At 44.9% G+C, this 1,009,755-nt stretch overlaps 3 protein-coding genes across 4 annotated transcripts; 2 read left to right on the top strand and 1 right to left on the bottom strand.

Moving 5' to 3' along the window:
* Positions 1 to 75,597: 75,597 nt before the first annotated feature.
* NELL1 (neural EGFL like 1) lies at positions 75,598 to 671,933 on the top strand. 2 transcript variants are annotated; one of them, XM_040409753.1, is made up of 20 exons: positions 75,598 to 75,729; positions 123,998 to 124,126; positions 195,088 to 195,238; positions 231,520 to 231,690; positions 271,883 to 271,979; positions 280,158 to 280,230; positions 281,642 to 281,724; positions 283,578 to 283,712; positions 284,236 to 284,338; positions 292,779 to 292,852; positions 295,250 to 295,349; positions 315,269 to 315,397; positions 409,550 to 409,675; positions 485,475 to 485,597; positions 563,562 to 563,657; positions 629,182 to 629,322; positions 650,550 to 650,743; positions 663,238 to 663,414; positions 664,706 to 664,930; positions 671,320 to 671,933. In XM_040409753.1, the coding sequence occupies exons 1-20, from the start codon at positions 75,681 to 75,683 to the stop codon at positions 671,368 to 671,370; spliced, it is 2,427 nt and encodes an 808-aa protein (XP_040265687.1). In that variant the 5' UTR covers positions 75,598 to 75,680; the 3' UTR covers positions 671,371 to 671,933. The 2 variants fall into 2 exon arrangements, with proteins under 2 accessions (XP_040265687.1, XP_040265688.1); XM_040409754.1 differs by lacking the exon at positions 629,182 to 629,322.
* A 284,772-nt stretch (positions 671,934 to 956,705) lies between these two features.
* LOC120980476 (aurora kinase A-B-like) lies at positions 956,706 to 958,403 on the top strand. Its single transcript, XM_040409613.1, has one exon. It carries the CDS (start codon positions 956,838 to 956,840, stop codon positions 958,089 to 958,091), a length of 1,254 nt encoding a protein of 417 aa, XP_040265547.1. The 5' UTR covers positions 956,706 to 956,837; the 3' UTR covers positions 958,092 to 958,403.
* Positions 958,404 to 972,847: 14,444 nt separating this feature from the next.
* On the bottom strand, positions 972,848 to 997,637 carry NUCB2 (nucleobindin 2). Its single transcript, XM_040410514.1, has 13 exons — positions 997,487 to 997,637; positions 991,082 to 991,225; positions 990,893 to 991,000; positions 990,655 to 990,781; positions 990,357 to 990,460; positions 984,218 to 984,403; positions 982,571 to 982,661; positions 981,980 to 982,038; positions 981,803 to 981,895; positions 978,351 to 978,440; positions 975,998 to 976,168; positions 975,781 to 975,862; positions 972,848 to 973,121 (listed from the first exon to the last, which is right to left on the bottom strand). Exons 1-13 carry the CDS (start codon positions 997,493 to 997,495, stop codon positions 973,012 to 973,014), a joined length of 1,374 nt encoding a protein of 457 aa, XP_040266448.1. The 5' UTR covers positions 997,496 to 997,637; the 3' UTR covers positions 972,848 to 973,011.
* Between the last annotated feature and the right edge of the window lie 12,118 nt (positions 997,638 to 1,009,755).

The following is a 1,009,755-nucleotide window of genomic DNA, read 5'->3' as shown; positions in this document are numbered from 1 at the left end:
TGATTTGGCTTCAGTGGTCCGTGTCCGATTTTGCTTCAGTTGTGTTTCCTTGTGTCTTCCTTTTTTTTTGTCTGACAGGGGAAAAAAGGAAGGTTAATGAAAAGTGTAATTTTATTGCACCAAGGTCTTGTAGAAAAAAACGGACACGGACACGGATGACATACAAGTTGTGCATCCGTTTTTTTTGACGGACCCATTGACTTGAATGGGTCCGTCCTCCGTTTTCCACTGACAAGTATAGGATAGGTTATATTTTTTTGACGGACTGGAATCACGGATCACGGACGCGGAGAAAAAACGGAGGACTATCAGTTTTTTTTCACAGCTCCATAGAAATTAATAGGACCTCCGCTAAACTGTGAAAAATGACAGAGCGGATGCACACAACGGTCGTGTGTATGAGGCCTAATACTGGGGTTAATCTAGTCCACAATATTAGGGTTACATTACAATATTGGAGCTACCTTATAATACTGAGGCTACAATATATTACTGGGGTTACATTATAATACTGAGGTTACATTATATTACTGAGGTTACAATATATTACTGGGGTTACATTATAATACTGAGGTTACATTATATTACTGAGGTTACATTATAATACTGAGGTTACATTACAATATTGGAGCTACCTTATAATACTGAGGCTACAATATATTACTGGGGTTACATTATATTACTGGGGTTACTCTACAATATCAGGGCTACATTACAATATTGAAGCTACCTTTTAATACTGAGGTTACATTATAATACTGGGGTTACATTATAATACTGGGGTTACATTATAATACTGAGGTTACATTATAATACTGGGGTTACATTATATTACTGGAGTTATATTATAATACTGGGTTTACATTATAATACTGAGGTTACATTATAATACTGGAGTTATATTATAATACTGGGGTTACATTATAATACTGAGATTACATTATATTACTGGAGTTACATTATAATACTGGGGTTACATTATAATACTGAGGTTACATTATAATACTGGGTTTACATTATAATACTGGGGTTACATTATAATACTGAGGTTACATTATAATACTGGGGTTACATTATAATACTGAGGTTACATTATAATACTGGGGTTACATTATATTACTGGAGTTATATTATAATACTGGGTTTACATTATAATACTGAGGTTACATTATAATACTGGAGTTATATTATAATACTGGGGTTACATTATAATACTGAGATTACATTATATTACTGGAGTTACATTATAATACTGGGGTTACATTATAATACTGAGGTTACATTATAATACTGGGTTTACATTATAATACTGGGGTTACATTATAATACTGAGGTTACATTATAATACTGGGGTTACATTATATTACTGGGGTTACATTATAATACTGGGTTTACATTATAATACTGGGGTTACATTATATTACTGGGGTTACATTATAATACTGGGTTTACATTATAATACTGGGGTTACATTATAATACTGGAGTTACATTATAATACTGAGGTTACATTATAATACTGGGGTTACATTATATTACTGGGTTTACATTATAATACTGGGGTTACATTATAATACTGGAGTTACATTATAATACTGAGGTTACATTATAATACTGGGGTTACATTATAATACTGGGGTTACATTATATTACTGGGGTTACATTATAATACTGAGGCTACATTATAATACTGGGGTTACATTATATTACTGGAGTTATATTATAATACTGGGTTTACATTATAATACTGAGGTTACATTATATTACTGGAGTTACATTATAATACTGGGGTTACATTATAATACTGAGGTTACATGCTATTACTGGAGTTACATTATAATACTGGGGTTACATTATAATACTGAGGTTACATTATATTACTGGAGTTACATTATAATACTGGGGTTACATTATAATACTGGGTTTACATTATAATACTGGGGTTACATTATAATACTGGAGTTACATTATAATACTGGAGTTACATTATAATACTGGGGTTACATTATATTACTGGGGTTACTCTACAATATCAGGGCTACATTACAATATTGGAGCTACCTTTTAATACTGAGGTTACATTATAATACTGGGGTTACATTATATTACTGGGGTTACATTATAATACTGGGGTTACATTATATTACTGGGGTTACATTATATTACTGGGGTTACTCTACAATATCAGGGCTACATTACAATATTGGAGCTACCTTTTAATACTGAGGTTACATTATAATACTGGGGTTACATTATAATACTGGGGTTACATTATAATACTGAGGTTACATTATAATACTGGGGTTACATTATATTACTGGAGTTATATTATAATACTGGGTTTACATTATAATACTGAGGTTACATTATAATACTGGAGTTATATTATAATACTGAGATTACATTATATTACTGGAGTTACATTATAATACTGGGGTTACATTATAATACTGGGTTTACATTATAATACTGGGGTTACATTATAATACTGGAGTTACATTATAATACTGAGGTTACATTATAATACTGGGGTTACATTATATTACTGGGGTTACATTATAATACTGGGTTTACATTATAATACTGGGGTTACATTATATTACTGGGGTTACATTATAATACTGGGTTTACATTATAATACTGGGGTTACATTATAATACTGGAGTTACATTATAATACTGAGGTTACATTATAATACTGGGGTTACATTATATTACTGGGTTTACATTATAATACTGGGGTTACATTATAATACTGGAGTTACATTATAATACTGAGGTTACATTATAATACTGGGGTTACATTATAATACTGGGGTTACATTATAATACTGAGGTTACATTATAATACTGGGGTTACATTATAATACTGGGGTTACATTATATTACTGGGGTTACATTATAATACTGAGGTTACATTATAATACTGGGGTTACATTATAATACTGGGGTTACATTATAATACTGAGGTTACATTATAATACTGGGGTTACATTATAATACTGGGGTTACATTATATTACTGGGGTTACATTATAATACTGAGGTTACATTATAATACTGGGGTTACATTATATTACTGGAGTTATATTATAATACTGGGTTTACATTATAATACTGAGGTTACATTATATTACTGGAGTTACATTATAATACTGGGGTTACATTACAATATTGGAGCTACCTTTTAATACTGAGGTTACATTATAATACTGGGGTTACATTATATTACTGGGGTTACATTATAATACTGGGGTTACATTATATTACTGGGGTTACATTATATTACTGGGGTTACTCTACAATATCAGGGCTACATTACAATATTGGAGCTACCTTTTAATACTGAGGTTACATTATAATACTGGGGTTACATTATAATACTGGGGTTACATTATAATACTGAGGTTACATTATAATACTGGGGTTACATTATATTACTGGAGTTATATTATAATACTTGGGTTACATTATAATACTGAGGTTACATTATATTACTGGGGTTACATTATAATACTGAGATTACATTATATTACTGGAGTTATATTATAATACTGAGGTTACATTATATTACTGGAGTTATATTATAATACTGGGGTTACATTATATTACTGGAGTTATATTATAATACTGGGGTTACATTATAATACTGGGGTTACATTATATTACTGGAGTTATATTATAATACTGGGGTTACATTATAATACTGGGGTTACATTATAATACTGGAGATATATTATAATACTGGGGTTACATTATAATACTGGAGATATATTATAATACTGGGGTTACATTATATTACTGGAGTTATATTATAATACTGGGGTTACATTATATTACTGGAGTTATATTATAATACTGGGGTTACATTATAATACTGGAGTTAAACTATAATACTGGAGTTATATTATAATACTGGGGTTACATTATATTACTGGAGTTACATTATAATACTGGAGTTATATTATATTACTGGGGTTACATTATATTACTGGGGTTACATTATAATACTGGAGTTACATTATATTACTGAGGTTACATTATAATACAGGGGTTACATTATAATACTGGGGTTACATTATATTACTGGAGTTATATTATAATACTGGAGTTATATTATAATACTGGGGTTACATTATAATACTGGGGTTACATTATATTACTGAGGTTACATTATAATACTGGGGTTACATTATAATACTGAGGTTACATTATAATACTGGGTTTACATTATAATACTGGGGTTACATTATAATACTGGAGTTACATTATAATACTGGGGTTACATTATATTACTGGGGTTACATTATAATACTGGAGTTACATTATAATACTGGGGTTACATTATATTACTGGGGTTACATTATATTACTGGGGTTACTCTACAATATCAGGGCTACATTACAATATTGGAGCTACCTTTTAATACTGAGGTTACATTATAATACTGGGGTTACATTATAATACTGGGGTTACATTATAATACTGAGGTTACATTATAATACTGGGGTTACATTATATTACTGGAGTTATATTATAATACTGGGTTTACATTATAATACTGAGGTTACATTATAATACTGGAGTTATATTATAATACTGGGGTTACATTATAATACTGAGATTACATTATATTACTGGAGTTACATTATAATACTGGGGTTACATTATAATACTGGGTTTACATTATAATACTGGGGTTACATTATAATACTGGAGTTACATTATAATACTGAGGTTACATTATAATACTGGGGTTACATTATATTACTGGGGTTACATTATAATACTGGGTTTACATTATAATACTGGGGTTACATTATATTACTGGGGTTACATTATAATACTGGGTTTACTCTACAATATCAGGGCTACATTACAATATTGGAGCTACCTTTTAATACTGAGGTTACATTATAATACTGGGGTTACATTATATTACTGGGGTTACATTATAATACTGGGGTTACATTATATTACTGGGGTTACATTATATTACTGGGGTTACTCTACAATATCAGGGCTACATTACAATATTGGAGCTACCTTTTAATACTGAGGTTACATTATAATACTGGGGTTACATTATAATACTGGGGTTACATTATAATACTGAGGTTACATTATAATACTGGGGTTACATTATATTACTGGAGTTATATTATAATACTGGGGTTACATTATAATACTGGGGTTACATTATAATACTGGAGTTATATTATAATACTGGGGTTACATTATAATACTGAGATTACATTATAATACTGGAGTTACATTATAATACTGGGGTTACATTATAATACTGGGTTTACATTATAATACTGGGGTTACATTATAATACTGGAGTTACATTATAATACTGAGGTTACATTATAATACTGGGGTTACATTATATTACTGGGGTTACATTATAATACTGGGTTTACATTATAATACTGGGGTTACATTATATTACTGGGGTTACATTATAATACTGGGTTTACATTATAATACTGGGGTTACATTATAATACTGGAGTTACATTATAATACTGAGGTTACATTATAATACTGGGGTTACATTATAATACTGGGGTTACATTATATTACTGGGGTTACATTATAATACTGAGGTTACATTATAATACTGGGGTTACATTATATTACTGGAGTTATATTATAATACTGGGGTTACATTATAATACTGGAGATATATTATAATACTGGGGTTACATTATAATACTGGAGATATATTATAATACTGGGGTTACATTATAATACTGGAGTTAAACTATAATACTGGAGTTATATTATATTACTGGAGTTACATTATAATACTGGAGTTATATTATATTACTGGGGTTACATTATATTACTGGGGTTACATTATAATACAGGGGTTACATTATAATACTGGGGTTACATTATATTACTGGAGTTATATTATAATACTGGAGTTACATTATAATACTGAGGTTACATTATATTACTGGGGTTACATTATAATACTGGGGTTACATTATAATACTGAGGTTACATTATAATACTGGGGTTACATTATATTACTGGGGTTACATTATAATACTGAGGTTACATTATAATACTGGGGTTACATTATATTACTGGAGTTATATTATAATACTGGGTTTACATTATAATACTGAGGTTACATTATATTACTGGAGTTACATTATAATACTGGGGTTACATTATAATACTGGGGTTACATTATAATACTGGGGTTACATTATAATACTGAGGTTACATTATAATACTGGGGTTACATTATAATACTGGGGTTACATTATATTACTGGGGTTACATTATAATACTGAGGTTACATTATAATACTGGGGTTACATTATATTACTGGAGTTATATTATAATACTGGGTTTACATTATAATACTGAGGTTACATTATATTACTGGAGTTACATTATAATACTGGGGTTACATTATAATACTGGGGTTACATTATAATACTGAGGTTACATTATAATACTGGGGTTACATTATAATACTGGGGTTACATTATATTACTGGGGTTACATTATAATACTGAGGTTACATTATAATACTGGGGTTACATTATATTACTGGAGTTATATTATAATACTGGGTTTACATTATAATACTGAGGTTACATTATATTACTGGAGTTACATTATAATACTGGGGTTACATTACAATATTGGAGCTACCTTTTAATACTGAGGTTACATTATAATACTGGGGTTACATTATATTACTGGGGTTACATTATAATACTGGGGTTACATTATATTACTGGGGTTACATTATATTACTGGGGTTACTCTACAATATCAGGGCTACATTACAATATTGGAGCTACCTTTTAATACTGAGGTTACATTATAATACTGGGGTTACATTATAATACTGGGGTTACATTATAATACTGAGGTTACATTATAATACTGGGGTTACATTATATTACTGGAGTTATATTATAATACTTGGGTTACATTATAATACTGAGGTTACATTATATTACTGGGGTTACATTATAATACTGAGATTACATTATATTACTGGAGTTATATTATAATACTGAGGTTACATTATATTACTGGAGTTATATTATAATACTGGGGTTACATTATATTACTGGAGTTATATTATAATACTGGGGTTACATTATAATACTGGGGTTACATTATATTACTGGAGTTATATTATAATACTGGGGTTACATTATAATACTGGGGTTACATTATAATACTGGAGATATATTATAATACTGGGGTTACATTATAATACTGGAGATATATTATAATACTGGGGTTACATTATATTACTGGAGTTATATTATAATACTGGGGTTACATTATATTACTGGAGTTATATTATAATACTGGGGTTACATTATAATACTGGAGTTAAACTATAATACTGGAGTTATATTATAATACTGGGGTTACATTATATTACTGGAGTTACATTATAATACTGGAGTTATATTATATTACTGGGGTTACATTATATTACTGGGGTTACATTATAATACTGGAGTTACATTATATTACTGAGGTTACATTATAATACAGGGGTTACATTATAATACTGGGGTTACATTATATTACTGGAGTTATATTATAATACTGGAGTTATATTATAATACTGGGGTTACATTATAATACTGGAGTTACATTATAATACTGGGGTTACATTATATTACTGGGGTTACATTATATTACTGGGGTTACTCTACAATATCAGGGCTACATTACAATATTGGAGCTACCTTTTAATACTGAGGTTACATTATAATACTGGGGTTACATTATATTACTGGGGTTACATTATAATACTGGGGTTACATTATATTACTGGGGTTACATTATATTACTGGGGTTACTCTACAATATCAGGGCTACATTACAATATTGGAGCTACCTTTTAATACTGAGGTTACATTATAATACTGGGGTTACATTATAATACTGGGGTTACATTATAATACTGAGGTTACATTATAATACTGGGGTTACATTATATTACTGGAGTTATATTATAATACTGGGTTTACATTATAATACTGAGGTTACATTATAATACTGGAGTTATATTATAATACTGGGGTTACATTATAATACTGAGATTACATTATATTACTGGAGTTACATTATAATACTGGGGTTACATTATAATACTGGGTTTACATTATAATACTGGGGTTACATTATAATACTGGAGTTACATTATAATACTGAGGTTACATTATAATACTGGGGTTACATTATATTACTGGGGTTACATTATAATACTGGGTTTACATTATAATACTGGGGTTACATTATATTACTGGGGTTACATTATAATACTGGGTTTACATTATAATACTGGGGTTACATTACAATATTGGAGCTACCTTTTAATACTGAGGTTACATTATAATACTGGGGTTACATTATATTACTGGGGTTACATTATAATACTGGGGTTACATTATATTACTGGGGTTACATTATATTACTGGGGTTACATTATATTACTGGGGTTACTCTACAATATCAGGGCTACATTACAATATTGGAGCTACCTTTTAATACTGAGGTTACATTATAATACTGGGGTTACATTATAATACTGGGGTTACATTATAATACTGAGGTTACATTATAATACTGGGGTTACATTATATTACTGGAGTTATATTATAATACTTGGGTTACATTATAATACTGAGGTTACATTATAATACTGGGGTTACATTATATTACTGGAGTTATATTATAATACTGGGGTTACATTATAATACTGAGATTACATTATATTACTGGAGTTATATTATAATACTGAGGTTACATTATATTACTGGAGTTATATTATAATACTGGGGTTACATTATATTACTGGAGTTATATTATAATACTGGGGTTACATTATAATACTGGGGTTACATTATATTACTGGAGTTATATTATAATACTGGGGTTACATTATAATACTGGAGATATATTATAATACTGGGGTTACATTATAATACTGGAGATATATTATAATACTGGGGTTACTCTACAATATCAGGGCTACATTACAATATTGGAGCTACCTTTTAATACTGAGGTTACATTATAATACTGGGGTTACATTATAATACTGGGGTTACATTATAATACTGGGGTTACATTATAATACTGAGGTTACATTATAATACTGGGGTTACATTATATTACTGGAGTTATATTATAATACTGAGGTTACATTATAATACTGGGGTTACATTATAATACTGGGGTTACATTATAATACTGAGGTTACATTATAATACTGGGGTTACATTATATTACTGGAGTTATATTATAATACTGGGTTTACATTATAATACTGAGGTTACATTATAATACTGGAGTTATATTATAATACTGGGGTTACATTATAATACTGAGATTACATTATATTACTGGAGTTACATTATAATACTGGGGTTACATTATAATACTGAGGTTACATTATAATACTGGGTTTACATTATAATACTGGGGTTACATTATAATACTGAGGTTACATTATAATACTGGGGTTACATTATAATACTGAGGTTACATTATAATACTGGGGTTACATTATATTACTGGAGTTATATTATAATACTGGGTTTACATTATAATACTGAGGTTACATTATAATACTGGAGTTATATTATAATACTGGGGTTACATTATAATACTGAGATTACATTATATTACTGGAGTTACATTATAATACTGGGGTTACATTATAATACTGAGGTTACATTATAATACTGGGTTTACATTATAATACTGGGGTTACATTATAATACTGAGGTTACATTATAATACTGGGGTTACATTATATTACTGGGGTTACATTATAATACTGGGTTTACATTATAATACTGGGGTTACATTATATTACTGGGGTTACATTATAATACTGGGTTTACATTATAATACTGGGGTTACATTATAATACTGGAGTTACATTATAATACTGAGGTTACATTATAATACTGGGGTTACATTATATTACTGGGTTTACATTATAATACTGGGGTTACATTATAATACTGGAGTTACATTATAATACTGAGGTTACATTATAATACTGGGGTTACATTATAATACTGGGGTTACATTATATTACTGGGGTTACATTATAATACTGAGGCTACATTATAATACTGGGGTTACATTATATTACTGGAGTTATATTATAATACTGGGTTTACATTATAATACTGAGGTTACATTATATTACTGGAGTTACATTATAATACTGGGGTTACATTATAATACTGAGGTTACATGCTATTACTGGAGTTACATTATAATACTGGGGTTACATTATAATACTGAGGTTACATTATATTACTGGAGTTACATTATAATACTGGGGTTACATTATAATACTGGGTTTACATTATAATACTGGGGTTACATTATAATACTGGAGTTACATTATAATACTGGAGTTACATTATAATACTGGGGTTACATTATATTACTGGGGTTACTCTACAATATCAGGGCTACATTACAATATTGGAGCTACCTTTTAATACTGAGGTTACATTATAATACTGGGGTTACATTATATTACTGGGGTTACATTATAATACTGGGGTTACATTATATTACTGGGGTTACATTATATTACTGGGGTTACTCTACAATATCAGGGCTACATTACAATATTGGAGCTACCTTTTAATACTGAGGTTACATTATAATACTGGGGTTACATTATAATACTGGGGTTACATTATAATACTGAGGTTACATTATAATACTGGGGTTACATTATATTACTGGAGTTATATTATAATACTGGGTTTACATTATAATACTGAGGTTACATTATAATACTGGAGTTATATTATAATACTGAGATTACATTATATTACTGGAGTTACATTATAATACTGGGGTTACATTATAATACTGGGTTTACATTATAATACTGGGGTTACATTATAATACTGGAGTTACATTATAATACTGAGGTTACATTATAATACTGGGGTTACATTATATTACTGGGGTTACATTATAATACTGGGTTTACATTATAATACTGGGGTTACATTATATTACTGGGGTTACATTATAATACTGGGGTTACATTATAATACTGGGGTTACATTATAATACTGGAGTTACATTATAATACTGAGGTTACATTATAATACTGGGGTTACATTATATTACTGGGTTTACATTATAATACTGGGGTTACATTATAATACTGGAGTTACATTATAATACTGAGGTTACATTATAATACTGGGGTTACATTATAATACTGGGGTTACATTATAATACTGAGGTTACATTATAATACTGGGGTTACATTATAATACTGGGGTTACATTATATTACTGGGGTTACATTATAATACTGAGGTTACATTATAATACTGGGGTTACATTATAATACTGGGGTTACATTATAATACTGAGGTTACATTATAATACTGGGGTTACATTATAATACTGGGGTTACATTATATTACTGGGGTTACATTATAATACTGAGGTTACATTATAATACTGGGGTTACATTATATTACTGGAGTTATATTATAATACTGGGTTTACATTATAATACTGAGGTTACATTATATTACTGGAGTTACATTATAATACTGGGGTTACATTACAATATTGGAGCTACCTTTTAATACTGAGGTTACATTATAATACTGGGGTTACATTATATTACTGGGGTTACATTATAATACTGGGGTTACATTATATTACTGGGGTTACATTATATTACTGGGGTTACTCTACAATATCAGGGCTACATTACAATATTGGAGCTACCTTTTAATACTGAGGTTACATTATAATACTGGGGTTACATTATAATACTGGGGTTACATTATAATACTGAGGTTACATTATAATACTGGGGTTACATTATATTACTGGAGTTATATTATAATACTTGGGTTACATTATAATACTGAGGTTACATTATATTACTGGGGTTACATTATAATACTGAGGTTACATTATATTACTGGGGTTACATTATAATACTGAGGTTACATTATATTACTGGAGTTATATTATAATACTGGGGTTACATTATATTACTGGAGTTATATTATAATACTGGGGTTACATTATAATACTGGGGTTACATTATATTACTGGAGTTATATTATAATACTGGGGTTACATTATAATACTGGGGTTACATTATAATACTGGAGATATATTATAATACTGGGGTTACATTATAATACTGGAGATATATTATAATACTGGGGTTACATTATATTACTGGAGTTATATTATAATACTGGGGTTACATTATATTACTGGAGTTATATTATAATACTGGGGTTACATTATAATACTGGAGTTAAACTATAATACTGGAGTTATATTATAATACTGGGGTTACATTATATTACTGGAGTTACATTATAATACTGGAGTTATATTATATTACTGGGGTTACATTATATTACTGGGGTTACATTATAATACTGGAGTTACATTATATTACTGAGGTTACATTATAATACAGGGGTTACATTATAATACTGGGGTTACATTATATTACTGGAGTTATATTATAATACTGGAGTTATATTATAATACTGGGGTTACATTATAATACTGGGGTTACATTATATTACTGAGGTTACATTATAATACTGGGGTTACATTATAATACTGAGGTTACATTATAATACTGGGTTTACATTATAATACTGGGGTTACATTATAATACTGGAGTTACATTATAATACTGGGGTTACATTATATTACTGGGGTTACATTATAATACTGGAGTTACATTATAATACTGGGGTTACATTATATTACTGGGGTTACATTATATTACTGGGGTTACTCTACAATATCAGGGCTACATTACAATATTGGAGCTACCTTTTAATACTGAGGTTACATTATAATACTGGGGTTACATTATAATACTGGGGTTACATTATAATACTGAGGTTACATTATAATACTGGGGTTACATTATATTACTGGAGTTATATTATAATACTGGGTTTACATTATAATACTGAGGTTACATTATAATACTGGAGTTATATTATAATACTGGGGTTACATTATAATACTGAGATTACATTATATTACTGGAGTTACATTATAATACTGGGGTTACATTATAATACTGGGTTTACATTATAATACTGGGGTTACATTATAATACTGGAGTTACATTATAATACTGAGGTTACATTATAATACTGGGGTTACATTATATTACTGGGGTTACATTATAATACTGGGTTTACATTATAATACTGGGGTTACATTATATTACTGGGGTTACATTATAATACTGGGTTTACTCTACAATATCAGGGCTACATTACAATATTGGAGCTACCTTTTAATACTGAGGTTACATTATAATACTGGGGTTACATTATATTACTGGGGTTACATTATAATACTGGGGTTACATTATATTACTGGGGTTACATTATATTACTGGGGTTACTCTACAATATCAGGGCTACATTACAATATTGGAGCTACCTTTTAATACTGAGGTTACATTATAATACTGGGGTTACATTATAATACTGGGGTTACATTATAATACTGAGGTTACATTATAATACTGGGGTTACATTATATTACTGGAGTTATATTATAATACTGGGTTTACATTATAATACTGAGGTTACATTATAATACTGGAGTTATATTATAATACTGGGGTTACATTATAATACTGAGATTACATTATATTACTGGAGTTACATTATAATACTGGGGTTACATTATAATACTGGGTTTACATTATAATACTGGGGTTACATTATAATACTGGAGTTACATTATAATACTGAGGTTACATTATAATACTGGGGTTACATTATATTACTGGGGTTACATTATAATACTGGGTTTACATTATAATACTGGGGTTACATTATATTACTGGGGTTACATTATAATACTGGGTTTACATTATAATACTGGGGTTACATTATAATACTGGAGTTACATTATAATACTGAGGTTACATTATAATACTGGGGTTACATTATAATACTGGGGTTACATTATATTACTGGGGTTACATTATAATACTGAGGTTACATTATAATACTGGGGTTACATTATATTACTGGAGTTATATTATAATACTGGGGTTACATTATAATACTGGAGATATATTATAATACTGGGGTTACATTATAATACTGGAGATATATTATAATACTGGGGTTACATTATAATACTGGAGTTAAACTATAATACTGGAGTTATATTATATTACTGGAGTTACATTATAATACTGGAGTTATATTATATTACTGGGGTTACATTATATTACTGGGGTTACATTATAATACAGGGGTTACATTATAATACTGGGGTTACATTATATTACTGGAGTTATATTATAATACTGGAGTTACATTATAATACTGAGGTTACATTATATTACTGGGGTTACATTATAATACTGGGGTTACATTATAATACTGAGGTTACATTATAATACTGGGGTTACATTATATTACTGGGGTTACATTATAATACTGAGGTTACATTATAATACTGGGGTTACATTATATTACTGGAGTTATATTATAATACTGGGTTTACATTATAATACTGAGGTTACATTATATTACTGGAGTTACATTATAATACTGGGGTTACATTATAATACTGGGGTTACATTATAATACTGGGGTTACATTATAATACTGAGGTTACATTATAATACTGGGGTTACATTATAATACTGGGGTTACATTATATTACTGGGGTTACATTATAATACTGGGGTTACATTATAATACTGGGGTTACATTATATTACTGGAGTTATATTATAATACTGGGTTTACATTATAATACTGAGGTTACATTATATTACTGGAGTTACATTATAATACTGGGGTTACATTATAATACTGGGGTTACATTATAATACTGAGGTTACATTATAATACTGGGGTTACATTATAATACTGGGGTTACATTATATTACTGGGGTTACATTATAATACTGAGGTTACATTATAATACTGGGGTTACATTATATTACTGGAGTTATATTATAATACTGGGTTTACATTATAATACTGAGGTTACATTATATTACTGGAGTTACATTATAATACTGGGGTTACATTACAATATTGGAGCTACCTTTTAATACTGAGGTTACATTATAATACTGGGGTTACATTATATTACTGGGGTTACATTATAATACTGGGGTTACATTATATTACTGGGGTTACATTATATTACTGGGGTTACTCTACAATATCAGGGCTACATTACAATATTGGAGCTACCTTTTAATACTGAGGTTACATTATAATACTGGGGTTACATTATAATACTGGGGTTACATTATAATACTGAGGTTACATTATAATACTGGGGTTACATTATATTACTGGAGTTATATTATAATACTGGGGTTACATTATAATACTGAGGTTACATTATATTACTGGGGTTACATTATAATACTGAGATTACATTATATTACTGGAGTTATATTATAATACTGAGGTTACATTATATTACTGGAGTTATATTATAATACTGGGGTTACATTATATTACTGGAGTTATATTATAATACTGGGGTTACATTATAATACTGGGGTTACATTATATTACTGGAGTTATATTATAATACTGGGGTTACATTATAATACTGGGGTTACATTATAATACTGGAGTTATATTATAATACTGGGGTTACATTATAATACTGGAGATATATTATAATACTGGGGTTACATTATATTACTGGAGTTATATTATAATACTGGGGTTACATTATATTACTGGAGTTATATTATAATACTGGGGTTACATTATAATACTGGAGTTAAATTATAATACTGGAGTTATATTATAATACTGGGGTTACATTATATTACTGGAGTTACATTATAATACTGGAGTTATATTATATTACTGGGGTTACATTATATTACTGGGGTTACATTATAATACTGGAGTTACATTATATTACTGAGGTTACATTATAATACAGGGGTTACATTATAATACTGGGGTTACATTATATTACTGGAGTTATATTATAATACTGGAGTTATATTATAATACTGGGGTTACATTATAATACTGGAGTTACATTATAATACTGGGGTTACATTATAATACTGGGGTTACATTATATTACTGGGGTTACTCTACAATATCAGGGCTACATTACAATATTGGAGCTACCTTTTAATACTGAGGTTACATTATAATACTGGGGTTACATTATATTACTGGGGTTACATTATAATACTGGGGTTACATTATATTACTGGGGTTACATTATATTACTGGGGTTACTCTACAATATCAGGGCTACATTACAATATTGGAGCTACCTTTTAATACTGAGGTTACATTATAATACTGGGGTTACATTATAATACTGGGGTTACATTATAATACTGAGGTTACATTATAATACTGGGGTTACATTATATTACTGGAGTTATATTATAATACTGGGTTTACATTATAATACTGAGGTTACATTATAATACTGGAGTTATATTATAATACTGGGGTTACATTATAATACTGAGATTACATTATATTACTGGAGTTACATTATAATACTGGGGTTACATTATAATACTGGGTTTACATTATAATACTGGGGTTACATTATAATACTGGAGTTACATTATAATACTGAGGTTACATTATAATACTGGGGTTACATTATATTACTGGGGTTACATTATAATACTGGGTTTACATTATAATACTGGGGTTACATTATATTACTGGGGTTACATTATAATACTGGGTTTACATTATAATACTGGGGTTACATTACAATATTGGAGCTACCTTTTAATACTGAGGTTACATTATAATACTGGGGTTACATTATATTACTGGGGTTACATTATAATACTGGGGTTACATTATATTACTGGGGTTACATTATATTACTGGGGTTACATTATATTACTGGGGTTACTCTACAATATCAGGGCTACATTACAATATTGGAGCTACCTTTTAATACTGAGGTTACATTATAATACTGGGGTTACATTATAATACTGGGGTTACATTATAATACTGAGGTTACATTATAATACTGGGGTTACATTATATTACTGGAGTTATATTATAATACTTGGGTTACATTATAATACTGAGGTTACATTATAATACTGGGGTTACATTATATTACTGGAGTTATATTATAATACTGGGGTTACATTATAATACTGAGATTACATTATATTACTGGAGTTATATTATAATACTGAGGTTACATTATATTACTGGAGTTATATTATAATACTGGGGTTACATTATATTACTGGAGTTATATTATAATACTGGGGTTACATTATAATACTGGGGTTACATTATATTACTGGAGTTATATTATAATACTGGGGTTACATTATAATACTGGAGATATATTATAATACTGGGGTTACATTATAATACTGGAGATATATTATAATACTGGGGTTACTCTACAATATCAGGGCTACATTACAATATTGGAGCTACCTTTTAATACTGAGGTTACATTATAATACTGGGGTTACATTATAATACTGGGGTTACATTATAATACTGGGGTTACATTATAATACTGAGGTTACATTATAATACTGGGGTTACATTATATTACTGGAGTTATATTATAATACTGGGGTTACATTATAATACTGAGATTACATTATATTACTGGAGTTATATTATAATACTGAGGTTACATTATATTACTGGAGTTATATTATAATACTGGGGTTACATTATATTACTGGAGTTATATTATAATACTGGGGTTACATTATAATACTGGGGTTACATTATATTACTGGAGTTATATTATAATACTGGGGTTACATTATAATACTGGAGATATATTATAATACTGGGGTTACATTATAATACTGGAGATATATTATAATACTGGGGTTACATTATAATACTGGAGTTAAACTATAATACTGGAGTTATATTATATTACTGGAGTTACATTATAATACTGGAGTTATATTATATTACTGGGGTTACATTATATTACTGGGGTTACATTATAATACAGGGGTTACATTATAATACTGGGGTTACATTATATTACTGGAGTTATATTATAATACTGGAGTTATATTATAATACTGGGGTTACATTATAATACTGGGGTTACATTACGATACTGGAGCACCGTGGCTAGCACATCAGGGGGACATCAGCCTACATTGGAGGAGGCGCTGTCCATTTCAGCACCGGTCTCTCCCCCCAGACCTGCTACTGTCACTGAGGGTTTGAAGCAAAGTGGAGAAGATCTGGTTGGTAATTGGATTCCAGCTGACTTCATTTGCACATGATTTGTGATCAGGGTACAATGATGCAGATGATGGATTGGAGGCTCTGCACTGAATTCCTTTGTTCTAAAACCAAAGCAGCACAAAAACATCTCACATATGGGGGGTGTTATCATATCTATGAGGAATCAATGCATTGGACACCTGGCACTGAGTGATGATAGCTTCATACAATGGTATCTCCACCACAATGGAGGATGCACTGAATAAATAAGATAATGCAACCACCACAATATGGTTAGAAGAGTCAGGAGTCCCCCAGGAGCTCTCGAAATCTGGCTGATTTATACATTTTTGTTACCCTCTTCAACTCCATGTAATGCGGGTCATACATTTAAGATATGGCCAACAGCAATATTTCCTGTTCATATCTATACCCAGGTAAGCCGACCATCTAATGTGTATGGCGACCTCCGGACTCTTCCCTGCTGGCAGATGTTGGGGAATATAAGGATAAGGCTACTTTCACATTGGCTTTCCGTTTCTGGGATCCGTTCAGGGCTCTCACAAGCGTCCAAAACGGATCAGTTTTGCCCTAATGCATTCTGAATGGAAAAGGAACCGCTCAGAATGCCTCAGTTTGCCTCTGTTCCGTCTCCATTCTACTCTGGAGGCCGCCTGCAGCGTTTTGGTGTCCGTCTGACGAAACTGAGACAAATGGATCCGTTCTGACACACAATGTAAGTCAATGGGGACGGATCCGTTTTCTAGGACACAAAAGAAAACGGATCCGTCCTTCATTGACTTTCAATGGTGTTCAAGACGGATCCGTTTTGGCTATGTTAAAGATAATACAAACGTATCCGTTCTGAACAGATGCAGACGGTTGTATTATCTGAACGGAGCCGTCTGTGCAGATCCATGACGGATCCGCACCAAACGCGAGTGTGAAAGTAGCCTAAGCTGTTGGCTAAATGTTTGTTCATTCCCCCATACTGTCCATGTGCACAATTGTGTTGGCTGAGCATGCACGTGTTCTGAAAGGGAAGAGTGAAGTAAATCACAGGGAGGAAACCGGGACAGGTGCTCTGTATTACCCAGAACACACCTAGCATCCTCACTTTTACACGTGACCGCTTACCAGCCTGAGGAATGCTGCCATGTCGTCTGAAACTCTGCACATATATACAGTATGTGATGGCGAAGAACAAAATTATTTTTAAGTGCAAAAAGTTGAACAGGTTTTCCGAGACCGGGATCCCTTTTTGATACGGTCAGGCAGGGTGGAGATATTGAAAAAAAAAAAAGACTCACCTGTTAGTGGCGTTCTGTTTCCAGCACCATTCTCCTCTCCGGACTGGAAGTGTGATGTGTCTTCACCACTGAGGTCACTGACTGGCCGGCACTGGTGACGTGTATGTAGATGGCACATAACATGCTGGGACCAGAAGCTGAGAAGAAGGAAACTGAGAGCTGAAACCTGAGTCAAGCTTGAGAACAAAAGGATTGGACTTGTTGAAATCTAACAGCCTGATCGTTCTTTCCCTCTGAATGCATTTATTGGGGGGTCGAGACATTCCCATACATAAAAGGGTAATGGAATATAACAGAATTTTAGGACAGAATGCAAAACAGAATGCCAGTTTTTTCCGTCATGTATAACAGAACCAAACTGAACCGTTATTTGTCCCCATAGACATGTATCAGGACAGAGCAAAATGGAATGTCTCTTAAAGGCATCTGTTTTGCATTCCATCCTAAAATTCCATTATAACTCTGCCATAAAGGAAACTATAACGGTATTCCATAACGCAAATACGAACCCGTCCTTAGATGGTCTTGATGAAATTGGCGACCTTGGTTGACATCAATCTCTTCACACTCACTAACATAAGTGTACGTTAGCGGTGTGTGAGGGGCGTATGGAGTGGGCTCACAAACTAATCCCCGTTCATACATGGCGGGTGCAGTATAGATGACACCTGGCACCACTAAGAGCCCCTAAGGTGAAATTACAGGGTTCCGATTGGATGTTATGCTAGCCTACGGCCTTGTAAAGGGTGCCAGGCCTACCATTAAGCTGTGCCTGTGGCAGGGCTTAATAGGCAGACAATACAAATCCCATAAACTGGAATGGTATTCTACTGCAGTTTATGGTACGAGCGACCAGAGGGTCGTATAATCTAAAATGGACTAAAGTGGACTAAAAATAATAGTAAAACATTTTTTTTTAATTTTAAATCTAAAAAAAAAAAACTAAATATTCCAAATATTCCAAATCACCGCCTCTTTTCCAATTTTGCATATAAAATAATCAATAAAAAAAATAAATGTAATTGGTTACTCCGCATATGAAAAAGTGGGAACTGTTAAAAAATTATTATCCTGCATAATAAAATCCCTAACAATAAAAAAAATAAAAGAAAATGCTCTTTTTCACCCATCAGGCCAAGATAGCGGATATAAAACGTGTGATTCTTGGGGAGACCGGCAAGGAAAAGCAACCCCACTATCACAAGAACATTGGCCTTCGGATTCAAGACGCCCAGAGAGGCCATTGATGGCACATACAAGAAATGTCCCTTCACTCTTAACGTCTCCACCTGTGGTCGCCAAGATGAAGATGCGGTGCACAATTGTCATCCGCCGGGACTATTTCCCCTATGTCAAACTGAGGCCCACAGCAGCCAATCAGAGCTCAGTTGTCATAGCAGCCAATCACAGCTCAGCTGTCACAGCAGCAAATCAGAGCTCAGCTGTCTTACCCGCCAATCACAGCTCAGCTGTCACAGCAGCCAATCACAGCTCAGCTGTCATAGCAGCCAGTCACAGCTCAGCTGTCAAAGCAGCCAGTCACAGCTCAGCTGTCAAAGCAGCCAATCACAGCACAGCTGTCAAAGCACCCAATCACAGCTCAGCTGTCATAGCAGCCAATCACAGCTCAGGTGTCATAGCAGCCAATCACAGCACAGTTGTTATAGCAGCCAATCACAGCTCAGCTGTCATATGAGCCAGTCACAGCTCAGCTGTCAAAGCAGCCAATCATAGCTCAGCTGTCATAGCAGCCAATCACAGCTCAGCTGTCACAGCAGCTAATCACAGCTCAGCTGTCAAAGCAGGCAATCACAGCACAGCTGTCATAGCACCCAATCACAGCTCAGGTGTCATAGCAGCCAATCACAGCACAGTTGTTATAGCAGCCAATCATAGCTCAGCTGTCATAGCAGCCAATCTCAGCTGAGCTGTCACAGCAGCCATAGCTCAGCTGTCATAGCAGCCAATAAGAGCTCAGCCTTTGCAGCAGCCAATGAGAGCTCAGCTTTCATTTTACCACAGCACGTCTTTCTCTTTCCCTGCCGGTCAGTGGTGCTCTGTGTGGAGGGCAGTCGCGTCGTCTTGTGAGTGCATCCAACATGGCGTATTCCATTCCACAAAGAACTGTGACAGACTGGCGCGGACGGACATGGGGACCCGGATAATACGTCATGAACGGTGAAGTGTGGCAAAATTCCTCAGTCATGCCATGAGCTGAAAATCAGTGTGTGGTGTGTGGCCATGGGATTGTGGGTCCAGTATTCTGTGATGATAGTGTGAACACGGCCGTGGACGTCCTCCAGTAATGCTACGCACCCCGACCGGTCACCGGTGTGAGGATTACATCAGACATTAAGACAGAGTGACTTACTGTACGTCGTCCCCGCGCCATTCACAGAAGAACGTATGATGAGCAAAGGGGTGTGGCCTCCACAATCACCTGACGTAATGGGGAAGGGGGGGGGGGGGGAGTGCGACTGATATCTGTGGGGCCACCTGAAGGGTTTATGAAGCTCATCCCCTGAAATCGCCAATGCCCGGAATATAGAAGTCGTGGAGCCGCTAAGGGTCCTAAACAGGAGAGGAAGGGCACAACGGGCGCAGCCGCGGGTGGAAACCACCTTAGTGTCTCCGGTAACGGGTAAGTACATCGCTCTTCCATCACCATCCTGTACAAACCACACGAGGGATACAGGGGTCTGGTTTATGTGTCGCCCCCTGTAGTATAATGAAGAGCCCTAGGGGTTGTGGGGAGGGAGCTGTAGACACAATGCTGGCATATTAAAGGGGTATTCTAATCTCAACATTCATGACATATCACTAGGATATGCTATAAATGTCAGATAGATGCGGGTCCCTCCTCTGGGACCCTCTCCTTTCTCCAGAACGGGGCCCCACAAGTGCACAGCTGTCCTTCATTCACTGCTACGAGAGCTCCGACAGCTCCATAGCAGTGAATGGAGAAGGCCTTGCGCATGCACAGCTGCCCTCTTCTGGAGATAGACGCAGGTCCCAGAGGTGGAGCTTACACATATCTGACATTTATAGCATATCTGAGTGATATACTCCAAATGTTGCGGTGGGAATAGCACTTTAAGTAATGGGAGAGCAGCAGCGCACGCGCAGAGTGCGCTCCATTCACCGCTATGAGAATTTAGGCAGTTGCCAAGCAGTGAACGGAGAGGTGGTTGTGTTTGTGCAGCTGCTATCCCTTTACTTCAGGGGCCCCATTCTGAAGATACAGGGGCAGACTGGTCATAGACCCTACAGGGAAATTTCCTGGTGGGCCGATGCCCAGGGGGCTATCTAAGCCCTCGTCATGGATGCCAGCCAGATACTTAAAGATCTGATGCTGTCAGCAGGAATATCAAGCACTTATGTACCTGGCCAGCGGCAAAAGGTGCCCTCCTGAATTCAACTGTATAGCCGTCCTCAGGACGATGATACAATTCCATACTTGGTTCTGCTGGGGCAGTATATTGTGCTGCACTGTGGTGTTTGGTTCTGCTGGGGCAGTATATTGTGCTGCACTGTGGTATCTGGTTCTGCTGGGGCGGTATATTGTGCTGTACTGTGATATTTGGTTCTGCTGGGGCGGTATACTGTGCTGCACTGTGGTATCTGGATCTGCTGGGGCAGTATATTGTGCTGCATGAGCTCTACCTACTTGTGTTGCCCCACCTTTGGACCCACCTACAACATGGGGCCACTTTAATTTTTTTCCAGGGCCACTTTAAGTTCCCAGTCTGCCTCTGTGAAGATAGCAGTGGGTCCTGGAAGTGGGGCCTGCACCGATTTGTAATTTATGGTCCCAGCGATAGCCACAAATGTTCAGAGCCAAATACCACAGTGCAGCACAATATACTGCCCCAGCTGAACCAAATACCACAGTGCAGCACAATATACTGCCCCAGCAGAACCAAATACCACAGTGCAGCACAATATACCGCCCCAGCAGAACCAGATACCACAGTGCAGCACAATATACTGCCCCAGCAGAACCAGATACCACAGTGCAGCACAATATACTGCCCCAGCAGAACCAAATACCACAGTGCAGTACAATATACTGCCCCAGCAGAACCAAATACCACAGTACAGCACAATATACTGCCCCAGCAGAACCAGATACCACAGTGCAGTACAATATACTGCCCCAGCAGAACCAAATACCACAGTGCAGCACAATATACTGCCCCAGCAGAACCAGATACCACAGTGCAGTACAATATACTGCCCCAGCAGAACCAAATACCACAGTACAGCACAATATACTGCCCCAGCAGAACCAGATACCACAGTGCAGCACAATATACTGCCCCAGCAGAACCAAATACCACAGTGCAGTACAATATACTGCTCCAGGAGAACCAAATACCACAGTGCAGCACAATATACCGCCCCAGCAGAACCAAATACCACAGTGCAGCACAATATACTGCCCCAGCAGAACCAAATACCACAGTGCAGCACAATATACTGCCCCAGCAGAACCAAATACCACAGTGCAGCACAATATACTGCTCCAGGAGAACCAAATACCACAGTGCAGCACAATATACCGCCCCAGCAGAACCAAATACCACAGTGCAGCACAAAATACTGCCCCCGCAGAACCAAGTATAAAACTGTATCATCGTCCTGAGGACGGCAATACAGTTGAATTCAGGAGGGCTGGCATCCATGACGAGGGCTTAGGTAGCCCCTTGGGCATTGGCCCACCGGGAAATTTCCCTGTAGGGTCTATGGCCAGTCTGCCCCTGTATCTTCAGAGTGGGGCCCCTGAAGTGAAGGGATAGCAGCTGCACAAACACAACCACCTCTTCATGGTGAGATGGGAGCACCCCTTTAATTATGAGCACATGAACATTCACACGGAAGAAAAAAGGAGAGGAAGTAAAGACCAAGGAAAAGTGGATAGGGTGCAAGGTTGGAAAGAAGAAAAATGCAATCGTAGGGGTGGGTGCATAAGAAGGGTGCCCAGGGGGAAGGAAAGTGGGGTGCAGGGATGGAACTAGCTATGGACCAGGTAGGGGCCATTGGATGTGTAGTGTCCCACTAGGTAGGCGTGGGCACTACACAAGGGTCAATTGGTTTGCGTGTTACTTCTACTCACAAGGGACAGTGATCTTATATTTGATTATGCCTTCAATGTATTTTTCTATGTGTTTTTACATGCAATGCTTCCCCTGTATTATGCATAGCAGGCCTATTAGGGTGTAGTTAGGCATCCTACACATTAGAGGGAGCTAGAGAGCCCTAGATATATATAGGTAGGCCCAGACAGGGAGGGGTTAGTTCATAGTCAGGAGTCTGTGGAGACAGAAGTGAGAAGGCACCAGCCCGAGATATGCTGAGGGCCTCCTCCTGACATGCAGCTAGACAGCCCTGGTTTCTAGTTGCCTTAGGAGGCTAGGAGTACAGCCTGCCTGGAGACCAGTTGTTTTAGCCAGCAAAACACAGATGAGATACCCCAGTAGTAGGACAGGACCTCCTGGGAGAAACCTGCAGCCACCCTTTACAGCCAGCATTGAAAACAGCTAAGAAACAAAGGTACTGTAACCTTAAAGCAACTGCCAATACTGGAGGAAGGAATTTATACCAAGGATTTAAGCCAGCAATTAGGCATCCGAGCCTTAGGATCCACCCAGCTAGAATAGCTGAAGGGGATAGAGCAGCGTTGCACTGCAAAGTATTAGTTGTATACCCTCCAAGTATCTTGCAAGATTGAAACCTGCTGTGATATAAACCTGCTGTGAATTTGGAACTGTAAAGGACTGCATTAACATCTTCTGTAACTGCATGTACAAAGTTGGACTGTTTTCACCAAGTAAAGCAACGTTTGGTTTATCCACTGCGTACTCATTTACTACTCCTACAAATCGGTGTGCCACCGTTACAGGCACAGGCGTCACGAATCTTAAAAGGGACCTTGCTTCAGGCACTCTAAACACCTGCAACATCCAGGGCACCTCACACAACATCAGGCGAGGTCTCTACAAACAGAGTGTGCCCCAGAGGAACTTGTGTCTACCTCTCCTTCACTGCCGCATGCCTGCCCAGGGTTCTCCTCCAAATAGTGAGTAACCCTCGATTGCCCATAACCGTGACCTCACTTCGCAATACCCTGCAGGTCTGGCGTGCTGCAGATGGTCAATGATGAGTGCACCTTTTATGTATTATGTGGGCAGCACATTGATTTCCATGAAAAGGGTGCAATTCTCCATTTCTCCACTGGGGGCGATGCAGAATAAGTGAGCAATTAGTTCAAATTACAGCTGATCGCTGGGTTCTAAGCAGTCAGACACCCCATGCTCAGTTTATCACTGAGGAACCCAAATGGATTGTCTAAAGTGTCAAAATTCACCCTGGACCAAGACAGACGTTTTTCTGGACTAGCACACCGCCGATATCCAGCAGACACTGATCCCCACGTCACGTTTTGTGACGAGACGGCTTCAGCTTTGATGTTCTGTTGGTATAAGCTGATAATATACACGGCGCTCCCCAAATGCATGCAGACCATTGTCCACTTCCTGATAATTCGGTATGTTTTGTCGCCTAGCAACCACAACTCCAGAAGCATTTATAAATTAGTCTCAATTCTAGGGCAGGATACAGATTGTTTTAGGGAGATGGCAAAACTAAAAGCATCTCAGATCCTCAGGGACACAGACAGCGGTCAGAAGCTCAGAATTTTATTTATTTTTATGAAGGGTAGAACTGGAATTAATACCCACTCGATGTCACACGAAAAACACGCAGCGTCGTAATAACAGCCTGCACTGGCCGGATTCTGTCACTTCAATGGAGGCCATGCTGTCAAAACGATTGTGAGATTATCTGAGCTGCAGAAAGTGTATACCGTCTCATCTGGGCGGAGGTTAAATGCTACTGATGTATATGTGAATACTTCCCCCACTGAGAGTGCAAAACCTCCGTGCAGTAAAAAGTGTTACTAAGACGGCCAAAAATACTGCCTGACCGTTTACAGAGCCAGACCCATCAGCCACAAGGTCCAGGACTCAGGGCTCCAGACTAAAAAAAATATCAAAGAGCCATTGGCTCCTAACCTGAAAAATTTAGGAGCCAAATAAAATTTTTAGTCGCCAAACTTAAAATACGTATAATATAGCTGGGATGCTTAGGAGCATGGGGTTTTCTAAGCTACAGCCCACGCAGCTAAAGGGGTTGTGCACTCATTTCCATGACCTGTCGGACTAGCCGCTTTGGTAATCCCTAGGTGCTGGGTCCTGGCTCATTCGCTTCCCGACCTCCGCTGCTTGTCTTGGGTTTCTCCATGAAAACGTTTGGCTGCAGTGGCATCAAGACAATCGCTGGCCACAGTGTGAGGGGCGGATCTTCACCCAGCAGACGTCTGCAGCGTGTGTCTGCTGGAAGAAAGCCAGAGCAGAGCAGAGGGTCCAGGCGCAAATGGCGACAAGACAACAAAGTCTTGTTGCCATTCTGCAATTCTATTCAATTGCATTTTGGTCGCCATCTGCAGCACTGGCGTCCGCAAAATCCTATTTTTTGCGGATCTATTGCAACAATGTCTATCCTTGTCCGCAAAACGGACAATTTCTATCTTTTTTGCAGGGCTACGTAACGGACATACGGACACAAAAACAAAATACGTTCGTCTGAATGTTGCCTAAAGGTGTATTCACACGCAGCAGATTTGTTCTAGAAATCTCTGTGACCGAAACGCACTTCCAATCATCTGAATGGGGTTGTTCCTGCAGCAGGTGCATAGTTTACTGCCTTCAGTTGAATGGGACAGTCACAGAAATGTCTCCAATAAATCCGCCACGTGTGAACACACCCTGACACCAGAATTACTGTAAAGGATTTACTAAGAGCTAAGGGGGTTCATCAAACTGGTGTAAAGTAGAACTGGCTGAGTTGCCCATAGCAACCAATCAGATTCCTCCTCTCATTTTCCAAAGGAGCTGTCAAAAATGAAAGGTGGAATCTGATTGGTTGCTATGGGCAACTCAGCCAGTTCTACTTTATACCAGTTTGATAAATGAAAAAAATAAATAAAAAATAAATAAAACCTTCATAAGGCTGTATCCTTGCTGAGGGGCACCAAAAACTGCAGGTGTCCAGCCTAAACAGTCCCCCCCAATTATTCTACCAGACAAGAACATTTTGGGGCGTCATATCCTCTGTGTAGCAGTTGCCCATAGCAACTAGTCAGCCTGCAGCTCAGAGAACATGAACGGGTCCGATTGGTTGCCAAGGGCAACTGCTAACCGTCCTCTCCTACCTGCCGCAGTGAGCGCCTCACACGCCGCCACCTGGAGCTGTCGCTCTCCTCCTGTCCCGATGTGAGCGCGGCAGCCTGGACGTCAGCGGTCACCAGGAAGACGGCGCTGAGGAGGGAGAGAAGAGCGGACACCGCAGACCTGGCACACACCGGGGCCATCCTCCGTTATCACCTCCTGGCCATTCACTTTACTGGCAGGCAGCATAACCATCCCGACCACAGCGCCCCCTGCAGGCAGGAGCTTACAGGTATCCCTCAGTATTTCCCGCCGCTGGCGCTGTGATGCCGGGAGTACCAGCGATTACGGGCGGCACAGGAAGAATATCAGTCCGAAGCGAATAGTCTGGTGGAGGGGAGGCCGCGGCTGGTCTGGGCCCGGTTTCTCCCGCTTGCACTGGTTTTCATGTTTCGGGGTTCCATGCTGTGAGGCCCCCTGTTCAAAGAGGCAGAGCAGTGCAGGGTCTAGGCGCAAATGGCGTCAAGACTACAAAGTCTTGTCGCCATTTTGCAATTATAAGTCGCATTGGCGACCATTTTGGTCGCCATCTGGAGCCGACTCCGCAGACACTTACACATTGAGGAACATTTATTTGTAGCAATCATTAGTGATAGACGAACATCGGCCGGGACGTTTCGCGAACGCGCGTTCACGATCAAATGTTCGCGAACCGCGCATTCTCGACGGGCCCCATTCACTTTAATGGCAGGCGAACCTGAAAAACCTTCAGGTCATATTTGCAGCCACCAAATACAAACTATGAGTGCACAAATAGTCCCACAACATGGACAGTGACATACTAGAGGGGAATCATTGGCAAACATTCCCCCCAAAAATATGCATTTTAACCGGGGGCCATTTTTATGCGTCTTAAAGGGAAACTCTCAAAAATGTGCCCTGCTGGAGCCTAGAAACGTCATTTTTTTTTCTGCCATGGAACTGTATGGTGAACGGACGCCACTGTACGGCATCAGTCTAAAGCATCTGTTAACGCATATATTTTTGGTATGCATTAAATGGATGGCAAAAATAGGATGTGAACTCAGCCCTAGTGTCAGAATAAGCACCAGTACACAGCGGAGCAGCGTGGCGGAGAGGGGAGGCCGCCATGTACTAACAGAGCGCTACCTGGTCCTGGTGGTCAGGGATGAGGACTGTGTTTCCCAAGGATCATTTTGTACTGGGAAATACAGGGCACAGTATAATACACTAGAATCTATATAAAATAAAGATATTAGCCCTACCCCCGAATAATAATACAATTATTAGTCATTTATTATATAGAAATACGTCTATGTTAGGCGTATTTCTGACACAGATTGTGGCGCAAAGGTCCTTAGCACCGCAATCTGCATATTTTTCCCACTCATGCCAGGTCTAAAAAAGGATGGCGTGGGCAGGGAAAGGGATACAGTTATGGCCATCCAGTTATTGGATACCACCGCCATACATTGACCGGATAACACCGCCATACCGTGACCGGATAAAAGAGTATAAGACGGCACAGTACAGGGAATGACTAGGGGCACTGCACAGGGTGTGGTAAGAGGGCACAATGCAGGATATAAGGGGGCACAGTACGGAATGAGGGGCACAGTACGGGGTGGGGGGCACAGTCACGTGACCCTGTGACATTAGAAGGTCCTTAAGGTGAATGTGGTTCATACGCCACCATAATGAGAGGCAGAGGAGTGAAACAGGGGTGTGATTATGTGGCTAGAGATAAAAAAAAATGTAACTGTCGGCCAGAACAGGACCCAAAAATTAGCCAATGGGCATTCACCTGACAGCAAAGAACTTTGGATTCTGTGGCTGGAGGTACATTAGGCGGTCACAGGATAAATATGTAACTCTAGGCCAGTACAGGCCCCAAAAATTAGGCATTCACCTGACATAAAAGGCCTTTTATGCCGCTGTATATACATAAGGCAAGGACCATTCTTTGTTCTGGTTGGTGGTGGATATGTGTGGGCTGGCATGAGGAAATTCAATTGCACGTGGTCATCACAGGTGTTGAATTCCTCCGAGATCCATGCCTCATTAATTTAAAAAAATGTGAGGTACTCCACACTGTCGTAAGCTAGGCGAGTGCGCTTATCGGTCACGATCCCCCCAGCTGCGCTGAACGTCCTTTTGGACAGGACACTTGACGAGGGGCAAGCCAAGAGTTCCATGGCAAATTGTGCCAGCTCTGGCCACAGGTCAAGCCTGCACACCCAGTAGTCAAGTGATTCCTCGCTTCTCAGAGCACCCACATCGGTCATTAACCCGATGTAGTCAGACACCTGTTGGTCTAGGCGTTCCCTGATGATCCAGAGGGCAGCTGTCGATGGGTTGGCTGCAAGAATGATCTCATATCCGAAGTGACCAACGTATCTTCAAACCGCCCTCCAAGGCCTGGAAATGCTGCATTCTGACAGCCTTCTGTGATGCTGTCAACATGTCTGCCGTTTTGTGTTTGTACTGGTGAGTACATTGCCACCTAGTACAGGTCCTTGACCTTTATGCTTTTTATACGGGGGTCCCTCTTCAAATACTGGAGCATAAAAGGCCTCCATTCGCACTAAATTGGAAGCGCCCTGGCTCCTGCTCATCGCCCAGGAGAATGTCCTCCTTGGTCTCCTCCCCACAGCCACGGACAACACCAGGGATCCCCGAAAAGTTTAAAGCCTGCTCTTCTTGCTCCATGAACCTTGGCCGTGTAAGATCTTCTAAAATGGCCAGAGATTTTCCTGGCCTGCCGCAAGACGTCCTGGACCCTGGGGTCCTGCACGACTAAGTTCAGGACGTGTGCCATGCACGGCACGTGTGTCAGTTTGCCCTGTTTCAGCGCGCTCAGCAGACTGGCACCGTCGTCGCACACCACTTTACCAACTGTCAAATTGAGCAGGGTTAGCCACTGATCGGCCTATGACCGCAATGCGGAAAGGAGTGCATGACCGGTGTGGCTCTTGGCTTGGCAATGTCTCACCTGGCACGTCGAATAGGTTCTGGGGAGCTTGGGGGTGCAGTGGAAAAGGCGGTAGCAGCGGAAAAGGAAGAGTCAGCCGAGGAGGAGAGGGAGGATGGAGTAGGAGGAGGAGAAGAATAGGCAGGTCTGCATGCAATCCGTGGTGGTAACAACAAATCCACACGGGTGCCACAAGTTACATGCTTGACGGCCGTCAGAAGGTTCACCCAGTGGGCAGTAAAAGATATGTACCCTCCCTGCCCATGTTTGCTAGACCACATGTCTGTGGTCAGATGTATATATAGATGTATATATACAGTAGTTCAGGGTATGCCCTTCTTGGACAAATATTTCCTTCCGGGGACCTTCCATTGTGGTGTGCCAATAGCCACAAATTTTCTAAAGGCCTCAGAGTCCACCAGTTTATATGGCAGTAGTTGGCGGGCTAGCAGTTCCGACAAGCCAGCGGTCAGCCGTTGGGCAAGAGGATTATCCGGCGTCATAATTTTTTGAAGCTCAAACATTTGGGCAAAGGAAGCCTGCCTTGTGCCAGATGAATGCGACGACGGCGCGGTGGAAGGTGGAGTGGAGGACAAATGAGAGGAGAAGGAGAAGAGGCAGGACGTGGAGCGCCGGGACTGTGGCTTTGTGGATTCTGACGGCGTTGCTCCCACTGGACTCGGTGATAGGAGGCCAGGTGCCTTCTTGAGGCGGTTGTCCCTAGATGAGTGTTGGGCTTACCGCGACTTATGCGTTGACAGCACAGGCTGCACATGGCAACACTATTATCAGCAGCTGAAATGTTTAAAAAAGTCCACACTGCGGAGCCATGTGCCGGCGTCCTGGGAGCGCCAGATGTGACCATGCATGGTGGATGGCTCGCTCCAGATACATTTATAGTCTGCTTTTTGCCTCCTGTGCACTGCAAGTTCTGCCTGCTTCTCCTCCTTCTCCTCCCTATCTGCTGCTCCGTCTCTCCCTCTGAACTTCCCTCCTTTTCCTCTTTTGTGGGCACCCACTTGACATTCATCGACACGTCATCATCGTCACCTTCACCACCACTGACATTAGAGATCTCGGAGTAGGCAGCAACAGCGGGGACCACCCTCCTTGGGCTGATCTGGGTACTGTCGTCAGACCGCTGGGGGGCGGCCGTTGCTACCTCCTCTTCCTCATCCGATGCCAAGAATGGCTGCACATCAGTAAGGTCTGGGAATGGATGGGAAAATAATTCCTCTGACTCGAGTGGAGGGGCTATGGTGGTGGTGGTGTCTTTGGGGGTGCACACAAAAGAAAATAGCACCCCTCAATCAGTATTTGGCGGAAACAGGTATATGGAACCCCTCAATCAATATTTTGTGGAAGCAGGTAAATCACAGCCCTCAATCAGTATTTTGTGGAAAAAGGTATATGGCACCCCTCAATCAGTATTTTGTGGAAGAAGGTATATGGCACCCCTCAATCAGTATTTGGTGGAAACAGGTATATAGCACCCCTCAATCACTATTTGGCGGAAACAGGTATATAGCACCCCTCAATCAGTATTTTGTGGGAAAAGGTATATGGCTCCACTCAATCAGTATTTGGCGGGAACCGGTATATAGCACCCCTCAATCAGTATTTGTCGGAAACAGGTATATAGCACCCCTCAATCAGTATTTTGCAGAAACAGGTATATAGCACCCCTCAATCAGTATTTGGCGGAAACTGGTATATAGTACCCCTCAATCAGTATTTGGCGGAAACCGGTATATAGCAACCCTCAATCAGGATTTTGTGGAAGAAGGTATATAGCACCCCTCAATCAGTATTTTGCGGAAAAAGGTATATGGCACCCCTCAATCAGTATTTGGCAGAAACAGGTATATAGCACCCCTCAATCAGTATTTTGCGGAAAAAGGTATATAGCACCCCTCAATCAGTATTTGGCGGAAACAGGTATATAGCACCCCTCAATCAGTATTTGGCATAGGAGCAATATTATAGTAGTGATATTCTTGTACATAGGAGGCAGTATTATAGTAGTTATATTCTTGTACATAGGAGGCAGTATTATAGTAGTTATATTCTTGTACATAGGAGGCAGTATTATAGCAGTTATATTCTTGTACATAGGAGGCAGTATTATAGTAGTTATTTTCTTGTACATAGGAGGCAGTATTATAGTAGTTATATTCTTGTACATAGGAGGCAGTATTATAGCAGTTATATTCTTGTACATAGGAGCAGTATTATAGTAGTTATATTCTTGTACATAGGAGACAGTATTATAGTAGTTATATTCTTGTACATAGGAGGCCGTATTATAACAGTTATATTCTTGTACATAGGAGGCAGTATTATAGAAGTTATATTTCTGTACATAGGTGCAGTATTATAGTAGTTATATTCTTGTACATATGAGGCAGTATTATAACAGTTATATTCTTGTACATAGGAGCAGTATTATAGTAGTTATATTCTTGTACATAGGAGCAGTATTATAGTAGTTATATTCTTGTACATAGGAGCAGTATTATAGTAGATATATTCTTGTACATAGGAGCAGTATTATAGTAGTTATATTCTTGTACATAGGAGCAGTATTATAGTAGTTATTCTCTTGTGCATAGGAGCAGTATTATAGTAGTTATATTCTTGTACATAAGAGCAGTATTATAGTAGGTATATTCTTGTACATAGGAGCAGTATTATAGTAGTTATATTCTTGTACATAGGAGGCAGTATTATAGTAGTTATATTCTTGTAGATAGGAGTCAGTATTATAGCAGTTATATTCTTGTACATAGGAGCAGTATTATAGTAGTTATATTCTTGTACATAGGAGCAGTATTATAGTAGTTATATTCTTGTACATAGGAGCAGTATTATTGTAGTTATATTCTTGTACATAGGAGCAGTATTATAATAGTTATATTCTAGTACATAGGAGCAGTATTATAGTAGTTATATTCTTGTACATAGGAGCAGTATTATAGTAGATATATTCTTGTACATAGGAGCAGTATTATAGTAGTTATATTCTTGTACATAGGAGCAGTATTATTGTAGTTATATTCTTGTACATAGGAGCAGTGTGATAGTAGTTGTGTAAAGGCCGATTCATTGGCCTGTATTTGTGGGAGGGGCTTGGCCACCTACTTCAACGGCCGGCACCCTCCCACATGCGTACGACGTGCAGAGTTCTGCGTGCGCTCGTACCTGGCAGTCCTTGGTCGGAAGTTTAGGTGAGTGGACGTCCGTGCGGTGGTTCAGCCCTTGGGTAAGTAAGGGCCGCCATGCGCCGGGCCACTGTGTGCCTAACTGTAGATAGCGGGGGGCGGGGCCTCGGCACTACGGGGGGCCCCTTCTGCCCGTTGCAAACGGCGGTACTTCTTAGCCGCCGGCGGGGGTGGGGGTCCGAGCCTACTGGGACGCACCTCTCTCCTCCGCCGGTCCGGTCACGGCTTCACTCTCCGGCAGGGGGGCGGGGCTCGTGGTCACGAGAGGACCTCCCCCCGCCCGCCTCCCCGGCCACTTCCGCCTCCCTGGCCGCTTCCGGCCTTCCACCCCGCACACACTGCCAGTGCTACCCCGCTCCCCCACGTGGTGGGCATACGCAGTCTGCGGTGGGCCGGCCCCCTAGCTAGGGGAGGCACCCCTGCGACGAGCGCCCTGCCGGGGAGCGGGGCGGCACCACGTGGCTCCGCCCATCCCGACACGGAGTTGGGGATGAGCCACACAAGCCCCCCCTTTACCCCAAGTCTGCCAGGGGGCACCACCGTTCTCCCCACGTGGTGGAGGGGCCCAGCCGGCGGTGGGTCGGCCCCTCATGGAGTAGGGGGGCACCCCTGCACTGGGCACCCCATCAGGGAGCGGTGGGCCCCCCCCCACGTGGCACGCCCTCACATAAGAAGGGGGGAGGCTGTGTCTGATAAGGCCTCCCCCCATGCCAGGGGGCAGCACCGTTTCCCCACGTGGTGAGGGGCCCAGCCGGCGGTGGGTCGGCCCCTCATGGAGTAGGGGGGCACCCCTGCACTGGGCACCCCATCAGGGAGCGGTGGGCCCCCCACGTGGCACGGCCTCACATAAGAAGGGGGGAGGCTGTGTCTGATAAGGCCTCCCCCCATGCCAGGGGGCAGCACCGTTTCCCCACGTGGTGAGGGGCCCAGCCGGCGGTGGGTCGGCCCCTCATGGAGTAGGGGGGCACCCCTGCACTGGGCACCCCATCAGGGAGCGGTGGGCCCCCCACGTGGCACGGCCTCACATAAGAAGGGGGGAGGCTGTGTCTGATAAGGCCTCCCCCCATGCCAGGGGGCAGCACCGTTTCCCCACGTGGTGGAGATGCCCAGCCGGCGGTGGGTTGACCCCTCAGAGGTAGGGGGGCTCCCCCGCACTGAGCTCTCCATCAGGGACCGGTGAGGCCCCCCACGCGGCATTTCTAGTTTTTGGCTAGGTGGGGCCCTCGACGCCGGGGGCCCCCCCTGTGTCAACTTCATGCCAGAGGGCCGCGCTGCTCCCCACGCGGCAGTAGTGCTCAGCCGGCGGGCGGCCCTGGCCCGGGACGACAGAGGGCCCCCGCACTGTGCACCCTGTCAGGGACACGCGCTGGCTCTCCACGTGGCACCTGAGACATGTTGGCGTGGGGTGTCGGCCGTTGCTCAGATGACCGCCCCCACTTGGTTCACGGTGCCAGGGAGCCCCGCGCTCCCCACGTGGTTACCGTGAAGCACGGTGGGGCTCGCAGCGGCCCCGCTCCTCGCCCACACCAAAGTCTGGCACAGGCCGCTGTGCCGCTTAGACAGGTAGGGGTTTTCACCGCCTACGTCGGGTAGTGGTCGATGTCAAATCAGTACACCTACTCTCGTTAGCCAACCATACCTTCTACTCACAAACCACGTTCTACAATTGAGCCTCACGCATTGACTGGTTCTTTTGTTGTCCTGTTGTTTTCCAGGTTCAAAGCAGTTATTAGTCAGAGAGAAGTTGGTTTGGATCTCAGTTGATTTTCCTTGTCAACCAAGGTAGTGGGGGTACACCTCGGGGACGGGTAGGTGCTGCCTTTGTCAGGCTTGTGTCTCATGCATTACTTTACGTACAGGTTGTTCTGTGTTCATTGATACTTCCGCGGAAGTCAGAGTATAGTGCTTCTCAGTTGGTAAGTGCGGCAGGTCTCCTTGCATGGACTACCGGGTGGCGGTTCCTGGCCACTCCTTCACGGCTCTTCTGGTGTCATCGTACATTCCTCACGGGGATAGTTCACCCTTTCGTTACATGGTTTAGACTGCTGCACGGTTACCGGAGGTCATTTAGGCTAGACGGTCATTTTTACGTTACTGTTTTCACAGCCACGATGTCACACGCGTCAGACATCGTCGAGGCGTCAGTGGACGAGGTCGTAGCAGAGACATCCGAAGGGGGCAGTATACCGTCCCTACGTGCTTGGACCATCCCCAGGCTTATGGCAGCGCTGACAAAGCAGGGCGTCCCTTTCCCGGCATCTGCCAGAAAAGCGGAACTGTATCGCCTATGGAAGGACTCCCTGGTACCCAGTACCAATGATCCCCCTGCGGACACGATGCAAACTTCGCTGACTCAGATACACGTCATGCTAAACAGTCTGACGTCTGCCGTCACGTCCATGCAGGCGAGGTTGGAGTTTATCGAGGCTCGCAGCGCAGTCCTACCAGTTTCCTCCCTCGAGGTGGCGGTCGCCTCCACCTCTGCCGCTGCGGACATTCGCTCTGTCCAGTCCGTCCCCAACGTGACTCCCTCCCACTTTGTCCCGATCAACATCAGGAAGGACATCCTGGAGGGTAGGGATGTCAATCTTGCGTCTCTATTGATAGCCTCCAGGGACCTATCTGACAACAAGGTCATAGCTTGCGGGGAAGTGTCAGTGGTACTGAGAAGCCGCGACCACCGGCTCAACCGCAAATTATCCATACCGGAATTCGTCATGGCGTTCAGCCTTTTCAGGGATGTGATTTGCACTGCCAGGCCGGACAGGAGGGAGGAACTAGACCTGTATCTCTTTAGGGTCACAGAGTTGGGTCACAGGTATGGAGGGAGCGCATTCTACGACTACCACTGTTCGTTTTCAGCTAAGGCGGCAGCGGCTCTCTCCCAGTTCCAACACGTTACTGACTGGTCCAACCTGGACACTGAGCTTTTCTGCAGGCATTTTGCAGGTCTGAAGGCTCCCTCCTGTTCCGCCTGCCAGTCTATCTTTCACTCTGTTGAGTGGTGTGATAAGTCCGCCGTCAGCACGGCATCCTACCCCTCCAGCTCTACAGCTGGTCCACTCGACGTCTTCAGACCCCCTAACTCAGTAGACAAGCTGGGCCGACCCATCGTTCAGCTAGGGAGGGCACAGATATGTAACAATTTCAATTACGCGTCTTGTAATTTCGGTCAATGCCGTCTGTTACATATCTGTACCAACTGTTTTAGGGCCCACCCCCGAGTAGCGTGCTCATTAAAGTCGGTGAAGAATTACATGAGTGTGGTCAATATTAGCCGTCTACAAGAGTACTTGCAAGGTCATCACAATCCAGGGTTTGTACAGTTCCTGGTGTCAGGATTTCACGAGGGTTTCCATACGGGCTTGATCACGACTCCAAAGTCCACACACGAATGCAGGAACCTTCAGTCAGCCGAAAAAAATCCCGCTTCGGTAGACACACTAATAGAGGCCGAGTTAAGCAAAGGGTTCTTGATCGGTCCCTTTAGTGTGCCCCCCTTTCAACGATGGAGAGTCAGTCCCGTGGGGGTAGTTACAGGCAAGTTCAGTAAAAAGGAAAGACTCATTATTGACTTGTCGGCCCCACATGGCTCCCAGGTCCCCAGCCTTAACTCCCTCATTCCTTCGGAGGAAGTGGGCATGAGATATGCTTCGATCGATCAGGCTATCGCCATCATCATGAAAACGGGCCCAGGATCCATGTTGTCCAAAGCCGACATATCGGATGCCTTTAAGTTGCTTCCCATCATGCCAGCCCTCTGGCAGTGGCACGGCATCAAGTGGAGAGGCCTGTATTATTTCTACACCAAGCTCACCTTCGGTTCCAAGAGCAGCCCCTGGCTCTTCGATCAGTTGGCTCAGGCCCTCCACTGGGTTTTGGTACACAAGGTCCTCTGCGAATTTGTCATCCACTATCTGGACGACTTCCTGCTGATTGAGAGGCCAGGGGCAGTTCCCCTAGGGCTGGGTAAATTGCTGAGGTGTTTTTCCCAGTTAGGTGTCCCGGTTTCCCCCAAGAAAGTAGAAGGCCCGGCCACAGTCATCATCTTTTTGGGCATTGAGTTAGACTCCCAGCACATGTTAGCTAGGTTGCCTGCGGATAAGTTAACAAGGATTAGAGAAGTCATCCACAGGTTTACAGTCACAACCGTGCTCACTAAGGCTGACCTTCAGTCTCTACTGGGTATGTTGAACTTCGCCATGCGCGTCATCCCGCAGGGCAGAGCGTTCATATCCCGCCTACTGTCGCTCTTAAGTTCCGCCCCGGAACAGGACAGCCCAGTGTGCCTGGACAGTCAAGCCCTAGCGGATCTCCACATGTGGGACCATTTCCTGAGCCAGTGGAACGGGGTGTCATTATTCGTACCCGAGCTGTCTTGTCGGTCGCCTACAGTGTTTTCGGATGCAGCTGCGGGCTCAGGGTTTGCCGCCATTTTTGGCACCCACTGGGTTGCAGACGTATGGCCTGCCGAGGTGGAACAAATTCCGGGGTTCCTCCAAACCTCGGCGCTGTTCGAGCTGTACCCCATCGTGGTAGCCGCCCACATTTGGGGCAGTCTCTGGGCACGTCAGTCTGTTCTATTTGTAACTGACAACGCAGCCGTGGTAGACATTCTTAACAGTGGGCTGTCTAAGTCTAGCCAAGTCATGTGTTTTCTCAGACGGTTAGTGCAGCTCTCCCTATGTCACCACTTTCATGTTTTCAGTGCGCATGTGCCAGGTGCGCAAAACGGGGCTGCTGACGCCTTGTCGAGGGCTAACTTCTCCCGTTTCTTTCAGATCATGCCAGAGGCAGATGCGACAGGCACCACCGTCCCTCCTCTCGAGTCCTTAAGGCTAATGTAACCGATCACCTTGAGACGGCTCACGCTCTGATACGCAATTCCCTCTCACCTAACACAACCAGGGCATACAAAACCGGGTGGAAGACGTTCTGCAGGTTTCGAGGGGAATGTCCTCAAGGGGACTCCAGTTTTCCAGAGTACATCCTGGCGTTCATTGGTTACTGCCACTCCGTGCGCAGGCTCTCCCACGGTACAGTGAGGTCGTACCTGGCGGGAGTGCAACACTTCCTCTCTCTTAGCCATCCCGAGCTAGCGTCAGTGTTTACCATACATGCTGTCAAAGCCGCTCTCAAGGGTTTGAGCAAGTGCGGGCCTCAAAGCCAAGTACGCAGGCAAGCGGTCACCGGCCCTCTTTTCCGCAAAATGTCCGACGCCTTGGACGGTAATCCTTTCGGGGTTTTGGCCAGCTTGGTACTTAAATCCGCCATTTATCTAGCCTTCTACGGCTTCCTAAGACCTGGGGAGTTCACCTGTGCGCCAGGCAGTAGCAAGTTCCTCACGGTCAGCCAGCTGATCCAGAACTCCGACGGATTCATATTACTGCTCAAAACGTCCAAGACCTCCCAGATGGGCCCCCCTGTTCCGGTATCCTTCTTTCCCACAGCACACCAATGGTGTCCGGTGACGGTACTTCGTCAGTTACGGTTTGCCTTGTCCGAGGCCGGACCGAATAGTCCATTGTTACCCTTCGGGGGGGTTCCACTCACCACCCATCAGTTCATATCCCATGTAAGGTCACTCGTGGCCAGCACGGGCGGTGACCCTGCCACAATTTCGGGTCATTCGTTTCGCATAGGTGCCGCATCCGCGGCCTCCAAAAACCGAGTGCCTGCGCATGTCATACAGAAACTGGGGCGTTGGCACTCGTCTTGTTTCAATCGTTACATACCTCACCCCGAAACAGAAATGTCGGCAGCTTTTCAAACTTTGGCTTTGTAACGACTTTGCAATAAATTACTTCTGCCTATCAGTATGTCTTTTGCCCTCTTTCAGGCGTCCCTCCACGACGCGGTTACGGCACAACTCTGACCGCTTAGGGATAGGGTATCCTAGGTAGGTTAGGTACGTACTTGGTTGCCACGACCACAAGTGTAAAGGCCGATTCATTGGCCTGTATTTGTGGGAGGGGCTTGGCCACCTACTTCAACGGCCGGCACCCTCCCACATGCGTACGACGTGCAGAGTTCTCCCTCCCACCCACCCCTTTCTCCTGTTACTCTCAAAGGGGATGCCCTCTTTCAGGCGTCCCTCCACGACGCGGTTACGGCACAACTCTGACCGCTTTGGGATAGGGTATCCTAGGTAGGTTAGGTACGTACTTGGTTGCCACGACCACAAATATTCTTGTACATAGGAGCAGTATTATAGTAGTTATATTCTTGTACATAGGAGCAGTATTATTGTAGTTACAGTGGGGGAAATAATTATTTGACCCCTCACTGATTTTGTAAGTTTGTCCAATGACAAAGAAATGAAAAGTCTCAGAACAGTATCATTTCAATGGTAGGTTTATTGTAACAGTGGCAGATAGCACATCAAAAGGAAAATCGAAAAAATAACTTTAAATAAAAGATAGCAACTGATTTGCATTTCATTGAGTGAAATAAGTATTTGAACCCCTACCAACCATTAAGAGTTCTGGCTCCCACAGAGTGGTTAGACACTTCTACTCAATTAGTCACCCTCATTAAGGACACCTGTCTTAACTAGTCACCTGTATAAAAGACACCTGTCCACAGAATCAATCAATCAAGCAGACTCCAAACTCTCCAACATGGGAAAGACCAAAGAGCTGTCCAAGGATGTCAGAGACAAAATTGTAGACCTGCACAAGGCTGGAATGGGCTACAAAACCATTAGCAAGAAGCTGGGAGAGAAGGTGACAACTGTTGGTGCGATTGTTCGAAAATGGAAGGAGCACAAAATGACCATCAATCGACCTCGCTCTGGGGCTCCACGCAAGATCTCACCTCGTGGGGTGTCAATGGTTCTGAGAAAGGTGAAAAAGCATCCTAGAACTACACGGGAGGAGTTAGTTAATGACCTCAAATTAGCAGGGACCACAGTCACCAAGAAAACCATTGGAAACACATTACACCGCAATGGATTAAAATCCTGCAGGGCTCGCAAGGTCCCCCTGCTCAGGAAGGCACATGTGCAGGCCCGTCTGAAGTTTGCCAATGAACACCTGAATGATTCAGAGAGTGACTGGGAGAAGGTGCTGTGGTCTGATGAGACCAAAATAGAGCTCTTTGGCATTAACTCAACTCGCTGTGTTTGGAGGAAGAAAAATGCTGCCTATGACCCCCAAAACACCGTCCCCACCGTCAAGCATGGGGGTGGAAACATTTTGCTTTGGGGGTGTTTTTCTGCTAAGGGCACAGGACAACTTATTCGCATAAACGGGAAAATGGACGGAGCCATGTATCGTGAAATCCTGAGCGACAACCTCCTTCCCTCTGCCAGGAAACTGAAAATGGGTCGTGGATGGGTGTTCCAGCACGACAATGACCCAAAACATACAGCAAAGGCAACAAAGGAGTGGCTCAAGAAGAAGCACATTAAGGTCATGGAGTGGCCTAGTCAGTCTCCGGACCTTAATCCAATCGAAAACCTATGGAGGGAGCTCAAGCTCAGAGTTGCACAGAGACAGCCTCGAAACCTTAGGGATTTAGAGATGATCTGCAAAGAGGAGTGGACCAACATTCCTCCTAAAATGTGCGCAAACTTGGTCATCAATTACAAGAAACGTTTGACCTCTGTGCTTGCAAACAAGGGCTTTTCCACCAAGTATTAAGTCTTTTTTTGTTAGAGGGTTCAAATACTTATTTCACTCAATGAAATGCAAATCAGTTGCTATCTTTTATTTAAAGTTATTTTTTCGATTTTCCTTTTGATGTGCTATCTGCCACTGTTACAATAAACCTACCATTGAAATGATACTGTTCTGAGACTTTTCATTTCTTTGTCATTGGACAAACTTACAAAATCAGTGAGGGGTCAAATAATTATTTCCCCCACTGTATATTCTTGTACATAGGAGGCAGTATTATAGTAGTTATATTCTTGTAGATAGGAGTCAGTATTATAGCAGTTATATTCTTGTACATAGGAGCAGTGTGATAGTAGTTATATTCTTGTACATAGGAGCAGTATTATAGTAGTTATATTCTTGTACATAGGAGCAGTATTATTGTAGTTATATTCTTGTACATAGGAGCAGTATTATAATAGTTATATTCTAGTACATAGGAGCAGTGTTAAAGTAGTTATTTTCTTATACAAAGTATGAGTATTATAGTAGTTATATTCTTGTACATAGTATCAGTATTATAGTAGTTATATTCTTGTACATAGGGGCAGTATTATAGTAGTTATATTCTTGTACATAGGAGGCAGTATTATAGTAGTTATATTCTTGTACATAGGAGGCAGTATTATAGTAGTTATATTCTTGTACATAGGAGCAGTATTATAGAAGTTATATTCTTCTACATAGGAGCAGTATTATAGTAGTTATATTCTTCTACATAGGAGCAGTATTATAGTAGTTATATTCTTGTACATAGTATCAGTATTATAGTAGTTATTTTCTTGTACATAGGAGGCAGTATTATAGTAGTTATATTCTTGTACATAGGAGGCAGTATTATAGTGTAGTTCACTGTGTCATGGGTTGTCGTACATACTCTCTTTAGTAGCTGTGGCATACTGGCTATTGTGGATTCCAGGGATGTTAGTTGCTTTGAGGTACGTCTAGTTGCAGCTTCCTGTGTTTGTGAACTGTGGCTTGTATTTGTCTCCCTGTGTCCATCACTCAGGGCCGGTGCAAGGATTTTTGCCGCCCCCCCCCCCCCTTTATCAGATGATCTGCCCATATCATGATCTGTGGTTGACGCACTGTTATGGGGGGATCTGTGGATGACGCACTGTTATGGGGGGATCTGTGAATGACGCACTGTTACGGGGGGATCTGTGGACGACGCACTGTTATGGGGGGATCTGTGGATGACGCACTGTTATGGGGGGATCTGTGGATGATGCACTGTTATGGGGGATCTGTGGATGACGCACTGTTATGGGGGGATCTGTGGATGACGCACTGTTATGGGGGGATCTGTGGATGACGCACTGTTACGGGGGATCTGTGGATGACGCACTGTTATGGGGGGGATCTGTGGATGACGCACTGTTATGGGGGGGATCTGTGGATGACGCACTGTTATGGGGGGGATCTGTGGATGATGCACTGTTATGGGGGGGATCTGTGGATGACACTTATGTCATCCACAGATCCCCATAAGTGTCATCTACAGATCCCCCATCAGATGTATCAGTGTGGAGGGAGAAGGCGGAGACACTCATGGTGGGGCCCGGTGCAGTGACTCTACTCTAATACACCAGGCCCCGCAGCTGTTAAGTACATTCAATCTGAATGGGTCCGCAATTACTGTACTGTACTTACTGTAGTACCTTATGTATAGCATTAAGACGGCGCAGACGGGCAGCTCCCTCGGTCATGCACCGCCTGCCGCAGCTCCCTCCTCAGCTTTTTGTGTGTGAACGTGGGCCTGTGTTAGGGATACTGTCTGTGTATCACTGTTCATAGTCACGTTTCATGGCTGTGTACGCTGGCTGCCTTACTCTCGTACTGGCTATGGTGGATTCTGTGGATGCCGGTTGTTTATTTGGATGTGCTGGCTGCGGTTTATGCGACCTATGTGTGAACTGTCCCTTGTGATGTTCTGTGCTTGTTTCTTGTGTTTGGTTCACATGGGTTCACGTTCCAGGTTCTGGTCTGGGTGCGGTTTACTAGGTGGTCAGATAACGTTGTTAACCTGCCATATAATCCTGTTAGCTGTGGGCCTAGAGGTCTTGGTCTTCAGCCTTGTTGGGTGCAGGTTCTGCTCCAAATCTGGGATTTTTCCATCTGCCCTGTCTGTGTGGTCACCTAGTGAAACATCAAGGTGACCTTGTCATTGTCTCCTGCTTGATGTCTCCTTGCATTCATGTTTCTGTCTGTAAATACATTGTCTATGTTTTGCCTTCGGGGTTCTCCGGAGGGAGGACATCTTTGTCTATGTGTGCAGCTCTGACTAGGACCACTATTTAGCTGTGTTCGCATAGGGCCTAGTCATCTGCCTGTTCTGTGTCTTGTAGTGCAGTTCTGTCAGTTCACCCATAGACTAACTCCCCATTGGGGACAGGCATCTGTTAGTATATGTGTCAGCTATGACTAGGACCGCTATGCAGCAATGTTTACATAGGGCTGTGATAGAAACCTAGAATGTGTCGGCAGATAAGAACCATTTGGCCCATCTAGTCTGCCCAATATACTGAATACTATGGATAGCCCCCGGACCTATCTTATATGAAGGATGGCCTTATGCCTATCCCATGCATGCTTAACCTCCTTCACTGTATTTGCAGCTACCACTTCTGCAGGAAGGCTATTCCATGCATCCACTACTCTCTCAGTACAGTAATACTTCCTTATATTACTTTTAAACCTTTTCCCCTCTAATTTAAAACTATGTCCTCTTGTAGCAGTTTTTCTTCTTTTAAATATTCTCTCCTCTTTTACCTTGTTGATTCCCTTTATGTATTTAGCAGTTTCTCTCATCTCCCCTCTGTCTCGTCTTTCTTCCAAGCTATACATGTTAAGGTCCTTTAATCTTTCCTGGTAAGTTTTATCCTGCAATCCATGTACCAGTTTATTAGCTCTTCTCCGAACTCTCTCCAAAGTATCGATATCCTTCTGGAGATATGGTCTCCAGTACTGAGCACAATACTCTACATGAGGTCTCACTAGTGCTCTGTAGAGCGGCATGAGCGCCTCCCTCTGTCTACTGGTAATGCCTCTCCCTATACACCCCAGCATTCTGCTAGCATCTCCTGCTGCTCTATGACATTGTCTGCCTACCTTTAAGTCTTCTGAAATAATGACCCCTAAATCCCTTTCCTCAGATACTGAGGTTAGGACTGTATCACTGATTGTATATTCTGCTCTTGGGTTTTTACGCCCCAGGTGCATTATCTTGCACTTATCAACATTAAATTTTATTTGACAGATTTTTGACCATTCCTCTAGTTTTCCTAAATCCTTTTCCATTTGGTGTATTCCTCCAGGAACATCAACCCTGTTACAAATCTTTCTGTCATCAGCAAAAAGACACACCTTACCATCGAGGCCTTCTGCAATTTCGCTGATAAAGATATTAAACAATATTGGTCCCAGAACAGATCCCTGAGGTACCCCACTGGTAACAAGACCTTGGTCTGAATATACTCCATTGACTACAACCCTTTGTTGTCTGTCTCTCAGCCACTGCCTAATCCATTCAACAATATGGGAGTCCACGCACAAAGACTGCAATTTATTGATAAGCCTTCTGTGTGGGACAGTATCAAAAGCCTTACTAAAGTCTAGATAAGCGATGTCTACTGAACCGCCATCTATTATTTTAGTCACCCAATCAAAAAAATCAATAAGATTAGTTTGACATGATCTCCCTGAAGTAAACCCATGCTGTTTTTCATTTTTCAATTTATGGGATTTTAGATGTTCCACAATCCTCTCCTTAAGTATGGTTTCCATTAATTTCCCCACTATTGATGTCAGGCTTACTGGCCTATAGTTGCCCGATTCCTCCCTACTACCTTTCTTGTGAATGGGCAAAACATTTGCTAATTTCCAATCTTCTGGGACGACCCCTGTTGCCAGTGATTGGTTAAATAAATCTGTTAATGGTTTTGCTAGTTCACCGCTGAGCTCTTTTAATAGCTTTGGGTGTATCCCATCAGGCCCCTGTGACTTATTTGTATTAATTTTAGACAGCCGACTTAGAACCTCTTCCTCTGTAAAGACACATGCATCTAAAGATTCATTAGTCTTCCTTCCTAACTGAGGTCCTTTTCCTTCATTTTTCTTTGTAAAAACTGAGCAGAAGTATTCATTGAGGCAGTCAGCTAGTTCTTTATCTTCTTCCATATACCTTCCTTCTTTTGTTTTTAATTTTGTAATTCCTTGTTTTAGTTTCCTTTTTTCATTTATGTATCTGAAGAATGTCTTATCGCCTTTTTTCCCTGACTGAGCTAATTTCTCTTCTGCCTGTGCTTTAGAAGCTCTTATAACTTGTTTGGCCTCTCTCTGCCTAATCTTATAAATTTGCCTGTCATTCTAGTTATTTTTTTTTTATAATTCCTAAATGCTATCTTTTAGTTTTTAATGATTTTGGCCACTTCTGCTGAGTACCACAGTGGTCTCTTCCTTTTTTTGCTTTTACTGACAAGCCTAATGCAATTTTCTGTTGCCTTCAATAGTGCCACTTTTAAGTAGTCCCATTTCTCCTGGACTCCAATGAAACTGTTCCAATCTGATAGGGACTCGTGATGGCTAATCTCCGGCACTCCAGCTGTGGTAAAACTACAACTCCCAAAATGCACACTTGCCTGGCTGTTCTCAGTACTCCATAGAAATGAATGGAGCATGCTGGGAGTCGTAGTTTCACTACAGCTGGAGTGCCAGAGGTTAGCCATCATTGGCATAGGGTCTAGTCATCTGCCTGTTCAGTGTTTGTTATGTTTGGGTTCCTGTTTGTGCGCCTGGGTTCCAGTGTAGTCTCGTGTTTTTCTGGACCGCTGGTGCTTGCACCAACTTCAGTCTCTGCAGATAAGTGTCCAAGTGCAACTGGGACCATCCTGGAGGTGCGACCTGTGATTCCTCAGCTAAGTTCATCCCCACCATCCGGGACTCTGTGAAGAATGGGGCTCACTTGGTCTCTGCCCTCACTTGGTTTGGCCCAAAGTCAATTCGATGCACTTCTTTCTGGTCCAGTGGTATTAGCTGCCACTATACCCTTACCTTCTGGTCCAGCTTTCTGTCATGTCCGTATCTCATGTTAATAAAGTATTTGTTTTGGTCCTTGCCTTGTCTGATTACTTGCCTTGTTGTATGCCTGAGAGATGTTCTAGAGGTCCATATGACCCCCGGTAGACATGTCAGTTATAGCAGTTATATTATTGTACATCATGAAGAGCAGTTATAGTAGTTATTAGTCTTACGGTCTAAAATTGTGTTAATATCTTTAAATTTACCAGGGTTTCACATCGATTACTTTCCAACATTTGCGGCCCAGTCAGGTGTAAGCATACTCTTACAAATTGTATACCGGTAATTGTGATTTCAGTCACCACATGTATAAAATTTACATTTAACAAAGCCTTCTGGTTACACTTACCCATCACTTTAATATTTTGCACTTGTCAAACATTTTTCTGTTTTGCAGATATATAGAATGAATGATTATTTCAGGTTACAGTGGGCGATGATGGCATTATCCATAAGCGGAGTCTGACAGGAGTTCGCTTTGTTTCATGGTGACATTGCTGCATTCCTGAGGTTTGGATTGACAGTAATGTGTAGTGACAGGATCATGATGACTTATTTATAAGAGGAGCATAGAAAAATGACAATGTAAACTATATCACACTTACAGAATATAGCTGGTTCTGTAGAGGCTGCTATGATTGTTGTGGATTGCATGGTGAATCTAAAACTATACATAGAAATTCAGTATCATCACCGTCTTGGTACAGACCTGCAAATGTTTGCGGCAAATCCACCATGTTTACAGTAGCTAGCACGTGGAGAAGGTCTGAAGAAATCTCATTCACACACTGTGGACAAATCCACAGCCTAATGAACCTGCGGGATTTAAAATCTGCAGACCAAGCCCACCATTCTCCAGCTTCCCTGCGCGGGCACGGGAACCGCTTCTCTCATCTTCCTGCTGTGGCTGTCTCTGTCTGGCGGCTGTAGAATGCTGACTCTCCTCTACCTTCTAGCAGCAGGCCTGGACACCAGAGTCCTGTGTCTTCTGCATCTCATTCCTTCTTTCTTGTCCCACAGAATGTGTGCATGATCCATGCCTCTTAAAAAGCCAGCACGCGTGCACCTTAAACTTCACAAGTTTATGGCTGGACTCCTGTAGGTACTTAAAGCACCTTTGCCTGGGGAGAGGTGCATGAGCAATAGGTTGATCTAGCTGGCTGACCTCGGACTGTTTCCGACCTATGTGAGTGGCCTAAATCTTCATTGCCCTGCACTGGTGTCTCCTTATCCACCTTTCAACCCCTCAGCTCTGCTGTAAAGCTTTGTCCTCTACAGGTTATCACCACCCAATAGGAAAGGGGATGAAAGTAAAAAGGCTTGGACCCCCTCTAACTGAGGGCCCCATGGCTGTTGCATAGTCTGCCTCTGTGATACCGTATGAACCTCTCGCTTAAATGTTGCAGTTTTGTATAAAGCAACAGTCGCACAAATCAGTGTTGCAAAATATTGCAACTGACTTGCAACAACTGCAAGAATTACAGATTTGTTATTTTTCCCCCATAGGTAACACTAAGGTCATGACCAAATATTCATGTGAAGCCCTCCCCTTAAGCTAACCGTCTGTGGTAACATGTTCAGAAAAAAAAACTATAAGGTTGCAAATTTCCCAAAATGGATGGTATGTTAGTGATTGTAACAATGGCATCCTGCTATGTACCTCAGTTGAACTGCACACTAGGTTCCTACTCTCCGCTGCAGGCTCCAGACCCGCTTTCCTGCACTGTCGCAGGCGGCGACAGCTTCAATTGCACCTTGTAGGAGCCGCACGCTTCTTGTTTCTTTAAGGGTTCGTGCACACCCCTGATTCCGCCTTCTCTCCAATCCCGGCCAGGCACCACCTTTATAAGGGTGCTTCCCCCTTCCTGTGATGCCTGAGCAATATTGTAGTTTTCTACAGCGAAGGTTCCAGCTCGTATTTCCTGTGTTGTTATCCTGCTTCTGACCTTAGCCTGTATCCTGACCTCGTCTCTGCCTGATCCTCCTGTACCTCCCTGCTCTAAAGTGTATGATTCGGATTGTCGACCACGCCTCTGTCTGCTGTTCAGCTTGTTACACCTGCTGCACCTGAGCTATTCAGCTCTGCTGTTCTAACAGCTCTGCTTAATCACTAACTCAGCTCTGCTTCATCTAACTCTGCTGCTGCGCTTCTTCGATCCAGCGACAGCTCGCTCCACCTGCCTGTATCCCCAGTGCTTGCACTGGGGTGTTCTGGCCTGCTCGGCCAGCTGCCACTTAACCGGGACCACTCTTGCGGTAGCGACCTGGTGTCTCGTCTGCAGCTAAGACCAGCTTCCGCATCTTGGAGTGGGATAAAGGGTGAAGATCAGGGGAACACTTAGATTCCGCTCCCAAGTTTGGCCCAAAGCCCAAAGTGGCACAGCAGGTCCACACCCGTTGGAGCGTTACAGTGATCATTGACTTTTTCATTATCGGTAAGCAATGATGTCCCAGAGTCAAAGTGTAGTGCCCTGGAGAAGGGATACTTTAAAGTCTGGACATTTCCCCCTATTTCCCCTATGCCCTTAATGTGCACTGTTTATTACTATTTAACTGAATTTTATATGTATGTTATGATATATATCCTGTTCATTTGCACTGCATTCGCAAGCCTCTGTGGAAAAGGCTAATGAATACTGAGAGACTTTTGGGACTTTGAATAAGAAGCTGGTAATTTTTCATAGCTGCCATATGGTTTGAAGTTTTGGAGGGGAAAAAACAGGGTTGTTTACCACCAAAACCAGACTGCCCTTTTGAATGTCTGGTTTTAGCTTGTTTTTGTTTGGAAAAACGACTGTGTCATTGAAGCTCTAATATAAGTCTATGCCAAACGGGAGTGGCAACTTTGTCATTGTTTGTGGTGAGTTTCTCCACTCCACCCCTCCAAAGAGAAAGTTCCAGTCTAGCTAGAAATGGTATATAAGGAGAGCAGTCAGAGCTCCTAGTGTTCTTCAGTTAGGGACCAGTGCTTGGAGGGGGAGACTCTACCAGTCTGCATGAGTGACCAGAAGAAGATGCTGAGACGGGGATACTCTGCCACAGACCCTGGATCACCTGCCTTTGATCAGGGTACCAGCCTTCTGAAGAAAGAGAGAGAGGGATAGCTAGCTCAGGCCTTTCCTCAGCATCAAACCCTTTTTCTGCCAGGGAGGAGACTAGAGAAGCCAGCCCTATGCCTTGTCTCAGGGAGGAGACTGGAGAAGCCAGCCCTATGCCTTGTCTCAGGGAGGAGACTGGAGAAGCCAGCCCTATGCCTTGTCTCAGGGAGGAGACTGGAGAAGCCATCCCTATGCCTTGTCTCATGGAGGAGACTGGAGAAGCCAGCCCTATGCCTTGTCTCAGGGAGGAGACTGGAGAAGCCAGCCCTATGCCTTGTCTCAGGGAGGAGCCTGGAGAAGCCAGCCCTATGCCTTGTCTCAGGGAGGAGACTGGAGAAGCCAGCCCTATTCCTCGCCTGTATTATTTTGCACCTGAATTCTTCCAGTAAAGAAGCACTCAGGTTTACTGCAGAACCTGACTCTCTGGACCAGGCATCCTTAAACTGCGGCCCTCCAGCTGTTGCAAAACTACAACTCCCAGCATGCCTGAGCAGCCTACAGGTATCAGCCTACAGCAGGGCATTGTGGGAGTTGTAGTTTTACAACAGCTGGAGGGCCGCAGTTTGAGGATGCCTGCTCTGGACTTATTTCCCATTGGGGTGCACCATGACTTACCATCCTTTCCGGAGAGCAGCAACACGTGGGCACACCTCGACGGTGTCTGGCAACCAGAGTAGCGTTGGGGCCACCACAAACCCGGCCACTGCAAAGATAAATATAACAGCGGCTGTGGCCACAGCTTCCCATTCACAGCCGCAGCTCTGGGCTCTGTTCATGTATGTGCTGTGGTTCTGAGGATCCGCTCCGCAGTTTCATCTCAGTCCTGGCCACATGCTTGCTGCTGTTTTTTTGCAGCACTTCCTTAACCACCTCCGGACCGCTGTACGCACAGACGCGTCCTGGAGGTGGTTGATTCATTCCGCCTGGACGCATATACGCGTCCTCTCGCGAGACGCGAGATTTCCTGTGAACGCGCGCACACAGGCGCGCGCGCTCACAGGAACGGAAGGTAAGAGAGTTGATCTCCAGCCTGCCAGCGGCGATCGTTCGCTGGCAGGCTGGAGATGTGTTTTTTTTTAACCCCTAACAGGTATATTAGACGCTGTTTTGATAACAGCGTCTAATATACCTGCTACCTGGTCCTCTGGTGGTCCCCTTTGTTTGGATCGACCACCAGAGGACACAGGTAGCTCAGTAAAGTAGCACCAAGCACCACTACACTACACTACACCCCCCCCCCCCGTCACTTATTAACCCCTTATTAGCCCCTGATCACCCCATATAGACTCCCTGATCACCCCCCTGTCATTGATTTCCCCCCTGTCATTGATCACCCCCCTGTCATTGATCACCCCCCTGTAAAGCTCCATTCAGACGTCCGCATGATTTTTACGGATCCACTGATAGATGGATCGGATCCGCAAAACGCATCCGGACGTCTGAATGAAGCCTTACAGGGGCGTGATCAATGACTGTGGTGATCACCCCATATAGACTCCCTGATCACCCCCCTGTCATTGATTACCCCCCTGTCATTGATCAACCCCCTGTAAAGCTCCATTCAGACGTCCGCATGATTTTTACGGATCCACTGATAGATGGATCGGATCCGCAAAACGCATCCGGACGTCTGAATGAAGCCTTACAGGGGCGTGATCAATGACTGTGGTGATCACCCCATATAGACTCCCTGATCACCCCCCTGTAAAGCTCCATTCAGATGTCCGCATGATTTTTACGGATGCACTGATAGATGGATCGGATCCGCAAAACGCATCCGGACGTCTGAATGAAGCATTACAGAGGCGTGATCAATGACTGTGGTGATCACCCCATATAGACTCCCTGATCACCCCCCTGTCATTGATTACCCCCCCCTGTCATTGATTACCCCCCTGTAAAGCTCCATTCAGACGTCCGCATGATTTTTACGGATCCACTGATAGATGGATCGGATCCGCAAAACGCATACGGACGTCTGAATGAAGCCTTACAGGGGCGTGATCAATGACTGTGGTCATCACCCCATATAGACTCCCTGATCACCCCCCTGTCATTGATTACACCCCTGTCATTGATCACCCCCCTGTAAAGCTCCATTCAGATGTCTGCATGATTTTTACGGATGCACTGATAGATGGATCGGATCCGCAAAACGCATCCGGACGTCTGAATGAAGCCTTACAGGGGCGTGATCAATGACTGTGGTGATCACCCCATATAGACTCCCTGATCACCCCCCTGTCATTGATTACCCCCCCTGTCATTGATTACCCCCCTGTAAAGCTCCATTCAGACGTCCGCATGATTTTTACGGATCCACTGATAGATGGATCGGATCCGCAAACTGCATCCGGACGTCTGAATGAAGCCTTACAGGGGCATGATCAATGACTGTGGTGATCACCCCATATAGACTCCCTGATCACCCCCCTGTCATTGATTACCCCCCCTGTCATTGATTACCCCCCTGTAAAGCTCCATTCAGACGTCCGCATGATTTTTACGGATCCACTGATAGATGGATCGGATCCGCAAAACGCATACGGACGTCTGAATGAAGCCTTACAGGGGCGTGATCAATGACTGTGGTCATCACCCCATATAGACTCCCTGATCACCCCCCTGTCATTGATTACCCCCCTGTAAAGCTCCATTCAGACGTCCGCATGATTTTTACGGATGCACTGATAGATGGATCGGATCCGCAAAACGCATCCGGACGTCTGAATGAAGCCTTACACGGGCGTGATCAATGACTGTGGTGATCACCCCATATAGACTCTCTGATCACCCCCCTGTCATTGATCACCCCCCCTGTCATTGATCACCCCCCCTGTCATTGATCACCCCCCCTGTCATTGATCACCCCTCTGTAAGGCTCCAGACATTTTTTTGGCCCAAGTTAGCGGAATTATTATTTTTTTTTTCTTACAAAGTCTCATATTCCACTAACTTGTGTCAAAAAATAAAATCTCACATGAACTCACCATACCCCTCACGGAATCCAAATGCGTAAAATTTTTTAGACATTTATATTCCAGACGACTTCTCACGCTTTAGGGCCCCTAGAATGCCAGGGCAGTATAAATACCCCACATGTGACCCCATTTCGGAAAGAAGACACCCCCAGGTATTCCGTGAGGGGCATATTGAGTCCATGAAAGATTGAAATTTTTGTCCCAAGTTAGCGGAACGGGAGACTTTGTGAGAAAAAAATAAAAAATATCAATTTCCGCTAACTTGTGCCAAAAAAAAAAAATTTCTATGAACTCGCCATGCCCCTCATTGAATACCTTGGGGTGTCTTCTTTCCAAAATGGGGTCACATGTGGGGTATTTATACTGCCCTGGCATTCTAGGGGCCCCAAAGCATGAGAAGAAGTCTAGTATCCAAATGTCTAAAAATGCCCTCCTAAAAGGAATTTGGGCACCTTTGCGCATCTAGGCTGCAAAAAAGTGTCACACATCTGGTATCGCCGTACTCAGGAGAAGTTGGGGAATGTGTTTTGGGGTGTCATTTTACATATACCCATGCTGGGTGAGAGAAATATCTTGGTCAAATGCCAACTTTGTATAAAAAAATGGGAAAAGTTGTCTTTTGTCAAGATATTTCTCTCACCCAGCAAGGGTATATGTAAAATGACACCCCAAAACACATTCCCCAACTTCTCCTGAATACGGCGATACCACATGTGTGACACTTTTTTGCAGCCTAGGTGGGCAAAGGGGCCCATATTCCAAAGAGCACCTTTAGGATTTCACAGGTCATTTACCTACTTACCACACATTAGGGCCCCTGGAAAATGCCAGGGCAGTATAACTACCCCACAAGTGACCCCATTTTGGAAAGAAGACACCCCAAGGTATTCCGTGAGGGGCATGGCGAGTTCCTAGAATTTTTTATTTTTTGTCACAAGTTAGTGGAAAATGCTGATTTTTTTTTTTTTTTTCATACAAAGTCTCATATTCCACTAACTTGTGACAAAAAATAAAAACTTCCATGAACTCACTATGCCCATCAGCGAATACCTTGGGGTCTCTTCTTTCCAAAATGGGGTCACTTGTGGGGTAGCTATACTGCCCTGGCATTCTAGGGGCCCAAATGTGTGGTAAGGAGTTTGAAATCAAATTCTGTAAAAAATGACCTGTGAAATCCAAAAGGTGCTCTTTGGAATATGGGCCCCTTTGCCCACCTAGGCTGCAAAAAAGTGTCACACATCTGGTATCTCCGTACTCAGGAGAAGTTGGGGAATGTGTTTTGGGGTGTCATTTTACATATACCCATGCTGGGTGAGAGAAATATCTTGGCAAAAGACAACTTTTCCCATTTTTTTAAACAAAGTTGGCATTTGACCAAGATATTTATCTCACCCAGCATGGGTATATGTAAAAAGACACCCCAAAACACATTCCTCAACTTCTCCTGAATACAGAGATACCAGATGTGTGACACTTTTTTGCAGCCTAGGTGGGCAAAGGGGCCCATATTCCAAAGAGCACCTTTTGGATTTCACAGGTCATTTTTTACAGAATTTGATTTCAAACTCCTTACCACACATTTGGGCCCCTAGAATGCCAGAGCAGTATAACTACCCCACAAGTGACCCCATTTTGGAAAGAAGAGACCCCAAGGTATTCGCTGATGGGCATAGTGAGTTCATGGAAGTTTTTATTTTTTGTCACAAGTTAGTGGAATATGAGACTTTGTATGAAAAAAAATAAAATTAAAAAAATCATAATTTTCCACTAACTTGTGACAAAAAATAAAAAATTCTAGGAACTTGCCATGCCCCTCACGGAATACCTTGGGGTGTCTTCTTTCCAAAATGGGGTCACTTGTGGGGTAGTTATACTGCCCTGGCATTCTAGGGGCCCAAATGTGTGGTAAGGAGTTTGAAATCAAATTCTGTAAAAAATGACCTGTGAAATCCGAAAGGTGCTCTTTGGAATATGGGCCCCTTTGCCCACCTAGGCTGCAAAAAAGTGTCACACATCTGGTATCTCCGTACTCAGGAGAAGTTGGGGAATGTGTTTTGGGGTGTCATTTTACATATACCCATGCTGGGTGAGAGAAATATCTTGGCAAAAGACAACTTTTCCCATTTTTTTATACAAAGTTGGCATTTGACCAAGATATTTCTCTCACCCAGCATGGGTATATATAAAATGACACCCCAAAACACATTCCCCAACTTCTCCTGAGTACGGAGATACCAGATGTGTGACACTTTTTTGCAGCCTAGGTGGGCAAAGGGGCCCATATTCCAAAGAGCACCTTTTGGATTTCACTCGTCATTTTTTACAGAATTTGATTTCAAACTCCTTACCACACATTTGGGCCCCTAGAATGCCAGGGCAGTATAACCACCCCACAAGTGACCCCATTTTGGAAAGAAGAGACCCCAAGGTATTTCGTGATGGGCATAGTGAGTTCATAGAAGTTTTTATTTTTTGTCACAAGTTAGTGGAATATGAGACTTTGTAAGAAAAAAAAAAAAAAAAAAATCATCATTTTCCGCTAACTTGTGACAAAAAATAAAAAGTTCTATGAACTCACTATGCCCATCAGCGAATACCTTAGGGTGTGTACTTTCCGAAATGGGGTCATTTGTGGGGTGTTTGTACTGTCTGGGCATTGTAGAACCTCAGGAAACATGACAGGTGCTCAGAAAGTCAGAGCTGCTTCAAAAAGCGGAAATTCACATTTTTGTACCATTGTTTGTAAACGCTATAACTTTTACCCAAACCATTTTTTTTTTACCCAAACATTTTTTTTTTATCAAAGACATGTAGAACAATAAATTTAGAGCAAAATTTATATATGGATGTCGTTTTTTTTGCAAAATTTTACAACTGAAAGTGAAAAATGTCATTTTTTTGCAAAAAAATCGTTAAATTTCGATTAATAACAAAAAAAGTAAAAATGTCAGCAGCAATGAAATACCACCAAATGAAAGCTCTATTAGTGAGAAGAAAAGGAGGTAAAATTCATTTGGGTGGTAAGTTGCATGACCGAGCAATAAATGGTGAAAGTAGTGTAGGTCAGAAGTGTAAAAAGTGGCCTGGTCTTTCAGGGTGTTTAAGCACTGGGGGCTGAGGTGGTTAAGGGCCGGGGCGCGTCACTTCCTGGGTTTTATGGGTTAGGTCATGTGACCTCGCTGACCAATCCTAGCCCTCATGCGCATATATAAGTGGCTCAGCCCCCTTCCCAGATGCCTCAGTGTCAAGGTCCTTGTATTTTGCTAAAGATCCTGATACTCATGTGTGTTCCTGACTTGTACTTCGTTCCTGGATTCTGCTTACCATCTGATCCCTGCCTGCTTGCCTTGACTCTCCTGTTGCCAACCCGGATTGCCTGACCTGTACCTGTGCCGCCTGCCCTGACCTTTTGCCTGTCTGACTACGCCTCTGCCTCATCCTTCAGTCCTGCACTGTTGCTCCTGGTAACGACTCTGCCTACCTGACTACGTTTGTACTTCTGGTACTATTGTTAGGTACCTCCTGGTCCGCCTGGACCAGCTGCCTTATGTGCCTACCCTCCTCAAGAGGTAGCGACCTGGTGTTTCCCTTGGGAAAGTCTATCCCCACTATTAGGGGTACTGTGAAGAATCGAGTGGTTCACTTAGACAACGCCCTTAGGAGAGGTAGGACACGTGGCACAGTGGGTTCACACCTGCTGGTTTGTGACAATAAAGCTGCCATTTCCTTCAACTCAATGCACCCCAGTGTTGCTAGTAAGCCCCAGTCTTATTCTGATGTCACACTGTGCCTTTCATAAGTATACTTACCTCTACTCCCCATTGACTTGTATTATATGTAGATTTACATCTATATTATATTAAATGCTAATTATATTTACAAATTCATACCGCGCTCTCATCATCTCCTCTCCATTGACTGCCCCTCTATTTCCGTCTGTCCAGTGAAAGGTGACAAGATGATGTTAACGTTTGCCAGTCTGCGGAGTTGCTAATTCTCGAATATCCACAGTCATGAAATTAGAGCTACATACGGCAGAAATTAATGTGTTGTCTTGGAGATGTCTCCTCTCCATGCTTAATTATTTGTGTCCATGACCTCATCCAGGGCTGAGATACCAAAAATGGCTTGTATGTTACAAATTAGAGGAAATTATGTGTGGAGGAAAATCATGGAGGAACACAGGGACAGCAAAGTGCCCATGTGAGCTAGCATATCAAACCTGGCACCTCGCCACTCTCAGAAGGATGAGCGGACAGCAGCTAGGGGGGAGGGGGACACAGACAATGAGTGTGGGGACAGAGGACACTGACCTACCCTGGGTGAGTACAGGGGGCCAGGTGGGTTGGCACATGGGGAAGCGGACTGGCTGACATCTCACAGGGGCATCTCACCAGCTGGGTGTCCATGAACACTGCACTATCCCCTACTGGACAGCACTACCAGGTCCTATTGGGCTCATCTCCACACTGGAAGTCCCATCCTCCTGACGCTCATCATGCGACATCACCATGCTGGGAGGGTCAGCTAATCCTTCTTCCCAAATGTCCTCCTGCTGACATTCTACTCCTCTCCTGATTTGGTGCTGTGGCGCTGCTCACTGGTTTTTCTCCAATTTTCTTGGGAGGGCAGTTTGGGTGGCTATGGGCCCCCTAGGGGACTCGGGCCTGGGACAGCTGCGATAAATGACCCTATTATAATCTTCCACTTCTTTAAAGCCAAATTGATCCAGAGGAGGGAAAAAAATTATAAAAAATCCCCTGTGAGGTAGAAGCCAATTTTCCTAATTACAGAGAAAAAAAAATTCTATGGGACTCTGCTGCATAACGGAAATGGGACAGATCCGTTTTGCAGCTCATAGACTGCTATCATGACAGAATGAATATGACGTTATGCATTCCGTCATAGAATTGCGTTATGGTCCGTGGTAACGGAATCCATAACGCAATTCACCTTTTACCACCAAACAAAGTGTGAACGAATTTCATATGCGGAAATTCGCTCATCTCTACTATAGAATGCTATGCAACCTCCATCGGTGCTGGAAGTTCAGATAGGTGATGGTAGGCATGGAAAGTTTTTTTTTTTTTTTATTCCCCAAAGAAAGAGTTAAAGGGGTTCTCTGGGCTTTTAATATTGATCAGGATAGGTCATCAATATCAGATCGGCGGGGGGTCTGATACCCGCCTCCTCCCGTATCTCTTCATAGACATAGCAGCAGCGAGCATGATAGGTCATCAATATTAAAAGCCCAGAGAACTGCTTTAATAAAAGTTGATCAATAAATGATATATACCCCAGGATGGTACTATTGAAAAGTAGAATCCCATGTGAATGAAGGTTTATCTGCCCAAAACAGAATTAAATCAAAAGTATTTAATCAGTTCATATTTCTACACTGGAGGATCTAATCGAAATGAGCTCAGAAGGTCTTCACTTCAGCCATTTAATCCTGAGCCCTGAGTTAGAGGCTGGTTTGGATCTAAAAGAAAGAGGAGCCTCATTACACAGGACGGCCAAGTGACGCTGACATTTTGAACTATGTAAATAGTTTTCATCAGTAATGAAAGTTCACGTTTTTAAGTTCAGCTGTAAGGCCCCTTTCACACGGGCGTGTCCGGATTAGGTCCGGATGCGTCCCGATGCATTGCAGCAAACCCGCGCGAGTAGGAACACAATTGCAGTAAGTTTTGACTGCGATTGCGTTCCGATGTTCAGTTTTTATCGCGCGGGTGCAATGTGTTAAGTTCAGGTTTGGGTTAGTTGTAGTGTAGATTTGTATTATTGAATACAGAATGCATAGTACAATAGTGCTGTAGGGGTTAAAAAATAATATAATAATAATTTAACTCACCTTAATCCCCTTGTTCGCGCAGCCGGCATCTCTTCTGTCTTTATCTGTGAGCAATAGGACCTTTGATGACGTCACTGCGTTCATCACATGGTCCATCACATGATCCATCACCATGGTGATGGATCATGTGATGAGCGTAGTGACGTCATCAAAGGTCCTATTGCTCACAGATGAAGACAGAAGAGATGCCGGCAGCGCGAACAAGTGGATTAAGGTGAGTTAAATTATTTTTATTTATTTTTTTAACCCCTCCAGACCTATTTTACTGAAGCCCCATTCACTTCTAGGGGGCCAGGGCTGCGTGAAAAACGCAGAATATAGAACATGCTGCGTTTTTCACGCAATGCAGAACTGATGCGTGAAAAAAAAAACGCTCTTGTACACAGACCCATTGAAATCAATGGTTCAGGGTTCAGTGCGGGTGCTACGCGTTCACGTCGCGCATTGCACCCGCGCAGAAAACTCGCTCGTGTGAAAGGGGCCTAAGGGTTTTACCCTACCTCTAACTTTGTCATTGGTGTCAGTGTGGACCGTGACAGCCCCTTCTAGTAATCTATCAACCTGATCCGCAATATTTCGAACTCAAGCGCCAGAAAGACAACACACCATTCGACAATCCCGTTCTTTGTAAATAATCACCCTATCTGTACCTGTAATGACTGAGTCATGTGGATACATATACTGCTACATTTATGGAAATGAAGCAGAGGTTTTTCTGCAATGACCAATATCGCAACAAATAATACAAGTATATATACTTTACCAACATGTGCTACGCCAGTCTTGATAGGCGCCGTGCTGCTGGAGGAGGGTTTTAATTTATAACGAGGTGCAGGCCTCGTCATAAATCAAATATATCCTGCGGCAGTCCGTGCGCCAGACTGAAACCTACTCCCTCGTAACAGCCATAGATTTCAGTCATCATTTACGCCAGTTTCTGGAAGTCATGATGATAAATATGCCAGGGCTGAGGGCTCCACCCACACCCTTTTACGAAACAGGCGAGGGTGGCTTAAAAACACCAGTTGTGAATAATTTCAGTCGCAATAGCATTTAACAAGTTGCAAAACCTGGCTTTGGGACTCTTTAACCCCTTAGTGACCACTAATACGTGTTTTTGCTGACGTAAACAAAGGGGGTTTTAGCTAAACAGCTGGCTTTAGTCAGTCATTACATTTACCCAAAACGGTGCATTAAAAACCTTAATTTGTCCTGCAAAAAATAAGACCTCATACAAGTACATTGATGAGAAAACCAAAAAGTTATAGCTCTTGGAATGCGATTTTATTAGCAAAACCAAGGTGCAGGGGGAGATAGATCTCCCACTAAGGCCTAGTTCACACGAACGTATGGCTTTTATAGTTTTTTGCGGTCCGTTTTTCAAGGATCCGTTGTTCCGTTTTTGAGTTCCGTTGTGTTTCCGTTTCTGTTCTGTTTTTCCGTTCCGTTTTTCCGTATGGCATATACAGTAATTACATAGAAAAAATTGGGCTGGGCATAACATTTTCAATAGATGGTTCCACAAAAACGGAACGGATACGGAAGACATACGGATGCATTTCTGTATGTGTTCAGTTTTTTTTGCGGACCCATTGACTTGAATGGAGCCACGGAACGTGATTTGCGGGCAATAATAGGACATGTTCTATCTTTCAACGGAACGGAAATACAGAAACGGAATGCATACGGAGTACATTCCGTTTTTAAAGCGGAACCATGGAAATGAATGGTTCCATATACGGACCGTATACGGAATACAAAAAAACGGCCCGTACACTCGCAAAAAAAAAAACGATCGTGTGAATAGGACCGTACTGAACGCAAAAAACGGCCCGCAAAACGTGGGGCAGCCGCAGCGGATCGCAGACCCATTTACTTGAATGGGTCTGCGATCCGGCGTTGCGCAAAAAGATAGGACATGTTCTATCTTTTTGCTGAACGGAAGTACAGGACGAAACCCCACGGAAGCACTCCGTAGTGCTTCCGTAGGGTTCCGTTCCGTGGTTCCATTCCGCACCATTCCGCATCTCCGGATTTGCGGACCCATTCAAGTGAACGGGTCCGCATCCATGATGCGGAATGCCTATGGGACGGCGCCTGTGTATTGCGGCCCGCATTTTGCGGGCCGCAATACGGCAACGGGCCGCACACGCCAGTGTGAAAGAGGCCTAAGGGATCGTTCACACGACCGTGGAATGGAACGGAAAAGGAGGCCCATTATAGAAATGCCTATTCTTGTCCGCAAAACCGACAAGAATAGAACATGCCTCATAATTTTTGTGGGGCCACGGAACGGAGCAACGGATGCGGACAGCACACAGAGTGCTGTCCGCATCTTTTGCGGACCCATTGAAATGAATGGTTCCGTATAAGGAACGACAAATACTGCCCGCATATGGAACGCAAAAAACGTTTGTGTGAATGAGCCCTAACAGTTTATTGACATATCAGGTCATGTTGTGTTTTTTTTGCAGAAATTTTGCAAGTTCAGAAAAGTTGTGGCAAGATCCATGACATGATACGTGAATATATCCTTAGTGTACATGCACACGGCAGTGTCGTTTATGTGGATTTTTAGTGCAGCTTTCACTCTTTGCAATTGAAAGGGTGAAAGCTGCGCTGAAAATCCGCACAAACATGCGACATATTTCCAAATCCACACAGCAGACCAAAGTGGGTGGAAAATGTCCGCACTGTGCAGATGAGATTTTGAAAACCTCATCTACTTAGCTGGCACTGTATTAGGTCTCATGCACACAACAGTATTTTTTCACAGTCCGCAAAACGGGGCTCCGTTGTTCCGTGATCCGTGTCTGTTTTTTCTTCCGTGGGTCTTCCTTGATTTTTGGAGGATCCACGGACATGAAAAGTGAAAAAAAATTCTAAGTCAAGTTTGCCTTTAAAATAATTGAAAAAAAACGGACACGGATCACGGACGCGGATGACAATCTTGTGTGCATCCGTGGTTTTTCACTGACCCATTGACTTGAATGGGTCCGCGAACCGCTGTCCATGAAAAAAATAGGACAGGTCATATTTTTTTCACGGACAGGAAACACGGATCACGGACGCGGATGAAAAACGGTGCATTTTCCGATTTTTCCACGGACCCATTGAAAGTCAATGGGTCCACAGAAAAACACGGAAAACGGAACAACGGTCGTGTGCATGAGGCCTTATGCTGTGGATTTTATGCATGTACATGTGGTATTGGGGAGAATTCAAATGTAGCAGATTTTTTTATTTGCAGAAATTTAATTTACTGTCCCATTCCACTACTGAATAACACCCTGAAGGACACACATGTGAGAAGAATTTTTCAGACAGGTTTTTAGCTTCTGGGTTTGAACAGTCACTGACAGCAAGTAGTGATATTGAAAAAAGGTGATTAAACAAAATACAAAGTAGATTAGACATCTGCAAACTGTTTCATTATACAAAGATTCATCTTTATCTCTAAGTCTGGACAACCCCTTTAACTTTAGTTGATTTAATTTCTCAGTGGGAGATGCAGGCAATTACATGCAATGAACAAAAGAGGGCACTCTTGCAATGTAAGGAAGAATATATTGAGAGGATGAGCGTTAAAGCCTGGGTGTCTGTATAATAATAAAAGGGTGATATACCGTTTTTTGTACTTCATTATTTCTGCCTCTGTACTGTAGGTTGGGTATGGATAATCGGCAGTCAATGGCCTGGGAGGTCACAGAAAATATCTGACAATCCTGCATCTGGTGCTTCTGAAACATCCAGGACTGTATAGATAGAGGATATTTATTGTAGGGATCTGTGTACTTGCGTTGGAGTCAGCAATGGCAGACTCAGACTTAAAGGTCCACATAATGGTTGTTCTCTTCATAAACACGGTAGACAATCAGCAGAACACACGGCGTCCAAGTTAACCATCAGTTGGGGTGAAACCACAGCACATAAATAATAACAAACATCAAAGCAACCTGCCCATCTGGGCGCTAACTATACAGAGAACTTCTCTCTCACTTAAAGGGGTTCTCCAGGCTTTTAATATTGATGACCTATCCTCAGGATATGAGAAAATACAAAATCGGAAAGCAGCACCATTGTCCCTTTCAGACCTCCATCTAGAATTCCTCGGCCCGTCAGCAACCACAGATCCATAACGATCGCTCTATTTAAAACAGCACCAAGCAAAGTAGACAGCAGCATGTCCTTCATGGATTCTTTATTCAAAATGGGTCCATAAAAATGTACAAAAAGTAGAAAAAGTTAAAAAAATAGTGCAAAAAGACTGTTGTGGTTGAAACGTTGCCCTATTTTTGGCACTTTTTGAACATTTTGTACATTCCTATGGACCCACTTTGAATAAAGAATCCCTGGAGGATATGCTGCCATCTACTTTGTTTGGTGCTATCCTCAGGATATGTCATCAATCCGATCGATGGGGGTCCCACACCCGGCACCCCCGACAATCAGTTGTATGAAGGGAAGAGGCACGCAGTGCACATGTGCCGTCTCTCTTCTCTCCTGCTCGCTGCTGCTGTTTATGGCAAGCAGGAAGAGAGAAGGGAGACGGCATGCGCTCCTTCCCTTCATGCAGCTGATTGGCAGGGGTTCCGGGTGTCCGACCCCTGCTCATCTGGTATTGATGACCTATCCTGAGGATGGCACTAAAAACTAGTGATGAGCGGCATAGGCAATATTCGTTTTTGCAATATCTTGGGAATTTTTCGCAACAAATAATATTAACATAATATTCGCAACAAATTTGCAATTGCGCAAATTGGCACTAATGATGTGCATATTTTTTGCGCAATACATTCAACTTCACATTTTATCAGGTCTGAGTAGATATTACTGATTGGTCCATCACAGCACTATGTCTGTAGCATGTATGTGTGGACAGCAGAGAAACAGTAATTCCTATCACACTACCTAACACCCTGCACAATATCACTATCTAACATACACTGACTATCTCCCACTAACTATCAGAAGTATTTAAACACCCTGCGATTTTGCAAGTTCTCCCACTTAGAAATCATGGAGGGGTCTGAAATCAAAAGATTAAAAGATTTATTTGTCCTGCACTGCTGAACAGAAGTATTTGAACACCTGAGAAAATCAGTGTTAAAGGGGTTGTCCGGGTTCAGAGCTGAACCCGGACATACCCTTTTTTTCATCCAGACAGCCCCCCTGAGGCTAGCATCGGAGCATCTCATGCTCTGATGCGCTCCTGTGCCCTGCGCTAAATCGCGCAGGGCACAGCCTTTTTTGTCTTCAATAACACACTGCCGGGCGGTAACTTCCGCCCAGCAGTGTGTTCGGTGACGTCACCGGCTCTGAGGGGCAGGCTTTAGCTCTGCCCTAGCCGCTTTACTGGCTAGGGCAGAGCTAAATCCTGCCCATCAGTGCCGGTGACGTCACCGGGGTTCCTGTCAGCCCCATGGAGAGCCCCGGTTCGTCACCGGAACTCCTAAAAATGCATTTGCCCTGTGCAATTTAGCGCAGGGCAAAGGAGAGCATCGGAGCATGAACTTCTCCGATGCTCATGTCAGGGGGGCTGCCGGGGTGAAAATGGAGGGATGTCCGGGTTCAGCTCTGAAGCCGGACAACCCCTTTAATATTTGGTCCAGAAGCCTTTGTTTGCAATTCCAGAGGTCAAGCGTTTCCTTTAGTTCTTGACCAGGTTTGCACACACAGGGATTTCGGCCCGCTCCTCCACACAGATCTCCTCTAGATCTGTCAGATTTCGGGGCTGTCGCTGAGCAACACAGAGTTTCAGCTCCCTCCAAAGATGTTCTATTGGATTTAGGTCTGGAGACGGGCTAGGCCACTCCAGAACCTTGATATGCTTCTTACGGAGCCGCTCCTTGGCTATGTTGGAAGACCCAGCCACGACCCATCTTCAATGCTCTGACTGAGGGAAGGAGGTTGTTGCTCAAAATCTCACAATAAATGGCCCCATTCATCCTCTCCTTAATACAGTGCAGTCGTCCTGTCCCCTTCGCAGAAAAGCACCCCCAAAGCATGATGTTACCCCCCCCCCCCCATGCTTCACAGTAGGGATGGTGTTCTTGGGATGCAACTCAGCCTTCTTTTTCCTCCAAACATGACGAGTGAAGCTTAGACCAAAAAGTTCTACTTTGGTCTCCTCTGACCACATGACTTTCTCCCATGCCTCCTCTGGATCATCCAGATGGTCATTGGCAAACTTCAGACGGGCCTGGACATGTGATGTCTTGAGCAGGGGAACCTTCCGTACAATGCATGATCTGAAACCATGATGACCTAGTGTTCTACCGACAATGACCTTTGAAGCTGGGGTCCCATCTCTCCATGTCATTGACCAGCTCCTCCATTGTCGTTCATCAGCGATACCCCACGAGGTGAGATCTTGCATGGAGCCCCAGTCTGAGGGAGACTGACAGTCGTCTTTAGCCTCTTCCATTTTCTAACAACTGCTCCAACAGTTGATCTATTCTCACCAAGCTGCTCGGCAATTGCCCCGTAGCCCTTTCCAGCCTTATGGAGGTCCACAATTTTGTCTCTGGTGTCTTTTGACAGCTCTTTGGTCTTGCCCATGGTAGTAGTTGGCGTCTGACTGACTGTGGGGTGGACAGGGGTCTGTAAAGAGCTCAGACAGGTGCTACTAAGTTAGATGAATGAGTGGAGTAGAGGTGGACTTTTTAAAGGCGCAGTATCAGGTCTTTGAGAGCCAGAATTCTTGCTATTTCTAAGGTGTTCAAATAGTTATGGTCAGCAGTGCAAGACAAATACATTCTTTAAAAATCATACAATGCGATTTCCTGAATATTTTTTTTTTAATTCTGTCTCTCAGAGCGGGAATGCACCTACAATATGAATTCAGACCCCTCCATGATTTCTAAGTGGGAGAACTTGCTAAATTTCAGGGTGTTCGAATACTTCTGTTCCTCACTGTATATATGAGCAAACTAACTAACTAATGTAATTGGATAAGGAATAGGATCCAGATGAAAGCACAGAGCTCAGCAATGTCACTGCTCTCTCTCTCAGAACTGCAAAAAACTGCAGAAAGTGGCTGCTGGGGAGGTTCTTATATAGTAAGGGGGAGGGAACTTTCCTATTGGTTGCTAGGGATGTTGCTAAGCTCAGACAAAGACATTGCAGCCTTCTCATTGGCCCACAAGCAAGAAGGGAGGTTACTGATGAATAAAAAATCTATAATATTTGCGATCACGAATATATAGCACTATATTCTACATCTTTGCGAATTCTCAAAGTGCCGATAAAAATTAGCGATTAGAGTATTCGCGATCAACACTACTAAAAACCTGTGTGTGAAGTCAAAATCAGGAGCGGAAGCTACAAAGCAGGGCCGTAGCTATAGAAGGAAGCGGCAGCTTTGGGGCCCAAACTCAGAAGGAGCCCACCTAGGAGGAGGACTAAATGACTTTATGGTCAGATTTTATTATACATTTACATTATATACCGAGAGACTGTAGGAAACGGACGGAACGGCTGCTGGGCCTCGCCTGAGAGTGAGATCTTGCCTAGCCTCAGGGGTTGCACAGAAGTCGGGAGTTGCAAAGAAGTTGCTTGTCAGGGGGAAGCAGTTCACAAATTTGCTGTGGAGCCCGGTCATTTCTAGTTACTCTACTGCTACAAAGAAAAAAGTATCATGGGGATATTTGTTCTGTGTTTTGGACCCACATCTGGTGTTGGCTGATGATTTATACTAATACTGACTCTAAGGCCGAGTTCACACGGCCGAGAGCGGTCCGAGGTATGCCGGGCTGGATTGGTTGCTATGACGCCGTGCGCTTCATGTCGCCGCTGCACTACAGTAATACACTATACGTGTGCATTCGGCCTAATACTGACTGTGTGAAAGTGACCTAAGACTGCAAAATAGGTAAAGGGCAAGTCTACCCGTATTGTGATCATGGTAATGCTATGGAACTGCGGGGAGAGGAGCTAATGAAATGCCAATGGCATTTGGCTCTGCTGGGGTGGTATAATGTGCCACAATATGGTATTGCTGGCCCTGCCTACTTGTGTTGGCCCTGCTTACTATCAATTTGGAACCGACTACAAACCCCTGGTAGAGCCCAAGAAGTACATCCACCAAGACCATGTGGGGTTTACTTCCCAAACTGAAGCCTAACCCTGGACCATGATGAGGTTACTCGGCTGGACTCCACACGAGAGCTGAGGCATGGATACATGAGCAATTGGTAAACCTTGACCTCACACATCTATGTAATAAAGCTTATATTACTCTGGCAGATCACACAGGCGATTGTCAGTAGGGAAACATTCCTTCCCGGCAATCTTCTGCTCGTCATCGGAGGAGAATGCTGCTATTACATGCAACGATCTCCTCCACAGTAGGGGGAGGAGCAATCACTTATGCCATTGTTCGTCCCCATACTGAATCATTGTTTGCCGGCAGTAGACTGCGATTAGACACCACGATCTGCTGCCAGCAAACTATGATTTTTAAACCGGTTGAAAGACTCCAAATTTCAGTTGGTAATTGGCGGCAGTATTAGGCCTCTTTCACACGAACGTGTGCGCTCCGTGGCCGTATTGCGGACTGCATTTGCGGATCCGCAATACACGGACGCCGTTCCGTGGGCATTCCGCATCACGGATGCGGACCTATTCACTTGAATGGGTCCGCAAATCCAGAGATGCGGAACAGAAGCACAGAACGGAACCCTACGGAAGCACTACGGAGTGCTTCCGTGGACTTTCGTCCCATACTTCCGTTCCGTAAAAAGATAGACCATGTCCTATCTTTTTGCGGAACAGGCGGATCGTGGACGCATTTAAGTGAATGGGTCTGTGATCCGCTGTGGCTGCCCCACGGTGGGTGTTCGTGCATTGCGGCCTGCAATTTGCGGGTTGCAGCACGGCCAGGGGGCGCACACGTTCGTGTGCAAGAGGCCTTAGACTGACGGATCATCACTAACGAGCATTAGCACCGACGCTTGTTAGCGATGATCTGTGTCACTTCAACAAATGGCATATATATCATGTAGAGAAAGTGCATACAAGGCACTTACTAATGTATTGTTTTTAGCCACATTGTTTCCTTTGCTGGCTGGATTCATTCTTCCATCACATTTACTGTTGAGCAAATCGAACTTTGGATCATAGATCAAGCACTTTGTTTTAATGCTGTACCTGTCTCCGTACAGCATTAAAATGTTTTGCCTCTGTGGAAGGAAAATTAGTTTCACTCAAAGTCGCACGAGACTTTTGCGAATTAATTCGGTATTCAGTTCTACATCTTTAAAAACATTCAAATTAGCAATCCGAAGTCGGGTTTAGTCCCGAGGTTTAATGTTTTTAAAGATGTAGAACTGAATACCAAATTAATTCACGCAACTTCAGGTAAAACTAATTTTGCCTCTACGGATCTATGATCCAAAGCCCGATTCGCTCAACACTAATCACATTATGCGGGGTTTTGAGAAAGAGAGAGATAGGCGGCACTGCGAGACGTCACATATGTAATGGTTACCCGGTCCCCAGCACCTGTCACTTTAACACTGTCGGTGGTGCACAACCTCAATAGTAGCCAGCTAGAACACCTTCAGCTCTGCTGGACACAGAGGCCAAAGCCCGAAAGTCTCTGAAGCCAGGAGGTATAGATTCCCTGGTATTAATCTAGAGATAGACTGCAGAGAGAAGTTGCAGCATAAAGAAAGAAGCAAAGTTATACAGTAAGCTTGTCAGCACAGCAGAGCCAGTGAGCAACAGATGTAGCAGGGTTGAGTTTGTTTGCGTGCCAGAGTTGATGCTAAAGCCTGCAGGGACCAAGACAAAACCTGAAACTGTTGGAGAAACGTTAATTCAAGTAAAGCTGTTATTGAACTTCATCACAAGGTCTGGACTCAATTTATTTCTTCAAATCCCTCGATTATTCCCCCTATTTGCTCTGCTCAGGACGACAACGCCTGGGTTCCAGCGTATCCAGGTAGGAGCACCGTGACATGTGCACCAACATTAAGGGACATTTAGGCCCCCCTGCACCACTCTGGAATTCCTACACCTGGGTACCATCTACTACGTCACTAAAAGAAGCCCTGTGCCCTTGTTGCTTCGCTGCAACTGACATCCTGAAAAACATTTGCTTTAAGGGATCCATGGCCGTTGCCGTGCGTCGCACACACTATAGGGAAAAAGCCACGCTTGTTTCCATAACCATAGAAACGAGCAATGGATAATGTGATGGAAAAATGAATCCAGCCAGCAATGGAGGCAATATGCCTTGTATTAAATGTCTCTACATAATAAATGCTATTTGCTGAAGTGACACAACCCCTTTAAGCTGCATTTAGCGTAGCCCACAATGGATGAAAACGTAAAGGGGTATTCTGGTTATATAAAGTTATCCCCTATCCACAGGATCAGCAACCTCCGGCACTCCAGCTGTTCTGAAACTACAAATCCCAGAATCCTCCTTTCACTTCTATGGGTGTTACAAGAACAGCCGAGTAATTGTGCTTGTTGGGAGTTGTCGTTTCACAGCATCTGGAGTGCCAAAGGTTGCTGATCCCTGGGATAGAGGATAACTACTACTTTTGGGACCCCCACCAATAACAAGAACGGGGGCTCCATACCCTGTGGAGCCCCCCGAAATGAACTGAAGGGCCAGTCGGACATGCACTCAGCCGCTCCATTAATTTCTATGGGTGTTCTGGAGATATAGAAAATGAATGGAACGGGTGGACGCATCCCAATCAGCCCCTCAGTTCATATCTGGGGGCTAAACGGGGTACAGGCCCCTGTTCTTATAATCGTGGGGGTCCCAGCAGTAGGACCCCTATGATCTAATACTTAACCCCTATTCTGTGGATCAGGGATAATTTTATATAACCGGAATACCTCTTAGAGGGCCACATCTGGAGCATACATACGGCAGGCCATGATGATAAATGTCACATAAAGCTACAAGTTTGTACAATATCATAAGTTACTCAGAATAAAAATGTATTCGATTATGCCAGGACATGGTGAGAGTAGTAGTTTTGCAAACACTGCAGATTTTTAATTGAGCCCAGGAGCAGATGATGGGGCTGCTTCTCTTCTATGTTTGTGATGGGGTGCTGGTGTACGTTTTGCACTGAGGCCCAGGAGAAGATGATGGGGCCCCTTCTCCTCTATGTTTGTGATGGGGTGCTGGTGAACGTTTTGCACTGAGGCCCAGGAGAAGATAATGGGGCCCCTTCTCCTCTATGTTTGTGATGGGGTGCTAGTGTACGTTTTGCACTGAGGCCCAGGAGAAGATGATGGGGCTCCTTCTCCTCTATGTTTGTGATGGGGTGCTGGTGTACGTTTTGCGATGAGGCCCAGGAGAAGATGATGGGGCTCCTTCTCCTCTATGTTTGTGATGGGGTGCTGGTGTACGTTTTGCGATGAGGCCCAGGAGAAGATGATGGGGCTCCTTCTCCTCTATGTTTGTGATGGGGTGCTGGTGTACATTTTGCACTGAGGCCCAGGAGAAGATGATGGGGCTCCTTCTCCTCTATGTTTGTGATGGGGTGCTGGTGTACGTTTTGCACTGAGGCCCAGGAGAAGATGATGGGGCTCCTTCTCCTCTATGTTTGTGATGGGGTGCTGGTGAACGTTTTGCACTGAGGCCCAGGAGAAGATGATGGGGCTCCTTCTCCTCTATATTTGTGATGGGGTGCTGGTGAACGTTTTGCACTGAGGCCCAGGATCAGATGATGGGGTGCTGGTGTACGTTTTGCACTGGGGCCCAGGAGAAGATGATGGGGCCCCTTCTCATCTATGTTTGTCATGGGGCCCTGCTACAGATTTTGCACTGAGGCCCAGCAGCAGATAAAGGGGCTCTCTCCACAATAGCTGGCAGGGATCAGCATAAAGACTCTCACTCCCCCATCTGGAGAACCCATGGAGGACAAACATCATGATTTGAATTGCTTATTAACAGCCTCCAGACCCCAGAGAAGATTATTTTATACATCAGCCATTACTTTATAACCAGACCCTTTTTATTTTCTGGAGAGCCGACACTTTTCTGCGCCCTTTATCTGCGCCCCCTGACAGCCATGAGATATATTCATTTGTCAGTCTCTCCCGTGAGGGGCTTTGTACGAGAGTGATAAGCGCCATCATATAAAAACTCATTCACTTGCGGCCGATCACATCTTTATGATTGCAAACTTACCTTTTATAGGGAAAAGCCTTTATCTGACGGGGAGATTTATGCCACCGGGCACAGTGGAGCTGCTTCATATGTGAATATTACTATGATACAGTCAGGGAAAATCCAAGGAGCTGAATAAGTGCAAATGGGATTTAGTGCGAACACCATGGGTTCTGTTTAGCAGATTCCATGTAACTACTTGCATCTGACACTCAGCTTTCCAAGAAGCAGGAGACGTAGAGCTATACGACCAGGCAAACCTGCCTTATAGGCTGGTATATAGTTCACCATTGGATTCTGAAATGTTCTGCAACTTTCTAATAATAAACTTTATATTTCAGTTCTTCAACATTGATAAGATGTCTGCTTGCTTCCAGTGAATGGAAACATTGTGGGTCATTTACTAAGACATGTCCCTTCTTGACATGGCCGCGGCTTGATGTCACCGCTCCCTGATCCTGAGAGCTGCCTCCCATTGAGATGTATTTCAGGGAGACCGAAAGGACACGGTAGACAGTGGGTTTCGGTGGAATTTTTGGATGTCTGTACCACTGTAAAAATCCATAGTGTCAAAGCCAGCCTTAGTAAATGACCCTCACCATTTATATCTAGATGAAGAAAAAGCGTTTTGACCCAACACTGATGGATTTTTAATTTGCACATGAAAATCCACAGAAATACATACAATTTGCATAATTCTGACAGATTTATGGTCTTACATGGGATTTACCAGCAGATACATTGTGGTTGCCTTGCCTCCCACTATCATAGTCTTCCACATTTTGCAGGCTTTGCTATGTCTCTATCCATACAGTCGGATCTATGTAGAGCACACAAGACGTATATTTTAGAGCGATAAAGCCTAATGAAGGCCCTAATGACTTGCCTCAGGGTGCTGACCACCGTTCAGGTTTTTTGATGCAGTTTTTGAAAAAATTAGAGACATTTTTTTGGGCCAGATTTATCATGACTCTGACAGCTCACGCCACTTTCACATATGGCTAAAGTCAGTTTTAGCCAAGTCAGATTTATGATCGGCCCTTTAAGACTGTAATAAATGGGGTTTGACGGTAGCAGTTTATCCGTCAGTAAGCAGCTTTACAAAAGTCGCACGTCTTTACTAAAAAGTTGCACGTTTTTATGAAAAAATTGCATGTTCTATTAAAAAGTCTCATAAGATAAGCATGGTCCTCACTGGAGTGAAATTGCGACTTTTTTGCGACTTTTTAAATAATCCCAATAGTAAATCTGTCTAGAGATTTATTTACATAAGAAAACACGCCCACTTTCAGAAAACTGGCGAGCATAGTGCAGAGCAGAAAAAAGTCGCAAATTTGTGCGCAGTTTTAGCGTTTGGGACTTTTTCACTCCATTATTCTGACCTGAGCTAATAATAAATCTGGCCCATAGTATCTGTCCTTAATACATTCTCTCCCGCTATGATCCACACCTGATTTTAACAGCAAAAACTGCATCAAAAAGCCTGAACGTGTGTCAGCAGCACCTTCAGATCTGTTTTCATTAACCTCAATTGAGGCTAATTGCCGCTAGGTTGTTCTAGGTTACTGCTCATTTGAGCTCTTCTTCCTTTATTGAATATGGGAACATTTCTCTCATATGGTTTGTGCTGCTTTGTTCTTCAGGAGGCAGAAGATTAAGTGAAGGGGCAGCGCAGGTTGGACGCCTATGTAGGACTAGTATTGCTGACTATGCAGGACGTAGCCGTTGCAGTAGTGATGATTAGAGATGAGCGAATTTCATATTTTGAAATTCGTTCACACTTCGTTTCTTGGTAAAAGGTGAATTGCGTTATGGATTCCGTTACCACGGACCATAACGCAATTCTATGACGGAATGCATAACGGAGGCATTTCGTTATTCATTCCATCATAATAGAAGTCTATGGGCTGCAAAACAGATCCGTCCCGTTTCTTACAGCGGTGTCCATGAGCTCCTATCCTCTTAAGCTACATTCGCATACAAAAAAAATGGCCATTATAAACAGCAAAATGGCATTTTTTTTTTACTGATGCCTTTTAGAGATATGGCCTTTAAAAAAGGTCCCCTTCAGTTAGGGCTAATGCGCATGACCGTGCCCATATTGCGTCCCGCAAACAGCGGGTCCAAAATATTCGGACAATATTCGTGTGCACCCTGCATGACGGATACAGTCCAATTCACTTGAATGGATCAGCAATCTGGAAGGTCTGGTGCTTCTGTGGAGTTTCTCTCCGTGCCTTTACACCACAAAAACTTAGAACATGTTCTATTTGTTTGTGGTGTGGATGGATCACGGACACATTCACTTCAATGGGGCTTTGCAGATGAACGGTGATTTTCACGCATCACTTGTGCGTTGCGTGAAAATAGCAGCATGTTCTATATACAGCGTTTTTCACGCAACGCAGGCCCCATAGAAATGAATAGGGCTGCGTGAAAATCACATAGCATCCGCAAGCAAGTGTAGATGCAATGCGATTTTCACGCATGGTTGCTAGGAGATGATGTTTGTAAATTGATAAAAGTCAATTTACTGTATTATTTTCCCTTTTAACATGGTTATAAAGGAAAATAATAGCATTCTTAAGGCTACTTTCACACTAGCAGCACGGACCTCCGGCAGGCTGTTCCTTTGGGTGAAAAGCCTGTCGGATCCATCCTGCCGCTAGTGACCGCGTGCCTCCGGTCCGGACTACAGCAGAGGCACGGCAGCGCACGGCGAGAGGCTGCCGAATTAAAACTACGACATGTCCGACATTTATTCCGACAGCCTCTCGCCGTGCGCTGCCGTGCCTCGCCGGAACTCCGCCCCCGCCCCCATTATAGTCAATGGGGACGGAGCGGCAGTCCGGAGGCACGCGGTCACTAGCGGCAGGACGGATCAGACAGGAACAGCCTGCCAGAGGTCCGTGTCGCTAGTGTGAAAGTAGCCTAATACAGGCTTGAGGGGTTAAAAAATAAAAAATAAATATCACGCAGGCGGCATCGTCTTCTTTCTTCTTCTTTGAGGAGCTGCAAAAGGACCTTTGATGACGTAATCTCGCTCAACGATCTTCTACCTTCTTTCAGCAGGACCTGCGCTGACGTCACCAAGCTCACCGCGTGGTGAGCGCGACTACGTCATCAAAGGTCCTTTTGCAGGTCCTCAAAGAAGATGATGCCGGCTGCGTGATCAAGTGGATGAGGCGAGTAATTCTTTTTTTTTTTTTAACCCCTCAAGCAACATTTTACTAAGCATTCTGTTTTAAGAATGCTATTATTTTCCTTTATAACCATGTTATAAGGGAAAATAATTACATCTACACAACACCGAACCTAAACCCGAACTTCAGTGAAGAAGTTCGGGTCTGGGTACCACATTCAAAACGCATTGCACCCGCGCGATAAAAACTGAACAACGCAATCGCAGTCAACTAAAATTGCAAGCGCACTCGCGCTGGTTTCCGCACAATGCATCCGGAGCAAATCTGGGACCCCCGTCTGAAAGAGGCCTTATAATTAATTGCTTCCATGGGGTATTCGGAACTTCTTGGCTTGAAAAGGTATGATTTTGTACAATGTTATTGTGTTAGCCAGTGTATCATACATTGTCATTGCCTTAGCCAGTGTATGATACAATGCTGTTACATTAAGCAGTATGATACAATGTTGCTGCATTAGTGTATGACACAATGTTGTTGCATTAGCCAGTGTATGATACAATGTCGCTGCGTTGGTGTATCATACAATGTTGTGTTGTTAGCCCTTGTATAATACAATGTTGTTGTATTAACCAGTGTATAATTATTATTTTATTATTATTTATTATTAAAGCGCCATTCATTCCATAGCGCTGTACATATGATAAGCGGTGCACATACATAATACAGACAATTGCACTAAGCATAAACAAGACGAGTTACAAACTGGTACAGAAGGAGATCGGGCCCTGCCCGCGAGGGCTTACAATCTACATGGTATGGGAGAAGGACCCAGTAGGTGCGGGTGAAGCTGGTCATGGCGGTATAGAGGCAGCAGGGTCACTGGTTGTCGGCTTGTCTGAAGAGATGGGTTTTTAGGTTTCTTTTGAAGGATTCCTCTGTAGGTAAGAGTCTGATACAGTGGTGTTATGTTTGCCTTTGTATGATACAATTTGTGGTTATCCATTATATGATACTGTGTTGTTTCTAATGCATCTAATCATTGTTTTAGTGTTTGATACATTGTCGTTGAACTTGCTTCTGGTATCAGATACAATATTGCCTTTTAACTCCCTTTATGTTACTATATTTTCCTTAGTTTTGACCTTTAGAGAAACTTGTAGCAAAATGTTACAAAACTAAATTCAAGCACTTACACAACACTTGCTTTTGCACCATTGCGGTCTTAAAAACCTGCACACGATTCCTCCATAGATCCAGTAAAGCCCCCGAGTAATGTGCATGTAGTAGATGAGTGATAATTACTGGTCTCAATTCCTACATCTAAAAGCTGGAGTTTCTGGTGTAAGGATGAACCAAAACTCCCATCAGGGTGAAGCAAACACTTCCACCATCCTGCACTTCTGCCCTTCACCCTGGCATATGCATTTAGAGTGACATTTCTGCTTGTGGTGATTAATATTAGCAGGGGGCTGCTCTTATTTCTGGGTAGGTGTTTGCAGAATGGAATAGGCTTGATGCTGGCAGTGGAGCTTCCCCCTCACTGACGAGTGGTGTGCGCCTAGATCTCCTTCTCCTGGAGATTGCAACCGCTCAGTCTCACACCAGCCTTCCAGGGAGCTGCACAACTTTCCGTCTCCACCAAACTGGATGAGGATTATTTACTGCTTCCAGCCTAGGAACAATTCTGTGCATAACACAAATGGATGGGATTTTTGCATTGCTGACTTGTGTGCTCACAGCTAAAGCAGGTAAGATTGACAGAGGGCTGACATTGCCTGTTCTAGCTGCTGGGTGTTGATGGAAGCCAGTGTGCTGTGCAGGTGGCATGTAGTGTACTATTGTCTTCATTATGTTATAGCTGGCTGCTTGGCTTGCAGGTTGTGTAGAGTAGCCCACATTACAGCTTGACGAATGCCGATTGCTTGCATAGTGCTTTGTGTAAGATGCTTGCTTGGCACAGCTAGGTGTAGATGGGAGATGTATTGTGATGTGCAGGTGAAATGTATTCTGCCCTCCTCTCTATTCTGCTATAGTTGCTGTTCAAGCAGCAGCTGCGTTCTTTGCTTGCAGGGAGGGTAGGTGGGTGTTTTCTAAGCTTCATGGTACATCACTGGGTAAGAAGCTTGCCTGGCACAGCTGGGTGTTTGTTGCATGGTGATTTTGCATTAGTCTGATGTGTAGGTTTTGTGTGGGTCTTAAGACAAAACTGAATGCACCTTTTGAGGTGTGAGATATGACAATAGTCATTGGTTTCAGGAACAAAGTGAAGCATTTATGCTTGAAGGCATCTTGTTGATACATATGGAAAGGCTGGATACCAGTCTTACATTCTGCTTCTCCTGGCCACTAGACAAGAGCAAGTATATCACCATCTCACCAGGTGTAAGGTTCCTGGTCATTTCTAGTGGTTGCAGCTGCAGGAACAGTCAAATGTCTCTGTCCTCTCAGACACCCCACACATAAGGCTTAATTCTACATATGCACCTGACATAGGTCCTCTAGGTACCAGTCTATAGCCCTGGCACCACTGTTCCTTGCACATGAAGCTCCTACTACTTGTGGAAACCCCCTAAAACTTTATACCTCCAATTGCCTCCCTTTGCTCTGTCCAGGATGTGCTGCTCAGCTTTGCAATGACAAGTGTCCCCTGCTCCTTCCAGGACATCAGCATTATTGGAAGTCAGTGCAATCAGCCACTGCAGGAGCAGCTCCAGAGATGTCCATTATCTTTACTGGGATCTCATTTAAATGTCAGCTGCCTGTGTTGCTCATTAATAATGGGCATGAGCCAGCAGATGCCATGTGATGAGACCATTGTGTCTGACAGGATCAATGTGTCATTTAGATGATTGTGTTATCTAGATAATGGCACAGCCTAGGAGCTGGCAGAGCCCCCCACATGACACCTGTGTAATACCTGGCTGCCCCCAGTCACTTGCATTCCCAGTGTAGCCTGTGCTGTTCTGTGACAGTCACTTTCTGTTGCTGCTAAATGCTTCAGACATGAAGATTTCCAGAATGACAGCCCTGTCACCAGGTAATGGTGAAGGTCTGCATAAGGGGGCACTGACAGCCTTCATCTGCTGTGGAATATTTCACTGAAAGATGTGTTTCCACTAATACACACTTTAATACGAAATTTCCCAGGCTCAGCAGTAATATAGGTTATCTGTTGGTGTCCTCATTGCACCATAGCTGCAGTGCTAGCTCAACACTTGGAAGGCAGGAGAATTTGTGTATATCTATGTAATAGAAGAATTGAATAATCTACTAGTAACAATATATATAATAGCTACATAAGTCTTCTCCCAGGCTTCTATGAACCTATACAAAGTATCCAAATTCTTTGCCCAGATCCCAGTCTCCTTGCCTTAAGGTTCAGGATTGTGTTCTTTGAAGTGTTTTACACAGGTGAATTTGCCAGAAGACCGCTCACCACCCTTCAAAGGATTCATATCGCCAGCGTTTTCTTGATTAGCAATAGAAAAAGTCCACAGGAGAATCATTTCCCATTAATATTTTATGTATTTTCAGTCTGGGGGAAGCTGCAGTACAGGGGTAGACTGCTTAATAAGTCTGGGGAAGTGGAGGCTTGGAAAGGGATAGCCAGAGTCCTCTCTCTTTCTAGGGGTTACTATATGGGGTAGGGTCTAAACCTCAGCTGTAGGGAGGGTTCATTATAATAATGGAGGAGGGGAGTAGTAGTGATGGGGGGGGGGGGGGGGGGGGAGGTATTACTAATTAAATGTATGTGAAACAAGGATAGGGTGATAATTTCACTGTACAAATGATTCAGACAAAGCCTATTGTTGTATTAGAAGGATATGCCTATGAGATAGATGGCAGAAGTGGATGGGGTCACACTGTGGTGCTGTCTGTCTTCTCTTTTGGTTCCAATAGGCAACGTGCCCCAATGTCAATGTTGGACCTCAGAGTCCTAGTAAGTACAGAATAGTACTGATGAGATCACCCTTTGTTAGGTTGGAATCACACTTATTCTTTTTGTGTTCCTCCATAATTTTTTTTATTTTTTTTTATATAAAGTGGGAGATAATTGCATTGTACTGCACCTCTACCATCAGGGCTGGGCCATACTAGCACGCATTATTAAATGCAGGAGTAATTGGGTGCCTCCTGACTTTTAACTACCCGCTGTTTAGACAGGTATAACTGTAGAGACACATGCAGACCTCTTACACAGTGTGTGCCATGTTATATGGCTGGCACACGCGGTTATACATGTTTGACAATTCAAGGGGGGGGGGGAGCAGATTTTTGTTTGATAGAGCACAGTATGGGTGATGTGTAGTCCTGAATCTGCCAAAATTGTTGCTGCTCACTTCATATGAAATTTAGTGCCAGTAATATAGCAAAATGAATAGTTCTCACCCTTGGATGTATGTATGTGTGTGTGTGTGTGTGTATATATATATATTATAATTTGTGCCTTTTTTATATACTGTGTGTGTGTGTGTGTGTGTATGTGTGTGTGTGTATATATATATATATATATATAAAATATAATATAATTTGTGCCTTTTATATACTGTACCTGTGTGTGCAGATATATGGATTGATTGTCTGTACAATTATACATATGACTATCTGTATGTGCTGTAGGCATGCATGTATATATCTGGACGTGTATACTGAATATTTGTATGTGGATGTATATGCTTGGATACATCTGTGTGTGCATGTATTTATATGTGTGTATATATAAGCTTACGTGTGTGTGTGTGTGTGTGTGTGTGTATGTGTGTGTGTATATATATATATATATCTATATATATATATCATACACACACGGGAATGTGTGCAGCATGTACAGGCCTATTTGTGTGTAGGTATACGCATATATTGCAGTATGTACATACAGTATATGTGCATATAGCTAGCATACAACTGCATCTGGGTCCAATCCTAATTACACCAAAGGAAAACCAAAATAAATCTCTCTGCAATAATGTTTCAAATTGCAATTACTCCAAGCTCATCTCCCAGAGAAATCATTTCTTAATGTGATTTCATTTCACAAGTGAGATTGGCGCTAGGTGTCCAAGTCTCATGAATTTTAATGCTCCAAATAGTATTGTTTTCCATTTGTAGGCGCTAACCCTGTAATCAGGAGAGCTAAATAAGGAGGTACTTACGTAAAATTGGATCATCTACTCCGTGCTTCACTTGTGATTTGGAGTTATTCAGATTTGCGGCGTGTAGCAACTGACTCGATGTGCCGGAGATGACAGCAGATTAACTCCTCATGTGCCGGAGTCATGTGGGTGCCTTGCTAGAAAGGCATGCTACCTTCATTCTTGGTAGTACTATCTAGCTCAAGATCAAGCTCCTGGGCTCCACAGCAAAACCCGTACCAGGGCGCCCAACTTACAATGTGCCATATGTAATACTGATGTCTTTTTATGCTTAGAGCCTGGGTGCAACTTCTACATCTGTCTTTAGCACAAACACTAGACGTTATATACATAGTCACCACTTAGGTGTCTTATGCTTTGCCTCCTGTGGGTCTCTGATGCCATGAAGTGGGAAAACACCCTGTATCCAGAGGAGGACTGGGAATTTAATTGGGCCCTTACCAAAAAGTCTAAGGCCTCTTTAAGACGGGCGTTGCAGGAAAAGGTGCGGGTACGTTGCGGGAACATCCGCGATTTGTCCGCGCGAGTGCAAAACATTGTAATGTGCAAAAATCGCGCATGTTTGGTACCCAAACTTCTTCACAGAAGTTCGGGCTTGGGATCGGTGTTCTGTAGCTTGTATTATTTTCCCTTATAACATGGTTATAAGGGAAAATAGTAGCATTCTGAATACAGAATGCATAGTAAAATAGCAGTGGAGGGGTTAAAAATAAATAAATAATTTAATTCACCTTAATCCACTTGATTGCGCAGCCGGCATCTCTTCTGTCTGCACTGTGGAATTAATGCTGAGAGCATCAGATCATTATGGGGATCTGTGGATGGCACTGTTATGGAGGGGGATCTGTGGATGGCACATACCGTATATAGCATCTTATGCTATATGTGTCATCCACAGACCCCCCCCCCCCCATAACAGTGCCATCCACAGTATAGATCCCCCCCCATAACAGTGTCATCCACGGATCCCCCTCCTATAACAGTGCCGTCATCCATAGATCCCCCTCCCTGCCGCTCACAGTAGTATACATTTATAAACTGTAATCCGTATCCTGCAGACAGTAACTTTAAATCAGCGCTCACCTCTTTACTACCTTACATTCAGCTCCCTCCAGTAACAGGCACTGCGGGCGGCAACGCTCACTCACTGACGTCACGCGCTTGCGCCGCCTAGTGGGAGGAGCAGGCGCGTGACGTGAGTGAGTGAGCGCCGCCCGCACTGCCTGTTACCGGAGCTGAGTCAGTGTAAGATAGTAAAGATATGATCGCTGATTTAAAGTTAACACACTGACACAAAAAAAATAAAGGCTCGGGACCGGCCGGGCCCCCCCCTGGGTCCGGGCCCCTTACTGGGGTATCGGCTTTACACCCCTGATGGCGGCCCTGGGCGTAGCTGTAGGGGAAGCGGCTGCTTTGGGGCCCTGACCCAGAAGGGGCCCATCCAGGAGGAGGACGACTAAAAGTTTTTGTCAGGGCCCCCTCAACAGTATTACACAATGAAATGATATCCAGTGACAGTATAGACGGTGTAGAAAACGGATGGAACAGCTGCCGGGCCTGGTCTGAGAGAGAGATCTTTACTAGCCACAGGAATGGGGGCGGCATGAAAGGAAGGGGTTACGAAAAAATTACTGGGGGAGGGGGGCCCATTCAAAAATTTTCTGTGGGGCCCAGTCATTTCTAGCTACGCCACTGGTCAGATAGCTAGCAAAGGACACGGCTGCTATTTCATGCAGTGATGTCTTCTGCAGTCATAAACACAGTTTTACTCCAGGTTTCCATAACAACCCAGCCTTTTTTCTTTACTGCTTAAAGGGGAGGGCACAGTGAAAGTTACTGTTATTAAATGGGCGGATACTATAAAGGTCAATGTTAAAGGGGCTGGTACTGTAGAGGTCACTGTTATGGGGGAAACTGTCGATATCTTCTTATGACACACGGAAGTATAAAATGAAATAGATGAAATATACCCGTGCAAAGCCGGGTCCTTCTGCTAGTATATACACATACTTCTGATTATATATGAATCCATAATATGTGGGAAAATACTACTGATGTTTTAGCCATAATATATTTACATATATTATAATATAATATATATTCTAAATATATAATAATATATGTAAATATATTATGAAATTTTGCCTCTACTTCTGAAAAGTTTCTGACTGGATTTGAACTCTCAACCTTCTACGTTACAGCCAAGAATCTTAACCACTACACTATCGAGCTGCATGGCCAGTTACTTAAAAAAATTAAATATGAGACTTCTGCTGTATAGGAATACTTACTAGTAGAAACTTTTCAGAAATAGTGTTCAACTTGAGCACACGAGCACTTTGGTGCTCTACCAACACTATTTGTAAGGCCTCTGTTTTGTTCCCTTGGTTCTGTGAATGGCAGGTTTAACGTAGGCAGATCTGATGTCAAAATCCTTCCAAAAACCCACTAAAACAAGTCAGTTCTTTCCATCTGGTATATTTTTCATAATTTTATTCATTTTTATAAATGTCAGTCACATACAAATCCATCCAGTGTTATGAAACTGTGTAGAGATCACATTTGCCTATGTATCTCCTATGTACAAGAATATAACTACTATAATACTGCTCCTATGTACAAGAATATAACTACTATAATACTGCCTCCTATGTACAAGAATATAACTACTATAATACTGCCTCCTATGTACAGGAATATAACTACTATAATACTGCCTCCTATGTACAGGAATATAACTACTATAATACTGCCTCCTATGTACAAGAATATAACTACTATAATACTGCTCCTATGTACAAGAATATAACTACTATAATACTGCCTCCTATGTACAAGAGTGTAACTACTATAATACTGCCTCCTATGTACAAGAGTGTAACTACTATAATACTGCTCCTATGTACAAGAATATAACTACTATAATACTGCCTCCTATGTACAAGACTATAACTACTATAATACTGCTCCTATGTACAAGAGTGTAACTACTATAAGATATTCTCAAAGTAAATTGTACGGACTTAATTCAGTTTAAAAACTCTATGAAAGGTTTTTATAAAGTAAAGGGTTCCATACCGAGACTAGATGAGGGGAAACCCTTCCACCATTAAGATTTTATAAGTCGGACCATAACGTTTCTTCTCTGCTTTACAGCATTTGCAATTTCTTTGTGACCAGTCAGTGATAAAACATGATGATAAAGGATCAGAATGCCCAGCAGCACAGAGTACTTAAGGGGGTTATCCTGGAAAAGATAATGATAACTTATCCTCTTGATAGGTATTCATTATCACATCGGTGGGGGTCCAAGCCCCGGCACCCCTGCCGATCAGCTTTTTCAGGTACCCGCTGTGCTCATTGGAGCTCAGATGAGCGATGGCTTCCGGCAGCTTTCCAAGGACAGCGCCGTACATCGTATAGTGGCAGTGCTTGGTATTGCAGCTCAGCCATTTTGACTTGAATGGGACTGAGCTGCATGTAGGCCACATGACTGATGTACAGTAATGTCACTGGCCTTGGAAGAGGCTGCGGCGCTCAAGGCCTCTTCTAACAGCTGATCGGCGGGTGTTACAGCCCCTCAGATCCAATACTGATGACATAAATATGGATGACCCCTTTAAGGATATATTTATATGCTGATCTTGTTGGAGGAAGTGACTTGTCCACTCATGTGCTGTCCGTGAGGACAGAGTTGCATGGACCGGAGCAGTGTCGTGATGTGAGGAGAAGTTGGAGAGCAAGCGGACAGGAGTGGCAGTGGCGGCAATGATAGTAGTAGTAGTATTCATGGTGGCCATTCTCACACTGGGGCATCCTGGGCCATGCAGTGATGGGAAGGGCACACCTTTTTCTTCCCTTCAGGGCACTTTTTGGCTTCTGCTTCCTGCCTGGTGTTAGGTGGGGTGCCCTTGGTGTAGGTGAGTTTTGCGGTGCAAGGCAGGAATCCTGAAAGTTGGCACGGTCAGTGTTGCAACAGGGCAGGAGTTGGTGCATGCAAGGATCAGGCCAGTTTTAGGGGTGACAGATGGACTGACAACTACAGTAGTTCACAGACACACAAGGTGTCAGAAGTAGGTACTGTTCTTATAATGCAGTAGTATAGAAACCTTTCCTGAGGCTGCAAGTGTGAGCGCTCCGAGTCATTGAATATCTCGGGATTTTCTCTGTAATTCAGCCAAGAGGCGCCACTGATCTCTCTCTATATTCTATTGTGCATTCACACGATCGTATGTATTTTGCGATCTGCAAACTGCGGGTCAACAAAAAATGCAGATGGTGGCCGTGTGACGTCCATGTTGCATCTGTGTTTGAAGCCTTAAGATGCTATCAGAGGATTTGGGGTCCCTGCAGCAACTTTGAGAAGGTAGGTCCTGGGGAGAAGAGGACACTGGTAGCTTTCCTCTATACCTAGAAGTGTCTATAATAATGAACTGGATTCACCTGTACCCCTGTGGGCCAGTCCTGGGTGCACGGATTGCCGGAGGAGGTGCCTAATTTATGACAAGTCATGAACCATCTCATAAATTGGGCTCATCTTCTGGTAGCGTAGGGATGTCATAGACCAGGGATGCCCAACCTGCGCCCCTCCAGCTGTTGTAAAACTACATCTCCCATCATGCCCTGCTGTAGGCTGGAGGGCCGCAGGTTGAGCATCACTGATAGACTGATTTAAAACACTGGTCTATGTGAAAGTCCCCCCCCCCCCCCCCCCTCCAGTATCTTCCAGTACCAAGCTGGTTGGCTGCACCCCCTGCTAGACTCCACCTGCAGCTTTGCTTTTCCTTACTTCCTCTAACTCAAGACTTTAAAGGGGTTATCCTAGAAAAGATAATGATAACTTATCCTCATAATAGGTCATCATTATCATATCAGCGGGGGTCCAATTCCCAGTACCCCTCCGATTAGCTTTTTCCGGAGCCGCTGCACTCACCGGAGCTCAGATGTGCGATGCAGGATCCCAGCAGCTCTCAGAGGACAGCGCTGTACATCGTATAGTGGCAGTGCTTGGTATAAAGTTCAAGTCAATGGGGCTGAGCTACAACTGGGCCATGTGACCAATGTACAGTGATGTCACTGGCCTAGAAAGGCCTCTTCTAACAGCTGAACAGTGGGGGTCCCGGATGTCATACCCCTGTAGAACTGATACTGATGACCTACCCTGAGGGTAAATCATAAATATATTTTCCTGGATGATCTCTTTAACTGAGACAGCAACCCCTTTTAGAGGATGTGGGCAGAGCAGCCACCACCTAATTATTATTACTATTGGCCAATAATTAACCCCATATTCACACTTCTAGATACCTACACCATTCAACATCTTAACTCCTTATGCAGTGGGCTGTGGGTTCACTGCAGGAGCTCAAAGACTTTGTTACATAGTGGAAGGTACAGGGTCCTCCAGCAGCACAGAATATTTCAGGAGAGGGGTGTGCAGATTTTGTGGGGTTAGTGACCTGTCCACCCATAATGAGGACAGGAGCAGTATGGCCTCACACAGGGTCTTCTCCCCCACTGTACCAGTCTGTTATTAGTTTCATGTACAGTACGTGTAACCTCTCGATGTACAGTTCCATGGAATTAATTGTGCTTTCAAATGAAGAAGGCAATAGAGTGGGGGTCACAGACTGTTCATTACATAGTGAAAATATGGATAGTTGGAGCAGCACAGAGTATTTCAGCAGATTAATTTGCCAATTAATTGACCTGCCCATTGGTTTGATGATGTCAATGAGGACATAGCTACATGAGCTAAATAGCAGAAAGAGCAATAACAATGTTCTGCATCCACGTCTGATCCTCCATTCATTTCTAGGGGTCCACAGAGAAAAAACGGACAGCACAAGAATGTCCTCCATATGTCTGCGCTGCAAATTACAGAACATGTCCTTTTGTCTGTTTTGCATAGGTATTTCTATTAATGGGATTGTGAAAAATGCGGATTGCACATGGAAGGTGTCCATATTGTGGGGATCCATAGTTTGTGGCTGCGATACAGACACATTGATGTGCTTGTGGACTAACGGAGTATTTCAGGACATGAGTACTTTTTGAATATTACATAGTGGGTGGAACAAGGTCACCAGCAGCAGCATGGAGTATTTCAGGAGGGCAATGTGTTTGGGGGGGGGGGGGGGGTTCTTGTTCACTAATGTGGGGAAAAGGGGTTGCATGTGACGGGGCAGTGTCCTCTAATTAGATGGGGAAGGCAGACATGTGGCTGGTCAGAGACTGAGAAGAGCAGGGCTCCAGCTGCACAGAGTATTTCAGGAGCAGAATGCGCTCATCCTGTGAGGGACTGTGCAATGTCCACTCAGTGAGGACAGGACTGCATGACCGGAGCAGTGTCCTGAAATTAAAGGGGTTGTCCGGGTTCAGCATACCCATATCCATAATCTCACCCAGGCATCTCCCCCTGACTTGAGCATCGGAGCAGTTTATGCTCCAATGCTCTCCCTTGCCCTGCACAGGATCGCGCAGGACAAGGGCTCTTTTATTTACTATAACACACTGCTGGGCGGAGGCTTTCGCTCGGTAGTGTGTTTGGTGATGTCACTGGCTCTGATGGGCGGGCGTTTTACAGGCTAGGGCAGCGCTAAAGGCCACCCATCAGTGCCGGTGATGTCACCGGGCTCACTGCTGGGCGGAAGCCTCCACCTGGCAGCCCTATGGAGAGCCCGGACCTCCTAAAAATGCCTTTGCCCTGTGCGATTCAGCGCAGGGCAAAGGCGAGTAGCGGAGCATGAAATGCTCCGATGGTCTTGTCAGGGGGCTGCCTGGGTGAAATTCTGGGCATGTCTGGGTTCAGCTCTGAATCGGGACAACCCCTTTTAAGCCGGAATTCAGAGACTATACAGAGCAGGATCCCAGTAGCACAGAGTATTTTAGGATAGGAGTGTGTTAGTCTTGTTTGAAGAATTGTTAATCATTTTACAAACATAACCATATGACAATCCCTGTATTATTTTTCCTCGCCGTACCTGCAGAACACGTGAAGCACGTACATTAGCATGTTTTGCTGTACACTCCTCTGCATAATAGGATGCGCTGCCTGCTATAAGGTCAATGGAATACAGTTCTTCACTCTTTATATGGCAGATTAATTTGTTGCCATTGACAATCGGTTGTCATTGTCTTCATTGTTGTCTTTTTTCATTAACATATGAACCAAATGCAGGAATCTCATCATTTTCACTCGCTTCTAGTGAGAAGCATTTGAGTTCTATGGAATGCAGTTTACCCTTTGATACACACAGGCAGAGCTATCATGAGCTAGAAGTCAGTCTAAACTGTTGGTTTGACATTCTATTCATGAACCAAGGAGACCAGGATGAATAGTACTCCGAGTGTTTTAGAGGTCAGTTGCAAGTTCTACTTCTGTAACCTCTAGCATAAAGCCATTATCTATGTGGATTTAACACCATTCCGTAGAGAGCAGTCAATCTGTGGTTTGGAAAAGATTTTAGCTGTTCATATTCAGATAATGCGATAGTAATCTGGCTTGCAGGACACCCCCCCCCCCCCCCCCCCCCGAATAACTGGACCTGTTTCACATCTTTGACTTCCATGGCTTTGTCCTTCTCAATTGTTGACCTTGTGGTGACTCGGTAAAAGATTTTGTTTGAGGGACCACAATGGGGTCTTGAGCGCAGCCTTGAACAATAATGGGATCCAGATCCACCCCATTCAATCTCGGTGGTAAAAAAAGGATGTGAAAGAGGTTGTGAATGATTAGAAAATATGGCTGGTCTTTTCTAGAAATGGACAACACCTATCCAACCTATCCATCCATGAACCTCACTCTTACACTCATGAACACAACTGTATTTTAAATCCTGTTTTGTTTTTTCAGATATCACAAGGACCCATTCAATAATATGGTTCCGCCACAAAAAAAAAAAAAGTACAGCACATGAACAGTCATCTTTATGACTGTTTCAAATTATAGATCAGAGATAGCCAACCTGAGGCTCTCCAGCTGTTGCAAAACTATAACTCCCAGCAGGCTGATAGCTGCCTACAGCAGGGCATGGTGGGAGTTGTAGTTTTTACAACAGCTGGAGAGCGGCAGGTTGGCCATCCCGGTTATGCATGATTAAAATGTCTTATTTTAGTCTGTATGTTGGATGAGAATAGTCATTTCAAGTGATGAGTGAGAAAAATGCAGAAAGCACATGGAAGGCATCTGTATTTTGCGGATCCATGGTTTGCGGACTGAAATAAGGACATGGTCGTGTGAATGAGGCCTTAGTTAATTCTTGGAGCGGAGTTTCAACACATCCCCATCCCCTATGTTCTTATCTGCATTATGAAATCCAGTAGTGGAAAAGTCTGCTGGAGTTCATCGTATCTGACATAGCTGGATAATGGTGCCAACCTCCGGGTCCCCGGCATGATGTCGGCTTTTGTGCGGATAAAGACTTCTGCATGCAGGACTTTGTCTGTCTGAAAGATGGCATTTATGCCGGATCCCCATCTGATCGCATTGTAGTCAATGGGGATCCGACGATTCGCAGCATTAGGGCTCATTCACACTACTTTATGGTCATTGTGCCCATGCTGCAGACCACAAATAGCGGTCCGCAATGCATGGGCACTGGCTATGCGAATCTCATATTGCGGTGCAGACCCTTTGACTAGAATGGGTCTGCGATCCGCAAAAGATAGGACATGTCCTTTCTTTTGCAGTGCAGAGGCACGGATCCGAAAGCCCATGGAAGCGCTTCTGATCTGTGCCTCCACTCCCCAAAAGATAGGACATGTCCTATCTTTTGCTGTATCTTGCAGATTGCGTACCCATTCAAGTCAATGGGTCTGCATCTGCAGCAAGGAGTGCCTGTGTATTGCGGACCCGCTGTTTGTACGGCGACCATACGGTTGTGTGAATGGGGCCTTAATGGGTGAACTCCAATAGGCAGATGTGAACGTAGCCTGATCCGACATTGTGGTCAGTGAGAGCACCTGTCTAGTCCTCCATTTCCTGAATGTATCATGGTGCAATTTATTGTATTTTTTATTTTTTTTTAACAGAAAAAAAATCTTACTAGCATTTTTACTAGAATAAAACCACTCATGGGGAGGGCACTTTAGGGAACTGGCCTGGGTTAATTTCCTGTTTTTACACTTTGTGCAGTCAACTGATTATCACTGCAATCTGCTAAGGACTGTTAAGTCCCTGCATGAATGTGACAGGTGAGGTAACGCTCGCTTGAAAGGAGATTGTCTGTCTGTCTGTCTGTCTGTCTGTCTGTCTGTTTATTTTTATTTTTTTAAATGGAAACCTTCTTTATAAACATGTTGTTGATGGTGCAAGGAGTTGAAGTGGAACATTTACTATGTTGGATACTGGAAGGAGCACCAGCAGCACAGAGTATTTTAGGAGAGGGGTGTGCAGATTTTTGTAGCAGTGCAGTTGACCGGTTCACTCATATGATGGAGAGGATAGGGCTGCATGCAATTGAGGGATCATGTGTAGAGTCAAATGAATACAAGTGGAAAGGGCAGGGTGTCACAGCAGCACAGAGTATTTCAGAAGAGGATTATGTTGATCTTGTGAGAGGTAATTCATCATCTTATGAGAGAAGGTAGATGAAGACAGGGCTGCATGTGAGAGGGGTGTAATTTCTTGATGTGCGGAGGTAAATGAAAACCAGTAGAATGGGAAAAATTCCATTGCAGTGCAGAGTATTTCAGAAGAGCAGCACGCTAATCTAGCTGGTGCTCTGTCTAGATGTTTAGACTAGTCGCTGCAGCAGAAATCCTAATGCTCTGTTTAGATGCATGACTTCTACCTCTCGGGGGTTTGTCCTCCGGCACGCCTCCGCAGGGCAATGCTTCTATCCATAGAAGACCTAATACAACCGGATCCGTTCATGACGGATGCATGCGGTTGTATTATTGTAACGGAAGCGTTTTTGCAAATCCATGACGGAGCCGCAAAAAAGGCTAGTGTGAAAGTAGCCTTACACTTCAATTTGGGAATCAAACCTCCAGCACCCTGGAACATGCCGCCGCGTCGCTCTGTATGGTCCCCGCTCTCTATAGGATACAGAAAGAGATGAGGAAAATCTATTTAAAAGTAGAATCTCTTTTGCCTTTCATGACTTTTATCATCTGTGCTAAAAAGGAAACTCTGGCGGACAGTCGTTACATGCGACAGAATCTCCTGCAAGCACAAAGGCCCCTTGATGTCTCCCCTTCCCTCCATTCCGATTTTTCATGTCGTAATCTGCGGTCTCCTAGTTACAAGGAGACAAAATAACTTCCATCTCCAGACCCCATCAAACAGCTTCCTTCCCACCCTCCCGCCTGCGCCACGCTTACTTTGCTTGCTGGATAAAAAAAAAAAAACTAAAAAAAAAACTGAAAAAATGAAACCTGCAGAAAACAAGGAACAGAGATGCAGTATTTAGGTCACTGAGGCATTTTCTTAGGAATACCCAAGAGGGCCCTGTAAAGCGGGGGCGGCGTGACCACAGGTGGTGGAGAGCGTCTGCCATATTAAAGAGAAGCCTCCGCTCATTACTTATTAATTAAATACTCTCTTATTAAAAGTCTGCATGACTCCCCGAACCTCCGCAGAGAGGAACGCGCTGTGGATACATATAGAAACATCGTAGTCTTCTAGAAGAGAGAGGACAAGGAAACATTGCAGCGTTGTGGCATATTCTCTCCATTTTATTGCACAGCAAATGGAATCTATTCTTAAAGGGGGGTTTCCATCAGACAATGGGGGCATATCCTAGCGATATGCCTCCATTGTCTGTGATGGGAATAACTCTAACTGTTATCAGTCATGTTATGTTGGAAAAGGCTGGCCATAGACCAGGTGAACGCAGTCTATTCTTATCTGACTGTAGGACAGGCAAACAGTCTCTGTCTTTTGGTACTGGGATACTGCCAGGACTTACAGTAGGACTAAACTAGACTGTCCCAAAAAACAGGTCTAAATCACATAACAAGGGAGTGCTGAGGGCCAACAGAAGGAGATGATCCAGCAGTGGAATGTGGATGGCCGATATATGGCAGAGGAATGACCATGAACAGAACTGAAGCAATACTGAACTCTTAGCTGCATTCAATCCAGCAAATCAGCCAGGACAATACTACAGCACAGCAATAAACAGATCCCAAACCCAGTGTCACGGATCAGCGGGTGTGAACCGACTGGCTATACTCTGGAGGGGCATGTTTAAGCAACTACCTGGGTCTCACGAGAGCCTCAGATGGTGAGGATAGACTTGAGCCGTTAGGGTACTCCAGAGCAATCCCCGAGTCAGAGGCAGCTGGTCCAGGGGGACCAGGAGATACCTGGGTAGGTACCAGAAGTACACATGTAGTCAGGCAGGCGGGGTCGTTACCAGGAGCAACAGTGCAGTACCGAAGGATGAGGCAGAGGCGTAGTCAGGGCAGGCGGCACAGGTACAGGTCAGGCAATACGGGTCGGCAACGGGAGAGACAAGGCAAGCAGGCAGGGATCAGACATAAGCAGAGTCCAGGAACGAAGTATAAATCGGGAGCGCACAAGAGTATTAGAAACCAGCAAACTCAAGGACCTTGACACTGAGGCACCCGGGAAGAGGGCTAAGCCACTTAAATACCTGCAGGAGAGCCAGGGTTGGTCAGCGAGGTCACCTGACCGAACCCACACAGCCCAGGGAGTGATGCGCTCCGCCCTTACAGCAGTGTAAGGCCTAGTTCACACAAACTTTTTTTTTTTTTTACTCATTCTGGGACTTCAACTTCTGGGGTCTGATCCCCTCTGCAATGCATTACAATACAACCTGTATTGTAATGCATTGGCTGTAAGCTTTTATGCTGACAGCCTGCCTGTGAGACCCAGCCTAACGGCTTGATCTCACAGGCTTCCGTAGAAGGCAAGCTCCAATGCCTATGGAAGGCATCGGGCTTGCCTTCTCTGCCATCGGGTCCCCACCACTGCAGCACGGGGACCCAATGGGAAGCAGAGGGCACCTGTACCCTCCCCGAACGCTCTGTATGTCGCGGTCAGCTTTGACCGCGGCATACAAGGGGTTAACACGCTGGCATCTGTGTTTTCACTAATGCCGACATATGCAGCAGTGACTGCCAGGTCCGTGCCTCTGATCGGGCGCAGCTCCTGTACTCGCCCGATCAGCCTGTCGTACATGTACTGTGCTGGTCCTTAAGTCACGTCCACCAGCGCTGTACATGTACGGCGCAGGCCCTTAAGGGGTTAAATGCACACCTGAAACGCACTGCTTCTTTGTGAAATAAATCAGCCAAGATATCAGGAAGAGAACTGTGGACTTGCACAAGTCTGGCTCAACCTTGGGTGCAATTTCAAGATACCTGAAGGCGCCTCGTTCATCTGTACAAACAATTATACGCAAGTACAAACAAGATGGGAATCTCCAGCCATCATACCGCTCAGGAAGGAGACGGGTTCTGTGTCCCCGAGATGAACGTGCTTTGGTCCGACACGTGCATATCAACCCAAGAACAAAAGCAAAAGACCTTGTGAAGATGATGGCGGAAGCCGGTTAGATTGTGTCAATATCCACAGCGAAACGAGGACTGTATCATCATGGGCTGAAAGGCCACTCTGCCCGGAAGGAGCCATTACTCCAAAAAGCCAGATTAATGTTTGCAAATGCACACAGGAACAAAGACCTACTGTACATTTTGGAGACATGTCCTGTGGTCTGACGAAACTAAAATGTAACTTTTCAGCCATAATGACCATCGTTACGTTTGGAGAAAGATGGGAGAAGCTTGAAAGGCGAAGAACACCATCCCAACTGTGAGACACGGGGGCGGCAGCGTCATGTTGTGGGGTGGTTTTGCTGCAGGAGGGACTGGTGCACTTCACAAAATAGATGGCATCATGAGGAAAGAAGATTATGTGGAAAAACTGAAGCAACATCTCAAGACATCAGCCAGGAAGGTAACGCTTGGGTGGAAATGGGTCTTCCAAATGGACAATGACCCGAAGCATACCGCCAGACTGGTTACAGAGTGGCTTAAGGATAACAAAGTCAATGTTTTGGGGCGGCCATCACAAAGCCCTGATCTCAATCCTAATGAAAATTTATGGGCAAAGCTGAAAAGGCCGCGACCAACAAACATGGCTCCGTTACACCAGTTTTGTCAGGAGGAACGGGCCCAAATTCCGACCAACTATTGTGAGAAGCTTGTGGAAGGACATCCAAAACGTTTGACCCAAGTCATACAGTCTAAGGGCAATGGTACCAAATATTAATGAAATGTATGTAAACTTTTTTGGCTTTTTAAGGCATTTTTATTACTTTCTGCAAACATTCTGATTTCATGTCAGATATTGAGAAAAACATGCATATGTGTCTTTTTATATAGTGTATGTACACTTCTGGTTTTAACTGTATCTGAGAGCCTCCAGATACTTCTACATCTAGGTGGCTTTGATGTCCACTGCTGTACTGTAATAAGATGGGACTGATATCAGCCACTCCCTATAACACTGCTGTACTGTAATACGATGGGACTGATATCAGCCACTCCCTATAACACTGCTGTACTGTAATAAGATGGGACTGATATCAGCCACTCCCTATAACACTGCTGTACTGTAATAAGATGGGACTGATATCAGCCACCCCCTATAACACTGCTGTACTGTAATAAGATGGGACTGATATCAGCCACTCCCTATAACACTGCTGTACTGTAATAAGATGGGACTGATATCAGCCACTCCCTATAACACTGCTGTACTGTAATAAGATGGGACTGATATCAGCCGCTCCCTATACCACTGCTGTACTGTAATAAGATGGGACTGATATCAGCCACTCCCTATAACACTGCTGTACTGTAATAAGATGGGACTGATATCAGCCGCTCCCTATACCACTGCTGTACTGTAATAAGATGGGACTGATATCAGCCACTCCCTATAACACTGCTGTACTGTAATAAGATGGGACAGATATCAGCCACTCCCTATAACACTGCTGTACTGTAATAAGATGGGACTGATATCAGCCACTCCCTATAACACTGCTGTACTGTAATAAGATGGGACTGATATCAGCCACTCCCTATAACACTGCTGTACTGTAATAAGATGGGACTGATATCAGCTACCCCCTATAACACTGCTGTACTGTAATAAGATGGGACTGATATCAGCCACCCCCTATAACACTGCTGTACTGTAATAAGATGGGACTGATATCAGCCACCCCCTATAACACTGCTGTACTGTAATAAGATGGGACTGATATCAGCCACCCCCTATAACACTGCTGTACTGTAATAAGATGAGAATCATATCTACTCCTTTTCTAACGCTCCAACACTATTATATAATCTCTGGTTTATAACGTTCCTTTAATTTGTTTACATAATCATTGACAACTATCTGAGTGTTGTTTTTTTTTTAAATGGTCCCTGGAAACCTTCTGTCACATCTGTCACCGATGCGGTGCACTTGTGTCGTCGCTCGATAGATATCCACCCCCCGCTTGTAATAAGTCAGTGCGCGGTGCCTTCTGTGTTGTGACCAGATTTTGCCTTTCATCCTTGATGATGAAACCTGACCTGGGAGTTGCAGCATGTGGAAATGTGATGTAAATAGCGGCTCTTGTGTCTTTAAAAAACACACTGATCTCATCTGTTTGTGACAAGGATCGTACAAGAAAATGTTGATTCACAAGTCCTCAGATAATAATTACGAAACATTATTCCAGATATTTTTTTTTTATTGGCTGTTTTATACCTTTCCAAGCACTTTATTTGCTCTAATGCACCTTAAATAACTAAAGGAGCAACTTCGCAAATTACTGTAAAACCGTTTTATGTTTACAGCTCCTATATATCTCCAAACACCGCTCTCTTCTTGATAACCCTACAAGCAATATAGAGGAGCCAGATAGTGGGGTAACACAGGACTGCAGGGTTTGTAGTTTGGACCCCGGGAGACGATGTGCGCTGGAGCTGTATACATCTAGCAGAACAAGCTTTATTTGCAAAGCTGCCTCATTTGTGTTATAGATGAATTGAAAAAAAAGCATTAAAAGCTTTGGTTGCAAAAGTATGCCTACCCTAAAAGACATTGCTATTAGATACCTTATGCAGATATGGTGTCAAGGAAGTGGTTCAGATGTAACCTCTGTCCTGTTCACTGACCTTTTATAGAAGGGGTTTCATGAGTGTGTATACTTTTGCAACCATTTGTTTTTGCTTCAGTGCATTCAGACTAACACTCCATTTTTCCCTGCACAGAAAGCCCCAGGCAGACAGGATTTTATCCTGTGACCTACCAATAGAGGGCGCTCACTGCATACAGTTTATACGAGCTGTATGTAGTGAGCTCCCTCTAGTGGTGGCTGCAGGTAGCATCTATTGTATTATGCGTCCCTTCATCCAGAGGATTTGAAGCATTAAAATGGAGCTCCAGCTGCTGTAAATATGTATTGAGAGAGGCCCAAAATTATCGTGTTTTGGTTCTACAGGAACACATTAGAAAAGCAGTCACTTTGGCCACCAGAGACTATTCTCGGTGCTGTGCACTTGGCCACCAAGCTCTTACGCTGTGCGTGGCAGAATTGTGTAGTGATAAATTACCTTGACTGGCAGAACCTCCTGTCTTGGCACCACTCTGTCATCTGCCAGGCAGATCGTATCTGTCATTTCCCAATGGAATGATGACATTTGCTTTTGACTATTGTGTTTCTTTAGCCTGGCATGCAGCTATCTAGGCTGATGGTTAATATTTGCCTGGCAGATGGCGTCCGTGGACCCCTGTGGTTGCTTGACAACATGTGCCAAACAACAAAAGCTGATTTTGCCTCCACCCTTTAATGTGTACTAGGTCACTTCAATAATTTGCTCCGAGGCACGGACTGGGTAGGCGCGGGAATTGTATACCGAGATCTGGTCCCTTTCCAGATTGCAACACTGGGAGGATAAGAAGCTCTTCTTCCAAGCAAAAAGTAATCGGGCAACCGTCAGTGACCATGTGAGCGAATGTACATCCCATCGACTACATGTTCTTGACCTGTAGTGACAGATGGGGATGAGTGAATTTCATATTTTGAAGTTCGTGTTGTGGTATTTACTGAATTGAGTTATGGATTCCGTTACCACGGACCATAACGCAATTCCACGACTGAATGCATAATGGGATGCCTTTAGAGGCATTCCGTTATTCATTCCATCATAACAGAAGTCTATGGGCTGCATAACAGATCCGTCCGGTTTACGGTATGCGGAAGTCCTCTCCTGCATAACGGAAACGGGACGGATCCGTTATGCAGGCCATAGACTTCTAAAGGCATTCCGTTATGCATTCTGTCATAGAATTGCGTTATGGTCCGTGGTCACGGAATCCATAACGCGATTCGGTAAATACCACAACACAAACCTGCACACGAACTTCAAAGAAGCTCCAAATCGAGACACATTAGTAAATCTGGGCCTGTGATGTGAGCACTGGCGTGCTGGATAATCTGATTGCGTGCTGCGTTTGTACCATGGCGTATACTGCACATTGTTCCCCGCCTGTTTTTGCATGTTTATACCATCTCTCTGCCATTCAGGATGGGAAACTTACACTGGGCAGAGATGGAATATATTTTTTTTCCTCTGGAAACTGTTTTGTGTATCGCCAAAACCGTCTCCTCTGCTGACCTACTGAGTGACCCGCCATTTCTGCCAGAGGCAATTTATTCCAACAAGAGCTGTTGTTCCCGCGAATATGTACATATTTATTTCACATCGCACCTTACGGTGAGAAGTTAGAAAGTGCTCCAGCTCCAGACAGGTTTAATGCGCAGCTTTGAATAGAACATAATGTGAGATCCTATTTGCGATTTTCTTTTGCCCTTTAGCGATTGAGTACAGCTGGCGGAAATGTGCAAAGATGCTTTCCAGCGAAGCGAGGAAGTTGGCCTTCATCTCAAGACATGTTCCTTGTTTTACATGAGGGTAAACATGGCTGCACAAGCCGCGCTCTTACCAAATGCTGCTGAAATCCAAGGAGTCATTTGTAGACTATAATGAAGTTCCATCGCTGCTGTGCCTGAAGGATAACCAACAGGGCACCCATCGCTCCAGAGAACCTCATTTCCTGGGACTCATCCTGTTTCCATCTCTCATGTAGCGAAGCAACTCAATTTAATTCAAAATTGTCACTTTACCTGTTGCGTTGACTGGTTGCATCATGAATTATTTGTCTTTGGCACTTCCTTTACGTCATTTCCTATTAATGTGCAAAAATTTCAGCAAACGTTAGGCTCGTGCACAGTAAGGCATTGTACTCCATGACATGGCGTCAATAAGGTTCTGTAGAGTAATGCCTTAGGGCTCATGCACACGACCGTATGCGGGCCATATGTCCCGGAGGGGCATGCATTGTGCGCACAGGAGCGCACAACATCATAGGTTACTATGATGCTGTGCGCATCAGGCAGCCCGTGGCGCTATTGTCCCGCAGGCGGACCGATGCACACAGCATCATAGTAACCTATGATGCTGTGCGCACAATATATGCCGCTTCGGGACATATGGCCTGCTCACGGACCGTATGTCTCGGAGGGTATACAGTCATGTGCATGAGCCCTAAATCACACATCAGTGTTCAGTCAGTGATTTCCATCAGTGATTGTGAGCCAAAATGAGACATAAGGTGGAAGGGAAAGATCCGCACCTGGTTTTGGCTCAAGATCACTGATGGAAATCCCTGACCGAACATTTACTCTGTGAATAAGATATTATTATAGAGAACGTAAATCCACACAGCAATGATAAAAATGAGCCTCCTTTAGAGTGCTGCTTGACACCATTACACCAAGAAGTCCTGGTGCCCCCATCTCAGTTTCATGACTCTGGTCACCGACATAACTTTATGCTCCTGTATAGTGTTGAGCGAAACGAGCTTCAGATGCTTCATCCGTAGTCGCTTTTGCAGCGCACTGGACCGCAGGGGCAACAAGTGAAGCTACGGTCGGCCAATGGGGGCAGTAGTAGTCTGTACTCACGGTTAGCAGAGCCTCCCTGGGTCGGCGTTCAGCGAAGGGGAAGACAGCACTAAATCCTCCGGGGCTCTCTCTATTGGAGTGAACACCAGCCAGATGGTGGTTGAGGTGCCCTTGATGGTAATGGGTATTTAAGGTGCTTTGGTGGCTGGGCCCCTGTGTTTGTGACGCCAGCACCGTAAGGTGCAAATGTTGAGGGTAGTAGAAAGGATGAGGAGTCAGTTGTAATAAACAGTTGAACATTTACTTAAATCAAATGTCTCAAGACTATTGGTACAGTTCATCAGTACAGTGCCCTTGTATGGCACAAAGGAGGATTCAGAAATTGGTGTAGCTGTAATCCTTACAACAGGTCTGGCAATTGTCAGTTGAGGAGTTTTCCTACTACTGTTACTTTACATGCAAGACAAATGTTTTCTTCTTAGATAGTTCTACTTTAAATCCAATCTCTAGCACTCAGGTACTGAATATAATGGTTTCCTTACTTTATGTTGAGCAATCCAATAAGGGCATTCTCCCTCGTGGCAGGCAAACTCTCTGCTACATTATTTTATGCAGGATGCTCTCCTGAAATATTCAGGTTCACTATGTCCCAGAAGGCATTTAGTGAAAAGGGATAATTTTGTGCACTAATCATCCAGTTGTGTCCAGGTACCTTTGAGTTCCTCCCGGTGACTGGTGCTTGTGAAGTCCCTTGGCTAGACTCAGCTCTAATCTTCACTAGACTTTCTCTATATTCGTACATAGACTCCCTTGTCTGTGCCGGGCTGCTGTGACTACTTGGTCTGTCCTCTCCAGGCTTGATCAGGGCCCAGAGGAAAGAAAGGCAGCTATACCTTGGACTGAGCCTGCTCTGCTCCTCCATACACTTTCTTCTCCTCTCTACTTCCTACTTGAACCTGAACTAACTTTATTAGCAAACCCCAAGCTATATATAAGTGGCGCCAGCACCACCTAGGGGCGAATAGATGTAATGACAATGCCAGCCTGAATTTAGGGATTACAATATATTAAATACATGTACATAAATTTAAGGGGATCACTTATACACACAAGTGGGACACTGCACTTTGTTCAAAACTTCGGAATCATACTGTACAGAGATTTGTCTCCGTACAGTATTAGAATGTATGGGCTCCGATGAGCCGAAGTTATTTGCGAAGTCGCGCGTGACTTAGTTGAATAAGTTCGCTAGTTGACTTTTAAAGTGGGAAAACCACTTTAAAACCTGAAACCGAACGCGCGAATAACTTCAGCTCATCAGAGCCCATACATTCTAATACTGTCACGACCGCTATCCCAGCAGCAGTCGTGTCGCACCAGATGGAGGGGAAGGGGGACCCCTATCTACGGATGGGAAATAGAATGGCCACCCCTGACTAACCCTAAGCTGGCACCTGTCTGCCCTGATACCCTAGATGGGGTGTGAACCCGTGCGGCGAGCAGGATGCCTAAACCCTCAGTCACCCTAACAAGACTAGACTGGGGAAAGGCCGATGGGAGCACTAGTCACCATCACTCACGTCTAGGAGAACAACAGGGGAAGACAGCAACAAACAAACAATCTATAGCAGAGATAGACTTATCCAGTCACGAGCAGAGAAGGCGATCCCAAACACGACAGTCCACGCCGGACAAGAGCTCCACAGCAACACCGTCAAACGATCTCCTTCAAAGGTCAGAGTAGCACTGGAAGGAAGGACTATATCTGGCAATGACTGCAAGTGAAACTGAAACTAATATAGTAGCTGGGAGTGGCAGACAGGACTCACCTGAGAAGGATGCCTACAAACTCAAACTCCCAGTCAGGACAAAAAGGTTCACAAGGCAAAACCCGGATGACATACCCTGAACCACGGAGCAAACTCACAAGCTATCGCGAGTAGCAAGTCGCTGCGACCTTCTCCTCCCAGACCTGTCTGGATCAGTCACAGTCGTGACAAATACTGTATGGAGACGAATCTCTGTACAGTATTATGCCGAAGTTTTGAATGAGGCTCCTGGACCCCAATGCAAAATATGTAACAAGGTCCATTGCCATTTACAGTGCTGGTATCCATATTATTTGGCAAAGGTGTATTGGAGGGGGGGGGGGGGGGTGCTGTGGCCCTAAAGCAATAATGTGACTATCTTCTGCCTTCTCTTTTATAGCTATACCCTTGACATGGACACTTTCCACCTGTGGAGACCACATCCTTATGCAGGTTCTCGCTGTCAATCAAGATGAGTGTGAGAACAGCTGGGGATGGGCCCCTACTCTCTAGTGGCCCCATAGCAGCTGCATATGCCATTTGTCTTTGGACACTCCTGCCCTTTGGTGGCGATGGATGCAGTATGAGGGCTCACTCGCATGACTGTATTTGTGTCCGCATCCGTTCTGCAGTCTTTCAGTGAGGCCGCCAAAGAGGAGGACAGCACACAGCGTGCTGTCCGCTTCCGTACTTCCGTTCCGTAGCCCCGTAAAAAAGAGAGAGCACGCCATATTCTTGTCCGAAGCTGCAGACAAGAATAGGCATTTCTATCATAGAGCTGGCCAGGTACCCGTGCTTTGCAGATCTGCAATTTGCGGACCACAAAACGCGTACGATTGTCCGAATGAGCCCTAAGCTGGATCCAGTTGTCTGATGCTCTTGTACATTAAGGATTTAACCCTTTCATCTGTTCCCCTGAAGAGCAGAGCTGAGATGCCAGGGAAGCGATTTGCACACGTTCATGTATTTTTCGTCAATCTGGGGTAATCTCTGTTTTTCCAACATGTTACCATTACAAGCTCTCTCTGAATGGATAATTATTGTTTAGGAGTTGAAGAATGCTGTTAAGCACTTTATGCGGAATACAGTCGGGTAATTATTCTCTTTTGTGCTGAAATCTACACCTGGAAATCAGATTTGTTTCATATAATTCTTTAGGGAGAGTTCGCAGACTCATTGCAAGTACTTAGCCAATTATTGAACAGGAGGTTTGCATCAAATGGGTGGAAATTGTTTCCTGAAACAAAGTAAAGTCATTTCAATGAATTTCTAGTAGTTTTTTTCATCTTTTTTTCCGACCACCAGATGGTGCTGTCTTGTCCTGTTTTGTTGATTCTTCAATTCTTTGTTATGAATTTAAAGTGGCATTTATTATGTAGAGAAAGCTAATACCAGGCACTTACTAACGTATTGTGATTCTCCATATTGCTTCCTTCGCTGGCTGGATTAATTTTTCCATCACATTATACACTGCTCGTTTCCCTGGTTATGACCACCCTGCAATCAATCAGTGGTGGTCGTGTTTGCAAACTATCGGAAAAAGCACTAGCCTATGCATACTGCTATGGTCCCAGCCACCAGAGAGGCCGTCTCTTTTTCCTATAGTGTACAAGCACGACCACCGCTGATGGATTGCAGGGTGGTCGTAACCATGGAAACAAGCAGTGTACAATGTGATGGAAAAATGAATAATGCCAGCAAACAAAGCAATATGGAGAGTCGCAATATATTTGTAAGTGCCTGGTATTTACTTTCTCTCCATGATAAATGCCATTTGCTGAAGTGAGAGAAGCCGTTTAATGTATAAGGTTTCTTACAGAAGCCAAGCAATCGCAAGAAGTGTTTTGTGTGAGCGTTGGGTCATGGATACTTGAAAAGTGTTTCCCAAAAGGGGAGGTGTGGGGTTGGAAGACCTAAAACTATGAAAATATAAATAGTCCTTAAAGTCTTTCATGGTTTCTGAGAAGTCTTGGTCTGTCCACATGTCATGAATGCAGTGGGATCCTTATCAATATACTTGTATTAGTCAGTTTTATTACCCACCCCAACTGGCATTTTTAAAATTCTCTTAAAGGGGTTGTCAGCTCTGGACAATCACTTTCTATTAACATGCCCCACAAATAGGTTGATGGGTTGCCCTGCTGGAAGTCCAGAAATGATGCGTGGAAACCTGGCAACAAGTACAGTTTTCCTGCAGTGCCCCCGCAGGGGAAGTAAAGCATTGCACAGCTCAAATTCATATCAATAGCCAGTCAGTGTCATGCACTAACATGATAGGTCCTCCAAAGAAATCCTCAATAGATGCATTCTGGTCTGACTACTAAATGGTCAGTGGGTGGAAGGGGGCGAATATTGTCCAGTTTATTGCCATTTGTATTGTTTTTTGTTTTTTTTACTTCGTTTTGTATGGCGTTGTATGACTACAGGATAGAACTGCACTATATAATCCGTAATGACTCCACAACTGCCTCTGAATAGTGTTGATCGCGAATATTCTAATTGCAATTTTTTTTATCGCGAATATTGGCACTTCGAGAATTTCGCGAATATCTAGAATATAGTGCTTCATCTTCGTAATCGCAAATATTTTAGATTTTTTTTTTTTCATCAGTACCCATGATCCCTCACTGCTTCTTGCTTGTGGTCCAAGGAGAAGGCTGCAATAGCTTTGACTTTAGGAGTAGTGTTGATTTTCTCATTGCAAATTTTTTATTATCGCTAATTTTCTGATTGCCGATTTTCGCAATCAAGAAAATAATGACTGGAGATCACGAATTTCCGAATATATGATGAATATTCATCCAAATATTCGCGAAATATTGCGAATTCGAATATTGTCCCTGCCGCCCATCACTGCCTCTGAACACAGTGAAGCTCTGCTTATTGTCTGATTCTTGCCCTAGAAATCTAGTTTTGTGACAAATGATGCATCTTTCCACTAGATTGTGCACCCTCTTCTAGATGGGGCCCTGCGGGGTGCGTCTGTGCCTCATCAATAATGGAGATGTTGGAATCTAGGTTGGGTGGCTTTGGAAATTATGTACACGGAGATACAAGCGAGCTGTAGATACAAGAACCAATGAGAGGATTGTCTTCCTGCCGAGATGTCTTGTGTACGTTGAATATGTAATATAAATTCTTCAGGTCACATGCTGTTCTGGAGGGGGAGGGGGTGCTGCCGAATTCTGCTTGAATAATTCCCTGCAGTAAATCAGAGCAACAGACCAAGAACCTGCAGCGATTCTACCTGGTTATTAAAGACATCGCTTTCTTACCAGCTACAGTTAGCGTTGTCCTCATTGTAGCCTATGGCTTTGTTCAAGCATCCTTGTTCAAGAATAGAATGCTAGAAGTACAGTGAAAACTGACAGTTTCACAGGCAGGGCAGTAAGAGGCCAGCCATGGACATGATGCCGCATTGCTTGCTTGCCTCCCTAAATTACATGGCCTATTCCACAGGTAAGCCCCACTCTGACATACAGCTCTGCTCCTATTGTGTCATCATGGATAGAACTCTGCTACAGTAAAGACTGACATCAGCAAATGGATGAGAAACACCAGTTTATTAGCTCTGATTTTTAGTTTGCTGCATAAGAGAAAGAGGCATACCTTGTGGCTGCAGTGTTGTATTCGCACAGTCTGGGTACTGCAGGGGGGCATCTGATACTGCTGCCGGCCATTCCCAAAAAGCTGTCCCCAGTGATCTAGAATTAGAGGGATTCTCCATGTTCCACAACGCCAGTTACTCCCTTCTGTGACCCGCAGAAGGGAATTCTGTGTTCTGGCGTTAGAGATGGACAACCCTTGATGAAGTAGTAATGATGACCATATTGGTTGTCAACCAGCTTTTCTAAGAAAAACATATATTATATTGCAACTAGGTAGGGTGGGTAACCATCAATATGGTCACCATAAAGAACTGATACCCCGCCCCCGAGGAGTCGTGTGACTTTTGTAGCCTCCTTTGTAGATCAGTAAAGGTCCTGATCAGCGGTGGGGATGGTGTCGTCGCCTCATCCTCGCTATGCACTTTAATCAGCCCTGATGCTATACTGGAGATATAATAATCCCTACCTGAATGCAAAGAATGAAGCTTGGAGACCTGACCTCTTCTCACCACTTCACATATAAGTCTTCGCGGCTCTCAGGGTGATGTCCGCCACTTGTCACTTTTCCTGACAGCTGATTCCTGATCTGCACGTTCTGGAATTTAATGAACTGTCACACTGTATCCAGTGTTACACTGTGGTCTCTACACTGTAGCAACTATTAGTTCAACTTCCCCTTCACAGGAGTCAGCTGACATAGGGGGTTTAGAAGGGTGCTTTAATGTTTGGGAGGAACTGAAAACAATGTCAGAGTAGGACAAGTACGCAAATATGTAGCGAGGCGGTCGGCACTGCCCAGAGTGAATCATATACCTATGTGGACTACACCTGCGTACATTTGTTTGTGATCGTCCGTCCGTCAGGGCTGGTGCAAGGATTTTTGCCACCCTAGACAAAAGCTAATTTTGCCGCCCCCTTGACTCCGCCCTATGACCATGCCCTTTGACCCGCCCCTTTTTTGTAGGCCACCTATTTAATGATTAGATATTATACAGCAGTCCTGTTACAATCCCCACTCCCCAATCAGCCTTTTGACCAAATAATACAAATAGTAAAATAGAACGTTTAATTAAAACCTTTTAGTTGTAAACATTTTCTCAAATGCAAAATATAAAATAGCCCCATCAGTCCTCAGATCAGCCCACAGACCCCCCCCATCAGACCTCAGATCAGCCCAAAGACCCCCCACTCAGCCCCCTTCAGACCTCAGATCAGCCCATAGACCCCCACTCAGCCCCCTTCAGACCTCAGATCAGCCAAAGACCCCCACTCAGCCCCCATTCAAACCTCAGATAAGCCCAAAGACCCCCCCCCCCCCGCTCAGTCCCCAATGCCCCCCATCAAAACTTAAATCATTGCAACAGGCAGAACTAACTACATAGTACAATACTTACCTAGAACGCTGCGGCTCCTCTTCCTCGCGCTCCCCTCTTCCTGCCGGCGCTGCACTGTCACCTGACAGCGTGCAGCGTCACGTCATAGTGCGCACACTACGTCCTGGCGCTGTACGCACTCAAGAGGATAGTGCAGCGCCGGGGCCGCCGCCAGGGAGCTGGGACAGTGTAAGTTTAAAGGGGTGGGGCTGGCTGCGCAGGCGTGCGTGTTGGGTCCGGACTGGGATCACCCCATCAGACATGTCACCTGGTGCGGCCCGCACCTGCCGGACCCCCCTCGCAACGCCACTGCTAATGGCAGTCTGCTACTGTGACTTCTATTGCGTCCAGACTCCAGGGCGCCGGCGCATCCAGCAAGAGTGCGCTCTATGCGGTGGCCTACTCTGCTTATGGGTGGCGCCAGCCCTGCTGGCGGTGCTCAGCTCAACATGTAGATAGAAGAAAACAGCGGCACTCACCAATATTCTTTCTGCAGCATTTATTGTTCCATTTAAAACACAGTGGATGCGGGTACAGCGCAGCAAAAGGCAACAGCCATTTCGCGCTTCCTCAGGCCTCAACGTGACGACGCTGGCGTATACACGTAAAATACCCTTACGCCAGCCACGTCACCATCACTGCACAGGACAACTCAAAATAAAACAGAGTACAAAGATAAAACTATACAAATACGGCTAAATCGTTCTTATTTAACCCCAAAGGACCCATTGCATTTGTCTTGGTAATCCAGGACGCTTCTCTTTGTAGTAGTATACGGTTTCTGTCCCCACCGCGATCTGACTGGGACTTGCACTATCTCTATTCCTGCACATGTCAATACATCGTTTCTCCCTTCATGTATATGTCCTATCAATCTATTCTTATGTTTTTTCCTATATAAAATCTACCACATGGGCAAAAAATAACATATACCACAAATTGTGTCTTACAGAATATGAAATGTCTCACCACATGTTTAACCCCCTCCCATTTTAAGGTACTTACGTCTGCACATAAATCTACACATGGAGCAATGCCTACAACTAAAATCACCTTGTGGGGTATACTTACCTAGCCAATTCAAGTCCTCTTCTTGGAAGCGACTTCTCACTACAAAATCCTTAATAGTTCTACTCCTCCTAAAACTGATAATGGGATTGAATTGGGTTTTCTCCTTTAAGCATTCATCCTGGGCCAATACATGCCAGTTGTTTAAAATGGCCTTTTTAATAAGAGGAGCCATTGGGGTGCAATTAAAAGTAAAAACCAGTCTCTCACTCTTGTTTTTACCTTTTAATTTGTTTATGTTTAATGAGGTCCCCTCGTTCTCGTGCAAGGGTCTTCCTATAAACAGAGTCTATCACATTAATGGGGGAACCTCTCTGCAAACAAAGTCTTTTTAACTCCTTAGATTGTTCAATAAACTCATTTCTATCAGTTACCATCCTTCTAAGGCTCATCTGTCCATAGGGGACTGCCAATTTAACATGGGGCGAATGGAAGCTACCATAGTGCAAGAGCGAGTTTGTGGAAGTGGCTTTCCTCTAGACAGTAGTACAGGGCTGGCCAACCTGCGGCTCTCCAGCTGTTGCAAAACTACAACTTCCAGCATGCCCAGACAGCCTACAACTATCAGCCTACAGCATGGCATGGTGGGAATTGTAGTTTTACAACAGCTGGAAAGCCGCAGGTTGGCCAGCCCTGCAGTAGTACATAGATTACTATCTCTTACCCTAACCTTAACATCTAAAAACTCCAACTCCTCAATGTCTCTCTTACTGGTAAATTGCATATTCATGTGATTGGTCATATTCCGATATTCCACAAATTCTTCAAATTGCGCCATGGTACCTGTCCGCACTATAAAGACATCGTCAATGAATCTCAAAAATACCTTTTAATATATGCCACAACAGGATTCCTCGCCGTAAATGCCTATTGATCTTCGAAAGCTGCAAGAAACAAATTAGAAAAAGTAGAGGAGACTGGAGTCCCCATGGCTGTCCCAGTTTTTTGTTTATATCGCTTCTTGCCAAACATAAACGCATTATGGGTTAAAATAAACTGCAATGCTTCAGTCACAAAATCCACATACCCATGAGTTTTGCTTGTCTCTCAAGAATACTGCTCATATATACTGGACCCCCAGTTGTTGTGGTAGCCTAGTATATAGGCTTTCTACATCAACAGATGCCAACAAATGTCAGAGTAGGACAAGGTTCCCCCTCTACAGCTAATGAAAAAGTCGAACTCTCATCATGCTCAAACAACTTGTGACTGCCAGAACATGAGATTACACCATGTTCCAAATTATTATGCAAATTATATTTTTCTCAGATTTTTTTCCCCTAAATGCTCGATGCAGATGAGTCAGTATAATTTTCAAGTCCTCAACCGTTAGAGAATAAATAAAATTTTATTGAACAAACCTCCCAATGAGAACAAATTGGAAAAACTCTAAATGCTCTTCCAAATACACAACAGAGTTTCCAAACATTTTATAGGTTGTAAAGAACAGAAAATGGTCATTTTGTTGAATTTGTAGCGTTAGGAGGTCACATTTCAATCAAACACATCTTAGCAGGCCAAGTTACATGTTCACATAGAACCCCTTCTTTGATATCGCCTTCATAATTCTTGCATCATCAAACTTGAGTTTTCAGAGAGTTTCTGCTTGAATTTCTTTGCCGGATGTCAGAACAGCCTCCCAGAGCTGCCGTTTTGATGTGAACTGCCTCCCACCCTCATAGATCTTTTGCTTGAGGATACTCCAAAGGTTCACAATAGGGTTGAGGTCAGGGGAGGATGGTGGCCACACAATGAGTTTCTCTGCTTTTATGTCCAAAGCAGCCAATGAATCGGAGGTCCTCTCTGCAGCATGAGATGGTGCATGGTCATTCATGAAGATGAACTGGCTACGGAAGGCACGATTCTTCTTTTTCTACCATGGAAGAAAGTGGTCAGTCTATATAGTTTGCCGAGATCATTTTCACACCTTCAGGCACCCTGAAGGGGCCACCAGCTTTCTGCCCATTATTCTGGCCCCAAACATGACTCTGCCACCTCCTTGCTTACGTCGCAGCCTTGTTGGGACATGGTGGCCATTCACCAACCATCCACCAGGACCATTCAGGGTTGCACGGCCCTCATCAGTAAACAAGACTGCTGTTTTACCGTTCTGCTTGTGAGCTCTGGTTAGCGGTGGCCAAATAGTAGGTTTATGCACAACTGCAGTCTCTGGAGGATCCTACAACTTGAGGTTCGCAGGACTCCAGAGGCACCAGCAGCTTCAGATACCCGTGTGCTGCTTTTATAATGGCATTCTACCAGCTTCTCTCAATTCGATAAATTTGTCTGGCAGAAACCTTCCTCATTCTGCCTTTATCTGTGCTCTAAATCAGCCACAGATCTCTTCACAGTACGATGATCACGTTTACATTTTCGAGAAATATCCAATGTTTTCATACCTTGTCCAAGGCATTGCACTATTTGACGATTTTTGGCAGCAGATCCTTTTTCTTTCCCATATTGCTTGACGCCTCTTGCCTGCTTAATAATGTGGAACGTCCTTCTTAGGCCTCATTCACATTTTAGTTTTTCACTGACGTGCTGTCCACGTTTTCCTGCGGACAGCACACGTACCCATTGATTTAAATGTGTCTGTTCACATCTCAGTATTTTTTTTACTGACCATGGTTCAGTAAAAAAACACAGGGACATGCACTTTTTTGATCAGTGAAGTCTATGGGTCTGTGAAAATCACTGACACAACACGGATGGCATCTGTGTTGTGTCCGTGTTGCGTCCATTTTTTCACTAAAGACTAATAGGAGATTCTTTGGAAATTTAATTTTCAACTGAGCAGCTTCTGTCAATTACGGATGATACACGGAGGCTAAGAGCGGACACACGGACCAACCACGGATCCTTCACGGATGAAACCTGTATGCTTTTTTTCAAGGAAGTGACACTGACATGGAAATCTTAAGTAGTTTCCTTTAATTGGGCTCACCTGGCAAAACTCTTTCAGTGATCCATAGAGCCCTCAGACCCAATTACATCTTTGACACACACATCCAATTTTCATAATAATTTGGAATTTGACCAGGTGCTGTCTGGCTATGATGAGAGTTGTAGTTTTTCAATGGCTGGTAAGCTACAGGTTAGAGAACTCTGATGCCTAGCTGCAGATCATACCCTGACCATGGGTGTCCCACCTGCTATTCCCTCGGCCTTACTGGTTCATACAATTATTAGTGCCCTCAGAATTTCAGATTCCTCTGAGAAGTTTGTCATTTTATTTGTTTCTTACATTTCCAGATATATTTTTATTTGGGGATTTTTGTGCCTTGTCATATACAGATTGAGAATTTCTTATTGAAGAGGGGATCGTACGTCTTAATCGGGGCCGGCGCCACCTGTAAGGCGTCCTAGGCAGCCGCCTGGCACGTCTATGATTGTGCACCGCCCGGGCGCAGCCTGAAGGGAGGGACTGACAGGAGGGAAGCGCCTCTAGTAAAGCGTGGCCGAGCTCTGTTCAGTCCGCGATACAGGAGCTTTTGTTTCCTGTACCCGGCCGGACTGACAGGAAGTGCTCACTTAGTGTGCACTTCCTTTCAGTCCTTCAGTCCGGGTACAGGAAACAAAAGCTCATGTACCGCGGACCGAACAGAGCTCGGCCGCACTACACTAGAGGGGGGGAGGAGAGAGTGACAAGGGAGGGGGGGGAGGAGAGAGTGACAAGGGAGGGGGGGGAGGAGAGAGTGACAAGGGAGGGGGGGGAGGAGAGAGTGACAAGGGAGGGGGGGGAGGAGAGAGTGACAAGGGAGGGGGGGGAGGAGAGAGTGACAAGGGAGGGGGGGGAGGAGAGAGTGACAAGGGAGGGGGGGGAGGAGAGAGTGACAAGGGAGGGGGGGGAGGAGAGAGTGACAAGGGAGGGGGGGGAGGAGAGAGTGACAAGGGAGGGGGGGGAGGAGAGAGTGACAAGGGAGGGGGGGGAGAAGAGAGTGACAAGGGAGGGGGGGGAGGAGAGAGGGACAAGGGAGGGGGGGGAGGAGAGAGTGACAAGGGAGGGGGGGGAGGAGAGAGTGACAAGGGAGGGGGGGGAGGAGAGAGTGACAAGGGAGGGGGGGGAGGAGAGAGTGACAAGGGAGGGGGGGGAGGAGAGAGTGACAAGGGAGGGGGGGGAGGAGAGAGTGACAAGGGAGGGGGGGGAGGAGAGAGTGACAAGGGAGGGGGGGGAGGAGAGAGTGACAAGGGAGGGGGGGGAGGAGAGAGTGACAAGGGAGGGGGGGGAGGAGAGAGTGACAAGGGAGGGGGGGGAGGAGAGAGTGACAAGGGAGGGGGGGGAGGAGAGAGTGACAAGGGAGGGGGGGGAGGAGAGAGTGACAAGGGAGGGGGGGGAGGGGAGAGTGACAAGGGAGGGGGGGGAGGGGGGGGGAGGAGAGAGTGACAAGGGAGGGGGGGGAGGGGGGGGGAGGAGAGAGTGACAAGGGAGGGGGGGGAGGAGAGAGTGACAAGGGAGGGGGGGGGAGAAGAGAATGACAAGGGAGGGGGGGGGGGGAAGAGAGTGACAAGGGAGGGGGGGGGAGAAGAGAGTGACAAGGGAGGGGGGGGGGAGAAGAGAGTGACAAGGGAGGGGGGGGGGAGGGGGGTAGAAGAGAGTGACAAGGGAGTCCCCAGAGCCAGACCAAGAGCCAGACTGCAGCCAGAGACCAGATCATCTTATTGTCCTGGTGGTCAATAGACAATGCAATGTGTTTATTATTTCATTGTTTAGTTATTAATACTACATTGGAAACTAATTTACCTCACATTAAAATGACACTATAGTCCCAGAACCAGTACAGTTTAATGTAGTGGTACCGTTGTCGATCGCCTGTTCGTGCAGAGAACAGACACTGTGCAGTACTGGTGGTAAAGGACACTATAGTGCCAGGAAAACAAACCGGTCCCCTTGCATGCATACTTATTCACTGCTTGATTTAAAATGCCTCCCAGCTGCAGTCTTGCAGATGGAGGCCTATTTGCTCGTCAGGCGATCTGTGGAAATGTAAACCATTAGACCCTCACCATTCTAGCATAATTCTAAATAATTCTGTCTGAAATACCCCATTAACTTGACTTTGATGGTCTGCTCTTAAGATCAATGAGTGGGTGGGGGTCCCAAGGGTCAGACCCTACAATCAGGAGCCTTGGTAGAGCATCCATACATGTGGCTGTGTCTGGTCCTGCTTCTCAAACCCATTCAATTTGTTCTGATGAATAGTGGGAGACAGAGACCGGACCTCACAATCGCCCATAGATCAATACCTGCAAATCTCCTTTTACCTTGAACTCCTTTTCTTCCCTCCATGGCTGATTCATAGTCCCACCTCCTGTCAATCAAAATCACATCTTCTTCCCTTCCTCAGGAGTGAATGCTATCTGTTTATTGTGGGCTGACTGAAGCTTGGGAAACTCCCACAGAGGTAGAGAGGCAGGTGCTTGACTGATACTAGAGCTCATGCTGGAACTTCCTGCTGGGAGAGGGGATGAGAGAGCTGCATAATTCACAGAACTGTTCACATAGCCGCTGAAGAAAACGGCTGTGTTTGCTGCTCCTGTCTGTTCTCTATAGATACACAGCAGATTGTTGGAATGCGGGAAACGAGCTACTTGTTCTTTGTAGCAGCCACCTGCCTATATCATTAAAGCTTTGCACGCGGCCTTTACTTACTACAGCTATACTTTTTTTAATTTTTTTGGATATGACTGGATGTCTATTTACAGGCTGCAGCATTACTAATCGCCTTCTGCTAAGGGAAATAAATAGTCTGAAATGTTTTTCTCATAATGACCTGATTTCCTTTGTTTGCAAACAACAGTCTAGTTAGCAAAACTGCATAATTACTGGAATGATCACTTTGAGCTATTGCCTCAGACCAGCTTTAGTGACATGGATGACACATGGATGACTTACTATTATGACTCAGAAAAACGGGTTGACTGCATGAAACTAGTCAAATGTAGTGAAAATGATGTTCTTCTATTCTGTCTTCTCCAGACTCTGCCCTCTATTAAAAGAAATGAAACCCTTAGGCCCCTTTCACTCGATCAGAGTATTTTCACTGATCGCAGACGCAACGCATTCGGACCTAATCTGGACACGCTCGTCTGCAAGAGCCCTAATTCCTCATGCACACAACTGTGGTGTGTTTTGCAGTCTGCAAAACACGGATGGCATCTGTGCGCGTTCCGCAATTTGCAGAACGGCACGGACAGCCTTCAATAAAAAAGACTATTCTTGTCCGCAAAGCGCGGACAAGAATAGCACATGTTATATTTTTGTAGCGGGCCACGGAACGGAGTGCTGTCCGCATCTTTTGCAGCCCCATTGATGTCAATGGGTCCGCATCCAAGCCACCAAAACGGCGGCTCGGATGCGGACCAAAACAACGGCCGTGTGCATGAGGCCTAAAAGTTTGCATTGCTGTCTCCCTGGGGGCCTGGGGGCTGTCATGTGGATTTCCATGCAGAAGTGCTTTTCACCTGTTAACAAATCTGGGGCTGTTATGAAGAAGGGAGGTGAGTGTGTAAGGGTCCATTCACACGACCACAACTGTTTTGCGGTCCGCAAATCGCGGATCTGCAAAAGACAGACACCAGTCATGTGCATTCCGCATTTTGCGGCCCGCACATGGCTGGCACTATGATAGAAATGCCTATTCTTGTCCGTGGCTGCGGGGCAGTAGAATGGAAGCGCAGATGCGGACAGCACACGGCGTGCTTTCCACGTCTTTGGAGCCCCACTGAAATGAATGGATGCGGACCCTGAACTATGGACGTCTGAATGGACCCTAACAGAGATATATAGAGCGAATGGTTGACCAAAATTGGTTCTCCACATCCACGCAGCAGTTTATGCAGATTTTGCTGCGGGTGTTACTTGCAGATTTTGACACGGATTTGCCCCACATCTGCAAAGGGGGAAATTTGCACTGAAAATCCACCCAAACAATTCGCATGCTGTGTGGTGTGGATTTTGAAATCTCGTAAAAAATTTCTGTACCGTGTACATGAGATTTTGGAAATCGCTCTTTTTTACTTAGCCGGTGCTGTGTTACGTTGCTAACTCTGCATGTAATACGCACCGCGTGCATGTGACCCAAGTCTCCGCTATGATAGAAAGCGTCCGTTACAGTAGATCAAGTGAAATTCTGCAGCATGAGAGGGATATTATTGAGTTCATTGAAGGGTCACAGATTTATTTTCAGGAAACGGGGGGGAAAAAAACGTAAAAAAATGATTTCATATTCGCCAAACCCGAGACCCATTTTTTAGATGGCAACGTTCGGGGGTTCTTGCCTCTACTCAGTACAGAACACAGAGATGCTTTTATTATTTGGGTTGAAGCTTCGGACAATTATTTACCTATGGCGCTGACCTATTCCGCAGCGTTGTACAGACATCATCATCACTCGCTGTCCTCAGTGGAGCTACAATCTAAGTTCCCTATCAGTAGGTCTTTGGAGTGTGAGAGGAAACTGGAGTACCCGGAGGAAACGCAGGGATAACCTAAAAAAATCTGTGTCCCGTTTCCTGGAAGGCGCTGGAGCAGAGGATGAGGGTGGTAGTGGCTCTGGCTGCAACAATCATTGTTGGTGGCTATCCTCTTGCCATTGGTCCCTAGGACTGGGGCAGTGACAGGAGGACACATCCTTTCTTCTCTGGTTCTGGGGCTCCTGTCTGGTGGTAGATGGAGTCCCAACTGTACGCACTGCACTTCTCTCCCAAATAGCGGTGTATGGCTTTAGGCAAGGATGGGAGTTAAACTATTTGGAGATAGCCCCACTCTGGTGTGCTGCACATGTACAGTAGATCTTCTCCTTCGTCAGATTCGAACCAAGGACCACAACGCCGCTAGGCACCATTGCTAACCACTGAGCCACTGTGCCGCCTGGAGTTTTACTGGCGGCCTTTCTGCTCAGTAATACCGGGATTTACTCCTGTCTGCATTCTCCGCTCACTGATTGAAAGCTTCATTGTCTCCGAATCAGTATGAATTTCACGCTTTACACCCAGAGGTAAATCTCAGATTGTGGTGAGACTTGGGCGGCCATGGAGCCGATGCATTAAAAGCGACACCTTGAATGTCTGCAAATGGCGACTTTCATATCTATTGTTCTTGCTGTTAAGAAAAATAAAACAACAAAATCCCAAAATAGACCTTTTCAAAGGAGGTAGAGGCGCGACTGAACTGGGAAGAAAGCGCTAACGGGGGAGAAGGAGCTGCTGACAGCCGCGTGCCTGTGACTAGAGATCAAATACTGCAGCTAGGAGACGGCAGGGCATGATAAGGAATACGTAATGGAGATTAAACGGACACAGACGTAATGGGCTAAGCGTGTCGCTGGGATTTATCACAACCATGTTTGTGGAGTGTAGCAGAGATGAGTCTGTCACGTGTAACAAGGCTGTGGATGGGCATGGAAAGGCTGCTTATGGAGTTTCATCAAGGCCGAATGTGTTGGGATGTAGCAGTGCTGGGATTGCGGAGTGTAGTAAGTTTGTAGCAAAGATGAGTTGGGTGCACTATCGCAGGATAGAGTTGGTCAGTCATAGCACCGAGGATTTTGGCAGGTGTAGCAGAGGGGAGTTTACAATCTAGCACCTACTGCTGTCTTAGTTTTACACAAGACTGCAATTAAAGTTGGGGCTCGTTCACACAAACGTATTTTGCGTTCCGTATACGGGCCGTTTTCTGCGTTCCGCATACGGTCCGTATACGGAACCATTTATTTCAATGGGTCCGCAAAGATGCGGACAGCACTCTGTGTGCTGTCCGCATCCGACGCTCCGTTCTGTGGCCCCGCAAAAATTATGTGTCCTGTCCTATTCTTGTCCGTTTTGCAGACAAGAATAGGCATTTCTATAATGGGCCTCCTGTTCCGTTGCGGAAGGCACACAGGCGGCATCCGTTTTTTTTTGCAGATCAGCAATTTGCGGACCGCAAAAAACAACACTGTCGTGTGAACGAGCCCTTAACGACATATTCCTATCAAGTGAAGTAAAGATAATGGCCTACAGATGTAGCAGAGCTGAGTTCATTTCATATTAATCTGGCCCGTAGAGGTAGTTTATTTAGATTCTCCATTCAGATTTCTTATGGAGTTTTCGCTGAGTTTCTCCAAGTGTTGCATTCGGATTTTTACGCAGATTTGCCCCAGATATCACCGTTCCCATTGGAAACGGTAAAGTCTGCACTGAAAATCCACACAAAAAATTGACATGTGGATATCTCCCATAGCCCTCCAACTCATAATGTCTCATAGTATATACAGTTACATGCCTACCATCTAAATCCGTCATCTTGGTGGCGCAGTGTGTGGTCACGCCTGCCCATCTAAAAGATGCCCTTAAAGGATGCATTTGATTAGAAAAAAACTCGCCATCTTCTTCTTTCCAGAAACAGCGCCACTCTTGACCATTGATTGGGTCTCGTATTTCACCTCGGTCTCTGTCAATTAGATGAAGTTGAGTTGCAGTGTAAAATATGGCCTATAGACAAGAGTGGCAGCATTTGTGGAAGAAAATCTTATTTCTAATCCTATACAACCCCTTTAAATCATGTGCTTAAAGGGATCCTGTCCAGTGCCAGATGCTTCACATGGTTGCTTAAAGGGGTTGTCTGACTAAAGCAAATAGCATTTATGTTGTAGAGAAAGTTAATACAAGGCGCTTACTAATGTATTGTGATTGTCCATATTGCCTCCTTTGCTGCCTGGATTCGTTTTTCCATCCCTTCATACACTGCTTGTTTCCACGGTTACGATCAGCAGTGGCCGTGCTTGCACACTATAGGAAAATTGCCGACCTTTCTGGTGGCTGGGACCGTGGCAGCCCCCATAGGCTGGTGCTTTTCTTTTCCTTTAGTGTGCGTGCACGACCACCGCTGCTGGATTACAGGGTGGTCGTAACCATGGAAACGAGCAGTGTCTAATGTGAGGGGAAAATGAATCCAGCCAGCAACGGAGGCAATCGCAATACATTAGGAAGTGCCTTGCATTCACGTCCTCTACAACATAAATGCTATTTGCTGAAGTGAGAGAACCCCTTTAAGTTCCCCATTGTAGAAGTCCTTTCTGGCTCCAGAGCACTAAATTCATTGCAGTTTCCTCCGTAAACGTCTCCGCCGTGGCTCCCGTGTCTTGTGTGTCCTTACTCAGCAGCACTTTAGAGGTAATGACTGCAGGTGCAGGTAATTAGTCAGCCGCCTCCCTGTAATTAAGCCGGGAATAAAGCGGAGACATCTGCCTACTGCGCACTCCTTCCTGCATCGCCTTTCATTTGTCTGTCACAGGCCTGAACGTCTTCCCAGGTGAAGTGAGAATTTTGTTAACCAATTTAGTTTGGTTTCTGAGAAGTTCGGGCAACTGTGGATTTTAAGGGATTCTACAGAAATGCAGCTTCCGGCCGTTTGCTCAAGTGTAAACCATCAGGTCCTACCCTCCAATGGGAGCCGTCACGGGGAGATGATACTTTGTGTCTGCTGCCATGATTCAGATACATATAGAATGCCAGGAATCTGCTCTTAACTTTAAATATGGACACCTATCGAAAGCCAAGAGCTATAGGACTTTCACACGAACGATACAGCTTGTGTCAGAATCTGTTCAGGAACAAAAACTGATGGTTTTGCGCGAAAGTCAATTCTGTCTATGATTTGCGTTCAGTTTTGTCTGCACAGGTGCAATCCGTTTTTTGGCACGTTTTTCATGTGCGTGAAACAAAAACGGTAAACGCATCCGGATGCAATCCATTTTTCACGCACGCCCCGTTTACTTCCATGGAGCCAGGGCTGTGTAAAAAACGGATGTGTGAAAAAAATAAAGCTCATGTGCACAGGCCCAGTGCAAAGAATGGGTCAGGATTCAGTCTGGATGCTGTGTCTTTGCTTCACGCATTGCACCCGGATGGAAAACTCACTGGTGTGAAAGAGGCCTTAGTCCTATGACCTACCTGAGAAACTCTGCTCCGCTGCACAGTGTGACGCCCGTAGATGTGGAAGGAGGATTCTGGGAGTTGTTTCAGAACAGCTTAGGTGCCGGAGGTTGCAGATTCCTGATGTCGTCCATACAGCTCTCTTTAAAGGGAACCTGTCACATTGAACATGATGTCTGAGTTGAAGACTGCATGTTTTAGAGTAGGAGGAGCTGAGCAGATTGATATATAGTGGTATGGAAAACTTTCAATAAAAAAGTATTTTTATGACTGTGTATACAGAGATAGCTGTCAGTCACTGATAGGACCGCCTCCTCATAGAGGGAAGGCTGTCAGTCACTGATAGGACTGCCTCCTCATAGAGGGAAGGCTGTCAGTCACTGATAGGACAGTCTCCTCATAGAGGGAAGGCTGTCAGTCACTGATAGGACCTCCTCCTCATAGAGGGAAGGCTGTCAGTCACTGATAGGACCTCCTCCTCATAGAGGGAAGGCTGTCAGTCACTGATAGGACCGCCTCCTAATAGAGCGAAGGCTGTCAGTCACTGATAGGACCGCCTCCTCATAGAGGGAAGGCTGTCAGTCACTGATAGGACCTCCTCCTCATAGAGGGAAGGCTGTCAGTCACTGATAGGACCGCCTCCTCATAGAGGGAAGGCTGTCAGTCACTGATAGGACAGTCTCCTCATAGAGGGAAGGCTGTCAGTCACTGATAGGACCGCCTCCTAATAGAGCGAAGGATGTCAGTCACTGATAGGACCTCCTCCTCATAGAGGGAAGGCTGTCAGTCACTGATCGGACCTCCTCCTCATAGAGGGAAGGCTGTCAGTCACTGATCAGACCTCCTCCTCATTAGAGGGAAGGCTGTCAGTCACAGATAGGACCTCCTCCTCATAGAGGGAAGGCTGTCAGTCACTGATAGGACCGCCTCCTCATAGAGGGAAGGCTGTCAGTCACTGATAGGACCGCCTCCTCATAGAGGGAAGGCTGTCAGTCACTGATAGGACCGCCTCCTCATAGAGGGAAGGCTGTCAGTCACTGATCGGACCTCCTCCTCATAGAGGGAAGGCTGTCAGTCACTGATCGGACCTCCTCCTCATAGAGGGAAGGCTGTCAGTTACTGATAGGACCTCCTCCTCATAGAGGGAAGGCTGTCAGTCCCTGATCGGACCTCCGCCTCATAGAGGGAAGGCTGTCAGTCCCTGATCGGACCTCCGCCTCATAGAGGGAAGGCTGTCAGTCACTGATAGGACAGCCTCCTCATAGAGGGAAGGCTGTCAGTCACAGATAGGACCTCCTCCTCATAGAGGGAAGGCTGTCAGTCACTGATAGGACCTCCTCCTTATAGAGGGAAGGCTGTCAGTCACTGATCGGACCTCCGCCTCATAGAGGGAAGGCTGTCAGTCACTGATAGGACAGCCTCCTCATAGAGGGAAGGCTGTCAGTCACTGATAGGACAGCCTCCTCATAGAGGGAAGGCTGTCAGTCACTGATAGGACTGCCTCCTCATAGAGGGAAGGCTGTCAGTCACTGATAGGACCGCCTCCTCATAGAGGGAAGGCTGTCAGTCACTGATAGGACCGCCTCCTCATAGAGGGAAGGCTGTCAGTCACTGATAGGACCGCCTCCTCATAGAGGGAAGGCTGTCAGTCACTGATCGGACCTCCTCCTCATAGAGGGAAGGCTGTCAGTCACTGATCGGACCTCCTCCTCATAGAGGGAAGGCTGTCAGTTACTGATAGGACCTCCTCCTCATAGAGGGAAGGCTGTCAGTCCCTGATCGGACCTCCGCCTCATAGAGGGAAGGCTGTCAGTCCCTGATCGGACCTCCGCCTCATAGAGGGAAGGCTGTTGCAGCGTACTCAAGTTGTGTGCAGTAGGTGTTTCTGGGTGATGTAGTGCAATATACACTAACCTGGTACAGCTGACTCTCTGCAAGGGCAGGTATAGGTAGAAATAGTTCGTGACGCCAGTGCCAAGTAAACGGTGGCACGCCGTTTGCGGATGCAGGAATAATTTGAGGAAACGTGGTGTTAAAACAGAACTTCAACTTTTAGTAGTTTGCAGGCAGAGACAATATTGGAAACGCAGTTCCTCAGCATACAGTCGATTTTGCAATTCGGTCGATGCAGGCAATTCAGTACAGCAGGGTAATTACAGAGTGTTGAACACAGGACTTGCAGCAAAGGAGCTTGCACTCTAATTCTGTCTGATCCTGGAATACAGCATATCTTCACCAAGGCCCATTAACCTAGTTCTGGCTTTATCTCCTTGGCTATAGCTTTAATAAGTACCTCCTCTGTCTTTCTGAGTACCTCTTGCTTTCCTGATCTTTGCCTCTGTCTCTCTCAGCTTCTGGAAACTTCCTCAGGCTCTAGAAACTTCTGAGCTGTGGTCTAGACTGACTTCTGCACTCCACACTAGATCAGGTTACACTGACTTTCCCTTCCTTGTCTGGCCCTTATATAAACTAGGGCTCCCTAGCTCCCTCTAATGCCTAAGAGCTGGAATGACACCCCTAGCCGGCCTGTAAGTGCAAGTTTCAGTGACAGGGAAATACACACATTACATTACATTTTATAAAACTGACATAAAGCAACTTCCCATAATTAGGAGGGACGACAGCACACCAAGTGACCTTTGGTAGTAACGGGTATTACAACTCCCGTATACTACATACCCCACTGCTTTAAGCTGAGTACGACCTCGTACTCCATCATGGGTCTCCCAACTGGAATCTCTACCTGAAATAGAAAATAGAGACATGCAGGCATACATACATGTAATTCATCTGCATTTACATTTACATCAGGTCCAATTGGCAAAAGTGAAGGGTAGTGACAAGGGGCGTCGTTCTCTTCTCTCAGGATAGTGAATGGAACGGGGGCGCTGACCTGGCACAGCGTAACATTAGAACCAGGATAGTCCATGACAATGAATAAGTCCATGATAAAACAGTAGAAAACGGTATAAAAGTTCTTGGAGGCTCAAATAACAAACATGAGTCCGTACCCAGGTTATTTCTTATTAAATCACAGAGGCTCTCATGCGGTGGAGTCCATCTCTGGGCACAATACTTTTAAAAGAGTAAGAATCTCAGAGGCTCAGGTACTTTTGAGTCTGTCTCCGGGCACGGTTCCTTGGTAACTGGTTGCACAATAAAATGGACAGCAAAGACAAGTGCTGTAACACCCCTGATCAACCTGAAAAGGGGGTGAAGGGTAAAAGGTGCAACAAAGGAACAGGCACAACTTGGTGTGGGGTAACAAAAGCAGGCAGGAGGTCCTGGAAACAAACGTGGCCTTGCTGACTTTGTGATTTCAGTGGTCAACACCTACCACTGAGCCGTGGACAAACTGGCAGCTGCAACAAAGGACCAGCAACATAGGACTCCTGTCCTGGAAGGGTTAACATCACCTTCTGAAGAAATAAATCAAAGGCCTAGCAGGCTGATTACAGTGGCATATTGTAGCTGCTTGGCTCTGCTGGCAAGTATCGTCTGTAGTAGTCCTCTACAGGAGGATGTGCCCACATAACAGTATCAGGGGGCAGCTGCAGGGTAAAGGGGCCCCTAATAGGTATTGGCCCCATAGGCCTAGGGGTGAACCCTCTGGTGGGCCGTGCCGGCCCTGGCATAATCACTGCAGGGTGTGACATACTTGGTACCGCCGCAGCAAGCGGTCCGGTGCTCTGGGTGCAGCAATTCACGGCAATCGCGGGTCCGGTCTGGGGCACTGACGGAGCGGTGACAACAGAAGGCGGTCGGCGGGTGGTGACAGGCACCCTTACCTCATCCTTCCTCGGCGGCGTCTGGATCCTGGCGGTGTAGGTCTTACGCAACTCCCGCAACTTCTCCTCCAGCCGGACGATCTGCTCACCGATACTCTCGGTGTCGGAGTCGCTGTTCTCTGCTGGCTCCGCCGGCGCAGGTACAGTCACCGCTGATGCAGACTCGGCCTCTTCAGGTTCTGGACTTGCCTCTGGTCTCCGTCCCATCCGGATGTTCTGGAAGGTAGCACTCAATCCTCTTTGCTGCTCCAGCTCAGATAGTGTCTTCTCCCGACGTGGCAGCTCGGGGGAAGGGTAGGGGCTCACCCATTTCTCCAACACGGTTGGCTGCCAGAAGACGTTCGGCCCGATGAAGGAGCTCCGCTCCTGAAAGGCGTGATGGGCCGGCTCTGGAGAGCGTTCCGGTTCTCGCTCGCAGCCAGAGTAGTCTTCTCCTTCTTCTGCCTCCCAATCCTCAGGTCCTCGCTTCGGACGGGTCACAGCAGTCGCATAGGGGCCTCGTAGGCTCTCGGCAGGGGTGTACTCCACTTCCTCTCCCTCGCGGAGGCTGTGCTGGTACGAAGGGAGGTAGTCTCTCTTGACAGACCTTCGATTGACATAGAGGTCTCTGCCAGTAAGATAGTCCTGAATAAACCCGTAGCCACGGGATTTGTCAAACGACAGCACCACTCCCTTTCTCCTCTCCAGGCGGGGTTGGGTGTGCGTATGTCTTTCATGTATGGTCTTAGTTAGCTCCTCATACACGATCTTTGTCTGGGTATTTCGCTTGATAGCGGCCTCCCGAATCTCCGCCATCAGGGAAGACCATTGGAACGTTGGCTGAAAAAAGTCCCTCCATGAGCCATAGTAGGGCTCGGGTTCTTTCTCCCTGGTGCGGCAGGCAGGTTGCTCCGGTCCCGGAGCGTAGGCCGGTGGAGCCTCCTCTGGCTCTACACCGGTGTCGGTCATTTTTCCAATCATAGGTGCGGACGCTGCAGCAACACTCTGCTCACAATCCAACATGCTCGATCCTACTGAGGAGAGCGATAGGGTCGCGTCAATTAGAGTAGCCAGCTCCTCCCATTGCACTGGGGAGCCGCCCCCCAGGTATTCCAGTATATGGAGGGCGGTGTCCATGCTGGCAGACATGCAAATGTCCAGATAAGCCGTGGCGCCTGCCCTTGACCTTCTTCCCGCTTTTTCCTCAGAAAGGCGCCAATTTTTCCCGCCTTTTCGGGATGAAGGTGACGCAGCAGTAAATTCAGCAAGCCCAGCGGCCATCTTTAGGTACAAACGCTGTCTATTCACTGACGGCAAGCAGGAATGTTTAAAGTCCACAAAACCACACTCCAATGCAGCGATTTTATTCCTCTGTGCAGCGCAATACTGTACAGCGCTTTTTAGAAGTTTTTGACACACTTTGGGTATGATTTTTAATCCACAAAGTCCACTTGAATAAAACAGGAAAATGTCACTTTGGTCACAGGGCAACGGTATAAGGCACAAAGTTCACGCTTCTTGCACTAGAAAGCGTGCGTATCCTGTTCGTGGAACGCCAAAAGAGAAGTGCAGCGTACTCAAGTTGTGTGCAGTAGGTGTTTCTGGGTGATGTAGTGCAATATACACTAACCTGGTACAGCTGACTCTCTGCAAGGGCAGGTATAGGTAGAAATAGTTCGTGACGCCAGTGCCAAGTAAACGGTGGCACGCCGTTTGCGGATGCAGGAATAATTTGAGGAAACGTGGTGTTAAAACAGAACTTCAACTTTTAGTAGTTTGCAGGCAGAGACAATATTGGAAACGCAGTTCCTCAGCATACAGTCGATTTTGCAATTCGGTCGATGCAGGCAATTCAGTACAGCAGGGTAATTACAGAGTGTTGAACACAGGACTTGCAGCAAAGGAGCTTGCACTCTAATTCTGTCTGATCCTGGAATACAGCATATCTTCACCAAGGCCCATTAACCTAGTTCTGGCTTTATCTCCTTGGCTATAGCTTTAATAAGTACCTCCTCTGTCTTTCTGAGTACCTCTTGCTTTCCTGATCTTTGCCTCTGTCTCTCTCAGCTTCTGGAAACTTCCTCAGGCTCTAGAAACTTCTGAGCTGTGGTCTAGACTGACTTCTGCACTCCACACTAGATCAGGTTACACTGACTTTCCCTTCCTTGTCTGGCCCTTATATAAACTAGGGCTCCCTAGCTCCCTCTAATGCCTAAGAGCTGGAATGACACCCCTAGCCGGCCTGTAAGTGCAAGTTTCAGTGACAGGGAAATACACACATTACATTACATTTTATAAAACTGACATAAAGCAACTTCCCATAATTAGGAGGGACGACAGCACACCAAGTGACCTTTGGTAGTAACGGGTATTACAACTCCCGTATACTACACTGTCAGTCCCTGATCGGACCTCCGCCTCATAGAGGGAAGGCTGTCAGTCACTGATAGGACAGCCTCCTCATAGAGGGAAGGCTGTCAGTCACAGATAGGACCTCCTCCTCATAGAGGGAAGGCTGTCAGTCACTGATAGGACCGCCTCCTCATAGAGGGAAGGCTGTCAGTCACTGATAGGACCGCCTCCTCATAGAGGGAAGGCTGTCAGTCACTGATAGGACCGGCTCCTCATAGAGGGAAGGCTGTCAGTCACTGATAGGACCACCTCCTCCTAGAGGGAAGGCTGTCAGTCACTGATAGTGCAGTACGCAGCCCTGCAGGGTGAGCAAATGTGAGGTCACGGTTATTTGGCAAAACGAGGGTTGCTCTTGGTACTCAGTTTTTATATACCCTGGGCAAACGTACAGCAGTGATGGAGAGGCTGGCACATGGATTCTCTGGGGCTCTCTGTGTATAGGGACCAGGCCAGGTGGTAGGTGAGGTGCCCTAGGTGTTGTAGGTTTAGTGTGCCTGTGGCAAGATCCCTTAAAGTTTGTGACGCCAGTGCCGGTAACGGTGGCACACCGATTTCTTGCAGTAATAAGTGAGGAACACACGTTGCAGTGAACCAAAACTTCCTTTTACTGAACAGGTTAACTATTTACAGTCTTTGGTCAGTTCCACATGTGTAAGATGGTGACAGGCAGGCTTTACATCAAATGGCAGGCAATGTTCTTTGCAAGATACTCAGAGGGTTAAACACTTACAGATCAGGCTGCACTTTTCCTCAGAATCCTGTCTGTCTTTCTCCAAGGCCCGTATGCCCTATTGCTGGCTTTATCCTTGGTTAGGGAAAACTTCCTCTCGTATATGTCTCCTTGCTTTAAATATATCCTTCTGCCCTTCAGCTCTCTGTTTGGCTGGAAACGAACTTGGCTCTGCACTGTACTTTTGTAGGAACTTGGTTTCTCAGGAGGCAGACTCTTCTCCTGGTGGCAAACTAGAAGCCTGGGCTAAGGTGCAAAACTTGGCTTCTGAACAATCTCTCTCCCTTCTCTCTGGTCTGGACCTGGCTATTTATACTAAGGGGTTCCCTAGCTCCCTCTACTGTCTAGGAGGAGGAACTACACCCCTAACAGGCCTGGTACACAGGAGATAACATAAATAACATGACAATTCACATTAAAATGCAATATAAAATACAATGACCATGTTCCACAGGAGGTGGAGAACAACGTGACCCAATTGACCCTTGTGTAGTGCCCACTCTTACGTAGTGGGACACTACATACACCGTTGCTTTGAAGTTGCCTTCCTTTTTGTGTCCGGTCACAATAACGGGAAAAAGATGGATCCAGCACTGGAAACAATGTAAGGCAATGAAAAGGGATGAGCGAAGTTGATTCACATAAGTTTGTTTCAATACTGTACGGAGCGAGTGCTCCGATGAGCTGAAGTTATTACTTCGCAAAGTCTCACAAGACTTCGCATAATAACTTCAGAAATTGATTTATACTGTAAAAAAACATTGCCCGAACTCTGGTTCGGTTCCAAGTGGTACCTTGGAACTGAACCCGAGTTTCTGAAGTTATTATGCGAAGTCTTGCGAGACTTTGCAAAGTAATAACTTCAGCTCATCGGAGCCAATACATTCTAATACTGTATGTAGCTCTTGCTCCGTATAGTATTGAAACAAAGTTTTATGCGAATTTTCTCATCCCTAGCATTGATGACAGATCCGTTTTTAAGTACCCTAAAAACTGGATCTGTCATTCATTGACTTTCAATGTATTTAGTGACGGATCTTTTTTTTTTTTTTTTTCCAGTTTTGATTTCACACAACCACACGCTAATGTGCAATCTTAAAACAGATCCATTCCGGTATTGAGATCTTCTGTCAGATCTCAATACCAGAATTAACAACACAAGTGTAAAAGCAGCCAATGCCCCACCCCTGAATAAGCAGGAACTATCTGAAGAGTTGACTCAATCTTTTTTTCTGTTGCAGTGTTTGGATTTGGGACGGAGAACGATTTACAAATTGACATAATTTCAGAGCTGGAACTTGAGAATAACACAAGAGGGATTACACAGGTTTATGGAGCTCACAATGGCAGCAAAGCCTTCTTATTTCATGGTAAGTGTTTCTGCTTCTGAGACAGCATCCTCTGTACTAGCTGAAATTCAGCTCAACAAATCAGTAAAAATTCTAAACTGCATATTTCATAAACCAGATATTTGGGTTAGGGTTTTATTATGAATGTAAAATCAAACATTTTCTTTACCTTCAGAAGAGATTTCTTATGTGCTCATAAGTCTCTGTTGAGCAGTGTAGTTTATGCAAGTTGTAGAATATAACTTCTAGAATACTAGCCCATGTACTAGAATAGAATAACTATAATACTGCCCCTATGTACAAGTATATAACTACTATAATACTGCCTCCTATGTACAAGAATATAACTACTATAATACTGCTCCTATGTACAAGAATATAACTACTATAATACTGCTATGTACAAGAATATAACTACTATAATACTGCTCCTATGTACAAGAATATAACTACTATAATACTGCTCCCATGTACAAGAATATAACTACTATAATACTGCCTCCTATGTACAAGAATATAACTACTATAATACTGCTCCTATGTACAAGACTATAACTAATATAATACTGCTCCTATGTACAAGAATATAACTACTATAATACTGCTCCTATGTACAAGGATATAACTACTATAATACTGCCCCCTTTACATGGGTATCTTCCTCTGTGTGACACATACTGGTCTTGTTTGCTATACATCTGTATGTGTGACTGGCTCTTCTGGTTATAGGACTGTGTGGAGCTTCTGGGGACATGTTGTCTTTACTGTTCAACAAATATTTCACATTTTCTTATCTGAAGCGTTTCTTTGTTTCTCTGAGTTTTCCTTTAAGATTCTAATAGTAGTCTCTGTATCCATTGCTGGGTTTTTGGCTTTCTAATAGCTGGAGCCTACAGCCTGTTAGTTATATGGAAGGGGGTTCTTCTGCAAATTTAAATAGACATATTTATTATTATAATTTTTTTAAGAAATAGACATTTAGGTGAAGCTATTAACTTTTCATTTTTAGTAAAAAGGCAAATTTATAAACTTAACTGTGGGCAGTCTATTGAGGTGTCCAGTCTTCAGTTTTTATCTGAATTCTCTTCAAATTAATTTTAAAATAAATGTTTGTATCGGTCAGAGCTCCAATCTTCTGTTGCACAGCTCCAAATACTCTACCTGGATATAAAGAGACATGCTAAAATTCTGTCCACCACTAGAGGGAGCTCACTTCATACAGGTTTATACAGCACCTTTTAAATCTCTCTTCAGCATACTCCCCCTAGTGGTGCCTACAGGCAGACAAAATGTTATCTATATGAAATAAATCAGCACAGAATCTTTAAGGAGAATAAGGGTCCAACAGGGGGGCACCACCAATGAGGCCAGGGGAGGCGATCGCCCCAGGCATCACCAGGTAGGGGCAAAATTTGCATTGGGAAGGGGGGGGGGGGGGGGGGGCATTTCAGTTTTCGCCTCAGGCAGTAGAAAGGCTAGACGCACCCCTGGTGTACAAGTGGGTGGGAGCCAGGTCAATTAGCTATTTGCCTCCATTAGTTCTTTTGGTGTTCCATCAGTCTGTCCTACCTACAGTACAGACCAAAAGTTTGGGCACACCTTCTCATTCAAAGAGTTTTCTTTATTTTCATGACTATGAAAATTGTAGATTTACACTGAAGGCATCAAAACTATGAATTAACACATGTGGAATTATATACATAACAAACAAGTGTGAAACAACTGAAAATATGTCATATTCTAGGTTCTTCAAAGTAGCCACCTTTTGCTTTGATTACTGCTTTGCACACTCTTGGCATTCTCTTGATGAGCTTCAAGAGGTAGTCCCCTGAAATGGTCTTCACTTCACAGGTGTGCCCTGTCAGGTTTAATAAGTGGGATTTCTTGCCTTATAAATGGGGTTGGGACCATCAGTGGCGTTGAGGAGAAGTCAGGTGGATACACAGCTGACAGTCCTACTGAATAGACTGTTAGAATTTGTATTATGGCAAGAAAAAAGCAGCTAAGTAAAGAAAAACGAGTGGCCATCATTACTTTAAGAAATGAAGGTCAGTCAGTCAGCCGAAAAATTGGGAAAACTTTGAAAGTAAGGGCTATTTGACCATGAAGGAGAGTGATGGGGTGCTGCGCCAGATGACCTGGCCTCCACAGTCACCGGACCTGAACCCAATCGACATGGTTTGGGGTGAGCTGGACCGCAGAGTGAAGGCAAAAGGGCCAACAAGTGCTAAGCATCTCTGGGAACTACTTCAAGACTGTTGGAAGACCATTTCAGGGGACTACCTCTTGAAGCTCATCAAGAGAATGCCAAGAGTGTGCAAAGCAGTAATCAAAGCAAAAGGTGGCTACTTTGAAGAACCTAGAATATGACATATTTTCAGTTGTTTCACACTTGTTTGTTATGTATATAATTCCACATGTGTTAATTCATAGTTTTGATGCCTTCATAGTCATGAAAATAAAGAAAACTCTTTGAATGAGAAGGTGTGTCCAAACTTTTGGTCTGTACTGTAATTATTCAATGAATTTTGGCGGTAGACATAATATACAGCTGGCCAAAAGCTGATACAGAGCATTTAATCATTTTCTATACTAATCTTGATTTCATCATGTCTTATGCTCCAGTCATATCCAAATCAGCCTGTTGCCCTTCAAGGGAGATAAGATAACAGTAACTCATTAAAGGGGTGATCCCATGACTAATGTAAAAAAATCAAAATCAGACATCATATAGTACATGACAATATCTTTCTAACAAAGCCAGACCAGCCCTGTACATCACATGGATCCAGAGATCTCCTCATTCATTTCTCTGCTAGATTTATATCAAACTGACAGCTCAGGGGGCGTGTCCATTCTGCTGGAGCTCAGGGGGCGTGTCCATTCTGCTGGAGCTCAGGGGGCGTGTCCATTCTGCTGGAGCTCAGGGGGCGTGTCCATTCTGCTGGAGCTCAGGGGGCGTGTCCATTCTGCTGGAGCTCAGGGGGCGTGTCCATTCTGCTGGAGCTCAGGGGGCGTGTCCATTCTGCTGGAGCTCAGGGGGCGTGTCCATTCTGCTGGAGCTCAGGGGGCGTGTCCATTCTGCTGGAGCTCAGGGGGCGTGTCCATTCTGCTGGAGCTCAGGGGGCGTGTCCATTCTGCTGGAGCTCAGGGGGCGTGTCCATTCTGCTGGAGCTCAGGGGGCGTGTCCATTCTGCTGGAGCTCAGGGGGCGTGTCCATTCTGCTGGAGCTCAGGGGGCGTGTCCATTCTGCAGGAGCTCAGGGGGCGTGTCCTTTCTGCAGGAGCTCAGGGGGAGCGTCCATTCGGCTGCAGCTCAAGGGGAGCGTCCATTCGGCTGCAGCTCAAGGGGAGCGTCCATTCGGCTGCAGCTCAAGGGGAGCGTCCATTCGGCTGCAGCTCAAGGGGAGCGTCCATTCGGCTGCAGCTCAAGGGGAGCGTCCATTCGGCTGCAGCTCAAGGGGAGCGTCCATTCGGCTGCAGCTCAAGGGGAGCGTCCATTCGGCTGCAGCTCAAGGGGAGCGTCCATTCGGCTGCAGCTCAAGGGGAGCGTCCATTCGGCTGCAGCTCAAGGGGAGCGTCCATTCGGCTGCAGCTCAAGGGGAGCGTCCTTTCGGCTGCAGCTCTCTCCCTATCGCAACTCAGGAGGCAGTTGAAGAATGAAACTGAGCATGTGTATCCATCTGTGAGCCGGACAAAGAAATAAGAAAAAGAACAAACAGCAGGTGGCGCTATACAGATGCATTATATTGAATAGCTCAGTGACTATGCTAACTTTTTAATCACATGCAATTACAAAAGAAATCAGATCCAGGAACTGGTTTGAAAACTGTAGAATATTTTTCATGTGACAACCCCTTTAAAAGCTAATTTATAGGCCCCATATGTGATAACAAAGTGCAGCTAAATTCTGGTGCTGTTGCCATTTCTAACGAGCAAAATTTTGAATGCGGCTCTGGATGTGACTGGAGTAGAAAACCTCAAAGAATTATGTAAGTAAAGCTAACCATTATTTAACCGATTAATTCTAAAAATGTCTACATGCAGATGCTGGCCGTGAACAGTACTTTCCCATGAGTCCTTGCTGTATTTTCTTAAGATCGTCAGTAAGTGGAAGGTCATATTTTCACGAGGCCTTGTGACGGTGCCGCAGCGCTGCTCGCCGTGATTAATGGTACACAAACTCTGACAAAACCAAAGGGAAGATCCTCGAGGCGACGGTTAAGAAATAACTAGTGAGGGCCCTCAGGAAGGTGTCACTCATAATGAATGTGCAGTAATTGGTAATAATTTCACAGGCATTACATTAATCACCCGTCCAGTGCCAAAGAACAGCTATCAATTATTTCTGTACGCACGCGGAAAATGTATCGGCAAGGCAAGCGTGTGATATACGGACTGTGCCGCTTCAGACTGGTGATTATATAAAGGTCAGACATGTATAATCCACCACCAATTTATAATACACCACACCGTAATCCAAAAAACCTCTGTATAATCTAAAGGTTAGCTAAACAGGGGGCCGTGACTCTGTAAACCGTGGGAGGGCTACGGATGTGAAAGGAACACAACTACACTGACCAAAAACATAAACACAACACTTTCGGTTTTGCTCCCATTTTGCATGAGCTGAACTCAAAGATCTGAAACATTTTCTACAGACACAAAAGACCCATTACTCTCAAATATTGTTCACAAATCTGTCTGAATCTGTGTTAGTGAGCGCTTCTCCTTTGCCGAGATAATCCATCCCACCTCACAGGTGTTGCATATCAAGGTGCTGATTAGACCGCATGAGTATTGCACAGGTGTGCCTTAGACTGCCCACAATAAAGGGCCACTCTGAAATGTGCACAGTTTTGCCTTACTGGGGGAGGGGTCAGAAAGCCAGTCAGTATCTGGTGTGGTCGCCATTTGTCTCGCGCACTACAACACATCTCCGTGGCATAGAGTTGATCAGGTTGTTGATTGTGGCCTGTGGAATGTTGGTCCACTCCTCTTCTGTGCGAAGTTGCAGAATATTGGGAGGAACTGAAACACGCTGTCGTATACGCCGATCCAGAGCGTCCCAAACATGCTCAATGGGTGACATGTCCGGTGAGTATGCTGCCATGCAAGAACTGGGATGTTTTCAGCCTCCAGGAATTGTGTACAGATCCCTGCACTATGGGGCCGTGCATTATCATGCTGCAACATGAGGTGATGGTGGTGGATGAACGGCACTACAATGGGTCTCAGGATCTCCTCACGGGATCTCTGTGCATTCAGAATGCCATCAATAAAATGCACCTCTGTTTGTTGTCCATACGCCTGCCCATACCATAACCCCACCTTGGGCCACTCGATCCACAACGTTGACGTCAGAAAACCGCTCACCCACACGACCCCACACATGCTGTCTGCCATCTGCCCTGAACAGTGAAAACCGGGACTCCTCCATGAACAGAACGCCTCTCCACCGTGCCAGACGCCATCGAATGTGAGCATTTGCCCACTCAAGTCGGTTACGACGACGAACTGCAGTCAGGTCCAGACCCCGATGAGGACGACGAGCAGATGAGCTTCCCTGAGACGGTTTCTGACAGTTTGTGCAGAAATTCTTTGGTTATGCAAACAGATTGTTGCTGCAGCTGTCCGGGTGGCCGGTCTCAGACGATCATGGAGGTGAAGATGCTGGATGTGGAGGTCCTGGGCTGGTGTGGTTACACGTGGTCTGCGGTTGTGAGGTCGGTTAGATGTACTGCCAAATTCTCTGAAACGCCTTTGGAGACTGCTTATGGTAGAGAAATGAACATTGATTGCACGGGCAACAGCTCTGGTAGACATTCCTGCAGTCAGCATGCCAAGTGCACACTCCCTCAAACGTTGAGACATCTGTGGCATTGTGCTGTGTTATCAAACTGCACATTTCAGAGTGTCCTTTTTATTGTGGGTAGTCTAAGGCACACCTGTGCAATACTCATGCTAATCAGCACCTTGATATGCCACACCTGTGAGGTGGGATGGAGCTCCTGAATCAAATACTGTAGAAATGTACGGAGAAAATGTATGTGCACAGTGACTGCACCAGCAGAATAGGGAGTGCAGCTCTGGAGTATAATACAGGATGTAACTCAGGATCAGTACAGGCTAAGTAATGTATGTACACAGTGACTGCACCAGCAGAATAGGGAGTGCAGCTCTGGAGTATAATACAGGATGTAACTCAGGATCAGTACAGGATAAGTAATGTATGTACACAGTGACTGCACCAGCAGAATAGTGAGTGCAGCTCTGGAGTATAATACAGGATGTAACTCAGGATCAGTGCAGGATAAGTAATGTATGTACACAGTGACTGCACCAGCAGAATAGTGAGTGCAGCTCTGCAGTATAATACAGGATGTAACTCAGGATCAGTACAGGATAAGTAATGTATGTACACAGTGACTGCACCAGAAGAATAGTGAGTGCAGCTCTGGAGTATAATACAGGATGTAACTCAGGATCAGTACAGGATAAGTAATGTAAGTACACAGTGACTGCACCAGCAGAATAGTGAGTATGTTATGTACAGACACTGAACGAGTAGGGGGTGGAGAAGTGTTGTTATGAGCGCTTAGAGCCTGAGAAGTAATAGCCAACCAGCAAAATTGTTAATGCAGCTCTAGATGTGACTACAGGTGTTAGGTAGCCTCTCGTGGTTGCTTTTTTATTTTTTTTTTAATTTTTTTATTTTACTATAATCAACTTCACCCTTTGACAGGTTGCTCTTGCATGCTGCACTGTATTCCCCTGCACAGATGGTAATTGTAGTCCTGCAGGGCTGACAGCGTACTTTTCCATCCCTTTTTCTCTGGTTCTGGCTCTGGCTAAGAAGTTCTTGCTGAGTTTTTTTTTTTTTGTTATAAAATCCCATTTTCTATTCCATGGCTTCACATCTATGTGAGAGGTTACCTGCAGAGCTGCAATCTTGAATCCCCCCACTTCCCTTCTGTTCTGTAGACGAGAAAACAGGCAAACAACTCTGAGATCCATGCAAATGTGAGACGCTGCTGTGCCGCCACACGTACAGGAGACCGTTCAGGACAAAATTTCATTTTTTATTTTTATTTTTCCAGCTGAGCCTCCTGGTGAATTGCCTTTAACTTGTATTATCTGTAGGGAAGTCGCTGCAGAAAGTCAGGGAAATGCTGCACGGTGATCTGACAATTCAGAAAGAAAATGGAAATTTTGCTGCAAATTCATTCCAAAGTAAAAGAAAAAACATGATGATTATAGGGGTTTTCTAAGATTACAAAAACAAATTCTCCATCACCCCTTGCCTAGTGGAAGCAGCAGCACAGAGCATTTCAGGAGAGGAGTGTGCTGCTATTTTGGGGGCTGTGACCTGTGCTTTTATGTCATCATGTTAGTGATGAGAGGACTGCGTGTGACATAATAGAAGGATAAGAATGAAGACAAGTAGGAGGTCCCAAATGAACATTAAGGAGCCCCAACAGCACAGAGTGTTTCAGGAGAGGAATATGCTAATCTTGTGGCAAGTCCTAGGCTGAGAGTTAAATGGAGCAAGAATCTCTCAGCAGAGGCGGACTGGCCATAGACCCTACAGTCAAATTTCCCAGTGGGCTGATTCCCAGCCCAAGCCCTGATGCTCTCAGCGGTAATTAACACTGGGAGCATCTGGTACTCATGTACCTGGCCAGCAGCTGCAAATGTCCTCCTGAATTCAATGGTATGGCTGTCCTCAGGATGGTGATATAGTTGAATATATTGCAGCAGGACGTGGTTGCTGATGGCTCCATATCTTCTGGAGGAGGACAGAATGTGCAGCTATTAATGGCCGCCACAGAGGGACAGGTTCTGGGGCAATAGCTAGTGCTGTGCTGTGGTATCTGGATCTGCTGGGGCAGTATATTGTGATGTGGTATTTAGTTCTGCTGGGGCAGTATATTGTGCTGCACTGTGATATTTGGTTCTGCTGGGGCACTACATTGTGCTGCACTGTGGTATTTGGTTCTGCTGGGGCAGTATATTGTGCTGCACTGTGGTATCTGGTTCTGCGGGGGCGGTATATTGTGCTGCACTGTGGTATTTGGTTCTGCTGGGGAAGTATATTGTGCTGCACTGTGGTATTTGGTTCTGCTGGGGCGGTATATTGTGCTGCACTGTGTTCTGCTGGGGCAGTATATTGTGCTGCACTGTGATATTTGGTTCTGCTGGGGCACTACATTGTGCTGCACTGTGGTATTTGGTTCTGCTGGGGCAGTATATTGTGCTGCACTGTGGTATCTGGTTCTGCTGGGGCAGTATATTGTGCTGCACTGTGGTATTTGGTTCTGCTGGGGAAGTATATTGTGCTGCACTGTGGTATTTGGTTCTGCTGGGGCGGTATATTGTGCTGCACTGTGTTCTGCTGGGGCGGTATATTGTGCTGCACTGTGTTCTGCTGGGGCGGTATATTGTGCTGCACTGTGTTCTGCTGGGGCGGTATATTGTGCTGCACTGTGTTCTGCTGCGGCACCACATTGTGCTGCACGGTGCTCTGCTGGGGCACCACATTGTGCTGCACTGTGTTCTGCTGGGGCAGTATATTGTGCTGCACTGTGTTCTGCTGGGGCACTATATTGTACTGCACTGTGTTCTGCTGGGGCACTACATTGTGCTGCACTGTGTTCTGCTGGGGCACTACATTGTGCTGCACTGTGTTCTGCTGGGGCACTACATTGTGCTGCACTGTGTTCTGCTGGGGCACTATATTGTACTGCACTGTGTTCTGCTGGGGCACTATATTGTACTGCACTGTGTTCTGCTGGGGCACTATATTGTGCTGCACTGTGTTCTGCTGGGGCACTATATTGTACTGCACTGTGTTCTGCTGGGGCACTATATTGTACTGCACTGTGTTCTGCTGGGGCACTATATTGTACTGCACTGTGTTCTGCTGGGGCAGTATATTGTACTGCACTGTGTTCTGCTGGGGCACTACATTGTGCTGCACTGTGTTCTGCTGGGGCACTACATTGTGCTGCACTGTGTTCTGCTGGGGCACTATATTGTACTGCACTGTGTTCTGCTGGGGCACTACATTGTGCTGCACTGTGTTCTGCTGGGGCACTACATTGTGCTGCACTGTGTTCTGCTGGGGCACTACATTGTGCTGCACTGTGTTCTGCTGGGGCACTACATTGTGCTGCACTGTGTTCTGCTGGGGCACTATATTGTACTGCACTGTGTTCTGCTGGGGCAGTATATTGTGCTGCACTGTGTTCTGCTGGGGCAGTATATTGTACTGCACTGTGTTCTGCTGGGGCACTACATTGTGCTGCACTGTGTTCTGCTGGGGCAGTACATTGTGCTGCACTGTGTTCTGCTGGGGCACTATATTGTGCTGCACTGTGTTCTGCTGGGGCACTACATTGTGCTGCACTGTGTTCTGCTGGGGCACTACATTGTGCTGCACTGTGTTCTGCTGGGGCACTATATTGTACTGCACTGTGTTCTGCTGGGGCAGTATATTGTACTGCACTGTGTTCTGCTGGGGCACTACATTGTGCTGCACTGTGTTCTGCTGGGGCAGTACATTGTGCTGCACTGTGTTCTGCTGGGGCAGTACATTGTGCTGCACTGTGTTCTGCTGGGGCACTATATTGTGCTGCACTGTGTTCTGCTGGGGCGGTACATTGTGCTGTTGACCCCCCCACTGTGGTGGCACTACCTACTTTTATTTCCGGAAGGGGGGTATTTTGATCCACATTATTGTCTGGCACTTCCGTGTGATAAGGTCGTACTGAGAGCTCAGTGAGTGCGGCTGTGACACTGCAGAACATCGCATTTTATTAGTGACATTTTCAGTGAATGGAGGCCCACTGCCTCGCTGCCTGCACTTTGCAGCTCATTTACAAGGTAATTTCATCAAAGGGTAATTATCAATTAAATGATGAGTATTTGCTGAATATTTGTGGCTGAAATGGAGACGTTCAGATCCAGCTCTCCGTCTTTAGGCCTCACTGGACACCAGACAGGTGCATGCTGCATTTATTGCGGCCCGGCAGTAGAAATGCCTATTCGTGGCCGTTATATAAATGAATGGGCCTGCCTCCAAACTGCGAAGAATGTGGATCAGATTTTGGTCGTGAGCATTGAGGCCTAAGGCTAATTTCACACAAGCCTGTTTTCCATCCGGATGCGCCTTATTTTGCGAATGGACAGCCTCTTGACTGAACCCTGACCCGTTCGTTCCAACAGATGTGCACATGAGCATGGTTTTTCACTGACCATCTGTCCATTCATGAAAAATCCCTGCATTTTCTATCTTCGTACAGGACTGGTCCATTCAAGTCCATGGATCTCCGGATGCAGTCTGTTTTTCCATTGATGGGTTCTAGGAGATACTATGGGGAGACTTATTATCTCATTTACGCCAGAAAATGGGTGTTCATGTCACATCTGGCACTTTTCTGAAATGGGACGCGGTGAGCCGCCCCGACAAATTTACCTTAATTTAGGTCAGTTTTCTGGCGCAGATGAAGCTAGAAATCTCGGGCAGCTCTGAGCCGTCGTAGATTTCTGGTTAGGTGCACAGACTGCAGGAGGGTGCACCTAGTTTATGACCAGGTGTGCGTCTCGTCATAAATCAGGTGCAACCTCCAGCAGCGCAGGGGATATCGAGACAGGCGCAGAAAGCTCCCCTTTTCTTCATGCACATGAAAAACTGATGTAAAATAGATGCAATCCTGATGGAAAACACTGAACGCAGACAAAACTGATACAACTTGTGAGCAAAACCATCTTTTTTCTTTTTTGAACAAATCCTGACACGTTCCGTATTGCTCATGTGAAGGAGTTCTAAGTGTTTTATGCAGTTTTTGTAATATTATTTATTTTAGAAAAATGACATTTAGTAGCATACAGACATTGCATCGAAATATGTAGAAAGTATCATATAAAGAAGAAGAATTGCATACAAAAATATAAGAGTATGGCATATAAAAAAAGTGCACCAAAACGGCACAATATGCAGTTTTTGAAGCCAAAATCGGGAGTGGATCATAAAAGGAGAGAAAGTATAAAGACAGATATTACAGATGAGATTTATTTTTGGCCCATAAAAACTGAAATGAATAGAAAAGTTTAAATGGCCGCTGGTCACATGTCATTATTCCCGGAGAACCCCTTGAAGGCTGGGTTCACACAGTGCTGCTGAGATGTGGTTTTTGCTGCCATCTTCCACAACTGTGTGAACCCAGCCTAAGGCCTCATGCACACGACACGTCAGTGATTTGGCTTCAGTGGTCCGTGTCCGATTTTGCTTCAGTTGTGTTTTCTTGTGTCTTCCTTTTTTTTGTCTGACAGGGGGGGAAAAAGGAAGGTTAATGAAAAGTGTAATTTTATTGCACCAAGGTCTTGTAGAAAAAAACGGACGCGGACACGGATGACATACCAGTTGTGCATCCGTTTTTTTTGACGGACCCATTGACTTGAATGGGTCCGTCCTCCATTTTCCACTGACAAGAATAAAAAACTGAGGACTATCCGTTTTTTTACAGCTCCATAGAAATGAATGGGACCTCCGCTAAACTGTGAAAAATGACGGAACGGACGCGGATGCACACAACGGTCATGTGCATGAGGCCTAAAGCAGGAAATTTGTATTAAAGGGGTTCTCCAAGAGTATAAAATGTCTCCTCATGTTCCGGGCACCCCACATGGAATACTTACCCCGGTCCCCGCTCCGCCGCTCATGCTTCTCCCTGCACACAGATGAAAACATCCGGTGTCAGGGAGGAGCAGCCAATGGCAGGCAGGGATGGGGACGAGCCTCCCTAGCGTCTCCCGCGATGCTAGGGAGGCTCGTCCCCGCCTGCCATTGGCTGTTCCCCCCCCCCCCACGACACCAGATGTGCAGGGAGAAGCATCAGCGGCGGTGCGGGGACCAGGAGCGGCGCCGGGACTGCGGTAAGTATATTACCTGTGAGGGGCCCGGCACGTGAGGGGACTCCATACTCTTGGAGAACCCCTTTAAGGCTACTTTCACACCTTCGTTTAGGTGCGGATCCGTCTGGTATCTGCACAGACGGATCCGCACCTATATGCAAACGCTTAGATCCTTTCAGAACGGATCCGTTTGCATTACCATGAACAAAAAAAATAAAAATAAAAATTATTATTATTATTTTTTTTTTTTCATGATCATGCAAACGGATCCTTTTTGACTTTACATTGAAAGTCAATGGGGGACGGATCCGTTTGAAAATTGAGCCATATTGTGTCAACTTCAAACGGATCCGTCCCCATTGACTTACATTGTAAGTCTGGACGGATCCGTTTGCCTCCGCACGGCCAGGCGGACACCCGAACGCTGCAAGCTGCGTTCAGGGGTCCGCCTGCTGAGCGGAGGACAAACGCCGCCAGACTGATGCATTCTGAGCGGATCCGCTTCCACTCAGAATGCATTAGGGCTGGACGGATCCGTTCGGGGCCGCTTGTGAGAGCCTTCAAACGGAACTCACAAGCGGAGCCCCGAACGCTAGTGTGAAAGTAGCCTAACAGCTGCCATTTTGCATGTGCATTCTTACCAACATTTAAAAAGTCAATGAGGAGCTTTAAACCCCTTCTATGAGTTCACCCCAAAGCTTCAAGTAGTACTCCCAAATGCCCAATTTTGGGCAGGGTTTCCACAAGCCCTCCTCTTTTGCGGGAATATCCCGGCAAGTATGGCTGTGGGCCGTCATGTGGTTATCTACTGTTCAGCTAATTTCCAGTGAATAAAAGGCAAAGTGAAAAGGAGAGAGAAAAGGCGCAGACTCTGCATACGTGTGTGTGCGGCGAGCGACCAGAGACGAGCATTGGCCTGGAGAATGGCTCACTCTGGTAAGAAAGGAAACATCAGCTCTGCAGCACAAACAGCCGCTCAAACCAATGAAAGATTGCAAACGCAGGAAAATTGCTGCCTGTACCTGCCAGTCGATGTCTTTGTTGGTAATGTAGTAATCCCAGGAGGGTAGTAGGGGAGTAATTGTGGCAGTGACACTAATGGGGGTGGTAGTTCTCATGGTGGCAGTCCTCTCCCTGGGTCATCCAGTGATGGGAAAAGTGTGCCCTTTTTTTTTTCTCCTCTGATCACACCCTGGGCCTTTTTGGGGCTTCTACCTGGTGGCCATTGATGTTGGATGGCTGGCAGGAGGGCAGGCATAGGGCTGGCGAATGGATGGTGGAGTCAATGATGAACTTGTTTAGTTACAATAAAATTCTCCTTTTACTGACTAGATGATGGGAGTTGCAGTACACATAACAATAAGCACTGTTCTGAGGTATATAGCAGAGTAGGCTTTTCCCAATAGCTGTGTATAGGCAGTAAAAGTGATGGTAGTTCGTCCTCAACGAGTCTCTCTCTATCAATACACTTTGCAATCTTCTCAAATAATCACAGGTGGGCAATTCCTTTTTTATTAACACTTTATGCAATGCCCAGTTTTCGGAGTGCAGATCTTAGATGGGATAGCCAATCTGTCTCCAAAGTGTGTTGGGGGCGAGAGGCAAATAACCCTATCCACATGCAGTAAAGTGTTTTGCCATAAGCGAGCATTACCTTATGGTCTTTACCTTCTGTATAGATTTCAGTCATTCTTTTTTTCAAAGGTAGTCTCTCAGTTCAGTTGCATCTCTGGCGACTTTCAGTTTCATGGATAAAGGTTTCCTGCACTAGGCTTAAGCTTCATAGAGATACATAATTCCTCTAGGCCTGCTTAGGTAAGACTCCCTCTAACCACCGTATTCACTTAGTTGCATTGCAGTACCAAACACAACCTGCAGACAGGTGTGGAGCTGTTTCTGCAAGACAGCAGCCATGTTTTTCTAATCATAGAAACTTCCACAGAAATATACAGGCTGATAATAAGGAGAAATATTAGCTGGGATCACACAAGTTAATCACAAATTGATTTCCAGACTGAAATGTTTGACTTGGTGTTGTGGCCCGCCATTGTGAGGTGTTAGTCAGCTTCGCTTAGTCAGTTTACTTGCATAGTCCCATGTATCACCAGGAAAATTACAGGGCATAAGCTTAATTCCCAGTCCATTCCCTTGGGCGCCTTTCACAGGAGACTTCTCAGCCGGCAGCTGCAATTCACTCATTTTTGCCTGTGCAGGTCTCAGGCTATCAACACCTATTGGTCTCACAATTCACATGTCAATAGCAAGCTCTCGATAGATGCAGTAATTGTTTGCTGAGCCCCTTGAAGCCATGACTTAATAAACATGCTGCGACTCTGAATGCTACAAATGTACGGCTTCTCCTGTCCTGGGGCGAGACTGACTGGAGTTTAATTTGTGTTTATAGAGGTCTATTAAGCCTTTAAAGGGAAATTCTTATTCCACTAAGGGGAAAATACAATAAAAGAGAAGACGACTCATTATTAAGGAGCATTTACCCCGGAAATCAATAAATCCCTTAAAAATATAAGTCCTTGAGCTGTCCTCAGTTGGTTGTTGAGCTGTTGCTTAATTAGATTTGTTATTGGGATAGTTGGGTGGCAAATACTGTAATACTGCCACCTTTGTAGAAGAATATAACTACTATAATACTGCTCCTATGGACAAGAATAGAACTACTATAATACTGCCTCCTATGTACGAGAATATAATTACTATAATACTGCCTCCTATATACAAGAATATAACTATTATAATACTGCTCCTATGTACAAGAATATAACTACTATAATACTGCTCCTATGTACAAGAATATAACTACTATAATACTGCTCCTATGTACAAGAATATAACTACTATAATACTGCCTCCTATGTACAAGAATATAATTACTATAATACTGCTCCTATGTACAAGTATATAACTACTATAATACTGCTCTTACGTACAAGAATATAACTACTATAATACTGCCACCTTTGTAGAAGAATATAACTACTATAATACTGCTCCTATGGACAAGAATATAACTGCTATAATACTGCTCCTATGGACAAGAATATAACTACTATAATACTGTCTCCTATGTACAAGAATATAACTACTATAATACTGCTCTTATGTACAGGAATATAACTACTATAATACTGCTCCTATGTACAAGAATATAACTACTATAATACTGCTCCTATGTACAAGAATATAACTACTATAATACTGCTCCTATGTACAGGAATATAACTACTATAATACTGCTCCTATGTACAAGAATATAACTACTATAATACTGCTCCTATGTACAAGAATATAACTACTATAATACTGCTCCTATGTACAAGAATATAACTACTATAATACTGCTCCTATGTACAAGAATATAACTACTATAATACTGCCCCCTATGGACAGGAATATAACTACTATAATACTGCCTTGTTTGTAACAAGCCTTCTTAATTTTGTATATTGCAGTATTCATATATAATGTGTATGCCCTGTTCCCATTGAAAAAGGATATTTTGGGGTCACCATGATCAATATATTTAAATTTATTGGTGGGGAATTCCTCATTGACGCCCACTGACTGTAATATGTCACCATTTACTGGTTGCCATATTGAGAAGGTTTTATTGTTTTACTTTAGCTATAATAATGATATGATAGTAATCTATAAGGAATATTTTAGTAGGACCTTAGACTGTGAGCTCCATTGGAGACAGCGAGCAATGATAATGTCCGTAGAGCGCTGCGGAATATGTTAGTGCTATAGAAGTAACAGAAATAGTTGCACTTTTAGGGTTTATAGTATTATCGTCCACATGCGTTGATACATAGTAGACACTGCAGACATTTTGCATTAGACCTCGTTTGGTAACATGAGGATTTTGAGGACTATAATTAATGTGACCTAATCAGCCAAGTGGTTCTTAGTTAAGGTCCTATATATTCCAGTGTATCCCAGTACGGGTCTATTCACACGTCCGTAACTATTTTGTGGTCCTCAAATTGCGGATCCACAAAACTCAGACGCCGGCCATGTGCGTTCCGTATTGTGCGGACCGAACATGGCCGGCACTATGATAGAAATGCCTTTTCTTGTCCGTGGCTGCAGACAAGGATAGGACATGTTCTGTTTTTTTGCTGGGCTGCGAAACGGAAGTGCGGATGCGGACCGCTTTGAAAATGAATGGGTCCGCACCCGTTTCGCAAAATTGCAGAACGGATGCGGACCCATTTTGCAGACGTGTGAATGGACCCTAAAATGACATGGGGGCCATAGACATAAGGTCTTTGTCCACCACTTATTATGATTGCCAATCTGCCAATAATCCGAACGGAAATGTTGCAGAAGATTACTTTCCAAACGGCAGCTTTGCTAGGTCTATTGCCAGCCATACACAAACCATAGATGTTGGGTGAATTTTCCCTTAATCTCCCCGTAAAAACTCCCGCTAGGCCTACCAGCAGAACAAAGAATTGGGATCTGACATTCCCAATCCTTATTTCCATAAGGAGGACCTCATACACCAGTGGTGGGGTGCTGCTCAAGTTCTACTGTCCCCAGGACTTGATACTTCCTAGCAGAGGCGGTGTCACAGATGACATGCAAGGGGCCATAGGACTAGAGCTTCAGATGGCACTCTTATGGTGAAAATGTGGGCGCTAATATATTTGCTGCAACATACAATGCATACCACAACCGCGTGTCCCTCTTTTGACATTAAGATGAGGCTCAGACATTACCGCTGTTTGGCTGGTAAGGCTCAAAGTCTGAGAAGTTCTGCCACATACAGCACACATTCTATAGATAAATGTCTACTGAACCTGCTCATTTATCCAGGACCAGCTGATCATCCGGTGTACACGGGGTGTGTCCCCACTTTCCCCATGTTGTAATTCAATCTGCCAGACCCCAACGCTTACCTTTTTGCTTCTCAAGGAAAATAAGTCGCTGCCTGCCTTTTCTCCCCATTCAAAACGCATTAAACTTGGCCGAGCGGACTATGCAGGTATACGGAGTAGTCAGAAGGAATGGGTGTCGGGCAAACCAGTGTTCATCTGTCGGCTGTCTACATTGTATTGTCAGCAGGGGCAGATTGGGAACTTAGTGGCCCTGGAAAAAACCTAAAAGTAGCCCCATGTTGTAGGCGGGACTAAATTAATAGGTTAACACAGGTAGTCAGGGCAAACAGAAGTAAACCGGGCCTACAATACCATAGTGCAGCACAAAGTACCGCCGCAGTAGAATCAAATACCACCGTGCAGCACCAAATACTGCCGCCCCCTCTCCACAGTATTAAACTGTATCATCCAGTTGAGTTCAGGAGGGCAACTGCGGCCATTGAGCATCAGATCATCATGTACTTGGTCTGCGGCTATCCGGAGAGCTTGGGTGGCCCTTGGGCATCGGCCCACCGGGAAATTTCCCTGTAGGGTCTATGGCGAATCTGCCCCCAATTGCCAGCTTTGGATTGTTGGTGGGATCTAGCTGGGCTACCTATGGCTAGCCTTGCAGAAATGTATTGGGTGGAGTTCTCTCTTAATGATCTGTACATTTCAGGAATCTAAGGGTATGACCACGCGGCACGGTTGCAATGGGACTGTGCTGCGGTCAAGTACCACTGCTGCCTCTAATAAAATGAATGAAGCCGCACTGTTCGGTGGATCCCTATTGTTAATGGCCGTGCGTCACCTTCAGTATCATGTGGCGATTACCAATAAAGACCGTGCCGTGTGGTCATACCCTTAGGGTCGGAGCTGTGACAAACTGACGCTCTCTTTTACGAGAGTCTGGATGCTCACAGAGGAAATTGCATCAGTGGCATCTGTGCATTTAGGATCTCATATGGTATGAGCCAAAGGGTTTGTACGAGAGTCAAAAAAACGTCTCTGCCTTCTACTGCAAATCGCAGCCCTGTGGTCCTGAGTCTAAAAAATGCAGCTTAACCCCATTCATATGAAGAACCCTGAGATGCAATGCCAAATGCCACCCATAGTGGCGCTGTTTCTCAAAGAAAACAAATGTTTGTCTAATTTTGTTTATCCTCTGTAAGGAAGTGATAAGGAACTGTAGACCCTGGTGGAGTTGTCCTTGAAATATCACCGCTACTCCTGGAGGCTGTGTTATTGAGACATGTAGCACACCATATACTGTAGGTACATTGTGTTGCAGTTTTTTCTTTTTTTTTTCTTTTGCAATGATCGATACCGAGTGACAAACAGTAATTACTGCGGTTACTCAGTGTGGATGTGGGAATTCGCCCTGGAGCTTCACTAACACAACGTTTCTTCTTGTTGAGCAAAGCTACAATTTTTTTTCTTTTTCCCATATTTTTTTTTTCTTCCTTTTTTTTTTTTTTTTGCCATTTTATTTTTCATCGACATGGCTGCAGCGCGTGTCTGTCTGAATGAAGCGCTCGTAGCCCGGGGTGTAAATTTCTTCGACCTCCTGCTACTTAGACCTGTTCCTCCTCAGTGACTCTGCCCCTTTCTCTGATTCCCTTTAAGGCTGCATGGAGCAGATGGCGCATGATGGGGTGGAGAGCGGTAATCTGATTAGTAAAGTGTTAAAAGAATTAGCTTTTTTTTTAAATCTTAGGAATCTGATGTCTTCTAATTGCTTCGCCGCTTACGGTAGAGATGGGGGGAGGGGAGCAGCAGGGAATGCTGGGATATTCTCAATATACCCTTACAGTTGCAGGATAATTGTAGATGAGTATAGTGTAGAGTAATCACAGTTCCTTAATTAAATGGCAGTAATTTAACGGCTCCACCTGTATATACAGCATAATAATCATCTTTATATAGAGCCATGATATTCCGCAGCAATTTACAGTTCAGAGGGAACATACACATCACAGAATTACAAGCTAACATACAATTGAAACACTAGGGGGTGAGGGTCCTGCTCGCAGAAGCTTACAATCTGAGGAATTGTGACACAGAAGGTAAAATTGATTGTTTTCTATAGTGGTCTATCCATCTTTATACTTGCAGAATGACTCATAGAGGCGACCTTGACATGGTGAGTGGCTTATTAGTAATAAGCCACTCACCACGTCAAGGTCGCCTCTATGAGTGGTCCCTAACACTAGTTCCTACCTGTTTATGGGCCATGACAGCCACACAAAGTCCAGGGAATGCAGGTGCAGCATGCACGCCTAGCACACTCTGCTTTTAACCCCGTCCGGTGCCTTTACAGCTTTTATCGGATCCAGGGATGCAAGTACCAACATGCATGCTGAGCCCACTATATACTTCCTGCCTCATTCAACATCCAGCATGGAGGCAGGGCGGAGTGCTGGTTGCAGAGTGCTATTGCATTTGTGTCTTTTTCTTTGTATATGTATTTCGCCATAGCGATGTGCACCTGCATATAGGGTTGTGCTGATTGAATCCCCCACATTTTTTTTTTGTAGTATATATTGGAGGCGTGGCGATCTCCTTGGAGTCATGCACACCTGACCAGTTAGTCTGCCCTGGAGGCTGGTTTTGAAGTCAGTATAAAACTGAGTCTACTTCTACAGGGCCTACCACTAGCCATTTGGCTCCAGGAGAAGTATATAGTGGGCTCAGCATGCATGTTAGTACTTGCATCCCTGGATCCGATGAAAGCTGTAAAGGCACCGGACGGGGTTAAAAGCAGAGTGTGCTAGGTGTGCATGCTGCACCTGCATTCCCTGGACTTTGTGTGGCTGTCATGGCCCATGAACAGGTAGGAACAAGAGTTAGGGACCACTCATAGAGGCGACCTTGACGTGGTGAGTGGCTTATTACGCTTTGGCCAAAATGTACACCAATGCCTCATTCAACATCCAGCATGGAGGCAGGGCGGAGTGCTGGTTGCAGAGTGCTATTGCATTTGTGTCTTTTTTTTCTTTGTATAAACTGGTACATGGATTGCAAGATAAAACTTACCAGGAAAGATTAAAGGACCTTAACATGTATAGCTTGGAAGAAAGACGAGACAGAGGGGATATGAGAGAAACTGCTAAATACATAAAGGGAATCAACAAGGTAAGAGGAGAGAATAGTTAAAAGAAGAAAAACTGCTACAAGAGGACATAGTTTTAAATTGGAGGGGAAAAGGTTTAAAAGTAATATCAGGAAGTATTACTTTACTGAGAGAGTAGTGGATGCATGGAATAGCCTTCCTGCAGAAGTGGTAGCTGCAAATACAGTGAAGGAGTTTAAGCATGCATGGGATAGGCTTAAGGCCATCCTTCATATAAGATAGGGCCAGGGCTATTCATAGTATTCAGTATATTGGGCAGACTAGATGGGCCAAATGGTTCTTATCTGCCGACACATTCTAGGTTTCTATATGTGTAATTTTTTTGGTAAATAAATTCCATTAATCCATTCACAATGTCATGCTCTTCCAGAGGTTTTTATAAGATTATTGGGAAGTTTCTCTGCCTACAAGATATTATCACAGATGCTTGGTTTACTTTTGCTGTTCTCAAAACTGAATTTGACTCAGCAGAGATCACATGCCTCTTCTTCACCGCAACCTTAATCCTAACTTCTACAAACCTATGAATGCAGAATCAACCTAATCAAACTTATATGAAAATTTGTTATTCTAAAAATCTTCATCTACTTGCATATTTATAAGTTATACCAGCAAGAATTAGTCTTTATGTACAAAACTATGATTTAAATCAAGCCTTACTGACTAGTAATTTAAATCGTGATTTAAATCATTTTGATTTAAATCAAATCCACCCTGGTTGGAGCAGAAGACCTACCAAACTTCCAGAGCTCACACAAGACAGAACTATAACCCGCAAAGGCAATAGGGAGAGGGAGGAATAAATAGCCTCACCAATTGCCTAAAGAGCAACACCTGGGAGGAGGTGGGATTCTGCTCAAACCCACAACAAAACTGTCAGATCGAGTCGCGTGCAGCAACTCTGACAGATCTCCTAAGAACACACACAGGGCAGGGCGTGACACCTTCACAGTGGCCTTCCTCCTTAACAATGACCTCCACAGTACCCTGCCCCCTTAACAGTGACCTGCACAATAGCCCGCTCCCTTACAATGTGACCTCCATAGCACTCCACCCCTTAACAGTGACCTCCACAAAGCCCCACCCCCTTAACATTGACCTCCACAGTGACCTGCCCTCTTAAGTAACCTCCACAGTGGCCTTCCCCCTTAACATTGACCTCCACAGTGGCCTACCCCCTTAACAGTGACCTCCACAGTACCTTGCTACCTTAGCAGTGACCTGCACAACGGCCCGCTCCCTTAAAATGTGACCTCCATAGCACTCCACCCCTTAATAGTACCCTCCACAAAGCCCCACCCCCTTAGCAGTGACTTTCACAGCCCCCTGCCCCACTTAAAATGTGACCTCCACAGCACCATGCCTCTTAAGTGACCTATAACAGTGAAGATGGCTGAGTTGTTATGGAAACCTAGTGTCAAACTGTGTATGTCAAGATTGAAGGCCCTGTGAGCTTCTGTTGGCTGATATGGGTCATGTGACCGTGTGTATGGCAGTTAGTATATGAGTGGAGCTGTAAGCTTCGTTTGGCGAATACGTTTTTTTGGAATATCTCAAGAACTGTACGTCCTAGAGAGCTGAGACCTTGCGTAATGGACAGACAGATTCATTTGTGTATGTACTGTATGTATGTATATATATTTCATTAAGTGTGGGGATTACTGTTGGATGATGGTGTTTGGTTCTGAAGAATGGTGGTGGTGGGGGGTTAAATGGGGAGGAGTCAATTTAAGGAATGTGATAAGCCTGCTTAAAAAGATGTGTTTTTCATGCATGTTACAAGCTAAGTAAGTTGGGAATTACCCCGATTGTCCATGCAGTGCATTCCAGAGAGCGGGTGCAGCCCGAGAAAAGACTTCAAGATTGGGGTGAGAGGTTTGAATTATGGAGGATGTTAATCTTGGATCATTGGCAGAACGGAGAGTGCGAGTATTGTGGTAGGCAGAAATGAGGGAGGAGATGTACAGAGGTGCAGCACCGTGGACAGCTTTGTAGGTGAGGAGTATGAACGGTCTTCCCCTTTTTTTCCCCTCTGGATCAGCACTCCTCCCCATTCGGCTTAGGTGGCTTTTAATTAGCAGAAGTCTGCAAAGGGTCAATAAATTCCTACTACCTCTCGGTTGGAGTTCCTGAGAGGCTGTGAACAGGTGAGCTCTTAGCACCTGTTCACATTATGCGGTGCTGGACAGTGGCCATCGCTGCTTTTGTGCTGTGCTGGTGGAGTGATGGGGCCCAGGGCCTAGGTGGCTTTGCTGCACAGTGAGGGCTCTGTGTGGCTGCTGGGTCCCATTGCCCGCTGGAGCGGCGTGGAGGCGCGATGGTCGCCGCACGGTATCGCGAAAAAGTTAGAGTAGGTCCCCACTTGAAGAGGCGACCTTGTCGTGGTAAGTGGGCCTATGCTCTTTGATCAAACTGTATACTAATGCCTCCTAATAGTGCACAGCAACACATTGATAATAGTGCTTCACGCCATATCATGCTGTATTTTTATACAGTCGTTATATCAAAAAATTCTGTGGTAGATGGACAACCAGTCAAGTGACTGGCATAGACTGGAGACATCAATGTAGATGTTGGACAGACTGAACAGGGTAGAGTTTATTAGGAGGAAGATGATTAGTAGTAATGAGTTACAGTAGTCAAGAGGTTTGGCCATTTCCATCGTGAGAAAAGGGCAGATTCTGGAGATGTTCTTGAGGTGCAAACGACAAGAGCATGTTAGTGACTGAATATGGGGAACAAAAGAAATATTAACAAAAAGGTGAAACATAACCTTGAGACAACGGGCGTGCTGCCAAGCCATTGCGGTAGTGCCACACACTGAGAGGGAGATATCCGGTTTAGAATGGTTAGTAAATGAGGGAAAGACAAGAAGTTTAGCTTTCGAGAGATTCAGTTTCAGATAGAAAGGAGATGATGTTAGAGATGGCGGACGGTCACTGAAAAAAAAAAGGTGATGATCTGTCTGATAAGGAGCTGTGTAGAGAGAAATGAGGAAAGGACCTAGGACTGAACCCTGAGGAACCCTAACAGCAAGGAGGAGAGGAGAAGTAGAGGCAGTGAATGATACACCGAAGGAGCGGCCAGAAGGATAGGAAGAGAACCAAGAGCGGTGTCATCGAGGCCAATACAGGTGCATCTCAATAAATTACCTCATATTTTCTATAGATTCATTAGAGGATCTATTTCAAGTGTTTATTCCTTTTAATGTTGATGCTTTGGGTTTCATTAGCTGTAACAATATAGTCAGGATCTCAGAAAATTAGAGTATTATAGAAGAACAATAAAAAATATTTTTTTATTAATACAGAAATGTTGGCCTACTGAAGTCTGTCCAGTATTCGCTCTCAGTACGTGGTCGGGACTCCTTTTGCATGAGATACTGCATCAGTGAGTCTGGGAGGCGATCAGCCCGTGGCACTGCTGAGGTGTATGGAAGTCCAGGTTGCTTTCATAGTGACTTCAGCTCTTCTGTGTTGTTGGGTCTGGTGTCTCTCATAGATTCTCTGTGGGGTTTAGGTCAGGCGAGTTTTCTGGCCGATCACGCACCGTGATACTGTGGTTATTACACCAGGTATTGGTACTTTTGGCAGTGTGGGCTGGTGCCAAGTTCTGCTGGAAAATGAAATCTGCATCTCCATAAAGCTTGTCAAGAGGGAAGCCTGAAGTGCTCTAACATTGCCCGGCAGACGGCTGCGCTGACCGTGGGCTTGATATAACACAGTGGACCAACACCAGCAGATGACAATGCTCCCCAAACCATCACTGACCGTGGAAACTTCATACAGAACCGCAAGGAACTTGGATTGTGTCCTCTCCACTCTTCCTCCAGACTCAGGGACCTTGAGTTCCACTGTTCGTCAGTGGAGGACACTGCTGCTGTTAAATGCAGGGCCGGCAATGGTGGCGGGCGGGCAAACAGGGCAATTGCCCAGCGCCCCCATCCCTAAATTGAGGCCTGGTGGCCGCACCTGAGAAGAGCACAGACAGCACAGCAAGGAGCGCTGGTCCCTGATCTCCCGCCCACTGTAGCCTGCAGGGTCCTTATGCTGTAGTGGGTGCTGCATCCATAGCACCGGCTCCACAGCCGTCAGGCCGACCTTGGCCCGCCCCCTTCCTCTCTCACCCGAGGCCCTACACTGTGAATGTAGTAGCCTCCTCTGCTTCTGAGGTGTAGTAGTGAGTTCAGAATGTCACCCTCTAATGACCTGACATATTTGTTGCCGGACCCTCTCTCCTCTCTCTGAGCTGCAATAAATTACAAGGGCTGCTTGTTAGCTGATATGCTCTGATAGGTGAAGCTGGACAGTCCAGACCCCGGACTAACAGGAGGCGAGACAGCCTGCAGAGAATATACAGGACCTGTCCTCTGCACCCCTCTATATACAGAGCACCGGTAACAGTGACTATTTTCAGGTGTTTTCTGATTATTTAACAGGGTTAAGCCGCATGCAGACATCCGTGGAACACAGTCCGTGAGATACCGGATTGGCATCCTGCTTAGTGCAGGAGCGCACAGCATCATTGCTGTGCACTTCGTGCCGCTGCCGCAGTACAGTAATAAACTTGTATGATCTATACGAGCGTACTACTGTACTGCGGCGGCACGAAGCGCACGGCATCATAGCAACAAATGACGCCGTGTTCCACGGACGTCTGCATGAGGCTTTAAGCAGGTCTCCTGGGCAAACTTGCTAAGGGAAGCACACTTAGGGCTCATGCACACAAATGTGTCCCGGACGTTCCGTGCATTGGGGACCGCAGTTTTCAGTCCCCACTGCATGGGCACCATCAAGTTGAATGGGTCCGTGATCCGTCTGCACCGCAAAAAAAATAGAACATGTTCTATTTTTTTGCGGTGCGGAGGCACAGAGAGAAACCCCATGGAAGTACTGCACAATGTAGGGGCTCCTCCTGCATTGTGGACCCATTCATATGGGTCCGCATCCGTGATATGGTGAGCACACAGTCGGTGCCCATACGTCCGCAAATGGGTCCGCATCCATGATATGGTGAGCACACAGTCGGTGGGTCCGCATCCGTTCCGCAATTTCATTCCATTCATTCTCTATGGGGACAGAAAAGATGCGGACAATACATAGTGTGCTGTCCGCATCTGCATTTCTGGGCCGCGGCTCCGAAAAAAATAGAACATGTCCTATTCTTGTCCGCAATTGCGGACAAGAATAGGCAGTTCTATGGGGGGCGCCGGCCGGGTGTATTGCGCATCCGTGAATGGATTATTACGGATGTGTGAATGGACCCTTAGGCTGAGTTCACACTTCAGTTATTTACATCAGTTAGGGCTCTTTCACACTTGCGTTCTTGTCTTCCGGCATAGAGTTCCGTCGTCGGGGCTCTATGCCGGAAGAATCCTGATCAGTTTTATCCTAATGCATTCTGAATGGAGAGAAATCCGTTCAGGATGCATCAGGATGTCTTCAGTTCCGGAACGGAACGTTTTTTGGCCGGAGAAAATACCGCAGCATGCTGCGCTTTTTGCTCCGGCCAAAAATCCGGAACACTTGCCGCAAGGCCGGATCCGGAATTAATGCCCATTGAAAGGCATTGATCCGGATCCGGCCTTAAGCTAAACGTCGTTTCGGCGCATTGCCGGAGCCGACATTTAGCTTTTTCAGAGTGGTTACCATGGCTGCCGGGACGCTAAAGTCCTGGCAGCCATGGTAAAGTGTAGTGGGGAGCAGGGGAGCAGTATACTTACCGTCTGTGCGGCTCCCGGGGCGCTTCAGAGTGACGTCAGGGCGCCCCAAGCGCATGGATCATGTGATCACATGGATCACGTCATCCATGCGCATGGGGCGCTCTGACGTCACTCTGGAGCGCCCCGGGAGCCGCACGGACGGTAAGTATACTGCTCCCCCGCTCCCCGCTCCTACTATGGCAACCAGGACTTTAATAGCGTCCTGGGTGCCATAGTAACACTGAACGCATTTGGAAGACGGTTCCGAGGGCCACATTTTGTCTAAAACCGGCCCTGGTTACATGCCATGGTCTCTTCCCCAGTTTGGGGAGGAGTGATCGCTAATGCCATTGCTCGTCCCCAGTGCTAGGTTTTAAGCATAACTTTGTAATGGAAGAAGTCTGCAGATATTCATAATCTTCTCTTTGAATATCACAGCTACAGAAAATGTGTTCGAGGTGTGTGCCAGGGTTGCCAGAGTCTGTGTCTGTAAGGTTGGAGTGTAATTGGAGCTGCTTCACCCGCGGGTGAAGGTACACTAGTAATGACTGGCAGTCAGATCCAGACATGAGAGGGAAGAGCTTGGGGTGTCCAGAAGATGGTAGGAGCTAATGGCGCTTAGGTTTCTGTATGTGTGGAAAATAGGAATGTCATAAGAAGAATGACAGATCTTTATAGTAAAGGAAAAAAGATTGTGGTCAGAAATTGGGAAGGATGAGCTGATATAGCCTGACTTGGCAACGGTCGGAAAAGACTAGCTCAAGCATATTGCTGTCTTTGTATGTGGCATATAAAGTAATTTGGGAGAGGCCGGGATAGGAGGTTACAGAAAGAAAGTGAGAGGCCGACGAAGAGAGTGGGTTATCAATAGGGATGTTGAAATCGTCCATAATAAGAGTTTGTAATTCAAACTATAGAAAATGTATGTAAACATAGACTTCTCTTTACCCCACAAATATTGATACACGAGTCCTGAGGTGCCATTTGGCATCACAGCACAGATTAATTGGTGATCGCCCTCAGCTCTACCGTGCGCACTTCACTAAACCGCTTCCCATATCTCAGCTTCCTGTACATGTGAGGTTAAGAGAAGTTGCAGTGAGCCCTTGAGGAGCCGATGCAGAGGATGGGAGTGGTAGTGGCCCTAAAGAGATGTTGTGTCAGTTTATTTCCATAGGCCGTCGCTCCCTGGGTTCAGTGCACTAAAAATGTAGACTTAAGAAACAGGCCAGAGGTAAACGTGTAAGCAGCAATAAATACAAAGTGCAGATTCTCTGTCGCCAGCAAAAATGCCTTGGTGTCTGGTTGGATGGCAATAGGTTGGCACTAGCAAGCACTTGTGGATTTATAGTAGGTGTCCACTGTAGTACAGGCTTAATGTTTGACTTAGTGGTGGTGTCTGAGCTGTTGTCCCTCATCTTGCAGCAGTTTCTGTAATGCATTTTTCAGCTGTTCACTCTGTCTTGTCTCTGAAGTGTTTTGTTTAGGCAGGATTAAGTTGTTCTCACAGGAGAAGAATATCTGGTTCCTGAGTTTCCCTCACATGGGAATACACCATGGTTCCTAGAATTGGAAGCTCTGACATGTGCTTCCTTACTCCCTCACAATCCACATAGGAGACCAGCCCACATCTACTAAGAGGGGAGGAACAGAATGATTAGCCCTCTTCCTGCCAATCTTTACCTCCCTTGCTGGAATAAATGGTATAGCATCACATTGCACTAATATCATTGCATGTAAAACAAACAATTCCAGATACTCCTAGGTCTAGGGTACCTCAAAGTCATACTGCAAATAAGTTGCAGTTGGATCGGAGAGGAGGTGAAATGTTTGGTCTTCTTTTTAGCCCATTGAGCACACCATGTAAACATTCACAGTCCAGGTGGAAAAAGTATGTAAACCCCTACACTAATGACATCTCCTAGAGTGTCAGCTAAAGACTTACAAAAGTCTCTGGCATATGCTAACATCCCTGTTAGCGAATCTACCATACGTAAAACACTAAACAAGAATGGATTTCATGGGAGGATACCACAGAGGAAGCCACTGCTGTCCAAAAAACCATTGCTGCACGTTTACAGTTTGCACAAGAGCACCTGGATGTTCCACAGCAGTACTGGCAAAATATTCTGTGGACAGATGAAACCAAAGTTGAGTTGTTTGGAAGAAACACACAACACGATGTGTGGAGAAAGAGGCACATCACACCAACATCAAAACCTCATCCCAACTGTGAAGTATGGTGGTGGGGGCATCATGGTTTGGGGCTGCTTTGCTGCGTCAGGGCCTGGACGGATTGCTATCATCGAAGGAAAAATGAATTCCCAAGTTTATCAAGACATTTTGCAGGAGAACTTAAGGCCATCTGTCCACCAGCTGAAGCTCAACAGAAGATGGGTGTTGCAACAGGACAACGACCCAAAGCATAGAAGTAAATCAACAACAGAATGGCTTAAACAGAAGAAAATACGCCTTCTGGAGTGGCCCAGTCAGAGTCCTGACCTCAACCCGATTGAGATGATGTGGCATGACCTCAAGAAAGCGATTCACTCCAGACATCCCAAGAATATTGCTGAACTGAAACAGTTCTGTAAAGAGGAATGGTCAAGAATTACTCCTGACCGTTGTGCACGTCTGATCTGCAACTACAGGAAAAGTTTGGGTGAAGTTATTGCTGCCAAAGGAGGTTCAACCAGTTATTAAATCCAAGGGTTCACATACTTTTTTCACCTGCACTGTGAATGTTTACATGGTGTGTTCAATAAAAACATGGTAACATTTAACTCTTTGTGTGTTATTAGTTTAAGCAGACTGTGATTGTCTATTGTTGTGACTTAGATGAAGATCAGAGCACATTTTATGACCTTTTTTATGACCTTTTCATTTGTGCAGAAATCCATATCATTCCAAAGGGTTCACATACTTTTTCTTGCAACTGTACATAAGCTAAGCAAGTTTCAGTAAAAAAAAAGTTATATTTCTTCATTTCCCTAGTTCTGTTCTGGCCCTTTTATTTACATGTAGTTGCAGAGCTGTGGGGGCAAATAACAACAATCTCTAAGATTTCCTTAATTAATATTTGTGGGTGTCAACAAAGAGTCCCCCCCCCCCCCCCCCCCCCCTTCCCTGCTCTACAAAGGGATTGAATAAAATTGCTGCCTGCAGTCTGTCTGCTGGGAAACTCACATTGTATGTGTGGGACTACGAGTCCCAGCTGTACAGTACAATAACATTGCTGATACACACAGGATCTCCCCCTACCTGTTCTTGTTGCAGACACTTCCTCATAGTCCTCAGAACAGTACAGAGGAGAGAACTCCTCAGTCTGTCAGCAATGTGTCTGCAGGGTGGGGAGGGAGGATCCTATGCATGGCATTTGTCTCCTCACTGCCTGGAGAAGAGGAAACCCTGTGGCTGCTAAGTACCTGAGGCAGGGCCACCAACCCTGAGTCTGTGCTGCTGATGGTAGAAGGGGTTAAACTCTGCTGAAGAATTCAGTGGGAGGGAGACTCGGGGTAGACGGCGTGGCCAGCAGATCGGCGGGGTAGACGGCGTGGCCAGCAGATCGGCAGTGCAGGGGGCGTGGCCAGCAGATCGGCAGTGCAGGGGGCGTGGCCAGCAGATCGGCAGTGCAGGGGGTGTGGCCAGCAGATCGGCAGTGCAGGGGCGTGCTTATCACTCCAACGAGCATAGCCCACAGTGATGTTTCATGCACACAGACAGCTCTGCTCCCTCAGACTTGTGCACGGAACGTCATCAGAGCTGGGAGAGAAGCTGATATCACAGGTCATGTGATGCTCAGTAAACTAGGAGAACGGGGCACTGAAGATGAAGGAAGTGAATTGAAAACCCCCTTACATTTGTTTAGTTAGAAACATACAACGAACACAAAAATAACTTAAACGACCCCTTTAAGGGTGCCTTCACGCGTATTGTAATGTTCTACTGTGGACATTGGAAAAATCCTCTGCATGCATATCTTTCACAGGAATTTTAATGTGGATTTGCCACATTGCAAAAAGTGAAAATCTCAGCAATTCCGTGACGAATCCACACAAAAATGCCGACATGAAACATCAGGATTTGGGGCAGGTTTATCAGTAGAGGAAAACTGAGGAATGGAAGAAGGCAGGTTAACTATTACCCTTGATCCTGTGACAGGGCTGCTTTATGGCAATACTGGGACATCCCTGTTTGTATCCGTTTTATTTAGGGTTCGGGTCTCTGGAATCCAAGGTCCAATCTGCTTGCATTGGAGGAGGATTTGGCTGCTTTCAACCCATTGTTTTTAGAGAGGAACAGACTGTGGCCTGTATCTGATCAGCTGTTTCTGTGACCACAACCATATGTGTCGACACATTTTATTGCTCAGTTTACCATCCCCTTAAATCCCATTAAACTCATGTGCCCACCACAGGCATGGCATTTCCAGAATACCGCCAGAACCGTGGCCAGTTCTAGCTTTGAAATCCTTAATAAAGACAACTGCAGATACAATGTAATTACCCGTTACAGCAATTTGAAAGAAAATGTGCAACATTTTGGGATTTTTGTGCCACTTTACTGGTTTTACAGTGAATGATGACCACAACCTGACCCAAGTTTGCAAGTAAGAGACTCACCCAAAAAACATCTATATGCCCCAGGAAAACATTTTTATCGGCAAATGTTAAAAGGATTCCCTGGGATAGTGCTCCGGACCCGGCTCCTTCCCTCATTTTTACTGATGTGAATGACTTGATTTTGTACATATGGCTTTTTTTTATTTTATTTAGCCTACCTTTGCTCCTCTTTCTTTGGTAATTTTGGCTGATGCGAGAAAATAGCTTATGTCTGATAAGGGGTGGGTGATACTAATCACCCAAGCAAAAAGGTTTGTGTGAAAAAATTCCTTGTTAACAGCTTAAAGAGGAGCTCTCCCCGCTCCTGACAGGCCTGTTTTAATAGCTTTATGCATCCCCAATGTAATAACAATTCTGGAGCATTTATTTTTGTCTCTGTTGTGCCAGTCCTTTTTTATTTCTACTAGAAGTTATGAATCCATTTCTAGCAGACTGCAGGAAGGGTACAGAGGGGTGTTACCAGTTTGGGTGTGTCCCTGCACAGACTGAAAATGGCAGCACTGATTGGATAGAGCGAGTCTGTGCAGGGACACACCCCAAACTGGTTACCACTCCTCTGTACCCTTACTGCAGACTGCTAGCAATTCACTCATAACTTCTAGTAGAAATAATAAATGAATGGCACAACATAGAGACATAAGAATAGACGCTCCAGAATTGTTATTACATGGGGAATGCATGAAGCTATTAAAACAGGCGTGTCCGGAGCGGAGAGAGGTCCTCTTTAAGAACAGGAATAAATGTGTGACCTCAAATTCCATTGACCTCAGATAGTAACTTAATTTTTGCATCCAGCATTTTTGTATTGTTCTAATGCATCTACAATTAAGCATATTTACAAAAAAACTAATAAAAATCGCCTACTGTTTTGTGTGTAGTGCTCCTATTCTGATCTGGGTTCCCATAGTTACAGTCTACAAACCAACCCTATTTTATCTGATCTAGAGATGAGCTAATCTTTTGAGATTTGGTTGGTTTTAGGTTAGGCAAATTTTTCAGAAAAATTTGGTTCGGATGCAAATCGCTTCTATCTGAACAAAAGTGAGACCCTCGTGTGTAAAACATCCTCACATCTGCAACTAGCTCTTTCGGGACTGGAGGTGTATTAGACGTTCATTTGATAACCATTTTACTTCAGGCCAGTGGAGTACAGGCCCCAAAAATTATTCGTTCAATGTACAGAAAAAAACAAGTGATTATGTAGCTGGAGGTATATTCAATATCATTGGATATCAATTTTACTTCGAGCCAGTACAAATAAATGTCTAAAAGAATGTTTAAAAGAACTAAAAATATAAAATTTGATTAAAAACATGGCTAATGAAATCCCCCCTCTGGAATTCCTCCGAGGTCCCAAACATTAGGCATTCACCTGACAGAAATGGCCTTTTATGCCTCTGTATATACATAAGACAAGGACCATTCTTTGTTCTGGGTGGTGGCGGATATGTGTGGGCTGGCATGAGTAAATTCAATTAAACGTGGTCATCACAGGTGTAGAATTCCTCAGAGATACATGCCTCATTCATTTTTAGGCGAGTGCGCTTATCGGTCACGATCCTCCCTGCTGCGCTGAACATCCTTTCGGACAAGACACTCGACAAGGTGCAAGCCAAGAGTTCCATGGCAAATTGTGCCAGATCTGGCCACAGGTCAAGCCTGCACACCCAGTAGTCCAGGGGTTTCTTGCTTCTCAGAGCGTCCACATCGGCCGTTAACCCGATGTAGTCGGAAACATGTCGGTCTAGGCGTTCCCTGAGGCTGGATCCAAAGAGCGGCTATCGATGGGTTGGTTGCAAGAATGATCTCCTATCCGAAGTGACCAACACCTCTTCAAACCGCCCTCTTCTTGCATGCGCTGTAGAATTGGTACTCGCAACTGTTTGTGGGTGGAAATTCCTCTGCTAGCACCCGCAACAGCAGACTGCAGCATCTGTCGCAGCAAGGCCTGGAGATGCTGCATTCTGACAGCCCTCTGTGATGCTGGTAACATGTCCGCCATTTTGTGTTTGTCCCGGGGGGTCTAAGTACGTTGCCACCCAGTACTGATTCTAGCCCTTTATGCTTTTTTATCCGGGGGTCCCTCTTCAAACACTGGAGCATGAAGGCCCCCATTTGCACTAAATTAGAAGTGGTGGAGCGCCCTGGCTCCTGCTCATCGCCCAGGAGAATGTCGTCCTCGGTCTCCTCCCCCCAGCCACGGACAACACCAGGAATCCCAGAAAAGTTTAAAGCCTGCTCTTCTTGCTCCTCCTCCTCCTCCCCCCAGGCACCATCCTCCTCTGACTCCTCTTCAGAGTCCTGCTGACTTGTCTCAGATGGAGTAGCCTCCCCTGGGAATTCATCCAGCATTGCGACTTTCTCATCTTCCTGCTTCTCGACGGCTTGATCAATGACACAACGCAATGTACGCTCAAGAAAGAAGGCGTAAGGTACGATGTCACTGATTGCGCCCTGGCTGCGACTGAACTTTTTGGTGATCTCATCAAATAACCGCAGAAGTCTGCATGCGTTGCGCATGAGCAGCCACTGGCGCGGTGAAAAGAAACTAAGCTCCCCAGAACCTGTCTTGCTGCAGAGTTCATACAGGTAGTCGTTAACGGTACGTTTCTGCTGAAGCAGCCTATCAAGCATATACAAGGTGGAGTTCCAGCGCGTCGGGCATTTGCAAATCAGACGTTTGACGGGCAAATGGTGTCGCCGCTGAACGTCAGTTAGGCGAGCCATGGCTGTGTAAGATCTTCTAAAATGGCCAGAGATTTTCCTGGCTTGCCGCAAGACATCCTGGACCGTGGGGTATTTGGCAATGAATCGCTGCACGACTAAGTTCAGGACGTGTGTGCCATGCACGACATGTGTGTCATTTTGCCCCATTTCAGCGCGCTCAGCAGATTGGCACCGTTGTCGCACACCACTTTACCAACTGTCAAATTGAGCGGTGTTAGCCACTGATCGGCCTGTGACAGCAGAGCTGAAAGCAGTGCAGGACCGGTGTGGCTCTTGGCTTCCAGGCACAACAGCCGCAGCACAGCATGGCAACGTCTCACCTGGCACGTCAAATAGGTTCTGGGGAGCTTGGGGCGTGCAGCGAAAGAGGCGGTAGCAGTGGAAAAGGAGGAGACTGAGAATGGAGTAGGAGGAGGAGAAGAAGAGGCAGGCCTGCATGCAATTCGTGGCGGTAACACCAAATCCACACGGGTGCCACGGGTTGCATGCTTGACAGCCGTCAGAAGGTTCACCCAATGGGCAGTAAAAGTTATGTACCTTCTCTGCCGTGTTTGCTAGACCACGTGTCTGTGGTCAGATGTATCTTGGCACCGACACTGTGTGCCAGATATACATTCACTTGCCGCTGAACATGGCCATCTAGCTCTGGGATGCCCTTCTGGGAGAAATATTTCCTTCTGGGGACCTTCCATTGCGGTGTGCCAATGGCCACAAATTTTCTAAAGGCCTCCGAGTCCACCAGTTTATATAGCAGTAGTTGGCGGGCTAGCAGTTCCGACAAGCCGGCGGTCACCCGTTGGACAAGAGGGTTATCTGGCGTCATCATCTTTTTACGTTCGAACATTTGGGCCACAGAAGCCTGCCTTTTGCCAGATGAACGCGACAACAGCACCGTGAGACGTGGAGGGGAGGAGAAGAAGAGGCAGGACGGGGAGCATCGGGAGTGTGGGTTCTGACAGCGTTGCTCCCACTGGGCTCGGTAATGGGAGGCCAGGTGCCTTCTTAAGGCGGTCGTCCCTAGGTGAGTGTTGGGCTTACCGCGACTTATGCGTTGACAGCACAGGCTGCAGATGGCAACACTATTGTTAGCAGCTGCGGAGCCATGTGCCAGCGTCCTGGGAGCGCCAGATGTGACCGTGCATGGTGGATGGCTCACTCCAGATACATTTGCAGTCTGCTTTTTGCCTCCTGTGCCCTGCGAGCTCTGCCTGCTTCTCCTCCTTCTCCTCCCTATCTGCTGCTCCGTCTCTTCCTCTGAACTCCCCTCCTCTTCCTCTCTTGTGGGCACCCACGTGACGTCCATCGACACGTCATTATCGTCACCTTCACCACCACTGACATTAGAGATCTCTGAGTAGGCAGCAACAGTGGGGACCACCCTCCTTGGGCGGATCTGGGTACTGTCGTCAGACTGCTGGGTGGCGGCTGTTGCTACCTCTTCTTCCTCATCCGATGCCAAGAATGGCTGCGCATCGGTAAGGTCTGGGAATGGATGGGAAAATAATTCCTCTGACTCGAGTGGAGGGGCTATGGTGGTGGTGGTGGTGTCTTTGGGGGTGCACACAGCAGAGAGTGAGGAAGGTGCAGATACAGAGGATGAGGAGGGTGCAGAAGCGGAAGGCTGAGTGAGCCACTCGACCAACTCTGGTGCGTCCTTTGACATAAACGCACGCACTTTCTCCAACTTCCCACTTAGGCTCTGGCCTGGTGCTCCTGCCTGACCCCCTACCACCCCTGCGGAACGGCCTGCCTCTTCCTCTGCCTGTCATTTTCAAAATGACCCTGAGACAAAGTCCCTATAGAAGAGCAGTATTTGTGGAGGCAGGTATATAGAACCCCTTAATGAGTATTTGCTGGAAGCAGGTATATCAAACCCCTAAATCTGTTGGGCAACAACAGGTATTTCACACCAGTTGCAATTCGTTTTTCCAATAGCGTTTGTCCCACTGTATAGCTGCGGTATCTCAGCAGAACCGCACACAGCTGCTGCACAATACAAATGCACTATAATATACTTTCTATGTTAGAAAGTATATTATAAGTATATCGCACCCCTCAGTAAGTCACACCTATCGATAGCACACCTATACCGGTCCTTAAAAGGACTTTTGTGGCCCTATTAGCTAGCGTTTGGTGTCTCTAACAGCCTGTCCCTGCTCCACACAGCAACCTCCCCCTACACTGGCAAAAGACTGAATGTAAAATGGCGGCCAGGTCAGGTTTATTTATAAGGTAGGGGGTACGTCCATGTGCTGAAACGTCTCAATTGGCTGTCCTGTACCACCTGACGGATGTGTCATGGGTCAAAGTTCTGCACAATGCAAAAGAATATGGCACTGGCGGACATCGCCATATGTTCGCATATTCGGCGAACCGCGAACGAGCAAAGTTCACTGCGAAACAACTGCTGGGTTAACCACAAGGCCATCTCTAGTGAGAACCCATTCATTTCTATGGGGCCGCAAAAGATGCTGACAGCACACCGTGTGCTGTCCACATCCGTAGTTTCGTTCCGCAGCTCCGCAAAAAAGTATTTTTATCATAGGGCCAGCCATGTGCGGTCTGTAAAATGCGGAATGGCACACGTCTAGTTTCCGTGTTTTGCGGATCAGCAATTTGCGAACTGCAAAACACTTACGGACGTCTAAATGGACCCTTAGCATGTCTAACTTCAGTTGGCATCAGAAAGGATTACCTTTCTTATCCTTTTTGTCAGAAAAGCTAATTTGAATATTTTTCCCAAAGCTATGCAAATCAGCTTTCCTTTTTCGCCCAATACCGTTATTGTCCCGTGAGATAAGCTGCCGCCATAAGTGTCTGGCAATGGCTTTCTCCACGTTCCCAGAGTCCAACGTGTATAGGGAAGCCGAGAGCGATACTTACAATCGTCCAGCCGTCAGTCATTGAATGTTTGGGCAGCTTAGCACATGACTGGATGAGACTACATAAGGGACCCTGGGGATACATAGTGCTGCATACACAAAACTGTACAAGAACAATTTGCAACGGATTCAATAATTTTTTTTATCTTTCAGATGCATTGGAGCAATAAAAGCACAGTTCTTGCAAAACTATACACACCCATTCATGCCATTCTGTATGGTTGCATGAGTGCTAGGGTGTCCGTACAAATTCTTGTAAATGGCCAAATAGATTATAGCACTTTTTGGTTTTATAATAGGGTTTGGGTTTACGCATTTCGGCAGCCGCATGCAAGTAGCTAAAGTGAAAAAAAATTACTTTTGATAAAATAATTCTCTTATTGCCCATAGGAAGTGTGCACTAAGTGTGACTTTGGGACCCATAACGCTCCCTATCCCTGCTGTAGTCCATAAATTCCACACAGAACGCCCATTGGGGAAACAACATAATGGAATTAAATATTTGTGGCCATATGTTTGCTGTATAATTACACCTAAGAAGAATGCATTATGGAGGAGCGAGCCTCCGACTCCCGCTAGATGAAGACATCCATCCCACGTTGGGTTCATATTGCGGTTTATTAGGATGAATGCAGCTTTTTCTCTCGACTCTCGAGTGGTAACGGATGCTGCGCGCTGTGATAATACGGTAAAAGGACCCATAGAATAGAAGCAGCGAGCAGCCTTTATGCAAAATCCTGAAATCCCTTCTGCCTGAAACCACCCACAGTGAATAAAAATTAGCACTTTCTTATGAGAACCCAACCTGCTAATTACATCTATCTGCCAAAATTTTAAATTGGCATTCAGATCGGAATAGGCTGTGGGAAGATGGATCTGTGACTAATGCAATGATTGCTCTGAGGGTCTAGAGCAGGCATGGCCAACCTGTGGCTCTCCAGCTGTTGTAAAACTACAACTCCCACCATACCCTGCTGTAGGCTGATATCTGTAGACTGCCCAGGCATGATGGGAGTTGTAGTTTTAAAACAGCTGGAGAGCCTCAAGTTGGCCATCCCTGGTCTAGTGGTTTGATGGTCTTACTCAAATATACAAAGGGTTCACCTGTAGGTGGAACACCCCAATTCATTGATCTCAGTTTGCCTATTCATGCAGTGATACAATCATTGCAGTTTTGACATTCAGGTGTCTGGAAAGCTGGGGGACTACCCCTGTTGGATCCGTAATGGTGGCCCCACTAAGGTTTTTTAAAAAATTTTTGGCTTCATAAGTTGGCAGATTTGCCATTCAGGACTCTAGGAAAGCTTTGTGTCTATGCGAGGTGTAATGGCTTCCATGTGTCAGTGTGGACTTGAAATCGAGGGGTTTTCTATAACTAGCATGGTTGATGGTCTAGCTTAGGGCATTGAAGAGGAAAGAAGCATGTCCAATTGCTCCTACTTCAAGGGTCTTGGGGACCAGCAAGAGCTCAAATTCTCCAGAGATACTAAGAGAACACAAAGATACAGCTTTCCCAAAAGCTACATTATTGACGTTTAGCTGTGTGACTGGCAAGCCGCGGCGTTACAGACCCTGCTGCAGGTGAGGGACTATGGTTCAGACACCATTGACCTATATTGCATCCAGGTCAGACCAGCTCAAAGCCTGCATTACACAATGGACACATAGCTACACATGCCAGCTTTTAGCTATTAGCCAGAAGTTTGATGGCGAGTATGCAGCAGGATAGCATTTTTAGAAGTGCCATACATTGCCACTTTTTCTGCAACCATACCTCATCATCTGGGAACAGAAATTGCACTTTATACCAATTGCTGCTGGATGTACTGTAACTACAAGTTATCTTTTGCATCAAAGACTGAGTAAATCCTGGCCTCGGTGAGGTAAGAGCCGGTAGTTTTAAGTGTCAGTAGCAGCTAGTGCTGACTGACACTGTTTGTTGTTAGTATTGCTGTAAAGCCGATCCGGGTCAGCTCTTACTGGGAGTAGCCAAAGTGCTGGGTGGGTGGCTGCTGCCCACGCTCCAGGCCGGGTCTTTTTGGCCAATATTAAACCCAGCCAGCAGTCTCAGCTGGGTGTGGTTTTTACTCCATCTGACAGAGAAGCTGGGGAGTCTCTGTGTTTTGGGACCTGTGAATTTGTGCCGCGCTAAAGGGCTGAGAGCCGCATGTTGGGAAACGGGCCCCTAAAGCCTGCTGTGGACTGCGGGTGGAAAACTGCTAACCAGGTGAAGATTTGGTTCTATGGACATTGCATGGTGTGAACAAACACCAAGACTGTGAACGGTCATTTTGTCTTTACTTATGTGTGAATAAACACCGAATTGTATAAGTTAAAGACTCTGATTGCCTCTACACTGCGTCCGCAAGCCTGTCTACCAGAGCAAAACCCCACACTATAGACAAAGTCCAACCCTTTTGAGGTTCAGTCCTGGAAAAATAAACGGGATTGTTGGCAGGTATGCTGAATTGCGTAATGTCTAGTTGTTCAAGTAGTCTCCAACCCGTGGATCTCCAGCTATTGCAAAATTACAACACCTAGCAGTCCCTGACCGCCGTATGAGAGTTGTAGTATTGGCATTTTGGGGTGGGGGGGGGGGGGGGGATTTAAACTGAAAATTGCCAGAATTTCTGTTTGATACTGTTTTCTATTTTGCTATTGTCTGGTTAGCTCGGTAAATGATGAACGCCGAAAGGTATTCGAGAAGGAAAAAAAATTCCAGAAAGTTTTATTAAGTGATTCATCTACTCCGCGGTCACACTTGAGATTTCCCTATGGGCGCTTTGTTGCTATTAAAAATAACTGATGACCTAGAAGCGGCACAGATATCTCTGTCTCTGGGTTTCTTCATCTCGTCTTATGAGAACTATTCAAAAAGTTCCCGATAAATGACTAGAGAACAAAGCTCTTCGGCTGTAGAGCGCGGAAGACGTCTTCGAAATGTCGTTTGTTTCTGCTTTTAAGCATTTTAAGATGGAGGATATCGTGCAATGTTCTTTCTCTGTTTTTTTTTTTTTTTTTAAATAATTTTTCCCCTGTTCCTTACCACGGTGAGACTGTTTCACGGGAAATTCATTCTGATGAAAGGCTGGACCGATCTTGAAATATGAATGCGGAACTGGTGCCCGGGGACTGTGAAGTGATGTTAGTCACTGTGGAGATCTTCACTCTCCCTTGAAATATTAAGGATTAGGTGGGGGTTGGGGCAGATGCTTTTTATAAAAAAAATAATTTGCAGGTGCTTTATACATTTGCAGGATTTTCTTGCTTTCTTGTTGGTTCCTATTCTTATTTGTATTGACAGACGATTGCACGGGTTCTCTATTGTTATGAAGGTGGTGAGAGCTGGTTTACAGCAAGTTGTGCAGGAAATTCTTAGTATTCTGCAGCTTTTGGGAGTGTAATTCAACTTTTGTCTCCTTTTAGACAAGAAATAAATGAATGCCAGACGTATGATTGTTTAAAAAATCCCTTAAAGGACTGCTTAAAAGAAAATTCTAGTTTTTATTAATTTACTTATAAAGTCTGGGACCAGTGCCAGTGCCTGATACAGTGCAGAAAGTCTGCAACAAAAACGCACATAAATCCGAAGTATTTTGTGCGATTTATTATTTTTTTTTTTAATACTATATATATATATATAATGTCCAGAAAAAAGAGCGGCACTCCGATAGGTAAAAGCAAGTGAACCCTTTATTCACCCAGGTGGTGCAACGTTTCGGCTCTAAACATAAGCCTTCCTCAAGCTTGAGACGTGCACCTGTGCACCATGAGCCTTCCTCCCCTTGAGACGTGCACCCATACCGCTCCCTTGGAGCCAGTGCCACCATTTTCCTATATATATATATATATATATATATATATATATATATATATATATATATATATATATATATATATATTTTTTTTTTTTTTATTAGTATTTTTGTGCGTTTTTTTCTGTTTAACAACCCAAGTCTATGGGGACAACCCCTCCACAGAAGGTGCGGAATCACACAATTTACTTGCTGCAGATTTTAAAATTCATACAACAGGTCAATTTTCACACATAAGAAAAAGCAAAGTGCATGAGATTTGTCAAATCTCGTTCACTTTGCTGGTACAGTATTATGCTGCATTTCTGAAAAAGGCTGAGCGAGCGGACTTGCAGCGACTGGGCGGCAGGGGCAATATGTGAGTGTTGGTGTGCCGATGGGGGTAGTAGTTCTGTTGTAGAGTTCCCTGGGCCCGTGTGCAGTGAATAGAAGGACAGCACCAGTTCCTTCGGGGCACACTCTCTGTTTGTCCAGGGACTCCTGCCAGATGGTGGTTGAGGTGCCCTTGGTGGAATGGTTTAAGGTGCCGTGGAGGCAGGGTCCCTGGTATTCGTGACGCCAGCACCGTTGGGTGCAAAGAAAGGTGGTAGAAAGGATGAGGAGTCAATGGTTGTAAACATCGGAACTTTTTACTTAATCAATTGTCTTGAGGTTGACAATAGGTACATTGAGATTTTCCTTTGCCTGGTATGATAGAGTTCCTCTCTAACCGTCCTCACTATGTCCACACTCTAGCCGCCAGATACTGGATATAATAATGACTCTCACTTGTGTTTGGCAACCCACAGGCATGCATCCTCTGCTCCATTGTTTGCACTGGTTGCTTTCAGAAACTCTGGTCCACAATATCCATAGAGTTATGTGGTAATGGACAACCTTGCGCCTAGTCGTCCGGCTGTGCCCAGGTGCTTTTAGGCTTCTCCTGGTCACTAGTGCTGTGGAGTCCATAAGCTAATGCTGCTTCTATCTCCACTAGACTTTCTCTATATCCACAGTTGACTCTGGTCTGTGCTAGGTAGCTGTAAGGATGTTCTCCACACTCCCTCAGCCTGGCCAGGGCCAAGGGGCTAAGATAGCAGCTACATATTGGACTTTGCATCTCCTGCTCCTCACACATCACTACCTCTCTCCTTACTCCTCAGCTAACTTCCTTCCTTCTCCATAGAAGTGACACACCCTAAGGTGTGTGTGTATGTATGTATATACAATTAGTGCCAGCACAACCTAGGGGTGAATGGATGAAATGCAACTACCAGCCTGTTGTAGGTGGGACACTGAGCTATTTTCAGAAGTCCCATCGATATGAATGCAGAGTGCATCCACCTCTCTATTCACCTCCATGGGACTAATGGGAAATGGCTATTTTCATGGCCCTCATAGAAATGAATGGAGGGTGGCACAGGTGTCCTATGTTCACTTTAGGGGTCCCGTTCTGGACAGTGGGCTCCCATACATCTTTCACGATATTTAAATGTAGCAAGTGCCAATATCAGTGGGTTAACTCGATACCAACTTTAAGCTGAGGTAACTTTGCACGTTATTAAACTAAGCCAGCGCGATCCGCTTGTGTGCTAATGCGCCTAGATTTCCAGTACTTTAATGCCCGCTGTGCACAGTGTAGCGTATGCTCTGGGTCCATGTGCCCAAAAGGTAATAGGAATAAACATGACTTCCGTTAGATGATATGCAACATGTCTTGTGACCCATGCCATTAGAGGGATTACTATCAGATCGATGGGGGTCCTACAGCTGGGACCCACCGATCACGAGAACTGGGCCCCATACCCCCTGCTGCTCCCCTGAAATGACCGGAGCAGCCGGTCGCACATGTGCGCGTCCGCTCCATTCATTCCTATGGGTGTTCCAGAGATAGTGGAGCGCTGTACTCGGCTACCTCTGGTAATCCCATAGAAATTAATTGAGTGGCCACGAGCATGTGTGGCTAGCTGCTCCATTCATTTCAGGGGAGTAGCAGGGGGTATGGGGGCCCCTGTTCTTGTGATCGGTGGAGGCCCCAGCAGAAGGACCAGTGGACTACACTGTTGTATATACTATATCTATTATACCTGGTACCTCACATATCAGTACACTGCTGTATATACTATGTGTATATACAGTAGATACTATAGATACAATCAGAATAGCTTTTAAGTTAGAACAAAGCGAATTTAAGATTTTATCCCCCTTAAGACAATTTTTGCATTTTTAAATCGGCATGTAAGACGACTATAATCGGATGTCAAGGACTTAAAATGATGATTTTATACTGCGTTGTTTAATTGAGGCTGAGGAGGTAATCTTCAGGCACTTTGTGCCTCGAGCCTCCCTTAATGACTGTTTTACATGTAATTTCTGTAAAGAGGATCTCTTATTGATGTGACGTTGCTAAAAACAAGGAAGGAAGATTCTGTCTAGTGGGGGATGTGTGACATTGGCATCCTGCGCACGTTCCGTGTTACGGATCAACCTGCTGCAGAAGATCCCATCAGCCTTGTTTTATTCTTGAGGGGAGAGGTTTGGGGATGAAAATTCATAATTATGCCACAAAGAGCTGAAACCCTTATCGGCATGACGCTTCCTGCATAATTCCTGCTGCGATCGTCTTCTCTCTGGCTGTCGAGTAGATAACTTGTTTTGTAAAAAAAAAAATGGCTAGGAGGTTTGGGTCTATTTTTGGAGTCCCTTTTAAAGGAAAGGTAAAATGTTCTGATCAGAAGAAAATATTTTTCTTTAAAGTTTTCCTGTTGTGTAATCTTTCACGTTGCAGCCTGCGTTGATCTACTGTGACTTCCCGCCTGGCTCGCCAACATTCAGTATTTTTTTTTTTTTTGTGTGATTTCACCAGCTGTTTGATGGTTTTCAATATTATTAGCGGCCTAGATCAAAATAGCTTAAAAAAACAGATTACAGGGGTGTGAAACAAAAAATAAAACGTTGCCAATGCCAGTAATTTTGTGTTGAGGGTTTTAGGATAATGGTACAGATGAGGTGGAGCCCAGTGTTTTGGATGCAGCAGGGTTGAGTCTAAGGATGTGGCAGAGCAGATCCTGGAATGGAGCGAGGCACTAGTGCACGGGGGCGCAGCAAGGCCCAAGCATGTGTAATACCATGGTGAATTGCATCTCTGTGTCCTATCTGTGGTTTCACATGGAGTTTATAGCTTTATCTTAAAGGAACACGAATCCTAAAAATGAATGATAAAAGTAAACAGGAGATAATCTTGCCATCACTGCAGGTCAGGCTGCAGGAGACGCCGAAGTTATTCTACTCATCTGTTCTAATTTTGGGGTAGGGTCAGTGGTTTTCTTAAGGTGTTTGGAACCTGGGGCAGGTCCTTTCTCTGGCCCCCACCCCTTACTTTAAAACATTGGGCCCCCTCACAGTAATTATGCCCACATTGTACCCCTCACAGAAGTTACGTCCTCTGTTCCCCTATAGCAGTTATATGCCTCTTTGCAGTAGTAATGCCCACCCTATACATACACACCACACTGTATAGATGACACCCTATTTACACACATCATATAACACTTCCCCATTGACCCAGTTTAGTCCTCCTCCTGTGCAGCACTTGGCTGAAGAACTTTGATCATGTGACTGTGATCAAGGAAGGTCCTGCAGCCTCTGCTTGCTGTAAATGCTGAGCTGCTCCAGATATCTGGGGGAGGGGAGCAGAGGCCTGTGCTGGATACCAGCAGAGAGGAAATGTAACACCCCAGAGTGGTGGTACCACTTCTGCACCTTGCTACTGTCTTTATTGGTCTGACCTTGTCATTTTATGCATTTATTCCATGTCCTCCACACTGTGCATTTCTAATGTTATGATACTGTTCATGTAATGTGTCTGGTTTACTGGAGGGAGGTGGGCGAGTTCTACTTCCTGCAGGACGGGTGGGGCAGAAGTTCTAGTCAGTCTTGCTTACCCCCAGCTAGGGGAAGGGTGTGCAGGAGCATGTCTCTGCTGGACGTGCCCACGCCAACTAGAGCACCTTAAGCTCTGCTGGCCATGGAGGCCAAAGCTTAAAGCCTTATGCTCACCTTTTGGTGTTGTGCATACGCAGACACAACACTCGTGAGGGCAAGGGGTCGGTGCTGCCGGTATCTCTGTCCTCGTAAATGCAGTTGTCGATTCTCCTGAGGAGTGATGTAGAATGCAGTGGGGGGATGTGTACTAGGATAGTGTGCAAATACACCACCTCAATGGATGTATATAAAATCTTTTTTTATTTTTGAATGGTACAGAGCGACAACGCGTTTCGGAGTGAATATACTCCTTTTTCAAGTCTAAAAATACACATAATATTGGTGAAAGGTGACGTATAGCGATGGAGGGTAAAATAGAAAATATAATATATAAGGAAAATACGATAAGTAATAGTAAGGGATAACAATTATTCAATACCTAAAAAGATGGTTAAAGACGTAAAAATTAACATGATTAGATATAGTACGTGAGCGGACATACAGTAAACAATACTAGGGACGCATAGGTTAGAAGGTGCAGCCCGTTTCGTAAAAACATGATACGTAAATTGAATAGCGAAATAGAAATAATAATAATAATACACAATTAAAAACCCACAGAAAAATGGTAGGAGTAAAAAGGAACGACATGATTTAGCTGGCGAAATGATAATAATAATAATGATAATGATAATAATAGTAGTAATAGTGATACATGATTATAATTTCACAGGAACATGGTGGGAAACGAAGGGTAATTTCAGTATTTCAGATGTTTGATTAGAGGAACGAAATGACGCCTGGGACGCATGACTTAGAGGGCCCTAGGAGGAGGCCGCCCGTTGCAGAAACAGCACAGAAAGGGAGGAGTCCTAAAGCTGTTCATCTTGTCCCTGAGCGCCTGGAACATGTGCTGTGGCTCCCCCTTCACGGCTGGCACCCATAGCTTGTTTTTGTGGGACAAGTTGCACTTTCTAATTCCACCATTTAATACATACGATTTAGGCCTCTTTCACACTTGCGTTGTTGGGATCCGGCATGCACTTCCGTTGCCGGAGGTGCCTGCCGGATCCGGAAAAACGCAAGTGTACTGAAAGCATTTGAAGACGGAACCGTCTTCCAAATGCTTTCAGTGTTACTATGGCACCCAGGACGCTATTAAAGTCCTGGTTGCCATAGTAGGAGCGGGGAGCGGGGGAGCGGTATACTTACAGTCCGTGCGGCTCCCGGGGCGCTCCAGAATGACGTCAGAGCGCCCCATGCGCATGGATGACGTGATCACATGGATCACGTGATCCATGCGCTTGGGGCGCCCTGACGTCACTCTGGAGCGCCCGGGGAGCCGCACGGACGGTAAGTACACTGCTCCCCCGCTCCCCACTACACTTACCATGGCTGTCAGGACTTTAGCGTCCCGGCAGCCATGGTAACCACTCTGAAAAAGCTAAATGTCGGCTCCGGCAATGCGCCGAAACGACGTTTAGCTTAAGGCCGGATCCGGATCAATGCCTTCCAATGGGCATTAATTCCGGATCCGGCCTTGCGGCAAGTGTTCCGGATTTTTGGCCGGAGCAAAAAGCGCAGCATGCTGCGGTATTTTCTCCGGCCAACAAACGTTCCGTACCGGAACTGAAGACATCCTGATGCATCCTGAACGGATTACTCTCCATTCAGAATGCATTAGGATAATCCTGATCAGGATTCTTCCGGCATAGAGCCCCGACGACGGAACTCTATGCCGGAAGACAAGAACGCAGGTGTGAAAGAGCCCTTAGTAGGGAGCTGGAAAAAAAATCAAAATGGGGTGAAATTGCAAAAAAAACACAATTCCACCACAGTTTTATGGGTTTTGTTTTCATGGCGTTCCCCATGCGGTAAAACTGATCTTTTACTTTCATTTTCCAGGTCAATGCGATTAGGGCAATACCACATACAGTTGCAAGAAAAAGTATGTGAACCCTTTGGAATTATATGGATTTCTGCACAAATTGGTCATAAAATGTGATCTTCATCTAAGTCACAACAATAGACAATCACAGTCTGCTTAAACTAATAACACACAAAGAGTTAAATGTTACCATGTTTTTATTGAACACACCATGTAAACATTCACAAGGCAGGTGGAAAAAGTATGTGAACCCTTGCATTTAATAACTGGTTGAACCTCCTTTTGGCAGCAATAATTTCAACCAAACTTTTCCTGTAGTTGCAGATCAGACGTGCACAACGGTCAGGAGTAATTCTTGACCATTCCTCTTTACAGAACTGTTTTAGTTCAGCAATATTCTTGGGATGTCTGGTGTGAATCGCTTTCTTGAGGTCATGCCATAGCATCTCCATCGGGTTGAGGTCAGGACTCTGACTGGGCCACTCCAGAAGGCGTATTTTCTTCTGTTTAAGCCATTCTGTTGTTGATTTACTTCTATGCTTTGGGTCGTTGTCCTGTTGCAACATCCATCTTCTGTTGAGCTTCAGCTGGTGGACAGATGGCCTTAAGTTCTCCTGCAAAATGTCTTGAGAAACTTTGGAATCCATTTTTCCTTCGATGATAGCAATCTGTCCAGGCCCTGACGCAGCAAAGCAGCCCCAAACCATGATGCCCCCACCACCATACTTCACAGTTGGGATGAGGTTTTGATGTTGGTGTGCTGTGCCTCTTTTTCTCCACACATAGTGTTGTGTGTTTCTTCCAAACAACTCAACTTTGGTTTCATCTGTCCACAGAATATTTTGCCAGTACTGCTGTGGAACATCCAGGTGCTCTTGTGCAAACTGTAAACGTGCAGCAATGTTTTTTTTGGACAGCAGTGGCTTCCTCTGTGGTATCCTCCCATGAAATCCATTCTTGTTTAGTGTTTTACGTATCGTAGATTCGCTATCAGGGATGTTAGCATATGCCAGAGACTTTTGCAAGTCTTTAGCTGACACTCTAGGATTCTTCTTCACCTCATTGAGCAGTCTGCTCTGTGCTCTTGCAGTCATCTTTACAGGACGGCCACTCCTAGGGAGAGTAGCAGCAGTGCTGAACTTTCTCCATTTATAGACAATTTGTCTTACCGTGGACTGATGAACAGCAAGGCTTTTGGAGATACTTTTATAACCCTTTCCAGCTTTATGCAAGTCAACAATTCTTAGTCGTAGGTCTTCTGAGAGCTCTTTTGTGCGAGGCATCATTCACATCAGGCAATGCTTCTTGTGAAAAGCAAACCCAGAACTGGTGTGTGTTTTTTATAGGGCAGGGCAGCTGTAACCAACACCTCCGATCTCATCTCATTGATTGGACTCCAGTTGGCTGACACCTCACTCCAATTAGCTCTTGGAGATGTCATTAGTCTAGGGGTTCACATACTTTTTCCACCTGCACTGTGAATGTTTACATGGTGTGTTCAATAAAAACATGGTAACATTTAATTCTTTGTGTGTTATTAGTTTAAGCCGACTGTGATTGTCTATTGTTGTGAAGATCAGATCACATTTTATGATCAATTTGTGCAGAAATCCATATCATTCCAAAGGGTTCACATACTTTTTCTTGCAACTTTAAGTATAGTTTTTCTTGTATTTTAATACTGAAAAATAAACTTTGAAAACTATTTTTTTTCCCCACTTTTTTCTGTTTCGTTTACATTGTTTTTATTAACATTTTGGGGAACTTGCATTTTAATAATTTTTTATTTCTGAAAACTTTTTTTTTTTTTACACTATTTTATAGTTCCCATAGGGGACTATAACAATCAATAATTAGATTGCTTCTCTCATACACTCCAATGCATTAGCATTGTATGAGAGTTTTTAATGCATTCCTATGGAGCCCTGCCATAGGAACGAATGTGCGGCAGCTTCAGTTCGTTCTGGAGGACTGAAGCTGCCGCACAATGCATCTGGCTCCCCCGATCTGTGCCGGGGGAGCTGGAGCACACCTGGAAGCATGCACTTCCAGGTTTTAATTATTCGGATGCCTTGGTCACATTTGACCATGGCATCTGATGAGTTAAAAGTCCGCGATCGACATTACCGCCAGTCAAGTACTTTAGGTGCGGGTGTCTGCTGTATGAAACAGCAGGCATGCGGGAGTGGGCGCCATGTTTAAAGTCACAGGCAGCGTTGTACCAGTACACTGCGCTGGTCAGGAAGGGGTTAAGGGTATGTCCGCACTGGACAGAAAATACAGTGGAAAAGTCTGCTGTGGATATGCTGCAGGTTTCAAATCTGCACACCAGGTCAGTGTAGGCCTCATGCACACGACTGTCTGTCTGTTTTGCAGACAAGAATATGCATTTCTACTATCGGGCCTGATCCGTATGTTGTGGATCTGCGTTTAATGGTCGTACGGCTTTGTGGATTTTTTATCTGCACTTCCAGTGAACTAAAGTTTTTTTTTTTTTTTTTTTTTTATTCTGTGTTGGACGGAATAATCCAGGTGTCTGTATGTGGAGCAAGAGGCGACGGATCTCAGGTCATACGTGGGATCTGTAGACGCGGCGAGTCCTATTTTTGGGCCGTCTCAGTATGTGGTAATTGTCTTGGCTTTTGTCACAAAACTGAAGTAGGCTGCGCAAGCAGCGAGTCCCAAACTAATTAGCTAACAAGGCATATAATTTGATTTACTCACATGATTTCCGAGCAGATGATGTACCTTTTTAGAGAAACTGTCAAGGCGTCTAGAAGCGCCACCATAAGCGTTTATCTTATTTGGAGCCACTTAGAATTTAGGAATGATGACGACAGTAGGAGAAGAAATTGTTGATCTTGCTGGGGGGGGGGGGGGGGGGTAGATTTGGAATCTGGAAGCCCCTGTAGCTCTTCCCTGCTAATATAGCGAACCTTTATGTGCCCCTTTAATACAATATGATTCCCCCCCCCCCCCCAACAAAATACAGTACCCTTTTGTGGTTGAATACTCTCCTAACCCATGGTCTGTCCGGTGGCTAGGTGCAGTGATATCACTTCATTGCACTTGCCAGTGCCACACTGCTGGTCGCAGGGTGAATGGTGAAGCAGGATGCTGACTGGTCCCTGTATCTGCGTCCTGTGGATGAAATGGGTGCCACTGTCAGAGGGCAGCATAGGAGCTCCCCTGACCTCTGGCCTGTCTGATCTCTGGTCACTGAGCACAAGACCGCACATGACTGGTACTGTGCCAGAATAAAGTAGCGGGGAACTGCTGAGATGGGAAGAGTACGGGTTTTGTTGTAGGCAGTGACCTATGCACTCCAGGCATGGTTTTATGGGATTGCAAACCTAGCAGAGGCTCCAGGCCACTGATTCCAGGGAAATGGACTCCCAAAAGCAACCGAAAAGTGCAGCATGTAAATTGTCTCTGCTCTGGACCACCAGGGATATTATTTAGAACAGGGCATTGTAGAAAATGACAGCATGGGTGATGAGGGGACAGAGTGGAAGCTGACAGCTACATTACAAAAGGAGCAGAGTCTTCTTAGCAGCACAGAGTATTTTAGAAGGGGGGGCAGTGATCTGTTCATGCTGGTGATGAAGAGCTGAGCTGTGATTTAGGGCTCATGCACATGGCCGTTGGCAAAACACTGATCCCATGCCGAGTGCATGCCACTAATATACAGGGTGGGCCATTTATATGGATACACCTTAATAAAATGGGAATGGTTGGTGATATTAACTTCCTGTTTGTGGCACATTAGTAGAAGTCGGCCATTTTGAATCCAACTTTTGTTTTTTCAATAGGAAGAGGGTCATGTGACCCATCAAACTTATTGGGAATTTCACACAAAAAACAATGGTGTGCTTGGTTTTAACGTAACTTTATTCTTTCATGAGTTATTTACAAGTTTCTTTGTTTACAGCCATTGACATGTCGCCGAGGTTAACACGTGAGGAGCGGATAGAAATTGTGTTGATGTCTGGTGAACGCAGTAACCGGGTCATTGCAGCAGATTTCAATGCAAGACACCCTACGAGACCACCCATCTCCCATGCTACAGTTAGCAAACTGCTTGCTAAGTTTCGTGAAACTGGTTCAGTGTTGGATTTGCCAAAATGTGGAGGCATGAAATCTGTCTGTAATGAAGAAACATCAGTGGCTGTCCTAGCTTCATTCAGCAAGAGCCCACAGGGTAGCACTCTCCGCATGTCACTGGAGAGTTGCATTAGTCTAACATCCCTTCGGCGGATATTAGCTACTCACAAATGGCCCCCTTACAAACTCCAGCTACTGCAGCATCTCAACGAGGATGACCCAGATCGGCGCACTGAATTTGCAGAATGGGCAAAACAAAAATTGGAACAGGACCCTCAGTTTACGCAGAAGATTTTGTTCAGTGATGAGGCAAACTTTTATGTGAATGGTGAAGTTAACAAACAAAACCACCGCTATTGGTCTGACACTAACCCACATTGGATAGATCCCTCCAAGACTGATGGTATGGTGTGGTATATGGGGTACCATATGTGGGTGTGATATATGTGGGGCCATTCTTCATCAATGGAAACCTGGATATGCGAAATTGCTACATGATGATGTGTTTCCCTCTTTATGCACTGAAGCTGGCACGTTCCCTGAGTTTTTCCAGCAAGATGGTGCACCTTGAAACTTGTAAATAACTCATGAAAGAATAAAGCTACGTTAAAACCAAGCACACCATTGTTTTTCTTCTGAAATTCCCAATAAGTTTGATGTGTCACATGACCCTCTTCCTATTGAAAAAACTAAAGTTGGATTCAAAATGGCCAACTTCAAAATGGCCGCCATGGTCACCACCCATCTTGAAAAGTTTCCCCCCTCACATAAACTAATGTGCCACAAACAGGAAGTTAATATCACCAACCATTCCCATTTTATTAAGGTGTATCCATATAAATGGCCCACCCTGTATATATATTTTTAATATTAGTAGTAATATTATTAATTTTTACTTAAAAATGTCCTATCCTTTTTTTGCAAGGCCATGGAACAGGTGTGAGGTCCTCATCTTTTATGGCCCCTTTGAGATGAATGGGTCCATATCCGATCCACGACACTACAGCAATGTGCATGAGGCCTTAAATGCATTGTCCACTGTTATCAGCTGTGGATGGGCTGGAATGGAGATGAAGTACACATTCTGTGCCTTGCTGCTGCACGTGTCCAGAGCTCAGAGCCTTTAAGAACGTGTGATATCGTGGCTCGTCGTACATATAATGCTGGTGTGCTTCCACTTTAAATCGGCCCTTTTAGTCCCTTAGCAGCATGCGTTTCGTAGCCCTGCCGCCGCTTCTGATGAACACGTTTTCTGTTGTATTTGTGGATGTGAGTCATGTTGCCGGTGTCAAGGTAGTTTTAAGCATGATTTTTGTAAGGTGCTTAATAATGGTGTAAATACGGTGTAGTAGAGACGTGTGTGGGGCCTGCAGGCAGAGCGAATATAACGTAATACATATTATTGCGGTTGCTAAGCGATTGATCTATTCCATGAACTTTCATCTGTACAGATATTATATGGTAAGCATCATTATAACACAGGAAGCGGTAGGATTTTTACTTTAGCTGTATTACAAATGATACATTATATTCATATTAATACTCCTGATGGAGCATCATACACGGAGGAGGCGTGATGGAGCATCATACACGGAGGAGGCGTGATGGAGCATCATACATGGAAGAGGCGTGATGGAGCATCATACACGGAGGAGGCGTGATGGAGCATCATACATGGAGGTGTGATGGAGCATCATACACGGAGGAGGCGTGATGGAGCATCATACACGGAGGAGGCGTGATGGAGCATCATACATGGAAGAGGCGTGATGGAGCATCCTACACGGAGGAGGCGTGATGGAGCACCCTACACAGAGGAGGCGTGATGGAGCATCATACATGGAAGAGGCGTGATGGAGCATCCTACACGGAGGAGGCGTGATGGAGCACCCTACACGGAGGAGGCGTGATGGAGCATCATACACGGAAGAGGCGTGATGGAGCACCCTACACGGAGGAGGCGTGATGGAGCACCCTACACGGAGGAGGCGTGATGGAGCACCCTACACGGAGGAGGCGTGATGGAGCACCCTACACGGAGGAGGCGTGATGGAGCACCCTACACGGAGGAGGCGTGATGGAGCACCCTACACGGAGGAGGCGTGATGGAGCACCCTACACGGAGGAGGCGTGATGGAGCACCCTACACGGAGGAGGCGTGATGGAGCATCATACATGGAAGAGGCGTGATGGAGCATCATACATGGAAGAGGCGTGATGGAGCATCATACACGGAGGAGGCGTGATGGAGCACCCTACACGGAGGAGGCGTGATGGAGCACCCTACACGGAGGAGGCGTGATGGAGCACCCTACACGGAGGAGGCGTGATGGAGCACCCTACACGGTGGAGGCGTGATGGAGCATCATACACGGAAGAGGCGTGATGGAGCATCATACACGGAGGAGGCGTGATGGAGCATCATACACGGAGGAGGCGTGATGGAGCACCCTACACGGAGGAGGCGTGATGGAGCACCCTACACGGAGGAGGCGTGATGGAGCACCCTACACGGAGGAGGCGTGATGGAGCACCCTACACGGAGGAGGCGTGATGGAGCACCCTACACGGAGGAGGCGTGATGGAGCACCCTACACGGAGGAGGCGTGATGGAGCACCCTACACGGAGGAGGCGTGATGGAGCACCCTACACGGAGGAGGCGTGATGGAGCACCCTACACGGAGGAGGCGTGATGGAGCACCCTACACGGAGGAGGCGTGATGGAGCACCCTACACGGAGGAGGCGGGATGGAGCACCCTACACGGAGGAGGCGGGATGGAGCACCCTACACGGAGGAGGCGGGATGGAGCACCCTACACGGAGGAGGCGGGATGGAGCACCCTACACGGAGGAGGCGGGATGGAGCACCCTACACGGAGGAGGCGGGATGGAGCACCCTACACGGAGGAGGCGTGATGGAGCACCCTACACGGAGGAGGCGTGATGGAGCACCCTACACGGAGGAGGCGTGGGCTCCAATATGACATGCATCCTATGGACAGGTGGTGTCTCTGGATGAAAGCAGCCATGTTTTCCTAATCTTGTGCAGCTAATTTAGGGATAATGTTTCCTTCCAGCCCTTCACTGATCCGCACTCATCCTGTGTAACGATTTCTTGTCTTTTGTGACTCAATTAATTATTTTTTTCATCATTATTTTTAAATATCTTATTAATACAAGCCATGAATGTTACAGACGGGCAGGCGCATTGTCACCTTCTGTTCCATCTGTGTGGCTGATAATGGTTTGTTCAGCTGTGGCACAGACAGGATTGCGTCTTACCTGATCCGTCACTGATCCGGCCGAGCTCACCTGTGAAACATTAGTCGTGCTCCCCGGATTATGTCCCCGTCCTCTAATTTAATGAAAACCCATTAAAGCGAAACCATAATTAAAATGAGACATCGGCTTTGTAGGCGGTTTGCATATTAATCCGCCGCACGTTTGCCAGACTTGGAAATAGTTTGTAGTTTTTTACATTGGCAGTGAGGCGGGGAACACAACCTCATTACTTTCTATTATTCATGACTACTAAGGATCCACACAATTCCTGAGTCATATCTGACTGATTAAAGGACTTTACAGAAATATCATAGTGAAAATCTCCTCTTAGATCTCTGCTTGCTTTTCATGTTTACATTCAGAGGCTGAAAGCCAGTTCTGACCTAGTCCGGCTCACATAGGTGCTGTGGAAGCATTGTACGTTCAGGAAAGGTTTTAAGCATATGAATGGAAATTCATAGTTTCTATTCACAGTCAGAAAGCAGATATTAAAAATGGTGAGTATAATAGATTCACAAAGTTTATTAGATGGTTGCATAATGGGAATATTAACCTGAAACTGCATGACCCCTTTAAAGGACATGGATACTTTTGCAATAACATTGTTGCTCGTGTGTGTGTGTGTGTGTGTGTGTGTGTAGAATATATATATATATATATATATATATATATATATATATATATATAAATATAATACACATATATACACACAGTCGTGGCCAAAAGTTTTGAGAATTACATAAATATTGGAAATTGGAAAGTTGCTGCTTAAGTTTTTTTAATAGCAATTTGCATATACTCCGGAATGTTATGAAGAGTGATCAGATGAATTGCATAGTCCTTCTTTGCCATGAAAATTAACTTAATCCCAAAAAAAACCTTTCCACTGCATTTCATTGCTGTCATTAAAGGACCTGCTGAGATCATTTCAGTAATAGTCTTGTAACTCAGGTGAGAATGTTGACGAGCACAAGGCTGGAGATCATTATGTCAGGCTGATTGGGTTAAAATGGCAGACTTGACATGTTAAAAGGAGGGTGATGCTTGAAATCATTGTTCTTCCATTGTTAACCATGGTGACCTGCAAAGAAACGCGTGCAGCCATCATTGCGTTGCATAAAAATGGCTTCACAGGCAAGGATATTGTGGCTACTAAGATTGCACCTCAATCAACAATTTATAGGATCATCAAGAACTTCAAGGAAAGAGGTTCAATTCTTGTTAAGAAGGCTTCAGGGCGTCCAAGAAAGTCCAGCAAGCGCCAGGATCGTTTCCTAAAGAGGATTCCGCTGCGGGATCGGAGTGCCATCAGTGCAGAGCTTGCTCAGGAATGGCAGCAGGCAGGTGTGAGCGCATCTGCACGCACAGTGAGGCGAAGACTTTTGGAAGAAGGCCTGGTGTCAAGAAGGCCAACAAAGAAGCCACCTCTCTCCAAAAAAAACATCAGGGACAGATTGATCTTCTGCAGAAAGTCTGGTGAATGGACTGCTGAGGACTGGGGCAAAGTCATATACTCCGATGAAGCCTCTTTCCGATTGTTTGGGGCATCTGGAAAAGGCTTGTCCGGAGAAGAAAAGGTGAGCGCTACCATCAGTCCTGTGTCATGCCAACAGTAAAGCATCCTGAGACCATTCATGTGTGGGGTTGCTTCTCATCCAAGGGAGTGGGCTCACTCACAATTTTGCCCAAAAACACAGCCATGAATAAAGAATGGCACCAAAACTCCCTCCAACAGCAACTTCTTCCAACAACCCAACAACAGTTTGGTGAAGAACAATGCATTTTCCAGCACGATGGAGCACTGTGCCATAAGGCAAAAGTGATAACTAAGTGGCTCGGGGACCAAAACGTTGACATTTTGGGTCCATGGCCTGGAAAGTCCCCAGATCTTAATCCCATTAAGAACTTGTGGTCAATCCTCAAGAGGCGGGTGGACAAACAAAAACCCACTAATTCTGACAAACTCCAAGAAGTGATTATGAAAGAATGGGTTGCTACCAGTCAGGAATTGGCCCAGAAGTTGATTGAGAGCATGCCCAGTCGGATTGCAGAGGTCCTGAAAAAGAAGGGCCAACACTGCAAATACTGACTCTTTGCATCAATGTCATGTAATTGTCGATAAAAGCCTTTGAAACGTATGAAGTGCGTGTAATTATATATATTATAAAAAGTCTACACACCCCTGTTAAAATGTCAGGTTAATGTGCTGTAAAAAAGAGACAAAGATAAATCATTTCAGAACTTTTTCCACCTTTAATGTGACCTATAAACTGTACAACTTAATTGAAAAACAAACTGAAATATTTTAGGTGGAGGGAAGAAAACTAAAATGATGTGGTTGCATAAGTGTGCACACCCTCTTATAACTGGGGATGTCACAGTGTTCAGAATTAAGCAATCACATTCACAATCCTGTTACATAGGAGTCATACACCGGCCATCATGTAAAGGGCCTCTGATTAACCCCAAATAAAGTTCAGCTGCTCTAGTTGGTCTTTCCTGAAATGTTCTTAGTCGCATCCCATAGCAGAAGCCATGGTCCACAGAGCTTCCAAAGCATCAGAGGGATCTCATTGTTAAAAGGTGTCAGTCAGGAGTAGGGGACAAAAGAAATTTCCAAGGCATTAGAAATACCATGGAACACAGTGGAGACCGTCATCATCAAGTGGAGAACACATGGCACAACAGTGACATCACCAAGAACTGGACGTCCCTACAAAACTGATGAAAAGACGAGAAGAAAACTGGTCTGGGAGGCGACCAAGAGGCCGACAGCAACATTAAAGGAGCTGCAGGAATATCTGGCCAGTCCTGGCAGTGTGGTACATAAGACAGCAATCTCCCGTGTTCTTACCAAGAAAAACATCCAAGCCAGGCTACATTTTGCAAAAACACATCTGGAGTCTCCCAAAAGCATGTGGGAAAAGGTCTTATGGTCTGATGAAACCAAGGTTGAACTTTTTGGCCATAATTCCAAAAGATATGTTTGGCGCAAAAACAACACTGCACATCACCAGAAGAACCCCACCCCCACAGTGAAGCATGGCGGGGGCAGCATCATGCCAAGGGGCTGTTCTTCTTCAGCTGGAACTGGGGCCTTAGTTAAGCTGGAGGGGATTCTAAACAGTTCCAAATACCAGTCAATATTGGCACAAAACCTTCAGGCTTCTGCTAGAAAGCTGAACATGAAGAGGAACTTCATCTTTCAGCAGGACAACGAGCCAAAGCATCCATCCAAATCCACCAAGGAATGGCTTCACCAGAAGAAGATTACAGTTTTGGAATGGCCCAGCCAGAGCCCAGACCTGAATCCGATTGACAATCTGTGGGTGATCTGAAGAGGGCTGTGCCCAGGAGATGCCCTCGCAGTCTGACAGATCTGGAGTGTTTTTGCAAAGAAGAGTAGGCTAAACCTGCCAAGTCAAAATGTGTCATGCTGATAGACTCCTACCCAAAAAGACTGAGTGCTGTAATAACATCAAAGGGGGCTTCAACAAAGTATTAGTTTAAGGGTGTGCACACTTTTGCAACCATATTATTATTTTATTTTTATATTTTTTTCTTACCTCCACCTAAAAGATTTCAGTTTGTTTTTCAATTTAGTTGTGCAGTTTATAGGTCACATTAAAGGTGGAAAAAGTTATGAAATGATTTATCTTTGTCTCATTTTTTTACATCACAGAAACCTGACAATTATAACAGGGTGTGTAGACTTTTTATATCCACTGTATACACACACACAGATGCAGCCGAGATAAACTTGATGGTCAATGTGTTAAGTAAAGAATGGCGAGGAAACGATAACAAACTATTCAATGGATTTCAAAGGCTTTTGTCAGGAGATAACCAAGATACGTGTGCCATGTGTTATCGGAGTCCATTTTAGCTGGGCTACACGTATCTATATCTACATCTACCATTTTGTATATATAGCCCCTATGCAGATATGTGTCCATGGACTCCTACAGTCATGTTACTCCCGCTGGCTCCTCTGAATCTAAACCTTTTGACACAATATCCGTCATATGAAATTCATTGCCAGAATGCAACAGCGGAATGAATTTCACACTACTCTTACATCGGAGTAGCAGCGTTGACTGTGTCCTCTAGGTCCAGTAGGTGTCTGTGATTTTGCTGTGGAAAGTAATTGGTCTGTCACATAGCACATCATAAACCACTGAAAATAAAGATTATTGTAACTTAACACTGACACGGGGAATAGCCTGAGTCAAGGATTGCAGAGCCGGATGTGCGCAGAGCGATGGGTTCTGGGATTTCAATTGCATAAACTTTCATTAAGGAAACTTTTTACTTGATTCTTATGACAGGAATTGCTCCCCTCGCACCAGCACTGCGGCACTTAAAGGAGAACTCCTAGGAGACCTGCTGTATATCAACTTCCTTTAGAGTGTTCGCAAATGCGAGAAAGTTCTTGTGAGAAGATTCTGACTGATGAGATATATCATGAGCAGCTGTGACAAACATGGCTCTGCTGCCTGAGTGAAGCTTAGAGACACCAGCTACATCTGAATCTGAGTTGTGTGTGACTTGTGGACCCATCCTTATTTGTGTAAGTGACAGGCTTAGGGTTGCTAATAAAGGGCTTGGTGTTAGGGGGATCATGCTTAGGATTGATGTTAGTAATAGGAGTTTGGGGTGTTAGGGTTAGTTTTAGGAAGTAGGGGTGTTACGGGCTTACAGTTGGTGTTAAGGTTATACTGAGGGGTTAGTGTTAAGTTCAGGGTTTGGGAGTTGGAGTGTTAGGGGCTTAAATGTATACCAGGAGATTGGGGATAGTGCTGGGTTTAGGAGTTGTGTTGGGGGCTTGGGTTACTGTTGGGATTGGGGTAATGTTTGGGTTAGGAGGTTGAGGTTAGTACTAGGTTTAGGAGTGGTGTTGGGGGTGTCGGTTACTGATGGGATTGGGGTAATGTTTGGGTTAGGAGGTTGAGGTTAGTACTAGGTTTAGGAGTGGTGTTGGGGGTGTCGGTTACTGATGGGATTGGGGTAATGTTTGGGTTAGGAGGTTGATGTTAGTACTGGGTTTAGGAGTGGTGTTGGGGGTGTCAGTTACTGATGGGATTGGGGTAATGTTTGGGTTAGGAGGTTGAGGTTAATGCTGGGTTTAGGAGTGGTGTTGGGGGTGTCAGTTACTGATGGGATTGGGGTAATGTTTGGGTTAGGAGGTTGAGGTTAATGCTGGGTTTAGGAGTGGTATTGGGGGTTTGGGTTACTGTTGGGATTGGGGTAATGATTTGGGTTAGGAGGTTGAGGTTAGTAGTGGGTTTGCGTTTAGGGTTACAGTTGGAGTTTGGGATACAGTAGGGATTACCACTGGGTTAGGAAGTTGGCTTAGGACAGTGATGCTCAACCTGCGGCCCTCCAGCTTTTGTAAAACTACAACTCCCACCATTCCCTGCTGTAGGCGGTCTGGGCATGCTGGGAGGGCTGCAGGTTGGGCATCCCTGGTTTAGGAGATTTAGAAGGTTGAGTTTAGCGTTCTTCTAGGAGATTAGTGTTAGTTTTAGGATTAGTATTAGGGGGTTAGGGTTATAGTTGAAGATTTTAGGGCTGCTATCACTTTGGTTTTTGATAGATGAACACGATGCTTTGCTGCAGTTATGACTTGTCTTATCCCATAAGAATCTTCTAGCTGTCTCATGGTGGAGGACCTCATCATGGCTCCTTGCTGATAAGAATTTCTTTTAGCTGTTGAAGTATCTGCTTAATAAAACCCTTAATTGTGCAGTAAATTTCACTTCTCCTCTTGGTGGATGAGTCATTATCGTAAACTGCTTAATGGAAACACAACAACCGTATGCGAATATAACGGTGACAAAGTAGCACAAAAAAAAAGTTGATAATTTGTAACTGCTGGAAGTTGGATACACTTCTTGTTCCAATTACTCCGGTCCCCTGGTACTAAGTGGGTCACACGGCTCTGCTCCGAGTTCAGGTCGGGATTGCTAATTGGCTCCCGGACTCCTTCGCTCGGCTGATGATGTCATCATTGAAGATGATAATGAGTAATCTTGCTAATTTTAACATGGGGATACAACAAGGTAACATCGCATCTGTCATAAAGATCCATCAGAGATTCAAATTCATTCTGCTTCCTTCCACAGGAGAGGTGATGATTAGTTGTAGATTACAGTGATAGAGAATAACAGGATGCTACAAAGCGTTTGGCGAAACCTCTCCCTCCCCCCTCCCTGTGATTATTATCATTCTGTACCGTTCAAGTGATAGAGTATGTAGTGTAATGTCTGCAGGGAAGGATGTGCGGGTGCTGTAATGGCAGCTCCATGTACCATGAGAAAAGCTACAGGGCCCCATCCATAGACTATAGAAGCAACTTCTGCTCCATCTATGGGACCCCGTCCATACATGTACCGTGGAGGGAGTCAGAGTTTCCTCCATGATATATGTATGGTTGGGGCCCAGTAGCTGCATGGGCTGCCTCCAGGATACCTATGCTGATGGAGACCTATGCCATAGACATATCCTATGATGCTGTTGGAACCCACCCTCTATATATAGAGGCAACTTCTGCTGCATGTGCGGGGCCACATCAGAAGGTGGGCCATGGAGGTAGTCTATGAGGGGCGGAATGGCCATAGACCCTACAGGGGAATTTCCCGGTGGGCTGATTCCCAGGGGAGGCGCCTGAGACCCCTTACTGCCGTTGGCTAGGTACATTAATTAATGCTAGTAGCATTAGGTACTGCCAGCAGCCGTGGGTGCCCTCCTAAATACAACGGTATCACTGTCCTCAGTGATTGGGAAGTATTTTATGCTGCACTGTGGTATTTGCTTTTGCTGAGGCGGTATTTTATATTGCACTACGTCTACTTCTGTTGTCCCTGCCTTCTGTCAATATGGACTCGCCTTCAACATGGGGCCACTTCTATGTGTTTTTCCAGGGCCACTTTAAGTTCCTATTCCACCCCGATGAGGCTACTGGGCTCCACCCATACATAGACCATAGAGGAAACTTGGACTACCTAAAGTGTGAAGATGTAGTTTCTAATTATTTGTATCTGATAGAACCAGCATGACCTTCGAATGCACTGAAGACTTGTACAAGGAAGTGAGGCCTTGTCTGCATGTTTTGGGATTCTGATTGATTGCGGATCTGGGAATTGGTCTCTCCAGGGTCCGGAATGATCACTGATGAACAGGATGTACACAGTGACCCTTACACTGCGCATGTCCTGGCAACATTTCACCGTATAAGGCCTCATGCACACGACCGTTGTTTTGGTCCGCATCCGAGCCGCAGTTTTTGCGGCTCAGATGCGGACCCATTCACTTCAATGGGGCCGCAAAAGATGCGGACAGCACTCCGTGTGCTGTCCGCATCCGTTGCTCTGCTCCGTGGCTCTGCAAAAAAAATATAACATGTCCTATTCTTGTCCCTTTTGCGGACAAGAATAGGCATTTCTACAATGCCCCGCCCGTTCCGTTCTGCAAATTGCGGAAGGCACACGGGCAGCTTCCGTTTTTTGCAGATCTGCAATTTGCGGACCGCAAAAAAAACGTAACGGTCGTGTGCGCGTAGCCTAATCTGTATAAAAGCTGTAACCCTTCAGAGAAGATCACCTGCAACGGGACGCCTTGTGTCTCTGGTTGCTTTTGCTGTTGTTGTGTTACGATCAGATGACGCTTACTCTTTCGGTTATGTAGTCAGAACGCCAGTTGACGGGTCGATGTAATGGTGGATTATGTTCTTCTCTTTGTATATAGAGAAGTGCAAAAGGACATAATGTCGCTGCTGCTATATGGTCCCATCAGCATATGTTCTATAGATACTGGCCATGCTGATGCAATTGGTTCCCCTTCCTATTATTATGAAGGCCGCCCCTGTTGTATTTATGGGCCCCATTCTCTTCCCCCATGAAAGAGCGCAAGTTTAGGATTTGTGTATCCACAGTGTAATGCTGAGTGGTTGATGCACGGATTTAGCAGGTTAATGTAGCGCTTCCCTGTATCACACGTGATCGGATTAGGCGCTATTGCCCGCCATACCGTCTCACATATAATAAGCTCGGATGCACAATCAGTAGCATGTTGTCCACTGTAGATGATGATGGGGGTCGTAGCGCTTCTACAGCACTAGTTCCCTGTAACGCTTTGATGCTTTTATGCAGAATTTACACTAAACTTTTGAAGCATAAAAACCTCTTCCTAAAATCGATAGTTTTTCTGCCGGGGCGGTCAGTAAGTCCTGCAGTGATTTTGTTGTTGTCATTGATTTTTACAGTAAATTGTCTGCATCAAGCGCTTGTTATATACTTGGTCTTTTCTCATCTGAAAACTTTCTTCTTGCGTGGAGCACATGGGACCCCTCTACATATACAAAGTGCAGCCATTAGTGTGAGCCCACTCTTGCACCCCTGGGTTTTCACAGATTTTCTTCTCCTCCTACATCTTCATTGTAATGATACATTATAACAGCCCTATATTGTAACTATAGACCATTATATATGCAATTATAGACATTGGGAGGGGGGCTACCACCTGCTGTTGCAATCTTCCTTGCCCCTTGGTTAAAACCTGAGGGTGACCTTAATTATTTAGCAGCTCCCGGGTTATATTGGCTGCTATGAAAGCAGTGACAACCGGTATGATTACCATTGCAGCTCAGACTAGGGTTGTCACACAGACAAGGATTCATATCCCTATTCTATGAGGCCTCCTGCCCATGGTCGTATCATGGTCTGCACAAAGTGATAAGGTATCCATGGCAGTCTATGGCACGTACTATATATCAGGGATGGCCAACCTGAGGCTCTCCAGCTGTTGCAAAACTACAACTCCCATCATGCCCAGACTGCCAGCAGCTACCAGCTTACAGCAGGGCATTGTGGGAGTTGTAGTTTTACAACAGCTGGAGAGCCGCAGGTTGGCCATGCCTGCTATATATCCATAAAGCACCAGGGAGAACACTTCTGTAATATGGATCCATATGGAGGTACATGGCGTGATCATGACGTCACTGGCCAGAGGTGCTGGGATTCCTTATGTCCCGGTACAGGCTCTGCACACTCTGCTCTGCTATGTGCATCTAGCCTCAGTTAGCTTGAGTATCTGGTATGTGTTGCAGCACATAGTGCATATTGCCGTTATCTGCACTGGATAACAATGTGCCCGTTATTGCAGACGCAGTCGCGTCATGTATTTCCTGCGTGCATCATGTTTTATCGCAAAGTGTCATGGGACTTAAAAATTCATCCATAATCCCAGATTAATGCTTCATTCAAGAGATTCTAGAGACTGTGCACAAACCCCCTTCACAGTTACTGTGATTAGATAAGAGGATACAAGACGTTTCCTGCATACAACCTCTTATTTCCAGGCTTGATATTTTATATTTGTTTGATTTGTCATCTCCCAGAGGATTGTCAGATCCATGGAGGCAGAAGAAGGTTTTCCACAGAGTTGTCAGACTTGGAGGAAGCAAAACCTTCTCAACAGTGCTAGTCTCCCGAAAATAAACCTTGAAAGATAAAGTGCTATTCCTCAGGGACACATGGATTATGAATGGGATATGCCGTAAATGTCTGATAGGTGCAGGTCCGGCTCCTTTCTCATGAATGGTCCCTGCTGTGAATGAAGAGCATACCACCACGTGGCGTCCTGCCCATTCACGGAGCATGCTCCCATAGCGCCACACACTGAGCCTCCACCCCTTCATTTACGGTTATGAAGCTTGGCTATTTTCAACAGTCCAATAGCAATAAATGGAGAAAGCCATTCTCTTTCTTCATTTATATCAGGGCACCATTCTTGAGATAGGAGCGCGTCCCAGCGGTGAGACCCTGTTGGACATTTATGGCATATCCTACCAATATTTTAAGGAAAATCCAAATTCTGGAAAAATATAAATCTCATGTGTAGACACAGAATTACATGTTAAAATTCTGCCTGCCTCAGCCACCACTAGGGGGAACTCTCTGCATACTGTTTTCTCATTGAGTTCAATGCAGTGAGCTCCTGAGCTCCCTCTAGTGGGGACTGTAGGGGAGGTGTTCCCTTTGTGTTCCACCCAACTCAACTGGTTGAGGCAGGAACAGGAGACGACCAGCAGATAAACAGAAGGAGCTTTATTGGTGGGTAATTTTCAAAAACAGACAATGTGTTTCGGGATTCTAGGACCCCTTTATCAAGTCCTTTTCAATAAGTGGATATGGTTGGCGCTAGTATAGCACTCAGCGATATTTGTACTGTTCCTTATTACGAGGTGACTGGTGGTAATGGCTTCTGTGCACACTGCACAGCATGGTGGGAGGCAGTACAGCTCGGAAAAGACTCGATAAAGGGGTCCTGGTTCCCTGAAAATTACCCATCAATAAAGCTCCTTCGATTCATCTGCTGGTCGTCTCCTGCGCCTGTCTCCACCAGACGGGTGGAACCAATCACCGCTCTGTTCTTGTGATATTCCTCCGGCGTTTTGGCGACTTTGCCCTGGAGGATTCCATCCAAACGCGTTGGCACTGGCTGCAGCGACCTCCTCATCTCCACCTACGAACCTTATATCTCCAACGCACTCACCACCCTAATACAGGTGAGCGCACATACATCCCTTCAGGGATTGCGATGCCTCATGCACACGAACATATGTATTTTGTGGTCTGCAAAAAATACGGATGACGTATTTTGGGGAACGGAAAAGCTGGCCTCAGAGATAGAACAGTACTATCCTTGTCTACAATGCGGACAATAATATAACATGTTCTATTTCTTTGCGAAACGGAATGCACACGGAGTAACTTCTATTTTCTTTGCGGACCCATTGAAATTAATTGTTCCACATTCGGGCCGCAAAAAAACCCCAGAACAGACATGGAAAGAAAATACGTTCATGTGCGTGAGCCCTTACCCTATGAGCGCCTTCTCTATCGCCATTATACGCTCTCGTGGGGACTGCACGAAGACAGAAATGCATGATTTATCCGCTACAGAGCTCAAAATCCCCTGCATGGAGCATGGCGTCCCTATACAGACATATGGCGGTTGACAACCTGTTTATATTTATTTTTTGCTTTTTGCAAACAGTTGCCAAAATCTAAAATAACAAAATGGCTAATACTTAACCGTTTCCCTGCTGTTCCCATGCTTATGCTTCCCTGGTCCTCCACAGGCGCGTCAGCACATGTGACCACTGAAGCCAGTCACTGGATGCAGCAGTGACCTCATTGGTGCTGACATACCACCAATACATTGCTGGGGGCAAGGTGAACGTAGACTGGCAGAGTACCAGGGAAGCCTAGGCATAGGAACAGCAGGGGATTAATGGTGTATTAATGTTCCTATATATTACTATACATATATATAAAAATGGAATGAGGCTGGACGACCCTTTGTGTTGTATAAATCTGTATTCAGTGAGCGCCTCCTGGTGGAGAGTCCTGGCAGTAAGAATGTTACCATTTAAAGGGTTGTTCTATTTGGGAAGCCTCTTCTCTAAGTCAGGACCCCCTGGTGATCAGCTGATGGACATAGTATCTGAAACATCCAACAAACGCCACTTATTAGCCTGAAGCGGCTGCAAATGGGCGGCCATTCGTTACATGCCTCTTTTTAGCATGAACACCATTGGATCGCTGATCAGATGGGGGCACATTGATCTGTGTACCGATAAGGGGTGAACAGGAGGCCAGATCTGACCATACAGCCTGTGGGGAATGAGGCGCAGGTGAAGCGTCTGCGGTGCCTCATTTCAATATTCAGTGAGCACCGCTGTAGAAATAGATGGCACCTAATTGAGATTGAATAATGTATGGCAGTTTGCTTATGACATTTAATGTGCATTTCATGTGCGCCAACAGCCTAATTACACCAGTGACATTTAATTTACATTTAGAATTTTTTTTCTCCTTCGTCCTTTTTGATTTCGGGTTTACACAAAATGAAATATTTAGAAATAGACGAAAAAGCTGAATAATCTTTGTTTAGCTTCTGGTTCTGCTGTATCGAGCGCTGGAAGAGCAAGAGTCGGGTATTGGTCGTGTTATGCTGACTTGCAGAATATTAATATGGATCTGAACGGCGTGAAGGTGTGCTGGTTCACGTAGGATGGCGAGATAATGCAGAGGGTCATAGACTGTACGTGAGTGCAAGAAATAAGGGGGGGTGCGCACCATAAAACGCAAGGAAAGCCAAAGTAATTTTGGGGTCATTTATCAAACAGGTGTAAAGTAGAACTAGATTAGTTGTCCATAGCAACCAAACATATTCCACCTTTCATTTTTGACAGCTCCTTTGGAAAATGAAAGGAGGAATCTGATTGGTTGCTATGGGCAACTAAGCCAGTTCTACTTTACACCAATTTGATGAATGACCTCTTTTGTCTTCAAAATGGGATCATGGTTTTTAATGCATAGAATTATCTTTATTCTATTTTTGGACTATTAAGAGAAAAAAGACTGGAATTTTTATAATTTATTTTACATTTTCTTTTTCTATTTTTATTATATATATATATATATATATATATATATATATATATATATATATATATATATAGAAACAATAGGTAAGTAGGATGGCGTGGCACTCTAATCCTGGTTATGTGGGTGCTGGGGTTGTGGGTTCCTAGCCATCAATAGTATCAACATAGAAACTTCAGCACTAGTGTTGGGCGAGCATGCTCGGCCGAACACCAGCTCAGCTCGAGCATCGCTATGCTCGGCCAAATAGAGTCAGTGTATTTAAATCTAATTTAGCCTCTATTTCTGGAAAGTTTCTGGCAGGATTCAAACTTGCAACCTTCTACATTACAGCCAAGCATGTTAACCACTACACTATAGAGCTGCATGGCCAGTTACAAAAATATATATATATGAGACTTCTAATGTATAGGAATACTTACTAGAAGTAAGTATTCCTATAAGGCAAAACTCTCATATTTTTTTTTTTTTTAAGTAACTGGCCATGCAGCTCTATAGTGTAGTGGTTGAGATTCTTGACTGTAATGTAGAAGGTTGTGAGTTCGAATCCTGCCAGAAACGTTAAAGAAATAGAGGCTAAATTAGATTTAAATAGACTGGGGTGTCCCCAAGCACTAACTCCATATATGGACATAGCTATATATGGAGTCAGAGCAGGGACTCCTAAGCTAAACTAGACTCCCGACACCCTCCCCTGTTCAGAGCAGGGGGTGCCTGGTTTAATGCTCTGGTTCTCCCATTGACTTCCATTGTGCTCGGGTGCTCTGTAGAGCACCCAAGCATCCTGAAGTGTTCTACTAGAGCACACGAGCACTTTGGTGCTCGACCAACACTATTCAGTACTCCAGTGAATATGGTGATATTGAGGTGTATTTTTTATTTTTCTTATGCAAGGCAACTCAAAGTGAAAGAGTGACGTTTCGGTCAATTCTGACCTTTTTCAAACACAAGTTGCCAGTAGAGGATTAGGAGAAATCATGGAAGATGTGTTGAGCTGGTAGACATGTGTATCCACAAAATTCATGGTGTGGATTTCTCCTAATCTTCTACTGGCAACTTGTGTTTGAAAAAGGTCAGAATTGACCGAAACGTCACACTTTGACTTTGAGTTGCCTTGCATAAGAAAAATAAAAAATACGCCTTGATACCACCATATTCACTGGAGTGCTGAAGTTTCTATGTTGAGAAATATGGAAACGGGCAGAAAATATTTTATTTTGATTACTAGAAAATGTTATATTTATTTTATGGTTTTTATTTTATTTATTTATTTTTTTACTTTTTGTAAATGTACCCTTCTGAATCTATTATTATTATTATTATTATTATTATTATTATTATTATTATTATTATTATTATTATTATTTTTCTTGTAAGAACTACGGAAATGGTCTAAAAATTGTTTATGTAGTCTTTTATTTTGTTTTATTTAAATTAACTCACATTTTTATATTGAATGATTTTGCTTACGTTTTTATATTATGCATTTAGCCTTCGGTTTTTCATTTTTTATGTTTTTTTTTTTTTTACACTTCGTTTTACTTTTCTTATGTCAGTTGTTAGGCTGTAAAACCAAAATTCAGGCAACAGTGTCATGGTCTCCAACATGCTTCTCCTGTGCTGGTATGTTATGGGACAGACTCTTTATCTTTAATAAGAACAACTGGGAATGTTTCAAAAGTCGCCATTGTTGCCAGATCAACAGTGTCTTATTTGGAGTTCACTTTTGAGTGACTGTTCTCCCTTGGACACCATTTCAATTTTTTTCTGTCTAAAAACTGTAGGTCCAATAAAACTGCTGATTAAATTCATTACATGTCTTCAAAGAGTTAGCACTTTGTTTTAGTGACTTGTACATGAAAATGCCATAGGTAAAGAGTGAAATAAGAAAAGTCTTGCTGCCTGTAACCACCACTAGGGGGAGCTTGCTAAATTTATATTTAATTCTCTAATAAAACTGTATGCATCAAGCGCCCCCCTAATGGTGGCAGCAGGTATCCAGAAATGCGGCTCTCCAGCTGCAGTAAAACTACAACTCCCACCATGCCCTGCTGTAGGCTAATAGCTGTAGGCAGTGTGGGCATGCTGGGAGTTGTAATTTTGCAACAGCTGGAGACCCTCAGGTTGGCCATCCCTGCTCTATAGCAAGAAAACGGTACTGTGACCAGCTATAAAGTCATCTTAAGAGATGAATTGGCACAAAATGTTGAAGCTAAAACACTGAGTTAAACAGGCCCAACACACCATTTGTAGGTACCATACCATTAGTTCCTACACCTGTTCTACAACCCTTGAATCACTGTAGTTGGTCCAGTCTCAGCTTGGCTCAGTCTCCATCACCTATGGGTACCAAGAACCTCTTCCACCCTCCACAAGTGTTATAGTTTTGCCAACAAACAGAGCAATGCCAGCCTGGAGACCAAGTTCATACCCTAGTGAAAGGCTATAGACACTGATAGTTTTTAAATTTTATTATTTTTATTATTCATTTGATTGTGAAATAAAGCAAGGTCCTAAATGGTCTTTATTAGTGTCCTACTGTTTTGTTTCTGCAGAGTGTGTAAGTCCTTCCTTTAACTGCTGGTGTTGCTGATACAAGTCTTCCAGGCCAGTGCCCCTGTTTCTTACAGCTCTTTCTGCTCTCCACCTGCCTTCTCTCTGTATTAGAAATAGGGAGTTGGAGGAGGTTGTAAATGGCAGATCAGAGAGTGGAGAGGGGGAACCATCCAATGAGAGCTGATCACACAGACTGTGTAGATGGGGAGGAAAACCCACACAGTGCCAGAGGAAGACAGAAGCATCCTGGACACACAGATCCAGTATATGTAACTGGGAGGGACAGGTTCACATGAAAAGTCTAAAACTAGGAGCAGGCTAAAGCTGAATATCAGGGATCTGATAATGAATGAAGGTAACTACTATCATGTTAAATCATTTTAAGGTGTCCACAGCCTTTAAGAACAAGCTCTGGGTCAGGTTGAGAGATCTAGAACAAGGTTGAGTGAAAGTCGATGACATGAAACTTTAGTACAAAGGAAGTTGATCAAATCTCAACTTTTCCGACAAGCGTTTGATTCTCAGTAAATTGTGCCTGCCTAAAACATTTTGAAAGGTTTTTGTGATCATCACCATGAGAGACTGCATGAATAAACTCATTCTGAAAGCTGAATACTGGAAGAATATTCTCTCCTTGCAGTAATAGATATGCTGAATCTGAGTATTGCTCCAGCGCTTCAAGGCTGAATATTAGCCGTCCTGGACTATGTAATTTAAGATTGCAGAAAGAAAAGATGCTTGAGACATTCAGAGCGACTGATAGACTCTGGTAGACGCTTCTTTTCTGGCTCTTCTGTTTTGCGGCTGTGTCTGTGAATATCTCTGGGTTTCCTCCAATGGATGAGGGAAGTGGATTTGGACCGCTTGTGGTCATCTCTCAGACTCTAAAGCAGCTCCACCAATGTAAGAATGTGTCATCTTTCAAATCTCGGATCTTGACTTATGTCTTATACACATTTATACTTCAGTCTCCTCCAGAGCTGCATGCAGGGCAAAATTATGCCACATGTTCTTTGGAGCTTTGGCTTATCCATTCATGACTTTACTGGCAAAAATGGGGTTAACTATCAATGTGCACAATTCTGGCATCAGGTCCTTGGTTCTCCAATAGTCCTGGTTGATACTACTGCAGCATTTCATCCTTACATAAGACTGCTGCCTTAATTTTTGGCTCCGTTGCTTATCAGACACTTGATAAATTGAGTAAAGTGAACATCTGAAATTATTTGTGATTCCAACAATGGAGGAAGAGGTTGCAGGAGGATTATGAAGTGGATTTTAATTGTTTAATTGCTGATTGATGAGCGGAGGGGGCTGCCATTTACCTGTTGGTATATGGATAGAGCTGCTGGTTGGCAGGATGGAGTGGGCACACTTAGTGATGAGCGGCAGTAGTCATATTCGAATTCGCAATATTTCGTTATATTCTACGATTTTTTTACTCGAAAGATCAACAAGGTAATGATCGCGTAATATGCAAATTTTCGTAATGCGAATTTTTATCGCAAATTTTTAAATTGCCAAGCAAAAACATGATTCCTTCTTGCTTGTGGTCATAGCACTATATCGAATATATTCGTTTTTTCGAATATTCGTAATATTCTAAAACAAGAATATATAGCAATACAGCCAATATTAGAAAAAAACAAATGTAGAGCAATTTAGCTAATATAGTGCTATAATCATTTTTTTTATAGTTGTCATTTTTTTCCAATCTGAACTTCATATGAGAAAAAAATTACAACTATTAGACAAAGAAGATTATAGCACTAAATTAGCTAAATTGCTCTATATTCGTTTTTTTTTTTAATATTCGCTATATTGCTATATATTCTCGTTTTAGTATATTACGAATATTCGAAAAAACGAATATATTCCATAGAGTGCTATATATTAGTTTTTTAGAATATTCATTATTTTTCCCATTTAAAGTCCTGATTCCTCCCATGAGTCATTGGCCCACAAGCAAGAAGCAGGGAGGAATCATGTTTTTACTTGGCCATTAAAAAATTTGCGATAAAAATTCGCATTACGGAAGAAAAAATCTTGAATTTTCGAAATTACGAATATATATCACTATATTCTAAATATTTGCGATAAAAATTTGAAATTTGAATATTCGTGATCAACACTAGGCACATTATGCACAGAATTGATCTTGTTTTTCTATTTTTTTATTTAATTTTTTTCAATTTGCAAGGCTTGAACAGGATATTAGAAATTTTTGGAAGACCGATACATATCCAACTACAGATAAAAATGGGCTTATGAACCTACATGCCCAATGCATGTATGTAATTTTCTCCTTTGTGCCCATCACAATACTTTTTGGCCACAGTGCCCCTTAGTTAAAAGGAACTTTCTTTTCTGATTTGCTTTTGCAGATGTTGGTGTAGACAACACGCTGGAAGATTGCACTTTGTGCAGGACATTGATACGACATAAGACGCCTCCAGTCTTACAGCAATTTTGAGCTTGCACTCTGTCAGTTCTTTATGGGATTATGCAGAATTTCACATATCGAATGCTACCGTCAGATAGAGGATTAACCCTTGCTGGACTGGAGTAAAAAAATAAATAATGCAATCCAGCTGACACGACATGGTGTAGCTTGTGCCAGTAATGACTTTACATATTTTAGAAGAAGGACAATAAGATTGCAAATCCAATGAATATCCCGCCCTATACCTCACATGGAACCCGAGTTCTCCCCATTCATTGTTCCACTAGATTAATTTCAGGTTAGTAGCTCCGGGGGTGGGCGCTGAGGTCCTTTCCCGGGGGGTCCTTTCTGCGGTAGCTCGTTTCCTGTGACGCCTTCTAACAGTAGATATGGTTGGTGACATTTGAAAATTGAAACTGAGCGTGTGTGACCACCCCAGAGAGGGGTACAAGAAATAAAGAAAACAACTAACAGCAGGTGGTGCTATATAAATACGTTAAATTGAATAACTCAGTGGCTATACTAAATGTTTAATTACATGCAATTACAAAAGTAATCACATCCATTTTTTTTTTTTGTGGTACAGCCACTTTAATCTTTATTTTGTCTCTTGTTTCCAGATGTGGAGCGGGAGATCCACGCGGCGGCGCACACCGGAGAAAAGGTGATTCAGCTCTTCAGGAATAAGAGCGAGTTTACTTTCCTGGCCTCCATACAGCAGAGGTCGTCGTCGTCTGGGGTCATCCTCTCCATACGAGAAATGGAGCACAGGTAACCAGCAGAACAAACTTATTTTTTCCTTTACAAAGGTACCGTGTTCTTATACCTGATTGTGGCCCCTCAACCTCTGAGGCCGAAAGCAGCTGCAGTGGCTAAGCTCAATACAATGTATTGCTGAGAAGGTCAGGGGGTCACCACTACTCTAACTCTTTGAGCACCTTCTATTAAAGACCTTTGATATAAAGAATTGTTGTGGTCGTATAGATCCAGCCATTAGGACTTTGGAGTCGGACCCCTGGAAGAAATATGGCCAAAAATGTATAGAATTAAACCTACAGAAGTAGCCTTTGTCACCTCCTAGGGCTCCCCCCCACCCACTTGTTATTGATGACCCAACTCTAAACCAACTTTATTAATGCCTATGTCTTCTGGTGAATTGATTTCCTTGAACTCTTCTGAATTGTAGCTCATTCCACAGTTATTGGTGATGTAGCAGAGCTGAGCTGGCTTCTTTGCTCTTTGAGGCAGCATTAAAGCTCTCAGAACTAAGACCTACAATTGTTAGCTGCTGAAAAGGGCAGAAGATGTTTTGGTGAAGGCACTGGAGCGCTAAAGGGAGATTCTCATGTCTAGATTGGTAACTGGTTTATATTAATAGACTCCGCTGCGTCTTTATGGGGGAGGGGAGAGGGAGACAGGACAATATGTATTCAGCTTTACTTTCACTCAAGATTTTACAGAGCAGGCATCCTCAAACTGCGGCCCTCCAGCTGTTGTAAAACTACAACTCCCACAATTCCCTGCTGTAGGCTGATACCCGTAGGCTGTTCGGGCATGCTGAGAGTTGTAGTTTTGCAACAGCTGGAGGGCCGCAGTTAGAGGATGCCTGTTACAGAGCCTTGATTTAAAGGAGAAGTCACTTTGTCGGATGCCAGTTAGGTTAGATGTTGGCTCTGGACTGTCAGCCTAGCTCCCTGTGTACAATATCTCCAAGGCTGGCCATAGTCTGTAGACGGGGACAACCGATGGCTGTATCAATCCCAGCAGCACCGTTTATGCATGCCCGTGTAAATGCTGGATGGGGAAGGAATCATAGAATCAGACCTGCACAATGCTTAAAGGGGTTGTCCGAGTTATCAAAAAAAATAATATAGCACTGAAAATCTGATGGGCAGCAATATATAACTAAGCTAAGCAAGTTTTAGGCAAAAAAAAATATATATATATTTCCTCATTTTGCTGGTTCTTTTCTGGCCCTTTGTTTACATGCAATAAAAACACTCTCTGCCCCTCCCCCTGCACTGCTAAGGGAGTGAATACAAGGCTGCCCTGAGTGACATCTCTGCCTGCTGGGAGAATCAGCAGCATGTTGTATGTGTAGGACTACAAGTCCCAGCTGTATAATGACACTGCTAAGGGAGTGAATACAAGGCTGCCCTGAGTGACATCTCTGCCTGCTGGGAGAATCAGCAGCATGTTGTATGTGTAGGACTACAAGTCCCAGCTGTATAATGACACTGCTAAGGTAGTGGATACAAGAGCTGCCCTGAGTGCTGAGAGAATCAACAGCAACTTGTAAGTGTAGAACTACAAGTCCCACTTGTATAATGACACTGCTAATACACACAGGATCTTCCTCCTACCATCTTGTGCAATGCTCTCTCTAGTCTGTCAGATCCTGTGCCCAGAATTGTCACTGCTGCAGCTAGCCAGTCTGTGCAGCTGAAGGGGTTAAGAATCCTAGCAGAGAGAGCAGAAGACAGTGAAGGGGGGCGTGGCCAGCACAGTGACTTCTCGTTTACAGGCTTTATCAGTGCAGGGAGAGAAGCTGACATCACAGGTCATGTGACCCTCAGTGAAATCTGAGAAACCTGCCACTGGAGCTAAAGGGAGTTAATTGGAAAACTGTTACATTTGCTTAGTTAGGAACATAGAACAAAAAAATAACTCGGACAACCCCTTTAATGGTTGCCTACAGTTCTTGTAAGGAGAGGAATGGAGATAAATGGGGGGTCACAGATGAGTTACATAGTGGAGCTCTAAGGTCCCCCAGCTGAGTTTTTCAGGAGACCAGTACGCATTGACCTGTTCACTTATGTAACTCTGTCAGTGAGAACACAGCTGCATGTGAGTATTTAATTGTATTTCAATGTGTTCAAACATTGTATCAAAGTGTTATATTTGATTATTATATCCACCCTGCAACATTGTATGAAAGTACTAAATGTTTTCCTGTAACACTGTATCAAAGTATTACATCCACCCTGCAACTTTGTATCAAAGCATTGCATCTATCCTGCAAAATTACTATTAAATTATTATATCTAGCCTGCAGCATTGTACAGATCCAGCACCAAAATCATGTCATAGCGCGCCATCCCAGCAGTGTAACTCAGCAGCACCTTTAAGGCTGCTTTCACACTCGCGTTTTGTGCGGATTCGTCTTGGATCTGCAAAAACTGATCCGTTACAACAATACAACCACATGCATCTATTATGAACTGATCGCTTTGTATTATCTGTAACATTGCCAAGACGGATCCGTCATGAACTCCATTGAAAGTCAATGGGAGACTGATCCGTTTTTCTATTGTGCCAGAGAAAACAGATCCGTCCCCGTTGACTTACATTGTGGGTCATGATGGATCCATTTGGCCCAGTTTTGTCAAGCGGACAGCAAAACGGAATGGAGACGGAACGGAGCCAAACTGATGCATTCTGAGCGGATCCTTTTCCATTCAGAATGCATTAAGGGCAAAACTGATCAGTTTTGGACCGCTGAGCCCTGAACGGATCTCAGAAACGGAAAGCCAAAACGCCAATGTGAAAGTAGCCTAATGCAGTGTGGACCATTCATAGTGAATGGGGCCGGAGAGGACTTCCGCCAGCATGGTGGACTTGCTGTAGCATGGATCCGGCAGGGTGTTCTGGCGGTTGAAAAGGCTACCACAAGTGTGAAAGTCGCCTACGTTTTAGAAGCTTAGCACATAATTAAACTTGGTGAGATAAGCTAGTGGGATAACGCATCAGGTTTGACTTTAATGCTGGCTACATCTGTTTCTGGTCAGGAGGTTACATTTACATGAGTGCACAGTGACGACATGGCTGAATGTGACAGGGTGGTCTCATGATGTGAAGAGGGGAACGGAGACAAGAGCGAGTTCACAGATTTAGCATTAGCAGGCAACCAGCAATACAGAGTATTTCAGGAAATGAGGGCATTGATCTTGTGAGTGGTCACACAGTGGACGTTTCCAAAGCAGCACAGATTATTTCAGGAGAGGAGTGCACAGATCCTTGTGGTGGGCAGTAACCTGTCCACTCCTGTGTCTAGTTTAGTGAGTGCGTGGACTGGTGGGATTCCACTTCAAGATGACAGCTCGCTGGTAAAAATGGATGACCTGAAGGATGTGGATCAAAATATTTTTATTGGCAATATTCACAATGGCGACGTGTTTCGGGGTACATGGGACCCCTTTATCAAGTCTGCTGTGCAAGATGCTCCAGATGAGAGGAACGCCGCTTGGTGCTGGTGCAGAGCGGGCATGAGCCACGTGTAGTGTCTGGCATCGGCTGACAACTCTCCTCAATCACTTATTGGAGTTGAGGTGGGCACGACTAACCTACCCCCCAGAGGGATACATCTCAAATGATTCACCCTATGAGTGCCATGTGTCTTGAGTTTAGAGAGGACAGGGGCAGAGTCCTGATGGTAGGAGGGGAATGAGGACTGGAAGTTGCCTATCATGATAATCCTGCCATCTGTATGCAGAATAATTGATAACCGGGCCCTAAGGTTCAGGTCAGATCCATTCCTCCATTTCAGTCTATTGTATCACAATACATTGATCCAGAGGAAGGTTCTCTGATGCCTGTCACCTACTCCCCATCTTTCTGGGGTAAAAGGCAATATAAAATCTTGTATGTTTCCTGATATTTGCTTATAATGCCCATTTTTGTTTCATCGATGCTCTGGTTTTGGCTGGTGACTCCTATTATATGTTAAATGAAGGGGATTACAGATTTGTTCTTTTCCAAAGCATTTTTTTTAGGTTCTGAATCAGGTGTATTGAGATTAAATAAAGCGGATAAGTCTGTGTAATACTGCGCTCATCATCCTACGACCGCGATGTTCCTATAATCGACTCCAGTAGTAAATGCAAGTCCATAATAATGGCAGGCAGCAACATTGGAAGGAAAGGGTTTACATAACGAAGTGGACTTGGCATTCAGGGGCCTGGGAAAGCTAGGATAAACCCCTGTCAGAATTAATTAAAGCGTGTATTGTTTTTTTTTTAACTTTGAGCATTTATAGCATATCTACTATATATGCCATCAACAACTGCTAGGTGGCTGGTTGGGGTTTGCGACATCCTATGCAAACCTCTAGAGGCCTAAATTCCCATCACAATAAACAGAGAGGTGGCTATGCTTCCCTCTGGCCTGCTCCTTTGAAGTCTAGGGGAGATATCGGGCATTGATTTGCATATTCTTTGGATATTCCATACATTCTCAAGATGGGCAGTATCCCTTTAAGTTGTTTGATTTGTTTTGGGGGTAGGCTGGTTGACAACCCAATATGGCTTCCAATGCGAATTCCTCAATGGTGCCAAAGGTATTTCCGTCACCATTTTCTAAGATGGCAACTCCCATTTGACCGTAAAGTCCGCTTCTGTACTTTTCTAATTTTATCTAATTTTATCTGAAGAATTCCTTCAAGTACCCGTAGGTGACGCAGACCTGTCGGGGGTCGCTGACTGTGGTCACTGTATGTTATTCTCAGAAATGCTGGTGAAATTCTTTTTGCAAATTAAAATTAAAAAGAGCAGATGGAATTGTAATTGGAAATGGATTTCTGCTTTATTTCAGTGATTGTGAACTATTGGCGCTTTTATGAGGAAAATCAGAAAACTGGTGCTGATTTCATGCAGAGCGGCCCGGAGGCTCATTAGCATCGCTGCTCTTCTGTTGTGACTGGGTTCGCTTGTCGCACAGGGATTTGTTCTGCTGTGATGGTCACCTGTGCAGGCCTGTCCATATGGCTTCTCATGAGACAGAATGGCTGCAACAAGCCGCAATGAATGGGTTTCCACTCAAGTGAACTCGAAAGGGATGCGCGGTTTTTATTGTGCATTCTCTCTCCCACAACATTGCATCAGCCCTGCAACGTCATATCTAAGCGTTTGGGCAGATTTTCTAAATCTATAGGTGTTGTTGTGAATTTACTAGATCTGCGCCACATTTCTCACCGAGGTTCAAGCTCCACCTCTTTCTGCTAAGATCCGCATCCTTTTGGATAAAGTTGTAGTCATCCTAATTGTGCCAATTTGCGCCCCCTGGGCAGATTCTAGGTGCAGACACATTAGTAATCGCATCTATTTTGTAACATGGTAGCATTACATCAGTGCCACGTCATTGTATCCGAACGCTGCACCACTGGTACATCGCTGTATCAAAGCGTCCCATCTGTGCTGCAACATTGTATCAAATCATCACTGAGAGCCTGGAAACATGAGCAGAGGTCAAGGATTTGCCAGATTCAACCGCATCGGCAGCTAGGTGAAGACCTAACACACACTCTGCAGAAGCAAAATAATTGGAATTTTTTATTGTAGACTATCTAAAAAGTTGCTTAATTTTGCATTTAGGAAGCAAAAGAAAGGGTGTGTGAAGATGCCATTAGTGTGGACCATAATCACTTGATAAACTGTAAGAGGTTAAATGGCTGTAAAGAGCAGGGGTGTAGCTGTAAGGGGCACAGAGGCAGCAGTTGCACTTGAGCCCTTTACCACAGGCTCCTCTACCACATATACACTGCTCAAAAAAATAAAGGGAACACTTAAACAACACAATGTAACTCCAAGTCAATCACACTTCTGTGAAATCAAACTGTCCACTTAGGAAGCAACACTGAGTGACAATCAATTTCACCTGCTGTTGTGCAAATGGGATAGACAACAGGTGGAAATTATAGGCAATTAGCAAGACACCCCCAATAAAGGAGTGGTTCTGCAGGTGGTGACCACAGACCACTTCTCAGTTCCTATGCTTCCTGGCTGATGTTTTGGTCACTTTTGAATGCTGGCGGTGCTTTCACTCTAGTGGTAGCATGAGATGGAGTCTACAACCCACACAAGTGGCTCAGGTAGTGCAGCTTATCCAGGATGGCACATCAATGCGAGCTGTGGCAAGAAGGTTTGCTGTGTCTGTCAGCGTAGTGTCCAGAGCACGGAGGCGCTACCAGGAGACAGGCCAGTACATCAGGATACGTGGAGGAGGCCGTAGGAGGGCAACAGCCCAGCAGCAGGACCGCTACCTCCGCCTTTGTGCAAGGAGGAACAGGAGGAGCACTGCCAGAGCCATTTTTTTGAGCAGTGTATTATGAGCGGCACATGGTACTGTAGGTGTGGGTCCTGTTCCAGATTGTGCATTAGGCCCCATGTGAGCTTCCAGTCCCAGCTGTTATACAGCGCACCCTGCCCCCTTTATTTTGGAGTCTGTAACCCAAGTGCCCTTATATCCTAACTATGGCCATTTTGAAATATCCTAGATGTTACGTTTTGCAGAGATCTTTCCTTGTGTCTCCATCCTAGTCCTGCTTTGTGATCCTAGTCCTATTTATGGGTCATGTGACCATCTCCGTCTGTCGCCCGTTGCCCATCACTGTAATGCAGAACAGCAGATTTATGGCTATTTTCAGATGCAGCATAATTAGTGCCCGACAAGTATGTTTATGTATTGTTGGTCGCTGCCCCCCACTGGGTTGTTTGTGCAGCCAGTGAATGGTCGACACTTATCACGCAGCTTCCTGGTTTGATCTTGGGGCGATAATGCGGCTGAATCTTTGTAATGTTCCAGTGGTTTCATCTCTTTCAAATAAAGTGTCTGGATAGTGCCCAGCATTGGAGCGTTGCTTTCTTCTTGCTAGTTATAATTTGTGCTTTATTTAAATCCTGGGTTGTTTCAAATCAAAATAAAACTTTTTTTGGTGGAAGATAAAAACCTCCCATTTGACCACAGTCTGTAGATAATCCTACGCAGTGCAGCCGTCGGAAAACACATCAGTCCTGCAGTCTGCAGCCTCAACCCTCCGTCACGCACCAAAGTCCCAATTGTAAAACTCCTTAAAGGGGTTATCTGATATCTAAAATATCCCCCAATGCCCGGGCCCCTTGTATGGATTATGCTTACCTGCTGCCTGGCAACAGCGTCGCTCCGGATCGCTGCACAGCGCCGCTGCTGCATCTTCCCGTCGCTTGGATCAAAACATGTAGGGAGGAGCCAATAGCAGGCCGCGACGGTGACGAGCCCCCTTGTGGATGGATTCAAACACTAAGGCAAGGGCTACATGGCAACATTTGTCATAATGATAGTCGATGGTGTCACTCTGCGACATGACAGTTGCAAACAATCCATCGAAGTTGGACTTTTGAGCGACTGTCTACATAGTAGCGACATGGTCCGGGTGGCAATACTTGATAGTGCCTAATAAACACCACCATTCAGTGCAAAACAGCAACACCATATCTGTGCCATACAGAGCTCTAAACACCATCATAGCAGTGACGCATTATAATGCTTTGTAGTGTGATACAGCATCTAATACCCAGGGGTGCACCTAGCCTTTCTGTCTTGTCGCCTTTGTAGTCTTGTCGCCATTTGCGCCTAGACCCTCCACTGCTCTGCCTCTCACAGACGAGGTACTGACATGGGACGCGCTGCTGTCAGCGCCGCCATGTTCTTCTCAACAGCACAGAGGAGAAGGAGGCAGTCCCTCCCCCCTGTGCCGCTGCCACCAATGGGCTGATAGCAGGGAGGAGGAGGGGAGGGGCTGTGGTCACTGCACCACCAATGAATATAGTTTAGGGTTAATACAAACGCAGGCTGCGCTGCAGGTGCTGGTGTTCTGATTCCTGTGCAGCCGCGTCACTTCCGGAATAGCGTTCTGGCAAGGTATAGAAATCTGACAGAACATCGGCCATATCCCATACCCGGCACATGGCCGGTGTTCTGCCAGATTTCTATACCTTGCCAGAACGCTGAGGGGTAAATAGCGACGGATCGCAGCGCGCAGTCATAGAGGCTGGGTGTCGGGTATGGGATATGGCCGGCACCCGCAGCGCAGCCTGCGTTTGTATTAAGCATAAACTATATTCATTGGTGGCACAGTGCACCGAAACCCCCCCAACCCCAGTATTAAAAAGTAGAATCATTGGTGGCGCAGTGCGCCCCCACTCCCCCCCCCCCCCCCCCTCCCAAAGTATTATAATCATTGGTGGCAGTGGCAGCTTCTGATTGGAGCCCCAGCTGTGTAATCCTGGGGCTCCGATCGGTTACCATGGCAGCCAGGACGCTACTGAAGCCCTGGCTGCCATAGTCGGCTCCCGGCTGCTGTGTGTACTATGCACAGGGCAGCAGGGACAGTGTGAGGTCCTATTCACCCTAATAGAGCTCTATTAGGGTGAATAGGACAAGGGATGAAAAAAAATCCCAGGTTCTAGCCCCAAAGGGCGGAAATAGTTATTAAATAAAAAGTAAAAAAAACAAAAGCTAAAATATTAAGTTTAAATCACCCCCTTGCCAAATTTTCCATATAAAATATATAAACAATAAAAAAATCACATATCACCACGCCCGAAAAACGATTAAAATATTAAAAAATATCTCCTATGCGGTAAACGCCGTAACAAAAAAAAATAAAAAAAAAGCAATTTGCCATTTTTTTTGTCACCTTGTCCCGACAAAAATTAGGTTAGGACTGTTCTATCATGGTCCAGACGTTCCATAAAATCTGCAATGCACGCGGCTTTATTTTTTATTTTTTTCATGTGGTATCGAGTATCGTAATACTTTTTTATGGTTTCGAAATAGAGTCAAAATTTTGGTATCGTGACAACCCTAAGTAAGACATGTTGTGTTTTTTTTTTATATATTTTTTTATTTTATTTTTTATTATACCGTAATTATATGTATTTAAAATTTGGCGACTAAAAATTTAAATTTGGCTCCTAAATTTTTCAGGTTAGGAGCCAATGGAGCCCTGAAAGTAATAAAAGGCAAAATATGCATACTGTATATTACCTGAATTGTTCCACAGCCTAGTAAGACAGCGGCTGACAAGGTGTAAGTGCATGTGGATGTGTTCACTGCGTAGACACTTGCAGTGTGTTTTCTGGGATTCTTATTACCATTTCATACAATTTATAGATGTGTCCCCTCATCCGGTGAACGGCGGGATATTGTCAGCCTGTGTTCTAGCTGCCGTCAGATGGAGAAATCTATAGGTGGAAATGTGGACAAAGAACTGAACTATGAGGGATCACCGAGCATTGGGGTGAGGAAGAGTTTACAAGGATGCACTATAGGAGCGGAGAAAGGGGCACCTGCCGCCTGGGGCCTCCGCTATCTTTCCTAAAACGCACTATTAACCATATTAAGCCTACAACCCTTCAGCTCTGTTCATCCTTAGGTTACTTTCACATCTGCATTGTGCTGTCTGGTTTTAAGATCTGGCGCAGGCTCTCAAAACCACAGCTCAATGCTTCAGTTTTGTCCCCATTCATTGTCAGTGGGGACAAAACTGAACAAACCGGAGTGGAGTGCACCAGAATGCATTCTGTTCCAGTTTGTTGCGTTCCCATACTGTCACGGTGGGGAGTGGGGGGGGGGAACTCCACACCGTACAATGTAGGTTGGCGGGATATGCCACTAGGTCTAGAAACAGGAATAAAGGGAGCAGGTCACCTTCTAACACATCTCTAAATCCTAGCCCTGACCTCCTAACTGTATGAGCAAACCCTAATGGTGGGAGGGCTCATACCAGGAACCTCGGGCCCTAATAATCCTAGAGATCCCTGGTAATATTGCCAGGGCTAGGAGATGACCCGTTCATCCACGATGAACCAGTGTCTCTAGCAGGCCTAGCAACAAGAAAGGAGCAAACACACACTGGAACAACAGCACTTACCTGCCACAACTACTGGATGAAACTGCTACTGACTAGTGGTTCCCCCTCCAGGAAACCTTGGATCCCACTTCCGCAGGCAGGTGGTCAATGCAGTTCCCCCTCCGAGGAACCCAGGAGCCCCCTCACTGGAGGCACAACACACAGGGAAACGCCTTGCATACATGCTGGACGAACAACACCAAAAAACCAGACATGAAACTACAAGACGTACACAACACCCTGAACATAAACCCACCCCAAACATCAACACAGTTAGGCCTATTGCACACGACCGTATGGCTTTTTCAGTGTTTTGCGATCCGTTTTTCACGGATCCGTTGTTCCGTTTTTTGTTTCCGTTGTGTTTCCGTTTCTGTTCCGTTTTTCCGTTCCGTTTTTCCGTATGGCATATAGAGTATACAGTAATTACATAGATAAAATTGGGCTGGGCATAACATTTTCAATAGATGGTTCAGCAAAAAACGGAACGGAAACGGAAGACATACGGATGCATTTCCATATGTGTTCCGGTTTTTTGCGGACCCATTGACTTGAATGGAGCCACGGACTGTGATTTGCGGGCAATAATAGGACATGTTCTATGTTAAAACGGAACGGAAAAACGGAAATACGGAAACTGAATGCATACGGAGTACATTCCGTTTTTTTTGCGGACCCATTGAAATGAATGGTTCCGTATACGGAACGCAAAAAACGTCCAGTAAACGGGAAAAAAACCCGTCCGTGTGCAATAGGCCTTAAGGTAGGGAACATGGAGGATACATAAAGCATGACGATCTATGTCCAACAAGGTGTCCCTCAAACTGGACAGATGGTAAGGTCCATGATGGCAGCATAACTCCAGCTCCACAAGAAGCTGAAGTCCCACTAACCTCATACCCCAAGCCCAAGTACTATAAGAGCCCACACCCAGCTCCACCTTGAATGGGAAGGGACAACAACTTTAAAGGGGAAGTGTGAAAACATGCTAAAAACTACACGTCGCCACCGGCAACAAGCATGCATGGCTAAAGTGTTACGGTCCACTACCACCAGACCATGACACAGCCGTGACACATGCTGGACAGAAAATTGCTGCAAGCAGCATTTTTGTGTGCAGCATCGGAAACTGAAGAAGCTGTATCCGGAACCAAAAACCATGTAAGTCAATGGTGCCGAATCCAGTTCTTTCGGACATGAAAATAACTATGGTTACAATAGTTTTCGTGCCGGATCCGGTTTCTTAATTTTTTTTATTTAATACAACCGAATCTGTTCTGAACGGTTGCAGCCAGTTGTATTAATATAACTGATCCATGCCGGTCAGCAAAAATGCAAAAGTGGCCTTAGCTAGAATTGCAGTAAAGACTGACACAATATAGACACAGTGTAGGCATAATTGGAGGGGGGGGGGGGGGGGGGTTGGTCTAGTTATACACTACAGCTATCTATACACCTTTCAGGATATGTAGAAAGCAGGATGATGTAGGTCGCTGCTCTCTTCCATGTTTCATTAGCTATGTCTAGTATTTCAACTCTGCTCCATGGAATAAAGACGGATGATCTGCAATACCAAACGCAACCTGTGGACCAAAGTGGCGCTGTTTCTAGATGGAAGCTGCCATATTTCCTAATTAGCATTAGGGTAAATTCACACGTCCGCAAAATGGGTCCGCGTCCGTTCCGCAATTTTGCGGAACGGGTGCAGACACATTCATTTTCAATGGGGCCGGAATGTGAAGTCCGCATCTGCATTTGCGGATCCGCACTTCCGCATCCGTGCTTCCGTTTCCGCAAAAAAGTAGAACATGTCCTATTCCTGTCCGCAATTGCGAACAAGATAAGGCATTTTCTATTATAGTGCCAGCGATGTGCGGTCCACAAATTGCGGAATGCACATTGCCGGTGTCCATATTTTGCGGATCCGCAAAACACTTACGGACGTGTGAATGGACCCTAAAAGGGGTTTTCCAGGAGTGCAGTATTGATGACCAACCCTCAGGGTAGGTCATCAATATCAGATTGGTGAGGGTCTCAATCCTGGCACCCCCGCTGATCAGCTGTTTGAAGAGCACCATGGCCTCTTCCCAGGCAGAGAGGTCCCCTTCATTAGTCACATGACCTTTTGTACAGCTCAGTCCCATTCAAGTGAATGGGCCTGAGCTGTAATACCGAGCACTGCCACTATCCAAGGGACAGTGCTGTGCTTGGCAAGTTGCAAGGAGGCTGCGGCGCTCTTGTAGAGCAGCCTTTTCAAACAGCATATCTGGGGGCGGGGGGGGGGGGGGGGATTCGGGGAGAGTTGTCAGGTGTGGGACCCCCACCAATCAGGCATTGATGATCTATCCTGTGTTATTGTGCAATTGCAAAATATCTTGAAGGTCTGTACACAAAAAAAAAAAAAAAAAAATCTGAAATCCTGATAATACAGATATTATGGACCGATAATTTGATTCCTTTTTTGGTGTGTGGAGTTGCTGTTGGGATACCCATCCCCTAGTGGTCAAGTGTAGTACTGCAGAAATTGGATTACAGCTCATTTGGGGTGTTTGTAACTGAGCCGCGCGACTCTACATTTTACCTGCTGATAGTCAGAGCCACAACTTCAACCTGCAAAGCGAGAAAGGGTCTGAGGTGCAGCGCCTGGCCGGTCTAGGTGGGCAGGGAGCAATTATTGGATTGGCTTCTAATCGACTGTATGCTTCTCAGATGATCTATCGGAGGCTGTCAAGAGCTGAGTGACAGATGGCACACCGCAGGGAGCGCTCATAACCTCCCAAGTCACAGTGCAGATCGCGCCATGCGCCTGTTGCACACAGCGAGGCCTGTGACAGATGTAGTGATTACAGTTATATTGCATGTGGCAGATTTGTATTCAAGCTTTATGGAAACATAATAATTATTATAATAAATATCCAAAAACCAGGTATGTGCAGGAGAGAACGAAAACTCCTCCCTTCAGTCCATGTGCAGCGGCCTCATCATGTACGAACAGCTGAATGTGTGCAGTCAGAACAAGCAGAGCTGCAGTGTAAAGTATGGGGGTGGTAAAGAGAATGGGGTTGATATCCGACTACCTCAGAATCCATTAGACAATGTAGGTGATCACAGCTTTATTTCCGGAAATGGCTAAAAATGTGTGGGCTTTTTTTTTTGTTTTTTTTGTTGTTTTTTTTTAACGATTACATTGATCAGCAGAATAGTGACTACAGCTCTGAGGTATAATACAGAATGTAACTCAGGATCAGTACAGGATAAGTAATGTATGTATACAGTGACTGCACCAGCAGAATAGTGAGTGCAGCTCTGGAGTATAATACAGGATTTAACTCAGGATCAGTACAGGATAAGTAATGTATGTACACAGTGACTGCACCAGCAGAATAGTGAATACAGCTCTGGGGTATAATACAGGATGTAACTCGGGGTCAGTACAGAATAAGTAATGTATGTATACAGTGACTGCACCAGCAGAATAGTGAGTGCAGCTCTGAGGTATAATACAGAATGTAACTCAGGATCAGTACAGGATAAGTAATGTATGTATACAGTGACTGCACCAGCAGAATAGTGAGTGCAGCTCTGGAGTATAATACAGGATTTAACTCAGGATCAGTACAGGATAAGTAATGTATGTACACAGTGACTGCACCAGCAGAATAGTGAATACAGCTCTGGGGTATAATACAGGATGTAACTCAGGATCAGTACAGGATAAGTAATGTATGTACACAGTGACTGCACCAGCAGAATAGTGAGTGCAGCTCTGGAGTATAATACAGGATGTAACTCTGGATCAGTACAGGATAAGTAATGTATGTACACAGTGACTACACCAGCAGAATAGTGAGTGCAGCTCTGGAGTATAATACAGGATGTAACTCAGGATCAGTACAGGATAATTAATGTATGTACACAGTGACTGCACCAGCAGAATAGTGAGTACAGCTCTGGAGTATAATACAGGATGTAACTCAGGATCAGTACAGGATAAGTAATGTATGTACACAGTGACTGCACCAGCAGAATAGTGAGTGCAGCTCTGGAGTATAATACAGGATGTAACTCAGGATCAGTACAGGATAAGTAATGTATGTACACAGTGACTCCACCAGCAGAATAGTGAGTGCAGCTCTGGAGTATAATACAGGATGCAACTCAGGATCAGTACAGGATGAGTAATGTATGTACACAGTGACTCCACCAGCAGAATAGTGAGTGCAGCTCTGGAGTATAATACAGGATGCAACTCAGGATCAGTACAGGATAAGTAAAGCTTTCTAAATATATTCTTATATTTTATATAAATTCAGATTTAAGGGTAAAACATTGAGAATCACAATATTCCTAGATGTAAAGTTACATTTGCACGATATTCCTGTGGTGAAAGAAAAATCACATTGGTTATGGAAAAGTCCAACAATTTTTCAGATGCAGGAAATCACACATTCACATCTGATTCCAGGTAACTCCAGGGGGATGCATTAGGCACAATATTGCATTAATGTAATAATCGATCACATCTATTCACCATGGAGCTCTGGCCACAGAAAGACGCCGTCCGTTCAGACCCCAAATCCCTCATTTGCATTTATCACCCCTTGCACGCCATGGGCGAGGCCATCCAGCCATCAGTATGGCTGCCATCTACAGGACAGGACTCTTGTATTCCTTCCTTCATACTAGCAGATTGAGGGATACGTGTGCAGAATGGCAGCCTCTTCCCTGGGGCGGCTCTGCACCTTGCTCTCCTCTCCGCATGCTGAAAACCACTTTACAACATCTAATTGCTACTTGGATAATTTACTGTGTGTCTGATGAGCTTTGATGGGGATTTTGGAACAAAACCCTTCTACATGCCTGTATTAACATTTGCTAACGCCTTGCAAATTACCCGTACATATGTTCTGTTTTATATTCACGCCTTGTAAATGACTCCTATTTCACAGCGGAGAGGAACTTCCCTGCAAAAAAGTCTCAATTTGGTGAAAGGAAAGTAAGAAAAAGAAAAACATGTAAGCGGGGGATGGGGGCAAATGTCTGGTATTGGCAAATGAAGATCAATGCGCGTCTTAATGGTTACAATAGAGAAATGGGTCCCATTCATCAAGGTGAGAAAGTCTTGTAAGGTGCATCTGGAGTCCAGCGCCGGGTCTTGGTTGGACATTCATCACCCTGTTTATTAAATGATTGCAGCCAGCTGCTGCCATATTAACACCGGCCTAATGATTTAACTCCTGGTTTGCTGCACAATAGCTGGAGATATTGAACATCTTTGCAGACTGCCTCTAAAGCAACTTTCTATATGTAGGTGCAGAGAGGTTGAGTTTGTCATTGTATTGCTTTAACTTGGCCCTGCTACATCTCTATTCAACCATCCAGTGTGTTACCTGAAAGATCTAGAATGTACTGCAGAATTGCATGCTGGGAGAGCCCACAGCCACCATTCTGCTCACTGGGGAGGGATGAAGGATCACCAAATCTTGCACAGGCTGTTTGGATTTAAAAGGGTTGTCCAAGATTAGAAAATTGTGTCTATTTTTCCCTCTCTAGTACATGAGCTGTGTTAATAGTATCAATTATATCAGTGGGTCCGAGTTGCAGTACCAGACATAGCGCATGGACAGGAGTGGCACTGTTTCCAGAAAAGAAAAGCCCTTTTTCACCTAATTTTGAACAACTCTTTTTTTGGGGGATTTTAGTTAATAAATGGGGACACCTTCCTATATGCAGATGCACATCATCATCTAGTACAATGACCTCACTTCTTCCCTGACACAGGCGATGGCGTCCATCACCCCCCCCCTCCCCTTTCACCGGCACAGGCAATGAGGTCCCCCCTGGCACAGGCGACTGTGTCCCTTTTCCCCGCCAGCCCAGGCGACGGCGTCCCTTGTCCCCGCCAGCCCAGGCGACGGCGTCCCTTGTCCCCGCCAGCCCAGGCGACGGCGTCCCTTGTCCCCGCCAGCCCAGGCGACGGCGTCCCTTGTCCCCGCCAGCCCAGGCGATGGCGTCCCTTGTCCCCGCCAGCCCAGGCGATGGCGTCCCTTGTCCCCGCCAGCCCAGGCGATGGCGTCCCTTGTCCCCGCCAGCCCAGGCGATGGCGTCCCTTGTCCCCGCCAGCCCAGGCGATGGCGTCCCTTGTCCCCGCCAGCCCAGGCGATGGCGTCCCTTGTCCCCGCCAGCCCAGGCGATGGCGTCCCTTGTCCCCGCCAGCCCAGGCGATGGCGTCCCTTGTCCCCGCCAGCCCAGGCGATGGCGTCCCTTGTCCCCGCCAGCCCAGGCGATGGCGTCCCTTGTCCCCGCCAGCCCAGGCGATGGCGTCCCTTGTCCCCGCCAGCCCAGGCGATGGCGTCCCTTGTCCCCGCCAGCCCAGGCGATGGCGTCCCTTGTCCCCGCCAGCCCAGGCGATGGCGTCCCTTGTCCCCGCCAGCCCAGGCGATGGCGTCCCTTGTCCCCGCCAGCCCAGGCGATGGCGTCCCTTGTCCCCGCCAGCCCAGGCGATGGCGTCCCTTGTCCCCGCCAGCCCAGGCGATGGCGTCCCTTGTCCCCGCCAGCCCAGGCGATGGCGTCCCTTATGACTTCAGAATTAACTTTCTATATTGATGTGCAGCCTTTCCCTCCGTCACTGGGTGGAGAGAAAGGGTTTGTTATGCGTCCTTTACGTTACCAGAGAACATTCTGGTGCAGGCCGGCTCTGAATTCTTCTGAGCTTATTGCATCGAGCTGACTGTAATATTTAACTTTAATGTGCCAGGAGACAAGTTGTAATAACAAGGGAGCAGCTGTTTGCTGCGGGAGCGGCAGACGTGCCTCCGATCAGTTGCGCAGTTCCACAAAGCGAGGCTGACATGTTCACACCTGTGTGTTTTATAAATGGGCACAACCTGGCTGCGCGATTTACATAAAGAAGTGCGATGCGTATGAACAACCCTGTTACATATAAATCATACAGGAACAAGCCATCATTTATCTCTGGGTATAATAACAGTAATAACGTAGACGCGTTCACCTCTCTATATACTGTATATACTTCTCTCATACAGTATCTGTCATCTCCCTCCCATTCTCTTTCCATATCTCTGTGTATCGGGGTGTGTGTGTATGTATATATGTATGTATGTGTGTATGTGTGTATATATATATATATATATATATATATATATATATATATATATATATATATATACATATATATATATATATACACAGATTTATCTGAGTAAATGATTATTTTATATCTTTATCTGACTAATGGCACACATGGCGCTTGGCATTGTCTGTACCGTGTAGCTTCAATGTGTGATAACCTATCACACTCAATGCCAGGCTGCTGCACTAAAAGTCAGCATGATATTGGGGAGATTTTTAAAGTCCATTTTGCCAGTGTGTGTGTCACCATAATGTGCATTAAATTTATCAGATGTTTCATACATTTAGTCCATCTTTAATGACCTGTTCATACCTCGCGCACATGTGCTGTCCATGTTTTCCACAGACTGTACACGGATCCATTGTCTTTGTGTCTATTCACACATCAGTGGTTTTCCACCGGCCGTGGGTCAGTGGAAAAACAATGGAGACATGCACCACTTTGGTCTATGGTGCAGACCAAACATGGCCATTGAAGTCTATGGGAGAACATGGAAGGCATCTGTGTTTTGTCAGTGTTTTTTTTTATTTTTTTTTATCCCATTGACCATTGGTACGAGATGCTCTTGAACTCCCCGGTCAGCCGGGACTTGCAGGCAAACTACGCCCACTGTCTCATCCACTTTTTGAAATTGTCCTGAGTGGCATTAAAATGCTAAATATTTACACAACTAAGTACAAAAAGCAGGGTGGATTTGATTTAAATCATAGTTTTCTACATAAAGACTAATTCTTGCTGGTATAACTTATAATATAATATGCAAGTAGATGAAGATTTTTAGAATAACAACTTTTCATATTAGTTTGATTAGGTTGATTTCGGTATTCATAGGTTTGTAGAAGTTAGGATTAAGGTATTTTCTCAACTTTGTTTATGTTTATAACATTTTTGCTGTGAAGAGGCATGTGATCTCTGCTGAGTCAAATTCAGTTCTGAGAACTGCAAAAGTAAACCAAGCATCTGTGATACTATCTTGTAGGCAGAGAAACTGCCCAATAATCTTACAAAAACCTCTGGAAGAGCGTGACATTGTGAATGGATTAATGGAATTTATTTACCAAAAAAATTACACATATACAGCCTTATTCTACATAGTAATTAAAAAACGAATCTTTATTTCATGATGGAATAACCTTTAGATGGTAATATATTTTCCTTTAAAAAGCATTTAATATAAAAAAAATCTGATTTTAAATTTAAAAAAATCCGATTTAAATAAAAAAAAATCTGATTATTTTTTAGATTTTTGTAAAAAAAATCATTGATTTTTATCCACCCTGAGAAAAAGTCACAAATCCCAATATGTACAGATCCTCCAGTCTCTGCTGTGGAACTCTGCAGCTCCTCCCAGGTTACCTCAGGTCTCTGTGCTGCCTCTCTGATTAATGCCCTCCTTGCTCGGTCCGTAAGTTTTGGTGGGCGGCCGTCTCTTGGCAGGTTTGCTGTTGTGCCATGTTCTTTCCATCTGGTTATGATAGATTTGATGGTGCTCCTGGGGATCATCAAAGATTTGGATGTTTTTTTTTTATAAACTAACCCTGACTTTTCTTCTCAACAACATTGTCCCTTACTTGTTTGGAGAGTTCCTTGGTCTTCATGGCAGTGTTTGGTTAGTGATGCTTCTTACTTTGGTGTTGCAGCCTCTGGGGCCTTTCAACACAGGTATGTATATGTAATGACAGATCATGTGACACTTAGAATGCACAAAGGTGACATCATTTCACTAATTATGTGACTTCTGAAGGTAATTGGTTGCAACAGAGCTTTTTATGGTCTTCCTAACAAAGGGGGTGAATACATACGCGCAGGACAATTTGCTGTTTTTCTATTTCTAAACAATAGTTTTATTTATATATTTTTCTTATTTCACTTCACCAACTTAGACTATTGTGTTCTGATCCATCACATAAAATTCCGATTAACAAAACATTGAACTGTAATGTAACAAAACACGAAAAAAGTAAAGGGGGATGAATACTTTTGCAAGGCACTGTAGTTTGTTTCAGTGATATGGTCAGTGTGAATGTAGCCTAATCCTGTAGAATTACCTGAATATACAGTCCAGTTTTGGGCATCTGTTCACATAAGGCTACATTCGCAAGACATTAAAAACAGTCCCTTTAATTTTTACGGGGGCCGTCAGTCGGTGCGAACGGACAGAATAGAACATGTCCTATTTTTTGACAGCCATTATTCATGGGCCATCAAATAAAATGGCTGTGTGAATGACCCCATAGTCTGCCATTGTTCTTAATACTGTCACTGTTGTGTGAATGTAGCCTAACAGAGCTAAAGAAGTTGAAATAATCTGTTCCTTGGAAAGATGGGTGAGAGCCAATATGGCAATCATTAAAAAAGTTTGTCACCCATCTGACTCTTGAATGCCTAACCTACTTAAGCAGCCCTAGATCCCCGCCTGGTATTGCTGTGGCGGTGTGACTGGCTGAGTGCTGTATCGGCTGTCGGTTTATTGATAGGCCGCTGTGATCTTCCATGTTGAGCGTGCTGGTTGGAGACCGGTCATGTTGGACGGCTGGTGGTTTTGTTTTTCCAAGCGGGTGAAGGGCGCTTGTTTATCAGGAGCTGCCTGCTGCTGGGACCTGGGCATATTAATCCGTGCCAAGATTTTCCGCTTGATAACTTCTTTGTTTTTGATCTGTAGATCTGAACCTCGACGGATGGAAATTTCAGTCTACGCATCTAACGTCACTGCTTCCTATAGGTGCTCCTTTCCTTACTTCTTTATTCTATTAGGATCTGCATCCTTAAAGGAAATGCTCATGTAGTGGATACATTGTATCACTGCTTCTTAAAGTGACCTACTCGCCAAATTTATCCCATGTACAGCAAAGAGCATAGTGTCGCTGTACTGATGGAGCAAATGTTAAGATAAAAACCTATATGCTGGCGTGAAGGAGATCACAGACACCGACATATATACATACAGCGGCATAGCTACAGGGGGTGCAGAGGTAGCAGTCGCTGCCGGGTCCAGGAGCCCGAGGGGCCCAAAGACCCATGTGCTGCATAAGAAGACACTGGTATTATACAAAGTGCATACTGGTCAAGTTACTCCTCTGGCTGGAAGGAAGGGGGTTAGGTAAAAAATATGGCTGGGGAAAGGGGGGGGGGGGGGGCTAGGCTTCTGTTTCAATTTTTGCCTGAGGCAGCACGAACTTTATGTGCCTCCCTGTCCTTGGCCACAAAGCACTGAGGGAAGGGGGGGCCCAAGCTGAACCCTTGCACCAGGGCCCATGAGCCTTTAGCTACGCCCCTGACTACATACATACATACATACATACATACATACATACCTACACTGATTTTCTGTTGACAATGTCGACTTTCCTTGGATGGGATATATTGGGCAGCAAGTGAAGTCAATTCTTGAAATGAATGCATTGGAAGCAGAAAAAATGAGCAAGCGCAATGATCTGAGTGACAAGGGCCAACTGGTGATGACTGGGTCAGAGCATCTCTAAGCTGGGGAGTCTTGTGGGGTGTTCCTAATAGGCAGTGGTTAGTACCTACGAAACGTAGTGCAAGGCAGGAGAACGGATGAACTGCCGACAGGGTTATGGACGCCCAAGTGTGTAGGAAGTGAAGGTCAGCCTGATCGGTCCACTCACACAGGAGAGCTACTGCAGAGCAGATTGCTGACGTTCCTGCTGGCGCTCCTGGACACACGGGACATCACAGCTTACAGTGTGTGGGGTCAGGTACTTCTCAATATTAGGGCTCATGCACACAAACGTATTTTTGGTGGGTCAGATGTGGACCCATTCACTTCAATGCGTTTGCAAAAGATGTGGACAGCAAACCTGCGTGCTGTCCGCATCCATATGTCCGTTCCGTGGCCCCTCAAAAAAATAGAACACATCCTATTCTTGTCCATTTTACGGACACGGAAAGGACCGTTCTATTAGGGGGCGCCGTTCCGTAAAATGTGGAACACACAAGGGTGGTATGCATGTTTTGCGGATCCGCAATTTGTGAACCGCAAAAACGGCAGCGGCCGTGCGCGTGAGCCCTTAAGCAGGTGGTTTTAATGTTGTGGCTGACGGGTGTACATACAGATGTGGAGGACATTTGCATGCGGTTTATAGGTACTAATGGAGGCACCCACACGTATGGATGCATATCCAGCGCTGTACCTGCACACATACACCCTTTGTTTTAGCATTATTTGGTCAACAGAACTGAAAGTCTTAAAGATCAGTAAATCTATAAAAGAACGGAAGAAAGAAATCGACATGGGAGTCGGCATTTGTTGGTCAGAGCGGAGTTTCTTGCATGTAGCAGAGCTGGGTTTATCGGATGTTGCAGAGCTCAGTCACTGGGAATGGGTCACGATGAAGCGAGATCTTATGGCTCTCCATGTGGCTGCAGATAAACGCACTATTCCCTTGAATTATCTTGGTACCCAATGCAATCCTAAACAGGTAAATAACAGGTTCAGCTCTGCTACATCTGGACACATTCTTCGTACATCAGTTATAATTGTCTTTTTCATGTCATGTCTAATACTTGTCGCTCTTTCTCGATATAGATGGCGTTTTCTAGCATGGAGGGTCCTGCATTGAGGATAATGAGGTCTGTGTTGCGTGCGCGGAGTGATTTGGCAGTCACTGATCGTCCTTGTTGAAAAACATGAGGAGATGTCAGGAGTGATTGCAGGAATGTGAAAGATGAGGCTTGATAAATACAGGAGGACAGCGGCCGGCTGATTGTGCGGGATCAGACACAGGCGCGGTAACAACATCACTTTCAGGTTGGAGCCGCGTCTCCGGTGTCTTTATGGCACATGCTAGAACTCATTTACTTTGATTGTTTGCACCGACTCATCCTCGTCTCGGGTGTCTGCTCAGCGGGCACAGAGGATGAGCCATTGTGTGGCAGAATGACAGTAGGGGCCACTGTTACTTTATTCATTAGACAGTGGGAGTAGTAGTACTACTCCAACATCTTTCAGCCTGTCCTGACTCAAATGAAACATTGCACCTGCAAGATATCCTTAAATTACCGAACCCCAAACCTGTGTATTCCCCTGAGCCCCAAAACAGCGGCTCTGTAATAGGAACTGTAACAAACCTTTTCCTCAGACAAGGGGTTAAAATCCGTTTAGGCGATAAGCCCCTTTCTGAGAGACAGGCACAGCTACTTGCAGAACACCAAACTCCCGAACTGGATACAAAATAGCACTCCAAACTGGAACCTCACGAATAGCTGCTAGCAGACGAACAGGGATCAGCTTACACTTCTGGCAATCGGTCTTCTAACAGCATACAGTGAATCCCCCCAATAACGAGACAAGGCTCCGTGTTGAGGGTCAAGCAGTGGTCTGACTGTACTTCAAGTACAGCCTCTTTTATTCATAAACCACAAACATAGTACTGCCCACAGGGGTTTGAAATATAACCAATCAGTAATTTACAACACATACAATGTAACTACAGCAACCAATCGTTCACGCCCCCAGAGGACCAGAATGAAGACTGTGACATAGGACAGATACAACATATCCCCACAATGCATCATGGTTCCCTCCTCTCTGTCCCGGAGACAACCTGAGGAGCAATCCAATTATCTCTCAAGACAAAGAGAAGTCACCAATACACATGTGCAGACAACAGAACAGACATCACCCTTTAAACACACAATGGGACAATGGCACAATAGAAACACACCCAGCATTTTCCTCCCAAGCTGACAAGTTACACTTATTATAAATTGTTACAACTTTTTGTTTACATTGGCCATACATATAACTTACATCAATTTAAACAGTATAACTTGGGGACAAACCTATCCAAAATTCACTTGAATAGGTTCAGGGGTTTAAAAGTTAGTATATGGCCCATAATCCTGGGGCAAGAGGCCAGCAGCCAGGCCTCTCCAAAACCCAGTGGCGAGGTTGGTTTCGCCACACATCTCCCCCCCCCCAGGGAAGACTAACCAGATACCTGACCTCACGCCGGTCGGTACCTAAGTTAGTCTGGCAGCCCACCCACAACCAAATACTGGACTTGTTGACTTTAGTAGCCTGTTTTTGTCCAGTGAGTCCACCAAGGTTATGTTGGAAGCTGGTACTCCCGGTCTCTGTGTTGCTCCCTGGCTTGGAGTGGAGGTTGCTTTGTGGGCAGGTATCAGCGGTACTCTGCCCTGGTGCCAGCGCTACCACGGAAGAAGCCTGGTTGGAGCCTGGTTGTTGGAGGGGGAGACCGACTGTCTCTACCCCCTGTGCTGTAAAAGCAGAGACCACGGTCCCATCTGCACGGTTCTGGGTTTTACTGTCTCCCCCTGGTGCGTTAAGCTGCCGCTGGGGAGAGGGGGTAACGAGCTCCTCTCCCATACATACTTCCAGCCGCTGGGGAGGGCGACCGACCGTCTCCGCTCCCAATACAGTGTCCTGTTGCTGGGGAAAGGAGACTGGGCTCTCTATTCCCTGCTGGACACTCTGCCGCTGGGGGACAGGACCGACTGTCTCTGCCCCCTGTAACTCCGCCTGCCGCTGGGGAATGGAGACTGGGCTCCCAATTCCCAAAAAATCATGCTGCTGCTGGCGGGCAGGAACAACTACCTCTGCCCCCTGTAACTCAGCCTGCCGCTGAGGAGGGAGGACGCTGCTCTCCTCTCCCTGCATTTCACACTGCCTTCCCGGCATATCACTCTGCTGCTGGGGGGCAGGAACAACTACCTCTGCCCCCTGTAACTCAGCCTGCCGCTGGGGAGGGAGGACGCTGCTCTCCTCTCCCTGCACTTCACACTGCCGCTGGGGAATGGAGACTGGGTTTGTCACCTTACTGTCCTGCTGAGCCTTCTCACTGGCGTGGAACAGCTGCTGGTAGCCCTGTTCCAGCTCCATCTCCCGGGTCACCAGGTGGACCAGGTCCTGCTCAATCTCATGAGTGTCGTCCCAGTCATACCTGCTCTCCCTCCATTCCAAGAGATCATGGAACCGGGCTTGTGTAGGGCTCCCAAACTCCAGCTCTGAAAAAGTCTCCCATAACAAGCTAGGACCATCAAACTCCTCTCCCTCCGGCTTGTCATGCTCAGCTGTCCTGGGTAGGTACTGTGCCCCATACCACCAGAGCGCCTGGTAGGCATCTTCCAGCCACAGCTCCCGCCATGCTAGGAGTTTCAATTCCTTTACCCATTCCTCCCGGGGCTGCTCTCCCAGGAAGGGCATCCGCAGGGCTACTCGCTTCTGCAACCGCTGGTCTTCAGTGGGGAGTCTCTCGTCCTGCATATACTCCACAATACCCAGTACCTGGTACCAGATGCCTTTGCGGTCTGCATCTCGGTCATCCATGACACCCTCATCGTACTCCACTGCTGTTTCCATTCTGGTGCTGTCAGGGTCGCTGTACTGGGACATGCGTTGCCCTCAAATTGTAATTCCAGGGAATGATGTTTCTTTGTAGCTGTCCTTCTGGGCTGTGGGAACAATCCCACTGCTGCCACCAATGTAACGGACCGTTTCGGCAGACCAGGGGTTAAAATCCGTTTAGGCGATAAGCCCCTTTCTGAGAGACAGGCACAGCTACTTGCAGAACATCAAACTCCCGAACTGGATACAAAATAGCACTCCAAACTAGAACCTCACGAATAGCTGCTAGCAGACGAACAGGGATCCGCTTACACTTCTGGCAATCGGTCTTCTAACAGCATACAGTGAATCCCCCCAATAACGAGACAAGGCTCCGTGTTGAGGGTCAAGCAGTGGTCTGACTGTACTTCACGTACAGCCTCTTTTATTCATAAACCACAAACATAGTACTGCCCACAGGGGTTTGAAATATAACCAATCAGTAATTTACAACACATACAATGTAACTACAGCAACCAATCGTTCACGCCCCCAGAGGACCAGAATGAAGACTGTGACATAGGACAGATACAACATATCCCCACAATGCATCATGGTTCCCTCCTCTCTGTCCCGGAGACAACCTGAGGAACAATCCAATTATCTCTCAAGACAAAGAGAAGTCACCAATACACATGTGCAGACAACAGAACAGACATCACCCTTTAAACACACAATGGGACAATGGCACAATAGAAACACACCCAGCATTTTCCTCCCAAGCTGACAAGTTACACTTATTATAAATTGTTACAACTTTGTGAGTTTACATTGGCCATACATATAACTTACATCAATTTAAACAGTATAGCTTGGGGACAAACCTATCCAAAATTCACTTGAATAGGTTCAGGGGTTTAAAAGTTAGTATATGGCCCATAATCCTGGGGCAAGAGGCCAGCAGCCAGGCCTCTCCAAAACCCAGTGGCGAGGTTGGTTTCGCCACAGGAACTATTATCCAGCCTCCCAATCTAAGATCATTCTGCCCAAAATGATACATTCCGTTGCTTTGTTACAAATGCTGTCGCAGCCCCGCCTCTTTTTACAAACTTTATTGACTTATTATATGGTGTTTCTTACAGGATAGTTGCATCTTTGAGCTGCTTGGCCAAAAAAAAAAAAAAATATTTTAGCTGTAGTGGCCGTTAGTGTTGATCGCGAATATCGGCACTTCAAGAATGTAGAATATTATTATTATTTTATTATTATTTATTATTAAAGCGCCAATCATTCTATAGCGCTGTACATATGAGGAGCGGCGCACATACATAATACAGACAATTGTACTAAGTATGAAGAATACGAGTTACAGACTGGTACAGAAGGAGAGAGGGCCCTGCCCGCGAGGCTTACAATCTACATGGTAAAGGAGAAGGACACAGTAGGTGCAGGTGAAGCTGGTCATGGCGGTATAGAGGCAGCAGGGTCACTGGTTGTAGGCTTGTCTGAAGAGGTGGGTTTCAGGTTTCTTTTGAAGGATTCCACTGTAGGTGAGAGTCTGATATGTTGGGGCAGCGAGTTCCAGAGTATGGGGGATGTGCGGGAGAAATCCTGGAAAGGATTGTGGGAAGAGGTGATAAGAGGAGAGGAGAGAAGGAGGTCTTGTGAGGATCGGAGAGTGTGCGTGTGGGGGTGTATCGGGAAAGTAGCTCAGAGATGTCGGGAGGGGACAGGTTGTGGACGGACTTGTATGTATTTGTTAGCACTTTGAAAGAATTCGCTGGGCAATGGGGAGCCAGTGAAGGGATTGGCAGAGGAGTAACAGGGTGGGAGGGGGATTAGTCGGGCAGCAGAGTTGAGGATAGATTGGAGGGGTGCGAGAGTGCTAGATGGGAGGCCACAGAGGAGGATGTTGCAGTAGTCTAGGCGGGAGATGATGAGGGCATGTTCAAGCATTTTCACAGATTCAAAGTTAAGGAAGGCTTGGATGCGGGAGATGTTTTTGAGTTGGAGGCGGCAGGTGGTGGAAAGGGCTTGGATGTGCGGTCAGTGCTATATATTCGTTATCGCGAATATTAATTTTTTTTTTTTCATCAGTAACCTCCCTTCTTTCTTGTGGGCCAATGAGAAGGCTGCAATATCTTTGTCTGAGCTTAGCAACATCCCTAGCGACCAATAGGAATGTTGCCGACCCCTTATTATAGAAGAACCTCCCCAGCAGCCATTTTCTGCTGTTTTGTCAGTGACATTGCTGAGCTCTGTGCTTTCATCGGATCCTATTCCTTATCCAATTACATTAGATGGTTAGTTAGCTCATATATATATATATATATATATATATATATATAATACAGATAGTAGGAGATAGTCAGTGTAGGTTAGATAGTGATATAGTGTATCTGATATGTTACATTCAGTTCCTGCACTGGATGTGCAGCCACCCTCCTGAGGAGCTGGTGGTAGAGGATAGGAGTGGTAGTGGCCCTGATGAAGTGTTGTATCACGGTGTATTCACACACAAAGATTTGTAACAGGGTTGATGTTCCTGGAGGGATACACCAAATGGAAAAGGATTTAGGAAAACTAGAGGAATAGTCAAAAATCTGGCAACTAAAATGTAATGTTGATAAGTGCAAGATAATGCACCTGGGGCGTAAAAACCCAAGAGCAGAATACACAATCAGTGATACAGTCCTAACCTCAGTATCTGAGGAAAGGGATTTAGGGCTCATTATTTCAGAAGACTTAAAGGTAGGCAGACCATGTCATAGAGCAGCAGGAGATGCTAGCAGAATGCTGGGGTGTATAGGGAGAGGCATTACCAGTAGACAGAGGGGGGCGCTCATGCCGCTCTACAGAGCACTAGTGAGACCTCATCTGGAGTATTGTGCTCAGTACTGGAGACCGTATCTTCAGAAGGATATCGATACTTTGGAGAGAGTTCAGAGAAGAGCTACTAAACTAGTACATGGATTGCAGGATAAAACTTACCAGAAAAGATTAAAGGACCTTAACATGTATAGCTTGGAAGAAAGACGAGGCAGAGGGGAGATGATAGAAACTGCTAAATACATAAAGGGAATCAACAAGGTAAAAGAGGAGAGAAGATTTAAAAGAAGAAAAACTGCTACATTAGGACATAGTGTTAATTTAGAGGGGCAAAGGTTTAACAGTAATATGAGGAAGTATTACTTTACTGAGAGAGTAGTGGATGCATGGAATAGCCTTCCTGCAGAAGTGGTAGCTGCAAATACAGTGAAGGAGGTTAAGCATGCATGGGATAGGCATAAGGCCATCCTTCATATAAGATAGGGCCTGGGGCTATCCATAGTATTCAGTATATTGGGCAGACTAGATGGGCCAAATGGTTCTTATCTGCCGACACATTCTATGTTTCTATATTCCCTGGGGAATCGGTGCAGTGGAATTCTAGTATGGAAGAATTACGATGTGCAATGTGGAACATGAAATACATGCACTTCAAGTCTGCTGCTATTGTAATTATTCTCTGGCGTCAGCAAGGATATTGAGGTTGGTTAGTTGTAATTCAGCACTAAGGTGATACTGGCCTAGTGGATATTTAGTGAAGGGTGGCTTCACTGTATTCCTTCACTTCACAGCACTGTCTGTAGATGCAGCTGTGGCAGGTGACTGCTGTCTGGACTCTCGGCGCTTCACTTGAGGACAAAAATGAAGCGTTTTCTTTTTGAAGAATCTGTATCAAGAGCAGGAGCACTGGAATTTGCTTCCTCTTCCTCTCAGGAACTCCTTCCCCTGGCAGAAAGCAGGACCAGCCCCCTCCTTCCAAGAGGGCAGGAACAGGGTAGTTAACCCTGTTCATGCCACCCTTTTTTGCTGGTAGTAACTGCCAGAAACAAACAGTAAATACACAACATGACAATAAACAAGGTGGAGTACTACATAGGTATATGATTTTGAGACCAATATGAATGAAGTTGCTAATCTGTATTTTATTAGCTATTTGTATGGAACAAAACAAGTTGCTTATTGGTTTCCTATAAATTTTATTAATATGGGAAGAGGGATAACAGATACCCATGAAAAACATCTGCCTTCTACCTTTACCCAAGCTCTGATGGACAACTTATTGAGGGACTGGAAAGTTTACAATTTCTGTACTTTCTGTATATCTTTACAGCAGACAGAGCTCTATTTTTCTGATACAGAGCACCAAATTCCCTGCGTAGATGCAGACTTAGATTATAAAGTTCTGCCCACGTCCTGCCGCCACTAGGGGGAGCCGAGGAGCTTTCTATATACTGTATATACCCTGAACTCAATAATAACACAGTATACCGTGAACTCCCCCTAGTGGTGACTGCAGGGAGACAGAATTTTGTCTTGTAATTCAATTTCTATTAGGGGATTTGGAGCTCTGTGTCAGAAAAAAGCGGTGGCTGTGACAACTTAAGGTGGACGTGGTTGTCAGACTAAGTAGCTGCTGTTTAGGACCTTTGTGTGGCTGAGGGTAATGAATGGAGGAGTGGGGATGGATTTAGCTTGTATTCAGTCTGTGTCTGTAAATAAGGGGTTGTAATTGTGTCTGAGCTTTTAGATCGGTGGCAGGATTTTATGCCAGCTGTATATTCATGCCATCCATTGGCTCTGGATGCCTCTCTGAGTTATACTCGGCTTTATACCACGGCAACGTGGCACAGCTGCGCAGCGGAAATGTGCTTCAGTGGTAAAGCTGTAAATGTCACAGGTCGAGCAGCAGCATCTGAGCAGCGCGTTCAGCCGAGAGCTTGATGGATGCTGCAGATATTTGTGCCTACAAGCCTGGGGGAAATCGCTTCTGAATTATTGGCCACTGCCAACTAACAAAGGCGCTCTATAGATCTCCGCGTCCTGGCTGAATTGTTTAAAATAAAAGGTGAAACGCAGCAAATATTTTAATTCAGGCCTGGATTCGGCAGCACTGCCCGCAGCTATGTACACAAGAGTATTAAATGTAAAGAGGAGAACAGAACCGGCTGCCCAGGGGCCACATACGTCACACTGCACCATCTAAGTTACAGGTGCCTAGTAGGCCCATAAATTTAAAGGGTGGCTATACTTTTACCATCAGTTTTTGCTTCAGTGATTAAAGGGGTTGCGCCAAGTTTTGAACATAGGATAGGGGGTAACTAACTGATCGGTGGGGGTCTGACTGCTGGGACCTCCACTAATCCTGAGAATGAGTCAGAGGTGGATCTGATGGAGTGGCAGGTCAAGGATGCACCCTGTCGCACCATTCATTCTTTCTGTGACAGTACAGCGCTTGGCTTGTCCTAGTGCTCCATCAAATCGGGGGAATGGGATTGGTGGGGGTCTCTACTGTTGGACCACCACTGATCAGTTAGGTATCCCCTATCCTGTGGATTGGGAATAACTTCTAAACTTAGTACAACCCCTTTATGTGCACCTAAAATACGTAAAAAAGTAGCCTTGCAATTTTGTTTTTTTTAGAAATTCCTTACCTACTGTTCTGTGTATACAACCCTTATCCCAAGCTATGTGACTCCATGGTTACTGGCATATCCTGCATAGTCTGAACCTGCAGTCATGTGTCTCTCTCTTCCTCTTCTGTTGTCTGTAGCTTCCCCAAGATTTAAAGATTGACCAATGCCAGGATAGGCGGGGGTCCTACTCCTTAAAAGGGTTGTCCCATGAAAAATATATTACAGTTTTCAAACCAGCTCCTGGATCCAAATTCTTTTGTAATTGCATGTGATAAAAAATTTTGCATAGCCACTGAGTTATTCAATATAATGTATCTGTATAGCGCCACCTGCTGTTTATTTAACTTTTTTCTTTGTCCGGCTCACTGAGATGGCCACACATGCTCAGTTTAATCTTCTGAGCTGTGATAGGGAGAAAGCTGCAGCAACATGGACACGCCCCCCTGAGCTGCAGCAGAAAAGACACGCCCCCTGATCTGCCAGCTTTATATAAATCTAGCAGAGCAATGGATGGGGAGATCTCTAGATCCATGTGAGGCAGAAAGAGATTGTCATGTACTATATGATGCCTGATTTTCATTTTTTACGTTCATCATGGGATAATCCCTGTAAGTGTCTAGGCCATATAACATCACATTCTTTGGTGACATGGCCTAGGCGCAGCTCCGTTCCATTCAAGTGAATGGGTTTCCATACCAATATATAGGCAGGTCGGTCATCTCATGATCTAGGGGCTCAAAGGCACAACAGAGACCCAAATGGGCCACAGTAAAAACTACTCACTAGGTAGCGCCACTCCTTTGTCGCGAATTAGAAATGTAAAAAGAATAAAATTATAAAGGGTGACACTAATGTCACTAAAGACGGGGAAATAGACTATATGTAATAAATTATTAAATAAATTAGGAGTGGTGAAAAATATATTAGATAAAAGGTATTGGAAAAAATATATATATACTGTAAAAATCAACCAGGTGGGGGACAAGGGAAACGGCAAAATTAAGAAAAATTGTTTCTTGGTTAAAAATGATGATTAAAAGAAAGGTGTAGAACTCTCTTCATTCAGACAGAACCTCTCCGGCCGGGTCCACTTTAAGATGTTGGAACTGATGGCAGCCAGATATCCAGCGTCTGATCAAAATTCTTGTTATTAGGTAGACAGCACGGCACTCAACGCGTTTCGGGGGTCTAAAGGCACCCCCTTCTTCAGGAGTAATACAATATAATGTACACAGCAATGAAATATAAAGCAGTATAATATAAAACCATCAGATGGTACCTTTTACATCCAAATAAGGGTGGCATGTGGAGAAAAAGTGCAGGAAAATTAATCCGGAAGTGATGTCACTTCCGGGTGCTTGCGTTCCACGTTGGAACACATTCATCCTATTATGTAATAGTATGGGGATGAATCTACAGGAAAGTGTAAACCACTAGGTGGCCACGGAGGCTATAGGAGATTGGGCGCCAGAACGAACCGGAGAGCGATGTAGATACATCACTAACGTTCCGGCGCGTTCCACTGTGGAACGCACATCGGCCGGAGTGCCGAGGGGAACTGGGGAGGAGCGAGGAGGAGGAGTGTCTAGGGGAGGAGGGCTGGGTCAGCACATTGCTACTTATGGGGGTAATAAAGAACTAAAATAGGCAATTAACTATTAAGGCACCAATACAGCACCAGTGGGTTAATGAATTTGTGGGGATGATGCAGTGTGTGGATTAAATGAATAAAATGAACTTTTGAATGAAATAAATTAACTTTTTGTTAGATAGGATAGTAAAAGGATGAAACATACATGGGAAAAAAGGGGGGTCAATCTAGATTTTGATGTGTCTATTGGTGAAAGATTATATCTAGAGATTCCATTAGCATCAGATTGCTAAAAAAATATTCATGTAAAAAATTGGTGCGCATTATAAAGACTAATAGGTAAAAGTAGAATCCAATTCATAAATATCAATACGTATCAAAAAATATATATATAAAAAAATATCATTGGATAAAAGACAGTTATAAGAGGGTAAAACAATCAATTTACGTGAATAATAATAATTATTAATAATTAAAAGGATGAATAGATGGCTACATGGATAAAAGAATAAAATGCATTAATAGGTGTGATTAATAACCCTAATATATAAATCGAATCCTCTAACTCCACATGACTGATATTCGCTATGGAGGGGTACAGTTAGCAGCTAGTGCATTAAAGGGACTCGTTTAAACACCTTGACACCATTCGGTCTAAGTGAAAAATCCAATACATTTCTTTACGGCATAGCATTTGATAGGATTGTGGTACTCATTCGATTGGAGTAACTTGTAAGAGAGTCAAGTCGCCATCATGAGATAATGCAAAGTGACGTGGGACGCTGTGGGTTGTGATCATTCATCCTTTCTCTTAAGGTTTGGGTAGTGCGTCCTACATATAGCAACTTGCAGGGGCATTGTAAAAGAGATGACCTTTGTGGGCCCACAGGTCATTCTATGTTGGATGTTTATGGATTCTTTACTGTTATGAATAGACATTTCTTTCCTATTATGTGTAATGATGGAACACCATTTGTATCTGTTAGTTTCACACTTAAAAACCCCCATGTTTTCTTTTTGATGATGTTTGGTTGTAAGTCTTCTGTCGGTATTGAATTTCAGACATGAGGGGGCTAATACATTTTTTTGTGTTTTGGCTTTACGGAAAATGACTCTAGGAGCACGAGGGATGGTTTTACCCAGAATTGGATCCTTTAAGGCTCAGTTCACACCTGTGCGTTCTGAAAGGAGCGCTCTGTATGCGCGATTGTACGGGCGTTTACAAGCGCGCATACAGAGACAAGCGTACACACAGTGTCGCGCGTTCCCGAAAGTCTATTGTACGGGAACGCGCGACAAGCGCCCAAAAAAACGCTCTTGTACTTGTTTGAGCGTCGGGCGTTTTACAGCGCGATCGTATGCGCTGTAAAACGCCCAGGTGAGAACCATTCCCATAGGGAAGCATTGGTTTCTCCTTGTTGAGCGTTTTACAGCGCGTAGGAACGCGCTGTAAAACGCTCAGGTGTGAACTGAGCCTTATAGAACAGTCCAGTGTTTAGCTAGGATGGTTCTAATCTTGGTGCGTTGTGGATTAAACCTGGTAATCATGTTCAGTTGATGAGTTTCTTTCTGTGGATTATCCTCAACGTCTACCATCTTGGTGTCTTTACGGGATAGTAAACTTTCTTTTTGGGAGATTCTTTTCATGGATTGTTCTAAAAGTTTTTTCGGGCAACCCTGGTCTTTAAATCTGTTTTGTTTAAATGTGGATTTGGCCTCTCATCTCTTTATTGTCAGAACAGTTTCTTCTTATTCTCTTCATTTAACTATAGGGTATGCTTCGCTCCCATTTTTTATGGTGGCAGCTATTATAATCCAAATAACTGTTGGCATAGACACTTTTAAAATGTGTTTTAGTGGAATTTCTTTTGCTGTGAGATGTAAATTTAGGAATACTATTTCGGTTGGGTTATGTTCAAGACTGAAAGATAGATTCCAGTTATTAGAGTTAAGTGATTTGATATACTCAGAGTTCACGTGTCCCTCCCTGTGGCAGGCGCAGCACTATGAAGTACCTTTTGCGCTGTGGCATTAGAAGAATTTTGATATCTCTGACTTTTAGTCTAACCAGACTGTCTAATACTCTGTAATTCCTCTAGCGCCGTTCTATGGAAACATAGAAGTAGGTTTAAAGAGCACACCAAATGCTTCAAATAACTTCTTTATTAACTTCAACTTTTCTTCATATATAACACTGCCGCCTCCGCAGCAGATAGTCCATGTACATAACACGTGTTGAAAAGATATCACAAAATGGTGTTATGCATAAGATGGTGGTTCAACTGATCAATCTTGTCATTCAACATAAAATGGTGGATATATTTCTCTCTCTCTCTAGTATCTGTACACTCACTTTAAGCTATTTAAGCACTTTATGATCTCTGAGAGGTATATCTGAGGTCTAAATAACTTGCAGTATGCAGTTAGCAGTGACTATTTGCAGATTGGTTGAGTATGATCTGGTATGGCTGTATGCAATTTGGATTGCAATATGGAATCTGAATGCTTGCAATGGTATGCTTGCAATTTGAAACTTGCAATTGAATTTGTATGCAATTGTATGGCTCAGCTTGCTTGCAATTTGGTGGAACTGTAACTAAACACCTATATAACTGGTTCAGTATACAGTTCTAATCACAATACTAACAACATGAACATTATATAACTGTTTTAAATACCTATATTGGCCTCTTGTTCCCATAAAGCTCAGCTCTCAGTGGAGTGAATGTTTCTTCAGCTCCAGTCTCTGGTGAGTAATGATTCTAGCAGCAGGAGCTGGGGGAATTCCCAGGCAGGCTGTGTGTGAGGCTGGCTGTGATAGGTGAAAACTCTTGCTGTGTGAGAAGCTGGCTGTGATGGGTCTAGACTTCTGCCCAGCAACAACAGATTAACGCTATGCTTTCTGTTGTTTCTGCTGTGTCACTGAGTCCCCCATACACTACAAAATTAATCCCAAAGGTACATTATCCCTTTCTGCTTCTGTGAACACAAAATATAACAGTTATGACATCCAAAACATGATGTCACAGTAAATAACTCTGGTTTTGTCTTTAACACATAAACATAGGAACTGTATTAAGGTTAATGGCAGGTTTAGCTGTATACACGGCTATACTAGCAACTTAGGACAGGTCTTAGCTCCCTGCCCTACAAGAATAATATCGTCGATGTAGCGACGATAGAACTTTACTCTGGGATACACAAAATGTTTCTTCGAAGACCCCCATAAACAGATTGGCATGCGATAGGGCAAACTTTGTCCCCATCGCCGTACCTTTGACTTGGATGTAGAAGGTTTCGTTGAACGTAAAATAATTGTGGTGGAGTATGAATTCAATGGCTCTAAGTATAAACGCCTTCTGGGATTTTGGTAATAGTGGGTCGTTGCTTAGTGTGTTTGCTATGGCCTTCAGTCCTAGGTTGTGCACGATGTTACTATATAAGGAGGTAATGTCAAGCGTTACCCACGTATAGTCTTCTTCCCATACGAAGGATTCGAGTAATTGGATGAGATGAGCGGTATCTCTAAGGAAGTAGAAAACTGTCTACATATGCTGACAAGTTGGAAGTAAGACCGTCTACCCCGGAGATGATGGGTCTACCGGGGGGGATTAACCAGAGATTTGTGTATTTTTGGTAGACAATAAAAACGAGATAGGAATGGGTGTTGGATTTTTAGAAAGGCTCTATCTTTCTTGGTTAAAATGCTTTGTATGTATCCTGAATCTACAAATTCATAGAGGGATTTAAAAAAAAAACCTGCTCTCAAGGGGATAGAATGACTGTTTTCCTTTTACTTGAGAGGCAATGGGAACAGGTTTGGAGGGGCTCCATACCAAGGCATTATACAATGTATGGCTGCAGCGCTCACAGGAGGGCCGGGGCCTCCTCAAACAGCTAATCAGTGAAGGTGCCAGGACTTGGACCCCTGTCGATCTCATATTGTTGACCTATCATGAGGCTTGGTCATCAATATGTAAATCCTGGAGAATCCCTTTAAGAAGTGGTGCAGGGAGGATAATGTAACCCATGATGCCAGGGTCAAACTGCACAGTATTTGTTTGTAGTATGTAACCATGGAGACACAGACTGATATATTTTGCCTGACTGGATACATTTTAGCAAACCGTAAGATTTGTGCTCTTCATGTATTTAGCTGACGGCAGATTGTCTAGACCAGGGGTGCACAACCTTTCCTGGTTGGGGGCCACATTGCCAGACTGAACCAATGGCTAAAACTGTAATTTAAAGGGGTATTAACTGAAATACTGTATTTATGGCATATTGAACACACAGTATATACCATTAATGTCTAGTTACACTTCCAGGTCTCCCTTCTAATGGAAGAAATACATGAAAAATACATGTGAGCAGCCACAAGACATAGACATGCATGTCTGTTACCAGATGATTGGGGGCCGCACAGAATAGTATCAAGGGCCACAGGTTGTGCACCCCTGGTCTAGACTGAGCTGTTGGGTCTGTATGGGCAGCCTAAAGATGGAAATGTTTCTATTCACTGATAGCAAGCATATTTCTCAACACTGTTCAAGGACTGATGAAAAAGTATATAAGAAAGCTGTGCAAAACTCCTAGGTTTCCCTTATGGTGGAGAACTTTACACCAAGTAATGAGCACAGGATAAGTTGGGGTTGGGGGGGGGGGGGGGGACATTATATATCCAGAAGATAAAGTTTATGGCTTTATAACTTCGCTCACAGGAAATCCTGCAGGAACCAAATGCTTCCTTGTGAGAGTCGGCGTTGTATTGGTCATAGTAGATGGGCGCACTCCAAAGCCCTGCTCCTGTGTGCCGGCACTTTACTTGTACCTGGCGAGACGTTCTCTCATCTCCATCTGTTTTCTTCTAGCTTCTTCGAACTGGAAAGCAGCGGTTTACGGGATGAAATCAGATACCACTACAGATATAACGGAAAATCAAGAACAGAATCATTTCCTTATCGACTGGCAGATGGGCAGTGGCACAAAATCGCTCTGACTGTCAGTGGCTCCCATGTCCTCATCCACGTGGACTGCAACAAGTGAGTAGAGATTCTACCATTTGATGGGGAATGGATGTATAAAGGGAAGCTCCGCATTATATGGAAACCGCATGACTATAAATATCCATTGTATCAAAGATGACATGGTGAGTAATACATGGTATATAATACAGGATGTAACTCAGGATCAGTACAGGATAAGTAATATATGTACACAATGACTGCACCAGCAGAATAGTGAGTGCAGCTCTGGAGTATAATACAGGATGTAACTCAGGATCAGTACAGGATAAGTAATGTATGTACACAGTGACTGCACCAGCAGAATAGTGAGTGCAGCTCTGGAGTATAATACAGGATGTAACTCAGGATCAGTACAGGATAAGTAATGTATGTACACAGTGACTGCACCAGCAGAATAGTGAGTGCAGCTCTGGTGTGTAACACAGGATGTAACTCAGGATCAGTACAGGATAAGTAATGTATGTACACCATGACTGCACCAGCAGAATAGTGAGTGCTGCTCTGGAGTATAATACAGGATGTAACTCAGGATCAGTACAGGATAAGTAATGTATGTACACAATGACTGCACCAGCAGAATAGTGAGTGCAGCTCTGGAGTATAATACAGGATGTAACTCAGGATCAGTACAGGATAAGTAATGTATGTACACAGTGACTGCACCAGCAGAATAGTGAGTGCAGCTCTGGAGTATAATACAGGATGTAACTCAGGATCAGTACAGGATAAGTAATGTATGTACACAGTGACTGCACCAGCAGAATAGTGAGTGCAGCTCTGGTGTGTAACACAGGATGTGACTCAGGATCAGTACAGGATATGTAATGTATGTACACAGTGACTGCACCAGCAGAATAGTGAGTGCAGCTCTGGTGTGTAACACAGGATATAACTCAGGATCAGTACAGGATAAGTAATGTATGTACACAGTGACTGCACCAGCAGAATAGGGAGTGCAGCTCTGGAGTATAATACAGGATGTAACTCTGGATCAGTACAGGATAAGTAATGTATGTACACAGTGACTGCACCAGCAGAATAGTGAGTGCAGCTCTGGAGTATAATACAGGATGTAACTCAGGATCAGTACAGGATAAGTAATGTATGTACACAGCGACTGCACCAGCAGAATAGTGAGTGCTGCTCTGGAGTATAATGCAGGATGTAACTCAGGATCAGTACAGGGTAAGTAATGTATGTACACAGTGACTGCACCAGCAGAATAGTGAGTGCAGCTCTGGAGTATAATACAGGATAAATAATGTAATGTATGTACACAGTGACTGCACCAGCAGAATAGTGAGTGCAGCTCTTGAGTATAATACAGGATGTAACTCAGAATCGGTACAGGATAAGTAATGTAATGTCTGTATACAGTGACTCGATGTTTTATAGAGCCTTTTTCTACAAATATCCTGTAATATGGGCTTCAGAGCTGGACTTTCTGCCGAGTTACTTGTAGCTTCAATCAGTGTGTGATGTAATACTCCATGTACAGTATGTCCTTGGTTGCCTAGTAGGAGTTGTAGTCCAGGTTGGAGTCTTTGGTTCAGCTGATTCTTCCTGAGAACATTGTAGTGTTTCTTTGAAGTCTCTCTTTGTCTGTTAGTGTGTGAAGTACAGAAGTAATGCTGTGTACTTCTATCAAACCAGCAAATCTCCAGTTGGATATAAAGCCGTGTCTTTTATTTGTATGACCGTTTGAATTTATTCCAATCTCTTGCGTACTCCCCAAGTGCTTAAGTAGTTTGCTCTGTTTTCTCTAAGCATTAAATGTCGACCTTTTTACATCTGAAGAAATAGAAATCTGCATTATTTTCATGCGTTCCCTGCAAAAAATCCCCAGGCTCATTTAGTAAATGTGATAAGCGCAGGATCTCAACAACAATAATCTGTGCTTCAAGTATAAATAATAGACCGCGGCCACCGATTCTCCAAAGTGTCATGTCAAGTGAATTGGAGGCAACAGATGTAGCTCCGCGCACATTGAGAATCACCGCCATCATTAAAGCTGCAGTTTTATTTCCTGCTTGTCTTAATTATATGGATTTAACTATTAGGGACTCAAGCCTCACTGGTTCGTACTGCCACGATCCAGGCCTGAGGCTTCTGTATCCCATTTCTGAGAGATGCCCAAAAATGTCTGGTACATGAGGGTCCCACCTCCAGAACCTACACCTATCTTGAGAATAGTGGTCCCTCGACCCTGTAGCCAGTCTCATCGGATCTACGCGAAGAATGGAGAGATGGTTCCCCTCTCTCTTCACTTTTATGGGAGTGGTATGGGTGTAAGGGGGCAGCTGTCTTATTATCAGGTAGTAATATCTCTCTAATAGTTTTTTAGCCCTAAATCTGGCTCTATATTAGATATCACTTGGCTAATCCCTCACATTGTGACCAGCCTACTACAGATGCAGCAAAAGTTTAATGGCTTTAGGCAAGTTTCAAGGTTATATTTGCTACATTTTTATCTAATTTAGAGGGATCAGAAATGTTGACTTTTCACCGCGCCTAATCTTTTGCTCCTCCAGATGACTCTTCTTCCTGTTCTCCAATTTTAAAAAAATCTGCCAAGCCGACCATTATCCAATATGTAGGGTCATCTTCATATGTAGTATGAATATAGCCCAGTCCTAATGGTTAGGTTTTGTGACATCCTCTGCCCCAGTCGTCCCCGACCTTTTTTGCACCAGGGACCAGTTTCACACAAAATAATTTCACAGCGGACCGGTGGTGGAGGTGGTTTGCAGGAGGTGGGGTAAATCACGCAGATAACAAACCACAGTCCTAATAATCCCGTTTAGGCCCCCGCTCTACTGGTGATGTCTCCACTGGCTGGAGTCATCTCTTTCCTTTTTTCTCAGGACGTCTGCTGACCTTTCTTGACCACAACTTGTTTCTGCATAATTGAACAAACCTATTTATTATTAATGCCTACTTAATAATCATCCCCATTTAGATATAATGCCCCCCTCCCCAATAGTGCCCCATGTACATATAATGCCCCTCAGTAGTGGCCTCTTCTCATACTATATAATGCCCCCCAATTGTGGCTTCTTTAAATATGGCCCCATCCCCCAGTACTACCTCTTTACATATAGTGTCTCCCAGTAAATAATGCACTAGCCCATCCTCCTTAGTGCCTCAGTGCCCCCAGTAGTGTTCACAAAAAAAAAATGCAGGCCTCCGACAGCTTGCTGCCCCAGCTCCCTGCGTTATGGTACAGACAGTTACGAACCTCATTGTTACCTCCTGCGCAGGGTCTCTGTTGGCGTGATGACGTTGTCACACCGACTGTGATCCAGCACAGGAGGTTGCGATGATGTCATCACGCCCATCCTGCACCTTAGCACCAATAGTTCCTGTCCCCACTGTTCAACTCCCTGCGGACCCAGTACTGATCGGCAGCCCGGTGGTTGGGGTCCACTGCTCTACACAACATTAATGGATGAGATGAGCACTATATATATATATATATATAAAACATCTTATAATATTGTGGAAATGTTTACACATGACATTTTTTTTTGAGCTGGGACCTGTGGTAGAGCTGGCATGGCTGGATGATGCCAATTACATATGTCCTGGACCATCCACGCTATAAGTTTGGCATTGGATGAATTTTGCCTCCCATTCATAGGATGCTTGGGTATATGGGATGAAATTTCTGATTTCTGCAACAGAAAACCAGTTCCATACACGTGAATGGGGTGGTTTTCTGCCACAGGTGCATGGATTTCTGCAACAAATCTGGTCCATGTGAAGTCGCTCTAAATCTCTCCATAATTGAATATGATCCCTCTGGTGTTAAAGGGTAAATTTTAGAAATGAAGGAGGAAGAGGATGGGGTGCAGCAGCAGAAATTCATTCAAGGTTTCAGCATGAAGTGAGAGAGGATGAGGGAGCTACATGATTAGCAGAGAGCAAAGCTCTTACATTGCACCCAGAAAAGCCCCGTCCACTCAGCAATCCTGGCGAGGCAAAATGTGCATTCACAGACACCAGCTGAGAGAAGGTAAGACCCCAAATCTGCAGGTTACACACACCTGATTCATAGCTACAGCTGCCCAAAGAGGAATTAAGTGGTGAACATGTGCGTTCATTCTGCAGAGTGAATCTCTTGACCTAGGCAGCCCCCGTTGCAACCTGTGAGGGCACGCTGAGGGGTTAGTGGTTTCCTATTCATAGCTCCCTCTATTAGCCAAGCACGGCTCTCTACGGCATCACTGGTGCCCGTTCATTTCAGTGAATAACGTGTAATACCTAATGTTACCAGCACTGGCGCCAGTGAGCACTTAAATTGTGGCATAACCATAGCTGATTGCTAAGGGTCCCAACATTACAAAACCCCTCCCCATTTCCTAGAAGGGATCTCCCTAGATTAAATAAAGTGGTCCAGATCCAAAAATATCTTTAACCCTTACACTGCTGTAAGCATGTACTGTACCGTCTTCTAATCGTCTTAATCTTAGTTGAGTTGTCAGTTGCATCATGTATTTATATGTCTGTAGATATAAGTACATATACGTACACCAGTTGTATCAATTGTAAGGGATCGTCTCTTTTCAGGGGGTCACACTCACAGATATCTCGCCAGACAATGGATTTTCATGTCCAAACTGTGCACTTATTTTGGCACTCTTCTCATACAGGATAGTCCAGTTATACATCACTGGGTGGGATTAGGTTCCCGCACCACCAACACTTAGAATACAAATAAACTCCTGCCCGTCTAGGCACTACCTAAACAAAAAACTTCCTTACCTCACTAGTAGAGCACAGTTCACACATGGACATCACATGTGGCTTTCCTCAGCCAACATCAATCCAGCAGCCTCCAGGCTGTAACTATACGAGTACCTTTTGGGGAACTAGGGCCCAGAAGTCCGCCTGACTCTGGCCGTGCAACCCTCTCACTGCAGGCGTCACGTGGTCTCCCAAACTCCAGGCTATTCAAAGCCTTGTGGCCCCTCTGTCCTCCTGACTGAGACCACACTCAGATCCTCTGCTTCCCAAAACGCTCTCACTCTCCCTCCCAGACTGACACACTGGGAGGTGCTTTATGTCGGCCTGATTACAGCAGGCCTCACCTGCGATCACCTCAGGTGAAAGGAAAGCATGCCCTGCAATAAGGGGGTGAATTGGGAGGTCCCACTGCCAAACCTACCATCCCAATCCAATAAAATCCAGCCCTGAATAAAGAAAATACTTCAGCAACTAGGTTTGCTGAAGCCAGCGCCATCTTCCTGGACTTTACTTATCTCACCTAGGTGAGATATACACCCCTTCCAGGGCTTCACCGTACACATCACTGTTCACATTGCCACACTATATACTAGTCGGTAGCTGTATACACAGGTTATATGTATATATCAGTTGGTAGCTGTATACATTGGTTATATGTGTAGATCAGTCAGTAGCTGTATACATTGGTTATATGTGTAGATCAGTCAGTAGCTGTATACACCTGTTATATTCAGTGGCCCTTTGTGACCTGTCGTTTAGCACGCACCTATATTTATTCCATGTATTATCTTCTGGTTCAGTGAAATCCTCTAATGCGGTAATTATCACTTTATGTTCAGTTGCACGAGCGGCCGGGTCGATGACGACTACAGATTGTATAATACTTTCTGTATGACAAACGTGGTCTTAAGAGGCAGGGAATGCGCAACCCTATATGCAGTTGTGCATCTATACCTGGGGGAGCAAATCCTGCACATGTGGTCCGTTGCTAATGGCGATCCCCAGCAAAAAATGCTTGCAATGGGGGATGCCCGTAGCGGACCACAAGGACATCCTTCACCAGATGGCAAAATGTGTGGATGTAATTGACTATATGAACAAAACATTTAGAAGAATAGGTGCACTACTGTGGTGGATGCAATCAACCAAATCTGGCTAAACCCTCACACTAATGTTAAAATGAGACTTCAGCCAATATATCCTTATATTAAGGACATACCGGAACCCGCGCACCTCGTCAAGGTATCTCAAGTGGCACAGGACCTAACGCTAACCTACCGTATGGGGAGCGTAAGGTCTGACTCACAGCAAACGGCTCCCAGTTGCTTCCAGTGTGAAACCACACATACAATGGGAGGAGGGAGGAAGCTGTGAGTCTCACCCATGGCTGACTAATATGACGAAGGCCTGGAGTCTTATATATAGTATATACAGCAGTGTACTGATATATGAGGTACGACGTATAATAGATGCAGTATGTACAGATATATAGTATATACCGCAGTGTACTGATATATGAGGTACGACGTATAATAGATGCAGTGTGTACAGATATATAGTATATACCGCAGTGTACTGATATGTGAGGTACGAGGTATAATAGATGCAGTGTGTACAGATATATAGTATATACCGCAGTGTACTGATATGTGAGGTACGAGGTATAATAGATGCAGTGTGTACAGATATATACTATGTACAGCAGTGTACTGATATGTGAGATACAGGGTATAATATATGCAGTGTGTACAGATATATAGTATATACAGCAGTGTACTGATATGTGAGATACAGGGTATAATAGATGCAGTGTGTACAGATATATAGTATATACAGCAGTGTACTGATATGTGAGGTACGAGGTATAATAGATGCAGTGTACAGATATATAGTATATACAGCAGTGTACTGATATGTGAGGTACGAGGTATAATAGATGCAGTGTGTACAGATATATAGTATATAGAGCAGTGTACTGATATGTGAGGTACGAGGTATAATAGATGCAGTGTGTACAGATATATAGTATATACAGCAGTGTACTGATATGTGAGGTACGAGGTATAATAGATGCAGTGTGTACAGATATATAGTATGTACAGCAGTGTACTGATATGTGAGATACAGGGTATAATATATGCAGTGTGTACAGATATATAGTATATACAGCAGTGTACTGATATGTGAGATACAGGGTATAATAGATGCAGTGTGTACAGATATATAGTATATACCGCAGTGTACTGATATGTGAGGTACGAGGTATAATAGATGCAGTGTGTACAGATATATAGTATATACAGCAGTGTACAGATATGTGAGGTACGAGGTATAATAGATGCAGTGTGTACAGATATATAGTATATACAGCAGTGTACTGATATGTGAGGTACGAGGTATAATAGATGCAGTGTGTACAGATATATAGTATATACAGCAGTGTACTGATATGTGAGGTACGAGGTATAATAGATGCAGTGTACAGATATATAGTATATACAGCAGTGTACTGATATGAGATACGAGGTATAATAGATGCAGTGTGTACAGATATATAGTATGTACAGCAGTGTACTGATATGTGAGGTACGAGGTATAACAGATGCAGTGTGTACAGATATATAGTATATACAGCAGTGTACTGATATGTGAGGTACGAGGTATAATAGATGCAGTGTGTACAGATATATAGTATGTACAGCAGTGTACTGATATGTAAGGTATGAGGTATAATAGATACAGTGTGTACAGATATATAGTATATACAGCAGTGTACTGATATGTGAGGTACGAGGTATAATAGATGCAGAGTGTACAGATATATAGTATATACAGCAGTGTACTGATATGTGAGGTACGAGGTATAATAGATTCAGTGGGTACAGATATATAGTATATACAGCAGTGTACTGATATGTGAGGTATGAGGTATAATATATACAGTGTGTACAGATATATAGTATATACAGCAGTGTACTGATATGTGAGGTATGAGGTATAATAGATGCAGTGTGTACAGATATATAGTATGTACAGCAGTGTACTGATATGTGAGGTACGACGTATAATAGATGCAGTGTGTACAGATATATAGTATATACAGCAGTGTACTGATATGTGAGGTACGAGGTATAATAGATGCAGTGTGTACAGATATATAGTATATACAGCAGTGTACTGATATGTGAGGTATGAGGTATAATAGATGCAGTGTGTACAGATATATAGTATATACAGCAGTGTACTGATATGTGAGGTACGAGGTATAATAGATGCAGTGTCTACAGATATATAGTATATACAGCAGTGTACTGATATGTGAGGTATGAGGTATAATAGATGCAGTGTGTACAGATATATAGTATGTACAGCAGTGTACTGATATGTGAGGTACGACGTATAATAGATGCAGTGTGTACAGATATATAGTATATACAGCAGTGTACTGATATGTGAGGTACGAGGTATAATAGATGCAGTGTGTACAGATATATACTATGTACAGCAGTGTACTGATATGTGAGATACAGGGTATAATATATGCAGTGTGTACAGATATATAGTATATACAGCAGTGTACTGATATGTGAGATACAGGGTATAATAGATGCAGTGTGTACAGATATATAGTATATACAGCAGTGTACTGATATGTGAGGTACGAGGTATAATAGATGCAGAGTGTACAGATATATATTATATACAGCAGTGTACTGATATGTGAGGTACGAGGTATAATAGATGCAGTGTGTACAGATATATAGTATATACAGCAGTGTACTGACATGTGAGGTATGAGGTATAATATATGCAGTATGTACAGATATATAGTGTATACCGCAGTGTACTGATATGTGAGGTACGAGGTATAATAGATGCAGGGGGGCCCAATTTAGATTCTTGCTATGGGGCCCAGTGATTTCTATGTACGCCCCTGCCTTTCAATATGGCACCACCAGGATGATCAGTCCTGCTCCTATCACCCAGCTGGTTCGGGCAGAGGAAGCCGTGGCACCCATGCATTTGGATTATCACACAGCTGCCATCAATGTAATACGAAGACAGCTTGAGTCTTCTTGTATAGGTCAGCCCTCCAGTCCGGCTCAGAGTCCCGAGCAGGTCACCCCTTTTGCTTTATAGGGCATACGGACAAGGGTTGCCATCATAAGACAGCCTGTTTAGAGGTTATTCTTATTTGATTAGCTACGTTGTAGGGGCAGAAAATTGTTTATTAAATATCCTATCCGGACTTCTGAATTCATAAGTACATTAAAATAGACAAAGCGGAGAGCAGCAAAGCAAGCATCGCTCTCTAAAGGACTGGACAAGTTCATGAAGTTGTGCACTGGCCCACTGATTTCAATGGGCACTGTAATGCTTCATTTCTCCTGTGGTGGCGCTGCAGGCAAAGGAAACACTTGCTTTGTCACAGGTGACAGCAGAACATTCGGGGCAGCAGGATCGACTGTGATCTGTGTATAGTCGGATATCTGTCTGACAGAGACGAGGTTTAGAGCATTGTACGAAAAGTTCTGCAACTTTCTAATATTCGAGGGTCCACACTTCCTAATGCCTCATTCACACATCAGTGTTTTGGTCAGTGATTTCCATCCGTGATTGTGAGCCAAAACCAGTAGGGCTCAATGGCGGATTATCATAGGGGTGTTCGGGTTGGCAGCCCCGGGCCTGGCATCGCTGGGGGGGCCCAACGCCGACCCGAACGCCCACATACTGCGGCGGGGCACAGGAGCACATAGTTCCCCACCACCTAACACCACTTTGATGTACGCGCGCCTGCCTTACCATCACGGACACGGGTAAGTATTAGCCTTTATTGTTTTTATTTTTTTTGTGTGTGCCAACTTTGGGGGGCAGAGGAGGTCATATTACTGCAGGGACAGTGGGGGAAAATGATTACATGGGGGCAAATTACTTAATGGGAGGCAGTGTGGTGAAATTACTTTGTGGTGGCAATGTGGGGGCAAATTACTTCATGGGGGGGCCGTGTCGAGGCAAACTACTACATGGGGGCAGTGTGGGGGAAATTACTATGTGGGGGCAGTGTGGGGGAAATTACTATGTGGGGACGTTGCTATTGGGGAGGCACTGTAGGGGCATTTCTATTACAGGACATATTAGGGGACATTATTTTTGGGGACACTATTCAGGCATTATTACCTGGAGCTCAACATAGGGTGTTGTTATTACTGGGGGCACTCTAGGGGGCGTTATAATTGCTGTAGACACTATAGTCTGGTGTAAAGTAGAACTGGCTTAGTTGCCCAAGGCAGCCAATCAGATTCCACCTTTCATTTTGGACAGCTCCTTTGGGAAATGAAAGGTGGAATCTGATTGGTTGCTATGAGCAACTAAGCCAGTTCTACTTTACACCAGTTTGATAAATGACTCCAATTATGTCTTCTGGGGTCACTATTTTTTTTTTAGCAGTATAGTACCTGGGACATTGGGGGGCACAGTATTGGGAGTTGTGTATTTAGGCGTGTGCTTTCTAGAAAAGCAAAAAAGAGCGCACCATAGGTTAGTACGTTCCAGATTTGTGGAACTGGTTAGAAGAGCAAAAAACGGAGGCTCACCTGGTAGAGTTGTGCTATAGATAGGCACAACTCTACTGTAGGCTTGTAGGGATTCAGTGTCCAGTAGTCGGGTGTGCAGCTGTAGCGTGCAGGATGGACTTCAGGAGATGAGGCCTAATTTTCTCCAAAGGAGTTGCAATGTGAATGTAGCAGGACCGCAAGATGGCGCAAAGAACACCACGGTGGGCGGTGTTCTTTGCGCCATCTTGCGGTCCTGCTACATTCACACAGTATTGGGGGTGGCAGCAGGATGACACTGTGGGGACACTAGGACGGGGAGGTTGATGGAAAAATTTAGAAATCTAACGTGTCTGTGTAACAAACTGTAGAGACGAGATGCAGAAAGAATTTGTCATGGCGGTCTGGGTCAAATGGAGGAGAAGAGGAAAGAGAAGGTCTACATGACAGGAGATGTCCCTGGATGTAAGAGGTATGTGGTGCTGTATTCTCCTCCAAGTCCTTTTTATTACAATTATATGTATTTTAAATTTGGCAAATTTGTGACAGCCCAGATAACAGCGATAACTTTCTGTGTACAGATAACGTAGTAGATGTTCCCTGCAGTCCTATGTAACACCCCACATAACACGATAATTCACTGGGTTATGTGGGGTGTTACATAGGACTGCAGGGAACATCTATGACATCTATACTCAGAGAGTAATGAGATGGTGGGGGTCCGACTCCTGGCACCCCCGCCAATCCGCTGTTTGAGGAGACCGCGATGTTCCAGTGAGCGCCGCAGCCTCTTTGCTCAGCGCTGTCCATTTGATAGCACTGGGCTTGGTACTGCAGCTCAGACCCAATCACTCGGATGGGACCGGGCTGCACCGAGACCACGTGAACGATGAATGTGACGTCATATGGCCAAGGAAGAGACTGTGGCGCTCTTAAAGCACCTCAGGCTTCCGCAGCCTCTTCATACAGAATTAACAGCCCCGGGCCTGTCATGCACTTTATCAGCCCCTGGTGGGGCTACAAAGACATAAGGTATAAGGGAAAGATCTGCTCCTGTTCTGCGTTTAGAGCCGCACCTGGTTTTGGCTCCAAATCACTGATGAAAATCACTGACCGAACACTGACTGTGTGAATGAGGCTTATATTTTAAATAAATTTTGGCTGCCAGTAAGGAAAAGATTTGCCCCAAAATCAGCGCCATTTCCTCCTACTCCACATAATAACTGTGATCTAGAGTTTGTTTCCTTTAATAACGCCATCCGCCAAAGAGACGTTGCCAATTGCTGTGTGCGGGAGAAAGATTGGTCCTCACTGGATGCAACTGTAACAAACCTTCGGCTTTGTGAACAGGTTTATGGCCCCTTGACGGTAACTGGACACTTCCCATTTGCTGACAGCAAGCGGAGACCTTGAAACTGAGCAGGGATTGAAACATTCTGTTAGAACAGGGGTAAAACTACAACTCCCAGCATGCATACTCGCTCTGCTCTTCTAAGAACTCACATAGAAATGAATGGAGCATGCTGGGAATTGTAGTTTCGCAACAGCTGGAGTGCCGAAGGTTGCTGATCCCTGGTCTAGAACGTTGCAGAACTTTTTATTATGCAATAATTCAGCTTCACTCCTTCTGCCGGCTATAGAGTCCAGGAAGATTAAAGGGAAAATAAAGAACCCCAGAGTCCTCCTGCTGGCTGTCAGTGAATAGACCTTTATAGAAATGTAAAGCCTTAAAAGCGACTAACCCCATGAACGTGAATGCGGCAAAGTTCTAGCGTCGCCCTCTGCTGGTTAATTACTGAGGTCACAAGCTCCCATCCCCCTGTATATGGAATAATGAACGGCAGATTGTTTGGCGGGGGAATATCGGACACAGGCGTTCAGAGACCGAATTGATTAAGTAAAGTAGTTAATCAGATTAAAATGACACCAAGCTGCTTACACAACAAGGTTATAGAACGACGCGATTATATGGCGAGCGGCTGGAGATGTGCTCCTCCAGTAACAGCACGCACTCTTGCTGCTCATTGGATAAGAGGCGCCCGGAGTGCATGCTAGCTGCTTATCCCTCTGTGTAGTATTACATGTTCCCCATTTAAATGACTTATTTTCTGTCATGGGGTAATTTGTATACTTTCTTTTTTCCCCGTAGCGCATTGCCTGTAAAAGAAGTCTCCATGTCACCCCTTCTGACCTACCCCTGATTGCATATGGCGGTAACAGATGAGCATCGTTCATATACGCAGACGTTGCCTTCATTCGCCGCTGGTGGTGCTTCACTTAGGCCTCATGCACACGACTGTTGTGTGTTTTGCGGTCCGCAAACCGCGGATCCGTAAAACATGGATGGTGTCCGTGTGCTTTCCTGCAATTTGCGGAATGGCACGGACAGCCTTTAATATAACTGCCTATTCTTGTCCGCAAAGCGCGGACAAGAACAGGACAGGTTATTTTTTATTTTTTGCGGGGCTACGGAACGGAGCAACGGATGCGGACAGCACACGCATCTTTTGCGTCCCCATTGAAGTGAATGGGTCTGGCACCTGTTCCGCAAAATTGTGGAATGGATGCGGACCCAGAAATACGGTCGTGGGACTGTACCCTTAGGGCTAGTCCGTGCTGGGCAAACACTGTAAGATAAAAGTCTTAAAGGGATTTTAGCACCTGAAATATTCATGGAGCGCAGAAAATATCTGATAGATGGCGGTTCTTCCTCCTCTTCGATCCCTCAGCCCTTGTCCTGGCTGGTGGGGCTGCTCAGCTGTTCCATTGATTCCCCAACTGGATGAAGCGTCCATCTTTCCAGACTGATTAGGAGTCGGGAAATCATGTTCTCTAGATAGGTGTCAATCACAGAGGAAGGACCTGTGGATATGTCATCAATGTCTAAGGTCGGAATACCCCTTTAATGGAATTATCCCATCTGGTGGTTGAGAAATGTGGTATTATCTGTGTACATTCTGGTTAATACCGGATATATGGATAGGGGTGCTCCTAATGAGACCACCTGTGAGAGAAGAGAAAAATCGGGTATCTGGGGGTGCCCCAGAGGGTTAACAGAAGTCGCAGTGTTTTTGGAGCAGGCGTCGCTATCCTCCAGCTGTCCGCATACATTATGGACACAAGCCTTATACCGGTGTAATAGATGTGTTATGATGAGACCATACACCACCTGCGCACATTTACATTATTGCGCCGACCTGCGAATTTGACGGATATTTATTGCTCCTTGACATTTAAGGAAGACACAATATAAAACATTCGGGCTGGAGAAGCAGAACATTATTCAGCTTCATTTAACTTTGTTGCCCGGAGCACATCGCCGCGCTTTGTAAAACTGTCCAACTTTTAGGAAAAAATGATGCAATTTATATGTCAATTATGTCATAAAATTCCGTCAGGATCTCCGAGTGTGATTGGGCTGTTTGGTGCTAAATATTTACAATGCGGTTTTTAGCACCACCACCATCTAAACCTGACCTGAAAGGAGCGGCCGCGTTCACAGCTCTCATCATAGATTCTACACAATGAATCGCTGCAGCGGCTTAAAGGGAAAAATCTCGGGATCTCCGAACTCCTGCGTTTATTAGTAGTATTCATCACCTGGAAGGATCCGGCGTCTACAGCGCTGAAGCCGGGACCATTAATGTGAGGATTAAAGGGGAGAAGAAGATGGCCGCTGCACTTAAAGGGGTTGACCGGGATTGGGGACATTGGATTAATTGGTTAACAAGGACATAAATATCTCCTACATGACTGTCCTACCTTTCCTATACATTTTTGATTCGGCAGCCGCCTTTCTCACTGCGCCTGCGCCGAATACTGAACGAGACTGCGCAGGTGCGAGATTTACATGGCAGACGGGGCCAGCAGGAAAACCAACGCTCGCCTGGCCCTGTCAATCAAGACAGAATGGCGTGGAAATGAGGTGGCCAAATGGAGCCTCTAGGAGCAGGTGCAACGCGCCCCCCCCCCCCCCCCCCCCCTGCTCCTAGAGGCTCATTTGCATATAATAAAAGATAAAATTGCACAAAAACAGGGGTATACTTAAATAAAAGAAATGCAGAGTTAAATTCAGGTGACATTTTTACATCTAGAATGTCAGCCTGTTTAATAGCGAAAATTGGGGTGACAGAAACCCTTTAATAAAAGAAAGTGAACATCATGCAGACCTAATATCATGCTGTTGGAGATTACATTGGGTTGGTCAGCTCTGCAAAAGAAACGTGTGGCGTCTCTGCTACTGGTCTGCGCATGTGTGCCTCCCGGAACTGCATCGGGCAGCCTCATTATCACTTAGGTAACCGGTACTGCGCAGGTCCTCACTAGCGGCCATACATTCTAAGAGGTACCTATTCCTGATTTGTCTGAAGAGTTCGTATTGCAAGCGGGAAAACTTCCGGTCACATGTTTTTATTAGCATTGCGTCACCTAGCAACTAAATCCCGTGCATTCCTAGAATGTATAGTCAAACGGAAGACAGACGCTCCGCAATGTCAGTCCTGCTGGCACCCCCACCTTATGGACCAACTGAGAAGTCTGAGTAGTGCGCTGTCCTATGTATACATGTGAGGATTAAAGGGATTATCTGACAGTAAAAGGAGAGGTCTGTTTTTTCTGAAATTTCAGCATTATAGTAGTTATATTCTTGTACATAGGAGCAGTATTATAGTAGTTACATTCTTGTACATAGGAGCAGTATTATAGTAGTTATATTCTTGTACATAGGAGCAGTATTATAGTAGTTATATTCTTGTACATAGGAGCAGTATTATAGTAGTTATATTCCTGTACATAGGAGCAGTATTATAGTAGTTATATTCTTGTACATAGGAGCAGTATTATAGTAGTTATATTCTTGTACATAGCAGGCAGTATTATAGTAGTTCTATTCTTGTACATAGGAGGCAGTATTATAGTAGTTATATTCTTGTACATAGGAGCAGTATTATAGTAGTTATATTCCTGTACATAGGAGCAGTATTATAGTAGTTATACTCTTGTACATAGGAGCAGTATTATAGTAGTTAGATTCTTGTACATAGGAGCAGTATTATAGTAGTTATATTCTTGTACATAGCAGGCAGTATTATAGTAGTTCTATTCTTGTACATAGGAGGCAGTGTTATAGTAGTTATATTCCTGTACATAGGAGCAGTATTATAGTAGTTATATTCTTGTACATAGGAGGCAGTATTATAGGAGTTATACTCTTGTACATAGGAGCAGTATTATAGTAGTTATATTCTTGTACATAGGAGGCAGTATTATAGTAGTTATATTCTTGTACATAGGAGTAGGAGCAGTATTCTAGTAGTTATATTCTTGTACATAGGAGGCAGTATTCTAGTAGTTATATTCCTGTACATAGGATCAGTATTATAGTAGTTATATTCTTGTACATAGGAGCAGTATTATAGTAGTTATATTCTTGTACATAGGAGCAGTATTATAGTAGTTATATTCTTGTACATAGGAGGCAGTATTATAGTAGTTATATTCTTGTACATAGGAGCAGTATTATAGTAGTTATATACTTATACATAGGAGCAGTATTATAGTAGTTATATTCTTGTACATAGGAGCAGTATTATAGTAGTTATATTCTTGTACACAGGAGGCAGTATTATAGTAGTTATATTCTTGTACATAGGAGCAGTATTATAGTAGTTATATTCTTGTACATAGGAGCAGTATTATAGTAGTAGTTATATTCTTGTACATAGGAGGCAGTATTATAGTAGATATATTCTTGTACATAGAGGGCAGTATTATAGTAGTTATATTCTTGTACATAGGAGGCAGTATTATAGTAGTTATATTCTTGTACATAGGAGCAGTATTATAGTAGTTATATTCCTGTACATAGTAGACAGTATTATAGTAGTTATATTCTTGTACATAGGAGGCAGTATTATAGGAGTTATACTCTTGTACATAGGAGCAGTATTATAGTAGTTATATTCTTGTACATAGGAGGCAGTATTATAGTAGTTATATTCTTGTACATAGGAGCAGTATTCTAGTAGTTATATTCTTGTACATAGGAGGCAGTATTCTAGTAGTTATATTCCTGTACATAGGAGCAGTATTATAGTAGTTATATTCTTGTACATAGGAGCAGTATTATAGTAGTTATATTACTGTACATAGGAGCAGTATTATAGTAGTTATATTCTTGTACATAGGAGTAGTATTATAGTAGTTATATTCTTGTACATAGGAGCAGTATTATAGTAGTTATATTCTTGTACATAGGAGGCAGTATTATAGTAGATATATTCTTGTACATAGAGGGCAGTATTATAGTAGTTATATTCTTGTACATAGGAGGCAGTATTATAGTAGTTATATTCTTATACATAGGAGCAGTATTATAGTAGTTATATTCTTGTACATAGGAGCAGTATTATAGTAGTTATATTCCTGTACATAGTAGACAGTATTATAGTAGTTATATTTTTGTACATAGGAGCAGTATTATAGTAGTTATATTCTTGTACATAAGAGCAGTATTATAGTAGTTATATTCTTGTACATAAGAGCAGTATTATAGTAGTTATATTCTTGTACATAGGAGGCAGTATTATAGTAGTTACATTCTTGTACATAGGAGCAGTATTATAGTAGTTATATTCTTGTACATAGGAGCAGTATTAAAATGGTTATATTCTTGTACATAGGAGCAGTATTATAGTAGTTATATTCTTAACCATATTTCTTTTTATTGAAAGAGAGCAAAAGATCAGGGTCGAGACCCGTACATGACATTACAGTGGCGGTGACAAATCTCCATACATTCATCCAGCATATACATCATGTATAGACATTACATGCAATCTTGCCATATTCAATAAGAGACATCAAATAAAAATGTAAAAGGGAAGAGGGGAAAGGAACAATCAGGAGGGAGAGAAGGGAGGAGGGGGGGAAACGAGGAAGTGAGGTAGCTTCTGCTCTATCATGTAAAATTCCTATGAGCTTTCCATGGGGACCACAATTTTAAGAAGCGGGCACGTGAGTTAGTCTCCCAATGCGCAAGCTCCTCAAAACGGTAAATTTGATCCACCTTATCAGTCCACATATGGAGAGTCGGTGGGGAGTCATTCTTCCACAAAAAGGGAATAAGTAGCTTAGCTGCTGTAAGCAACATCGTAGGTAGGTTATGCTTAGAGGGGGTGAGAGAGCTGTTAGGGCACCATAAGAGCACTAGTTTAGCATCTATTGATATCTTAGTGTTGCATATTTGGTTGACCACCGTCTCGATTGATTTCCAAAACGGTTGAATCTTGTGACAAAACCACCAAATATGCGACAAAGACCCAATACCTGTACCACATCTCCAACACGATTCAGGGACCTCAGGGTTTAATTTATGCAAAAACTCGGGTGTTTTATACCATCTACTGAGAAGCTTAAAGGAATTCTCCTGAATCCTCACACAACGACTGAAGCCGTGTGAGTGGGATAAGATGAACGCCTTCTCCGGCTCAGTGAGAGACATGGAGAGCTCACGCTCCCAGGAGACCACATAATGTAGCTCTGGGGGTAATGAAGAAAGTATTTCTTTATACATCTGGGATAACGGTCTAAAGGGGGGTTTAGTAGCTAAAACCCTTTTTTCAAGCCAGGAGGGGGGACTATGACCTGCAAAAGGCCCAGTACACTTTTTAGTGTCTCGCTTAAAATCTGCTAAGTGGAAAAAAGGCGCAGCTTTAACCTCAGGGAGGTCCACCACTGAATCCCAGTTCAAACTGCCGTCCGGGAGAAGGACATCTCGCAGAGGAATGTCAGCGAGCTTAGACCAAATCCCGGAGGGGTTCAACACAGAGGGGTGAATGTGGCTCTGCAACAAGTTAAGTGGCATACTAGGGTTAGGAAAATTAAAAATGCGAGACTGAACCATTTTGGACCATTCAACCAGCATACCCTTCCAAACTGGAGAGGAGTAGTAGTGATTGGCCGAAAGAGGCCTAATGCCCCATAAAGTAAGTAGTTCTTGGTCCGTGAACAGCACCTTTTCAAGGCGGGAACAAAGGGAAATGGAGTGACGAGTCATGATAGCTACGCATCTACAAAGCTGTACTGCATTATAATATAATTTCACATCTGGCATCCCAAAACCACCAAACCTTCTGTCCCTTGTGAGAACCGAATAAGCTATACGCGGAGATTTCCCGTTCCACAGGAAGCGTGTGAATACTCTCCGTAGTTCTGTAAAATATGAGTTTGGCAACCAAATAGGGAGCACTTGCAGCAAGTACAAAAATTTGGGAAGAATAAAGGTCTTAAGGTAGTTCTTTCTCCCTACCCAGGAGACAAATGGAAGCTTCAAATTTTGTAAATGCGTACGCACTGTTTTCAGAAGTGGTATATAGTTAAGGGAAGCCAGATCCTGTATATTGGCCGATATGTGAGTCCCCAAATACGCAATGTCTCTGGAGGCCCAGGTGAATGGAGTGGCACGCTTGGTAGCCTTAATCACCGCTTGTGGGCAGGAGATGTTAAGTGCCATGGACTTTCCATAATTAATTTTGAAATTAGATATAAATCCAAAGTCCTCAAATATGGTCAGTAGTTTGGGTAAAGCCTCCTTAGGATTAGAGATCATGACCAACAGGTCATCTGCAAATGCTGCAGCAACATGTGTAGAAGCACCGATCTGAAGACCTTTAATATCCGGGTCTTCTCTTATTTTACACAAAAGGGTCTCCATTACTAAGACGAATAGCGCAGGGGAGAGGGGGCAACCCTGCCTCGTCCCGTTAGTGATGCGAAATGGTGGTGACAATGCACCGTTGACCTTGACCCTGGCAGAGGGGGCCGAATACAGGGTATAAATGGCTGCAATGAATTGTTCTGGAAGACCAAACCTCGACAGGGTCCGCGACATATAGTGCCAGCTGACCCTGTCGAAGGCCTTTTCCGCATCGGTGCTAACCAACACTAAGGGCTTAGAGGATCTTTTGGCCCAATTTACAAGATGAAGAAGCCGTACCGTATTATCGGACCCCTGTCTGCCATGGACAAAGCCAACTTGCTCTTCATGAACGATGTCAGGAAGAACCTCCTGAAGCCTAGTAGCCAAGATCTTCGCCCACCACTTCACATCACAGTTAAGTAAAGAGATCGGTCTGTAATTGCTGCAGCAAGTTGGATCCTTATTCTCCTTATGCAGGACAGTGATGTGCGCCAATAAGGAGTGAGGAGCGAGGGAACCTCCTGAGAGAAGATAGTTGCACAAATCCCTGAAGCGGGGTATTAAAACGTCCTTAAAGGACTTATAATACATGATGGAGAAACCATCTGGGCCCGGACTTTTGCCCGAAGGGATGGACGCGAGCACCTTCTGAATCTCAGAGTCAGTAATGGGTCTAGTAAGCTGGGACGCCTTGGTTGAGGATATAGAAGGAAGGTCTAGTGTCTGCAAAAACTTATCTGTCGCCTCTGAAAGATCACTAGTAGTGGACCCCTCAGGGTTGGGTAAGTTATATAAGGCTTCATAAAAGGCGCAAAATGCCTTGGCGATATCAGGAGTGGACTTATGTATTTTGCCATTGGAGTCCTTAATAGAGGAAACAAAGGAGTCAGAAAACTGCTTCTTGGCAATCGCCGACATCAGTCTGTTTCCTCTATCTCCGTGTGCGTATGCTTTAAATCGTGAGCGTAGGACCAGCTTAGCAGAGGTGATATTCAATAGATTTTTTAAGCGTACTCTGGCTTCAGTAAGATCTTTCAAGCAGCGCTTGGCCTGTGACTCCTTGTGAGAGGATTCAAGGCGAGCAATGTCTGCTAGTACAGTATCCAAGGCCTGCGTCCTCTGTTTCTTCACATGAGCTCCTAGCGCGATAAGTTCCCCCCTAATTACTACCTTATGGGATTCCCATAGTATGGAAGGAGAAGGAGGGGAATTAGGCGTATCATTAAGTTTGAAAAATTCAGAAATCGACTTCTTGATTTTGCAAGCGTGGGTGGGATCCAAAACCAAGGTGTCGTTGAGCCGCCATAAGCGTTCCTTTCTGAGTGGTCCAGACAGGGAAAAATTAATAATAACAGGTGCGTGATCGGATAGCGTGATACTACCAATCCGGGCCCCAGAGACATTGCGCATGTGCGAGTCAGACAAGAACAGATAATCCAATCTATGGAAGGACGACTTGGCATGTGAATAATATGTATAATCCCTGCTACTGGGATTAAAAGTACGCCATACATCCCTGACCTTCAGTTTTCGTAGGGAAGATTTAAGCCTTTTCAAAAGCCTGTAGGACACAGACGGTCTGCCCACTGAGGTGTCCACCGCCGGTTCCAGGGCAACATTGAAGTCGCCCCCTAAAACTAACAGTCCCTCAGAAAAGGATGCCAGTAGGTCAAGGGTCTGAACGAGCCATGGTACTTGGCCTCTATTAGGCGCATAAAGATTGGCAAATGTAACCGGTGAATCGCTTAAAACACCCTTTACAAAAATGTACCGTCCCTCAGGGTCTGCTGAGGTAGCGGTGTGCTTGAATGGTAGATTTTTGTGCATAGCCACACTAACTCCCCTACTAGCTGAGTCATTTGTGCTATGGAACCACTGAACAAATTTCTTAGGGGGGAGATTGGGGATTCTACCTGTCCTAAAGTGAGTCTCCTGTAGGAAGGCAACTGAGACCTTATCCCTCAGGAGGAGGGAGATAATTTGAGACCTTTTGCATGGCTCGTTCAGCCCATGAGCATTTAGGGAGGCGACTACAATTGACGACATATCAACATACGTGTATGAGAGAGATAGTGCCAGATACCCAGGAAAGTATTAGATAGCGCATGGAATAAATGAGCAGAGCAGGGAATATGAGGAGAAAGGGGGGAAAGGTAAAGAGGAATAAAAAATAAGAAAAACATTACAATCAACATGTGAGACTGGCAATGAGCCAGCGCAGACAGAATATCCATCTGAAAAAGAGTGAGTGCTTCACCTATCACCATCCAAGACAGGGTTGGATTGGCAAGGGGGCAGGTAAAGCACCCTATGGTCTGTAACAAAAAGAGACCAACAACAAAAAACATATCCAGCACCGGAAACGCTCCGGTCATTACCCTGCATGTGGGGATCAAAGTTCTCAGTTCAGAGATAACGTCCATCACATGATAAGGAGGTAATTGCAGTTCCTTACAACATCATATTCCCATCCGCCAATATGGAAAAAGCAGCTCAGGCCCCAAAAACAAAAAAAATAGGTCAGGATCTCCCCTGGCCCCATGGAGACTGAAAAAAGGCAGGACAAGAGATGTAAAACAGACATCCCCATAACCAAGGGGAAAATGAAACCTCAGGCCCATAAACTTATCCTGAAAGAAAAAAGGTTAGCATAAATCAGGTGGGGGCCCTCTCCGCCTTGCTACGATTCGGGCGCTCAGGTCTGCCCGATGAGGCCTTCTGCCAGGCCGAGATCCGCGGCGGAACCGGTAAGGGGCCATCTTGGTCGGCCGGTAGCCAGGAAGGGATCTCCACAGGGGGGACATCCAGAGAGTTCCAGACTGAGGCGAGATCGGCAGGGGATCGTATGGTAAGTACTTTACCGTTTCTAGATACAGCAAGCCCAAAGGGGTATAACCACCGGAATGGCGTTGATGATTTCCTCAAGACATCCAGGAGGGGCTTTAGCAGGCGCCGCTTCGCCAGAGTCGATGGCGCCAAATCTTGGTACATCTGGAATGGCGTTCCTTCATATTCGAGTGTCTCCATCTCTCTTTGCCTCTTCAAGAGGGCCGCAGTGTCCACGTAGCTCAACAAGCCACAGATGATATCTCGTGGGGGCTCTTGCGGCTTAGGCCTGGGCCGCAGCGCCCGGTGTATCCGCTCCACCACGACACCCTCCGCTCTATCCGGGCCCAGCAGCATGGAGAAGATTTCGCGCGCCATTGTCGGCAGGGCCTCCGCCGCTATCGATTCAGGTAAGCCGCGGAATCGAATATTGCGCCTACGGCTGCGGTTCTCCTGGTCCTCAAGCTTTAAAAAGGCATCATTCAATAAGGCCCTATGGGCCGCCAGCACCTCCGATGCTTTGCCTTCATACTCCATGATGGATTCCTGCGCCGTTTCTAGCGCAACCACCCTCTGGCCTAAGTGCCTCAGGTCATCTTTTATATCGGATAGGTCTTGCTTGATGGGCGAGAGGGCTGATTCCAGGACCCGTCGGAGAGTCCGTTCTGAAATCGGTGGGTCTCTGGGTCTCCTGTCTGAGATGTCAGATCCGCTGCACGCGTCTGAGAGGTCTCCGGCATCGGAGTCATGGACAGCAGACTCCGCCATATTGGGGCCTTTCTGTGCTACAAGCCGCGGCGTTTTCCGGAGAAACTTCTCCATTTCTGGCTGTTTGGAATGCCTCGGAGTCGTCTCTGTACTTCCTCTGACCTTGTCCTTGCCAGATTTCCCCATAATAAGGCAAAATTATATGCTTAATTAGGGCAAATGAGCCGGAATGCTGGAGGAGCTCAAGCTCGTGCGGCCATTCAGCAGCGTGGCTAGGCTCCGCCCCCCATAGTAGTTATATTCTTGTACATAGGAGCAGTATTATAGTTATATTGTACATAGGTGGTATTATAGTACTTATATTCATGTGCTTAGGAGTCTTGTGCGTAGGAGCAGTATTATAGTAGTAGTAATCTGTTTCATAGGGAGTAGTATAATAGTAAAAAAAATGATAGTTAATATAATAGTCTCATTTTGTGTAGTAACTGTGGATAAGATTTTTTTTTTAGTCCTTTTGTTGGACTGCCTCGGGTACCTGTTATTCACCTTTCATACTTGTATGTCATCTCATTCTTGTATGTATTATCATCTTGCTTTGCAGTTGAGTTCCTTATGTCACCCTCCTCCATCAGACAGATGCCAAGTGGCAGTTGCTATAGCAACCTGTCATCTATCACCTCTTGCGGCCATTATTATGGTGCCAGAGATCAAAATAATAGAAAAATCAACGTTAATAAAGACCCTGTGAAGAAAATTCAGTTATCCAGCACTCATTCCCGTTACAGTGTTACACTGGGATAAAGATACTCGATGGACCGTAACATTACGAAACATAGGTTTAAGAAACAAAAGTCGGGTAAATCCTGGCTTTTCAAATAGATAAAAAAATCTTTTTTAATCCACATTACAGAACATTGTAATAAAATTATGTCTGCCATTTTTGCAAAACTTTGTTACTTTTACATTTTTTGCTTAAACTGCAGTTTTATGCCAGGCCATACGGGGCGCTGTAGTGAAACACTTGCATTCAGACGGGGGGTAGAGCAACACTCTATGGTGGCACCTAATGTTGGAAATGATTATTGCATGCCCCGAGTGACCACACACCTCCTATTCTGCTGTGTTTCAACGCAGAAACCACTGATTTCCTGCTGGTTTTGGTTGATAATTTGTGTGTGATACCTCTGTTAGTTTAAATGCAGCTCCGAGCATTGAACATCATGTTTTATTCCCCATAAAATGTATTGTGCAGTGTGCCTTGTGCAGAACTGTTCCACATCCCACAGCAGCCCGGCATTGTAGTAATCTGTATTCAGCTCCTCTTTCACGTATGCATTTATTCCTGTCAGCAGTCCTAGAGGGCATGTTGCATTATGAACAGACCGAATAATGTATGTTGTTTATATTAACAAAGACAGACCTTTCTGGTGTTCTGCGCTGTGCCCAACTTGTGCTCCTATAAACCAAGTGGGAACTTTTCTTTTGCTCGCAATGACAGCTTAGATTGACTCCAGTAGATGTCCGTTGAGGAGAGGGTCCAGTCTCCTATGATAATCTATTTGCTTCATTGGGAAGATCCTGAGGGGAAGAGAAGGTCGTCATTTTCTGTCATTTCGGTCTTGGTTTTGGATTTACTGCAGAACATGACCTCTATTTTCTATCATTTTGTTGTCATTGGCGGCCTGCACTAATAATTTTCAACACTAGATGCCACTGTAGAGTACTGCATTAAACAGGTTTGAGTGTTTTACCTACAGCACACCAATTGGTCAGGCATGGTATTGCAATAAGTTAAATATATAAACAATATGACTTGAGGATTTTTCATGATGCATCTATAAAATACATAGAGAGGCAGAATCCATTCATGTGTTTTGGTAAATGCTTACCTTTATCGTAGAAGTTCTATTGACCCGTCTCTTATACTGTTTTGTCTGCAATTTTATTTTCTATTGTGAATCAGGAAGATCGGGATGATTATAATAAGTCACTACATATAATTACCACTGGAAGCTGAAGAGCAGAAAGCCATGCGGGATTAAGCTCAGTGGCTACTAGAAGGGATTCCAATCCCTGGGCCTTCCACTATCTTAGTACATTCTAATTGTAACGGGCATGGGTGTGGAACCACTATACCAACTAACCAGTTGAGTTTGGGCTAACTCTAAGGGCATTATCCTGGCAGTACCTGTAGCAGACGCAGCGCTATGAAGTGCCTTTTGCGCTGTGGCATTAGAAGAATTTTGATATCTTTGACTTTTATTCTAACCAGACTGTCTATTACTCTGTAATTCTTCTAGCGCCGTTCTATGGAAACAGTAGGTTTAAAGAGCACACCAAATGCTTGAAATAACTTCTTTATTAACTTCAACTGTTCTTCATACAACACTGACACCTCTGCAGCAGATAGTCCGTGTACATAAAACGTGTTGAAAAGATATTACAAAATGGCGGTATGCATAAGATGGTGGTTCAACTTTTCAATCTTGTCATTCAACATAAAATGGTGGATATATTTCTCTCTTCAGTATCTGTACGCTCACTTTAAGGTTTTTAAGCACTTTATGATTTCTCTGAGAGGAATTTCTGAGTTCTAACTAGTAGTTCTACTTGCTGAATTTGGTCGCAATTTTCAGTATGCAGTTAGCAGTAACTATATGCAGATTGACTGAGTATGATCTGGTATAGTTGTATGCAATTTGGATTGCAATATGGAATTTGAATTTGGATTGTGAACTTTGTAGTTTGCAATTGAATTTGGTGGAACTGTAAGTAAACACACATATAACTGGTTCACTATACAGTTCTAATCACTATATTAACAGTAGGAACATTATATAACTGTTTAAATACCTATTTTGGCCTCTCTGCTTCCATAAAACACAGCTCTTAGATGAGTGAATGTCTGTTCAGCTTCTCTCTCTGGTGAATAATGATTCCAGCAGCTCCTGCTAGGGGAATTTCCCACACAGGCTGTTTGTGAGACTGGCTGTGATTAGCCAAGACTCCTGCTGTATGTGAGACTGGCTGTGATTGGTCAAGACTCCTGCCCAGCAACAACAGTTTAACTCTATGCTTTCTGCTGTTTCTGCTGTGTCATTGAGCTTACCTGACATCCATATAATGAATCTTAAAGGCATATTATCTTTTCTGCTTCTGTGAACACAATATATATAACCGTTATATGACATCCAAACATGAAGTCACTGTAAATAACTCTGCTTTTGTCTTTAACACAGAAACATAGAAACTGTATTAAGGTTATTGGCAGTTCTAGCCTTTAGCACAGATCTGTTCAGTACCATGGACAGCAGGATGCCTGAGAAGGCGTCCTGTTGCCATGGGAACCTTCCCCGTCTGCCACAACTGAGCAGACTGGGAAGGGGAAGGAGGGGGGCTGTCTGGGGGTTCCCTCCCTCTGTGACCCCATCCTGTCTGGGGGCTGCAAAGGCACAGCAGCCCCCCGATGGGAGAGGGAGGGAGCTCCCTGACTGTTAACCTTTTCCATTCAGCGGCCCCCCCCTGCACCACCCGCCGGCATAAAATCATTCAGGGGTGAAAAAATCTTTATTTTGGGCAGAAACTGCAGAGTGCTGCAAACCGCAGGTCTGAATTTACCTGTGGTTTGCTGCGATTGCCGATATGGGGGGGGGGGGGTCACATGACCCCCCCGGCGTTGACTGGATGCCCGCTGAATGATTTCAGCGGGCATCCTGTTCCGATGAACCCCCGCCGCAATCACGTTTTAAACCCATGACGTACCGGTACGTCATGTGTCCTTAAGGACTCGGGAAACATGCCGTACCGGTACGTCATGTGTCCGTAAGGGGTTAAGGTACGACCAAACACCCAGGTTTCCTCATGCAGTTTTGGAAGCCAAAACCAGAAATTTATTTAAAAAAGTTTAGTTGCGTCTGTCCTTAAAGAGGTTCTACAGTTTGTTTAAACTGATCTATTCTCTGGATAAATAATCAGCATCTGATCGGCGGGGTCTGACACCCGGGACCCCTGCTGATTAGCTGTTTGAGAAGGCGGCGGTGCTCCAGGAGCGCCGCGGCCTTGTCACCGATTACCGCCGGCCCATTGACGTCACTACTAGTATCACTGGCCTAAGCGGGGCTAAGCTCTGTTCACTTGAATGGAGCTTAGCCCTGCCCAGGCCATTGATACTAGTCGTGACGTCACTGGGCCTGCGGTAAACAGCGAGAAGGCCGCGGCGCTACCGGAGCGCCGCTGCCTTCTCAATAAGCTGATCGGCGGGGGTCCTGGGTGTCAGACCCCCACCGATCAGATGCTGATGATCTATTCAGAGGATAGATCATCAGTTTAAACAAACTGCAGAACCCCTTTAATACTTTCTCTCCTTTTATGATCCACTCCTGAATTTGGCTTCCAAAACTGCATTGAAGAAACCTGATCATGTGACACTTAATCGTCCCTGCAAGCGAGCAGCAGACTTATTAACTTCTGAATTAATGTAATATTGCGTTTACTTTCATATTCATTGGTATTTTATTATTAATGAGGAAAATAGTCTCATTTCTTCAGGCACCTGTGTCTTGCAGCAGAGAGATCCTCTTCATTTAAATAGCGGCACAAATTTCATGCTTCATCTGGAATCAAAAATTACAAAAACTGCAGCTCCGATATCATGGGGTGCACAAACATTGGGCACAGCTGGGCACCTACTTTCACCAGAGCAGCAGGAACTATATAGTAAACTTATGCTAGCAGCCAGTGTCAGGCAGCTGCTGCCAAAGAAAGTAAGAGCATGGGGTGCGTCCAAAGAGGCTTTTGGGTTATTTGGTATGGAAAAGAAGACTGCTCAGGGCAACCTATTAAGGGCTTATGCACACGACCGTATGTATTTTGCCATCCGCAAAAAAACGGATCCGACAAAATTACAGATGACGTCCATGTGCATTCCGTATTTTACGAAACAGCTGGCCCCTAACATAACAGTCCTCACGTTGTCCGTAATGCAGACAATAATAGAACGTGTCCTATCATTTTACGGAACGGACAAATGGAATTCAAGTGGAGTAACTTTTTTTTTTTTTGGCGGACCCGTTGAACTCAATGGTTCCACATATGGTACGCAAAAAGAAAAAACGGAACGGACACGGAAAGAAAAGCAAAAACTACAATGATATGTGGGGTGGGCAATCAGGATTTGTAGATGAAGCTCCTCCGCTCATCATATTATTTGGGGGCCAAGAGTTATTCACAGTGACATTTGGCTGAGAATATAAAGTATAAGCGCTGGAATACACAGAGCAGAGCAGAGACCCTCAGCGCATGACTACAACTCCCAGCAACAGGTGGAGAGGGATCTGTGATGAAGGAAGGAAGGCAGCCGAATAGAAGTTTTCCTCCGATCCTGGACTGACAAAGTTCTAATGGGCTAATAGTTTTAGCCAGTGCTCTTCAACCTGCACTCTTACAGCTGTTGCAAAACTACAACTCCCAGCATAGCCTGACAGCCTGCTAGTGGCAACATTCTGGGTAGTGATTTCATAATTCTTCTGTTTCCCTGACCTACAGCTCCAAATCCTCTTCTTCCCCACACACCACCATAAATGTTGTGCTAAAAAATAAACCTGTCTTCAGAGAGCTCCCCCTAGTGGTGGTTGCAGTACACTATCTACTGCAGCAGAAACCTCTAAGAATCTGTCATTTAGTATTTTTGCAAAGATTTGCAGTTTGGCCTCCCACAGATGGAGTTGATAGATTACTGCAAAACATTTTAGTGACGAGGACGCATTTCTGTAGAGGAGTGCAAGCGGCAATCCCTATCCATCAGCCACTGCCTATCCACACTATATCCCACACTAGTGATTAATGCCGCAGCATTCGATCCCTGCACCCTCAAAGTGCAGAATTCTTCCTATACATGACGATTACAAACTGCACATATTTTAGAGGAAGAGCAGAAATCCTGTGTGTGGCCTGGTAATACACACATTGTTCATAGTAAATAATACCGCCATACAATGCTCAGGTAATACCTCTGCACCAGTTTCACAGTTACTACACGTCGCATGCACACAGCCATGTTGACTACATATGCACAGTCATGACATACGTGGAAGCACAGATACTTGCATGTTGTGTGCTGCTGTATTTCTCATGTGTGATACTGTCTTCTAAGCTGCAGTATCTAAGCCAATCATGTGTGATACTGTCTCCTGAACTGCTGTACCTAAGCCTTTCATGTGTGATACTGTCTGGTGAGTTGCTGTATTTGAGTCTATTATATATGATGCTGTCTGCTGAACTGCTGTATCTAAGCCTATAATTTGTGATACTGTCTTAATGTCTATGTACAGATTTGGGAGCGTTTTTTTTATTACTACATTCTACCAATTTTGGTCTAAAATCCTGTTTTCCATTGTTTTTATTAGAAATTTGAAGCAAATTTTCTCTATAGCTTTCACTTTCACTGTGTCTATAGAGTAGACTGTTTCTTCCTCCTTCTCAGTGAATCTGTCAGGGAGTCGCTTTGACGGCTCGGTCTGTAGCGCTTATCTCTGAACTCCTGAAAGTTCATAACCACTCCTTGTAGCTCAATTCCTAAAGGGAACCCATCACCTGCCACTAAAACACCAGCATGCACTCGGCTGAGGATTAGGGCCCCAAACTGTCCTCCACAAGAATAGTACAACTATGAAATGTGGTGCATCATACAATGAACATGCACTAAAAGCTACTGGAGAAGAGTCCTGGACTCTTCTCCCGCTAAGTTCAGCTTTCATTTACTATTCTTTCTGGGATGGATGGGTTTGCTATAGGCAAATTTTGGGCGGCTAAAATCCCAGTTGCATAATGGCATGCTGGTGGTCGAGTGGCCCCAAACTAAGGGACAGGTTCCCTTTAACATACTGAGTGTTGATGAGTTGTTGGGAAAGAACATCAACGCGTCGGTGCAGCTCCCTGACAGATAAATGGGGAAGGGGGAAGCAATAATCGGCAGATGCGGTGAAAGTGACCGCTGTAGAGGAAAGACTGCTCAAAATAATAAAAAAATAATACATGAGTAGAATGCAATAATAATAAAAAAAAAACGTCCCGAAAGTTTCCATTGCCTTTAAGGCAGCAGAGAGCCCTGCGGAGTCTTTACGTTATTTAGCGTGATTCTCTGCGCTCACTTATTGTCTATACAAGTTTTTTTTTTTCTCGCGCTTGAGCCTCAAAAAAATGATTTATGCAAATTATTCTTACGTTTTGAAATTACCATGAAGTACGAAACGCCGATTGCTTTAACATTACAGAAGAGCAGCGCTGGCAGGGTTAATGCTGATTGCAGCCCGGCGCTTTGTACCTCGCGGCTGTGAAGTGGCCTCTTCTAAGTGACTAATCAATTCTTGTTTTCTTTTTAATTCTTAAAGGACCCACAACGCGACTGATAAAACTCACATATTCTTTCTTTTTTTTTTCATGTTTTTGATCATAAATTTTCAGTAAATTATTTTTTTTTCTTTGCTCTTATCACAACTCGGATGCTACGTCCCAGTATACGAGCCGGAGGATTCAATAATTGAACTTGCTGAGCGCAGCGTTCTCTCATCTGTAATATTCCTGAGCCGCCTTTTTTTTTTTTTTTTTGCCCAATCCAATTTTTCTCATTAAAACAAACTTTTTTTTTTTTTTTTTGCATAAAGAGGTTGAAGCGACCGCAATGGCGGCAACCGACAACAAGACGTGGAGTCCTGCAGCAAAGCGGGAGCCGTTATCTAAATTGGGTTTTGTATTTGGAGCTGCAGACGGCGGAGATAAGGGGACGTCTCTAAATTTACACAAGGAAAATTGGTTTTCTTTGAAGGAGCAGAAACCTAGAACATAAATGAATTATTAGGATGAAAAGGACTTTGTTCTTAACCCTTTCTAGTGATTGGGGGGGGGGGGGGCAAATACGCCCTTTGAGGACGGGGTTGGGGTGATATTTAAAGGGGGTGTCCATTTTTGGTAACTCTTGCTCATTTGACAGATTCCCTTCCCCCATCTACAACTGAACCATGGGGGTCCCACTGCTTGGAGGATCTAACAGTCCTTTTTGGAGTAGGAGCCGCTAGCCAGGTGCATGAGTGCCTGATGCTCCTACATTAATTAATGCTGAGGGCGTCTGATCTTTACCTGGCTGGCAGCCATGAGGAGGGCTTGGGCGACCCTCTGGGCATCGGCCCACCGGAAATTTCCCTGTAGGGTCTGTGGCCAGTCCACCCACAGCCTTACACTGCAATCACATCCAGAGCTGCATTCACAGTTCTATTTATACAGTGGGACCGCTTATCTCTCTGCTGCCACCTGCTGTACAGAGCAGGCTTACACCCAGATACTACCCCTAAGTCTCTGAGCTGCATTGATTGTGGCACCACACAAATTACAGTGCTGTCTGATTACTAATATCATTCTGCAGAATTCTAAATGCAGCTTTGGTGGTGGCTGGAGATCAGTTCTGGATAGGTGTTGGGACTCTTTGGAGATGATGATTAATGTCCCTAAACCCCCATTGGCTATATTTATTGGGAGGGATCTCAACAATTGGGGTCAATGGGGAAGCCACCCTGTGTAAGCTGTGAACAGTCGTTCATACAGTCTTGTGAAAAAATTAGGACACCCTTTGAAAGCATGTGGTTTTTTGTAACATTTTTAATAAATGGTTATTTCATCTCCGTTTCAACAATACAGAGAGATTAAAGTAATCCGACTAAACAAAGAAAACTGAAGAAAAGTCTTTTCAAGATCTTCTGTAAATGTCATTCTACAAAAATGCCTATTCTAACTGAGGAAAAAGATAGGACACCCTTGCCCCTAATAGCGAGTGTTACCTCCTTTGGCTGAAATAACTGCAGTGAGACGGTTCTTGTAGCCATCTACCAGTCTTCGACATCGGTCTGAGGAAATTTTACCCCACTCCTCAATGCAGAACTTTTTCAGCTGTGAGATGTTTGAGGGGTTTCTTGCACGTACAGCCCTTTTCAAGTCACCCCACAGCATCTCAATGGGATTCAAATCTGGACTTTGACTTGGCCATTCCAGGACTCTCCATTTCTTCTTTTTCAGCCAATCTTTGGTTGATTTACTAGTATGTTTTGGGTCATTGTCATGTTGCATGGTCCAGTTCCGCTTCAGCTTTAATTTTCTAACTGATGGTCTCACATGTTCTTCAAGCACCTTCTGATACACAGTAGAATTCATCGTGGATTCTATGATGGTGAGCTGACCAGGTCCTGCTGCAGCAAAGCAGCCCCAAACCATGACACTTCCACCTCCATGCTTCACAGTTGGTATGAGGTTCTTTTCTTGGAATGCTGTGTTTGGTTTACGCCAAACATGTCCTCTGCTGTTGTGTCCAAATAATTCAATTTTGGACTCATCTGTCCAAAGAACATTATTCCAGAAGTCCTGGTCTTTGTCAACTTTATCGCTGGCAAATGTCAGTCTGGCCTCGATGTTTCTCTTGGAAAGCAAAGGTTTCCTCCTTGCACACCTCCCATGCAAGTTACTTGTACAGTCTCTTTCTGATTGTAGAGGCATGTACTTCTACATCAACAGTAGCCAGAGCCTGCTGTAGTTCTCGAGATGACACTTTAGGGTTTTTGGATACCTCTTTTAGCATCTTGCGGTCTGCTCTTGGGGTGAACTTGCTGGGGCGACCAGTCCTGGGCATGTTGGCAGTTGTTTTGAAAGCCCTCCACTTGTAGACTATCTTCCGGACAGTGGAATGGCTGATTTCAAAATCTTTTGAGATCTTTTTAAATCCCTTCCTTCCCAGACTCATAGGCTGCTACAATCTTTTTTCTGAAGTCCTCTGACAGCTCTTTTGCTCTCACCATGGTGCTCACTCTCACTTCAACAGTCAGGAGCACACCAAACTAAATGTCTGAGGTTTAAATAGGGCAAGCCTCATTCAACATGCAGAGTAACGATCTACTAATTATGTGCACCTGGTGTGATATACCTGTGTGAGATCTGAGCCAATTTAAGAGGGAATACATGTGAGGGTGTCCTATCTTTTTCCTCAGTTAGAATAGGCATTTTTGTAGAATGACATTTACAGAAGATCTTGAAAAGACTTTTCTTCAGTTTTCTTTGTTTAGTTGGATTACTTTAATCTCTGTATTGTTGAAACGGAGATGAAATAACCATTTATTAAAAATGTTACAAAAAACCACATGCTTTCAAAGGGTGTCCTAATTTTTTCACATGACTGTAGGTTTTCATTACAGCGAGTATCTGGACATAAGAAGAAACTAAACTAAAAAAAGGAATGCCCCATTGCCTTCTATAGGAGAGTGCAGGGCGCATGCTCTGTGTCATGGGAGGGAGGAGGCGCTGAGATGTCTCCATCAACTATCATCAGTGGTGTCATCCTGCGTTATCCAACCCCATTCTCTGATGATAATGAGATGACTGCTCACACTGCCTCCACAGTATGCAGGTAAAGCTGAAAAATAACGGGATGTTGCAGTCTATGGCAAGGGCTTAGCAAACAAAATCTGCTTGGCGGCGCACTGTTATACATGCAGACAACAACACTAGGGATTATTTTGGATTACAGTAGTTTTTACCTACTATACATGAAAACTGGAAGCTCTTTGCGCACATTTTTGATCAGATGTGTCTTGAACCCATCTACCAACGTCAAGATGGTTACTGCAGGTGGGTACCTAACACTAACAGAAGTGCTAGTCTAAATTTTCTTGAGTGTGTATGGAGGGTAGCTGCCTCCTTTAGATTAAGCACTCCCCGCCCATTTTTATTGGATCCGGATGCAATGTGGTTTTCACGCAAGCCCCGTGCTGCGATTATTCCTGAATGTAGCAATGAGGCATGAAAAGCTCATGTGCACAGACCCATTGAAATGAATGGGTCCGGGTTCATTCCGGATGCTGTGCTCATTTGCAGCCGGACGGAAAACTCGCTTGTGTGAAACCAGCCTTAGGCCCCTTTCACACGGGCGAGTATTCCGCGCGGATGCGATGCGTGAGTTGAACGCATTGCACCCTCACTGAATACCGACCCATTCATTTCTATGGGGCTGTTCACATGAGCGGTGATTTTCACGCATCACTTGTGCGTTGCGGGAAAATCGCAGCATGCTCTATATTCAGCGTTTTAAACGCAACGCAGGCCCCATAGAAGTGAATGGGGTTGCGTGAAAATCGCAAGCATCCGCAAGCAAGTGCGGATGCAGTGCGATTTTCACGCACGGTTGCTAGGAGACGATCGGGATGGAGACCCGATCATTATTATTTCCCCTTATAACATGGTTATAAGGGAAAATAATAGCATTCTGAATACAGAATGAAAAGTAAAATAGCGCTGGAGGGGTTAAAAAAATAATAATTTAACTCACCTTAGTCCACTTGATAGCGCAGCCCGGCATCTCCTTCTGTATTCTTTCTTCAGGACCTTGGTAAAGGACCTGTGGTGACGTCACTCCGGTCGTCACATGGTCCATCACATGATTCATCACCATGGTAAAAGATCATGTGATGACCGGAGTGACGTCACCACAGGTCCTTTACCCAGGTCCTGAAGAAAGAATACAGAAGGAGATGCCGGGCTGCGCTATCAAGTGGACTAAGGTGAGTTAAATTATTTATTTTTTTAACCCCTCCAGCGCTATTTTACTTTGTATTCTGTATTCAGAATGCTATTATTTTACCTTATAACCAGGTTATAAGGGGAAATAATACAATCTACAGAACACCGATTCCAAGCCCGAACTTCTGTGAAGAAGTTCCGGTTTGGGTACCAAACATGCGTGATTTTTCTCACGCGAGTGCAAAACGCATTACAATGTTTTGCACTCGCGCGGAAAAATCGCGGGTGTTCCCGCAACGCACCCGCACATTTTCCCGCAATGCCCGTGTGAACCCAGCCTTAGTGATCAGTGTGAGAACCGATGATACAGTCCTGTTAGTGGTGTCGGGGTCAGAGTAGGAAAGAGTAGAAGGTCCTGACCACGAGATGCCGTTCCCTCCTCCAGATCCATAGGGATCATTTCACATCATTTCTTCTTAATATTTGAGTTTCCACTTCTGCAGACTGGAGATTGACAGATCTGGTCTTCGGCAGCGTCTGTAATGAAACTTTTATGTAAGCCGGATAAATAAATAAAATGAGAATGAGATGTCTCTACTTGAGTTATGTCCTGCGTGTGGCAGATGGTGCGCTGCTTGGAAATGAGGAGAGGGAGCAAACAGGACCTTGTTTTGAATCTCGTATGGAATGGCAAATTTCTCGGGAGGGAAGGTTGTCCTTTGTTTGGTAAATTAAGATTCTGGAAATGGAGACAAGGTACGTCTGATAGTCAGCCTGCCATGCGCTCATGAAATAATCAGCCGTATCCCCCGCCCGCCATCCCCGTCTCCATCCTACAGGAGAGTTTCTAGATACTGGAAGTCACAGTTCTTGCATCGTTTTATTTTTTTTGTTGTAACAAATGTTTTGTCCTGAAAATGTGAAATTTTTTATTTAAGGAAAAATTGAAAATGCTATTGAATTAAGAAGAAGAATTAGTATAAAATAATAAATATACAAAAATAAAAATATATCTAAAATACATTTTTATAAAGAAAAATAAAAGTTTTACAACTGTGTGAAAATGAAAGGTTGTGCTCCTGTGGGAGCCCCCTCCATTATACAGGAGTGCTTGATACTTATTATCGAATAGAAATACAAAAATATGTACAAAAAGGAATTTTCGAAAAGTGAAAAAATAGTGTAAAAAATTCTAAAATAAAATGATGGGGAAACGGTGAGGAACAGAAAGTCGAATCAGTGTTTGCTATGAGAGCAGCCTAGATTTGTGCCATCATTTACACCAATCACCCTTCTTGTTAAGCCCCAACCACTGTTTAAAAAACAGGGTAAAATGAGGGGTGCACCAAATTTTGCAACCGTTTTTCCACCACAATTTGGACACGCATCACTTAATAAATCTTCTGCCCTCCTCCATTGCGACTGAATTCAACCAAACATTTTAAAAAAAGACCCCCATGAACCAAGGCTTACATCTCGGAAGGGCAACTGGCAGTCTTGGGAAACCTGCCCCAAGTAGGCTACAGAATGTAAGACTAGGGGGGCAAATTAAATGATGTTGTTGCTGTATTAGTGTGCAGGATATACTGTATAGCGGAGCTGAATTTGCCATTTAGCAATAGCCAGAAGTGTTGTCCATGGTTTTCCAAAAGATTGGTGGAGGATTTCTACTGCAGTAAGTCATAACTGTGGGATCCCCTGCGGTGTGAAGTCTTCTAGGGACCAGCTGGTAATTAGTCTCCAAGTTGCGCTATGTCCGGAGTAGTATTAGTGGATTCCTGCCTGATATTCTGCTCAGGTATAGCCAGGGATTAGAGGATATTGATCGAAGTGTCCCTTTAAATTTCGTCATTCCTTCCGCCCCTCGCCTTTCTCGCTTGACCCGCCGCCTCTAGAAACGATTGAATGGTGTCGAGGGTTAATTTAACTTTGTAATCTCCGCAGCGCTCTGCCCTGCGGTACACCGAGGCCTTTTAACTAAGCAGAATGAATCCGAATTCAATATTTCTCTGTTTTATTCAACTTTGATGTTTGTGTTTATGGATCGAGAGATGGAAATTCTCGGAAGCTATCGACTGATCCGTGTGAAAATGATGACATTGCAGGATCCTCACTTATTTTTTTTTCTTTAATGTAGATTATGAGTAACGGTGAATTTTGTTTAGATTGTTAAAGACTAATAAAGTTTTAAACTCTGAATATGCCGTGACGAGCGCCTCTTGTGCCAGAGCAGACATGTCGGCAGCCATTTTTTCAGGAGAGCGAGTAAATATGCTTATATCTGCCTGCTATTGAGAATTCGCCTCATTGATCGAAACACTGTGTTGCCCATGGCAACCAATCACAGCTCAGCTTGCATTTTATTGCTTTTTTAAAGGGAAAGCTGCACTTTGATTGGTTGTTATAGACAACACAGAGTTTATAAATAATCAACCCCTCCCCACCCCCACCCCCACCCCAATTCCACCAGTATCCTTAAACATGTAACAGTGAAATTAGAGGTGCTCCTCCAAGTTAGTGGCGCTGTGGTACCCGCCCCAGACCCAAAGCTAGTGACGGGTGGTGCCCCTCTCCAATCTAGTGACGGCTGCAGGGAGCCTTCTCTTACATGGGGCAGTCATGGTGCCATGGGTCCCAGCTGCCATCATCAAACCACCAGTAAATCCATTAGTTATGGCAGGGGTGGAACCGCATAACACGCCAGTCTTTGGTAAATGACCCCCACTATGCTCTTCTTGAATGTAAGAATATTAAATGGCCCCAAAGTACAAAACTACCAATAAATGAACCTTTATTACAGCTTCTGGGAAGTGAATCTCATCATTTCACCTGCACTTAAGGCTTGGTACATCACACACTGTTCACATTAACAGAAAGTTCCCCAGACGTTTTAATCTACTGTCCTCAGCTGTGCCCGTGGCCTGGGGACGGCAGACATGTCACCCTCACTGTCAGCTTTATCACTTCCCTTTCCTGGGGATGAAGGCAGAGGCTGAATGAAATATGGTGATGGCAGGGAGCTGACATGTCTGCGGTGACACATATCTGTCAGGATCCTGCTCTCAGGAGTCATATTGTATCCAGTTCAAAGACTTCAGGAAGTGTCGGATATGGAAGGAAAAATCTTAGCAAATCACTGGAAAGATGAAAAACCGTCTCTGTAGTAAAATAAATGAAGCAGTAATTCTGATCAGGAAAGGACAATCACTTCTATCTACATTGTTCTGACATTTTACTTTAAGTGCCCTAAATACTATAATACTCTCCATTATATACAATATAACTGCTATAATACTGCTCCTATGTAGAAGAATATAACTACTGTAATACTGCCCCCTATGTACAAGAATACAGCTACTATAATACTGCTCCTATGTACAAGAATATAACTACTATAATACTGCTCCTATGTACAAGAATATAACTACTATAATACTGCTCCTATGTACAAGAATATAACTACTATAATACTGCCTCCTATGTACAAGAATATAACTACTATAATACTGCTCCTATGTACAAGAATATAACTACTATAATACTGCCTCCTATGTACAAGAATATAACTACTATAATACTGCTCCTATGTACAAGAATATAACTACTGTAATACTGCCCCCTATGTACAAGAATATAACTACTATAATACTGCTCCTATGTACTAAACTATAACTACTATAATACTGCTCCTATGTACAAGAATAGAACTACTATAATACTGCTCCTATGTACAAGAATAGAACTACTATAATACTGCTCCTATGTACAAGAATAGAACTACTATAATACTGCTCCTATGTACAAGAATAGAACTACTATAATACTGCTCCTATGTATGGAATATAACTACTATAATACTGCTCCTATGTACAAGAATAGAACTACTATAATACTGCTCCTATGTACAAGAATAGAACTACTATAATACTGCTCCTATGTACAAGAATATAACTACTATAATACTGCTCCTATGTACAAGAATATAACTACTATAATACTGCCTCCTATGTACAAGAATATAACTACTATAATACTGCTCCTATGTACTAAACTATAACTACTATAATACTGCCTCCTATGTACAAGAATATAACTACTATAATACTGCTCTTATGTACAGGAATATAACTACTATAATACTGCTCTTATGTACAGGAATATAACTACTATAATACTGCCCCTATATACAAGAATATAACTACTATAATACTGCTCCTATGTACAAGAATATAACTACTATAATACTGCCTCCTATGTACAGGAATATAACTACTATAATACTGCTCCTATGTGCAAGAATACATCTACTATTATACTGCCTCCTATGTGCAAGAATATAACTACTATAATACTGCTCCTATGTGCAAGAATATAACTACTATAATACTGCCCCTATGTACAAGAATATAACTACTATAATACTGCTCCTATGTACAAGAATATAACTACTATAATACTGCCTCCTATGTACAAGAATATAACTACTATAATACTGCCTCCTATGTACAAGAATATAACTACTATAATACTGCCTCCTATGTACAGGAATATAACTACTATAATACTGCTCCTATGTGCAAGAATATAACTACTATAATACTGCCTCCTATGTGCAAGAATATAACTACTATAATACTGCTCCTATGTGCAAGAATATAACTACTATAATACTGCTCCTATGTACAAGAATATAACTACTATAATACTGCTCCTATGTACAAGAATATAACTACTATAATACTGCCCCTATGTACAAGAATATAACTACTATAATACTGCTCCTATGTACAAGAATATAACTACTATAATACTGCTCCTATGTACAAGAATATAACTACTATAATACTGCCTCCTATGTACAAGAATATAACTACTATAATACTGCCTCCTATGTACAAGAATATAACTACTATAATACTGCCTCCTATGTACAAGAATATAACTACTATAATACTGCCTCCTATGTACAAGAATATAACTACTATAATACTGCCTCCTATGTACAAGAATATAACTACTATAATACTGCCTCCTATGTACAAGAATATAACTACTATAATACTGCCTCCTATGTACAAGAATATAACTACTATAATACTGCCTCCTATGTACAAGAATATAACTACTATAATACTGCCTCCTATGTACAAGAATATAACTACTATAATACTGCCTCCTATGTACAAGAATATAACTACTATAATACTGCCTCCTATGTACAAGAATATAACTACTATAATACTGCCTCCTATGTACAAGAATATAACTACTATAATACTGCCTCCTATGTACAAGAATATAACTACTATAATACTGCCTCCTATGTACAAGAATATAACTACTATAATACTGCCTCCTATGTACAAGAATATAACTACTATAATACTGCCTCCTATGTACAAGAATATAACTACTATAATACTGCCTTCTATGTACAGGAATATAACTACTATAATACTGCCTCCTATGTACTAAACTAGAACTACTATAATACTGCCTTCTGCTGCCCAGAAGCAGTGCAGCTGTATGGGATCGCTATTGTGATTGCTTGTCCTTATACTGTGGAGGTGACCTCTGTGTGTAAATACAGTTCTTCACCTCCACTGTGCAAGCAGCCGACTGTCGGGAAGGAACGCTTCCTTCCTGACAATCGGCTGCTCCCCGGCGCATGTAGATGCACCTTAACTCTTTGAATCTACCTTTTGAGGATGTGTGTGTAGATATATGAATTGCTGGTGATTGTTGTCCGCTGGTTGCAGATATGGGATTGCTGTGATTTCTTCCGTCCTCTTTAATCCTCTGGTAATGCAGGATTTAATTAATGCTGCTTTGCGATTGTGTTAAGCTCCATGTGGCGGTTTTCTTTTCATTAATAGGAATCTAAAGATAGAGCAGAAACCTCATTGTTATTGTTTTAGTCACAAAAATCCAACTAGGTAAAAGCAGATTACAGAAATGCGTGCATGGTGCCGCGATAAGCGCATTCCCAAAGCCACGTTCTACCAGCTGCACGGGTGTCCTCATAAGCAATGGCGTCTGTCCTGTTCACTTGCAATATTTTTGGGAAATCTTTTTCCATAAATCATGTTTTTCAGCTAATTTTTTTCAATATTTTTATTTTTCTTAGAATTTATGAGCGAGCGATTGATCCGCCTGAGAGCAATCTTTCCCCCGGAAGCAGCTTATGGCTTGGACAGCGAAATAGGAAACATGGATTCTTCAAGGTAAGACGGTAGTCCAGGAATTTGCCCTACAATTTTAGTCTAGATAGCTCCTGACCTAGAGGTCAGTCTCTGTAGGTTGCCTCTACAGATGCATCAGGGAGGAAGTGTATTTTGATGTGGCCTCACCGTACCACACATTTCAGTATTCTCTTGTATTTGAGGATCCTATAGTTTCTTCTTGTTTCATGTACAAAATATAACTATAGTAAAGACTGACACAAAAGCAGAGGAGAAATGATGCTGATAAAGAAGATTCCATTAAATCTCATGGACTTTGAGTTTCTAGAATCTTCTAGATTGGTAAATATGATGATCATCTTCATCAGTTCCTGCCAACGATAGGAATGGAGTTTCTTCAGAGTGTCCAGTCTTCTGGGTGGTCTCCAGGGCCCTCAATGACATGCAGTCAGGAAGGATTTTTTTTTCCTAAAATGAGGAAAATTGGCTTCTACCTCACAGGGATTTTTTTTTGTTGCCTTCTTCTGGATCAACTTGCAGGATAACAGGCTGAAATGATTGGACAGATGTCTTTTTTTTTCCTTACATGTTCATGACTTCTGTCTTCATCCATCTTGTTGATGTCACGCTCTCCGCCTTTCTCTCTCCATCAGTTCTTTGAGCTTTGCAGTAATATAATGTGTCGGCAGATAAGACCGATTTGGCCCATCTAGTCTGCCCAATATACTGAGTACTATGGATAGCCCCCGGCCCTATCTTATATGAAGGATGGCCTTATGCCTATCCCATGCATGCTTAAACTCCTTCACTGTATTTGCAGCTACCATTAATATTCTTCTCCAATGGGCTTAGTCTTCTCACGTCCAGAGTAGAGTTAGCCATACACAATAGATGAATATCAACCTATTTCGGCACACTCAGAGCCGACGATTAAATGTTTGGCTGGAGTGGTGGATGTGAGCATGCCCATAGCCACCCGAGTGTGAACAATATAAATCAACAAAGAGAATCGGTACACGTATTTACCTAATAAAGTTAAATTTTATTACGACATAAAATACATACAAACATAAATGTGTGAACAATGCCAGGACTACAAGATAGAGAGCAGAGGCAGGGGGAGAACCAGAGCGTCGTGGAGGAGGTAAGTAGGAATCTTCTCTTTCGGGGGCTATGCTGCAGGAACTTGTTAAACAATCATTTCCCCCAGATACCCTTTTAAGGTGAAGCTTCTGACTGGTCACCTCTTTAAGAGGGTGCCCGGCACCTCTACATTTTGTTGTTGTCTTTAGATTTTAGTGGGAGTTCCCAGCAGATTTGGTGGGATTCATTAAGTATCTAATTTTGCTGCCTATAATTTCCAGAGTTTCTGGTTTTCACCCTTTGATCCTAGAGGTATTTGGTAGCCTTGTCTCCATATTTCCATAGACGTAATCGATCCATTCAGCAAAGGTGTTGTCCAGTTGATGCCCAATCCTCTATCTTTGGGCCATAATTTCTCAGCATTTCCTCCGAGCCATCTTTCTGTTGTCTAAGTCTCCAGCTCTGATTGCTAGGTTAACGATAATGAAGGAGACTTCACTGTCCATCCTTTTCATTGTGCTCGATGCATAATCACTCTCAACCCGCCCCTACTGAAGCAGCGAGGCGAGATCTGAAGAGTCCTTCACTCCAAACATTATTCATTTGAGAAAATTGCCCATGTGACGGTAATATTCCTGGGGAAATTGTCATGAATTTCCACAATCAACATGGTCGACTACTCACTCAATTTCCCCCGTAATGTATTCAGTACATAAACGATTACAATGCTACCAGTTAGAGAAGAACATTAGATCATGCGGAGAAGATATGTAATGGAGTCGTCTTTGATGACTCTGCCGGAATAGCAGAGCTCTCCAGTTATTTTTAAATACATAAGAAAGTCGTTTTAGCAGCCCGTCCGCTTGATGCGTCAGCCCCCCCGCCGCTTCTCGTCTCCGCCCGTCATGTCTGCTAAAGCGAATGAGTTATCGGGACAGAACGAAATTGATGATATATTTTATAGACCCACATCTGTTATTTTATCTCGTCTGCTTCCAAAGTCCACAGATGGCGAACATATGTCAATCGTCACAAAGTATCAAATAAAGCGTCTTGTTTTCCCCTCCCCCACGCGCTTAAATCTTTTATTTTTACGCTGTATGCAGTCGGGTATGGCTACTGAACTCCGCGAATGAATGTCTGGACTCATTAGTAGGTTGAGAGCAGCTGGATACGCACTGACACTGCGCTGCTGAAAAAGAAAAATGGAGTTTAATTGGAGGGAAATGTAGAATTTGTAGAATAAATGGTTCATCCATCTGGTCCATACAATGTATACCGCCTCATCCGTGATTATACGTGTCCAAATGAAGGCTGCATGTGTATAGGGCACTGGGGTGCTGGCGTCTTTGTCGATGCAACGCACCTGGTGTTTGTGTCCGCATTGAGTGTTTGTATGGAGTTTACACAGCAGTACAGAGTATTTAAGCAGAAGAATATGCTATATCTATTATCTATCTATTATCTATCTATCATCTATCTCATATCTATCTCATATCTATTATCTATCTCATATCTATCTCATATCTATCTATCTATCTATCTCATATCTCTCTCTCTCATATCTCTCTCTCTCTCTCTCTCATATCTCTCTCTCTCTCATATCTCTCTCTCTCTCATATCTCTCCCTCTCGCTCTCCATCTAATGTCTGTCTGCCTGTCTGTCTATCCTCTGTGTTCTGTCAGTTTCTCATTCCCCAGACCCATCTGGCTGTGACCCAGTTTGTGAACTCTCTGCCTCCCCAGCGAGGCATTTACTTCCGCAGCAGGACCTCCCTGTGCATTTCTTTTAGTATTCAGCACCAGGCGGGAGGTCTCTGTTTTCCATGGAATAATCAGGAGTCAGACGGAATATGGGCTCAGCCACAGCACTGGCGGAGATCTCTGCAATACGGTCATAAATTTCTTATCCCCTAAAAGACGGACAGTTTATTGGGCCCTGATGGACGACGCTGTTTCTCAACATTACTGTCTGATTTTTTTGTATCTCCTTCTCCTAAGAGGAGGTGGAATCTGTGCTCGGAAAGTCTGGAGGTTTCAGTTTGAGATGAAATATTTTCTGCTGCTTTGTTGTGAGGCAGCGTTTAGCCAAACAGCTGAGCAAACCCCCCGATGTCTCCGCGTAGACGGCGGCGAAACGTGCATTAGGAGACGCGGCATCCAGCAGCTTCCCCACAAATCTGCATCCGGATCTACCCTTTGCTTGAAGCAGATCATCCCCCTACCAGAATGGAATTATGGGGAGGAGGGTGGATTTGAGGCATTTTAATAATAAAATGTAATAATGATACAGTGTATCCGTGAAGCAGAAGGGATCCAGGAAGTAGAGGTTTGATTCCAAGTTCCTTCCTAATAAAACCGAGAGGAGACGGCCACTCTTTCCAAATAAGGCGACTTTCAGACTCTCGTTTGGTGCGGATCCGTCATGGATCTGCACAGACGGATCCCTTCAGATAATACAACCGTCTGCGTTCATTCAGAATGGATCCGTTTTCTATTGTGCCAGATTGTGTCAGTGACTTACATTGTGTCAGGACGGATCCGTTCAGATAATACAACCGTCTGCGTCCGTTCAGAACGGATCCGTTTGTATTATCTTTAACATCGCCAAGACGGATCAGTCTTGAACACCATTAAAAGTCAATGTAGGACGGATCCGTTTTTTTTTGTGCCAGATTGTGTCAGTGAAAACGGATCCGTCCCCATTGACTTACATTGTGTGTCAGAACGGATCAGTTTGGTTCATTTTCGTCAGACGGACACCAAAACGCTGCAGGCGGCCTCCAGAGCGGAATGGAGACTGATCGGAGGCAAACTGATGCATTCTGAGCCGATCCTTTTCCATTCAGAAGGCATTAGGGCAAAACTGATCTGTTTTGGACCGCTGAGCCCTGAACGGATCTCAGAAACGGAAAGCCAAAACGCCAGTGTGATAGTAGCGGCTGCCATTTGTATTTCTAATTTTGCTTACTGACATATGATGTCCATCGCACCAGTAGCTATATGTCCCTACAGCGATCCTGCAGATCACACAGGAGATGATAGATCACCGCTGGGAATGGAGAGGCTGTCAAATGTGATTCCAGTTTGGATTACTACAAGATCTTGTAAAATCTAACCCTTGCCCCCTTATCTGTTGCCCAGACCACGTTCATAGTTCACATTTCCTATGTGCAGCTCAGTCCCGTTTAAGTGAATGGGCCTGGGCTGCAATACTAAGCACAGCCACAATACAATATATGGCGCTGTGCTCGGTAAGCAGTGAGGAGGCAGCAGTGCTCACCCGAGTGCCGCAATCTCTTTAAACTGGGAGTCGGACTCCAGCAATCAGATGTTGATGGGTCAATATTCTACTCCTAGAAAACCCCTTTAACTATTTGTCACTTGGTATAGAAGATAGAAGATGAATTTGAGCAGGGATGGGGCAAATGGACAAGTGGGGGAGGCGTAAGTCTGTAGAATATCTACCTTCTCTCATGGGCATAGCTATAGGATGTGCAGATCGCACCAGGTGCCCCTCGGCCACACATGATACCAGCATTATAAATGGCACATGGTCAGGGGCGTAGCTATAGGGGGTGCAGAGGTAGCAGTCACTACCGGGCCCAGGAGCCTGAGGGGGCCCAGACCCTTGTGCCACACATGATACCAGCATTATAAATGGCACATGGTATAGATCGCATTGAGGCCCTCTGCTTGGGGTCACACATGGAGCACCGTTCCTTCCTGCAGTGAACACAGCTCACGTTATATCCCTGCCATACCAGTCCTCACTGGTTCCAGTCCATTTCCAGACCGTCTGAACGCTTCTTTGCACGTTTGGAAGACTCTTTCTCTGGGGTTGCATGGCCACAATCCTAGTTCTCATCTGAGGCTCTTACTCATTAGGTGTTGGAGGTGAGGCCATAAATCTCTTTGATGGAGCGGCTGTACCGCTCGGCTGACTTATTATTTATATTGCAATAAAACTCCTGCCGTGATGATTACTCACAGGTTAATCCCAACAATTGCGTTAATCAAAAGGTATAAATAGACAGGACGGGAGATGTGCTCGGACAAGCTCCGTCTAAAGGAGAAGAAATAAGACACAAGGGATGTGAAGAGTGAGCGGCCATACTGGTATCGGGGTCAGCGGATCAGCGGATGGGTCGCTCGTGCAATCAGCAAGGAGGCTGTCAAAGGAGGCACAAGAGAAGGCTGTCGTAAAGAGGTCCTCTCCCCGCTCCGGACAGGCCTGTCTTAATAGCTTCATGCATTCTCCATGAAATAACAATTCTGGAGCTTCTATTCTTATGGCTCTATGTTCTGCCATCCCTTTATTATTTCTACTAGAAGCTATGAATGAATTGCTAGCAGTCGGCATTTAAGGGATCCTGTCACCTGGATTTTGCCTATAGAGCTGCGGGCATGCGCTTTTAGATCGCCGCTAGTACGTCCGCAATATTCATTCCCTGTAGCTCTCAGTGCTTTTATTGTGTCAAAAAAAAGATTTTATATATGCGGTATTTTTTGCCCTATAAGACGCACTGGCCCATAAGACGCACCTAGGTTTTAGAGGAGGACAATAGGAAAAAAAAATGTCATTAGACATCAGATCAGCAATCAGCCCCCCAATGTTAATAAGACCCTCAATCCGACCTCAGATCAGCCCCCCAATGTTAATAAGACCCTCAATCAGACCTCAGATCAGACTCCAATGTTAATAAGACCCTCAATCAGACTCCAATGTTAATTTTATTGCCCTTCTGTAATTCTTCAGACAGAAAAATGTCCTTTCTTAAGATTTGCCATGATAACCCCAGTGGTACACCACCAATGGCCTCAGGCAGGGGCAAGAGGGGGGCAGCAGAAGGGCCATGGGCAATGATCGCTTTCATTATGGCAAAGGGGTTAGGTTAAGAAATTGGCATGGGGGGGGGGGGGGTGTTGCTGTTTCAGTTTTTGCCTCAGGCAGCAGAAAGGCTAGGTGCACCCCTGATTAACCCCTTAAGAATTGAGTTCTATTTACAACTTATAGAGAGGGATTGGATACAATTGTAGCAGACTTTCAGCTGTGAGCAGTATTAGCTCTTCATTCTCTGCATATAACCCAATGTCCTCTGCTGCATCAATGTAAACAATGATGTATTCATTCACTGACAGCAAGCTGAGATTTTGGACATGATGAGGAATTCAGACACAGAGTTGCAGAACCTTTGCATTAGACAACTGGACTAACACTGGCATTCATCTTCATCAAATCCCAATGGTAAGGGTGGGCTTCCCCTTTAACATGGTGGTCATGTATCCCACCGGCCTTAATGAATCTGGGACTTGAGAGCAGCTGCATAAATAATCCAGCCTTCCAGCACTTTCTGCAGTTTTATTTCATGCCTCTTTCCTTATCAATATTTGATTTACAAATAAATGGAAGGCGCGCTCGCGTTAATTATCTGCTCATGTCGCAGGGAGCGGATACATTACAGCGAACGGCGCTTCCAGTCATGTGGCATGTACATGTTTTATTTACACATCTGTTTGCCGTGCACTTCTGAAATGACTTTCTCGCTCTCATTATACACTAGCGGGGTGTGCAGAATTCTGCAACCTGCTCGCTTAATGAAATGGTTAACTCTCGGTGCCGCAGGCGTCAGCACCTTCCAGCAAAAAATATTTACAACGTGTAGCAATAAATGGGAAAGACTGCAACTTTATACTTTGCATATACATTCATTGCTATTTACAAGATCTCTGCTGGCTGTCAATGAAGGCACATGTATGCATCTAGAGGCTAATGTCCCTAAACAGCACATCATCGGGCTGGTTTGCAGCCTCTCATTACCAGCAATCAGATCCTGAAAATGGTTACATATTCAACACACAAAATTAATTAACAAGATTGCAGAACTGATGATTCACTGCATAAGATTTATCTACAGAAGACTGGGAAACCGCTAAAAAGAATGGGTGCGGCTCTCTAGAAATCCCCTGTTTGGGCACCACTTTCAGAATAGTTCTCTGGTAGTGGCGGATGTGCAGCTTCAATGTGTGCTGTCAGTGCGATTTCCATTTAAAGGGGTTCTCTTGTAAAGATTCCCCATGCGGGGAGCCCCCTCGGAGCCAGAGTTGAGAAGCATTGTAAGAGGGCGCCTTCTGCCATGCAATACTACATTCCCCCTGTAGTGGCCGCTGCAGAGGAAAGGTCTCGCTTTCGCCCCTGGCTGTTTGCTGGAGGGGGCGCTGGGGCTGTGACCTGCTGCAACCAGTGCCTGCATTTTCTCATCACTTTAAGCTCCCCCCCAATAGTATAAAAGTCAAGTAAATTTCCATTAATCAGGTGCCTGATGGTCTGAAAATTCCAGTAATCTAGAATCGGGTAGAAAGGGTCCAATGCTGGATTATCAGAACAATAGCCTCATGCCAGTCTGGCACATTGTGACGTGTGGGCAAGCAGGTGCCTATAATAAAGGACTGAGGGCTGTACACGCCCGTGCATTTATCTATGCTGCCGATATGCAGGACCCTATATGGGGTGAAGGACCGTACATTCCATGGCGCTGACCTCTTCTGCTCCCCATAGGAGCTCTTTGGGTCTCTGCTTCTGTAATGAAGGATGCATCGCATCACCATTTATCTTATAAATGCAGTGATTTCCAACCTGTGGCCTTCCAGCTGTTGCATAACTACAACTCCCAGCATCTCCTGACAGTCTGGATGGCATGTTGGGAGATTTAGGCTACCTTCACACTTGTGGAGTTGTTTTCCGGTATTGAGATCTGGAAGAGGATCTCAATACCGGAACAAAACGTTTCCATTTAGTCCTCATGCATACTGTAGAGGTTTCAGCCTCTACTTACAAACAAGTTCTCATTTACTGACAGCAAGCAGAGATGTTTAAAAAAATCATTGAAACCAAAAGGTGTATTAGAATCCTTAGTGTATAGTTCTGCCTAGTACTTTATCAGGTATCTACAGCTTGTGCCGCTTCGGGCTTCATATACTGAGCAGGGTTGGGCACAGACGCCCAGTTTGCCAGCTCTGTGCCACGTGCAGACTCCTCTGCTGCCAAAATCCTGCTCTGAAGGCAGTCAAGCGATTGATCTGCATTACATGTGAATTTTGTCACTGACCGCGAATTCTCTGCTTCTTTCCCCCCAGGGAGTGATTCAGGACGTGAAACTCATCTTTATGCCGAGCGGATACATAACTCAGTGCCCAAACCTGAACCGCAGTAAGTGGACGCCAATCTCTTCTCATCCGGCACCCATCTGCTCCCGGTCATGCTGGATTAAAGGAGGGTGCCTGGGTAGGCAGATGTAGCAGAGCTGAGTTTTATAAGCCAAAGGGAAATGGTCATCATTGGAGCGAACTGTGCCAAATTCATTAAAAGGTGCACAATGGTAAAAAAAATCTATCCCTTGTGTGAACAGTTGTCAATATGTGACAAAATGTGTCGTATTCTGTTTTTTTTTCCTTCATAAATACTAAAATGAAGAACTTTCCCACTTTCTGAAATCCTCACCCGTTTTTCAGCCCTTTGCAAATCTAATGACTTCTGAGAAAATGGTGCAAACTGATTAAGGCTACGTTCACATCTGCGTTCTTACCGGATCAGCAAAAACGCACCAGGTTAGTAATGCAACCATCTGCATCTGTTTAGAACGGATCTGATCGTATTATCTTCAGACGGATCCGGCACTAAAACCATTGTAAGTCAATGGGCACTGGATCCTTCATTTTTCATGTCCGGAAAAAAACTGATCTGGCACCATTGTCTTACATTGTGTTTCACGCCGGATCTGTCTTGCTTAGTATCCCATGACGCGTGGAAAAACGCTGCTTGCAGTGGTCTTGTGCGCGCCATGGGAATGAACCGGAGCAGAATGCATTCAGGTGCACTCCATTCAAGGTCGTTCAGTTCTGTCCCTATTGAAAATGAATGGGGAGAAAACGGAATCGTTTTGCTGCGGTTTTGAGATCCTGTGATCCCGCAAAACACAGATGTGAAAGTAGTCAGTATATGGTAGTTTTTGGAGTAATATGGGCATAAAGTCCAGTCGCCAGGGGGGAGGCATGGATTTAAAGATGGCTGTATTAACCCTAAAGCCAGAACATGGCATATCCATGACTGCTCATACCAAGCATAGGCTTCGTTATTTCAGAATGCGCCAAACCTATCTTGAGGCGTGCAACCGTCTTAATAAATCGTCCCCAATGTGTTTGTTTTTTCTCCCTTCCTTCTTCTCCATTATCTCACCTTTTTGTCATGGCGCACACAAAATCAGTCACGTAACCGTTGCAGCTCTGCTACATCTGTCTGACGTATAGTCTTTTGATGAAGCGGGTTGATAGAAGACAATGAATCGCACAGGGCCGGATCTTTGCTTTTAGAGACATGAAGTGTTTGTGGCGGCGTCACAATGTATCACCCGCCGCCGAGCGTCTCCCTGATTGATGATTAGATACATTTGTTTCCTTTAGAAGTAGATGCAATTCTGCACTTGTCCCTTATTGATAGAGATGTCGTTATTAGCACGCCGCCACTTGATATCCTCATTTATATGTAAATGCTCTTCGCTGTCTGAATGAATGGTGCTTAATGCGAGGTTTTTACACGGTTTCTCTTGTCTTGCCGTATGGAGCATGCCCGACCTGCAGCGATTTCCTCAGTCTTGTGCAAGGCATCATGGACTTACAGGAGCTGCTGGCAAAGCTGACGGCGAAGGTAAGGAGATATGTGTCAGGAGGGGTGGGCGGAGCAAGTAAACGCTACCTTGTGGGGTTTAAGGCGGGGTCATGACAACCTCATACAATGCTACATGGGGAGGGGGGGCATGAGTAAATTAAGAATAAGGGGCATAGGTTGTAGACATTGACCCCAAATTTATAACAGGGACCCCTAAACCATCAAAAACCAGCTACTCCTTCCAGGCATTGCGTATGTGATGCTGTCTGCTGAATCAGCGTATCTAAGCCTGTTATTTGTAACACAGATGGCTTAGATACACAGGTTTACCAGGCTGTGTTGCAAATAACAGGCTTAGATACACCTCTTCAAACAGTATCATATGATTGGCTTAGCTTAGCTATACCACCTCATCAAACTGTATCCTATATCATAGGCTTAGATACACCGACACAGCAGGCAGTATCATATATGATAGGATTTAGATGCACCACCTCATCAGACAATATCATAGATGAACGGCTTAGATTAGATACACCACTTCAGCGGACAGTATCAGACTCACCAGTATCATAGCTTTTTCCCCTACGCCCTTGGTTAACTGATAAAATTCTGTCCACCTGAATATTTGCCCATTTCTAACCTGCAATTCCACTTTTCACCACTACCATGAACAATGCCAATGATCTCCAAGGACAGCGCCCCCTGCTGTAATCCTCCTGCTGTAATCCTCCTGCTTGCCACGCTATTCCCGAAATTGCAACAGCAGAATTTTTTTGTTTGCCATAAGAAATTAAATGGTAATCACAAAGGCTGGAAATGCTGACGTGAAGGTGGTTTGTTGAGTCTAGTGTTGTACTTGGGAAGCCGACTGTCACATTAAGGGGACGTCGGTAATGACGGCTATGTCCCTTCATCTAGGTCGTGACTTGTTATTGAACCTTCCCGCATTCCTTCTAAATTATCCCAGGATTGAAGTGGCATTTAATATGTGTGTCCTTGCAATCTGGGAGGTATTGACATATTAATCATTTATCAATACAAGCTCCCGCCGGCAATTAAGTGTATAAATGTTTGTATTCTGCAATGAGAACTTCATTTATTCTGCAGACAGAGGCTTCACCATCGCCCCCGATGTCCCCCGCCAATGGCCGCATTTTAATTTAGAATGAATCTCTTGGCTGAAACACCAGATCATGTTCTGATATTGATCTGCGGCTGATAAGTGATGGGGAAGATAAGCGTCTCTGTTCAGAGTGGGAACAGAATAAAATGCAGCTGCTTCATACAGAAACAGCTCTGCCCTCTTCTCTGGGCCGCCGGGGCTGCCCTCTTCTCTGGGCGCCGGGGCTGCCCTCTTCTCTGGGCGCCGGGGCCGCCCTCTTCTCTGGGCGCCGGGGCCGCCCTCTTCTCTGGGCGCCGGGGCCGCCCTCTTCTCTGGGCGCCGGGGCTGCCCTCTTCTCTGGGCGCCGGGGCTGCCCTCTTCTCTGGGCGCCGGGGCCGCCCTCTTCTCTGGGCGCCGGGGCCGCCCTCTTCTCTGGGCGCCGGGGCCGCCCTCTTCTCTGGGCGCCGGGGCCGCCCTCTTCTCTGGGCGCCGGGGCCGCCCTCTTCTCTGGGCGCCGGGGCCGCCCTCCTCTCTGGGCGCTGGGTCTTGTATGACCATCGTTTGATTTGCCTTTCTCTGTCAGGTTTCCATCTTTTCTATAGGGGGCCACAGACAGGGCATTTCCATGCTTTCCATGTCTACATACAGGAGCTGGTGCCTAATCTTGGGGGCAAAGGGGCAATATATAGGTTACATCTATGTAATAGTAGTATTATATGTATGTAGATGTCCTTATATGAAGGCTCTTCATCCGTCACTGTATTCTGTCATATTTCTATCTTTTCAGCTAAACTATGCGGAGACGAGACTAAGTCAACTGGAGAATTGTCATTGTGAGAAGACGTGTCAGGTCCAAGGTGTGATCTACAGGGACAGGGACTCCTGGGTAGATGACGACCACTGCAGGAACTGTACATGTAAGGTGAGCCGACCCAGACTACGAAGTATCTTATCTTGGGGGTGCCTGAACCACTCATGGCTCTGCTGAAATAGTCCATGTTTTATAGCCGCATTTTGCCAGTGCAGAGGGATATTAATATCCATTGTGTTCTACAAGCCGCCCCTCCCCCCAAAACTGTGTGATTTGTAATAATTATATCCCTGAGAAACAGAGAATTTCCAGGAATTCAGCTTATTGACTGGGGTTTGGCGGCCCGCTGAATCTTTCTGAGATGAGAAATTGGTCGTTATTGAATGCTCAGCAATAAAATACAATGAAAGGAACTATAGGGAAAAGCACAAGAGTCCCAAACGTAGATATTAAAAAGCTTGTTCCAGAGATTACAGTAAGAGCATATAGTGCAGTACATGCCGCAACAATGTCTACTGTGAGAGGTTATTATAGCGGGCCCATAGGGAGCTAGTAGTCATGAAACACTGTATAGTGAGTACTGCCCCCTGTAGGGTGAGCATTGTTTTATAATATGAATGTCTCTATTCTCTAGAATGGCGCTATTGAATGCAGACATATGTTGTGCCCCCCTGTCAACTGTTCTCCAGAATATTTACCGGTCCATGTTCCAGGTCAATGTTGCAAGATCTGTAGACGTAAGTTATCTTATTATTGGTTTTGTTTGCTTTTTTTTTTTTGTTCCTCACAAAAAATGTTGCAGTATTATAGCAGTTATATTTATGTATATAGGGGGCAGTATTATAGTAGTTATATTTATGTATATAGGAGCAGTATTATAGTAGTTATATTTATGTATATAGGAGCAGTATTATAGTAGTTATATTTATGTATATAGGAGCAGTATTATAGTAGTTATATTCTTGTACATAGGAGCAGTATTATAGTAGTTATATTCTTGTACATAGGAGCAGTATTTTAGTAGTTATAATCTTGTACATAGGAGGCAGTATTATAGTAGTTATATTCTTGTACATAGGAGGCAGTATTATAGCAGTTATATTCTTGTACATAGGAGGCAGTATTATAGTAGTTATATTCCTGTACATAGGAGCAGTATTATAGTAGTTATATTCTTGTACATAAGAAGCAGTATTATAGTAGTTATAATCTTGTACATAGGAGCAGTATTATAGTAGTTATATTCTTGTACATAGGAGGCAGTATTATAGTAGTTATATTCTTGTACATAGAAGCAGTATTATAGTAGTTATATTCTTGTACATAGGAGCAGTATTATAGTAGTTATATTCTTGTACATAGGAGCAGTATTATAGTAGTTATATTCTTGTACATAGGGGCAGTATTATAGTAGTTATATTCTTGTACATATGAGGCAGTATTATAGTAGTTAGATTCTTGTACATAGGAGCAGTATTATAGTAGTTATATTCTTGTACATAGGAGGCAGTATTATAGTAGTTATATTCTTGTACATAGGAGGCAGTATTATAGTAGTTATATTCTTGTACATAGAAGCAGTATTATAGTAGTTATATTCTTGTACATAGGAGCAGTATTATAGTAGTTATATTCTTGTACATAGGAGCAGTATTATAGTAGTTATATTCTTGTACATAGGAGCAGTATTATAGTAGTTATATTCTTGCACATAGGAGCAGTATTATAGTAGTTATATTCTTGTACATAGGAGGCAGCATTATAGTAGTTATATTCTTGTACATAGGAGCAGTATTATAGTAGTTATATTCTTGTACATAGGAGGCAGTATTATAGTAGTTATATTCTTGTACACAGGAGCAGTATTATAGTAGTTATATTCCTGTACATAAGGGGCAGTATTATAGTAGTTATATTCCTGTACATAAGGGGCAGTATTATAGTAGTTATATTCTTGTACATAGGAGGCAGTATTATAGTAGTTATATTCTTGTACATAGGAGGCAGTATTATAGTAGTTATATTCTTGTACATAGAAGCAGTATTATAGTAGCTATATTCTTGTACATAGGAGCAGTATTATAGTAGTTATATTCTTGTACATAGGAGCAGTATTATAGTAGTTATATTCTTGTACATAGGGGCAGTATTATAGTAGTTATATTCTTGTACATATGAGGCAGTATTATAGTAGTTAGATTCTTGTACATAGGAGCAGTATTATAGTAGTTATATTCTTGTACATAGGAGGCAGTATTATAGTAGTTATATTCTTGTACATAGGAGGCAGTATTATAGTAGTTATATTCTTGTACATAGAAGCAGTATTATAGTAGTTATATTCTTGTACATAGGAGCAGTATTATAGTAGTTATATTCTTGTACATAGGAGCAGTATTATAGTAGTTATATTCTTGTATTATAGTAGTTATATTCTTGCACATAGGAGCAGTATTATAGTAGTTATATTCTTGTACATAGGAGGCAGCATTATAGTAGTTATATTCTTGTACATAGGAGCAGTATTATAGTAGTTATATTCTTGTACATAGGAGGCAGTATTATAGTAGTTATATTCTTGTACACAGGAGCAGTATTATAGTAGTTATATTCCTGTACATAAGGGGCAGTATTATAGTAGTTATATTCCTGTACATAAGGGGCAGTATTATAGTAGTTATATTCTTGTACATAGGAGGCAGTATTATAGTAGTTATATTCTTGTACATAGGAGGCAGTATTATAGTAGTTATATTCTTGTACATAGGAGGCAGTATTATAGTAGTTATATTCTTGTACATAGGAGCAGTATTATAGCAGTTATATTCTTGTACATAGGAGGCAGTATTATAGTAGTTATATTCTTGTACATAGTAGCAGTATTATAGTAGTTATATTCTTGTACATAGGGGCAGTATTATAGTAGTTATATTCTTGTACATGGGAGCAGTATTATAGTAGTTATATTCTTGTACATAGGAGCAGTATTATAGTAGTTATATTCTTGTACATAGGAGCAGTATTATAGTAGTTATATTCTTAATCAAATTTCTTTTTATTGAAGAATAGTAGTTATATTCTTGTACATAGGAGCAGTATTATAGTAGTTATATTCTTGTACATGGGAGCAGTATTATAGTAGTTATATTCTTGTACATAGAAGCAGTATTATAGTAGTTATATTCTTGTACATAGGAGGCAGTATTATTTTGTAGCTCAGTAATGTTTATGGCTTCTTTTATGGCAACATTAGGTTGTCTTGATTTGTGGTTTAAATGGTAGACATTACAGATCGCTTATTGTTCTATGAAGATAAAGGGAGAAATCAATATGTGGAATTGGAAATTTCTGCACTTCCAGTTGTCTGGGCCTGTTCGTGTGACTGGGTACTTTAGACGCAGGATAGGTTTTACATGCTACACTCAATTTTCCACCCTCTGGGTCTTTACAGGAGATAGTGTTCTGCTTGTTTGATCATCCATCATCAGGATTTCTCTGCTTCGCAGGCTGCTTTGTATGTTGGACATTGTGTCGTCCATGATCCTTCCCTGAGGGCTTCACAGACACGATTACATGTTGTAGATTTATAGTCAGCCATTCCTTTTGTAATTCGGAGGATTGTTATAGTCAGGGCTGATGATATTGGATTGAACTGTTGATGGTCCATCATATTATTCTTATGTGTGCATCATTAAAGGGGTATTCTGGTTAGATTTAGTTATCCCCTATTCACAGGATAAGGGGATAATTATTAGATTGGTAGGGGTCCAACTAATCTGGGACCCCCATGATCACGAGAACAGGGTCTGGAATGAGTGCGGCCTCTCCATTCATTTCTATAGGAATTCCGGAGATAGCCGCGTACAGCACTCCACTGTCTCCAGAACCCCCATGGAAATGAATGGTGTGGCCATGCACATGTGCAGCCGGCCACTCCATTCATTTACGGGAGGGGTGAACTGGTTACAGAACCCTCTTTCTCACGATTGGTAAGGGTCCCAGCAGTAGGACCCCAACAATCTAATACTTATGTCCTATCCTGGGGATAACTTAATCTAACTGGAATACACCTTTTAAGTGTTCCTGTTCAGAGATGGGTGATAACCCCTATAGATTAATGGTGTGTAAATTGGCAGCTCGTTATTCCAGAAAATAGGAAAGCCGTTGTCGACCCATATAGGGAGTAATACTGGCAGTGATTCAGGGGTTTTGGAAGGTTTTGTATCTTTTTATATTGGCGTATATTGGTTGTAACCAATCATTCAGGAGCATAGAAGACCCGGGCAACAACCAATATGGGGGTCCAGTAGCAGTAACATTTTCCGGTGTGCTATTTTCCCATGTGATATTTTCCCCTCAGTTCTGTATTTTTTTCTACCTACTGTATTTAATTTTTTTTTTATCCCTCTGGTGAATTTCTGCCCGCTCAGCAGCATTAAATTCCCCATGACATTCCCGCATGAATGAACCTGCAAATAAAATGATCCAGTAATTGTATAAACGTATCGCAGACCTCGATATATAATAATAGTTTTTTTTATGGTCTGTGAAAATTAAAGCGGCGAGAATTTGTTAAGTAAGTTATTTTAAAAAATATCAGCTGAAATTGGAGAGAAATTGCCTGAGAAGCGAGCCGCACCTTCCTGTATATGAGACTGGGAGCACATTAACCTTTAAAGGGGGTTTTCCATAATTTCCTTGAATTAATCTAAAAGAAGAAGTCGGCTGCAGGAGCATCTGCCATAGTGCGGATTCCAGAGGGGGCGGCAATGAGGCGCTTTAGATATGTGATAAATGTTTATAATAGAAATACCCCTTTATTGCCATTGGGTCCGGGCCTCATACATATCAGGGAGTAGCAGATGTCATCGTAAGGTTGACGGGGAGAACTCTGAGACTGGCGTCGTACGCTTATCACACATGACAGTCGCTCCCGACCCCGATATCTTAGCGGAACGTCAATGTTAGGCATATTCCAGTAGTAAAATGAGATTAAAGGATATTTCTTACCAGGGCTTATCTGGATATAATGAACCCAACAGACACTCATGCAAAAAAGAAATGTATAGCTGTAGGAAATCATCAAAAGGTAGCGTTATTCGGCGTAATTCATAGGGTGCAAGGGTCATTGGATTGAGTTTCCATTGCCATCCTGAAGGGGGAGCTGCTGGCATTTTACAAATGTCTATTGCTATCTATGGGCGCTAAAAAAACAACAACTTTACAATAGTTTGATATGTTGTATGCAGCTCCTATGCAAACCTGTGTGTCCTCATAGTTTCTGACTAACCCTATGTTGACTTATTCTCTGCAGTTATCTTTTAGGCTAGCCATGCTCCTTAGATATTGAGCATTTGACCACCGCCTGGGAGAGGGAAGAAAGCCACTACCAGACACCCCTGGCAGCAACTTACCTCCCCAAGATAAAAAAAGGGTTGGTCACGTTGGATTCCAATTGCCCAATCCTTATGTACAACGGTATCTGCCATGGGGGGTAAAGTCAGAAGTCCCCCAAAGGCATTAGATTCTTGGGCAGTCCTGCCAAAATTATCAGGTTTGGGGGGCATTTATCTAGTGTGTGTCTGGCCAGCCTCACTCTTCTCCATCCGTCGCCTCTTGTTCTGTCTGTAGATTATCAAGACGCATGGCGACAGGATTAGACCACATGCAGGGTTTGTGTGTAGTCTGTACCCTGGAGGCACGCTGGTCTGCATAAGAGCCATGAACATGTAACACTAAGGGTATGTTTGCAAAAATGTAGACAGGAAATGGTTAGAAAATATTTGCTAAATATACTTGTCTTTCTACATGTATTTCATAGCTGATTCTTGAATTTGTCTAAAAATATCTTATATAGACCTGGGACCCACACCAGTGGTATTTCCAAAGCACTGAATAGATCCATTGATTGAAGGTTGCTCTTGTGGAGCCAGGACCACATTGAAATTCATGATTGAGCAGAGATACCTAAATGAAGATCAGAACCTAAGGAAAATTTCCAGAAACCCATCTAATTGGTGTCATTCATGGCTCCAAAGATACAATAATTTTATAAATAATATAAAAATACACATAACACAAAATCCAATAGAGGCAGAATAGACGGAAGCACAACCTCTATAGAGAAAGGTATGGGCCAAAATAGTCTTCGACAATTAAGTCCCGCTCCAAATGTTTGCATTATGGCTTGTATGCTCATTCTTGACCCTGGAAGATCATCCATAAAGAACAGCTGAATGAAGTCTGATCTCCAGCCATGGTTTTGAAGATTGTGTCCTCCTAATATTGCAGTAATGCCTCTTTATGAGGTGGGCTCTGACAGTGCCCAAGGGCTCATCCTGGGGGCAAGAGTCGATTGACATATTGTGCGCCATAAACCACATATAATCATTTGGCTCTTACAACACGGGGTGGGAGTTCTGAGCATTAATGAGGGATTTTCTGGAAGGAATGCTCCCTGGTTAGAAACCCTTGAAGGAATACACCAAGGATGTGCTTACAAATAAGGAATGTCTTTGGTTTTGACACCGTGAAAAAGAAGCCCCCTTAAGTAGTTTTCAGTCATACCTAATGCTGTCCTACATGAACAACCCCTTTTTAAGAAGGAGGCCACCCCAGCCATGAGTTCACCATCCCATGTCTCGTTTTTAGAACCGCCCGCAGGATCGGCAGAAGTCTCAATCGGCTACTGTTGCATGGTGCCCATTTAAAGTAATTGGTGGACCATCTAATGCAGCGACCGGCAGGGTAGAGAGAATGGGGGTGCTACGCTGTTTCCCTAACTCAGACACAGCATAGATTGTTGTGCTACGCTGTTACCCTAACTCAGACACCGCATAGATTGTTGTGCTACGCTGTTTCTCTAACTCAGACACAGCATAGATTGTTGTGCTACGCTGTTACCCTAACTCAGACACAGCATAGATTGTTGTGCTACGCTGTTTCCCTAACTCAGACACAGCATAGATTGTTGTGCTACGCTGTTTCTCTAACTCAGACACGGCATAGATTGTTGTGCTACGCTGTTTCTCTAACTCAGACACGGCATAGATTGTTGTGCTACGCTGTTTCCCTAACTCAGACACAGCATAGATTGTTGTGCTATGCTGTTTCCCTAACTCAGACACAGCATAGATTGCTGTGCTACGCTGTTTCCCTAACTCAGACACAGCATAGATTGTTGTGCTACGCTGTTTCCCTAACTCAGACACAGCATAGATTGTTGTGCTACGCTGTTTCCCTAACTCAGACACAGCATAGATTGTTGTGCTACACTGTTTCCCTAACTCAGACACAGCATAGATTGTTGTGCTACGCTGTTTCCCTAACTCAGACACAGCATAAATTGTTGTGCTACGCTGTTTCTCTAACTCAGACACAGCATAGATTGTTGTGCTACGCTGTTTCCCTAACTCAGACACAGCATAGATTGTTGTGCTACGCTGTTTCTCTAACTCAGACACGGCATAGATTGTTGTGCTACGCTGTTTCCCTAACTCAGACACAGCATAGATTGTTGTGCTACGCTGTTTCTCTAACTCAGACACGGCATAGATTGTTGTGCTACGCTGTTTCTCTAACTCAGACACGGCATAGATTGTTGTGCTACGCTGTTTCCCTAACTCAGACACAGCATAGATTGTTGTGCTACGCTGTTTCCCTAACTCAGACACGGCATAGATTGCTGTGCTACGCTGTTTCCCTAACTCAGACACAGCATAGATTGTTGTGCTACGCTGTTTCCCTAACTCAGACACAGCATAGATTGTTGTGCTACACTGTTTCAGTAGCTCTCGCGCTTCTGTTTCCCGGCCGGGAGGTGTTCGGAACTGTGTCCCATCTCGCCTTTGTAACGGTGAGTTGAGACAACCCCTTTAAGAATATTGTATTAACTGTTTGGCAATAATTAACCCTTTGCAGTAATACTCTGGGGTTCTCCACTAATACATGGTCGTTTTGACTCCCTCCTCTATAGCTTCCAAAGGCCAATAGGAAATTTTAACTGTTGACACTTTGATGGGACATTGCAATACTTTCCCACATAGGGTCTAGGAAACATGGCACAATTTAATTGAAAGGTTTGCAGTGGACCTGTAGGATTAAAGAGAAGGCTTACAATGACCACCACTCCCATCCTCTACATTTTTCACAAACAATGAAGGGTCTACATTACCTCTTGATTTCACTAGAAGCATACTGCTTGGAGATATGAATCACTTTAATGGCGAAGAGGCACTAGACAGAGTGCTGTGGCCCCTCCATTATAGCAGTTGGTGACGTCCACTGCATGGACCTACTTTTTTATTTTTTTTGTGTATCTCCCCTAAAGCGGTGAGACATTTGCAATGCTTCCTGGGACATTTATGCAAACATTTATCTGCTTTCCATGTCATTCTCCTTAGGGAAAGTCAGGAAGCTCCAGATGCTTCCTGGGAAATGCATGCCAACATCTCACCTTCAAAAGGGCAGTCTACTTTCCGGTAGACTTTATGGCTGCTCTGTAGGTCTACATTCATCATGGGGTGGCTTAGATTCAGTCCTCTTTTTACTTTTTCAAGCAGTGTTTTTTGTACAAGGCTAGACTACTACTACGGTACTATGGTCCTCAGACTGTGGTTCAGCCGCTGTTGTAAAACCACAACTCTCAGTGTGCCCTGACAGCCAGAGGCATGCAGGGAGTTGTAGTTTGCGCCAGTCGGAGAGCTACAGGTTGGGGACCACCGTAGTGGAACATGGTTGTGTTGTCCTATTTGTCGATGATTCAAGGAGAGCCCAAACAAGGGTCTTCGTGCCCGGAACTTTTCGTTACATGGGTTTTCATGAACTTTGCCATCCTACTCAGTCCTATTGGTTATGTGTGTGGTTATTGGAGCCAGTGAATCAGTAGGTGGTCCTGTGTGCCCTGGATCATGGCGTTAAAAGCTTTTCCTTTCTGACAAGGATGGTCATTTTCCTACAGCTCTTTGGATTTGGTCTCTACTTGGAGGCACCAAGTTAAATTACTCAGTGTTCATTTCTGGCAGTCTAGTTGTGAAGAGGAAGTTTTCATAGGTGTAGAAAGAATAGTATAAAAAGAAAAGCTTTAATAATGTAAAGTTCTAATCAGATCCAATGGGTGTGCAACAACCAACAACCCAAATATGTCTCATGTCATGTTGTATCTTCTCTGCTCTACAGCCAAATGCATTCATGGTGGGAAAGTCCTGGCAGAAGGTCAGAAGATCCTGACTACGACCTGCAAAGAATGTAAAGTGAGTGAAACTCGTTATGGTTTATCTTGGGCCGGTGTGTTGTCTGCATCTGTAGACCTGGTTAAAGGAGCCCTCTGGGTAGAAACAGATGCAGATGTCTGAGGGGGTGGAGCTTGACAAAGTAATTCTCTTTTTATTGTCCTTTTAATCCCTGTATCATGCCCCACTCCCTCAGACCAACGCACATGCTCAAGTTTATAAGGTTTTCTTGGAGTGGTTCTTTAAAGGTCTTCAAGATCTCTTAACTGGATGAGGGGTAAATTTAAAGGGGAACTCTACATTAAACTGAAATCTCATTTTTGGGAATAGTGTCTACCATTTTCAGCCTCTACAAATTTAGATTTATCTGGGGGAGGGGGTGTCACCAACACTAATATTTGGTACAAATTCCATCAGGAAGTGATTATTATTGGAGCTGTCACTGTTCTGCCCCATTACCTGTTACTACTCACTGACACTCTATATAGGAAGGTCTATCGGTGTCTTCAGGACTGTCTAGGTTCTTCTCCAGGAACCGTTCGGCTCTCCAGCTGTTGGCTAACTACAGCTCCCAGCATGACCTGACATTCGGAGATGCTGGGAGCTATAGTTGGGTCGGAGGCCCCTTACAGAGTCCTTTCTTCGGCATTTCTTATATTCTGGTGCAGATTTTATTGACACAACTTTTTAGAGACCTGTCAAGAAAATACTTGTCACTCTATGAATTTACAGAATATTAATTGCCTAAAATAAAGACTCCTGGTAACATTTCCATGACGGCCTCATTATATATTAATGGAATTGTTTCTTCTGCGGTCCTCTCCTTCCCCCGGCTGCTCCTTGGTTAACGTCTTGAAATGCATTGTAATTAACCTTCATGTTTGGTTTTCGGTGATTCGATGTCACCGCTGCTCAGATGGAGATGGTGCTTTCAAAGGCTCGTCAGAATCTGCATAAATCTCATTGAAATCTTTGTTGTCTTGGAAATTTTACACAGAATTAAAATGAGACGGCCATAGATTATTGGCGGGGTTTTATTAGACATTGTGGGGGATGGTCGTTAATGAGGCTCCACAGGGCGCTATAGATGGGAGGTGTAATTCAAGGAATTCCTACCAGTGAGGTAGTGTAGAAAACTGCAGTGGGGCCCAGGAGAATGGAGGGCCCTACCTTAGGCTAGCCCTATCCTTATCTCCTATTGGCTGAGCGGTCGTTCCACAATTAACACAATATTAGTAGTTAATTGAATTGGAAGCAGTCCTTGGGTCACGCCGTCTGCCTCTCCATCTACCTAGCTTTTGCTTTGGGCCTCATTTTGACTTTTACTATGTCCCTCCATCAACGCCAAACCGCCCCCCCCCCCCCACCAAAATTTATGTACTCCCATATATTCACATCAGTAGTCATGGATTGCAGCATGTTTTGCATGATTATCAATGCCTGCCGTCCATATCAGCCCCCCTGCATGTCCTGGTGGTCTTTCCGTAACTACATACATTGGGTGCACAATTCTTTCTTGTCCTGATGGTTTGCTACAATGTATCAGTTCAGTGAAAATATATCAGTCTGGACCCCAGTCTCTTTAGTTTAGAGCATTGTCTAGGCTGAATGCACACTGTTGAATTTAAAGGGGTTATCCATGAAATGATCTGCAGGGATCCGACACCCTGGACCCCCCCTCCTCCCTGGCCCCGCTGACCTGCTGAGAGCACTGTGGCCTTTTCCTAGTCCAGTGACGTCACCATACATCGGTCATGTGGCTTTGTTGCAGCTCAAGTTAACAGGCTGGGGTGCAGTACCAGGCACAGCCACTATACAGTGTACGGCGCTGTTCCGGGAGGCCACCACACTCGCCAGAGCTCCATTGAGCAGTGTCGGTTCCTAAAACAGCCGATTGGTGGAAGTGTCGGCACTCGTTCCCCTGACGACGTGATGATGACCGATCCCGAGCATTGGTCATCATTATCTTTTCCAGGATAACCCATTTAAACGAGAGTTATTCACTGACAGCAAGCAAAGTGCCGTTATAGCAAACTGTAAACTATGAGAAGTATTGAAGGGGTTGTTATGGATTAGAAAAACATGGCTGCTTTCTTCCACAAACAGCTCCACACCTCTCCACAGGTCATGCCTGGTAATGCAGCGGAACTGAATGAATCTGAGCTTTAATACCACCTGTGGTCAGAAGTGGCGCTGTTTTTGGAGAAAGTTGCAGAACTGATCCTATACAGTGAGTAATCCGTAAGACCAGACACCACTTTTACACACTTCTTGGCTGTGATTACTTTCTCTGCTGGTTAGCAGTCCGCTCCCGTAGTGAATGGCAGCGATGTCGATTAAAGACTGTGTGACCTTTCCGTCTTGTCACAATGTGCCGCACGCAGCTCTTTTAATACTGATAATACTATTTGCTTACAGCATGGAGCTTTGCAGAAGGTAACAGAGCCGTGTCCGCCATTGAACTGCACAGAAGAGGATCGAATTCTTCCCGAGAACGAGTGCTGCTTTGTTTGCCGAGGTGAGGAGTTTTTCAGAAACGTCTCTTCTTTTTTATTCATTTATTTATTTATTATTCTTTTTTGTTCCGGCCGGGTTTGTCTCTAGACAATGAAAGAGCCGAGCGTCCTCTTACTCCTATAGCTCTGACTCCCCGAGTTTGGTCTCTGTAGGATTTTTGAATAATCTGAAATGTATCTCCAGTGGTAACGTCTTTGTTACTCCTGATAGGCTCATTGTCTCTTCCGTCAACATTTTTTTTTGGGGGGGAAGTAACATTTTAGGGCAACTTTTATACAGTAAAATAATATTGTTTGATCTGTGTAGTAAATATCCTTTGTGCATGAATTTGTCCTAAACCTTGGGGCTGGAAGAGAGTGTTATGGCCATCGGTAACGGTGCCACCGAAAACCAGAACAGTCCACAGACGAGAGTAGCGCTGTTACTGTAAAAAAGCCAGACCTCTAGTTATCAGCCTGTAAAAAGACTTGGATTTACTGGTGACCCCCCCAGCAGGACATTAATGAGTTAATAGCAATTAACACCATAAATCAGTAAAGATTAATCTACATAATCGTGTATACAGCTCTCCAATTATCGCCTTCTCTGGAGGTGGCTGTATACATTGAATCTCAGCCTCCCGGCGGTCTGACGTGTAAGCTGATGTTTGACTTTCTCCAACTATAGATGTCAGGGGGGAAGACAGATCGGGCATGTTGAATTTCAACATGTTCGATCCTTTGTTCTCAAGGAAGGTCAACTGACAGGTCTGTCAGCAGCTCGTTGAAAACGTATACGTATTCCGCCATATCTGAGCTTGTATGTGTAGAGGGGCTGTAGCCGTGGGCCGAGAGCTCATCTAACCGGCAATAGGTTGAAAAACCTTTGTACAAGCTATTAAAGGAGACCTACCCTGATCTGTAACATCACTGAATGTGAAAGCAAAAGAAGGGGTACATTCCACTTTAAGAAATCTAAACCATCCCAAAATTTGATTGCTGGCAAGATGGACGTTGCTTTGCGTTATATACACTGCTGACTCTTCTTGCAATCGGTCCTGCTGTATAGAACTGGAAAGCAAAAGGTATCCACCTGCCATTCTGGATCACGTAAAGGGGTTGCATGCTCCGATGCTCTCCTTTGCCCTGCGCCGAATCTCGCAGGGAAAAGTTTTTTGTTTGTTTTTTATAGATCTGGTGACATACCGGGCTCTCCTTGGGTAAAGCTAGACGGATGCTTCCACCTAGCACTGAGCCCGGTGACATCGCCGGCACTAATGGGCGGACTTTATCTAATGGCCGGACATATCGCCATTTTCACGCAGGCAGCCCCTCTGTATGAGCATCGGAGCATTTCATACCCCGATGCTCTCCTTTGCAAAGATCTGGTGATGTACCGGGCTCTCCATGTGGAAAGCCTCGGCCTAGCAGTGAAAAACATATAATCAAACTGCGCGATGCAGCGAAGGGCAAGGGAGGGCATTGGAGCGTGAAATGCTCAGATGGTCATGTCAGAGGGTTGAGTAGGTGAAAATGGGGATATGTCCGGGTTCAGCTCTGTACAGTTTCAAAAACCCATTTACTTGTGCCCTCGGGGAGTTCAGAGTTATTATTATAATTCCATGTTGCTGTCCATCCAGATGGAGGTTACACAGGGTAGACGACCCTGCCCGCAAGAGCTTACAATCTACAAGGGAAGGGGAGAACACAGTAGGTGAGGGTATAGGCTGCTCACCTGGCTATGTGGTGGGAGCATGCTCACGGCAGGTGGTAGGCTTTCCAGAAAGGGTGGGTTTCCAGGTTACTCTTGAAGGTTTGGATGTTGGGGTAGTGAGTTCCAACATGAGTTCATGGTCTTCATATTTTGGTCACAGTGGAAAGCAACTAGAAAGAGCGTATTGTGCTGTGGAGGACCTTCCCTTATTGAATTCAGAGGGCACTGTGTAATGCCTAATTTCTCCTGTGGTGGCGCTGCAGGGAAACTGAACACTTACTGGCAGGTTTCTCCACAGTTTACAGCTGATCGCTGAGGGTCCCAGCAATAGGACATTTAATGATCGGCTTATAGTGCAGGGACCCTTCTTTCATGATTAATAAGGAGCATTGTGGTTTCCTGATGGAGCCGGTTTCTCTCAAGCTAGTAACCAAACTAGTGCTTTTCTTGCTGGGAAGAAAGTGCTGAAATAATAGCCATTCACTATCACTTTAAGGAGAGTTTGCAGTTTATTAAATTGTTTTCCATTTTGGACCATCCCTTTTGGTTGAAGGGTCCTCTGACAAGAAGTTGACTACATGGAGTCTGTTTGGATCCTCAATAATTAGCTGTAGAGGAACCAGGCAACGAGTGTTCACATTCCCTGCAGCACCCCCACAGGAGAGATGAAGCATTACACAATTCCATTTGAAATCAATTCATGTGAAATAGACATGCTTGATCCTTCTAGCTGCTATTTCTAATACTTTGGGTTTCCTAACAAGGAATCCTCATCTATTAACTCAGAATTCCCTAACAGGGTAAAACAGATGGTTCCTTTAAGGCAGGGATCAGCAACATCCGGCACTCCAGCTGTTCTGAAACTACAACTCCCAGAATTCTCTTTTCATTTCTTTGGGAGTTAGAAAAACAGCCAAGTAAGTGCGCATGCTGAGAGTTATAGTTTCACAGCAGCTGGGGTGCCGAAGATTGCTGATCCCTGCTTTAAGGGTAGACCAGGCAGCCATTTTTGCTTCAAATAAATATTTTTATTTCTTTTTTTAAATGATCATCACGGACCAGAACCTGGATTTTTTTCACTGAAGTTCGGTGTTCGGGTGATTTTATCATTTTCCATTACAATATGGTTATAACAGAAAATAATAGCATTCTTAAGACAGAATGCTAAATAAAATGGCCATTGAGGGGTTAAAAATAATAATAATAATAAAAAAAAATAAAAAAAACCTCACCTTATCCGCTTGATCGCGCAGCTGGCATCCTCTTATTTCTGCAGGGCCTGCAAAAGGACCTGTGATGACATCACCGCACTCACCACATGGTGCGAGCGGTGACATCATCGCAGGTCCTTAAGAAAGAAGAGGATAGCAGCTGAGGTGAGTGTTTTTTATTATTTTTAACCCCTCAATGGCCATTTTATTTAGCATTTTGTCTTAAGAATGCTATTATTTTCCGTTATAACTTAAAATAATAAAGTAAAGTTCAGGTCCCCATTGACTTTAATGGGGTCTGGGTTCGGGGTCAAGTTCAGGTCCGCAACCGGAACTTTGATCTGGAGTTCGGCCGAACCTGGCGAACCCGAACTTCCACGGGTTCGCTCATCCCTAAAATCACTTTGTAATATGTTAACTCTCCATTAAGATGGCGTTTAAGAGCAAGAAAAGTGGAAAATACCACAGCTTCCCGTGTGTCTGCTCTGGCCTGTGTTTAATGGGCAGCACTGGCTGTACATGTATGAGATAAAAACCTTCGTTCCACAGTTCCGATATTAATCTTCGTTAAGTGTCTATTTTACCTGTTGTTGTGTTTCCAAGCCAGTAATTGAGCCCAGGAGTCGCCTCGACAAGATGAACTTTCTTTTTTGTGTCCTTATCAGACAATTAATCTCATTTTCTGCTAAAGTTGTCACTGGAAATATAGATTTGAGTCATTGAACTTTGGGGGGGGGGGGGGGAATACAAATTGCCACTGGGATCAAGTGGGAAAAAAAAGTTAAAAAAGATTAAAACAATCTGTATACAGTGCAGTCGGAAAGTTCAGACCCTTTAACTTTTTTCACATTTTGGTATGTTGCTCCTTGTACTAAAATAAAATTTAAAAAAATCAAGTTTTCCCCATCAATCTGCACTCAGTGCTCCATAATGAAAAAGGGAAAACTAGAAAATGTTTGCAAATTTTATTAAAAAGGCACATGAAACCCACCTGAAGTTTACAAAAATAGCACCTGAGTATGAAAAACAAAATTCGCTGATCTGAAGAAACCAAGCTTGAACTTTTTGGCCTCAATTCTAAGCATCATGTCTGGAGGATACCAGGCGCCGCTCATCACCTTCCCATCCCTACAGTGAAGCATGGTGGTGGCAGCATCATGTCTGGAGGATACCAGGCGCCGCTCATCACCTGCCCATCCCTACAGTGAAGCATGGTGGTGGCAGCATCATGTCTGGAGGATACCAGGCACCGCTCATCACCTGCCCATCCCTACAGTGAAGCATGGTGGTTGCAGCATCATGTCTGGAGGATACCAGGCGCCGCTCATCACCTGCCCATCCCTACAGTGAAGCATGGTGGTGGCAGCATCAGGTCTGGAGGATACCAGGCACCGCTCATCACCTGCCCATCCCTACAGTGAAGCATGGTGGTGGCAGTATCATGTCTGGAGGATACCAGGCACCGCTAATCACCTGCCCATCCCTACAGTGAAGCATGGTGGTGGCAGCATCATGTCGGGAGGATATCAGGCGTCGCTCATCACCTGCCCATCCTTACAGTGAAGCATGGTGGTGGCAGCATCATGTCGGGAGGATATCAGGCGTCGCTCATCACCTGCCCATCCTTACAGTGAAGCATGGTGGTGGCAGCATCATGTCTGGAGGATACCAGGCGCCGCTCATCACCTGCCCATCCCTACAGTGAAGCATGGTGGTGGCAGCATCATGTCTGGAGGATACCAGGCACCGCTCATCACCTGCCCATCCCTACAGTGAAGCATGGTGGTTGCAGCATCATGTCTGGAGGATACCAGGCGCCGCTCATCACCTGCCCATCCCTACAGTGAAGCATGGTGGTGGCAGCATCAGGTCTGGAGGATACCAGGCACCGCTCATCACCTGCCCATCCCTACAGTGAAGCATGGTGGTGGCAGTATCATGTCTGGAGGATACCAGGCACCGCTAATCACCTGCCCATCCCTACAGTGAAGCATGGTGGTGGCAGCATCATGTCGGGAGGATATCAGGCGTCGCTCATCACCTGCCCATCCTTACAGTGAAGCATGGTGGTGGCAGCATCATGTCGGGAGGATATCAGGCGTCGCTCATCACCTGCCCATCCTTACAGTGAAGCATGGTGGTGGCAGCATCATGTCTGGAGGATACCAGGCACCGCTCATCATCTGCCCATCCCTACAGTGAAGCATGGTGGTGACAGCATCATGTCTGGAGGATACCAGGCACCGCTCATCACCTGCCCATCCCTACAGTGAAGCATGGTGGTGGCAGCATCATGTCTGGAGGATACCAGGCGCCGCTCATCACCTGCCCATCCCTACAGTGAAGCATGGTGGTGGCAGCATCATGTCTGGAGGATACCAGGCACCGCTCATCATCTGCCCATCCCTACAGTGAAGCATGGTGGTGGCAGCATCATGTCTGGAGGATACCAGGCACCGCTCATCATCTGCCCATCCCTACAGTGAAGCATGGTGGTGACAGCATCATGTCTGGAGGATACCAGGCGCCGCTCATCACCTGCCCATCCCTACAGTGAAGCATGGTGGTGACAGCATCATGTCTGGAGGATACCAGGCGCCGCTCATCACCTGCCCATCCCTACAGTGAAGCATGGTGGTGACAGCATCATGTCTGGAGGATACCAGGCACCGCTTATCACCTGCCCATCCCTACAGTGAAGCATGGTGGTGACAGCATCATGTCTGGAGGATACCAGGCGCCGCTCATCACCTGCCCATCCCTACAGTGAAGCATGGTGGTGGCAGTATCATGTCTGGAGGATACCAGGCGCCGCTCATCACCTGCCCATCCCTACAGTGAAGCATGGTGGTGGCAGCATCATGTCTGGAGGATACCAGGCGCCGCTTATCACCTGCCCATCCCTACAGTGAAGCATGGTGGTGGCAGCATCATGCTGTGGGACCTGGAGACTGATCAGGGTGGAGGGAAAACTGAATAGAGCAAAATACAGAGATATTCTTAATGAGAACCTGATCCAGAGCTCTGGATCTCAGATTGGGCCGAAAGTTCAACTTCCGACAAAACAATGACCCTAAGCACACGGCCAGGACAACACAGGAGCGGCTTAGGGCCAACTTTGGGAATGTCCTTGAGTGGCCCAGCCAGAGCCCTGAACCCAATGGAACATCTCTGGAAACACCTGAAGATGACTGTCCACTGACGGCCCCATACAACCTGATAGAGCGTGAGAGGATCTGCAGAGAAGAATGGAAGAAAATCCCCAAATCCAGGTGAAAACCTCGTGGCCTCATCACCATGAAGACTGGAGGCTGGGATCACCGCCAAAGGGGCTTCAAATCCGTCCTGAGTAAAGGGGCTGAAGACTGATGTCAGTGCAAGAATTTAGTTTTTTTCCTTTTCAATAAATTAGTAAAGATTTCTAACATTCTGTTTTCCCTTTCTTATTATGGGGGATCGAGTGCAGAATGACTGGGAAAAACTGGAACTTTTTCAAATTTTAGCACAAGGATCAACATAACAAAATGTGCAAAAAAGATGAAGACTTTCCAAATGCACTGTAATAATGCGCTTGATAAATAGTTTATGTCCGTGTTTGTAGTTATCATAGCAACTGTGTAATTAAATCCATCATCGCAAAGTGGCAGGCAGAGCAGACAAGCTAACCAAAAGAAAAAAATCCTGTTATGTGATATAAATATTGCCCAAAAATATTCATACTGGACAATCTCCTCAAAGAGGTCGGCAGCAGAGCACAAAGATGGGTGGTTAGATTCAGTGACAACTGCAGCACCATCCCAGGATTGGACCTCAAGTGATTGTCACTTCCCAGTAGATCTTTTAATAAGATTATACATAATTCCCTAAAGCTCCTCTTTTCAGAGATCTGAAGTGAGGTCAAAGTGCTGCAGATCAAATTCCTAATTTCTGTCAAGTTGTTTTAAAAATTAGGCATTTAAAGGGGTGGTCCACATTGTACTATCCCTTTTTATGTTAGAAATGTTTCATAAAATTAAGTTTATCACAGGGTGTCCTACTGATGGAAATGAAGTGTTACGTTGTGCTTAGCGTTGAGTGAAGCATTCAAAGCGAATTTGGTCCGGAGTCTAGAAAAACTTTTATTTGCAACAAATCCAAATTCCCTTGAGCTTTGTGCTAACGAATCAGTTTTTCCTAAAATGGCGGCTGCAGGTGTCACAAAGTGAAAGTAAGAAGCCCAGGAACGCGAGATCGCCCATAATGCTGTGCAGCTGGCCAATCTGCAGATGGCCATCCCCTGTGATGTCAAAAGCTTCATCCCGTGCGGTCTCCGCCATTGTCCTGTGAGCTGAGCATAGGGAGAGACGTGGCAAGCGCTCATGCACGAGGGACAGTGTTGGTAAAAACGATTAATAAAAGTATATTGGAGAGGGAGACTGTGGGGACAGTACAGGGAGACTGCGGGGACAGTACAGGGAGACTGCGGGGACAGTACAGGGAGACTGCGGGGACAGTACAGGGAGACTGCGGGGACAGTACAGGGAGACTGCGGGGACAGTACAGGGAGACTGCGGGGACAGTACAGGGAGACTGCGGGGACAGTACAGGGAGACTGCGGGGACAGTACAGGGAGACTGCGGGGACAGTACAGGGAGACTGCGGGGACAGTACAGGGAGACTGCGGGGACAGTACAGGGAGACTGCAGGGGACAGTATAGGGAGACTGCAGGGACAGTACAGGGAGAGTACAGGGAGACTGCAGGGACAGTACAGGGAGACTGCAGGGACAGTACAGGGAGACTGCAGGGACAGTACAGGGAGACTGCAGGGACAGTACAGGGAGACTGCAGGGAGACTTATTCTGCATCAATTTTATTTATTCCTACAATAGCCGTAAACCAAGATATGTAATTGAATACCAATAAGATGGAATCCTTTATTATTCAGGTGCCAGCGTTCCAACCAATACCATCCAGTCAGCACCCCTTAGCCCTCTTTCACACGGGCGTCATGTTTTTTGCCCGGATAAGATGCGGGAAAATGCAAAATTTTTCCGCGCGAGTGCAAAACATTGTAATGCGTTTTGCACGCGCGTGAGAAAAATCGGCATGTTTGGTACCCAAACCCGAACTTCTTCACAGAAGTTCGGGTTTGGGTTAGGTGTTCTGTAGATTGTATTATTTTCCCTTATAACATGGTTTATAAGGTAAAATAATAGCATTCTTAATACAGAATGCATAGTAAACTAGCGCTGGATGGCTTCTCTTCTGTCTTCTTCTTTGCTGTGCACAGGAATAGGACCTTTGATGACGTCACTGTGCTCATCACATGGTCCAATCACATGGTTCATCACCATGGTGAGGGACCATGTGATTGGATCATGTGATGTGACGTCACCACGGGTCCTTAGCCGGCAGCTCAACATTACAGAAGAAGACAGAGATCCGCAACTACGCGATCAAGTGGACTCGGTGGGTTAATTTTATTTTTATTTTTAACCCCTCCATCACTATTTTACTTTGCATTCTGTATTCAGAATGCTATTATTTTCCCTTATAACAATGTTATAAGGGAAACTAATAATGATCGGGTCTCCAGCCCGATCGTCACCTAGCAACCATGCGTGAAAATCGCACCGCATCCGCACTTGCTTGCGGATGCTTGCGATTTTCATGTGGCCCCATTCACTTCTATGGGGCTGCGTTGCGTGAAAAACGCAGAATATGCAGCAAGCTGCGATTTTCACGCAACGCACAAGTGATGCGTGAAAATCACTGCTCGTGTGCACAGCCCCATAGAAATGAATGGGTCAGGATTCAGTGCAGGGGCAATGCGTTCAACTCACGCATTGCACCCGCGCGGAAATCTCGCCCGTGTGAAAGGGGCCTTAGGGGGGCTAGGTCTTAATGATAACCATTCTCATCTTTTACTTCTTCCAAATCATCTTGGTCTCCATCTCCTAGAAAAGTCAGCAAGATGCAGAGAGAGGAGGAGCTGGATGTTACTGATGACATATTCTTATCAATATTAGATGATGTTGAAAAGGAAGAAAAGCAGATGGGAGAAGAAGGGCTCCACCTGTAGGGCAGGAAAGTGCTGGATATGCTGTGTTTACTGTCAAATAACCTGCAGGAGATTACAGGCCAGAACAGGAATAATATGCATATTGTTCCCCCACCTCACCAGCCAAACCCTGTACCAGCAACAGCCCCAGTTTAAAGGTGCCGCACACCATTACCAAAGAAGAAGGACTTTATAGTGCGGTCTTCATTATTAAATGAAAGGCAGCTGCGGGCTATTGGCCGCTCCGTGTGGCCGTACCCTGTGGTTCTTCAACATTATATTGATTGCATTTTAAAAGTTGGGGCACCTGTTGGAAAAGGATATTATATCCATTGCAGTGGATCCATTGTTGTGCTGCTGATATATGAATAGCACACCCACATAACTCCACATTTCACATAATGAGGAATAAATAGCTGTGATGAGAATAGGAGGGTAATAAAATGAGCGAGGTGTTCACTCAATGCCACGAAAAACACATTTCTGAGGAACCAGCGTTTTCCATGTCTTATGCCATCGGTTCATCAGTCTGGAATGGCTGATAATTTGGAGCAATAGCATTCCCCCCCCCCTCCGGAAAGCCTTTGTGATACATTGTAACAATCTGAGACTTTGTTTTTCTTCCAATTTGGTACAAGTTTGTAATAAATAAAAATTTAAGGAGCTGTCCAGACGAATCCTTTAAGGCAAAATAAAATTTCTTCTTTGGACCTCTTGAGCTTTTAGCCAGGATCAATGTTGTACCGTATATGGGGCAGAGGGGTGTTTATTGGGCGAGGGGGGGGGGGGGGGGTTGAGGGTAGAAGATTTAGGATGACAATTCAGAGTAGCTATCCATGACAAGTAGTGAGAAAGACGTTGTCACGGATGAAGTTAGCAGATAGCTGGAACTTATAAATAAACATCCGACTGGCTTGATCCCAAACTAAGGAGCATATGGGTGAGCCCTATAAAACCCCTAGAGCTCTCCCTGTATGCTATGCCCATGCAAAGATCTTTATGGTAGACGATTGCATGTCCACGTACCTAATACTATCTGACACCTGAAAACCCTATAATAGTGAGGGGACACGACCACCGGCTCCCTGCACTTAATACGGACGGAGTCAGCGTCACCTACAATCAAGCCAGCAAGGAAACACAAATAAAGGAAACAGACTTATCTGAGGAATCAGCAGTAGCAGCCTCCAGCAGTGAACACAATCCAGGAAGAAGTATAAACCGCAAAGTGAGGCAGTATGGGAGGGAATATAAAGGGAGACAATTAGTGTAAATAGGTGACAGCTGGGAGAAGGAAAGGAGATGACAAAGTGAAACCAAAACAAAGAACTTCATGCAAGGAGTAGAGAAGAACGTCTAACAGACCTTCTCACAGAGCTGGCGGTGACAGACGTTCTTGAAGGATTTGTGTATACCTGTAACCAGCAAGTTACATTATGCCATATCACTCAATGCCAGGCAGATGCACAAGCAAATAAAATCTTGTGGTGTATGAAAAGATTTCTGTATAATGATGTTTTTTTACAAATCGGCTTGGCTCACATGAAGTGTTGGTACAATGTTGCAGACTTCTTATTTGTATCGAGCTTTGCTACCTTTTATGTCTTTCTGTATGAGATGCCCAGAGGCGTCTCCTGCCTGGCACTAGGAGGTGATCCATACAGCAGATAGTAGATCAGGATCTGTGTTGAGAATACATCACAGCCGGCGGGAGCTGAAGATGAAAACTGGTGCCAGGTAACTGTATGAAAAAGGATGTAACCCACAGTAACTCCTAGGATCCCAAATATTATTTTAACACTGGATTAACGATTATTTCCGACAACTGTTGTGTCTTGTATGCTTCTTTACACCCTTGTTTAAAGTGCATTTACACGGCATTGTTACTGACAGATTGCTCACAGCAACAGAGTATATCAGGAGATGTGCCATCCATGTGATATTATTGAGGACAGGGCGGTGCGTGACAGGTTCGATATCCTGTTGTGAGGTCACAGACTAAGCGTTATGTAGGACAAGGAGCAGGAACCACTGCAGCACAGAGTATTTAAGGAGAAGAATGGGGTGGCAGAGGTGCAACATCTGTCTTGGGGCCACCTCAGTCACTGGAGCTCAGGTGTGATCTTGTGGGAGGTAACAGACTAGGTTACACAGGGGAGAGAGCCAGGTCCCAGCAGCACAGAGTATTTTAGGAGAGGTTTATGCTTATCTTGAGAGGGGTTGTTAGTTGACCACCCATGTAATGATGATCGTTATGGACAGGGCTACATATGACAAGAACCATATCATGTGAGGACATCATAGACTGAATGTTATATAGGAAAAGAAGCAGAAACCCCAGCAGTACAGAGTATTTCAGGAGAGAAAAGGAGTGACCGAGGTTGTTCCTGACCCCAAATTTAATACCTGTACAACTGTAACTGGACACCCCACCAACCATCTGCCATTTATAATAGTATCCTGGGGCCCCCTCACTGGAGCCCTGGTGTAACCGCACCCTCTACACTCCGTATGATGTCCTTGTGTGATCCTGTGGGGGGTTCACAGGTTGAGTATTACATAGTGGAAGGAACAGGGTCCGCAGCAGCACAGAGGATTTCAGGAGAGGAGTCTGCCGATCTCGTGGAGGTCACAGGCTGAGAGTTACATAGTGGAAGGAATAGAGTCCCCAGCAGCACAGAGGATGTCAGGAGAGGATGTGCTCATCTTGTGGGAGGTCACAGGGTGAGAGTTACATAGTAGAAGGAGCAGGGTCCCCAGAAGCACAGAGTATTTCAGCAGAGATGTTTTGTACTGATCTTTAAATAGTGGATGGAGCCGCGTCCTAGCAGCACAGAGGATTTTATTGTGTATCTTTTCGTTGTTTTTGAATGTATAGAAATGAATCCATGGAACCTGTGTAAGTAAAGTTAATAAAGCCGCCATTCTTATTATTCTGGGTTACAGTTCCCTTTTTTGCACAATACCTGTTCACCAGTTGCCATCTCCCCAACGTGTGTCTCATAAGTGAATACATTTCTTTCATTCTGTGAGAATAAACATAATATACATGAAAGACGGCTCAAGCACCATTTCCTGTTTTCACAACACAGATCCTGAAGTTCTGTCCAGTGGATAAGCCTTCGGAGAGACACAACCCGAAAAAGAATACTAACCTGAAGAATAAAGTGCAGACTCCGCAGCAGAGAGTTGGAGGTCACTCTTCAGCTAGGCCACCCAAGATACCTGGTGGACTCAAATTCACTGATTTTGTTTTTACTCCCCCCCCCCCCCCTCCCTTTTTTTTCACCTCCTAAATTTACTTACATTATGTGGGAAAGTCTGAATCTACTTATGCCAATTTCTGGGTCTTCATCCCCCGGTGTCCCTTGTGGCTAGCATAGGATGCTGGGTTTTATAGTTCCATCTCCCCTGTACAGCCACAAGATGCCTCCAGCTTGTCGGCACCAACTAAAGAGAGACTTAACCACTAGTGACATTTACAAGAATTTAACATTTTCTCAGGTTGTTGCAACGGTTTGTTTCCTTTTACTACTATGGGTGAACACCTATTAAATTTAGTAGATGCCATGTCACCACCAAGATGCCACCATCATGGCACATAAAGACTGCTGAAATGCTTCCCGAGGCACAAGACAAGCCGCACTGGACTTTATCATCTATCAATGTTGTCGGGAAGCCCTCGTGATACATTGTAACAACCTGAGATTTTTCTGTTTATGGAATGGATGACATGTTACTAGTTTTAGTCTTTATTTATTGTGGAATTGCAATTTTGTACAAGTTTGTAACAAATAAAGATTAAGGTAAAGTGAAATTTCTGCCTTGGATCTACTGAGAACAAGCAGTGCCAGGCTGGAGCGTCCAGGACCCACCAACTCCCTTCACAAATACCTGAAACTGTGCCAACACGCTTTTTTCGGTAGTATCTTGCAGCCTCGGCCTGTTCTTTCCTCGTCTCTCTGCCTACAAGTCATCCTAGTAACCTGATGCATCCATAACAATGAATTGAGTAGTTTGATAAATCATCACTGAGCTTTCAAAAAAAAAAGTATGATATCTCAGAGACCTATCAAAAGTTTTGATTGATGAGGGTCCAATCACTGAGACCCCCGCTGATTCCTGGAATGAGGAGAGAGAAACTGTCATATATTGCGCTCTCCTCGCCAGAGGATATGGGCTCTGTAGAAGTCTAGGGGCCCCTCTTGTTTCCATCCTCTGCAGCAAGCAGAGAGTGTGATATACAGTACAAGAGCTTCTCTCTCCTCCTAGGGATCAGGGTGGGGGTCTCAGCACTCAGACCCCCACTAATCAAAACCTTTGATATGCTTCTATAACATATCATACCTGCTGGGCCAGTCCGAGCCCAAGAATGAGTGTGACTGCAGCCAGGAACAATGATGTGTATGGGATAGAGTGGTGTTTAATGAGCAGGGTAAGGGTCCTCAGGACCCACCTCCTGGTCATGATTTGAGAATATCCCCCATAACGAATATATGTGGCAAGTCCTGATGCACTGACACTAATTATATCACTGGCTCAATACTAAGGAAATCCTTAAAACAAGACCGGCAGTTAGCCCCTGAGGACTGGAGTTGAGGAACCCTGCTCTAGATAGATCATCAATATCAGATCGCTGGGGCCGACTCGCAGCACCCCCACAGATCAACTATCCCATTGAAGTGAATGGGGACGCCATAGTTGTAATTACACCTGCTAGGTGAGCAGATAAACGGAGAAGAGAAGGCAGTGCTCGTAGGAGTGCTGCCTTCTCTTCAAACAGCTGATTGACAGGAGTCGGCCCCCCGCCGATCTGATATTGACGACCTATCCTGAGGATAGGTCATCAATATAATAAAACCGGACAACCCCTTTAAGATAAATTAACAATATCCTAGAGATTCTGTCACCGAGATCAACTCTATTAACCACTTCCTGACCAGTGCCGTATTAGTACAGTGCTGACCGGCACTTTAAAGATGGCACCGCTCCTGAGCGGGCGCTATAGCCAAAGGGTGCCTGCTATTTCATACGGCAGACACTAGTACATTTCTCAGACTCCACTGCTAATGCATTGGATTCTATAAGAATAGCAATCTAATGATTGCTTGTTATAGCACCCAATGGGAACTATAAAAAAAAGTGTAAAAAATATATATTTTTTTAAATAACAGAAATGTAAAAAAATAATAATTCAAATCACCCCCCCTTCCCCAAAATAAAAATAGAGAAACAAAAATAAAATACACATCATGGGTATCACCATGTGCGAAAATACCCATACAATAAAAATATTTTCCCCATACGGAAAATGGCGAAATGGAAAAAACGTCAAAATAGCCGATTCACCGTTTTTGGTCCCTTCATTTCCCACAAAAAAAATTAATAAGTGATCAAAAAGTAGCTGTACACACCCTACAATGGTATCAATGACAAGTACAGATCGCCCCACAAAAAAATAATGCTCACACAGCTCCGTACACGTAACTACAAAAAAGTTATAGTGGTCCAGAATATGGTGATTTTAAAAATAAACCATTTTTTTTTTTTTTTCAAAATTGTTTATTTGATCAGTATCAAAACACAAGAAAAACTATACATATAAGGTATTTCTGGATTCGTACTGACCTGTCGAATGAAAGTAACTGGTCAGTTTTATTGAATATCGTCAGTAAAAAAAAACTATTGTGGCAGAATTTTTTATTTTCCAATTCCACCCCATTTGGAATTTTTAGCTGCTTCCCAATACATCATATGCAACATTACATGGTGGCGTTAGAAAGTACAACTTGTCCTGCAAAAAACAAGCCCTCATGCAGCTATGTGAAAATAAAAATATACCGTAGCTCTGGAAAGGCAGAGAGTGCAAAACGAAAAATGCAAAAAAGAAAAAATCCTCTTAGGTTAAACCAGTATAGGGTTGACCTAGCTGAGGAAAATGATACCTGTATTGTCTCTCGGTCCCAGCGTTGTGGAGAAATTTAGAATTGTATTATTATGCAAATGAGCCATTGGAGCACCAAGAGCCAGGCTTTAGCTGTTTGAGTACTGCTCCTGTGACGCCCCTGGTGCTCCAAACACATCCCCCTCCCCTTAGATTGACAGCGCTAGACTTCACATCTAGCTAACGCGCTGTTGACGTCCAGGAGACATTGGCTTATCTGCGGTCACCTCCACTTCTGGGTGCAATGACGTCAACGGCGCGTGCACACTAATCATGTTCGCTGTTTGGCAAGCAGCAGAAGACGGAGTGCGCACGTGCCATGTTTGCGCACAAGTGCGCAGACGCAAGAACTCAGTGCTAGATGTGAAGTCTAGCAATGTCGATCTAAGTGGAGGGGGACGTGTTTCCAATGGCTCATTGCATAATACAAGTCTCTACAGGTATCGTTTCGTTTTCCTCAGCTAGGTCAACCCTACCAGGCTGTATAACTGGTTTAATAGGGTTGATCCTGGTGACAGAGCCTCATTAAAGGTTTTGTTAACACCTGGGGACCTCCCAGCATGATGGGACCCGCAGTGGGAATCATATATACCTGATCCCTGACACTTTCTCAGGAGCCACAGGTCTCGGGACTCCCCATCTCAGCATCTGGCTTGACATGGGTCATGTGGCCACTGCAGCCAATAAATGGCCACAGCAGTGACAGGTCAACGATGTGTCATGTCGCTGGGTCATGTGATGCATGTGTGACATGTCACAGCTATGGCCATCTGATCCACAATAAACTGGATGTTGACACAGGGAGACCTGAGACCTGCAGCACCAGAGAGCAACGGAGCCAGAACCCTGCGGGGATTAGGGAAGTATGCTGGGGGGGTCTGCAGAAAAAGGTCTCCAGGGACGGACTTCCCCTTTAAATTTCACCTGAACACTCCATGATCTATTCTGATTAATGCAATATTTAAATGAAAGGGTTGACTCTCCTAGGACTCCACTTTTCTTTTTTTCTTTTTTTAATGAAAAGGCTAAGAAAAATGTTGAAATTGTGAGCTGCTTTCAATTTGTATGTTAAGCAGTTGCTGCTGTTCACACAATAAGCCCGGCACTTTGGTGATGAGTTTGGATTACGTGCCCCCTTAGATTGTCAGGGAAAGAAGATGGATTAAACTTGCTAAATATCAAAGAAAGGTAATAAAAGGATCTGGGCTCCGTTGGCCTCGCTAAGACGGCTGCTGGGATGAGGCACAGAAAGGAGCAAATGAGCAAGGCTCTTATCTCCACGACTGACAGACTGATATACACTGGATTTCGGGGTAATATCGCCAGTACCTCACTAACCTCGGTTCCTACTCGCCTGCAAGGGGGAAAGAAAATGCATTTAATGCAGAAAAAAAAATTCTGTATCAAAGCTATTGTTCTGGGGTTTGATATCTACCATGTGTGACTATTACTGCACAGTCAAGGGAATGTCTGATGAGTACAACCTTGGTCCATATGCCCAGTTCGTGTACATGTAATAGAGGCAAGACATTGACTCCTATCACCGATCTAGAGAGGCGTGTTGTAAAAGCCGCCCCCCACTCACCCATGCTTTATACCCTCTCCAACTCCTAGGTATTTGAACTATCTACCCCCATCCCCACCTCAGGGATATTTCAGCTGCATCCCCCTCCTCCCTCTCTTACATGTACTGTGTTCCTCTAGGCAGGCCCTTTTCTCTTTTTTTCTTCTTCTTGCTGACTAGATTGATTTGGTTGATAGGCGTAGGTTTTTCTTTTTTAACCATGAGCGTTGATCAGTGATGCATGCCTTAAGTGGAATATAATATAAGATTTCATTGGAGGTCTAAGAATACTCCCGAGGTATACCTCCCACATAGCTGACAAGATGTGGTGTGATCAAAGCCTTGCCAGATCATCTACCCCTGCACGCCATCCATTCCATATTTTTTTAAACAGGTGACAGATTCCCTTTAAATTAAAATAGCCACACCCATTTTCATCTATTTTTATGCAAATGTTTGGGGATCCCTAAAGGGGTATATCCAAAATCGTTTCAGTCTTCTGATGTATATTTAGCAAGAAGAGCTCTACATCATAACAAACTGTCCAAGACCATTTTATTGTCCAGGGCTTTGCAATGTTGCTGGTGATTTGGGTAGCATGGCGTTATTTAGTCTTGTACGGTATTAGGAGAAGCATTTATATAGCCATACAAATCGGCGGCTTCCAAATTTGGATCAACACCTGAAAAACAGTGATGCTGGATATTCCCCTTCATCTTGGATTGTGTACCTAGTATAGAAGAGTATAGAAAACCACTGTCCGCCCTGATTGCTGCTTCCAGGCTCGGCATGGTTACTGGAAGGTGGCACTCATCTGTGCTGGTAAATAAGGAATGACCAGTTACCTGCTGACCAGACTCCGTGCTGAAATCCATCTCTACGTGGGAAAACAAATTGTAAATGTAGGGGTAAAAATAAAATGGAAGGGTATAAGAAGAACCACTTGGTTTCTTGTTTTGTTTTTGCTACCATTGGCTTTATAATTTGGAAATGTATTATGAAATTAAAAACTCAAGTTAAAGAGGAAAAAATAAACAGATAAAACGTAACAATGCAAACAAACTAAAATCAAATAATTCAACATGAAGTAAAAAAAAGTGTTGTGCTGAAGCTAAATAGATAAAAATAAGAAAAATACAGAAAAATAAAAATGAAGAAACAAATGAGTGGAACCGGACAGATCCGAGGTAGTGGTTAATCGTTTTGTCTGCAATAACAAAAGACAGTGGAAAAATAGTTCTCTTACTGGGACATTCGGTTTCCGTTCTGATCTATTCTTCTCCCGCTCTGTTATTTATCTCTAGATTGGGACCGAGCCTCTGACGTCTATCATAATGGGTTCCATAAAACTCTTCAGTTCAGGTCACACATAAATGGTGGCTGCACTCATGTTGTATTTTTAGATTTTTGGAAGCTCAGTCCTCTCTACAGGTTTATCACCATTCAAGATTTGAGACTTTTTTTTTTATTTTTATTAAATACTAATGCTAAAAAAAGTTTTCATACACCATACGCTGGCCATTGTACTATACATGCCAGCCAAACACCTAACATCAAGGTTACCCTCTCACAAGAGCACCAAAATCGGGGTGTGCCCAAAGGGAAGTAAGGGTGACCTCTCCTTTCATGGCAAGGCCCTGTGAGGAAAGTTGCCATGGTTGACTTTGAGAGCCAGAGCCACTACCACTCCCATCCTCCACTCCGGCTCTTCACGGGTCGCTGCAATATTGTAATTGCCTAAATACATCATCATTACATTCTCACTCAGCTTCATTACAACAACTCCTTCTTGGTGCGGGATTTATTTATTTTTGTCAATGAGTCTATGTATAAATTATTCAATTCACATTTAATAGAGGTCAAGGGTTAAGTCGACGTGACCCACTATTTGAGAACTCAGTGGTGTCTACATATTTCTACTGCTGGACTGAGTGGACCTTGTTGTATTTCTTAAAACATAACGTTTATTTTTGATTCATTAAGATAATGAGACACTTTGTATAAAACCATGCTGGTGGTGCGCTGCTTACATGGAAGGAGGCCAGGTATCTGTTGCAGCTATAAACCCGTATGTATAGTGCTGCTCTATGTTGGAGGTGGGCGCTTCGTATTTACTTATCGTAGTGGGGGTGCTCAGCCTTGGTTCTATCCCTGTATGCACTAAATCTGGACGCTGACCGGCTGTAGTCGGAGCACCCGCCCCGAAAAGGGCGACCCCCAGCCGCTGGAACCTCGGGTCTAAAACTGTCACCATACGGTTTCACCATAAAGGGTTATGGTTCTTCAGGGACAAAAGTATAACGTTGGAGCGCTAAGTGCAGTGGCAGCGCTCCCGCACGTGTAGTAAGGCAGTGGCAACATATAGGTCTGTATGTCTCCTTTTTAAAGCGCTTTCAACCCTGCCCATTCAATTAGTTAGCCAATGGGCATCATGGGAGCGCTCCAGAGTACCCTCCCTCTAGCTTGTCAAGGCAATCCGAAGCGAAAGCGCGCGATCCTAGAGCCGCTGTGAACAGCTGCGCCTAGTCCACAGCGCTTCGCTCGTAGCCAGAAGTGACGTCAGTGGTGGGCGTGTTAGTTAGCTGTAAATCAAACCAGACAGTAATATCCCTAGTCATAGACCCGCAGGGGAGCTAGTACCTATAGGCGGCACTAGAGACAGGAGGGCTAATTTGCATACTCCTTTCCCATGGAGCATTGCATGTGCACCAGCCAAATCCCCTCGATGAGAACTGGTACTTCCCCCAGAGCTGCCATCTAGTATCACAGAAAAAAAAAATAACTACAAAATTAAGGAAATTTATTAAGCAGGGATATTTAAATGATGCAATTTAGGAGCGGACATTACCAAAAAACAAAGAAATAATTCTTATTGGACAATGCTCCGTCCAGATGTCCAATATGTCTAAATCAGAATTTTTATATTGTGTTCAGGTCTCAGCTACCAGTTCATGTAAAAAAAAAAAAAGTGCTAAACTAAAAATATTTTCATGTAAAAATGTACTTGCAATAAATAAGACAATCTCAGTTTTCTATCATAATTTTAATTAGTTTGCATTACATAGTTTGCAGTTTGTTAATGAAGTGCTGTGTGTTAGGTAAGCCTAGGTGATTATGATGTCACAAGGAAATTACCTTATTTCATACTTTGTCTAAAGCATTCAGAAAAAGCGACAGATTACGGTACTTGGTTTTCCTACTTTGCCTGTAAAATATAGACGCTATGCAGTAAACTCCTGAGCTCCCCCTAGTGGTGTCTGCAGGTAGTCAGAATTGCATCATACTGAGGTATAGAGGTCTGTGTCAGAAAAACAGAGCTCCGACCATGAAGATATGTTATGAAACTATCAAACTCTGCACAGAGTATTGTCTATTTGAAGAAATTAATTAATGTTAAAGTGTGAACATGAACTGTACATTTTCCATTCTCGAATAAACACCAAGCAGATAACGTAACATTTTTGCAGGGCATGACTTTTGCGCGGATGGTTATCAATGTGGAGAAAACTCAGAATGCAGAAACTGGATCACAAAGGCCACATGTGAATGTCGGAACGGGTTTGTCCCCTTTCAAGGAGACCCGACCTATTGTGAAGGTAGGAACCCAAAAGTATCTGCTATGATAAATGTCTATATTTACTTGTGACAGAGGCTCATCCTGCAGTCAGGTCTTGTCTTGTGCTGAGTGATTACGTATCTATAAATCTGAAGAAAATGATAGAGCAGGGAGAATCCAAAAAGAAATTGGATGTTAACCCAGGGAGAAATGTTGATACTCTAGTTGCACTTGTCGAAGTGAAATTGAAAATCTCTTCTTGGGAGGTCTGCTTACCTTCAGTAGTCTAATATTTCGGTTTATGCGTTACCTGTGTAATTACCGGGCAAGTCACAGCAGACACACAGATGATATTGTAACCGAGTCCTGGAGGCAAAAACTGTAATTGTACTTTTCTTCTAACTTGTAGCACTGGACGTGTTTTGCAAATGAATGTGTTGTTTGCAACTTGTGATGTTACCTTTTCTAATGCAGTGTTAATAAAATTAAAAAACAAAAAAACAAAACAAGTAACTTCTCTCCTTGTCCTGATGATCAGATCCATCACTCCCCTGCAGGCATAGATCGTGCTGCGGCCCTGTGTGGCAGATTCCTTAGGCCTCTTTCACATCAGCGTGACGGATTAGGTCCAGATGCTTTCAGTGAAACTCGCACCATTTTGCAAGCAAGTTCAGTCAGTTTTGTCTGCGATTGCGTTCAGTTTTTTCCGCGCGGGTGAAATGCGTTTTGATGCGTTTTTCAGTTGCTAAAAAAGGTTTACAAACAACATCTCTTAACAACCATCAGTGAAAACGCATTGCATCCTCACCTGCTTCCAGATGCCATGCATTTTTCACTGAAGCCCCATTCACTTTTATGGGGCTATAGCTGCGTGAAAAACGCAGAATATAGAACATACTGCGTTTTTCACGCAACGCAGAACTGATGTGTGAAAAAAAAAACGCTCATTCTTCCATTCCTTCCCTCATTGTGCCCTTCCATTCCTTCCATACAATCCTCCATTCCTTCCTTGTTACCCTCCATTCCTTTCATCCCACCCTCCGTTTCTTCCTTTCCACCCTCCATTCCTTTCATCCCACCCTCCGTTTCTTCCTTCCCACCCTCCGTTACTTCCTTCCCACCCTCTGTTCCTTTCATCCCACCCTCGGTTTTTTTCATCCCACCCTCCGTTCCTTTCTTTCCACCCTCCGTTCCTTTCATCCCACCCTCCGTTCCTTTCTTTCCACCCTCCGTTCCTTTCTTTCCACCCTCCGTTCCTTTCTTTCCCCCCTCCGTTCCTTCCTTTCCACCCTCCATTCCTTTCTTCCCACCCTCCGTTCCTTCCTTTCCACCCTCCGTTCCTTCCATCCCACCCTCCGTTCCTTCCATCCCACCCTCCGTTCCTTCCATCCCACCCTCCGTTCCTTCCATCCCACCCTCCGTTCCTTCCATCCCACCCTCCGTTCCTTCCTTGCCACCCTCCGTTCCTTCCTTGCCACCCTCCGTTCCTTCCATGCCACCCTCCGTTCCTTCCATCCCACCCTCCGTTCATTCCATCCCACCCTCCGTTCCTTTCATCCCACCCTCCGTTCCTTTCATCCCACCCTCCGTTCCTTTCATCCCACCCTCCGTTCCTTCCATGCCACCCTCCGTTCCTTCCATCCCACCCTCCGTTCATTCCATCCCACCCTCCGTTCCTTTCATCCCACCCTCCGTTCCTTTCATCCCACCCTCCGTTCCTTTCATCCCACCCTCCGTTCCTTCCTTGCCACCCTCCGTTCCTTCCTTGCCACCCTCCGTTCCTTCCTTGCCACCCTCCGTTCCTTCCTTGCCACCCTCCGTTCCTTCCATGCCACCCTCCGTTCCTTCCATCCCACCCTCCGTTCCTTCCATCCCACCCTCCGTTCATTCCATCCCACCCTCCGTTCCTTTCATCCCACCCTCCGTTCCTTTCATCCCACCCTCCGTTCCTTCCTTGCCACCCTCCTTTCCTTCCTTGCCACCCTCCGTTCCTTCCATCCCACCCTCCGTTCCTTTCATCCCACCCTCCGTTCCTTTCATCCCACCCTCCGTTCCTTTCATCCAATCCTCCGTTCCTTCCTTGCCACCCTCCGTTCCTTCCATCCCACCCTCCGTTCCTTCCATCCCACCCTCTGTTCCTTTCATCCAATCCTCCATTCCTTCCTTGCCACCCTCCATTCCTTCCATTGCTTCCTTACCATTTTCCGCTTGCATTAATCCTTCCTGCCCACCATTGCTCTTTACTCCTTTCTTCTGCTTGTCTTGTTGGTTTTCTTGCCTCTCACTGTATTGTGTTGTGATGCACGGTATATGCTGTTACTTCTGACTCTATAGACTTTGGTTCAGGCATTCGGATCTCTTGCTGGAAAGTTTATACCTTCTATACACTGCGTGCAGAATTATTAGGCAAATGAGTATTTTGACCACATCATCCTCTTTATGCATGTTGTCTTACTCCAAGCTGTATAGGCTCGAAAGCCTACTACCAATTAAGCATATTAGGTGATGTGCATCTCTGTAATGAGAAGGGGTGTGGTCTAATGACATCAACACCCTATATCAGGTGTGCATAATTATTAGGCAACTTCCTTTCCTTTGGCAAAATGGGTCAAAAGAAGGACTTGACAGGCTCAGAAAAGTCAAAAATAGTGAGATATCTTGCAGAGGGATGCAGCACTCTTAAAATTGAAAAGCTTCTGAAGCGTGATCATCGAACAATCAAGAGTTTCATTCAAAATAGTCAACAGGGTCGCAAGAAGCGTGTGGAAAAACCAAGGCGCAAAATAACTGCCCATGAACTGAGAAAAGTCAAGCGTGCAGCTGCCAAGATGCCACTTGCCACCAGTTTGGCCATATTTCAGAGCTGCAACATCACTGGAGTGCCCAAAAGCACAAGGTGTGCAATACTCAGAGACATGGCCAAGGTAAGAAAGGCTGAAAGACGACCACCACTGAACAAGACACACAAGCTGAAACGTCAAGACTGGGCCAAGAAATATCTCAAGACTGATTTTTCTAAGGTTTTATGGACTGATGAAATGAGAGTGAGTCTTGATGGGCCAGATGGATGGGCCCGTGGCTGGATTGGAAAAGGGCAGAGAGCTCCAGTCCGACTCAGACGCCAGCAAGGTGGAGGTGGAGTACTGGTTTGGGCTGGTATCATCAAAGATGAGCTTGTGGGGCTTTTTCGGGTCAAGCTCAACTCCCAGTCCTACTGCCAGTTTCTGGAAGACACCTTCTTCAAGCAGTGGTACAGGAAGAAGTCTGCATCCTTCAAGAAAAACATGATTTTCATGCAGGACAATGCTCCATCACACGCGTCCAAGTACTCCACAGCGTGGCTGGCAAGAAAGGGTATAAAAGAATAAAATCTAATGACATGGCCTCCTTGTTCACCTGATCTGAACCCCTGATCTGAACCCCATTGAGAACCTGTGGTCCATCATCAAATGTGAGATTTACAAGGAGGGAAAACAGTACACCTCTCTGAACAGTGTCTGGGAGGCTGTGGTTGCTGCTGCACGCAATGTTTTTTTTTTTTTGAACATAATTTTTATTAAGTTTTTCAAATATTTAGACAATTGTACAGCATCAGTACATCCTTATCGTCTTCATAGAAAAAAAAGACAATATGCTCATTATTCACAAACAGTACAATATAATACATTCCCTTCCTTGACCCTCCCCCCTCCCTACTGAAACAGCCCCCTCCCCCCTCCCTCCCTCCCTCTCTCTCTGTGTCCCTGAGGTGCTTAACATTGTTATTAGTCAATCTGAAGTCTCCCCAAAGTTTGGCTTAGTTTTTTCTTCAAGTACCATTCGGATAGAGTGAATGGGGTCATTAAAGTATGCATATCCCTGTCTGAGTATACCACTTTTATAAAAGCCTCCCACCTCCTGAAAAAGGAGTTTATAAATCGCTCTCCCATTTGTTCCGCTTCAATCCTTTCCATATCCAGACAAAGTTTAGCGTGGTTGAGGACTTCCATCATTGATGGTAATTGAGGCTTGAGCCAATGTTTAAGGATACAGCGTTTGGCTGCTAATAGCAGGATATGAATAATTGGTTGCACATTGGTCCCATTCGCCTGAGCATGGAAAAGTATCAAATCAGGAGACAAAGGAATTGAGATTTTCAAATATCTTTTAATTTGAGACCTAACTAATTTCCAAAATTTCTGGGAGGCTGGACAGGACCACATTCCATGACTCAGATCTGACCTTTCCAAGTGACATTTGGGGCATTTAGTTAACCTATCTGAGGATAGGAGGGGAGAAGAGAATTGGAATCCATATATGGCTTTATGGATAAATCTGAAATGAGATTCTCTCCAGACTTGGTTGATAATTACTTTATTGACTATATTCCATCCTTGTAGTACTAACGTGTCTGCATCTAGTGAGGGGAATATTTTTTTCCAGTGAGAGAAGACCTTATCTGCCAGACCCTTTTGTTTGCTATCTCGCAGCTCGTGGTAAAGCTCTGAGAGTGATCTTTTTCTGGAGCCATTCCCCACCAAACGATCAAAAGGATTGACAGAGAACTCCCCAGCCATGTTTTTCACTCTAGATCTAAGGAAACTAACCATCTGAGCGTGTGCCAAAAAATGCTGTGATTTGACCTGCGGGAATCTTTTTTGTAGCTCGCCGAAAGACACATAGGTGTTAGTTTGCCTGTCCCAGAAATCCTGAACTCTCCCAAAACCTCCCTGTTTCCATGGTTCAAAGTGTTTTGCCTCAGTGCCTGCTGGGAATTCTGGGTGATCCCAGACCGGCATGAACTTTGAAATCCTGAATGGAAGCTTGTAAATCTTCCTTACCCCTTTCCAGGCTGCAATGGTGTCAGTTAACAAAGTGCTTTGTTTGGCCACAAGAGGCAGAGCCGAGAACCTCGTGTGTAGAAGTGCTCCCAGGGCCCATGGTCTAGCTAATTGGGTCTCCAGTTGTGTGTTAGTGTAAAAGTTGGTTCCGAAAATCCAATCGACGCCATGTCTTAATAGACCGGCCAAGTTATACGACCTTAGGTCAGGTAATGCCATTCCCCCTGATCCCTTAGGCAGTTGAAGTTTCGGGAAAGCTATGCGAGGCTTGCGTCCCCTCCAGATAAAAGCTCTGAATGCTGACTCCAAGTCCAATATATCCTTATGTTTGACCAGAATGGGAATCGTTTGCATCGGATATAATAGTTTTGGAGTGCACATCATTTTTATTAGTTGTACTCTTCCCCCAAGGGACAGTGGGAACTGCATCCACCTCTGCAAATCTCCCTTGATCTTTTGGATAATAGGTGGATAATTTAACGAATAAAGTGTCCCCGGGTTTCTTCCTATCTGGATGCCTAAATATCTAATTGACTTCGTAGCTACCTGGAGGGGGACTCCTAACGGTTTTCCGCTAGTGCTTGGGATGTTTGAACCAATAAACAATATCTCAGATTTGGTTGTATTGACTCGATATCCTGACCTAATACCAAAATCAGAGAACAGTTGAAACAAGCGAGGTAGATCTCTGAAAGGGTTCTCTAAAAATACTAATAAATCATCAGCAAATAGCACGTGTTTTAGTTCCCTATTCCCCACCTTAATTCCCTCGATCTTGCTATCCCCAGCTAGTCTCCTAGAGAGGGGCTCTAAGGCCAGGTTGAATAGGAGGGGGGATAGAGGGCAACCCTGCCTGGTACCCTTGCCCAACCTAAAGGGCTGTGACAAAAACCCTGGGGTATGAATCCTAGCCCACGGGTCTGAGTATAATGCCCTTATATATTGGCGGAAGGCCCCGTCAAGTCCCATCACCTCCAGTACCTGTTCCATCCATCCCCAGTGAACATTATCAAAAGCTTTTTCAGCGTCCACTGTTACTAATGCTGGGGATGGATGGAGATCAGGTCGAAGTTTGACCTCATCCAAAATCGTAAGTACCTTGCGGACATTAGTTACTGCTGCTCTGCCCTGTACAAAACCCACCTGGGCTGGGGAGATTAATCTTGGTAGTATCTTTGCTAATCTGTCTGCTAAAATTTTGGAGATTATCTTCAAATCTACATTTATTAGAGAAATTGGGCGATATGATGATGGGTACGCTGGGTCCTTCCCTGGCTTTGGTATTATTTTAATGTGGGCCGTATTGGTTTGATTCGGGATTGCCTCCCCCTGCATATAGCTCCTAAATACTTGCTCTAGTAGAGGTGAGATCTCTGGGGATAAGAGACGATAAAACTCGCCAGAAAACCCGTCTGGGCCTGGGGCTTTTCCTAAAGATAAGTTTTTTATAGTAAATTCGATTTCCTCCTTGGAGATGGGGGCGTTGAGGGCGTTTTTCTCCTCTTCACTAAGTTTCGGCAAAGATACTTTCTCCAACCACTGTTTATTATCTAAGGGAGGGGTGTTTGGGGCCTTATAGAGATCCTCATAAAATGTTCTCAGGACTGCATTTATGTCTTTGGGGTGCGTCTGTAAGTGACCCAGACTATTTCTGAGAGGAGGTATGATAGTAGTAGGTCGTTGACCTTTCGCTAGCCCCGCCAATAATTTCCCAGACTTATTACCGTGCCTGTACAGACGGGCTTCCCATTTTGATTGTGAGATCGCCTCCCATCTATGTAACCACTGCTCATACTCCTTTTTAGCTGATTGCCAGATGTTTTTTAAACTAGGAAGCGGTTTACCCAAAAAGTTAGTGTAAGCCAACCTCAATTTGTTACTAAACTCTATTATTTTGGCTCTGATATTCTTCTTTTTGCTCCCCACAAATGCCATAATCCTACCCCGTAGAACCACTTTACCTGCATCCCAGAGGCTTTGGGGACCTACTGTGTCCCTATTGTCCTGGAAATATTCCAACCACCACCCTCTTAATCTATTTTTGAAATCCTCGTCTGAAAACATATTAGAGGGAAATCTCCAGATAAAGTCAGAGCCCCTAAGGATACGGTCCCTAAGCAGGATTGAGACTGGTGAATGATCAGATATAATTAGTTCCTCTATCCGGGGATCAGATATAAGGGATAAACCGCTGTTACTCACAAGTAAGTAATCTAGGCGGGACCAAGAGCTATGTGCGTTGGAGAAATGTGTAAAATCCCTGCCCTCAGGGTTAAAGGCCCTCCATGTGTCAATCAGCTGAGCATCCTGGAGTAACGATGACATTCTAGAGTCTCGTGTGTCTAAGCTCAGGTTTCTAGGTTGGTTTCTCCGTCTATCCTCCTCCGGGTTCACCACCGCATTTAGGTCACCCCCCAAGATCTTCAATTCTATGGGATCCCCCGTAACCCGAGCTCCCAAGGAGTTGAAGAACCCCACATCACGTTCATTTGGGCCATAGACATTATACAGGCTTATATCCCCTAAGTGTGAAGTGAGATGTAAATGAGCAATCCTGCCCTGTGAGTCATGAGACTGTTGCACTACACTGTATGGAAGCCCTCTTTTTAAAAGCGTGAGCACCCCAGCTTTGTTTCCCACAGCCGGAGATCCAAATACCTCACCTACCCATAATCTCTTCATCCTAACAAAGTCTCCCTGATCTAAGTGGGTCTCTTGAAGTAGTGCTATGTCTGCTTTCAGACGCTTTAGGTGTTTCAGAACCATAATACGTTTATGCGGAGATCGGAGACCTTTTACATTCCACGTTATTATTTTTAGATTGTTAGCCATGAGGGTAAACCCAGAAAAGATCTATGAAAAGCAATGTTGAGAGAGATAACCCGTGCCCCCTATCCCAATCCCCCCTCCCCCCCCTTGTAACCTGCCCAACCCAACATAACTTAAAACTTGAACGTCTAGTTAAAGACATAAACCAAGGGCTCCTGCCCCTACACATAGTGTTAAAGGCTTCACTTCTTCCCAACACTCTGATCAAGCATGCATATCTCATCAGCATACTATAATAACTCATATCTCTCCTCCTCTTTCGCTCAGCGACTTCTCATATAGCTTGGTACACAGCCATATTGAAGTAGGCAACTGCATTCATACAACTAACATTGGCAGAAATAATGACAAAAAAATGGCGGAGCGGCAAACCTCGCCTTCTGCGGCCATATAAGGAGGTCTGGCCGAGCGTCCCGTGCATGATGTCCATCAAACATGAGAACAATAAAACAAAGGTAGAATAAGATAAAGATAAAATAACTGCTCCAAACTTCAGTAGGAACATATCAAGTATTATTACTACTCATCTTCACCCCACGATAGCGAATGTCCCTCATCCGGCCTCTTTCTGGGTAACGGCTGGGGTGCGCCCCTTCCAAGCAGGTGGACCTGTGGCTCCTCTTGGCTCTCTTAATGACTCCATCTCAGGTGATGCCGGCGCGTTGACTGTACTGCTGCGGTACGTAATCGCTGGTAATGGGGTTCGCTCCATCACGTTGATCTTTAGACGCCGACTTGCTTCTGTAGGTGAGTCGAAGGTTTCCCCAGACCCGTCCGGTTGCTGCACCTTTAGGATTGCCGGGTATAATAGAGAAAAGCGGATCTGGGCTTTGAATAGTGCAGAGCAAATAGGGGCAAAAGCTCTTCTGCGCCTGGCGACATCAGCAGAATAGTCCCCAAAGATAAGTACGCGTTGCCCTCGTAACAGCACCCCTCCGCCTTGCTGCTTGTATGCCCGGAGTAAAGCAGTCTTATCAGCATAGTCCAGATACTTAACTATAACTTGGCGGGGTCTGCTTCCTCGCGTTTGATTCAGGCGTGATCCCCGGGGCCTAGTAGTATCATCAGGTTGCATGTTTTGGCCCACCCGATGGGCCCTTTCCACCTTACATTTGGCCCCTAGCCCCAACACCCCCGGCAGTTCGGACTCACATATGGCGATGAGCTCCCGTGCTGGAATGTTCTCGGACAGGCCTATCAGGCGGAGATTGCTCCTTCTGGAGCGATTTTCCAGGTCGTCTACTTTACTCCATAACTTTGTATTTTCCGACACCACCTGGGTTAGATGATTTTTTAGCATTTCATTGTCAGCCTCAATATCCGACATCCTGGTCTCTAGTTCCTCCAGGCGGGCCCCATGTTGCGTAACCTCTGTTTGTATCGTCGCAAGAGATTGTGCCACCGTAGAAGAGAGAGCTTCTTGTAAGTCCGGTGATATCCGAGCCGCCACTTCCAGCGCTAGTTGTTTGTAATCCACTGAGGGAAAATCTTCCTCCTCGGCGGGAACCGGGGGCCGCTGGGGTGAGTCGTTCGGCAGGGAATGAACTGCAGGCTCATTCTGGCGGGTTGCCATTTTAGGTTCAGTTGGCGCCTTTTCTGGTTTGGCCAGATTTTTCTTTGATTTGCTCCCCATGAAGATTAGGTACCGGTCCATAAACCGCCCGGTGAGCTGTGAAGTAGATTGTCCCAACTGCCAGCGGATATCAGGCAGCTGGTGTGACTGGGAGAATGTAGTCGCTGAGCTGCAGAGACGGAGCTCCTCTCACATGCGACCAGTCATGTCGGCGCCGGAACCGGAAGCCTGCTGCACGCAATGTTGATGGTGAACAGATCAAAACACTGACAGAATCCATGGATGGCAGGCTTTTGAGTGTCCTTGCAAAGAAAGGTGGCTATATTGGTCACTGATTTGTTTTTGTTTTGTTTTTGAATGTCAGAAATGTATATTTGTGAATGTTGAGATGTTATATTGGTTTCACTGGTAAAAATAAATAATTGAAATGGGTATATATTTGTTTTTTGTTAAGTTGCCTAATAATTATGCACAGTAATAGTCACCTGCACACACAGATATCCCCCTAAAATAGCTAAAACTAAAAACAAACTAAAAACTACTTCCAAAAATATTCAGCTTTGATATTAATGAGTTTTTTTGGGTTCATGGAGAACATAGTTGTTCAATAATAAAATTAATCCTCAAAAATACAACTTGCCTAATAATTCTGCACTCCCTGTAGTGATTTATTCCTTTTTGCACCACAATTCTTGGTGTAGACACTTATTCCACAATGCAGTATCCATGCTCAGCTCAGTCTGTTTCATCAGTGCTTTGTGTTGTGGATTGTATTTTTCCATTTTAACCAGAAAAAAGGTCAAATTATTTTTTTTCAAGAGCTTTCAGTGGTCTCCTATTGGGAAAATGAAACTTGAAAAGTAGTTATTTTACCTGAGCAGATTGACTACAGCACACAATAGATTCACACGGAGAGATTATTTATGATTGCTATGCAAGAATGGGAATTCTCTCTAATTAATGAGAATTAATGGCAGTTTTGTGGCTGGAACGTTCTTCACAATACAGACCAGCTGGAAAGCCTGCACCAAGCTGCCGGGGAAGAAATGCGTCAGAAATGATCTGCTCGTACATATCTACTATGAGACCAAATATAGACCAGGCTGCATTGATTTCGTCGTCCCATCTAATCTTGCCTTGACGTAGCTGAATTCTCAAAGGAGTGTGCCCCCAGAGAACGGTTCATGAAGAATTTATTCGTTTATTTATTTCAATGGGCCATTGCTTGAAAACTGAATGGAGGGGAGCCTTAAAAAATGACACATTTGCAACCATTTTGAATGCTCTAAATCATCCTAAACTCCAAAATTCAGCAACTTTGCAAATAGTTTTCACTATCACATATACAGCTCCAGTGCAATCCGATGTGTTCCCATGGTTACAGACTACAAAGAAGCCCAGTGTAGTCTGATCCTGCAGTCTTCTGTTGCTCTTCCATCTGTCCCTTCTATACTGTATTTTATTGTCTACAGCATGGATCAGCAAAGTTCGACACTCCAGCTGTGGTGAAACTGACCCCCAGCATGCACACTTGCTTGGCTGTTCTCAGAACTCCCATAATAGTTAATGGCGCATGCTGGGAGTGGTAGTTTAACAATAGCTGGAGTGCTGGAGTACAGAAGGGGTCAAGGGACACATGACTGCAAGATCAGCATGCACAGTTATTCCATCTTGTAATTTTTGGATTATTGCAAAACATACCGTATGTGCCCACATCCATTCCACCACTTGTGGAATTATAGACAAATAATGCTCAATGGAGCACGTGTATGGAAAGTCACTGCTCACTGGTTTATTAGCCCCCAAACTGGTTTGTCATGCTATCTGCCCACATTTGCTGATGCGAGCCTTCATTTAGTCTACTGCATTAATTGTATCAATCCCCTTCTATCATCTAATTCCCCCCCCCCCCCCCCCCCCCCACAAAGGAAAAAAAAAGAAATGCACAAAAACACTTTATAGCTAAAGGGGTTGTCCCACAAAGAATATTCAGCAGTTTTCAAACCAGCACCTGGATCTGAATTCTTTTGTAATTTCATGTAATTAAAAATTAAAAGGTATTTGTATGGCGCTACCTGTTTGTTCTTTTTCTTATTTCTCTGTCCACCTTGCTGAGGTAGATGCACATGCTCAGTTCCTCAGTTCCTTTCTTCCTTCAACTGCCTTCTGAGCCGTGTTGGGGAGGGCTGCAGCAGACAGGACACTCCCCGAGCAGTGATAGCGAGAAAGCTGCAACAGACAGGACACTCCCCGAGCAGTGATGGCGAGAAAGCTGCAACAGACAGGACACTCCCCGAGCTGTGATGGCGAGAAAGCTGCAGCAGACAGGACACTCCCCAAGCTGTGATCGCGAGAAAGCTGCAGCAGACAGGACATTCCCCGAGCTGTAATAGCGAGAAAACTGCAACAGACAGGACACTCCCCAAGCTGTGATAGCGAGAAAGCTGCAACAGACAGGACACTCCCCGAGCTGTGATAGCGAGAAAGCTGCAGCAGACAGGACACTCCCCAAGCTGTGATAGCGAGAAAGCTGCAACAGACAGGACACTCCCCGAGCTGTGATAGCGAGAAAGCTGCAGCAGAAAGAGAATGCGCCATGAGCAGCAACTGAAAGGATACACCTTCTGAGAAAGGACACACCCCTTACCAACCTATCCTATGACTTCTCAATCTTTGTATACTGGGGCCCCTCTGCCTGGGTCACAATGAAAAATGTTGCACTTTCATTTTTCTCATGGACTAAAGCCTGTATTAGACGGGCAGATCAGTAAGTGAAGTGCTCCCTCCTGGCAATCGCTTGCTTGCTAGCGGAGGAGACCTCTGCTTGTACATGCAGTGATCTCCTCCACAGCATGGAGAGGCGCAGTCACTTTACCATCGCTCATCCCCATACTGCCTGGCGGTTTGGCAGCCGCAGATCGCTATTGGACAGCACGATCTGCCGCCGACAAGCGCTGATTTTTATGCCTGCTTTTAAGCATTAATAGAGTAATTGGCGGCAGTATTACAATGCAAGATGATCGCTAACAAGCGTTACTGCGAATGCTCTTTATCGATAATCGGTCAAAATATCGTCCAGTTTAATACAACCTTAGGGCTCATGCACACGAACGTATTTTCTTTACGTGTCCTTTCCATAATTTTTTTGGGGGGGACCATATGAGGAACCATTCATTTCAATGGGTTTCCAAAAAAAACGGAAGTATAAACCCCACCCTTTCTGAGACGCCTGCTAAAACATGGAGACGATCAATGCGAGAAGGCCTGAGCTTCTCTTCCAGGTTTACTTCAAGAGCTTACAGACTGACAAAAAGGCAAACGTTTGCTTTCACATTTTTCCCTCCTCCATTTCTTGATTTACAATCTCTTTAAAATTGTTACTGTCCCTTTAATTATGTTAAAGAACCCAGGACGGTTCATTTGGCTTTTTACACGAATGGAGCAACTTTCATGGCTGGGTGGTTGGGATTGAATTCTTCCATAGTCTGACTGCATCACGGGATGAACATCGAATTGTGCCGGTGTAATTCCGTATGACGGAGGTTAATTGGCTCATTATAACTGTCATGTAATTCATAGAGCTCACTTGACTTCAGTCATTTGGATTATTAATTCCTTTGTTCATTTCTCTTTTGTAAATGATAGCGATAGATGACTTATAGCCCCGCAACGATTAATGACTCTGCCTCCGTGATTTCACTGCCATGGATGTAGCAGAGCCGTACTCTTCCAGTAACTGTTGATATAATGCATTCTACAGCGATGGGAAGCGATCATACGACCAGTTCTAGGAAAGTGTCATTAAAGTAACAATATATCTGCATAATAACAAGCCGAAGTCATGCCGTGACACAGAGCACAATCAATGCTGTCATACAGTGACAAATATTACCGTGCCACATAATAGCTCCATACAGTGCTCAAATAATGCCGCATACAGTGTGCAAACATTACCTCTGTACGCTGTTCAAATAATTATACAATCGTACAGTGCTCAAGTACCTCTAACATACGGTGCAAAAATAGTACTACCATAAAGTTCTCAACTAATAGTACCATACAGTACCCGAATTATACTGCAAGGTGCTTAAATAATACTACCAAACAGTGCTCCCATATTACTACCACAGAGTGCTCAAACACTACCTCCATATATCTTTCAAATAATTCAGCAGTACTTTTCTCAAATAATGCTACCAAAATGCTCTTAAATAATACTACAATACAGGGCTTAAATAATACCGCAATACAGAGCTGAAATAACTTTCATAGTGCCCACAATCTACTGCTATCCAGTGCTCAAATAATACTACTATATATACTATATAGCGCTCCAATATTACCTCCATTCAGTGCACAAATAACACTGCTATGCTAATCGTGCTTTCATATAGCGCTCTAATGATACTACCATATAGAGCTCAAACAATACCTCCATACATTGTTGAAAATAACTTCACAATACTTTGTTCAAATACTACTACCATACAGTCCCCAAATAATTCTACTGTACACTGACACAGTGATCAAATAATACTGTCATACAGTGCTTAAATAACACTACTATACAGTTCTGAATTAATACTACCATACAGTGCTCAAATAATATATCCATACAGTCCCCAAATAATACTAATATACAGAGCTTTAATAATACTACCATACAGTGTTTTAGTAACACTACTATACAGTACTTAAGTAATACTACCACACAGTGCTTAAATAATACTAATATATAGTGGTTAAATAACAGGTCTGTACAGTGATCAGTGTCTTTAAGTGACCCCATGACTGCCGGAAAAAAACTAAAACTTTCAGTGAAACCATTTAGCAGAACCTGCTGCTGATCGCCCGCCAGTAACTAAGTCTGATGGCGAATCATTTTTTATTTTTTTGTAGGGCACAGCGGGGGTGGGAGTGAAACCAACTCTGCACTGGCTATATGATGCATGGGAGATATGAGATGCTTCATATTACACGCAGCAGCCTTGTAGTACAGATGTAGCAGAGCCAAGCTGTTTGTCAGGGGTGCGAGGTGTCAGACCCCCGCTGATCTGAGCTTGGTGAGGACAAGCCATGAATATCAAAATTCTGAACAACCCCTTTAAGGGACTACAGCCCGTTCTTTACACTTCTGTTCCTGTGTCTAAAAAAGAATTATTTAAAAAAAAATCTCAAATTTTCATTTGTATTATTTTTTTAAACGTGATTGGATTTTATGATTGAAAAATGCCATCTCGGAAACGTCAACATCTTAGCCGTAAAAATGGTGAAACAATCGATGTACAAAAATTAAGATCCTTAGTGGAATCTAGAAGTGAAGATGAATGAGGGCGATGCTGCCCGCTACTTTAATATTTCATGACTGTAATCCGGGCCTGCTTGTTAAATGGCGAGGCGATGGATATCATCCGCGCGTTTCTCATCTCCGGCTCGGCACACTTCATGACTGAAGTCAGAGCGGCCCATTCATCGCTCCCAACTAAGGGGAGTTTGATTTTCAAAAATCTGGGTGAAATATTGAGGCGTTGAGGCTCATCAGAGGGATCTGGAAACGTGGCGAAAACTATAAAAAAAAAAAAAATGGCTGCATACAGAGAGTTAAAGTGATGCGATAGATGCATCCTAGAAACTTTACTATTACAGGAGTAGAAAAAACATGGCTACTTTCTTCCTAAAAACCATGACACATCAATTCTCAAATTATCCCCATTCACTTCAAAGGAGCTGGCCTGCAATACCACACACAACCCATGGACAAGAGCGGCGCTCTACAAGGCAGCCATGTTTTTTAATCTTGGACCACCTCTCTCCTTGGTTGGTTGGTAATTGCTGCTATTATAGCCTATTCTCCATCTCGCACACACATTTGAAGGGGCCGTCTCGTTTAGAGGGCATCTTGTTTTCAGAATCCTCATCTATTGGCCAGTGTCTGCATAGAGCGTCACTCTTGCTGGAGGACCTCTCCTGTCCTGCAGTACACACAATCTATTGACTTTAATGGACATTGTGCAATTCTTATTTTCCCCTGTAGGGTCACTGCAGGGAAATTCAACACCACTGGATTTCACCGTAGATTACAGCTGAGTGCAGAGACTCTCAGCAGGGTGGGGACACTTTGATCAGCCTATGGTCAAGGAGCCATTCTAACAAGTCGGGATTGTGCAAATTGGACCACCCCTTTTAAGAGCGTTCGCTAAAGGTGTCTGAGCGTGCACGCATTCTCAATTTAGAGAGACATGATGTGTCTACCTCCCTTGAGAATTTAAGATTGGAGATGTTGAAATCCAACATGCCCGATCCGTCTTTCCACTGGAAATTGTTGGGTACGGCTGACAGTCTAATCTATGAAGCCTCCTTAAAAGGGTGACATTCATGGACAGGTGGTGGTGCGAAAAATGAAGAAGAATATCTCTAAAGATACAAAACTGAATAAACAGAATAAAAAGTATAAATTAAGGGTTAAATAACAAAGTTAGCTCTGCAACATCTACATGTAAACCTAATGCAATGTAAATTGGAGGCGTTGCCCATTGCGACAAGCAGATGATTTTCTAGCACTAGTTAGAAAATGAGAACAAAGACCTCGTTGGTTGCTATGGTCCAATCTCCTTGATAAGTCTCTCGATGAGAATAAATTGTCTTAAAACGGAATATCTTTTGTTTGGTTGGAGGAGTGTGCTATGTGCTAGTGGCCAATTATACCATATATTCCTGAATGGTGTGATGGGACGGTCTATGCAAAGACCATGGTCCTCCTCAACCGTCGGCATGAAGACTCATGGACACCAAAGGTGTTGTCTTTAATGGGAAAAAGTGCAAATAAAAAAAAGAAATCTTACTCCAGATATGTGGGGATATGCCATAGATCTCATATAGATGTGAGTACCACCTCTGGGAATGAGATTCGCCTGACCACCTGGTGAGGTGGAGAATGGATGGAGAGGTGTCAGGCAAGTGTGAGGCTCTATCAATTCACTTTGGACCCAACATGCAGACAACTCATTGATCACAGTAGGAAGTAATGCTTCATTTCTCCTGTGGTGGCGCTGCAGAGTAAATGAACCCCTGCTGCCTGTCTTCCTCACAAATTACAGCTGATCACTGGTAATCAGTTATAGGACACTATGTGTTCAGTGTATTTTTGAAAGACCCTACTAATAGTGTTGGGCAAGCATGCTCGGCCGAACACCGCGTGTGCTTGAGCACGATGCTCGAGTCTCCTTCCCACACGTTTGTTGGCTGCTACGCGGCCAATAAACGTGCGGTGAAGTACTGGCCAACACTGTAATGCCGTAGCCATGTTGGTTACTGGCATTACAGTGATTGGCTGACACGTGGTTCGGCTCAGCCTTAGTCAGGGAGAGCTGCAGCAGAAGGGACAGATAGTGTAGGGACAGGAAATGTTTAGTGTTGAAAGGTGTTAGAGACCCAAAAGTCCTTTTAAAGAGGACCTTTCATTACAATAAAAAATCTAAACTAAGTATACAGTCATGGAGAGCGGCGCCCAGGGATCTCCCTGCACTTACTATTATCCCTGGGCGCCGCTCCGTTCTCCCGGTATACACTTCGGTATCTTCAGATTTTTGGCTCAACTGGGAGGAGCCTGCTCTTTTTCTCCTGTTCTCCTCTCTGGCTATGAGCTGAGCGAAGAGGGACATGAGGAGATCGCAGTTAGTGTTTCACAAGGTGGATGATGATGATGAGACACAGTTGCCAATAAGTCAACGTCAATTAGTCTCTGAAGAGGTTGATGAAGAGGATGAGACACAGTTGTCAATAAGTGAGGTTCTTGTTAGGTCAACAAATCAGGGGGATGACCAGAGTGAGGAAGTGGAAGAGGATGTGGTGGACGATGAAATCACTGACCCAACCTGGAAAGGTGGCAAGCTGAGCGAGGACAGCAGTACAGAGGGGGAGGGATCCGCAGCACCGCAACAGGCCTGAAGAGGCAGTGGGTGGCAAAAGGGAGAAGGCGGGCCACAATAAACAGGCCTGCAACTGTTCCTCGGAGCACCCCCTTGCGGAAATCTCCCTTGCCAAGGGGTAGGGTTCCAAAGTCTGGCGCTTTTTTGAGGAAAGTGCGGACGATAAAAGAATTGTCATTTGCAACCTGTGCCGTACCTAAATGAGCAGAGGCGTGAACACTAGCAACCTCACCACCACCAGCATGATCCGCCACATGGCATCAAAGCACCCTAATAGGTGGGCCGAACGCCTGGTTCCACAATCGGTGTCTGCGGGTCACACCACTGCCTCTACATCCCCTGTGTAACATGCTGGCCAATCCCCTGTCCAAGACACAGGCCAGGATGCCTCCCGAACTGAACCTGGACATTTGCAAGCACCATCAGCGACCACATCCACTTCTGTGTCCCAGCGCAGAGTACAGATGTCCATACCCCAGGCATTTGAACGAAAGCGCAAATACCCACCCACAGGCCATAGCTCTAAATGTGCACCTTTCCAAACTTTAAAGGGTTGGGCCGGCTAGGGAAAAAAAAGAACACCTCGGCAGAATGGCTTCAAAAGTTAAAAAAAAGTAGCTTCCCGATCTCTTTTGCTTCCCATTCCAGTGCTTCTTGGGTCTGCTGACGCTCTCTATTTCCTGGTTCCTCTCGATGCAGCAAATGCCAATTCAGCCAATCACCGGCAACAGCGGTGACCGGCCTCACCCAATGATTGACTGGATTGAAGTAGAGACTGGGAAGGAAAGTGGGAATGGCCTGAGGGTTTTTATTTATAAATAAAATAGCCCCCCTGGACAACCCATTTAATGCCGCAATTTATGGTATAGAGATGATTGAGATGTCGTCCTGCTGTTCAATTTAGATTTTTTCCTACTCATTACGAGTCCATTGACATATTGCTTTGAGTACTCCTGCTATTGGAAGCTTTCTATGGCTGGTAGATACCCACTTGAGATAAAGACCTGAGATGTAGCTAAAGTAGCTATTCATCCATCTGAAATCAATATTACTGTAAGTGCAGCAGTCTTGTAAGGCTCTATAGGTCTCTCCCAGCCGCCGCTCTGTTATATAGAACTCTAAGCTGTCACTCCTCCACTTCATACAGAAATAGAAATTAGTTTCCCTTCTAACTGAGGAAACCTGGAATTATGGACGGCAATAGGGACAAATTACCATATAATTTATACCTGAGTCCTAAAACAACTTGTCCTCCAGCCTGGAGTATAAGAGGATGGGGTCAAGATCTTATCACTTGTGTCAGATGAAGTGGAGCTGGGAGAGGGTAGTATGGGTTGTAATAAAAGCCTTATAATAGAAATAACCACTCCATTATAGTTATATAATAGAAGAGGGGATTATTCTGTTCTATATAGCATCTTTCTTTTTTTTATACTATACATATCTTTATAGAGACAACCTGCCTCCTGTCATAGTCACCATCTTCTTTTCACCCACTACTTGTACAATGATCTGATAACTAGTGATGAAGAAGGTTCCTTCGCCTTGGACACCAGGGTCGGTTTATCTGCAACTGCTTATTAGATCTTGAAATCACGCTGGGATTTCCTGCTGGGAGAGGGGCAGAGAGCGCTGCTTAAAATAGCAGTCCGGACACAAATCTGCTTTAGTGACCATCCACTGGGAAATATTGTTAAAAGAAGATCCAGAAAGAAACCTAATTTACACAGTGTGCAAAGAAGTTTCCAGACATTTTAAAGATTCTCTGTCAGCATGGTCAACCCTATTAAACTAGGCTTACTAAACTTGGTAGGGTTGATCAGCAGGCATTAGCTCTGACTCTCCTGAAGTAAGGTGGCCTCCAAATCCCATGAGCACTTGCAGCCAATAGCAGGGGGCCTAGGGGGAAAGGCTAAAGAAGGAGATCGAGAGACTAAGAGATCTCCACAAACTGATGTGAGCGTTCCTTCAGTACCATCCAGCCCAGACAGCACCTTGTGTGGCTGTAGAGAGTCCAGCTACTGCGTTACATCCACAATCTAGCCTGCATCCCAGGAGGATCCTGCTGCCAACTCCACAGCCATCCAGGCCTCTGAATGCTGCAGCCCCCCGCTGGTTCCTGGACCAGACAATTGGAAGTGCACCAACATTAGCGCGCTAAAGTTTTCTGCAATCGGGCCCCAATGTTTGGACTGGATTAATTGTTAAACAGGAGTTTAGTAAGCTGAGTGCTAGGAGTAGATAGCTGGGAAGTTAAAGGAGCGTGTGCTCACCATCACTGCTTACTGTTACAGATGGCCGCCCCCTTCACCTGGGGTTTTCCTTAGAATTGCAATCTGTGCATTCTTCCTTTTATTGCATTATCTTTATGTTCTTCACAATTGTTCACTTTTTCCCAAATAAACCTGTTGATCAGTTAACTCCTTCCTGGGGTGAGTGTGTACTGAGCTGGGCAGGGGTTTCCCAAGTCAGACCCTAGCAGAAGAGGAAGACTCTCCTGCTATCTTATAGAGCTCCAAGCAAGATTTGGGTGGAGGCAGTGCGCCATAGCGAGGTGAGAACCACCATATAAGGGGCGTGGCAGTAGCGGTGCTTCAAGTTCTATGCCCGCCTCCCAGTGCTTCAACTGCCTAATTTGCATACAAATAGAAGTACACTTTTATCAGAAACCATTCAAGATACAAACAAAAGAAATGTACCGTTTTTCTCAGCATGATCAACCCTACCTGGCAGTACCTTGTTTAATTGTTAGTTATTTAATTTGTTGGATGGAAGGCTCTCTTTAATTTTACAACTCATTGCACCTTTTCATACAACAGAAAGATGTGCAAGCTACCCTTAAACCGCCATTGGACAAAGAACTGTCAGTCATACAACCTTTTAGTCAAGTGTCATTGATCTCAGTGACCATCTTGAAGACCTCCTTGACTGCCCTTGACTGCAGTTGGTCTGTTGTCCTGAGGCATTAGGTGAGATGGTTTGTATAACAGAGTAATATGGTTCACTTAAACCTTAAGGATCATCCTGGTAAGATTTCCAACCCATGCTGCTCCTGATCGATAGATACTTTGGGTTCAGGTGCATCTGTTTGAAGCCTGTAGGCTTGGATCAATTACATCTTGAGTTGTCTTCTTCAGTGCTCCAATTAGGACATGGACGGGCACCTTTTACTAAGCACAGCAAGGAAAATGCAATAAAGAATGGATGAATTACTGGCAGGGAAGGGCTTCGCTTTTCGTTCGGGGGGCAGTTTAAAAGGCTTCATTTTAACATCAGTAGAATCCTCTTTCTCACCATAAAATCCATAGATTTTATGACCCTCTCCGTTTCCCTCTGTCACACAAAGCGCACAGTTTTTAATTAATATATTTTCCTCTACCATAGATGAGTATCCATTAATGTATCGTCAGACCATGGATCAAAGACGCCCAGAATAAAGTAAATCACTCATCGAGAGCGATCTCAGAGAATTGCTTCAATGACCTTTACTTTTCTAGAACTTCTCTACAGTAGTCCTTTGTGCGGAGGCCAATCATGGCAGGAATATTAAGAAGTAACCCGGGGGGTGACGCCTCAGTTCTGTTTGTGTGATGCCCCCAACAGTGAACAGAAATGTAGGAAGTTACCCAACATTTCATACGTCCTCACAAAATGTGGACCAGCTTGTAGCAGAAGTGTCAGAGTCTTGACCAGTCATTGACTCCTCCATGTTGGGCACAAATCATTAACCTAAAGAGCTGTTGGCATAAGAGCAAAATATGAATTCGTTAAATATGGATTAATTTTACCCAGAGGAAGGGTCCCTTTTTCTGCCCCATAACTGAATTTTCAAGGGGTTGTTTGAAGGGGCTAAAGCCGCCCATCAGAGCTGGTGACGTCATCGGAACTCCAGAAAATGCCTTGTGCTGAATCGCGCAGGGCAAAGGAGAGCATCGGAGCATGAACTGCTCCGATGCTCAAGTCAGGGGGGCTGCTGGGGTGAAAATGGGGATATGTCCGGGTTCAGCCCCTTTAAGAGGCTTTCTACTAAACAAAGATTCAAGGTGCCACCCAGGTGTGCCATTGCAGGTTGTCAGCAATAGATCTCTCTCTGTAGTAGGGACCCAACAAGTCTGTGCACCGTATAATGTCGGTGTGTCGTATAGCAGAACTTACTGGGACCACTTTTGTTCCTCTGTTTACATGGATTGTAATGGGAGTCACCCGGACAAGAAGTCAAGTGTTTGCTTGGTGGCCTGGAAAAACAGAAGGAGGAAAGATACATTTACATAGCAAGTACTTATTCCGGTGTGTAAGCGGCTACTGCAGGGGTGTTCTGCTTTAAAGGGAATGTGCCACACACTGTGGCACATTTATGGTATATACCATATACTTTTTTTTTATCTGTTTTTGATTGTAGTTTTTAAATTACATTTTCTGTTCATGATTGGAGGTGACCATGATGACCGAGTTGCTAACAGCATTTAGAGATCTGGCGGCACATTTATTAGGACTGACGTTTTAGACGCCGGTCTTAATAACCCCTATAGCTGGCAGAGGGTCCGCCGAGGTTATGAAGAGGCGCAGTTCTAAAAGTAAGACGGCTTCCGAGCTCCTTAGGCCATTTTCTACGCCTAAAACAGACGTAGAATATAATGAATAAGACAGGCCTGCTGTCCTGCCCACGCCCACAATTTAAGACCTGGCATGAGCAGGGGAAAAGTTGCAGATAGCGGTACAACCGTTGTGACGTCATCATCACCTGAAATACTCTTAAATTACGCATATTTCAGATTAGTAAATGACCCCCATGGTTTACAGCAGTCTCATGGGCTATATATATATAGTTTATAATGTGTTACCTCTCAATGTAATCCTGCCTGTTATGATCATGAGATGACTGCTAAGAGCTGATCTGTACAGATCAGGGGTTGCCAGTATTGGCTCAGTGTCCAATGTGAAAACTGCAAGATTTTAGGACTTTAAAAAAAAAAATATTGTGACATAGAAAATGTTTAACATACAAACAAACTGTGCCTTTAACCAGTGACATCCCAGACAGTTCAGTGATGTCACTAGTCTCTTTTATACGTATTCTGTCAATGGAAAGAATGTGAACAATTGAGATCATCGCAATTCTCCTGATGTCTTTAGCTCAAATTCTTATATTCCATCAGACAACCCTGTATTTCATCTGGATAAATAATTCCATCATCTACACATCGACTTTACCCGTCACCACAGGACCGTACAGCGCGGCTTGTAACTGCTGACCATAGCAAAGCCTCCATTACTACCTTGTTACCGCGTCGATCGCCTTTTATTTAATCCGGTTACGAGGCTTCCATTATGGACGTTTCAAGGTTGTTGTTTTTTAAATGGCGTCCTGCATGCTCCGGTATATTTATATATTTCTTTACAGCAGACCGTTACTCTCATTCAATTAAAAACCTGTCCAGGTGCACATTTACGGACCTGTAATGATACAAGATGATGGCGACGCTCTATTAAACCAGGCGGATATCGCACACCTTTCAGCTCGCGCTGTGTTTTTTTTATATGGCGGCTCAGAAATGCTTATTTTTATCCTGCAGAAGCAAATTAAACTCTTCTTATCTTTACTGGGCACAGTTTACTGTACAGTTCCCATTTCAGAGCTCACAAATCTCCCAGTCTGAATAGCAGTCAGGTTTCCAGTTATCAGTCCTCTCTGCTCCGAGAAATGCTGAATAAGAGAAGGACCTGCGATGGATAGGCAGCTTCCAAGCGCTCCTAGTAAGGGAAGAAACCACATTAAATCTGCTACATACAGACGTGTAACCTTTTAAATATTTAAATTTAAATATATATTTGGATACAATTGTAACAAGCCCTCAGCTGTGAGGCATTTTTTCATTCTGCAAAGGTTTCCATTCTTTTGAGGAAAGCAGAGAGGTTCTTGTTCTCTGACATCCCAAATTCTGAGCTGATTTTTCTGTTACATAGGTCCGAATCATCAGCATCTTTTTTACACGTAGAATTTAATTATTCAGTTCTGTCTGCCACCACTAGGGGGAACTCATTGAAGACATCTTTACTATTGAGTGCACTGGGAGCGATATAAATATTGTGTGCTCTTTAGCTCCCCCTAGTGGCACCTGTCAGCGGTCAGATTTCTTCTGCAGACATTTATTCATACTTCTCATTGCCAACGGTCTGCATGAAGGGACAGGGCTAAATGTAGAGTACAGTCGTGGCCAAAAGTTTTGAGAATGACACAAATATTAGTTTTCACAAAGTTTGCTGCTAAACTGCTTTTAGATCTTTGTGTCAGTTGTTTCTGTGATGTAGTGAAATATAATTACACGCACTTCATACGTTTCAAAGGCTTTTATCGACAATTACATGACATTTATGCAAAGAGTCACTATTTGCAGTGTTGGCCCTTCTTTTTCAGGACCTCTGCAATCCGACTGGGCATGCTCTCAATCACCTTCTGGGCCAATTCCTGACTGATAGCAACCCATTCTTTCATAATCACTTCTTGGAGTTTGTCAGAATTAGTGGGTTTTTGTTTGTCCACCCGCCTCTTGAGGATTGACCACAAGTTCTCAATGGGATTAAGATCTGGGGAGTTTCCAGGCCATGGACCCAAAATGTCAACGTTTTGGTCCCCGAGCCACTTAGTTATCACTTTTGCCTTATGGCACGGTGCTCCATCGTGCTGGAAAATGCATTGTTCTTCACCAAACTGTTGTTGGATTGTTGGAAGAAGTTGCTGTTGGAGGGTGTTTTGGTGCCATTCTTTATTCATGGCTGTGTTTTTGGGCAAAATTGTGAGTGAGCCCACTCCCTTGGATGAGAAGCAACCCCACACATGAATGGTCTCAGAATGCTTTACTGTTGGCATGACACAGGACTGATGGTAGCGCTCACCTTTTCTTCTCCGGACAAGCCTTTTTCCAGATGCCCCAAACAATCGGAAAGAGTCTTCATCGGAGAATATGACTTTGCCCCAGTCCTCAGCAGTCCATTCACCATACTTTCTGCAGAAGATCAATCTGTCCCTGATGTTTTTTTTTGGAGAGAAGTGGCTTCTTTGCTGCCCTTCTTTACACCAGGCCATCTTCCCAAAGTCTTGGCCTCCCTGTGCGTGCAGATACGCTCACACCTGCCTGCTGCCATTCCTGAGCAAGCTCTGCACTGGTGGCACTCCGATCCCGCAGCTGAATCCTCTTTAGGAGACGATCCTGGCGCTTGCTGGACTTTCTTGGACGCTCTGAAGCCTTCTTAACAAGAATTGAACCTCTTTCCTTGAAGTTCTTGATGATCCTTCAAATTGTTGATTGAGGTGCAATCTTAGTAGCCACAATATCCTTGCCTGTGAAGCCATTTTTATGCAATGCAATGATGGCTGCACGCGTTTCTTTGCAGGTCACCATGGTTAACAATGGAAGACAAATGATTTCAAGCATCACCCTCCTTTTAACATGTCAAGTCTGCCATTTTAACCCAATAAGCCTGACATAATGTTCTCCAGCCTTGTGCTCGTCAACATTCTCACCTGAGTTAACAAGACGATTACTGAAATGATCTCAGCAGGTCCTTTAATGACAGCAATGAAATGCAGTGGAAAGGTTTTTTGGGATTAAGTTAATTTTCATGGCAAAGAAGGACTATGCAATTCATCTGATCACTCTTCATAACATTCTGGAGTATATGCAAAGTAATATTATAAAAACTTAAGCAGCAACTTTTCCAATTTCCAATATTTATGTAATTCTCAAAACTTTTGGCCACGACTGTAGACAGGGTAAGTGCAATTTATTGGAGCTTCCTGGATGTTTTGGGTGGTCATGGGCCGGGGCTTGTGGTTCAGTGGTTCAGGGTTGAGGCTTGATGGCACCCAGGGATAGGGTTGTCTCACTTCAGTAAGTGGCATTTATCATGTAGAGAAAGTTAATACAAGGCACTTACTAATGTATTGTGATTGTCCATATTGCCTCCTTTGCTGGCTGGATTCCTTTTTCCATCACATTATACAATGCCCATTTCCATGGCTACGACCACCATGCAATCAATCAGCGGTGGTCGTGCTTGTACACTATAGGAAAAAGCACAGGCCTATGTGCGCTCCCACAGTCCTGGCCACCAGAGAGGCCAGCACTTTTTCCTATAGTGTGCAAGCACAACCACCATTGATGGATTGCAGGGTGGAAGCGAGCAGTGTATAGTGTGATGGAAAAATGAATCCAGACAGAAAAGGAAGCAATATGAAGAATAACAATACATTAGGAAGGGCCTCGTATTAACTTTCTCTACATAATAAATGCCACTTGCTGAAGTGAGAGACAACCCCTTTAAATGTTTTAGGATATTTTGGCATCTATGCATGGGACAGAGCATAAATATGTGTCTGTGGAGGTCAAACAGCTGGAATCCCCACTTGTCACAAAAGCAGAGTCTTATGGCCGCCATTTGCTTCCCTAAGGACAGAACAAATTGGGAGGAGATGTTAGCAACTCCATAGGCGTCTTACACGTTTGCCCAGCATAGGGATGGGAATGAAGAATGGCCCGACCTACACCCCCCTATCCCCGTTTTCTGTCCTTATCCCAGCATCCCATAGATCAGACATTTATGATGTATCCTATGATGCGCCCTAAACGTCTTTTGCAATGACTCCCCCTTAATTTTGTGGCTCTGTTAGGCCCCTTTCACATGGGTGCAATGCGTGAGGTGAACGCTTTGCACCCGCACTGAATCCGGACCCATTCACTTCAATGGGGCTGTGCAGATGAGCGGTGATTTTCACGCATCCCTTGTGCGTTGCATGAAAATCGCAGCAAGCTCTATATTCTTCGTTTTCCCCCCATAGAAATTAATGGGGCTGCGTGAAAATCGCATAGCATCCGCAAGCAAGTGCGGATGCGGTGCGATTTTCACGCATGGTTGCTAGGAGCTGATAGGGATGAAAGCCACCCCGGACCCCATCAAAGTAAATTCACTGTATTATTTTCCCTTATAACATGGTTATAAGGGAAATAATAGCATTCTTAGTACAGAATGCATAGTAAAATGTTGATTGAGGGGTTAAAGAAAAATAAAAAAATTAACTCACCTCATCTACTTAATCGCGCAGCCGGCATCGTCGTCTTTCTTCTTCTTTGAGGACCTGCAAAAGGACCTAACCCTAATGGGGTCCGGGGTTGCTTATCCCGATCATCTCCTAGCAACCGTGCGTAAAAATCGCACCGCATCCGCACTTGCTTGCGGATGCTTCCGATTTTCACGCAGCCCCATTAATTTCTATGGGGCCTGCATTGCGTGAAAAACTCAGAATATAGAACATGCTGCGATTTTTACGCGACGCACAAGTGATGCGTGAAAATCACCGCTCATCTGCACAGCCCCATAGAAGTGAATGGGTCCGGATTCAGTGCGGGTGCAATGCGTTCAACTCCCGCATTGCACCTGCGCGGAATTCTCGCCCGTGTGAAAGGGGCCTAATGCTGCTTTAGCTATATTCGGAAACCCCGGTACAAGTCAGTACGCAGCATCTTGGAGGGGTCTCGGCACTTGGCTGCTGACCTAGAATTCGTACTTACAATCTTTTATTTAGCTGTGACACTTTTAGCATTAATATCTGAATAGGGAATATTTATGGAGGAGCGGGGGCTGCACAGACAAATGAAGCCCCTCTCCACCCAGGATAGATGAAGCTAGAACACAAAGACATTGTCCGCATGGGGCCACCAGAGGAGGCGATTCTGATGCTCCGGCCTCCATGTATACAGAACGTGTGCCTGTCCTCTGTTAATTGCATGGTTATCTTGGTGGCTATCGATATACACAGGATATATGCAGTACTGTCCGTTCATATATTTGTACGTTATTAGAATGTCCCTAAGTTGTCATTTATCCAGATTGAATTACCCTAAGTCTGATCACCTGTCTTCTCCTGCAATGTACCTACTCCCTAATTTTCCTTGGCCCCCTCCCCGTACCCCTCCTTATACACAGGCGCCAAGTGCTGTACACTATGCTCCATGTCTGCTCTGACTAGGGATCTGTAAAGAGGCCAAACTATGTTCTTGTCATCATCCGGGCCTCTTCCCATGATTGTATTTGCCTTGTCAGCAGCTGCCTGACACTGGTCGCTGTAAAGTTTACTGTCCACCAAGTTTTTTTTTAGCATCAGTCCGACCCTATGTATTACTATTCATTACAGAATTGTGCATTTTGTATCCTCAGCCCAAATGCATCATTGATAGTCCCCTTCCAGAGGCGGTGTCCTATGTTTGCCCAGAGCCTGGGCCCACTGGAGGATGCTCTGGTCAGCCGGGGCGACTCTGGCTTCATCCTAGGAAAAGAATGGGTTGGACTCCATTCACTGGGGCATCAGGAGGTCCATAGGCTAAAGCAGTGATCCTCAACCTCCGGCACTCTAGCTGTTCTGAAACTACAACTCCCAGAATCCTCCTTTCACTTCTGTGGGAGTTAAAAGAACAGCCAAGTAAGTTTGCATGCTGGGAGTTGTAGTTTAACAGCAGCTGGAACGCCGAAGGTTGCAGATCCCTGGGCTAGAGGATGACTCAAACAACCAGTGGTGCAAATGAGACCTCTGACCCTATGTGGTCAGTTCTTCTAGACCACGAGTCACCTTCCAATGTAATGGTGGTGAACTACCTTAGGTAAGAGGAAAACGTCAAAGGAGGTTCAATCCTTTAATAAATGGCAGCAGACATATCTAGGCATGGTTTGCACCAGCAAGGGGCCCTGTTTTAATTTTCGCTATGGTGTCTCTCCGCTCCATGCACATCGGGTTCCATCTGTCTACTCGCCTCATTCACTGACTTTGCAGATACTGTATGTACCTTAATTATAAACTCCAGCAACGTCCTCAGGGAGCGTCTTCGACAACCCATGTAATCGCTCTGTATTCTATCAGAGATGCCTGGACGGATGGTAGGTATTCAGAGGCTTTATTGAAGGCGGCCCTCATACCCGGAGAATCGCTTTAATTGCAGGAAATAAAAGGACTTATTCTCATGATCTTTTCTAGCTGAAGTCTCGTCTTGTGCATTGTACTTCTAAATACCCACAATTCACTGCTGCTGCGAGAGCTTTGAGTGAAGCGATCATCATCTACAATCCATACGTGCCATTGTGTTACCTGTAGTGCGAAACTGAGCGTTCATGGCTAGTAGACCGCAATAAATGATAATATATTTTTCAGCCTCTGCGCTTGTGGGGGAGGTTCCAATTTCTTAAAAGAAAGTACAGTAATATGGTTTAATTTTACGATCACTCTGCTTAAATACTGCAATACTGTACCTACACGATACGTAAATGCAATACCACAGTATAGTTCTTGCATATCATTACATAAAGATGCCCAAATAACAGGGCTATAAAACCCAAAGACGGTGGTTTGTAGTGCCCACATGGAGCCTGGTAGGAACTGCATTATACCGCCATATAGTCTATAAAATAATGCCATACAGAGACCATATATAGTGACGTCAGTTATGAAAATACTATATAATACTAATATAATTGCTATACAATAGCATATAATAGCTATATGGTAGTACTGCATAATACCCAACTAATACTGACCCAAATAAATAACTGCATGTTACCATTCCCATAGAAGTGTAATATAGATACTATATAATACCGCTGTGCAGTACCTTCATAACAGTACTTTACAATACCCAACTAATACTGCTATACAGTTCCCAAATAACTATGCCTTACAGTTACTACATACTACCGCGCAGTGCCTATATAATAGTCCTATGCAGTGGCCTTATAACAGCGTCATACAATACCCAAATAATGCTGCTATACTGTGCCTAAATAATTGTGCCATATAGTTTTCAAATAAGTGGCAAACTGCTACTACATAATACCATCATATAGTACCTATACAACAGCGCTGTACAGTTCCTATTTAATAGTACTATACTGTGCCTAATACTGCTGATACTATGTAGAATGCCTCTCGGGACAGAAATTGGAAGGTCAGGAATGCCTCAGGGGGGACATGCGCCCTGGGTGCGGAGTACCTGGTGGACGCTACAAGACACTACTGTGACGGACTGAACCGTCACTGGGGCTGCTGGAGGAGCCTGAGGGCCGGCCTCCTTCCTACAGACTATGAACTGAGAACAATGGAGACCCCCTCAGACCTTTTGGGGTTACAAGGAACTATGAACCCTGATTTATGTGTGTAATTTATATGCCACATATTTCCTATGGCCCATTAAAAAGGCATGGTGTGGATTCAGCAACACAAAAAGGGTTAACTCTGCACTGAGACTCCCACTGATTGTGTTAGTGATGGGATTAAGATAGTTGATTATAATAGCAGCCGACTCTTATGATACACTCAGGAGATAATCCCATCACATGTGTCTCCTCTTCCCATTCCTTCATTATGGAGGGGGTGAAGATATCTGTTTGCATGTTAATTGTTGATTGCATCAAAGACAATACCATTGTGTTTGTTGAATAGGGTTAGTTTTGTGTTTAAACTGTACAGGATTGGCTGCTATGTCATGTCCTCAGTATGTCATGTGTATATAAGTCAATGCTTGTGTGTTCAATAAAGTGTTCCTGTTTTACCCTTCATCATGTTGAGGCTGGTGTTTGGGTAACTGATCGACACTGGGGATTGCTATACGCTGAAGATTTACTATACTCCCCTGGCTATAACTATTAGCTCTTGTAAGAGCTGTTCCTGCTCTCTGGATTTAGGAGAGGTTCACCCACTGGAGCCTGGAGCCTTGTCGTAGGTCCAGGGTGGGTAGGAGACGGCGAGACCTCAACCAAGCTTCGGCGGTTCGTGGGGTCTGTGGCGGTTATGGTGTCAAGTGGAGTGCTTGGAGTCCTCGGGAAGCGCTAGGAGCATCCATCGACGGAGGTACCCGGTCGGGGTGCCAAGAGATCCGTTACAACAAGGGTATTTTTATACAAGGCTAGAAAACCCCACCTGGTGCCAAAAAGTCTGCTGCCAACTAACTGCCCAAGAAAAAGTGGACAACGTGCAGTGTCCCCTAAATGAATGAGGTCTTTTGTCCTCTTTGCTGTGGCATAGTCCAGTCCTGGATCAATATTTGGGCAGGTCGGCAAATTCTGTGCTTTTGAAACTTCATGTTGTTTGTGCTGTGGGAGAAACCTGCCGTCTGCCGTGCATGCCGAGCACCCCCTTTATTATCTGCTTAACGCTGACCCCCCAGGTGTCCCTCTTTTTGACCCAAGTCCCTGAGGTATAGGTTTTCATTCTTACATTTACAGTATTGACCCAGAAAGCATTTCTCTGCTTCCTCTCTGCATATTGGAGCCCGTCTTTTATATTTTTTCATTATTTAATGCAGTTGGGATTTTAGAAATTATTTTTATATTCAGATTATTTTTGTGCCATTTCGCAAGAGAAAACTATTGAGTGATGTGCAGGAAAAATTGATCTTTCATACAATGAACCTTAAGTGTCCAAAAAGTTGGGGGAGGTATGGTTTAAAGGGGTTGTGCCACTTCAGCAAATAGCATTTATTCTGTAGCTGAACCCGGACATATCCCCTTTCTCACCCAGGCGGGCCCTCTGATATGATCATTGGAGCAGTTAATGCTCTATCGCGCAGGGCAAGGGCTGGTTGTCTATATTTCTTACACTGCTAGACGGAGGCTTCTGCCCAGCAGTGTTCTGGGTAACCCCACCGGCTCTGATGGGTGGGCTTTAGTGCTGCCCTAGCCCTTTTACAGGTGTCACCGGGCTTACTGCTAGGTGGAAGCCTCTGCCTAGCCTACCCATGGAGACCCCGTTGAGCACCAGCCTATGTGCGCTCCTGGCCACCAGAGAGGCTGGCGCTTTTTCTATAGTGTGCAAGCACGGCCACCACTGATGGATTACAGGGTGGTCGTAACCAGTGAATAATGTGATGGAAAAATGAATCCAGCCAGCAAAGGAGGCAATATGGAGAATCACAATACGTTAGTAAGTGTCTTGTATTCACTCACTTAGTGAGACAGCCCCTTTAAGTACTTTTTTCACTTTGCTAGATGACGGGGGGGGGGGGGGGGGGGTGACTGATGAAAGGAGTGAACTGGAGGTGATTATGTATTTGGCGCCTCTTTAGACTTGAGCTGCATGTTCACCTGTGCCCCCTTAAGATGAGCTGCCAGCCCGTGCTGAGTAACATGGCAGGACACGTGTCATCCCGCTATATCACCGCTCTTTATGGCGGCACATCATTTTATAAGCGCGGCTGTGATATTGTCCCGTTCCATTTATTGCCAATAACTCAGGCCCAGTTGAGAGACGGCGGGTGACTCGGAGGATACATTTCTGCCGATGATGTTTCCAGCGCTCTCGCCTCTGCCTCTCCTCTCCATCTGTCTGCTGTCCCCTGAGTTAGTGTATCGCACTTCTTCCCTTTTCCCGGAGATTTATTCACCTCTTCAGCTTAGAAGATGAACATGGCGTTCAGAAATGGAATCACAGGCGATCCCTCATCCTCCCGTTACTCTGGACTCCGGCGGTGGGATTTCTCATCTTTCTTATGCTTAAGTACATGATTCCTCCTCGCCCATACCTGGCGAATTTCTGTACTATAACGTGTTCAAGCTGTTGCATAAATAGCAATTCCTAAATAATTATTGGAGTCGGGTCTAAACGCCGGTTCCCCCACAATGACCAAATTGAATGGTCAGCTGCTCTATTGGATATTCCGTGTCCTGTTGGATGCAATTTATCGCACTCCACTTTACTTCGTAGACCCCCGATTGGCCCGTTATAGTCAATACCCTTCATTGTAATAACTGCGGGCTGTATAGACCATGGGAAACATGCTGTAAACCAGTGGTTTCCACAGTGTGAAACTACAACATACAGGGTCTAGCTGTCAAAGCATGATGAGAGTTGTAGTTTCACAGCAGCTGGAGACACACAGATTAGAAACCTCTTCTTTATAGCAACTCCAAAGGTTATGGGTTCACCTACGGACCAGCGTCACGTCTGCAGAAATCCAAATTCTACATCATGAGAATCTGTCAGTAGTGTATTGACTGCCATGCCCCTTAAAGGGGTATTCCGGTTGTTAGAAGTTATCCTCTATCCAGAGGATAGGGGATAATTATTAGATATGGGGTGGTCCTACCGCTGGGACCCCCACCAATCATGAGAATGGGGGCCCCATACCCTGAAATGAAGCGGCTGGTCACACATTCTCATGGCCGCTCCATTCATTTATATGGGAGCTGGATTTCGACCATGGATCTTGCAGTACATGTTGGACTTGCAATATTAAGATGTGTTGGGTGAACAGGAGAGGACACTTTACTTTTCAGATACTGAACCAGCAGGGGGTGACGGGAAAAGTATATCATTTCATATGCATCTTTCGATGGGACTGAAATATGGCGGGATGTGGAGTGGAGCTGTGTGCCGTGATGCAGGGCCATTCCCGATCTCTGGACAAGACATCATTGTAAGGCATGGAACATAACACTGTCATTACCGGGTGACCAATGAGACGATGATTGAAGCCTTGTGTCTCATCATTATTATTGACTCCACAGCCCAATTAGCCTAGACTCCTTGATATCTCCTGGCTGCTAATCTATGTTCTACTAGATATGATAAGGATGGTCGCTGTGATCTTCCCTCCCTGTCCTTAGCTGACGTTTCCTCGTCAGTAGAGATTTCTGAATCTACTTGAGAGGAAGATAATCCGCGCGCCATCACTGAAGAGTGGCCTGGGGCGCGTTCCGACTGACTTTAAAGGAAGCAGAAAGAGATTCTCAGCAAATTCTTGTTTTTTGCTCTTCCTCTTCCTTCTCTTCTTTCCTCTCCTCTTCTTCTTACTCTCTCTCCTCATCCTATTCTTCCTCTTTTTTTATATATTTTTCCTCCTCTTCTTTCCTCTTGTCTTCTCCTCCTCAGTTTCCACTTTACTTCCCTTCTCCTCCATCTGTTCCTTTCTCTAGCCTCTTATTCCTCTTCCTTCTCATCTGTTTCCTCTTCTTTCTCTTTCCGCCTATTCTTCCTTCTCCAGCGCTGGACTGGGCGTACAACAGTACCAGAGGCTCCTCTGGCGGTCCCAGTCTCTGAAGCCATAATTGGCCCCAAAAGTCCAGGAGTAAAAAAACCCATTTGGAGCTGCCTTTGAAGCCAATCACTTCCCATTGGGTTCATTTCTTTGATTGAAAACCTATTAGACCTTATTGCTGATCAGTGATGAGCGGCAGGGGCAATATTCGAATTTGCGAATATTTGCGAATTCAAGAATTCGTGATCTCCAGTCATTATTTTCTTGATTGCAAAAATCGGCAATCAGAAAATTAGCGATAAAATTTTTTGCGATCAACTCTACTCCTAAAGTCAAAGATATTGCAGCCTTCTCATTGGCCCACAAGCAAGAAGCAGTGGGGAATCATGGGTACTGATGAAAAAAATCTAGAATATTCGCGATTACGAAGATATAGCACTATATTGTAGAAATTTGCGAATTCTCGAAGTGCCAATATTCGTGATAAAAATTTGCGATTAGAATATTCGCGATGAACACTATTGCTGATTTAGGGCTGGGGTTTTATGGTAGATAGTATTTTAACTTTGTCTTGTTTAATAAATATTTTTACATGCGGTATTTGATGTGCAGTTGCTTTTATAGTAATTCTTGTGTTTGAGTATTACTATCTGGCACTCTGTTACACTCTAGTGAGTCCCCTGCTTTCTATATTGGCTTAATAAGGGCTGGGGTCTGAGAATAATGTCCTCTGGTGGGCCCAAGGAACTACAGTCCAATACTACGCCCTTCTCTATTGGATATTCCGTGTCCTGTTGGATGCAATTTGTCGCACTCCACTTTACTTCGTAGACCCCCGATTGGCCCGTTATAGTCAATACCCTTCATTGTAATAACTGCGGGCTGTATAGACCATGGGAAACATGCTGTAAACCAGTGGTTTCCACAGTGTGAAACTACAACATACAGGGTCTAGCTGTCAAAGCATGATGAGAGTTGTAGTTTCACAGCAGCTGGAGACACACAGATTAGAAACCTCTTCTTTATAGCAACTCCAAAGGTTATGGGTTCACCTACGGATCAGCGTCACGTCTGCTGAAATCCAAATTCTACATCATGAGAATCTGTCAGTAGTGTATTGACTGCCATGCCCCTTAAAGGGGTATTCCGGTTGTTAGAAGTTATCCTCTATCCATAGGATAGGGGATAATTATTAGATATGGGGTGGTCCTACCGCTGGGACCCCCACCAATCATGAGAATGAGGGCCCCATACCCTGAAATGAAGCGGCTGGTCACACATTCTCATGGCCGCTCCATTAATTTATATGGGAGCTGGATTTCGACCATGGATCTTGCAGTACATGTTGGACTTGCAATATTAAGATGTGTTGGGTGAACAGGAGAGGACACTTTACTTTTCAGATACTGAACCAGCAGGGGGTGACGGGAAAAGTATATCATTTCATATGCATCTTTCGATGGGACTGAAATATGGCGGGATGTGGAGTGGAGCTGTGTGCCGTGATGCAGGGCCATTCCCGATCTCTGGACAAGACATCATTGTAAGGCATGGAACATAACACTGTCATTACCGGGTGACCAATGAGACGATGATTGAAGCCTTGTGTCTCATCATTATTATTGACTCCACAGCCCAATTAGCCTAGACTCCATGATATCTCCTGGCTGCTAATCTATGTTCTACTAGATATGATAAGGATGGTCGCTGTGATCTTCCCTCCCTGTCCTTAGCTGACGTTTCCTCGTCAGTAGAGATTTCTGAATCTACTTGAGAGGAAGATAATCCGCGCGCCATCACTGAAGAGTGGCCTGGGGCGCGTTCCGACTAACTTTAAAGGAAGCAGAAAGAGATTCTCAGCAAATTCTTGTTTTTTGCTCTTCCTCTTCCTTCTCTTCTTTCCTCTCCTCTTCTTCTTACTCTCTCTCCTCATCCTATTCTTCCTCTTTTTTTATATATTTTTCCTCCTCTTCTTTCCTCTTGTCTTCTCCTCCTCAGTTTCCACTTTACTTCCCTTCTCCTCCACCTGTTCCTTTCTCTAGCCTCTTATTCCTCTTCCTTCTCATCTGTTTCCTCTTCTTTCCGCCTATTCTTCCTTCTCCAGCGCTGGACTGGCGTACAACAGTACCAGAGGCTCCTCTGGCGGTCCCAGTCTCTGAAGCCATAATTGGCCCCAAAAGTCCAGGAGTAAAAAAACCCATTTGGAGCTGCCTTTGAAGCCAATCACTTTCCACTGGGTTCATTTCTTTGATTGAAAACCTATTAGACCTTATTGCTGATCAGTGATGAGCGGCAGGGGCAATATTCGAATTTGCGAATATTTGCGAATTCAAGAATTCGTGATCTCCAGTCATTATTTTCTTGATTGCAAAAATCGGCAATCAGAAAATTAGCGATAAAATTTTTTGCGATCAACGCTACTCCTAAAGTCAAAGATATTGCAGCCTTCTCATTGGCCCACAAGCAAGAAGCAGTGGGGGATCATGGGTACTGATGAAAAAAATCTGCCAATATTCGTGATAAAAATTTGCGATTAGAATATTCGCGATGAACACTATTGCTGATTTAGGGCTGGGGTTTTATGGTAGATAGTATTTTAACTTTGTCTTGTTTAATAAATATTTTTACATGCGGTATTTGATGTGCAGTTGCTTTTATAGTAATTCTTGTGTTTGAGTATTACTATCTGGCACTCTGTTACACTCTAGTGAGTCCCCTGCTTTCTATATTGGCTTAATAAGGGCTGGGGTCTGAGAATAATGTCCTCTGGTGGGCCCAAGGAACTACAGTCCAATACTACGCCCTTCTCTATTGGATATTCCGTGTCCTGTTGGATGCAATTTGTCGCACTCCACTTTACTTCGTAGACCCCCGATTGGCCCGTTATAGTCAATACCCTTCATTGTAATAACTGCGGGCTGTATAGACCATGGGAAACATGCTGTAAACCAGTGGTTTCCACAGTGTGAAACTACAACATACAGGGTCTAGCTGTCAAAGCATGATGAGAGTTGTAGTTTCACAGCAGCTGGAGACACACAGATTAGAAACCTCTTCTTTATAGCAACTCCAAAGGTTATGGGTTCACCTACGGATCAGCGTCACGTCTGCTGAAATCCAAATTCTACATCATGAGAATCTGTCAGTAGTGTATTGACTGCCATGCCCCTTAAAGGGGTATTCCGGTTGTTAGAAGTTATCCTCTATCCATAGGATAGGGGATAATTATTAGATATGGGGTGGTCCTACCGCTGGGACCCCCACCAATCATGAGAATGAGGGCCCCATACCCTGAAATGAAGCGGCTGGTCACACATTCTCATGGCCGCTCCATTAATTTATATGGGAGCTGGATTTCGACCATGGATCTTGCAGTACATGTTGGACTTGCAATATTAAGATGTGTTGGGTGAACAGGAGAGGACACTTTACTTTTCAGATACTGAACCAGCAGGGGGTGACGGGAAAAGTATATCATTTCATATGCATCTTTCGATGGGACTGAAATATGGCGGGATGTGGAGTGGAGCTGTGTGCCGTGATGCAGGGCCATTCCCGATCTCTGGACAAGACATCATTGTAAGGCATGGAACATAACACTGTCATTACCGGGTGACCAATGAGACGATGATTGAAGCCTTGTGTCTCATCATTATTATTGACTCCACAGCCCAATTAGCCTAGACTCCATGATATCTCCTGGCTGCTAATCTATGTTCTACTAGATATGATAAGGATGGTCGCTGTGATCTTCCCTCCCTGTCCTTAGCTGACGTTTCCTCGTCAGTAGAGATTTCTGAATCTACTTGAGAGGAAGATAATCCGCGCGCCATCACTGAAGAGTGGCCTGGGGCGCGTTCCGACTAACTTTAAAGGAAGCAGAAAGAGATTCTCAGCAAATTCTTGTTTTTTGCTCTTCCTCTTCCTTCTCTTCTTTCCTCTCCTCTTCTTCTTACTCTCTCTCCTCATCCTATTCTTCCTCTTTTTTTATATATTTTTCCTCCTCTTCTTTCCTCTTGTCTTCTCCTCCTCAGTTTCCACTTTACTTCCCTTCTCCTCCACCTGTTCCTTTCTCTAGCCTCTTATTCCTCTTCCTTCTCATCTGTTTCCTCTTCTTTCCGCCTATTCTTCCTTCTCCAGCGCTGGACTGGCGTACAACAGTACCAGAGGCTCCTCTGGCGGTCCCAGTCTCTGAAGCCATAATTGGCCCCAAAAGTCCAGGAGTAAAAAAACCCATTTGGAGCTGCCTTTGAAGCCAATCACTTTCCACTGGGTTCATTTCTTTGATTGAAAACCTATTAGACCTTATTGCTGATCAGTGATGAGCGGCAGGGGCAATATTCGAATTTGCGAATATTTGCGAATTCAAGAATTCGTGATCTCCAGTCATTATTTTCTTGATTGCAAAAATCGGCAATCAGAAAATTAGCGATAAAATTTTTTGCGATCAACGCTACTCCTAAAGTCAAAGATATTGCAGCCTTCTCATTGGCCCACAAGCAAGAAGCAGTGGGGGATCATGGGTACTGATGAAAAAAATCTGCCAATATTCGTGATAAAAATTTGCGATTAGAATATTCGCGATGAACACTATTGCTGATTTAGGGCTGGGGTTTTATGGTAGATAGTATTTTAACTTTGTCTTGTTTAATAAATATTTTTACATGCGGTATTTGATGTGCAGTTGCTTTTATAGTAATTCTTGTGTTTGAGTATTACTATCTGGCACTCTGTTACACTCTAGTGAGTCCCCTGCTTTCTATATTGGCTTAATAAGGGCTGGGGTCTGAGAATAATGTCCTCTGGTGGGCCCAAGGAACTACAGTCCAATACTGCACCCTTCTCCTCCTCACTCCTATTGTCTTTATCCCCCTCATTCTCTTCCTCCCACTTTATCTTCTCATTTTCCTTTCCCTCTTCTTCCTGCCATAGACCCCTAAGAAAAACAAAAAAACTAAAACTTCTCATAATCGCCAAGGTCCAGTGATCATAGGATGAAGAAATCAATATATTTCTCTATTATAGATATACAAACCAATTTGCCAAGTTTTGACAGTTAACAGTTAATTTTAAGGGATCTTGGCAAAGACCCTTTATACACTGCTCAAAAAAATAAAGAGAACACTTAAACAACACAATGTAACTCCAAGTCAATCACACTTCTGTGAAATCAAACTGTCCACTTAGGAAGCAACACTGAGTGACAATCAATTTCACATGCTGTTGTGCAAATGGGATAGACAACAGGTGGAAATTATAGGCAATTAGCAAGACACCCCCAATAAAGGAGTGGTTCTGCAGGTGGTGACCACAGACCACTTCTCAGTTCCTATGCTTCCTGGCTGTTCTTTTGGTCACTTTTGAATGCTGGCGGTGCTTTCACTCTAGTGGTAGCATGAGACAGAGTCTACAACCCACACAAGTGGCTCAGGTAGTGCAGCTTATCCAGGATGGCACATCAATGCGAGCTGTGGCAAGAAGGTTTGCTGTGTCTGTCAGCGTAGTGTCCAGAGCATGGAGGCGCTACCAGGAGACAGGCCAGTACATCAGGAGACGTGGAGGAGGCCGTAGAAGGGAAACAACCCAGCAGCAGGACCGCTACCTCCGCCTTTGTGCAAGGAGGAACAGGAGGAGCACTGCCAGAGCCCTGCAAAATGACCTCCAGCAGGCCACAAATGTGCATGTGTCTGCTCAAACGGTCAGAAACAGACTCCATGAGGGTGATATGAGGGCCCGACGTCCACAGGTGGGGGTTGTGCTTACAGCCCAACACCGTGCAGGACGTTTGGCATTTGCCAGAGAACACCAAGATTGGCAAATTCGCCACTGGCGTAATGTGCTCTTCACAGATGAAAGCAGGTTCACACTGAGCACATGTGACAGACGTGACAGAGTCTGGAGACGCCGTGGAGAACGTTTTGCTGCCTGCAACATCCTCCAGCATGACCGGTTTGGCATTGGGTCAGTAATGGTGTGGGGTGGCATTTCTTTGGAGGGCCGCACAGCCCTCCATGTGCTCGCCAGAGGTAGCCTGACTGCCATTAGGTACCGAGATGAGATCCTCAGACCCCTTGTGAGACCATATGCTGGTGCGGTTGGCCCTGGGTTCCTCGTAATGCAAGACAATGCTAGACCTCATGTGGCTGGAGTGTGTCAGCAGTTCCTGCAAGACTAAGGCATTGATGCTATGGACTGGCCCGCCCGTTCCCCAGACCTGAATCCAATTGAGCACATCTGGGACATCATGTCTCGCTCTATCCACCAACGTCACATTGCACCACAGACTGTCCAGGAGTTGACAGATGCTTTAGTCCAGGTCTGGGAGGAGATCCCTCAGGAGACCGTCCGCCACCTCATCAGGAGCATGCACCGGCGTTGTAGGGAGGTCATACAGGCACGAGGAGGCCACACACACTACTGAGCCTCATTTTGACTTGTTTTAAGGACATTACATCAAAGTTGGATCAGCCTGTAGTGTGTTTTTCCACTTTAATTTTGAGTGCGACTCCAAATCCAGACCTCCATGGGTTGAAAAATTTGATTTCCATTTTTTTTATTTTTGTGTGATTTTGTTGTCAGCACATTCAACTATGTAAAGAACAAAGTATTTCAGAAGAATATTTAATTAATTCAGATCTATTGAGCAGTGTAGTTAGGAGCTCGTGCGCGTGGGTGTATTATGGGTCTGTGCAGTACAGCCATCCGCATGTTTATAGCTCTAAACACAGAACCGTGGGGACTCTGTGCGCCTCCATACATACTTCATGCTCATGTGTTTGCAGTGTACACAAAGCACAAACCATAGTGTATATTCACATGCAGCAGTTTTTCTGCCGAAATTTCTGCAACTGACCCATTTATCTGAATGGGGCTTGCAAAAATCCTTATTCTTGCTGCTGTAGAGGTATGGATCAGATGTTCAGTCTCCAACATTTCTACAACAAATCTGCATTGTATGAATTTACCCTTAAAGTTCGCATAGCATTTGCCAAATGTAGAATTTGCATTTACAGGACAGTGTATGACGGGTATAAGACGATTGAGGCTGAACTATGGATCCACCTTTCACCATTGTAGTCTGCACTTACCTTTATGTAGCATTCATGGTTATGTGGTATGAAACTCATTTGTTGGCAAAAACACAGTAAAATGAGTTTTCAAGGTTTTGTGCATCTCTCATTGAAATGTTGCATCGCGTCTGCATTTTAATTTACTACATAGTAATAATTTTATTTCTTTAATTCCATCCGCGGCCGTAACTCACTGTACCAAACCTGCGAGTTGCGTCAGGTTGACCAGTTTCATCTGGGAGATAATTCATCTGCATCTGGATTTCCTGCTGACTTTCTGAATAAGTCGACCTGAGCTAAATTAATTAAATGATGTAAAACAATCTCTCTTACATGAGTTAATTAATTCAGCCCCTCTTAATTCAATCAGAAAATCAGTAGGAAAACACGAGCAGGCAGCGATCTCCCGGGTGAATTGGGTCAGGCTGACATCTCTCCTATGCAGGAATCGCCTGCGCCGTCCATCGTTACTGTGTTGGGTGCTAATTATAACTTGGCACAAATGCATTCGTCTATATGGACTGAAAATATTTCATACAAGCGCCTAAATCATTGGCGTCAAATCTTTTGAGACCAAGAACATGACTTGGAAGTGCTGTGGCTCCCTAGAAAACCCTAGAATGCCCCCTCACCCCCTTAAGAATTTACCGGACACAAGAAAAAGTCAGGATGAGGTCACGCTGATTGGTCATTGTAAAAAAAAAAAAAAGTACAACTCCCAGCATGGTCTGATAGTTCACCATCATGAGACTACGGTGTTCCATATGCCCCAAGTGTATACTGTGCTGAAATGTGTAACCAATATATTATCCAGACATGACCCCAAAATTTGAGACTCCAAAATTAATTCAGAATCCAGATTATTAATTCATACCCTATACCACACCTTAAATGAATTCAGACCACAGAAATTGAATAGAACCATCAAAATAAATTCAAACCCCCAGACCAGACCCATTGAAATGAATTCAGACCCCAGACCAGACCCATCCAAATAAATTCAGACCCCAGACCAGACCCATCAAAGATAAATTCAGACCCCAGATCAGATGTGTTTAAATGCAAATTTGAGAATAAATAGGCTTAGACAGGCTAAGTGATAAAAATATTTACTAAGTGTAATTAAACATAAATAAATAAATAAAAAATCGCATACAGAATAAATAATCACCTGGTCTACTCAATAAAATATGGGGGGAAGGACTCCTGTCGCCATGTTGCAGCACACATGGTCATAAGAGAGACATAGTGACCTACAACATCGTACCAGGATGATGTTCTCAGTGGAGTTTCACTTATGTCTTTGTGCAAAAAGGTTTATACCTTTAAGCCCCTTCTCCTAGGATGTTCAGTGTGCAGTAAGCCTGTCTCTGAGACCATCACTCAGGAATGCACCCTTGTCAGCACAATGTATATCTTTGTATATGCAATATCTAACTATCCCTAACTCACTACATTATAAGAAATATCTTTACAAAGAATATAGAAGGCGATATAATAATTAAAGGGAACAGAACCCATCAGTAGTTAAGTATGTAAAATACCCTTACAACACAGGACCCATCAACATTAATTCAGACCCTGTTCCAGTCCCAACAAAACGGATGAGGACCCCAGACCAGGCACCTCCACTGGCTTATTGCTCTTGGGTTCTTTCCACTTGCACAGACAAGGTCCTGATGTAGGACATCATTAGGATACTTTGTGCTTTGGTACTTAGAGGGGAAGATGACTCTGAAGCAAGGAGCGTAAAGTGCTTCTGGGTTCTTCGTAAAGGGAATGGGTAGCTATTTTACCCCTCAGGCATGGGGTTTGATGTAATTGCTACCTATTCCCTGAGCAGTATGGTGGCTATGCTAGTTGTCTAGCTTTCCTAGAAACAGCCAGATTGGTGCGGAAATCTAGAAGTGAATCAATGCAAATCTTACTGAATAGAAGACGATGACTCAATGGCTTCTATTCACTGCTACGTTGTTTCTAAGGGGGTAAGTGCCCTTTACAATCCCAGGTTTGAGGCGAGATCACAGAATACAATCTGAAGCGATCCCGTGTAATTAAATCCTTAATGAACTGTTGCTAAAAATAGCTGCAGAACGAGGTGTTTACAAGCGAGGAGAACAACAACTGAAACCCGGCCTGCGTTCAGATAATTACTTTATGTGTAACAGTTTAAGGAGCAGATCCACTAAAGTTACCATTCCCATTCCGATCATGTAGTATGACTGCAGCTTGTGCCCCCTCCCCCAACAGCGTCATAGCCATGGGGTTGCAGTTTTGCAATTACAACTGTCTCTAGTGTAATCTCAAGTCATAAAAGTAAAATTTATGGTGACAATATCGGAGTAGAACAATGGCGGTACTATTTTCACTATCTGAGTCATCGCTGCATGGTGCTCTTATTTTATCATTGTATGGCTCTGTGATTTCAGTAACACGTATGTGACACGATTTAGCACTGAGAGTTAACCAGTGTATGGTGGTATTCCTTGAGTGCAAAATCATAATGATAATGGTTGTGTTATTCTGCAGCAGATACTTGTATTATGTCACCGCACTGTGGTATTAGTTGGGCATTGGGAAGCACCTTTATTTTAATAGGTTTTATTCTGACATCCTAGGGCAATATTATTTGATCACTATATGTTGGTATTATTTTAGTATGAGGTTCATGCTCCGATGACTTAAGTTTGCCTCTGATCCAACCTCTAAGGTTTGCTGTGATGTGTTATTGGTTAGCAATAGGGCTGAAACGATTACTCGATTGAATAGAGTAATTCTACCCAAAAAAATCATCGATGCAAATTTTTGGCATCGGGGATTCGTTTGTCATGTGACCACGGAGCGGGAGTGAAGCGCTTGCTATTACTTACTGCTCCGTGGTCACCCGCCAGCCCGTACCGCGCTGCACTGGATCCTGACACATCGTTAGGTCATAGTGCACGTAAGCGCGCACTATGACCCGACGTTGTGTGACGTCAGGATCCAGTGCAGTGCGTGGAGAAGAAGAGGAAGGATCTGTGGAGCGGCGCCCCTACAGGAAAGGTAAGTATTTTATTTTACTGGCGCTGGGGACATGGCACTGCAGGGGGACAGCCGGCAATGGATGGCATGGAGGGGCAGATGGGAGTAGGGGACATGGAGGAGCTGATCTGATGGCACTGGGGGACATGAAGAGGCTGATCAGAGGGCACTGGGGGACATGGAGGAGCTGATCTGATGGCACTGGGGGACATGGAGGAGCTGATCTGATGGCACTGGGGGACATGGAGGAGCTGATCTGATGGCACTGGGGGACATGGAGGGGCTGATTTGATGGCACTGGGGGACATGGAGGGGCTGATCTGATGGCACTGGGGGACATGGAGGAGCTGATCTGATGGCACTGGGGGACATGGAGGGGCTGATCTGATGGCACTGGGGGACATGGAGGGGCTGATCTGATGGCACTGGGGGACATGGAGGAGCTGATCTGATGGCACTGGGGGACATGAAGGGGCTGATCTGATGGCACTGAGGGACATGGAGGGGCTGATCTGATGGCACTGGGGGACATGGAGGGGCTGATCTGATGGCACTGGGGGACATGGAGGGGCTGATCTGATGGCACTGAGGGACATGGAGGGGCTGATCTGATGGCACTGGGGGACATGGAGGGGCTGATCTGATGGCACTGGGGGACATGGAGGGGCTGATTTGATGGCACTGGGGGACATGGAGGGGCTGATCTGATGGCACTGGGGGACATGGAGGGGCTGATCTGATGGCACTGGGTGAGTGGGGGACATGGCAATGGAGGGGCTGGTGCCACTGGGGGAGTGGAGCTGAAGGCACTGAGGTGGGGGAGAGCTGAAGGCACTGGGGGAACTGATGCACTTGGCTGATCGCACAGGGGGGAACAAAGGGTGTTGGGGACTGATGGCAGGGGGTCTGATGAGTTTTTATAAAGGAAAACAGTCTATTAATTAACTTTTTCTTATTAGATTACTCAATTAATCGTAAAAAAGAATCAATAGAATACTTGATTACTGAAATAATCGTTTACTGCAGCCCTAGTTAGCAATAGCTCATTAGCGTCCTTAGAAACGCGCCTCCGTGCCCTGCCAATAGGAGCAGGGTTGCCAACCAGAATTCTTCTTTTTTCTGGAGAACTTAACCCAAAATCACGGACAGCTAATATTTTTTATGGACAATTTGGGAAACCATAATGAAGGGTAAATATTATATACATTTTATACTTGTCTGTAGCTCAATATTCTGATAACACCTCATTACCTCAATTTGCAGGATAACAGGCCGAACTGGATAGACAAATGTATTTTTTCGGCCTTATATACTATGTTACTATGTTACTGTGAGCTGTAAAATTATAATTACCACCAAAATATTCTAGTCAAATACCAACAGCCTCAAAAACATCACAGACATCATATTTTTTTTTACGGACACAGGAAAAAAGTTGCCTATTTTTATGGACTGTCCAGGAATTTCTGGACGGTTGGCAAAACTGAATAGGAGTCTTCCTAGAAACACATAACCATGCGTCACAACATATACCCCGCCCCTTGACTGGCAGTGTCCGTACACACGCGTGAGCCTATACACCCTCCGGGAACTCTTATACGCGTGCGCGTTCCCTCATACCCTTTGGGACTCTCTTACTGGAGCTCATTTAGCAGGCGGATTCTACATTTGAGTACGTGCTGGCTAATAGGAATGGAGCGTCCTCCGCCGTCATGCTGTGTACATCGGTTCAAGCGCTTTAAACAGAACATGGCATGGATTATTTTCTGCTTTTTGTGATGACACAGACACAGCTCATTGGAGATACGTGGAATCCAATTTTAGGTACATGTTTTTATCTCTGAACTCCTGCTATTTGATTTAATGCTTTATTCTTAATTCCACATATTTCGAACAACTTGAATAGCATGTCTGAATTTTCTTGGAGTATGTATTGTTGTTTTTGCCGGTCTCACCTTTGACACCTGGGTTGACGATGATGTCACCATGTTGTCAGGTGATTGACCGGGTCTCTATGATGATGTCACTTACTAGGTGTATGTATGCTTGACAAAGGCTCTTCAGCCGAAACGTGGCATGGACATGCGGTCTCCATACCTCTTTTTATATACACGGATTATCCGACCAGCAAGGGGAGGCTTGCCACTTTCCCTGGAGACGTGCACCCACCACACATTGTGCTGTCCACTTTTCTTCTTTTGATTTCTCTAAATAGCACCAAAGGCAGGGGCCTAGCTAAAGGCTCCTGGGCCCTGGTGCAAGAGTTCAGCTTGGGCCCCCCCTTCTCTCAGTGATTTGTGGCCAGGAGCAGAGAAGCACATAGCCTTCGTGCTACCTGAGGCAAAAATTAAAAACAGTACCCCCCGTGCCAAATTCTTGACCTAACCCCTTCTATCGACCAGCAAGGATCTTTGGGCCCCCTCAGGCTACTGGGCCCGGTAGCAACTGCTACCTCTGCACCCCCTATAGCTACGCCCCTGTCATGGTCTTACCTGCTTGCTGCTCTCCTTCGTTTGACATGTGCTGGCGGCCATCTTGGGTCCTGGGTTTCTTGTAGCCTTCCACCCTGCGGCTCCTCCTTCCCCTGGGAGGAGCTGGATGCCTAGCTCATATATATAGGAGGTCTGTGGCTTCAGTTCCTTGCTTGGTCCTCTTGTGTTCACATGCTTCTAAGACTGCTGCTGCTTCTGGTTCCTGATCCTGGCCTCGTCTGACTACCCTGCTGGTTCCTGATCCTGGCTTCGTCTGACTACCCTGCTGGTTCCTGATCCTGGCTTCGTCTGACTACCCTGCTGGTTCCTGATCCTGGCTTCGTCTGACTACCCTTCTGGTTCCTGACCTCTGGCTTCGCAAAGACTCTGCTCGGTTTCACCATCCGTTTGGACTTTTGCTTTACAGCTTTATTTTCAATAAAGCCTTCTTATTTTCACTTATCTCTTGTTGTACGTCTGGTTCATGGTTCCGTGACATTAGGACCAAGCCATGAATTCTGACGGTACAGGGCCATCCTCGCTACCCACGCTGGTTGCCAGACTTGATCAGCAGGATCACCTGTTGGGTCGGTTCGCTGTGGCGTTGCAAACCCTGCTTGAACGCACGGCTCATTTCGCTCCCGTTGCCGATGGGTCGGTTGTCGCTCCTGGGCTCGCTCCTACTGCCGCTCCGGTTGTTGCGCCAGAGTCTACCCCGACACCTGTTGTTGCGCCTGCGGTGTTTCGGGGTATGACCGGTTCTGCCCCTCTTCCACAGCGCTTTGGGGGAGAGCCAACTCAGTGCCGAGGTTTCCTTAACCAGGTGGGCATTTATTTCGAGTTGCTGCCACATGCCTTTCCTACTGAGAGATCAAAGGTGGGCTTCTTGATCTCGCTGCTCTCGGACAAGGCCTTGGCCTGGGCCAGCCCTTTATGGGAGAACAACAATCCGGTGGTTGCCGAGTTTTCCGGTTTTGTTGCTTCTCTTCGGAAGGTATTCGATGTGCCGGCTCGTGCTGCCTCTGCTGCGAAGCTCCTTATGTCCATCAGACAGGGTTCACGATCCGTAGCTGAATACGCCATTGAGTTTCGTACCCTGGCAGCAGAGGTGGGCTGGAATAATGAGGCTCTGGTCGCTGCTTTCTCTCATGGTCTCTCGGATGCCTTGAAGGATGAGGTTGCAGCTAAGGACCTACCAGTTGAGCTCGAGTCTCTTATTTCTTTCCTGATTTTGATTGACACCAGACTCAGGGAGAGACCTTCCTTTAAGGAGAACCTGCGGAGGTCTTCTAACAGATTGGTGCCTACGTTTGCTGTCCCACCCGTGCCTCCCTCTCCTCCCACGCCTCCTGGGGATGACTTGTCTGGGGGTGAACCCATGCAGCTGGGGTTTGCTCGCCTGTCCGAGGGGGAGAGGGCACTCCGGAGACGCGAGGGCCGATGCATGTACTGTGGTCTCGGTGGGCATTTTCGGTTGGCATGTCCGAACCGTCCGGGAAACGCTCGTACCCTGAGATCCTGTCGGGGGCAGATCTTGGGTGGAGTCTCCTCGTCCCCGGTTTCCCGTGTTGACAAACCACTGATCACTGTTGTCCTCTCCTGGGTCGGGGGCTCGGTGACGACCCAGGCGTTGGTGGACTCTGGTGCTGGTGGTTTGTTCATTGATAGTGTGTTCGCTGCCGCCAATTCCATTCCTCTGCAGGCTCGAGGTTCCCCACTGGCTCTTGAGGCGATAGACGGCAGACCCCTTCTGCCGCCACACGTGACTCATGAGACCCTTCCAGTGGGAATAGCCATTGGTGCCGTTCACAGAGAGTCGGTCTGCCTCCAGGTTATTTCGTCTCCACACTACTCGGTGGTCTTGGGGTACCCCTGGCTCCAGAAGCATAATCCGACTTTCGATTGGAGATCGGTCGAGATCCTCTCGTGGTCACCGCAGTGTGGGGCTAGTTGCATCCATGGGTCTGTCAAGTTGCTGTGTACTTCCTCGGACTCTCTGTTGCCTCCTGAATACGAGGAGTACCGGGATGTATTCGATAAGGTGCGCGCGGTTGCCCTACCTCCGCACCGCCCATACGATTGTGCCATAGAGTTACAATCTGGTGCCGTTCCTCCTCGTGGCAAAGTCTATCCACTGTCGGTAGCGGAGAATGAGGCCATGGAGGAGTACGTGAGGGAGGCGCTTTCACGCGGACACATTCGCAAATCTTCGTCCCCGGCAGGGGCTGGATTTTTCTTTGTGAAAAAGAAGGGCGGTGAGTTGAGGCCTTGCATCGATTACAGGGGTCTCAATCGCATCACGATCAAGAACGCTTACCCGATACCCTTGATTTCCGAGCTGTTCGATCGCCTTAAAGGGGCCACGGTCTTTACCAAACTCGACCTGAGGGCGGCATATAACCTGGTAAGGATCAAGGCGGGCGATGAGTGGAAGACCGCGTTTAACACCAGGACCGGTCATTACGAATCCTTGGTTATGCCCTTTGGGTTGTGCAATGCGCCCGCAGTCTTTCAGGAATTCATCAACGATGTTTTCCGTGACCTGTTGCAGCAGTGTGTGGTAGTCTATTTGGATGACATCTTGGTATATTCTGAATCCATGGAGGCCCACATTCTGGATGTCAGACGAGTGTTGCAACGGTTACGAGAGAACAAGCTGTTCGGTAAGCTTGAGAAATGCGAATTTCACCGATCCCAGGTAACCTTCTTAGGTTACATCATTTCCGCTGAGGGGTTCTCCATGGATCCTGAGAAGGTTTCGGCTGTCTTACAGTGGCCCCAGCCCAGTGGTCTTCGTTCCCTGCAGCGCTTTTTGGGCTTCGCCAATTATTATCGGAAGTTCATCAGGGACTTTTCCATGCTGGCCAAGCCTCTCACGGATCTGACCAGGAAGGGCAGTAATTCCCAGGTCTGGCCGCTCGAGGCCATCCGAGCTTTTGAGGCCCTAAAGTCCGCCTTTGTGTCGGCTCCGATTCTGTCGCATCCCAACCCTGGGTTGCCCTTTGTCCTCGAGGTGGACGCGTCTGAGACGGGAGTAGGCGCCCTTCTGTCTCAGCGTAGAACACCAGAGGGTCCTCTGCTTCCTTGTGGGTTTTACTCCCGGAAACTGTCTTCCGCGGAGTGCAACTATCAGATTGGTGACAGGGAGTTATTGGCCATCGTGCAGGCCCTTAAAGAATGGAGGCACTTGCTCGAGGGTTCGGTGGTTCCGGTTCTCATCCTGACGGACCACAAGAATCTGACCTACCTTTCTGAGGCCAAGAGATTGACACCACGTCAGGCCAGATGGGCTCTGTTCTTGTCACGTTTTAATTACGTGGTCTCCTACCTACCCGGTTCCAAGAACATCAGGGCGGATGCCTTATCACGGCAGTACTCCGAGCTGTCCAGGGAGGAGTCGATTCCGACTTCGGTCATACCTCCGAATCAGATCCTGGCCGCCATTCGCACCAGCCTGACCTCTCCCCTGGGTGAGCAGATTTTGGCGGCTCAATCTGGTGCTCCCTCTGGGAGACCCAACGGCAGATGTTTTGTGCCTGAGGAGTTGCGCACTCGGTTGTTGCGAACCTACCATAACTCCAAGACCGCGGGGCATCCTGGAAAGAATCAGCTGTCCTGGGCTGTTTCACGTCTGTTCTGGTGGCCTTCCCTACGTTCCGACATCGCCGCATATGTAGCGGCATGCTCCGTTTGTGCCCAGAGTAAGTCCCCTCGGCACCTTCCGTTGGGCCTTCTGCAACCCATAGCCACCGGGGAGCGCCCATGGTCACACCTGGGGATGGATTTCATTGTGGACCTCCCTGCATCCCGAGGCCATACGGTCATTCTCATGATTGTGGATCGGTTTTCCAAAATGTGCCACTGTGTTCCTCTCAAGAAGTTACCCTCTGCACAAGAGTTGGCCACGATTTTTGCCAGGGAGGTCTTCCGGTTGCACGGTTTGCCTAAGGAGATTGTGTCGGATCGGGGGAGTCAGTTTGTGTCCAGGTTCTGGCGCGCCTTTTGCTCCCAGTTGGGGATTCATCTCTCCTTCTCCTCGGCCTACCACCCTCAGTCCAATGGGGCCGCAGAACGATCCAATCAGGCCTTGGAGCAATTCCTTCGTTGCTATGTCTCCGATCACCAAGACAATTGGGTTGACCTCCTGCCTTGGGCTGAGTTTGCCAGGAACACGGCGGTGAACTCTTCCTCTGGGACGTCTCCCTTCATGGCCAATTATGGGTTCCAACCTGCCGTGTTACCGGAGGTATTCTCTCCCCAGGATATTCCGGCTGTGGAGGATCACCTTTCCGTCCTACGTGCTTCTTGGGTACAGATCCAGAAGTCCCTTGAGGTCTCTGCGCAGCGCCAGAGATTCCAGGCTGATCGCAGACGAGCGCCTGCTCCTTCCTACCAGGTCGGAGACCGTGTATGGTTGTCCACCCGCAACCTCAACCTTCGAGTGCCCACTCCCAAGCTGGCGCCTCGCTTTGTTGGTCCCTTCCGAGTGCTTCGCAGGGTAAACCCGGTAGCCTATGCCCTTGCGCTTCCTCCTGGCATGCGGATCTCCAACGTGTTTCATGTCTCCCTGTTGAAGCCACTGGTGTGTAATCGTTTCACTTCCTCGGTTCCTCGGCCTCGTCCGGTCCAAGTGGGCAATCGTTAGGAATATGAGGTGAGCAATATCCTGGACTCACGCCTGGTCCGCGGTCGGTTGCAGTTTTTGGTCCATTGGCGTGGTTATGGTCCAGAGGAGCGTTCCTGGGTTCCCTCCGCAGATGTCCATGCTCCTGCCTTGCTCCGAGCCTTCCACGCACGCTTCCCTCAGAAACCGTTTTGTGCTCCGCGGAGGAGGGGCCCTTGAGGGGGAGGTACTGTCATGGTCTTACCTGCTTGCTGCTCTCCTTCGTTTGACATGTGCTGGCGGCCATCTTGGGTCCTGGGTTTCTTGTAGCCTTCCACCCTGCGGCTCCTCCTTCCCCTGGGAGGAGCTGGATGCCTAGCTCATATATATAGGAGGTCTGTGGCTTCAGTTCCTTGCTTGGTCCTCTTGTGTTCACATGCTTCTAAGACTGCTGCTGCTTCTGGTTCCTGATCCTGGCCTCGTCTGACTACCCTGCTGGTTCCTGATCCTGGCTTCGTCTGACTACCCTGCTGGTTCCTGATCCTGGCTTCGTCTGACTACCCTGCTGGTTCCTGATCCTGGCTTCGTCTGACTACCCTTCTGGTTCCTGACCTCTGGCTTCGCAAAGACTCTGCTCGGTTTCACCATCCGTTTGGACTTTTGCTTTACAGCTTTATTTTCAATAAAGCCTTCTTATTTTCACTTATCTCTTGTTGTACGTCTGGTTCATGGTTCCGTGACAGCCCCTGACCAAAGTGGTTTGAGGTAGAGGGAGCTGGGGACCTCTGAGCCCCATGGCTACCTTTTGGGCCCCTCTCTTGTGAAGATGTTGTTGAGATGCCACTGTCTCCGTATCTATTGTGCATTGTCACTGTCTATTGTGAGTTTGATCACAGTTGTTGCAGTTTCCATGGTAATAGAATTATTCCCCTGGAACCACAAAAACAATAATTAGTCACTCCCAATAATTTGCGAATTCTGGCTTTAACTACTGAAGGGAATGTAAACGAGACCTAACACTTACTACACACGTCTACGGGAATCTCACTGCCATTCTGCGGTTTTTAAAGCCCTGTTTGAACATAGATCAGAGGAAGATGCGAATTCCCTGGTGCTTTCTGATCTGCCATTGAGAGGAGATAGCCGGGTGTCTTACAGTCGACTGAAGTCTGCTGAGCAGCCGCCTGATATGGGGAAGATTTGACTGCAAGATAATCTTTAATTAAGAACATGAAAATTACAGCCGTCCGACGTCCTTATTGAGAAGCAAGCTCTAAAAAGAAAAAAAAAAGGTTGTATGCCAAGAAATGTAACAAAATGTATCTTGATAATGCCTTATCTGTGACAATGTTGCCATTCATCATCGTCCTCTTACTCCGAAGCTCTGTTGTCTGCAGCCAACACTCAGCAATGCTCTGGAGCCTGTGGAATCTATAGGGAGTGCAGAGGTAGCAGTCGTACCCGGGCCCTGGGGTCTAAAGCCTGTATCACACCTGCTAACGAGGGTTTGTAGTGAGGGGCTGAGCTAAAGGCTCATGGGCCCTGGTGCAAGAGTTCAGCTTGGGCCCCCCTTCCCTTTGTGGTCAGGAGCAGGGAAGCACATAGCCTTCGTGCTGCCTGAGTCAAAAATTTTAATGGCACCCCCTCCCCTGCCATGCCAAATTTTTTACCTAACCCCCTCCAGCCAGAGGTGTAACTTGACCAGCATGCACTTCCTCTAATACCGGTGTCTTCTTATGTGGCACAAGGGTCTTTGGGCCCCCTCAGGCTCCTGGGCCCTGTAGCGACTGCTACCTCTGCACCCCCTATAGCTATGCAGCTGTTCGTTAGCGATCATCTTTTAGTGAAATAATGCCGCTGATTGCCCGATGAACGAGCAAACACTCAATCCAAATCTTTTGACATGTTAAACAATTATCATTTGCAGGTGGCAGATGGTGCTGTCTAATACAAATCTCCAACGGATAACCCACTATACAGCATGGGGACGAGCAATGGCATTGAGATCGCTCCTCTCCATGCTGCGGAGGAGATCACTGCATGTAATAGCAGAGGTCTCCTCCACTGACGAGCAGGCAATTGCCGGGAAGGAACGCTCCCCTCCCGACGATTGACTGCAGCATCGGGCTGTGTAATAAAGCCTTAAGGGGCCTAAAGGACCCTGTGCTACATATGAAAACACTAGTATTATAAATGGCCTGAGGAGGTGGTGATGGGGAGTACAATAAAGGAATTCAAGAGGGGCCTGGATGTATTTCTAGAGTGTAATAATATTACAGGCTATAGCTACTAGAGAGGGAGTTATTCTGATTGGAGTCGGGAAGGAATTTTTAATCCCCTAAAGTGAGGAAAATTGGCTTCTACCTCACAGGGTTTTTTGCCTTCCTCTGGATCAACTTGCAGGATAACAGGCCGAACTGGATGGACAAATGTCTTTTTTCGGCCTTATGTACTATGTTACTATGTAATAGGTAGGAGCCCATTTAGGGCCCTTGCACATGACCGTATGTTAGGTGCGTATCGGATGCAGACCCATTCAGTTCAAAGGGGCTGCAAAAGATGCATACAGTACACTGTGTGATGTCCGCATCCGCACGTCCATTCAATTCAGGATAGGTCATTGGTATCTGATCGGTGGGGGTCCGACACCCAGAACCCCGCCGATCAGCTGCTCAAGAAGGCAGCGGTGTTCACAGTAGCGCTGCGGGTTTCTCAAAGCCATCCTTAGGCGAGTGATGACGTATTCATCGATCACATGACCTAGGTACAGGTCAGCCCCATAGAAGCGCGACACCAAGCACTGCCGCTATACAATGTACCGCGCTGTGCTTTGTCAGCACGGAGAAGGCCACGGCGCTCACATGAGCACTGGTGCCTTCTCAAATAATGATTGGTGGGGCCCCCAGGTGTCAGACACTGATGACCTACCCAGAGGATAGATCATCACTATTTAAGTCTCGGAAAACCCCCTTAAATGCTTCATTGGGCATTTGCAAAAGAAAAAGCACAACGGAAGACTGTATTGGCTTTACCGCCAACCATTACCAGTAGAACGTGGCCAGGTTACAGATGGGGCACAGCCCTTTAATCTCAGGATTAGTATGGTGCCCTACTAACATTACCACTGGTGCCCAAATATAATAGTTTTGTTTTTTACTTCTTTTTTTTTCCAGGTAGTTCCATTTAGAGGGTCAATCGACCGATCTTCTTCTGTTAGGTTTCCATGCATGGTGCAGTCTATTGTCAGGTGACCATCTGGTTGAGGACAGGTTGTGTCTTGTGTGTAGTGTTTCTCAATGGGTCGGCTGCTCAAGCATTCCATTACTCCTTGATCCTAACCAAGGTAAAAGAGGGGTGCAGGGGTAGCATTCATCCTGGGCCCTGGAGCCCGGGGTCCAAAGGCCTCTCTGCCACATAAGAAGATACCAGTATTATCCATGGCACTTGGTAGGTGGTGGAAGGGCTGGTACTGATTATGCATTGGGGACCAAAGGCTACAGGTTACACCTCTAATACAAATTGTCGTTGAACCCCACATTCCAGACTGCGGTTTATATTGGATCTCATTTGTATTACCCATGTAGGTGTCTATATGTCCGTGGGGCCCAAGAGCCACATGACTATCATTCCTGGATCCCATGTTTTAGATTAACTTGTGTGTTTGAAGCCATTAAAGGGGTATTAACCCCACGCTGACAGGATAAATCATTAACTGTTTGGTAGATCCCTCCAGAAAGAGGATGAAGCCCAGTCCCTGAGCACTGCTCTTTGTGGCACGGCAGTTATGGGACCACTGTCCCCTTTGTGTTATCCTCATCTGATAAGGTGAGCATCAATGACCTGAGTAAATTATGGAAAAATCCCAGTGAATTTGTCCTGGGACCTTGACCTTGTTGTTGTCTGTAGGCACGCAGTTTCCTCCAGTGATACAGAGGGGCTTCCATACTCACCGTACTCCCCTTGGTGGGCGTCAGTCCTTCAACTTGAGCAATCTATCTAAGGGGCACAATAGGTTATTTCGACCTTCACAAAGCTCCATGGACACGCTACAGAAACACCCTGTTCAGATGTATGGCGTTTTTTTTTGCCACATATACTGTATATCAGAGCTTGCCTTTGTAATGAGCCCTGCAGCTGCACCAGCAGGACGTTATTATCAGGATAGGATTTCAGCCTTGGAATGTAAGCAAGAATGTTTATATTCACTAACAGCAAGCAGAAACCTTGAAAATTAAGATATGTCAATGCAAAAGTCTATTAGAAAGTTGAAGAATATTAAAACCAGAAAGAAACTTTTAAATCCTGTATAGTCTGATACAGTGAACTGCATTTAATATCCGTTCTTGGTGCCTCTCCTTACTGCAGTGCTGCAGCCGTGCCGTGTACACAGTCAGTGCGAGACGCTGAACAAGAGGAATGTATTGGCTGGGAAAGAGGTTTTTAAAGTAATTTAGTGTCTAAAAATCATGGAGTTTAACAAAGTAATTTTCAGTTTCCATGTGGAGTTGTCCTAATGTCTGCTTAGTATGAAAATCACGCAGATAAGTGCAATGTGGACACGTTAGTATTTATCCAGAGCATTGCTGCCATCACATGCCGCAAGGAAGTGTTCTGGGGGCCTGTGACCTCGTCATGTGTCACAGTCCTTTATCAGTAGGGTGTGGTGTCATGGGACAAGGTACATATATAATTATATACAGGGAGTGCAGAATTATTAGGCAAGTTGTATTTTTGAGGATTCATTTTATTATTGAACAACAACCATGTTCTCAATGAACCCAAAAAACTCATTAATATCAAAGCTGAATATTTTTGGAAGTAGTTTTTAGTTTGTTTTTAGTTTTAGCTATTTTAGGGGGATATCTGTGTGTGCAGGTGACTATTACTGTGCATAATTATTAGGCAACTTAACAAAAAACAAATATATACCCATTTCAATTATTTATTTTTACCAGTGAAACCAATATAACATCTCAACATTCACAAATATACATTTCTGACATTCAAAAACAAAACAAAAACAAATCAGGGACCAATATAGCCACCTTTCTTTGCAAGGACACTCAAAAGCCTGCCATCCATGGATTCTGTCAGTGTTTTGATCTGTTCACCATCAACATTGCGTGCAGCAGCAACCACAGCCTCCCAGACACTGTTCAGAGAGGTGTACTGTTTTCCCTCCTTGTAAATCTCACATTTGATGATGGACCACAGGTTCTCAATGGGGTTCAGATCAGGTGAACAAGGAGGCCATGTCATTAGATTTTCTTCTTTTATACCCTTTCTTGCCAGCCACGCTGTGGAGTACTTGGACGCGTGTGATGGAGCATTGTCCTGCATGAAAATCATGTTTTTCTTGAAGGATGCAGACTTCTTCCTGTACCACTGCTTGAAGAAGGTGTCTTCCAGAAACTGGCAGTAGGACTGGGAGTTGAGCTTGACTCCATCCTCAACCCGAAAAGGCCCCACAAGCTCATCTTTGATGATACCAGCCCAAACCAGTACTCCACCTCCACCTTGCTGGCGTCTGAGTCGGACTGGAGCTCTCTGCCCTTTACCAATCCAGCCACAGGCCCATCCATCTGGCCCATCAAGACTCACTCTCATTTCATCAGTCCATAAAACCTTAGAAAAATCAGTCTTGAGATATTTCTTGGCCCAGTCTTGACGTTTCAGCTTGTGTGTCTTGTTCAGTGGTGGTTGTCTTTCAGCCTTTCTTACCTTGGCCATGTCTCTGAGTATTGCACACCTTGTGCTTTTGGGCACTCCAGTGATGTTGCAGCTCTGAAATATGGCCAAACTGGTGGCAAGTGGCATCTTGGAAGCTGCACGCTTGACTTTTCTCAGTTCATGGGCAGTTATTTTGCGCCTTGGTTTTTCCACACGCTTCTTGCGACCCTGTTGACTATTTTGAATGAAACGCTTGATTGTTCGATGATCACGCTTCAGAAGCTTTGCAATTTTAAGAGTGCTGCATCCCTCTGCAAGATATCTCAGTATTTTTGACTTTTCTGAGCCTGTCAAGTCCTTCTTTTGACCCATTTTGCCAAAGGAAAGGAAGTTGCCTAATAATTATGCACACCTGATATAGGGTGTTGATGTCATTAGACCACACCCCTTCTCATTACAGAGATGCACATCACCTAATATGCTTAATTGGTAGTAGGCTTTCGAGCCTATACAGCTTGGAGTAAGACAACATGCATAAAGAGGATGATGTGGTCAAAATACTCATTTGCCTAATAATTCTGCACGCAGTGTACAGGAGAGGCCCAGGTTATACAAGCTGTACATATATAATTATATACAAGAGATACCCGGGTTATACCAGCTGTACATATATAATTATATACAGGAGATGCCCAGGTTATACCAGCTGTACATATATAATTATATACAGGAGATGCCCAGGTTATACCAGCTGTACATATATAATTATATACAGGAGATGCCCAGGTTATACCAGCTGTACATATATAATAATATACAGGAGATGCCCAGGTTATACCAGCTGTACATATATAATTATATACAGGAGATGCCCAGGTTATACCAGCTGTACATATATAATTATATACAAGAGATACCCGGGTTATACCAGCTGTACATATAAAATTATATACAGGAGAGGCCCAGGTTATACCAGCTGTACATATATAATTATATACAGGAGATACCCGGGTTATACCAGCATGCTCCATATCACTGTATACAAGAAGATGTATAACTTATACCAGCTGTACATATATAATTATATACAGGAGATGCCCAGGTTATACCAGCATGCTCCATATCACTATATACAAGAAGGTGTATAACTTATACCAGCTGTACATATATAATTATATACAGAAGATACCCAGGTTATACCAGCTGTACATATATAATTATATACAGGAGATGCCCAGGTTATACCAGCTGTACATATATAATTATATACAGGAGATGCCCAGTTTATACCAGCATGGTCCACATCACTACATACAAGAAGACATATATTTGTACACAGGAGATGCTCAGGTTGTAGCAGCAGATCTGTCTCAGTTGGTTGGTGGTGTTTGTACACTGTGTATCAGGCCGGTGACATTTGTGTGTGTTGGATATGACAAGTACTGTATTTTGTACTAACGATCGCTGCAGAGCCATTAAAGAGGTGAGCATTGTTCATTAATTAAAAAATAAAGCTTTACTGCCCGATAATTTACAGCGCCTTCCTCTTGCAGAATATTTATAGGTGAATGTTCCACTCCTGATTTATAGAAGAGAAACCTTGAAGGTGTTTTATGTATCAGCAGACTTTGCCTTTTTTTTTTTTTAAGAAAGTTTTTGTGTCTTGTGGCAAGAAGATGCACTTCATTAACTTGGAGCGGCAGGTGAGATAGAACTCGGCATCACTTCACAATATTTCCCATTTTACTGTGCACAGCACTATGGGTAATACCACCAATGATAAACTATTGTATTTTTCTTGCCTATTGACTGTATTATTAATGTGATTTGCAGGGGTCAGCGTGGATGTTATGGCTAGGACATCTCCACGCCTTGTGGCCCATTTCTATAGTTAATGAAAGAGGGGCTCAAGAGGAGCTCATTGCAGATTCTGACGGTGGTCAGACAGAAAATGCCACAGGTACAGGGACGACCAGCTGCCCCGTGTGGTAGTTAGCTAGCAAGTAGAGGTGAGTGAAGTTTGCATGCCGCTGAGTGATGCTCTACCCTAGGGATCTTGGTAGAGGTAGGAGCAAATGTGTTTAATTAGAGTACCTCTGATAGGTCAGGTCACTAAGATAGACAGATATGTCTGTCTGTCCATCTATCTTTTTCTATCTATCACATGTCCAGGTTGTGGTGCAGGTGTAAATCCTAACCAGAACCTCACTATACAGTACAACGCTCAGTGCAATGGTTGCCATATACAAAGCACTACCTACCTTCCTGGTGCATGGCAGAAAATCTATAAATCTATTCCACGCATCCAAGGTCAATGAGGCTAAAATTAAAAACAATTATATCTTCTATCTGCATGAAGAATTATATGTAACGATGAGAATGTAACAGCATAAATACAGGAAAGCAGGTTTGTAAAGAGACAGAATCTGAAAATAAAAGAAGAGGAAAAGCTTTAGCGACTCCTGTCCTGTTATATTTAGCCTCATTTTCCTAATTTGGCTTTTTTTCCATTTTGAAGTAACACTGCAGACAAAACTGATACTATTTTATTTCTAGGGCAGGTGATAAGGGGGCGGAGCATGACACCGCGATTCAGAGGACACCAAAAAGAATGGCTGTGTCGTGCTCCGCCCCTTCAGGTATTGCACTAGAAATAACACAATGTATCGGTTTTTGAAATGTTCCCTTAGGTATATTACCTAGGAATTGCCTCATCTGCTTTACTCTTTAGTACATTATACGTGCCACGAACAATGTAGCAGATCACCCCTCCACTGTATCAGCTTCTTATGAGTACGTGGTACCGTGGTGTAACCGTTGCCCGTGTTGCACACTGCAAACCATGCGGACGCATTGACTTGAATGGGTCCGCGATCTGCAGGACGTGTCCTCTCTTCTGCAATGTGGAGGTACGGATCAGAAGCCCATGGAAACGCACGTAAGTTCTTCCGTGGGCGTCCGTGCCTCCACACCGCAAAAGATACGACATGTCCTATCTTTTGCTGTATCTTGCGGATCGCTGACCCTTTCAAGTCACCGTGGAGCAGAGCTGAATCAGTCAATTTATACATCACCCTATGGAAAGCTGTAGTATGACCCACTGTCAGGTGCCGAATGACAAACTCAGCTCTGCTCCGTGTAGAATCATTTCTCTCTGTAGAAAGCAGCTCCAGGTGATGCTCTGTAAGTGAACATCTGTCTGACTCTCTGGGGCTGCAGAGGACAGGACATCAATGGGAAGTTCTGTGCGTCGGCCTCACATGGACTCATGTAAATAGGACCGTTTCTTTGATCAGTAGTGCTGGCTGCCATAAAAACATGGCGTCTATACATCTGCCATACCCTAAATCACAGGATTGTTACCAGCCGCCATCTGTGCGCTGTCAGAGCCGCATCCCTGTCATATTCTTTTAATGCAATATGGCTCCATCTTCTGGCTGGAGGATTTATGTAGATGTACCATGCGCAGCCTATTGCTCCCCGTTATCAGGTCTTCCAGGATGGGAGCAACTTACTTGTTGTCGTCTTCAGTGGAATGACCAACGGGAAGTGGAAAACCTTTGCCCCCATGAGGCTACAGCAGGGTCTGTGCGCACATGTAGAGGGTCATTTATTAGGACGCCGGTCTTAATAACCTGCGTTGGATCCGCTGAGGTCACGAAGAGGGGGCCGACCTCTCTATAACGTCGGCGCATACAGCGCCAGTCTAAATGTATGCAAGCTTCCTTGCAGTCTTACGTTTAGACCATTTTCTACGCCCCTCCGTTTCCCCACCCACGCCATGCCCACTTTTTTAGACCTGGCGTTGTCAGGGAAAAGTCGCAGATTGCGGAGCAACTAACCTTTTTTTTCTGGATAATAAATGACCCCCATAGTGCCAACATAATGCCAGAATAAATAATGGTACCAAACAGTGTTGTATAGGTTTATCACATACCTCCATAAAGCGCCTCTCAGGAATTTGGGGACATTTTGTGTGACCTGTTTTGGTGCCTGTATTGCTGGATTCACATTCATAGGGTTATAAGCCACTGAGCCATTTCTGCAAATGCAACGGGCGCCTCCCCATAGGGCCCTCTATATATAAAACGCGTCCCAGGTGTAGGAATGCCGAGTGGTATAGTGTGGCCTAAAATGTTCCTTTATATGTGTCACGGTGCTCCTACCTGGATACAGCTGGACCCCAGGCTTTGGCGCCAAAGCAATAAATAGGGGGAATAATTGAGGGATTTAAAAGAAAGATGGAGTCCAGACCTTCGATGTAGTTGAACAGCAGCTTTACTTTGCATAAACGTTCTCCAAAACGGTTTACAGGCTTTGTCTTGGTCCCAGCAGGTTTTAGCATGAAAACTGGCAGGCAAACTCGACTCTGCTACATCTGTTTCTCTCACGCTCTGCTGTACTGACAGGCTGACTGTATGACTTTGTTTCTTCTGTATGCTGCACTTCTCTTTGTATGGTCTGTCTCTAGATTAGGCCAAGGTACTTTCCTCCTGGCTCCAGAGGCTTCACGCTTTGGCCTCCATGGCCCGCAGAGCTTAAGGTGCTCTGGCTGGCATGGGCACATCCAGCAGAGAAGTGCCCCAGTACACCCTTCCCCAGTACAGCTCTGCCGTGTTTGCTGCCATCTGCTGGTGAACCAGGCACTCTACATGTGAACATAACCGTTGCAAACAAAATAGGAATGCACAGTGTGGAGGACCTGGAATAAATGCATAAGATGACATTATACTAGACCAATAAAGACAGTGGCAAGGTGCAGAAGTGGTAACACCACTCTGGGGTGTTACACAAACTGTCTTAGGACCTGCTGCTGACATGTCTGTTTTAGTAACTACTTGCATTCTCCGTCTATTAACCATTTTTCAGCATCTTCTTATGACTATATGATGTCATTCCTTTATTATTCTGACTAGAAGTTTTTGAAGGAATTTGCAGCCGTCTGCAATAAAGGTTAATTAAGGTGTACCCCCCCCCCTCCCTAATGGTATCACCCAGATAGACCATTATTACTGATTGCTGCCAGTTCATTCATAAACTTATAGTAGGAATAATAAAGGAATGGCACAGCATAGAGTTACATGATACTCCAGAATGGTTATTACATGGGAATGCAGGTAGTTACTAAAACAGACATGTCAGGAGAGGGGACAGCTCCTCTCTAATCTCAACTCTCTATTGAAACAAAAGACGGGTCCCTTCATCCTGTGCGGCTCCGATAATGGATTTTCCTTCCCTTCTCTCCTGTGTTTGAGGGATTGATTGTTATTTACAGAGTGCAGCGAACAATGTACAAGAAGAACAGCGCCGCAGATTGCAGCACCGCTGCTGGCATGAAAGGGCAGTGAATTAGATGATTATACAGAAAGATATGGACTCTGCCTGCAGAGCGGAAGAGGGGCTGACAACTATTCTCCTACAGCCAGTTGTCAGACTGATCAAAGATGGATGGACAAATAAAGGATCGCGAGAGAGAGGTTAGATATAAAATAGAGATCTATATCAGAGGTATGAGATATAGATATTAGATAGATGAGGTAGACTGATGATCGATGAGACAGATCTGAGATGGATTCCTGGATAGATAGATAGATAGATAGATACATATTAGATAATGAGAGAGAGAGATATATATATTATATACATAGATATTAGATAGATAGATATTATATCCAAAATATTCCACCTAGAATTCTACAAACACCTTCTCCAGGTCCACAGGAGAACCTCTAACAGCGCCTGTCGAGCAGAGCTGGGCATATTCCCACTATACCTTGCTGTCCAGAAGAGGGCGCTATCATTCAGAGCCCATCTACATAGCTGCATTCCGACCTCCTACCATCACAAAGCCCCGGAAAAATTAAGCACCCCGCAAAAGTCACCCAAACCCAGCCTGACCAACCCACCGACCAGTACAGCCTGACAAAGGTGGAAATCCAGAGGATGATGCACAAGAGCAGAGAGGAGTATATCAGCATCTGGAGGAACAACATAAGAACATCCCAGAAGCTGACGGTGTACCAGAGCCTGCAGAGGGAGTACAAACTGGCCCCATATCTGGAGAAACTCCCCAATCCCAGAGACCGACAGATCCTGAGCCGGTACAGACTGAGCGCCCACAGCCTGCTCATCGAATCCGGGCGTCACCCACAGAGGTACATGCCCAGGGAGAGCAGACTGTGCCAGCAGTGCGACCAGGAGGCCGTGGAGGATGAGGCCTCAAATGCACAGCAGTGAAGGACACTCACATCAGGAGACTGTCTGATCTCTGCCGAGGCTTCACCTCCATGGAGGAGGAAGAGAGACTCTCCATACTGCTGGGGGAAGAGGAGAACACAGCGGCCATAGCAGCGCAATATATTACTGCCTGCCATAGTCTGAGAGGAGCCTGATAAACGATACGACTCCTATACCCCCGCTCTGGATGTGTCCCCATCCCCCAAACCTACCCTATACCCCCGCTCAGGGCCGGTGCAAGGATTTTTGCCGCCCCCTCATGTCACTCACAGACAGACAGACACGCACTCAGACACTCACTGAATGACGTACACAGAAACTCACTGACAGACATACACCTACCCACTGAAACACACACACAGAAACTCACTGGCAGACAAACACACACATACAGTCAGGTCCATAAATATTGGGACATGGACACAATTCTAACATGTTTGGCTCTATACACCACCACAATGGATTTGAAATCAAACGGACAAGATGTGCTTTACCTGCAGACTGTCAGCTGTAATGTGAGGGCATTTACATCCAAATCAGGTGAACGGTGCAGGAATTACAGCAGTTTGCATATGTGCCTCCCACTTGTTAAGGGACCAAAAGTAATGGGACATAATAATAATCATAAATCAAACTTTCACTTTTTAATACTTGGTTGCAAATCCTTTGCAGTCAATTACAGCCTGAAGTCTGGAACACATAGACATCACCAGACGCTGGGTTTCATCCCTGGTGATGCTCTGCCAGGCCTCTACTGCGACTGTCTTCAGTTCCTGCTTGTTCTTGGGGCATTTTGCTTTCAGTTTTGTCTTCAGCAAGTGAAATGCTCAATCGGATTCAGGTCCGGTGATTGACTTGGCCATTGCAGAACATCCCACTTCTTTCCCTTAAACTCTTTGGTTGCTTTTGCAGTATGCTTTGGGTCATTGTCCATCTGCACTGTGAAGCGCCGTCCAATGAGTTCTGAAGCATTTGGCTGAATAGGAGCAGATAATATTGCCCGAAACACTTCAGAATTCATCCTGCTGCTTTTGTCAGCAGTCACATCATCAATAAATACAAGAGAAGCAGTTCCATTGGCAGCCATACATGCCCACGCCATGACACTACCACCACCATGCTTCACTGATGAGGTGGTATGCTTAGGATCATGAGCAGCTCCTTTCCTTCTCCATACTCTTCTCTTCCCATCACTCTGGTTCAAGTTGATCTTGGTCTCATCTGTCCATAGGATGTTGTTCCAGAACTGTGAAGGCTTTTTTAGATGTCGTTTGGCAAACTCTAATCTGGCCTTGCTGTTTTTGAGGCTCACCAATGGTTTCCATCTTGTGGTGAACCCTCTGTATTCACTCTGGTGAAGTCTTCTCTTGATTGTTGACTTTGACACACATACACCTACCTCCTGGAGAGTGTTCTTGATCCGGCCAACTGTTGTGAAGGGTGTTTTCTTCACCATGGAAAGAATTCTTCGCTCATCCACCACAGTTGTCTTCCGTGGTCTTCCGGGTCTTTTGGTGTTGCTGAGCTCACCGGTGCGTTCCTTCTTTATAAGAATGTTCCAGTTGTTTTGGTCAGGCCTAATGTTTTTGCTATCTCTCTGATGGGTTTGTTGTGTTTCTTCAGCCTAATGATGGCTTCACTGATGGTGACAGCTCTTTGGATCTCATCTTGAGAGTTGACAGCAACAGATTCCAGATGCAAATAGCCGACTGGAAATGACCTCTGGACCTTGTATCTGCTCATTGTAATTGGGATAATGAGGGAATAACACACACCTGGCCATGGAACAGCTGAGAAGACAATTGTCCCATTACTTTTGGTCCCTTAACAAGTGGGAGGCACATATGCAAACTGCTGTAATTCCTGCACCGTTCACCTGATTTGGATGTAAATGCCCTCAAATTACAGCTGACAGTCTGCAGGTAAAGCACATCTTGTTTGTTTCATTTCAAATCCATTGTGGTGGTGTATAGAGCCAAAAATGTTAGATTTGTGTCCATGTCCCAATATTGATGGACCTGACTGTATACTCACTGACAAACACACAGACACTTACTGACCAACAGACATCCACACTCAATGACAGACACACATACATTTACTGACAGAAAGACAGACAGACATACACTCACTCACTGACATAAATACACAGGCAGACACTCACTCAGTCAAACACTCCCTGGGGTCCGGTGTGGTGCAGCTCCTCAGTCCTCCAGCGCGCTGTTTAGTATGCCGGGGCCGGAATGACGTCATATTCCGGCATCACAGAGGGCGCACAACAGAGGAGTGGGGAGCTGCTAGAACGGCCTCCCTTGCCGCTCGCCTCCTCTCCTCCGGTAATTTACTGGCAGCAGAGCAGGCACCTGCCATCAGGGTAAGCAGATGCCTGCTCTGCCATATTTAAGAAGGACCTCCACCTCCTGGCCCCCCTGTAACGGCGCTGGGGGCGGCTCAAGAGCCGCTCACCCAGGGCTGCAGCCCCAGTCAGGGGGAGCCCACCAGGGCGCCCCCAGCAGGCTGGCGCCCTAGACGAACGCCTAGTTCACCTATATGGTTGCACCGGCCCTGCCCCCGCTCTGGATGTGCCCCCAACCCTACCCTAACCTATACCCCCGCTCTGGATGTGTCCCCATCCCCCAACCCTACCCGATTATTTCCCACTTTCTTTTGGAATGATAATATGTATTAGGTCCTGCCAGTAGATGCTGATTTGAATTAGTTAGGTATGAGACAGACAGATAGGAGATCTCAGTTCCTTTGGAATGCCATATAATGCAGTTCTCCCTGGTTTATAAAAAAATTCCAGTACTACAGTAAACACTGACACCATAGCAGAACGGTATATGTAACAAGGCAGGGTGCCAAATAAAAACCTGAAATCCTATATTCAGATGTATTAGTATTTCCGTAGGGACGTGTAAAGGGCGATAGTGCGTAATATTTCATCGGACGTGGTTGATAATGACTCCAGGTGTTTTCTTTTAACAACTTTCCTGCTCCTTACTGTGCAAAATATGAGCTGCGAGCGCCCAAGGTGCATTAATTACACCCCGCCGTCACATCCGCCGCCGTTAAATGGCCTCCATTTCATTATTCCTACCTCTTCCTTTTACTATTTTGTCAAAACCTTTTTCTTTTTTTTATTGCGGCGTATGAATTATAGATGGGTATACGTTCTGCTAATTAGTCGCTGCGTTTTTTTTTTTTTCTATTTGCAGAATTTATGTTCGCGGAGAAGCATCCATCAGGCGGCCTCCATGTCCTCGCCTATAATTAGCACCTCCTAATGATGCAGCCAGTCAATGGCAAGAGCGTTACTATGAGGAAATATTCAGCGATGGCGCTAAAAGGAAGACAAATGGTTATAAGGCGGGGGAAGGGGGAGCGCGAAGCGATTCCACAATGAGAGCGCCGACAAGTGCAGCGAGTGACATTCTCAGGGGCTCAGGTCATTTGACTCTGTAATTAACACTTTCTTTGTGTTTCTTATGGCAATTAGTGCGAGCGAAGATGATGGCGCTATATATAACCGCGCCAAAGACAGCTGTCACATCGCTATTTACCCATTGCGGAGTGATGCAAGGACTCCTATCATCAGCACCAAGTGACAGCGGGCTGTAAATGATCTCAGTATAAGACCGTATTTTTTCCCCGTTTACTGGCTGTTTTTTTGCGTTCTGTATACGGTCCGTATACGGAACCATTCATTTCAATGGTTCTGCAAAAAAAACGGAATGTACTCTGTATGCATTCCGTTTCCGTATTTCCGTTTTTCCATTCCGTTTAGGCTGCATTCACACGACCGTGGTGTGTTGCGGACCCGCAATTTGCGGGTCCGCAACACACCAGCCCGGCGCCCCCATAGAAATGCCTATTCTTGTCCGCAAGCTGCGGACAAGAATAGGACATGCTCTATCTTTTTGCGGAGCTGCGGACCCAAAATCGGGGCCGCGCTCCGCAATTTCGGCTGCAGACAGCACACTGTGTGCTGTCCGCATCCATTCCGTCCCCATAGAGAATGAATGGGTCAGCACCCATTCCGCAAAATTGCGGAACGAATGCGGACCCATTTGTGGACGGGTGAATGGAGCCTTAAAGATAGAACATGTCCTATTATTGCCCGCAAATCACGTTCCGTGGCTCCATTCAAGTCAATGGGTCCGCAAAAAAACGGAACACATACGGAAATGCATCCGTATGTCTTCCGTTTCCGTTCCGTTTTTTGTGGAAACGTCTATTGAAAATGTTATGCCCAGCCCAATTTTATCTATGTAATTACTGTATACTGTATATGCCATACGGAAAAACGGAACAGAAACGGAAACACAACGGAAACAAAAAACGGAACGACGGATCCGTGAAAAACGGACCGCAAAACACTGAAAAAGCCATACGGTCGTGTGCAGGAGGCTAGAATTGATGAGCGGTGATATCGTGATACTAATGTATAATCATCGTTTCTGTATTATGTTCCGGAGGGGTAATAAAAGGCGACTGGAGGGGATCTGCGTAACCAGACTTCGATATAGGGGAATTGCATGAATAGCAACTCCCTATGGAGGTTCTGACAGTAGAGTGGGCCTGATAGGATGCCACTACTGGTAGTCTGTATTCTGTGCACAGGCTGCCCTTAACTATCCCTCTGATTATTACATATTTAAAGGGGTTCTCCGAGACATAAATACTTTTGACCTATACTCTGAATAGGTCATCAATATCTGATTGGTGGGGGTCTTACACCGATCAGCTGTTCGAGAAGGCACCAGTGCTCGCAGTTACGCTGCGTCCTTCTCTCAGCTTTGCTTAGACCCCCACTGATCAGATACTGATGACCTATCCAGAGGGGTTATCCCATGATTAATGTTAAAAAATGAAAAAATTGGACTTGATAAAAAACATGACAATCTCTAACTAACAAAGACAAAACCAGCCCTGTACCAGACATGGTTCAAGAGATCTCCCCATTCATTGCTCTGCTAGATTTATTTCAAGCTGTCGGCTTAGGGGCATGTCCTTTCTGCTGCTGCTGGCAGTTGAAGGATGGAATTGAGCATGTGCTTCCATCTCCGTGAGCAGGACAGAGAAATTAGAAAAAGAGAAAACAGCAGGTGGCGCTCTACATGCAATGTAATTCTCTATTATTATTCAATCAGTTCCACTGTAATTTTCATTGATCCAATGATAGCATGAGAAGTACAAACTGCATGCCGCTGCTCGCTACGGCAGCCAGTATTCTGCAGGGCCCGGCAGCCATAATCTGCCATTGTATCCTACCGGCGGTTCTTAGGATTCTCGCTGTTTCCTGTCTCGTCTTAGGGAATTGCTTGTTAAGTGATTGCCTACTATCGCCAAGATGTTTCCAAAGCAGAACTTCAGTTTGACAAAAAAGCTAGATCTGCGGCCTCTGCGCGCTCGAGCTGTGTTTATCTATTTCCCATTTGCATGCGATCGAGAGGACAGACAGATTGCGTGCAGTGTACGCCGCGCTACGTCTGCCCTTTACCGGTGTCTATGAAAACCGAAGCACAAAATACCAGCGCAGTCCCTGTGAAATCAAACTGTGCTGTTAGGAATGGCGCGGGCCCTCCTCCTCCTGTCGTGTTTTCAGCGGGGCCCGTCATTAACATGCAGGCTGAATGGATTGCAGAAAGGACATAGAATTATACAATAATCATTTCTCCTTTTGGCTCTTGCACATTTGTCATTCAGACCTGCAGAGGGGGTTAACCCTTTAATGGATGGCAGCCCGGCCTGTGTTTCTAACTACCACCGTATAGACTCTGTACAGGGCAGGGAGTATAGAAATGTCTGAACTATTACTAGAGAATGAGAGAGTTAAAAAAAAAAAAAAAAAAAAAGTGCCTGGAGGGGCAATTGTTTCAGCTGCCACAGTATACAATATAGAGCTAACCACAATGCCCACATTTCCCAAAGGGGAGACCAAAGAGGGTCGTCTGCCCCCCACACACTGTATATCCTTCCACGTGCTTTAATCCAGTGCCTATGAGCATCATTAGAATGCCCAATTTATGCCCATGGTAACCCCCTCACCCTGATGCCCTATGCCGCAGAACCATAGAATGCATCAATGAGAAGGACCTTCAGGTCATTCTCACTATTGTGATCCGCCGGTTTGGAAGCAAATTAGGACAACTGAAGACAGTGTAAAATATGGGGCCCCAGACAGGGGTCAACCTGAAATGCACCCCAAAGACCCCATTAAAACGCACATTCTCTTACTGGTTAAACAGCGCCCCCTCCTTTTAATTTAACAGAGTCTTATTTGTAATTTTATTCTATTATTGTGAATGAATGACAGTCACATGACTCTTGGACACGCCCCCTATACTTTTGGGCACAAATTCTTTAAATTCAAATATCTGCACTTTATGTCCTTCTGTAATGGTTGATATTGAATATGAGGAAGGGGCCAGTACGGCCCTGAAACGCGTCAGTCCACCAATAATACTATACTTACCTCAATCCTTTTTCGCCGATACGGGCAGCGCTCTCTACTCTTCCTGTGTCATTACTCTCTACTCTTCCTGCTCAACCTGCGGCCCTCCAGCTGTTGTAAAAACGAGATTTTTGTATAACTTACCAGTAAAATCTCTTTCTCGCTCTTCCTTGGGGGACACAGGAAACCTTGGGTATAGCTCATCTCCATAGGAGGCGTGACACTAAGTGAAAGACTGTTAAGCCCCTCCTCCAGCAGCTATACCCTCAGCCTGGAGAGAGAGACTACCAGTTATGTGCCCAAGTAGTTAAAACAAAGGCAAGGATCAACCAAATTAACACCAACAAGTCAAAACACCCGTCAGGGCAACCAAAACAATGGGTGGGTGCTGTGTCCCCCAAGGAAGAGCGAGAAAGAGATTTTACTGGTAAGTTATACAAAAATCTCGTTTTCTCGCCCAATTCCTTGGGGGACACAGGAAACCTTGGGACGTTCAAAAGCAGTCCAAAAAGAGGGAGGGACCACAACCCAAGATGAATTAAAGCCCATAGGCATTAAGGCACCGCCGCCTGCAAGACCAGGCGGCCCAAAGCAGCATCCGCCGATGCATAAGTGTTCACCCTGTAGAACTTGGTGAAAGTGTGCAAAGAAGACCAGGTGGCCGCCTTACACAACTGTTCCGCCGAAGCTCGATTTCGCTGAGCCCAGGAAGCCCCGACCGCTCTGGTAGAATGAGTGGTAACACCAAAGGGCGGCTCCCTGCCCTTAGCACGGTAAGCCTCGGCAATAACCACTTTAGATGCCGCCAGCCCCCTGCGCGGATCCTCCGGAACCACAAATAGAGAATCCGAGCGCCGAAAGGGTATAGTTACATCCAAGTAGATCCTCAGAGCCCTAACAACATCCAGACGGTGAAGATCCCGTTCCCGAGGATGAGACGGGGACGGGCACAGAGAAGGAAGGACAATATCTTCATTCAGGTGAAAAGCGGACACCACCTTCGGAAGGAAATTCGGAACCGGGCGGAGAACCACCTTGTCCTGGTGAAAAACCAAGAGGGGTTCTACGCAAGAAAGTGCCGCCAATTCAGACACACGCCGAAGAGACGTGATGGCAACGAGGAAAAAAACTTTGCAAGACAACAAGCGAAGGGAAACCCTACGCAGAGGCTCGAAAGGAGAAGATTGGAGAGCCGTCAGCACAACATTAAGATCCCAAGATGGAACGGAAGCGCGATACGGGGGAGCATAGTGAGCAACCCCCTGAAGAAAGGTCTTAACTGGACCGAGCGGAGCCAGAGGGCGCTGGAAGAGGATCGAAAGCGCTGAGATCTGACCCTTTAGGGTACTGAGACCCAAACCCAAGTCCAGACCAGACTGCAAGAAGGATAAAATCGTGGGGAGAGAAAACCGAAGGGGATGAACATCTAAGGTCTCGCAGAAGTTCAAATAGGCCCGCCAGGTTCGGTAATAAATCCTGGACGAAGCCGGTTTACGCGCACGAATCATGGTACGGACCACGTCAGCAGAAAACCCCCGCCGCGTTAGGACTGCGGTTTCAATAGCCACGCCGCTAAACGTAGCGACCCTAAATGCTGGTGGAAGATCTGCCCTTGAGAGAGGAGATCTTCTCTTAGAGGCAGAGGCAAGGGAGCGTCTGCCAGGAGCAGCATAAGGTCGGCGTACCAAGGACGACGAGGCCAATCCGGGGCTATTAGGATCGCAGGCGTGCCTTCTGCCGCGATCTTCCGAAGGACTCGTGGAAGAAGAGGCAGGGGCGGAAAAACGTAGAGGAGAGAGAACCCCGTCCAGGGAAGGACGAGCGCGTCCGCGCCGTAAGCGTCCGGATCCTTGGACGGGGTTCTCTCGCCGATACGGGCAGCGCTCTCTACTCTTCCTGTGTCATTACTCTCTACTCTTCCTGCTCAACCTGCGGCCCTCCAGCTGTTGTAAAACTACAACTCTCACCATGCCCTTCTGTAGGCTGATAGCTGTAGGCTGTCCGTGAATGACGGGAGTTGTAGTAGTTTTGCAACAGCTGGAGGGCCGCAGGTTGAGCATGCCTGTGCTACATGATCTATTTGTAAAACTGCTTGCATCCATCCATGTCCCTAAGCCCCCCCCCCCACCACCCACGCTCCACAGCCATAAAGCCATTATTATTTTTAAATAGACCCCTGGTGGATGACGCCTCGTGTTGGTACCATTCATCTGACCACGTACGTGTACCGCCGTGCGATCAGGAGATGATAGGCGCTGCGCGTTCTCAAGGTTGCTGGTGCTTTGAGTCTTCTGTTGTTACCATGGATATATAGTAACACAATGTAACAAGTGAACAATTCACTGAGTGTTACATTATAACCATCCTCATGCACGGGGTCAGCTCAGCTACAACACTTGGGGGTAACCGGAGTGATTGCAGATGTTCGGGATTCTCAGTGAGTCGGAGGGGCGCACGTGGTAATGGAGGATAGAATTATGAAGTATTTGCTCATTTCCACATCTGGTTGCTATTTAGTGGCAGCGCTGCCGGTCTTGTCAGACAATAGTCATGTGGTCGCTAACCAACCTGCCAACAAAATACAGCCAAGGGATAGGGGCAAGAGCTAGAGCAATTAGCAACTGCATGAAATGTGTCATTACTGCAGTGGAGGCAGGTTTACATGTAACATAGGTTTTCTGCCTTTAAAGGGATATCTGCCTTTAAAGGGATATCATTGACAAGCTGTTGGGATGATGCTAGGGCCTGTGATGGTCGTGGGGCGCCAGAAGCTTTAGCAGTGACGGGAGAGCAGTAGAACATAAGCAATGTATCTGCTTAAAGGGGTTGTCTCATCACAGACAATGGTGGCCCCCATTGTCTTATAGATGTGAGTCTCACCGCTGGGACCCGCACCTATATCGAGAACATTTCATTAGCTCCTTGCTTTGCCATGCTCAGTTGAGTTTGTGAACTCCCGGACAATCCCTTTAAGACGTTCCAGTTAAAACACAGAAGAAAAGTTTTATTCTGGCGGCGTCGCAGGACATGAGATCACGGAGGATGGATGCATTCACTGCAAATTGTGTTGTGTGAATATTATTTCCCGGTGTAATCTGGATGCAGAGCGCAGACTTGCGGACTCAGGTAAATTGAAATCTCTGCACTGAGCTTACAGGAGAAAAATGTATAATGACATTCTGTGTTCTTCCTGAGATAACAGGCCCATGAATATACAGCGGCTGCGGCAGTGGCGGCAGAAGGCGGACGTCCTTTGTTGGTGCATAGAGTCATCAGTGACATAATGAAGGGCGTCTAATCTAAGCAGCGGAAGACAAATGGGCCGCCACTGTCCTCCTAGATTTACGCTGGGATAGAAGAGAGGGCGGTGGATAAATGGCTGCGCTGCCCGGCGTCCCCAAACTCTCCCTTATCACACACCGCACTGACAGCAACGAAATAAACCCAAGAAACTTTGAGATCAAGGCGATCGGAAAATTCAAACGTCTGAATTCTACAAATCCTGCCTAATCCTGAATTGTTTCTATAAACACGCGCGGATCTCGCTTATTCCTTCATCTGCAAACTTTAAATTAAAGCCCCCAAAGGCACAAGTCCCCTGTGGATTTATTATATCCCTGGTTTACCTACATAGAAATTATAATCAGGTGTTAACAAGAGCTGCCTTGTTGGTACATTATGGGAGCAGTGCAGGTCTGGTTGTGTTAGAACTTCATATGGAACATCCATCTTCACCTTTGGATGCCGTTTTAAGGTTTAGAGTTAATTTGAAAACAGGTGGAGTCCTAATACATCCTGTATTATACTCCAGAGCTGCACTCACTATTCTGCTAGTGCAGTCACTGTGTACTTACATTACTTATCCTGTACTGATCCTGAGTTACATCCTGTATTATACTCCAGAGCTGCACTCACTATTCTGCTAGTGCAGTCACTGTGTGCATACATTACTTATCCTGTACTGATCCTGAGTTACATCCTGTATTATACTCCAGAGCTGCACTCACTATTCTGCTAGTGCAGTCACTATGTACATACATTACTTATCCTGTACTGATCCTGAGTTACATCCTGTATTATACTCCAGAGCTGCACTCACTATTCTGCTAGTGCAGTCACTATGCACATGCATTACTTATCCTGTACTGATCCTGAGTTACATCCTGTATTATACTCCAGAGCTGCACTCACTATTCTGCTAGTGCAGTCACTATGTACATACATTACTTATCCTGTACTGATCCTGAGTTACATGCTGTATTATACTCCAGAGCTGCACTCACTATTCTGCTGGTGCAGTCACTGTGTACATACATTACTGATCCTGAGTTACATGCTGTATTATACTCCAGAGCTGCACTCACCATTCTGCTGGTGGAGTCACTGTGTACATACATTACTTATCCTGTACTGATCCTGAGTTATATCCTGTATTATATTCCAGAGCTGCACTCACTATTCTGCTGGTGCAGTCACTGTGTACATACATTACTTATCCTGTACTGATTCTGAGTTACATCCTGTATTATACTCCAGAGCTGCACTCACTATTCTGCTGGTGCATTCACTGTGTACATACATTACTCATCCTGTACTGATCCTGAGTTACATCTTGTGTTATACTCCAGAGCTGCACTCACTATTCTGCTGGTGGAGTCACTGTGTACATACATTACTTATCCTGTACTGATCCTGAGTTACATCCTGTATTATACTCCAGAGCTGCACTCACTATTCTGCTGGTGCAATCACTGTGTACATACATTACTGATCCTGTACTGATCCTGAGTTACATCCTGTATTATACTCCAGAGCTGCACTCACCATTCTGCTGGTGGAGTCACTGTGTACATACATTACTTATCCTGTACTGATCCTGAGTTATATCCTGTATTATATTCCAGAGCTGCACTCACTATTCTGCTGGTGCAGTCACTGTGTACATACATTACTTATCCTGTACTGATTCTGAGTTACATCCTGTATTATACTCCAGAGCTGCACTCACTATTCTGCTGGTGCATTCACTGTGTACATACATTACTCATCCTGTACTGATCCTGAGTTACATCTTGTGTTATACTCCAGAGCTGCACTCACTATTCTGCTGGTGGAGTCACTGTGTACATACATTACTTATCCTGTACTGATCCTGAGTTACATCCTGTATTATACTCCAGAGCTGCACTCACTATTCTGCTGGTGCAATCACTGTGTACATACATTACTGATCCTGTACTGATCCTGAGTTACATCCTGTATTATACTCCAGAGCTGCACTCACTATTCTGCTGGTGCAGTCACTGTGTACATACATTACTTATCCTGTACTGATCCTGAGTTACATCCTTATTATACTCCAGAGCTGCACTCACTATTCTGCTGGTGCAGTCACTGTGTACATACATTACATTACTGATCCTGAGTTACATCCTGTATTATACTCCAGAGCTGCACTCACTATTCTGCTGGTGCAGTCACTGTGTACATACATTACTGATCCTGTACTGATCCTGAGTTACATGCTGCATTATACTCCAGAGCTGCACTCACTGTTCTGCAGACCTAAAAGTTGAAATTCCTCAGCATGCTTGCAGGATGAGTATGGGATATGTATTATGTGTGCTATGTACTGTATCATACCTCCCAACTTTTGAAAAGCGCAAAGAGGGACAATATTTTCGGCACGCATCACGGTAGTTTTTTTCATACTAGGCCATGCCTCTAACTCTCCGAAAGCAGAATTATTGTGGAGCCCCTGGGCTATTTTTTATTGCGCTTCATTTTCTATTTTAATATTCGCATATAAATCAGCAGATTATCGATATTTTAAAGGGATTCTGTCACCAAGTTTTGGGCTATAGAGCTGCGGACATGCACGGCTAGATCGCCCGCAATATACCTGTCCTATAGGGCTGTGTGCTTTTATTTTCTTTAAAAAAGGCTTTTAGAGATATGTAAATGAGTCTTGTATGAGTCCAAGGGGCTGTACGAACCTTCCTGGTGCCCAGCCGTGCCCAGCCACGCCTGCCTGTGAAGGAGACCAGCACCGCCTGCGTCCTCTGAATCTCCTCCTTTCGGTGTATTGGTTCCTGTGTGCACTATGGTTGTGCACCCTACATGTACTATGTGGACACCAGACGCATCTTGTATGGGCGCAGACTACAGATTTGCACATGGCACCATGCAGGATAAGGCTGGACCCCGACAGTACATGCCCTGGACCTTATCTGTGCCCGACTCTCATCATCCGCTCCCACAAGTGTCCGATGAGCACTATTAGCAGTGGAAGGATTACCATCAGACATGTAGACTCGACTCCTTTGAAGTGGTGATGAGCGGCGTGTCGCTCCATTACATGCGCTCCTCTTCAGATGTCCGCCTCTCCGTTATACCTTTATATCTTTACGGAGAGGCTGACTTTACACTCATTTACAGTTACAGTAACAAATTTGCAACCAATTGCAATTCTCACAATCCAGAGACTGGAAATAAAAAGACGCCTCTTATATCAAAGCTGCGACTCCTTTTGTGTTCCTCAAGAGGCACCGCCGATTGCTATTCTACCTTGTATTAATTGCACCAAATCTGGTCAAATCCCTTTCCCGCTCTTTTTGTTTATGCTGTAATCAAGCTAAACATAATGTTATCTTTGTACACAATTCAAAAAAACATGGTGGAATCTTCCAAAACCAGCGCCACCCTTGTCTGCAGGTTGTATGTGGAATTGCAGCTCAGCCCAAGTCACATGGTCAGGTGTGCACTGTAAGGCCTCTTTCACACGACCGTTTTATTTTTCCCGTTTACGGGCCATCTTTTGCGTTCCGTATACGGAACCATTAATTTCAATGTTTCCGCAAAAATAAAAAAACTGAATGTACTCCGTATGCATTCTGTTTCCGTATTTCCGTTTTTCCGCTCCGTTGAAAGATAGAACATGTCCTATTATTGCCCGCAAATCACGTTCCGTGGCTCCATTCAAGTCAATGGGTCCGGAAAAAAACTGAACACATACGGAAATGCCCCATATGTCTTCCGTATCCGTTCCGTTTTTGCGGAACCATCTACTGAAAATTTTGTGTCCAGTCCAATTTTTTTCTATGTAATTACTGTATACTGTATATGCCATACGGAAAAACGGAACAGAAACGGAAACACAACAAGAAACAAAAAAACGGAACGACGAATCCGTGAAAAACGGACCGCAAAACACTGAAAAAGCCATACGGTCGTGTGAAAGAGGCCTAAAGCAAATCCATTGCTTTACATGTCACATACTGAGGTTGAGCTTTATCTTGTCCTATACCCTAGTCGCACCAAAAGCTGCATCCAGAATTTTAAAATTCTGCTGATTTCCTGTTATGTTTGCAGGGTCTTAGGGGGGCTCGATGAACCTTGCAGGTCAGCGCCCAGGTGTGAGGGCAGATCCTAATAGAAGGGCTCGCGGCAGAACATGCAGCCGCCATGTTTGCTGTCATCCTCTTTGCTACTGTGTTGCAGGAACCTGTGCAGAACCTAGGGGTGCAGAATTCACGTAAGGGTCTTGGAAAGTGGGGCATAAACGCCAGGCTCTTGTGTCCTGGTCGGCGCTATAACGAGGGGTTCAGGGGCCTGTCTCACCACAACAGCCCCAGTGCACATGGACAGCACAGAGCCGGGCACAGCATGTCCAGACTTTACATGGGTGACCCTTCACCTCAATAGTCCATGTAATGCTACATTTCACCTGGAGCAGCAACAGCAAACTGTGTGGCTTCTGGGGATCGCTCCTGATCACTGAGTGGGTTGTTCTTCAAAAGGCAAAAAATTAAAAAGTTCTTTTAAAAATGCCAACAGGCGGTAAATACTTCAAAATGTTTGGCCCTTTAAGAGGTTTTTGAGGAAATGCTCCTTTAATTCCCTTCGAAGCCCACCTCCATTGCAGTGAGTCCCTGCACTGCAGCATTACTCTCACCTCGCACTGCAGACGGTACGTTCCCTTCCGTTTTTGCAGCTCTCCTCTGGTGTATTCATCGGGACGTGCGAGTTGAGTTTTCCTAGTCGCAGTTTGACTTCCTGTCTCGGTGACCACCAGTTGATACATGAAGCGAAGTGCACAGAAGTGGTCACAGGACGTTCTAGCTTCTGTAGGACTGGCGGCTGCTTCTCTGGATTACACTTGTTTAGACCGTTACTTGGGCAGCAGGAAAAACGATAGAATTCAGGTGAAGAGAACGCGAATATTCTGTGTGCCCCCTCCCTGGGGATATTGTTTAGGAAGAAGAGGAAAGCTGCCGTTCCCATCACTGTCCGATAGCAGTTTCCAGTTGATAACAATGGTAAAGTTGTCGCAGGAGCGGACAGAGCGATTCCATAGAATCAGCAGTATAAAGTCATCGGAGGTTTGAAGGCTCGCCTGTGATGACACCGCTCCGGGGGAGGATTTCTCTCCCACTGTTTTCATTACATAAGTGTTTATTACAGGTGTGCTGCTCCTTGTATCTGCTGTCATATCCGCTCACTTCTCTCACCCCTCACTTGTGCAGTACACCGGGCTCGCTGCATCTGGTTCTACATCCTATACACACCGTGCAGACAGGGGCGTACCTATAGGGCAGTGATGGCGAACCTTTCAGAGACCAAGTGCCCAAACTGCAACCAAATACCCACTTATTTATCGCAAAGTGCCAACATGGCAATTTAACCTGAATACCAATATAATATATCTTTCATGTACTTTATCATATAGCTATAATAGCCTACATTCAGTGCGCTGCCTGTGCTGTTCATAGTGCGTCCTATGCTGATGAATGCAGGAAAAGTCTAAAGCATATTGGTACGCCATAGAGTTTTTCCTGGGTGCGGGTGCCCACATAGAGGGCTCTGAGTGCCGCTTCTGGCACCCGTGCCATAGGTTCGCCATCACTGCTATAGGGGGTGCAGAGGTAGCAGTCGCTACCGGGCCCGGGAGCCTGAGGGGGCCCAAAGACCCTTGTGCCGCATAAGAAGACATCGGTATTATAGAAAGTGCATGCTGGTCAAGTTACACCTCTGGCTGGAGGGAAGCGGTTAGGTCAAGAATTTGGCATGGGGGGGGGGGGGGGGTTGCTGTTTAATTTTTTGCCTTTGGCAGCACAAGGCTATGTGCTTCCCTGGCAACAAAGCACTTAAGGAGGGGGATCCCAAGCTAAACTCTTGCACTAGGGCCCATGAGCGTATAGCTACACCCCTGCGTGCAGAATACGGGGAGGACATTTTGTCATATCAACCTATAGCATGCAGAAGTCCCATGGGGCACCCTCCCCTGCAGCAGCGGGTGCTACAGTCAAACTGCCCACTGAGGCTTATCTCCTCTGTATAGCTGTATTATTTAAAAACTGTATTGTATATTAGATTTCTTTATACATCATTTTTGGTTACTGCAGGTTGGTTTTATTTGGGCACTGTGTAGTGGTATTATTTGGGCACTGTGTAGTGGTATTATTTGGGCACTGTGTAGTGGTATTATTTGGGCACTAAATGGGGGAATTACTTTAGCACTTTTACAATAGTATTTGAACACTATTATTTGAGCACTGTATAGTTGTAATATTTGAGCAGTATATGGAGGTATTATTTTAGGAATATTATGGTATTATTTGAGCAATGTATGGCAGTATAATTTGAATGCTGTATAGTGAAATTAAGGTACTGTATAGCGGTATTATTTGTGCACCGTACTTTGGTATTATGTGAGAGTTGTATGGTAGAATTGTCTGGGTGCGGCACCTAAAAACCATACAGCATATAATTGTAGCCCAGCTACATGGACTGCATGTGAGACAGCAGGTGGGGACTGGTTCCAAGGAAAACCAGCGGACTTCTGATTGAATGGTGTAAGTCTTAAGAAAAATGGGAAAGAAATACTTGAAACTCGTCACACGTTCTCAAAGTGAAATGTGATAGAAGTAGAGAAGCTTTACTGTCCTGAGAAGAATGATCCATCTGGACCACAGAGCGGTACCGGCTCCGTCCTCGACAAGAAAAACCCCTTGCAGTTCACAAAAGTCCCTGGAGCTGGAATGACGCAGGAAGGCTTCTTGTTGAGGGCTTGAAGAAACCTGGTCTCTTTTATCATGTCTGTCTTTCTCTCTTATCATTTTTTATTCTTTTTTTTTTATTCTTTTCCCAGTTAATTTTCTCAGACATTTCACCTGAGACAGGCGTCACATTGAAATACGGGAGCCGGAGCTCTGAGACACTTTCCGCACTGATATTTTATAAGACGTTGTGCTACCGAAGGGTTTGGCGGGCCCATAGTGTCCATTTTTGCAGGCTCAGCATGCGTGCGTCCCTGATCTGTCCAGGGTGCTGAAACCCTCCACTGGCATGCTGGTCCTTAAAGGGAACCTGTCACCAGGATTTTGTGTATAGAGCTGAGGACATGGGTTGCTAGATGGCCGCTAGCACATCCGCAATACCCAGTCCCCATAGCTCTGTGTGCTTGTATTGTGTAAAAGAACCGATTTGATACATATGCAAATTAACCTGAGATGAGTCCTGTATGTGAGATGAGTCAGGGACAGGACTCATCTCAGGTTAATTTGCATATGTATCAAATCGGTTCTTTTACACAATAAAAGCACACAGAGCTATGGGGACTGGGTATTGCGGATGTGCTAGCGGCCATCTAGCAACCCATGTCCTCAGCTCTATACACAAAATCCCGGTGACAGGTTCCCTTTAAAGGGACACACATGGTGAAATATCTGCAGCAAATGTTTTCAATAGATGGTGTAGATATGCATTGATCTAAATCGCATACATGTGCATGCTGTGATTCGCCCGAGCATGCATGTGTTCTTAATGGGGGGAGGGGACTGGCTTATCTCCTGCGGGATGCCTGATTCTTCTTCTCCCCAACATTTGAAACTAGGTAGAGGTTGGAGCCCCCCCCCCCACACACACATTACATTACATTGGTGGCTGATCCTGCTGAAATCGTCGGCTTTGGAGGCCTCCCATATAATGTGTAGGAGCCTCTTTAGGTGCAGCTTTCTGTGGTAAGTGAAGAGATTGTGGCCCCAGATGCAGCATTACTTACTGATAAGACTCTCTTCCATCTTTACTTTCATCTTTTCTGGTTCTGTAACCTCTCCTTAACAGGCAAGAACATGAGTATTCATCCTGAGCTTCCTGGTTCAGGAACTGAATACCAGGACAGCAGTGAAGACTGAAACTAATATAAGTAGTGCAATAGGAGCCGGTGAGGGGGTTACTATATATTTGAAGGCCAGTCAGGACTTGTGGAAATCTGGATGATGGCTCCCAGAGGTTGTTACCCAGCTTTTCTAGCGCTCTGAATGGCAGACCTGCCTAGTTACAGGGGTTATGCCATGGCTGATATACAAAATGAAAATCAGACCTCATATAGTACATGGCAATACCTTTCTAACAAAGCTAGAACCAGCCCTGTACCTCTCATGGATCCAGAGATCTCCGCATTGACTGCTCCAATTCTTCTGCTACATTATCTTCAGCCTGGGGGTGTATCTATTCTGCTGCAGCTCTCTCTGTAATTGCCACAGAACATATGGCTGGTGACAGTTGTGGAATTGGCTTTGGCTTTGTACCTTAGGCATTTGAGGAAAAAAAATGTATTATTGCATTGTACTCATTTTGAGCTAAAAATATTTTTTTTGATTGGTCTTTATTAAAAATATGGAGCCCTTTCTCTGTACAGAGCTGAGATGCTCTAGTAGCACCCTTTGGATTTTCTGTCAGACCAGGAGCTGACTGATTCCTTATCTCTGCTCTCTGACCTTATAAACACTCATTATAGCTCAGCTCTTATCATACTGATAAGAATGTGGCTTAACGGATAACTGTGGTATTTTTTGGAGTATTGGATTGTGGTGATTAATATCACCTTGGTGGCCCTATTTCAACTTTTCACTGTGTATTCAATTACCCCTTAATTCCACATTTTTGTTCCCTGTACTGCCTACTTTTACCTGTGCTTAAAATAGGGTTGCTAGGCATGGTCCGCAGATAGACGGAGCACGCAGCGTGCAGGGTCACATTACTGACAGCCAGGGACTGTAAGTAAATGATTAAAGCCAGGTCCTCCCCAGCAGCTAAGTGCCTGGGCTGTGTGCACTTCTCCCTGTCCCTGCGCTTGGCAGACGCTCCCTCACTCAGCAGAGCTGGAGAATGCAGAGTTGGAGCAGCGCAGACCAGGGAAGGGAGATCTGCCATCTGCTCAGTGTATAAATGAGAGCAACATGTGGTAAGAGGACCCCTTTGTGCTGCAGGAGATTAACCCTTTAGGGGGAGGGCTCTGGTTACTGACACTTTTGGGGCGCTATGGTTACTGGCTAGTGAGGGCAGGCGGGATTAGCCTCAGGGTGAGGGCAGTGGCGGCCATCTTAACTGAATAGTGGAATTGCAGTTTTATGCAGACTGGTTGCTAAGGGCTGAATCTTATTAAATATGGGGCAAGTCAGTCTAATAGTAACTGATTCTGGAATATCATGTTATTAGTAACTACATATATGAAAATTGAAATTAGGGTCTAAATGTGACAGTTATCCTTTAAAGAGGACCTTTCATGTTTTATTTTAGTTCAGATAAATACCTTACCTTGTGGGTAACCCCACGCTGATGCTGCCACCCTGCCTGTTTTTTTCAAATATCGCTCCTACGCCCCCCTGCAGTTTTCCGTCTCAGTATGTTAATACTGAGCATCGGTACAGGAAGGAGGAGACGCCAGCGTTTCTAAATGGGCGTCTCCTTCTCCCTGGCTGTGCCGCGATCCAATCACAGAGGAGAGTGTCACAGCCAGGGAGAAAAAAAAGCTCACCTCATCCCTGGCTGTGACGCTCTCCTCTGTGATTGGATCGCGGCGCGGCCAGGGAGAAGGAGACGCCCATTGAGAAACCCTGGCGTCTCCTCCTCCCTGTACCGATGCTCAGAATTAACATACTGAGCGGGAAAACTGCAGGGGGCACAGCGGGGCGTAGGAGCGGTATTTGAAAAAAAAACAGGCAGGGTGGCAGCATCAGTGGGGGTACCCCGCAAGGAAAGGTATTTATCTAAACTAAAAAAAAAACATGAAAGGTCCTCTTTAAATAAGTGTTTAAGACCTCTCAGTAGTTTACAGATAAGGTTTATTAGATGACCGGCACAAAGTGAAAGTACCAGTCAATATTTTTAATAAAGGCCAATTGAAATTATGATTGTTAGCAAAAAATGAGTAAAATGCAATCCTAAACAAAAATTGTACATAGCCTTAAACTGAGCACCTTCCACCATCTCAGTGAGGTGGACATGAAATAAGGAAAAGAACAAACAGCAGGTGGCGCTATATAGATACATTTTATTGAATACTACACTATACTACATTTTTAATTACATGCAATTACAAAAGTATTCAGATCCAGGGGCTGGTTTGTTGCATGACATGTTTTAAGACGTAATGACTGCCAGTCCTTCTTCGGTATATTGCTGCCTAACCAGGCACATTTGGGAAAGTTTGGTGAAAAATTCAATGACACCCATGTTGATTGGTACCCAGCTTTCCTAGATGCCGATATCCTTAATAAACAGCAGAATAAAAACCAATGCAGTGACTCTGTGAGGGTGTAACTAGCGAGGCATCGTGCACCTTATGGCTCAAAATGAATGAGTAGGTCTCCTTTAAATGCCATAACCCTGTGGATATGGACGATGAGATATCACGTCCGCGTCTCCTGGAGACGGTTTTATTGCTCGCTAATTGCTTGGAAAGTGACTCGGCTGGAGAACAGTCATCATCACCGCTATTTATTAGTTACTCGGTTACAAATTGGAAACCTTTCCAGGATTGATGTGGCTGATTCTCCAGCTGATGGGCGCTCAAATCGCGCCATTTTTATCTGCGTTTCATTTTTTTATTTTATTTTTTGAGACAGAGATATAGTCCTTCAAAATGCCAGCGAGAAAGGTTGCCGATGGCGGCGGGACTCCAGATCAATTATATAAGTAGCTGGCTCCAATTTATCATCCGCTGATAGCATCTGTGCGGATGTGGAGGAGTCGCAAGTCAATATTACAGGACATAGATAGGACACCGACAGAGTATGCAGAGCCGAGATAAAGATGACGAGCGCTTCACGCGCCGCAGGGGGCGCAAAAGCAGATGTGGGGACTCCCGCCACCATATTCTAATAATATTGTCACCGACCTAAAACAGAATCCAGCAGAGCACTCCCCCCGGGGGTCATTCTCTGATATTGGGCTCTGGTAAAGCTTTCCTACAGTCCTGAGTGGCCAGTCTGCCTAGTTACATTAGAGATATTTATGTATCCATCCATATCCCCTGGGGGGCCCCTGTGCATGGACAGTATAAGGGCCCCTTCCCTTCTAATCGTAGAACATCCCCATCTGTCTCTCTAACAATTCACCAGTATTTGTCAGCTATGAAATTTATTCGCTCAGTCACTTATATCCGACCTTATAGACAGTGGAATGCTGCTTAACGGGGTTATCCAACCCCTATAATGACCCCCCCCCCCCCCCCCCCCCCCCCCAATGCCCAAGCCCCTCATATAGGTTATACTTATCCTGCTCCCCAGCACCCGAGTCATTCCGGATCCCCGCACGGCCAGCGACGGAGGGAGCAACCGATAGCAGGCCGCGATGGGGACCAGCCTCCCTAACGTCACCCGCCATTGGGGGGGGGGAGTCATTATAGGGGTTGGATAACCCCTTTAATGCTGTGAAGGGCATAGAGGGCCCGGGTTAACCTCCTCACAGTCACATTAAAATTGGAAAAAAGTCACTTTTTTTATTGTAGATTTTTAATATGTTTCTGAAGTAAATCTTGTTGGCGCACAACTCGGGGGAGACCATTGCATTTTTAACCCCTTAGTGACCCAATTAATTTTATCCTTAAGGGCCACTAACATATTCCCCCTTTGTGTTCCAGCAGTCATAACTTTTAAAGTTTTCCTTCAAATTTTTATTTTTATTTTCCGGGATGAGTTGTAGGAACCATTTTGGGATATATAAACATATACAGCAGACCTCCAAACTTTTGGTCAGTCAAAGAGGGACACTTATGGTTTATGGTGTAAAAGATCCATTTTCCCTGCATATTGACATACAATTTCTAAACTCCCAATTTGCATCAAATAATGAAATAATATACAAGACGAGCTCTAATATACAGAGAGGAACCAAACAAACACTTTCTAGATCAATATTGTAAATGCAATAAAGAAAATCTATCCGTCAGATCAAAAAGACCTTTAAGGAGCAAAGAGGGACAGAAGGACTTGGGTCAAAAAGAGGGACACCTGGGAGGTTTGATATAGTGCAGGGATGGCCAACCTGCAGCTCTCCAGCTGTTGCAAAACTACAACTCCCAGCATGCAAAGACTGCTTACAGCTATCAGCCTACAGCAGGGCATGCTGGGAGTTGTAGTTTTACAACAGCTGGAGAGCAGCAGGTTGGCCATCCCTGATATAGTGTATGAAATAACTCTTATTATTAAATTTTAGGGGAAAAGGTAAAAAAAAAAAGCAATTTTTGCATTATTTTGTGGAATTTATTTATGGCATTCACTGTGTGGTAAAATTACGTGGGTCACTACAATGATGATGAGGCCACATTTCTATATGCTACTATTTTTCCTTTCCTCCTCCAGGTGTCAGCTCTGCAACTGCTCCCCCTCCTCCTCCAGACTGAAGGGGGTGGGGGAGGCTTTAGCTACTCATATCTCTGGTGTCGTACCAGCTAGAGATATGCTTTGTATTTTTTGAAAGCTGACATTCCAAGCTTTCAAAGAATACCAAAATTATCCTCCACAGCATTATCCATAGTACATGGGAAGATTTTGCTGTTAGAAATTGGGATGCAGAGAATGCAGATGAAGAACGTAAAAGCAGGTTTTGTAGTCTTTATTCCCAACTTGTTTTCTAACAGTGATATCTTCTGCTGATGTTGTGCTACTGTCATTACTGTAATCTCAGCTTTCAAACAAGACCAGACGCACGTCTCTGGCTGCTTCCAATTAGGAAATATGAGCAGCTAAAGCAGCCCCCTTCCCCTTCTGCTGGAGCTGGACTCCGGCAAAACAGTTAAAGGGGTATTCCCATCTGAGACCATGGGGGCATATGGCTAGGATATGTCCACATTGTCTGATAGGTGTGGATCCCACCGCTGGTAACCGTACCTATATTGAGAACGGAGCAGGGAAGGTCATGGCTGGAGGACCACGGGTTTCCCCGGGTCCGGAAACCACCAAGTGCTGTCCCCATAGAAGTCAATGGGAGGGCACTGCACTTGCGCGGCCACCGCTCCCATTCATTTCTTTGGGGCCGGCGGAAATAGCCAAGCCAGTGTTTAGCTATTTTTGGTGGCCCCATAGAAATCAATGGAGGGCGGCTGCGTCCTCCACCATTTTCAGGACCACCTCTAACCAAGTGCAGGACCAGCCATGTTTACATGCACCTGTGCATTGGGATGTGCGGACTGACCCCTTTTTCTTTGCAGTTTGTATTGGAGGTGTGGCTGACTCCATTTGTCTTGCACTCCTGACTAGCCTGTCTGTCCCACAGGCTGATTTTAATTAGTTCAAGTGTGAAGCTGTGTCCCCGTGTATCCATTGGAGGCCTTCTGGCACCAGGAGAGGTGGGGTATAGAGTGGGCTCGGCATTGCGCGTGGAACCTGCATTCCCTGTATTTTATGGCGGCCAGTATGTAACCACAACAAGTAGTGTTTAGTGTTAGGTTCCTGTTCTATAGAGACTGCCTTGACGATGGTGGACAGGCACAAATAATTTTTTACAAAATGTATTTGCCAAATATATCTCATATTTATAAAATGAGCATAGCATTAGCACCAGTATATTTTCAATAATTATGCCATTATTGTACTTTATTTGTGTTTGCAGAGTGCTGCTGCATTGTTTTTGCCGATAGATAGAGATATGAGAGAGATATGAGTGCAGCCATTGCTGCCTGCGGTGGTGGAGAAGGGTCTTCCCCAATCACAATCTACTTGCTGCCTGAATTTTTCTTGCTGCAGGCGATCAGCTGTGGATGCTTAACCCTTTAAGAGACACTTAGATAATCATCTGTAATGTTCGGCTAGCTTTAGACACATAAGCGTCACCCAAACATCCTGCCTCCATGAATCCAGATACTCCTAATTATCTCGGCACAGATCTCATCCGCACATCTGTCATTATCACTGTTTTAATAATGAAACTTGTTTTTTGACACATCATTTATTCTTTCGTGTTTAAATCTTTCACCAATGAATTAATGCAAATGAGGGCATTGAGGTGACATATTGCCATGACTATCTGATGTGCAATAGGACACTGGCATTTAGGGTACAGGATAATGACACTCACACATGGGGTACAGGATAATGACACTGACCTTTGGGGTACAGGATAATGACACTCACACTTGGGGTACAGGAAAATGACACTGACACTTGGGGTACAGGAAAATGACACTGACACTTGGGGTATAGGATAATGACACGCTGACACTCGGGGTACAGGATAATGACACTGACACTTGGGGTACAGGATAATGACACTGACACTTGGGGTATAGGATAATGACACGCTGACACTTGGGGTATAGGATAATGACACGCTGACACTTGGGGTACAGGATAATGACACTGACACTTGGGGTACAGGATAATGACACTGACACTTGGGGTGCAGGATAATGACACGCTGACACTTGGGGTACAGGATAATGACACGCTGACACTTGGGGTACAGGATAATGACACTGACACTCGGGGTACAGGATAATGACACGCTGACACTTGGGGTTCAGGATAATGACACTGGCACTTGGGGTACAGGATAAGGACACGTTGACACTTGGGGTACAGGATAATGACGCTGACACTTGGGGTACAGGATAATGACGCTGACACTTGGGGTACAGCATAATGACACGCTGACACTTGGGGTACAGGATAATGACACGCTGACACTTGGGGTACAGGATAATGACACGCAGACACTTGGGGTACAGGATAATGACACGCTGACACTTGGGGTACAGGATAATGACACGCTGACACTTGGGGTACAGGATGAGGACGCTGACACTTGGGGTACAGGATAAGGACACTGACACTTGGGGTACAGGATAATGACACGCTGACATTTGGGGTACAGGATAATGACACGCTGACACTTGGGGTACAGGATAATGACGCTGACACTTGGGGTACAGGATAAGGACACTGACACTTGGGGTACAGGATAAGGACGCTGACACTTGAGGTACAGGATAATGACACTGACACTCGGGGTACAGGATAATGACACTGACACTCGGGGTACAGGATAATGACGCTGACACTTGAGGTACAGGATAATGACACTGACACTCGGGGTACAGGATAATGACACTGACACTCGGGGTACAGGATAATGACGCTGACACTCGGGGTACAGGATAATGACGCTGACACTCGGGGTACAGGATAATGACACTGACACTCGGGGTACAGGATAATGACGCTGACACTCGGGGTACAGGATAATGACGCTGACACTCGGGGTACAGGATAATGACGCTGACACTTGAGGTACAGGATAATGACGCTGACACTTGAGGTACAGGATAATGACGCTGACACTTGGCGTACAGGATAATGACGCTGACACTCGGGGTACAGGATAATGACGCTGACACTTGAGGTACAGGATAATGGTCTTCCAGGAGGATAATGCTGAGTGGACGAAATACATTGTGTTGTGGACCAGCTATATAGAAGATTGTGCTCATTTTCTGGTCTGGGACGAAGGAGGCCTTATTGGAGTTTGTACAACATCTGAATAATAATTGGATTAATCTGAGATTTACGTATAAAATAGAAGAGAACTCTCTCCCATTCTTCGATGTGCTGATCTTTAGGGGGCCAGATAATAGTATTCAACCACCCTCTATCGGGAAAAAAAACGGCAAGTAACAGTCTTTTACATTAGAATAGTTTTTATCCTTATCCACTTAAGAGAGAGAGAGATCCCGAGGGGACGATACCTAAGGGTAAGATGTAATTGCTCTGGGGAAGGGTCCTTTAGGGAAGAATCTACCACACTGGCCCTGAGGTTTCAGGATAGAGGTTACCCGGACCATACTATTAAACAAGCATTTGAGGGGGCTAGAGGAGGCCACGTGATCAACTGCTGAGAGGGGAGGGACCGAAGAGACAAATTAAAGATCCAGGTGATTTGTGCATTATTGGGACATTTGACTCTCAGGCAGAAAATATACAACAGATTATCTCAAAGTACTGGGTACTTTTGACGACAGATCCTGCCCTGACTGATTCTTTAAAGGCTATGTACACCTTTGGAGGCAATTTTTGTTTATGATTGCATTTCACTCATTTGTGGCTAAAAATCATATTTTCAATTGGCCTTTGTTAAAAATATTGAGCCGTTCTGTCACAAAGGGTTAAGTGTTTTTCTACCTGTGTGACTGGTACTCTCACTTTAACTTTTATGGGTCATCTGATAACCCTCCTCTCTAAACTACTGAGAGGTCATAAACACTTATTTAGGCCACATTCTTCTCAGCAAGATAAGAACTGAGCTATAATGAGCAGAGATAAGGAGCCCGTCTGCTCCCCAGATAACGGAAAAGACAGAAACTCCACAGGCAGCCACTAGAGCATCTCAGCTCTGTACAGACAACAGGATTCCATATTTTTAATAAAGGCCAATTAAAAAAATGATTTTTAGCTCAAAATAAGTACAATGCAATAATTAAAAAAAATTGTCCCCAAAAGTATACAGAGCCTTTAAGTACGAGACTTCAGATTGCATATAGAAAGGGTAGAAATATTAACGACATATTAGTTGAGTCATTTTATATCCCCGGTCAAGGAATACATCTGGCTGTCCAGGCGGAATATGGGGACCTTCCGCTGCAGTGGATGTAAAGCCTGCAGATATATACAAACAGATAGGAGAGCAGGTCGCCCGGTAACTGTAGAAATAAAGGGGTGGTCTACGTTTGTGTTTGCCAATGTCATTTACTGTACATTGGTAAAACAATTAGATAATTCCGTACATGGATTTTGGAACACATTGGGATATCAATAGGGAGAGAGATGAACCGGTTGTTAGACATGTGAAGGGCCATCACAACAATACTGCTAATGTCCTGAGGTTTTTTGGCCTGGAAGTAGTTCAAGAACCGCAGAGGAAAGGAGACTGGGACAATAAAATTCTAAGCAAGGAAACCCAATGGATCTATAGGATGAAGACTGTTTCCCAGAGAAGTCTTAATGAGCAATTCAATTATGCATGTTCTATTTGAGAGGCCAATTGATATCGAGGTGGATGTGGAAGGGGAGGCTATTAGGAGGTCCTCCCTTTGGTCGGATCCGTTTGGCCTCCCCTTCCATTGATGGCTACTTAGCCCCATCTCCGCCTCTTACTAGTCTTGGTTTTCTATATGATTGGCACAGCGGTTCTTGTATATGGAAAACTGGTGTGTAGGTTTGACCAGACATGTACCACTTTACATATCATAGATGAGTGGGGGTACGTTCTGGAGATATATATGTATTGGATATGGCTTATTTGAGATAAGTCTATAAAGAATATGTGGACACACACACGGATACTTTGCTATTCTCTGGTTTTAGTATTACCACTTACATGTATACCCTCGATCTGTTTTGTCCCCGATGAGCCCAGACTGGGGTTGATTGATTTGTATATTAGGTTATCGCTGAACTCTGGAGTCTGTATCCTGCCTGCCCCAGGATTGGTGTGGAGACTGGTTTTAACCCTAGATGCACACAAGATGGTGCCGAGCCACGTTACTTCTACCCTTATGCTGTGACAGTCGCGATCTTGGATGTGGACAGAGGCCGGCATGGCGGGCCATGTCACTCTTGGGGACGTGGCGTGCCTTGGACAATGAGGGCATGTTACCAGAAGTCCATTCTGACTACATAGAAGGGAAGGGAGGAATTCTGTGGTCTCATAACTCCTGCTGCATTGAGGAGAGGGGATTTACTATACCTCATATCTGTGCCTATCCTAGAAGCAGCAGTGAGCATTAGGGATGAGGGAACCCATGGAAGTTCGGGTTCGGTCAAAGTTCGGGTTTGAAACCCGAACTTGACCCCGAACCGGAACCCCATTGAAGTCAATGGGGACCAGAGCTTCACTTTATTATTTTCCGTTATAACATGGTTATATCTGAAAATAATAGCATTCTTAAGACAGAGTGCAAAAGAATATGGCCATTTAAGAGGTTAAAAAAAAAAAAACAACAACTCGCCTCATCCACTTGATTGCGCTGCAGCAGCCTCTTCTATCTTCATTTAGCAGGACCTGCGATGTGAGTGATGACGTCACCATGCTCTCCCATGTAGTTAGCGCGGTGATGTCATCGCACACATCGCAGGTCCTGCTGAATGAAGACAGAAGAGGCTGCTGCAGAGCGATCAAGTGGATGAGGTGAGTTGTTTTTTTTAACCCCCTAAATGGCCATATTCTTTTGCATTCTGTCTTTAGAATGCTATTATTTTTAGATATAACCATGTTATAATGGAAAATAATAAGATCACCAGAGCACCGAACCCGGACTTCAGTGAAAAAATCCGGGTTCGGGTACCCAAACTCTTAAAGTTTGGTATGAATTCGAACCTTGCAGTTCGGGTCCACTCCTAGTGAGCATATAACACGTGTGCCTTGTGAATCTATAGGCACAAGGGTGATTAGATGTCATATAGTGGATGTCTAGGTGGCTACCACCAGTGCACATATATATACCTATATCTACTGTATAATCCAAGTATTTTATAATAATAATTTTGTCTACAATTGTTTGCTATTGGGCAGCGGCATCTTGAGGCACTTATCGGGCTAGGGCTCAGTACCTGCCCCGTTCATGAAGCTGCACTGTGCAGGTCTAGACTGGCCTTTCATAAAAGCTGTTTGAAGCCGGCTCCTCCTGGGGAGATCAGGGACCAGGAAAGTTGACTTTCATTTTTCTTGGAGGGTTAAGAATGGGATCTGCAGGTGAGAACTGTGACAGCACAATTAAATACACTGCAGGGATTTAAAGTTCCTCACTGAGTTATCCCATTAAGAGCAGGAGGCCTCTCTCCCATGATAATGAAATACCGCGTCACGGAGCGAGGCCTGGAATACTGACGAGGACGAGGCGCTGCTGTTGGTGTGCGGCAGCTTTCCACTTTGTTAGCTTTGGTTTCTCATTAAAAGTTTCTCCTCCCCAGTGAACATTTTCAGTCTTACTTTTGGAATATACTCAGCAAATCAAACTTTCAGGGAAAGTATCATAAGAAAGTTACATTAAGTCAAGTTTCTATAACTTTTTTTTTTTTTTTTTTGGTGATGAGCATCTTCTAGACAAAAAATCCTGAAATATTATTTTTTCATACTAAACAAGAAACCCGCTATAAAATGAAATTCTCATTTTATTGCAGCTCACTTTCAGCTTTGCTGTGCAGACTAATAGAGTCAGCAGAATTAAGTCATTTCATTATCATTACAGGATATGGTTCGCAGAGTCATCGTCACTTGAGGGTGGGGTCTGTAGGGTCAGAACAGTCAAAATATTATCATTAGATGGCAGGGTCATCAGAATAATAAAATTTTTATTAGCGTATAGGGCCAGCCAAGTCATCTCATTGTCTTAAAAAGACAGGGTCAGCAGAGCCATTTCATCAACACAGGGCAGGGTTCGCATAATAATATCATTATCATTATAGGGCAGGGTCAGCAGAGTCATTTCATTATCATTATAGGGTTAGGCCAGCAGAGTAATCTCATCATTAGAAGCAGGATCAGCAGAGTCATCTCATTATCATTAGAGGGAAGAGTCATCTTGTTATCATTAATAGGAGGATCAACAAAGTCATCTCATTGTCATTAGAGGGCAGAGTCAGCAGAGTCATTTCATTATCATGATAGGGTTAGGCCAGAAGAGTCATCTCATCATTAGAAGCAGGATCAGCAGAGTCATCTCATTATCATTAGAGGGCAGAGTCATCTTGTTATCATTAATAGGTGGATCAACAGAGTCATCTCATTATCATTAGAGGGCAGAGTCATTTCATTATCATGATAGGGTTAGGCCAGCAGAGTCATCTCATCATTAGAAGCAGGATCAGCAGAGTCATCTCATTATCATTAGAGGGCAGAGTCATCTCATTATCATTAGAGGGCAGAGTCATCTGGTTATCATTAATAGCAGGATCAACAGAGTCATCTCCTTATCATTAGAGGGCAGGGTCAGCGGAGCCTTCTTGTTATCATTAGAGGGCTGAGTCAGCAGAGTCATCTTATTTTCATTAGAAGAAGGATGAGCAGAGTAATTTCATTATCATTAGAGGGCAGCATTAGCAGAGTCATCTCATCATTAGAGGGTGAGGTCAGCAGAGTCATCTCATCATTAGAGGGCGAGGTCAGCAGAGTCATCTCGTTATCATTAGAGGACGGGGTCAGTATTAACCCTAATAATTAAATCTTACCCTAATATGGACCCCTCCCCCCTAACTGTTATTCCTGGCACTAAATCTAACCACTAACTAACCTTTCCAATGAAGATGAAGAAAAAGTAGAAAACAACAAAACCATTTGTTCAGCTTTGACTTTGTGACTGTGATGCTTATAAAGTGTGACCATGAGAACAGGGAAAGAAATGCGCCCGGGGAGATTTGCTTCCTCCTCACACTCCCAATATCAGCCGCCTCCTGATATACTGGAAGAGAGGACGTGTAAATCAATGGAAGCTGACACTTCATCCCTGCAGAGGGAAAACAGCTCTGAAGACATTTTCACCGACGCCTCGCTCTAATGTCCTGAGAGTCAAAATATGCTTGGTGTAATGTTCTCAGGAACAGCTGCTGCTCTGGACTACAGTTACAGTCGCAGTCCTTTAATCAGGCATCAAAGGGGCTGGACAGCTGATGGACTATCAGATGTTCTGGATGATCAGGTGGCCATAGAAATGTAAGGGTAGAGAATCCAAGCCATATGTGATGCAAATCCTGATGGACCCCATTCACTTCAGTGGTTTCTGTAAGGCCCCTTTCACACGGGCGAGTTTTCCGCGCGGGTGCGATGCGTGAGGTGAACGCAGTGCACCCGCACTGAATCCGGACCCATTCATTTCTATTGGGCTGTGCACATGAGCGGTGATTTTCACGCATCACTTGTGCGTTGCGTGAAAATCGCAGCATGCTCCCCTTTGTGCGTTTTTCACGTAACGCAGGCCCCATAGAAATGAATGGGGTTGCGTGAAAAACGCAAGCAAGTGCGGATGCGGTGCGATTTTCACACACGGTTGCTAGGAGACGATCGGGATGGGGACCCGATCATTATTATTTCCCCTTATAACATGGTTATAAGGGAAAATAATAGCATTCTGAATACAGAATACATAGTAAAATAGGGCTGGAGGGGTTAAAAAAATATATATATAATTTAACTCGCCTTAATCCACTTTTTTGCGCAGCCGGCATCTCTTCTGTCTTCATCTGTGAGCAATAGGACCTTTGATGACATCACTACGCTCATCACATGATCCATCACCATGGTGATGGACCATGTGATGAACGTAGTGACGTCATCAAAGGTCCTATTGCTCACAGATGAAGACAGAAGAGATGCCGGCTGCGCAAAAAAGTGGATTAAGGTGAGTTAGATATTATTATAATTTTTTTAAATAATTAACCCCTCCAGCGCTATTGTACTAAGCTTCTGTATTAAGAATGCTATTATTTTCCCTTATAACCATGTTATAAGGGGAAATAATACAATCTACACAACACCTAACCCAAACCTGAACTTCTGTGAAGAAGTTCGGGTCTGGGTACTACAGTCGTTTTTTTTTATCACGCGCGTGCAAAACACATTGCACCCGCGCGATAAAAACTGAACAACGGAACGCAATCGCAGCCAAAACTGACTGCAATTGGGTACCTACTCGCGCGGGTTTGCCGCAATGCACCGGGACGCATCCGGACCTAATCCGGACACGCTCATCTGCAAGGGGAGTAAGGGTTTTGCTGACCAGACTAGCGCTACAGACCCCCCAGGGAACTTCTTGATTCAGAACCTTGGCTAATGTGTTCTTCTTATCTACATTGAAATTAATGGATGTGGACAGATTTGAGCTTTTCCACCAGATAGAGAAGAGAAGAGAAGAGTCTTAGTATACTTGTAGGCTGCTGGGTGACCAGAGGCCGCTGTCTTAGGCCTCCAAAATGCCTGACTATTGTTGCAACTTCCTGTTAAAGAAGAGCAGCTCTGGAGCACAAAGTGCTGTCAGAAACTTCTGGTTTGGTTGTAGTTGTGATTTCTTAAAGAAACAGTTCACAAAATATTATCTGTACTTTTCGCCTAGCAGGTATTTGGGATCAGTGGCGACCTAGTGTCTGCTGACACTGTAGGACCAGCAGTCACCTGCTGAGATAAAAGGCTAAATGGAAGTAATGATAATTCTCATCTTCTGCTCTTTTCCAGATGTTGATGAATGTGCTGCCAAAATGCATTATTGCCAAGCCAACACAGTGTGCATAAATTTACCGGGATCGTACCGCTGCGAATGCCTGCCGGGGTATACACGCGTCGATGATTTTTCCTGTACAGGTAAGAGCCCAGTCTGGCCTACTATATAACATATAGCTGATGGTATTAGTGTTCTTATATGGTTACCCTGGGGTTTTATTGTCCCTGTGCAGTCATATAATCTGACCGCTTCATATAAAATGTCCCATCACTGGACACCTGGTGGTCATTAACCCCTTCTTCCGATTATTGTTCCCCTACCTTGTAGATATTTTGGCAGTAACTTTTTTTTTTTTTTTAAGTTTTTGTGTTATGAAACAATGCACTGTAATTGCAACATTGTTACTAGGAAGAGACAAGTCTTCCAGAGGCTCTTTGTAACCACTCTAGAGACGAAGATCCCAAACAGAGAAACACCATTAACAAGGAAATCCCAGCTTGGGTCTATGAGAAATTATCTAAAATGGAAAACCCATTTAAAAGCAAAGAGGCTTCAAGTCTACTGAACAGGTCTATGAGATATCACATGAAACCTCATGAAACGTATGACTTTCTTCAGTCGCTCCATGAGAAGGGACATGACTTTGACCCTTATTAAATGGTTCTCGGACTAGTTATTATATGTAGAAAGTAGATTTTTTGCTTCATTACAAAACCCACTTACTATCTAGGAACTCTCCCAATAGCCAGTCTCAAGTGGATGGTCTTGTCGCGCTGTCCTGCTTACGGCGACTCTTCTTTCCTGATACTTGAGTGGATCTAAATTGCTATTTAAAGGAACGCTAAATGTGGAAATGTATGAGACAACCCTAAAAAACAAGGCCGCAAACCTCATAGAAGTGCGCTTCCGCCATGTTTCATCTGGGGTGGGTGCGGCTTAAAGGGGTGTTATTTTAGGCTGAGTCAGTTGCAGCCATAGGTGGAGGTTTGGAGATCAACCCTTCTCCTAAATCTCTTGCTGCCCCCATAAGTCCAAAAAAGAGAATCTAGAAGGCAATTTTTAACCCTTTGGATGTGCAAAGGGCAACGGAAAGAAGGTCAAGGGAGAAGAATAGTAATTGTTGATATTTAGTGGTGGACTTTACCACCATACAAACCAAGCAAATGCTTGGGCCCCCAGAGATCAGGGGGGCTCCTTTTGGCCAGAAACTGCTAAAAAAACAACTAAACCAGGCACAAACATAAAGCTAAGGGGCCCAGCTGTAGAGCAGAAGCCCGTGCTGCACTGCTGAGCGGAGAGTGGGGCGAAGTGGTGAAACGGGGGCAGAGCTTAGCGGTGTGGTGGGGCCCCCAGACATAACTTTGCTCAGAGTGCCAGTGCCAAGGTGAGGCAGCCCAAGGCACAACTTACTATGCCAATAATTTGTCTCACCTTTATAATATACATCAGTGGTCTCCAACCTGTGGCTCTCCAGTTGTTGGATAAACTACAACTCCCAGCAGGTCCTGACTGCATATCCAAGTTTCCTATTACATTGCATTACATGTTAGTTTATTTTTACTGTGCTGCAACCGTCTGAAGAACATTTCGTATCCACTTTATGAAGCGCCAGCGATGCAAAATGCCTGCAGTTTAGCTGAGAGCTGCTTACTCTTACTGAACTACGCAGCTTAAATGACCCTCTCTGCGCACAACGTCTCTCCCCGTATGCTGCTTCAGACGGGGTATGGTCTGCTGAGACCCACACGCCTTCTGTTTCAGTCTAGGGCTGGTGCTGTGATGCCAAACGCCCGCACTGATGCTGTGATTAGTGGAGCATCACCGAAACAAAATTTCTTCTTTTAATTATGCAAGCTCCGCTTAGAGACCCTCCTGAGGGATTGCTGTTTATGGAGCCATGTTAAGGCTTGGAGCCCCCATCAATGAGAGGCAACTTAAGCAAAAAGCATTTTTCCTGATTGCTTGTTATCTGGCAGCCGCCCCACGCGCATGGTGTTCGGGAGGCCCTTTTTTTTTTTAAATTGTCCTTGTGGAATGGATCTGGTTTCCATTCCGAAGGAAGGATTCAGCTGGAATGCAAATGACAGAGTTGTGTACTGTGCGGCAGCTGAGCTCCGGTTAACTTGGCGCTTGCCGGATGTCGACCACAGGGCTTTGTCAGGTCTTGTGTATGGAATATTTAGATCAGAAACATGGCACTGAGGGCAAATAGTTATTAAGGGGCCCTGGAGCTTAAGGTGGCCAATAAAAAGAGAGCACTGAGCAGGGGCGTGACTGTAGGAGCACTGAGCAGGGGCTAGACTGTAGGAGCACTGAGCAGGGGCGTGACTGTAGGAGCACTGAGCAGGGGCGTGACTGTAGGAGCACTGAGCAGGGGCATGACTGTAGGAGCACGGAGCAGGGGCGTGACTGTAGGAGCACTGAGCAGGGGCGTGACTGTAGGAGCACTGAGCAGGGGCGTGACTGTAGGAGCACTGAGCAGGGGCGTGACTGTAGGAGCACTGAGCAGGGGCGTGACTGTAGGAGCACTGAGCAGGGGCGTGACTGTAGGAGCACGGAGCAGGGGCGTGACTGTAGGAGCACTGAGCAGGGGCTAGACTGTAGGAGCACTGAGCAGGGGCTAGACTGTAGGAGCACTGAGCAGGGGCGTGACTGTAGGAGCACTGAGCAGGGGCGTGACTGTAGGGGCACTGAGCAGGGGCGTGACTGTAGGAGCACTGAGCAGGGGCGTGACTGTAGGAGCACTGAGCAGGGGCGTGACTGTAGGAGCACGGAGCAGGGGCGTGACTGTAGGAGCACTGAGCAGGGGCTAGACTGTAGGAGCACTGAGCAGGGGCTAGACTGTAGGAGCACTGAGCAGGGGCGTGACTGTAGGGGCACTGAGCAGGGGCGTGACTGTAGGAGCACTGAGCAGGGGCGTGACTGTAGGAGCACTGAGCAGGGGCGTGACTGTAGGAGCACGGAGCAGGGGCGTGACTGTAGGAGCACTGAGCAGGGGCGTGACTGTAGGAGCACAGAGCAGGGGCGTGACTGTAGGAGCACAGAGCAGGGGCGTGACTGTAGGGGCACTGAGCAGGGGCGTGACTGTAGGGGCACTGAGCAGGGGCGTGACTGTAGGGGCACTGAGCAGGGGCGTGACTGTAGGGGCACTGAGCAGGGGCGTGACTGTAGGGGCACTGAGCAGGGGCGTGACTGTAGGAGCACTGAGCAGGGGCGTGACTGTAGGAGCACTGAGCAGGGGCGTGACTGTAGGAGCACTGAGCAGGGGCGTGACTGTAGGAGCACTGAGCAGGGGCGTGACTGTAGGGGCACTGAGCAGGGGCGTGACTGTAGGAGCACTGAGCAGGGGCGTGACTGTAGGAGCACGGAGCAGGGGCGTGACTGTAGGAGCACGGAGCAGGGGCGTGACTGTAGGAGCACGGAGCAGGGGCGTGACTGTAGGGGCACTGAGCAGGGGCGTGACTGTAGGAGCAATGAGCAGGGGCGTGACTGTAGGGGCACTGAGCAGGGGCGTGACTGTAGGGGCACGGAGCAGGGGCGTGACTGTAGGAGCACGGAGCAGGGGCGTGAATTTAGGAGGAGCTGAGGTTGCAGTCTCTCCATGGTCCTGATGTCTGGGAGGATCCAAATGGCACAAAATAAGACCAACGTTCTGTAAATGGCACCTCATAATTTGGGGGACTTGATACTGAATAATCATGAGACGATTAACAAGGGAGGTTGAGAGTATATATATTTTTTTTAACCTGACTTTCTTTATTGGACATATAGATTGGTAATTGACCCAGTTTTGCACCCCGCATGACTCCACCTAACCGTGGACCCCAATGCACAATGTGTAACAGGGTGGTCCACCTACCATGTGCCATTTATAAGTTATCTTTTTAGGAGGCAGAGGGGCCTGTGGACCCCTTCAGACACTTGATTCCAGTGCGACTGCACCCTCTGCACCAGTGCTATACCTCTATCAACAGGAGCTGAAAAAGAGTTGTTTCCTTTATATTTCATTTGCATTGAGTATTGTCCTAACCTGCATTTTTATTCTTCTTATTTTATACTCTGGTCACATCCAGAGATGCATTCAAAATTCTACTGGTCATGATGTTAGACACAACACAATCTGTTGAAGCTCGGGTATGACAATGCTGATAAATTCCAAATTGCAGACAGTAGAATTTTGAATGCAGCTTTGGAAGTGACCGGAGAAGACACTGTATAAATCAAGTGTAGCACATAAATAAATTAAAGTAGCATTATATATAGATACATTTAAAAAATATATTTGTATGTGGAGCAAATGGTCTTGTGATAGGGCCACCACCTACAGAAATGGACGCTGCGACCCACCCCTGCGCACCTTTACAGACCATCTGCCCTGTATTGCATTGGTTGCCACACCCTATAGAGGTGACGACGGCCTCTGTTCACTGGCCATGTGAATAGCCCCATAGACTTCCATCACACGGCCATCTTTCCGGTTTGTGTGAATGTCGCCGTACTGCACCACACTGTTGAGATTGTGGCTTCTGGCAGCAGCCGGAGGTTATAATCTAAATGTTTTATCTGAAGTCCATTACGAAATGTCACTTGGGTTCCTTATAAATCCACATATAATAATGTAAGGATTACTTACCCCTAACCTGCCGTAATGGAGCTGCAATAATATTGAGATTTAATTTGACATATGAATTATAAAATCACAGGGCTAAGAGCTTTGCACAATCACCGCGCGCCTGTTCTCTTCTCAATGGGTATTTGAAGAGGTTTATGGCTGAATGGCGCTTCAATGTTTTAAGCCTGTTTTGCTTCAGGTTATTTGTTAATAAAGTTTTTGAAAGTTTTTTTTAAAAAAAGTTTATGGTCATTTGATTCCACTTTTACATAACAGATACAATGTAACAATGTTTGTGTAAATCAGTATAACCCTATTAGACAGAATGTAACAACAACAAAAATCTAAAGGGCTAACAATCTTCTTAAAGGGGCCCTCCACCCCTTTATTTCTCCATTGGTTGCTGACAGCACAGGGACAAACCAGTTGGAGCTGATCAGCAGAGTTCTGTCTGACAGTCTGGTTACCATGGATACACTGCCTAACAGCCAGTCTTTTCTATGGGTTGTCAGGCAGCGAATCCCTACCAACCAGCTTGTCTCAGATCACTTATAACAAGTGAGAATTACCATTAAACTGAGGGGAGAAAATGGACAAGAATGCAGAGTATGAGTCCTCTTCACTTCTATAATATAATATTTAGATGTTACGGTCTTTGATCCTTACAAATTTTAGAGCACTGTTTGTTCTGACCGTTTCTGGGAAAGCTGGATGACAACACTTTTAAAAGCCGAACCATTGTAGGCAAACCTATAGAAGAATATACAGATCTCTTTCATCTTGGATGTTGATACATAGTAATAAACTCACAGCAGCGTAAGCAGTGGTTCATTAGCATATTTCTTCAGTCTCTGGAATTTTAACAATAATAGTTCCATTCCCTGACAGCAAGCAAAGATGGTGAAAATGGTGAACTGATGCACAAAGTATATTAGAAAGCTGCAGAACTCGCACACTGATTAAGCTTTATTTGCATAATACTGGACTGGGAAATTAGAGTGGCCCTGGGAAAAAACCTAAGTTAGCCCCATGTTGTAGGTGGGTCCAAATTGACAGAAGGCGGGACAACAGAAGTAGGTGGGGCCAGAAATACCATAGTGCAGAACAAAATACCACAGTGCAGCACAATATACTGCCCCAGCAGAACCAAACACCACAGTGCAGCACAATATACTGCCCCAGCAGAACCAGATACCACAGTGCAGCACAATATACTGCCCCAGCAGAACCAAACACCACAGTGCAGCACAATATACTGCCCCAGCAGAACCATATACCACAGTGCAGCACAATATACTGCCCCAGCAGAACCAAACACCACAGTGCAGCACAATATACTGCCCCAGCAGAACCAGATACCACAGTGCAGCACAATATACTGCCCCAGCAGAACCAAATACCACAGTGCAGCACAATATACTGCCCCAGCAGAACCAAATACCACAGTGCAGCACAATATACTGCCCCAGCAGAACCAAACACCACAGTGCAGTACAATATACCGCTCCAGCAGAACCAAATACCACAGTGCAGCACAATATACTGCCCCAGCAGAACCAAACACCACAGTGCAGCACAATATACTGCCCCAGCAGAACCAGATACCACAGTGCAGCACAATATACTGCCCCAGCAGAACCAAATACCACAGTGCAGCACAATATACTGCCCCAGCAGAACCAAATACCACAGTGCAGCACAATATACCGCCCCCGCAGAACCAAATACCACAGTGCAGTACAATATACCGCTCCAGCAGAACCAAATACCACAGTGCAGCACAATATACTGCCCCAGCAGAACCAAATACCACAGTACAGCACAATATACTGCCCCAGCAGAACCAGATACCACAGTGCAGCACAATATACTGCCCCAGCAGAACCATATACCACAGTGCAGCACAATATACTGCCCCAGCAGAACCAAATGCCACAGTGCAGCACAATATACCGCCCCAGCAGAACCAAATACCACAGTGCAGCACAATATACTGCCCCAGCAGAACCAAACACCACAGTGCAGCACAATATACTGCCCCAGCAGAACCAGATACCACAGTGCAGCACAATATACTGCCCCAGCAGAACCAGATACCACAGTGCAGCACAATATACTGCCCCAGCAGAACCAGATACCACAGTGCAGCACAATATACTGCCCCAGCAGAACCAGATACCACAGTGCAGCACAATATACTGCCCCAGCAGAACCAGATACCACAGTGCAGCACTAAATACTGCTACCTATGCCACAGTATGAAACTATATCACCTTTCTCAGGATGGCAATACAGTTGAATTCAGGTGCCTGATGCTCTTACATTAATTAATGCTGAGAGCATCAGATCTTTATTTATCTGGCTGGCAGCCAAAAGGAGAACTTGGGCGACCCTCAAGGCATCGGCCAACCGGGAAACTTTTGTTTAGGGTCTATGGCCAGTCCACCCATGCTTACAGGGTTTGTCTCCAGTGACTCTCCAGTGAAGGCTTCAGCGATTCAAGCTTCGGATCATAGATCTAAAGTCAATTTGTTTGAACACTTTGTTTTTATGCTGTCAAGAGACCTCTCTCCGTACAGCATTAAAATTGCCTCCATGGGGGAAAAATTATTTTCATCCAAAGTCGCGCGAGACTTCGGTGAATGACTTTGGTATTCATTTCTGCATCTTTAAAAACATTTAAAATTCGGAATCCGAAGTCAGATTTGTTACCGGCTGGTACCTCGGTACTAAACCTGACTTCAGATTGTTATTTTAAAATGTTTTTAGGGATGTTGATATGAATACCGAAGTCATTCACCGAAGTCTCGCGCGACTTCGACTAAAACGAATTTTGCACGGAGGCAACGTTGAAACTAAGTGTTTGAACAAATCGTTTTTGGATCTATGATCCGAAGCTCAATTCACTCAACACTACTTTCCAGGTCATGAAATACTACAACTGCCAGCATGCCACAGGGTGGGAGTTGTAGTTTTGCAAAAGCTAGAAGTAAAGATTGGAAAGCACTATTTTTTCATTTCTGTCCAGTGATCTGTTTCCTCACTTCCCTCACTAGGGGGCAGCACGGCAGCTCATTGAATGCTACATTACATCAGCTTTCCCCATTACCCTTGACCTATATTCATTAGTAAAGTTATGGTAATTTTTCCTGCTGCTGTTATGACTTGTGAATTGTAATTTACTCCTACAAAGAGCTAGGATGATGGGGGTGGTGAATGCAGGCAGCGCTCCAGTGTATATGCTGTTCAATTACTAGCTAATGTTTAAATGGTTAATGATGGTGTGTCAGGGCGGGGGTGTTAGGGTGATATCTACTGAGGGGGGTGCCCATGGGTTATTAAAAGATTTGGAAGTGTATTGTAATCAGGTGCAGGAGAAGCTAGACCGAATTTTTGCAGAATTTCTTTAGTAGCAATGTTCATTTGTGCATAAATCTGAAGGATTAGGGGAGATTGCAACCTTCTTACATTCTCCAGCCTGCAGACTTACTGAGTGTGCAGAAATCTCCCCAATCACCAAAGAAATCCATCCAGTGAATGGAAGACAGGAAGGAGGGGGAGGAGGGAGGTGCAGCTGCAGGTTCTCAATGTCTCAGGGAAAGGAAGGAGCTAAAGGGAAACATCTGATTGGCTTAGAGCATAGCACGGCTTAGATCCCACCAGGAAGAGAACGCCCATTCAGCAAGCATGGAAGAGGAATGTGTGCATTTACAGGAAGCACCAGAGGGAAGGAAAATTGCCAGAAACTGCAAACTGTGTGCAGCATTCCTGGTTGCCATACATATTAGACGCATCTACAGCTGCAGAAGGAGGCGTTGGGGTTTGTTTAGAAAAATATGGTCTCTGCAATCTGAAATATTAGAAAAATATGGTGGTGCGTTAGTATTCCTCCCCATGTGGATACTAAAGCACTAGGAAAATACAGATGGTTCCAGGATGAAGCTCTGATACCAAAACATTAGCGAACTGTCAATAGATACATTTAAAGAGGACCTTTCACTTGTATAAACTATGTGAACTGAGTATGCTGCCATGTAGAGCGGCGCCCGAGGATCTCACTGCACTTACTATTATCCCCGGGCGCCGCTCCGTTCTCCCGTTATAGGCTCCGGTACCTTTGCTCCTTAAGTTATAGTAGGCGGGTCTTCCCTTGTCCTGTGGGCGTCTCCTTCTCCTAGGCTGCAGCGCTGGCCAATCGCAGCTCACAGCTCACAGCCTGGTAGAAAAAAAACTCCCAGGCTGTGAGCTGCGATTGGCCAGCGCTGCAGCCTAGGAGAAGGAGACGCCCACAGGACAAGGGAAGACCCGCCTACTATAACTTAAGGAGCAAAGGTACCGGAGCCTATAACGGGAGAACGGAGCGGCGCCCGGGGATAATAGTAAGTGCAGTGAGATCCTCGGGCGCCGCTCTACATGGCAGCATACTCAGTTCACATAGTTTATACAAGTGAAAGGTCCTCTTTAAGGTGCAGATTCTCTGAAATTTCTAAGATGTCTGCAATTCTCTACGGAGCTTCCTCCCTCTGAGGAAAACACACCTGACTCTGAAATGCGTTGTACACTGAAAGCTATCTTTTTGTTTTACTTTTTAACAGTTTAATAAACGTATCTCTGCTTCAGTTACTTGGAGCCTGCGTTTTTTCCCTATCTGTACACTGACACTTGGGGTACAGGATAATGACACTTGGGGTGCAGGATAATGACGCTGACTCCTGGGGTCCAGGATAATGACACGCTGACACTTGGGGTACAGGATAATGACGCTGACTCCTGGGGTACAGGATAATGACACGGCGACATTTGGGGTACAGGATAATGACACGGCGACACTTGGGGTACAGGATAATGACACGGCGACACTTGGGGTACAGGATAATGACACACTGACACTTGGGGTACAGGATAATGACACGCTGACACTTGGGGTACAGGATAATGACACGCTGACACTTGGGGTACAGGATAATGACACGCTGACACTTGGGGTACAGGATAATGACATGCTGACACTTGGGGTACAGGATAATGACACGCTGACACTTGGGGTACAGGATAATGACACTGACACTTGGGGTACAGGATAATAACACTGACACTTGGGGTACAGGATAATGACACGCTGACACTCGGGGTACAGGATAATGACACTGACACTTGGGGTACAGGATAATAACACTGACACTTGGGGTACAGGATAATGACACGCTGACACTTGGGGTACAGGATAATGACACGCTGACACTTGGGGTACAGGATAATGACACGCTGACACTTGGGGTACAGGATAATGACATGCTGACACTTGGGGTACAGGATAATGACACGCTGACACTTGGGGTACAGGATAATGACACTGACACTTGGGGTACAGGATAATAACACTGACACTTGGGGTACAGGATAATGACACGCTGACACTTGGGGTACAGGATAATGACGCTGACACTTGGGGTACAGGATAATGACGCTGACACTTGGGGTACAGGATAATGACATGCTGACACTTGGGGTACAGGATAATGACATGCTGACACTTGGGGTACAGGATAATGACACGCTGACACTTGGGGTACAGGATAATGACACGCTGACACTTAGGGTACAGGATAATGACACTTGGGGTACAGGATAATGACACTGACACTTGGGGTACGGGATAATGACACGCTGACACTTGGGGTACAGGATAATGACGCTGACACTTGGGGTACAGGATAATGACACTGACACTCGGGGTACAGGATAATGACACGCTGGCACTTGAGGTACAGGATAATGACACTGACACTCGGGGTACAGGATAATGACACGCTGGCACTTGAGGTACAGGATAATGACGCTGACACTCAGGGTACAGGATAATGACACTGACACTTGGGGTACGGGATAATGACACGCTGACACTCGGGGTACGGGATAATGACACGCTGACACTTGGGGTACAGGATAATGACACGCTGACACTTGGGGTACAGGATAATGACACGCTGACACTTGGGGTACAGGATAATGACACGCTGACACTTGGGGTACAGGATAATGACACGCTGACACTTGGGGTACAGGATGATGACACTGACACTTGGGGTACAGGATAAAGACACGCTGACACTTGGGGTACAGGATAATGACGCTGACACTCGGGGTACAGGATAATGACACGCTGGCACTTGAGGTACAGGACAATGGCATTTGGTGGTAATATTAAAGGGGTTAGACACTTTCTGGTTATTGTTGACCTATGTGTTTGTGAGATGATTATATGGCACTTACTATTATGGCCTTTGTTGAAATTCTGCACCATTTTCTATATTTCATGAGCGATGCTCCCTTGTTTACTAAGTCTTTTCTGCTGTCCACACAGAGGTCCTGTCCATAAGATGGCCGCTGATGGAGGGTCATGTGACCAGGAAATCACCTCCATGTGATGTCTCCTCCATTCAAATACACAGCACCTTCCATCTGCACTTGTCCTGTTTGGAGTTTAGTGCCGGTGCTGTGTATTTGAATGGAGGAGACATCACATGGAGGTGATTTGCTGGTCACATGACCCTCCATCAGCGGCCATCTTATGGACAGGACCTCTGTGTGGACAGCACAGAAGACTTAGTAAACAAGGGAGCATCGCTCATGAAATATAGAAAATGGTGCAGAATTTCAACAAAGGCCATAATAGTAAGTGCCATATAATCATCTCACAAACACATAGGTCAACAATAACCAGAAAGCGGCCAACCCCTTTAAGGACTCTGCTGCAGCTCAGTGGTAAATGGTTCATCTTCAGGGAGCAGCAATTTAATATGTGAGAAGAGGCAGAAATGTCATCCAAGGTGGAGGTGATAGAAGCGTCTTGTCGCCTGCGCTGTGCTGCCGTGGTCCGGCTTTCTTGGTGAGTCATAGATGCTATCTGCTGAGCTGATCCCACAAGTGTCTGAAGATTTGAGGCGCCTGCATCCTGTAGGTGTCTCTGACTCGCTGTCCGTTTTGGTTCTTTGGTTTCTGTTCTGTGTTGTCCGCATCCCCTGAGTATTGTTTCAAGAAAAAGAAAGAAAATGGTCAAATCGTCTTCGAGTCCGATTACACCTACAGATTCTGAAGGTAATTGTCGGGAGGGAAGCGCTCCTTCCTGGTAATCGCCTGCTTAGTAGCAGAGGAGACCTCTGCTATCACATCCAGCGATCTCCTCCACAGTATGGGGAGGAGCGATCTCTGATGCCATCTCTAGTCCCCATACAGAATCCCTGATGGCCAGCAGCAGAGCGCTGATTACACAGCAAACAATTATTTTTAAACATGCTCCAATTACCATATAAACAAGCGTTTGCTCATTCATCGGGTAATCGGGGGCAGTATTAGGCTGGGGCTATACGGCCACGTGTCCCTGAAAAGTTGCGCAACATTTTGTATAATGATAGTCAATGGTGTCGCACTGCGACATGCTGCGACTGTGACACGACGGTTGCAAAAAGTCCATCCAAGTTGGAAGTCGCATCACAGTCGCAGTGTGACACCATTGACTATCATTATACAAAATGTTGCGCGAGATGTCACGCAACACATGTCGCAGTGTAGTTGCTCCCTTTTTGTTGCTCTACACATGATGCCGTGTAGCCCCAGCCTTACTCTCACGGATCATCACTAACGAGCGTTCATGCGAAAGCTTGTTAGCGATTATCTGCCAATGTAATAGGGCCTTTAGAGAGCATCCGAGAGCTCCGGCAGGGAACACGATGCTGGATCTCCCTGGTTCCGGCCTGCCGGTCCCATAAACTATATTGGGGACCGTCAGAGATCCAGCTGCAACCTGGGAAATATTACAAGAATAAGCCGGACTAAAACTGAAGCACACTAAGCTTTCTTTCAGTTTTGCCAATTAAAAGGGTATGTATACTTTTGCAACCAACCTTTAATTGCTCCATTGCATGTTAAATAACTCATTTGCCAAAAATATGGACTAAAAATCTCCCACCGTTTTCTGTATACAGCACCTATGTAGACCAGCTGCAAACAAATCCAGTTTGACCATGGAGTCGCATCTTACCGTCTACTCTCTGCCTCCTTCTTTACTGTCTGAAGATGATGAAGAAGATGAGGTGGAGGGAGTAACATGTGACTGCAAATCTGTCCGTAACCACGGAGATATCAAGGTCTGCATAGGAGCTGTATGCACAAAACCGGAGATTTTTTAAATATTTTTTTTAATGAAAACTGCAAAGTTACTTCATTTGCTGCAGTTTCAAAAGTGAACGTTCAAGTGTTGTATGCTGTAACCATGGAGACACATCGGAATTCATAGGAGCTGTATGCACAGAACCGTAGGATTAAAATATAAAAGTCAACCGTTTCCGCAGTTGCTTCACATTTTATTTAAGATGCGTTTGGAGCGATGGTTTCAGAAGTGTGCACCCCCTTCATATACAGATTTTGTATTCTCCATTTATTGCAGATTTGCCTCTTATCATGGATGCTCCTAACAGCTTAGTCCTGGTTTTATAACGCTCTCCATTTCTTAGAGCGGTGGCGGCAGCATGACCTTTACTTTCGTCCTCCTGGCTGCCTGAGCCGAGTTCTTTTCTGCTTGTAGACAAGGCTTACACTCTGGGACACAAATCTGTCTGCCGCCGGTGACCAAGCCATACATTTGTGTCAAGCACAAGCTTGTGCTCCTGGTGTCAGGGGGCTGCGTCTTGGCTCCCAATCAACTTGGTGGTGTTTGCTGCCAGTGCACAAGGAAGGAGCAAGCGGAAAGTTTACCGAGTGATTTTTCAGCGCAGACATTTGCTCTCGTCCCTTGGTGGCTCACTGTCCAAGTTCGGGCTTCTGGTAATATGCAGGCGGCTCATGGCCGCTGCAAGAACATACATTGTGGAGAATGGTGATTTAGGAAGCCCATGGCTAGAGAAACCCGGACTTGCTTCCCACTGACTCATCGGCAAAATAGGCAATAGTGCAGCGTACAGGGAAGCATCAGGAAGAGCTGAGCATATTGTTGACAGGGGCAAATTGCAAAACTGGTGCAAAAAATTGCATTAGTTGTGTAACTGCATTGTACTGGAATAGTGCATGCAAGAACCAGGGACACAGGGGCATGTGCCAGAGGTGTTTTGTGCCAGGGAGTACCAACAAGCCACTCTGCCTTGGCCAGTGATCTGGTGTCACGGTCTTGTTGTTGTGCGCTGTGACACGTTTGCAGTGCATGCTGGTTGCCAGGAGCAACGCGTTGTTGTGCAGCATGCTTGTGCTTTCCTCCTTCTCCTGGTTCTTTCCCTGTCTGGTGCTGGAGGGGTTAACTTCCTGGCTAGGTGTGTTCTGGGTGTGGCCTCATGGCTCTACTTAATCTGGTGGTGTGAGCGTGAGGCCAGTAGTTCTCCAGCCTTGGTGTGTGCTGGAGCTATGCTCCTTCCCTGGATATTCCATCCGTCCAGTGTAACGGGCATCGAGGTCATTCAATGTCATCCTTATGTATTTTACTCTTCCTTCCGTTGTATATGTTTGGTGAGGGTTTATGTACAGGGTGTGTTGTTATGTCTAGTGTGATGTTCCATGTCTGGTTTGTTTGGTGTGTTGTCCAGCATGGTTGCTAGACATTCCCCTGTCTGTCTGTGCCTCCGGTGAGAGGGCCCCTGGGTTCCCCGGAGGGGGAACCACTAGTCAGTGAGAAGCTCTGCCTGGGACCACCATGCATTCGGTCTGCAGGTAGTCCAGGTAGTCTTGGTGCTGATGTTTATTCCTGTTGCTGCGGTAGATAAGTGCTAGTTGTCCGGTGTGTTGTTGTATCACTGGGTTCTTACCTGCCGTCCCAATTGCTGTTCACTTTCTTCCCTTATCCTTGCTGCTTGGCCTGTGAGACCCCTGTTCATCAGTGTTCTGGAGGAACAGGTCAGCTCTAGTTCCTGACCTTATTTCGGGGATCGGCAGGGCGACTAAGGGCCCGAGGTTCCTGTGTATGAGCCCACCTACCATCTGGGTCCGCTCATATGGTTAGGCCCCTTTCACACGAGCGTGACTGATTAGGTTTGGATGCGTTCAGGGTACATTCAGTGAAACTCGCACCATTTTGCAAGCAAGTTCAGTCAGTTTTGTCTGCAATTGCGTTCAGTTGTTTAGTTTTTTTCCGCGCGGGTGCAATGCGTTTTTGATGCGTTTTTCAATCGTGTGATAAAAACTGAAGGTTTTACAAACAACATCTCTTAGCAACCATCAGTGAAAAACGAATCGCGCCCGCACTTGCTTGCGGATGCGTTTTTCACGCAGCCACATTCACTTCTATGGGACCAGGGCTGCGTGAAAAATGCAGAATATAGAACATGCAGTGATTTTCACGCAATGCAGAAGTGATGCGTGAAAAAAAACGCTCATTTACGCAAACCCATTGAAGAGAATGGGTCAGGATTCAGTGCGGGTGCTATGCGTTCACGTCACGCATTGCACCCACGCGGAAAACTTGATCGTGTGAAAGGGGCCTTAGGAGTCAGGGCCAGGATTAGGGCGGCTTTAGGAGGTGTCCTGCTCCCTTTTCCTGGTGTCCAGGCCTAGCTGCTTCCCCGTTTACCAACGCTACACGGTTTTTCCCCACTCCCCACCTTGACATCTGGACCCCTGAGCAATAATGGGTCCAATATTGGTCACCATATAATGTATTTGAGCATTGTGTTTAAGCTGTATTCACTTGTTGCAGAGCGTGCAGTGGGCTCCTGCATCCTGTGCTCTGCTGACTTGTAATCCCCAGGTGATGGCCTATCACTGACATGTGCCACCACATGAACATCACTCAGCATGGTCTGATCCTGGGAATGAAGGGGGTCACAGCACTGATGCAGCACAGCCTCCACTGATGCCTCCTGTTAAAGGACCTGGTGCTTCTGCCCATTATTCAGAATGCCCAGTCATATGGACAGGTGCAGTGCAGGGGAAATAAGAATGTGCGAGTTGCATCTTCTAAAGACATTAGCAAATTTTGGGGTACTTTCTATAAAGTGTTTATTGTTGGTAGTCCGGTCCTAATTGGACATAACTGGTTTTATATATGGATTGAATCATCATTGTATAATGAAGAGTTCTGCAACTTTCTAATATACATTGTGGTACAATTCTTCACTATTTTCAAGAGCTCTGCTTGCTGTGAGTAAACCTGTACAGACCTTAAAGGAGTTTCCAGCTTTTTACAAGTGATGGCCTGTCTTCAGAATGGGCCATCACAATCTGTTTGGCAGAGATCCGACACCCTACAGCCCTGCTGATTGGCTGTTTCAGTGTAGCTCTGGTGTCGGGACTATAGTGCCATCCACTGTCTAGAGGCCGGAGCTGGTTACTGCAGCACTGCTCCCATTGAAGTGAATGAGTACAGTGCTGCAGTAACCAACTCTGTCTAGTGCACAATGGACGGAGCTGTAGTTCCGGCACCAAAGCTACACTGAGACAGCCAATAGGCAGGGCTGTAGGTTGTCAGATCTCCACCAAACAGATTGTTAACAGCTGGACAGCCCCTTTAATACTTTTTAAAACCAGGGATTTCTTACGTTTGCGTTTAGTCTGGACTCTAGACCAGGGATGCCCAACCCGTGTCCCTCCAGCTGTTGCAAAACTACAACTCCCAGCATGCCTGGACAGCCTACAGCTTTTAGGGCATGCTGGGAGTTGTAGTTTTGCAACAGCTGGAGGGACGCAGGTTGAGCATCCCTGCTCTAGACAATCCGTGGGAAAAATCTCTCTCAGGTGTCCTATAGCTTGCAACAATGTATCAGTCTGGAGTCCAAGCTGTATCGCTCATAGAGAATTAGGGTCCATTCACATGTCCGTGGTGTATTGCGGATCCGCAATAGACCTGGCCGCACATGGCCGGCACTGAATAGAGAAGTCCTATTCTTGTCCGTGGCTGCAGACAAGAATACGACATGCTCTAATTTCTTGAGGAGCTGCGAACTGGAAGATCTGTGCCGCGCTTCGGAAATGCGGATGCGGAGAGCACATAGTGTGCTCTCCTCATCCATTCTGTCCCCATAGAGAATGAATGGGTCCACACCCCTTCCGCACAATTGTGAAACGGATGTGGACCACACTTGTGGACGTGTGAATGGAGCCTTATATATAGCTGACATTATTGTGACAACCCTCTTAGGTGTCAGCAGGACTATTGTGGGCCCGAGGATGATTCCATTCATAGATAGTCAGTCAAGTGCAGTACCCGGAGCAGGGGATATCTGCTAACCCCCTTCCTTGCCTAAATCCATATATCCTTATCTGGGAGAGCGCTGCACTGTGTGCTGTCGGAGCTGTGTCTGCTATAGTTGGATGTACTACAACTTCCATTTTGCACTTGAGTAAAGAGAGCTATTTAGTCTTCTACCTTTTGGCCTGGTTTTCTGACTCCTACAATATATGCCGACCATTGCACCCCACACACCCTGCCTTGTGCTCACACACAGACACTTATCATCACGGGCACCCCAGCGACCATTAGGCGGGAGCCCCAGAACCAGGAGGTGCCCGAGGGGAAGAAAGGGTGCACCCTCCTTTTTACTTGATGGAGCAAATAAGTCTGATGTGAAAGCAAATCATTATCCAATTGCTGCAAGTGACCAGATTTGGCCATCGTTACCCCATAGACAGGGGCGTAGCTATAGGGGGTGCAGTCGCTACCGGGCCTAGGAGCCTGAGGGGCCCAAAGACCCTTGTGCCACATAAAAAGAAAGTGCATGCTGGTCAAGTTACCCCTCCCGCTGGAGGGAAGGCGTTAGGCCAAGAACTTTGCATGGCGGGGGCTTGGTTTTTGCCTACGTGCTTCCCTGCCCCTGGTCACAAAGCACTGAGGGGCCCAAGCTGAACTCTAGCACCAGGGCCCATGAGCCCTTAGCCCCTGCCCATAGATGGCATCATTTCCATGCACCACTTTCCTATGTAAAAGTAAAATCAGGCGGCAGGTGCTTCTGTCCTCCAGGGACTCTTCTTGTGGGTGACCTCTTGTGTTTCACACCAGGCAGATGAGACGCGGGTGTGTGAATCCTGCAGTTATAGGTGTGACAGACTCAGTAATTATAGGTGTCTCAGATCTCAAGCCTCGGAGAGCCTCTTGTAACCTTCTGTCATTGTCACAAGGCAGATAAAGGAGAAGACGTGTAGCTGGGACTCGAGGTCAAGATGAGATATCAGAGGAGGAGGCCTCTCGGGGCTAATACCTTCATTACCTCCCGCATCCCTCCCGACATCTGGACCTCATCTTCATCAGAGTATTCCCTCAGATAATGGGAGAATCCATAAAGCAAAGGTTGCCATGCACGGGAATTGCCACATACTGTATGTCACAAAAGATGACAGCACCTGCAAGGACTTTAATGTCCGCCATAATGGTTGTTAATTATTGAGTCATGGATTTTAGTCCTAATCGATATATAATGAAAGTTCTTTGTGTCTTAGTTTTCTGATGTCTGCTTGCTGTCACTCATGTCCCAAAGCGCAGTCCCACAGCGTTTGCCTTGTTACAGTGTATCAGTGCCTGCAAAATGTAACAGTCTGGAGCATTGTCTGGACTGGATACAACTGTAACAACGCTCACCTGAGAGAAGGCTTGTAGAGGTTTGCTGCCTCTGGATGTAGACAGTCATTTTCCCATTAGCTGACAGCAAAGCTGAAGTAGGCTACGGTATGCCATTCAGGTCAGACCACTTGGGTCCCTGCCAAACACTACAATGAAATGGTGCAGTATTGCTGGGAAAGGCCATGTAGTCTGCCATTGAGTGTATTAGGCCTCAGGGTTGGCCACTGACTATAAGGCCTCTTTTACACGGGCGTTGCGGGAAAAGATGCGGGTGCAATTTTTCCCCGCGAGTGCAAAGTGTTTTAATGCGTTTTGAATGCGCGTGAGAAAAATCGGCATGTTTGGTACCCAGACCTCTTCACAGAAGTTCGGGTTTGGGTTCGGTGTTGTGTAGATTTTATTATTTTCCCTTATTACATGGTTATAAGGGAAAATAATAGCATTCTGAATACAGAATGCTTAGTAAAATAGGGATGGAGGGGTTAAAAAATAAATAAAAATAATTAAACTCACCTCATCCACTTGTTCGCGCGGCCCGGCTCGTCTTCATTCTTCTTCTTTGAGGACCTGAGAGGAAAAGGACCTTTGGTGACGTCACTGCGCTCATCACATGGTCCATCACCATGGTGATGGATCATGTGATGGACCATGTGATGAGCACAGTGACGTCACCAAAGGTCCTTTTCCTCCCAGGTCCTCAAAGAAGAAGAATGAAGACGAGCCGGGCCGCGCGAACAAGTGGATGAGGTGAGTTTAATTATTTTTATTTATTTTTTAACCCCTCCATCCCTATTTTACTAAGCATTCTGTATTAAGAATGCTATTATTTTCCCTTATAACCATGTTATAAGGAAAAATAATAACGATCAGGTCCCCATCCCGATCGTCACCTAGCAACCATGCGTGAAAATCGCACCGCATCCGCACTTACTTACGGATGCTATGCGATTTTCACGCAGCCCCATTCACTTCTATGGGGCCTGCGTTGTGTGAAAAACGCACAATATAGAGCACGCTGCGATTTTCACGCAACGCACAAGTGATGCGTGAAAATCACCGCTCGTGTGCACAGCCCCATAGAAGTGAATGGGTCCGGATTCAGTGCGGGTGCAATGCGTTCACCTCACGCATTGCACCCGCGCGCGGAAAACTCGCCCGTGTGAAAGGGGCCTAAGGGATCCCATCATCAACCATTGACAGGAATGGGTCACATGATCAGTCGTTGGCTATGATAAGCCTCACGGTCCGCTTGGACTATAATGGACTCCATGATCATCCATTCACTATGGTAGGGTGAATGTTCAGCCTACCATGAAGACGCGCAGCCCCTTTAATGCAAAGCGAATGAAAATACTGATTTTTTTCTTTTGACCTGTTTTAAATGCAGTAAATGGATTGACAAAGGAAAACAACATTAAATGATAAAAATGCGCTTTTAGTTACGATGACAACGATGGTAAAATGTTCTCAAATTATGTGAGGAAATAATTGTTTTCTACAAAGCTATTATTACACGGCGAGTGCCGGCTCCGCGGTCTGGCCCGACGTACTTTTTATTAATGTTGCTTTTCATAATCAGGAAATCATTTTGTACATTAACGTGGCTTAATAAAGTTTCTGCCCGGATTCGGGGCTGTCCCTCCGCTAATTAATTTTCAGATTTCACCGTTTCCTAATGGAAGGTGCCGGTTACTGTTGAGTAGTCAGCGCTGGGCACCATCATGAGGAGGGAGTCTTAAAGGGGACATCCAGTCTTCTTATAATCACTGTTTTGTGCAATGTTAGAACAATATTGATGCTTCAGTTCCTAACGTTTGCAAGATCTCTGCTTGCAGGATGATCACAACTTCTAAAAACGGTGCTGATTTATACTTTGTGGCTGAAAATCCAACCCAAGACCGGTCTTGCTAACACAGCTGCGGTGTTTGCTAAGAAGCGTCAGTGGGGCTGTGTTCACACCACGGCACACCACGGACCGTATACGAAACCATTCATTTCAATGGGTCCACAAAAAAAAACGGAAGTTACTCCGTGTGCATTCCGTTTTCCGTATGTCCGAATTTCCGTTCTTCAAAAAACATTACGCATTACGGACAAGGATAGGACTGTTCTAATAGGGGCTAGATGTTCCGTTCCGCAAAATACATACGGTCGTGTGCATGAGGCCTAAGTCTAAACCTTGTCTTGATATCCAAATTGATACATTGTAACACGCCCTCAGATGAGTGGGTAGAACTAAGACAGGAGGAGTAAGGGCTCTTTCACACTTGCGGCAGGACGGATCCGACATGCTGTTCACCATGTCGGATCCGTCCTGCCGCTATTTCACCGTGCCGCCGGACCGCCGCTCTGTCCCCTTTGACTATAATGGCGACGGGGGCGGAGCTTCGACGCAGCACGGCGGTGCACGGCGAAAGCCGCCGGACTAAAAAGTCCTGCATGTCCGACTTTTTAGTCCGGCGGCTTTCACCGTGCACCGCCGTGCTGCGCCGAAGCTCCGCCCCCGTCCCCATTATAGTCAATGGGGACAGAGCGGCGAAATAGCGGCAGGACGGATCCGACATGGTGAACAGCATGTCGGATCCGTCCTGCCGCAAGTGTGAAAGAGCCCTAAGCACATTTTTTTTACTCTTTTCATTCACTGACAGCAAGCAGACCTTTTGAAAATGACAATGAATTAGAAAACACAATGCATTACAAAGCTATAGAATGTTTCATTATACAAGTTTGTTGTATCTATGTACTATGCGCCTTGTATTCTTGTCTGTTTCGAGAAAAGTTGGGTGACTATGAACATTAGAGCAATTAAGGCAAAAGAGAAAAGGGAGAGGCGCTCATAGGGTAGTAAGCGATGATACGCAGATAACGTGATGGATAAAATGTGCTCACCTTCGGGTGTTGTGCAGGTGTAAGCGCACAACAGGTTTAGACACACAATAGGTTGGGAGGGTGAGGGAGGTCCGTGCTGCCGGTACCCGTTCAGTCCCTTTGGATGGAGTTGCCAAAAACTCCTAGGGATTGTTAGGGGTGAGAAGAGTGGTTTGTGTCCGAAAACACACGATAGGGTACCTCTTTGGCGCACAGGGACGACCACAGTTTCAGGTTTTTAGGTAAAGATACTATTTATTGTTCAGTTGACAACGCGTTTCGGAGTTTATAACTCCTTTTTCAAGTCTAAAGTGGAACAGCAAAGAAAGAGGGGAACAAAAATGCCGAAGCTAAAAGAAATAGCAAAAATTCCACAGAAAGGGCCCCCACACGGTTGGGGGGAGGATATATACAGTACAGACCAAAAGTTTGGACACACCTTTTCATTCAAAGAGTTTTCTTTATTTTCATGACTATGACAATTGTAGATTCACACTGAAGGCATCAAAACTATGAATTAACACATGTGGAATTATATACATAACAATCAAGTGTGAAACAACTGAAAATATGTCATATTCTAGGTTCTTCAAAGTAGCCACCTTTTGCTTTGATTACTGCTTTGCACACTCTTGATGAGCTTCAAGAGGTAGTCACCTGAAATGGTCTTCCAACAGTCTTGAAGGAGTTCCCAGAGATGCTTAGCACGTGTTGGCCCTTTTGCCTTCACTCTGCGGTCCAGCTCACCCCAAACCATCTCGATTGGGTTCAGGTCCGGTGACTGTGGAGGCCAGGTCATCTGGCGCAGCACCCCATCACTCTCCTTCATGGTCAAATAGCCCTTACTTTCAAAGTTTTCCCAATTTTTCGGCTGACTGACTGACCTTCATTTCTTAAAGTAATGATGGCCACTCGTTTTTCTTTACTGCTTTTTTCTTGCCATAATACAAATTCTAACAGTCTATTCAGTAGGACTATCAGCTGTGTATCCACCTGACTTCTCCTCAACGCAACTGATGGTCCCAACCCCATTTATAAGGCAAGAAATCCCACTTATTAAACCTGACAGGGCACACCTGTGAAGTGAAAACCATTTCAGGGGACTACCTCCTGAAGCTCATCAAGAGAATGCCAAGAGTGTGCAAAGCAGTAATCAAAGCAAAAGGTGGCTACTTCGAAGAACCTAGAATATGACATATTTTCAGTTGTTTCACACTTGTTTGTTATGTATATAATTCCACATGAGGTAATTCATAGTTTTGATGCCTTCATAGTCATGAAAATAAAGAAAACTCTTTGAATGAGAAGGTGTGTCCAAACTTTTGGTCTGTACTGTATATATAGAAAAATACATATATATATGTGCATAAAATTCAGTTATAGTGAATAAATCAATTGATTAAAATTACAGCATATAAAAATATAAATATAAATATATATATATGTATAAAAAGTATATTACACGTTGTATTTTATACATTCTGGATGGTTGCTGGGTCTAGTGCTAACCCAAACATGAACGCAAAAATAGTTTCTAACCACTTCTATTGTCAGGGGCTTGATGTACTCCAATCTGTCCAAAGGACGCTGTTTGAGTAAAGTGTATATACAGTGGGGGAATTAATTATTTGACCCCTCACTGATTTTGTAAGTTTGTCCAATGACAAAGAAATGAAAAGTCTCAGAACAGTATCATTTCAATGGTAGGTTTATTGTAACAGTGGCAGATAGCACATCAAAAGGAAAATCGAAAAAATAACTTTAAATAAAAGATAGCAACTGATTTGCATTTCATTGAGTGAAATAAGTATTTGAACCCCTACCAACCATTAAGAGTTCTGGCTCCCACAGAGTGGTTAGACACTTCTACTCAATTAGTCACCCTCATTAAGGACACCTGTCTTAACTAGTCACCTGTATAAAAGACACCTGTCCACAGAATCAATCAATCAAGCAGACTCCAAACTCTCCAACATGGGAAAGACCAAAGAGCTGTCCAAGGATGTCAGAGACAAAATTGTAGACCTGCACAAGGCTGGAATGGGCTACAAAACCATTAGCAAGAAGCTGGGAGAGAAGGTGACAACTGTTGGTGCGATTGTTCGAAAATGGAAGGAGCACAAAATGACCATCAATCGACCTCGCTCTGGGGCTCCACGCAAGATCTCACCTCGTGGGGTGTCAATGGTTCTGAGAAAGGTGAAAAAGCATCCTAGAACTACACGGGAGGAGTTAGTTAATGACCTCAAATTAGCAGGGACCACAGTCACCAAGAAAACCATTGGAAACACATTACACCGCAATGGATTAAAATCCTGCAGGGCTCGCAAGGTCCCCCTGCTCAGGAAGGCACATGTGCAGGCCCGTCTGAAGTTTGCCAATGAACACCTGAATGATTCAGAGAGTGACTGGGAGAAGGTGCTGTGGTCTGATGAGACCAAAATAGAGCTCTTTGGCATTAACTCAACTCGCTGTGTTTGGAGGAAGAAAAATGCTGCCTATGACCCCCAAAACACCGTCCCCACCGTCAAGCATGGGGGTGGAAACATTTTGCTTTGGGGGTGTTTTTCTGCTAAGGGCACAGGACAACTTATTCGCATAAACGGGAAAATGGACGGAGCCATGTATCGTGAAATCCTGAGCGACAACCTCCTTCCCTCTGCCAGGAAACTGAAAATGGGTCGTGGATGGGTGTTCCAGCACGACAATGACCCAAAACATACAGCAAAGGCAACAAAGGAGTGGCTCAAGAAGAAGCACATTAAGGTCATGGAGTGGCCTAGTCAGTCTCCGGACCTTAATCCAATCGAAAACCTATGGAGGGAGCTCAAGCTCAGAGTTGCACAGAGACAGCCTCGAAACCTTAGGGATTTAGAGATGATCTGCAAAGAGGAGTGGACCAACATTCCTCCTAAAATGTGCGCAAACTTGGTCATCAATTACAAGAAACGTTTGACCTCTGTGCTTGCAAACAAGGGCTTTTCCACCAAGTATTAAGTCTTTTTTTGTTAGAGGGTTCAAATACTTATTTCACTCAATGAAATGCAAATCAGTTGCTATCTTTTATTTAAAGTTATTTTTTCGATTTTCCTTTTGATGTGCTATCTGCCACTGTTACAATAAACCTACCATTGAAATGATACTGTTCTGAGACTTTTCATTTCTTTGTCATTGGACAAACTTACAAAATCAGTGAGGGGTCAAATAATTATTTCCCCCACTGTATGTATATATATATATATATATATATATATATATATATACATATATGTGCATATATGTATATACGCACAAGGATGGTGTGAGGGATGTAAATGTTAGACCATGATATACAGTGTACATTGGTAATATACTGATGTAGTGGGACGTGGTGCTTATGTGGTGTGATGTGGCGGCATGAAATGGAGTCTGATGGATAGATGTTGGTATTATTAGAATAGTGATGTTGGTTGGTCTAGTCTCTGTTTATAATTGATCCTTTTATTTTTATTGGGGAACAGGAGGGAAGTATAAGGTTTACCTTGGGGGCACCAACAGCAAGGGGCAACAGGCAGAAGGTGGCCGGGTGGCTGCAGGAGGAGGAAGGAAAAGATAAATAAATAAATAAATAAATAAATAAATAAATGGATGATAATAACATAATTGAATGAAAGGCCCAATGTCTGAATGGATAAGGATGCAGAGGGAAGTGACAATGAAGCTCTACAGAGCTGTTGGACGGCTTATTAAATGATTAAGTGAGTGATAAAATTAATGAGTAAAGAGGCCCAATATCTAATATTTAATTACAACTATATAAGGAGAGTTGAAGAAAAGCTGCAGGGGAAGGTGACAAAGAAGTTCTATAGGGCTGTTGTACAATGATGAACATTAGATATGAGCGAATCGAAGCTGACGAAGTGGATAATTTCAGGAATTATTTGATTCGCACCGGATCCGAATTTCCTCACGCTTCGTGGTAACGAATTGCATTTTTTCCTAAAATGGCTGCTGCACGTGTGAGGACATGGAGCAAGGAACTCTGGGAAGGAGGGATCACCCACCATGCCATGCATGCAGCCAATCAGCAGCCAGCCAGGGCTGTGATGTCACAGCCCTATAAATAGCCTCAGCCATCTTGGATTCAGCCATTTTCCAGTGTACATAGTGCAAGGAGAGACGCTAGGGACAGTGCTAGAAAAGACTTGAAAACGTATATTTTGCTCAATAGAAGTTCAGGGAAAGAGCATAAAGATACTTTCACACTAGCGTTAAAGTTTTCCGTTATTGAGTTCCGTCCTAGGGGCTCAATACTGGGAAAAAAAAGCTTCAGTTTTATCCTAATGCATTCTGAATGGAGAGCAATACGTTCAGTATGCATCTGGATGTCTTCAGTTCAGTCCCTTTTACGGTAGAAAATACCACAGCATATTTTCTCCGGACAAAATTCCGGAACACTTGCTGGAATGTCGGAGTCGGCATTAATTTCCAGTGAAATGTATTAATGTCGGATCCGGTACCAAGTGTTCCCGGAAAAACGGATCCGACTTGCATGCGCAGATCTTTAAAAATATGAAAAAAATAATAATACACCGGAGAGACGGATCCGGTATTTCGATACATTTGTCAGACAAATCCGCATCCGGATTTTTTTTTTATCCGTTTGCATACTGCCGGATTCCTCTAATGTTAGTGTTAATGTACCCTTAGAAGTGTAGAAAAAGGATAGGGCGGAATCATTCCACAGTATTGAAGCAGAATAAGGTCCAAAATAGGAGGTTACAGCCTGAGTAATAGGAACAATCCTATTACACCTTGCTGCACTGACTGCGGATCCAAATTGGGGTCTTATTAGCAGTTGTGCAGTACAGTTATATGTTCTTAAGCCTTTTTTTGGTGTGTGGTAGTGGGGAAAAGAAAAAGGGCTTATTAGCTGTTGTGTGGTGAAGTGAGAAAATGACAGCCATTTTTGGTGTGTATTAGTGGCAAAAAAATAATTATTATGGGCCGTTCAGCGGTGACGTTCCATTGTACTACAGCCTTTTACGGGATGTATTAATAGGATAGATACATATGTCCTATTAGCCGTTTTGCGGTGAATTGTGATTGTTATATTTGTATTTTTGGGGTGTATTAATGGGAAAAAGAATCCATCTTATTAGCCGGTTTGCAGTAAACCGACATTGTTATACAGCCATTGTTGGGGTGTATTAATGGGAAAAATAGGTACATGTTATTAGCCATGCTGCAGTGAATTTACATTGTCATACAGCCATTGTTGGTGTTTATGAATAGGAAAAGTAAGTACTTCTTATTAGCCGTTCTGCAGTGAAATTACATTGTCATTCAGTGGTAAAAATTTTATGTGATGCAGCCTTTTGGGGGAAAATTGGTTGGTGAATGTAGACTTTCTTCTGTAGGGACTGAGTAATTGTGCCATTCAGTGGTGAAATTGTTTTGTGAAACAGCGTCTTTTCTGAAAATTTATGGGTGATTGAAGAGTACCTTCTGTAGGGACTAACAATTCGTCGATTAGCCATTCAGTGGTGAAATTTGTTTGTGATACAGCCTTTTTGAGAAAATTAGTCGGTGAATGTAGACTTTCTTCTGTAGGGACTAAGTAATTGCATCGATTAGCCATTCAGTGGTGAAATTTGTTTGTGATAGTCTTTTTTGGGGAAATTGATGGGTGATTGTAGAGTATCTTCCGTAGGGACTAACAATTTTGGGAAAATTGGTCGGTAGCTGTAACTACGGTCAAGTACAATATATGTCCTTTACGGCCCACTGGGTAAATGTGGTTCCTGCCCAGCCACACCAGCAACTTGGCCAGGTGACGCCGCATCTGCTTCCACGTTCTCAAGGCATTGGTCCTGCGACAATGTCCGCCTCTGCCTCCTCATCCTCCACAGTGTCCTCAGCCTCCACTGCAGGGACAATTCACAGTGCCCCTCCAGCATACTATATGTGCAGGGCACGGCGGTGTCCCGCTGTTCTACACCTCGTTTTCCTGGGCGAACGGAGTCACGCAGGGGAGGAACTGCTCCGTGTCCTTCATCAAGAAATCAAATCCTGGTTTTCTCCGCGACAACTCAAAATCAACGGGAAGAACATGGTGTCGGCACTTCGTCAAGGAGGGCTGAGCCATGTGCCCTGTATGGCACACGTGTTCAATCCGGTTGTAAAGCGGTTCCTGAAGTCTTCCACACATCTGCAAGATATCCTAAAAGTGGCCAGGAAACTTTGCAGCCACTCGTACACCGCCAAGCACACCCTCCTTGAGCTGCAGCGACAGAACGGCATCCCCCAACATAGGCTGAAATGCGATGTTTCCACCCATTGGAATTCAAACCCTCCATATGCTGGACCGACTATACGAACAGAGAAAGGCCATAAACGATTTCCTGGTGATACAAGCGGACAGGAGTACTCCCCCGTGTACCTTTGATGTCAGCCAGTGGCAGCTCATGCGTGACACCTGCCGATTGCTCAGGCCCTTTGAGGAGGCCATAACTACGTCATTCCACTGCTATATATCCTGGAAAAGATGCTGGTAACAATGGGTGGTCAGGGGACTGGAGACGTGGCGCCTATATCTCAAGGCCACATGAGCCCTGTGGGGGCTGAACTGAAGGAGGAGGACATTGGAACACAAGCAATGTGTAGCGAAATGGGTGTTTTTTATCCACAGGTGACAGGAGAGGAGGAGCAGGAGCAGCCGGAGGAGCAAGAGGGAGATGAGGAAGACGAGTCAGAGGACCCAGACACACTGTGGCAGTATGCAGTGGAGATGGAGGCAGGGAGTCCCTCCGAGTCACTTGCGCAGATGGCCCGCTGCATGCATAGTGAAGAAAATACTCACCAGCAGCTAGACATAGAGTAGAACCTGAACCAGCAGGTGGTGGCATACTTGGACAGCACCCTGCCACCCGTCATCGAAGATCCGCTGGACTACTGGGCAGCCAAACTGCATTTGTGGCCGCAACTGGCCGAATTTGCCCTGGAAAAGCTGTCCTTCCCGGCCAGTGGTGTGGCATCAGAACGGGTGTTTAGTGCGGCGGGGGCCATAGTTACCCCAAGGAGAACTCGCCCGTTCACCCAAAATGTGAGGAGACTGACATTTGTCAAGATTAATCAAGTGTGGATCAGCCAGGATTTTCACCCACCAATGCCTGATGCATCAGATTAGATCATCCATGCTGCCTCACCCAAACCTTGACAAAAGAGACCGCTTTCTTCTGGCTATGTGCCTCAGCTACTATTATGATGCTGCCACCCGCCTGATGCCAAACATCTGATGCCAAGTGCTCCTTCTTACATCAACCATCGTCAGCGGGTACTGTTATTGCTACCCACCTCCACACTATGTCACCTTGCCACTCTGTGGCCTCCTCATGCTGCTGCTGCCACCTCAACACTATCTCACCTTGCCACTCTGTTCCTCCTCATGCTGCTGCTACCTCCACACTAGGTCACCTTGCCACTCTGTGCCTCCTCATGCTGCTTCTGCCACCTCCACACTCTGCCATTGTGCCACTGTGTGGCCTCCTCATGCTGCTACCTCAACACTATCTCACCTTGCCACTCTGTGGCCTCTTCATGCTGCTCATGGGGCCTGGGACAAAACATCAGGGGCCCAGGCCCCGAATGTTTTAACCTAGCAACGATCCCAGCTGCAAGGCACAGTGTTCTACAGCACTATAAACGCTCTCTGCAGCCAGGAAATAGCCATTTTGAACACCATTCGCCGCAAATAAATTCGGATCAAATCGAATTGTTTCGGAAAATTAAGTGAACCGGTCTAATCAAATCTTTTAAAAATTTGCTCATCTTTAGTGTACATGGCTGCCGTAGTACCTTGCGTAGAAGAGAATAGATGCTCTTGTGCATTGATCCCAGTGCTTTTCTATAGAAGGACACCGACCAAAAAAAACACAAAATCTGCAGTGCTGTGTAGAACTATGCTCCCTGGGGACCAGTTTTTACAGCAGCTCTAGAATTCTGCTCCTAAACAAGGTGGCTTAGGATGAACTGCACTTCTAACCAGGAAAGTTGAAAAGGATAGAAGATAAATGGAAAGTTGAATTCATTTCTTTCATCATAACCAAATCTGTGGCTATAATTACTGGGATTTGTTGAACATGCATGTGTACTGAATGGATAGAGGAGAGTAAGCTGGTGCCAGGCATCTCTGCTCCTCTGGACCTCTGCTATCTTCTCTGGACCTCTGCTATCTGCTCTGGACCTCTGCTATCTTCTCTGGACCTCTGCTCTGGACCGGACCTCTGCTGTCTGCTCTGGACCTCATCTGTTTGCAACTTATCTCCCCAGGAACAAAAACATTGGGCATGCTGAAATCCAACAGCCCAACCCTTTTTTCCCTGTCGTCTTCCATTGAGGGAGAGTCAGGAGACCTTCATATACATACGTTAGTTGGTCAGCCACCTGAAATCAATGGGTTTGGAGGATATACATCTAATGTCTATGACCAGCTTTAGTCCTTCAATGGTTAAACTCTATTGAGTCGAGGTACGTCCCGAATGTTCAGCTTTTTCTCCTTGACTGGAGATTTGGACTCATTTTTCCAGTGACAAATGGAACTTAGAATCATTTGGAAACTGTAACTCCCGTGTGATGGAGGAGATTTATTTTCTCGCTTCCATCCTAGTGGGGACTGTTTTTATACTGCAACCAACTAGGAAAATGAGACTCAGTCTGAGGTTTGTTGACGGCTCTGAGTCCCGGGCAGGGAAGACGGGCAAGGTATCAGCAATGCCAATGAAGGTTAACAGCTTATTTTAATGTACTTGGCTCATCACTGTATTCCGACACACGGTGAAGGACACTGGAAAATCAATTCCCTAAACTGCTGCTTTTTGCAAGGAGCCACAATGTAAAGGTTTTCTGTCATCAGCTGTTTAAAAGTTCCCGGCTCCTTGACCAACTCTGACTTTGTCTATGGGTAGGTTGATGATGGTCACAGAAAGTTATCTAAAGTTTCATCACCATACATTAAGATACAGAGCTCCAAATCCCCTGCATAAACATAAAACTAAATGATAACATTTTGTCTGCCTGCAGCCACCACTAGGGGGCGCTCCAGAGATTACAGCATGCAGTAAGCTCCTGGTTGGTAAATAATTAAAACCAAAGTTAGCACCACATGGGGTTGTGTCCTACTGAACCTTTGGAGTCCTGTTGTATCAGTGTCTGGCCCTCATGGACGATGCTGTGGTGGGTCAGGCAGATTCTGGTTGACTAGGCTATGAACGACCTGTTAGATATCCTGTGTGTCCATGGTGATGCCCATGATTTCTTCATGATATAGTACGGATGATAAGAGTAGCATTTGCAGTTTTGTTTTGTTTTGCTGGTTAAAACTGCCATGCATTTTTTGAATTTTTTTTTTTTTTTTTTGCAGCATTTATAATGCCATTTTTTGAACACGAGTTTTTTTCTGGTGTTTTTTTTTTAACTCCTATAGAGAGGCCTACTTGAACAGTGCTAAAAAAAACATACCTAGTACTTTTTGGCAAAAATAAAGTGATTTAAAAATGCCCAAATGCAGTGAAAAAAAATATAAAAAATTGTCGTGGAGGTGACTCCACCTGGTCGTGGTTTTCAGGTCACCTCTTTGTAGTTTGTTTTACAGCATCAGTAATGTGTTGAAAACATGGTATTTGGATGTTTTCTTCCTTAATATTCTAAAATATGTCACTGAAATTTAATAAGAAGCTCTGTAATTTTGCCGCGGCCTTCTCACTGTTTACCGCAGGCCCAGTGACGTCACGACTAGTATCAACTGGCCTGGGCGGGGCTAAGCTCCATTCAAGTGAACAGCGCTTAGCCGCGCCCAGGCCAGTTGATACAAGTCGTGACGTCACTGGGCCTTGTTTTACGGTCAGAGGCTGACTATCTGCGCAGACCTGGAGAATTTGCTATAAATGTATCCAGACGAGACATTCCTCAACAGTTTTCTCTCCAGATTGATACATTTTACCTGCACTGATACATTGATGGTCAACAGCACTGGACTAGTCTGCACTGGATACAAATGTAACAAACCCTTAGCTGTGAGAATTTTATTTGCCATGATTAGAAAAATACATGTGGTTTAATAAAGTAGTAGAAACAATAGTACAATTTAGGACAAACCCAAGGCCATAATTCTAACAGAGAATCGATGGGCCAGTGCCTAGGGCGGCAGGATATAGCAGACGGCACTTAGCGATTTTATTTTTTTAATAGTGCGGTCTCAAAATTTAGAATGGGCATGAAGCTTGGCTCACTTGTGATGTACCTGGGCAGTGAGATCACTGGGCAGCTGCATGACTGATCAGTAGCCTAATAAGCCACTGAGCAGGTTGTCTACTATGAAGCTCTTATCTGTGATGTAGCTGCTTAGTGGTCCCAGAGCTGAACCCAGACATGACCTCTTCTTCACTCATTTAGTTTGTATGAGTGGAGCATTGACGCATTTCTTGCTCCGATGCTTCCTAAGGTCTGTTTTCTTTACATCCTCACTCTTCTAGGCGGAGGCTTCAGCCTAGCAGTGATCCTGGTGACCAGGGCCGGCTCCAGGCTCATGTGGGCCCTTGGGCGATAAATAATATAGTAGATATCACCTGCAGTCCTATGTAACAGCACAGATAACACAGTCATGGCTATCTGAGTATAGAAAATGTAGTAGTGTTACCTGCATTCCTATGTAAAACCACAGATAACACTAGTGCTAATAATCTGGTAGTGTTACCTGCAGTCCTATGTAAAACCACAGATAACACTAGTGCTAATAATGTGTTTGTGTTACCTGCAGTCCTATGTAAAACAACAGATAACACTAGTGCTAATAATCTGGTAGTGTTACCTGCAGTCCTATGTAAAACCACAGATAACACTAGTGCTAATAATGTGTTAGTGTTACCTGCAGTCCTATGTAAAACCACAGATAACACTAGTGCTAATAATGTGTTAGTGTTACCTGCAGTCCTATGTAAAACCACAGATAACACTAGTGCTAATAATCTGGTAGTGTTACCTGCAGTCCTATGTAAAACCACAGATGACACTAGTGCTAATAATGTGTTAGTGTTACCTGCAGTCCTATGTAAAACCACAGATAACACTAGTGTAGATCATGTGGTAGTGTTACCTACGTCCCTGTGTCTCTCCCACGGACTCCATGCTGGCGGCGCTGCCTCCTCTTCCATCTTCTTCTTGCCCCGCACAGAACGTCTTGATGCAGCTGCGTCAAGACATAGGAACACTGTGGGCATGGGGATGGTGACACACAGGGCTGGCCTTAGGTGTTCAGGCGCCCTGTGCGAGCTAATCTTGGGCCCCCCCCCCCCCCCCCCCCCCCCCGGGTCACCTAAACATACACAAAGAGGAAAACAATCTTTGTAGCAAATAGTTTTTCACACAATCTCGGGCCGGCCTCCTGTAAGAGACCGACTGCGAGCTGTGTCCAGTGGCGGATCCAGAGCCTGGTCTCGGGAGGGGCACTTCCAGATTATTTTCTGTCCACCGCCACAACACAATGGCTCTTATAGAACAGACTACACAGTGTAGCGGTATACTGTATATTGTGTGGCACAGTGTATCATATATGTGTATAACAAACATATTTCATATGAAAACTTCCAATTACTTGGCTTGACCCTTGGGGATCTCGGACGCCACTTCAACACTTTGGCCGGGGGCTCGGCGGAGCTGATGATGTGTTTTATCCTAATGAGAAAGATTTAATAATAAGGATTTGGAGAAGGGGCAGAGGGATAGCAGAGCAGGGAGAGGCTGGTGCTGCTACTAGGGGGTCATACCATGGGGGAGTAATAAAGCCCACCATAATGCCCCCCAGTAGAAATAATTCTCCTTATAATGTAACAGTGCAAAAAATACCCCCTTGTAATGCCCCCAGTTGAGCTAATGTCCCCACAGTGCCCCCATAATGTGCCAGTATAAAATACCCCTATGCAGTGCCCCCATAGTGCTCTTCTCCCCGTTCCTTCTAGTGCCCACCATAATGTACCAGTATAAAATGCCCCAGTAGATGCCCTGTGTCCCCCTTAATTTGCAAGTATAAAATACCCCTTCTTAGTGCCCCCCGTAGATGACCCCATAATACTCCTCTCCCCCTTCCCCATAGTGCCCACCATAATGTCTCCCATCATAATATTCTACTGTACAGAGCCCCCCATATAAAATACCCCTTCTTTGTGGCCTAAGTAGATGCCCCTATAGTGCCCACCAATAATGTGCTAGTAAGTAGTGCCCCCAATAATGTGCCAGTAACAAGAGCAACCCCCCAATCATGTGCCAGTAATGAGAGCCCCCCCATCATGTGCCAGTAATAACAGCCCCCCCATCATGTGCCAGTAATAACAGCCCCCCCATCATGTGACAGTAATAACAGCCCCCCCCTCATGTGCCAGTAATAACAGCCCCTGCCCATCATGTGCCAGTAATAACAGCCCCCGCCCATCATGTGCCAGTAATAACAGCCCCCCCATCATGTGGTAGTAATAACAGCCCCCCAATGTGCCAGTAAAAGTATTGCATATATAAAAAAAAAAAACACTTACCTCAGTGTCAGCGATGCGATGCAGGCCTCTTCCGGCCTGTGTCCCGCGCTGTACGGCTCAGGTGGCGCAATGACGTCATTGCGCCGCCTGTTCCGGCCTCTGATAGGCTGCAGGCACTAGGCCGGCAGCCTATCGGAGGAAGGGAAGGAGACACGCCTCTCCCTCCCCTGCCTCAGCACAGCCATCTGTATCGCTGTCCTGAGGATGGCGATACAGATGACTATGGAGATGAGCGCTTCCACAATGGAAGCGCTCATCTCGCTGTGCCCTGCCGCCGCCCCCTACCGCCCCCCTGGATCCACCAGTGGCTGTGGAGGCCGCGGGGCGCCCCTGTTGCCATGGCGCCCTGTGCGGCCGCACAGCTCGCACACCCCTAAGGCCGGCCTTGGTGACACACAGGGAGACACACACACACACAGGGAGACACACACACAGGGAGACACACACACACACAGGGAGAGACACACACACACACACAGGGAGAGACACACACAGACACGGAGACCCACAGGGAGAGACACACACAGACACACACAGAAACGGAGACACACACACACAGGGAGAGATACACACACGGGGACAGACACATACACACAAGGACACACACACTGGGATGGTCAAATACACACAGGGACAGACAGACGCACACACAGGGACAGACAGACACACAGGGACAGACACACACACAGGGACAGACACACACACACACACACACACACACACACAGGGACAGACACACACACACAGGGACAGACACACACACACACACAGGGACAGACACACACACAGGGACAGACACACACACACAGGGACAGACACACACACACACAGGGACAGACACACACACACACACACAGGGACAGACACACACACACACACACACACACACACACAGGGACAGACACACACACACACACACAGGGACAGACACACACACACACACACAGGGACAGACACACACACACACACAGGGACAGACACACACACACAGGGACAGACACACACACACACACAGGGACAGACACACACACACACACAGGGACAGACACACACACACACACACAGGGACAGGGACAGACACACACACACACACACACAGGGACAGACACACACACACAGGGACAGACACACACACACAGGGACAGACACACGCACACACACACAGGGACAGACAGACACGCACACACACACAGGGACAGACACACACACACACACAGGGACAGACACACACACACACACACAGGGACAGACACACACACACACACACACACACACACACACACAGGGACAGACCAGACACACAGCTAGGCCTCACCACATTCCAGCGAAGCTCCTGTCTGTACAGGAACACAGCTCTCTGCTCCTCCGGCTCCTCCCCCACTGGTCACATGGGTGGATGACATCAGGAAGGTCCTTTAGCCCAGTAGGAAGCTCCATCTACCCTGTTCTGAGTCCTGGGGCCGCCCACCTCAGCAGTGCACATGGCAAAACTTGCCTGCATTGCTGGGGTAAGCTGCCCTAGAATTCAGAACAGGCAGTTTAATGAAGACCAGGACACAGCTGCAAGAGTGAGCGGGCACAGTGGGCCCCCCCAGGGAGCAGTGGGCCCCGACACCTGCCCTGGTGTTCCGGGTGCTGACGCCGGCCCTGCTGATGATGCCACCATCACAAATCGGTGGTCTATAGCACTACCCTAGCCTCTAAAACAGTCTCCGCCTAGCATACTCATGTGAAGCCCGATACGTCACTGGCAGTTAAGGAAACAGACCTTGCCCTGGGCAAGGGGGAGCATCAGAGCAAGAAATGCTCCGATGCTCCACTGATACAGGCTAAATGAGTGAAGAAGAGGTTATGTCCAGACGTAGCTCTGAACCCAGACAACCCCTTTAATAAGAAACCTATTGATGAGCCAATCGGGGAGAATCGTGCTGCTGGATCGCTACGTCACATGTCAGCAGTCAGGCCTGGGTAGATTAATTTCTTTATTTTATGCACTTATATAGCGCTACTATATTCTCCAGCGCTTTACAGACATTAGCATCACACTGTCCCCAATGGGGCTCACAATCTAAGCTCCCTATCAGGATGTCCTTGGAGTGTGGGAGGAAACCGGAGGAAACCCACGCAAACACGGGGAGAACATACAAACTCCATGCAGATATTGTCCTTGCTCTCCATTGTAACCTGTGCCTAACTCAAATAGCACATTTTAGCAAGTTGCCAATGAGCAGGAGAACAGCAAGGTTATTTGATGGCCCATATGAGTCTGGGGTCTGATTTAAGGATGGGTAACTATCGTACCTGGGGTATGGATTCATTTTGGGTTTTGATCCAAGGTCTGATTTAGTTCTGAGGTCTGGAGTCTGAATTGAATTGGGGGGGGGGGGGGGGGTCTGTCTGGGATCTGAATTTGTTCTGAGAGTCAAATTTTTGTAGTAGTCACAAGGCAGTGAAGTCCCACTGTGGCAATTTAGACATTTTATTGCGTCTTGCAGGTGATACTTTGTTGCCATGGAGCCGTAGCCTAGAGTCCTGATCTATTCCACACCCTCAGAGACGTCTCCGACCTGTAGATCTTTCTTGTAGTATCCATCAGATGTCATAATTTTTGCAGATTCTTTTTACTCTGATTTGTCCTGCTATTTCTACACCAGAATCTGTACTGAAACATGGGCGTTCTGGGACATTTTGTATCATTTTGACCTTGACATTACGACACATCCCAGGAGGACTTCTTTTCTCATGTCTGGGCTGAGATACCAATATAAACGGCCTGTCCCATGATGCCTAAGCTGCTAAACATTCCGTCCGTAGATAGCGGAAGGGCTGCGCGCCGTTTGCATCCATCACTTTTGACATCTGAATGATCGTTTACGGCCAGCTTCATTCACCAGATTACAGGACGTTCATGTTTAACCCCTTAAGGACGCAGGGCGTACCGGTACGCCCTATTTCCCGAGTCCTTAAGGACCAAGGGCGTACAGGTACGTCCTGACTTAAATTCGGAATTCCGGCGCCGCAGGGGTTAATCGGAACGGGACGCCGGCTGAAATCATTCAGCCGGCATCCCGTAACAACGCAGGGGGGGGTCATTTGACCCCCCCGTATCGGCGATCGCAGCAAACCGCAGGTCAATTCAGACCTGCGGTTTGCTGCGCTTTTTGCAGTTTCTGATGCCCGCGGTCCCTGACCGCGGGGATCAGAAACTTTAGAGTGGCTAAAATCATTATTTTTCACCCCCCCCTGCACCCCTGCACGATTTTATGCCGGAGGGTGGTGCGGGGGGGGTGTCGCAGGCGGTGGGGGCGTTGCGGGAGGCGGGCGGTGCGGCAGGCGGGATCGCGATCCCCCGCCCGCCTCCCCATGAACGATCGTTGGCTTCTAGTGGGTATACCAGGGTGCCAGCACATTGCTGGCACCCTGGTATAAACGGCTGACATCTGTGAAGATGTCAGCCGTTTAACCCTTTCCATACCGCGGTCCGTACGGACCGCTGTATGGAAAAAGTTAACTGTCATTGGTCAGGGAGCTCCCTCCCTCTCCATCGGGGGGCTGCTGTGGCTTTGCAGCCCCCCGATGGAGAGGGAGAGAGCCCCCAGAGAGCCCCCCTCAGCCCCGTCCTTACCCTTCCCCGTCTGCGAAGTTCTGAGCAGACGGGGAGGGTTCCCATGGCAACAGGACGCCTGCTCAGGCGTCCTGCTGTCCATGGTGCTGAACAGATCTGTGCTAAAAGCACAGATCTGTTCAGTGTAAGTAAAATACAGTACAGAACAATATATATTGTTCTGTACTGTATTATACAGACACCAGACCCACTGGATCTTCAAGAACCAAGTGGGTCTGGGTCACAAAAATGTAAAAAAAAGTGAAAAAAGTTAAGATAAAAAAAAAAACATTTATCACTGAATAAAAATTAAAAAAATAAAATAAACTACACATATTAGGTATCGCCGCGTCCGTAACGACCTGATCTATAAAATGGTCATGTTACTTTCCCCGCACGGTGAACGCCATAAAAATAAAAAAATAAAAACTATGAGAAAATTGAAATTTTGCCCACCTTACTTCCCAAAAAAGGTAATAAAAGTGATCAAAAAAGTCGCATGTACGCCAAAATAGTACCAATCAAACCGTCATCTCATCCCGCAAAAAATGAGACCCTACTCAAGATAATCGCCCAAAAGCTGAAAAAACTATGGCTCTTAGACTATGGAGACACTAAAACATGATTTTTTTTTTTTCAAAAATGAACTCATTCTGTAAAACTTACATAAATAAAAAAAAAGTATACATATTAGGTATCGCCGCGTCCGTATCGACCGGCTCTATAAAAATATCACATGACCTAACCCCTCAGATGACCACCGTAAAAAAATAAAAATAAAAACAGTGTAAAAAAAGCCATTTTTTGCCATCTTACGTCACAAAAAGTGTAATAGCAAGCGATCAAAAAATCATATGCACCCCAAAATAGTGCCAATCAAACCGTCATCTCATCCCGCAAAAAATGAGACCCTACTCAAGATAATCGCCCAAAAACTGAAAAAACTATGGCTCTTAGAATATGGAGACACTAAAACATTTTTTTGGTTTTAAAAATGAAGTTATTGTATAAAACTTACATAAATAAAAAAAAATGTATACATATTAGGTATCGCCGCGTCCGCGACAACCTGCTCTATAAAATGACCACATGATCTAACCTGTCAGATGAATGTTGTAAATAACAAAAAAAAAAAACGTGCCAAAAAAGCTATTTCTTGTTACCTTGCTGCACAAAAAGTGTAATATAGAGCAACCAAAAATCATATGTACCCTAAACTAGTACCAACAAAACTGCCACCCTATCCCGTAGTTTCTAAAATGGGGTCACTTTTTTGGAGTTTCTACTCTAGGGGTGCATCAGGGGGGCTTTAAATGGGACATGGTGTCAAAAAAAACAGTCCAGCAAAACCTGCCTTCCAAAAACCGTATGGCATTCCTTTCCTTCTGCGCCCTGCTGTGTGCCCGTACAGCGGTTTACGACCACATATGGGGTGTTTCTGTAAACTACAGAATTAGGGCCATAAATAATGAGTTTTGTTTGGCTGTTAACCCTTGCTTTGTAACTGGAAAAAAAATATTAAAATGGAAAATCTGCCAAAAATGTGAAATTTTGAAATTGTGTCTCTATTTTCCATTAAATCTTGTGCAACACCTAAAGGGTTAACAAAGTTTGTAAAATCAGTTTTGAATAGCTTGAGGGGTGTAGTTTCTTAGATGGGGTCACTTTTAGGGAGTTTCTACTCTAGGGGTGCATCAGGGGGGCTTCAAATGGGACATGGTGTCAAAAAACCAGTCCAGCAAAATCTGGCTTCCAAAAACCAAACCGCGCACCTTTCACTCTACGCCCTACTGTGTGCCCGTACAGTAGTTTACGGCCACATATGGGGTGTTTCTGTAAACGGCAGAGTCAGGGCAATAAAGATACAATCTTGTTTGGCTGTTAACCCTTGCTTTGTTAGTGGAAAAAATGGGTTAAAATTGAAAATTAGGCAAAAAAATGAAATTCTCAAATTTCATCCCCATTTGCCAATAACTCTTGTGCAACACCTAAAGGGTTAACGACGTATGTAAAATCAGTTTTGAATACCTTGAGGGGTGTAGTTTCTTAGATGGGGTCACTTTTAGGGAGTTTCTCCTCTTGGGGTGCATCAGGGGGCTTCAAATGGGACATGGTGTCAAAAAACCAGTCCATAAAAATCAGCCTTCCAAAAACCATATGGTGCACCTTTCACTCTACGCCCCGCTGTGTGGCCGTACAGTAGTTTACGGCCACATATTGGGTGTTTCTGTAAACGGCAGAGTCAGGGCAATAAAGATACAATCTTGTTTGGCTGTTAACCCTTGCTTTGTTAGTGGAAAAAATGGGTTAAAATGAAAAATTTGACAAAAATATGAAATTCTCAAATTTCCTCCCCATTTGCCAATAACTCTTGTGCAACACCTAAAGGGTTAACAATGTATGCAAAATCAGTTTTGAATACCTTGAGGGGTGTAGTTTCTTAGATGGGGTCATTTTTGGGTGGTTTCTATTATGTAAGCCTCGCAAAGTGACTTCAGACCTGAACTGGTCGCTAAAAATTGAGTTTTTGTAAATTTCTGAAAAATTTCAAGATTTGCTTCTAAACTTCTAAGCCTTATAACATCCCCAAAAAATAAAATATCATTCCCAAAACAATTCAAACATGAAGTAGACATATGGGGAATGTAAAGTCATCACAATTTTTTGGGGTATTACTATGTATTACAGAAGTAGAGAAACTGAAACTTTGAAATTTGCTAATTTTTTTCAAATTTTTGGTAAATTAGGTATTTTTTTGTGCAAAAAAAATATTTTTTTTGACTTCATTTTACCAGTGTCATGAAGTACAATATGTGACGAAAAAACAATCTCAGAATGGCCTGGATAAGTCAAAGCGTTTTAAAGTTATGAGCACTTAAAGTGACACTGGTCAGATTTGCAAAAAATGGCCTGGTCCTTAAGGTGAAAATGAGCCCGGTCCTTAAGGGGTTAAGACAGAGACGGAATTCATCAGTTGTCAAAGTGACCCATTATTGCTGGAATTATCTGAAGATTTTCGAGCAACTAATTATTCAAAAAGGGATCAGAAATAGATTGTTCATCTGGAGTAAAAGAACGTCGGCCCTTGAAGAGGTTTCCCAGTTTTATGTAAATTAAGCTTAATCATTGGTTAAAGGAAATGTTTTGCAACTTTTTTTTTTTTTCCAAACAATGTGTTTTAATACCTTAGCATTTTGTAAGATCTCTACTTGCAATCAATGAATGAGAACATTCTTGTTTGCATTCAAGGGCAGTAACCCTGTCATAGCGAGAGGTGGATACAAGTCTATCCAGTCTAGACCATGCTCTGTGAGCTGGAATCCAGACATTGTAACAAATAAGTAGAGAGATTAGTGCAGCTCATGTGTTAAGGCTAGTTTCACATCTGGCCGTCCGATTCGCCAGACGCAAACCATAGCGTGTAACATTTTGTGTCCATTCGATTCTCAACATTTTTGCCGGAATGTGGCTGACTCTCCGCCAGACCCTATTATACTTAATGAGGCCGGTGAGCATTCCGTTTGCAGAAAATCCATGCCGCGTGCGCAGATGTGAAACTAGCCTTAAAGAGGACCTTTCATGGAAGTTTTTTTGTTTAATTAAATACCTTTCCTTGCGGGGGAACCTCCGCTGATGCTGCCACCCTGGTTGTTTTTTTTCAAATACCCCTCGCATGCCCCAGTGTGCCCCCCCCTGCTGTTTTCGCGCCCAGTATGTTAATACTGAGCATCGGTACAGGGAGGAGGAGACGCCAGGGTTTCTCAATGGGCGCCTCCTTTTCCCTGGCACAGTGGAGATTGAACATATCGTAGGAAAAGGAAAAAGGAGACTGTTTTACAAAGTAGACCCCGAGCAGGGGGCGATGGATGATACAGACACTGGTATCCACAGCCCGAACCATAACAGAAAAATAAACACATCAATGTCCCATGGCGGGTGCAGCCTACGACATCATAACTATAGGGCGGGTAAAGCAGCAGGGGAATGACCACATATCACCCACAACAAAAAGAGCAGTTCTCCAGAACATCATATAGTCACATAAGACAACCTGTGAGAGGAGGACAACCAAGGCTGCCAGAGTTTCATAATGGAGTCAACCGTATAACCCTAGATAGCTGCAGTCTTTTCATATATGGCCATTCTATCCAAATGTTGTAAAACCTCAGATATATTAAGCGTATCGGTACGCCATTTGGCAGCAACATTTATATGTGCCACTAGCAGAAGGAATTGTGCCAATTTAAATAGGGCATACTTTAGCCCCACGGCCTGTGCCCTAGTAGACACACAGAGGGAATTTTGTGGAAAGTGGTGCCCAGAACATCTGAAATGACTGGACATACACGTGCCCAGAAGACACTAACTACAGGGCATGCCCAGCAAGTATGGTACATGGAGCCCGTGGAGTCACATTTACAGAAACAAAAGGGCAAGACCGAAGGGTCGATACGATGCAGTCTTTCAGGAACCAGATAGGTACTGTGCAGAACTTTGAGGGACATTTCCACTAAGGGAACTTGCCAGCTGCCTCTACTGATGGTGTCACAACATGCCTGCCTTTTATATAAGGGCAGCAAGCAGTGGATGTTCTCGTCCCACTTAGACATAAAAGGCAACTTATGTTTAGCTGATGGAGCATTCAGCCAACTGTAAAGAGGAGAAACCAATCCAAAGAGTATAAAAGAGAACGTTCAAAAGGGGTAGAACAGTAATGGCTGAGGTGGCCCTCGTCATGGTCTGCCAAACGGAGAGTACTTGCAGTAATCTGTATTCCTCAGGTGGAGGAGGAGAATGTTTAGATCTCAGTTGTGAAGCTGAAAGCAGCTTCCCATCACTAAGGAAATCATGTCAGAAGATTGGCAGACCACCAGGAGAAAGCCCCCAACACCATACCCGGTGCAATGTCCAGGTTAGATGATAGAGGCGTAGGTTGGGATTGGAATCCAGACTTGAAACTGATCGCCATAGCTGTTTGGCGTAAAAAGATAATAGGGCCTTGGACTTCAGGTCAGGAGGAATAGGGCCAGTGCCCCAAAATAGTGTAGGCCAGGACAGAGGTGTCATCAAGAAGATACTAAGGTCACCCAATTCGAGGGTCGCCGGGAACTATGGATAAAGAGGAGTCGGGTGAGTCGTGCAGCTCTATAGTACTTTATAAAGTTAGGGACAGAACCTCCCATTCATTTGTAAACAAACATAACCGCTCGCTTACTCCATGGTCGCCGACATGGATGAGAGGTCTCGGTGTAGTGTACGAAGGTCGGGTAAGGGAACCTGAATTGGTAGAGTCCTAAATAAGTATAATAAGCAGGATAAAATGACCATTTTATTGAAGAGAATTCTGCCAAGACAGTAAAGGCGAGTCCTACTTGCCAGGATCGGTACCAGTAGGTCCTTATTTTCCCAGGAGAAACACGTTTTAAAAATGTTTCGCCTGTAATTTAGTAATTACCCCTGTGGCACTCTCTCATACTGTATTTCAGTCTAGCCTCAGCAAATCAATGAAATAATAACCACTAACCCATCAGGTATATTATTTATTAAGCCACTAGCCCATCAGGGATTGTACCATTAACAGGGGCGGAGTCAGACTCTGAAGGTTTGTATTCATTGAATAGGCTCTATTCTCATACCTATAAAATGGCCACTTTTACTGTTTAACTATATATCTTTTTTTATTATTTGCAATATGAAATATACCTTATGGCTGTGTTTCCCAACCAGTGTGCCTCCAGCTGTTGCAAAACTACAACTCCCAGCATGCCCGGACAGCGGCATGCTGGGAGTTGTAGTTTTGCAACAGCTGGAGGCACACTGGTTGGGAAACACTGCCTTATGGAATGTGATTTTGCAGCATGTGCAGTCTAGTCATGATGCTGGGTATTTATGCTGGCTAGTTTTCAGGATGTGCAGTGTATTCATTATCCTGGCTATTTTGCAGGATGTGCAGTGTATTCATTAGGCCACATGCGCACGACCGTGACATCCATATTCCATCAGGTTTTTTTTGCGGATCCATTGTAACAATGACTAAAACGGACAAGAATAGGGCATAATCTATTTTTTTTTGCGGGGCTACGGAACGGACATACTGATGCGGACAGCACACGGTGTGCTGTCCGCATTTTTTGCGGACCCATTGAAATGAATGGGTCTGCATCCTATCCGCAAAAAAAAAAATGCATGTAGCCTTATCCTGGCTATTTTGCAGGATGTGCACTGTATTAATTGCTCTGGGTATTGTGTAGGACATGCTGTTTTTATTATTCTGGGTAATTTGCAGGACATGCAGTGTATTTATTATTCTGGGTAATTTGCAGGATGTGCACTGTATTAATTGCTCTGGGTATTTTGCAGGATGTGCACTGTATTAATTGCTCTGGGTATTTTGCAGGACATGCAGTGTATTTATTATGCTGGTTATTTTGCAGGACATGCAGTGTATTTATTATTGTGGGTAATTTGCAGGATGTGCAGTGTATTCATTATTCCAGTTAGGTGCAACATTTTATCTGATTAATGATGGTCTGTGTCCAAGCATGTTCAGAACCAGCAGAGCTACCAGTGTTAATTCTCTACAGTAATTATCACATGTTTATTAGCATATTTTCTCATTGCATTGATAATGAATGAATATCAGATGAAAAGCTGCTTTACTGTATATGCACGATGTGAACTGGGAATATAATCGCACAGTCCTATGTTCTCGTCTTGAGCTAATTGGGATTCAATCTGAATTTTAATGAGGAAGAAATATCTGTAATAAGTGACCCACTATTATTTTTTTAAACCTCTGTAAAATATTCAAGTCCGTTAATTTGCCTTTGACATACTTTTATGTTGGATTTCAACCTATTCTCTAGACAAGATTGTGGCAGGGTCACTGCATGAACTTTACCACCTACCAATTAATTTCCTTTTATACTGAGCTAAGAGAACAAGTGCCACTCCTGTCAGGAGGCAGAGAGATGGATATCAGAATGGAACATAATAGGGTCATTATAGAGCTTGGTTAAAGGGGCACACCGTGTGTAGATCTACCACAGTATAAGCAGCCCAGGCACCAGGTCAGGTAAGAGATACGTGCTCCTGGGATAAAGAAATGCTAATGTGCATTATATAGTAGGTAAGTCATGCTTATACATCTAGTACTGTATAAAGAAAACCTGCCAGATGCCTGCCATGGAGGTTCTACCCCCTGGACTTGCAGACTGAAATATTAGAAGATATGAAGTCATTTTATAGAGAAGTTCTGATCACTAATAAAAATTCTCCCATTAGTTCAGCAGTTTTGTCATTAAGGGTGCCATATTGTAATAGATACATTCTTGTATACAGGAGGCAGTATTATAGCAGTTATATTCTTGTACATAGGATGCAGTATTATAGTAGTTATATTCTTGTACATAGGAGCAGTATTATAGTAGTTATATTCTTGTACATAGGAGCAGTATTATAGTAGTTATATTCTTGTACATAGGAGCAGTATTATAGTAGTTATATTCTTGTACATAGGAACTGTATTATAGTAGTTATATTATTGTACATAGGAGCAGTATTATAGCAGTTATATTCTTGTACATAGGAGGCAGTATTATAGTAGTTATATTCTTGCACATAGGAGGCAGTATTATAGTAGTTATATTCCTGTACATAGGAGCAGTATTATAGTAGTTATATACTTGTACATAGAAGCAGTATTATAGTAGTTATATTCTTGTACATAGGAGGCAGTATTATAGTAGTTATATTCCTGTACATAGGAGCAGTATTATAGTAGTTATATTCTTGTACATAGGAGCAGTATTATAGTAGTTATATTCTTGCACATAGGAGCAGTATTATAGTAGTTATATTCTTGTACATAGGAGCAGTATTATAGTAGTTATATACTTGTACATAGGAGGCAGTATTATAGTAGTTATATTCTTGTACATAGGAGCAGTATTATAGTAGTTATATTCTTGTACATAGGAGGCAGTATTATAGTAGTTATATTCTTGTACATAGGAGCAGTATTATAGTAGTTATATTCTTGTACATAGAAGGCAGTATTATAGTAGTTATATTCTTGTACATAGGAGACAGTATTATAGTAGTTATATTCCTGTACATAGGAGGCAGTATTATAATAGTTATATTCTTGTACATAGGAGGCAGTATTATAGTAGTTATATTCTTGTACATAGAAGCAGTATTATAGTAGTTATATTCCTGTACATAGGAGACAGTATTATAGTAGTTATATTCTTGTACATAGGAGCAGTATTATAATAGTTATATTCTTGTACATAGGAGGCAGTATTATAGTAGTTATATTCCTGTACATAGGAGCAGTATTATAGTAGTTATATTCTTGTACATAGGAGCAGTATTATAGTAGTTATATTCCTGTACATAGAAGCAGTATTATAGTAGTTATATTCTTGTACATAGGAGGCAGTATTATAGTAGTTATATTCTTATACATAGGAGGCAGTATTATAGTAGATATATTCTTGTACATAGGAGCAGTATTATAGTAGTTATATTCTTGTACGTAGGAGCAGAATTATAGTTATTCCAAATAAAGTTGTACTCTCAAAATCTAAGATTACAAGTACAGATACCCAGGGCCGGATTAAGAGCATTATGGGCCTGGTGCTGAAGATTTTAATTGGTCTTTTTTTTTTTTTTATAGAAAATGAAAACGCAACGCAGAGCAATTTTTTATAACACAAATAAAGTGCATCTGTCATATGTTTTATGCATATGAAATCACCAGCATAGCTGAATAGATGTTGATGTATAGATACCTTGCATAAAAAATAAAAATGTTTTAAGTAAAACACTTATGGGGGCCCAGAGTGTCAAAAGAAGTCCTCCAGACCGTAACACCTCTCCCATGTGAAGTCACGGCCCGCTTCTTTGGTTGACACCAACGGCTCACTTGACAGCGACGTGTTGAGATACTGCGCATGTGCTATGCATGGGTGAATGGGGATTGCGGTACACAAATGTGGAGCCTGTAGGAACCTGAGACTGTGCGTGCACCGCAATCCCCATTCACAGCGCATACGGAATGTGTGTGTGTGAAAGAAGGTGCAGGCATGAACTCACAGGGCAGAAGTGTTACAGCCCAGGAGGACAGCGCACCCCCAGCCACACCTGTTATACACTGGGCCCCCATAAAGTTTTTTTTGTTTAGTGACATTAAGGCAAGAACAACATCTATAAGGTATGCAAAGTATCCATACAATAACCTCTTTTTGGCTGTGTCGGCAGTTTCATGTGCGTTTTCATATGTCGTGTGCACCTCTATACAAACACCCCACCTATAGTGCCCCAAATAATAATAACACCCCTTGTGCCCCCATACAGTAGGTAGGTAGACAGTTACATAGTACGTAGACCCCCCCCCCATTGAGTAGGCAGGTAGGAAAAGCCTGCATTATCGATGCGCCAATCGATGCGCCAATAATTTATCACCTAACTTTTCCATGCTATGCTCCTGAGTGGCAAATCTGCCTATAGGCATATATCTTTATAATAGCTGAGCCTGATCTATTATAAGCAGATATGCCATTCAGGAGCATTGAAGAGCTAGGTGACTATTTCTCACCTAGCTTTTCCATGCTCTTGAATGGCATATCTGCTTATAATAGATCAGGCTCAGCTATTATAAAGATATATGCCTATAAGCAGATATGCAATTCAGGAGCATGAAAAAGCTAGTGAAAAAAATCATCACCCAGCTTTTCCATGTTCCTGAATGACATATGTATAAATTATACACTATAATAGGTCAGGTGAGCCAATGCGGAGTTACTTTCTTACCGCCTATGAGTTGTTTTCTGGGCAAGTGGGCAGTACACTGAAGGCTGCTGAACGCGACTCACCGCCGGCTGCCAGCACCGCACCTGACTCCAAGCAGGAAGAATTTTTAACTTCCTGCGCACAGCAGCCGTCACGGTCTTCCACTTTACGGCAGGGCCCAGGACCCAGGGGAGGAGTCTGACGTGACGACGCAGAGCGGCGCGCACAGTTGACCTGCCACTGTCCTGGTGAGTTCTTTAAAGGGCCGGCCTGTGAGATTACTCCTTTCGGCGCCGGCCAGTGTAGAGGTATACTGTATATTGTGTGGCACAGTGTAGAGGTATACCGTATATTGTGTGGCACAGTGTAGAGGTATACCGTATATTGTGTGGCACAGTGTAGAGGTATACTGTATATTGTGTGGCACAGTGTAGAGGTATACTGTATATTATGTGGCACAGTGTAGAGGTATACTGTATATTGTGGGGCACAGTGTAGCGGTATACTGTATATTGTGGGGCACAGTGTAGCGGTATACTGTATATTGTGGGGCACAGTGTAGAGGTATACTGTATATTGTGGGGCACAGTGTAGAGGTATACTGTATATTGTGGGGCACAGTGTAGAGGTATACTGTATATTGTGGGGCACAGTGTAGAGGTATACTGTATATTGTGGGGCACAGTGTAGCGGTATACTGTATATTGTGGGGCACAGTGTAGCGGTATACTGTATATTGTGGGGCACAGTGTAGCGGTATACTGTATATTGTGGGGCACAGTGTAGAGGTATACTGTATATTGTGGGGCACAGTGTAGAGGTATACTGTATATTGTGGGGCACAGTGTAGCGGTATACTGTATATTGTGGGGCACAGTGTAGAGGTATACTGTATTTTGTGGGGCACAGTGTAGAGGTATACTGTACATTGTGTGGCACAGTGTAGAGGTATACTGTATATTGTGTGGCACAGTGTAGAGGTATACTGTATATTGTGTGCTGGCACAGTGTAGAGGTATACTGTATATTGTGTGGCACAGTGTAGAGGTATACTGTATATTGTGTGGCACAGTGTAGAGGTATACTGTATATTGTGTGGTACAGTGTAGAGGTATACTGTATATTGTAGGGCACAGTGTAGAGGTATACTGTATATTGTGTGCTGGCTCAGTGTAGAGGTATACTGTATATTGTGGGGCGCAGTGTAGAGGTATACTGTATATTGTGTGGCACAGTGTAGAGGTATACTGTATATTGTGGGGCACAGTGTAGAGGTATACTGTATATTGTGTGCTGGCACAGTGTAGAGGTATACTGTATATTGTGTGGCACAGTGTAGAGGTATACTGTATATTGTGTGGCACAGTGTAGAGGTATACTGTATATTGTGGGGCACAGTGTAGAGGTATACTGTATATTGTGGGGCACAGTGTAGAGGTATACTGTATATTGTGGGGCACAGTGTAGCAGTATACTGTATATTGTGTGGCACAGTGGATGCTATATGTGTATAACATAAACATATTTCATATGAAAACTTAGTTACTTGGCCCTTGGGGATCTCGGACGCCACTTCCACACTTTGGCCGGGGGCTCGGCGGAGCTGATGTTGTGTTTTATCCTAATGAGAAAGATTTCATAATAAGGATTTGGAGAAGGGGCAGAGGGATAGCAGAGCAGGGAGAGGCTGGTGCTGCTACTAGGGGGTCATACCATGGGGGAGTAATAAAGCCCACCATAATCCCCCCCCCCCAGTAGAAATAATTCTCCTTATAATGTGACAGTGCAAAAAATACCCCCTTGTAATGCCCCAGTTGAGCTAATGTCCCTATAGTGCCCCCATTATGTGCCAGTATAAAATACCCCTATATAGTGCCCCCAGTAAATGTCCCCATAGTGCTCCACTCCCCCCTCCCTCCTAGTGCCCCCCAAAATGTACCAGTATAAAATGCCCCATATATAGTGCCCTAGTAGATGCCCTCAGTGTCCCCCATAATTTGCAAGTATAAAATACCCCTTAGTGCCCCCGTAGATGACCCCATAGTACTCCTCTCCCCAACAGTACCCACCATAATGTGCCCCAGTATAAAATGCTACTGTACAGAGCCCCCAATATAAAATATGCCAGTAACAGGAGGCCCCCCTCATCATGTGCCAGTAACAGGAGGGCCCCCCATGCCCCATCATGTGCCAGTCACAAGAGGGCTCCCCCATCATGTGCCAGTAACAAGAGGGCCCCCCCCATCATGGGCCAGTAACAAGAGGGGCCCCCCACCATGTGCCAGTAACAAGAGGGCCCCCCCACCATGTGCCAGTAACAAGAGGGGCCCCCCATCATGGGCCAGTAACAAGAGGGCCCCCCCACCATGTGCCAGTAACAAGAGGGCCCCCCCACCATGTGCCAGTAACAAGAGGGCCCCCCACCATGTGCCAGTAACAAGAGGGCCCCCCCATCATGTTCCAGTAACAAGAGGGCCCCCCATGCCCCATTATGTGCCAGTAACAAGATGCCCCCCCCTCCATCATGTGCCAGTAAGAAGATGCCCCCCCCCCCATCATGTGCCAGGAACAGGAGGCTCCCCCATCATGTGCCAGTAAGAAGAGGGCCCCCCCATCATGTGCCAGTAACAAGATGCCCCCCCTCCATCATGTGCCAGTAAGAAGATGGCCCCCCCCCATCATGTGCCAGGAACAGGAGGCTCCCCCATCATGTGCCAGTAAGAAGAGGGCCCCCCCATCATGTGCCAGTAAAAAGAGGCGTCCCCCCCATCATGTGCCAGTAAAAGACTTTTACAAAAAATATTGTAATACATATAAAAAGAAAACACCTCCATGTCAGCGATGCGATGCAGTCCTCTTCTGGCCTGTGTCCCGCGCTGTACGGCTCAGGCGGCGCGATGACGTCATTGTGCCGCCTGTACCTGCCTCTGATAGGCTGCCAGCACTAGGCCGGCAGCCTATCAGAGACACAGGGGAGGGACAAGTCTCTCCCTCCCCTCCCATCTGTATCTCTGTCCTGAGGACGGCGATACAGATGACTATGGAGATGAACGCTTCCACAATGGAAGTGCTCATCTCCCTGTGCTGGCACGCCGCGCCCTACTTTAAGTTTTCACCAGGGACAGGGTCGAGGGCTGGGCCGTGCCGCCAGCTCGGGGGGAGGGGCAATTGCGGGCTGCTGGTCCTATTTTCATGCAGGGGCCTGGAGCTGCAGCTCCATTCGCCCCTACGTTAATCCGGCCCTGCATATACCCTCTTGACACATGACATTATTGTCCGATTTCTCATCTGGTCCTCTTTTCCTTGAAGTTGCTATCCTTTTTACTGCGGCATAGTCTATTCCCTAATAATCCGGGCGGGCATGGTGAGCGGTAGAGCTCCCTGTGGTGTCAGCGCTGGAGTGCGGTGATTAATGCATTTCAAGTTGTTGTAGAATGTTGTTCTCTTCTCATTTGGTGCTTTCTAAATAGACACGTTTTCATGTATAACAAGCTTAACAAACCTGCTCAACACTCATCCCGTTGTGGATTATTTTTCCTTAATACTTAATAGCGTGTTATTACTTACTCATCATTACTTATTATCTGCGTCTTGCGCTGGGGAAAGCAGCTATAAATCATTTGGAATTAATTTAGTGTTTTGACATAACAGGTCTGTTTGTTAATCTCACATCCGCTCTGTGCGTTTTACCATTTTTTATAGCGCCTGTGTTCTTTATACTGATGTGCAGGGAAGTCGGTGTCTTTCAACCATATCCTGCATCTCAGAACTGCATTTGCGCAATGTCCTCCCACATAACACTAAGGCTACTTTCACACTCGCGTTTGGTGCGGATCCGTCATGGATCTGCACAGACGGATCCGCACCGATAATACAACCGCATGCATTCGTTCAGAACGGATCCGTTTGTATTATCTTTAACATTGCCAAAACTTGAACACCATTGAAAGTCAATGGAGGACGGATCCGTTTTCTATTGTGATAGTGAAAACGGATCCGTCCCCATTGACTTACATTGTGTGTCAGGACGGATCCGTTTGCCTCCGCATCGTCAGGCGGACACCAAAACGCTGCAGGCAGCCTCCAAAGCGGAATGGAGGCAAACTGATGCATTTTGAACGGATCCTTTTCCATTCAGAATGCATTGGGGCAAAACTGATCCGTTTTGGACCGCCGAGCCCTGAACGGATCTCAGAAACGGAAACCAAAATGCCAGTGTGAAAGTAGCCTAAGCGAGTCATGGAAGCTACAAGTGCCATGCCACGGATCTCAGTGTGTCATATGGCATTATATCTTCATGTACCTCCATCCATTCAGTACTGGAGCAGCCAACACACCTCCAAGGTCGCTACAGTAGGGGCAAAGGCACGATTGTGGTGCCGAGCACAGCAGAGGCAGAATCCTGTGTGTTCCTCTTCCCCTGATTATACTCTCTCTGCATACTCACATAAATTTAGGGCAATGTTCCAACTGTTGGAAGACTACAACTCTAAGCATGTTCTAACAACCTGTGACGGTCAGGGCAATGATGGAACTTATAGTTTTGCAACAGTTGGTGAACCGCCGGCTGGGTTCCACATGCCTAGGGGTTAGTGATAATACTCCCTGGGGGTCTAGAGAGGCTGTTGACACCTATTATCTCCGGTGGGCTAGATTTAGCATGGGTTTAATACTCAGATCCATTATCCATGGTGGTCTAGAATTGGGGTTGTCAGATTTCTCCTGCTCCCACCGGCCCTTCCTGACCTTTCTCAACACAGAGGATTGATGTGAAGATTAAAGGAGAGACCAGTGGAGACCTGGTTAAATGTTCATATTGATACAGACTATGTGTAGTAATTATGTAACTTTTAGTCCAAAGTCAATATCTGTTCCAATCTTGATATCACATGGGGTTGCAGTCTGGTCTCCCAGTACAAACCTGCATATTTACTTGCATGGCTTCCCTGGGCTCCCCGCACTCTTCCTGTGAGTCCATGTTGGTTCTCTCCCATTCCCACTCCCCTTCTGTTACCATTTGGGTATAGCAAGGTACATATGGAGAGAGAAAACAGACAGAACCCACCGGGGTGGTCATTGGTGGCGGACAGTCTGTACTCGTATTATATGACTGCCCCTTCATTTGTGCGGCCCTCCAGCTGTTGCAAAACTACAACTCCCACAATGCCCTGCTGTAGGCTGATAGCTGCAGGCTGTTCGGGCATGCTGGGAGTTGTAGTTTTGGAACGGCTGGAGGGCCGCAGGTTGAGCATGCCTGCTGTAGAGTAACCAGAGGGAATAAGCATGATGCCTCCTCCTCACTGTGCGAGTGTAACGAGGAGGGAGAAAGGTGCAGCGCATGTTTAACATGCCTGACGTGTCCAATGAATATGTATAGAAAACATCTGTAAAGAGCCGGGAATATCATTGATGGGGGGGGGTTAGGCACGATACGGGAGGTATGTGGGCGCATAGATAAGACCTTCCTTTAATGAGCTGCACTTTTTGTATGTACATCTCGTCTTACCTGCCTTTACCTCCTCTGCTTGAAGGACATTTATAGACATTGATGTATAAGGATGAACAGGAGGAAATAACATGATCACCAGCGTTCTCACATCGCTTTACGTTACATTTTATACTGATTTACCATTTTCTGTTGCAATTACATGTTAAATCCGCCAAATCCTCACGGCGTCCATCAATGTTCTGCACAGCAGTTTTATTTGATGCATATTTTTTATTTTCATTAATAAATTTGGGATTTTAATCTAGGTTGATTTTACTATTTTTGCATTTTTTTTATGATTGTATGATGCTTTCATATATATATTTTTCTGTTGATACATGCTCGGCTATGCCAGTAGTAGGGGGATGAGTATGGCAGCGCACCCGGCTCCTCATCCATGTGCCTTTACATGAAGGTTCCTGTACACATTGGGGAGCCGAATGCTTGTTTATCTGAGATACTTAGGATGCGCAAACGTTATACAGGAGATGTAGCGCAGGTAATGTCGCTGTCAGCAGCGGCCAAACAATTGCGCTGAATGTCACAGATATTTAGAATGCGCAAATGTAACTCAACAGATGTAGCAGAGGTTGTGTCCCTGTCAGCAGCGGCCAAACAATTGCAAGCAATTTAGCGCAGGTTGCGCTAATAATATATATTGCATAAAACAATAGTCCTTAAAAGGACTTTTGGGTCTCTAACACCTTTTAACAGTAAACCCTGCCTGAAAAAAATAAAACATTTCCTGTCCCTACACTATCTGTCCCTTCTGCTGCAGCTCTCCCTGACTAAGATTGAGCCGATGTGTCATAGCACCCGATGACGCGTTCCAGCCAGCCAATCACTGTAATGCCAGTAACCAACATGGCTACGGCATTACAGTGAATGCCAGTACTACCCCGCACGTTTATTGGCTGCATAAAAATGGTGTTCGGCCGAGCATGCTCGCTCAACACTAATAATTATCCATTGACATTGCACTGTGCAAGCTGTTATCAACGGATTCACTTATTTGTGTCATAAATTAGAAATAAACTCATTTCAGTATCAATGGAACCAGGAGTTAACATTGTTCACTTCTGGAAATGAGAGAGGTGACGCATGGTCTGAGGAGTGGTAACCCTTGAAAGCATGACTGGAAACTGATCTAAACTCCCTAAGTGTCTGGAGGTGTTTTTATTTTTTTGTTTTTTTTATTTTTATTAAGCTTAACTCTAGGAATAAATTGTAACTTTTAACTGGCATTTTTGGGGAATATAATACTCATCGCTTAGCTTTTATTGAGCATCGCATCCCCTTCATTCTATACAAGCGCTATACCTTTGGTAGACTGTAAAACATGGAAATAGGCCCACAGTAGCACAGATGCTTACTTAACAATGGTTCACAATGCAATGTCACGGATGGTGTTGCAGAAAGCTGGAACTTATAAATAAACATCCGACTGGCTTGATCACAAACTAAAGAGCATATGGGTGAGCCCTATAAAACCCCTAGAGCTCTCCCTGACTGCTATGCCCATGCAAAGGTCTTTATGGTAGACGATTGCATGCCCACGTACCTTATACTGTGTAACACCTGAAAACCCTATAATAGTGAGGGGACACGACCACTGGCTCCCTCCACTTAATACGGACGGAGTCAGGGTCACCTAAAATCAAGCCAGCAAGGAAACACAAATAAAGGAAAAGGACTTATCTGAGGAATCAGCAGTAGCAGCCTCCAGCAGTGAACAACTCATCCAGGAAGAAGTATAAACCGCAAAGTGAGGCAGTATGGGAGGGAACATAAAGGGAGACAATTAGTGTAAATAGGTGACAGCTGGGAGAAGGAAAGGAGATGACGAAGTGAAACCAAAACAAAGAACTTCATGCAAGAGGTAGAGAAGAACGTCTGCCAGACCTTCTCACAGAACTGGCGGTGACATGCAAATACAAAAGAAGAAAAGGGGTTCCAGAAGTGTTGGCAGAAGTTTTAAATTGTATTGGATAAACATAACGCATAATAAAATCGCATGCAAGAAACACGTATATCTGGTACTTTTGGTAGTGGCTGAACCTGATATTGCAGTTCACCGAAGCTCAGTCCCATTCATGTGAATGGGACTACATACCAGACACAGCCGCTACCAAAAGTACGGAGCTGCAGACAAAGTGGTCCCTTCATTTAGACGAAAGTCAGGGGGTGTCAAGAGTCAAATCCTAACCTCTCTGATAGTGATGGCTTAGCGGATGAGTTGTCAATATTGTAGTCCTGAGAACGCCCTTTAACGTCCCATGTACTGTGCATTAACCTTGATTAAAGGAACCATTACTAAAAGATTTAAATAAAAATATCCCAGCACTTCAATCCTTCATCTCCTCCCATCATTTGATCCTGTTTTGTCCCATAATACAAATAAAACTGCGAAATTATATAAAGAAATCTTCTCTATGCGCCCCAGGAGCACAGCCATGTCCTCCCTCCTTCTCCTCACTGTCCTGTGTCTGAGTATAAAGTAACTGTCTGCAACTATCTGTAATAGTTACACTAAGACAAAAAGATTAAACCGCACCTGCTTGGTGAAGCCTGATCCCCCTGGAACAACAGGAGGTTGAGTTCACTGCGCAATTTTGGGATTGTGCAGAAACTGCTGCAGACTGACTGCGGGTGAGAGCGTGTCCTTTTTTACTTTTTCGGTATAGTGTTTCTTTAAAGGGATTTTCCAAGAATCTCTAACTGATGACCTATTCTCAGGATAGGTCATCAGTATCTGATTGGTGGGGTCCGACACCCGGGACTCTCGCCGATCAGCTGTTTGATAAGGCACTGGCGCTTCAGTGAGTGCCGCAGCCTTCTCTCTGCTTTTCCAAAGCCAAGTGATAACACGTTCATGTGTCACGTGGCCTAGGCGCAACTCTGTCCCATTCAAGCGAATGGGGCTGAGTGCGATACCAAGCACAGCCACTATACAATGTACGGCGCTGTGCTTGGCGAGCACGGAGAAGGCATCAGAGCTCACAGGAGAGCCGGTGCCTTCTCAAACAGCTGATCAGCGGGGAAGCCAGAAACTGATGACCTATACTGAGGATAGCTCGTCAGTGTGAAAACCCTTTTAATATAAACCCTGGAGTTTGAATGGTGCATGAACCGGTACAAATACGACCTTCCTCAGGTCAATTACAAGATAGTTGTAAAATCTAACCATTATTATATATTATTATGTACGTAGAAGGTATAGATAATGTACGCAGTTCATGCCTAGAAAGAATCTTCGGTTTCTGTGGTGCCAACTACATTACCTCCGAACAGTAGAAATCTGTTACCAGAGCATAGCCTTGGCGTGTGCCACCTAGTGGGGTAATTTTATACTGCACCAAACAGGTCCCATGCAGGTCATTTTACAAAGAGGGAACACTAGAAATCTGGAGAAGAGTCTTTGATCCAGGGAGGTATTCTGATTGCCTGTTTGGAGTCATGATGGATTTTTTTTCCCCCTAAAATGAGGGCAGTCGGCTTCTACTTTTTGGCTTCCTCTGGATCAAGTTTGCAGGAAAACAGGCTGCACTGGATGGATGGATGTCTTTCTGATGCAGTGATCATAATTATATCACTTACCAAATACTTAGGAAATTCTGTATGCAAAACAGCTCTCCTCCAGAAGGAAAAATGCGGTAGTATTGAGTTGGTTGCCAATGTGAGATGCGGTATGTAGGAAGGCACTATGGGGGTCATTTACTATCCAGGAATACACCTATATGAGGCGCAGATTGCGGTGCAAAGGTTATTTGCGCCACAATCTGAAACTTTTTCTCCCTCACGCCAGGTCTAAAAAACTTGGCGTGACAAGGGCAGGGGACAGCAGGCCCGTCTCATTTATCTTTTTCTACGCCTAGAGGCCGTCACCTTTACTTTGGCGGATCAACCTCCATATACAGGGGTTATTAAAGGGGTTCTCCGGCCTAAACCTTTTTTTGGCTCATAACTTCTAACCTGTGGAGTAAAGATTATTGGTGACATACTTACCTTCCACAGTGCAGCCATTGCTGAGATCTGCCTCCTGGTCACGTGGTCCCTCCAGATGGATTTTCTGTTCTTCCGGGCGAACTCCGTCTCCTTGTCTTCCGGTCTTTTCTTCCTGCCTTGAGCAGGAGACGGAACGTCATGATTGACGTCACCGCCTCCTGCAAAAGAAAGCTCCATCCGACCGTCATCACTCTCCACGCAAGCGCATTATGCTGAATGCTAGTGCGCATGCGCAGGATTGCCGTCTGTATCATACAGGCTTCCATGTGAAGCATGTAATGAACTCCTGCACAGCGCGATGTAAATGCTGTGCAGGAGTGACATCATAGCGATCAGCCACAGACGCTGATCACTATGCTGGTCATGTCCCAGGGGGCACTGGATGTCACAATGGGGGCACTGGATGGCAAACCGGGGGCAATGGATGGTACAGTGAGGGACCTGGATGGCACTGGATAGCACAAGAGGGGCACTGGATGGCAAACAGAGGGCACTGAATGGCACAAAGGGCACTGAATGGCAGAATGGGGGTACTGTGGATGGCACTGTTATGGGGGCACTGTGGATGAGTATAAGTGATAGGGCTCGTGCACAGAACCGTTTCGATTTTGTGGTCTGCAAGTTGCAGATCCGCTAATTAAGGTTACTGTCCATGTGCGATTCACATGCTGCAATGACCCGGTTACTGCGTTCACCAGACATCAACACAATTTCTATCCACTCCTCACGTGCTACATGTCAATGGCTGTAAACAAAGAGAAACTTGTAAATAACTCATGAAAGAATAAAGTTACGTTAAAACCAAGCACACCATTGTTTTTCGTGTGAATTTCCCAATAAGTTTGATGTGTCACATGACCCTCTTCCTATTGAAAAAACAAAAGTTGGATTCAAAATGGCCGACTTCAAAATGGCCGCCATGGTCACCACCCATCTTGAAAAGTTTCCCCCCTCACATATACTAGTGTGCCACAAACAGGAAGTTAATATCACCAACCATTCCCATTTTATTAAGGTGTATCCATATAAATGGCCCACCCTGTAGATTCCTGTCTCTGTGCAGAAAGATGGACACAGGAGTTGTAGTGGGTGGAGCTGCTGCAGGCAGAGCAGAGTGGGGGCGTGGCTGCTGCAGGCAGAGCAGAGTGGGGGCGTGGCCAGCCTGTGACTCATCTCTGTGCAGTGCAGCCAGGCTTGTGTATCAATAAAGTTATGTATTCAACAAAACAAGAAGGGGGAGAAAGTAAACAGATCTGCCAGGATAATGTGATGTCTTCCAGGGGGGAAGGAAAGCTCGGTCATGAAAAACAGGTATTGGGGGCATATGTATGCATGGTGAGGGGTGTTAGGAGCACATAAAAAGAATTTTGATTTTGGGACCTGTAGCGGGATTAGCTCACAGGACCGCCGTCTCCTGGGATAGACGGGCGCTATAGGCACATAAAACACAGTCCAGTCCAAGCAAGTATGGTGCAACTGGCCTCAGCCAGTTTTATTGATTTTTGCAGAAAAATAAATAAACAAAACAGTTCAAAACAAATGAAATACCTGGCCGTCTGGCCACTACTTCTAAACAGGCAGTAGTCCCTAACTACATGAAACTGAGCCTTGTGCCCAGCTCCATCAACAAAACACACTGTTGTTTTTCACTCACCCAGCAGGGTTCTTCCCAGGAGCAGAGAGATCAGCTAGTGAGCTGTTTGCCCTTTTATAGCACACTCAGGTTCCAGGGTGATTAGTCACAGTTACCCTGAATACCTGGAGTGGCTAATTGGAGCAGGGACCCACCCAACTCTCCCTGCTCCAAGCAGCCAGGCCCTTCTAACCAGGTTTTTAACAAAACCCTTGCAAAGAGAAAACCTAGTTTTCCTTGCTGTCAATTCCCTGGCTGCTTTTTAGAACGTATAGGACAGGAACCTAGGTGAAATGTAGACTCCTCCCACCACTTTCCCCCTGGTCCTGTCACATATCCTCCCCCCCTGTTTCGACCTTGGGGTAGGAACACTCTGTGCCCTTAAACAGTACATCCTGGACAGGGCATCTGCGTTTCCAAGCTGACGCCCGGGCCTATGTTCAACTCTAAAACTATAATCTTGAACAGACATGAACCATCGGGTCACTCGCCTGTTTTTCTCACGGTTTTGGCACATCCATTTAAGGGGGGCATGGTCAGTTACCAGTTTGAATGTTCTCCCTACCAAATAATACCTGAGAGCTTCTATGGCCCACTTAACTGCCAAACACTCCTTTTCTACAATGGAGTATTTCTTTTCATGTTCATTTAACTTTTTACTCAGGTATACTACAGGATGCTCTTCCCCAGCCCTTACTTGCGACAACACAGCCCCTATACCAACATCCTAGGCATCTGTTTGCACAATGAACTCCTTTTTAAAATCTGGTGTGACTAACACTGGGTGGGCACATAGAGCCTGCTTCAGGTTCTGAAAGGCCTGTTCCGCTTCCGTGGTCCATTTGACCATGGTTGAATCCTTCCCTTTTGTAAGGTCTGTTAAAGGGCTCGCAATGCTGGCAAAATTTTCAATAAAACGCCTATAATAACCAGTTAAACCTAGGAATGCTCTGACTTGTTTTTTGTTCAAAGGCCTTGGCCAGCTCTGGATGGCTTCCACTTTGTTTATTTGAGGTTTTATAACTCCTCGCCCAATCATGTACCCCAAGTACTTTGCCTCTTCTTGCCCAATGGCACATTTTTTTGGATTCGCTGTTAACCCTGCTTCCCTAATAGAATTCAGGACGGCTTCTACCCTGGGTAGATGACTTTCCCAATCCGTGCTATGGATTATCACATCATCTAAATAGGCAGCTGCGTATCTACGATGTGGTCTTAAAATTTTGTCCATCATCCTCTGAAATGTGGCCGGGGCCCCATGCAAACCAAAGGGAAGGACTACATACTGAAAATGGCCATCAGGGACACTAAAAGCAGTTTTTTCTTTGGCCCCCTCAGTCAACGGTACTTGCCAGTAACCTTTTGTAAGATCTAATGTGGTAAAGAACCTAGCATTACCAAGCCTATCAATCAGCTCATCCACTCGAGGCATTGGGTAAGCATCAAACTTTGAGACAGTGTTCAGTTTCCTGAAGTCATTACAGAAACGTATGGTGCCATCAGGTTTGGGAACCAAGACTATAGGACTAGACCAGTCACTATGGGACTCCTCTATAACCCCTAACTGAAGCATTGTTTGGACTTCTTGGGAGACAGCTTTACGTCTAGCCTCAGGTATTCTATAAGGCTTTTGGTTGACTCTGACCCCTGGTTCGGTTACAATATCATGTTCAATTATATCTGTTCGACCAGGTAGCTCAGAAAATACATCTTTATTTTTTATTACAAACTCCTTTGCCTCTTGGGTTTGAGATCCTGACAAAGTGTCTGCAATTTTTACCTCTGGTATCTCAAAGCTACATTCCTTTTTCCCACTGCTGTAAGCTGCTAACACCTCTCGGTCCTTCCAGGGTTTGATTAGGTTTACATGATAAATTTGGTAGGGCTTACGTCTACCTGGTTGGTGAACCCGGTAATTCACCTCTCCGACCTTCTCAACTATTTCATAAGGTCCTTGCCATTTGGCCAAAAATTTACTTTCTACTGTGGGGACAAGGATTAATACCCTATCCCCAGGGTTGAAGTTTCTTACTTTAGCCGACCTGTTGTAAACCCGGGACTGACTCTCCTGGGCCTGCAGCAAGTGTTCTTTTACAATGGGCATTACTTTTCCAATCCTTTCCTGCATTTGGGACAAGTGTTCAATCACACTTTTGTAGGGTGTAGCCTCACTCTCCCAGGTCTCTTTGGCAATATCCAAAAGACCCCGAGGGTGCCGACCATACACTAGCTCGAACGGAGAAAATCCGGTAGATGCTTGAGGCACCTCCCGTACAGAAAACATAAGATATGGTAAAAGACAATCCCAGTCTTTCCCATCCTGTGCCACCACTTTTCTGAGCATCCCTTTTAAGGTTTTGTTGAACCTTTCAACTAATCCATCCGTTTGGGGATGATAAACTGAGGTACGCAAGTGAGTTATTTTCAACAGTTTACACAACTCTTTTGTAACCTTTGACATAAAGGGCGTCCCCTGGTCAGTGAGTACTTCTTTAGGTATGCCCACTCTAGTAAACATCTGGAACAACTCCTTGGCTATCACTTTTGCAGAGGTTTTCCTTAGAGGTATTGCTTCAGGATAGCGGGTAGCATAATCAAGGACAACCAAAATGTATTGGTGACCTCTGGCAGACTTAACAAGAGGTCCCACCAAATCCATTGCAATCCTCTCAAAGGGAGTTTCAATAATCGGGAGTGGTACTAACGGACTCCTAAAGGTCGCTACCGGGTTGTGTAATTGACACTCTGGGCATGAATCACAGTATTCTTTTATCTCTTTATGTACCCCGGGCCAATAAAACCTCTGCAAAATCCGGTCTTTGGTTTTTTCATAGGCCAAGTGCCCTCCTAGCACATGTGAATGGGCTAGATCCATCACCTTTTGGCGATGCGATTTTGGGACCACAAGTTGCTCCACAACCTGCCCATTTTGCTCATCAACTCTATATAAGAGTTCATTCTCTATAGAAAAATGGGGAAATATTTTCTCTACCCCAGTATCTTGAGGTACCCCATTGACTACTTTCACACTTTGCCATGCGTGGGTTAATGTTGGGTCCCTGAGTTGAGCTGTCCCAAAGTTATCATTGGAGACTGGCAAGTCAGGGAGACCAATTTCCGGGACATCATCAGTATCACCTGCAAGCACTGCTAAGGGAAAATTCTCGGTTTCACTCTGGGTCACCCCTACTGCTTGCACATTTTCAGTCTCAGCCAGGGGAATGGGATCTACAGCAGACCCACTTAAACACTTATCAAGCATATTCCACATTTTCCAAAACAGAGGAAAATCACACCCCACAATGACAGTATGCAACAGACTGTTTACAACCCCCACTTCATGGGTTACTTTCCCGCACGGGGTTTCAAAAGAGACTATAGCAGTGGGGTACTCTTTTGTATCCCCATGTATGCAGATGACCCCCATCTGTCTCTTTTGCAGCTTCCTAGTGTCCACCAGGCTGCCATGCACAAGAGTCACTAGACTACCAGAGTCCAACAGAGCTTGAACTGAGTGTCCTTCAATCACCAAGCTGCAAGTTTGTCGCTCCATATCTGGGGTCGGCAAGGCAGAGTAGGCAGGTCCCGCAAACAATGACCTCCTCCGCCCACTGTCACACTCCATAGGCTCAGCCAAAGGACAGTTGGCAGCCACGTGGCCCAGTCCTTGACATCGCCAGCAAACAATGTTTTTGAACGCCCAAGGCTGTCTAGGGCTAACTGGCTTAAGAGGTCTGGCTAATAGGTCGGTCTCAGTTCCTACTTTACGGCCCTCCCTCGCCCCCTTTAGATTAGGAACAGTCTTACCGCGATCAGTAGACTTCTGGCTCCCTGGGGCCGGCCAAGTAGGAGAGAGGTCTTGGAGATACTCCTCGGTGTTCAGATACCGCTCCACTAGGGCGACGAGCTGATCCACATCCCTGGGGTCCGCTTGTCCCACACAGCGCTGTATCCGAACTGGTAGAGCACAAACAAACCGGTCCAGGACCACTCTTTCCACCACCTGAGTGGCTGTAGATACCTCTGGCTGTAGCCATTTTTTAGCCAGGTGAAAAAGATCATACATTTGCGACCTCGCTGGTTTATCCAATTGGAAAGTCCAGTTGTGCACTCGCTGGGCTCTGACCGCAGATGTTACACCCAAGCGAGCGAGAATTTCTGCTTTCAGTTTTGGGTACTGTCTGGCATCCTGCTCACTCAAATCATAGTAGGCTTTCTGTGGCTCCCCACTCAGGAAAGGAGCAAGGGTGTCTACCCACTGTTCGGCTGGGAGTTTCTCTCTTTCAGCGGCTCTTTCAAAAATGGTGAGGTAGGTCTCCACATCATCCCCTGCTACCATTTTTTGAAGGGAAGCTTTCACTCTCCTCCCCACAGAGATGGATTCCTCCTGGACATGGGGCCTTTCAGCCAGCACCGCTATCTGCTCCACCAGACTTTTATTAAGCGATTGCTGTTCTCTGAAACCAGCTTGCGTAGTCTCTATGAACAACCGATTGGTTTCCTGCTGGTTAGCATTCGCCTTTTGGAGCTGTATGTTAGCCTGGATCAGCTGTTTCAGCACTTCCTCCATATCTGCACTGTTTGTTTTTTTCAGAACAGCAGACTTAACCCAGGACATAAAACTTGCTGGATTTTTGTGCCCGCATCCTCCACTATATGTAGCGGGATTAGCTCACAGGACCGCCGTCTCCTGGGATAGACGGGCGCTATAGGCACATAAAACACAGTCCAGTCCAAGCAAGTATGGTGCAACTGGCCTCAGCCAGTTTTATTGATTTTTGCAGAAAAATAAATAAACAAAACAGTTCAAAACAAATGAAATACCTGGCCGTCTGGCCACTACTTCTAAACAGGCAGTAGTCCCTAACTACATGAAACTGAGCCTTGTGCCCAGCTCCATCAACAAAACACACTGTTGTTTTTCACTCACCCAGCAGGGTTCTTCCCAGGAGCAGAGAGATCAGCTAGTGAGCTGTTTGCCCTTTTATAGCACACTCAGGTTCCAGGGTGATTAGTCACAGTTACCCTGAATACCTGGAGTGGCTAATTGGAGCAGGGACCCACCCAACTCTCCCTGCTCCAAGCAGCCAGGCCCTTCTAACCAGGTTTTTAACAAAACCCTTGCAAAGAGAAAACCTAGTTTTCCTTGCTGTCAATTCCCTGGCTGCTTTTTAGAACGTATAGGACAGGAACCTAGGTGAAATGTAGACTCCTTCCACCACTTTCCCCCTGGTCCTGTCACAGACCGGACAACCCCTTTAAGACCAGCATATAAAACGCCTGTCTTAATAATTGACCCCCTACGTCATCCTGCAACCTTAGGACAGGGCTTTCTGGGACAAAGTATCCAAAATTGTTCTGGTCCAAAAGGATGAAATACAGAAAACACGATCTGCTGTCTGAAGACTGCAGTTGCGACAATCTACCCCAGTGTTAACATACCTCATGTTAGGAATCTATGATTTACACCACTTGCCCATGGAGCGTCTGAGCAAAAAAATACCACCAAAGCTGAAGTTGATATCCCGGGATCCTCCATGAGATGTAGGAGCACTACAGAACACTATGGGGGCTTGCATTCAGAAAGTGGTGGGAGCCAGATGTCCATATCATTCCCTCGCACATCTGTGTGACTCGCCAGAAGATGATTGCAGGTGGAATTCCCCTTGAAATCCATCTCTACGAACAGTCATTATCTCATCCAAGGTCACTGTAGCCAGTAACAATCACTTCCTAAATCCGTCGATAAAAAACAAACTCCAGGACTCCAGGACGCCTCAACTTGTGGATATTATTGTCGCTGTATCTCTTACTTTTGTTTGTTCACCTCTTCTTACACAAAGCGCTGCTTAGATCAATGTTATATTTGTGCTGCATCGTTGAGCGCGTTTTATACGGTAAATCAATGGGAATAATACAGGAATCTTAATGCATTCCAGCCTGGTTATTCTGTGGCATTAAAACATAGCGGTCATCCGGAAAATGCCTCTCAAGGTCTTTGATTTTCATCTTGGTTACACAAAGAAAAGTCAACATTGGGTGCAGCGTTCATCACTTTGATGTTGTGATTGTTTCACTGTCTTAAAGGGTCCCCCCCCCCCCCCACACACACACTTTATTTTTCATTTTTTTACTTCTCTGCTGTTAGTTGTTTTTTTTATAGTTTGAGCTATTTTGGAGGCACATGATGCTTTCTTCTCCGCTCAAAGCATAATTTAAAGGAATTATACACAGGGTTGACTTTGGGGGTTGTGAAAATTGTGCACATCAGTTGTCACCACTGAATGGGAACACCAGTTGCTCTGATGGACTGGAACCCATATCTTGAAGGCCTAATTTTTCAATTCATGTCTGAAGTTAAAGAAAAGCAGCTGCAGAGGATGCCGCTACAGTTGTTCAATTATTGAGTGGATGCTTTTTTTTTTGACAACTCTCTGGTGGTGTTAGGCTCTGTATGGTTGTATTATCTGGGCACGGTATGGTCATATTATTAGGGTACTGTATAGTTGTATTTGTTGAACACTTTAGGGTGTTATTATTTGGGCTCGGTATGGTTGTATTATTAGGGTACTGAATGTATTTGGGCTCTGTATGGTTGTATTATTCGTGCTCTGTATGGTTGTATTATTCGGGCTCTGTATGGTTGTATTATTAGGGTACTGAATGTATTATTCGGGCTCTGTATGGTTGTATTATTAGGGTACTGTATGTATTATTCGGGCTCTGTATGGTTGTATTATTAGGGTACTGTATGTATTATTCGGGCTCTGTATGGTTGTATTATTAGGGTACTGAATGTATTTCGGCTCTGTATGGTTGTATTATTAGGGTATTGTATGTATTATTCAGGCTCTGTATGGTTGTATTATTCAGGCTCGGTATGGTTATATTATTTAGGTACTGTATGTATTTGGGTACTGTATGTATTATTCAGGCTCTGTATGGTTGTATTATTAGGGTACTGTATGTATTATTCGGGCTCGGTATGGTTGTATTATTTGGGTACTGTATGTATTATTCGGGCTCGGTAAGGTTGTATTATTTGGGTACTGTATGTATTATTCGGGCTTGGTAAGGTTGTATTATTTGGGTACTGTATGTATTATTCGGGCTTGGTAAGGTTGTATTATTTGGGTACTGTATGTATTATTCGGGCTCTGTATGGTTGTATTATTAGAGTACTGTATGTATTATTCGAGCTCTGTATGGTTGTATTATTAGGGTACTCTATGTATTATTCAGGCTCTGTATGGTTGTATTATTAGGGTACTGTATGTATTTGGGCTCTGTATGGTTGTATTATTAGGGTACTGTATGTATTCGGGCTCGGTATGGTTGTATTATTTGGGTACTGTATGTATTATTCGGGCTCTGTATGGTTGTATTAGGATACTGTATGTATTATTCAGGCTCTGTATGGTTGTATTATTAGAGTACTGTATGTATTATTCAGGCTCTGTATGGTTGTATTATTCGGGCTCGGTATAGTTGTATTATTTGGGTACTGTATGTATTATTCGGGCTCGGTAAGGTTGTATTATTTGGGTACTGTATGTATTATTCGGGCTTGGTAAGGTTGTATTATTTGGGTACTGTATGTATTATTCGGGCTCTGTATGGTTGTATTATTAGAGTACTGTATGTATTATTCGAGCTCTGTATGGTTGTATTATTAGGGTACTCTATGTATTATTCAGGCTCTGTATGGTTGTATTGTTAGGGTACTGTATGTATTTGGGCTCTGTATGGTTGTATTATTAGGGTACTGTATGTCTTTGGGCTCTGTATGGTTGTATTATTTGGGTACTGTATGTATTATTCGGGCTCTGTATGGTTGTATTTGGGTACTGTATGTATTATTCAGGCTCTGTATGGTTGTATTATTAGAGTACTGTATGTATTCGAGCTCTGTATGGTTGTATTATTAGGGTACTGTATGTATTATTCAGGCTCTGTATGGTTGTATTATTAGGGTACTGTATGTATTATTCAGGCTCTGTATGGTTGTATTATTTGGGTACTGTATGTATTATTCGGGCTCTGTATGGTTGTATTTGGGTACTGTATGTATTATTCAGGCTCTGTATGGTTGTATTATTAGAGTACTGTATGTATTCGAGCTCTGTATGGTTGTATTATTAGGGTACTGTATGTATTATTCAGGCTCTGTATGGTTGTATTATTAGGGTACTGTATGTATTATTCGGGCTCGGTAAGGTTGTATTATTTGGGTACTGTATGTATTATTCAGGCTCTGTATGGTTGTATTATTAGGGTACTGTATGTATTATTCAGGCTCTGTATGGTTGTATTATTAGGGTACTGTATGTATTTGGGCTCTGTATGGTTGTAATTTTTGGGTGCTGTGTGGCTGTATTATGTGGGCTTTATATGGGTGTAATTTTTGGCCACTCTATGATTATATATAGTCGGTCCTGTGTGTCTATTATTTTCCCACTATATGGTAAACTATGAGAAGTATGGGGTAGCAAACGACATTACAGACAAAGGACTAAACTATATACATAATGGGCCAGTCAAATACATATACTGTACTATTAGAATGGTGCACTATATTAATTGCATTTGGTGCTGTTGTAGAATACAGAGTAGCATGCTCTCTGTACTGCAGATACAGTAAGGACAATCCCTGCCTATATATCCTAAAAGTCAAGCAGATTTCAGAAACCGTGTCCCCCACTCTTGCCGCCCTCTTCTACCTGCTATACACATGGCTCTCATTCTGCCGATCTCCGCACAGTCTTTTATTATATCATTAAGCAGTGCATTGTGGGAATCGAGAAGACTGAGATCCAACTAAGCTTTTACAGAGAAGATCAGCCCTAGCAGCACATTCTCTCTTTTTTTTCCTCTTATTTGGTGTGAATGGAGAAGGGAATGACGCTCTTCTGTACTTGAAAATTTTCAAAGACAACCTACCTGAGAAGTCGGCTGATGCCCTGATCCTCAGCTGATTTTGGCCTCGGCCAGCTAGGTATTTGCTGCAGTGGATATGTATCATTACATGGTTTCCAATCAGATGAATGACCATGGCTGGAGTATGCAAGAAAGGGAGTGGCTCTTACAGAGAGGCTTTCTGTTCTTGCTCATAGATGGGGGTCCTGAGCCGGAGACCCCCTCTCTATAATGTGCACTTGTCCTAATAAGATATATGGACAAGGGTTGTCTTCATGGGACATTCCCTGCGTGAGACAACCTGTATATTTGGGGTCCGCATGCTGCCCACAGTGCTGTTCTGTTCCGCTCCCAGTATCCAGGCTAGGCTACTTTCACACTAGCATTTTTTGCAGATCCGTCATGGATTTGCAAAAACTCTTCAGTTACAATAATACAGCCGCATGCATCCGTCATGAACGGATCTGGTTGTATTATGTCTTATATAGCCATGATGGATCCGTCATCAACACCATTGAAAGTCCATGGAGGACGGATCCAAAAAACGTTGCTTGCTGGGTTTTTCTGTCTGCGATGGGGACGCAACCAAACGGAACGGAATGCATTTTGGTGCATTCTGTTTCGTTCTGTTTTGTCCCCTTGACAATGAATGGGGACAAAACTGAAGTGTTTTCTTCCGCTATTGAGATCCTTTGACGGACCTCAATAGTGGAGTTGAAAACGCTAGTGTGAAAGTAGCCATACAGACATACTAATTGGAGTGATCTATACAGATGTCTCCTCTGTAGAACCTGACAGATCATTATAGACAGCTAATTTCAATTGTGGCATAAGACGGCTCCTTCCCATGGTAAAGAATGTTTTCTCTTTATAAACGGTTATTTTCCTGCCACGGATCAGTGACTCCTAGTATTGCATCTACAACCGCCACTTGTCAGATTTTCCATTTTCTCCAGTATAAAGCTGAGCAATCTTTCATTATTATCCATTTACCATCACACACTCTATGATTACAGATAATTAGAAGTCTCAATGAGCGGCTTTGTCAAATTGGAATTGTTAGAAAAAAGTCTCTATTTTCTAGCAGCGGGTCAAGTGAAAATCATTTTTTGCTAAAACATTTCAACAAATCAAAAAATTCTGCAGTCCTTGAGTCGTCCTCTTCTGCCAGGTTGTTTAAAACTGGTTCCAAGTTAGTTTTTGGAAAAGATGGATGACAATCCATCAATATGGCCGTCATTATTGCTCAGAAATGGTAAGGCACTGCTACGCTTCACATGCCATAATTGACTCTGGTTCGTTGTGGAGTCTAGGGGATTCCCTCTTTTGCACCCTTTAATGCCTGTAGAGGGTTCTGCACTTCACTGCAAAGAAACCCCAGGTTGCACTCCCCCTAGTAGTTTTAGATTGATGACTGGTCCTAAGACAGTAGTAAGGTCAGGGTTTGTAAACAGGAGATCAGGCAGCAAGCGTCAGGAATAGGTATAATCCAAAAGTATGGCCTCTAGTAAGTCTGAGCTCAGTGCCAGAAGATGACGACAGTGCCAGGTGAGGTATTGGAACAAAGTCAGGGACGAGGCAGAGGTCAGAGTCCAGGAAGCACCAGAAAGTCTAAGCAAAGACGAGGCCAGGGCCATGGTCAGGAGGAAATCTCAGTATAGTGTAGTTTACAAGAGCAAATGGACAGGAGCCAGGAAAGGATTGAGCCTTGATCTCCAGGCAATGATTGTGAGGCTCGGCTGGGTTACAATACCAAGCATTCATGACATCACAGAACCTGACCAGGAGAAAGCATCCAATTGCATGGCAACAGAGGCCGCAATATGTGGTTGAGCAAAAAAGGAATACCGTCAGGAACCTGGAGAGGAAGATCAGGTTAGAACACCAGAGTTTTGTGTATACAGCTCCTTTACAGACCTGCTGTCAGGAAATGTCCTGTGCTTGAAATAATCCTAACGGCAAAAAAAAGATAAACATAGCAGGTATTCTTCATTACAAGTATCCTCCCAGTTTGTGTATACAATGACCATGCAGCCCAGTATGTCACCACGGTTACAGACTACAAACAAACGTGTATCCTGATTGATGTTTTACTTTCCTCCGTCTTCCTCCTCCTCCTGTATGTAGGTTATCAGGAATTGAATGCAGATGTGGAGTAACACATGACTGCAGGATCAGACTACACAGGGTTTGTTTGTAGTCTGTAACCATGGAGGCACGTAGGTCTGCACAGGAGCTGTATACATAGAACAGTAGGATATTTGACATCAAGACCATTTGCAAAGTCTCTTCTTTTTTAATTCAAATAAAATTAAGGAATGAAAATTAGTTGCAAAAGTATACACACCCGTTAAATTTCCCTGTTTCTGGTGATATTTCAACTCAAACCTTGTTTAATACTTGGCTATTGTTCAGTCACTGAATGCAGAGGAGTTAGGGTTAAGCAGAGGAAATCTACGCTCTATTCTGTATCTATATTTATAAAAAAATAAATGTTCAAAATTTACCAACGTTATCTTTAACCTCGAGAATAATCGCGTTTCCAGGGAACAGAAAGTGAATCATTGTCAGTGGCTGGTTCCCCGTCAGCCGAGTTCCTGGTTAAACTCGGCTACAAACACAACAAACATCAGAAATTACGAGCAAAAAGAATTCAGGAGAGAAAAAAAACTAGAAAATATCAAAAAGTTTCTACTAGAATTGCAAAAAGTCATTTTCCTTTCCTAATTAAGGGGAAAATATCAATGTAATTTAGGCCAAATCAACATTGGATTAGATCACTCATTTCTTAATATTATCGGTTATATTTTTTGTCCATTCAAAAATGTTAGAGTCCGTCTATAAACCCATTGTCATACAGTACACCCTATTTGGAGATGCTGGGTTCATTAGTGGTCATCTGCTCAGGATCCTCACCTCTTGGTCAGAGTGCAGAGTGGTTACAAAGAGCGTTGCTTTGGAGGATCGGTCTTGTATCTCACTCACAGCTATTGATACGAAGGTGCCTGGTTTACTGTCTCAATTCTCCTGTGGTGGCGCTACAGGGAAACTGAACACTTACTGCCAGGTTTCCCCATAGATTACAGCTGCTCAATGGGTGTTCCAGCAGAGGGACATATTGTGATCTGCTAACTATCCTGGTACCATTTAAAAAGAAGGGATTTGTCCAAAGCAGTCAACCCCTTTAATTGGATTGTCTCATAAAGACAACTCATTTTGGAAAAAAGCTGGGTGATCAGCAGTTCCTACTTCTGTAACACTCAAGAAGGGTAGCCGTCTCCTCATACGTTTTCCCAGCAGTGGCCACTACAGGACAAATGTAGAATTACAGGCGAATGGCCATCCAAGTAATGCATGCAGATGATCGAGTCCTCCTGAGCAGGAGTCTCTTTTACAGAATGGTTCTCTGTTCTTGATCATTGAGGGTGGGTTCTGAGCAGTGGACTGCTCTCTATGACATCCATATGCCTTAAGAGAGCAATATGTAGAGAAGATGCTAGGAGTTGTCATCATGAGCAGTCATCCGCGGTTTGCCATGAGCTGCATGTGACTATTGAAATCAATGGTTATCTACATAATAAATACCTAGTCTGCCAGGGTGAGATCTGCTGCTTGTTGGAGTCTCTCTGCCCTGACTCATAGATGGTGGGAGTAGAACAACCCCCATTAATTTCCTGCAAAATCCCAAATGTGGATATTTTTTTATTTTATGTCAGTGTTAAAAATTTACAATTTAATATAATTCAAAAATACCTTCCATATTGTACAGTACTTTTAATCAAAGCAAAAATTGTCCAGGCCAACCATTGATAGCTGCAGTGTTTTTCAATGAGATTCTTTTTCTTGCTCATTTTATTGGATCTGCCTCTAAACCACGTTCTTTAGTATGGTTCACTGAACTAAAGCTAGAAAAAACAGACCGCAGAAAGCTGAAAGTACATTAAAAAACTGAAAACAGGATATTTAAAACATATACACAAGAAAAAGAAACAGCAGTTCAATTATTTAATTGATTTTATTAAAATTATTTGTAACTATTGCTAAATTGAATTGAATAATTCTTCAAGAAAATAAATAAACCCAAAACCTTTGACTGACATGTAGCGACAGAATAGAGCTTTGCTAAAAACACTTTTAATTTCATTTTTTATTTTTGTAAATAATTTTTTTTGTTAAAAGCCAACTGTAGACAGGCGGAGCTAAAATAAATGACGTGGGGTTAAACTGGAGGCTTGTTAAAAAAAAAAAAAAACACTAATTGGGGTTTTCCATTTGTTTCTGCTTGGACCAATATTGTATCAAGGGACATTTTTATCCCTTACTAAACCAACTTAGCATTTTATGCCTTCATAAACAGAGGCAGCGCCGAGCCGAACAGTTGGAGAGTTGTCTTTTTATTAGGCGGTATATCAGATTGTCGTCTTGCATCATAACCTATCCAGAGCTTTGCCAACTTGCAGATTTAAGCTCCTGCCTACAATGAACAGAAATAAATTCATGTTTACCCAAATATCCATTTTTCAACTTATTTGTGACTCTGTAAAAAATATCCGTCCTGGAGAATGGCGGCCAGAGAGCTCGTTAATATGTCTTGTGGATAAACAAAACTCTTTTTGTTTTTTTATTTTGTTATTTTGCCAATTTCGGCAATTAGATATTATTCAGTGGAAATAAATTAGACCATTTTAGTTTAATACAAAATAGCTGTTCTGGAGTAAAAAAAAACATTAGAAGCAAAACTGCACCATTAAATGTTCATGAGCAGTAAAGTGAAGAGAGGGCGGCGTGTCGTTAAGTGCATATACTTTCTGTGCCTTTCCCAGCATTATGTTATTGGTATAATTACACTGTATCGTTAACAGAACGGCTTTTATGGACATTTTCTATGTAACTTCCAGATTCTGGAGTACATTCCATTACCGTATAAAAGCAGTCATCTACCCATCCACCTCTTGGTACCTTTCTGGACACATAACCAGCTTGCAGAAAAACATTCTGTATGGATCCAAAAGTGCATTGTCTTATAGAGTACTTATTAAGCATCAAATACACTGTAATGCTGTCCCCTATCTACAAGAATGTAACTACTATAATACTGCCTCCTATGTATAAGAATATAACTACTATAATACTGCTCCTATGTACAAGAATATAACTACTATAATACTGCTCCTATGTACAAGAATATAACTACTATAATACTGATCCTATGTACAAGAAAATAACTACTATAATACTGCTCCTATGTACAAGAATATAATTACTATATTACTCCCTCCTATGTAGAAGAATATAACTACTATAATACTGCTCCTATGTACAAGAATATAACTACTATAATACTGCTCCTATGTATAAGAATATAACTACTATATTACTGCATCCTATGTACAAGAATATAACTGCTATAATACTGCTCCTATGTACAAGAATATAACTACTATAATACTGCTCCTATGTATAAGAATATAACTACTATAATACTGCCTCCTATATAAAAGAATATAACTATTATACTACTGCTCCTATGTACAACAATATAACTACTATAATACTGCCTCCTATGTACAAGAATATAACTACTATAATACTGCTCCTATGTACAAGAATATAACTACTATAATACTGCTCCTATGTACAAGAATATAACTACTATAATACTGCTCCTATGTACAGGAATATAACTACTATAATACTGCTCCTATGTACAGGAATATAACTACTATAATACTGCTCCTATGTACAAGAATATAACTACTATAATACTGCCTCCTATGTAGAAGTATATAACTACTATAATACTGCTCCTATGTACAAGAATATAACTACTATAATACTGCTCCTATGTACAAGAATATAACTACTATAATACTGCCTCCTATGTACAAGAATAAAACTCCTATAATACTGCCTCCTATGTTCAAGAATATAACTACTATAATACTGCTCCTATGTACAAGAATATAACTACTATAATACTGCTCCTATGTACAAGAATATAACTACTATAATACTGCTCCTACAGTATGTACAAGAATATAACTCCTATAATACTGCCTCCTATGTACAAGAATAAAACTCCTATAATACTGCCTCCTATGTTCAAGAATATAACTACTATAATACTGCTCCTATGTACAAGAATATAACTACTATAATACTGCTCCTATGTACAAGAATATAACTACTATAATACTGCTCCTATGTACAAGAATATAACTACTATAATACTGCTCCTATGTACAAGAATATAACTACTATAATGCTACTCCTATGTACAAGAATATAACTACTATAATACTGCCCCTATGTACAAGAATATAACTACTATAATACTGCTCCTATGTACAATAATATAACTACTATAATACTGCTCCTATGTACAATAAATATAACTACTATAATACTGCTCCTATGTACAATAAATATAACTACTATAATACTGCTCCTATGTACAATAATATAACTACTATAATATTGCTCCTATGTACAAGAATATAACTACTATAATACTGCTCCTATGTACAAGAATATAACTACTATAATACTGGTCCTATGTACAAGAATATAACTACTATAATACTGCTCCTATGTGCAATAATACATCTACTATAATACTGCCTCCTATGTACAAGAATATAACTACTATAATACTGCTCCTACAGTATGTACAAGAATATAACTTCTATAATACTGCCTCCTATGTACAAGAATATAACTACTATAATACTGCTATGTGCAATAATACATCTACTATAATAATACCTCCTATGTACAAGAATAGAACTACTATAATACTGCTCCTATGTGCAATAATACATCTACTATAATACTGCCTCCTATGTACAAGAATATAACTACTATAATACTGCTCCTACAGTATGTACAAGAATATAACTTCTATAATACTGCCTTCTATGTACAAGAATAAAACTCCTATAATACTGCCTCCTATGTTCAAGAATATAACTACTATAATACTGCTCCTATGTACAAGAATATAACTACTATAATACTGCTCCTACAGTATGTACAAGAATATAACTCCTATAATACTGCCTCCTATGTACAAGAATAAAACTCCTATAATTCTGCCTCCTATGTTCAAGAATATAACTACTATAATACTGCTCCTATGTACAAGAATATAACTATTATAATACTGCTCCTATGTACAAGAATATAACTACTATAATACTGCTCCTATGTACAAGAATATAACTACTATAATGCTACTCCTATGTACAAGAATATAACTACTATAATACTGCCCCTATGTACAAGAATATAACTACTATAATACTGCCCCTATGTACAAGAATATAACTACTATAATACTGCTCCTATGTACAATAATATAACTACTATAATATTGCTCCTATGTACAAGAATATAACTACTATAATACTGCTCCTATGTACAAGAATATAACTACTATAATACCCTTTCCCCCTCCCTCCCTCCTTCCCTACTCTTTCCATGTTTGTCATATTTTATTTGTTCTTGTTTCAATGGCTTTATTTCTTTTGATATGGATATATGCATATTATTTTTCAAAAATGTAAAGAAATGTTTTCATTTATTCATTTGGAGTGATGTAACTCCACAGTATATATTTTTGAAAATACCTTTAAAATAAAAAAGTTTACATATAACTACTATAATACTGCTCCTAGCTACAAGAATATAACTACTATAGTACTGCTCCTATGTGCAATAATACATCTACTATAATACTGCCTCCTATGTACAAGAATATAACTACTATAATACTGCTCCTATGTACAAGAATATAACTTCTATAATACTGCCTCCTATGTACAAGAATATAACTGCTATAATACTGCTCCTATGTACAAGAATATAACTACTATAATACTGCTATGTACAAGAATATAACTACTATAATACTGCTCCTTTGTACAAGAATAAAACTCCTATAATACTGCCTCCTATGTACAAGAATATAACTACTATAATACTGCTCCTATGTACAAGAATATAACTACTATAATACTGCCCCTATGTACACGAATATAACTACTATAATACTGCTCCTATGTACAAGAATATAACTACTATAATACTGCTCCTATGTACAAGAATATAACTACTATAATACTGCTCCTATGTACAGGAATATAACTACTATAATACTGCTCCTATGTACAAGAATATAACTACTATAATACTGCCTCCTATGTAGAAGTATATAACTACTATAATACTGCTCCTATGTACAAGAATATAACTACTATAATACTGCCTCCTATGTAGAAGTATATAACTACTATAATACTGCTCCTATGTACAAGAATATAACTACTATAATACTGCTCCTATGTACAAGAATATAACTACTATAATACTGCCTCCTATGTACAAGAATATAACTACTATAATACTGCCTCCTATGTACAAGAATATAACTACTATAATACTGCCTCCTATGTACAAGAATATAACTACTATAATACTGCCTCCTATGTACAAGAATATAACTACTATAATACTGCCTCCTATGTACAAGAATATAACTACTATAATACTGCTCCTATGTACAAGAATATAACTACTATAATACTGCTCCTATATACAGGAATATAACTACTATAATACTGCTCCTATGTACAGGAATATAACTACTATAATACTGCTCCTATGTACAGGAATATAACTACTATAATACTTCTCCTATGTACAAGAATATAACTACTATAATACTGCTCCTATGTACAAGAATATAACTACTATAATACTGCCTCCTATGTAGAAGTATATAACTACTATAATACTGCCCCCTATTACTATAGACTACCATCTGTTATACATGTCTATTGGCTGTTGAACACGTTTTAATGCTATATATGTATATTTTATTGATGCTGAAATATTTTCTTTTTGTGCTTTTCCTGTAGAACATGATGACTGTGGCAATGGACATGGTAGCTGTGATTTGAATTCCATTTGTACAAACTCGGTGGAGGGGCACAGTTGTACTTGCAAACCCGGCTACGTGGGGAATGGCACCGTCTGTCGAGGTAGGCCTCCGCTACCAGTGCACTTCTGCACTTAGAGCATTGGTTATATTGACCTTCATATGTGTCCTGCACAGATCTCAGACTGGGCACACAAGAAACATTGCTGGAAGGTCAGATTCCTATGTGGTCCTCAGTTCCTCCAGTTCCTTGAATGTTTCTGTATTTTGTAGTCTCCATCCAGGAGTGCACCTAGCCTTTCTGCTGCCTGAGGCGAAAATTTAAGAAGCGCCCCTTCCCCCCCACGAATACCAAATTCTCAACCTAACCCCTTCCCTCCTAACATTACGTTTATCACTACAGAACATGCAGGGTAATACAGCGCCCCGTACCTCTTACATACAGGGTAATACAGCGCCCCGTACCTCTTACATACAGGGTAATACAGCGCCCCATACCTCTTACATACAGGGTAATACAGCGCCTCATACCTCTTACATACAGGGTAATACAGCGCCCCATACCTCTTACATACAGGGTAATACAGCGCTCCATACCTCTTACATCCAGGGTAATACAGCGCCCCATACCTCTTACATACAGGGTAATACAGCGCCCCATACCTCTTACATACAGGGTAATACAGCGCCCCATACCTCTTACATACAGGGTAATACAGCGCCCCATACCTCTTACATACAGGGTAATACAGCGCCCCATACCTCTTACATACAGGGTAATACAGCGCCCCATACCTCTTACATACAGGGTAATACAGCGCTCCATACCTCTTACATCCAGGGTAATACAGCCCCATACCTCTTACATACAGGGTAATACAGCGCCCCATACCTCTTACATACAGGGTAATACAGCGCCCCATACCTCTTACATACAGGGTAATACAGCGCCCCATACCTCTTACATCCAGTGTAATACAGCCTCATACCTCTTACATCCAGGGTAATACAGCGCCCCATACCTCTTACATCCAGGGTAATACAGCCTCATACCTCTTACATCCAGGGTAATACAGCGCCCCATACCTCTTACATCCAGGGTAATACAGCGCCTCTTACATCCAGGGTAATACAGCGCCTCATACCTCTTACATCCAGGGTAATACAGCGCCTCATACCTCTTACATCCAGGGTAATACAGCGCCCCATACCTCTTACATCCAGGGTAATACAGCGCCCCATACCTCTTACATCCAGTGTAATACAGCCTCATACCTCTTACATCCAGGGTAATACAGCGCACATACCTCTTACATCCAGGGTAATACAGCGCCTCATACCTCTTACATACAGGGTAATACAGCGCACATACCTCTTACATCCAGGGTAATACAGCGCCCCATACCTCTTACATCCAGGGTAATACAGCGCCTCATACCTCTTACATCCAGTGTAATACAGCCTCATACCTCTTACATCCAGTGTAATACAGCCTCATACCTCTTACATCCAGGGTAATACAGCGCCTCATACCTCTTACATCCAGGGTAATACAGCGCCTCATACCTCTTACATACAGGGTAATACAGCGCCACATACCTCTTACATCCAGGGTAATACAGCCCCATACCTCTTACATCCAGGGTAATACAGCGCCCCATACCTCTTACATCCAGGGTAATACAGCGCCCCATACCTCTTACATCCAGGGTAATACAGCGCCCCATACCTCTTACATCCAGGGTAATACAGCGCCCCATACCTCTTACATCCAGGGTAATACAGCCTCATACCTCTTACATCCAGGGTAATACAGCGCCTCATACCTCTTACATACAGGATAATACAGCGCCTCATACCTCTTACATCCAGGGTAATACAGCGCCCCATACCTCTTACATACAGGGTAATACAGCGCCCCATACCTCTTACATACAGGGTAATACAGCGCCCCATACCTCTAACATCCAGGGTAATACAGCGCCTCATACCTCTTACATCCAGGGTAATACAGCGCCCCATACCTCTTACATCCAGGGTAATACAGCGCCCCATGCCTCTTACATACAGGGTAATACAGCGCACATACCTCTTACATCCAGTGACGTCTCTTTGATGTAGATGTTCTCTTTCCTCATCTTCTCCTTTCAGACCTTCAGACCAGACACCATTTTTCAGGCACTTCTTGTCTCTGCAGTTTGACAAAAAAATCTTAGTTTACTACTTTTCCATCATCCTCCCATCTTCTGGACAAATCATCCTACCAGCCCCAATACTGTGCCGCTGTGCCCCCCAATATTATACTGCAGAAACAGCTAATACCCCTGATAATAGTAGTACCACGCAGATAGTGCTCTTTAATAATTATTGGCACGCAGTGTCCTAAAATAACTGCGCCCAGCAAATAGTGCCCCTGACACTAATAGTGTAAACATAACGTCCCCCAAAAATAATTGTGGTAAGCTGATACTGTGCCAAGGTGCCCCCACAGTAATAGTGCTCCCAAAAGTCCCACCAATAGGAATAATTCTCTGCTAGAGCCCACATGGTAGTAATAGTGCTCCTACAGGGCCCCCAACATGTCCCCACTGTGCCCCAGAAGTAATAATGCTCCCATAGTGTCCATACTAGTAATAATGTTCCCCATAGACCCCCAGTAGTAATAAAGCCCACCATAATGCCCCCAGTAGTAATAATTCTCCTTATAATGTGACAGTACCAAAAATGCCCCTTTATAATGTGTGCCAGTGCAAAAATACCCCCCTTTAATGCCCCCAGTTGAGGTAATGTCCCTATAGTGCCCCCATAATGTGCCAGTATAAAATACCCCTATACAGTGCCCACAGTGAATGCCCTCATAGTGCTCCTCTCTCCTCTACCTCCTAGTGCCCCCATAATGTACCAGTATAAAATGCCCCTATATAGTGCCTCAGTAGATGCCCTCAGTGTCCCCCATAATTTGCAAGTATAAAATACCCATTCTTAGTGCCCCCTGTAGATAGTACTCACCATAATGTTGACCAGTATAAAATGCCCCTATACAGAGCCCCCCCCCCATTTAAAATACCCCTTATTTGTGGCCTCAGTAGATGCCCCCATAGTGTTCCTCTCCCCCCTTCCCCCATAGTGCCCCCATATAAAATACCCTTCTTTGTGGCCTCAGTAGATGCCCCATAGTGCCCCCAATAATGTGCCAGTAACAAGTGCCCCCATAGCGCTCCTCTCCTGTATTGTACCATATAAAAAAAATAAACCCACATACTTACCTCCATCAGGCTGGCCTCTTCCGGCCTGTATCCTGCGCTGTACAGCTCAGGCGGCGCGATGACGTCATTGCGCCGCCTGCACCGGCCTCTGATAGGCTGCAGGCCAAATGCCTGCAGCCTATCAGAGGAAGGGAAAGGGAGACGCCTCTCCCCTGCCCTGCAGCATCCATCTGTATCTCTGTCCTGAGGACGGCGATACAGATGACTATGGAGATGAGCGCATCCACAATGGAGGCGCTCATCTCCCTGTGCCCCGCTGCTGCCGCCCCTCACTTGTCACCAGGGCCGCGCCTCACCTCGCCTGTCTCCATCACTGAGGTCCTTCAGGTGACATTGTTGATATCGGTGGTGGTGTGTATATCCAGGAGACCTCCAACCCAACTCCTGACACAGTGCCCCTGGCTTGGTGCTGGCAGTATACTGTATGGTGCTATAGTGGTCCGTGGGGCTTTATTGGAGGTTCTGAATTACCGATGAAGGTTGGGTGCCTTACCGTATGCCTCAGTCCTTCGCCCACCATTATTATTCCTGACCTGTCTCATGGCAAATATAGCTTAGTCCTTAAACATTGCAAACTTTAGCAATTTGACATCATTTTCAAGACCTCTGCTTGCTGTTAATGAAATACAGCATCCACTGTTAACACTTACAAGAATTAGATAACCGTTTTCCTCTCAATCACGTTTATCACCTGCCTATAGGATGGGTGACATATGTTTGATTGCTGGGGTCCCACTACTGGAACTTGTATAGTTCACAAGCACAGGGATCCCAAGTCCCCCGTTTCTGCCCACACCCATAACGTTTGATTGAAGCAACAGCACACACGTTCAGCGATTGTCTGCTTTAGAAAATACCTAAATTACTTTTGGAAAAGTCCCTTGACAATGAGCTCATCACAAACTGTCCCCCCCCTGGGACCCCCAGCGCTAAGCTGAAATCTGTCACTTTCCCTGCAGTGCCCCCACAGGAGAAATGCAGTATTACACAGGGGTTGTTCACTTCAGTGGGTTGTCTGTGCAGGACAAGAAAGGGCCTCCATGCGATGTTCTTTGTAACCGCTCTCCCTTCTGGTCAAGAGATTGGGACCCGAACAGAGGGCCCCGTCTATTAGCTAAAAATGTATTAATAAGAGATGTATGAACTGAACTGATCATCCCCTTTAAGCTGAGCAGTGCTAGGACATGACTGGTTTCCATTCTTTAACAGCAAACGTTGAGTGATTGTCACTAATAGTAAGCAGAGATGTTGAAAACAATAGAAAATAAGTTCTGCAGCTTTTTATACACTGTAACATAGCAGCTAGTCAGGAATGTGACCCTTTATTAAGGTAAACTGGGTCAATGACTTACAGGAAGATTGCGATAAGTGGAGATATTAGTGGTGGGCCTGTGACCAGACATTAAAGAACTTATTGTTGTCTCGAAGTGACCGCATAGACTCCAACACTGAGCTCTTCATAGGTGGAGTGCGGGGATAAAGGAGTTTTCATATAAAGGAAATATTTGTGAGATAAAATGGACTTGAAGGATCTTTTAACCCCAATGCGTTGACCAATCGCGAAGTCAGACAGTTCTCAATACTATTTTCCAGCCAGTTGTGATTCCTGGAGACCCCGCAATGAGTGTTTGTCCAATATGTCCTGTTTTGAGGGGGTCCTAATGCTTCTTGTTGTTATCTCCATCCACCTCATCTTCCATCAGCTCCTCAATGCATATTTGTCTAGTCCCAAGGACCAGTTCGCCCGCAAACACATGCGGGCTGCCATCTTAACTCACAAGTCCGGTGATGCACAGGTAAGCCCTTACCTGTGCCGCAAGCCGGTCTGAAACAAATGCGGTCACCGGGAGCAGGCAGTTCCGAGAACAGCCCGATGAAGGCCCCCGGCGGCTGTTCTCGGAACTGCCTGCTCCCGGTGACCGCATTTGTTTCAGACCGGCTTGCGGCACAGGTAAGGGCTTACCTGTGCATCGCCAGACTTGAGTTAAGATGGCAGCCCGCATGTGTTTGCTGGGCGAACTGGCCATCACTGCCAAGGACCAAGCTTTCCCGCGAGTCGTTCAGTATAAGATGAAGCATCAGTCTGGTCTTTAAGTGGTCGCTTATTTGAAGGGGTTGTCTATTTTTGATAATCCCTTTATGTTAGAAGTTGCCCCTGAAAATAGGCTGATCGGTGATGTCCTGACACCGGTGGCTTGTGATCAAGTATGATTGTGTTATTTAAAGGAGATCTGTCACCAGCCATAGCCTAATAGCACTTAGTCAGTACCTTATTTCCAGGTGTGCCTCTGTTCCAGCAATAGATGTTTTTTATCCTCTGAAAATCCAGTTTATTTGGTATGCAAATGAGCCAGTAAGGTGTCCAGAGGGACGTCACTCTTGCAGGAAGGAGCGCAGACACAATGTCTTCGCCCACCCCTCCTACATCACATTCAAGCCATAACTGCCTGCGCTCCTTTTCCCTGCTCCCTGCCTGGGCCCCTTCCTGGAAGAGTGACGTCCCTCTGGGCACCTTACTGGCTCATTTGCATACCAAATAAACTGGATTTTCAGAGGATAAAAAACATCTATTGCTGGACAAAGGCACATCTGGAAATAAGGTACTGAGTGCTGTTAGGCCAGGGCTTTAATTCAATAGCGATTATCCTGGTGGCAGATTTCCTTTAAGCACTGTATGAGCTGTGTGACCATACTGCTTGGACATCCACAATGACGAGAACAGGGGTCCAATGTTACCCAGTTGAATGGAGAGATAGTCGAGCATGCACTCTGCCGCTCCATTTATGGGACAAGTACAGCTAACTCCAACAGTCCCATAGACAGACCAGTGGTGGTCCCAGGGATCGGACCTCCACCGATCAATATAAGTCCAGCCCTGTTCCAGACTTGCCTACAAATTAAATTTTTAGCTGCACTGTTTACTAAGAAGGGGTCTCAATATTGGGGCCCCAGGTAATGAGTATTTATTCCCTTAAACCTGGAAGAAACACTAACCTCAGATAATAATCCTCCCTTTATCTCCTTGTTTCCATTTACAAGTAAAACTAAAAAAGACACTTGGGGTCGTCCATGTCCTCCCTCCTCCTCCTCACTGTGCTGTGTCTGGCTGTAAGACAACTGGTTGCAGCAGGAGCCTCCTCCCCACTGTGCTGTGTCTGGCTGTAAGACAACTGGTTGCAGCAGGAGCCTCCTCCTCACTGTGCTGTGTCTGGCTGTAAGACAACGGGTTGCATCAGGAGCCTCCTCCTCACTGTCCTGTGTCTGGCTGTAAGACAACTGGTTGCATCAGGAGCCTCCTCCTCACTGTCCTGTGTCTGGCTGTAAGACAACGGGTTGCAGCAGGAGTCTCCTCCTCACTGTGCTGTGTCTGGCTGTAAGACAATGGGTTGCAGCAGAAGCCTCCTCCCCACTGTGCTGTGTCTGGCTGTAAGACAACGGGTTGCAGCAGGAGCCTCCTCCCCACTGTGCTGTGTCTGGCTGTAAGACAACTGGTTGCAGCAGGAGCCTCCTCCTCACTGTGCTGTGTCTGGCTGTAAGACAACTGGTTGCAGCAGGGGCCTCCTCCTCACTGTGCTGTGTCTGGCTGTAAGACAACTGGTTGCAGCAGGAGCCTCCTCCTCACTGTGCTGTGTCTGGCTGTAAGACAACTAGCTGCAGCAGGAGCCTCCTCCTCACTGTGCTGTGTCTGGCTGTAAGACAACTGGTTGCAGCAGGAGCCTCCTCCTCACTGTCCTGTGTCTGGCTGTAAGACAACTGGTTGCAGCAGGAGCCTCCTCCTCACTGTGCTGTGTCTGGCTGTAAGACAACTGGTTGCAGCAGGAGCCTCCTCCTCACTGTGCTGTGTCTGGCTGTAAGACAACTAGTTGCAGCAGGAGCCTCCTCCTCACTGTCCTGTGTCTGGCTGTAAGACAACTGGTTGCAGCAGGAGCATCCTCCTCACTGTCCTGTGTCTGGCTGTAAGACAACTGGTTGCAGCAGGAGCCTCCTCCTCACTGTGCTGTGTCTGGCTGTAAGACAACTGGTTGCAGCAGGAGCCTCCTCCTCACTGTGCTGTGTCTGGCTGTAAGACAACTGGTTGCAGCAGGAGTCTCCTTCTCACTGTCCTGTGTCTAGCTGTAAGACAACTGGTTGCAGCAGGAGCCTCCTCCTCACTGTCCTGTGTCTGGCTGTAAGACAACTGGTTGCAGCAGGAGCCTCCTCCTCACTGTCCTGTGTCTGGCTGTAAGACAACTGGTTGCAGCAGGAGCCTCCTCCTCACTGTGCTGTGTCTGGCTGTAAGACAACTGGTTGCAGCAGAAGCCTCCTCCTCACTGTGCTGTGTCTGGCTGTAAGACAACTGGTTGCAGCAGGAGCCTCCTCCTCACTGTGCTGTGTCTGGCTGTAAGACAGCTGGTTGCAGCAGGAGCCTCCCCATTCTGCTGTAACATAATATAGCTAAGTGCCGCCCCCTGAAGATGGAACAGATCAGCAGCAGATTAACTCCTGTGTTCGCTGCAGGATTTTGATACGATTACTGCAGTCATTAGGGGTGACTCTATTTCCCGTTTACCGCTGATTTCTCCGTTTAGTGTTCCTTTAACCGCCGGTTCTGTACTCTCCATGTCATCTGGGGTGACGGCCGCTGTCTTGTGCGTGTAATTATCTCGCAGACAGCGAGCGCCTTCGTCCTGCATTGTCGTGCCAACAGCAGAAGATCTGCAGACAATAGGCAGAACGAAGACTTCATTTGGTCGTGTTGTGTGCGGTGAGTAATGGCGCTTCCTCGCCGTATTAATGCCACAGTCCTGGACGAGACCCAGCTATTCATATCATTGTATCTACATTTGGCAGGGCCGCGTCCAGTGCTAATAGCTTTGTGGCTGCAACCTCCAGCGATAAACTGGAGGAGGGGAAATGAAAACGCTTGTTACAAGCTAACGACTTGGACTTTCGAGAAAATATATCAGGATTAAAAATAAAAGTCTGTTTATAGACGGAGTGAGACGGCAGCAGAGCAGAGTCAGGGGCTGAAGCGCGTGGAAATCAAGTCAAATGGGGCGAAGCAGTGCAATTCTTAAAGGAACATAGCCCTAATTAATGCTGAACTAGAGGGCGCTCTAGGGCCCACTGTACTGCTACCTGCAGTGCTCATTACTGCCAGATCTTCCCCATGTGAGCCCGCTCAGCCATTGACATGACACTTTTCCCTGTGTCCTCAGGATTGGTGCGAAGTTTGTAGGGAGGCGCTCGACTTCCTCCATCTTTTGATGAAATGTTTCTGCGACTTCGAGAGAGAGCGCCACTCCTGTCCACGGGTTGTGTCTGCTATTGCGGCGTGATTCCACTAAAGTGAATGGGGCAGAACTGCAATGCCACACACAACCATTGGACGGGTATGGCGCTACTTGTGGAATTAAACAGCCAGGTTCTAATTAGTATTATCATGGCATTAGAATCCCTTCGCTCATTAGGACTTCTTCCTCTTAGTGCGGGTGCGACCGTTACCCAACAATCTCGTTTGCGTTTAGAATCATTCTCTCTTGGCTGCAATGGAATCCTCTCTCCATGGATTGACTTCCAGTTGAGCTTGTGCTTGTATAAAGCAGGCAATCTAAATAAGCAGAGCTGCAGTGTAAAGCATTGGGCAGTAGAAACATGGGGTGGGTATTAGACTACCGCATGCTCCAACAGACAATGTAGGTAAGTCTGAGTCACTGTTAATAGCAGCATCCTAATAAAGCAGCGCTGCAAAGAATTCATTGAATGGTTCTCCTGGACATAACAGCTGCCGGGGTCCTACCCATGGGAGACCTAAGTACACTCTTCCAAATACATTTCCTTGAAGCCCCCCCCCCCCCCTCCGATTTTTGCATGTGACTGCAGTCTCTAAATGTTATTACTTTCTTCCCAGAATTTTCTTTACTTCTATATAATAAAGAGAACATGGATTTTCCGTCCACTTATTTAAACTTTATCAGTCCGGCCTCCGAGGTCTTATATTAAAAATCCTTCCCCGACTTCATCTGCGGGTCTCCTGCTCGCTGCCTGACCTCCTCTCTCCAGACGAGACTCCTCCAGGACATGTCCCAAGAAAGCTCCACAGCAACTTTATTCTGTAGAGATGCAGATCAAATACCAGACGTCTTCTTATAGGGTTGGAAGAGGAATATATGAGATATAGATACATATGAGATATAGATAGATAGATGATAGATAATAGATAGATAGATGGATATGAGATATAGATAATAGATAATAGATAGATAGGAGATATAGATAGATAGATAGATATGAGATAGATAGGACATAGATAATAGATAGATGAATAGATAGATAGATAGATATGAGATATATAATAGATAGATATGAGATAGATAGATATGAGATAGATAGGACATAGATAATAGATAGATAGGACATAGATAGATAGATAATAGATAGATAGATAGATAGATAGATAGATAGATAGATAATGAGATAGATAGATAGATAGATAATGAGATAGATAATGAGATAGATAGATAGATAGATAGATAGATAGATAATGAGATAGATAGATAGATAGATATGAGATAGATAGATAGATAATAGATAGATAGATATGAGATATAGATAGATAATAGATAGATATAGATAATAGATAGATAATAGATAGATAGATATGACATAGATCACATTTCAGCCACAAAATGCTTTCCTGCCGTTCAGTTGACGTGGTTTGTGTACCCGGGAGTCCGCTGACTAACCTCGCACATGTTCTGCGGCGGAGCACTGCGCGCACAGTGGAAACCATTGACCCAGATGTCTGCTAATGGCACAAAGAGGCGGTAAGTTCCAGCACAGACAAAGCCATTACACTGAAATAGAGAAGGATTGGATCTAGGAAATACTGTAATGTAATACATGAGGAAACCAAGGCCGTCGGGTGGAGCCGGCACCAAATGTGGCAGAGCCATTGGAACATCCATTTACAGAAACCAGATACTAATCCTAAAACCTGTGATCTGTATCTGCGGCACAGCTGAATACATCTACTGCTCCCTGGTATCAGTAAGTAATTCAGCTATTTTTCCTGGGGGGAGGCTGGCTTAGCATTTTTCAATAGAAATCTCTGCCCCCATGAACACTACTTATCTGTCCCCCCCCCCCCTCCTTACACAGTTCACTAAGAAAAATTACTTTTCTAGAAACGGCAAACTATTCATCTGTTATGTAAAGGGCTTCTACAAGCTTCCCTCCTTCAGGAAAGCAGCCACTGCCGAAACAGCACCGATGACTGTTCTGTGCGGTTTCTGTAGCTCGCATTCACTTCTATAGAAGTGAGGAAACAGAGTAGCAGAGCTAACTAGGCTTCTTCATAACTCTGACCACCACGTACAATCGGTGATGGGAATTTCTCTTTAATGCACCAGTATTTTGCAGCCAACTGTAGTTACAATATATACAGAAGCTGAGTGTAGCAGCTCTTTCTGCCCCTACCACAGTAGGAAGTCACAGAACGATCCAAACCATCAAAAGCGAAATGGTTTCAGGCCAAGTAGCTGCCTGTAACTTATCCCCCCCCACTACATAAGTCCTGTGACCCCTGTGGATTCAGAAACACTTCTGAGCCCTATATGGAAGACATGACATATGTTTAGCATAAGCCCTCACTTCCTAATGGGATACTTTTCAGTAGAAGGTTCTGCACAGAGCACCACAAACCTTAGGGTACATTCACGGCGGTGCTTTTCTGGTAGCCTGTTCCGATATAAATGATGGCTGCATGCAACTTTATTTTTTCTAACCGAAACCCGGAATTTTATGCTGGAAAGCGGCCAGATCCCATTATAGTCAATGAGCATCCGGCGGTGAATGGTAGAATCTGGCAGTGCCGGTTCCAGCAGGCTGTTCCCTGCCGGATCAGTCAGCCGCATACGTGGACGTACCCTTAGTCTCCATTCCATTATTTTCATTGTTCTGCTCTTCTAATGAAGCAGAACAATGGAAATCAATAACAGTGGTGTGAAAGAGCCCTTAGGCTTACCCTGTTCGCCCCCATTGCCATGAAGGTTGTTTGTGATTGTTCAGGGGTTAAAAAATTTAAGGAACCTAACCAAATAGTTGTCCGCCCAATATTGGTCTGTACTGTATAAGGTTATTAGAAAGTGATCCTAAAGACACTTACTAATCATCAGTCAATTATTATTATAGGGGAAGCACTTAGCAGCATTATCAATATATGTTTACCTTATTCTATACAGTATATAGAATAAGGTAAACATATATTGATAATGCTGCCAAGTGCTTCCCCTATAATAATAATTATGTATAGTATACACACTTTGGATGAGTTTGCCTTTAAAATAACAGTCAATGCCAATGTGATGCTGCACAGCCTCATATTTTGCAGGGTTAAAGGGGTTGGCCGCTTTCTGGTTATTGTTGACCTATGTGTTTGTGAGATGATTATATGACACTTACTATTCTGCACTATTCTCTATATTTCATAAGCGATGCTCCCTTATTTACAAAGTCTTCTGTGCTGTCCACACAGAGGTCCTGTCCATAAGATGGCCGCTGATGGAGGGTCATGTGACCAGGCAAATCACCTCCTCCATTTAAATACACTGCATCTGCCATCTGCACTTCACTGCTGGGAGTTTAGTGCCGGTGCTGTGTATTTGAATGCAGGAGACATCACGTGGAGGTGATTTCCTGGTCACATGACCCTCCATCAGCGGCCATCTTATGGACAGGACCTATGTGTGGACAGCACAGAAGACTTAGTAAATAAGGGAGCATCGCTTATGAAATATAGAGAATAGTGCAGAATAGTAAGTGTCATATAATCCTCTCACAAACACATAGGTCAACAATAACCAGAAAGCGGCCAACCCCTTTAACCCTGCAAAATATGAGGCTGTGCAGCATCACATTGGCATTGACTGTTCTTTTAAAGTCCAACTCCCCCAGAAGCTCCTGAATGCACATGTCCTCTCCCGTTAATCTCCACCCAGTAATTTACACGGGGCCACATTGATCATGTGTTTACAGCACAACAATAAATTAGTCTGATGCCGGCGGCCTGGATAATTGCAGTAATATTCAGTCATATATTTATGAACTATGGTCCAGATGGCGCGAGAAGAAAAAAAAGAAGGAAAGTAAGATTTATGATAAGGTGACTTGTAAAATGGAAGACATTAAGAGATTTCAGGACAATGCTTGACCCGGCTAATGGCTCCGTCCCCGGGGGGGGGGAAACAGATTACGGCTGTAATTTATTTATGGCAATTATAATTCAATGTAACCGGGCAGAGAATGGCAGTATCGTGTACAGGACTGTTACACGTGGAGTAGCCGCCGGTAGTCATGTGTTAATGTAGCATGAGGAAGGGGTTAAAGAGGTCATCTCGCTAAAGTCATTGATAATGCCCCCAGTGTGCGACCTGTGGGGACTCATCAGTCGTAAGGAAAAAGTGGCAGCACATCTGATGTTGGCCCTCTAGAGCCAGATGTATATTACTGTTAACCCGTTCACCACCATAGATTACCCATGATATTCGCTATTAACCCCTATAGCGCTGAGCACCACTTGGGATATTTTACCTGTAACCCCCATCTTATTTATGATCATGTGATGTTTTGAATGTAGAAACTTAGTAAATTATTACAATGGGGGGGGGGGGGGAAGGGACCTTGATCTCTGCCACAAGCATCCCCTCCCCCCTTATAAACAGTGCTTTTGCCCTTGACCTAGGCTGTCAACGCTAATGTAAATCCCTACTGACTCAAAACCGGATATTTAGTGTCTATTTGAGGGGGAGACGTCCTTTAAAGTCAATGCAAAGAGAAATTAAACATGTAAACTTTTCGTCCCTGTAAGATTTTGGCAATTTAATGGAAGTAACTTTGAATCCAGGGGAATGTATCAGAACATTGCGCTCCATCAGCCAGGTTAATGTCCCTTCCAGCTGCTATGACTGTAAAATTAGTTATTGATCTGCCTGGAGCTGGGAATAAAAGCTGGTCAGATATATTTACAGCTCGTGTTGGCCCGCTGGGAGATGGTCGGGGCGAGCTATGGACAAAGCCTTAGTGGTCAGGTCTCAGTGATGACATGCTGGGAGATGGTCGGGGCGAGCTATGGACAAAGCCTTAGTGGTCGGGTCTCAGTGATGGCATGCTGGGAGATGGTCGGGGCGAGCTATGGACAAAGCCTTAGTGGTCAGGTCTCAGTGATGACATGCTGGGAGATGGTCGGGGCGAGCTATGGACAAAGCCTTAGTGGTCAGGTCTCAGTGATGACATGCTGGGAGATGGTCGGGGCGAGCTATGGACAAAGCCTTAGTGGTCAGGTCTCAGTGATGACATGCTGGGAGATGGTCGGGGCGAGCTATGGACAAAGCCTTAGTGGTCAGGTCTCAGTGATGACATGCTGGGAGATGGTCGGGGCGAGCTATGGACAAAGCCTTAGTGGTCAGGTCTCAGTGATGACATGCCGGGAGATGGTCGGGGCGAGCTATGGACAAAGCCTTAGTGGTCGGGTCTCAGTGATGGCATGCTGGGAGATGGTCGGGGCGAGCTATGGACAAAGCCTTAGTGGTCGGGTCTCAGTGATGGCATGCTGGGAGATGGTCGGGGCGAGCTATGGACAAAGCCTTAGTGGTCAGGTCTCAGTGATGACATGCTGGGAGATGGTCGGGGGGGAGCTATGGACAAAGCCTTAATGGTCAGGTCTCAGTGATGACATGCCGGGAGATGGTCGGGGCGAGCTATGGACAAAGCCTTAGTGGTCGGGTCTCAGTGATGGCATGCTGGGAGATGGTCGGGGCGAGCTATGGACAAAGCCTTAGTGGTCAGGTCTCAGTGATGACATGCTGGGAGATGGTCGGGGCGAGCTATGGACAAAGCCTTAGTGGTCAGGTCTCAGTGATGGCATGCTGGGAGATGGTCGGGGCGAGCTATGGACAAAGCCTTAGTGGTCGGGTCTCAGTGATGGCATGCTGGGAGATGGTCGGGGCGAGCTATGGACAAAGCCTTAGTGGTCAGGTCTCAGTGATGACATGCTGGGAGATGGTCGGGGCGAGCTATGGACAAAGCCTTAGTGGTCGGGTCTCCGTGATGACATGCCAGAAAATGGTCAGGCGAGCTATGGACAAAGCCTTAGTGGTCAGGTCTCAGTGATAACATGCCGGGAGATGGTCGGGGCGAGCTATGGACAAAGCCTTAGTGGTCGGGTCTCAGTGATGACATGCCGGGAGATGGTCGGGGGGAGCTATGGACAAAGCCTTAGTGGTCAGGTCTGAGTGATGACATGCCGGGAGATGGTCGGGGGAGCTATGGACAAAGCCTTAGTGGTCAGGTGTCAGTGATGACATGCCGGGAGATGGTCGGGGGAGCTATGGACAAAGCCTTAGTGGTCGGGTCTCAGTGATGGCATGCCGGGAGATGGTCGGGGGGGAGCTATGAACAAAGCCTTAGTGGTCAGGTGTCAGTGATGACATGCCGGGAGATGGTCGGGGGTCCATGGACAAAGCCTTAGGGTACTTTCACACTAGCATTTTTCTTTTCCCTCACTGAGTTCTGTCATAGGGGCTCAATACCAGAAAAGAACTGATCAGTTTTATCCCTATGCATTCTGAATGGAGAGAAATCCGTTCAGGATGTCATCAGTTCAGTCACTGTACAGCGTTTTGGACGGAGGAAATACCACAGCATGCTGCGGTATTATCTCCATCCAAAATTCCGGATCAGTTGCCAGTGTCAGTGATGGCATGCATACAATTCCACTATTTAATATAAAACACAATACATAAAAAACGATACCTATATATATAACTAAAAAGCGCATCCGGATCCGTCTACAAATGCTGTCCATTTGCATGCAGATTGCCTGATCATCTCCCGGCATATGAAAGTAGCCTTAGTGGTCGGGTGTCAGTGATGGCATGCCGGGAGATGATCGGGGGGGAGCTATGGAGAAAGCCTTTGTGGTCAGGTCTCAGTGATGCCATGCTGGGAGATGGCCGGGGCAAGCTATGGACAAAGCATTAGTGGTCGGGTGTCAGTGATGGCATGCTGGAAGATGATCGGGGGGGAGCTATGGACAAAGCCTTAGTGGTCAGGTGTCAGTGATGACATGCCGGGAGATGGTCGGGGGGAGCTATGGACAAAGCCTTAGTGGTCAGGTGTCAGTGATGGCATGCTGGGAGATGGTCGGGGCGAGCTATGGACAAAGCCTTAGTGGTCAGGTGTCAGTGATGGCATGCTGGGAGATGGTCGGGGCGAGCTATGGACAAAGCCTTAGTGGTCAGGTGTCAGTGATGGCATGCATACATACTATTTAATATAAAACACAATACATTAAAAACGATACCTATATATATAACTAAAAAGCACAATTCATATCGTCCATTTCATGAAACAGGTCCCTTTAAATGCGGAGCTCACGCATGTATCACAAAATATAAAAAATGATTTACATTTTTTTATAAAAAAAAACACTGTTTCCTTATTAGTTTCTTCACTCTGGACGTGTGGTTAGTAATTTTTGTTGAAAACTCAGTTTTTGGAAAAGCAATACCCATTGAAGATATTAGATAAATTTGATATAGTGAAAAACATGAATAGAAAATAATTTTTTGTACAAAAACAAATAGAGGGTAAACACACAATGACAGATTTGTGTAAACATTTAATACAAATTACAAGAAAGTAGTCAAGGTTATTCAAAAACACTGGCATCTCTTGAAGGAAGATAAAATATTGGGGCCTATGATTCCTATTCAGCCCCAATAGTATACAGCCGAGCACCTAATATTAGAAACAACAATAAGAGGGCGACTATAAGTAACTGGCTGAACCTAAAAGGTTTTTACAGGTGTGGCCTACGCCAAAATTGCAAACAAACCAATTTTCAGAGGAAAATTACAGTAATAAAATCAACAACCAATCAGTTTAATGGGAGATAAAGGAAACTCTTACATGTAATAGCAAATTGGTCATTTATCTAATAGAATGTCCATGTCAAAAACAGTATACAGGGCGAACAAAGAGGGCCCTCAAAACACGAATCACTGAACATATCAATAATATTAAAAAGGGATACGAGAAACGCACATTATCACATCATTTCAGAATACACCATGAGTGCAAGCCAATGGGTAGGACATTTATTGCACTTGAATCTGTTAGGGAAAATCGGAGAGTTGGCGACTTTATTACCCGGTGAATCAAAGAAGATTTATGAATTTGGATCCTTAATACAGAACTGGAGATCTTCGGGTTCTTATAGATGGGTTGAGGGGACGGAACGCACGAGGCGTTGATGCCAGGCTGTATACCAGCGCACTGACGCCTCCTGCGACCTACCCCCCATCCCCTTTTTTTATATTGTCATCTATGAATTATATGGTTTAAATGACATACAAATGAGTGAGTAATATTTATTAATACTGCATAATGTGCGATAATACAAATATACAATGCTATTGTATTGCATAATGTGTATTGATATTTATGAGCATTTGCGGTAGTTAAATACACCATACGCATCTGACACAAATATGGTAGTCAAATGCACAATATATACTGACACCAAGTAGGTAGTACCTATGTGATAAAAGATGGTATAGTATCCACTAACATCATTAATATATGGCAGGCAAATGCACCATGTGTATTGAGGTAAATTCGATAATGTGTATTGACACCTATAAATCAGGTGGCGTTTATGACATAAGAGACAGCAGAAAGCAGCGCAGACTTGTTATAAGACCGTGAGTAATATACACAGCAAGTGCTGTAAAAACCAACTGCGGACTGACCATTATATGCTATGGTTACACACGTGCGTAATAAGTGAGCTAATTGCACATGAAACAACATAACAGATGGTGGGAGAGCGCTCCAAGCCCACAACTAACAAGTGGGTGACTGCAACCAAATAGCAACTACAATTACTAAGTAACCACACGTCCAGAGCGAAGAAACTAATAAGGAAACCGTGTTTTTTATCATTATCTTTTAAATTTTTATATTTTGTGATACATGCGTGAGCTCCACATAAAGGGACCTGTTTCATGAAATGGACGATATGAATTGTGCTTTTTAGTTATATATATATAGGTATAGTTTTTAATGTATTGCGTTTTATATTAAGGCTACAATCACACGTCCGCAATGTGTTTTGCGGAAACACGGAGTCACGGATCCGCAAAACACGGAAAGCGGCAATGTGCGTTCCGCATTTTGCGGACCGCACATTGCCGACATAATAGAATATGCCTGTTCTTGTCCGCAATTGCGGACAAGAATAGGACATGTTCTATTTTTTTGCGGAAACGGAAGCACGGATGCGGAAGTGCGGATCCGCAAATGTGGATGCGGACAGCACATTCCGTCCCCATAGAGAATGAATGGGTCCGCACCCTTTCCGCAAAATTGCGGAAAGGATGCGGACACATTTTGCGGACGTGTGAATGGAGCCTAAATAGTGGAGTTGTATGCAAATTACTGCGAGCCAGCCATTACTTTTACTATTTCTTTGGCCGGGCTCCAGGATAACCGGTGAGGGTGAATTATGGACAAAGACTTAATGGACAGGTCTCAGTGGTCGCACGCATGGAGATGGTGGGGGTGAATTATGGACAAAGTCTCAGTGAGTGCCACAGGACATTATGCATCAAGTGCATGTATGCCCGCAGTCTTCAGACCATTTCTTAAGCCTCTTCACATTTTATTTTCATCATGTGCTCACAGGCATCTTAGTCCATCTCCTTCTTGTGACGGGAGATGACAGGAGGTCTCTGAGGGGAGGCACGCACAATGGTCTTCTCATGGATTATGGAGCGGAACAATACTCTACCCCTTTCCAATCTCTCCACCAGCCTCCATGATAACTTGTCATTTTAAAGTCATAGTTGCAGTCAGATCAGTTCATATGTCATATTATTTCTCTGGTTGAATCCATGTATAATATTGATGTTAGATCACATCCGGTTGGGTCTTAGGCTGCAGGATCTTGCATCTCTCCATGGTCCTCTACTGGAAATGCCAAGAGAAATAGCTACAGAGGTGCCTAAACGCGCTGGCCTGGCAATTGTAAAGATCAATAACTTTTCAAAAGTGCTTTAAATCTAATACACTCCAGGCCTGCGTCACGCATGCACAGTGGGAGTAGTAGTCATAAAAGTCCATGCTTCTTATGAATATGAATCTAAAAAATAAAGTAATAATAAAACTAACAGGAAGATTCTGAATCCTATGTTCATATAAGGCCATGTGGGCCGTCATGTGGACATTCTCAACTTATTTTTCAAATTTCTGCCCCTTGTAGGCCCATCAGTCCTATTCCAGTAAAGAGAATGGTAGTGGGGTGCGTTGAGCCAGCATTCGAGCACATTAAGGCAATATCTAGTAAATAAGTATGTCAATGTATTGTCACGGTCCCTCAGGTGACTGATGTCAGGAGATCAAGGAGACTGGCTGAGCGTGGAGGAATCTAACTGCCTCCTTCATTTCTCTTTATTCAGTGTTGATAGGGTTAATGACCACTTCCATTTTCTCAGCTGTTGCTCAGTGGTCATCACTTCTACCCTTTATAGTCTGAACCCACCCTTCTGACTATGCGGTAGATAGCTTTTATTTGTGTTTGGCTGAGCTGGTGTGAGTCGTCTCTGGTTTTCCTGTTCTTCCATCTTCACAGAAGTTAACTGTCACGTTTGTTTGTGTTTGTTATATTCCCTGTTGTTGTATCTGGGCCTGAGACAGAGACTTCCATTCGTCCATCTGGGGAGGAATGGGTTGTCTCTGGTCCTAACCTTATTCTAGGGCCTTATAGGAAAATTTGGGCCTAGGTATCCTGCATATGAATATTCCTACCTTCAGGGTCTATTCATATTGATAGGTAGTTAGGGCCCCGATCAGGGTTGTTTAGGAGGTGACCTGTTCCTTCCCTAGTTTCCAGGCCCAGTTACTGTTCCCCTTCCCTCCTGTGTTCAGTGGAAGTTTCCCCCCCACACTGATCGTGACATGTATATTCTAGCCCCTGACTGGCACTTTAGTTGAATGTTTGGTGGGCTCAGTTGCGCCCCCTAGGTCAGGTTTATTAGGACAACCATAAGATGTAATAAGGTGCCTGACGTGTTCCTTTTAAGATCCATCTTGTGTGTGTGTGTGGTTACAAAGTAGCAAATTTGTATCAGATATTTGATCATTGTCCTTTTTTTTGTTTATTTTTTTATTTTTTTTGTAACTACTCATTTTGAAGACGTGAACAGACTTTTTTGTGCAGTTTATGTCATTCTGCCCCAAATCTTGGAGACAGAAAGGTATCTTAGGGCCAGCTAATCAGCAGAACCCCTGACACAGGGCAATAATTCTGCACTGGAGACAGCTCGTTTCACTCTCCGGGTCTTGCTGCTCGGTTAACCAGCTATGGGAAGATGAGATCAGGGATACTTTAGCTCATCCATCTTTAAAGCGCGGACATAGGTAATAACCTACACAGCACTTTAATTCAAAATGCGGCCATCAGCTATGGAGGAACCTGCTCATAAATATTAACCTATGATATGGCATTAGGAGAAAAAACTAGAAACCAAAGACCTGAACCGCGGCTGTTGCAAGAAAATTGTTTGACTTCAGTGCATAGTGGATATTAAATGTGAGAAGAGAATAGGATGTAACACGGTCAATAAAGCCACCATTACAAAGCTATTACCCAGCTTTCCTGGTGTCCTGAATGGTAAATATAGGAGTAGGAGCGACTGCTACATCTGCACACCCGACACCCTTGACAACTCCTATGGATGCTTAAATGGATGCCATGTTGGTTGTCTTTCCCAGAAATGCAAGGAATTGCTTCTTAAATCCGAAGATTGATTGTAATACTATAAATATATACAGTTCATCCCAACAACTGGCTTCATGAGTAGAATGCCTAACCAATAGTGAGGACTGACACTGATGCTCAGGCGTACAGACCCTGAGGCATTACCTACAGTATCTTGTACTCATTGTTCTCTTGGTTGTAGTTGGAAACAGCAAGCATGCTGAAAGTCCCATCCCTAGAAGAATTACTTGAGTTTCTATAATGCAGGGTCATCTGATGTAATTTATCTTACTTCAGATTATTGTAAAGTGCTAGATGTAGAATGAAAATCACCAGCTTTATGCAGACACTAAATAAACAGTTAATGCTGGGTGATTTCAGCTCTGAAGGCTGCAGAATTACAAAAGCAATATGGAGTATAACAAAGACTTTTAACTGAAGTATAATACAGGATGTAACTCAGGATCAGTACAGGATAAGTAATGTTTGTACACAGTGACTGCACCAGTAGAATAGTGAGTGCAGCTCTGTAGTATAATACAGGATGTAACTCAGGATCAGTACAGGATAAGTAATGTATGTACACAGTGACTGCACCAGCAGAATAGTGAGTGCAGCTCTGGAGTATAATACAGGATCTAACTTAGGATCAGTACAGGACAAGTAATGTAAGTGTACAGTGACTCCTCCACCAGCAGAATAGTGAGTGCAGCTCTGGAGTATAATACAGGATATAACTCAGGATCAGTGCAGGATAAGTAATGTATGTACACAGTGACTCCACCAGCAGAATAGTGAGTGCAGCTCTGGAGTATAATACAGGATGTAACTCAGGATCAGTACAGGATAAGTAATGTAATGTACACAGTGACTGCACCTGCAGAATAGTGAGTGCAGCTCTGGAGTATAATACAGGATGTAACTTGGGATCAGTACAGGATAAGTAATGTAATGTACACAGTGACTGCACCTGCAGAATAGTGAGTGCAGCTCTGGAGTATAATACAGGATGTAACTCAGGATCAGTACAGGATAAGTAATGTAATGTACACAGTGACTGCACCTGCAGAATAGTGAGTGCAGCTCTGGAGTATAATACAGGATGTAACTTGGGATCAGTACAGGATAAGTAATGTATGTGCACAGTGACTGCACTGGCAAAATAGTGAGTGCAGCTCTGGAGTATAATATAGGATATAACTCAGGATCAGTACAGAATAAGTAATGTATGTACACAGTGACTCCACCAGCAGAATAGTGAGTGCAGCTCTGGAGTATAATACAGGATGTAACTCAGGGTCAGTGCAGGATAAGTAATGTACAGTGGGGGAAATAATTATTTGACCCCTCACTGATTTTGTAAGTTTGTCCAATGACAAAGAAATGAAAAGTCTCAGAACAGTATCATTTCAATGGTAGGTTTATTGTAACAGTGGCAGATAGCACATCAAAAGGAAAATCGAAAAAATAACTTTAAATAAAAGATAGCAACTGATTTGCATTTCATTGAGTGAAATAAGTATTTGAACCCTCTAACAAAAAAAGACTTAATACTTGGTGGAAAAACCCTTGTTTGCAAGCACAGAGGTCAAACGTTTCTTGTAATTGATGACCAAGTTTGCGCACATTTTAGGAGGAATGTTGGTCCACTCCTCTTTGCAGATCATCTCTAAATCCCTAAGGTTTCGAGGCTGTCTCTGTGCAACTCTGAGCTTGAGCTCCCTCCATAGGTTTTCGATTGGATTAAGGTCCGGAGACTGACTAGGCCACTCCATGACCTTAATGTGCTTCTTCTTGAGCCACTCCTTTGTTGCCTTTGCTGTATGTTTTGGGTCATTGTCGTGCTGGAACACCCATCCACGACCCATTTTCAGTTTCCTGGCAGAGGGAAGGAGGTTGTCGCTCAGGATTTCACGATACATGGCTCCGTCCATTTTCCCGTTTATGCGAATAAGTTGTCCTGTGCCCTTAGCAGAAAAACACCCCCAAAGCAAAATGTTTCCACCCCCATGCTTGACGGTGGGGACGGTGTTTTGGGGGTCATAGGCAGCATTTTTCTTCCTCCAAACACAGCGAGTTGAGTTAATGCCAAAGAGCTCTATTTTGGTCTCATCAGACCACAGCACCTTCTCCCAGTCACTCTCTGAATCATTCAGGTGTTCATTGGCAAACTTCAGACGGGCCTGCACATGTGCCTTCCTGAGCAGGGGGACCTTGCGAGCCCTGCAGGATTTTAATCCATTGCGGTGTAATGTGTTTCCAATGGTTTTCTTGGTGACTGTGGTCCCTGCTAATTTGAGGTCATTAACTAACTCCTCCCGTGTAGTTCTAGGATGCTTTTTCACCTTTCTCAGAACCATTGACACCCCACGAGGTGAGATCTTGCGTGGAGCCCCAGAGCGAGGTCGATTGATGGTCATTTTGTGCTCCTTCCATTTTCGAACAATCGCACCAACAGTTGTCACCTTCTCTCCCAGCTTCTTGCTAATGGTTTTGTAGCCCATTCCAGCCTTGTGCAGGTCTACAATTTTGTCTCTGACATCCTTGGACAGCTCTTTGGTCTTTCCCATGTTGGAGAGTTTGGAGTCTGCTTGATTGATTGATTCTGTGGACAGGTGTCTTTTATACAGGTGACTAGTTAAGACAGGTGTCCTTAATTAGGGTGACTAATTGAGTAGAAGTGTCTAACCACTCTGTGGGAGCCAGAACTCTTAATGGTTGGTAGGGGTTCAAATACTTATTTCACTCAATGAAATGCAAATCAGTTGCTATCTTTTATTTAAAGTTATTTTTTCGATTTTCCTTTTGATGTGCTATCTGCCACTGTTACAATAAACCTACCATTGAAATGATACTGTTCTGAGACTTTTCATTTCTTTGTCATTAGACAAACTTACAAAATCAGTGAGGGGTCAAATAATTATTTCCCCCACTGTATGTACACAGTGACTCCACCAGCAGAATAGTGAGTGCAGCTCTGGAGTATAATACAGGATGTAACTCAGGATCAGTACAGGATAAGTAATGTATGTACACAGTGACTCCACCAGCAGAATAGTGAGTGCAGCTCTGGAGTATAATACAGGATGTAACTCAGGATCAGTACAGGATAAGTAATGTATGTACACAGTGACTCCACCAGCAAAATAGTGAGTGCAGCTCTGGAGTATAATACAAGATGTAACTCAGGATCAGTACAGGATAAGTAATGTATGTACACAGTGACTGCTCTAGCAGAATAGTGAGTGCAGCTCTGGAGTATAATACAGGATGTAACTCAGGATCAGTACAGGATAAGTAATATATGTACACAGTGACTGCACCAGCAGAATAGTCAGTGCAGCTCTGGAGTATAATACAGCATGTAACTCAGGATCAGTACAATATAAATAATGTATGTACACAGTGACTGCACCAGCAGAATAGTGAATGCAGCTCTGGAGTATAATACAGGATGTAACTCTGGATCAGTACATGATAAGTAATGTAATGTATGGAAAAAGTAACTCCACCAGCAGAATGGTGAGTGCAGCTCTGCAGTATAATACAGGATGTACCGTATTTTTCGCCCCATAAGAAGCATTTTCCCCCCCCAAGAGTGGGGGGGGGGGAATGCCCCTGCATCTTATGGGGTGAATACTAATAAGCACTTCTATTATGGAAGCGCTCATTAGTACCGGAGGACCAGGAAGTGGTGAAGGCTCTGTACTCACTGCTTCCTGGTCCGCGGCTGTCAGCTGTGAAGGCTGCGCACTGCGTGAGGGCGCTCTGTGACCTCACGCTGTGCGCGCCAGTTCACACCACAGCCAACAGCAAGAGGAAGATGATCGCGATGTAGGTGAGGAGCGGCGGCGTCCAGGAGCAGGAGAGTTAAGTGTTTTTTTTATTTTATAAAACATGAGGGTGCTGGGGGCATAATAGGGGCTGAGAGACATAATGGCTGATATGGGGGCTTATGAGAAGCATGGGGCTCTTATGAGAGGTCTGATTGGGGGACATTTACAATGGGGTCTGAGCTGAGGTCTGATTTGAGGTCTTATTAACATTGGTGGTCTGACCTGAGGTGTAATGAAATTATTTTTTTCTTATTGTCCTCCTCTAAAACCTTGGTGCGTCTTATGGGCCAGTGCGTCTTATAGGGCGAAAAATACGGTAACTCAGGATCAGTACAGCATAGGTAATATATGCAGGAAGTGGCTCCAAGACCAGAATAGTGAGTGCAGCTCTGGAGTATAACACAGGATGTAACTCCGTATCAGTCCAGGATAAATAATGTATGTACACAGTGACTGCACCAGCAGAATAGTGAGTGCAGCTCTGGAGTATAATACAGGATGTAACTCAGGATCAGTACAGGATAAGTAATGTATGTACACAGTGACTGCACCAGCAGAATAGTGAGTGCAGCTCTGGAGTATAATACAGGATGTAACTCAGGATCAGTACAGGATAAGTAATGTATGTACACAGTGATTGCACCAGCAGAATAGTGAGTGCAGCTCTGGAGTATAATACAGGATGTAACTCAGGATCAGTACAGGATAAGTAATGTATGTACACAGTGACTCCACCAGCAGAATAGTGATTGCATCTCTGGAGTATAATACAGGATGTAACTCAGGATCAGTACAGGATAAGTAATGTATGTACACAGTGACTGCACCAGCAGAATAGTGAGTGCAGCTCTGGAGTATAATACAGGATGTAACTCAGGATCAGTACAGGATAAGTAATGTATGTACACAGTGACTGCACCAGCAGAATAGTGAGTGCAGCTCTGGAGTATAATACAGGATGTAACTCAGGATCAGTACAGGATAAGTAATGAAAAGTACACAGTGACTGCACCAGCAGAATAGTGAGTGCAGCTCTGGAGTATAATACAGGTTGTGGTCCTGGCTACGGTGGGAGACCATGAAGAAGAACGGAGGGGAAGGGGATGACATGACTGGCAACTATAGATGGCTGGGGTGTGCGGGAAGCCATGGCCGGGTGCGAGCTAAATGAGGGCGTGCTAAATGAGGGGCATGCCTGATGGTGAGAGAGGTGAAGAAGGGGACGGGAGGGAGGGGTGAGAGCGCAGCGTCCATGATGGGAGCGAGAGGCCGCGCTAAATAGGCCTCCTTCGCCCCTCCCACAAACGCAGGCTGAGCTTCAGCCTTACTACTTGTGGTCCTGGCTACGGTGGGAGACCATGAAGAAGAACGGAGGGGAAGGGGATGACATGACTGGCAACTATAGATGGCTGGGGTGTGCGGGAAGCCATGGCCGGGTGCGAGCTAAATGAGGGCGTGCTAAATGAGGGGCAAAAGTCAACGGGTAGGAATGTAAAGGGGAAACTCATAGAGCTAAGCTGGTGAAAGCTTTGGCGATTTCGGCCCTCGGATTAGGGATGTAATGCGTGAAGCAGGAGGATTGCCATCTGCCCATTTTCTGGATGACGTGTGCTGGGACCCCGTGACTCGAGGCTGCGGAAGCCGCGCCTATGCGAAACGAATGTCCCGAGATGGCCTTGGCATCGAACCCTAACCCGGAAGCCAAAGTTCTGATGTGATGGATAAACTGTGACGTCGTGAGACATTTGGAGTTGAAGGGAAAGAGTGGGCTGCCTGGCGCGGAAACTTTTAAGATGGCGAGAAGCTTTTTGAACACGGCAACCGGGCACCATTCGTTGAAGGTCTGGAAGTAGATGATTTTGACTGGAGGACCTACTTGGGAAGTTTTGGTGGAAGGGAGAGAAAGGGTGCAATGAGTCTGCTGCCAGACCAGCTGGTCTGAAGTGGGGCCTGCGTGGCCTGGAGAGCCAGTGAATTCCCCGGGCCGTAAGAACCCGTAGAAACAGAGATACATGGCAGCTTTGAGCACTATGCCTTTATATGGCCCGAAAGGATCGCTGTCTAGGGAGGTGGAAAAAGCCCTGAACATGGCCCCGGTAACTGGTTTCCTCCGGGACTCCGGCTTGTTGCTGCTCTTTTGAATCCCTCTAAGGGTGGATTTGATGGCCTGGGAAGAAAATATGGACTGGCTGCCTGGGAAATCTAAAGTGAGGAAATGCTGTACCCCTGCCAGGTACAATTTGATGGTGCTGAAAGATAGGTGAAGGTCTGTGTGACAATAAGCCAGAAATGCCATGACATAAGTTGTTTGGTCCAGATGTCCTTTTGGGTGTCTGAGGGAGAATTGTGAGAAGGTTTCCCACCCGGTCTTGTAGTTCCTGGCTGTATTGAGGGATAAGGAGTTATGGATGAGTGACTTGGCAGTTCTGACATGCTTGCTCAATCCATCATCAGTGTCTCGACTGCAGGTGGAGGAACCCCTGAAGGATCTGCGTCTGGCATCACCTGAAAGAAAACCGGGAAGTTGAAACGGGAGAGGGCATCAGCTGCTGTGTTTGCTGAACCCTGTATGAACCTGCATGAAAAATGAAAGTTGTATTTTAAGGCAAGGCATACTAGTCTGCGGACAAAGGGCATGATTTGTGGGGAGGAGGAGCGACCTTTGTTGAGGATTTCTACCACTGCCTGATTGTCCGTGACGAAGACGACAGGCTTGTTCCTCCAGACCTCCCCCCAGGTCTGGGCAGCTGCCACGATGGGATAAATTTCTAATAGTGGAGAGGATTTGATTGAACTCTGGGTGGAAGAAATCTGAGGCGGCCAGGGACCCGCGAACCAGTGGTTCTTGAAAATGGCTGCGAACCCTTTTGAACCTGCTGCGTCGGAAAACACGGTGGGAGAATTATCATCCCAGGAAGGGACGAAGAGGGAGATGCCGTTCCAGCTGGTCAGGAAATGGTGCCACATGTGGAGATCGGCCGTTGCGGCGGCGTCGAGGTGGATCAAGGAGTCCTGATCCGAGGCAGCAGGTAAAAGTTGCAGCAATCTGGAGATGAATGCCCGCCCCTGGGGCATGATCTTGGATGCAAAATTTAACATCCCCAGAATCGACTGGAGTTCGACCTTGGTGAGGGTCCTGACCGCGACAGACCTCCTGATGGAATCTTGGATTTTTAGGAGTTTTTCCTCGGGCAATCGGGCTTCCATCTTACCAGTATCCAAGATGATCCCCAGAAATGTTATGACTGAAGATGGACCTTCGACTTTTGCTGGGGCAATCGGGACGTTTAATTTTGAGAACAAGTCGAGAAGTACCTGGAGCTGATTAGGTGCCTGGCCTGCGGTCTCGATCAACAGGAAATCATCAAGATAATGGATGACCCTGGAACATCCGCCGTGGTTGACCAAGACCCAGTGGAGAGCTGTGGCTAATTGATCAAAGAGCCAGGGACTGCTCTTTGATCCAAACGTCAGTCTGTCTGCGAAATAGTACCGTTCCTTCCACTTGATGCCATAGAATTTCCATAAATGGGGTGAGACCGGAAGCAGTTTGAAAGCGTCGGCAATGTCCGCCTTGGAAAGCCACGCGCCTGACCCCAGCTGGAGGATCAACCGAATGGCCTCGTCCAAGGAGGAGTACCGCATAGAGAAGTCTTCTGAAGGGATGAGCGAATTTAAGCTAGGTGTGCTGGAAACATGAGGAGCCGAAAGGTCGAATATCAGTCTTTTTTTATTAGAAAATTTTTTTGTGACCAGGCCAATGGGGTTGACCCTCCAGATGTCAAAAGGGGGGACTATGAATGGACCCAGGAGGAAACCCTTACTGATCTCAGACTGGATGAGGGAGTCTACTGATTCAGGGTCTGCCAGGGCAGAACGGAGATTGGAACCCTCCCAAGTTGTTTGCGGGTAGGAAACTAGCCCTGTATGGAACCCCTGTGAGAAACCGGAGACCAAAAACTCCACGAAAGCGGGATCGTGGTGATGCAGCAGGAGGGCGGCTAGTAGGTCAACGTTGACTCCAGCTAGTCACAGCTGTTTTGATGACCTTTGCGGACAGGACGACTGGGGGTGGGCCCGGAAACAAATGGTGCAAACATGCAAAGCCTTGCATTTTGAGAAATAGCAATCGGACCAGTTGAAATTGTTACAAACCTGACTTCTGCCCAAAAACACTATGGGCCTGCCCCATTTGTCTGTGTTCTGCCCTGAACTCGAAGACGTGGAAGGGAAGGCCGAGGGTCTGCCCTGGGCCAGGGCCCCTGAGTTGGGACACCAGTCGGAGGAATGCAAGATAGACTGGCAATTGGCGCAGGTGGGAGCTCTGAGGCCTGCAAAGTGCCTGCAGAAGAGCTCCATGTCTAGTATGGACCAATCCGAGATATGCCGGAACTGAGACAGGGCAGCGGCGGCTTTGGCAGAGAACGAGCGATGGTAATCGTAAAATGCGTGACCTCCGTACTTGTGTCCCAAGTCAGTGACCCTGTAGAGGTAGGTGTCAAGTTCCTCTCTGCGGTGCGGTTGGGCCGAGCATAGGATGTCTCGGAAAAGGCTGAAGGCCAGCACGAACTCTGGAATGGAGAGCTTTTTGTGCAACCGGGCGTCTTTGGACTTGAGAACCACTGATATATCTCCACATGCAATGGTCCTGTTCTCGTCGGAGTCGTGGGTAGAAATAAGTATGGAAGCCAAGTTAATGTCTTTACCTGCCAAAATGTCCTTTCGGATATTATCGGGAACGAAATGTGACGGTGAAATGGTGAAGGAGCTGGGGGCCTGGCTTGGGGTTGGGGCATGAATGGCGGACGGGCCTGGAACCGGAGAGGTGGGAGTGCTTGAACTTGATGGCCTGGTTTCCACCACTAGCAACCTAGTGTGCATGTCGGACACCGAACTGGTGAGAGTGTTGATAGCGGAATGAAGCTGGGCCAGCGCTGTCTGGACCGTGGACAAAGACACCTGATCTTCAGCCGCTGAGGCAGGCCCTGCCGTCAGTAGCCTGTGCAACTCAGCTTTGCGGGCTGAGGCAGGATAGCGGATGCCTCTCCTGGTTAGTTCGGCCATGAGTTTCGGGATGGTCCATTGCCTGCATGAGAGAGTGCTTCCATGGGCCGAGCCGGGCGATTCCGGAATGGAGCGAGTCTCGGCGATATCCGATGCGTGGGACATCGTGCTGTGAAAAGGAAAAATGGAAGGTAAGAAGGGTGATAGAGCCACCTGACACCAGCGAGTGAATCCGTGAAACCCTCTGAATGACACCGAAAAGTGACCGAATCCGTTGCCAGGAAGAGGTTAAGAGGCCCAACCTACCTGATGAGCTGGCCTAGACTACCTGAAGGAAAAGACCTGCGAATGCTAGCCTGAACCTAAGGAATGAAGTAGTGGAACAAAACTTACCTGGACTTGGCTGATGAATCGTAAACGAAAACGACTTTGATGAAAAAGGTGACCTAGGATTGGTACCTTGAGGAATTCGCCTAGCGAACTTTTTGAACCGAACAGACCTCCGGGGTGACCCTAGAAACATGGGGTGAGGGGCGAGTGAGTAGCGCATGAGACGTGAGAACCTGTCCCTGATGCGTGTCAGGGCGGTGAATGAACCTGATGCGTGTCCGGAAACTAACGTGGACTGCTACGTGGCAGACCACAACTGAAGCCTGATACGTGTCAGGGAAAGAAAACGAGACGGAAAGGGCATCCGCTGCGTGGCAGATGATTACGTGAAAGAAACATTTAAATTGACATAAATCTGCTGCGTGGCAGACAAGCGTGAATGAATCCAAGGAAAAGACAAATTGACATGAATCTGCTGCGTGGCAGACAATGGCGTGAATGAATTTTAAGGGAAAGACAAATTGACATGAATCTGCTGCGTGGCAGACAATAGCGTAGATGAACCTAAGGAAAGATTGACATAAATCTGCTGCGTGGCAGACAATAGCGTAGATGAACCTAAGGAAAGATTGACATAAATCTGCTGCGTGGCAGACAATAGCGTAGATGAACCTAAGGAAAAATTGACATGAATCTGCTGCGTGGCAGACAATAGCGTAGATGAACCTAGGGAAAGATTGACATAAATCTGCTGCGTGGCAGACAATAGCGTAGATGAATTTAAGGAAAAAATTGACATAAATCTGCTGCGTGGCAGACAATAGCGTAGATGAACCTAAGGAAAAATTGACATAAATCTGCTGCGTGGCAGACAATAGCGTAGATGAACCTAAGGAAAAATTGACATGAATCTGCTGCGTGGCAGACAATAGCGAGAAGGAACCTAAGGAAAAAATTGACATAAATCTGCTGCGTGGCAGACAATAGCGTAGATGAACCTAAGGAAAAATTGACATAAATCTGCTGCGTGGCAGACAATGGCGTAGATGAACCTAAGGAAAAATTGACATAAATCTGCTGCGTGGCAGACAATAGCGAGAAGGAACCTAAGGAAAAAATTGACATAAATCTGCTGCGTGGCAGACAATAGCGTGAGGCGGATAATTGACATGAAACAGCCGCGTGGCAGACGCTAGCGTGAAGATGAAATTTAAACGTATGTGCACATGCTCTGTATACCTGGAGGGAGGATTTTTTTTTTTTTTTTTTTTATTTAACTTTTAACTGCTCCTTGGGTGGGTCCTGTGACCTCCATTGCATATTTGAGTTTAATTAACAATACATAGGTATATATACCCTGTATGGCTTTTAAATGTTTGTTGTCCAAAAATCCTTTTGAGATTGCTGATGCCCAAAACCAGCTCACTACAAAGGCAGCTGTTGCCTATAGTATTGACGTGGCTGGTGGGAGCTGGGGTATCCCTGCCTGCACTGCTTAGTGAGGCCGGGTAGCAGAGTTTAAACTTGTACTCTTTAGGGCATTATGTTGACGCTGATTGTAGTTTAAAACTGCTGGTTAGCGTCTTGCCCTAGAATAAGCCGGAGACTGAGCCATGCTGGCTGTCGGGTTCCCAGTGCCGGGGTTCGGCCGTGCTGGGGACCTGAGCGTCAGCGTTGCCTGGAGACCGCGGGAGGTGGGGCCAGCATGCGGACATGTGAAGCGATTTGAAGAGCGCGGCGCCGAGGCTCCCAGGACAGGGAGCAGCTCGAGGCGCCGCTTAGCTTACCAGGGGTGCGCAGTTCGGGAGGGTAGAGCACTTCGAACCGGAGGCAGGAACAAGCAGGAACGAGGAACGAGGAACGAGCAGGAACGAGGAACGAGCAGAAGCGTGGATAAGCGGCTGCGTCGGCACTGAACCCGGAAGTGCAGAGACGTCACGTGAGAGCGCAGCGTCCATGATGGGAGCGAGAGGCCGCGCTAAATAGGCCTCCTTCGCCCCTCCCACAAACGCAGGCTGAGCTTCAGCCTTACTACTTGTAACTAGAGGAACTTGTGTGAAGTTCTGTTTTAGGTTGGACAGAATTCCCTAATGTAAATATCACATCAGCCTTGACATAAATGCTGAAGTAATATACCGTATCAAGTCATTAAAGTCTTGCCACAAGTTTCCTCAAATGTGAAGCCCGTGGTGATCGTTTCCTTCAGTTAGCTCTGGAGCCTATTAAGTTGCTTTGATTTATCCTTCCTGTTTTGCTCTGATATTAGGAGTATTTAATAGACCATATAATTTGGTTACTTAAAATTCCCAAAATGGTTTGCTCACCCCGAAGCTAATTACAGGAGAAGCTTGAGAAAGTAGAAAATAAATCCAGGTTATAATAAATGGCTTTCAGCTATAATGATAGAGTTAAGAATGTTCTAGTGCAAAATGCTAAAAGATTAAAATATATTTACCAAAAACTGGAGAAAACAAATGGAAAAATAACATGATTTCTATTTATAATTTATCTAATTACTCCTTAAATGGCATGTGCCCCTTCTATGTATAGCTTATCCTGTACTGATCCTGAGTTACATTCTATATTATACTCCAGAGCTGCACTCACTATTCTACCAGTGCAGTCACTGTGTACATACATTACTTATCATGTACTGATCCTGAGTTACATCCTGTATTATACTCCAGAGCTGCACTCACTATTCTGCTGGTGGAGTCACTGTGTACAAACATTACTTATCCTGTACTGATCCTGAGTTACATCCTGTTTTATACTCCAGAGCTGCACTCACTATTCTGCTGGTGCAGTCACTGTGTACATACATTACTTATCCTGCACTGATCCTGAGTTACATCCTGTATTATACTCCAGAGCTGCACTCCCTATTCTGCTTGTGGAGTCGCTGTGTACATACATTACTTATCCTGTATTGTCCTGAGTTGCATCCTTATTATACTCCAGAGCTGCACTCACTATTCTGCTGGTGCAGTCACTGTGTGCATACATTACTTATCCTGTACTGATCCTGAGTTATATCCTGTATTATACTCCAGAGCTGCACTCACTATTCTGCTGGTGGAGTCGCTGTGTACATACATTACTTATCCTGTATTGATCCTGAGTTACATCCTTATTATACTCCAGAGCTGCACTCACTATTCTGCTGGTGGAGTCACTGTGTACATACATTACTTATCCTGTACTGATCCTGAGTTGCATCCTGTATTATACTCCAGAGCTGCACTCACTATTCTGCTAATGGGGTCACTGTGTACATACATTACTTATCCTGTACTGATTCTGAGTTACATCCTGTATTATACTCCAGAGCTGCACTCACTATTCTGCTGGTGGAGTCACTGTGTACAAATATTACTTATCCTGTACTGATCCTGAGTTACATCCTGTATTATACTCCAGAGCTGCACTCCCTATTCTGCTGGTGGAGTCGCTGTGTACATACATTACTTATCCTGTATTGTCCTGAGTTACATCCTTATTATACTCCAGAGCTGCACTCCCTATTCTGCTGGTGGAGTCGCTGTGTACATACATTACTTATCCTGTATTGTCCTGAGTTGCATCCTTATTATACTCCAAAGCTGCACTCACTATTCTGCTGGTGCAGTCACTGTGTGCATACATTACTTATCCTGTACTGATCCTGAGTTATATCCTGTATTATACTCCAGAGCTGCACTCACTATTCTGCTGGTGGAGTCACTGTGTACATACATTACTTATCCTGTACTGATCCTGAGTTGCATCCTGTATTATACTCCAGAGCTGCACTCACTATTCTGCTGGTACAGTCACTGTGTACATATATTACTTATCCTGTACTGATCCTGATTTACATCCTGTATTATACTCCAGAGCTGCACTCACTATTCTGCTAATGGGGTCACTGTGTACATACATTACTTATCCTGTACTGATTCTGAGTTACATCCTGTATTATACTCCAGAGCTGCACTCACTATTCTGCTAATGGAGTCACTGTGTACATACATTACTTATCCTGTACTGATCCTGAGTTGCCTCCTGTATTATACTCCAGAGCTGCACTCACTATTCTGCTGGTGCAGTCACTGTGTACATACATTACTTATCCTGTACTGATCCTGAGTTACATCCTGTATTATACTCCAGAGCTGCACTCACTATTCTGCTCGTGCAGTCACTGTGTACATACATTACTTATCCTGTACTGATCCTGAGTTACATCCTGTATTATACTCCAGAGCTGCACTCACTATTCTGCTGGTGGAGTCACTGTGTACATACATTACTTATCCTGTACTGATCCTGAGTTACATCCTGTATTATACTCCAGAGCTGCACTCTCAGTTCAGCTTGTTATTGGAAGCAGTCAGCAAGCTTGTTTTTAGGCACACCCCTAACCTTCAAGCTAAGCTTCCATATTACAGTAGCAGATTTACACCATCAGAATGCTAATTGACAAATTGCTCTGTGTACACCATCTGCACTAAAACTGCTGGGAGATTTCAGCTCTGAATTTGAGTTTCTTCTTGCATCCCTATATCTAGGTCACTACGTACAGAAGAGGTGATATGTTCTATCAGATATACAGACTCCCCTCTTATCCAGGTAGAATATCACCGGAGAAATGAATAGGAAGCAGAAAAAACTGTTTTCTGCACATTCTTTTTTGCAGCTCAAATCGCTTCAAACTAAAAATTCAGCTTTGTGTTAAAGTGGACACTTTTTTTCGTATTACGCATCTTTCAATATCCGTCTGGCCCTGAGGGTGGACTATCTCGTTGAGCTTGTTTTACCCCCCCCTCCTGCCCTCGATCCCATTCACCCCGGCAGTCCAGGTACAGGACGTTTACCTATGTCATTTAGAAGACGACTAATTATATTAAGAGACTGAGGACTGGAAGCCGCAAACAAGTGAAGTCCGAGGAGCCGGAGGATTATGGATTCTGCTCAGTCGATACATTCCGGCTTAATAGCTGCTGAGCAGAATTGATCTTCCAGCGTGAAAAGAGAATCCCTATTGCTTCCCTGCTGCCCGTCTCCCTCTCCGTGCTCTGGAGTAAAAGCTTTGTCAATGTTTTAATCTGTTTAATTTTCAGCATCCATTTATCGCGGTCCCGGCGACTCCTCATTAACATTTATATAGCTCCACTTTCCATCCTGGTTTTGCACTGAACTTGGAGGCTTTGATCTGGAAGTGTTGTGGCCGCTATAATCAGGTTCAGCCACAAATTAACTTTTACACGCTCGGAAATCTGCACTGGAGTCGCATGATCCCCGCGCCTCCATCTCCATAATTATCAGCCGATTTTCCGGAGATGCACAGAGATAATCAATAGGAAAGCATGAAATATCCTTAGGATGCAGGCTTTCCCGCCCCGGTGGATATCACAGAGGAGCTGAGGGACTAGGAATGACATGTCTTGGGGGATACTGCTTCTCCTTGAGGAGACCCAGCTGGTGCAAGGGAGCAATGCTCCCTGGGAAATAAATTATGCAAATGAGCTCTCCTCCAGAAGGAAGTAAACTAAACACATAAAAGGTATTTAAAGGGGTTTTTCGGTCACAAATTCTCTCGCCTTAGGATAGACCATCAGTGTGCGATTGGAGGGGTCTGAGTTCAAAGACCCCCCATGATCAACAGCAAGAGGAGGCTTCTTAGTTACACAGTTGATGAGGTTGAAAGAAGACACAGGTCCATCAACTCCAACCTATAATTCTACAATGTTGATCCAGAGAAAGTAAAAAAAAAACTGAGGTGGACGCAAGCTGCCCCATATTAGAAGAGAAGTTCCTTCATGACTCCAAATCTGGAAATCGGAATAAATCGCTTCTCCATAAATCTAGTACATATATGTAATGTTATTACACTCCAGGCCCCTCCAGAACTTGTGCAATGGATCGACCATCACAGCCTCACTGCTCTTACAGTAAAGAATCCCGGTGGTGAAACCTTCTTTCCTCCAGATGTAGAGGATCTTGTTCTGGTTCTAGATTTAGTCATAACAGGGACCATTAGAAGGATCCCTGTCCATTCGTATATTTGTAAATCGTTATTAGATCGTCTTTCAAGGGCACCTATACTTAGAACAGAGCCCGCAAAGTCCCGGCGGGCGCACCGGCCATGCCTGACCACCCTCCATTCATTTCTTGAGGAAGTGCGGAAAATAGCAAAGTGGCACCCGCGGCTATTTTCTGAAGCCCCATTGAAATAAATAAGAAGCGCCCAGCGCAAGCGTGACCACCGCTCCATTCACTTCTGTGGGGCTGACGGAAATGGCTGAGCCAACGCTTGGCTATTTTCGGCACTCCTATGGTTGCGCATGCATGGAGCGCGCTCTGGGATTTTTCAGGCTCCGTTCTAAGTCCACCTCTGGGAACCGCACCTATCAGACGTTGGGGGCATATCTTAGCAATACGTCAGAGATGGGAATACCCCATTAAAGGGAGTCTGTCACCAACCTGACCGGTTGTAAACAGATCACATTGTTGAGTGGGACACAAAGACATGACACAGATGTTACCTGTGTTTAGTTTTTCAGATCCTTTTTATGATATGCTAATGAGCCGTCGCAAGTGCCCAGGGGCGGAGGGTTTGCTGAGAGTGCCCAAGTTCCCCCGCCTCGCTTGCCCCTAACTCCGCCCGTCAGTAAGCTCCGGCCGGCCCAGTGGCTCTGTGGCATCATATTTCCCTATAGACTGTTCACGCATCACTGCCGGGCCCGGGCATGCGCAGTGTTCTGCCCACTGTGGGCAGAGGCACACAGACGTGCAGTGCACATGCGCCGATTTCACGCCAGTAACTCCGCGTACATTCCATTTCCGTATATCTGCATTTCCATTCCGCAAAAAAACAGAACATGTCCTATTATTGTCCGCATTACGGACAAGGGTAGGACTGTTCTATTAGGGGCCAGCTGTTCCGTTACGCAAAATACGGAATGCACATGGACATCATCCATATTTTTTCCAGATCCGTTTTTTTCCGACCGCAAAATACATATGGTCATGTGCAAGAGGCCCATGGGCTTGTTCACGTGACCATTGCCCCTCCGTTGATGTATTGAGGCCCGCATACGGCGTTGTCGAACGGAACCGAACCACGGAATGGAACCCTACGGAAGCTCTACGGAGTGCTTCTCTGGGTTCCGTTCTGTGCCTCTGCACCGCAAAAAGATAAAACTTGCTCTATCTTTTTGCGGAACGGGTGAATGGGGTCGCGATCTGCAGTAGCCCCACGGCCGGTGACCGGTCCACAGCACGGGCACGGAGGGGCAATGGTTGTGTGAACAAGCCCTAAGTCTGATGACCCGTCTTCTTTTACAACCCACCCACTCCCTAAATTTCCTTGGCCCCTCCCCTGTACTCGCTGTAGTTCAGCCATGTCCTCCATATACACAGGTGCCCAGTGCTCTGCTCCATGTCTGCTCTGACTAGTGATCTGCATAGAGCAGAACTGTGTTCTCGTCATCATCATCTGGGCCACTTCCCATGATGTTATTTGTCTTTGCAGCAGCTGCCTGACACTGGCCACTAGTGGTTGTCCAACCCTTTACAAGTGATGGTCACAATCCCATCGGCGTGGTCCGACACCCTACACTACCACTGATCAGCTGTTCTGCAGTAGCCCCTGGCACCAGAACTGCACAGCGCCACCATCCCTTCATTCTGCTAAATGGTGGGTGTCCTGGGGGATGGACCTCCACTCATTGCACGTGGACCTTAGGTTCTCAACCTGTGGTTTAACTACCCCTGGGGTACATTCCAATTCTACTTACCCTGTCCTCATGTGCAGCACAGTGTATGATCACAAACATGGGGCAATGGACTCGGGATGTCCCCTCGAGGTCTGCACCTCCCAGGGGTTCTGATCGATAAAAGTGGAGCATACGTTTGGTCCATGCACTATTTCTCATCTCTGACCGGTGCCATCTAGTAGCTTGGACAGATTTAAGCATCACCCACAATCGTCTTGCGACTGTAATAAGTCCACAGGCGCCTTTATTTTTTCCAATTTTGAAAGCTGATTTACCCGACCCTGGGCTGCATCAATCTCTACTTGTCCGAATCCTCAGACTGGGGCATCTGTGGTGCCGAATTACTCGGAGAGGACATTTGTCATCAGTCTGCGGAGAAGCATTACATGGTAATAGACTCCCTGCTCCAGAGCTGACATTATTGAGCCTAAACGAGCCTTTTCTAACAACACGTCTGCTCAAAACGCCGGGTATGGGATGAGCTATAAAGCTGAGTTCAATACACGTTTACTGTAAGTGAAGGAAAAATCCATACATTTCAGCTCGTATATTCCGCAGAGCATCTCTACCTGTGGCCTGCGTTTATTGTGACCCCCTGTAGGCGTCCTGAAATTGAATTGCAAAAATGTCCCATTTCTTTTGATTTAGTCGCGGTCAGGGGAACGGAGAGATCATGGCTTTAGGCTTTCCGTGCTGAAGGCATTTATGCCCAGGAAACAGGTCTTCTGCACAAAGTAGCAGAAATCCACCGCTTGAGTATTTCCCCATAGTAGCCTTCATGGTTATAGTCCTAGTAATGTGCCTTAAAGGAAATACAGCACCAAAATGTTTTCTGCCAGATAAAACCAGATAGTAACGCACATTCTTTTTTTTCTAATATATTTTTATTTTCTGATTGTAGATGTATTTATTCAATTTACTGAACATGATTATGGGGGTGGCCATCTTGAACATGATTATGGGGGTGGCCATTTTGAACATGATTATGGGGGTGGCCATTTTGAACATGATTATGGGGGTGGCCATTTTGAACATGATTATGGGGGTGGCCATTTTGAACATGATTATGGGAGTGGCCATTTTGAACATGATTATGGGAGTGACCATCTTGAACATGATTATGGGAGTGACCATCTTGAACATGATTATGGGAGTGACCATCTTGAACATGATTAGGGGGTGGCCATCTTGAACATGATTATGGGGGTGGCCATCTTGAATATGATTATGGGGGTGGCCATCTTGAACATGATTATGTGGGTGGCCATCTTGAACATGATTATGGGGGTGGCCATCTTGAACATGATTATGGGGTGGCCATCTTGAACATGATTATGGGGGTGGCCATCTTGAACATGATTATGGGGGTGGCCATCTTGAACATGATTATGGGAGTGGCCATCTTGAACATGATTATGGGGGTGGCCATCTTGAACATGATTATGGGGGTGGCCATCTTGAACATGATTATGGGGGTGGCCATCTTGAACATGATTATGGGGGTGGCCATCTTGAACATGATTATGGGGGTGGCCATTTTGAACATGATTATGGGAGTGGCCATTTTGAACATTATTATGGGGTGGCCATCTTTAATATGATTATGGGGTGGCCATCTTTAATATGATTATGGGGTGGCCATCTTGAACATGATTATGGGGTGGCCATCTTGAACATGATTATGGGAGTGGCCATCTTGAACATGATTATGGGAGAGTGGCCATCTTGAACATGATTATGGGGGTGGCCATCTTGAACATGATTATGGGGGCGGCCATCTTGAACATGATTTTGGGGGCGGCCATCTTGAACATGATTTTGGGGGCGGCCATCTTGAACATGATTATGGGGGCGGCCATCTTGAACATGATTATGGGGGTGGCCATCTCGAACATGATTTTGGGGGCGGCCATCTTGCCTGAGCTGTTCTTAACAGAATTTACAAACCATTAAGAAAACTGCTTTACAGCCGTCCATAGACACCTTGGTCTGGAGGGGACCTCACTGACTTCTATGAGAGAGTTTTCTAGGCATGCTCTGTGACCAGTGCAGAGGTCATTGTGCAAGGGGGGAGGGGGTGGAGTAGTAAAAGCTGACCGTCACCTATTGTAAATGGAGAATCCTATCCTATCTGTCATTCTAATCCTGCCTGTAAGGATATCACCTCTGTGTATAGATAAGCAGATAACTGCAGTAAAGACGTGGTGCCTAGGATTAGTCTTAGTGGTCAGTGCAGATATGGCAGGATTTTTTTGTTTTTGTTTATATATATATATAAAATCCCAAATATTGCAGCAGCACAGTCAGACGTTGTGCACTGGGTGCAATTCCTCACAGAGGCCGGCCCCTCCTCCAAGAATGTTAAGTATATATATATATATAGTGTATATTGACTTGAAAATGAAAAATAACTAACAAAAATTCTTTAAAAGTATATTAAAAATAAAACGTGATTTAAACAATAGGTCATTTTCTGATGACACCCTTCCTTTAAATGCCTGAAAAGTCATCACCACTTTCTCCATCTTCATGAAAAAACATGGTTCTTGTAGTTGTAAGGCCACTTTCACACTAGCGGCAGGCTGTTCCGGCGGGTGAACGGCCTGCCGGATCAGTGCTGCAGCTAGTGCACGTGTGCCGCTGGAGGTCCGCTCCGGCCCCATTCACTATAATGGGGGCGGGGCGGAGTTCTGGCGGCAGCACTGCAAACATGCCGAGAGGCAGCCGGATTAAAACTACGACATATGTTGCCGCCGGAACTCCGGCCCGCCCCCGTTATAGTCAGACCTCCGGCGGCACACGTGCACTAGCGGCAGCACGGATCCGGCAGGCTGTTCACCTGCCGGAGAAGGCTGCCGCTAGTGTGAAAGTAGTCAAACCCCTAAAAATGGAATAGTTGTTATTTTAGATTTATAGCGCTCACTCTTCCATGTGCATTAGATTATGGCCATTTCTTAGTACATGTAAGTAATGTGCACAGTGTGTGTACATGGTGGAGAATAATGTAAAAAGCTTAATGCTCCCTGCTGATCAGTATTCCCTTGATATGGCTCTTTCAGATGGCCGTATGCTATCTGCAAAAAGATCCGTTTTTTTGCGTACAGTTCAGCATGTCCACTAAAAACGGATTGCATTCCGTATTTTTGCGGACCCATAGACTTCAAGTATAGGACATGTTTCATGTGTTTTGTGGAGCCGTAGAACGGAAGAAAAGGGCCCCATGGAAGTGAATGGGCCAGCATCTACTAATCCACAAAAAATGGATCCGCATTTTTGCTGACAGCATACGGCCGTCTGAATGAGCCCTACGCATTGTGGCCATTTCAATGTTTCTGTACGTAATGTGCACAGTGTCAGACAGGGGCTGCCAAAGCCATTTGTCTGCGACAGAAAGCAGTGTAAGAACTTGGCACGCTCTTCAGCCGACTTTAGCAAGTTATCAAAAAGTTTCATTTCAAACTTCAATAAGCCGCGCTGGAAATATAACAAAAAGTACGAACGTAATTTTAAATGCCAATGTCGCGTCCACAGTTTTCCGCACAGTAACGTGGGAATTGGACATTATAATAAAAATAGTGGTCTTATTGGAGTGAGCCATTGTGCGAGCTGCCATCTGAAGATGTGATATTGCAGGAGAAGAATGACTTTGTACAGGCTTTCGCCCGTTTTCTGTCTCGCTCGTCTTTGAAAGGCGGACAGCTTTTCAGTCCTGCAGAGGTTATAAAATATGCAGGAGTCTGATTGAAAGTAATTTAAGCAAATCCTGCATAATAAATCTGAATATGAACACAGTCATTTTGGTCTTATCACTTAATATTACCTCTGACAATCAGATTCCGGAAACGCCGCGCCAACCACGGCTTTCACTTTGCAGACGCTTTGGATGATTGTCCTCCTTATTTAATGAGGTGCAGCCTTATGGAGGGACCCTCCGAGCCTCCTCATAATGGCCGCTCACAGTCGCTACTGCCAAGTGCCACAGGGGTGCACTTATTATAGCGAATGAGCATTCCAGCTGCTGTGAAACTACAACTCCCAGCGTGCACACTTACTCGACTGGTCTTGTAACTCCTATAGAAGGGAAATAGGGATTCTAGGAGTTGTAGTCTCAGCACAGCTGGATTGCTGGAGGTCGCTGATGCTTGACCTACACAGTGGTGAAGACGGGAGACCGGCTTCCATCCATGCATCTCGGTTACAGCGACTGGCTTAGTGGATGAGCATTTTATGTTTAGTTTTTTTTGTTTTTGTTTTTTTGCAGGAATCATCATGGGCTATGGGGCTCGTTAAAGCATATCATCAAACATCCATTGGTAACCTCTAACTATCCTTTGTACGATATGTACTTAAAGGGGTCCTTATACTTTTGCAATCCTTTACTTGCTCTAGTGCCTCTCAAAATTAACAATGAAGCAACTCTGTAAATATTGTTAGTTAAAAATCTCCTACAGTTTTGTGTATGCAGCTCCTATCCAGGCCTATGTGTCTCCTAGACTAGGAAAGAACCTGGTGCCTAGCCTGATCCTCTGCCACTTCTTTCAGTCTAGACTCTTTTTGCTGAAGGGTTGAGCTATAGGGGAGGTAGAGATGGGATTTGCACCTGGCACCTAATATTTAAGGGGGTTCAAGGGCTCCTCTGCCATCTAAGTAAAAACTAGTATTTTATCTGTCACACGGTAGCCGGAGACTTAGGGCTCTTTCACACTTGCGTTATTGTCTTCCGGCATAGAGTTCCGTCGTCGGGGCTCTATGCCAGAAGAATCCTGATCAGGATTATCCTAATGCATTCTGAATGGAGAGAAATCCGTTCAGGATGCATCAGGATGTCTTCAGTTCCGGAACGGAACGTTTGTTGGCCGGAGAAAATACCGCAGCATGCTGCGCTTTTTGCTCCGGCCAAAAATCCGGAACACTTGCCGCAAGGCCGGATCCGGAATTAATGCCCATTGGAAGGCATTGATCCGGATCCGGCCTTAAGCTAAACGTCGTTTCGGCGCATTGCCGGAGCCGACATTTAGCTTTTTCAGAGTGGTTACCGTGGCTGCCGGGACGCTAAAGTCCTGGCAGCCATGGTAAAGTGTAGTGGGGAGCAGGGGAGCAGTATACTTACCGTCCGTGCGGCTCCCCGGGCGCTCCAGAGTGACGTCAGGGCGCCCCAAGCTCATGGATCATGTGATCACATGGACACGTCATCCATGCGCATGGGGCGCTCTGACGTCATTCTGGAGCGCCCCGGGAGCCGCACGGACTGTAAGTATACCGCTGCCCCGATCCCCGCTCCTACTATGGCAACCAGGACCTTAATAGCGTCCTGGGTGCCATAGTAACACTGAAAGCATTTGGAAGACGGTTCCGTCTTCAAATGCTTTCAGTACACTTGCGTTTTTCCGGATCCGGCAGGCACCTCCGGCAACGGAAGTGCATGCCGGATCCCAACAACGCAAGTGTGAAAGAGGCCTTAGTGGCAGATTTTACATTGGGGCCCAGGAGATTCAAGTTGGCCCCCTGTTCTTGCTGATACACTCGCTATAGGACGGGAGTAACACATGACTGCAGGATCAGACTACATACCAGGTTTGTTTGTAGTCTGTTACCATGGAGACAGGAGACTTTCACCAAGACTAGTTGCAAAGTTGCTTCATTTTTCTGTTATTTAGGAGACATTAAAAGTTGTTTGCAAAAATATCCAAACCATTCAAGAGCGGTGGTGACGGGACCTTGGTGCTTACAAATAGTGTCTCCCCTCTTCACGTGTGATTTGCTACTTTTGTCTTGAGGCTAAGACTGGTGAAGATGGGGGAATGATAAACCATTCTTACCTTTAGGGGAGGGGTTCAGTCAGCAGCTGTAAGGGCATGCTGAGAGTTGTAGTCATGCAGCATCTGGAGAAGCACAGATTGGAGACTGCAGATATACATTGAGTAATTCTGCTCCTACCCTTACAATCTACGCTAGCTATGGCCACATATAAGGCACCCATAGGGGTTTGTCACTAAGGGCTCATGCACACGACCATTGGCCGTTTTTTGGTCCACAATACACGGATACCGGCCGTGTGTATTCTGCATTGTCCCGAACAGAACAGTCCTATCCTTGTCCGGAATGCAGACAACAATAGGTTTTATAATTTTGCAGACTGACTGGAACGGACATACGGATGCAGAGTGAATGGGTCCGCATCCAACTTGCAAAAAATATGGACCCAAACTAGGGTCGTGTGCATGAGCCCTTACAGAGAGCTGTGTGCACAATCATTCATGGTTATACAGCTTGGAGTTGGAAAATACGGATCACATAGCCACTTGCGTAATAATTGTGTACACTGTGTAATTAGCTGCTGTGGAACTACATACCCCAGCATGCCTCGCTGCCCGTTGACCTGTAGGTGCACCGCAGTAGCTTTAGGGCCTCTTGAGAAGTCGCAGGAGTCCTGTGATTGACTGTCGTTGTCCACGGTGCTGATCACTCGGCTTTACCTTGCTCAATCACTTGTGTCTTCATTTCCCATTCACTTTTCATAACAGGAACACGAAAGACACAGAAGGTGCAAAATGCATGGACTCGGCAGTGGAGTGCGCAGAGCAAAAGTAAAAGCGCCCCACAGAAACACAATTAGTGGTTTATTAATATGCAATATGGCTAATCTATGGACAGTTTACAGCAGTGGTTTCCAACCTGTGGAGCAGTAAAAATGACTGCAAATGTATACACGCCCCTTTAAATGAAATCATTTTATAATCCATTAGATGTATGGGGGATAGAAAAGTAAAACAGAAGTCTGCAGTCACTAATTGAGGCTTGCCATCCAGTTTCCAGATAATAGCATGCCTCTGTCCTTCCGAGGGGGCTGAATCTTTCGTCTTTCATCTGACTGAATGCCGAAATTTCCGTAATTGCTTTCTACATCAACAAAGAACAGAATTGAGTGGCATTTAATTAATTGAACATCAAACGCAAGCACTAATCAGATCTATAAGACAAATATATAGTATTGAAGAGCTGTATACACTGGAGATGCTATCAGTATTAAGTGCTACAGAAACTTCTAAGAACGGAAAATCACGAGAGACTTTATATTTTCAAAACCTGTTACAATGTGACTAAGAATCTAAAAATATTCATCTATCAAAAGAATATATAGGTAACATACATTAATTATTCTGAACTGAGTTACATCCTGTATTCTACTCCAGAGCTGCACTCACTATTCTGCTGGTGCAGTCACTGTGTACATACATTACTCATCCTGTACTGATCCTGAGTTACATCCTGTATTATACTCCAGAGCTGCACTCGCTATTCTGCTGGTACAGTCACTGTGTACATACATTACTTATCCTGTACTGATCCGGAGTTACATCCTGTATTATACTCCAGAGCTGCACTCACTATTCTGCTGGTGCAGTCACTGTGTACATACATTACTTATCCTGTACTGATCCTGAGTTACATCCTGTATTATACTCCAGAGCTGCACTCGCTATTCTGCTGGTACAGTCACTGTGTACATACATTACTTATCCTGTACTGATCCTGAGTTACATCCTGTATTATACTCCAGAGCTGCACTCACTATTCTGCTGGTGCAGTCACTGTGTACATACATTACTTATCCTGTACTGATCCTGAGTTACATCCTGTATTATACTCCAGAGCAGCACTCACTATTCTGCTGGTGCAGTCACTGTGTACATACATTACTTATCCTGTACTGATCCTGAGTTACATCCTGTATTATACTCCAGAGCTGCACTCACTATTCTGCTGGTGCAGTCACTGTGAACATACATTACTTATCCTGTACTGATCCTGAGTTACACCCTGTATTATACTCCAGAGCTGCACTCACTATTCTGCTGGTGCAGTCACTGTGTACATACATTACTTATCCTGAACTGATCCTGAGTTACATCCTGTATTATACTCCAGAGCTGCACTCACTATTCTGCTGCTGCAGTCACTGTGTACATACATTACTTATCCTGTACTGATCCTGAGTTACATCCTGTATTATACTCCAGAGCTGCACTCGCTATTCTGCTGGTACAGTCACTGTGTACATACATTACTTATCCTGTACTGATCCTGAGTTACATCCTGTATTATACTCCAGAGCTGCACTCACTATTCTGCTGGTGCAGTCACTGTGTACATACATTACTTATCCTGTACTGATCCTGAGTTACATCCTGTATTATACTCCAGAGCTGCACTCACTATTCTGCTGGTGGAGTCACTGTGTACATACATTACTTATCCTGTACTGATCCTGAGTTACACCCTGTATTATACTCCAGAGCTGCACTCACTATTCTGCTGGTGCAGTCACTGTGTACATACATTACTTATCCTGTACTGATCCTGAGTTACATCCTGTATTATACTCCAGAGCTGCACTCACTATTCTGCTGGTGCAGTCACTGTGTACATACATTACTTATCCTGTACTGATCCTGAGTTACATCCTGTATTATACTCCAGAGCAGCACTCACTATTCTGCTGGTGCAGTCACTGTGTACATACATTACTTATCCTGTACTGATCCTGAGTTACATCCTGTATTATACTCCAGAGCTGCACTCACTATTCTGCTGGTGCAGTCACTGTGTACATACATTACTTATCCTGTACTGATCCTGAGTTACACCCTGTATTATACTCCAGAGCTGCACTCACTATTCTGCTGGTGCAGTCACTGTGTACATACATTACTTATCCTGTACTGATCCTGAGTTACATCCTGTATTATACTCCAGAGCTGCACTCACTATTCTGCTGGTGCAGTCACTGTGTACATACATTACTTATCCTGTACTTAACCTGAGTTACATCCTGTATTATACTCCAGAGCTGCACTCACTATTCTGCTGGTGCAGTCACTGTGTACATACATTACTTATCCTGTACTGATCCTGAGTTACATCCTGTATTATACTCCAGAGCTGCACTCGCTATTCTGCTGGTACAGTCACTGTGTACATACATTACTTATCCTGTACTGATCCTGAGTTACATCCTGTATTATACTCCAGAGCTGCACTCACTATTCTGCTGGTGCAGTCACTGTGTACATACATTACTTATCCTGTACTGATCCTGAGTTACATCCTGTATTATACTCCAGAGCAGCACTCACTATTCTGCTGGTGCAGTCACTGTGTACATACATTACTTATCCTGTACTGATCCTGAGTTACATCCTGTATTATACTCCAGAGCTGCACTCACTATTCTGCTGGTGCAGTCACTGTGTACATACATTACTTATCCTGTACTGATCCTGAGTTACACCCTGTATTATACTCCAGAGCTGCACTCACTATTCTGCTGGTGCAGTCACTGTGTACATACATTACTTATCCTGTACTGATCCTGAGTTACATCCTGTATTATACTCCAGAGCTGCACTCGCTATTCTGCTGGTACAGTCACTGTGTACATACATTACTTATCCTGTACTGATCCTGAGTTACATCCTGTATTATACTCCAGAGCTGCACTCACTATTCTGCTGGTGCAGTCACTGTGTACATACATTACTTATCCTGTACTGATCCTGAGTTACATCCTGTATTATACTCCAGAGCTGCACTCACTATTCTGTAAGTTTATAGAATGGATGCCTAATAAGAACCATCATGCAGGCAGACATATTATGTGAATGCACCTATTTTCTGCTCAGAAACCTTTTACCTATCTATGCAAATGAGTTTATAGCAGTTTTACTGTAGGCTGTAAAATGAGTCTGATTTGCAGCCAGTTGTGCTGACGTCTGGTTGCCAATGTCAAAACTGCAATAGTCCATTTATTTTTGCACTAATAAACATGTTAAATAGCAATTTACAAAAAAAAAAAAAGTTTGGCGCAATTTAACCCCCGCCCATCAGCTGTATAAAGAGTCTGCGGCAGTCCATGAGCACTTAGGCCTCTTCCTATTCTGGTGATGTCACGTCCATCGGTCACATAGCCTAGGCGCAGCTCAGCCCCATTCAAGTGAACATGCCTGAGCTGCAATACCAAGTACCGCCACTAGACAACAGACGGCGCTGCGTTCGTGGAGCTGAGAGAAGCCTGCAGCGCTCGGTTCCTTAAACAGCTGGTTGGGAGTCGGATCCCCAATGACCAATCCTGAGGATAGGCCATCAATGTAAAAATCCCGGAGAACCCCTTTAAGAAGTCCTGCGATTTGGGATCCAGCTGTTGGTAACTATGATCATATGAGTACGAGGTAGATTTCTTTCTGTGTTTTTAAGAGGCGCCAATCATCTGGCCTTTCGCCAGCGGCCTTCATTTCTTTTATTTTTAGGATCTGAGATTGGAACCTGGAATTTGAGGTTTTTGCAGAGAGTAAATATTCTGGTTTATAGCAGTAAAATAGGTGACTAATGAGCGCGCACCGGGGGAAATCATCGCCTGCTTATGCACCGGCTGCTTTCTGACTGAAGCCTGAGCCTCTCGAGCAGAAAGTCCAGTGACAGCCTCTGTCGGCTGATGTAAAGTAACCGCTGCCCTAATTATGCACAGAGATGACGGTTCTGGTTGATCTGCAATCTCACAAGAGAAGCAGAGAGGATTTCTGAAGGCAGAGGCTCATTTTATGTATTATGGAGCAGTATAAATTATTACAGGCTCCAAACTCCAGTATCCAGCAATGTACGAGCCTGTGTGGAGCTGCACATCTCAATGAATGCTATCCTCCCCGTCTGGTGACTGTTATGAATTTATACTCCTGTAGGAAGGTAATATTGGCTTCTTATTTGGTTTAGTGTCTCCTCTTTCCCCTTTGATGCTGTCATTGTGGATGCTGCTTGATTTTGGCACAGGCGGTACAATAGACCTTCTATTCATTTGTGATTAGGAGGTAATGGCTTTTAGTTTTACTGCAGGCTGTAAAGTGAGTCTAAAATGTCACTACTTGCACTGACATCTAGAGGCCATTGCAGAAACTGCAATTATTTACCTGTATGTAAACATATATAAAAGGGTTATCCAATGTCTAAAACATCTCCCCAAATGCCTGTGCCCCTCATATAGCTTATACTTACCCCACTCCCCGATCTCGCTGCAGCCAATAGCAGGCCACAACGAGATGATCCTTCCTAGTATCACGGTTGGCCGTGCAGGGATCAGGAGGGACGCAGGTGCTGGGGAGTGGGGTAAGTACTGTATAATCTATATGAGGGGCCCAGGCATTTGGGGACATGTTTTAGACATTGGTCCCTTTAAACATATGGATAAAAATGATAAAATATAAGGTTCAGAGGCGAGATAATTTGTCTAGTTCGTCTTCTGCTGCTTAGCCTCGTGGTTCACCTTTTGCAGTCTCTTAAAATTTGGTTCAATTCAGAACCAAATACAAATTCTGTTAATCTGGCAGTGTAGAGTATCTGTTTTTCTGAATTGATAGCTCAGATAATTATGGCTGCCTACAGCCACCACTAGGGGAAACGCGGTGAAATCCGATTTATGCTGCTTGTGGTTTCTTAAAGGGCATCTGTCAGCAGATTTGTCCCTATGACCCCGGCTGACCTGTTACATGTGCACTTGGCAGCCGAAGGCATCTGTGCTGGTCCCATGTTCATATGTGCCCGCACTGCTGAGAAAAATTATGTTGTAATATATGCAAATAAGCCTCTAGGAGCAACGGGGACGTTGCCATTACACCTAGAGGCTCTGCTCTCTCTGCAACTGTCGCACCCTCTGCACTTTGATTGACAGGACCAAGCAGCGAAAACATCATCATGCCTGGCCCTGACTTCTTATAAAGTACAGAGGACACGACAGTTGCAGAGAGAGCAGAGCCTCTAGGTGTAACGGTAACGCCCCTGTTGCTCCTAGGGGCTCATTTGCATATATTAAAACATGATTTTTCTCAGCAGTGCGGGCACATATGAACATGGGACGAACACAGATGCCTTCAGCTGCCAGGTGCACATGTAACAGGTCAGCCAGTGTCATAGGGACAATTCTGCTGAAGGTGCCTTTTAAAGGATTTTCCAGGACTGCAGTTTCCTTAAGATTAGTAAGGCTGCGTTCACACTTCAGTTATTTGATCAGCTATTGCAATCAGTGAGCCAAAACCAGGTGCGGGTCAAAAACAGAATAGGTGCAAATCTTTACATTACACCGGATCTCTGTGCTTCACTACTGGTTTTGGCTCACAATAACTGACCAATTATCTGAAGTGTGAACTCAGCCTTATGGCTGGAAGTCTGACTCTCAGCACACTCATCAATCAGCTGTGTGAACAGGTTACTGGAAGGGCACAGCTCCATACATAGGCTAGTGGCTGTGAATGGTACTGCAGCGCTGCGTTCCTGTGCCTGTCACAACAAAGAGGGGATACAACAAAAAAATCTAATACAATATGGCCAGCCTCTCCAAACAAAATGAATCACCATGCAGGTGCACACTACCATAGCGGACATGCAAAAGCAAACAAACACTGCATGTGGCACAAAGACACATGCAAACATTGGAAACATGGATCGTACTAAATTGCATTACTGCTATACTATGTATGGAAATTTGAAGCTCTTGATGATCAAAATTGTGTCAGGCCAGTCTACCAACGGCAAGGTGGCTTTTGCAGGGGGAACTGCCTCTCCTGGGGCTAAACCTACAAAATTCAGGGTAGTGTAGTATCCAGCTATAGTATACTCTGCTTGAAGGGGTCGTCCCACGAAAAATATTCTACATTTTTCACCCAGCACCTGGATCTGAATACTTTTGTAACTGTATGTAATTACAAATATATTGTAGCTGCTGAGTTAGATAGAATGTCTATTTCTATTTGTATAGTGTAGCGCCACCTGCTGTTTGCTCTTTTTCTAATTTTTCTGTCCTGCTCAGTGAGATGGAAGCACTTGTTTATTTCCTTCCTTCAACTGCCACCAGCTGCAGCAGACAGGACACGTCCTCTGAGAAAAGACAAGCCCCCCCCCCCCTTCCTGAGCTGCCAGTTTAAAATAAATGTAGCAGAAAAATTGGAGCAATGAAAGGGGAGATCTCTGGTTCCATGTGAGGTACAGGGCTAGTTAGAAAGTGATTGTCATGTACTGTAGGATGTTTGATTTTAATTTTTGACATAAATCATGGGATAACCCCTTTAAAAGACCCCGGGCAGATCGCTAGGAGTTAGGCCCAGGAGGGGCAATTCTGACAGTGTTAGGTTCCCATCTGCAGAAGCCACCTTGTGTCCAAAGAGCTTCAGATGTTCCTTCATATTTTGTAAGTATAGCAGTAATGCAGTTTAGAGTAGTCCCCTGTAACCCTGGGGGGCTGCTTGTTTGCTTCCACAACAAGGAGGGGGTGCAGTTCTGCTTCTGACCCCATAGAAGCAGGCCTGGCTTTGTAGATCGTAGCTCCTCGTCTTGCGCTGTTACTGGCTTGTGAACACGGATACTTTGTCTCTTCTCTTCTTCCAGCACAGTATCGTGCATCTTTCCAAATGAAACAGGCTGTTCGTATAGACAATGTTCAAAGTCACAGCTAAGTGCCGGAACCCCTTCTCTCATGGCCACCAGTTCGGCCACCCGCTCCCCTCCATCTGCTCCCGTTACTCTTGGATCTGTTGCTGGTCACTCTGTAAAGTTACCGTTTGATAAGATTTCCAGCTAATATCTGTGTCTGTCTTTGATAATTCGCAGTCTGATATCCGCTGCGAGGCATCCGTCGTTGTTCGTCTTTAAAATGGAAATGTTGTTTTCTGCTCTCCTCATGCTGGGTCTCTGCGTGGAGCGAACGGTTACACTTTCTCCATACACACAAAGGAATCCGTTATTGAGGCGTCTACAGAAGATGCTCCGCCCATTAATAACATTTATAATCTCTTATGGTATTTTATTCGCTACATATTCTAAACATTGTGTGGAAAATACAGATGCTACATGGATGCCGTCAGCAAGCTGCTGCCTACAGATTGATTTCTTTTTTATTATCATGTCTCTTTTTAGTATTTTGAGTGCACAAGGGTGTATTTTTAAAAATGGGATGTGGGTTTGATTTATCTCCTCAACATGGTAATAATTCCCACAACCTGAATCATTAACATATGTATACCAGGTAGTCCTGGGTAGTCCTATATTGAGCTACAGGTAGCATTACGGTGCTGATGAGCTAATAAGACCAACAGTTCATCCTTGTGCACTCAAGGTACTAAGACCACTAAGGAGCAGCTAGCCTGCTTGTTGATGATTTCCAAGAGACACGGGTATTTTTTTTCTTCAATGTGCCTTGTACACATGTGCCTTTTTGAAGGATATGCTGCCTCCTTATTGTCATGGAGTTGACTGGTTTCTTGCAGCTAAAATATATATTTACCTTACAACTAGAGATGAATGAAGTTTTGAAAAATTTGATTCGCCAGCTTCGCCGAAGTTTCTAAAACTTTGATTTGTCAGGAATTGCTATAAATCAGGTATACCCAGGCCACTCTGCCTTAGATTATGGCCACATGTATAGTCGGTCTTCATTGTTAATGGCCTCTCGGCACCTTTAAGCACGAGCTGTACCCACTTCTCCAACTCCAGCACACGGGTGGGAGCCCTTCTTCTGCCATCCTCTCTTCCTCCTTTTCCACATAAACTAATATCGAGGAGAATATGTCATCAGGAACATCCAGCTCCTCCTCTCTCTGAATCTTTCTGACTTTTCTAGGACATGGAGACCACAAAAGAAGATTTGGAAGAAGTAAAGCCAGCAAAAGATGAGGATGGTCATCATTAAGACCTGCCCCCCCTAAGGGGTGCAGACTGGATGGTATTGGTTGGCAGGCTGGCACGAGAATAATAAAGGATTTCATCTTATTGGTATTGAATTATATTTATGGCTGATGTAGGAATAAATAAATGCTGTCTCCTAGCACTCTCCCTGCAGTCTCCCTGTACTGTCCCTGCAGTCTCCCTGTACTGTCCCTGCAGTCTCCCTGTACTGTCCCTGCAGTCTCCCTGTACTGTCCCTGCAGTCTCCCTGTACTGTCCCCTGCAGTCTCCCTGTACTGTCCCCTGCAGTCTCCCTGTACTGTCCCCTGCAGTCTCCCTGTACTGTCCCCTGCAGTCTCCCTGTACTGTCCCCTGCAGTCTCCCTGTACTGTCCCCTGCAGTCTCCCTGTACTGTCCCTGCAGTCTCCCTGTACTGTCCCTGCAGTCTCCCTGTACTGTCCCTGCAGTCTCCCTGTACTGTCCCCTGCAGTCTCCGTGTACTGTCCCTGCAGTCTCCCTGTACTGTCCCTGCAGTCCCCCTCTCCAATATTCTTCTATTAATCGTTTACACCAACACTGTCCCTCGTGCATGAGCTCTTGCCACGTCTCTCCCTATGATCAGCTCACAGGACAATGGTGGAGACTGTGGCGGATGAGAGTTTTATAGGGCTGTGACATCACAGGGGATGGCTATCTGCGGATTGGCTGGCTGCACAGAATTATGGGTGATCTTGTGTTCCCTGGCTTGTCTCCTCTACATTTAGTTTCGCTTTCTAACACATGCTGCCGCCAATTTAGGAAAAACATTAGTTACCACAAAGCATGCGGAAATTCGGATTAATTGCAAATCGAAGTTTTCCTAAACTTCGGACGGTATTGCGCTTTGAATGCTTCGCTTCGCTCAACACTACTAACATTGCAAATAAGTTTTGTCTTGTACTACTTGTGTCTAAGGAGGGGCAGTATATTCTACCCCTGCTCTCTTCACTTCCTTTTGTTCACCTATTAAAGTATCGGCCTTCACTGTAGTTCTAGCATTCTCTTCACAAACAAGAAGCCCTGGATGAACAAACAAGAAGCTCTGTATTTGAACTTCTGCTGCTGTGCATGACAGTATGCATGAAAAGTACAGACAATACTGTACTGTATACACAGGTTTATCCTGATTCTCTTAGTACCACATTATAAAACTGCCTCTGCAAATTGGGGCAGCACTCCAGGGGTGCAGTCACATGACCACCCACCCCAGCTGAGCGCACCATATGAGTTCCCTGTTTTAGCCATGCCTTTTATATGTTTTTGGAATGTGCCCTGCCCTTCCTCCTCTCTCGCAGCAGGGATGGCTTAGGCAGACAGGCTGCGTGCGGATTCACAGAGGCTTCGCCTTCAGTTTCCAAGCAACACATCCTAGCACTGCAATCACGATTTTTTAGGCTGAAAAGCGACACTTTGAAGTTTGTTATCTTATAAGATCTTTACTAAAACATAGTGAAGATTAAGGCAAAAAAATAAACATAATTAACCGATTCATCCATAATCAGCCGCTCCCCAGGGAAATGGGGGAAATCAGCTCAGTGGGGCATATGACCGAAAATTGCTGCCTTCATAACCAGGTGCACAACTGTAGGGGTGCAGAGAATGGGGTCATGTCTGGTGTTTGGGGGCCTCAAAGACTGCAAATGATAGATCATGCTTACTGGCCTCAAAAGATATATAGTAATACTGATGTTCAAGAAGGCAACCAGACTGCACATCCAGACTGCTGTTATAGGGGGCGCTCCAGACTGCCGTTATAGGGGGCGCTCCAGACTGCACATCAAGACTGCAGTTATAGGGGGCGCTCCAGACTACACATCCAGACTGCAGTTATAGGGGGCGCTCCAGACTGCACATCCAGACTGCTGTTATAGGGGGCGCTCCAGACTGCTGTTACAGGGGGCGCTCCAGACTGCTGTTATAGGGGGCGCTCCAGACTGCTGTTATAGGGGGTGCTCCAGACTGCACATCCAGACTGCAGTTATAGGGGGCGCTCCAGACTGCACATCCAGACTGCTGTTATAGGGGGTGCTCCAGACTACACATCCAGACTGCTGTTATAGGGGGTGCTCCAGACTGCACATCCAGACTGCAGTTATAGGGGGCGCTCCAGACTGCACATCCAGACTGCTGTTATAGGGGGCGCTCCAGACTGCACATCAAGACTGCAGTTATAGGGGGCGCTCCAGACTACACATCCAGACTGCAGTTATAGGGGGCGCTCCAGACTGCTGTTATAGGGGGTGCTCCAGACTGCACCTCCAGACTGCTGTTATAGGGAGCGCTCCAGACTGCCCATCCAGACTGCTGTTATAGGGGGCGTTCCAGACTACACATCCAGACTGCTGTTATAGGGGCGCTCCAGACTACACATCCAGACTACTGTTATAGGGGGCGCTCCAGACTGCTGTTATAGGAGGCGCTCCAGACTACACATCCAGACTGCTGTGATAGGGGCGCTCCAGACTACACATCCAGACTGCGGTTATAGGGTGCGTTCCAGACTGCACATCCAGACTGCTGTTATAGGGGGCGCTCCAGACTGCACATCCAGACTGCCGTTATAGGGGGCGCTCCAGACTGCACATCCAGACTGCCGTTATAGGGGGCGCTCCAGACTGCCGTTATAGGGGGCGCTCCAGACTACACATCCAGACTGCAGTTATAGGGGGCGCTCCAGACTGCACATCCAGACTGCTGTTATAGGGGGCGCTCCAGACTGCTGTTACAGGGGGCGCTCCAGACTGCTGTTATAGGGGGTGCTCCAGACTGCACATCCAGACTGCAGTTATAGGGGGCGCTCCAGACTGCACATCCAGACTGCCGTTATAGGGGGCGCTCCAGACTGCCGTTATAGGGGGCGCTCCAGACTACACATCCAGACTGCAGTTATAGGGGGCGCTCCAGACTGCACATCCAGACTGCTGTTATAGGGGGCGCTCCAGACTGCTGTTACAGGGGGCGCTCCAGACTGCTGTTATAGGGGGTGCTCCAGACTGCACATCCAGACTGCAGTTATAGGGGGCGCTCCAGACTGCACATCCAGACTGCTGTTATAGGGGGCGCTCCAGACTGCACATCAAGACTGCAGTTATAGGGGGCGCTCCAGACTACACATCCAGACTGCAGTTATAGGGGGCGCTCCAGACTGCTGTTATAGGGAGCGCTCCAGACTACACATCCAGACTGCTGTTATAGGGGGCGCTCCAGACTGCCCATCCAGACTGCTGTTATAGGGGGCGCTCCAGACTGCCCATCCAGACTGCTGTTATGGGGGGAACTCGAGACTACACGTCTAGACTGCTGTTATAGGGAATACTCTAGACTACATATCCAGACTGCTGTTATAGGGGGCGCTCCAGACTACACATCCAGACTGCTGTTATAGGGGCGCTCCAGACTACACATCCAGACTGCTGTTATAGGAGGCGCTCCAGACTACACATCCAGACTGCTGTGATAGGGGGCGCTCCAGACTACACATCCAGACTGCGGTTATAGGGTGCGCTCCAGACTGCACATCCAGACTGCTGTTATAGGGGGCGCTCCAGACTGCACATCCAGACTGCCGTTATAGGGGGCGCTCCAGACTGCTGTTATAGGGGACACTCCAGACTACACATCCAGACTGCAGTTATAGGGGGCGCTCTAGACTACACATCCAGACTGCTGTTATAGGGGGCGCTCCAGACTGCACATCCAGACTGCCGTTATAGGGGGCGCTCCAGACTGCACATCCAGACTGCCGTTATAGGGGGCGCTCCAGACTGCTGTTATAGGGGACACTCCAGACTACACATCCAGACTGCAGTTATAGGGGGCGCTCTAGACTACACATCCAGACTGCCGTTATAGGGGGCGCTCCATACACATCCAGACTGCTGTTATATAAGGAGGCTCTAGACTGCTGTTTTTTGGGGGTGCAGAATGCCATGTGTTAACCATTTGTCTGCATGTCTATACTATATTTTGTTAGTACTTTACATTCGTTAAGTTGCCGCTCTGCCTCACGTCGTCCTACTCTTTCACTTTGCCGCAATGTTGATGAGCTTTCTACATTACATTCTATGTGCTCCCCACACACCCGAGAAGGGGTGTAATGAGTACAGAGCGGTTTATTGATGGAGCCTGAAAGGTGATACGTTTGTAAACAGGATTGCGATATCACGGCATAAAATTAAATGTAGCATTGCATGGAGGTAATCCAGGGAGCGCTCTCTGGTTAATAAATGCGACTATTGCTGCAGAGATTGAAAGTGAAATATGCGCTGGGTGCGTTTCTCCCATAACTGGGTTGTGTTATTATTATTACGTTTAGCTTATTAGATCGGTTATGGCCGCTGTATGGGCTTTGTTAAACATAACCGGGTTTTATAGAGCGCAGATGGATCCAGGAGGTTTAACCCTTTACCCACAAGCATATCATGATTGTTCTTGCCCCTAAGCATAGGAAGTAGCACTCATGCCTGGACCCTGAAGCCTAAGGGGGCTAAAATATTCGGCCCTGAATGTGGAGACCACTACTGTAAATTACACAATAGTTGGGAGGAGGGCTTTGGGGACCAGGATCCTCTTTCTACGTCTCTACCCCAGTGCAAACATCTATACCTAGTAACCCTCATTGCTATTCATAGTACTGTCCCCAGCATGGTCCAGATGGGACAGTAACCCATGCACCCCCTATAGCAACATTTATGGCATTAGCATTGGAGTGGTTCCTACGTGGTGGATGGAAAATTGCCAACTCCTTAAGGTCCGATCAGATCAGGAGCCGAGATGTTCTTCTACAACCCATCCCAGAAGATGACATCCTATGGTAGACCACTGCTAGAGATGTTAGTGGTGCTGCTCTTTTATGAGCCTGTGGCAGCCTCAATGCTTCTTATCCCTGTTCCAGGGCCTACCCAACCGTCACATACTGTTTATAGTACTGCCGCCCCCGATGTGGTCCAGGGGCTTTTAGGCACCAAGATCCAGTGCAACTCCAAACCTTGCAACCCCATGGCTCCACCAAAGTCTTCGGCCTCTTGAGTGTTTTCAGGTAGTGGATGGTCAATTGCCCACGAGAACCCATCAGCTCAGAGGTCCACAGGGGCCCCTTCCTACTAACCTAGAACATGGCATCTTTTGGTGGACCTTTTTCTCTTATCAGTAAAGCAGACTACAAATATGACAGGGGTCCACGACCTGCATAACTACAACTTCCAGCATGCTCTGATCACTTCTTTTGGAGTTCTTGGAAAAGCTGTGCAGGTGTGCATGCTAGGAGTTGTAGTTCCTAAACAGAATCACACAGGTTTCTGACCCCTGGTGTATGAGCTTTTGGAGGCCTTGATGCTTCCTTGCCCCTGTGCAAAATCTGTGTCGGGGGCCGCTAATCATTGCATGCTTTTTATAATATTACTGCCCCCATGTGTGGCCATTAGGGCCCTACAGTCCCTGCACCATTGCTTTTGGTCCCTGACAATGGAGGTCAGTAAATTTCCTGACTGATATGAACATGAGGTCCCATCTCGGCTGCACATAGGTGACTGATCGGATCACACTGCAGACCTAATGTTAATGGTTTGTTTCCATATAGCGACGAGCGCTGCGAGCAGATAATAGCCGGCGCTGAGGGTCATTACCTGTCACATATTACTCCTGGGGGGTGCAGACCTGTAATTAACAGTTCACTTCATGATTCCAATGACTGCATTCCTAATGAAGCATCAGGACAACAGCAACTTGTTAATGACCGTAGGAAATAGTTCCAGCGCAATCTGGGACCCTGTTACCATGACAACCTTGCTGTCTTGAAACTGTGCGTCTATGTGAAAGCCGCAGACGGTCCCCTGACTGTAGAATGGACGCACGGATTCGCAGAAGTTGTCAGGAAAGTTACGGGCCCCGAATAAGTAGTTAAAATGACTGACAAGTCTATTACCTCCATCACGAAAATGCCGGCTTCCCGCCTAAACCTGGGGATCAGGATTTGTCCTTTTCGGAATCCTTGTACAAAGACTCAGCCAGACTTGAAATTTAATTCTGGGAGTGATCGGTTTTTATCCCGTCAGATGGCGAGAAAATGGACAAAACCTGGGAGAGCGTGCGTTTAAAGGGACATTCAAGAATATTTCCTGCTGAAAGAGACCTGCACAGAGTATTTAAGCAGAGGAATGTGCTGATGATGGAAGTTAGGACAGGGATGCTTGTGACAGGACGTCGCCATCCCGTGTGGAGGAGAATGGAGGCCCCAGAGTTAGAGGGTCCACAGCAGCACAGAGTATTTCAGCTGATGGGTAAGCTGACACGATTAACCTTGTGATGATGGAAGGGAAGACGGGATTGTCATGTGGTAGGGGAGTGCCATGCATTTTAGTATTGACCTATCCCCAGGATAGGTCATCAATATCAGATCAGCGGGGATCAGACTCCCGTCACCCCTGCCGATCTCGCTGTTTGAAGAGAAAGTGGTGCTGGTACAAGCGCTGCCTTCTCTGCTCTGTTTACCTGCTCACCGCAGTAATTGTAGTGGGGAGTAGTGATGGACGAACATCTGCCGGGACGGTGCGCGATCAAATGTTCGCGAACCGCAAGTTCGTGGCGGGTCCCGTTCATTTTAATGGCAGGCGAACCTGAAAAACCTTCAGCTGATATTTGCAGCCAAGAAATAATTACTAGAAGTGCACAAATAGTCCCACAACACGGACAGTGACATACCAGAAGTGTTATTCGAATTTGCGATCTCCATTCATTATTTTTTTCAATGCGAAATATCAGCAATATAATTTTCGCGTACGCGCATGTGCAAATGCACTATCCAGTACCCAAATGCACTATAAAGAAAGTATATTGGTATATATCACCCCGCTTCAATCAGTTTTTTTGGGGGGGTGACTGGTATATCACCAGTAGAAATTATTTGTACCAATAACGCTTGTCCCTCTATATAGCTGCGGTATCGCAGCAGAACCGCACACGACCGCCGCACAATACAAATGCACTATAATATACCGTCTAACATAGAAAGTATATTATACCATTGTACAAGGAAGGCAATCCATTAGAATATACATAAAGAAAAAACGTAACCTTTAATAATGTGACTATGAGGGTCCATTCACATGTCCGTAAGTGTTTTGCGAATCCGCAAAACACGGACACCAACAATGTGCATTCCGCAATTTGCGGACCGCACATCGCCGGCACTATAATAGAAAATGCCTAATCTTGTCTGCAATTGCGGACAAGAAGAGGACATGTTCTATTTTTTGGCGGAAACGGAAGCACAGATGCGGAATTGCGGTTCTGCAAATGCGAATGTGGACAGCACATTCCGGCCCCATTGAAAATGAATGGGTCTGCACCCGTGCGGACCCATTTTGCGGACGTGTGAATGGAAAAGATATCCCTCAAAATGAAAATAAATGAAATTATTAAAGTTAAGCAAAAAGCCTAGATGTGGTCGGCAATAACAAGCGCTCGGCGGCACCAAATCAGAAACCATATGTCCTACCACAATCCGGGGGGTTCCAGTGCACATCCATGAATCCCGGAGGGAAAGCAAAAAACATCCATCCCTGGGCTAGATGATGATGTGGTATTGAAGGACATGGGAGGCAAAGAACTGTCCCTGATATTGTCCTACAGGGGGGGGCTATTCTGGCCCTGATAGCCTAACCACAGACCACCCGCCCTGATAAGAGCGACCCCGTCCGGAACCTTACCCTATATAAAAATGGCCCTAATAAGCCCCTAGCCCCAGGCCCCTGACTTCCAGGTGATCACTATATAGATCTATGGGTTTTTTACTCATTATAAAAGTATATTATAAGTATATCGCACCCCTCTGTGTATCACACCTATCGATAGCGCACCTATACCAGTCCCTAAAAGGACTTTTGTGGCCCTATTAGCTAGAATCTGGTGTCCCTAACAGCCTGTCCCTACACTGGCAAAACACTGAATGTAAAATGGCGGCCAGGTCAGGTTTATTTATAAGGTAGGGGGTACGTCCATGTGCTGAAACGTCTCAATTGGCTGTCCTGTACCACCTGATGGATGTGTCATGGGTCAAAGTTCTTCACAGTGTAAAAGAATATGGCGGGCGCGAATTTCTCCATATGTTCGCATGTTTAGTGAATCGCGAACACTCAAAGTTCGCCGCGGAACGACCGCCGGGCGAACCGCAAGGTCATCTCTAGTGGGGAGCAGTGTAATTACAAGTATGGCGTCCCCACTCACTTCTATGGGATGGCTCCGTCTGTTCAAGTGAATACTACAGAGCCGCCCTATAGAAGTGAATGGGGACGCCATGCTTGTAATTCCACTGCTCACTGGTAATATTGCTGTGGTGAGCAGGTAAACAATGAAGAGAAGGCAGCGCTCAGAACAGCTGATCAGCGGGGTTGTTGTGGGTCAGACCCCTGCAGATCTGATATTGATGACCTGAGGATAGGTCATTAATAATAACACTTAAAGAGGTTTTCCAGGAATTAAGAAAATGAAAATACTTAAATATTACTTTATTCTAAATATATTCACAAATACCTTTCATTAGTTATAATGACTCGTTTTGTCTGGGGAGCGATCATTAGGAGAAATAAAATGGCCGCCGTCCGATTAGTACACACATAACCTGTCCTCATCACACAGCAGAGCACTGAGGTAAAGAGCTGCCTCATCCTCCTCTCTGCTCTGCTTGTCAGGGAGTTCATGAGGAGACATCAGAACCCCTTTAACACAAGGAAAGCCGTTGAAAGTCAATTTGAAGTTTGCGGCAACTGTGTATTTAACGTGTTTACTGTCAAGTTAAACATTGCTATTCCTGGGAAGCAGCGAATTGTAATGACTTCTGATAATCAGGGAAAGATAACTACAGTATGCATATGCAATGAGACGGCAGGTGCCACAGGTTGTACGATGCCCCAGTCCTGTGTTTGGAGGTCACTGTACACATCCTGAAACCACAGGGAACCACCCATAATATCCTTGACAAGTGGTCTTCCAGAGGGGTTGTCTCCAGGAGGATGACCAGTATGCATAATATCTGGTGGAACTGAAAATCAGTTTCTTCTCTTCAGAGAACCGGTAAATAATACACAACGGAAAGAATATAAACACAATATAGAAAAGTAGGCGACACTGCCACGTGTGTAGACGTAGGATCCCCTCCGAGTCCGTGCTTGGCCAATTGTGAGCAGGCTGCTGAGCCTTCTGCCAGTTTCCTTCACGCTGGGATCATGTTGGGAGCGTTCTCGCTCTCCTGCCTCGTCGCCGCTCACCGTTCATTCACGTTGAGATGTTTCTGTTCTCAATCAGAATGTTTGTGTCTAAACAAGAGCGAGTAATTAGAGGACACCTCTCCAGACGAGCAGCTGACACGGCTCTCCGCTGATGAATCCTGCTTCCTTCAGCCGCTGACTTATTTGATGGAAAGCACTTGGCGGATGAGTCAACGTCTGAGACTATTAACCACGAGGGACAAATCATAGCTTACATTGATTGGATACAATGACACGTGTCCAGCCTGATGGAAGCAAGCCCTCTTAGATGTCCCAGCCAGCTTGGAGACAGGTGCCCTAGCTTGGCCCCATCACCCAGGGGAGTTATGATTCTGTGCAGTGCTCCCCATCACGAGACAACCCCTGTCCATGTAGCCTAATAGGGCAAATGGACATCACAGAGGGGGTCTTCAGCTTGTCACCCCTCTATGAGGCAGAATGCAGAGCTGCTCTGTGAGAATTATCTAAATGGCCACCATGTAGTACTAGGGGAACGGCTTACAATAGCATGTCTCTGATGAAAGAACCCCTTTAATGGGCACCACAACATGGGAGGTATGATACTAAATAATGCATGAATGTAAAACAAAATCTCCTTTTCCCTAGGTAGTAAGTAAATGGGTTGCCCAAAGTTTTAAACATACAGCCTACCCTGTGGATGGGGGATGAGTGTTTGATCTAACCGCTAGAACAACATTTTGGAGTCCTGTGTCTCCTTGTATGAGTGGAGTAGGGTCCCGCTCCATTCATCACTGTGAGACTGCTGGAGATAGCCAAGTGCTTTTCCATGGAGATGAATAATGAAGTGTGCATGATGAGGATCTATGACTTTTTGTTCAATTGTTTTGGGAGGTAAAGTGACGGGAAAATGTTGTTTTTTTCTGTTATGGCTTTCACCGTATGAGATAAACACGTTAATATTTGAATTGTTTGGGCATTTTGGGACATGGAAATTATTTTTTTTATTGTTTATTTTTAATATGGAGTGGGGGGGGGCGATAAATTTAATTTTTTTTTATATTTTTAAAAACTTTCTACTTTTTGTTCACTTTTGTATTTTTTTTATGTCCCCCTAGGGGACCTGAACATGTGATCATTGGATTGCTTCTCCCATAGACTGCGATGAATAACAATTGCAGTCTATGGGAGATTGTCTATGCTATAAATAATTGCTGTGGCCGGCCTTGTACTAATTCAGAGAGCCGGAGGTTGCCATAGCAACTGAACAGCTCCCTTGATCTCTGTGCAGGGGAGCCGTTTGGTAAAGGGGCATTACAGATTTCGCATTAAGGGGCATTGTACCTATGACACTGGCTGACCTGTTACATGTGCACTTGGCAGCCGAAGACATCTGTGTTGGTCCCATGTTCATATGTGTCTGCATTGCTGAGAAAAATGTAGTTTTAATATATGCAAATGAGCCTCTAGGAGCAACGGGGGCGTTACCGTTACACCTAGAGGCTCAGCTCTCTCTGCAACTGCCGCACCCTCTGCACTTTATAAGTCAGGGTCAGGAAGGATCACGTTTTCACTGTCTGGTCCTGTCAAAGTGCAGAGGACGCGACTTGGAGAAGGCGGGTCCCTGTGGAACGCGGATGCTGAAAGACCTACCTCTGTACCTACCGATCATCTCAGCCATCCAATGCATCTATAATAATTGAAGGGGCAGTTTGTTAAAAAATCTACAGTTTTTTATATGGACACATAGGCTGTACGCTTCCTATCTACATGTAGTGCAGTCAGTCCTCTGTCACTTGTGCAGGGGGTGGGAGACCAGGGGCCCACCGGGGATTCGCCTGTTCCCCTGTGGGCCAGTCCGAGCCCGGCTGAGGAGCTCAGTTGACACCTCTGGCTGGATATACAACTGGTGGACAATATGACAGCATTGTAAATAGAAATTTTAACAAAACATTTCTTTGAAATCCATAGACAGCGCCCCATCAAACAGTCTTGTGATCTGATACCCGAGCCCCATCCGTGCAGTCATCTTTCCTGCTCCCACAATACACACTGTTAGTAGGAATCCCACAGAATTCAGGATTTAGCTTTGATTGTGAACGGAGAAGAAACAATATATCTCTAAACTGGTAAAGTCAAATTCTGTGAACTGTAAAACTTTCCACCAGTCAGTAATAAAGTCTGGAAGCATCAGGATGTCTTCAGATGAGACATACGTATGTATCCGGTACGGGATTTTGAAGGCCCGGCGACCGCACCTGCCAACATCTCCGAAGACACAGATCTCATTTTTACTAAATGTGACATTATTGCTAAAGGGGAATGTTTGCATCCCAGATGTCTTCAGTCCCCTGGCCTGAAATGCAAGTGACAGTTGCTGACAGGCTTCACGGCAGCCGCTCTTGTTAAAGCGCCTAATGTGTTTTTTTTGTTTTTTTTTAGCTCAGTCTGTTCTCAGCTTTAGGAATCGAGGACGGGTATCACAAGTCACAGAAATATCTCTGACAGCAGAAAGTCGGCCAAAAGCATCACAAAAAATAATGTGACTGCTTGTCCGTTCTGAATATTACGTTTATGGAAATTTTCTATCTTTAATGGAACCCGTTAACTGTGTCCTCTACCGTGATAGACAACACTAACACCCAGATCAGTACAGGCAAAGTAATGTATGTACACAGTGAGTGCAGCTCTGGAGCATAATACAGGATGTAACTCAGGATCAGTACAGGATCAGTGCAGGATAAGTAATGTATGTACACAGTGACTGCACCAGCAGAATAGTGAGTGCAGCTCTGGAGTATAATACAGGATGTAACTCAGGATCAGTACAGGATAAGTAATGTATGTACACAGTGACTCCACCAGCAGAATAGTGAGTGCAGCTCTGGAGTATAATACAGGATGTAACTCAGGATCAGTACAGGATAAGTAATGTATGTACACAGTGACTGCACCAGCAGAATAGTGAGTGCAGCTCTGGAGTATAATATAGGATGTAACCCAGGATCAGTACAGGATAAGTAATGTATGTACACAGTGACTGCACCAGCAGAATAGTGAGTGCAGCGCTGGAGTATAATACAGGATGTAACTCAGGATCAGTACAGGATCAGTAATGTATGTACACAGTGACTGCACCAGCAGAATAGTGAGTGCAGCTCTGGAGTATAATACAGGATGTAACTCAGGATCAGTACAGGATAAGCAATGTATGTACACAGTGACTGCACCAGCAGAATAGTGAGTGCAGCTCTGAAGTATAATACAGGATGTAACTCAGGATCAGTACAGGATAAGTAATGTATGTACACAGTGACTCCACCAGCAGAATAGTGAGTGCAGCTCTGAAGTATAATACAGGATGTAACCCAGGATCAGTACAGGATCAGTAATGTATGTACACAGTGACTGCACCAGCAGAATAGTGAGTGCAGCTCTGGAGTATAATACAGGATGTAACTCAGGATCAGTACAGGATAAGTAATGTATGTACACAGTGACTGCACTAGCAGAATAGGGAGTGCAGCTCTGAAGTATAATACAGGATGTAACTCAGGATCAGTACAGGATAAGTAATGTATGTACACAGTGACTGCACCAGCAGAATAGTGAGTGCAGCTCTGAGGTATAATACAGGATGTAACTCAGGATCAGTACAGGATAAGTAATGTATGTACACAGTGACTGCACCAGCAGAATAGTGAGTGCAGCTCTGGAGTATAATACAGGATGTAACTCAGGATCAGTACAGGATAAGTAATGTACTGTATGTACACAGTGACTGCACCAGCAGAATAGTGAGCGCAGCTCTGGAGTATAATACAGGATGTAACTCAGGATCAGTACAGGATAAGTAATGTACTGTATGTACACAGTGACTGCACCAGCAGAATAGTGAGTGCAGCTCTGGAGTATAATACAGGATGTAACTCAGGATCAGTACAGGATAAGTAATGTATGTACAGAGTGACTGCACCAGCAGAATAGTGAGTGCAGCTCTGGAGTATAATACAGGATGTAACTCAGGATCAGTACAGGATAAGTAATGTATGTACACAGTGACTGCACCAGCAGAATATTGAGTGCAGCTCTGGAGTATAATACAGGGTGTAACTCAGGATCAGTATAGGATAAGTAATGTATGTACACAGTGACTGCACCAGCAGAATAGTGAGTGCAGCTCTGGAGTATAATACAGGATGTAACTCAGGATCAGTACAGGATAAGTAATGTATAGACACAGTGACTGCACCAGCAGAATAGTGAGTGCAGCTCTGGAGTATAATACAGGATGTAACTCAGGATCAGTACAGGATAAGTAATGTATGTGCACAGTGACTGCACCAGCAGAATAGTGAGTGCAGCTCTGGAGTATAATACAGGATGTAACTCAGGGTCAGTGCAGAATAAGTAATGTATGTACACAGTGACTGCACCAGCAGAATAGTGAGTGCAGCTCTGGAGTATAATACAGGATATAACTCAGGATCAGTACAGGATAAGTAATGTATGTACACAGTGACTCCACCAGCAGAATAGTGAGTGCAGCTCTGAAGTATAATACAGGATGTAACCCAGGATCAGTACAGGATCAGTAATGTATGTACACAGTGACTGCACCAGCAGAATAGTGAGTGCAGCTCTGAAGTATAATACAGGATGTAACTCAGGATCAGTACAGGATAAGTAATGTATGTACACAGTGACTGCACTAGCAGAATAGGGAGTGCAGCTCTGAAGTATAATACAGGATGTAACTCAGGATCAGTACAGGATAAGTAATGTATGTACACAGTGACTCCACCAGCAGAATAGTGAGTGCAGCTCTGAAGTATAATACAGGATGTAACTCAGGATCAGTACAGGATAAGTAATGTATGTACACAGTGACTGCACCAGCAGAATAGTGAGTGCAGCTCTGGAGTATAATACAGGATGTAACTCAGGATCAGTACAGGATAAGTAATGTACTGTATGTACACAGTGACTGCACCAGCAGAATAGTGAGTGCAGCTCTGGAGTATAATACAGGATGTAACTCAGGATCAGTACAGGATAAGTAATGTACTGTATGTACACAGTGACTGCACCAGCAGAATAGTGAGTGCAGCTCTGGAGTATAATACAGGATATAACTCAGGATCAGTACAGGATAAGTAATGTATGTACACAGTGACTGCACCAGCAGAATAGTGAGTGCAGCTCTGGAGTATAATACAGGATGTAACTCAGGATCAGTACAGGATAAGTAATGTACTGTATGTACACAGTGACTGCACCAGCAGAATAGTGAGTGCAGCTCTGGAGTATAATACAGGATGTAACTCAGGATCAGTACAGGATAAGTAATGTACTGTATGTACACAGTGACTGCACCAGCAGAATAGTGAGTGCAGCTCTGGAGTATAATACAGGATGTAACTCAGGATCAGTACAGGATAAGTAATGTACTGTATGTACACAGTGACTGCACCAGCAGAATAGTGAGTGCAGCTCTGGAGTATAATACAGGATATAACTCAGGATCAGTACAGGATAAGTAATGTATGTACACAGTGACTGCACCAGCAGAATAGTGAGTGCAGCTCTGGAGTATAATACAGGATGTAACTCAGGATCAGTACAGGATAAGTAATGTACTGTATGTACACAGTGACTGCACCAGCAGAATAGTGAGTGCAGCTCTGGAGTATAATACAGGATGTAACTCAGGATCAGTACAGGATAAGTAATGTACTGTATGTACACAGTGACTGCACCAGCAGAATAGTGAGTGCAGCTCTGGAGTATAATACAGGATGTAACTCAGGATCAGTACAGGATAAGTAATGTATGTACAGAGTGACTGCACCAGCAGAATAGTGAGTGCAGCTCTGGAGTATAATACAGGATGTAACTCAGGATCAGTACAGGATAAGTAATATATGTACACAGTGACTGCACCAGCAGAATATTGAGTGCAGCTCTGGAGTATAATACAGGGTGTAACTCAGGATCAGTATAGGATAAGTAATGTATGTACACAGTGACTGCACCAGCAGAATAGTGAGTGCAGCTCTGGAGTATAATACAGGATGTAACTCAGGATCAGTACAGGATAAGTAATGTATAGACACAGTGACTGCACCAGCAGAATAGTGAGTGCAGCTCTGGAGTATAATACAGGATGTAACTCAGGATCAGTACAGGATAAGTAATGTATGTGCACAGTGACTGCACCAGCAGAATAGTGAGTGCAGCTCTGGAGTATAATACAGGATATAACTCGGGATCAGTACAGGATAAGTAATGTATGTACACAGTGACTGCACCAGCAGAATAGTGAGTGCAGCTCTGGAGTATAATACAGGATATAACTCGGGATCAGTACAGGATAAGTAATGTAATGTATGTTCACAGTGACTGCACCAGCAGAATAGTGAGTGCAGCTCTGGAGTATAATACAGGATGTAATTCAGGATCAGTGCAGGATAAGTAATGTATGTACACAGTGACTGCACCAGCAGAATAGTGAGTGCAGCTCTGGAGTATAATACAGGATGTAACTCAGGATCAGTACAGGATAAATAATGTATGTACACAGTGACTGCACCAGCAGAATAGTGAGTGCAGCTCTGGAGTATAATACAGGATGTAACTCAGGATCAGTACAGGATAAGTAATGTATGTTCACAGTGACTGCACCAGCAGAATAGTGAGTGCAGCTCTGGAGTATAATACAGGATGTAACTCAGGGTCAGTGCAGGATTAGGCTACTGTCACACTCGTTTTTGGTGTGGGTCCGTTATGGATCTGCACCAGACGGATCTGTTCAGATAATACAAACGTCTGCATCCGTTCAGAACAGATCCGTTTGTATTATCTGTAACATAGCCAAGAGGGATCTGTCTTGAACACCATTGAAAGTCAATGGAGGACGGATCCGTTTTCTATTGTGCCAGATTGTAGAAAACGGATCCGTCCCCATTGACTTACATTGTGTGTCAGGACGGATCCGTTTGGCTGCAGGCAGAGTTTTGGTGTCCGCCTCCAGAGCGGAATGGAGACTGAACTGATGCATTCTGAGCGGATCCTTTTCCATTCAGAATGCATTAGGGCAAAACTGATCCGTTTTGGAGAGCCCTGAACCGATCTCACAAACGGAAAGCCAAAATGCCAGTGTGAAAGTAGCCTTAGTATTTATATAGACATTCTATATAAAAACTGTGCAAATTGTCTTCACAGGTAGATGTGCACTTTAATTTGATGGCAGTACCTGCTGACTTTAATGGTGTCTGCTGTACCCATCATGTCCTCTTCCAGATATCACACCTTACTTAGGCTACTTTCACACTAGCGTTCGGAGCGGATCCGTCTGATGTTTCATCAGACGGATCCGCTCCGATAATGCAGACGTTCGCATCCGTTCAGAACGGATCCGTCTGCATTAAAACTTAGAAAATTTTCTAAGTGTGAAAGTAGCCTGAGCGGATCCGTTCAGACTTTACATTGAAAGTCAATGGGGAACGGATCCGCTTGAAGATTGAGCCATATAGTGTCATCTTCAAGCGGATCCGTCCCCATTGACTTACATTGTAAGTGTGGACGGATCCGCTCGCCTCCGCACGGCCAGGCGGACACCCGAATGCTGCAAGCAGCGTTCAGCTGTCCGCCTGGCCGTGCGGAGGCGAGCGGAACGGAGGCTGAACGCCGCCAGACTGATGCAGTCTGAGCGGATCCGCATCCATTCAGACTGCATCAGGGCTGGACGGAAGCGTTCTGCTCCGCTCGTGAGCCCCTTCAAACGGAGCTCACGAGCGGACAGCAGAACGCTAGTGTGAAAGTAGCCTTACTTAACACAATGTATGGATCATATCACACAAAGTGTTTTAATTAAGATCCTGAAAAAGTAAAGTAATGAATTGGAGTGATGGAAGTATCAGCTTCGTGTAGCACACGGCTTCGCTGTCATTAATGTGTCTGATGAATTGTTGTAGAAAGATATCTGGATTTATGTGGAAATGTTTAAATGTAATATAGAAATTTGTAAGAAAACTGCTTATTTGTGTCAAGTGGACAAACCACATAATTGATGGTGTGCCATTGGCAAGAGGGGCCGCTGAGACCCCTATAGTTTCGCGTTTAGAGCCTTTTCGTTGTGTAGAGAATGTCAAGTGATTGGGGTAGAACTGTTATGCAGAGGACACAAATAACGGCTCCATGCCAATCACTGGATATCTAGAACATCAAATTCTTCACAATGAGATTGGGGAAGCCTCCTAGACCTAGGACCTCGACCACCTAGCCCAGATCTTTCTCTTTGAGAGGAACAGCCTCCTAAAAGACCATTCTTCAATGCAAATGTGAATGGTAATCTTAGAGGACTCACTGTATGTAGGACAGGGAACTAAAAATCCATCACAGTAAAATCAGGTTGGTCTTTTGAAGAAGCTTTACTGTACTGACTTTTTCTTAGTTCTTGGTAATTGCTCAGGATACGTCTTCTCTCATGGAGGTCTCACTGTACATAAGAATTAAAACTGAAAATCCATCATGGAAAGATCATGTGCGGACCAGTGTGATCTTCTCAAAGAGGTGGTCTTTTGCAGAAGCTTTACTGTACAGCCTTTATCTTGGCTCGTAATGATTGCTCAAGATAACATATCCTTTCTCAGAGGTCTCATTGTACATAGGATATTGAATTGAAAATCCACAATAAAAAACTTTGTCTAGACCAGCAATGGTCTTCTGAAAGAAGTGTCTTTTGAAGAAGCTTTACTGTACAGCCTTTGTCTTAGTTCATTGTGATTGCTTGTGATATCTCATCTCCGAGGTCTACTGTACATAGGAAATTGAATGAACTGAAAATCCACCATGTAAAAATCATATCTAGACCAGTAGTCTTTCCAAAATGGTGGTTGTTTGAACAGGCTTTGCTGTACATCTTTTGTCTTGGTTGTTTGGTGATTTCTCATGACATTCCTTATGTATCAGAGGATACATAGTTGCAAATTCTGTAAAGCGCAATAACCCTGTTACATTGTATCCATATCCAGACTCGGGAAAGCCTGTGTTTTTCACATCAGCCAAATTAGTGCAAGGAAAGCCGTAAGCCTTCTGACAGCAATGTGACCGCGCTGCACCCGGCGCTCTGCAGATAGCCCTGGCCTGGTGCGCAGTAAATGGATATAGGTTGTTGCTGAACATGAAGCCTCCTGGAGTCCTGTCATTTATTAGAGCCCGACTGTTTGGATTGTGCGGCTGGTCCCAGGTGGCATTCTGCTAAGCTTAGATAACAGCTGTGTTTCTATAAGTGATCTATTTGCAATGCAGATGTTCTGCCGCAGCCAGTCAGCGTAGAGAGCGCCGCACGGCTCCATCTATCACAGACATGGGGGGTTTCGCTTTTTAAACTGAAACAAAACACCTTTTGTCAAACGCTTGTCTACCATATGGAGTCGACGGCAGAACTTTAAAAAAAAAAAATCAGGATTTTTTTGAAGGAAATACATGTTTGGCTGTTTTGCATCTACACCGCGATTGTGCATAATACATGAGCCTCGGCTTTTACAAGTCAGGGAGCGGATTTGTTTTTAGCGTGAAGAGTAAATAGAGGGGCGACACGAAAGAGCGCGGCGCGTTGTAGGAGCGGTTATTATTCTGCCGCCTTGTGTAATTGGCTGTTTGCAGTTAAATCTATTGTAGCAATGTTTGCAGCAAAATCTATTAACACGACAAAGCACAAAGGAATGCAGATATTTTAACTTGACGCCCATCACGGGGAAAGACAGCGAGGACGGCCGTGTGTCGATGCAGAGTTGAGGCCCAATGTCTGCCTCTTCTGACAACTTCTTACAAGTCTTAGGTGATTCTTTGTTACATCTGTTCCTGGGAAAGTTGGGTGACAACCTAGTTTTACCTAGTATTCTCTGCTCTCTCTAGTCAGATAGATTTGATCTTCAGGGAGATAGAAAAGCTGGGTGACTTTATTGGTTGTCACTCTTCTTTCTTTGCAGAAATTGTTTTGGGGAAAAAAGTTGACCTAAATTTCATTAAGTTTTTTTTTCCCCCCTCCCATAAATATAATTTATCACCTACTCACTGTACCCCCCCCACCCCAGTCATGAGAACTGGGGTCTCTTCAGTGTCCATGTATGAACCCAACTCCATTCACTGCTTGTGGGGATCCCGAGTACAACTCTCATCTACCCGTCCCACAGAAGCAGATGGGACGTTAAAGGGGTTGCCCCATGAAAAATATTCTACATTTTACCATCCAGCACCTGGATCTGAATACTTTAGCGACTGCATGTAATTGAATATAGCCACGATGTTTTCAATCGAATGTATCTGTACAGCGCCACCTGCTGTTTGTTCCTTTCTGTATTTCTCCGTCCACTTCACCAAAGTTTAAATCTTCCAACTCACGCCAGGTCTAAAAAAAAAAGGGGGCAGGGAAGGGGGTGGCCCGGCAGGCCTATCTCATTTATCATTTTCTATGCCAGGTTTAGGCATAGAAAATAGTCAGTAAGGAAACTGCGCTGGATGCGCCGAAGTTTTGCAAAGTGCGGCGCCTCTTCATAACTCCAGCGATCCACCACCAGAGCAGGGGCTTTATTAGACGGGCATTAATAAATGACCCCATAGTCTTTATTCACATACTTATAGTAAGTTTATTTGGAGAATGCATAGCACTAATATTTGGAGATAATATATTATACATTATAATGCTTATTCAGGCACTATATAGCATTATTTTAAGCTTTTTGGGGACTGTATGGCACCGTTATTTTAAGCACCACATGGCAGTATTACTAGTGAAATGCATTGTCATTTAGACACAACACAGCACTATTATGTTTGGTTTGGGTTGTGCTCTGTTTGTTACTTTTCATTTGAAAGGATAGGATGCTACAGTATTATACGGGCACATATTGAAACTGCGGCAATTAACAGACGGGGCATGTCGGCTGTCTGCCTCATATCACTTTTAATCTAAATGAAGAGAGAATTCGAGTTTGACATTTGGAGGACCTTCCTGTGACATCAAATGTATTTTACCCGACATTATAAAAATTACAGACAATTACACAAAATTGAGAATGGATTTTATTCCCTGTGTTTGTTTGTTCTGGTTCGACATAAAAGGAGACTTCAGACGGTGAAGAAGCCTTTGCACCAAATAATTGAACCATTCAGGGGATATTTTGTGTTCTTTGCTTTTGGTATCAGTCACAGAAAACAAGGGCGGTAAATGACAAGCTGATGAGGAGCGGCATTGGGAGGCTTCTAACCTGGAGAGCTGCTACTAGGCAGCACTTATGGGGGCAACACGTGCAATGGGGGAAGGGATTTATCAATAGTGTTGTAAGACGCATTAAAGGGGTTCGAAAAACATGGCTGCTTTCTTCCCACAACAGTGCCACTCCTACACATAGGTGGTCTGCGGTATTACAGCTCATCCCTATTCATTTCAGTCAAGCTGAGCTGCAATACTGGATACAACCTATGGACAGGAGTGGCGCTGTTTGGAGCATATTGATATTATGACTCGCCACGTCCCTTTCACCAACACTTTTTAAACCTATTGAGGTAGGCTTTAAAGGTGCATTTAAACTCATGTACTTAACTTTTTTTTTTGCTGCAATTTATGACTCTGTTCGTGTATGGTTTAGCTGATCTAGTAAAAGTGGCAGAAGTTTTCTCAGATGTGCCACATATTCTCCACATTGTGTCCTGATAATCCAGGTAGCCGTAGAAATAGAAATTCCCTCCAGTCCAACCAGAATTCAGATTTCTTGCCTGAACGGAGCTTCATTGCCAATGAATTAAAGTTTCCCACAATATGAATAATGTGTCCCCAGCAATTCCTCTTTTTCTAATGTCCCACTCGTTCTTTTATCACACGATAGTAGATTGAATGCTACAATCAGCGTTCATCACTCAGTAAAATTTAGAGGAATGAACAAGAAATGTTTTGACCCGTGAGGCGTTCTAGAAAGGCAGCAAAAGTTCATTTCTCCTGCAGCGCCACCACAGTGGGAATGGAGCATTACACAGCTCCCATAAAACTCTATAGACTGCTTGTGCAATGAGGTCCTCCAGAGTAAGGGCTCATTCAGACGACCGTAATGTTTTGCGGATGCCAGCCTGTGTGCGTTCCGCAATTTGCAAATATTGCCTATTTTTGTCCACAACTGCGGACAAGAAAAGGACATGTTCTATCTTTTTTTGTGGGGCCGCGGAACGGAACTGTCCGCGTCTTTTGCGGCCCCATTGAAATGAATGGGTCGGCACCCGTTCCGCAAAGTTACGGACCAGGTGCGGACCTATTTTTTACGGCTATGGTTTTCCATGGTCCAGTGGGCCCAGGGAGCTCCTGTGCCCGTCTCGGCATTCAACTGTATTGCTGTCCTGAGTACAGCGATGCAGTTGAATATGTACCATGGAAGCACTCACTGCCCCCGGCCCTTCCACTGCCCCCCTTTCCCCTACCTGGTGCTGCCTGAGGCAATCGCCTTACCTCGCCTCATTGGCGGTGCACCCCTGAGTTGGCCCCACAAACCTGTCTTAGTTGCTCATATCTAGCCCGTGGAAGAAAGATTCTTTTATACTTACTGTCTCAACGTTGTGTGGTTTGACCGCTCAGGAACCCGGTCAAGTGATCCTTCTCTTCTGAAAATCCTGCATCTGCCAATGACATGTCTTGGACCAGGTTTCTGGTCTGGTCGGTGGATGGAGCCAAGTACTATTCCTGTCCGTGGCGCATGTCTAGATGAGGTGGATTCACAGCCGAACCGAAGTCCCTGTCCACTGACCAGACCGGAATCCTGGTAAAGAACACAACTTTGGCAGAAGCAGAATTTTCAGAAGACGAGTGTCATATGATCGGGTTCCTGAAAGTCGATCCACGCAACTTTGAGACGGTAAGTTTAATCCCATTCAAGTTTTTAACAGGCAAGATATGAGCCATCAAGGTGGGTTTGTGCGGCCTGCTGGGTTCTGGAAGTCCCCTTCAATTTAGCACTGACTTGCACAGTATTAAAAAGGTAGATTCAAACCAGACAAACCCTTAAAAGAATATTCTCATCTCATTATGGCATATTCATAGCATATGCAACAGCTTGGATTCAACGGCCAATGGAATGTAGAGATATGTGTGGGTCCCAGAGGTGAGACCTGCAGCAATGTCTTGTGGATATGCCACAAATGTCTGAGATGAGAATACCCCTTTAAGGGAATCTATTGCTTCAAACTATGTCTAGAATGTAACGTTAATTGTATTATATAGAGGTTTTTATGGAACAGAGTAGCAGCCGGCAGTATTTATGGATGTTTAGCACCTTTACACTGCTTTCCTTTGCGCCTTTCTGACACCGAGGAGACAGAAGAGACTTTCTTTCTGCATTACTTATTACACACTCTCTGGCGTGAAAGGTAAATTATACTTATTTCCATAACATATTTCAATTAGATCTTCATGATCATTCAATTTAAATGTGAAAGCCGATCTCGCAGCCAAGTCATTACGTTTTAGTCGGGAAGATTCACAGTCAATAAAAGCAGCCTTGACCTAAACTAATGTTCCAGTTCCCGAAGCTTTTACTAGAGCTGGCGTTTACTGCGCGTTATGTTGCATTATTTAATATATGAATAGAATATATTTATATTCAGATATAATCCATACCAAGCGTCAGGTGTTCTGCGTGATACATTGTAACAACTCCGGAATGTTGACAATAGATCTTCCCTGTTTTACAAGCAGCTGCAATATCCATATATTATCCACCTCGTCATCCATATTAATGCCTTATAAAAGCTATTTAGCCAGATAATAAATATTGATAAGGGCTGGTAAATCTAGATTTAGCATAGCACAGGGGGCTGGAGTTTATTACTGGAGAATTGTGCACTGGAACCAGTGAATTGTGGGTATTTGTATACAGCAGCATACCACTAAGAACATCATAAATAAACCATGGCGTTAATTCCAGTGTGTACACAAAATAGCCGAGCAGAAAGTAAAGAAATGACGCTTCAGAGCTGCTGCTAATCCTGATTTACAATTTTATAGGAATCCAGACGTTTTCCGTCCTGCCGCTTCTTCGCATAGGCAATGTGACTGTATTGACAAAAGATTGGATATCAGAATGCCTTTCAAAGGGTGTCTGTAATTCTGCAACCATTTTTATTGCTTCAGTGTATATACAGTCGTGGCCAAAAGTTTTAAGAATTACATAAATATTGGAAATTGGAAAAGCTGCTGCTTAAGTTTTTATAATAGCAATTTGCATATACTCCAGAATGTTATGAAGAGTGATCAGATGAATTGCATAGTCCTTCTTTGCCATGAAAATTAACTTAATCCCAAAAAAACCTTTCCATTGCATTTCATTGCTGTCATTAAAGGACCTGCTGAGATAATTTCAGTAATCGTCTTGTTAACTCAGGTGAGAATGTTGACGAGCACAAGGCTGGAGATCATTATGTCAGGCTGATTGGGTTAAAATGGCAGACTTGACATATTAAAAGGAGGGTGATGCTTGAAATCATTGTTCTTCCATTGTTAACCATGGTGACCTGCAAAGAAACGCGTGCAGCCATCATTGCGTTGCATAAAAATGGCTTCACAGGCAAGGATATTGTGGCTACTAAGATTGCACCTCAATCAACAATTTATAGGATCATCAAGAACTTCAAGGAAAGAGGTTCAATTCTTGTTAAGAAGGCTTCAGGGTGTCCAAGAAAGTCCAGCAAGCGCCAGGATCGTCTCCTAAAGAGGATTTAGCTGCGGGATCGGAGTGCCACCAGTGCAGAGCTTGCTCAGGAATGGCAGCAGGCAGGTGTGAGCGCATCTGCACGCACAGTGAGGCCAAGACTTCTGGAAGATGGCCTGGTGTCAAGAAGGGCAGCAAAGAAGCCACTTCTCTCCAAAAAAAATATCAGGGACAGATTGATCTTCCGCAGAAAGTATGGTGAATGGACTGCTGAGGACTGGGGCAAAGTCATATTCTCCGATGAAGCCTCTTTCCGATTGTTTGGGGCATCTGGAAAAAGGCTTGTCCGGAGAAGAAAAGGTGAGGGTTACCATCAGTCCTGTGTCATGCCAACAGTAAAGCATCCTGAGACAGTTCATGTGTGGGGTTGCTTCTCATCCAAGGGAGTGGGCTCACTCACAATTTTGCCCAAAAACACAGCCATGAATAAAGAATGGCACCAAAACACCCTCCAACAGCAACTTCTTCCAACAATCCAACAACAGTTTGGTGAAGAACAATGCATTTTCCAGCACGATGGAGCACCGTGCCATAAGGCAAAAGTGATAACTAAGTGGCTCGGGGACCAAAACGTTGACATTTTGGGTCCATGGCCTGGAAACTCCCCAGATCTTAATCCCATTGAGAACTTGTGGTCAATCCTCAAGAGGCGGGTGGACAAACAAAAACCCACTAATTCTGACAAACTCCAAGAAGTGATGATGAAAGAATGGGTTGCTATCAGTCAGGAATTGGCCCAGAAGTTGATTGAGAGCATGCCCAGTCGGATTGCAGAGGTCCTGAAAAAGAAGGGCCAACACTGCAAATACTGACTCTGCATAAATGTCATGTAATTTTCGATAAAAGCCTTTGAAACGTATGAAGTGCGTGTAATTATATTTCACTACATCACAGAAACAACTGAAACAAAGATCTAAAAGCAGTTTAGCAGCAAACTGTGAAAACTAATATTTGTGTCATTCTCAGAACTTTTGGCCACGACTGTACAGTATGAAACAATAGAATAGACTTGATTAGAAATCTCTAAAGGTTTTGGTATACGGACTTGTGTGTCTCCATGGTAACAGACTACAACCAGGCCCTGTGTAGTCTGATCCTGTTATTATGTGATATTCTTTTTTATCCAGCACATCCTTACCCATAAATCATCAAGAAGTTTTTTTTTCTTCCAGTTTTATGTTGATAACACTTAAAGGGTCTTCCAGCTTCAGGATATTGAAGGTCTATCCTCAGGATAAGTCATCAATATCTGAACGGTGAGGGTCTGGCTGTTGGTTCCCCTGCTGATAAGCTGTTTGAAGGGGCCACAACACTTGTGCCTACCTGTCATCTACTTAGTTGTACTCGAGCAGGATATAGCAACTTCATCCTATTCACTTGAACTCCAGGGCGTAACTACCATGCGACTGCTATGGGGCCCAGGGCAAGAGGGGGCTCAGTCTAAGTTGGGATTATCTCCTCTGTTACTGCAGGTGAAAACTTAACCAGGAATATACCCTCTAAAGAAACAACAAAAGCAAATGAAGCAGTGGAAAAATGGCCCAAGGGTCATTGAAAAGGGTTTAGGCAGAAACCCTTCTGTCCTGTGTGGGAGGCCTGGTTTGATCCTTGCTATGAGGCCCTTACTTCTCTATGTACGCCACTGCTTGAACGGGTGAAGGTGTAATACCCCGCGCCACCACTACCAAATAGAGTGTGTGCTGGTAGACCGGCCAATGTAAGCAAGAGACACAGCACTCACATAAGCATCATTGAGGGTCAGGATTCCAGGATAACATCCTCACAAATCAGAAAAATGTGTTGACAGGAATAGCAAAGAGGCGCTCTTGCAATAAACATGAGGAATAATAAAAGAAAAACAGTCATTAAATAGGTGCGGGTCCCACCTGTAGGACCCACACCTATCTGTAGGACACAGCCCCAAGATGAACAAAGGCACACTGCGCAAGCGCAGCCACCTCTCTTCACCTCTATGGAAGTTTTGGAAATAGCCATGCTCAGCTATTTTCGGCACACCCACAGAAGTGAATGGAGGCTGCACGGTGCACCCTCCTTCACTTGAGGAGACTAGTTCTAGTGATAGCGGTGGGTCCAGGAGGTGGAACCCACACCTTTCTGACATTGGTGTCATATCCTAGCAATAGGCCACCAAGGTGTGAGATGGGCCAAGCTCTTTAAGGGCAGATGTTAATTCTCCTTTTTGAATCCACTCTTGTTTTTTACTTCAAAAACGGCATCGAAAAACGTAAATGTGTGGTTTGTATGTGCACAGGGTACCTCATGCATTGACTCTTCTTGCACTGATGACTTTTTTTGTGTTTTAACTGATTGATTTGTTTTGTTTTGTCTTTTAGCATTCTGTGAGGAGGGTTGCAGGTACGGAGGAACTTGTGTGGCCCCAAACAAATGCGTCTGTCCCCCTGGATTCACAGGAGCTCACTGCGAGAAAGGTACAATTATTTTAATCATGTTATTTTATACATTGATGTAGCTTACGACCAAGGGGGTTCACTGGCAGGACCTAGCTATAATCTCTGACCTCATCTTTTACAAGACCTAGAGAGGTCAGGCCACCCTTCTCCTGTATGTACTGCTGAGCCTCTTGCTGGCTGTTGTAACTTGGCACAGGAAGATGATCAGTCAGGAGAGGGAAGATGATCAGTCAGGAGAGGGAAGATGATCAGTCAGGAGAGGGAAGATGATCAGTCAGGAGAGGGAAGATGATCAGTCAGGAGAGGGAAGATGATCAGTCAGGAGAGGGAAGATGATCAGTCACGAGAGGGAAGATGATCAGTCACGAGAGGGAGGATGATCAGTCAGGAGAGGGAAGATGATCAGTCACGAGAGGGAAGATGATCAGTCAGGAGAGGGAAGATGATCAGTCAGGAGAGGGAAGATGATCAGTCAGGAGAGGGAAGATGATCAGTCAGGAGAGGGAAGATGATCAGTCACGAGAGGGAAGATGATCAGTCACGAGAGGGAAGATGATCAGTCAGGAGAGGGAGGATGATCAGTCAGGAGAGGGAAGATGATCAGTCAGGAGAGGGAAGATGATCAGTCAGGAGAGGGAAGATGATCAGTCAGGAGAGGGAAGATGATCAGTCACGAGAGGGAAGATGATCAGTCAGGAGAGGGAGAAGTGTCTGCCTATAAAGAGCAATGCCGGCTCTGTCCTCTTCCCTTCACGGCCCCATCTACACTTCTGTGCCGGGATGTGAAAGTAAAGAGGTAAGTATGTGTACTGTGTATTAATGTCTAGGAGTTGTTTAGTCATTTACTGTATGGTATACTAATACTATTCTGAGTATAGTGTTACATTATATCTGTATGGACAATCAGTGTTGCTGCCAATCTGTTTTGCGGCTGTAAAAAGAAATCCGTTTAGAAAAAAAATTATAATCACATTTTAGAAGGGAGAGCGGGACAAATACTGTTACCCACTTTTTCCAGAAATTGATAGGGCTGTATAGAATTTTTTAGTAGGACTGATAGACATAGGACTCATAGTGTGTTGTACTTTAGGGTAAATGCCCTTTAATTACCCAGGGCTTATGCGTTTTTACTGCTCCGATGGAGAGTGTTACGATGCCAGTCACTATCTGGAGCAGTTACTCAGCATTCGTAATCGTGCTAATTGCTTTCCTCCCTCACAGCTGAAATCCCACTAATTAATTGATTGTGACAGTTCGGCCTGAAGTTTGCCGTAGGCGAGATTTAGTGTGGAGCGCTACATTTTGGCACCAAGTTCGTTGTTGTCTTGTACTTTGAGAACAAGCAGGAAATGTGTTAAAGGATTTGGAATGTACTGATAAGCGGCATGTTCTAGTGCAAAGGGCCAGAAAACAGGCCAAACGTCTGCCAATAAAATTAATGGTGGAGGTGGTGGATCTGATGTGACCATCAAATTCTAATATTGATCTCAATGGAAGCTGCCTGAAAAGAAATTGAGAAACTGATCAGACGGATCTCATCCTGTCAAAATTCTGAATCCAATGATTTCAGTGGTCCAAATAATTACGAGGGTTATCCAGGACTAGAACAAAGGGCGCAGGATTTGTCTGGCCCAGAACTCGTATGCGTATGTGCCAGCGATAATTCACTTGGCGCGCGTGCCAGAGATAATTCACTTGGCGCACATCTTATTTGCGGTCTCTGCTCCTGAGATACGGACTACACCAACTGAACTGTCATCAATATATTCACGAGATTTCAGAGCCAAATGCCTGACCCTTAAATTATTGGGAGACGGAGTGACAACAGGGGAAAGGCAGAGGTAAAGTGGTTCTTCTGAGGAGCCAGGCTTGTCCGCGGTGCCATGGGCACCTAATTGGCATAAATATAAAAGGAATTTCTCAATAAAGACACACTGGGTTTCCTGCAAGAGAGGGGTCCTTGCAATCAGCAAGATCAACCCTATCAGGCAGTATGTCTGCTTTACTAGGGTTGATCATGCTGACAGGCGCTCTTTAGGTGATGATCATCAGTTGTGAGAAATGTTATGCCTGGTCACCACCAGAGAATGAAGGACCCATGTGACCCCAGAGGCATTTACCCCACACACAATCTTAGAGGTTTCCCACCCAGGAAGCCATCCTCTGGTTGACAACCGTAGACTTAAACTCTGAAACGCGTGGTCAATAGGGATATCTAATAAAGAAATTCTACTGATACATGTGACTTGGTCGTGATTGCGCTGAAAATGTCCACTTAACAGCGGATTAGAAGTTGTTTCAGCTGCCGATCCTGAATTTAAAATCTTAGAATGTCAAATTGATGTAACATATGACGGCACTTTTGGTCATTTTATGGCACAGTCAGTCAATCAAACAGTATAAAAAATCACAACGTAGAAATCCAGCCTTCGCCATCGAGCCTGCAGGTGAAGATGAGGAGGGCATTGAGCTGTCAATACGAAGACATTAATGGGGAGGGGACGGGGGTCTTGTTAGCAGATCATACACCAGCGTTTCTCAGACATCTCGTCTTTTGAACAAATTTAGTTGAAATTAGGCATTTAGCATCTGTGAGTAATTATTCCATCGCACTAATGGTATGTTCTCTACGTTGATTTGTGGTTCGTTGTAATTGAGAGGGAATCGAGCAACGCGCCTCTCAATTACTCTGAATTAAAGTAATCTGTAGTTTGGATTTTCACTGTAATTCTGAGTATTAAATGTACAAGCAAGGGTTGATGGGTAAGTTGGTATCAGTCATGTATTCCTGTAAAGTGGTGCAATTGCTTCTGTAAATATGGAAATCCAACTTTCCAGGACTAGAAATGGGTCCGCTGTTATCTCAGACATCGCACCCCTTGTCCTCGGGTTGTTCTTGCTGCTGCAGCTTAGTCCCACATTTGATAGGAAATCATTCAGATCCCCTAAAATAAAAAGAGTCTTAGACACCATAGGGAAACACTGAAGTGGCATCACAATAGTCCTGCAGTTTTACTGACGCCAATATGGCTACCATTACAGCTCCTGAAGTGGTTGAAACTGGACAACCCTCAGGATCCGCCTGCAGTAAAGAACTGGTAAGCGCATACCTGACAGATCCTGCTTCCCCGCTCCTGTTCTTCCCGCCAGGCTGCAGCAGTGACGTCACATTGACAGCACATAAATGGTGCAGCCATCCAGACTGGTGCTTTGTTGGGTGCGCACCACTAGGGCCAGTGATTGGCTGCAGCGGTCACTTAGTGTTGATGTGAGATCGCTGCTGCAGCCGGATAAATAGGGACTGGACAGGAAAACTGGAGCGGTGGTGTGGGATCTGTCAAGTTCTTACCAGTTCTGAGGGTTTTCTGGTTTCTTCCTGAAACTGTACAACCCCTTTTAAAGAGGGTTTTCATACAGATTTTGTAAAAACTTTGGTGACAACCAGGGGTGCACCTAGCCTTTTTGCTGCCTGAGGCGAGTGCCCCAATGCCAATTTCTTGACCTAACCCCTTTCCTCCAGCCCTACTGTTAAAGACATACTTGGAAAACATTACATACAGGGTAATACAGCGCCACATACTGTGCCCACTGTGCTTCCCAATACTATACAGCAGATAATCCCCCTTCTGCTGCCCTCCTCTTGCCTCATTGGTGGTGCACTCCTGGTGACAACCTCTGCAGTGGCTGCCATATTGGATGCCACCTAGGAACTCGAAGAAGATGCCGCAAGGGTTCAGTAGATTATTATTTTAATCCTACCAATATTTTTTTTTTCAATTTAATGCTTTCATATATTGAGAGATCCCTATAGCGAATCCTGGCAGCCTTCATTTTCCGACCTTTAGTGGGAAAGACTGACAGAATCGAACATTGACCCATCAACTGAATTAACCGCTCGGTGGATGGGCAGCCATGTCAAAATCCGTTAACCAAATTGCCCGGGCATATACAAGCTTCTGTGAGCTTCTCCTATTCCCAGTGCAAAATCACACATTTGGCCTGCAGACAAACTTGATGGAGCTGCCAAGGACTGAAGTTCCATGTCAATGAATTTCAAGGATAGATTTCTTCAAAAAGGAGACAAAATGTATTTATTTTTATTCTTGAAAGTCGTTCTTGGCCGATGCTCTGCGAGTGTCAGAGCCATGAGGTAATGAGGCAGATAATTTGTTTACGGTGCAGCAGTGGTCACCTGGTGGTTAAAATCAGATGCACATTTAAATCTAAATGAGATAAGTAATCTGAGTATTTTTAGATTGATTTGATTGCAGCTCGTAATTGTAAGCCCTGGACCCGGAGACCAATCCATAAGGGGGATTGACAACTGAAAACATCAATGAGAGAGATCAATCTACTTACAGAATTGGGTTTTCCTTGTGCTAGCTGCTTCATTATAATAATCTTTATGTATTTTATCCTCTTTAAGACAACCGTGCAAAATGGGCTTTTAGAGGGCAGTGGTTTTCTGTAACAGGTCAGGATTAATTCTGGTCTAAATGATAAAAAAAATAAAAGTAAAGGGGTTTTCCCATCTCAGGACTTGTGGCATATCTCCAGAAATGGTCCCCTAAAGTGAAGGAGAGCACACTGCGCAAGCGCTGCGTCCTCTACAAAAACAGCCAGGCGAGCGCACTTGCCTATCTTTTTAGAATCCCCATAGCAATGAATGGGGAGCTAGCAGCGCAAGCGCAGCCACCTCTCCCTTCACTTCGGTGGTCCTGTTCTGGAGATAGGATATGCAACAAAGCTTGATCTGGGAAAATTCCTGATGACAATGAACATTTGGGTAAGGGGCAGTGTGAACCTACTTCACCCATGGCTCTGCTCCTCTTGGCCAAAGACAAATGGTGGATGGCCAAGGAAAGTATGGGCGGGTGGTTGTATTTTGCCTCTCTATCAACATTTGAATCCTAAACAAGAGGACACTTGTAAGTCCCGTCTAGATGTAAGCCCTAAAAACTAAACACCAGTTTTGAAGCAGAGTAACATAGACTTTGCCCCTTTTATGGTCTGATTGGAGGGGAGAACTATGAAAATCTAGATTGTTGGCAACTATGATTTTGGGGGATTGGATGATGGCCAGTTTGTTGCTCATGGTAGCCATGTTTTATTATGGTGCTTTATGGCTAGAGTGGTTGGCACCATGTAGGTGAGGAGCTTTTTGGCGTCATATTGTGCCTCTGATGGATGGACTGTACCTCTTTTGGATGTCCAGTGGTGAGTTGATCGCCCACTATTTTCTTTGACTTGCTGCTTTTTGTGCCTGTCTTATGATCTAGTTGGCCCCAAACACCATGCTGGCTTAGTGCAGTCATCGGCGATGGACATCGGATGCCGGTAGGTCTGCTGTTACCCAACTTCAAGCCATTGTCTAGAGCAGGGATGCCCAACCTCCGGCCCTCCAGCTGTTGTAAAATTACAACTCCCAGTATAACCCGATAGCTGTAGGCTGTCCAGGGGTGATGGAAGTTGTAGTTTTGCCGCAGGTTGGGCATCCCTGGTCTAGAGCAAGCCAAAGACGTGGGTCAAGACGAGACATTCATATTAATTCTTGCACAATTTCTATATTTGCAGTTTGTTTGGTTGTTCATCACTTATACTTGAGTTGCAGCATCTCCGGCATCATTCAGGAGGACATTAAGCCCCTTGCTGTAAATTTTTAATCACCAGACTTTACTCCCCTTTGGCTAAACTCTCTGTGACCCAAATAAGAAAGCAGAAATAACCCCAGTAGTGTTGTGCGTTCAGAGCGCGCATCTTTCCCCTGCAGATAACATGAAAACATCTTTTTTTTCTCCCTTTTTCTGCTTATTACGGTTCAGTAGTAGATTGCAGAATGGTGAAATGCTCCCCGTCTATAGTCATAAAAGACAAAACAGAAGACAATTCAGACAATTTGCCATTTGTGACACTGTCAATTTTACAATGAAATTAAATCCGTGTAATGAATTTTTGCTTTTTTTTTTTTTTTTTTTTTATATTGGTTTCTCCCGGAAATTGCCTAAGAAATTGGAATGTAAACTTCAAATGATACCGGCAATATATTCAAGTGGAAGCGATGTCATCAATATCAGGCAGCGAGATGATGTCGTCTTTTTCCTTGTGTTCAGTAAATGGCTTCATATGCACTCGGGGAAAAAAAAGATAAAAAAAAAGATCAAAAGTAAATTTACTCAGTTCTTCTTAGATGAAGCTCATTATGTTCTGGAACAAGCCTTTCGTGTTTGATTTACATCTAGATGCCTATGTAGGTCTGGGTACTATGACCCAAGTAATGGCACCAGACTGTGCAGATGTAGCAGGGTTGAGTTCCTTCATTTGAGGAGCAGTAATTATCCAAGCATGCTGAGAGTTGTGGTTTCACAGCAGCTGGATGGCCAGAGGTTGGAGACCAATGTCTTAGAGGTCATTTAGAAGACCAGAAAATGTTGCCAATATGATCTTCTCAAGATGGCAGCATTGGGTCCCGATTTGTTTGTAGCTTTGCTCAGAAAGTGTCTCCAAATCAGGGGCGTAACAAGTAACCATGGGGCCTCTTAGAAAAAGCTTTGAGTGGGGCCCCACTCCACCACACCTATATGCAAGGCCGGCGTCAGCACCCGGCATACCCGGGCAAGCTCCTGCGGGGGCCAACTGCACAGCTGATTATAATTGTGAAGCACTAGAAGCAGGGCAGTGGCGTGCTAAGGGGGAGGGGGGGGCGGTCTGCCGCAGGAAGACTTCTCCCCGCTCCACCATTCAGCCTGCAGGCACAGGTTGCACTGCCGGCCTGTGTAGGAGGAGCCTGCAGCCTGGAAATCTGCATACACTCCGCCCACACAGTGCTGCAGAGCGATCTGTGCCTGCAGGGAAGAGAGGACTGTGAGCTTCAGGAACGGGACAAGGTGAGTAGTTACTGTGTTTTTTTATTTTATTTTTTTTAATACAGAGGGGGCACAGAGGAATTTATTACTATGTAGAGGGCAGAATGGACTTTATTACTATGGAAGAGGCAAAAAGGGCTTTATTACTATGGAGAGGGTACAGAGGGTTTTATTACTATGGAGGGGGCACAGAAGGCATTTCTACTATGGAGGGGGCACAGAAGGCATTTCTACTATGGAGGGGGCACAGAGGGCATTACTAATGTGAAAGGGGCACAATGGTCATTTCTACTATGGAGGGGGCACAGAGCCAGAGGGCATTACTACAATGAAGGGGGCATAGTGGGCATTATTACTGTGAAGGGGGCACAATGGGGATTTATACTATGGAGGGGCATAGAGGGCATTACTACTATTAAGGGGGCGCAGTGGGCGTTATTACTGTGAAGGGGGCACAAGGGGCACTACTACTATGAATGGGGCACAATCTGCATTATTACTGTGAAGGGGGCACAGAGGGCAATATTACAATGAAGGGGGCACAGTGGGCATTATTACTATAAAGGGGGTGTCATGGATAGTACTGATTGGATCTGAGGGGGAGGAGCATGACACAAGAATAAATATCCCCCCTCCCTTTACATTGACTGGAAATGCCCCTTTTAAATGCACATTAGCAGGGCCGGTGCAAGGATTTTTGCACACACAAGCGAAGCTACATTTTGCCCCCCCCCCCCCACAACTCGGTGGGGGTGATTTAAAAAGGAGGGCGTAATGTGACATGGAGGGGGATGAGAAATGTGACATGGAGGGGGATGAGAAATGTGACATGGAGGGGGATGAGAAATGTGACATGGAGGGGGATGAGAAATGTGACATGGAGGGGGATGAGAAATGTGACATGGAGGGGGATGAGAAATGTGACATGGAGGGGGATGAGAAATGTGACATGGAGGGGGATGAGAAATGTGACATAGGGGGTGATGTGACATGGAGGTGGAGAAATGTGACATTTCACCCCCTGCTTTTTACATCACCCCCTTTGTGTCACATTTCTCCCCCCCATGTCACATTTCAACCCCCTCCATGTCACATTTCCCCCCCTCTATTAATGTTGTGTAAAAATAAACATTATGCTCCTCACCTGGCCCTGGTCGTCTGCAGCAGCCCCCCTTCTCCTCTGTGTGGTCCTGGTATCTTCTCTCTGTGCTCCCGACAAGACTTTGAGGACCTTTCCCACTCAGCCAATCAGTGGCTGCAGCTGTGTCATGTGTCAGACCAGTGATTGGCAGAGTGGGAAAGGTCCTCAAACAACTTGTCAGGACTCGGGAGCCCAGAGAGAAGATATGAGGACCACCACACAGAGGAGAACAGCCGCAGGAGGCCGGCGGCATGCAAGTGATTAATGAAAAAAAAAAAAGTTTCATTTTTCCGCCCCCCCTTCTCAGCGCCCTAAGGCGGCCGCTTGGTCTGCCTTATTATAGCACCGGGCCTACACATTAGCAATTCCATTTGTGGTCAGTCTCTCAAGAATCATGGACCTCAAGCCCGCAGTAGGCAGAACACAGTGCCCCCGTTTTGCCTGGAGTGGTCCTTTGAAGGTTGGAGAACAACTGTATAGAGGTTACACAGGGTTGATAGAGATGTGGATATCATTCATTATATTAATGTAAAGCCATTACAATATGGCGCTGGCACCTAGCTGTTTACATAGTTTGTATACCAAAGTTAGTAAAATAATGCACAATGGGCAGATTCCAAGTGTGACGGACCCCCAGTACTCAGGATGAGTATGTCCGCCTCTGTATTCTTCCTTGTTCAGGAGATATTGCAAACCTCCCTCCAGATCTCCCGGGGCAAAGCGTCTCTCCTTCTCCGCCTGTCCTGGGCAGAACCAGGATTCTGGAGCTTGGCCAGCGCTTCCATGGCCGTAGGCAACTGTGGCTCATCTCCGATGTCAGCAGAAAACTTGGTCCCGGTGGTGGTTTGAATGTCTCCTTAGGCAAGGAAGAGCATCCCACTGCTGCCACCAATGTGGCGGACCCCCAGTACTCAGGATGAGTATGTCCTCCTCTGTATTCTTTCTTGTTTAGGAGATATTGCAAACCGCCGGTCTTTAGCTCCCAGTTTCCCCAGTCACTGGTCGAGACTCAGTGTAGGTGAAATAAAGTCTGCCTTATTGAGCAACTGCAGAAACTTATATACAGAAAGCAAACAGATGAGACTGTAATCCCATCACATCCCCCTTCCCCTCCCCAGACATTCTGTCTGCACCACACCACAGGGGTCCACCCGCTAAAATAGCTCCAGACAGCCCTAGCAGGAGCCTGGCCAAAATGTCATTGTCCTGAGCTCTTTCAGAGAACAATGGGAAAAGTGCTGACAGTCTTTTGAAATAAGTTACACAGTATAACATAATTACACATATCTAACACCAATACACATTTAACTCAAACTGATGACCCTGTCGTCACATAGCTCCCCCAAGCTAAAGGATGGCAGACCTGGTGAGACCCTCTACGGGTCCACTTGGGGATGTCCATGTTAGTCACCCTTCCAGTTCTGTTTGGCAAGATAGTCCATAAGCATTCGCATTGTGTTTCCCAGGCCGGTCTTAGATTGTGAAAGTGAACAGCTGTAGGGACAGGTTCCACTGCAACAGCCGTCCATGTGCCCCGGACACCCGATTCAACTAATCAAGGGGGATCTCCAAAATCTTAGGTCCATAGTCGCTAGTAGGGAGGCTGGCCCTCAGGCTTCTCCAGCAGCCCCAGTGACGGTTCAGTCCGTCACACCAAGTGTTATCTCTTTTTTTTAATTTTTGTATTCTAACCAATGGAACAATGCCACGAGCCTCGGGGGGGATGCCCCCTCTGATGTACTTATATACTGCTCAACTTCCTGTAATAAATGAGAACTGCTTTGAGTCTTGCCTGGTGTCAGTGTGGGTTCTTCCATGCATATAAAATCCTAGGATCAAAGCAATTTGGAGCAGTAGAGTAAATACATTTAGCTCTGATTGAGAGCATCTTTAACAAGCTTACAGAAACAGCGCCACTCCTGTCCATGGGTTGTGTCCGATATTGCAGCTCGGCTCTATTGAAGTTAATAAAGCTAAACTGCAATATCGCAGACAACCTGTGGACAGGTGTGGCGCTGTTTTCTGGTAGAAAGCAGCCATGTTTTTCTAATCCTGTACAACTCCTCTGACCTTAAGGATATGTTCAAATATATTTCATGTGAATTCACCCTAACGTAACTTCTGCTGCTGCCAGGGCACGAGTGTTTCTTAGCTGCACTGAAGGGGGCGGCTTTCCTTTGTGCAGTGACAGACACTTAAAATCCTCCAGGGATCCAGGAGCTCGTCGGAGGATCAATTGAAGAACCAATATTATTTTGCATGGTAAATGTTCTGCTTTTTTTTCCCCAGTGAATAATGAGTCCTGACAGACATATTAACCTGCATTAGCGAGAAGTGATCTTTATCCGCTCGCGCCGCTGCTGAATGTAGATTATGCACTAGAAGCCCAGAGACCAAATGCTTGGCCCCTGTGACAGCTCCAAGCCTCCAATTGTCCTGCTGCCCCCGTACTGCACACCGACGAACAGAGAGTTATCGCTGGCGTTCAGCTGGAACATTACCCTGGAGAAAAAAGCAGCACAAATGGCAAAATGATTACATTTCGTTAAATGGTCATATATAGTTTTTATCATCAGAAATTAAAATGTAAATGTGTTTCCCTTCTATTTGGCCGAGTTTAATGCTGCATTCCTGAACTCATCAACTCTGAACCTCGGAGCAATGCCAAATACCCTCTGGAGGATAACACAGGAGGTGACATAAGTAATGTACGTACACAGTGTCTCCACCAGCAGAATAGGGAGTGCAGCTCTGGAGGATAATACAGGATGTAACTGAGGATCAGTACAGGATAAGTAATGTATGTACACAGTGACTCTACCAGCAGAATAGTGAGTGCAGCTCTGGAGTACAATACAGGATGTAACTCAGGATCAGTACAGGAAAAGTAATGTATGTACACAGTGACTCCACCAGCAGAATAGTGAGTGCAGCTCTGGGGTATAATACAGGATGTAACTCAGGATCAGTACAGGATAAATAATGTATGTACACAGTGACTGCACCAGCAGAATAGTGAGTGCAGCTCTGGAGTATAATACAGGATGTAACTCAGGATCAGTACAGGATAAGTAATGTATGTACACAGTGACTGCACCAGCAGAATAGTGAGTGCAGCTCTGGAGTATAATACAGGATGTAACTCAGGATCAGTATAGGATAAGTAATGTATGTACACAGTGACTGCACCAGCAGAATAGTGAGTGCAGCTCTGGAGGATAATACAGGATGTAACTGAGGATCAGTACAGGATAAGTAATGTATGTACACAGTGACTCTACCAGCAGAATAGTGAGTGCAGCTCTGGAGTATAATACAGGATGTAACTCAGGATCAGTACAGGATAAGTAATGTATGTACACAGTGTCTCCACCAGCAGAATAGTGAGTGCAGCTCTGGAGTATAATACAGGATGTAACTCAGGATCAGTACAGGATAAGTAATGTATGTACACAGTGACTGCACCAGCAGAATAGTGAGTGCAGCTCTGAAGTATAATACAAGATGTAAAACAGGATCAGTACAGGATAAGTAATGTATGTACACAGTGACTGCACCAGCAGAATAGTGAGAGCAGCTCTGGAGTATAATACAGGATGTAACTCAGGATCAGTACAGGATAAGTAATGTATGTACACAGTGACTGCACCAGCAGAATAGTGAGTGCAGCTCTGGAGTATAATACAGGATGTAACTCAGGATCAGTACAGTATAAGTAATGTATGTACACAGTGACTGCACCAGCAGAATAGTGAGTGCAGCTCTGGAGTATAATACAGAATGTAACTCAGGATCAGTACAGCATAAGTAATGTATGTACACAGTGACTGCACCAGCAGAATAGTGAGTGCAGCTCTGGAGTATAATACAGGATGTAACTCAGGATCAGTATAGGATAAGTAATGTATGTACACAGTTACTGCACCAGCAGAATAGTGAGTGCAGCTCTGGAGGATACATTATGCAGAATCTCATTTATCTTTATAAGTATACAGTAAATACAGTTGATAAATATGAAGAATGTTACATACTGATTTGTTTAATAGGAAACTTTCCTGCTGACAGTTGGTTTGAGGTTCTGTTCTGTGTTAAGGCAGATAATTCCATCAAACAGCTTATGAGCAGCTATGAGTCAATAATTGTTTGGCTTGTGCGGCTGTGAAGAGTGTTTGAGGAACAGGCAGTTCTGTACTCGGGGTTTTGCCAGAGATGAGCGTCTGTTGGATATTTCTTGCCTTCTATGATCCTTTTGGGTTTTCTGTCTGTTCTGCTGAAGTTTGACAGATTTATAAAGCTTACTGTGAACTGCGATCTGTTCTGTCTGCTCTCAGAATGACCACCGCTTTCACCGGGGTCTGATGTTCTGTCAGTTGTTCTTATGGGAATTTATTTTTGATCAGAGATCTGATCATTATGGTCGGCTACAAAAACCATTCATTAACTGCCTAGACAGTGATGGATGGAGAGAATGTGACATTTTGTGAGCTTTTTCTGTAGGGCTATTTTTATATCTGCATTTTTGCTGGATCCGTCAGGGGATCAGCAAAAACGCATCCGGTCAATAATACAACCATTCAGAACAAATCCGGTTGTATTATCTCCAAAGTGAACAAGATGGATCCGGCGCTAAAACCACTGTAATTCAATGGGCGCCGTTTCTTTTTTCCGTGTCCGTTCTGCTTAGTATCCCATGATGCACACAAAAACGCTGCTCGCATGGGAACTGAACGGAGCGGAGTGCATTCTGGTGCACTCCATTCAAGTTCATTCAGTTTTGTCCTCATTTGAAATGAACGGGAGAAAACAGAAGCATTTTGCTGCGGTTTTGAGATGCTGTGACGGATCTCAAAACCGTACAGCAAAACGCAGATGTGAAAGTAGTCTGAGGGCTTGTTTTAGGTGTAAGTGGACACTGGGTCAAGAGAGTGTGGGCTCCTTTTCCATTCCATTCTTGATTTACCGAGCATAGATTATCTATGTCCTATTTGTAATAGGACTTTCAAGCTGAGCTGGCCATACACACTAGATGTTTGTTGGTCAAACTGCTAATTTTGGTGGGACAGGCCAACCATGTGTATAGGGGGCCTACCACTTCTGTGCCTAAGGCAGATGTTGGGCACCTACCGGGTATGCTCGATTTCAACTGCCCAATATTTTTGTTGTTGGGGATATAAGTAGCTTTCAGATCACATATATTCCACCAGCTTGGACATGGAGCTAGACTTTGCTTAGTCCCAATAGACTTTGATTTCATAGATGCCCACTAGGCAATTATCTACTGTTTGGAGGCTTCTGGGCGCGTTTTCACTCTTTGCTGGCTCACTCACTTTAGGGTAGTCACCACGTTTATGATAGTTAATGCTATAGTAGTTGGTCTGTATATTGGTCACATACCCTTCCAAATGACCATGCCATAACTTAGGGCTCCTGTACATGACCATGATGTGTCCAGGAAACCTGGTCAGTGTGTCAGACGGCTCCCCTGACCAGAACTAACTGTATCATAGTAATTTATGATAGACAGTTTGCAATTGCAGTGCATTCACATCATCATCAGCAATAGTCCTGCGATCAGATAGAGATTGACTGTTTCATAAATTACTATGATACAGTCAGTTTGGGTCAGAAGAAGCCGCAGTCAGCCAGCAAGATGCGGCCAACAAATGTTCATTTTTCCTTGGCCGATCACAGCCATGTGCATGAGCCCTAAGCTTGTTCATTCATACTAGCTCTTTGTCATAGTATTCAGTCATCGCACATTTCCTCTAAGAAGCCTTGACTTCCTGCAGAGATCCCTTGAGATTCGCTTTCCTGTGATAACGTGGCTTCTTAAATGGAGCACATCAATGAGAATGGTTGGATAAAAGGTGGTCTCCACCAATCCCTACCCATTTTTCTGAATGTGTGAAAGGATGGAGTCAATGAAGCATAGATACTGTGTGGTTAAAAGCCCAGTGTGGTATTTGTTTCCAGATGTATTCTCATAGATTCATCTCATGAGAACAAAAGTCCAAAGAAATTAGAAAATTCAATAGAGTCAACCTGGAGCCAAGGGTCAAACTGAGTAGCACCAGGAACTTATTCTTATTCATCTTGCGGTCATGGGCTAAGGGTGAGCAGCCTTCCTCCATTGATCTGTCTGCTCAACATTCCTGTTGGTGATGCCAAGTGACCTCTAGAACATGACTGATCCAAAACCGATGAGACAATTGCACTAAGCCATCCTCATCCATCGTTCTTTGTTCTCCAGGTCTGTCGTAGGCTGGGACAACCGTCCAGACTTTGGCACAAGTTAAATGTCCAACCAATAAATTGTCAACATTCAAGTTCTCAAATTTGCTATCTAAACAAATGCTAATTGAACGCTACAGAGAGGAAGATTTAAAGGCAGATTCCAGACGGGTATCAATCAGGGACGAGGCTCGGGCTACACAAAGGCGCTGCTCGCTGTGAACGTCCAAATGCCAATAGTCTCTCTCCATAATGTATTATTGTTTCAAGAGTGAATTAGAGTTGTACAGTTCTGCTGCCTATTCTTCTTCAGTACTTTCTGAGCTGTTGTGGGAGCTCCATGGGTCAATTTATTTCCATTGGGGTTCTTCAGCTCCTCTGTTGCACCTAATATCGGGTGCAGAGAGACCCTGTGCATGCTGGATGGGACAGTCACCAAGGCAATCGCACAGTGCCCAGCAAGCATTGTTCAAGTGCCCTATTCTAAGAGATAGGACACATGCACCTGTGCCATAGCTAGGCTTTTCTTTGCCTGCTCCAGGGTATTTCTCTACTGGACTGGACGTTCGCTCCAGGCAAAGTGTCCCACTTGATGTGCACCATACTTGCTGGGCATTGATTGCCTTGTGAACTGTCCTGTCAGTGGAAACCCCTTTAAAGTTCTTGATTTTCTGGTAGGATGGCAGTGATTACTCCCAGTAGCTATTGGAGCATTGATAAAATATTAACCTGGAGAGAATTCCAAATAGTTTCCTTCCAGCCCCATAAATAGGCTAGTCTCAATTATTGAAATGTTGTGAGTAGGGATGGTACATCCAAAGTCACTTCGGATTAATACTGTACAGAGATCCGTCCCTGTACAGTATTAAAATGTATGGGCTCCAATGAACCGGTCAATTATCCGCGAAGTCTCATGTTACTTCGTTGAATAACTTCGGTAGTTGATTTTTAAAGTGGAAAACCACTTTAAAACTAAACCGAACTCGGCTTCGGTTCCGAGTCGGAACTGAAGCTGGTTGTAAGTATTAAAGAAATTAGGGTCTTCGTTTTTATTTTTCCCGATGTCCATGGGCTACATTTGGCATTACAGGTCCACTCTATTGAAGTGAAAAACGCTGGACTTCAAGACCATGCGCAGTCTGTGCACAAGAGTCGCGCTGTTTCCAGAGAAAATGCATTTACTTTCTTTATTTCAATTCCACCGCTTAGAGGCGACCAAGGGGTTGTCGCTTCCCAAAGCCGACGCACTAGTAAACTAGAACGGAAGGATTGCCATGTTGGATGGTTTAATCCAACATTTGCATTATGGTCCTTCTGGGACCTCATAGACTCACACACATGCGTGGCCACCTCTCCATTCAGTGGTCTGTACACATCCTGATGATAATACCCCGTTAACGGGGTTTAAAATGAATGGCATTTTCTTAAGGGGAAGGGGTTTGACTTCTGATTCTCCAACTAATCAGCTGGTTGAAGGGGCTGCAGCTTCTCCATGGTGTTCCAGGTACAGGGCCGTACATTATACAATGCTTGGTACTGCAGCTCCATCCCAATCACTTGTAGGCCATATGATCGATGGACATGACGTCACAGCCTACAAACATCTGATCGGCGGGGGAGTCGGACCCTCACAGATGTAATAATAATTATCAGTCCTTAGGATGTGGCCTCTATGTTTAAGCCCCAGAATACACTTTTATGTATGGGTGTGCTCTTGCAAATACCATACTGGGCATAGCAGAATTTTCCTGTTTGTGACTGGCGTGCCCTGGCTTCTATTGCTTACCTGGTGTTACTCTAGTCCTCTCGCACTTCTGCACGCAGGAATTATGGCCGATGCCTGTGTCTTCCATAAAAGAAGGAATAACTGGGTCATGAGCTGTAGAGACGCTGGTACACTGCACCTTTTATGTAATTATCGAGAGCAGCCGGTGCAAATCTCTGCAGCCTTGAGCCCGAGATGTGCGGAGATCTATGATTGTAAGGCGTCTCAAGGAAACTTCTCTCCTCAGGATGCAGTGTGTGTGAATGGACTTATAATATATAACGTTGTAATAATGTAGAGAAAAGAAAGAAAAAGTGACTTTATGATTGCGGCTCCCTGGACATGATGCCTGTGTAAATCAGGAGCGAGAGAACCCGTCACAGAAAGAGATCTCAAGACGTCTTGTGCCTTCTAATGAGAATTTGGAGACTATGCAATGTTAAAGTTCCTTCCCAATTACTTTTTGATAGCGTGAGGAAGTGAAGATAAATGGCTTGCCTCAGGCCCAGTCAATGCAAATCTGTGGGAAGTATCCTCGAACAGAAAACTTTTATACAATGTGGCCTCTACAAAAAAAGCTCGAGACCTGCCAGAATGACGGGCACCGAGCCTCACCCGGATCCGTGTGTCACACCGCGTCCCCCTCCTACCGGCCCTTGCACTGTTTATGTTCATTGCGTGGGCAATATTATCCCACGGCCCCTGCTGTCTGGTGGGAAGGGCTAAAGAGTCTGTGCAGCATGGAGAAGTAGTCTCTTGTAGAGCACTGCCTGTGATCGAGCATTCACCCAATGCAGAATACACTATGGAAGAGCTGAGACATAGACTGATTCAGTCAGTGGTCTAACTAGAGCCCTGTGGACCCCCGGGCTAACTTTGCATCAGGGTCCCCCAGGCACAGTATACCCACAATTATTATGCCCTCTTCACATACTTGCCAATCTTGCAGGCATTATGCTAAATGGGCTGCAAATTTCGCGGAAGCCCTGCCCCCAAAGTGGCCATTGTTTGTGTGTTCCCAGATGGTGCAGGGAGCTTAAATGCCCCAGTTTTTCCTTTTTAAATTTTGGGTAGTATTACAGCCATCCAGCAGCATGCTATATACACAATAGCTAACATGCATGGGGCAGCGGGGAGAACCCCCCCATGGGCCAATTGTCACACCCCTGTCTACAGAAGGGATGTAATACTATATTTCAGTAATGCATAGAGTTTTCCAAAAACCCTCCCCCCAACCTGTAATAATCCCCAGAACATGTCCCCCCTCTTCAATGTAAAAATCAGGCCTCAGAGATGTGTCATTATAGTGATAAGTGTGCAACCAACAGAGCGGCCTGTAGTCGGGGAAGACATACCATATGTGCCCCCTTATCTAATTGACAGCTAGAAAACAAGGGGCACATACGCTGTGGCTGCCAAACATATAGAGGTATATTGGCTAAACCCGCCAATTTTGGTCAGACCGGCTAACCATCTGATGTGTATCAGTCTCCTAATTTTTATCCAACATCTGCTGGATCAATTTGTTGGCCACAAGCTTAACTATGGTAAATGGGAGGATTGTCTCTGATGAAAAGCCTCCTCACTAGTATTCTTCATATATATATATATTAAATAGTGAGGTTTTTAGTCACAGAAAATCCTCTCATTGAATACAGTTAAGCCTGTGGCTCCACTGCTAATGTTTCTGTCTCATAGAGCAAGTCCTGGGTTCAGGACCCGGCCTCGGACAATGTGGAAAAAACAACAATGAAAGTTTTAAATGCACAGAGGTACCTCTGAATGCAGGGACTCCTAGGAGCTGAGCTTAGAGCAGCTTCCTAAAGGGGAATTGCTGAACCATGACTTTTTAGAGAATCACACAGACTCTTTATAGTGTCCTGGCCAGGCCCCTCAACCACAGGCGGCCTCATAGCGACTACCTGGTCTGCCTCCACTGACAGTATGCCTCCAGGACCCATAGGGCTCTCAATCTCACCTTAATTACACATAACTTGCATGTAGAAAAAAAGTTTGTAATATTGTACATTTACCATTTTAAAGTTTCGTAGATTGGCTGTTTGGGAACCTAGTCATGTGACTCTCCTCTTCTGAAAATCCTGCAGTTGCCGACGTCACGTCTCAGGTTTCCAACTTGGCCTATGGATGGGACATCACTTCTGCTGTGGACGGCGCCAGAACTAATTCCTCCCACTGGTGCATGTGCTAACTCCTAAATCCAGTCTGCGCCTGCACCAGGGAGAGGAATAGCTCTGGGCCGTACACAGCGGAAGTGACATCCTGTCCATGGCCCAGGATAGAAACCTGGTAAAGGACATCACATCGACAGAAACAGACTGGGGACCCCAGTCTCCTGGTGCTTCAGAAGAGAAGCACCCTGTGATCGGGGTCCCCAGCAGGTGATCCATGAAACTCTGGACGGTAAGTACATTAGGAATGTTCTTCTACAGGGTAGTTATGTGTAAATCGGTTTTTCCCATCTCAACATTTATGGCATATCGCTAGGATATACCACAAATGTCAGATAGGTGCGGATCCCACCTCTGGGACCTGCGTCTATCTCCACAATGGAGCCCCCGAAGTGAAGGAGGACACACTGCGCATGTGTGGCGTGCTCTCCATTCACCACTAAGGGGGCCGCGAGAGCATGCTCAACTATTGTTAGAACTCCCATAGCAGTGTAAGGAGAGTGGCCACACTGTCATATATCTTCTATATAAAAGAATCTTCATATAAAAGAGAGGATAAAAAAAACTCATAAACACGCCTCTAAGTTCTTTTTATCGGGTATCTTAATTTGATTTGTGCAAGCAGTGAAACAAAGGGACAATTGTATATGCAAAATATATACACTGCTCAAAAAAATAAAGGGAACACTTAAACAACACAATGTAACTCCAAGTCAATCACAAATCTGTGAAATCAAACTGTCCACTTAGGAAGCAACACTGAGTGACAATCAATTTCACATGCTGTTGTGCAAATGGGATAGACAACAGGTGGAAATTATAGGCAATTAGCAAGACACCCCCCAATAAAGGAGTGGTTCTGCAGGTGGTCACCACAGACCACTTCTCAGTTCCTATGCTTCCTGGCTGATGTTTTGGTCACTTTTGAATGCTGGCGGTGCTTTCACTCTAGTGGTAGCATGAGACGGAGTCTACAACCCACACAAGTGGCTCAGGTAGTGCAGCTTATCCAGGATGGCACATCAATACGAGCTGTGGCAAGAAGGTTTGCTGTGTCTGTCAGCGTAGTGTACAGAGCATGGAGGCGCTACCAGGAGACAGGCCAGTACATCAGGAGACGTGGAGGAGGCCGTAGGAGGGAAACAACCCAGCAGCAGGGCCGCTACCTCAGCCTTTGTGCAAGGAGGAACAGGAGGATCACTGCCAGAGCCCTGCAAAATGACCTCCAGCAGGCCACAAATGTGCATGTGTCTGCTCAAACGGTCAGAAACAGACTCCATGAGGATGATATGAGGGCCCGACGTCCACAGGTGGGGGTTGTGCTTACAGCCCAACACCGTGCAGGACGTTTGGCATTTGCCAGAGAACACCAAGATTGGCAAATTCGCCACTGGCGCCCTGTGCTCTTCACAGATGAATGCAGGTTCACACTGAGCACATGTGACAGATGTGACAGAGTCTTGAGACGCCGTGGAGAACGTTCTGCTGCCTGCAACATCCTCCAGCATGACCGGTTTGGCATTGGGTCAGTAATGGTGTGGGGTGGCATTTCTTTGGAGGGCCGCACAGCCCTCCATGTGCTCGCCAGAGGTAGCCTGACTGCCATTAGGTACCGAGATGAGATCCTCAGACCCCTTGTGAGACCATATGCTGGTGCGGTTGGCCCTGGGTTCCTCCTAATGCAAGACAATGCTAGACCTCATGTGGCTGGAGTGTGTCAGCAGTTCCTGCAAGACGAAGGCATTGATGCTATGGACTGGCCCGCCTGTTCCCCAGACCTGAATCCAATTGAGCACATCTGGGACATCATGTCTCGCTCTATCCACCAACGTCACGTTGCACCACAGACTGTCCAGGAGTTGGCAGATGCTTTAGTCCAGGTCTGGGAGGAGATCCCTCAGGAGACCGTCTGCCACCTCATCAGGAGCATGCACAGGCGTTGTAGGGAGGTCATACAGGCACGTGGAGGCCACACACACTACTGAGCCTCATTTTGACTTGTTTTAAGGACATTACATCAAAGTTGGATCAGCCTGTAGTGTGTTTTTCCACTTTAATTTTGAGTGTGACTCCAAATCCAGACCTCCATGGGTTGAAAAATTTGATTTCCATTTTTTAATTTTTGTGTGATTTTGTTGTCAGCACATTCAACTATGTAAAGAACAAAGTATTTCAGAAGAATATTTAATTAATTCAGATCTAGGATGTGTTATTTTTGTGTTCCCTTTATTTTTTTGAGCAGTGTATATCGTTCATCATTTGATTTTTATATTCTTTGTTTTATAATGAAGTTACAAAATAATACCCAAAATGTGCCACACGGTGGTGTTAACACACCCCTATCTCACCAGCACAGTATGATTTAGTGATTTATGACAACCAGTGTCATACTTTTAACAAACAGACTCATATACCAAGAGAAACGTAGGATCTTCTGTTTATCAATGTTTTAGCAATAAAACATGGATATACAGGAAAATAACTGTTATCCCTTGACTCTGTTTTCCTATGACCTGCTTGACCTTCTTAATATAAATCATTGATGAAGGTCTTTTCCTGACACTTTAAATTACCTATATCCTGGACTTGTTGGAGTTGGCTGTCTTCTCCTATCTTTTTGAAATATAGGTTGATTGATGAAAATTTTATATAACGGCTTTGATGCTTGGCATCGGAACTTGTACATTTCACTTATCTACATCCATGAATAACTATTGTTTTGAAATAACATTTACTCTTCTCAGAAATCCAATTAACATAAACTTACTTCAATGTTTCTGTACCTTCTACAATACCTTCTAAATGATAAATACATGGTATAACATATATATAAATCGATACATTGTTACACATAGATAACACATTATATGAATTATTGATTAACATATGTTGTAAACTAAATATACCATACAGAGATATATATATAATATAATTATGAATGTATAAATTGAACCTCATACAGCAGGTGTGCCTCAAGGATATGAATCCTTATCAAGTCATTGCTTATCCATGAAATAACCTTGTTCCCTCCAGACAGACATGTCTTAGGAAGTTGGTTTACTCCTTACAGATAATCCCATATCTTTAGTAATAACTTTTAAATACAATGTCCGTTTTATGTTCACAATTATTTTTATATAAAGGAACTTGCCATGAACTCATCTTGGCTTCCTCAGCCACATAATAGAACGTTGGTTCAGGCTGATTTTATTCTTAAAGGCAATGAGATGAGCATTCATTTTGATTATAATGTCATTAGATAATACACATGTGTGGCTGCTCTCCCTTAATTTTGGGGGCCCCGCTCTGGAGATCCTATTGATATGCCATAAATATTGAGACGGGACAAAACCTTCAAGGTGGGTTTGTGAGGCCTGCTGCGTCCCTGAAAACTACAACATTTGGGTCGGGAGGAACGGCTGTCAGTGAGCTGAGAGGTATCTCATGTGGGTCTGGCGTTACTCCGGGGCAGGACAACCAAGGCTGTAGACCCCTCTCCTGCAATGTGATGGAATTGTGGCCCCATTTTTTCCATAGGGCCCCCCTCACCCCTGCGTGCTCCCCGGGGGCAGTAAATTCATGCAGTCATTCTCTAGTCACAATGTCTGGTTGGAAGTTTAATAAATTACCTCCTCGGCCTATTCTGTGTCGATAAGAGTGAAAGCGATGACACAGTTGTTGGAGCGAGCATTGTACGGGCGTCTCATTTCACAGTTTGTCAAAGAGTATTAGAAAATGACATTTCTGTTCCACATTACCTCCAGTCACATGAAGCCAAATAGCAATTCAGCGGCAGAAAATCCTCTTTTCTCTCCTCCGCAGGTGTATTGCTTCCCTCGCACGGTCGTGCACTGCTGACGGGGCTAAAACACCATCGCAGAAACTTGATTTAACACTTTTCACATAAAAGTATAAAAAAATAAAAAATAAGTCGTAGCGAGAAAGACATAAAACTTGATGGCTTCTGAGGCTTTGTCACTCCGTGATTTATGGGGAGATGAAACGGCACAGATCTCGAAAAGGGAAGGAAAATCCGTAAGACGGCAGAAAAGGGGATAGAAAGGACAATTTAACTGAAGTGACAGAATCATTAAAATTTAGTCTTTCCTTCTGCCGTATAAAGGAGACATTTCACCCTAAGGAGCTGTGGGGATGGCGTGATACGTGGAGCGGGGGAAGGGAGCCGGATTTGGGTCAAGGTCAAAAGGTTACACAGAAATCCCTATCTTCAAGGTATAATCTATGTAACCGTTCGCTCAACTCAGCGCATAAAGGTTATACCTTGTGTCATGGAAAGTTCCTTTATACTTTCTGCACCAGTTCCTTGTGTTTTTCAAGATCTCTGCTTGCTGTCATACAATAGGAACCTTCATTGTGGTCATGTGAAACAGGTGCAGTTGTCAGAGTTGTGCCTTGTGTCCATTACATGACTGAGACACAGCTTCATTCACTGGAAGTAAACCACCGTGTTGATTCCTATTCAATGACAGCAAGCTGAAATATAGAGAGACAGAGATGTTTCCGTAATGCCACAGAAGTGAAGGGAGAGAGTTGCGCACATGCATGCCCACCTCCTCAGTCATTCTCCACCTGGATGCCAGGGCCACCTGACCAGGCGGTACAGAGGAGCTCTGCTCTGGAAATAGATGCAGGTGACACACTGCTGTCACCCGCATCTATCAGACACTTGTAGCATATCCACTAGATACAGTGCTGCCCATTATTATTCATACCCCGGGCAAATTTAGACTTAAAGTTACTTTTATTCAACCAGCAAGTAATTTTTTGACGGGAAATGACATCGGTGTCTCCCAAAAGATAATAAGACGATGTAGAAGAGGCATTATTGTGGAAAAAAATACAGTGTCCAGTCCAAAATTATTCATACCCTTCTCAAACTGTCACAGTCTGTGGGAAAATCCAAAGTTCTATACTGTTCTAAAGCCTCCTAATTAGGCTTCGTTCACATCACCGTTCTGGCTTTCCGTTCTCCTTTTCCTAGACGGAGCAGGAGAACGGAAAGCCAGAACGGTGATGTAAACTAAGCCTTACCCTGATTAATTGGGAACAGCTGTTTTAATCAACTCAACAGGTGAAAAGCAGCAGCTCTCTGCAGTTGGTTTGTGGACAGTCATGGCTAAGACAAAGGAGCTCAGTGAGGACCTGCGGCTGCTCACAAGTCAGGAAAGGGCTACAAGGCCATTTCTAAATGTTTTCAAGTTCCAGTGGCTACAGTGCAAAGTATTATTTAAAAATACAAGATGTTCCGCACTGTGGAAAATCTCAGAGGACGTGGTCGGAAGCCAAAAGTGACACCTGTGCTGCCAGGAGGATAGTTAGGGGAAAAAGAATCCAAGGATCACCACCAAGGCCGTCCTGGTGAATCTGGGCTCTGCTGGTGGCAATGTCTCAAGGCAGACAATCCAACGGACACTGCACACTGCAGACCAAGGAGGACGCCACTTCTCCAGATAAGGCACACAAAAGCTCGCTTGGCCTTTGCAAAAGCTCATCTGGACAAAGAAGAAGACTTCTGGTCTTCTGTGTTATGGTCAGCTGAAACAAAAATTTAATTGTTTGGTCACAATGATGTTTGGCGTAAAAAAGGAGAAGCCTTCAACCCAAAGAACACCATCCCCACTGTCAAACATGGTGGTGGGAACCTAATGCTTTGGGGGTGTTTTTCAGCCAATGGACCAGGGAACCTAATCACAGTGAACGGCACCATGAAAAAAGGGCAATACATGAGGATTCTCAACGACAACATCGGGCAGTCTGCAGAGAAACTTGGCCTTGGGCACCAGTGGACATTTCAGCATGACAATGACCCAAAAGACACAGCAAAAGTGGTGAAGAAATGGTCAGCAGACGACAACATTAACGTTTTGGAGCGGCCCAGCCAGAGTCCAGACTGGAATCCAACTGAGAATCTGTGGAGGGAGCTAAAGATCAGGGTGATGGCAAGAAGACCCTCCGACCTGAAGGATTTGGAGCTCATTGCTAAAGATGAATGGGCAAAAATACCCGTGGAGACATGAAAAAAGCTGGTCTGCAATTATAGGAAGCGTCTGATTGCTGTAATAGCCAATAAAGGCTTTTCTATTGATTATTGAGAAGGGTAGGAATAATTTTGGACTGGACACTTTTTGCTCAAATGTAAATAAAAGCTGAGAAATGTTTTTTTTTTTTTCCACAATAATGCCTCTTGTACATCGTCTTATTATCTTTTGGGAGACACCTATGTCATTTCCCATCAAAAAATTGCTTGCTGGTTGAATAAAAGTAACTAAGTCAAAATTTTCCCGGGGTATGAATAATTATGGGCAGCACTGTATGTCGATGTAATCATCCAAGGTGGGACTACCCATTTAAGTCATTAGCTAACCTCTAACATCAGGGGTCAGGACCTTCCAGCACGCCAGCTGTTGTGAAACTCCCAGCATTCTCCATTCACTTCTATCCGAGTCCATATAAACAGCCAAACAAGTGTGCCTGCTGGGAGTTGTAGTTTCACAATAGCTGGAGTGCCAGAGGTTGCTGGCCCCTGTTCTGTCTCTAGGAGCTTCCCTCATTGTGGTGGCAGGAGATTTTCTACCCCTTTAAGTGACTTTATTATCACTTTACAATTATTTTATTGGAAAAAAAAAAAACCTTCTCTAGAACAAGGCTCCATGTCCTTTTCATATTCATTAAATTCCTATTAATTTCTCACTATCCATCTGGCATCTTTATGACAGAGTTTACAGCGAACGGCCTGCAATATCCACGGATGAGAATTGCGCACCTATCTCATTCGCTGCCCTCGTATAATTACACCATAACCGGTGGCATAATTAGAAGATCCCGGAGATAGCTAATGCCCTGGAAACAGCCGCCCCACGTCCAGAGGTTCCTGGGAGAAGTGTGATTGTTACAATGTTGCAACTTTGGGTCAGTAAATTACAGGTTTTTATGGGTTTGTTGCTTTTCTGTATCTAATGATGGGCGGCGAAGACTCGGGCGGAAGCCGCTTTTATTGTCAGACTGGTGATTGTGTTCCGAAATGTTGATTTTATCAGTGTATAATGATGTTCCCCATCTAAATTGTCTTTATCTGCCTTGATAACTCGGCTAATGACTGTGGTCCCTGCCATAAAGAGCAAATGCTGAATCCCTGTTTGCTAATTTAAAAGGTATCTTCAGTGAAAACCATAATTTCCTATAGCACTTCTTTCACTGGGAAGCGTTTAAAGCGGTTCTCCTGTAATAATGATATTTTACTAAGTGCCAGCAGCCTGCCCCACTAAGCTAAGAATACATACTTACCGGTCCTCCCCGCCGCCTCTGGTGTCTCCATGGTCCCCGCACTGTTTACTTCCGATGCATCATGGCCACATGTTGTGGTGCAGCCAATGACTGACATGGCTACTGTGGCTACAGAAGAGTCCTGCTTGTTCCAAGCTTCTTCCAGATCTCTGCTTCCACACAATCCTGTCTCTGAGCTCTACAGGCAGTTCGTCCCTCCTCATGGCTTGGTGTTTGCTGTGATATTCATTCTCAGCTGTGAGATCTTATATAGACAGGGCTGGGTCTTTCCAAGTCATGTCCAATCCACTGACTGACTCCAATTAAGGAGTAGAACATCTCAGAGATGATCCAGAGAAATGGGAGGACCCAGAGCTAAATGTCAAGGGTCATAGTAAAGGGTCTGAATACTTATGTCAGGGAGAAGTTTTAGTTTATCCTTTTTAACAAATTTTCAAACATTTCTAAAATTCGGATTTTACTTTCTCATTATGGGGGAAAATTTTTTTATTCTCTGTTTATATATAGAACAGATATTGCAGACCTGATTTTGCCAATGAAAAATTTAAATCTTGCAGTCGTAAGTTTAGCTCCGGCTGCATGAACTACAGATCAGTTATTGTGAATGACAAACTCAGCTGTTACATAGAATAGACGCAGAACAAAAGACTCTTTATATAGGGTTATACTGGGAATAATGGTATGATCCGACACTTACTGGTCAGACGTTGTGGTGATACTCTGTGGGGGCCAAAGTGGCCGCTTCAATAGGAAGGGTTCCTTTTTATTAATTTGGGTTGGGCTGCTGTACTTGACAAACTCAGCTCTGCTACATCTGTTTACCCATTCTTCTTGTAGCTCCTAATTACCACCCCTGGCTTCTTGCACATATTCCCCTTATGCGATATGTGTCTCATAAATACAATTCTATGCAGCAAGTTGGGAAATTTCATCTGTCTGGTGAACAATTAAAGGGAAAAAAGGGGGGTCAGTCAACACATACCAAACCGCAGGAGCACATTGCTATGGCAGGGAACAACATTAAAAGACAAAAACATGCAATGCGACAACTCACTGCAATATAGAGTACAAAATTGCATAATAATTACAAGTGCTACACTATAAGTGAGAGATGCTTGGCAAATCGTTTTGTACAAAATTATTTGAGCCCGTCTGCCGCATGTCAAGGCGATCTCTGTCAGACGGGTTCCTACACTAAATTCTACCTGTTAGGTGCCATGACGGCTACCATACACTTCAGGGAGTGTAGGTTCTACAGCAGGCCCACTCCACAACACCACCGGCTCCAGAGGGACACCAAGGACTGCAGTGAGAGTCCACAAACTATCTCACTCCTGGTGCCATGGCTTCAGTGAGTGAGGGGGAGCAGGCCTGACTATGTACTAACACTAATTAAAATCAGCCCATAGGGCAGACAGGGTGGTCAGGAGTGCATGACTGAGGAGGCAGCCACACCTCCAGTACAAACTGCAAAGAAAGACAAAAAAGGGGGGTCAGTCAACACATACCAAACCGCAGGAGCACATTGCTATGGCAGGGAACAACATTAAAAGACAAAAACATGCAATGCGACAACTCACTGCAATATAGAGTACAAAATTGCATAATAATTACAAGTGCTACACTATAAGTGAGAGATACTTGGCTGTAACGGATCTCCTAGCACCCCGACCGGGTACCTCCGTTGATAGCTGCTCCTAGTGCTTTCCGAGGACTCCAAGCACTCCACTTGACACCGTACGCACTGCAGACCCCACGAACCGCCGAAGCTTGGTTGAGGTCTCACCGTCTCCTACCCACCCTGGACCTACGACAAGGCTCCAGGCTCCAGTGGGTGAACCTCTCCTAAAACCAGAGAGCAGGAACAGCTCTTACAAGAGCTAGTAGTAAAGCCAGGGGAGTATAGCAAATCTTCAGCGTATAGCAATCCCCCAGTGTTGATCAGTTACCCAAACACCAGCCTCAACATGATGAAGGATAAAACAGGCACTCTTTATTGAGGGCTACTCGCCCCTATTTATGCAGGTCCCCATCTGGTGGACACGCCCCTAGGGGACCAGAAGGAAGACTGTGACACAGGACAGATATGCAGCAATTCAGGATACACAGACACAATACATCCCCACAATGCATCATGGTTTCCTCCTCTCTGCCCTGGAGACACCCGAGGAGTAATTCAATTATCTCTCAAGACCAAGGGAAATCGCCAATACACATGTGGGGACAACAGGACAGAAATCACCATTTAAACATGCAATGTCACAACCCTTACAGTAAACACAGACATTTAACATATCCCCAGATAGCTCAAGTCTGAGTGCATATTATTAGGTGAATGGCACTCAGACTACACAAATACAATAAAATTAGCTATCTGGGTACCCTCACATAACATAAAATACAATTCCAAAGACAGATTTAAGCTGTGCGGTCGGTCTGTCTTCTCCTTTAAAGTTAGTATGGGCCATAATCCTGAGGCAAGAGGCTGGTAGCCAGGCCCCTCCGAAACCCAGTGGCGAGGTTGGTTTCGCCACATTGGCAAATCGTTTTGTACAAAATTATTTGAGCCCGTCTGCCGCACGTCAAGGCGATCTCTGTCAGACTGGTTCCTACACTAAATTCTACCTGTTAGGTGCCATGACTGCTACCATACACTTCAGGGAGTGTAGGTTCCACAGCAGGCCTCTCAGTCATGCACTCCTGACCACCCTGTCTGCCCTATGGGCTGATTTTAATTAGTGTTAGTACATAGTCAGGCCTGCTCCCCCTCACTCACTGAAGCCATGGCACCAGGAGTGAGATAGTTTGTGGACTCTCACTGCAGTCCTTGGTGTCCCTCTGGAGCCGGTGGTGTTGTGGAGTGGGCCTGCTGTGGAACCTACACTCCCTGAAGTGTATGGTAGCCGTCATGGCACCTAACAGGTAGAATTTAGTGTAGGAACCCGTCTGACAGAGATCGCCTTGACATGTGGCAGACGGGCTCAAATAATTTTGTACAAAACGATTTGTGTATAGTGTAGCACTTGTAATTATTATGCAATTTTGTACTCTGTATTGCAGTGAGTTGTCGCATTGCATGTTTTTGTCTTTTAAAGAACAATTAAAGGGGTTGTCCAGGTTCAGAGCTGAAACCGGACATATCCCCTTCTTCACCCAGACAGCCCCCTCATATGAGTCATCGGCACTCATGGCACTGCCCTAGCCTGTAAAACAGAGGCGGTCCTATGAGTGATTGACAGCCTTCGCTCTAGATGAAAGGCTGTCAATCACTGATAGGACCACCTCCTCATAGAGGGATAGGCTGTCAGTCACTGATAGGACCTCCTCCTCATAGAGGGAAGGCTGTCAGTCACTGATAGGACCACCTCCTCATAGAGGGAAGGCTGTCAGTCACTGATAGGACCGTCTCCTCATAGAGGGAAGACTGTCAGTCACTGATAGGACCTCATCCTCATAGAGGGAAGGCTGTCAGTCACTGATAGGACCTCCTCCTCATAGAGGGAAGGCTGTCAGTCACTGATAGGACCGCCTCCTCATAGAGGGAAGGCTGTCAGTCACTGATAGGACTTCCTCCTCATAGAGGGAAGGCTGTCAATCACTGATAGGATCTCCTCCTCATAGAGGGAAGGCTGTCAGTCACTGATAGGACCGCCTCCTCATAGAGGGAAGGCTGTCAGTCACTGATAGGACCTCCTCCTTATAGAGAGAAGGCTGTCAAACACTGATAGGACCTCCTCCTCATAGAGGGAAGGCTGTCAAACACTGATAGGACCTCCTCCTCATAGAGGGAAGGATGTCAGTCACTGATAGGACCACCTCCTCATAGAGTGAAGGCTGTCAGTCACTGATAGGACCGGCTCCTCATAGAGGGGTGGCTGTCAGTCACTGATAGGACCTCATCCTCATAGAGTGAAGGCTGTCAGTCACTGATGGTTCCCAGTTTAGGACAGGACTGCTCCCATGATGGAGAAGTAGTCTGCAATGAACCTCTCACCTCATGGACGGTCGACCCGCAGACCGCTCAAAGGCTTTTGTCTAAAGAACTGGATAAGCAGATCTATTCCCAGAGAAGCTGGGTGATGACGTCACAGGATTGTCAACCAGCTTTCTTAGTCTCCTGAACAGCAGAGCTGTCTGGTGGTGCAGTAATGGATCCACATAGTCTGGTGTGGCCGCACGGCTAGACAGATCTCAGTACCCTGGGAAAGCAGAGTTGCTGCCCATACCCCCTCACAAGAAAATACTCTTTATATGATGTAGCTAACTCATTTCGAGGGTCAGCGAGTCTTTTATATGACAGATGGCAAGGAGCACACAACCCGCTTCGAAGCCGCTCTGCTGACCGCGTACATGGGAGGGAGAATGGCGCGGTATTAATAATGCATTCTGCTTTTTAAAAGCTTGTTTGCCAACAGCTCACCTGACCTCCTGTAATGCGTGTCTGAGTCAACACAAGGGTTATTTGGCATCTAAATTACACGGAGAATACAATGCTGCTGCCGACTGAATTTTCACGTATTACGTTCTTTCGCCGGAGCCAAGCGGTTACAGTCGACGGTTTAGGTAGAAAATAAAAACACAGCAAATTAAAATGAGCCTTCTATTGGTAGACGGTGCAGGCATCTGGCGTGTGACATTTTATCCCCAGCTGAGCACATCTGCTATATATAATCAGCAATTTATGAATATGGGACACGGCTATAGATCTCATAGAGTCGCCATGGAAACCAAAGTAAAGCACCGCAGTAACCTAATTTGTGTGAAAATAATGGCACTCTCCCTTTAGAACATAAGTTATATTTTAGTATATGAGATGGGAGAAATACCATAATATTAGGGAATTGTATTATAAGCAATTGCCCTTTCTTTTTATATTATCAGAATTAGTGGGGGTCATTTTATGGGAAAATCCTTCAATTTCCCTCAGGCATTTCCCAGTATCAGCAGAAAAACAGAGACCTTTTTGGCAGCCTGTATTCTGTGAATAGTCTGCACACAGCGAATGCTGGGATGGCAATATCCCCAAACAATTCACATACCTTCCAAATCATGAGAAATGTTTAAAGGGGTTGTCCCACGAAAAATATTCTACAGTTTTCAAACCAGTCCCTGGATCTGAACACTTTTGTAATAGCATGTAATTAGAAATTGTTTATAGCGCCCCCTGCTGTTTGTTCGTTAGCTTATTTATTTGTATGACTCTTTGAAAAGGCCGCACATGCTCAGTTTTGTCCTGAGCTGTGATGGGAGAGAACTGGGAACAGCAGAGCGGTCGGCTTGATATAAATCTATCCGAGCAATGAATGTGGAGATCTCTGGATCCATGTGAGGTGCAGGGCTGGTTCTAGCTTTGTTAGGCCCCTTTCACACGGGCGAGATTTCCGCACGGGTGCAATGCGGGAGGTGAACGCATTGCACCCGCACTGAATCCGGACCCATTAATTTCTATGGGGCTGTGCACATGAGCGGTGATTTTCACGCATCACTTGTGCGTTGCGCGAAAATCGCAGCATACTCCTCTTTGTGCGTTTTTCACGTAGATTTTCACACACGGTTGCTAGGTGACGATCGGGATGGGGACCCGATCATTATTATTTTCCCTTATAACATGGTTATAAGGGAAAATAATAGCATTCTGAATACAGAATGCATAGTACAATATGGCTGGAGGGGTTAAAAAAATAAAAATAATTTTTTTTAACTCCCCTTAATCCACTTGTTCGCGCAGCCGGCATCTCTTCTGTCTTCTTTTGTAAGGAATAGGACCTTAGATGACGTCACTACGTTCATCACATGGTCCGTCACATGATCCATCACCGCGCGATAAAAACTGAACAATGGAACGCAATCCCAGTCAAAACTGACTGCAATTGCGTACCTACTCGCAAGGGTTTGCTGCAATGCACCGGGACGCATCCGGACACGCTCGTCTGCAAGGGGCCTTAGAAAGAGATTGTCATGTGCTACATGATGTCTGATTTTCATTTTTTACATTAATCATGGGATAACCCCTCTAAGGGCCCATTCACACGTCCGTATTGTATTGCGGATCCGCAATACACCCGGCCGGCATCCCCATAGAACTGCCTATTCTTGTCCGCAAATGCGGACAAGAATAGGACGTTCTATTTTTTTTCCGGAGCCGCGGACCGGAAGATTGGGGCCGTGCTCCGGAAATGCGGACAGTGTGCTGTCCGCATCCATTCCTGCCCCATAGAGAATGAATGGGTCCGCACCCGTTCCGCAAAATGGAATGTCCACAAAATGCCCTATTTTTAATAAATTAGCACAACCCCCAGTTTACAAGATTGTCCTGCAAAAAATGGACTGTTGTTAGTATGCATTCAGAGAATATGACTACTACTGTATTCTGCTGACGATGGCAACGTACTAACCTTGTATTCCCAAATTGCAGGAAATGTGTAAGCCCCTCCCCCATTCTGCATGGGAACGTCCCCAAAAATGCCAGAAACACCCATTTTGCAGCAAGAGACTCTAATAATCAAATAGAACTTCCCTTATGTTTAAGGTGGCCCCAAACTATAGCTTTCAGCACCCATAATGCATGGAGCTCCAGTCCATGCATTATGGGCCACATACAGCCAGGAGACCACTGATGATCAGCCTAAAATATACTAGCCCTTATTTTTTACTTTAGTTTGCTCTCATGATGCTTTATATCCTGCAGACATTTTCTTTAAAGCCCTCCTATCCTGGGTGGGGCTTAGGAGTCACATGACTTAGTTATTTTGGAGGCGTGGAAAAACAGTCACAAACTGCTACAATGTAGCAACCACTGTAACTGTGAATAGAGCGCACAGGAAAGCAGATCTGATGTCATTGTTCATTTTGCCTTTGGTTTTTCGATACATGTGGTACCACCATCTCTCCCCCATCCCCCGTTACAACTATTATAGTCCCCGGGGGGGGGAAGAAAGTTCTGAATTTTAAGACCGAAGATGTTAATGAACATTAATAATACCGTGACACATATATTGCTTGACCTGCAGATTATTATAATGAGATATTTATAATGATGCTCTATATATAAACTAACAATGTATAGATCCTGCCCCCACTTCTTAATGTTGACAGATGGGGAGATAAGAAGTTGGGACCTGAATATAATAACATAATTAAACACAATGCAAATGATTAATTGTTTATAAGAGCAGTAATTAATAATATAGCATAAGCATATGTATAAAAGTATGCATATATAATGCAGATAAATCTTAAGACCCTGATGTTTCATATTTACTTTTAATGGCACTGTATTATACTTCAGAGCTGCACTCACTATTCTGCTGGTGCAGTCACTGTGTACATACATTACTTATCCTGTACTGATCCTGAGTTATATACTGTATTATACTCCAGAGCTGCACTCACTATTCTGCTGGTGCAGTCACTCTGTACATACATTACTTATCCTGTACTGATCCTGAGTTACATCCTGTATTATACTCCAGAGCTGCACTCACTATTCTGCTGGTGCAGTCACTGTGTACATACATTACTTATTCTGTACTGATCCCGAGTTACATCCTGTATTATAATCCAGAGCTGCACTCACTATTCTGCTGGTGCAGTCACTGTGTGTACATACATTACTTATCCTTTACTGATCCTGAGTTACATCCTGTATTATACTCCAGAGCTGCACTCACTATTCTGCTGATGGAGTCACTGTGTACATACATTACTTATCCTTTACTGATCCTGAGTTACATCCTGTATTATACTCCAGAGCTGCACTCACTATTCTGCTGGTGCAGTCACTGTGTACATACATTACTTATCCTGTACTGATCCTGAGTTACATCCTGTATTATACTCCAGAGCTGCACTCACTATTCTGCTGGTGCAGTCACTGTGCACATACATTACATTACTTATCCTGTACTGATCCTGAGTTACATCCTGTATTATACTCCAGAGCTGCACTCACTATTCTGCTGGTACAGTCACTGTGCACATACATTACTCACCCTGTATGGATCCTGAGTTACATCCTGTATTATACTCCAGAGCTGCACTCACTATTCTGCTGGTGCAGTTACTGTGTACATACATTACTTATCCTGTACTGATCCTGAGTTACATCCTGTATTATACTCCAGAGCTGCACTCACTATTCTGCTGGTGCAGTCACTGTGCACATACATTACTCACCCTGTATGGATCCTGGAGTTCCAATATGAAGGATGTTAGAAGCACTCCCGTCAGCTCCTGCTGTAATCTGATCATTTATAATAACAGTTTATTTATAACATGATTTTCTTTCTCTCCGTCCACATCTCTTCTAATAAATGCAGGGATTTTAAGGTAGAAGAGGGGGGTCAGTTATATCTTCCTTCCAGGGAATAATTAATTCTAATGGCCGCTTGCCCTTTTTTGAGGACCGTGGTGAAAATATGCTTGCATACAAATCCTTGTGGCACTCACAGGGTTAATAGAATATTGCCATTTTCTCTTCTTCAGTTCTTATCTAACAAGAAAAGGACGGGATTGTAATTTCCCATTCCGTCCGCCATGAACGAGGGACGTGTTATCGGCCTGGACAGACCTGAAGTGAAGAGTAATACTTGTAAATAGGGCCGGTGTTAGCGGCGGCCGCATGTAACACGCGTGTGTATGATTGGATTTGATAGCGGGGCTGTGAATAAGGGGAGAGCTCGATGTATTTAGACTTGTCACATTTTATTCACAGCCAGGGATGGAGCGACCTCTCGGTAATCCCCGCACAATCTGGGCCTCTGAATGGAATATTGGCTTTTAATTTGCCGCTGTATTTTCTGGGTGGCTTGGAGGGAATGATCTGCAGGTTTTGTCGTATAAGTGGAGCTGGACTGGAGGCCGACGTGTGGATGAGTAATGGCCAGAGACCTGTGTGCTCGCCTGAATGCAGCGATTGTAAGGGAATTTAATACTGGCTAAATGAAAATGAAATATCCAAAGTAACAAGAAACTCTGTTCCAATCAATAAGCGCTCATAAAGCAGTGCACTGGGGGAGCGGCCGCAGGAGGGTCTCCTCACATCTCCGTCTTGTGCCTTAGGTCAGTGCGGGCCCCTGGGGGTCACTGGCTTACAGCAGAATATTAATAAGAGGCCTCAGGGTTGTCAGACACAAATAAAATAGTTTGTTCCAGTTTGTCAAGAGGATGATATCATCAACCAAACACATAGACTCTGTGACATCATCATCCAAGCACAGACTGAGTGACATCATTATGAAAATGTGTGGAAATCTGGGTCTCGCTCCCCTTTTCCTAAAATTCACGTCCCCACCTATCCCTTTGTTGGACTTGATGGTCTTTTCTTCAACTGCATTAACTATGTAACCATTCAATCGCATGCTGACCTGCTACTTAGACAGTGTGACATCACAGCAAAAACTGACCCACTACATACACCTACATACAACTGACATCACCTTCCTCATCATCCAATCACATGCTGACCTGTTAAATTGAGGGTGTGACATCACTATCCCAGCACAGAATGACCCACTACATACTCAGTGACATCACCATCCAATCATAAACGGACATGTTAAATAGACCATGTGGAATCACTATGCTCACTCTGTGACATCATCATCCAATTACAGACTGCACTGTTACCTAGATGATGTGACATCATCAACCAGTTACAGAGCGACCTGTTACCTAGATTGTGTGACTGACCTTCTGCTTAGACTGTGTACCATCACTGCCCTTATGCTGTGACATCATCATCCAATCACAGACGGGCCTGGTACAGGATGACTCAGTGGCGCCTGCCCCGGGTGCCAGCTGTGAAGGGGGCGCCACAGCACATGTTGCAAGCGCTCAGGTACAAGATGAACAGCATAGGACTCCTTCTCCCTGGCAGCTTTCTGTGCTGCTTCCTCTCTTGGACGCCTCTTCTGGTATCCGGCACAGGCCCAGGCCTCTGCTCCCCTCCCCCAGATATCTAGAGCAGCTCACCATCTACAGCAAGCAGAGGCTGCAGGACCTTCCATTTCACAGTCACATGATCAAAGTTCTTCAGCCAAGCGCTGCACAGGAGGAGGACTAAATTGGGTGAATGGGGAAGTGTTATATGATGTGTGTGTGTGAATAGGGTGTCATCTATACAGTGTGGTGTGTGTGTGTGTATAGGGTGGGCATTACTACTGCAAAGGGGTATAACTGCTATGGGGGAACAGAGAGGACGTAACTACTGTGAGGACTGTGAGGGGGCACAATGGTTTAAAGTATGGGGGGCCTTAGGCACACCACTAGACTGCCCCATAGACCGTGACCTTATTCCATTCCTTATATAAATAATGTCAGACTCCTAACCAGCATCAGGTAACGGCAGCACTACAATAACCAGGAGAGGTGAGTATATATAGTCAGGATGCGGTGCCCGGGAGACTTGTCTGATCTGTTGGGAGGTCTCCCCATTTTCAGGGAGGTTCTTGGACATTCCAGTTGTCCGTACATACAGGGAGTGCAGAATTATTAGGCAAGTTGTATTTTTGAGGATTAATTTTATTATTGAACAACAACCATGTTCTCAATGAACCCAAAAAACTCATTAATATCAAAGCTGAATATTTTTGGAAGTAGTTTTTAGTTTGTTTTTAGTTTTAGCTATTTTAGGGGGATATCTGTGTGTGCAGGTGACTATTACTGTGCATAATTATTAGGCAACTTAACAAAAAACAAATATATACCCATTTCAATTATTTATTTTTACCAGTGAAACCAATATAACATCTCAACATTCACAAATATACATTTCTGACATTCAAAAACAAAACAAAAACAAATCAGTGACCAATATAGCCACCTTTCTTTGCAAGGACACTCAAAAGCCTGCCATCCATGGATTCTGTCAGTGTTTTGATCTGTTCACCATCAACATTGCGTGCAGCAGCAACCACAGCCTCCCAGACACTGTTCAGAGAGGTGTACTGGTTTCCCTCCTTGTAAATCATACATTTGATGATGGACCACAGGTTCTCAATGGGGTTCAGATCAGGTGAACAAGGAGGCCATGTCATTAGATTTTCTTCTTTTATACCCTTTCTTGCCAGCCACGCTGTGGAGTACTTGGACGCGTGTGATGGAGCTTTGTCCTGCATGAAAATCATGTTTTTCTTGAAGGATGCAGACTTCTTCCTGTACCACTGCTTGAAGAAGGTGTCTTCCAGAAACTGGCAGTAGGACTGGGAGTTGAGCTTGACTCCATCCTCAACCCGAAAAGGCCCCACAAGCTCATCTTTGATGATACCAGCCCAAACTAGTACTCCACCTCCACCTTGCTGGCGTCTGAGTCGGACTGGAGCTCTCTGCCCTTTACCAATCCAGCCACGGGCCCATCCATCTGGCCCATCAAGACTCACTCTCATTTCATCAGTCCATAAAACCTTAGAAAAATCAGTCTTGAGATATTTCTTGGCCCAGTCTTGACGTTTCAGCTTGTGTGTCTTGTTTAGTGGTGGTCGTCTTTCAGCCTTTCTTACCTTGGCCATGTCTCTGAGTATTGCACACCTTGTGCTTTTGGGCACTCCAGTGATGTTGCAGCTCTGAAATATGGCCAAACTGGTGGCAAGTGGCATCTTGGCAGCTGCACGCTTGACTTTTCTCAGTTCATGGGCAGTTATTTTGCATCTTGGTTTTTCCACACGCTTCTTGCGACCTTGTTGACCATTTTGAATGAAACGCTTGATTGTTTGATGATCACGCTTCAGAAGCTTTGCAATTTTAAGAGTGCTGCATCCCTCTGCAAGATATCTCACTATTTTTGACTTTTCTGAGCCTGTCAAGTCCTTCTTTTGACCCATTTTGCCAAAGGAAAGGAAGTTGCCTAATAATTATGCACACCTAATATAGGGTGTTGATGTCATTAGACCACACCCCTTCTCATTACAGAGATGCACATCACCTAATATGCTTAATTGGTAGTAGGCTTTCGAGCCTATACAGCTTGTTGTAAGGCAACATGCATAAAGAGGATGATGTGGTCAAAATACTCATTTGCCTAATAATTCTGCACGCAGTGTATAGATGCCACCCACCTTTCCCAGAAACAAATTCAACTAAATAAAAATGTTACCAACGGCTCTGAAGAGCTTACATTCCGGGAGAACCGCTCTTAACGTGGGGTAACGAGCAGCATACACTCAGCGCCCCTCCCCCAGTCTTGGCATTGCCCATAGTTACCTGTCCTGATAACCAGCACTAATTAATGCTCCGTGCACCTCCCTGCCGGCTCCTCCAGATTGTCTCACCGCTCTCACGGCTCCTGCGGCAGCAGCTGTGCCTCCTTCATGGCTGCTCGCTCTGTTGATGGTAATGGATCCGATTACCTCTGGCCATGACATGAGCGCACATTTCCAGGGTCTAGCAATATGCTTTCTAGCAGCGACTGCGATGAGCTGCAGCCGCTCCTCGGCTCCGGCTGCGCCAGGTCCGTCCAGCAGTAGCCGCAATGGCCAGGGGCATATTGGCTTTTGGTAGATGCAGCGGGGCGAGGGCCAATGTTCTCGATCTCCTACAGATATTACAATCTACGAACAGGAAGGTACGAGCATCACGAGCCTGGAAAGGAAAATCCAAGCTGCAAGCATGATAGAACTAGGGAGCGGGGAGCGCATTGACCCTGCCAGGGGCACCTCTGTAGTGTAGGGGTCCTGTACTGCACCTTAATGGAGCAGTGAAAGGGGGGGCACCTCTGTAGTATAGGGGTCCTGTACTGCACCTTAATGGAGCAGTGAAAGGGGGGGGGGCACCTCTGTAGTGTAGGGGTCCTGTACTGCACCCAATGTAGCAGTGAAGGGGGGGGCACCTCTGTAGTGGGCACTTCCTCCTGTACTGCACCCAATGCAGCAGTGAAAGGGGGGGGGGCACCTCTGTAGTGTAGGGGTCCTGTACTGCACCTTAATGCAGCAGTGAAAGGGGGGGCACCTCTGTAGTATAGGGGTCCCGTACTGCACCTTAATGGAGCAGTGAAAGGGGGGGGCACCTCTGTAGTGTAGGGGTCCTGTACTGCACCCAATGTAGCAGTGAAGGGGGGGGGCACCTCTGTAGTGGGCACTTCCTCCTGTACTGCACCCAATGCAGCAGTGAAAGGGGGGGGGGGCACCTCTGTAGTATAGGGGTCCTGTACTGCACCTTAATGCAGCAGTGAAAGGGGGGGGCACCTCTGTAGTATAGGGGTCCTGTACTGCACCCAATGTAGCAGTGAAATGGGGGGGCACCTCTGTAGTGTAGGGGTCCTGTACTGCACCTTAATGCAGCAGTGAAAGGGGGGGCACCCCTGTAGTGTAGGGGTCCTGTACTGCACCTTAATGCAGCAGTGAAAGGGGGGGGGGCACCTCTGTAGTATAGGGGTCCTGTACTGCACCCAATGCAGCAGTGAAAGGGGGGGGGCACCTCTGTAGTGGGCACTTCCTCCTGTACTGCACCCAATGCAGCAGTGAAAGGGGGGGGCACCTCTGTAGTATAGGGGTCCTGTACTGCACCTTAATGCAGCAGTGAAAGGGGGGGCACTTCTGTAGTATAGGGGTCCTGTACTGCACCCAATGCAGCAGTGAAAGGGGGGCACCTCTGTAGTGGGCACTTCCTCCTGTACTGCACCCAATGCACGTTTACAGAGGCTTTAGTGGCGGATTACAATAGGGGCCGTGGTCTGGGGCCCATAGATTACTCTCATGTTAGTATACTTATATATTCTGAATTTATTTAGGGGTCTGTTATTTAGGGTCTGGGTCTGAATTGATTTAAATGTGTTACCTATAGACGCCATGTTGCTGGTAGGAAAAAGGGGGACAAGTTTGAGGACTAGCTAAGGGCCTCCACCGGTCATTCAGTGCCCCTATCTGTGCAAAGCACAGAACTATACTACACCTGTGCCCTGTCCTGGACTCCAGACTTCCCGATGGTAACAAACCCTCAGCTGTGTGTGGACAACTAGGTCAGTAAAGATTTTTTGTATAATTGATAAGAATGATGCAGTTCACTGACTGCTAGAAGAGATCTTGAAGACAGTAAGGTAGTGACCCACAATGTCGCTGTCACCGCTTTCTCCCGGGCACTGCTGTGTGGGGGTACATGTAGTAGAGGGCCAGGATCCCATAGAGGCGGGCAGCGCCGTGTGTCAGGCAGTAGAGCAGGATATATTCTGGCCGCGGCCCGATGTGACCATAAACGCCAGCTGCGCTTTACTCCTCCAGCCGAGAACAGTTTGGACGTTGACCGCTAAAGTGATTACGGTTTCTGGCCCAAGTTGCTGCCAAAGCTGAAAACCTCCAAAAATGACTTGAATAATACAATCGCCTGGGGGTGGAGGAGGGGAGGCTGATATCCGGCACGGTTATAGTTTTTGTACAATGCACACTAAACATACGTTGTAATCCGTGACAGCCACGGGACCCCCATAACAGGGACAATCACTGTGACTCTATAGCGGCGGCCCCCACTGCAATCACAGTCCGGCTGTCCCCATAACAGAGGCAGCCCTAATGTCACCGTAGCGGTACCAGCCCCAGTGCCCCCATCACATTGAGAGCCACAGTGACACTGACGGACTACCTTTCCGATAGAGCTTGGTCTCTGAGCAGCCGCCTCAAGGCCAGACTGGTAGCATGCCAACAGAGGGGGAGAGGGAAAACTGGCCTGTTCATCCCGCCCCAGTCTGTGCCGTTTATCAGATGTTCCATTAAAGGGGTCGTCCCATGAAAAATATTCCACATTCAAATCGACACCTGTGTCTGAACATTTTTGTAATTTCATGTCATTAGAAATTAGGTACAACCACTGAGCTATCCCAAAAAAAAAAAATCTATCTGTATAGCGCCACCTGCTGTTTGCTTTTTTTCGTAATTCTCTGTCCTGCTCACTGGGCGGAAAGCACATGCTCAGTTCCATCCTTCAACTGCCTCCAGCTGCAGCAGAAAGGACACACCCCAGGCTGCCAGCTTGAAATAAATCAGAGCAACGAATAGGGAGATCTCTGGGTCCATGCGATGTACAGGGCTGGTTCTAGCCTTGTGAGACTGATCACGTACTATATGTTGTCTGATTGTAATTTGTTACATTAATCATGGGATAATCCCTTTAAATGGAGAATCCATCTAAATATGACATGGTCTGTATGAAATCACAAAAACATGGCTGCTTCCCAGAATACAATGGGTTTGCTCGGTGTGACAGCATTCAACTGAATGAGGCTAAGCTGCAATACCAGACACAACCCAAGCACAGGTGGGGCGCTGTCTGGCATTTGCTTCTAATCCTGACAACCCCTTTAAGGATTTTGCCTGCAGATTATGTTCCTCCATGTAAGTAACAGGTAGCTGAAGTACCTGCAGATATTGTGACCGGTGGTTGAGGCTGTCACTCAGGGGCACGCAGAGATAATATGTCGCCATGTGACCCGCTGTGCTGAAAGTTAGAACAATTTAGATGTCTAATCATGTTAGCACAAGCGTCTTATTGCATCTGGCCGATGTAGGGGTTTATGGTGCACATTACTGCATTAACTGAGGATTAGACCGCCCGCAGGTATGAGGTATTTAGTGGAGCACTGCGGGCTGTTACAGATCCCAGCGACCATTAACTCTGTATCGTCAGGCATATGTAAAGAGCATATGCTGGTTCATCTGCTCATAAGAAAGCTGGGTGACAAGCCTTCTGACTCTTCACTAGGCGGGTCTGCCATGCAGGACCCTAGCAATGCTGGGTAAAACAATCCAATGCATGTTGATTGCCCATATTATATTTGTTAAACATATGCTGATGTTCAGGGCGTCTTCACGATTCCTAATGTGGGCTTATAAATGTCATCTGTGGGCTTATTTAGCTAAAAAACAGCTTTTACTAACTTGCCAGTCAAACAAATAAGGTGCCCAAGGGCATGTTAATGGGTGCAAGATGCCGGCCGCACCCACCGCCGTTCGTGCCCAGCGCCTCCTTTCCGGACTTCTGCGCCGCCTCCTAATCCTCTGTGCCGCCTCTCGCTCTCCCTCCCTCCCCCCTCCTTCTGCTGTAAGATCTCGCGCTTGCGCACAGGGCTCTGCCTGATGCGCCCGTGCGGACTTCTCCATTTGGCTTATTACAGCAAAGTGCGCATGCGCCGGCACTTCGCTCAACCCCTGTATGCGCGAGATCTTACAGCAGAAGGAGGGGGGAGGGAGGGAGAGCGAGAGGCGGCACAGAGGATTAGGAGGCGGCGCAGAAGTCCGGAAAGGCGGCGCTGGGCACGAACGGCGGTGGGTGCGGCCGGCATCTTCCACCCATTAACATCCCCTTGGGCACCTTATTTGTTTGACTGACAGGTTAGTAAAAGCTGTTTTTTAGCTAAATAAGCCCACAGATGACATTTAGAAGCCCACATTAGGAATCGTGAAGACGCCCTGAACACCAGCATATGTTTAGCTGACAGGGGTCCAACCTGGCGACAGAATCCCTTTAAACACTCCTTAAAGCTCAATTCTCATCAAACTGATAAAAAGATATGGCTTAAATAAGTGTTTGAGGTCAGGAGATCAGAGGTAAGAGCTACACATGAGCCATCAGATAACGGGATTCAAAGAAAACAGACTTATTTTTAATGAAGACAAATTGAAAAAAATAATTTAAGCCAAAAGTGAGTTAAAGGCAAATCATAAAAATTGCCCCTGAAGGTGTACATAGCCTTTAACTATTGATAGCATAGGTCAGGGATGGCCAACCTGAGGCTCTCCAGCTGTTGCAAAACTACAACTCCCAGCATGCCCATACTGCCTACAGTTATCAGCCTACAGCAAAGCATGGTGGGAGTTGTAGTTTTACAACAGCTGGAGAGCCACAGGTTGGCCAGCCCTGGCATAGGTCATCAGTATTGGATCTGAGGGGCCTGACTGCCAGAACCCCCCACCTGTCAGCTGTTTGCATGTGCTGCAGTGCACCAGAACCAGACACAGCGCCGCACACTGTGTAGTGGCCATGACTGCTTACTGCAGCTCTCTCCCATTCACTTGTGCAAGACCTTTTGTAGTGCGGGGGATCTATTGCACAAACCCCTCCAGAAATCAGTAAGACGACATCCTTTAATTGGTACAGATTCTGTGTAACAAGCAATATGGTGGCTACTACCACACCCACCCACCAGGGCTGTCACCCAACTCTCTTGGACTACTGATCATTCCATTAAAGGGTAACTCTAGTCCTATCCATAGTATAGGCAAGAAATATTAAATTGCTGGGGGTCTGACCAGTCGGACCCCCACAATCACTAGAATGAGAATCTTTCCAGTGTACGACCGCGGCAAGGAGGTGATAAAATGCAGTACTGCCCTTTCAGTCACCTCCATGAGCACAATGTGTAGAGTGGAAAGACCCCTTTAAGTATTTCTGGTCCTTGTGAGGGGGAGAAAACTCTACGATGAAACTGCTCTGATCAGGTTCGAACCCTGGAACCCGGCACTTGAGGGTGACCACAACAATCAGATAATCCCCAACAGCGACCATTTGCCCTTTGGGTATTAATAAGGAAACATTTTCAAAAACGTCCTTTTTTATTTTTGTGAATCTGAGCCAATGAGAAATTAAGCAAATGAGATTATCGGAGAATTAAGCCATTTCCTTCAGAAGATACGTAATGATTTGACGACCATCTGGCTGGTAAGAGGAAATCCAGTATCCAGCCTCCACCTCAGCTGTCAGCTCACCCGCCGCACGCACCGACTCAATGAGCCGTCCAACTGGCAGAACACACTCTGGGAATTCAAGGACTTATTGGAAGAGTCGAAAGAAACGGCAGGGGGACCGGGGATGACTACTTTTGAAACCTTGACTGACTACTGCCATTATCATGTAACTTCCTATGACTGGGGGACTATGGGTGGCATTAAAGGGTTTCTGTCACCCCACTAAAGTGCTTTTTTTTTTTTGGGCTAGTTAAATTAGTTATATAGCGATATATTAAAATATAATAGTGTTCCTTACTTTGATCCAGCAGTTTAGTCAAAAAACGAAGTTTTATCATATGCAAATTCGGTCTCTACCAGCAAGTAGGGCGTCTACTTGCTGGTAGCTGCTGCAGAAATCCGCCCCCTCCTCTTGTTGATTGACAGGGCCAGCCGGGATCTCCTCCTCCGGCCAGCCCTGTCGGCGTTTCAAAAATTGCGCGCCCGTGTTGAATCTGCGCAGGCGCTCTGAGATGAGGCGGCTCGTCTCCTCAGAGCTCCCTCAGTGCGCCTGCGCCGATGACATCATCGAAATAGAAGACGTCATCGGCGCAGGCGCACTGAGGGAGTTCTGAGGAGACGAGCCTCCTCATCTCAGAGCGCCTGCGCAGATTCAACACGGGCGCGCGATTTTTGAAACGCCGACAGGGCTGGCCGGAGGAGGAGATCCCGGCTGGCCCTGTCAATCAACAAGAGGAGGGGGCGGATTTCTGCAGCAGCTACCAGCAAGTAGACGCCCTTCTTGCTGGTAGAGACCGAATTTGCATATGATAAAACTTCGTTTTTTGACTAAACTGCTGGATCAAAGTAAGGAACACTATTATATTTTAATATATCGCTATATAACTAATTTAACTAGCCCAAAAAAAAAAAAGCACTTTAGTGGGGTGACAGAAACCCTTTAAAACACAATGCAACAGCACTCTGCAAACACAAATAACGCACAATAATGCCATAGTTATAGAAAATATTCTGGTGCAAATGCTAGGCTTATTTTGTAAATTTGAGATTCTTGGCAAATACATTATGTACAAAATTATTTGAGCCCGTCTGCTGGCGTCAAGGCGATCTCTATAAGATGGGAACCGAACACTAAATACTACCTGTTATGTGCCATACTGACCGCCATAAAATCTAAGGAATGCAGGTTCCACATGCATGCTGGGTCCACTCTGCCTTTTACCATTTTTTGTGCCATAATGGCCTCCATTAAATCCAAGGAATGCAGGTACCAACATGCATGCCGAGCCCACTCTATACCTCTCCTAGTGGTATTAGTATATGGGCCCTGTGGCACTATTTGGGTTCTGTATTTCTGTATTGTTTGTACAATTCACGGCACATTATTTAGGACTGTGTGGCCACACTTGCAGAATAGGGCAGTATTACATTGGTACTCTAAAGGCAGAATTATTAGAATTTATGGAAGAAATGGGAGGGAGACAAAACATTTTTTGAGCATTCAATTTAATGAAAACAACGAATAAACTGAAACAGGCTGTTTTTCAGCTGATCAAAAGTTTCGGACCACACCTCCAAAAAAAACTAAACCCCCCAAAACAGAAATCCAACTTCCAAACATGAACTCAGTGATGAGTAGCTCCGCCGTTATTGTATCGCCATGCTTGATGCAAGCGTTTCCATGAGGTGAGTGGGAACATTTCTCCAGGTGGTGAAGACGGCCGCACGAAGGCCATCTACTGTCTGGAACTGTTGTCCATTTTTGTAAACTTCCCTTGCCATCCATCCCCAAAGGTTCTCAAATGGATTTAGATCAGGGGAACACGCAGGATGGGCCAAAACAGTGATGTTATTCTCCTGGAAGAAGTCCCTTGTCCTGCGGGCATTGTGTATTGTAGCGTTGTCCTGTTGAAAAACCCAGTCGTTACCACACAGACGAGGGCCCTCAGTCATGAGGAATGCTCTCTGCAACATCTGGACATAGCCAGCGGACGTTTGACGCCCCTGCACTTCCTGAAGCTCCATTGTTCCACTGAAGGAAAAAGCCCCCCAGACCATTATGGCGCCCCCTCCACTGTGGAGCGTAGAAAACATCTCAGGTGGGATCTGCTTGTCATGCCAGTAACGTTGGAAACCATCAGGACCATCAAGGTTACATTGTTTCTCATCAGAGAATAAAACTTTCTTCCACCTTTGAATGTCCCAAAATTTGGTGCTCTCTTGGAAAGTCCAAACGAGCAGTTCTGTGGCGTTCAAGGAGACGAGGTCTTTGAAGACGTTTTTTGTTTTTGAAGCCCTTCAGTCTCAGATGCTGTCTGATGGTTATGGGGCTGCAGTCAGCACCAGTAAGGGCCTTCATTTGGGTCGAGGATCGTCCAGTGTCTTGACGGACAGCCAATTGGATCCTCCGGCTCAGTGCTGATGTGTGGAGCCAAAATGGCCTTCATGGAATCCAGGGACTATAAATACCAGCATGCATGCTGAGCAGACTATATACTCATATAGTCGTGCACTCCCTAGCCTCTTCAGCCTCATAGGCTGATTTTAATTAGCATGAGTATATAGTCTGCTCAGCATGCATGCTGGTATTTATATTCCCTGGATTCCATGAAGGCCATTTTGGCTCACCCACAGATATGGATCAACAGGGGCCCAGCATGCATGTGGGACCTGCACTTCCTGGATTTCATGGTCGCTGTTATGGCACCCAACAGGTGAGCTTTAGTGTTTGGACCCGTCTTAGTAGAGATCGCCTTGGCGTGCGGCAGACGGGCTCAAGTGATTTTGTACAAAATGTATTTGCTAGGCATCTCCAAGTTATTAGCATAGCATTTACAATGTAATATACTTTTGTACTCTACTTTTGGTTTGTAGAGTGCTGTTGCCCTATGGGTTTGTCATATGGGTATTATCAGACTTTATATGAATATTAGGATGTTGATCAAGCACTGTTATATAGGCACTATAGTTGGTATTATTTTGGCTGCAACTACGGTTTGTATACTTTGCGGCACTAATATTTGAGATCTGAACTATAGGTTTGTATCATTAGGACCTTGCATGGCATGTGATTTGGGACTGTCTAGATGCACTTTTGCAGGACTTGAATGGCTGACCTACATGGCACTATTATTATGTCAAGCGCAATATTTGGGCGCAATATGGTAGAATTTGTAAATGTGATTGGTTCTGGGAGTTTGTCTAAGGTTATTAGTGTCAACAGGGCAGTACCGACGTCCAGTTGGTTCCCCAGTAACTGCTTGGGGTTTTATCAGAGAGACTACGCAGACTGGCTGGAGCCATAGGTGTCATGCCACAAGGCAGCAGCACTGATCACTCCACCTGCCGTGGCGCATGCGGTATACATCATCTGCACACATCACATAAAATCCATATACAATATCTGAAAAAAAATCTCCACAATTTTTTTTCCAAAAAGGACGCTCTATAAATGGGACTATGCCAAGTTCTTCTGAACAGTTAGGTGATTTCAAGCTCAATTTAATTGGGCAATTATAAAATAATTACCTCAGAAAATAGCCGATTCTGAGAGCGCCATGAGAACCAGAGATTTTATTTTTAAAAAATTACAGCACAATGCAAATCTGCACAAAGCCTCAAAGAAATGCAGAGTGCAACAATTTAATTCAGTAACACGACACTGTAGATAGCGGCAGTGGTCCCCGCATCAGGGGGAAATTCAGATGTGGTTTCCAGCAACGGTGAAGAAACAGGAGGAATACATTAACTATATATACAGTACTGTGCAAAAGTTTTAGGTGTAGAAAAAAATGTTGCAAAGTAAGAATGATTTCAAAAATTAAAGTGTTGATAGTTTATTTTTATCAATGAACAAAATGAAAAGTGACTGAAGAAGAGAGAAAAAGTCCAATCAATGTTTGCTGTGACCGCTCCCTTGTCTTCAGCATCGGTTCTTCTGGACACACTGGCAGATAGTTTCTGAAGAAACAACGCAGGGAGGTTCTTCCAAGCATCACGGAGCACAGATCTTCTTTGAGTGTAGGCTTGCTCAAATCCTTCTGCCTCTTCATGTAATCCCAGACAGACTGGACTCCTGAAGATAGTCCGTAGTGACATTGGCAGGATGTCTGGGGTCACTGTCCTGCTGCAGAATAAATCAGACGCCTCCCTGATGGTATTACATGATAGATAGGTCTCTGCCTGTATTTCTCAGCACTGAGGACACCATTAATCCTAACCAAATCCTCAACGCTATTGGCTGAAATGCAGCCCCAAACTCGCCAGAACCCGCCACCATCTTCACTGTTGCCTGCAGACCGTTTTTGGCTATAACAGAAGGCAGTTTGTTGGCTGAAGGACTGGAGATGACAAATGGAGTTGGAGACTTGGTCAGGATTAATGGTGGCCTCAGTGATGAGATATACAGGCAGATACTTCTCCATCAGGGAGGCGTCTGATTGGCTCCAAATTTATTCTACAGCGGGACAAAAAACCCCAAATGTACAACCAATGTTATTAAGAAGTATTGGGAGGGATGATATGGCCCCCACAGAGCCCTAATCTCATTATCGGCCAGTCTGTCTGGGATTACATGGAGACAGAAGGATCTGAGCAAGCCTACATCCACAGAAGACCCGTGCCTCCTTCCGAAGTGTAACTAGAAGAACTGATGCTGAAGGCAAAGTGCAGACACACCGAATATCGACTGGATTTAGATTTCTCATTTGTTTATTAATAAAAATAAACTATTAACACTTTTTTTTCACTTTTTGAAAGCATTTTTCCACACCTGTCTAAAACTTTTGCACAGTGCTATATAGTTCCTGTAAATACAGAAGCTTTGTAACTTACACCAGCTGTACATATATAATTATATACTGGAGATGCCCAGGTTATACCAGCTGTACCTATATAATTATATACAGGAGATGCCCAGGTTATACCAGCTGTACATATATAATTATATACTGGAGATGCCCAGGTTATACCAGCTGTACCTATATAATTATATACAGGAGATGCCCAGGTTATACCAGCATGCTCCATATCACTATATACAAGAAAATGTATAACTTATACCAGCTGTATATTTATATAATTATATACAGGAGATGCCCAGGTTATACCAGCTGTACATATATAATTATATACAGGAGATACCCAGGTTATACCAGCATGGTCCATATCACTATATACAAGAAGATGTATAACTTATACCAGCTGTATATTTATATAATTATATACAGGAGATGCCCAGGTTATACCAGCATGCTCTATATCACTATATACAAGAAGATGTATAACTTATACCAGCTGTATATTTATATAATTATATACAGGAGATGCCCAGGTTATACCAGCATGGTCCATATCACTATATACAAGAAGATGTATAACTTATACCAGCTGTACATATATAATAATATACAGGAGATGCCCAGGTTATACCAGCATGGTCCGTATCACTATATACAGGAAGATGTATAACTTATACCAGCTGTACATATATAATGATATACAGGAGATGCCCAGGTTATACCAGCATGGTCCGTATCACTATATACAGGAAGATGTATACCTTATACCAGCTGTACATATATAATTATATACAGGAGATGCCCAGGTTATACCAGCATGGTCCGTATCACTATATACAAGAGGTACGGGCTGTACAGGTATAATTATATACAGGAGATCCCCAGGTTATACCAGCTGTACATATATAATTATATACAGGAGATACCCAGGTTATACCAGCATGGTCTGTATCACTGTATACAAGGAGATGTATAACTTATACCAGCTGTACATATATAAATATATACAGGAGATGCCCAGGTTATACCAGCATGGTCCGTATCACTATATACAGGAAGATGTATAACTTATACCAGCTGTACATATATAATTATATACAGGAGATACCCAGGTTATACCAGCTGTACATATATAATTATATACAGGAGATACCCAGGTTATACCAGCTGTACATATATAATTATATACAGGAGATGCCCAGGTTATAACAGCCGTACATATATAATTATATACAGGAGATGCCCAGGTTATACCAGCATGGTCCGTATCACTATATACAGGAAGATGTATAACTTATACCAGCTGTACATATATAATTATATACAGGAGATGCCCAGGTTATACCAGCATGGTCCGTATCACTATATACAAGAGGTACGGGCTGTACAGGTATAATTATATACAGGAGATCCCCAGGTTATACCAGCTGTACATATATAATTATATACAGGAGATCCCCAGGTTATACCAGCATGGTCCATATCACTATATACAAGGAGATGTATAACTTATACCAGCTGTACATATATAATTATATACAGAAGATGCCCAGGTTATACCAGTACGGTTACACAGCATTTAGCAGAGAATTAATGGATGAACCAGTAGGGAACACCTGATCTTGACCTTTTCTGGTGAGAAGCTTTCTGTCCTTTCAAGGGTAGTTATTCCCTGGGAAATCTCTGCTTGAAATGGAATGTACTTTTCTATCTGTAGATGAGAGATAATAGTCACATCCTGCTCTATACAATGTCACCGGTGGAAGGACAGTTATGGGGGGAGGGGGGTTATGGTATCTCGAGGCCCTGCAATAGTATGTAATAAAGACAAAAAAATCTTTTTACTTACTTCTCAGGACGGAGCAATAAGATCCTGTTTATCAGATGAATCCACAATTGAGAAAAGCAACCAAAGGTTAATAATAGAGACGCATGTATATCGTGTGAGCTGTCCTCTCCTCAATACAAGCTGGAGATTTAGCACAGGATTAGAAGAAAACAGCTTTATTCTTCAAAAATACGCCACACCTGTCTGGAGGTTGTGTCTTGTATTGCAGCTTAAGGGCTCATTCACACGAACGTTTTTTGCATTCCGTATACGAGCCGTTTTTTTAGTTCTGTATACGGAACCATTCATTTCAATTGTTCCGCAAAAAAAAAACGGAAGGTACTCTGTATGCATTCAGTTTCCATATTTCTGTTTTTCCGTTCAAAGATAAAACATGTCCCATTATTGCCCGCAAATCGCGTTCCGTGGCTTCATTCAAGTCAATGGGTCCACAGAATAAATGGAACACATACGGAATGTACTCCGCATGTCTTCCGTATCCGTTCCGTTTTTGCGGAACCATCTATTGTAAATTTTATGCCCAGCCCCATTTTTTAATGTAATTACTATATACTGTATATGCCCCACTACTGAAACAAAAAACGGAAAAACAGATCTGTTAAAAACGGCCCGCAAAACACTGAAAAAGCCGTACGTTCGTGTGAACAAGCCCTAAAGTGCAGGGCTACAATACCGCACACAACCTGCGGACAAGAGTGGGGGCTATTATAGGAAGAAAGCAGCCATTGTTTTTCTAATTCTACACAACATTTATATTATGGAATTTCCAACCTATTTTTGCGGGAGATTCATCAGAGACCAGCATTTTACGCCGATCTGCCGGAGGACACGCCTAATACAAGGTGCCGGCCTTGTCATATTTTAGGCATATCCTCCGGCTGTCCGTACACTGGAATCTACGGCAACTCAGAACTGCTGTACATTTCAGTCTTCATTTGCGCGACTATACTGTGTCTCAAGGGAATTCAAAAAGTTGCCAACACTGGTTTTACAACTCCTTTTTTCTAACAGAAAACTGGAGCAGGGAGATGATAATCTGCCCCTTTTTGTTGATATTTGCCACCATCTCTACTGGCTGTCAGTGAATAGAAATAATCTTTATACTCAGCCTGATGGTTTTGTTACAGTGTATCAGTAAAGGCAACCCTCTAAATGCAGGGCTGATCGTTCTCAGCTACTCTGACCCACTGTAACAGATTCCCATCTGTATGGCCACGTGGCAGCAGCAATGGTCATCTCAGCAGGATGGAACATAAATGCACCTGACAAAGTATTTCGGGTTAATGTCTCAAACAGAATATGGTCCAAACATTAATCTGCAGTACCACAAGTGGCCACTAGTCAACCACTAACTTTTTCCTGCATTTGCATCCCATTTCCTGCACCGGTCTTACAAATATTCAGCTTCAGATGAAGCGTTTGACACAACCAGGATAACGCTGCACCCCCCCCCTCATGTAAATTCAGAGGGTGCAGTTAATAATTCACAGTGCACTATTCATTTCACAATCTGATTACATTTAATATTCTCTTTCCCATGGAGAGGTTTGTAGCCCATGGCGGAGCGTCTTCATCTGCAGGGGACAACAGCAACACCTGCAGGAATCTTTTATCAAAAAATGGGAAAGCAAATTCTAGGTCAATACCAGTCAAAAATTATTCCGATTTTTCTATTTTTTAAAATCCATTTTGTACTCTACACATGTTGATATTCGCTATTTCGGCTACACCCAACTGGTACAATCCATTTTATATAAGGCCGTACAACTGAAGACCTCACGGACATGACGCAAGGTGGTACTGTCACAGGATTCCTCCAGTACAACAGGTGAGATCCTAACATTTCGTCCTTGCTAGAGACCGATATGTAGTCATATCACCCATTCTCCATCGATGGCAGATGTCGGGGGACAGGAATTTCAACATGCCCAATGCTTCGTTCTTACAGCCCCCCAGAGGTGCCTGGAATCCAGTCTGCTCTCCTTGTTGATGACACATGCACGCTCAGTCAAGCCCAGCATGCATGTGCATTGGAAAGTCAGGAGGAATATATGTCGGCCAAACAACACTTTGTCAGATAGCTATTGAAAGTGCATGTCCTCCTTAAAAAGGGAGGTCTGGGTTTGGTGGATCCCCGAAAAAACAGTCAAATGCTTGGAGTCAAATCTCAGGTTTGAGGAAGGAGAAATTTCGGTCTTTTATGTTTTTCATGGCTTGTGCCCCTTAGTTTGGGAAATCTTAACAGTTTGGAGGTCAGTCCCTGTTTCAGCAGGACATCAAACCTGAACACAAAGTGAGGTCCATGAAAAATGTGGTTTGTCAAGTTTGAGGAGGACAATCCTGAATTGGGATACACTGGAACTCCCCTGCCAACTGAAGCATATCCCCCATCATCCGTGTCCTCACCAAACCTCTTATGGCCGGACAGGAAGCGGCCGCTGGCAATGGCGCCACCATTCTTTAATAAATATCAATATACAAAGGTCCGGCACCATGGAAACGCCAGCATTCTGTAAATTCTGCAACATTTGAAATTTAGATTTGTTTTCCAAGAAATCTTCACCATTTGTGCCTCTGTCTCCCCCACCCTGGAATATTCTGTGACATTTCCATACTGACAAATGTACTTACGGCACAGGCTCGTCTTCCCACTTCATGCTTTCCTGAATAAATTTACACATATTGTCCTGTATCTGTCAGCAGTGATATATTGTCCATGTCTTGGTGGCTAAGAATAGTGTGGGCTTGCTGACCACCCCAGAGGCTCTTCCTTATTGATTTCCTGTACACCGTGATGTGCTGGATCCTTCGTATCACTGTCACCATGTCACATAATATTATTAAAACCTTACTTCTGTAAGACGTTACACTACTGAAAGCCTCAGACTTCACAGAAATCCTACTTATCAGAGTCTTTTACAAGAGGAAAAGCAACAATATTGCAAATGTATTAATACCGAGTTACACTGTAATGAACGCAGTATTTATTCTGAACTCCCATCATGCTTCAGGCTGCACCACAAGCTCCTGTGCTCATTGGTGCCCCCTGCTGAACTATCTGCTTTGTATGAGCTGCAAGAAGATTGAAGAGGAGAGACAACTTTTTAAGCCTGTTTGATGCGGTTTTGACAGACTAAGTCTAAGATCTTCATTACAGCAGACCTACTATAATACTGCTCCTATGTACAAGAATATAACTAGTATAATACTGCTCCAATGTACAAGAATATAACTACTATAATACTGCTCCTATGTACAAGAATATAACTACTATAATACTGCTCCTATGTACAAGAATATAACTAGTATAATACTGCTCCTATGTACAAGAATATAACTAGTATAATACTGCTCCAATGTACAAGAATATAACTGCTATAATACTGCCTCCTATGTACAAGAATATAACTACTATAATACTGCTCCTATGTACAAGAATATAACTACTATAATACTGTCTCCTATGTACAAGAATATAACTACTATAATACTGCCTCCTATGTACAGGAATATAACTACTATAATACTGCTCCTAGGTACAAGAATATAACTACTATAATACTACTCCTATGTACAAGAATATAACGACTATAACACTGATCCTATGTACATAAATATAACTAGTATAATACTGCCTCCTATGTACAAGAATATAACTACTATAATACTGCTATGTACAAGAATATACCTACTATAATACTGCTCCTATGTACAAGAATATAACTACTATAATACTGCTATGTACAAGAATATAACTACTATAATACTTCTATGTACAATAATATAACTACTATAATACTGCTCCTATGTACAAGAATATAACTACTATAATACTGCTCCTATGTACAAGAATATAACTACTATAATACTTCTATGTACAATAATATAACTACTATAATACTGCCTCCTATGTACAAGAATATAACTACTATAATACTGCTATGTACAAGAATATAACTACTATAATACTATCTATGTACAATAATATAACTACTATAATACTGCCTCCTATGTACAAGAATATAACTACTATAATACTGCTACTATGTACAAGAATATAACTACTATAATACTGCCTCCTATGTACAAGAATATAACTACTATAATACTGCCTCCTATGTACAAGAATATAACTGCTATAATACTGCCTCCTATGTACAAGAATATAACTACTATAATTCTGCTCCTATGTACAAGAATATAACTACTATAACACTGCTCTTATGTACAAGAATATAACTACTATAATACTGCCTCCTATGTACAAGAATATAACTACTATAATTCTGCTCCTATGTACAAGAATATAACTACTATAACACTGCTCTTATGTACAAGAATATAACTACTATAATACTGCTCTTATGTACAAGAATATAACTACTATAATACTGCCTCCTATGTACAAGAATATAACTACTATAATACTGCTCCTATGTACAGGAATATAACTACTATAATACTGCTCTTATGTACAAGAATATAACTGCTATAATACTGCTCTTATGTACAAGAATATAACTACTATAATACTGCTCCTATGTACAAGAATATAACTACTATAATACTGCTCTTATGTACAAGAATATAACTACTATAATACTGCCTCCTATGTACAAGAATATAATTACTATAATACTGCTCCTATGTACAGGAATATAACTACTATAATACTGCTCTTATGTACAAGAATATAACTGCTATAATACTGCTCTTATGTACAAGAATATAACTACTATAATACTGCCTCCTATGTACAAGAATATAACTACTATAATACTGCTTCTATGTACAAGAATATAACTACTATAATACTGCTCCTATGTACAAGAATATAACTACTATAATACTGCTCTTATGTACAAGAATATAACTGCTATAATACTGCTCTTATGTACAAGAATATAACTACTATAATACTGCTCCTATGTACAAGAATATAACTACTATAATACTGCTCTTATGTACAAGAATATAACTGCTATAATGTATTTTTATATTTAAAAATAGAGCTGTTATGTTAGAACAGTTCTACAAGAAGATTGATTACACAGAATCTGTGCCGGATGATTCTGGATTTTTTCTGTATTGTGTAATTACCGGTGTGATTAGTGTAATCTGATGAACTGTGAAACAAAATTTGACTAAAATAAAAGTTCTTTATTATGAATTAGATAAATTAATGAATTCAATGGAAAAGTACGATTCCTTCACACACCGTTACATGATGCACTTTTTTCTTGCATCATGCCCTCCGTCCTAGGGATTAATTTCAGCAGTGTAATTGTCCGTATGTCTGCTGACTCTGGATAACAGAATAATTAATAATGTGCAGTGGAATATGAAACTATGTAAAGAGCGGGGCCGCTCAGGCGAGGAGAACCTTTAATTTATTAGTTTATTGAGAAATGGAAACAATTTCACAACGTAAATTAAAATAGTTGAGTAATTATTGTTTTTATAATGTTGCTGATGTATATGATGGGTCAGGAGGGAACGCTTCACCGTGGTGGTGCCGCAGAAAGCAGATCATGGTGCGAGTGGGCCCAGCAGTGGTCATGACCCTGGAGGTGTGATTCACAGGATCCTGGTATGGTATAACCTGGGTATCTCCTGTATATAATTATATATGTACAGCTGGTATAACCTGGGTATCTCCTGTATATAATTATATATGTACAACTGGTATAACCTGGGCATCTCCTGTATATAATTATATATGTACAGCTGGTATAAGTTATACATCTTCTTGTATATAGTGATATGGAGCATGCTGGTATAACCTGGGGATCCCAGTGGTGTACTTTCAATGCAAGCCGACCATGCAACTGCTACAGGGCCTAGGGGTGGCTGCAGGCATCCAAAGAAGGGCAGCAGATTTATCAATCTATTTTGCCAGTTGTCCGATGTGATTACTTTGACAAATATGGTCAGAACGAGGGCCAACATTTATGAAGTACCAATGTCACTTTTTCTGACAACCGTCAAGTTGGTTAAAGGTGGGGGAGGTATACGGCGACAATTTTTTATGCTTAAGAAAAAAATAGTTGTCAGAAATCTAAGGCTTTGTATTGTCTGGGAGTGATTGCCTCGTGTACTGATAAACTGGGTGGGCTGGGGGTCCTATGAGATCTGTATGTACAGTGCGGGAGATTCATCAAGACAGATGCTTTCTGCGCCGGCCTTGATTTCTCCTGCACTGGGATGCACCACGTGTATGATAAGGCGCAGACCTCATCATCCAGCAGTCTGCGCGCCCAAACAGAAATGTACGCCTGCTCAGAGCTTCATTTGCGTCAGAAAACTGAAGATAAATTTGTCTCTGTTGTTGGCCGCGCCGCCTTTTGGGAAGGTGGTGAGGGTGGAGTGAAAAGAGGCACCGATGTCGCATTTAAAAAGCCACTTTTCTGGCACAAGGGAGATGATAAACCTCCTCCACAGGATTTATATATGTACGGCTGCTATACATTCTGAATACGGTCTTGAATGTCCAGTAACGTGGCAGCGTTCTCACCTGCAGCATAAATGGAACGTTTTTTATTACATCTAACTTAATTGTGCTATTAATTTGCCCTCTTACACACCTCACGTTGCGGTGCACGAGGAGACGCCAGTGCGGTGCCAGCAGCCCTACGACAAGGTTATCCCAGATTAGGGGGTGTTTGCCGAGGAGATGTAATAAACAAAGCAAGAGTCTGTGAAGACCGACAACGGATTTCAGGAGGGAATAATAATGAAATCCTGTAATTCTGCAGGAAAAGGAAAATCTCTTCCAGTTGGTTTGAGGTTTCTTCTTACAAGATAAAATCAATGGTTTTACCGAGGAAAGGTTTCCCACCACTTGATGTTTAGTCAATAGGTCACGACCTTCACTCTTCAGACCTACCTGAAGTATTGATGCGCAGGAAGCGATGCTGAAATATGTGTCTGCAGTGAAATGTAATTAAAATGTAAAAAAAAAAAAAGATTTTTCTCCAAAGCAGTTAATGCAGTGGCTGCATGGGTAACCTGCCCGCAACGTAGCCGTATGGGTGACCTGAAACCTGTGAAAAAACAATAGGTCATTGGGTCTTTCCACCTATAGAGTGGATCGTCTCGGTTCGACCAAGGTTATTGTTTGTGTTTTATCCAAAATATAAAAAAAATTGCTTTGAAGGGATTGATAGATAATCAAAAAAAATATAGAATTATCTGAACAATTCCCAAACCTATACTTTTCTGGGCATTAATTTTTGTAAACTATACCTGCGCCAATAGGTAGGGCCAACTGTATGAGGGTATATAAGACACCATTCATACTGTGCAGTATGGATCTTATACTCGGTGGTAAGACCTAGAACTCTTCTTCTCCATGTGGCCTGGAATTGCTAATTTCTTAGGAGTTATGGGGTGGAAATTTTTGGAGGGAATAACCAGCCGAGGCCATGGTTACTATCTTGCCCTCAGTTCTCCCCACCAGTTTCTTTTCAAGCCTTCAACCTTAGATATCAGCCTCGAGACTGTACATAGAGCCTTGAAGGAGGGTGGGCCGGTGCAAGGGTGAAGGGGACGGACAGCTCTAAGTGGTCCCATTACCGTTTACTCCTGGGACTGCAGTTACAAGGGAGGTGGCTGCGCACGGCTCTCCTACTTGCTCCATAACTGGAACAGAGGACAGGACAGAGGGGGCCATTAGGAAGCACCAACCGTCCCCCCATTTCCCCTTAATCACCAATATCATAAACAGCGGGGAGGAGGGGGGGATGATGAATGTTACAGGGGTGTAGGTTATAATAGGACATGCTCTGGTGTGTGTGAGGGAATTTGGTTTGAATATCCCAAGTCAGGGGTCAGAAACCTTCGACACTCCAGCTGCTATGAAACTACAACTCCCATCATGCACACCTACACCACTGTTCTTGTAACTCCCATAGAAGTGAAAGTAGGATTCTGGGAGTTGTAGTTCCAGAACAGCTGGAGTGGCGGGGGTTGCCGATCCCAGTCCCAAGTCCATCAGATGGGAAGAAAATCACTATGCCTGTGTGCATGGGAGTTTTATATCATGTGGTGTGTTTTTTTTATTTTTTTATATTGAGTCGCATAGAGTTTTATGTAACTTATTTTAATTAGAAAATGATTTTATGCGATAATAGAGAGAGAAATATATGATTGTAATGTCATAATATAACGAGGAGAGCCTGCACATACAGAAAGGAAGGGGAAGGCTTAAAAAGCCGGACTGCAAGGTCAACTAGTCTGGAGTCGCTGAGGAAGAGCTTCACATTGATTTGTGTGTTTGTGAGTAAAACGAAGTGTTTTCATTACTGTGAAGTTGCAGTGCTGCACCATTGTGTTCTCTTATTGCTTTCTAATGAAACATATGGAGGGGAGGTTTAATTAAAGGAGAGAAAGTCTGGAAGGAAAGTCTCGGTGTAACTCAAGGAGGATTGAAGTGTTTGGAGATGCGATTGTCAGAGTGTGGATCTAGAAGTGAAATGTTGCTAGTGCAGCGTATGTTTTTAATGCAATATTGCACTATTATCGGAGGCTTTAGGACTTTCTCAGAATGAGACGGAGTGTTTAAGGATTGTGAGAAGAATCATCTGCCGGTGATTGACTGCAGAGGAGGGAGATCAGTTTGCTGTATCTGGTGTCACAACCCCCTACTTATAAGAGCAGTGCGCATCAAGAGTATCTCACACCCACCATCCTAGGGCGACCTAAAGGCCTATTAGGCTGGCCATTCATTCTAGATAGAGAGCGCCTGGACAAACTATCCCTTCCATACATATGGATGCTAAGTCAAGCATGCATGTGTTCTGAGTGGGTGGGCCGCTGCCAAGCACCGGTTCTGAGTGGGTGGGCCGCTGCCAAGCACCGGTTCTGAGTGGGTTGGCCTCTGCCAAGCACCGGTTCTGAGTGGGTTGGCCTCTGCCAAGCACCGGTTTTGAGTGGGTGGGCCGCTGCCAGATAACAGGGTTTTATCTTTCTGTGAACCAAAGGATCAGGCAAGTTGAAATCTAACAGCCTGATCCTTCTTTCCCATGACATTTGCCATCGGGGAGTGTTGGGAGACCAACCCATACACTTTAGATTGTCACCAATATTGTTGGGTTTGAAAGACATTATACTAATGTGTATAGCCTGCTTTATACCACAGGTTGGATCTGTAGTTGTCAATTAGCCACTAAAAGTCAAACTCGAAGGGGTTGTCCTACAATAAGAACCTATCCCCTATCCACAGGGTTAAGTTTCTGATTGGTGGGAGCCAAGTGATGTCTGAATCTGTGGAGTGAATGGTGCGGCAGGCACGTGTGGGGCCGGTTACTCCCTGGGATTGCTGGAGATAGCTCAGCATCGTGCTTGGCTTTTCCCATAGACTTGAGCGGCAGTGTATGCATGACCATTCACTCCGAGGGCTCCAGTACTTGATTGGTGGGGGTCCCCCCTCATCAGATACTGAGGACAGGTGGTAGTTTCTTATGGTGGGATGAGCCCATTAATAATGTCATGCTCCTCTTAAATGAAAGTAAGGGGCTCTGCTAAATAATTGGAAGGAGAGAATTGACAATTTGGAGATTGACCGATTAACTCATGACTGTTATCTCGCTAGAGGTTTTCCACCTTCAGAGATAGAGAAGCTGAGAACTGCAGGTTTCTGTAAATTGACTATTGACAAGTACGGCCATCGGGTCATGTCCGGGAGATAAAAAAATAAATAAAGGCTAGATATAAAGGAGGAAGAATTCATTAGTCTTCACTGAGAAGATCCTTCCATGGTTCTCCATGTATGGTAGGAGGAAGAGGTCGGGCTATTCATATCCGACACTGGGTTGGTGGAGGTTTTTCTGGATGTTCGTTGAAATATTTTTTTCACAAAACTTGTAGATCCTTTTTTCTCAAGGGATATACACTGTATGTTACTGTATACATGGGCGCTCAGCTGAACCAAGCATGCATGTACGGGGAGGCCGGGGGGATGCATGTTTGGCCGTGGCCTATTGATGGCCGAGAGAAAAAAGTGGTCACAGATCTCCATGAGCCCGTGTTGCCTTCCAATCCAGCAGTGAGACAATTTATCACCCAGTGCTGTGTTCTGTGGTGTTAGTGGTGAGCCCCCCACACCTAGAGAGCCCCTATTCAGCTACACGATGTGACACATTGAGGTATTGTGTCTGGCAAGGCAGGTATTTTCCCCCCATCATGTGTGGCTGGGCTGGTTTCCAACCAGGTGAGGTCAAATACCGGAGTTTAAAGTGCCGGTCCGGGTTTTGGCAGCACCTGGCTGTCCTTAAATAGGCAGCTGGGCTCAGCAGAGATGTGTCTGTTTTTGGGATCTGAGGCTTTGTGCCGTGCTGGAGGGCTGAGAGCCGCCCGCTGGGGAAACAGGCCCCGTAAAGCCTGCTGTGGACTACTGGGGGCAGAACTGCCAGCAAGGTGACTTGTGTTATATGAACTTTCCATTGTGTGTGAATTAACACCAAGACTGCAAAGTTACTGCTGTTTTGTGCAATTGCCTCAAGTGTGAATAAACACTGACGTTTTGAGTTAAGAACTATTTGCCTCTGTACTGCGCCCGCTTACCCCATCCACCAGAGCAAAACCCCACAACATGTAGTGCGTCCACCCCGACCACTCCATCCCTCCTGAGAAATATTGTGCAGTATTACATAAGGCATCTCGGTAGATTCTTGAGTCACTGTCACAGTAATCATCATTATTATGATCACAGTTAACGTGCCGCCGCGCTGCGCATCTTATTATAAAAGCGACATTTAACTGCTGACTCAAGTAGAGTAGCATCAATAACAAACCTGGGCTCAGCTGATGAAGAAAGACACCGGGAGGTGAATCACCGAGCGAGAGAACTGCCAGGATGAAAATAACGCTGATGTACAGAGGGCTAATTAAGACTGCAAGTGTACAGTGGAGAAAATAATGCAACTTCATGTATTTGTCTCAGTTAAAGGGGAACTCCAGTACAAAAAAGTCTCATTGTAATTTTTTTTAAATGCTGCTCAAAACAACACTGCAAGCCGGACAGACCATTCTTGTAGGATCTGTGGGGGCGGAGCATGACCCATTATACACTCTTATTGGTGCTCTCTTGTGTCATGCTCCGCCCCTTCAGTGTTTCTTTAACAGGAGACGTCAAGGAGATCTAGCGTTGTCCTGTTCAGGTTTTATTAGGGCTGGTGGTGCAGATCTATGCTGGCCATTGTAATGAAGGTGGCCGCTAGGTCCTAGAGCTGGATCATGTTTTATATTTTTGGGGCAGAGAGCGTCAACATGGGACAAAGTGAGCTCTGAATCAGAAGAGCCACAGGTTAAAGTCTTCAAGCCTAAGTGACCACTGGCCCCACATTGTGCCTTTCATAGGGGCCCATGTAAGAGAATTACATATTCAGGAGCTGAGAGAAGACCTGGGAATGTTATACTGTGACTCCAAGACGCTCCATTCGGATCTATGGGATCTTTAAATAGCTGGGTCACCAATTGATGTTAGGGGGCGCTGTGTAATTATTCACCTTCCCTCCAGCAAATTAGTCACTTGCCGACAGGTTCCCCTGGAATAAAAGATGATTCTGGTGGAACTGCATCCAGGACCCGTCCTCTACTGTCAGCACAAAAACACTGTCCAAACAGAACAATCCCTTTAAGCATCTAAAGCAGGGCTGGCCAACCTGCGACTCTCCAACTGTTGCAAAACTACAACTCCCAGCATGCCCAGACAGCCTACAACTATCTGCCTACAGCAGGGCATGGTGGGAATTGTAGTTTTACAACAGCTGGAGAGCAGCAGGTTGGCCAGAAGTCTAGATTTGGTCCCGGACTCGCCCTGTGTATATATGTGTCAGGTTCTAGACAGAAGGCTGTGATAATAATTCATGAGTTTAATGTAAAGCTCAGGCAGAGACCTCAGCGGTGGGGGATGGGGCGCAGGCACAGGACGCGCAGTGTCGTCGCTGTAATCTATGGCTCTGTCCTTGTCCCTATGAAGGTCTCGCAGTCGGAGTTGCAGCACAGCATTCCTCCCGCTTTCTCCCTGCCTCTGGGTACAGTGTAATTCTCTCCACACCAGTATGTGATGTGCTGGGCCGGGCTCAGCGGGGACCTCAATTATTTATATATTACGGACACAAAAAGCCGCAACGCAAATGATTACCACTCAGTATTGTGCCTGTAATCTATAATCCGTTTAATTGGATCTTTAAGAAACTGTGCGGCAAAGTATCCCCGCAGATGTAGTATAGGGCAGCAGAAGATAAACCGCCCTTTATGTTACGTCGTGTCAATACGTTTCACATTACGCTTCCTCCTTGTCTGTGCAATGAATATTTATGTGTAGTCCCTACTTTCCATGCTTGCTGTTTTTATGGTGGAGTTTCATAGAGGGAAGAGGGATATTTTCTGTCACACATCTGTAGCCATAAAGTTACATGCTAAAATTCTGTCTGCCTGAAGTCACCACTAGGGGGAGCTCACAGAACAGTGATTTATTGTAGAGTTCTGTGCTCTCCCCCTAGTGGTGACTGATACCATTCTGTCTGCCTGAAGTCACCACTAGGGGGAGCTCACAGAACAGTGATTTATTATGGAGTTCTGTGCTCTCCCCCTAGTGGTGACTGATACCATTCTGTCTGCCTGAAGTCACCACTAGGGGGAGCTCACAGAACAGTGATTTATTATGGAGTTCTGTGCTCTCCCCCTAGTGGTGACTGATACCATTCTGTCTGCCTGAAGTCACCACTAGGGGGAGCTCACAGAACAGTGATTTATTATGGAGTTCTGTGCTCTCCCCCTAGTGGTGACTGATACCATTCTGGCTGCCTGAAATGAAGAAGGGGCTTTGGTGCTGTGTACCAGAAAAGACATCCCTCTTAGGCTGGGTTCACACTTGAGCGTTTTACAGCGCGTTCAAACGCGCTGTAAAACGCTCAACACATGAAAACCAATGCTTCCCTATGGCCCTGGTTCTCACTTGAGCGTTTTACAGCGCTGAAAAACGCGCTGTAAAACGCCCTACGCTCAAACAAGTTCTTGAGCTTCTTTGGGGCGTTTTGACGCGCGTTTGTGGCCATAGGACATTGTAGTCAATCACAAAAAACGCTTGTCAAAAACGCGCGTTAAACGCGCATATCAAAGACGCTCAGGTCTGAACCCAGCCTTACCCATGTAAAACTATATTCTAAACACTGTGCAAGCATGGAAGGTGGGGGGCTACTACAGATTTTACACCTCTGCTGTGTATATGTTGGTTTTAGATCAGTTTATACATTTTTTATTGAACCCAATAATTTTGTCTCAATTCAGCTCCCACTAGTGGCGGCTGTCATGTTTGATCATTGGGGACCCCAAAGTATTTAATTATTATTTGCTTCATGACTTAGAAGCCCAATGGATTAGTTATATGTCATAGGGTTCCTCAGATAATTGAGTATACCAGTGACTAGCTAACAATGGTAAAAAAAAATAATACTTTCAAGATCTCTGCTTGCTGCAAACAAGCGGAAATAATGTTTCCATTCAGAGATTGAAAACATGTATGGTTCTAACTCTTCTCACAATTAAGGGTTTGCTTCAATGTATCCAGTCTAGTCAATGATTTGAGAATTTTACCTGCATTGATACACCAAACAATTGGGACAAAGATATTTGTACAGTTGATACTTTAAAGGTACTCGGTCATCGAGTCCATCCTATTAAACCAATTTACAAGTCCAATGAGCCCTTCCCAGCTGAATCTAATGTTCTTGCTCCCATGTCGCTCCGTGGCCTTATTACAAACAGCTTTTTAATCATATGAAAATGAATCCCTGGGTGCAACGAGGGCGTGGCCGTTGCATTGCTTACACTCTACAGGCCGTGCCCCCACCTCTTTGACTGACAAGGCCAGGTGTGTAGACGTACTCATGCCTAGCAGCGCGATAGCCAATGCTCGGCGCATGCACAGTACAAGGGGCGCAAAGTTCGCTGCGCGGCGGCTCTTTTCTCTGCAATAAGGCCATGGAGCGACATGGGAGCAAGAACATTAGATTCAGCTGGGAAGGGCTCATCGGGCATGAAGGATTGGATGACCATTTCCAGTTTTTAAGGGTATTTCATTCTTGAGACATTTAAAAGGCTCTTCCTCAATGTGAGGTGGGTCCCGGGGGTCTCCAGGATGATAGACAGCAGAGTGGTAGCTGCATTTACTGTTATGTCAAAGACCCCTTTGACCCAGGATAGCAATGTCTTTGTAACTTTGCCTTAGGCCAGACACACACAAGCGAGTTCAGTGCGCGCTCCCGTTCTGATCTCTGCTCCTCTAACATTATCACTATATTTTTTCCGAGAGTCCTGGAATCTATTGCATTACACTGACAGCATTATGTCAGTGCAGTTCAGTAGATTCAGGGTCACACAGCGTTACAAATCATTATAATGCTGTGCGATCCCGTTAGAGGAGCCGAGGTCAGAACGGGACCTCGCACTGACACAGCGCAAGTTCCTCGCACTGAACTCGCTTGCGTGTGTCCGGCCTCTGGCCTCATGCACATGACTGTAGGTTTGGTATGCGTCCAATACACATTTTTTGTGGATTGCACGTGGACCCGTTCATTTCTATGGGTCTGCAAAAAAAATACAGACACCAGACGGATGTCATCATCTTCCTTGAGTTGTCTGCATTGGTGCGGCCATTCCAAGATGTGGAACATGTCCCATTGCTGCCCGTTTTGCAGACAAAAATTGTCATTTCTACTGATGGTAGTGAGACCATTGCTGAGTGCACACTGCCAGTAGGTGTTTTATGTGGATCTGCAGTTTGAGGACCGCAAAATGGACAAGTATATAAGGACTTAGTGCAAGCTGCAACACCCTTGAACTCAATGGTGATGCCAAAAAAATTACTGATTGAGAATCCAAGTTGAGGAAATCTACAACCACCACTAGAAGGGTGGTACACTACCAAATGGCAGCGCCCCTTGATTTTGGGAATTGGTGGGGGAGGGGGGGGGGGGCTCGGCTCTTGAACCCCCAGATGATATTCTCTTCTTTTATTTCCTGAAACCCTATGCTAACCACAAAGAATGTCAATCTGCCTGGGTGCACGTGGGCGGCCGTGGTCATTCATCCCATAGTGCAGGTGCCTCTTAAAGGATCTGCTTTATTCCTAGAAGCAGCGCCATGGGCTGTATGTTCTAGATTCAAAGGGCATTGATGCCATAGAGAATAGCAATGTATCTCAGCTAGCACCGTCTCAGAGAAGCACCCAACACTACTTCCCCATCATGCATTCATTAGAAATAGTCTTGTTATACAAATTGTTATCCTGGGTCACTGGCTGCTATAAATGCTAAGAAAACAAGGACAGGCACTGGCAGCGATAGGGTTAACATGGCCGCCTTGAGCTGCTGTATATGACAAGGTGACACAAGCAGTCCCTTCAGTACGTGTGCCGCCCTCACTAACAAGGTTCTCAGAGCCGAGCTCGCGGCACAAGACGAGGCACTTGGAGAAAATGATCTGAGGATCGAACTTCCAGTAATTAATGGTAATGAACGCCCGCGGCTCGTCTCTATTCCTTCACCAGGCAAAAAAATTATAATTTATAGAAATGAAAGTTTTTGAACATTTCTAGATACCGCCATGGGTTAAGTAGCTAATTAAAGCCGTCACCTGATGTTTCTATGGGATCAGAGAAATGCTGTGTTCTGTTCTTTAAGTGTCAAAGGAAATTAATTTGCGGCTGGTTGTGTTTTTCTCTGGGGCAGATATTGATGAGTGTGCAGAAGGGATCATTCAGTGTCACAACCATTCCCGCTGTGCCAACCTTCCGGGATGGTACCACTGTGAGTGCAGAAGCGGCTTCCATGACAATGGGACCTACTCCATTACTGGGGAGTCCTGTGTTGGTAAGCGACCCTCACTCAAGTCAACTGTTTTCTTCTTCTTCTCCTGTCTTCTCTCTTCTGCATGGCAACACTATGATCAGTCTGGAATGTGTCCGATGCCGTTCATGTACGCAAACCCCGGGGGAGGGCAGAAGGGGCTAAGATCATAGCATCCATCAACTTGACATTAAACCAAGCATACTGCCGGGTAGGGTTAATCCTGCTGATTAAAACCATACTTGTCTTGTGAAAATTGGCTGTGGCGTTCCTGAGAAAAAAAGACTTTTATTATTTATGGAAATGAGGGCTTCAGTGCACCGAGGGGAGGGGCCTAGCGCTCAGTGCACCTCCGCTTTCCTGTTCTGGCCACGCCCATTGGCACACTGAAGACTTCATTTCCACAAAGAATAAAAGCCTTTTCCCTCAGGAATGCCACAACCGATTTTCACAAGACAGGTATCATTTTAATCAGCAGGGTCAACCCTACCAGGCAGTATTCCTGGTTTAATAGGGCTGATCCTGCTGATGAGTGCTCTTTAAGCTCCTGGGTCTCATAGCAAACTCTGTACCAGGCCACCCCCAACAATCAGGTGCTATTTCAATGCCATTAGACTCGGGTGTAACTACGGGGAGAGCACCTATCTTGTAATATGGATGGTCTCACATAGATCACGTCCTTCAGCCAATACTTTCACCAGATATGGCAGTGACTGCCCCTAGGCAATGTATTCAGCCCTACCTGTAAAACCCGAGCACCACAGCCGCGAGGTGGAAAGGGCTCCATGGCATCCCCCAGCTATATAACAGATGACGCCGCCTTCTACAAGTGGCACTTACTTACATTTGGCTTTAGATTTAAAGGGCAGACATTAATACAGAAGTAGCAAAGGCTGACTTAGCATTAAATAGACTTTCATGGGATACTGACATAGTCCAAGACGTGCGAAACTCTTCGAAACACCAAAAAAATAACTTTCAAAAATGTACCTAAACTGATGTATATCCGCTCCCTAATACTGATCTCATTTAGCTTGGCAGCAGCTGTCTGGTACTGGTCACCAATATCCCAAAAGTCCCTTTTGCTTTATCATTAATATAGAATTGTAAAACCTGTTTATTTGCCCAAATTTCAGGTTCAGAGGTTATGGTAGTACAGACACAGCCAAGTGGTCCTCTGGCTAAGATGCCACCATCCATGAGCACCTCTGTTGAGAAATCCCTGGAAGAAGGGACGACCAGTCCTTAGATTCCGTGAGAGATGAAGGTTTTAGGGGAATCAATAAACACTATTTTGAGTTTTGCTTAGACCCCCCCCCTCCGGTCCGGCAGTGATTGACTCACAGTTAATGGAGGAGTTGATTAGGTTCTCTCCCTCCCATAACCACTAAGATCTCCCCACCAGAATGGAGTCATCCATCCACGGGATAATTATTTATAATAAACCCAGGTCTAATTTCATGGAGAATGTGGATGGTTCGGCATACATTTCTCAGGATCTCCGCATGCTTTATTGGATTAAGGCCGGAAAATTCCTGTATAATTTGTCTGTGAGCCCAGTGCTGAATGTTAATGACGCCCTCGCGCCTTTCTGCTCGACCACTTCTCCTATAATTATGCTTTCATTCTCCTGCCTTCCTTATTATATTGATGCTTGCATTACATTTGGCAAATAGTGGGGTGGATTCATTCCAGGGCGAGGTCCACATTCCCCTAAAGACCAATGAAGATCAGGCCTAAACCATGTAGAATTTAAAAGGTGTTGTCCAGAAGGATGAATCTTTTTAGAAAATGGGCAGAATGGTTTTAAAAAATAAAAAAGATGCATTCTTGACCTCATCAAACCCCCGCTGCTGCCGTTTCCATGCTTACCTGGGCGACCACTGGTGCAATCTCGACACACAGGAAATGCCCAGTCAGCCAATCACAAGCTGAGGCGGGTCACAGGTGCCGCCAGTGATTGGCTGTGCTCATCTCCTAACCCATTTCTTTTCTAAAAAGTTGTATCCCACTGGACTACCTCCAGAAAGCCTAGAAGGGCTCTGCAAAGACAGTTCTAGTAAATACTTGTGTTCCCCATGAAATACTGTATTTTTCGCCCTATAAGACGCACCTAAGTTTTAGAGGAAGACAATAAGAAAAAAATATTTTTCAGTAGACCTCAGGTCAGACCAGCAATCATACCCCCAATATTAATAAGACCTCAGCTGACAGCCACAATCAGACCCCCCAATGTTAGTAAGACCCCAATAAGACCTCAGATCAGACCCCCAATCAGATCTCGGCTCAGAGCCCAAAGTGAAAGACCCCCAATCAGACCTCAATAAGAGCCCCAATATAAATGAGACCCCCATTCAGACCTCAGATCAGCCCCCCCTGCCTCTCATCAGCCCCCCCCCATGCCTTGTATACAGGAGCAGACAGTGTGAAGACTTAGAGGCGGAGCGGGCATGTGTGGCAGGAAAGCCTGCTCTGCCCCTCATCTGCCTGCTTCTGCGCTCCCACCAAAGTTCTCACTGCAAATCTGCCGGCCGCTCCCTATCAACCAGCACCACACAGGGCCCGCTGGTCTTTATCACCCTACAGCAGACCTGACCCTACCACCCAGCGCACGCCGCGGCCAGTCCCCATCAGCAAGCACGCGCTGCAGCCACCGGGCTCTCCCTCTTCATGTAACTCGGATGCCTGGTACATGGCAGGCTGCTGTTCCTATGCAGCGCAGCCTGCGATGTACTGAGCATAATCAATGCGCCGCACATTTTATATTTCTTTGCCCTGTATTCAAGGTAATTCTCTCTTACTCCTCTGCTATTCCTCTGGGAAATGCATGAATACATTTGTTACTGGATGTTATCATTCCCCTTCTTTGTAGGGCAGGTCATTCATTGCTGAGTCACAGTGCGAGAATGGTAGCGGTCAGTTGTCAATTATTCCAGGAGGGATAATAAAGGGACACAATGCACAGTTCTAAGAATTACTAAAATACTCCAGACTTGCTGTTTCATGGGGACTACAAGTACAAGGATGGTCCTCCTTAAAGGGAAGCTGTCACCGTATAGCTCGCTACGAAACCATCTTACATGCCAGATGCCCGCTTTCAATACATTCTAATGGTGTTGGTCCCATTTCCATAAGAGCCTCCATCATGGAGAAATTATGATAAATGTATTTTATGCTAATTAGTCCCTGGATGCAACAAGGGCAGTGGCATTGCACCTTGCTGCAACAGCGGCTCTGCTCCCAAACCATTTTGACAGGGTCAGGCAGTGAAGACGTCCTCACACCGGTTCCTACAGTCTCCCGAAGTCTTGTGACTGCTCATGCGCTTCACTGCTCGGTGCAAGTGCAGTACAGAGTCCATGTCCTGTACTGCGCTTAGAGGCTATGTACTCCTTCGGAGGAAATTTTTGTTTATTGCATTTTACTCATTTTTGGCTAAAAATTCATTTTTTCTAAATATTGAGCTGTTCTGTCACAAAGGGTTAACTGTTTTTCTAGCTGTGTGATTGGTACTTTCACTTTTTGCTGGTCATCTATTAACCCTTATCTCTAAACTACTGAGGGGTCATAAACACTTATTTAAGCCACATTCTCATCAGTAAGATAAGGACTGGCTATAATGAGTGTTTATAATGTCAGAGATAAGGAGCCCGTCAGCTCCCCAACTGACGGAAAAGACAGAGAAATCCATCTGCTACTAGAGCATCTCAGCTCTGTACAGAAAAAAGAATGCCATATTTTTGTAAAGACCAATTTAAAAAATTATTTTTAGCTCAAAATGAGTACAATGAAATAGTAAAAAAAAAAAATTGCCCCCAAAGGTGTACAGAGCCTTTAACAGTGAAGAGAACGAGCCATTGCGATACTTCAGGGCCGGGCATGAGGGCATCTTCACTGGCGGGGGCGCGGATGTATTGATAAGCTTCCTAGCAGTTCCATCTTGTAGCCCGTGTGGTCTGCATGCTTCCACTGATTTGCACATAGCTTTGTCACTTTTGTCCACAGGACGTGTCTGGCATTGGAGCTCGGCCTTTTTCACGTGAATAGCAAATAGAAACTTATTGTTTATTTGGGGAAAAAACTAATTGTTTTTTTCTAACAATGGAAACCCCTCAAATAGACAGGACTGTGATATTACCACTTGTATAGAAGGGAGGAGAGGGCAGGCAGTGCCTATGAATGTGTGTCTGCAGCCTCCTGTTATAGTGGGAACAGCAGCTCTGGAGAACAAACTGCTGCTCTACCCGCTCAGTACATTGCTTTGTGGGGTAGATGAAACTTACGGTTTGCTGTTTTCTCTCTCTCTTATTATCAATTTTGTCAGTTACGGTGAATTTGAAGTCTCCGAGCGATAAAAAATAAGCAGTTACGTGAAGAATTAGAAACTCTCCAGATAAAACAATCCGTCACATTTTGATGGCGGCTTCATTTTCCCCCCTTTTTCTGAGCGTATATTTCAGTTTTAATTATTTACTGCTGCAGATAACAGTCAGTGAGTTATAATCTACTCAAACAATAAAGGAACTTACTGCCGGGAGTCTTCTGCTTGCCAGTGACTTATGGGCGAATACGAGAACCGCGGGATCCATACAAATCACAATTAGCAACTGTAAAAGTGACGAATCACAATCTGAGCCTGAAGCTCCTCAAATGATAGGACGGGCGCAGAAAAACACTGGAAACAGAAAAGAGAATAGTAGGTCATGATTTAACCCCGTTGCAAAAGTCATCACACCCCCTAAAGAAGGTTGTTCTCTTCTCAAATTGTTAAGGATTTATTCAGCAGTTTCTTAGTTATATCTGTTTCTGGGAAAGCTGGGTGACCAACAGCTGTCTCCGGGGGTTGAGTCGTCAAGGAGCAAAAAAGGAACAGCCATGAAAAAGGCGCCAATCACAGAGTTAACGTGGTCAAGAATAGGAAATGTAGAATAGGAGCAGTGACATAAGTATGAATGTAGTATTGGAAAATATTGTCACCTGGAGTACAAGGAAAAATCAGGATATTAAAATATGTAAAAAATATATATATATATATATATATATATATATATATATATATATATATATATATATACAGTACAGACCAAAAGTTTGGACACACCTTCTCATTCAAAGAGTTTTCTTTATTTTCATGACTATGAAAATTGTAGATTTACACTGAAGGCATCAAAACGATGAATTAACACATGTGGAATTATATTCATAACAAACAAGTGTGAAACAACTGAAAATATGTCATATTCTAGGTTCTTCAAAGTAGCCACCTTTTGCTTTGATTACTGCTTTGCACACTCTTGGCATTCTCTTGATGAGCTTCAAGAGGTAGTCCCCTGAAATGGTCTTCACTTCACAGGTGTGCCCTGTCAGGTTTAATAGGTGGGATTTCTTGCCTTATAAATGGGGTTGGGACCATCAGTTGCGTTGAGGAGAAGTCAGGTGGATACACAGCTGATAGTCCTACTGAATAGACTGTTAGCTGCTTTTTTCTTGCCATAATACAAATTCTAAGTAAAGAAAAACTAGTGGCCATCATTACTTAAAGAAATGAAGGTCAGTCAGTCAGCCGAAAAAATGGGAAAACTTTGAAAGTAAGGGCTATTTGACCATGAAGGAGAGTGATGGGGTGCTGCGCCAGATGACCTGGCCTCCACAGTCACCGGACCTGAACCCAATCGAGATGGTTTGGGGTGAGCCGGACCGCAGAGTGAAGGCAAAAGGGCCAACAAGTGCTAAGCATCTCTGGGAACTCCTTCAAGACTGTTGGAAGACCATTTCAGGGGACGACCTCTTGAAGCTCATCAAGAGAATGCCAAGAGTGTGCAAAGCAGTAATCAAAGCAAAAGGTGGCTACTTTGAAGAACCTAGAATATGACATATTGTCAGTTTTTTCACACTTGTTTGTTATGTATATAATTCCACATGTGTTAATTCATAATTTTGATGCCTTCAGTGTGAATCTACAATTTTCATAGTCATGAAAATAAAGAAAACTCTTTGAATGAGAAGGTGTGTCCAAGGTGGGGGGTTTATCCCATAGACCCCGGTGAAGTGAGATATTCTGTCTTGAGTTTATCCCATAGACCCCGGTGAAGTGAGATATTTATATATATATATAATTTTTTTTACATATTTTAATATCCCGATTTTTCCTTGTACTCCAGGTGACAATATTTTCCAATACTACATTTATACTTATGTCACTGCTCCTATTCTACATTTCCTATTCTTGACCACGTTAACTCGGTGATTGGCGCGGTTCCTTTTTCTCTCCTTGATGTATCTTTAGATGCAGCAGTTCTTTCTACATATTCAGTCACTGCCGGCAGCTGGCCACCTTTTCTTTATTGCCTGGTGACAGTCTCTCCTCCCTTTTGGCGCCCTGCAGTTACTCAAAGACTTTTTGGACTTCCATCCAAGGAGTTCTGTGATTACTCTTTTTTTGCGGTTGTTCCCCCCCCCTCTTTCCTTTCCTCATATTTAGGGGGTCGAGGCCCAACTTTCCTAAACTCCTGATAGCAGACTGGAAGCTCGTCCCAACATAAATAAGCAGGTTGTGAGAACTTTAGGAAAGCTAGAAATTGTAATTTTATTTCCTTTAGCCAGCACCCAGCTTTTCCAGACCCAGATAATACCAAATGGCCTACAACTAGAATGTGGCTGTGAAAGAAGACACCTTAAAGATTTCAGAGGAGAGCGGCCATTCATCCGTATCCAGCTATCCACTGGGAAATGAAACCGATCAGAGGGGGCATAATGAGACCCCCAATGATCTATGACAGAGCTACATCATCATGCACCTGGGCCCCCAATGCAGGATCTCAGCCAGGGCCCCCCACCTATAGGATGGCCAGAGGTCCAGTTTCTAAATTTAAGTATGGGGCCCTGCCTCATGGTTTCTTTCTGTTACTTTTTTGTGCTGTGACATCGCTACATTATTCCTGTACATCATATGTGCATTATGTGACATCACTACATGTCTAATTCCAGTGTGGTGACATCACAGTAGATGATCCCTGTACTGTGACATCACTCTGTGCCTCAGCCCTGTGCATTAGGGAGACCAATCATAAGCTTTTCTGAACATGTCATGATGAAAAGGGGCCCCATACCTTGGTTTGCTATGGGGCCCCCTTGTTATGCCCCTAGTGTTACTCTAACCATCCCCCCTGCAGTGTTACTGGGTGCAGACAATGATAATTCCTCGACAATCTCATAACCTTAGGGAACTGCTGGATTTCGACGGCCCGTCCTGGCAGGTAATTATCGGGAAGGAAGCGTTCCTTCCTGATAACTGCCTGCCTGTCAGTGGAGGAAAGAGATGCATTTACATGCAGCGATCTCCTCCACTGTATGGGGATGAGCGATCACTACTACTATTGTTTCCGGGCAGCAGATCACTGTTCACACAGCACAATCCACTGCCCAAAAACGATGATTTCAAGGGCATGTGTCACCAGATTCAGCAGCATTAAACCACCCGACATACCAGATGTGCGTATGTCGGCCAAATATCAGGTTTCTGGTCCCATTTCTTTAGGTGACCTCAATAGGAAAACACATAAAATCAATGGTGCAAAAGAGCGTGATGCCATTGCACCCAAAGGCTCCGCTCCCGCAAGACTTCAGGGCCAGGCATGTATAGGTTTTCACTGCCTAGGTAAGCAGTGGGGGCGTGGCATAGGAGACAGGGGGTGGAGCCTCTAGGTGCAACAGCACAGCCCTTGTTGCACTTAGATAAATAGATGGATGCATAGTTAGAAACATACATAGATAGATAAATAAATAGATTCATACATAGCAAAAATAATATATAGTATGAACGGCGCCGCACGTCCAAAAACAAAAGGGTGCCAGCGGATGTTGAAGCGATCCAATCTCCAAAAACACAGAAAACAAAAATATTCCATGGCACTCCAGAAAAGTTAAATGAATAGGACTTTTAATTCAAGCAGTGAGGAAGGTTCCGGGGTGCGGACCGAAACGTTGCGTTGGTGAATTAAAAGTCATATTAATTTTACTTTTCTGGAGTGACGTGGAATATTTTTGTTTTCTAGATCCATACATAATAGATACTGTATTCATGTAGTTAGTGAAGAGATGTTTCTGCCCCTGTAATTCTCAGTTCAGTACGTTTTCTCAGAGAATACTGTACCATGAGATTCCAACAATAGACATCAAACAGAAGAGTGGAAGACGACATTACACATTATTTTACAGCAATTAAATCTAAGTTAAATGTAATTATCTTTACAATTGAGATATCTTAATTTAATGAATAAGTAATTAGTTCATTTGCATGTTCAGTACAGTCTTCTGTGTGACTGAGGAAATCAGTTATATTGTATCTGCTGCACATAATGCAACGCGTCCAGCAACTGCAGTATGAGGGTCCATTCACACGTCCGTAGTGCATTGCGGATCCGCAATACACCCGGCCGGCACCCCCATAGAAATGCCTATTCTTGTCCGCAATTGCGGACAAGAATAGGACATGTTCTATTTTTTTCCGGAGCTGCGGACCGGAACATTGGGGCCGTGCTCCGGCAATGCGGATGCTCTCCGCATCCATTCCGTCCCCATAGAGAATGAATGGGTCTGCACCCGTTCCGCAATTTGCCTAAACCACCTGCTTTCTGATGTGTTATAATCTTGTGCATAGGAGGCAGTATTATAGTAGTTATATTCTTGTACATAGGAGGCGGTATTATAGCAGTTATATTCCTGTACATAGGAGCAGTATTATAGTAGTTATATTCCTGTACATAGGAGCAGTATTATAGTAGTTATATTCTTGTACATAGGAGGCAGTATTATAGTAGTTATATTCTTGTACATAGGAGCAGTATTATAGTAGTTATATTCTTGTACATAGGAGGCAGTATTATAGTAGATATATTCTTGTACATAGGAGGTAGTATTATAGTAGTTATATTCTTGTACATAGGAGCAGTATTATAGTAGTTATATTCTTGTACATAGGAGCAGTATTATAGTAGTTATATTCTTGTACATAGGAGCAGTATTATAGCCGTTATATTCTTGTACATAGGAGCAGTATTATAGTAGTTATATTCTTGTACATAGGAGGCAGTATTATAGTAGTTATATTCTTATACATAGGAGGCAGTATTATAGTAGTTATATTCTTGTACATAGGAGCAGTATTATAGTAGTTATATTCCTGTTCATAGCAGGCAGTATTATAGTAGTTATATTCTTGTACATAGGAGCAGTATTATAGTAGTTATATTCTTGTACATAGGAGCAGTATTATAGTAGTTATATTCTTGTACATAGGAGCAGTATTATAGTAGTTATATTCTTGTACATAGGAGCAGTATTATAGTAGTTATATTCTTGTACATAGGAGCAGTATTATAGTAGTTATATTCTTGTACATAGGAGCAGTATTATAGTAGTTATATTCCTGTACATAGGAGCAGTATTATAGTAGTTATATTCTTGTATATAGGAGCAGTATTATAGTAGTTATATTCCTGTACATAGGAGCAGTATTATAGTAGTTATATTCTTGTACATAGGAGCAGTATTATAGCCGTTATATTCTTGTACATAGGAGCAGTATTATAGTAGTTATATTCTTGTACATAGGAGCAGTATTATAGTAGTTATATTCTTGTATATAGGAGGCAGTATTATAGTAGTTATATTCTTGTACATAGGAACAGTATTATAGTAGTTATATTCTTGTACATAGGAGCAGTATTATAGTAGTTATATTCTTGTACATAGAAGGCAGTATTATAGTAGTTATATTCTTGTACATAGGAGGCAGTATTATAGTAGTTATATTCTTGTACATGGGAGCAGTATTATGGTAGTTATATTCCTGTACATACTAGGCAGTATTAGTTATATTCTTGCCATTTATTTATGTTATTACAGTAGTTTGGGAATGGTTTTGTAACCTTTATAAATCCAATGTATAAAGTAGGCTGTTATCACACAGAAGGGATATAGGTTCTTCTATATGAATATCCTGGAACATGGAAATTATTAGGTTCTATGCAGTCACAGAAAATAACATGAATTGACTAAGTAGAGGAGAGGGGCACACCTACATGTGATAATCAAATGGAGCTGCAGCCAATACGTTTAAAACTATTTATTTGTCACAATAAAATAAGGTACCTCAATGAATCACAAAATACATTCATTAAAATACAGTTAATACATAAATAACCACCTGTGTGGACTCGAATAACCAGTGTGAGGTGTCACTGGTACCCAATAGGGAATCGTAGGTTTGATAGTGAATAGTCTTTGATACAAATCCAAATGCGCAATGGTAAATGCGCTATGTCTCTGCTGGTGTTAGGTAATGACTAGCAGCTAAGGCTAGTATGTTGCAATAGTATACAAAGTCTCGTAATATTGCTTGCTGATTGTTACAGCATATCAAATAATGCGTTCTAGTGGCTTGCTGTGTGTGAACACACTACTCACTGTTTGAAGTCGACTGAGGAAGGAGTCACTGCCAACTCTGAAACGCGTCTGGTGCACAAGTCTCGAGTAAAGCAAGTAAGAAACCGCAGCGTATTATCTGCGCAACATTTGGAGTTCTTTGAAGCGCTTTCTACATAGCAGACAGGAAGAAACTCAAGCCCCTCTGTGTCTACACCAACAGACACCAAAGCAACGCCGACAATTCAAGTGGGTCAGAGTATACAGACCCCGGCGTCTAAACGGACAGTTTCTTTCCCTGTCACGGTACCCTGCTCACATACACCGAGAGCGGACCGGAACTGAGACCTCTTGTGCTGCAACACGTGGGACGCCACGCTGAGCACGAGTGATCGGTCACTTCACCGCTTCAAACAGTGAGTAGTGTGTTCACACACAGCAAGCCACTATAACGCATTATTTGATATGCTGTAACAATCAGCAAGCAATATTACGAGACTTTGTATACTATTGCAACATACTAGCCTTAGCTGCTAGTCATTACCTAACACCAGCAGAGACATAGCGCATTTACCATTGCGCATTTGGATTTGTATCAAAGACTATTCACTATCAAACCTACGATTCCCTATTGGGTACCAGTGACACCTCACACTGGTTATTCGAGTCCACACAGGTGGTTATTTATGTATTAACTGTATTTTAATGAATGTATTTTGTGATTTATTGAGGTACCTTATTTTATTGTGACAAATAAATAGTTTTAAACGTATTGGCTGCAGCTCCATTTGATTATCACATGTAGGTGCGCCCCTCTCCTCTACTTAGTCAATTCATTTACCTAGAAGATTGGGGATATCTTTCTTTTAGGGGGAGCACCCATTCCGTATTAACTGGAGGGTGAGCCAATCCAATCCTATTCCTACAGAAAATAACATGCTCAAAAATGTCACATGTAAAATGTGAAGGATAATTGAGTCTGTGATGGAGGGTTTATTCATTTGGCACAATGTTTGTTTCCATCCTGTGAAATGTTTCATGTTCGGAACAGTAAGTACAGATTATATCTAATCATCCTGAGCGCTCCTCATTGGATTTGGAGAATGAAAAGTCCTTGGCTGCAGATTCTGACCCTGGAGCGCTGCCTGCTGATTGGTGGATGCTGCTCCCTGTCGGACTGAACGCCGGTATTATAGGACTAGGTGCCAGTCGAGCATGCTTATTCTTATTGTGTTATTACAGGCCTGGAGACGTCTAGTGCTTGAGAAGTTCATAAAAGGAAATGTGGATTAGAAGCAAATTTCTTGTAAAATTCTTTTTATTACATTTTTAAACAAATAAAACAAAACATGCTTTTCCATGTTACAAAGAAGATAACAAATACAGAAGTATTCACAATATTAGAAGAGATATACAACCTGAGTATGCAAATTTCAGTTGACATCGCAATTCTCTGCCTTTAATGATCCAAGCGGCCGGCTCTACTGCCCCCCCCCCCCCCCCCTTGAGTTCAGGAAAAATATCATGGGGCACAAGTGACATCACTAATCTCAAGTATATCTCATATTGTACAAGTGCGGTCACACTGAACCCTAAAATTAACCCCTTCACATCCTTTAGAATATGCACTTATATCTAATAGACACACCTTTATAGACCCCCCCACCCCTGCATTATATATCCACCTGTATATGACAGCCACTGCCTGTATCAGTTGTGGCGAACCTATGGCACGGGTGCCAGAGGCGGCACCCAGAGTCCTCTCAGTGGGCACCTACACCCTGGAAAAAGTCTATGGTGTACTGATATGCCTTTGGTTTTTCCTGCCCTTCATCAGCGCAGCGCATTAAATGTAGGCAGGTATTATATGTAAATGATAAAGTACATAAAAGATGTACTAGATTAGTATTCCGGATAAATCACCGTGTTGGCACTTTGCGATAAATAAGTGGGGTTTGGGCACTCTGTCTGTAAAAGGTTCACCATCACTGATCTATATTATAGACTTCTCTGTAACATGCCTGTATGTATAGACGGACACCTACATCCCTGTATTCTGTACACCCCTAAACTATCCATATATATATGGACTTATCCCTACATCCTCTGTATAGACATCTGTGTATTATATATGATTTATCCCCTATATATCATATACAGTAGATACATCACCTGTATTATATACTCTATATACTGTATCACACGTCCCTACATCATCGGTATTCTATATATCTACTGTATATTTGATATCTTCTATACATCTGTAATAGACATACCCCTACATTGGCTGTAGTATGAATCTACACTCCATATGATATACCTCTATACATCCGACATACTTCAGTCTTATACGTACCAATATGTAATCACTATATCATATAGTCAGAGCCCTACATCATAGATATTGTATACCCCTCTATAAGAGGATTGCGCTATTATATACCCTCATATAACATTGTGTATAATATTCCCCTATATCATAGATGAATAAGTATCCAATTCATTCCCCTACATTCTCCGTATTATATACAGCTATAAATACTGTACATTCTGTATACAGTATACCCCTATGTAGCATACAGTATATCCGAACACCTACATCACCCATATTATATAAACCTATTGTATATAATAACCGCACGCTATCAGGATTATATACTTATATAGTAACACCCTGTATAACATACCTCTATATATCATATAGGTGCATCCATACTGCCTCAGTAATATATCCCTATGTACGAAGATTAAACTCAGCATTATATACCTTTATATATCACGTGTTTGTACCCCTACATCCTCCGTATGATATAAAGTAGTTCTATATGAAAACTACTGTACATTCTCTGCATAATAGACCTCTATATACTATAGACGCACGACTACCCTTATGATATACTGCATATATATATATATATAAAACTACTGCACACTGTATGAGATATGCATTCTGTACCCGACAGACAACTTCACATTACCTGTATATAACTACTGTACCCGTATACTCCCCCATATATATATACACTGTATCCTATAGACACACATCACCTGTATATAACTACTGTACCCGTATACTCCTCCACCATATATACACTGTATCCTATAGACACACATCACCTGTATATAACTACTGTACCCGTATACTCCTCCACCACATATACTGTATCCTATAGACACACATCACCTGTATATAACTACTGTACCCGTATACTCCCCCATATATATACTGTATCCTATAGACATCACCTGTATATAACTACTGTACCCGTATACTCCTCCACCACATATACTGTATCCTATAGACACACATCACCTGTATATAACTACTGTACCCGTATACTCCCCCATATATATACTGTATCCTATAGACATCACCTGTATATAACTACTGTACCCGTATACTCCTCCACCACATATACTGTATCCTATAGACACACATCACCTGTATATAACTACTGTACCCGTATACTCCTCCACCACATATACTGTATCCTATAGACACACATCACCTGTATATAACTACTGTACCCGTATACTCCCCCATATATATACTGTATCCTATAGACATCACCTGTATATAACTACTGTACCCGTATACTCCTCCACCACATATACTGTATCCTATAGACACACATCACCTGTATATAACTACTGTACCCGTATACTCCCCCATATATATATATATACTGTATCCTATAGACACACACCACCTGTATATAACTACTGTACCCGTATACTCCCCCATATATACTGTATCCTATAGACACACATCACCTGTATATAACTACTGTACCCGTATACTCCTCCACCACATATACTGTATCCTATAGACACACATCACCTGTATATAACTACTGTACCCGTATACTCCCCCATATATATACTGTATCCTATAGACATCACCTGTATATAACTACTGTACCCGTATACTCCTCCACCACATATACTGTATCCTATAGACACACATCACCTGTATATAACTACTGTACCCGTATACTCCCCCATATATATATATATATATATATACTGTATCCTATAGACACACACCACCTGTATATAACTACTGTACCCGTATACTCCTCCACCACATATACTGTATCCTATAGACACACCACCTGTATATAACTACTGTACCCGTATACTCCCCCATATATACTGTATCCTATAGACACACATCACCTGTATATAACTACTGTACCCGTATACTCCCCCATATATATATACACTGTATCCTATAGACACACATTACCTGTATATAACTACTGTACCCGTATACTCCTCCACCACATACACTGTATCCTATAGACACACATCACCTGTATATAACTACTGGACCCGTATACTCCTCCACCACATATACTGTGGACACGTGGTGTTCCCGCGGAGCGCAGAGCTGACAATCTGCTAATGGGCTACCATTGTTCGCACTTTGCCTCCCTGGAGAAATGTATAATGGATTCCGTTGGCTTTGTTCAGTGCAAACAAGTGCGTCTTCCGGAGAATACACGTAATGCCGCCATCCATAATTGCCAACATCTGGCTTTCTATAAATCTGCTAAATTGCAAGGAAGGCAAATTATATTTTACTGTCCTAAGTAAAGCGATTACGTGCAGTCTGCAGGCGACCGGCTTCCCAGTTCATCCGTAAAGTCCTGCCAGCCTTGAGTGGCGAGCCCCGGCCCGCACCTTGTCCCCTAATCCGGTTTCCGAAGACATGTTTACATCTTATTGGCCAATTATTCCCAGGCAGCGACTGTACAACAAAGGCGACGTGTTAATTCATTTTCCAGGTGGAAGCGAGAATCAATTCTTAGAATATTTGCCAGTTTAAGCGCCCATGGTCTGATTGAGCGCACATGGCGATCGGCGCTGAATCCAAGCACGGGCTACCCGGCTGACGTATAATCCAATTAGGCCGTAATGCGTGTCCATCCCCTGATCCTTAATATGCCATTGATTTTCTGCTGGTGATGAATTTTATCTGTAAAATTGGTTTCATACAGTGAAGGCTTCTCTCCAGTGGAGCCGATCATAAGCCGGGATATTAAACGGTCCCTACGCTCCAGGTAATTCGCATATTTGTCAAACCCCAGGTGCGTCGTCATGGCTTCCGATAAGTGGGTGCCAAAATGGGGCAGGTAATATGGGGACAAAGTACTGTATCTATGGAGAAGAGACTCGATCCCCTGGACTCAGATCTGGTGTCGAGTAGATCTATAGGGTCAATACATTCCCCTCCAACTGTAACTTCTCATTATACGGAGCTTCAATCACATGACACGCGAGACGCCAGCCTGATATCTCATCGTCTTCCCATCTATGAATGCGCAGAGCTTTACAGCTGCCGCCTGGCAGTGTGCACACATTTTAAAGTGTACCTGAGTTTTCCAAAAAGTTTGTACTTCAGTCATTTGACCAGTTATTTCGAGCCAAAACCCGTAGTGATCCTTGTAGCAATGAAAAGCTGGTACAAGCCGATCAATGATGAGAAAGTCGGAGGAAGAGGCGCTTGAATCGCCCTAAGAACAAATTAGCGTAACTTGGGGCGAATAGAGTGCCTCCACATGTCACAGCCCCTGCGCTGTTGATAAAACCAGTCCTCAAACTGCAAGACATCGTGTGTGGGAAAAACTCCGTCGCCCGGATCAGGAAGTCTACGTGTAGGGAAGGAAGATCGCGCGGCACGTAAACCAAGATGGTGCTCCGTGTTTGAGAGCGCTCGAGAGTTAAAACTGAATAATGAGATATGGGTTGAAATGAGTGAAGGCATTCTATGAGATGTGTCCTATGTCTCCGATATGAAAGGAGTAACTTTACATTAGGGTCGTCCAGATCCGCAACACACCCAGCCGGCACCCCCTATAGAAATGCCTATTCCTATCCGCAGCTGCGGACCGGAACTTCGGGGCTGCGCTCCGCAAATGCAGAAGCGGAGAGGGCCCATAGAAAATGATTGGGTCCGCACCTGTTCCGCAAAATTGCGGAACAGGTGCGGACCCTTTTGCGGACGTGTGACTGGGGCCTTACAATTTTCAATTATCCCTGTCCTGTGACATCCCTCTGTTTATTGCATCTGTACTGTGACATCGCTGTGTATTATCCCTGTACTGTGACATCGCTGTGTTTATTATCTCTGTACTGTGACATCACTGTGTATTATCCCTGTACTGTGACATCGCTGTGTTTATTATCTCTGTACTGTGACATCACTGTGTTTATTATCTCTGTACTGTGACATCACTGTGTGTATTATCCCTGTACTGTGACATCACTGTGTTTATTAACCCTGTACCGTGACATCCCTGTGTTTATTATCCCTGTACTGTGACATCACTGTGTTTATTAACCCTGTACCGTGACATCCCTGTGTTTATTATCCCTGTACTGTGACATCGCTGTGTATATTATCTCTGTACTGTGACATAACTGTGTTTATTATCCCTGTACTGTGACATCACTGTGTTTATTATCTCTGTACTGTGACATCACTGTGTTTATTATCCCTGTACTGTGACATCACTGTGTGTATTATCCCTGTACTGTGACATCACTGTGTTTATTATCTCTGTACTGTGACATCGCTGTGTTTATTATCTCTGTACTGTGACATCACTGTGTTTATTATCTCTGTACTGTGACATCACTGTGTTTATTATCTCTGTACTGTGACATCACTGTGTTTATTATCCCTGTACTGTGACATCGCTGTGTGTATTATCCCTGTACTGTGACATCACTGTGTGCATTATCCCTGTACTGTGACATCACTGTGTATATTATCCCTGTACTGTGACATCACTGTGTTTATTATCCCTGTACTGTGACATCACTGTGTTTATTATCCCTGTACTGTGACATCGCTGTGTTTATTGCATCTGTACTGTGACATCACTGTGTGCATTATCCCTGTACTGTGACATCGCTGTATTTATGGCATCTGTACTGTGACATCGCTGTGTGCATTATCCCTGTACTGTGACATCACTGTGTGTATCATCTTAGTACAGGGATAATACACAGTGATGTCACAGTACAGAGATAGTACACACAGTGATGTCACAGTACAGGGATAATACACACAGTGATGTCACAGTACAGGGATAATACACACAGTGATGTCACAGTACAGGGATAATAAACACAGTGATGTCACAGTACAGGGATAATAAACACAGTGATGTCACAGTACAGGGATAATACACACAGTGATGTCACAGTACAGGGATAATAAACACAGCGATGTCACAGTATAGAGATAATAAACACAGTGATGTCACAGTACAGGGATAATACACACAGTGATGTCACAGTACAGGGATAATAAACACAGTGATGTCACAGTACAGAGATAATAAACACAGTGATGTCACAGTACAGGGATAGTACACACAGTGATGTCACAGTACAGGGATAATAAACACAGTGATGTCACAGTACAGGGATAGTACACACAGTGATGTCACAGTACAGGGATAATAAACACAGTGATGTCACAGTACAGGGATAATACACACAGTGATGTCACAGTACAGGGATAATAAACACAGTGATGTCACAGTATAGAGATAATGCACACAGTGATGTCACAGTACAGAGATAATAAACACAGTGATGTCACAGTACAGGGATAATAAACACAGTGATGTCACAGTACAGGGATAATACACACAGTGATGTCACAGTACAGGGATAATACACACAGTGATGTCACAGTACAGGGATAATACACACAGTGATGTCACAGTACAGGGATAATACACACAGTGATGTCACAGTACAGGGATAATACACACAGTGATGTCACAGTACAGGGATAATAAACACAGTGATGTCACAGTACAGAGATAATAAACACAGTGATGTCACAGTACAGGGATAGTACACACAGTGATGTCACAGTACAGGGATAATAAACACAGTGATGTCACAGTACAGGGATAGTACACACAGTGATGTCACAGTACAGGGATAATAAACACAGTGATGTCACAGTACAGGGATAATACACACAGTGATGTCACAGTACAGGGATAATACACACAGCGATGTCACAGTATAGAGATAATAAACACAGTGATGTCACAGTACAGGGATAATACACACAGTGATGTCACAGTACAGGGATAATAAACACAGTGATGTCACAGTACAGAGATAATAAACACAGTGATGTCACAGTACAGGGATAGTACACACAGTGATGTCACAGTACAGGGATAATAAACACAGTGATGTCACAGTACAGGGATAGTACACACAGTGATGTCACAGTACAGGGATAATAAACACAGTGATGTCACAGTACAGGGATAATACACACAGTGATGTCACAGTACAGGGATAATAAACACAGTGATGTCACAGTATAGAGATAATGCACACAGTGATGTCACAGTACAGAGATAATAAACACAGTGATGTCACAGTACAGGGATAATAAACACAGTGATGTCACAGTACAGGGATAATACACACAGTGATGTCACAGTACAGGGATAATACACACAGTGATGTCACAGTACAGGGATAATACACACAGTGATGTCACAGTACAGGGATAATACACACAGTGATGTCACAGTACAGGGATAATACACACAGTGATGTCACAGTACAGGGATAATAAACACAGTGATGTCACAGTACAGAGATAATAAACACAGTGATGTCACAGTACAGGGATAGTACACACAGTGATGTCACAGTACAGGGATAATAAACACAGTGATGTCACAGTACAGGGATAGTACACACAGTGATGTCACAGTACAGGGATAATAAACACAGTGATGTCACAGTACAGGGATAATACACACAGTGATGTCACAGTACAGGGATAATACACACAGTGATGTCACAGTACAGGGATAATAAACACAGTGATGTCACAGTACAGGGATAATACACACAGTGATGTCACAGCACAGGGATAATACACACAGTGATGTCACAGTACAGGGATAATACACACAGTGATGTCACAGTACAGGGATAATAAACACAGTGATGTCACAGTATAGAGATAATGCACACAGTGATGTCACAGTACAGAGATAATAAACACAGTGATGTCACAGTACAGGGATAGCACACACAGTGATGTCACAGTGCAGGGATAATAATCAGTGACATCACTGATTATTATCTCTGTACTGTGACATCACTTATCTGCTCCCCACCACTGCTGTTACCACCCACTTATAAACTTCCAGCACGCATAGGGGGCCACACATGCTGCTGCAGCCGATGACTGGTCGCAGTGGTGATGAATCCCCCCAGGTGACCCAGTGACTTCTCTCGGTGCCACATACATTGAGCCCCGCAAACAGATTGTAGTAACAGCAGCTTTACGGTGGATTCCAGAAGGCAATGATCAGCTGATCGTCATGGAAGATACCATATGACGGGGCTGTCCGTATACGCATCGCACTTGTCAGTATTCGCACCTGTGGGCAGAGCAAGAACCAGCACACACAGCAAATTGTGACACGCTGTGGAACTACAGGTCCCAGGAGCATTGGATTAACTGTAGCATGAAATACATAAGAATGTCCCTCCGTCTCTCGTTCTTAGACTGACTGCCCCCCTGCCCCCCTCCCCCCCCACTTTATTTATTTCTGTTTAGGGCGGTAAATCTGCGCGCCGATCCTGCTGCCCACGCCGTAAATCTGCACAATGAAACGTTACATTATAAAGTAATTGCTGTGTTTTGTGGGAGGAAAACATCACTTGTGAGGATTGCTGCGCGTTATTGTGTGTTCCAGATTCTAAAATTGACTTATGAGGGGTTTTATGAGTCAGAGTGTGCGCGGCCTCCATTTTATCGCGCCGACATATTTCATAACCGCATCTGGGAGCGAGGAGACATTTAGAAGGACTTCATGCTTTTCTTTTGTTTGGCAGCACAAGCCGTAAAATGTCACATGCTCATCTGAGGAGGATCCGGTAGACGAGGCGCTGCAGCAGCGGTGTAGCAGAGCTGGTGGGCTAGAGTAGCAGAGATAACTATGATGTTCAGATTGAGTGCCATCACTTTAAAGCACCTGTTCCACTTTTTCCGACATAAAAGTCAGAAAGTCAGTTACTTCTCTATTCATTCCCGAGAGACGGACATTGAGGCTTCCATAAGAATACACAGAGAAACTGACTGCCTGTCCACACATCAGATGCTGTATTATTTGGAAAGTCAGAGTGCTGGTCACATGACACGGCTGAGGATCAGAAGGGAGGTTATAACTCCAGTCACTAGTAGGAAAATTACCTTCACTACAGTTCACATCATGCACCTTTCTAACAGGTCAGAGAATAAACATTTTTGTGGAAGCGCTTCTTTAAAGATGTTGTTCACCCCCGGGGACATTTTCTGCAGGCCCCCCCCCCCATCGTGGTCAGAGGCCGTGGGGGTAGTAATAATACTTACCTGATCCCTACCATTGCGTTTTGGCTCCATTGCTGCCCTGCAGGTCCCGGGTCTCCCTACACCAATTTGTCGTGGGTCAGGTGACTGCTGAAGACAATAAATGGCTGCAGCAGTCATGTGTCACGTGACCTGACGTGTGGGTGACATGTCACTGTTGCGACCAGTCATTGACAGAAGCGATCACGTGACCGCGTCAAACAGGATGTTGATGCGAGGAGAACCGGGACCTGTAGAGCCAACGGGGCAGTGATAGGTAATCCCCACCGCTGAATCTAAGTATGACTGACACCATGATGGGGGGGGGGGGGGGGGGGTCTGTAGAAAACGTCCCCAAGTGTGAACAACCCCTATAAAGGTCAGAAACATACTTGGAATTGAATGACTGAAATGCATTTTGTCTTTGCAGACATTGATGAATGCGCTTTAAGGACTCACACCTGCTGGAACGATTCAGCTTGCGTCAACTTAGAAGGCGGATTTGACTGTCTTTGCACGTCCGGACCGTCTTGTACGGGAGACTGTCCCCATGAAGGCGGGCTGAAACGCAACGGCCAAGTCTGGACCCTAAAAGAAGACAGATGTTCTGTATGTTCATGCAAGGTAAATGCGAAGAAGACATAACTGACCCCGGTCATGACAAAACGTTACTGTTGTTTATGGTTTCTGCTTGCTGTCAGCTAATGGAAACATTCTTGAAACATAATATCTATGATAACATTTTTGCTACATTGTATCCAGTCTAGACAACCTGCAGCTTGGACTCTAGACCGATCCATTTTACATGCACTGATGCATTGTAGCAAACCTTCCTCTGCCCTTTATGTTCTGCTAAAAATCTAGACATGGAAAGGAACAGCACGTGAAAAAGGTTAAACTACACGAGGCGTGTTTGAAATTTGTAACCATGGAGACACGGAGCTCTGCATGGAAGCTGTGTACAAACACGGTAGGCCTATGAAGAGAGGAGATATCAGGCAATGTGTTGTATTGGCGCCCAGTTGGCGGTTCTTCACCGCCAGTTCCTGCAGTCATCTACAAATCCGCTCGCTCGTTCTGTCATGTTTGAAGAGTCTGCTGGACGTGCTGTGCTCTGGGCTCCCCCAGACATCGCGAGTAGAGATGAGCGAATTTCCGCTTATGAAATTCGTTCACACTTCGTTTGTTGGTAAAAAGTGAATTGCGTTATGGATTCCGTTACCACGGACCATAACGCAATTCTATGACGGAATGCCTAACGGAGGCATTCCGCCATAATAGAAGTCTATGGCCTGCATAACGGATCCGTCCTGGATCTGCAAAAACGCTTCCGTTACAATAATACAACCGCCTACATCCGTCATGAACGGATCCGGTTGTATTCGGTCTTCTATAGCCATAAAGGATCCGTCTTGAACACCACTGAAAGTCAATGGGGGACGGATCCGTTTTCTATTGTGTCAGTTAAAACTGATCCGTCCCTGTTGACTTACATTGTGCGCCAGGACGAGCCGTTTGGCTGCAGGCAGTGTTTTGGTGTCGGCCTCCAGAGCGGAATGGAGACGGATCGGAGGCCAACTGACGCATTCTGAGCCGATCCTTTTCCATTCAGAATGCATTACGGCAAAACTGATCCGTTTTGGACCGCTTGCGAGAGCCCTGAACGGATCTCAGAAACGGAAAGCTGTAAAGGACGCCTTTGGTGGTAGCATTGTATCAGGGAATCTCTCTATGGAATGGACTAATGTTAACCCCTTGTAGGGGTTGTCCAGCCTTTGGGACTTTAATAGACCCCTGCAGCATATTGCACCTGTAGAACCATCCACATTTACCTGCTCTCCGCTGCTCCATTCAGCAGTGTTCCAGTCACCATCCTGTAAACGTCTGGACGGACGGGCTCATGAGCATCACTGCAGCCAATGACTGGCCTCAGAGGTGACGTGTCCCCAGGTGTCGCTTGTGGACACCTCTCTGCTGAGGCCAGTCATTGGCTGCAGAGTGAACCTGTCCATCTGTCTAAAAGACCACTGAAGGCTTGAAAGCTGGGCCACCCCTTTAAGGACCAGCCTATTGTGGGGCTTCAGCAGGACCAGGTTTCTGATTTTATTTTTTGCATGATTTTGGTTTATAATTTCTGTCTTTTATTAAATTATTTGGAGGGTTAATAGGGAAAACCATCAATGGCGTCTTTATTTATTGCATTTAATTCCTCCCCATGAGCAGCGCGGTATAAATCAGGTTAGCTTTTTTCTATGGGTGGCTCAGTGGTTAGTGGTGGCTCGGTGGTTAGCACTGGTGCCCTGCACACTGGAATCCTAGGTCTGACCATGGATCACATCTGCATGGAGTGTTACATCTTTTCCCGTGTTTGTTTCTCATACTCCAAAGACATAATGATAGGGAACATAGATTGTGAGCTCCTGGGGACAGAGGGATGGCAATGTCTGTACAGCGCTGTGGAATATGTCAGAGATATACAGTCCTGATCAAACGTTTAAGACCACTTGAAAAATGGCAAAAAATCATATTTTACCTTGTTGGATCTTAACAAGGTTCCAAGTAGAGCTTCAACATGCAACAAGAAGAAATGGGAGGGAGACAAAACATTTTTTGAGCATTCAATTAATTTAAAAAACCGATTAAACTGAAACAGGCTGTTTTTCAGCTGATCCACATTTTAGGACCACATGCCTTTAAAAGGCCAAATCTGTGCAAAGATGTGGATTCATTGTCATCTTCTGTCAGGTAGTCACACGTTGTGATGGCAAAGGCAAAAAAACTCTCCCTTTTTGAACGTGGTCGGGTTGTTGAACTGCATAAGCAGGGTCTCTCACAGCGCGCCATCGCTGCTGAGGTGGGACGCAGTAAGACAGTCATTTGGAATTTCTTAAATGATCCTGAGGGTTATGGAACAAAAAAGTCAAGTGGAAGACCCAAAAAAATGTCGTCAGTACTGAGGCGGAGGATCCAATTGGCTGTCCGTCAAGACACTGGACGATCCTCGACCCAAATTAAGGCCCTTACTGGTGCTGACTGCAGCTCAATAACCATCAGACGGCACCTGAGATTGAAGGGCTTCAAAAACAAAAAACGTCTTCAAAGACCTCGTCTCCTTGAACGCCACAGAACTGCTCGTTTGGACTTTGCAAGAGAGCACCAAACATGGGACATTCAAAGGTGGAAGAAAGATTTATTCTCTGATGAGAAAAGATTTAACCTTGATGGTCCTGATGGTTTCCAATGTTACTGGCAGGACAAGCAGATCCCACCTGAGATGTTTTCTACGCGCCACAGCGGAGGGGGCGCCATAATGCCTTCAGTGGAACAATGGAGCTTCAGGAAGTGCAGGGGCGTCAAACGGCCGCTGGCTATGTCCAGATGTGGGAGAGAGCATTCCTCATGGCTGAGGGCCCTCGTCTGTGTGGTAACAGGACAACGCTACAGTACACAATGGCCACAGGACAAGGGACTTCTTCCAGGAGAATAACATCACTCTTTTGGCCCATCCTGCGTGTTCTCCTGATCTAAATCCAATTGAGAACCTTTGGGGATGGATGGCAAGGGAAGTTTACAAAAATGGACAGCAGTTCCAGACAGTAGATGGCCTTCGTGCGGCCGTCTTCACCACTTGGAGAAATGTTCCCACTCACCTCATGGAAACGCTTGCATCAAGCATGCCGAAACAATAACGGCGGAGCTACTCATTACAGAGTTCATGTTTGGAAGTTGGATTTCTGTTTTGGGGGGTTTAGTTTTTTTTGGAGGTTTGGTCCTAAACTTTTGATCAACTGAAAAACAGCCTGTTTCAGTTTATTCGTTGTTTTCATTAAATTGAATGCTCAAAAAATGTTTTGTCTCCCTCCCATTTCTTCTTGTTGCACGTTGAAGCTCTACTTGGAACCTTGTTAAGATCCAACAATGTAAAATATGATTTTTTGCCATTTTTCAAGTGGTCTTAAACTTTTGATCAGGACTGTATAAGTGAGTAACACTAATATAGCACTAGGTCCTTATAATTTTGGTGGTACCATACATCTTTTTTAGATTTTAAGTGGAAAAATATTTTTGTAGGGGGCTGGACTTTCTTATTTTTACTATTTTTCTATTAAACTTAATTGGTCTTCGTCTTCCTAGGACTTGAACCTGTGATTCTTTAACGAATCCTACCCCTTTAATCACATACCGTAATATGACGTCATGGAACCCACCTGATAGGATTGAGAGGCACTGATGGGTGTGCAGAGGGGGCCCCTTCCCTGTGTCAGATGCTGCAGTCAGTAGTGACCGTGGTAATTCCAGTCAGTAGACTTGGTTATTGTCTGGCAGGTATGGAGACGAGTGGGGGAGGGAGGGAGGAGCCCCAGAATTTATGTAATTGGGGGAACAAGCACATTTTCCTATTATACTTGACTAGGCGGCGCTGTAATCCGTTATACAGGCGCGTTCGCAACTTCTGATATACAACAAGCTGATATGTCCATGATCACTAGATTGGTTCCTAGGCAGCAAAATGCGTAATGTAGTGCCTGTTCACACCTGTAGTATGACCTCCTGCCCCATCACAGCAGCTCTTTGGTGGGGAGCCCTTCCCATGTGGATCTGATTGGGCCCATTTCTATGGCGCGGCCTCTATGGAACGTGTTCCCTTCTATTCTATGATATTTCCGTGGTCACAGCCATGAGGGGACGCGGATGGGGCCTCACCGCGGGACCTCCATTCTGGATGAAGTCCTCTTTCAAGTTTCCAGTAAGTCTGCACATGGTTGACGATAATGTGACTGTAATCAACCGGAGAATGAAATGGGATATGCAAATGCTGAACGCCCGGCCCCTGCCGCAGCATTTTCCGCACATCACTTTGGGTGTCTGTTTCAGAAGAAGCAAATCTCCAACCTGGAATCATCCGTAACTGACACTTTGCAGATTAGATGAATATGCAGATTTCTATATTGGAGTCGACAACACAGCTGCGAGGAAGCGACGGGAAAGTGGATGGAAGCTAAAAATACTGCCGAGCAGACGTCTATCCACGAGCGTACCAGCGACGGACTCCCCACCAGTAAGAGACGGGCGGCCCCTGCTGGGAAGTGCACCTCTCCGGATGGGGGAGTCACATTTCCATATGGGTTATTAGGGTATATGGAAAAGATTGAGGGGACATTTTATTAGGCAGAGCAGACACTCCCTGGGCCCATGTACATCAGCTTTCCATATAGTTTTTAGGCTATAGGTACATGATTCAGAAGGGGGTGCATAATTTGGGAGGATCCAGTACCTAAGTAATCATTTCTCCACACTGGTTATTAGGGTATATGGAGGAAGGGGATTTAATACAAAGCCGTTTGGTTGTGGATTATGGTTGATTTGTTAACCCCTTAGTCTTTCTCTAGCCCGTCATATCTGCAACAATCCCTTAAAGGAACACTGAGGGTATCAGTGTGTCATGCTCCACCCCTCGGCCCCTCCAACATGTTTGTTAGGAGCGTCCCTTTAAGAACATGGTGAGAGGCATAGAATAATGAGCGCTTTAACTGTTTGCTGCGGCGTTAAGTCGTCACAGTGCGCACGCGCAGGAGAGAGGGGCAGCGGCTGCCAGCGTTCGCAGGGAGGGGTGGTAACAGCACTAATAATGATTGAGTGTTTAGCAGTTGGGAATCAATGAGCGAGTCGTTTGTAATCACCCATATAATTTACGACTCCTCCTCGCCAACGTTCACCCGGTAATTTAGCTTCATAAATAAATCACAAGACGCGTTTTATACCCACATCACATGTCTAGAACAGGGGGATGGCAGAGCCCAGCCATGATCCCGTCTCAGTCTCCAAGTGCGGTAAATGTTAAGTGATTCCGTTGCAGGGCTGGCCTTTAGCGGTTTATCGGCTTTTTGTGAGTTTTTATTGCGGTGAATGTTAATATTTTGCCGGTTATTAGCCGGGGGATTAGGACTTTGCACCTGTCGCTCCGGCAGCCTGGCTAATGACAAGTAATACCTTCACCATCATTATAGCTGTGAATACCGGAGATGATAGTAATTGAATGTGCTGAGAATTGAGGGAACGTGGCAGGTAATGACTGCGAGTGTATTGCTTCAGCGCTGACCTTATTCAACCCAGCCATCTGCAGATAGACAGCGCGCCATATGCCACATGCGTCAGGAGGACAGCAGCCGCGAGGTGTGACCGTTCAAGAATCATCCTGGTTAGATCGGCTGAAATGCGTAGGTTATACTATAGATGCACTAAGATAATGCCGACATCCTGCTGTATTAAAGCATGACCTTGCAATGCAGACAGCAATGTTGATGGGGTCCTGTGAAAGTGGATACAGGTGGCAAACCTACCACAGAGGCAGCAGGGCATGTGTCGTGGCGCCCAGAGTGGCATTGAACAGCCCCGTTCAGTTCGATACTAGCTGCAGTGAGCTCCCTCTAGTGGTGGGTGATATATTATGGAAGGACTGCACACGAGAGAACTGGGAGGCCACTTTTAGAAGGAACAAGGTTCCTCAGCAGCACAAAGAATTTCAGCAGATGAGGGTTAGGCTACTATCACGCTGGCGTTGTGGCTTTCCGTTTGTGAGATCGGTTCAGGGCTCAGCGGTCCAAAAGGGATCAGTTTTGCCCTAATGCATTCTGAATGGAAAAGGATCGGCTCAGAATGCGTCAGTTTGCCTCCGATCCGTCTTCATTCCGCTCTGGAGGCCGACACCAAAACGCCACCTGCAGCCAAACGGATCCGTCCTGACACACAATGTAAGTCAATAAGGACGGATCAGTTTTCACTGACACAATAGAAAATGGATCCGTCCCTCATTGACTTTCAATGGTGTTCATGACGGATCCATCATGGCTATAGAAGACATAATACAACCGGATCCGTTCAGAATGGATGCATGCGGCTGCATTATGGTAACGGAAGCGTTTTTTCTGATCCATGACGGAGCCGCAAAAAATGCTAATGTGAAAGTAGCCTTAGACAGACGGGGCAGCGTCATGATGTAGGGAGGTACGTCTGACCGGTCCGTCTGCATGGGGAGGGGGGTCTACTCATTGAACTGAAAACATCCCAGACATCCGTGTTGGAGCAGCATGCTGAGATTTGTAGTTTCACAGCAGATAATAAGCCTCTGGCTGAACAGAATCATTAGTCGCTTGTTCATATAGACTTGTACGAGTGAAGCCGGTACCTGGAGAGGAAATACCGAAATAATTAATCCCTGTGTGTATGTTCATATAGGGCAGATTGTGCTTGTGCTGCAGAAACTGAACAGCGCGTAAAGCGCCCGGCGCGCAGCACAATGAGATACGGTCAGCCACCGACAGGAGGAGCGATCACAGTCCAGTGATAGAGACATACATGTACTGTATGTATCATCCCATCAGGGCAGTCACAGGCGGTGTACATGTATGTATCATCCCATCAGGGCAGTCACAGGCGGTGTACATGTATGCATCATCCCATCAGGGCAGTCACAGGCGGTGTACATGTATGCATCATCCCATCAGGGCAGTCACAGGCGGTGTACATGTATGCATCATCCTATCAGGGCAGTCACAGGCGGTGTACATGTATGTATCATCCCATCAGGGCAGTCACAGGCGGTGTACATGTATGCATCATCCCATCAGGGCAGTCACAGGAGCTGTACATGTATGCATCATCCTATCAGGGCAGTCACAGGCGGTGTACATGTATGCATCATCCCATCAGGGCAGTCACAGGCGGTGTACATGGATGCATCATCCCATCAGGGCAGTCACAGGCGGTGTACATGGATGCATCATCCTATCAGGGCAGTCACAGGCGGTGTACATGTATGTATCATCCCATCAGGGCAGTCACAGGCGGTGTACATGTATGCATCATCCCATCAGGGCAGTCACAGGAGCTGTACATGTATGCATCATCCTATCAGGGCAGTCACAGGCGGTGTACATGTATGCATCATCCCATCAGGGCAGTCACAGGCGGTGTACATGGATGCATCATCCTATCAGGGCAGTCACAGGCGGTGTACATGTATGCATCATCCCATCAGGGCAGTCACAGGCGGTGTACATGTATGCATCATCCCATCAGGGCAGTCACAGGCGGTGTACATGTATGCATCATCCCATCAGGGCAGTCACAGGCGGTGTACATGTATGCATCATCCCATCAGGGCAGTCACAGGAGCTGTACATGTATGTATCATCCCATCAGGGCAGTCACAGGCGGTGTACATGTATGCATCATCCCATCAGGGCAGTCACAGGCGGTGTACATGTATGCATCATCCCATCAGGGCAGTCACAGGCGGTGTACATGTATGCATCATCCCATCAGGGCAGTCACAGGCGGTGTACATGTATGCATCATCCTATCAGGGCAGTCACAGGCGGTGTACATGTATGCATCATCCCATCAGGGCAGTCACAGGCGGTGTACATGGATGCATCATCCCATCAGGGCAGTCACAGGCGGTGTACATGTATGCATCATCCCATCAGGGCAGTCACAGGAGCTGTACATGTATGTATCATCCCATCAGGGCAGTCACAGGAGCTGTACATGTATGTATCATCCCATCAGGGCAGTCACAGGCGGTGTACATGTATGTATCATCCCATCAGGGCAGTCACAGGCGGTGTACATGTATGCATCATCCCATCAGGGCAGTCACAGGCGGTGTACATGTATGCATCATCCTATCAGGGCAGTCACAGGCGGTGTACATGTATGCATCATCCTATCAGGGCAGTCACAGGCGGTGTACATGTATGTATCATCCCATCAGGGCAGTCACAGGCGGTGTACATGTATGTATCATCCCATCAGGGCAGTCACAGGCGGTGTACATGTATGCATCATCCCATCAGGGCAGTCACAGGCGGTGTACATGTATGCATCATCCTATCAGGGCAGTCACAGGCGGTGTACATGTTGTGGGGTCTCGCTCTGGTAGACAGGATTAGCGGACGCAGTATAAAGGCAACAACAAGTTCTTTGGATCAAACAGTTCAGTGTCTTATTCACACTTTAGGCAAGTGACAAAACAAGCGTCATAAGCAAACAAAAAAAGTCACCTTGCGCTATTGGGGGTAATTCACACCATGCGGCAATTCTGCCTCAAAGAGTCCTTGCTGATAGCAGCACCAACCTGTTTTCAAGCCTTCATCCAGACACAAGGTTCCCAGATCCCAACACAGAGACACGGCTTCTGAGCCCAGCTGCCTATTTAAGGACAGCCAGGTGCTGCCAAAACCCGGACTGGCATTTAAAATCTGATCCAGTATTTGACCTCACCTGGCTGTAAATCAGCCCAGCAGCAGATGCTGGGAGGAAAATACCTGTTTGGCTACTATGTTGCCCAACAGTTAAGGGGGGGCCACCATCACCCTTAAGGGTTTGTCCACTTAAAAAAAAAAACATTGCCATACGCCCTAGGACTGTGATGACTAACCTTCAGTGGTGCTAAAACTACAACTCCCAAGATGTACACTTGCTTGGCTGTTCTCAGAACTCCATAGAAATGAATAGAGCATGCTGGGAGTTGTAGTTTCACCACAGCTGGAGTGCCGGAGGTTAGACATCACAGCTAGGAGTTAGGAGGGGATTCTCGGAGCAGTTACAAGGAGCGTCTCTTGCTCTGGAGGACCTGTCTTGTCCTGTTTTATACAGGCAGCCCACTGATGTAAGCGGACAATGTGTAATTCTTCATTTCCCCTGTGGGGGTGCTGCAGGGAAATTCAACTTACTGCATCATTACAGCTGATCACTGGAGGTCCCAGCAAGAGAAACACTTTGTAATCATCTTGTTCCCAAGGGACCCTTCTAACAGGGATATTACTAAGCGGAGAACCCCTTTAAAGGAGCCTGAGAAGCAATAAGTAGTAAATGATTGAGGACTAGAAGGAAATGGAGCGTGTAAAAACCATAATAGCCCTAACCTTACCATTTCCAGCTGCTAATGGGGTCACGGTGGTGTGGGGTCCAACTTGCAATGAAGAAATCGATCACCCCTGTCCACTAGATAATGGTTTTTAATGGGTTAATAAAAACACCAGTCACTCCAGAAAGGTGAACTGCAGACGGACCCCTTGCACCTCTGGCGTCTAGAATGAAATTTTAAACTAAAATAAGGGGTACGGGAAAGCTGGGTTGTTCCTGCCTCGATCCAAGTCTTACTGGTGCCTGAATTGTGCGATATCGACGTCCTTCACATAGGAAACTGGGGCATAAAGAGTAATATTTAAGGCGCGCCGACTCCAGCGGTCCTGTCACAGCTGTCTGCTAGGTTTTTAATGAAGTGTTCCTTTTTTTAAATTGATACGGGGCCACCTGTGCTGCCCGGGCGTATTGAAAATTATTTTCTTCCCTCTAATTCCGGAGCCAGTATGTGGCTAAGTATCGCGGTGACAGGTCTGAGAGGCAGGCAGCTACTTAAAGATTTCATTCACATAATTGATGAGATGTGAAATTGGTTCACTCTGGATTTGCCCTGGAGCTTATTCCAAACACAGAGGGGTTTTTTCAGTAGAGAAGAAAAATTTTGTGTTTGGGGGGGGGGGATCTTCAAAGAATTAACGAAGAATAATGTCATTGATTGAATGGGGGCAGATTATCAGAGGTTTGTTGAAAATGCCGGAAGAGGCTGAATATCAATCCTGAAGAAATACAAGTGTTCCTTCAAGGAGCTGGAGCTTCTGTGGATCAGCGCAGGGGGAGAACCAGCATCATATATTTATCGCGGTTTGCAATTGATTTCCTGCAGGAAAAGAGGTCGGGCGGCTGTACGCAATGACTGACCAGACCCACTCGCAGGTGCCCCCCAACAGTTAAACATATTTAGTGCAGACCTGATTTCCTTAGATAATCTCCAAAACGAAAAAAAGAATATTTCCACCTTAAAAATATCCAAATCAAAATATTCATTTTATATCAATTATGAAAAGACCCGGAAAGTATGGCCATCATCGCATCTCTCATTAGGGTGGTATGCATCCGCCACTTGTCCTCTTGCACACGGCCGTTGTGTGCCCGTGACCGTATTGCGGGCGGCATACACCGGTTCCGCAATACATGGGGCACCGGAGTGGAACCCCACGGAAGCACTACGGAGTGGAACCCCGCGGAAGCACTACGGAGTGGAACCCCGCGGAAGCACTACGGAGTGGAACCCCGCGGAAGCACTACGGAGTGGAACCCCGCGGAAGCACTACGGAGTGGAACCCCGCGGAAGCACTACGGAGTGGAACCCCGCGGAAGCACTACGGAGTGGAACCCCGCGGAAGCACTACGGAGTGGAACCCCGCGGAAGCACTACGGAGTGGAACCCCGCGGAAGCACTACGGAGTGGAACCCCGCGGAAGCACTACGGAGTGGAACCCCGCGGAAGCACTACGGAGTGGAACCCCGCGGAAGCACTACGGAGTGGAACCCCGCGGACGCACTACGGAGTGGAACCCCGCGGAAGCACTACGGAGTGGAACCCCGCGGAAGCACTACAGAGTGGAACCCCGCGGAAGCACTACGGAGTGGAACCCCGCGGAAGCACTACGGAGTGGAACCCCGCGGAAGCACTACGGAGTGGAACCCCGCGGAAGCACTACGGAGTGGAACCCCGCGGAAGCACTACGGAGTGGAACCCCGCGGAAGCACTACGGAGTGGAACCCCACGGAAGCACTACGGAGTGGAACCCCACGGAAGCACTACGGAGTGGAACCCCACGGAAGCACTACGGAGTGGAACCCCACGGAAGCACTACGGAGTGGAACCCCACGGAAGCACTACGGAGTGGAACCCCACGGAAGCACTACGGAGTGGAACCCCACGGAAGCACTACGGAGTGGAACCCCACGGAAGCACTACGGAGTGGAACCCCACGGAAGCACTACGGAGTGGAACCCCACGGAAGCACTACGGAGTGGAACCCCACGGAAGCACTACGGAGTGGAACCCCACGGAAGCACTACGGAGTGGAACCCCACGGAAGCACTACGGAGTGCTTCCATGGGGTTCCGTTCCGTGCTTCCTTTCCGCAAAAAAATAGAACTTGCTCTATCTTGAATGGGTCTGGATCCGTCCCCGCCGCCACACAGACGTTGCCCGTGCATTGGCGACCGCAAATTGCGGTCCCCAATGTACGGAACGGAACCAATACGTTCGTGTGCAAGAGTCCTAAAGGTGTTGTCCCAAATTTTTGGACGTTCTAAGAGAGACAATTATGGTTCATTGCGTGAAAGATCTATTTTTCCAGCACATTTATGCACATCAATAGTAAAAAAATTATCTGAATGGAGAAATTTCTAAATTTCTAATTGAATCAAATAATGAAATAATCTACAGGGTGGGTCAAATATATAGATCGGAACCAGACAAATACTTTCTGGGTCAATATTGTAAATGTAGTAATGAAAATCTATACCTCAGTTTAAAAAGAGGGACATTTCTGTAGAAAAGAGGGACTTGGGTCAAAAAGAGGGACAGTCCCTCCAAAAGAGGACACTTGGGTGGTCTGCTGGAGGCAACATACCATGTGTCCTACTAAAGCAGATAGACAAAAGAGCCTTCTGATCAGGAGCTTTCTGTTGTTGGAGTGGAGAGCGCATGTATGGAGGGATTTTCAGATCAGGGAACCCCACAGATTAGGAACATATGCCATTCAGGGGTCTGAGAAAGGTTTATTTGGTGGTTGCAGTGAAGTTCATATTGACTAGCACTTCTGAAATTTAAGAGAACTTGCCATAAAATGTGTTCAGCAATTCAGACCAAAAAAATAAAAATAATCCTCCAACCTAAGCAGGGGTTATAGGAGGTCTTAAGCTCTATTCACACCCAGAGCTGCATTCAGAATTTTGCTGTTTTCACATCTCAAGGCTTCTCCCTGTGGGGTTGCATCAGAGGAGATGTGGAGTGCACACAATGTATAGAGGAAAACATCTCCTGCGATGCAAAGCAGCAGCGTCCGGTCTGTAATGTCAGCTCCGCTGAGTTGCACCGATAGTGATGCAGCTTTGGAAGCGAACATATAGACACAAAGCTTTGTTTTAGAGGATGACGCCCTCCTCAGTGGTGGATTCTTATCTCACATACTCGGAGCAGAACAATTGACATTTCTGCTATCTTTCCCTGACAGGACGGGAAAATCTTTTGCCGAAGGACCGCGTGCGACTGCCAGAACCCGAGCGTTGACCTGTTCTGCTGCCCGGAGTGCGACACCAGAGTCACCAGCCAGTGCCTGGATCAAAGTGGCCGCAGACTCTACCACAGCGGAGACAAGTGGACCTACAGCTGCCAGGAGTGCCGCTGCCTGGTAAGGACAGACTGTGGTATATAGAGTCTACACTGGACCCAGTCTAAGCTGTGCCGTAATATTCCCACCACAACACAATACATGCAGTCATTTGGAGTCAACCAGTCACCAATATCCAATTACAAAGAGCTAGAGATGTCACCACTGGCTGAAGCCATTGGCGGCATATGCTGTGTAGGTCCCCAAGTATTATAGTGGACACCCGAAGGACCGCCGCAGTGCAAAAGAACCAAGTAACAACCATGCACCAGGGCAGGACATTACTGCTGCCTCTTCTTTCCTGTCCTTCACCCTGGTCCTTTCCTAAACTCCTCCCCTTCATGTCCTGTGCTTTATCCTAGTCCTTTCCTAAACTCCTCCCCTTCATGTCCTGTGCTTTATCCTAGTCCTTTCCTAAGCTCCTCCCCTTCATGTCCTGTGCTTTATCCTAGTCCTTTCCTAAACTCCTCCCCTTTGTCCTGTGCTTTATCCTAGTCCTTCCCGAAGCTCCTCCCCTTCTTTTATCTCCTGTTCCTCACCTTCTCCCTACGCTTCCCCATTCCCAATGTATGTCTTGTTCCTCTCTCCAGGTTCTTGTCCTTCATTCATCAGTGTTCCTTCCCATTGTCCCTCCTTAAGCCCCTTCCCTTTTTTATATCCTGTTCCTCCTCTTTCTTTATGTCCTATCCCCCCAAGCTCCTCCTCTTTCCTCATGCCCCTCCCATTCCTTCATCTTGTGCCCCCCCTAATCCCTCCCTAAGCTCCTCCCCTTATTTTATATCCCGTTTCTCTCCTGTCCATCCCTAAGCTCCTCCCCTTCCTTCATGTCTTGTTCTCCCCTTTGGTGCCTTCCTCTTCTGGAGCCACTTCTGGTTTGGGTTTCTTAAACTACCACACATGATGGGTAAATCCAATTATTACATCTGATCCCTTAAGGACCTCCCTGTCCACTGCTGTGGAGATCAATGTGCTTCTCACAGTGCAAGCCTCAGCCACGCGACCTCCTCGTCCTTGCTCTCTGCTGTCTATCCTCCATTTCACTATACAGTGCCCCCTTCCTGCCCATTGTGAGGATAGCCTACCGCTCCCCCCCCCCCCCCCCCAACACCCCTCCTTATACCTCCTCCTTCCTGTCTTACACTTCACCCTTGGCCCCTCCTCTTTTTATGTTCTTCCTGGTCATGGGTAAGGTCCCGCCCTTGAGGAGGGAGATGATATCTATGAAATTAACAAGTTTAGGAAGGCAAAGTCTCGATGTCGGTGAAATCTTCTAAAGTCACTAACAAGCGTCTGTGACGTTGTGTGTCCGCAGGCGGGGGAGGTGGACTGCTGGCCCCTGAGCTGCCCGTCTCTGAGCTGCGAGTACACGGCTGTGTCAGAGGGCGAGTGCTGCCCACACTGCGTGAACGACCCCTGCTTAGCAGATAACATCACCTACGACATCAAGAAGACCTGTGAAGACAGCCATGGGGTGACCCGGCTCAGCGGCTCTGTATGGACCATGTCCGGATCTCCGTGTACAACTTGTAAATGCAAGGTAAACATTTCACTGATCCTTCTTTCCCAAGATCTAAAAATGTCCATAAAGGGTTATCTCACCCCTGTAATGACCTCCCAAAATGCCCGGGCACCACATATAGATTATACTTACCCCGCGTCGCTCTGGATGCCCACACAGCCGCTGCTGCATCTCCCCGTCATGCAGATCTAAACATCCATCGACGGGGGTGGGTGCAGCCAATACCAGGCCACGATGGGACGAGTCTCCCTAACATCGCGGGTGACGCTTGGAAGGCTGGTTCCCGTTGCGGCCTGCTATTGGCTGAACCCTCCCCTATCGCCAGATTTTTTGATCCACTTGACGGGAAGATGCGGTGGCGGGAATCAGCAGCGACACGGCGAGAGGGGCAAGTATAACCTGTATGTGGTGCCTGGGCATTTTAGGGGCCATTATAGGGGTTGGATAACTCCTTTAAAGGGGTTTTCCAGTTGTTTGAAGTTATCCCCTATCCACAGGATAGGGGATAACTAGTAGACTGGTGGGGGTCCTACCACTGGGACCCCACCGATCATAAGAATAGAGGCCCCGTACCTCCTGAAGCCCCCTGAAATGAACGGAGCAGCCGGCCTGGCATGCGTGCAGCCACTCCATTCATTTCTATGGGAATTTCGGAGTTACCCCAGTGCTGTACTGAATAGAAATCAGTGGAGGGGCTGCACGCATGCCGACCAACCACTCTGTTCATTTCAGGGGGTATGGGGCCCTCGTTCTTGTGATTGGTGGATAGGGGATAACGTCAAACAACCGGAATACCCCTTTAAATCATGGTCAGAAGATTTTATTACGTCCAAAAGGAGATATCACTGCAGTACGGGTTTCAAAAAAGATGTCATTTTAGCAGCTCCTATGTGATCACTGTTAATGAGCACTTTTAGAATTAGCTGACTAAAAATTGTCACAGCTCCGCCCCTTTTACAATCATTGAATTGTATTTTCAACATCTCTGCAAGCTGGCAGGGAACGGGTCATTTGTGTTTACCTCCAGAATCCGAAGACCTTTACAGATCTCATATTCATATTTCACAGCTGAGGGTTTGATACAATGTATCCAGTCTAGGCAATCCTCTGCGAGTTGATAGTTCTATCGCCTGTACTGATACATCCTATCAAATTCCCAGAAAAGAAAAAGCTGATTTGCGCTTCTGATGCGTTTGGCTCTCAGAGGATTCTTCAGCTTTAGGACTCATGCACACGACCGTTGTTGTGTTCCGTTCCGCAAAATGGGGTTCCGTTGTAACGTGATCTGTTTCCGTTTTTTGTTTCCGTGTGCCTTCCTTTATTTTTGGAGGACCACCAGACATGAAGGAAAGTACAAAAAAGTCTAAGTCAAGTTTGCCATGCAAATGATAGGAAAAAAACGGACGCGCGGACGCAGATGACAATCTTGTGTGCCTTTGCGTTTTTTCACGGTCCCATTGACTTGAACCGTTGAACCGTTTTCCATGAAAAAAATAGGACAGGTAATATTTTTTTGACGGACTGGAACCACGGACGCAGATGACAAACGGTGCATTAGCCGAGTTTTCAACGGACCCATTGAAAGTGAATGGGTCCGCAGAAAATCACGAAAAACTGAACAACGGACACGGAATAAAACAACGTTCGTGTGCATGAGGCCTTAAGCTATGAGAAGTGTTTAGTCTCCATGGATTTTCAGCCTCTAGGTGAAAAGCAGAATGTTTCCGTTCACCAACAGCAATCAGAGATCTTGAAACATGCTGTAAAGTTGCTGCACTGGCTAAGCTTTTATTTAGAGAAGGAAGGATGAGCCCGTTAAAGTGATTTGTTCTGAGCGGATTATTGGGGGGGGGGGGGGGGGGGGGGGGGTTCTAAATATATAAAAAGGATGGTCAAAAGTAAACCCCACTTTAAAAAATTGCAGTTAGTCTGGAGTGTGCAGAATCCATTATCAGGTGATCGGCGGCGTTCACTTCATCAGGACCCCCGAGGAGATCACACGCTCTTACCACTCCACTCACAGCACCAGTCCCCGGGCCCGACACCATTCATTTAGGACTCGGACTGGCTTCTTTATATTATTAAAATTGATTGCGCGACCTCCAGCTGGGGGCACGTCGGGCTTCACGGGGAGAGGATCGCCGCCTCCGGTTTTCAAATAAACAGATTGATGCAAATCATTTGTTTTAGTTGCACTCGTTCATTCGGATCATTTCTTAACTCTTTGCAGATGGGAAGCAGTTATATTGTTGCCATTTGCCGTCTCCGACGTTAGAAATACAGTGAAGACTGACACCTAACATTCTATTCGCCAACTAGGTCCAGCCCATGTGTGTGGAATTTTAACCCCATAATGACCAAGCAATTATTTTTTTGGTATTTCTCACTCCCAGCCTTCCCAGAGCCATAACTTTCTTTTTCCATTCACATACTTTTTGCGAGACAAGTTGTACTTTCTAACGGCATCATTTACTACTGCCTACAATGTAGCGGGAAGCTGGAACACAAATGGGGTGGAATGGGGGAAAAAGGCAATTCTGACAGTCTTCTGGGTTTCTTTTTTACGACTTTCCCTATGAGATAAAACGGACCATTTTCCGGTTCAGTACGATTACGGCGATGCTGCATTTATATACATTTTCAGTTTGAATACTGAAAAAAAAAAATATCTAACTTTATAAAAAAAACTTTTTTTTCTTTCCATTGCCATATTTTGATCCCCATAACTTTATGTTTCCATCTACGGAGCGAGGGCTCACAGTTTGCAGGGCGATCTATCTATATTGATACTATCTTGCAGTGTGTGACTTGTTAATCACTTTTTCTTAAATTTTTTTGTGAGGTAAAGCAATGAATAAGCTGCAAATCGGCCATTTTGATTTTCTTTCTGTTATGGCGTACGCCGTACGGGATAAATAAGTTTATATTTCAATAGTTCAAGTATTTTGGGATGCAGCGGTGATATGATTTTTTTTTATCATAGCGAAAGGGGGTGATTTGAATTTATTAATTTTTTTTAGATTTTTAAGACTTTTTTTTTTTTTACCTTTTTAAAGCCCCCCTTCACTCAGGGGACTTCAATATGCAATCTCGAGATCACCTCCCCCTTACATTGCCATGTATTGCGGTATATGGCAGATTCGCTATTTTCTTATGGACCCCTGCCACCTCCATAAGAACTGCAGCTGTAATAGCCCGTAGATCCAGACTACTAGAGAGAATGAATGGCTCCCCCGATCTCTGTGTGGGGAAGCAGTTCAGACCCCGAGAGCGCACTGCTCCCCTGGAATGCCATGGCCACAACTGACCACGCCATCTAAGGGGTTAAATGTCTGCGATCAGCATAATTGCCGATCATAGACATTAGCCCTGGGTCTCTGCTGTGAGAAACAGCAGGCACCTGTTCGACTCATGAGAGTGTGCCATACTTGTACGATATATGTCGTCAAGGGGTTAATGGTCACCCAGCTTTCCCAGATATAACAAAGATTATATTATCATGGGATTTCTGCTGATGACTGTGTGGGGCAAGGTGAACATGAAGACCAGAGACGGCTACCCCGACTGCGCTTCGGAGCGTCTTCTCCACCCCCCAGTAAGAGAAGTTCATTTCTATTTGATCGTCCTTCAGTGAGTGGCGGGTAAAGGCCTGATCTATAAAATGCTGTAAGATGTGTGATCCCCTGTACCGGGAGAGATCAGTGGTTTCCTCTCGGGTGTCGCGCTCTGCTTCCCCGCTGCTCCTCGTTTATGTCTTCCGAGGCCGGCGCTTTCAAGTCTCAGACATTTCTGAGTCACATTATGTTTTCTTCTGGGGCAGACGAGGCTTTAAAGATCCTTCATTCAACTCCAATGTCAGGCGGAGGCTAATGGGGGAGATTTACAGAGAAAACCGTGGCTGAATCACGTCGCCTACCGCACCAAATAGGCCGAGGCTCTCTGTGCAATATAATGCGTACAGGTATAGCGGGGATGAAATAGTATGAATATAACCAAAGGGGCCTAAAAGAGGTTCCTGGATGGTAGTGAATGGCTTAAGCCGCAGAGATAAAAGGGTACAAAATGTATAGATTTCAATAGAGACACAACATAGGCACATTCTCCTATATGGTGAAAATAAATAGAATGGCAGAATCACAGTGAAGACTGACACACTTTCAAAACTCCGTGGGAAAGTTAAGGCTCCAGTATGTAACTGCTACCTCTGCAACCTCTATAGTCAGGGGCGTACATAGAAGTCACTGGGCCCCATAGCAAGAATCTAAATTGGGCGCCCATTCATAGCCTGTTCCTGTCCAGCAGTGTACGGATATGTGAGGTATAAATTACAGCTCCTACCTCACATATCAGTGCACTGCTGTATATACTATATATCTGTACCCACTGCATCTATTATACCTCGTACCTCACATATCAGTACACTGCTGTATATACTATATATCTGTACACACTGCATCTATTATACGTCGTATCTCATATCAGTACACTGCTGTATATACTATATATCTGTACACACTGCATCTATTATACCTCGTACCTCACATATCAGTACTCTGCTGTACATACTATATATCTGTACACACTGCATCTATTATACCTCGTACCTCACATATCAGTACACTGCTGTATATACTATATATCTGTACACACTGCATCTATTATACGTCGTATCTCATATCAGTACACTGCTATATATACTATATATCTGTACACACTGCATCTATTATACCTCATACCTCACATATCAGTACACTGCTGTATATACTATATATCTGTACACACTGCATCTATTATACCTCGTACCTCACATATCAGTACACTGCTGTATATACCATATATCTGTACACACTGCATCTATTATACCTCGTACCTCACATATCAGTACACTGCTGTATATAATATATATCTGTACCCCCTGCATCTATTATACCTCATACCTCACATATCAGTACACTGCTGTATATACTATATATCTGTACACACTGCATCTATTATACCTCGTACCTCACATATCAGTACTCTGCTGTATATACTATATATCTGTACACACTGCATCTATTATACCTCGTACCTCACATATCAGTACACTGCTGTATATACTATATATCTGTACACACTGCATCTATTATACCTCGTACCTCACATATATACAGCAGTATACAGATATATAGATATATAGAGAGAGAGAGAGAGAGAGAAGTGTATTGATGCAAGAAGCAGACGGTATAACAGTGCAGCGTGTACAGATATGTGGTCAGTTATATATTACGGTCACTATGTGAGGTACATGAGGTAATATTGGTAATAACTGTCTGCAGTACTATACATATATACGAATAAAAAATAAAGGGAATAGGGGGTAAGTAAAGAGGACCTCCTCTTACCACTCCATTCTAGTCTCAGTGGAGAGCTCATCTTTCATACTGTTGGGGGTTGAAGGACCTGTGATGATGTTCTGCTGTGCAGTTGTTTCCCTACATATACAAGACATGTGATGATGATGATGATGATGATGATGATGTCATATCAGGTCCTGGCAGATGCCTCTGTCTTTCCAGGAGACCACACCATGCTCTGTGCAGTTCCCTTACTAGATGTCCTCACAGGTCCTGGCAGATGCTCCTATCTAATCTAGGAACTACACCATTCTTTGTACAGTTCCTTTACTAGATGTCCTTTAGCTTTCTCCACTGATGGTAGGGATACAATACTGGAGCTGGACGTAATTAGGGGGAGGGGCCTATCCTCCACTGCGGGCCCCTTTTCCCAACGGGCCCCATAGCAGCTCCGTGGTCTGCCTCTATTGGAGGAACGCCAGTGCCTATAGTTATACCACTAGGTATTATCTGTGGAGACAGTGAAGCCATCATCATGGTTCCAAGAAGGCGCTGGGCCCAGAAGATGACCATTACTTTCCAGAGTACCAATTTGCAAATTGGTTCTTGGAATAAGGTCATTTCATCAGTGGACGACCCTCCCCCTCCCCTCCCCTCCCCTTTCTGCCCCAGTGTTCCCAAGTTGTTCAGTGGTGCTTGAAAGTTTGTGAACCCTTCAGCATTTTCTAATTTTTCTGCATAAATTTGATCTAAAATAACATAAGATTTTCACAAAAGTCCTAAAAGTAGATAATGACTCAAATCAAAAGAGCCCAAAATATTAGACTTGGTATTAAGTAAATGACCAAGTCTAATATTTCTTGACTCCTTTCTTTGATTTGACTTTTAGGACTTGTGTGAAAATCAGATGCAATTTTAGTTAAAATTTATGCAGAAATATAGAATACGCCAAAGGGTTCCCAAACTTTCAACCATCACTGTACATAGTAAACGGATCCTCTGAAAAGTGTATGTGGGGGGGAAGGGTTATATTTTTTAAGATCTTTCTAAATGGTCTACGTCTCTCCACAGAATGGAAGCATCTGCTGCTCGGTGGACCTAGAATGTCTGCACAATAACTAAAGATCTAAATACGGGACTTTCGCACGAGAGGAAGAAAATCACCAACTACAGGATGCAGTTCCCATCGATACGACGACGCGAAGACTCAATGTTTTATACAATGGACAATTACCAAAATCTCCACAAGAGGAAGATGTTTGGCAGTCGCCTGCAGACTTTTCTGTTACGTTCACTCATATTGCCCCAGCCCGGGGCGGCCCCAGGTTACTGTCGTCACAAGGATTCTCGCTCAAAAAACTCCAGCAGTTAATGATCTTAATGTTGTGAGTCGCAAACTTTTTACTTGTCCCATCGGAAAACACCTTTCAATCGGTTGTAAAATTTGGTGTCTTCTCTTCTTCTTCTTCCACCACCACGACTAGTGGAAGATCTCACCTCCATGAATGTCATGTCCCTGCTCCTGGATTTTATTTGAGGTCCCTGCCTGGTGTATTTATGGAAATCTGTATATATGTGCAGTCTAACGGCATAGCTTCTTTATTTAATAGCTTAATACGTCACCCGTGTCTCGAAATGTAAAAAGAAAAAAACAACTTAAAAATAAAAACTTTACAAGCTTCTTAGAGGAATATGATCTCCAAAGTGGACTGCCACCACAAGATGCGAAGGCCTCCTTCCATTGTGGGATGGACGTATAGCCTTTGATATATAACCCACCAGCACCAGTTGGAACAAGAACCCAACGCGAAAAACTCAAAAAATTTGTGTCTCCGACATTACAATCACATAATACTCATCTAGACGTAGGACTATGCGGTGGTCAACAGATTGGTAAAGGACACGGAAGGATATAAAGAAATAACGCACAACGTGGCGCTTTGTTGGCTAATTAGTAAGACAAAAATAACGAAATGTACAAAAATATTTTCACATAGCGATTATTTTCTGAATGAGAAAATACTACAGACAATAAAATGACAATAGATCAGCGGGAAATGGAGAAAAGTCTCTACATCAGTATTACTGCCTGGATATTACTAGGGGAAGTCTAGATTTTTCTTTTTACGTAATTGCTATTTTACTTTTTTCACCGTATAAACGCTCTCACAAGCCGGTGGTAGATAAGTTGTTTAGTTGGGAAAATAATTTCAGTTTTGGGTGCTTTTTTTGTTTTATTTTTTAGGAAACCTGTTTTATCCAGGCTGTAATGCTGTTTTTAAAGAATTTCACCATGACCGCTCCGAATCATCTTGTACATGTAAAATATATTTTACATAAAAGTTTACACTAACGCCACACAGGAATTGAATAAAGAACGTAATAAACAAAAACAAAAAAGTTTGTCTTTAGTCTGAGTCTGTGTGTGGAAAAAACAGATATACAGATATTTTATAGGGGAAAAAAAGGTAATGTTCCCTATTGCAACAGGCCAGAAAGTGAGGCTGGTTTTTGATCATCACGGTGATCACTACAAAGATTATATTCTCTGGTGTAGGAGGTCTGTTCAGTAGATAATAATGGGGGGGTCGTTACTACAGTACTTCTTTCACCTGGATTACAAAATGCCATCATCATTATTAGTAATGAGTGAAGTAAATTCAGATGCTACATCCGAAGTCGCTTTATTCAGGAACCTCCGATTAAGGGTCCATTCACACGTCCACAAGTGTTTTTGCGGTCCGCCAATTGTGGATCCGTAAAACACGGACACCGGCCATGTGCGTTCTGCATTTTGTGGACTGGACATGGCCGGCACAATGATACGTATAAATGCCTATTCTTGTCCGTGGATGTGGACAAGAATAGGTCATGCTCTATTTTTTTTGGGGGGGGGCTGCGGAACGGAACATGGTGTGCTGTCCGCATCTTTTGCGGCCCCATTGAAATGAATGGGTCCACACTCATTCCGCAAAACAGATGCGGACCCATTCATGCGGATGTGTGAATGGACCCTAATACTGTACGGAGATCCATCTCTGTACAGTATTAGAATGTATGGGCTCCGATGAGCCAAAGTAAGTTATTCGTGAAATCGCGCGTGAATTTAAAAATCAACTACTGAAGTTATTCAAAAAAGTAGAAAAACCTCTTTAAAACGTGAAACCGAGCTCTGCTTTGCTTCCAAGGTACCAGTCAGACCAGAAGCAGAGTTCGGTTTTCCATTTAAAAAATCAACTATCAAAGTTATTGAACGAAATCACGTGCGACTTCACAAATAACCAACCTCGGCTCATCAGAGCCCATACATTCTAATACTGTATGAAGACTGATCTCCATACAGTATTAATCCAAAACTCATCAGCAATCATTATGGCTTCATAATAACGCACAACTCCTGCTCCGTCTTGCCTGTGGTTACTCCACCGGACCAAAGTATTGTCAATAGAGGAACTGCTACATGGTACCTGAGGAGCCAGCGCCTCAGGCGGCAAATGGCAAATTCTTGATGTTCTCTAACAGCTGATTAAAGCCCCAAAATTTGACCATGACGCCTGATATACTTACCCTACGAGAGCGTCTCCTCTTTGCCATTTTTGCTGTTCTGGTACAGATTGCATCTAAGCAGTCATCTCATCATCACAGGCAGGATTACAATGACGGATAACACCTATATACTGTATATAGATATCACAGGAACATTCACGTTAGGCGAGGTCACAGCTTTTCTAGTCCCTGCAAAATGACTTCAGCACAGGTCACCACAGAGGATGCCTACAACGCTCTCCTATAGAAGTCCATGTGTCGTCTCCAGTCTACAGGTTCCTATGATCTAGGGGGCTGCAGTAAAGCTAATCACGGAATACTGTCAAACAGCAGCTCAGGCAAGATGACGGACCTCATAACCGTGTACAGGAAAAAAAAATAAAACCATATTATCAAGAGAGAATATGCAAATATTATAAAATCCCACTGGTGCATTCCCTTTAAAGGACAACCAAGAAAAAAAAAAGAATAAACTTTTACAAGTAGAAAAAAAAAAAAATAATAATAACCATATTTCTGATCATTAAAAAAAAAAAAAGAACAACCAAGGATCCATGTTGTTTCATCCCTGTTCCTCTCCTTGTGGCCACTGAGGCTCACTATCTGATCTTCATGTCGCCATTTGCTTCCCGTTCTTCTCATCCGATAGGACAGAACAAAAAAAATAAACGGATCCCTTATTTAGAGCATCAGTTATGATCGGTTCACGTCACTTCCGTCAGAGATCAGTTATTTTTGACGGGAGATACAGTAAGTACTTTTTACAGGACTTTTTCTCCCGTCAAAAATAACTGATCTCTGACGAAAGTGACGCAAACTGATCATAACTGATGCTCTAAATAATGGATCCGTTTTTTTTTTGTTCTACTGACGGATCAGCAGAACGGTGCGGTGAACGCTCCCTCACGCACTCACTGGGGCTACTTCACGATGTTTTAGGAGCAAGAAGAAAAAATGAAGAACCTGGAGGTGACCAAAGACAGAGGAACAGGGAAATTATACGCAGATGTGGCCCCCGATTACCACCTAGGACCCCAAGCAGTGCAATATAGCAGAATCACCACCCAGTTTATATAGTAGCGGGGGATGGGTGCCTAGAACATAGTATAGATGTGTGTAAAATGGCGCGCTGAATCTACGGAATGAGCTCCATGGTAAAACCGGCAGGACCTACATGACTGGTATATTACGGCAGCCAAGGGCCCCCCAGAGCTACTTTGCAAACTCCCAGAGCGCATAATCTAAGCAACTTAATAAGACCAAATTCTGAAATATGGATTTCCACATGCCCCTTAACAAGCACCAGGATTGTAATGTTCTGTGTTTTACGTCCCACAAGGGCAGCCAATTTACAGAGGAAAAGAACTATTTACTTTGCAGCCGGTGTTACAGTCCATTATCACTCCCCGCTGACTTACAATAGAACCAGTAAATCAATAGTTTTCTTCTTGTCACATATTTAAATGCATTTAAGTTCTTGTCTCTGCTGCTTTACTTCAAAGTAAATTTGAGAAAATCATTTTTCCTCTTTCAGCGAGCAGGCGCCTGGAAAAAACACGACGGCCTGATCTGAAAAAGGATAAAAAAAAATAGATATATATATTTATTTATTTTTTCCTCAGTATTTTAACTGATGGCAATACTGTCATAAGACCTGTAGGGGTCACTGTTGCAATCGTTTTGTTTAAAGGGATAGTCCATCCAAAAATGTTTATCATAGCTACCCACTACATAGGCAAAACATATTAGATTGATGGGTGTCTACATACTGGGACCCCCACTTATCACTAGAATAAGGATCCCTTCTCCTCCTCCTAGAAACAACAAGGAAGGGGTCGAGCAAACTGAGGGCGGCGTAAAAACTGGGAAATGACCTTATAGAGGAACACAACGCAATATAGTCATACATTTCCAGGAGGAATAACAGAGGGACAGCATAATACACACGTCTAACAAAAATCGGTTTGAGAATATTCTCATGGGGAATGCAAGTAAGACTTGATGTGTCAGGGGAGTCCATGGGTTCTTGTTAACGCCACACTTTACTGCTCTTGTCTGAATCCATTTCTTCTCCGTTCACATCCAAAGGGACATTAACAATTCTAATGTTTCCAGTTAATCAGCACACCAGGCAGTCACATGACCTATGTCATTAGCACCTGACCTCCCACAATGCATTGCTCTCTAGTTACAGGAAACCAGCAGACTTGTGATCAGCTTCATCTGTTTAAATTTAGAATAAAACAAGAAATGAAGCAAAAACGTTTCTCATTTTACGTGAATTTGAACCAAGGAAGGCTGCGAAGATAACGTGCAAAAGTGGAGCTTTCCTTTAAATTGTAACATCTGCTTCATTCAGATGATAGATCAGAATTCATATCCTTAAAGTAGTTTTCCATCACCATCTTTTATTTATCAGGTGTTTGCCGCAGACATTACCCTTGGCTATTATTGCCCCAATTCAGATGTGGCCCTTCCCGTATTCTCTGCTCTTTTCCTAGCAGTGATTATGGGAGAAATTGTTATGAGGTCGACCGGCAGATCAATTTTTAATTTGAAATCTGTTTCTCTCTCAATTCTGACTTCACGTCGGTGGCGGTTTACTGCTCCCCGCTGCTATCAGAATTACTCTGAAAATGACTGTTCATAACACATTCACACCTGACACCGCCATCTCTATGCTCAATGATTGAGTCGGCAAAATGTGCGGGGGGCGCCAGAGCCCAAGAGCGGCAGCAACATATGACAGTCCCCGGGACCACAATTATCATTTATTAACCGCAGTCAAGTCTAAGTTACAAAAATAAAAAACAATGATATTCGTCACTCCTCATTGGGCAACTAAGAAAAGGAAAGCCATGGGGCAATCTCTGCAGACGATTCAAAAACATTGAGGAATAACAGGATCCTTTCTGTGAGGAAGGACTAAAAGCCCAACACAGCACATGTTCCTGTGACAGCAGTTTAAAGCGGTTGTATCGCTTCAGCAAGTGGCATTTATCATGTAGTGTGTGCAAGCACGGCCACCACTGATGGATTGCAGGGTGGTCGTAACCATGGAAACAAGCAGTGTATAATGTGATGGGAAAATTAATCAAGCCAGCAAAGGAAACATGAACTATAAAAACACATTTGTAAGTGGCTTGTACTAACTTTCTCTACATGATAAATGCCATTTGCTTAAGTGAGACAACCCCTTTAAGATCAAGAATTCTATATATCAAATATAATACTGCCTCCTATATACAAGAATATAACTACTATAATACTGCCTCCTATGTACAAGAATATAACTACTATAATACTGCCTCCTATGTACAAGAATATAACTACTATAATACTGCTCCAATGTACAAGAATATAACTACTATAATACTGCCTCCTATGTACGGAATATAACTACTATAATACTGCCTCCTATGTACAAGAATATAACTACTATAATACTGCTCCTATGTACAAGTATATAACTACTATAATACTGCTCCTATGTACAAGTATATAACTACTATAATACTGCTCCTATGTACAAGTATATAACTACTATAATACTGCTCCTATGTACAAGAATATAACTACTATAATACTGCTCCTATGTACAGGAATATGACTGCTATAATTATTTCTTGCGGAGCCATTCATTCGCATCCGTTGTTCCATTCCGCGGCCCCGCAAAAAATATAGAGCATGTCCTATTCTTGTCCGGTATCTGTGTTTCTCGTGCATGGCATTGGGGGACACAGCACCATGGGTATATGCCCAGCTGCCACTAGGAGGCTGACACTAGAAACAAAAAAAGTGTTGGCTCCGCCCAGGTGGGCTATACCCCTCTGCAAGAGCCGAGATACACCAGTCTAGTTCTAGTGTCCGTAGGAGGCAGACATGACCTGTTTTGCAGGTCATCCTGCTAATTTTATTTTTTATTTTGTTCTATTTTTTCTCTTTTTTTTTTCTACAGGTTTCTTCCTGATGCAAGGGTGGCTCCATCGTGTTCCACTTTAGTTGCCCCCCTGCGGGCGCGTACTCAGGTACCCGGCAGCCACCCAGTCCCCACTTATCTGCTTCCGCCTGAAAACGTCGGAAGGTGAGTATGGCTGTATCCTGTACTCCCCCTCCCCCCACCTCCCTGCGTCTCCTCGTGTCCTGGCCCCCTTTTTAGTTTAGCAGAGGTGTTCCTCCAACTTAGGGGGCACTGCACGCTTGCCTGGGCATCTTTTTTGCGTGGGGAAAACTTATTTTTGGGGCACCCTTGTTTCTAGGGCCTGGCCCTTTAAGACGGCCGGTTCTGTTCTATCGGCTCCTTCCCGTACTAACGGGTTTCCTCCTGCTCCTACCTGGCCTTCCGGGCCCCCTGCATCGGCGCTGCGTCCCCGCTTCTGCTGCTGCCTCCGGGCGCTACCGCGATCGCGGGCGTCCTTTTCCGGCAGCTTTTTTCTACTCGAGGCCTCGGCTTTTCTTCAGCCTAGGCCGCAGGTCACGTGGGGCGGAGCTCTGTCTCCGCCTTCTGCCTTCCCGGGCTTTTCTCCTCTCCCTCCCCTCTGTGGGTGGCGCCCTGGGAGGCGCATTTTTTCTTACCAATCCAGCACCAGCGCGGGCTGCTGGGGGGGTGTGTCTTCCTCTACTACCGGCTCCTGTCCTGGTCGGCTGTCCTTCTCCTGCGACTCGGCTCTCTGGACGTGCTTCTGTGGGACACAGCACCTTGGGTCTGGTAGGCAGCCTCTGGCTGACTCTTTTTTGCTTTGCAGGCTCCTCCATCCGCCCTCATGTCTTCTTCTGGTCAGGCCCCCACTCCCCCTGCCGCCATTTTCACTCATTACGCCTGTTCCGTGTGTAATAGGAAGTTCCCATGTGGTCAGTCTTCCTCTCTCTGCGTGCAGTGCCTTCCTCCCAGGCCCACCCAGTCCGCCCCTGCGGCCCCCTCTTTGTCGGTCCTTCCGGAATGGGCTGCTACCCTATCCCAGGCCATAGGTAACCTTGCCAGCCTCTCCCAATCCCTAGCGCAGTCCTTGGACCGCTTGCCCGCTCAGATTGCGGCCGCCTCGGGCAGGGACCCCCCCGCCGGGGATGTAGGATCTGGTACGAGGTCCAGCAAGCGACTTCGCACAGCCTCGGCCGTGTCCCATTCTTCCTCAGCTACCCCGGATCACTCCCCGGTTAGGTCTGAGTCGGCCGAAATTTCTTCTTCAGCCGCTTCCGCCATTCCTGGGGACTCCTCCGCTTCTGATTCTGAATCAGAGCGGTGCTCGGCGATGTCTGCGGCCATTCAGGACCTCATCAAAGCCGTCCGTGACGCGCTCCATGTGCAGGACGTTCCCTCCTCCTCCTCCCTGGAGTCGGTGTCCTTCCGACGGGCTAGACGTTCCACTGTGGTCTTCCCGAATCACGAGGATCTGGACGCGCTTCTGGCTAAGGAGTGGCGTCATCCTGATCGGCGCCTTGATCTTACCAAGGCCTCTGACGTCCCCTATCCTTTTTCTGAGGAATCTGTCAATACCTGGACGGTTCCTCCTCAGGTAGACCCTCAGGTTGCTCGCCTGGCGAAGGCTACTACCCTTCCCCTGGCTGACGCGGCTTCCTTGTCGGATCCCGCTGACAAACGGGTCGACTCTTTGGCCAAGTCTGTTTTCATCGCAGCGGGTGCCGCCCTCCGCCCTGCGTTTGCCGCCTCCTGGGTGGCTAAGGCCTGCGCTATCTGGGCAAAGCAGCTTGTTCGCGCCTTACCCCCAGACTCTGATCAAGGGGGAACTGGCAGTGCTTGCCTCTCAAATTTACCAGGCGTCCAAATTTCTTTGCGATGCCTCTATGGAATCGGCCCGCCGATCCGGCCCAGCGGCCGCTAACTCTGTGGCCATTCGCCGCACCATCTGGCTTCGTTCTTGGGCGGCAGATTCCGCCTCCAAGAAGGCTCTGATTTCCCTTCCCTTTCTCGGTGGGAAGCTCTTTGGGAAGCGTTTGGAGGAGCTCATCTCGGAGGCCACTGGCGGTAAGAGCTCTCTTCTTTCCCAGAATCAGCCTCGCCGCCGTCGCTTTCCTGGGTCGTCCTCCCGGGCGCAGTCCTTTCGGGCTCCCCCTGCCCGATCTGACAAGAAGGCATCCAGGCCTTTCTTTTAAGGCCAAGCCCTCCTGGCATGCCAAGCCCAAACCTGCTCGCCCCCAGTCCACTAAACCTCCTTCCGCATGACTCTGTCAAGGTGGGAGGGCGTCTGCTCGCCTTTCAGGACGTCTGGCAAGCAAGTGTAGAAGACGCTTGGGTTCTGGAGGTAGTCTCCTCCGGATACAGGATCGAATTTTCCGATCTTCCGCCGGGACGGTTCTTCCTGACGTCGCCCCCCAGGTCCCCCTCCAGGGCAGAAGATTTTTTTCAGGCCATTCGTTCCCTTCGCTCTCTAGGGGTCATCGTTCCGGTTCCAGAATCAGAACGCTTTCGGGGGTTCTATTCGAATCTGTTCACGGTTCCCAAAAAGGACGGTTCGCTCCGTCCTATCCTGGACCTGAAGGTGCTGAATCACTTTGTCCGGGTCCGTCACTTTCGTATGGAATCCCTCCGGTCGGTGATCGCCTCCTTGGAGTCGGACGAGTTCCTGTCGTCCATCGACATTCAGGACGCCTATCTCCACGTCCCCATTGCCCTCTCCCACCAAAGGTTCCTTCGCTTCGCGGTAGGTTCTCTTCATTTCCAATTCGTAGCCCTGCCCTTCGGCCTGGCCTCTGCTCCGAGGGTCTTCACCAAGGTGTTGGCGTCTCTCATGGCCCTTCTACGTGCCAGGGGGGTCGCTTTGGTACCTTACCTGGACGACCTTCTGATTCAGGCCCCATCGTTGGAGGACAACCTGTCCAGCCTGCACATCACCCTCTCAGCTCTTGCTCAGTTCGGGTGGCTCGTCAACCACTCCAAGTCCTCACTCGTCCCATGCCAGAGGATGCCCTTCCTGGGCATGATTTTCGACACTCGCCTCGGGCGGGTGTTTCTCCCCCCAGAGAAGATTGCCTCCCTTCAGGCGGGGGTGACGCTTCTCCGCGGCCCGTCCACCTTGACTATCAGGACGTGTATGCGCGTCCTGGGGAGGATGGTGGCTTCCTTCGAAGCCATTCCCTATTCCACTCCCGGGACCTTCAGTTGTTTCTCCTATCCAGGTGGGACAAGTCCCAGGCAGGTCTCGATCGCCTGGTTCGTCTCCCTCTCCAGCTTCGCCAGGACCTCTCCTGGTGGCTGCTTCCTCGGACGGTGTCCCTGGGCCGTTCCTTTCTTCCCCCCAGTTGGGTTGGGGAGCGTTGGGGAGCGGTCCTCGACTCTCTCACAGTCCAGGGTCTTTGGTCTGCTCAGGAGTCTTCCCTGCAGATAAATGTGCTCGAGCTCAGGGCAATTTTCCTGGCACTGTCTCACTGGACCCCACGTCTTCGCGGTCTCCCGGTCCGGGTTCAAACAGACAATTCCAACGCCGTGGCTTATCTGAACCACCAAGGGGGCACCAGGAGCGTGATGGCCTTGCAGGAAGCCTCCCATATCCTGCGCTGGGCGGAGACCCACGTTCCCGTCCTCTCCGCGGTACATATTCCCGGGGTCGACAATTGGGCGGCAGACTTCCTCAGTCGTCAGCTTGTCGACCCGGGCGAATGGTCTCTACACCCAGAGGTGTTCCTCCAACTTTGTCACCGATGGGGAACTCCGGACGTGGATCTTTTCGCGTCACGTCTCAACCACAGGATCCCGCGCTATGTCGCGCGGTCCAGAGACCCTCAGGCTTTTGCGGTAGACGCTCTAGTTCTGCCTTGGTCTCAGTTCAACCTTCTGTACCTGTTCCCCCCCATTCCCCTCCTGCCCCGAGTGCTCAAGCGTCTCAAGGCAGCCCGGGTTTCGGCAATCCTGGTGGCTCCGGATTGGCCCCGCAGGGCGTGGTACGCAGATCTAGTGTTTCTTCTCGCCGACGTCCCGTGGAGACTTCCTCTGCGCCACGATCTCCTTTCTCAGGGCCCTCTGTATCACCCGAATTTACCTCAGCTTCGTTTGACGGCGTGGCCGTTGAGACCGCGGTCTTGAAGTCCCGTGGCCTCTCGGATTCTGTCATTCAGACGATGCTTCACGCTCGCAAACCCCAGTCAGCCCGTATTTACTACCGGACCTGGAGAGCGTATTTTGCCTGGTGCGAGTCTGGGCGTTTCCGCCCTCTCCATTTCTCCGTCCCTAACGTTCTGGCCTTCCTTCAGGCCGGTTTTGAGAAGGGTCTTCGCCTGGCTTCTCTCAGAGGACAGATTTCGGCCCTCTCAGTCCTTTTCCAACGTCCCGTGGCCTCGCGGGCTCAGGTTAGGACTTTTCTACAGGGTGTCGCTCGCCGAACCCCTCCCTTTCGTTTTCCAGTGGAGCCGTGGGACCTGAATCTCGTCCTTGACGCCCTTCAGTCTTCTCCCTTCGAGCCTTTGGCAGAGATATCTCTGTCGTTTGTCTCGTTCAAGGTGGCCTTCTTAGTGGCAGTCACCTCCATCCGCCGGGTTTCCGAACTGGCGGCGCTTTCTTGCCGTTCGCCTTTCCTGGTTTTCCATCAGGACAAGGTGGTGTTGCGTCCCGTTCCCTCTTTTCTTCCAAAGGTGGTTTCCTCGTTTCATATCAATGAAGAGATCGTCCTTCCCTCTTTCTGCCCTAATCCTTCTCACCCTAGGGAGAAATCCCTCCATTGCCTTGATGTTGTTCGGGCCCTTCGCCTGTACCTTCGCCTCACGGAATCCTTCCGTCGTTCGGATTCCCTTTTCGTGGTCCCGGCGGGTCCTCGTAGGTGTTTGCCTGCCTCCAAGGCCACCATCTCTCGCTGGGTTCGGTCGGCTGTCAAGGAGGCCTATATCGCAAAGGGCCGTGCTCCCCCTTCCAGGTTGACCGCTCATTCGACTAGGGCAGTTGGGGCTTCCTGGGCGGTGCGTCATCAGGCATCTGCTTCCCAGGTCTGCCGGGCCGCCACCTGGGCGTCAGTTCACACTTTCGCTAAGTTTTACCACATTCATTCTCTGGCTTCCGCTGACGCTAGCCTGGGGCGCAGGGTTCTGCAAGCAGCTGTGCTTTAGATTGGCGACATGGCGTTCTTCTTCCCTCCCTCAGGGACTGCTTTGGGACGTCCATGGTGCTGTGTCCCCCAATGCCATGCACGAGAAAAATGGATTTTTTGTACTCACCGTAAAATCCTTTTCTCGTAGTAGGCATTGGGGGACACAGATCCCGCCCATTTTCTTATTGAGTTTCTTCTTATTGTGGTCCCGGCGATTTGTGGTCGTTGGGTTCCCCAGTTGAAGACTTGTTGGCGTTCAGTTTCTGTTTGTTCAGGTGTGTGGCGTTCCTACTGCTTTTGTACCGACTGGTGTATCTCGGCTCTTGCAGAGGGGTATAGCCCACCTGGGCGGAGCCAACACTTTTTTTGTTTCTAGTGTCAGCCTCCTAGTGGCAGCTGGGCATATACCCATGGTGCTGTGTCCCCCAATGCCTACTACGAGAAAAGGATTTTACGATGAGTACAAAAAATCCATTTTTTGCGGACCGCAAAACACTTATGGTAGTGTGAATGCACCCTTAAACTATATTTGGACAGACATCAGATACAGCAGAACATCTTATTTCTGCATAGTGTCCAGCACAGACATTAGCCTCAGGACACAGGAATTTGTGACATCATCGCACTGCCTGTGACCCGGCACGGGAGGTCACAATGATGTCATCGCGGTCTACTGCCTTATAAGCCTCAGACCTAGAGACCTGCAGCCTATGTGGCTGACAGACGGGGTCGAATTTGGGGGCACAGGAGCGTCAATCTACACCTGACTGTTCTGGTTTCTTTTTGGAGGATAGTCCAATAAACCTGACCTCCAAGGGGTGTGGTTTGTCAAATCCGCATAAAATTGCTGTTTTTGGGGTGCTCCTAGGTGGAATTAATAGAAATGTTGGGAGGTTTATGATGAGTCCATCAGTCTGGATTTAACTTCCTTGGAAGCAAGCATTTTGGTCATTCAGGATCCTGGAAAAGCTGAGTGATTGGACTTTGTCGAGCTGCGATAATCACCCAGCTTTTCTAGAAATAGATGAATCTAGTTGACAACAGAATTTTTTAAACTACAAAATAAAAATCTCAGGAAATACACGCACAAGCCCTATGCCTCATTGCTAACTTGTCTTCTACCGACTTAGACGCGGGCAGAGAGCAGCCGCCATCTATGGGGAGCTGCGGGGGAGGGGTGTACCTCGATGAAGTGCGTGATGAGCATTGATCTGGAGCAGTCGGTGCACGTCTTTACTTAACATTACTCAGATGCACATTCGTCAAATTCACCTGGAACAAAGAAAGTTTTCAGCGGCGTCATCCATCAGCCGCGTGCATTCAGTCAGTGATCAATGTGTCAGAAAGCTGGCGGCACTTCATTACGCCTTGTCTTTACTCAAGTGTCACAGGGGCCGGAGTGGAACAAAGGACAGGACAAGGCTTCTCCTCCAAGAGTAATTAACCTCTATAGGAGGCCGGGTTTAACCATGTAGCTGCCAACCAACATCTGGGCCCAGCAACTCACTAGAACCAGTTGACCTCCAACCCATTATTCACTCCTTGAGGGATAACAACTCTTAGACAACTAACCATCACTTGTACCTGGCAATTCCCTCCCGTGCCCAACTAGTCTCGCTAATTATGTCACCTATTTTTCCAATGCATGGTACTGGCTCTACCCTACTCTACTCTGGTACCAGGTGGTTTGGTTTCCACGGTAGGTATGGTGGCCACTCAATATAGAGAACATTTTCTTAGATCAATCAATCGACAGCAGAGTAGTCGCGTGACTACATGGTAACTCCCCTGGAACCCCCTCAGATCAGGTACCAAAAAAAGTTCCAGGTACTATTTTCAACTTCGCCCTAGTGGGAAAAAAAGAACCAAGAAAAACCATCAACTATCCTTCAATTGTCAACTCTTCCAAACTACTATCAATAATTAGTGGGTCTCCATCCTTTTAGCAATTGACTCCTTTAACTACTGTCTCTACCCAGCTAACCTCCAACTCTTTAGCCATCAACTCTTCTAAACCACTCTCTCTAACCAGTTGGTTTCCAATCCCTCAGCCATATATTGTATCCAAGAATCCTCTCTAACTAGTTGGCCTCAAACCTTTGATTCATTACTAACAACTCCAGCCAGCTAACCCCCATATGTGACCACAATTCTCATCCGTGTCAAACCAGTGTTTTAAATCACTTATCCTTAAACCCTTCAGCTGTTAACCATTACTGGCTAGCCTCTGACCCTTTAGCCACTGTCTATAGCTGTCTATAGCTAGTTAGCTTTCAAACCTTTAGCCTACAGTCATCAGCTCTTCCCAAATATTATTTCTAACTAGATGGCCTCCAACGTACATTTTTAAATCAATTGTGTCGTCTCTAACTAGCTGGCCTCCAAGAGGCTCCAACCCTTGAGGGCTAACAGCTCTTGAACCTCCTAAACCCCACTTGTGCCTTTCCACCTACTCTCAACCAGTTCATTTTCAGCCCTTCTGCAGTCAACTACTCCCTCTAACTAGTTGGCTTCCAACCTTTTTGTCATTGACCTTTTCCAACCAATCAGCCTACAAACTTTTAGCAGTCACCTCCTTCTAGCTATGTTTACCTGTTGCTTTCTATACCTTCTTGCAACACCTGTGGCACCTACTGGATATTCAACCCTTCAGCCATCATTAATGCCCACCAACTGTCTCTAACCAGGCTGCTCCCAACCCTTTAGTCGTCCCCTGTGTCCAGCGGCTGCAGCTGTTCCCTCAAGTTGACCGAAATCATTCATCAGTTGTGCACAGAAACTTTAAACTATTGGTTCCCAACCTATCAGTCATCACCTGCACCACACCAACTCATCAGAATGGTCCTTAAAAAACTGGATATTGTGGAGACCGAGGTGGCGGAAGGTGTCTCCAACTGAATCTTTGGCCAATTGAGATAATGTGATGCCCTCTCCTTTCAGTATATACTATACCCTTGAGCCCTATTAAGTGTACACCCCCTACTTTCGTTAACTCTCCCTCCAGCTCAGCTACATTTGAAGAGGTCTGAAGGCCTCCCATGTCGTAGGCTTGATGCCATCAAGCTAATTCTCTGTACTGTAACCCTGAGTCGCGATGATCAGAGACAGAAAGCAGAAAACAAAAATCTGAGTTTGTCCTAATGAAACCACGATCGTTCCAGCCATCAATTATTCAATGTGAAAAAAGACTGTACATTAAAATTAATCATTACTCCAGCAAAAGCTCCTTTGCATCAATAATGAAACATTTTCTCTAAATGGAAAGAGATAAAGGAACGAGAGAAGAGAGAATTCCCAATCTGCCAAAGACAACGTTATCTTTTGTTTTTGAAACAATCCGCAATGTTATTTATTGTGTGTGGAAGTGATGTGCTGCTTAAGAGACGGAAACGTGTGGGGCGCCGGAAGACAGGCTTTCAATTACCAGATCGTTGATATGCAACATGAAGCAGTCAAGGACCCCTTTCAAGTCTTGCTGTGAAGTACAAGTTTCTTAATATTGCGTCCTCAGTTTCGCAACTTTCACCAAAAAAATAAATAAATCATGTTAGGGTTTCTTCTGCAGTCATGAATGGATTTAGAGGCTGGACCATGAAGATGCCGAACTGGGAAACTCTACTATCGTGTTGGTGAAGACTTAAGAACATTGTAGACGGCAAGGAAAACAAGCAAGGCAAAGCTTTCAGATGAAGCAGAAATGGCCAGTCTGAAACATCTTACCTCAGCCACATTGTGAGAAGAATCAGCTTGATGGAAAAGACTGCTAAGATGATACTTAGATGTCAGAACATCAGCACTTTTTGGATTGACTAAACTAAAGAATGGCATCCAAGGACATCTTTGGTCATTGGCCTTTCCCCAACAAGAAGCCTCACCTCTGCTGTATTCACAGTAGACTTTGACTGGTGGCAACTCAAAAGAGATATATAGAGTCATTCTCGAAGACAGAGAAAATGTAAAAAAGAAATGTGACCTAAAGGTTTAAAAACAGTTCTCTGGGGCCCAAAAAAAGTTATAAGCCTAGACTTAGAACAGAACTAGTGTTGAGCGAAGCGCGTGACTTCGTTGAATGACCCTTCAGTAGTTGATTCTTAAAACTTGACACCGAACTCGGCTTCGTTTCCGAGGTGCTAGTCGAAGCAGAGTTTGGTTTTAAGGCTTAAAGTGGTTCAATTACCGAAGTTATTCAACGAAGTCACGCACGACTTCAGCTCATCGGAGCCCATACATTCTAATCTCCGTACAGTATTATTCCGAAGTTTTGAACGAAGCGACTGTGGATGAAGCATCAGACGCTCGCTTCGCTCAACACTAAACAGAACATCAGAGCTTAGATGGTCCTGAAGGACAATAGCTGATCAGAACCATAAACATTAGAGGAAAGCTGGCCAATTCCACTGAATGTGTATGGTGGTGTCCCAAATCTCTGCTCCTATCAGAGGAAAGGAGAGCTGCATATAAGAGCCTGGTAAGTCATAGTGCGGTACCCGGACAGCTGATGCTAAGCTGTGGTCAGGGCTGGTGGAATACATTCAAAGGAAACAGGCACCGATCAAGGCAGCAGTGAATACATAGCATTGTCTGAAACAAACGGAAATACCTGCTGAGGAGATGAGCAAGGGAGATCAGAGGCAGGTTTTCAGCCATACATCTAGCATTACTTCTATCTGGCCCTTTAAGAGGCCCGATACATCACATGCTGCCAGACAATCAGATCAGGCACCAGTCAGATAAGCAGCCAGCATCCCATTATAATAATATGGCGACACCAGTTAGTTTCACTGCAAGCTGTAAAATGAGATATTACCCCGGAGCATATTTTGCTGACATCTAGTGGCGAATGTGTAAACTGCAATATTTCGGAATTCATTGTTTGACCTAAAGTTAGAAACAGGACAACTGCAAAAACCTTTTCACAAAAGAAAATAAAAAATTAAAGAGAAAACTTGTCCCGTTATATCTCAAAGTGTTAGCTCTATGCATGCTGACATTACTAATAAGAAGTAGCCATCAGCATCCAAAAACATCACCACTAGCAGAACACATCATGGGCCCATTCAGTCTGACTGGGCCGTCCCCGCATAAACAGTCACCAAAACGTTCCAGGACACATGGGGGCAGATCACATTCCAAGCCTTAGGCCTCTTGCACATGACTGTTCCGTTTTTTGTGGTCCGCAAACCGCGGATCCGCAAAAAACTGAAGCTACCCATGTGCCTTCCGCAATTTGCAGAACGGAACGGGCGGCCCATTGTAGAAATGCCTATAGTTGTCCGCAAAACGGACAAGAATAGGACGTTTTGTTTTTTTTTTTGCGGGGCTACGTAACGGCGCAATGGATGCGGACAGCACATTCATTGAAGTGAATGGGTCCGCATCTGAGCCGCAAAAACTGCGGCTCGGATTCGGACCAGAACTACGGTCGTGTGCATGAGGCCTTAATCAGACAGATTATTTGCCTAAACTTGTCTTTATTTGATTCATTTTGGCCTTGGGTAAAGTGTAGCATTAAGCCGATCAGCGCGCCCGGGGCTCAGAATACTATGGATTTCACAGGGAGGTTTGTGTGATTTATGCTCAACGGGGAAAAGAAGAAGGGAAGGTTATTGTGTGCAGAAAAGGTCACAACAAAATACAGTGGAAAAAAATCCAAAAGCAGAAGGATTAGCTGTCAGTGACTAAAGAAATCAATGCATTGATGGTACAGAATGTAGTCACCTTCATATTCTGCAGCATTATTACAGTTTTGCTTCATTTTTTATTGTTTTATTTTTCACTGCATTTAAGTGCAAAATATTCACAAAGTCAAATCAATTAATTAAAAAAGATAAGCACAATACACCGCCCCCGCAGAACCAGATACCACAGTGCAGCACAATATACCGCCCCCGCAGAACCAGATACCACAGTGCAGCACAATATACGGCCCCCGCAGAACCAGATACCACAGTGCAGCACAATACACCGCCCCCGCAGAACCAGATACCACAGTGCAGCACAATACACCGCCCCCGCAGAACCAGATACCACAGTGCAGCACAATATACTGCCCCCGCAGAACCAGATACCACAGTGCAGCACAATATACTGCCCCAGCAGAACCAGATACCACAGTGCAGCACAATACACCGCCCCCGCAGAACCAGATACCACAGTGCAGCACAATATACTGCCCCAGCAGAACCAGATACCACAGTGCAGCACAATATACTGCCCCCGCAGAACCAGATACCACAGTGCAGCACAATATACCGCCCCCGCAGAACCAGATACCACAGTGCAGCACAATATACTGCCCCCGCAGAACCAGATACCTATAGTGCAGCACAATATACTGCCCCCCGCAGAACCAGATACCTATAGTGCAGCACAATATACTGCCCCCGCAGAACCAGATACCACAGTGCAGCACAATATACTGCCCCCGCAGAACCAGATACCACAGTGCAGCACAATATACTGCCCCAGCAGAACCAGATACCACAGTGCAGCACAATATACTGCCCCAGCAGAACCAGATACCACAGTGCAGCACAATATACTGCCCCCGCAGAACCAGATACCACAGTGCAGCACAATATACTGCCCCCGCAGAACCAGATACCACAGTGCAGCACAATATACTGCCCCCGCAGAACCAGATACCACAGTGCAGCACAATATACCGCCCCCGCAGAACCAGATACCACAGTGCAGCACAATATACCGCCCCCGCAGAACCAGATACCACAGTGCAGCACAATATACCGCCCCAGCAGAACCAAATACCACAGTGCAGCACAATATACAGCCCCCGCAGAACCAGATACCACAGTGCAGCACAATATACCGCCCCCGCAGAACCAGATACCACAGTGCAGCACAATATACGGCCCCCGCAGAACCAGATACCACAGTGCAGCACAATATACCGCCCCCGCAGAACCAGATACCACAGTGCAGCACAATACACCGCCCCCCCAGAACCAGATACCACAGTGCAGCACAATATACTGCCCCCGCAGAACCAGATACCACAGTGCAGCACAATATACTGCCCCAGCAGAACCAGATACCACAGTGCAGCACAATACACCGCCCCCGCAGAACCAGATACCACAGTGCAGCACAATATACTGCCCCAGCAGAACCAGATACCACAGTGCAGCACAATATACTGCCCCCGCAGAACCAGATACCACAGTGCAGCACAATATACCGCCCCCGCAGAACCAGATACCACAGTGCAGCACAATATACTGCCCCCGCAGAACCAGATACCTATAGTGCAGCACAATATACTGCCCCCGCAGAACCAGATACCTATAGTGCAGCACAATATACTGCCCCCGCAGAACCAGATACCACAGTGCAGCACAATATACTGCCCCCGCAGAACCAGATACCACAGTGCAGCACAATATACTGCCCCAGCAGAACCAGATACCACAGTGCAGCACAATATACTGCCCCAGCAGAACCAGATACCACAGTGCAGCACAATATACTGCCCCCGCAGAACCAGATACCACAGTGCAGCACAATATACTGCCCCCGCAGAACCAGATACCACAGTGCAGCACAATATACTGCCCCCGCAGAACCAGATACCACAGTGCAGCACAATATACCGCCCCCGCAGAACCAGATACCACAGTGCAGCACAATATACCGCCCCAGCAGAACCAAATACCACAGTGCAGCACAATATACTGCCCCCGCAGAACCAGATACCACAGTGCAGCACAATATACTGCCCCCGCAGAACCAGATACCACAGTGCAGCACAATATACTGCCCCCGCAGAACCAAATACCACAGTGCAGCACAATATACTGCCCCCGCAGAACCAGATACCACAGTGCAGCACAATATAGCGCCCCCGCAGAACCAGATACCACAGTGCAGCACAATATACCGCCCCCGCAGAACCAGATACCACAGTGCAGCACAATATACCGCCCCCGCAGAACCAGATACCACAGTGCAGCACAATATACCGCTCCAACAGAACCAACTGCCTCAGAACGGTAATACAGGTGAATTCAGCAGGGGCACCTGCACCAGCCGCCGGCCAAGTACATAAGTGCTTAATACCCCCAGCATTAACTGTGGGCACTTGGGACCATTACTTCTCGGACAGGTGGCGGTGAGGAGGGCTCAGGCGGCCCCCTGGCATTGTCCCCCTTGGAAGTTTCCATGTAGTTTATATTGAAAATCAGTCAGACCAAAAATGGAAGGGATCAGGAATTGCTAGGTCATACAAGTAAAAGGCTGCTTCTTTTCTCCAGACACTGCTGCACTTCCGTATGTTTGGTTGTACCCAGTACTGCTGCTCCTGCCCATGGCGGGGGTCTCCGTAGTCGAACCCCCACTGATTAAAAAGCAATGTGCTATCCTACTTTTGACTCATTCAGTAACATGATCCACAGCAGGGTGTCTTTATGCGCTGAGTCTACCAGAGCCATTAACAGCAGCTTGTCCAGCAGGGGGGCTGCAGGGGGTATGGGGCCCCCGTTCTCCTGACCATTTAATTTAAATTGCAACAATTTTATTCATTTTTTTCATACGATAAAGTGAAAGGAGATAAATATTTTTAGGATTAAAAAAAAAAAAAAACTATAAAAAAAAAAAAAAAAAAAAAAACTTCTAGGGCTGGTCATGACTTTTCTTTCTTGATCTGGAACCTTTTATAATATTGCAGATCTATAATAATCCTTTACCAACTCCCCTCCCCCCCCCTCACCCAAACACTGGGCACCAAAATAAATTACTAACTAAGGCTACTTTCACACTAGCGTTCGGGTGTCCGCTCGTGCGCACCGTTTGAAGGGGCTCACGAGCGGCCCCGAACGCATCCGTCTGGCCCCAATGCATTCTCAGTGGAGGCGGATCCGCTCAGAATGCATCCGCCTGCCAGCGTTCAGCCTCCGCTCCGCTCAGTGAGCGGACACCTGAACGCTGCTTGCAGCGTTCGGGTGTCCGCCTGGCCGTGCGGAGGCGAGCGGATCCGTCCAGACTTACAATGTAAGTCAATGGGGACGGATCCGCTTGAAGATGACACAATATGGCTCAATCTTCAAGCGGATCCGTTCCCCATTGACTTTCAATGTAAAGTCTGAACGGATCCGCTCAGACAACTTTCACACTTAGAAAATTTTCTAAGTTTTAATGCAGACGCATCCGTTCTGAACGGATGCGAACGTCTGCATTATCGGAGCGGATCCGTCTGATGAAACATCAGACGGATCCGCTCCGAACGCTAGTGTGAAAGTAGCCTTAAATTGTTGACAAAAAGTCTGTATTACACAACAGCTCGATGTGGCAGACGACTGTCGGGAGGGAAGAGTTGCTTCCCGGCAATGGCCTGCTCGCTAGCGGAGGAGACAGCTGCCATTACATGCAGTGCTCTCCAAGCCATTGCTCGTCCCCATGCGGTCTAGTTATTAGACAGCACGATAATTTTATTAACATGCAAAAGATCTGGACTGCCTGACGATCGATTTGCTCGTTCATCGGGCAATCGGCGGCAGTATTACACTGCAAGATGATCACTAACGTGCATCCATGCGAATGCTCGTTAGCAAATATCTGCTGAAAAATCAGGCAGTGTAATACAGGCTTTAAAACTCATCAATCTCTCCATCAACGTGAATAATAAAAAGGTCAAACCTAAAGAGGGATCATATCTCCCCTCCGCACGTTATGCGCTTCCACCAGAACAGATAGGTGACCTTTTAAAAAGAACAATATCAAGTTTTAGTTTAGTCTCAAGATATTTAACTTTTTCCTTAAAATATCCCATCTCTAAATTCACACCATTATGAGAACTTGATATGAACGTCCAAAACACACACTAGATTGGCTCCTCATGGGACGGCCGAAGCGCTCTTCTGATTAGGATCGGCCCGTCATTGCTCCTTACCACCAGTAGAGGTCCTCACCATTGATGTAAACTGAACGGTAGAAGTCGGACCAGCCCCAGGATGGAGGCTTTATGGAGAACTGGCTCATAAATAAGGACAGAAGGTCGAAAACCCCTTGAAGCGATAATCAGCGACTAATAATTAGAAATGTTGGGATGTGAAATAAAGCAATAACTGTAAAGGTCGACTAAAGATTTACGTCCCAACGACGTCAATAGATTCCATTCTATCAGTAGATTCAATAGGAATAGTACAGCTGCCCCGATTATATGTATTTTTCATTGTTTTATTTCATGGGCGTCTTCATAATCCTGTCATACACTGTACACGACCACCTGCCACGACCACCGGTCCTTCATCAGCAGCCGCGTCTTTGTTCTTGTTAGTGCCTGCAGGTTCGAAAGCATGAACTGTACTCAAATCATTTTGGGTCCTTCTTTCTGGGAAACATGGAGTTTACTTTTATATCATTTCCTATAGGTTCTTTTTATATAGGGGATATATCGTTTATATGCTGCAGATAAACGCTGCGGGTAACTGTGGCCCTTATTTTCTGAGTTCTTTATTGCTTTTGTCTTATGTAATCATTGATTTCTTATACATTGGGAGTGTGGTGGGATTTGTTTTTTAACAATTTTTGTTATACATTGCGTATATATATTTTTTATTGCCGATTTTCCTTGTTGCTGACATATTGGCCCAGTTACAGGGGAAATAGCCTCCAGAGCCTCACTCCATGGCTGATCTTGCTGCTTCCAGCACGGCTTACCCAAAGCTCGGAGTCTCTATCTCACTATTCCAGCTCCCTGCTCCTGTACAGTCGGTGTACAGCCACAGACGCTGCAATTCACGATGGATGCACAGTACAGGATCGTGTCAGCACTGTACTGTGTGCGCTGATCAAAGAGGTGATATATAATGGCCCCTCTGTATTATTAGGATATATAATGGCCCCTCTGTATTATTAGGATATATAATGCCCCTCTGTATTATTAGTGTATATAATGGCCCCTCTGTATTATTAGGATATATAATGGCCCCTCTGTATTATTAGGATATATAATGGCCCCTCTGTATTATTCGGATATATAATGGCCCCTCTGTATTATTCGGATATATAATGGCCCCTCTGTATTATTCGGATATATAATGGCCCCTCTGTATTATTAGGATATATAATGGCCCCTCTGTATTATTCGGATATATAATGGCCCCTCTGTATTATTATATATATAATGTCCCCTCTGTATTATTAGTATATAATGTCCCCTCTGTATTATTAGTATATATATAATGGCCCCTCTGTATTATTAGTATATATAATGGCCCCCTCTGTATTATTAGGATATATAATGTGCCCTCTGTATTATTAGTATATATAATGCCCCCTCTGTATTATTAATATATTTAATGGCCCCTCTGTATTATTAGGATATATAATGGCCCCTCTGTATTATTAGTATATATAATGGCCCCTCTGTATTATTCGGATATATAATGCCCCCTCTGTATTATTAATATATTTAATGGCCCCTCTGTATTATTAGGATATATAATGGCCCCTCTGTATTATTAATATATATAATGGCCCCTCTGTATTATTAGGATATATAATGGCCCCCTCTGTATTATTAGGATATATAATGGCCCCCTCTGTATTATTAGGATATATAATGGCCCCTCTGTATTATTAGGATATATAATGGCCCCTCTGTATTATTAGTATATATAATGCCCCCTCTGTATTATTAGTATATATAATGGCCCCCTCTGTATTATTAGGATATATAATGCCCCCTCTGTATTATTAGGATATATAATGGCCCCTCTGTATTATTAGTATATATAATGCCCCCTCTGTATTATTAGTATATATAATGGCCCCTCTGTATTATTAGTATATATAATGGCCCCTCTGTATTATTAGTATATATAATGTCCCCTCTGTATTATTAGTATATAATGTCCCCTCTGTATTATTAGTATATATATAATGGCCCCTCTGTATTATTAGTATATATAATGGCCCCCTCTGTATTATTAGGATATATAATGTGCCCTCTGTATTATTAGTATATATAATGCCCCCTCTGTATTATTAATATATTTAATGGCCCCTCTGTATTATTAGTATATATAATGGCCCCTCTGTATTATTCGGATATATAATGCCCCCTCTGTATTATTAATATATTTAATGGCCCCTCTGTATTATTAGGATATATAATGGCCCCTCTGTATTATTAATATATATAATGGCCCCTCTGTATTATTAGGATATATAATGGCCCCCTCTGTATTATTAGGATATATAATGGCCCCCTCTGTATTATTAGGATATATAATGGCCCCTCTGTATTATTAGGATATATAATGGCCCCTCTGTATTATTAGTATATATAATGCCCCCTCTGTATTATTAGTATATATAATGGCCCCCTCTGTATTATTAGGATATATAATGCCCCCTCTGTATTATTAGGATATATAATGGCCCCTCTGTATTATTAGGATATATAATGGCCCCTCTGTATTATTAGTATATATAATGCCCCCTCTGTATTATTAGTATATATAATGGCCCCTCTGTATTATTAGTATATATAATGCCCCCTCTGTATTATTAGTATATATAATGGCCCCTCTGTATTATTAGTATATATAATGGCCCCTCTGTATTATTAGGATATATAATGCCCCCTCTGTATTATTCGGATATATAATGGCCCCTCTGTATTATTCGGATATATAATGGCCCCTCTGTATTATTAGTATATATAATGCCCCCTCTGTATTATTAGTATATATAATGGCCCCTCTGTATTATTAGTATATATAATGGCCCCCTCTGTATTATTAGGATATATAATGCCCCCTCTGTATTATTCGGATATATAATGCCCCCTCTGTATTATTAGTATATATAATGCCCCCTCTGTATTATTAGTATATATAATGCCCCCTCTGTATTATTCGGATATATAATGGCCCCTCTGTATTATTCGGATATATAATGGCCCCTCTGTATTATTCGGATATATAATGGCCCCTCTGTATTATTCGGATATATAATGGCCCCTCTGTATTATTCGGATATATAATGGCCCCTCTGTATTATTCGGATATATAATGGCCCCTCTGTATTATTCGGATATATAATGGCCCCTCTGTATTATTAGTATATATAATGCCCCCTCTGTATTATTCGGATATATAATGGCCCCTCTGTATTATTAGGATATATAATGCCCCTCTGTATTATTAGGATATATAATGCCCCTCTGTATTATTAGGATATATAATGGCCCCTCTGTATTATTAGGATATATAATGGCCCCTCTGTATTATTAGGATATATAATGCCCCCTCTGTATTATTAATATATTTAATGGCCCCCTCTGTATTATTCGGATATATAATGGCCCCCTCTGTATTATTAGGATATATAATGGCCCCCTCTGTATTATTAGGATATATAATGGCCCCCTCTGTATTATTAGGATATATAATGGCCCCCTCTGTATTATTAATATATTTAATGGCCCCCTCTGTATTATTTGGATATATAATGGCCCCCCTCTGTATTATTCGGATATATAATGGCCCCCTCCGCATCTCAGCTGCGCCCTCCAGCGCTGCGTCATCACGTTATCTTGCGAGACCCAGCGCAGGATGTCATGATGATGTCATTGCAATCTGAATAGAAGGGCTCCCATCTGGTGGACAGCCCGGCAACCCCAGTTATAATTGGCACTCAGGGTGTACCCCCTCCCCCCTCCTTGGCACGCCCCCAGTTCTGAACTCCCAGGTCCTCCACCAACAACCTCTGGTTGATGCATCATCATTTTCATTGCTGGATGGAGTTCTCCTTTAAGAACGTGTTCTGTCCCTCACTACCTCATAAGCCGTTTCTTTCATCTCTAAAAGTAACAAAGTATCTTAGAAGAGATTCACAAGTTAATTAATACCCAATAATGAGTTTACTGACGCTCTAAATACACGACTATAATGATTCCAGCTTCACCTCAGCGATCCTCTTCATCTAATTTTGTGCAAAATGCATAAAAAAAAATAAAAAAAATTCTAAAATCGCCGCAAAAGGCAAATACAATCTCCCCAAGTGTCCTGAGAAGAATTCTATTTCTGGAGTAAAATAATGGGGATTGATGAGGGGACCCGCAGCGCTGCAGCCTGCCATAATAATTGAGTAAACCGGATTTAATTATAGTGGATCCCCGATGGGGCGATGAAATATAAGTTCATTAAAGAGGCAGATAGGGAAGGTGGTGACCTGTTCCGTTAAATTAATTGTACCTGGAAAATGGAAAGTCTGATAAAATGATCAGGATGAATATTCAGAATTATATTAAGGGTTCTGCAATGTAAAGGGCACAAGAGAGACCCGTGTATAGCGGGCGACCCACAGAGAAGGGCCTTCCGGGGTCAACATCCTGTGTATAGCGGGCGACCCACATAGAAGGGCCTTCCGGGGTCAACATCCTGTGTATAGCGGGCGACCCACAGAGAAGGGCCTTCCGGGGTCAACATCCTGTGTATAGCGGGCGACCCACAGAGAAGGGCCTTCCGGGGTCAACATCCTGTGTATAGCGGGCGACCCACAGAGAAGGGCCTTCCGGGGGCAACATCCTGTGTATAGCGGGCGACCCACAGAGAAGGGCCTCCCGGGGTCAACATCCTGTGTATAGCGGGCGACCAACAGAGAAGGGCCTTCCGGGGGCAACATCCTGTGTATAGCGGGCGACCCACAGAGAAGGGCCTTCCGGGGGCAACATCCTGCCAGCAAACAAAAGGGACATCCATGTGAGGGCGTCTATTAGACATGTGGACCATATAGGCAGCTGCTATGGGGTCACGTATTGGGAGCTACTACAGAACAGGGGCCCTTTCACCCTGTGCATAGCGAAATCCGGGACTGAACCGCCAGGACTGTTGGGAGGTGGTGCGGCCATATGGACTTTTGCTTTGGGGCTCAGTAATTACAATGACCAGTGAAGATAAGCTTCTATCCTGAGCAGGGGCGGATTAAGTGCAGGATAGGCCCGGGGCCGTCTACACAACTTGGGGCCTCCCTCCCTCCATTTTAGTTTTTTTTGTATGAAGAGGCCGCGGAGCTTCATGAGCGCCACAGTCTCTTCTTAGGCCATATGACATCTTCAGACTAAAAAAAATACCCCAAATTACCCCAAATTGGGTCCTAAACTGAAAAAATTTGGTTGCCAAATTTAAAATGCATATAATTATAATAAAAAGGACATGGAGGAGAATACAGCACCACATACCTCTTACATCCAGGGACATCTCCTGTCATGTAGACCTTCTCTTTCCTCTTCTCCTCCATTTGACCCAGACCGCCATGACTAATTCTCTCAGCCGCATCTCGTCTCTATAGTTTGTAACACAGACACGTTAGATTTCTCAATTTTTACATCAACCTCCCCGTCCTGGTGTCCCCACAGCGTCATCCTGCTGCCACCCCCAATACTGTGCCCGTTGTGCCCCCCAATGCCCCAGGTACTATACTGCTGAAAAAATAGTGACCCCAGGAGACATAATTGGGGTAATTTATCAAACTGGTGTAAAGTAGAACTGGATTCAAATATGAAAGGTGGAATCTGATTGGCTGCTATGGGCGACTAAGCCAGTTCTACTTTACACCAGTCTGATAAATGACCCCAAATGTCCCTATAGTGTCCACAGCAGTTATAATGTCCTCTAGAGACCCCAGTAATAATAACACCCTATACTGTGCTCCAGGCAATAATCCCTGTATAGTGTCCCCAGAAATAATAGAATGGCCCCTACAGTGCCTCCCCAATAGCAACACCCCCCCATATAGTAATCCCCCCATAGTAATTTGCCCCCACACTGCCCAATATACTAATTTCCCCCCCACAAAACAATTCCCCCACACTGCCCCATATAGTAATTTGCCCCCACATAGTAGTCCCTCCCATAATAATTTGCCCCCACATTCCCCCCCCCCCCCGATGTACTTGATGTCTCTTCACTATTATTTCCTCCTGTGTCCCCTCCCCACATGTCCCCCAAAGTAAGCACATGAAATAAAATAAAAAATTAAAAAGCTAAATACTCACCTATGTCCAGGGCCAGGCGCTTGCTCGCAGAGGCAGGTGCGCACACGTCACAGTGCTGCGTCCCGGCACAGGTGCGCGATGATGTCATCACGCCCGCCTGCATCGGGATTTCACTACCGCATAGACCTCAGGCCTTCTAGGCCTAATGCCTATGGCGGTGATCGGCGACGGGACAGGAAGCTATGCGCTCCCGTGCCCTGCCGCAGTATGTTGGCGTTCGGGTCGGTGCTGGGCCCGGGGCTGCCGACCCGAACGTCCCTATTGTTATCGGCCACTGGTCCTCAGTGGGCAGTGTAGACCTCGACATAAACCTAGGAGCAGTGATGGCTAACCTCCGGCACTCCAGATGTGGCGAAACTACAACTCCCAGTATGCTCCATTCATTTCTATGGAGTTCTGAGAACAGCCAAGCACGTGTACATCTTGAGAGTTGTAGTTTTACCACAGCTGGAGTGCTGGAGGATAGCCGTCACAGATCTAGGTCCATAGATTCTCTCCTCCACAGGAACGGAAAGGAAGGAGGCAAAGTAGCCCAGTTTCTACATGTAGGGTCTGCCCTAAAGGCAGCAGCTTGGGGCTCAGTAAAACGCCACCCCCGCTCATGGGTAGCATAGTCCCAGTGGTCAGACTCTGCACTGAGCACAGGGGACCAGTCTGGATGGAGACAGTCCAGTTAGCAGACACATGACACCAGTACATGCACCGTCCATGCAGTGGGTGCAGGGTGCGCCTCCTCAGTATTCCCGCCGCTGCGCGCATCACTGCAAATAAATGATGGGAATTACGCCATTTAGAGTGAAAGTAAAGCAATGTACCGTCGAGGGGATCACCTAAGGGTTAACCAACTCCGCGCTATACGGGGGGATCCTGAATTTATATGGAGCTAAAACATAACTTTTAATAACAAATTCAATAAAATAGATCACCCTGAAGATAAACCCATAAGTCTACCCTAACACAGGACCGCGGGCGCGCGGCGGCATCCAATAAAACCGCTCGTCCTGCCAGTTCTTTGGTGGGTTCCGTGGCATATCAAAATCCCCGGAAGATTGCTCCGATATTGTGCCTGTGCTGGATGCTGGAGAGATGACGGCGTTTGGGATAAGTTGTCCCTACAAGACGGGGGCTATTCTGTCAGCTTAACACCCATTTTTCAGGTGACAGAAACCCTTTATTGCCCACAGGGGGGCTGCTTTGTACCCATCCATGGACCCCCTTTTTGCCCGGTACCTATATGTTTTCCTCGGATGAGTCTTTATTTCTCATCTAAAAAAGCAAAACGTGCACGTAGGGGAAAGGATAGGCTAGGGCTGAATAGGGTCATTTTATTAGGGCAAGGTTCCGGACGGGTTCGCGGGTGCTCCGTGGTTAGGACATCAGGGCCAGAATAGCCCCCGTCTTGTAGGGACAACTTATCCCAAACGCCGTCATCTCTCCAGCATCTAGCACAATATCGGTGCAATCTTCCGGGGATTTTGATGTGCCACGGAACCCACCAAGGAACTGGTAGGACGAGCGGTTTTATTGGATGCCGCCGCCGCCGCGCGCCCCCGGTCCTGTGTTAGGGTAGACTTATGGGTTTATCTTCAGGGCGATCTATTTTATTGAATTTGTTATTAAAAGTTATGTTTTAGCTCCATATAAATTCAGGATCCCCCCGTATAGCGCTGAATTATGCTGTTTACGCTTTATTTAGACGTCCCCATTTCAGGACCCGAGTGCGGACATTGATGGATGAAGAGGAGAGCGCTGCGGCGGGAGGTGGGAACAACTCCATCCGCACAAATGGCGGGATATCATGGAAATGTTCTGCGTTCACTCCACACTGAATAAACGGATGTCTCATAGGAAAAGTATCCTGGGACTAAACCTGTGCGTGCTGTCCGCTACATGATCCAGCCGGGACCTCATCATCAGCATCACTGGAGAGCACACCTCACTAAGATCAGCACACTCCTCCCCTGAAATCCTCTGTGCTGCTGGTGGCCCTGCTCCTTCCACTATGTAACTCTCAGCCTGTGACCACCACAAGATCAGCACACTCCTCTCCTGAAATCCTCTGTGCTGCTGGGAGGACCCTGCTCCTTCCACTATGTAACTCTCAGCCTGTGACCACCACAAGATCAGCACACTCCTCTTCTGAAATCCTCTGTGCTGCTGGGGAACCTGCTCCTTCCACTATGTAACTCTCAGCCTGTGACCTCCACAAGATCATTGCAATCCTCCCCTGAAATCCTCTGTGCTGCTGGGAGGACCCTGCTCCTTCCACTATGCAACTCTCAGCCTGTGACCTCCACAAGATCAGCACACTCCTCCCCTGAAATCCTCTGTGCTGCTGGGAACCCTACTCCTTCCACTATGTAACTCTCAGCCTGTGATCTCCACAAGATCAGCGCACTCCTCTCCTGAAATCCTATGTGCTGCTGGCGGCCCTGCTCCTTCCACTATGTAACACTCAGCCTGTGACCTCCCCCAAGATCAGCACACTCCTCTCCTGAAATCCTCTGTGCTGCTGGCGGCCCTGCTCCTTCCACTATGTAACTCTCAGCCTGTGACCTCCACAAGATCAGCACACTCCTCTCCTGAAATCCTCTGTGCTGCTGGGGAACCTGCTCCTTCCACTATGTAACTCTCAGCCTGTGACCTCCACAAGATCATTGCAATCCTCCCCTGAAGTCCTCTGTGCTGCTGGGAGGACCCTGCTCCTTCCACTATGCAACTCTCAGCCTGTGACCTCCACAAGATCAGCACACTCCTCCCCTGAAATCCTCTGTGCTGCTGGGAACCCTACTCCTTCCACTATGTATCTCTCAGCCTGTGACCTGCACACTCCTCTCCTAAGATTTTAACCCTGACTAGATCCATCTCAGTCTTTGTCCATTTCTAGGATACATTCACACGACCGTAAGCGTTTTGAAGTCCGCAAAACACGGATACCGGCCGCGTGCAGTCCGCATTTTGTGGACCGAACATGGCCGGCGCTATATAGAGCCCCCAACCGCAGGCAAGAATAGGACATGCTCTATCATTTTTGCGGGGCCGTGGAACGGAACAACGGATGCGGAGAGCAAACTGTGTGATGTCGGCATCTTTTGTGACCCCATGGGAAGTGAACGGGTCCGCATCCGATCCGCAAAAAATGTGTATTGGATATGGACCAGAAATACGCTTGTGTGCATTAACTATTGGCTGCCCGATAACCAGTGGTGTCTTTTCAGGAGAGAAGTAGTTGTAATGTAAAGCATGGCGGAGGAATAGATCAGCTAAAGAGACGAGATCTGCAGACTACTCTGTACTCCTAGTGCAATGGACTACAGCGGGGATCAGCAACCTGCGGCACTCCAGCCGCTGCAAGACTCCAACTCCCAGCATGCACACTTATTGAGGATTCTGGGAGTTGTAGTTTCAGATTAGCTGGACTACAGGAATCCCTCACCCCCTCCCATCCAGGGGATCAGCAGAACTGAAATCCTACAATTCCTGGTTGCAGGAACCTTTTTTTGAATGCAATAGCTGGAAGAAGAGGAGGAGGGGGCGGATGTGATCGGCCATTCTTCATGCCCTGCTTGGCACCTGAGGGGTTAACGCACAGAAGCAAATTCCTCACAGTAGTCCTCAATATTGTCGATGTACTAGACGCGATTCTGCCAATCGTATCCCTTTAAGGGGCTGGAAAGTTGCAACAAAAAAGGAAGAGAATTCCCAAGTGATGATTTGCAGGACCATTAATCAGGGTCGGGTCCCCTTACCGGGAGCGTGCGCGGTCCCCCCCCCCCCCCACATACATGTATCGCAGGGAAGACGCGACGCGGTCGGGAATTTGTTTCTATAGCTACAGAGCCATTTCCTCGGCTTTATCCTTATTTAATGCACAATAAACCAGATGCAGCAGATTTCATGTACGGAAGGATCGGCAGAAATTACCGCCGGTTTCTGACAGAAGTGACATAATGGCCACGCATAGCGGCGCTTGTAACATTACACGAAGATATATACGTACCGCAAGTGACAGATAAGTCATACAAACTACACAAATACAGGAGCAAGCGGCGCACTCTCCTGCCGGGCAAGGAAATGGGGTACTCTCCCCTGGGGATCATCAGGTGGCGCACTCTGCCAAGCGGTGTAAAGTCGGCACACCCTCACTGCGAAAAACTGCCCCCTACGCGTTTTGGTGGCTGTGTGATCGGCTCCTTATACTCAATCACAGCAGTCAAACCCCCAAAATATCTGAGGACCAAATAAAGCATAACAATGTAAATGTAATAATCACGAATGCTGATAATAAATATGTATTCCCGCACGTCTCCATGGTAACAGACTACAAACCATCCCCATGTAGTCAGATACTGCAGTCAAACACTATGGGGCACATTTATTAAGACAGGCGTTTTAGCTGCTGGTCTTAATAACCCCTATATCTGGTAATGGATTTGCCACAGTTATGAAGAGGCGCCGGCCTCTCCACAACTTTGGCGCGTCCAGCGCCAGTTCTAAATGTAAACGCCAGAGTGTGGCGGGGCAGAGGCCAGAGTGTGGCGGGGCAGAGGCCAGAGTGTGGCGGGGCAGAGGCCAGAGTGTGGGAGAGCAGAGGCCAGAGTGTGGGAGAGCAGAGGCCAGAGTGTGGCGGGGCAGAGGCCAGAGTGTGGCGGGGCAGAGGCCAGAGTGTGGGAGAGCAGAGGCCAGAGTGTGGGAGAGCAGAGGCCAGAGTGTGGGAGAGCAGAGGCCAGAGTGTGGGAGAGCAGAGGCCAGAGTGTGGGAGAGCAGAGGCCAGAGTGTGGGAGAGCAGAGGCCAGAGTGTGGGAGAGCAGAGGCCAGAGTGTGGGAGAGCAGAGGCCAGAGTGTGGCGGGGCAGAGGCCAGAGTGTGGGAGAGCAGAGGCCAGAGTGTGGGAGAGCAGAGGCCAGAGTGTGGGAGAGCAGAGGCCAGAGTGTGGGAGAGCAGAGGCCAGAGGGATCTGGCAGTGCCTCTCTCTCTCCATTCACTAGATATGCATGCACACAGTATGTACAGGACAATAAGGAGTGATAGCTGTCGGCCTGTGTGTGACCAGCTTCACTCCACGTAATCCGTCTCCTCTTCTGCTGTCCATAGTTTATAAAGAAAAGGGAGCACAGGAAGAGGAGAAACACATGACTGCAGGAGCAGACTACGCAGGCTTTGTAGTCTGTAACCATAGAGACACATAGGTCTGCATAGTAACTGTAGGTGCTTTGAAGTTGTACAAGATTAGTTAGAAATCTTCCAGGAGAAGTGTAGATATTTTCCCACAGTAAATCGCTTCCCATCTTCTCTAAATGATTTTTTTTTCCTTAACTGATATTAAACGGCATTACTAGAGAATAGTAGGAACTGGGGCCCATCAGTATGAAGAGCCTGTGTGAGCAGACGCCGGGGGGTGACAGCGCGCCCACCCTGCCGGCCAGCGGAGGAATCTGCCCCTCATTCTGCCCCCCTTCTGATGTGGATCAATGTGATGCCTTTAATCTCCCTGCAGAAGTCAGATCACTGCTTCCCTCAGGAGCTGCTCATCTCCGAACCTTCACATGAAGACTCTGATCTGACCTTGGACACAGTGTGAAGTCCTGGAATTCCCATCTTTACTTTATCTCATCCAAGAAAAGGCAGAGGGATTCAAGGCGAGATGCTGGAGTCGCCTCCGTGACTGGCATGCAATTCAACGCTCGTGTGGACCGTAATTTACTTTCCTGGAATATGGTCTTTATAGGGAGCGCCGCATCACACCGGGGGATCAACTAAATAACAGAGGTTTACTGAGCCTCACATCGGAGTAATAATCCATAATCTGACTGCTGCCAAAAGTCACCGCTCGGGAGGAAAAACACAATCTACACGAGACACTATACCGTATATCATAGGAGGAGACTGCTCTAATCTGCTTCAACCCCGTACACAAGGAGCAGTATTATAGCAGTTATATTCTTGTACATAGGAGCAGTATTATAGTAGTTATATTCTTGTACATAGGAGGTAGTATTATAGTAGTTATATTCTTGTACACAGGAGCAGTATTATAGTAGTTATATTCTTGTATATAGGAGCAGTATTATAGTAGTTATATTCTTGTACATAGGAGCAGTATTATAGTAGTTATATTCTTGTATATAGGAGCAGTATTATAGTAGTTATATTCTTGTACATAGGAGCAGTATTATAGTAGTTATATTCTTGTACATAGGAGCAGTATTATAGTAGTTATATTCTTGTACATAGGAGGCAGTATTATAGTAGTTATATTCTTGTACATAGGAGCAATATTATAGTAGTTATATTCTTGTACATAGGAGGCAGTATTATAGTAGTTATATTCCTGTACATAGGAGCAGTATTATAGTAGTTATATTCTTGTACATAGGAGGTAGTATTATAGTAGTTATATTCTTGTACATAGGAGCAGTATTATAGTAGTTATATTCTTGTACATAGGAGGCAGTATTATAGTAGTTATATCCTTGTACATAGGAGCAGTATTATAGTAGTTATATTCTTGTACATAGGAGCAGTATTATAGTAGTTATATTCTTGTACATAGGAGGCAGTATTATAGTAGTTATATTCTCGTACATAGGAGGCAGTATTATAGTAGTTATATTCTTGTACATAGGAGCAGTATTATAGTAGTTATATTCTTGTACATAGGAGCAGTATTATAGTAGTTATATTCTTGTACATAGGATGCAGTATTATAGTAGTTATATTCCTGTACATAGGAGCAGTATTATAGTAGTTATATTCTTGTACATAGGAGGCAGTATTATAGTAGTTATATTCTTGTACATAGGAGCAGTATTATAGTAGTTATATTCTTGTACATAGGATGCAGTATTATAGTAGTTATATTCCTGTACATAGGAGCAGTATTATAGTAGTTATATTCTTGTACATAGGAGCAGTATTATAGTAGTTATATTCTTGTACATAGGAGCAGTATTATAGTAGTTATATTCTTGTACATAGGAGCAGTATTATAGTAGTTATATTCTTGTACATAGGAGCAGTATTATAGTAGTTATATTCTTGTACATAGGATGCAGTATTATAGTAGTTATATTCCTGTACATAGGAGCAGTATTATAGTAGTTATATTCTTGTACATAGGAGCAGTATTATAGTAGTTATATTCTTGTACATAGGAGGCAGTATTATAGTAGTTATATTCTTGTACATAGGAGCAGTATTATAGTAGTTATATTCTTGTATATAGGAGCAGTATTATAGTAGTTATATTCCTGTACATAGGAGCAGTATTATAGTAGTTATATTCTTGTACATAGGAGCAGTATTATAGTAGTTATATTCTTGTACATAGGGGGCAGTATTATAGTAGTTATATTCCTGTACATAGGAGCAGTATTATAGTAGTTATATTCTTGTACATAGGAGCAGTATTATAGTAGTTATATTCTTGTACATAGGAGCAGTATTATAGTAGTTATATTCTTGTACATAGGAGCAGTATTATAGTAGTTATATTCTTGTACATAGGAGCAGTATTATAGTAGTTATATTCTTGTATATAGGAGCAGTATTATAGTAGTTATATTCCTGTACATAGGAGCAGTATTATAGTAGTTATATTCTTGTACATAGGAGCAGTATTATAGTAGTTATATTCTTGTACATAGGAGCAGTATTATAGTAGTTATATTCTTGTATATAGGAGCAGTATTATAGTAGTGATATTCTTGTACATAGGAGGCAGTATTATAGTAGTTATATTCTTGTACATAGGAGGCAGTATTATAGTAGTTATATTCTTGTACATAGGGGGCAGTATTATAGTAGTTATATTCCTGTACATAGGAGCAGTATTATAGTAGTTATATTCTTGTACATAGGAGCAGTATTATAGTAGTTATACTCTTGTACATAGGAGCAGTATTATAGTATTATATATTATAGTATTGTACATAGGAGACAAGCTTTCGCCATTGGATACTAATGTCAGAAGCTTTTTCCTTGCACACAGTAATTTACTTCCATCATTATCCCAGGGAGATTTCATTATCACTAACAAAGCCGTGTCTCCGTGTTTACCATCCCAGTCAATACGGCACAGGTTCGCTCTGCAGAGGAGATAAAGGCCGTGTGATGCAATTGTGAATAAAATGAGCACAAATAAGTCACCATTTAAATCCAATTATTCCTTGCGACAGTGTATTAACCCCTAGACAACGGCCATAGAGGTATAGCAGTATTACCAGGATAAGTGCGCCCATGTGATTTTGCTTCTAATAACCAATGAGATTCTTCTCTGGCTTCCTTATTGTTACTTCTACTCAGGAGTCTGGGAAAGATGGGTGAAACATCCTGTCCAGGAACTGCTGACTGCACCCCAAAAACTGGGGTTAGAAAGCAGTGAATTCTGGCATATGCCATTTTTATGCAAAAATTTGCAACTTGTAGCACGTTTATGGAGCCTTCAGCACTATTCAAAATAGGTGCATGGGTTAGCCAATGGCGTGACCTACAGATTTAGGGCTCATGCACACGACTATGTATTTTGCGGTCTGCAAAAAAATTAATGACGTCCGTGTGCATTCTGTATTCTGCCTAATGGAACAGCTGGCCCGTAATAGAACAGTCCGGTCCTTCTCCGTAATGCGGACAATAATAGGACATGTTCTATTTTTTTGCGGAACTGACATACAGAGTAACTTCTGTTTTTTTGAGGACCCATTGAAATGAATGGTTCCGTATACGGTCTGGAAAAAAAAAAAAAAAAAAACAGAACGGACACGAAAAGAAAATACGTTCTTACTATTATTTACAGCATAGAATGGTGCAAATTTATATTTTTGGGCCTGCGAGTCTTAATAAATGTGTTCTTTTGCCTGCACACCTTTTAGTACATTCCTCCTTAAGTTTAATTGCAGGGAGCTCCCCCTAGTGGTGGCAGGTGTCTAGGCAGGAAATTTGGAGCACAACTGAAGGAAATTCATGAAAAGTCAAACAAACCATACAATATGAAACTCTGCAATGATTTCCCGACTGCAAGTATGAAGGACAAGAAGCAGTTTTGACTGGAGGTGACAGACATTACACTCGTTATCCAGAACTTTACAGATCGGCGGAAAGGAGACATTTCCCTGATCTTAGAGCTTGTGTTACTTATATAAAGTGACGGGAATTAGTGGTTAATGATAAACTTAATACAAATACAGTCATTTGAAATCAAATAGGAACTCGCTCTGCTCCCGTCCACCGAGATGAAGAGGCATTAAACCCATTACTGACAAGATGAGGCGATAGGCGGAAATTCTGGCCGAGCAGATTCCATTAGGGTTGGATGAACAATTCAGATAATGCCTGGACTATCCACTTGGATAATTGTTTTGATAATGACGGCCGTCTTGTAGCACTTTATTAGTCATGGAATGAATAAAACGTCAAAATGAATTCTCCTTGAACGAAGGTTTATCAAGGCTAAAAATTTAAGACCAGTGTAAAATAATCTGATGATACCGGCCCTGACGGCGATAGAAAGGCAAACAAGACAGGTTATACCAGCCGTACATATGTAATAATATACAGGACATGCCCAGGTTAGAACAGCTGTACATATGTAATAATATACAGGAGATGCCCAGGTTATACCAGCTGTACATATGTAATAATATACAGGAGATGCCCAGGTTATACCAGCATGCTCCATATCACTATATACAAGAAGATGTATAACTTATACCGGCTGTACATATATAATTATATACTGGAGATACCCAGGTTATACCAGCATGGTCCATATCACTATATACAAGAAGATGTCTAACTTAGAGCAGCTGTACATATATAATTATATACTGGAGATACCCAGGTTATACCAGCTGTACATATATAATTATATACAGGAGAGGCCCAGGTTATACCAGCTGTACATATATAATTATATACTGGAGATACCCAGGTTATACCAGCTGTACATATATAATTATATACAGGAGATGCCCAGGTTATACCAGCATGGTCCATATCACTATATACAAGAAGATGTATAACTTATACCAGCTGTACATATATAATTATATACTGGAGATACCCAGGTTATACCAGCATGGCCCATATCACTGTCTACAAGAAGATGTAGAACTTATACCAGCTGTACAGATATAAATTATATACAGGAGATATGCCCAGGTTATACCAGCTGTACATATATAATTATATACAGGAGATGCCCAGGTTATACCAGCTGTACAGATATAATTATATACAGGAGATGCCCAGGTTATACCAGCTGTACATATATAATTATATACAGGAGATGCCCAGGTTATACCAGCATGGTCCATATCACTATATACAAGAAGATGTATAACTTATAGCAGCTGTACATATGTAATTATATACTGGAGATACCCAGGTTATACCAGCTGTACATATGTAATAATATACAGGACATGCCCAGGTTATACCAGCTGTACATATATAATAATATACAGGAGATGCCCAGGTTATACCAGCTGTACATATATAATAATATACAGGAGATGCCCAGGTTATACCAGCTGTACATATATAATTATATACAGGAGATGCCCAGGTAATAACAGCTGTACATATGTAATAATATACAGGAGATGCCCAGGTTATACCAGCATGGTCCATATCACTATATACAAGAAGATGTATAACTTATAGCAGCTGTACAAATATAATTATATACAGGAGATGCCCAGGTTATACCAGCTGTACATATATAATTATATACAGGAGATGCCCAGGTTATACCAGCTGTACATATATAATTATATACAGGAGATGCCCAGGTAATAACAGCTGTACATATGTAATAATATACAGGAGATGCCCAGGTTATACCAGCTGTACATATATAATTATATACAGGAGATGCCCAGGTAATAAAAGCTGTACATATGTAATAATATACAGGAGATGCCCAGGTTATACCAGCTGTAGATATATAATTATATACAGGAGATGCCCAGGTAATAAAAGCTGTACATATGTAATAATATACAGGAGATGCCCAGGTTATACCAGCATGGTCCATATCACTATATACAAGAAGATGTATAACTTATAGCAGCTGTACAAATATAATTATATACAGGAGATGCCCAGGTTATACCAGCTGTACATATATAATTATATACAGGAGATGCCCAGGTTATACCAGCTGTACATATATAATTATATACAGGAGATGCCCAGGTAATAACAGCTGTACATATGTAATAATATACAGGAGATGCCCAGGTTATACCAGCTGTACATATATAATTATATACAGGAGATGCCCAGGTAATAAAAGCTGTACATATGTAATAATATACAGGAGATGCCCAGGTTATACCAGCATGGTCCATATAACTATATACAAGAAGATGTATAACTGATACCAACAATTCAGTTTCTAGGTAAAATTTCTCTCAGGGCGAGTGTCAAAAAAAAATCCCCCCTCCCCCCACATCAAAACTGCTCGATGAAATCATATCAGAAGAGTACTTGCAACCGTCTCACTATATATATATATATATATATATATATATATATATATATATATTTATTTTTTTTTATTTATTTTTTTATGCTTAACACAAGATTTTTTGAGAGCAAAAGAAAATCATAAATTACTGCTTAAACTGCTAAGAGTGGCAGGCAGAGTGGTAGAGGAGAACTGCAGTATAAAGGAAGGCAATACCCTTAGAAGAGTAGTCATGAAATATAATCATCAATAATGTGCAAAACCAAAAAACTGTCATGTCAGCATTTAATAACTAACTAAACCCCAATCACAGTAGGTCTCACCTAGCACATGCAAGTAAATGTACAAAAACCAAGTAACATATAAAACCAGATTCAAAGCATAGATGGCGGATAACTGTATACTGTACATAAAATGTATGGAGGTTACACCATGCTGTACAATAAACAGTATAACCCCTACACAGGGTAGCGGTATACAGTATATTGTGGGGCACAGTGTAGAGGTATACTGTATATTGTGTGGCACGGTGTAGAGGTATACTGTATATTGTGGGGCACAGTGTAGAGGTATACTGTATATTGTGGGGCACAGTGTAGAGGTATACTGTATATTGTGTGGTACAGTGTAGAGGTATACTGTATATTGTGTGGCACAGTGTAGCGGTATACTGTATATTGTGGGGCACAGTGTAGCGGTATACTGTATATTGTGGGGCACAGTGTAGCGGTATACTGTATATTGTGGGGCACAGTGTAGAGGTATACTGTATATTGTGTGGTACAGTGTAGAGGTATACTGTATATTGTGTGGCACAGTGTAGAGGTATACTGTATATTGTGTGGTACAGTGTAGAGGTATACTGTATATTGTGGGGCACAGTGTAGAGGTATACTGTACATTGTGGGGCACAGTGTAGAGGTATACTGTATATTGTGTGGCACGGTGTAGAGGTATACTGTATATTGTGGGGCACAGTGTAGCGGTATACTGTATATTGTGGGGCACAGTGTAGAGGTATACTGTATATTGTGGGGCACAGTGTAGAGGTATACTGTATATTGTGGGGCACAGTGTAGAGGTATACTGTATATTGTGGGGCACAGTGTAGAGGTATACTGTATATTGTGGGGCACAGTGTAGAGGTATACTGTATATTGTGGGGCACAGTGGATGCTATATGTGTATAACATAAACATACTCCACATGAAAACTTACAATTACTTGGCTTGGACCTTGGGGATCTCGGACACCACTTCGGTTGGGGGGCAACGTCTAAGAACATGCCGTCCACTGGGCAGTATGGTTTTTTGGTTCTTCCTCTTTGGACTCTGTACATTAGGTAACAAGGGGTAATATGACTAAGGGGTATCAGGGTACATTATTGTACAGGGCAGGGTAATATAACTCAGGACTAGACCTATCAGACATTATACAGTTATAATGACACCCACAGCAGCCTCCATTCTAAATAATGTTCATAGTGATCCTTATTAAATATAACGTCCCCCACAGTGGCCCCCATTTTCATGTCCCCCACAGTGGCCCCCGCCCCCCAGTGTACTTAATGCCCACCCACAGTGTCTCCCCATTGTATAAAATGTGTAACCACAGTGCACGGACGCACCCAGTGACGCCCTGTCCCGCAGACTCAGGCTCTCACTCACAGCAGGCTTCTTTCTCAGCACTGCGCCGGGCGGTAACAGGCAGGCAGTGCGGGCGGCGGTGCTCACCTCACTCACTGTACGTCACGCGCGCCGCTGCCCGCAGGGCCTGCCTGTGGGGGACATTATTTTTAATAAGGATCACTATGGACATTATTTAGAATGGAGGCTGCTGTGGATGTCATTATAACTGTATAATGTCTGATAGGCCTAGTCCTGAGTTATATTACCCTGCCCTGTACAATAATGTACCCTGATACCCCTTAGTCATATTAACCCAGCGGGGTAATATAACTAAGGGGTATCAGGGATGGGTACATTATTATACAGGGCAGAGTAATATAACTCAGGACTAGGCCTATCAGACATTATACAGTTATAATGACACCCACAGCAGCCTCCATTCTAAATAGTGATCCTTATTAAAAATAACGTCCCCCACAGTGGCCCCCATTTTCATGTCCCCCACAGTGGCCCCCGCCCCCCATTGTACTTAATGCCCACCCACAGACCACAGTGTCTCCCCATTGTAAAAAAATTGTTTGTGTAACCACATTGCGCAGACGGTCACGTCACGGTGACGCACCCAGTGTCCCACAGACTCAGCCTCTCACTCACAGCACTGCTCCGGGCGGGCGGTAACAGGCCGGCTGTGCAGCGCTCACTCACTCACTGTACATCACGCGCCTGCACCGCCTAGTGGGAGGAGCAGGCGCGTGACGTCAGACGCCCGCGCGTATCGGAGCTGAGTGACTGGAGGTACGTACGGACACGGTAGATAAGAGAGGATTCGGGCGCAGGTCGCAGTCAGGCAGGAGAGATCAGAGGGAGGGAGCCAGGGGGCGCACAAGAGTAACAGACAGAGGAACGACAACAAGAGGGCGCCCCCCTTCTGACAGCGCCCCTGGGCGGCCGCCCGGCCCTCCCGGTCCTAGAAACGGCCCTGGATACCAGCTGTACATATATAATTATATACAGCAGATGCCCAGGTTATACCAGCTGTACATATATAATTATATACAGGAGATGCCCAGGTTATACCAGCATGGTCCATATCACTGTATACAAGAAGGTGTATAACTTATACCAGCTGTACATATATAATTATATACAGGATATACCCAGGTTATACCAGCATGGTCCATATCACTATATACAAGAAGATGTATAACTTATACCAGCTGTACATATATAATTATATACAGCAGATGCCCAGGTTATACCAGCATGGTCCATATCACTATATACAAGAAGATGTCTAACTTATACCAGCTGTACATATGTAATTATATACAGGAGATGCCCAGGTTATACCAGCTGTACATATATAATTATATACAGGAGATACCCAGGTTATACCAGCTGTACATATATAATTATATACAGGAGATCCCCGGGTTATACCAGCCGTACATATATAATTATATACAGGAGATCCCCAGGTTATACCAGCTGTACATATATAATTATATACAGGAGATGCCCAGGTTATACCAGCTGTACATATATAATTATATACAGGAGATACCCAGGTTATACCAGCATGGTCCATATCACTATATACAAGAAGATGTATAACTAAATGATTTTCCTATTCCATGACGTAAAGTCATAGTTTTATTAAAGACACGGAGGCGAGTATTGCTTTCTCCTTCTTTACTTTTCCACCAATAGCAGCAAAGAAGAAATTTACATAATCATAAGAATAAAGGACCCTCCCCTGACAGATCCTATAATAAGCAGTGTCCTCTTCAGTAACTTCCTCTTTCTTTGTATCCGCGACACCAACCGCATAACCGTAACTGGAACCGGAAACTGGAACTGGACCCGAAAACGACAACCATTCTGGTCCAACAAACTGTAGAATTCAAGCCAACTTGGCTAACACTTCAGGAAACCTGTAACAACGTAGAATTCCATACGCCGTGGAAACTTCAACCTGAAACAGAGCAAATAATATAGCCAGTGTAAGAATCAGGCAGAAACTGAACAAGATCGACCCTGGAAACGGTCGTACACCGTAAGGTCGCTGATAAACAGAACCATAAATATTCAGTAATATAAATATACGTAATAAATAACAATAAAAGACAATGTAAACAGTCCAACAATAATCACACAGTAAAAGGGCGGGCAGGAAAAACCCAGGGCGGGCAATACTCGCCTCCGTGTCTTTAATAAAACTATGACTTTACGTCATGGAATAGGAAAATCATTTAGTTTTACAGCAAGACACGGAGGCTCATATTGCAAGTTCAAAGCTGATCAATAATAGATGAAAACACATGAGGGGGCGGACGAAAATAAAATTCTCTAAACGTCGTGGCCCTAGACCAGTCAGCCAAACGCAAAATGTCCTCCAAACGAGCCCCCGAAACAGCCGGGGCAGTGGCAGCCGCGCCCCTGGCCGAATGAGCGGTAAAGACCGCCGTATCAATCCCCGAAAGGGACATGACCCACTTCATCCAACGCGCCAAAGTGGGACTAGTCACCGGGCCAAAAGGATGGCGAATAGAGAGGAACAGCTGTGGGATGTCCACAGAGCGGTGAGTCCGAGTGCGCAACTCATATTCCCGCAAGCAGGCTACAGGACAAAGCGGGAAACAGGGATAAGACACGGACCGAATATTGGTCTTGGTGCGCCGCATAATGTTAAATGTGACGCCCTCGGGAGTAAAGGATCTCGCATCATGATCCAGAGCCCTGACATTGGAAACCCTCTTACAGGAAATGAGGCAAAAGAGGGTCAGCAACTTGGCTGACAGCTGACGGAGGGAAAGAGCCGCGTTTTCAGGCCACGCAGAGAGGAAAGACAGGACCAGGGAAACGTCCCACGTAGTGGTGAAGCGTGGCCGAGGAGGCCGAGCCAAGCGTGAGCCACGTAGTAGGCGTGACACCGAAGGGTGTTGACCCGCCGGAACACCATCAAAACCCTGATGAGTAGAAGAAATCGCTGAACGGAACAAATTAATGGTCCGATAAGCTTTTCCTGCTTCAAAAAGAGACGTAAGGACTTGTAACAAATGGGTCACAGGCGCCGAAATGGGATCCAGGTCCCATTCCACGCACCAGCTAACCCAAGATCCCCAAGCTGCCCGGAAAGACTTTCGGGTGCCGGGAGCCCAAGCGTTGTCCAGGAGGCGTCTAGTTGCCTCCGAAATTCCCTCGACCTCTCCAGGAGTCCTGAGATTCAGCACGCCAGAAGTTGAAGGGAGCCGTCGACCAGCAGGGGATGTGGAGCACCCAGAGGGTCCTGGAGGAGATCCGTTCGATCCGGAAGAAGGAGAGGTACATCCACCAGGAGTTCCAGGAGGATCGGGTACCAGGCTTGAGTCCCCCAGAAGGGGATCACCACCACCAATTCCGCATCCTCACGACGAGTCTGTAGCAGCATCCTCGGGATCATGGCAAAAGGTGGAAACGCGTAATGTAGAGCTGATGACCAGTCCTGGAGAAACGCGTCCACCGCCTCCGGATCCGGGCGCCAGCTGAAGAACCTGGGAAGGTGAGTATTGAGCCGTGACGCAAAGAGGTCTATGGCGCAAGGACCCCAGGTGTCCAAGATCATGGAGAACATCTCCGGTGCGAGTCTCCAGTCGCTGCCGTCTGTGAAGCATCTGGAACTCCGATCCGCTCGGTAGTTGTGTAGACCCGGAAGGTACTCCGCTTGTATCATGATGTCCCTGGAAAGACAGTAGGACCAGAACTCTTTCGCCAGTCGGGCCAAGGTAGCCGTTTGGGTGCCGCCCAGGTGATTGACATAGCGGACCGCTGACACATTGTCCATGCGTAATCTGATGCATGCATGTGCCATGCCATTGGTAAAACTCCGGATGGCAAACGAGCCCGCCAGGAGTTCCAGAGCGTTGATGTGAAGTTGGGTCTCGGCCTCCGACCATCGACCCCCTGTGGAAATACCCTCGCAGTGGGCACCCCAGCCTTGGAGACTCGCGTCCGACTCCACAGTGAATTCTGGTTGAAATCCGAAGATTGCTCTGCCGTTCCAGGCTTCCAAGTTGCATATCCAACAACGAAGTTCCACCCGCGCTTCCTGGTCCAGAACCACCGCGTCCGCGAACGAGGCCCCGGCACGAAGGTGGGCAATCTTCAGTCGCTGTAGGGCCCGATAATAGAGAGGAGCGGGGAACACCGCCTGGATAGAGGAGGCCAGCAGGCCAATGATGCGAGCCAGGTGGGGTAGGGATAGGGAGGTAGCTGAGAGGGCATGTCTCAACTCCTTGCGTATCGTCCACAACTTCTCTGACGGAAGACTGAGAGATTCCGCAACAGAGTCCACCGTGAAGCCCAGGAACTCCATCCGTCGAGACGGCGTGAGGCAGGATTTCTCGGGGTTGAGCAGAAAACCAAGAGCCGTAAGGAGGTTCGAGGTCCACTGAAGGTGTTGTAGCAGCGTCGACTGACATTGATGCATAATGAGGATGTCGTCTAGATAGATGACTAGACGCACACCCCGACTCCGTAACCAGGCCATGACCGGGCGCAGAAGCTTAGTAAAGCACCAAGGCGCCGAAGAAAGGCCAAACGGCAGGCAAGTTAAGCGCCACACTTCGCCCCTCCACAGGAAGCGCAGGAGATCCCTGGACGAGGAGGCAATTGGGACCGTCAGATAGGCATCTTTGAGGTCCAGCTTCACCATCCAGTCCCCCGGAATCAGCAAGTCCCGAAGGAGGTGAATTCCCTCCATCTTGAAGTGGCGATAGCGCACCACAGAGTTCAGGGCACGGAGATTTATCACCGGACGCATTTGTCCACCCTTTTTCTGCACTAGAAAAATGTTGCTGAGTACACCCTCCGGAGTAGGAGGGGCCCTTTCTATCGCCCTTTTTAAAAAAAGGGAATACAGTTCTTAATCCACGAGCTCCCTGTCTGGTAATGCCAGAGGAAGTGGTGTGGTAGAAGGGATAAGATCTGGCGATTCCGTAAGTTCTATGTGGAACCCCTGCACAGTGGTCAGCACCCATGGGTCTGATGTAATGTTGGACCAAACGTGGGAACAAAGACGGAGTCTGCCCCCGACACAAGGAACCAAAGAAGTCCCCACTGGGGAAAAACTTACCGAAGGATTTTCGGAAATTCGGATTCCCTCTAACGGACCTCGAACGCCATTGGCCGCCTCTGGCCGGGAAGAATGGAGGAGGATTCCTTTGGTCCTGGAAGGGAGGTCTTTGGGTGAAGGAGCCTCTGCCCGAGCTGCGGGTCTGGTAACTTGAACGGCCGGACAGACGGCCCCTACTACTGCCGGCCCTAGTGGAGACCCGTCCCTGAAAAACCCTACGCATAGAGGACTGGGCCTTGTCCAGGGCAGTAAATGCTCCCACATATCTGCTGAGGTCCTTGATAAAGGAATCCCCGAAAAGCAGACCCTGTGCATCCTTACCTGCCTCAGTAAGTGCCAGGTTGGCCAATTTAGGATCTATTTTGAATAGTATGGCTTTACGCCGTTCAATGGCCAGGGAGGAGTTGGTGCTGCCCGCAATACAAATGGCTCTCTGTATCCAGCCAGTAAGCTCCTCCGGATCTATCGGAGAGCCGTCCGCTCTGGCCGATTCGGCCATTTCAAAAATTTTGCCATGGGGGCCAAAAATGTCAAGGAGCTTGTCCTGGCAGCTCTTAATTGCCGCATCCAACCCCTTACGGGGGTTCCAGCCGGATTTCGCCAAGAACTGTGTAATCTTGGGATCAACCGCTGGCGTTTGACAGACCTTGTTGGGGATCAATGGTCTGGGGCACTCAGATCTGAGCTTGCTGCGCGCCTCTTTGCTCAGAGGACGGCGCACCCAATGCTCTAAATAATCGCTCACATGAGCTATAGGCATCCACTCCGCTGACCTAGGGTGGTGGAGGGCATCAGGATCGAATAAGGGGATGCCAGAGGGATCCACCAGGGTAGATGCCGCATTAGGGGCGGTGGAGGCAGGACCCATAGACCCAGAGGTGGAAGGCATAGGGCCAGTAGTGCCTGGTAAATCATATTCCATCTCCTCCTTGGAATGGCAGCTCGCCTCCGCATTAGCCTCCGTATCAGAACCCAATTCTGATTCCACATCGCTATTTTGTGCTCTAGCACATTTCCACGTGCGCGCCCTTTCTGCCTGGCGCGGTAAGGCTCTTTTGCGTGATCTATGCACGCTATCAAGGGTGGCTGAAATCACACCAGTCAGGTTCTCCTGTATATTAGGAGTATCATAAACGGCAGGCTGCGGATGAGGTATAGCAGGCGTCTGACTAGAGGGCCAGGGGCATGGGCAGACAAAGCCTGGGAGATGGTCTGGGAGATCATGGATGACATGGATCCCATGGCTTCAATTATTGCGCTAGATACTGAGCGCTGCAACTCCAGGGCCTGTGCATTCATCTCAGACCTTCTGGGCTCCCCAGATGGAGGGGGGGTAGGCCCAGATGGGGATCGGTCGGATGACATGCTTGGTCTATTCAGATAATAATGATAAATAATAAATCAGGTCTACAGCTGCAGGTAACCTAAGGGGGAGCTAAAATGGCAAGTGCTAGCCTAACAACCCCCCAACTAACCAAAACGAGGGGTTAATCACCCCAGGAGCCGCAGAGAAGGAGCCGAGACCGTCCGGTGTAGATGCAGTGCCGAAATCCCGCAAGCTCCCAAAATGGCCGCCGAGATCTCGCGACCCGCGGGAAATAAGCAGAGCCGGCGCCGGAGAGAGATGGTGAACGGGGCACCAAGGAGAAGAGAGAAAAGAGTGGAGGAACACCTCCGGACGCCGGAGCAGGCCGCAGGTAACGGACAGAATAAGGGTGGGAATCGGAAGTCCAAAATCGCAAACGGAAAATAATACAGGGAAAAACAAATCGGGAAACAATAAGAAAAAAGGGGGGGAAGAACCCCCAAGCAAGGTAAAAGGGGCCTAGAATGAATCCCTAAGATATGAAGGCCTAGAAACAATATACAAATATATATAAGGGGAATAAACTCAATTAAGAGACACAGTCTGACATACAGCAGTCTGAGCAAGCAGAAGCTCAGAGCTTAACCCTTAAATCACAGCAATCATGCCACAAAAATATACTGAATAGATGTTACTTATCTTGGTGGAAGCAGCAAAGAAAGAGGGAGTTACTGAAGAGGACACTGCTTATTATAGGATCTGTCAGGGGAGGGTCCTTTATTCTTATGATTATGTAAATTTCTTCTTTGCTGCTATTGGTGGAAAAGTAAAGAAGGAGAAAGCAATATGAGCCTCCGTGTCTTGCTGTAAAACTTATACCAGCTGTAGATATATAATTATATACAGGCGACGCCCAGGTTATACTGTGTTGCTCGCACTGTCACATAGAGAGCACAGTATAGATAACACATAGAGAGCACAGTATAGATAACACATAGAGAGCACAGTATAGATAACACAGAGCACAGTATAGATAACACATATAGAGCACAGTGTAGATAACACATAGAGAGCACAGTATAGATAACACATAGAGAGCACAGTATAGATAACACATAGAGAGCACAGTATAGATAACACATATAGAGCACAGTATAGATAACACATAGAGAGTACAGTATAGATAACACATATAGAGCACAGTATAGATAACACATATAGAGCACAGTATAGATAACACATAGAGAGCACAGTATAGATAACACATATAGAGCACAGTATAGATAACACATATAGAGCACAGTGTAGATAACACATATAGAGCACAGTATAGATAACACATATAGAGCACAGTATAGATAACACATAGAGAGCACAGTATAGATAACACATATAGAGCACAGTATAGATAACACATATAGAGCACAGTGTAGATAACACATATAGAGCACAGTATAGATAACACATATAGAGCACAGTGTAGATAACACATATAGAGCACAGTGTAGATAACACACATAGAGCACAGTATAGATAACACATATAGAGCACAGTGTAGATAACACATATAGAGCACAGTGTAGATAACACATATAGAGCACAGTGTAGATAACATATATAGAGCACAGTGTAGATAACACATATAGAGCACAGTATAGATAACACATATAGAGCACAGTATAGATAACACATATAGAGCACAGTATAGATAACACATATAGAGCACAGTGTAGATAACACATATAGAGCACAGTATAGATAACACATATAGAGCACAGTATAGATAACACATATAGAGCACAGTGTAGATAACACATATAGAGCACAGTATAGATAACACATATAGAGCACAGTGTAGATAACACATATAGAGCACAGTGTAGATAACACATATCGGCTGAGGCTGCACAGGGATGTTTTCTGATGCTGGAGTCACAGTCATTTGTCCCTCCCGCTGTTCCCCACATTCAGCTCTGAGCCGCCTCCTGCCGCAGCCAAGATTATCAGACAAATATGGCACCCGCCCTGCTATAAGTGAACCTGCTCTCCGGGGACTTACTGTTGTGATGGAGCCACACTTTCATACATGAAGTTCTGAGGACATAACCTGCAACAAGTCCTGTTGGTTTTGCTGCAATCATCCACCTGGCAGCCTCTACCTGAGCTCAATCATCCACCTGGCGGCCTCTACCTGAGCTCAATCATCCACCTGGCGGCCTCTACCTGAGCTCAATCATCCACCTGTGCACAAGATGTCCACCAGCAGGGGGCAGCACTGACAGGAGAAGCAACTCTCTGATCAGCAATCTTAGGCACTCCAGCTGCTGTGAAACTACAACTCCCAGCATGCACACTTACTTGGTGTTCCTTGTAACTCCCATAAAAGTTAAAGGATGATTTGGAGAGTTGTAGTTTCAGAACGGCTGGAGAGTCGGAGGTGCTGATTCTGGTACTGGGTGAAATTTTCTTACACTACGCGGGAGATTTATCAAAACTGGTGTGAGGGAAATCTGGCTTAGTTGCCCATAGCAATCTGATTGGTTGCTGGGAGCACTTAAGCCAGAACTTTACACCAGTTTTGATAAATCTCAGTCTGATAAAAAAAAAAAAATAATAATTTAAATCATTTTTTGCCACATTTTTTATTTCAGTCTCATTTGTGCCCATTTTGAGTTCTGTGACTAATTCTGTTTTGAAATTTTTCAAAATTTAGGGAGTCATTTACCATTCTGAAATACGCCTAAGGCCTCATGCACACGACCGTGCCTTTTTTTGCGGTCCGCAAATCGCGGATCCGCAAAAAATGGAAGCCGCCCGTGTTGCCTTCCGCAATTTGCGCCGGCAATATAAATGCCTATTCTTGTCTGCAAAGCGCGGACAAGAATAGGACATGTTATATTTCTTGAACGGAGCCGCGGAACGGAGCCACGGATGCGGACAGCACACGCATCTTTTTTTCGGCCCCATTGAAGTAAATGGGTCCGCATCCGAGCCAATAAAACGGCGGCTCGGATCCAAACAACGGTCGTGTGCATGAGGCCAAAATTAGGACATATTTCAGGCGCAGACGGTGGTGCAATGGTTCTCTGCGCCACTATCTGCGACTTCACCCCGCTCACGTCAGGTCTAAAATTGCGTGCGTGGCATGGGCGGGAAAGTGCCGGCAGGCCCGTCTCACTCGTTATTTTCTACGCCTGTTTTAGACGTAAAAAATGGTATAAATGTAAGGTCCCTGTCAATCGAGCGAGTATTCCACGCGGTTGCAATGCGTGATGCGAACGCATTGCGCACGCACTGAATCCGGACCCAGCATGTTCTATATTCAGTGATTTTCATGCAACGCAGGCCCCATAGAAGTGAATGGGGATGCGTGAAATTCGCAAACAATTGCGGGTGCGATGCGTTTTTCACTGATGGTTGCTAAGAGATGTTTGTAAACCTTCAGTTTTTCATAATTCGCGTGCAAAATCGCATTGCACCTGCGCGATAAAAACTGAAAGCAATCGCATACTAAACTGAATGAACTTGCTTGCGAAATCGCGCATTTTTCACTGATCGCATCCGCAACGCATCCGGACCTAATCCGCTCACGCTCGTCTACAAGGGGCCTAAGAGAGCAAGGAAGCTGGAGTAGATTTAGACCGGCGGTGGATGTGCAGAAGTAATGTAGAGGCCGGCGCCCCTTCATAACTCCGGCGGATCCACCGCCAGATATAGGGGTTATTAAGACCGGCGTCTAAAACGTCAGTCTCAATAAATGTGCCCCTATCTTATCTTGCACCTGATTTAGTTGTAGGAATAGTCTTATTTCTACTCCACTCCAGGGCCGGCGTACTTCTGCCTCTGAGTGGTGAGTTGCGCCACATTTTGCCTACTTTAATGGAAACGAGCGCCTAATTTCAGCTCACTTGCGCCACATTTTCATGCGCAAACTAATTCGATTTGTCTCAGTGAATATGAACCTGTCTTACAAGAAAACGACCACTAGAGGTCAGACTTAAACAATAAAAGAAAAGCCTGATTTATGCCTCATTCATGCATCAGTGTTCGGTCAGTTATTTCCATCAGTGATTTTGAGCCAAAACCAGGTGCAGTTCTAACCACAGAACAGGAGCAGATCTTTCCCTTCTACCTCATGTCTGTGGAGGCTCCAGTCCTGGTTTTGGCTCACAATCACGGACCGAACACTGACGTGTGAATGAGGCTTAAGGGATACTAAATGAGGCACAAACTGAAGACTGCTGTTGCCAAAATTTCATGATTTTCCTATTCCATGACGTAAAGTCATGATTTTATATCAGGACACGGAGGCTCCTATTGCTATCTCTCTCTTTACTGAAAATCATAGCAGCAAAGAAAAAACATTGAATACAGAAAAAAGAACCATGGCAACAAGCCCACCCCTCAGTCCCAGTGTATATATACGGTGTCTTCCACTGGGATCCTCCTCTTTCTTTGTGTACTGCCAGCATCCGAACTGAATCTTCTTGGCGAAAAAAACACAAACCTCTTTGGTAACTTCTCCTAACCGGAACGACAAACTCGAGAACAAGGAAAAACGGACCTCGACCTAGAATAGGCGGAGCATGCTCCCCAAAGCTTGACGTCTTCAGCCTATGGAGAAATGTTGGATAAAAAACGTATTGAAAAATTCGACAGGGATCACCATAATGCATATAAATACCGTCATTGTTCAAAACCAGAAATCCAATCTAACTGAGGCAATATACAGCGCATCAAACAAAATCTACTGGCAAAACAGGGAGGGCAGTGAAAGGGGTGGGGCAATACTCGCCTCCGTGTCCTTCATAAAATCATGACTTTACGTCATGTAATAGGAAAATCATGAAATTTTATATCAGGACACGGAGGCTCCTATTGCAAGTTTAAAGTTGAGCCACCACAGAAGAAAAGGCATGAGATGGTGGCCGAAAATAAAATTCCCGGAAAGTGGACACCCTAGAACAATCTGCCAACTTCATGACATCCTCCAACCGAGCTCCGGAAACGGTCATGGAAGTGGCCGACGCGCTCCGAACCGAATGTGCGGTGAAAATAGAAGCATCAATCCCCGCTAAGGACAAGATCCATTTAACCCACCGAGAGAGCGTAACGCTGGCCACAGGGGAAAAAAGGCCTGCGGAATGAAATGAACAGATGAGGGGAATTCGAAGGACGCAAACTGTGCGCAATTCGTAATCCTGCAGACAAGCCACTGGACACAACTGCGGTGAAGAGGGGAAAAACGGATAAGCTACCGAACGTATGTTGGTTTTCGTACGCCGGGAGATGTTGAACGTAACTCCCTCCAGAGTAAACGAACGGGCGTCATGGTCTAAGGCCCGCACATCTGACACTCTTTTGCAAGAGATCAAGCATAATAAGGTGACCAGCTTCGCGGATAACTGTCGTAACGACAATTGTCCATTAGATGGCTAGTTAATGAAGAAGTTTAGGACAGTAGAAACATCCCAAGTCGTAGAAAAACGGGGTCTCGGTGGGCGGGAGAGTCGAGAGCCTCGGAGTAATCTACAGACCAGAGGGTGCTGTCCAGCTGGGCACCCATCAAACCCACCATGCCTGGAAGAGATCGCGGATCTGTAAAGGTTTATAGTGCGGTACGCCTTGCCCTCGTCGAACAAAGACGACAGGAAAGATAGTATAGCAGTTACAGGCGCCTCAACGGGATCCAAATCCCGAGAGCGGCACCAACAAGCCCAGGAATCCCAGGCTGCTCGATAGGCTCGTCTGGTCCCGGGGGCCCATGCACTCTCCAGTAAGAACCTAGTCGTCTCCGAAACGCCTGAGACTTCCCAGGGACCCCCGACACCCTGCAGGCGAGGAGATGCAAGACTCCTTCTAAAAGCAATGGGTGAAACTGACCCGCTGGCCCTCTGAGAAGGTAAGGGTGGGCGGGTAAGAGTACTGGCTCGTCGACGAGAAGTTCTAACAGATGGGGAAACCAAGACTGGGAACTCCAGAAAGGAAGGATCAGAACCAGTTCGGCAGATTGACGTCGAACCTGTAGAAGAACCCTCGGAATCAGCGCGAAGGGCGGGAACGCATACATGATGGGCTCCGACCACTGTTGAAGGAAAGCGTCCACCGCTTCCGCCTCCGGGTCCGGCCGCCAGCTGAATAATCTGGGTAGCTGTGCGTTCAACCTCGACGCAAAGAGGTCGATGGAGAAAGGGCCTCATCGAGATGAAACGGCAGAAAAAAATTGTGATATCTAATTTCCAATCGCTGGAGTCGGACATGAAACGTGAACTCCAGACTGCCCGAATATTGTGGAGGCCCGGAAGATATTCCGCGACCACCATGATGTCCCTGGCCAAGCAATGATCCCAGAAGTCTTTCGCTAGGTGTGTCAGCACGGAGTAGCGCGTGCCGCCCATGCAATTGACATACCGAACCGCCAACACATTGTCCATACGGAGTCTGATACAGGCTCTGACTGTGCCGTTGACGAAACTGCGTATCGCCAAAGAACCCGCTAAAAGCTCCAGGGAATTGATGTGGAGACGAGATTCGTCCCGAGACCAAGGGCCTCCGGTGGAGACACGGTTGCAATGCGCTCCCCAGCCATGAAGACTGGCATCTGACTCGATAATGAGGTCCGGCTGGGGTCCGAAGATAGCCCTGCCATTCCAAACCGAAAGGTTGTGGATCCACCACCTCAACTGTTGTCTGGTCTCCACGTCCAAGGCGAGGGTGTCGGCATAAGACGCTCCTGCTCGCAGGTGCGCGATCTTGAGGCGTTGTAGCGCTCGGTAGTGAAGCGGTGCCGGAAAAATGGCCTGAATGACGAGGCCAAGAGACCGATTATCCTTGCTAAGTGTCTTAAGGACACCTGAGGCAAAGTCAGGGAATGTTTCAGCTCTTTCCGAATAGCCCGGACCTTCGACTGGGGAAGGCTGAGAGTCTGGGCGACGGAGTCTATGGTGAAACCCAAAAACTCCATGGAAGTGGAGGGGATAAGGCAAGACTTTTCTTGGTTGATGATGAATCCCAGGCTGGAAATGAGTGCCGTGGACATCATTAGATGTTCCTGAAGATTGGATGGACTGTGGGCCATGAACAGGATGTCGTCCAGGTAGATAATCAATCGCACTCCCCAGCTGCGAAGCCAAGCCACTACTGGACGCATCAGTTTGGTGAAACACCACGGGGCGGAAGAGAGGCCGAACGGGAGGCAAGTGAAGCTCCAAATTTGGTGCCACAGGGACCGTCAGGTAGGCATCCTTTAGGTCTATTTTGGCCATCCAATCTCCTGGAAGGAGCATGTCCCTCAGGAGATGTATGCCCTCCATTTTGAAGTGGCGATATTGGACAAACGTGTTTAACGCTTTTAGATTGATGACAGGGCGCAGGGCGCATCTGGCCTCCTTTCTTCTGGACTAAGAAGATGTTGCTGACCACGCCTACGCGGTCCGTGGGGGCTAGTTCTATCGGTATTGCTATCTGGTATAGCTCTGTTAGCTCCCTGTGGACGAGTGCGCGTGCTGGGCCGAACAACGCCATGGGGTGTGGAGGAGGCAGGTACACCGGGTTGGCCACGAGATCTATCTCGAACCCACATACTGTGGACAAAACCCATGGGTCGGAGGTGATCCTTGTCCACGCATGGGAAAAGAAACGGAGTCTGCCCCCTATGCAAGTGACCGATGAAAGTAGAGAAAAATAGTGCCTTACCATATGGCCTCCTGGCGCTAAGATGTCCTCGGAATCCTCTGGATCGTCCTGGACCGCCTCGAGATGGGAAGAATGTGGGTTGGTGGCGCGGTTCTTGTAATGATGCCCGGTAAGCAAAGAAGCCTCTACCCGTTCCTCGGGTATGGATGGAGGACCGGCCGGACAGATGGCCACTGGAACTGCCGGCCCTGGCGGAGAAACGGTTCGGAAAAACCTTCGGCATGGATGACTGCGCCTTCTCGAGGGCCGTGAAGGCACCCACGTACTTCCCTAGCTCCTTAATAAAGGAGTCCCCAAATAGGAGCCCTTGGGCATCCTTGCCTGCTTCTGATAGTGCCAAGTTGGCCAGCTTGGGCTCAATTTTCATTAATATCGCCTTCCGTCTTTCTATGGCGAGCGACGTATTGGCGTTACCCGTTAGACAGATGGCCCTTTTGATCCAGCCACTGAGCTCCTCAGGGTCCACTTGTTTACCGGCGCTCTAGCCGATTCGGCCATGTCAAATATCTTTGCCATGGGCCCCGTGATGTCTAGGATATTATCCTGACACGCCCTGAGGGCGGAGTCTAGACCCTTGCGGGGATTGAATCCCGTTTTTGTCAAAAATTGGACCATTTTCGGGTCCACCATCAGTGTCTCGCAAACTTTTTGCGGAATAAGGGGCTGAGGGCATTCCGCCCGTAGTTTGCTACGGGCGTCCTTGTTGAGAGGCTTGCGCATCATGGCCTCTATATATTGCGCCACATGTGTGGCTGGGAGCCATTCCGAGGACCGGGGGTGATGTAGTGAATCCGGGTCAAACATCAGTTCCCCTGCCGGATCCGTAAGGGAAACGGCCGATCCTGACGCTACATCTGGGTAGGCGCCTGTAGGTAGCAAGCTTGGGGAGGGATCGCCCTGTAAAGTCTGGTCTACCGCAATATCAATCAAATCTTCCTCTGATCCATGCAGAGAGTGTAACTGCGCCTCCTCCTCGGACTCGCTATCGGAGTCTGACTCTGGCTCGGGCTGTGACTTCCATCCTCGCGCACGTTCTGCCTGGCGCGGACAGGCTCTCTTATGCGATCCAAGCGCATTCTCAATTGATGGAGCAAAGCCATCAGTCATGTGGGTTCTGGAGGCAGAAGGGGCTGGTAGCAGTGTAGAACTTACACCCTGGTGCGCGGTATGGGGTTGGGCAACCAGGACTTGGGAGAGTAAATGCGTGAGGACGGAGGACATAGAGCCCATAGCCGTCATTATGGCATTTGAAATGGATTGCTGTAAATAGCCCTTATATGGGCTGGGGACATTTGGCCTGTGGACGCAGGGTCCTGTGAGGGTATTGCAGGGGGGGATGCAGAACTTTAGGGCTGGCGAGACATGATCCCTAAGTTTGGGGTAAGTCACCCCGCAGAGGAAAAAACAAAATAAGTAAGGGGTTTATATATATGAGATGGACCCCCAGAAACTCCTACCCGAATGCTGGGGCACAGTAGGGAAGAGAAATAGCTTGAGAACGTCAGCACCAAATGCGGCGAAAACCGTTAGTCTGCAGGGCCGGAGGAGACTGCAGACAAACTACCGTGATAACAAACGAGAAGCGGGAGGGAGAGGGGGCGTGGCTACCCGACGTGAGCGCCGGGAATGAAAAACCAACTCAGTCCCCTGAGATCTCGCGTGATTTCGCGAGATCTTGGGCACAAGACGGCAGAGACCAGGTCAGCAAAGAGCGCAAAATGCCGCCCGCGATAGAAAAAAGAAGGAGGAGGCGTGGTTCCCAGAAGATCGGGAAACAGGTAGGACACAGTAGTAGAAAAATCTACTATGTCAGGAGCAATGAAAACGGCTCCGATAATCCCCCCAGCGACCGGAGAACACAGCTGGGACAGGAGGGGTTAAAAGACACACAGGGCGCAGAACTGAGGGGGAAAAACCCCCCTATGCCAAAAAAGCCACAGGGCAGGAAAGGAAAAGACAATAAACTCTATATATACATATATATAAATAAGTAGAAGAGATGAGCCGCCCCAGGAGGTATCCCCAATGATAAGGGGACTACAAGGGCGAGCTGTACAACAGGCTGCCATGACAAGAAGACAAAACCTGTGTACTTATCTTTGGAAGCAGCAAAGAAAGAGGAGGATCCCAGTGGAAGACACCATATATATACACTGGGACTGAGGGGTGGGCTTGTTGCCATGGTTCTTTTTTCTGTATTCAATGTTTTTTCTTTGCTGCTATGATTTTCAGTAAAGAGAGAGATAGCAATAGGAGCCTCCGTGTCCTGATATAAAATCTGGTATGAGGCCTCTGATGACGTCATCGCTAGAGTTGGGCGAAGCGAGCTTCGAAAGCTTAATCCAAAGTCGCTTCATTCAAAACTTCAGAACAATACTGTACGGAGATTCGTCTCCGTACAGTATTAGATTATATGGGCTCCGATGAGCCAAAGTTAGTTATTCACAAAGTCGCGAGTGATTTAGTTGAATAACTTTGGTAGTTGATTTTTAAAGTGGAAAACAACTTTAAAACTTGAAACCGAATTCGGCTTCGGTTCTGACTGGTACCTCGGAACTGAAGCAGAGTTCGGTTTTTAAGTTTTAAAGTGGTTTTCCACTTTAAAAATCAATGACCAAAGTTATTCAACGAAATCACGATTCGTGAACAACTAACTTTGGCTCATCGGAGCCCATACAATCTAATACTTTTATTCAGAAATTTTGAAGCGACTTTGGATTAAGCATCTTAAGATCTTTCTTTCTTTCGTGCGAGCTTTTCAAGCAAAATGGCAGTGGCCAAATGGATCAGGTAAAAGCATGATTTAGTTTTTTTAATTTTACACTGTGTTATTTATATCAGATGCCGCGATCATGTATGAATATGGCATCTGAGGGGTTCAATGACGGGGAGCGGCGGAGTCTAGAACAAACACACCTTTAATGGCGCTTTTCTCTCTTTATAAATAATAAAAAAATTTAGTTTTATTCTGCTAGATTTTGTGCACAGGAGGCGGAGCTTCACTGTGAAGCGACCTGCATTCATAGCCCCTCCCATCTGCTCTGAGTGACAGCTGTAGCATCCCACAAGGAGACCGATACAGGGAGCACTCACATCAGAGGGGAGGGGCTGTTAAGCAGTTCAATGCAGGGAGCACTTCAGTGAAGCTCCGCCTCCTGGGCACTTGCAGGAGCAGAATACACTTTCATATTCACATGACTCCTGATAATAAAATCACCACAAACGCGATGTTTGTCCTGCTCTCCCTGCCCCTTACTAGTGCTGTCAGCAGGTTAACATGGCTGACAGACTCCTATTAAATTCATCATCTATCAGTCATTGTTCGGGTTGTCACAGCCACACCTCGTATTAAAATTCACCTAAATGTAATTTATTTAAGTAAGACTCCATATCTGATGACTTGGGATGAGTACATTTATGCCTCGGTTGGGTCAGGAATCCAACGGTGAAATGGCGAACCGGATTATTTTGACTTTCTCAGAGCAATTATGACTTAATTAATCCTCCTCTCCTTGATTCCACCTTTCCCTCTGCCGTTACATTCCATTTCCACAGTTCATATAAGGTGGATTCAGAGCGTGACTGTGAAATATCCTGATTCTCAGCCGCTACCTCGGCGTTCACGCAATTAGATTACTGGCAGCCATCATAATAACGGAGAATTATTGTCATTGGCGCCTAGTTAAAAAGCGTTCGGTAGCCCGCCCATGCGAGAGGATCTACCTTGTTTAACTGGAATGGCCCCATACATCTCGCAGCCTCTTAATAGTCTCTGAGTTCTTACCTGACTGAAACTACAGCGAGGAGTTAATCAACTTGTTAATAACCGTAAATTCGGCGTCGCATATTCCAGTGGTCTTCCTGACTCTCTTTATTCCTACCCATAGACTTAAGTGGACTATATTAAATGTGTCCAAAGTCAGATACAATATCTCATTCGTTTTGAGGACACCATTACCCCAAAGTATTCATGGTACATCGCCCACGTCAGCACATGGCAATCAACATAACTGCTCCCGTTGAGCCTCATTGCCTCTAAGCAATCTTCTGCCTTAATTTGGTCTTTTCTTGCCATATTACTCCCCGGGGAGACTCGTAGACTCACAGAGACTTTTAAAGCAGAACTTTTAACTCTTCAGCTCAAGAGCTTATTAGGACAATTTATGAAGGAATGGTGGGGAGATAGGGTCGTGTTAATGGTGGTGGTCAGGAGTAATAGGAGGAGGATAGAGGACTACAACGGAGTTACGGTGAGGAATATGGGGTGATTTGAGCTTTAACGAACAACAGAAAATGGAGTCTCCAAGTTTTAACATATGGAAATTGTGTTGCCATTAAGATGCAATTGACTATTTAAAACAAGATACTGACCTAATGATTTGACCCTTGGATTATATGGATGCAACTCTGGGAACTTAGCAAGTTCAGTGTTTCAGTTCTGCACCTAAATTGGGCTTTCTTAGCTGACACTGGCCAACAGGGATAATTTCCTACTCCATTATTTGCTAAGGTTCGTTTGACTGTAGAGTAGATTGACCCACCACTTATGGACAAATTTGCACTTTGTCCTGTTGATACTAAGCAAATTTTTAAGTTCAGTGTTTGAGTTCTGCACCTAACTTGGACTTTCTCAGCTGCCATAGCTCACCAGGGATGATATCCTACACCCTTCTTGGCATATTTGCTTGACTGTGGAGTTGATGGACCCAACACCCATTGACCAACTTAAGCTGAGCCTCATGGACAGTGAAGGAGCAAATCTGGGAGATCACTTTGCAAGTTTAGTGGCCATGTTTTGCATCTAACTTGGGCTTTTTAAGTTGACAAAAGCCACCAGGGCCAATATCCTACTCTCTTCTGTGCTAAGGTTTTGTTGTCCGTGAAGTAGATAGACTCAACACTCATGGGCCAACTTGAGCTGTGTCTCTTGGATAGTAAAGGAGTAAATCTGTGCAATCACTTTCAAGTTAAATGTTTGAGTTCCGCAACTAAATTGTACTTTTGCATCTGGCACTGAGCACCAAGTCCAATACTATATTTTCCCCAGACAGGGGTTGGTTTCTCTGAAGATAAGATGGACTCGTCACTCATGGGGCCAAATTGTACTATGTAAAGGAGCAAATTTTGCAAGTCAGATGCTTGATTTCTAAACCTAAATTCAGCTTCTTCAGCTGGCACTGGTCACCATACATGGTGCCAGTTTTAATATGGTTTCCCAGGTCTGCATTCAGCTACAACAATAGATGGAAAAGCATCAAGAATGAGATCTGAGAGATCATAGTTTAGCCTCTTCACAAGCTGTAGGACCCAGTTCCAAAATGTAATCATGTGGACAATTGCATTACCCGAAAAAATGGCCATGATTGGCTACAATACCTGTATGCAAGCCTGAGGTGTTTGAGGGAGGAGGTGGTCGGAGGGGGTGTCCAAGAAGAGAAAACATGGCTGCTTAGACAGAACCCATGGACAAGTGTGGAGCAATGTGTAGAAGAAAGAAGACATTCTTTCTTTCCAGTTAGTGGTCACTGACCTCTCGAGAATTCAAATAATTCAATAAAAAGTAACAGTTATAATAGTGATTAGTCCATGAATACAGAAAGCACAAATCTGGCCAAATACATTACCCACTATTTATCAGTAATGAAAGAAGACCTCAAAATAAAACATGCAAAGTTCAGGCAATGAAGATACAAGACAGGCAAAATTTGGGTACAAGTGTTAATATAATAGAGTTAATGATGGCTGAAGAAACAGGAGCTTAGAGGTGGCTGAATAATGTCACAATCCATATGCAGAGGATCGATAGATAGATGAATCCCTAAATCTTCTACCTAATAATCCCAGTACTAAACATTGTAGGTAACAACCAATTTCCACATGAATTTCCTTCTAAGATGTCTTAATGCACAGAATTCTATGTATATACTGTATGTATACATATCTCTAGAAGGTTTCCAGGAATATCTGTGAAAGCTGAGAACATGTTGTATTCAGCTGCTAAGAATAAAGAGCGAAAAAACAATTCCCAATATCCAATTGTCACAGAAATAAAAGTTAATATTGAGTCGGCAGGGCCGTCACTGACTGCACAGGGTCTCGTATACCAGGAACGCCATCGCTCAAGCCGGAATCTTATTCAAAAGCCATAAACCTAAATATTTATTCCTGTGTTGATTTTATGGCCTCTTTGTGGACCTGTGAAGCATTATATGTACAAGGAACAAGTGATAAACGAGAAGAGATATTAAACCACTGGGACAAAATGTAGAGATTGTATTGGAAGAATTATATTTCCAATTTTATTTATTCCATAAATAAATGCTATGGGTTGCCACAAGATCCAATGTTTAAAGATGACTGGAACCACAGCCACACTGCCAATGAGATCGGGACATTGTGTATAATATCAAAATCTATCTAATATCGGGGGGGGGGGGGAGCGGCCAGCCATGGAAGAGTAAAGAGGTGCCTTGTCAGTGCTCCTCCACACCCTGAGCGAAATTCCCTCCACACTGACTGCTTATGATGGGCAAGACCACAAAAAAGGGTAGAGCACGACCATCGGCTCCCCTGGCGTCCTCCCAGGGCGTCCTGCCATGTCTTTTCGCCCCGCAATCTGCCTCACCGGGCCCCGCTCCGGATCTTTGCGCTATGCGCTTCCAAGATGGCGCCAATACCCGGACCACGCAGCCTACAGAAGTGCTACCTGACGCGCAAAGGAACCTCTCCCCATCTCCAGGCAGGCGCCGCTCTGCGTCGGTGCCCTCCCTACGCGCTTGTACTGAGCAGCACAAGTGGCCCACCAGCCAGGATCAGAACCTTCTTGCCACGTTTGAATCGCGCTGCTTGGAAGCGCGCAACAGCCCTGACTGCCTCCAACTGCCAGAGCCCCTGCCTGTCTCTCCGCAGCTGCTGCCCATTGTGGCGTCCCAGGTCAGTACAGGAGCTTTGTCCATCTTCTCACATGCAGCACCAGTGGCTCTCAGCCCTATCCACCCAGGGGGCCATGTACTGAGGCCCTCAGCTGGCTCTTTTTGGCCCAGAAAGCATGCACCCAATGCCTCTACAGTGTTGGAAGCCCCAGGCACCCACCAGGAGCCTTTATGTGACCAGCAATTGCCATATTCTGACCCCCACCTCCAGGGTCAGCCCCTGGACCAACATCAGAGGTCCCGCAGTCGACCTGTACTTCATGCTCCATCCCCTCCTGCTGCACAAGAATCCTTCCGTCCTCCTTCCCATTCCCCTAGCCCATCCTTGGCAGCATCCCCACATTGGTCAACAGGATCATCCTGGGAAGACCCTCGCCCGCAGCCATCAGGAGCAACCCCACTGGACCTTAAAGTCATGACTGACCCTACAGCAATGTCCCCCCAGAGTTCCCTCTTGCACCTCTCTTTGAAACCGCCATCCTCTGTCACTTTATTTCATGAGGCCTCCAGACTGCCCACTATGGCGGACCTGCGAGCTCTTATTTGCTCTCTACCTTTTAAAGCAGATTTGTCTAGCTTTGCTACTAACATCTTACAAGAATGTAAGCGAGAATTCTCTCAAGTCCGCTCTGAGATGGCTACCCTTGACACCAGACTTGATTCTGTCACACATGAACATGCAGCTCTGTCAGCAACCGTTAAAGCTCTACAAGACAAGGTCCAAACCCATGATGCGCAATTTTATGTCCAACAACAACATTTGGACCATATAGAAAACCGCAGTCGCCGTGACAATATACGGATCAGAGGCCTTCCAGAGTCAGTTTCGACAACGGACTTACTACCCACGATTGTGAGAATTTTTACTGGAATCCTGGGTCGTCCGCCAAACTCTCACATCGAGATTGATAGAGCCCACAGAGCTCTTAGACTACCTAAGTCTGATGGCGCTAAACCAAGAGATGTCATCTGCAGAATTCACTTTTACGTCATCAAAGAACAGATTCTGAACAAGGCTCGACAAGCTTCCCCCCTGTCGCATGAAGGAGTCCCCATTGCACTGCTGCAGGATATTTCACGCCACACTTTGTCACAGAGAGCCGCCTTGCGCCTGCTACTGGATCTCCTCAAGGATGGCGGCATTAATTACCGCCGGGGCTATCCCTTTGCTTTATTTGCTGGTCCCAAAGGACATGTTGCTGCTCTCCGCAACCCTTCAGCCTTACCATATTTTTTACAACAACTAGACCTCCCACTGGTCGAATTGGGCCCAATGGACCTGGTGATTTAAGGAATCTCTCCTTCTTGGCCCGGTGTGCGCTGCTGATCTTAACAGCACTGTGTCAGATTTTCTGTCTGATCACAGTACGGACACCACTCTCCTCCCAATGAAATGGGAAGCCTTTAAATGCGTCTTGCGCTAAGTCCTTATTAAACATGGTTCCCGTCTCAAAAAGTAGAAAGCACATTCCCTCAAACTTGCATTGCAGAAAGTCGCCTCATTGGAACTTGCCCACAAGCGAGCAGTCTCCTTGCTGACTCTCCATGATCTCTAAAACGCACGTGTAGACGCCAAACGCTTGTTGGAAGCGTCTTACAAACACATGATCCAAATGCATTGTAGTAATGTCTACGAATATGGAAACAAGAGTGGGCGCATGTTTGCGAGAGCCCTTAGAGGTTTCACACATCCCCGCTATCAAAAACCCCATGGACAATATAGTACACACCACCACGGATATTGCGTCTTCCTTTCACTCTTTCTATTCGGAACTCTACAATTTGCCCAGAGCTTCCCCAACACAAGCAGACCATACACCTGAACCCCCCCTCCCAACTCCCCAAATTATCTGCACTAGACTCCGCTGGCTTGGAGATGCCATTTACGGAAGCCAAGCTCCAGACGGTTCTCTAATCCTTGCCACAGGGCAAGAGCCCAGGCCCTGACGGGCTCACAGCCAGGTTCTACAAGTCTTTTGCGACCTCTCTTTCCTCTTTTATGCTTCAGGTCTTTAACGCGGTGTCTCCTGGGCTTCCCTTCCCGGCGCAGACCACTGAGGCCCACACTTATGTGCTAGCTATCGTCCCATATCTCTCGTGAATGTAGATCTCAAAATATTTGCGAAGCTGTTGGCCAACAGGCTAAATGCACTCTTACCCTCAATTATCCACCCTGACCAAGTGGGGTTCGTGCCGGGGCGGGAGGCAAGGGACAACACCCTAGAAAACATTGGATATCATCCACCATGCAAAAGCAAGTAAAATCCCCCTCATGATTTTATCCCTAGATGCCGAGAAGGCTTTCGAGAGAAATCTCCTAGCACTCCATTCACACTGTCCTCTCTCGTCTGGGCATAGGTCCGGGTCTTATGTCAAAGATTCTCAGTCTGTATCAACAACCCTCGGCGCGAGTCAAAATTAATGGCACTCTTTCCCCTTCCTTTCCTATCCATAACGGGACGCGCCAAGGTTGCCCGCTGTCTCCGCTGCTTTACATTCTGGTAATGGAGCACCTTATGTCCTCCATACGATCTAATCCAGACATCTTGGGAATAAAGATTGGAGGGTGTGAATATAAATGTGCGGCTTTTGCAGATGATCTTTTGCTCTACATAACCAACCCCCGCATCTCTCTGCCGTCTTTGCTCCGTGAGATCTCCCGTTTTGGTGATTGGACTAACTTCAAACTTCTAAATTAACATGTCCAAATCTGAGGCCTTGGATGTCTCCTTGCCCAGTGCCCTGGTCTCTTCCCTTAAAACCTAATTTCCCTTTAACTGTCCGTCTAATAGAATAACATATCTAGGCATAAAAATCACTGCTGACCTGACGCGGCTTTTTCGACTAAATTTCACCCCCCTCCTCCAACAATTCCAGAAGGACCTGGAAGCCTGGTGCCGCCTGGATTTCTCCTGGTTTGGAAAGATTAGCATCCTGAGAATGACTATGTTACCAAAATTGCTTTATCTCCTTCGTATTCCGTCCACATTCTGATCTCAATTGCGACGATGTTTCACACAATTTGTGTCGTCACGTGGTAAGCCATGAATCAAATGGGAAATATTGACCCGTCCCAAGGAGAAGGGGGGGTAGGTCTCCCGTACGATCGATTATACTATCACGCTATTGCCTATGCCCGGCTATTAGACATGATCTGTACTGACACATCCAGGTCCTGGGTGCATATTGCACGTGACTCCTCTCCTTGCTCCATAGCAGTTCTTCCGTGGCTAATAGGCAGCTCACGTCCCACTCCTTCTACACTATTCTTTACAGCCCATCATACGTTTGCAATATTAGCATCCATTAGTCGTCACACCTCACTAATTGACCCTAAGGGTCCCTTGGTCCAAATAACAGACCATCATCGCTTCCCTCCGGGGCGCCCAGTCCTTTCTCTAAAGCACGAAACTTCGACCTATGAGGTTTTACCACGTCTTCCCAGGATCCTTATTAAAATCCTTACCTTAATTGCTTGGGATCCCCACTCCATCAACTCGCAACTCCTTTGAATATATGCAACTTAGGCACTTCCACTCCTCCATGTGTAGGACCCACATACTGTCTCGAAACCTCACAACTTTCGAGCAGATACAAATTGCTGATCTGTCAGCGTTCCTCGTGTCCTCCTCCATTCTGTCAGGCCTGGGAACAAGACTTAGGTACTCACTTCACCCCATCCCAATGGAATAGAAGTTTCCTTTTATCTCCCAAAGCACTGATCTCTACTAAGACACAAGAAACGAGCTATAAAATCCTATCTAGATGTTACAGACCATAAATGGTTCCCTGCAGTGTCAGATCGCTGCTGGAGATCTCAAACGGAGGAGGGCACGATGATTCACATCTGGTGGCACTGTGCCATTTCACGGCCCTTTTGGAACCTGGTACATGGGATAATTAGAGAGGTAACGGGCATTCCCATCCAGAATGCCCCTGAAGCTCTTCTATTGTTCGGACTTGACCTGAATATCACTGCATACAAGAACTCACTTTTGAAATATATGATCCAGGCAGCAAAAGCAGTAATACCACGACATTGGAAATCCATCTCTCCTCCTTCATTGGAGGAATGGTTTGAGGAGATTGCCCTATATCAGAGAATGGAGGATCTTATTAGCATGACACCCTTGGATGTCTCATGATACCTGAAGACATGGGGTCCGTGGGATACGTTTAGTTCCTCAGAAACCTTTCGGAACACACAAAAAGCTACGAAACCTTCCGGAACACGCAAATGTATTGCATTAATGTTTGTTTCCACGCGGTTGGATGTCTCATGTGCTCCCCTTCAATGCATGACTTCAAATGATGCTGAAATGAAAATTTCATACTTAAAACTTTAATAAAACATTAAATTTAAAAAATCTATGTAATATCTATTCATCTACAGTATCTACTTAACTTTCTATGAAACAACATATCTACTATAATACTGCTACTATGTTCAAGAATATAACTACTATAGTACTGCCTCCTATGTACAAGAATATAACTACTATAATACTGCTCCTATGTACAAGAATATAACTACTATAATACTGCTCCTATGTACAGGAATATAACTACTATAATACTGCCTCCTATGTACAAGAATATAACTACTATAATACTGCCTCCTATGTACAAGACTATAACTACTATAATACTGCCCCTATGTACAAGAATATAACTACTATAATACTGCTCCTATGTACAAGAATATAACTACTATAATACTGCCTCCTATGTACAAGACTATAACTACTATAATACTGCTCCTATGTACAGGAATATAACTACTATAATACTGCCTCCTATGTACAATAATATAACTGCTATAATACTGCTCCTATGTACAAGAATATAACTACTATAATACTGCTCCTATGTACAAGAATATAACTGCTATAATACTGCTCCTATGTACAAGAATATAACTACTATAATACTGCTCCTATGTACAAGAATATAACTACTATAATACTGCTCTTATGTACAAGAATATAACTACTATAATACTGCTCCTATGTACAAGAATATAACTACTATAATACTGCCTCCTAGGTACAAGAATATAACTACTATAATACTGCTCCTATGTACAAGAATATAACTACTATAATACTGCTCCTATGTACAAGAATATAACTACTATAATACTGCTCCTATGTACAAGAATATAACTACTATAATACTGCCCCCTATGTACAAGAATATAACTACTATAATACTGCCTCCTATGTACAAGAATATAACTACTATAATACTGCTCCTATGTACAAGAATATAACTACTATAATACTGCTCCTATGCAGGGCCGGTACAAGGCAGGGGCCGAAGGAGCGGGTGCCCTGGGCGCTACCATTTGCGGACAGGAGGGGGGCGCAGGTGAAGTGCCAGCCACGGCCCCCCCTACATCATGCTGTGCCCCCCCATGTGCCCCCCCAACTAAAATGACCCCCCCCCCCCAAGTGAGCAGCCGCCGCCGGGCACAGGGAGATGAGCGCTTCCATTGCGCTCATCTCCATTGTAAACTGTCTGTGCCAGCGGAGGTGCAGGGGAGGGAGAGGCGTGTCCCTTCCCTTTCCTCTGATAGGCTGCAGGCAGGCACCGAAGTGGAGGAGAGGCCCCGCCCCCTAATTACTCCTGTTTACCTTTCTAAAGCTAAAGGACCTTTGATGATGTCATCACAGGTCCTGTAAGGGAACTGCACAGTGTAAAGTGTAGTTCCCAGGTTAGAACAGTGCATCTGCCAGGACCTGTGATGACATCATCTTCAACATCACAGGTCCTGCAGAATCTAGCAAAGGAACTGCAACCAAAAATGGTGTAGTTCCTAGGTTTCAAAGGTACATCTGCCAGGACCTGTGATGACATCATCACAGGTCCTTCAACCCCTAACAGCAAGTATTAAAAGTTCACAAGCAGCTCTGTATTGATCCATACAGACTGGAATGGAGAGGTAAGAGGAGGTCCTCCACTTTTCATCATTTACCCCCCCCCCCCTCCATGCCCTGTTTTTACTCATTGCTCACTCATGTATACTACTTCAGACAGTTACCACTACCTCATGTACCTCACAGTGACTATAATGCATAACTGACCACATATTTCTATAAACACTGCATCTACAGTATTATACCTTCTATGTGTCACATCAATACACTGCTCTGTATATATATATATATATATATATATACACACACATACATGCACACACACTGCATATATTACACAGTATTATACATGCAATATGTACAGATATATAGTATATACCGCAGTGCACTGATATGTGAGGTATGAGGTATAATAGATGCTGTGTGTACAGATATCAGTACACTTCTGTATATACTATATATGTGAGGTACGAGGTATAATAGATGCAGTGTGTACAGATATATAGTATATACAGCAGTGTACTGATATGTGAGGTACGAGGTGTCAATACACTGCTGTATTTACTATATACCTGTACACACTGCATCTATTATACCTCGTACCTCACATATTACACTACTGTATATACTGTATACACTGCATATATTATACCCCGTACCTCACATATCAGTACACTGCTGTATATACTATATACCTGTACACACTGCATCTATTATACCCTGTACCTCACATATCAGAACACTAGGGAATATACTATATACCTGTACACACTGCATCTATTATACCGCGTACCTCACATAACTGTACACTGCTGTATATAATATACATCTGCATCTATTATACCTCTTTTGTGTGCCAGGGCTGTTTTGTAATCCCATTCCGGCCCTGATGGCATAAATTATAAAACGCAGCAGCAAGAATAGTTCATGGAACAAAGGGAGGGGCTATAAAAGGGGAATGGGGGCCCAATTTAGATTCCTGCTATGGGGCCCAGTGATTTTTATGTACGCCCCTGGCTGCAGGCACTAGGCCGGCAGCCTATCAGAGGCCGGCGCAATGACGTCATCGTGCCGCCTGAGCCTTACATTACAGCGTGGGACACAGGAAGAGGCTGCATCGCATCGCTGACACTTAGGTAAGTATAAGTGTTTTTTTTTTTGTTTTTTTTTACAATAGTGTCACTGGCACATTGGGGGGGCTTATTACAAAACTGGCACATGATGATGGGGGGGACTTTATACTGGCACATGATGATGGGGGGGAACTTTATAGTGTCTGTGACTTTCAAAGTCCCACAGTCCTTTGTTCTATTGCTTTAAGTATATTCTTGTTTTGAAACAACATTGATTCTTTCTTAAAAACGGGGGGGGGGGGGGGGGGGCGCAGTTTGCCATCTTCGCCCTGGGCACCAAATGGCCTTGTCCCAGCCCTGCTCCTATGTACAAGAATATAACTACTATAATACTGCTCCTATGTACAAGAATATAACTACTATAATACTGCTCCCATGTACAAGAATATAACTACTATAATACTGCTCCTATGTACAAGAATATAACTACTATAATACTGCCTCATATGTACAAGAATATAACTACTATAATACTGCCTTCTATGTACAAGAATTTAACTACTATAATACTGCCCCCTATGTACAAGAATATAACTACTATAATACTGCCTCCTATGTACAAGAATATAACTACTATAATACTGCTCCTATGTACAAGAATATAACTACTATAATACTGCTCCTATGTACAAGAATATAACTACTATAATACTGCCCCCTATGTACAAGAATATAACTACTATAATACTGCCTCCTATGTACAAGAATATAACTACTATAATACTGCTCCTATGTACAAGAATATAACTACTATAATACTGCTCCTATGTACAAGAATATAACTACTATAATACTGCTCCTATGTACAAGAATATAACTACTATAGGGGGGCGGAGCCGAGCCACGCTGCTGAATGGCCGCACGAGCTTGAGCTCCTCCAGCATTCCGGCTCATTTACCCTATAAAAGCTTATAATTTGCCTGATTATGGGGAAACCTGGCAAAGAAAAGAATAGAAGAAGCTCAGAGTCTACCCCACTGCGCTCCAGACAGCCTGAGATGGAGAAGTTTCTCCGAAAAACGCCGAGAGCTACAGCACAGAAAGGTGCCAATATGGCGGCGTCTATAGCACAGGACTCTGACGCAGGAGAACTATCTGATGCTGGCAGCGGCTCTGATGTTTCAGACAGGAGGCCCAGAGATCCGCCTCTATCGGAGCGGACCCTTCGCCGGGTTCTTGAATCGGCCCTTACACCTATTAAACAAGATCTGGCGGACATCAAAGATGATATGAAGCACTTAGGCCAGAGAGTGGTCACGCTGGAGGGCACGCAAGACGCCATCATGACCTATGAAGGTAAAGCGTCAGAAGTACTAGCATCCCATAAGGAGCTACTGAATGAGGCCTTCCTGAAATTGGAGGACCAAGAGAACCGAAGTCGCCGGCGCAATATACGCATACGCGGCCTACCTGGGACGATTGCGGCGGAGGCCTTACCGACTGTGGCGCGTGAGCTGTTCTCCACAATGCTTGGGCCAGACAGAGCGGAGGGGATCGTGGTGGAGCGTATACACAGGGCGCTGCGCCCTAGGCCTAAACCACAAGAGCCACCACGCGACGTAATTTGCGGCCTACTGAGTTATGTAGACACCGCAGCCCTCCTAAAAAGGCAACGAGAGATGGAGGTGCTGGAATACGAAAATGTGCCGATACAGATGTTCCAGGATCTGGCGCCATCCACCCTGGCCAAGCGGCGCTTATTCAAGCCTCTCCTTGATGTTCTCAGGAAGACGTCAACTCCGTTCCGGTGGCTTTATCCTTTTGGGCTGGCAGTTTCCAGGAATGGTAAACTGCTCACAGTGAGGTCGCCGGCAGACCTGGAGTCAGTCTGGAGGTCCCTAGATGTCCCTCCGGTGGAGATCCCCTCGTGGCTACCAGCCGACCAAGATGGCCCCTTACCTACTCCGCCGCGTGTGTCTTCTTGGCAAACGGCATCCGCAAGTAAGCCAGACCGCCTGGGACGCAGCAAGATGGACAGGGCCCTCACTTGAGCCCAAACCAAGGTGACTTTGGTTGTTTTCACCTGCTAGCATGAGCTGCTAATAATATGGCCTAACTTACTTACTTTTCTACATGAGGGATGACTGTCTCTTAGGTTAAGTGTTTATTGTTTGTGTAGAAAGTAATGGCCTTTTTTCTGATCGCCCTGTTGTGGGCATATTTTACATACATGGCTTAGAGTTTTTTACAAGAAGCCACGCTTTAATCGGGACACTTTTCTAATGTTTTATAACTCTGCCTCCAAGTAGGCGATCCTTTCTCTCCCCAATTGCAGGGGAATGTCCGGATAGATTCCGGTGCTGGAAGTATTTTATGTTATTGGTCTCCCCTTTGAAGTAGACCAAGGTGCTTTACTTGCCCCCTCGCCAATCCAATCCTGTCTTGGTTGGTGATAAGTAAACACCTACTTTTTTCTAGATGAATATTTCATCTGAGCTGGTTTTTTACCAGCCCAACATGTTAATGGTTATTTTTATTATTTTTCTTAATTTATTTTATGTTATATATTCCCCTTTTCCCTCTTTCCCTCATTCTGCTCATATATGTTATGCTCTATTAGACATTCCCATGGGTAATATGTGCCATTTCTCACTAGTACATATATTGACATGTCATCAATTGTAGTCGCCTCTCTAAACGTACACGGGCTGAACGAGCCATGCAAAAGGTCTCAAACCATTTCCCTTCTGTTGAGGGATAGGGTCTCGGTGGCCTTCCTCCAGGAGACACATTTTAGAACAAATAAAATCCCTAATCTTCCTACTAAGAAGTTTGTCCAGTGGTTTCATAGTACATATGACTCAGCTAGTAGGGGAGTAAGCGTAGCTATACATAAAGGCCTTCCCTTCAAGCATTCCGCTATCTTAGCGGATCCTGAGGGCAGGTACATTTTTGTAAAGGGGGTAATTGGTGACTCCCCAGTCACACTTGCTAATTTATATGCACCTAATAGAGGCCAAGTACCATGGCTCGTTCAGACCCTTGTTTTATTAGCTTCTTTCTCTGAAGGATTGCTGGTTTTGGGGGGCGACTTCAATGTGGCCCTGGAGCCGGCAGTGGACACCTCAGAGGGTAGACCGTCTGTTTCTTATAGGCTGCTGAAAAGGCTGAAAACCTCCCTGAGGAAATTGAAGGTTCTTGACGTATGGCGTGCTTTGTACCCCAATGGCCGAGATTATACATTTTATTCACATGCCAAGATGTCCTTTCACAGGTTAGATTATTTGTTCCTGTCTGACTCGCACATACGTAATGTCTCTGGGGCCCGGATTGGTAGTATCACGCTATCAGACCATGCTCCTGTTATTATAAACTTCTCCCTGTCTGGTCCACAGAAAAAAGAACGTTTATGGCGTCTAAACGACACCTTGATTTTGGATCCCACTCATGTTTGCAAAATCAGGGCCTCGATATCCGAATTTTTTGAGCTTAATGACACCCCAGAGTCCCCGCCCTCTCCCTCCATACTATGGGAATCCCATAAGGTAGTAATAAGGGGAGAACTTATAGCATTAGGGGCACATGTGAAGAAGCAGAAGACGCAGGCCTTAGACGGTTTACTTGCAGAAATTGCTCGCCTTGAATCCTCTCACAAGGAGTCACAGGCTAAACGCACCCTGACGGAGCTTATTGAAGCTAGAGTACGCTTAAAAAACCTATTGAATGTAACCTCTGCTAAACTGGTCCTTAGATCACGATTTAAAGCTTATGCACATGGGGATAGAGGAAACAGACTGATGTCGGCGATTGCCAAGAAGCAGTTCTCTGACTCCTTTGTTTCCTCTATTAAGGACCCCAAAGGTAAAGTACACAAAACCACTCCAGACATTGCTAAGGCATTCTGCGCCTTTTATGAAGCTTTATACAACTTACCTCCTCCTGAGGGGGCTACTGCTGGAGATCTTTCAGAGGCCACAGATAAGTTTTTGCAGACTCTGGATCTTCCCTCAGTGTCCCCAGTTAAGACATCTCAGCTGACTAGACCCATAACTGACTCTGAGATTCATAAGGTGCTCATGTCCATCCCCTCAGGCAAAAGCCCGGGACCAGACGGCTTTTCCATTACGTATTACAAGTCCTTTAAGGACGTTTTAATTCCCCGCTTCAGAAATCTGTGCAATTATCTTCTCAATGGAGGCTCCCTGGCTCCACACTCCTTATTGGCACACATCACGGTCCTACATAAGGAGAATAAAGATCCGACATGCTGCAGTAACTATAGGCCGATCTCTTTGCTTAATAATGATGTAAAGTGGTGGGCAAAGATCTTGGCCACTAGGCTTCAGGATGTTCTACCCGACATTGTACATGAAGAACAAGTGGGCTTTGTCCATGGCAGACAGGGGTTGGAAAATACTGTACGGCTTCTACATCTTGTAAATTGGGCTAAAAGATCCAACAAGCCCTTGGTGTTGGTGAGCACCGATGCGGAAAAGGCCTTCGACAGGGTCAGCTGGCATTTTATGTCGAGGACCCTGTCGAGGTTTGGCCTCCCGGACCAATTCATTACAGCTATTCATACTTTGTATTCGTCCCCCTCTGCCAGGGTCAAAGTCAATGGCACGTTGTCACCACCATTTTGCATCACTAATGGGACGAGACAAGGGTGCCCCCTCTCTCCTGCGCTATTTATTTTAGTAATGGAGACACTCTTATGTAAAATCAGAGCGGACCCGGATATCAAAGGCCTTCAGGTGGGTTCTGGCACACATGTTACTGCAGCATTCGCGGATGATCTTTTAGTCATGACCTCCAACCTCAAAGAGGCTTTGCCCAAGCTTCTGAACATATTTGAAGACTTTGGGTTTATATCTAATTTTAAAGTTAACTACGGGAAATCCATGGCACTTAATATTTCCTGCCCACAAGCTGTAATTAATGCTCTTAAGCGTGCAACGCCATTCACATGGGCTTCCAGAGACATTACGTACTTGGGGACTCATATTTCGGCTAATGTTCAAGATTTGGCCTCCCTTAACTATATGCCGCTCCTGAAAACTGTTCGCACTCATCTACAAAACTTGAAACTTCCGTTTGTCTCCTGGGTAGGGAGAAAGAATTACATTAAGACCTTTATTCTTCCCAAATTCCTGTACCTGCTACAATCCCTTCCTATTTGGTTACCAAACTCATACTTTGCTGAAATTCGTAGGGTATTTACACGCTTCCTCTGGAATGGCAAATCACCCCGTATTGCTTACTCTGTTCTCACGAGAGACAGGAAGTTCGGAGGATTTGGGATGCCAGATGTGAAATTTTACTACACGGCGGTACAACTTTGTAGATGTGTTGCTATTATGTCTCGCCAATATGACTCCCTTTGTGCCCGTCTTGAAAATACACTTTTTACGAACCAAGAACTACTTACCTTGTGGGGCATTAGGCCTATCTCGGCCAATCATTACTACTCATCCCCGGTTTGGAAAGGTATGCTGGTGGAGTGGTCCAAAATGGTCCAATCCCAAATTTTTAATTTCCCCAATCCAGGTATGCCACTTAAACTACTACAGAGCCACATTCATCCTTCCATATTAAACCCCTCCGGGATTTGGTCTAAACTCGCTGACATTCCCTTGCGTGATGTCCTCCTCCCGGATGGTAGTTTGAACTGGGATCAAGTATTAGGTCTCCCTGAAGTTAGAGCTGCACCTTTTTTCCATCTAGCAAATTTCCAAAGGGATACCAGAAAGTGTACTGGACCCTTCATAGGCAATGGTTCCCCCTCTTGGCTGGAAAAGAAGGTTTCAGCTACAAGACCCCCCCTTAGACCATTATCTCAGATGTATAAAGAAATACTTTCCTCCTTACCCCCAGAGTTACATTATGTGTTCTCCTGGGAACGGGAGTTATCCATGTCCCTTACGGAACCGGAGAAGGCGTTTATTCTGGCTCATTCGCACGGCTTTACTCGTTGTGTGAGGATTCAGGAGAACTCCTTTAAGCTTCTTAGTAGGTGGTACAAGACACCGGAGTTCTTGCATAAATTAAACCCAGAAGTCCCAGAAGCGTGCTGGAGATGCGGTGCGGATATTGGCTCACTGTCTCATATTTGGTGGACCTGCAAGAGGATCCAACCATTTTGGAAATCAATTGAGGAATTAGTGAATCAGATATGCAATACTAAAATATCCCTAGATGCTAAATTAGTCCTACTGTGGTGCCCTAACAGTTCTTTCACCCCCACCAAACATGACCTCCCAACGATGCTTTTTACAGCGGCTAAACTACTTATCCCCTTTTTGTGGAAGAATGACTCCCCACCGACTATTCTAATGTGGACTGACAAGGTAGATCAAATCTACCGTTTTGAGGAGCTTGCGCACTGGGAAAGTAACTCACGCTCTCGCTTCCTAAAATTGTGGTCCCCATGGAAGTCTTATAGGAATTTCGCATAAAAGAGCAGAAGTTACCTAATTCCCTCTCCTCCCCCCCCCCCTATACCCCCTGATTGTACCTTTCAATCCTTTCATTTTCCTTTTTTCGTTTTCGTTTTCTTAATATCAGTCTCTGTTTAGCAAGATTTATAACTTGTATCGCTCACATGTGATATGTAACCTGACATTATTTTGTATTTCAATATTGTCCTTGAATTGTCATATGTGTGCGCTGGCCTTGAAATTTCTTTCAATAAAGAGAAATATGGTTAAGAATATAACTACTATAATACTGCTCCTATGTACAAGAATATAACTACTATAATACTGCTCCTATGTACAAGAATATAACTACTATAATACTGCCTCCTATGTACAAGAATATAACTACTATAATACTGCTCCTATGTACAAGAATATAATTACTATAATACTGCCTCCTATGTACAAGAGTATAACTCCTATAATACTGCCTCCTATGTACAAGAATATAACTACTATAATACCGCTCCTATGTACAAGAATATAACTACTATAATACTGCTCCTATGTACAAGAATATAACTACTATAATACTGCTCCTATGTACAAGAATATAACTACTATAATACTGCTCCTATGTACAAGAATATAACTACTATAATACTGCCTCATATGTACAAGAATATAACTACTATAATACTGCCTCCTATGTACAAGAATTTAACTACTATAATACTGCCCCCTATGTACAAGAATATAACTACTATAATACTGCCCCCTATGTACAAGAATATAACTACTATAATACTGCCTCCTATGTACAAGAATATAACTACTATAATACTGCTCCTATGTACAAGAATATAACTGCTATAATACTGCTCCTATGTACAAGAATATAACTACTATAATACTGCTCCTATGTACAAGAATATAACTACTATAATACTGCTCCTATGTACAAGAATATAACTACTATAATACTGCTCCTATGTACAAGAATATAACTACTATAATACTGCTCCTATGTACAAGAATATAACTACTATAATACTGCCCCCTATGTACAAGAATATAACTACTATAATACTGCTCCTATGTACAAGAATATAACTACTATAATACTGCTCCCATGTACAAGAATATAACTACTATAATACTGCTCCTATGTACAAGAATATAACTACTATAATACTGCCTCCTATGTACAAGAATACAACTACTATAATACTGCCTCCTATGTACAAGAATGTAACTACTATAATACTGCCCCCTATGTACAAGAATATAACTACTATAATACTGCTCCTATGTACAAGAATATAACTACTACAATACTGCCTCCTATATACAAGAATATAACTACTATAATACTGCTCCTATGTATAAGAATATAACTACTATAATACTGCTCCTATGTACAAGAATATAACTACTATAATACTGCTCCTATGTACAAGAATATAACTACTATAATACTGCCCCTATGTACAAGAATATAACTACTATAATACTGCCCTCTATGTACAAGAATATAACTACTATAATACTGCCTCCTATGTACAGGAATATAACTACTATAATACTGCTTCCTATGTACAAGAATATAACTACTATAATACTGCTCCTATGTACAAGAATATAACTACTATAATACTGCCCCTATGTACAAGAATATAACTACTATAATACTGCCCTCTATGTACAAGAATATAACTACTATAATACTGCCTCCTATGTACAGGAATATAACTACTATAATACTGCTTCCTATGTACAAGAATATAACTACTATAATACTGCTCCTATGTATAAGAATATAACTACTATAATACTGCCTCCTATGTACAAGAATATAACTACTATAATACTGCCTCCTATGTACAAGAATATATCTACTATAATACTGCCCCTATGTACAAGAATATAACTACTATAATACTGCTCCTATGTACAAGAATATAACTACTATAATACTGCTCCCTATGTACAAGAATATAACTACTATAATACTGCCTCCTATGTACAAGAATATAACTACTATAATACTGCTCCTATGTACAAGAATATAACTACTATAATACTGCTCCTATGTACAAGAATATAACTACTATAATACTGCCCTCTATGTACAAGAATATTACTACTATAATACTGCCCTCTATGTGCACCTGAGTTTGATTATAAAACATTGGGGATCATTAACTAACACAACTTCGATGTAAAATTTAATTGTGCGACACTTTTTGTGACTTTTTAGATGCCTATGTGAATAGGGCCTTTTCATGCTGTCTTCTCCACTTGGGAGTGGCGGGGGAAGGATATCGGCCCTGGCAAACTTACTAACATTTACTCCTGGAAACAGACGTAAAAGAGGAGTGAAAATTACTCCAGTCAGGGGTTGGGGCAGTTTTGACTCCAGGTGCATCTCCTGCACTTGTCTTAAATTTGGTGCTTCCGCCGGCAGCACAGGGGCTATCAAAGACAGGTGTAAAAAGAGTTTTTTTGATTAATGACCCCCATTGTATCTTCTGCATTTTCGGCTTCCCTCTGGTGTTACACAAGCACCGTGTATGAGACCATATGAGTAGAGCTAACAGTTTATTCTCCTGGCGGCCATCAGAGGTAAAGCGAGGTCTGGTTATCTAGAATGAGGGGAGCTCTACCATCAATATTAATGTTACCTCCGCTTAATAATTTCTGTCTGGATATATCTTCCTGATAGTTAAGCTGTAATGTGGCCGATAACTCATCTGTTACATGTGATAACATTTTAGGGCCACTGTAAATTATAGGGCGCTCATTGTCACTGCACATTATTTCCAAGGACAGATAAAGCTCTGCCGAGCCCCGGCCATTAGTTCTGCAGGTAAATGGGAGAATTCTTCACAGGCTGGTAATGTATATAATAATGTTTACGGTGTAAATTTGCCAATGTAACATTGTGGCTTCAGCATCCACAAAGGCTTGTAATATTGGAGCGGTGATAGGTGGGCGGCCAAGTCCTGGTCTTCTACAGAACGAGGCCGGACTGCTACAGTGTGCTGGGGAATTCCTCTAAATCTGCTTCTTCCCATTGCCATCTTCTAGAGAATATCTGATCTGGAGCTGTGGCAGTTCAGGTCACTGTAAACTGACATTTTTGGGTTCATCACTGCAGTGTATATTAGGGTCATTTGAGCCCATCTGCTGACTGTTGACAGTAGGTAGAATGGCTAGTCTCATCTTCCAGCATCAAGTTAGATATGGGAAACTGCAACTTCTAGATAATGTGGCAAATGGTTTCAATTATAAGCCCCACCCATGAGGAACCTGGAAACACCTCCTAAATCATTTTTGGTTGTCTACTTTTGAAGAAGAGGTCCTGCATTTTCAAAGACCGTGCAGAAGCAACATGGACTGTGCATGTCCAAAGATAAGGTGACGGTCCACCAACCAGGTAAAAAAACAGCAGATAGAAAAACGGGCAGTCTCCATGCATCAGTCTAGACTAGAATAAGGTTTTAGAAGCATAAACTTCTTTCCCCATGGACAATGTGTCACCCCCCCTCCCCCCAGGGTAGTTTTAAGTTTGTGGTCTGCTCTTTTGCTAAAGTAACATGGCCTCTTTGTAGTCTTGACTGTTGCAGAGTGGGAGGAACATAAAACAAGTCGGTGCAGTATGGAGAGGCAGTACACTGTATAGCAGACACAACTTCAAGCCACATGTTTAGAACTGCATGCAGAAGTGGAGAGGTCCACCAAAGGCAGCATGTTAATTTAGGCTACTTTCACACTTGCGGCAGAGTGATCCGGCAAGCAGTTCCGTCGCTGGCAAAACGTATGCCAACTGATGGCATTAGTAAGACTGATCAGGATCCTGATCAGTCTTAAAACTGCCTGATCAGTCAGAAAAATGCATTGAAATGCCAGAGCCGTCTTTCCGGTGTCATCCGGCAAAACAAATCAGGCATTTATTTTTTTCACCTTTTTTTTGGTCTGCGCAGGATGGATCCAGCATTCTGGTATTTTGAATGCCGAATCCGGCACTAATACATTAATATGGAAAAAAATACCGATATCAGGCAAGTCTTCAGATTATTTCGCCGTAGATAAAACCGTAGCATGATGCGGTTTTATCTTTTGCCTGATCAGTCAAAATGACTGAACTGAAGACATCCTGATGCATCCTGAACGGATTCCTCTCCATTCAGAATGCATTAGGATAATCCTGATCAGTTCTTTTCCAGTATTGAGCCCCTAGGACGGAACTCAGTGCCGGAAAAGAAAACCGCAAGTGTGAAAGTTCCCTAACATGGGGTGGAGAGAAAGAGGTTAATCGAATCTCTTTGCAATGCTACAGACTCACTGCAGCAGCTCATGGAGGATGTTTCAGAGTCCTCACTATTAATATGTCAGATTTATATTATAGCACAAGAACAAATACCTACAATCCAAACTCAATTTTAGACTCCGTAAAATGGTGCGCTGTCACCTCCACTTGCAGCTCCTTCTCCGGCCGCATTTTTCTTACGAGATTCATTCATTTCCTGCAAAACCTAAATTATACCCCTTTTATTTGAGAGCTGGCATCTCCCAGCACCTTTATGAGCTGCAAAAGCACAAAATATGCATGTAAATTAAATAACTTTTATTTTACTTTCACCAGCCGAGGGCCGCCTGATGAATGGCGCTCTACACCGAGACACTGCCGCGCTTTTCAGTTTCCAACAATAAAGCTCCAGCCATTCTCTGGACTAATAAATTCTTGCGATTTAATAATTTTTATGCATTTTTTTTCTCCATCTCTCTGTAGGTGTTTTTTTTTTGTTTTGTTTTTTCATTTTGGGTAAGTTTAAAAAAAAATCCAATGTTTTATAGCATTTTTTTATATATTTTTTAAATTCCGTTCTCGACAGCGATTCTATTTAAGACAACCCCTGTAAATGTGACCTATGGGGGCAAATGGAGATGTCTATAGTAGTGGTGATTTTGTAGGGAATGTTTGGACAACTATGGTGAGAGTTGTAGTTATCGCCCATGGAGCTGCTTTCAAATGATAGGAAGTCTTAACATATTTTAGCTTTAGTGGCCAGAATTTTATACATTTATTTTTAACTATAGATAAAAAGTAAAAGAAAACACCAAAAGTTCTAAAAACTTTTTTACCATAAGCAATGGGTCATTTCCAGTCACTTTCCCTTTGAAGGGTTAACTTCACCTTGGACACAGGATCCCTTCATGATCTGACAGATGTCTACATGAACATCTGGTGTAGCAGTTGGAACTACAATCTAATACAATTAATATTCTCAGGTCATTCAAGATAATGTCATCAGATGGACCCATTGGGAGATGGTGGTCCAGTTATTATCTGCCTGTCTGCACGTGAAGACTACGATGTTTTTTATGGACAGCTGAGGTCATGAGCGTACATCCCATAAAGGCAGAGCATGTAGCTGCTATGGGACCCTTGAAGGCAGAGGGGGGTCCAGCCTTGTTTAGGACTCCTTCTTGAAGGGGCACTGCATTGTAATCAACCATGTGGGGTGAAGAGTTGTTCAAAGTGTCATAGAAAGGACTTGAAGCGCAAAACAAATGACATTATATGATCACTGTCATGAGGCATTAGGTCTAAGATCTCTCGCTCCTCAATGGAACTTTCCCTTGAGGAATGATATGAATTTTTTTGGACACTTGCCTATAATTTGGGGGCAGTATTTCTCCGCGACCTCCTAGAATAACCATTTTTAGTATTGCATCGCATTGCATTTTATGTGTGGAGATCACTATGGAAAACCCGCTCCACCAGACCCCCTACATCCCAATGATCTTCCACCACCTTGTCATCTTTCCATCGCCCCCATTTTCATAGGCGAATCTTAATGTTTATCGTGTATAATTATTGCTTTTAATCTACTTTTCCGCTAATTGCTTGGAATGGGGAAGAGTCGGCTACTGCAACTAATGACAGCGTTTCAAGCATCGAAATAATTATCCTAATTTACTTGACATTTATTTATGTAGCGGAGCAGAAGGTTCTAGAGATAACTGATTTACAGTCTTCGTCGGATTGTTTTAATGATTTGTGCTGTTCCTCCTACTGTAGATCATTAGGATTGTATGGTTGGGGTTAGGTGGTGGGTGGGACTAGTTAATTTCCTTTTAATATACAGTAATTTAATTTCTTTAATCTGGCATTGTCACGCACTTTATGGTAGATGATGTGGACCCACAATGTCACAATAGATTTGGCTTTGAGCTAAATCCAGGAGCAGAGTTTAAGGAATTCCCGAGAATTCACCATTTAAACCCAATACCAGGCAGTTTGCAACCTTAAGTGTAATTTCCATTTGCAGCAGCTGACGCGAAAGTAGCCAGATAACAGCAAGAGGTGACAGGCAGATATCGTAGTCAAGTGGGCAGAGGTCAGGGCCATGGAAGTTCTGGCACAATGGTAGGTGGTACCTTAGCCTATGAGGACATAGGAAGATGGTGGAGGGTCTATATTAAAGCTTCTTCCATATGCCCTGGAAGAAGCAGAAACGGTAAAACCAGCTACGGGTCTGGAACTTGTCGTGCTGCAGGTCAAGACACACAGCTTGGTGGTTTCAGTCTCATAAGGACCCAGCTTTGCAGATACAGTTTAAGATGGCCACGCTGCTTGGCGATTGCAAGCTATGTATGACACACAGCTCAGAAGTTACAGTCTCAATTGGTCACACAACTTGGTGGTTGCAAATTATGACACACAACTTGGTGGTCACAGCTTTAGACCGGTACATATATTGGCATTTACAGCCTCGGATGGGCACACATCTTGGAGGTTACAGCCTCTGACCCACACATCTTGGAGGTTACAGCCTCGGATGGGCACACATCTTGGCAGTTACAGCCTCAGATCAGCACACATCTTGGAGGTTACAGTATCGGATCGGCACACATCTTGGAGGTTACAGCCTCAGATGGGCACACATCTTGGAGGTTACAGCCTCGGATGGGCACACATCTTGGAGGTTACAGCCTCGGATGGGCACACATCTTGGAGGTTACAGCCTCGGATCGGCACACATCTTGGAGGTTACAGTATCAGATGGGCACACATCTTGGAGGTTACAGCCTCGGATCGGCACATATCTTGGCAGTTACAGCCTCGGATCGGCACACATCTTGGAGGTTACAGTATCGGATCGGCACACATCTTGGAGGTTACAGTATCGGATCGGCACACATCTTGGAGGTTACAGTATCGGATCGGCACACATCTTGGAGGTTACAGTATCGGATCGGCACACATCTTGGAGGTTACAGTATTGGATCGGCACACATCTTGGAGGTTACAGTATCGGATCGGCACACATCTTGGAGGTTACAGCCTCAGACTGACACATATCTTGGCAGTTACAGCCTCGGATCAGCACACATCTTGGAGGTTACAGTATTGGATCAGCACACATCTTGGAGGTTACAGTATCGGATCAGCACACATCTTGGAGGTTACAGCCTCAGACTGACACATATCTTGGCAGTTACAGCCTCGGATCAGCACACATCTTGGAGGTTACAGTATTGGATCAGCACACATCTTGGAGGTTACAGTATTGGATCAGCACACATCTTGGAGGTTACAGTATTGGATCAGCACACATCTTGGCAGTAACTTTTTAAAGGAATGGTACCTGCAAATAGTTTTTTTTTTCACACATGGCATAAACACATAGGTGCACAATACTAACGTCCGCTTAGCATCACTAGGGCATCAGCATTTCAAATGCATTGCTGAAAAAGAGGTGAAGGTCAATGTTCTCATCCACTTGTGTGGGTGAACCCCCTTACATGCAACCTACTTTCTGCCCCTGTAGGAACTCCCATGACATCATCCCAAGTGTCCGTTCCCATAGTGCCATGTAAGTCTCAATTTTTTACACTAATGTTGGACTATGTGTCTATCCTTGATCATCCTTCGGTCATTTTTCCATCCACCATTTCTGCTCCTGTTCTTGCATTGACATATCCACTACTATGGGACTATTAGCTCCATTGGATCTCCATTGCTGCTAGTGCACGCTGACAGCTGTTTCTGCCCCCTGCATTTGATGTGGTCTGATGGTCTCCAGTCCTTCATCTGGGACCATACCTTCTTTGTATGTTTTTTCCTTTTTGCAGTGCGGTGTCCTTAATTTCATTGACTTTAAACTATGATGTCCCCAGTTCTCCAGCTCCCCTCCTCCCTGTAAGGATAAAGCTAGTTTTAGGGGTGCGTTCTTCCTGCATCATCTGACGATTATTCTAATTCCCAACTCCCAAAGTTCACAAATATGGTCACTTAGTAGGAAGCTTTTCATATCGCCATGAGATTGCATGGTAGCTGACTAAGACAGATCGAGAACACACACCACAGTCCCCGATGTGATCATTCCAGATACGTTGTGTCGTCTGTACTCCGCCTTTGGACACTTACACACAGCTGAAGACAATTTTTAGTTGCCATAATCCTCGCTGTCTTCTCATTTATCTGCACAGCTGCATCTTGAAGGCACATGAGACAGACATTAGATCGTCCAGGTGTGCGCAAAGACGAATCCAAGACACAAAAAAACACCTCGGGCAGCAAATCCCCTTCTATGTCATTACATAAAACATATTTTATTTAGAAGACATTATAATTAGAGTTCCAAAAAAGAACAAGTCTATGCAGAAAATGTCTGTAATCTCACAGTGCACCCCTCGCTGGGACACCGTGCAGGCTTCCAACTAACAGATCCAAGTACAGAAAAACACTGAAGATGACGACAGTATTTCGGTTATTTTTGTAACAGATCAGTCTGTTTGTACCACGTGAAGTGCAAGAATAAATCAGTTTCTAAGTTTCTTTCTGCTGCCTGAGGCGAAAACTGAAACGGCCCTCCCCCCATGCCAATTTCTTAACCTAACCCCTTTGCCACAATTAAAGGGCTCATTGCCCATGGCCCTTCTGCTGCCCCCACTTTTGCCCCTACCTGGTGCTGCCTGAGGCGATCGCCTCAACTAGCCTCATTAGTGGTGCACCCCTGCATGGATATATACAGTATCAGTGGTCCACGTTCCTCTACACAAGTGCAAACAATCCAAGATTTGGAACTCTGTGCAAAATAAGATTCATAAAAGTGTTCCCATAATGCACTTTGTCACAGGAGGTAATGAACCTCATTAAGATGTCACCAGGATACAGGGAGTTCGGCTCCATTCATATCAGTCCATGACTACGCATGGTTAATTAACCGGGAAAGGACCCGTAGACTGAAGACTTAAGACTGTGAGAAGGAAAGCACTGGATCCCAGGCCGGCTCTCTCCTTAGGCTACTTTCACACTAGCGTTAATATTTTCCGGTATTGAGATCCGTCATAGGGCCTCAATACCGGAAAAAAACGCTTCCGTTTTGTCCCCATTCATCGTCATTGGGGACAAAACATAAATGAACAGAACGGAGTGCTCCGAAATGCATTCCGCTCCGTTCTCATACCGGAGAAAAAAATCTGGATCCGTCATGACCCACAATGTAAGTCAATGGGGACGGATCCGTCCCCCATTGACTTTCAACGGAGTTCATGACGGATCCGTCTTGGCTATGTTAAAGATAATACAACCGTATCTGTTCATAACGGATGCAGACGGTTGTATTATCAGTAACGGAAGCGTTTTTGCTGAACCCTGCCGGAACCAGCAAAAACGCTAGTGTTAAAGTAGCCTTAATTAGTCATCGCGCAGTAAATGTTTCCAATCCGTCATCTTATCAGATACATTGTATCCCTCGTCCTGCTCCATGGTTCACTCTTGTAACAAATGCTTATGGCCAAATAAACTTCAGCGGAAGGTTCCTGCCATCATTTATAATTCTAAGCAGTAAAAATTCATGTAAGACTCGGAAAATAATCCGCCTCGGCAGGAGGACGACCTTACCGCCAGTACGAGGCGATTTTAATAGTTGTCACTGATAAGCAATTGGATCTCAGCGTCTTCCCTTGTGGTCTATGGTAATGTATTGAAATTAGACCTATCTGGTTGATGGGGTTTTGCATAATCCCGGCATTGTTACGTTGCTGTTTATGGATTTGTACATTTTGAATGGATATTTATGATTTATAATCTTTGTGTTGCAAAATATACAGGGTCAAAAACAAAACCGTAAAAAAAAAAAATTGGCTCATTTTGTCGCATTTTTCAATTTCATGTTATTTGTATAGCACCAACCTATTCTAAAGAGCTGTGTATACAGATTGCAAGGAATCACATCAGTCCTTGTCCCCAGGAGCTCACAATCTAAAACGCACACCAGGGTCAATTCCATAAGAAGGCTTATTCACATGATGACATATTGCTAAACCACTTTCTGTTGGGTGGGGGTCAGACTGCTGGGACCCCCTCCGACTCTGAGAATGAAGGACCATAGTGCTAGTTTTGTGCTGAGGCTCCTTCACAGCAGCGCTCCTGCCTCCCAATGTGCGCAGAATTGCAGTCATTCAAGTAATGAGGCTCTAAACTCGTGCTACGGCCTCTTCATTCTTAGGACCCCCACCAATCAGAAAGTGGATTGGTGTAGTGGATACCCTAGAACTATGCCATGATTTGTTGTCATGGGAATAATCCCAGATAAACTCCATATGGTGGCTGACCCTTGGTAGATTTGAACTCAGGACCCGAGTGCTACAAAACATTTAACCATTAAACCACTGTGCACTGTTTCATTTACCATTTGTCTTGTTGTTCTGAATGGTAAGGCAATGCTGATAAACCTTGGGAAGAGAACAGGATTCTAAATCAGTTGCAGGCTTCTCCAGTGTACAGAGTCTTATGGATAGTGGGTGTTCACCAGGGCCAAGGAGGGTCAGCCTCTGTAGACCACAGATTTCCCCTAATGCAGGATGAAAGTAGATTGCAATGTTCAGAGATGCAGCAGGATCAAGGCTGCTGGTGCTTATCATCACTCCTTCTTTGTAATAGGAACATAAGAGCAAACACACGAAGGCTTCATCAGAACACACATATGAACCCAGTGCTGCAAGGACAAGAAGTCAAGGTCACAAGTACTTATCCTGAGCTCCTTCTTAGAGCTTTGCAAAGAACGTCTTGGAGTAGACCAGAGGAAACCTGTGTGAGAACATGCAAACTTCATGCAGATGTGGTACTTTGATTGATCTGAACTTAGGAGACCAAAATTGAGCCACCATTTTGGTAATGCTGGTTTTCCTTGGTGAGAAGAAAAATTACTCAAAAGTATCATTAAAGTCATGATCAAGTCTCCCTGAAGTAGATAGACTAGTGAATAGCTCAATTTCGGAAGGTCCTCCATAAGGAATACAGGGCTTTGCACATCTGCATGTTTGATCGACTGAAAGCAATTTGGAGGATAAAGCACAATTTAGACAAACTAAAGATGGAAGGAGCTGGGTCAGCGAGAAGTAAAACTAGCAGGTGCTTATAAGCTCCTTCTTAGGGCTTTGTAATGGAAATGTGGGTGGAAACTGGAGGAAATCTGTGTGGGCGAACGTACAAACTCCAAGCAGAAGTTACAAGCAGCCAGGGTTAAGTCAAGGTCGTGGTCAAATTCCATTTCTTAGAAATCTGCCGTATCTGGAATCTTCGCTACTCTGCTCCAACTGACCTTCACATCTGTGTATCTTAGGAGCTTCTGAACATCATGAATGAAGTATCAGACTTTCCTGGAGTACTATTTCCACATGTTCAGCCATACAAACAACCCATAGCTGTCTCTTTTTTGACACATTCAAGGTCAAGGTCCCATGTGACAAGATTGTTCTTGCAAATCTGCAGTAGCTTTCTCTTCTATAGTTTGTCTTTCATATTTGTTGTATCTGAGGAAATTCTGAAGACCAATGAAAGGTGGCTAACCTTTACTGAAGTACAATTTGCAACATGTCCAGCCAAATCTGCTATACAACCCTACAGTTGACTGTTTTTTTTTTTTAAACAAGCTCATAAAATTGATGTTTCCAAACTTTTTTTTTTCAGTTCTACCCTCTTCCTTTCTCCAAGCAAAATCAAGATCACTCAAATTACAAGATCATTATTAGAAATATGCTACACCTGGAAGCTTCTCTATATTACTCCAAATGCCCTTAATATCTTTGGTATCTCAAGAGCTTCTGAAGAGAAATGATAGCTCAACCTTCAATGGAGTATTAATTGCAGCTTGATCAGCCACATCTATAGAACCCTACGGTTGACTCTTCATTCAAAATATGTTCATAAGTTTGATGTTTCCAAACTTTCTTCAGTTCCTCTTTCTCCAACCAATACAAGACCATATTATGAGATTGCTCCTAAAAATCTGCAATACCTGGAGCTTTCTCTACAACGTTCCAAGTGACCTTCATACCTGTGGTATCTCAAGAGCTTCAACCTTTTTCAGAGTACAAATTTCAGCATGGTCAGCCATATCTACTATACAACCCTATGGTTGACTCTTCTTTTAAAACAAGTTCTTAAGTTTGATGTTTCCAAACTTTCTCCAGTTCCTCCCTCTGTACAAACAAGTCATTTCTCCCCAGCAGACAAATGTGTCCTGTCTCAAGCACAAACAAGTGTTGTGGTGAATGCTTAGCGATTTTGTATATTCATGAATAATGTCAACTATGCATGAAATCACCATGTTAGTATTTAGCAATCAGCATCTACTTTTCACCTCGATTTCTTCGTTTTTAGTGCTTCATAATCAATGATAATTACACCTTTTTCAGTTAACGAGCATTTCAGGGGAATCATCAGGAAAATCTGAATTTACATGGTGTCGCTTTGAACAAAAAAGCATAACAAGAGGAAAAATAAAAGATGCCTTGAAGAGAAATAGACCTACAAGATTCTAAGGAAGGGTGATATTTCTCGCCATTGTCCCTTGATGTGGAGAATGAACCAATCATCATTCCATCACGATGGTGACTTTGACTGAGGACTCATGTTTCAGCATCTCCTGATCACAATTAAAATGTATCTTGTTGAATACAGAAGCGTCTAGGTGGCAACAGAATGAGTTTCCTGGAGAAGGAATGGAATCCGGCATTAGCTGGACGTATCGCAGCTGGTTGCCGTTGATGATGTATCTTTTAAGGACAAGGGCCTTAAAGAAAATTTGTCACTGGAATTTGTTTTAATAAGTCTCTGTTCTACTGGCAGCAACCATTTGAGAGCACCTCTCCTCTGTCCTGGTCTCTGTGGAGGACCCAGCCCTCACTGATGACATCCAGGAACTGCAGTGAAGGCTGGGCCCTCCACAGAGACCTCAATGTGTACTGCTCATACTTTATGGCATGTTCGCCATGCAACAAGAGTAGGAGCTAGGCGCCATTACCGTGGAGTCCATGGACGCTGTGATTATCACTTCCAGCAATGGCTTCCAACTTCACACAAGCCCAACCACTGTGAATTTTTCTTTCTTCCTTTTTTCTGAGATGGTCATATATATTTCATAGTGGTTTGGTCAAAGCTCATTCGACACCTCTCCACCGTGAACCATCATAAACAAGAATACTCAACTTGTTTGTGCCAAAAAGAACAAGGGAATTAGCCGATAGGTACAAAGATTTGGTGATATCCCTTCTTGAGAGTCCAAGGAATTAGAAGTTTTAGGGCCCCCATTTACAATGCTAGTGTCTCTTCTATGGCAGATGTGACCGTTATCTCTATACCCCTCCTATAACTACACCATTGCTTTATCTGATCTTTAGAATAAGTTCATAAATGGCAGATTTGTTGCCCAACTATCCCAAACATCTCAAGCCTGCAGAAATCCATGCACCTGCTGCAGAAACATCCGCATTCACACGAATGGAGCTGTGTGTGAACATACCCTTAGGGGTTCTACAGCCCAAATTGTGTTACAGGTATTAGGGTTCCTTTTTATGGGGAGAGCGATGAGTGGTCTGGCTGATCAAGGGAAGCGCTCAAAAGGGGGGGCGGCACCCCATTTAAATTATTCTGTGGAGCTTTCATGGCTTCCTTTGACAAATGGCTTTCTGGAACCAGAGATGGAACATTAGTTCACAGCAGGGCAATGAAACAGCAGAGCCCCCCGCTGATAAGAAGCCACGCGGGACGCCACTCAGTGCGATCATCAGCTGTGTGATTCACAAGGAATAATGTCAAAGAATATTTACACGCTCAGAATTTTGCATTGTGCTTTCCATGGCCGGCGCTTTCAAATTAAGCCCTGGATATGTATATAGATCTGTATGTACAGCAAGGTTAATAATACACCTCACCGAGGTCACGTAAGGAGGGAGCGCGAGGTCGTCCCTCGATTGCAAGGAGATAATGAGCACCTGATGAGTGCATCACAATACACGTCCCTCAAACCCGGCACAGACTGCGCAAGAAGTGTCATAGAAATTAATTGGAAAAACGTCAAATGAAGCCGTTCACTGACAGATTTCAAAGCTACAATGTGAGGAGCACAATCCTAGTCTGGAGACAATGGAGGCATGGACTGTAACGAGACCGGGGCACTTTAAACCTCCATGACCAGATGTAACGGACCGTTTCAGCAGACAAGGGGTTAAAATCCCTTTAGGCGATAAGCCCCTTTCTGAGAGACAGGCACAGCTACTGCAGAACACCAAACGACCGAACTGGATACAAAGTAGCACTCCAAACTGGAACCTCACGAATAGCTGCTAGCAGACGAACAGGAAAAGCATACAATCCTGGCAATCGGTCCTCTAACAGCATACAGTGAATCCCCCCAATAACGAGACAAGGCTCCGTGTTGAGGGTCAAGCAGTGGTCTGACTGTACTTCACGTACAGCCTCTTTTATTCATAAACCACAAACATAGTACTGCCCACAGGGGTTTGAAATATAACCAATCAGTAACTTACAACACATACAATGATACAACAGCAACCAATCGTTCACGCCCCCAGAGGACCAGAATGAAGACTGTGACATAGGACAACATATCCCCACAATGCATCATGGTTTCCTCCTCTCTGTCCAGACAACCTGAAGAGCAATCCAATTATCTCTGAGGACAAAGGGAGATCGCCAATACACATGTGAGGACAACAGAACAGACATCACCATTTAAACACACAATGGGACAATGGCACAATAGAAACACACCCAGCATTTTCCTCCCAAGCTGACAAGTTACACTTATTATAAATTGTTCCAACTTTGTGAGTTTACATTGGCCATACATATATCTAACATCAATTTAAACAGTATAACTTGGGGACAAACCTATCCAAAATTCACTTGAATCGGTTCAGGGGTTTAAAAGTTAGTATATGGCCCATAATCCTGGGGCAAGAGGCCAGCAGCCAGTCCTCTCCAAAACCCAGTGGCAAGGTCGGTTTCGCCACACCAGAGTTTCTGGACCCCTAACTATAGCGCCACCTGGTGGTTGGTGAACCTGGTATGTTATTATGTCTGCTCTTGGCCGATGTAGTTCGGATGTTGTATGCTGACTGTAGCATCTAAGTGGTTAAAGAAAATGGGTGTGCTCCCTCTCACAGCTAATCAGCCCCCCCGGAAGTGCCATTGTGGGGTACCAAGGGCTTGCTATGGTAGCTAAGGGCCTAGCAATGGTCTCCAAGGTCTGGCAGGTATGGAAACATAGGCATCAAGTAAGCTTTACTGCAACTGACCCAACACACTGAGGATTGCAGGTTCAAGGCCCTTACTGGGACTTCAAAAAAGATTTAAAAAAATAATGTTTTAAGAATTTTTAAAAATCAAGTAAAAATCAGCAGGGGTTTGATACCTTGCACCCCCGATCAGCTGTTTTGCAGCAGCTCCTGCACCATTGTGGATGGAGGTGACTGGGGGCAGTAATCAGCTCTGTCCACTGCACAATGGAGGGAGTTGTAGTCCCAGCACTGGAGCTGCTGCAGAATAGCTGATGGTGGAGGTGCAGGTAATGATGAGGGTAGGCTACGCCTACTGGACAACCCATTTAGGGGCTTAACGTATCTGGTCTTATAGGTGCATTAAGTATCTTCAGCTGGGGGCCACATACCGGGGGCCATCGTCAGTAGCTCCTTTAGTAACCCCTAATTCCCAAGCCTTCTATCCGCACCTCTGTGTCCTCCAAACACAAGTCATGAAGTCTACGCGTCGTCCCCTGATGAATAATTCATAGGCCTGAGAAGAATAAGCAATATGCCGTATCTGGAACATAATCCTAATGTATAGATGCTGAATGTCAAATATCTCACTGATGGAAGGGGGGGGGGGGGGGGGGGGGGGTGCTATAATAAAACCCTAAATAACATTACTGGCAGGAGGGAGCGGCACACACTCCTGGATGAGAATAGCAGGATTAGCACTTATCAGTGTGACGCGCTGGCTGCCATAATCCTGTAGGCGCGCCGCACCGCTGCCATCAGTTCCTTTAAGGATCAGGCTATAGGGTCAGACTGCTTATTCTGCATGTTCACAACACGAAAGCTTTTATCTACGGAAAGCGGCTCTTCATAACGAGGGGTTTGATCATTTCCCAAGCAAGGATGCAGATGAAAGCCCTGGGTTCCGTATCTGAAGGCTGGAGCAGCACTACGGATGCCGCTGCCCACTCTGAATATATGAAAATCAATCATCCGGCATTTTGCGATCTTCACTTGTTTGCTGTGGTGATAGATGTGCCAGAAATGAAGGAGGGAAAAAAGGGGAAAATCTAAAGAAAAATTCTAAGTGAAGGGTTATTAGTGGGGTTAACTCATGTAAACCTGTATGATATAAAATTGCTGTTTTCCCGGAGGCTGCCACCTAGTGGTCAAACAGGCCATTCCCAATTCTCTGGCACAATAAAGGCATCTCACTTTACAGCTTGTCGTAAAACCCACTGCCCAACTTAGAAAGAAATGTAAAGAGGGAAAAATCTTGTGTCATGGCACCCAGGGGCCAATTATTTAACTTTAAGCCACACCTCTAACTGCCCAATTCTGAGTCCCTTTTCTGCCCCTGCACAGTAACAGTGCACATTATCATACTGCTCCTTCCATAGCACCAAGCCAAACCTTCCTCACAAAGTTATAATACCCTTAGCACCCCCCTCAAAGTAAGGTTACCCCTATGTGCCTCTCCACACACAGTAAGAATTTTCCTTAATACCCCCTCCCAGTATTGATGACCCTTAATACCCCCTCCCAGTATTGATGACCCTTAATACCCCCTCACAGTATTGATGACCCTTAATACCCCCTCACAGTATTGATGACGCTTAATACCCCCTCACAGTATTGATGACCCTTAATACCCCCTCACAGTATTGATGACGCTTAATACCCCCTCACAGTATTGATGACCCTTAATACCCCCTCACAGTATTGATGACCCTTAATATCCCCTCCCAGTATTGATGACCCTTAATACCCCCTCACAGTATTGATGACCCTTAATACCCCCTCACAGTATTGATGACCCTTAATACCCCCTCACAGTTTTAATGACCCTTAATATCCCCTCCCAGTATTGATGACCCTTAATACCCCCTCACAGTATTGATGACCCTTAATACCCCCTCACAGTATTGATGACCCTTAATACCCCCTCCCAGTATTGATGACCCTTAATACCCCCTCACAGTATTGATGACCCTTAATACCCCCTCACAGTATTGATGACGCTTAATACCCCCTCACAGTATTGATGACCCTTAATACCCCCTCACAGTATTGATGACGCTTAATACCCCCTCACAGTATTGATGACCCTTAATACCCCCTCACAGTATTGATGACCCTTAATATCCCCTCCCAGTATTGATGACCCTTAATACCCCCTCACAGTATTGATGACCCTTAATACCCCCTCCCAGTATTGATGACCCTTAATACCCCCTCACAGTATTGATGACCCTTAATACCCCCTCACAGTATTGATGACCCTTAATATCCCCTCACAGTATTGATGACCCTTAACCCCTTAAGGACCGGGCTCATTTTCACCTTAAGGACCAGGCCATTTTTTGGAAATCTGACCAGTGTCACTTTAAGTGCTAATAACTTTAAAACGCTTTGACTTATCCAGGCCATTCTGAGATTGTTTTTTCGTCACATATTGTACTTCATGACACTGGTAAAATGAAGTCAAAAAAAATATTTTTTTTGCACAAAAAAATACCTAATTTACCAAAAATTTGGAAAAATTTGCAAATTTCAAAGTTTCAGTTTCTCTACTTCTGTAATACATAGTAATACCCCAAACAATTGTGATGACTTTACATTCCCCATATGTCTACTTCATGTTTGAATTGTTTTGGGAATGATATTTTATTTTTTGGGGAAGTTATAAGGCTTAGAAGTTTAGAAGCAAATCTTGAAATTTTTCAGAAATTTACAAAAACTCAATTTTTAGGGACCAGTTCAGGTCTGAAGTCACTTTGCGAGGCTTACATAATAGAAACCACCCAAAAATGACCCCATCTAAGAAACTACACCCCTCAAGGTATTCAAAACTGATTTTGCATACATTGTTAACCCTTTAGGTGTTGCACAAGAGTTATTGGCAAATGGGGAGGAAATTTGAGAATTTCATTTTTTTGTCTAATTTTTCATTTTAACCCATTTTTTCCACTAACAAAGCAAGGGTTAACAGCCAAACAAGACTGTATCTTTATTGCCCTGACTCTGCCGTTTACAGAAACACCCAATATGTGGCCGTAAACTACTGTACGGGCACACAGTAGGGCGTAGAGTGAAAGGTGCGCCGTATGGTTTTTGGAAGGCTGATTTTTATGGACTGGTTTATTTACACCATGTCCCATTTGAAGCCCCCTGATGCACCCCTAGAGGAGAAACTCCCTAAAAGTGACCCCATCTAAGAAACTACACCCCTCAAGGTATTCAAAACTGATTTTACATACGTTGTTAACCCTTTAGGTGTTGCACAAGAGTTATTGGCAAATGGAGATGAAATTTGAGAATTTCATTTTTTTGCCTAATTTTCAATTTTAACCGATTTTTTCCACTAACAAAGCAAGGGTTAACAGCCAAACAAGACTGTATCTTTATTGCCCTGACTCTGCTGTTCACAGAAACACCCCATATGTGGCCGTAAACTACTGTACGGCCACACAGTGGGGCGTAGAGAGAAAGGTGCGCCGTTTGGTTTTTGGAAGGCAGGTTTTGCTGGACTGTTTTTTTGACACCATGTCCCAATTGAAGCCCCCCTGATGCACCCCTAGAGTAGAAACTCCATAAAAGTGACCCCATCTAAGAAGCTACACCCCTCAAGGTATTCAAAACTGATTTTACAAACTTTGTTAACCCTTTAGGTGTTGCACAAGATTTAATGGAAAATAGAGACACAATTTCAAAATTTCACATTTTTGGCAGATTTTCCATTTTAATATTTTTTTTCCAGTTACAAAGCAAGGGTTAACAGCCAAACAAAACTCAATATTTATGGCCCTGATTCTGTAGTTTACAGAAACACCCCATATGTGGTCGTAAACAGCTGTACGGGCACACGGCAGGGCGCAGAAGGAAAGGAATGCCATACGGTTTTTGGAAGGCAGGTTTTGCTGGACTGTTTTTTTTTACACCATGTCCCATTTGAAGCCCCCCTGATGCACCCCTAGAGTAGAAACTCCAAAACAGTGACCCCATTTTAGAAACTAAGGGATAGGGTGGCAGTTTTGTTGGTACTAGTTTAGGGTACATATGATTTTTGGTTGCTCTATATTACACTTTTTGTGCGGCAAGGTAACAAGAAATAGCTTTTTTGGCACGTTTTTTTTTTTGTTATTTACAACATTCATCTGACAGGTTAGATCATGTGGTAATTTTATAGAGCAGGTTGTCACGGACGCGGCGATACCTAATATGTATACAATTTTTTTTATTTATGTAAGTTTTATACAATAACTTCATTTTTAAAACCAAAAAAATGTTTTAGTGTCTCCATAGTCTAAGAGCCATAGTTTTTTCAGTTTTTGGGCGATTATCTTGAGTAGGGTCTAATTTTTTGCGGGATGAGATGACGGTTTGATTGGCACTATTTTGGGGTGCATATGACTTTTTGATCGCTTGCTATTACACTTTTTGTGACGTAAGATGGCAAAAAATAGCTTTTTTTACACCGTTTTTTTTTACGGTGGTCATCTGAGGGGTTAGGTCATGTGATATTTTTATAGAGCCGGTCGATACGGACGCGGCGATACCTAATATGTATACTTTATTTTTATTTATGTAAGTTTTACACAATGATTTCATTTTTGAAACAAAAAAAATCATGTTTTAGTGTTTCCATAGTCTAAGAGCCATAGTTTTTTCAGTTTTTGGGCGATTATCTTGAGTAGGGTCTCATTTTTTGCGGGATGAGATGACGGTTTGATTAGTACTATTTTGGCGTACATGCGACTTTTTTGATCACTTTTATTACCTTTTTTTGGAATTAAGGTTGGCAAAATTTCAATTTTCTCATAGTTTTTATTTTTTTATTTTTATGGCGTTCACCATGCGGGGAAAGTAACATGACCGTTTTATAGATCAGGTCGTTACGGACGCGACGATACCTAATATGTGTACTTTATTTTATTTTTTTAATTTTTATTCAGTGATAAATGTTTTTTTTTTTTTATCTTAACTTTTTTCACTTTTTTTTACATTTTATTGACCCAGACCCACTTGGTTCTTGAAGATCCAGTGGGTCTGATGTCTGTATAATACAGTACAGAACCATATATAGGGCTCTGCACTGTATTTTACTTACACTTTGTCTGAACAGATCTCTGCTTTTAGCATAGATCTGTTCAGCACCATGGACAGCAGGACGCCTGAGCAGGCGTCCTGTTGCCATGGGAACCTTCCCCGTCTGCCACAACTTCGCAGACGGGGAAGGGTAAGCACAGGGCTGAGGGGGGCTCTCTGGGGGCTCTCTCCCTCTCCATCGGGGGGCTGCAAAGGCACAGCAGCCCCCCGATGGAGAGGGAGGGAGCTCCCTGACCGATGACAGTTAACTTTTTCCATACAGCGGTCCGTACGGACCGCGGTATGGAAAGGGTTAAACGGCTGACATCTGCACAGATGTCAGCCGTTTATACCAGGGTGCCAGCAATGTGCTGGCACCCTGGTATAACCACTAGAAGCCAACGATCGTTCATGGGGGGGGGCGCGAGGGCGATCGCGATCCCGCCTGCCGCACCGCCCGCCTCCCGCAACGCCCCCACCGCCTGCGACACCCCCCCCTGCACCACCCACTGGCATCAAATCGTGCAGGGGTGCAGGGGGGGTGAAAAATATTGATTTTATGCACTCTCAAGTTTCTGATCCCCGCGGTCAGGGCCCGCGGGGATCAGAAACTGCAAAAAGCGCAGCAAACCGCAGGTCTGAATTGACCTGCGGTTTGCTGCGATCGCCGGTATGGGGGGGTCAAATGACCCCCCCTTGCATTGTTACGGGATGCCGGCTGAATGATTTCAGCCGGCATCCCGTTCCGATTAACCCCCGCGGCGCCGGAATTCCGATTTTAAGTCAGGACGTACCGGTACGTCCTGTGTCCTTAAGGACTCGGGAAATAGGGCGTACCGGTACGTCCTATGTCCTTAAGGGGTTAATACCCCCTCCCAGTATTGATGACCCTTAATACCCCCTCCCAGTATTGATGACCCTTAATACCCCCTCCCAGTATTGATGACCCTTAATACCCCCTCCCAGTATTGATGACCCTTAATACCCCCTCCCAGTATTGATGACCCTTAATACCCCCTCCCAGTATTGATGACCCTTAATACCCCCTCACAGTATTTATGACCCTTAATACCCCCTCCCAGTACTGATGACCCTTAATACCCCCTCACAGTACTGATGACCCTTAATACCCCCTCACAGTACTGATGACCCTTAATACCCCCTCATAGTATTGATGACCCTTAATACCCCCTCACAGTACTGATGACCCTTAATACCCCCTCACAGTATTGATGACCCTTAATACCCCCTCACAGTAGTGATGCCCCCTTAAAATCCCCTCAAAGTAGCAATGCCCTCTTAGTGCCCCCACACATTAAGAATGCCCAGTTTGTGCTCCGCACACAATAGTGATACCCTTTATTACCTCCTAAATGCCCTGTGACGGACCCCCAGTACTCAGGATGAGTATGTCCGCCTCTGTATTCTTTCTTGTTTAGGAGATATTGCAAACCGCCGGTCTTTAGCTCCAAGTTTCCCCAGTCACTGGTCGAGACTCAGTGTAGGTGAAATAAAGTCTGCCTTATTGAGCAACTGCAGAAACTTATATACAGAAAGCGAACAGATGAGACTGTAATCCCATCACATCCCCCTTCCCCTCCCCAGACATTCTGTCTGCACCACACCACAGGGGTCCACCCGCTAAAATAGCTCCAGACAGCCCTAGCAGGAGCCTGGCCAAAATGTCATTGTCCTGAGCTCTTTCAGAGAACAATGGGAGAAGTGCTGACAGTCTTTTGATAACAAGTTACACAGTATAACATAATTACACATATCCAACACCAAGACACATTTAACTCAAACTGATGACCATGTCGTCACATAGCTCCCCCAAGTTAAAGGATGGCAGACCTGGTGAGACCCTCTACGGGTCCACTTGGGGATGTCCATGAGGGTACAGTCACCCTCTTCAGTTCCGTTTGCCGAGAAAGTCCATGGTCATTGGCCTTGGGTTTCCAGAGCCTGTGTTGAATTGGGAAATTGGATGGCTGTAGGGCCAGGCTCCACCACAACATCCATCCCAAACAAGGGGGGTCTCCAAATTCCTAGGTCCGTAGTCGCTAGGAAGGAGGCTGGCCATCAGCTCCCTCCAGGAGCCCAGGTCACGGCGGGTTCCATGACATGCCCCCAGGCACTGATTATGATTCCTTAGTGCCCCTCATGATAGAGATGCCCCCTAAGCGTCCCATCACAGTAGGAATGCCCCTTGGTGCCTACAAAGTGAATACTCACCTAGTCATAATCCCAACACCAATAGCTCAGTGCAGGTCTGCTCCATCCTGCGCTGTCAGTGGATCAGCACAGTACGCATGATGACATCACTGCATTGCGCCAGCCTCCGCCAACTGCAGGGGCCACAGGGTGAATGCTGCCAGAGACAAGATAAAGGGGTTGTCTAATCTTCCTTAATACTGGAGTTGGTTCGGCAATAAACTGATCACCATGGGTCTGGCTTCCTGGGCTGACCCCAGGCAATCCCATGACATCCATGTAATATCCATGACAGGCTGAGTCCATTAGAGCTGGTTCTGGCTCATGGGTTGTAAACATGACGTTCAAATACCCTAATACTGCACATAGAAAGGCGGGCTGCCTGGTTAAGACAATCCTTTGTAAAATGTCCTATTAGAACATTTTTGGATAATGACTGGGGTCTCCTGATTGGAACCTGCAGAGGACTGGCCTGGTGCCTCCATGAACGCAATGGAGTGCACATTGTTTTAATGGGATACATATAAAGCTCCGTTCAGACGCTGCAGGGGATACAAACATTGGATTCCCTGAGTAATATCAGTTGGTTCCAGCAGAGAAGTAAGGGTTAACCACAGTAGACACCCCCTTTACGTGGAGCTGCGCAGGTGACGCTATATCCCTGCATTGTAAGATTCACTTTCCACTTGGAGAATTCCTTCTCATATCCCCATTTATTTCCCGGAATCTCTTATGAGAAAGAATCATGAAAATCAGGATCTGCTGATATTAATTTACATTATTTCAGCCCCGAATCTCTGTACATAATGTGCACCACCGAGACGCGAGTAATAACTTACCACCAGCTAAAGAGCGACATAATGCAGATACATTTCCCAGAAAGCACTTGTAGGACTGGAAATAAATATGGTTATGGTGCAGACACTGATGGATGAGGCATTCTATATGGGATAATGTACTTTTCCCAGTATATTCTGAGTGTATTGGAGACGTCCTAGATAAATGGAGGAGAATCTATGAAGACAAATGTCTGCTACATTCTGAAACAATGTATCCAGAGATTAAAGGGGCTAATAGAAGTGAATGGGGCTGAGCTCTGATACCAAGCACAACCGCTATATAATGTACTGCAATAGATCTGAAATCCAAAGGGTGCTACTACAGCATGTCAGCTCTGTACAAATATTTTTAATAAAGACCAATTAAAAATAAATATTTTTAGCTCAAAATAAGTACAATGCAATAATAATAAAAAAAATTGCCCCCAAAGGTGTACACAGCCTTTAAAGGGGTTTTCCCATCTCAGACAATGGGGGCATATTGCTCGGATATGCCCCCATTGTCTGATAGGTGCGGGTCCCAGAGTAAAATATGTATTACTTTTTGATAACTTTTTTGGGGAGAGTTGAAAAGACAAAATAATGGTGAATTGGCCATTTATATTCCCCCCCCCCCCCCCCACTATTGTGTTCATCATACAGAATAAATATGTTTATATTTTTATAGTATTTTCTTTTTTATAGTATGATGTTAATTTTCTATTGTGGATTTATTTTTATGTTTAATATGAGGTAAGAGGTGTGATTCGAATGATTATATTTTTAAAAACTTTTTTTCTTATGTCGCCCCAGGGGACTTTGAAATGCGATCTTAAGATTGCTTCTACCATAGACTGCAATTAAGTACTATTGCAGCCTATGGGAGACTCAGGCAGGGCTTCATAGGAACATTGCTATGGCAGGCCCCTGTGCACTCAGAAGGTCCGAGGCTGCCATGACAACCAAATGCCTCCCTCCATCTTGGCACAGGGGAGACGTTCGGGCCCCAGGAATGCAGTGCTCTCGGGAAAAGACCTCTCCGTTGTGGTAGTCACAATGAACCATGGCACCTGAATGGTTAAATGTCTGTGATCGGCGTTATTGCTGATCGAAGTGTCACAGTGTAGGGGGAGGGGAGAGACACCAGAAGGAAAATGACCAGGAACTAGGCATCAAGGCTAAGGAAAGGGAAATGGTGACCACCTACGGAAACCCTAAACCTAGCCCTGACTCCTGTCAGTATGAATAGACCCTGAAGGTGGAAATATTCATACACTGGAAACCTAGGCCCTAGTAATCCTGAAAAGCCCTAAGATTAGTGATAGGGTCTGAGACTATTGGTTCCTTCCCAGTGTCCCAGCGTCTCCCTGAGGCCTAGTAAACAACGAGCAAATGGGAACAACAAAATACCAAGAGAAGTGCACTTATCTTCAATAGAAAATGGATGAGCAGGAACTCAGATGAGGACCACACACCAGCTCTTCCAACTCCAGGCAGAGAATATCAACCGCATGGTATGAAGTGTGAGTCCAGACTAAATAGAGGAGCAGTAATGACCACAAGCTGCACCTGAGACAAGAGGTGTGGTCATTACTAACAACAACATTGCAACAAGTGAAAACAGATAGGCTGTCAGATGACCTAACGTGCAGCCAGTCTCTCAGATCTTCTAACCTCTGTCACTGGAGGGACCGTGACACGCAGACATTGCCACCCTGCAGCTATGGCACCAGCTCAGAATGGGCGCCATGGTTAAAGACCCAAGAAGTTAGGGCTGTTTCACATGAGCGGATGCCGTGCGTGTCATCCGCAGCGTGAATGAGAGCCGAGCCCCGCTCTGGACAGCAGAGACACGGAGCAGTAACATGACTGATAATGCTCTGTGCCTCTCTGTGATCTTTTTACTACAAAATCACAGTGAGATAAAGTGGTCACCGTGGTTTTGTAGTAAAAAGATCACAGAGAGGCAAAGAACATCATCAATCGTGTTACTGCTCCGTGTCTCTGCAGTCCATACCGCGGCTTGGCTCTCATTCACGCTGCGGATGACACGCACGGCATCTGCTCGTGTGAAACAGCCCTTTATAAGAATCTCATTGCTTGCCTGTGGTTCTGCTGAAAGACTGTAAAGAGTTACTTAGAGAGAGGGAGAAAGCAAAGCAATACGATAACTACCATCATTGTTACTACACTGTTACTGAGAAAGGATTGTAATGTACCTGGGATCTGTGCCTTTTGCTGCTACATGTACTACTGCTCCTATCATCAACTCAGTAAGGAAAGACTTTATTGATTGCAATTAATGGGCCTGGTCATTGTCTTCACCACCCACCGTCCCCCTGCATCCGCTCTCCTGCCTGGACCCAGCCAAACATCCTCTATCAAGGGCACCCCAACTACCACCTAATACCAGGGAGCGTCCTCCTCTCACTGTGCACAGCCCGGGGGGCGTCAGAGCCAGGACTGTCATTGTAAACCGTGATTACTACTACCACCTTCAAGGCCAAAACCACCACTCTCATCCTTCTGCCTACGCACATTCTACCTGCAGCCTCACCTATCCTTCCAGTGCTATTAACAGAGACGGCAGAAGCTCAATATCTCCCCCTCTGTACTGTACCGTCTCACAGATCAGCAGTAAAATGTGGCTGGTATTGCAGATTGGCTTAACTGAAGTGAATGTGGCAGAGCTGCAATACCACAGATAACCTGTGGAAAATGGTGGTGCTGTTTATAGAAGAAACCAGCCATGTTGCTCTAGTCTGGTACAAACACTCCTAAGGCTGCATAGCCGCACCTTGTCATCGGGAAGCCTAACTTTTATCTCATAAAGTTGCCTGATGTAACGTGTTGCTCTGCCCGCGTTTAGGGTGATGGACGCCATAATTTCCCCAGATTAGTGACAGCACTTTGCTCCAAAGGAATTTCTGTTCTGCATGAATTTCTGGCTGTAATGTAAAACTATAATGTGAGTATATATAAGTGCACCATGCGTTCAAAATTCCTACCGACATGAAGTAGCAATAAAATGAATGTCAAAGGGTCAATTAAACAGTAATACCGCCAGCCGCTAAATTCATGGAGAAAATGAATAGTCGTACGCTCGCCGCTAACCTCCCATCCTAACAAAATGTTCCCAGATTATTATTCTTAAATTATCCTGTGAGACATAAAGATGAGAGGAAGATTTATCTTGTATTGGATGCGAGAAATGAGAGATCATTTAGAAAACACAATGAAACGGCCACTCTGCTGAAATGAAGCTGCAAATCAATCCCGTCATACTGAGCCCATCACCCAGCGAGACAAGTCTACACACCGCGCACAAACTTATTATATTCTTCAAAGTGCTTAGCTTCATGTGCATATTATGTTTTAAATAGCTATTTCAAAGTTTATTTCTGTACATAGGAGCAGTATTATAGCGGTTATATTCCTGTATATAGGAGCAGTATTATAGTAGTTATATTCTTGTACATAGGAGGCAGTATTATAGTAGTTATAGTCTTGTACATAGGAGAAGTATTATAGTAGTTATAGTCTTGTACATAGGAGAAGTATTATAGTAGTTATATTCTTGTACATAGGAGGCAGTATTATAGCAGTTATATTCTTGTACATAGGAGGCAGTATTATAGTAGTTATATTCTTGTACATAGGAGACAGTATTATAGTAGTTATATTCTTGTACATAGGAGCAGTATTATAGTAGTTATATTCTTGTACATAGGAGGCAGTATTATAGTAGTTATATTCTTGTACATAGGAGGCAGTATTATAGTAGTTATATTCTTGTACATAGGAGCAGTATTATAGTAGTTATATTCCTGTACATAGGAGCAGTATTATAGTAGTTATATTCTTGTACATAGGAGCAGTATTATAGTAGTTATAGTCTTGTACATAGAAGGCAGTATTATAGTAGTTATATTCTTGTACATAGGAGCAGTATTATAGTAGTTATATTCTTGTACATAGGAGGCAGTATTATAGTAGTTATATTCTTGTACATAGGAGCAGTATTATAGTAGTTATATTCTTGTACATAGGAGCAGTATTATAGTAGTTATATTCTTGTACATAGGAGCAGTATTATAGTAGTTATAGTCTTGTACATAGAAGGCAGTATTATAGTAGTTATATTCTTGTACATAGGAGCAATATTATAGTAGTTATATTCTTGTACATAGGAGGCAGTATTATAGTAATTATATTCCTGTACATAGGAGGCAGTATTATAGTAGTTATATTCTTGTACATAGGAGCAGTATTATAGTAGTTATACTCTTGTACATAGGAGGCAGTATTATAGTAGTTATATTCTTGTACATAGGAGACAGTATTATAGTAGTTATATTCTTGTACATAGGAGCAGTATTATAGTAGTTATATTCTTGTACATAGGAGGCAGTATTATAGTAGTTATATTCTTGTACATAGGAGCAGTATTATAGTAGTTATATTCTTGTACATAGGAGCAGTATTATAGTAGTTATATTCTTGTACATAGGAGCAGTATTATAGTAGTTATATTCTTGTACATAGGAGCAGTATTATAGTAGTTATATTCTTGTACATAGGAGCAGTATTATAGTAGTTATATTCTTGTACATAGGAGCAGTATTATAGTAGTTATATTCTTGTACATAGGAGCAGTATTATAGTAGTTATATTCTTGTACATAGGAGGCAGTATTATAGTAATTATATTCCTGTACATAGGAGGCAGTATTATAGTAGTTATATTCTTGTACATAGGAGGCAGTATTATAGTAGTTATATTCTTGTACATAGGAGACAGTATTATAGTAGTTATATTCTTGTACATAGGAGCAGTATTATAGTAGTTATATTCTTGTACATAGGAGGCAGTATTATAGTAGTTATATTCTTGTACATAGGAGCAGTATTGTAGTAGTTATATTCTTGTACATAGGAGCAGTATTATAGTAGTTATATTCTTGTACATAGGAGCAGTATTATAGTAGTTATATTCTTGTACATAGGGGGCAGTATTATAGTAGTTATATTCTTGTACATAGGAGCAGTATTATAGTAGTTATATTCTTGTACATAGGAGGCAGTATTATAGTAGTTATATTCTTGTACATAGGAGCAGTATTATAGTAGTTATATTCTTGTACATAGGAGCAGTATTATAGTAGTTATATTCTTGTACATAGGAGCAGTATTATAGTAGTTATATTCTTGTACATAGGAGGCAGTATTATAGTAGTTATATTCTTGTACATAGGAGCAGTATTATAGTAGTTATATTCTTGTACATAGGAGCAGTATTATAGTAGTTATATTCTTGTACATAGGAGCAGTATTATAGTAGTTATATTCTTGTACATAGGAGGCAGTATTATAGTAGTTATATTCTTGTACATAGAGGCAGTATTATAGTAGTTATATTCTTGTAGATAGGAGAGGATAGACGTGTGCTGTTGAGCTCCCTGCAGGGAGGGGTCATGGCTTCTGACCCAGGTGGAGGGGAGGGGAGCTGGGCTGATGATCCTGGGAAAGTCCAGAGCTTGGAGTGTGGCCTGCAGCATGGAGATGGTGGAAGCGATAATCTGGAAATGGTGGCTGGTTAGTCAACTGAAACGTGTAGTGCTTCTGAATTGAGTACAACTGTGACAAAGAAAAGTTTATTTAATTTGGAAAGACAAATTTCTAAGTTAAGAGATGAGATTAAGACAGAGACTGATCCAAAGAAAAAGCTGTTGAAGTATGAATGCCTGGATGACTGCACACGTGAACTTGCCATATTGAAAGATAAAATAGATAAAGGAACAAACACAATACCTAAAGTAGAAAGCTGGACAATGGATAAAAAGAGGGAGGGCAGGGCCCAAAATGTGAAGATAAAAGAAATCATAGAGAAAAAAGGTACTGATTATGGCGTTGTGTACAGTTTGGTGGAGCAAGGAACCCCTCAGAGATGTGTGGGTGCAGCACCTTGAGGGTCACTGCTTTCAGGGTCACTATGTATGGGGTCTGAGCAATCAGTCTCTGAAAATGCTGGGAAAGGGATTTGCGGCTCACAGGGGAGACGGACACCAGCCCCAAGCGTCGGCCCCAGGAAACACATGGCTGACGGTCCGGTTCTTGCTGTAGTGAACCAGTGGATCAAGGAAAAGCACCAAGAGACTGCCAAGAACTGTAAGTGCGGCTCTACCGTGTCACACCTCGTTGTACTGTACCAGTGACACTTTGGGGACATATAAGAAAGATACAGACTTCACCTTGTTGCATTAAAAACAGTATTGCGCAATACTTAAGGGTGCACCCCAAAGACAAAGCTCGCCCAGGAACATTCAGGCGCAGCCAGGCTGCTTTATGGACTGTTGGGGAAAATTTCGCAATAGCTAGTTTAGCGTTAGGCAGCATTACTGTTTGATTTATGCTCTGTTATCCTGTTTATATATGCCTAGCCACTTATCCATTACTACTGTTCAGTAAACTTTACTGCTGGGTAAGAACCGTTGTCTGCGCGGCATCGTGCACCCTCTGTACCTGTGGACCCAGCCCTCCGTCCTCTAACAGCTTCATGAGCGCTGCCGGCTGTGGGGAGCTACGAGGGAACCATGAATGCCAACATGTCCTGTGTAATACTGAACCGATCCCCTCCCTTCAGAAACTGGGCTGCAGGGCAGTATTCCAACATGATAACCACCCCAAACACCTCCAAGATGGCCACTGCCTTATAAAGAAACTGAGAGTAAAGGTGCTGGACTGGCCAAACATGTCTTCAGGCCTAAACCCTATCTGTGGGGCCTCCTAAAACAGAAGGTGGAGGAGCGGAAGGTCTCTAGCATCCACCAGCTCCGTGATGTCGTCATTAGAGATGAGTGAATCGAATCCCATGAAGTGGAATTCGTTCCAAATTTCAGGATAAATTCGATTCGCCTCGAAGCCGAATTTCCCTGTGCTTTGTGTAAGTGAATCAATTTAACCTGAAATAGTATAAAAAACTAAAAGATTAATTCTTTCCTCCTCCATTTGCTCGCGATGGGCCGCCATCTTGATTGAAGATCTAGAACGAAATCCAGGCATACGTCATCACGTCGGCCGGCGTGATGACGTAATCTATCATGTACGAACGCGGCATCTGAGAGGTACAATGATGGGGGGGGGGGGCAGCGCTATCGCAGCGTCCTGTCATTGCAACCACTATTTACAAAAAAATCAAAAAATTTTGTAACATTCGGCCAGTCAGCCGAGTCGAACTTTTGAAAAATTCACTCATCTCTAGTCAAGGATGAAAGAGGATTCCAGTGGAACCTGTGAAGCTCCAGTGACCGCCATGCCCAAGAGGGTTAGGGCAGTGCTGGAAACTAAAGGTGCAAAGAAAAAGGGGGTCAGTTAGCACATCCCAATGCGCAGGTGCGCGCCGCCATGGCCAGAAACACAAAGAAAAAAAACACAATGCAACAGCACTCTGCAAACCAAACAAAGCACAACAATGTGTACAGTAACATAGTTATAGAAAATATTCTGGTGCTAATGCTACGCTTATTTTGTAAAATTTAGATTCTTGGCAAATACATTTTGTACAAAATTATTTGGGCCCGTCTACCGGCGTCAAAGCGATCTCTGTAAGACAGGAACCTAACACTAAATGCTACCTGTTATGTGCCATAACGAACACCATAAAATTCAGGGAGTGCAGGTTCCACATGCATGCTACTTTTTATCATTTTTGGTGCCAAAATGGCCTCCATTAAATTCAGGGGATGCAGGTACCAACATGCATGCAGAGCCCACTCTATACCTCTCCTGGTGCCAAAAGGCTTCCAGTGAGTGCAGGGAGGGCAGGCTACAGCTTTATACTTGGTCGTTATGGCACATAACAGGTAGCATTTATTGTTAGGTTCCCGTCTTACAGAGATCGCCTTGACGTGTGGCAGACGGGCCCAAATAATTTTGTACAAAATGTATTTGCCAAGAATCTCAATTTTAAAAAATAAGCGTAGCATTAGCACCAGAATATTTTCTATTACTATGGCATTGTTGTGCTTTGTTTGGTTTGCAGAGTGCTGCTACATTGTGTTTTTTTTTTCTTTGGGAAACTAATAAAATAGTGACACTTTAGGCACAATTTGGCTGTTTTCACTTAGGGGTGTGCTCACTTTTGTTGGCAGCGGTTTAGACATTGATGGCGGTGTGTTGAGTTATTTTGAGGACACGCCCAATTTTCACCGTTATACAGGCCGCACACTGACTACTCTACATTGTATCAAAGGGTCAGATCTTTAGTGTTGTCCCAGGAGATAGAATAAAATATTTACAAAAATGTGAGGGGTGCACTTACTTTTGTGAGATACTGTACTTGCAGCATTCCATGACTTTTTACCCAGGGTTTGCCGTTGATATTAAGGATATTTCTAGAATAAGCACCATAATAAGAACCCAGTGAAGTTCAGCGATATAGTATTTTCTATTACGGCAGAGATCCGCTAAAGATATTTACAGTCACTTTACGAGTATATATCATAGTGGTTGAGATAATGAATGCACTTATACATTTTCATTTAGTAGTTTCCCTGTCAATCAAAAATGCTGTAATTACAGAGAGTGATAAGTGCCCCGTCACGCAGGGAAACGGCTTCCATTACATTATTTCACAATGCCAATAGCGGTTTTCCGGCGGCGCCAGATGTAGCGCCCCATTTGTGTAATCCTGTTTAATAAACACAGAACAGCTGTGGGGAAAAATTACCATTAGTTTTCAGTGCCGTTAAGGAAGAGAATCCGCCAAGGATTTACTTGTCTCACAATGCCACTGTCTGTAGAAGGAGGGATGGAGCGTGGCGATGGCGAGGATTTTATTGCAAACGAGAAACAAAGCAAAACCAAACTCATTACTTCAATGCATTGAAACTTCCAGCAACATGAGGATCTCTTCCTTCGCTTCTTTTTCGGAAAATAAAAATGCCACTTAATCTGAACATCCGCATCTCTTAATGTATTTACTCCAGATAACTGTCACCAATGCATTGATAAGTCTCCCCCCATACCGTTCTATGTCCTCTGCTTTCCTTCATGATGAAACTGGAAGCCTGCAGCCACCACATAATGCATAGGAATTCATACAGTTCTCATTGAAGTCAATGGAAGCTGCAAACATGTCTTTGCACTCAGCTCCCCCTAGTGGCATCTGTAGAAATTGTGCTTGATTTGTGTCCCAAAGCAGAAGGAGTTCACTGGTTTGGAGCGTACGCCGCTGCTGAGCTACACAGTGACATTGGCTGTGACGCATGTCGCACAGTCAGGGACTGCGGGGCAGCATCGCGGCTTGAGCGAGGGAACCTGAAAACAGACAGTTGAAAGAAATCTGGCAATTATCAGGTCACGGTTTCGAAAACTTGGGGGTCACAACTGTTCTGTTCAGTTCAGTTCCGTTTTGTCCCCATTGTCAATGAATGGGGACAAAACGGAAGCGTTTTTCTCCGGTATTGAGACCCTATGACGGATCTCAATACTGGAAATTGGCAATGCAAGTGTGAACGGTATTAGTGAACGGTATTACGTGCTACAAGGCGCTGTGACTGGAGTAACAGAGAATTCCCTGCTAACAGGCGGCCTTTATTGCCCAGTGGGTAAAGTTGTTCTCTCCCCCTCCAATGTCCTATTTCGCTGGACTAATCGCAATACACAGGAACCGAGGGAGTCACCCTAATAACTGCCGCGGTCACCGCTGATTCAGCACGGCACCCTGCGGTCTCGTTAATCCCGGCATGTTCTACCCCTGCTCCTTGATCAGACGCCGCCTCTATCGCCGTAAGGATGCCAAGAAGTCTGCCATGCGAAGGAATTCAGCGCCAAGTTATAATTTCATTCCTGTTACATAATGAAAATTAATAATCACTAATGATTGTGTTCACTTTGTAACAATTCCATCTATTGTAACAAGTGAATATGATTAGTGAGCGGGCAGACAATGCCGCAATTACAGCCCGGGCTCCGACGTGCGATGAGGAGCAGCTTGGAGCCAGCAGAAATCATGAATGGCGCTGCTGATTTGCATTGTTGGCATCTTATCAAGCGCCCTGCGTCTGCTGTAAGGGCTGGAAATTGAACCGTTACAAGTTATATGATTTAAACTATTACTGAATGTGAGATTTATTGTATCACAGGATCCCACGCTCTGCACCGTATGCAATTATTGAAAGAGAGACATCAGCGGCGAGAAAGGACAAAGGACATTATGCGAAAATACAAAGAAACCCACATACAGCGCGGCTGCGTCTATCGAGTTAGGAGAACTAAAGCCCAGGCTCGTGTCAGGCACTGTAGAGGCAGGTCACCCCCAAACCATATGGCATCTGGGTTCAGGTCTGGACTATGGCTGCAGCAGTCGTAATGTTATCCTTTCATTTATAGGTTCATAATTCCAAATATTCATAAACTTTTCAAGATACAAAGCTCGGCTTGACTGTACATTTAGAGGTTCAAATTCTCTCCACCACTAGGGGGAGCTTCAAAGCTTACTGAAGACACAATAAAAGGGATATGTCATCTGATGAAGTCATGGTATATTGCCATCACTTTAAATGGCGTCAACTTCTAAATTTGTTCTGCGGCGTCAATGGACCGTCTCAAGTTCCCTGAGCAGCAGGGAAAAACAATTAAGGGACCAAAGAACTAAAGTATATCTGCAGCCCCTTCATTCTGAGGTTTGATTGGGGTCCCAGAGGTCGTACCCCTTTCCATCCATTATATTAGGATGCTACAGAATGCTGAACATTTCAGTACCACGGAGAGTTCCTGGGAGTCTCTATAGGAATGACTGCTCATATACTAACATTTCATTGCATTGGTCATGACATTATGTAACTGGTTAAAGGGTTTCTGTCACCCCCCAAAACTCATTTTTTTTTTTTTTTGGATAGTTAGATTCCTCATAGTGCGATATAGGAGAATATAATGCTCTTACTTACTTTCATGCGGCCGATTCTTTATAAAACGAACTTTTTTAATATGTAAATGAGGGCTCTACCATCTCCTCCTCCGGCTGGCCCTGTCAGTAATTCAAAAATCGCGCGCCTCGCGTCATTCGGCGCAGGTGCTCTGAGATGAGGAGGCTCGTATCCTCAGCACTCCCTCAGTGCGCCTGCGCCGATGACATCACCGAAAGAGAAGACGTCATCGGCGCAGGCGCACTGAGGGAGTGCTGAGGAGACGAGCCTCCTCATCTCAGAGCGCCTGCGCCGAATGACGCGAGGCGCGCGATTTTTGAATTACTGACAGGGCCGGCCGGAGGAGGAGATCACGGCTGGCCCTGTCAATCAACACGGCGAGGGGGCGGATTTCTGCAGCAGCTACCAGCAAGTAGACGCCCTACTTGCTGGTAGAGACCGGATTTACATATTATAAAAGTTCGTTTTATAAAGAATCGGCCGCATGAAAGTAAGTAATACCATTATATTCTCCTATATCGCACTATGAGGAATCTAACTATCCAAAAAAAAAAAAATGAGTTTTGCGGGGTGACAGAAACCCTTTAAGTGATAAAACTACAGAATATATATTATACATAATAGATGAGCACTAATAGTGCAGCAGTTTTTCAGTCTATTAAAAAGTCACATAAATAAATAAATAAATATCAAATTACGTATCCTGCACTGATCCTGTTACATGCTGTAGTATACTCCGGAGCTGCACTCACTGTGTAATACATTAACATTGCTTATCCTGTAATAATCCTAAATTTACATCCTGTATTATACTCCAGAGCTGCACTCACTATTCTGCTGGTGGAAAGCAAAACAAAAATGCAAGTTGCTTGGTGATCGTTCACACACATGAAAATTTCATATACAAAACAGTCACCTTTTCTCCTGGGTGTTACTTCACACCCTGTTGGAAGTTTGAAACCTAGAATGTGTCGGCAGATAAGAACCATTCGGCCCATCTAGTCTGCCCAATATACTGAATACTATGGATAGCCCCCGGCCCTATCTTATATGAAGGATGGCCTTGTGCCTATCCCATGCATGCTTAAACCCCTTCACTGTATTTGCAGCTACCACTTCTGCAGGAAGGCTATTCCATGCATCCACTACTCTCTCAGTAAAGTAATACTTCCTTATATTACTTTTAATCCTTTGCCCCTCTAATTTAACACTATGTCCTCTTGTAGCAGTTTTTCTTCTCTTTTTAACTATTCTCTCCTCTTTTACCGAGTTGATTCCCTTTATGTATTTAGCAGTTTCTCTCATATCCCCTCTGTCTCTTCTTTCTTCCAAGCTATACATGTTAAGGTCCTTTAATCTTTCCTGGTAAGTTTTATCCTGCAATCCATGTACCAGTTTAGTAGCTCTTCTCTGAACTCTCTCCAAAATATCAGTATCCTTCTGGAGATATGGTCTCCAGTACTGCGCACAATACTCCAGATGAGGTCTCACTAGTGCTCTGTAGAGCGGCATGAGCGCCCCCCTCTGTCTACTGGTAATGCCTCTCCCTATACACCCCAGCATTCTGCTAGCATCTCCTGCTGCTCTATGACATGGTCTGCCTACCTTTAAGTCTTCTGAAATAATGACCCCTAAATCCCTTTCCTCAGATACTGAGGTTAGGACTGGATCACTGATTTTATATTCTGCTCTTGGGTTTTTACGTCCCAGGTGCATTATCTTGCACTTATCAACATTACATTTTAGTTGCCAGATTTTTGACCATTCTTCTAGTTTTCCGACATCCTGTTCTGCCTTGTCAAGTCCACAGGCAGGCGTTAGGCGGCCTGTTCGCCCACACAGGGGTCTGAGCCCTGCAGCCCGGCTCAAGCCGCAGATCCCAACACAGCCCTCAGATCACAGTACACAGACCTCCTGAGCTCCACTGTCAGACAGAGGTAGTCCTCTCCACCTGGAAGTGCTGGCTGGTTTTTATGACTGGCAAAACCCAGCCTGGAACATGGGGAGTAGTCACCTACCCAGCACTTTGACTACTCCCAGTAAGAGCCGTCCCGGATCAGCTATTACAGCCATACTAAGTATTAAGGTGTCAAACAGCAACTGCTGCTGACACATAAAACCCGACCAAGGCCAGGAACCTTGGTAACACATACCTATCATCCACGATGATTCCTTGTACCTTCTTGAAGTACCCCGAGTTACATCCTGTAATATACTCCAGAGCTGCACTCACTATTCTGCAGGTGCAGTAACTGTGTACATACATTACTTATCCTGTACTGATCCTGAGTAACATCCTGTATTATACTCCAGAGCTGCACTCACTATTCTGCTGGTGCAGTCACTGTGTACATACATTACTTATCCTGTACTGATCCTGAGTTACATCCTGTATTATACTCCAGAGCTGCACTCACTATTCTGCTGGTGCAGTCACTGTGTACATACATTACTTATCCTGTACTGATCCTGAGTTACATCCTGTATTATACTCCAGAGCTGCACTCACTATTCTGCTGGTGCAGTCACTGTGTACATACATTATCCTGTACTGATCCTGAGTTACATCCTGTATTATACTCCAGAGCTGCACTCACTATTCTGCTGGTGCAGTCACTGTGTACATACATTACTTATTCTGTACTGATCCTGAGTAACATCCTGTATTATACTCCAGAGCTGCACTCACTATTCTGCTGGTGCAGTCACTGTGTACATACATTACTTATCCTGTACTGATCCTGAGTTATATCCTGCATTATACTCCAGAGCTGCACTCACTATTCTGCTGGTGCAGTCACTGTGTACATACATTACTTATCCTGTACTGATCCTGAGTTACATCTTGTATTATACTCCAGAGCTGCACTCACTATTCTGCTGGTGCAGTCACTGTGCACATACATTACTTATCCTGTACTGATCCTGAGTTACATCTTGTATTATACTCCAGAGCTGCACTCACTATTCTGCTGGTGGAGTCACTGTGCACATACATTACTTATCCTGTACTGATCCTGAGTTACATCTTGTATTATACTCCAGAGCTGCACTCACTATTCTGCTGGTGCAGTCACTGTGCACATACATTACTTATCCTTTGCACAAATGCACTGCCAAGAAATTGTCCTATCTTTACAGATTATGAGACACTCGCAGCATCATGGTGTGAGGATATGGAGTCTTGTTGAATCAGACATAATCATACCTAGAGTTTACTTCATCCAGGACAAAGATTCAGTTCCTTGCCCTAGTCCTGCACCCAAATACCCTGAGCAAAGCAAAGTACCTGATCACATGCTTCCTAGATGCACTTCTGGAGAAAAGTAAGGACAACTTAAAGGGGTTCTGCAGTTTGTTTAAACTGATGATCTATCCTCTGGATAGATCATCAGCATCTGACCGGCAGAACCCCTTTAAGGTCTACAGCTCCTGAATATTTTGCCAACATCAAACCTTGACCTGACACGGTGAGACTTTTATTTTTTATAAGAACATGTTGAACGGGGCTGACTTTCTTTAGACTCTAAATTAATATTTTACCCTTGTGCAACTCTGTTGCTGATGGAATTGCAAATTCTTGAACCTTCCAAACAAATAAAAGATGAAAACAGGAAGAAAATGTATCCAGATGAGAAAAATGGTAACAACAAGTTCCTCCTTGGGAACTTTTCAGACTCAAGGTCTGTAGATAAGGTCCCTGTGTGGGAGTCTGGTACATGATGGTCCGCCGTGATGCGATTCCAGGCTTCAACTAAGACATATAATTCAGATACATTTGGCCTGAGTGACTTAACGTGCTGGGAAATGGTATTATTATTATTTTTTGCATCTAATTACTTATTTATATCTTGGGGATAAACGCCAGCATGTTTCCCTGTGAAATTTACCGTACAGAATGTTTTCCTTTGCTCGGGGCTTGTGCTGCCGCTGCCAAGGCTTTCAGCCCCGAGTCCTTATTGAAGGACTGAAAATGTGTTTATTACATGAGGTATTATCAGAGTGCGGAGGAATATATTACAGGGGAACGACATCTGGACGTGCGCTGATGAAGAAGAAGAGGAAAGTGTCACCAGTAAACAAGATTACCACAAGGCAGAGAAATCTGCAAGTAGAGAAAGGATCCTTGTCCCTAAACCTGTCTTAAAGGGGGCATCGAGATTTTTACATTTCTGGGCCACTTCATTGATCATGGGGTCATAGGGTCAATATGTGTCACTGAGATAACAAGCAAAAGCAAAGCTCGATGGTGGTGTATGTACCACTGTATAACCAGGGACATAACACTGCTTATACCAATGGCTGCTGACTATACCACTGTATAACCAGGGACATAACACTGCTTATACCAATGGCTGCTGACTATACCACTGTATAACCAGGGACATAACACTGCTCATACCAATGGCTGCTGACTATACCACTGTATAACCAGGGACATAACACTGCTTATACCAATGGTTGCTGACTATACCACTGTATAACCAGGGACATAACACTGCTTATACCAATGGCTGCTGACTATACCACTGTATAACCAGGGACATAACACTGCTCATACCAATGGCTGCTGACTATACCACTGTATAACCAGGGACATAACACTGCTTATACCAATGGCTGCTGACTATACCACTGTATAACCAGGGACATAACACTGCTTATACCAATGGCTGCTGACTATACCACTGTATAACCAGGGACATAACACTGCTCATACCAATGGCTGCTGACTATACCACTGTATAACCAGGGACATAACACTGCTTATACCAATGGCTGCTGACTATACCACTGTATAACCAGGGACATAACACTGCTTATACCAATGGTTGCTGACTATACCACTGTATAACCAGGGACATAACACTGCTCATACCAATGGCTGCTGACTATACCACTGTATAACCAGGGACATAACACTGCTTATACCAATGGCTGCTGACTATACCACTGTATAACCAGGGACATAACACTGCTTATACCAATGGCTGCTGACTATACCACTGTATAACCAGGGACATAACACTGCTTATACCAATGGTTGCTGACTATACCACTGTATAACCAGGGACATAACACTGCTCATACCAATGGCTGCTGACTATACCACTGTATAACCAGGGACATAACACTGCTTATACCAATGGCTGCTGACTATACCACTGTATAACCAGGGACATGACACTGCTCATACCAATGGCTGCTGACTATACCCCTGTATAACCAGGGACATAACACTGCTTATGCCAATGGCTGCTGACTATACCACTGTATAACCAGGGACATAACACTGCTTATACCAATGGCTGCTGACTATACCACTGTATAACCAGGGACATAACACTGCTTATACCAATGGCTGCTGACTATACCACTGTATAACCAAGGACATAACACTGCTTATACCAATGGCTGCTGACTATACCCCTGTATAACCAGGGACATAACACTGCTCATACCAATGGCTGCTGACTATACCACTGTATAACCAGGGACATAACACTGCTCATACCAATGGCTGCTGACTATACCACTGTATAACCAGGGACATAACACTGCTTATACCAATGGCTGCTGACTATACCCCTGTATAACCAGGGACATAACACTGCTCATACCAATGGCTGCTGACTATACCACTGTATAACCAGGGACATAACACTGCTTATACCAATGGCTGCTGACTATACCACTGTATAACCAGGGACATAACACTGCTTATACCAATGGCTGCTGACTATACCACTGTATAACCAGGGACATAACACTGCTTATACCAATGGTTGCTGACTATACCCCTGTATAACCAGGGACATAACACTGCTCATACCAATGGTTGCTGACTATACCACTGTATAACCAGGGACATAACACTGCTTATACCAATGGCTGCTGACTATACCACTGTATAACCAGGGACATGACACTGCGTATACCAATGGTTGCTGACTATACCACTGTATAACCAGGGACATAACACTGCTTATACCAATGGCTGCTGACTATACCACTGTATAACCAGGGACATAACACTGCTTATACCAATGGCTGCTGACTATACCACTGTATAACCAGGGACATAACACTGCTCATACCAATGGCTGCTGACTATACCACTGTATAACCAGGGACATAACACTGCTTATACCAATGGCTGCTGACTATACCACTGTATAACCAGGGACATAACACTGCTTATACCAATGGCTGCTGACTATACCACTGTATAACCAGGGACATAACACTGCTTATACCAATGGCTGCTGACTATACCACTGTATAACCTGGGACATAACACTGCTTATACCAATGGCTGCTGACTATACCACTGTATAACCAGGGACATAACACTGCTTATACCAATGGCTGCTGACTATACCCCTGTATAACCAGGGACATAACACTGCTTATACCAATGGCTGCTGACTATACCACTGTATAACCAGGGACATAACACTGCTTATACCAATGGCTGCTGACTATACCACTGAATAACCAGGGACATAACACTGCTTATACCAATGGCTGCTGACTATACCACTGTATAACCAGGGACATAACACTGCTCATACCAATGGCTGCTGACTATACCACTGTATAACCAGGGACATAACACTGCTTATACCAATGGCTGCTGACTATACCACTGTATAACCAGGGACATAACACTGCTTATACCAATGGCTGCTGACTATACCACTGTATAACCAGGGACATAACACTGCTTATACCAATGGCTGCTGACTATACCACCGTATAACCAGGGACATAACACTGCTTATACCAATGGCTGCTGACTATACCACTGTATAACCAGGGACATAACACTGCTTATACCAATGGCTGCTGACTATACCCCTGTATAACCAGGGACATAACACTGCTTATACCAATGGCTGCTGACTATACCACTGTATAACCAGGGACATAACACTGCTTATACCAATGGCTGCTGACTATACCCCTGTATAACCAGGGACATAACACTGCTTATACCAATGGTTGCTGACTATACCCCTGTATAACCAGGGACATAACACTGCTTATACCAATGGCTGCTGACTATACCACTGTATAACCAGGGACATAACACTGCTTATACCAATGGTTGCTGACTATACCACTGTATAACCAGGGACATAACACTGCTTATACCAATGGCTGCTGACTATACCCCTGTATAACCAGGGACATAACACTGCTTGTACCAATGGTTGCTGACTATACCACTGTATAACCAGGGACATAACACTGCTTATACCAATGGCTGCTGACTATACCCCTGTATAACCAGGGACATAACACTGCTTATACCAATGGTTGCTGACTATACCACTGTATAACCAGGGACATAACACTGCTCATACCAATGGCTGCTGACTATACCACTGTATAACCAGGGACATAACACTGCTTATACCAATGGCTGCTGACTATACCACTGTATAACCAGGGACATGACACTGCTTATACCAATGGCTGCTGACTATACCACTGTATAACCAGGGACATAACACTGCTTATACCAATGGCTGCTGACTATACCCCTGTATAACCAGGGACATAACACTGCTTATACCAATGGCTGCTGACTATACCCCTGTATAACCAGGGACATAACACTGCTTATACCAATGGCTGCTGACTATACCACTGTATAACCAGGGACATAACACTGCTTATACCAATGGCTGCTGACTATACCACTGTATAACCAGGGACATGACACTGCGTATACCAATGGTTGCTGACTATACCACTGTATAACCAGGGACATAACACTGCTTATACCAATGGCTGCTGACTATACCCCTGTATAACCAGGGACATAACACTGCTTATACCAATGGTTGCTGACTATACCACTGTATAACCAGAGACATGACACTGCTTATACCAATGGTTGCTGACTATACCACTGTATAACCAGGGACATGACACTGCTCATACCAATGGCTGCTGACTATACCCCTGTATAACCAGGGACATAACACTGCTTATACCAATGGTTGCTGACTATACCACTGTATAACCAGGGACATGACACTGCTCATACCAATGGCTGCTGACTATACCCCTGTATAACCAGGGACATAACACTGCTCATACCAATGGCTGCTGACTATACCACTGTATAACCAGGGACATAACACTGCTTATACCAATGGTTGCTGACTATACCACTGTATAACCAGGGACATGACACTGCTCATACCAATGGCTGCTGACTATACCCCTGTATAACCAGGGACATAACACTGCTTATACCAATGGCTGCTGACTATACCACTGTATAACCAGGGACATAACACTGCTTATACCAATGGCTGCTGACTATACCCCTGTATAACCAGGGACATAACACTGCTCATACCAATGGCTGCTGACTATACCCCTGTATAACCAGGGACATAACACTGCTTATACCAATGGCTGCTGACTATACCACTGTATAACCAGGGACATAACACTGCTTATACCAATGGCTGCTGACTATACCACTGTATAACCAGGGACATAACACTGCTTATACCAATGGCTGCTGACTATACCACTGTATAACCAGGGACATAACACTGCTTATACCAATGGCTGCTGACTATACCCCTGTATAACCAGGGACATAACACTGCTCATACCAATGGCTGCTGACTATACCCCTGTATAACCAGGGACATAACACTGCTTATACCAATGGCTGCTGACTATACCCCTGTATAACCAGGGACATAACACTGCTTATACCAATGGCTGATGACTATACCACTGTATAACCAGGGACATAACACTGCTTATACCAATGGTTGCTGACTATACCACTGTATAACCAGGGACATAACACTGCTTATACCAATGGCTGCTGACTATACCACTGTATAACCAGGGACATAACACTGCTTATACCAATGGCTGCTGACTATACCCCTGTATAACCAGGGACATAACACTGCTTATACCAATGGTTGCTGACTATACCCCTGTATAACCAGGGACATAACACTGCTCATACCAATGGTTGCTGACTATACCACTGTATAACCAGGGACATAACACTGCTTATACCAATGGTTGCTGACTATACCACTGTATAACCAGGGACATAACACTGCTTATACCAATGGCTGCTGACTATACCACTGTATAACCAGGGACATGACACTGCGTATACCAATGGTTGCTGACTATACCACTGTATAACCAGGGACATAACACTGCTTATACCAATGGCTGCTGACTATACCACTGTATAACCAGGGACATAACACTGCTTATACCAATGGCTGCTGACTATACCACTGTATAACCAGGGACATAACACTGCTTATACCAATGGCTGCTGACTATACCACTGTATAACCAGGGACATAACACTGCTCATACCAATGGCTGCTGACTATACCACTGTATAACCAGGGACATAACACTGCTTATACCAATGGCTGCTGACTATACCACTGTATAACCAGGGACATAACACTGCTTATACCAATGGCTGCTGACTATACCACTGTATAACCAGGGACATAACACTGCTTATACCAATGGCTGCTGACTATACCCCTGTATAACCAGGGACATAACACTGCTTATACCAATGGCTGCTGACTATACCACTGTATAACCAGGGACATAACACTGCTTATACCAATGGTTGCTGACTATACCCCTGTATAACCAGGGACATAACACTGCTTATACCAATGGCTGCTGACTATACCACTGTATAACCAGGGACATAACACTGCTTATACCAATGGCTGCTGACTATACCCCTGTATAACCAGGGACATAACACTGCTCATACCAATGGCTGCTGACTATACCCCTGTATAACCAGGGACATAACACTGCTTATACCAATGGCTGCTGACTATACCACTGTATAACCAGGGACATAACACTGCTTATACCAATGGCTGCTGACTATACCACTGTATAACCAGGGACATAACACTGCTTATACCAATGGCTGCTGACTATACCACTGTATAACCAGGGACATAACACTGCTTATACCAATGGCTGCTGACTATACCACTGTATAACCAGGGACATAACACTGCTTATACCAATGGCTGCTGACTATACCCCTGTATAACCAGGGACATAACACTGCTTATACCAATGGCTGCTGACTATACCCCTGTATAACCAGGGACATAACACTGCTTATACCAATGGCTGCTGACTATACCCCTGTATAACCAGGGACATAACACTGCTTATACCAATGGCTGCTGACTATACCACTGTATAACCAGGGACATAACACTGCTTATACCAATGGCTGCTGACTATACCACTGTATAACCAGGGACATAACACTGCTTATACCAATGGCTGCTGACTATACCCCTGTATAACCAGGGACATAACACTGCTTATACCAATGGCTGCTGACTATACCACTGTATAACCAGGGACATAACACTGCTTATACCAATGGCTGCTGACTATACCACTGAATAACCAGGGACATAACACTGCTTATACCAATGGCTGCTGACTATACCACTGTATAACCAGGGACATAACACTGCTTATACCAATGGCTGCTGACTATACCACTGTATAACCAGGGACATAACACTGCTTATACCAATGGCTGCTGACTATACCACTGTATAACCAGGGACATAACACTGCTTATACCAATGGCTGCTGACTATACCACTGTATAACCAGGGACATAACACTGCTTATACCAATGGCTGCTGACTATAACCCTGTATAACCAGGGACATAACACTGCTTATACCAATGGCTGCTGACTATACCACTGTATAACCAGGGACATAACACTGCTTATACCAATGGTTGCTGACTATACCACTGTATAACCAGGGACATAACACTGCTCATACCAATGGCTGCTGACTATACCACTGTATAACCAGGGACATAACACTGCTCATACCAATGGCTGCTGACTATACCACTGTATAACCAGGGACATAACACTGCTCATACCAATGGCTGCTGACTATACCACTGTATAACCAGGGACATAACACTGCTTATACCAATGGTTGCTGACTATACCCCTGTATAACCAGGGACATAACACTGCTTATACCAATGGCTGCTGACTATACCCCTGTATAACCAGGGACATAACACTGCTTATACCAATGGTTGCTGACTATACCACTGTATAACCAGGGACATAACACTGCTCATACCAATGGCTGCTGACTATACCACTGTATAACCAGGGACATAACACTGCTTATACCAATGGCTGCTGACTATACCACTGTATAACCAGGGACATAACACTGCTTATACCAATGGCTGCTGACTATACCACTGTATAACCAGGGACATAACACTGCTTATACCAATGGTTGCTGACTATACCACTGTATAACCAGGGACATAACACTGCTCATACCAATGGCTGCTGACTATACCACTGTATAACCAGGGACATAACACTGCTTATACCAATGGCTGCTGACTATACCACTGTATAACCAGGGACATGACACTGCTCATACCAATGGCTGCTGACTATACCCCTGTATAACCAGGGACATAACACTGCTTATGCCAATGGCTGCTGACTATACCACTGTATAACCAGGGACATAACACTGCTTATACCAATGGCTGCTGACTATACCACTGTATAACCAGGGACATAACACTGCTTATACCAATGGCTGCTGACTATACCACTGTATAACCAAGGACATAACACTGCTTATACCAATGGCTGCTGACTATACCCCTGTATAACCAGGGACATAACACTGCTCATACCAATGGCTGCTGACTATACCACTGTATAACCAGGGACATAACACTGCTCATACCAATGGCTGCTGACTATACCACTGTATAACCAAGGACATAACACTGCTTATACCAATGGCTGCTGACTATACCCCTGTATAACCAGGGACATAACACTGCTCATACCAATGGCTGCTGACTATACCACTGTATAACCAGGGACATAACACTGCTTATACCAATGGCTGCTGACTATACCACTGTATAACCAGGGACATAACACTGCTTATACCAATGGCTGCTGACTATACCCCTGTATAACCAGGGACATAACACTGCTTATACCAATGGCTGCTGACTATACCACTGTATAACCAGGGACATAACACTGCTCATACCAATGGTTGCTGACTATACCACTGTATAACCAGGGACATAACACTGCTTATACCAATGGCTGCTGACTATACCACTGTATAACCAGGGACATGACACTGCGTATACCAATGGTTGCTGACTATACCACTGTATAACCAGGGACATAACACTGCTTATACCAATGGCTGCTGACTATACCACTGTATAACCAGGGACATAACACTGCTCATACCAATGGCTGCTGACTATACCACTGTATAACCAGGGACATAACACTGCTCATACCAATGGCTGCTGACTATACCCCTGTATAACCAGGGACATAACACTGCTTATACCAATGGCTGCTGACTATACCACTGTATAACCAGGGACATAACACTGCTTATACCAATGGCTGCTGACTATACCACTGTATAACCAGGGACATAACACTGCTTATACCAATGGCTGCTGACTATACCACTGTATAACCAGGGACATAACACTGCTTATACCAATGGTTGCTGACTATACCCCTGTATAACCAGGGACATAACACTGCTTATACCAATGGCTGCTGACTATACCACTGTATAACCAGGGACATAACACTGCTTATACCAATGGCTGCTGACTATACCACTGTATAACCAGGGACATAACACTGCTTATACCAATGGCTGCTGACTATACCACTGTATAACCAGGGACATAACACTGCTCATACCAATGGCTGCTGACTATACCCCTGTATAACCAGGGACATAACACTGCTTATACCAATGGCTGCTGACTATACCACTGTATAACCAGGGACATAACACTGCTTATACCAATGGCTGCTGACTATACCACTGTATAACCAGGGACATAACACTGCTTATACCAATGGCTGCTGACTATACCACCGTATAACCAGGGACATAACACTGCTTATACCAATGGCTGCTGACTATACCACTGTATAACCAGGGACATAACACTGCTTATACCAATGGCTGCTGACTATACCCCTGTATAACCAGGGACATAACACTGCTTATACCAATGGCTGCTGACTATACCACTGTATAACCAGGGACATAACACTGCTTATACCAATGGCTGCTGACTATACCCCTGTATAACCAGGGACATAACACTGCTTATACCAATGGTTGCTGACTATACCCCTGTATAACCAGGGACATAACACTGCTTATACCAATGGCTGCTGACTATACCACTGTATAACCAGGGACATAACACTGCTTATACCAATGGTTGCTGACTATACCACTGTATAACCAGGGACATAACACTGCTTATACCAATGGCTGCTGACTATACCCCTGTATAACCAGGGACATAACACTGCTTGTACCAATGGTTGCTGACTATACCACTGTATAACCAGGGACATAACACTGCTTATACCAATGGCTGCTGACTATACCCCTGTATAACCAGGGACATAACACTGCTTATACCAATGGTTGCTGACTATACCACTGTATAACCAGGGACATAACACTGCTCATACCAATGGCTGCTGACTATACCACTGTATAACCAGGGACATAACACTGCTTATACCAATGGCTGCTGACTATACCACTGTATAACCAGGGACATGACACTGCTTATACCAATGGCTGCTGACTATACCACTGTATAACCAGGGACATAACACTGCTTATACCAATGGCTGCTGACTATACCACTGTATAACCAGGGACATAACACTGCTTATACCAATGGCTGCTGACTATACCCCTGTATAACCAGGGACATAACACTGCTTATACCAATGGCTGCTGACTATACCCCTGTATAACCAGGGACATAACACTGCTTATACCAATGGCTGCTGACTATACCACTGTATAACCAGGGACATAACACTGCTTATACCAATGGCTGCTGACTATACCACTGTATAACCAGGGACATGACACTGCGTATACCAATGGTTGCTGACTATACCACTGTATAACCAGGGACATAACACTGCTTATACCAATGGCTGCTGACTATACCCCTGTATAACCAGGGACATAACACTGCTTATACCAATGGCTGCTGACTATACCACTGTATAACCAGGGACATAACACTGCTTATACCAATGGTTGCTGACTATACCACTGTATAACCAGAGACATGACACTGCTTATACCAATGGCTGCTGACTATACCACTGTATAACCAGGGACATAACACTGCTTATACCAATGGCTGCTGACTATACCACTGTATAACCAGGGACATAACACTGCTTATACCAATGGTTGCTGACTATACCACTGTATAACCAGGGACATGACACTGCTCATACCAATGGCTGCTGACTATACCCCTGTATAACCAGGGACATAACACTGCTCATACCAATGGCTGCTGACTATACCACTGTATAACCAGGGACATAACACTGCTTATACCAATGGTTGCTGACTATACCACTGTATAACCAGGGACATGACACTGCTCATACCAATGGCTGCTGACTATACCCCTGTATAACCAGGGACATAACACTGCTTATACCAATGGCTGCTGACTATACCACTGTATAACCAGGGACATAACACTGCTTATACCAATGGCTGCTGACTATACCCCTGTATAACCAGGGACATAACACTGCTCATACCAATGGCTGCTGACTATACCCCTGTATAACCAGGGACATAACACTGCTTATACCAATGGCTGCTGACTATACCACTGTATAACCAGGGACATAACACTGCTTATACCAATGGCTGCTGACTATACCACTGTATAACCAGGGACATAACACTGCTTATACCAATGGCTGCTGACTATACCACTGTATAACCAGGGACATAACACTGCTTATACCAATGGCTGCTGACTATACCCCTGTATAACCAGGGACATAACACTGCTCATACCAATGGCTGCTGACTATACCCCTGTATAACCAGGGACATAACACTGCTTATACCAATGGCTGCTGACTATACCCCTGTATAACCAGGGACATAACACTGCTTATACCAATGGCTGATGACTATACCACTGTATAACCAGGGACATAACACTGCTTATACCAATGGTTGCTGACTATACCACTGTATAACCAGGGACATAACACTGCTTATACCAATGGCTGCTGACTATACCCCTGTATAACCAGGGACATAACACTGCTTATACCAATGGTTGCTGACTATACCCCTGTATAACCAGGGACATAACACTGCTCATACCAATGGTTGCTGACTATACCACTGTATAACCAGGGACATAACACTGCTTATACCAATGGCTGCTGACTATACCACTGTATAACCAGGGACATGACACTGCGTATACCAATGGTTGCTGACTATACCACTGTATAACCAGGGACATAACACTGCTTATACCAATGGCTGCTGACTATACCACTGTATAACCAGGGACATAACACTGCTTATACCAATGGCTGCTGACTATACCACTGTATAACCAGGGACATAACACTGCTTATACCAATGGCTGCTGACTATACCACTGTATAACCAGGGACATAACACTGCTCATACCAATGGCTGCTGACTATACCACTGTATAACCAGGGACATAACACTGCTTATACCAATGGCTGCTGACTATACCACTGTATAACCAGGGACATAACACTGCTTATACCAATGGCTGCTGACTATACCACTGTATAACCAGGGACATAACACTGCTTATACCAATGGCTGCTGACTATACCCCTGTATAACCAGGGACATAACACTGCTTATACCAATGGCTGCTGACTATACCACTGTATAACCAGGGACATAACACTGCTTATACCAATGGTTGCTGACTATACCCCTGTATAACCAGGGACATAACACTGCTTATACCAATGGCTGCTGACTATACCACTGTATAACCAGGGACATAACACTGCTTATACCAATGGCTGCTGACTATACCCCTGTATAACCAGGGACATAACACTGCTCATACCAATGGCTGCTGACTATACCCCTGTATAACCAGGGACATAACACTGCTTATACCAATGGCTGCTGACTATACCCCTGTATAACCAGGGACATAACACTGCTTATACCAATGGCTGCTGACTATACCACTGTATAACCAGGGACATAACACTGCTTATACCAATGGCTGCTGACTATACCACTGTATAACCAGGGACATAACACTGCTTATACCAATGGCTGCTGACTATACCACTGTATAACCAGGGACATAACACTGCTTATACCAATGGCTGCTGACTATACCACTGTATAACCAGGGACATAACACTGCTTATACCAATGGCTGCTGACTATACCCCTGTATAACCAGGGACATAACACTGCTTATACCAATGGCTGCTGACTATACCCCTGTATAACCAGGGACATAACACTGCTTATACCAATGGCTGCTGACTATACCACTGTATAACCAGGGACATAACACTGCTTATACCAATGGCTGCTGACTATACCACTGTATAACCAGGGACATAACACTGCTTATACCAATGGCTGCTGACTATACCCCTGTATAACCAGGGACATAACACTGCTTATACCAATGGCTGCTGACTATACCACTGTATAACCAGGGACATAACACTGCTTATACCAATGGCTGCTGACTATACCACTGTATAACCAGGGACATAACACTGCTTATACCAATGGCTGCTGACTATACCACTGTATAACCAGGGACATAACACTGCTTATACCAATGGCTGCTGACTATACCACTGTATAACCAGGGACATAACACTGCTTATACCAATGGCTGCTGACTATACCCCTGTATAACCAGGGACATAACACTGCTTATACCAATGGCTGCTGACTATACCACTGTATAACCAGGGACATAACACTGCTTATACCAATGGTTGCTGACTATACCACTGTATAACCAGGGACATAACACTGCTTATACCAATGGCTGCTGACTATACCACTGTATAACCAGGGACATAACACTGCTTATACCAATGGCTGCTGACTATACCACTGTATAACCAGGGACATAACACTGCTTATACCAATGGCTGCTGACTATAACCCTGTATAACCAGGGACATAACACTGCTTATACCAATGGCTGCTGACTATACCACTGTATAACCAGGGACATAACACTGCTCATACCAATGGCTGCTGACTATACCCCTGTATAACCAGGGACATAACACTGCTTATACCAATGGTTGCTGACTATACCACTGTATAACCAGGGACATAACACTGCTTATACCAATGGTTGCTGACTATACCACTGTATAACCAGGGACATAACACTGCTCATACCAATGGCTGCTGACTATACCACTGTATAACCAGGGACATAACACTGCTCATACCAATGGCTGCTGACTATACCACTGTATAACCAGGGACATAACACTGCTCATACCAATGGCTGCTGACTATACCACTGTATAACCAGGGACATAACACTGCTTATACCAATGGTTGCTGACTATACCCCTGTATAACCAGGGACATAACACTGCTTATACCAATGGCTGCTGACTATACCACTGTATAACCAGGGACATAACACTGCTTATACCAATGGCTGCTGACTATACCACTGTATAACCAGGGACATAACACTGCTTATACCAATGGCTGCTGACTATACCACTGTATAACCAGGGACATAACACTGCTTATACCAATGGCTGCTGACTATAACCCTGTATAACCAGGGACATAACACTGCTTATACCAATGGCTGCTGACTATACCACTGTATAACCAGGGACATAACACTGCTTATACCAATGGTTGCTGACTATACCACTGTATAACCAGGGACATAACACTGCTCATACCAATGGCTGCTGACTATACCACTGTATAACCAGGGACATAACACTGCTCATACCAATGGCTGCTGACTATACCACTGTATAACCAGGGACATAACACTGCTCATACCAATGGCTGCTGACTATACCACTGTATAACCAGGGACATAACACTGCTTATACCAATGGTTGCTGACTATACCCCTGTATAACCAGGGACATAACACTGCTTATACCAATGGCTGCTGACTATACCACTGTATAACCAGGGACATAACACTGCTTATACCAATGGCTGCTGACTATACCACTGTATAACCAGGGACATAACACTGCTTATACCAATGGTTGCTGACTATACCACTGTATAACCAGGGACATAACACTGCTTATACCAATGGCTGCTGACTATACCCCTGTATAACCAGGGACATAACACTGCTTGTACCAATGGTTGCTGACTATACCACTGTATAACCAGGGACATAACACTGCTTATACCAATGGCTGCTGACTATACCACTGTATAACCAGGGACATAACACTGCTTATACCAATGGCTGCTGACTATACCACTGTATAACCAGGGACATAACACTGCTTATACCAATGGCTGCTGACTATACCCCTGTATAACCAGGGACATAACACTGCTTATACCAATGGCTGCTGACTATACCCCTGTATAACCAGGGACATAACACTGCTTATACCAATGGCTGCTGACTATACCACTGTATAACCAGGGACATAACACTGCTTATACCAATGGCTGCTGACTATACCACTGTATAACCAGGGACATAACACTGCTTATACCAATGGCTGCTGACTATACCACTGTATAACCAGGGACATAACACTGCTTATACCAATGGCTGCTGACTATACCACTGTATAACCAGGGACATAACACTGCTTATACCAATGGCTGCTGACTATACCACTGTATAACCAGGGACATAACACTGCTCATACCAATGGCTGCTGACTATACCCCTGTATAACCAGGGACATAACACTGCTTATACCAATGGCTGCTGACTATACCACTGTATAACCAGGGACATAACACTGCTTATACCAATGGCTGCTGACTATACCACTGAATAACCAGGGACATAACACTGCTTATACCAATGGCTGCTGACTATACCACTGTATAACCAGGGACATAACACTGCTCATACCAATGGCTGCTGACTATACCACTGTATAACCAGGGACATAACACTGCTTATACCAATGGCTGCTGACTATACCACTGTATAACCAGGGACATAACACTGCTTATACCAATGGCTGCTGACTATACCACTGTATAACCAGGGACATAACACTGCTTATACCAATGGCTGCTGACTATACCACCGTATAACCAGGGACATAACACTGCTTATACCAATGGCTGCTGACTATACCACTGTATAACCAGGGACATAACACTGCTTATACCAATGGCTGCTGACTATACCCCTGTATAACCAGGGACATAACACTGCTTATACCAATGGCTGCTGACTATACCACTGTATAACCAGGGACATAACACTGCTTATACCAATGGCTGCTGACTATACCCCTGTATAACCAGGGACATAACACTGCTTATACCAATGGTTGCTGACTATACCCCTGTATAACCAGGGACATAACACTGCTTATACCAATGGCTGCTGACTATACCACTGTATAACCAGGGACATAACACTGCTTATACCAATGGTTGCTGACTATACCACTGTATAACCAGGGACATAACACTGCTTATACCAATGGCTGCTGACTATACCCCTGTATAACCAGGGACATAACACTGCTTGTACCAATGGTTGCTGACTATACCCCTGTATAACCAGGGACATAACACTGCTTATACCAATGGCTGCTGACTATACCCCTGTATAACCAGGGACATAACACTGCTTATACCAATGGTTGCTGACTATACCACTGTATAACCAGGGACATAACACTGCTCATACCAATGGCTGCTGACTATACCACTGTATAACCAGGGACATAACACTGCTTATACCAATGGCTGCTGACTATACCACTGTATAACCAGGGACATGACACTGCTTATACCAATGGCTGCTGACTATACCACTGTATAACCAGGGACATAACACTGCTTATACCAATGGCTGCTGACTATACCCCTGTATAACCAGGGACATAACACTGCTTATACCAATGGCTGCTGACTATACCCCTGTATAACCAGGGACATAACACTGCTTATACCAATGGCTGCTGACTATACCACTGTATAACCAGGGACATAACACTGCTTATACCAATGGCTGCTGACTATACCACTGTATAACCAGGGACATGACACTGCGTATACCAATGGTTGCTGACTATACCACTGTATAACCAGGGACATAACACTGCTTATACCAATGGCTGCTGACTATACCCCTGTATAACCAGGGACATAACACTGCTTATACCAATGGTTGCTGACTATACCACTGTATAACCAGAGACATGACACTGCTTATACCAATGGTTGCTGACTATACCACTGTATAACCAGGGACATGACACTGCTCATACCAATGGCTGCTGACTATACCCCTGTATAACCAGGGACATAACACTGCTTATACCAATGGTTGCTGACTATACCACTGTATAACCAGGGACATGACACTGCTCATACCAATGGCTGCTGACTATACCCCTGTATAACCAGGGACATAACACTGCTCATACCAATGGCTGCTGACTATACCACTGTATAACCAGGGACATAACACTGCTTATACCAATGGTTGCTGACTATACCACTGTATAACCAGGGACATGACACTGCTCATACCAATGGCTGCTGACTATACCCCTGTATAACCAGGGACATAACACTGCTTATACCAATGGCTGCTGACTATACCACTGTATAACCAGGGACATAACACTGCTTATACCAATGGCTGCTGACTATACCCCTGTATAACCAGGGACATAACACTGCTCATACCAATGGCTGCTGACTATACCCCTGTATAACCAGGGACATAACACTGCTTATACCAATGGCTGCTGACTATACCACTGTATAACCAGGGACATAACACTGCTTATACCAATGGCTGCTGACTATACCACTGTATAACCAGGGACATAACACTGCTTATACCAATGGCTGCTGACTATACCACTGTATAACCAGGGACATAACACTGCTTATACCAATGGCTGCTGACTATACCCCTGTATAACCAGGGACATAACACTGCTTATACCAATGGCTGCTGACTATACCCCTGTATAACCAGGGACATAACACTGCTTATACCAATGGCTGCTGACTATACCCCTGTATAACCAGGGACATAACACTGCTTATACCAATGGCTGATGACTATACCACTGTATAACCAGGGACATAACACTGCTTATACCAATGGTTGCTGACTATACCACTGTATAACCAGGGACATAACACTGCTTATACCAATGGCTGCTGACTATACCACTGTATAACCAGGGACATAACACTGCTTATACCAATGGCTGCTGACTATACCCCTGTATAACCAGGGACATAACACTGCTTATACCAATGGTTGCTGACTATACCCCTGTATAACCAGGGACATAACACTGCTCATACCAATGGTTGCTGACTATACCACTGTATAACCAGGGACATAACACTGCTTATACCAATGGTTGCTGACTATACCACTGTATAACCAGGGACATAACACTGCTTATACCAATGGCTGCTGACTATACCACTGTATAACCAGGGACATGACACTGCGTATACCAATGGTTGCTGACTATACCACTGTATAACCAGGGACATAACACTGCTTATACCAATGGCTGCTGACTATACCACTGTATAACCAGGGACATAACACTGCTTATACCAATGGCTGCTGACTATACCACTGTATAACCAGGGACATAACACTGCTTATACCAATGGCTGCTGACTATACCACTGTATAACCAGGGACATAACACTGCTCATACCAATGGCTGCTGACTATACCACTGTATAACCAGGGACATAACACTGCTCATACCAATGGCTGCTGACTATACCACTGTATAACCAGGGACATAACACTGCTTATACCAATGGCTGCTGACTATACCACTGTATAACCAGGGACATAACACTGCTTATACCAATGGCTGCTGACTATACCCCTGTATAACCAGGGACATAACACTGCTTATACCAATGGCTGCTGACTATACCACTGTATAACCAGGGACATAACACTGCTTATACCAATGGTTGCTGACTATACCCCTGTATAACCAGGGACATAACACTGCTTATACCAATGGCTGCTGACTATACCACTGTATAACCAGGGACATAACACTGCTTATACCAATGGCTGCTGACTATACCCCTGTATAACCAGGGACATAACACTGCTCATACCAATGGCTGCTGACTATACCCCTGTATAACCAGGGACATAACACTGCTTATACCAATGGCTGCTGACTATACCACTGTATAACCAGGGACATAACACTGCTTATACCAATGGCTGCTGACTATACCACTGTATAACCAGGGACATAACACTGCTTATACCAATGGCTGCTGACTATACCACTGTATAACCAGGGACATAACACTGCTTATACCAATGGCTGCTGACTATACCACTGTATAACCAGGGACATAACACTGCTTATACCAATGGCTGCTGACTATACCACTGTATAACCAGGGACATAACACTGCTTATACCAATGGCTGCTGACTATACCCCTGTATAACCAGGGACATAACACTGCTTATACCAATGGCTGCTGACTATAACCCTGTATAACCAGGGACATAACACTGCTTATACCAATGGCTGCTGACTATACCACTGTATAACCAGGGACATAACACTGCTTATACCAATGGCTGCTGACTATACCACTGTATAACCAGGGACATAACACTGCTTATACCAATGGCTGCTGACTATACCCCTGTATAACCAGGGACATAACACTGCTTATACCAATGGCTGCTGACTATACCACTGTATAACCAGGGACATAACACTGCTTATACCAATGGCTGCTGACTATACCACTGTATAACCAGGGACATAACACTGCTCATACCAATGGCTGCTGACTATACCACTGTATAACCAGGGACATAACACTGCTTATACCAATGGCTGCTGACTATACCACTGTATAACCAGGGACATAACACTGCTTATACCAATGGCTGCTGACTATACCACTGTATAACCAGGGACATAACACTGCTTATACCAATGGCTGCTGACTATACCACTGTATAACCAGGGACATAACACTGCTTATACCAATGGCTGCTGACTATAACCCTGTATAACCAGGGACATAACACTGCTTATACCAATGGCTGCTGACTATACCACTGTATAACCAGGGACATAACACTGCTTATACCAATGGTTGCTGACTATACCACTGTATAACCAGGGACATAACACTGCTCATACCAATGGCTGCTGACTATACCACTGTATAACCAGGGACATAACACTGCTCATACCAATGGCTGCTGACTATACCACTGTATAACCAGGGACATAACACTGCTCATACCAATGGCTGCTGACTATACCACTGTATAACCAGGGACATAACACTGCTTATACCAATGGTTGCTGACTATACCCCTGTATAACCAGGGACATAACACTGCTTATACCAATGGCTGCTGACTATACCCCTGTATAACCAGGGACATAACACTGCTTATACCAATGGTTGCTGACTATACCACTGTATAACCAGGGACATAACACTGCTCATACCAATGGCTGCTGACTATACCACTGTATAACCAGGGACATAACACTGCTTATACCAATGGCTGCTGACTATACCACTGTATAACCAGGGACATAACACTGCTTATACCAATGGCTGCTGACTATACCACTGTATAACCAGGGACATAACACTGCTTATACCAATGGCTGCTGACTATACCACTGTATAACCAGGGACATAACACTGCTCATACCAATGGCTGCTGACTATACCACTGTATAACCAGGGACATAACACTGCTTATACCAATGGCTGCTGACTATACCACTGTATAACCAGGGACATGACACTGCTCATACCAATGGCTGCTGACTATACCCCTGTATAACCAGGGACATAACACTGCTTATGCCAATGGCTGCTGACTATACCACTGTATAACCAGGGACATAACACTGCTTATACCAATGGCTGCTGACTATACCACTGTATAACCAGGGACATAACACTGCTTATACCAATGGCTGCTGACTATACCACTGTATAACCAAGGACATAACACTGCTTATACCAATGGCTGCTGACTATACCCCTGTATAACCAGGGACATAACACTGCTCATACCAATGGCTGCTGACTATACCACTGTATAACCAGGGACATAACACTGCTCATACCAATGGCTGCTGACTATACCACTGTATAACCAAGGACATAACACTGCTTATACCAATGGCTGCTGACTATACCCCTGTATAACCAGGGACATAACACTGCTCATACCAATGGCTGCTGACTATACCACTGTATAACCAGGGACATAACACTGCTTATACCAATGGCTGCTGACTATACCACTGTATAACCAGGGACATAACACTGCTTATACCAATGGCTGCTGACTATACCCCTGTATAACCAGGGACATAACACTGCTTATACCAATGGTTGCTGACTATACCCCTGTATAACCAGGGACATAACACTGCTCATACCAATGGTTGCTGACTATACCACTGTATAACCAGGGACATAACACTGCTTATACCAATGGCTGCTGACTATACCACTGTATAACCAGGGACATGACACTGCTTATACCAATGGTTGCTGACTATACCACTGTATAACCAGGGACATAACACTGCTTATACCAATGGCTGCTGACTATACCACTGTATAACCAGGGACATAACACTGCTTATACCAATGGCTGCTGACTATACCACTGTATAACCAGGGACATAACACTGCTCATACCAATGGCTGCTGACTATACCACTGTATAACCAGGGACATAACACTGCTTATACCAATGGCTGCTGACTATACCACTGTATAACCAGGGACATAACACTGCTTATACCAATGGCTGCTGACTATACCACTGTATAACCAGGGACATAACACTGCTTATACCAATGGCTGCTGACTATACCACTGTATAACCAGGGACATAACACTGCTTATACCAATGGCTGCTGACTATACCCCTGTATAACCAGGGACATAACACTGCTTATACCAATGGCTGCTGACTATACCACTGTATAACCAGGGACATAACACTGCTTATACCAATGGCTGCTGACTATACCACTGTATAACCAGGGACATAACACTGCTTATACCAATGGCTGCTGACTATACCACTGTATAACCAGGGACATAACACTGCTCATACCAATGGCTGCTGACTATACCCCTGTATAACCAGGGACATAACACTGCTTATACCAATGGCTGCTGACTATACCACTGTATAACCAGGGACATAACACTGCTTATACCAATGGCTGCTGACTATACCACTGTATAACCAGGGACATAACACTGCTTATACCAATGGCTGCTGACTATACCACCGTATAACCAGGGACATAACACTGCTTATACCAATGGCTGCTGACTATACCACTGTATAACCAGGGACATAACACTGCTTATACCAATGGCTGCTGACTATACCCCTGTATAACCAGGGACATAACACTGCTTATACCAATGGCTGCTGACTATACCACTGTATAACCAGGGACATAACACTGCTTATACCAATGGCTGCTGACTATACCCCTGTATAACCAGGGACATAACACTGCTTATACCAATGGTTGCTGACTATACCCCTGTATAACCAGGGACATAACACTGCTTATACCAATGGCTGCTGACTATACCACTGTATAACCAGGGACATAACACTGCTTATACCAATGGTTGCTGACTATACCACTGTATAACCAGGGACATAACACTGCTTATACCAATGGCTGCTGACTATACCCCTGTATAACCAGGGACATAACACTGCTTGTACCAATGGTTGCTGACTATACCACTGTATAACCAGGGACATAACACTGCTTATACCAATGGCTGCTGACTATACCCCTGTATAACCAGGGACATAACACTGCTTATACCAATGGTTGCTGACTATACCACTGTATAACCAGGGACATAACACTGCTCATACCAATGGCTGCTGACTATACCACTGTATAACCAGGGACATAACACTGCTTATACCAATGGCTGCTGACTATACCACTGTATAACCAGGGACATGACACTGCTTATACCAATGGCTGCTGACTATACCACTGTATAACCAGGGACATAACACTGCTTATACCAATGGCTGCTGACTATACCACTGTATAACCAGGGACATAACACTGCTTATACCAATGGCTGCTGACTATACCCCTGTATAACCAGGGACATAACACTGCTTATACCAATGGCTGCTGACTATACCCCTGTATAACCAGGGACATAACACTGCTTATACCAATGGCTGCTGACTATACCACTGTATAACCAGGGACATAACACTGCTTATACCAATGGCTGCTGACTATACCACTGTATAACCAGGGACATGACACTGCGTATACCAATGGTTGCTGACTATACCACTGTATAACCAGGGACATAACACTGCTTATACCAATGGCTGCTGACTATACCCCTGTATAACCAGGGACATAACACTGCTTATACCAATGGCTGCTGACTATACCACTGTATAACCAGGGACATAACACTGCTTATACCAATGGTTGCTGACTATACCACTGTATAACCAGAGACATGACACTGCTTATACCAATGGCTGCTGACTATACCACTGTATAACCAGGGACATAACACTGCTTATACCAATGGCTGCTGACTATACCACTGTATAACCAGGGACATAACACTGCTTATACCAATGGTTGCTGACTATACCACTGTATAACCAGGGACATGACACTGCTCATACCAATGGCTGCTGACTATACCCCTGTATAACCAGGGACATAACACTGCTCATACCAATGGCTGCTGACTATACCACTGTATAACCAGGGACATAACACTGCTTATACCAATGGTTGCTGACTATACCACTGTATAACCAGGGACATGACACTGCTCATACCAATGGCTGCTGACTATACCCCTGTATAACCAGGGACATAACACTGCTTATACCAATGGCTGCTGACTATACCACTGTATAACCAGGGACATAACACTGCTTATACCAATGGCTGCTGACTATACCCCTGTATAACCAGGGACATAACACTGCTCATACCAATGGCTGCTGACTATACCCCTGTATAACCAGGGACATAACACTGCTTATACCAATGGCTGCTGACTATACCACTGTATAACCAGGGACATAACACTGCTTATACCAATGGCTGCTGACTATACCACTGTATAACCAGGGACATAACACTGCTTATACCAATGGCTGCTGACTATACCACTGTATAACCAGGGACATAACACTGCTTATACCAATGGCTGCTGACTATACCCCTGTATAACCAGGGACATAACACTGCTCATACCAATGGCTGCTGACTATACCCCTGTATAACCAGGGACATAACACTGCTTATACCAATGGCTGCTGACTATACCCCTGTATAACCAGGGACATAACACTGCTTATACCAATGGCTGATGACTATACCACTGTATAACCAGGGACATAACACTGCTTATACCAATGGTTGCTGACTATACCACTGTATAACCAGGGACATAACACTGCTTATACCAATGGCTGCTGACTATACCCCTGTATAACCAGGGACATAACACTGCTTATACCAATGGTTGCTGACTATACCCCTGTATAACCAGGGACATAACACTGCTCATACCAATGGTTGCTGACTATACCACTGTATAACCAGGGACATAACACTGCTTATACCAATGGCTGCTGACTATACCACTGTATAACCAGGGACATGACACTGCGTATACCAATGGTTGCTGACTATACCACTGTATAACCAGGGACATAACACTGCTTATACCAATGGCTGCTGACTATACCACTGTATAACCAGGGACATAACACTGCTTATACCAATGGCTGCTGACTATACCACTGTATAACCAGGGACATAACACTGCTTATACCAATGGCTGCTGACTATACCACTGTATAACCAGGGACATAACACTGCTCATACCAATGGCTGCTGACTATACCACTGTATAACCAGGGACATAACACTGCTTATACCAATGGCTGCTGACTATACCACTGTATAACCAGGGACATAACACTGCTTATACCAATGGCTGCTGACTATACCACTGTATAACCAGGGACATAACACTGCTTATACCAATGGCTGCTGACTATACCCCTGTATAACCAGGGACATAACACTGCTTATACCAATGGCTGCTGACTATACCACTGTATAACCAGGGACATAACACTGCTTATACCAATGGTTGCTGACTATACCCCTGTATAACCAGGGACATAACACTGCTTATACCAATGGCTGCTGACTATACCACTGTATAACCAGGGACATAACACTGCTTATACCAATGGCTGCTGACTATACCCCTGTATAACCAGGGACATAACACTGCTCATACCAATGGCTGCTGACTATACCCCTGTATAACCAGGGACATAACACTGCTTATACCAATGGCTGCTGACTATACCACTGTATAACCAGGGACATAACACTGCTTATACCAATGGCTGCTGACTATACCACTGTATAACCAGGGACATAACACTGCTTATACCAATGGCTGCTGACTATACCACTGTATAACCAGGGACATAACACTGCTTATACCAATGGCTGCTGACTATACCACTGTATAACCAGGGACATAACACTGCTTATACCAATGGCTGCTGACTATACCACTGTATAACCAGGGACATAACACTGCTTATACCAATGGCTGCTGACTATACCCCTGTATAACCAGGGACATAACACTGCTTATACCAATGGCTGCTGACTATACCCCTGTATAACCAGGGACATAACACTGCTTATACCAATGGCTGCTGACTATACCACTGTATAACCAGGGACATAACACTGCTTATACCAATGGCTGCTGACTATACCACTGTATAACCAGGGACATAACACTGCTTATACCAATGGCTGCTGACTATACCCCTGTATAACCAGGGACATAACACTGCTTATACCAATGGCTGCTGACTATACCACTGTATAACCAGGGACATAACACTGCTTATACCAATGGCTGCTGACTATACCACTGTATAACCAGGGACATAACACTGCTTATACCAATGGCTGCTGACTATACCACTGTATAACCAGGGACATAACACTGCTTATACCAATGGCTGCTGACTATACCACTGTATAACCAGGGACATAACACTGCTTATACCAATGGCTGCTGACTATAACCCTGTATAACCAGGGACATAACACTGCTTATACCAATGGCTGCTGACTATACCACTGTATAACCAGGGACATAACACTGCTCATACCAATGGCTGCTGACTATACCCCTGTATAACCAGGGACATAACACTGCTTATACCAATGGTTGCTGACTATACCACTGTATAACCAGGGACATAACACTGCTTATACCAATGGTTGCTGACTATACCACTGTATAACCAGGGACATAACACTGCTCATACCAATGGCTGCTGACTATACCACTGTATAACCAGGGACATAACACTGCTCATACCAATGGCTGCTGACTATACCACTGTATAACCAGGGACATAACACTGCTCATACCAATGGCTGCTGACTATACCACTGTATAACCAGGGACATAACACTGCTTATACCAATGGTTGCTGACTATACCCCTGTATAACCAGGGACATAACACTGCTTATACCAATGGCTGCTGACTATACCACTGTATAACCAGGGACATAACACTGCTTATACCAATGGCTGCTGACTATACCACTGTATAACCAGGGACATAACACTGCTTATACCAATGGCTGCTGACTATACCACTGTATAACCAGGGACATAACACTGCTTATACCAATGGCTGCTGACTATAACCCTGTATAACCAGGGACATAACACTGCTTATACCAATGGCTGCTGACTATACCACTGTATAACCAGGGACATAACACTGCTTATACCAATGGTTGCTGACTATACCACTGTATAACCAGGGACATAACACTGCTCATACCAATGGCTGCTGACTATACCACTGTATAACCAGGGACATAACACTGCTCATACCAATGGCTGCTGACTATACCACTGTATAACCAGGGACATAACACTGCTCATACCAATGGCTGCTGACTATACCACTGTATAACCAGGGACATAACACTGCTTATACCAATGGTTGCTGACTATACCCCTGTATAACCAGGGACATAACACTGCTTATACCAATGGCTGCTGACTATACCACTGTATAACCAGGGACATAACACTGCTTATACCAATGGCTGCTGACTATACCACTGTATAACCAGGGACATAACACTGCTTATACCAATGGTTGCTGACTATACCACTGTATAACCAGGGACATAACACTGCTTATACCAATGGCTGCTGACTATACCCCTGTATAACCAGGGACATAACACTGCTTGTACCAATGGTTGCTGACTATACCCCTGTATAACCAGGGACATAACACTGCTTATACCAATGGCTGCTGACTATACCCCTGTATAACCAGGGACATAACACTGCTTATACCAATGGCTGCTGACTATACCACTGTATAACCAGGGACATAACACTGCTTATACCAATGGCTGCTGACTATACCACTGTATAACCAGGGACATAACACTGCTTATACCAATGGCTGCTGACTATACCACTGTATAACCAGGGACATAACACTGCTTATACCAATGGCTGCTGACTATACCACTGTATAACCAGGGACATAACACTGCTTATACCAATGGCTGCTGACTATACCACTGTATAACCAGGGACATAACACTGCTCATACCAATGGTTGCTGACTATACCACTGTATAACCAGGGACATAACACTGCTTATACCAATGGCTGCTGACTATACCCCTGTATAACCAGGGACATAACACTGCTTATACCAATGGCTGCTGACTATACCACTGTATAACCAGGGACATAACACTGCTTATACCAATGGTTGCTGACTATACCACTGTATAACCAGGGACATAACACTGCTCATACCAATGGCTGCTGACTATACCACTGTATAACCAGGGACATAACACTGCTTATACCAATGGCTGCTGACTATACCACTGTATAACCAGGGACATAACACTGCTCATACCAATGGCTGCTGACTATACCACTGTATAACCAGAGACATGACACTGCTTATACCAATGGCTGCTGACTATACCACTGTATAACCAGGGACATAACACTGCTTATACCAATGGTTGCTGACTATACCACTGTATAACCAGGGACATAACACTGCTTATACCAATGGCTGCTGACTATACCCCTGTATAACCAGGGACATAACACTGCTTATACCAATGGCTGCTGACTATACCACTGTATAACCAGGGACATAACACTGCTCATACCAATGGCTGCTGACTATACCCCTGTATAACCAGGGACATAACACTGCTTATACCAATGGCTGCTGACTATACCCCTGTATAACCAGGGACATAACACTGCTTATACCAATGGTTGCTGACTATACCACTGTATAACCAGGGACATAACACTGCTTATACCAATGGCTGCTGACTATACCACTGTATAACCAGGGACATAACACTGCTTATACCAATGGCTGCTGACTATACCACTGTATAACCAGGGACATAACACTGCTTATACCAATGGCTGCTGACTATACCACTGTATAACCAGGGACATAACACTGCTTATACCAATGGCTGCTGACTATACCCCTGTATAACCAGGGACATAACACTGCTTATACCAATGGCTGCTGACTATACCACTGTATAACCAGGGACATAACACTGCTTATACCAATGGCTGCTGACTATACCACTGTATAACCAGAGACATGACACTGCTTATACCAATGGCTGCTGACTATACCACTGTATAACCAGGGACATAACACTGCTTATACCAATGGCTGCTGACTATACCACTGTATAACCAGGGACATAACACTGCTTATACCAATGGTTGCTGACTATACCACTGTATAACCAGGGACATAACACTGCTTATACCAATGGCTGCTGACTATACCACTGTATAACCAGGGACATAACACTGCTTATACCAATGGATCACCTGGAGTCTTATCTGTATCTACCATTTGATCACCTGTAATCATCTCTGTATCTACCACTGGATCACCTGGAATCATCTCTGTATCTACCACTGGATCACCTGTAATCATCTCTGTATCTAGCATTTGATCACCTGTAATCATCTCTGTATCTACCACTGGATCACCTGGAATCATCTCTGTATCTACCACTGGATCACCTGGAATCATCTCTGTATCTACCATTGGATCACCTGGAATCATCTCTGTATCTACCACTGGATCACCTGGAATCATCTCTGTATCTACCATTTGATCACCTGTAATCATCTCTGTATCTACCACTGGATCACCTGGAATCATCTCTGTATCTACCACTGGATCACCTGTAATCATCTCTGTATCTACCATTGGATCACCTGTAATCATCTCTGTATCTACCACTGGATCACTTGTAATCATCTCTGTATCTACCATTTGATCGACTGTAATCATCTCTGTATCTACCACTGGATCACCTGGAATCATCTCTGTATCTACCATTTGATCACCTGTAATCATCTCTGTATCTACCACTGGATCACCTGGAATCATCTCTGTATCTACCACTGGATCACCTGTAATCATCTCTGTATCTACCATTGGATCACCTGTAATCATCTCTGTATCTACCACTGGATCACTTGTAATCATCTCTGTATCTACCATTTGATCGACTGTAATCATCTCTGTATCTACCACTGGATCACTTGGAATCATCTCTGTATCTACCATTGGATCACCTGGAATCATCTCTGTATCTACCATTGGATCACCTGGAATCATGTCTATATCTACCACTGGATCACCTGGAATCATCTCTGTATCTACCACTGGATCACCTGTAATCATCTCTGTATCTACCATTTGATCACCTGGAATCATCTCTGTATCTACCACTGGATCACCTGTAATCATCTCTGTATCTACCATGGATCACCTGTAATCATCTCTGTATCTACCACGGATCACCTGTAATCATCTCTGTATCTACCATGGATCACCTGGAATCATCTCTGTATCTACCACTGGATCACCTGGAATCATCTCTGTATCTACCATTGGATCACCTGGAATCATGTCTATATCTACCACTGGATCACCTGGAATCATCTCTGTATCTACCACTGGATCACCTGTAATCATCTCTGTATCTACCACTGGATCACCTGTAATCATCTCTGTATCTACCATGGATCACCTGTAATCATCTCTGTATCTACCATGGATCACCTGTAATCATCTCTGTATCTACCATGGATCACCTGTAATCATCTCTGTATCTACCACTGGATCACCTGGAATTGTGTCTGTATCTACCACTGGATCACCTGTAATCATCTCTGTATCTACCATGGATCACCTGTAATCATCTCTGTATCTACCATGGATCACCTGTAATCATCTCTGTATCTACCATGGATCACCTGTAATCATCTCTGTATCTACCATTGGATCACCTGTAATCATCTCTGTATCTACCACTGGATCACCTGTAATCATCTCTGTATCTACCACTGGATCACCTGGAATCATCTCTGTATCTACCACTGGATCACCTGTAATCATCTCTGTATCTACCACTGGATCACCTGTAATCATCTCTGTATCTACCACTGGATCACCTGGAATCATCTCTGTATCTACCACTGGATCACTATGGATTGACAACTTTAAAGAATAACTATACAATACATATTTACAACTATAAGGTATGGGAGACAAATAAAGCAGAATCATCAAGGGTCTAAGCTTCGTCCATGGTCTTAATAATGGTATACAACAATGCTTCATACATATACCACTGGGCCACCAGGGACTATAGGCAGTATATACCAATGGTGGCTGCACAGAGCACTGAACAACTGGACAGTGTGGAATACAGTAAGGACATCAGATATAGGACTTGTTAATCTGTCAAGATACGGGTTTATCAAATCCGATTAATCCTTGAAGGACATTCTGCTTCCGGGAGTCTGACCTTGTCCGCGTCTCTTCCTCCTTCTTGGAATTTAGTAAATAAATGTCTTGTCAACTTCTCCTGTACAAAAGAAAACCTACTGTCAGCCGCGCAGCCACTAAAACAAGCTTGTTTATGCTGATATATTTTGCCTCGACACATTGTAAATTCTTCCTAATGCATTAATTATGACTCCACGAAGACCAATAATTATTTCAGATATGCTAATTAGAAGCCATTTTCTTCAGTCTAAGGCCTCATGCACACGACCGTTGTGTGCACCCGTGGCCGTTGTGCCGTTTTCCGTTTTTTTTCGCGGACCCATTGACTTTCAATGGGTCCGTGGAAAAATCGGAAAATGCACCGTTTTGCAGCCGCATCCGTGATCCGTGTTTCCTGGCCGTGAAAAAAATATGACCTGTCCTATTTTTTTCACGGCCAACGGTTCACGGACCCATTCAAGTCAATGGGTCCGTGAAAGAACACGGATGCACACAAGATTGGCATCCGTGTCCGTGATCCGTGGCCGTAGGTTAGTTTTTATACAGACGGATCCGAAGATCCGTCTGCATAAAGCTTTTTCAAAGCTGAGTTTTCACTTCGTGAAAACTCAGAACCGACAGTATATTCTAACACAGAAGCGTTCCCATGGTGATGGGGACGCTTCTAGTTAGAATACACTACAAACTGTGTACAAGACTGCCCCCTGCTGCCTGGCAGCACCCGATCTCTTACAGGGGGCCGTGATCAGCACAATTAACCCCTTCAGGTGCGGCACCTGAAAGGGTTAATTGTACTATCATATCCCCCTGTAAGAGATCAGGGCTGCCAGGCAGCAGGGGGCAGACCCCCCCCCCCCCCCAGTTTGAATATCATTGGTGGCCAGTGCGGCACCCCCCCCCTCCCTCTATTGTAATAATTCGTTGGTGGCACAGTGTGCGCCCCCCCCCCCCTTCCTCCCTCTATTGTAATAAATCGTTGGTGGCACAGTGTGCGCCCCCCATTGCCCCCCCCCCCCCCCTCTATAGCATTAACAACGTTGGTGGCCAGTGTGCAGCCTCCCATCTCCCCCCCCCCCTCCCCCCCATCATCATTGGTGGCAGCGGAGTTCTGATCGGAGTCCCAGTTTAATCGCTGGGGCTCCGATCGGTAACCATGGCAACCAGGACGCTACTACAGTCCTCGTTGCCATGGTTACTTAGCAATAGTACAATAGTAGAAGATTAATACTTACCTGCTGCTGCGATGTTCGTGTCCGGCCGGGAGCTCCACCTACTGGTAAGTGACAGTGACAGGTCTGTGCGGCGCATTGCTAAATGAACCGTCACTTACCAGTAGGAGGAGCTCCCGGCCGGACACGAACATCACAGCTCCCAGGTAAGTATGAATCTTGTACTATTGCTAGTAACCCGCTGCCACCAATGATCGGGGGGGGGGGGGGGGGGCGCAAGATGGGAGGCCGCACACTGGCCACCAATGTTGTTAATGCTATAGAGGGAGGGGGGCCAATGATTGCCACCAACGATTTATTACAATAGAGGGAGGAAGGGGGCGGGGGGGGGGGCCACACTGTGCCACCAACGAATTATTACAATAGAGGGAGGAAGGGGGGGGGGCGCACACTGTGCCACCAACGATTTATTACAATGGAGGAAGGGGGGGGGGCCGCACTGGCCACCAATGATATTCAAACTGGGGAGGGGGGGGGGGGGGGGGTCTGCCCCCTGCTGCCTGGCAGCCCTGATCTCTTACAGGGGGATATGATAGTACAATTAACCCCTTCAGGTGCGGCACCTGAGGGGTTAATTGTGCTGATCACGGCCCCCTGTAAGAGATCGGATGCTGCTAGGCAGCAGGGGGCAGTCATGTACACAGTTTGTAGTATATTCTAACTAGAAGCGTCCCCATCACCATGGGAACGCCTCTGTGTTAGAATATACTGTCGGAAATGAGGTTTCACGATCTAACTCATATCCGACAGTATATTCTAACATAGAGGCGTTCCCATGGTGATGGGGACGCTTCAAGTTAAAATATACCATCGGATTGGAGAAAACTCCGATCTGATGGTATAAAAGGGACTCCGGACTTTACATTGAAAGTCAATGGGGACGGATCCGTTTGAAATGGCACCATATTGTGTCAACGTCAAACGGATCCGTCCCCATTGACTTGCATTGTAATTCAGGACGGATCCGTTTGGCTCCGCACGGCCAGGCGGACACCAAAATGACTTTTTTTTCATGACCGTGGATCCGCCAAAAATCAAGGAAGACCCACGGACGAAAAAACGGTCACGGATCACGGACCTACGGACCCTGTTTTTGCGGACCGTGAAAAAAAACGTTCGTGTGCATGAGGCCTAACACACATATCAGTAAGGCCTCATGCACACGAACGTTTTTTTTTTTCACGGTCCGCAAAAACAGGGTCCGTAGGTCCGTGATCCGTGACCGTTTTTTCGTCCGTGGGTCTTCCTTGATTTTTGGCGGATCCACGGACATGAAAAAAAAGTCATTTTGGTGTCCGCCTGGCCGTGCGGAGCCAAACGGATCCGTCCTGAATTACAATGCAAGTCAATGGGGACGGATCCGTTTGACGTTGACACAATATGGTGCCATTTCAAACGGATCCGTCCCCATTGACTTTCAATGTAAAGTCCGGAGTCCCTTTTATACCATCAGATCGGAGTTTTCTCCAATCCGATGGTATATTTTAACTTGAAGCGTCCCCATCACCATGGGAACGCCTCTATGTTAGAATATACTGTCGGATATGAGTTAGATCGTGAAACCTCATTTCCGACAGTATATTCTAACACAGAGGCGTTCCCATGGTGATGGGGACGCTTCTAGTTAGAATATACTACAAACTGTGTACATGACTGCCCCCTGCTGCCTAGCAGCATCCGATCTCTTACAGGGGGCCGTGATCAGCACAATTAACCCCTCAGGTGCCGCACCTGAAGGGGTTAATTGTACTATCATATCCCCCTGTAAGAGATCAGGGCTGCCAGGCAGCAGGGGGCAGACCCCCCCCCCCCCCCCTCCCCAGTTTGAATATCATTGGTGGCCAGTGCGCCCCCCCCCCTTCCTCCATTGTAATAAATCGTTGGTGGCACAGTGTGCGCCCCCCCCCCCCCCTTCCTCCCTCTATTGTAATAATTCGTTGGTGGCACAGTGTGCCCCCCCCCCCGCCTCCCCCCCCTTCCTCCCTCTATTGTAATAATTCGTTGGTGGCACAGTGTGCGCCCCCCCCTTCCTCCCTCTATTGTAATAATTCGTTGGTGGCACAGTGTGCCCCCCCCGCCTCCCCCCCCTTCCTCCCTCTATTGTAATAATTCGTTGGTGGCACAGTGTGCGCCCCCCCCCCCCCCCCTTCCTCCCTCTATTGTAATAAATCGTTGGTGGCAATCATTGGCCCCCCTCCCTCTATAGCATTTTCAACATTGGTGGCCAGTGTGCGGCCTCCCATCTTGCGCCCCCCCCCCCCCCCCCCCCCCCGATCATTGGTGGCAGCGGGTTACTAGCAATAGTACAAGATTCATACTTACCTGGGAGCTGTGATGTTCGTGTCCGGCCGGGAGCTCCTCCTACTGGTAAGTGACGGTTCATTTAGCAATGCGCTGCACAGACCTGTCACTGTCACTTACCAGTAGGTGGAGCTCCCGGCCGGACACGAACATCGCAGCAGCAGGTAAGTATTAATCTTCTACTATTGTACTATTGCTAAGTAACCATGGCAACGAGGACTGTAGTAGCGTCCTGGTTGCCATGGTTACCGATCGGAGCCCCAGCGAATAAACTGGGACTCCGATCGGAACTCCGCTGCCACCAATGATGATGGGGGGGAGGGGGGGGGGGGGGGGATGGGAGGCTGCACACTGGCCACCAACGTTGTTAATGCTATAGAGGGGGGGGGGGGGGGGGCAATGGGGGGCGCACACTGTGCCACCAACGATTTATTACAATAGAGGGAGGAAGGGGGGGGGGCGCACACTGTGCCACCAACGAATTATTACAATAGAGGGAGGGGGGGGGGGGGGGGCCGCACTGGCCACCAATGATATTCAAACTGGGGAGGGGGGGGGAGGGTCTGCCCCCTGCTGCCTGGCAGCCCTGATCTCTTACAGGGGGATATGATAGTACAATTAACCCTTTCAGGTGCCGCACCTGAAGGGGTTAATTGTGCTGATCACGGCCCCCTGTAAGAGATCGGGTGCTGCCAGGCAGCAGGGGGCAGTCTTGTACACAGTTTGTAGTGTATTCTAACTAGAAGCGTCCCCATCACCATGGGAACGCTTCTGTGTTAGAATATACTGTCGGTTCTGAGTTTTCACGAAGTGAAAACTCAGCTTTGAAAAAGCTTTTATGCAGACGGATCTTCGGATCCGTCTGTATAAAAACTAAACTACGGCCACGGATCACGGACACGGATGCCAATCTTGTGTGCATCCGTGTTCTTTCACGGACCCATTGACTTGAATGGGTCCGTGAACCGTTGGCCGTGAAAAAAATAGGACAGGTCATATTTTTTTCACGGCCAGGAAACACGGATCACGGATGCGGCTGCAAAACGGTGCATTTTCCGATTTTTCCACGGACCCATTGAAAGTCAATGGGTCCGCGAAAAAAAACGGAAAACGGCACAACGGCCACGGGTGCACACAACGGTCGTGTGCATGAGGCCTAAACAAGTGGAATTAATTCCCCGAGGAAATGATAAAGAGATAATGATTTCCTCTTGACTGCAGCTTAGAGAATTTAGCCCCCAATCAAGGAGTAATTATAGATGAAAACAGAGAGTGAGATGTTCCTACAGGTGCGAGGGGCGAGATCTGCCTCTTGTCACCGCAAAGTTTAAGAAAACGTTAGTGCAGTGACAAAGGTTCAGAGCGGATGTATCAGTCTGATCGACGGTTACAATAGTTCCCCATTATCCGCAAAACGTGTTGTGTATGTGCAGGAAGAGTCAGACTGGCGACTAGACCAGAGGATCCTAGCATGGGCCCCATGAATGGCACCCAACGGTCCTGCAGATTATAACCCCAAGTGGAGGGGATTTTGAAGCAATTACCGCCATGGTCTTTGGGACCATTTCAGGACCATTTCCAGTAGATTGACTAGGATTCAGTTCATATACATGTATTATTCAGCAATTGCACATATTTTGACCTTAAAGGGGTTTTCCAGGAGTTTAATTTTGATGACTTATCCTCATCAGTATCTAACTACCAACACCCCAGCCAATCAGGGGTAGAGGTGCTCCAGTGATGTCACATTCATCAGTCACATGGCCCATAAGCAGCTCAGTCCTATTCGTGTGAATGGCCCTGGGCTGCAATACCAAGCGCAGCCACTACCTGATGTTCGGCGCTCTGCTCGATATGCACTGAGGATGCTGCAGCCTCTTCAAACAGGGTTCGGCAGGGTTGGTCAGAACCCAGAGGTAGGCCGTCAGTATAGAAGACCTGGAAAACCCTTTTAAAGCCACAAAGATTATTATTATTTCTTTTTATTTTCAGTCTTGCCTTCCCAGAGCCATAATTAATGTATTTGCCCGTACATGTAGCTGTATAAAAGCTTGATTTTTGGTATGATTTTTATTTTTTAATGGCATCATTATAGGGTACATATAATATACAGAAAAACTTTTTTTTGAAAGGGAGGAATAAAAAAAAAAAAAGCATTTATGCAATTATTATTATTATTTTTTTAAAGCATTGACCGTCCTGCATAAGGCCTCATGCACACGACCGGTCTTTAGGTCCGCATCCAGGCTGCATTTTTTGCGGCTTGGATGCGGACCCATTCACTTCCATGTGCTGTCCGCATACGATGCTCCTTTCCGTGGCCCCACAAAAAAATAGAACATGTCCTATTCTTGTCTGCAAATTGCAGAACGCAAACGGGCGGCACCAGTGTTTTGCGGATACGCAATTTGCGGACCAGAAAACACGGCACAGTCGTGTGCATATAGCCTAAAAGACAAGGTCAGCTTTATTTTGATGATCCGTATGACTATAGGGAAAATCATTTGTCTTTTTGTCCCTATATCCTGAGCCATAGCGTTGTATTCTTCCGCCGTGGGCCTGGGTCAGGGCGAGCTTCTTGCAGGATGATCTGGCGTTTGCTTTGGCACCATTAAGGGATATACAACTTTCTCCATCACATTTTGTCCGTTTTTTTTCTGATGAACAAAAAACGGCAATTGTCAGACAGGGGATTTTGTTGAGGCTTTGTCTTGCCGGACCTTTCCCCTGCAGCGGCCCGTGGACTAGCACACGGCGCGCCATTCATGTAATGCACAGACAGCTCGGGTCCTCCAGAACTGAGACAAATCACTGTTGTGGCCTACAGGAGGGAAGGTCCTAGGTAAAGAACCCCTCTCTATGACATGAATAAAAGAGCATATGGACAAGCCCTTGAAGACAAGCTTTAGAATGAGTTTAGAAGAAGCAGAATTATCAAAATATTTTTGTTGCAGATTTTTGCACTGAAAATATGCATTAAATATACAGACAAATCAATGATAGGCCTAATATATGTGCAAAGCTCACAACGTAAGGGGGCCCCCTGTCAACTGGTAGAAGCACATATACTGTTATGGCACAGGAGGCTTCTGCCATCTGCTTAAAGAGGTTGTCCCACAAATTGTATTCTACAGTTTTCAAACTGGATCTGAATACTATTGTAATTGCATGTCATTAAAAATGTGTTACAGTCAGTAACAGTTATTCAATAAAATGTATTTTTATAGCGCCACCTGCCATTAGTTCTCTTTTTTCCTTATTTCTTTGTCTCACGGAGATGGCCACACATGCTCAGATTCATCCTTCAACTGCCTCCTGTGCTGTGATAGGAAGAGAGCTGCTGCATTAAAGACACATCCCCTGAGCTGCAGCAGAAAGGACACATCCCCTGAGCTGCAGCAGAAAGGACACATCCCCTGAGCTGCTGCAGAAAGGACACATCCCCTGAGCTGCTGCAGAAAGGACACATCCCCTGAGCTGCTGCAGAAAGGACACATCCCCTGAGCTGCTGCAGAAAGTACACATCCCCTGAGCTGCAGCAGAAGGGATACATCCCCTGAGCTGCTGCAGAAAGGACACATCCCCTGAGCTGCTGCAGAAAGGACACATCCCCTGAGCTGCAGCAGAAAGGACACATCCCCTGAGCTGCAGCAGAAAGGACACATCCCCTGAGCTGCAGCAGAAAGGACACTCCCCTGAGCTGCAGCAGAAAGGACACTCCCCTTTAGCTTCCAGAATTATATAAATCTAGCAGAGCAATTAGAGCAATGAATGAAGAGATCTCTGTGTCCATGTGAGGTACTAGCTGACAGCCTCAATGAATACTTCTGTTCAGTCTTTACAAAGGAAAATGAAGGAAAAGGAGTAAAGGACCTCAGTTAGGAAAGAAGACTAATGAATCTTCTGATGCATGTGTCTTTACAGAGGAAGAGGTTCTAAGTCAGCTGTCGAAAATTAATACAAATAAGTCACAGGGGCCTGATGGGATACACCCAAAGCTATTAAAAGAGCTCAGCGGTGAACTAGCAAAACCATTAACAGACTTATTTAACCAATCACTGGTAACAGGAGTCGTCCCAGAAGATTGGAAATTAGCAAATGTTGTGCCCATTCACAAGAAAGGTAGTAGGGAGGAATCGGGCAACTATAGGCCAGTAAGCCTGACATCAATAGTGGGGAAATTAATGGAAACCATACTTAAGGAGAGGATTGTGGACCATCTAAAATCCCATGGATTGAAAGATGAAGAACAGCATGGGTTTACTTCAGGGAGATCATGTCAAACTAATCTTATTGATTTTTTTGATTGGGTGACTAAAATAATAGATGGCGGAGGTGCAGTAGACATCGCTTATCTGGACTTTAGTAAAGCTTTTGATACTGTCCCACATAGAAAGCTTATCAATAAAGTGCAGTCTTTGGGCTTGGACTCCCATATTGTTGAATGGATTAGGCAGTGGCTGAGGGACAGACAACAGAGGGTTGTAGTCAATGGAGTATATTCAGACAATGGTCTTGTTACCAGTGGGGTACCACAGGGATCTGTACTGGGACCCAGATTGTTTAATATCTTTATCAGCGAAATTGCAGAAGGCATCGATGGTAAGGTGTGTCTTTTTGCTGATGACACAAAGATTTGTAACAGGGTTGATGTTGGAATGGTCAAAAATCTGGCAACTAAAATGTAATGTTGATAAGTGCAAGATAATGCACCTGGGACGTAAAAACCCAAGAGCAGAATATACAATCAGTGATACAGTCCTAACCTCAGTATCTGAGGAAAGGGGTTTAGGGGTCATTATTTCAGAAGACCTAAAGGTAGGCAGACCATGTCATAGAGCAGCAGGAGATGCTAGCAGAATGCTGGGGTGTATAGGGAGAGGCATTACTAGTAGACAGAGGGAGGCGCTCATGCCGCTCTACAGAGCACTAGTGAGACCTCATCTGGAGTATTGTGCTCAGTACTGGAGACCATACCTCCAGAAGGATACTGATATTTTGGAGAGAGTTCAGAGAAGAGCTACTAAACTGGTACATGGATTGCAGGATAAAACTTACCAGGAAAGATTAAAGGACCTTAACATGTAGAGCTTGGGAGAAAGACGAGACAGAGGGGAGATGAGAGAAACTGCTAAATACATAAAGGCAATCAACATTATAGTAGTTATATTTCTGTACATAGGAGGCAGTATTATAGTAGTTATATTCTTGTACATAGGTGGCAGTATTATAGTAGTTATATTCTTGTACATAGGAGCAGTATCATAGTAGTTATATTCCTGTACATAGGAGCAGTATTATAGTAGTTATATTCTTGTACATAGGAGCAGTATTATAGTAGTTATATTCTTGTACATAGGAGCAGTATTATTGTAGTTATATTCTTGTACATAGGAGCAGTATTATAGTAGTTATATTCTTGTACATAGGAGGCAGTATTATAGTAGTTATATTCTTGTATATAGGAGGCAGTATTATAGTAGTTATATTCTTGTACATAGGAGGCAGTATTATAGTAGTAATATTCTTGTACATAGGAGCAGTATTATAGCAGTTATATTCTTGTACATAGGAGGCAGTATTATAGTAGTTATATTCCTGTACATAGGAGGCAGTATTATAGTAGTTATATTCTTGTACATAGGAGGCGGTATTATAGTATTTCTATTCTTGTACATAGGAGGCAGTATTATAGTAGTTATATTCTTGTACATAGGTGGCAGTATTATAGTAGTTATATTCTTGTACATAGGAGGCAGTATTATAGTAGTTATATTCTTGTACATAGGAGCAGTATTATAGTAGTTATATTCTTGTACATAGGAGCAGTATTATAGAAGTTATATTCTTGCACATAGGAGTAGTATTATAGTAGTTATATTCTTGTACATAGGAGCAGTATTATAGTAGTTATATTCTTGTACATAGGAGCAGTATTATAGTAGTTATATTCTTGTACATAGTATCAGTATTATAGTAGTTATATTCTTGTGCATAGGAGAAGTATTATAGTAGTTATATTCTTGTACATAGGAGGCAGTATTATAGTAGTTATATTCTTGTGCATAGGAGCAGTATTATAGTAGTTATATTCTTGTACATAGTATCAGTATTATAGTAGTTATATTCTTGTGCATAGGAGCAGTATTATAGTAGTTCTATTCTTGTACATAGGAGGCAGTATTATAGTAGTTATATTCTTTACATAGGTGGCAGTATTATAGTAGTTATATTCTTGTACATAGGAGGCAGTATTATAGTAGTTATATTCTTGTACATAGGAGCAGTATTATAGTAGTTATATTCTTGTACATAGGAGCAGTATTATAGAAGTTATATTCTTGCACATAGGAGTAGTATTATAGTAGTTATATTCTTGTACATGGGAGCAGTATTATAGTAGTTATATTCTTGTACATAGGAGCAGTATTATAGTAGTTATATTCTTGTACATAGGAGCAGTATTATAGTAGTTATATTCTTGTACATAGGAGCAGTATTATAGTAGTTATATTCTTGTACATAGGAGCAGTATTATAGTAGTTATATTCTTGTACATAGGAGGCAGTATTATAGTAGTTATATTCTTGTGCATAGGAGAAGTATTATAGTAGTTAAATTCTTGTACATAGGAGGCAGTATTATAGTAGTTATATTCTTGTGCATAGGAGCAGTATTATAGTAGTTCTATTCTTGTACATAGTATCAGTATTATAGTAGTTATATTCTTGTGCATAGGAGCAGTATTATAGTAGTTATATTCTTGTACATAGGAGGCAGTATTATAGTAGTTATATTCTTGTACATAGGAGCAGTATTATAGTAGTTATATTCTTGTACATAGGAGGCAGTATTATAGTAGTTATATTCTTGTACATAGAAGCAGTATTATAGTAGTTATATTCTTGTACATAGAGGGCAGTATTATAGTAGTTATATTCTTGTACATAGGAGGCAGTATTATAGTAGTTATATTATTGTACATAGGAGCAGTATTATAGTAGTTATATTCTTGTACATCGAAGGCAGTATTATAGTAGTTCTATTCTTGTACATAGGAGCAGTATTATAGTAGTTATATTCTTGTACATAGGAGGCAGTATTATAGTAGTTATATTCCTGTACATAGGAGCAGTATTATATCTATAACACGCTGCCTGCAGATTACATGGTGACAGGTTCTCTTTATATATAATCTGCTCAGCTCCTCCTGCTCTATAACACGCTGCCTGCAGATTACATGGTGACAGGTTCTCTTTATATATAATCTGCTCAGCTCCTCCTGCTCTATAACACACTGCCTGCAGATTACATGGTGACAGGTTCTCTTTATATATAATCTGCTCAGCTCCTCCTGCTCTATAACACGCTGCCTGAAGATTACATGGTGACAGGTTCTCTTTATATATAATCTGCTCAGCTCCTCCTGCTCTATAACATGCTGACTGCAGATTACATGGTGACAGGTTCTCTTTATATATAATCTGCCCAGCTCCTCCTGCTCTATAACATGCTGACTGCAGATTACATGGTGACAGGTCCTCTTTATATATAATCTGCTCAGCTCCTCCTGCTCTATAACACGCTGCCTGCAGATTACATGGTGACGGGTCCTCTTTATATATAATCTGCTCAGCTCCTCCTGCTCTATAACACGCTGCCTGCAGATTACATGGTGACGGGTCCTCTTTATATATAATCTGCTCAGCTCCTCCTGCTCTATAACACTCTGCCTGCAGATTACATGATGACAGGTTCTCTTTATATATAATCTGGTCAGCTCCTCCTGCTCTATAACACGCTGCCTGCAGATTACACAGTGACAGGTTCTCTTTATATATAATCTGCTCAGCTCCTCCTGCTCTATAACACGCTGCCTGCAGATTACATGGTGACAGGTTCTCTTTATCTATAATCTGCTCAGCTCCTCCTGCTCTATAACACGCTGCCTGCAGATTACATGGTGGCAGGTTCTCTTTATATATAATCTGCTCAGCTCCTCCTGCTCTATAACACACTGCCTGCAGATTACACGGTGACAAGTTCTCTTTATATATAATCTGCTCAGCTCCTCCTGCTCTATAACACGCTGCCTGCAGATTACATGGTGACAGGTTCTCTTTATATATAATCTGCTCAGCTCCTCCTGCTCTATAACACTCTGCCTGCAGATTACATGGTGACAGGTTCTCTTTATATATAATCTGCTCAGCTCCTCCTGCTCTATAAAACGCTGCCTGCAGATTACATGGTGACAGGTTCTCTTTATATATAATCTGCTCAGCTCCTCCTGCTCTATAACACTCTGCCTGCAGATTACATGGTGACAGGTTCTCTTTATATATAATCTGCTCAGCTCCTCCTGCTCTATAACATGCTGCCTGCAGATTACATGGTGACAGGTTCTCTTTATATATAATCTGCACAGCTCCTCCTGCTCTATAACACGCTGCCTGCAGATTACATGGTGACAGGTTCTCTTTATATATAATCTGCTCAGCTCCTCCTGCTCTATAACACTCTGCCTGCAGATTACATGGTGACAGGTTCTCTTTATATATAATCTGCTCAGCTCCTCCTGCTCTATAACATGCTGCCTGCAGATTACATGGTGACAGGTTCTCTTTATATATAATCTGCTCAGCTCCTCCTGCTCTATAACACGCTGCCTGCAGATTACATGGTGACAGGTTCTCTTTATATATAATCTGCTCAGCTCCTCCTGCTCAATAACACTCTGCCTGCAGATTACATGGTGACAGGTTCTCTTTATATATAATCTGCTCAGCTCCTCCTGCTCTATAACACGCTGACTGCAGATGGCCCTGCAGGACCTCTTTAAGCCTCTATGATTCCTCAATGTCACAGACAGATCCTATATTTATATGAGGCATTCAGGGGTAGAGGGTGGACTGTTGCCTTCTAATGCTTTGCCTCCCGAGTATCCAGTAGGTAAATATTTCACGTCTTCCTGCAAGGAAATCTGCAGAGAATCTTTCAAAAAATTTTCTGGCAGATCCCGAGATTGGTTTGTCTCTATTATCCAAAGCTTGCTGTGACAGAATATAATAAATCTCAGACATGGTGCTGCGGGGACCCCCATTAACTAGACAACTTCATTCCGATTTCCACAAGGTTAAATAAAGCTGAGGTTGTGTTAGCTCATGGGGAACACATTGCGGAGGGCAAAAGAAAAGTCTCTGTAATGACATATTCTGCATTAACGCACGGAATGGCAAAGTTTACTTTTCCGGTAAAAAAAAAAATGCTAAATCCAAATACATGTGACAAAAATCCATTAGGTGAATTCATCTGTAAAGTCAGTGTCTGCGGCCCAATTTCACTGCCTCCAAGGGCATGAAATGAAAGTTCCTTCAGGGGAATGAGAACCCAGCATGTTTAATAAAAGTGACATTCACATCCATGGGATTTCCATTCTGGTTACTGGAATAATATCTCTCTGGTATTTACATTTTTATTATTCACATATTCAATGTTCTGCGGGACCTTTCCCTTTTAGATTCATGGACTGAGTATATGAAAACAGATTACCTCTGTATACAGTGTATCCAACAGAGGAGCCATAAGGGAAAGTGCTGGAAATCCAAGGGCCATAATGACGGACAGCACCCGCACTCATCGGCTGCCCCATGTGGTATTTGCTATTGCCCTCGGAATCTGATATCTGCATAGTGCAAAGTACCTCCTTCCTAATTGCTTATTAGTAATTTGAACATGCCAGGTCTCTAACTAGGATAAGCATGGGGTAGCGGATGAGATACTGAGCTTCGGGATATATAGTTTCATATGGTTTGAATCAGTGTTTTTGGGTGAAAAGCTTTAAAATGCTTCCAGGACTCATGGAGAAAGCCTGTGAGTCCTGCTCTTCCCGTCCAGTCATGGAGAAAGCCTGTGAGTCCTGCTCTTCCCATCCAGTCATGGAGAAAGCCTGTGAGTCCTGCTCTTCCCATCCAGTCATGGAGAAAGCCTGTGAGTCCTGCTCTTCCCGTCCAGTCATGGAGAAAGCCTGTGAGTCCTGCTCTTCCCATCCAGTCATGGAGAAAGCCTGTGAGTCCTGCTCTTCCAATCCAGTCATGGAGAAAGCCTGTGAGTCCTGATCTTCCCGTCCAGTCATGGAGAAAGCCTGTGAGTCCTGATCTTACCGTCCAGTCATGGAGAAAGCCTGTGAGTCCTGATCTTCCCGTCCACTCATGGAGAAAGCCTGTGAGTCCTGATCTTACCGTCCAGTCATGGAGAAAGCCTGTGAGTCCTGCTCTTCCTATCCAGTCATGGAGAAAGCCTGTGAGTCCTGCTCTTCCTATCCAATCATGGAGAAAGCCTGTGAGTCCTGCTCTTCCAATCCAGTCATGGAGAAAGCCTGTGAGTCCTGATCTTGCCGTCCAGTCATGGAGAAAGCCTGTGAGTCCTGCTCTTCCCATCCAGTCATGGAGAAAGCCTGTGAGTCCTGATCTTCCCATCCAGTCATGGAGAAAGCCTGTGAGTCCTGATCTTCCCACCCAGTCATGGAGAAAGCCTGTCAGTCCTGATCTTATTGTCCAGTCATGGAGAAAGCCTGTGAGTCCTGATCTTCCCATCCAGTCATGGAGAAAGCCTGTGAGTCCTGATCTTCCCACCCAGTCATGGAGAAAGCCTGTCAGTCCTGATCTTATTGTCCAGTCATGGAGAAAGCCTGTGAGTCCTGCTCTTCCCGTCCAGTCATGGAGAAAGCCTGTGAGTCCTGCTCTTCCCATCCAGTCATGGAGAAAGCCTGTGAGTCCTGCTCTTCCCATCCAGTCATGGAGAAAGCCTGTGAGTCCTGATCTTCCCACCCAGTCATGGAGAAAGCCTGTCAGTCCTGATCTTATTGTCCAGTCATGGAGAAAGCCTGTGAGTCCTGATCTTCCCACCCAGTCATGGAGAAAGCCTGTGAGTCCTGATCTTCCCGTCCAGTCATGGAGAAAGCCTGTGAGTCCTGATCTTCCCACCCAGTCATGGAGAAAGCCTGTGAGTCCTGATCTTCCCACCCAGTCATGGAGAAAGCCTGTGAGTCCTGATCTTCCCGTCCAGTCATGGAGAAAGCCTGTGAGTCCTGATCTTCCCACCCAGTCATGGAGAAAGCCTGTGAGTCCTGATCTTCCCATCCAGTCATGGAGAAAGCCTGTGAGTCCTGATCTTCCCATCCAGTCATGGAGAAAACCTGTGAGTCCTGATCTTCCCGTCCAGTCATGGAGAAAGCCTGTGAGTCCTGATCTTCCCGTCCAGTCATGGAGAAAGCCTGTGAGTCCTGATCTTACCGTTAAGTCATGGAGAAAGCCTGTGAGTCCTGATCTTCCCATCCAGTCATGGAGAAAGCCTGTGAGTCCTGCTCTTCCTATCCAGTCATGGAGAAAGCCTGTGAGTCCTGATCTTCCCGTCCAGTCATGGAGAAAGCCTGTGAGTCCTGATCTTACCGTTAAGTCATGGAGAAAGCCTGTGAGTCCTGATCTTCCCGTCCAGTCATGGAGAAAGCCTGTGAGTCCTGATCTTCAGACCTCTGTATCAAACCCCCATTCCTCCTCAGACCTAATATCAGACCAGCCATTAGACTCCCAAGCTCCATCAGAGGTCAGGTCACACCCCCATCAGACCTCTATATCACACCAAAGAAAGTAATTATATACTAAAGGTTATTGCAGAAAAATTGAAATTTTACTTACCAGGATTTTTTTATTTATGGTAAAAGATACAGTTTCCTTAATGTTACAAAAACATTTAAAAAAAAGTATGAACCATTACAATAAATGGATTTTTGTACCATACTTTCTATTAAATATCAGAAAACATTTTTCAGTATCCCTGTAGTCATAATAACCTGTTGTGACGTCACAGTAACACGCACACAGGGGGATCGTGAAGCCCTAAACTCCCCAGACCCACTATCCCTGCCTACTTGCACTACGCAGTGACTCCACAACTGGTCGACGGTCCCTATACTACATATGTGAGGAAGCGACTCACAAACAAAGAATAAACAAATGGTAAGAAGAGTCGTACGGTAGAAGGGTCAGAAGCCAGACGGTCAATGAAAGTGTTCAGAATGACAGAAGCAAACGAGAGAGCCAGACACGCCAGAAGTCAAAACCAGGAGAGCAATACAGACGAAATCACCAGAAGCCAGAAAACGTAGTCACAATACCAGATCCAGAAGTCAAAGCCAAAGTAAGCGCAATACCACAAGGGAACAGTAGGGGGAGCAGAGGAACAGAAATTCACTGGCATCTGAACACTGCAGGTGCTGGCCTTCATACTTGAGAAGAGGAAGCTCCCGCACATGTGTCTGCACGCCAGGTGGAGCTGCTGCCCGTGCGGCCTGAGGGTCCCACATTCCTAGTTCCCCCGGCAACCGAACGCTGCTGCCGCACATGTAACACCTGTACAATAGACAGTGAAAATAAAAATGGCTCAATGTTTTCCCTTTATTTAACCCGTAATAAAAGTTGCTAAAAATTAAATCTTACTGATGAGTACAGAAAAATGGCCTGATGCAAAAAAAAAGGTTATGGCTGTTATAGTTATGAATGTGAAAAGGGCAGGATGGGGAGGGGAGGCACACAGTGAGATAGATAGATAGATATTAGATATTTTTAATTTTTGTTCTTCTTTGTTTCTGAGTTTTGTACAGAAACTATTAACCTCTTCGCTACCAGCGCCATACATGTACGGCGATGGACGAACATGGCGCCCGCTCGCACGTGCAGTGGGTGCCATGGCCGGCGGGTCTCCACTGTTTCAAACAGCAAAGATCCGCAGCTAATGACCTCGACTGGCAAAAATGTTGATCATTAAAGCCTACAATCAAATGTGATCATGGCATCTAAAGGGTGAAAAACCAGGAGGCTCGTGTTTCCGGGCTTCTCAACAGGACCCTCTGCAGCCAATGAGGATACTGGTATTTGATTTCAATATGCTGGGTCTCTCTGAAAAGACCCAGGGTATTGAAGCTGCAATTCTTATTTTCAACATAAGAAATGAGCAATTCTAGTACCAATATGGATATATAATAAACATAATGGTACAGAATAAATAAAAAATATACAGAGTTTTGCAGCCTCAAACAAGAGCTACAAAACCATTAAAAAAGTAAAAAATAACTGTTAAGAAATAGATTTAAAAAAATAAAAAAAATATTAAAGTTTAAATTACCCCCCTTTCCGTAGAATAAAAAATAAATATATAAATAACAAAAAATATAAACATCATGGGCATTACTGCATCCAAAAATGCTCGTACTATTAAAATATAAAAATATTTTTCCAATACAGCGAATGGCGTAATGGAAAAAAGATTCAAAATGTCTGATTTGCCATTGCTTCTCTTATCCGAAAAAATTTAATAAAATGTGATCAAACAAACTACAGATTGAGCCCCCACACATCTCAGTAGATGTTATGGGGGTCAGAATATGATGATGCAATTTTTTTTTATTATTTTTACACTATTTAGACATATAAAACCTACACATATGTGGTATCGTTGTAATCGTACTGACCCAGAGAATAAAGATCACGGGTCAGTTTTGCCGCAAAGGGAACGTCATAGGAACAAAACCCATAAATCGATGGAGCAAATGCGTTTTTTTTCCAATTTCACACCATTTGGAATTTTTTTCTCGCTTCCCACTACATTGTTTGCCAAATTAAATGGTGGCAATAGAAAGTGCAACTTGTCCCGCAAAAAATAAGCCCTTATATGGATATGTGAACGGAAAAAATAGCAAAAAGTTCTGGCTCCAGGGAGACAGGGAACAAAAATGAAAATGCAAAAACAAAAAAAACCTCCGGTATCCTAAGGGTTAAAGGTTTCACATTTAATTTTCTTCCTCGCACATAATTTTATTTTTCTCACTAAATACATGGCATTTGACGAGTTTATGATTTACGTTAATAGCCGCCTCCCGTATATTTTCCTACTTTTCGCTGTGACACATATTGTGAGTCATTTACATAAATTAGCTTCTTTTCAGAAACCTGAATAAAACTGGATTAAATGTGAAAACATCTGAAGAAGGCGACACGAGGTTCCCTTGTCCAGAAGAATATCCCGTGATTGGTGGTGGAGGAGCCGTGGCGGGGGCAGCATCAATGGTACACGAAGAAGGCAAATCAGCCGGACGGCTGCATCCATGGTAATGTTCTGAGCGCGCCCTGCGCCACACTGGGGGCGCTGTGGAGCATGTGATACTTTCCCGCTTAGTTTCATCCGTTCAACGTGAAAAATAATAATAATAATATAACATTGTGTCACATTATATAGAAGATGAAAGGTTCATTTAAAGGGGAAGTCCAATCAAAACGATCTCGCAGGTGGACAATTCCTCAAAAACTCTCCTACGAAATATCTATAGCTTCATTATAACTAGTGTCCTGCACCCAGAATTCATTGCTGATTCATCTCATTTTATATTGGTATAGGAAGGGGGAGGGGGGGGGTTCTGACTTTATAAATTATATAATTCTGTCTGCCGGTAGCCACCACTAGGGGGAGCTAGTCACATACATGACATTATTCACATGCTTTACCTGAATTTTGTGACCTCCTGGAGGACCACCCACCAACAAATCTCCTGAAATGGAGAGAATATTAGTGGTGGGTGAAGGACCTGTGTGATGTCACCACCATGTGACCAGGCATGAAGGGGCGGAGCTCAGCTATGGGGAGAATAAGTGGTGGCTCAAGGACCTGTGATGGTGGTCACGTGACAGGAAGAGGCGGGGCTCAGCTATGGGGAGAATAAGTGGTGGCTCAAGGACCTGTGATGGTGGTCATGTGACAGGAAGAGGCGGGGCTCAGCTATGGGGAGGATAAGGGGTGGCTCAAGGACCTGTGATGATGGTCATGTGACAGGATGGGATAGTGGAAAAGGTATTGGGGGCCAGGTAAATGCTGGGAGTTGTAGTTCTCTCCTCATTGCCCACTATATAACAGCTTGTACATGCTGGGAATGGTAGTTCTCTCCACCCACACACCTCCCTGTTATATTTTTTGTTAGCTGGTAATAATGGCAGGGACATGCTAGGGGTTGTGGTTCTGTCCTCCCTGTAATAATTTCTGACATCCTATAAAAAGAGTCTGGATATGCTGGGACTTTTAGTTCTATATTGTCTCCCTGCAATATCCTCTGACATCCCATAAGAACCTGTTAATGCTGGGAGTTGTAGTCCTATGTATCCCCTTCATAACTCCCTGTAATATCCTCTAAGAGCCTATGGTAACAGGCTAGACATAGTGGGAGTTGTAGTCCTCACCTCTACATCCCTCCCTGTAATATCTCCTGAGAGCCTATGGTAGCAGCCTGGACATGCTGGGAGTTGTAGTCCTCACCCACTACATCCCTCACTTTAATATCTCCTGAGAGCCTATGGTAGCAGCCTGGACATGCTGGGAGTTATAGTCCTCACCCCCTGCATCCCTCCCTTTAATATCTCCTGAGAGCCTATGGTAACAGCCTGGACATGCTGGGAGTTGTAGTCCTCACCCCCTGCATCCCTCCCTTTAATATCTCCTGAGAGCCTATGGTAGCAGCCTGGGCATGCTGGGAGTTGTAGTCCTCACCCCCTGCATCCCTCCCTTTAATATCTTCTGAGAGCCTATGGTAGCAGCCTGGACATGCTGGAAGTTGTAGTCCTCACCCCCTACATCCCTCCCTTTAATATCTCCTGAGAGCTTATGGTAACAGCCTGGACATGCTGGGAGTTGTAGTCCTCACCCCCTACATCCCTCCCTTTAATATATCCTGAGAGCCTATGGTAACAGCCTGGACATGCTGGGAGTTGTAGTCCTCACCCCCTACATCCCTCCCTTTAATATATCCTGAGAGCCTATGGTAACAGCCTGGACATGCTGGGAGATGTAGTCCTCACCCCCTACATCCCTCCCTTTAATATCTCCTAAGAGCCTATGGTAACAGGCTAGACAAAGTGGGAGTTGTAGTCCTCACCCCCTACATCCCTCCCTTTAATATCTCCTGAGAGCCTATGGTAACAGCCTGGACATGCTGGGAGTTGTAGTCCTCACCCCCTGCATCCCTCCCTTTAATATCTCCTGAGAGCCTATGGTAGCAGCCTGGGAATGCTGGGAGTTGTAGTCCTCACCCCCTGCATCCCTCCCTTTAATATCTCCTGAGAGCCTATGGTAACAGCCTGGACATGCTGGGAGATGTAGTCCTCACCCCCTGCATCCCTCCCTTTAATATCTTCTGAGAGCTTATGGTAACAGCCTGGACATACTGGGAGTTGTAGTCCTCACCCCCTGCATCCCTCCCTTTAATATCTTCTGAGAGCTTATGGTAACAGCCTGGACATGCTGGGAGTTGTAGTCCTCACCCCCTACATCCCTCCCTTTAATATCTTCTGAGAGCCTATGGTAGCAGCCTGGACATGCTGGAAGTTGTAGTCCTCACCACCTACATCCCTCCCTTTAATATCTCCTGAGAGCTTATGGTAACAGCCTGGACATGCTGGGAGTTGTAGTCCTCACCCCCTACATCCCTCCCTTTAATATATCCTGAGAGCCTATGGTAACAGCCTGGACATGCTGGGAGATGTAGTCCTCACCCCCTACATCCCTCCCTTTAATATCTCCTGAGAGCTTATGGTAACAGCCTGGACATGCTGGGAGTTGTAAAAAATGGGGAGCATCCTGTAACAAGAGGGCGTAACACATGGCCAAATATTCTGTGTGGCACACTATGCCAGGGAGGCTTGTTCCCGTCGTGGCCTGCTGTTGGCTAATTTCGCTGCCCCCCCACCGACGCTGGATGTTTTCGGGCGCCAGAAGTGACGTGGGTGCCGGGGAGCCAGGTAAGTACAACCTGTGTGAGGGTCCGGGCGTATGGAGGGGGCATTATAGGTGATGGATAACGCCTTTAACCTATAAACAGCCATGTAAAGTCTGCCCCCTAGTGGTGGCAACAGAAGTTTCAAAGCATGCGGATACACCTTTAAATATTCTGCTACAGGCGCAGGGAGATTGGCGCCAGCCGCCATATTGGTTGTCACTAAGATACAAAATGATGAAATAAAATGTAGCACATAAGGCTGCAACATTCCAGGCTGAGGAGAAGCTTACGCTTCCGGGGCCTTAAGAAATTACAGCAAAAGTGACATTTACAAAAATTCCTCATTACAGCCCCTTGCAGCTAACGACGACGTCTTCGAGTGCCTGCGCTCTGAAACGCATTAGCATCATAGAGAAATTATGTAAAGTGCGCGTCGATTTCCTGCAGTCAGACGATTGCACTTTGTCACCCTGATTCTTCGCTGACGGCCGCTCGGGATTGTTCTCCATCCAGTCTGAGTGCCTCAATCCAGATTAATTTCATCCACTTGTGCGAGGCGGAGGAACGTTCTGGTCGCCGCTGCCGCTCGTTAACAATAACATTTACAACAGCCGGCGGCTTTGCCGTATTTTATGGGCTTTGTACGAGGCTGGTATGGCTATACTCAGGGTCCCGCCTGGGTAAGAGATGGCATAAATAGCAATTCCCTGATGCGATTCTGGCAATGGCTATGCCTATCAGGGGCTGACTGGCCATAGACCCTGCAGGGAAACTGCCCAGGGGCCACTCGAGCCCCCCTCGCAGCCGCCAGCTATGGTAAGTAATGATCTGACGCTCCCCTCCTGAATTCAACTTTATTTCCATCCGGAGTGGAAGTATTTGGGGAGGTGCAGCTGAACTTCAATCCACTATGCCAGGGATGGCCAACCTGCGGCTCTCCAGCTGTTGCAAAACTACAACTCCCACCATGCTCAGACTGCCTACAGCTATCAGCCTACAGCAGGGCATGCTGGGAGTTGTAGTTTTACAACAGCTGGAGAGCCATTGTCTGATAAGTGAATGGAGCAGGCAAAGTGGTGGCTGGAGGACACCACCAAGCGCTATCCCCATAGAAGTGAATCCATTCATTTCTATGGGCCAGGACGGAAATAGCCGAACCAGTGCTTGGCTATTATTGGCGGCCCCGTAGAAATGAATGGAGGGCGCATGCGCAGTGTGCCCTCCACCGCTTTCGGGGCTCTGTTCTCGATATAGGTGCGGGTCCCAGCTGTGAGATCCGCACCTATCATTCAATGGCGGCATATCCTAGCGATATGCCCCAATTGTCTGAGATGAGACAACCCCTTTAATGGGGCCAGCGGACGTTCCATCTGCATCCGGCAACGCTGTGCTTTGCCGGAACGGCCCGCGGGAATTCACCTCGGAGGTGTGAAGCTAGCTGGTTTTGGGTCATCAAAACCTTCGTGACAACTTGTGAAGAATGTTATTACATTTGGCAACTCATTAATGATCCCATCCCAGGATATAACTAGCAAATGTCTTTATTTCCTGCAGCCCAGCGTGCCCCCCTCCCCCTTTTCGTGGTCCCCTTGACCCCTCCTTCCCGACATCAAATCAGACCCCTCCATCTTAAACTGGTTTCATCACGCCATGAGCCACATTCATCACCCGCCGCCGCCACCGTATTCATAAGCACCATTACGATAATCAATCTTTCCGCCGTTGTGATTGGTGCTCGGCACCTTCGGAGTCTCAATGTGTTCCAAGTGAAAATCATCCAAGTAGAAAATGGATTTCGCCGTCAGTGGCTTTATTTATATTCCAAGGTGGCGCTCCGCATCTTTCACTCGATCATGCAGATCTTTATTCCCGTACGCTTTCTCTCCCTCCTCGCAGCAGATTTTATCTGGTTGTCTCCGATTGATTGTGACGGAAGCGTTAAAAATGTGTCTCGCTGGGCGAGGTCCGGACCCTCCGTGTTAAATGACTGGATTGTAAACTGCATTCATTTAGCACAAAGTCTGCTTGAAAGTCATTTCGAATCACGGGAAGAAAGGGATTTCCATTTTCTTCTTAAGGGGAAGAATTGGAGGGGGGGGGGGATTCTTTCTTTGGAGTAATAGTCCAATCTCCGCGACTATTTATGATGGAGAGAAAATAATTTAATACCGAGGGGAACACGAAAACATAAAGGCGAGCTCCACGTGAGCGGCTGCGAGGACATAGCTGAATTAGTGTTACAGGAGGAGGTTATTTGTCTTATTTCTGCTCCCCTGGATCGGGGGTTCTTCTTCAGGTGGTTAGTGGGTGACCTCCGCCGCTACATGTGGTCACGGAAAGTTCTACATGCTGTACGGTAGACTGCCTGTCCTTAGGCTTGTTATATACCGTAATAATTTCACTCAGGAAAGAAGGCAGTGTACAGCTTGACACATTTAAAGAACATCTGTAAGCAGTATCAACCCTGGTAGGGTTGATAATTCTGATTAAAATGACACGTGGCTTGTGAAAATCGGTTGCGCCGTTTCCGAGAAAAAAGGATTTTATTTGTTATGCATATGAGGTCTTCGGTGCACTGAGGGCGGGGTTTAGCCACTCAATATATCTAAGCTCCTCCTCTTTCCAGTGGATTTCAATACCAGCTTACCGAATGTGATATCAAGAAACCTCATCCACGTTGTGGGTACATTTTTTCAAGTACTGTAGAAATTGACCTGAGGTGCAGATTTTTTTAAACCGCAGCATATCAGTTTTTCGCTGCGGAATAGTTGCAGATATTTAGAGGATTTTTCCAGTAGACCTTTATCATTGTAATTCAGATGGAAAAACCAGAGCAAGAAAATCCGCACCAACTTCCGCTTTAAATTCACAAGCAAATCTGCACAGAATTTATGGGTTTCCTTATAAGAACTCTGAACGCAACTCTTATCCAGACGTAGCTCACTGTAATGAAGTGCTGCAGAATATCAGAGTAATCTCACTTTAATAAAAAGATGTAAAAAGTAAATAAACAAAAAACTATTTGCAATTAAAATTTCTTGTTATGTCAAAAAAGAGAATAGAAAAAGTACACAATATTGGTATTTCTAATTCTGTAGTGATCTGATCTGTAAGGGAACTTTCACACTAGCGTTTTTCTTTTCCGGCTTAAAGATCCGTCCTAGGGGCTCAATATCGGAAAGGAACTGATCAGTTTTATCCTAATGCATTCTGAATGGAGAGCAATCCATTCAGGATGCATCAGGATGTCTTCAGTTCAGTCTTTTTGACTTTTCAGGACAGAGATAATACCGCAGCATGCTACAGTTTTCTCTCCGGCCCAAAAAACGGAACACTTGCCGGAATGCCGGATCAATTTACTATATGCTAGTGCATTGGAGTCTATGAGAATAGCAAGCCAATGATTGCTTGTTATAGTTGCCTACGGGAACTATAAAAAAGTGTAAAATAAAAAAAAGTTTTAAAAAAACAACATAAAAATTCAAATCACCCCCCTTTTTCCAAAATAAATATAAAAGAACTAAAAAAAATGTAAAAAATACAAATCAGACTTCAGCAAAGGGGAGAAACGGAGCTATACAATCAGACGTCTATCTGTGTGAGCCTGTATGCCTGGGCAGCTGAGGCACACCAACCCTTGTTTATAGGTTGGGCATTCTTCAAGGACACATTTCTTCTCTAACCCTATTCAACTTTATACATGTAGCAGACAATACTTACGGTAATATTTCTGATCAACATATCTTCTCACACTCTCAGAAGCCAGAACTATTTCAACAGATCTATTTTGCTAACACCTTCATATTCTTAGTGCTAGCCATCGATCTATTGGCACTAGGTACACTACTTATTATTAACTGACACAGTCCCTGACCATCCTTTACTACTCTAATCTCTAATGCTCTCTACTTGGACACACACATAGCATTAGGGTAACAAAACTTAAACAGTTCATTTCTGAACATTTAACACAAGTGTCGTTCTGACTGTAGGCTCTTGGGCGCTTTCTCTCTTGCTGGTGCCATAAATTAACACCTTGACTCCGCTCTGTTTTCCGGCTCATCAGAAACCCCCTCAGCATGACAGGAGCTCTGATGTCTGCAGTCTGAAAGCTCTTTCTTCACAGGGTCTTAAAGATTTTCATTTGAATTTGCTCAGTTCTACAACTTTCAAAAGAACATTGCTAGATTCCACCAAGCCTACTACAGCCCCATTCACAACTCGTAGCAGAGTTTGCCCAACCCTAATAATCTGCCCGTAGATTATTAATTCCCGTGAATGCCCGGGTTCCCATTCGGAGGTGCGGGTCCAAACTACCCTCTCTCTGTGTAACACCCTATCACCGATAAGTATATTCATTCGCTCAAATCCCACTTCTGACACCATGTGTAACATAACGTGAATTTGAGAATGAATATATTTACTAAGTGATTAAATATACGATAACACAAACATTTCACATACAGAACAGTAAAAAGTAATTAATCATTACTAGTCTAAATGTGGGGTAGGTATCCAGTCGGCCATATTATAACCCATGGCTGTCTACCACGTTATAACACATGACCAACACCCCCGGGTTTACAAGAGATAGGGAAAATCAATACTTACATCCTACCTAGGACCGAAGGGTTTGAGAAGGACAGAGCGGTCTGGAGAAGGACAAGAGGGGACTGAAATGGACAGGAGAGGACAGAGGGGTCTAGAGAATGATAGAGGGTCTGGAGGATTTAACTGCCTCTGTAATCCCTTCATTAAGAGGATTGGGGGGGGGTGTTAGCAATCAGGAGTGATGCATATCCTAGCCATGGGTCTTGATCATTACCTTTATGCTATACCTGTTAGCTATTGCAGAGTATTCATGTTTCTGAAGCTCTACGACACATCACACATAGCCGGCTCTCTCCAGGACCCTCTTAAATACATTATTAGCCTGATCAGCACTTTAGAGAGAATGAGCGATGAGCGTGACCTTCAGTGCGATCCCTAATAACAGGCTGTGCACACAAACCCTACATACACTCAAGGTCGATGCTTTATACCCTCCTGTCACTTAATTCCATTTATAACTCTGGAATTGATCACAAATCACCATTGGTATAATTGTCAGTGACACATGTCACCTTTTCTTCTCCAAGAATACATATTCAGAACATTGACTCCTTTCCAGAGAAATGATGGATTTTAAAAATTATACCTGGAAGAGAGAAATGCAAATGGGAGGTTAAAAGACTGCAATTAAGAAAAGGTTTAATCTGCTCAATCCCAGTGACATCTGCATAGATGACCTAGAAATAAGAGTCTTCTAAGAAAATCTCTTGCATTAACCCTCCATTAATGATCACCAAACAACCTTCCAGAGTATATGCACTGACCTAAAGAATTATTAGTGCCCCCATACTAATACGGTGTTGGACCCCCTTTTGCCTTCAGAACTGCCTTAATTCTACGTGGCATTGATTCCACAAGGTGCTGATGGCATTCTTTAGAAATGTTGGCCCATATTGACAGGATGGCATCTTGCAGTTGATGGAGATTTGAGGGATGCACATCCAGGGCACGAAGCTCCCGTTCCACCACATCCCAAAGATGCTCTATTGGGTTGAGATCTGGTGACTGTGGGGCCATTTTAGTGCAGTGAACTCATTGTCATGTTCAAGAAACCAATGTGAAATGATTGGAGCTTTGTGACATGGTGCATTATCCTGCTGGAAGTAGCCATCAGAGGATGGATACATGTTCTCATTCTGTTTACACCAAATTCGGACTCTACCATTTGAATGTCTCAACAGAAACCGAGACTCATCAGACCAGGCAACATTTTTCTAGTCTTCAACAGTCCAATTTTGGTGAGCTCGTGCACATTGTAGCCTCTTTTTCCTACAATGTGCACGAGCTCCTACAATGTGTAGCCCATCCGCCTCAAGGTTGTGCGTGTTGTGGCTTCACAAATGCTTTGCTGCAGACCTCGGTTGTAACGAGTGGTTATTTCAGTCAACGTTGCTCTTCTATCAGCTTGAATCAGTTGGCCCATTCTCCTCTGACGTCCAGCATCCACAAGGCATTTTTGCCCACAGGACGGCCGCATACTGGATGTTTTTCCCTTTTCACACCATTCTTTGTAAACCCTAGAAATGGTTGTGCGTGAAAATCCCAGTAACTGAGCAGATTGTGAAATACTCAGACCGGCCCGTCTGGCACCAACAACCATGCCACGCTCAAAATGGCTTAAATCACCTTTCTTTCCCATTCTGACATTCAGTTTGGAGTTCAGGAGATTGTCTTGACCAGGAGCACCCCCCGAAATGCATTGAAGCAACTGCCATGTGATTGGTTGACTAGATAATTGCATTAATGAGAAATAGAACAGGTGTTCCTAATAATTCTTTAGGTGAGTGTATGTGCTATATGTATTCACTGGTGCACCACTGGAAATTCCATATATACAGTTGCAAGAAAAAGTATGTGAACCCTTTGGAATGATATGGATTTCTGCACAAATTGGTCATAAAATGTGATCTGATCTTCATCTAAGTCACAACAATAGACAATCACAGTCTGCTTAAACTAATAACACACAAAGAGTTAAATGTTACCATGTTTTTATTGAACACACCATGTAAACATTCACAGTGCAGGTGGAAAAAGTATGTGAACCCCTAGACTAATGACATCTCCAAGAGCTAATTGGAGTGAGGTGTCAGCCAACTGGAGTCCAATCAATGAGATGAGATTGGAGGTCTTGGTTACAGCTGCCCTGCCCTATAGAAAACACACACCAGTTCTGGGTTTGCTTTTCACAAGAAGCATTGCCTGATGTGAATGATGCCTCGCACAAAAGAGCTCTCAGAAGACCTTCGATTAAGAATTGTTGACTTACATAAAGCTGGAAAGGGTTATAAAAGTATCTCCAAAAGCCTTGCTGTTCATCAGTCCACGGTAAGACAAATTGTCTATAAATTGAGAAAGTTCAGCACTGCTGCTACTCTCCCTAGGAGTGGCCGTCCTGTAAAGAAGACTGCAAGAGCACAGCGCAGACTGCTCAATGAGGTGAAGAAGAATCCTAGAGTGTCAGCTAAAGACTTACAGAAGTCTCTGGCATATGCTAACATCCCTGTTAGCGAATCGACGATATCTAAAACACTAAACAAGAATGGATTTCATGGGAGGATACCACAGAGGAAGCCACTGCTGTCCAAAAAAACCATTGCTGCACGTTTACAGTTTGCACAAGAGCACCTGGATGTTCCACAGCAGTACTGGCAAAATATTCTGTGGACAGATGAAACCAAAGTTGAGTTGTTTGGAAGAAACACACAACACGATGTGTGGAGAAAAAGAGGCACAGCACACCAAAATCGAAACCTCATCCCAACTGTGAAGTATGGTGTTGGGGGCATCATGGTTTGGGGCTGCTTTGCTGCGTCAGGGCCTGGACGGATTGCTATCATCGAAGGAAAAATGAATTCCCAAGTTTATCTAGACATTTTGCAGGAGAACTTAAGGCCATCTGTCCACCAGCTGAAGCTCAACAGAATATGGGTGTTGCAACAGGACAACGACCCAAAGCATAGAAGTAAATCAACAACAGAATGGCTTAAACAGAAGAAAATCCGCCTTTTGGAGTGGCCCAGTCAGAGTCCTGACCTCAACCCGATGGAGATGCTGTGGCATGACCTCAAGAAAGCGATACACACCAGACTTCCCAAGAATATTGCTGAACTGAAACAGTTCTGTAAAGAGGAATGGTGAAGAATTACTCCTGACCGTTGTGCACGTCTGATCTGCAACTACAGGAAACGTTTGGTTGAAGTTATTGCTGCCAAAGGAGGTTCAACCAGTTATTAAATCCAAGGGTTCACATACTTTTTCCACCTGCACTGTGAATGTTTACATGGTGTGTTCAATAAAAACATGGTAACATTTAATTCTTTGTGTGTTATTAGTTTAAGCAGACTGTGATTGTCTATTGTTGTGACTTAGATGAAGATCAGATCACATTTTATGACCAATTTGTGCAGAAATCCAGATCATTCCAAAGGGTTCACATACTTTTTCTTGCAACTGTATAACACCCATTCTCTGTACATTATAAACATCTTATACCTGTAGTGTATTATTGAAGTTATCAGACTCAGTATCTGTGTATCTTCCTTCTATCAAAAGGAAAACCGTATTTTGACCTGCTTTTTCCGGCACTTGCTTGGAAGGATTTAGATTCAAGTAATCGGACAGATAAGGGGTTAACTTTTATTTGCAGGGTAGCCAACGCGTTTCGAGGGCTGGATTGCCCTCTTCTCCAGGACTATATACACTTATAAATGATACCTTGATGTCTCCTGTTCTTTTTCACTGATTCTTTACAGACAAAGAATCAGTGAAAAAGAACAGGAGACATCAAGGTATCATAAGTGGATACAGTCCTGGAGAAGAGGGCAATCCAGCCCTCGAAACGCGTTGGCTACCCTGCAAATAAAAGTTAACCCCTTATCTGTCCGATGACTTGAATATGAATCCTCCCAAGCAAGTGCCGGAAAAAGCGGTCAAAATACGTTTTTTACCAGTTTTCCTTTTGATATTTCCACTGTGTACACCTCATCTACTGGGGCACCACAGAGTGACCGCGGCTGCAGACTGGAACAAGCCGGTGTGCTGGTCGGTGAACTATTATTACCAGCAAGGCTCTTGACTCCTCACAACCACAGATGTAAGCGTACCCTGACCTTTATCAAACCACTCTCTACAAAGTGACTCCGCACAGACTCCGCACATGTGGCGCTGCCTCCCTCTTTTCCTGTTTTACATGTATCTTCCTTCTGTTATATATCTTTTTTTCTTGCCCCCCCCCCTCTTTGACTCTCTTTTGACCTTTGAAGGTTGAAAATGTAAATAAAATTATGAAGTGCTGAATCGGGAGAATGGCGGAGCAGGACCCTGCGATAAAGCGACACTTTCCTAATATTTAGAAAAATAACCTTGTCTTTGATCTTCAATTAAAATGACGACTAATGTCCAAGCGAGGAACAAAAGAAATTGATCAGGCCACGATTACGGCGCTCTACAATCAGCCGCGCATTTGTGTTTCACAATAGGCTCCAAGAACAAAGTCTCCTAATGAATAGAAGTTTCCACATGATGTGATTACAATTGGTGCAACGATCACCGTTCATATCTCATCAAACCAAGATAACATTCAATTTATTACCTCTCAGCCCATTATCGGGGGTGACACAAGTCGCCAGCATTTGTTTATCCGTTATCTTCCCCTGGTCAAGAATATCCTCATGAAAACCGATCAGACGCCTTTGAAAAGTCGCTTCTCTTAAAGGAACACTCTATGACAGTCCTAGAACTTGCTCATTATAACTGTTGCGATTAGTGACTTCCTCACAGTAGAAAATGTCAGGAGCACAAAGTCATGTAACTTCTAAGCCTCTTCTACAACAATGTAAAGATGGTAACCAGAACTGATGCATCATGGGCCAGAGGTTAATAAAGGCAATCAATCAGTTGCCAATTCTGCAGCCTGATCATGTTGATTCGCAGTTACCGTCGTCACCAACCAGATGACTGTAGTTTTGTCCTGTTGTCGCCAACAATCGCTTTCCCTGTTCAATGTTTGCCTTGGTTCCAACCAAAGTATTAACTGGAGGGCCAGTATGTACCTACTGTAAGTTCTGCTGTAGGTAGATAGATATGAGATAGATATTGATGGATAGATATGAGATAAATGATAAATGATAAATGATAAATAGATGGTAGATAGATATATTAGAATACATAGAATACATATATCTTTCCTATATATGAGACAAAAACACGTAGAGTCCATGGCACTTGGAGAAACTGCCAGATCCCTTGAGCGTTGGTCGGAGATTTCTACAATTTGGAGCTCCTTCTTTACGGTATATCAAAGTATCTATAAATGTCCTGTTTACATGAGGACTTGGACTTCAGACTCTGGGAATCAGTGGTGGTCCCATCTCGTGGACCTTCATCATCTTCTCATCTCTCTATAACCCATTAGTAGATAATGGCAGGTGGAATTCCCCTTTAACCACAAGGCAGTTTTGGACTCTCCGTATCAGTCTCCGGAGGAGCAAAGTCACATTCGGGAAGGATTAGTTGGAGGTTAAAGAATGAGACAAAATTTTCAGACAAAATGAAAAAAGACAAGAAAAAGAAGTCAAATCAATCCCATCCCAGGCTCGGCGTAGAAAATCAGTGTTATGAAAAGACTGAGAAAGACAAGATGACCCTCAGCTCGGTGAGGATCGGGCGAGGATCTAAATAAGACGGTCTACGTCAGGCTGACCTTAATGAGCAATTGACATGGCTGGACAATAGACATCTTCTTCTGATGGTCATCAGCAGTGATTGAGCCGTAGAGGATTGTCGGTGCAGGGGTTTGTTTTTATTTACTTTTCATTTCTTGTAATTTTTTGGTTATATTTTTGGTCTCTTTTTATTTTTCTTAATACTTATTTAATTATTTTTTTATTATTAATATATTGTTTTTTGTTTTTTTTCTATTGTTTATTATTTTTCATTTTATTTTTGTCCTTATTTTTATTAGTTTTCCTCTTATGATTTTTTAGTTTTTACTTTTCATATATATATTTTTTTTTGTTTGCTTATTTGTTCTATTTTTTTTATTTTTTTTTGTTATTTTTTGAGATGAGAGTTAAAATGAGAATTTTTTTTGTTTTCCTTTCAAATTCTGTGCAGCCGTTCAGTATTGTTTCCCTGCACTACCATCCTCAGTGAACAATGCAGAACCTGTTTCTGCAATCTTTTGGAGCCTTGAAAAATATGTGAAACTATTTTTATTTTCCAGTAAAATGTTTAACCCATTGGAACACTTTGATGTGGCTATATATTGTGCTCACCTAATCTCCCATTGAAGGGTAGCCTCAGGGCTTGGATGAAGGATCTGTAGAGTCTTCAGCAACCTAGGGCACCAGGGAGAGACACAAGGTGACTGATTGAAGAGAGTGAGCACTCTTTGGCAGTATATACTGTATATAGAGATAGAGAAAGTGATGGAGCCGGTGAGGAAGTGCAGATGCCAGACATGGAAGCCGGCCATGTATGTTGTGGGGGATTGGGAAACCGTGAAGTACAATAATTACTATAGGTGGCAGAGGTGACCCTGCCCAAGGAGAACTTGGCTATTTTTGGAAGTGAATGCAGAAGACCACGCATGCGCAGCTTGCTCTCCGTTCATGGTGAAGCCCTATTCTACAGATAGGATCAGGTCCCAGAGGTGGGATCCTATCAATAGCCTATAAATGTCCAGATGAAGCTCTTGGCACCTCGGAGAATATTACATTAACCACTGGACTACTTAGAAAGCTATCAGAACCTTTAGGGTAAACCACTGGAGAACCATAGATAGCTACAGAACCAGTGATGGACAAAGACATAAAACATTGGATCGCCAGGTATAGGAAACATATTGGAAACCAGGAACAGATTACTAAGTCAGTGGAACTCAAGAAGTTTTCCCTTGTAATTGGTTATAGGAACACAATTTGGGTGCCAAGCCCTGGATGTAAAGTGCAGTAAAAAGTCCCTCCCTCCATAAAACATTGGACAGTTTCTACTTTTTAGAAGGTTCTCTTGGTGATAACCACCAGCGATCAGCTGCAATCTTCCCTGGTGAGAAGTGTGCAGTTTCACTACAGCACCCCCGCAGGAGAAATAAAGCATTACACATTCTCCATTCAAAGCGATTAAAACGGAAGACCCCCCTATTAACTTAGAATTTCCTAATAGGAGTCTGAAAATGGACAAACCCTTTAACTAGAAGAGAAAATCTGCATGGATATATATCTCCACTGTGGTTTGTGAATGACTGCCCCTATGAGCGTGGGCCTATTTAATTAATAACCCCGTACGTTATAATCCAGCAGCTCCCCAGGTAGACCGGGAGGGATAATCCCCTGGAAATAATAATGAGATTTACACAGTGTGAGATAACCGACCTGCTCCACCACAGAGGAATACAAAGTATCCGCCGTCCAGCAGGATCTGAATGTAATCTTCATAATAAGGAAATTCTCGCTGTGATCGTCTCTTCCTTATCTTAATTGCCAGGTATTGAGATCCGAGTGTGAAGTGGTAAATATCCTGCACCCATTGTTCACTGAAGTATGATTACACGTGTTCAGCGCCGATATCAGGAGGGGATCAAAGATTTCCTTTTTACTTCATTCTTAAAGGGAACCCACCATGCAAAAAATGTTACCGAGCAGGAGGAGCGGTGCAAATTAATACATAGTCTTGTGGGGAAATATTCATTAGAAATAGTCATTTATTAATTTACACCTTTGCTTAGTCTTCGCTTAGAAGTCCAGTGGGCAGTTCTATGAGAGAAGGGGTCCCCAAAAGCGGTGGAGGGCGCACTGCGCATGCGCAGCCGCCCCTCCATTCATTTTCTACGAAAATAGTCAAGCACTGGCTCGGCCATTTCCATCTCGCCCATAGAAGTGAATGGGAGTGGTGGCCGGTAATGCGCGGCGCGCTACCTTTAACTTCTATGGTGGTGGTCGAACCGGAGTCCTCCAGTCATCACTTTGCAGGACTCTATTTTGAGACCCGCACCTATAAGACAATGGGGGCATATCCTTGCGATATGCCCCCATCGTTGTCTGAGATGAGACAACCCCTTTAAACGAATGCCCTGCAGGGCTAGCTCAGTTGAATGTAATAATACCTTTCACGGAATGACCTACTGCTTGATTCTAGAGGAAAAAGTGCTGTTATTCCATATGCAAATGAGCTATAAAGTGCACAGAGGGCAGGCCCTAGCCAATCCGTGCGCCCTTCTCCTACTTGATTGAAAGGGTCAGCATCTATGACTAGGCATGGATCACTAAATGAAAGGTATCCTTATATTTAGCTGAGCCGGCCCCAGAAGGTATTGTGCCTGGTGCACCAGTGAATTTCTCGGCGACAGGCTTCTTTTAAAGACGTTTTCTGGGAATTTTTGGGCCAATATCGCTAAGTTAGGGGTTGTCTCATCAGAATTAGGGCACATGGACATCACAGAGGACCACCCCACCCTCCATTCAGAAACCCCTCTCACGGTTCAGATTTGATGGCCACTATGTAACACTACATTTTCACTTGTTAATGGGGGATTAGGCAGCCATGAGACAGCCCTGGGTTTGAAGGCATACAGTATGTCTATGTTGTATATGTCATTTTTCTAATTTAGGCATAACCAGCTTCTTTGTGACATATTTTTATTCATTTTCCCTTTACTTACGGTATTTTTAACTTTGTTATTAAGCATCTCTTGAAAAATCTTTCTGTTGACAGATCCCATTACTATTCTGTATGTGGTACGTTGAGTGCGCTGTACTGTTCACAACTATTGATTTCTAACCACCTGGAACATTACGTGGGGGCCGAGAATCCGCGAGATAATCAATAGCGAGTGTTCATAAGAATGGTCGTTAGCTATTACCTGGCGCTGTAAGGCCTCTTTCACACGGGCGTCCTGGATTTGCTCCGGATGCGTCATGTGTGCATTGCAGGAAACCCGCGCTAGTCACGCGCAATTTCAGTCAGTTTTTACTGCGATTGCGTTGTTCAGTTTTTATCGCGCGGGTGCAATGCGTTTTGCACGCGCATGATAAAAAAGTGAATGTGGTACCCAGACCCGAACCCGGACTTCTTCACTGAAGTTCAGGTTTGGGTTCGGTGTTCTGTAGATTTTATTATTTTCCCTTCTAACACGGTTATAAGGGAAAATCATAGCATTCTTAATACAGAATGCTTACTAAAATGTCAATTGAGGGGTTAAAAAAATATAAAAAAATTAACTCACGTTATCCACTTGATCGCGGAGTCGGCATCATCTTCTTTCTTCTTCTTTCAGGACCTGCAAAAGGACCTTTGATGACGTCATCGCGCTCACCACGCGGTGACGTCAGAGCAGGTCCTGCTGAATGAAGATAGAAGATCCTGCACTGACGTCACCACGTGGTGAGAGCGATTACGTCGTCAAAGGTCCTTTTGCAGGTCCTGAAAGAAGACGATGCCGGCTGCGCAAACAAGTGGATGAGGTGAGATAATTTTTTTTATTTTTTAACCCCTCAATCGACATTTTAGCATTTTAGTAAGTATTCTGTATTAAGAATGCTATTATTTTCCATGTTGTAAGGGAAAATAATACAGTAAATTTACTTTAATGGGGTCTGGGGTTGCTCATCCCTATCGTCTCCTAGCAACCATGCGTGAAAATCGCACCGCATCCGCACTTGCTTGCGATTTTCACGCAGCCCCATTCATTTCTATTGGGCCTGCATTGCGTGAAAAACACAGAATATAGAACATCGTGCTCTGCTGCCGGCAAATAACAAGTCTGTATGGGGACGAGCGATGGCAAAGTACTTGATGGAAATACATATGTTATAATAATACAGCTAAACTGCTTGTTCAAATGTTCAAGATAACTATTTTTCTGGAATTTTTCTGGAAAGGGTATTTTTAAGTACTGATTAGTTCTGTCCCCTTTTGATTTTGTCTCTTTTAGATTACTTTTAGTATTCTGTGTAAGGATATTCCGTGTAATGTAGTACCCATCCCCCATTGTGCTGATAAGGCTACATTCCTGAGTAGTGTCACATCTCATGACATCCGTGATGCACACTGAGGGCCGAGGTATATAACTCTGGTTACACACATACATTTGTGAGGACTCCAATTGGAACTTCATCCTAGGCACCTTGGGCTGTCGGTCATGTGTTATAATGTGATAGACAGCCATGTGTTAAGATGGCTGACCAGAGCCCTACCCAATATTGCATATTTAGGCTAGTTATGTTTATTTACTTATTATACTGAATTTGATTTATGTTATATTACATTGGAATCGTACTTGGTAAATATATTTAATCACTTAGCATGCACAAGCTTATTCATTCTCAAATCTTTTGAATTCACGTTACAAACTGTATACAAGTTGTGCACAGGACTTGGAATTAATTGGAATCTATACCATTGTGTTTTGCTGGAGTCGAGTTCTGTGAGTTTCCAATGGCTGTTTATCGGAAGGTCCTTCCAGCAAGAGATGAGTAACACTGAGTGTATGCAAGATAAATTATTGTTAGGAAATGTTTATAAAAGAGGAGATTTTATTCCCGGTGGATAAACAGCCTCTTTTTCCATTTTTCTTCCTCGAAGGCAACTTGACGGAGATTTATGCCTCTACCCACGAGAATAATCATCCTCTCATTATTTCGTATACTTGAGTCTTTTCCTTCGTCCATCTTGATTTGTGCAATTTCCTAATGAATCGTCAAGTCATTTCTCTGTCTTCTCTGCAAAGAACTGTGGGTAAGACAGAACTTCGCTCTAACTCTGGAATATTAATAGGATGAGGAAAGTGGGGCAAGCTTCTTATTTACCAAATCAAGCGGGAATAAGAGAAGCCGGGGTGGAAAGTTTCCCGACCCTGGGGAGCAACAGTATCTGTTGGGGATTCTATAATTAAAATTTGTGGATACAAAATTATATTTTTTATTTATATATATATATATATATATATATATATATATATGTATATTTTGCATTTTACATTTGATTATTTTTCTTGTGTGTTTTTGCAACTTTATAGCAAGATGTATGAGCTGTACTGTAAAATATACTGAACCTGTTAACAGCTGCCAAAGTTATGCTGGTAAATAGATGTCTGCTATTTGAGGAAATTAAGCTTATAGGAGTGTGGTCTTCTGAGTGAGGTACTGGGGGGCATCATGAGGGGTTAAACAAGACATCATTGAAAAGTGTAGTTAATATATCACCATAGAATACTCACAATAGTAAAAGAGGCCCCTCTGGATTTGCAGCTGTTGATACAGGGTGCTGAAGTAGCAGCAGGGTGCAAGCGGGTGCTAAAGTTAAAGGAAGGTGCAGTAGGTTTCAACGATACACCTTCAATTTCAACTCCAATGAGCCCCACAGAAGATAATTAACTGATTGGGTACTCTGGGGACCCCATTATAATGATCAGTTTTGATCCCAGAAGTTGGACTGGTAGCGAGGTGTGGTTTGCTGAGTGGGGAACTGGGTGGCATCATTAGGGGTTAAATATGACATCATTGAAGGGTGTGCCACAAATGTCCAATATATCACGCATAGGGGATTCACAATAGGAAAAGAGGCCACTCTGATTCTGTAGTTGTTGATACAGGGCGCTAAAGTTGCAGTAGGGTGCAATAGGTTTCAACAAAACACTTTCGATGTTAGCTCACTCCTTAAAGGATAGTAAATAAATAACTAATTGGGTACTCCGAGGACTCTGGGACCCCATTGTCATGATCAGTTTAGATCACATAAGTTGGAACGGCAATGGGGTATGGTCTACTAAGTAGGATACTGGGTGGCATTGTTAGGGGTTAAACCTGACAAAATTGAACGGTGTGGTCAGAAACATTCAATAGATCGCTCACAGAGGACTCGTATTAGGAAAAGAGGCCACTCTGATTTTGCATTTGTTAGTGCACGGTACGGAAGTTGCGGCATGGTGCAAAAGGGTGCTACAGTTGCAGTAGGGTGCCATAGGTTTCAAAAATACACTTTCAATTTCAACTCTAATGAGCCCCACACCTTAAAGGATAGGAGATAAGTAACTGATTGGGTACTTCAGGGACTCCAGGACCCCCTTTTAGTGATCAGTTTTAGTTGCAGAATTTGGACCACTATAGATCCGATACTCCTATCCTGTGGATTTTATGGTGGGACAAACCCTTTCAGTTGTGGGGCTCATCAGAGTTTACATGGTTTTTCTGATACTGATATGTATTTTATATAATAATGGCCTGTTCTCATCACATTGTATGCCCCCAGAAGGTAGTTTTATACAATGATTCTGGGCCCCCCCAATTTGTTGGCATCAGGGACTTCCGATCCGTGGCGGTTACCATTACCATGACTATATTTCCCAGTGCTGACATGACCTGCGCCGCCATCTGGAGAACCGAGGAGTTCCAGACAGATGACTGAAATGACAAGTGACTCCTTTTGAATAAAATCGACCATTACGTTTTAGGAGTTTTGTGTGGGAAACCCCTTTAATTTTCCTAAATTTGCCACTAGTTTAATAGTATTTTTCAGAATTGTCTACTGGAGGAAGGATTAATAAGGCAAAAAAAGCTGAAAAAATGGAGGCTGAAGAAGCGGCGTTGTTTGTCTGCTACAATGAGCCTGTTCCAGATGCTTAGATATCACAGGATGGTGACACGAGCACGCAAATAACGACATGAAGGTTCACAGCTTCCTCCTCTCCCTGGCGTGGGCTCAGTTGCATCCCCGGGCAGTGATTCAGCGAAAAACTTCTCATGTATCCACCGCAAAGGGCAGCCATGGAGAAAGAGAGGGGGGAATAAATGTATCTCATATCTATCTCTCTATCTATCTATCTATCTATCTATCTATCTATCTATCTATCTATCTATCTATCTATCTATCTCTCTCATATCTATATATCTATCTCTCTCATACCTATCTCATATCTATCTCTCTCATATCTATCGCATATCTATCTCGCTCTCTTTCATATCTATCTATCTATCTATTGTAAAAAGGTACAAGGAGTCTTCGTGGATGATTGGTACGCGTCACCGAGTAAGAGACAGTTTTTATGTGTCAGCAGCAGTTGCTGTTTGACACCTTGGTACTTAGAATGGCTGTAATAGCTGATCCTGGACGGCTCTTACTGGGAGTAGTCAAAGTGCTGGGTGGGTGACTACTCCCCACATTCCAGGCTGGGTTTTGCCAGGCAGAAAACCAGCCAGCACTGCCAGGTGGAGAGGACTACCTCCGTCTGACAGTGGAGCTCAGGAGGTCTCTGTTTTTGGGATCTGAGGCTTTGTGCCGTGCTGGAGGGATGAGAACCGCCCGCTGGGGAAACAGGCCCCCTAAAGCCTGCTGTGGACTACTGGAGGCAGAACGGCCAGCAAGGTGACTTGTGTTATATGAACTTTCCATTGTGTGTGAATTAACACCAAGACTGCAAAGTTACTGCTGTTTTGTGCAATTGCCTCAAGTGTGAATAAACACTGACGTTTTGAGTTAAGAACTTGTATTTTGCCTCTGTACTGCGCCCGCTTACCCCATCTACCAGAGCGAAACCACACACTATCTAAAAGAAAAAATGACACGGCACTCCCAAAAAGTAAATGAAATAAAGTGTGCTTTAATCACCTGACCGCAACGTTTAGTCCTTCTTTTTCTTTTACCTTTCTGGATGTTGGAGCCGTTTCCATATCCGCAGGCACCCACAAGTCTTTCTGCTGTGCTGCCCACAAGTTTTTATTTTATCTATCTTTATCTCATATTTATCTACCTTGTTTATGTCATAAAAAATAAATAACTGTTACAATGTCTCTCTTCTTTTGCAGATGTTCCGTCCAGATCTAGAAGATGGTGTGATGTGACAGTAGGTGGTTTATATCAGTTTATATCACACCACTGCAAACCCTGGAAGCCCCTTTGTAGATATGATTTCCCTCCGGAGTTCCTCATTTTTCAGCAGGTAGCCCTCTCACAAATGTTTATAATATAATAACAAATAATCGTGAAAGGTGGCAAAATCTCTCAGTTTCCAGTGATTTTCGGTCCGTCGTTTGGCAGTTTCCATAGTTACATCTTTCCAGGTCATATCGCATCCGAGAAAATCCTGGTGGGGATCTGCATCAGTCTCATATTTATAAATATTCCGACTTGAAAACAGCCTCACCCCCATCATTTCTCAGATACTCCCAATCAGAAAGACGGCATGCATGCATATCTGAGGGGATCTCACTATAAAATATCCTAATGCACAGAAAATGCTAAAATCTGACCCAAATAATCCATTTTGTCTATAGAATGTTGTAGGATTTGTCTTATTAGATCTCTTTCAAGATCTCTGCTTGCTGGGGGGGGGGGGACACTCATGAACCCCATATGGAATTAGACGATTTCCAGTAAATGAAAGTGTATGCATTTTTTCTTTTATCTTCTGTGGTAATTAATATCTTTGCTGGGTGTTTTTTGCTGATACCGAACACCAAATCCTCTGCTCTCCACAGAATGAGTGAAATGATAACATTCCGGCCGCCTCCAGCCACCACTAGGAGGCGCTCACTGCATAGCGATTTATACAGCTTCCGTTATTATTCAATTCCATGTTCATGCAGGGGATTTGGAGCTCCGTTTCGCAAAAATAGATCTTTAACGTCTATCAAGTATTATGAAATGATTCAGAGCAAAATGTTGGATCTATTAATATATCAAAAGCAAATAAATATAGTAGCACTTAAATAACGGCCAGAATTAATAGACAGAGAGGATAAATATGAGAGTCACAGGAGCTGACACAGTGAGTGTGCTGGGACTGGTGAGAAAGAACCAGCAGGATTCCTTTGTACAGATAGCTAGCAAGTAGAGGTGAGTGTCACTCAGGGCCGATCCTAGGGTCACAGGCGCCTGGGTGCAGAAATATTTCTGGCGCCCCCACATGGGCGTGGTTATCTTACTAACTCCTCCCCTTTACAATGTTTCTATGGCAACAACTTCAGCCCCCAACTTCAGCCCCACCAATTTGCTTTGACAATAACTTAGTCAACGGCTTTGACAAGTCAAAATAAATGTCATGTGCCAGTAGCCAGAGCCCCCCCATATCATGTGCCAGTAGCCAGAGCCCCCCATATCATGTGCCAGTAGCCCCCCTTATGTGCCAGTAGCCCCCCTTATCATGTGCCAGTAGCCAGAGCCCCCCCTTATCATGTGCCAGTAGCCAGAGCCCCCCCCCATATCATGTGCCAGTAGCCAGATCCCCCCCATTATCATGTGCCAGTAGCCAGAGTGCCCCCATATCATGTGCCAGTAGCCAGAGTGCCCCCATATCATGTGCCAGTAGCCCCCCTTATGTGCCAGTAGCCCCCCTATGTGCCAGTAGCCCCCCTTATCATGTGCCAGTAGACCCCCTTATCATGTGCCAGTAGCCCCCTTATCATGTGCCAGTAGCCCCCCTTATCATGTGCCAGTAGCCCCCCATATCATGTGCCAGTAGCCAGAGCCCCCCCCCTTATCATGTGCCAGTAGCCAGAGCCCCCCCCCCCCCATATCATGTGCCAGTAGCCAGATCCCCCCCATTATCATGTGCCAGTAGCCAGAGTGCCCCCATATCATGTGCCAGTAGCCAGAGTGCCCCCATATCATGTGCCAGTAGCCCCCCATATCATGTGCCAGTAGCCCCCCTTATCATGTGCCAGCCCAGTAGTCCCCCCTTATCATGTGCCAGCCCAGTAGTCCCCCCTTATCATGTGCCAGCCCAGTAGTCCCCCCTTATCATGTGCCAGCCCAGTAGCCCCCCTTATCATGTGCCAGCCCAGTAGTCCCCCCTTATCATGTGCCAGCCCAGTAGTCCCCCCTTATCATGTGCCAGCCCAGTAGCCCCCCTTATCATGTGCCAGCCCAGTAGTCCCCCCTTATCATGTGCCAGCCCAGTAGTCCCCCCTTATCATGTGCCAGCCCAGTAGTCCCCCCTTATCATGTGCCAGCCCAGTAGCCCCCCTTATCATGTGCCAGCCCAGTAGTCCCCCCTTATCATGTGCCAGCCCAGTAGTCCCCCCTTATCATGTGCCAGCCCAGTAGCCCCCCTTATCATGTGCCAGCCCAGTAGTCCCCCCTTATCATGTGCCAGCCCAGTAGTCCCCCCTTATCATGTGCCAGCCCAGTAGTCCCCCCTTATCATGTGCCAGCCCAGTAGCCCCCCTTATCATGTGCCAGCCCAGTAGTCCCCCCTTATCATGTGCCAGCCCAGTAGTCCCCCCTTATCATGTGCCAGCCCAGTAGTCCCCCCTTATCATGTGCCAGCCCAGTAGCCCCCCTTATCATGTGCCAGCCCAGTAGTCCCCCCTTATCATGTGCCAGCCCAGTAGTCCCCCCTTATCATGTGCCAGCCCAGTAGTCCCCCCTTATCATGTGCCAGCCCAGTAGCCCCCCTTATCATGTGCCAGCCCAGCCCAGTAGTCCCCCCTTATGTGCCAGCCCAGTAGCCCCCCTTATGTGCCAGCCCAGTAGCCCCCCTTATCATGTGCCAGCCCAGCCCAGTAGTCCCCCGTTATGTGCCAGCCCAGTAGCCCCCCTTATGTGCCAGCCCAGTAGCCCCCCTTATCATGTGCCAGCCCAGCCCAGTAGTCCCTCGTTATGTGCCAGCCCAGTAGCCCCCCTTATGTGCCAGCCCAGTAGCCCCCCTTATCATGTGCCAGCCCAGTATTGTGCCTATATAAAAAAATAAAAAAAAATAATACACTTATACTTACCTCCAGCAATGCGATGCGATGCAGGCCGCCTCTTCCGTCTGTGTCCCTCGCTATACGGCTCAGGCGACGCGATGACGTCATCGCGCCGCCTGCACCGGCCTCTGATAGGCTGCCAGCACTAAGCCGGCAGCCTATCAGAGGAACAGGAGGGGACACACCTCTCCCTCCTCTGCCGCAGCACATCCATCTGTATCTCTGTCCTGAGGACGGCAATACAGATGACTATGGAGATGAGCGCTTCCGCAATGGAGGCGCTCATCTCCTGCTCTGCCCTGCCGCCGGCCGCGGCCGCCCCCACTTGTCACCGGGGCCGCGGCCTTGCGGCACTCAGGCTTGCCGGCCCACCGGGAAATTTCCCGCTATCCCGGCAGGCCAGTCCGGCCCTGCGCTCGGCGCCTTTCGGGTGACAGCGCTGGGGTGCGGGGCACCCACTGCACCCCGTGTAGGATCGGCCCTGGTGTCACTTGCCGTCGAGATGCGCCATCTCATTTTTTTGCAAAACAGTGGAAAGCCGGAGCACATGGGAAGACAGAATCCATCTAGCCCTAACACTAACACCCTGATCGCCAAGACCTGTAGACTAGCCAAGTTTGGGACAGAAAGCAGCCAGCCTGCTGCTAAGAAAGGCAAACAGAGGAGTCTGATCTGTGAGTGATAGTCTGCAATACTGGGAGTCAGGAGGTGAAATATTCTGCAGTCTGTAGCACCTGTGCAGATTGTACCATTCTACAGGGTGGGCCATTTATATGGATACACCTTAATAAAATGGGAATGGTTGGTGATATTAACTTCCTGTTTGTGGCACACTAGTATATGTGAGGGGGGAAACTTTTCAAGATGGGTGGTGACCATGGCGGCCATTTTGAAGTCGGCCATTTTGAATCCAACTTTTGTTTTTTCAATAGGAAGCGGGTCATGTGACACATCAAACTTATTGGGGATTTCACAAGAAAAACAATGGTGTGCTTGGTTTTAACGTAAATTTATTTTTTCATGAGTTATTTACAAGTTTCTGACCACTTATAAAATGTGTTCAATGTGCTGCCCATTGTGTTGGATTGTCAATGCAACCCTCTTCTCCCACTCTTCACACACTGATAGCAACACCGCAGGAGCAATGCTAGCACAGGCTTCCAGTATCCGTAGTTTCAGGTGCTGCACATCTCGTATCTTCACAGCATAGACAATTGCCTTCAGATGATACGAGATGTGCAGCACCTGAAACTACGGATACTGGAAGCCTGTGCTAGCATTTCTCCTGCGGTGTTGCTATCAGTGTGTGAAGAGTGGGAGAAGAGGGTTGCATTGACAATCCAACACAATGGGCAGCACATTGAACACATTTTATAAGTGGTCAGAAACTTGTAAATAACTCATGAAAAAATAAAGTTACGTTAAAACCAAGCACACCATTGTTTTTCTTGTGAAATCCCCAATAAGTTTGATGTGTCACATGACCCGCTTCCTATTGAAAAAACAAAAGTTGGATTCAAAATGGCCGACTTCAAAATGGCCGCCATGGTCACCACCCATCTTGAAAAGTTTCCCCCCTCACATATACTAGTGTGCCACAAACAGGAAGTTAATATCACCAACCATTCCCATTTTATTAAGGTGTATCCATATAAATGGCCCACCCTGTAGATTGTGCCATGTGAGACTGCAACCATCAAGCTAGTTGCCTTACCTGAGTTCCTTGAAACCACTAAACCTGTAGTCCCTAGTAAAACTATTACAACCATCAAGCCTGTTGTTCCCAGAGATAGATAGATATGAGATAGATAGATAATAGATAGATAGATAATAGATAGATAGATATGAGATAGATAGATAATAGATAGATAGATAGATAGATAATAGATAGATAGATAGATATGAGATAGATAGATATATAGATAGATAATAGATAGATAGATAATAAATAGATAGATAGATAGATAGATAATAGATAGATAGATAGATAGATAGATAGATAGATAGATAGATAGATATGAGATAGATAGATAGATAGATAGATAATAGATAGATAATAGATAGATAGATAGATAATAGATAGATAGATAGATAGATAGATAATAGATAGATAATAGATAGATTAATAGATAGATAATAGATAGATAGATAGATAGATAATAGATAGATAATAGATAGATAGATAGATAATAGATAATAGATAGATAGATAGATAGATATGAGATAGATAGATAATAGATAGATAGATAATAGATAGATAGATAGATAATAGATAGATAGATAATAGATAGATAGATAGATAGATAGATAGATAGATAGATAGATATGAGATAAATAGATAGATAGATAGATATGAGATAGATAGATAGATAATAGATAGATAGATATGAGATATATAGATAGATAATAGATAGATCACAGAATGGTAGGTAATCATAGTGATAAACTCAGAAAACCCTTTATTGGTAATTCTGATTGGTCAAGAGCACTGGACTTATAGAAGTCTCACTTAAAGGGGTTGTCTCATCTCAGACAATGGGGGCATATCACTAGGATATGCCCCCATTGTCTGATAGGTGCGGGTCCCAGCGTGAGACCCGCACCTATATTGAGAACGGAGCCCCGAAAGTGGTGGAGGGAGCGAACCGCGCATGCGCAGCCACCTCCATTCATTTCATTTCACCTGGCACGGCTATTTCTGTCGGCACCATAGAAGTGAATGGGAGCGGTGGCCGGTCATGCGTGGTGTCCTCCCATTCACCAGACCGGAGTCCTCCAGCCACGAGGGCAGAACACTTGTGTTGACGTCCATCCTACTAAAAAAAAAAGTCCTGAACTTCCCGGCACTTGGAAAATCTCGTCTTATTTTTCCGTTCACTTCTGTTCTCTCTTCTTTTAATTTTTGATCGTCTGGCGGCGAGCGCTCAGGACGTGCGGATGGAGATGTCCTGCGGCACGCGACAAAAATACATATAGTGAAAATAAAGTGCTCCAGTAATCAGCCTGACATGAAGATGATGACGGGGACATTAGGGACAAAATGGAGCAGAAGTGGGTAGAATATTGTGGAAGAAGCTAATGTACTTGAAAATAGATATTACCTGTTGCTGGATTGCCTGCGCCTGACGGATATAAGTGGACTGAAAGGTTTATGGATTTCTGCTATTTATATTGCTTTCCACAGCAGGTGCCGAGGTAGGAGATGATCTCGTCTGATACTTTACAGAATGAAGTAAAGTCACAGAAAAAGTATCTTAAAGTGGCAGGCGGTCTGTAAATGAGCGGTGTTGGTCACAGTGGGGGCTGAAAACCATTTTCACATAATTGTCGCCCGTTAGCATAATAGACTGGCCTCAAATGTAGCGATTATATCCCTTCTAGAACCGCTCACTGGGAGCTCCTCCCCGTTACAGTATGGCGTCTACATTGTAGCAGCAGACCACAGGATGTGACAGACTCCGCCCCTTTATGCCATCATTTAGCAGGTGACGAGTCATGTGACAGGGAAGCGTCATCCAGGGTCATGTGACACTTGTTGCATCATGTGACTAAACAAAAAATAATTCTGATACATTTTCATACACTTGGTGCTAAAATTCCTCATTATTTTCAAGATTTCTTATTGAATGGAAGTTCTCCTGACCGAGCCCTGCGCAAACAGCTGACGGTTTGTTGCAGTGTATCAGTACAGGCAATCCTTCGTGAGCTCAAATCAACAGCAGCACAAATTCTTACTCCACTCCCAAGTCCGGACCTGATTGCTGTTACTTACACTGATACATTGTAACTAATTCTCAGCTGTGATTAGTGTTAGAGTCCATTCACACGTCCGTAGTGTATTGCGGATCTGCAATACACCCGGCCGGCGCCCCCCATAGAACTGCCTATTCTTATCCGCAATTGCGGACAAGAATAGGACATGTTCTAATTTTTTCCGGAGCCGCAGACCGGAAGATCGGAGCCGCGCTCCGGAAATGCGGATGCGAACAGTACACTGTGTGCTGTCCACATCCATTCCTGCCCCGTAGAGAATGAATGGGTCCGCACTGGGTGCAGACACATTCACGGACGTGTGAATGGATCCTTAGGTTTATACACATACAGGGGCAGACTGGGAATATGAAGTGGCCCTGGATAAAAAAAAAAATAAAAGTGGCCCCATGTTATAGATGGGTCCAAATTGACAGTAGCGAGGAACAGCAGTACCAGAATACAGCACAATATACCGTCCCCGCAGAACCAAATACCACAGTGCAGCACAATATACCGCCCCCGCAGAACCAAATACCGCAGTGCAGCACAATATACCGCCCCCGCAGAACCAAATACCGCAGTGCAGCACAATATACGGCCCCCGCAGAACCAAATACCGCAGTGCAGCACAATATACCGCCCCCGCAGAACCAAATACCGCAGTGCAGCACAATATACTGCCCCCGCAGAACCAAATACCGCAGTGCAGCACAATATACCGCCCCCGCAGAACCAAATACCGCAGTGCAGCACAATATACTGCCCCCGCAGAACCAAATACCGCAGTGCAGCACAATATACTGCCCCCGCAGAACCAAATACCGCAGTGCAGCACAATATACTGCCCCCGCAGAACCAAATACCGCAGTGCAGCACAATATACCGCCCCCGCAGAACCAGATACCACAGTGCAGCACAATATACTGCCCCAGCAGAACCAGATACCACAGTGCAGCACAATATACTGCCCCAGCAGAACCAGATACCTATAGTGCAGCACAATATACTGCCCCAGCAGAACCAAATACCGCAGTGCAGCACAATATACTGCCCCCGCAGAACCAAATACCGCAGTGCAGCACAATATACTGCCCCTGCAGAACCAAATACCGCAGTGCAGCACAATATACCGCCCCAGCAGAACCAGATACCACAGTGCAGCACAATATACTGCCCCCGCAGAACCAGATACCACAGTGCAGCACAATATACCGCCCCAGCAGAACCAGATACCACAGTGCAGCACAATATACTGCCCCAGCAGAACCAGATACCTATAGTGCAGCACAATATACTGCCCCAGCAGAACCAAATACCGCAGTGCAGCACAATATACTGCCCCCACAGAACCAAATACCGCAGTGCAGCACAATATACTGCCCCTGCAGAACCAAATACCGCAGTGCAGCACAATATACCGCCCCAGCAGAACCAGATACCACAGTGCAGCACAATATACTGCCCCAGCAGAACCAAATACCACAGTGCAGCACAATATACTGCCCCCGCAGAACCAAATACCGCAGTGCAGCACAATATACTGCCCCCGCAGAACCAAATACCGCAGTGCAGCACAATATACTGCCCCCGCAGAACCAAATACCGCAGTGCAGCACAATATACTGCCCCAGCAGAACCAGATACCACAGTGCAGCACAATATACTGCCCCAGCAGAACCAAATACCACAGTGCAGCACAATATACTGCCCCAGCAGAACCAAATACCGCAGTGCAGCACAATATACCGCCCCAGCAGAACCAAATACCACAGTGCAGCACAATATACCGCTCCAGCAGAACCAGATACCACAGTGCAGCACAATATACTGCCCCCGCAGAACCAGATACCACAGTGCAGCACAATATACTGCCGCCCGCAGAACCAAATACCACAGTGCAGCACAATATACTGCTCCAGCAGAACCAGATACCACAGTGCAGCACAATATACTGCCCCAGCAGAACCAGATACCACAGTGCAGCACAATATACTGCCCCAGCAGAACCAAATACCACAGTGCAGCACAATATACTGCTCCAGCAGAACCAAATACCACAGTGCAGCACAATATACTGCTCCAGCAGAACCAAATACCACAGTGCAGCACAATATACCGCCCCAGCAGAACCAAATACCACAGTGCAGCACAATATACTGCTCCAGCAGAACCAAATACCACAGTGCAGCACAATATACCGCCCCAGCAGAACCAAATACCACAGTGCAGCACAATATACTGCCGCCCGCAGAACCAAATACCACAGTGCAGCACAATATACTGCTCCAGCAGAACCAAATACCACAGTGCAGTACAATATACCGCCCCCGCAGAACCAAATACCACAGTGCAGTACAATATACTGCCCCAGCAGAACCAAATACCACAGTGCAGCACAATATACTGCCCCAGCAGAACCAAATACCACAGTGCAGTACAATATACTGCCCCAGCAGAACCAGATACCACAGTGCAGCACAATATACCGCCCCAGCAGAACCAAATACCACAGTGCAGCACAATATACCGCCCCAGCAGAACCAGATACCACAGTGCAGCACAATATACCGCCCCAGCAGAACCAAATATCACAGTGCAGCACAATATACTGCCCCAGCAGAACCAAATACCACAGTGCAGTACAATATACTGCCCCAGCAGAACCAAACACCATAGTGCAGCACAATATACCGCCCCAGCAGAACTAAATACCACAGTGCAGCACAATATACTGCCCCAGCAGAACCAATTACCACAGTGCAGCACAATATACTGCCCCAGCAGAACCAATTACCACAGTGCAGCACAATATACTGCCCCAGCAGAACCAGATACCACAGTGCAGCACAATATACCGCCCCAGCAGAACCAAACACCACAGTACAGCACAATATACCGCCCCAGCAGAACCAAATACCACAGTGCAGCACAATATACTGCCCCAGCAGAACCAAATACCACAGTGCAGCACAATATACTGCCCCAGCAGAACCAAATACCACAGTGCAGCACAATATACTGCCCCCGCAGAACCAAATACCACAGTACAGCACAATATACTGCCCCAGCAGAACCAAACACCACAGTACAGCACAATATACCGCCCCAGCAGAACCAAATACCACAGTGCAGCACAATATACTGCCCCAGCAGAACCAGATACCTATAGTGCAGCACAATATACCGCCCCAGCAGAACCAAATACCACAGTGCAGCACAATATACTGCCCCAGCAGAACCAAATACCACAGTGCAGCACAATATACTGCCCCAGCAGAACCAAATACCACAGTGCAGCACAATATACCGCCCCAGCAGAACCAGATACCACAGTGCAGCACAATATACCGCCCCAGCAGAACCAAATATCACAGTGCAGCACAATATACTGCCCCAGCAGAACCAAATACCACAGTGCAGTACAATATACTGCCCCAGCAGAACCAGATACCACAGTGCAGCACAATATACTGCCCCAGCAGAACCAAATACCACAGTGCAGCACAATATACCGCCCCAGCAGAACCAGATACCACAGTGCAGCACAATATACTGCCCCAGCAGAACCAGATACCACAGTGCAGTACAATATACTGCCCCAGCAGAACCAGATACCACAGTGCAGCACAATATACTGCCCCAGCAGAACCAAATACCACAGTGCAGCACAATATACTGCCCCAGCAGAACCAAATACCACAGTGCAGCACAATATACCACCCCAGCAGAACCAAATACCACAGTGCAGCACAATATACTGCCCCAGCAGAACCAAATACCACAGTGCAGCACAATATACTGCCCCAGCAGAACCAAATACCACAGTGCAGCACAATATACCACCCCAGCAGAACCAAATACCGCAGTGCAGCACAATATACTGCCCCAGCAGAACCAAATACCACAGTGCAGCACAATATACTGCCCCAGCAGAACCAGATACCACAGTGCAGCACAATATACCGCCCCAGCAGAACCAAACACCACAGTACAGCACAATATACCGCCCCAGCAGAACCAAATACCACAGTGCAGCACAATATACTGCCCCAGCAGAACCAAATACCACAGTGCAGCACAATATACTGCCCCAGCAGAACCAAATACCACAGTGCAGCACAATATACTGCCCCAGCAGAACCAGATACCACAGTGCAGCACAATATACTGCCCCAGCAGAACCAGATACCACAGTGCAGTACAATATACTGCCCCAGCAGAACCAGATACCACAGTGCAGCACAATATATTGCCCCAGCAGAACCAAACACCACAGTACAGCACAATATACCGCCCCAGCAGAACCAAATACCACAGTGCAGCACAATATACTGCCCCAGCAGAACCAAATACCACAGTGCAGCACAATATACTGCCCCAGCAGAACCAAATACCACAGTGCAGCACAATATACTGCCCCAGCAGAACCAAACACCACAGTGCAGCACAATATACTGCCCCAGCAGAACCAAATACCACAGTGCAGCACAATATACTGCCCCAGCAGAACCAAATACCACAGTGCAGCACAATATACTGCCCCAGCAGAACCAGATACCACAGTGCAGCACAATATATTGCCCCAGCAGAACCAAACACCACAGTACAGCACAATATACCGCCCCAGCAGAACCAAATACCACAGTGCAGCACAATATACTGCCCCAGCAGAACCAAATACCACAGTGCAGCACAATATACTGCCCCAGCAGAACCAAATACCACAGTGCAGCACAATATACTGCCCCAGCAGAACCAAATACCACAGTGCAGCACAATATACTGCCCCAGCAGAACCAGATACCACAGTGCAGCACAATATATTGCCCCAGCAGAACCAAACACCACAGTACAGCACAATATACCGCCCCAGCAGAACCAAATACCACAGTGCAGCACAATATACTGCCCCAGCAGAACCAAATACCACAGTGCAGCACAATATACTGCCCCAGCAGAACCAAATACCACAGTGCAGCACAATATACTGCCCCAGCAGAACCAAACACCACAGTGCAGCACAATATACTGCCCCAGCAGAACCAAATACCACAGTGCAGCACAATATACTGCCCCAGCAGAACCAAATACCACAGTGCAGCACTATATACTGCCCCAGCAGAACCAAATACCACAGTGCAGCACAATATACACACGTAGATATTTTCAGTACTGGGGTGAGCATGGATCCCTGCCCATCACATATCTGGGCTGATGGTCATACCCTGGCAGTATAACACTAACGGTGCTGTGAAAAAGTATTTGCCCCCTTACAGATTTCTTTTGTTTTTGCACATTTGTCACACTTAAGGCCTCTTTCACACGGGCGTTGCGGGAAAATGTGCGGGTGCGTTGCAGGAACACCCGCGATTTTTCCGCACGAGTGCAAACCATTGTAATGCGTTTTGCACTCGCGTGAGAAAAATCACGCATGTTTGGTACCCGAACTTCTTCACAGAAGTTCGGGCTTGGGTTAGGTGTTGTATAGATGTTATTATTTTCCCTTATAACATGGTTATAAGGGAAAATAATAGCATTCTGAATACAGACTGCATAGTAGGTGATCAATTGAGGGTTAAAAAAAAAAAAAAAATTAACTCACCTTCTCCTCTTGTTCGCGTAGTTCCCGGTCTCTTCTTTACTTCTCCACCGTGGTGATGGACCATGTGATTGGAGCATGTGATCTGACGTCACCACAGGTCCTAGCCGATAGTTCATCATTTGAGAAGTAAAGAAGAGACCGGGAACTACACGAACAAGAGGAGAAGGTGAATAAATTTTTTTCTTTTTTTTAACCCTCAATTGATCACCTACTATGCAGTCTGTATTCAGAATGCTATTATTTTCCCTTATAACCATGTTATAAGGGTAAATAATACAGTGAATAGACTGTCACCTAGCAACCATGCGTGAAAATCGCACCGCATCCGCACTTGCTTGCGGATGCTTGCGATTTTCACGCAACCCCATTCACTTCTATGGGGCCTGCGTTGCGTGAAAAACGCAGAATATAGAGCATGCTGCGATTTTCACACAACGCACAAGTGATGCGTGAAAATTACTGCTCATGTGAACAGCCCCATAGAAATGAATGGGTCGGTATTCAGTGCGGGTGCAATGCGTTCACCTCACGCATTTCATCCGCGTGGAATACTCGCCCGTGTGAAAGGGGCCTAAAATGTTTCAGAAATTTGAGTAAATACAAAAAAATGCTGTTTTTCAATGATGATTTCATTTATTAATTCAAAAAAGATATTTAAACCAACCTGGTCCTATGTAAAAAAAAAAAAAGTGATTGTCCCATAAATCGAATAACTGGTTGGACCACCATTGGCGGCAGCAACTGAAATCAAACGTTTGCAATAACTGGAGTCTTTCACATTTTGTCCCACTGTTCTCTGCAGAATTGTTTTAATTGAGCCACATTGGAGCGTTTTTGAGTATCAATGGCCGCTTTAAGCCCGGTTTAAGTCCGGATGTTGACTAGGCCACGCCAAAACCTTCATTTTTTTTTTTTTTCTGCCATTCAGAGGTGGACTTGCTTGTGTGCTTCGGATTATTGTCCTGCTGCAGAAGCCAAGTACATTTGAGTTTAACAGCACAAACTGATGGCCGCACATTCTCCTTCCGGATTTCTGGTTCCATCAATTAAAAGAAGTCGTTGAGGTCCTGAATCAGCAAAGCAGCCCCCGGCCACCTCCATGTTTGACTCTCGGTATTACATAGTTACATAGTTAATACGGTTGGAAAAAGACATACGTCCATCAAGTTCAACCAAGGGATAGGTGGGGACGCGAATCCCAAAAGGAAGTGAGACTTTGCACGTTTTCATAAGCGTTTATGTTTTTTACTTTTAAGAATTCGTCTAAACCCTTTCTAAACCCGTCCACTGTTCCTGCTGTGACCACGTCCTGAGGACGTCTATTCCACAGATTCATGTATGTTGCTCTTTTTCTGATGTTCTGATGTTTTTTGCAAATGTGAGATGGGCCTTGCACATGCTGGAGAGACTGTGCGAGCAGCAGCAGGGGATAGTGGAGTTTCAGCTGCAGCACGCACGGTTGAGTCGCTCTGCGGAACAGACCCACTTCACCACCAACATGTGGGACGTGTGTGCCGCGTTGCGCTGTTTCGAGTACTCCTCCAACATGGCCAGTGCCGATGACGCCGTCTTCAGCGTTACTATCCCACTTCTATGCCTCCTTGAAAAAATGCTTTGGGCGATGATGGAAGAGGATGTGGCACAGGAGAAAGAGGAGGAGGAAGAGGGATCATTTCCACGGTTATCAGGCCAGTCGTTCACAAGTGGCTCGGAGGGTGGGTTCCTGCACCAACAGAGGCCAGGTACACAACTGTCCAGCCACGGCACAGTTCTGGAGGAGGATGATGATGAGGAGGAACCGTGTTCACAACAGGGTGGCATCCAAAGCAGCTCATGGGCATCACTGGAGCGTGGCTGGGGCGTTACAGAGGGCACAGACTACACACCCCCCACAGAGGACAGCTTGTCATTGCCTCTGGGCAGCCTGGCACACATGAGCGACTACATGCTGCAGTGTCTGTGCAATGACCGCCGAGTTGCCCACATTCTAACCAGTGCTGATTACTGGGTGGCCACCCTGCTGGATCCCCGCTACAAGGACAACGTGCCATCCTTAATTCCGTCACTGGAGCGTGATCGGAAAATGTGCAAGTACAGGCGCACGCTGGTAGACGCGCTGCTGATGGCATTCCCACCGGACAGCGGGGGCACAGTGGAAGCACAAGGCGAAGGCAGAGGAGGAGGAAGAGGTCGCCAACGCAGCTGGGGCACCGCCAGCACCTCAGAAGGCAGGGTTAGCATGGCCGAAATGTGGAAATTGTGGAAAACCAGCACCACCAGCTGATATGGAACGTCTTAGCAGGAGGCAGCATTTCACCAACATGGTGGAGCAGTACGTGTGCACAGGCCTACATGTACTGAATGACGGGTCTGCCCCCTTCAACTTCTGGGTCTCCAAATTGGGCACATGGCCTGAGAGCTGGCGAGCGCGATGACGTCAGTGCAGGTCCTTCAGGAAGAAGAAAGAAGACAATACCGACTGCGCAATCAAGTGGATGAGGCGAGTTTATTATTTATTAATTTTTTAACCCCTCAATGGACATTTTAATTACCATTCTGTAGTAAGAATGCTATTATTTTCTCTAACCATGTTAGAAGGGAAAATAATACAATCAACAGAACACCTAAGGCTACTTTACAGCTGCGTTAGGTGCGGATCCGTCTGGTATCTGCACAGACGGATCCGCACCTATAATGCAAACGATTGTATCCGTTCAGAACGGATCCGTTTGCATTATTCTTTTAACGGATCCGTCCTGACTTACATTGAAAGTCAATGGGGGACGGATCCGTTTTCAATTGCACCATATTGTGTCAGTGAAAACGGATCCGTCCCCATTGACTTACATTGTAAGTCAGGACGGATCCGTTTTGGCTCCGCATCGCCAGGCGGACACCAAAACGCTGCAAGCAGCATCCAGAGCGGAATGGAGGCTGAACGGAGCCAAACTGATGCATTCTGAACGGATCCTTATCCATTCAGAATGCATTGGGGCTGAACTGATCCGTTTTGAACCGTTTGTGAGAGCCCTGAAACGGATCTCACAGGCGGAATTCAAAACGCCAGTGTGAAAGTAGCCTGACCCTAACCCAAACTTCAGTGAAGAATTCCGGGTTCGGGTCTGGATACCCCATTCAGTTTTGTCTCACGCGCATGCCAAACGCATTGCACTTGCGCGGAAAATCTGAACAACGGAACACAATCGCAGACAAAACTGACTGAAATTGCGTGCCTACTCGCGCGGGTTTCCTGCAATGCACCCTGAACGCATCCGGCCCTCACCCACGACGCCCGTGTGAAAGAGGCGTGACAAATGTGCAAAAACAAGAAATCTGTAAGGGGCAAATACTTTTTCACAGCACTGTATATATTCCCATTTGTTAAAATTGTACATTTATAATGTTCTATATGTTCCTTGACAATGGCGCAGATCTCACTGATTATGGGGGAAAGGTTGCAACATTGTATCACAGCTGTTCATGTAGAAAGAACTGTGAAAGTTCTGTTCACACTGGCATCAGAAGCTCTGCTTAAATAGTCCGTGGGGGGTCCTGGCAGGAAGAATATATGTGATATCTGTCATTTTATATGGACACCAGAAGGTTAATAATGTTTGATTAAGAAAAAAAATAATAATAATTTCATTCACTAATGAAAATTCAGAAATATCAATTTTTTACAGAATATTTTAATTAAAAAAATTGAAATAAGCATATAACTTAAAATTGTGACTTTTTATACTTTTTTTCCAACAAATTTAAGTTTCACGGAATGTTAATAAACTATGAAATATATATATATTGTGACACAGTAAAGAGTACTGTCTGGGAAAACAGGTATTTTCCGCCCAGTTTGTGCTGCTGGACTGATTGGGGTCAAACAGCGGACTGGATCTCAGGTGCCGGTCCGGGCTTTTGGCAACACCTAGCTGCCTTTAAAAGACGGCTGGGATCAGCAGAGGGGATCTCTGTGTTGGGATCTGAGGCTTGTGGAGGGGTGAGACCCGGGTGTAGGGGAAACAGGCCCCCTAAAGCTGATGAACTGCCAGCAGGGTGTGAACTAACACCCAGGAGATAAGGTGACTTTCTTGCTTTATGAACTTTTCGTGTGTGTGAACAAACACCAAGACTTGCGTTATGTGCTATACCTTATGAATACCTTATGCTTTACAAACTGGTTTTTGCCTCTGTACTGCGTCCGCTGACCCTGAATACCAGAGCGAATCCCTACAATATATATATAGGAAAATATCATTTAAAAGAATTGATTGAAATGTATTTTTTTATTTTATATTTTTATACAGATGCATTAAAATCTATTTTTTTGTAAAATAAAGTTAAAATATTTATTTTCACTAGCTTTGCTTTGTTTTTCAAAAATAATACCTCGCCCCCCTCGCTCTCCTGGGCTCTCTTTGTATTCTGCACTTCTTCTTCTTCTTCTTCTTCCTCCTGGATCGGTAACACAGAGGTGATGGAGAAGAAATCCTGCAGCATACTGCGGAACAGGAACCGGCCTTGTCCAGCGTCAGGCTGGGGTGCCTAGGGGCCACCAGTGGAACTGATTCTGGGGGCCCAACCTGATCTTGTGCATAGATGGAGCATCACTCCCATGGGACTATGCAAAAATGGGTGGAGCACTGCTCAGAGGTGCAAATGGGCATGTCCATACCCATTGTGCGCAATAATTATTTTCTGGCCAAAAGCGGCCGGATCACCGCCACACCCCAGTATAGTCATTGGAGATCCGGCAGTGAACTGAAGAATGTGACACTGCCGGATCCGGTGAACTCCAGGCAGATCTGCTGGATTCTTCAATTCACCGCCGGATCACCATAGACTATAATGGGGTGTGTTGTTGACCTGGCCCAAAATGCTGAGCTTCAGCCACACAAAAACTGTTGCATGCAACGATTTTACTCCGTCTGACAGCCCGCATTTGTGCCGTCACAGGAATGCTGCAGATGTGAACGTACCCCTATAAAGAGGACAATTAATATTCTGAATGAACAGACCAGATCTTGTCCGGCTCGGCTCTCTGAAATGTAAGCGTGTAGATGGCGGCTACGTGCTGTGTACACGGACGCTTGGTGGGGGATCAGATGTAAGTGACTGAGACACTGGATCAGCAACCAATCCCAGGCAATAACTCATAAGGAACCTTTAATTATTAGGATACCGTTGTTTTGGTCAGGGAATAGAATGCGAGAGTCACTTGCTATGCATGGTAAACAGTCACAGCAAAGTCACTTAGAGGGGAAGCTAAATGCTGCATCAGTTGAATAATTCTGCAAATTCCTTGCTCTTCTAACTAGTCACATTCAGAGCTGCATTCCGAATTCTGCTTCTTTCCTGGTTTCATACTGCAGTGAATAGTGTGGGCTCAGTTACGAGGTTGCATGATATCTGTGGGGCACAAATAAACCAAAAAGATTACAATAGTAACTAATCGTGCTTTGGATGTGAACTGAGGAGATTCCATGATGTAGCTGAACATCGGAAGAAGGCTAAAGAGGCTTTCTGAGTGTTTTATACTGATGACGTATCCTCGGGATGTGATTGGTCAGGGTCCAAGGCCCGGCACCCACCACTGATCAGCTGTTTCAGGAGGCTGTGGTGCTCCGGTAAGCTTTGTGGCCTCCTGACAGCATAACGAGCACAGCGCCGTCCATTGTATAGTGGCTGTTATTGGTATTGCACTTGACTGGGACTGACCTGCGCCAAGATCATGTGAGCAATGAACGTGACGTCACTGGTCTAGAAAGAGGCCGTGGTGCTCACAGGGCTGATCGGGGGGCCAGGTGTGGGACCCCCACTGATCGGACACCAATGACCTACCCTCAGCATAGGTCATCAGTATTGATCACTTGGAAGATTCTGCGACTTGCATGCATTACAGGTGGAGTTTTGGTGAGATTTTTAGATGACCAGAAGCTTCCCTATGTGGTCTGTGTATCACCTTTTTTTAAATCTCTGCTTGCTATCAGTGAATGGGAAAATTCTGGTTTATGTGAAAGGCAGGACCCGATAAGCTTATTCCAATTGCTTGCGGCCACTTCTCAACCTGTTTGCTGGATTGTGTTCGGTTGGGGCCGACGGGTGTCCGGTAGCTTCCAGCAGTGCCGAATCCGGACATCCGACTCCCCGGCTAGAACACCCTGACGGAGATCAGGAACGCTAGTGTGAAACTAAACGTATCTGGAGCCCAGATCACTGAGCATTGTCCACACTGGATACAACTGCAACAAACCCTCAGTTTTGAGAAGCGTTAGGTGTGTGTAGGTTTTGATCCATTCACTAACTGCAAGCAGAGGTGGAGGAACTGTAATAATCTATTGGAAAGTTGCAGAACTTTTCATCATAAAACACATAGGCCCTGATTTATCAGACCTTCACTCCAGAATTCTGGTGTCAAAAAGTTGCAAAAATTGGGCTTTTGGCACTTTTTTGCACTGGTACAAAATGTTGGGACTTTTTGCATTTTTTCACCACTCATTTCAGTTTTGTAATGTGGGTGTGGTCAGATATGTTAATTAGTTCCACTCCAGATTTATCAATCTCACTCCAGGAGGAGGAGCTTCTCTAGACAAAGGTGTCAGGTCTAAGGATGAGACAAATGTATCAAGTAACATCAGTTACATCAATATCTGATCAATGTGGCATCAAGTTCTCCAACGCAGACTCCAGCAAAACTGACTCCAAATATTCCCCCCCCCCCCCCCCCCCCCCATGAAATTCATGAAAGATTTTCCTTCTTTGAAATCCCTTTAGAACTGGAAAGGATCGATTTACGTCTTATGGCCGGTCACAAGGATGATGCAGGATTTTCTGTATTGTTCTCCGGGTTGTGAAGAGTCATCGCTAGGAACGTTCTGTCACCATCAGTCATACATTGAGTTCTGTGAAAAGCTCAGTCATTTCCCGAGAAGTCATTTACTGTCTGTAGAGAGGCCTGTACTGTCCATTAGTAAATCGCTGGCACTGACCTGACACCTGCTGTCTGTACATTACAGGTTCTGGTGCAAGAAGAGAGGAAGTTAATGGAACACTGATGCAGACTTACTTACCCTGAAGTATCTATTTATCATCTATCTAACCTAATGGTATAATTTAAGCATTATAGGTGAATTTTATATGGCACTAAAAGTTGTCAAACTGATATTTGCAGACATTTCACACGAGCGGACGCCGTGCAGGTAATCCGCTGCGTGAAAGAATGCCAAGCCCCGTTCCGGACAGCAGAGACACGGACCATTAACATGATTGATAACGGTGACAACTGTATCTCACAGTGATTTTGTAGTAAAAAGATCACAGAGAGGCACGGAGCATTATCAATCATGTTAATGCTCCGTGTCTCTGCTGTCCGGAGCGGGGCTCGGCTCTCTTTTTTTTGCAGTGGATTACCCGCACGACATCCGCTCGTGTAAAAGATCCCTAATAGTGAATATCTAGATACTGCCCTGCCAGGACTTCTGTATCTATCTATCTATCTGCAACATGCTGCCCCCCAGGGCTGATCATGTCCCAGGTTTATAGGAATGCCGAGTGGTGTGCCCTTAATAGTCTCTATGTGTGTTACGGGGCTCCTACCTGGATACCGTCGCTCCCCAGGATTTGGCTCCAAAGCAATAAAGGGAAGAGTAATGGTGAAGAATAAATCAAGTCCAGACCTTTATAAAGTTCAACAGCTTTACTTGAGTAAATTTTTATCCAGACAATATTCAGGTTTTCTCTTGGTTCCAGCAGGCTTTGGCATAAACTGGCAGGCACACTTGAGTACTCTGCTTTATCTCTCTGCTGTGCTAAACTCAGCTTTAGTCTGGTGGCTGGACTTTATGGCTGTTCTGGTACCTTTGGAATGGGGTGCCTTTGGCTGTTGCCCCCTAGCAATATTCTGTCTGTAAATCTGTAAGGAGTCATGGTGCTCTATGAGCTGCTTCCCTCTGGATGAACTCTTGCTGCAGGGGGGGGGAACTTTCCCCTCGCTGCTACATCTTGGTACGTCTGTTCAGCTCCACTGTCTAGACTGGAATAAACTAGAACTGCAACCCCTCCCCCAAAAAGGAGGAGAATGGAATGGTATGCCATGTATCTGCTGCCACCTGCTGGTGAACCAGACACATTACATGTACAAAACAGTGTCCTGGCAACAATAGGAATGCACAGTGTAAAAGGACCTGGAATAAATACACAGATGACATTATGGTTAGCCCATTAGAGATAGTAGCAGGGTGTAGGAATGGTAATACCACTCTGGGGTACTACAAAACTATCTATCTATCCATCCCATATCTATCTATCTATCTCATATCTATCTATCTCATTATCTATCTATCTATCAATCTATCCCATATCCATTATCTATCTATCTATCTATCTATCTATCTATCTATCTATCTATCTATCTATCTATCCCATATCCATTATCTATCTATCTATCTATCTATCTATCTATCTATATATCTATTATCTATCTATCTATCTATCTATCTCATCTATCTTATTTTCTATCTTTCTTGGCCAAGAGCACTGAGTGAAGCTCGGGCCATCCATCTTCCACTAATAAATGGAGGTTACCTGCTTGACTATCAACAGCTAGAAAATAAAACCCTGTCAGACTTGCAGAAGTTTGTGTCCATAAATAAAGACCTGTCAGACTATAGCGCGCCCCCTCCCTGAGCGGACTGCACCTGCGCTGACCTTTGATCTCATGAAAGTGCTAATTTGCAGACGCCTCTGCAGCTGCTTGTAATATCATAAAGCTTTTACGGATTGTGCTGCTCTGGCACATTTCGAGCACTTTAAGGGGATGCTGGTCCAGCGATGTCATCTGATGGTTTCACTTTCCGTATTCGGAGGCCAATTTGAACGTTTTATGGGCTGCATATTGAATAAGAATTGTCACATTTTCAAGTCACAAAATAAGCAAAACAGAGCAAAGTCACACAGAGAGAATGCAAAGCAGGCGATCAGAAGGTGCAAGACGGCAGAACCCGATTCGTGGAAATTTTGGAAAAATGGAAATGTTAGTGACCCGGTTCATTAACAGTAATGCACTCTTTATGCTATTAATTGAGAGATTGCAGCGCGGTATAAAATGGTCAGTGCGTGTCAGATAGAGTGCGCTTTATTACTTTCTTAATGTCAGAGGAGTAATATTTACATAGAAGCAATTAATACAATGTAGTCCTGAGGTCAAAGGAGTCACAATGAAATACAAAATTACCATTTCTCTTAAAGGGACAGAGCAAGCAGAAAGCTGACAGATCCTCTATACTATACCACACAGGAGAGCTGACAGATCCTCTATACTACACCACATAGGAGAGCGGACAGATCCTCTATACTACACCACACAGGAGAGCTGACAGATCCTCTATACTACACCGCACAGGAGAGCCGACAGATCCTCTATACTACACCGCACAGGAGAGCTGACAGATCCTCTATACTACACCGCACAGGAGAGCTGACAGATCCTCTATACTACACCACACAGGAGAGCTGCCAGATCCTCTATACTACACCACACAGGAGAGCTGACAGATCCTCTATACTACACCGCACAGGAGAGCCGACAGATCCTCTATACTACACCACACAGGAGAGCCGACAGATCCTCTATACTACACCACACAGGAGAGCTGACAGATCCTCTATACTACACCACACAGGAGAGCTGACAGATCCTCTATACTACACCATACAGGAGAGCCGACAGATCCTCTATACTACATCATACAGGAGAGCTGACAGATCCTCTATACTACACCACACAGGAGAGCTGACAGATCCTCTATACTACACCACACAGGAGAGCTGACAGATCCTCTATACTACACCATACAGGAGAGCCGACAGATCCTCTATACTACATCATACAGGAGAGCTGACAGATCCTCTATACTACACCATACAGGAGAGCCGACAGATCCTCTATACTACATCGCACAGGAGAGCCGACAGATCCTCTATACTACACCATACAGGAGAGCTGACAGATCCTCTATACTACACCACACAGGAGAGGTGACAGATCCTCTATACTACACCGCACAGGAGAGCTGACAGATCCTCTATACTACACCACACAGCAGAGCTGACAGATCCTCTATACTACACCACACAGCAGAGCTGACAGATCCTCTATACTACACCACACAGGAGAGCCGACAGATCCTCTATACTACACCACACAGGAGAGCTGACAGATCCTCTATACTACACCACACAGGAGAGCCGACAGATCCTCTATACTACACCACACAGGAGAGCCAACAGATCCTCTATATTATACCACACAGGAGAGCTGACAGATCCTCTATACTACACCACACAGGAGAGCCGACAGATCCTCTATACTACACCGCACAGGAGAGCCGACAGATCCTCTATATTATACCACACAGGAGAGCTGACAGATCCTCTATACTACACCACACAGAAGAGCCGACAGATCCTCTATACTACACCACACAGGAGAGCCGACAGATCCTCTATACTACACCGCACAGGAGAGCAGACAGATCCTCTATACTACACCACACAGGAGAGCTGACAGATCCTCTATACTACACCACACAGGAGAGCTGACAGATCCTCTATACTACACCGCACAGGAGAGCTGACAGATCCTCTATACTACACCACACAGGAGAGCCGACAGATCCTCTATACTACACCACACAGGAGAACCGACAGATCCTCTATACTACACCGCACAGGAGAGCTGACAGATCCTCTATACTACACCACACAGGAGAGCCGACAGACCCTCTATACTACACCACACAGGAGAGCTGACAGATCCTCTATACTACACCACACAGGAGAGCTGACAGATCCTCTATACTACACCACACAGGAGAGCTGACAGATCCTCTATACTACACCACACAGGAGAGCTGACAGATCCTCTATACTACACCGCACAGGAGAACTGACAGATCCTCTATACTACACCACACAGGAGAGCAGACAGATCCTCTATACTACACCACACAGGAGAGCTGACAGATCCTCTATACTACACCACACAGGAGAGCTGACAGATCCTCTATACTACACCACACAGGAGAGCAGACAGATCCTCTATACTACACCACACAGGAGAGCTGACAGATCCTCTATACTACACCACACAGGAGAGCTGACAGATCCTCTATACTACACCACACAGCAGAGCTGACAGATCCTCTATACTACAACATGCAGGAGAGCCGACAGATCCTCTATACTACACCACACAGCAGAGCTGACAGATCCTCTATACTACACCACACAGGAGAGCCGACAGATCCTCTATACTACACCACACAGGAGAACAGACAGATCCTCTATACTACACCACACAGGAGAGCTGACAGATCCTCTATACTACACCACACAGGAGAGCTGACAGATCCTCTATACTACACCACACAGGAGAACAGACAGATCCTCTATACTACACCACACAGGAGAGCTGACAGATCCTCTATACTACACCACACAGGAGAGCTGACAGATCCTCTATACTACACCACACAGGAGAGCTGACAGATCCTCTATACTACACCGCACAGGAGAGCCGACAGATCCTCTATACTACACCACACAGGAGAGATGACAGATCCTCTATACTACACCACACAGGAGAGCCGACAGATCCTCTATACTACACCACACAGGAGAGCTGACAGATCCTCTATACTACACCACACAGCAGAGCTGACAGATCCTCTATACTACACCACACAGGAGAGCCGACAGATCCTCTATACTACACCACACAGCAGAGCTGACAGATCCTCTATACTATACCACACAGGAGAGCCGACAGACCCTCTATACTACACCACACAGGAGAGCTGACAGATCCTCTATACTACACCACACAGGAGAGCTGACAGATCCTCTATACTACACCACACAGGAGAGCCGACAGATCCTCTATATTATACCACACAGGAGAGCTGACAGATCCTCTATACTACACCACACAGCAGAGCTGACAGATCCTCTATACTACACCACACAGGAGAGCCGACAGATCCTCTATACTACACCGCACAGGAGAGCAGACAGATCCTCTATACTACACCACACAGGAGAGCTGACAGATGCTCTATACTACACCGCACAGGAGAGCTGACAGATCCTCTATACTACACCGCACAGGAGAGCCGACAGATCCTCTATACTACACCACACAGGAGAGCAGACAGATCCTCTATACTACACCACACAGGAGAGCTGACAGATCCTCTATACTACACCACACAGGAGAGCTGACAGATCCTCTATACTACACCACACAGCAGAGCTGACCCATCCTCTATACTACACCAGACAGGAGAGCTGACAGATCCTCTATACTACACCACACAGGAGAGCTGACAGATCCTCTATACTACACCGCACAGGAGAGCCGACAGATCCTCTATACTACACCACACAGGAGAGCCGACAGATCCTCTATACTACACCACACAGGAGAGCCGACAGATCCTCTATACTACACCACACAGCAGAGCTGACCCATCCTCTATACTACACCACACAGCAGAGCTGACAGATCCTCTATACTACACCGCACAGGAGAGCAGACAGATCCTCTATACTACACCACACAGGAGAGCTGACAGATCCTCTATACTACACCGCACAGGAGAGCTGACAGATCCTCTATACTACATCATACAGGAGAGCCGACAGATCCTCTATACTACACCACACAGCAGAGCTGACAGATCCTCTATACTACACCGCACAGGAGAGCTGACCCATCCTCTATACTACACCAGACAGGAGAGCTGACAGATCCTCTATACTACACCACACAGGAGAGCTGACAGATCCTCTATACTACACCGCACAGGAGAGCCGACAGATCCTCTATACTACACCACACAGGAGAGCCGACAGATCCTCTATACTACACCACACAGGAGAGCCGACAGATCCTCTATACTACACCACACAGCAGAGCTGACCCATCCTCTATACTACACCACACAGCAGAGCTGACAGATCCTCTATACTACACCGCACAGGAGAGCAGACAGATCCTCTATACTACACCACACAGGAGAGCTGACAGATCCTCTATACTACACCACACAGGAGAGCTGACAGATCCTCTATACTACACCACACAGCAGAGCTGACAGATCCTCTATACTACACCACACAGCAGAGCTGACAGATCCTCTATACTACACCGCACAGGAGAGCAGACAGATCCTCTATACTACACCACACAGCAGAGCTGACCCATCCTCTATACTACACCAGACGTCAGAAGTTTGGATGTCCATCTGCCGCAGCTGTTTCTGTCACAGGAGCTGACGCTCGTCGGTCACCCAGATGCATTTGATTATCTTACGTCAAATTTTTCAGATTTGCTGTGAAGTATTTGGGCTTTCCTCCATTGCTTGACTTGATAAATTCCTCTTCTAACAGGTTTATTCTGGCATTAATTATTTAGATGGTGCTCGGTCTTACATTATTGAAGAATTATTGTTTCATTATCTTCCTGAGAACAGGTTGCCATCTTTCCATGTAATGAAGGATAGGCTTGCTCTCTATTATATTTTCAGTCTGCTGTAATAGGAAACATTTCACTCATGTAAACAGATTCTGCGTCTGACAGGGCTTTACTTACGGATGAGATTTACCGATCGTTTAGTCTACTTTGCGCTCTGTGCCATGAAATTGGCAAAAAAAATGGTGAATGCTGCAGATCAATGAAGACCTGACGCAGTATATTGGATCTAAGAAAATGCATTGATTCGTTAGCTGAGGATAAAAGATGAAATACTCTCCCTGCCAAGATCCACTTACGCTGCCTTAAAGTCTTTGGAAATGCCCGACATGGAAAAAAAATGAGTTTTCATATGTTTGTATTTACTTTGAGTTAAAAAAAAAGTTGCACTAAGTTTGAGGCCACAATCTTCACTACTTTAGTCATTTTCGTACCCCCTGATATACAGTTTGCAGCCTGATCTTCGTTTTAGGCTTTTCTCATGTGGACATGTTCCTCTTAGTAATGCATGCTGGATCTGACTGTCCACGATGCTGCTTTTATCTCCCTGTCTATAGCTTCCTTGGATGCTTTCCCCTCTCTCCACTCTTTGATCTGCTTTGTACATCCTCCTCCCCCTCCTTGCTGCTATCTCATCTATCAGCTCAGCTTAATTCCTAGACTTAGTTGTCCCGTGAGAACTCTTACATGTACTGACAGTGGCTACTCTGCTTTTCTCTCTGGTCTGAAACTAATATTTGGTGGCTCTGTGTGTCCAGGATTCTGCTGCCTTCCTCTGCAAACTGCCTTGTGTGTGCTTTCCTTTTTATCCACACCCTGTGTGAGCCGTCTCCTTGGATGATCATCCCCCCTCCAAACTCTGATCTGCCCCGTACAACCCACTTTTCCCCCCTGCTGCTTTCTCACAATGAGAAAAGAGAGCACAGAGATCATCAGAGACATGAGCAGAGCTCCGACAGATTTATGCCATATTCAGCAGCACCGGTGGCTATGTGAAGGACTTGCACATGCTTTGCAGAAACAAAATGGTAGAAAATTTATAATGAAGACTGTTAAGAAAGTTGCTCAATTTTGCATTTAGAAATCAAATGAAAAATTGAACAATCGGTGTAAAGCTGTCTATAGCCTTTGAGAATGTTCACAAAATGTAGAGGAAGCTTTCCATTATCAGATAAGGTTGCATTAACGACAACCATGACATCGAAAACTTTATGTATACGCACCCAGCACGGAAATTATAGGGTGTCCATCTCAATTACAGTAAATCTCCATCATTCATTTTATAATACAATCAGTTTCTGCTTTTAAAGGGAACCAGTCGGGCCCATCGTGCTGCTCCCTCTGAGGACAGCATTAAATAAGGACACGCTAATTTCAGAACGTACATGTTTATCTTTTGCAGCTTGCATCCAAAGCTGCCAGCAAAGGAGTCTGATGATATTGATTATATGCAAGCAGTGTCATAACAGGCCTGAAAGTTTCCTTTTAATAAATGATAGAATTCTGCTTTCCTGCTGCCACCACTAGGGGGAGCTAACTACATATGGTTTGATCTAGCTTGTATTGTATTCAGTGGGAGCTGTATAAATCTGTATGCAGTGAGCTCCCCCTATTGGTGGCTGCAAGTAACCACTGCAAGAGTGGCATGATAGTCAAAAGAAGCATTTCAGTACTGGGTTCCTTCACACCCCAGAGCAGTATGTACACTGCTAAAATTATCAAAGTACAGTGAAGACTGACTCTGACAGTAGCAATGCAATTGTAAAGGGGGGAGCAGCAGGGAATTCAAGTGCATAGCAAATCTGATTTATAGGACATTGAGGGTCTGTGGAAAGCTGGGTGACAACCTTTATGGACACTATCTGGAATTCCTGTACTAGTTGTCACTAGGGGACTTTGCACTGACGCTGTGTCTCTGACAGATCTCACTGCTTTTCTATTCCGCTCTTCAGTGATCATTACAGCTTTCTTCGCTACGTTTTCTGACCTGCAGTAAATCCATGCAGATAGTATACAGAGGGCAGCGGCAGAGCCGGGTCTGATTAATAAACTGTAATTTATTATTTCAGAAGGTTCAGCAGGTGCCTCGTATTTCAGGACTGACTGAGCAGCAAAAATACTGAAGATCATCAGGCAGGAAAATGCCATCAGCCTTAAAGAGAATGTGGGCATGAAAAGGGCCTCCCCCCATTGGGTTCTTCTTCTGCTGTAGTCCACAATGGCGTCCTTCTGTGTCCAGGCACTGAATCCAACAGCTCTCTCTTCCCCTATTACAGCACAAGACTCCCGGGACCATCTGACCACTGGTCAATCCTATCTCCACCATTATTCTGGCTTATCATTTCCTTCCACATTTCACACTGTTCTGGCGGCCAGCAAAAAAAAACTTTGTCATGAGAAGGGACATTGATTTTTGATTGCCAAGGGGGTGGAGCTTGCAATAACGTCCAGAATTTGTATAGAATTTAGCACCTGATTTGGTGCCGCCGAGCGCTTGTTATTGCCGACCACATCTAGGCTTTTTGCTTAACTTTAAGAATTTCATTTATTTTCATTTTGAGGGATATCTTTTCCATTCACACGTCCGCAAAATTGGTCCGCACGGGTGCAGACTCATTCATATTCAATGGGTTCGGAATGTGCCGTCTGCATCCGCATTTGCGGATCCGCACTTCCGCATCTGTGCTTCCGTTTTTTGCAAAAAAATAGAACATGTCCTTTTCTTGTCCGCAATTGCAGACAAGATTAGGCATTTTCTATTACAGTGCCGGCGATGTGCGGTCCGCAAATTGCAGAATGCACATTGCCGGTTTCCGTGTTTTGCGGATCTGCAAAACACTTACGGACGTGGGAATGGACCCTCATAGTAACATTATTAAAGGTTACGTTTTTTCTTTATGTATATTCTAATGGATTGCCTTCCTTGTACAATGGTATAATATACTCTCTATGTTAGACGGTATATTATAGTGCATTTGTATTGTGCGGCGGTCGTGTGCGGTTCTGCTGCGATACCGCAGGTATATAGAGGGACAAGCGTTATTGGGACAAATAATTTCTACTGGTGTGATATACCAGTCGCCCCCCAAAAAAACTGATTGAAGCGGGGTGTTATAAACCAATATACTTTCTTTATAGTGCATTTGGGTACTGGATAGTGCATTTGCGCATGCGCGTACGCGAAATTTATATTGCCGATATTTCGCATTGAAAGAATTTATGAATGGAGATCGCAAATTGGAATAACACTTCTGGTGTCACTGTCCGTGTTGTGGGACTATTTGTGCAGTTCTAGTAATTATTTCTTGGCTGCAAATATGAGCTGAAGGTTTTTCAGGTTCGCCTGCCATTAAAATGAATGGGACCCGCCGCGAACATTTGATCGCGAACCGTCCCGGCAGATGTTCGTCCATCACTATCAGTACAGACTGGTCTCTCTCAAATTCCAAGCCTTCAGTATGTTCTCTGCGCTCGTGCCCTGGGAGTTAGTGTGCCTTCTCCTTCGTCTTGCTTCCGAGTCCACGTTGTGCCACAATAACTAAATCCCCAAACCAAGTAATGCCCTAAGTCTACGCTGACCGGGGGGAAGTCCTGGCAGGGCAGTATCTGGATATTCACTATTAGGGCTCTTTCACACGAGCCGGATCCCGTGCGGGTAATCCGCTGCAAAAAGGAGAGCCGAGCCCCGCTCCGGACAGCAGAGACACGGAGCAGTGACATGATAGATACTGGTCCGTGCCTCTGATCTTTTTACTGCAAAATCACAGTGAGATAAAGTTGTCACCGTGATGTTGTAGTAAAAAGATCACAGAGAGGCAAAGAACATCATCAATCATGTCACTGCTCCGTGTCTCTGCTGTCCGGAGCGGGGCTTGGCTCTCTTTTTTGCAGCGGATTACCCGCACCGCATCCGCTCGTGTGAAATGTCTGCAAATATCAGTTTCACAACACTTTTAGTGCGATATAAAAACCACCTATAATGCTTTAATTATACCATTAAGATAGATAGTTAGATATATAGCGTGTTATACTCCAATCACCTCCAAAGCTGAATTCCAACTCCAGATTGTCACTTCTCCCCAACGTACCGCGCATTATAGGAGCTCAGATGAAGGTCATACAGTCAAATCAAAGCAGTTAAATCATATATTTGGCTGCGCAGAATAATAGATAAACTACACTTTGCTTTCAGTGTAAATTTGAATGCAGCTTTTGCTGTGAATGGAGAAGAGGACATTGGTTTAATTAACAGGTACAAAGCAAAGTGACTCTGTATGCTAGTTAGATGTAAAGAATGACGTCCATAAATATGTTTCGCTCTATGTATTTTAAAGGGAAATTAATCTGACTGAGACGTATTCTGTGTTATCAGTGCGTTTAGTGGTATTGGTTGGTGCTTCGGCCCCTGGACACTGCACACGACCTTCACAATCCACTGCATTGCGATGAGTTTCCCTACACAAATCTTCATGCACCAGATTTCAGAAATGTTCCTGATTTTTTTATATTTTTTTTAAAGCCTCAGGCAAATTTTTTCCGGCAGAAGTTTTGGATTGTTTTTCTTTATTGTACTATTTGCTATAAAGGATTTTAAAAATGTATAGCCTGGAAACCTTGACAGTTCCAGCTCATGCTCTTAACTCAATTTTGGATGAATAATTAGCAGAATCCATCTGGCTAAATATTCATTCTCTTGTAAATTTAGGAGTGTGATCAAGGATACCAGGAGGGGAAGAGACAGGGAGACACCCAGTGGTCGCTGACGGTAACAGCAGCTGCTCCTTAGGAGGTGACAAAGCCAAGCAATTGAATAATTGCTTAATCTCTTATTATGATGTTGTTTTGCTGACAATGAACTATAATAAAACTATGCTATTAATTTTAATAGGAGCAATGGATCCCAACCCAGTGCTGTCCATAAACTAGTTTACAGCAGGGATCACCACCCTACGGCACTCCAGATGTGCTGAAACTATGACTCCCAGCATACACACTTGCCTGGCTGCTCTCAGAACTCCTACAGCAGTAAACAGAGCATGCTGAGAGTTGTAGTTTCACAACAGCTGCAGTGCCGCAGGTTGCTGATCCCTGGTCTACAGTCCGCTGCCAGCTAGGTGGAATTTAAAGGGTCTGTCCAGACACCCTGTGTTGTGTCTACTGCAAAACCTGAGGAAGCAGATCCCTGTGCCATCCTTCGCCCAGGCTGTACCCTAGCCATAAATGTAGTGCATTCCTTTAGATTTTTATGTTTTCTTTCCTGACAGTGTTGCAACAATGTGGTCTCTTGGTACTTATTTATGGCTTGAGATGCCCCTGTAGCATTTGGTATATAGGACCGACAAAGAGAGAGATACGAACAAGACTCAATGAGCATAAGTCAAACATGAAGAGATATATGGAATTTACAGACAGCAAAAAGGAAAAAAATCCAAGAGACCACATTGTGGCAACACTGTCAGGAAAGAAAACATACATGGAATGAGTACATTAAACCCGGGATGACTCCTGAAGATATTAAACGTTACATTATTGCAGCATGAAACTCGGTGGATTACAAAAATGGAAACATTAAAACCAAAGGGGTTGAATGAGATTTGTAATTTTAAAGTATTTTTGTGATATGGTCACTGTGTAACTAACTGATTGTTTTTAGAATAGATCACGCCCGTATCATTCAATATTTAAGGCTGTTGGTTACACCTGATCTTCACGCATGAGTAAGGCTGAGTTCACACGGGCGAGATTTCCGCGCGGATGCGATGCGTGAGGTGAACGCATTGCACCCTCACTGAATCCGGACCCATTCACTTCTATGGGGCTGTGCACATGAGCGGTGATTTTCACGCATCACTTGTGCGTTGCGTGAAAATTGCAGCATGCTCTATATTCTGCGTTTTTCACGCAACGCAGGCCCCATAGAAGTGAATGGGGCTGCGTGAAAATCGCAAGCAAGTACGGATGCAGTGCGATTTTCATGCATGGTTGCTAAGATGACAGTCGATTCACTGTATTATTTTCCCTTATAACATGGTTATAAGGGAAACTAATAGCATTCTTTAATACAGAATGCTTAGTAGAAGGTTAATTGAGGGTTAAATAATAAAAAAAAATTAACTCACCTCCTCCTCTTAATTGCGTAGTTGCGGATCTCTTCTTACTTCTTTAATCATGAGCTGCCGGCTAAAGGATCTGTGGTGACATCACATCACATGGTCCAATCACACGGTCCATCACCGTGGTGATGGATCATGTGATTGGACCATGTGATGAGTTCAGTGACGTCACCACAGGTCCTTTGACAGGTCCTGAAGAAAGAACAGGAGACCGGCAGCTACGCGATCAATTGGAGGAGGTGAGTTAATTTTTTTTTATTTTTTAACCCTCAATTGACCTTGTACTAAGCATTCTGTATTAAAGAATGCTATTATTTTCCCTTATTACCGTGTTTATAACGGAAAATAATTACATCTACACAACACCGATCCCATACCTGAACTTCAGTGGCGAAGTTCGGGTCTGGGTACCACATTCAGTTTTTTATCACACGCGTGAAAAACGCATTGCACCCGCGCGATAAAAACTGAACAACTGAATGCAATCGCAGTCAAAACTGACAGGGGCAGTGTGGGGGAAATTACTATATGGGGCAGTGTGGGGGAAATTACTATATGGGGACAGTGTGGGGGAAATTACTATATGGGGGCAGTGTGGGGGAAATTACTATATGGGGGCAGTGTGGGGGAAATTACTATATGGGGCAGTGTGGGGGAAATTATTATATGGGGGCCGTGTGGGGGAAATTACTATATGGGGCAGTGTGGGGGAAATTACTATATGGGGGCAGTGTGGGGGAAATTACTATATGGGGGCCAGTGTGGGGGAAATTACTATATGGGGGCCGTGTGGGGGAAATTACTATATGGGGGCCGTGTGAGGGAAATTACTATATGGGGGCCAGTGTGGGGGAAATTACTATATGGGGGCCAGTGTGGGGGAAATTACTATATGGGGCAGTGTGGGGGAAATTACTATATGGGGGCAGTGTGGGGGAAATTACTATATGGGGGCAGTGTGGGGGAAATTACTATATGGGGGCAGTGTGGGGGAAAATACTATATGGGGCAGTGTGAGGGAAATTACTATATGGGGCAGTGTGGGGGAAATTACTATATGGGGGCAGTGTGGGGGAAATTACTATATGGGGCAGTGTGGGGGAAATTACTATATGGGGGTGTTGGTATTGGGGAAGCACTGTAGGGGCAATTCTATTATTTCTGGGGACACTATACAGGGATTATTACCTGGAGCACAATAGAGGGTGGTATTATTACTTGGGGTCATTTGGGGTAATTTATGAAACTGGTGTAAAGTAGAACTGGCTTAGTCGCCCATAGCAGCCAATCAGGTTCCACCTTTCATATTTGACAGCTCTTTTGGAAATCCAGTTCTACTTTGCACCAGTTTGATAAATGACCCCAATTATGTCACTATTTTTTCAGCAGTACAGTACCTGGGGCATTGGGGGGCACAGCGGGCACAGTATTGGGGGTGGCAGCAGGATGACATTGTGGGGACACCAGGATGAGGAGGTTGATGGAAAAATTGAGAAATCTAACGTGTCTGTTTAACAAACTCTGTAGAGACGAGATGCGGCTGATAGAATTAGTCATGGCGGTCTGGGTCAAATGGAGGAGAAGAGGAAAGAGAAGGTCTACATGACAGGAGATGTCCCTGGATGTAAGAGGTATGTGGTGCTGTATTCTCCTCCATATAATTATATATATATATGTATTTTGAATTTGGCGACCAAGTGGCCTAGGAAGAGACTGTGGCGCTCACGAAACACGGCAGCCTCTTCATACATAACAAAACTAAACTAAGGCCTCTTTCACACGGGCGTCATATTTTTGGCCCGGATAAGAGGCGGGTGCGTTGCGAGAAAATGCACGATTTTTCTGCGCGAGTGCAAAACATTGCAATGCGTTTTGCACTTGCGTGAGAAAAATCGGCGTGTTTGGTACCCAAACCCGAACTTCTTCACAGAAGTTCAGGTTTGGGTTAGTTGTAGTGTAGATTGTATTATTTCCCCTTATAACATGGTTATAAGGGAAAATAATAGCATTCTGAATACAGTATGCATAGTAAAATAGGGCTGGAGGGGTTAAAAAAGATAAAAAATAATTTAACTCACCTTAATCCACTTGCTCGCGCAGCCGGCATCTCTTTGCTTCTTCTTCTTTGCTGATTGCAGGAAAAGAACCTGTGGTGACATCACTCCAGTCATCACATGGTTTTTTTTTTTTTAACCCCTCCAGCGCTATTGGACTATGCATTCTGTATTATGTTATAAGGGAAAATAATAAAATGATCGGGTCCCCATCCCGATCGTCTCCTAGCAACCCTGCGTGAAAATCGCACCGCATCCGCACTTGCTTGCGGATGCTTGCGAATTTCACGCAGCCCCATTCACGCAGAAGTGATGCTTGAAAATCACCGCTCATGTGCACAGCCCCATAGAAATGAATAGGTCCGGATTCAGTGCGGGTGCAATGCGTTCACCTCACGCATCGCACCCGCGCGGAATACTCGCCCGTGTGAAAGGGGCCTAAAATGGAGGGAGGGGCCCGAGTTGGGTAGACGGCCCCGGGCCTAGCATGCACTTAATCCGCCCCTAATCAGAACAGGGAATAAATGGCTGATAACGGGGGATGATAGACTTCCTGCGGGTTCGGTACCTGTATAAGAGAGCTTAGCCCTTGGCCCCATACCGTCCTATGATCAAAGATCTCCTCTGTGAAAAAGAATAACCTTATCATGTGCAGCACGAAGATTATTATTTCTGATATATTTTCTCTATGGAGAAAGGGCAAAATGATTAAATATCCGCTGGGATTCTTGGGAGCCTCTATTAGATGGAACCAACCCGGGGAAGGAAAATATGACCTTTGCTTAAAAGAATAAAAGGAAAATTTCACCTTCAAAAAGGGTTCTTTGACCTTGTCAGGCGTAATGGATTCAAACAGCTGCAGTGAAATACAATCTACTCAGAGTCCGCGAGCTGAAAATACAGCAAGAAATGGCATCTTGTAAGGGGACAGCCACAGCGCCGGGTCTCTGCATGCAGGAACCAAAACCAGGAGTGACTTTAAAAAAAGAGGAGAAGTTGCATCTGTCCTTCATACTGTCTCTCTTTTTATGATCCACTCCTGATTTTGGCTTGTAAAACTGTATGAAGAAACCTGACTGCACGGCCATACCCTAAGAAGCAAGATGGTCAACTGTTTTACCCCTGATTCATCCATGTAATGTACAGTATGGTTAAAGCCAGGGGTAAGTTATGAATTCATTACATCGCGGTTCTTATACTGATGCTGAGTTACATCCTGTATTATACTCCAGAGCTGCACTCACTATTCTGCTGGTGCAGTCACTGTGTACATACATTACTTATCCTGTAATGATCCTGAGTTACATCCTGTATTATACTCCAGAGCTGCACTCACTATTCTGCTGGTGCAGTCACTGTGTACATACATTACTTATCCTGTACTGATCCTGAGTTACATCCTGTATTATATTCCAGAGCTGCACTCACTATTATGCTGGTGCAGTCACTGTGTACATACATTACTTTTCCTGTACTGATCCTGCGTTACATCCTGTATTATACTCCAGAGCTGCACTCACTATTCTGCTGGTGGAGTCACTGTGTACATACATTACTTATCCTGTACTGATCCTGAGTTACATCCTGTATTATACTCCAGAGCTGCACTCACTATTCTGCTGGTGGAGTCACTGTGTACATACATTACTTATCCTGTACTGATCCTGAGTTACATCCTGTATTATATTCCAGAGCTGCACTCACTATTATGCTGGTGCAGTCACTGTGTACATACATTACTTTTCCTGTACTGATCCTGCGTTACATCCTGTATTATACTCCAGAGCTGCACTCACTATTCTGCTGGTGGAGTCACTGTGTACATACATTACTTATCCTGTACTGATCCTGAGTTACATCCTGTATTATACTCCAGAGCTGCACTCACTATTCTGCTGGTGCAGTCACTGTGTACATACATTACTTCTCCTGTACTGATCCTGAGTTACATCCTGTATTATACTCCAGAGCTGCACTCACTATTCTGCTGGTGCAGTCACTGTGTACATACATTACTTATCCTGTACTGATCCTGAGTTACATCCTGTATTATACTCCAGAGCTGCACTCACTATTCTGCTGGTGCAGTCACTGTGTACATACATTACTTATCCTGTACTGATCCTGAGTTACATCCTGTATTATACTCCAGAGCTGCACTCACTATTCTGCTGGTGGAGTCACTGTGTACATACATTACTTATCCTGTACTGATCCTGAGTTACATCCTGTATTATACTCCAGAGCTGCACTCACTATTCTGCTGGTGCAGTCACTGTGTACATACATTACTTATCCTGTACTGATCCTGAGTTACATCCTGTATTATACTCCAGAGCTGCACTCACTATTCTGCTGGTGGAGTCACTGTGTACATACATTACTTATCCTGTACTGATCCTGAGTTACATCCTGTATTATATTCCAGAGCTGCACTCACTATTCTGCTGGTGCAGTCACTGTGTACATACATTACTTATCCTGTACTGATCCTCAGTTACATCCTGTATTATACTCCAGAGCTGCACTCACTATTCTGCTGGTGCAGTCACTGTGTACATACATTACTTATCCTGTACTGATCCTGAGTTACATCCTGTATTATACCCCAGAGCTGCACTCACTATTCTGCTGGTGCAGTCACTGAGTACATACATTACTTATCCTGTACTGATTCGGAGTTACATCCTGTATTATACTCCAGAGCTGCACTCACTATTCTGCTGGTGCATTCACTGTGTACATACATTACTTATCCTGTACTGATCCGGAGTTACATCCTGTATTATACCCCAGAGCTGCACTCACTATTCTGCTGGTGCAGTCACTGTGTACATACATTACTTATCCTGTACTGATCCTGAGTTACATCCTGTATTATACTCCAGAGCTGCACTCACTATTCTGCTGGTGCATTCACTGTGTACATACATTACTTATCCTGTACTGATTCTGAGTTACATCCTGTATTATACTCCAGAGCTGCACTCACTATTCTGCTGGTGCAGTCACTGTGTACATACATTACTTATCCTTTACTGATCCTGAGTTACATCCTGTATTATACTCCAGAGCTGCACTCACTATTCTGCTGGTGCATTCACTGTGTACATACATTACTTATCCTGTACTGATCCTGAGTTACATCCTGTATTATACTCCAGAGCTGCACTCACTATTCTGCTGGTGCAGTCACTGTGTACATACATTACTTATCCTGTACTGATCCTGAGTTACATCCTGTATTATACTCCAGAGCTGCACTCACTATTCTGCTGGTGCAGTCACTGTGTACATACATTACTTATCCTGTACTGATCCTGAGTTACATCCTGTATTATACTCCAGAGCTGCACTCACTATTCTGCTGGTGGAGTCACTTTGTACATACATTACTTATCCTGTACTGATCCTGAGTTACATCCTGTATTATACTCCAGAGCTGCACTCACTATTCTGCTGGTGCAGTCAATGTGCACATACATTACTTATCCTGTACTGATCCTCAGTTACATCCTGTATTATACTCCAGAGCTGCACTCACTATTCTGCTGGTGCAGTCACTGTGTACATACATTACTTATCCTGTACTGATCCTGAGTTACATCCTGTATTATACTCCAGAGCTGCACTCACTATTCTGCTGGTGCAGTCACTGTGTACATACATTACTTATCCTGTACTGATCCTGAGTTACATCCTGTATTATACTCCAGAGCTGCACTCACTATTCTGCTGGTGGAGTCACTTTGTACATACATTACTTATCCTGTACTGATCCTGAGTTACATCCTGTATTATACTCCAGAGCTGCACTCACTATTCTGCTGGTGCAGTCAATGTGCACATACATTACTTATCCTGTACTGATCCTCAGTTACATCCTGTATTATACTCCAGAGCTGCACTCACTATTCTGCTGGTGCAGTCACTGTGTACATACATTACTTATCCTGTACTGATCCTCAGTTACATCCTGTATTATACTCCAGAGCTGCACTCACTATTCTGCTGGTGCAGTCACTGTGTACATACATTACTTATCCTGTACTGATCCTCAGTTACATCCTGTATTATCTTCCAGAGTTGAATAATAAATAAAGAAACTTCTGGCTGATACTGGAAACAATAAGGAGGCTTTTTGACGTGACTTGCAGGAGTTGCTTTCCTTACATCAGATGACTATACAGTGTTTAGTGTGAAGAAGTCACTGGAGTAATCTTTGTGCTGACAAAGAACAAGCAGGGGATGATATAAATTTTTAGCTCTAAAGCTGCAGGATTGTCTCTATGAAATGTTAGTAGATGTCACCTAGAGACTTGTTAGAGACGTTTTCTGTTGTCTAGATACAATGTTGCATTTATTTCTTTCCCTTCCAAACTACAGAAACTATTATGTTAATCCAGTGTCAGAGTGAAGCCCCCCGAGCCCACCAGAGGAAATGATTCTGAGGGCCCAACCTCTGTGTATGTACGACCTTGAGGACCCTGTTTTATTAGGGGTCCATTATTGTCAGACCTGGTACTCCGGTGGGCCGGTCCGACTCTGTGTTAGGCTCCATTCACACGTCCGTGGTGTGTTGCGGATCCGCAACACACCCGTCCGGCACCCCTATAGAAATGCCTTTTCTTGTCCGCAAGCTGCGGACAAGAATAGGACATGTTCTATCTTTTGCGGACCTAAAAATCGGGGCCGCGCTCCGCAAATGCGGATGCTGACAACACACTGCGTGCTGTCCGCATCCATTCCGTCCCCATAGAAAATGAATGTGTCCGCACCCGTTCCGCAAAATTGCGCAACGGATGCGGACCCATTTGCGGACGTGTGAATGGAGCCTTAATCTGATACTTTTATGATTCTGAACTGCAATTGTCAGCAGATAGTGTTCATGACATCAGATTCTAGATCCTTCCAGAAGCCGAACCGCGGCAGACTCATTAACGTGAATGTGTAGGATCCGAGTCCGACATCTAAGAATCTCCTGGTGCTCGGCTGCCTGCGAGGTGACAGTGGACTGTGGGGCTGACAGCTGGCGTCTCCGCACTGAACGTCAGTGACAGGCAGCCGCTGGCACTGGGCTCCCTGGTGGAGGCTGCCTGTGACTCCATGAGGCTCGCAACTCTGTTTTTTTCAACACCTCTAGGGGGTCTCAGGAGTCTTCACTATTGCAGAAACTCAGGGGCCCCACTGCAAGCTGCAAAAATACAGACAATAGCATCGCAATGTGCAGCAACATCCTGTATAGACAGGACTCTCAATGTGGACAAGCTGTTGCCTCCACATACATTCCTCTCCTGAAATACTCTGTGCTGCTGGGAGAACCTTCTACTTTGCAATGCTCAGTCTGTGATCTACCAATAAATCAATTTCTGTCCTGAAATAACTTGTGTTGCAGCCCCCCCTTCTCCCCTCCCCACTAATCAGAAGGTTATGATAGATATATATATGCTGTGTATGTGGCGCCAACCCGATCTGTGCCGCCTTTCTCTATGGAATCTATATAATGACCGAATGGGCTCTGCAGTACCCAGGGAGGGGCACTGACAACACCGGGTCCCTGTATAGAACACATGTAATGTGAGAGAGGTGCGAGCCATAGAGCCAAAGAAAATCCCTAAATGCCCATTGGGTGCCATGGATGAAAGTGTTTAGTACAGTCCTTTCTGTGCAGTCTAATCGGCAGTAGGGGACCCCGAAAGTGCTATTTCCTCCCCCGATGGTACAAAAGGCCTTGATTGCCCCTGAGATTGTGGTAAATTACCCCCCTCGGTAATGTTTTCACGCCATAGATTGTAGCAAACAATGTAACAATAAATACCTTCCTCTACGCCCCCCCCCAATGCCTGAGGCAGGAAATCAATAGATTTCAGGCAGTTTGAGGCCATCTGGAGGAGCTGCCTCTGCAATCCTAATACATGGATAAAAAGCTCTTATTAACGGAGAGGCACTGAGGTGCTGGACGCCTCATAAAATAAAAGCCTATAACAAGCGGCCTCATTAATCCCCTTACATTCATTTATAAAGTGGGTCATCTAAAGAGTAGCGCTGCGAACCTTTCCACTAAATTACCTTGCCGTGGTCTAGGGCTTTAGCTGCATTTATATTCCTGCTACTTACCTTAAAGCGAAGGTCCGTTTCTCCACATTTGTAGGTCCAACATTGTAGACAGAGCAAATCTGCTCAATATATATAATGGTCAGCACCTCCCAATAACCAAATTGTGACACCTGCAGCCACCACTAGGGGGAGCCGACTGCGTGCTGTATATATATTTAATTGCAGGTATATGAAGTATGCAGCAAGCTCCATCTAGTGGTCGCTGCAGATAGGATTCTGTCGTGCAGCTGGATGACTATGCAGGGGATTTGGAGCTCTGTATCAGTTAAACGGACCTTTGATTCTTAGAAAGATAGTTTACCAACAGAATTATGGAGTAATTTAGAAAATTTAGGGCTGATATTCACTTTAAACTACAAAAGCTGAAAGATATCGGGTACTGTCAGCTGTTATAGTGTAGACTCATGAAGTGCATCTTGGGATATGTGGTTATTGTCCACCTTAGGCCTCATGCACACGGCCGTTGTTTGGGTCCGCATCCGAGCCGCCATTTTGGCGGCTCAGATGCGGACCCATTTACTTCAATGGGGCCACAAAAGATGCGGACAGCACTCCGTGTGCTGTCCGCATCCGTTGCTCCGTTCCGTGGCCCCGTAAAAAAAATATAACCTGTCCTATTCTTGTCCGCGCTTTGCAGACAAGAATAGGCATATACTGAAGGCTGTCCGTGCCGTTCCGCAAACAACCACGGTCGTGTGCATGAGGCCTTACAGCAGTACTGTGACGAGTGTAAGCATCTTCTGTAATGTGATACGGCACCGCATGGTCCCTACAGACGCCGAACCAGCAGAAGGCAACAGTAAGATATGAATATATAGTCTGAGAGCAAACAGGGCATTTTGTTGCAGCTCTGGATGTGACTGGAGTATATGACACGATAGAGAGTATCACAGAAGACAAATCATTTCTGGAATGGACGTGCATTATGATTGTTTATTATTTTGTTTCTTTTTCCAGGAACTTTCTGAAAACACTATCAACAAGCGTTGGGGTCCAGTTATCATCTGACAGCCCCAAATGTTACACCCCAGATGCTTTATATAACGGCCTTGAGGTCACATCCACAACTCAGACATTCGCTCAGCCTGTCCACTCTGCTTCACTTAATGCAGCTCTTCTCCAGATCCCATAACTGATCCACTGACAGCAAAGACAAGACTGATCTCCATACACTAGAAAACCTTACACCGAGGCCCGATACAGACCATGCTGGTATAACCTGGGTATCTCCTGTATATAATTATATATGTACAGCTGGTATAACCTGGGCATCTCTTGTATATAATTACATATGTACAGCTGGTATAACCTGGGCATCTCCTGTATATAATTATATCTGTACAGCTGGTATAACCTGGGCATCTCCTGTATATAATTATATATGTACAGCTGGTATAACCTGGGCATCTCCTGTATATAATTATATATGTACGGCTGGTATAACCTGGGCATCTCCTGTATATAATTATATATGACCAGCTGGTATAACCTGGGCATCTCCTGTATATAATTATATATGTACAGCTGGTATAACCTGGGCATCTCCTGTATATAATTATATATGTACAGCTGGTATAACCTGGGCATCTCCTGTATATAATTATATATGTACAGCTGGTATAACCTGGGCATCTCCTGTATATAATTATATATGTACAGCTGGTATAACCTGGGCATCTCTTGTATATAATTACATATGTACAGCTGGTATAACCTGGGCATCTCCTGTATATAATTATATCTGTACAGCTGGTATAACCTGGGCATCTCCTGTATATAATTATATATGTACAGCTGGTATAACCTGGGCATCTCCTGTATATAATTATATATGTACGGCTGGTATAACCTGGGCATCTCCTGTATATAATTATATATGACCAGCTGGTATAACCTGGGCATCTCCTGTATATAATTATATATGTACAGCTGGTATAACCTGGGCATCTCCTGTATATAATTATATATGTACAGCTGGTATAACCTGGGCATCTCCTGTATATAATTATATATGTACAGCTGGTATAACCTGGGCATCTCCTGTATATAATTATATATGTACAGCTGGTATAAGGGCTCTTTCACACTTGCGTTCTTGTCTTCCGGCATAGAGTTCCGTCGTCGGGGCTCTATGCCGGAAGAATCCTGATCAGGATTATCCTAATGCATTCTGAATGGAGAGAAATCCGTTCAGGATGCATCAGGATGTCTTCAGTTCCGGAACGGAACGTTTTTTGGCCGGAGAAAATACCGCAGCATGCTGCGCTTTTTGCTCCGGCCAAAAATCCGGAACACTTGCCGCAAGGCCGGATCCGGATTTAACGCCCATTGAAAGGCATTGATCCAGATCCGGCCTTAAGCTAAACGTCGTTTCGGCGCATTGCCGGAGCCGACATTTAGCTTTTTCAGAGTGGTTACCATGGCTGCCGGGACGCTAAAGTCCTGGCAGCCATGGTAAAGTGTAGTGGGGAGCGGGGAGCAGTATACTTACCGTCCGTGCGGCTCCCCGGGCGCTCCAGAGTGACGTCAGGGCGCCCCAAGCTCATGGATCACGTGATCACATGGATCACGTCATCCATGCGCATGGGGCACTCTGACGTCATTCTGGAGCGCCCCGGGAGCCGCACGGACTGTAAGTATACCGCTCCCCCGCTCCCCGCTCCTACTATGGCAACCAGGACTTTAATAGCGTCCTGGGTGCCATAGTAACACTGAACGCATTTGGAAGACGGTTCCGTCTTCAAATGCTTTCAGTACACTTGCGTTTTTCCGGATCGGGCGTGTAATTCCGGCAAGTGGAGTACACGCCGGATCCGGACAACGCAAGTGTGAAAGAGGCCTAAGTTATACATCTTCTTGTATATAGTGATATGGACCATGCTGGTATAACCTGGGCATCTCCTGTATATAATCATATATGTACAGCTGGTATAACCCGGGTATCTCCTGTATATAATCATATATGTACAGCTGGTATAAGTTATACATCTTCTTGTATATAGTGATATGGAGCATGCTGGTATAACCTGGGTATCTCCTGTATATAATTATATATGTACAGCTGGTATAACCTGGGCATCTCCTGTATATAATTATATATGTACAGCTGGTGTAACCTGGGCATCTCCTGTATATAATTATATATGTACAGCTGGTGTAACCTGGGCATCTCCTGTATATAATTATATATGTACAGCTGGTATAACCTGGGTACCTCCTGTATATAATTATATATGTACAGCTGGTATCAGTTATACATCTTCTTGTATATACTGTTATGGAGCATGCTGATATAACCTGGGTATCTCCTGTATATAATTATATATGTACAGCTGGTATAACCTGGGCATCTCCTGTATATAATTATATATGTACAGCTGGTATAACCTGGGCGTCTCCTGTATATAATTATATATGTACAGCTGGTATAACCTGGGCATCTCCTGTATATAATTATATATGTACAGCTGGTATAACCTGGGCATCTCCTGTATATAATTATATATGTACAGCTGGTATAACCTGGGTACCTCCTGTATATAATTATATATGTACAGCTGGTATAACCTGGGCATCTCCTGTATATAATTATATATGTACAGCTGGTATCAGTTATACATCCTCTTGTATATACTTATATGGAGCATGCTGATATAACCTGGGCACCTTCATACCATTTTCCCTAAAATGCCTCGCTCAATGCCTGAGTCAGGACTGTGTTGGCTGCTGTTATGGTCTGTCCTCTGCAGAACATTTCAGATACTGTGTTATATCACGTACACAATGTAACATATTTTAGCTCCAGGGAGTTTGAGGAAAGTAACATAATATTTCACTTCTCCTAAAACCCTAATGTCTTCTGGAGAGGCGTTAATGAAGGCCGTCCTGCGCTCCTGAGCTGCTTTCAAGTTTATTCTGTATAGAAACAGTGACCTAAAGGAAATCTTATGAGAGTAATTACCGCAGACATTTACTGGGATGCGTGTCCGCCTGTACCGTAAAGAGCATGCAGTGCCCTATGTGTGGCCTAACATAACAACCCCCTCCTGTGGCATTTCAAGGCGATGGTCATGGTAAAAAACATAATGGGATAAAGTAATAGCTTCACGTTTATGAAAGCAACATGAACTACAATATAGCAATGGTTGTGTCCTCCGGGACTGGGCAGATTTAGATTGCAAGCTCTGTGGGCAACTTAGGTCCCATTGTCCCTCATCTTCCTTGTTTAAAGAGGAAGAGCAACATTGTTGTAATGTGACAAATTCCTCCAGGAAAACCGAGTGTGATCCACAGGTGACCACATTACATCTTGTATCACACAGGATATATACCTCTGTTATAGGGATATTAGAACGAGTTTGTGACCATAATTAAAGACAAGGCTGCAGTAATAATTCTACAACACACCGCAGCTGCTGCAGAACTTCTTTGTGTGAAGCGTACATTTAATATAAATTCAAATGCCATGAAGTTCTCCTGTTCAAAAAGGGAAGTGTATTTTATGTAGAATATTTGTCACAATCCTGCAGATAATGCTGCTCCTAAGGCCTCATGCACATTGTTTTGGTCTGCATTCGAGCCGCAGTTTTTGCGGCTCAGATGCGGACCCTCCCATTCACTTTAATGGGGCCGGAAAAGATGCGGACAGCACTCCGTCTGTTGTCCGCATCCGTTGCTCCGTTCCAAGGCCCTGCAAAAAAAATATAACATGTCCTATTCTTGTCTGTTTTGCGGACAAGAATAGGCATTTCTACAATGGGCCTTCCGTTCCGCAAATTGCGGAAGGCACACGGGCGGCTTCTGTTTTTCGGTTTGCGGACCGCTAAAAACTGAACTGTCGTGTGCATGAGGCCTAAGGCAGGGATCAGCAACCTTCGGCACTCTAGCTGCTGTGAAACTACAACTCCCAGCATGCAAACATGCTGAACTGTTCTTCTAGCTCCCATAGAAGTGACTGGAGCATTCTGGGAGTTGTAGTTTCTGAACAGCTGGAGTGCTGAAGGTTGCTGATCCCTGTCCTAAGGGGAAGAGTGTGTGGGACTAAAAGGGAGGTGGGAATAAAGAGGAGCGGGTGGGGCCAAGGATGAGGGGGTGGGGCCAAGGATGAGGGGGTAGGCCCAAGAAAGGTGAGGTGGAGCAAGGGATGAGGAGATGGGGACCCATGATGAGGATGTGGAGCCAGTGGTGCAGTGTTTGGGCCAGGCATGATGAGGTGGAGCCAGGGATGATCAGGTGGAGCTAGAAAATGAGATGGAGCCAAGGATGAGAAGATAGAGCAAGGGGTGAGGATGTGGACGCAGGAAATGAGGAGGTGGAATCAGGGTTGATGAGGTGGAACCAGGGATGATGAGATAGAGCCAGGGATAAGGAGGTGGAACCAGGAAATTAGGAGGTCCGGCCAGGGTTGATAAGGTGGAGTCAGGGATGAGGAGGTGCAGCTAGGGATGAGGATATGGTGCTAGGAAATGAGGAGGTGGAACCAATCTTGATGTGGTAGAGCCAGGTATGATGAGGTAGAGAAAGGGATAAGGAGGTGGAACCAGGAAATTAGGGGGTGGAGCCACTGTTGATGAGGTGAAGCTTGAGATGAAGAGGTGGAGCCAGGAAATTATGAGGTAGACCCAGGGATGAGGAAATGGGGCCAGAAAATGAGGAGGTGGAGCCAGGGATGAGGAGGTGGAGCCAGGAAATGAGGAGGTGGATCCAGGAAATGAGGAGGTTGATCCAGGAAATGAGGAGGTGGAGCCAGGAATAATGAGGTGGAGCCAGGGATGAGTAGGTGCAGCCATGGCTGAGGAGGTGGAGCAGGGTGGATGAGGCGGAGCCTGGGATGAGGAGGTGGAGATAGGAAATTATGAGGTGGAGCCAGAGATGCGGAGGTTGAGCCAGGGATAAGAATATGGAGCCCATGTGGGGCACAGTGACCTACAGGCTCAGTAGGCGTTGCGTTCTTGGAATAGAATCATTGAAGGGTCTCTGCAGGACTGTAATAGGGTTTAGCCACCAAGACGTGGCGTTGCCTCTCTTGGGACTGGTGCTCTGCCTGTAGGAACGGGTAGCGTTGGGACACCTTAGGGACAGAAGGGGGTGATCCCGACCGTTATTATGATGTTTGATCCCACAGACCAAGGGTACTGTATGTAAGACACACTGGGTGCCTGGTCTGTACTCAGGTCCCATCAGTGGCGGATCCAGAGCCTGGTCTCGGGAGGGGCACTTCCAGATTATTTTCTGTCCACCGCCACAAAACAATGGTGCTTATAGAACAGACTATACAGTGTAGCGGTATACTGTATATTGTGGGGCACAGTGTAGCTGTATACTGTATATTGGGTGGCACAGTGTAGCGGTATACTGTATATTCGGTGGCACAGTGTAGAGGTATACTGTATATTGTGGGGCACAGTGTAGCGGTATACTGTATATTGGGTGGCACAGTGTAGCGGTATACTGTATATTGGGTGGCACAGTGTAGCAGTATACTGTATATTGTGGGGCACAGTGTAGAGGTATACTGTATATTGTGTGGCACAGTGTAGCGGTATACTGTACATTGTGTGGCACAGTGTAGCGGTATACTGTATATTGTGGGGCACAGTGGATGCTATATGTGTATAACATAAACATATTTCATATAAAAACTTACAGTTACTTGGCTTGACCCTTGGGGATCTCGGACGCCACTTCAACACTTTGGCCGGGGGCTCGGCGGAGCTGATGTTGTGTTTTATCCTAATGAGAAAGATTTCATAATAAGGATTTGGAGAAGGGCCAAAGGGATAGCAGAGCAGGGAGAGGCTGGTGCTGCTACTAGGGGGTCATACGGGGGTGTCATACTAGGGGGTGTTTTATATGGGGGAGTAATAAAGCCCACCATAATGCCCCCCCCCCCAGTAGAAATAATTCTCCTTATAATGTGACAGTGCAAAAAATACCCCCTTGTAATGCCCCCAGTTGAGCTAATGTCCCCATAGTGCCCCCATAATGTGCCAGTATAAAATACCCCTATATAGTGCCCCCAGTAAATGCCTCCATAGTGCTCTTCTCCTCCCTTCCTCCTAGTGCCCCCCATAATGTACCAGTAGAAAAAGCCCCAGTAGATGCCCTCAGTGTCCCCCATAATTTGCAAGTATAAAATACCCCTTCTTAGTGCCACCTGTAGATGACCCCATAGTACTCCTCTCCCCCCTTCCTCATAGTACCCACCATAATGTGTCCCAGTATAAAATTCTACTGTACAGAGCCCCCCCATATAAAACACCCCTTCTTTGTGGCCTCAGTAGATGCCCCTATAGTGCCTCCAATAATGTGCCAGTAATAACAGCCCCCCTATCATGTGCCAGTAATAACAGCCCCCCCATCATGTGCCAGTAAAAACAGCCCCCCATCATGTGCCAGTAATAACAGCCCCCCATGATGTGCCAGTAATGACAGCCCCCCATTATGTGCCAGTAATGACAGCCCCCCATTATGTGCCAGTAATGACAGCCCCCCCATATGTGCCAGTAATGACAGCCCCCCATTATGTGCCAGTAATGACAGCCCCCCATTATGTGCCAGTAATAACAGCCCCCCATCATGTGCCAGTAATAACAGCCCCCATTATGTGCCAGTAATGACAACCGCCCCCATTTTGGGCCAGTAGCCAGAGCCCCCCATTATGTGCCAGTAGCCAGAGACCCCCATTATGTGCCAGTAGCCAGAGACCCCCATTATGTGCCAGTAGCCAGAGACCCCCATTATGTGCCAGTAGCCAGAGACCCCCATTATGTGCCAGTAGCCAGAGACCCCCATTATGTGCCAGTAGCCAGAGACCCCCATTATGTGCCAGTAGCCAGAGACCCCCATTATGTGCCAGTAGCCACCGGAATTGTAAACAAATTAACACTTATACTTACCTCCTTGGCAGCTATGCAATGCAGCCTCTTCCGGCCTGTGTCCCGCTCTGTACGGCTCAGGCTTTTCACCGGCAGCCTATCAGAGGAAGGGAAAGGGACACGCCTCTCCCTCCCCTCCCGCAGCACAGCCACCTGTATCGCTCTCCTGAGGACGGCGATACAGAAAGCGATTCACACCAGACATCCCAAGAATATTGCTGAACTGAAACAGAAGAAAATCCGCCTTCTGGAGGGGCCCAGTCAGAGTCCTGACCTCAACCCGATTGAGATGCTGTGGCATGACGTCAAGAAAGCGATTCACACCAGACATCCCAAGAATATTGCTGAACTGAAACAATTCTGTGAAGGGGAATGGTGAAGAATTACTCCTGACCGTTGTGCACGTCTGATCTGCAACTACAGGAAACGTTGGGTGAAGTTATTGCCGCCAAAGGAGGTTCAACCAGTTATTAAATCCAAGGGTTCACATACTTTTTCCACCTGCACTGTGAATGTTTACATGGTGTGTTCAATAAAAACATGGTAACATTTAACTCTTTGTGTGTTATTAGTTTAAGCCGACTGTGATTGTCTATTGTTGTGACTTAGATGAAGATCGGATCACATTTTATGACCAATTTGTGCAGAAATCCGTATAATTCCAAAGGGTTCACATACTTTCTCTTGCAACTGTAGTGTTAGACCGCAACATACCAATCGATCATCACTGCTGAGGCAGCAACTTCACGTCTGATATTTTCCACTATATTTTAGAAGAAGCTGAAGCAAGAACCGACGAGACGTAAGCAAAACGCATCTTTGCTTTTAAAAAACACTCCTCGGCAATGACCGAGGCACCGTAACGCATTCCGCCATCGCGATGATGAAAGCTCTTACCCATGATGCCATCTCCTCGCTAATTCACCTTTTAATGACAGAAGATTATTTATATTTCGTTCCAATCCATTATTTGATTGCTCCCTTGACCTTAGCAGATTTTAGAAAGTGATAGGAGAAAATGGTCTGTAATCGACTTGTAATTTGTTTCAGTAATAGAAGCTAAGGTAGCGCCATTCTATCTGAGCGGTATCGATGTAGCTGGCGGTACAGGCAGCACGTGGGAGCGCTGGCCCAGGCGTGGGGACACGGTGGTTTGATTACTGACACAAGATATGCAGAAAGGTCAAAATAGTACAGATATGATACAAAAGATTAGGGGGTTCGAAATGCGTCAATAGAAACAGTGCCCACCCCCTCATTATACGCTTTTTGACAACTTTCTACATTTATTATAATTTTTTTTATAATTTCTGGGTCACTGATTTTATTCCCGTTATGCTGGAGTGGTTTAGAGGGTAACACCCAGTAGGGGTTAACAGCGATATCCATTGTTTATGGTGGTCTAAGCTCTTATGGGATAAATAGCAGGGAGGTCTATGGTGGCAACGGCTCTGAGGAAATGAAAACAATAGAAGAACTGCTAATTATTGATCCCTCGCCATTCACTTTCCAGCGTTGCTTAGATCCCCGCTGGTCTCCACTTACTGGTCCTATCCCGACACACAGGAAACGGTTGCTCCTCCCATCACTGGCTGAGGCACCAATGTGCAGCGTGACAAGAAGGAACCAGGAAGTAGAGACTAGCGGGGATCTGGTTGGAAGGGGAGCGTTGGGGGGATCGGTGAGGTTGGGTATCAGTTAAACCCTTGTAATCAATGCCACCAATTATATTTTCCCAACTGGAAAACACCTTTAAGAAGAAATTTCCCTCATGGGAAGTAATCCATGGTCCTGATGTCAACTATGGCCAGACCTGTCCCTTATGGGAAGTCCTTCAAGGTCCTGATGTTTACTATGACCAGATCTGTCCCTTATGGGAAGTCATCCATGGTACTGATGTCTAGTATGGCCAGACCTGTCCCTTATGTGAAATAATCCATGGTCCAGATGTCCACTATGACCAGAAGTGTCCCTTATGGGAAGTCATTCAAGGTCCTGATGTCCACTATGACTAGATCTTTCCCTTATGGGAAGTTATCCATGGTACTGATGTCTAGTATGGCCAGACCTGTCCCTTATGGGAAGTCATTCAAGGTCCTGATGTCCACTATGATCAGATATGTCCCTTATGGGAAGTCATCCATGGTACTGATGTCTAGTATGGCCAGACCTGTCCCTTATGGGAAGTCATTCAAGGTCCTGATGTCCACTATGGCCAGACCTGTCCCTTATGGGAAGTCATTCAAGATCCTGATGTCCACTATGACCAGATCTGTCCCTTATGGGAAGTCATCCATGGTACTGATGTCTAGAATGGCCAGACCTGTCCCTTATGGGAATTCATTCAAGGTCCTGATGTCCAGTATGACCAGACCTGTCCCTTATGGGAAGTCATTCAAGGTCCTGATGTCCAGTATGACCAGACCTGTCCCTTATGGGAAGTCATTCAAGGTCCTGATGTCCAGTATGACCAGAAGTGTCCCTTATGGGAAGTCATTCAAGGTCCTGATGTCCAGTATGACCAGAAGTGTCCCTTATGGGAAGTCATTCAAGGTCCTGATGTCCAGAATGGCCAGACCTGCCCCATATAGGAAGTCATCCAAAGTTCTTATGTCCGGCATGACCAGACCTGTCCCTTATGTGAAGTCATCCATGGTCCCAATGTTTGTTATGGCCAGATCTGTGCTCTGTATGGCAGTTGTAACTGTACTAGTGATAAGTGACATGTGCTATAACAGGCATGCATGCTCAACCTGCGGCCCTTCAGCTGTTGCAAAACTACAACTCCCAGCATGCCCTAATAGCTGTAGCTTGACCACTTCATTCTTGAGAGTTGGATGTCCCCTTTAAATCCAAAACCATCTCTATGTTGATATACAAATTCCTCCAGAGTAAACCTCTTTACAAGTGACAGCTTCGTTCTGACTGGTGACTTGCTCAGGGTGGCGTGAAAATTGCATCAGATGACGGGGAACATTGACCTTTTCCCTCCGCTCTGTTCTAACATTAATCATAGAATCTGTGTCGCGGGAGCTTTGATCTCCAGACTGGGAGAGCTTGTCTGTGAAGGACGACCAATGTCACAGGACCATTCTGCTCCAGAGAAATACCATCCAAGTTTGATGAAGTCTTTGTCATTCATCTGGTGTCACAAACGCTCGCTGCGAAGAGTTTTAGTTATGTTTCGTCCCGATTGCGGAGGGGTGGAGGGTTTGGATAATGAGGCAGCCATTATCACAAGGGTCGAGCAGCGTTGTCATGATGGTCACTCCGTCAAGGGATTTTAAAGGGGTTGTCCGCCTTTTACTATTGATGTCCTATCCTCGCTGTTTACCTGCTCGCTGCAGTAAAAGTATGGCGTCCCAGCCATACTTTGTCTGTTCAAATAAATACTACAGAGCCGTCCCGTAGAAGTGAATGGGGACGCCATGCTTGTAATTACACTGCTCGCCACCGCAACGAGCAGGTAAAGAGAGCAGAGAAGGCAGCGCTCCTATGATCAAACAGCTGATCGGCGGGGGTGCCTGAGGATAGGCCAATAGTAAAAAGTGGACAACCGCTTTAGGTTAAAACATAAACTCACAAAGTGACCCTTCTTCTGGTGCAAGCTTAGTCTTTACCCTAAAAATTAGATTTTTTTAAGTGTAGGTTTCATGGAAAGAAGGACAGAGGATGAGCCCCAAATCCTAATCTTCAGCAACAGTAGTCAGGAGATGGAGCTGCTCCCCTCGAGACTGGTCCAGACTAGTGCATGAACTGCAAACAACAACTACTCCTATCATTGTCCTGTAGAAGGTGGAGAGTGAGATGAAGAAGGATGATATGTTATAGTGAAATTCAGATTGTCCAGCACAGAGCTGCAATTAAAAGAGCTTCTCCAGGATTTGTTTTTGGAAGAAAGAAGCCAGACAAACGTTTTAAAGAAAAATTTTCATCTATACAGCAGAATGGGTTAAAAAAAAAAAAAAACAGAAGCATTACTATTATTGTTTCATCCAGACTATCTGATACTCTCATTGATGTCGAATTAATAGGATTTTATCACACAGGATAATCATAGAAACTCTGTATCCAAATGGGGAAAAAAAAGTTTCTACTTCACACATTGATACACTGTAACGAAATAACTAAATGAAACAAATATGAAGAAGTTCTGCCGAGGAGACAAAGGATGAAGTGTTGCTTATTAAACTCGCCTATTTATAAATGCTAATGAATTTATACAGACGGCTGCGCGCGCTGATCCGGGGACGCTTCACATTTTATGATAAACTGAAATCCAATACTCGTTACACAGTTTCATTTTAACGCACAGCAGGGGGTCGTTCATCACAGATCCATGTGTGGCCCCCACGAAGGAGCTAATTAAGGGCTCATGCACAGGACCATTGTATGTCGGATGCGGAGCCATTCACTTCAATGGGTTCACAAAAGATACGGACAGCCCTCTGTGTGCTGTCCACAGCGTATGTCTGTTCTGTGGCCCCGCAAAAGAAAAAAAAATAGAACATGTTATATTCTTGTCTGTTTTGTGCAGAAGAATAAGCATTTCTATTATGGGCAGCCATTATAGAATGCACACGGGCATCATCCATGTTTTACAAATCCGCAATTTGCGTACCGCAAAACACGGTGCGGTCGTGTGTATGAGCCCTAAAGGGGTATTCCACTAGCTGATTAAAGGGGTATTCCACTGGATAGGGGATAACTCTTACATTGGTGGAGGCCCAACCGCTGACCGCGAGATTGGGGGTCCTGAGCTCCCTGGTATGAATGGATCGGTGGATGAGCATAACCAGCCTGAAAACGCTCTTCACTTACATTCATAAACAGGTCTTCTACCACGTTCGTATACATACCGCATCAAAAACCTTCCCAAAAAATGTGTGTCTGCAGTAAATCTTGTTGGCGCACAACTCGGGGGAGACGATTGCATTTTTAACCCCTTAGTGACATCATAAATTTTGTGACATCACCAATAATATGTTCCCCCTTTGTGTTCCAGCAGTCATAACTTTTACATTTTTTCTTCTAACTTTTTTTGTAGGTTTTTTAGGAACCATTTTGGGGTATTTATGGTGTAGTAAACAACTTTTATTAGTTTATTTTTAGGGGTAAAGATAAAAAAAAACTGCAATTTTAACATTATTTTGTGGAATTTATTTACGGCGTTCACTGTGTGGTAAAAATAACATCATTTTATTGTGTGGGTCAGTACAATAATAATAATGCCACATTTCTATATATTTTTACAATTTTTTTCTCTCCTGCTACAGCCTGTCAGCTCTGCAACTGCTCCCCCTCCTCCAGACTGACAGGGAGGGGGGCAGCTGAATGGGACTGAGCTGCATCTCGGCCATGTCACTGGAGCACTGCAGCCTCTTCAAAACAGCTGATCAGTGGGGGTGCTGGGAGTCGGACCCCCGCTGATCTGATATTGATGACTACACCTCGGAGAGCCCCTTTAAAGAACCACTGTAAGCAAATTATTTTATCGTGCTATCAGCACTCTAATACAGAACTCCAGCAAAGTTTTTAAATTCAGCTCTGGATGTAACTAAAGAGTCTGATACAAGCTGTAAAATAACATTCAGCGAGGCGACATATAGTAAGAATTTTTCACCCCAAACCTCAACTCTCACACTTTAAAGAGGTGGGCCCATCAAAGTCAGATACAGTAGGTGCGGGTCCGACCACTGGGACCTGCTCCTATTTCCAGAAGACGCCCCCAAAAGTGAAGGACAGCACTCCATGTACGGGTGACATCCCTTCCCTGCTATGGGATTTCAGAAAACAGCTGAACAAGTGCTCAACAATTTCTAAAACTTCTGTAGCTGTCAATGGAGGGCGAACGCACTCATTTACTTCAGAGGGGCCCTTCTGGTGATAAGGGCAGGTCCCCGAGGTGCACCCAATATCCCAGCAATGAGACGGAGTTTAAGCGTCTTATTTCTGTTCTAAAAGTCTGAAAACATCCCAACGTCCTAACACCAGTTTATTATCTTCTAACTTTCCCAAATTCTCCGCTAAATCCAGCTCCCCGCTGCATACGTTCCCTCTATCCTTCCTCCATGTTCCTGCATCAGAGGCAGCGGATTGTCGGAAACTTAATTTGCAAGCGCTTTGACTTTGTGAATAGCAATAAGTAGGCGGCCGGAAGGTTTCACTTAATTCCAGGATCCTCAGAACATTGCAGCATAAACTGCATGAAAAATGAAAACTTTCACTGCCACAGAGGACTTTAAAGTTTATGAGATGTCATGTGACCAGAGCCGCAGGAGAACAAGAGGTTAATCTCTTCAATAAAGGGCAATTAGACTTTGTCCTTCAGACAACCACAGAAGATGAACTCCCCCAGAATACCATACCTTGTATCTGTACAGGAGTGTCATATACACAGGGACTCCACCAGCAGAATAGTGAGTGCAGCTCTGGAGTATAATACAGGATAAGTAATGTATGTACACAGTGACTGCACCAGCAGAATAGTGAGTGCAGCTCTGGAGTATAATACAGGATGTAACTCAGGATCAGTACAGGATAAGTAATGTATGTACAGAGTGACTGCACCAGCAGAATAGTGAGTGCAGCTCTGAAGTATAATACAGGATGTAACTCAGGATCAGTACAGGATAAGTAATGTATGTACACAGTGACTGCACCAGCAGAATAGTGAGTGCAGCTCTGGAGTATAATACAGGATGTAACTCAGGGTCAGTACAGGATAAGTAATGTATGTACACAGTGACTGCACCAGCAGAATAGTGAGTGCAGCTCTGGAGTATAATACAGGATGTAACTCAGGGTCAGTACAGGATAAGTAATGTATGTACACAGTGACTCCACCAGCAGAATAGTGAGTGCAGCTCTGGAGTATAATATAGAATGTAACTCAGGATCAGTACAGGATAAGTAATGTATGTACACAGTGACTCCACCAGCAGAATAGTGAGTGCAGCTCTGGAGTATAATACAGGATGTAACTCAGGTTCAGTATAGGATAAGTAATGTATGTACACAGTGACTGCACCAGCAGAATAGTGAGTGCAGCTCTGGAGTATAATACAGGATGTAACTCAGGGTCAGTACAGGATAAGTAATGTATGTACACAGTGACTGCACCAGCAGAATAGTGAGTGCAGCTCTGGAGTATAATACAGGATGTAACTCAGGGTCAGTACAGGATAAGTAATGTATGTACACAGTGACTCCACCAGCAGAATAGTGAGTGCAGCTCTGGAGTATAATATAGAATGTAACTCAGGATCAGTACAGGATAAGTAATGTATGTACACAGTGACTCCACCAGCAGAATAGTGAGTGCAGCTCTGGAGTATAATACAGGATGTAACTCAGGTTCAGTATAGGATAAGTAATGTATGTACACAGTGACTGCACCAGCAGAATAGTGAGTGCAGCTCTGGAGTGTAATACAGGATGCAACTCAGGATCAGTACAGGATAAGGGCTCTTTCACACCTGCGTTGTTGTCTTCCGGCATAGAGTTCCGTCGTCGGGGCTCTATGCCGGAAGAATACTGATCAGGATTATCCTAATGCATTCTGAATGGAGAGTAATCCGTTCAGGATGCATCAGGATGTCTTCAGTTCCGGTACGGAACGTTTTTTGGCCGGAGAAAATACCGCAGCATGCTGCGCTTTTTGCTCCGGCCAAAAATCCTGAAGACTTGCCGCAAGGCCGGATCCGGAATTAATGCCCATTGAAAGGCATTGATCCGGATCCGGCTTTAAGCTAAACGTCGTTTCGGCGCATTGCCGGACCCGACGTTTAGCTTTTTCTGAATAGTTACCATGGCTACCGGGACGCTAAAGTCCTGACAGCCATGGTAAAGTGTAGCGGGGAGCGGGGGAGCAGCATACTTACCGTCCGTGCGGCTCCCCGGGCGCTCCAGAGTGACGTCAGGGCGCCCCAAGCGCATGGATCACGTGATCACATGGATCACGTCATCCATGCGCATGGGGCGCTCTGACGTCATTCTGGAGCGCCCCGGGAGCCGCACGGACTGTAAGTATACTGCTCCCCCGCTCCCCGCTCCTACTATGGCAACCAGGACTTTAATAGCGTCCTGGGTGCCATAGTAACACTGAAAGCATTTGGAAGACGGTTCCGTCTTCAAATGCTTTCAGTACACTTGCGTTGTTACGGATCCGGCAGGCACCTCCGGCAACGGAAGTGCATGCCGGATCCCAACAACGCAAGTGTGAAAGAGGCCTTAGTAATGTATGTACACAGTGACTACACCAGCAGAATAGTGAGTGCAGCTCTGGCGTATAATACAGGATGTAACTCAGGATCAGTGCAGGATAAGTAATGTATGTACACAGTGACTGCACCAGCAGAATAGTGAGTGCAGCTCTGGAGTATAATACAGGATGTAACTGAGGATCAGTACAGGATAAGCAATGTATGTACACAGTGACTGCACCAGCAGAATAGTGAGTGCAGCTCTGGAGTATAATACAGGATGTAAATCAGGATCAGTACAGGATAAGTAATGTATGTACACAGTGACTCCACCAGCAGAATAGTGAGTGCAGCTCTGGAGTATAATACAGGATGTAACTGAGGATCAGTACAGGGCAAGTAATGTATGTACACAGTGACTCCACCAGCAGAATAGTGAGTGCAGCTCTGGAGTATAATACAGGATGTAACTGAGGATCAGTACAGGGCAAGTAATGTATGTACACAGTGACTGCACCAGCAGAATAGTGAGTGCAGCTCTGGAGTATAATACAGGATGTAACTCAGGATCAGTACAGGATAAGTAATGTATGTACATAGTGACTGCACCAGCAGAATAGTGAGTGCAGCTCTGGAGTATAATACAGGATGTAACTCAGGATCAGTACAGGATAAGTAATGTATGTACACAGTGACTCCACCAGCAGAATAGTGAGTGCAGCTCTGGAGTATAATACAGGATGTAACTGAGGATCACTACAGGGCAAGTAATGTATGTACACAGTGACTGCACCAGCAGAATAGTGAGTGCAGCTCTGGAGTATAATACAGGATGTAACTCAGGATCAGTACAGGATAAGTAATGTATGTGCACAGTGACTGCACCAGCAGAATAGTGAGTGCAGCTCTGGAGTATAATACAGGATGTAACTCAGGATCAGTACAGGATAAGTAATGTATGTACACAGTACATACATAGAATGTGGCACTCGTGTCCTATTGTTCGGGTGCTCTAATTGTGGGGTCCCAACCCTGTAGAATAATAAAATAAAATAAATGTAGGCACTCCTTTGGTTTTGTTTGAAGTATTGTGTTGATTTTTATTTGATTTTCATATCCAAGGCAACTTGTCGTGTACATGTGACGTTTCGGTCCTATTTAGACCTTTTTCAAACACTGAATGACAGATAGAAAAATACATGTAAATCTCACAACAAAACAGAAAACAAAAATGATACAACATCTGTCTGTGATATTATAGCTACATGTAGGATGGCCATTAGGATCAAAAGAGTACAATCATAACATACTGAGTGGAATGGAAAGTACAAGCGAGCACTACTAAGGTAGAATCTCTTCAGTAAGTATTCAGATCCCCTCTTCGGGCTTGTAGTGACATGTGTGTCTTACATTGTATCTGTCACAAACAGGTAGGGATAAGTGCGGCCCTAACTCCAACCTCACCTCTATCCCTACCTATTGCACGGTCCGCCCTAACCGACGGGGCGCAACTGGGCGGCGGTCCCTAGCTTACGTACGTGCAGGGGCCTAAGGAAGGGGAGACACAACACAGGGAGGAAACTATACACAAAGACAGACAACACGGAAGCGAGAGCTCCCCAGGCCAGCCCCAAAATAGCAATAGAATCAATGGAGCTGAGATCAAGAGCCAGGAGATAACGCAGGGACAAAAGGGGTAATACGAGATCGAAGTCAAAACAAGCCGAAGTCAGGAGCCAAGATATCGCGCCAGTACAAGGGGTAACACAAGGTCGAAGTCAAATACAAGCCGAGGTCACACACGCAGGATACGCTAGTGAGGTGATTAGACCAATCACAGGCAGCAGGTTACCTGTTTAAATAGGTCCTCTTGATGGGTCATGTGACGTGGCCAGCGTCACATGACCCATGTCCAGCATCTCTGTACACCTGAGCGCCGACTCACTAGCACCGGCGCTCAGTTCCCCACCTGCTCGTTGTCTGGGAGATGAAGGACGCCGGCCACGCTGAGGAAGTGTGTGCGCCCGGGTCCTCCCCGTTCCCTTGTCACCATGGAGACGAGGACGCCGACTGCATCCTTGCTCCTCCTCACGAGCGGTATGCCGGCGGCGCTGCACAGAGAGAGCGCGTCGCCGGCTCCCCCGTTACAATATCAGTGAACAATTGTATGGATGACAATAGCAACATTGGAGCAATACACACGAAAATAGCGGTCTGCAGATGGAAGATAGATCAAGACGTATAAGTCTACATGTAAATGTAAAAGCAGACATTATACACTCACCTAAAGAATTATTTAGAGGGCTCGTGCTGTTGTATGCTATCCGGCCCAGGGAAGGGATGGCAACTCAATTTGCTCTCCCTCTCCCCACATAGTTACGCAACTCTTGGTTGGCTCATTTGAGGGCTCTCCGAGATTTGCTAAGTGGTGTTTACTCCACAAGTTTTGGTATTTGTTACTCTACCCACTCTGGACTAGCTGGTTTGGGTATTTGGCTTATAAAGCTACCCTATAGCGTTCTCCAAAAAACTCTGCCCCCGTGTGTCGTCTCCCCCCCCCCCCCTTTTTTTTGTTTGTTCTCTTTCTCCCTCATTATAGACTAAAAGAATGTCCACCATCAACTTTGCGTCCATTAATGCCAATGGACTGAATACTCCAGAGAAAAGGTCCTCCATTCTCCGACTCCTATGGAGCAAGAAGGTACAAATTGCATTCATACAGGGAGCACATTTCCGTAAGGGAGCATTACCCCCTTTAGATCTTTCAGATCCCCAGTCTCTTACCATAGTTGCTACTCTGTGTCTAAATCTAGGGGTGTAAGCATACTAATCTCCAGATCTACCCCCTGGGAACTGGTAGACATCCAGACAGATGATAATGGTAGATACTTATTCGCAAAAGGCCGTCTGGCGGGACAACTTTACACCCTAGCCAATGTATACCTTCCCAGCACCAATCCACACAAGGCTCTAGCGGGAATTCTATCGAAATTAGACGTTTTTGTGGAAGGTGTTCTTTTGGTCGGGGGGATCTAAATGTCGCCATTAACCCGCTGGTAGACGTATCTAGAGGGGCTTCACACTTGGCCAGTGGCAGATTACAATATGGACGTTCGGGTCGGCAGTCCCGGACCCAGCCCCGCTGGGGGGCCCAACGCCGACCCGAACGCCCACATACTGCGGCGGGGCACGGGAGCGCATAGCTCCCTATCCCATCGCCGATCACCGCCATAGGCTTCAGGCCTAGTAGGCCTGAGGCCTATGCGGTAGTAAGGTGGGCGTGATGACGTCATTGCGCGCCTGTGCCGGGACGCAGCACTGTGACATGTGCACACCTGCCTCATACCGCCTTCCTCTGCGAGCAAGCTCCTGGCCCTGGAACGTAGGTGAGTATTTAGCTTTTATTCTTTATTTATTTTATTTTTTTATTTCATGTGCCTACTTTGGGGGACATGTGGGGGGGGACACAGGAGGACATATTAGGGAAGAGACATCGAGTACATCGGGGGGGGAATGTGACGGCAGTGTGGGGGCAAATTATTATAGGAGGGACTACTATGTGGGGGCAAATTACTATATGGGGCAGTGTGGGGGCAAATTACTATGTGGGGGTAGTGTGGCGGAAACTATTGTGTGGGGGCAGTGTGGGGGAAATTGCTATGTGGGGAAAGTGTGGGGTAATTGCTATGGGGGACAGTGTGGGGAAATTACTATGTGGGGGCAAATTACTATGTAGGGGAAATTACTGTGCTGGGGCAAACTACTATATGGGGGCAGTTTGGGGGAAATTACTGTGTGGGGCAAATTACTATGTGGGGGCAGTGTGGTGGAAATTACTATATGGGGGTGTTGCTATTGGGGAGGCACTGTAGGGGCCATTCTATTATTTTTGGGGACACTATACAGGGATTATTACCTGGAGCACAGTATAGGGTGTTATTATTACTGGGGGCACTCTAGGGGACATTATAGCTGTTGTGGACACTATAGGAACATTTGGGGTAATTTATCAAACTGGTGTAAAGTAGAACTGGCTTAGTCGCCCATAGCAGCCAATCAGATCTCACCTTTCATATTTGACAGCTCCTTTGGAAATCCAGTTCTATGTTACACCAGTTTGATAAATAACCCCAATTATGTCTACTGTTGTCACTATTTTTTCAGCAGTATGGTACCTGGGGCATTGGGGGGCACAGTATTGGAAGTGGCAGCAGGATGACACTGTGGGGACACCAGGATGGGGAGGTTGATGGAAAAATTGAGAAATGTAACGTGTCTGTGTTACAAACTGTAGAGACGAGATGCGGCTGAAAGAATTAGTCATGGCGGTCTGGGTCAAATGGAGGAGAAGAGGAAAGAGAAGGTCTACATGACAGGAGATGTCCCTGGATGTAAGAGGTATGTGGTGCTGTATTCTCCTCTATTTGGCGACCAAATTTTTCAGTTTAGGACCCAATTTGGGGTATTTCTTTTAGTCTGAAGATGTCATATGGCCTAGGAAGAGACTGTGGCGCTCATGAAGCACCGCAGCCTCTTCATACAAAAAAAACTAAACTAAAATGGAGGGAGGGGGCCTAAGTTGTGTAGACAGCCCCGGGCCTATCATGCACTTAATCCGCCCCTGCACTTGGCCTATTCTTATCTCCATCGCCTTTTACACTCCCACCAACTAATAGATGTGTGGAGGGCGGTGAACCCGGATGTTCAGGACTACACCCATTAGAGTTGTCTACTCCAGGTTAGACTACTTCCCGATAAGACACTCAGCGGTTTCTCTCTTGGCTTCCTCCTCGATTGATACCATGACCTTCTCTGATCACGCTATGCTCCATGCTTCTCTGAGAGTCCCGCTTCCAGCACCCAAGTCCTGGCAGTGGCGATTGAATGAGTTTCTAATACAGGATCTGGTAATCTCTCAAGATATCCACAAGGTTCTCTCCAGTTATTTTGAGGAAAACCAGGTGGATAACACTTCCCCCTTACAGTATGGGCGGCTCATAAATGTGTGGTCAGGGGGGCTCTCATTAAGCATGGAGCCAGGCGGCAAAAAGAAAGAGCCGAGGAAATCTCTCAACTTCTTGCAGAGGTCTCACGCCTTGAGCTTGTTCACAAACAATCTCATGCTCAGACGGCTAAGGCAGCCCTTTTGATAGCTCGCGGGAAGCGGAAAGACAAATTGGATATACGCACCAAAACCTTGTTAACCAAAGGTAGAAGGCACTTCTTTGAATACGGCAATAAATGTAGCAGGACCCTAGCATGATCTTTGTGGGAACAGAGAGCGAGAAACTATGTTCCCCTAATCGCCAATCCAAAGGGCCTCAACCTAACTGACCCAGATAAAGTATCTGAAGCTTTTGCCCATTACTACAAGTCCCCTGCCCTATGCACAAATATCTATCTCAATCGGGTCTTCCCAAAATCCCACAAGAGGCACTTTCGGATCTAGGCAGGCCCATTTCGGGAGAAGAACTTTCGGAAGCCTTAAAAACCATGCAGCCGAGCAAAGCCCCTGGTCCAGATGGACTACCTGCATCTTATTATAAGAAGTACTTACCTCTACTTTAGTGCTCCTGCCCTGGGCAATGGTGCGGACACCGACTGTTCTCTCTGCTCACCCCACCATAGGCCCCACACTACTCCAATTCCACAAATATACTGATGTGTGCACACCATCTCCCACACCCTCCCCATTGTTCCCAGTCCTGGGTCACCCGGACTTCCTAGTCAGCTGTTCTTCAGGGCCATACTTGCAATGGTTTGTGTCGGCTCAGGAGTATACCGACACTCTCTTTCAGAGTTTTATAGACCGCTGGTGGCTCCACATCCGGACTTCCGCCCTCCTTATATCGATCAATAGAACTCTGATCTTGGGACAGATATTCCCCCCCGACCAATTGCCAAAGCTATTCCATCTTACGCATATATCATCCATTGCCTGTCAATTTCAAGAGGCAAGCTACAAGATACTTACTAGATGGTACTATGTCCCGACTCGCCTACAGAAAGTGTTCCCCTCAGTACCTCCACTATGTGGCACCAGGCACACTGATTCCTATCTTCTGTAGTAGAATCAGACTATTTTGGGAGTCGTTTCCTATTCCGAACACTCCGAGCTTCTTTTTATTACTCCTCTCGGACCTACCTAACCGCCTACTATACGAATCAATATTGCGTTACCTGGTCAACGCAGATAGGGCCTGTATCCCAGCCAGATGGAAATCACCTTCCCCCTTCTGCTATAAACCTTTGGGTCAACAAGATAGAGGATATCCGGAGAATGGAGGAACTAACAGCTACCCCGAAAAACTGTCACGAGGCATTTGTTTCAACATGGACTCCATGGTCCACCTTTCAGTGCCATGCTCTAATACCATAATAGAGACCCTCTTCATTACTTTATTCACTCCCCCCTTTTTTATTCTTTTCCTTACCTCCCCCTTTCCCTATAACTCCTTCCCATGTATTGCTGTTTGTCTCCCTCCTACTGTCTCATTGATTATACGGTATTTAAGATAAGATTGACAGCTGGAAGCACTGATACACTGTATCATATGGAGCGCACACAATAGTGCTGAAGCCGATAGGTTACAGGTGACTCTCCACACAGGTCATTCTTTGACATGTTTTATTTCGATGATGATGAAACGGTTATATTACAGATGACTCTCCATACAGGTCTTTGTCTGATATGTTTTACTATGATTAAGAGACTTTTGTACTTAAATAATAAAGAATTAAAAATAAATAAATAAATAAAATAAATAAAAATAAGAAAACTAAGAAAATTGAGAAAAATAAGGGAAATTGGGGAGAAGGGGAAATAAAATTAAAGTAAAAAAGAAGGAGGGCAGATAGAGAGAGGAGGCAAGGACAATAAAGTGTAGAAAGGTTGTAAAACGAGATAAGTAAAGGAAAAGGATTTGAGGAGATGACAATGGTGGTGGGGATCCGGAGTAGTTGTTAGCGAGCCTGTAAAATAGAAGTACGGTACATGATTAATCACCTGTAAATAGCAGACATCAACTACATTCGAATAAAGGACGTTAACTCATAGTCCCTGTTGAGGCTCCTTGGTTCTAAGGTTTGAAGTGTATGAATCCAGAAGGCTTCTCTTTGTTTCAGTTTCTCCCGTCTGTCACCCCCTTGTCTAGGAGCGTCAAGGTGTTCGATTATCTGAAAACGTAACTGTGATATGTTATGTTTATATTGGTGAAAGCGGGCTGGGACCGGGAGGAGTATATTTTGGCAGCGTTTAGTAGATTTGTGCTGGCAAACTTTGTCGCGTACACTTTGTGTTGTCTCTCCAACATATAATAGACTGCATGGGCATTTCAGGATGTAGACCGTATATTAACCCCAGGTGGCCATATGGTGACATTCCGGCTTCCTCAAACCACTATTCTCTCTTCTCTTTTTCCAATGGCAACTAGGTGAGTGTCTTACTTTCTCGTAGGCGACCCGGCAGACTACAATTTAACTTGCAGTTGTCTTATCAATTCCCTTCCTTATTACCTGGGTATATATCGTTGTATGTTCTTTTTCCTTTTTTTCCCCCCCTGTTCAGATCTATACCGCCTTCATGCATCAGAAAAGGATCAGTCCCTATATAATGTCTGCTTTTACATTTACATGTAGACTTATACGTCTTGATCTATCTTCCATCTGCAGACCGCTATTTTCGTGTGTATTGCTTCAATGTTGCCATTGTCATCGGTACAATTGTTCACTGATACAATGTAAGACACATATGTCACTACAAGCCTGAAGAGGGGATCTGAATACTTACTGAAGAGATTCTACCTTAGAAGTGCTCGCTTGTACTTTCCATTCCACTCAGTATGTTATGATTGTCTTTTGATCCTTAAAGGGAACCTGTCACCTGTATTTAGTGAATAGAGCTGAGGACATGGGTTGCTAGATCGTCGCTAGAACATCCGCAATACCCAGTCCCCATAGCTCTGTGTGCTTGTATTGTGTCAAAAAAACAATTTGATACATATAAGCAAATTACCCTTAGATGAGTCCTGTCCCTGAGATGAGTCCAGCGTGAAGGAGTCCAGCACCGCCCCCGCATCCTCCGAATCTCCTCCTGTCTCCCTGACATCACAAAGCTAGTGCGCCGTAATCTTGCGATGCGCGAGCTAGTGCATGCGCAGTTCCTTCCCTGAGGCTGATGCCAGCACAGGGAAGGAACACTTTGCCGCCTGGAGTTTACAAGAAAAAAAAGTGCTTAAAAGGACTCATTATGGCCTCAATTCTAAGATGTGAAAGTAGCCTACAGGGTTTGAATACTTGTGTCAATGTGACAGGGGCTGAAGACTTATGTCCCGAGTAAAGGGGCTGAAGACTTATGTCCCGAGTAAAGGGGCTGAAGACTTATGTCCTGAGTAAAGGGGCTGAAGACTTATGTCCCGAGTAAAGGGGCTGAAGACTTATGTCCCGAGTAAAGGGGCTGAAGACTTATGTCCCGAGTAAAGGGGCTGAAGACTTATGTCCCGAGTAAAGGGGCTGAAGACTTATGTCCCGAGTAAAGGGGCTGAAGACTTATGTCCCGAGTAAAGGGGCTGAAGACTTATGTCCCGAGTAAAGGGGCTGAAGACTTATGTCCCGAGTAAAGGGGCTGAAGACTTATGTCCCGAGTAAAGGGGCTGAAGACTTATGTCCCGAGTAAAGGGGCTGAAGACTTATGTCCCGAGTAAAGGGGCTGAAGACTTATGTCCCGAGTAAAGGGGCTGAAGACTTATGTCCCGAGTAAAGGGGCTGAAGACTTATGTCCCGAGTAAAGGGGCTGAAGACTTATGTCCCGAGTAAAGGGGCTGAAGACTTATGTCCCGAGTAAAGGGGCTGAAGACTTATGTCCCGAGTAAAGGGGCTGAAGACTTATGTCCCGAGTAAAGGGGCTGAAGACTTATGTCCCGAGTAAAGGGGCTGAAGACTTATGTCCCGAGTAAAGGGGCTGAAGACTTATGTCCCGAGTAAAGGGGCTGAAGACTTATGTCCCGAGTAAAGGGGCTGAAGACTTATGTCCCGAGTAAAGGGGCTGAAGACTTATGTCCCGAGTAAAGGGGCTGAAGACTTATGTTTATACAACATTTTAGTTTTTCTTTTTCAAGAAATTAGATTTCTCGCCTTCTATTTTCACTTTCTCATTATGGGGGATCGAGTGCAGAATTATGGGGGAAAACTTGATTATTTTTTTTCATTTTGGCACAAGGATCAACATAACAAAATATGAAAAACGTCAAAGGGTCTGAAGACTTTCTGCTTTTGTTCTGACAATGCAGTATGAAGCCTGATAGGCCCTGCTCCCGTGCCACATGTCTAAATACTGTGAAACCTGCCTATCCTGACAATGCAGTATGAGGCCTATCCCAATCAAAGAAGCCTTTTTGCCCTATCACTAGACCCCAGGAAAGCTGGGTGACACTGACACAAGGGCAGACGTTCCTCCTGAGCACAGGGCGGCAGAGACACCACGTTACTCCCACGCTGCTCTGACCGCGAAGGCTCGGGACTTTCTCTCACTTTGGAAACGATTAATTGTGGAAAAGTTCGGGATGTTCTTGTGATATGGCTCGAGCAGCGATGTCTGAGAAATGTGCTGCTCCCGCAGCGTACCGGGTCCGCAGGGGAAACACGTGATGGGGGTAGTAGTTGTTTGTACTCACGGTTAGCAGAGCCTCCCTGGGTCGGCGTGCAGTGAAGGGGAAGACGGCACTAAATCCTCCGGGGCTCTCTCTACTGGAGGGAACATCAGCCGGATGGAAGTTGAGGTGCCCTTGATGGTGTAGATGTTTAAGGTGCTTTGGTGGCTGGGCCCCTGTGTTCGTGACGCCAGCACCGTAAGCTGCAAATGATGAGTGTAGTAGTAGAAATGAAGAGTCCGTTGTTGTTAAACAATTGAACATTTACTTGAATCAATAGTCTCAAGGCAGATGTTACAGTCCATCAATACAGTGCATTCATACGGCATAAATTTAGTACAATTGTATTCCACGTATCAGGTTTAGGCAATTGTCAGTTGAGGAGTTTTCTTTTTTAGGGTTGACACTTTACAGGCAAGACTTCTTATAATAGTTCTAAGCTTAATCTCTAGCGCTCTGGTACTTAATGTGCTGTTTTCTACTTATCTTGAGCTTTCCAATAAGGGCGAGGAGTGACCGTGCCGGACTGATAATGGGAAACGCCATACATTAGATACATACATAAAGAAGCAGATGTTTAAAGTGCGCCATTTACACACTGACGCGGGACGCTGCACTCCTAAGGAATATTTTGTCTCCCTCGCTGTAATTGGCAGCGCAAACCTGTTTCCCGGGAGGCCGCACAATATCCAGACTTCAATCAGGACCCTGAATATTTCTATTATTTATCAAGAACAAGAGAGAAGATTCAGTCGGGGAGAATTCTCTGCAATATGTTCCCTGATACTGAAATATTCATTTCTGGAAGGCGGGATCCTCACGAGCGCCGCAGTCAGGGGTCTGGTACGGAACGAGCAGGAGGCGCCATTGTTCTGCAAGGGTCAGCAATCCATCCTATGGTGTTAATGGGATTTTATGCTTCCAATGCAGATGTCGCCGTCACAGGCATGAAAATATTGCATCGTCCCATCTGCTTTTCAAACAACAGATTTGATGTATGGAAACGAAGAATCCAAGTGTAGCACAGAGTATTTCAGGAGAGGAATGTGCTACACAGACTTATAGCTACAGAGTGGAAGGAGCAGGGTCCTCCCAGCAGCACAGAGGATTTCAGTAGAGGAGTGTGCTGATCCTGTGGAGGTCACAGTCTAAGGGTTACATAGTGGAAGGAGCAGGGTCCCAGCACCACAGAGGATTTCAGGAGAGGAGTGTGCTGATCTTGTGGAGGTCACAGTCTAAGGGTTACATAGTGGAAGGAGCAGGGTCCTCCCAGCAGCACAGAGGATTTCAGGAGAGGAGTGTGCTGATCTTGTGGGGGTCACAGGGTGAGAGTTACATAGTGGAAGGAGCAGGGTCCTCCCAGCAGCACAAAGGATTTCAGGAGAGGAGTGTGCTGATCCTGTGTAGGTTACAGGGCGAGAGTTACATAGTGGAAGGAGCAGGGTCCTCCCAGCAGCACAGATGATTTCAGGAGAGGAGTGTGCTGATCTTGTGGGGGTCACAGGGTGAGAGTTACATAGTGGAAGGAGCAGGGTCCTCCCAGCAGCACAGAGTATTTCAGGAGAGGAGTGTGCTGATCCTGTGGAGGTCACAGGATGAGAGCTACATAGTGGAAGGAGCAGGGTCCTCCCAGCAGCACAGAGGATTCCAGGAGAGGAGTGTGCTGATCTTGGGGGAGGTCACAGGGCGAGAGTTACATAGTGGAAGGAGCAGGGTCCTCCCAGCAGCACAGAGGATTCCAGGAGAGGAGTGTGCTGATCTTGGGGGAGGTCACAGGGTGAGAGTTACATAGTGGAAGGAGCAGGGTCCTCCCAGAAGCACAGAGGATTTCAGGAGAGGAGTGTGCTGATCCTGTGGAGGTTACAGGGCGAGAGTTACATAGTGGAAGGAGCAGGGTCCTCCCAACAGCACAGAGTATTTCAGGAGATGAGTGTGCTGATCTTGTGGAGGTTACAGGGCGAGAGTTACATAGTGGAAGGAGCAGGGTCCTCCCAGCAGCACAGAGTATTTCAGGAGATGAGTGTGCTGATCTTGTGGAGGTTACAGGGCGAGAGTTACATAGTGGAAGGAGCAGGGTCCTCCCAGCAGCACAGAGTATTTCAGGAGATGAGTGTGCTGATCTTGTGGAGGTTACAGGGCGAGAGTTACATAGTGGAAGGATCAGGGTCCTCCCAGCAGCACAGAGTATTTCAGGAGATGAGTGTGCTGATCTTGTGGGGGTCACAGGGTGAGAGTTACATAGTGGAAGGAGCAGGGTCCTCCCAGCAGCACAGAGTATTTCAGGAGAGGAGTGTGCTGATCCTGTGGAGGTCACAGGATGAGAGTTACATAGTGGAAGGAGCAGGGTCCTCCCAGCAGCACAGAGGATTTCAGGAGAGGAGTGTGCTGATCTTGTGGAGGTCACAGGATGAGAGATACATAGTGGAAGGAGCAGGGTCCCAGCAGCACAGAGGATTTCATATATTTACATAGAGGAACTAGCAGGGTCACATAGCAGCACAGAGTATTTTAGGAAAGGAGTTGTGCTGATCCTGTGGGGTGTAGCAGTATCCTGTCCACTCGTGCGATGATCAGGTCGGGGCTCCATGTGACGGGGGCAGCGGTATTAGTGAGGAGGAGGACGATAAAGAAGCTATCTGCAGGGTTTGTGTACGTCCCGAAGTCCCTACTGTCTCTTCCCATAATCATCCCCGGCTTCTCGTTCTTCTCATTCTATTCTGTCTGGATTCTGATTTCAAGGAAGTGAAATAATGTGTCGCCTGGGCCGCCATCTTGTCCTCATCGTAGTGGCTAATGTGCTCTCCAATGATGAAATCAGGCAGCAGAACGCGCCCCCCGACTGTGACGGGCTTTCAGACGGACGCTGCCCGCTGCCTGGCGCAGAGCCGTCCCCTGCAACGTCTCCCTTTGGGTGAAAACCTGAGATGACCTGAGCCTTCTGTTTGATCAGCGCAGAGACTTTTAGCGGATGTTAGATGTGCCGCCATTATCCTGAAATCTGAACTTCAGCTGCGGCCTTAACCCCGATATTATAATGGCGGCTTTTACAGGCACGGGTTGTTTTGTGGTTAGTGATGAACAGGCTTTGATTTGTTTGCTCGAACACATTTACGGAACATCCATAATGGAATCCCTTTTAGTAAAATGTAATTTCTACTACCACGGAGGCTGCAAATCGCATGTTAAGTGACCGCCATCCTCGCTCTCCAGACCGCCATGGAAAACATTAAGTAGGTGGCAGAAATGAATATAATGAATATTTCCGTCTAATCTAAATAACCATCGCTCCAGCTAACACCAAGCAGGCATGTCAGTGAATGGAGACCAGCGGGTGCTTGGTGCAGTACTCAAGGTTTAGGACTTACGGACACCGCGAAATGATTGAATTCACGTCAGCACAGATAATGTGGGAAATAATCTGAATACGTTTGGAAGTGAAAGGCTAAAAGCTGTCAGAAAATGTACTGATGCAGAACAGAGGACATTGAGATACATGTACCAGGGATCGGCATGAGAGACAGTGGTCTGTGTCACCCCTGCCTGGAGAGAGTCTTCTCGGACAACTTCTTTAAAGGGTTTCTGTCACCCCACAAAACTCTTTTTTTTTTTTTTGGATAGTTACATTCCTTATAGCGCGATATAGGAGAATATAATGGTCTTACTTACTTTCATGCGGCCGATTCTTTATAAAACGAAGTTTTATAATATGTAAATCCAGTCTCTACCAGCAAGTAGGGCGTCTACTTGCTGGTAGCCGCAGCAGAAAACCGCCCCCTCGCCGTGTTGATTGACAGGGCCAGCCGGGATCTCCTCCTCCGGCCGGCCCTGTCAGTAATTCAAAAATTGCGCGCCTCTGGTCATTCGGCGCAGGCGCTCTGAGATGAGGAGGCTCGTCTCCTCAGCACTCCCTCAGTGCGCCTGCGCCGATGACGTCTTCTCTTTCGGTGATGTCATCGGCGCAGGCGCACTGAGGAGACGAGCCTCCTCATCTCAGAGCGCCTGCGCCGAATGACCAGAGGCGCGCAATTTTTGAATTACTGACAGGGCCGGCCGGAGGAGGAGATCCCGGCTGGCCCTGTCAATCAACACGGCGAGGGGGCGGATTGCTGCTGCGGCTACCAGCAAGTAGACGCCCTACTTGCTGGTAGAGCCCTCATTTACATATTATAAAACTTCGTTTTATAAAGAATCGGCCGCATGAAAGTAAGTAATACTATTATATTCTCCTATATCGCCCTATAAGGAATCTAACTATCCAAAAAAAAAAAAAAAGAGTTTTGTGGGGTGACAGAAACCCTTTAAGATGGTCTATAAGGAAGTGCAGACACCTTGTACAGTGTCTGATGTCACCCCTCATTGTCATCACCAGGAAAGGAGCAGCGGTCACAGGACGGCAGCTCGGACCTCTTATTCCTGTAGGAGCATTCCACCGGTCAGCTGAAGTGACAACCTAGTGAGTAAGGCGGCACTGGACGCAAGGGTCTGTATGTCACAGAGGCAGAGCATGCGGTCACCATTGTGCCCATGGAGAGAAGGGGCCCAGCTTTAAAACACTGCACACCAGGGACTGTCTGCAGTACTAAAACACTGTACACCAGGGACTGTCTGCAGTACTAAAACACTGTACACCAGGGACTGTCTGCAGTACTAAAACACTGTACACCAGGGACTGTCTGCAGTACTAAAACACTGTACACAAGGGACTGTCTGCAGTACTAAAACACTGTACACAAGGGACTGTCTGCAGTACTAAAACACTGGACACCAGGGACTGTCTGCAGTACTAAAACACTGGACACCAGGGACTGTCTGCAGTACTAAAACACTGCACACCAGGGACTGTCTGCAGTACTAAAACACTGTACACCAGGGACTGTCTGCAGTACTAAAACACTGTACACCAGGGACTGTCTGCAGTACTAAAACACTGGACACCAGGGACTGTCTGCAGTACTAAAACACTGTACACAAGGGACTGTCTGCAGTACTAAAACACTGGACACCAGGGACTGTCTGCAGTACTAAAACACTGGACACCAGGGACTGTCTGCAGTACTAAAACACTGCACACCAGGGACTGTCTGCAGTACTAAAACACTGTACACCAGGGACTGTCTGCAGTACTAAAACACTGTACACCAGGGACTGTCTGCAGTACTAAAACACTGGACACCAGGGACTGTCTGCAGTACTAAAACACTGTACACCAGGGACTGTCTGCAGTACTAAAACACTGGACACCAGGGACTGTCTGCAGTACTAAAACACTGCACACCAGGGACTGTCTGCAGTACTAAAACACTGCACACCAGGGACTGTCTGCAGTACTAAAACACTGTACACCAGGGACTGTCTGCAGTACTAAAACACTGTACACCAGGGACTGTCTGCAGTACTAAAACACTGTACACCAGGGACTGTCTGCAGTACTAAAACACTGGACACCAGGGACTGTCTGCAGTACTAAAACACTGGACACCAGGGACTGTCTGCAGTACTAAAACACTGCACACCAGGGACTGTCTGCAGTACTAAAACACTGCACACCAGGGACTGTCTGCAGTACTAAAACACTGGCCATCAAAGACAGTCTGCAGTACTAAAACACTGTACACCAGGGACTGTCTGCAGTACTAAAACACTGTACACCAGGGACTGTCTGCAGTACTAAAACACTACACACCAGGGACTGTCTGCAGTACTAAAACACTGCACACCAGGGACTGTCTGCAGTACTAAAACACTGCACACCAGGGACTGTCTGCAGTACTAAAACACTGTACACCAGGAACTGTCTGCAGTACTAAAACACTGGACACCAGGGACTGTCTGCAGTACTAAAACACTGTACACCAGGGACTGTCTGCAGTACTAAAACACTGCACACCAGGGACTGTCTGCAGTACTATAACACTGTACACCAGGGACTGTCTGCAGTACTAAAACACTGTACACCAGGGACTGTCTGCAGTACTAAAACACTGCACACCAGGGACTGTCTGCAGTACTAAAATACTGTACACCAGGAACTGTCTTCAGTACCAAAACACTGTACACCAGGAACTGTCTTCAGTACTAAAACACTGCACACCAGGGACTTTCTGCAGTACTAAAACACTGCACACCAGGGACTGTCTGCAGTACTAAAACACTGCACACCAGGGACTGTCTGCAGTACTAAAACACTGCACACCAGGAACTGTCTGCAGTACTAAAACACTGCACACCAGGGACTGTCTGCAGTACTAAAACACTGTACACCAGGGACTGTCTGCAGTACTAAAACACTGTACACCAGGGACTGTCTGCAGTACTAAAACACTGTACACCAGGGACTGTCTGCAGTACTAAAATACTGTACACCAGGAACTGTCTTCAGTACTAAAACACTGCACACCAGGGACTGTCTGCAGTACTAAAACACTGCACACCAGGGACTGTCTGCAGTACTAAAACACTGTACACCAGGGACTGTCTGCAGTACTAAAACACTGTACACCAGGGACTGTCTGCAGTACTAAAACACTGTACACCAGGGACTGTCTGCAGTACTAAAACACTGCACACTAGGGACTGTCTACAGTACTAAAACACTGTACACCAGGAACTGTCTTCAGTACTAAAACACTGGACACCAGGGACTGTCTGCAGTACTAAAACACTGTACACCAGGGACTGTCTGTATTAATAAAACACTGACCAACAGGGAAAATCTGCAGTACTAAAATACTGTCAAACCGGGACTGTCTGGAGAATTAAAACACTTGACACCAGGGACTGTCTGCAGTACTAAAACACTGTACACCAGGGACTGTCTGCAGTACTAAAACACTGGCCAACAGGGACTGTCTGGAGCATTAAAACACTGCACACCAGGGACTGTCTGCAGTACTAAAACACTGGAAAGAGACTATCTAGAGCAGTGGAGACCAGGGCCTATATGGAACACTAAAACACTAGAAACCTAGAATTTTGTGGAGCATTAAAACACTGGACACCAGGGACTATCTGAAGTCCTAACACACTGGACACCAGGGACTATCTGAGGCCCTAACACACTGGACACCAGGGACTATCTGAATCCCTAGCACACTGGACACCAGGGACTATCTGAATCCCTAGCACACTGGACACCAGGGACTATCTGAATCCCTAGCACACTGGACACCAGGGATTATCTGAAGTCCTAACACACTGGACACCAGGGATTATCTGAGGCCCTAACACACTGGACACCAGGGACTATCTGAAGTCCTAACACACTGGACACCAGGGATTATCTGAGGCCCTAACACACTGGACACCAGGGACTATCTGAAGTCCTAACACACTGGACACCAGGGATTATCTGAGGCCCTAACACACTGGACACCAGGGACTATCTGAAGTCCTAACACACTGGACACCAGGGATTATCTGAGGCCCTAACACACTGGACACCAGGGATTATCTGAGGCCCTAACACACTGGACACCAGGGATTATCTGAATCCCTAGCACACTGAAGACTAGGAAGACTATGGAACACTGAAACATTAGAAACCAGGAACATCCTGGAGCGTTAAAAGACTTACACCGAGCATAGGAGGGAAAGGGCGTACCGGAATAAGGCCTGGATACTAGGGAAGGAAGATGGACACCTCCTAGAGAAAACCCTAGCTCCAGTCCTGACAGAATACCAGTATGAACAGGCCCCAAAGGTAGGCAAGTTCATACACCGGATACCTAGAATCCTATCTCACCCTATAGGACCCTGGATCTAATGTCAGGACTGAGTCTACCAGTTCCTCCAAAGGGAAGGACGAACAGGAGTCTCCCTCAGGCCTAATGATAAACAACAGGGAAAGGCAACAGACACATATATCAAAACAAAATACAAAAGGGAAAGGAAACACTTATCTTCAATGAAGCTTTGGTAGCACCAGGAACTCAGCCGAGAACCAGACACAGACTCCAACAGAAGCTATAAACCGCACAGCATAGTGGGAGAAACGACAAGAAACAGAGAAGGTTAAATGACCCTAATAGCCACAAAGAAGGGGCAGCAGAAACAACACAGACGTCCAAAAGAAAAACATGTCCAAAACCACCTGCCACCTGTCCGTGACACCACCAGGGACTATCTGACAAACTAAAACACTGGTGATCAGTGACTGCCTGGAACACTAAAACATTGGACACCAGGGACTCTATGAAGAACTAAAACACTTCCTACCGGGGACTATATAGTGCACTAAGCAACTAGAAACCAGGAGCTTTCTGGAGCACTAAAACAATGGAGACCAGAGACTTTCTAGAACAACTAAACCAATGATGATGAATTACTGGACATGGAATGGTCCACCAAAGCATTGGAAACCAGGGACTATCTAACCACTAAGTAAACTGTCCCCTCTATCTATATTGTTCATCTGTCTGTATGTTAACATCGTAGTGTTTATGTATTAATACATTTATGGTCGACTACCTTCCGAAATCCTCTATAGTCTATACCAACATGAGGCAAAAGCCACAATAGAAGACACCACGGTTATAAATGACACGTGGCCGGTGGGAGCCCAGCTCTGTTGCACCTCTGATATCTGCACACAGTGGAAGACCCTGGGCATCTGCTGTGATCTCACCAGGCTGGTAATGATACAAGGCTTTAGCTTTGGTTACAATGAAGCAGATACAAGTAACCTAGAGAAATGTAACAAATCTGAGCTCTGTCAAGTGCTGGAGCCGCTGCGTCACCCAAGACTGAGCTTTATTAGGTCTTCTCCACTTTAGTGTTGTGCGGACAAATTGTCTGATGTAACATGTTGTTCTTCCTCTACAATACAAGACATACATCAGTGAACATGACAGAACTTCAGATTGAATCCATTTACATTTTCCCAAGCAGCGGCGCCGCTGAGGCCTCATCACTCGAGCTCTCTCAGGCTGCGTTATAGGCAAGTGGTGAAGACAACACGCGGGAGAACTTTATAAAAAGGGGCACGCATCCAATATGACAACATTTAAATCTGCACAAAATGTTGCAAACCCTTTATTTATTGTGTAGTGACTTTAAGTGATATGATGCTTTCTGTTTGCATCCAAAGCTGCGTTCAAAATTTATCAGGTTCTCCGTTACCATAGTGCAGTGCATTGTGGGAGTTCAGATGAATTTACATCATGAGCCAGTAGTGTGTTTTCAAGGTCAACATGTTGAAAACAATTTGGCGTACAAAAGGATACTGCACATGTACAGAACGCAATCCGGCGAGGCTTGAAGGACTGCCTGACCAGTACATCACAGCGGTAGGGGGCGGCACAGAAGATGCAGGGGGGGTGGAGGGTCTGGTTGCAACGGCACCGTCCTCTTTGCACCTAGCGGATACTTTACATATTATAAAAAGTACTTTTTCTTAGGATTGAGCGAATGCATGAAGCAGCCAGAGGGCACATGGGACTCATCATACGAGTGTGGATAGACAGCTGCCGACCATTTCACATTGTGAAAATGTGGGGGATTGAGTCAGCACAACCTGTATGTAGGTGCACATCACTATGACGAAATACATATACAAACGGAAAATACAAATGTGATATCCAGCCCTGCCTTCATGCTGGATGAGGCATTGGTGTACATTTTGGCCAAAGCGTAATAAGCCACTCACCACGTCAAGGTCGCCGCCATTTGAGTGGTCCCTAACACTAGTTCCTACCTGTTTATGGGCCATGACAGCCACACAAAGTCCAGGGAATGCAGGTCAGCGTGCACGCCAAGCACACTCTGCTTTTAACCCCGTCTGGTGCCATTACAGCTTTCATCGGATCCAGGGATGCAAGTACCAACATGCACGCTGAGCCCACCATATACTTCTCCTGGAGCCAAATGGCTACTGGTAGGTTCTATATAATCAGACTCAGTTTTATACTGACTTTAAAACCAGCCTCCAGGACAGATTGACTGGTCAGGTGTGCAATGACTCCAAGGAGATCGCCACGCCTCCAATATATGCTACAAAGAAAAAATGTGGGGGATATATTGGAGGCGTGGCGATCTCCTTGGAGTCATGCACACCTGACCAGTCAATCTGTCCTGGAGGCTGGTTTTAAAGTCAGTATAAAACTGCTTGTATAGAACCTACCAGTAGCCATTTGGCTCCAGGAGAAGTATATGGTGGGCTCAGCGTGCATGTTGGTACTTGCATCCCTGGATCCGATGAAAGCTGTAATGGCACCAGACGGGGTTAAAAGCAGAGTGTGCTTGGCGTGCACGCTGACCTGCATTCCCTGGACTTTGTGTGGCTGTCATGGCCCATAAACAGGTAGGAACTAGTGTTAGGGACCACTCCATAGAGGCGACCTTGACGTGGTGAGTGGCTTATTGCGCTTTGGCCAAAATGTACACCAATGCCTCATCCAGCATGGAGGCAGGGCAGAATGCTGGATGCAGAGTGCGATCACATTTGCATTTTCTATTTCACATAGTGGTCTGTGGTGACAGATGCCCTTTAAGTAAGCTTTACCTACAATACAGCAAAACAAATGGAATTGAAAATGGACAACTTCTGTGACTGTCCCTTTAAAGACTATGTACACCTTTGGGGGACAATTTTTTTTATTATTGCATTGTACTTATTTTTCAATTCTTTATTAGGCTACTTTCACACTAGCGTTGACTTTCAATGGAGTTCATGACGGATCCGTCTTGGCAATGTTAAAGATAATACAACTGGATCCATTCATAACGGATGCAGATGGTTGTATTATCAGTAACGGAAGCTTTTTTGCTGAACCCTGCCGGATCCAGTAAAAACGCTGGTGTGAAAGTAGCCTTAACAATATGGAGCCCTTTCTCTGTACAGAGCTGAGCTGCTCTAGTAGCTGCCTGTGGATTTTCTTGTCTTTTCCGTCATCTGGGGAGCAGACGGGCTCCTTATCTCCGCTCTCTGACATTATAAACTCATTATAGCTCAGTCCTTATCTTACTGATATGAATGTGGCTTAGGACGGCTCAGTAGTTTAGAGATAAGGTTTATTAGATGACAGGCACAAAGTGAAAGTACCAGTCAAACAGTTAGAAGAACAGTTAACCCTTTGTAACAGAACGGCTCAATATTTTTAATAAAGGCCAATTGAAAATAGGACTTTTAGCCAAAAATAAGTTAAATGCAATCCTAAATAAAATTGCCTCCAAAGGTGTACATAGCCTTTAAGTAACATTCTCCAGATGGCTAAAGTATGATAGAGTGATGTAACAGGACAAAGTGACACATTGCAGTGCCCTGCCATCAATCTTTCTGGGGATATTTTTTATATATTTTTGAAGTAACCTTCCCTGTCAGGCAAAAATCACAATTTCCGTTCTCATCACAAAACTGGTTTCTTTAGCAAGGAGATGATGAGCAGCACTGAGGGAGCATTCCCATCCTCCGGGACACAGGGAGAGACTAAGCCTTTCCTACATGATGCTGATTGGCTGGAAGCAGTTTAGCCGCTGATTCGTATTTAAGATCCTGCTGGGATTTCCCGCTGGGAGAGAGGGAAAGAGCTGCTTTATCCCCAGTCTGAAGTCAGAGCCAAATAAATGGCTACTACACAGAAGGTAGGATGAAATACCGGGAAGATGAAAACAAAGATACATATTAACGATTGGAGAGAATTTCTCAAAAACATGACATGAAATGTAAGATAATCTGTTCGTTACCTGGAGGGAGCAGTTTATGTGTTGCCAATCACATTATAAGCCACAAACTTCCCACAATCTCCTTTTTATATATGTTTGTATCAAAATGTAAACATAGGGGGGGGGGGGGGGGGGGAATGTAATAATCACGTTTGCAAATTCAGATCCTAATATGATTAAAGAGTTTGTCCAGGATTTTTTAAGTGATGGTTTATCCTCAACTCCTACCAATGTGCAGCTCCGTTACCGGAAGGCAGGGCCAGAGTTACACAGCACTATCGGCATAGTAGTGGCAGTTACCCTACTGCAGAGCTGCTCCCATTGACTTCAATGGGAGCAGCACTATGGTAGCAGGTCCTGCCGGTGCTCTGTAGCTCCAGCACTGCCACCATTGATGAAGCTGTACAGACCAGCCGATTGCCGGGTGTTGGACCTCTGCCCAACTTAGAAAACCTTTGAGAACCTCTTAAAGACAAGCCAGGGAGATGCAGCGGCGGCCGTGTGGGGAGCAGGAGCAACGTGGGCGCCAGGGAGATGCAGCGGCGGCCGTGTGGGGAGCAGGAGCAACGTGGGCGCCAGGGAGATGCAGCGGCGGCCGTGTGGGGAGCAGGAGCAACGTGGGCGCCAGGGAGATGCAGCGGCGGCCGTGCGGGCATCAGGAACCATACAGGTGACGGAGAGTGGGGGTAAGTAAAACCTAAAAGAGGTGCCCGGGCATTAGGGGGGTCATTATAGGGGTTGGATAACCACTTTAAATATAACAAAATGTATGGACAAGACTTTCGGCAAATTCAGTTCCTAACATGATTAAGAAAGAATTAAGAGAAATGCTTTACCCTGTTTTATTGCTACCTTCCGTGTGACTGAGCTGCCAGCGGTATGAATTACTCAGTCGGTTCACGCGCGCCCATCATTTCTGTTGATTGCAGATTTAAATTAGTGAGACTTAGTAATAAAAATGTCATTGCACAATACCGAGCAGGGGAAATATGTAGAGAATACAATGTACCTGGGGCATGTCGCATCCCAGGCGTCTCCCTGCATCAAACACCCAGGAATTACATCCTGCAAAATGACAATTAACAACCTCTTTGTATCTCCATGTTTTATGGGTGTGGAATATAGATATTTTCATGACTGAATTTAGGATACAGACAGGAACAGTCAAGTCAAATAAAGGGCAACAAAACAAAATAAAACCCAAATTGTATCTAAGGGCATACGCAGACCTTATAGGGCCCCACAGAAAAACGTAGTATGCCCCCCCCCCCCTCTTCCCAGTACACGTGCATCAAACATTCCCAGGTAACACAGAGAGCAAAGCGTGCGCCCCTGGTTTCTGACACATTTATCATATTAAAGGGGTTTTGCCATCTCAGACAATGGGGGCATATCGCTAGTATGAGAACAGAGCGCAGCCGCCCTCCATTCATTTCTATGGGGCCGCCGAAAATAGCCGAACGCTGGCTTGACTATTTTCATCTGCCCCATAGAAATGAATGGGAGCAGGAGCCGCGCGTGCGCGGTGCGCTCCCATTCACTTCTATGGGAGCAGCGCTTGGTGGTGGACGGACACCGGAAAATCCTGGGTCCTCCAGCCACAGCTCTCCCCGCTCCGTTCTCGTTGTAGGTACGGGTCCCAGAGGTGGCGATGTTGTTCCAAGTTATTATGCAAATGATATTTTTCTCTGCTTTTCCTAAATGGTCGATGCAGATGACAGTCAGTAAAATTTTCAAGTCCTCAACCGTCAGAGAATAAATCTAATTTTATTGAATAAATGTCCCAATGAGAACAAATTGAAAAACTCAAACATTTTATAGGTTGTAAAGAACTGAAAATGGTCATTTGTTGAATTTGCAGCGTTAGGAGGTCACATTTCAATCAAACACATCTTAGCAGGCCAAGTTACATGTTCACCTAGAACCCCTTCTTTGATGTCACCTTCATAATTCTTGAATCCAACCAAAACTTGTGAGTTTTCAGAGTTTCTGTATCCTTACTGCAGACTGCTAGCAATTCATTCATAACTTCTAGTTGAAATAATAAAGGAATAGAACAACATACAGACATAAGAATAGATGCTCCAGAATTGTTATCACATGAGGAACGCATGTAATTATTAAAACAGGCGTGTCAGGAGTGGGGGGAGGTCCTCTTTAAGTAAATAAAAATGGTCATATTCACTGAAGGCAAGCAGAGATCTTGCAAATGGAAATAGAAACACAACCAGAGAGTTGGAGAGATGAGAAACACTTATTAAATGAATTCTAATAAATATGGGGGGTAGTTAGAGTGCAGCTCTCGAACGCAGCTCAGAAATACAATCTGATCCTTCCCGTCTGCTCCTTAAGATTGTAAATACTCTCAAAGGACGACAGTAAATGAGGTGAATCTTCGTCTTTGTTTAAGTGCCAAACAAGGGATTTTTCAGAGTAGTGATTATCCCCTATTCTTCGCCTGCTGTATTCATCAGTTAAACCAACATATTTTATCCTGAAATAGTAGTTTTGTTTAATTAGTCTTGGCTCCAGGCATGGCAAATTAAACTTCAGCTAAACAATTGTAAGCATTGTCTTCCTTTAAGAGCGTTGAGAACATTCTGAAAAATGTCAACCTTTAATAACTACGATGAAGAAAGTTCTGTTATCAGTGCAGGAATAGTGCGCAAATCTAATAATGCAAGATACATTGTGTTACTGTATTATTACATAGTCATATGCCAGAGAGTGCCCAGAGACAGGAAGGCAAAACTGTCTATGCCTACATCATATCCTGGGAGAGACAGGGAGGCAGTACTATCTGTACCTACATCATTTACAGGGAGAGACAGGGAGGAAGTACTGTCTGTACCTACATCATATACAGGAGAGACAGGGAGGCAGTACTATCTGTACCTACATCATATACAGGAGAGACAGGGAGGAAGTACTGTCTGTACTTACATCATATACAGGAGAGACAGGGAGGCAGTACTATCTGTACCTACATCATTTACAGGGAGAGACAGGGAAGTAATACTATCTGTACCTACATCATATACAGGAGAGACAGGGAGGCAGTACTATCTGTACCTACATCATATACAGGAGAGACAGGGAGGCAGTACTATCTGTGCCTACATCATATACAGGAGAGACAGGGAGGCAGTTCTGTCTGTACCTACATCATATACAGGAGAGACAGGGAGGCAGTACTATCTGTACCTACATCATATACAGGAGAGACAGGGAGGCAGTACTATCTGTACCTACATCATTTACAGGGAGAGACAGGGAAGTAATACTATCTGTACCTACATCATATACAGGAGAGACAGGGAGGCAGTACTATCTGTACCTACATCATATACAGGAGAGACAGGGAGGCAGTTCTGTCTGTACCTACATCATATACAGGGAGAGATAGGGAGGTAGTACTATCTGTACCTACATCATTTACAGGGAGAGACAACGAGACAATACTATCTGTACCTACATCATTTACATGGAGAGACAGTTAGGTAGTACTATCTGTACCTACATAATTTATAGAAAGAGAAAGGGTTGCAGTATTATCTGTACCTGCATCATTTACAGGGAGAGACAGGGAGGCAGTACTATCTGTACCTACATCATTTACAGGAAGAGACAGAAAGGTAGAACTAGCTGTACCTACATCATTCACAGGAAGAGACAGGGAGGCAGTACTATCTGTACTTACATCATTTACAGGGAGAGAGGGAGGCAGTACTATCTGTACCTACATCATTTATAGATGGAGAGAGTACTATCTGTACCTACATCATTTACAGGGAGAGACAGGGAGGCAGTACTGTCTGTACCTACATCATTTACAGGGAGAGACAGGGAGGCAGTACTATCTGTAACTACACTATCTATAATGAGAGAAAGGGTGGTAGCACCATTTGTACCTCTATTATTTACAGGGAGAGACGCATAAACATCGGTACCTACATCATTTGCAGGGAGAGATGGGGAGACAGTACTATCTGTACCTACATTATTTACAGGGAGAGACAGGGAGGCAGTACTATCTGTATCTACATTATTTACAGGAAGAGACAGGGAGACAGTACTATCTGTACCTACATAATTTACAGGGAGAGACAGGGAGGCAGTACTATCTGTACCTACATCATTTACGGGAAGAGACAGGGAGGCAGTACTATCTGTACCCACATTCTTTACAGGGAGAGACAGGGAGGCAGTACTATCTGTACCTACATCATTTACAGGGAGAGACAGCGAGTACTATCTGTACTTACATTGTTGTCTAAAGGATGTACTGCCCCCTCTATCAAGTTGCCCATTATTAAACCAGTAAGAACATGGCGGTCACCTTCCTGTTGCTATGACCCTACCCCAGTCATATTCTAATAAAATACAGCGCCGTTTTTCTGCATATGGAACAGGGTGGAGTAAATTATAGAGAAGAAAAATGTTTGTAAGAATTTTGTTTTCTGCTGGCAGCATCCTATCATTAAGTCATTGAAAGGCGTCTTATTAGGAGCCCTTCTAGCAGCTTGTGAACAGGGGCAGTGACTTCATTGTCACAAGCTTGCCGGTATTTTTTGCTTTTCATGCTGCACTGGATTTAATAACAGAGAGAGATTTAGTAAATGGGACTTGCAGGCAACAATCTTACAAGGGACACAAAAATATCCACGTTACACCAACTGGAAAAAATTCAAATGCCAAAGCGTCTTTGTAAAAGTTTTCTTTTCTTTTTTTTTTTTTCCTCTTCTTGCAATTTCACAACTTTGAAAAATTTCCACTGAACTAATCTGGACGACTAAACCAATAAGGAGCCGCACTGTATGCTGCCCAAATGCTTTTCGCGAGCAGAATTACCTTAATGTACAAATGCCATATGGAGCATGATTTGAAGGCTGTTCGAGTGGGAATTTTCATTTACTAATTTAATGCAGGAGCTGGAGGTAGCTAAAAAATTAATTATGTGCACCATTAAAGCTTGGGAGAAATGATACCGGCGCCAGCTATAAAGACGAGCGTTCACCCAAAGGTAAAAGAATTGTTGGAAACGAGCGCTAATCCTCACCCTACAACGTGTTTGGAGATGATATCTGCTTACGGTGTTTCTCTGAGACATTATGGTGGATTTTAGGGTTTTTGTTTTTTATTTTGGTTACAAAATGGCTGCAAGTAAATGGTCTGCATTAGTGTTTGTCGAGCACCAAAGTGCTCGGGTGCTCGAGTAGAACACCTCGGGATGGTCGGGTTCTCTACCGAGCACAATGGAAGTCAATGGGAGAACCCGAGCATTAAACCTGGCACCGTCTGCTCTGAAGAGGGGAGGGCGTCTGGTTCACAGGAAAAGGTCAGAAATTGATGGAAACACCACCGAAATGGTTCGGGAACAGCATGGGGAGGATGTCTGGATGCATCTTGGACTCCCAGGTCGCTGCTGGGAACCATGCTGTCCGAGTAGTACGCCACTTTTACAGACTGACAATACGCACAAAACCGAATATAAAATCGATTTTAGAGGAAAAATTGTTAGGAAACATTCTTTCCTGTATATTTACTTGTATATAAAGTGCAAGTGCTGCCAAAAATTACAAGGAAGAGGCGCTCCAATACAACCTGTATATCACATAAAGGAGGGGCTCATTCACATTGTGGTACAATTGTTCAGGTAGTCGGACTCCTACACTCATAAAGCCTATGCACTAAGGGAAAGGGCTGCCAAAAATTACAAGGAACCGGCGCTCCAATACACCCTTTATTACACATAAAGGAGGGCATCATACACCATTGAAAAATTATGATTGATGGCCTGCTGGTGACCCTCAAAAACATTAGGGGCGAGGGCCTGCTGCCAAGCTGACCATCTAAAAATTTAGAGGTGAAGGTCTGCTGCTGAACTGACCCTCAAAAACATTAGGGGTGAGGGCCTGCTGCTGAGCTGACCCTCTACAACATTAGGAGCGAGGGCAGCCTAATAAGCATGTTGATATGATGGAGGAGGAGGATGAGAAAAGGAAGATTGAACCATATACCCATGTTTGTGGTGGAAGGGGTGCAGGGAATACAATGTATTCAATACACCATAAAAGCCACATTTAAAGTGCCTTTATGTTCGGCCGCTTTCCTCTGGTGGAGTAGAGAAGTCGGGGGCCACCCAGGCCTCATTTTTATAAGAGTCAAGCTGTCAGCATTTTCAGTTGACAGGCGGATACACTTATCAGTCATTATGCCCCCAGCAGCACTAAATACCCGCTCTGACAAAACGCTGGCGGCAGGGCAGGCCAGCACCTCCAAGGCGTAGAGCGCCAGTTCGTGCCACGTGTCCAGCTTGGACACCCAGTAGTTGTAAGGCACAGAGGGATCACTGAGGACGCTGACACGGTCTGCTACGTACTCCTTCACCATCTTCCAAAATTTTTCACTCCTTGTGACACTAGGCCGTGCATCAGGGTGAGGGTGCTGGCGGGGTGTCATGAAACTGTCCCAGGCTTTGGAGAGTGTTGCCCTGCCTCTGTTGGAACTGCTGTGCGTTCCCCTCGTCTCCCCTCCTCGGTTGCCCAAGGAACTACGGACTCTGCCGCCGGCGTTGTCAGCTGGAAATTTTTGGAGCAATTTTTCCACAAGGACCTTCTGCTATTGCACCATTTTGATAGTCCGTTCTCCACCACAGGAATGAGAGATGAGAAGTTCTCTTTGTAGCAGGGGTCGAGAAGGGTGGACAACCAGTCTTGTGAAGAGCAGAAGCTGACTGGAAAGGCGACGACCATGTTGCAGCCGGTATTCCACTACCGCCCTCACAAAGCCTGGCCAACATGTGGAACGTCGAGTTCCAGCGCGTGCTCACGCCGCACAACAGTCGGTGAGCTGGCAATTGCAAGCGTTGCTGCAGCGTTGACAGACTGGAGGAAGCTGTCGATGACTTGCGCACACACGCGGCGCACCTTCACAAGTAGTTCAGGCAAATTGGGGTAGGTTTTGAGAAACCGCTGAACCACTAGGTTGAACACGTGGGCTAGGCATGGTATGTGTGAGCTTGCCGAGCTCCAAAGCCGCCACCAAGTTACGGCCATTATCAGACACAACCATGCCTGGTTCTAGGTTTAGTGGGAGAGCCACAGCTCAGTCTGGTCTCTTATCCCCTGCCACAGCTCTGTGGCCGTGTGCTGCTTGTCACCTAAGCAGATCAGCTTCAGCATGGCCTATTGCCGCTTTCCCACTGCAGTGCTGCACTGCTTCCAGCTACCGACTGATGGCTGACTGGTGCTGCAAGATGAGAATTCAGAGGTGGAAGTGGAGGAGGAGGTGCAGCCACTAACGTATGTGGTGGTGGAAACCCTGATGGAAGTAGGGGCCGCAATCATTGGCGTCAGTAGCACCTGTGCCATCCCAGGGTACGACTCGCTCCCACCCACCACAACGTTCACCCAGTGTGCCGTCAGGGAAATGTAGCGTCCCTGGCCGAAAGCACTTGTCCATGTGTCAGTCGTTAAGTGGACCTTCCCAGTAACTGCGTTGGTCAGGGCACGGGTGATGTTACAGGACACATGCTGGTGTAAGGCTGGGACTGAACACCGTGAAAAATATTGGCGGCTGGGCACAGAGTAACGAGGAAAGCCTCAGTGTCCACAAGCCTAAATGGCAACATTTCCAGGGCCAGCAATTTGGAAAGGTGCACATTTAGTGCTATGGCCTGTGGGTGGGTGGCTGGGGTATAGACATCTGTACGCTGCGCTGGGACACGGAAGTGGATGTGCTAGCTGATGGTGCTTGCGAAGGTCCAGGTGCAGGGCTCTGGGCCTCAGAGACAAAAAGGGGGTCATTTATCAAACTGGTGTAAAGTAGAACTAGCTTAGCTGCCCATAGGAACCAATCAGATTCCAAAGGCGCTGCCAAAAATTAAAGGTGGAATCTGATTGGTTGCTATGGGCAACTAGACCAGTTCTACTTTACACTAGTTTGATAAATGTCCCCTAAAGATTTCATTTCAAGGTTAAATGTCTTGTTTTTCCAAGAAAGTAAAAGTTTTTTCAGAAAGTTTTAGTTTGTGCCTAAAACACTGCAGGTTGGTGCGAGTTAACCTATCATAAACTAATATTCCTTAATTATCTAAGTATATATATATATACCGTATATATATCTTGGGCGTTCTATGGAGGTTTCATTTTGACGTTGTACAGCTGTATTGTTTGGGCACTTTATGGCGGTGTTGTGAGGCCACTATATGGGAACAGTATTTGGGAGTATGTGGTGTATATACATACGAGAAGATCAGACCACAACAAGCAAAAACAGCCATATAGCTAGTCATTAACCCATTCACTGTCATGACCAATTCCATCTATCAAACAGAGTTGAGTGCAGCTCTGGGTGTGACTGGAGAAAATGAAACACACAGCAGCTAAAAAAAATGAGCACACGAGAAGCAAACACACGGACACATGGAGCTACTGGAGGCCACTGTCTGTCCGCACAACGTCGACAGATTCCAAGTAGCAGCCAGCAGAAATCTGAATGTGGATTTAGATGTGACTGGAGTATAAAACACGATGCAACTGAGGATTAGAAGATGATGCCTAAAGCAAATGAAGCTGAACACCATGGTGCTGTGGGCCAAGGATGGCACATAATAGCTCAAAGAAAGCTTTAAGAAATGCTGAATCTGATGAGCAAAGCAAACAAACAGATACATGATGTATGGGCTCGGATTAGACGGAAGTTCTCCCCCTAGAGGTCGCTAGGTCAATCACACTTTTTACATCAGAACACATCGGATCTGCAGTAGACCAATTAATAAAATTAATTCTGCTGGCGGACATCTTGCCATTGGTGTTATGACGAAAGAGATACTGTATTTATAGAGGAAATATCAATTAGGTAGATGGCAACAGCCGAGGTTGAAACGCGTGGGACGTAGAGAGGAGCCTCTACACCTCCCAATATGAGGTCCCTCTTCTCCAAGAAGCAGCTTACTTCTGAGTAGCGCAAACTTCCAAAGCCTGGCGTCTCCTCCGCCTTACAGAGGCTCCGAATTCTAATCCTCATTATAGATTTAATCCTCTTTTAGAGAGGAAATGGGCTGTATAAGTGGCCGCCCCACCGAGAGCCGGAGATCCATTTAGCCAGTAATATTAGTAGGAGGACTATTGCCCTACGCTCTGTCCTTGCACCTTACAGTCTGCTTATCTCGGGGACAGGGGCCACCTCCATCAGGGTCATGTCACTGCCCAGGAGGTCACGGAAATGTTGGCCATTTTGGGTAATTTATAGTTGTGTTCAAAATTATTCAACCCCCAATGCTGTAAAGGGTTTTAGGGACTTTAGTGTACATTTGTAATTGTGTTCAGAATGAAATCTTACAAGGACTTTTTAAAGAACCAAATGCAACTAAAATGACATCAATTGTTTTTGTAATACAGTATTAAATGTTTTTTTGTGATTTCTTCATTAACACAATTATTCAACCCCTTAAAGACTACCACTCTTAAGAACAGAGGTTCATTCAAGTGTTTTCGATCAGGTATTGAAAACACCTGTGGATGTCAAGGAGCAGCAATCAAGCATAATAAGCACCAATTAGGCCGATGTAAAAGGACTGTGATACTCGGCTCCTTCTAGACATTTACTGGTGTGTTTACAAACATGGTGAAGTCCTGAGAATGGTCCAGGAAGACAAGAGAAGAGGTGATTTCTCTTCACAGGAAGGGCAATGGCTATAAGAAGATTGCAAAGATAAACATACCAAGAGACACCATAGGAAGCATCATCCGCAAATTCAAGGCAAAGGGCCCTGTTGAAACGCTACCTGGTCGTGGCAGAAAGAAGATGCTGACTCCGACTGCTGTGCGCTACCTGAAGCACAAAGTGGAGAAAAGTCCCCGTGTGACTGCTGAGGAACTGAAGAAAGATCTGTCAGATGTGGGTACTGAAGTTTCAGCTCAGACAATAAGGCGCACACTGCGTAATGAAGGCCTCCATGCCAGAACTCCCAGGCGCACCCCCTTGTGTCTCCAAAGAATAAGAAGAGTCGACTGCAGTATGCCAAAAGTCATGTGGACAAACCACAAAAGTGTTCTGTGGACTGATGAAACAAAATGAGAACTGTTTGGGCCCATGGATCAACGCTATGTTTGGAGGAGGAAGAACAAGGCCTATGAAGAAAAGAACACCTTGCCTACTGTGAAGCATGGCGGGGGGTCAATCATGCTTTGGGGCTGTTCTGCTTCTACAGGTACAGGGAAGCTTCAGCGTGTGCAAGGTACCATGAATTCTCTTCAGTACCAGGAGATATTGGATGGAAATGTGATGCAGTCCGTCACAAACCTGAGGCTTGGGAGACGTTGGACCTTTCACCAGGACAATGATCCCAAGCATACCTCCAAGTCCACTAGAGCATGGTCGCAGATTAAAGGATGGGACATTGTGAAGTGGCCATCGCAGTCACCAGACTTAAATCCAATTGAGAACTTCTGGTGGGACTTAAAGAAAGCAGCTGCAGCGCGCAAGCCTAAGAATGTGACTGAACTGGAGGCCCATGAAGAATGGGCGAAGATACCCGTAGATCGCTGCAAGACACTTGTGTCAAGCTATGCTTCACGTTTACAAGCTGTTATAACTGGAGAAGGATGTTGTACTAAGTACTAAGATTGAATGTCACTTGGGGGTTGAATAAAACGGATAATGATGTGAGCACAGAGAAGACATTTGTGGTTATTTCATTATAAATGTTATGTTATATTTGTCTGACTTACAAGGGGCTCTTTGATTTAATTGTAAACAAGACGACTGAAATGGTCAAAATCAATGTCAAACTGGGGCCAAAACACTCCATTTCAGTGGGGGTTGAATAATTTTGAACACAACTGTATTGCAAAAAGCATTAAAAAAAGCCACCAAATGTTTACAAATAGTAAGGACTTGTCCGATACTATCTCCTGAAGGTCCACACAATTTTATTTTTTTATCATCAGATTCGAAGAGTCATCACTTTTTTTTCATCAGCCATGTCAGAGCAAGTTGCATTATTGCATTTTTCAAGAGCACCACTTTTGGGTACAATACCTTGTATTCATCAGCTTTTAAGGCAGAAAAGATGCAGAGAAAAAAACATTGTGCCATAGTTATTGCATGTTTTTACATTTTTACTATGCATCGTTTTCAATATTTTTTGAAAACATTTATAGATTTTTTGTAGGATCTCCCAGTGATCACAGGGTTAATAAATTGAAATATATGGTGATGCTGATACACATCAAAACTTTAGCTAGACAGTAGTAGTGAAGCCTCCTCGGAGATATGGTATAAGGCCTCATGCACATGACCGTGTGCCGGCTGTGCCCGTATTGCGGCCCGTAAACAGCGGGTCCACAGTACACGGTCACTGGCCCTGTTCGCACTGTATCACGGATGCAGACCCATTCACTTGAATAGGTCCGCAATCTGGGAGATACGGTGCGGTGTGGATCGGAGGCCCATGGAAGCCCCACGGAGCGCTTCCGTGGGTTTTCTGTCCGTGCCCACGCAGCGCAAAAATGTAGAGCATGGACCGTCAGATGAGGATCGCAGACCCCATTCAAGTGAATAGGAACTGCACCTGGTTTTGGCTCACAGAAACTGATGTAAATAACTGACCAAGTAACTGAAGTGTGAATTAAGCCTTAGGCCTCTTTCACGCGAACGTGTGCGCTCCGTGGCCGTATTGCGGACCGCATTTGCGGATCCGCAATACACGGTAGCTGATCCGTGGGCATTCCGCATCACGGGTGCCATCCCATTCACTTGAATGGGTCCGCAAATCCGGAGATGCGGAATGGTGCGGAACGGAAGCACGGAACGGAACCCTACGGAAGGACTACGGAGTGCTTCCGTGGGGTTTCGTCCCGTACTTCTGTTCCGCAAAACGATAGAACATGTCCTATCTTTTTTGCGGAATGGGCGGATCGCGGACCCATTAAAGTGAATGGGTCCGCGATCCGCTGCGGCTGCCCCACGGTTGGTGTTCGTGCATTGCAGCCCGTAATTTGCCACGGCCACGGGGCGCACACATTCATATGCAAGAGGCCTTACTGTGTTACTTAAAAGCTATGTACACCTTCAGGGACAATTTTTATTATTATTGCATTTTACCCATTTTGAGCTAAAAATCATTGCTTCAATTGGTCTTTATTAAAAATATTGAGCCATTCTGTCACAAAGGGTTAACTGTGTGACTGGTACTTTCACTTGGTGCCGGTCATCTAATAAACCTTATCTCCAAATTACTAAAAGGTCATAAACATTTATTTAAGCCACATTCTTATCAGTAAGAGAAGGACTGAGCTATAATGAGTGTTTAGGAGGTCAGAGAGCAGAGGTGATGGGCCGTCAGCTCCTGGTCTGATGGAAAAAAGTAACAATTCAGACTCTGCTACTACAGAAACTTAAGGCTGCATAGAGAAAGGGGCTCAACATTTTTTAATAAAGGCTGAAAAAAATATATATTAGCTCAAAATGAGTACAATGCAATAATAAAAGATTGCCCCCAAAGGTGTACATAGCCTTTAAGGATTGCTCCATCTGTATATGTTGCTGGGTGGAGTTCCTATTCAGGCCACCAGGAGCAGTATACGGCTGAAGGTCACCCTCTACTGTAGGGAACAGGCAGCCAAGGAGTGTAGGACCAGAGGAGTGGATATAGACTTCATGCATAGATGCCATGTCATCGGAGCTACTGCAGAACAGTTGATCGGCGGAGGTGTCGGATGTTGGACCCCGGACGATCAGATAGTGATGACCTATCCTGAGGACAAGCTATCAGTATAAAAGGAGTGGAGAGCCCCTTTAAAGGGGGACAAACCTGAAGGGGACTACAGAAGAGCTACGGATCCAGATGAGTGTAATGTGTCACCTGAGTCAGCACCTCTCTGTATACAGATGAGTCCGACATTCCAGGAATGTGGGATAATGGAGATTACTGACCGCCGGGAAAAATAACACAACTCCGCAAAGAAAAAGAGCAGATGGCGGAGTGCATCCCCCAACCGAGCGGCCAGGAGTGCTGGACTGACTGACAGAAAACATATAAATGTTATAGGTCACGTAACTGATGGTACCATGCTGGGGTTGCTAAGCAACGCACCACTATGACTGTGAGAGATTGTAATAATGTGACAATGGATAAATAATCGGATGACACATTGTAACAATTAATAGAAAGCGAAGCAAAAGACGAATTACATGACTGGAATTAAGATGAATGTAACTACTCACTATAGAGTCTCAGTGTCATTATCCTGTACCCCAAGTGTCAGTCATTATCCTGTACCCCAAGTGTCAGCGTCATTATCCTGTACCCCAAGTGTCCGTGTCATTATCCTGTACCCCGAGTGTCAGTGTCATTATCCTGTACCCCAAGTGTCAGTGTCATTATCCTGTACCCCAAGTGTCAGCGTCATTATCCTGTACCCCAAGTGTCAGCGTGTCATTATCCTGAACCCCAAGTGTCCGTGTCATTATCCTGTACCCCAAGTGTCAGTGTCATTATCCTGTACCCCAAGTGTCAGCGTGTCATTATCCTGTACCCCAAGTGTCAGCGTGTCATTATCCTGTACCCCAAGTGTCAGCGTGTCATTATCCTGTACCCCAAGTGTCAGCGTCATTATCCTGTACCCCGAGTGTCAGCGTCATTATCCTGTACCCCAAGTGTCAGTGTCATTATCCTGTACCCCAAGTGTCAGCGTGTCATTATCCTGTACCCCAAGTGTCAGCGTGTCATTATCCTGTACCCCAAGTGTCAGCGTGTCATTATCCTGTACCCCAAGTGTCAGCGTGTCATTATCCTGTACCCCGAGTGTCAGTGTCATTATCCTGTACCCCAAGTGTCAGTGTGTCCTTATCCTGTACCCCAAGTGTCAGCGTGTCATTATCCTGTACCCCAAGTGTCAGCATGTCATTATCCTGTACCCCAAGTGTCCGTGTCATTATCCTGTACCCCAAGTGTCAGTGTCATTATCCTGTACCCCAAGTGTCAGCGTGTCATTATCCTGTACCCCAAGTGTCAGCGTGTCATTATCCTGTACCCCAAGTGTCAGTGTCATTATCCTGTACCCCAAGTGTCAGCGTCATTATCCTGTACCCCGAGTGTCAGCGTCATTATCCTGTACCCCAAGTGTCAGTGTCATTATCCTGTACCCCAAGTGTCAGCGTGTCATTATCCTGTACCCCAAGTGTCAGCGTCATTATCCTGTACCCCAAGTGTCAGTGTCATTATCCTGTACCCCAAGTGTCAGCGTGTCATTATCCTGTACCCCAAGTGTCAGCGTGTCATTATCCTGTACCCCAAGTGTCAGCGTGTCATTATCCTGAACCCCAAGTGTCAGTGTCATTATCCTGTACCCCAAGTGTCAGCGTGTCATTATCCTGTACCGAAAGAACAGGCTTAATCAGACGACCGTATATTAGTTTCTGCATCCGTTCTGCAATTTTGTGGAACAGATGTGGACTTATTCATATCAGTGGGGCCTCAAAAGATGCGGACAGCACACAGCATGCTGTCCGCATCCATATTTCCGTTCCGTAGCCGCGGCAAAAACGACAGAGCCTGTCCTATTGTCGTCGGCAACTGCCGCCAAGACTAGGCACTCCTGTCACAGCGCTGACCATTCCATCCCGCCAAATGTGTAGTGTACATGGCCGGTATCCGTGTTTTGCAGATCCGTTGTGGAAAACACTAGGCAGGTCCTTGCTGCCTACAGTCCTTTGGTTTCAGGCAAATCCATAGAAAAGCTGACGCGGCTGCAGCGACCTCCACAGAACATCTCTCGTTAAAGCCACCTTCATGAAGGAGTCTCACACACTGTCGCCCACCATTCCTTTCCACTGCCAGTTGGCACTGTGCCAGGCATTTCTCTTACAGGCTTGTAAAGGATTCGTCTTGGAGTCATCTCTATAAGAAGCTGCTTTTTGACCTCCCCCCGGGTCCAGGTACTGACAGCGCGGGTCTCAATTCCTGCAGGAACCTGTCACTGCCTCCTGGTTCCTGCCACGGCTCCTCGGTCTCGCTGGCTCCTGACGTTCCCTCCGGTGGCCCGGGCTCCGTGGACTCTCACTGCGCTCTTATTACAAGCAATTTCTACAGGGGGCAGAAGACATTTCTACCGGTTTCTTAAAATACCTTGTCTAATTTTCTTTATTTTCATTTAGAGGATCCATGTTTCTATAAAGGTCGTTGTTCCTGCAGCTTCACAGGAGACCCCTCCAGACTGCGGGGAGCACTATGGGGGTCTGTAGAGAGGACGGACAATAGGGGGGGGGGGGTGATGTGAGGGCGTTATTACTACTGGGGGCTCCTCTACTAATGGGCGCACTCTTGGGGAGTATTATCACTGTAGGGGGCAGTATTACTAATGAGGGCATTCTAGAAGGGAATTACTATTGGTGGGACTTTGAGGAGCACTGTTACTATGGGTTATTTTTCTTCAGGACAGTATTTGGGGGTATCGGGGGGCACAGTGAGCAGCAGGATAACACTGTGGGGACTCCAGGTTGGGGGATGATGATAGAAAAGTGAGGACGCTAAGATGTCCGTGTGTCACACTCTGCGGCTGAGAGAAGTGCCCGGACCGAATGGAGAAGATGATGACAGAGAAGATCTACATCAGAGGAGACGTCACCTGGAGGCCCTGGATGTGAGAGGTAAGTGCTGCTGTATAGCGAGTACAGGAAAATGCAGTGTGCGGGGGGAGGGGCGACTTAGAGATTTGGGGCATATTCATTGGGGCTTGGGCCCCGGATCTTTTGAGACCCTAGAAACGGTAACATTATCGTATAGGCCAAGTTTCTATCACAGCTGAGAGTTGATGCAATTGTATCCTAGACAATCAATTTAGATTGATACATTATACCTGCACTGATACACTGTAACAAACAGGAGAGAGGATAGGGGACAACTATTAGATCTATGAGAACGGGGTCCCATACCGCCTGCAGCCCCCCTGAAATGAACAGTGCGGCCACGCCATTCATTTCTATGGGAATTAGGCCGGTCCAGGAAAAATAGTAGGCGCTATTAGATCCCTGCTGTATGCCTTACACAACGGACTACTAATTTTATAATGTCTGGACCCAATAAAGGTCCTCTTTAATCTAACTGGAATACCTTTTTAAGTCTTATATATTTTAAGGACTAATCTGTCACTTACTTATTATCAGCACATTCTCATGTTTAATTAGAGACATGTGAAGATGTTGCCCCAGGATGTCGACTCACACAAAATGTATTTAAAGGGTAGGTGATAATTCAGTGACTCCTATAAGATTGTCAATACGTGTGGCCTGCGGAGCACCGAGACTGGCAGCAGGATCAACATATGCATTGTACAGTTGCAAGAAAAAGTATGTGAACCCTTTGGAATGAAATTATTGAACACACCATGCAAACATTCACAGTGCAGGTGGAGAAAGTATGTGAACCCCTAGACTAATGGGATCTCCAAGAGCTAATTGGAGTGAGGTGTCAGCCAACTGGAGTCCAATCAATGAGATGAGATTGGAGGTGTTGGTTACAGCTGCCCTGCCCTATAAAAAACACACACCAGTTCTGGGTTTGCTTTTCACAAGAAGCATTGCCTGATGTGAATGATGCCTCCCACAAAAGAGCTCTCAGAAGACCTACGATTAAGAATTGTTGACTTGCATAAAGCTGGAAAGGGTTATAAAAGTATCTCCAAAAGCCTTGCTGTTCATCAGTCCACGGTAAGACAAATTGTCTATAAATGGAGAAAGTTCAGCACTGCTGCTACTCTCCCTAGGACTGGCCGTCCTGTAAAGATGACTGCAAGAGCACAGCGCAGACTGCTCAATGAGGTGAAGAAGAATCCTAGAGTGTCAGCTAAAGACTTACAAAAGTCTCTGGCATATGCTAACATCCCTGTTAGCGAATCTACCATACGTAAAACACTAAACAAGAATGGATTTCATGGGAGGACACCACAGAGGAAGCCACTGCTGTCCAAAAAAACATTGCTGCACGTTTACAGTTTGCACAAGAGAACCTGGATGTTCCACAGCAGTACTGGCAAAATATTCTGTGGACAGAGGAAACCAAAGTTGGAAGAAACACACAACACGATGTGTGGAGAAAAAGAGGCACAGCACACCAACATCAAAACCTCATCCCAACTGTGAAGTATGGTGGTGGGGCATCATGGTTTGGGGCTGCTTTGCTGCGTCAGGGCCTGGACGGATTGCTATCATCGAAGGAAAAATGAATTCCCAAGTTTATCAAGACATTTTGCAGGAGAACTTAAGGCCATCTGTCCACCAGCTGAAGCTCAACAGAAGATGGGTGTTGCAACAGGACAACGACCCAAAGCATAGAAGTAAATCAACAACAGAATGGCTTAAACAGAAGAAAATCCGCCTTCTGGAGTGGCCCAGTCAGAGTCCTGACCTCAACCCAATTGAGATGCTGTGGCATGACCTCAAGAAAGCGATTCACACCAGACATCCCAAGAATATTGCTGAACTGAAACAGTTCTGTAAAGAGGAATGGTGAAGAATTACTCCTGACCTTTGTGCACGTCTGATCTGCAACTACAGGAAACGTTTGGTTGAAGTTATTGCTGCCAAAGGAGGTTCAACCAGTTATTAAATCCAAGGGTTCACATACTTTTTCCACCTGCACTGTGAATGTTTACATGGTGTGTTCAATAAAAACATGGTAACATTTAATTCTTTGTGTGTTATTAGTTTAAGCCGACTGTGATTGTCTATTGTTGTGACTTAGATGAAGATCAGATCACATTTTATGACCAATTTGTGCAGAAATCCATATCATTCCAAAGGGTTCACATACTTTTTCTTGCAACTGTATATCACTGTACTGGACTCATTCTACAGCATCATCACTAAACAAATGTATTCTTATTTAAATGTGCAAATATGTCTGATCAGAATACTTGAATGATCCAGAGTTACATCCTGCATTATACTCCAGAGCTGCACTCACTATTCTGCTGGTGCAGACACTGTGTACATACATTACTTATCCTGTACTGATCCTGAGTTACATCCTGTAATATACTCCAGAGCTGCACTCACTCTTCTGCTGGTGCAGACACAGTGTACATACATTACTTATCCTGTACTAATCCTGAGTTATATTCTGTATTATACTCCAGAGCTGCACTCACTATTCTGCTGCTGCAGTCACTGTGTACATACATTACTTATCCTGTACTGATCCTGAGTTACATCCTGTAATATACTCCAGAGCTGCACTCACTATTCTGCTGGTGCAGACACTGTGTACATACATTACTTATCCTGTACTAATCCTGAGTTATATTCTGTATTATACTCCAGAGCTGCACTCACTATTCTGCTGCTGCAGTCACTGTGTACATACATTACTTATCCTGTACTGACCCTGAGTTACATCCTGTATTATACTCCAGAGCTGCACTCACTATTCTGCTGGTGTGGTCACTGTGTACATACATTACTGATCCTGTACTGATCCTGGGTTACATCCTGTATTATACTCCAGAGCTGCACTCACTATTCTGCTGGTGCAGTCACTGTGTACATACATTACTTATCCTGCACTGATCCTGAGTTACATTCTGTATTATCCTCCAGAGCTGCACTCACTATTCTGCTGGTGCAGTCACTGTGTACATACATTACTGATCCTGTACTGATCCTGGGTTACATCCTGTATTATACTCCAGAGCTGCACTCACTATTCTGCTGGTGCAGTCACTGTGTACATACATTACTTATCCTGCACTGATCCTGAGTTACATTCTGTATTATACTCCAGAGCTGCACTCACTATTCTGCTGGTGTAGTCACTGTGTACATACATTACTTATACTGTACTGATCCTGAGTTACATCCTGTATTATACTCCAGAGCTGCACTCACTATTCTGCTGGTGCAGTCACTGTGTACATACATTACTGATCCTGTACTGATCCTGAGTTACATCCTGTATTATACTCCAGAGCTGCACTCACTATTCTGCTGGTGTAGTCACTGTGTACATACATTACTGATCCTGTACTGATCCTGAGTTACATCCTGTATTATACTCCAGAGCTGCACTCACTATTCTGCTGGTGCAGTCACTGTGTACATACATTACTTATCCTGTACTGATCCTGAGTTACATCCTGTATTATACTCCGGAGCTGTACTCACTATTCTGCTGGTGGAGTCACTGTGTACATACATTACTTATCCTGCACTGATCCTGAGTTACATCCTGTATTATACTCCAGAGCTGCACTCACTATTCTGCTGCTGCAGTCACTGTGTGCATACATTACTTCTCCTGTACTGATCCTGAGTTACATCCTGTATTATACTCCAGAGCTGCACTCACTATTCTGCTGGTGCAGACACTGTGTACATACATTACTGATCCTGGGTAATGGCCTCTTTCACACAAGGGAGTTTTCCGTCTGGCTGCGATGCGTGCAGTGAACACAGAGCATCCGGACTGAATCCTGACCGTTTCATTTCATGGCTCTGTTCACACGATCGCTGTTTTTCACACATGATCTCTGCATTCAGGAAAAATCGCAGCAACCTCTATATTGTTCATTTTTCACACTTCCCGGGCTCCATAGAAGTGAATGGGGACGCGTGAAAGTCCTCCGGATGCGATGCGTTCTTCCCTGATGGTTGATAGACGGTAAGGGTTATTCTTCACAGGAAAGCACATCATACACTGACGGCGTCCGCGCGGAAAAACGTAAACTCTGAACACGGTCACAGACAAAACTGATGGAACTTTTGTGCCAAACCATCAGGTCTTCCTGGAACCGACCCCATCTCCTTCCGTATGGCTCACCAGTGTCTCAGCCCCGAGAACGAGGCTCTCACCGCCGCACGCCGGGTCCGCGATGGAGGTGGAGAAAAAATCTCTTCTGTCCCATTAATGGATGCAACAAGACTGTGACCATGAGGGCGACGGCTGAACTCAAGGGACCGTCAGGAAGTCTCTGAAAATCACACATGCCAGGCTTAGATACACCAGTTCATCATACAGCCTCACACATGATAGGCTTAGATACATGGTACATAATACAGTATCACACATGCCAGGCTTAGATACACCAGTTCATCATACAGCCTCACACATGATAGGCTTAGATACATGGTACATAATACAGTATCACACATGCCAGGCTTAGATACACCAGTTCATCATACAGCCTCACACATGATAGGCTTAGATACATGGTACATAATACAGTATCACACATGCCAGGCTTAGATACTTCATCAGACATAAGAGGCAGCTTAGATACACCAGCTGAGTAGACGACACTGGTAACATCTAGTGAATGTCAGTATAACGAAAACCTTGACACGAAGGCAACGTGTGGATCTGTCTGGATGAATATTTCATGCCGCCGCCGCCACAGACACCATTAATCTACATCTCACTATTGATCCCAACATTTGGATGCCATTGATCGGATGAAGAACTGTTCTGTAATCTGGTGCCGTCCTCTGAACAAAGCATCCAGCAGAGACGGACATGGATCTGGACATCTCAGGAAGTTCTGGGAAAAGTCTGCAGAACTTTCCGGATAATAAGACATATCCGCTAAAACAAACAGAAAACTGAAGAAGATGGGCAAGTGAGAAATGTGACATCAGAGACTCAGGGAGGCGCAGAGGCTGGTGCTGAATGACTGCAAATCCCAGCAAGCCCTGCTAAGCAGCTGATCACATCTTTATGGATGTAGAGCATACGTCAATTACTGTACATTACTTATCCTGCACTAACCCTCCAGAGCTGCACTCACTATTCTTCTGGTGCAGTCACTGTGTACATACATTACTTATCCTGTACTGATCCTGAGTTACATCCTGTATTATACTCCAGAGCTGCACTCACTATTCTTCTGGTGCAGTCACTGTGTACATACATTACTTATCCTACACTGATCCTGGGTTATATCCTGTATTATACTCCAGAGCTGCACTCACTATTCTGCTGGTGCAATCACTGAATACATACATTACTTATCCTGTACTGATCCTGAGTTACATCCTGTATTATACTCCAGAGCTGCACTCACTATTCTGCTGGTGCAATCACTGTGTACATACATTACTTATCCTGTACTGATCCTGAGTTACATCCTGTATTATACTCCAGAGCTGCACTCACTATTCTGCTGGTGCAGTCACTGTGTACATACATTACTTATCCTGTACTGATCCTGAGTTACATCCTGTATTATACTCCAGAGCTGCACTCACTATTCTGCTGGTGCAGTCACTGTGTACATACATTACTTATCCTGTACTGATCCGGAGTTATATCCTGTATTATACTCCAGAGCTGCACTCACTATTCTGCTGGTGGAGTCACTGTGTATATACATTACCTATCCTGTACTAATCCTGAGTTACATCCTGTATTATACTCCAGAGCTGCACTCACTATTCTGCTGGTGGAGTCACTGTGTATATACATTACCTATCCTGTACTGATCCTGAGTTACATCCTGTATTATACTCCAGAGCTGCACTCACTATTCTGCTGGTGCAGTCATTGTGTACATACATTACTTATCCTGTACTGATCCTGAGTTACATCCTGTATTATACTCCAGAGCTGCACTCACTATTCTGCTGGTGCGGTCACTGTGTACATATATTACTTATCCTGTACTGATCCTGAGTTACATCCTGTATTATACTCCAGAGCTGCACTCACTATTCTGCTGGTGCAGTCACTGTGTACATACATTACTTATCCTGTACTGATCCTGAGTTACATCCGGTATTATACTCCAGAGCTGCACTCACTATTCTGCTGCTGCAGTCACTGTGTACATACATTACTTATCCTGTACTGATCCTGAGTTAAATCCTGTATTATACTCCAGAGCTGCACTCACTATTCTGCTGCTGCAGTCACTGTGTACATACATTACTTATCCTGTACTGATCCTGAGTTATATCATTTTGTACTTCAGAGCTGTATTTATAATTCTTTTGGTTGCTATTGTAAATGTGTTTTTGGACAGACACACAGCCAAGCTTTTATGACCCAGGGGGGTAATTTGCTTCTCCTACATGAGCAGACTATACAGTGTATATGTGAACCAGAGGAAGCCGTGCATACTCTGAACAAGCAGGGAGTTCTGAAACATGTCAGGTCTGAAGGTGCAGAATTATTACTACAGCTCCGCATTATAATGTGAACTAGAAGTCCGGATCAGAGGAGTGAGGCAGAATACAGCAGATTTATATATAATACTTCTTTACTCTTTTAACCCTTTAGCAACTCCCATCCGTGCTTAACGTCTGCACAAGGGGACATTTTTAGGAGATGCCATTTGTCACAGGCGAAGGGGGGGGGGGGATTATTTTGTCGCAAACAGCGAATTTTGCTGAACAACAACAACCTTAACAAAACAGGCAGCAATGTGAACAGAGGCTCACAGGGCGGAACACAGGACAGTGCTGCCATCTGCTGGTGATTTCAGGCATTTATGGGGAGTACAGGCGCATCTCAATAAATCAGAATGTCGTCGAAAAGTTAACTTATTTCAGTATTTCTATTCAAAAAGTGAAACTCATATTTTCTATAGATTCGTTACACACAGAGGATCTATTTCATGTGTTTATTCCTTTTAATGTTGATGATTATGGTTACAGTCAGGATCTCGGAAAATTTGAATCTTGTGAAGGAGTTCAATATTGTAGACTCATGGGGCCTCAATTATCAAAAGTGTCTAACAGGAAAAGTGCATTAGTTGCCCATATCAGCCAATCATAGCTCACCTTTCATTTCTTAAAGGGTTCTCAAAAAAAAAAAAAGGGGAGCTCTGATTGGCTGCTATGGGCAACTAAGGCAGTTTTCCTGTTAGACCGTTTTGATAAAGGAGGCCCGCGGTGTCACACTCTATTCAGCTAATCAACACAAAACACCTGGTCCCTCAGTCTGGTTCAGTAGGTTACACTATCACGGGGAAGACTGCTGACTTGACAGTTGTCCAGAAGACAGTCAATGACACCCTCCACAAAGCTGGCTGTTAAAACTGAGTGGAAGGAGAAAGTGTGGTAGAAAAATGTGCACAAGAAACAGGGATAATCACAGCCTTGAAAGGATTGTCGAGCAGTGGCGTAACTATAGGGGTCGCAGTTGCGACCGGGCCTATTTCCCTTTATGAGATGCACTACATCTTATAAGGGGGATACTAGCGAGCACTTCCATAACGAAAGCTCTTACTAGTCTGCAGGAGGAGGAGAGAAGCGATGTGAGCGCTGTACAGTACTTACCCCTCCTCCTGCTCGCTCTTCCCGGGGCCGGTGCTGCTGTGTCCTGGCTGCCTGCAGCGTCAGGACGTACATAGCGCACTCTGACCTGACGCTGCAGGAGGACAGGAGACTGCAGCGCGGGACCTGAGCAAAGATGAGAGCCCAGGAGACAGCCTGACCGGAAGAGGAGCGGCACAGCAGGAGAGGGGAGCTTCTTTATTTTATAGTCTGATCTGAGGGTCTGATATGGGGGTCTGAAGGGTCTGATTGGGGGTCTAAAGGGTCTGATTGGGGGTCTAAAGTGTCTGTTTGAGTGTCTAAAGTGTCTGATTGGGGGTCTGATTAGGGATCTGAAGGGTCTGATTAGGAGCCTAAAGGGTCTGATTGGGGGTCTTAAGGGTCTGATTGGGGGTCTAAAGGGTCTGATTGGGGTCTAGTAAAGTCCAATGGGGGTCTGGAGGACTAATGGGGGTATGGGGGTCTGATTGCGGGTCTGGAGGTCTAATGGGGTCGATTGGGGGTCTGGAGGTCCAATGGGGGTCTGAATGGGTGTTTGGAAGTCTAATGGGGGTCTGATTGGGGGTCTAGAGGTCTAATAGGGGTCAGATATGGGAGTTTGGAGGTCAAATGGGGGTCTGGTCTGAGGTCTAATGGGGGTCTGGACGTCTAATGAGGGTCTCTGTGTGGTACCAGTATTTTCAGGGGGACTGTTTCTACAGTATAGTATTGGGGATTGGGATGGGGGGGGGGACAGAATGGGGTGTTGAAAAGGGAGGAGGATGATGGAAAAGTAGGAAAGTAAGATGTCTGTTTGTTAAACTCTGCAGAGACGAGATGCAGCTGAAAGAAGTCACCATGGCGGTCTGGTCTGAAGGAGAAGATGAGGAAAGAGAATATCTACATCAGAGGAGACATCACTGGATGGAAGAGGTACATAGGTCGTCAGTAGTAAAAAGAGGACAACCCCTTTAACAGTAGGAGGACTGGAGCGAATGGGTTAGGTTGAGAATTTGGCATGGGGGAGGGGGATTCACAGAAAATCTATGAGAGACACCAGACCCAACAACACAGAAGAGCTGAAGTCACTATGAAAGCAACCTGGGCTTCCATACACCTCAGCAGTGCCACGGGCAGGTCGCCTCCCGGACTCACTAATGCAGTATCTCATGCAAAAGGAGTCCCGACCAAGTACTGAGAGCGAATACTGGACAGACTGCAGTAGGCCAACATTTCTCTATTAATCTTTTTTTTTATATTATTGTTCTTATATAATATTCTAACTTTCTGAGATCCTGACTATATTGTTACAGCTAATGAAACCCAAAGCATCAACATTAAAAGGAATAAACGCCTGAAATAGATCCTCTGTAATGAATCTATAGAAAATATGAGTCACTTTTTTAATTGAATTACTGAAATAAAGTAACTTTTCAATGATATTGTAATTTATTGAGGTGCGCCTGTGTGCATCTATACTGCAGCTATAGGGGATTCTCCAGGAGTTTCAAAAAGGGTTTAGATGAATTCTTAAAAGTAAATGACATTAATGCTTATGAAAACGTGTAGAAATCTGAGTCTCACTTCCTTCTGGGATTCGCGTCCCCACCTATCCCTTGGTTGAACTTGATGGACGTATGTCTTTTTTCAACCTTATTAACTATGTAACTATGGAAGACATCCTACCTGAACCCACCGGAGCCCATTGACTCGGCATTTGTCCAGTTGAATCCCTGCACTAATGCCGGAAACAGGCCGGATCCCCGCCAAGTCCTATTATAGTTATAACGGGCCTTTACTGGCTGTACCGAATACAATGTCCTCCGACAGGCTGTTCTGGCAGAGAAGGAACTTAGCGTGAAACTAGCCTTGCCCAAACAAGGAATTACAAGTAGTCAGTGCATCTGAAGAGGGGACTTACTAATAATGCCCTGTGATTACAGCAGCATAGGCACTGATTCAAACAAAGGCTATACTATCTGTGTAATGTGAGAGGGATGTGTGTTAAAAAAAGGACATGGGTGGGTTTTGAATCGCTGAGAAGACGAGCGGTTGTTGGTGGATGTGGGGCGTGGAGTGAACGAGGCCCCGGGGGGTCGGAGGAAGAAGAAGAAGAAGGCCTCATTGCTTGTAACAAGCCGCTGTGTGTGAGGAGGTCCGTTCCCGTGTGTCCTGCGCTGAGAGAGGACACGATGGATCAGCGATCAGCCAAAGAGAACCGCAGTGGATTTTCTGGCTGTAATGTGAAGAGCTTGACCTCTATTGCTGATGGACCAAAACGTATTCCAGTTACCCAGCAGCATGCCACCCAGGGAAGGCAAGCTGGAAGTGGCACGGCTCCACAGAGAATTCTCTGCTCATCCAACATGCCACAGAGGGTCCCGATTCAAAAGCCTGTGGTACCCAATCAGAAGCAACAGACTGCACAGCCGACCAATCAGACTCAACCAAAGCCTACTGCTCCCATACAACATCCATGCAAACCACAGCTGGTGAATGAGAATAAGGACCCCACACTGACCAGTAGCTCAGTGGGATCAGATGTAGAAAAGAAGGCTGCTGAACAGAACATGGCTCTGGCCACACCCATTCCCAAGGAAGAGGGTAGAAAAAAGCAGTGGTGTCTTGAAGACTTTGAGATTGGACGTCCTTTAGGAAAAGGAAAGTTTGGCAATGTGTACTTGGCTCGGGAGAAGCAGAGTAAATTCATCCTGGCACTGAAGGTTCTGTTCAAGTCCCAGCTGGAGAAAGCTGGGGTGGAGCATCAGCTACGGAGAGAGGTGGAAATCCAGTCTCACTTGAGGCATCCAAACATTCTCAGGCTTTATGGTTACTTTCACGATGCCACAAGAGTCTACCTGATCTTGGATTATGCCCCCCGTGGGGAGCTGTACAGGGAACTTCAGAGGTGCACAAAATTTGATGACAAGAGATCTTCCACTTACATCACAGAGCTGGCAGATGCACTTCTCTATTGTCACTCCAAAAAAGTGATACACAGGGACATCAAGCCTGAGAATCTCCTCCTGGGGTCCAACGGGGAGCTGAAGATTGCAGACTTTGGGTGGTCAGTGCATGCCCCATCTTCCAGGAGGACCACTCTGTGTGGAACCTTGGACTACCTACCCCCTGAAATGATTGAGGGTCGAATGCATGACGAAAAGGTTGACCTGTGGAGTCTCGGCGTTCTCTGCTACGAGTTTCTGGTCGGGAAGCCTCCCTTTGAAGCTGAAACGCACCAGGAAACATACCGCAGAATTTCAAAGGTGGAGTTTCGATACCCTCCTTATGTCTCGGAGGGGGCCAGAGACCTCATCTCTAAACTGCTGAAGCACAACCCTAGCCACAGGCTGCCTCTAAAGGATGTACTTGAACACCCCTGGATTGTGCAGAACTCCACCAAGCACCCCACTAAGCCAGAGAACAACTCTGGCAAAACTCAGTGACTTGAAAAGGGTGCGCCACACTACAGAATGTTCATCACATCATGATATCTAGTAATTCCCGATTTCCCTGTGAGGCCTGAGAGAGCGATGGTCTGCTGTGAATACATGGAAGTGTAAGAAGAGCCTGTGGATGAGATCTGTATCTTTCAGGCAAGGATGACAGTGCAATAGTGAGCTATGAATGCTGTCATGTATTTATTGAGGCTGCGGGTGCAGTCTTCACCAGCTGCTTGTTTCTGTGACTGAGTCGTCCTGATCTACTATGTAAATTTACCTGTTAGAAATTCTTTACATTTTTAATGTGTTCTGTCTTTTTTTCAATGTGTGTAAAAGACAACTTTTACGAATTTTAAATAATAAAAAAAAATTAAGGTTTAAAAAAAAAAAAAAAAAAAAAAAAAAAAAAGGACATGGGTAATGTAGACATGGAATCTGAGCTTAGCAGACTTTGCTCACCTCATCAGTTTTTTTTCTAAAGCGTCTGTAAATATAAATAAGCTTGCGCTTTACGACCACCACAATCTATCGGCTGAATTAGTTTGACGTAAAGATAAAACAAGGAATTACAAGTAGTTGGTTCATCTGGACAAGGGACTTACTAATAATGCCCTGTGATTACAGCAGCATAGGCACTGATTCAAACAAAGGCCATTCTATCTGTGTAATGTCAGAGGGATGTATGTTAAAAAAAAGGACATGGGTAATGTAGACATGGATCCTGAGCTTAGCAGACTTTGCTCATCTCATCAGTTTTTTTTCCAAAGCGTCTGTAAATATGAATAAACTTGCGCTTTACGACCACCACAATCTATCAGCTTAATTAGTTTAACGTAAAGATAAAACAAGTAATTACAAGTAGTTGGTGCATCTGGACAAGGCATTTACTAATAATGCCCTGTGATTACAGCAGCATAGGCACTGCTTCAAACAAAGGTCTTTCTATCTGTGTAATGTGAGAGGGATGTCACCATAGAAGTGTATTAAAAAAGAAGGACATGGGTAATGTAGACATGGAATCTGAGGTTAGCAGACCTTGCTCACCTCATCTGTTTATTTCTAAATAGTCTGTAGATCTGATTAAATTTGCGCTTTACGACCACCACAATCTATCAGCTGAATTAGTTTGACGTAAAGATAAAACAAGTAATTACAAGTAGTTGGTGCATCTGGACAAGGCATTTACTAATAATGCCCTGTGATTACAGCAGCATAGGCACTGATTCAAACAAAGGCCATTCTATCTGTGTAATGTCAGAGGGATGTATGTTAAAAAAAAGGACATGGGTAATGTAGACATGGATCCTGAGCTTAGCAGACTTTGCTCATCTCATCAGTTTTTTTTCCAAAGCGTCTGTAAATATGAATAAACTTGCGCTTTACGACCACCACAATCTATCAGCTTAATTAGTTTAACGTAAAGATAAAACAAGTAATTACAAGTAGTTGGTGCATCTGGACAAGGCATTTACTAATAATGCCCTGTGATTACAGCAGCATAGGCACTGCTTCAAACAAAGGTCTTTCTATCTGTGTAATGTGAGAGGGATGTCACCATAGAAGTGTATTAAAAAAGAAGGAAATGGGTAATGTAGACATGGAATCTGAGGTTAGCAGACCTTGCTCACCTCATCTGTTTATTTCTAAATAGTCTGTAGATCTGATTAAATTTGCGCTTTACGACCACCACAATCTATCAGCTGAATTAGTTTGACGTAAAGATAAAACAAGTAATTACAAGTAGTTGGTGCATCTGGACAAGGCATTTACTAATAATGCCCTGTGATTACAGCAGCATAGGCACTGATTCAAACAAAGGCCATTCTATCTGTGAAATGTGAGAGGAATGTGTGTTAAAAAAAGGAAATGTGTAATGTAGACATGGAATCTGAGCTTAGCAGACCTTGCTCACCTCATCAGTTTTTTTCTAAATCATCCGTAGATCTGATTAAACTTGCGCTTTGCGACCACCGTAATCTATCGCCCAAATTAGTTTGACGTAAAGATAAGACAAGAGCCCCGTCATTATCATAAATCTAGCGCTGCCAGGCCTGCTCGTCGCGTCCACGTGTGCCTGTCAACAGACGGTAAGCAGCCATTATGGTCAATAAGGCATGCAAGTTCTTGCTTGTATCAGCAAAGCCGGCCGGCAGTCGTCACCAGCAGCCGATAGAAATAATTACTAGGCGCCCCGCAGAAGCATCGTGATAAATCCGCTGCGCTGAAACGGGAAACCTTTTACTTTACGTCAAAATATTTCAATATTTGTTTTTTTTAATTGCTCCAAAAAAAATATCTTGCGCCCGGAATGAGCCGACAGCGTAATTGCTCTTCGCAGCTTGAGTGGCTCCACAAAATGGATGGATGCGGATTCATCTCTCCCAGGACACATTTCATAGAATAGGACGGCGAGAGTCGTAGATTTGTGTAGGTGAAGCGCGGGTAATTACTCAGCGGAGTGACGCAGTCTGATGAGACCAATTAAGATGACTAAATGTCCCATTAAAAACCGTCCGCCTTGGGTGATATCAGGTAGAAAGAGCCTGCGCCATCAGATATGTAGGAAATGTTATTTTTTTCACGTTAAATATAAAAATCCTGCTAGAAAAAATAATAATAATCACGATTTCTTCTAAAACAGCGCCACACCTGTCCACTGGTTGTGTGTGGTACTGCGGCGTAATGTATTGGGGCTGAGCAGCAATATCAGACACAGACCATGGAGAGATGTAGCGATAGATAGTATTCATGATGGCGAGGATCCCTCTGACTCGCGCCGAAGACCATAAGGTTGGCATTGCCATTTGGATGTGATTTATGTCCCTTATTGCGGTGATATATCGATCGGTCCTAGGACAGGAGAGAAGAACAGACTTTTCTTTTCTTCTTGCTCTAGACGTATTATAAATTCATCAGGGGCAATGGCTGTAAATTTCCCAAAGTTGTCAATTCCGCCATAAAACGGCTCTAACTCGAAACACCAACTGGTGACATTTTCAGGAGCGGCGGGCGGGCGTAAGATAATTCTAAAAACGCTGACGGAAATGTTTCCAGCTCAAGGACAAACACAAAACATGACTGATGTGACAGATGCTCCCGATTCAGGGGGGGAAAGTAGAACTGGGGGCACAAACTTACGTGAAAGAAGAAGAATTCCTGGTACAGAGCGTGCGCTGTCCTAGTCTATCCTCTGCTCCACATAGGTCTTATATCTGCTTCTGGGAAAGCTGGGTGAAAACTATAAGGCTAGGTCTACACAACGACATTTTGTCGCGCAACAAATGTTGCAATGTAGTTGTGCCCTATGATTGTCGTGCGGCTTATTGTCGCACAACAAATGTCGTCGTGTAGACGTAGCCTAAAGGCACTCATCCAGCTTTTCCAGATTTCTCAATGGCATAGATAGATAGATAGATAGATAGATAGATAGATATGAGATAGATATGAGATAGATAGATAATAGATAGATAGATAGATAGATAATAGATAGATAGATAATAGATAGATAGAGAGATAGATAATAGATAGATAGATAGATAGATAGATAGATAGATAGATAATAGATAGATAGATAGATAATAGATAGATAGATAGATAGATAGATAGATAGATAGATAGATAGATAGATAGATAATAGATAGATAGATAGATAGATAGATAGATAATAGATATGGGATAGATATGAGATAGATAGATAATAGATAGATAGATAGATAGATAGATAGATATGAGATAGATAGATAGATAATAGATAGATAGATAGATAGATAGATAGATAATAGATAGATAGATAGATATTTTGGTGGTTTTCCCTTCTGCATTGTATTCCGCCCCTCGGCCTCGCTGCCTCCTACGCTCTGCCCGCTCTGCCCGCTCTCCTGGGGGGTGCCCTGTTTATTTTTCATTATTTCTAGATTCTGGAGGTTGAGGGATCGTCTGGGGAAGTCAGGACCTCGTAGAGACCCTGAAGTGCGGACTCAACAGCAATTTCCAGACTCTGAAAATGAGATTCAGGAGGTGATGATGTGAGGCCCGTCAGCTGGGACATCAAACATGTGAGCCGAGTAAAGAATGGCTTCCAGCCTCATGTACAGGGCGGGGATGACCACGTATGTCCCATAGAAGAAGACCCTGCAGCCTCAGGGTGGTCACATCTTTTCCCCACTCTCCACAGGAACCAACCCAATGACCATGCTGCCCTGGTGGGCTCGTGAGGAGAGGAGGAACACTGACAAGTTTCAAGTCACCCTGGGTTGGCAGGTTAGGGCTAGGCAAACAAAGTGCCCCCAATAAATAGTACCCATAGAGTTCCCCTTAATAAGCAGTGCAAACCTATTGCCCCCAATAACTAGTGCCAACAGAGTGCCCCCTAATAAGCAGTGCAAACCTAGTGCCCCAATTAACTAGTGCCAGTAAAGTGCCCCCTAATAAGCAGTACAAACATAATGCCCCCAATAAATACTGCCATCAATGTGCCCCCTAATAAGCAGTGCAAACATAGGGCCTCCAATAAATAGTGCCAGCAGAGTGCCCCCTAATAAGCAGTGCAAACACACTGCCAAAATAAATATTACCAGCAGGGCGCCCCCCTAATAAGCAGTGAAAACATTGGGAACCCATAAACAATTCAATATTCATAGAGTTAAATGATAGAATGCAGTCTCCTCCTACGACCAGTAGGGGGCGGTCACTGTATACAGCTCCTCCTAGTGGCAGGAAACATGTCTGCTCTACTGATGAGCCCAGACAATGAGGCTAGCGCACAGAATAGTAGAGCAAACTCATAGACCTCCACCTGCTGCAAAACTACGACTCCCAGCATGCCCTGATAGCTGTAGGATATCCAGCTATGATGGGAGTTGTAGTTTTGTAACAGCTGGAGTTCCACATCTCTGTTCTAGAGGTAGCCATGGAGGCCAGGATGACAACCTCCATGCTTTACATCGCTGGCTGCATTCAAAGAACTGGAAAATTATGCACAAAAGATTGAGAAAATCTGCAGTGTGAATTGACCTGCGGTGCGGATTTCAGAAACCAAAGCTGGTTCCCGCGCAGCAGATACGCTGTGGATTTGCCGCCATGGATTTTTGTGCAGTGCAACTAGACTTTGACATCTGTAGCTTGTCAATTTACCTTACGGATTTCTCCCTCTGCCGCCATTTGCACCACAAAAACCGCATGCCGTTTTTGTAGAGGTTTTTGCCACGGCAATATAAGCAGCAAACGTTTCTGCTGTATTCTCCCTCCCATGTGAATGCACCCGTATACTTTTTTTACTCTAAGACCCCTTGCAGACGAGTGTGTCCGGATGCGTCCCAGTGCATTGCGGCAAACCCACGCGAGTAGGAACACAATTGCAGTCAGTTTTGGCTGCGATTGCGTTCCGTTGTTCAGTTTTTATCGTGCGGGTGCAATGTGTTTTGCACGCGCGTGATAAAAAACCGACTGTGGTACCCAGAACCGAACTTCTTCACAGAAGTTCGGGCTTGGAATTGGTGTTGTGTAGATTGTATTATTTCCCCTTATAACATGGTTATAAGGGAAAATAATAGCATTCTGAATACAGACTGCATAGTACAATAGCGCTGGAGGGGTTAATAAAAATAAAAAAAATTTATTTAACTCACCTTAATCCACTTGTTCGCGCAGCCGGCATCTCTCCTGTCTTTATCAGTGAGCAATAGGACCTTTGATGACGTTACTGCGCTCATCACATGGTCCATCACATGATCCATCACCATGGTGATGGATCATGTGATGAGCGTAGTGACGTCATCAAAGGTCCTATTGGTCACAGATAAAGACAGAAGTGATGCCGGCTGCGCGAACAAGTGGATTAAGGTGAGTTAAATGATTTTTTTATTTTTTTTAACCCTCCAGACCTATTGTTCTATGCATTCTGTATTCAGAATGCTATTATTTTCCCTTATAACATGTTATAAGGGGAAATAATAATGATCGGGTCCCCATCCCGATTGTCACCTAGCAACCGTGCGTGAAAATCGCACTTGCTTGCGGATGCTTGCGATTTTCACGCAGCCCCATTCACTTCTATGGGGCCTGCGCTACGTGAAAAACGCACAATATAGAGCACGCTGCAATTTTCACGCAACGCACAAGTGATGCGTGAAAATCACCGCTCATGTGCACAGCCCCATAGAAATGAATGGGTCAGGATTCAGTGCGGGTGCAATGCGTTCACCTCACGCATCGCATCCGCGCGGAATACTCGCCCGTGTGAAAGGGGACTAAGAAATGCACAGATTGAAAAACACTGCAAATCTGCACCAAAATCCGCAGCGAATCTGCAACAGAATTTCCACTGCAGAAATGCAGCAAAATCTGCTGTGTACAGCCCTAACCTTAATGACGCCTTTTAAGTAATGTTATATTTTCTACAAATACTGCAAAAAAATAGTAATAATTGCAGGTAAATCTGTGTCAAATCTGCTGCAGAATCAACTTTTTGCATGCAGATTTTAATGGAAACTCCCCATGGATCTCACCCCAGCTGCATCAAAAGGGGTGAAATGAATCGACATTCTGCAGATTTACAATCTTCCCCCAAGTTCAATCTCTCTAAGGCCTTGTGCACACGACCGTAGGTATTTTGCGGTCCGCAAAAAATACGGATGACGTCCGTGTGCATTCTGTAATTTGCAGAACAGAACGGCCGGCCCCTGATAGAACAGTCCTATCCTTGTCTGTAATGTGGACAATAATAGGACAAGTTCTATTTGCTTGCGGAACGGAAATACGGAAACAGGATGCACACGGAGTAACTTCAGTTGTTTTTTTTTGCGGACCCATTAAAATGAATGGTTCCGCATACGGTCCGCAAAACAAGTTGGAACGGACACAGAAAGAAAATACGTTCGTGTGCATGAGCCCTAAGGCAATCATTTGCGGCATCGCCCCCTCGCCTGGTACGGTAAGCCGCTGCGGTTCTGAACTGTGTGGACCTACCCCCAGGGATGCAATATTTACATGACAGCTAGGGCAGTATGGTGAAGTGTCGCACAACATGTTGCGGAAAAGTCGTGCAACATAAAATACCTGCGACTTGTCTGCAACTATTGTAGAAGCTGCGATTTGGCTGTGAAAACATACAGTATATGAAATTTCATGCGACTGTCTTCTCGCACGACACATGTCGCCGTGTATCCGTAAAAGTATGTTCGCATCTGCAGAAGTAGATGCGGCTGTTCCTGCAGAGAGAAGCCTGCTGGATTTCGCCGGATCTGGCAGTGCTGGATGCTATAATTCAGGGTAACGGCTACACGATGACATTTATGTCACGGCAATGTAGCGCCACATTTTTTGTAACGATCGTCAATGGTTTCTCCCTGCGACATGCGACACGCTGCGACTGCAACTTGGACGGATTTCTGTGAAACTGTTGCGTCGCAGTCGCAGCATGTTGCATTGGCGCAAATATAAATGTAGGGTTTCGGCCGGACAAAAAAAGTTGCATACAACAGTATTTTTCTGGCTGGGCCGGATCAGGCTGCCACAGATGAGACCCTTCGCCTTATTCCTGTAACGCGTATTTTAATTTTCACAGTTTTCAACACTTGGTTATAATATTTTAAGTTTTATAGTATTTTTCTTCTCCTTTTCATTTGTGTACATTTCTTTTACGACAGTATTTTACCCCAAGCGCTAAATCTATTCTTTCCATTTTGCAGCCGGAGCGTTAATTGTTTATCATATCTTCCTGATAAAAGTCATTTTAACTTTTCTTGTGCATTAAAATCGCTGTGGCGTGCACAAAAAAGGCGCAGTTTTAATTGAAAAAAAAAAATCAAGATTAAGGCTCAACGAGAGCTTTTATTTATTTATTTTTTTAAAATAAATTGAGGACTTCAGCACGGGGCCAATACAGAATGGAAGTGGTGTAACCTGGCGGTGTCATCTCCGAGGATTCACATTTACATGGTAATGGCGTCATTTAATAAGAGCGCTTTTATGGGCAGCGTCGGCGGGGGAAAAAAAATAAAATAAAGAGAAAGAACAGAAATAAATTGAGTTTAGGAGAAAAACGCAAATTCAGCATCTGGAAATCATGGAAATACCTTGTTCCTGAGGCAAACTTGATACAATCGCACAATTGCAGAACAGGATTACGGGAACTGCTGACGGAGCCGAGGGACTGTGCGACCTAAGAAACCTGGTAGTAGGGGGTTCTGCACACAGGACACTGCACAGTGCTGCATGGAGCCCCCCATGGGATCTGGATTATGGAGCCATAGACACTCCATAGAACTGCCAGCAATACATGAGCACAGCTTTAACACCTTGGATACCAGAGGTTTTTTCATTTTTGCATTTTCATTTTTTTTCCCTATCTTCCTGGAGCCATAACTTTTTTATTTTTCCATTCACATATCCATACAAAAGCTTGTTTTTTTTGTGGGATAAGTTGTACTTTCTATTGCCACCATTTAATATGGCATACAATGTAGTGGGAAACAGGGAAAAAAAATTCAAACAGGGTGGAATTGGAGAAAAAAACGCAATTTCTCTACCGTTTTACGGGTTTTGTCCCTTCGGCGTTCTCTTTGTGGCAAAACTGACCAGTGCTATTCATTCTCTGGGTCAGTACAATTACAACGATACCACATGAGTATAGGTTTTATATGTCTCAATACTGTAAAAATAAGTGAAAACTTTGAAAAAAATATGTTTTTTGGGTTTTTTTGTATCACCATATTCTGACCCTCATAACTTTTTTATAGTTATGTCCACTGAGCTGTGTGGGGGCTCATTTTTTTGCGGGACAATCTGTAGTTTTTATTGATACAATTCTGGATTGTGTCTGTCTTTTTGATCACATTTTATTAGCTTTTTTGGGGGTAAAAGAAGCGATGAAAAAAATGGCGAATCTGTCATTTTGATACTTTTCTCCATTACGCAATAGTACGGGCGTTTTCGGTCACAGTGATACCAATGATATTTATATTTTTTATTATTAGTTTTTTTATTCTAAGGAAAGGGGGTGATTTAAACGTTTATTTTTTATATATTTTTTTGACAACATAATAATCGATCACGTGGCCTAGGAGCAGCCAAGCCCCATAGAAGTGAACGGAGCTGAGCGTGATACCGAGCACGGCCACTATACAATGTACGGCGCTGTGCTCGGTAAGGTGCGTGAAGGCCGCAGCGTTCACAGGAGAGCTGCTGCCTCCCTAAAACAGCTGATCGGCGGAGGTCCCGGGTGTCAGATCCCCACCCGTCAGATACTGATGACCTATCCACCTCACAGTTTACAAACATTTTTTGACTGTCCCGATGAATGTAAATTTTTGTAAAGTATAAAAAAATGAAGCAAATTTGCAATATGTCTTCAGTAAAAGTTTTCTATTGTTTTGTTTCAACAGTTCCATCTCCATGGTAACAGACTACAAACAACTGCTGTGTAGTCTGATCCTTCTAACTGTCCTGGGCCTTTGGCGCACTTGACATTAGCACAAAGTAGTGGACATAAGGGAGGCAGTGTGGGACTGGAGGATGAGACTACAATGAATTTTCTTTGTTGTCTGTTGCCGTGGGGACGCATTGTCTGTGCAGGAGCTGTGGAAACAAATCGATAGGACATTCTATTTCAGAACTGTTGCTTCATTATTCAGTTTAGATCTATTGGTAAACATTGGTAAGCCTCAAGGCTGCACTGATTAGAGAGCACCTGTCAGCAGGATCAACTGTATTAAACCAGACATACTGTCTGTTAGGGTTGATCCTGCTAATTAAAAAAAATGAGACCCGTCTTGTGAAAATCAGTTTCGGTGTTCCAGACAAAAAAAAAAAAAAAAAAGAGGTCTTCAGTGCCCTGAGGGGTGCAGGCTCAGCTTTCCAGTGCTGACCGCGCCCTTTGCTGCATTGACATTTGCAAAAAGAATCTAAGGCTAGGTCTACACGACGACATTTTGTCGCACGACAATTTTTATAATGATAGTCTATGGTGTCACACTGCGACATTAGAGATGGATTTTTCTGCGACTGTCGCAGCCGCAGCATGTCGCATTGCGAACACCATAGACTACCATTATGAAAATTGTGGCGCGACAAATGTCGCAGTGTAGTTGAGCCCTATCTTTCGCGCGACAAATATCGTCGTGTAGACCTAGCGTAAGTCTTTTTTTTCCCTCTGGAACGACGCAACCGATTTTCACAAGACAGGTATCATTTTAATCAGCAGGGTCAACCCTACCAGGCAGTATATGCATTTTAATAAGGGTGATCCTGCTGACAGGTGCCCCTTAAGACAAGCCATCACCACCAGTCAGAGATGGATGTGATTTACAGCAGAAGCCGTGGTGGTGACGGCGAATCCTCCTCTCGAGAACTCATACATAGAAGTTAAGCTCATTTTACACTTCGCCGCTCACTTCAAGCCGGATCGGTTTCGGGCAAAGACTCAGAGATTGAAGAAAAACCCCTTGAGGTTTAAGCCAATAGAAGAGGTTAGAGGAGAGACTGACATCCATGTCCCCAGTAAACTCCACAGAACCACTCAGAATAAGACTTATGGAGTAGTCCCAAATATTAACCTCTTCCTGCACCAAGCTGTAAATGCACGGCACAGTGATGGCCCGGGCGCTCGCTGATCCTGTCCATTTAACCTCTTGGACAGGGCCTGGGTGTACGGCGTGTATATAGGATCAGTAATACATCCGCAGTATTATTGCTAACGATGACTCCGTTTTTGCACCAAGATGATTTTCCCCAAAGACATTGGTGAGAAATCATAATAAAAGACAATAAAAGAGCATATTACAGAATCAGTGGCCAACACTACCAATAAAAACACTATATGAGGGCAAAATAATACCGCTCCACCATGACCATACATATTTATATCCCAGCCTAATCCCATCTAGGCTCCCACTCAGTGACTTACAGGTGAAGTCTCCTCTGAGTGGAGTCGTCAGGGCATAAAAGGAGGCAATATTACTAAATACGTGTGTTTTGTGTGTGTGTCCACTTGTGCAGGAATAAGTTGCGGTCAGGAGAAGTCATTATAGTGATCTGGGCAGGACTGAGAACAAAAAAAGAGAACGACTCCAGTCAGAGGAGACTTCACCTGTAAGTCACTGGGTAGGAGCCTAGATGGGATTAGGCTGGGATATAACTATGTATGGTCATGGTGGAGCGGTATTATTTTGCCCTCATATAATGTTTTTATTGGTAGTGCCCCGTTCTCTTTTCTTTTTTGTTCTCAGTCCTGCCCAGATCACTATGATGACTTCTCCTGACCGCAACTTATTCCTGCACAAGTGGACTCACACACAAAACACACTTATGTAGTAATATTGCCTCCTTTTATGCCCTGACTTCGTAATCATCCCCAGTTTGGCCTCAGTCCCACTCAGTAGTATGGTGGGGCACAGGAGCCGCTGTTTAACTCCGATGCCCCCTGCGGCCTAGTACCAAATGATCCACGGCCCGGCACTGGTCGGCTCCCCGGTGGTTTTCTACTCTCTTTCATCTTAAGTTCTTAAAAGCAAAAATTACATGGGGCTTCCATTCCTTCATTTTGGGGGAAGGGGGGGGGGGGGCATTCACTGGTAATGAATCTGTAACATTCTCTAAGTGTGAAGTCATTATAGATTATTATGGGTCTTTTGTGTAACTCATTACATGCAGCTACTGACTCCACGTTATCACCAGTGGTCACCACACTCCCTGAAGAGCCACAAGCTGTAAGTCCAAAAACCCCAGCGGCCATAATGCACAGTGAAAAGAATATGTGACTCCGCTGCCACTTAGTGGTGATGTCTTGTACTGCAGCTTTAGGAAGTGTGCATCTCAACAATATACATTCATTATCTAAGTGGTCCTCTTTCTCATTACGCAGAGCCCATTGTACGCCGCTACACAGTACTGTAGGCCAGACGATGCCCCTATGATGTGCGCAGTATTGCAGGCTAGGCAATGTGCCTTTCTCTGATTAAGGGCTTTTGTCCTGAAATAACTAACTGCAGATGTGAGGCTGGTTTAGCTATTTTTTTTTTAGCCTTGCTACATAAGCCTGATTAAAAGGCAGGAAAGCATCTCTGCCAATCCACTTTTTGAAAATAATGCCGTGCTCATTGCTGTTGGGTTCTCCTTAATGTTTATCTACTTGCTGTGTAGAAGCAAGTGTAATTATAGCTCTGAAAGTGAGACAGTAGAATTATAACATCCTACAAAGCTTAACATGCAAGCTAGTTCTCTTTCTAGAAGGACAAGAGAACAAGAATATCTCAGAAGACACTTTTCTTACTTGGTTGACTTGCCTTGTGGGGTATTCTTTGGGAGACCAAAAAATATGCATGAGTATTGTATGCCTGGCGACACCGCTCTTGGTTTCTAGTAAGAGTATGTACAGATCACATATCTTAATTCAGCTGGTATAAGAAATAATTAGCATTCTTTTCTGTCTTGGAAGAAATGCTAATTTGAAGGAGGGGGGGGGTCATATAGCAGCAATAGAGCGTGAATGTTACTCCATGCAAACTCATTTTCTTTTTTTTCTTTGTTCCTATACTGAAACAGAAAAATGGAAGACATGTTGCAGATGTGAACCTAGCCTAAGAGATACATTGGTTTAGAGTGACTCTACAATCTAAATGAGCAGTTCTCAGATTGTCCACTAGGTGGCACAAAAAGTTGTAAAAAATAAATTAACTTCCAAGAAGTTTTTTTTTAAGCGGTTTCAATATGGTTGCATAGATCTGGGGGTGTATATTCCTGCTGTATATAACTGTCAAATATGGGGGGTGACCTTGGCCTTACTATCACATCAGAATCTTACGCCATGATTTTAAGTTGTATTCCTCTAGGAGTTTTAAGTCCAGATTTGGCATTTCTGGGTCCACAAGCGAAGTTATGTCTGTGGGCCCCCAATGCACCGCTAAACTCTGCCCCGTCCCCAGGCTAAGCTCTGATTTGTTGCCTCTCTAAGCTCCACCCCTGACACCAAACATGTAGGCATAACTAATGTGAAGGGGAACATCTGGCTATAACTACTGTGAGGGGGCACATAGATTGCAAGCTGTTGTGATCAGGTCCTCGCTCCTTTTGTCACTTCTATCTCATATATTGTAAGTCCTTGTGATCAGGTCCTCGATTCTTTAGTATCTCCTCATAGATTGTAAGCTCTTGTGATCAGGTCCTCTCTTACTCTTGTCTATCTTGGTGCCATAGAAATAATGAATTATATTTCACATATAAACATGTATGACAAATACTTAACCCTAGAAAAGATGAATTAGCACAGAACACCTCATTGTGACTGAACAAACCGTATTTCTGGACTATAAGACGCACCTAAGATTTGGAAGAGGAAAATAAGAAAAAAATATTTTCTCAGAGCAGACCCCTATTCTTCATCAGACTTCAGCTCAGGCCCTCGTCAGACCCCCAACCCCCATTAGACCCCCCCAAACTCCATCAGCCAGACTCATATCAGATGCCCAATCAGCCTCAAATTGAACCCCCCGCCCCATCAGCCTCACATGGGCCCCCACAGCCCCCATCATACTCATCAGACCCCACCAGCCTCACTTTACCTCAGATTTCTCCTCCCCCATCAGAAATTTCCAAAAATAAAAATAAACGTACCTCGCTTGCTCCAGGCGGCGCTGCATATCCAGGACTCACTGCTCCATCTCAGGACACTTCAGCGGCACCTGGAAGAAGATCAGTGGAGCGCAGCGCTGCCCTCACCGCCCCGTGTCTCCCGCATGCTAATGACCACTTCCATAATGGATGCGGTCATTAGCATTCACACTATAAGACGCACTGCAACTTTTCTCCCATTTTTTGGGGGGAAAAAGGGCATCTTACAGTCTGGAAAATACAGTAGTTTGTTGACCTTTGTGAGGCTTGGACCACAGTCCATGATCATAACAATTCTGTCCCGGCTGAAGTAGGGGACCCCCACACAAAAAAAAACGAAAGTAGGAAAGTGTTTTTTTTTTTTCAGGTTCTGCATATTGGACAAAATCCCAAAGACGACTGCTGCCCTTATTTTTTTCCAGAATTGCGCACTGAAGATGTGTTTTTTTCCAGGTTAAACACAAAGTAAAATAACGGCAAGAAAGAAAAATGAAATATCATGCAACATCCTAACTACAGACGTAAGAAACGCACCGGCAGCTCCACTGACAGAAAATCCTTGCTGCCGAGAATAAACTGAATGTTACTTGGACTCCAGGGCGCCGTTTTCTACTTCTCAATATCATTAAAATTGTCCAAAGTGCGGTCGGCGACCTGCTTTTTTCTTTGCAGTGAGGATCCTTCCGTTTATGAGGTTGATGGTTTCTTACGCCTCGCTATCACAGGTTTCCCATTTTTTCCGTCACAGCGAGGATCCGTCTGTCTGTGCGGTCGATGGTTTCTTACGTGTGTATTTAGACACATCCTTATCACAAGTTTTCTGTTCTTCTTTCCTTCTGTTTATGAGGTCAAAGGTTTCTTACGCCTCGCTATCACAGGTTTCCCATCCTTCAGTCTTTGCGGTCGATGGTTTCTTACGTGTGTATTTAGCTTTCCCCATGACACATTCCTTATCACAAGTTTCCTGTTTCTTTCTTTTCTGGCCTCTCTTGCTGTGGTTACAGGCGGTGTTCACGTCTGACACCTGGATGAGTCTTCTAGGAGATCATGTCCCCCCTCATTGAGCAGCTCCCAGAAGATCCAGTGATCTACCATTAGCGATATCCGGAACAGTCATGTCGGCGCAATACGATACATGACACCTCCCCACCCAATACACAGAAAATAATGACTTTTTATTCTCCTGGTTGGTCCTGGGCACAAGGTTAGAGGGTAAATAACATGAACAGGTTGGGGTTGAAGGGGACCCCAAGACAATGAGAGTTTGTAGGCAGATCAGTAGTTTTCAGGTTCGGTCAGCTCTGGGCGGCTGGGGCCCCTATGGCGTTTGCTGGCTGTGCGCTACTGAGGCATCTGATAAGTGTCCTGGGGGCAGCGGCTGACGATTCCCAACATCTGGAGATGCCAAGTGATTGACTTGTTCACCAACTACGAAGGAAAAAAACATTCCAAAATCACAAAAATCCATCATCTAAATCACATCTACCAGCAGAATAATCATCATCCCTTCCATCATTATTCTCCCCATCACTACTGTTATCATCATCAGTCACTTAAGAATAATCATCACTTCTGTGGGCATGGTATAGGGGTGCGGAACCTCCGGCCCGCGGGCCACATACGGCCCTCAGGATCATCTCACGTGGCCCCTGCCAGAACACATAATGAATATGCTAATGATCACGTCCCTTATGGAAGCGGTCATTAGCATGCGGGAGGCACAGTAAGATGAGAACGTCGCTGCACCGGCTGTCCTCACCTTCCCTGGTCTTCTTCCGGCCCCGCTCTGTGTCCTGACACTTAGGCCTCTTGCACACAAACGTATTTTCATTCCGTGTCCGTTCCATTTTATTTTGTGGACTGTATACGGAACCATTCATTTCAATAGATCCACAAAAAAAACTGTAGGTACTCCGTGTGCATTCCGTTTCCATATTTCCGTTCCGCAAAAAAATAGAACATGTCTTCCGTATTTTTTGCGGATACATTTTTTTGCGGACCGCAAAATACATACGGTCGTGTCCAAGAAGCCTAACAGTGTCAGAAGGTAGAGCACGTAGATGCGCACTATGACCTGTCGCTGTGGGCTGTCAGGTCACAGTACAGCGCGGCGGGAAGAAGACTAGGGAGGGTAAGTGAATCTGCCAAGTGGAAGCGCCGTCCGGAGCTGGAGAGGTAAGTTAATTAATTTTTTTGATTTTTTTATTCTGATCTGAGGTCTGATTGGATGCTGGGGGGTCTGATAGGGGCTAATCTAAGGCTAATGGAGGGTGGGGGGAGTCTGATCTGAGGCTGGGGAGTATGATGGGAGTCTGAGCTGAGGCTGGGGGGTCTAATGGAGGTCTGATCTGAGGCTGGGGGGTCTAATGGATGTCTGATCTGAGGCTGGGGGGTCTGATTTGAGGCTGGGGAGTTTGATGGGAGTCTGATCTGAGGCTGGGGGGTCTAATGGAGGTCTGATCTGAGGCTGGGGAGTTTGATGGGAGTCTGATCTGAGGCTGGGGAGGGTCTGATGGAGGTCTGATCTGAGGCTGGGGGGTCTGATGGAGGTCTGATCTGAGGCTGGGGGGTCTGATGGAGGTCTGATCTGAGGCTGGGGGGTCTGATTTGAGGCTGGGGAGTTTGATGGGAGTCTCATCTGAGGCTGGGGGGTCTAATGGAGGTCTGATCTGAGGCTGGGGAGTTTGATGGGAGTCTGATCTGAGGCTGGGGAGGGTCTGATGGAGGTCTGATCTGAGGCTGGGGGGTCTGATGGAGGTCTGATCTGAGGCTGGGGAGTTTGATGGGAGTCTGATCTGAGGCTGGGGGGTCTGATGGAGGTCTGATCTGAGGCTGGGGAGGGTCTGATGGAGGTCTGATCTGAGGCTGGGGAGGGTCTGATGGAGGTCTGATCTGAGGCTGGGGGGTCTGATGGAGGTCTGATCTGAGGCTGGGGGGGTCTGATGGAGGTCTGATCTGAGGCTGGGGGGTCTGATGGAGGTCTGATCTGAGGTTGGGGGGTCTGATGGAGGTCTGATCTGAGGCTGGGGGGTCTGATGGAGGTCTGATCTGAGGCTGTGGGGGTCTGGCGAAGGTCTGATCTGAGGCTGATGTAGTCTGGGAGGTCTGATAGGAGGCTGATGAAGGTGCAGATCTGAGGGTGAGAAAGGCACAAAGGCAGGGACAGTTGTGAAGAAAGAGGCTGGGTGAACCCCTCTCCGGACCCCTCTGGGTTTAGCTTGGCTGCCATTAATGCCAAATAAAGAACTAAATATATAACACACAATAAATGTGACTGCTATGTGTAGTCAAAATGGCATCTGTACTACAGGTGCTATATAGCGCAGGCACCATTTTGTGCTGCAAAAATACAGCGCTATAGTTTTTTTTTTTTATTGAAGCGCAATTTATGTAACTTACTAAGTCAATTATATGTTAGAAGAAATATAGCAGTCAAATTTTTAGGTTGAGAATTTTGTACGGCCCACGAATGATGTTACAAATATCCAAATGGCCATCGGCAGCAAGAAGGTTCCCCACCCCTGCTGTGTGATGTGGTCCCAGTCATAATTGGGCAGGTACTTTCTCTCATTGGGGAGAGAGCACCTTAATCGGCGTGAGGAGACTTAGAGGCCATACATGCCCCTCTGGAATTCTGGGAAGAAAGGGATGCAAATGACCTCTTAACAAGCTCCGCCTCTAATGCAATCAGATGTATGAGCGCCTATCCTATAAGTCAATGATCGACACATTAACTAAGCCTTGAGACATGATATTAAATAAGCCAGCACCTCATCTGCAGACAGCTGCACCGATTAAGGCACTCTCTCCCGAAGAAGAGATAGTACCGTCCAAATCCTGACTTGAGCCTCTCACACAGTTAAGCCAGTGCTCTCTGCTCTGCACTGATGAGGGGCAATCACCCCAAAACAGCTGTCTGCAGATGAGGTGCTGGCTTAGTTAATATTTGAGTCATGTTTCAAGGCTTATTTAAAGGGTCGAACATTGACTTCTAGGATAGCAGCTCATACATCTGGTGGCATTAGAGGCGGAGCTTGTTAAGAGCTCATTTGCATCCCTTTCTTCCGTGGATCAAATTGGAACATACCTGGCTGGAAATGGACTCCGGGTTCAGGGACTGAGTGTGGAACAGGCGGCTGTTGCTTGTTCTGCTCCATCTGTTGTACGACCTGGGGAACACAAGTGGTCTAGTGTTATCAGGAGCCGCAGCAGGAGACGGGTGGCTGGTATCAGCCCAGTAATCCTCCCGTGCTGCTAATCCTGCAGACATGCACCCAGCACCCATCCCCTGTGCCTAGGGTTACCTGCTGCAGCTCCTGGCGCTGAGCCTGGATGTGCTGGTGCTGTTTGTGCAGCTCCTCCTGCTGTCTGTCCAGCTCTTCCTTTTTCCTCTTTAGTTCATCTTCTGTCTTAGAAATATGTTTCTCAAACTCCTGCAGCTCCTCCTCGGTGTAGAGCTGCTGCTCATCCAGGGTCTACCCATGACAAACAGCAAGGTAAGGGAGGGGAGGGACGGGGAAAAGGGAGGAGAGGGACGGAGAAAAGGGAGGGACGGGGAAAAGGGAGGGGAGGGACGGGGAAAAGGGGGAGGAGAGGGACGGGGAAAAGGGGGAGGAGAGGGACGGGGAAAAGGGGAGGAGAGGGACAGGGAAAAGGGAGGGGAGCGGGAGGGACGGGGAAAAGGGGAGGAGAGGGAAGGGGAAAAGGGGAGGAGAGGGACGGGGAAAAGGGAGGAGAGGGACGGGGAAAAGGGAGGGGAGGGACGGGGAAAAGGGAGGGGAGGGACGGGGAAAAGGGGGAGGAGAGGGACGGGGAAAAGGGGGAGGAGAGGGACGGGAAAAAGGGGGAGGAGAGGGACGGGGAAAAGGGGAGGAGAGGGACAGGGAAAAGGGAGGGGAGGGACGGGGAAAAGGGGAGGAGAGGGACGGGGAAAAGGGGAGGAGAGGGACGGGCAAAAGGGGAGGAGAGGGACGGGCAAAAGGGGAGGAGAGGGACGGGGAAAGGGGGAGGAGAGGGACGGGGAAAAGGGGAGGAGAGGGACGGGGAAAAGGGGAGGAGAGGGACGGGGAAAAGGGGAGGAGAGGGACGGGGAAAAGGGGGAGGAGAGGGACGGGGAAAAGGGGAGGAGAGGGACGGGGAAAAGGGGAGGAGAGGGACGGGGAAAAGGGGAGGAGAGGGACGGGGAAAAGGGGGAGGAGAGGGACGGGGAAAAGGGGGAGGAGAGGGACGGGGAAAAGGGGGAGGAGAGGGACGGGGAAAAGGGCAGGAGAGGGACAGGGAAAAGGGAGGGGAGCGGGAGGGACGGGGAAAAGGGGAGGAGAGGGAAGGGGAAAAGGGGAGGAGAGGGACGGGGAAAAGGGAGGAGAGGGACGGGGAAAAGGGAGGGGAGGGACGGGGAAAAGGGAGGGGAGGGACGGGGAAAAGGGGGAGGAGAGGGACGGGGAAAAGGGGGAGGAGAGGGACGGGAAAAAGGGGGAGGAGAGGGACGGGGAAAAGGGGAGGAGAGGGACAGGGAAAAGGGAGGGGAGGGACGGGGAAAAGGGGAGGAGAGGGACGGGGAAAAGGGGAGGAGAGGGACGGGCAAAAGGGGAGGAGAGGGACGGGGAAAGGGGGAGGAGAGGGACGGGGAAAAGGGGAGGAGAGGGACGGGGAAAAGGGGAGGAGAGGGACGGGGAAAAGGGGAGGAGAGGGATGGGGAAAAGGGGGAGGAGAGGGACGGGGAAAAGGGGGAGGAGAGGGATGGGGAAAAGGGGGAGGAGAGGGACGGGGAAAAGGGGGAGGAGAGGGACGGGGAAAAGGGGAGGAGAGGGACAGGGAAAAGGGAGGGGAGGGACGGGGAAAGAGAAGGAGAGGGACGGGGAAAAGGGGGAGGAGAGGGACGGGGAAAAGGGAGGAGAGGGACGGGGAAAAGGGAGGGGAGGGATGGGGAAAAGGGGAGTGGAGAGGGACAGGGAAAAGGGAGGGGAGGGACGGGGAAAGGGGAGGAGAGGGACGGGGAAAAGGGAGGGGAGGGACGGGGAAAAGGGGAGGAGAGGGACGGGGAAAAGGGGAGGAGAGGGACGGGGAAAAGGGGAGGAGAGGGACGGGGAAAAGGGAGGAGAGGCAGCAAGGTAAGGGAGGAGAGGCACGGAGAAAAGGGAGGAGAGGGACGGGGAAAAGGGAGGAGAGGGACGGGGAAAAGGGAGGAGAGAGACGGGGAAAAGGGAGGAGAGGGACGGGGAAAAGGGAGGAGAGGGACGGGGAAAGGGAGGAGAGAGGCAAAATAAGTGGATGAGAGAGGCGGGGTAAGGGAAGCAAGGTAAGTAGATGAGAGAGGCGGGGTAAGGGAGGCAAGGTAAGTGGATGAGAGAGGTGGGGTAAGGGAGGAGAGAGGCAAAGTAAGTGGATGAGAGAGGAGGGGTAAGGGTGAAGGGGGTAAGGTAAGTGGATAAGAGAGGCGGGGTAAGGGAGGCAAGGTAAGTGGATGAGAGAGGCGGGGTAAGGGAAGCAAGGTAAGTAGATGAGAGAGGCGGGGTAAGGGAGGCAAGGTAAGTGGATGAGAGAGGAGGGGTAAGGGAGGAGATGGACAATGTAATGTAAGGGAAGATGAGGACAAGGGATGGGTTTGTGCAGGACAGCCACTTCACCCGCTATCACTCGGAGAGCTCGGTGTGTTACCTCCCAGCCATCCGGCTCCAGGAACTCCCTCTTCTCCGTCGCTCGCAGGAACTCTTCTAGATTTATCAGTCGATCCTTATCCACGTCCACCTGCAGGGGCAGAGGACAAACATGTCCGATATAATCATCAGGGGGAAGTGGAAAAATGTCTACACATTCCAATGCGGCTCTGTCGCACCAGTGTTAACCAGTTGTCCAGTGGTATAAATTTTATTTACATGAAGCCGCACCAACCCTCACTGATTCCCTGGCGCTGCAGTTCTACCGCCGCGCTGCCCCCTGCTGACACAGAGATACCGCTGAGGCCAGTTACCACATGGCAGCTATTGGCAGATCAGCCATCTTCCGCCGTTTCTGCAGTGTCAGCAGGAATTGGAGGGCAGACCAAGAACCGCAGCAGCAGTGGAGGGGATCGCTGAGGGCGAGTAATGTGGCTTCTTTTCATTTTGGAGTGACTGAGACATATGAAAAATAAGTAAACACGTTAATGGGCGAAGTGACCTTGGAGAAGTGACAGGAAAGACAATAAAAACAGAATCCAGTTCATATCCTGCCGGCCTCCATCAGCATCCACGTCAATGTCTACATGCTGCCGGCCTCCATCAGCATCCACGTCAATGTCTACATGCTGCCGGCCTCCATCAGCATCCACGTCAATGTCTACATGCTGCCGGCCCCCGTCAGCATCCATGTTAATGTCTACATGCTGCCGGCCTCCATCAGCATCCACGTCAATGTCTACATGCTGCCGGCCTCCATCAGCATCCACGTCAATATCTACATGCTGCCGGCCTCCATCAGCATCCACGTCAATGTCTACATGCTGCCGGCCCCCATCAGCATCCACGTCAATGTCTACATGCTGCCGGCCCCCATCAGCATCCACGTCAATGTCTACATGCTGCCGGCCCCCATCAGCATCCACGTCAATGTCTACATGCTGCCGGCCCCCATCAGCATCCAATTCAATGTCTACATGCTGCCGGCCCCCATCAGCATCCACGTCAATGTCTACATGCTGCCGGCCCCCATCAGCATCCACGTCAATGTCTACATGCTGCCGGCCCCCATCAGCATCCACGTCAATGTCTACATGCTGCCGGCCCCCATCAGCATCCACGTCAATGTCTACATGCTGCCGGCCCCCATCAGCATCCAAGTCAATGTCTACATGCTGCCGGCCCCCATCAGCATCCACGTCAATGTCTACATGCTGCCGGCCTCCATCAGCATCCAAGTCAATGTCTACATGCTGCCGGCCTCCATCAGCATCCAAGTCAATGTCTACATGCTGCCGGCCTCCATCAGCATCCACGTCAATGTCTACATGCTGCCGGCCCCCATCAGCATCCAAGTCAATGTCTACATGCTGCCGGCCCCCATCAGCATCCAAGTCAATATCTACATGCTGCCGGCCTCCATCAGCATCCACCTCAATGTCTACATGCTGCCGGCCCCCATCAGCATCCACGTCAATGTCTACATGCTGCCGGCCCCCATCAGCATCCACGTCAATGTCTACATGCTGCCGGCCCCCATCAGCATCCACGTCAATGTCTACATGCTGCCGGCCCCCATCAGCATCCACGTCAATGTCTACATGCTGCCGGCCTCCATCAGCATCCACGTCAATGTCTACATGCTGCCGGCCTCCATCAGCATCCACGTCAATGTCTACATGCTGCCGGCCCCCATCAGCATCCAAGTCAATGTCTACATGCTGCCGGCCCCCATCAGCATCCACGTCAATGTCTACATGCTGCCGGCCTCCATCAGCATCCACGTCAATGTCTACATGCTGCCGGCCCCCATCAGCATCCAAGTCAATGTCTACATGCTGCCGGCCCCCATCAGCATCCAAGTCAATGTCTACATGCTGCCGGCCCCCATCAGCATCCAAGTCAATGTCTACATGCTGCCGGCCCCCATCAGCATCCAAGTCAATGTCTACATGCTGCCGGCCCCCATCAGCATCCAAGTCAATGTCTACATGCTGCTGGACCAGTGCCAGTTATGTGTGTTATTTCATGTAGGTATACTCAGTGCCGACACGTTACAGGTCCACTGCCACACGTCTACTCTACGTGAACTTTGTATACATCCACAGACACTATATCTGACACACCCGTCATGTCTCAGTTCATGCCCATGTCATGAAGGGGTTAATGTTAATACCAGCCTTACGTGGAGCACCAGACTTGCAGGTCACAATGACAGTATGTACCTGGACGCTGTCCCTGAGGACAAAGCTTAACACTCCCTGAGTCAGGACGCCCTGAGCTCCATAGTAGCTGCACTTTAACCTGTGATTCATGAGCCATCTGATGGCTGCTGTGTAGAATGCCGCCTCGGGGTCTTTATACATGAAACTCCGTGTATCATGATCCCTCTGATGGCTGCTGTGGAGGACACCGCCTCGGGGTCTTCATACGTGAGACTCTGTGTGCCATGAGCCATCTGATGGCCGCTGTGTAGGATGCCACCTCGGGGTCTTTATACATGAAACTCTGTGTATCATGATCCCTCTGATGGCTGCTGTGGAGGACACCGCCTCGGGGTCTTCATACGTGAGACTCTGTGTGCCATGAGCCATCTGATGGCCGCTGTGTAGGATGCCACCTCGGGGTCTTTATACATGAAACTCTGTGTATCATGATCCCTCTGATGGCCGCTGTGTAGGATGCCACCTTGGGGGTTTTCAAACGTGAGGCCTCGTGTGTCATGAGCCATCTGATGCCTGCTGTGGAGCCGAGGACACCACCTCGGGGTCTTCATACGTAAGACTCTGTGTGCCATGAGCCATCTGATGGCCGCTGTGCAGGATGCCACCTCGGGGTCTTCATACGTGAGACTCTGTGTGCCATGAGCCATCTGATGGCCGCTGTGCAGGATGCCACCTCGGGGTCTTCATACGTAAGACTCTGTGTGCCATGAGCCATCTGATGGCCGCTGTGCAGGATGCCACCTCAGGGTCTTCATACGTAAGACTCTGTGTGCCATGAGCCATCTGATGGCCGCTGTGCAGGATGCCACCTCGGGGTCTTCATACGTAAGACTCTGTGTGCCATGAGCCATCTGATGGCCGCTGTGCAGGATGCCACCTCAGGGTCTTCATACGTAAGACTCTGTGTGCCATGAGCCATCTGATGGCCGCTGTGTAGGATGCCACCTTGGGGGTTTTCAAACGTGAGGCCTCGTGTGTCATGAGCCATCTGATGGCTGCTGTGGAGGATGTTGCCTCGGGGTCTTTATACATGAGGCTCCGCCGGTACATAGGAGTCTTCACACGTGAGGTTACGTCTGTCATGAGACGGTGACATTTTACACTGACCCCTGTGGGTGTTTGTGGATTGAGCTGCTGCCCCTCTGTCAGACACCCTGCCCCCATACAGCCCAGTCCATCAATGATCCTGCCCTGGATTCCGATCACCCAGGGCTACACAGCTCCTCACCTCGCTCATCACATGCTCCCTCATCCGTAATCGCTCTTCCTCCATCTCCACCATGTCGTCCTCCTCATTTGTTGGGTCATATGCTTTCTCAAGCTGCAAAAAAACAAAAGGGGACATTATGTAAATGTGAGACGCCAGCAGCAGTGAGTCACGGGCGTCAAGTGACCGTCCTCTTACCTCCTTGGTGAAGAGCGCCTCCAGCTCCTGCTCATCAATGAAGCCGTCGCTGTTGGTGTCTGTAAGGAGATGCACAAGCTGCAGTGATGGGAGGTAATACTCTGCCCCCGGTCGTACCGCACTCGTGGTACACACAGATATATATTACTCCCATTATAGCACCAGATTCGGCACATAACCAAGAACAGAGCTGAAGAGACAGAGCCAACTACAATGGGGTCCGTTCGGGATCCTGCTGTATTACCGGACAAATAAAGTCCTGCAATGCAGATGTGAACAAGCCCCCTACATGACAGAGGCCAAGTCCACATAGGAGCTCAATGCTGCCAATACACAGACTTCTTAAGATGCCCCCTACTGGAGACCTGACGGCGGTGCAGGATGCATCCTGTAACCAGGTTATGTGACTAGTGGACGTCGGCCGAGGTCATTGATCAGTGTATTTAACCGTCTCTGCACCCACCCAGCAGACATGCCCACATCAGGGACTGTCAGTATAACCCCCAGCCTCCTGACCGTAACGTTGCATCCCATGGATGAGCTGGTGGTCGGCAGTGATGCCGCAGCTGGTGTTTGGCGCTGATTACTCACCGTGCAGCTTAAAGAAAGTCTTGGGGTCAAAATCGGAGGGGTCCAAGCCGTCGGTCTCCTCCCAGACCTCCTTCAACTGATCTTTGCTGCCCTGGTAAGGGGATAAAGATAAATCTAAGGTCAAGGGTTTGAGGAGATCGGATTGTCTGGAATCTGAAGGGGCTTTGCTATGCGCACGCTGTGTGTCCCTACCTATTTTGACTATAGTGGCGCTATAATGGCCTCCTTCACATAATGGTCATCTAGACATTCCTGAATGTATAACTCCCTCTTATGTCGTTGAGTTATAGACGCAGGGAAGCAGTACAATGGGATTCAGCATCTCCGAGACTCGTGGAAATATGGTTCAGGGTGACGGGTTCCACCATCCTTGTTGTGGTCACAAACGTTGATCCAGCCTGAATGCCCGTGTGGTCGGATATACACTGGCGAGGCTACTGCTGAAGTCAGCGGGCAATAACCCGGCATATGAAACCTTCTACTGGAAAGGGACATTCAGCGAAGCTGCTGAGGTTTGGAGTGACCGACCGCGTCCTGTACTGAAGCAAGGTCGATAAATCACTGATCTGCATCACTAGATGATTGGCCCCTAAGGGCCCTGATTTGGGGTTTACAGTAGGGGGCTGTTCCACAGGCAATGGCAGACTCCCAGTTGGGCTTGACCCTTTTACTGACACACTTTTGGTACGGGGAGCCAGGCACTATGCAGAACCAGAGTGGAAACTGGATGAATTGTGAAACATGTTCTGGAGGCTGACATAGAATACTCCTGACCGTCGGGGGTGACAGGGACAGTGTGAACACGGAGCAGTCCCCTGGGATGCGGGGTCAGACAGTTCTCTTCATTATCTGCTCTGTGCTTGCATTGAGCTATGGGAAGAGGCGGCACGTTCCTCTCGCTAGGTGTACGGAGCTGCCAATGCGGCTCTGTGTGATGAACAGCGCTTACTCTCTTCGTGGATTCAGGTACCCGGCGGAGAGATGACGTGAAGAATATATGTGCTGTGGTGCTTTAAGATGTGAGACTGTGCAACAGCATCCCAGCAGGGGAGCAGCCACGAGGTAGTGACATGCGCAGCAGCCTCTGATTATACAGGACATGCGCAGCAGCCTCTGATTATACATGACATGCGCAGCAGCCTGATTATACATGACATGCGCAGCAGCCTCTGATTATACATGACATGCGCAGCAGCCTCTGATTATTCATGATGTGTGTGGTAGCCTCTGATTATTCATGATGTGTGTGGTAGCCTCTGATTATTCATGATGTGTGTGGTAGCCTCTGATTATTCATGATGTGCGTGGTAGCCTCTGATCATACATGACGTGTGTGGTAGCCTCTGATTATTCATGATGTGTGTGATATTCTGTCGCTACCCTGGATGTGATTGAAACACAGTGTGTGCCAGACATGGGCAATGGAGCTTTGGCAATGCCGACTTGGCATACTAAGAAGAATGTGGACACATTATGGACCTTGCTCCACAATTCTTGCTGCCAGAGCTCGGATTTCATGCCAGCTATGTTTCTTAATGATGATTTGTCCACTTTCGTGAAGATTTTGATTGCCTCCATCCAGATGTGCACAGAGGGGAAAGCATGCGCGGAATGTACACAATGGTCACATGACCTCCAGCCACTCACCGGGTGGTTAATTTTGGGGTGCTCTCTGTGCTTCTTCTTCATCTCCTCATATCTGGCCTCCTCCTGTTTCCGCGTCTCGTCATCCAGACTCTTTAGATATTCTCTCCTTTCGTGTTCCTTCATCATCTCGTATCGCTTGAACTCGTCGTGATGCTCTTTGTCGTAGTTCTCCAAGTCTTTAGTGGCCTAAAAACAGCAAAGCGTCATTGAGCAATATGGACAGCAGTGGGCGCCATCACCCGTCACATGACTCAGTAATAAAGATGGTGTCAGCTGTGAGCACCATGCGGTGTTGCGACTCATGTCAGCCACCAGCATCCAGAAATCTAAGCAAAAGCACCGCACCGTCTAATAAATGAGTAGAATCTGCGCAAAGAAAACTGCAGAAGAAAATAAAACCGATATATGTGGGGTTATAGATGTGTACACGGATTCCAGGACATCTGTATATAGTGATGTCACAGCAGCCACATCTCATACAGTGATGTCACCTGGGCCCCGCCTTACACAGTGATGTCACTCATGACTGCAGCGAAGCTCCTGAAGTAGCAGATGGAAACAGCGCACTGCACCGGATACTTCAAGGTAGGTGTTTATTAAATAAAAACACATAAAAAAAACAAATAAAAACTAAGCAGTTTGGTTGCGTTCTGCCACCTTAATCAGGCTCTGAAGAAGGTGGCGGACCAGCAACAAAATGCGTAGCTATTGTTTTTTATTTTTTTTATTCAATAAACACCTACCTCGAAGTATCCGATGCAGTGAGCTGTTTTTATGTGCTACCTTCGGGAGCTTCTCCTTTTTTGCAGTGTCTGGCGAACGAGCGCAGCAGCCGGGTCTCTCCTCCTGGTGTGCAGGAACTTCGCCCTTCACCAGTATCGTGCCTGGTCTGCACAACATAATCCGGTAAGGTGCACTGACCCGCAGGGCTTAATACAATGACCTAGGAGATATCACTCCAGGGAGCGCCCCCTCTCCTTTCTCTGTTACATCTCATGCAGTGATGTCACTCAGCCTCTTCCCTGACATCTACCTCTCATGCAGTGATGTCACTCAGCCTCTTCGCTGACATCTACCTCTCATGCAGTGATGTCACTCAGCCTCTTCCCTGACATCTACCTCTCATGCAGTGATGTCACTCAGCCTCTTCCCTGACATCTACATCTCATGTAGTGATGTCACTCAGCCTCTTCCCTGACATCTACATCTCATGCAGTGATGTCACTCAGCCTCTTCCCTGACATCTACATCTCATGCAGTGATGTCACTCAGCCTCTTCCCTGACATCCACATCTCATGCAGTGATGTCACTCAGCCTCTTCCCTGACATCTACATCTCATGCAGTGATGTCACTCAGCCTCTTCCCTGACATCTACCTCTCATGTAGTGATGTCACTCAGCCTCTTCCCTGACATCTACATCTCATGTAGTGATGTCACTCAGCCTCTTCCCTGACATCTACATCTCATGCAGTGATGTCACTCAGCCTCTTCCCTGACATCTACCTCTCATGCAGTGATGTCACTCAGCCTCTTCCCTGACATCTACCTCTCATGCAGTGATGTCACTCAGCCTCTTCCCTGACATCTACATCTCATGCAGTGATGTCACTCAGCCTCTTCCCTGACATCTACATCTCATGCAGTGATGTCACTCAGCCTCTTCCCTGACATCTACCTCTCATGCAGTGATGTCACTCAGCCTCTTCCTTGACATCTACATCTCATGCAGTGATGTCACTCAGCCTCTTCCCTGACATCTACCTCTCATGTAGTGATGTCACTCAGCCTCTTCCTTGACATCTACCTCTCATGTAGTGATGTCACTCAGCCTCTTCCCTGACATCTACCTCTCATGCAGTGATGTCACTCAGCCTCTTCCCTGACATCTACATCTCATGCAGTGATGTCACTCAGCCTCTTCCCTGACATCTACATCTCATGCAGTGATGTCACTCAGCCTCTTCCCTGACATCTACATCTCATGTAGTGATGTCACTCAGCCTCTTCCCTGACATCTACATCTCATGCAGTGATGTCACTCAGCCTCTCCCCTGACATCTACCTCTCATGCAGTGATGTCACTCAGCCTCTTCCCTGACATCTACATCTCCTGCAGTGATGTCACTCAGCCTCTCCCCTGACATCTACCTCTCATGCAGTGATGTCACTCAGCCTCTTCCCTGACATCTACCTCTCATGCAGTGATGTCACTCAGCCTCTTCCCTGACATCTACCTCTCATGCAGTGATGTCACTCAGCCTCTTCCCTGACATCTACATCTCATGTAGTGATGTCACTCAGCCTCTTCCCTGACATCTACATCTCATGCAGTGATGTCACTCAGCCTCTTCCCTGACATCTACATCTCATGCAGTGATGTCACTCAGCCTCTTCCCTGACATCCACATCTCATGCAGTGATGTCACTCAGCCTCTTCCCTGACATCTACATCTCATGCAGTGATGTCACTCAGCCTCTTCCCTGACATCTACCTCTCATGTAGTGATGTCACTCAGCCTCTTCCCTGACATCTACATCTCATGTAGTGATGTCACTCAGCCTCTTCCCTGACATCTACATCTCATGCAGTGATGTCACTCAGCCTCTTCCCTGACATCTACCTCTCATGCAGTGATGTCACTCAGCCTCTTCCCTGACATCTACCTCTCATGCAGTGATGTCACTCAGCCTCTTCCCTGACATCTACATCTCATGCAGTGATGTCACTCAGCCTCTTCCCTGACATCTACATCTCATGCAGTGATGTCACTCAGCCTCTTCCCTGACATCTACCTCTCATGCAGTGATGTCACTCAGCCTCTTCCTTGACATCTACATCTCATGCAGTGATGTCACTCAGCCTCTTCCCTGACATCTACCTCTCATGTAGTGATGTCACTCAGCCTCTTCCCTGACATCTACCTCTCATGTAGTGATGTCACTCAGCCTCTTCCCTGACATCTACCTCTCATGCAGTGATGTCACTCAGCCTCTTCCCTGACATCTACATCTCATGCAGTGATGTCACTCAGCCTCTTCCCTGACATCTACATCTCATGCAGTGATGTCACTCAGCCTCTTCCCTGACATCTACATCTCATGTAGTGATGTCACTCAGCCTCTTCCCTGACATCTACATCTCATGCAGTGATGTCACTCAGCCTCTCCCCTGACATCTACCTCTCATGCAGTGATGTCACTCAGCCTCTTCCCTGACATCTACATCTCCTGCAGTGATGTCACTCAGCCTCTTCCCTGACATCTACCTCTCATGCAGTGATGTCACTCAGCCTCTTCCCTGACATCTACCTCTCATGCAGTGATGTCACTCAGCCTCTTCCCTGACATCTACATCTCATGCAGTGATGTCACTCAGCCTCTTCCCTGACATCTACATCTCATGCAGTGATGTCACTCAGCCTCTTCCCTGACATCTACCTCTCATGCAGTGATGTCACTCAGCCTCTTCCTTGACATCTACATCTCATGCAGTGATGTCACTCAGCCTCTTCCCTGACATCTACCTCTCATGTAGTGATGTCACTCAGCCTCTTCCCTGACATCTACCTCTCATGTAGTGATGTCACTCAGCCTCTTCCCTGACATCTACCTCTCATGCAGTGATGTCACTCAGCCTCTTCCCTGACATCTACATCTCATGCAGTGATGTCACTCAGCCTCTTCCCTGACATCTACATCTCATGCAGTGATGTCACTCAGCCTCTTCCCTGACATCTACATCTCATGTAGTGATGTCACTCAGCCTCTTCCCTGACATCTACATCTCATGCAGTGATGTCACTCAGCCTCTCCCCTGACATCTACCTCTCATGCAGTGATGTCACTCAGCCTCTTCCCTGACATCTACATCTCCTGCAGTGATGTCACTCAGCCTCTCCCCTGACATCTACCTCTCATGCAGTGATGTCACTCAGCCTCTTCCCTGACATCTACCTCTCATGCAGTGATGTCACTCAGCCTCTTCCCTGACATCTACCTCTCATGTAGTGATGTCACTCAGCCTCTTCCCTGACATCTACATCTCATGTAGTGATGTCACTCAGCCTCTTCCCTGACATCTACCTCTCATGTAGTGATGTCACTCAGCCCCACCCACACAGCTATTTTCCCTGCCAAGTGTTCCAAGGCTGAGGATCTTGTGCCTCCTTGGTGTTAAATAAGCTACTGTTGTCTGAAAAGACCTTGGCATGCTGGTTCTTCAGAGATATTTTGCCACCTTTAACATGTTCCAGACTGCAGTAAGTTCTCTGTAATGTGACGATCGGTCGCTTGTGCTTTTGGTAAAAAAGAAAGAGTGCCAACCTTTGCTCCCCATCCCGACTTGCTTGCATCGGTCTGAATTTGGATTTCTGGATGTTTTTGCCAAAGTATTCCATTTTGAAGGTTTTCCTTTTTCTTCCACCAACTTAGGCTACTTTCACACTTGCAGCAGAGGATTCTGGCTGGCAGTTCCGTTGCCGGATCCGGAAATCTGGATGCAAACGGATGCATTTGTGAGACGGACCCGAATGCGGATCCGTCTCACAAATGCATTGCAATACCAGATCCGTTTTTCTGGTTGTCATCGGGAAAAACGGATCCAGTATCTATTTTTTTCACAGATTTAATGGTCTGCCCATGCACGGACGGAAAGAACGGATCTGTTTTGCCAGAACACTCGGGGCCGGATCCGGCATTAATGCATTTCAATGGAAATTAATGCCGGCATTCTGGCAAGTGTTCAGGATTTTTGGCCGGAGAGAAAACTGCAGCATGCTGCGGTATTTTCTCCGCCCCAAAAACGTAAGAGGGACTGAACTGAAGACATCCTTAACAGATTGCTCTCCATTCAGAATGCATTAGGATAAAACTGATCAGTTTTTTCTGGTATTTAGCCCCTAGGACGGAACTCAATACCGGAAAAGAAAAACGCTAGTGTGAAAGTAGCCTTAAGTCTCTTTTTACTGATTGAGGTATGAGGATCTTTTTGTCCAAGGAAGATTGTTTTTTGTCCCAATTTTTCAATATTCAACTTTGGAGAGTCCTGGTGTGCGCTTGGCTCCAGGAGAATGACGTTACACATGATGTTAGGAGTCCTAAAGTCTTTACGCCCTGGAATCTTATCTTTATTTTTAATGAAGTTATCTTTTCCTGTGGAAGAGCCTTGTACCGCGGAATCTAAAAGACTGTCTAAAAACATTATTTTTGTGGTTGGTTGACGGAAGGATTTTTTCATATTTATGATCCAACCTCGATCCTGTATTTTTTGTAATCTGTGTGTCTGACAGAAACCTCTTTGGTTCTGTCCACTAACAAGAAGTCGTCCAGGTATGGAATAATCGTTATACTTCTTTCTATGAATAAGATTTATTTCTACAATTATCTTTGTAAAAACTCTTGGAGCTAATGATATTCCGGAGAGCTGTGAATTGGGAGTGGCACAATACCCCTGTGGGATTTCTTATTGCAAATCTTAGGAACTTTTGTGTATCAGTACGCGATAGTACGCATCCTTCAAATGTACAGATGTCACAAATGCACCTTTCCCTATTAATGGGATTGTAGAGGTTCTTGAATCCATCTTGAATTTTCTGTAAAGGACTGATTTGTTCAACTGCTTCAGGTTTATAATAATACATGAAGAATCTGCATTTTTTTTTGTTTTGTTTTTTTTTTACTAGGAAGAGTTTTGAGTAAAACCTTTTTCTGAATCCAGAACAGAGATCATCAATGCTGATTTTTCTAAACCCTGAATTTCTTGACACAATTTTGATATGACTTTGGGACAATGGGAATTGACCTGAAACCTATTTGGAGGGGTTGGAGAATATCCTAGGGCTATAATGCTTAAAACCCAAGGGTTTGATGTTATTTTTTTCCCACTGAGGAAGAAATTTCGTCAACCAGGGCCAGCAGTTCAGAGATTGTGAGAGGAAGAGGTTATGAATAGTAGGGAGTTAGTTACACACCAAATGCAAGTTCTCATACAGTGACGACACTCTGCCTCATACAATGATGTCACCCTGACAGCTATAGCTCCTACAGTAGTGTTGCCACAGCCCCAACCATGTCAGCCTGTCCATCAGCCACAGCATGAGCTGGTCTATAGTTCTGAACAGATCATCTGCACACTCACCGCTTTGATGAGCATGTCTAGATCTTGGGGCTCAAACGAGTGAGGGTTCTTGTGATTGAGGTGATTAAACTTCTGAAGGAGTAGTCGACGATCAATACCGGCACCTGAGGAATAGACACAAGTGTCAGCTCCTGCTATTACATACAGTGGCTGCGGGGTCACACCCAGATAGAGGATCCTCTGTATAAAAAAGGGGGTACAGTCTCGATCAACTGCTGGAAACTACAACACCCCAAATCTTATAGAAGCAGAGGAGGTGGGGTGATGTCCACCACGTAACAGATCATCAGAACCTCACTCTCTGGGGCGCTGAGCTTCGCCTTAATCAGCATCCGCAGCCGCGCCACCTCCTGCCTCTTCAGCTCGTCCAGCTTGGTCCGGATGTGATGGCTGACCAAGTCCAGCTCCTTACTGATCCTCCCGCTCTGTGGAGACAATAAAGGACATTTGTCTTCGTTAGTACATGGGGTCTGTCTTGCTGTAAAGTATGTGACCCCCCCCCCATGGGGTTGGGGGTATAATGAGGCTCTTCTTACCTTGATGTCCTCAATGTCAGCAGCCTGGATCTTCTCTCGGAAATGCTCGTCGGTCTCCAGGACTTCCACCACCTCCTTGAGGTACCGGTCATAGAAGAGTCCTGTGTCCTGTCACAAGAAACAAGTCACCACCACGTGTGTCATTCACCTGTGTGTCCCCCTTCCCGTGTCTAACCATCCATTACTCACAGAGGTTTGAGACTTCTGCCCCTCATCTGCCGCCTCCACATTCACCTTGGTTTTATCTGTGTCGATGGGCACGGCGCCGATTGTTATCAGGGTGCAGATCAGCAGGAGACTGGCAGGGCGGCGCCACCTGCTCCACCACTGTATCTGCAAAGAGATCATCACATCCCTGATGAGCAATGACCGCAGCCGGGGCGTCATACAGCAGGTGGGGCTGAATTCAGCGGGTGTCAGGCAAGTTGTGGATATCGTTAGGCCAGATGTAGCGGGTGTCTGGCCAAGTGCACCTAATATAGCCGAATTTCAGGATAATAAATGACCCCAATAATGTTTTATAATGCTGTGCCTGATATCAGCTGTAATGATTTGTACTGACAGTATCACGTCAGTACAGTTCAGGAGATGCCAGGTCGGGCAGGGACACACAGCATTATATAAAATTATGCGCTGATGCCACAGGCCCCCCCCCCCCCCCCATCTGAAACTATCCTAAGGCGATTCTCTTAAAATCCTGGATATCCTCTTTAGAGTACATTCACACGATCAAATGTGTTTTCCGGTCCGCAAACTGTGCATCCGCAAAACATGGATACCGGCTGTGCGCATTATGAATTTGCAGAACTCACATGGCTATTCCTATGATACAATAGGACACACTCTAACTTTTTTTGCGGGGCTGCGGAATGGAAGTACGGATGCGATGATCTGTGGAGCCCGGGGCCTCACTCTGTGCGGCTTCACATCAATCATGCACCAAAAAACGCTCATAAGATGAGTCGCTGTCATCCTCCTCGGGCAGCAGAACAGGTTCTACCAGCTGCGGGGGAGGGGAAGAGCCTGGGAGGACGCTGACAACGCTCGTCTGACAAACGTGTCCCAAATCACAGGGACCCGACGGCACAAAGGACAGCTGCCAAACGCTGCGACTGAACACAGCAGCCAATCAGGAGTAGAGATGCACTGTAAAGCATGGAGGGCAGATAAACTGCAACTGGAAAATCTAAGGGGAAAGGGCGGTGACTTCAGATTACATGAAATACAACAGACAACGAATCTGAAGTGGAGCCGCCCCTCCCAGCTGTGTCCTAATAAAGGGGAGCAGCAGAGGGCGAGGGCTACACAACCACATGTAGTGGCAGTCAATGGCGCTGCACTGTGACCTGTGACCTGGGGCGACTGCGCCGAAACCTCCATCCAACGGGTCGCATGTCACAGTGCAGCGCCATTGACCGGCATTACAAGAAATGTCGTTGTGCGGTTGTGACCTTACGCCGTGCGACAATAAGACGTCGTGTAGCTGAACTCTAAAGCACAAGTGATAGAACAGCAGCAGTGTAAAGCACAACGGATCAGACAGCAGCGAGTGTGAAAGCAGGGTAAAGCATGGCGCTGTGAATCAGATATAGTATAAAGGAACAAAGACAGCAGATGTGGTACTGTGCGGTGTCCATATATACAGGGCAGGAGAAGTGGGACTGTGCGCTGCATACATATATACTGAGAGAAGTGGTACTGTGCGCTGTATACATATATACTGAGAGAAGTGGTACTGTGCAGTGTATACATATATACTGAGAGAAGTGGTACTGTGCAGTGTATACATATATACTGAGAGAAGTGGTACTGTGCAGTGTATACATATATACTGAGAGAAGTGGTACTGTGCAGTGTATACATATATACTGAGAGAAGTGGTACTGTGCGATGTATACATATATACTGAGAGAAGTGGTACTGTGCGGTGTATACATATATACTGAGAGAAGTGGTACTGTGCAGTGTATACATATATACTGAGAGAAGTGGTACTGTGCAGTGTATACATATATACTGAGAAGTAGTACTGTGCAGTGTATACATATATACTGAGAGAAGTGGTACTGTGCAGTGTATACATATATACTGAGAGAAGTGGTACTGTGCGATGTATACATATATACTGAGAGAAGTGGTACTGTGCGGTGTATACATATATACTGAGAGAAGTGGTACTGTGCAGTGTATACATATATACTGAGAGAAGTGGTACTGTGCAGTGTATACATATATACTGAGAGAAGTGGTACTGTGCAGGGTATGCATATAAACTGAGAAGTGGTACTGTGCAGTGTATATATACTGAGAGAAGTGGTACTGTGCAGTGTATACATACTGAGAGAAGTGGTACTGTGCAGTGTATATATACTGAGAGAAGTGGTACTGTGCAGTGTATACATATATACTGAGAGAAGTGGTACTGTGCAGTGTATGCATATAAACTGAGAAGTGGTACTGTGCAGTGTATATATACTGAGAGAAGTGGTACTGTGCAGTGTATACATATAAACTGAGAAGTGGTACTGTGCAGTGTATATATACTGAGAGAAGTGGTACTGTGCGGTGTATACATATAAACTGAGAGAAGTGGTACTGTGCAGTGTATATATACTGAGAGAAGTGGTACTGTGCAGTGTATACATATATACTGAGAGAAGTGGTACTGTGCAGTGTATATATACTGAGAGAAGTGGGACTGTGCAGTGTATACATATATACTCAGAGAAGTGGTACTGTGCGTTGTATACATATATACTGAGAGAAGTGGTGCTGTGCAGTATATATATACTGAGAGAAGTGGTACTGTGCAGTGTATATATATACAGGACAGGAGAAGTGGTACTGTGCAGTGTATACATATATACTGAGAGAAGTGGTACTGTGCAGTGTATATATACTGAGAGAAGTGGGACTGTGCAGTGTATACATATATACTCGGAGAAGTGGTACTGTGCGGTGTATACATATATACTGAGAGAAGTGGTGCTGTGCAGTATATATATACTGAGAGAAGTGGTACTGTGCAGTGTATATATATACAGGACAGGAGAAGTGGTACTGTGCGGTGTCCATATATACAGGACAGGAGAAGTGGTACTGTGCGCTGTATACATATATACTGAGAGAAGTGGTACTGTGCAGTGTATACATATATACTGAGAGAAGTGGTACTGTGCGATGTATACATATATACTGAGAGAAGTGGTACTGTGCGGTGTATACATATATACTGAGAGAAGTGGTACTGTGCAGTGTATACATATATACTGAGAGAAGTGGTACTGTGCAGTGTATACATATATACTGAGAGAAGTGGTACTGTGCAGTGTATGCATATAAACTGAGAAGTGGTACTGTGCAGTGTATATATACTGAGAGAAGTGGTACTGTGCAGTGTATACATATATACTGAGAGAAGTGGTACTGTGCAGTGTATACATATATACTGAGAGAAGTGGGACTGTGCAGTGTATATATACTGAGAGAAGTGGGACTGTGCAGTGTATACATATATACTCAGAGAAGTGGTACTGTGCGGTGTATACATATATACTGAGAGAAGTGGGACTGTGCAGTGTATACATATATACTGGGAGAAGTGGTACTGTGCGGTGTATACATATATACTGAGAGAAGTGGTGCTGTGCAGTATATATATACTGAGAGAAGTGGTACTGTGCAGTGTATATATACTGAGAGAAGTGGGACTATGCAGTGTATACATATATACTGAGAGAAGTGGTACTGTGCGGTGTATACATATAAACTGAGAGAAGTGGTACTGTGCAGTGTATACATATAAACTGAGAGAAGTGGTACTGTGCAGTGTATACATATATACTGAGAGAAGTGGGACTGTGCAGTGTATACATATATACTGGGAGAAGTGGTACTGTGCGGTGTATACATATATACTGAGAGAAGTGGTACTGTGCAGTGTATATATACTGAGAGAAGTGGTACTGTGCAGTGTATATATACTGAGAGAAGTGGTACTGTGCAGTGTATATATACTGAGAGAAGTGGGACTATGCAGTGTATACATATATACTGAGAGAAGTGGTACTGTGCGGTGTATACATATAAACTGAGAGAAGTGGTACTGTGCAGTGTATACATATAAACTGAGAGAAGTGGTACTGTGCAGTGTATACATATATACTGAGAGAAGTGGGACTGTGCAGTGTATACATATATACTGGGAGAAGTGGTACTGTGCGGTGTATACATATATACTGAGAGAAGTGGTACTGTGCAGTGTATATATACTGAGAGAAGTGGTACTGTGCAGTGTATATATACTGAGAGAAGTGGTACTGTGCAGTGTATATATACTGAGAGAAGTGGGACTATGCAGTGTATACATATATACTGAGAAAAGTGGTACTGTGCGGTGTATACATATAAACTGAGAGAAGTGGTACTGTGCAGTGTATATATACTGAGAGAAGTGGTACTGTGCGGTGTATACATATATACTGAGAGAAGTGGTACTGTGCAGTGTATACATATATACTGGGTGAAGTGGTACTGTGCAGTGTATATATACTGAGAGAAGTGGTACTGTGCAGTGTATATATACTGAGAGAAGTGGTACTGTGCAGTGTATACATATAAACTGAGAGAAGTGGTACTGTGCAGTGTATACATATATACTGAGAGAAGTAGGACTATGCAGTGTATACATATATACTGAGAGAAGTGGTACTGTGCGGTGTATACATATAAACTGAGAGAAGTGGTACTGTGCAGTGTATATATACTGAGAGAAGTGGTACTGTGCAGTGTATACATATATACTGAGAGAAGTGGGACTGTGCAGTGTATACATATATACTGGGAGAAGTGGTACTGTGCGGTGTATACATATATAATGAGAGAAGTGGTACTGTGCAGTGTATATATACTGAGAGAAGTGGTACTGTGCAGTGTATATATACTGAGAGAAGTGGTACTGTGCAGTGTATATATACTGAGAGAAGTGGGACTATGCCGTGTATACATATATACTGAGAGAAGTGGTACTGTGCGGTGTATACATATATACTGAGAGAAGTGGGACTGTGCAGTGTATATATACTGAGAAAAGTGGTACTGTGTAGTGTATATATACTGAGAGAAGTGGTACTGTGCAGTGTATACATACTGAGAGAAGTGGTACTGTGCAGTGTATATATACTGAGAGAAGTGGTACTGTGCGGTGTATACATATATACTGAGAGAAGTGGTACTGTGCAGTGTATACATATATACTGAGAGAAGTGGTACTGTGCAGTGTATACATATATACTGAGAGAAGTGGTACTGTGCAGTGTGCATATATACTGAGAGAAGTGGTACTGTGCAGTGTGTATATATACTGAGAGAAGTGGTACTGTGCAGTGTATATATACTGAGAAGTGGTACTGTGCAGTGTATATATACTGAGAAGTGGTACTGTGCAGTGTATATATACTGAGAAGTGGTACTGTGCAGTGTATATATACTGAGAAGTGGTACTGTGCAGTGTATATATACTGAGAAGTGGTACTGTGCAGAGTATATATACTGAGAAGTGGTACTGTGCAGTGTATATATACTGAGAGAAGTGGTACTGTGCAGTGTATACATACTGAGAGAAGTGGTACTGTGCAGTGTGTATATACTGAGAGAAGTGGTACTGTGCAGTGTATATATACTGAGAGAAGTTGTACTGTGCAGTGTATACATACTGAGAGAAGTGGTACTGTGCAGTGTATACATATATAATGAGAGAAGTGGTACTGTGCAGTGTGTATATATACTGAGAGAAGTGGTACTGTGCAGTGTATATATACTGAGAGAAGTGGTACTGTGCAGTGTATACATACTGAGAGAAGTGGTACTGTGCAGTGTGTATATACTGAGAGAAGTGGTACTGTGCAGTGTATATATACTGAGAGAAGTGGTACTGTGCAGTGTATACATACTGAGAGAAGTGGTACTGTGCAGTGTATACATATATACTGAGAGAAGTGGTACTGTGCAGTGTATACATATATACTGAGAGAAGTGGTACTGTGCAGTGTATACATATATACTGAGAGAAGTGGTACTGTGCAGTGTATATATACTGAGAGAAGTGGTACTGTGCAGTGTATATATACTGAGAGAAGTGGTACTGTGCAGTGTGTATATACTGAGAGAAGTGGTACTGTGCAGTGTATATATACTGAGAGAAGTGGTACTGTGCAGTGTATACATACTGAGAGAAGTGGTACTGTGCAGTGTATATATACTGAGAGAAGTGGTACTGTGCAGTGTATACATACTGAGAGAAGTGGTACTGTGCAGTGTATATATACTGAGAGAAGTGGTACTGTGCAGTGTATACATACTGAGAGAAGTGGTACTGTGCAGTGTGTATATACTGAGAGAAGTGGTACTGTGCAGTGTATACATACTGAGAGAAGTGGTACTGTGCAGTGTATACATACTGAGAGAAGTGGTACTGTGCAGTGTATACATACTGTGCGGTATAGAGGGAGCAGGTTCCGCACGGTCCCTATTCACACTACACAGCCTGTACCGCCTTCTCTACCCCGGGCGCACAGTACCGGCCGCCGGCCTCACCTGCTTCATCCTCCGGTCTCCGCTCTGATTCCTTCTCCAGACCCGGTAAACTAACAACCTCCTCCAGTGACAGGCTCCGCCTTTCCCGTGGATTAAGCATGTGTTACCGAGGAAACATGCTCCGCCATCTGCCACCCGATTGGTTATTACTTCCTGACGTCATTGCTCGCGGTGACATTTGATTGGCTGAGTGTCGTAGGTGGACCTAAGATTGAGGGAGACGTCTGAAACGTGGCGCAATGATAACGAAATACTGCGGTAACCTAGCAACCAGCAGCCTCCTCCCTGTCACTTAGCAACAGCTGAACCACAGCCTTCTTCATCTCACCTACCACCTCATCATCGCTTGATAGCTCCCGTCATCACTGCGTATACACCCATCATCCCTTTGTATACACCCATCATCCCTGTGTATACTCCCATCATCCCTACTACCTGTGTCTACTTCCAATATCTCCTTTATACTCCTATCATCTCTACTACCCCTGGGTATACTCCCATCATCTCTACTACCCCTGTGTATACTACCATCATCCCTACTACCTGTTAGGGTGACCACATTTCCAAACTGCCATTCAGGGACACCCGCCCCGGCCCCCCCCGCACCCATGTCCACTCCCCAAAAAATATGATTTTTGATACTTTTTAAAAAAAATTAAGTCACTTAGTGACAGCGGCGTACTTTGTACTTACAGTCCATGCATCATCTCCAGGCTGCCCAAATGAATTTGTCCGCCATGAACATTGAGTGTAGCCCCCAGGTTTTACTATGTTTAGCCCTGCACTGTGACATCACCGTGTTTATTATCCCTGTACTGTGACATCACTGTGTTTATTATCCCTGTACTGTGACATCACTGTGTGTATTATCCCTGTACTGTGACATCACTGTGTTTATTATCCCTGTACTGTGACATCACTGTGTTTATTATCCCTGCACTGTGACATCGCTGTATTATCCCAGTACTGTGACATCACTGTGTTTATTATCCCTGTACTGTGACATCACTGTGTGTATGATCCTGCCTGTACTGTGACATCACTGTGTGTATGATCCCTGTACTGTGACATCACTGTGTGTATGATCCCTGTACTGTGACATCACTGTGTGTATGATCCTGCCTGTACTGTGACATCACTGTGTGTATGATCCCTGTACTGTGACATCACTGTGTGTATGATCCTGCCTGTACTGTGACATCACTATGTGTATGATCCTGCCTGTACTGTGACATCACTGTGTGTATGATCCCTGTACTGTGACATCACTGTGTGTATGATCCTGCCTGTACTGTGACATCACTATGTGTATGATCCCTATATGTGACATCACAGTGTACAGTATCCCTGATCCCTGTGCATTTGGGAGATCAAATAGTTTTTCATAATCTGAAGCTGCTGCTGAAGCCATTCCTGATGCATTGATGAGACATTACACGTTTTGCTCTGGGGGTCCATGGCTGCTTAATCTATTCTGTAACAGATCGTGATGGACTTACAATGGGTTCTATTATTATTGCCCAATCTGACAAGGCAGGAGAACAGGGGGATCGCGGAGAACACCTCTTTTATACTCACTAGTGCCGGGGTTGGAGCCAAGAGTCCGCAGTGCGATGTCCCCTCTGCCCCCCTCCTCCTCCTCCTGCACCCGCTGTACCAAGGCACTGACCGGAGACACCCGCTGCTGCGCTGCAGCTTCACCCTGCCTGCAGACACAAACATTTCACTAGGTGCGCTCACTATCGGCAGCCATCCCCCCTCATCGCGCTCCCTTACCGGATCTTCAGGTTCTTGATGGGGTCCCGAGACCTGTACACCACCTCCCCGGTGTTCTGGTTCCACTCCTCCGCCATCAGCACACAGCGCGTCCACGTCTCCCAGGTAACCGCTACGCACGCGCGCACGGGCTTCAGCGTCGTCACGTTCTGAGCGAACAGCGATCACCCGCGCACGGCCTGCTTCCCCGTAAACAAATGCGCCCCCAATGTTGCAGACTGGCAGGCAGTTGATTCCGGGACTCTCTATTGTCCCGGTTTGAAGGCTCCCGGGACACGGGACAAAAACGTAAATTACGGGACGATCCCGGGCAAACCGGGACACGTGGTCACCCTACTACCTGTGTCTACTTCCAATATCTCATTTATACTCCCATCATCTCTACTACCCTGGGTATACTCCCATCAAACCTATTCCTCCTGTATATACTTCCAATTATCACTACTATCCTGTATGTACTCCCATCATCACTGAGTTTACTCCTATCATCTTTACAACTCTGTGTCTACTATTCCTGCCTGTCTTTGCTCCCATCACCCTTACTACAGTGTGAATGCTTCCATCATCCATATTATCCCTGCGTTTATTCCCGTCATTCCTGCTACCCTGTGTGAACTCCAATTATCCCTGCTTCCCTAAGTATACTCCCATCATCCATACTACCCATATGTTTACCACCATTTTTACTACAACCACTGTATTATTATACACTCCCATCTTCCCTATTGCCCCCGTGTACACTCCCATCTTCCCTATTGCCCCCGTGTACACTCCCATCTTCCTTATTGCCCCTGTGTACACTCCCATCTTCCCTATTGCCCCCGTGTACACTCCCATCTTCCCTACCGCCCCCGTGTACACTCCCATCTTCCCTACCGCCCCGTGTACAATCCCATCTTCCCTACCGCCCCGTGTACACTCCCATCTTCCCTATTGCCCCCGTGTACACTCCCATCTTCCCTACCGCCCCTGTGTACACTCCCATCTTCCCTACCGCCCCCGTGTACACTCCCATCTTCCCTACCGCCCCCGTGTACACTCCCATCTTCCCTACCGCCCCCGTGTACACTCCCATCTTCCCTACCGCCCCGTGTACACTCCCATCTTCCCTATTGCCCCCGTGTACACTCCCATCTTCCCTACCGCCCCTGTGTACACTCCCATCTTCCCTACCGCCCCTGTGTACACTCCCATCTTCCCTAACGCCCCCGTGTACACTCCCATCTTCCCTACCGCCCCCGTGTACACTCCCATCTTCCCTATTGCCCCCGTGTACACTCCCATCTTCCCTACCGCCCCGTGTACACTCCCATCTTCCCTATTGCCCCTGTGTACACTCCCATCTTCCCTACCGCCCCCGTGTACACTCCCATCTTCCCTACCGCCCCGTGTACACTCCCATCTTCCCTATTGCCCCCGTGTACACTCACATCTTCCCTACCGCCCCTGTGTACACTCCCATCTTCCCTATTGCCCCCGTGTACACTCCCATCTTCCCTATTGCCCCCGTGTACACTCCCATCTTCCCTACCGCCCCGTGTACACTCCCATCTTCCCTACCGCCCCTGTGTACACTCCCATCTTCCCTATTTCCCCCGTGTACACTCCCATCTTCCCTACCGCCCCGTGTACACTCCCATCTTCCCTACCGTCCCCGTGTACACTCCCATCTTCCCTACCGCCCCTGTGTACACTCCCATCTTCCCTATTGCCCCCGTGTACACTCCCATCTTCCCTACCGCCCCCGTGTACACTCCCATCTTCCCTACCGCCCCGTGTACACTGCCATCTTCCCTACCGCCCCCGTGTACACTCCCATCTTCCCTACCGCCCCCGTGTACACTCCCATCTTCCCTACCGCCCCCGTGTACACTCACATCTTCTCTACCGCCCCCGTGTACACTCCCATCTTCTCTACCGCCCCCGTGTACACTCCCATCTTCCCTACCGCCCCCGTGTACACTCCCATCTTCCCTACCGCCCCTGTGTACACTCCCATCTTCTCTACCGCCCCTGTGTACACTCCCATCTTCTCTACCGCCCCCGTGTACACTCCCATCTTCCCTACCGCCCCCGTGTACACTCCCATCTTCTCTACCGCCCCTGTGTACACTCCCATCTTCTCTACCGCCCCCGTGTACACTCCCATCTTCTCTACCGCCCCCGTGTACACTCCCATCTTCCTTACCGCCCCTGTGTACACTCCCATCTTCCCTACCGCCCCTGTGTACACTCCCATCTTCCCTACCGCCCCTGTGTACACTCCCATCTTCCCTACCGCCCCTGTGTACACTCCCATCTTCCCTACCGCCCCTGTGTACACTCCCATCTTCTCTACTGCCCCTGTGTACACTCCCATCTTTCCTACCGCCCCTGTGTACACTCCCATCTTCTCTACCGCCCCTGTGTACACTCCCATCTTCTCTACCGCCCCTGTGTACACTCCCATCTTCCCTACCGCCCCTGTGTACACTCCCATCTTCTCTACCGCCCCTGTGTACACTCCCATCTTCTCTACCGCCCCTGTGTACACTCCCATCTTCCCTACCGCCCCCGTGTACACTCCCATCTTCCCTACCGCCCCCGTGTACACTCCCATCTTCCCTACCGCCCCCGTGTACACTCCCATCTTCTCTACCGCCCCCGTGTACACTCCCATCTTCCCTACCGCCCCCGTGTACACTCATATCTTCACCTGCTGCGGCTCCTCAGCCCCTTCCTTTTATCTGTGCACCGACTGATTCACCTTCCCTGCTGCCATTGCCCGGCTGTCACAGGTTTTACCAGGACTGTCCTTGTGTGCCTGACAAGTTTGGTGCCGGTTAGTTGTCAGGAGTTCTTCTGGTCCATATTCTTTAGTGTTTCGGTTTATTCATTGTCTCCTGACCTTGTTTACTTGTCTGCTACCCATCCTGATCTATCATCTGCTTATCATAACTCTTAAACTCTGCCTGCCATTACCCATCATCTGACTACCATGCCACCTGAACTCTGCCTGCCCTTACCAAAAATCTAACTACCATACTGCCTGAACTCTGCCAGCCCTTACCTACCATCTGACTACCGTAACGCCTTAGCTTTACCTCGGCCTGTCTACTGCTGTAGTCGGACGCCACCTTGTCTCATCTCTACCCAGCTGACTATTCTTGCTGCTTTGATACTACAGATTGCTTTTTTTTTAGTTTATCCTTAAATCTTCGGACCTGCGTATTTAATTGTGAGGGTACCAGACCGAACAGCCCACAGTCCCTTAGACTCCACTCCCTGGTTTAGCCCAACACCAAGTACATGGCAACCTAGTAAACCACATTCCGTCTCCTTTACTCAGGCCCCAGATCCTGCTGGTTATATATGACATACATATACTATGGAGGAGAGCAGAGCGGGTGTATATATATATATATATATATATATATAGTGGAGGGGCAGGAGAGCAGAGGGGTGGTACACACATATATATATACATACACACACTCACCTAAAGAATTATTAGGAACACCTGTTCTATTTCTCTTAATGCAATTATCTAGTCAACCAATCACATGGCAGTTGCTTCGATGCATTTAGGGGGGGTGCTCCTGGTCAAGACAATCTCCTGAACTCCAAACTGAATGTCAGAATGGGAAAGAAAGGTGATTTAAGCCATTTTGAGTGTGGCATGGTGGTTGGTGCCAGACGGGCCGGTCTGAGTATTTCACAATCTGCTCAGTTACTGGGATTTTCACGCACAACCATTTCTAGGGTTTACAAAGAATGGTGTGAAAAGGGAAAAACATCCAGTATGCGGCCGTCCTGTGGGCAAAAATGCCTTGTGGATGCTGGAGGTCAGAGGAGAATGGGCCGACTGATTCAAGCTGATAGAAGAGCAACGTTGGCTGAAATAACCACTCGTTACAACCGAGGTCTGCAGCAAAGGGTTTGTGAAGCCACAACACGCACAACCTTGAGGCGGATGGGCTACAACAGCAGAAGACCCCACCGGGTACCACTCATCTCCACTACAAATAGGAAAAAGAGGCTACAATTTGCACGAGCTCACCAAAACGGGACTGTTGGAGACTGGAAAAATGTTGCCTGGTCTGATGAGTCTCGTTTTCTCTTGAGACATTCAAATGGTAGAGTCCGAATTTGGGGTAAACAGAATGAGAACATGTATCCATCCTCTGATGGCTACTTCCAGCAGGATAATGCACCATGTCACAAAGCTCCAATCATCTCACATTGGTTTCTTGAACATGACAATGAGTTCACTGCACTAAAATGGCCCCACAGTCACCAGATCTCAACCCAATAGAGCATCTTTGGGATGTGGTGGAACGGGAGCTTCGTGCCCTGGATGTGCATCCCTCAAATCTCCATCAACTGCAAGATGCTATCCTATCAATATGGGCCAACATTTCTAAAGAATGCTATCAGCACCTTGTGGAATCAATGCCACGTAGAATTAAGGCAAAAGGGGGTCCAACACCGTATTAGTATGGGGGCACTAATAATGCTTTAGGTGAGTGTATAATATATATACAAAAAAGAATCCAAGGCAGCACACAGATATCCGTGAAAAAAGGGTTATTTTATTCACCCATGTGTAGACAGCAACGTTTCAGCTCACTCTATGGAGCCTTTGTCAAGCCATAATACAAAGTGCAAAATCAGGTGCTTATAAAGCATACATAATTAACCAAGTGATTACATAAATATATCTCAATTAATACAAAAAAACATTAATAAAACCGGTGAATCTGAATTATACATGATTATATTGTAAGAAGCCGAATCAAAAATAAAAAAAGTGCTGTGTGCCACAAATATTAACCATCAATACATACAGTTATAGTGAATAACAACATCAATTGATACTCTCTTACAGGTGTGCATAATTGTGTTGATTAAAAACATAATTCATTCAATATGGATTTCTCACATGTCTCTGGAGACTGCAGGACTCAGTCGGCGTCCGGAACTCAGTCAAGATGGCGACACGGCAATGCACACCGACTGGGCATGCTCATACCCAAAACAAGGCGTGCACAGTCAGGCAGACATCGAGATCATGTGACTGGTCACCTGACACTCATACATAGCAACAGACTGCTTACATAGATCATTTCCTGGTTACTCCTCCAGACGGAGCGGGGTCAAGCGGTGTCAAACGGGCTAATGGCAAACGCCACTGTCACCCTAAAACACCTAATCCCCCTATTTAGTAATTACAATTAGCTATCCACAGGTCCGCACAGCATAAATTATCATACCTGCTCTCCATTTGTATGAAGCCTCCAACCGGGGGTTACCCGGATGGTGGCGACACACATGGTAGGGGCTGGTGGGCACAGACATCACCGTGAAGTGACCCTGTGCCCCGATACCCGTTCTGGGAGAGCCATACACACACCCACAAATTGTGTCAATTCTTGGTGTCCATAATACACACATACCATGTCCGCCCTAGCAGCCATCTACACTCACCTAAAGAATTATTAGGACCACCATACTAATACGGTGTTGGACCCCCTTTTGTTTTCAGAACTGCCATGATCCTACGTGGCATTGACTCCACAAGGTGCTGATGGCATTCTTTAGAAATGTTGGCCCATATTGATAGGATAGCATCTTGCAGTTGATGGAGATTTGAGGGATGCACATCCAGGGCACGAAGCTCCCGTTCCACCACATCCCAAAGATGCTCTATTGCAGGGGTGCACAACGTTTCCTGGTTGGGGGCCACATTGCCAGACTGAACCAATGACGAGGGCCGAAATTAAAATTTAAAGGTGTATTAACAACTGAAATTTTGTACTTATGGCACATTATATACCATTAATGTCTAGTTATACTTCCAGGACTCCCATCTAATGGGAGAAATACATGAAAATGACATGTAAGCAGCCACAAGACATAGGCATACATGTCTGTTACCAGATGGTCGGGGGCCGCACAGAATGGTATCAAGGGCCGCATGTGGCCCCCGGGCCGCAGGTTGAGCACCCCTGCTCTATTGGGTTGAGATCTGGTGACTGTGGGGCCATTTTAGTGTCATGTTCAAGAAACCAATGTGAAATGATTGGAGCTTTGTGACATGGAGCATTATCCTGCTGGAAGTAGCCATCAGAGGATGGACACATGTTCTCATTCTGTTTACGCCAAATTCGGACTCTACCATTTGAATGTCTCAACAGAAACCGAGACTCATCAGACCAGGCAACATTTTTCCAGTCTTCAACAGTCCAGTTTTGGTGAGCTCGTGCAAATTGTAGCCTCTTTTTCCTATTTGTAGTGGAGATGAGTGGTACCCGGTGGGGTCTTCTGCTGTTGTAGCCCATCCCCCTCAAAGTTGTGCGTGTTGTGGCTTCACAAATGCTTTGCTGCAGACCTCGGTTGTAACGAGTGGTTATTTCAGTCAACGTTGCTCTTCTATCAGCTTGAATCAGTCGGCCCATTCTCCTCTGACCTCCAGCATCCACAAGGCATTTTTGCCCACAGGACGGCCGCATACTGGATGTTTTTCCCTTTTCACACCATTCTTTGTAAACCCTAGAAATGGTTGTGCGTGAAAATCCCAGTAACTGAGCAGATTGTGAAATACTCAGACCGGCCCGTCTGGCACCAACAACCATGCCACGCTCAAAATTGCTTAAATCACCTTTCTTTCCCATTCTGACATTCAGTTTGGAGTTCAGGAGATTGTCTTGACCAGGAGCCCCCCCCTAAATGCATCGAAGCAACTGCCATGTGATTGGTTGACTAGAGAATTGCATTAATGAGAAATAGAACAGGTGTTCCTAATAATTCTTTAGGTGAGTGGATGTTCTGTCAGAGAATCCCACAGTCAAAAATATGCATAGTACCGAGTCCCACCCCGCCCGTACCATCAGGCAGCAAACATATATTTTGCAAAAATAATAAATTCAAAAAACAATATTGATAATCATTAATCGCCACTAGGGTCCTGCTGTCTTCCAGTTTCCAAGGAGAAAATCCATTGTAAGATACATTTTCGTGTTTATCTAAAAAGATATAAATATAAAAATACAAATTATTAATTATTGGTTTGAATACAAAACTTGCACATGTATAGAACCGTCGGAGAGAGATGTCAGCAGAATTCAACAGAACCCCCACAACAGACACGACAAGGGCAACATCACAAAGACAGGGCAACCAACACAGATAAACAACGATAAAGGGAAGGGTAAACAAAAACAAAAGAACCGAAAAAGAGATGTCAAACAACCCTGAAATCAACATTGAGCCCTCTTGGTTTGAGAGTTTTTAACTCAATTATCAGGTAAAGCTCCCTTCTTTTCAAACGTATCGTCCGGTCCCCACCCCTTCTGGGTAAGAGAACCTGTTCAAGTATTCTGAATTTCAAATCACGTTTACAATGGCTTGCTTCTGTAAAGTGCTTGGGCACAGGTAGATCCAACCTCTTTTTTCTAATAGTATATCTGTGTTGGTTTAACCGAGTCTTGACATCCCAGGTTGTTTCTCCGACATACCATAGTCCACACGGACATGATAGCAGATAAATTGCATATGTCGAATCGCATGTAAGGTATTGCTTAATGCGAATAGTCTTGCCAGAGGCTGGATCTACAAAGGAGTCACCCCTAATCATGTAGGGACAGTTGACACAATTGCAGCACGGATAACAGCCCCTACGTGTGGAGCCGAAATACGTGCTGCAATCAACCCTGGCAGAACCAACATCCGACCTGACCAATTGGTCACCTAGGAGCACAAGGGGGGGACTTTTAATTCCTCTATATTCTCAAAGTCACTGGTCAAAATCGGCCAGTGTTTCCTGACAATAGAGGAAACCCGAGGACTGCTGATGCAATAGTCAGTGACCAGTGGGATCCTTGATGTTGAGGTTTTAGGCCTCCTAGGGTCACCATCCTTCATTCTCACTTCAGTTTTATTGATGCTCTCAGAAATTAATCTCTTAGGATAACCCCTAGATCGAAACTTCATGGCCATCTCTGATAGTCGTTGGCCCCGAACCGGGCCCTCACCGACTATCCTGGCCACTCGTAGCATCTGGCTCAGGGGGAGGGGCTTGATCATCGGCCGTGGATGATCACTTTCATACCGAACAAGGGTGTTTTTATCTGTGGGCTTCACAAAGAGGTCCGTAGACAATGTGTGTCCCTGAATAGTGACCTCAGTGTCGAGAAACTGCAATTTGTCCTGAGAGTGTATCAAGGTGAACTTGACACTTGGATCGATCTCATTCAGGAATGAGTGGCAGGCCATGAGGTCCCCTGTGGCGCCCACCCATATCAAGAAAATATCATTTATGTAGCGCCACCACCCCAGCACATGGCTGAAGTGGCGGCACCCATAGACGTAGGACTCCTCTAAATGTGTCATGTATATGTTAGCATAGGTGGGCGCCACATTGGACCCCATCGCGGTCCCCCTCAACTGTACATAATATTCATCTTGGAATAAGAAATAATTCCTAGAAAGAATAAACCTCAATAATCCGAGTAGAAATGCCCTGCATTCCTCTGTATATTCAGTCTGTACAAGGCATTGCTCCACCGCCCGGATGCCCAACTCGTGCTCAATGGACGTGTATAGGCTACACACGTCAAAAGAGGCAAGGGTGGCACCATCCGGTACCCTCAAATCCCTGATTTTGGAAAAAAAATCACTAGTGTCTCTTATATAAGATCTGGCGGGCATAGCAAATGGCCGCAAGATCCTATCAAGAATAAATCGCTGGATTGCAAAACAGGGAACCCCTACCAGACCCTATGGGCCGACCGGGGGGAGCAAGCAAATTCTTATGTATTTTAGGGAGGGTATACAGTATGGGAGTAATCGGTTTTTCACACAATAGGTAACTGGACAATTTCTCACCTATGATGCCACCAGATTTGGCCTGCAATAACATGTCTCTGAGTTCTCTCAATAAACCAAACTTAGGGTCACTGGAGACCCGCTGATACACATTTCTATCTGCCAACTGGGATGAAATTTCTTGCACGTAGCGATCTGTGTCCATGACCACAACCCCACCACCCTTGTCCGCAGACTTGATGGCGAGGTTGCGGTCTGAAGACAGATCGCGAACGGCTTTGATATCCTCAGTGGTCATGTTCGCATGACCCATAGAATACAACACAACCTCTTGTTTTAATTTTTCTATGTCCCGCGCTACTGCCAGAGTAAAAGCCTCAATGGCAGGATGGTGTGACACAGGATTGAAATCACTTTTAAGGAACAATCCAGTGCCATGTAGACTCAATTCGCTTAATCTCCTAATATCAGTCAGGGGTCTGTCCTGTTGCTCTGAAGCCCACACTTTCAATTTAATCATACGGTAAAACCTTTGTAGGTCCAGTTCAACATTGAACCAGTTAGTTTGGGCTACAGGGCAAAAGGACAACCCTTTATTTAGCACAGAAATTTGCGCATCAGTGAGTTCAACTGAAGAGATGTTTACCACTGTGTTCTCTTTTTCACAGTCCTTGGTCTCTGGGACCTGGTATCACGGTCGGCGTGACTATCACATACATGACACAGAGGAAGGGAACAAGGAAGGCCCTGCCCAAGTGAGAGGGAAGGTGGTGACCTCTGACTCACCTAGCGGCTGGCACCTGGCTGCCCTGACGTCCCTAGACGGGTTCCTCACCCGTACGCCGATCACGTGCCTAAAGCCCTGGCTTTCCCTAAGCTGAGCCCTAGATAGTGAACAGGGTGGTGGGAACACTAGTCCGCACCACTAGCTCTAAAGGAAAACACCAAGGGAAGGACAGACAATACAAACTCAACATATAATCCCAGGTGGGCGACAACAGGAGACAACAAGAAGCCCAACAGGGATCCGGAGGGTAGCACTCTGGAACGACAACCAGGATACACAACTCCAGTGGGTCAGTATAGATGTCCAGGCAGGAAGCTCTATAACTGGCAACTAGAGAAGTGTGAGGGGAGAATATAAGGAGGTTGGGAGTGGCAGACAAGAAACAGCTGAGGAGGAGAAGCTACGGATCCCTGATTGAGACAAAAAGGATAGCAAGGCAAACACAGAAAACAACGTGATCTTTAGATATAGAGCGCGCAGCCACCCGCTGCGACCTCCTGACCCCGGGTATAACGGAGTCAGACGTGGCTCTTGATACCCTCGTGACACCTGGGTGCCCTTTCTCCACTTGTGCTGGCGTCGCCCGCCCCACCGCGATCTCTTGCTCCTGGACTCTGCTCTAAAAAAGAACAAGGGACCCCACCAGCAGATGGTTGCATTTCAGCCTTATCCCGAGGCCCTCGGTTAATGGGTTTCCTATTGTCGCTTGCTATGGTCAATCCTCTTTTTTCTCCCACCGGCCTCAGTTTTTTTCTCAGATCTCCTTGCCAGTTATAAATATAACCCGTAGAGTAATCGTCCATATCTCTGGAGCATTTATTTCTTTTTTTTGGCCTGAAGATCGCTCTTAAATTTATCAAAAATCAAACGGCTGGTTGACATATAAGTTTCAAAGTCCTCT

Source organism: Bufo bufo, chromosome 10 (assembly GCF_905171765.1).
Source record: "Bufo bufo chromosome 10, aBufBuf1.1, whole genome shotgun sequence".
Taxonomy (NCBI): Eukaryota; Metazoa; Chordata; class Amphibia; order Anura; family Bufonidae; genus Bufo; species Bufo bufo.
The sequence above is the reverse complement of the archived record's forward strand: the minus strand, read 5'-3'. Positions and strand labels throughout refer to the sequence as shown.

Coding starts and splice junctions, on each gene's coding strand:
- NELL1 (XM_040409753.1), top strand. CDS start 75,681: ATGGATGGGATTTTTGCATTGCTGACTTGTGTGCTCACAGCTAAAGCA. Junction 409,676..485,474: donor CGATGATTTTTCCTGTACAG/GTAAGAGCCCAG, acceptor CTTTTCCTGTAG/AACATGATGACTGTGGCAAT. Junction 664,931..671,319: donor GTACAACTTGTAAATGCAAG/GTAAACATTTCA, acceptor GTCTCTCCACAG/AATGGAAGCATCTGCTGCTC.
- LOC120980476 (XM_040409613.1), top strand. CDS start 956,838: ATGGATCAGCGATCAGCCAAAGAGAACCGCAGTGGATTTTCTGGCTGT.
- NUCB2 (XM_040410514.1), bottom strand. Junction 982,662..984,217: donor ACCCCAAAATTAACCACCCG/GTGAGTGGCTGG, acceptor TCCCCTTACCAG/GGCAGCAAAGATCAGTTGAA. Junction 981,896..981,979: donor AGGCGCTCTTCACCAAGGAG/GTAAGAGGACGG, acceptor GTTTTTTTGCAG/CTTGAGAAAGCATATGACCC.